The 1153433-nt window shown below is 38.7% G+C and overlaps 4 protein-coding genes across 6 annotated transcripts; 3 read left to right on the top strand and 1 right to left on the bottom strand.

Moving 5' to 3' along the window:
* Positions 1–39536: 39536 nt before the first annotated feature.
* Positions 39537–163728, top strand: ARHGEF38 (Rho guanine nucleotide exchange factor 38). Its single transcript, XM_053700799.1, is given in 15 exon segments — positions 39537–39846; positions 77213–77400; positions 88536–88659; positions 95748–95895; positions 107437–107454; positions 122434–122633; positions 126950–127053; positions 127055–127084; positions 132408–132512; positions 139635–139757; positions 143257–143577; positions 147657–147797; positions 149859–150057; positions 152428–152690; positions 161160–163728. Coding segments are annotated over 15 exon segments (2343 nt in total). The 5' UTR covers positions 39537–39653; the 3' UTR covers positions 161346–163728.
* A 27615-nt stretch (positions 163729–191343) lies between these two features.
* INTS12 (integrator complex subunit 12) lies at positions 191344–256159 on the bottom strand. Its single transcript, XM_053700800.1, has 7 exons — positions 256079–256159; positions 229759–229924; positions 228644–228781; positions 227047–227234; positions 206283–206442; positions 205460–205615; positions 191344–192400 (listed from the first exon to the last, which is right to left on the bottom strand). The coding sequence occupies exons 2-7, from the start codon at positions 229912–229914 to the stop codon at positions 191822–191824; spliced, it is 1377 nt and encodes a 458-aa protein (XP_053556775.1). The 5' UTR covers positions 229915–229924; positions 256079–256159; the 3' UTR covers positions 191344–191821.
* Positions 256160–256424: 265 nt separating this feature from the next.
* GSTCD (glutathione S-transferase C-terminal domain containing) lies at positions 256425–774072 on the top strand. Of its 2 annotated transcripts, none has more exons than XM_053703512.1 (12): positions 256425–256600; positions 292326–292766; positions 314383–314841; positions 359821–360072; positions 438135–438228; positions 624762–624877; positions 648517–648561; positions 670684–670812; positions 686241–686374; positions 686914–686944; positions 726610–726679; positions 773844–774072. In XM_053703512.1, the coding sequence occupies exons 2-12, from the start codon at positions 292347–292349 to the stop codon at positions 773978–773980; spliced, it is 1887 nt and encodes a 628-aa protein (XP_053559487.1). In that variant the 5' UTR covers positions 256425–256600; positions 292326–292346; the 3' UTR covers positions 773981–774072. The 2 variants fall into 2 exon arrangements, with proteins under 2 accessions (XP_053559487.1, XP_053559486.1); XM_053703511.1 differs by having other exon boundaries at positions 256427–256594.
* A 188727-nt stretch (positions 774073–962799) lies between these two features.
* NPNT (nephronectin) lies at positions 962800–1110881 on the top strand. 2 transcript variants are annotated; one of them, XM_053703513.1, is made up of 13 exons: positions 962800–963098; positions 983412–983512; positions 1027436–1027489; positions 1045179–1045271; positions 1072629–1072748; positions 1076119–1076238; positions 1081012–1081146; positions 1083112–1083234; positions 1086882–1087430; positions 1101486–1101578; positions 1106819–1106917; positions 1109136–1109392; positions 1110045–1110881. In XM_053703513.1, exons 1-13 carry the CDS (start codon positions 963028–963030, stop codon positions 1110138–1110140), a joined length of 1911 nt encoding a protein of 636 aa, XP_053559488.1. In that variant the 5' UTR covers positions 962800–963027; the 3' UTR covers positions 1110141–1110881. The 2 variants fall into 2 exon arrangements, with proteins under 2 accessions (XP_053559488.1, XP_053559489.1); XM_053703514.1 differs by lacking the exon at positions 1027436–1027489 and having other exon boundaries at positions 962801–963098.
* Positions 1110882–1153433: the final 42552 nt, after the last annotated feature.

Consider the following 1153433-nt stretch of genomic DNA (forward strand, 5'->3'; position numbering starts at 1 on the left):
GAGAGACAAATTTGTAACATAATCCATAAGTAGTAATGTATTTTTCATTTTTATCCCTGTATCTACTAGTGCACCAAATGTGGAGCAATAATATTGTTTGATTTAAAAAGGGTATACAATTTTAATAGAGTTTCTAATTTACTTTTATTATGTAATATTCTTCATTCTCTTGCAGCATCGAACATAAGCTTTCTGTATTTTCAGACTCCCATTAACTTCTATGGCATCCGCAACCTGAAGGGTGGCGGATTGAAAACTAGGTATGCTGCGTCGGAATACACGCAAGCGTACCTGTTAAATGTTTGATAAATTTAGAAAAGGTTCAAATAGAGTTGAATCTGAATTCGAAACATCTGTAATGACGCAAGCATCGATCTGAGTTGGATTGAGATTGCAGGATCGTATTTTACGTCACAAAGTTCAACATTTGCCAATCTTGACGCTTTGATAACTACAGCGGATCAATCTTGCGACAAATATGACACGGAATTCAAGCATATTTTCAGTTGACGCTTTGATAAATAGACCCCTGAAAGTGTCTTTGTGTATGTGAGAGAGTGAGATTGTGTCTGAGTGTGTGTGTGAATGTGTGCATGTGAGAGTAAGATTGTGTGTGTGAGAGAGAAAGTCTGCATGAGATAGAGTCTGTGTGTGAGATTGTGAGAGTGTCTGTATCTGTGTGAGAGAAAGTATGTGTGTGAGTGTGAGAGAGAGAGAGAGAGAGAGAGAGAGAGAATGTGTGAGAGAGTGTGTGAGTAAATGAGTGCATGTTTGAAATAGTGAGTGTGTTTGTGGGAGGATTTGAGTATGTGTGTTGCTAACTTTATAACATTTTTAAGTTTTACTAAACTCAAGAATAAAGTGTGCACACATTTTAGTCACTTGGCCAAAAATTGTACAGTCAAAGGATTTTGCGCACAGTGTCCAAAGAAATTAGAGGGAACACTGATGGAGGGTAACAATTCAAACCTCAGCTCTCTTAAGCCTTAGGAGCCCCCTAATATCCACGGTTTTAAAAGAAATCACCTGCTTTGTCAAACAATCTGTGATGGTTTAAAGTTAAAGCAACATTTAAAAAAAATAGAAAATTAAAAATACACTTTTTTTTAAAGATAGAGGGGCCTATCTATCAAGCTCTGTAGGATCGGGTTGATTGACACCCCCCTGCTGGCGGCCCATTGGCCGCAAGTCTGCAGGGGGCGGCGTTGCACCAGCAGCTCTTGGGAGCTGCTGGCGCAATGCTGAATACGGCGAGCGTATTGCTCGTCGTATTCAGCGAGGTCTGGCGGACCTGATCCGCACTGTCGGATCAGGTCCGCCAGACTTCTATAAATTGGGGCCAGAGCCTCTAGGCCTTTTTGGTGGCCTGTTATAATTTATTTCAATTATCAAATTTGCTTCATTATCTTGGTATCCTATGTTGAAAGAGCAACAATGCACTACTAAGAGCTAGCTGAACACATAAGTGAGTCAATGACACAAAGCATATATGTGCAGCCACCAATCAGTAACTAGCTCCCAGTAGTGCATTGCTCCTCCTAAACCTACCTAGGTATGTTTTTAACAAAGGAAACCAAGGGAAGAATGTAAATTGGATAACAGAAGTAAATTGGAAAGTTGTTTATTCGCTATCTGAATCACAAAATAAAATGTTTGTATTTACTGTTCCTTTAATTTATTTTGAACGTGTATGGTTTAAGGGACATGAAAGTCAAAATTAGAGTTTTCCAATTCTGACATCTGGAAGGCAATATGTCACACATAAGCCGAACCCTGCCACATATATGTCCCTAAAAGGCTTTCACAGATATTATCAATTAAGGAACCGCTAAACAATGGATATTTTAATGACCATAGCTAGCCTTATTCATAAGTTCCTCCAAATCGTGTTTGGCTTTTAAAAACCATTTGCAGCAAACAAGGTTTTATTGCATTCAAGGCATTTTAAATCACCCACAATGTTAATTTATCGCAAGGTCAATTTAAGGAAAGGACATTTTTATTTAGCTTTTTTTTCACCTCACCTTCCATGTCTAGATGATCTAAAATCATTTAAGGATATCAAATTAATTTTCTCGGATGGTTAGAATGCATGTATTAGCACATACTTAAGCACATATGTATACCTATGTTGCAATTGCAACTATAAATCAAGTCATTAGAAAGATATTCAGATATATGGGACAAAGTTTCCTTTATTTTGTTTGACTGACATTTATGTTTAACGATTTTCTGAGGTCAAGAGGTCCTGAAACTGTCAAACCAACTAATAAAGGACTTGGTAAAAAGGTCCACTCATTTCAAAATACACCATAGACCCTGAGGGAGATCTCTCAGAGAGCTCATGCCCTCTGGTACAGATTCACACCTGCAGCCTCTGCCTGTTGCAGAGTGGTCACTCGTTATTGTTGCCTTGACCACATGCATTTCTTCTAAAGCAGACAGGATGAGTGACACTTCGAATCCACAACAAAACACCATAGAGTATAAGGTCTATGTGCCACCAGGCCCTCAGCCAACAAACTGTTAGGCACCTACAGAGGACACTGCTTTAAATGATTACTGCATGGTATAGTTACAGTAAGTTTCAAATCATTAGTCAGCCACCAGACACTGGGACATAGAATTGAGTAAGTCTCACTAACCCATTAGGATTCTCATTGCTGCCTAAACTTAGCAATGTGGCTACATTTTGCTGGAGAAGTTAACCCTTTATAGGTTACAATCCCTTTCATTAATTCCACTTTTAAGGATTTTCATCATCAGACTCTAGAAGAGTTGTTGAATACTATCTCCCAAGTAGTTTGACACCTGAAATGGACTCAATAAAATGCACAATTTAATTAACTAAAGTCAGGCATAACAATTCTCTTAAGGTCCTTTCTTTAAGATGCAGGCATCTATTTAAACAAGAGCATAACAAATACATTAAATATATTACCTACATTAAGAAAATTATATTTATACTAAGGAATTAAAAGGTTTGAAATGTATTTAGCAGCCAACACACAGTACATTAATTCTTCATTTATTTCCCTATATTTATTAGCATCTGGCTAATAATGTATCCTGAAATATAAAGTAAGTTAAAAAAGATGACAAATATATATTTATATTTATTTGCTGGTTCATCCTGTGATGTAGCTTGAGGCAGTGAGGCCAGTTTCTCCGTTGTAGCAACCTTGGTTATGTACACCCCATTAAGACGCGCACATGGTCAATCAATAGTGTTTACTACGAGGAAATTCGATGGCCTGCTTGAAGAAAATGTCTGGCCTCTGATTGGTCTGAATTTCCATTTGTATATGCCTGTTGTATGGCAGATTTGTGACTGGCCAACCTTTCTCTGAAAGATGTAGTCTTTTTTTATGGCTACGGCGGTTACACGGCCATTTTGTATGACATCATCAGATATCGGCGCTGGATACACAGGATTTGAAGAGTTTATATATATAGACAAGAGCTTAAATGGCATAAACCGTTGGACATTCTAGACATTTATTATCTGTGTAATACATTACATTCTACAGTAACCTGATGGGGTCATGCAAACCAAGCTAATCATCTTTAACACTTGAATCCCTTTTAATAAAGAATAATCAGATTAGTTAAACCAAATTTCCCATTATTATTGCATTTGGTTCTCACTCCAGCAGTGATTGAATGCTAAATAACCGATTAAATTAGCTTAATAATTAATCCTATTATCCTACTATATTCTCACATCCTCTGCTGCAGGGTCACAAGCATTACAATATTTCATGATTTTTCTAGTGTAGCACATAATTGACCTTATCCTTCCTACCCTAAATACATTTACATTGTGCACAAAACTATGTTTTCATATAAAAGAGAGGTAAAAGATATCCTCACTTATTCAGCATTTCCTTGATTATAAAATTGTAGTGCAGTTCCAAGAAAACAAAAGGCAATGCTTGTTTATAGTCTTATTCTCAGTTTATGGATTTGTTGTAAAAGCAAACCTCTGGTTTGCTGATTGTGCAGATAAAATACTGAATAGACTGAATATAATTGTGCTATGATGCAATATTTGATTGGTTATAAGATTGCAACACTAAACCGCGTACACTAAATACAGCAGCTATTAATTATTATACTATATTTTAGGGCACCCAGTGAACATACCGAACTTCTGTGAAGAGGTTTAGCAAAGAAATTATATTTACATAAGCTATTTATTGAAAGGGACAGTCTACTTGATTTTTAAAAAGATAGATAGCGCCTTTACTACACATTTCTCAGCTTGTATAACCCCTTATTTCAGTGTTTTGTTGGGTTTTTTTTTTTGTTTTTTTTCTTTGGCTTTTTACAATCTTGCACAACAGCCATACAGTGCTAGTTTATGTTTGCCATTAAAATAACATTGTGCTCCCTCCTGTGGAATATGACAATAGGTTCACAAGAACCAGTACTAATTGGCTAAAAGACAAGACTGTAGAAGCTAAAAAAATAAAAAGCACTGAGATAAGGGGCAGTCTAGAGGAAAAAGTATATTAATATAAGAGTGATAGTGGTGCAAAACTGGGGAATGGGTAATAAAGGGATTATCTATCTTTTAAAACAATTAGACTGTCTCTTTTAATCTAGATTACAAGTGGAGCACAAAAATATAAGTGCTATTAAATCAATAGCGCTTTAATTTTGGCACTTATGTTGCAATGGCAATGTAATATGTTAGAGCTCGAGCAAAAGCATAGGGTGTGCTAACATTTGGAAGTCAGATAGCGTAGTTGAGCTAAATCCCTTAGATAATAGACTTCTATGGGGGGAAACACTGATAAACTCATTTAGACTATTGCGTGAGCGCTAAAACGAAGCTGCGCTAAGCTGAAGGTGCACTAAACAGAAGGTGCGCGAAGGCAAAGGTCGAATGTTGGACTCCTTCACTAACATTAAGGGGCATGTTTATCAAGCTTATCAATATCATTGCACAAGCAGTTCACCAATACCTTCTGCAATACCGCCCCCTGCAGGCCGCTAGCAGGGGGTGTCAATCAACCCTATCATATTTGATCGGGTTGATTTCTGTCCGCCGTCTCAGAGTAGGTGGACAAGTTATACAGCAGCGGTCTTTAGACTTCATGCTTGCCGGAAACAAGGGGCATCAAGCTCCATTCGGAGCTTGATAATTCGGCCCCTTAGACTATTCTTTTCTACTGACATATATTTAGGTTTTTATTGAAATAAATGTTTTAACAATGATTTAAAGGGATATGTTTTATAAGAAGGTGGACTGGGAAGAGCTCAAAGGTGTATATGTATGTGTGTGTGTGTGTGTGTATTTATATGTGTAGATATGTGTGTGCGTGTATGTGTGCACACATGCATACATACACATACATAAGTACACAGATATATACATACATATACATGTATACATTTTTTAATATTCACAATTATTGATTTTTAAAGAACAGTTTCCTGGTTTGGCAATATATGCATCTGAAATAAAGAAGAAAACTATGGGGTTTTTATTAGAAGGAAGTGGCTGCAACTTATCTTATCTTCTAAAACAGAATTTTAATCAGTTTACACACTGTAAACCGTGAAACCTCTCCATTGTAATAATGTAGCCACAAAAATGTCATGCAAATGGGATCCCTCCTTCATGTCCATGATTTCAAAAGAAACCGCACCTTTTTGCCCGAGATGTGAAAAGAAACCGCACCTTTCTGCCCGAGATGTGAAAAGAAACCACACCTTTCTGCCCGAGATGTGAAAAGAAACCGCACCTTTCTGCCCAAGATGTGAAAAGAAACCGCACCTTTCTGCCCGAGATGTGAAAAGAAACCGCACCTTTCTGCCCGAGATGTGAAAAGAAACCGCACCTTTCTGCCCAAGATGTGAAAAGAAACCGCACCTTTCTGCCCGAGATGTGAAAAGAAACCGCACCTTTCTGTCCGAGATGTGAAAAGAAACCGCACCTTTCTGTCCGAGATGTGAAAAGAAACCACACCTTTCTGCCCGAGATGTGAAAAGAAACCGCACCTTTCTGCCCGAGATGTGAAAAGAAACCACACCTTTCTGCCCGAGATGTGAAAAGAAACCGCACCTTTCTGCCCGAGAAGTGAAAAGAAACCGCACCTTTCTGCCCGAGATGTGAAAAGAAACCACATCTTTGTGCCCAAGTTTTCAAGTAAAACTGTACTTTTGTGAACAGGCTTTAGAACGGGATTGCGCTTTGTGACCGGGAGTTCAATAACGTAGCCGGAAAAGCAGGAAAACAAGGCACAATCCCATTTGAAAGCCTAGTTATGAAGATGTCTTTTCTGGAAGTGTCAGTCACAACAAAGTTAATGTAAATTAGGAACAAACATTTACAGATTGCTACACACCTTTTCTGATCTAACTTTTCCTGAAGATGTACAGTATACCACGTACTCAATACATATATACATATGTAAATGTGTGCCCTGGCCACAGCAGACAGACTATACAATAGTGATGAGAAGGGAAGGCCCATTTATAAAGCTCTGAATGGAGCTTGAGGGCCTGTGTTTCTGGCGAGTCTTCAGACTCGCCAGAAACTTAAGTTATAGAGCAGCGGTCTAAAGACCGCTGCTCCATAACCTGTCCGCCTTCTCTGATGAGGCGGACAGAGATCGCCACAATTCAACCCGATCAGGTTGATAGACACCCCCCTGCTGGCGGCTGATTGGCCGCGAATCTGCAGGGGGCGGCGTTGCACCAGCAGCTCACAAGAGCTGCTGGTGAAATGCTGAATACGGAGAGCGTGTTGCTCTCCGCATTCAGCGATGTCTGTCGGACCTGATCCACACTGTTGGATCATGTCCGACAGACCTTTGTTAAATAGGCGTCCATGGGGCTGATTTATTATGATGCAGGCGGACGTGATTTGCTGTAGCGGATCATGTCCGCCAGACATCGCTAAATGCTGACAGCATACACTGTCGTTATTTAACAGTGCACAAGCATTTCTAGTGAAATGCTTGTGCAATGCCGCTCCTGCAGATTAAAGACGGGTGTCAATCATCCCTATCGGATCGGGATGATGCTATTCGCCGCCTCAGAGTTGGCGGATAAATTAAGGAGTCAGCAGTCTTAAGACCGCTGCTTCTTAATTTATGTTTCCAGCAAGGCCTAACGGTTAACACGGAAACTGCTGCATTCGCAGCATGTTAAATCGGCCCCCATGTATGCAAATACAACTCTAAAATGTCACCTGTGGTCATTTCAAAGTATATTGCACCAGTGCAACATAATAGAATTATTCCAAATGGTCTCAGAGTACTTAGCAAGATGTCAAAAAGGTCAGTTCAGGATTTTATCTGCCTTTTGGCATCAAATTCGATAAGTGTAAAATTGTCTTGAATATCTGTTGAAAATATCAAGAAGCTGGATTGTGATTGCTGAAAAAATAAATTGCCTCCATGTTAAAAATATGGCTTTTTCAACAATCTAAAAATGCATTTTTGGGTCAGAGATATAGCCAAAAACCCACTATTGTGATCACGTTTAAATGGAAAGTGACCTATTTGTGCCGTAAACCCTCTAAAAATAAATCGTCTGATAAATTTTGTTTGACTCCAAATTAGAGTCACAAATAATCTTGAATAGTACTTGAAGGGCACTTCCAAAATGTCACAGAGACAATGACATCATTACACTGGTAACAGTGAATCCAAAGTGACAAAATCACTAGTTACATTTTGGGGTTATCTTTAGAATGTAGTGTTTAGGGTTAGGGCTGTAGGGTAACTCTCTGGGTGCCATGGAAGGCTGCAACTCAATGTGCTGCTACCTTCTCTAGTATCTAAGAGGTTAGCAAGCTGTCATAGCTAATGAAATGATAGGGGGTATTAGTGCTGTCTGTGGCATTACTGCTGTGAAACTACATTTCTTTCATGTAATTGGCAAGAGTCCATGAGCTAGTGACGTATGAGATATACAATCCTACCAGGGAGGGGCAAAGTTTCCCAAATCTCAAAATCCCCTATAAATACACCCCTCACCACACACCCACAATTCAGTTTTACAAACTTTGCCTCCTATGGAGGTGGTGAAGTAAGTTTGTGCTAAGATTTCTACGTTGATATGAGCTTCTCAGCATTTTGAAGCCCGATTCCTCTCAGAGTACAGCGAATATCAGAGGGACGTGGAGAGTATAACCTATTGAATGCAATGGTTTTCCTCACAGAAGATCTTTTTCATAGGTTCTCTGTTATCGGTCGTAGAGATTCATCTCCTACCTCCCTTTCAGATCGGACGATATACTCACATATACCATTACCTCTACTGATAACTGTTTCAGTACTGGTTTGGCTATCTGCTATATGTGTATTGGTGTCTTTCGGTAAGTAGGTTTTTATTACTTAAGACACCTCAGCTATGGTTTGGCACTTTATGCATTTAAATAAAGTTCTAAATATATGTATTGTACTTATATTTGCCATGAGTCAGGTTCATGTATTTCCTTTTGCAGATTGTCAGTTTCATATTTGGTGAAAGTTAATATGAAAAAATATTTTTCTACCTGGGGTTTAGTCTTTTTTTCAATTGACTACTTTGTTTCAAATTGCGGGCTGACTTAGGCTCGCGGGTGCGCCAAATGCTACACTTTATTGCGTCATTCTTGGCGTGAGAATTTTTTTGGCACAAAAGGAACGTCCGTTGACGCAAGTTCGTCATTTCCGGCATCGTAATTGACGCAGAGGTTTCACACAGGGTTGTGTCGTTAGTGACGCGAGTGTGTCATTTCCGGACATGGTTGGCGCCAAAAACATTTCAGTTACGTTGTGCGTCATACTTTGCGCCAAACTTTTTTCATTATTTATTGCCCCATTGCTTTTGCCTCTTGCCTTTTTTCAATGTCAGAGGGCTATGCTATTTGCATTTTTTCCCATTCCTGAAACTGTCATATAAGGAAATTGATAATTTTGCTTTATATGTTGTTTTTTCTTTTACATTTTGCAAGATGTCTCAATCCGATCCTGCCTCAGAAGTATCTGTTGGAACTTTGCTGCCTGACATCGGTTCTACCAAAGCCAAGTGCATTTGTTGTAAAATTGTGGAGATTATATCTCCTAATGTCATTTGTATTAGTTGTCATGATAAACTTTTACATGCAGATAGGGTGTCCATCAGTAATAGTACATTGCCGGTTGCAGTTCCTTCAACTTCTAATGTACATGATATACCTATGAATTTTAAAGAATTTGTTACTGATTCTATTTAGAAGGCTTTGTCTGCATTTCCACCTTCTAATAAGCGTAAGAGGTCTTTTAAAACTTCTCATAAAGTTGATGAAATTTCAAATGACCGACAACATAATGAATTATCCACCTCTGATGAGGATCTATCTGATTCAGAAGATCCTTCCTCAGAGATTGACACTGACAAATCTACTTATTTATTTAAAATGGAGTATATGCGTTCTTTGTTAAAAGAAGTGTTAATTACTTTGGATATTGAGGAAGCTAGTCCTCTTGATATTAAAACCAGTAAACGTTTAAATTCTGTTTTTAAACCTCCTGTGGTTACTCCAGAGGTTTTTCCTATTCCTGATGCTATTTCTGATATGATTTATAAGGAATGGAATAAGCCGGGTACTCCTTTTAAACCTTCTGCAAGGTTTAAAAAATTGTATCCTTTAGCAGCAATATCAATAGAGTTTTGGGAAAAGATCCCCAAAGTTGATGGGGCTATTTCCACTCTTGCTAAACGAACCACTATTCCTATGGAAGATAGTACTTCCTTTAAAGATCCTTTAGATAGTAAGCTTGAATCTTATCTAAGGAAAGCCTATTTATATTCAGGTCATCTTCTTAGGCCTGCAATTTCTTTGGCTGATGTTGCAGCTGCTTCAACTTTTTGGTTGGAGAATTTAGCGCAACAAGAATTGGATTCTGACTTATATAGCCTTGTTCGTTTACTGCAACATGCTAATCATTTTATTTGTGATGCTATTTTTGATATTATCAAAATGGATGTTAGATCCATGTCTTTAGCTATTTTAGCTAGAAGAGCTTTGTGGCTTAAATCTTGGAATTCTGATATGACATCTAAGTCTAGATTACTATCTCTTTCTTTCCAAGGTAATAATTTATTTGGTTCTCAGTTGGATTCTATTATTTCAACTGTTACTGGGGGGGAAGGGAGTTTTTTTGCCTCAGGATAAAAAAACTAAGGGTAAATCTAAGGCTTCTAATCGTTTCGTTCCTTTCGTCAAAATAAGGAACAAAAACCTAATCCTTCCCCCAAGGAATCTGTTTCCAATTGGAAGCCTTCCTTCAAATTGGAATAAATCCAAGCCTTTTAAGAAACCAAAGTCAGACCCTAAGTCCGCATGAAGGTGCGGCCCTCATTCCAGCTCAGCTGGTAGGGGGCAGATTAAGGTTTTTAAAGGATGTTTGGGCAAATTCTGTCCAAAATCAATGGATTCAGAGCATTGTCTCTCAGGGGTACCGAATAGGATTCAGAGTAAGACCTTCTGTGAGAAGATTTTTTTCTCTCATGCATCCCAGTGAATCCAGTAAAAGCCAGGTTTTCCTGAAGTGTGTTTTCAGACCTGGAGGTTTCAGGGGTAATCATGCCGGTTCCTTTTCAGGAACAAGGTCTGGAGTTTTATTCAAATCTATTCATTGTCCCAAAGAAAGAAAATTCATTCAGACCAGTTCTGGATCTGAAAATTTTGAATCGTTATGTAAGAGTACCAACTTTCAAGATGGTGACTATAAGGAATATTCTGCCTTTTGTTCAGCAAGGAGATTATATGTCTACAATAGACTTGCAGGATGCTTACCTTCATATTCCGATTCATCCAGAACATTATCAGTTCCTGAGATTCTCTTTTCTGGACAAGCATTACCAATTTGTTGCTCTTCCATTGGCCTAGCAACAGCTCCAAGAATCTTTTTCAAATGTTCTGGGTGCCCTACTCTCTGTAATCAGTGAACAGGGTATTATGGTGTTTCCTTATTTGGACGATATCTTGGTAGTAGCTCAGTCTTTTAGTGTTGTTTCTTCGAAAACATGGTTGGAGGATCAATTTACCAAAAAGTTTTTTGATTCCTCAGACAAGGGTCACCTTTTTAGGTTTCCAGATAGATTCAGTGTCCATGACTCTGTCTCTAACAGACAAGAGACATTTGAAATGGTTGCAGCATGTCGGCACCTTCAGTCTCAGTCATTCCCTTCAGTGGCTATGTGCATGGAAGTTTTAGGCCTCATGACTGCAGCATCAGGACGCGATTCCCTTTGCTCGTTTTCACATGAGACCTCTCCAGCTTTGCATGCTGAATCAATGGTGCCGGGATTATACAAAGTTATCACTATTAATATCCTTAAATCCCAATGTTCAACACTCTCTGACGTGGTGGTTAAATCACCAGCATTTAGTTCAAGGGGCCTCTTTTGTTCGGACAACCTGGACTGTGATCACAACAGATGCGAGTCTTTCAGGTTGGGGAGCTGACTGGGGATCTCTTAACAGCACAAGGGGTTTGGAAATCTCAAGAGGCGAGATTACCAATCAATATTTTAGAACTCCGTGCAATTCTCAGAGCTCTTCAGTTTTGGCCTCTGTTGAAGAGAGAACCGTTCATTTGTTTTCAGACAGACAATATCACAACGGTGGCATATTTCAATCATCAGGGTGGGACTCACAGTCCCCAAGCTATGAAAGAAGTATCTTGGATACTTGTTTGGGCGGAATCCAGCTACTGTCTAATTTCTGCGGTTCATATCCCAGGTGTAGACAATTGGGAGGCGGATTATCTCAGCCGTCAGACTTTACATCCAGGGGAGTGGTCTCTCCATCCGGATGTGTTTTCTCAGATTGTTCAGAAGTGGGGTCTTCCAGAAATAGATCTGATGGCTTCTAATCTAAGCAAGAAACTTCCCAGATACCTGTCCAGGTCCAGGGATACTCAGGCAGAAGCAGTAGATGCACTGACACTTCCTTGGTGTTATCAACCTGCTTATATCTTCCCGCCTCTAGTTCTTCTTCCAAGACTGATCTCCAAGATCATCATGGAACAATCATTTGTGTTGCTGGTGGCTTCAGCATGGCCCCACAGGTTTTGGTATGCGGATCTTGTTCGGATGTCCAGTTGCCAACCTGGGCCATTAAGGCCGGACCTACTGTCTCAAGGTCCGTTTTTCCTTCAGGATCTCAAATCATTAAATTTAAAGGTATGGAAATTGAACGCTTAGTACTAAGTCATAGAGGTTTCTCTGATTCTGTAATTAATACTATGTTACAAGCTCGTAAATCTGTCTCTAGGAAGATTTATTATCGAGTTTGGAAGACTTATATTTCATGGTGTTCTTCTCATAAATTCTCTTGGCATTCTTTTAGAATTCCAAAGAATTTACAGTTTCTCCAGGATGGTTTGGATAGGGTTTGTCTGCAAGTTCCTTGAAGGGACAAATCTCTGCTCTTTCTGTTTTATTTCACAGAAAGATTGCAAATCTTCCTCATATTCACTGTTTTGTACAGACTTTAGTTCGTATTAAGCCTGTCATTAAATCAATTTCTCCTCCTTGGGAGTCTTAATTTGGTTTTGAAGGCATTACAGGCTCCTCCTTTTGAGCCTATGCATTCTTTGGATATTAAACTACTTTCTTGGAAAGTGTTGTTCCTTTTGGCTATCTCTTCTGCTAGAAGAGTTTCTGAGCTATCTGCTCTTTCTTGTGAATCTCCTTTTCTGATTTTTCATCAGGATAAGGGGGTTTTGCGGACTTCGTTTGAATTTTTACCTAAGGTTGTGAATTCTAATAACATTAGTAAAGAAATTCTATGTCCCTTCCTTGTGTCCTAATCCTAAGAATCCTTTTGGAAAGATCCTTACATTCTTTGGATGTGGTGAGAGCTTTGAAATATTATGTCTGAAGCTACTAAAGATTTCAGGAAGACTTCTAGTCTATTTGTTATATTTTCTGGTCCTATGAAAGGTCAGAAGGCCTCTGCTATTTCCTTGGCTAAAGCTTTTGATTCATCAAGCTTATTTGGAGTCGGGTCAAGCCCCGCCTCAGAGAATTACAGCTCATTCTACTAGATCAGTTTGTGGGCTTTTAAGAATGAAGCTTCCGTTGATCAGATTGCAAAGCAGCGGCTTGGTCCTCTTTGCATACATTTACTAATGTATTTGCTTCTTCTGAAGCAGCCTTTGGTAGAAAAGTTCTTCAGGAAGCTGTTTTCAGTTTGATTCTTCTGCTGATGTTTTAAGTTTTTTCTTTTCTTCATGAGAATAACTTATATTTTGGGTTGCGGATTATTTTTTTCAGCATTTGGGCTGTTTTTTTTATTTTTTATCCCTCCCTCTCTAGTGACTCTTGCAGTGTAGTTCCACATCTTGGGTATTGATATCCCATACGTCACTAGCTCATGGACTCTAGCCAATTACGATGAAAGAAAAACATAATTTATGTAAGAACTTGCCTGATAAATTACATTTCTTTCCATATTGGCAAGAGGTCCATGAGGCCCACCCTTTTTTTGATGGTTACTGACTTTTTTTGTATAAAGCACAATTATCTTCCCAACTCCCTTTGTTGATGCCTTTTTTTACTCCTTTTTTTATCACCCCACTACTTGGCTATTCATAAAAACTGAATCGTGGGTGTGGTGAGGGCGGTGTATTTATCGGGATGCTTGAGGTTTTGGGAAACTTTGCCCCTCCTGGTAGGATGGTAAGTCTATCCCCTACGTCACTATGCTCATGACTCTTGCCACTATGAAGAAATTAATTTATCAGGGTAAGGTTCTTACATAAATTATGTTTTATTGTGGCTATGTTGTGGCAAAGTTTTGGTTACCACATAATTTTGCTCTGCATCATTGCAGCCACAACAAAAACAAAGATAACAACCAATTTATGGCTTGCCTCTTTCACATTCTGATGGACACTGTTAAAGGCCAAAAACGTAATTTTCCAGCCTCCAGTAAAATTTAAAATACCTTTATTTTCTATTTACAGGGTCCATCATACAAACAACGTTTCAAACCACACAACCTGGTTCTTAATCATGATTAAGGAGACATGATTAAGAACCATGATTAAGAACCATGATTAAGAACCAGGTTGTGGTTTTGAAATGTTGTTTGTATGATGGACCCCTGTAAAGAGAAAATAAAGGTCTTTTAAATTTTACTGGAGGCTGGAAAATTACTTTTTTGGACTTTGCAATGGGATTTGGCTAATCCTTTCCTGTGCCCCAGTATATCATAAGAGGTGCTGTCTTTCATTACAATATTCAAGGACACTGTTAAAGGACATTTAAACGTGACATTTTCAACAACACATAAAATGTTTCATAATTGAAAGTGAAACATTATTGCAATATACATTAATTGTTTATTTTGCATCATTCTATTCTAAAATACATCTAAAAAATGAGTTTGTTTCACTTTTTTCCAGGGAGGCTTGGGCTAATACTTTAGACAATGTATGCAAGCTTGTGTTTACTTTTCCCCCTCCCCTCCTAAGCTTCTGTGGTTTCACATGATTTTAAAAGGTAAAATTATCAGTTTTACATCAACAATCATGATATGCAGATAAATTATTTGCAATAGTGACCAGTTGAATCAGTGCTAAACCACCTTAGGGGGATTCAAGAGTGCAGGCTACCCCAGTCTGCAAATGTGCAAAGAGAGTTTGTGCTGTATCAGAATATTAGTTTGTGACGGTAAGCAGAGGTTCTTTTGTTCTGGGGGACAGGGAAATACGTGAAAAGAACAAAACATAAAAAACAATAAAACATATACTCATTTGACAAAATAAAGCTGCAAAATTATTCTTATATATGAAGGTTTATAATTTGTGTTTAGTGTCCCTTTAATAAAGATGTATTTGAAAACACTAGTTTTAAAATATTTCTGTTGTTTTGTTATACAATAACATATCAGCCTAACAAATCATCACCTTCTTTAGATATACAATGGCAAGCTGACTGGAATCCATGATAGATTACAATAAAATATAATGGACGGTATAAAGTATATTCTAACTGATTATAGATTGTTTTTCTAAATACGCTTGGGGCGTTGGATTACATAATAAAACTGGTCCAAGCATCGCAAAGGGGTTTGAAACAATATTCAAAGATGGTCGTGTACCTATCAAAATATAGACTGATAAAGGCAAAGAATTTTTAAATGGAACCGTACAGAAGTTATTGAAAAAAATTAAAATTCAACATTTTGTTGCAAACAACTGTGTTAAAGCAGCAATCGTAGAACGATTTAACCGTACTTTAAAGACTAGAATATTTTATAGTTAATTCATAGTTATAATAATACATACCACAGAACCATATGTTGTAAACCGGTAGAAGTGACGCAAGAAAATTTACTCGTCGTCTGGAAAAATATTTACAGAGCTTCTCCAAAAACGAAAAAGGTTAAACCTGTTTTAAAAATCGGTGACCATGTCAGGAATTTTAAAACATAAGGGCATGTTCACAAAAGGTTATGAGCAAAATTTCACAGATGAAATATTTATAATTGAAGGTCTGATTACAAGAGGATTTAAACCTCTTTACAAACTGAAAGATTTAGCTGATGAGTCTATCAAAGGTAGCTTTTACCCCGAAGAACTTCAAAAAATAACAAAAAGATAAAAACCGCATTTACAAAAATTGAAAAAAACTTAAAACAGAAAAGTTTTAGGAGAAAGGAGTATGTTTTATTATGTTTCTTTATGAACGTGCGATAATAGTTGGAGAACTCCAAGAATCTCTGTAGTTTCCTTTAAAGAGGTGGGTTGAGGCCATTCCAGAACTGTGGTTAGCTTTGTAGGATCCATGGCAAAAACTTTCCTTCGAGATGAACATATTCAAAGAACTGGATCTGAACTTGATCAAACTCAAATTTCTCCAGTTTTGGCTACCAGAGAATTGTTTCTGAGGCGAAGAAGTACCTGTTTTACATGCTCATTATACTCCTCAAGGTGGAGGAGAATATGAGGCTGTCATCCAAAAGACGATGACAGTGCGATTAAGGAGGGTCACGGAAGACATAACTGACAAATGCTTGGAAGACAGCAGGGGCATTACACAGCCCAAAAGGCATTACGAGTTATTCGTAATGCCCTGATCTAATGTTGAAGGCAGTCTTCCATTAATGTCCCGGGAAGATATGAATAAGATTGTACGCTCCACGTAGGTCCAACTTTGTAAAGTAGCAAGGATTTTAGAGCGAATCATATAGTTCATTGATCAAAAGGATAGGATAATGATTCTTGATACTAATGTTGTTTAGGGCTCTGTAATCGATACAGGGTCCGAGACCACCATCCTTTTTACTGATAAAAAAGAAGCCAGCCCCAGCAGGAGAGGAGAAAGGGTGAATATAAGTCTTTGTCAGGTAACAGTGTCAGGTAACAGGCAGCAAGTATGTACTTTTAAGCACACCTTATATTAGGCTACTCCTCCCCCTTCCGCCTGCCAATTTATCTGTTAGAGTATACTGAACAAGCTACCTTGAAGCAGTCTCTTTTCTAACCTCTGGCAACGCTGAATTTAACATCCATAAGGATTACAATCTCTGCACTACGTTTAGTGCTCTCAACTTTAACTCCTCCAATTGAGTTATACTTAAAATCTCTACCAGCAGCAGGTTGTGGTTGCAAGCAACCCCTCTACAAAGCGGACTTACATCTGTAACCACAATTGCTCAAGATATCTCACTGACAACCGGACACCTTGCCTCCACAAAACCGGGAACCTGAAAGCTGAACTTTTTACTCACGGCTTCTGTTACTACCGCCGCATGCTGATTTCAGCGTTTCCTGCTTACACTGCCTGCTGTGTGCGCTCTCCGTGAACTCAGCCTGTCAGCAAATCCAGCCGCCTGATTGGTCTGTTCTCACACACCCTCTACAGCTCCTGCGGCAGCATCAAACTAGGCACTTCTCCCTCTGTGCATAAGGCAGCGCTACACAGCTCAGTCGCTGCTCACACAGCGCTTCAGGAATTCTGACTCAGCTTCTGTTACCACAAGGCTACTACTTAAAAGACTTCTCTTGCCTGCACTACATTACAGGACTCAGTGTTATCAAGTCAGGCCATATCCTCTCATTCCAAACTCTTCTCCTGTAACCAAATAACAGGAGTACCTCTCTCTGATTTCCATTTCCTATAACTGTTACTGGCCTGCAGTTGTGATCCACTACTCTGAACTTTGATCCAAGTTAAACCTTACAGTCTTTAGCTAGGTTTTCTTGGATGTATTCCTCCATGGCCTTGGTTTCAGCTTTGGAGAGCAAATAAGTCCTCCCTTTAGGAAGTGGGGCTCCAGAAAAGAGGTCAATTTTGCAGTCGTAAGGATGGTGAGGTGGCAACACATCAGCTGCTTTCTTTTAAAAACATCCATAAAATCTGCATATCCTGAGGGAAGATAAGAAGGGGTCTGGAGGCTGGCTATAGGGACGTGATGCAGCGGAGTACCTTAGCCAGGCAGGAGTGAAAACAGGGATTTACCCCAGGGAGGCCAACTTTCCCTCAGGCCAGTCGAACTGAGGATTGTGAATACGTAACCAAGGGAAGAACCAAGAATAACTGGTTGTGCAGGAGAATGAATGACATCAAACTGCAATTGTTCAGTATGTAGGGACTCCCACAGTCAAGGTTAGGGGTGCTGATTTGAAATGGATTAAACCTGATCCAAGGGGAGTGCCATCCAGAGTAGTTATTTTAAGACATTCACCTAGATTACGAGTTTTGAGTGCTATAGAGAAATTAACTAACGCAACAAAAGTTACGTTATTTAATTTCCTATAGAGCTGTTATTACAGGTTTGCAAAACATACGCCTTTTGCATGTGATATGGTTGCGTTGAGCTCCATACCGCACACAATCAAAGCGCTGCTGAGACGTGCTTGTGCATCCATTTCCCCATAGACATGGGGGAGAGCCGGCCAAAAAAAAAAACTTACACCTGCGATTGCGGAAACAAAAGTTCAGTATCGCGGCCCTATTGATGTCTATGGGGAAAATAAAAATACTGTTTAAACCAAACACCTGACATAAACCCTGAGTCTAAACAACCCTAATCTGCTGCCCCCAACATCGCTGACGTCTGCCTACAGTTATTAACCCCTAATCTGCCGCTCCCGATATCGTCGCTACCTAAATAAAATGATTAACCCCTAATCTGCCATTCCCGATATTGCCGCCACTATACTACATTTATTAACCCCTAAACCGCCAGCCTCCCACTTCGCAACAAGGCTAAATTAAACTATATTAACCCCTAAATCTAACCGTAACATAACCCTAACCCTAACGTAGCCCTAACGTAACCCTAAACCTAACCCTAAACACCCCCTAACTTTAACTATAATAAAAATATAGCCTAAATTAAATTTTCAATTATTAACTAAATAAACTTATTAACCCCTAAACCACCAGCCCCCCTCACATCGCAACAAGCTAAATTAAACTATATTATTTCCTTAACCTAACCCTAAACCTAATTTTAACATAATTAAATTAGATCTAAATTAAATTTACAATTATTAACTAAATAATACCTATATATAAATACTTAACTGTGAAATAAAACCTAGCTGCTACAATATAACTAATTGTTATATTGTATCTGGTTTAAGGTTCTATTTTTATTACACAGGTAAGTTTGTATTTATTTTAAACTAGGTAGAACTAGTTAGTAAATAGTTATTAACTATTTAAGTAAACTACCTAATTTAAAATAAATACAAACTTACCTGTTAAATAAAACCTAACCTGCTTAAAAAACTAATACCTACATTACAAAAATAAAAAAACTACCATTAAACTTTTTTTATATATATATATCCAAAAAAATTAAGATCCTATTATAATACCCTTAAAAAAATAACCCCACCCAAAATAAAAACCCTACTCTAGAATAAGACTACCAAGGGCCCCTTAAAGGGGCCTTTTTTCGGGGGGCCCTTAAAAGGGCCTTTTGTTAGGGCATTGCCCTGAGATAAACAACTCTTTTACTCAAAAAAAAATACAAACACCCCCCAACAATATACAAACCCCCCACCCCCCCAAAACTATCCAGTGGCCCTTAAAAGGGCCTTTTGGGGGGTCCTTAAAAGGGCCTTTTGTAGGGCATTGCCCTGAGATAAACAGCTCTTTTACTCCAAAAAAATACAAACACCACCTAACACTATCACAAACCCCCACCCCCAAGCTACCAGGGGTCCTTAAAAGGGCCTTTTGGGGGTCCCTTAAAAGGGCTTTTTGTAGGGCATTGCCCTGAGATAAACAGCTCTTTTACTCAAAAAAAAATACAAACACCCCCTAACACTATACAAACCCCCACCCACCAAACTACCAGGGGCCCTTAAAAAGGACCTTTTGTAGGGCATTGCCCTGAGATAAACAGCTCTTTCACTAAAAAAAAATACAAACACCTCCTAACACATACTTTACACAAAATAACAAACAAATTATCAAAAATAAAAAATAATTCCTATTCTAATATCCATAAAACAAAACCCCAAAATAAAAAAAACATTATCTAGAATAGATACCAATGGCCATTAAAAGGGCATTGCCCGTAAACATATCAGCTCTTTTTTTAAAATAAAATTACAAAGAACCACTAACATTACAAACCCCAAACCCACAAAATAAAATAAAACTATCTAAAAACCTAAGCTACCCATTGCCCTGAAAAGGGCATTTGTATGGCATTGCCCTTAAAAGGGCATTTAGCTCTTTAACCTGCCCAGACCCTAACCTAAAAAAAACTCCCACCCAATAAACCCTTAAAAAAGCCTAACACTATCCACTTACAGTTTTTGAAGTCCCACTTGAAATGATCTTCATCCCCGGCGAAGGTCTTCATCCAGGTGCCTCTTCATCTTCATCCTGGCAGCGACGTCCTGATCCAAGCAGAGAGAAGGTCTTCATCCAGGTGGCCTTCTTTCAATCTTCATCCAGGCTGCATCTTCTATCTTTGATCCCTGGAGGTGCGGAGCGCGTCCATCCTGAAGACATCCGGCGCCAGAGCATCCTCTTCATACGGTTGCTGCCGTACTCTGAATCTTCAATGCAAGGGGATGTGATTCAAGATGGCGTCTCTTGCATTCCAATTGGCTGAAAATGATTGAATCAGCCAATAGGAATTAGGGCTGCTAAATTCCTATTGGCATGTTTCAAATCAGCCGATAGGATTTAAGCAGCTCTCATTCTATTGGCTAATTTGATGGATGAAGACTTCTCTCTGCTTGATCAGGACGTTGCCGCCGGGATTGAAGATTGAAGAGGTCGTCTGGATGAAGACTTCGCCGGAGATGAAGATCGTTCAGCGGGGACTTCAAAAACTGTAAGTGGATCATCAGGGGGTTAGTTTTAGGCTAGGGTTTCATTGGGTTGGGTTTTATTTTTTAAGTTAGGGTGCTGGGCAGTAAAAGAGCTAAATGCCCTCTTAAGGGGCAATGCACATACAAATGCCCCTTTTCATGGCAATGGGGTAGATTAGGTTATTTTAGATAGTGTTTTTATTTGGAGAGGGTTGGTTGGGTGGTGGAAGTGGTTTTTGATACGAAAAATGGAGGGAGGCAATTCTTTTACAAGAGACTTTTTATCTGGAACATTCCTATCTAACCAGATCCATATTCCTCTTACCAAATAGAGAAGGTATTTGTTCTGCTATTATTCAAGCACTGTAGCGCTACAGAATATCAGATATACATCTGACCCTTCACCAAACGTGACATTTGACTGATCACGTGACCGCAACACACACGCTTGTAGGAAGGAGCCCTTCTGGACGCAGGCTGAGCCGCTGAGAGGACTCACAGTGAATAAGTACCTGCAACTTCCATCTTTCTGCTAAAGGGTAACATCCACCCCAGAGTAGCGGTATAATCTGCTCTCCCAGACAGACACGTTCTGTCGCAACCAAGTGAACTGCACTTCAGTATTTAAAATACTTTAGGATCTGCGATGTATCTACTAATCCGCTTAAAGTGTTTGATAACAATTCTATCTCAGTGAATACTACCCAGTTGGAAATAATCAGAAACACTTCTGGTATTACTTGACACTTTTCCTCTCTAGTGAGAGACATTGAGGAAACCTTAATGTTGGATTGTGAGACATTTTTCTACCTGTGTTGAATTTTTTATATTGCTTTTAGGGGAGACACCCCCTGTCCTTTTATATTTAAATATTATTCATTGCTTTTATTTTGTACAATAAATACTCTGTATATTATTACTCCTCTCTCTCTCACACATGTTATTAGTCGCAAATGTAGATATTAACCTTTTATGATATCTTTGATTATACACCACTATTAAGTTATATTATATTACACATATAATTGCTTTGAGCGCTGCCTCTTATTGATAACAACAATTTGACATTTTTAGTTAGATAAGGAGGGGTTTAACTGAGTTGCAGCTGGATTATCTATTTCTTTCAACGCTCTTTTCCTTTACTATTCGGAATCTCCTTATTTGGAGGAGCCAATCTGTGTTTTAGTCAAAATACTAAAATGCTAAGCCTGGCTTAATGTTAGTATAGAGTGCATTGTTTCCCAGTTGCTATCTGATAAGCCAATTAGAGACAGATGTGTAGCAGAGTTAGGCTTGAGAAATCTTCTAAATTAGAAATTGCTCAATTTTCAGAGCTAAAAGACATGAAAGAAGGCAAAAATAAATCACATACTGCAAAGTTGTTTAATTATGTATAACTAAACATTTAATATAAAAATCTCAAAAGTGTTTACTGCCCCTTTAACCACTTTTGTTCCAGATTTTACAAATGTAATATAAACCATTGTGAAACAAAAGATCAGCATATACAATTTTTTTATTATAAACTGTACTTTTGTTATTAAAATTTGTGGGGTTTTGCTACCAGGAATACACCCCTTGAAAAGCCACGGCCAACAAAAAATGAGCGCGACCACTGATCTAAGCACATAATGCATAGCATGTTGCAGGGTTGAATAAACCATTAAATAAAAATGCGCGTACACAATGGCAAGAGAGGCGCTGGATGTTTATTCATTAAAATAATAAAAATAATTAATAAATGTCTCAGTCTAGCCCAGTGCTTGCTTCTTGCACATATTTGCAGTAACTCTAATAGCTTCAGGGCTACAGACACAACTACACTATTTTGTAGTGCTTGTTCTGCTCTCGTGGAGATAGATTACAGGAGAATGAATACATGGGAAATCCAGTGTAACTGGAAATGAAAGAGCAATAATGCTTGCATGTAAAAGGAGCAATAAACACAGGCTTAAATAATAAGTATATGTTAGTACCACAGCTTCAAGATCAACCATAATGCTATTAACTTTTCTTTCCACCTCATGGAGCAGTGCATTAAAATTGCATACATGTGGTTGAAGCTATGAATTTGCACAAGAGCAAATAAACCCCAACCGCACGAGCACTGGAAACTTGTAGTGCTTGCTGTAGTTTTCTGAATACATCTGTGTAAATAGTAATGCTAGAGTGGGCTAATTCACTGAGTTCACTTAGATCTCTCCAGTACTACCAAGTCTCACCTTGGTTACCAGCAACCTATATTATTTTTTTGCAGCCTTGCTCTAAAGAATGAAGAAAGTGAATAAGTGAATCAGCTGACTAGAATAACAGAAACTTGCAATTCTTGTAAAGCTGGAGAATATTACATAGTAAACTGGGCAATATATCCAAGGGAAACAGCTTATAAAAAGTAATTGTATTCAAGGCTGGTTTAGGAACACCTTTTCAATGAGATAGTCTTTCTCTCTCCCTTTCCAGTGGAGAAGTTGATTTAATGCTGCTTATTCTTGTTCTAGTTTACATAGCTTTTCTATAGGGATATTGCACTATTATATTTTCAGTATAGGTGGAGGTTTCAACAGGCAAACAAAACTATTTCACTATTTCAATGACAAAATGAAGGTAAATTAGCTATTTGTAAAACAATTGAATACACACCAGCAGGTTAAAATGGATCAATGAACCATTGTAAAGTACAGTGCCCATTTAAGACTTAAATTTGACTTTACAGTAACCTCTGACTGGTCACAACAGAATCCAGGAACATAAATCTCTCCAGGCATTTATAACTGTGTATCCCCCATACTGCTCTACAGTATCAAAACCCTGAATATGTAGCTAACATATTGGTACCCAGGTTTTGTACAGTAATGGACTTATACTAATTCATACAATGCAAATGAGCTTTAATGTCCCAATGTATTGTAAATATCCTCTGTTGTGATGTTGGCAAAGCTAATAAATAATGTTTCTTTAATTTTATTGATTTGTGCTTAAATATATTTTATGGTATTTAAAACAAAAATATGGGGCGTGATCCGATATACGGCGTAGTTTTCTGCGCAAGCGAAAGAACCCGCGCCACCCGTAGTTTCACCTCGCACATCGGGGTATTACATATACCCCACCGGGCAGTTGCTAAAGTGCCGTAAGTTCGGATAAAATAGTGATGTCTAGAAAATGAGTGTAACTACAATATTTCTGGAGTCACTAGTGACTTACGGCACTTTAGAAACTGCCTGTGCCTAAAAAAAAACTAACTAAAATATTAAATCTCCTGTCTAACACGCCTCCCAAAAATCAGGCCCGATACGTATACCCTATATCCGCAATCCCCCCTCTCACTCACTCCTAATAATAAATGTATTATCAGCCAATAGGATTGAGCTCGCATTCTAATTGGCTGTTCCAATCAGCCAATAGAATGCAAGCTCAATTTCTATTGGCTGATTGCAATGTTACGGCGTTAGCCCCATAAAACTCTTAACTACTGACTTTTAAATGTGGTAGGAGAGTCTGGACAGGAGAGGGTCTACCTCTCACTTTTTCCAGCAATCGTAATACCGGCATTAGGAAATCCCATTAAAAAGATAAGATACGCAATTGACGCAAGGGGATTTGCGGGATGCGAAAATCGCGGGAAAAAAGAGATGATCGGGTTGATTGACATCCCCTGCCAGCATCTACAGGGGCGGCATTGCACAAGCAGGTTCACCAGAACTGCTTGTACAATGATAAATGCCAACAGCGGTATGTTGTCGGCATTCAGCGATATCTGTCGGATATAATCCGCTGAGCGGACCATGTCGGACAGACCTTTGTTAAATCGGCCCCATTGAGTTCAAATCAGCAAATGGTTTTTTTATAAGAAATAAATCATCTCAAACTAATCTAATTAGTATCTAGGAGGAAGAAAAATAAAAATATAGCTAAAGGGGAATACTTGGATTTTGCAAAGGCCTTTGATACAGTGCAAAAAGAGAGATTAATGTACAAAAATAAGGGACTGGGAATAGCTGGAAATGTTAGTTCATGGATAAATAACTGAATAAAAGACAGGGAGCAGTAATGGATCAAACTCAGATTGGACAAAGGTAATCAGTGGAGTCCCCCAAGGATAAGTACTTGTAGCAAGGATTAAAAATAATCTCTATTTTTTGCAGATGATACAAAGTTGTGTAAGGTCATTAGGTCAGTACAGAATGAAATTGATTTGCAAGGGGATCTACAAAAATCAGAAGAATGAACCAGGTAAACGGAAAATAAGATTTAATACTGGGAAATGCATGGTTTCTACATTTTGGAAGTAAAAATAAGCAGGCAAATATTATTAAATGGGACTAGACTTGGCAAAACAGAGGAGGAAAGGGATTTGGGAGTAGTAATAGATAACAAACTAAAGATGGTTGCACAATGCAGGGCAGCGGCTTCTAGGGCTAAGGAGATACTATCATGTATTAAAAGAGGCATTGAGGAAGGAAAGCATTATTTTGTTCATGGCCAAAAATATTGGCACCCCTGCATTTCTGTCAGATAATAATGCACCACTTCGCCCAATACATTGTTGCAATACAAATGTTTAGGCATTCTCGTGTTTATTTCTTTTGTTTGTATTGGTATGACAGAAAAGTGGAGAAAAAAAAAGCCAGATCTGACACATTCCACTCAAAACTCCCAAAAATGGACTGGATAAAATTATTGGCACCTTCTCAAAATTGTAAGAAATAATTGCATTCCAAGTTTGATGACAATATAGAAATCACACACGGCAAACAGTTAAAATGGTGAAAAATTTACTCAACCTTTCTGTTGTGTGTCTCTGGTGTGCCCACACTGAGCATGGAAAAGAGAAAGAGCAGCAAAAAGAATTGTCTGAGGATTTGAGAACAAAAATTGTGGAAAAGCGCTGGACAATATCAAAGTTACACGTCCATCTCCAGAGATCTTAATGTTCCTTCCTAGCCGTCGACTGTGAGCAACATTGTTAAGAAGTTTACCAAAATAAATTAAGGGTGCCAATAATTTTATCCAGTCCTTTTTTTTAGTTTTGCCGTGAATGTTTCAGATTTGGCTTTTTTTTCTACATTTTTTGTGTCATACCAATACAAACAAAATAAATAAACAAGAGAATGGCCTAAACATCTGTAATTGCAAACAATTTTCTGGGCGAAGTGGTGCATTATCTTACAGAATGTCAGGAGTGCCAATATATTGGCCATGAGTATGAGACCTCACCTTGAGTATAGAGTGCATTTCCGGGGACCAATCTAAAAAAAATACATTGCAGACTTAGAAAAAGTTCAGAGAAGAGCCACAAAACTAATAAGGGGAATGGAGAATTTAAGCTATGAGGAGAGGTTAGACAACTCTGTATGTTTTCTCTAGAAAAAAAGGTGCTTGAGAGGTGACATGATTACTTTATATATATATATATATATATATATATATATATATATATATATATATATATATATATATATATATATATATATATTGAAGCGGCCCATATACAGAGATGGCAGAAGCTCTGTTTATTCCAAGTAAAAGAGATTTCATCTCCAGCAACGTAAATGTTTTTTTCACTGTAAGAGCAAATCAAATTGTGGAACTCATTACCTAAGGAGGTAGTAAATGCAAATACAATAAATACATAAAAAAATGGTTTAGATACAGAATTCAGGGATATGATTGCTTGTGTCAATTTGGTCACCGATTTTAATGGGATTAATTTAAGATCAACTGGAGCTTTTATTGTAAGTATATTAAGATTTGTGTAGGTTGAACTCGATGGACTTCTGTCTTTGTTCAACCTCATCTACTATGTATGTTAACTCTGCTAGAAGTAAACTTTTGCGCTTGTCAGGTTGCACTCGATATTACAAGTTGAAAGTAAACTGTTTTAGCTTGCGTGCTAACCCAACGAGCATAAAAAGCCGAATTTACAATATCAAGTGAGTATCATTCATGTATTCCCTCATAGAAGTCAATGGAGCAAAAAAAGTGGAAAAAACCTTACACCCCCACTCGTGTGCAAACCCATATTCTCATATGCACTAACCCGACATGAAAATATGCATATTTCACATTCCAATGTTCTTTACATAGAATAATATGTTCTATTTAATCATAAATACATATTTCTACATACAGTATATCCTGATGATATTTTGGTACAATATATAACCTCTATACCCATAATGTATAGATGATTATATAAAGGTTATAGATATATAAAGATATATATAGGAATACTCTCTTTATAAAAAACGCAGAACATATTCTGCTATGTGCACAACATTGGAAGTGAAAATATTTATAGTAAATACACAGTATAACACTATATTAAAAATGAATATAAATATTTTTTTTAACCATGTTTTCATCTACTTAACTGCAAAAGGCTCCAATGCACTTTATATATATAATATATACAGGGAGTGCAGAATTATTAGGCAAGTTGTATTTTTGAGATTTAATTTTATTATTGAACAACAACCATGTTCTCAATGAACCCAAAAAACACATTAATATCAAAGCTGATATTTTTGGAAGTAAGTTTTTAGTTTGTTTTTTAGTTTTAGCTATTTTAGGGGGGATATCTGTGTGTGCAGGTGACTATTACTGTGCATAATTATTAGGCAACTTAACAAAAAACAAATATATACCCATTTCAATTATTTATTTTTACCATGAAACCAATATAACATCTCAACATTCACAAATATACATTTCTAACATTCAAAAACAAAACAAAAACAAATCAGTGACCAATATAGCCACCTTTCTTTGCAAGGACACTCAAAAGCCTGCCATCCATGGATTCTGTCAGTGTTTTGATCTGTTCACCATCTACATTGCGTGCAGCAGCAACCACAGCCTCCCAGACACTGTTCAGAGAGGTGTACTGTTTTCCCTCCTTGTAAATCTCACATTTGATGATGGACCACAGGTTCTCAATGGGGTCAGATCAGGTGAACAAGGAGGCCATATCATTAGATTTTCTTCTTTTATACCCTTTATTGCCTAGCCACGCTGTGGAGTACTTGGACGCGTGTGATGGAGCATTGTCCTGCATGAAAATCATGTTTTTCTTGAAGGATGCAGACTTCTTCCTGTACCACTGCTTGAAGAAGGTGTCTTCCAGAAACTGGCAGTAGGACTGGGAGTTGAGCTTGACTCCATCCTCAACCCGAAAAGGCCCCACAAGCTCATCTTTGATGATGCCAGCCCAAACCAGTACTCCACCTCCACCTTGCTGGCGTCTGAGTCGGACTGGAGCTCTCTGCCCTTTACCAATCCAGCCACGGGCCCATCCATCTGGCCCATCAAGACTCACTCTCATTTCATCAGTCCATAAAACCTTAGAAAAATCAGTCTTGAGATATTTCTTGGCCCAGTCTTGATGTTTCAGCTTGTGTGTCTTGTTCAGTGGTGGTCGTCTTTCAGCCTTTCTTACCTTGGCCATGTCTCTGAGTATTGCACACCTTGTGCTTTTGGGCACCTCCAGTGATGTTGCAGCTCTGAAATATGGCCAAACTGGTGGCAAGTGGCATCTTGGCAGCTGCACGCTTGACTTTTCTCAGTTCATGGGCAGTTATTTTGCGCCCTTGGTTTTTTCCACACGCTTCTTGCGACCCTGTTGACTATTTTGAATGAAACGCTTGATTGTTTGATGATCACCGCTTCAGAAGCTTTGCAATTTTAAAGAGTGCTGCATCCCTCTGCAAGATATCTCACTATTTTTGACTTTTCTGAGCCTGTCAAGTCCTTCTTTTGACCCATTTTGCCAAAGGAAAGGAAGTTAGCCTAATAATTATGCACACCTGATATAGGGTGTTGATGTCATTAGACCACACCCCTTCTCATTACAGAGATGCACATCACCTAATATGCTTAATTGATAGTAGGCTTTCCGAGCCTATACAGCTTGGAGTAAGACAACATGCATAAAGAGGATGATGTGGTCAAAATACTAATTTGCCTAATAATTCTGCACTCCCTGTATATATATATATATATATATATATTTATGTGCTTATATGTGTATATAGTCTGTAGATACATAAATACGCATATAAATATTTAAATACAGCTGTGCACACACACACACACACACACACACACATATATATATATATATATATATATATATATTCACATACATATCCATCTTTAGACATGTATATGTATGTATCTCTATGTTAAAGCCTTTTATCTGCCTTTTTTGTCTAATACCTGAGACCTCATATCTTTTTTGTGCAATATTTTTTTTAAAATAATTTTTATTAGATGGTATTATCATGAGTGTAACTGTACTTTGTAATGTATTTTTGTTGTGTTTATGTGACACTTTTTTGTTTCAGAAACAGTTAACCAGAGCTCTGAGGATGCAGTAATCATTGTAGCGTAAATTGCGATTACGCTTAAGCAAATGCGTTTACTTTCACCTTGTAATACAAGCAGTAAAAACCTGACGCGTACAAACACCAATGACAAACTACTTTTCGCTTGCGTGTAGTTGTAAGCGCTCCAGTCATAATCTGGTCCAGAGTCTTTTTTTTAGTTATTTTTGTATAAATGCACAGCCCAGTCTAAAGTAACATATTAAACTAACACCAGCAAGTGCTTCTGTAATTACTCCGTGCATCAGGAATTGACTGCAGCTAAACAATAATAGCACTTGGCCCATCTAGCCTGACCTGTTCCTTCTTGATATTTCCATATTGGTATTATTTTTTGTTCACAGACATTCATTTACTGTGCTAGCCTCTAGCAATTCTGCTGACAGACTGTACCGTGAATTCACAACTTCCCTCTGCTTCAGCTACTCACACACTGCGTGGGCTAAGCTGTGGCCTTTAAACTCTCACCCTTGCAGTAAATAACTCCTGAGAGCATATGAGTGACTCAGCGGACATCAGTGCACCAAGTAATTTGTTCCCAAGCTTTAGCTTTTGTATGAATGAGACAATACAGTATAGCTGTGACATTTTATTCTGGCTGCTGCACAGCTCCACTAACTTGTCTCAGTTATAGTTACATTGCTGGGGAAAATCTACTGTTTAGATTCGGTTTTCTAAGTTAGAGAAAATATTTAGTTTTTTGAAGATGTTGCAGCTGATCATTCAACCAAACGTGTAAAAACTGCGTAAACTTTTCTGATTCTGAAATGTAGGTGTGTTTCCTTCCTAGTGGAGGATACCAAAACTATTATCAGCACTGGAAAAAAATAAGAAAGAGAAATGAACATGACAAGAATTATAAAAAGTCAGAAATTTGCTTCCAATCATTAAAGGGATACTGTACTGAAAAAAAAATGTCTTCTATATAAAAGAGCAACATTTAAATAAATAGACTACTATTATCTGACAAAATTTGAGTAAAAGTAGTTTAAATTTGAACTAATATTTAGGGCTACATTTATTAGGCTGCATTTGTAGCTTTTCTGGCAATGTGGAGCAGGTTCGCATAAACTGCTTCTTCTTTTTCCCCTCCGCCACCTCAGAGGAGACGAGATCAATCAGCCTTACACTTGCTCGTTTAGGTGATTGACATTCCCTGCTCTAGCGTAATTGGTTTCTCCAGAACAGGGCGCAGGCAATGCACAAAACTCCTCTGTGCAATTTTAAATTTCGCCATGCGATGCAAAATCGCAAGTGGCAATTGCAGGTGGATCGTTGTAGTTGTAGACTTTCTACCAACACTTATTGGTTTGTAAGCACTTCCTACTAACATATCTCCCAACATTTCCTGAAAGTTTTCCAGGGCTGGAGAGGGAACCAGTGCGAAACATTGGTGTTTTGCATGTGGGGGCATGGAGGCCCGATGCTGTAAAGCTTTCTGGGCTTGTGAGATTCTATGAGAAATCTCACCAGTACCATAAATATTATGAAGACCCTGTTCTAATTCTATAAAAGCAGTTTTTACCTTGAGAACAGTGTGTTTTACAAAGGGATGTTCCCTGCTATTATGTAAAAGTGATGCATGCATTACAATAGGCCTCACAAAAAACATATAAAACAAATAAATTAAATATTGAAATAAATATATGCAATAAAAAATGGTATTGTTTGATTGCATTAAAAATCAAAACTGTTCTGCAAAAATTGTATTTTATGAAAACAATAAACTTTAAAGTGCACAGTAGAAACTGTAATAAAACCACACTGCACGTGTAAAACACACTATCAGCTAGATTACGAGATATGCGCGCTATAGGGAAATTAACGAACGCAACAAAAGTTGCGTTATTTAACCCCCTATAGAGCAGCCATTACAAGTTTTGAAACAGCCGGCTTGTGCGTGCGATATGGGGTTTTTAAGCTCCATACCGCAAAAGAGCTGTTTTTGACGTGCTCGTGCATGCTTCCCCATAAACATGAATGGGGAAATCGGGTCAGAAAAAAAGTCTAACACCTGCGATCGCAGAAAGAAAAGCTTCATAACGCAGCCCCATTGATGTCTATGGGGAAAAAAAATATAGTTTAAACCTAACACCCTAACATAAACCCAGAGTCTAAACACCCCTAATCTGCCCCCTACCAACATCGCCGGCACCTACATAATGTTATTAAGCCCTATCTGCCGCCCCTGATATCGCCGCCACCTAAATCAATCTATTAACCCCTAATCTGCCACTCCCGATATCGCCGCCACTATACTAAAGTTATTAAAACCCTAATCCGCCGCACCCCAACATCGCCCACACTATATTAAAGTTACTAAATAAAGGCAAATGATCTATTTGTTAACAATGTATACACTCCATTGCTTGGTCTTGATGGTAGTTGAGGCCATTTGGGACATTTTAAGGGTATTCTGCGGGTATTTGGGGCACTTTTAGAAAATTAACCAGAGATCGGATCTTTGATTAATTTTCTGAACGCTATTTGCTACCACAAACAGATGCACTCATGCAAACAATTGTACTAGAATAGAGCCTGTCAAGCAACTTCGGGTAATTTTCCTTCGCCATGACTGAGCCAGAGAGGATAAGAAGCAGGAACTGCAAATGTGCAACTATGGTTGCAGGTTTGCTCATGTGAGCCTGTACAGCAAAGTTTGAGAAGCTGTGAATGCAGATTGATAAATGTTTCCAATAACTATACTTGTGAGGTGGACTCAAATTTTTAAAGATTGGGAATGCATTCTACTTATGCATATGCTAAGCATGAGAACATTTTAGTGTCCACAAATGCAAAAAAGAGAAACCCAAACAACAAGGCTGAGCCACACCAGGCTCTATGGTAATATGTAGGACCCAAGAAAGTCTCTGTAAATCACTTTTAGAAGACGTGTAAAACAAAGTCACTCACCACATACCAATAATATCAAGTGTACACTTGGCCGCGTAGCTACCTGATATGTAGCCGCCTCTGTGCCGCTCCCGAAGATCCTTGCTTCAAATCAAGTGGCTCACAGGGCCTCCGCTGTGCTCCGTACACTGAATGGCTCGTGTGGGGGTGTGGACTATAACATCACCTGTAATCCACCAATTGCAGGCGCTCTTCTCCGGGGAAACAAAAACTTGGATCCACTCCAAGATACAGCTCCAGCTGATGGGTCGGAAAGGACTGGAATAAGTCAATTCAAAGAAAGCGAGGTTCTGACATCCATCTCTTAGGTAAAATTAGGAAACTTTATTGTAGCATCATTTTATTTTACAATCTAAAGGTATTTAACATATTTTAATGATTAAAGAGAGTAAGATCTCTCCACACTATATATATCTAGTCACGGGCGCATAAGAAATTGCAGCGGACAATTAAAAAATTTGACTTTTTCCTATTTTTAACATTGAGTGGACTAGTAAATTTACACCTTTGGGCTAGTAACTTTTAACCCCTGACTAGTAAACTATAGTGATATTTTTCCACCCCATATATATTTATATATCTGTGTGTGTGTTTTTGGCTGATGATGGGGGCAAAACTCTGAAACATTGTATGGTAAAAAACTTCCAACTTCCAATGGCTGAATTTATAGTAACTTCAAAACATCATATTAAAATATTGTTCACTGATATTAAATGAAGTGAGTGCTGTTTTTTTGGAATATTTACTGCTTTTTTGAGAGTGCACATTTGTGATATATTTAGTGGAAATAAAAATTGTGCAATTAATGATTCCCTATATCCCGCCATCAATTGTGTGTATAAATGAGGTCATCGTCTGAGAGTTGTATAGAGGTCTTGAAACTTCCCTCATGCATTATTATAATAGTAATAATAATAATCATAATATGTTTCTCCAAAAATCTATTCAATAAGTAATTAATAACAATGTGGTACTTTTCCGGGAGCCATGTGGCCTTAGGACAGCTTTATATCATCTCTCTACACTAATATTTATGTTATTTCAATATAATGTTAAACACTGAATAAAACCATTCAGGTATCGAAACTCAGTTATATAAAATTGTTTATCAACCGTTTAACTGCAGATGATGACAGGTTGTCATCATTAGCTCAATGCCTTAACTGCGGATGACAACCTCATGCCTTCATCTGCCAAGGGGGTGGGGGGCTTTTGGCGCTGAACATGAGCCCCCCTGCAGTTACAGGCCTGTATGAGGTGGCCGAGGTTTCAGCATCGCCTCGGCAATCCAGTGATGCTAGTGACGTCATCACGCCCGTAATCAACCTGGAGACCAGGAAATGCTTGGGGGTATATAGTGCACATAATTTAAGAAAAGGGAAAAAAAGGGAAAATGCACACTTTTTTTTTTTAAAGGCACATATAACAGCTCATCAAAAAAAACTTAAAAAGACCCCTTATTTTAAAGACTAAAACTCCCTCTCTAAAATAAAGTCCGTATATAGGTTTTATATAAATGTGCATTTATTTGAGTAGAGGCTCATGGGAGTCTACATGCCGCCTACATGCACATCAAAGTTATAAAACTGTACCCAAAGTCCTCTATTTATAAGAGGTTAACCCATTCTTTTTTCAGGAGTTTTTAAAACATACACACTCTATTGTTTAATTGAATTTAACTAAAACTCTTTTTGCTTTAATTTTAATAAAAATATGCACTTTTTTAGCAGCTTTCAATGTACAGTCCTCACGTGATATATAAACAATATGTAATATGTGGTAATGAAAGAGAAAAATCTAAATACTTCTGCGCAGCTACAAACAATTTGTATACATGTTAAGTCCAATATAATAGAGGAATCAGTAATTGTCAGTTGAGATGAGTCTTTATGGACAAAATATATATATGAATGGTATATATTTTGAATTAATATGCAGTAAATCCCAGGCAAAAAGGAATGTATAGATGTCTTCTTACCGGAAGGTACCTCAATCATATGAGGTAATGTGTAGTCATATGATATAGGTGGGGGTCTGTGGTCCGCCGCTGTCTGTGTTTGTTCTTTCCGTGCAGCCTTGTGTATGGTAGTCCTGGTTAAGGAACTTCCTGAGTCTGGTGCTTCGATAGATCTTGGCGATATGGTAGTTGTCTTGTCCCAGGGTCTTTCCCAGTTGTTTTTTTTCTTATGAATAAAGAATATTAACCCCGTCCCGTTTTTGACATCTCAATGTCCCATTTTTGTCTCAAGGAAATATGGCCAGCTGCAAAACTTGACAAGGGTCTGGCTGCAGACTGGAGCTCCACTCTAGACAGGAAACCCATTCTTTTTTCAGGAGTTTTTAAAACATACACACTCTATTGTTTAATTGAATTTAACTAAAACTCTTTTTGCTTTAATTTTAATAAAAATATGCACTTTTTTAGCAGCTTTCAATGTACAGTCCTCACGTGATATATAAACAATATGTAATATGTGTTGGTTTCTCACTGTAAAAAAATAATAAAATATATATATATATATATATATATATATATATTAATGTAAATGATCTATTTAATGTTTTGTTTTACACATATACTAATGTAACTCTAGATATGACTGGGTTGAGCAAATCTATTTTGAAAAGAATAGGACTTTCAATCAATGGTAAAAAGCTCTAGTTGCCAGGTGATGTAACTTATAGAATTAATTATACTAATTAGTATGGCCAGAATTAATTTCCAGGAAAGGTGGAAGCAAACAAAATGACATAATGCTTTGTTGATGAGTCATTAAATTATGTTGGTAAAATGTACATTAGGTCTGTAGACAATCTTGTGAATGTCAAGAATAAATTGAGATAGTATAAAATCAGACTATGGCCAGATGCCTCAAAATTACCTATTTTGTCACATACTGTAGTTCTTTTTCTTCTTTTAATTATTATCATCCATTTATAAAGTGCCAACAGATTTCACAGTGCTATGTGCAATGACAAAAGGTACAATGATTAGATAACGTGCAAAATGCAATTATAGTCTGTAAACGGGAAGAGGTCTTTGACTATAAATTACCACTTGTACATTACTGTCATGCACAATAGAATTGCCCAGAAGAGTGGTAGATTTAAAATAATCATATATATATATATATATATATATATATATATATATATATGTACAGTTACAACTCCCAATATCTGGAATTCCAAAATCCAAACTTATTCTGAAATCCAAACATATTACCGGTATTTAATATATATATATATATTTTTTTTTTTATTATACAAAAATAAGATTTTTCGCAGCCTATAAGTCACAATCTTCTGTGTCTTTGGGTTTTTTTTTTTTTGTTCTAAAATGCAAATAATGGTCTATATCTAACTATAACTATTACCTTTCTGATTACAGTACTGTATTATCTTTCTGAGGGTACTATGGGCTCGAATTATTTTCCATGGGTGGACATATTTGCCCGGCTTCTCCTCTTGCGGGCACCAATCCGCTGCCCAAATTTACCATTGCACACTAGTGCTACTGTGGGCTTGTGTGCAGCCCCGCCCCCTGCCCGCGCACGGCTATCAATCTTCCCTGTCGGAAGAGACAGGGAGATTTTAGATTCCCCACCTAAGAGTTGGAGAACAGGGCAGGGAAGCAGCGGTCTGATTACCACTGCTTGATAAATCCTTACTGCAGGTTTATATGTGTGAACCTGCAGTCCAAGGGGAGAAAAGGGCTTGATATATTGTGCCCTATGTATACAAAAGTATTAAAAATGATAAAAACCTACCTTTAGGTTACACATATAAGCTGTATTATGACATGTAAATATTGCCTAAATATTACACTTGGTTCTATCCCTTCTCCAAACTTTCCCATTTTACAGATGCAAATATAAAAAAATCTAAACTATTCCGAAATCCAGACCATTAAAGGTATGTGAAAGTCAAAATTACATTTTCATGATTTGCATAGATTATGCAGTTTAAAAAAATAAATTACTTCTATTATCAAACTTCCTCCTCTTGTATACTTTGTTAAAGAACATACCTAGATAGGATTGGCCGCTCATAGGTGTCATGAGCACTATATGGCAGGCGCTGTAGGAGCATATAACACGGCTACTCTTCTGCCACATTGTATTTAAGACACATGCACGCTCCTCAACATCTTGGTATCCTCAGCAAAGGATACCAAGAAAAGAGAAGAAATTTGATCATAGAATTAAATTGGGAAGTTGTTTTTTCATTGTCTTCTTTAGTCACAACTTTTATGTCCCTTTAAGCAATCCATACCTAAGGATAAATTGTTCACAAACTTCCTTTTAGTTTTAAAATCCAAATAAAAAATCTTTCTTTTTTTTTTTCTTTTTTATTGACTTTTTCAAGATAGAGCTAAAAAAATAAAATAGGTGAAATACAGAGTTCACAGGATCATAACCATTGTGTAACATCACCATACCATGAAATAGTTTACATCTGTATATTGACTGAATAAGGATAAAACAAAAGAAGAGAATATGAAGTTATAATATAATGGCAAGAAACATCCCTGTATAGTGGTATTAAAAAATCACTTTTAACCTTTTTTTCATGCAAAAATATTTTCAACCAGGGGCAGTTCTAGGCCATAACATTTGAGGGAGCAGAAACCTTACCACAATACTACTGCATATCAATTGTTTCTAATTCTAGTGAAAAATATTTTTTTTTTACAATGATACATTGATATGTAAAGTATTAGTGCACCAAACGTTTTTTTTCCTATTGTCCTGTGTATATTTCTATTTATATAACAGGGTTGCAATTAGGGATGGGCAAATGTGTTTATATTCGAATTTGAATGTTAGAACAAATGTTATTGTAGAAATTCGATTTACATAATAGAATGTTGATAAGAAAGAATATTTTTAAAAATTCGATTTTCGAATGTTATTTACAGTTTTCGAATGTGACATTAGAATTTAAATGTTACATTCGAATATCACATTCTAATTCGAATATTACATTTATAAAACACAATTGTAGACTAGCAACACTATTTCGAATGTGACATTCAAATCGAATACACACCAACCAAGCCGCTACAGACGCGGAAATTCCGGCGTGAACAGGGGCGGATTGATCCAAGTAGCAAACAGGTCACAGGGGTGCTTGCTGCATAAAAACGGCCAGTGTGCCGAAACATAGTCCACAAAAAATGTATGATACAGCAGCACTTTAAGCAAAGAGAGTCTCAGGGCAAAAAATAGTAAAATTAAAATTTACCTTTATTTAAACATGGTTAAAAGTAGTACACAGCACCAAACTCCCTGACTAGTTTCGTGCTCAGTTGAGCACTTAATCATAGGGTGAGTTTATTAGGTGTCAGCTTCCCCTATTTAAAGGGACAGATGCACCTGTAGGTGATTAAGTAAAATAAAACAAAATACAAATATATATAACCTAGGTGTAGATTATTGTTGAAACAAGAACTATACTGGATTTACAAACTTAGGACCATCACCCCCCTAGGTTTGAATCGTGAATGGGACATGAGTTACTTTGTTGAGTAACTTCTACATTTGTTACTTTGTTGAGCAAATTTTATATTTGTCACGATCACATATTCATAACTAAATATCCTGGTTCTGGACAAAGTTTTGCCCTAGATATATAAGGTACTAAGTAATTATAATTATATTATTATGAGAATAATTTTACATACTGCAAAGCCAATAGACATTCATGGATCTGCATTAATACTTGGTATATATGTAGGTTTATTTAGATTGGCCACACTTAGTCCTCTATATTATTGTATGTTTCAGTGGTTTACATTTTATTCCAACAGTGTATGCCCATTTTTGCTATTATAAGTTGATGGATGTTTGATTCTTCATTCATGTTTTTCTCCTCATTAGCGTAGTGCAGGTAATTTTGAACAATTTTGTTTGTGGTGTATACATATACATTTGTATTTTTATATATATTTGTATTTTGTTTTATTTTACTTAATCACCTACAGGTGCATCTGTCCCTTTAAATAGGGGAAGCTGACACCTAACAAACTCACCCTATGATTAAGTGCTCAACTGAGCACGAAACTAGTCAGGGAGTTTGGTGCTGTGTACTACTTTTAACCATGTTTAAATAAAGGTAAATTTTAATTTTACTATTTTTGCCCTGAGACTCTCTTTGCTTAAAGTGCTGCTGTATCATACATTTTTATTCTAATCGAATGTCACATTCGAATATTACATTTATAAAACACAGTATTAGACTAGAAATACTATTTTGAATTTGAATGTCACATTCAAATCGAATATCACATTTTAAACACAGTATTAGACTAGAAATACTATTTCAAATTCGAATGTGACATTCGAATTTGAATGTCGCATTCGAATTCGAATATTACATTTATTAAACACAGTTGTAGACTGGAAATACTATTTCATATTTGAATGTCACATTCGAATTCGAGTCACATTCGAATTTGAATATTACATTTCAAAATTGAATGAATACATCGCTAAACATTCTATTATTCGAACGAATATTTTCGAATTTTATTGAAAAATTCGAAAACAAAAATTCGAAAATAGAATGTTAGAATGTTATATAAATGTTTGAAATTCGATTCGACGAATGAATGTATCAAAATTCGTTTTAAATTTTGAATTTTTTGAAACATTCGCCCATCCCTAGTTGCAATATCTCTTGTTAAAAAAAAAAAGTGGATAAATAATACAATACAGGTCAGAAACAAAAGCTGAAAAATGTTATCAAATAATTTATCTACAAAAATCCACGTAGACGTTAATGGTACTTTTCATTAGATAAGTTTTTCTCAAAAATTGTGATTGACTCTATGGTTAGATACTTCTATATTTATTATCTACATTTAATTAAACTCATGTAAAATAATGTCTTGGTTAAAACAATAATCACATCAGGAATATAACTGCAAAATTACATAAATTGCTTTGGTTCCTTCCACCACCTTTTGAATGAAAGACTAAAACACAACTAATCAGGCACAATATGTAATATGCATTAATATATTATATCCACGCTGTAATACACATCTGCATCTTTAAAAAAAAGGCAACTCTACGGTGCTTTAGTAAATTGCAACCTAAATATCCTGATATCCTATCCTAAATATCCTAATTACTATCTAAATAGCTACTTACACCCTGTTAATGCAATTGTTTTTTCTTTTTTTGTAATTACCACTACTCATCTCCGCTGCCCATCCCTAGACCCCTCTAAATAAGGACATAGAATCTTCCATTAATGGCTGAAGAAGTTTTAGATAAAAAACAAATGAATATGGTGTGTATTGTGTTGGGACAGTCTGACATGGGTAAATTTACTCTCACAGTCATAGCAGTATCCTATAAAAGACATTACCCACAAGAACAATGAGTCTGTGGGGGATGTGAGAAGGCTTGGTTTGTTAGCTTTTCTTCTTAGCAACTCTTAAAAAAAAAAAAAAAGGCTAGGAAACAGAATAAAAGATAGCAGACAGTTGATCTGTCAAAGGCAGCTATGTGCATTAACATACAAAGAAATGGCAGACAATTCACTTATTCCATTTTGGTCCTAATTTCCCACCAATCACTCAAACAGTTGTATAAGAGTTCACAGCTTTGCTAAGAATTTAGCTGCTGTATTTGAACTAAAGAATTTGCTAACAATAGGGCATGGAATACAAAAGCTCTGCATGAAGAGTTCGGCCTCCCTTGGTGCTCAAGAGGCAAACAATGTTTATGTGCTAGCTACAAGCTTAATCAGAAGTGAAGTAGTTTAGAGAAGGGAACACACACCTTTGCCTTGGGATGTTAGTAAAGCACAGGTAAGAGGCAGCCAGTGCTCCTTTGCCAACTCGTGCAGCAAGCCTCTCAAGTGACAAGCCCTCAGGTACATTGTAATATGACTTCATAGGGGTGGAGCAATGAGCTGCACAGGTGTCTGTCTCAGACAGGTTCCTAGTGTAAGGCACAGCTGATCGCTGAAGGGAGAGCTGACTCATTCCATTGCTGGATCCTGGGATTATTTTATAAAAAGTTTGGTGAACGGAAACATAGAATTTGAATGATTGGACATGGATATCAAAGAACTTGGTGGAAAAGACAGTGGAGGGATCAAGAAAAGGAACCTGACTTTCCTAAAGAGCAGACTTTATATGTTAGAAAGGAGGAAGACGGACACCATAGTGGAACATAATCCCAGTGGGGATCATGCTACCCTACGCAGAAGCCAGTCTGATAGGACAGAGTATAACCAGAAACTGAAAGGTACGTGGGAATAACCGCATTTCATACAACGCTTGATGTTATATCTATGATTGACTAGTTTACATTTAAATAAAAGCATTTATTTTTCAGATGGTGGATCTCTTTGATTTGGTAAATTATACATTAACATGCATTTAAAGGAATACTAAGAAGTGCTCCTTTGGTAAAAAATAAATATGTTAAAGCAAAGTAAACATAAAAAGGAACAGATTATGTTTTTTTAAAGCAGCAAACAACTTACTTGTTTTTTTAGGGTGGGTTAATTAGTACTTAGAACATCTCAGTGTAGCTCCTGACCCCAGTGTGATAAGAGTGGAGAATTTTGACAGCCTAAATTGTTATTCTGTCAGTTCTGGGCCTGAGCAAATCTGATTCCCTGATATCTAGTCTATTCACTTGCCTAGAAGTTGTATGACATCATGCTAAGATAAAGCTTCCTGCAAAGGCCTCCTCCTCCTTGTAGGGCTCTGACAGGAGGTAAAAGGCATTGCACAAATGTAGTGTAAAAAAATAAATAAAAAGGTAAAAGCCATTTAAATAGATTCATAATACGCATTACAATGGTTTCTAATAAGTATAAGCAACTGCTTATTGCTTTTTTAATATAACAATGAAACTGACTGTTTAACATCCAATAGGTAACTGATGCATATGGTAGTTTATTATACAGTGCAAATGGAAAGGTGACATCTGGAAACATACGCAGTGACATTTCAATAAATATGAAACTCCTCATTTTATAGTTGAATACATTTGCTAAACATTCGCTATATATCCATGTATATTTTCCTCTTTCAAAACAACAAGATGTGGATGTTCTTTTCTGGAAATCTGTATACTAATCACTGACATATTCTTATTTATATTGGTGTCTAAAACTAGCTCAAGGATCCTAGAATTTTATGTGGCCCTCAGAGACCTTTGTGTCCTATAGATATAGAGCATAGGGCGTACCTATATTTTCCCTAACACACATGTCCACCCTATTTGACATCTGAAACATATGCCCTCATTCACAATTCCTTTGACATCAATAAATTAATTTGTTAAATCCCTTAACACTACAACGTTTCTAATTTCTCACAATATACACCATAAATATATGTTGTTGTTGTTTTATTTGTGTCTGTATCATTTTAGAAGCATTTCTAAGAAATGTCAATGATTCATTTATTTCTTTATGGAGATGTGGTCTCTTGTACACAGTTCTGTAGGTGAGGTCATGCAATGAGATGTATAAAGTAACAAGGCCACTTCCCACTTTCTGCTGCTTCTCTCTATACAACCTAATATCCTGCACTAAGCTACATTGTTTGTCTAACTTTAAAGGAATATGAAAACATAAAATACAATACACTAAACTAGTATATCATGCTGTGGAGTTAAATGACATTTACTTTTTTATAAATTATAAAAATTAATAATAGTAAATACTTTTAGTAATTTTGCCCTTTTATCACTCTCTGGAGAAGCTTGCTGATTCTATAGTAACAATGCTATGCTGCAGCAGCCAGTCATATACATGCATGTGTGTTGTATATGGCTATGGCTATATGCAGGACAGTCCCTTCTAAGGGTTAAAAGAGTAAGAATACGAATACAATTCACTATTATAAGTAAAAATTAAACGATTCAGACAGAGCGTGCAATTTTAAGAGACATTTCAATTTACATCTATCATGAAATGTATTTGTGTCCTCTTGGTATCTTTAGTTGAAAACCATGCTTAGGTAGGCTCAAGAGTAGCAATACACTAGTGGGAGCTAGCTGGTGGTTGGTGGCTACATACATATGGCTCTTGTCTTTGGCTCACCATGTGTGTTCAGTAGCTCCCAGTAGTGCATTGCTGCTCTTGAGCTGACTTTAGATAAATGTTTAAGCTTTTCAGGGGTTAAACACGTAGTTGTATGCAAACAAAAGTGCAATATTAAACTTAAAGGGACACTAAAGCCAATTTTTTTCTTTCATGATTCAGATAGAGCATGCAATTTTAAGCAACTTTCTAATTTACTCCTATTATCAATTTTTCTTTGTTCTCTTGCTATCTCTATTTAAAAAGTAGGAATGTGATGCATAGGAGTCGGCCCATTTTTGGTTGAGAACCTGGGTTATGCTTGCTTATTGGTGGGTAAATGTAAGCCTCCAATAAGCAAGCACTATCCATGGTGCTGAACCTAAAATAGGCTGGCTGCTAAGATTTACATTCCTGCTTTTAAAATAGATAGCAAGAGAACAAAAAAAAATGATAATAGGATTAAATTAGAAAGTTTCTTAAAATGTAATGCTCTATCTGAATCTTGAAAGAAAAAATATGGGTTCAGTGTCCCTTTAAGGACCGAGGTTTATCCCAGTTTCCGTGCTTAAATGACACAAACAATTTTGACATTTTTGCTCACTAATGGTTTTACCTTTATTATCCCCTCTCTTGTTAAGTGTACCCATACATAATATATACCATTATTTTACAGACAAACAGCACTTGCACCTATCTGTGTATATGAAATAACAATAAATAGCAATTTAAAGGGTCAGGAAACCTCGCAATTTTCATGATTTGGATTGAACATACAATTTAAAACAACTTTCCAATTTACTTTTATTATCAAATTTGCTTCATTCTCATGTTAACTTTTGCTAAAACACCATTGCACTACTGGCAGCTAGATGAACACATCTAGTTAGCCAATCACAAGAGACAAATGTGTGCAGGCACCAATCAGCTAACTAGCTCCCACTAGTGTAGGATATGTGCGTATTCTTTTTCAATAATGTATACCAAGAGAACAAAGCACATTCAAAAATAGAAGTGAAATTAAAAGTGTCTTCAAATGACATGCTCTATCTGAATCATGCCAGTTTAATTTTTACTTTTCTATCCCTTTAATACTGAAAGATGTACTTTTTTTTATATATAACTATTTGTACAAAACTAGTGTAGCAGCTAAAGAAAATACCCCCAAATAGATACATTGTGTTGTTCTTATTTTAGAAATACCCCATATGTCTAGGTTTCCAAGTAATTTTCAGGAAATATAGGTCAAATGCTACAAAGATGGAATAATGGTTTAAAGGGACACAACCCAATTTTTTTTCTCGTGATTCAGATAGAGCATGAAATTTTATGCAACTTTCTAATTTACTCCTATTGTCAAATTTTCATCATTCTCTTGGTATCTTTATTTGCAATGCAATAATGTAAGTTTAGATGCCGGCCCATTTTTAGTGAACAACCTGGGTTGTTCTTGTTGATTGGTGGATAAATTCATCCACCAATAAAAAAAGTGCTGTCCAGAGTACTGAACCAAAAAAACAGCTTAGATGCCTTCTTTTTCAAATAAAGATACAAAGGGAACGGGAAAAAAATGGTAATAGGGCAGAAAATAAAATTGTGTGGTAAAAAACAAAACAATATAAAAACTTTATTAAAATAAAATTATATAAAAAAGGGTTATTTGGGAATCATTGAGTTGCTTCACTACTGAAGAATCCAGTGGTTGGCCACTGAGCTTGAGAGCAGCATGCACTGTGCTTGTATCCAGATTCCGATTAGCTTTCACAGTGATTGTTTACTCAGATTTGACAGTTACTTTTTCTGGATAGCCTCACATGCAGGCTTCTAGCAACAGCATGAGATACTTGTGTTTGTATCTCATGAATGGAGGCACCACACTCACAGACATGGGAACACAAGGACACCATATCACTGCGATCACTAGCCTTGGATGCCCTCAATTACACTATTTCTGCAATGCCTCACTCACGATGTATGAAGAAATTGCCTGGTTGTGCTGACAGCAGTGAGACCGGCCCGCTAACAGCCCAGGAAACTCCTGCTGTAAAGGGTATGGCTCATACCCTGTACTGCACCAATACTTCAACGCTCTAGAGCACTTTCGTTTTGCGTGTTTACGTTCCCTTAACAGTGTTTCATAATTTTAGGACACATTTTCCATAAAGGTGGATTGTGATTTCAAAGATGTCTAATGTTGACCATAAGATCACAAGATTGTGGTGTGATTTCCTAATTTCTCCAAATCAAGCAAGGATACATTTGGCCGACGGACATTTGGCCGAAAACACAAGTGGCTGTCAGATAACAGTCTGGCACGAGATAGATAGATTTGATAGATAGATACATAGATTAGATAGATCAATAGATGCAATAGATAGATTTGATAGATACAATAGATAGATTTGATAGATAAATAGATAGATTTGATAGATAGATAATTTCCCAGACAGAGAATTACAAAATGTGCGGTCTGGGACCCATGGTAAGGTTCCCAGAGGCAGTTGCGGCGCCCGAGGCTCTGATTAGAACAGAGCACTCTGGAACGTATCTGCCCTCGGCCAAAATCGGAACATTCTTTAGCTTTCTGTCTGTCAGCCAAATGTCCGTCGGCCAAATGTCCGTCTGCCAAATGTCCTTCTGCCAAATGTCTTTCTGCATTTTGTCAGAGCACCACATGCAGCACCATACACCACACATAAAGAAAGTAGACTATACCCCCTCAGCCGGTCTACCTTTATTATTAGGTTGCAGAGGCTCAGTAACACTGCAGTGCCATTTGCTACTAAGGGATAAAATACCCGCAGGTATTCGGCATTGCACACAAGCGCAATTTTGCGCTTGCGTGCAATCACGCCCCTGCCCGCGCACAGCCAATCACGCGCGGGCAGGAGCTGTCAATCTCCTCGGTCTGACTAGACCGAGGAGATTGAATTTCGCCAGATTAGAGGTGGCGAAGAGGCTCAGGAAGCAGCGGTCAGCTTGATAAATGACGGCAAGCAAGTTCTTGAGAGAACTTGCTGCCGTATGGGCTTAATAAATCTAGCCCTAAGTAAACCTTTAATTAAAGGGACAGTTCACTGTAAAATTGTTTTCCCCTGAATGTGTTCCCATGACTTCTTATACCAGCTGCAACATTTAAAATGTATGAGAAATTACTCATTTATGCTTCTTTCTGCAAAAGACCCCCCAACTTACTTCAGCCTAGTCACCCCTGTTTTATATTATTTTATTTCCTGTCTTACATGTCCTTCTCAGCTGAAATTAGTAGTACATGGTTTGCACGGTGTTCCAATTATTATATAGCATCTATTTATTCTTAGTTATAAGCAGGAATATGAATTTTATTATGTGATATCTGTCCCTATGTTAGTTATCCATTTGTTTTCAAGGATTGTTTACCCTATCAGTTTGGAAGAAATGCTCATTATTTATACTGTGCTTTCATTCTTTAATAAAATACTTGCATTTTTGCACTTCCTATTTGACTTCCTGCTTTCATATTTCATGTTCCTCCTCTTCACAAATGTGATTTATATCCCACATTACAACACTGTTAAAGCTGTCAGTTATTGTATATTTGCATAAATGTCTCATTTTTTTATTTATTTTTTATTTTGTGTTTGTTTTTACAATTCTAACTGCAATAAAAATAAGCAACTTTTAGTTGAGCCTCAGACTATATATTATGTTTACTTGTGTTTATAAGAAAGGACCAATGCATACAGAAGAATTGCATAACCGACAAATAGATAGCAAAATTGTAATCAAATAGCACTTAGCACTTAATGAGTAATAGCTGTATTTTTTTTCTGATATTTAAAAATGTCCTCCTTTTCCCCTGCCCCCGGTAACACGTGAAAGAAACTAGCCAAGCACAGACTCATATAATTATGCACTGTGAACTCTTGCACATGCTCAGTAGGTGCAGAAAGTGTGCATGTAAAGATACTATGTACAGTTTTGAAACAAATTCTGAATCATAAAAATGTAATTTCGATTTTAGTGTCCCTTTTAAAACATTGTAAAGTTAGGAATTGCATTTTTAGTGCCATGGAAACCCAGTGGTATATCTATAAGTGATCACCCTGGAGCAAACTGTTCCTGTTTTTTTTTATTGTGCAGATATTGCAGCTATGCTCTTTTGTGAGGAATACCTGAAACACAGTTCTGATTAAATGTATATGTATCCCTTCTGTAAATATATATTCTCATTTATAATCCAGCATGAAAACTAGAGTTTGTATCTAGTGCAGTATAAAGCAGCTAAGGCTCCTACACACACATTACCTCACAGTGCTCAGCACAGCTGAAGCGAAGCTCCCGCACTGGTTGGTAACATAATGTAGGCTCAGGTGAGATCCAAACACTCCTGGCAACTATCTGTGTAAATGACATCACAAAACACCATGAAGATATTACCCTGAGGAGATAAACACACAGGCAGGAAGTATGAGAACAAAATTAGTGGTACAAATCAAGGTGTGCAACCTTATATGGGAATATATATTAGTATATATATTGCTATATATAGCACCAGTGATGTGCACCTTTTAAAGAGGCATTGTTCACATTTTTTCAATTTTTTGGGGGGTGGGGGGGAGTTTAAATGTGTTACAAACAAAAGAAAGAAACATTCTTTGCATTCTTTGGCATCAATTAAACCTATTTTTGCTTGTCAGACTTGTGTAGGTTTTTAATTGTCCATCAAAAGAGAGAGTTTTCTACTACAGCCAATTAGCAGTGGATACCTAGGAATCACTTGTGCACAACCATGCCTTTGCTGAAAGTTTCAGCCTATATATGCATCTACCAATCAGCAGCTAGCTCCCAGTAGTGCATTGCTGCTCCTAAGCTTATGTATGGTTTTCAACAAAAGGATTCCAAAAGAACAATGCACATTAAATAATAAAAAATACACTGGAAAGTATTGGAAATCCCATGCTCTATCTGATTAATTTTTACTTTACTGTCCCTTTAACACAATGCCTGCAATACATTTTTAAAGAATACTGAAATACTAAAAGGTAACATTGTACTGTTCAGTTTTTCTGTATATGTCACAATTTTGTATTATTGCATGTGAACTAATACTTCCCCCTAATACAGGTGCCTTAAACAATCATCCTCAATTCACTTTGTACTTGCACAAGGGCTATTGCTGTGGTTTCATTTTGTGAGATGAAAGGTAAAATGTTTTATTATTTAATGTTTTTATTCTTTTGAATCACAAGTTCCATTTTTTTTTCTATTTGGAACTTGTGACTGAGGTTTACTTTTTGTGCTCATTTTCAATAACTTGTATGAAAAGAAAGTAGTGGCAGATCCGCAGAACTAATGAATATAGGGCTCTAGGGCAGAGCTTTCCAAACTTTTCATGTTGGCGACACACTTTTTAGACCTACATCATTTCGCGACACAGTAATTCAGTTGTACTGGCAAACAGGAGGTTAAACTAACTTGTTTTAAGAGATACGGACACAAACATAAATGATATAATAACAAAGTGTATTTACAAGTAACAGTATGTATGTGCAAGAATTAAAAAAAAGTTTAATAACACCAATAGCTACTTACTATTTTAATGGGATGTATGAGGTTGATGGGATGAACACAATTTCTGAATATTTGGTGGAATATTAGATAAAGACACTCGCATTTCATCATTAAGCATTTTTAATCTTCCCCTTTCTATCCATATATCAAGAGCAGGAGCAGCAATGCACTACTGGGGGCTAGCTGCAGAAAAAAACCCCACTGACTTCTGATCAGCTCGGCGTTTAAGCTGCCTCCCTCAGAGCTCGGTGAGTCCGATTGACTACTGCACGCGCTGCAAACACACTGCTGTCCCACTCACTGACTACACATGCAGTAACGAGTCAATTAAGGAGACTACACGTGCAGTCAGGAGCCAATGTGCCGCCAAAGCCGCCAACGGGAATAGTTTCAGTTCCCACTGAGCTGCGCCAATAGGTTAAGATGATCTGTGACCCCTTAGGTATCAATCACGTGTCAACCATGTGATATGCGTAGCAGGCAGGCGGAAAGTCAGAAACCAAAATGTTTTTTTTTTTTTAAATTAAAAAAAATTTGTGCTGAAGCAGGGACACACCAACACACTGCTGCCGACACACTAGTGTGTCCCGACACACAGTTTGGAAAGCACTGCTCTAGGGCATAAGGCATTAAGGGTCCACCCCTCACATACAATACTTAATGGCAATATTAAATACTGATTGATATATACAGACAGGTAAATAAAAAGAATAGTTCCTAAATATTTTGTAAAGAGAGCCTGTATTGTCATTTGTATGTGTTCCCAGTGACTTTTTATACCAGGTGCAGTGTGCTAAATGTATAGAAACGTTGTGCAACTGATTGCCTTATAGGGATATTCTAATGGAAAAAATAAAATGCTGCCATTTGTTAGAGCATTTAAGTTTAGTACTTGTGCCCCTTGCTCTAACCCCCTGCAAAGGGGTTACACTTATAGCTTAAAGCGGCATAAAAGTGCAACAAGACATTCAAGCATTTATTATTGCCCTATTGTTTGCATATAACTATGGGGTTGATTCCAATATTTCAGATTTTTAGTTTTAGTAGTATTTTTTTTTTCTTAATTCTTAACCCACTAAAAATGATCCGGCTCCTAAGCTTACATTTCTGCTTTTTTCAAATAAAGATACCAAGAGAATATAGAAAAAAATGATAATAGGAGTACATTAGAAAAAATAAAATGTGTGTTTCATATCCCTTTAAGGGTACATGATTTAGCAACACCTGGATGTGCAAAAGCATAAAGATACAACAGATTAATCCTGACGACAAAAGTAGCGCTGACTTTAATTTGGATTAACAGGAGCATTGTGCAATTTTGAAAAATACTGCTTTCAAATTACTGTCACTGACCCCCTTTACTTTGTGTCGCGGGCTTGGCCTGATATGACCCAGTGAGGCTTACACAAATAAATTTCAATACCACACCATGCAGACCATATCTTACCGGGTCAACATGTTCATTTGCCAGACGTCAATCAGACTTGTTCCTTTAGCATAGCACAGCAGCCTCCGCCTTTACTTTTTCTATCTATTGACGCTTACCCTCCTAACTATACTATAGCGCCATATCCATTGGGAGAGTACTCACTCAACCATGCTTTTGATAGGTCAATTGTGTTGTCGTTAAAAATCATGTACATTGATTGGTTGAAATTGATGTCCCTCAAGATCCAATCCTGTAGCACTTTTCGTGTCCGACCATCAGACTTTTTTTTTTTGGGGGGGGGTTATACATTTTTTATTGGTCATTCAAAAGAAGATTGTCATACTTCAATATAATAATCTCAGATTCATCCTAATAAACAAGACATTTTATGCGTTCATTACAAATGTACCCATAATAATGAAAAAAATGACTACCATATTTGTGAAATAGAACACAACGTATGCAATTACATGACATGAGAAGAAAAAAAAGTTAAAGGGACACTGTACCCAAAAATTTTCTTTCGTGATTCAGATTGAGCATGAAATTTTAAGCAACTTTCTAATTTACTCCTATTATCAAATTTTCTTCATTCTCTTGGTATCTTTATTTGAAGTGCAAGAATGTAAGTTTAGATGCCGGCCCATTTTTGGTGAACAACCTGGGTTGTCCTTGCTGATTGGCGGATAAATTCATCCACCAATAAAAAAAGTGCTGTCCAGAGTACTGAAACCAAAAAAAGCTTAGATACCTTCTTTTTCAAATAATGATAGCAAGAGAACGAAGAAAATTTGATAATAGGAGTAAAATAGAAAGTTGCTTAAAATTACATGCTCTTTCTGAATTACAAAAGAAAAAATTTGGGTACAGTGTCCCTTTAACACCTCTGTCTTCACTAAAACATTTGTATTCCTTTTAATCTTTCCCTTATCTTTTTGATATTGGGTTCCTAGAAGCACAAAACACACAAAAGAAAAAAGGGGGAGAAAAACATAAAAATTCTTAATATAGTATTTGTCTCCAATGCGGGGGATAAGATTCTAATTGTATCAACTGCAAGAAGAGAGGAGAGGCACGGAAGGGGTATAGGATTTGCTTTTGAGTAGGGAGAGAAAAATACATAATCACCTTGCCCCACTTATTAAAGGGACACTGAACCCAATTTTTTTCTTTTGTGATTCAGATAGAGCATGCAATTTCAAGCAACTTTCTAATTTACTCCTATTAGCAAATGTTATTCATTCTCTTGGTATCTTTATTTGAAAATCAAGAATGTAAGTTTAAATGCCGGCCCATTTTGGTGAACAACCTGGGTTGTTCTTGCTGATTGGTGGATAAATTCATCCACCAATAAACAAGTGCTGTCCAAGGTTCTGGACTTTCTTTTCTAAATAAAGATAGCAAGAGAACAAAGAAAAATTGATAATAGGAGTAAATTAGAAAGTTGCTTAAAATTGCATGCTCTATCTAAATCACAAAAGAAAAAATTTGAGTTCAGTGTCCCTTTAAGAAAGGTCCTCAATTTGCCCTCCAAATATATCAGAGGGTCATGTTGCTCTATGATAATTTGGTGTAAAATCTCTTGAATAAATGCTACTAGATCTGGCGACTTTCTATCCTTCCATTTTCTTAGATTAATTTGTCTGGCGGTGAGAATTAGAGACTGCTTAATGACCTGCACCTTCACACACTGCGGTAGATAAAGCGGTATCCCTAGCAACCCTACTCTACTTGTGCCCCAGTGTTGAGATTGCGTAAATTGACCACATAATTTTGATCACATCGGCCGCTATCTACAAGCAGTGCCTTTGGGATTGGGCGCCCCTGCTTTATGTTTAAATATTTTTTATTGAGAAATCACCAGTATATTTACAATACAAAAGGAAAAAGAAAAGAAAATAATTTTTCCAGCCAAAATTTCAATGAGACATATTTTAGGATATCAGGGGATAACAATTCTAACGTATCCAAATAACATTCCCTCCCTGATACCACCTATACAATTTAAAGTGCTGCACATGTCCCAGAGAAGCAACAGAGGACCCTGCAAAAAAAAAAAGGGTCAAGTTTCAGATTTTACAAATTGGTCATCTATTATTGGACTCTACCCCAGGAAGGTTACAACCAAAATATTATCACATGAACTCTTTGCCTGATGAGGAGCCCAGAGAGAGTAGTGTAGGCTGGAGGCTTCCTATACATAGTAGTGATCAAGTAAATTTTCTAAATAAGAGAAAAAGAAACAAATAACTTTTCCCAGATCCCCTTTCGAGTGATTAGAGTCCAGGGAGGGGAGGGAGGAAGGGAGGGAAGGGAAAAAAAAAGGGGGGGGGAGAAGAGTGTCCCCCCTCCCGGCGACCCCCCGAGCCCCACAGATACCGTCTAGATGTAGTGTTTAGGAGTCAGATCCAGCCACCTGTTTGGGTCTGGGAGATGTTGAATTGCTAATCCAATAGTACCATATCCTCTGGAAAGAGGCCCTATTGTTTAATGTATCCGCTGCAATTTCATACATAGTATAGGTGTTGCCTATTTTATTGTATACTTCCGACCATGAGGGTGATCCCACCTTCCAATATCTTGCAATGCAGATCCTTGTCACTGTGCAAAGGATTCTAATGAATGTATTAATGTATTTATGAAAGTTGTCTATAAGTTTGTGTAATAATGCCTGCTGAATGGTAAGTGTGATCTCTTCCTACAACAATCGGCTAATCAGAGTGGATAGGTTCTGCCAGAACCCCTGAATTTCTCTGCAGTCCCACCACATGTGTCTATAGGATCCTAATTCACCGCATCCTCTATAGCATAAGTTACTGCCATTCGGTTGCATATGAGCTGTCCTCATTGGGGTCAGGTACCATCTAAATATGGTCTTCATGACATTTTCTATACTAATCAGGCCTCTATCAGCTTCTTGTATCATTTCCTCCCATTCCTGTATTTCTTTACTCATATTCAGGTCTTTCTCCCATGCTTCTATAACCGTGGATTTAGCCCTGTTTTTGGGTGTTTGTAGTGTTATGTATATTCTAGAAATATTATGTTTAATCCTGGCAAGACCCGCACCGCAGGCCTCTAATACCGTAGATTGTCCACTTTTTGCTTTTAATAGGAAAGAGTGCAGGGAGGAGCGCAATTGAAGGTATAGATACCAGTGTAGTCTTATAGGTGTAAGTTTTAACTGTAGTTGAGTGAAGGGGAGTAGCTGTCCCCCCTGTACCACATCCGCCACTCTATAAAGTCCCTTATTCTCCCACTTAGCAACTACTCTGCGAGAGTCTCCTGTTAGAAGGCATCTGATTGGTGTCAGTAAGGAGGATTTAGGAAATAAGTCTGTTCTTTTAAGTGCCTGTGCCCAAGTCTGCATAGTCAAGTCTGAGGTATATGTCTTGATGTGTGTCTTAACAGAGTGTGGTGAGAGGTCCCATAGAATCGAATCTCTTTCCTCCCATCTTCCCAAATCCCTCTCCAAAAATACCCATGTACCCTCCTCCGACCTCCTCAGAAGACAGGACTCTTGGGCTAATCTTGCTGCTCTATAATATTCCAGAAGGTTCAGAGCTCCCACCCCTCCCGCCCCCCTACTCCTGCAGATTACCTGTTTCGCTATTCTAGTCGATTTTGGCCCCCTTATAAAAGTTAGAATTTCAGCTTGCATTTTAATAATGTCTGTGTTAACTAGTTTAACGGGGAGGGCTCTGAAGAGGTATAGGATGCGTGGGAGCAGGTTCATTTTAACTAATGCTACTCTTCCCATCCAGGAGAAACCGCATACCTTCCATTTCGCCAGATCTTTTCTAAACTGAGTAAGGAGTGGGGTGTAATTATATTTATATAACAATTGCATCTGTGTTGGGAGATTAATACCTAGGTATCTAATTGCTTTTGTAGCCCATCTAAAGTCAAAATTATGTTCAATTATTCTCCGTGTATGTGGGGGGATGGCCACCGGAAGGAGTTCGCTCTTCTCCATATTAATTTTGTACCCCGAGATATCTGAGAAATCGTTTAGTACCATATGTAAGTTAGGGAGTGAGATTAGTGGAGTAGTAATGGTGTGCAGAATATCGTCCGCAAATAGAGTTACTTGTATTCTGATTGGGCCACTCGGATTCCTGAGATGTCTGGGTGAGCTTGAATTTTGGCCGCTAGCGGCTCGATGCAAAGAGCAAACAGTAGGGGGGACAGGGGGCACCCCTGTCTTGTCCCGTTCAGTATGGGAAAAAGAGTGGATCTGTACCCCCCTGAAGTTACCTGGGCTCGTGGATTCGAATATATTGCCTGTAGGGCAGTCATAAATGTGTCGCCAAAGCCGAATTCCCCCATAACTGCGAACATGTATTTCCAATCTATCCTGTCAAACGCCTTCTCCGTGTCCAATGACAGGATCAGAGAAGGCGTTTGCGTACTTTCCAGGTGGTGGACCAAATTAATCACTCTTATGTTGTCTGGGGCTTCCCTATTCTGTATAAATCCCACCTGATCGGGCGCCCCTGCTTTAAAGGGATATAAAACCCAAATTTTTTTCTTTAATGATTCAAATAGAGCATGCAATTTAAGCAACGTTCGAATTTACTCCTATTATCAATTCTTCTTTGTTCTCTTGCGATCTTTATTTGAAAAGCAGGAATGTAAGCTTAAATGCCAGCTCATTTTTGGTTCAGCATCTGGGTAGCACTTGCTGATTGGTGGCTAAATGCTTCTACATTTGGGTATCATGTCCCTTTAAGGGGGGAGAGTGAAGGGTTTGAATACTTAAATACCCCCCATCCAGCTCCCTTAAGCTCTATCAAGCACTTTTTGCTTTACAGGTGGGCGTGGTGATGTCACAAGCATAGCTGAAACCTTGGCCACCTTCTATGGAGTCCAAGAGTCCCCCGGATGACAACACGTTGTTGTCATTCGCAGCTAAGGCATTGAGCAGATGATGCTCAGTGAAGGGTTAATCAAGGCGATTACATTGTTACAGAGTCAAAATACAGCTGAGATTGATACCTCCCATGAGATTCGATCTCCATTTTCTCACAACAGCAACCTTAAAGGGACATAAAACCCTACATTTTTCTTTCATGGTTCTTATAGAACATACAATTTTAAACAGCTTTCCAATTTAATTCTGTTCCCAAATTTTCTTTGTTTTTTGTTATCCTTTGTTGAAAAGCTGGGATGTAAGCTCATGAGTGTGCATGTGTCTACAGCACTATATGGCAGCAGTTTTGCAACAATGTTATACATTAGCAGGAGCACTAGATGGCAGCACTATTTCCTGTCATGTAGTGCTTCAGGCATGTGCACGCTACCTACCTAGATAGCCCTTCAACAAAGAATAACAGGAGAATGAAGCAAATTTGATAATAGAAGAAAATTGGAAACTTTTTAAAATTTGTATTCTGTATCTGAATATTGAAAGAATTTTTGGGGGTTTAATGTCCCTTTAAAGGGACAGTCTAGTCAAAATTAAACTTTCATGATTCAGATATGGCATGCAATTTTAAACAGCTCCTCAATTTACTTTTATCATCAAATTTGCTTTGTTCTCTTGGTATTCTTTGATGAAAGTTAAACCTAGGTAGGCTCAAACTGATTTCTAAGCCCTTGAAGGCCGCCTCTTATCTCAGTGCATTTTTAAAGTTTTTTAGTTAGACACTTCTAGTTCATGTGTGCCATTTAGATAACATTGTGCTCACTCCCGTGAAGTTATTTATTATTCAACACTTATTGACTAAAATGCAAGTCTGTCAAAAGAACTGAGATAAAATGGCAGTCTCCAGAGGCTTAGATACAAATTAATCACAGAGGTTAAATTGTTATTAATATAACAGTGTTGTTTATGCAAAACTGGAGAATAGACAATAAAGGGATTGTCTATCTTTTTAAACAATAACATTTTTCAAGTAGACTGTCCCTTTAACAACCAATAGTGACTTTCGATCAGAGAAAACTGGAAACTGGTGATAAAAACATTTATCTCCAATAAAGTCTATGGAGAATTTGTATGTTACCACCAGTTTCCAAACTTTACCAACTCAATGGAAACTAGGCCTATGTTTTTAAATGTTTACTATTCTGAAAGTATTTATTTTCTTTTTTTTTTTTTTTTTATAAGTGATTGAGACAATCTTGTTTTCTGATGTGGTGAGATTTTCATCTAAACTCAAGAACACTGAGGGAAATTAATTTCCATAAGAGGCCATAACTTATTTCAGCTTCTATAACAGGATTTTAACAGTTCTTACACTGTAATTCGTAAAACCGCTAATTTACCAGTTTTCAAATGTTACCAAAAGCTCCAAACCTCACTGTACAAAACGAGGTTTGTCTTTGCTGAGTTTCTATTACTTTATGAATATGGCGACACGAGGTTCTAGATACTGTAAGTTGCCATTTTTAAAAATATGAATTTTGTGATTTCTGTTCTCTGTAAAAATCTGTATAAAAGGTATTGGTTGCCAATAAACAAGTAGTGCCTTACTGCTGCTGAAGATATGTACATATGCCTTTCTATAGATACCAAGAGAATAACCTAAATTTGATAATACAAGTGTTTTATCTGAAGCATTAACATTTAACTTTGACTTTCACTTCAACATATTGTAGCTTCTGAACAAGATAAGACCAGTAAGCTATTTAGTAGTGGCATACACATGTAGTTACCAGTTACATGCACAGCCCCTGCATTGTGTTGTGGCTCTGAGAGAGGCTTTAGCTAAGTGTTTAACTCTTGTGGGGTGAGATATTTTTAGAGGGAGAAAATAGTGCTTAATTAAAATGCTCTGTCAAATTAGAGCCTATTATGTGCCATTGGAATGTCATTTTAAGCAGGATATTTTCTCTTCTAGGTGCCCATCATCATACTCTCATTAATTGTATATACAAAGGATGCACCAACTCTCCAGTAATCTGTTGAGTAAATAATAGTTTTAGTGCACGTCTGTCTTCTGGTTAATGTGCATACTATAAATCATACATTTCATTAACTGATGTTGATACCTATTACATGCACATATAAGAAAAGAGAAAATCCTATAAATGCTAGATCCCTTAATTACAAAAGTAACTTACAGACCCACTCATTCAGCCACCACCTAACACTAAATAGATAACCAGTCATTATTAATAAGTAGTAAAATAAATAAATAAGATATTTTGAGATTAGGAAGTGGGATGGAATCAAAGAACTACCTAAAAAGTGCTGCCGTCTCCAAACCTGGTGCCATAGACACAGGGCTAGTTGGCATAGTCTAAAACAGCGGTCGCCAACCAGTGGTCCGTGGATGTTGGTGGTCCTTGACACCATCAAGCAGGAATTAATCTCCTCTGAAGGTGTCACCCCAATCGTGCCGCAACTCCCTACAGTGCCTGGCTGGACATCAGTGAAAACCAACGGAGGAGTTAAATTACACTCTCCCTATGCACGTTGTACTGCGCAACTCACGTAGCTAGATTGTATTTTGAACTTCTCTCGCCCGGCACGCTGCTCTGAGAAAGATGCTTCCAATCTAAAGCCAGTGCAGAGGTTGGTATAGTCTTGGCTTGACTAATATATAAAAAAAGAAAATCTTAAGAAAAAAATTCTCTCTTATATTTCATTTATTTTCTTCCCTTTACCTGTCTCTTTGTAGTAGTTTTCCTAATTCCTTCAGATGGACTTACATCACTGTTTGTCTTCCTCTGCTCCATATTCTTTTTTATTAAATATTAATTATTTTTCATTCTAATAATTTTATTCCACCTGAATTCCAGTAATTGCCATCCAGAAGATCAGCCATATCCCACCAGTATTATAGTAATTGCCAGAAATATCAGTTGTGGTTAGCTCACATCCATATTGAGAGCTTTCTGATATAAACTTAATTTATGACTCCGATGTCTGTACATGATCATAAGTAGTTTTGAATAATTCCTAACTGGGGAGGTAACTTGGAAGCCTTGTGGTCCTTTTAAATATTATTCTTTTTTTCCCACTTTCTGCCAAAAATTGGCACTCACCCTTAATCTGTCATTTGAAAGTATTCTCTCAGTTCTGTCATTCAGTTAGTTAATTCCAAAAAAGAATTCTTAAAAATGAGTAAATATATGCATAATGTAAACTTAGCTATGGTTATACTAGTTATGTACAGTAGGTGTGTGTGTATATATATATATATATATATATATATATACACACACACACACATTATAGAGGTTTGTACCTGTTTAAAAAAATTCATGTGAGTGGTCCACGGATTCAAAATTGTGAGTTCAGTGGTCCCTGACGTCCGAAAGGTTGGCGACCCCTGGTCTAAAATACACCCATGATGTCAGTACCGATGTGTTCTCTAAGATTTATACACTTATATCTATCTACCACTATCTGTCTGTCTGTCTATCTATCTATCTATCTATCTACATACACTGATCACATGTATTTGTTTTAAAATAAATAACCCATTTACTGTACTACAAAAGCAGTGTTACATATATAAAGGAGTATTTTTTATGATGTTGTTAAGCACTTTATGTAATTATAGCATTGTAATGTAACTATGTACATAATTATATAATTCTCCATAAATCAAACATGTATAAAGGAAAGCTTGTCAACAAAGTAACATTTTACCTGCACAAATCTGCTTTTTTAAAGTCTTAATGACACTTTTTACTTTTGTATTATTTCTACTTTATCTTGCTCCACTTTGTATTGAAACAGACTTACAAAAGTGTTTTCATACTTGGTACATATTGAGAATCAAGACATCTTATATTGTCATTTGTAAAGTGAATAAGACTGGAGGGAGATTTCTTTTCATATGAATGGGAACTAGGAAAAATAATGCAGGCAGTTCCCTTTTGTTTTAGCTCAAAACAAGTGACTTATGATTGTGTATGATATGTTAGGTCAGGGATTTAAAGGGACAGTAAGCACCTTGTAAATACAGTACATTTCTGTTGTGCTGCTAAAGAATAACATATCAGCCAATTCTTAACGTTTTTAAAACAAATTATCATCTTTTTTTCTGCCATTATTAATTAATAGCTAAACTACACTTACCGTTTGGAGGAGCCAGTCTGGGCTTTAGTCAGCAGACTACCTGGCCAGCCACAGTCATGAAGTTAGTATAAAACTAGGGACAGATATCTAGCAGGATTAGCCTTGGTAAGTCAGCAGGGTGCATTCCAAGTTCAGAGTATTAGAAATTGTTCAATTTTTAGAGATAAATTACATGAAAAGGGACAAAATAAATATATATTGCAAAGGTTTCATTATAAATAACTCAAACAGTTTATATAAAATCTCAAGTTGTTTACTGTCCCTTTAAGATAAGAAACTACATGAAGGAGGAGTAATGTATACTGTACGGAGTAATGTATACTGTACGGTGTTTAAATGGCAAGCTTACGTATGTTGCGCTAACTGTTGTGCACAAGCCAACAACAAGGGGTATATCAGGCTCTTTGCACAAATCAGAAGTAGCGTGCGTATTACGAGTTTAAAGTAAATGCGTTTGCTTGAATGCAACTGAATTTAAGGTGCATTAGTATAGAGTAACTTCACTTCACCTTGTTACATTCATAATAACACAGTCTGTTAAAAATTATTTTAAAAAATATTGCATTAAAAACTTCTAAGGGCTCAAAGATATGAGGTCACAGGTGTTAGGGAAAAAAATGGACAGCAAAGGGCTTTAATATAGAGATACATACATATGTATGTATCTATGTTAAAGCCCTTTGTGGTCCATTTCTAAATATGTTTATGTATTTAATGTAAATGTTTCACATTCCAATGTTCTTCACATAAGGGAATATGTTCTAAGTATTTATAAATATATATTCCTATATATATATATATATATATAATCATATTTTTATATATATATATATATATATATATATATATATATATATATATATATATATAGGTATTCATATTTCATGTCGGGTTAGCGCACTTGGGAAAACACAATCAGGTTTGTGTGCAAGTAAAGTATTAGTTTTGTTCCACTTTTCCCACTCCATTAGAATTCTATAGGGGAATACGTTAAAGCAGTCACGATATTCAAAGTTTGACTATAGATAACATTGTGCTCTCTACCATGGAGTTGTGCACAACACAGCACCAATGGGCTCAAATGTAAGTCAATAAATAATAAATAAAAAGTCATGTGATAAGGGGTCTGTCAGAAGAGGCTTAGATACAAGGTAATCACAGAGGTAAAAAGTATATTAATATAACTGTGTTGGTTATGCAAAACTGGGAAATGGGTAGTAAAGGGGTTATCTATCTTTTTAAACAATACAAATTTTGGAGTTCACTGTCCCTTTAAGAAGGACCACTATTTAAACATGTTGGATTTAAAGAGTTAAAGCCGTTTCTGTTGATTTTGAAGCTATCAGGAAGCGTATATCTTTATCTTAAAGGGACATAAAACTAACTTTTTCTTTCACGATTCAGATAGTGAATACACTTTTAAACAATGTTCAAACTTCTATTATCTATTTTGTTTCCTATTCTTGGTTTCTTTTGTTGAAAAACAAACATAGGTAAGCTCATGAGTAGCAATGCACTACTGGGAGCTAGCTGCTTATTGGTGGCTGCTCATATATGCCACTTGTTGTTGGCTCACCAGCTACTGCCGAGAATGAAGAAAATTTGTTTACAGAAGTAAATTGGAAAGCAGAACTCCCATTGATTTATTGGTTGAGAGTGACATTACGTGCATAAAATCTATAAAAAACAAAAAAAGTCAGTTTAGTTTTTTTTCTCACTACAGGTACATATATTTTACAAAAAATGTGATACAATTAAAATGCCCTCTTTTAAAATTATTATAATATCACTTTAACCTTTTTTTAATATAAAAATAATAATAATTGTAACATTTTTAAAAAGTATGACAGATTTATTTATTTTTTACCTAAATGTTCTATTAACCCCTTAAGGACAGAAGCAACTGTCTAACTTCCAAATGTAAACATCTGGCCAAAAATTATGTCAAATGATCGTCACTGTGACCATGTGACTCTAAACAGCACTGATTGACCCATGAGGGACTGCCTGCATTATAAGCCACATCCGTCAGTCGGATCCACCAGAGCTTTCACAAGGAGGAGAGCTGGACGCTGCAAAGGTTAGGACGTACCATGCCATTCTAAAAGTGTTAAAGCCCAGTGCTTTTAGGATGTCATGGAACGTCCCAACGGTGTCTAGGAGTTAAAGGGACACTCAAGTCAACATTAAACTTTCATGATTACGAAAGAGCAGTAATTTTCCAATTTACTTCCATTAACAAAATGTGCACAGTCTTTTTATATTTACATTTTTTTAAATCACCATCTCCTACTGAGCATGTGCACTAATTTACAGAATATACGTATATGCATTTGTGATTGGCTGACAGCTGTCACATAATACAGGAGGAGAATAAATAGACATAACTGAAATTTGTCAGAAAAAAATCTACTACTCATGTAAAGTTCAGACAAAGTGCTATTGTATAGTGTATTGTCTTGTTATCCTGCATTTGTCGATAATGCAAATCTAATGTATTTACTGGTCCTTTAACCCTTTGAGTGCTAAGCACTTTCCCACCTGGGTGCTAATATTTTCTAAGGTTTTTTTAATTTATTTAATTTTTGAAAAAACATTTTGTAACTTTTTTTATTTTTTTTTACAGACTCCCACGACTTACACTGTTGGAAAGGTTAGGCGATTCCCTTTCCAACAGTGGGTCTTGGGGGTCTGTAGCTGCTTAGATGCCTGAGATACAGGCTTCTAAGCAGCATGCCCCCTCCTCCTATACTTAACATTGTTAAGTATAAATAAAGTTGCACGGTGACGTCATCACATTATTGCGCGTGACGTCACTGTGCATTACGTGAAGCCCCGGCGATGCCTGTCACTCTACATCGGGGTAGGAGCTGTTAGGAGCCCCCAGATCTCCCTCAAGGTGGGAGAGTGCTCATGACGGCTCTGAGCCGTCAGTAGCACCAGAGTGAGAAACTCTGTGACGGCTCAGAGTCTGTGACGGCTCAGAGCCGTCATTAGCACTCAAAGGGTTAATTAAAACACTGTTTAAAATGTAATTTATGAAGCAAATTCATTTTGCAGTATTAATTCTCATTGCTCGATAGGGACATTTTCCCACAGTTGTACTGGTTGATGGTCAGTAGAACTTGTGAAATGCACTGCTTTACATTCTGAATTATTTTTCTGGCATTGCCGTTTACAAATAACTTTATTGTGTGGAATAATATCTAATGCAAAGCTACACCTGCTGCTATTAGTCCTAGTACCTAGTTAAACTATAACATAGTTTACAGTGACATTATCTTACTGCAGTAAGTACAATAACTTTGATCTTGTAATAAGTTGTTAAATCTTAAAGCCAAATGTATTTTAAAACATTTAAAAAAACAATAAATACTTTGAGATTGTAATATAAAATGTTTAATTATGCATAATAAAACAACTGTTCCATACATTTGGTTTTCATTTTGTCCCCCTCTGAAAATGAATCATACAATGTTCTTAGCCAATTAGCTGTTACAATTTAATTGTATTCAAAGCTCCTGCATGAACACCATTTCAAAAGGTCTGATTTTTGCTTCAGTCTCTTGTTTACATAGCTTTTCTATAGACAATACTGTAGTACTGAAATTTCCAGTAGTGGTATAATTTCAACTGTCAAAAGTAGTTATTTTACATGACAAAATACAGGTTAAACACATTCTAGTAGGTTACATGGATAATTGGGAACACATTACAGGGGAAAATGTACAGTAAAGACCCTTTTTTAAAAAAAAAAAAAAATTCTGAGAATGGGAAGTGCACATGTCAGGCTTTGTAAAGTTCATCTGTTCACATTGCTATTACCCAACTGGTCTTAGCAGTGATTATCAGCTAAGAAACCTGAAATCAATGGATGTTTTGATAACACAATGACTCTGGCCATGGGCTTAACTAGAACTCACTGGGACCCAGGGTAAACTCTGTAAAAGGGCCCCCTCATTTGAACAGCACCCCTTCCAAATCATAGCTAATGAGCAATATATATATATATTTATAAATTATACACACACATTCAAACATATACTTACACACACATACAGTATATACACATATGCACACATATATACACACAAACACATGCACATATAGAAACACGTACATGCACACAAACACATGCACATGTACATATATATATATATTTATATATATATATATATATATATATATATATATATATATATACACACACACACACACGTATATATTTATATATGTATATACACGCACAAAGTCTCACACACAAACAAATACATATACACAAATACATAAACACACACACAAACATATATTCATAGTAAAATAGCTGCTTAAGAACATCCCATTGAAAGTGAGATTTTTTAGTAAGCAATATCTACTATTACAAATCATTTGAGGAATCTCCATGGATTACTGATTACAAAGCAACAGCTATAGATGCTAAATGCTATAGAGCAACTTGAAGAGAGAGAGAAGAAAGAGTTGAAAAAAAATTGCATGATTGCCTGTTTGACCGCACTCACCCAGCACACAGGAAAGTTGTAATAGCTAGATTGGGACCTGATCCGTGACTTTAACAAGCTGTAAAGCTTAGAGGGAGCAGTGGTTGCAGCCCCTCTAAAAGGATTGACTCAGTAGCAGTTTGGACCCTGTGACCCCTAGAGTTACGCCCCCGGGCTATCCATGCCTTCACCACTAACAAGATTGACTCCTCCAAATAAGTGGTGTTTGGTTATTTAAAAACTATTGCAGCAAACAACACACTCATCTAATGTATTAATTTATTGCAAGACAGCAGAAACATATTGTAATAATAAGGTGATTACTGTTCTTTGTCGTACTTTTCTTCTTTCAAGAACAGAAATACTGAGGCATTGAGACCATGTGGTTATCTTTGTTCATACACAGATAACCACAGAGTTGTCTCTTTATCTCACTACTTCGAAGGCACCTCTTTAGACTTTGAGCTTAGGTAAACATAATGATCATTTTTTAATAATCTATTTATGCCATGAGGTTTAATACTCTTTATGCCATGTAAAGGTTAAATATTTAGTGTGTTTAAAAAAAGTATACATTTGTACTGTTTTGCAGCTGCATATATCTACCCGCCACTAATTTTATAGTGGCTGGTAGAGGGGGGGGGAGAGCAAGAGAGGGGGGAGAGAGAGAGCAAAACTGATTTTCCTTTTAACCCCTTAACGACGCATGTCGTACAGGGTACGTCTTACACAAGTTGGTCTTTAAAGACCAGAGACGTACCCTGTACGTTGTTAAGGGTTTCAAGCGGCTGGAAGCGATCCTGATCGCTTCCAGCTGCTTTCAAGGTATTGCAGTGATGCCTCGATATTGAGGCATCACTGCAATACCTTTTTACACTGCAATACCTTTTTAGGCACACAGATGCAGAGAGAGCCACTATGTGGCCCTCTCTGCATCGGCTAGTGATGGTGCCGATCGTTGGTGGGTGGGAGCTATTGAAGGGGAGGTGGGTGGGCGTCCCATCACTTGGGAACTTCCTTCCGGCTGTCCTCTATGCCGGGTACGCGAGGGAGGTGAGGGAGGTGTGGGGCGGGTGCGCGCGCTCCCGCGATCTAAAGCAGTTGCTGAACTTGTTGCTGGGGATTTGTTTTTGCTGAGAGAGGGTGGTGGGTGCAGAGGAGGGGTGATCTGGGGTGATCTGGGAATGATCTGGGAGGGGGAGGGTGTAGGGTATGGAGGGGGGCAGCTACACTACAGAAAAAGTTAGGTTTATAAAATAAAAATAAAGTTATTTTGCAAAGTGGGTACTGGCAGACAGCTGCCAGTACCCAAAATGGTGGCTAATAGTTAGTGGGGGGGAGGGTTAGAGAGCTCCTTGGGGGGGATCAGGCAAGTTGGGCGCTAAGGGGGGATCCTACACAGCAGAATTTTTTTTTTTTTTTAATAATGAAAAAAAATAAAATAAAACTTTTATTTTAGTACTGGCAGACTTTCTGCCAGTACTTAAGATGGCGGGGACAATTGTGGGGTGGGGGAGGGAAGAGAGCTGTTTGGGAGGGATCAGGGGGTGGGATGTGTCAGGTGATTTCTACACTAAAGCTAAAATTAACCCTTCAAGCTCCCTACAAGCTACCTAATTAACCCCGTCACTGCTGGGCATAATACAAGTTTGGTGCGCAGCGGCATTTAGCGGCCTTCTAATTACCAAAAAGCAATGCCAAAGTCATATATGTCTGCTATTTATGAACAAAGGGGATCCCAGAGAAGCATTTACAAGCATTTGTGCCATAATTGCACAAGCTGTTTGTAAATAATTTCAGTGAGAAACCCAAAATTAGTGAAAAAGTGAACATTTTTTTTTATTTGATCACATTTGGCGGTGAAATGGTGGCATGAAATATATCAAAATTGGCCTAGATCAATACTTTGGGTTGTCTACTACACTACACTAAAGCTAAAATTAACCCTACAAGCTCCCTACAAGCGACCTAACTAACCCCTTCACTGCTGGGCCTAATACAAATGTGGTGCACAGCGGCATTTAGCGGCCTTCTAATTACCAAGAAGCAACGCCAAAGCCATATATGTCTGCTATTTCTGAACAAAGGGGATCCCAGAGAAGCATTTACAACCATTTGTGCCATAATTGCACAAGTTGTTTGTAAATAATTTCAGTGAGAAACCTAATATTTGTGAAAGTTTGTGAAAAAGTGAACAATTTTTTTTTTTTATTTGATCGCATTTGGCAGTGAAATGGTGGCATGAAATATACCAAAATGGGCCTAGATCAATACTTTGGGATGTCTACTAAAAAAAATATATACATGTCAAGGGATATTCAGGGATTCCAGACAGATATCAGTGTTCCAATGTAACTATCGCTAATTTTGAAAAAAATGGTTTGGAAATAGCGAAGTGCTACTTATACTTATTGCCCTATAACTTGCATAAAAAGCAAATAACATGTAAACATTGGGTATTTCTAAACTCAGGACAAAATTTAGAAACTATTTAGCATGGGTGTTGTTTGGAGGTTGTAGATGTGCAACAGATTTTGGGGTTCAAAGTTAGAAAAAGTGTGTTTTTTTCCATTTTTTCATCATATTTTATATTTTTTTATGGTAAATTATAAGATATGATGAAAATAATGGTAGCTTTAGAAAGTCCATTTAATGGCGAGAAAAACGGTATATAATATGTGTGGATACAGTAAATGAGTAAGAGGAAAATTGCAGCTAAACACAAACACTGCAGAAATGTAAAAATAGCCCTGGTCCTTAACCCTTTAGTGACAGGGTTAAAGTGCCTACATCGGAACACCTGTTCCGATGTAGACAAATTGAAACTACGCGATCGTGCATACGATCGCGAGATTTCAATTATTGGATCACATCTGGGGGGCGTCCCTACAACCCTAGGAACGCCCTCCAGACCGCGATCAAGTCCTTGAAGCACAGAAGGCTTCAGGACAGCCGTTTGTTATGACGTTCTATTCCGTCATAACGGCTTTAAAGCCCAGTGTAATTATGACGGAATAGAACGGCATAACGGCGTTAAAAGGTTAAGGGAAAGAAATTGAAAAATGGCCTTGTCTTTAAGCGGTTAAATCAGGAATCTCCCATTTTTTTCTCACCTGAGAGCACTGTTCCCTAGTACTAAATCTAGGTTCCAAATATGAAGTCACAATATCTCTGTAACGAAGCTATAATATTATTGCCATGTTTGTTTAACACTGCTTTAACACTGAAAAGGCATATTTGCATTACACCAATTAAACTGTATAGTAAACTGTGACTAAACTGTCTGCAGAGTTCTCAAAACTGAAGCAAAAATAAATTTGCAACAGCACACAAGATATAAGATTCTAAAGCTCATAAAAACAAATCTTTCTTCTAACATTAATTCATCTATTTATCATTTAATTAATTAATTAATTAATTAAAGGAACACTTAACTCAAATTTTTTCTTTTGTGATTCAGATAGAGCATGCAATTTTAAGCAATTATCTAATTTACTCCTATTATCAATTTTTCTTCGTTCTCTTGCTATGTTTATTTGAAAAAGAAGGTATCTAAGCGTTTTTTTTGTTCAGAACTCTGGAAAGCACTTTTTATTGGTGGATGGATTTATCCACCAATCAGCAAGAACAACCCAGGTTGTTCACCAAAAATGGGCCGGCATCTAAACTTACATTCTTGCATTTCAAATAAAGATACCAAGAGAATGAAGAAAATGTGATAACAGGAGTAAATTAGAAAGTTGCTTAAAATGTCATGCCCTATCTGAATCACAAAAGAAAAAAATTGGGTTCAGTGTCTTTTTAATTACTAGGGCATTCTAATTGAATCTGACATGTACATTAGAATATTTAAAGTTTAAATCAGAAGCATTTCTGCAATTTGCTGATATTAGCAAAAAATGTTTATAGTGTGTTACTGTGTTATCTTTTACTGTGCAGAAAGCCTGCAAAGCCAGATTACTCACAATATGAATCACTGAAGAAGACTTATTGAGTAGGCACAATGAAGGGAAAGCAAGTGTGTGAAACCTATGGCTATAAACAGTGCTATAACTAAAAGAGTGATAGCTTTTACTCCCCATCCTTTTGCCCAGAAAATAATGCCCCATTTTTATCCAACTGAAAACACATTTCCTCTAATAAACCTATTAAAAACAAGGGCACTTAAATTCATTAAAATTGAAATTTCACTCCTTTTCTTCTAAAATCTTTTACCTTTTAATCCCGAAAGCCGCTCCAGCAATTCCCCCGGCCGTGGGAAGCTTCTTCTTATGGCTGAAATGAGGAATCCGGCTTCCTCCAATCACGGCTTTCCATCCCGGGAGGGATCATGGCCTGATGCAAAGCCATGATTGGAGGAAGCTGGATTCGTAATTTTGGACCGCGTAGACTGCTTGCGACGGGCGGAGGAAGTGCTGCAGCGGCTGTCAGGATTAAAAGGTAAGTTTTTGAAGAAAAGGAGTGAAATGTCAAGTTTGATGAATTAAAGTGCCCTTGTTTTTAATAGGATTATTAAAAACCGAGCACTAATTCATCCAAATTGACCCTCACTTTAACCCTTTGCTGTGGGTTAAATACAAGAGTTTAAAGTGGCATGGCACTTGGCAGCACTGGTGATCATTTCTGTAATGTTTTAGCACTGTGAAACTGTTGAATGATACTGATTACCCACAGCTACTTTGGGTGGACTCTGATGCCCTGGAAGACATTGGCAGTGAGAAAAGTGAACAAGTTGCCCTGATATGGATTACCACACCACCCTTATTGATATCCCGTCCCAAGATAATATTGATATTGTTCAAATATAAGATAAGCAGGGAAAGGCAAGGTGTCCATACACGGACACTGGTGTCCATGAATGGCCCTTGCTGTGTCCGCCGCCATTTTGCGGTGGGGAGGGAGGAGTAGGACAGATTAAAGCTGTTCCAGACTCTTCTCCTTGATGCATGCAGCGCCACGTTTCATGGGGTTGGGGCTGTGCCTGCGTGATGCCGTTCAGTAGTTGGAAAGTAATTGAGAGGGAAGAAGCAAGCTGCTTGCACTGCAGCCTGTGTTAACCACCCGTGAGTCATGACCCATCCCGATTCCTAATTCTGTGCGGCAGCGTTGGTGCTGGTGCCTGTGTGTGTAAGACCGCTGTCTACTCTGACAAACCTTAACTAACCAAGTAAGTAACTAACCATGATGATCATGCGATTAACATCAAGGTGGGGGGGTTTGGTCAGGAGTAGCAGAGCCCCCAGCAGCCTCTTTAAACTGGCTGCTTTGACTCCCCTCATTATCAGACAGTATCATGTGCCCCAGCAGCAGGAGCCTCCAGGATTCTATTTAAATAGGGGTCCCAGACTCCCCCCAATTGGTATCTGTAAAGCTGCTCTCCTGACTTATAGAAACATAGAATGTGTCGGCAGATAGAGGAACTATCCGGCTATCTAGTCTGTTTTCTGAATACTTTCGTTAAATCCTGGCATCATCTTATATCTAACATAGCCTTATGCCTAGCCCTTGCATGTTTAAATTCCTTCACTGTCTCTACCACGGCTGGATGGCTATTCCATCATGCATCCATTACCCTCTCGGTAAAGAGAGTGTTTTTGATGTTTTTAAATTGAAATGTACCTTGGTGTCCTTCACTAAGGTATGTACATTGGAAAATGTCCGCCACAGCCTTGGTCCATGTCTATCCCTGAAGATAAGTGTCTGTTGATAAAGTTTGTTAATATTTAAATAAAATGAAAAATGTTAGTGTAGTTTTCTCTAGGTTTCAAGAAATCACAAATAATACAACAATCAGGTTGATTTGAGATAACTTTATTGTTTTTAAAAACATTTGGACGTTCAACCATTAAAGGGACTCTCAAGTCAAAATTAAACTTTCATGATTCATATAGAGCATATCATTTTAAATAACTTTCCAATTTAGTTCCATTAACAAAATGTGCAGTCTTTTTTATATTTAAACATTTTGAGTTACCAGCTCCTACTGAGCATGAGCAAGAATTCACAGAATATACATATATGCATTTGTGATTGGCTGGTTGCTGTCACATGATACAGGAGGATTCGAAATAGACATAACTGAAATTAGTCAGAATTTTTTTTTTTACTTTGCATTGAATTTCAGACTAAGTGCTATTACATTGTCTTTATCATGCATTTGTTGATTATGCAAATCTACTGTATTTACTGGTCCTTTAAGAGATTGTGTTGACTTCTAGTTTACGCTAATTTCTTAAATTTCATAAATAATTTCATTTCCCATTGAAAGAGGCCATTGCTACAAATAATTCATGCTTTTTGCTTTCTGAGAGTCAGAATTGCTTATGACCAGCTTTGATCTTGCTTCTGTTATATAAGGTATATATGTTTTATCTGTTCCTGCTTATATACAAAGGAATAACTTGCTCAACAGCAACTATAGGAAACATCTAAAACAAATTTGCCATATAAGAAAAGCTTCTTTTTTTATGAGAATATGAATACCTTCAGGAATTCAACAGGTGTTCTGCCTTAGCCATAAATGAGTTTATTTTCCCAACATGTTTAGGATAAAATTGTCCATAACACTTTCAGTGATAACTTCCAGTGGTAATGAGCATGATTAATTAATCTTGTAAAATGTCATGTCCTTGTCTATTCTATTTCACACTTTATAGTATGCACCTAATACTGAGGAACCCAGTTTTCCCAGAGTGGGGCTTGGATAACAGAACCTAATTGTCATTGTATTGCTTAAAAGTTTTCTCCCCTTTAGTGTGATGCCAAAGATCCATTTTCCTGTTGAAGTGCATTACATTGCTTACAAATAGCTAATTTACCATTTTGTATTGTCATTTTAAATAGCTGATTTTTCCTGAAGATAGTTCCACCACCTATAGTGAAAATTTCAACACTGCAGTGCTGACTATAAAAAAAGCTATGAAAGGAAGAAGCAGTAGCAGAAATCAACTTCTCTTGGGTAGGAGAGAGCCCAGATCATTTAAAAGGGTGTTTCTGTAGCATTTTTGAATACAATGAACTCTTACTAGCTGCTTGCCTTAATACATTGTAATTACAAGAAATTTCTGTTGTGTTGCTATAGAACTAGGATTGCCACCTCAGCCATGTTTTCCTGGACACTTATGAGTTATACATGCTGCAGGGTGTGCAGAGAGGAACATGCTTTGTGCTGTTCAGTGTCACTATTTGTGTGCGTTCCAGGGTTGAAAATCATGTTCTTACTTGCAAACCCTGCAGCATGTATAACTCATAAGTGTCCAGGAAAACATGGCTGAGGTGGTAACCCTACATACATAGCACCTTAATAGGATCTTTACCATTCACATACTTTAGAAATCAAAATGTACACTGCAGATTTCACAAGCCTAACTCTGCCACATATCTGTCCATAGTTGGCTGCAGCTGAGGTAATAAGATAATATTCTGCAAAGCAGTATAAGTTTTGCATATCAGAATGATAGCGACGCCGACAACCCATGCCCACACAGTGTCCTGACTGGCTCCTCCAAATAAGTTAAGTAGTGGTTGGAGAGGGTAGAACGGCCGTTGAATAACTGCAGCAAACAAAATGTTTATATATTTGTGAGAGTTTACAACCAACTTAGATGTTAATGACTAATATTTTCAAGGTGTTTTACATCTCTTTTATACATTTTAGTATATAGGACAATAAACTTTACTGTAATAGACTGAAATACAAAATGCTACTTATTATTATCTATCATATGCTTGATAGTCAGTAGAAATATATTCTCTTCACAGCCTGCTAAAAATGAGAAACTTCCTCAAAATATCTAATTGAAGGAAACCACAAAATTGTGTCAGATAAATTGTAATTCTTTAATAATCAAAGCATTAATATATGTCATTAGCTCTCACTAATCAAAGTACAAACTGAGATGCATTTTCAGTAATGATGTTACATATAACTACACGCTGTTTTAATGCCGTCTCTTTATCCTCCACACAGCTGCAGCCGCCCCTTTAAGCAGACCTCAGGTGTTTTTATGCAAATGAAATGAAAACACTGTGTTTATATTGCAAATCACAAGCTGCAGGGCAGGGATAGTATCTGAGGTGAGCGGCACTTCCTCAAATAAATAGTTTGAAGCCAACTGGAATTATGTCATTGTCACTGTGACATATTTGCAGAATCACGTCATTTGTCTAAATAATAGTCAGGGCCTTGGTTTGAATGAGAGAGTTCTCAGCAGGAGCATATGTTAGTTCAACCGGTTGCTTAGAGGCCATGCGTAAAAATAAAACAATGAGCTGCTTGGGGACGCCAACTGAACAGTAATATTTGTTTTTGCAGTAGAATTGTGTACGAGCAGTGTGATCCACCTCTCTGAACTTTGCAGGCTTAGAAAATAATTGAATTCATAGGGACTGTAAGCAATTTATAAACAGTAAATGATGAGAACGTTACAGGTTTATTAATAAGGATGAACATCTTATTCATTAGGAGAAGTAATTAATATTATTTTATATTAAGAAATTAATAATTAATAAAAGTCTAACACACAAATATAATAATAGGCCAAAAAATAGCTGAATGCTGCCATCTGCAAACATATTTGTTTCTCTCTTAATTTAATCAGAAAATAAAGGGGCAAAGAGAGGGGCAAAGATTTTACATGTTTAATTTCCATTAAAGGCACAGTAAACACCTTAAGATTTTTATACTAAGTCTTTAGTTATGTGCGATAAAACAACTTTGCATTATATGCTCATTATTTATTTTTCCCCCATTTCATGTCATCACAAATGCATATGCGTATATACGGTGAATTCTTGCACATGCTCTGTAGGAGCTGGTGACTCAGAAAGTTGTTTAAAATTGTATGCTCTATCTGAATCATGAAAGCTTCATTTTGACTTGAGTGTCCCTTTAACTCTGAAAATTGAGGATTTTCTCATTCTTAGAACTTGAAATGCACCCTGCTGGCTTCTCAAGGCTAACCCTACTACATATACAGTATGTCCCTAATTGGCTTTAAATGATACTGCAAAACATTGTACTTTATGCTAACATTATGACATTGGCTAGCATAGTTGTCTGCAGATCAAAGCCCATGTTCTGTCAGATGAGCGAATTCATCAGACTAGCGAACGGAAGTGACGTTCCGCCAGCTGTCTGATAACAAACCCATACCGTGCATGCGCTCCTTATTGTAGTCACATTCCAAAGCGACTACGTCACCACCTAAAAATCGTTCTTCTGATAGAACACCGCTCGCACTAACAGCTGTTGGACATATATATATATTAATTAAACATAGCTGCAGTTTGTGACCAGCTTAAATATTGTATATAAATGCGTTTGTAAACGTGTTAGTAACAAGTGTCCAACAAGTGTATAAACACTGTGTGAATTATATGCTTTACTATCACTCTATGTGTTTATACACTTGTTGGACACTTGTTACAAAGAAGAAGCGCATGTTCTATCAGAAGAATTTTAGGTTGTGACGTAGTCGCTTTGGAATGCGACTACAATGAGGAGCGCATGCGCGGTATGGGTCAGTTATCAGACAGCTGACGGAACGTCACTTCCATTCGCTAGTCTGGTGAATTCTGACAGAACACCCACACTGGCTCCTCCAAATAAGGGAAATAGGGGGTTGAGTTTGGCTATTTAAAAACAATTGTAGTAGAAAGGAGGTTAATTTGTTTTAAAAACGTTTAGACTAAGGGGATATGTTAATCTATAGCAACACAACAGAAATGTGTTGTAATAACATGGTGCTTACTGCCCCTTTAATTGCACATACATATGTGTAATTTTGGAATTCATAATTTTTCTGCCAGATTACAAGTGGAGCACTAATTAATACTCCCGCTCGATCGCTAATCGCGCTAGAAGTAAGCACTCATTTTATGAGTTGAAAGTAAACTGTTTTCGCTGTCATGCTAACCCGACATGCGCAAAAAGCAGAACTGTATTTTAATGTGTTTTGTGCAACTTTTTAGTTTTGCAAAACAGTTGACCAAAGTTCTGAATTTGCGGTAATCATACATGCGGAAATAATAATTTTGCTCAAGTGATTGCGTTTACTTTCAACTTGTAACACCTGCGATAAACCCCTTATCACTTGCGCGCGAACGTTTGAGCTCTACTGGTCCTTTATTTGTATATATATATATATATATATATATATATATATATATATATACAGGTATACCTCACTTTACATCGCTTCACTTTACAGCGCTTCGCTAATACAGCGCTTCGCTAATACAGCGCTTTGTGGAGCTGAAGTTCAACCTCCAAGGATTTTAAAACAGTGCTGTAATCTTCGTGAGATTGCAAGAAAAGTGACTGGCACCATTTTATTATGCGTAGTTCACTCTGTTTACAGCATTACAGTGCAATCTGTGTCTCAGTGCTATAGTCTGGCAAATTTTACTACAGTAATTGTCACTATTTTACAGGTACAGTATTTATTGAATACTGTGCTGTGCGAGTGTTAAACTAAACTTAGCTCTATTGTACACATAATATAAGTTAGTTAAAACATGTTTTTAAGTTTTTAAACACACTGGCAAGTGAAAAGAAAGCTAAAACTGCCTTGTTTCACTTTAAGGCGGTTTTCACTTTACAGCGGGGCTCCGGTCCCTAACCCGCTGTATGAGCGGGGTATACCTGTATATATATATATATATATAAAATCCAGGCAGAAAAAAATGAATATTCTGCTTTAAGAAGCTGCCAAGACTATTAAAGGTAAATGAAAATTAGAGCAGCGTTTTTTAAAAAGACTTGTAAGTTTAATTTTTTATCATCAAACATACTTTATTCTCTTGGTATCCTTCGTTAAAAAGCACATTTCCCTTTAATAAGTTATGATACTAGTTTGTGTTTGTGTACTTGACTTTACAGCTAGAACTTGTGTGCATTATCTTCTTTCTATATCTATAAAGTAATAAAGCACATTATGCCCTGTTTGAATGTGACAGTAGCATACAAATGAGTTACCTAAGAACTGAAATATGAGAAACCAGCCTCAGGTAATAGCCAGCTATCTAGTAGGACCAGGAAGTTGCAAACAATAAAAAACTAACAATAAAAATCTATGTTTATAATCCAATACTCTGCGTGGGAAAATGCTACATAGTACGCCCTGAGGAAACATCTTTATTTTGCTGAGTATCCTTAAATATTTTCAGTACTATTAATTAAAAAATAATACTTGAAAAAAAATTCTGTAATGCCCTTACGGTTGTTTTCATGATCCCTAACTTCCTCATTTGTAGAGACAATGTATTGTTTAAAGGGACATTAATCTAAAAAGAAAAAAAAAATATTGCGCATTTATAAAAGTTGTCCCTATCCTGCAAAAAATATAATAACATCGCCTTTTATATGCAAGAAAATGTTCTTTTAACGTTACATTCATATACCCAGTCATGCAAACCTAAATGTGCGAGTCAGTTATCCAACGAGGATAAATTACTTTATTGGTGAATGTTATTTAATAAAATGTTGATAAGCTTTTTAACTGGAATAGAATATACCATAAGACTGCTTCATACTGTAGCACTTAAAGGGACATGCCACCCATAATTGGAATCTACATGGATACATTTCGGTTTTGAATTGAAACCTTTTTCTAATATACATTTATTAGCAAAAATGCTTCTAATAAAAGCTATAGCTGTTTCAAATGTGTATTTAAGTATGCACCTTGCACCAGTATTCTAAACACAGCACTGATTAAATCAGAGAGCCTAAGGTGCGTGTACTATCTGATAATGACTTAATTTGTTAATTGCTGACATGATACAAGCCCCACTGGCTCTGTGAGCAGCTGCAGTATATAATATGCTGCTGGACTGAGAATATTAAGCTATACTTCACATGCACGTAGATAGAAAATGCCTAAAACAGTAATAACTTTTACAAGAAGCATTTTTGTCAATACATATATATTGCAAATATGTTTCTATTCAACAATGTAATTCATATATATGCATTTAATTTGTAAAGGAAGCCCTGTGAATATTGTGTATTATATTTTGATCTGCTCAGCCAGAATAAAGTTAATACACACCACAAACAGGCAGATGCATGTTGTTGCCCCTGTGTTACTTGGTACTTATAGTAGTTACCTTGAACATATGGTAAAAAAGTCCAACGGTGCAGCATCAAAGACAAATGGGAGTAGAAGACAAATTTGAATTGATTCAGTAGCAGACAGACCCCTTTGAGAGCAGATGCGCTCTACAAAACTGGTGTATGTGACTTATGTCCACCGTTGCATAGAGACTAGAAGGATATTGTAGTCTGATCTCCATTTGTTATGTGTAAAAGATGGTATTTCTAAATGTATTGTAATCATTTTGTTCTTCTTTTACTGTTTTTTTTACTTATGTCCCTAAATGTGTAGACCTAAATGTAGGCATTACTTGTATTACTTGTAGTTGTATCAGTTGGGCACAAATGCATTTTCTGCTAACAATATACCATTTTTAATGTTGATGGTTTGTTATTTTAATTGCTCTCTTGGCAGAAAATATGTGAGCATAATGTCCGTTTAACTACACTTACATAGATGGGTGCTATAGAAATATTACTGTAGTATACATGAGATGCTGTACCAATGAGACCAACATTTTACATTTATACTCTAACAGAATGATTTATTATCATTATTATTACTATTATTACTATTATTAATAATAATAAATCATTATGTTAATTATTATTATTATAATTAATACTAATAATAATACATTCATAAAGCTTTAGAATGTTGCATAGCACTTAGACAATAGGTATAATGATAAAACAATTGTATAATATTTAGAAAAACACAGTAACATTGAATGTAAAGAGGTTGAAGTACAGAATGTGTGTAATGTTCTGCAGGATATCTGTGCTTCGATTATTAAAGATTTAAAAGGACAATAAGTCAAAATGAAACTTCCATGTAAGTTAATCAACTTTCTATTTTACTTTATTTGTCCAATATAATTAGTTCTCTTGATATTTTATGTAGCCTCAGGAGCAGCAATGCACTGCTAGGAGTCAGCTGTTGATTGGTGGCTACACATATATGTCGCTCTTTAGCTAGCTTACAGTTGTGCATTAATGCTCCTTCAACAAAGGATACCTAGAGAATAGTGTAAATTTGATAACATAAGTAAATTGGAAAGATGTTTTACATTGTTTGTTCTATCTGAATCACAAAAGAAAAATATTGGGTTTCATGTCCCTATGATAAGGAAGAAACTGAGCCAACATGTTAGGGAACAGAGGGAGGTTTATACATTTCGGGGGGGGGGGGAAAGAACCTTTGAAACTAAAGGTTTGAATCATATCTCAAGTAGGGGCTGATGGTTACAAACTTACCAGCATTATTTTGTAATATAGGTGCCTCTCCTTCACATCCAGAACCCTGTAGAGTCAGATAGCTCTCAAGCCTTTCTAAAATGATTTGATGGTCCTGCAGTACTAATGAGATCATTTAGATGATCTCACCAGAGCAGAGAGCTTAAGATCATTGAGTCCAGTGTGAGGCAAAAGTATTCAGTAGTGCAATACAAATAAAGTCCCGTAGACAGGAGTGTGAGAGGGTAATAAGAATAACAGGAGCAGATTTCAGGCAGGGCAGATAGGTGAACAGGGGAGATATGCTGCAAGAAGATATATGAGAGAGTGCAGTGTTTTTAAGGGCTTTATATGCATTTATGAAACATTAAAAAGTAAGCATTTGAAAGTTTGAGGTAGGCATTTTAGTATGAGATATATTGAGATAGTAAGAGTGTATATAGAATGAAGTACTGAATAGATGGAGAAAAGAGCACACCACAGGTACCTAATGGTGATGTGTAGAGTAAAAAATGTTAGGGAACTCGAACCAGCAGAATCCAAACAGAAAGCTATTATTATTATTGTTGTTATCATTTATTTGCATAGTGCCACAAAATTATGTAGTGATGAAGAAACACATGAGGTGCCAGCAAGTAATAAACAATAATATGATAATAAGCCAACCATGTGATAACTGCATTATGGGCCTCAGAAACTGATGATCTGTAGTCCAGGTAAGAGGTCTACTGTGCTGAAGGTTGCAGCAAGTGTGAATTAGTAGTGCAGAGTGACCTTTAGGCTTGTCTGCAAGTCATTTGTTAGTAGTCTCTGTAGAGTGCTGCAGACAACAGTCAGACTGTGGTTGGTTGGCTAGAGAATTTTATGATTGCAGTTGTTAAAGGGAAATTGTACACTAGATTTCTCTTTGTATAAATGTTTTGTAGGTGATCCATTTATATAGCCCATCTGAGGGTCTTTTTGTAAAAATGTATAGTTTTGCTTATTTTTAAATAACATTGTGCTGATTTTCATACTACTAACCAAGCCCCAAAGGTTTAGATGTATACTGATGTCTACAGACGCCTGCTTGCTTCTGTTTGTGTATTGGGTATTTTCATATGCGGGGGGTTTATGTCTGCTCCTAACGCTTTCTCAGCCCATTTCAGTGGGTGTCCCAGACTAACCTCATCAACAGTACTAAACTGGGAGCTTCTAAGTACATGTTTAAAAGGTTTTATACTGGATTTTCAGATCAGTATCTGTGCATATTCTTCTTTATAGTAGTGTCTATTGCATGCAGTTATACGAAAATTGGTGTATACTGTCCCTTTAAGTGTGTGTGCCCAAACCATTTAAACGTTTTGAGGCAGAGGCAAGGGTAAGTAGAGAGAAAGGACAGTATTTGAAGTGGAAAGATGGGTCAGATAAAGATTACTTCGGTATAGGTGTACCTAGTACTTTTTAAAGGACAATTACAACTTTTAATTTACAGTTTTATGCTAAAAATTAGTTCAATGCTAACTCATATAAGATTTACCAGGCGATACAAATTGTGAAAGAATAACTGCACTAGCTTTTTGTTGTGAATTTCAATATATTTTTCCATTTCAGTAATATTAATTAAAAAATCATGGCGACAAGTCTATGAGTAAAAAGTTATGGCTACATGAAAACTAAATAATGTGTTGTTTATTTTGGCGTGTTAAATGTTTTATTAATTAGTTTCTTCTTTTACTTAAAATAGAAAAGATGACACCAAATGCCATATTGTCAGCCCCTACATCCCCAACTCAAGATACTGAGGAACTGCAGAGGAAGAAGATGGAAAAGAGGTCAAAGATACTTGCAGAGCTGATACAGACGGAGAGGGACTATCTGAATGACTTAGAACTCTGTATTAGGGAGGTGGTCCAGCCACTTCAAAAACATCATGTAAGTCTACAACAGGTGTCTTGTTTTTATAAATTCAAATAAATAGTATTTATAGTTGTACGGTGATACATCAAGGTGTTATCTTCTAAATGGTGAAGTATTTGCCTTTATTTTGATGCAGTATTTGGATTTGACCATGCTTTTCCATATCCTACTGTGTGTGAATAAGCCTCACATTGACTTTAGTGAGGGATATTAACTTAGCATGCAATATGTTCAATTGCCCTGATTCCTTCACTGCTGATTATTCCAAAATCAAACTTCAGTTAATTTCCTATGAAGTGATGTCCACATCCAGGTAGCTACTGCTATACTGTATATCTGTCATGCTATTTTCAGCCACCTAGCTCACTTGATTGAGATTGTGGTCCTGTTGTGCACTCTACAGTAGATTAAAATCAATTGGTCCATCTCTTTAGTTATCTGCTAAAAAATATTGGGGCCTAGTTATCAAGCCGTCAACCTCAAATACGCTGGAATTCCGCAGCGTATTTGTGGCGAGGCTGATTCGCCTTAGTTATCAAAGGCTAGAGACTGGCAAAAGTAGAATTTTGTGACGTAAACTTCGATCAGCCGGACTCAGTCCGACACAGATCGATTCTTACGTCACTCCAGATGTTCCGCACACAAGTGCGGCACTATCTGACCACTTTTGCTAGTTATCAAAAAACTAGCAGGTACGCTCGCCACTTTTACGGCCCAGCGTACCTGGTTTTCAAACCGCCACCCTGGAGGCGGCGGATCCCATAGGAATCAATGGGAGTCTGACCATAGCGAAAGTACAAGTTCGCTGCTGCCAGACATCCCATTGATTCCTATGGGAGCTGTCTACACCTAACACCCTAACATGTACCCCGAGTCTAAACACCCCTAATCTGTCCCCCCTACACCACCGCAACTAAATAAATTTATTACCCCCTAAACCGCCGCTCCCGGAGCCCACCGCAAGCTACTCTATACATATTAACCCCTAAACCGCCGCTCCCGGAGCCCACCGCAACTATAATAAATGTATTAACCCCTAAACCGCCGCTCCCGGAGCCCACCGCCACCTACATTATACCTATTAACCCCTATCCTGCCCCCCTATAGCGTTGCCCTCTATAATAAAGTTATTAACCCCTATCCTGCTGATCCCGCACCTCGCCGCAACTAAATAAATAGTTTAACCCCTAAACCACCGCTCCAGGACCCTGCCGCAACCTATATTAAATTTATTAACCCCTAATCTGCCCCCCCTACACCGTCGCCACCTATAATAAATTTATTAACCCCTATCCTGCCCCCCACTACACCGCCGCCACTGTAATAAATTTATTAACCCCTAAACCTAAGTCTAACACTAACCCTAACACCCCCCTAACTTAAATATTAATTAAATAAATCTAAATAATATTTCTATTATGAACTAAATTAATCCTATTTAAAACTAAATGCTTACCTTTAAAATAAACCCTAATATAGCTACAATATAAATAATAATTATATTGTAGCTATCTTAGGATTTATTTTTATTTTACAGGCAACTTTCAATTTATTTTAACTAGGTACAATAGCTATTAAATAGTTATTAACTATTTAATAGCTACCTAGCTAAAATAAAGAGAAATTTACCTGTAACCTAAGTTACAATTACACCTAACACTACACTATACTTAAATAAATTATTCCTATTTAAAACTAAATACTTACCTGTAAAATAAACCCTAATATAGCTACAATATAAATAATATTTATATTGTAGCTATCTTAGGATTTATATTTATTTTACAGGTAACTTTGTATTTATTTTAGCTAGTTAGAATAGTTATTAAATAGTTATTAACTATTTAATAACTACCTAGCTAAAAGAAATACAAAATTACCTGTAAAATAAATCCTAACCTAAGTTGCAATTAAACCTACAACTACACTATCATTAAATAAATTAACTACAAATAACTACAATTAAATACAATTACATAAACTAACTAAAGTACAAAAAATAAAAAAAGCTAAGTTACAAAAAATAAAAAAAATAAGTTACAAACATTTTAAAAATATTACAACAATTTTAAGCTACTTACACCTAATCTAAGCCCCCTAATAAAATAACAAACCCCCCCAAAATAAAAAAAATGCCCTACCCTATTCTAAATTAAAAAAGTTCAAAGCTCTTTTACCTTACCAGCCCTTAAAAGGGCCATTTGTGGGGCATGCCCCAAAGAATTCAGCTCTTTTGCCTGTAAAAGAAAAATACAACCCCCCCAACATTAAAACCCACCACCCACATACCCCTAATCTAACCCAAACCCCCCTTAAAATAACCTAACACTAATCCCCTGAAGATCATCCTACCTTGTCTTCACTCAGCCGAGCAGCGATGGAACCGAAGAGGACATCCGGAGCGGCAGAAGTGATCATCCAAGGGGAGCTGAAGAAATCTTCCATCCGATGAAGTGATCCTCCAAGCGGCGCTAAAGAAGTCTTCCATCCGGGCGATGTCATCTTCCAAGAGGCGCTGAAGAAGTCTTCTATCCGGGCGATGTCATCTTCCAAGCCGGGTCTTCAATCTTCATCCCGCCGACGCGGAACATCCTTCTTTACCGACGGACTAACGACGAATGAAGGCTCCTTTAAGGGACGTCATCCAAGATGGCGTCCCTTCAATTCCGATTGGCTGATAGGATTCTATCAGCCAATCGGAATTAAGCTAGGAAAAATCTGATTGGCTGATTGAATCAGCCAATCAGATTCAAGTTCAATCCGATTGGCTGATCCAATCAGCCAATCAGAATGAGCTCGCATTCTATTGGCTGATCGAAACAGCCAATAGAATGCGAGCTCAATCTGATTGGCTGATTGGATCAGCCAATCGGATTGAACTTGAATCTGATTGGCTGATTCAATCAGCCAATCAGATTTTTCCTACCTTAATTCCGATTGGCTGATAGGATTGAAGGGACGCCATCTTGGATGACATCCCTTAAAGGAGCCTTCATTCGTCGGTAGTCCATCGGTAAAGAAGGATGTTCCGCGTCGGCGGGATGAAGATTGAAGACCCGGCTTGGAAGATGACATTGCCCGGATAGAAGACTTCTTCAGCGCCTCTTGGAAGATGACATCGCCCGGATGGAAGACTTCTTTAGCGCTGCTTGGAGGATCACTTCATCTGCCGCTCCGGATGTCCTCTTCGGTTCCATCGCTGCTCGGCTGAGTGAAGACAAGGTAGGATGATCTTCAGGGGATTAGTGTTAGGTTATTTTAAGGGGGGTTTGGGTTAGATTAGGGGTATGTGGGTGGTGGGTTTTAATGTTGGGGGGGTTGTATTTTTCTTTTACAGGCAAAAGAGCTGAATTCTTTGGGGCATGCCCCACAAATGGCCCTTTTAAGGGCTGGTAAGGTAAAAGAGCTTTGAACTTTTTTAATTTAGAATAGGGTAGGGCATTTTTTTTATTTTGGGGGGGTTTGTTATTTTATTAGGGGGCTTAGATTAGGTGTAAGTAGCTTAAAATTGTTGTAATATTTTTAAAATGTTTGTAACTTATTTTTTTTATTTTTTGTAACTTAGCTTTTTTTATTTTTTGTACTTTACTTAGTTTATGTAATTGTATTTAATTGTAGTTATTTGTAGTTAATTTATTTAATGATAGTGTAGTGTTAGGTTTAATTGTAACTTAGGTTAGGATTTATTTTACAGGTAATTTTGTATTTCTTTTAGCTAGGTAGTTATTAAATAGTTAATAACTATTTAATAACTATTCTAACTAGCTAAAATAAATACAAAGTTACCTGTAAAATAAATATAAATCCTAAGATAGCTACAATATAAAACAGAATTTATGCTTACCTGTGGACCGGACGGTGTGTCCGGTCCACGGCGTCATCCTTACTTGTGGGATATCTCTTCTCCAACAGGAAATGGCAAAGAGTCCCAGCAAAGCTGGCCATATAGTCCCTCCTAGGCTCCGCCCACCCCAGTCATTCGACCGACGGACAGGAGGAAATATATATGGGAGAAACCATATGGTACCGTGGTGACTGTAGTTAGAAAAAATAATTCATCAGACCTGATTAAAAAACCAGGGCAGGCCGTGGACCGGACACACCGTTGGAGAAAGTAATTTATCAGGTAAGCATAAATTCTGTTTTCTCCAACATTGGTGTGTCCGGTCCACGGCGTCATCCTTACTTGTGGGAACCAATACCAAAGCTTTAGGACACGGATGAAGGGAGGGAGCAAATCAGGTTACCTAAACGGAAGGCACCACAGCTTGCAAAACCTTTCTCCCAAAAATAGCCTCAGAAGAAGCAAAAGTATCAAATTTGTAAAATTTGGCAAAAGTGTGCAGTGAAGACCAAGTCGCTGCCTTACATATCTGGTCAACAGAAGCCTCGTTCTTGAAGGCCCATGTGGAAGCCACAGCCCTAGTGGAGTGAGCTGTGATTCTTTCAGGAGGATGATGCTTTTAAGCCAAAAGGAAAGAGAGGTAGAAGTCGCTTTTTGACCTCTCCTTTTACCAGAATAAACAACAAACAAGGAAGATGTTTGTCTGAAATCTTTTGTAGCCTCTAAATAGAATTTTAGAGCACGGACTACGTCCAAATTGTGTAACAAACGTTCCTTCTTTGAAACTGGATTCGGACATAAAGAAGGTACAACTATCTCCTGGTTAATATTTTTGTTAGAAACAACCTTAGGAAAAAAACCAGGCTTAGTACGCAAAACCACCTTATCTGCATGGAACACCAGATAGGGCGGAGAACACTGCAGAGCAGATAACTCTGAAACTCTTCTAGCAGAAGAAATTGCAACCAAAAACAAAACTTTCCAAGATAGTAACTTAATATCTATGGAATGTAAATGTTCAAACGGAACCCCTTGAAGAACTGAAAGAACTAGATTTAGACTCCAGGGAGGAGTCAAAGGTCTGTAAACAGGCTTGATCCTAACCAGAGCCTGAACAAATGCTTGAACATCTGGCACAGCTGCCTGTCTTTTGTGTAGTAAGACAGATAAAGCAGAGATCTGTCCCTTTAGAGAACTTGCAGATAATCCTTTCTCCAAACCTTCTTGTAGAAAGGAGAGAATCTTAGGAATTTTTATCTTATTCCATGGGAATCCTTTGGATTCACACCAACAGATATATCTTTTCCATATTTAAACACCAAAAAACTCTTAACCATCTCCGTGGAGATGTTGCCTGTGCAACGGCAAAGAGAATGACTGGGGTGGGCGGAGCCTAGGAGGGACTATATGGCCAGCTTTGCTGGGACTCTTTGCCATTTCCTGTTGGGGAAGAGATATCCCACAAGTAAGGATGACGCCGTGGACCGGACACACCAATGTTGGAGAAATATTATTTATATTGTAGCTATATTAGGGTTTATTTTACAGGTAAGTATTATATTTTAAATAGGAATAATTTATTTAAGTATAGTGTAGTGTTAGGTGTAATTGTAACTTAGGTTAGTTTTTAGTTTACAGGTAAATTTCTCTTTATTTTAGCTAGGTAGCTATTAAATAGTTAATAACTATTTAATAGCTGTTGTACCTAGTTAAAATAAATTGAAAGTTGCCTGTAAAATAAAAATAAATCCTAAGATAGCTACAATATAATTATTATTTATATTGTAGCTATATTAGGGTTTATTTTAAAGGTAAGTATTTAGTTTTAAATAGGATTAATTTAGTTCATAATAGAAATATTATTTAGATTTATTTAATTAATATTTAAGTTAGGGGGGTGTTAGGGTTAGTGTTAGACTTAGGTTTAGGGGTTAATAAATTTATTACAGTGGCGGCGGTGTAGTGGGGGGCAGGATAGGGGTTAATAAATTTATTATAGGTGGCGACGGTGTAGGGGGGGCAGATTAGGGGTTAATAAATTTAATATAGGTTGCGGCAGGGTCCTGGAGCGGTGGTTTAGGGGTTAAACTATTTATTTAGTTGCGGCGAGGTGCGGGATCAGCAGGATAGGGGTTAATAACTTTATTATAGAGGGCGACGGTATAGGGGGGGCAGGATAGGGGTTAATAGGTATAATGTAGGTGGCAGCGGTGTCCGGGAGTGGCAGTTTAGGGGTTAATACATTTATCAGAGTTGCGACAGGGTCTAGGAGCGGCGGTTTAGGGGTTAATACATTTATTAGAGTTGCGGCAGGGTCCAGGAGCGGCGGTTTAGGTGTTAATAACTTTATTTAGTTGCGGGGGGCTCCGGGGGCGCCGGTATAGGGGGTAGAACAGTGTAGTTTAGTGTGAGTGCTTAGTGACAGGCTAGCAATAAAGCTGGGAAAAAGCTGAAGAGCAGCGAGATCGGATGAGTGATAACTCTCACAATCCGCTGCTCATCGCCCCGTACTTGGTGCGCGGCTTTTTGACAGCTTTATTTGATAACTTAGGCGAAATTTTTCAGGTCCGCGGCGGCGATGTGAGGCGAGCTTAGGCGGGCGTATTGGGCCGGCGAAGGCAGGAAAGTTGACACGTTGATAACTACCCCCCATTGTGTTCTATTTTACTACTGACAATATTCAGCCAAGTGTATACAGAGTATAAATTCGTGCTCCAGTATTTGTTGATTTCAATATTATTTTATTTGTTAGATCAGTTATGTGTTGGAAATTTCTTTTATATCGTTCGCCGTTTATTTTTTACAGTTGGTGTGAGTGTAAATAATCACTCTCCATATTCAAATGTTTAACAAATAGACGGCTAGATTACGAGTTGTGCGTTAAGGTAAAAAAGCAACGTTAAGTGGTCCTAATGCTGCTTTTTTACGCCCGCAGGTATAACTAGTCTTGAAGGTTTAGGTGTACCGCACGCTTCTTTGGCCTTGCCGCAAAACGACTTACGTAAACTTCGTAAAGTCTTTTTTCTATGGGAATTCCATAGCGCTGATATTACGAGTCTGTCCTGGGAGGCCAAAAAGTGAGCGGTACACCCTACCCTGTCAAGAGTCCTAACGCATTTAAAAGTCAGTAGTTAAGAGTTTTATGGTACAACGCCATAGCATAAAACTCATAACTAAAGTGCTAAAATGTACACTAACACCCATAAACTACCTATTAACCCCTAAACCGAGGCCCTCCCGCATCGCAAACACTATAATAAAAATTTTAACCCCTAATCTGCCGCTCCGGACACTGCCGCCACCTACATTATATTTATGAACCCCTAATCTGCTGCCCCCAACATTGCTGACACCTAAATTATATTTATTAACCCCTAATCTGCCGCCCCCAATGTCGCAGCCACCTCCCTACACTTATTAACCCCTAATCTGCCGCCCCCAACATCACCGCCACTATAATAAACATATTAACCCCTAAACCCCCACACTCCCGCCTCGCAAACATTAGTTAAATATTATTAACCCCTAATCTGCCGTCCCTAACATCGCCACCACCTACCTACATTTATTAACCCCTAATCTGCCGCCCTCAAAGTCGTTGCCACTATATTAAAGTTATTAACCCCTAAACCTAACACCCCTAACTTAAATATAATTTAAATAAATCGAAATAAATATTACTATCATTAACTAAATTATTCCTATTTAAAACTAAATACTTACCTGTAAAATAAACCCTAAGATAGCTACACTATAACTAATAGTTACATTGTAGCTAGTTTAGGATTTATTTTTATTTTACAGGCAAGTTTGTATTTATTTTAACTAGGTAGAATAGTTTTTAACTATTTAATAACTACCTAGTTAAAATAAAGACAAATTTACCTGTAAAATAAAATCTAACCTAAGTTACACTACCACCTAACACTACACTATAATTAAATAAATTAACTAAATTAAATAAAATTGCCTAAATTAAATTAGCTAAAGTACAAAAAAAAACAAAAACTAAATTACAGAAAATAATAAACAAGTTACAGAAATTTAAACTAATTACACCTAATCTAATAGCCCTATTAAAATAAAAAAGCCCCCCCAAAATAAAAAAACCTTACCCTAAACTAAACTACCAATAGCCCTTAAAAGGGCCTTTTGCGGGGCATTGCCCCAAAGTAATCAGCTCTTTTACCTGTAAAAAAAAAAATACAAACAACCCCCCCAACAGTAAAACCCACCACCCACACAACCAACCCCCCAAATAAAATACTAGCTAAAAAAAACTAAGCTCCCCATTGCCCTGAAAAGGGCATTTGGATGGGCATTGCTCTTAAAAGGGCAGTTAGCTCTTTTGCCGCCCAAACCCTAATATAAAAAATAAAACCTACCCAATACACCCTTAAAAAAACCTAACACTAACCCCCTGAAGATCGACTTACTGGGAGACGTCTTCATCCAACCCGGGCAAAGTGGTCCTCCAGACGGGCAGAAGTCTTCATCCAAGCCGGGCAAAGTGGTCCTCCAGACGGGCAGAAGTCTTCATCCAGACTGCATCTTCTATCTTCATCCATCCAGCGCGGAGCATCCTCTATCTTCAAGACATCCAACGCGGAGCATCCTCTTCATCTGTTCCAATCAGCCAATAGAATGCGAGCTCAATCCTATTGGCTGATTGGATCAGCGAATAGGATTGAACTTCAATCCTATTGGCTGATTGCATCAGCCATTAGGATTTTTCTACCTTAATTCCGATTGGCTGATAGAATTCTATCAGCCAATCAGAATCTAAGGGACGCCATCTTGGATGACGTCACTTAAAGGTACCTTCATTCTGTTTTAGTCGTCAGATGAAGAGGATGCTCCGTGTCGGATGTCTTGAAGATGGACCCGCTCCGCACCGAATGGATGAAGATAGAAGATGCCGTCCGGATGAAGACTTCTGCCCGTCTGGACGACCACTTCGCCTGGCTTGGATGAAGACTTCTGCCCGTCTGGAGGACCACTTCGCCCGGCTTGGATGAAAACGTCTCCCGGTCAGTTGATCTTCAGGGGGTTAGTGTTAGGTTTTTTTAAGGGTGTATTGGGTGGGTTTTATTTTTTAGATTAGGGTTTGGGCGGCAAAAGAGCTAACTGCCCTTTTAAGGGCAATGCCTATCCAAATGCCCTTTTCAGGGCAATTGGGAGCTTAGGTTTTTTTAGCTAGTATTTTATTTGGGGGGTTGGTTGTGTGGGTGGTGGGTTTTACTGTTGGGGGGTTGTTTGTATTTTGTTTTATAGGTACAAGAGCTGATTACTTTGGGGCAATGCCCCGCAAAAGGCCATTTTAAGGGCTATTGGTAGTTTAGTTTAGGCTAGGGTTTTTTTTATTTTGGGGGGCTTTTTTATTTTTGTAGGGCTCTTAGATTAGGTGTAATTTGTTTACATTTCTGTAATTTGTTTATTATTTTCTGTAATTTAGTGTTTGTTTGTTTTTTGTACTTTAGCTAATTTAATTTAATTTAGGTAATTGTATTTAATTTAGTTAATTTATTTAATTATAGTGTAGAGTTAGGTGTTAGTGTAACTTAGGTTTTATTTTACAGGTAAATTTGTCTTTATTTTAACTAGGTAGTTATTAAATAGTTAATAACTATTTAATAACTATTCTACCTAGTTAAAATAAATACAAACTTGCCTGTAAAATAAAAATAAATCCTAAGGTAGCTACAATGTAACTATTAGTTATATTGTAGCTATCTTAGGGTTTATTTTATAGGTAAGTATTTAATTTTAACAGTGAAAGGACAGCGCCACTTCAGCAGAGAGGGTGTGTGAAGCACAGAACCAATTCGGGCAGAGATCGTCACGAGACAAGCAAACACCGCCTTCATCAACGGCGTGTGTACAGCATATTCACGATTAGCAGGGTGCCAGCCAAAAAGAGAACCGAGCAGGCTCAAGAGGTCACAAGGTAGTAGAAGCAAAAGGCAGCACACCAAAGATCCTTAAAATGAAAATCCTTTATTCTTCTCTTTAAAAACGTGAATACACACACAGCATAGCTATGGTAGGAGGAGGCGGGTCCTGAAATGTTTCGTGCCCAACAGCACTTAATCATAGGATAACCCGACACTGAGATAGCACACCCTCTTAAAGTAAACTGTGGCCAATCAGCTCACATGAACATTTGTCTCCCAGGAAACATAAGGTATGTGCTATAAGAGTGTTAGACACATATATAAAAGAGTAATGTTAAAACAAAATTGAAAGAAACAAAATCATCATACTTCTTACACCAGTACATATATTGTATCAAATACAACATATTAGCCTCAACAAAATGGAAAAACATAAATAAATTATAATGTGACGTTATATCATATGCAAACGTTAGATACATTTTATATGCAAATGCAAATTTGAATTTAACTCGTCACATCAACTAAATGGTCACATCTACTATCATAGAAAAAATCTATTATTTTATTTATATCCTAGATTATATGGACAATAATTAAATATGGGGTTAATATGTTTATTATAGTGGTGGCGACATTGGGGGCGGCAGATTAGGGGTTCATAACTATAATGTAGGTGGCGGCAGTGTCCAGAGTGGCAGATTAGGGGTTAATAATTATAATGTAGATGTCGGCGATGTTCGGGGGCGGCAGATTAGGGGTTAATAAGTGTAAGATTAGGGGTGTTTAGACTCGGGGTTCATGTTAGGGTGTTAGGTGTAAACATAAATTTTATTTCCCCAGAGGAATAAATGGGGCTGTGTTAAGGAGTTTTACTCTGCTTTTTTGCAGGTGTTAGACTTTTTTTCAGCCGGCTCTCCCCGTTGATTCCTATGGGAAAATCGTGCATGGAGTGCGGTAATGAGCAAAATTTTGCTCAACACTCACTTCTTGTCTTTTACCAACGGGTTTGTGAAAACTCGTAATACCAGCGCTGCATGTAAGTGAGCGGTGAGGGAAAACTGCTCGTTAGCACCTCACAGCCTCTAACGCAAAACTTGTAATTTAGGTGAAAGTTTGGTTAATTTGTTTACAATGTTGTCAAAGTATTTATTCACAAAATATTTTATGATATATAAAAGGTTATATTAATTAAGATGATATATTTTCCCCAAGAGCAAGAATACTGTGTAAAATGCATAAAACTTGACCAAATATGCAGTCTTACTCTAGAAATGTAGTGAAAGCCCCTAATCTATCTAAAGAGCTTAATGCATCTAGTCCACCGATCTTCATAAACCATTAGTTTAGTACATTATCCTGCTCCATACTAGATGCGTTACTCATACACATATTTGGTTATGTTTCACCAGTCAGAGCGATTTGATGTGGATGTCTTGTTTAGCAACATCGAGTCTGTCTGCCAGATATCAGCCAAGCTTGTGTCACTGCTAGAAGAAGCCACAACAGATGTGGATCCAGAGCATCAAGTAATAGGTATATTAAATGGATATTAAAGTGATGGTAAACAATGTTCCTGCTACTAACCATTTAAACAATCTCTTTTTTTTTTTTTTTAATGTTTAATTCATTATTTTTTAGGGCACAAAAATGAAATTGAAACCTATCCTTACACACTTTTAATATGTTTATCAGTGTGTGTCCCCCCCCCCCACTAAACTGACTTTTTTTTAAATGTCTAACATTTTATATACAGTATATAGCCAATTAAAATATGTGCCCTATGGCACTACACAATAAAAAAAAACATTTGCAGAGCACGCATTCCTGTCTGTTTTTGTTTTTAATTTAAAAGAGAATTGTTTAAATGTATGTTAACTTGACACTAATATTGTAATATGGACAATTCTTGCTAATGTTCACTGGCTGTTAGGTACTTCCTGCAAATTCTTATTGGCTGATAGGCACTTCCTGATCATTCTCATTGACCAATTGGTACTTAGCAGCTAATCCTTATTTGTCTGACCACGAGCAGACTTAGCAGGAAGTATACAACTGATTTTCAATTGAAATTTAATCATTATGGTCTTTTATAGCAAAGATAGAGAACGATTGAGTGAAGTGTTACTTTAAGAACCAAATTATTTCCAGAGCAAGCCAAGCAGAGTAACTAAGTATTTTTTGTTGTGATGTCAAATAGATTTTTTATCATTTTTGAACATTTCCTCCTCTAAGGGAGCTCACATTTACTGAAAAATAAAATCTAGAGAAAAATACATTTTTGATCGCAGATAGGAAGTAATTTGTCTGTTACCAGCTTCTTGAATTCTCACAACAACCTTATATATATGTCTGTAAGCCCCATGGCGTGCTTGCTGTTAGGGCTGATTTAATATCCCAATGGAGATGAATGGTGGAGGATGAGTCATGTGCTAATGACAGGCAACCACCTGGGTGTACTTTTATGCCCAGTGTCTGAGCAAATACCTGAAGATTTTTAAATGTTTTCCACTAGTCAACAAGTATCTTCAGTCAAATAAGGAAAGAGTAAAAAACATTTTCCTAATTTTCACTTATACCAAGAAACAAGAGAAAAAGTAAAACACAAAACTATGTACTGTCATACTCATTTTTAAACTTGTCTAAGAAAATCATGACTATGAATTCTACAATTCACCATATACACCTCAAACGTAACATCCGGGCAATCCCAAAAGGAGACTGTAGTCAACTTATTTTTCTTTGTTTCATCTAAAAGAGGGTGTCATGAGATGCAGGACACAGCATAGAAGGTACAACACTATTTTATTGCAGAGCATAGAAGTATACAGAACGCACAAAACATTAGACTTAACTGCGAAATAGACTATAATGGCTATAAGCCACGCCCCCATCTGGTGACATCACACTCCCACTCTCATCACATCGTCCCCTTTTTCAAAGGATAAAGCATACTTTTTTAGAGTACAACAAATAACAAGGTATACAAGAAGCATCCAAAAATTGTTTTGTTTAGTGTACAACAAATAACAAGTTATAAGAGAATATATATGAACAACAAGAAATTCATTCCTGTCTTGCCCATTCTTCTGGTCACTGCTCTAACTACAGTGCTAATCCCGGTAGCAGGCTGGAGGTTTCAAAACTCTTCCACTTGACGTCATTTTACATGAACTGTCCTCTGATATAGAAGAAGGTGATTGAGAGTCTGCTGGAAGCAAACAAGTATCCCCGCTGTAGTCTTGTTGAGGGGAAGCTACCCCTCTTAAAACAAGGGATCCCACTGGCTGTAGCTCTGAGGCATCCAGTCCCAAACTCTCAGATACTGGCTGAAGATGTCTAGTATTTCGACGTGTGACTGTCCCTCCTTCAGTAAGGACTACATAAGACCTTGGTTCTGGAGAGTGTCCTATTATGGTAGCAGGAATCTTCCATTTCTTCTCATCATCCAGTTGAACTCTGACATTTTGGCCCACATTCAGCTCCTGCAAAGGACTCACAAAGTGTTTTCTGTCGAAGAAGAATCGGTAGCCCCTTTTCGCCTCTTCATCCCTTCTAAGGACCTCATCCCGTTGAATAGAGGGGGCTGACTGGAAGACACCCACAGAGGTTAAAGTAGTGTGGATTTGACGTCCTAGCATCAACTGTGCTGGGCTAAAACCTGCGTCTTGGATGGGAGTCTCCCTATAGGCCTAGGTACAGATCAGATTGCTTCAGATTGAACTTCGTTGTTTGAACTGCCCTTTCAGCCATTCCATTGGCCTGCGGGTAATGCCGACTTGACGTAAAATGGATGAAATCATATTCACTGCTGAAAGAAGTGAACTACATGAAAGCACACTGCATTCCGTTATAACTCACTAGCTCCATCGGTATGCCCCATCGGTCAAACAAGCTTTGAGAGGAGTGATAATGGCCAGACTGGTGGTCTCATTCAGGGGTGCAATCTCCAAATACCTGGAATAGTAGTCGATCACAACCAGGTACTTCTTCCCATGAAGTTCACACAAATCTGCGGCTATCTTCTGCCACGAGCCTGCAGGCAGCGGGGTAAAAATTAAGGGCTCTCTTCTCTGAGTAGGCCAGTGTTCCCGGCAAAAGGCACATTTTGACATGTGGCTTGCAATATCGGTACTAATCCCAGGCCACCATACCGCCATAGCTGCCCTTCCTCTGCACTTTGTAATGCCCAAGTGACCATCAGGAATCCTGCTTAACATCTCCTGCAGCATGCTAACAGGAATGACAATGAGGTCTTGGAACAGCACTAAACCATACAGCTCTGTGAGCTGTGACCTCTCTGACTGGTAAGAACTCAAAGACATCCAGGCTGCCCGGCTCTCGGGCCAACCTTTTTATATGAATTTAATAACTTCTTGAAGATCTGTATCTAAACGTGTCTCCTTTCTTATTTGCTCTAGCTTCCTTGACGAGATGGATTTCGATGCCAGAACTGAATCCACATACACTTTCACATCTGATTCCGTTGAAGATTCTTCAGCAGCAGCCAGTGGGAGCCTGGAAAGTGTATCTGCCACAACCAGTCGTTTCCCCGGCACATGCACTGCCTGAACATTGAACCTGAGCAGCCTCATCAGAATTCTCTGGCATCTTAGGGGTGTCTTGTCAATATCATAAGAATTGATTAGAGGGACTAGTGGTTTATGGTCAGTTTCAAGACTAAACTTCTCTAAACCCACTAGGTAAAGCTGGAAGCGCTCACAGGCCCAAAATGCAGCCAGACACTCTTTCTTCATTTTGGTGTATTTTGATTCGGCAGCCGTAAGTGTTTGGAAAAAGTAGGCAATGGGCTGTAGTTTGTTCTCATTCAGCTGCAAGAGGACGACCGCTAGCTCATAACTGCTCGCATCAGCACTAACCACGGTCTTTTTAGAAGGGTCGTAGAACCCCAACACTGGGGCAGACCCCAGTATGGACTTCATCTGTATAAAAGCTTCTTCCTGTCGAGGTCCCCAGACCCAGGCAACCTCTTTCTTCAACAACTCAGTGATAGGGTGGAGTACTGTGGATCAATCTGGTAGGAACCTGCCCACATAATTCACAAGACCCAATATTTGTCTAAGATTGTGTACATCAGAAGGACTTTTCATCTGTTCAAAAGGCAAGAATTTTATCAGGGTCCGACTTGATGCCATCTCCATTGATGATATGCCCAAAATAACATAACTCAGATTTTCCAAAATGGCATTTCTTGGTCTCTCTAATGCTCTGAAGCACACAGCTCAATCGCTGATAATGTTCTTCCAGTGTAGACCCATACACAAAAATGTCATCCATGACTACTGCCATGCCCTCGTGGTCCATTAAGAGGGAACTCATCTCTCTTTGAAAGATTTCAGGAGCAGAGGATATCCCGAAGGGGAGTCTGCAGAAGCAAAACCGATCTACCGGTGTAATTAAGGTAGTCAGTTTGCAGGCACTTTGGGTCTAGAGGTATCTGCCAGAAGCCACAGGAAACATCCATTGTAGAGAAGAACTTCACCCCAGCCAGTTTCGGAGCTATGTGTTCAAGTGTTGGCAGCAGGTATCTCTCTCTTTTCACCGCCTCATTCAGCCGTTTCAAGTCTACGCAGATGCGTACCTTCCTGTTCTTCTTCGCAAGGGGCACAATGGGGGCACACCAGTCAGTTGCTTCGACAATGTCTTCAATAACTCCCATATTCTTCATTCGCAGAAGTTCCTTCTCCACTTGAGGAATGAGCGGAAATTGAATTCTACGAGGAGTAGTAATGCTGTATGGAACTGCACCAACTTTAAGTAATATTTGGACTTCGGTTACAATTTAGCAGGCCCAATTCACCAAACATGTCTTAAGTAATCTAATTTACTCTGGTAACAAGACCCAAACCACAGGCAGCTTTCATGATCAATAGGTTAACACACTGATCTCTGATTACATGTACCCACATGGTGAATTTCCTCTGCTTGTACTCACAGCTGGCAAGAAATTTCCCCGCACAATCGATGCGGCCACCAGGACTATGAACTTTCGTTGTGACTTTCGCCAGCTGCGGCTGTCAAGGCAGTTTTATGAATGCTACAAGGGACATAACAGTGATGTATACTCCTGTGTCAATCTTGAAGGCAACCTTGGCTCCCATTACAGTAAGGGTAACCCGCCAATCTTCATCTGAACCAGACCATTCAACAACAGACCCTACAAAGGACACTTCTTGAGCCTCCTGGTCACTATCCACCTGCATCTCCTTAATGGACTCAGTTTTACACACCACGTAAAAATGGCTCATCTGGTTACACTTTCTACATCTTTTAACTTTAGCTGGGCATATGACATTCTGATCATGGGTACGGTTACACCACATGCAGCTAGCCTGCTGAACCCATCCGCTTCTGGGCCTATATGTTGCCCTTGGTCTACCGCTCACATTGTGCCTTTCACCTGCATCTCTCCTGAACTGCTGCACTTCATCCACAATACTTTCAGACCTCATGTCAGCACTTTGCTTTTTCACCAGTTCACTCTGGCGGGCCATCCTAATAGCCCCATCTAACGTCAATTCAGCCTCCAACTGTAGCTTCAGTGAGACCTCAGCATCTGCAATTCCTATAACTATTCTGTCTCTAATTTGCTCTTCTTTAGCAACACCAAACCCACAGAATTCAGCTAATTCATACAGGTTGTGTGCAAATGACTCCACGGATTCTCCCACACGCTGAGCGCGTTTATGGAAACAGGCCCTCTCATGAATCATATTACATTTTGGTACAAAGTGAGGACTGAGTTTGTTCATGAATATTTCAAAGTCAAACTCTTCCTCTTAATGGAATGTAAAGGCATTAAACACCGGATCCACATCTTTCCCCATAGAGTATAAAAGAGAATTAACTTTTACTTCACCACTCTCCTTGTCCATCTTGGAAGCTATCCTGAAGCGTTGAAACCGCTGACACCATGTGGGCCAAGCTGTAGGCTGAGAGAAATTAAAAGGCTCTGGTGGGGTAAACTTCGACATCGTCATTAATTATGAAACAGAAGAGCAGGCAAGTACTTCTGACACCATGTCATGAGATGCAGGACACAGCATAGAAGGTACAACGCTATTTTATTGCAGAGCATAGAAGTATACAGACTGAACAACACAGACATATACTATAATGGCTATAAGCAACGCCCCCATCTGGTGACGTCACACTTCTACTCTCATCACAGAGGGATTAATGTGTCCTTCTCTATTAATAAAGCCATAGGTGTCCTTATCAGCCAGTGAAGATTAGTAAGAAGTACAGAACCAATACTGCAGTATTAGTTTACATTTAAAGGGACAGTAAAGTGCAAAAAAGAAAACATGTTAGAGCATGGTATTATTGCACTTTTGATTGCATATAATTATGTATTTAACCCCTGCAAAGTTCCAGAGCAGCAATGCACTACTGGGACATGACTTGACCCACTGGTTGAGCCAATGACAAGAGGTATACTAGTGTAGCCCCAAATCAGCAGCTAGCTCCCAGTAGTGCATTACTGCTCCTGAGCCTATTTATGGGTCCTTTTCAACAAAGAATAGCAAGAGAACAAATTAAATTTGGTAATAGAGGTAAAATGCAGTCTCTTAAAATGACATGCTCTTTATGAACCCTTTAAAAAACTTTTACTTTTTTAGCAAAAAATAAAAGAAATAACAAACGATAATTAGACAGACAGACAGATATTTTTGACATATGTTAATAAAGTTATTTGAACTGCATGACAGAAAAACTCTTGAGTACAATGTTTCTTTAACCAGAACTTTCAGAACCAGCCAGGGCAGAGTTTACGGCTCAGTCTTTTTATCGTTGTGTGACTCAGGTGTACGTTATTATTAATTCCTGATGAAAGCTTTTCTTAATTAGTACACATCAAATAGCATAGCTGCTGGTTTGTGTGTTAAAGGACCACTCAATGCAGTATAATTACATAATTAACAAGTACATAATAAAAAGACACTTACTCTGAATTTCAAATAAGCAGATTTATTTTTTTTGACAAATTTATTTTTCTCTGATTTTCCGACCCCCTGTATCATGTGACAGACATCAGCCAATCAAAGACTAATATACCCTGTGAGCTTGTGCACATGCTCAGTAGGATCTTGTTCCTCAGAAAGTGTGAATATAAAAAGATTGAGCAAAATTTGATAATGGACATAAATTGGAAAGTGTCTTAAAACCGCATGTTCTATCTGAATCAAAAAAGTTTATTTTGACTTGAGTGTCCCTTTAATATTGCTTTGCTCGCCTTACTGACTCTAACCAGAAGTATCATCCTTGTTTATAGAACAACAATTCCCAGTATTGAGTCACTAACACAGAACAGGTGTGTGAGAGCACAGCAATCCGGGCAGATCTGCAAAGCACTACATAAATTCAGTATGGGGCAGACAATACAGGTGAATGTGCTCTTGCATTCTAAAGCAAAGTAGGAAATAAAATACAGGCAAACAAATCCTAAAAGCAGTTCCTTTTACTAATATAATAAATGGGTAGTCGTTCAATAGATACAAAGACCTGCATATTTCTGTAGGCGCTCGGAGCTGAGAGACAATAACTAAATGAACAAAAAGAACATATTGTCTACATGAATGCATTTATCTCTCTGTTTTTAGGGGACGTTTTCTTAGAGATTAAAGGCCCATTGGAAGACGTTTATAAAATCTATTGTTATCACCACGATGAAGCGCATAGTGTGTTGGAGTCTTATGAAAAGGATGAAGAACTGAAACAGTATTTAAGACATTGCATACAAGCCCTAAAGTAAGATGTTTACTAATGTTGCGCTCTTATTGTTTTTGTTTTTTTCCTCCTTGGTTATTTAATGGTTGTGATTAGCATTACCATGAAAAGCTTAATTTACAATGTGATTCTACAAGATTTCACTTACAAACATATAAGCATTCAAGTTTACAGAACTGGACTCCTTTGTGATGAGCTGAAAATAACACGGGAAGGATTTTCTTTCCATTAGGACAACTACAAATAGATTCCAAAACACTAAATATAGTAGAAAAACAAAGAAAAACTGAACAAAGAGATGCTGTAGGGCAGTGGGAAGAGAAGGCTGGTATTTTTAAGGTCCAGGTCAAAGTGATAAATAAAGATTAAATATAGAAATAAAGATACAGTATCATTTCTTCTAAGTGTATTGGAATCTAAATATAAACATGTGATCATTTAAAGGCACAGTCAACACCAGACTTGTTATTGTTTAAAAAAAAAAAATTCCTAGCAGCTTTAACTCCTGGTCTATGCTGTATAATTATTTATGCAAATGTGTGCTAATGAGTTAGACCCCCAAAAAATTCCAGAAAGGTGGCAGCCCAAAGTATTGATTAGACATCTTAGATAATCACGCCAGAGCAGGGAGATCACCAGGCCCTTAGAAAGAGCAATAGAAAATTAAAATGTTAGTACATTCCAATATTTAGTACCTCTCTTTCACTCTGTCTTGTAAACCTTCTTGTTTGCACAGCCATAAGTACTGACATATCCATGTTAGATGGGGATAAAACAGTTATTTCAGATGACAAAATAAATGTAAGGGAGCTGTTTATAAATAAGCAGATAAACATGGATAATTTTAATAAACAATAAAGGGCAGGGGGGAAAAGTATACTGTCCCTTTAATACATTTTAAAAACTGGCTATAAACTGGAATTTTAACATTTGACTCTAGGGAAGAAGGAAAGGGAATGTCATAAGAGGTGAGGATAAGGAAGTGGAAAAGTGTACCATGAGCTGTGCAAACAAAAGTAAAAGGCAGAATAAAAAAAATAAAAGCAAGACAAAGTAGTGGCAATTTGTTTGTATGTTGTCCCATAATAATGCAGAGGATGGTGTAATGGTCGCTCATAACAACAGGAACAGAGAAACTAAAAAGAGTGCAAAAAGCAGGTGTGATTTGGTTGGTGTCAAGCTAAACATGAAGGGTGCAGGAAGTGCTGGTACAGAAATCTCCCCCTGTTATTTATAAAATCCTTCTCCATGCGTAGAGCATTGAAAAAAAAAAGCAACACTTGCGAACTGTGCACAGCGGGCCCTAGAAATGTTTGTGGGTGCTACACCAATAATAATTGTGGGAGTCCTCCTCCCTAGAACTGAAAACACACACAAAAAATAAGAGTACATATGCTAAAGTGTAGGAGTACAAAAGGCTAAAGTGTAGGAGTACAAAAGGTTAAAGTGTAGGAGTACAAAAGACTCCTTTAAAACATTTGGAAGAGAGGTAAAATCTACAACTGGGTATATGGCCAAGCAAAAAACAAGGTAGATAACTACCTGCACCCCTCTCCATATACAGTGTACTCCATAAAAAAGGTTGTGATACTGCTCATGTCTGCAAGTCTGGCACCAAGAGATTACTTGCTAATAGTATCAGTGCGCCAGTCATGTGTACTACAGAAGATAAAGTAATCATGTTCCAAACCTGGCAGGAAAGCAAAGAGATGTTGTGATAAAAGACCTACAATTATTATAACGTCTCAGTGCCTTCCTGGCTAATTAAACCGCTTTAAAGGCACATGAAACGCATTGAGTTTCAATTCACTTCTTTTATCAAATTTACTTTGTTTTTATGGTACTGTTTGTTGAAGATGTATTAAGATAGGTAGCTTGCACATTTTGGAGCAGTGCGTGACACAAAATACTGCTGGTGCCTACTGTTCTTGCAAATGTGTAACATTCCATATATTGCTCAAGTCACATGCACACTCCTAAACTTTCCTAACTGCTTTTCAGCACAGGATACCAAGAGAAAAAAGTAGCTTTGATAGAAGTAAATTGGAAAGTTTTTTTTATTATTTTATTTTACACTCTATCTGAATCATGAAATACTTTTTTGAGGTTTTATGTCCCTTTAAACACAAACACATTGCAGGCAGGATAGACAGGCATACATTAAGACGCTCACAACATTCCTCCTTCTTTAATAATCCCTGTATATTACCTCCATGAAGTACATTTCCTGTATCTCTATATTGTATAAGCAGCTGTGACTGCTGCCCCCAGAGCTAAGGCTGAGTTTCAGAGGCAAGAAGCCACCCAAGCCCCCTATCAGCCCATTAGTATTCTGCCTCTGTTTAATCCACCCCTGTAGGGCAGGAGACACAGGGGCTATGCAGATCCTACTGTTGCTTGGCCACCCTGTTCCACCCATCACTCTCCATTCTCTACAGAAACCTGCACATTGTACATTGGTAAAATCTGAAAGTAACTATAATAACCTTTTAAATAAATGTTAAAGTATTTAAAAAAATACTTCAAGTGTTTGGGCATTTTATTATTGCACTATTACTTGCATATAAATGTTTAACCCATGCCAATGGGTTAAACACATAGTTAAATTCAGCTGCAAAGCAGCAATGCACTACTGGGACCTAGCTGAGCACATCTGGTGAGCCAAAGACAAGATGCGCATGTAAAGAGACAGATAGCTTCTGGTAGTGCATTGCTTCCCCTGAGCCTAGGTATTATTTTATGTTAAAAAAGAATACCAAGAGAATAAAGTCATCTAAAAAGTCTCTTAAAATTGCATGCTTTGCCTCACTGGTTTTTTAACCTGTCCTCAGGCCTCCCTAGCAGGCCACATTTTGAGGATATCTGAACTAGAGCACAGGTGAAACAATCAGATAGTTGGTAAACATGGTTATTTCACCTGCTCTCATCCAAGGTAATCCTGAAAACCTGGCCTGTTAGGGAGGCCTGGGGACAGGTTTGAAAACCAGTGCTCTATCTGAACCATAAAAAATTTAATTTGACTTTTATGTCCCTTTAAAAAATATTTCATAAAAAGAGGGGAAAAAGAGGGAAAATGTCAGCTGTACAGAAATGTATATATGGTAGGAAAAAGGACAGTAATTGCTGGCGTGATTACTGCAGCCAGTAGGTAACAAGACTAATAGTAAGAAGGTGTCGAATATTAACAAAGCAATACCATAGCATGTGGGGTATAGAACTTGTTAGTAGGAGGGTTTTCAAGAAGATGTTTCTCACTTATCCTAAACTTGATCCCAGCGCAGTCGCTACTTTATTAACTTAAAAAAAGTAGTGAGTGCTCATTGTCCATAATTCTTAGATTAGGTTAGAAGGAAGAACACCGAGGCGACAGATTCTTCTCGTCATGATGACAGTTTCTGCTCTATTTTGTTACAAGGGTTTTTTTCCAAAATGTTTTGCAACTTTTTAGCAAATTTCTTTAATGCTACAGAAAACTAGTGGCAGAATATTTATTTTAGCTTTTCCATGTTAGCAAACTGATCAAACTCTCATCACAATGATTTATTGACGGATTGCTTGCTGTACCCGCATGTAAAGGGACAGAACACACCTTGAAATTTTTATTTAAATGTTGTAATTTAACAACTTTGCAATATATATTCATTATTTCTTTTGCACATTTTCGTGTAATTTTGCTCCGACAATTGAGCAATTTCTAATCCTCACAATTTAAAATGCACCCTGCTGACTTCTCAAGGTTAAAGGGACAGTGGACTGTAAAATTAGTTTTCCCTTAGGGTGCTTCCAATGACTCATTATACCAGCTGCAGAGTTTAAAGTGAATGGGAAATTGTTCCTTTGATTTATATTTTGTATATGAAATAGCTGTTACTGCTAATTGAAACCACAACTCAATAAAATAGATTTGGTTGTAGGGAGAGCAGACCCATTGGCTTATCTGTCTAATTATTAACACAAAGTCATCCCAATCTTATTTCTCACTGTTTACTCAGCACATAACTTAGAGAGAAAAATGGAAATTAATTGATTTCATTTAAACCTTCTTTACATTTTTTTTCTATAACAACTACTTAAAGGGAGATTTTGTACACTAGATTTTTCTTTGCATAAATCTGATGATCCATTTATATAGCCCATCTGGGGGTGTTTTTGTAACAATGTATAGTTTTGCTTATTTTTAAATAACATTGTGCTGATTTTCATTCTCCTAACCAAGCCCCAAAGTTTTATATGTATACTGATGTATATAGACTTCACATTGCTTCTGTGTGTATAATGGGTCTATTCATATGCAGGGGAAGGGTCTGCTTTCAGCCCCTTTCAGTGGGTGTCCCAGACTAACCTCATCCACAGAGCTAAACTGGGAGCTTCTAATAAGTTTTTAAAAGGTTTTTTACTAGATTTTAATATCAATATATGTGCATATTATTTTTTATAGTAGTGTCTATTACGTGCAGTAAAATGAAAATTGGTGTATACTGTCCCTTTAAGCACTGAAATGTTCAGTGTATGTGGGAATACAGCAGACAAAATCAGCTATTTTAAATGGCAAAATAAAGGTAAACAAGCTATTTCTAAACCATTTATTACACTTCAGCAGGTAAAATAGATAATTGAGAACACATTAAAGGGGAGAAATAATTAGAGTTCACTATCACTTTAACTCTGCTACATATCTGTCCCTAATTTGCTTTATCATATAACAACTGCAAAACTAAAGCCCAGATTTGCTTATCCACATAAGGCAAATGGAGAGTGGAGATTAGCAATTGATAAATAATTGCAGTAAAAGTTATGTTAATAAAAAAAAAAAGTTAATACTTTGCTATGTTATTCTATAGCCCAGAAAGCACATAAACAGCAGCACTTATCAAAAAGAGGTTGTTGGGTTTAGTTTTTTTTGGGGGGGGGAAGATATATACACAATGTTTTAGGGGTCACCTTGTCATGTGTGACTCCTGAAACGTTGTTTATATATATATTTGTATGCTGTTTATGTGCTTTCTGGACTTTTTAACAGCGTGCACTATCAGTAAGGTGTGCTGTAATTTTATGTTATTCTATAGCAACAGAAATGTCCTGTAATTACAAGGTGTTTACTGTCCCTTTACTGATAAACATGACTCCTAACACAGTATCCGCTAATATCCAAACAGACAAACAGAAAGTCTCTGGGCTTTTAGAAAATATAAACATGTTTGTTTTGTTTACAAGGCAACAAAAAACAGACATGAGCATGACTTAAAGGGACAGTCTACACCAAAATTGTTATTGTTTAAAAAGAAAGATAATACTACCTATTCCCCAGCTTTGCACAAGCAACATTGTTATATTAAAGGGACATAATACTCATATGCTAAATCACTTGAAAGTGATGCAGTATAGCTGTAAAAAGCTGACAGGAAAATATCACCTGAGCATCTCTATGTAAAAAAGGAAGATATTTTATCTCACAATTTCCTCAGCTCAGCAGAGTAAGTTCTGTGTAAAAAGTTATACTCAACTGTTCCCAGCTGCAGGTAAAAAAATAAAAAAAATGAAGAAATGAACAGCAGCCAATCAGCATCAGCAGTGCTGAGGTCATGAACTTTTACTGTGATCTCATGAGATTTGACTTGACTCTCATGAGATTTCATTGTAAACTTCCTTTACCTGATTGGTGAAATAAGATGAGAGTGCACGATGCTCATCCCTTCAGATGTCCCAGGACAGACACACTAAAATGCTGCTTAGAAATCCTTTACAATGGGAGGTGGCTACTGAGGAACTTTTGAGGTAAAATATCTTTCTTTTTTACATAGAGATGTTCAGGAGATATTTTCTAGTCAGCTTTTTACAGCTATGCTGCATCACTTTCAAGTGTTTAAACATTTGGGTATTATGGCCCTTTAACATGCTTTATAACATTTAAACCTCTACATGTTTGCCTGTTTCTAAGCCTCTTATCACATGATTTTTATTAGCTTTTCACAACAAGAGACTGCTCATTCATGTGGGCCATATAGATAGCATTGTGCTCACGCCCATGGAGGTATTTATGAGTGGTTTGCTAAAATGCAAGTTAATAGATAATAACTAAAAAGTTGTGTGATCAGGGGGCTGTCAGAAGATGCTTAGATACAAGGTAATCACAGAGGTTAAACGTAAACTGAAGAATGGGTAATAAAGGGATTATCTATCTTTCTAAACAATACAATTTTTGGAGTAGTCTGTCCCTTTAAGAGCTGTCACATTACACATTTCAAGGATTCAGCATTTAGGGTCCCCCTGCCCATCAGTTCCGCTCTCCTCACAGCAAATAACCCCCAACACCAACACCTGAAATCTAGACATAAAAAAATATATATTTTTTTCTTAGTTTAAGAATTTTCACAACTTCCCCTCTTCTTCTTGATCCTCACCAACTTCAGTTTCTGGTTCCTTCTCTATTAATACATAATAACACCCCAAATAACTGATTGGTAGGGTGACCATATTAAAAAGGGCAACATATGAAAAATACATATGTCAGGGTTCTTATTCAAAACATTTATTTAAACAGCCCTGACATATGTATTTTTTCATAAGTGTCCCTTTTTAAAGCAGCAATATGGTCACCCTACTGATTAGGATTGCAGGTCTATGTGTGTGGGGAGTTCCTGACGAACAGTGTCCGTTCACGTTTAATTAACCTGATTATAACCAATCAGGATAGCAAAATATTTAACTAGATTAAATAACATCAATTATCATGATTATTTTTCCAGAATAAATTGCAGAGGTTTTTTTTTATTTATAAATATTAAAGAAGCTAACTACAATGATTTATGAGAACTTTTATCAGATCACATTTGTTTTTGTTATACAATTGTGTAAATATTATTCACAGTGTAATTCAACACAGGGAATAGGCTTCCATTGTCATTTTATTACATGTAGTTCTATGAGTAATTTTAAATAAACAAATAAATAAAATGGGAAGATGGAAATAGAAATAAAGAATTAGGCGGTTTGTATTTCAAAGGGCATAAAAAAGGAATTTAAAATGCACAATAATGAATCTTTGTATGCAATATAATGTATGTAAATAAAGTGAGTAGCAGCACTACTGTCTCTGCTGCTACTCATATATATTTGTATTAGGGCTATGGGGCAGAGCTAGGGTTGTCCCCTTAGTCATGCTTTAATGAAACATTATGAGTTATACATGCTGTAGGATGTGCAGTGAGAAACATGCATTGTGACCCTAGCTATATTCAAGTTCCTCCCTGCACACCCTGCAGCATGTATAACTCATAATGTCATAACAATCCTATACAAAGCCCTGGATATCTTTGAACCCTTTGACTGTATACATTTGTGCTGGAAATATTTTTGCTATTGCAATATAATGTACTCAGAGCAGTATGCAGGTACTTAGTAGGAGTTTGTGTACATAAGAAAAATTACTATTAAAGGAACAGGAAAAAACATTGAGGTTCTAATATAACATGTTTCATTATGCACAGTAAAACAAATGTAATTATCTATTTTGCCCCCTTTGTGGATTTTCTACTCCTGAAAACTAAAGGAGCATATGGCAGACAATCCCGGTCATATCTCTCTCCCTAATTTGCTATTTTTATCTTATGTTAATATTTTCTACTGAATGCAAACCATGAGGATTTTGTTAATATTTGTTTGTCTAATAATCTTCCAGCTCTTCTGATATCTTAAACAGATATTAAAGTCAAAATTAAACTTATATGGATTGAATAGAGCGTGATATTTTAAACAATTTTCCAATTTGCTTCTATTATCAATTTTGCTTAGTTGTCTTTGTATCCTTTGTTAAAGAGTAAACCTATGTGATCTCAGGAGCATACACATGTCTTTTGCCATCTGGCAGCAGTGTTTAACAATGTTTATAACAATTTTATACATAGTGGCAACTTGCAAGCAATGCTGCAATAGACTTACGCACATAAGCTCCCCTCAGCCTGCCTATCTTTACTTTTCAATAAAGGATACTAAGATAACAAAGCAAATGTGATAAAAGAAGTGTAATGAAAAGTTGTTTAAGTCTACATGGTCTATCCGAATCATGAATGCTCATTTTTTAATCTGTTGTAAGGCTGCATGAGACTGTTACAATTACAAAGTGTTTATTGTGCCTTTAAGGGCCATAATACCCAAATGTTTAAACACTTGAAAGTGATGCAGTATAGCTGTAAAAAGCTGACTAGAAAATATCTTCTGAACATCTCTATGTAAAAAAAAAAAGATATTTTACCTCAAAAGTTCCTCAGTAGCCACCTCCCATTGTAAAGGATTTCTAAGCAGCATTTTAGTGTGTCTGTCCTGGGACAGCTTAGGGGATGAGCCTCATGCACTCTCATATTATTTCCCTATTCAGCTTACTATGAAATCTCATGAGAGCTAAGTCAAATCTCATGAGATCACAGTAAAAGAGTTAATTACCTCAGCACTGCTGATGCTGATTGGCTGCTGTTCATTTCTTCATTTTTTTTTACCTGCAGCTGGGAAAAGCTGAGTATAACTTTTTACACAGAACTTACCTTGTTGAGCTGAGGAAATTGTGAGGTAAAATATCTTCCTTTTTTACATAGAGATGCTCAGGTGATATTTTCCTGTCTGCTTTTTACAGTTATACTGAATCAGTTTCAAGTGATTTAGCATATGAGTAGTATGTCCCTTTAAGTGATACGTTATGTTAGCTGCTGGGTAATGATAAATAACAAATTAATTAAATTAATTTATTAATACATTTTATAGAACAAGTCATCAGAAAATGAGGTATTGGATTCAAATGTGTGGGAGGGTTTTCTAGGATAAGTTGTTGTACACTGTGCTAATCTAGTTCTATGGTACCCTAAAATGATCTGTTCTTAATTTGACATACAGTATATGAGACATTTGCATACATTGCCACCTAGAGATAATGGTAAACATCTTATCAAATTGCTTATAAAAAATAGCAAGTTCAAGCCTTTCTAGTTAAAATTTGTTAACTTTTTTAGACATTTTTCTGACAAGGAGAGTCAAACCCTGAATATTAATAGACCAAGAGAGTGTAAACAGTAAACACTTGGAACTGTTGATATTTCTATGGCTTTAAAGTGCACTCCAGATAGTTGTAACTCTACTCTATTTGGTGTGTGTGTGTTTTTTTATGTCCCTTTAAGATATTCTAAGATGGTGTCCAATTATTATTTCAGTGAATGCACAAAACAATTGATAAATGTAGTTGCTTGCGGGTGGTTAAATAATGACCTTTAGATCAAAGCCGGCACTGTGTTTATGTTTCAGCAAGGAGACCACACAGACACCTTGGTCTGTTTTTATGTACAACTTCACAATATTTATCAGCAAAACAGATTGATCCGCAGCCTGTAGAGGACCTTCCCTAAGCAAATAATCTGCCAATTCCACCCACATCACAGGGATGTGTCTGGCTTTAAAATGCCTTTCTTTTTAGCAAATATAAAAGGCGCCTCTGTGTGTGACACAGCAACCCAGTTGGTATTAAAATCAAAGAATATGAAGACGTTAATGATACTGAATTGGAGGCTTTGTACAGCATATTAACTAGATGGAAATGTAACTTAGTAACTTATAATTGACTACAGGTTTTTATGCAGCTTTGAATAAGAAAAAAAGGGGGGGGGGTAAAATAATGAGAATATGTATTATGTTTCTATAGAAATTAAAGAATCTTAAACAATGACAGCCCTATATACTACAATTAAATAGTGTCTTAAAAATAATCTATTTTTGACAAAGTATGGTTTTCAGTTTGAAAGAGAAATTGGAACTTACTTGTTTATTAAAGGTAGATAGTATAAAAAAATATACTAAATATAAGTGAAATATAATTTTTTTATGCTCCTATAGAATGTTTCAGTTCACCAACAAAACTTGTCCATCAATAAAGTTGTCATTTTCAAACAGAGAGCAAAACATTACTGTTAAAATTAGTTGTGCATAGATCTTTGCTGATAGTGTCAGTATCAATTTAAAGGGACAGTCAACTCAAAATATTTTATTGTTTAAAAAGATAGATAATCCGTTTATTACACATTCCCCAGTTTTGCACAGAAAATATGGTTATATTAATACACTTTTTACCTCTGTGATTACCTTGTATCTAAGCATCTTCTGACAGCCCCCTGATCACATGACTTTGTATATATTATCTATTCACTTGCATTTAAGCCAATTAGTGCTGTGTTGTGCACAACTTACAGGCGTGAGCACAATGTTATCTATATGGCTCACATGAACTAGTAATCCCCTGTTGTGAAAAGGTAATAAAAAAGCATGTGATCAGGGGGCTTTCTTTAGTGGATTAGAAACAGACATACATTTAGAGGTTTGAATGTTATAAAGTATATTAATATAATAATGTTGGTTGTGCAAAGCTGGGGAATGGGTAGTAAAGGCATTATCTATCATTTTAAACAATAACAATTTTTGTGTTAACTGTCCCTTTAAAGGGCAGAATAATGTTATATAATTCTGCACACAGTGCAGAATTATATAACATTATTTTAGCGGTAACTTCAAAAATTAAAAGTATTTCTAGATTTTAAAGGTGTAACAATGGCCTCCGTTCCAGAATCTACTGAGCGGGCCTTGGATAGATATCCAAAGCGCTTCCCGGGCTTGCTGGCTAGTCACAGCACGCCCAATCCCGTTATTGGACTAAATGTAGCTCGCTCCCACTCTGGTCTAGAAGCGGGAGCGAGCTACATTTAGTCCAATAGCGCAAGCCAGCAAGCCCGCAAAGCGATTTGGATATCCAAGACCCGCTCAGTAGATCCTGGAGCAGAGTCCAACATTACACTTCAAAATCTAGAAATAATTTTAATTTTTTAAGTTACCGCTAAGATAATGTTATATAATTCTGCACTGTGTGCAGAATTATATAACATTCTGAATGTTTACTGTCCCTTTAAGCAGCTTTACATTAAACTTGTATTACTGCTTAAAGGGACATGACACCCACATTTTTTCTTTCATGATTTAGAAAGAGAATGCAATTTTAAACATCTTTCTAATTTACTTATATTATCTTATTTGTTTTATTCTCTTGATATTCTATTCAGAAAAGCATATCTAGATATGCTCAGCAGCTGCTGATTGGTTGCTGCACATAGAAGCCTTGTGTGATTGGCTTACCATGCGCATTGCTTTTTCTTCAACTAAGAATATCTAAAAAATGAAGCAAAATAAATAATAGAAGCAAACTTTAATGTTGTTTACATTTATATTCTCTATCTGAATCATGAAAGAAAGATTTTGGGTTTAGTGGCCCTTTAAGCACAATATAGGAAATTTGAGGTTAATGTCAGTGTTTTTTTAAGTTATTTTTGCCGTATGGAGTTTTCATTCTTTCATAGTAGTTTTAGCATTATCCTATTCATTTGGTAATCCCTATGATTGTATTACTAATGCAATCCCTAATTTTCTAGTACGGTATTAACTATATGTTGTGTTTTCTTCTTATCATTGCTATACTTTTATTAGCCATCCATATTATTTCATACATTAATTCTTTTTTTTCTTTCTTTCTTCCTACAGAAAAATATATGAAGAACAGTAAGTATCTGTACATATTTTCATTTATTTATAATAAAAATAGCTGTATCTTGTCATTAATACTATTAGGTAGGTTAATATAATGTCATTAATTTAATGGATATGTTTTCAAACATAAATATGACACAACATCTTTTGTTTTATAATATACAGTACTACAAATCATACATGCCTTTTTATTGATTGATTGTTCTAAAAATGTTATTTATGGGACATTTCTGAGACCCCAAACCTCACAAGAAGTAAAAAGTCCAGTCCCCCTCATTTAGTTTTTGCTACAGTAGAGCTTATCCTGGATAAATGAAGGATAACAGACCATTTAAAATGTTGTTGTTACACAGTAATGCAAGTAATGGTATGGTTTGTGTAAGGGTTAACCCTAATGCAGTATTTTCTGATTTGAACTGTGTCTCGCTACACTGACATTATAAATACAGCACCTGTTTGGTTGCTTTGTTATAATCAGTGCTATGTGGGCACCAACAATGACTTATTATTAAATGGACAGTCTACTCCAAAATTGTTATTGTTTAAAAAGAGATATCATTGCTTTATTACACATTCCCCAGTTTTGCACAGCCAACATGTTTATATTCATATACATTTATCCTCTGTGATTAACTTGTAGCTAAGGCTCTTTTTGACAGCCCCCTGTTCACATGGCTATTTATTATCTATTGACTTTAATTTTTAGCCAGTTAGTGCAGTGTCATGCACAACTCCACAGGAGAGAGCACAATGCTATCCATATGGCTTACCTGGATTAGCAGTCTCTTGCTGTGAAAACCTAATAAAAAAACATGTGATAAGAGGCTGTCTGTAGTGGCTTAGAAACAGGCAGAAATTTATAGGTTTAAAGGAACATTAAACACTTTGAGATGATAATAAAAAATGATAAATCATATATAGAAATAAACCTCTGTAATATACTTTCATTATTTATTTTGTCCCCTTTTCCTGTAATTCCATTCTGAAATTGTGACTGAGCTTTTCAGTTCATGTTAGAAATGAAAGTGCAGAACACTGTTAAATTCCACACAGCCATTGGCTGCACACTCTAGTGACCTATTTATAACTGTTTCTAATTGGCCACAGCAGAGAAGGTAACCTAAGTTACAACATGGCAGCTCCCATTGTTTTAGACACCAAAACTTAACACAATATTTAAACAGCTAATAAAACTTTTAAAAATACATCTACATGTTATTCTCATGCTAAACTTTTCTTTGAATGCTTCATTTTATCTAGCATTGATTTAGTGTTTAATGTCGCTTTAAGTATTTTAATATAACAATGTTGCTTGGACAAAGCTGGGGGATGGGTTATAAAGGCTTTATCTATCTTTTTAAACAATAACAATTCTGATGTAGACTGTACCTTTTAAGTTATTGTTTAAGTTATTTGGCTAGAGTTTACAAGAAAACATTAGAAAAAAATATAGTCCTGAATTTTAAACTTTAAGTAAATCTGTGCAATTTTTTTTCTAACATATCAAAAATCGAAACCTATGTTTAACTTCTTTTAAGTTGCAAAGGTGGTGCACTTCTGTGATGCTCCACATCAGGATAAGATCAGTGATTAGCATATAACTGAATGCCCCATGATTATGTGATTGATGTATTTGATGTCAACTAATTACATTTATGATGTAATCTATGATGAGAATGGGAGGTGCAATGTCATGAGTGATGTCATCTATGATGTCATAAAAAATCTTACTTGGGAAGAGGGAATACTTAAAAACTGGGAACACTGTCACAAACATATTTTGCATATGATATGCAGGTATATCTATTTATCTATTTTCATGCAAAGAAAAATATTTTTTATTCATAACATATTAACATAAAACCTGTTATGGGTACTTTTCTGTAACCCTTTGCAAAGTGAAAGACCTCTCTTTTAGCCAACCTTAAAGGGACATGAAACCCAACATTTTTTTGTTTGTGATTCAGATAGATCATGTAATTTTAAACAACTTTTTAATTTACTTCTATTATCAAATGTTCTTCATTCTCTTGATATCTTTTGTTGAAAAGCAGGAGCATGCACTTCTCTGGAGCACTATATGGCAGCAGTTTTGCAAGACTTTTTATCCATATGCAAGAGCAGCAGATGGTAGCAATATTTCTTGTCATTTTGTGCTCCAGACACCTAACTAGGTACCTCCGCAAGAAAGAAACCATGGGAACAAAACAAATTTGATAAAAGAAGTAAATTGGAAACTTTTTTAAAAATTGTATGCTCTTTGTGAATCACAAAAGAACATTTTTTTGGGGGGGTTTCATATCCCTTTAACTTTAAATATTTTCTGACAAGTTGTCTTTAATCAGATTTTGTTTTCACTTTGCTGATATCTAATGTCATTTAATTTGTGAAAGAATGAAACAGCAGTCTATGGGTAGGATTGTTTGTTCATGATTTATAATGGCAGATGCAAACTACTGGGGGGGGGAAATTGTGATTAAATTGTGTTGTGACATAAAATTCTGGAAAAACACTACAAACTTAACCTCTACAATAATACCTCTACAATAGTTTGATATAGTAATCAATCATTATTTAGTTCCACTACATTATTAACAATTCTGAGAACTTTATACTATGCCAGTGCCAATTAACTTTTATACCAGGCCGGAGCCAATTAACTTTTATACCAGGCCGGAGCCAATTAAAGTATTATGAGGAGATTTTGTCTGATGAGGAAGATGATAGAATTGTATTAGTTACCTGCACCATTTTCTTTTTTCTTTCTTATACAAACGCATCTAATTGTTTTACTTAGAATTTTCTACTAGAAGCTTTTCAGTTACTGATTTGTCACATAAAGGTATAACTTGTTTTACGAGTAATCAGAAATTATAGTCTAATATCAGCTTTTTTTCCTGTTCAATACTTCTGACAGACAGAAAAGGAAGCTAGGTCTGATCATATGAATCTTATTGTTTTTACATCAATTAGAGGCATATTTACTCTGCATATTTATCTTGTACAAGAGCAAACTGTCCAGGAAATATCCATGTTTGCTCACCGAGTGCCCGGATCCAACACAGAGCGTATGATTTCATAAGGTTGAAAACTGGAAATAACAAGAAGTGTCTGGAGACACCAAGTGGTGTTCAGTGTGTTACAGACAGGCATTTTTTTACCTTTGGAAGCAAAATGTGCAGTTTACTGCTAACACACTAGACATACAATACTTGTAATCTTGTAAACCAAAAATAAAACGTAAATTGTTATAAAAAAAAAAAAGTTGCCTAAAATGTGTATTTTATCAAGTCTAGATAAATACAGCATACATTATGAGGACTTCATTAAAATTAGAGAAGAACCATATATATTATTATTTAATTTTACCCAATCACAATTTTTAAGTAAATTAAAGAGTAATTAAACTACTAATTAAAACTTGTATCAATAACATTCTAATGCAATAATACCATTTAAAAAAATAATTAAATGAAAAATACATTCATTAGAATTGTTTTTGCTCAAAAGTCAGTGTATTGCAATTGCAGAACACAGCTGGTAAGCGAATCAGAAGAATACAGAAAAAAAACTATTATTATGGACCATTATACTTAAAATATGTTTCTAGTTCCCTGTGGAAAATTCATGAATGGTAGTACTAGTCTAATTTAATCAATAACAATAAATACAATCTTATATAAAAATCAAATAATTTGCTATATATGTGATGATAAACTGAAAAGTTAAAATATAAAGATGTAAAATAGTATTGAAACAAATTAAAAAAAAATCCTGCTGTAATCAAAAAGCCTCTATTATAACCAATGATCTTTATAGAAACATGTTTCTGTCAAAAGATCTTTATATGTAGTTACAAAGCAAATGTTTAAAAATCATGGTGAACCGTATACAGGTAGCCCTCAGTTTACGCCGGGGTTAGGTTCCAGAAGGAATGGTTGTAAATCAAAATCGTTGTCAATTGAAACCCAGTTTATAATGTAAGTCAATGGGAAGTGAGGGAGATAGGTTCCAGGCCCCTCTCAAAATTGTCATAAGTAACACCTAATACATTATTTTTAAAGCTTTGAAATGAAGGCTTTAAATGCTAAACAGCATTATAAACCTAATACAATAATCACACAACTCAGAATATATAATTAAACTAAGTTAAATGAACAAAAACATTTGCTAAACAGCATTATAAACCTAATAAAATAATCACACAACACAGACTTCACTTGCATTTTTCTGCAAACAGTTCTTTCTATGCATTCCAATCTGGACTGATTTATAGACAGGAAGATCTTGTTCCTTTGAAATCTGCTCAATAGCTCAGGTCTGGTTAAACTGAATAATTTCAGCTTGCTTGGCTTTGCTGCAACACAAGCGGACAGCTCCACCTACTGGCTATTTTAATAAATGCACTGCTTCTCAATGCTTTTCAATAGCAGTCACATGACTGGAAAAAAGGTTGTTATTCTGAAACTGTGTAAATTGAACCGTTGTAAAACGAGGGCCACCTGTAATAATATTCTACCTGGGAGTCATGAACAACCTTATTAAAAGCCTCCTCATCTGTGGTCCTTATTATTTTATTCTGGATATGATGGTGCTTCCAGAAAAAAAAGTCGCCCAGCTTCCAAAACTACACTGTCATGGTTCCAGTGCAAAATGGGACCAAGCTGCTGTTGAGCTTTTACAGTGAGGGTCCAGTTTCCAATTTGTATAATCAGATCCGGAATGGAAGCAATATTTTAGATGGCCTTTAATTCTTCCATTCTAAGGAATATACGCTATCTATAACCTACTTTTTAATATAGCAATGGAATTCTAATACTGGGCACTCTGGCCGCCCACTTCAAAATTAATTTTTAAATGAGGTTAGAAAAAAATTATTACATTTAACCGATTTTGCTGTTTCCTGATTAAAATGTAATTCAAATAAAAAATGTCTATTGTGTATATAAAAGAGCAACGGTTAAAAATATTTTTTTTTCTGCAAGAAATCCGGTACAGTTCTAGCTGTATAAAATGCTACCAACACTTAAAAGAGGTGCTTGAGTGTGTGCTAATTTCTAAGTAAAAAAATTGCTCATAGGCTGAAAGGGACAACTCCCACAGCTTTATTTGTGGACCTAGAACAAGAGCATTTGTTTAAAAAAGTAACACTTTCTAAAATATCTTCTTTTAGGTAGTACAAATACTGACTTTAACATCCCTTTAAGGGGATGTTCTGTCATGTATATTAAAGGACAAGAATTAGATATGCTAAAAATACATTTGTTTGTTTTTTTGCATGAAAACAAAAATACTATTTAACCCTTTAAGGACACAGCTTTCAGTTTGCTCAATTGTTTTATGATGGAAAAATTCCGTCATATGTCCTTAAGAGGTTAATTACTTAAATTGTTGAAACTAACAAGTTTCTTTCATGTAATTAGCAAGAGTCCATGAGCTAGTGACGTATGGGATATACATTCCTACCAGGAGGGGCAAAGTTTCCCAAACCTTAAAATGCCTATAAATACACCCCTCACCACACCCACAATTCAGTTTTACAAACTTTGCCTCCTATGGAGGTGGTGAAGTAAGTTTGTGCTAGATTCTACGTTGATATGCGCTCCGCAGCAAGTTGGAGCCCGGTTTTCCTCTCACCGTGCAGTGAATGTCAGAGGGATGTGAAGAGAGTATTGCCTATTTGAATGCAGTGATCTCCTTCTACGGGGTCTATTTCATAGGTTCTCTGTTATCGGTCGTAGAGATTCATCTCTTACCTCCCTTTTCAGATCGACGATATACTCTTATTTATATACCATTACCTCTGCTGATTTTCGTTTCAGTACTGGTTTGGCTTTCTACAAACATGTAGATGAGTGTCCTGGGGTAAGTAAATCTTATTTTCTGTGACACTCTAAGCTATGGTTGGGCACTTTATTTATAAAGTTCTAAATATATGTATTCAAACATTTATTTGCCTTGACTCAGGATGTTCAACATTCCTTATTTTCAGACAGTCAGTTTCATATTTGGGATAATGCATTTGAATCAATCATTTTTTCTTACCTTAAAAAATTTGACTCTTTTTTCCCTGTGGGCTGTTAGGCTCGCGGGGGCTGAAAATGCTTCATTTTATTGCGTCATTCTTGGCGCGGACTTTTTTGGCGCAAAAAATCTTTTCTGTTTCCGGCGTCATACGTGTCGCCGGAAGTTGCGTCATTTTTTTGACGTCCTTTTGCGCCAAAAATGTCGGCGTTCCGGATGTGGCGTCTTATTTGGCGCTAAAAAAAAAAAAAAAAAAAAAAATATGGGCGTCGCTTTTGTCTCCACATTATTTCAGTCTCATTTTTTCTTTGCTTCTGGTTACTAGAAGCTTGTTTATTGGCATTTTTTCCCATTCCTGAAACTGTCATTTAAGGAATTTGATCAATTTTGCTTTATATGTTGTTTTTTCTCTTACATATTGCAAGATGTCTCACGTTGCATCCGAGTCAGAAGATACTTCAGGAAAATCGCTGTCTAGTGCTGGAACTACCAAAGCTAAGTGTATCTGCTGTAAACTTTTGGTAGCTATTCCTCCGGCTGTTGTTTGTACTAATTGTCATGACAAACTTGTTAATGCAGATAATATTTCCTTTAGTAATGTACCATTGCCTGTTGCAGTTCCTTCAACATCTAAGGTGCAGAATGTTCCTGATAACATAAGAGATTTTGTTTCTGAATCCATCAAGAAGGCTATGTCTGTTATTTCTCCTTCTAGTAAACATAAAAAATCTTTTAAAACTTCTCTCTCTACAGATGAATTTTTAAATGAACATCATCATTCTGATTCTGATGACTCTTCTGGTTCAGAGGATTCTGTCTCAGAGATTGATGCTGATAAATCTTCATATTTATTTAAAATGGAATTTATTCGTTCTTTACTTAAAGAAGTACTAATTGCTTTAGAAATAGAGGATTCTGGTCCTCTTGATACTAATTCTAAACGTTTAGATAAGGTATTTAAATCTCCTGTGGTTATTCCAGAAGTTTTTCCTGTTCCTAATGCTATTTCTGAAGTAATTTCCAGAGAATGGGATAAATTGGGTAATTCATTTACTCCTTCTAAACGTTTTAAGCAATTATATCCTGTGCCGTCTGACAGATTAGAATTTTGGGACAAAATCCCTAAAGTTGATGGGGCTATTTCTACCCTTGCTAAACGTACTACTATTCCTACGTCAGATGGTACTTCGTTTAAGGATCCTTTAGATAGGAAAATTGAATCCTTTCTAAGAAAAGCTTATCTGTGTTCAGGTAATCTTCTTAGACCTGCTATATCATTGGCTGATGTTGCTACAGCTTCAACTTTTTGGTTGGAGACTTTAGCGCAACAAGTAACAGATCATGATTCTCATAATATTATTATTCTTCTTCAGCATGCTAATAATTTTATCTGTGATGCCATTTTTGATATTATCAGAGTTGATGTCAGGTTTATGTCTCTAGCTATTTTAGCTAGAAGAGCTTTATGGCTTAAAACTTGGAATGCTGATATGGCTTCTAAATCAACTCTACTTTCCATTTCTTTCCAGGGTAACAAATTATTTGGTTCTCAGTTGGATTCTATTATCTCAACTGTTACTGGTGGGAAAGGAACTTTTTTACCACAGGATAAAAAATCTAAGGGTAAAAACAGGGCTAATAATCGTTTTCGTTCCTTTCGTTTCAACAAAGAACAAAAGCCTGATCCTTCATCCTCAGGAGCAGTTTCAGTTTGGAAACCATCTCCAGTCTGGAATAAATCCAAGCCTTCTAGAAAGGCAAAGCCTGCTTCTAAGTCCACATGAAGGTGCGGCCCTCATTCCAGCTCAGCTGGTAGGGGGCAGGTTACGTTTTTTCAAAGAAATTTTGATCAATTCTGTTCACAATCTTTGGATTCAGAACATTGTTTCAGAAGGGTACAGAATTGGTTTCAAGATGAGACCTCCTGCAAAGACATTTTTTCTTTCCCGTGTCCCAGTAAATCCAGTGAAAGCTCAAGCATTTCTGAATTGTGTTTCAGATCTAGAGTTGGCTGGAGTAATTATGCCAGTTCCAGTTCTGGAACAGGGGATGGGGTTTTATTCAAATCTCTTCATTGTACCAAAGAAGGAGAATTCCTTCAGACCAGTTCTGGATCTAAAAATATTGAATCGTTATGTAAGGATACCAACGTTCAAAATGGTAACTGTAAGGACTATCTTGCCTTTTGTTCAGCAAGGGCATTATATGTCCACAATAGATTTACAGGATGCATATCTGCATATTCCGATTCATCCAGATCATTATCAGTTCCTGAGATTCTCTTTTCTGGACAAGCATTACCAGTTTGTGGCTCTGCCGTTTGGCCTAGCTACAGCTCCAAGAATTTTTACAAAGGTTCTCGGTGTCCTTCTGTCTGTAATCAGAGAACAGGGTATTGTGGTATTTCCTTATTTGGACGATATCTTGGTACTTGCTCAGTCTTTACATTTAGCAGAATCTCATACGAATCGACTTGTGTTGTTTCTTCAAGATCATGGTTGGAGGATCAATTCACCAAAAAGTTCATTGATTCCTAAGACAAGGGTAACCTTTCTGGGTTTCCAGATAGATTCAGTGTCCATGACTCTGTCTTTAACAGACAAGAGACGTCTAAAATTGATTTCAGCTTGTCGAAACCTTCAGTCACAATCATTCCCTTCGGTAGCCTTATGCATGGAAATTCTAGGTCTTATGACTGCTGCATCGGACGCGATCCCCTTTGCTCGTTTTCACATGCGACCTCTTCAGCTCTGTATGCTGAATCAATGGTGCAAGGATTACACAAAGATATCTCAATTAATATCTTTAAAACCGATTGTACGACACTCTCTAACGTGGTGGACAGATCACCATCGTTTAATTCAGGGGGCTTCTTTTGTGCTTCCGACCTGGACTGTAATTTCAACAGATGCAAGTCTCACAGGTTGGGGAGCTGTGTGGGGATCTCTGACGGCACAAGGAGTTTGGGAATCTCAGGAGGTGAGATTACCGATCAATATTTTGGAACTCCGTGCAATTTTCAGAGCTCTTCAGTCTTGGCCTCTTCTGAAGAGAGAATCGTTCATTTGCTTTCAGACAGACAATGTCACAACTGTGGCATACATCAATCATCAAGGAGGGACTCACAGTCCTCTGGCTATGAAAGAAGTATCTCGAATTCTGGTTTGGGCGGAATCCAGCTCCTGTCTAATCTCTGCGGTTCATATCCCAGGTATAGACAATTGGGAAGCGGATTATCTCAGTCGCCAAACGTTGCATCCGGGCGAATGGTCTCTTCACCCAGAGGTATTTCTTCAGATTGTTCAAATGTGGGAGCTTCCAGAAATAGATCTGATGGCGTCTTATCTAAACAAGAAACTTCCCAGGTATCTGTCCAGATCCCGGGATCCTCAGGCGGAAGCAGTGGATGCATTATCACTTCCTTGGAAGTATCATCCTGCTTATATCTTTCCGCCTCTAGTTCTTCTTCCAAGAGTAATCTCCAAGATTCAGAAGGAATGCTCGTTTGTTCTGCTGGTAGCTCCGGCATGGCCTCACAGGTTTTGGTATGCGGATCTTGTCCGGATGGCCTCTTGCCATCCGTGGACTCTTCCGCTATGACCAGACCTTCTGTCGCAAGGTCCTTTTTTCCATCAGGGTCTCAAATCCTTAAATTTAAAGGTATGGAGATTGAACGCTTGATTCTTGGTCAAAGAGGTTTCTCTGACTCTGTGATTAATACTATGTTACAGGCTCGTAAATCTGTATCCAGAGAGATATATTATAGAGTCTGGAGGACTTATATTTCTTGGTGTCTTTCTCATCATTTTTCTTGGCATTCTTTTAGAATCCCGAGAATTTTACAGTTTCTTCAGGATGGTTTAGATAAAGGTTTATCCGCAAGTTCTTTGAAAGGACAAATCTCTGCTCTTTCTGTTCTTTTTCACAGAAAGATTGCTAATCTTCCTGATATTCATTGTTTTGTACAAGCTTTGGTTCATATAAAACCTGTCATTAAGTCAATTTCTCCACCTTGGAGTTTGAATTTGGTTCTGGGGGCTCTTCAAGCTCCTCCGTTTGAACCTATGCATTCATTGGACATTAAATTACTTTCTTGGAAAGTTTTGTTCCTTTTGGCAATCTCTTCTGCCAGAAGAGTTTCTGAATTATCTGCTCTTTCTTGTGAGTCTCCTTTTCTGATTTTTCATCAGGATAAGGCGGTGTTGCGAACTTCTTTTGAATTTTTACCTAAAGTTGTGAATTCCAACAACATTAGTAGAGAAATCGTTGCATTCTTTGGATGTTGTTAGAGCTTTGAAATATTATGTTGAAGCTACTAAGTCTTTCCGAAAGACTTCTAGTTTATTTGTTATCTTTTCCGGTTCTAGAAAAGGCCAGAAAGCTTCTGCCATTTCTTTGGCATCTTGGTTGAAATCTTTAATTCATCTTGCCTATGTTGAGTCGGGTAAAACTCCGCCTCAAAGGATTACAGCTCATTCTACTTGGTCAGTTTCTACTTCCTGGGCGTTTAGGAATGAAGCTTCGATTGATCAGATTTGCAAAGCAGCAACTTGGTCCTCTTTGCATACTTTTACTAAATTCTACCATTTTGATGTATTTTCTTCTTCTGAAGCAGTTTTTGGTAGAAAAGTACTTCAGGCAGCGGTTTCAGTTTGAATCTTCTGCTTATGTTTTTCTTTAAACTTTATTTTGGGTGTGGATTATTTTCAGCAGGAATTGGCTGTCTTTATTTTATCCCTCCCTCTCTAGTGACTCTTGCGTGGAAAGATCCACATCTTGGGTAATCATTATCCCATACGTCACTAGCTCATGGACTCTTGCTAATTACATGAAAGAAAACATAATTTATGTAAGAACTTACCTGATAAATTCATTTCTTTCATATTAGCAAGAGTCCATGAGGCCCGCCCTTTTTTTGTGGTGGTTATGATTTTTGTATAAAGCACAATTATTCCAATTCCTTATTTTATATGCTTTCGCACTTTTTTATCACCCCACTTATTGGCTATTCGTTAAACTGAATTGTGGGTGTGGTGAGGGGTGTATTTATAGGCATTTTGAGGTTTGGGAAACTTTGCCCCTCCTGGTAGGAATGTATATCCCATACGTCACTAGCTCATGGACTCTTGCTAATATGAAAGAAATTAATTTATCAGGTAAGTTCTTACATAAATTATGTTATCATGTTGTGCATGGATTCTTAGGAACAGATTGCTTACTGGTTGGATTGGATAACAGGGACACACCTCTACCAGCATAAAAACAAAGAAAATGTTTATTTTCAGTACAGGAACTCTAACAAAATAGTACCGGTAATAATAATATAAAATAATAATAATAGTAATAATAATAAAATTGCAATTCATTTTAAGACACCTTCTTCTATATGCAACACAGAAATGAAATGTTCCTTTAAGATTTTATGTTTGGTTTTCCCCAGTCACTTCCTGCAATGATATCATACATGGTTCTGCCCATAATGAGGATTGTTTGATTGCCTTAGGGGGTAATGTAATGAAGCTTGTAGCTGTAATATAAACTTTGTATGTTATGGTTTATTTAGTTGTTTGAAAAAAAAAAAACATGAATCTTATTAGATCATGGAGCTAAGTCATGTTTTCCATTAACTGATTGAAAGTTATAGGGACACTGTGCTCACATTTATTATATTATTTACATTTTAGTTAAAGGGACACAAGTCAAAATTAAACTTTAATTATTCAGATAGAGCATGCAATTTTAAACAACTTTCCAATTTACTTCCATTAAAAAAAGTGAACAGTCTTTTTATATTTAAACTTTTTTTATTAACCAGCTCCTACTGAGCATGTGCAAGAATAAGCGTATATGCATTTGTGATTGGCTGATGGCTGTCATATGGTACATGTATGCATTTGTGATTGGCTGATGACTGTCACATGGTACGTGTATGCATTTGTGATTGGCCGATGGCTGTCACATGATACAGTGGGAGTGGAAATAGACATAACTTTTAAAATGGTCAGAAAAAAAAATCTTCTATTCATTTGAAGTTCAGATTAAAGGGACAGTTCACCCAAAAACTTTCTCCCCTTTAAATTATTCTTAATGATCCTTTTTACCTGCTAGAGTGTATTAAATTGGTTGCAAGTGGCTCCTTTACTCCTATTTCAGCATTTGAAATAGCTGATTTAGCTTTTGGTTTCCCAATCTATACTGAAAGTTTTGATACTGGCGTATACGCTATTGACAAGCCTAAGTAAACACAGCCAGCAGAAGAGATTACACCCTCAGTGGGGGGCATGATAGTTAAGTAATAAAATGATAATTTTCCATTGTTCTCTCTATGTATTGAGCTTTGGTGTTCCAGACAAATATAAGATAAGGAAGCAAGTCTGCGTACATAAAAGTGATAACATAATGAGATCTGATATTACCTGAAGCTCAACCCATTGTAATAGGCTGTGGTTTCAAAGCACACAACCAGCTACTTTAGATACACAAATAAACCCGAAAATGCAATTTCTCAAATATTTTATACTGTGCAGTTGGTATAACATTTAAAATACATTTATGGAAAAACAATTTTACAGTGTACTGTCCCTTTAAGTGCTATTGCATTGTCTTGTTATCTTGCATAGTTAATTATGCAAATCTACTGTGTTGACTGGTCCTTTAAATGAAATAGTAGCATTTAAACATGGTGATTTTTTTTAAAAATTTGTCTGAAAAAAATCTGAGGGAAAAAACTGCTTCAATTTATAAGTACCTTCTAATATACTCTCATTTCCTATAAAATATAATTTTAACAATAGCAACCTAAGTTAACCATGTGTTTAACCCCCACAAAGAGGTTAAACACATAGGTAAAGTCCTGCTTGAGCCACAAGCATTGCAGCTCTTGTGAGCCAATCAGAAGCTGCAGATGCATGACCTGCCAGTCTCTGGAGCATGCTCCTACCAAATGCGACTCCAGCTATTTATTTAAAGGGACATATGATTTATTTAACTATTTCCGATTTTTGTTTGTTTTTGACAACGTATGTTCCAGTGCTAAAAAATAAACATTTTGGGTCAGATTACGAGTGGAGCGCAAAAATTGCGCTTGCACGATATTTCGCTCCACTCCAGTGCACGCAATTGTTGCTGGTATTTGAAGTGCAGCGCAAGGTGAACACGACCTCATGTTCGCATTACTAGGAAGCTATGCGCTTAATAGAGTGCACTTCCATAGGCTCCAATGGGAGCCAGCTATGGGCAGCAAATGTAAATATATGTATATGAATATATACATATATATTTATATGTTAATAAGTGTATATATACACATAAATATATATATATATATATATATATATATATATATATATATATATATATAAGCATATACATATATATTTACTGGGAACACACAGTCCACATAGACCGCAATGTAAAGGCACTTTTCAGTGCCGTTTATTTTCCGCCCGCCACTTTTAACCCCATAAAACTGCTTCATGCAGTTTAAAAAAAATAAAAATTAAAGATGCTATTTTTTTTAAAATTAAAACACACCCTCGCACTAAAGTTTGGGGCCAATTTGGGCACTTTGTTTTAAAAAATTAACTAGGTCTGACCTCTGGTTAATTTTTCTGAGCGCTAATTGCTACCGGTACCAATAACCTGCTACTTGTAATGGCTGGTTATTTATTGCACGCCCGCAAACAGGTGAATTTGCTCATTTGCGGGTGTGTGATAAATTAGCACTCCACTTGTAATCTAGCCCTTTATGTTCTTGTATATCACCATCCACCAGTAGAGCTGTAAGAAACTTCTTTCTCAGTCAATGAGCTTCTTTTCCATGGACCAGATGCACCAAAAATTGTCAAAATATTAGTTTTAAAATACATTTGAAAGACAACGCTTTAATGTCTCTTTCACCCCTTTTGCTGGTTAAAAACACAGTCATTAATGCAAAAATGACATGCACTAGTAAGTCAGAGTTTGTCATTTTTGCTTTAGAGTCTAGACTGTCCTTTTAACTAGAAAATAACAGCTGTGTGAATTGTATTATTTCTTAAAAGGCTCATTAGCTGTACAAATACTCATGGTCAGCTAAATGAAGGAAGTACTTATCAACCAATGAGCTTTAGCTGGAATGACTTATCAGCCAATAAGCTTTATCAGGAAGTTTTTATCAGCCTATAAGAATTAGCAGGAAGTAGCTATCAGCCAGTGAGCATATGCATACGTTTCATACTAGATTTAAATAGCTTTTATGTTACATTTTTGTCACACAGAAAATCACCATATTTAAATGTTGCTTTTTCATAAGAATAACTTAGTTGCCCCCCAACTTTTTTTTCTAGAGGCTTTCCAGGATAGTGAGATAAAGAGACTTTTTTTGTACGTCTCCACGAGTGTGTCACTGATAAAGATGCGCTGTGCGCTAGGGCAGGTGTAGTCAGGCGTGTCCTGGGTGGTGTTGGGGGTAGTCTTGTTAGAACAAATTTGAGTACATTGTCCCTTTAAAGCGATTCTAACAAATAAAAATAGATATGATTATATATGTGTGTTATAGATAGATGGTAGTCCTGTACATTCAGCAGTTTAGTTCACTACAAAATCCAAAAAAAAGGCAGCTGCTCGCAACATTCGTCTCTTTTCAGAACCATATTTCTTCCTTTGAAAGTGCAACACAGTAAGATCTGAATTTGCACAGAAATTACACTTTCATAAGAATCAAAAGAAGAAATCTGGCTCCGAAAAGAGCCGAATGTAGTGAGCGTAACTGCCAGATGTACATTACAGACAGACAGAGATAGATAGACAGACGGACTGATAGACATAAAGTGCTGAAATGCTCACTAAGTTCCAGGGCTTTACTGATCCTACCAATAGTACAGTGAATGTTGTTGGTTATTGGCTTTAGAGATGTTAAAATATTTATTATTATTATTTTTATTTTGAAACAATATATAACATATTTGTATCTTTTTGACATTTTAGAGGGAAGCCCAATTTGCTGGACATAGGATCACTAATGATTAAACCAATCCAACGTGTGATGAAATACCCATTACTGCTTTGTGAGCTTGTGAACGCTACGCCAGCCTCCCACCCGGATTACAGGACACTTCAAGATGCATTTACTGCTGTCCGGGACATGAATGTTAACATTAATGAATTGAAAAGAAGAAAGGATTTAGGTAACATGACAATGCATTAAAGTATATTGGCTCAAATAAAGGTATATTCTGTCACAAGTTGTAAACTTTACAACTGGTAGAACAACAAAATAATGTACTAGATTCAAAGAACATTTTTGTTGTCACTATTAGTTGTCTGGTTTGGAAATGGAATATATTTATCCCAGATACTAATTTTTTCAATGAGGTAAATGCTACATTTAAAGGGATATGAAATTCAGATAGAACATGTGATTTTAAACAACTTTCCTATTTACTCCTATTATCTCATTTGTTTTGTTCCCTTGGTATCCTTTGTTGAAAATTATAGCTAGGTAGCCTCAGGAGCTGATGATTGGTGGCTGCACATATATGCCTTGTGTCATTGGTTCACCCAATGCATTCAGTTAGCTACCAGTAGTGCATCAAAGCTACTTCAACAAAGGATACCAAGAGAAAAAGCACATTAGAAATAGAAATAAATTGGATAGTTGTTTAAAATTGTATGCTCTATCTGAATCATGAAAGAAAATGTTGGGGTTTCATGTTCCTTAAAATATGAGTCATTAATATAAATACCTATTTTATCTTTTGATATCTACACGTAAAAACAGTATCTCCAAATGATCTATATAGGGTTGGAAATGTTCTTTAGTCTACTAAACCAGAGTGAGTAAGACAATGGGGCCTATTTATCATGATGTGAGCGGACAGGATCCGATATTGTGGATCATGTCCGCTGCACATCGATAAATGCCGACAGCATACGCTCTCTGCATTTATCATTGCACCAGGCAGTTCTGGTGGTGCAATGCCGCCCCCTGCAGATTCGCAGCCAATCGGCACCTAGTAGGGGGTGTCAATCAACCCGATTGGGTTGATATCCGGCAATGTCTGTCCGCAGACTCAGAGCAGACGGACAGGTTATCGAGCAGCGATCTTTAGACTCAAGGCTCGCGAGAAACACGGGGCATCAAGCTTCATACGGAGCTTGATAAATAGGCCCCATTGTATTGCATGAGTTAAAAAAATGGCTTTTTTCTGTTTTTAAAGGGACAGTCAACGCCAAAATTGTTATTGTTTAAAAAGATAGATAACGGCTTTACTACCCAATCCCCAGCTTTGTCCAACCAACATTGTTATATTAATATACTTTATAACATTTAATCTCTACATTTCTGTCTGTTTCTAAGCCACTACAGACAGCCTCTTACCCCATGCTTTTTATTTGCTTTTCACAGCAGAAGGCTGCTAGTTCACGTGAGCTATATAGATAACCATTGTGCTCACGGCTGTGGGTTGTGGCAGACACTGCACTAATTGGATAAAATGCAAGTCAATAGATAATAAATAAAAAGTCATGTGATCAAGGGGCTTTTAGAAATAGCTTAGATACAAAGTAATCACAGAGGTAAAATGTATATTAATATAACCATGTTTGCTATGCAAAACTGGGGAATGGGTAATAAAGGGATATCTATCATTTTAAACAATAAATTATTTTGAGTTGACTGTCCCTTTAACATTAGGTGGACAAGTAGTTTTTTCCCCTGAGCTATATATTACTCTCAGGAAAAAAAACAGTAGCTGTCAATTTAATTATCAGTGCCAAGCAAGAGCATCCAATACAAACAAACAAACATAAAAAGTACAGTATGGTAATGTGAAAATATTGTACAACATGTAACCTAGAATTATAAAAGGAGGTGAGTAACATCAATGAATCAAATGCTGTAATCAATAAGTCATTCTTCAACTCGTGTGTGAATAAAGCTCCAGTACATCAAAAAGCTAAAAAAAAAAAGTGTTGCTCAATTTAACCCCTTCGTTGCTAAAGGGCCATGAAACCCAACAAAAATTATTTCATGATTCAGATAGAGAATACAATTTGAAACAACTTTCTAATTCACTTCTATTATCTAATTTGCTTCATTCTCTTGGTATCATTTGTTGAAGGAGCAGCAATGCCCTACTGGTTTCTAACTGAACACATGGGGTGAGCCAATCACAATCGGTTATATATGCAGCCACCAATCAGCAGCTAGAACCTAGGTTATTTGCTGCTCCTGAGCTTACCTAGATAAACCTCTTAGCAAAGGATAACAAGAAAAAGAAGCAAATTAAATAATAGAAGTAAATTTGAAAGTTGTTTTCTCTATCTAAATCATGAAAGAAAAAGTTGGGGTTTCATGTCCCTTTAAGATATTTCAAACCCCATGCTCAGCTGATCTACAGCTTTTTTTTGCTGCCTAAATGTAATCATTATTTAGTCATATTTCAGTGAGTGACCCACACAAATTATTATTTTTTTCAGCAGGCCCAGCAGATTCGTTATATAATATTATACATTTATATTTAATTGCATGCCAGAAAGCTGCAACAAAAAATATTAAACAAATGTATATTTTTGTTAAGATTTTAATAAGTAACATTAAAAATAGACCAGGTGACCACTGTTAATACTGTAATCACCTTACAAAACTGTAATCATGGGTATACAAATTTGAAGGCAGGGCTGATGGGGTCTTTTGGGGTGTAATAGTGTAATTAAAAACTAGAGGGGCCCATTTGTGCCAGAGTATATCACCTGGTAATAAACACAAAATGTACTTGTCCACTATAAAAAAAGTTGTGTGTGAGCATGGGGGTGTTATATAAAAATTTCAATGTATTTATTATGTGTTCCCCAGTAAAACACATTTTGTGACTTTTTATTTTTGGGGACAGGTGTTTTTCAGGACCACTACCATTTTTTTTTTCATTTTTTTTTTGTTTGATCATCTGTAGCTGCTAAGGGAGCTGAGATCAAAGGGTTTGAATAACCTCCGCCATCCAGCTCCCTTGCAGCTACACCAACCCCGCCCCTTTGTGACATCACTAGATATTTGTGGTGACATCACTGGCTCTCTCATTGAAACCTTGGGAATGCTGCCACCAATGGTCCCAGACCTGCTGTGCAGTGAATCGCCTAAAACAGCTGCGGTTCAGTGGTTCCCCTCCATGACAAACACAAGTCGTCATACACACACAGGCTGTGATACGCATGATGACACGTTGTAGTCAAAGTGTTTGAAGAAAAGTGTGGTTGTATATAATGTCCATAAAATGTCACTATTTTTGCAAATTAATCTGGTGTTAAAAATAAACCTTTTTAAAGTGACATTCCAAAGCAAAAATGACACACTATTATTTTTAGAGTGTGTACTTTTTTATTACTGATCCTAGCTAACTCTGTTTAATCCCTGTAAAATGATTAAACACATAGGTTAAATCCATTCTGGGAGCCACAATAATTGCATTTCCCAAGCAGAACACGGTCTATAATTGGTGACTATTTGCAACTATTGCCCCCGATTGGTTGACGGTCTGGTCATCTCCTTCCTCGGAGCTATAATCCTTGCAGCTCCAGGGAGTGACTGCAGTTAAATGGATAGGAAACCCACCACATTTTCTTTTGTGATTCAGACAGAGCATACCATTTTTTAAAAAGTTTCCAATTTACTTCTATTATCAAATTTGTTTAATTCCCATGATGTTTTGTTGGAGAGATACCTAGGTAGGCATCCGGCAGGAAATAGTGCTGCCATCAAATGCTCTTGCAAACGGATAACAATCTTGCAAAACTGCTGCTATAATGTGCTCCTGAAATGGACCGACTCCTAAGCATATGTCGCTGCTTTTCAACAAAAGATACAAAGAAAACAAAGAAAAATTGATCATAGAATTAAATTAGAAAGTTGTTTAAAATTGCATGCTCTATCTGAATCATGAAAAAAAAACATTTTGGGTTTCATATCCCTTTAAAGACATTGTAAACTAGAGACATTATTGAAAAATAATGTTCTCTAACAAACTGGAGCATGCCATTTTTACATGTGTGTGTCCCTTTAAGTACATGTAGCACTAGATATAAATAAATACATATAATCCAATACTGGACCTTCACTTCTATTCTAAGGTGCAAACTTTGATAGCTAAAGAAGACATTCAAGTGGCAAATGTGCTCTTATTTACAATTAAAATAGTATTAGTTTTCATTCATTTTCCACATGTCCTCTTTTTAAACCTTTATTGGACTGCATTGCATAAAGACCACATTAAACATAGGTGTGCTTATATAAGGAATATGAATTTATCAAAAATGTCATTGTTTTTTCCGCAGCTTCAGATAAAATTATACAACCATTTTTTCCCAGAGCCCTTTGATTACTAATTGATTAATAATTCTTCTAGAAATCAAAACTATATTTTGACAGCAATGTCAATATAACATTACAAGTTTGGCTACCTCTATAACATCAATATGATCATATTTCATGCTGTTTGAAATGTTTCAGTGCTGAAATACAGGAGGGCAGATGAAGAAGAATCTCTCAAAGACAAACTATCCAAACTCAGTATTCATTCAATAACCAAAAAGTCCAAGCGAGTTACCAGCCACCTTGAAGCTACTGACTGGAAGAGAGCTGCAGGTAGATTCATTTTAACAAAGTTATCTGTAAACGTGATATTTCTAATGGATTCTAATTAAACTGCTTTCTTAGGCAGTGCTGGAAAACCATTATGCTGTATTTTAAAGGGATATTCAATTTCAATTTCCCTGTAAAATGTTTATAAATATTCATGCAAAATACATTATTTATTTCCCCTGATTTTTGCTGTAAAATACATCAAAACATTGTTTTTAATTTCACTCACTTCATAAAGGATGTAGTACCCCTGTCTTACTTAAAGAGATATAAAAGCTAACAATTTTCTTTTGTGATTCACACAGAACATACAATTTTAAATACATTTCCAATTTATTTCTATTATCAAATTTTGTTTCATTCTCATAGAATTCTTTGTTAAATAGATACCTAGGTATATGTCATATAGTGCTCTTGCATATGGATACAATTCTTGCAAAACAGCTGCCATATAGTGCTCCGAACACTTGCACGCTCTTGAGCTTACGTCCCTGCTTTTCAACAAAAGGTACCAAGAGAATGAAGAAAATGTTATAATAGAAATAATTTACAAAATTGCTTAAAATTTCATGCTCTACCTGGATCATGAAAGAAAATGTTTGAGTTTCATGTCCCTTTAAAGGAAAATTAAACACTTCTAGCATTTGTGTAAAATATTTCTTTGTCCACACTCCCTAGAGAGGCCCAAAAAGCAAAATCTGTAACCTAGGTTTCAAAATGCAGCAAATTGCCTAAACAAGCTATCTGATTTGCTGCATCTAACGGCAGGCCTGCACTTTTGGGCAGGGTGAGATGGGCACCTGCCCACGGCCTCGCACTTTCAGGGGTGAGGGTATGAGGGGTTGCAATGTACATACTTAGTTTATGAATATGAAAGCATTTATGGTATCAGGAGGTGTAATACATAGTGTTATTCTTTATATAGGTAACACTGAATGTTGGGGCATGGGTAGGCAGGGCATACTGGGAAGGGAAATAAAAGTGCTGTGGGGCCCCACAAATTTGACTTGCGTATGGCTCAGCAAATGCTACTGGTGTCCCTGTCTATCGGTTATAGAATTTACATCAGAGCATAAGTTAATATACAAATGTCTCTCACTGGCCACATCATAGACCAGGAACATAAATTGCACTAGGTTTTTCAAGGGGTGTATACCTGAACTGCTTTTAATTTTTAAATAACAAAATGACAGTGTGAAATTATTTTTAAACCGTGTCTTTTGAAATGCAGTGCTTAAAAGGACACTGTACCCAAATTTTTTCTTTGTGATTCAGATAGAGCATGCAATTTTAAGAAACTTTCTAATTTACTCCTATTATCAATTTTTCTTTGTTCTCTTGCTATATTTATTTGAAAAAGAAGGCATCTAAGCTTTTTTATTAGTTCAGTGCTCTGGACAGCACTTTTTTTATTGGTGGATGAATTTATCCACCAATCAGCAAGAACAACCCAGGTTGTTCACCAAAAATGGTCCGGCATCTAAACTTACATTCTTGCATTCCAAATAAAAGATACCAAGAGAATGAAGATTTGATAATGAAAATTGATAATAGGAGTAAATTAGAAAGTTGCTTTAAATTTCATGCTCTATCTGAATCACAAAAGAAAAAAATTGGGTTCAGTGTCCCTTTAATTGTGGATATATCATATGAGTTTAATGTCCTTTAAGTAAATGACAGTATTTTGTTTAATGCATTAAAAAGGGATACAAAAAAACAATGTGATAGTGCAACCACACTGTGCTAAATCCTATGTAGAAATGGATGAGGCTATGAAAGGATATAGCCCCACTTCAATCTGGAGATGTCAATCGCCACCCGTTGGTGACATCAAAAACTAGAAAATGTAATAGTGAAGTTCTGTTGTACAAATGTATATTCCCAGTTAGATTGGAATCTTACTCACATGGGTGAGAGCTATAACGGACACTGCTGCTCAAGGGGCGTGACATTTGTTTGCACAGTCTCTCTGGTTAGTAGTGTCAAATGGCAACTGGCATTGTTTAGCCATAGATCCCAATTTACTTTAGACTGTCCAGTTATAGCTCTGTAAAGTGTTTGTCCTTTATCTTGTTTTATAAATACATTTTTATGTGATTTAATCCAGTCGTCCTGAGTGATACCTGCAGAGGGGTTTATCCTTTGAGAGCTCAGTTAAAGCGTGAGTAAGATTCCAATTTACCTAGGAATCTACATGTGAATAATGGTCTTTCACTATTAAAATGTCTTTTTTGAGGTCTCCAGATTGAAGTGGGACTATATCCTTTCATAACCTCATCCATTTCTACATAGGATTCAGCACAGTGTGTTTGCACTATCACATTTTTTTATTGTTTACTTTTTGGTTTTGAGCTTGCACTGTTTGTGATATTTATATTTTATTAAAAAAGGATGTCAAATAAGCCATATACACAAATGTTTTGAACCACTAGTCTTAAAGGTACAAAAAAAAACCAATGTTTTTATTTTATGAGTCAGATATATATATATCATATACAGTGGGGCAAAAAAGTATTTAGTCAGCCACCAATTGTGCAAGTTCTCCCACTTAAGAAGATGAGAGAGGGCTGTAATTTTTATCATAGGTATACCTCAACTATGAAAGACAAAATGTGGAAACAAATCCAGACAATCACAGTCTGATTTGGATAGAATTTATTTGCATTATTATGGTGAAAAATAAGTATTTGGTCACCATACAAACAAGCAAGATTTCTGGCTCTCACAGACCTGTATCTTCTTCTTTAAGAGGCTCCCTCTGTCCTCCACTCATTACCTGTATAATGACACCTGTTTGAACTTGTTATCAGTATAAAAAGACACCTGTCCACAACTTCAAACAGTCACACTCCAAGCTCCACTATGGTGAAGACCAAAGAGCTGTCAAAAGGACACCAGAAACAAAATTGTAGACCTGCACCAGGCTGGGAAGAGTGAATCTGCAATAGGCAAGCAGCTTGGTGTGAAGAAATCAACTGTGGGAGCAATAATTAGAAAATGGAAGACATACAAGACCACTGACAATCTCCCTCGATCTGGGGCTCCATGCAAGATCTCACCCGTGGGGTCAAAATGATCACAAGAACAGTGAGCAAACATCCCAGAACCACACGGGGGGACCTAGTGAATGACCTGCAGAGAACTGGGACCAAGATAACAAAGGCTACCATCAGTAACACCACTACGCCGCCAGGACTCAGATCCTGCAGTGCCAGACGTGTCCCCCTGCTTAAGACAGTACATATCCGGGCCCATCTGAAGTATGCTAGAGAGCATTTGGATGATCCAGAAGCGGATTGGGAGAATGTCATATGGTCAGATGAAACCAAAGTAGAACTGTTTGGTAGAAACACAACTCATCGTGTTTGGAGGAGAGAGAATGCTGAGTTGCAACCAAAGAACACCATACCTACTGTGAAGCATGGGGTGGCAACATCTGCTTTGGGCTGTTTCTCTCTGCAAAGGGAACAGGACGACTGATCCGTGTACATGCAAGAATGAATGGGGGGGCTCTGGGGCTATGTATCGTGAGATTTTGAGTGCAAACCTCCTTCCATCAGCAATGGCAGTGAAGATGAAACGTGGCTGGGTCTTTCAGCTGACAATGATCCCAAACACAACCGCACGGGCAACAAAGGAGTGGCTTCGTAAGAAGCATTTCAAGGTCCTGGAGTGGCCTAGCCAATCTCCAGATCTCAAACCCATAGAAAACCTTTGGAGGGAGTTGAAAGTCTGTGTTGCCCAGCGACAGCCCCAAAACATCACTGCTCTAGAGGAGATCAGCATGCAGGAATGGGCCAACATACCAGCAACAGTGTGTGTGACAAACCTTGTGAAGACTTACAGAAAACGTTTGACCTCTGCCAACAAAGGATATATAACAAAGTATTGAGATTAACTTTTGATATTGACCAAATACTTTTTTCCACCATAATTTGCAAATAAATTCTTTCCAAATCAGACAATGTGATTGTCTGGATTTGTTTCCACATTTTGTCTCTCATAGTTGAGGTATTACCTATGATGAAAATTACAGGCCTCTCTCATCTTCTTAAGTGGGAGAACTTGCACAATTGGTGGCTGACTAAATACTTTTTGCCCCACTGTATACCATTTTAAAACAACTTTCCAATTTACTTCTATTAACAAATTTGCTTCATTCTCTTGGTATCTTTTGTTGATGGAGCAGCAATGTACTGCTGGGAGCTAGCTGAACACATAATGGAAGCCAATGACAAGGAGTATATAAGTGCAGCCATCAACAAGGCAACTAGCTCCTTGTAATGCATTGCTTCTCCTAAGCCTACCTTAGTATGCACTTCAACAAAGGATACTAATAGAACAAAGCTGATTAAATAATAGAAGTAACATGAAAAGCTGTTAAAATTGCATGCTCTATCTGAATCATGAAAGAACATTTTGGGGTTTATGTTCTTTTAATTAACATATGCAACTGGTTACCCCACAAGACCTTTTAAAGGGACAGTAGACACTTTGAGATTTTAATATAAAATGTTTAATTCATGTAAAACAACTGTCTTTGTATTATACTTTTAGTACATTTTACCTCCCTTTCCTGTAATTTAGATCTGGAATTTGTTGATTTTCTCACTTCCCCTGGGTGTCTATAAAGTAATGGGCCCTGACATGTTGGAAACACTGTTAGCCTGCTTTGCACACATTCTTTTATTGTCTGTTTCATGTCTGTCCCTAACAGTCCTCTACAGAAGAGAGAGATAAGAGGAAACCTAGGTTTCAACACTGCAGTGTCTATTCCTTTATAAAGTTTTCCCATTCTGACAACTGGAAGAGCACATGGAAGGCTTCACAACCTAACCCTGCCACATATCTATTCCTATACTAGTCTTGTCTATTCCAACATAGAATTGGCTCCTCCAAAAAAAAAAGCATTGGGTGGAGTTTGGCTATTGAAAAAACAGTTTTGGCAAACAAACAATAACTTCAAACCCATCCCTTATGTTAAATTATAGCAAGACTGCAGAAAAAAATGTTTACTCTGCATTTAGCTAAAATATACCAAATTCAAATGACATATTTTTATTCCAATAATCTACATCCTAAAATATATGGTAAATAAACATCTGTAAAAATAGCTCTATATTTTACTAGAATGAATCCCTTTCCTTTGTAAAAAGTGTGTGGGGAAAAGATAATCACTTACTGCTCTCCTTGCAACCTCTGCTGTCAGACAACCTGCTATATACTGTAGACTAGGCAGGTCTGCATGAATAGGGATTAAACATGCGTCAGCTGGTAGATATTTTAAGGATTTCACTTCTTGCTAACATCTTGGAGCATATTTTAGGTGAAAGACCAAATATTTAACAAGGAGGAAAAAATATTCAGAAGCTTGGAAAAGACTGTGAGGTTTTGTGTGAAGAATATTTCATACACCCTTCAGCATATGCAGGTGAGCTTATCAAGGTAGAAGGTTTTTCTTTGAGTTAAGTCTTTGGCTGGCTATGGTGGACCTATTATGTTTTTATTTTTTAAATTGAAAACCTTATTAAGTAATATAAAAATATTCATTCACATTGGCAAGATCATTGTGCAGATAACCTCATGCACAAAAATATATTTTAGTAGCCATTAGAGGCACATTATTTGATACTCTTAAAGTAAAATAACGAGTTTGTATTGGTTGACTGGGACAAGCCTACACAAGACTGATTGATCAACTATAGGACCATTTAAATAAAATAACATAATTTATGTAAGAACTTACCTGATAAATTAATTTCTTTCATATTGGCAAGAGTCCATGAGCTAGTGACGTATGGGATATACATTCCTACCAGGAGGGGCAAAGTTTCCCAAACCTGAAAATGCCTATAAATACACCCCTCACCACACCCACAATTCAGTTTAACGAATAGCCAAGAAGTGGGGTGATAAGAAAGGAGCGAAAGCATCAAACAAGGAATTGGAATAATTGTGCTTTATACAAAAAAATCATAACCACCACAAAAAGGGTGGGCCTCATGGACTCTTGCCAATATGAAAGAAATGAATTTATCAAGTTCTTACATGAATTATGTTTTCTTTCATGTAATTGGCAAGAGTCCATGAGCTAGTGACGTATGGGATATCAATACCCAAGATGTGGAACTTCCCATAAGAGTCACTAGAGAGGGAGGGATAAAAATAAAGACAGCCAATTCCGCTGAAAAAAGAATCCACAACCCAAATCAAAAAGTTTTAATCTTTAGAACGAAAAAAACTGAAATTATAAGCAGAAGAATCAAACTGAAACAGCTGAATTGTGGGTGTGGTGGGGGTGTATTTATAGGCATTTTGAGGTTTGGGAAACTTTGCCCCTCCTGGTAGGAATGTATATCCCATACGTCACTAGCTCATGGACTCTTGCCAATTACATGAAATAAATATGCTTTAATGTTTGATGGAACAAATAAAAAAAAACATAATTTATGTAAGAACTTACCTGATAAATTCATTTCTTTCATATTAGCAAGAGTCCATGAGCTAGTGACGTATGGGATATACATTCCTACCAGGAGGGGCAAAGTTTCCCAAACCTCAAAATGCCTATAAATACACCCCTCACCACACCCACAAATCAGTTTAACGAATAGCCAAGAAGTGGGGTGATAAGAAAAAAGTGCGAAAGCATAAAAAATAAGGAATTGGAATAATTGTGCTTTATACAAAAAAATCATAACCACCACAAAAAAGGGTGGGCCTCATGGACTCTTGCTAATATGAAAGAAATGAATTTATCAGGTAAGTTCTTACATAAATTATGTTTTCTTTCATGTAATTAGCAAGAGTCCATGAGCTAGTGACGTATGGGATAATGACTACCCAAGATGTGGATATTTCCACGCAAGAGTCACTAGAGAGGGAGGGATAAACTAAAGACAGCCAATTCCGCTGAAAAATAATCCACACCCAAAATAAAGTTTAAATTATAAGCAGAAGATTCAAACTGAAACAGCTGCCTGAAGTACTTTTCTACCAAAAACAGCTTCAGAAGAAGAAAACACATCAAAATGGTAGAATTTAGTAAAAGTATGCAAAGAAGACCAAGTTGCTGCTTTGCAAATCTGATCAACCGAAGCTTCATTCCTAAACGCCCAGGAAGTAGAAACTGACCTAGTAGAATGAGCTGTAATCCTTTGAGGTGGAGTTTTACCCGACTCGACATAAGCATGATGAATTAAAGATTTCAACCAAGATGCCAAAGAAATGGCAGAAGCCTTCTGACCTTTCCTAGAACCGGAAAAGATAACAAATAGACTAGAAGTCTTTCGGAAATTCTTAGTAGCTTCAACATAATATTTCAAAGCTCTAACTACATCCAAAGAATGCAATGATTTCTCCTTAGAATTCTTAGGATTAGGACATAATGAAGGAACTACAATTTCTCTACTAATGTTGTTAGAATTCACAACCTTGGGTAAAAATGTAAAAGAAGTTTGCAACACCGCCTTATCCGGATGAAAAATCAGAAAAGGAGACTCACAAGAAAGAGCAGATAACTCAGAAACTCTTCTGGCAGAAGAGATGGCCAAAAGGAACAAAACTTTCCAAGAAAGTAATTTAATGTCCAAAGAATGCATAGGTTCAAACGGAGGAGCTTGAAGAGCCCCCAGAACCAAATTCAAACTCCAAGGAGGAGAAATTTACTTAATGACAGGTTTTATACGAACCAAAGCTTGTACAAAACAATGAATATCAGGAAGATTAGCAATCTTTCTGTGAAAAAGAACAGAAAGAGCAGAGATTTGTCCTTTCAAGGAACTTGCAGACAAACCTTTATCCAAACCATCCTGAAGAAACTGTAAAATTCTCGGAATTCTAAAAGAATGCCAGGAAAAATTATGAGAAAGACACCAAGAAATATAAGTCTTCCAGACTCTATAATATATCTCCCTAGATACGGATTTACGAGCCTGTAACATAGTATTAATCACAGAGTCAGAGAAACCTCTTTGACTAAGAATCAAGCGTTCAATCTCCATACCTTTAAATTTAAGGATTTGAGATCCTGATGGAAAAAAGGACCTTGTGACAGAAGGTCTGGTCTTAACGGAAGAGTCCACGGTTGGCAAGAGGCCATCCGGACAAGATCTGCATACCAAAACCTGTGAGGCCATGCTGGAGCTACCAGCAGAACAAACGAGCATTCCTTCAGAATCTTGGAGATTACTCTTGGAAGAAGAACTAGAGGCGGAAAGATATAGGCAGGATGATACTTCCAAGGAAGTGACAACGCATCCACTGCTTCCGCTTGAGGATCCCTGGATCTGGACAGATACCTGGGAAGTTTCTTGTTTAGATGAGAAGCCATCAGATCTATTTCTGGAAGACCCCACATTTGAACAATCTGAAGAAATACCTCTGGGTGAAGAGACCATTCGCCCGGATGTAATGTTTGGCGGCTGAGATAATCCGCTTCCCAATTGTCTATACCTGGGATATGAACCGCAGAAGCTAGACAGGAGCTGGATTCCGCCCATACCAGAATTCGAGATACTTCTTTCATAGCCAGAGGACTGTGAGTCCATCCTTGATGATTGATGTATGCCACAGTTGTGACATTGTCTGTCTGAAAACAAATGAACGATTCTCTCTTTAGAAGAGGCCAAGACTGAAGAGCTCTGAAAATTGCACGGAGTTCCAAAATATTGATCGGTAATCTCACCTCCTGAGATTCCCAAACCCCTTGTGCTGTCAGAGACCCCCAAACAGCTCCCCAACCTGTCAGACTTGCATCTGTTGAAATTACAGTCCAGGTCGGAAGAACAAAAGAAGCCCCCTGAACTAAACGTTGGTGATCTGTCCACCACATCAGAGAGTGTCGTACAATCGGTGTTAAAGATATTAATTGAGATATCTTTGTGTAATCCCTGCACCACTGGTTCAGCATACAGAGCTGAAGAGGTCGCATGTGAAAACGAGCAAAGGGGATCGCGTCCGATGCTGCAGTCATAAGACCTAGAATTTCCATGCATAAAGCTACCGAAGGGAATGATTGTGATTGAAGGTTTCGACAAGCTGATATCAACTTTAGACGTCTCTTGTCTGTCAAAGACAGAGTCATGGACACTGAATCTATCTGGAAACCTAAAAAGGTTACCCTTGTCTGAGGAATCAATGAACTTTTTGGTAAATTGATCCTCCAACCATGATCTTGAAGAAACAACACAAGTCGATTCGTATGAGATTCTGCTAAATGTGAAGACTGAGCAAGTACCAAGATATCGTCCAAATAAGGAAATACCACAATACCCTGTTCTCTGATTACAGACAGAAGGGCACAGAGAACCTTTGTAAAAATTCTTGGAGCTGTAGCTAGGCCAAACGGTAGAGCCACAAACTGGTAATGCTTGTCTAGGAAAGAGAATCTCAGAAACTGATAGTGATCTGGATGAATCGGAATATGCAGATATGCATCCTGTAAATCTATAGTGGACATATAATGCTCTTGCTGAACAAAAGGCAGGATAGTCCTTACAGTTACCATTTTGAATGTTGGTATCCTTACATAACGATTCAATATTTTTAGATCCAGAACTGGTCTGAAGGAATTCTCCTTCTTTGGTACAATGAAAAGATTTGAATAAAACCCCAGCCCCTGTTCCAGAACTGGAACTGGCATAATTACTCCAGCCAACTCTAGATCTGAAACACATTTCAGAAATGCTTGAGCCTTCGCTAGGTTTACTGGGACACGGGAAAGAAAAAATCTCTTTGCAGGAGGCCTTATCTTGAAGCCAATTCTGTACCCTTCTGAAACAATGTTCTGAATCCAGAGATTGTGAACAGAATTGAACCAAATTTCTTTGAAAAAACGTAATCTGCCCCCTACCAGCTGAGCTGGAATGAGGGCCGCACCTTCAGGTGGACTTGGGAGCTGGCTTTGGTTTTCTAAAAGGCTTGGATTTATTCCAGACTGGAGATGGTTTCCAAACTGATACCGCTCCTGAGGATGAAGGATCAGGCTTTTGTTCCTTGTTGTGACGAAAGGAACGAAAACGATTATTAGACCTAAATTTACCTTTAGATTTTTTATCCTGTGGTAAAAAAGTTCCTTTCCCTCCAGTAACAGTTGAGATAATAGAATCCAACTGAGAACCACATAATTTATTACCCTGGAAAGAAAGGGAAAGCAGAGTAGACTTAGAAGACATATCAGCATTCCAAGTTTTAAGCCATAAAGCTCTTCTAGCTAAAATAGCTAGAGACATATACCTGACATCAACTCTAATGATATCAAAGATGGCATCACAAATAAAATTATTAGCATGTTGTAGAAGAATAATAATGCTATGAGAATTATGATCTGTTACTTGTTGCGCTAAAGCTTCTAACCAAAAGGTTGAAGCTGCAGCAACATCCGCTAAAGATATAGCAGGTCTAAGAAGATTACCTGAACACAAGTTAGCTTTTCTTAGAAAGGATTCAATTTTCCTATCTAAAGGATCCTTAAAGGAAGTACCATCTGCCGTAGGAATAGTAGTACGCTTAGCAAGAGTAGAGACAGCCCCATCAACCTTAGGGATTTTGTCCCAAAATTCTAATCTGTCAGATGGCACAGGATATAATTGCTTAAAACGTTTAGAAGGAGTAAAAGAATTACCCAAATTATTCCATTCCCTGGAAATTACTTCAGAAATAGCACCAGGGACAGGAAAAACTTCTGGAATAACTACAGGAGATTTAAAAACCTTATCTAAACGTTTAGATTTAGTATCAAGAGGACTAGAATCCTCAATTTCTAATGCAATTAGGACTTCTTTAAGTAAAGAACGAATAAATTCCATTTTAAATAAATATGAAGATTTATCAGCATCAACCTCTGAGACAGAATCCTTTGAATCAGAAGAAACAATATCAGTATCAGAATGATGATGTTCATTTAAAAATTCATCTGAAAAATGAGAAGTTTTAAAAGACTTTTTACGTTTACTAGAAGGAGGAATAACAGACATAGCCTTCTTAATGGATTTAGAAACAAAATCTCTTATGTTATCAGGAACACTCTGAGTATTAGATGTTGACGGAACAGCAAAAGGTAATGTAACAGTACTAAAGGAAATATTATCTGCATTAGCAAGTTTGTCATGACAAACAGTACAAACAACAGCTGGAGGAACAGATACCAAAAGTTTACAGCAGATACACTTAGCTTTGGTAGCTCCAGCACCAGGCAGGGATATTCCAGAAGTATCTTCTGACTCAGCTTCAACGTGGGACATCTTGCAATATGTAATAGAAAAAACAACATATAAAGCAAAATTGATCAAATTCCTTAAATGACAGTTTCAGGAATGGGAAAAAAATGCCATAGAACAAGCTTCTAGCAACCAGAAGCACAAAATAATGAGACTTAAATAATGTGGAGACAATAGTGACGCCCATATTTTTTAGCGCCAAAAAAGCCGCCCACATTATTTGGCGCCTAAATGCTTTTGGCGACAAAATGACGCCACATCCGGAACACTGACACTTTTGGCGCAAAAAAAACGTCAAAAATGATGCAACTTCCGGCGACACGTATGACGCCGGAAACAGAAAAAAAAATTTTGTGCCAAAAAAGTCTGCGCCAAGAATGACGCAATAAAATGAAGCATTTTCAGCCCCCGCGAGCCTAACAGCCCACAGGGAAAAGTCAAAATTTTAAGGTAAGAAAAAATGATTTATTCATATGCATTATCCCAAATATGAAACTGACTGTCTGAAATAAGGAATGTTGAACATCCTGAGTCAAGGCAAATAAATGTTTGAATACATATATTTAGAACTTTATATAAAAGTGCCCAACCATAGCTTAGAGTGTCACAGAAAATAAGACTTACTTACCCCAGGACACTCATCTACATGTAGTAGAAAGCCAAACCAGTATTGAAACGAGAATCAGTAGAGGAAATGGTATATATAAGAGTATATCGTCGATCTGAAAAGGGAGGTAAGAGATGAATCTCTACGACCGATAACAGAGAACCTATGAAATAGACCCCGTAGAAGGAGATCACTGCATTCAAATAGGCAATACTCTCCTCACATCCCTCTGACATTCACTCGCTGAAAGGAAAACCGGGCTCCAACCTGCTGCGGAGCGCATATCAACGTAGAATCTAGCACAAACTTACTTCACCACCTCCATAGGAGGCAAAGTTTGTAAAACTGATTTGTGGGTGTGGTGAGGGGTGTATTTATAGGCATTTTGAGGTTTGGGAAACTTTGCCCCTCCTGGTAGGAATGTATATCCCATACGTCACTAGCTCATGGACTCTTGCTAATTACATGAAAGAAAGATAAATTATTAAAACACCTTTTTAAAAAATAAAAAACATATGCTTTAATGTTTGACTCAAAAAAGTAAAACATTGAGTACAGTGTCCATTAAACTATAAAAACAATGAAAAATAATCATGAATGAACAACGAATGTTAATGGAAAATATGATGTTAAGTATTATGCAGTTATTGCAACTATAAAAACCTTCCTTTGCAAAACTTGCCATGTTATTGAATTATTTGCTAAATTATTTTCCCTTCCCTTTAAGGATGCCATGCCAGGGACTGAAATATGCACAAAAGAGTTACAAAACCTTCTCCATGATGAAAACCTGGGATCAAGTGAAGAATTACATAGCCACAGCAACACTGAATCACACTATGAATGTTTTGTAAGTCTGTCTTTCATTGCTGGCTACCAGTGCATCTAAAATAATTTAAAGGGTGTACTACAATTTTGAAAAAGCATATTACCCGTATTGTCCTGAGTATAGGCTGCACCCGATTATAAGCTGCACCCTTAAAATTTGGTGGCATTTTAAAGAAAATTTAATTTTTAAAGCAAATATACACATTAGTAGAACAGTAAAACAGTATTTTATATAATGAATAGGAACACATGTAACGTTTTTTTTAACACTTTTGGTATCAATTATACAGTTATTCCTGCGTTTGAAGGCAATGTTATATGCTCACAGAAATACGGTAGCTGTACTGAGTTTTTTTAAGACTCTCATTAAAACCATTTTCCCCTTTGAAAAAAAAAGACTCAAGAGCAAAAGTGATCAATTAAACTATGGTAACAATCATTTATTTAATTAACCACACACAAGTGTATACTAACAAAGATAAAAACTTACAGTGATATTCCAATTGCATCCAAAGGCGTCATAAAAACAAATAGTTGATAATATTGAATGACATCGGACACCGTAGATAACATCCCAATTTTAGGCTGTACTCGATTATAGGTCGCACCCCTAATTTAAAGATTTAAATGGGGGGGGGGGGGAGTGCGGCCGTTACTCAGGACAATACAGTATTTTACAGTATTTTACAAGAACTAAAGTTTATTATTTTGGAAGAAATAACATGTATTCCTTAGGACAGAGCACTTATATACTCATATATTTTGCATATGAAAAGCACAATTTTAATATGTTAAAATATTTGTCAGATACACAGCTAGTTTTTTTCCAAGTGTTAATCCTTCCTCAAAACTAACCTCTTCAGAAACCGAGCACCTAACCTTTTTAGTACACATTAAATACCAAATTTGGAAACTCAATATCCTCCCCACACCAGAATTTCTATCAGTTCAATCTGCAATGTTACTTTGCCCTTTGTTTCTCAATACCCTTAGAATGTAATCTATCAATATAGCAGTTCTTTCTAATCCATCTATATTAGTCTGCTTATCCCTGTCTTGTGTTTTTTTTTATTGTAGTCTCTGTATAATTTTTTTTTTAAAATATGATGGAACACTACAAATAAAGATGCTATTAGTAAACAATTATCTGGTCTGGACACCACAAAGTAAAGTGACTAAACTGCAATAAAAAAACTCTGCTCTCTTATTAATAATATATACGGTGCCTTGACACCAGAGAAACTTACTGTTTGGAGATGTGTTAGTGTAAAGCTACTTTATATTATTAAAAAAATGATAGCTGTTCTTAAAGGGACAGTCTACTTGAACATGTTTATTGTTTAAAAAGATATATAATTGCTTTATTACCCATTGCCCAGTTTTGCATAATAAACACTGTTATATTAATATAAAATTTGCCTCTGTGATTACATTGTATCTAAGTCTCTGTAGACTGTTACCTTATCTCAGTTCTTTTGACAGACTTGCATTTTGCCTGTCAGTGCTGACTCATAAATAACCCCACGGGAGTGAGCACAATGTTATCTATATGGCAAACACAAACTAGCACTGTCTAACTGCGAAAAATGGTCAAAATGCACTGAGAAAAGAGGTGGCCTTCAAGAGAGAAGAAAGCAAATTTGATGACAAAAGTAAATTGGAAAGTTGTTGACTGTCCCTTTAACTTTAAAAATGTATTTCTCACAATTTCTATCTTAAGTATAGGTTGATTAATTTTCAGGAAAGCCTTATAAATGCCCCAGGCATTATACAATTTCTCTATTGAATTTGCCACTTTCGCTTTTATTGAAAGTCAATGGATCAACCACCTTGTATTTTATTTTTACGTATGGTATGGAAGTTTATGAACAGCTTTATTGGTGAAAACCTATCCCTTGGAATATAACACTTGCTGTAAACTAAAGCGTCTACTGTTCTGATTCTGGACAAAAATATATTCCAAGTGCATTTAAAATGCTTCTGAGAAATATTTTTCAGATAGTATCCCCAAAAAGGTTTTGCGCAACATCATTTAGTTCACTGCTACAAGGAGTCCGCTCTGTATTTTTTTTTATTTGTTCACTGTTTCTGCAGCAGGGAATTTTAACGACCTTTAATTATAGAGAATTCCAATTCTCGTTATGTTCACAAATCCATAACATTTTCAGTGTAGTGAAAAAAATAGGATCCTTTAAAAAGGGTGACAATTAAATAAGGTAATTATACAAGAAGAAAAAAAATACTGAGAGACTGAAATTCCATATCAGTGTGAAGACTGCCCTATCCATGCGTATCAATTTACATGCATAATTATATTTAATTAAAAACAAGAATGCACAATTAAAAGGATATGAAACACAAATGTTTTCTTTTATAATTCAGATAGAGTATGCAATTTTAAACTTTCTATTCTACTATCTATATATACTATCTATTTTGCTTTATTCTCTTAGGATCCTTTGTTGAAAAGCTTACCTAGGTAGGCTCAGGAGCAGCACTGTACTACTTGGAGCTAGCTGTTGACTGACGGCTGTCACTGGCTCACCTGATGTGTTCAGCTAGCTCCAAGTAGTGCATTGCTGCTCCTTTATCAAATAATGCCAAGAGAATTATGCAAATTTAATAATAAAAGTAAATTGGAAATTAGTTTAAAATCGTATATACTCGATCTCAATCATAAAAGGAAAAAGGTTGGGTTTCATATTCTTTTAAAGACGGGAGGAAAACAGTATAGTTACAAAGCAGAATATTTTGATAATTAAGACTAAAATGTTTAATTAACAGAAGAAAGAGAAACAAATATAGTATCACAATACACGTATTGCACCTAAAGGACACATAGTCACAAATACTAAGATTTTATACCAGTAGTTGACTTTACTCCAATAGCCACATACACTATTTCTAGAGATGTTTGCATAAGGAACCATGATGTTTGGTGATTTATGAGTATCATATTATAGTGGATAAATAGTATTCTCCCTTCACCTCCAGAACAGTAGAAAACATTAATAAATTATCAATATTAAAAATACTTTGGGCAACCACAATGCTAAAATATGTTAAGTAATCAAATAGGGTATGAGGTTTTAAAATACATAAAAAAAAGCAGTTTAGCCAAACAAATATCATAAGTTGTCAAAATCAGTGTTTCAATAGAACTGATTCTTCCATTTCCAAGACTAAGACCATTAACATGTCAAAGTGTTTGCCAAATATTGCTGTGTGTAAGTTATTTTGCCATTACTGGAACAGATTCCACAGTTCTAGAGAAACTTTATCTAGTGTCATGCGTTATCCTCAGAAATGATAGGTTAAGAAAACACATCGTACATATATATAAGGCAAATGGGATTTTTGTTTTGTTACGTTGTGAGTCATTCCAAGCCATAAAATGCAAATGGCTTAAACCGATGCCTCTTAGTATCATAGTAAAAATATGGCCATATTACATTTGCATATGTGATTGCTATATGATATTTATTAACTAAATGTTTCATCTTTCCTTTTTGGCGCTACAGGCCAGCAAACTAACCAGCCACGTCATGACGCCATTGAGCATCCTACACGCCATGTTTCCCATGCCCCAAAAACTGATTCAGAAACGTTATGATAAACTGCTTGACTATCACAGCTGCCTTCAGAGGCCTGGAGATGCTGAAATGGATCAGGCCCGAAAGGTCTATGAAGCTCTCAATGCACAGCTTGTAGAGGAACTGCAAACCTTTAACAAGGCTGCACGAAGTGTCCTGGGCAACTGCCTTTATTTTTTCATCACAATAATGAAGGACATTTTGTCAGCTGCAAAGGAGTCCTGTGCTTCATACGCTGACATTTCCCCAGTAAGTAAGAAAAAAAACACAAAAAAATGACCTTACTCTTGCATTAAATAGGTTATTGCCTGGTTCAAGGTTTGGCAGTGATGTACTGTAAAGATGACCTGCTTAGTAATTAACCTCATGTTATACACAAATACACAATGCAAGCTGAGACAGATGAAAAGATTTAGAGTATGCATTTGATTGTAAAGGGGTTTTTTGGGGGTTATTTTATGGCGATGCTATGAACCTACATTCATTACTATGGCTCCCTCAACCCTCTACAGGGCCAGCTAAGCAGAGTTGGCAATTTAGTGCCTTTTATACAAGCCTTGCGCTCTGCCCAAAGAAAGCATACAGGTAAAACAAAAATAAGGGTAGTTATAGGTAAAAAGAAAACCAGTCCCTGACTTGTACTCTCTTGATATGTAGATTTGTGGTCAACTTCAGTTGCCCTAAATTTTCTGTTCTAGAACAGGGGTAGTGAACCATGATACATGTGGTGACACACAAAAAACTTTGGTGGTGTGTTATGCCATATAACTAATTTCTAATGTTATACTGCCCAGACAACTGCCAATCAAAGCCCAGTTTAATGTTGCTGTGATCTGTGACGTCCCACTTATGACATCCATCTAGGTAGTACATTGGGAACTATAAGTTCCAGCATGCTGAGACCTAGGTGAATCACTTTGCAACTGCCTGCATAGTGTAGCGTAGTGATGCTTTATATATGAATAGTATATATAAAATAGAGAACATACTATGTATACATTTTCATCTTTATTTATTACTGGTAGCTTATAACAACTGTGTTTTTGACAAGAGATATTTGTAATCTTTATTTCAAACACTGTGAGAAGACATATTCCTGAGCAATTCCTCCTTTAATAAACAAGCATTGTGGTAAAATTCCTGCACACTTGGTCATCAGGGGCAAATTTATATTTACAGAGTCCCTAACAAGCGGCATATGCCATCCAGGTATACCCAGCTTCTAAGTAAGTTTTTAAACGGTTTTACACTGGATTTTTAGATCAGTATCTGTGCATATTATTTTTTATAGTAGTGTCTATTACATGCAGTTATATGAAAATTGGTGTATACTGTCCCTTTAATGTTGGCATACAGTACATTGTTTTGCAATTGTTATCAGTTAAAGCCAATTAGGGGCAGATGTCTAGTAGGGTTAGCGTTGAGAAGTCTGTAGGATGCCTTTTCAGTTCTAATAATGGGAAAATTCATTTTTCAGAGTTAAATTACACAAAAGGGGTAAAATAAATAACAAATGATAGTTGTTTCATTAGAAAATATAAACCTTTTTATGTAATAAAAATCTCAAGATGTTTTACTGTCCCTTTAAATTTGACTTACACCCATCTGTGTAGAAAATGTCGGGCATCTAACAGCTCTGATGTGTGGGGTGATACTATAGAGGGATACAGGGGATGTGAAGCTACAGTGCTTTCATAATGCTGATGACAGGGCCATGCCAGTTTGTTCTTTGTGACTCTAAGGGGGCGATTTATCAAGCTGAGGCGGACAGGGGCGCACATATACGTGTCCCTGTCTGCCACAGCTCGCCTCTGGCGGGCTGAATTTCCCTAGCGGAATTCAGCATTGCACACGAGCACTATTTTGTGCTCAAGTGCAATCCCACCCCCTGTCTGCGCACAGCCAATCACGTGCGGGCAGGAGCTTTCAATGTCCCCGGTCGGACTAGACCGCAGAGATTGACTTTCGCCACTTTAGAGGTGGCGAAAGATTAGGGAAGCAGCGGTCTGATGACCGCTGCTTGTTAAATACGGCGTGCAGCTTCTCTTGTGAGAACCTGCAGCCGTAGTGGGTCAAAAGGCTTGCAAAGCCTTTGATAAATCGACCCCTAAGTTTGCACTTCCCATATGCTGGCTATCCCAGACATTTCTGCATGTTCACATGTGTCAGGTTACTTCTTAGTTTAACTCCCTGTCTACTGGAGAGCTCTGGCAGTGCATGATAATTAGCACAACAAAGCTTTCCGTGGCTTTGTATTAGCAAGGGAGATGAACAAAAGGATGCAAGGGCTATCAGCAGTCACATGGGCTTAGTATTGCGATAAGCCATAAAAAGAAGAAGCTTATCTGTGTTGCCTGAAGCTTATCAGCTTCCAGTTTATATCCTGCTCAATCCCCAAAGAAGCGAACTGAATTCCAAACAGCATAGTATCCCCAGTGCCACAGCCAGTCACCTTGCCTGAATGTCTTCTGTCTGTATATCACAAATCCCTTTACATTTGTTCATAACAGTAAGCTGGCTATACCAGTATTCTGCAGCAACCACTTGTTAGAGAGCAGCCTAATGCATTTGTGTCTCATCCTATCTATTCACAGCCATTTAGTACAAATATATTTTATGTAAATAAGGACATGAATTTACTACACTTACATAAAAAGCATATTATCTATATGATTTATATATATATATATATATATATATATATATATATATATATATATATATATATATATATATATATATATTCTACAGGGTTGTAGAAACTCATAGTGCATACAGCTGGGTAATGATGATGAATGGTCTTGTGCGACCATTACATAGGGTAAGTTTGGAAATGTGTTTGAATATTAGTTGAACGTATAGAAAGCAGCATAAGTTGTCCTATTACTAGGGTGACCATATTGCCGCTTTAAAAAGGGACACATATGAAAAATGCATATGTCAGGGTTCTTATACAACACATTTCTTTAATCAGCCCTGACATCAGCATTTTTCATATGTGTACCTTTTTAAAGCGGCAATATGGTCACCCTACCTGTTACAAAGGTTAATACACAGTAATAAAAATGACTAGGACCTTTCCTATATGCAATATGTAACCACTGTTGCCTTTTCATCAGGGTCTCTATATTGCTTAGTCCTTTGACTGTATAAAGCAGGTGTTCCCAAAAGGTAGATCAAAATTGACCAATAGATCTCAAAGACTGTGATCATAAGGACAGAGATCTTCCATTTCCCTCTCAGCCAATAGTAAGAGTATAGGCTTAAAGGGACATTGTGTTCTTACATTCTCTCCCCTTTAATGTTTATTTTTACCTGCTAGAAAAACTCCTTTACCTTTGTTATGTTATTTGAAGTAGCTGCATTTGCCTGTAGAAGCCACCACCTATACTTAAAATATGGTTAAGAAACATGGGGGCCGATTTATCAATGTCTGGTGGACATGATCCGCCTCCGTGAACTGCTTGTGCAATGCTGCTCCCTGCAGATTCATGGCCAATCAGCCGCTAGCGGGGTGTCAATCAACCCAATCGTATATGATCGGGCAGATTGATGTCCGACGCCTCAGAGGAGACGTATGAGTTAAGAGGCAGCGGTCTTAAGACCACTGCTTCTTAACTCCTGTTTCCGGACGAGCCTGAAGGCTTGTGCAGAAACAGATGCATGGGGGCCAGTTGACAGTTTGTTAAATCGGTCCCTTATTCTATGTTGAAAAGCTATGTAAAAGGAGACAACAGCACTAATTCATCTACTAGTAGGGGGTAGGAGAGAGACATAGATTTGTGTATCCTAAATAGCTGGTTGTGCTCAGCCATAGTTAGCATTTCAATACCTATGTTTAGACATAGATAACATTAGCAGGTCTGCTTTACCTGCAGTTTCAACTCGTTTTTATGGCCATGTCCTTGATAGCAATAGGTGATGATTTTAATGAGCAAAAACATAAATCTAAAATGCAAAAAGAAAGGATTAAGGATCAATTTCCCATACATTTAACACTCTGCTGTAGGTATAACAAGTAATAAATCAATAGAAAACATGTTGTCATATCATTCCCAGTAAGTCATTATATTTTATTTATTCTGTTAATGTAAAAATTATACCCTCTGTGAGTCTATCTATCTATCTATCTATCTATCTATCTATCTATCTTTCTGTCTGTCTATTTATATTTTGAATAACCATATTCTTCCTGTTCTACCTTTGTTGCTCCTTCTTCCTTTCTTTTACATGCATTTATGTGTACAAACTGTGCAATAGATAAAGATGATCTTTTTACAATTTGCAATAATGTGACATTAATCTATTGGCTGTCTTTTTGTTGACAGCAGCTCCCTGCAAATGTGAATGAGCTTCAGCAGAGTATCTATGATGGGCTTCAGAATCTGAATTTTTTTAAGGACAATAGCAGTGCCACATTTATTGAGAGGAAACTTAGTTTTGAGAAGAAAAAAACTCTCTCCCCAATGGTAAGTGAGAAACTGCTGTACGTAGAAGATTTGTTATCTTAAAGGGACATACTAGGGTGAAATAAAAATGTTTGATTTTGTTAAAACATTTTATTAAAAAAAAAAAAAAAATTACTATGTGTTTAATACCTTTAAAAGGGTTATACATGCAGTCAAAGTTACACTCCTAGAACAGTCCCATTCTGCTCCAAATAGAGGTAGGGACAGTGATTGGAGAATACTCATGTATGCTTGTTTCTAATTTGCTCACAAGCTGCATGCTTCTCTGGAGTGCCACAAGAGCACAACTTTGACTATGAAAGTAATCCCATAGGATTAAGCAAATAGTAAAATAAAGGATTTTTTTATTTTGTTTTAAATAAAATGCATTTGTGCTGCCTTATGTTTAAATAACTAACTACCCCTCATAATTTGATGCCCCCCCCCCCTTTCCCTCTTACTGCTGCATAGGCACAGGCTTATTTGGCTTAGAGCAAAATCATTTTATTGCTCGATTATTCTCCTATTGTGATCAGGGATAAATGTGACCTATGGATGTAGCTTGAATGTAATATACAGGCAGTCCTCGGGTTACAGACATCCGACTTAAGTACAACTCGTACTTACATACAGAGAAAATAGAGCTTTATCGACAATCCTTCTTTCCAGGATAATCCAAAATACTGAAAACACAATTGTCACAAGGACAGAAAGTGATGTGAAATTTTCTGAACAGAGGCACAGATAGCAAAACAAACTTTATCCTATGCTATCCAAAACAAAAAAAAAATGTTTGGCTAGAGTTTCACCTAAAAAAAAGTGCCTGTTCCAACTTACATACAAATTCAACTTAAGAACAAACCTAAAGTCCCTATCTTGTTCGTAACCCGGGGACTGCCTGTACTGAAGATATTAATTCCTTCATGCATACATTTGTGGAATTAAATCCTTTATTTTAAGTGTTTCCAGTTGTTATTTAGGATTACAGAATTGCTTGGTCTAGACAAAAAGGAAGGCTCACTATGAGATTTGTAGTTAAAAAAAAAATCTTTGTTTTATGCAATATTCACATGATGATAAATTGGTGTTTCATGGTCAAGATAAAAAATAAGAGCTAGATTACGAGTAGAACGCTATGTATTGCTCCCGCTTGTGCGCTAACTCAGCTAGAAGTAAGCTTTCTGCATGTGTCAGGTAAAACATTTTCGCTTGTGTGCTAACCCAACGCACGGAAACAGCTGAAGTTAGAATTTTGTGACCGAGTTAACATACTCCCCCATAGACTTCAATGGAGTGAGAAAAGTGTGTGTGTGTGTGGGGGGTTGAATAATCCCAATCGCATTTTCTCAAGTGAGCTAACCCGACATGAAAATATGAATATTTCACATTCCAATGTTCTTCACATAGCACAATATGTTATATTTATTCATAAATATATAGATAGATAGATAGATAGATAGATAGATAGATAGATAGATAGATAGATAATTGCAGAACCAAGCACTCTCATGTTCACGTTATTGCCCAGGTGCAGGTGGATAAAAATATACATGTATTCCAAAGTAGAGACCGCACACTCAGGACTTGAAAAAACAATTATTGTTTTAATCTTCGTAACGTTTCGGGGTCTCCCCCTTTATCAAACATAAGATTGTCTTTAATGTCAGATAAAAGATGTGTGCACTTATAGATTTCTATATGAAACACTTTGTAATTATGAGGAATTTTTGTAGTCTTGCAATACATTTTCTTGCCAGCTAAATGTGAAAATGTTGTGAATACATTAACATTGGGCGTGTTACAGTTATTTTTCAATAGCCAGACTCCCAGACTGATTGTTCCTGGAGGAGACTGGAAAAAGGGGCAAAATAAATAATGAAAGTATACTGCAGTATATTTTTTTTACTACGCATAAGTAAACAATATTATAAACGCAAAATGTTTCATGTCCCTTTAAAGTTTTTAGATTTCAAAATGTTCAGAATCGTTTTACTGTGCTGAGATCCAATGCTTTTTATGCTTACTAATTATTCAATTTATCATTAGCAAGCAATCAATCATCTCTTTTTGTTTTCCATTAAGCCTGAACTTCCTCGACAGAATCAGAGCCACAGGTGCAAGCTATTGTCTACCTATGGTGCGGATAAACTTTATCAGGCAAAACGCAAGTGCAACGCTACCCAGGAGCTTGATATAGATCTCTATGAAGGAGAGCTGGTGGCTATTGTGGAACACAAGGACCCCTTGGGAAGTACCAGCAGGTGGTTTGTGGACACAGGAAGTAAGTAATAGAACTCTCAGGCAAATATTGACTTTCCTTTGTGTGATTGTCTGACTGACCTACTATGTGAGCACAGTGGTTCACTTCTATTTAAGCAACGAAAGAATTGGCTTAAAATCGTAAAGCATTAACCACCCTCTGATCTCTCAAAGCCAAGTGTAGCTCATAACACAAGAGGCACAGTTCCCATCTTGAATCCAGCAAGAAAGCAATAGAGAACTGGTTCTATAATTGGTTAGATTGTTTGTGCTTCAGGCATTATTTGTGGGATAAAAAGTCAGGAATCAATTCTGTTATTGGAAGTTCTGATACACACAGACTTTATATGTTTGAACATTGGGAATACTGAAGCAATGCCAAGATGCAGTATTATACAGTTTATATATGTTGCATTGCTATTTTTCTGCTTTGTAGTTATTTAAAGAAAACTTGACTCGCTATACCTATTATTTTCTTCAGAAAAAAGCAGCATTAAAGTTTTTGAAATTCAGTGATGCATTTAAAAGGCGTACCCTTCAAAACTCATCATTAAAGGGACATTTTTCTTTGCATAAATGTTTTGTAGGTGATTTATTTATATAGCTCATATGGGGGTGTTTTTGGATCAATGCATATTTTTGTTTATTTTTTAATAACGTGCTGATTTTTAGACTCCTAACTAAGCCCCAAAGTATTAGATGTAGACTGAAGTCTACAGATTCCTGCTGCTCCTGTTTGTGTAATCTGTCTTTTCATATGGGGGGGAGTGGGGAGTGTCTGCACTTCCTGATTTCTCAGCCCCTTTCGGTGGGTGTCCCAGACTAATCTCATCAGCAGTGCTAAACTGGGAGCTTCTAAGTAAGTTTTTAAACGGTTTTATACTGGATTTTTAGATTGGTATCTGTGCATATTCTTCTTTATAGTAGTATCACATGTAGTTATATGAAAACTGGTGTACACTGTCTTTTAAACTGTTTTAATCTTATAAAACTAATAGATAGGTGGACTGTACTACTTGGTGTGTTTTTACAATTTAAATCTATGGTCTAGTTCAGTGTTGTGTAGCATATGGCCCAGGAACCACATTGTGGCCCTCCACTGCTTTGTTCCGGCCATCACATTTCCCTATTCCTTTCTATTTGCAACACACATAACATTCTTGCCAACTGGATCTTCCCAGGATGATCTAACATTCATTGTTGTAAGTAAATGTTACATTTGAAATGAGTCTCTTAGGCTTAACAGTCATAATCAGCAATCAAATATTACATCCTAATGTAACATTGAACTATTGATTCTCATAGTACAAATCTATGAGAAGCAACAGATCCTTTTTCTTAAATTTAAAGGGACAGTACATGATAATATTTTCTCCCCTTTAATGTATTCCCAATTATCCATTTCACTTGTTGGAGTATTTTTTTTTTTTTTACTTTTATTTTGTTATTTTAAATAGCTATTTTCCCTGTGGTTTCTCCACCTATATTAAAATTTCAGTACTTAAGTACCGGCTATATTAAAACTATGTAAACAAGACGCTGCAGAAGAATTTATACTCCAAGTGAGTGTGTGTGTAATAGAGAAAGAAATAAAATGTTAAATTTCAATTGCACTTGTTTATATAGAGAAAAAAAAAGATAAGGTAGTCTGCTCTCCCGACAAGCTTCATCTATTGTAACAGGTTGTGGTTTCAACTAGCAAAACACCTATTTGACATACAAAAATAAACATAAAAGATCAACTTTCCAAACATTTTATGCTCTGCAGTTGCTATAACAAATCATTGGAAGCACATTAAGGGCAAACCAATTTTACAGTACATTGTCCCTTTAATGTTACAATCAAAATATGCAAATGTAACATTATAAACATCAAATTATAAAAATTAGTAGTCAAAATGATTACTCAGTGTCAAAAATATTTTGAGCATTTTGCTTCTTAAAAGGGTTCAATCTCTCAAGGAAGCAAGGTCATACAGTAATTTATTAAAGGACATAATAGTTCAAATTGAAATGCGCATGCGCGGCATTTTTATGTATTGTGGCGTGCTGCGTATTATGTCAGTGATGACTCAATTTACATAATGCACAGAAGCACCGTCTCTAACTGGTGCACTGGGCACCAACAGCATATGTGCATATGCCCCTGAACCAGTGATTAGCATAACTAGAAATACCTTTGCTAACACAAGTATATTAAAAAAAACACTACTATCAAAACTTAAATATTCTCACGCACATTTTGATTTTGTACTATTTAATTTAACAAGAGTTTGAATCTTCTTAATAAAATGCATTACACAGACTTACCTGTTAGCTTAGACATTTTAATACTAAGCACAGGATGGATGTTTCTATTAATACTAATGTTTGTCACATTTTTCTCCTGCAGTCCGTAAAGGCTATGTATATTCCTCCTTCCTGAAACCCTACAATCCAGGGAAGGTGCAGAAGGACTTGTCAGATAACTCTTTCTGTGATGATGACTTTGATAACATCAGCCTTTTCGTCTCCTCTCGGCCACCCCGTGACCAAAACAGAAGAACTTCAGTGGGAAGTGCCAGCGACAGCAGCCCCTCTATAAATGGTGATGACGAAAAGCATGAAATAAATGAAGCTGATGCAGACAGTTGTCACAATGGAGATGATTATCATGTAAGCAAATCTTATGTTTACTTTTATTAATTGAATCATCATTTAAAGGGTTATTACAGTAAAATACAACATGCTCTCATTTGTTCATCATTTAATCACTATTGACCCAACAAATCTATGTGTTTAACCCCTACAAATGGGTTAAACACATAGGTAAAGTACTGTTGAGAGTCACAGAGAACTGCGGGTGGAAGCTGCCGCCTATTCAATCAGCATCTCTAGTCACATGACTTAGCTGCAATAAAACCTTCTTTGCCACAACTGTTAATTATTATTCAAATTAATTAATTTTCAAATTCTAAACACCACTTGCAAATATATTACTGAAGAACACACAGCTTGCCACTGACATTTTTTAGCATACGTTTCCTATCTTATCACCTCTGCTGAGGCCAGATAGGCACAGATATGCAGCAGTGTTAGGGAGTCAGAGAAGTGATACCCTTTCCCATTTTAAATTACAGAAAAAAGGTGGCAAAATAAATCATGAAAGTACATTGCAAAGTTGTTTTGCTATGCACAACTAAGCATTTTATAGTACAATATCAAATTATTTATGTCCCTTTCAGCTCATTTTCTGATACAAATGAATAAGCAAAAGTATAATTAATACATTTGTAGTTCTTGATTGTAATATTATCCATACAAGTGTTGCATTAAAGGGACACTTTGATATTGTAATATAAAATTTTTAAAGGGATACTGAACCCCAATTTTTTTCTTTCATGATTCACAGAATGCAATTTTAAGCAACTTTCTAATTTACTCCTATTATAAATTTTTTCTTCGTTCTCTTGGTATCTTTATTTGAAAAAACAGGAATGCAAGCTGACGAGCCGGCCCATCTTTGGTTCAGCACCTTGGTACAGCTTTCTGATTGGTGGCTAAATTTACCCACCAATTAGCAAGCGCTATCAAGGGTCTGAACCAAAAATGGGCCGGTGTAATGCTCGTGGGATATTTCCCTATCAGACCAATCTTGGCCAGTAGTCTTCTTATCCCGGCCTCAGGTGGAAAGATAAGGAAATATCCCAGAACAAAAAACCAGGAATGAGAAATGAGGTAAACAGTACTCACAGTAAACAGAGCAATCCTTCACGGTACCAAGGGGTTAAGCAGAGAATGGTCAGAGACAAGCAGGGATCAATACGAGGCAGACAATCCAATCCTTCACAGTAGCAAGGGGTCAAGCAAAGAATGGTCAGAGACAAGCAGAGTTCAGCAACAATAGGCAATCCAATAGTAACCCAGCAATTCAGGGTTTGAGCCGGAGAGTAGTCCGGGACAAGCAGAGTTCTGGCAACAAACAGGCAATCCAATAATAATACAGCAGTTCAGGGGTTAAGCAGGAGAGTATTCAGGGACAAGCAGAGCTCTGGCAACAAACAGGCAATCCAATAGTACAGCAGTTGAGGGGCTAAGCAGGTGAGTAGTCAGGTACAAGCAGAGTTCTGGCAACAGGCAATCCAATAGTACACAGCAGTTCAGGGGTAAAGGCATCCAGGGAGCACAAGATAGAACTATACTTTGGTAGTGTAGTAAGTAAAAGGGGTTATATAAATAGGCGCAGATTCGCGCCAAGGAGGATCCACAGGTTTAATCAGTGCGGCATCCAGAGAGAGACAGCTTGCGGCGATGATGTCATTGACGCACACCTACAACCACCGCCGCGTCCATGGCAACAGCCATGGTTACAGACAGAGCAGTGTGACATAGTCCCCCCCCCTAAGGGTTACCACCGGGAACCAAAGTCGGCTTAGAGAGGAGAGCAAGATGAAACCTGGAGACCAAAGAAGGAGCATGCACATCATGGGCAGGAACCCAGGAATGATCTGCTACAGAGTAACCCTTCTAGTGCACTAGGTATTGGAGTTGCCTCCGTTTGTATCTGGAGTCCAGGATCTTAGCAACTTCATACTCGGGTTCACCGTGGATCAAGAGTAGCAGAGGAGGAGGTCTGAATCGAGTATATCTATTCAAGATATAGTGCTTGAGCAGTGATATGTGGAAGACTGGATGGATGTGCAGGGCTTAGGCATAACTGAGTGTGTATATGTTGCCAATGAGTAGAGAGATCACAAAACCTACTTTCTGCAGCAGGTACAGCTACAGATTGAGGAGAAAGAGGAAAGACCCAGGGTTGATAACCAGCTGCCGCTTAAAATGGAGAACATTGTAGAGAAGAGTTCCAATGACTGTTCTTTGCTAGTTCAGCTAGGGGTAATAACCCAGACCAATTAAAGTGCTGAGAATTGACATAGGCTCTAAGATAGGTTTCAAGATCTTGATTCGTTCTCTCTGTCTGCCCATTAGTTTGGGGATGATAATCTGAAGAGAGAGAGACCGTGGTTCCAATCAATTTACAAAAACCCCTCCAAAAGGCAGAGACAAATTGAGATCCTCTGTCAGAGACAATTTTAACAGGTATACCATGAAGTCGTACTATGTGCAAAAGAAAAAGACTCCTGAGCAGTAGGCAGCTTGGGTAAGGGAATAAAATGAGAAAGTTTTGAGAATCGATCCACCTCAACCCAAATAACAGAATTCTGGTCAGAAACAGGAAGATACACAACAAAATCCATGGCAATGTGCGTCCAAGGTTGTAGGGATCGGGGTGTTTTATTAGTAGCACAGGTCTGACAAGCCTTAACATACTTCTGAGAATCAGACTTTAAGGTAGGCCACCAAACATGTTGAGAGAAATGTTTATGCTGAGCCAGGGTGACCTGAAAATTTGCTATCATGAGCCCAGGATAGCACAGGAGTGCGTAAACTTGGAGGCATGAATAGAATCTCAGGCTCTGCGGGGGTTTTGGAGGGTCTTCTTAACGGAGTGAGTTGAAGTTTCTTGAGAAGAGTGGTGTTGAGTTGTCCTATAACACAGGAACAAGGAATTATGTGCTCATTGGGAGTTTCAGAAGAATCATTTGATAGAGAACTGACTGGAAAGTGCATCAGCCTTTTTGTTCTTGGTCCCAGGAGACTACGAAATTAAAATAGGAAAAGAATAAGGTCCATCTGGCCTGTCAAGGATTTAGTCGATGAGCAGTTTCTAAATACGTTCTTGTGATCAGTAAGAATCTGAATGGGGTTGGCAGTACCCTCTAGCCAATGTCTCCATTCCATAAGGGCCATCTTAATGGCTAAGAGTTCACGGTTTCCCACATAGTAATTCCTTTCTACAGGGGAAAACCTTTTGGAGAAAAAGGCTATAGGATGTGACTTGGAGGTCGAAGGGTCCCTTTGGGTCAAGACTGCACCGGCTCCTATCTCAGAGGCATCAACCTCTAGGGTAAACTGCAGGTCTGAATCAGGATGGCGTAGTACAGGAGCAGTACAAAAGGCCTTTTTCAGGATAGAGAATATGTCTACAGGTACTGGAGGCCAATTCTTGCAGTCTCTGTTTCGTTTAGTCAGATCAATGAGTGGGGGCAACGATTCTGGAGAAGTTCTTTATAAATTTGCGATAATAAGTGGAGAAACCCAGAAACCTTTGTAATTCCTTTAATGTGGTGGGTTGAGGCCATTCCAGAACTGCGGTTAGCTCTGTAGGGTCCATGGCAAAACCCTTCTTGGATATAACGTAGCCAAGAAATTGAATCTGGACTTGATCAAATTCGCATTTCTCCAGTTTAGCTACCAGAGAATTGTTTCTGAGGCGATGAAGCACGTGTTTTACATGCTCATGGTGCTCTTCCAAGGTATTGGAAAAAATGAGGATGTCATCGAAATAGACAATGACGGTACGATTGCGGAGGTCTCAGAAGACATAATTCACAAAGGCTTGAAAGACAGCAGGGGCATTGCACAACCCAAAAGGCATTACTAAATATTCATAATGCCCTGATCTCGTGTTGAAGGCAGTTTTCCACTCATGTCCTGGAAAGATTTGAATAAGATTGTATGCCCCACGAAGATAGAATTTCATAAAGTAGCAGGCATCCTGGAGGGAATCATATAACTCAGTGATCAAAGAGATAGGATACTGGTTCTTGATTGTTATCTTGTTCAAGCTTCTGTAATCAATACAGGGTCTTAAGTTGCCATCCTTTTTTACCGACAAAAAAGAAGCCAGCTCCAGCAGAAGAGGAGGAAGGACGTATAAAGCCTTTGGCTAAGTTCTCTTGGATATACTCCTCCATTCAGCCTTGGAAAGTGGGTACATTTTCCCTTTAGGAAGGGGGGCTCCAGGAAGCAAATCTGTTTTGCAGTTGTAAGGGGGGCGGTGAGGCGGTAGCACATCAGCTGCCTTATTTTCAAAAACATCTGCAAATTCTGTATACACTGAGGGAAGAGTAGACAAGGTTTGAAGAATGGCTACAGGGGTGGGATGCAAAGGAGTAACCCAGACAGGAACGGATTTACCCCAGGAGGCTAGCTGTACCTTAGTCCAATCAAATTAAGGATTGTGTTTGCATAGCCAGGGAAGACCAAGGATAACTGCCTGTGCAGGAGAATGGATGACATTGAATTGCAACTGTTCAGAGTGACTCCCATGGTCAAGGTGAGGGGTGCTGATTCAAAGTGAATTAAACCTGAACCAAGGGGTGTGCCATCCAGATTGGTCATTTTTAGATTAGACATGAAATGGTGATCAAGGAATCCGAGAAGAGTGAGGGGAATTGGTAATGGCCATGCTTAGAGGTACCCCAATCTTATCCTTTAAGCATTGGCCTTTCCCTGCAGGAGATCACAATTCTTGAGTTGATGAGAGCTAGAACCACAATAAAAGCGTAACCTTCTTCTTCTTTGTCTTTTAGATTCAGAGGATTTAAGGGAAGAAAGATCCATAGGTTCCTCTTCAGGAACAGCAGAGGATGCTGAGGGGGTGGAGGATGGCCTAGTAGCTAGTCGAGTAGGGGTCGAGAAGGATAGGGTCTACATGTTCTCTCTCTCACTCTCTCTCAGCTATTCGCTCTTGGAATGGAAGTGAGAATCCAGACTGATACAAAGTGAGACAAATTCATCCAGAGTAGATGGAATGTCACGATAAGTGAGTTCATCCTTAATGCGATCGTGTAGGCCTCGCCTTAAAAACACTGCCATTCCAACTGGTCTCATGTGCCAAGGTGTGGAATTTGATGGCATATTGTGCCACTGACCTATTATTCTGGCGGAGATCCAAGAGGGAGAATTCTGCAGCAGAGGTGCGACCAGAGGTCCCGAATACAGAAGACAGTGCAGAAATGAAGGAATCAGCATCATTCAATAGCTGAGCACTCTGTTCCAGAAGAGGAGAGACCCAGGCTAGAGCATTGTCCTTTAATCAAGAAATAATAAAGGTGATCCTTACCTGATGAGACAGGAAGGTTTGAGGATCATTGCGGAAATGCAGTCTACACTGGTTGAGAAAGCCCCTGCAATCGGTTGTGCCATCATATTTATCAGGTAACGGTATCCAGGGTATATTGCCAGAAGCTGAGGAAGGAACTGCGGCACTAGTAGCAGGGGTAGGATGTGGGGCAACAGGAGTAGAGGTTTTGTCTGCATTAAGTGAGGAAAGCATGGCTGTAATGGTCTCCAGACTTTGCAGATGCATGGCGTAGGTTCCAAGCATTTGTCCCTGAAGAGAGACTGCTCTTGCTAGCTCATTTGGTTCCATGGCCCAAGTATAATGTAATGCCTGTGGGATATTTCCCTATCAGACCATTCCTGGCCAGTAGTCTTCTTATCACAGTGTCAGGTGGAAAGATATGGAAATATCCCAGAACAAAAAACAAGAATGAGAAATGAGGTAAACAGTACTCACAATAAACAGAGCAATCCTTCATGGTACCAAGGGGTTAAGCAGAGAATGGTCAGAGACAAGCAGGGATCAAACCCAGGCAGACAGTCCAATCCTTCACAGTAGCAAGGGGTCAAGCAAAGAATGGTCAGAGACCAGCAGAGTTCAGCAACAATAGGCAATCCAATAGTAACCCAGCAATTCAGGGTTTAAGCCGGAGAGTAGTCAGGGACAAGCAGAGTTCTGGCAACAAACAGGCAATCCAATAGTAATACAGCAGTTCAGGGGCTAAGCAGGAGAGTAGTCAGATATAAGCAGAGTTCTGACAACAAACAGGCAATCCAATAGTACACAGCAGTTCAGGGGTTAAAGCACCCAGGGAGCACAAGATAGAACTATACTTGGGCAGTGTAGTAAGTAAAAGGGGTTACTTACATAGGCACAAATTTGCGCCAAGGAGGATCCACAGGTGTAATCAGTGCAGCATCCAGAGAGATACAGCTTGCAGCGATGACGTCATCGCCACATGCCCACAACTACCGCCGCATCCATGGCAACGGCCATGGTGACAGACAGAGCGGCGTGACAGCTAGCTTGTAAGCTTACATTTCTGCTTTTTAATAAAGATAGCAAAGGAACGAAGAAAAATGTATAATAGGAGTAAATTAGAGTTGCTTAAAATTGCATGCTCTATCTGAATCATGAAAGACAAAATTTGGGTTCAGTATCCCTTTAATTATGTGTAGTAAGTATATAGTCACATATTATTATTATTAATAATGTCCCATTTTCCTGTAACTAAAAAAAAATAAGGTTCTCCTATTACAATGTGTTTTCTTTAAAGTAACAGGGCTGCAATGTTGTAACTTAGTTATCTATTTAAATCCCTTTTTTTTTAAAAAAATTAATATCCCCTGTATTCAGAGATCCTGACAACATGGTACACATACCTTAAAGATAACTAGATTAATCTAGTGATTGAAACTATCCATGTCAAGAGAGAGGTATATTGGGGGTGTTGTTCACTCCTCCAAAAGGGAATATAAAGTGAGAATACAGGGGGAGGCCTTTGGTACCTGCTATGTTCCCTATGATATGTATGATATTTAATACTTCGAGAGATAAATCACTTAGATGTGCGTTGGTTGTTCCAGTCCAGAGTTAAGTTAAGTTATTTAGAAAATTGAATTAGCTTAAAAACATAACATATTGTGTTTTGCTTAGTCTGTACCAATTTGGAGCTGCGTCTCCACACCCTGTAATTTTATCTACATAATTTTCTAAATAAAGCTGATTCAAAAAAAAAAAAAAAAAAGAATATCCCCTTCCAGTGGTGTACTGGGCCATGGGGCGTGGTGGCAATTGCCCTCTGGGTCATGTAATCAGGGCTAGTGCAGAAGGTGTAGTGCCTAGCAGTTTATTTTATTTTTTGTTCTTGTCTGCTGCACTATTCGGTATTCGTTTAAAAACAAATACTGAATATTCATAGAACATTTATTTTTGTTAATCGAATGTAAAGTTCCATATACTTACTTTTAGTGAGATGGAGAGCCACGCTAACTCTGACCTCTTCTTCACAGAGCCCCAGCGTCGCTAATAAGAAGCGTAGCGCAGTAGCTCCCATGGCCTGCACTATAGGACCTTCTCCTTTAGTGCAGTCCCTGGGAGCCTGCCGCGCTAATCCCCCTATTAGTGTGGCAGGAGCTCTGTGAAGAAGAGGAGCATGTTAGCGCTTTCCTTCAGAGGTATTTAACCACTGAAATGGATTTTAAAGAAAACTAATTAATACTGAAGAATTTTGTAAGTATTTTTTTAGTTTTCTTTAAATTTCGTTGGTGCATTCATTCGAATATTTGTTTTGTGAAACTTTGTAACAAAAGAAAAGCACCTCTCTTATTCAGATAAAGGGGCATATTTATGATTGTGCGAGTGGACATGATCCAATATTGCAGATCATGTCCGCTGAACATCGATAATTGCCGACAGCATATGCTTTCAGCATTTATCATTGCACCAGCAGTTCTTGTGAACTGCTGGTGCAATGCCGTCCCCTGCAGATTCACTAGCAGGGGGTGTCAAACAAACCGATCGTATTCAATCGGGTTGATTTCTGTCCGCCGCCACAGAGCAGGCAGACAGGTTATGGAGCAGCGTATGGAGCTTGATAAATATGCCCCAAAGCATGCAATTTAAAAAAACAAACTTTACAATATATTTCCTTTATCAAACGTACATATTGTTTATATGCACACTTTCTGAGGCTATAGCTCCTACTGAGCATGTGCAAAGGAGCACAGTATATACGTATTTGCATTTTGTGATTGGCTGATGACTGTTACATGATACAGGGGGAGGGAAAATTAATCAAAGTAAGTGCTATTGCATTGTCTTTGTATTGTGTATATGTCAGTTATTAAGTTCTAATGTATTTAGTGGTCCTTTAAGGAGTTGCTTACTTGAAATTATATGATGTGTGACTGAAATGAAATTATTAGAGCAAACAGGTTTTGTAGTTTTGTGAATCTAATATTAGCCAATAGCTATACCTATATATCATTATATTTGTAACTAAAATTCAGGTGTTTATAGATGTATCCCATCAACTAGTGAACTTACTAATAATAATGCAGTTGTATATTGGAAGCAAAGGCATTTACATTCATTTAAAATCCTTTATTACATTGTAATTAATTGACAATATTACTATAAGACATTGTTAATAAATAGATTTTCTCTTTTTTTAGATCTTTTATGCTGTCTATTCTTTTGAAGCCCGATGCCAGCAAGAGCTCAGCCTGAAGGAACATCAGCGAGTCCGGATTATCCGTTTCTGTGACTTGAGTGGCAACAAAGAGTGGTGGTTTGCTGAAGCCCATGGCCAGAAAGGTTATGTGCCAGCGAATTACCTGGGAAAGATGACTTACGCATAGAAATCTTTACTGTAATGTTAACGTGAGCAGAGAAAATTATGGCCAGTAGATACTGCTTAATTGGAAGACAGTTTGTACAAATTCCATGAAGCAATGTGTTGCTTTAGCTCCAAAAGTCACACCATGTGAAGGATCCGTTTGTGCTAAAATGCAGGGCAAAAACACCTGGAAGAAAAGTGTTACATGGACGCCAAAAGTTGATAAGCTCCCATGGTTAACATAGAAATATAATAGTTACAGGTATATTGGAAATATTTACAGATACAGAGAGACAACTGTTTTATTTGAAGGCCAAAGTATTTATTGCTCCTTTGTAACATTAGGATGCTTAAGGGAATATGGAAGTCACAATTAATCAAAGTTTCATGATTCAGATAGTGTACAAATTAAAAAAAAACAAAACAAAAAAAAACATCTCTCTCTTGGTATCCTTTGTTGAACCAACGCCCCTTTCCATGACAGAATGCAGAGGAGCGAGCACAAGTCTTGAATGCAGCATAGCAGTTGTGTTTATAATAACATCGTTATAAAGGCTTTTGACGTGCTCAAGATATGCACATTCTTGATACCTCAGTATGCACTTATGGAAAAAGATATTAAGCAAAGGGCGTCAATTTGATAACAAACGTTTTCTAAAACTGCACACTCAGTCTATCTGAATCATTAAACTAATCTGAATCCCATGTTCCTTTAAAGTTGGTAGCTTGTTAAAAAACAAACAAAAAAATCTTCAAAAATAAGATAACCAAAGGGTTTTTATTTTGAATGATTATTAAAACCAACATGTTCAATGCACTTATTTATTATACATATTATATTTATGATGACTGTGAAGAAAAATATATTTATAGATTCTCAATATATAAGCGCTAAAAGTAGAGCAATGATTTTTTTACATTTACACTATACCACAGATTTCAGTAGATCCATTTGTTGCTCTACACTTTATAAGAATTTTCAGAAAATGTTTCAGAAATGTTTTAACAAAATAGTCAAATATTTGTTTGTTCTCTTGGCTACATCTCAGCCAGATCTGAGATTTCCTTAAAAAAACACTTTCCAGTCAGGAAGCTATTGTTCCTATAAATGATCTTGTACCAAATTCTTAAAACTTAATACTACAAAGATCTTTTTTATAATGGCATTAATATTGAGAAAATATTAAGAATGTCCTGCATAGATTAATCAATAATATAAATATGTAAGCAACCTGTGCATTATTCAAAATTTCAATGTTAAAAGAATATTTAGGAACATAGTGGCGCAAAGTTCCATGCTCTAACTCATTAGATTAGCACTGCTGAACCCTGCAAGTCTATGTGTTTAACCCCCCACAAAGGGCTAAAGGCGTGGTTAGGTATTCTAACAATACAACATAGCTATCTGTATATTACCATATCTTTGTCAGATACCCACTAAAGCAAAATATTTTAGATCTAGATTTGATAGTGTAAAGTTTATGACTGACAAACAGAATGTAAAATAGGCAGCCTAGATAAGAGATACTTTAAAACCAGTTATTTGTGAGTGTTACATATTTTTATTCTGTACTGTATTTTTTAAATTGATTTAGGTACATTTTAATTTCATTGAGTCATTTTCACATACTTTGCACTTAAAGTTTATGTCCAGGATTACAAGTGACGCACACCTTATTTTTTTTATGCTTGAGCTCTAACCGCACATTAACTCACATTAAAAAATTAGAACGCCGGATTGACATGCGTATTAGAAGTTGAAAAAAAAAAGTTATTGAGTGAGCAAAGGACTCTGGCAAACTAACTTCAGGAATTAAGATATTGTGACGGCGCTAACTCCTTATCCCCATAGACTTCTATGGGAGCGAGCTAAATAAAGCCTTATCAGTTGCACTAACCCGACACTGCACAAGATCAACTGCGCTAAAGCCGAAGGTACGTTAGGAATGCTTCACATATTCCTATTTTTAGATATATATTTCTATAAATATTTGTATATTTTTTGTAAAATATATATCTATATATGAATAAAAAAAAACATTATGAACAACATAGGAATTTCAAGTATTTCTATTTAAAAAAACATTAAAATTGATTAAAAATGATATTGCATGTTTCAAGCTATTTGACTGGGAAGGGCTCAAAAGTAAACACAAATGCATATATGTATATATATATATATATATATATATATATATACATACACATATACACACATAAATAAATAGACAAGTATACATGCACACGTGACTGAGAAGGGCATTTATTTTTTTATATATATATATACACACACACCTAGCCATTAACCATACACACATACGTATATAAATATAAATGTGTATATATATATATATATATATATATATATATATATATATATATATATAAATTGGAGCCCTTCTCAGTCAAACACCTAGCCATTAACCATATCGCTTTTTAATTGTAATATCAAGTTGCATGCTATGTTAGCGTGGTCTAGCGGTACTGCTTATTGCGTCCTGTGCTATCATTAGCATGCCACTTCTAATCTAGTCCTATATTACTTTGATTTTTTTTCATTATGAGCTGTGGTATAGTGGTACAATGAATGCACTTGAAATGTCGTAGGTTGCTTTATATTATAAAGCAACTATGTGGTGGGTACAAGACACATTTTATATATTCATGTTGCATGTAGAATATAGGCTGTGGTACTATATATAAACCAGCAATGAAGTCCTGGTTCAGCAGAATATACACACACAGATATGTATATTATGAATATGACATACATTTCAGTTTTTATTTCCTCATATTTTCTGGTGTAATTAACATGGAAAGTTAAGTTTTTTATGTGTTTTTTTAAAGGCAATTCTCTGAGTGGCAATGATTTAAAACCTGAGGATAACTGGTATTTCTGATTTTAGAGCAGTGGTAGTTGTACAGGGTGCTAGGTGTATGTATTAGGGCTCGATTTATCAAGCCCCTACAGCGGCAAGTTCTCACAAGAACTTGCTCGCCATGATTCTAAGGTGGCGAAATTCAATCTCCTCGGTCGAGTCCGACCGAGGAGATTGACAGCTCCTGCCCGCGGGCAGGGGGCGGGATTGCACGCAAGCGCAAAATTGCGCTTGTGTGCAATGTTAATTACCTACGGGTAATTTCGCCCCGCCACAGGCGAGCTGAGGCGTACAGGGGCGCGTATACGTGCCCCTGTACGCCTCAGCTATGATAAATCTAGCCCTTAGTGTGTCACCTCCAAAGCTCAAGGGTTCCAAACCTTTACATTCCCATGTTAATATTATATGTAAATTAAAGGGACAGTAAAGTCAAAATTAAACTTTCATGAACTGCTATTTTAAACAACTTTCTCATTTACTTCTAGTATTAAATTTGCTTTGTTCTCTTGGTATCTTTTTTTTAAGAGAATACCTAGGTAGGCTCAGAAGTGGCAATGCACTACTGGGAGCTAGCTGCTGATTGGTGGCTGCACAATCGCCTGTTGTCATTGGCTCACCATGCTTTCAACTATCATCCAGTAGTGCACTGCTGCTCCTAAGGCTGCTCTTCAAAAAAAGATGCCAAGAGATTGAAGCAAATTTGATAAGAGAAGTAAATGGGAATGGTGTTAAGCATTGTATGCTATATCTGAATCATGGAACTTTAATTTTGATTATACTGGCCTGATAATTATTCCCGTTGACTGACACATTTTACATCAGTTATCAACTTTACCCTGGTTACAACTTCTTCAATATACAATAATCTCCCCAAAAACAAATGTATTGTAAATTCACACAGTGAAGCGGAATGTTGCCTCCAATTGGAGATTCCAGGGCAATGTAATGAAGCTTAATCAGGTTTTTATGCCATTAAGATTTGACTTGCCTATGTTTAATTAATAAGTAGATACAAAAAACAAATGCAATTGTAATTAATGGGACAGTCTACTCCAGAATTTTTACTGTTTAAAAATATATATAATCCCTTTTATTACTCACTCCCTAGTTTCATAACCAACACGGTTATATTAATACACGTTTTACCTCTGTGATTACCTTGTTTCTAAGCATCTGCAGACTGCCCTTTATCTCAGTTCTTTTGACAGACTTGCATTTTAGCCAATCAGTGCTGATTCATAAATAACTCCATGAGAGTGAGCACAATGTTATCTATATGGCACACATGAACTAGCGCTGTCAAGCTGTGGAAAAACTGTAAAATTGAACCAAGAGGCGGCCTTCAAGGGCTTAGAAATTAGCATATGAGCCTACCTAGGTTTAGCTAAATCATGAAAGTTTAAATTTGACTAGACTGTCCCTTTAATCTTCATATTTTTACCTTGATACTGCCACATTTTATGCGTTACAATTTACAGATTAGGACCAAATATTTGTTTTTTTTATGTAATAATTAATATTCAAGGATATATTGTAAATAAATGTCCTGCTGGATGGGTGTACAATAGACTTTATGAAAGCAGTAGAGATAGTCATCTATTTGATTTTGCTTTATTTTGTACAAAATGTTCTGGTGGTTATGTACAAACAGATATATATAAAAAAATGATTTATGGATAAATAGTAATATATAATACATTTTATATTTGCATTATGTTACCTGTGAGTTTTCGTTCCCCTAAATCTGTTTCAATAAATATTCATATCAACTGTTTAATTGCGAGTAATAAAAAAAGTTTTGTAATGTCTTATTTGTTGTCTTCCTATTTCTGTAATTTTCTTAACACAGAAACATAGATTTTGACAGCACATGCCCAACAGGTTAGCCCAAAATTTCCGAAAGGTGTAAACTAATTTAGTTTGTAGGACAGCCTTATGCTTAGCTCAGGCATGGGGGGGGGGGGGCATCTCAGAACCACTCTGTCCAGGTACTGCAGCAGCTCCAGCTGGCCCCAACCACTATACACCCAGACATGCCCAAGGCACGCCCTGTTCCGTCCATGTCATATCTGGCTCTGTCTGTGACACCTAGCCATACCCTACCTCCAAGGCCCTGCTCACAAATTACTGGTGGTCCTTCTGGAAGTTGAGACGAAATTGTGTCTTTACCACCTCTAATGAAAGTTTATTCCATGAATCAACCATCCTTTCTGTGAAGAAGTGTTTCCTCAAGATACAACTGAATGTACTACCCTTCAGCTTGAGATCATCACCTATACTGTTAAAGGGCCATTCAAGTCGAAAAATTACTTGATCTAACCCCAAAAAAGTGGTTAAACACATAGTAAAAGTACAGAACCACAGAGCACTAGGCGAACCTAGCACTACTCATTGCATCAGCAACAGTTTCTGCTCAGGACCAGCAGTGCTTTGCAGGCCACGAGCAGTTCTATTAATATGTGTTTAACCCCTTTGCCATGGTTAAACACCTAGAGGTATAGGGTCGCAAGTCTTAAAATTATGCTCTAATGCAGAGCTTGATTATCCCAGGCGCCTGGGCACCACTGGCGCTTTCAAAATGGTGTCTGGCGCCTCAATTTTATTCTCCTTATCAGTCCCTATTGTATTGTCCCTTTTATCACCGCCACACTGCCCTCGGTCCTCCACCAGCTGCCTGATTAATTTTACTTCCCGTTGCAGGTGGCGGTGCGCATTGCAATCTAATTGGTGCAGGGGGTGCTACTACGCGTGTGCACGTAATTTATTTAGGCGTCAAATCTAATTCAAGAAGGCGGCGCTCGAGGCAGGGTTACTGCGCATGGCGTTTATTTGGAGGCAAGAATGCAGGACCGCAAGACACGAGAAGTTGGCTGTTGCTGAACTGGAGCGCACGGAGAAGAGGAGCGAGTGTGGGACATTGAGTCAGCGGGAGAACACAATTAGCAGTAAGAGCCCCTGCTACCATCACAGACTTGTCATGACATGTCCTATTAACTGTTGCTTACAATTTACCATTCAGCTTTGCCGAAATGACAGGCAGGTCCCTCTCTAATATTAAGGACAGGTTCCTCTCTGTCCGGCCACCCATCTTGTGAGGTAGTATCTCAAAATGTGTCTTGCTCCTCCAATGTAAAGCCTCACTAAATGATGAGTTGCACTAAATACAAACAGAATGTCTAAGCAGTCCTAAAAAGGATTGTGATAGCATCTACGTGCACTGTATGCTCTCCAGATGGCAGTAACAAAAAAGATCCAAATCACATACTGCAATTTTTCCTGTGTTTTTTTCATTGCCCTAGAAATTATGGAATGCAACATTGTACACAGTGATTGCTGCATCACTGCAGGGGCTCATGCATATCTGTCAATGCGTTCCAGCATTTGTGTGGCAGTGGGGGGAAAAACTTAAAAATTGGAGGAACAATAGGGCAAATCAAATAATGAAAGTACATTGCAAAGTTTGTTTTTTAAACACACAATGATGAATGTTTATTTTTTTAAACACACTTTGCAATGTACTTTCATTATTTGATTACCCCAATTTTACTGTGTTTTTCCCCACTGCCCTAGAATGAAAAGAAAGGCTCTCAGATTAACCTTAATTTATCTACTGAGGAGCAAATGGAAGAAATTACAAATACTCAGATCAGAGATCAAATTGTGTCCAAAACTGATGAACGACAATTTGTGATGGATAATATATCTCCTCTCTAATAAGATTACAGTGGAGCAAAGAATCTCTGACTCTGAAAATACAATTTCTGATATTTTGTCTGAAAAAAAAAAATCTTGTTTTATAAGATGGAATATGTATAAATTAGAGCCAGAAGAAACAACATCAGAGTGGTGAGCTTGGCAAAATCTCTAAAATCCTCAGAACTTTTAGATTTTGCACAAATCACTTTACCAAATGTATTAGGTCTCACAGGGATATCTTTGTAGTAGATAAAGTCTATATAATTGACCCCCCCCCCCTCCACCAGAGAGGGAGGGGAGAGCAGTACAATGGTTTTTGAAAGCCCGTAATTGACACATAGATATTTACAAAGTTCAAAATAATAAAATGTATACTTACCTGATAAATTAATTTCCTTGAAGGCAGTGAGGGTCCATGAAAACATTCAGGAGGAGGCAAAGACACTCCAAACAAAACATTGAAATATCCCTCCCACTTCCCCTACCATCTCAGTAGTTCAAAGATAAGGAAAAGGATAAGGAAAAGTTGAGATAAAAGGGGTACAGAGGTGCCAAGACTGCCGCCACTACATAAAATCAAGGTGGGTTTATGGACCCTGACTGCCAAGAAGGAAATTAATTTATCAGGTAAGCATACATTTTAATTTTCCTTCTAATGGCAGTGAGGGTCCACAAAAACACTCATAACCTAAAGGAAATCAATACCCAAGCTGAGGAGTATATGAATGTTAGGGAGGGAAGGTAGAGAAGGCAGTCCTAATAACTAGGCACCACCCTTTATAGAAACCTCCCAAAAGATGTCTCCGTTGAGACAAAAACAATAAACCAGAATAGAGCTAAGACAATTAATAAATAGTCCTAAAAATCTGTACAACTGAGCCTTCATTCGTGAAGGCCCAAGAAGAGACTGCACAGGTAAACTGCACTGTAATTCAAGACAGAAGCTGCTGGCCCATTTCTGAGAAGACTTCTATCCCTTGCACCTACGCAAAAACAGTTAAAAGGTACTAAGTATACGTCTTGACAAAGCCTGTTGGCGAAACGCGTTGACGTTTGAACCACATACAACCATCTCGAAGGATTGGAGAACTGTTTTCTTGTCCCCTGCAGAATCTCAGACGAAAACGAGTACAGGGGAGAACATTAACGAACGGCCATTTGTTTTATCCAAGCCAGTACACCTGCAAACAAGCTGGGGCGTGCACCATACTCTTATGGTCTGTAAATCCACTTATTACGAATAAGTGCCGACAGTGTCTCCCAAAACACGCTGGAACATACACCATATCCATAAGAGAAAAAGAAACCACTTGTTATGAACAAGTGCTGATACTTCACTCATTTACACGCCGGAGCGTGCACCTTATCTTTAACACCTAAGTAAGTTCTTATATGTATAAGTACGAACAGCGGAACAGAGAATACAACAAAGGAGAGGCTGACAATATATCTAAAACCGGTAAGGCATAAAAAGAAAGACTCTGCATTAGACACTGAATGTGTCAGAAGACCCGGTAAGCCTATTCTATCATCCTGTTAATTACAATTCTTATCGATAACATAGTGACGCTTTGCTTCTTACAAACTGAAAGAGAAAAAAGACATTTAATTGCAAGAAACTTTGTATACCAATTGTGTATCATTATTCCCATTAGAAAGATACATTTTAACGGTTTGTCATCCATCTGAGATACTCTGATTTTTAGGCAAATTTGGATGTTTTAGTTACTAATTAATTAAGGTGGAATTAGCTACTAGTTTATTTTAGTTTTTGCATACAATATTTAATTTTTGAGTCCGACACTATTTTATCCTATCTGTTGAACATATATCTGATCTGTTATTGCAAAAGGGAGACGTCCCTGTTATTTCTGTTTTAATTGTGTACAATAAATAAGAACCTTTAACTAAGATGTATTGAGTGTTATATTGATTTCCATACAACTCCTATAGCTTTTGTTAGCGCTCCTGAACTATTCTAGTTGGTCCTACACAAAAACAGGACACCCAAGAATGACTGACAAAAAACCATTGTAGCAAAAAGGTAGAATCTTAACACTCTGAGCACATCCTAATTATGCAACAACCTCTTCTTGAAAGAAGATATTAACAGAATGCATAGGCTCAAACGGAGCCTGTAGAAAAAATACAGATAAGGCTCAATAGAGAAGCAACAGGATGAAAACAGGTCTAATCCTAGCAATAGCCTGAACAACACCAGAAAAGCTGGTAAAACAAGCCAACTAAAAAAAAAGGTGAGAACTGAGACCCTTAAAAAGCGGGAAGCCGACAGGCCCTTCTCCAGACCGTCCTGAAAGTACTGCAGGATATGTGGAATCCTCACTAATCCCACTAATAGAGTAAAAACCCTCCAGACCATATGATAAATATGTCTAGGAACAGGTTTGCATCCCCGAAGAGAGTATGGGTCACCTACTCAGAGAACCCCTCTGAGACAAGAGTAGCTGATCAACCTCCTTGCAGACATCAAAGTATATAGGCTGATAGAAGAAAAGATCGTTCTTTAGAAGGTCTGGCCTCAGAAGCAGCCGCCACAGAGAAACAGATGAAATTTTCACTAGGTCTGCATACAAAGATTAGCATGGACGCGTAGAAGCCAAAATAATCGAGAAAACCCTCTCCAGATTGCTCTTAACTACCACACATGACAGCAGCATGAAGAGAGGAAACCTTATACTAGATTGAAAAACCAGGGGGACGAAAGTGTGTCCACTAGTTCTGTCTGAGGGTCTCGCCACCGAATCTCGGAAATTGTCAATGAAATGGGAGGCCAAAATTGTCTCAGAATACTTCTTAGACTTGGGACTATACCCCTGAGTGGGGAGACAATCTGCTCAGAAAGTTCTCCACACCTGGATGTGGAAGAAAGAGAAAACCGACAATGGTATGTCTCTGACCATAGAAGATTAGGTATACCTTCTGCATCGCCAGAGAGCTTCACGTTCCACCCAGATGGTTGACATAAGACATGAAGGAGATGTTGTCAAAATGGAATCGATAGACCAGGCAAAACGAAGTAGAGGCCACGACGGAAGCATTGAAGATGGCCACCAAATACAAAAGCTAATGGGAAGAGACTCTTCCTCCAGTTGCCAGGTTTCTTTAATCCACAGAGAACCTCACACAGCGTCCCACCAAGACAAGTTTGCATTTGTGGTAAAAAAATATCCAGGGAGGATGTATAAAACACATTTCTTAAAGAACAGGATTCCGTGACTTGCAAAGAAAGTTCAGCTTTGAAATGCTAACTGTCGCCAGAAGCACACATCAGATGAGAAGGCAGGAGCTTTACCTGGTTTCAAATTCACGACCTTCTGCTACAAGAACGGTGGAGCTAACCACATCTCCCTTTTTTTAACATCTGTAGATCCAGAAAAATTACCTGAGACATTTCAGAATGGTCCATGTTCCCAGTCTGAGCATACGTCACTGTAGAGGTCTCAGATGAAAGCGAGCAATCGGAATAGGATCCGAAACTGCAACTATAACACGTACTACCTCCAGCATAGAACCACTGAAGGCTGAGGAGGATGTATAAAGAAAGAAAATAATGCCCAGAAATAACACTCTCGAAGAGCTTGAGAGACTTTAGTGTACAGAATTAGTTTCCAGAGTAACTCTCTGAGATAGAAGGCGTTAAGGATAGAGATGGTGCCTGAACCAAGATGTCCAACAAGCACAGCGCCACAGCAATCCCTGTAGACTGTCTAAGATATATGATATTGCACTGCAGTAAAGAGTTATAGCCAAAGATACATAAATTGAGCCATAGTGTACACCGGCTACCCTTGAGGTACATAAAATATTCTAATGTCCAAAGTGAACCTTGTTAAACACCCTCTACTCTCTGATCGATAACTCATGGACCTTACTCAGAGCCATTGTGTCTCTTTTGTGTGCTTATGGGATGCTACTTTCTCTCTCTTTAGGTAAATTACTGTTATTACTTGCATCCAGCACTACCTGACTGGAGGGTTTCTGTTAATCCTCCCGATCAGGGTGTATTTAGATAGTTTTGATATATATATATATACATACACACACTCTCTATATAATTTTTTGACCTTACCGCCTTATTACCCCGGCTCCCATATAAAGTACATACTTGCTCCGGGGAAAGACAAGTTAACAAAACTTCATAGTTATCCCCAACCAAAATGCACCACTCATGGTAACTTACCTTCCCGACACGAACCCTGCTGCTTAAATCGCTGCGCAGTAAGCTATGCACTCACCGTGCGTAGCCCGAAAAAAACAAGTGCGCAATGCCCTCTAAGTTAGACACCTCAGATAAGCCCCCATTATTCTCATGTAAAAGAGAAGGAGATGGGAATTAAATAAAGAAAGGTGTAACTCGAAAAGTGAAGTTTAACAACTGGCCCTTGGAAAGAGTCCGGCATTAGCCAATATACAAGGAGCATAAGGAAAAGGCGCTATTTAGCAGAGTGCCTTGCCGATACTGACAAGAACAGCTCTTATAATCCCCATAATAAAATTTGAATGGGAGATGCCACAGACACCTATACACTAGCCCCTGTCCGACACTAGTCCATAGGATGTCTACAACATGTATGTGTCCCACTGATTATGTAACTAGCCATAAGGATAGGGACTTAAATAAACTACTGCTCCTAAAGTATACTGCTGCACAATAATCTGATTAACAAGGATACTGGAATCTTAAGCACCCCCATACGTGTCAGGAGGGTGATATAAGTAAGTGTCTCCTCCATAGGCAAAAAGCCATTAGAAAGCAAGGGTCTATGGGCAGATGACTTTCCCGGCTTCTCCCAGTCCCATATGCAGCTCTAGACAATTTTCGAAGCAGTTCTAGGTCTATCCTGACAGGAACCTGCGACACAAGGAAAATCAGTGTAATAAACACAGTTTGGCAGGAGGCAAGAAAGCATAAGTATACTGGAAGGAGGCATGGGAAGCTTCCCTGCGAAATCCAGAAGCCAAAATTCACCAAAACTCTTACTAAGAAAATTACACGGCTACTAACAGAGTACCACTCTCTGCCTACCACCTAGTAGACAAAGCAAAGAATTATTGCAATGGTAGGGGAAGTGGCAGGGATATTTCAATGTTTTGTTTGGGGTGTCTTTGCCTCCTCCTGGTGACCACGTGAAGTATTTCCCATAGGTTATGAATGTTTTCGTGGACCCTCAGTGCCATTAGAAGGAAAAATGTATTTGTTAGAAGTAACAGAATTTATGCTTACCTGATAAATTACTTTCTCTTGCGGTGTATCCAGTCCACGGCTTCATCCTTTACATGTGGGATATTCTCATTCCCTACAGGAAGTGGCAAAGAGAGCACACAGCAGAGCTGTCCATATAGCTCCCCCTCTAGCTCCGCCCCCCAGTCATTCGACCGAAGGTTAGGAGAAAAAGGAAAAACCATAGGGTGCAGTGGTGACTGTAGTTTAAACAAAAAAAATATTTACCTGACTTAATTGCCAGGACGGGCCGTGGACTGGATACACCGCAAGAGAAAGTAATTTATCAGGTAAGCATAAATTCTGTTTCCTCTTGCAAGGTGTATCCAGTCCACGGCTTCATCCTTTACTTGTGGGATACCAAAGCTTTAGGACACGGATGAAGGGAGGGAACAAGACAGGTACCCTAAACGGAAGGCACCACTGCTTGCAAAACCTTTCTCCCAAAAATAGCCTCCGAAGAAGCAAAAGTATCGAATTTGTAAAATTTGGCAAAAGTATGCAGTGAAGACCAAGTCGCTGCCTTACAAATCTGTTCAACAGAAGCCTCATTCTTGAAAGCCCATGTGGAAGCCACAGCTCTGGTAGAATGAGCAGTAATTTGTTCAGGAGGCTGCTGGCCAGCAGTCTCATAAGCCAACTTGATGATGCTTTTCAGCCAGAAGGAAAGAGAGGTAGCAGTCGCTTTCTGACCTCTCTTCTTACCAGAATAAATGACAAACAAGGATAATGTTTGTCTGAAGTCTTTAGTTGCTTGTAAATAGAATTTTAAAGCACAAACCACATCAAGATTGTGTAGCAGGCGTTCCTTCTTTGAAGATGGGTTAGGACACAGAGAAGGAACTATTATTTCCTGGTTAATATTCTTGTTAGAAACAACCTTAGGAAGAAAAACAGGTTTGGTACGCAAAACAACCTTATCTGCGTGAAACACCAGATAAGGTGAATCACACTGTAAAGCAGACAATTCTGAAACTCTTCAAGCAGAAGATATAGCTACCAAAAACAAAACTTTCCAAGATAATAACTTAATATCTATGGAATGTAAAGGTTCAAACGGAACCCCTTGAAGAACTGAAAGAACTAGATTAAGACTCCATGGAGGAGCCACAGGTTTATAAACAGGCTTGATTCTGACTAGAGCCTGAGCAAACGTTTGAACGTCTGGTACCTCTGCCAGACGCTTGTGTAAGAGAATAGACAGAGCAGATATCTGTCCCTTTAAAGAACTAGCTGACAATCCTTTCTCCAATCCTTCTTGGAGAAAAGACAATATTCTGGGAATCCTAATCTTACTCCATGAGTAACCCTTGGAATCACACCAACAAAGATACTTTCGCCATATCTTATGGTAGATTTTCCTAGTGACAGGCTTTCTAGCCTGAATCAAAGTATCTATAACTGACTCAGAGAAACCACGCTTTGATAGAATTAAGCGTTCAATCTCCAAGCAGTCAGACGCAGCTAATTGTTGTAATGTAATAGGGGCCAATGCACTAGAGGTACTAGGCATAGCTTGCGCGGGCGTAACTGGTGGCGACACATGGGGAGAGGAAGGCGGACTATCCTCGTTACCTTTAGTCAAAGAATCATCTAGGGCTACATTTTTAAGTGAAACAATATGATCTTTAAAGTGTATAGACACATTAGTGCATTTGGAACACAATTTTAGAGGGGGTTCCACCATGGCTTCTAAACACATAGAGCAAGGCCTCTCTTTAGTGTCAGACATGTTTAACAGACTAGTATTATTCACAAACAGGCTTGGAAACACTTTATTCAAATAAAAACAGAATTTATGCTTACCTGATAAATTACTTTCTCCAACGGTGTGTCCGGTCCACGGCGTCATCCATTACTTGTGGGAAATATTCTCCCCCACAGGGAAAGGCAAGGAGAGCACACAGCAAGAGCTGTCCATATAGCTCCCCCTCTGGCTCCGCCCCCCAGTCATTCGACCGACGGTTAGGAGAAAAAGGAGAAACCATAGGGTGCCGTGGTGACTGTAGTGTATAAAGAAAATTTTTTCAACCTGATTAAAAAACCAGGGCGGGCCGTGGACCCGACACACCGTTGGAGAAAGTAATTTATCAGGTAAGCATAAATTCTGTTTTCTCCAACATTGGTGTGTCCGGTCCACGGCGTCATCCATTACTTGTGGGAACCAATACCAAAGCTTTAGGACACGGATGAAGGGAGGGAGCAAATCAGGTTACCTAAACGGAAGGCACCACGGCTTGCAAAACCTTTCTCCCAAAAATAGCCTCCGAAGAAGCAAAAGTATCAAATTTGTAGAATTTGGCAAAAGTGTGCAGAGAAGACCAAGTCGCTGCCTTACATATCTGGTCAACAGAAGCCTCGTTCTTGTAGGCCCATGTGGAAGCCACAGCCCTAGTAGAGTGAGCTGTGATACAGTCAGGAGGCTGCCGTCCGGCAGTCTCATAAGCCAAGCGGATAATGCTTTTCAGCCAGAAAGAGAGAGAGGTAGCAGTAGCTTTTTGACCTCTCCTCTTACCAGAGTAAACGACAAAGATGAGGTCTAAAATCTTTTGTTGCTTCTAAATAGAACTTTAAAGCACGAACAACATCTAAATTGTGTAATAAACGTTCCTTCTTTGAAACTGGATTCGGACACAAACAAGGAACAACTATTTCCTGGTTGATGTTCTTGTTGGAAACAACTTTTGGAAGAAAACCAGGCTTAGTACGCAAAACAACCTTATCTGAATGAAAAACCAGATATGGTGGATTACACTGCAAAGCAGATAATTCAGAAACTCTTCTAGCAGAAAAATAGCAACCAAAAACAGAACTTTCCAAGATAATAACTTAATATCTATGGAATGTAAAGGTTCAAACGGAACCCCTTGAAGAACTGAAAGAACTAAATTTAGACTCCAAGGAGGAGTCATGGGTCTGTAAACAGGCTTGATTCTAACCAAAGCCTGAACAAAAAGCTTGTACATCTGGCAAAGCTGCCAGTCGTTTGTGCAACAAGACGGATAATGCAGAAATCTGTCCTTTTAGAGAACTAGCTGACAACCCTTTATCCAAACCTTCTTGGAGAAAGGAGAGAATCTTTGGAATTTTAATCTTACTCCAGGAGAATCCTTTGGATTCACACCAACAGATATATCTTTTCCATATTTTATGGTAAATCTTTCTAGTCACAGGTTTTCTGGCTTGGACCAGAGTATTTATCACAGAATTTGAAAACCCACGCTTGGATAAAATCAAGCGTTCAATTTCCAAGCAGTCAGCTGCAGAGAAACTAGATTTGGATGTTCGAATGGACCTTGTACTAGAAGATCCTGTCTCAAAGGTAGCTTCCATGGTGGAGCCGATGACATATTCACCAGGTCTGCATACCAAGTCCTGCGTGGCCACGCAGGAGCTATCAGAATCACCGAGGCCTTCTCCTGTTTGATCCTGGCTATGAGCCTGGGAAGGAGAGGAAACGGTGGAAACACATATGCTAGGTTGAACGACCAAGGCGCCACTAATGCATCCACTAGAGTCGCCTTGGGATCCCTGGATCTGGACCCGTAGCAAGGTATCTTGAAGTTCTGACGGGACGCCATTAGATCCATGTCTGGAATGCCCCATAATTGGGTTAACTGAGCAAAGACCTCCGGATGGAGTTCCCACTCCCCCGGATGGAAAGTCTGACGACTCAAATAGTCCGCCTCCCAGTTGTCTACTCCTGGGATGTGAATAGCAGATAGATGGCAGGAGTGATTCTCTGCCCATTGGATTATCTTGGTTACTTCCTTCATCGCTAGGGAACTCTTTGTTCCCCCCTGATGATTGATGTACGCAACAGTCGTTATGTTGTCCGACTGAAATCTTATGAACCTGGCTTCCGCTAGCTGAGGCCAAGCCAGGAGCGCATTGAATATAGCTCTTAGTTCCAAAATGTTTATCGGGAGAAGCGACTCTTCCCGCGACCATAGGCCCTGAGCTTTCAGGGAGTCCCAGACCGCGCCCCACCCCAAGAGGCTGGCGTCGGTCGTGACGATGACCCACTCCGGTCTGCGGAAACTCATTCCCTGAGACAGGTGATCCTGGGTCAACCACCAGAGAAGTGAGTCCCTGGTTACCTGATCTACTTGAATTTGGGGAGACAAGTCTGTATAGTCCCCATTCCACTGATTGAGCATGCATAGCTGTAATGGTCTTAGATGAATTTGAGCAAAAGGAACCACATCCATTGCTGCGACCATTAGTTCTATTACTTCCATGCATTGAGCTATGGAGGGTTGAGGAATAGAATGAAGAACTCGACAAGCTTTTAGAAGCTTTGCCTTTCTGACTTCTGTGAGAAAGATCTTCATTTCCACAGAATCTATTATTGTTCCCAGAAAAGGAACCCTTGTGGACGGTGACAGTGAACTTTTTTCTATGTTCACCTTCCACCCGTGAGATCTGAGAAAGGCCAACACAATGTCTGTATGAGCCCTCGCTTTGGAAAGGGACGACGCTTGGATTAGGATGTCGTCTAGATAAGGTGCTACAGCGATGCCCCTCGGCCTTAGGACCACTAGAAGGGACCCTAGCACCTTTGTGAAAATTCTGGGAGCGGTGGCTAAACCGAATGGAAGAGCCACAAACTGGTAATGTTTGTCCAGAAAGGCGAACCTCAGGAACTGATGATGAGATTTGTGGATTGGGATATGCAGATACGCATCCTTTAGATCCACGGTAGTCAAAAATTGACCCTGCTGGATTGTCGGTAAGATTGTCCGAATGGTTTCCATCTTGAAGGATGGAACTCTGAGAAACTTGTTTAATATCTTTAAATCCAGAATTGGCCTGAAAGTTCCCTCTTTTTTGGGAACCACAAACAGGTTTGAGTAAAAACCTAGACCTTGTTCCCCGGAGGGGACTGGGTTTATCACTCCCATCTTTGATAGGTCTCTTACACAATGTAAGAATGCCTGTTTCTTTATCTGGTCTGAATATAAGCGAGACAGGTGGAACCTTCCCTTTGGAGGAAGTCCCTTGAATTCTAACAGGTATCCCTTGGAAACTATCTCTAGTTCCCAGGGATCCAGAACATCTCTTGCCCAAGCCTGAGCGAAGAGAGATAGTCTGCCCCCTACCAGATCCGGTCCCGGATCGGGGGCTACCCCTTCATGCTGTCTTGGTAGCAGCAGCAGGTTTCTTGGTTTGTTTACCCTTGTTCCAGCCTTGCATGGGCTTCCTAGCGGGTTTGGGCTGGGCCGCGTTACCTTCTTGTCTAGCGGCAGTGGAGTTATTAGCCGGTCCGTTCCTGAAATTGCGAAAGGAACGAAAATTAGACTTGTTCTTAGCCTTAAAAGGCCTATCCTGTGGGAGGGCATGGCCCTTACCCCCAGTGATGTCTGAAATAATTTCCTTCAATTCCGTCCCAAAAAGGGTCTTACCCTTGAAAGGAATATTCAGTAACTTAGTCTTGGACGACACATCTGCCGACCAGGATTTTAGCCAAAGCGCCCTCCGCGCTACTATAGCAAAACCTGAGTTTTTCGCCGCCAATTTCGTTATTTGAAAGGCGGCATCCAATATAAAGGAATTAGCTAACTTTAATGCGTGAATTCTGTCCATGACTTCTTCATAGGAAGTCTCTTTCTGGAGCGACCTTTCTAGTTCTTCGAACCAAAAGGACGCCGCTGAAGTGACAGTAATAACACACGTAGCTGGTTGAAGGATGAACCCTTGCTGAACAAAAATCTTTTTAAGCAATCCTTCCAATTTTTTATCCATAGGATCTTTGAAAGCGCAGCTGTCCTCTATAGGAATAGTTGTGCGCTTCGCTAGTGTTGAAACAGCTCCCTCAACCTTCGGGACCGTTTGCCATGCGTCCCTTCTAGGGTCTACTATGGGAAACATTTTCTTAAATATAGGAGGTGGGGCAAAGGGTACACCTGGCTTCTCCCACTCCTTTTCCACTATGTTCGCTACCCTCTTAGGTATTGGAAAAGCGTTGTCGTGCACTGGGACCTCTAAAAATTTGTCCAATTTGCACAACTTCTCTGGTACTACCATGGAATCACAGTCATCCAGAGTAGCTAATACCTCCTTAAGCAAAGCGTGGAGATGTTCTAGTTTAAACTTAAATGCCACTAGATCAGGTTCTGCCTGTTGAGAAATTTTTTCCTGAATCTGAAATTTCACCCTCAGACAGCCCTTCCCTTACAGCCAATTCCGATTGATGCGAGGGTAAAATAGATAAGGCATCGTCAGCGTCTGATTGTTCATCCTTTTTATCTGTATTTAAAACTGAACAATCACGCTTTCTCTGAAAAGCTGGCAGTTTGGATAAAAGATTTGCTATAGAATTATCCACTACTACTAATAATTGTTGCATAGAAATAAGCACTGGCGCGCTAGGTGTCGCCTGCGCGGGCAAAGCTGGTGTAGACACAGAAGGAGAGGATGTAGAGCTATCCCCACTACCTTCATTAGATAAATCATCTTGGGCAACATTATGAAAAATAACAGAGCTGTCCTGATTTTGTTTGGACGCTATGGCGCAATTATCACAAACACTCGAAGGGGGAACCACATTTGTCTCTATACACACAGAACATAGGTTATCTGATGGAACAGACATGTTAAACAGATTTAGGCAGGCAAACAATGCAATAAAAACGATTTTAAACAAAAACGTTACTGTCTCTTTAAATAATAAAATGACACATTTATTTCTGAATGTTCAAAAAACTATGAAGGCAATATCCGATTTTTCTGAAATTTGGACCCCAGTGTCTTAATGCTTAGAAAGTATTGCACAGCAAATATGGAGACTCTAGCTCTTAAAACAAGCAAACCGGAGCTAATTGTTGGATTTAACAGTTTTTATACACTACAATCCCTGCTACAGCCTTGTTGCAGCTTTTTACCTTCCTTAGGGGTCACCATTCACAGAAAAAAGCCTTTTGGAGTCACTTTCTGAGCCACAGGACCCTATCTGCATGCACTGCCTTGTAAATCAACTGTGCAGCTGAAGCACCAAAATGAGGCTTCCTCCCTCAGCACACTAGAGTGAAGGGGCCTTCCTGACTAGATTTAGTTGTCTAAAACAAGCCAGATCAATAAAAAACGTTCCCCAGTGTATGTGAGCTTATAAAATATTTCAAATGGTATCATATTGTAATAAAAACCAATCGATTTTGCCCCTAACAGTGTCTACCAGCATAAAAAACAAAAAGGGGAAGCCTGTTATCTTTTTTGCTGAGGTGAAAGAAAAATGGCTTACCTTTTCCCCTGAGGGGAAATATGACTGTCATCTAGCATTAGCCTGTGTTGTTAGAAGGAGACCAGTCATACCTGAAGCAGATGAGTCTGCAAACTGTTACCCCCAACTGAAGTTCTCTTGTTTCAACAGTCCTGCGTGATAACAGTAATGGATTTTAGTTACATGAAATGAAAGAAAGAAAAGACAGGCGCACAGGGCACAATTCAAGTGTAGAGTTTTTATTATGAACAATAGACACACAGTTAGAAACACTTACTAGATTAAAAACAAGATATGCATTGAGAGCATATGCTCCTGGGATTATCGCAGCACCTGTGGCACCGGGGGTTAGATGTTCTTCTCCTCTCCGTTCACAATGAGAGCAATTGGGCGGCGGTGTTCCGGATCCTGTCACCCAAACTCTAGTGACACTGGTAGCCAACAGTACTTTATAACTGCTTTCCCATAAAGTCTTTGTTTGGTTTAGATGCCTGACGCGTTTCCCCCGACTCCGGTCGGGCTTTTTCAAAGGATTCTGCCTTTGAAAAAGCCCGACCGAAGTCGGGGGAAACGCGTCAGGCATCTAAACCAAACAAAGACTTTATGGGAAAGCAGTTATAAAGTACTGTTGGCTACCAGTGTCACTAGAGTTTGGGTGACAGGATCCGGAACACCGCCGCCCAATTGCTCTCATTGTGAACGGAGAGGAGAAGAACATCTAACCCCCGGTGCCACAGGTGCTGCGATAATCCCAGGAGCATATGCTCTCAATGCATATCTTGTTTTTAATCTAGTAAGTGTTTCTAACTGTGTGTCTATTGTTCATAATAAAAACTCTACACTTGAATTGTGCCCTGTGCGCCTGTCTTTTCTTTCTTTCATTTCATGTAACTACATCTGAGCCGAGACCAGTGGGATTGCTGGCTGGGAACAGGCGGCACTTCAGCGGCACTGCAATCGAAATAGAATTGCTTCTGTATGGTTCATTTGAACATTATCCCTCACCAACTCAGGATCATCTGCAAAATATAAGAAAACTCTCTGCTTTAATATTCAAGGTACCGTCCCAATCCTAACAGAATTTCAAAAACTGTTCATTCTAAGTCTAAGTGAGACCGGGGACTACAAAATTATAAAATCCCATTTCATGACTGTGATTATATCTATGGACTTTTGGTAAACACAAATTTCCAGTTTTGTCTACTAGGGTATAATCTAATCATTTATTTACAACATTTTGTTATTTATTTATTGTATTATTATTACTATTATGCTTTTTATTTTGATTTCTTATTTAATATTTATCCAATTTTAGAAGTTTTTTTAGAATCCTCAGTTTTAAACTGCTTACATAGTTTTTTTTATTATATTTAAAGGTTTTTTTATTATATTTAAAGGTGTTTTTATCGTTAGACAAATTTCCATTATACCATCATAGTGGTAATAATAGATAATAATCAATAAGAAAATTGGGTTCATTCAGAACATAAGCGCATAAAATCACAACCAGTGTTATGGATTTTAGTTACTGGTGCTAAAATCATAGCCCTCTTAAACAGAAATCTTCATCACTTTTCTGTTATAGAGTAAATAGTACAAGCCAGCACTATTTTAAAATAGCAAACTCTTGATAGAAGAATAAAAAACTACAACTAACACCACAAACTCCTCGCCATCCCCGTGGTAGATGCTACTTGTTCAGAGCGGCAAGGAGAATGACTGGGGGGCGGAGCCAGAGGGGGAGCTATATGGACAGCTCTTGCTGTGTGCTCTCCTTGCCTTTCCCTGTGGGGGAGAATATTTACCACAAGTAATGGATGACGCCGTGGACCGGACACACCAATGTTGGAGAAATTTACAATTTGAAAAAAACGTTACTGTGTCTTTAAGGAATAAAAAGCGCACACAATTTTACCAAACCGTGAAAAATACTCCAATCTCTCTGAAATTTTTACTGCATGAGCCTAAGGCTTTGAAATGATTGCACAACAATTTTCAGCTCAATTAACAGCAACCTAAAGCTGACAACCGGTTAATAAACTACAGCACCCTACCACTGCTTACTGCTGTGGCCCTACCTGCCCCTGGGGATTAGTTTTATGGAACACAAGCTTCTTTGAAGTCCTCAAGCAGTCTTTGGACCCTCCACGTGAAGCTGCATGAACTGTCTGCAATATTAACTGCGCAACTGTGGCGCAAAATTTAGGCCCCCTCCCCCTCCACTCCGGAGTTGTGGGGCCTTCAAAATCCCAAATAGGTGACTAAACATATGCCATGTGGAAGATAACCCCATAATAACACACCAAAGTGCATAAAAAATGTCTATAACGAGTATTTTTTCCAATTAAATAATCGATTGCCCTGTAACAGTGTCCACCAGCCTATTGAGCCCTGTTAAGTAAGCCTTCCTTCTATACTGATTCTCAGAACATGGCTTACCTTCCCCACATGGGGATTCTTGTCAGTCTTCTAGCATTAACTGAGTCTTGTCTAGAAAAAGATGACTGAACATACCTTATTGCAGTTAAGCCTGCAAACTGTTCCCCCCAACTGAAGTTTTCTGGTACTCCTCAGTCCTGTGTGGGAACAGCAGTGGATTTTAGTTACAACATGCTAAAATCATTTTCCTCTCAGCAGAATTCTTCATCACATTTCTGCTACAGAGTAAATAGTACAAACCGGTACCATTTAAAAATAACAAACTCTTGATTGAAGATATAAAACTACAAATCTAACACCACATTCACTTTACCCTTCTGCAGAGTGGCCCTGCTGTCAGAGCCGGCAAAGAGAATGACTGGGCGGCGGAGCTAGAGGGGGAGCTATATGAACAGCTCTGCTGTGTGCTCTCTTTGCCACTTCCTGTAGGGAATGAGAATATCCCACAAGTAAAGGATGAAGCCGTGGACTGGATACACCTTGCAAGAGAAATAAAGTTAGAAAGTATATATTAAAATACTAAAAGAAATTAAATGCAGCTATTGGTTGTCTCCAAGAGACACAACTGAGTATAGCACAATAAGAGAAGTTAAAATCATTCAAAGTAGAGGAATAGCAATTTTATTTAACAAGCACTTATTATATGAGATAACTGAAACCAAAGTAGATAAAGAAGGAAGATTTCTATTGGTTAAATTTCAAATTCAAGAGAGCATACACAATTTATGTAATATTTATGGTCCTAATACAAAAGCTAACATTTTTTTGGGACAAATACAGTTGCAAGAAAAAATGTGAACCCTTTGGAATGATATGGATTTCTGCACAAATTGGTCATAAAATGTGATCTGATCATCATCTAATTCACAACAATAGACAATCACAGTCTGCTTAAACTAATAACACACAAAGAATGAAATGTTGCCATGTTTTTATTGAACACACCATGTAAACATTCACAGTGCAGTTGGAAAAAGTATGTGAACCCCTAGACTAATCTCCAAGAGCTAATTGGAGTGAGATGTCAGCCAACTGGAGTCCAATCAATGAGATGAGATTGGAGGTGTTGGTTACAGCTGCCCTGCCCTATAAAAAAACATAATTTATGCTTACCTGATAAATTCCTTTCTTCTGTTGTGTGATCAGTCCACGGGTCATCATTACTTCTGGGATATAACTCCTCCCCAACAGGAAATGCAAGAGGATTCACCCAGCAGAGCTGCATATAGCTCCTCCCCTCTACGTCAGTCCCAGTCATTCGACCAAGAATCAACGAGAAAGGAGTAACCAAGGGTGAAGTGGTGACTGGAGTATAATTTAAAAGATATTTACCTGCCTTAAAACAGGGCGGGCCGTGGACTGATCACACAACAGAAGAAAGGAATTTATCAGGTAAGCATAAATTATGTTTTCTTCTGTTATGTGTGATCAGTCCACGGGTCATCATTACTTCTGGGATACCAATACCAAAGCAAAAGTACACGGATGACGGGAGGGATAGGCAGGCTCATTATACAGAAGGAACCACTGCCTGAAGAACCTTTCTCCCAAAAATAGCCTCCGAAGAAGCAAAAGTGTCAAATTTGTAAAATTTGGAAAAAGTATGAAGCGAAGACCAAGTTGCAGCCTTGCAAATCTGTTCAACAGAGGCCTCATTCTTAAAGGCCCAAGTGGAAGCCACAGCTCTAGTGGAGTGAGCTGTAATTCTTTCAGGAGGCTGCTGTCCAGCAGTCTCATAGGCTAAACGTATTATGCTACGAAGCCAAAAAGAGAGAGAGGTAGCAGAAGCTTTTTGACCTCTCCTCTGTCCAGAATAAACGACAAACAGGGAAGAAGTTTGGCGAAAATCTTTAGTTGCCTGCAAGTAGAACTTGAGGGCACAAACTACATCCAGATTGTGTAGAAGACGTTCCTTCTTTGAAGAAGGATTTGGACACAAGGATGGAACAACAATCTCTTGATTGATATTCCTGTTAGTGACTACCTTAGGTAAGAACCCAGGTTTAGTACGCAGAACTACCTTGTCTGAGTGAAAAATCAGATAAGGAGAATCACAATGTAAGGCTGATAACTCAGAGACTCTTCGAGCCGAGGAAATAGCCATTAAAAACAGAACTTTCCAAGATAACAATTTTATATCAATGGAATGAAGGGGTTCAAACGGAACACCCTGTAAAACGTTAAGAACTAAGTTTAAACTCCATGGCGGAGCAACAGCTTTAAACACAGGCTTGATCCTAGCTAAAGCCTGACAAAAGGCCTGGACGTCTGGATTTTCTGACAGACGCCTGTGTAACAAGATGGACAGAGCTGAAATCTGTCCCTTTAATGAACTAGCTGATAGACCCTTTTCTAAACCTTCTTGTAGAAAGGACAATATCCTAGCGATCCTAACCTTACTCCAAGAGTAACCTTTGGATTCGCACCAGTATAGGTATTTACGCCATATTTTATGGTAAATCCTTCTGGTAACAGGCTTCCTAGCCTGTATCAGGGTATCAATAACCGACTCAGAAAAACCACGTTTTGATAAAATCAAGCGTTCAATTTCCAAGCAGTCAGCTTCAGAGAAGTTAGATTTTGATGTTTGAATGGACCCTGTATCAGAAGGTCCTGTCTTAGAGGTAGAGACCAAGGCGGACAGGATGACATGTCCACTAGATCTGCATACCAAGTCCTGCGTGGCCATGCAGGCGCTATTAGAATCACTGATGCTCTCTCCTGTTTGATTTTGGCAATCAATCGAGGAAGCAGCGGGAAGGGTGGGAACACATAAGCCATCCCGAAGTTCCAAGGTGCTGTCAAAGCATCTATCAGAACCGCTCCCGGATCCCTGGATCTGGACCCGTAGAGAGGAAGTTTGGCGTTCTGGCGAGACGCCATGAGATCTATCTCTGGTTTGCCCCAACGTCGAAGTATTTGGGCAAAGACCTCCGGATGAAGTTCCCACTCCCCCGGATGAAAAGTCTGGCGACTCAAGAAATCCGCCTCCCAGTTCTCCACTCCCGGGATGTGGATTGCTGATAGGTGGCAAGAGTGAGACTCTGCCCAGCGAATTATCTTTGATACTTCCATCATTGCTAGGGAGCTTCTTGTCCCTCCCTGATGGTTGATGTAAGCTACAGTCGTGATGTTGTCTGACTGAAACCTGATGAACCCCCGAGTTGTTAATTGGGGCCAAGCCAGAAGGGCATTGAGAACTGCTCTCAATTCCAGGATGTTTATTGGAAGGAGACTCTCCTCCTGATTCCATAGTCCCTGAGCCTTCAGAGAATTCCAGACAGCGCCCCAACCTAGTAGGCTGGCGTCTGTTGTTACAATTGTCCATTCTAGCCTGCTGAATGGCATCCCCCTGGACAGGTGTGGCCGATAAAGCCACCATAGAAGAGAATTTCTGGTCTCTTGATTCAGATTCAGAGTAGGGGACAAATCTGAGTAATCCCCATTCCACTGACTTAGCATGCACAATTGCAGCGGTCTGAGGTGTAGGCGTGCAAAAGGTACTATGTCCATTGCCGCTACCATTAAGCCGATCACCTCCATGCATTGAGCTACTGACGGGTGTTGAATGGAATGAAGGACACGGCATGCATTTTGAAGTTTTGTTAACCTGTCTTCTGTCAGGTAAATCTTCATTTCTACAGAATCTATAAGAGTCCCCAAGAATGGAACTCTTGTGAGAGGAAAAAGAGAACTCTTCTTTTCGTTCACTTTCCATCCATGCGACCTTAGAAATGCCAGAACTAACTCTGTATGAGACTTGGCAGTTTGAAAGCTTGAAGCTTGTATTAGAATGTCGTCTAGGTACGGAGCTACCGAAATCCCTCGCGGTCTTAGTACCGCCAAAAGGGCACCCAGAACCTTTGTGAAGATTCTTGGAGCCGTAGCCAATCCGAATGGAAGAGCTACAAACTGGTAGTGCCTGTCTAAGAAGGCAAACCTTAGATACCGGTGATGATCTTTGTGAATCGGTATGTGAAGGTAAGCATCTTTTAAATCCACTGTGGTCATGTACTGACCCTTTTGGATCATGGGTAAGATTGTCCGAATAGTTTCCATTTTGAACGATGGAACTCTTAGGAATTTGTTTAGAATCTTTAAATCTAAGATTGGCCTGAAAGTTCCCTCTTTTTTGGGAACCACAAACAGGTTTGAGTAGAACCCTTGTCCTTGTTCCGACCGCGGAACCGGATGGATCACTCCCATTAATAACAGATCTTGTACACAGCGTAGAAACGCTTCTTTCTTTATCTGGTTTGTTGACAACCTTGACAGATGAAATCTCCCTCTTGGGGGGGATAATTTGAAGTCTAGAAGGTATCCCTGAGATATGATCTCTAGCGCCCAGGGATCCTGAACATCTCTTGCCCAGGCCTGGGCGAAGAGAGAAAGTCTGCCCCCCACTAGATCCGGTCCCGGATCGGGGGCTCTCGGTTCATGCTGTCTTTGGGGCAGCAGCAGGTTTCCTGGCCTGCTTGCTCTTGTTCCAGGACTGGTTAGGCTTCCAGCCTTGCCTGTAACGAGCAACAGCTCCCTCCTGTTTTGGTGCAGTGGAGGTTGATGCTGCTCCTGTTTTGAAATTCCGAAAGGGACGAAAATTAGACTGTCTAGCCTTAGCTTTGGCTTTGTCTTGAGGTAGGGCATGGCCCTTACCTCCTGTAATGTCAGCGATAATTTCTTTCAAACCGGGCCCAAATAAAGACTGCCCCTTGAAAGGTATATTAAGTAATTTGGACTTAGAAGTAACATCAGCTGACCAGGATTTTAGCCACAGCGCCCTACGTGCCTGTATGGCGAATCCTGAGTTCTTAGCCGTAAGTTTGGTTAAATGTACTACGGCCTCCGAAATGAATGAATTAGCTAGTTTAAGGACTCTAAGCCTGTCCGTAATGTCGTCTAGCGTAGATGAACTAAGGTTCTCTTCCAGAGACTCAATCCAAAATGCTGCCGCAGCCGTAATCGGCGCGATACATGCAAGGGGTTGCAATATAAAACCTTGTTGAACAAACATTTTCTTAAGGTAACCCTCTAATTTTTTATCCATTGGATCTGAAAAAGCACAGCTATCCTCCACCGGGATAGTGGTACGCTTAGCTAAAGTAGAAACTGCTCCCTCCACCTTAGGGACCGTTTGCCATAAGTCCCGAGTGGTGGTGTCTATTGGAAACATCTTTCTAAATATTGGAGGGGGTGAGAACGGCACACCGGGTCTATCCCACTCCTTAGTAACAATTTCAGTTAGTCTCTTAGGTATAGGAAAAACGTCAGTACTCGCCGGTACCGCAAAGTATTTATCCAACCTACACAGTTTCTCTGGTATTGCAACGGTGTTACAATCATTGAGAGCTGCTAAGACCTCCCCTAGTAATACACGGAGGTTCTCCAATTTAAATTTAAAATTTGAAATATCTGAATCCAATCTGTTTGGATCAGAACCGTCACCTACAGAATGAAGCTCTCCGTCCTCATGCTCTGCAAGCTGTGACGCAGTATCAGACATGGCCCTAGTATTGTCAGCGCACTCTGTTCTCACCCCAGAGTGATCACGCTTGCCTCTTAGTTCTGGTAATTTAGACAAAACTTCAGTCATAACAGTAGCCATATCTTGTAATGTTATCTGTAATGGCCGCCCAGATGTACTAGGCGCCATAATATCACGCACCTCCCGGGCGGGAGATGCAGGTACTGCCGCGTGAGGCGAGTTAGTCGGCATAACTCTCCCCTCGCTGTTTGGTGAAATTTGTTCAAATTGTACAGATTGACTTTTATTTAAAGTAGCATCAATACAGTTAGTACATAAATTTCTATTGGGCTCCACCTTGGCATTGGAACAAATGACACAGATATCTTCCTCTGAGTCAGACATGTTTAACACACTAGCAATAAACTTGCAACTTGGTTATAATCTTTTTTAGCAAAAACGTACTGTGCCTCAAAGAGGTACTAAACGATTAAATGACAGTTGAAATAATGAACTGAAAAATAGTTATAGCATCAACTTTAAACAACACAACTTTTAGCAAAGGTTTGTTCCCATTAGAAAAATAACAATAATTAAATTTGACATAAAAATTACAGAGCAACGTTTTTATTCACAGTCAATATAAAATTCTCACAGCTCTGCTGAGAGAATCTACCTCCCTCTAAAGAAGTTTGAAGACCCCTGAGATCTGTCAGAGATGAACCGGATCATGCAGGAAATATAAGAGTAACTGACTGGAATTTTTTGATGCGTAGCAAAGAGCGCCAAAAACGGCCCCTCCCCCTCACACACAGCAGTGAAGAGAAACGAAACTGTCATAATTAACACCAAACAACTGCCAAGTGGAAAATAATGCCCAAATATTTATTCACTCAGTACCTCAGAAATGTAAACGATTCTACATTCCAGCAAAAACGTTTAACATGATAAATACTTATTAAAAAGATTAGTGACTTTTAACAGAGTAGTTCCGGTGAAATACCATCCCCAGAATACTGAAGTGTATACATACATGTCATTATAACGGTATGGCAGGATTTTCTCATCAATTCCATTCAGAAAATAAAAACTGCTACATACCTCAATGCAGATTCATCTGCCCGCTGTCCCCTGATCTGAAGCTTTTACCTCCCTCAGATGGCCGAGAACAGCAGTATGATCTTAACTACTCCGGTTAAAATCATAGTAAAAAACTCTGGTAGATTCTTCCTCAAACTCTGCCAGAGAAGTAATAACACGCTCCGGTGCTATTGTAAAATAACAAACTTTTGATTGAAGTCATAAAAACTAAGTATAATCACCATAGTCCTCTCACACATCCTATCTAGTCGTTGGGTGCAAGAGAATGACTGGGACTGACGTAGAGGGGAGGAGCTATATGCAGCTCTGCTGGGTGAATCCTCTTGCATTTCCTGTTGGGGAGGAGTTATATCCCAGAAGTAATGATGACCCGTGGACTGATCACACATAACAGAAGAAAAACACACACCAGTTCTGGGTTTGCTTTTCACAAGAAGCATTGCCTGATGTGAATGATGCCTCGCACAAAAGAGCTCTCAGAAGACCTACGATTAAGAATTGTTGACTTGCATAAAGCTGGAAAGGGTTATAAAAGTATCTCCAAAAGCCTTGCTGTTCATCAGTCCACAGTAAGACAAATTGTCTATAAATGGAGAAAGTTCAGCACTGCTGCTACTCTCCCTAGAAGTGGCCGTCCAGTAAAGATGACTGCAAGAGCACAGTGCAGACTGCTCAATGAGGTGAAGAAGAATCCTAGAGTGTCAGCTAAAGACTTACAAAAGTCACTGGCAAATGCTAACATCCCTGTTAGCGAATCTACAATACGTAAAACACTAAACAAGAATGGATTTCATGGGAGGATACCACAGAGGAAGCCACTGCTGTCCAAACAAAACATTGCTGCACGTTTAAAGTTTGCACAAGAGCACCTGGATGTTCCACAGCAGTACTGGCAAAATATTCTGTGGACAGATGAAACCAAAGTTGAGTTGTTTGGAAGAAACACACAACACTATGTGTGGCGAAAAAGAGGCACAGCACACCAACATCAAAACCTCATTCCAACTGTGAAGTATGGTGGTGGGGGCATCATGGTTTGGGGCTGCTTTGCTGCGTCAGGGCCTGGACGGGTTGCTATCATCGAAGGAAAAATGAATTCCCAAGTTTTTCAAGACATTTTGCAGGAGAACTTAAGGCCATCTGTCTACCAGCTGAAGCTCAACAGAAGATGGGTGTTGCAACAGGACAATGACCCAAAGCATAGAAGTAAAAATACGCCTTGTGAAGTGGCCCAGTCAGAGTCCTGACCTCAACCCGATTGAGATGCTGTGGCATGACCTCAAGAAAGCGATTCACACCAGATACCTCAAGAATATTGCTGAACTGAAACAGTTCTGTAAAGAGGAATGGTCAAGAATTACTCCTGACCGTTGTGCACGTCTAATCTGCAACTACAGGAAATGTTTGGTTGAAGTTATTGCTGCCAAAGGAGGTTCAACCAGTTATTAAATTCAAGGGTTCACATACTTTTTCCACCTGCACTGTGAATGTTTACATGGTGTGTTCAATAAAAACATGGCAACATTTCATTCTTTGTGTGTTATTAGTTTAAGCAGACTGTGATTGTCTATTGTTGTGACTTAGATGATGATCAGATCACATTTTATGACCAATTTGTGCAGAAATCCATATCATTCCAAAGGGTTCACATACTTTTTTTTGCAACTGTATGTAATCTAATATAATATTGGCACTATAATCTTACGCCCAATCCGGTGATTGAAAGAATTAGGGTTAAGATATCATTAAAGAAAAATCAAGGGATTTAACAAAAAAAAAAGGTTTTTTAAAAATGTTTTTAAGAATTCAAATTCAGTGTATTTAGAGCTGGTAAAGAAACACCCTTTCTCTTGCCCACCATGAGTGGTTGATTTCTGTTGCTGCCTCTTTTTTTACATACATATTCTATAGCCAATACTGCAGTATTTACAGTTTCACTATAAGTAGCATCTATTTCAAACTGACAAAATAAAGGTAAATGAGTTATTTGTAAATCATTTATTACACTCCAGCAGGTAAAATGGATCTAAGAAAAGGCAGTAAAGGGGAGAAAATTGTACAGTACAATGTTCCTTTAACATCTCCTAACCAGCATTTCTCTTTCCAAAACAGGCACACAAGTAAAAATACATAAGTGGGTTTCAGGCATAGATCTCGCTTGCTTACTTAATAGTTTTAGATTCACAAAGTGCTTCTGTGTAGGGAGCTAAAGAAAAAACTAATTTGTTTCCCCCAGAAGTGATATATTTCTTCCGCTTCTTATTTTTCCTCATTTTGAGTGGTTAAAATGATTATTTCCTCCAATTACTACAACAAACCTGACAACTTTTTACTATTAAGATATAGCTTACACAATTGTCTTTTGTTTTTCCAGTCCAGAAAATAATGGTCACTAAGTCTATATGTTAGACACATGTATATGAATTGCATTAATCAGAGTCTCAGCATGACTTATACATGGTCATTTCTTTAGCTTTTTCTGTGCAGCTTTCTTTTTTACCATTTGGAGCCTTTTCATTGCATTTAGCTGAGATTCTTGAGATGTGGGGCCTTTTGCTCCAGATTGTTCCGCAGTCACTTTGCTGCTAGAGCTTCCACTGCTGCTTGCACTGCTTCCTCCTCCGTTGTTGCTGCTCATCTGGATGCTAATATTGTTTGCACTAGCAGAAGATGTGGTGCTTGGGCTGGGTAGGCTAACTTTGTTGACACTGTCATTGCTCATAGAACGGCTCAGCCCTGTTTTTCCCAGAATGAGAGGTGGCAGGGGCTTCAGTGGGGTAGAACTGGTGTTGCTAGCACCAGATGTAGTTTTAGATATAGATCCTGCTTTGGAAACTAGGCTGGACACACCTGCAGGTTTCTGCCCTGTTGATAATGTTGGCGGTTTCCCACTGGCAGCCTGGACTGTTGTTCCTAACTTGGAACTAGTTGGCACAGCAGTGGCAGTCTTTGCTCCAAACGCAGCCCAACCAGTGAGGCCACTAACAGCTGTGGAGGATACCCCAGTAGTGGACGAATTTCCTGAAACTGCAGCTGAAACCTTCACAAGAGAAAATAAAAAAATAATTATGTTTTTTTTAAATAAATAAACCCAGAACAAAATGTATTGGTTAAGATGGGGATATTATTATCTCAGTGAACTGGAACAATATTGATAAAAAAAAGGAGATTTTCTCAACACACATCTACCTCTTATTGTTATCTCTTGTAAACAAACTATTGATTGCCAGATGGCACACTAATCCTTTTATAAATGCAGAAAATATGCTGTATGCTTGAAACAGGATTATTAATTAACAGGTATGAAATGGAAAAAAGATCAACCAGGTTTCTGCACTAACATAAAATGCACCTTTTTTAAAACGCAGTCTCTGAAAACATAATTACTACAAAGTGTTGCGATAATATAATACACAGTCGTATAACAGCAAAGCAAACACATATACAATGTGTATGTATACTCAAGATAGATATTATAAGTTTAAAAAGTTGCTAATAATAGTAATGACATTTGGAAATATAAACTCCCTCAGCTGCAGTGCAAATACTCTTGATAAAGGCAGAGATATAGATATTTTTATCTGTCTTATATACAGGGGGTGAAAATCCTAAACATATTGTATTTCTGATTTAAAATTAAAAATGTTATATCTGTGATTAAAAAAACAAACTTAAATTATGCTTACCTGATAATTTTCTTTTCTTCAGACGGAAAGAGTCCATAGCTGCATTCATTAATTACTTTTGGAAATTCAGAACCTGGCCACCTCTCCCACTTCCCCCATCCCCCAGTCATTCTGCCGAGGGACAAGGAACAGTAGAAGAAACATAGGGTGAAAAGGTGTCCGAAGAACAAAAATAACAGACGCCGCCCCCCCCAAAAAAATTACGGGCGGGGAGCTGTGGACTCTTTCTGTCTAAAGAAAAGGAAATTATCAGGTAAGCATAATTTAAGTTTTTCTTCATAAACGGAAAGAGTCCGCAGCTGCATTCATTACTTTTGAGAAAACAATACCCAAGCTATAGAGGACACTGAATGCTAAAACGGGAGGGTACAAACAACGGCCTATTCTGAGGGCACCAGGCCTAAAACAGGTACTCAACAAAACCCAGATTTGTCTGAAGCCGAGAAAAAAACTTTGAAAAAAGGAAAAGGCCCAAGGACACTGACCCGCAGATAGTCCATAAGCCTTGCTAGAGACCGCAGGAACTAGACTCGACTGAGCCAACAAGCCTCCAAGAGACACCGTCAACCGGCAGTCGGTCACCTAACAACACGCCCCTTACTAGAGAAAGGGATCAAACAACCGTAGTCTCCAGAAAGGAGAAAGGACACGGAAAGGACATCCAATAAAGGATTCCAGACAACCCCAAATAGGGCACAAACCAGAAATAGGGCCCAAACGAGCTCCAAGAACACCGGGCGAAAAACCCAGAGAAACCAGGGCCAAGCCAACAGAGACCCAACCGGTCTCGCAGAACAAGGGAGGCAACACCCAGACCCCAGTTCGCACAGAATCCACTGGCTCAAGACCCAGAAACTGAAACAGAGAATCTTCCCCTAAACACAGTGCATCTGCACTCTAGAAAGTAACTGAAGACGAAGGATCCCAAAAACCATTTAAAGACAGCTCAGAATATCTAAATATTCAGAAACTGTAAACCTCATGCAGCAAGCTCAGATAGGACAACACCCGACGGCAACACCTGAAGAGTCAAAACACTGCACGCTGCTGTCATCCGAAGATGACTCTAGAAATTTGAGTACTAGCAAGCAAGTGGAAGCAGATGAGGTAAGATTTAAACCCTAACCTAGAGCTTGCTAGGCGTCCAGCTAACCAGTGGACGCCACCAGTCCTTCCTACGATATCCTGAACGTGGAAAGAAGCTGAGCCCTCAAGGAAGGCTCACCAAACCTCAATGACCCGAGGGCGAAATTAGAAGAGCAGAACAGATTTCAAATCCTGCTCCAACACTGGCCCAAGCGACAGGCATGTCAGATAGACAGGGGAAACAAAAATGAACCCAACCCCAAACCCCCAGGGAATGGAAGAATGGGGGGGGGGAATCACCCACCCCATTACAGAGCTTGGGTGCCAACCCATACGCTCCTCCCAATATAAGGCACTTCCAAGGAGCACCCCCTAGGACTTGGTATAGAGAAAAGTGCAAAATAGATCCTTAGGAAGACCTGGCACAACTTTCTTTGACAGTCTCGACACAGAGAGCTTACTCTCCCAACAATTTGTCGAACAAGCCATAGAGTAGCACATTGCTGCCGTCACATAAATAAAAGACACTTGCTCTAAAACTAGGCATTCTGCCTGACAGGGCTGTGGGGGGATCTGAACCCATGGCTCTGTGCTTTACTGTTCAGTTTGCTTATGTGTTGAGCCACAGTCAGTTCTCGAGAACAAGTGCCTTGTGAGAAGCCTGAACACACGACCCTCAGGTTATGAGACTGCCATGCTAACTTGTGTGCTAACAAGGCCCAGCTGCTCCTGCACACAAGGCAGGACCACAAACCTCCAGGGAGAGGATAATCCCACTTCTGAAGAAGTCAAATTACCCCCCCCCAAAGGTGGAGGGCAGAGATAAGGAACAGCACACATGCCCACAAGGACGTGAGAGGCCGTAGAGTCGAAGACCGAATGAAGAATCATCCAGACACAACTGTTGAAAACAGAGAAAAACTCCCTGTAAAAAGGGAGCACACTCTGTCCGAAGGACAAATCAGCCCCCCTTGAAAAACTGGGTTGTCCCGAACCAGTCCACAGGATCATAAGTCTCCATACATCTATAAGGATCCAATACAAGAACCCTGGACGCAGGACCCATAGCCGTCTTAAAACGAACAACACCTCCAGGGAGCACAAGATACCCCAACTGAAAAAAACTAGAGCTGCAACAACTAATCGGCATAATCGATAATAATCGATTATGAAAATAGTTGTCAACGAATCTCATAATCGATTAGTTGGTTTGCAATTAGTTGGTCTGTGTACAGCACCAGCTGTTTTACTCCAATGAGCTCCTGCACATGGTATTGTGTTTTATAGTTATGTCCTTAGCCTAAAGGACGTCTACAGACATCTACTTTTCACTTTTTTAGGACATTATAAGTTTCTTTTTAAGTTTACAACTACTCCTGTCTTATGTGCAACCCAGAAATAAAATAGGTGTCATAATTTGGATTGTTTATATACAATCAGGTGATTTGGGGCTATGCTTTGCGTGATTTAGTGCAGAGCTTGTTATTTACACCTAACCCTAGATTGATGGCATTTGTTATATGAATTAATGTCACTATTACCTGTTTTTCAATTTTTAGCGGATCGCTTGCTATTGCTGATATATGTACTCTATAGATAAATGTGTAAGGCTGTGTTATTTTACTGATATATAGTCTTTAGCCCTTTTGCCTTATTTTTCTCTATTTTTAATTAATTGTAATATGTACTAAATTCAATCTCTAAGTATATATATATGTTATTTTAAGAGCGGACTAGATATTTTCCCCCCTAACCTTATAGCTGGTTATTTACCACTGCATATAGATATTCAAGATATTTTTATGTTAAAATAAGTCCAGGCTTACTTTGTCAAGAGGCCCCTTCCATTGGTGGAGAACTAACAAAGATAAATAGTACACCTTGGTGAAATTTGCATAACCCTATTTATGCATCTCAGGCACCTCAACACCATCTGAGCACCTCTTCTCTGCTGCAGGCAAAATAGCTGCAAAAAAGAAAGCCAGAAGTTTCTGAAAGAGTGAATAACAGAATTTTATAAACAGTGGTAGTCTACCTCTTACTAGTTCTACCTATTTTCAAACAGTTTGTGGTTTTGTTTTGCTTAATTATAAAAAATTGTTCTGCTGCTTAGAAATTGGACCAACAGTTGTTTTAATGTAAAGTTTTAGTCGGAAGTTTATATTTATAACACTCAGTATGTGGATTTTATTTTAAATATAGGAAAAAATTAATTCTTTTTTTATCCGATTAGTCGATTAATCAAAAAAATAATTGTCCGATTAATCGATTATGAAAATAATCGTTAGTTGCAGCCCTAAAAAAAACAGACCTCACAGGGGATGCAAACCCGGGCTAACCCGGAGAAATGGGTACAGGACTCACTCATAAATTCCCAGCCCAAAGGGAAGAGAACACTCTTAGCAGGAGGCCAACTCCCCACCAACAAGGTACTAGGCCGTAGTCACGCAACCACTCTAGAGCCCAAAGGCACCAAGGACCACATACACAAAGTCCCAGACTAAGGGAAACAATTACGAGAACAGAGTTCACCCTAAGAGAGAGTAGAAAAAAGACTAGTCTCCATATCCTCTCAGATTATCCTTCCAGAAGGACCACACCCAAGGAAGAATGCCGAGCATCCCGAACCCTGGCGGGAAAATCCCTAAGCGAAAGCTTGGAAAGGAGGAGACCACAGTTTATCGTCCCTAATATGGAAACGACGAACTCCCAGAAGCAGAAAAGAGCTGCACGGCCCTCAACTTCCTAACTTAAACGGCAAAAGAGCCGCTAAGTAAAATGGATGAAGTCCAGACAGTGTCGACCCGAAGGAAGAGACCTCAAGAAGGAACAAGTCCTGAAAGGACAATCCCAAGGAACCTCGAAAGGCAAGATCGGCCGGAACTGGCTGCATGAAGGATCTAAGTCCTCCAACTTCTAACCCACCACGGGAAGGAAACACTCTAGATCCCGCAAAATCGGAACCAACAGAGTATGTCGCAGCGGATCTCAACGGAGTCCCGGCCGACTAGATTGAAAGGCGAATGAGGACCGACACACAATCACCCATGCCCTTAGGCAAACCACGGACCATCAAGTCCTCTTTGAATGCTAGCTGAAACATGTAAAATAAAAAAAATAGTGGGAACTACTCAGCGCCCTAACCGGACCAGCCAGGCATAGCAGGCGCCACATGTCTGAGATAGGCCTTAAAGACAGAAGGATTTGTACCCAGTCAGGACCAGCCTGAAACCAATGGCCCCCAGCACTGACAAGGCCACACAAAGTCACGCCCTAAGAGGGAGAGATAAACAACAAACATAGGACTAAACACGTCCTCATGAACAAACTTCTGTAGAAGCAAACAGTGCGACCACAAAATTGCGAGTATCGATTCCAGAGAAGAAGATTCTTAAAGGAAATATTATAACAAACATGAGCTTTAAACCAAATAAAATCCATCCTACCCGGATTAAAATAAAAGATAAGGCAACCCGTAGGTTATCACCCAGGAAGAACGGACACGCCCGCAGGACCAGCCCAACGGGAATCCGAGTCTTCCAAGCTCAGAACTGGAAAGATACTCAATAAACAAGACCATAAGAAGATTACTTCATCCCCTTATGTCTAATCATGCATGCCATTCGCAGCGAAGACTGAGGATCCACCACCCGATTAAGAGTGGGATCCACCAGTATTGCCAAAACGTGCCTCAGTAGAACACAAAGGTGCGCCAGTCTACAACGAAAGGCAAAACTTACCTCCGCCGGGACAAATGATGACCCTGGCCCCGAAGGTTGACCCCCTAAAGCCTCAGGAGCAGTTGCTCCCCCAGAGGGATGAACTGGACCAGGCGATCCCACACCTGACGAGCCCTGGTTAATGGAACACGGACAATAACGTAAACACACTCTTGGGAGATGTAAATGCGCCAGCGCCAAAGATATGGCCATGCAGAACCGTGTCTTAACCTCCGGAGGAAACAAGCCACCCTCCAGAGAAGGAGAAGCCGCGTTTGGGTTACCTGCATGCTTCCCCAGAGGCGGATGGCTCAGCGGACCCCTGGTTCCCCAATCCCGAGGAACAGAGTACGCTAAAATGGCATTCGGAATATAACTGATGGGCATGTATCACCCGGGCCAATTCATATTCTACGCGAGAAGTAGAATCTGAATCAGAAAATCAGAATCCTCCATAACTGGCATATTGATAAAAAAAATTGACCAATAAGAAAAACATAATTTATGTAAGAACTTACCTGATAAATTCATTTCTTTCATATTGGCAAGAGTCCATGAGCTAGTGACGTATGGGATATACATTCCTATCAGGAGGGGCAAAGTTTCCCAAACCTCAAAATGCCTATAAATACACCCCTCACCACACCCACAATTCAGTTTAACGAATAGCCAAGTAGTGGGGTGATAAGAAAGGAGCGAAAGCATCAAACAAGGAATTGGAATAATTGTGCTTTATACAAAAAAAAAATCATAACCACCACAAAAAGGGTGGGCCTCATGGACTCTTGCCAATATGAAAGAAATGAATTTATCAGGTAAGTTCTTACATAAATGATGTTTTCTTTCATGTAGTTGGCAAGAGTCCATGAGCTAGTGACGTATGGGATAGCAGATACCCAAGATGTGGAACTTCCACGCAAGAGTCACTAGAGAGGGAGGGATAAAATAAAGACAGCCAATTCCGCTGAAAAAATAATCCACAACCCAAATCAAAAAGTTTTAATCTTATAATGAAAAAAACTGAAATTATAAGCAGAAGAATCAAACTGAAACAGCTGCCTGAAGTACTTTTCTACCAAAAACTGCTTCAAAAGAAGAAAAAACATCAAAATGGTAGAATTTAGTAAAAGTATGCAAAGAAGACCAAGTTGCTGCTTTGCAAATCTGATCAACAGAAGCTTCATTCCTAAAAGCCCAGGAAGTAGAAACTGACCTAGTAGAATGAGCCGTAATCCTTTGAGGCGGGGATTTACCCGACTCCACATAAGCATGATGAATCAAAGACTTTAACCAAGACGCCAAAGAAATTGCAGAAGCCTTCTGACCTTTCCTAGAACCAGAAAAGATAACAAATAGACTAGAAGTCTTTCTGAAATCCTTAGTAGCTTCAACATAATATTTTAAAGCTCTTACTACATCCAAAGAATGTAGAGATCTCTCCAGAGAATTCTTAGGATTAGGACACAATGAAGGGACAACAATTTCTCTACTAATGTTGTTCGAATTCACAACTTTAGGTAAAAATTTAAATGAAGTCCGCAACACCGCCTTATCCTGATGAAAAATCAGAAAAGGAGATTCACAAGAAAGAGCAGATAACTCAGAAACTCTTCTAGCAGAAGAGATGGCCAAAAGAAACAAAACTTTTCAAGAAAGTAATTTAATATCGAGAGAATGCATAGGTTCAAACGGAGGAGCCTGTAAAGCCCACAGAACCAAATTAAGACTCCAAGGAGGAGAGATTGACTTAATGACAGGCTTAATACGAACCAAAGCCTGTACAAAACAATGAATATCAGGATGATTAGCAATCTTTCTGTGAAAAAGAACAGAAAGAGCAGAGATTTGTCCTTTCAAGGAACTTGCAGACAAACCTTTTTCCAAACCATCCTGAAGAAACTGTAAAATTCTAGGAATTCTAAAAGAATGCCAAGAGAATTTATGAGAAGAACACCAAGAAATGTAAGTCCAAACTCGGTAATAAATCTTTCTAGACACAGGTTTACGAGCCTGTAACATAGTATTAATCACTGAATCAGAGAAACCTCTATGACTAAGTATTAAGCGTTCAATCTCCATACCTTCAAATTTAATGATTTGAGATCCTGAAGGAAAAATGGGCCTTGAGATAGAAGGTCTGGCCTTAACGGAAGCGTCCAAGGATGGCAACTGGCTATACGAATGAGATCCGCATACCAAAACCTGTGTGGCCATGCTGGAGCCACCAGCAGTACAAACGAACGCTCTATTAGGATTTTGGAAATCACTTTTGGAAGAAGAACTAGAGGCAGAAAGATATAAGCAGGTTGATAATTCCAAGGAAGTGACAACGCGTCCACCGCTTCCGCCTGAGGATCCCTGGATCTGGACAGATACCTGGGAAGTTTCTTGTTTAGATGAGAAGCCATCAGATCTATTTCTGGAAGTCCCCAGATTTGAACAATCTGAAGAAATACCTCTGGGTGAAGAGACCATTCGCCCGGATGTAACGTCTGGCGACTGAGATAATCCGCTTCCCAATTGTCTATACCTGGGATGTGAACCGCAGAGATTAGACAGGAGCTGGATTCCGCCCATACAAGTATCCAGCCTGAGGACTGTGAGTCCCACCTTGATGATTGATATACGCCACGGTTGTGACATTGTCTGTCTGAAAACAAATAAACGATTCTCTCTTCAGAAGAGGCCAGAACTGAAGAGCTCTGAAAATCGCACGGAGTTCCAAAATATTGATTGGTAATCTCGCCTCCTGAGATTTCCAAACCCCCTGCGCTGTCAGAGATCCCCATACAGCTCCCAAACCTGAAAGACTCGCATCTGTTTAGATCACAGTCCAGGTTGGACGAACAAAAGAGGCCCCTTGAATTAAACGATGGTGATCCAACCACCAAGTCAGAGAAGATCGAACATTGGGATTTAAGGATATTAATTGAGATATCTTTGTATAATCCCTGCACCATTGGTTCAGCATACAAAGCTGGAGAGGTCTCATGTGAAAACGAGCAAAAGGGATCGCGTTCGATGCAGCAGTCATGAGACCTAGAATTTCCATGCATAAAGCTACCGAAGGGAATGATTGAGACTGAAGGTTTCGACAAGCTGAAACCAATTTCAGACGTCTCTTTTCTGTAAGAGACAAAGTCATGGACACTGAATCTATTTGGAAACCCAAAAAGGTTACCCTTGTCTGAGGAATCAAGGAACTCTTTGGTAAATTGATCCTCCAACCATGTCTTAGAAGAAACAACACAAGTTGATTCGTATGAGATTCTGCAGAATATAAAGACTGAGCAAGTACCAAGATATCGTCCAAATAAGGAAATACCGCAATACCCTGTTCTCTGATTACAGAGAGAAGGGCACCGAGAACCTTTGAAAAGATCCTTGGAGCTGTTGCTAGGCCAAAAGGAAGAGCAACAAACTGGTAATGCTTGTCTAGAAAAGAGAATCTCAGGAACTGATAGTGAATTGGAATATGAAGATATGCATCCTGTAAGTCTATTGTAGACATATAATGCCCTTGCTGAACAAAAGGCAGAATAGTCCTTATAGTCACCATTTTGAATGTTGGTATCCTTACATAACGATTCAATATTTTTAGATCCAGAACTGGTCTGAAAGAATTCTCCTTCTTTGGTACAATGAACAGATTTGAGTAAAACCCCAGACCCCGTTCCAAATCTGGAACTGGCACAATTACCCCAGCCGACTCCAGATCTGAAACACATTTCAGAAACGCCTGAGCCTTTACTGGGTTTACTGGAATGCGTGAGAGGAAAAATCTTCTCACAGGCGGTCTTACCTTGAAACCTATTCTGTACCCTTGAGAAACAATGTTCTGAATCCAAAGACTTTGAATCGAATTGGTCCAAACATCTTTGAAAAATCGTAACCTGCCCCCTACCAGCTGTGCTGGAATGAGGGCCGCACCTTCATGCGGATTTGGGAGCTGGTTTTGACTTTCTAAAAGGCTTGGATTTATTCCAGACTGGAGACGGTTTCCAAACGGAAACTGTTCCTTTAGGGGAAGGGTCAGGCTTCTGTTCCTTATTCTGATGAAAGGAACGAAAACGATTAGCAGCCCTATATTTACCTTTAGATTTTTTTGTCCTGAGGCAAAAAGGCTCCCTTCCCCCCAGTAACAGTTGAAATTATTGAATCCAACTGAGAACCAAATAATTTATTACCTTGGAAAGAAAGAGAAAGCAACGTTGACTTAGAAGTCATATCTGCATTCCAAGATTTAAGCCATAAAGCTCTTCTAGCTAAAATAGCTAAAGACATATACCTGACATCAATCCTAATGATATCAAAAATGGCATCACAAACAAAGTTATTAGCATGTTGAAGAAGTTTAACAATGCTATAAGCATTATGGTCTGACACTTGTTGCGCTAAAGCCTCCAACCAGAAGGTGGAAGCTGCAGCAACATCAGCCAAAGAAATAGCAGGTCTAAGAAGATTACCTGAACATAAATAAGCCTTCCTTAGAAAGGATTCAAGCTTCCTATCTAAAGGATCCTTAAAAGAAGTACTATCTGCCGTAGGAATAGTAGTACGTTTAGCAAGAGTAGAGATAGCCCCATCAACTTTGGGGATTTTTTCCCAAAACTCTAATCTATCAGCTGGCAAAGGGTACAATTTCTTAAACCTTGGAGAAGAAGTAAATGAAGTACCCAGACTATTCCATTCCATAGAAATTACTTCTGAAATAGCATCAGGAACTGGAAAAACTTCTGGAATAACTACATGAGGTTTAAAAACTGAATTTAAACGCTTATTAGTTTTAATATCAAGAGGACTAGACTCCTCCATATCTAATGCAATCAACACTTCCTTAAGTAAAGAACGAATAAACTCCATCTTAAACAAATATGAAGATTTATCAGTGTCAATATCTGAGGCAGAATCTTCTGAACCAGATAGATCCTCATCAGAGATAGATAAGTCAGAATGATGGCGGTCATTTAAAAATTCATCTGAAATATGAGAAGTTTTAAAAGACCTTTTACGTTTACTAGAAGGAGGAATTACAGACAGAGCCTTCCGAATAGAATTAGAAACAAATTCTCTTACATTAACAGGAACATCCTGAACATTAGATGTTGAAGGAACAACAACAGGTAATGGAATATTACTAATGGAAATATTATCCGCATTAGATAGTTTATCATGACAACTAACACAAACTACAGCCGGAGGAACAGTTACCAAAAGTTTACAACAAATGCACTTAGCTTTGGTAGAACCGACATCAGGCAGCGTCTTTCCAGAAGTAGATTCTGATCCAGGGTCAGGTAGTGACATCTTGCAATATGTAATAGAAAAAACAACATATAAAGCAAAATTATCAAATTCCTTAAATGACAGTTTCAGGAATGGGAAAAAATGCAAAACAAAACAAGCCTCTAGCAACCAGAAGCAACTAAAAAGTGAGACTGAAATAATGTGAAAAAAACTGGCGCCAAGTATGACGCCCACATTTTTTGGCGCCAAAAAAACGTCTGCAACAAACATGCATCAAAAATGACGCAACCACGTGAAAACTTCCGGCGTCAACTATGACGCCGGAAATGACGATATTCTCGCGCCAAAAATGACGCAATAAATTGTAGCATTTTCTGCACCTGCGAGCCTAACAGCCCGCAATTTAGAAGTAAAAAGTCAATTGAAAATTTTAAGGTAAGAAAAATATTTTGTTCATATGCAATTTCCCAAAAAATGAAACTGACAGTCTGAAAGAAGGAACACTGATTATCCTGAATCATGGCAAATATAAGTTTAAAACATATATTTAGAACTTTACATATAAAGTGCCCAACCATAGCTTAGAGTGTCATGAAAAAATAAGACTTACTTACCCTAAGACACTCATCTACATATAGTAGATAGCCAAACCAGTACTGAAACGAGAATCAGTAGAAGTAATGGTATATAAGAGTATATCGTCGATCTGAAAAGGGAGGTAGGAGAAGAAATCTCTACGACCGATAACAGAGAACCTATGAATTAGATCCCCTAGAGGAAGACCATGGCATTCAAATAGGCAATACTCTCTTCACATCCCTCTGACATTCACTGCACTCTGAGAGGAAAACCGGGCTTCAGCCTGCTGCGAAGCGCATATCAACGTAGAAATCTAGCACAAACTTACTTCACCACCTCCATGGGAGGCAAAGTTTGTAAAACTGAATTGTGGGTGTGGTGAGGAGTGTATTTATAGGCATTTTGAGGTTTGGGAAACTTTGCCCTCCTGGTAGGAATGTATATCCCATACGTCACTAGCTCATGGACTCTTGCCAATTACATGAAAGAAAATCTAAACGGCACCTTACACCCCCAATGGCTGGGTCACTGACCGCCTCCTATGAACCAGACACCAGCGAACCAGAATTTTTCTGTCGCCACACGGTCAGGAATGCGGAAATGGAGAGCTAAAACACAAGGTGTACCGTGCAGTCCATGAAAAAGTGCGCCCGACCGTAAAGGCTGCGTCACGTGCAATAGGCCGTTATGTTCCGAAATAGCCATGAGCCTAAGTATCACTACACATTAGCAGACAGAATCACATAGCAAACATGATTAACCACAAACCTCCCTTAGGAGATATTAACCCTTGATTGCAAGATAGAAAAGGAGCCTCACTGAGACCCTGCGTTTAAGTTATTTCCCGCGAGGTCGTAGCCTCTTGGATAAACAGTTGTAATTACAAGACAATCATGACGAAAGTAAAATGAAACGATCTTACCGGAATGTACGCCGTGGAACAGGAACACGACCCTTCAAGTGTGACAGATAGTAGCGTCGCTTCTGCCATGGACTTGAGAGAAGAAAGCAGGTAGTGAAACTCGTCAACGCTGATTGCTTGTGGAGTTGTTCATCTGAGTCGGGGTTGTTTCGCAGAAAGACTCTCCCTGCATCTCCGGACTCTAACTTTCATCCATGCTCTCACTGAGAGGCTGACAGGACTACTTAAAACTCCAGTCCCATTCCGAAGAGTACTACCCTCCATAAGAGACTATCGAAAAAACTTCTGACACTTCTATGCCAACCTCCTGGGACGAAAGGCAAAGAATGACTGGGGGAAGTGGGAGAGGTATTTAAGCCTTTGGCTGGGGTGTCTTTGCCTCCTCCTGGTGGCCAGGTTCTGAATTCCCAAAAGTAATGAATGCAGCTGTGGACTCTTTGTGTTTATGAAGAAAAATACACCGTTTTTTTTTAATTAAAACAAAAATAATAGCAAAAGCATTAGGAAATGTGAATTTTAAAGGCACACGCATTTTTTCTTTCATGATTGAGGTAGATTTTTAAGCAAGTTTCCAATTTACTTCTTTCTCTTGGTATCCTTTGTTGAAGGAGAAGCTGAACACATGAATACGTGCAAACACCAATTATCAGCTAGCTCCCAGTAGTGCATTACTGATCCTGAGCATACCCAGGGTATGCTTTTAAACAAAGTATACCAATAGAACAAAGCAAATTTGATAATATAAGTAAACTGAAAAGTTGTTTAAAATTGCATGATCAATCTGAATCATGAAAGTATAACTTTTTTTACTTTACTGTCCATTTAAGATAAAAAAAAAAATATTACAACAACCACAATACCTTGACCTCTGCTCTTTTGAAAGCTAAAAATGTGTTGTTAGAATCTGGCTTTGGTTTCACTTCTGGCTTGTTTACAGAGGGATCCTTTACTACTGGTGTTGCTGCAGATGCAGCTGTCGGGGCAGGCTTTTGTGAAGGCTTCTGATTCTTTTGTGCCTGTGCATTCAGAATTCAAGAAAAAAAAAAGAGTTAAAATAATGTATAGCTGCAAACTAAATAGAGTTGTGGGCAACTATAAGACTAGTAGATGCGCATTCTCAAATCCAGCCTCTATTTGCAACCATAGCAGTAATAGCCTAAACTTATTACAGTATTTACACTACCTTCCCTAACAATTTTTAGCACTTTGATTTTCCTAGTATGGGATGTATATAAAAGAACAAGACACTCTATAGGTGTACCAGTAAGTTAACACATATACATAGATATGCAACCTTATGATTATATATAATTGGGACCTTGATATTTGTTTTAATCATTTTACATTGGGCATTAGCTAATTAAAAAAAAAAAAGTTAATTTTCTTATTATATAATTTCTTGCTATGAAATGTATAAAATGTGACTAATTTGAAATCATATTTTTCCCTCATATTTTGTTCTACTAACACACATTTTTTTCATATTTATTTTTAATATTTCTAGACATTTGCCTAAACCAAATATATAATTATTCACCTCTATCCTCCAGAGTCCCGACTATTCATATTTTTCTCCTGCTTTTATTGCCATAATCTCTAGACCAGTATGTCAGATCTCCCTCTATATTATATTTCTAAATCTTGTTGCCTTCCACCGATACCCTAGTGGTTGTAAATTCTTACCATCCTCTTCATTTGCCTGGTGCAACGGGCACAATACCAGACAAGACGTGGGTCATTTACATCCTTATCTGTAACCTGGGGTTTGTGGCAGTCCTGGTGGTATAGATTATGGCACTCCTGGCATTCAACTAACTGGTTACCTGAGAAGACTGTCATTTGTCTGAAAGAGATATGAAAACGATTAATACCTTATTATAGCTTGTAAGGGCAATGATACTTAAAATGTCAATACTTTCTGGTCCTTCATAAATTCCTGCTAAAATATATATTCGTTTTTGTTTGTTTTAAAATATATATAAAAATAGGACATTTTTATTATTTAAAACCACATAATCTAAAAATACAGACATACTACCACAAGGCTCCTCCTCAACAGTAGGCCAAGAAAAAAAAAAAAAGGAGAGATAAGGACCATGTAGGCACATAATCTAAAATATGGAATTTCTGTATATATGATTTAATTTTTGGTTATTTTGGCTCACCCTAGTAGCACTCACCAACAAAGACTTTCAAAGCAGTAAAAATCTAAGGAAGGGCATCAAAAACATTTACATAGAATCAAATATAGTAAGAACTTTCTTTGAAATGTGCAATGTTTCATAAATGTGTGAGGAGAATATAAATTATCCAAATATCTAGAAAAAATGTTGGTTGCTCACAAAGTACAAACAACTCTTGTAAAATGAGCTTTAAGTGGCACTGGTGACAAATTCAACAATCCATCTAAAATCTTTAGTTTTTGATAGCAAATAGCTTTACAATGTCCTTTTGAGATTAACAGCAGTCCATTAGGCTTTCTATACTTTTTTTGACTGTCCCTTTAACTAGCTAGGTTTTACTGCTTGTAGCCTACACACACACACACACATATATACACAGAATATATGAGTTATGCTTTATAATAATGTATTAATTTGTGCAAATGTTAGTTATATTGAGCATGTTCATTACTGATATGTTACAAACCAATACATTTCAGCCCCACTGAATTTCACACCAGGTCCTTTGTCTTTGCAGTGTATCTTCATTTTGCAGAACTTTAGTAGCTAGATGATGTTAAGATATAATTGAGTAAGCTACTAAATTACTAAAAAACTAAATTTATGCTTACCTGATAAATTTATTTATTTCTCGACACGGTGAGTTCACAGATCATCATTAATTACTGTTGGAAATATCACTCCTGGCCAGCAGGAGGAGGCAAAGATCACCACAGCAGAGCTGTTAAGTATCAATTCCCTTCCCACAACCCCCAGTCATTCGACCGAAGGAAAGGAGAGAAAGGAAATAACACAAGGTGCAAAGGTGCCAGAGGTTTATATAAAAAAAAAAAAAACCTGTCTAAAAAACAGGGAGGGCTGTGGACCGTGTCAAGAAATAAATTTATCAGGTAAGCATAAATTTTGTTTTCCTTCTAATGACACGATGAGTGCACAGATCATCATTTATTACTGTTGGGAATCAATACCCAAGCTAGAGGACACAGATGATACGGGAGGGACAAGACAGGTAACCTAAACAGAAGGTACCACTGCCGAAAATACCTTTTCACCCAAAAGAAACCTCAGCTGAGACAAAGAAATTAAATGTATAGACTTTAGAAAAGGTGAGCCAAGAAAAGCAAAGTTACCGACTTACAAATCCATACTACAAAGGCCTCTTCCTTGAAGGCCCAGGAAGAAAAACACCACCCTAGTGGCGTGTCCCTCAGGAGGCTGCTGTCCAGCAGTCTGAAAAACGCTACGAAAAACACTTCTCCACCAGAGAAAGAAAAGTGGCAGAAGCCTTCTGGTCTTCATGTCAGAAAGCAACAATAATACAGAAGACTGACGAAAGTCCTTTGTAGCCTGTAGATAAAATCTAAGGACCCGTACAACATATAAGATGAGCAACAAACGATCTTTATGAGAAGAAAGATTAGGACGGCGAGAAGGAACAACAAACTCCTGATTAAAATCTCTGTTCGAAACAACCTCAAGAAAAAAACCAAACCTGGTACTAAGAACTGCCTTATCTGCCTGAAATACGAGATAAGGAAAACTACACTGCAAGGCTGAGAGTTCGGAAACCCTCCGAGCAGAAGAAATTAAACTTTCCAAGATACAACATACTATCTATGGAATGCATAGACCCAAACGGAGCCTGAAGAAAAACTTTAAGAACAAGGATAAGGCTCCAAGGGAGCAACTGACTTAAACACAGTCCTGATTCGGACCAGGACCAGGCGCTTGAGCAGCAGAATGGAATTAACCAAATCTGACCCATTCGGGTACAAACAGATAACCCCCACTCAAGGATTACCTGGAGAAAAGATAAAATCCTTGAGATCCTGCCATATCCTATAGAAAATCTTCCTAAAACAAATGTTCAATCTCCAAGCACTCAGCTTCAGAGAAACGAAATTTGAATGAAGGAAAGACCCCTGAAGCAGAAGATCCTTCCTCAGTGTAAAACTTCCACAGAAGTAGAGACGACATCTCTACTAGATCCGCCTACCAGGTCCTGCGAGGCCACGTAGGAGTTAGGAGAAAACCAATGCTCTCTCCTACAAGATCCAAACAATAACTCGTGAAAGGAGACAAACAGAGAAGGAAGATATGAACCTGAAGTTCCAAGGAACTACCAGAGCATTTATCAGAAAGGCTTGAGGATCTCTTGACCTTGAACCAAAATCGGAACTTTAAAATCTGACGAGACCCCATCAGAACCAAATCTGGGAACCCCCATTTGGAAGATAACCTGGAGAACACACCTGTTTCCCAAATTTCCATTCCAGAAATGAGGATGCCAAATGGATAATAACTGAGAGCACTTTCCTATGTGACTAAGGAACTAAAGTTCCTTCCTGGAAGTTGCTATAAGACACAGAAAATATGTTGTCAGACTGGAACCTGACAAAATGGGCCAAAGACAACTGAGGTCAAACCATCAGAGCATTGTAAATCGTTACCAACTCCAACTGATGAAGAGGAGAGCAGACTACTCCCAGGACCAACTTCCCTGCGCTAGAATGTGGACAGCGATCCCGCTACCTCTCGCCTGATAAGCGAGCGCTCTTACAAAAAACACCACGGGAAAAAGACTCTTGTCGACAGCCCCATTCCAATGACTGAGCATGCAGAACGGCTGAACTCTCTAACGGAATCGGACACTGAGTCATTGAGTCATTGAGGCCGAACCGTGGACAGAAGAAGGAGGAAAGAGGAAGGATCTAGGCCTCCCTGACCTCCTATAGAACACTCCATTCAAAGGATCAAAAGAATTCCTAAACAGAAAACCCATGAAGCTGGGACAAGGGAGCTCTTTTCCAGCTCCACTTCCATTCGTGGAATGAAGAAAGACAACAAAAACCTCCAATGAGATCTTGCTTGTAGAAGGATGGCGCCTGGACCCATAGGATGTCCAGGAGAGGCACCACTGAAATCCCGGGAACGAATCATAACCCAGAAACCTTGGAAAAACTCTGGGAGCTATCGCAAAGCCATGATGGCTCACAACTGAAGTTTGCCGGAGGCAAAACTCAGAAATCTGAGATGAGCCCTTTAAAAGGGACACTGTACCCAAAAATTTTCTTTCATGATTTAGATTGAGCATGAAATTTTAAGCAACTTTCTAATTTACTCCTATTATCACATTTTCTTCATTCTCTTGGTATCTTTATTTGAAATGCAAGAATGTAAGTTTAGATGCCGGCCCATTTTTGGTGAACAACCTGGGTTGTCCTTGCTGATTGGTGGATAAATTCATCCACCAATAAAAAAGTGCTGTCCAGAGTACTTAAACCAAAAAAAGCTTAGATGCCTTCTTTTTCAAATAATGATAGCAAGAGAATAGGAGTAAATTAGAAAGTTGCTTAAAATTGCATGCTCTTTCTGAATTACAAAATAAAAAATTTGGGTTCAGTGTCCCTTTAATTGGTAAAATGAGGGAACGCATCCTTAGGTCTAAGGCCGTTAAAAATTGAACCTCCTGCACCAAGGAAGAATGGAGCAAATAGTCTCCATCTTGAAGGACGGTACTCAGAGAAACCTATTCAAGTCTAAATTAGGATGAAAATCATTTAGAACAGAATGGAAAAGGAAGTTAACCCCTGTTCCTGAACTGGAACAATTATGCCCAGGTAGGAAGATTCTGAACACATTACAAGAACGCCTCTCTTTTTATCTGGGCTACAGACAAACTAGAAAAAATGTATCTACTCCTGGGAAGGAGTTGATATCAATTCAGAACCTAGAGATACGAGTTCTACAATCCCTTAGGGATCTAGGAAAACCGTATCCAGGCAAGCGAAAAAACTGAGATAGACTGCCCCTTCCAGGATGCAAACCTGGTTCTGGGACAAACCCTCATGCTAAATGAGAGTTAGCTGCGGTCTTCTTGACTTAATAACAGGTTTTATACGAACCAAAGCTTGTACAAAACAATGAATATCAGGAAGATTAGCAATCTTTCTGTGAAAAAGAACAGAAAGAGCAGAGATTTGTCCTTTCAAGGAACTTGCAGACAAACCTTTATCCAAACCATCCTGAAGAAACTGTAAAATTCTCGGAATTCTAAAAGAATGCCAGGAAAAATGATGAGAAAGACACCAAGAAATGTAAGTCTTCCAAACTCGATAATATATCTTCCTAGATACAGATTTACGAGCCTGTAACATAGTATTAATGACAGAGTCAGAGAAACCTCTTTGACTAAGAATCAAGCGTTCAATCTCCATACCTTCAAATTTAAGGATTTGAGATCCTGATGGAAAAAAGGACCTTGTGACAGAAGGTCTGGTCTTAACGGAAGAGTCCACGGTTGGCAAGAGGCCATCCGGACAAGATCCGCATACCAAAACCTGTGAGGCCATGCTGGAGCCACCAGCAGAACAAACTAGCATTCCTTCAGAATCTTGGAGATTACTCTTGAAAGAAGAACTAGAGGCGGAAAGATATAGGCAGGATGATACTTCCAAGGAAGTGACAATGCATCCACTGCTTCCGCCTGAGGATCCCTGGATCTGGACAGATACCTGGGAAGTTTCTTGTTTAGATGAGAAGCCATCAGATCTATTTCTGGAAGTCCCCACATTTGAACAATCTGAAGAAATACCTCTGGGTGAAGAGACCATTCGCCCGGATGTAACGTTTGGCGACTGAGATAATCCGCTTCCCAATTGTCTATACCTGGGATATGAACCGCAGAAATTAGACAGGAGCTGGATTCCGCCCATACCAGTATTCGAGATACTTCTTTCATAGCCAGAGGACTGTGAGTCCCTCCTTGATGATTGATATATGCCACAGTTGTGACATTGTCTGTCTGAAAACAAATGAACGATTCTCTCTTTAGAAGAGGCCATGACTGAAGAGCTCTGAAAATTGCACGGAGTTCCAAAATATTGATTGGTAATCTCACCTCCTGAGATTCCCAAACCCCTTGTGCTGTCAGAGACCCCCAAACAGCTCCCCAACCTGTCAGACTTGCATCTGTTGAAATCACAGTCCAGGTCGGAAGAACAAAAGAAGCCCCCTGAACTAAACGATGGTGATCTGTCCACCACGTCAGAGAGTGTCGTACAATCGGTTTTAAAGATATCAATTGAGATATCTTTGTGTAATCCCTGCACCACTGGTTCAGCATACAGAGCTGAAGAGGTCGCATGTGAAAACGAGCAAAGGGGATCGCGTCCGATGCAGCAGTCATAAGACCTAGAATTTCCATGCATAAGGCTACCGAAGGGAATGATTGAGACTGAAGGTTTCGACAAGCTGAAACCAATTTTAGACGTCTCTTGTCTGTCAGAGACAGAGTCATGGACACTGAATCTATCTGGAAACCTAAAAAGGTTACCCTTGTCTGAGGAATCAATGAACTTTTCGGTAAATTAATCCTCCAACCATGATCTCGAAGAAACAATACAAGTCGATTCGTATGAGATTCTGTTAAATGTGAAGACTGAGCAAGTACCAAGATATCGTCCAAATAAGGAAATACCACAATACCCTGTTCTCTGATTACAGACAGAAGAGCACCGAGAACCTTTGTAAAAATCCTTGGAGCTGTTGCTAGGCCAAACGGCAGAGCCACAAAATGGTAATGCTTGTCTAGGAAAGAGAATCTCAGAAACTGAAAGTGATCTGGATGAATCGGAATATGCAGATATGCATCCTGTAAATCTATTGTGGACATATAATGCCCTTGCTGAACAAAAGGCAGGATAGTCCTTATAGTTACCATTTTGAATGTTGGTATCCTTACATAACGATTCAATATTTTTAAATCCAGAACTGGTCTGAAGGAATTCTCCCTCTTTGGTACAATGAAGAGGTTTGAATAAAACCCCAGTCCCTGTTCCAGAACTGGAACTGGCATAATTACTCCAGCCAACTCTAGATCTGAAACACATTTCAGAAATGCTTGAGCCTTCGCTGGATTTACTGGGACACGGGAAAGAAAAAATCTTTTTGCAGGAGGCCTTATCTTGAAGCCAATTCTGTACCCTTCTGAAACAATGTTCTGAATCCAAAGTTTGTGAATTGAATTGATCCAAATTTCTTTGAAAAATCGTAATCTGCCCCCTACCAGCTGGGCTGGAATGAGGGCCGCACCTTCATGTGGACTTTGGAGCTGGCTTTGGTTTTCTAAAAGGCTTGGATTTATTCCAGACTGGAGATGGTTTCCAAACTGATACCGCTCCTGTGGGTGAAGGATCAGGCTTTTGTTCCTTATTGTGACGAAAGGAACGAAAACGATTATTAGACCTAAATTTACCTTTAGATTTTTTATCCTGTGGTAAAAAAGTTCCTTTCCCTCCAGTAACAGTTGAGATAATAGAATCCAACTGTGAACCAAATAATTTATTACCCTGGAAAGAAAGGGAAAGCAAAGTTGACTTAGAAGACATATCAGCATTCCAAGTTTTAAGCCATAAAGCTCTTCTAGCTAAAATGGCTAGAGACATATACCTGACATCAACCCTAATGATATCAAAGATGGCATCACAAATAAAGTTATTAGCATGTTGAAGAAGATTAACAATGCTATGAGAATTATGATCTGTTACTTGTTGCGCTAAAGCTTCTAACCAAAAAGTTGAAGCTGCAGCAACATCCGCTAAAGATATAGCAGGTCTAAGAAGATTACCTGAACATAAGTAAGCTTTTCTTAGAAAGGATTCAATTTTCCTATCTAAAAGATCCTTAAAGGAAGTACTATCTGCCGTAGGAATAGTAGTACGTTTAGCAAGAGTAGAGATAGCCCCATCAACCTTAGGGATTTTGTCCCAAAACTCTAATCTGCCAGATGGCACAGGATATAATTGCTTAAAACGTTTAGAAGGAGTAAATGAATTACCCAAATTATTCCATTCCCTGGAGATTACTTCAGAAATAGCATCAGGGACAGGAAAAACTTCTGGAATAACTACAGGAGATTTAAAAACCTTATTTAAACGTTTAGATTTAGTATCAAGAGGACAAGAATCCTCTATTTCTAATGCAATTAAAACTTCTTTAAGTAAAGAACGAATAAAATCCATTTTGAATAAATATGAAGATTTATCAGCATCAAGCTCTGAAACAGAATCCTCTGAACCAGAGGAATCATTATCAGAATCAGAATGATGATGTTCATTTAAAAATTCATCTGAAAAATGAGAAGTTTTAAAAGACCTTTCTCTTGTTAAGTGTATCCAGTCCACGGATCATCCATTACTTATGGAATATATTCTCCTTCCCAACAGGAAGTTGCAAGAGTCCACCCACAGCAAAGCTGCTATATAGCTCCTCCCCTAACTGCCATACTCAGTCATTCTCTTGCAAGCCTCAACATAGATAGGAGGTCGTGAGAGTCTGTGGTTTTTTATACTTATACTTTATTCTTCAATCAAAAGTTTGTTATTTTTAAATGGCACCGGAGTGTGCTGTTTATCTCAGGCAGTATTTGGAAGAAGAATCTGCCTGCGTTTTTCTATGATCTTAGCAGACGTAACTAAGATCCATTTGCTGTTCTCACACATTCTGAGGAGTGAGGTACTTCAGAGGGGGAATGGCGTGCAGGTTTTCCTGCAGATAAGGTATGTGCAGTAAAATATTTTTCTAGGAATGGAATTGACTAAGAAAATACTGCTGATACCGAAGTAATGTAAGTAAAGCCTTAAATGCAGCGATAGCGACTGGTATCAGGCTTATTAATAGAGATACATACTCTTATAAAAATGTGTTTTAAAACGTTTGCTGGCATGTTTAATCGTTTTTTAACGTACATTGGTGATAACACTGTAATGTTGGTATAGCCTTAAATGCAGTAAAAGCGACTGGTATCAGGCTTATTAATAGAGATACATACTCTTGTAAAAATGTGTTTTAAAACGTTTGCTGGCATGTTTAATCGTTTTTTAACATATGTTTGGTGATAAAACTTATTGGGGCCTAAGTTTTTTCCACATGGCTGGCTTAAATTTTGCATAGAAACAGTTAACTGAAGCTTCCCACTGTTGTAATATGAGTGGGAAGGGCCTAATTTAGCGCTTTTTTGCGCAGTTAAAATTACAAAATGAATCATCCAGATTCCCTCAGCAGTCCCATGAATACTACAGGACATTTTTAAAGGGCTAAAAAGACTTCCAAAATCGTTTATAGGGAAGGTAATCCACAGCTCTGCTGTGGCAGTTTGTTGTGTCTGTTTTTAAAAACGTCTGTCATTTTTTTGATCTGTTTTTTGCATTAAGGGGTTAATCATCCATTTGCAAGTGGGTGCAATGCTCTGTTACCTTATTACATGTACTGTAAAAATTTCGTTTGTTTTACTGCCTTTTTTCACTGTTTTTCAAATTTTGACAAAATTTGTTTCTCTTAAAGGCACAGTAACGTTTTATATATTTGCTTGTTAACTTGATTTAAAGTGTTTTCCAAGCTTACTAGTCTCATTATTAGTCTGTTCTAACATGTCTGACATAGAGGAAGCTCTGTGTTCATTATGTTTTAAAGCCATGGTGGAACCCCATCTTAGAATGTGTACCAGATGTACTGATTTCATGTTAAACAATAAAGATCATTTGTTGTCTTTAAAAACATTATCACCAGAGGATTCTGTCGTGGGGGTAGTTATGCCGACTAACTCTCCCCACGTGTCAGACCTTTTGACTCCCGCTTTAGGGACTCACGCTCAAATGGCGCCAAGTACATCAAGGGCACCCATAGCGTTTATTTTACCAGGGGATTCTGTCGAGGGGAAAGTTATGCCGACTAACTCTCCCCACGTGTCAGACCCTTCGACTCCCGCTTCAGGGACTCACGCTCAAATGGCGCCAAGTACATCAAGGGCGTCCATAGCGTTTATTTTACAAGACATGGCAAAGGTGGTGAATAATACTCTGGCAGCAGTATTAGTCAGACTACCTGAAATTAAAGGAAAGCAGATAGCTCTGGGGGTAGATACAGAGCATACAGACGCTTTAAGAACCATGTATGATACTACCTCACAATATGCTTAGTCTGTGGGTGATTTTTTTTTTGACTCAGGGAAGATGATTTAACCTGATTCTGATATTTCTACATTTAAAATTTATGCTTGAGAACCTCCACTTGTTGCTCAGGGAGGCTTTGGCTGCCCTGAATGAATGTGTACAATCGCAGGGCCAGAGAAATTGTGTAGACTGGATAAATAATATGCAGTGCCGGTGTGTACTGATGTTTTTCCAATACCTAAAGAGGTTTATTAAATTTTTTTTAATAAGGAATGGGATAGACCAGGTGTGCCGTTCTCTTCCCCTCCTATTTTTTAGAAGAATGTTTTCTAATAGTTACGACCACACGGGACTTCTGGCAGACAGTTCCTAAGGTGGAGAGAGGAGTTTCTACTCTAGCTAGGCGTACCACTACCTCTGGCGAGGACAGTTGTGCTTTTTAGATCCAATGGATAAAAAATGTTTATTCAACAGGGTTTTATCCTGTAGCCCCTTGCATACATTGCTTCTGTCACTGCTGCTGCGGCGTTCTGGGTTGAGTCTCTTGATGAGGCTTTACAGTTAGCGACTCCATTGGATGAATATATTTGACAAGCTTATGCTAGCCAATTCCTTTGTTTTCTGATGCCTTTGTTCATTTGACTAGACTAACGGCTAAGAATTCTGTTTTTTACTATACTGGCGCGCAGAGCGCTATGGCTTATATCATGGTCAGCTGTCGTGACTTTAATAAATAAGCTACTTAACTTCCCTTCAAGGGGCAGACCCTATTCGGGCCTGGTTTGAAGGAGATTATTGCTTATATCACTGGAGGAAAAGGTCATGCTCTTCCTCAGGATAGGTCCAAATCAAGGGCCAAGAAAGGTCTAATTTTCGTGCCTTTTAAAACTTCAGGGCAGGTGTGGCATCCACTTCCTCTAAGGCAAAACAAGAGGGAATTTTTGCTCAGTCCAAGGCGGTCTGGAGACAATCGGACCTGGAACAAAGATAAGCAGGCCAAGGAGCCTGCTGCTGCCTCTAAGGCAGCATGAAGGAACGGACCCCTATCCGGTAACGGATCCTATAGGGGGCAGATTTTCATTCTTCGCCCAGGCGTGGGCAAGAGATGCCCAGGATCCCTAGGCATTGGAATTTATATCCCAGAGATATCTTCTGGATTTTCAAAGATTCCCCCCAAAAAAAGGGGAGATTTCGCCTTTCCAATTATCTGCAAACCAGATAAAGAAGGAGGCATTCTTACATTGTGTACGAGATCCATCCAGTTCCAAGAGAGGAACAGGGACAGAGTTTTTACTCAAATCTGTTTGTGGTTCCCAAGGAAAGGGAACCTTCAGACCTATTTTGGATCTAAAGATCTTAAACAAATTCCTCAGAATTCCGTCTTTTAAGATGGAAACTATTCGTACCATCTTAACTATGATCCAGGAGAGTCAATAGAGGACTACAATGGATTTGAAGGATGTTTATCCTCACATTGTGATGCATAAAGATCACCATCGTTTTTCAGGTTTGCCTTTCTAGACAGGCATTACCAGTTTGTAGCTCTTTCCGTTGGGATATCTACAGCCCCAAGAATCTTTATGGAGGTTCTGGGGTCACTTTGGCGGTCCTTAGGCCGCGGGGCATAGAAGTGGCCCCTTATTTAGACGACATCCTGATACAGGCGTCAAACATCCAAATTGCCAAGTCTCATACGGACGTAGTACTGGCATTTCTGAGATCACATGGGTGGAAAGTGAACAAGGAAAGAGTTCTCTATCCCCAATCTCAAGGGTTTCCCTCTTAGGGACTCTGATAGATTCTGTAGAAATGAAAATTTACCTGACGGAGTCCAGGTTGTCAAAGTTTCTAAATTTCTGCCGTGTTTTTCATTCCATCCGCGCCCTTCGGTGGCTCAGTACATGAATGAAATCGGCTTAATGGTAGCGGCAAGGGACATAGTACCGTTTGCACGTCTACATTTCAGACCGCTGCAACTATGCATGCTCAGTCAGAGGAACGGGGATTACACAGGTTTGTCCCCCTGTTAAACCTGGACCAAGAGACCAGAGATTCTCTGGTGACTATGTCGGGTCCATCTGTCCAAGTGTATGACCTTCCGCAGGTCAGATGGGACAATTGTTACAATAGATGCCAGCCTTTTAGGTTGGGATGCAGTCTGGAACTCCCTGAAGGCTCAGGGATAGTGGACTTAGGAGGAGACCCTCATTCTAATAAATATTCTGGAACTGGGAGTGATATTCCATGCTCTTCAGACTTGGCCTCAGTTAGCAACTCTGAGGTACATCATATTCAGTCGGACAATATACACGACTGTGGTTTACATCAGCCATCAAGGGGGAACAGAAGTTCCCTAGCGATGTTAGAAGTCTTACAATAATTCACTGGACAGAGACTCACTCTTGTCTATCAGCTATCCATATCCCAGGTGTTGAGAACTGGGAGGTGGTTTTTCTAAGTCGTCAGACTTTTCTTCCGGGGGAGTGGGATTTCCTCCGGAGGTCAAGACCAAGCAGGAGAGGGCTTTGGTGTTTTTGTCAGCGCCTGCTTAGCCACGCAGGACCTGGTATGCAGATCTGGTGGACATGTCATCCTTTCCATCACGGTCTCTGCTTCTGAGACAGGTCCCTCTACCTCAGGGTCCTTTCAACCATCTAAATAGAATCAATCTGAGATGGACTGCCTGGAGACTGAACGCTTGATGTCATCAAAGCATGGCTTCTCCGAGTCAGTCATTGATACCTTAATACAGACATGAAAGCCTGTCTCTAGGAAAATTGAACATAGATATGGTGTAAATATCTGATTGTTATGAATCCAAGGGTTACTCATGGAGTAACGTCTGGATTCCCAGGATATTATCTTTTCTCCAAGATGTTTTGGAGAAAAGGGTTGTCAGCTAATTCCTTAAAAGGGACAGATTTTTACTCTGTCTATTTTTTTGCACAAGCGTCTGGCAGGTATTCTAGACGTTCAGGCATTTGGTCAGGCTTTGGTTAGATCCAAGCCTGTGTTTAAAACTGTTGCTCCACCATGGAGCTTAAACCTGGTTCTTAAGGTTCTTCAAGAAGTTCCGTTTGAACCTTTTTTGTTCCATAGATATCAATCTTTATCTTGGAAAGTTCCTTTTGGGTAGCTATTTCCTCGACTCGTAGAGTCTCCAAGTTATCTGTGTTACAATGTGATTCTCCTTATCTGGTCCTTCGTACGGATAAGGTAGTCCTGCGTACCAACCTGGGTTTTTTCCTAAGGTGGTATCTAACAAGAACATCACTCAAGAGATAGTTGTTCCATGCTTGTATCCTAATCCTTCCTCAAAGAAGGAACGTCTATTACACAATATTGGACGTGGTTTGTGCTTTAAAGTTTTACTTACAAGCTACTACAGTTTTCATCAAACGTTCACCTTGTTTGTTGTCTATTCTGGACAGAGGAGAGGTCAAAAGACTTCGGCAGCCTCTCTGTCTTTTTGGTTAAAAAGCATAATTCATTTAGCTTATGAGACTGCTGGACAGCAGCCTCCTGAAGGAATTACAGCTCATTCTACTAGAGCTGTGGTTTTCACTTGGGCCTTTTTTAAATGTGGCTTCTGTTGAACAGATTTACAAGACGGAGTCTTGGTCTGCGCTTCATACTTTTTCAAATTTAACAAATTTGATACCTTGCTTCTTCGGAGGCTATTTTTGGGAGAAAGGGTTTCTTACAGGCAGTGGTAACTTCCGTTTAAGTACCTGCCTTGTCCCTCCCATCATCCGTGTACTTTAGCTTTGGTATTGGTATTCCATAAGTAATGGATGATCCGTGGACTGGATACACTTAACAAGAGAAAACATAATTTATGCTTACCTGATAAATGTATTTCTCTTGTAGTGTATCCAGTCCACGGCCCGCCCTGTCACTTTAAGGCAGGTAATTTTTTCATTTGAACTACAGTCACCACTGCACCCTATGGTTTTTCCTTTCTCTGCATGTTTTCGGTCGAATGACTGAATATGGCAGTTAGGGGAGGAGCTATATAGCAGCTTTGCTGTGGGTGGACTCTTGCAACTTCCTGTTGGGAAGGAGAATATATTCCATAAGTAATGGATGATCCGTGGACTGGATACACTACAAGAGAAATAAATTTATCAGGTAAGCATAAATTATGTTTTCACGTTTACTAGAAGGAGGAATAACAGACATAGCCTTCTTAATGGATTTAGAAACAAAATCTCTTATGTTAACAGGAACACTCTGAGTATTAGATGTTGATGGAACAACAACAGGTAATGTAACATTACTAAGGGAAATATTATCTGCATTAACAAGTTTGTCATGACATTCATTACAAACAACAGCTGGAGGAACAGATACCACAAGTTTACAGCAAATACACTTAACTTTGGTAGATCCAGCACTAGGCAGCGATTTTCCAGAAGTATCTTCTGACTCAGGGTCAATCTGGGACATCTTGCAATATGTAATAGAAAAAACAACATATAAAGCAAAATTGATCAAATTCCTTAAATGACAGTTTCAGGAATGGGAAAAAATGCCAGTGAACAAGCTTCTAGCAACCAGAAGCAATAAACAATGAGACTTAAATAATGTGGAGACAATAGTGACGCCCATATTTTTTAGCGCCAAAAAAGACGCCCACATTATTTGGCGCCTAAATGCTTTTGGCGCCAAAAATGACGCCACATCCGGAACGCCGACACTTTTGGCGCAAAAAAACATCAAAAATCACGCAACTTCCGGCGACACGTATGACGCCGGAAACAAAGAAAATTTTTGCGCCAAAAAAGTCAGCGCCAAGAATGACGCAATAAAATTAAGCATTTTCAGCCCCCGCGAGCCTAACAGCCCACAGGGAAAAAGTCAAATTTTAAGGTAAGAAAAAAAATTGATTTATTCATATGCATTATCCCAAATATGAAACTGACTGTCTGAAATAAGGAACGTTGAACATCCTGAATCAAGGCAAATAAATGTTTGAACACATATTTAGAACTTTATATAAAAGTGCCCAACCATAGCTTAGAGTGTCACAGAAAATAAGACTTACTTACCCCAGGACACTCATCTACATGTAGTAGAAAGCCAAACCAGTACTGAAACGAGAATCAGTAGAGGTAATGGTATATATAAGAGTATATCGTCGATCTGAAAAGGGAGGTAAGAGATGAATCTCTACGACCGAAAACAGAGAACCTATGAAATAGACCCCGTAGAAGGAGATCATTGAATTCAAATAGGCAATACTCTCTTCACATCCCTCTGACATTCACTGCACGCTGAGAGGAAAACCGGGCTCCAACCTGCTGCGGAGCGCATATCAACGTAGAATCTAGCACAAACTTACTTCACCACCTCCATAGGAGGCAAAGTTTGTAAAACTGATTTGTGGGTGTGGTGAGGGGTGTATTTATAGGCATTTTGAGGTTTGGGAAACTTTGCCCCTCCTGGTAGGAATGTATATCCCATACGTCACTAGCTCATGGACTCTTGCTAATTACATGAAAGAAATGTTTCTTTGCACTTCCCCTGAGAAAAGGAAAACAGACCAAGCCGCAGATAACGTAGAGAATATCTGGGCTAAATTCGGTATGCAAAACACTCCTCTTGGAGATCGAGAGGAACCGCAGGACACTTTATGTGACGCCATTAAGGCTTGGGACATAAAGGAGAAAAAAACTGTTGCATAGTCAAAAACAGTATCATCCTAAGAGACATGAGCTCACCTAATAGACATGCAGCACAATTATGACAAGCAAAAAAATGCTGCAGGGCATTACAGTCGTATTTATTATATTTCTATAATCGAGGAGAGAGAATGAGACATATCAGGAGAAAACTATATTAATGCATGGAAAAAATGAAAACAAACCTATAATTAAAAGAATATTACCCCTAACATAAGGAGCCAAAACTACATGAGGGAGCACTAAGCAAGGCTTAAAATATTAGAGATTGAACGACATCTGCAAAATCTATAATGCCTTTAGACTGTCACCCAATTATATTAGTATCGTGTCACTCAGCACACTGAAGCTACTTTCAGCTCCGTAGAATGACACATACACACCACTACGGCAACAGAGAAAACAAAAAGAGGACGCGTCACAAGCCCTGTTCAGAACATTGCTCTGTACTGAAGCAAATGGCGCTTATCCGCCATATTGAGGGAATATGAGGGCGGGAGCAATCATAGCCCACAGAAAGAGCTCGCAACCAAAAACAGAATTTATGCTTACCTGATAAATTACTTTCTCCAACGGTGTGTCCGGTCCACGGCGTCATCCTTACTTGTGGGATATTCTCTTCCCCAACAGGAAATGGCAAAGAGCCCAGCAAAGCTGGTCACATGATCCCTCCTAGGCTCCGCCTACCCCAGTCATTCGACCGACGTAAAGGAGGAATATGCATAGGAGAAATCATATGATACCGTGGTGACTGTAGTTAGAGAAAATAATTCATCAGACCTGATCAAAAAACCAGGGCGGGCCATGGACCGGACACACCGTTGGAGAAAGTAATTTATCAGGTAAGCATAAATTCTGTTTTCTCCAACATAGGTGTGTCCGGTCCACGGCGTCATCCTTACTTGTGGGAACCAATACCAAAGCTTTAGGACACGGATGAAGGGAGGGAGCAAATCAGGTCACCTAGATGGAAGGCACCACGGCTTGCAAAACCTTTCTCCCAAAAATAGCCTCAGAAGAAGCAAAAGTATCAAATTTGTAAAATTTGGTAAAAGTGTGCAGTGAAGACCAAGTCGCTGCCTTACATATCTGATCAACAGAAGCCTCGTTCTTGAAGGCCCATGTGGAAGCCACAGCCCTAGTGGAGTGAGCTGTGATTCTTTCAGGAGGCTGCCGTCCGGCAGTCTCATAAGCCAATCGGATGATGCTTTTAAGCCAAAAAGAGAGAGAGGTAGATGTTGGTTTTTGACCTCTCCTTTTACCAGAATAAACGACAAACAAAGAAGATGTTTGTCTGAAATCCTTTGTAGCCTCTAAATAGAATTTTAGAGCACGAACTACATCCAAATTGTGTAACAAACGTTCCTTCTTTGAAACTGGATTCGGACACAAAGAAGGCACAACTATCTCCTGGTTAATGTTTTTGTTTGAAACAACTTTCGGAAGAAAACCAGGTTTAGTACGCAAAACCACCTTATCTGCATGGAACACCAGATAAGGAGGAGAACACTGCAGAGCAGATAACTCTGAAACTCTTCTAGCAGAAGAAATTGCAACCAAAAACAAAACTTTCCAAGATAGTAACTTAATATCTACGGAATGTAAGGGTTCAAACGGAACCCCTTGAAGAACTGAAAGAACTAAATTGAGACTCCAAGGAGGAGTCAAAGGTTTGTAAACAGGCTTGATTCTAACCAGAGCCTGAACAAAAGCTTGAACATCTGGCACAGCCGCCAGCTTTTTGTGAAGTAAAACAGATAAAGCAGAAATCTGTCCCTTCAAAGAACTTGCAGATAAACCTTTCTCCAAACCCTCTTGTAGAAAGGATAGAATCTTAGGAATTTTTATCATGTTCCATGGGAATCCTTTAGATTCACACCAACAGATATATTTTTTCCATATTTTATGGTAAATTTTCCTAGTTACAGGCTTTCTAGCCTGAATAAGAGTATCAATGACAGAATCTGAAAACCCACGCTTTGATAAAATCATTCAATCTCCAAGCAGTCAGTTGGAGTGAAGCCAGATTCGGATGTTCGAATGGACCTTGAACAAGAAGGTCCTGTCTCAAAGGTAGCTTCCATGGTGGAGCCGATGACATATTCACCAGGTCTGCATACCAAGTTCTGCGTGGCCACGCAGGAGCTATCAAGATCACCGAAGCCCTCTCCTGATTGATCCTGGCTACCAGCCTGGGAATGAGAGGAAACGGTGGGAATACATAAGCTAGGTTGAAGGTCCAAGGTGCTACTAGTGCATCTACTAGAGTCGCCTTGGGATCCCTGGATCTGGACCCGTAGCAAGGAACCTTGAAGTTCTGACGAGACGCCATCAGATCCATGTCTGGAATGCCCCATAATTGAGTTATTTGGGCAAAGATTTCCGGATGGAGTTCCCACTCCCCCGGATGGAAAGTCTGACGACTCAGAAAATCTGCTTCCCAATTTTCCACTCCTGGGATGTGGATTGCAGACAAGTGGCAGGAGTGATTCTCCGCCCATTGAATTATTTTGGTCACTTCTTCCATCGCCAGGGAACTCCTTGTTCCGCACCGATGGTTGATATATGCAACAGTCGTCATGTTGTCTGATTGAAACCTTATGAATTTGGCCTTTGCTAGTTGAGGCCAAGCTTTGAGAGCATTGAATATCGCTCTCAGTTCCAGAATGTTTATCGGGAGAAGAGATTCTTCCCGAGACCATAGACCCTGAGCTTTCAGGGGTTCCCAGACCGCGCCCCAGCCCACCAGACTGGCGTCGGTCGTGACAATGACCCACTCTGGTCTGCGGAAGCTCATTCCCTGTGACAGGTTGTCCAGGGTCAGCCACCAACGGAGTGAATCTCTGGTTCTCTGATCTACTTGGATCGTCGGAGACAAGTCTGTATAATCCCCATTCCACTGTCTGAGCATGCACAGTTGTAATGGTCTTAGATGAATTCGCGCAAAAGGAACTATGTCCAGTGCCGCAACCATCAAACCTATTACTTCCATGCACTGCGCTATGGAAGGAAGAAGAACAGAATGAAGTACTTGACAAGAGCTTAGAAGTTTTGATTTTCTGGCCTCTGTCAGAAAAATCTTCATTTCTAAGGAATCTATTATTGTTCCCAAGAAGGGAACTCTTCCATTAAATATGCTTATAAAGTAATCGTTTTAGCCCAGAAAAATGTCTACCAGTCTTTAAAGCCCTTGTGAAGCCCTTTATTCTTATACTAAACTAAGAAAATGGCTTACCGGTTCCCATAGGGAAAATGACAGCCTTCCAGCATTACAAAGTCTTGTTAGAAATGTGTCATACCTCAAGCAGCAAAGTCTGCCCACTGTTTCCCCCAACTGAAGTTACTTCATCTCAACAGTCCTGTGTGGAAACAGCCATCGATTTTAGTAACGGTTGCTAAAATCATCTTCCTCTTACAAACAGAAATCTTCATCTCTTTTCTGTTTCAGAGTAAATAGTACATACCAGCACTATTTTAAAATAACAAACTCTTGATTGAAGGATAAAAACTACATTTAAACACCAAAAAACTCTTAACCATCTCCGTGGAGATGTTGCCTGTGCAACGGCAAAGAGAATGACTGGGGTAGGCGGAGCCTAGGAGGGATCATGTGACCAGCTTTGCTGGGCTCTTTGCCATTTCCTGTTGGGGAAGAGAATATCCCACAAGTAAGGATGACGCCGTGGACCGGACACACCTATGTTGGAGAAATTAACTGCGCGTCTCACACTGTCAGCAACACTCTCTAAATAATAAAAACATATGCCTATCTTATGAAAGTTGTTAATAAAAAAGCATAACGAACTGTCAGAACCTCTAGGACTCTGCTGTATAAACTAGAAGTCTGTTCAGACATTGAAAAGCATCCGTGCTGAATCAGTTATTAGAATTTTAGAGGAACAAGCATAGTCACATAAAAATAATAATGAGCTCAAATATAAAAACAATAAGTCAGGGAAACTTCCAAAAAGTATTAACCCCTCGTCTCCCAAGTCACAATAAGTGCCTGCTTCCTGCCTATGATATCCTGCCTCAGGATATATACATGTCCCCGAATAATGCAGTAGAAAACCTTTCAAAAGTGCATGTCCCCCAAACATAGAAGGCCAAGCACTTACCTGCAGCTCACCTGCAGTGAGGACAGCTCACCCAGCTTGAGAGGATGCCGCTCCTTACAGATACCTGTAAAACAAAGAAAGACAGGCTTTCTATACCAGGGCAGCAACATGTTAGGAAAAAGCAGCAAAGCCCACTTTACACTGCTTTAAAGCCACCACTGCCCTACTGAAAACACTAATGTGGAGTACAGCTATACCCAATTTGTGATGAAAGATCAGAGCAATCCTACTCTGAATTCAAAATAAAAAAAATCTTGATAGAAGAATCTTAATCAGGACACCTAATTACTTATCACCTCCTCCTTGCACTAGAGGCAAAGAGAATGACTGGGGGTTGTGGGAAGGGAAGTGATACTTAACAGCTCTGCTGTGGTGCTCTTTGCCTCCTCCTGCTGGCCAGGAGTGATATTCCCAATAGTAATTCATGATGATCTGTGGACTCACCGTGTCATTAGAAAGAAATATGTATTTAACCCCTTGCGCCCAGCATACTGTGTTGACTTAGTATCTACATCCAACAAGGAGGTGAATGCTGCAGCCCCGGCTGTCAGCTTTGACTCCAGCTGGGGGCAGAAGGCATCTGCCCTCATATGGTAAGGGAGCACTGATCGTGTCTGTGTCACTCTCTAAAACGATCATCGTTGGTGCCGAGTGGGAGCAAAGGATGGAGGTGGGTGGATCAACTAAGCTGTTGTAATTGATTGAAGGATACAAGGATAGAAGAAAGTCTAGTATATGTAAAGACACCCTCCAGGGTTTCTCTAAAGACATTCTCACTATAAGAGTGAACCGGTGACCTTTTGGCCTCCATCTCCACCTGGTGTATTTTTTTTATTATACAGCCTAAATAAAATATGAAAGCATGGACAAAAAAAACCCATAAGTGTCATGGCAAGTAAAAAAACAAACCATGTAATGTATGTTCCTGTATATCATAATTTGGGGGTTATTTCATATGTAATATACACTTTAACCTTGAAATGTTGCACACAAAGAAAGTAATCCAAAACAGATAAACACTTCTGCTCAGCACAGAAAGCCACCTGTAAATGCAGAATAGCTTCAACATGCAGGCACTTACCTACATGTGCAATGATTGACAACATCATTAGTTGCAAAATGCAAACTTGACCAAAATCAAAATGAATTAAATAATCCTGGAACTTATTTAAATCAAGCTTTGCAGATATGACTTGTAACTGTATGTATATGAGTATGTTGCTAGGGAACAGTTTAGGGCTAAAGTCCACCTAACCTGGACAACAGAATGTATAGCCAGTCTTTGTTAGTGAATGTTACTAGGGTAATCAAAGATAATTAATTATAAAATATTTCTAGAATAAAGAAATTCAAATAATTCAATGATACACAGTTTCCCATAAAGATAATTACTGCTTGGAGTCTTGAATATCATAAAACTTACTCTATAATTTAACTGAATTAACCTACTTCATGGTTAAATATACAAACTATGGTAATCATAAAACACGGGACAGATCCTTAGCACCCACCGACAAACAACACAGGCCAATCCCATTTCCATTGCAAAATCATCAGCACTGGTTTCATCAAAACTGGAGAGATCGGGTATGGATAAATCTTTACTGGTTTGTACTGTGATTGGAGAGGAGTGAGCTTCAGGCTTTTCCAGTCGAGGCTTTTTAGGAATGTCCACGGGGTCTATAATCTCTACTTTCATCTGTTATAAAAAGACAAAAAGGAAGAACATAACTTATAACCATGCTGTAATACTACAATTAATTCTGCTATAACTGTGGCTGGCTGCAACAGATATGATGTGCATGAAAATTCCTGGCCAATGGGAGACTACAGATTGAAAAACTACAAATTTATTTCAGACAATTTGCAATCATTTACCTCAAAATACATAAAATCATATGCACTACAATAGAAAAAAATATTCGGGAATCAAAATAACTTGGAAAACGGTGAATGTGAAAATAGGTGATATTTTGTGAAAAACTATTTAGTTTGTTTGGAGTTTGTTTTTTTTATACTTTTTGCTATGATAGATGAGTTTGGCCAGGGTTAGCACATTCATACATTATCAAATACTCATACTTATTTTCAGCATAAATTGCAAATTGGAAAAAAAAAGATACGCTATCTTCTAAATATACAATTATTTGCTATTGAACAATATAGGTATAAAAACCTTGCTAATTTGGGAAGGTGAACTGATGCTAAATGTGGAACAATACAATGTGAGTTTAAAATATTTAGGAAATAATGACTGGTGTGCTGCCAATAACCATGTAACTCATAGAAAATGACAACATTTATTTATCTTTTCTTGGATTTAATATGGTGGAGTTTTCCTTTATTATGGTAGTTTTGCAAAATAAAAAAAATTATTTTCTAAAAATGCTTGCTGTGCTGAAAAAAAAAGTATGATTTGTGTGTAATTTAAGTGTAAATGTAATAAGTGTCAATTAAAGTGAATGTAAACTTGGGCATACTCCCTCAAGTCATAGGATAGGATTTAAAAAAATGAATGGGACTTTCATTCATCAAATTTGTAGTCTATACTGATCTTCTTAGATTTTTACCTTTTAATGATAAAACGATAAGCACCGTTCCTCTGCCCGCCATATTGATCAATTGATTCACAGATGACAAATCTGCAATCGTCTAATCGTTGTCGTCCCCCACCGGGTCGTGACATTTGTGCAAAGGGGCTGAACGCGTGGGGGGGGGGGGGGGGGGGGGGGGGGACAGAGACGACGATTAGTGGATTGCAGATTTGTCACCTGTCAATCAATTGATCAATATGGCGGACGGGGGAACGGCGCTTATCGTTATATCATTCGAAGGTAGAAATCTAAGAAGATCAGTATAGACTAAAAATTTGATGAATGAAGGTCTCATTAATTTTTTAATTCCTATCCTATGACTTGTGCGAGTATGCTCAAGTTTACATTCACTTTAAGGGATTTATAATTGGTAGTGCTACAGCAATGGTCATAAACAGGCCAGAATTTGAAAACTTAATTTTGAAGAGAAGGCTTGTCTATAGTCCTCATGGACTTAGTTTAGAGACAACATTGATGTTAATTGACAGCTTCATCTTGCACACTGGGTACCTACCTTATCTGCAGTTCTTTTCTCTGCCTCTTTCTTTACTTTCTCTGGTGGAAGAGGTTTGCTGAGAATGCTGCTTACAGGAGTGCTGCTGCTAGACTTTACTTCGGCCTTTGGTTTTGATGCTTTAGGCAGCTCAATATCCTTAAAACCCAAATTAATTTCATTATAATAGATGAGCAAGACACAAAAGAAAGGCACATGGTTAATTTATAATAATTGCTGAGATCTAAACCTTATGCATCATAATGCTACAGCAGGAGCAAAGCCAAGTTAAAGAGTCAGTCAAGTCAATATTAAACTTTCATGATTCAGATAAAGCATGCAATTTTAAACAACTTTCAAATTTACTCTTATCATCAAATTTGCTTTGTTCTATTGGTATTCTTTTTTTATAAGCTAAAGCTAGGTAGGTTCAAACTGATTTCTAAACCGTTGAAGGCCGCCTATTATCTCAGTGCATTTTGGGAGTTTTTCTCATTTAAACACTGCTATGTTCATGTGTGCCATATAGATAACATTGTCTCCCGTGGAGTTATTTATGAGTCAGCACTGATTGGCTAAAATGCAAGTCTGTCAAGAGAACTGAGATACGGGGGCAGTCTGCAGAGGTTTAGATACAAGGTAATCACAGAGGTAAAACGTGTATTAATATAACTGTGTTGGTTGTGCAAAACTGGGGAATGGGTAATAAAGGGATTATCTATCTTTTTAAACAATACATTTTTTAAAGTGGACTATCCCTTTAAAGAGTAATCATAGGTGGGCTCAGGAGACACGTGCATGTCCCGGAGTTCCTATAAGCCTACGTAGATTTACTGTTAAAGGATCTCAAGAGAACAAAGCACATTTGATAATAGAAGTAAATTGGAAAATTGTTTAAAATCAAATGATCTATCTGATTTGTGAAAGTTTTATTTTGACCAATTAACAGAAACATCACAATTGTGACATTACATTACATTAAAATGTCCCTTAAACATCTAGAGGCCAAACTCTCTGGCAAATACTTTATCTGCAAATATTGTACCAAGATTAAAAAATGAATGAGACATTATCATTTTTCATTGCCTCTAGAAAATGTATATATTGTTATTTTTTTTTTACTAAAGTTCACACACCTTCTGAGGAGGCCGATAGCTGATGTCAAGGCCCTTGCAAAGAGATTCATCCAGTAAGGTCTTTAGTTTCTCAGCAGAGTCCTTGCTCTTTGAGTGGAGGTAGCCAAGAGCTTTTAGGAACACTGGGTCCAGCTCAGTATTTATTACAACTGCCATGATTGAACACCTGAAATGACAATAAATTAACCATTAAAGACACTCAATACATTCAATAGTTTAAACTTTCATGATTCAGACAGAGCATGCAATTATAAAAACCTTTCCAATTTATTTCTATTATTAAATTTGCTTTAGCCTCCATTTTAAGATTTTAAAAAAAGCAAGCAAAGGGACAGTAAAGCCAAAATTAAATGTTCATGATTCAGACAGAGCATGCAATTTTAAAAAACTTTTCAATTTACTTCTGTTATCTAATTTACTTTGTTCTTTTGGTATCCTTTCCTGAAACTCATACCTAGCTAGGTTCAGGATCAGTAATACATTACTGGGAGCTAGCTGCTGATTGGTGGCTACAAACCACCATTCCCTCTAAGGTGTGAGCTTGTAGTGTACACAGCTTTTAAAAGTGCAATTTTTTTTAACTACAATTTTTTGGTGGCAATTTTTAAAGCGCTATTTATTGCGGATTGTTTATTAGGCGGGAAATGTTTCTAAGCTGAGAAACTCTGATGCCGACCTTGTGCCTGCACGTCAGTCTGTAGCTAAGTAAGTGACATTCAGACAGCAGAGGATCGGAGCTTCTCAGCAACTAAGGTAAGTAATTTTTTGGCCTTGTTGATGTGCACTGTGTGTATATATATATATATATATATATATATATATATATATATATATACACACACACACATACACACACACACACACACATATATATATTCCAAATAAAGATTGCACTCACAGGCCTTTTTCAAACAATTAAATCTTAATGTAAAGTTACGTTACATTAAAAAGTGATTTTATTGTTTGAAAAAGGCCTGTGAGTGCAATCTTTCTTTGGAATATAGCACTGTATCATTGCACCCAGGCAGGATGCCTTCAGGTGGGTCGGCTGCAGAGTGGTTTTATATATATAGTATCCATCCTAAATAAGAAAAACATTTAAATTCCATGGATTCTCTGATAAAGTGAAACATTTGTAGTCCTCTCCCTGCTGTAATTTATATGGCATATAATCCTAATCTTCCCTGCATCAGAGTATATACTTATTTATAGTTTTACATTTTATTGTACCTTCTTTTTCAGGGCTACAGGATATACCAGTGAAATATATTTGTAATACATATGAGAATTTGTGCGTGCACGCTCGAGTATTCTCTTATAGAAAGGAGCTACGTTTCAGTCAAGAAGGCTGCACACTTTTCATTCTCTACAATACTGTCAAGTTGCCAGTTCGGATTAATTTTGAAATTGCCTGTATTATCCTCGTAATTTGTATTTTTGTAGTATTCTAATAATGGGAACTGTTGAGAGATGTACATATAACCGATTCACTATGATTTAAGGTACATTGATGTACTAAAAAAATATTTGTAAAATATTGTTACAGGTTGGAAATGCTCACAGTTGTCCCCATCAAAACTGGTTACCCTGTTTTCCCTCAGCCTTGGAGAAACAGACATGTGGGCATGTAGGGGGAAATCTAGTGGTTCCTTTTTGGATCTATAAACTGTATGTGTTGTAGCTCATCTTATGTAGATTAAATTGTTTTTTTTTTCCTTTTATTATTGAACTTGGGTTCATGGGTCAATGTTGCTTCAATATACATTTAGGGCCAGATGACAAGTGGAGAGGTATTTATAATGCTCCTGCTTGCAAGCTTTTTACATGCGTTGGGTAGCGCTCGTATTAAAGTTGAAAGTAAACTGTTTTCGCACAAGCGTTAATCCGATGTGCGCAAAAGTCCAATTTAGGATATTGTGATTGTGTTAACGTATTCTCCCATAGAAGTCAATGGTGCAAAAAATGTGGAAGAAAACACCCTACTCGCACGCAAACCTGATCGCATAATGTCAAGTCCTCTAACCCAACATGAAAGTGTAAATAATTTCACATTCCAATGTTATTTACATAGAAGAATAAAAAAATGTGATGACAAAAGTAAACCTGATAAAAAATAAAAAAATATTGTACATCTACGGGAAGGTAAGCTGGAAAACTCAACATCAGCATATTTTTGGCATGTAAGACCCATTCAGTTTTTAAAACTAATAAAACAGTATTGCTTTAACACATAGACCTAATATTAAACATTTTTCCCAGTGACTAATCAACATGTGTCTGTAACAAACAATGCAGTGATTAAACCATCTCTTTGTGTAAAAAAAAAAAAAAAAAAAAAAAAAAAAAAAAAAAAGACACTGATTAGCCACTTCCCGACACATTTCCACCATTAAAACGATACAATAGGCAAAATGTACCATGCCTGCAAGCGGACAGGTTTGCAAGTAGTGAACCTGGCTAACTGCAATCGCTTGCTGAAATTTAAAGTGATGGTTAATTACAGTAGATGTGCTTTAAACTCACCATTACATTGTAATAGTAAAGCAGAAGTGAATAGATGTTTTTTTTTTTTTATTAACATTAAATTTTAGGTTTTATATTGATAAAAGTTGTATTTCTCTGTAATGCTTTCCTTAACCCCCCCCCCCTTGCATTTTTCCTTTCTGTCTTTTAGTGACGTGAAGCAGTCCCACACTCTAAATATTTCTCAATGATCGCTCAGGAAAAGTAGTAGTCTTGTGTATGCGCAGATCATCTCCTGATCTTGTAGAGTGCATATATTTACCAAAGACCAGAACGCCACTTAGAAAATAGCGAGCCATGTGGCTAACGTTCTGATTGGCTGTCTGATTCACAGTCAGAAAAAAACTGTTTCACATGGGGGGCTGGCAGAAGCGAGGATTTAAGTAACAATGATTATGATTGAATGATAAATTATAAGCAACCTGGAAAAACTAAATTCTATATATGTGTGAAATCAGTATCATCCCAACATTTCAAAATTCAAAAGAGGGACAATCTCCCAAACGTGGGTTACATGGTAGGCAGGAGCAGAGATGGGGAGTGGCTTAAAAATAATGAGACCAAATATGTAATATAAATAAAATTATAAATAAATATCTTTTAATACTCTTAGGAAGCAAATCAAACACAAACCACTGGTATAGCTATGTTAGCTTTGTATTTAATTAGTCTTTGTAGAGACAGTGCTAAATATTTCAGTTGGACATTCAATAAAAGATTAAAACTGCTCTGTGCATTCCTCATTAATGTTCAAGATTAAGGCACTTAGAGTCTGTAAAACTACACAGCGACACACTACATATACACATATACATACACTCAAATACACAGCAACACACGCTACACATATACATGTACACAGCAACACACACTACACATATACATACACTCAAATACACAGCGACAAATGCTACACATATACACAGCAACACACACTACACATATACATATACTCAAATACACAGTGACACGCTACACATATACGTGTACACACACTCAAATACACAGCAATACACACTACATAGCACCATACAAATAAACTTGCACACAACTACACAGCATACATTTGTACATGCAGATATACAACATACACACACTATTATGTAGCTGTGACAGATCATCCATTTATATGTATAGGAATATTATACTCATATACAAAGTAATATAATCAGCCAAAAGAGATAAACAGAAAAATTAGTAATGAGAAAGTGGCATAGGGACATTCAATTACAAAAATAAAATGCTCTGATTAATTAGTTTATATTAATGATTGGTTTTCAGTGTGTTTAACCCCTGCAAAGAGGTTTAATAATAAAATGAGCATGATAATGAGCAGCATAAGTGTGCATCATTTTCAAATGAATTACCGCTATATATAATGAGTGAAGGTTTTGTGTTCAACATTTCTTTTTCATAAAAACTTATTAGGTGTTTCTCATTGATTTAGGGAACATAACAGCAGGGCCAAATTAAGATTCATTAAAGTTCTCCAAACTTAATAAATCCTACAAACGCCAGTATTTCACAAAGCTTGTACAAACAACTAACTTCTCAGAACGAGGCTGAAGTTGGCTTTTTATTCGGCCAGCTTCTTATTCGCTGAAGTTAGCTTCTTATTCAACAACTGGTTACATTCAGCCAAATAAAGCTGTATAAACAAATTATCTACAATTATTAATTTTAAATAAAAACAATACACTTTTCCAAAACCTAAATAAACATATTTTCTATATTGCAATAAACATGGCACAATTTTGGTTATTTTTTGAATAAGTAACTTTTATATTGAAAGGGTTAAAATCCTTTGGGCCACTGATTTCTCTCTGGATATATACAGTGTGTGAGCCCCTTCATACAATCCTTGTGTTTTCAGCCTGGCCCAACGCTTTTTATAGTAAAAACACTGGTGCCAATCTTGCCACCTCACATATTTTACCTTTTTTTTAATAAGTAACTGGTATTTTGAAAGGGTTAAAATCTTTTTGGTCACTCATTTTTGTGTGGATATATAAAGGGTGTGAGCCCCTTCATACAATCCATATGTTTTTAGACTGGTACAATGGTTTCTATGGAAAAACAACTGGTGCCAACCTTGCCACTTCATATATTTTACCTTTTCTGAATAAGTAACTGGTATTTTAAAAGTGTTATAATCCTTTGGGCCACTCATTTCTTTGTGGATATATAAAGGGTGTGAGCCCCTTCATATGATAGACATGTTCTAAGTCTGGCCCAACACTTTTTATGGCAAACAAACAGGTGCTAACCTTGCCACTATATATATTTAACTTTTCCTGAATAAGTAACTGGTATTTTTAAAGGGTTAAAATCCTTTGGGCCACTCATTTCTGTGTGGGTATATATAGGGTTGGTGTTAAACCCTTCATTGGTTAGACATATTCTCTGCCTTGCCCAAAGGTTTCTATGTCAAACAAACTGGTGCCATCCTTGCTACTTCATATATTTATAATTTTCTGAATAAGTAACTGGTATTTGGGCCACTGATTTCTGTGTGGATATATACAGGGTGTGAACCCCTTCATAAAATCCACATGTTTTCAGACTGGCCCAACGGTTTCTATGGCAAAAACTGGTGCCAACCTTGCCACTTCATATATTTGACCTTTTCTGAATAAGTAACTTGTATTTTAAAGTGGTTAAAATCTTTTGGGCCACTCATTTCTTTATGGATATATAAAGGGTGTGAGCCACTTCATAGGACAGACATGTTCACAGCCTTGCCCAACACCTTTTATGCAAACAAACAGGTGCTAGCCTTGCCACTACATATATTTTATCTTTCCTGAATAAGTAACTGGTATTTTGAAAGGGTTAAATCCTTTCTGCCATTAACTTCTGTGTGGATATATACAGTGCGTGAACCCCTTCAGAAGATAGACATGTTCTCAGCCTGGCCCAACCGTTTCTATGGCAAAAAAACTGGGGCCAATCTTGCCACTTCATATATTTTACCTTTTCTGAATAAGTAACTGGTATTTTAAAAGTGTGTTAAAATACTTTGGGCCACTCATTTCTTTGTGGGTATATAAAGGGTGTGAGCCCCTTCATAGGATAGGCATGCTCTCAGCCTGGCCCAACACTTTTTTTATGGCAAACAGGTGCCAACCTTGCCACTACATACATTTTACCATTCCTGAATAAGTAACTGGTATTTTTATAAGTTTTAAGTCCTTTGGGCCACTCATTTCTATGTGGATATATACACAATGTGAGCCCCTTCAGAGGATATACATATTCTCAGCCTGGCCCAACACTTTTTATGTCAAACAAACATGTGCCAACCTTGCCACTTTATATATTTAACCTTTCCTGAATAAGTAGCTGGTATTTTTAAAGGGTTAAAATCCTTTGGGCCACTAATTTCTGTGTGGATATATACAGGACCGTCTTTAACACAGGGCAAACGGGGCAGCTGCCCAGGGCCCAAGAGTCCTAAAAAAAAATAATATATTTTTTTTTTAGTTCATGCCAGACTGCTGATGTCATGTGACATGGAGGACACACACAGTCAGTCCTATTATTGTCACATTCAAAAATTATATTTATTTGTGAGAAACTGTGCCAGATCGTGCCAATGTCATGTGACATTCCAAGCTAGTGCCATGTGCTGTTTTAGATGTGCACTGTGCAGCACTGGATGCTAAGCCCTAACTCGGCATCCAGCCAATCCCACTGCATCAGAAAAGGTCCTGCTGGGGTTACCACTGTTACCAGGTAACTGCTCTGGTGGTGGGGATTGTTTCTGGGTAGGGCTGACTATAGGCGCATGCAGCAGAAAGATGGAGTGGCAGGCATGTGAGGATTTAAGCATCTGTGCAGCTGCACACACTGCTCTCTTTAGTCTTGAGGCTGTGTGACTCGTCTGTATCCATGCAGCCTTGGGCAGACGGAATCCAGTCTGCTGGTCCCCTTAGCCCTGCTCTTTCTGCTGTGGCTCTAAGATCAACTAACTGAAGTTTGTTAGGGGAACAGTGCTTTGTAGAAAAGTGTCAGTGGGAAGAATAAGTGAGTGTACACATGCCCCTCCCCCATGCAGCATTGTCTAGTGCAGGATGAGAGGGAACTTGTTCCTAGCAAAGTAGTGACATGTGCTGCTGTGGCTGATGTATAGTGTCATGCTGATACTTCACACATTAAAGTAAAGTTTATTTTTATAGTTTTTATTTCTCTCTGTCTCAGATTTTACAGCTTCCCATAGTAGTTCTATTGTTTCAGTTAGTAAACTTATATTTGTCTGCACCTCCATGCTTCCGCCTCAGTCTTTACCTTGCTTTGCTCCTGTTGGCTGCCCTAAATCTCTTTAACCAGCTAACCTCACACCAGAATCACATTCAAAAGCATATTAAATTAATCCAGAGTGGAGGAATTTATATATTTATTTACTTATTAGTATTTTTTTTAATGATTAGCCCAGCAGTGGATGATCCACTGCTGGGCTAATAATTTTAAAAAAATATAAAAAATAAATTGATTTAGTTGTTTTTTGGGATGTTGGGGTGGAGAGCGAAATTGCATGGGGGGGGGGGGGGGCAAGAAAATGTTTGCCCAGGGTCCAGGCCCTGGATATATACAGGGTATTAAAAGGTAAAGGTCTTATCCTAACTAGCATATCAATATGCTTCTCACTTAACCTATTCATCATTACACTGAATAATTTTACTTTTATTCCAGCAACAATACCGTATTGAATTCAGCCTCTTTTTCCGTTTTTTAAATCTCCTTCTTTGAGTGGCATCTGTTCGAGCCAATCAGAGCCTCACCATGCACCCCATGTAAATCTCTATCCCCACGCTCCCGTGCTCTGAACGCTGTCATCCTATTGAAATGCGCATGCACTACAACTTACGCTAATTGCGTATCAGAAGAAGTGAATTAGCTGCTCCGCTAACAGTAAACAGTGAATATACCGCGAAAGATAATTTAAATATCCACACAAAAATGAGAGGTCCAAAGGATTTTAACCCTTTTTTTTTAATACCAGTTACGCCCAAAAAAGAAGGTAAAATATGAGATGGCATTGGCAAGCTTGGCACCAGTTGGTTTACCATAAAAAGCGTTGGGCCAGAACATGTTTATCCTATGAAGGTGTTTGTGTCCTGTATATATCCACACAGAAATGAGTAGGCCAAAGGATTTTAACCCTTTCAAAATACCAGTTACTTATTCAGAAAGGCAAAATATATGAAGTGGCAAGGTTGGCAACCGTTATGTTTGCCAAAGAAACTGTAGGTCCAGTCTGAAAACTGGAAAAAAAAAAGTGTGTTGATTGTATGAAGGGGCTCATGCCGGCATGTATATATCCACCCAGAAATGAATGGCTTAAAGGATTTTAACCCTTTCAAAATATTAGTTACTTATTCAGAAAAGGTAAAATATATGATGACAATGTTGGCACCAGTTTCTTTGCTACAAAAGTATTGGGACAAGCTGAGAACATGTTTATTCTGTGAAGGGGCTCAGGACCTGTATATAGCCACACAGAAATGCATGGCCCAAAGGATTTTAACCCTTTCAAAATATCAGATACTTATTAAGAAAAGGTAAAATATATGAAGTGCCAAGGTTGGCACCAGTTTGTTTGCTATAGAAACCATTGGGCTAGTCAGAAAACGTGGATTGTATGAAGGGGTTCACACCCTGTATATATCCATGAAGAAATAAGTGGCCAAAAGGATTTTAACCCTTTTAAAACACTACTTATTCATAAAAGGTTAAATACATTAAGTGTCAAGGTTGGCACCAGTTTATTTTCTATAGAAACCATTAGGCCAGGCTGAGAACATGTTTGTCCTATTAAGGGACTCAAGCCCTGTATATATCCACACATAAATGAGTGGCACAAATAATTTTAACCCTTTCCAAAATACCAGTACCATTTTGTTTGCTATAGAAACCGTTGGACCAGTATGAAAACATGTGGACTGTATGAAGAGGTTAACGCCCTGTATATATCCACACATAAATGAGTGGCCCAAAGTATTTTAACCCTTTGAAAATACCAGTTAATTATTCAGAAAAGGTCAAATATATGAAGTGGCAAGGTTGGCACCAGTTTGTTTGTCATAGAAACTGTTGGGCTAGTCTAAAAACATGTGGATTACATGAAGGGGTTCACACCCTTTATATATCCACACAAAAATGAGTGGCCCAAAGGATTTTAACTCTTTCAAAATACCAGTTACTTATTCAGGAAAGATACAATATATGTAGTAGCAAGATTAGCACCTTTGTTTGTTTGCCATAAAAAGTGTTGGGCCAGGCTGAAGACATGTCTATCCTCTGAAGGGGCTCACACCCTTTATATATCCGCAAAGAAATGTGTGGCCCACAGAATTGTAACCCCTTTAACATACCAGTTACTTATTTAGAAAAGGTAAAATATATGAAGTGGCAAGGTTGGCACCAGTTTTTTTGCCCTAGAAACCATTGGGCCAGTCTGAAAACATGTGGTTTTGATGAAGGGGTTCACATCCTGTATATATCCACATAGATATGAGTGGCCCAAAGGATTTGAAGCCTTTCAAAATACCAGTTACTTATTCAGAAAATGTAAAATATATGAAGTAGCAAGGTTGGCATTAGTTTGTTTGCCAAATAAACCATTGGGCCAGTCTGAGAACATGTCTATCATATAAAGAGGTTAACACCCTGTATATATCCACACAAATGAATGGTCCAAAGGATTTTAACCCTTTAAAAATACCAGTTACTTATTCAGGAAAGGTAAAATATATGTAGTGTCAAGGTTGGCACCTGTTTGTTTGCCATAACAAGTGTTGGGCCAGACTGAGAACATGTCTATCCTATGAAGTGGCTCACACCCTTTATATATCCACAAAGAAATGAGTGGTCCAAAAGATTTTAACCCCTTTAAAATACCAGTTACTTATTCAGAAAAGATAAAATATATGAAGTGGCAAGGTTGGCAGCTTGGTACCAGTTTTTTTCTATCCAGAATGCTAGGTAATGTTTATAATAAGTATAAACTGAATTGTCTGTTAAGAATTTGCATGAAAAGCTTATGTTATAGGGACATTTTGAAGCAAAAAGAAAAAGATCTAATTCATAAGAGTAGTTTATTTTCGCACCAGTGTCCCTTGCACACTAAATGAATATTATTTTAGCACCAGTGTCCCTTACACTCTAATAAATATTATTTTATCTTTGCATTAGAATTAGCCTTTAAACCACTTCCGGTGGGCGGGCTAAGAGAGAAGGCGTGCATCTGAGCGTTCGGACCTCCGCAGCCCAAACCCTAGGCCATAAGCGAGCAGGGATAATCATCACCCCATTCTCACTCCGTGCCCCGTCGAAAAGTCAAACTGAACCTCCAGTGGAGGGTGCGATTTGATCGTGAAGACAAGGTGACGGAGAGATAGGGAGTTGATTCACTGATGCAAGAGTAACCTTTTTCTCCCCAGAAGTCTACAACAGCCATTTCTTGCCCAGTAGCGAGAGCACTGATGTTGCTTCAATAGTACACAGCTGAGGCAGCAGGACGCGACTCCTATAAGGGGATATCAGGAGGAACCTGAAGACGCAGCAAAAAGAAAAGATAAGTGGCTGATATCCTTCTACTGAAATATACTTTACTGGTAAAAATGTGATTGCTGTGCCTGAAAAGAGGCTGCTTAATTGAATATGGCTGGTAAGTCTGGGGTATTTAGTTTTAGCCGAAAATGCACTAAGATTAGCGAAAATAAACTACAATGTTTCCCCGTGAAGATGCTTATACATATTGTAAGACTATAAAAGGAGATAATGACTGTATATATAATTGGAATCAGAAGTTATCTCCGTAATATAAAGATCAGGAGCTCAGTGTGACTGAAGATTGGAGGTATCTTAAGAGAAGCGTATAATTTATATATCTGGTAAAGAGAACCAATTTGTCTATAAGACTTTTTCTCTAAAATGCATGGTCTGTAAGTCTGGGGTGCTCTGCATTATCTGACTATCTATTATCTGTAGGTGAAAATACCTATAGCACAGCCCAGTGAAGGCACCTGCAGAACAGTCAAGATATATTACTTTTTAAAAGGGTCACACAGAAATATTGGGAACTTTGTTTAAGAATGACTATGCCCCTTTAAGAAAGGCTACCTTTATCACTCTCCAGTGGAAAAACGTTTGTATATTATATAATATCAAAAGCTGAATATATCAACCATTTTTCTATATTGGAAAACAACATATATCTATCTGATAAATGGAAAAAGATTAAAGAAACTTTTTAAAATTCCAAGCGAGTGCAAGGCTGTGATGTCTGGGTAGCAAGTCAGCTCTAAATTCATCCCATTGAAGAAGTCCACACTATAGTGATTATTTCTCTTTTTCTGGACAGAATGAGTTTTTGGATGGCTACTATAAGGGTCTTTATGACAAAACAACTATGTATTGATATTTAACTTTTGTGCATTTGCTCAAATATATATAAGTAACTGCATAATCAAAAAGGTTATATATCTTTTGAAAAAAAAAACAGCAGAGAGCTAAAAGAGAACTATAAATGAACTTTCTATTTTTTGTGAAGTTTTGAAAGAAAATAACGGTTCTAATTTAGGAGATTAAAAGTTTGGAATTAAGGTTGTAATTTAACTAGTATTGAGTATAATAGCAGCAACTTAGCTATCAAGTTAAAGGATAAGCTCCGTTTTCTATTTTTCTTTATCACAAGATCATCATTCTTCCTAATCTAAGTATAAGGGTTATACTAAACCTTGGTAAGGTTTAAAAGTTAAGCAACAGCTTTCTTCTAACTAATTACAACCAACTTTAGGATTTACAGAAGCTACTTCATGAGATAGGTGTGCACATCCCCACAGACTACACAAGTCTTATCACAGTACTCTATATTGTCATACTTCACAAGTTCTATTGTCACCTTCAGAAAAGGTTTCTTAGCCCTTAAAGGGACAATCAAGTCCAAAAAAACCTTTCATGATTCAAATAGGGCATGTCATTTTTAACAACTTTCCAATTTACTTTTATCACCAATTTTGCTTTGTTATCTTGGTATTCTTAGTTGAAAGCTAAGCCTAGGAGGTTCATATGCTAATTTCTTAGACCTTGAAGGCTGCCTCTAATCTAAATGCATTTTGACAGTTTTTCACCACTAGAAGGTGTTAGTTCATGTGTTTCATATAGATAACATTGAGCTCATGCACGTGAATTTACCGAGGAGTAAGCACCGATTGGCTAAAATGTAAGTCTGTCAAAAGAACTGAAATAAGGGGGCAGTTTGCAGAGGCATAGATACAAGGTAATTACAGAGGTAAAACATGTATTATTATAACTGTGTTGGTTATGCAAAACTGGGGAATGGGCAATTAAGGGATTATCTATCGTTTAAAACAACAATTCTGGTGTTGACTGTCCCTTTAACATTTCACTCTCTATCATTTTTTTTTTACCCACACAAACTCACACAATACCACAGGACTTTCTATTTTCCCACTCCCACACTCACTTAACCTTTCAAGTGTGTTCTTCTTTGTTTGTTTTTTTCTTCACCTCTATATTTTTTTTCTTTTCTTGAAACTACACTTTTTTTCTACACTATATATTTTGTTTCTCGCACATGGAGAAATATGTACATAATTTAAAAGATAAATCTCCAATGATGGCTTCCAAAAATAGAGAGAGAAATAAGAACAAAAATAATGCTGAAAGTTCCTCTGTAGATGTAGGAGAATCAATAGCCACTAACCAAGATTCAAAGACATTAATTAACCAAATGTCCAATTTATTTCTTCCACAATTTGATAATATAAGGAAAGACATATCTGAGCTAGCTAATGAGTTAAAACAATATAACTCCAGACTAACAGAAGAAGACAGGATCTCTTACCTTGAAGATCAGGTAGTGCCAAAAGAATCTGTTGTTATCAATACAATGGGCCAACAGGTATCTAAATTACAAGACAGACTAGACTCCCTGGAAGATAGATCTAGACGCAGCAATATTAGGATACTTGGTATCTCTGAAAAATGTAAGAACGAAGAGCTAGAAAAATTAAGATCTCAAGAGCTACCAAAATGGTTACAAATGCCAATAAAAGATAGGAAAATAATAGTGGAAAGGGCACACAGAATTGGTACCAGAGTGCAAAAAACTCAAGACAGACAAATAAGTAATCCTTATCCATGCCCAGTAATTGTAAAATTACTAAATTATCAAGACAAGGTAGAGATTCTGAAATACTATAAAAAGTTGAAAGATCCCCTGATAATAGATGGTTTTAAAATACTGTTGTTTCAAGACATCTCTAGAAACAGCTGCAAAAAGAAAAGCCACAACTCAAATATGTAACCAAGTCAATCAAAATGGGTTAAAAAACATACATAGTCTATCCAGCTATTTTAAAGATTAAATGCAAAGAAGGTGTTATATTTTATGATAATCTACAAAAGGCAAAAAAATTTCTGTTACGATAATTTTAAGAATGACTAACCCTCTAAAGATAAAGCAGCCCAGAAAAACGATTTTGTCAAGAGTAATTGTATTACCTGCTGATTTTTACTTGATGGTCTATAATTTGATTATTATAAGTAAGATAAGAAGAATCTTACTCATGAGGAGTTTTATTTTGTTAAAAGTGTTTGTATTATTATAGTTTTTAGAAACGAGTTATGCTCTTTGAGAAAGTGATTATGAAGCAAATGAAATGTTATATAAAAGTTTTTTTTTGTTTTTTTTTCTCCTCTCTCCGCTGGGGCCATCCCTCGCTCTCCCCCCCCCAGGTCACTAGAGATTATAAAAAATTAATAAAATAACCCTTAGTAATAAACCATTAACTATTACGTCATGGAATGTGGCTGGCATTACTTCACCGATTAAAAGAAAGGCAATTCTTAAAAATCTAAATTCAGATATTGCATTACTACAAGAGATAAGATTAAAGGAACCTGAAATAGCTAAATTAAAATCCAACTGGGTTGGAGAGGTGTACGCTACGCCCTGCTTAAGCAGGAAGAGAGGAGTAGCTATATTAATTGGTAAAAACTTGGAATATAAAGTACTAAACTGTGTTCTACATCTGGAATCCCGTTTCATAATCCAAAATTCTGGTATAATCTTCAAGCTAAATTAATGGAATATATAGACTGTAATTTAATAGTAGCTGGTGATTTTAATCAGCAAACAAAAGACATGATTATAGACTTAAAAAAAGAAGCAAAAGTTTTTAAATCCTTTGGAAAGGTAGGTACTCAAACTTCAAGATATATGGAGTTTGCAAAACCCTGATGAGAAAGCCTATACATGTATGTCTAAAAGCTTCCTATCCCTATCTAGAATTGATGTATTTATGATAGCTGAGTCTCTTATGAGGAAAGATATCCTAGCTGAAATGAAAGATTTTACAATCTAAGATCATGCACCAATTTTATTAAAAGTTTCTCTCGCAGGGATGATGACTGAAACTAAAAGAAACAATTTCTTCTTTCCCAATTATATGAAAGATAATATAACATTTATAAATCGGCTTAAAAATAGTTGGAATGAATTTCTACTTAATAATAAAGAGTATACAGAGAGAAAAGAGATTCTCTGGGAGACAGCAAAGGCGGTGCTAAGAGGAGAAATAATAAGTTATATGATACAGTTTAAAAAGAAGTTTAAAGGGATAGTATAGTCAAAATTAAACTTTCATGATTCAGATAGAGCATGCAGTTTTAAGCAACTTTCCAATTTATTCCTATTATCAAATTTTCTTCGTTCTCTTGGTATCTTCATTTGAATGTAAGTTTAGAAGCCGGCCCATTTTTGGTTCAGAACCTGGGTAGCGCTTGCTGATTAGTGTCTAAATGTAGCCATCCAATCAGCAAGCACTACCCAGGTGCTGAATAAAAAATGAGACAGCTCCTGTGCTTACTTTACATCTTTTTAAAATAAAGATAGCAAGAGAATGAAGAAAAATTGATAATAGGAGTAAATCAGAAAGTTGCTTAAAATTGCATGCTCTATCTGAATCATGAAAGTTTATTTTTGACTAGACTATCCCTTTAATGCCAGAGAGTTACAACTTACTAACCAGCTGTCAAATAAATGTAATAAATATCTAATGGATTCCTCCAAGGTCAATTGGTTAGACTATATGAGAGCAAAACAAGAGAGATGCATTTTGGATACAAAAAGCATATATAGAGAGGATCTAAAAAGCAAAGTGAAATTTACGAAATTTGATAATAAAACAGGGAGTTACTTAGCAAAAGTTTCTAAGCTAATTAAAAAATCAAATATAATAGGTGCTATTAAAAGAGAGGGAAAAATAGTAACAAATACTAAAGATTTATGTCAAATCTTTTTTGAGGTCTTTCAAAAATTTTATAATTCCGACAAGATGCATCAGGATAATAAAAAAGAATTCTGGGAAAATATAATCCTACCAAAATTAGATAATGAAAGCTTAGAGAAACTGAATGCTCCGATATCGAAGGAGGAAATAGAAGTAGGAATTAACAATACTGCCTATAATAAAGCCCCTGGGCTTGATCAATTACCACCAGAATATTACAAAAATATTATCAAAAGAAATTACCCTCTCTATTAACAGATTTGTTTAATTCCTACTATATCAATAATAGTCCAATGTCATATTTTTTTACGAAAGCAGCTACTTCCTTGATCCTTAAAAAAGGGAAGAATCCTGTATTCCTATAGGCCAATCTCGCTACTAAACACTGATCATAAAATACTAGCCACAAAAGTGGCCAACATACTTAAAAATGTTATGAATAATCTCATATCAGTAAATCAAACAGGCTTTATGAAGAATAGATCCTCTACTCTAAATATTAGGAAAACATGTGCTATATTGGACTATTACTGGAATAATACAGATCAAAGAAATAATGATAAAGTAGATGATCTGGCGTTGATAACAAATGATGCTGAGAAAGCATTTGATGCAGTTCAGTTCACCATTTATTCTCTACATTGAATAATTTTGGCTTTATAGTACATTTTACTAATTATATCAAACCATTTATGACAGTCCTCTATCTACAATTCTAGTAAATGGGATGCATACACCTGAAATTAAACTGGGGAGAGGTATGCGACAGGGTTGTCTCCTGTTCCCGCTATTATTTAATTTAGTAATTGAACCACTTGCAATAAAACCAAATCAAACTATACAGGGAATTATATGTAATTCAGTGGAAATGAAAATTCTATTATATGCAGACGATGCAATAATTTTTATAAGAAATACAAAAGATAATATCCCTATCCTTATGGATTGTCTTAGTAAATATGGTTCTTTCACAGGATATAAAGTTAATTTGATTAAGTCAGAATTGATGCGGCTTAGAAAAACAAGAAATTCAGCTCAAAATATCCTGTTTAAAGAAGTCAATTAAGATTGTATATTTAGGTATCTGGCCGAATAGGAACCCAACAGAATGGTATGAGTAGAAGTATAATTCTCCTTTTCTCAAATTAAATAGTACATTAGCTTTGTCTTTAATCTGGAAAAATTAACCTGATAAAAATGGTGTGGTTCCCAAAAATTCTCTACAAACTACAAAATTTACCGTTACAATTAAAAAGAAAGATATTAATTTTTTTTAATAAAGGCTTAATTAATTTTCTTTGGGGAAAAAGGAAAATTAGGTATTCTATTAGTAAACTATGTCAAAAATGTTGGGGGTTTCTCCCTCCCCTCTTTACAAGACTATAATATTGTCTGTTTAGTCAAAATAGCAGCTGAGTGGCTTTTGGAGAAAGAATATTTCACTTCCAAAGAACTGGAAAGGCTACAGTGAGTCTATTCTCTTTAAAAGCATTACTAAATTTAGACATAAAAGTAATACCTAAGAAATGTAAGAACTTAAAAGTGAGTATGGCAGATCTTATGTAAAAAAATTGGTTTGGATTTTAGAAAGTCTAATTATCTTGAAATTATAGGAAACCCGCTCTTCCCAGAAGGATTAAGATTGAAGTTTCTTTTAGGTGGAGAAGAGCAGGATTGTTTTATGTCTGACAAACAATTGTTAAAATAAATGGAATTGGAGGCGGAGCCAGCCAGGAAAGAGAATGGACGCAACTCTGCAGAGCTCCCAAATTTAACATAACTCAGGAGCTAAATACCAGCCATTAAGGAAGCAAGCAGATTATACAAATGTAATTGGACTATTGGCAGTTTAAAGATCAGCTAGATCTCTCTTTACTATGATTTTCCTACCACCTTTCTAACGCTAGATTGATCCCTGAAGGGTTTGCAGTCCTAAGACGCCGAACAGCAAATGTTACAGCTCTAACCTGACCCCCATCTTCCCCAAGGATCGCACAGGTCTATGAATAAATGCTCACAGAAGGAGCAGCATAAGGGGGTGGAGCCGTGATAGCAGACAAGCCATAACTTACTCGGAAGGTGTAGGCACAAACAGCGCGAAAACCTCCATTGCTGTCAGCCACGTCATAAGCCCTGAGGCAGAGGCTTACTCCGGAGTACTGGACAGCATTGAAAGCCGCTACACAAATGGAACTCATCTCCTTACTGTTAGAAGCCCTGTCTGCCCGTCTGGACCAGCACTATGCGGCCTGCATAGATGCGCTACACGACAGAGCCAACCCACCATTAGATACTATCCCTCCAGTGGCTTTACACGATCTTAACATAAATGCCTTTGCAGCCTAGAGCGGTGCAGTGGGGCCCCGGTGTCATCACTCGGCGGCAGGCATCTTACACTCTCAGAGAGCACAACGGAGGGAAACCGCATCCAGCGAATCTCACAAAGAGAGGATGGAGGTAGCCACTGATATCATTCACCCTGTCAGCTTGATAGAGACGTTAAGGAACACTGAGGCAGCTCAAGTGCTTGGGGACACACATTTACCAGAGCAGCTACACAGCTCACTCAGTATGGCTATACTGTCCTATGGTGATTATCTCTCTATAACGCAGATCAAAGTGAATCTCCGCCCCAGATACCTCCGGTCCTCTTCAGACATACCTTTCTTTGCATGGGATATGAAGGAGGCTTGCCTCCGGCTCTCTTTGTGGTCATCTATATACATAGCTAGATCTGGTGTGGGGTAGTATGGCTCATGAATGTGGAGCTACTCAGAAGTGCAAATTTTTTTTTTTTTTAATTCCTACTAGTGAATTGCCTTCACTGCTCGACTTCGCTAGAGCTCCATTTTATGACAAATAGCTCTCCAAATGACGAGTCACTATTTTGAGAAATGGAGGACTATACTCTGTTTCATGAGCCTAACTAATACTCTTATGTTTTGCTTATTACACCTAAATATTAGTCTAATGTTACCTGTTATTTTACAATGTTTAAATATGTTTTGCGGCTCTCTCTAAGTACAAAGGTTCAGTTAAATGTGTTTATATCCATTTTTATAGATAGCTATTTTGTCCTAACTAAACTAACCCCCTAGTGACATACTGCTAGCCGATTATCACTTGAATAATTTGTAGCACTAGGGGAGACTCCTCAATGTCGCTAGATCTAGCATTTTTGACGCACATATAACATTAGTAATTAACAGAATTAGTAATTGAGAGACACCTGCTCCAACTGACAGGGCTGATGCTTTTCCCAGAGACGCACTATATTAGATGATGTTTGCTTTTTGGTTAATATGTAGGCATATGCTAGTGAGCTGTGCCTTGCTCCACTATAAGGTATCCAGAGAGAATGGTAAATAGGTTTAAACTATATCTAAGTATTAATAGTTATACTTCTCTAAATGTGTAGATGCTTCAACTGTATTACTTGTATGCTGAGTATTTATATGTACAATTTTACAATGTCTGTGACAGCTCTGTGCTCCTATATAAATCAGTGCAATGTTAGACAATGATATAGAGGCATCCTAGCGGCTTATCAGAGAGGGGTGAGCTAATGGATCTCTGTCATACTTAGGGGTTGCTAATAACTATGATGGTCAAGGATTATTAGAGGTTTTGGTTAGAGGAATTGCTATGTAGCCCTCTCCCAAGTCCCCATAAAAGAAAATAGAGTATATAGTGCAGTAACTAGTTCCTTATGCTTGAACTGACTATTTTCATGCTTCACAGGACTGAGCCATACGAGTATCGACCCTACATGGGGAGAACTTTAGTTTTATTTCCAAGACCAATGGGGGTTCCCTCTCTCCCTGTGCCGGCAGGGGAGATGGAGGATACTTAACCCTAAATCCCTGTTCCCATATATATTCAATAATTTGTATTGTATTTGTGTGTCAAGAAATGGGTTGGCTGTTAAGTCTTGGATACCCCTCATTCCTACTTTACCTAAGGAGCTACCCTTATGGAGCCAACTCTTGGACTTCAGGTTCCTCTCTTGATTTAGATTTATAGCCATAGATGCATTGTATATCCTGACAATACTGCTACTACAACGGAGCTGCTTCACATAACACTTGGAAGCTCACAAGTTTATTTTTAGGGAACACCCTGTACTGCTTACAAATAGCGGTTTAACCGAAGACATGCTTATCTGAATCAAGCTAGCCCCATTATTTTAGTCTTATCACAATTTAGTTCCACTAAGGTTGCTCTTCCCATTTCCGATAAACTTTTATACCTCAGATGATAACCTCCCCCCCCCCACATCCTATCTTAGATTATATAATTTCACCCTGTACTATCATATATTGGATGTCGTCCATCCATGGTCCATATGTTACCATTTCATTTCATGCGGTACTTAACAGTTGAAAAACTACCCTGAAAGTGTCATTCAGACCAATAGGATTTCCGACATGACTACCGTACCCTAGCGTTTATTTTACCTATATTAAAGGGTCCATGAGTGCCCAGATAACTAGTCACCTATAGAAACTACTGTATATATAAAATGGAGGTTTCAGTTAATGTTGTGATACTTCTTATGTCTGTCAATCTTTTCTTTTAAAAATTGCATTGTATTGTGCCCATTCATTGTACGTTTTATTTTTTCTTGCAAAACCTCAATAAAAGATTATTATATAAAAAAATGGAATTGAGACAATAAAGTTATTTGAAGAATTAAGAAAGGAATTTAAATGACCTCAGAAAGATTTATTTGCATATCTCCAGTTTAGACACTGGCTGACCGAACTGAAAAAGGAGTATAAAGAATATGGAAACTGGGAACAAATAGAATCATGCCTTAAAATATGCAAAATAGGGAACTATTCTATTAACAAATGGTATAAAATGTCTAATGGAGCAAGAGGATAAGTTAGGTATTAAAACCCTGATTCTGAAATGGCATCTTAAAAGGACTACAAACAGTAGCTGAAGAGGTGATTAAGAACAGCATAACTAGTACCTGGAAGGCTACATACCTGGAAGGCTACACAAGCAAGCAATTTTAGAGAAGCACATCTAAATATGATGCATCAGATTTATCTTACGCCCTCCATTCTTCATAGATGGATACCAGCTATTAGTGATAAATGCATTAAAATGTAAAAATAGTTCGGATGAATTGCTACATTATATATGGGACTGTCCCAAGATAAACCAATTTTTTAAGGTTAATCACTGGCTAGTGAATATTTTTCAAGAGAATTATACCCTACAGCTCTAATCAGTGATTTTCCTTTTACCAAAGCAAAATAGATATAGAAATAAAATTTCTCAATCTTAATAGGAAGGAATTTAATTCTGAAAAAATAGATATCAAGAAAAAAAGTCCTACTATTGCTAAATTTGTGAAACAAATGTATAATCTATTAATTTTGGAACAGTGTGCTTCAGAACCTGAAAAAGAAAATAGAATAAAGTACTTCTTTAAGAAATAGGGGTACATGATTAAATAATATTCAATAGATATTCAGAAATTAATAATCCGTCCTTTCTATCATTCACTATATGTACAAGAAGAAATGTTAAAGTGAAAGTAAGTTTTCAGACCAAACTTTAATTACATCTATTCACCTCCTAAACCTCTATGTAATCGCTATTTTTTTTTTAAGAAATACCTTCTTATTTATTTTTTATTCAGTATTGTATGAACATACCGATATTTATCTTGCTCCACCCACCCGCTCATTTCCGGATATTCCATTTCAATAGTAAGAGCGGTCCCACCTGCAATGCGCATGCGTGTCTCATGAACGCGCTTGTTTGTTGTCATTCAATTCAATGAGACACGCATGCGCACTTTAATTTAGGGGCGTAAAGTTAGAATTCAGACGCCACTGGGGGACCTATCGGAAAGTAGAAGATGATCTTCGTCATTTAAAAAATTTTTTTTTTTTAGAGCCAGGCGGAGTGACGGTGGTTTAGATTAGCGGATCTAAACGTAAAATTATAGTTTTATTATAGCAAAAGAAAGAAATTCATTAATTAAACTCCCCCTTAATTTATTTGTAATTTCAGTTGCCACTTAGAGGTTCAGTATAGTTTACTTTCACTTTAAGAGGTGATCTCCCTCAATTCTGAGTATATCAAATAATTGAAAGTGATGGCCTGGGGATGGGGGACAGAGGAATCACGAGCCAGAGATCTGGTGTGTTGTTTTTTTGTTGTATTTTGTTTGTTCTGCTTCTAATGAAAAAACAAATATAATTTAGAAAAGAAAAAAAAAGAGAAAAACAAAAATGGTGTGTATTGTGTGCTAAAGTTCTTTTGTACATAAAACATTATATTCTGAAGTACTTCTATATCTCTCTGTTTTGCTAGGTCTTTAGAATACTGTTCTTTATATCATTTATACCTTCTGGCATGAAATCTTGTCTCGTGGCAAGTATGTAAAAACTTATGTACTGGCTATTGATGCCTGTTCGTATACTTTTAATGTTTGTTTGATTGAACCAACTAACAAACTAATTGCTTCAATATGCACAGCTGTATGTACTACTATTGCGAGATTCTGGAAAACATCAATCCCCAATTTTAAAGTCATATTGCACAAGATTAGGTTCTATCGGTCAATGTCAGAATTATCTTGTATGTTTCTAGATAATAGAGAACAAGAACTAGCTATTTGGGAAAGATGGATTGAATGGGAGGAAAGAACAAGAAAGCAAAATAGAATAGCTGTGTAAACAAATTATAGTGTTCAGGATACGATGATTGGCTATAAAAAGACAAAATGTCCTCCAATGGTGTCACATTTAGTGAGGAATGATGCTAAGATGAGTGGTAATTGATATTTAGAAGGGGGGGGGGTGCTGGACGGTATAGAGGAGGAGAACACCCCTTTTTCTAGGCCAACTGACAAACAAAAAGGCAGAATCCAGGTTAAGAGTTATTATTAATTTAGTAATATCTATAGGTGAACATGGCTCTTTTCAATAGATATTCTTCACATAGCTAACGTAGCAGACTGTTGTTATGAGTAGGATTTTTTTTTATTTTTTCCTTTTTGTTGTTTACCGTTTGTATTAAATAAAATCAATAAAAATATAATAAAAAAAACCCAACACCCATAAAATACTTGCACTAAAAAATGGCAGCTATGTTGCATAAAAGAAAGAGAATTTTTAACACCTTGTTTGTGCTAGAGGGACAAGTAACCCCTTACTTTGCAGGTGATCATGGTAATGGGACTCACTTGCTCCAATTAAAGCACTGTATGATTGTAGAAAGGCACATTTATAGCCCCTATAACACTCCAAATAACCCAGGAAGGCATGAGACCCATTTTGGAAAGCAAAGGTCCAATTGAGCTACAGCAGGGCATGTTAATCACCCCAAAAAAGCAAGAGTCGATGAGAGGAAAGGAGAGGAAGAAGAAGTTTCTGTTTCTTAAATATGTGGCAGCAGGCTTGCTTATGTGAACCTTTGCCATAGAGCCCAAAAAGATGCAAATGCAGATTAATAAATCTAGCAAACTGTCCATATAAACTTTTTCCTCAAAATAGAAATATTTGTTTCCTTTTACATAATTTTCTTCACTAACAAACGATTCCTCACACCTGTGCAAGACTAAAAATTGTAAATTGTAGTGCTTATTTGAAATAGAAGCATTGCACCAGGAAGCACCTATCCCATACTATCATAATACAATAAACAAAATATGTCTTCATTTAAAAGAGGAGATTGCCTTCTTTCAAATGAGGGGCCATATGCCCTCTAGATATCAAGTGATTAGCATTAAAATACAAGTCACCTGTCTTCTAGGTGACTTAGGGTCATTTTAGAGCCCAGAGCTCCCTCAGAGCTTTTAGAGCCCAGAGCACCTCAAATAATAATGTGTTAAATAGGTCATGACTCCTCCTTTGAAAGAGGAGATGCTCCTCTTTAAAAATAGGGGTAACTTACCAAGGTGATCTTCATGGCAACAGTAATCAACTGAGAGAATAATATGGAACAAAAACATGGGGTGGGTTATCCCGTCACAAAACACAAAGAAGGGCGAGAAACCCATTACTTAAAGGCAGAAATCGATTGGTCCTATTTTAAGGTTTCTTTCTAAAGATGCTTTTAACACCCATCACAAAAAAAATATAAACACATTTGAAAGAGTGGGTACCCACTATTATGGGCGTTCTCAGAAATTTTTCAAGGGTGAAGGGCAATAAAGTGAAATATGTCCAGAAAATAAACACACACACACATACATACAAATATATATATGCTAAACTTTAACAAACGTTTGCACTTTTTTGGATGTAATAAAGTAAATGTCTTTATTCAGACTACTACCTTATAAATAAAAATATAAGGAACATGTAGTTTAATTTATTATTTAGTGCTTTGTTTATTTGGTTTGTTGCATTATACAGTTATAAAGAAGAAAAACAATTAAAAGTAAACACAAACGAACCAAAATAAGTTAACCTTAACATATAAAGCCAAAAACTGCTAACAACACATTAACCAAAATATGCAAAATTGTACATTCCTCTATTTGTGCTATTGGCAAAACTTTTAACAAACTATTCCAGTATATAAGTAACAGGACTACTCACATACTGGAATAGTATGTTAACTCAGAGGCGAGCCCATTGCAGGACCTGTAAATACAGTAGATTAGCATAATAAACAAATACATAATAAAAAGACAATGCAATAGCACTTAGTATAATCTTCAAATGAGTAGTAGATTTTTTTCTGACAAATTTAAAAGTTATATCTATTTCCACTCGCACTGTATCGGGCGACAGCCATCAGCCAATCACAAATCCATATAAGTATATTCTGTGAATTCTTGCACATGCTCAGTAGGAGCTGGTAATTCAAAAAGTGTAAATATAAAAAGACTGCACATTTTGTTAATAGAAGTAAATTGGAATGTTGTTTAAAATTGCATTCTCTATCTCAATCATGAAAATTTAATTTGACTTGAGTGTCCCTTTTTTTTATTATATCCTTTTTATTCATCAATATACGGTTCTTACAATAACAAAAACAAATATAAAGTTAAGTCAGGGGTACAGAAAAACAAAACAAGAACCCAATATAAGGTACAAGTAAGACTTCTTAAAATGTATTCATATCTATAATTCACTTTCAACCCAAAAAACAGCTCATTTTCGCATGATGCTTTCTCTCAGTACCTATCTATATTTCTAAAAATTATAATCTCAGTATTCATTAATACCCTCCAAACGCTGTATTTAAATTCTAATATTGAGTTTTTCCACTTGAGTGTCCCTTTAATGAGATACCTTTTTCTTTGCTGCTGTTAAAAAAAAGTGGTGGGAGTGGACTTTATGCCTTCCAGGAAGCACACTCTACACCACTGTACAATGCATGCTGGGAGTCCAGAACTGCAGTGGCGCAACACTGAGAGGGAAATGGTGGACTATAAATTCCAGAATACTGTGCTTATTGCTCTAAAATTGAACTACATTCAGGGAATAACAAGGGACATGAAACCTAACATTTTTGTTTCGTGATTCAGATAAAGCATACATTTTAAAATAACTTTCCAATTTACTTATATTGTCAATTTGTTGAAGGAGCAGAAATGTACTACCGGAAGCTAGCGGAACACATTAGTAAACCAATAACAAGAGTCAGATATGTGCAACCACCAATCAGCAGTTTGTTTCCACTTCCTGAGCCTACCTAGGTAACTAAGCAAATTAGATAGAAGTAAATTGTAGAAAAGTTTTAAAATTGCATGCTCTATATCAGTGCTTGACGAATGTTAAAAAATTAGGAGCCAGGCATCTTTTTAAGGAGCCAGACAGTTGGATTTGTATATAGATATATGGAGAATAACCCAGAAAGTTAGGAGCCAGGGGTAAAATTCTAGGAGCCAGTGTCTCCCAGGTTCCTGGGTTTGTCGAGCCCTGCTCTATATGAATCATGAAGGAAAAATGTTGGGAATCATGTCCCTTTTAAAGAATAAAAGAGACATTCAATTGTCTTTTTTCTGCAGTTTGTACTACAGGTGGGGAGGAAAATCCCTGTGGAAGTCCATGCCCACTATTCAAAAAAAGGGGTATGAAGTCCTTATAGCTGTCAAGTGATCGTAGTGTGAACAATCACCTGGCAGCAACAAACAAAGTCATTTCCCGTGTGATTACAACATTCTTGTTTTTCTGAGCTGATAACAATAACAGTATATAATCATAAATGCTAAATATGGAACCATAAAATGTGTGTTTTAAATATACAGTATATAAGAAATAATGCAGAGAAAATGTTCACTTTGAAGGTAAAGTAGAAGAGAAACAATCCACAATGGTGGCACATTGCTAGTTAGAAAGTGAACAGTAACATACTTGTATTCAAGAGTGAATACCAAGTAACATTCTCAAGGACAAAAAAATCTTTGAGAAAGCGCCAATACGGTGTGAAACGCGTCAGTTGACGTAACTCACTGTTTGATCCCACGCTCTTTGGTTTGTGTCTTTTCCTTGAGAATGTTACTTTGTATTCACGCTTGATTAAAGGTATGTTACTGTTCACTTTCTAACTAGCAGTGTGCCTCCATTGTAGATTGTGTCTCTTCTACTGTACTTTTAAAGTGAACATTTTCTCTGCATTTATCAATCCTTCTGGGAAACGGGAGCCTCTCTGCAGGCGTCCCAGCTCTACAGCGGACAGAGTTCCAGGTAAGACAAGGGAACATTCACACGGATAAAAGGTACTTTTGTTTCAAGCACGCTCCTTTACTTGCTTCTAATTATAAGAGATAATGACCATATTGTTGCTTTTCATGTTTGTTATAGAAAATGGCACAAAAATGTAATTTTCTTTTTTTATTATATTTCATTTAGTGTGTTTTCCCTCTAACTAGTTATTTCTGCAAGCAAACGTTATTTTATAAAACAGTTCATAGACATAGAGCAGCTGTAGCTCATGGGTGTAAAATGGTTTAGCAGAGAAAGAGATAAAAAGAAACAGAGAAAGTATATGGCCATAAACTTACATCAAATGTGCTTTGTAGTGAAGAAAAACATACTGCTCTATTTTGTTGGTTCAATTAATTTGAAAACAATTTCTCTTCTGACAGGTGTCGGTGTTTTACTTTCAAAGCTACAGTTCTGAACATTTCGTCAGACAAGAATCGTACAAAGTATGCCACCCTTGATTTGGATTACTGGCCATATCAATGTATAGAGCGATACAAGAATTGGGTAGGTGAAGAACTATATGTGCTTATCAACGTAGCAGAGATTAAACATACTATGACTGATGGGAACTTGTTTAAAAATTAAATGTAACAAAAGTTTATTTTTTTAGGTGGTATACCAAAAAAAAAGATGACTTCCTCGTTTCATCATTCATTGTGGACGTTAAATCTAAGACATTGACTAAACTACTATACAGCCCTTACACCCTGCTATTATTACGCCCTTATAATAAATTACCGACCATATATAAAAAGCACAAACCAAATCAATACATTAAATATTTAGTACCTGAAAATCTGACTATCAGCAGAACTCAGGGAATATCACTTTTTCCGGATATGGATGCGCAGAGCGGTACGTTCCTTCCATGTCCCCGCAACCCCGAGCTCAACGTTCCGCTTCTAACAACAAAGCAGTAGCTACTAACTGAAGCGCCTGTCAGATTCAGACCCTCTCGGTTTACTGTACGTGTTAGCGAGTGAAGAGGCGCTGTGCTATAAAGGCACCGATCGCATCATGTTTATATTTTCATTGCATATACAATATGTAATGGCGCATTTAGTGCTGTTGTTTGTAATATCGCCAATTAATAATTTCCGCATGTATTAGTAAACTATTTAAAAATACAACATTGTGTTTTTCGTGACTGCAAATGCAAATTGTGCGGGATTGTTTTGGAAGTAACACTGGCAGGAAGTGTTCCTAACACATGGTGTGTCTGCTTTCAGATGTACTAGTTACTTGAGCCTGACTCCTTACGCTGATGTCAGTAGGACTCAGGAGAGCAACACCACTTGAGCTCAGGTACAGGTGGGGACTTGCTGAATGAAATCTGTTCTATGTATTATTTTCTGTAGTAGTTAGGAGACGGTGCTTCTTATAATACATTCCATTGTAATTTGTGACATTGTAAATATCTGGTTCTGTTATAATGTACAAATAGAATAATCTGAAGAGTTGCAGTGAATGGATGGCAATACACAGGAGCATAATTAGAATATTCAGGGACTAAATATGAACACGCTCAGAGTAGCTTTTTTATCATTACATGTGAAAGAATATATATAGGGTCCAGAAGATGTGCCCCTCTTGGATTGGACCAGGTAGAGACTGCACCACTGTTAGGAATACCTGTCTTAGTAAACCTTTAAATAAAAATAATGTACCATTAGAGTCTTATTGAGAAAACATACATAGATATCAGAATAATACATACTTATTTTAAGTTCATACCTTGTAAAGTGAAAACAAATCATGCTAGTTGTATCTGAGAGCAAAAAAGTAAATATTTTCAAGTATGGCAATGTGGGGGAAGCTTTGACATTTATAGAATAGTATCGACTGGAGTGATATCAAGCAAATTTGGAAATAAGCCTTTAACAATTAGAGAACTTCTTTTTTAAAGCGACAGTAAACCTCTTGAGATATTAATGTAACATTTTTAGCTATACATGATAATCTACTGTACAATATACTTTTATTATTTATTTTGCCCCTTTTGGTGTAATTTAGCCCTGAAAATTGTGGATTTTCTTATTCTCTGAACTGGAAATCAGAAGCTCATGAGCCTACCTAGGTATCCTTTTCAACAAGGAATATCAAGAGAACAAAACAAATTAGATAACAGAAGTAAATCGGAAAGTTGTTGAAAATCCAATGCTCTATCTGAATCATGAAAGGAAAAAATATGGTCTCATGTCCCTTTAAGCCTGTATTGGCTCATCCAAATAAGAAATTTGTTGGGTGGAGTTTGGCTATTTAAAAACAATTATAGAAAACAATATGTTAATTTGTTTTAAAAATGTTTAGACTTTGCTGATATGTTATTTTTTAGCAAGACATCAGAAATATATAGCAATTCCAAGATGTTTCATTTCCCTTTAAAGTGAAGGTAAACTTGAGTGTACTTGCTCAAGTCATAGGATATAATTTAAAAAATGAGATAGACTTTAATTCATGAAATCTGTAATGTTTACAGATCTTCTTAGATATTTACATTTTAATGCAGGAACGATAACTGTTGTTCCTCTGCCCGCCATAGTCTTCAGTTGATTGACAGATGACGCACCTGTAATCAACTAATCGTTGTTTCCCCCCCGGGGCGTTCAGCCCCTTTGTACAAATATCACGACCCCGGGGGAAACAACGATTGTTGACGGGGGAAACAACAATCGTTCCTGTCTTAAAATGTAAATATCTAAGAAGATCTGTATAAATTACAGATTTCATGAATTAAAGTCTAGCTCATTTTTTAAATTAGATCCTATGACTTGAGCGAGTACGCTCAAGTTTACCTTCTCTTTAAGTGAAACCTTTCTGTTTTGGAGTTTAAAGTGAGATGAAGCCCAACATATTTCTTTTAACAATTTACAGACTGTTTAACATTCCTTTAAGAGTTGGCAGTGATGAAGATTACCTTATCACCTGCAGCCAGAAAGCTGATAGCATAGGCACCCATTTGCAGCCTAGTGAAACAGGCCAAAAATGATACCCAATGTATCGGTTTCAAGCAATATATGTTACATAATGTAGAGCTCCAATGGGCGCAACAGCAAGCAGTGTGGTATAACAGGCCAGGACTAGTCCAGTCCAGAGCAAATATATAGTTCCATTAGGATCAACAACAAGCAGCGTCTTGTAACAAGCTAGGGTCATTCCAGATAAAAAAATGCACAACCAGCCACCCATTAAGTGGATCTTTTATAGAGTCATCACTGAGCTCAGCATGAAGATAACGCCTCTTGATCTGTTGCCAAAACCGTTCACAATGCTGTGAAGCAAGGAGGAAGAAATGGGGGGGGGGGGGGGGGGGTATAAGCACTGGTAATCAGAACAACCAATTCCCTGTCAAATAATAATGAGGGAACTGTCTATATTCCCACATTAATAGCACCAACAAATGATAAATCTGTACACGGCAAAGTAAAATTCAAATGTTTCTTTCTTATCTTACATATAAAAACATCCCTTTTCAAATAAAAACAATTTAGCATCATATGCGTTTCAGGTATACAAATACATATTTATTTATTTTTTAAATTAGGTACCAGTTTATTAAAGAAATTGCAAGTATACCATGATAACAAATATAGACATAGTAGAATCTCAATAAGTAACTTGTTACAAAGATAATAATGATAAAATGATAAAATAACAATCCAAATTCTACCAAAGAAAAAGAAACACTTAATTGATAAACTCCTTCTAATACAGTACAAAAAAGAATTTTAATCTCCCGCCATCAGATAAAATTTTTAAATTTATATTCATTCTACATTATACATAGTAATGTTCTAGAATCATAAACAGCAAATAAAGCAATATAAGCAGTATCAAGACTTAAATATCCAACGGAAAGGTTAAGTCCCTTAAATCCAGTCGTATCTTGAATTTGTATTACATAGGAATCCCAGGCAGCTCTAATTAAATCATAGAGAAGAAAAAACAGGGGTACTAATGGCACTACTAAGATGGAATGGCAAGGATGCTAATATAAATTATCAGTTATTGATTTAAAAAATTAATAGATACAATATTGTAGTAATAAGCTAGGGTGCTATGTACTGTGTATGTAGAACAGAGATAAATCAGTCATTGACTGGCGCTAGTGTACATATATGAAGCACTCACATTCCTTTCAGGCCTAGTTGGATAGATAGGTAGGAGGAGAATAAGGGAGGGGGAGTGTATATGTTAAAATATAATCTTTAATAGAAATTAGTTAAAAAAGGGGGAATGTTTGACATACATACACTGAAAAAACAACTTAAAAACACAGGGAAATTGTGGTTAAATCTATTATAGAAGTTTATTAGTTAATCCACTATCAGTGAGAATAGAAATCAAGAGCTCTGACCTAGGATGTCGTTGTTAACCCATAGTCAGCATATATAAATAATACCTCACTGGTGAGTTAACTGCTGAGAGTTTTAAAAGGAGGTCCCCAGTATAGAATCAAATCTAAAGAAAAATAGTCTTCAGATATAGAGCTGTAATTAAACTATAGTAAGGAGATATTTATCCAGCAATGATTGCATTAAACTATCTGTAAAAGAGACACAGTTACGGAGAGGAAAGTACTGCAGCTAAAAGAACTTAGTGAATTATAACTTGGGAAGCTATCATACAGACCATGTATTGTAATTAATACAAACTTAAGGATAAACTATATCAGTAATATACGTTACAAATTATATGGCATTAATTACTTTTCTTAAAAGCGGCATTACATTTGTTACTAATATCAGCCTAGACTGAATGGTATCACACAAGCACTTCCTATACAAATTTACAAGCACGCTTTGAATACTTATATCCTGAGTCAATATATATAAGTTATTTAGTATTTAGTACAATCCTCTCAACTATATCAGCTGTATAAACATCCACTCATACATTGTAACTAATATAACTTAAGGATACAATTGTACCAGTAATATATGTTATGAATTATATGACACCTATTACCTTTCTTATAAAGCGGCAGTAAATTTGTCATTTATATCAGCCAAGGCTGAATGTTAGTACACAAGTACTTCTCACACAAATTTATAAGCACGCTCTTAATACTTATATCCTAAGTCAATATACATATGTTATTAAATATTTAGTATGATTTTCTCAACCATATCAGCTGGATAAATATCTCCTTACTATAGTTTAATTACAGCTCTATATCTGAAGACTATTTTTCTTTAGATTTTATTCTATACTGGGGACCTCCTTTTAAAACTCTCAGCAGTTAACTCACCAGTGAGGTATTATTTATATATGCTGACTATGGATTAACAACAACATCCTAGGTCAGAGCTCTTGATTTCTATTCTCACTGATGGTGGATTAACTAATAAACTTCTATAATAGATTTAACCACAATTTCCCTGTGTTTTTAAGTGTTTTTTTCTGTTTGTATGTCAACCCATTCCCCATTTTTTAACTAATTTCTATTAAAGATTATATTTTAACATATTTACTCCCCCTCCCTTATTCTCCTCCTTCCTATCTATCCAACTAGGCCTGAAAGGAATATGAATGCTTCATATATGTACACTAGCGTCAGTCAATGACTGATTTATCTCTGTTCTACATACACAGTACATAGCACCCTAGCTTATTATTACGTTATTGTACCTATTAATTTTTTTGATCAATAACTGATAATTTATATTAGCATCCTTGCCATTCCATCTTAGTAGTGCCATTAGAACCCCTGTTTTTTCTTCTCTGTAATTAAACACCTAGTCTCTAGGTTTTACTAATAGAGCACACTTATTGTTTAAGAAATTTAATATGGCCAATAAGTTGGAGCAAGATAGAATAGTTAGGAATCAAAAACGTCTGACAGATTTTCAAGACATTTTTAATGACTCACCTTCCACAAGTAATGAACCTACTCCAGACAGACTGGATAAATTATTACGTGAACTCCACAAAAATCTTTTCAAACTTCGGATACAACTCTTCCCTGCTTTTGATTTTAAAGATATAAAACTAACCAATGAATGGGAAGAAGCCCTATCTGAGTGTTCCAATAAGCTCATGAAAATTTTGATTAAACACGACATCACAGAATATAATAGATTGGAAGTTGGAAGACTTAATAACTGTTCAAAATGAAGAACTTAAACATTTTGAGACATTAAAAGAATTTGAATCTGCCTATAAAAAATATCAAAAAGAACTTGATAAATACGAAGAGAACATTAAACAAACAAAAATGGGCAAACTTAACAGAGACGTAGAGGATTTAAAAAATAATAGGGTATATAAATGGAAAAGAAAATTTAATAACAATAATTTACCATGAATCGCCAAAAAGTTACCATCATCTACAGCGATACTGAAACTAAAGGAGAAGAATCTGATAACCCTAATGATGAACCAACACCACAAACCTCTACTAATTCTACTATTATGAATTCTGATAATAGAAAAAGGAAGGCTTTTTTAGAAGAGGGCATAGATTCAAATTCAGAGCCACCAGAAGAAGTAGGGGGGGGGGGGGCAACAAAAAAGCACCCAGAACAAGAACTATCAGAGAAACAAGACAAGGGAACAAGCCTTACAAACGGAACCCAAGCCCCTTCTCCAAGATCAAAATGAAACAATGAAAATATTAAATCTATCCAACAAAATGTTATCAGAAAATCATACTTCATTACTAGCTAAAGGGTTATCCTTCTGCCCTAGTGTCTCTCTAGATAAATTTGATACTATTAAAGACATCCAATTATATTTGAGAAAAATACTCTTGAGAAGACAATTTGCAGTTATGCAGAATAATAAAGAAGTAGAGAATGCAAATAACTGGACTGCAGAGGAATTATTATTACTTCAAGATATGGAACATTTATTAAAAGAAAATGAACCAGACCATAGCCAAAATTGGCGACAGAATTTAATAAATAAATCAAAATATCTACCTAAGTCCTCAAAAAGCCCTAGTGTACAAATCTTCAACAATGTAGTATGTAAGGAAATCTCTGAAATAAAGATTAAAGCACCACCTAATAATTTGACCTCAGCAGAGAAGAAAGCGTTAACTGAAATTCAAAGCTGGGATGATGTCATCATCCGCAGAGCTGACAAAGGTGGCAATATTGTAATCTGGCCTACTGTAATTTACAGTACTTGAAAGAAGTAGATTCACAATTACATAACAAAATGTGTTATAAAAAATTGTGGAATAATCCAATGGAAGAATTTCATACTCAATACAAAGATTTAATTGCATATGCTAAAATTAACAACATTACAGAAAAAGAGAAAAAAATCCTAACTGTAGCCAATCCTAAGGTAGCAACCTTCTATTTACTACCGAAGGTCCACAAGGATAGAAAACATCCCCCTGGGATCAGGGAATGATAATTGAACAGAGAACGCTAGCAAGTATGTGGATATAAGGCTAAGAGAATTTTTAACACAAATGCCTTCATACATAAAAGATACGATGGAAACGCTCCAACAACTTCAAGATATTCAATTAGGACCTAATATGTGGTTAGTCACTGCGGACGTTGAGGCCCTATATACCAGCATCAAGCATGAACTAGGATTAAAAGCAGTACATTATTATCTGAACATGTCTACAGAAGAAGATGAAAACCATAATGAATTCATTTTGAAATTATTGGAATTCGTGCTTAAAAAGAACTTCTTCACATTTAATAATCAATTCTTTCTGCAAACAAGAGGAACTGCTATGGGCACCGCATGTGCACCCACATATGCAAATTTATTTCTCGGATGGTGGGAGCATAATACCGTCTTTTCAGAAGAACATGAAGAATACATCAAACATATCCCTCTTTGGCTGAGGTATATAGATGATATTCTGTTAATATGGGAGGGACCGAAGGACAAACTTGATGCTTTCCTATTAAAGCTAAATAATAATGACCTGAATATCAAATTAACATACCATTCCAGCCAAACTGAGATAGCATTCTTAGATTTGAGAATCTTTAAGAAAGATGATGGTATGATTGGGACAGATCTATTTTGAAAGGAGACTGCAACTAATACAATTTTGCATAGCAAAAGTGCACATGCCCCGAGTACAATTAAGTCCTTACCCATAGGTGAATTTCTGAGGATTAAGAGAAACTGCTCTGAAGATGAATTATTCCACACTAGAGCTAAAGAAGCAACAGACAGACTCAGCCAAAGAGGGTATAGTAAGTCATCTATCAAAAAGGCAAGGCAAAGAGCCAAGAATACCAAAAGACAAGACCTGTTAAAAACAAAATCACGCCAAAATGATGGAAAAACCAGACTGGTACTAACCTATAATGCTCAAAGTCAGGAAGTGATAAAATTGTACAGAAACATTGGCCCATTCTTCAGTCAGATCCCATACTTGCTAAGCTAATTGGACCCAAAATAGAGGTTAGCTACCGGAAAACTAGAAATCTTAAAGACCTGATAAGTCCTAGCCACTTTGTTCGCAAAAATTAAACCATGACTAACAGAAGTATACCAAATGGATCATACCCCTGTGTTACCTGTATTAGCTGTAAATTCTTAAGAAAGACAGTAACTGTCAAAGACAGATTCAATAAAATACATACCATCAAATCTTTTATTAACTGTAATACAGAAGGGGTGATCTATGTCTTACACTGTAAGTGTTTTAAGGTATATGTAGGTATGACCACGCGAAAACTACGAACAAGACTACAGGAACATGTACGTAACATCAGAAATGCTGCCAAAGATTTACAGAATAAGAAATCTGTTAAATCTGTTACATGCTTTGTTCTCTTGGTATTCTTAGTTGAAAGCTAAATCTAGGTAGGCTCATATGCTAATTTCTTGGACCTTGAAGGCCGCCTCTTAGCTGAATGCATCTTGACAGTTTTTCCACCACTAGAGGATGTTAGTTCATGTGTGTCATATAAATAACATTGTGCTCATGCACATGGAGTTACTTAGGAGTCAGCACTGATTGTCTAAAATGCAAGTCTGTCAAAAGAACTGAAATAAGGGGGGAGTTTTTAGAGGTTTAGATACAAAGTAATCACAGAGGTAAAATGTGTATTATTATAACTGTGTTTGGTTATGCAAAACTGGGGAATGGGTAATAAAGGGATTATATATCTTTTAAAATAACAATATTGCTGATGTTGACTGTCCCTTTAAGAATTTATTTTTCTTATCATTGATTAGAAAATGTGAAACTAATTTAAAATCTTTCAATTCTTTCAACACTATAGAGATAAAGATTAGTATGTCATCTGCGTAAAGCATAGCTATTTGTATCCCGGTAACCTCATTTTGTGATCACATCTTTATGGTTAATGTCTCTACTAAACACTCAAACAATAGGGGGGATAGAGGGCAACACTGTCTGGTCTAATTGGATATTTGTAAGGGCTTTGATAGTGTCCCATTTACCCTCATCCTAGCTGTCGGAGTAACATACATAGCAAAAATTTTAACTATAAAGTCTGAATTCCACCTGAAATGAGAAAGCATTGCCTGTAAAAATTTCCAGCAGACGCGGTCGCGCAATTTCTTTGCATCTGTATAGATTACCACTAGGGTAATTAAGACATTCTAGCTGTTTACAGACATTTTTGAGATGAGATATTATAAGTTAATAAGTTAACTTGAATTGTGCTTTAGCAATTGCATTTACTTTCAACTTGAAATACTAGCGATAAACCTGATGTGCGCTAACACATGCGATAAACCCCTTATTGCTTGCGCGCAAACCTTTGTGCTCCACTTGTAATCTTCCCCACAGAGGCAATTTTACCATAGATCTTTTTTAATTTTCTCAATGGCAAAACAGAATGTTCAATTCTTTATTCAGACTATTGATGGTGTGTACCCAGTTGGAAATTGGTAGTACAGTAGTAGTGAAGTCTTGTCTAATACAGAGTAAATAAATGCTTTAACTTAACAAGCAATTATAATACAATTTGAGGTAAACCGGTTACAGCAACCATTAGAAACATTAAGGGAAGTACCATGATCTCAACAGTTATGCATAACATAGTATGCTATTCACCACAGAGGCTCACAGTACTGAGTAACTTTAAAGGGACATAAAGCCTCAAATTTTTATTTCATGATTCAGACAGAGCATACATTTATAAAAAAAAGTTTCCAATTTGCTTCTTATTTGCTTTATTCTCATGCTATTTGTGGTTGAAGAGCTATCTAGGTAGGCAATGTGCTCATGAGTGGAGCACTACATGGCAGGAACAAGTGCTGCCAGCTAGTGACCTTGCAACTGTATAACATTCTTGCAAAACCTCTGCTGTATAGTGCTATAGACACGTGCACACCCCTGAGCTTACCTCCCTTATTTTCAACAAAGGATACCAAGATAATGAAGACAATTTGAAAATAGAAGTAAATTAGAAAGTTGTTTAAAATTGCATGCTTTATCGGAATCATGAAAGAAAAACTTTGTTTCATGTCCCTTTAAAGGGACACTAAACACTTTGAGATGGTAAAATAAAATGATAAACTGTATATATAGAAAACAAAACTCTGCAATATACGTTCATTATTTATTTTGTCCCCTTTTCCTGTAATTCCATCTTCAAATTGTGAGGTTTTCAGTTTCTGTTAGATGCAGAACACTGTTCTATTCCACACAGCAAATGGCTGCACACTTTATGACCTATTTATAACTGTACCTAATTGGCCACAGCAGAGAAAGAAACCTAAGTTACAATATGGCAGCACCCATTGATTTATAGACTCTAAAAGTTTACACTTATTTTTTCAATATGTAACCTCTACCCGAAGTTAGGACGTTCCGTGCCGTCCTAACTGTGCTGGGCTTTAGTGCCTTTAGAACGGCATGGAACATCCTAGCCATTTGGCTGTACTGAAGCCAAAGGCGCTTTGAGAATGGGATAGGGCTCACAATCTAATGTTGTTCCGATGAAACTTTAAAAAATACATCTATATGTTATTCTCAGGCTAATCTTTTCTTTGAATGCATCATTCTAGCTAGCATCATTTAGTGTTTAACCCCTTCGTGACCATTTGTTGACCGTCTGGGACCAAGGCTATTTTTGCATTTCTGCAGTGTTTGTGTTTAGCTGTAATTTTCCTCTTACTCATTTACTGTACCCACACATATTATATACCGTTTTTCTCACCATTAAATGGACTTTCTAATTATACCATTATTTTCATCATATCTTATAATTTACTATATTTTTTTTTTTATAAAATATGATGAATAAATGAAAAAACACACACTTTTTCTTACTTTGACCCCCAAAATCTGTTACACATCTACAACCACCAAAAAACACCCATGCTAAATAGTTTGTAAATTTTGTCCTGAGTTTAGAAATACCCAATGTTTACATCTTCTTTACTTTTTTTGCAAGTTTTAGGGCAATAAATACAAATAGCACTTTGCTATTTCCAAACCACTTTTTTTCAGAATTAGCGCTAGTTACATTGGAACACTGATATCTGCCTGGAATCCCTGAATATCCCTTGACATGTATATATTTTTTTTAGAAGACAACCCAAAGTATTGATCTAGGCCCATTTTGGTATATTTCATGCCACCATTTCAACGCCAAATGCAATAAAAAAAAAAAATTGTTCACTTTTTCACAATTTTTTTCACAAACTTTAGGTTTCTCACTAAAATTATTTACAAACTGCTTGTGCAATTATAGCACAAATGGTTGGAAATGCTTCTCTGGGATACCCTTTGTTCAGAAATAGCAGACATATATGGCTTTGGGGTTGCTTTTTGGTAATTAGAAGCCCGCTAAATGCCACTGTGCACCACACGTGTATTATGCCCAGCTGTGAAGGGGTTAATTAGGGAGCTTGTAGGGTTAATTTTAGCTTTAGTGTAGTGTAGTAGACAACCCAAATTATTGATCTAGGCCCATTTTGCTATATTTCATGCCACCATTTCACCGCCAAATGCGATCAAATAAAAAAAAAGTTGAATTTTTCACAATTTTAGGTTTCTCACTAAAATTATTTACAAACTGCTTGTGCAATTATAGCACAAATGGTTGTAAATGCTTCTCTGGGATCCTCTTTGTTAAAAAATAGCAGACATATATGGCTTTAGCATTGCTTTTTGGTAATTAGAAGGCCCCTAAATGCCACTGCGCACCACACGTGTATTATGCTCAGCAGTGGATGGGTTAATTAGGGAGCTTGTAGGGTTAATTTTAGCTTTAGTGTAGTAGACAACCCAAATTATTGATCTAGGCTCATTTTGGTATATTTCATGCCACCATTTCACAGCCAAATGCGATCAAATAAAAAAAAAAAACGTTAAATTTTTCACAGTTTTAGGTTTCTCACTGAAATTATTTACAAACGGCTTGTGCAATTATGGCACAAATGGTTGTAAATGCTTCTCTGGGATCCCCTTTGTTCAGAAATAGCAGACATATATGGCTTTGGCGTTGCTTTTTGGTAATTAGAAGGCCGCTAAATGCTGCTGCGCACCACACGTGAATTATGCCCAGCAGTGAAGGGGTTAATTAGGGAGCTTGTAGGGAGCTTGCAGGGTTAATTTTAGCTTTAGTGTAGAGATCAGCCTCCCACCTGACACATCCCACCCTCTGATCCCTCCCAAACAGCTCTCTTCCCTCCCCCACCCCACAATTGTCCCCGCCATCTTAAGTACTGGCAAAAAGTCTGCCAGTACTAAAATAAAAGTTTTTTTTTATATTATAAACTTATTCTGCTGTGTAGGATCCCCCCTTAGCCCCCAACCTCCCGGATCCCCCCATACAGCTCTCTAACCCTCCCCCCTCTACCTATTTGTAGCCATCTTTGGTACTGGCAGCTTTCTGCCAGTACCCAATTTGCCCCAAAAATTATTATTATTTTTTATTTTTAAAAGTAAATAATTATATTTTCTGTAGTGTAGCTGCCCCCCCTCAATACCCTACCCACCCTCCCAGATCCCTTCTCCTTTCAATAGAATTAAACTGATTGCCGGTTAAATGTGGCGCGCACACACCGCCCCGCCCCCCCCGCCGCAACCACGTCACATGCGGATCCGGTCACCAACATCAAACACGGATGTGACCATCGAAGGGCCGCCCACCTGCCTCCCAACTGCAGCTCCCACCCACCAACGATCGTCCCCATCGATGGCTGATGCAGGGAGGGCCACAGAGTAGTTCTCTCTGCTTCAGTGGGGTAAAATGGATATTGTAGTGATGCCTGAATATCGAGGCATCACTGCAATACCCAGGAAGCAGCTGGAAGCGATCAGGATCGCTTCCAGAGCTTCATACCCCAGAGGACGTGTCAGGAACGTCCTTGGTCGTTAAGGGTGTTTTTTTGTAGGACATTCCTGGCACGTCCTTGGTCGTTAAGGGGTTAATGTCCCTTTAAGTTTTTATTTCCGCTGGTGTTACTTTAGCTTTTTTTCTTAGGAAACTTTTGCAAAGACAGCTGTGATCACAAAAGTCATCAAGTAAAATACATATTTCCATCTAAAGGGGAGGAGAGTCCACGGATTAATTCATTACTGTTGGAAATTAAAAACCTGGCCACCAGGAGGAGGCAAAGACACCCCAGCCAAAGGCTTGAACACTTAAAGGGGCATTCAAGCCACATGTCTTTCATGATTCAGATAGAATATGTGATTTTAAACAACTTTCCTGTTTACTTTTATTATCTAATTTCACAATTTAGCCACCAATCAGCAAGTGCTATCTAGGTTCTGAACCAAAAATGGGCCAGCTCCTAAGCCTTACATTCCTGCTTTTCAAATAAAGATAGCAAGATACTAGGAGTAAATTAGAAAGTTGTTTAATATTGCATGTTCTATCTGAATCATTAAAGATAAAAATGTGGGTTTAGTATCCCTTTAATTGCTGATGCACGTACAAATTCCTAAAACAGGAATTCCAAAATCCAGACTTTTTTATTAATATTTTTTGAAAAATAAATATTATTACAAAATTACAATTGTCCCCACCAATGAGTCACAATCTTCTCTGCTTCTTTTTTGTGTGGTCTAAAATGCAAATAATAATGCAAATATATTTAAAACAACAACTACTGTATTACTATTCTGATTACAGTACTGTACTTTCTAATAGTACTATGTATAGAAAAATGATATAAAACTTCCTTTAGGTTACATGTATAAACGGTATTATGACATATAAATATTGCCTACATGACATAAGATATTGTTTGTTTACATATGTCCCATTTTACAGATTCTAATCTGTACAAATACTCCGAAAACCAAACCTTTTCTGGTCCCAAGCAGCTTGGGTGAAGGTTTTTGTACCTGTATATTCTATGCAGTTACAAAAATACTTTAATGTCCCTTAAAGGGACCATCCCCATCAACTGTACTTCTGTTTAAGCGTTGTCTTTATATAGCTGCATATGACCTTATAAACATTTTTCTTGCATAATAAACACAGCAATTTACCAAGCTGCATAGAAGATAAAAAACCTCTTTATAAAACCTTATTTAGTGAATTTCCTATTAAATGTCAAGGTACCAGTTTTTAAAAATGGATATAATCTGAGGACAAAAAGGCAGGCAGGAAATGTGTGATTTTGTGCTGTCTTTGGTACCTATTTATAAGTCTATCGACTTTATTTATGAAGTTTGGTAGCTGATGTACAAGAATTTATGTAAATGCAAAACAGGCAATTCCACAATTAGGGCTCCATTTATCATTCAGTGGCAGACAGAGGTGTACATATTCGCCACTGTCTGCCCAGCTTCTCCTCTGGCGGGCAGCACATGAGCGCTCCAGTGCACTCGTGTGCAACCCTGCCCGCACACATCCAATCACGCACAGGAAGAGCTGTCAATCTCCCCAGTCTCGGACAAGACCGGGAAGATTGAAATTCTCCACCTAAGAGGTGAAGGACAGAGCAGGTTAAGTGCTAGACAAATCCTGACTGCAGGTTTGCTTATGCGAACCTGCAGTCAAAGGAAGGCGAAGGGCTTGATAAATCAAGCCCTGAATATTTTTAAAAGTTGTCAAGCTGCTTGCTGTCACATTCTCAAGTAGAGAACCAGTCTGCCTGCACTTACTTGCAGCATTGCTAATGGCAACATTTAAAGGGACACTCAAGTCAAAATTAAACTTTCATTATTAAGATAGAGCTTGCAATTTTAAACAACTTTCCAATTTACCTCCATTAAAAAAAGTGCACAGTCTTTTTATATTTAAAGTTTTTGAGTCACCAGCTCCTACTGAGCATGTGCAAGAATTCACAGAATAAGCATATATGCATTTGTGATTGGCTGATGGCTGTCACATGGTACAGGGGGAGTGGAAATAGACATAACTTTTAAAATTGTCAGAAAAAAAATCTACTATTCATTTGAAGTTCAGACTAAGTGCTATTGCATTGTCTTGTTATCCTGCATTTGTTAATTATGCAAATCTACTGTGTTGACTGGTCCTTTAAGATTGTGCTATCCTGACCCCCTTCTTTCACTCAACTAATTGCACAAGAACAGGACCTGTCAGTCACCCTGGACAAGCAAGTTTGGGGGGATTTATTAGTGAACCTTTACTATAAGGTCTCAGAGCAGCTTGGTAAATTTTACCCTTAGTAATTGAATGTTCAAAGACTGTGCAATGCTATTACAGTAAATATGTGTTTGCAAAACATGTGAAACTTCTTATGTGTCAGTCTCTGCAGAACGTACAGTATTTACTTCCTGTTGGATGAAATAATTTCTCCTAGAACTACACCACCTGCTTTTAAAATAAAGATAGCTAGAGAACGAAGAAAAATTGATAATAGGAGTAAATTAGAAAGTTGCTTAAAATTGCATGCTCTATCTGAATCATGAAAGAAAACATTTGGGTTCAGTGTCCCTTTAAGCTACAACTGAATAGATGCTTCCGGTGTAAGATGTGCCTCAGCCAATAAGCATTTGAATCCCGGGATCCAGCTTTACAGTCATGCATCTCTTGTTAGTTTCACATTAAACAATGTTTACTGAACCTTTTTTAATGCCAAATAAACAATCAAACATGTTTAACTACTGCTCTATCAAATGCTTGACAGAAACATTTTGAGTACCATGCACCTTTTCAAATGCTGTTTTAAATGAAATGTGTATATATATATATATAATTATTATTTATGTTCAGCCCAACAAATCTTGCTAGTGTATGTGCAAAACATCAAATTATTTATTTATATTTAAAGACAATGCTGGTAAAGAATACCCTTCCTATAATGCTGCAGAAAAATCACTGGTATATTTCTTTTTTTTTTTTTTTTTTTTTTTATAATTATATACTTCTCCATTCGTGGTCCTTAAAATTAATTTTAATGTATCTGTGCATTGCTTTGTCTTCTGTGTTTCAAAACACTTTTGTAAAGACAAAACATCAGTCAATAAGTACCTTGCAGCACAACTTTATCTCTTTGAAATGCTGTTACACAGTGCCATCTAGTGTTAGATTTAAGGATATTTTTTCAGTAGTAGTCTGATATTCACTAATACTCTCACAGTGACATTTTATTATATAACACAAGAGGGCATTATTGTGCAAGTGCTAATACATAATATACAAAATATTGTAAATGTTCTCGGCAGATAAAGTTGTTTTTTTTTGAGAATTTTATAATTTACTAGTAATTTAAGGGACTGGGTTACAAGTGACACCCTATGTAGTGCTCCCACTTGAGTGAAAACATCGCTCGGATATTGCAACCACTTTTCTCTGCATCGACTTTAATGCAAAGCGCAGAAGAAGAAAAACACTAACTCTTATCGCTCAAACGCTAACCCGACAGGAGTTATTAATATTCAACAAATATTCCAATATTCTTTACATACAGGATTTTTTTTTAATACCTATATATATATATATATATATATATATATATATATATATATATATATATATATATATTATTATTATTATCGGTTATTTGTAGAGCGCCAACTATATATCTATTCCTATGGAAATATAGGTATATAATTTACATTATTTTCATGTGTGCTAACCTGACACTGCGTTAGACCTACATTGTGTAACCAGAAGCGCTTTATGCATATTTTACATTCCTATGTAGATAGTTTAAAACTAGAATAGGTGAAATGTAGTCAGGTAGAAAACAGCACTCTCTGGACTTAAGTTTTAAACAAATAGTTTAATTAGTAACGTTTCGGGGAATGCTCCCCTTCACCAGACCAACAACATACAAGTGAATCAAACATTTATGTACACATAGACCCCTCCCCCTAGTGCAAAAACCGCCAAAAACTGGTTGTCATGGCAACCAAACCCACAGTGCAAAGTAAATACAAATAATACAGCATATAATCCAGCAAGCAATAAATAAAGCAGTCAATAACGCAATAATCACAACTGTGAACCCACAGATGCATGATCCTGGTAAATGGGCAGATATACACTGGGATATAAAATGTGAACTAGAGGATACAGACATATGTCAAATGATGCAGTACAGAGTATGAGGAGGAATCCTAGATAACAAACCAGCATCGAGCTGTATAAATTCTTCCTATTCAATACAATTTATAGAACAGTAACACCTTCATTTAGAGCATAATAGCATATCTGTATTAGCCATCTGTAACTAGATCCGTTCTACATTACACATAATACATTCGCAGTGACACTTAATGACTACCACTGATAAGGCATAAGTAACCCTACTTTAGGGATCAGACATTAACCTCAGTCCTAATGCATTATAAACATTCAATGTGTTAATAGTAAAGAGAAAGCATTGACCGTAGTATCAGAGCGTAACCCAGAGGGATCATTCCGTGTAGCCGTGTCAGATGCAGGCCCATGTTAGTGCTTACAGTCTGCACCGCGCATCGCACAGCTAAGTAGTGCGCATGCGTATCGCCCAGAGGCGATCCGCCCCCAATGCTCCCCAGAAGCGTTACCATAGGCTCGATGTGACAAGCCCCTACTTAAGTGCATGTAAGCAAATAACACATTTATACTCGCTGTCCAGCTATTGGGCAGAGTAAAATACTAAACTAAAATAAGTCATTATGACTCAGCGTCCGTGTATAAAAATATTCAAATAGGGTATAGGCAAGGGTATACTACGTGTGAGATGTCAGTGACAGGCAACCCAGCCCGCAGTCCACTAGACATAAGACATCTAATCAAAACGGCAGATTTCAACCCACAGAATACTTAGTGACTCGGCCCGTATAGTACAGGAGCCCCCATATAGGATGGGTGTAGCTTGATTATAGTAACTATGGTCATAACTCTCAGTACTTGGATCTACATATTAATTGGCCATAATGGGACAAAGCCCACCATGACGTCATAATATGTCTGGGAGTCACAAGCTAGCGCACACCTTTACACAGAAACTGGGTAGCAAATCCCGCCTAGAGCATACGGGAGGGAAACTTAGGTTATCTATTATGTGAGGCAATATTATAATGCACAAATACAATACCCAACCTAATCAGGGTATTAACATACTTCCAGGACAAATCAGCATAATAAAACGTATCACATAAAAAGCATAGTGTGTTAACCCACCGGGAACAGTGGTTAGAAAACCAGAGAAGGATGCATATAAGCGGCCTGACCAATCTAAGTCAATATTAAGTGACAAATCCCTGATGGCAGCATGGAGTGTGCTCAGACAAACACTCACAAAAAATTTTTTGGTAACCAGGGGAACGACACATACCTATGAAGAAGAAAGGTGTGCTACGTGCAGCCACATCTACTTTACAAGGTGGAAAACACAAAGCATCAATACACATGTAGCAGACAGAAATTAACCAAACAAAAAATTTTTTTGGTAACCAGGGGAACGACACATACCTATGAAGAAGAAAGGTGTGCTACGTGCAGCCACATCTACTTTACAAGGTGGAAAACACAAAGCATCAATACACATGTAGCAGACAAAAATTAACCAAACACACAGTAATAAAGAATACAAATAAGAATGAACAATCAAAAATCATAGAAAACAGTGCCAGTCTCTTCCCATATTCAAACCTCTGGGATGTATGGTGTCCAGTTTAAAGATCTACTCCGCTTCTTTTTGTAGGAGACGTGTGTCCCTATCCCCGCCCCTCGGGAGTGGGGGTACGTGGTCAATAAGCTTAAATCTAAGGTCTGCAACAGAGTGACCCTTTTCCATGAAATGTCTGGCCACTGGCTGGTCACTCTTGCCTTTTTCAATTGCTGTCCGAATAGCGCTCCTGTGATTGGCCATCCTTTTCTTGATGTCGTCTGAGGTTTTACCAATGTAAAAAAGGCCACAGCTGCAATTCAACATATATACCACAAACTTCATGGTGCACGTAAGATAGTGCTTGATCCTATAGCTTGTATTGTTGTGTGGATGTCTGAACTGTTTACATTGCAACATGGAGTTGCACGTCACGCAACTAGGGCATTTGTCTACCTCTCAGAATATCACAGAAAAAGACTGATACCTAGGGGTTTTAGAATCAACAATGTGCCCACCATAGGCAGACAAAATTCTGACTTTTGCAGGAAATGGGTGGCAATATTGAACAAATGCTCCTTGGACCTTATCCTGCTAGTGGTCGAGGAAGTCAGAACTCAGATGCAGAAAGCAAAAGAGGATATCAGCAATCTGGAGGAAGTGAAAGGGCATATCCTAACACAGGACAAGTCAGATAATTGGATGGAGAAAATTAATACCCAATTACGTGAATACAACAATGCCTTAATTGCCTTTAAAAATAAGAAGCTTGGATATGTTATGGAGGATTATAAAGACAAAAAAGTGTACCGGTGGACACTTGGGCCTACTGAAAGAGCCCAATATCAACCAAGAAGACCAAGGAGGTTCAGAACGTATGCACACCGGCAACTGAATACTGTGGACTCCAGCTCTGGATCAGACACTGATTATTCGAATGACCGGCTACAGGAGACAGAGAATCAGCACAATACACAGCCTTTTTTAGGCATTACCACCCGCTCCAGGGGAAGGGGCGAAGACCGCACACACGCAGGGGCGGATTTTGGAAGAAGACCTCCGCTACCTCGCAGAAGGAGGAGGATGTGACGTCAACCTTAGCCAACATGTTCTGACTGAGAATGAAAGGCGAGTACTCATGAAGGGCCTCTCCTTTGTACCGACAACCAAACCTGACGATTTTGCCACATATATCGACTCTATGCGTTTCCAGAGACAACTAAAATTGGGAGATTTTTTCCAGGGAAAGGTGATGGAAGACAACAGACACCCTTTCAAAAAACCCAGCACATTTGAACCCCCCACAACTAACCCAAGTATTAAAACTTTTACTCGCATGGTACAACAAAGAATAAGACAGGGGGAACATGGCCTGACTAGAAACAACATGACAACAAGTGATTGGGAAGCTGTACAATCCCTTAGGAATGACTCTACAATAGTCATACGCCCAGCGGATAAGGGTGGTGCGGTTGTCCTGCAGGACTACCAGGATTACAAAGCTGAAATAGACAGACAATTGGCGGATAATTCTACCTATAGGGCTCTACCCTGTGATCCGACCATTTCTTATAAAACACAGATTGATTCTGTTATTGAGCATGCAGATCGAATGAATTGGATAGACTCAACTACTAAAGACTGGCTGACAACTGTCAATCCGGTGAGACCAATACTGTATACATTACCAAAGATACACAAGCAGTTGGTAAACCCACCTGGATGCCCCATAGTTTCAGCACGGGGGTCATTATTACAGCCCTTGGCTAAATTTGTTGATTCTTTGCTACAACCTCTAGTTGTTAATATGCGATCCTATCTACGGGACTCCTCGGCTCTTATCACGTATCTTACCAAACTGACTGATATACAACCAGGTGATGTGCTTGCTAGTCTTGACGTCACAAGCTTGTACATCATTATACCGCATGAAATGGGGATGGAGATAATCACCAACTGCCTTGAGAGGTGCCCCTATGTGGGACCACCAACAGGTTTTATTGTTGAACTCTTATCCTTATGCCTCAAATTGAACTACTTTAAGTTCGAGAGAAGATTCTATTTGCAGCTCATGGGAACAGCCATGGGCTCGAATATGGCACCTGCATTTGCAAATCTCTTTATGGAGTATGTTGAAGAGAATATATTCAAGGTGTATGACAACCAACAGGTATATTTTTACAAGCGGTACATTGATGATATCGTGATCATCTGGCGAGGAACAATCGAGTCCTTTGGTGAATGGGTCATATCCCTGAATGAAAGAGGGGGACAGGTTCAACTTAAAGAGGTTTCCAGCTACAACGAAGTTGATTTCCTGGATCTGAGAATCTATAAGGTTGACAACAAACTTGGAACTACCCTATTTAAAAAGTCTACTGACAGAAATACATTACTACACGCTTCCAGCTACCATCCCAGATCACTCATAAAGGCGATCCCCAGGGCACAAATGCTGAGAGTTTGTCGCAATAATACATCTGATGAGAAAAAGGAGTTACAATTAAATGAAATGGAAGCAAGATTCTACAACAGAGGATACAAATGCAACATTGTAAAAGAAGCAAGGTCCCAGGTGGATTTGGAGATTACTAAGAGTGATCACCAGAAGAGAATGAATTTCGTCACAGCCTACACCCCCAACACAAGGACACTGGGGGTTATGCTAAAAGAGAAGTGGGACATCATCCAGACAGACCCATCACTACCTTACCAGCACTATGGACCACCCAGGATTGGGTACAAAAGGGGAAGGAACCTAAAAGATATTCTGATGAATACAGACCCTACTGACAGCTACAATAAAGTGACACCAATCACCAAAAAAGGTTCCTACAAATACCCTAGTTGCGTGACGTGCAACTCCATGTTGCAATGTAAACAGTTCAGACATCCACACAACAATACAAGCTATAGGATCAAGCACTATCTTACGTGCACCACGAAGTTTGTGGTATATATGTTGAATTGCAGCTGTGGCCTTTTTTACATTGGTAAAACCTCAGACGACATCAAGAAAAGGATGGCCAATCACAGGAGCGCTATTCGGACAGCAATTGAAAAAGGCAAGAGTGACCAGCCAGTGGCCAGACATTTCATGGAAAAGGGTCACTCTGTTGCAGACCTTAGATTTAAGCTTATTGACCACGTACCCCCACTCCGGAGGGGCGGGGATAGGGACACACGTCTCCTACAAAAAGAAGCGGAGTGGATCTTTAAACTGGACACCATACATCCCAGAGGTTTGAATATGGGAATAGACTGGCACTGTTTTCTATGATTTTTGATTGTTCATTCTTATTTGTATTCTTTATTACTGTGTGTTTGGTTAATTTTTGTCTGCTACATGTGTATTGATGCTTTGTGTTTTCCACCTTGTAAAGTAGATGTGGCTGCACGTAGCACACCTTTCTTCTTCATAGGTATGTGTCGTTCCCCTGGTTACCAAAAAAAATTTTTGTTTGGTTAATTTCTGTCTGCTACATGTGTATTGATGCTTTGTGTTTTCCACCTTGTAAAGTAGATGTGGCTGCACGTAGCACACCTTTCTTCTTCATAGGTATGTGTCGTTCCCCTGGTTACCAAAAAATTTTTTGTGAGTGTTTGTCTGAGCACACTCCATGCTGCCATCAGGGATTTGTCACTTAATATTGACTTAGATTGGTCAGGCCGCTTATATGCATCCTTCTCTGGTTTTCTAACCACTGTTCCCGGTGGGTTAACACACTATGCTTTTTATGTGATACGTTTTATTATGCTGATTTGTCCTGGAAGTATGTTAATACCCTGATAAGGTTGGGTATTGTATTTGTGCATTATAATATTGCCTCACATAATAGATAACCTAAGTTTCCCTCCCGTATGCTCTAGGCGGGATTTGCCCTAACCTATTGGTATCTGCTACCCAGTTTCTGTGTAAAGGTGTGCGCTAGCTTGTGACTCCCAGACATATTATGACGTCATGGTGGGCTTTGTCCCATTATGGCCAATTAATATGTAGATCCAAGTACTGAGAGTTATGACCATAGTTACTATAATCAAGCTACACCCATCCTATATGGGGGCTCCTGTACTATACGGGCCGAGTCACTAAGTATTCTGTGGGTTGAAATCTGCCGTTTTGATTAGATGTCTTATGTCTAGTGGACTGCGGGCTGGGTTGCCTGTCACTGACATCTCACACGTAGTATACCCTTGCCTATACCCCATTTGAATATTTTTTTTTACACGGACGCTGAGTCATAATGACTTATTTTAGTTTAGTATTTTACTCTGCCCAATAGCTGGACAGCGAGTATAAATGTGTTATTTGTTTACATGCACTTAAGTAGGGGCTTGTCACATCGAGCCTATGGTAACGCTTCTGGGGAGCATTGGGGGCGGATCGCCTCTGGGCGATACGCATGCGCACTACTTAGCTGTGCGATGCGCGGTGCAGACTGTAAGCACTAACATGGGCCTGCATCTGACACGGCTACACGGAATGATCCCTCTGGGTTACGCTCTGATACTTACGGTCAATGCTTTCTCTTTACTATTAACACATTGAATGTTTATAATGCATTAGGACTGAGGTTAATGTCTGATCCCTAAAGTAGGGTTACTTATGCCTTATCAGTGGTAGTCATTAAGTGTCACTGCGAATGTATTATGTGTAATGTAGAACGGATCTAGTTACAGATGGCTAATACAGATATGCTATTATGCTCTAAATGAAGGTGTTACTGTTCTATAAATTGTATTGAATAGGAAGAATTTATACAGCTCGATGCTGGTTTGTTATCTAGGATTCCTCCTCATACTCTGTACTGCATCATTTGACATATGTCTGTATCCTCTAGTTCACATTTTATATCCCAGTGTATATCTGCCCATTTACCAGGATCATGCATCTGTGGGTTCACAGTTGTGATTATTGCGTTATTGACTGCTTTATTTATTGCTTGCTGGATTATATGCTGTATTATTTGTATTTACTTTGCACTGTGGGTTTGGTTGCCATGACAACCAGTTTTTGGCGGTTTTTGCACTAGGGGGAGGGGTCTATGTGTACATAAATGTTTGATTCACTTGTATGTTGTTGGTCTGATGAAGGGGAGCATTCCCCGAAACGTTACTAATTAAACTATTTGTTTAAAACTTAAGTCCAGAGAGTGCTGTTTTCTACCTGACTATATATATATATATATATATATATATATATATATATATATATATATATATATATATATATATATATATATATATATATAATGCTAATGTTTAATATATATCTATATATATATCTATATATCTATATCTATAGGAATAGATATATAGGTATATATATATGTATTTAAATTAAAAATAACATTGTCTTGTATGTGAAGAACATTGGAATGTTAAATATTTACTGTAAATACACAGTAAAACACATTAAAGGGACACTGAACCCAATTTTTTTCTTTTGTGATTCAGATCATAGAGCATGCAATTTTAATCAACTTTCTAATGTACTCCTATTATCATTTTTTCTTTGTTCTCTTGCTATATTTATTTGAAAAAGAAGGCATCATAAGTTTTTTTTTGTTTCAAAACTCTGGACAGCACTTTTCTATTGGTGGATGAATTTATCCACCAATCAGCAAGGACAACCCAGGTTGTTCACCAAAAATGGGCCGGCATCTAAACTTACATTCTTGCAGTTCAAATAAAGATACCAAGAGAATGAAGAAAATTTGATAATAGGAGTAAATTAGAAAGTTGCTTAAAATTTCATGCTCTATCTGAATCGCAAAAGAAAAAAAATTGGGTTCACTGTCCCTTTTAAATATTAGTATTAACACACACACACACACACACACACACACACACACACACACACACACACACACATATATATATATATATATATATATATATATATATATTATAGCCATTTGCAGTCAAATACATGGCCATATACCATACACCTTTGAACCCTTATAAATATTTTTATTTATATATTTTATATTTATGACTAATTTATATCATATAGTTTATAATTGATTGTAACTTTTTATTTTAATGTATTTATGTTGTGTTTGGTGAAACTTTTATTTTAACCTTAACTGTTTATGCGATGTCTTCAGCTGCTCTTATCCGACGTGTGTTAAATTTTATAGTGCTTGAGCAAACGCGTTTTACTTATTTACTAATAAGAAAGCAAATTAACGTGTCTACAATAATCTTATATTGCGTGTGCGCTAATGTTATCACATCACTTGTAATCTAGCCCATAGCGGGCAAAAAAATAATAAAAAAATATATATTTGTACATACTGTATATCTATGAATATGTAATTAGCAAGCATTATTGAAAGTCAGCATGCAAGAGCACAGTAGGACCCAAGACTGGAGGGGCATTGATGATATGTGCCATCTCTTGGCCGGTAGTGGTAAATAATTCTCCACTTGTTTTTCATATTTGAAGCTTTTTGTGAGTGATTGGCAGCTAATTACTGTTACAGTTTGTGGTTAAACCCTTCTAGATTTTGCACCTAGTTTCCTCTAGGCTCAGCTTCCTGTATCAGTGAATGTGCACCCAGTTTACTCTGTGAGCACCTCCCTTGCTATTAGCTAGAGGCAGAACCTTTGTTCACTTTCTGCAATGAGTTTTTTTTTTTTTTAAGTTAAAATTTTTGCAGGTTATTTTAAAATTAAATGAAATTTTAAATTTGTCAGGTACTCTAATGCACCAGCTCAATTGCAATTTGTTAATTAACTGGAGAATAAAGCAGTTTTTAAAATGTTATAGTGTTTGTAGTAGATGAACATTGCATTGCAAAAGGACATTTCTTTAAAGGGACACTGAACCCCAATTTTTTCTTTCGTGATTCAGAGATAGAGCATAAAATTTTAAGCAACTTTCTAATTTACTCCTATTATCAATGTTTCTTCGTTCTCTTGCTATCTTTATATAAAAAAGAAGGCATCTAAGCTTTTTTCTTGATTCAGCACTCTGGACAGCAGTTTTTGATTGGTGGATGAATTTATCCACCAATCAGCAAGGACAACCTAGGTTGTTCACCAAAAATGGTCCGGCATCTAAACATACATTCTTGCATTTCAAATAAAGATACTAAGAGAATAAGGAAAATTTGATAACAGGAGTAAATTACAAAGTTGCTTAAAATTTCATACTCTATCTGAATCACAAAAGAAAATTTGGGTTCAGTGTCCCTTTAAGTTTTTAAAATGTCTCTTCATTAAAAATACTGGGAAAGGCTAAGGAATGGGGCCATCAATAAATAACCTGCCGCTCCATATTTGATCTCTTCAAACAACGCCTCTCTCTGGCCGCGCTGAATTAACTCCTTACTGACCAGACCATTTTTCAATTTTCTTACCGTTAAGGACCAGGGCTATTTTTACATTTTTGCGGTGTTTGTGTTTAGCTGTGATTTTCCTCTTACTCATTTACTGTACCCACACATATTATATAACATTTTTCTCGCCATTAAATGGACTTACTAAAGATACCATTATTTTCATCATATCATATATAATTTACTATACATTTTTTTTAATAAAATATGATGAAAAAATGGAAAAAACACACACTTTCTAACTTTGACCCCCAAAATCTGTTACACATCTACAATCACCAAAAAAGACCCATTCTAAATAGTTTCTAAATTTTGTCCTGAGTTTAGAAATACCCAATGTTTACATTTTCTTTGCTTTTTTTGCAAGTTATAGGGCAATAAGTACAAAAGTAGCACTTTGCTATTTCCAAACCATTTTTTTTTTCAAAATTAGCGATAGTTACATTGTAACACTAATATCTGTCAGGAATCTCTGAATAACCCTTCACATGTATATATTGTTTTAGTAGACAACCCAAAGTATTGATCTAGGCCCTTATTGGTATATTTCATGCCACCATTTCACCGCCAAATGCGATCAAATAAACAAAAAGTTAACTTTTTCCCAAACTTTAGGTTTCTCACTGAAATTATTTACAAAAAGCTTGTGCAATTATGGCACAAATTGTTGTTAATACGTCTTCTTTGTTCAGAAATAGCAGACATACAGGATTTCACAAAAGTGAGTTCACCCCTCAAATTTTTGTAAATATTTTATTATATCTTTTCATGTGACAACACTGAAAACATGACAATTTGCTACAATGTGAAGTAGGGAGTGTACAGCCTGTATAACAGTGTAAATTTGCTGTCCCCTCAAAATAACCCAACACACATCCAAATAATGTCTAAACCGTTGGCAACAAAAGTTAGTACACCCCTAAGTGGAAATGTCCAAATTAGGCCCAAAGTGTCAATCTTTTGTGTGGCCACCATTATTTTCCAGCACTGCCTTAGCCCTCTTGTGCATGGAGTTCACCAGAGCTTCACAGGTTGCCACTGGAATCCTCTTCCACTCCTCCATGACGACATCATGGAGCTGGTGGATGTTAGAGACCTTGCGTTCCCCCACCTTCCGCTTGAGGATGCCCCACAGATGCTCAATAGGGTTTAGGTCTGGAGACATGCTTGGCCATTCCATCACCTTTACCCTCAGCTTCTTTAGCAAGGCAGTGGGGGTGTGTTTGGGGTTGTTATCATGTTGGAATACTGCCCTGCAGCCCAGTCTCTGAAGGGAGGGGATCATGCTCTGCTTCAGTATGTCACAGTACATGTTGGCATTCATGGTTCCCTCAATGAACTGTAGCTCCCCAGTGCCGGCTGCACTCATGCAGGCCCAGACCATGACACTCTGGGCCTGCATGACACCCTAAGTGGAAATGTCCAAATTAGGCCCAAAGTGTCAATCTTTTGTGTGGCCACCATTATTTTCCAGCACTGCCTTAGCCCTCTTGTGCATGGAGTTCACCAGAGCTTCACAGGTTGCCACTGGAATCCTCTTCCACTCCTCCATGACGACATCATGGAGCTGGTGGATGTTAGAGACCTTGCGTTCCCCCACCTTCCGCTTGAGGATGCCCCACAGATGCTCAATAGGGTTTAGGTCTGGAGACATGCTTGGCCATTCCATCACCTTTACCCTCAGCCTCTTTAGCAAGGCAGTGGGGGTGTGTTTGGGGTTGTTATCATGTTGGAATACTGCCCTGCAGCCCAGTCTCTGAAGGGAGGGGATCATGCTCTGCTTCAGTATGTCACAGTACATGTTGGCATTCATGGTTCCCTCAATGAACTGTAGCTCCCCAGTGCCGGCTGCACTCATGCAGGCCCAGACCATGACACTCCCACCACCATGCTTGACTGTAGGCAAGACACACTTGTCTTTATACTCCCCACTTGGTTGCCGCCACACACGCTTCACACCATCTGAACCAAATTTTTTTTTATCTTGTTCCAGTAATCCATGTCCTTAGTCTGCTTGTCTTCAGCAAACTGTCTGCGGGCTTTCTTGTGCGTCATCTTTAGAAGAGGCTTCCTTCTGGGATGACAGCCATGCAGACCAATTTGATGCAGTGTGTGGCGTATGGTCTTAGCTCTGACCCCCCACCCCTTCAACCTTTGCATCAATTCTGGCAGCACTCATACATCTATTTCCCAAAGACAACCTCTGGATATGTCGCTGAGCACGTGCACTCAACTTCTTTGGTCAACTATGGTGAGGCCTGTTCTGAGTGCAACCTGTCCTATGAAACCGCTGTGTGGTCTTGCCCACCGTGCTGCAGCTCAGTTTTAGGGTCTTGGCAATCTTCGTATAGCCTAGGCCATCTTTATGTAGAGCAACAATTCTTTTTTTCAGATCCTCAGAGAGTTCTTTGCCATGAGGTGCCATGTTGAACTTCCAGTGACCAGTATGAGAGAGTGTGAGAGTGATAACACCAAATTTAACACACCTGCTCCCCCTTCACACCTGAGACCTTGTAATACTAACGAGTCACATGACACCGGGGAGGGAAAATGGCTAATTGGGCCCAATTTTGACATTTCAACTTATGGGTGTAGTCACTTTTGTTGCCAACGGTTGCTGTGTGTTGAGTTATTTTGAGGGGACAACAAATTTACACTGTTATACAGGCTGTCCACTCCCTACTTTACATTGTAGAAAAGTGTCATTTCTCCAGTGTTGTCATATAAAAAGATATAATAAAATATTTACAAAAATGTGAGGGGTGTACTCACTTATGTGAGATAATGTATATGGCTTTGGCATTGCTTTTTGGTTATTAGAAGGCTGCTAAATGCCGCTGCGCACTACACTTGTATTATGCCCAGCAGTGAAGGGGTTAATTGGGTAGCTTGTAGGGTTCATTTTAGCTTTAGTGTAGAGATCAGCCTAACACCTGACACATCTCACCCCCTGATCCCTCCCTGACCCCCCTCAAACTGCTCTTTTCCCTCCCCCACCCCAAAGGTCAACCCCATCTTAAGTACTGGCAGAAAGTCTGCCAGTATAAATATATATATATATATATATATATATATATATATTTATTTATTTTAAATATATTCTGCAATGTAGGATATGCCCTTACCCCCCAACCTACCTGACCCTCCCCAAACATCTCTCTAACCCTCCCCCCTCTACCTTTTAGCCACCATGTTAGGTACTGGCAGTTATCTGCCAGTACCCAGTTTCCTATGTTTTTTGCTCTTTTTTAAAAAAAAAAAGAAAAATAATATTTTCCGTAGTGTAGCTGCCCCCCTCCCAGATCCCTTTCCCGAGTTATATATACATCCTCTCCCTCCTTCCCACTCACTAAATGCTTGTAGCGTTGCTGTAGCGGTCCCACCTGCTCCCGCCCCTCTTACACCTCCTCCCGCCCCCTTCAGCGATGGGCCGCCCATCCGCTTCCCTCCCTCCCACGCCACCAACGATCGGCACCATCGCTGGCCGATGCAGAGAGGGCCACAGAGGGGCTCTCTTTGCACCGGTTGCTTAAAAAATGGTATTGCAAGATGCCTCAATATCGAGGCATTGCTGCAATACCCTGAAAGCGGCTGGAAGCAATCACGATCGCTTCCAGCACTTGAAACCCCAGCATGTCCTTGATCATTAAGGGGTTAAAGGATGTGCCAGTGCTTGAAACGCCTGGCACGTCCTTGGTCATTAAGGGGTTAAAGGTATGTGAAACCCCCAAAAAATCTTTCATGATTCAAATAAAAAATACAATTTTAATAAACTTTCCAATTTACTTCTATTATCATATTTGCTTTGTTTTCTTGGTGTCCTTTAATGAAGATGCAGTAATACTGTACTGGGAGCTAGCTACAAACATTGGTAGGCTAATGACATATATGTTCAGCCACCAATCAGCAACTATCTCCCAGCTCCTGAGCCTACCTAGGCATGCTTTTCAAAAACAGATACCAAGAGAATTAAGTAAACTAGATGATAGAAGTAAATTGAAAAATTATTTAAAATTATATGCTCTATCTCGCTGGTTGTCAAACTTCTCCTCAGGCCTCCTTACAGGCCATGTTTTGAGGATATCTAAACTGGAGCACAGGTGAAATAATCAGCTAATTAGTAAACATGGTTATTACACCTGCTCTCATCAAAGGTAATCCTGAAAACCTGGCCTGTTGGGGAGGCCTGAGGACAGGTGTGAAAACCAGTGGTCTATCTGAAACATGAAAAAAAAGGGTTTTATATCCCTTAAAGGAAACTCAACACAGTACTTCCTGATGCAGAGCAGCGCTTCAAAGCAAAAGCGTTAACAGTTCCTGCATGGGCTCTGCATTTTTCTGCTCTATCATCTCAGATCACAGCATTTTCTGCCTTTTGGAGTAGGAGTATTTAGTTTGCTCTGAGTATGCTGTCAGGGTCATGTGATGTGTAACCAGTCTATTCTGAGATTACAGTCCATTACCATTTTTTTTTATGTATTTTCTAGGGAGACCAAATCTAGCTACAGTACCAACTTGGTGCATCCTATTCTTTTTTTTAAATTTACTTATTCTCATTACCTGCTGGACTCAAATAGTATTTGTAAGTTGATTTTAGTTCCCACTGAACTGTTAAAGGGACAGTCAACACCAAAATTGTTATTGTTTAAAAAGATAGATAATGCCTTTACTACCCATTCCCCAGCTTTGCTCAACCAACATTTATACATTAATATACTTTATACACTTTATACTTTATAACATTTAAACCTCTACATTTCTGTATGTTTCTAAGCCACTATAGACAGCCTCTTATCACATGCTTTTTTATTTGCTTTTCACAACAGGAGACTGCTAGTTCATGTGAGCCATATAGATAACATTGTGCTCACTCATGTGGAGTTGTGGGTGACACTGCACTAATTGGCTAAACTGCAAGTCAATAGATAGTAAATAAATGAATAAATACATAGCCATGTGGTCAGGGTGCGGTCAAAAGAAACTGAGATACAAGGTAATCACAGAGGTTAAAAGTATATTAATATAACTATGTTGGCTGTTCAAAACAGGGGCATGGGCAATAATTGTATATCTATCTTTTTAAACAATAAACATTTTGGAGTTGACTGTCACTGCTATATGATTACTGGTCTGCACTATATTCCATGTTATGTTGTTTATTTGTTGGTATACTACTCCATAGGCCTGCTGTCTTCTACTGTGTATATTCTGCTACTGTGTGTGTGTGTGTGTGTATATGTGTGTGTGTGTGTGTGTGTGTATATATATATATATATATATATATATATATAAATAAACTTATATACACACACACACTTAAGCCTGTTATAAGTTAAAATGGCATTTACCTTGGTTATAAGCTAGAGCCAGTTTGCAGGAGAAATTGACAGTTTTCAGGAACAAGCCGAGAATGTCACCATTTAGACAGAACCAGGTGTCCACAGCTAGGGAATATCCATATGAGTCATCAGAGGTCAGGCTAGGGTCCAATACTAGAATGACAGACAAAAGCCAGATAGCACAGCAAAAAATGAATCCGGCAGAAGAATAGTCAAAAGGTCTGTTTCAGAAGTGATCATCCAGTTTATCAGTCTACAATTTAAGGTACAGGCAAGGATGAGGCAAGAGACGTAAACAGGGTCAAAACCAGGAGCGCATGCCAGAGAGAATAACCAAACACATTTTGGCATTAGCAGGACCCTTTTAACAACTCTCCCATGAGTTTTGATGACAAATCAGCCGCAGGGTCACTTCTGACACAGAAGTCACAAATAGCTCTATCTTGGTCGCACAGTTGACAGCATTTATTAGAAGTCTGCAGATCCTGTGTCCTAAACTTAGTGCCCCCCTCCGAATCCATCTCTGACACTGGGATGCACATAGCGCATCTTACGCTGCCAGTAGACAAAAGTGCAAGATAAACTGTTTTAATTGAAATCTTTGTTTTATAGAATGTATAAAATCTCCCTGAGCCCTGATAAGACTATTATCATGACACATACCAACCACAGACGTAAGATGTGAAAAGGTTCTACTTAGTACAACAAAGCAAGATTAATTACAATGGCAACATCTGTTCTCTTGATCTTGTTGTTAGGATGTGTGAGTGCTCTCTGGGTGAATTTTCTGACCGCCTAAATGAAAGCTGGAGATATGTAGGAAGCTAGGAGCATCCTCTCTTTATGTTGCTCCAGCCAAAATCTGGAGAAGTTTGCACATTTCATTGCATAGACTCTATAGAATAATTGTGTAAATAAAAGAAAGCACTGGTGTTATTTTTATACCTCTGTTTATACCTTATCTGCCTTTATACAGGGAGTGCAGAATTATTAGGCAAATTAGTATTTTGACCACATCATCCTCTTTATGCATGTTGTCTTACTCCAAGCTGTATAGGCTCGAAAGCCTACTACCAATTAAGCATATTAGGTGATGTGCATATCTGTAATGAGAAGGGGTGTGGTCTAATGACATCAACACCCTATATCAGGTGTGCATAATTATTAGGCAACTTCTTTTCCTTTGGCAAAATGGGTCAAAAGAAGGACTTGACAGGCTCAGAAAAGTAAAAAATAGTGAGATATCTTGCAGAGGGATGCAGCACTCTTAAAATTGCAAAGCTTCTGAAGCGTGATCATCGAACAATCAAGCGTTTCATTCAAAATAGTCAACAGGGTCGCAAGAAGCGTGTGGAAAAACCAAGGCACAAAATAACTGCCCATGAACTGAGAAAAGTCAAGCGTGCAGCTGCCAAGATGCCACTTGCCACCAGTTTGGCCATATTTCAGAGCTGCAACATCACTGGAGTGCCCAAAAGCACAAGGTGTGCAATACTCAGAGACATGGCCAAGGTAAGAAAGGCTGAAAGACGACCACCACTGAACAAGACACACAAGCTGAAACGTCAAGACTGGGCCAAGAAATATCTCAAGACTGATTTTTCTAAGGTTTTATGGACTGATGAAATGAGAGTGAGTCTTGATGGGCCAGATGGATGGGCCCGTGGCTGGATTGGTAAAGGGCAGAGAGCTCCAGTCCGACTCAGACGCAAGCAAGGTGGAGGTGGAGTACTGGTTTGGGCTGGTATCATCAAAGATGAGCTTGTGGGGCCTTTTCGGGTTGAGGATGGAGTCAAGCTCAATTCCCAGTCCTACTGCCAGTTTCTGGAAGACACCTTCTTCAAGCAGTGGTACAGGAAGAAGTCTTCATCCTTCAAGAAAAACATGATTTTCATGCAGGACAATACTCCATCACACGTGTCCAAGTACTCCACAGCGTGGCTGGCAAGAAAGGGTATAAAAGAAGAAAATCTAATGACATGGCCTCCTTGTTCACCTGATCTGTGGTCCATCATCAAATGTGAGATTTACAAGGAGGGAAAACAGTACACCTCTCTGAACAGTGTCTGGGAGGCTGTGGTTGCTGCTGCTGCACGCAATGTTGATGGTGAACAGATCAAAACACTGACAGAATCCATGGATGGCAGGCTTTTGAGTGTCCTTGCAAAGAAAGGTGGCTATATTGGTCACTGATTTGTTTTTGTTTTGTTTTTGAATGTCAGAAATGTATATTTGTGAATGTTGAGATGTTATATTGGTTTCACTGGTAAAAATAAATAATTGAAATGGGTATATATTTGTTTTTTGTTAAGTTGCCTAATAATTATGCACAGTAATAGTCACCTGCACACACAGATATCCCCCTAAAATAGCTATAACTAAAAACAAACTAAAAACTACTTCCAAAAATATTCAGCTTTGATATTAATGAGTTTTTTGGGTTCAACATGGTTGTTGTTCAATAATAAAATTAATCCTCAAAAATACAACTTGCCTAATAATTCTGCACTCCCTGTAGATCGTTGTTGCATTTCTTTGGTTTCACTATCTATTTGGTTGGTAAGAGACTGGCAATAAAAAGCTAAATAAACTAGCAAAATAAGATCATACTATATTGCATATGTTACATTTGGGTGTAAGGTGGACTTCTTCAGCTTGTAAGGGTTAAATAAGGGAGTTCAATATGTCCTAATCCTATCATAGAACGAAAACACAAACCTATGAAATATTTGTTTATTTTTCTACCTAATCCCCCCTTCAGATCAATGCACTTCTGCAAATGATATTGTAGCCTTTTTATGCTTTCCAAAAAATGTTCCTTCTTGACCATCCAGCTTCTCATACACAGCAGCAACTTTATCATTGCCTGCAAAGCTTATTCCTTTCAAGTTATCCTTCAAATTTGGAACAGGTAATAGTCGCTGGTAAATATGGGGTGATTCAGCAATTCGAATCCAGCTTCAGCAATGGGCAACCAAAGGACAGCAGCATTGTCTTGACGGAACAGCCCTTTCTGATGTACTTTGTCACACCTCTTGAATTTCTTTGTGCAACGTTTCCAGTCAAGGTGGCATAGTAGTTGCTTGTTAAGGTCTTCACACTGCAGGACATCAGTTTTACAAATTTCCTAAAATAAAGATAGCGTTTTATCACGTATTTAATGACTGCACATTATTCAGCTTACTACATTTTCTATAAATGTTGCAGCAGCTCACACAAAATGTCTTGTACATAAGAAAGTGGTATCATTATACACTTAAAGGGACACTGAACCCAATTTGTTTCCTTTTGTGATTCAGATAGAGCATGCAATTTTTAGCAACTTTCTAGTTTACTCCTATGATCATTTTTTCTTTGTTCTCTTGCTATCTTTATTTGAAAAAGAAGGCATCTAAGCTTTTTTTTATTAGTTTAGAACTCTTGACAGCACTTTTTTATTGGTGGATGAATTTATCCACCAATCAGCAAGAACAACCCAGGTTGTTCACTAAAAATGGGCCGGCATCTAAACTTACATTATTGCATTTCAAATAAAGATACCAAGAGAATGAAGAAAATTTGATAATAGGAGCAAATTAGGAAGTTACTTAGAATTTCATGCTCTATCTGAATCACGAAAGAAAAAAAATTGGGTTCAGTGTCCCTTTAACATGGGGCATTTGCTTACTCACAACAATATAGAACAATATATTGTTACAACAGTAATGTAAACATGGAGCTTCCCTGTCAGGAGTAGGACTTATTGGTCTATCCTCGTAAGATAAAGGGACCATAAAGAGTCAGTATAGTTAGATTTGTTTATAAAATGTTTAGTTATGTGTAATGAAACAACTTTTCAATAAATTCTCATTGGTGGATAAATTCATCCACCAATAAAAAAGTGCTGTCCAGAGTTCTAAACTAATAAAAAAAGCTTAGATGCCTTCTTTTTCAAATAAAGATAGCAAGAGAACGAAGGAAAATTGCCACCTTTTTCATATACTTTAAGCTCTGAAAATTGATGCTTTTCTAATTCTCATAACGTTAAACACACCCGGCTGACGTGTCAAGGCTAACCCTGCTACATAGTTTATCTAATTGCAAAACAATTCACATAATACAGTACTAACATTATGACCATGTCATGTTTTTATGTAGATTAAAGCCCAGGTTGGCTCCTCCAAATAACATAAATGGTGGGTGCAGTTGTTAATTTGTTTTAACAATATCTTGGCTTGGCTGCTATGTTATTCTATGGCAGACAACATAAACGTCTTGTGTTTTCTCTCCCTTCCTTTAAACTAAATGAAAAGTAAAAGTGATTTGCATTCAAAAGTAGTAATTGCTCCACAAGACTCTCCCCATAGTTTTCAAAGTTTCTAGTACTCCTTAAAGACTGTACTGTTCAGGGATGTATTCAATACAAGCTAACCTTTCTTATCTCAGTTCCTCTCCTCCTTTTGTCGTCCCCCTGAACTCTCATGTAAGGCTATGAGCCTAGCTATTCTGTAGATAACTGTCTTGAGAGCTGATTTACATTAGCACAATTCTTCGGCAGGGCCCTCTTCCCTCTTTTCCCCCTATTAATGCTACCTTGTATGTTATACCTGTGTTTATAGCACTGTAAAATCTGTTGGTGCTGTACAAATAACTGATAACGAAGATAATAATGATTGAACACGTTATAAATATTTTACACTGTTTAATTTTTTGCAGTAAATACTGAAACCAATAGCAAATATGTGGGTTTGAACAATTAATAGACTATGATTAGTTACAGCCTTTCTGATGAGAACAACTCCCACCACTGACCGCTCCATTTCACAGCATGATAATAATTATCTATTGTATTAACCTAGAACAGTGTTTTTCAACTCCAGCCTCCAAAGCACTTTAACAGGCCAGATTTTCATGATATCTGATATGGAGCACAGGTGAAATAATCATCCGTTGGATAAGAGCAGGTTAGAAACTATGGTTGCTGTTCAGCTGATTATTTCACCTGTGCCCTGGCTCAGATATCATGAAAATCTGGCCTTTTGGTGTGTTTTAAGGACTGAAGTTGAAAAACACTGACCTGAGAAGAGGGTACAAAAAATGTGACACTGTACCATAGCTTTTGTCTAGATATACTAAGCTGGCTGACTTGATTGAAAATCATGTCAACTGCCCATTATTGTATTTGTTGCTTTTAGAGCTTAAAATGAAATTCTAGTGTTGATTTCCCCAACATACCATTTGGAACAACTTCCTAATATTACTGTAGTAACTTCTCTTACCATTTTTTGTTAAGCTCCAGGATCAGCGTGCCCACAGTACCAATCTTGCCACATACACAGCCAAACTTGCAAATGGTACATATGTGCATACATAGGTATGACAGGCAAGTGGGCACAATGGTTATACTTAAATGTTAATCAGTGTTTTTTTATCTTTCAGGTTACCTTGTTAATCTAAAAGATGAGAGACGAATTCCTCAAAAAAATGAGGGAACATCTTTACTTGGATATTGATTTTCACCACAAGTCCTCTATATTACCGCTACACACATCTATTGCACTTTTTTTGATATCGTACTGTGAGAGTCGCACATTTGATATTTTCATTGTACATCATGAAGGTGATGCACACAACATACCCAACGAGGACTTGTTGCCTAAAAATTTGGATTTAAAAGTCATCTCAAGGGATGATCTCCCCCCAGTTGTTCAGAGCTGTCGGTTGCCTGCAATTATGGAGGCTTCTGGGACTTTCTGCAGGGCAGGCCTGGCAGTAGTGCTCCGACACATTATACAGAAAGCCTACCAAGCTGAACCTTCCAGGAAGGATATCACTGAGCTCTTGGGTTTTAAGAAAACTTGTCTAAAGGCTTGTGCAGAAGTAAGTTACCTTTTATCATTTCATCTCATGTGCACTTCATCTTATAAGCCAGTTTTGGAGTAACAAATTATTTTTGCAGGAACATTCTTTAAGATAATGTTATGCCACTTGTTGTAAAGCCATTTTATAGACATCTGTTCAACAAAAATGTTGTTGTAATCTAAATATAGAAGCTATTATGAGATTAAATGATTTTTCCCCATCTTCCTTGGTTAAAAGTACTGAAGACACAAGTGCCTCTGCACTTTCCATTACATTCCTAATGTGCTCCCATGAATTACAAGGCCAGGACAGTTATAGGAGCAATTGATGGTAGCGCTCTTAAAGCAAAGCAAGTAATATGTTGATGAACAACTTAAGTATGAGGTTCCCAGGTTTTTAAAGGAATGATGACCGAGCTGTTCAGATAACTACCTGTTTACATTGCCAAATTAATGATGTTTATATAAATTCTTCCAGCACTTAAATTTTAATATTTGGGATTGAAGAATAAAGGAGGACACACACACACACACACACACACATATATATATATATATATATATATATATATATATATATATATATATATATATATACATATCTGTGTGTGTGTGTGTGTATATATATATATATATATATATATATATATACCTGTGTGTGTGTGTGTATATATATATATATATATATATATATATATATGGCATTCCAGTCTGTTATTGGCTGTGCAGTGGTCCTTAAAGGGGCATTCCAGCCATAATTAAAATGCTGATCAATACATTCCACTTTTCAATAGAACCATCTTTGCAATGTACTTGTGTTAGCAAAAATGCTTCTAGTAAAAGCTATTACTGTTTTTATTTAGATGTTTTACTGCACATATGCATTTGAATCATATTTAAATATGCTTAATGAACCAGCATTTTTATTTTTTTTTGGAATTTTTAATTTTCTTTATTGAATGTAAAGTCGTAACATACATATTTTAGATGATATTACAATATTCAAAATGTTACAAGGTAAACAGTAACATTCACATTACTATGCTAAATGTTTGACTGCAAATGTGTACATGAGTTATGTTTGTACAGGGGTTTCCAATGTCCAAGTCCAGTATCCCCCACGTCATTTTCCTCCTAAAAAGATGTACGTTAAGAGGACTTAGTTGTACAATAGTATTAAAGCTTGATTAATATTGCGACTGTATGTCCTTAGGATTAAACAATTGTCCTAGCCTCTCCTCCTTCAGAGGCTGTATGTTGACAAGTTCAGTTTCCCACCCCCGGCCCCTTGACATTGTAAAATTATTAATGATCATTTATATTGCTTCTAGGGGGAAAGAGGTGTCTGCCCTCCAGTAATTGAAAGATGTGTGTGTGACTCTCTGATCTGCTCAGCTATTCCCTGTGTCTCCCTGGTGTGGGTCGGTAATGTGTTGTTGCCATAGTGCTAGAATCTATTCATGTGTTCCTATAGTTCCCAATTGCCAATGGTGATATCTCTCTAGCTGGAGGAAGTTTGTGACTTGTGTTTTCTAATCGTCCACTGTTGGGACCACCTCAGACTTCCAGTGTCTTGGGATTAATGTTTTGGCACTATTTAACATAAGTGTCAATAACGCTTTGTATGTGGGGTTATCGAGCTTTGGTAGTGTTAAGAATAGAAGAATTTGTGGGTTGTTCGGCACTGTTTGCTCTATTACCTCCGAAATGTGGGTGAAAACGCCTGCCCAGAACGTGTCCAGCTTGGTGCAACTCCACCAGATATGTGTTGGTGTTCCTATGTCACCACAGTCTCTCCAACATTTGTTACTGGATGTTTTATATATTGTTTGGTGAGTGCTTGGGCTGAGGTACAACCTTGTGAGGAATTTATAATTGGTTTCTAGTACCTTTGTGGAGATTGATGACCTTTTGTTGTTTAGGAATGCTGCGTTCCACTCTTTGCATGTAAAGTTAGTCCCCAATTCCTTTTCCCATGACTTGGTGTAAGTGGGCAGTGTTTGGGTGTCTATCAGTAGCTGTTTATACAGAGTGGAGTTTGCATGCTTGGGCGGTGTGTCGAGTAGACATAGTGTCTCAAATGGGATAGGCTTTCTGAAATAATTTTGTTTGTTGGGATGTGTGTTTACATAATGACAGATCTGTTTGTGAGAGAACCAGGTCAGAGGTAGGCCTGTGTGTATATCCAGTAGTTCTGCAAGTGATTTGGCCTTTCCGTCTCTATACAATAAAGAAATTGTACGGTCTTTTATGTGGGTAGGGTTAGACACCTGTGTCTCTTTGAGGTTCCATGGTAGTGATGGGTTGTTGCCAATGGGTGACATGGGAGATATTATCCCAGATATGTTGGTGGATGTATGTAGGAGTTTATCCCAGGTTGTAAATAAATCAGTGAGTAAGGTGTATTTACGGATTATTGGCGGTCTGTGCCCTGCGGGGAGCCAAGCGGCAATCCCAGCATTGGTAAGTCCCAACACTTGCCTGTCCAATTGGACCCATTGTTTATGTGTGCTATCGGCATACCAATCCAACAATCTGTGTAATGTTATTACGGTTTTATATGTAGGTATGTGAGGAACTCCCAGGGTCTAATTCCTTGCCAGATAAATTGTTCTAGAAGCAATTGAATTTTGTGTAGGTGCTGAGCTGGTAGAGGTATTGGGGTGGTCTGTAGTAGGTATAGGAGTCTCGGAAGTATGTTCATTTTTATCACATTTATCCTGCCAATCCAATAAATAGTTTTATTTTTCCAACTTAAGAGGTCTGCTGAGATTGCTTCTTCTAACAATTTGTAATTAGTCTGAAACACTACCTTTGGGTCTAGGGCGACATACTGTATATAAGTATTTTAATTTAATTATTTGGTTTAAGTGGGCAATTAGGTATTAAACAATTTAGTAACTTCTCCTTGTATGTGAGATTCATAATCTCTGATTTGGTAACATTTAAAAGAAAATTAGATACCCATATATCCTGTATTCTTTGAATGTGTCTAGTGTATTCGGTACCAAGGTTTCTATCTTGGTGAGTGTAAGTAAGAAATCGTTGGCATATAATGCCAATTTGTATTCTGTGCCCTTGATGTGCACTCCTGTGATTTGGGAATGTTGCCTTATTTTTTGTGCTAGGTTCTCTATAGACAGAGCAAATAGAATAGGGGAGAGGGGGCAGCCCTGTCTCGTTCCGTTATAAATATGGAAGCTATCTGACATGATACCGTTAACTTTAACTTTGGCTGTAGGGGAGGCATACAAGGAGAATGCCTGTGATATAAATTTATCGCTGAATTTCATTTTTTGCATCACTGCTTTTAGAAATTGCCAATTCACCCTGTCGAAAGCTTTTTCCGCGTCTGTGGAAATCAATACTGCAGGGATATTGTGGTTTTTGACGTGTGATATAATCTCCAAAGCTTTCAGGATGTTATCCCTAGATTCTCTATTTGGGACAAAACCCCACTTGATCTGGATGTATCAATTTGGGCAGGTATCGGTTAATTCTGTTGGCTATTATTTTGGCCAGAATTTTTATATCGGAATTTAGCAAGTATATTGCGCAAAGGTTTTCAGGTCTATTTGGTTGTTTCCCTGGCTTCAGAAGGACTGTGATGTGTGCCTTCAACATGTTAGTGGTAAGTCTGCCTGTGTCTAGTAGGGTATTGAATACATTAGCAAGGGGGGGGGGGGTGCCAGGTGTTTTATATATTTTTTATAGTATTTGATACTCAGGCCATCTGGTTCTGGGCTTTTGCCATTGGGCATGCTCTTGATCACCTTCTGTATGTCTTCTATTGATATTGGGAATTCTGCTTCCTTTTCATCTAACGTTGGGAGGTCTAAACCTGTGAGGAATTGTTCTATGTCTAGAGGTGTGGCAGTATTTTTGATATTGTCTAAAAGTCTCCGCTATATGTTTGCTGTCCTTATAGGATTCTCCGTGGGCGTTTGTGATCGAATGTATATGGGTGGCGAATTGTCGTCTTAAGTTCTCTAGCCAGAGATGATCCTGTTTATCTTGGATATCAAAGTATTTCTGTCTTAGGAGTGCAGTTTTCCTTTGGTATTCTTTAGTTAAATAGTCTTTCAGGTGTTGTCTGGATTGGGTCAGTGCAAGGAGTATAGGGGCAGAGTGGGGTTCTATTTTATGTTTTGTTTTTTTTCCCCAATGACCTATCTGAGCCAGTGTAGAATTTAGGTATTGTCTATTATTTTTCTTTCTTCTGTTAAGTGTGATCAGTCCACGGGTCATCATTACTTCTGGGATATTACTCCTCCCCAACAGGAAGTGCAAGAGGATTCACCCAGCAGAGTTGCATATAGCCCCTCCCCTCTACGTCACCCCCAGTCATTCTCTTGCACCCAACGACTAGATAGGATGTGTGAGAGGACTATGGGGATTTTATTTAGTTTATTTCTTCAATCAAAAGTTTGTTATTTTTTAATAGCACCGGAGTGTGTTATTCTTTCTCTGGTAGAGTTTGAAGAAGAATCTACCAGAGTTTTTACTATGATTTTAGCCGGAGTTGTTAAGATCATATTGCTGTTTCTCGGCCATCTGAGGAGAGGTAAACTTCAGATCAGGGGACAGCGGGCAGTTTATTCTGCAAAAAGGTATGTAGCAGTTTTTATTTTCTAACAATGGAATTGCTGAGAAAATCCTGCCATACCGACATTATATCATGTATGTATAATTTACATTTTAGTATTCTGGGGAATGGTACTTCACTGGAATTACACTGTGTATATAAGATTTTAGCCTAATAGAAATACAACAGGCTTTTAATAATTCTTAATTATGTTAAACGTTTTTGCTGGAATGTAAAATCGTTTTCATTTTCTGAGGTACTGGGTGAATAAAATGTTTGGGCACTATTTTTCCACTTGGCAGTTGCTGGATCTAATTATGACAGTTTTTAATCTCTCTCACTGTTGTGTGTGAGGGGGTGGGACCTTTTTTTTGGCGCTTTTGCTACGCATCAAAAATTTCAGTCAAAAGCTCATTGTTTTTTCCTGCATGTTCCGGTTTATCTCTACAGAACCCAGGGATCTTCAAAGCTAATTTGAGGAAAGTAATCTAACAGAGCTGTAAGATTGTAGTTGACTGTGATAAAAAACGTTTATTCTTTAACTTTTTTATGCCTCAGGGTTAGTTATTTCTTGCTACTGGGTACAAGCCTTTGCTAAGTTGCATTTTGTTTTACAAAGCTGATTGATTTCATCTGTTATATATATTCAGTGCTTTTCAAGCACAGTTCGTTTTTTTCATTGTATTTTACTTGTATAGTATTTCCAAATTGCAAGTTTATTTGCTAGTTTGTTAAACATGTCTGATTCAGAAGATGAGACCTGTACTATTTGTACTAAAGCCAAGGTGGAGCCCAATAGAAATTTATGTACTAACTGTATTGATGCTACATTAAATAAAAGTCAATCTGTACAAATTGAACAAATTTCACCAAACAACGAGGGGAGAGTTATGCCGACTAACTCGCCTCACGTGACAGTACCTGCATCTCCCGCTCGGGACGTGCGCGATATGGCGACGCCAAGTACATCTGGGCGGCCATTACAAATAACATTACAAGATATGGCTACTGTTATGACTGAGGTTTTGGCTAAATTACCAGAACTAAGGGGCAAGCGTGATCACTCTGGAGTGAGAACAGAGTGCGCTGATAATGTTAGGGCCATGTCAGATACTGCGTCACAACTTGCAGAACATGAGGACGGAGAGCTTCATTCTGCGGCTGACGGTTCTGATCCAAACAGATTGGATTCAGATATTTCAAATTTTAAATTTAAGCTGGAAAACCTCCGTGTTTTACTAGGGGAGGTGTTAGCGGCCCTGAATGATTGTAACACAGTTGCAATACCCGAGAAAATGTGTAGGTTGGATAAATATTTTGCTGTACCAACAAGTACTGACGTTTTTCCTATACCTAAAAGACTAACTGAAATTATTACTAAGGAGTGGGATAGACCCGGTGTGCCGTTCTCACCCCCTCCAATATTTAGAAAGATGTTTCCAATAGACACCACCACACGGGATTTATGGCAAACGGTCCCTAAGGTGGAGGGAGCAGTTTCTACTTTAGCTAAACGTACCACTATCCCGGTAGAGGATAGCTGTGCCTTTTCAGATCCAATGGATAAAAAATTAGAGGGTTACCTTAAGAAAATGTTTGTTCAACAAGGTTTTATATTGCAACCCCTTGCATGCATTGCGCCGATCACGGCTGCAGCGGCATTCTGGATTGAGTCTCTAGAAGAGAATCTTGGTTCAGCTACGCTGGACGACATTTCAGACAGGCTTAGAGTACTTAAGCTATCTAATTCATTCATTTCGGAATCCGTAGTACATTTAATTAAACTTACGGCTAAGAATTCCGGATTCGCCATTCAAGCGCGCAGAGCACTGTGGCTAAAATCCTGGTCAGCTGATGTAACTTCTAAGTCCAAATTACTTAATATACCTTTCAAGGGACAGACCTTATTTGGGCCTGGTTTGAAAGAAATTATCGCTGACATTACAGGAGGTAAGGGCCACGCCCTACCTCAAGACAAAGCCAAACCTAAGGCTAGACAGTCTAATTTTCGTTCCTTTCGGAATTTCAAAGCAGGAGCAGCATCATCTTCCACTACTCCAAAACAAGAAGGATCTGGTGCTCGCTACAGACAAGGCTGGAGACCTAACCAGTCCTGGAACAAGGGCAAGCAGGCCAGGAAGCCTGCAGCTGCCACTAAATCAGCATGAATTGAGGGCCCCCGATCCGGGATCGGATCTAGTGGGGGGCAGACTTTCTCTCTTCGCCCAGGCTTGGGCAAGAGATGTCCAGGATCCCTGGACGCTAGAGATAATATCTCAGGGATACCTTCTGGACTTCAAACACTCTCCTCCAAGAGAGAGATTTCATCTGTCAAGGTTGTCGACAAACCAAACAAAGAAAGAAGCGTTTCTACGCTGCATACAAGATCTATTGTTAATGGGAGTAATCCATCCAGTTCCACGGTCGGAACAGGGACAAGGGTTTTACTCAAATCTGTTTGTGGTTCCCAAAAAAGAGGGAACTTTCAGACCAATCCTGGATTTAAAGATCCTAAACAAATTCCTAAGAGTTCCATCATTCAAAATGGAGACTATCCGGACAATTTTACCCATGATCCAAGAAGGTCAGTACATGACCACAGTGGACTTAAAGGACGCTTACCTTCAAATACCGATTCACAAAGATCATTACCGGTATCTAAGGTTTGCCTTTCTAGACAGGCATTACCAGTTTGTGGCTCTTCCATTCGGATTGGCTACAGCTCCAAGAATCTTCACAAAGGTTCTAGGTGCTCTTCTGGCGGTACTAAGACCGCGGGGGAATTTCGGTAGCTCCTTACCTAGACGACATTCTGATACAAGCTTCAAGCTTTCAAACTGCCAAGTCTCATACAGAGTTAGTACTGGCATTTCTAAGGTCACATGGATGGAAGGTGAACGAAAAGAAAAGTTCACTCGTTCCACTTACAAGAGTTCCCTTCCTGGGGACTCTTATAGATTCTGTAGAAATGAAGATTTACCTGACAGAAGACAGGTTAACAAGACTTCAAAGTGCTTGCCGCACCCTTCATTCCATTCGACACCCATCGGTGGCTCAATGCATGGAGGTAATCGGCCTAATGGTTGCAGCAATGGACATAGTGCCATTTGCTCGCTTACACCTCAGACCACTGCAATTGTGCATGCTAAGTCAGTGGAATGGGGATTACTCAGACTTGTCCCCTTCTCTGAATCTGGATCAAGAGACCAGAAATTCTCTTCTATGGTGGCTTTCTCGGCCACATCTGTCCAGGGGGATGCCATTCAGCAGACCAGACTGGACAATTGTAACAACAGACGCCAGCCTTCTAGGTTGGGGTGCCGTCTGGAATTCTCTGAAGGCTCGGGGACAATGGAGTCAGGAGGAGAGTCTCCTGCCAATAAACATTCTGGAATTGAGAGCAGTTCTCAATGCCCTCCTGGCTTGGCCCCAGTTGACAACTCGGGGGTTCATCAGGTTTCAGTCGGACAACATCACGACTGTAGCTTACATCAACCATCAGGGAGGGACAAGGAGCTCCCTAGCAATGATGGAAGTATCAAAGATAATTCGCTGGGCAGAGTCTCACTCTTGCCACCTGTCAGCAATCCACATCCCGGGAGTGGAGAATTGGGAGGCGGATTTCTTAAGTCGTCAGACTTTTCATCCGGGGGAATGGGAACTTCATCCGGAGGTCTTTGCCCAAATACTTCGACGTTGGGGCAAGCCAGAGATAGATCTCATGGCGTCTCGACAGAACGCCAAGCTTCCTCGGTACGGGTCCAGATCCAGGGATCCAGGAGCAGTCCTAATAGATGCCCTGACGGCACCTTGGGACTTCAGGATGGCTTATGTGTTTCCACCCTTCCCGATGCTTCCTCGATTGATTGCCAGAATCAAACAGGAGAGAGCATCAGTGATTCTGATAGCACCTGCATGGCCACGCAGGACTTGGTATGCAGACCTGGTGGACATGTCATCCTGTCCACCTTGGTCTCTACCTCTGAAACAGGACCTCCTGATACAGGGTCCTTTCAAACATCAAAATCTAACTTCTCTGAAGCTGACTGCTTGGAAATTGAACGTTTGATTTTATCAAGACGTGGGTTTTCTGAGTCAGTTATTGACACCTTAATACAGGCCAGGAAGCCTGTTACCAAAAAGATTTACCATAAAATATGGCGTAAATACCTATATTGGTGTGAATCCAAAGGTTACTCTTGGAGTAAGGTTAGGATTCCTAGGATATTGTCTTTTCTACAAGAAGGTTTAGAAAAGGGTTTATCTGCTAGTTCATTAAAGTGACAGATCTCAGCTCTGTCTATTCTGTTACACAAACGTCTGTCAGAAGTGCCAGACGTTCAGGCTTTTTGTCAGGCTTTAGCGAGGATTAAGCCTGTGTTTAAGACTGTTGCTCCACCATGGAGTTTAAATCTTGTTCTTAACGTTTTACAGGGCGTTCCGTTTGAACCCCTCCATTCCATTGATATAAAGTTGTTATCTTGGAAAGTTCTATTTTTAATGGCTATTTCATCGGCTCGAAGAGTCTCTGAATTATCAGCCTTACATTGTGATTCTCCTTATTTGATTTTTCATTCGGATAAGGTAGTTCTGCGTACTAAACCTGGGTTCTTACCCAAGGTAGTCACTAACAGGAATATCAATCAAGAGATTGTTGTTCCATCTTTGTGTCCAAATCCTTCTTCAAAGAAGGAACGTCTTCTGCACAATCTGGATGTAGTTCGTGCCCTAAAATTTTACTTACAGGCAACTAAAGAATTTCGACAGACGTCTTCCCTGTTTGTCGTTTACTCTGGTCAGAGGAGAGGTCAAAAAGCTTCTGCTACCTCTCTCTCTTTTTGGCTTCGTAGCATAATACGTTTAGCCTATGAGACTGCTGGACAGCAACCTCCTGAAAGAATTACAGCTCATTCCACTAGAGCTGTGGCTTCCACTTGGGCCTTTAAGAATGAGGCCTCTGTTGAACAGATTTGCAAGGCTGCAACTTGGTCTTCGCTTCATACTTTTTCCAAATTTTCCAAATTTGACATATTTGCTTCCTCGGAGGCTATTTTTGGGAGAAAGGTTCTTCAGGCAGTGGTTCCTTCTGTATAAAAGAGCCTGCCTATCCCTCCCGTCATCCGTGTACTTTTGCTTTGGTATTGGTATCCCAGAAGTAATGATGACCCGTGGACTGATCACACTTAACAGAAGAAAACATAATTTATGCTTACCTGATAAATTCCTTTCTTCTGTAGTGTGATCAGTCCACGGCCCGCCCTGTTTTTTAAGGCAGGTAATTATTTTTAAATTATACTCCAGTCACCACTACACCCTTGGTTCCTCCTTTCTCGTTGGTCCTTGGTCGAATGACTGGGGGTGACGTAGAGGGGAGGGGCTATATGCAACTCTGCTGGGTGAATCCTCTTGCACTTCCTGTTGGGGAGGAGTAATATCCCAGAAGTAATGATGACCCGTGGACTGATCACACTACAGAAGAAAGGAATTTATCAGGTAAGCATAAATTATGTTTTTCCCTTGCTTTGAGCGCAAAAAATTCACCTCTCACCACACATTTATGTGCTTCCCATATGGTTGTGTGTGCCATATTTTCCGTATAGTTTTCTCTGAAGTAATTTCCTAGTGCTATTTCTATGTCCTGGTTGACTAATGTGTTTTCTATCATATATTTGCCTAGACTCCATATAAAGGGTCGATGTGGGATGTCAGGCCAGTCTATAGTGCACTGTACCGTGGCATGGTCAGACCATGTTATGGGTAGAATGTTTGAATCTGTTATCATGGAAAGTCCTACCTGATCTGTAAATATGTTATCAATTCTTGTATTTGTTTTGTGTGGGAATAAAAGGTGTAATCCCTGATAGATGGATTAAGTGTTCTCCATACGTCGTGTTGTGACTGACTTTATTGTCCGTTTGGGTGTATGGGTAACTCCTGCTGATGTGTCTACCGTTGCGTCCAATAATAGGTTAAAATCCCCGCTAAGGAACACTGTGCCTTTGGCATGTTTCATCAGTTTTTAGGAGATTGTTTTGAAGAGAATATATTGATCTGTGTTTGGTAAGTAAACGTTTGCTAAGGTGATAGGTCTGTTGTACAAGAGACCCACTAGTATAATGTATCTGCCATTTTTATCCTATTTTTATATTTTTCCGTGTTTGTTGCCTGAAAGTGTACAGAGTTTTTAAGGAGGATTCCCACCCCCCCTGTTTTGGAGTTCCCTGATGCTAAGTAGGTATTTCGGTATTTGTGGCTCAATAGTTTTAGTTCACTGCCTCTTTTAAAATGGGTTTCCTGAATGAATAAGACGTCACTAGAGGCTCTGTATAAATCTCTAAATACCATTGACCTTTTTTCCGGGCTATTTAATCCCTTTACGTTCATGGTAGCAAATGTAAGCATGTGCGTATTCTGCGACATTTTAATTTATTAGGGTTAGAGGTCTATTGAAGGCCCTGGGGATGCGCTAGGGGTGGAGGTATGAGCTATATGTAGTGATGAGTAAAAGTATTGGACAGCTTCCGCTGATGTGGTTGTTAATACTAGAACCCTGTTTCTGTGCAGTCAATGAGTCAAGTGAATCCTTATGTTATAAGCTTCAGTGTAAATCCACTTAGATACTGCGAGTATCTTGAGGCTTAAATAGTTAGCCTAGTGTAGTGAAAAAACATAATTTATGTAAGAACTTACCTGATAAATTCATTTCTTTCATATTGGCAAGAGTCCATGAGCTAGTGACGTATGGGATATACAATACTACCAGGAGGGGCAGAGTTTCCCAAACCTCAAAATGCCTATAAATACACCCCTCACCACACCCACAATTCAGTTTAATGAATAGCCAAGTCAAATAGCCAAGCCGGAAATGACACACTTGCGTCACTAACAACGCAACCCAGTGTGAACCTCTGCGTCAATTACGACGCCGGAAATGACGAACTTGCGTCAACGGACGTGCCTTTTTGCGCCAAGAATGACGCAATAAAGTGTAGCATTTGGCGCGCCCGCGAGCCTAAGTCAGCCCGCAATTTGAAACAAAGTAGTCAATTGAAAAAAAGACTTAACCCCAGATAAGAAAAATATTTCTTAATATTAACTTTCCCCAAATATGAAACTGACAGTCTGCAAAAAGGAAATACATGACTCATGGCAAATATAAGTACAATACATATATTTAGAACTTTATATAAATGCATAAAGTGCCAAACCATAGCTGAGCTGTCTTAAAGGGACAGTCTACCATAGAATTGTTATTGTTTTAAAAGATAGCTAATCCCTTTATTACCCATTCCCCAGTTTTGCATAACCAACACGGTTATATTAATACACTTTTTATCTCTGTGATTACCTTGTATCTAGGAACCTTCTTCCAGCCCCCTGATCACATGACTGAGACTGTTTATTATCTATTGTCTTAAATTTAGCATTGTTTTGTGCTAAATCTTAAATAACCCCCTGTGCCTGAACACAGTGTTATCTTTATGGCCCACGTGTACTTTCTGGCTCTTTGTGTTGAAAGAGATTTAAAAAGCATGTAATAATAGGCAGCCCTCAAAGGCTTAGAAATTAGCATATTAGTCTGCCTAGGTTTAGTTTAAACTAAGAATACCAAGAGAAAAAAGCCATGATGATAAAAGTAAATTGGAAAGTTGATTAAAATTAAAATTCCTAGCTGAATAATGAAAGTTTAATTCATACTAGACTGTCCCTTTAAGTAATAAACACATACTTACCAATAGACACCCATCCACATATAGCAGATAGCCAAACTAGTACTGAAACAGTTATCAGTAGAGGTAATGGTATATGAGAGTATATTGTCGATCTGAAAAGAGAGGTAGGAGATGAATCTATACGACCGATAACAGAGAACCTATGAAAAAGACCCCCGTTAGGAAAATCATTGCATTCAACATGTGATACTCTCCACGTCCCTCTGACATTCGCTGTACTCTGAGAGGAATCGGGCTTCAAAATGCTGAGAAGCGCATGTCAACATAAAAATCTTAGCACAAACTTACTTCACCACCTCCATAGGAGGCAAAGTTTGTAAAAACTGAATTGTGGGTGTGGTGAGGAATGTATTTATAGGCATTTTGAGGTTTGGGAAACTTTGGCCCTCCTGGTAGGATTATATATCCCATACGTCATTAGCTCATGGACTCTTGCCAATTACATGAAAGAAATAGTTTTAGCAATTTTTATAGCTAATATACTCAGATATGTGATACTTGAGAGTTCTCTGTCCTGTTTATGCTGTCTATCTACGGGATAATACAGTGTAAACTATTTAAGCTATACATAACTTTTTTAGAAATTTCCTGAAACAGAAAAATTTACAACAATAAGGGTAGTATCCCTACTCCCAAAACCCAATCTTATGTAAAAAGTAAAAACTTTGATATATGACCTGTAACTACAGTGGCTTACGGAATATTCTTACAGCTGCTTGAATGCTCTGAAAAGTCAAGTTAAGGCATTATCCAGTGCTCGGGCTTTAAATGAGGAAGTAGAACCTCGGTCATCCGGCTGAGTGTTGTTGTCTGTAGGTTTGTCCACAACCCTTCGCTCCTTTGTGTATCTCTGCCCTTCTTCTGGGTGCTGGCTGATTTTTAGGGCCTTGCAAAAGCTTGAGAGGTCATCCATGTTTCTGAAGGTGGCTGTAGAGTCTCCTCTTGTGGCTTTAAATCTGACTGGAAATCCCCAGCCATAAGGGATTTTCTGATCCCTCAATGTTGTGGTGATGAATTGGAGTTCTCTTTGTAGCGTTGTTGGGCTGAGATCCGCAAAGATCTGTATATTGTTACCTGCGTGTGTTCTCTTTTGTTTTTGTCTAGCATGCCTGAGTATCTCCTCTCTGTCTTTGTGGTTCAGCAGTTTTACTATGACATCTCTCGGCGGAGACTTTGGTGGTGGCTTTGCTCTTAAGGCTCTATGAGCTCTTTCGATGGTTATCTCTGGTGAGCTGCTCTTTCCCTTAATAGTTCTGAATAAATCCTGGAGACAATCCTCTAGTGCTGCTGTCTGTATCGTTTCAGGTATGCCGCGTATGTGTAGGTAATTGTGTCGCCCCCTGTTGTACAAATCTTCCACTTTTTCTAAAAGATGGTGTAGTGTCTCTTCTTGATCGCAGGCTAGCTTTGATATATGTTGTATATCATTGTAGGTAGTATTATGGTTTTCTTCAAGTGTTGAGATTCTAGTGGTGACCTTAGATAGGTCTCTTTTGAGTTCTCTGTACCAATTTTTGACCTCTCCCATAATCTCTTTAATGCCTTCCTTGGTACATAAGGATTGTAGGTCTTTTTTGGTGATTGTGGAGTTGCTGTAGGTGGAAGGGGGTATTTCTTGAAAAACTGCTGGGGTGACAGCAGTTGTGAATTTCATGTCGGACGGTGTGGTAGCTGGTTCTTGGTGTTTAAGATATTGCTGCATCAGTTTGACGTTGCTGTTATGTTCTAACTTGTTAGTTCTGCGGTCCGGCATATCCAGGTATATGATGCTACAGTATGGTAGATGCTTTGGCTTGTAATGTAGATATCTGGGTGTGCTCAGGACAAAAGTTGGAGATTATTGACAGATACCCTTTGTGTTAAGCATATCAGAGATAATGTGCAAGTTCCATTTATTGATTGACTTTTTGCAGATGTTTCACTCAAGCGGGTTGTATTATATTATGAGTTTGCGTGTTCTACTATTAGTCATCAACCTAGATTGTGCTGGGGCCTAATTGTGGCTCTGATAGTGTGCCTGGGAGGCAATTGTCCGAGCTGGCCCAGTATGGCAGGCTTACCTGCATATCTTTTAAAGCTGTAGGTGCCTGATGTGGAGTTCCCTCTGCAGCCGGTAATCAGGTGTTATCTGATGTTGCCGCTCTACGATATTACTTGGCCCCACGTGGATCTAAATATGGCCGTTCCCTGTTATGTTGCGGCCTAGTTGTAAATCTGCTAGTGTGCCTGGTGGTGTATTTTTTGAGTTGGCCCGGTGTGGCAGGGGTTCCTGTATATTTTTTGCAAGTCTTTGAAGCTATAGGAGCCTGATGAGAAGTACCTTTTACTGCCGGTAAACAGGTATCACTGGCTGGTATTGCTGCACTGCAGTATTACCTGGTCCCATATGGCTCCAAGTGTGTCCGGGTCCTGTTCTGGCTCCTCTGACCTTCTATCAGCCGCCTGATGTCTGCCGTACAAGGTTTCCTGCTATGGTTCACTGTGCCACAGACCCAGCGTTTAGCCCTGCTTGCTGCTAATGTCGGGTGCCAGTTGTTGTTTGTGTCTCATCGGGCCTCTGCCAAACGGAGTGTACGTCCGTTTCTGCTGCCGCTCGGGAGCCCCGCTCCTTGCTCTTCTGCGGTCCTGCGTGCTATGGGGTATGTGATGCCCTGTTTGTGTTTAAATAAGGTTAGCCCTGTAGCTAGTTTTGTGGGGTTTTAGTAAGTAGGGCCTAGGAGCTAAAGATCTACGTGGCCATCTTCCAGCATGGCCAAGCTCGGCCCCCAATGAACCAGCATTTTAACCCCTTCTCTACAGGGAATTTCAGAGAAAAACTTGCACAAAATACCAGAGATTTTTTAGCATTTTTGCTATCACTCAGAAATAGTTTTTTTTTTTAATTTACCCATGAAAACTAAAGTAGACAAACCCAAGGTATTGATCTATGCCCATTTTAGTATATTTGATGTCACTATTTATAGGTATAGATATATATATATATATATTGTACTAAAATAGGATCATATATATGTAGAAATATTTATTTATGAATAAATAGAACATATTCTGCTATGTGAAGACCATGGAATGTGAAATATTAATATTTTCATGTCGGGTTAGCACACGTGAGAATATGCTTGGAGAATATGGTTTGTTGCCGAGTAGGGTGTTAGGGTTTTTCCACTTTTTTTTTTCTCCACTGACTTCTTCTGCAGAATATGTGAACGCGCACGTGATATTCTAACTTTGGCTTTCTGCGTTAGTAAGGTTAGCGCACAAGCGAAAATAGTTTACTTTTAACTCATAATACAAGCACAACGCCACGTGCACAAAAAGCTTACTTCTAGCGCAGTTAATGCTTGAGCGGGAGCATTAACTAGTAATCCACTGGTAATCTGTCCCTGTTTGTTTTCAAATGGGGGAATCAAGGAGAAAGGACACCTGTTTGTGGGGCACAAAGTAAGATTTGCCAAATCTTTTCAATCCAAGTGATCATACATCCAAGCACTTCAGCCACCAGAAGAAATCTTTGTTTAAAAGACCTTTATTCTCATTTAGTTGGGTCCAAAAGTTTACAGGAACAACGTTTTGAACCTACAATAGGCTTTTAGTCATGTACACTGATTGCATACAGGTTTGTGCCTTTTATACCCTCACCTGGATAATACAAAGTTCTAGGTAACATTATAGTGTCATCTACTGGTAATATATTGGTATTACATCTTTCAACTCCAATATTAACCCTTAATGTACCAAACTCCAAAAGTTAAAAACATAGGTAAAGTAAAACCATTATATACATTTAAAAAAAAAAACAAAAAAAAAACAGAATATAAACACAACAAATATGTCATTTTACAAAAATAGATTCCAATCAAAGTCTTTATTAAAGTGAAGGTAAAGTTTCCGGGAAATGAAAGCAGTAGTGTGTTAATTCTTCAAAATATAGCAAGATCGCTAAGTTTTTATGTCATATTTCTATATATATCAATATAAAATAAATACTTTATCTGTACGTGTCCGGCCGATTAAATCTCCGCCTTCAAGTTATTTCCTGCTTTCTTGGTGTATTACGTATAGAGCGTTGCCACCCGCTCTATACGTATGGTAAATGCGCGTTCGCGATTTTATTCAATCTTGCGCATACGCACACTACGCCTCAACCTCAATTTGCGCCTGCGCGACTAAAAACTATTGCCATCTGAAGCGCATGCGTTAATCCCCGTTGCAACATAGTATTGAATGAATATCTATTCATTCATTACTATCTTGCAAGCGAACTGTAAAGGCTGCTTGTTGTTTTCTCCGCTTTTCGATTTGCATAAAAGAAATTGAACAGATTTATACATCTATTGCATATTGATTCTTATAGGTAAGTGTTCATTCTATATTAACAACTATTCATATCACTCAATTCTAATTTAATTTAATTTTGAATAAATATTTGATTTTGAAATTCTATTTTGAATCAACAGTAAATCTTTGTTCAAACAAGAAATATAGTCTAAACGATATAATATGAAGATGGTACATTGTCAATTTGATGTTAATACCTTTAGGTATCATAGTGTCCAATTTATTTATCCAATACATCTCCCTTATTTTTAGAAGGTGTTCCCTGTCACCTCCTCTCCTGGGGACAGCCAATTGTTCAATAACCTGAAACCGAAGTTGGCTGATGATATGTCCCCTGGAGAGGAAGTGAGAGGAAACAGGCGCTTCTTTATTTTTGCGTCTAATGTTTGACTTATGTTCTGTAAGTCTATCTCTGGCCTCTCTACAGGTCTTCCCAATATAAATAAAACCACATGGACATTTGATTAGATAGATAACAAATGTTGATCTGCAAGTGAGATACTCTCTAATCTTGAATTTGTTACCATTGGATGGTAAAAGAATTCTCCTCTGATCATTGATTCACAGTGGCTACAATTCAGGCATGGGTAACAACCAGTTTTGGTACTCCCTATTATTTTTTGTATAATTTTCTTATTACTTCCAATATCTAAATAGACCAATTGGTCTTTGAGACTTTTATTTCTCTTAAATGCTGTCATAGGCATATTTTTAAAGGCTTATTTGTGGATTACAGTCCCTAATTGTATGCCAATATTTTCTCACAATCTGATTAATTTTGGGACTAAGTCTATTATACTGAGTAATAAAAAATTAGCCTCTCTTGTTCATCAACTTTATTTCTTTTGTTATTTTTTTATCATGTGTTATAATTTCAGTTTGAATTGCATTTTGTTATAGTTCCTCTATTAATTTGGATGGATATCCTCTTTCTTTAAATTTATCAGACATTTCTTTTAATCTCAATTTGCATTTAGTCTCGTCAGTCACTGTGCGCTTAACCCTCAGAAATTGGCTTTTAGGTATAGTTTTTAAGGTGTTAATGGGATGAAACCTGTATGCAATCAGTGTACATGACTAAGAGCCTATTGTAGGTTCGGAACGTTGTTCCTGTAAACTTTTGGACCCAACTAAATGAAAATAAAGTCTTTTAAACAAAGATTTCTTCTGGTGGCTGAAGTGCTTGGATGTATGTTTTCAAATGAGCACATTAATGCAAAAATAAAATGATTTTAGAGGTAAGAATATTATCACTTGCAGTAGGTTCTCTCAGTGAGCTGACCAAAGGAAACTTGTCAGAACTGTTCATTGTCTGTATAGAGTGTTTTAAAGGGATATGTAACCCACATTTTTTCTTTCCTGATTCAGATAGAGCATGCAATTTTATGCAACTTTCTAATTTAATTTACTCCTATTATCATTTTTTTGCTCTCTTTGTTCTCTTTGGTATCTTTATTTAAAAAAGCAGAAAAAGCAGGAATGTAAGCACCTAAGAGACTGAAGAGACCAAGAGACTGAAGAAAAATTGATAATATGAGTAAATTAGAAAGTTGCTTAAAATTGCATGCTCTATCTGAATCACGAAATTTTTTTTTTCTTCATATCCCTTTAATGCAAAAGAGAAACTTTTTAGTGCTAATTATATTGCTAATAAAATTAACTCTCAGCTGCCAATTAATAATCTGGACATATAGCAGAATGATTTGATTTTCAGATTGTGACAATACCTGTGTGATTTCACTGTTGCTCTAGCCATTCCCTATTATAGCAAAAGGGGGGTTTGAAATAGAACATGCATATATTTCAATAGTAAATCCCAGCAATTTCGATTGCTTTTACATTTGCAGAATTCATGCACGTTTGCACTAAGAATAGATTAGAATAAGAATTCTGAAACTAATCCCCTGGGACACAAGAAAAGCAAAGAGAACACAATCACGTTACTTTTACATTTCTTTAAAAAAGGATAATTAAAAAAAAAGCAAGCTAATGTGAAGATTGAGGTTTTATAACTTGTATCTAAAAAAAAATAACTTTTGCTGTGTGTCATTTTATTGATTATTTAATCTAGCTCTGAGACAAACTGCACTTAGATGCATACAAATTTATTTGCTCTTGAAGAGAAGACATATTGTCTGCTAATGGAAAGGTATAAGGAGAAGAATCCAAAATATAGGGCTAGTTGCATTGGATAGCGCGCATATTACAAGTTGAAAGTAAAATGTTTTCACACGAGGGCTAACCCAACATACGCAAAAAGCCGCACTTCGAATAGCGCGACTGCATTAACGCATTTCCCTATATTTAGTGTGCAAAAAGTGCACTAACCCGACATGAAATATTAATATTTCACATTCCAACTTTCTTCACGTAGCACAATATGTTATATTTATTCCTAAATACATTAAAACCTTTTTTTGGTAAAATATACATCTATAGATACATACATGCATACATATAGGAGCATACCACAACACTTTATTAAAAATAAATATTGCATAATTATAATTTTACATGGTTTCAGCTACTTGACTCCAATGCACATATACATATATGAATTTCTGTTTATATGTGTATATATGTATGTAAATCCATATATACACTTTTGAATACATAAGTACACACATATATACATCTATACAATTTATGCGAGACGGTATGAAAACTAGCTGCAGGGAAGGGGGTAAATCGCGCAGTGATGGGCAGCAATTGTAAATATATGTGTATATGATTTATATACATATATATTTATGTGTTAATATGTGTATATTGGTATAGAGGTTTTTTAAATGCCACTAAATTTAACCTCCAATAAGCAAGTGCAACCCAGGTTATGAACCAAAATGGGTCTGCTCCTAAGCTTTCCACTCTTGCTTTTTAAATAAAGATAGCAAGAGAACAAAGAAAATTTGATAATAGGAGTAAATTAGAAAGTTGCTTAAAATTGCATGCTCTGTCTGAATCATTCAAGAAAAAAAAAATTGGGTTTAGTATCCCTTTAAGTGATCGCATTTACTTTCAACTCTTAATATGGGCAATAAACCCGATGTGCGCAAACACCTGCAATAAACCCCTTATTGCTTGCACAGAAAGGTTAGTGCTCCACTCGTAATCTGGCACACAATGGGCATCCAAGAAGTGTATGGCACAGGTAAGTCAAAGCTATTGCCACCAGAGGTACCATGCACTGCATTGCATGAGAGCTACAGGATAACTTTCTGTGGATTAATAAAAATTGTATCTGCATATACTTTTCCTCTTAAATTAGATAACAGAAGAAAATTAGGAAGTTGATTAAATTGCATCATGAAAAAACAAATCTTGGGTTGAATATCCCTTTAAGATTTTTACTGTCCTTTAAAGGGACAGTAAACACTCATTTTCATATAACTGCATGTAATAGACACTACTATAAAGAATAAGATGCACAGATACTGATATAAAAATCCAGTAGAAAACTGTTTAAAAACTTACTTAGTTTAGCTCTGTTGAAAAGGTGGCTGGAAAGCCCACTGCAAGTGGGAAATAAGACACTCCCCCCTCCCCCTTCTTTTGCATATGAAAAGACCTTTTACACAAACAGGAGCAAGCTGGAGAAGGTAGCTGACGGTATTCACATAACACTTTGGGGCTTGGTTAGGAGTCATGTTTATGTGCTTACTGCATTACAGGCTATTGTTTTACAGCCCTCTTCAATAAACAAGCGGTAATATGCATCTTTAACATATAAATTGCTCCCAACAAGTTACAACGTAATATATGGTGTGTAACTGTATTAAATGTATTTATTTCTGCCAGCTATTTTGCTACTTTACATTGCAAGTCAATAGACAGTTAAAATGATAGGCAAACGTGTTGCAACAGTTGGAATTTATACTGTAAACTCTTTACCTTAATTAACCTCTAATTATTTCTAGTGTAACCACAATTATGTAGGCTGTCATGTTTTAATCCAACTGAAGTGTTAAATTCTGTTTTGGAACATTTTCACAGATCTTGATACATGCTGTATAAAAAGTCATGCTTTTCCCATGATGATTACTTTCTTGGTATTTTCTCTTTCTAAAAGGAAATATTTTATTGGTAATATAGCACAGTGATGTTCAACTTCCTAACATATGGGGGCTGCAAATAAATTATTTAAAAGCCTTAAATAGTGATTGTCAATCCTAGTGTTTGTGAAACGCTAGGATTGACCATTGGAACAAATAAAGGGGACTTTCATTCATGAAGTATAAAATACTTCATCCTGAAAGCTTGTTTATTTGTTTCAAGCGTGCACCGCACTGAGCTGCTCAGGCAGCCCACGACAGAACACTATTTTGCTAAGAGGTGACTGATGGAGTTTGCCACAAAACGCTGTTTTGCTTGAGAGGTAACGTTTTCACCTCTTAGCCAATAGCTGTGAACTCCGGCTTGGCACCATGTGGCGCCGCATTTCCCGCACGGCTATTTGCTACTTCTTAGCAAATAGCCGTGCGGGAAATGCGGCGCCACATGGTGCCAAGCCGGAGTTCACAGCTATTGGCTAAGAGGTGAAAACGTTACCTCTCAAGCAAAACAGCGTTTTGTGGCAAACTCTGCAAACAAATAAAGGCGTTTTCAGCATGAAGTATTTTGTTTCCTTTATTTGTTCTAATGGTCAATCCTAGTGCTTCACAAACACTAGGATTTACAATCACTTTAAGGGCTACATATTAATGTATGGCGATTAAACACACAAGTAAATATATATTTCCTACAAATGTCCAGTGGCACAGGGGCCACATTTATGTAAGGCTCCTAGGGTATTTTCTATCTGCTTTTCTTCCCTCCACAGTGTTCTTTTGCGTTGTGGCCACCTTGTTTGTCCATCCATGAGAAAGCCACTTTTTTTTCTGTGTCCACAAAACTTATGATGCACATTCTGTCTGTCTGTCCAAACCTCCATTACATTGTATTAAACACAAACTTTACATGATTTTTTTTTGGTTTGGCAGGTGAGCCAGTGGACCAGGCTCTGTGAAATCAGCATCCCTTTGGCAGTTGAACTGTTCTTAAAGGAACCTTCTGAACATATCCCGTCAGAAGTGCTACAACTTGAAAAAAAACTTGGTGAACCAGTCAAGGTCCACAATGATGATAAAATTCGGCGGCAGAAGTTGCAACAACAAATGAAAGCTGGTGAAAATAATGCCCATAAAGAATCAAATAAAAAGCTAGAAGAAACATGTGCAGCACCATCGGTACCCATCCTTGTGGAACATCCAAGCTTAGACTTGCAAGCTGCTCTTTCCAAACTGGCTGTGCAAAAAGGTGCAAACAGGACCACAAGAGAACCCTCTCAGATCAGGAAGGCTAAGGCTGCAGATCTTCCTTCTCTTGAACATGTGTTTGCTGAAGGCCTCTTCTTCACTCTTACAGATGTTGTTCTTCTGCCATGCATCCATCAGTTTTTGGTAAGGCAATATGGACAGGAGCAACATTGCTACTTATAAATATTATGTTTTGATTCTTTCTCTGCTTCATCTCTGTTACAATTTATTTTCATTATAATAATAGGCCCTGTAGTCCTACAGTGCTCTGCATCTGTCTTCCATTTGTATATATTACAGGTACAGATCCCCAAATACAGAATTCCATAATATAGAATTATCTCAAAAGCCATACTTAATATTTTTAAAAAAATCTCTCTCTCTCTTGCTCGCTCTCTCTCTCTCTTGCGCTCTCTCTCTCTCTCTCTCTTTTGCTCGCTCTTTCTCTCTCTCTCTCTCTCTCTCTTTCTCTCCCTCTCTCTTTCTCTCCCTCTTTCTCTCCCTCTCTCTTTCTCTCCCTCTTTCTCTCTCTGTCTCTTTCTCTCTCTCCCTCTCTCTCTCTCTCCCTCTTTCTCTCTCTCTCTTTCTCTCTCTCTCTCTCTCTCTCTCTCTCTCTCTCTCTCTTTCTTTCTCTCTCTCTCTCTCTCTCTCTCTCTCTCTTTCTCTTTCTCTCTCGCTTTCTTTCTCTCTCTCTCTCTCTCTCTCTTTTTCTCTTTCTTTCTCTCTTGCTTTCTTTCTCTCTCTCTCTCTCTCTCTCTCTCTCTCTCTCTCTCTCTCTCTCTTTCTTTCTTTCTTTCTTTCTTTCTTTCTTTCTTTCTCTCTTTCTCGCTTTCTCTCTCTCTCTCTTTCTCTCTCTTTCTCCCCCCCCCCCTCTCTCTCTTTCTCTCTCTCTCTTTCTCTCATTAGAATCTTCCCTGCCAGTAAGTCACACAGTCTTCTCTTTCATCTTTGGTTTGTGTTATAAAATGCAAACCTTAGTCTATATTTATTTGAAACAACAAGTATTAGCTTGCTCATTACAGTACTGTACTATCTTTCCTCTCTCCAAGCTGTCCCATTTTACAGATCCAAATATTCCAAAATCCAAACTATATATATATATATATATATATATATATATATATATATATATATATGTTTTATCCATATCTCACAAAAGCTCTCAAGCTAAAATTTGCATTTCTAAAATTCTTTGAGTGTGCTTCAGTACTGACAAATTTCCTTAGACCATCTCCAGACCACAGAGCCTTAGAGAATCGTGACCAAAATCTGGGTGTTTGCCAAACCATAATGGTCTTCTTAATACAAATCAGAATGTAATTCTGGCATTGCAACCCACAAGGGGAACATGGCTGGTGATTAGCTGGGTCATTCCACTGTCACTGCTGATTAACTCACTGGTTGTATCCTGCTCTGGGCCAGCAGTCCATTTTACCTGTTCAAGGTTAAGTCGTACAATAATTACATGTCGCTCTAACAAAGTCTAAGATCTAGGGATCCACAGCTTCTAAAATCTGACTTAAAAAGGAAAACTCAAGTCAGATAGAGCTTGCAGTTTAGAGTCAGATAGAGCTTGCAGTTTTAAGACACTTTCCAATTTGCTTACATTATCAAATTTTGCAGTCTTTTTATATTCACACTTTTGGGGAACAAGATCCTACTGAGCATGTGCAGAAGCTCACAGCGTATACGTATACTAGTTTGTGATTGGCTAAAGTCTGTCACATGATACAGGGGGCCGGAAAATGGGAGAAAAAATAAATTTGTCAGAAAAAAATCTACTGCTTATTTGAAATTCAGAGTGTTACTGCATTATCTTTTTTTATGTACTTGTTAATTATGTAATTCTACTGCATTGAGTGGTCCTTTAAGTTTTCTAACCTTTTAGGTGATTCTTCATATATCTGTATACAAAAACCTTCCTAAAAAAAAAAAGTGTGTGTATGGCTCCAAAATATATTTGCTGGCCTTTAAGTCTTAAATAAATATCTGCTGGTGCAGATAACAGAATATATTGAAATTGCTGAAATATTTCTAACTCCCATAGAGCCAATTATGCTAATTGCATTTGCCACTATTTCTTCTATAAGATACGACGAGTCCACGGATTCATCCTTTACTTGTGGGATATTATCCTCCTGCTAACAGGAAGTGGCAAAAAGCACCACAGCAGAGCTATCTATATAGCTCCTCCCTTGACTCCACCCCCCAGTCATTCTCTTTGCCTACTTTAAGTACTAGGAAGGGTAAAGTGAAAGAGGTGATAAAATGTTAGTTTTTATTTTCTATTTTACCAATGATCCAGGAGGGTCAATATATGACCACCGTGGATTTAAAGGATGCGTATCTTCACATCCCTATCCACAAAGATCATCACCAGCAGGGGTTTTACTCCAATCTGTTTGTGGTTCCCAAAAAAGAGGGAACCTTCAGACCAATTTTAGATCTCAAGATCTTAAACAAATTCCTCAGAGTCCAATCCTTCAAGATGGAGACCATTCGGATTAAGCGTACAACTATAGCTATTGAGGACAGTTGTGCTTTCAAAGATCCTATGGATAAAAAATTAGAGGGTCTTCTAAAGAAAATATTTATTCATCAGGGTTTTCTTCTGCAACCTATAGCGTGCATTGTTCCTGTAACTACTGCAGCTGCTTTTTGGTTTGAGGCTCTAGAGGATGCTCTTAAGGTTGAGACCCCATTAGATGATATTCTGGATAGAAATAGGGCTCTCAAGCTAGCTAATTCTTTCATTACAGATGCCGCTTTTCAACTGGCTAAATTAGCAGCAAAGAATTCAGGTTTTGCCATTTTAGCGCGTAGAGCGTTATGACTTAAGTCCTGGTCTGCTGACGTGTCATCAAACTCTAAGCTTTTAGCCATTCCTTTCAAGGGTAAGACCCTATTCGGGCCTAAACTGAAGGAGATCATTTCAGACATCACTGGAGGAAAAGGCCATGCCCTTCCTCAGGATAAAACAAATAAGATGAGGACCAAACAAAATAATTTTCGTTCCTTTCGAAACTTCAAAGGTGGTCCCTCTACCTCCTCCCCTGCTGCAAAGCAGGAGGGGAATTTTGCTCAATCCAAGTCAGTCTGGAGACCTAACCAGGCCTGGAATAAGGGTAAACAGGCCAAGAAGCCTGCTGCTGCCACCAAGACAGCATGAAGGGGCGGCCCCCGATCCGGGACCGGATCTAGTAAGGGGCAGACTTTCTCTCTTTGCTCAGGCTTGGGCAAGAGACGTTCTGGACTCCTGGGCTTTAGAAATCGTTGCCCAGGGGTATCTTCTAGACTTCAAAGATTCTCCTCCAAGGGGGAGATTCCATCTTTCTCGATTGTCTGTAAACCAGACAAAAAGAGAGGCGTTCTTACGCTGTGTAGAAGACCTATATATAGAAGAATATATAAACTGGCACTACACAGGTGTATAGTAAGATAACGAATCCGTAGATTCCGGTGCTACCCCTTTAACACAATTGAAATTCAAAGAAAAAGAAGGGAAAGATAGGGGCTGTTATAGCACTCATACTTACTAATGTGGATATGGAGTTAGTTAAAAAACTATACTTTAATTAATTATATTAAAAAACATGGGGTAAATACCCCTACCGTTACCCTCAACCCACCACCAAACTAACGATTAAACTAAAAACAAGCCAACAGTCACTTCTCTGTTTCCTGGCCGATAGCAGGAAACGTCGGCATCAGGTGGCTGAAGTGACTGAACGGCAAGGATGCAAGTATTTTGAGCAAACGCTTTTCGGCTACGACCTAGCCTTTCTCAATGCTATATTTTACACTGACATTTAGTAAAACCCGAGGCTACCGGATGCGCGGACTTAAATAATCATTTGCAGGCCACAGTTAACCAATCACATGGATTCCCGGGAAGACACCCTATTAGCATCCAATAGTTGCGCTTAGGTGGACAACGCCTACTATTCCGACTGTGCTGTGTGGCTAAAAAATGCAAATGATATGCCTTGCATGCTCAATGATTCACTGCTAGCGTATAGAGGGTTTTCCGTGTAGTGACACTACTAGGTTAGAAATTAATATTTACACATTAAACGGACGATGTCTTATCCAATAGAAGGATTTTCCATCTATTAAAATTGGATACCATAAACTTTAACGTTTTCTATTAAATAGGTTCCAATGGATCAATTCCCTATATAGCGATACTTATTAGAATAGAATAATAAAAAAGTCTGAAGACTTTGACAGCACTATTATTTTAATATATTACCCTGTATTGCGCTTAAACACTGTACAAGTAATGCTGTGCTGATGTGATTTGGGATTATGATATGAATATCAAATAGTTAGTAAAATAAGTTTTCAACTTATATTTCACTATTATTATGTATACCTATAAAAAATCACACATAATACGCTTCAAACATGTACAGGTAACGCAGTGTAAATGCGGTTAAGGGTTATAATATTATAGTTTAAAATTCTTTTCTTTAGAGCATCATTATTATTATTACTGAATCGATCACTATGAAACCATGAAAAATACCTTATAGATGGTGGTTAGATATTAGTATTATGGATCAAAATAAGTTAATGCATAAATATATCATTTCTCCAACATAGGTGTGTCCGGTCCACGGCGTCATCCTTACTTGTGGGATATTCTCTTCCCCAACAGGAAATGGCAAAGAGCCCAGCAAAGCTGGTCACATGATCCCTCCTAGGCTCCGCCTACCCCAGTCATTCTCTTTGCCGTTGTACAGGCAACATCTCCACGGAGATGGCTTAGAGTTTTTTAGTGTTTAACTGTAGTTTTTCATTATTCAATCAAGAGTTTGTTATTTTCAAATAGTGCTGGTACGTACTATTTACTCAGAAACAGAAAAGAGATGAAGAATTCTGTTTGTATGAGGAAAATGATTTTAGCAACCGTAACTAAAATCCATGGCTGTTCCACACAGGACTGTTGAGAGCATTAACTTCAGTTGGGGGAACAGTTTGCAGTCCTTTGCTGCTTGAGGTATGACACATTCTAACAAGACGATGTAATGCTGGAAGCTGTCATTTTCCCTATGGGATCCGGTAAGCCATGTTTATTACGATTGTAAATAAGGGCTTCACAAGGGCTTATTTAGACTGTAGACATTTTTTGGGCTAAATCGATTGAATTAACACTTATTTAGCCTTGAGGAATCATTTATTCTGGGTATTTTGATATAATTATATCGGCAGGCACTGTTTTAGACACCTTATTCTTTAGGGGCTTTCCCAAAGCATAGGCAGAGTCTCATTTTCGCGCCGGTGTTGCGCACTTGTTTTTGAGAGGCATGGCATGCAGTCGCATGTGAGAGGAGCTCTGATACTGATAAAAGACTTCTGAAGGCATCATTTGGTATCGTATTCCCCTTGGGTTTGGTTGGGTCTCAGCAAAGCAGATACCAGGGACTGTAAAGGGGTTAAAGCTTAAAACGGCTCCGGTTCCGTTATTTTAAGGGTTAAAGCTTCCAAAATTGGTGTGCAATATTTTCAAGGCTTTAAGACACTGTGGTGAAAGTTTGGTGAATTTTGAACAATTCCTTCATGTTTTTTCGCAATTGCAGTAATAAAGTGTGTTCAGTTTAAAATTTAAAGTGACAGTAACGGTTTTATTTCAAAACGTTTTTTGTACTTTCTTATCAAGTTTATGCCTGTTTAACATGTCTGAACTACCAGATAGACTGTGTTCTGAATGTGGGGAAGCCAGAATTCCTATTCATTTAAATAAATGTGATTTATGTGATAATGACAATGATGCCCAAGATGATTCCTCAAGTGAGGGGAGTAAGCATGGTACTGCATCATTCCCTCCTTCGTCTACACGAGTCTTGCCCACTCAGGAGGCCCCTAGTACATCTAGCGCGCCAATACTCCTTACTATGCAACAATTAACGGCTGTAATGGATAATTCTGTCAAAAACATTTTAGCCAAAATGAACCCTTGTCAGCGTAAGCGTGGATGCTCTGTTTTAGTTACTGAAGAGCATGACGACGCTGATATTAATATCTCTGAAGGGCCCCTAACCCAATCTGAGGGAGCCAGGGAGGTTTTGTCTGAGGGAGAAATTACTGATTTAGGGAACATTTCTCAGCAGGCTGAATCTGATGTGATTACTTTTAAATTTAAATTGGAACATCTCCGCATTTTGCTTAAGGAGGTATTATCCACTCTGGATGATTGTGAAAATTTGGTCATCCCAGAGAAACTATGTAAAATGGACAAGTTCCTAGAGGTGCCGGGGCTCCCAGAAGCTTTTCCTATACCCAAGCGGGTGGCGGACATTGTTAATAAAGAATGGGAAAGGCCCGGTATTCCTTTCGTCCCTCCCCCCATATTTAAAAAAAAAAAAAAAAAAAAAAAAAAAAAAAAAAAAAAAAAAAAATATATCTGTTGGTGTGAATCTAAAGGATTCCCTTGGGACAAGGTTAAGATTCCTAGGATTCTATCCTTCCTTCAAGAAGGATTGGAAAAAGGATTATCGGCAAGTTCCCTGAAGGGACAGATTTCTGCCTTGTCGGTGTTACTTCACAAAAAACTGGCAGCTGTGCCAGATGTTCAAGCCTTTGTTCAGGCTCTGGTTAGAATCAAGCCTGTTTACAAACCTTTGACTCCTCCTTGGAGTCTCAATCTAGTTCTTTCAGTTCTTCAGGGGGTTCCGTTTGAACCCTTACATTCCGTTGATATTAAGTTATTATCTTGGAAAGTTTTGTTTTTAGTTGCAATTTCTTCTGCTAGAAGAGTTTCAGAATTATCTGCTCTGCAGTGTTCTCCTCCTTATCTGGTGTTCCATGCAGATAAGGTGGTTTTACGTACTAAACCTGGTTTTCTTCCAAAAGTTGTTTCTAACAAAAACATTAACCAGGAGATTATCGTACCTTCTCTGTGTCCGAAACCAGTTTCAAAGAAGGAACGCTTGTTGCACAATTTGGATGTTGTTCGCGCTCTAAAATTCTATTTAGATGCTACAAAGGATTTTAGACAAACATCTTCCCTGTTTGTTGTTTATTCAGGTAAAAGGAGAGGTCAAAAAGCAACTTCTACCTCTCTCTCTTTTTGGATTAAAAGCATCATCAGATTGGCTTACGAGACTGCCGGACGGCAGCCTCCCGAAAGAATCACGGCTCATTCCACTAGGGCTGTGGCTTCCACATGGGCCTTCAAGAACGAGGCTTCTGTTGATCAGATATGTAGGGCAGCGACTTGGTCTTCACTGCACACTTTTACCAAATTTTACAAGTTTGATACTTTTGCTTCTTCTGAGGCTATTTTTGGGAGAAAGGTTTTGCAAGCCGTGGTGCCTTCCATTTAGGTGACCTGATTTGTTCCCTCCCTTCATCCGTGTCCTAAAGCTTTGGTATTGGTTCCCACAAGTAAGGATGACGCCGTGGACCGGACACACCTATGTTGGAGAAAACAGAATTTATGTTTACCTGATAAATTTCTTTCTCCAACGGTGTGTCCGGTCCACGGCCCGCCCTGGTTTTTTAATCAGGTCTGATAATTTATTTTCTTTAACTACAGTCACCACGGTACCATATGGTTTCTCCTATGCTATTATTCCTCCTTAACGTCGGTCGAATGACTGGGGTAGGCGGAGCCTAGGAGGGATCATGTGACCAGCTTTGCTGGGCTCTTTGCCATTTCCTGTTGGGGAAGAGAATATCCCACAAGTAAGGATGACGCCGTGGACCGGACACACCGTTGGAGAAAGAAATTTATCAGGTAAACATAAATTCTGTTTTTTCTGGGTCCCAATCTATAAACATATAACATTGACTCAGGATCCTAAACATATTGGATCCTAATTGTATACATATTAAATGATGATTGGGACAGAAAAAGCAGTGTGATAGTCCAGGACTGTATATACTCATATAGATGAAAGAGTAACTATAATATATGTAGAGTGATACAAGATCACCAAATTATAGGATTAAATACAGTGGGCTATTATTTACACATACATGGATTAGTCTCATGCTAGTCTTGGCAAATCAGATATACACCCAGTAATTGTTATATTCGTTCATACCATGAGGTATGACAGTATTCAGATTGAAAACCCATTTGGTTTCCATCTGTAACAATTTATCCTCAGTGTTACCCCCTCTTATTCCGGGCTTCAATTTTTCAAGACCCCAACATTTTAAAGCACTGGTTTTCCCATTATGACATCGTAGAAAATGCCTGGCAACACTAGTAATTTGTTTAGATTTATCTACGTCTCTTTGGGCTGTTCTAATATTACTAAGGTGTTCAGTTATACGTGTGCCCATGCTCCTTGTAGTCATTCCAATGTAATATAAATTACAGCTACAGGATATACAGTAGATAACGTTAGTACTTTGACAGTTTATGTGTTGTTTGATGTTCCAGGTTTTTCCAAATCTGTCAACTATTGTTTGTTTTTTAACCATGTGTTGACATACTGAGCAGTGTCCACATGCAATAGAGCCTTCATATATTGGCGATTTCTTAGCATTTCTATCATAATGGCTAGAAACCAGTGTGTCCTTAATATTCCTAGCTCGCCTGTATGTCACTAGAGGTTTCTCTGTTATTAATGGTTTCAGTAGATCATCTCTAGTCAAGACATGCCAATGTTTGGTCAGAATTTTAGTGATTTGATCGCTATGTGCGGAATAAGTAGTAATACATCTTAGGGGGGTATTATTCTCCTTAATCTTAGGGGTAAGTAATTCTCCCCTATCTTTCAGTAATGCTCTGTTATATGCTCTAGCAAGCAATTTTTTAGAATAGCCTCTTTCAAGTAGCCTTTGTCTAAGTACTCTAGCAGCTATTTTAAAATTGTCAATGGTGCTACAATTTCTTCTTAAACGTATATATTCTCCCATAGGTAGTCCTCTAATGGTGGCAGGATGGTGATAACTGCTGGCATGCAAAATATTATTAGTGGACGTGGGCTTCCTATACGCTTCTGTAACAATTGAGCTGTCAGTATTTCGAATTGTAAGATCCAAAAACTCCACTTTGGATTTTTGTATGTTAGATGTGAGATATAATCCAAATGGATTATCATTAAAAGTTTTAATGAGGTCATGCAGGAGATTCTCAGGACCATTCCATATAAATAGAATGTCATCTATATATCTGGACCAGTGGGAGATATGTTTAGTAAGGTGTTTTAGATTATCATTAAACACCACAGTTTCCTCCCACCAGCCCAGATATATATTAGCATAGGTTGGGGCACACGCAGTGCCCATCGCTGTCCCACAGGTCTGTAAATAAAATTTATCATCGAATACGAAAAAATTATGAGTTAAAATAAACTCTATCATATTCAATAAAAATTGTTTGACCTCTTCACTCATACTGGTATTTTGATTGAGATAGTATGACACCGCTCTACACCCCCACTGTTTTTTTATGCTAGTGTAAAGCGATTCTACATTGCAAGTTACTAGTACTGAGTTGCTGTCAATATTGATCTCATTAATTTTGTTCAGTAAATGCATCGTGTCCCTAGTGTACGATGGAAGTGACTCAACAATATATCTCAATCTTGCATCTATGTATTTGCTAGCCTTTTCAGTAAGGGAGCCTATTCCAGACACGATTGGTCTGCCTGGCGGCTTGCATGTATCCTTATGTATTTTGGGCAGCAAATACAAAGTGGCTGTTTTTGGTTCTTTAACTTCCAGGAATTTCAATTCCTTCTGATCTATAACACCATCGTCAAATGCTGAACAAATGAGTGTATTATAGCTGTTGAGAAACATCTCTGTGGGGTTACATAAAAGTGATTTATAGTTAGAAGAATTATTGAGCTGCCGTAATGCTTCCTCCCTGTACATAACATCTGGCCAAATAACAATGTTACCGCCTTTATCACTGCTTTTTATTTGTATACCTTTCATATTTTTCAAATGTTTCAGGGCTATAGCTTCTTCACTGGATAAATTATAATTAGTAGTGCCACTGTTATCCTGTATGTCTAAAATATCTTACAGACATACTAAATTAAGAAAGGTCAGTGTGTTATGCGACGTGTGATTTGGAGGTACAAATTTGGACTTGGCTTTTAAGATTGTTCGCCAACCAGTATCATCATTGTCTGAATTACAGCTAATAGCTTCATCTAACAATGCAATTAAATCATTAATGGCTGCTTGATCATTGGCATTAAGAGTGTTAGGTTCAGAGTTACTGAAATATTTTTTAAGGAGAACTTTTCGGGTAAAAAGGTGAATATCCTTTATGGCCACAAATTTATTTAGTTTAGGTGTGCGTATAAATGACAGGCCTCTTTTTAGGACAGATATTTGTGCATTAGATAAAGTAACATCAGAAAGATTAATTATATTCAGTTCTGGATAAGGATACATGCAAGCCGCCAGGCAGACCAATCGTGTCTGGAATAGGCTCCCTTACTCCCAAACATTGGCATGTCTTGACTAGAGATGATCTACTGAAACCATTAATAACAGAGAAACCTCTAGTGACATACAGGCGAGCCAGGAATATTAAGGACACACTGGTTTCTAGCCATTATGATAGAAATGCTAAGAAATCGCCAATATATGAAGGCTCTATTGCATGTGGACACTGCTCAGTATGTCAACACATGGTTAAAAAACAAACAATAGTTGACAGATTTGGAAAAACCTGGAACATCAAACAACATATAAACTGTCAAAGTATTAATGTTATCTACTGTATATCCTGTAGCTGTAATTGATATTACATTGGAATGACTACAAGGAGCATGGGCACACGTATAACTGAACACCTTAGTAATATTAGAACAGCCCAAAGAGACGTAGATAAATCTAAACAAATTACTAGTGTTGCCAGGCATTTTCTACGATGTCATAATGGGAAAACCAGTGCTTTAAAATGTTGGGGTCTTGAAAAATTGAAGCCCGGAATAAGGGGGGGTAACACTGAGGATAAATTGTTACAGATGGAAACCAAATGGGTTTTCAATCTGAATACTGTCATACCTCATGGTATGAACGAATATAACAATTACTGGGTGTATATCTGATTTTCCAAGACTAGCATGAGACTAATCCATGTATGTGTAAATAATAGCCCACTGTATTTAATCCTATAATTTGGTGATCTTGTATCACTCTACATATATTATAGTTATTCTTTCATCTATACGAGTATATACAGTCCTGGACTATCACACTGCTTTTTCTGTCCCAATCATCATTTAATATGTATACAATTAGGATCCAATATGTTTAGGATCCTGAGTCAATGTTATATGTTTATAGATTGGGACCCAGAAAAATTATATATTTATGCATTAACTTATTTTGATCCATAATACTAATATCTAACCACCATCTATAAGGTATTTTTCGTGGTTTCATAGTGATCAATTCAGTAATAATAATAATGATGCTCTAAAGAAAAGAATTTTAAACTATAATTTTAACTGATCATATTATAACCCTTAACCGCATTTACACTGCGTTACCTGTACATGTTTGAAGCGTATTATGTGTGATTTTTTATAGGTATACATAATAATAGTGAAATATAAGTTGAAAACTTATTTTACTAACTATTTGATATTCATATCATAATCCCAAATCACATCAGCACAGCGTTACTTGTACAGTGTTTAAGCGCAATACAGGGTAATATATTAAAATAATAGTGCTGTCAAAGTCTTCAGACTTTTTTATTATTCTATTCTAATAGGTATCACTATATAGGGAATTGATCCATTGGAACCTATTTAATAGAAAACGTTAAAGTTTATGGTATCCAATTTTAATAGAAGGAAAATCCTTCTATTGGATAAGACATCGTCCGTTTAATGTGTAAATATTCATTTCTAACCTAGTAGTGTCACTACACGGAAAACCCTCTATACGCTAACAGTGAATCATTGAGCATGCGCGGCATATCATTTGCATTTTTTAGCCACATAGCACAGTCGGAATAGTAGGCGTTGTCCACCTAAGCGCAACTATTGGATGCTAATAGGGCGTCTTCCCTGGAATCCATGTGATTGGTTAACTGTGGCCTGCAAATGATTATTTAAGTCCGCGCATCCGGTAGCCTCGGGTTTTACTAAATGTCAGTGTAAAATATAGCATTGAGAAAGGCTAGATCGTAGCCGAAACGCGTTTGCTCAAAATACTTGCATCCTTGCCGTTCAGTCACTTCAGCCACCTGATGCTGACGTTTCCTGCTATCGGCCAGGAACAGAGAAGTGACTGTTGGCTTGTTTTTAGTTTCATCGTTAGTTTGGTGGTGGTTTGAGGGTAACGGTAGGGGTATTTACCCCATGTTTTTTAATATAATTAATTAAAGTATAGTTTTTTAACTAACTCCATATCCACATTAGTAAGTATGAGTGCTATAACAGCCCCTATCTTTCCCTTCTTTTTCTTTGAATTTTAGAAGACCTATATACCATGGGAGTAATCTGCCCAGTTCCAAAAGCAATCAAGGGGTTCCGTTTGAACCTATGCATTCCATAGATATTAAGCTTCTATCTTGGAAAGTTCTGTTTTTAGTTGCTATCTCTTCGGCTCAAAGAGTTTCTGAACTATCTGCATTGCAATGCGACTCGCCTTATCTTGTTTTCCATTCCGATAAGGTGGGTTTGCGTACTAAACCTGGATTCCTTCCTAAGGTTGTTACTAATAAGAATATTAATCAGGAAATTGTTGTTTCTTCTCTGTGTCCTAACCCTTCTTCTAAGAAGGAGCGTCTGTTACACAACTTGGACGTGGTTCGTGCTTTGAAGTTTTACTTGCAAGCGACCAAAAAATTACAGCAAAAGATGTGCAGCTGGCAAATCAATTAAAAAATAAGTATAGAGCTTACATTAATAGGCCCAATGAGTCCAACTGGGCTGAATACATAAAGGCTAGGGGAGAAAGAGAGGACTTTCTGAAAATAAAAATGGCCAAACAAGAAAAAAAAAACAAATACTTTTTTTGCCAGCCATCATGGGAGGTCAGCTAAAGTTCTGTCTAAAATTATTAAGAACACTAAGGTTGAGAAAAGATATTTAACATCAATTAAAATAGGAGATATAAGGTATACTACCGCGAGTGAAATAAGACAGGCAATGTATGAATATTATAAAGAAATTAATACAGTAGGAGCTTGCGACAATAAGATAAAAGAACAGTTTTGGGGAAAAGTTACCCTCCCAAAAATTGACTCAGAGGAATTGATGGAATTAAATCGACCAATAGTAGAAGAGGAAATTATTAAAGAGATAGGTAAGGCCAAATTGAATAAATCTCCAGGCCCAGACCAAATCCCGGTTGAATTTTACAGAATACTTAAAAATGAACTGACCGGCACCCTAAGTGACCTTTTTAATCAGTACTATAGGGAGAATTCTGCAGAGTCAAATTTGTTTTTTGCCTCCACAGTTACATTAATACATAAGAAAGATAAAGACCCAGAAAATCCAAATGCATACAGACCGATATCATTATTGAATAATGACTACAAGCTACTTACAGCAATAATTGCAGATAGATTAAAAAAGTATATTAACAATTTGATTCATAAGGATCAATCAGGATTTATGCCAGGGAGAAACTCCTCAAAAAATATAAGAAAAGTTCTACTGACTTTAAATCATTATTGGAACGAAACTAAGGTAAGGGATAAAAATTGTGAAAATGATGTAGCTTTAGTAACATTAGACGCCGAAAAGGCATTTGACCTAATTACCTGGGATCATCTTTTTACCACATTAACACAATTCGGCTTAGCGGGTAATTTCTTTAATTTTGTGAAATTGATCTATAACAAGCCATACTCCCGCCTTTTAATAAATGGTGAACTGTCGCCAAGAATAAGGTTAACGAAAGGGACAAGACAGGGGTGTCCGTTGTCACCCTTGCTATTTAACTTGTCACTAGAACCATTTGCTACAAGACTCAGACAAATTTTACCGGGGGTAAAGGTAGGAGAAGGTAAGGTATCTCTGGCTCTTTATGCAGATGATATAATACTTTTTCTGCCCAGAACATCACAAAATATACCGGTATTATTAGAATTGATAGATGAATTCAGTGCTTTTTCGGGCTATAAGGTCAATCAGGGAAAATCAGAAATATTGTGGATTAGAAAACCCCTTGGACAGTCTAGTAAACATCCCTTTCATGAGGTAGATCAAATTAAATATCTGGGTATATATTTAGGTAATAATCCAGGAATGTGGTATAGTTTAAACTTCGTTAAATTCTTCCAAGAAAGTAAAAGGTTACTAGACTGTTGGAGACCATTACCCATAGCACTATCAGCTAAAATCACGATTTTGAAGACTTTTCTATTTCCCCGTCTATTATACTTATTACAAAACTTACCGATGTTTGTTAAAAATGTTGACCTGAAGAAATACGAACAAGAATGTAATACCTTTTTATGGGGGAAGAAAAGAGTCAGATTAGCCAAAAGACTGTTGTATCTAGATAAAGAGGTCGGGGGATATGGGTTGCCCAATATTAAATTATATAATCAGGTTACTATGGTAAAATTAGCAGTTGATTGAATCACAGAAACAAGTCAATTCTCTTTGTTAGAGATAGAAGGAAGTTTAATAAAACCACTCTCTTTAAAAAATATACTGCACATCCCAATTTCCAAACTACCTTTGAAAATCCGAAATATGAGGGTGATAAGTAACATAGTAAAGGCATGGCAAAAATTTTGCACCACTCTCAATATTAATTATAAGGTATCTAAATATCTTACGTTTTTGGGACATATAGATTTCAAACCTGGTTTGAACTATGGAATATTTCATGTCTGGAGAAGGGTAGGTCTGGAATACATAGTACAAATGTTAGACAAGAGGACTGGGATGATAAAATCATTCACACAAATCCAAGAAGAATTTGGTTTACCGAGACACCATTTCTATGGCTATCTTCAGGCAAGACAATTTTATAATCATTTAACGTATAATCGAGATAGTAATTGGGAGTTAGGAACAATTGGAGTGGGTATCCAAATCTATAGGGCTGGTTTCTTTTCAATTGCAACATGGTATAAAATGATTATGAAAAACTTAGGTAAGTCACATTTAGAAAATTTAGAGAACAAATGGCAAAAGATCCTGCCAGAGATTTCAGAAATAGATATTAAACAGAGTATAGAATTAGTTGGATATAGAAACACGCGGTGGAAGGAAATACACAGTTACATTATAAATAATGCATATATTATGCCTAAATTATTGGCTAAATGGGACAAAACTCTCAAAGGAGATTGTTTTCATTGCCATGCCCCACAAGCAGATATTACACATTGTTTCTGGTACTGCCCAAGGATACTACAGTACTGGAGAAAGGTGGCATATTGGTTAAATAGATTTCTAACACAGATTTTTACCCCCACTCTTGCGTCTATATTTTTGTTTGTTCTCCCAATACAATTCAAGAAAGAAGAATATTGGTTGATAACAACTATAATACAAGTAGCCCGGAATTTAATATTGCAACACTGGAAAGCACAAAAATACCCAAGTATAGCAGAATTTAGACAGAAGGTGATCTCTCAACTGATACAAGAACAACTGAATATAGAACCTGATAATGAGAGGCAGTTTAAAGTTTTTTTTGCTAAATGGAGGAAGATTATTAGTACAGACAGCTGAGTTTACAGAGGAAATAATGAAACCTTTCTATAAAGCAGGCTATATAACTAGGGAGGAGCTGTAAAGATGGTGGCATAAAGTTTCTGTACAGGGGCTGATAGAAAGAATTTTGGCAGGGCGATATTTATAAATAAGATATACGAGCTAGGTTGGTTCTGTTTTGTTTTGTGTTGTCTTATTCTGTGGTTATTTTTATGTGTGTTTTAAAATGATGTTTGAAAAGCCCCAATTCAAGTGACAAGAGCAAAATATAGTAGATAGAAGAGGGTTTGTTTTCTCTTCTCCTCTTGGAAGGGTGAAGATACGGTTCTATGTGCAATCTTATAGTTAGATTATCTCAATAATATATTATTAGTTGACACATACAACAAGTGATTTTGCTATGCTTTTATTTTATGCTCCATCCTGTTATTGTTTTGTGATATGTTGTTTGATTTGGTACATAAATAAAGAAAGAAATTTGGAAAAAAAAAAAAAAAAAAAAAAAAAAAGAATATTAATCAGGAAATTGTTGTTCCTTCCCTGTGTCCTAATCCTTCCTCTAAGAAGGAGTGTCTGTTGCACAACTTGGACGTGGTTCGTGCTTTGAAGTTTTATTTGCAAGCGACCAAAGATTTCCGTCAAACATCTTCTCTGTTTGTTGTCTATTCTGGAAAACGTAGAGGTCAAAAAGCTACGACTACCTCTCTTTCTTTTTGGCTGAAGAGCATCATCCGTTTGGCATACGAGACTGCTGGACAGCAGCCTCCTGAAAGAATTACAGCTCACTCTACTAGAGCGGTGGCTTCCACATGGGTTTTTAAAAATTGTGCTTCTGTTGAACAGATTTGTAAGGCTGCGACTTGGTCTTCACTTCATACCTTTTCCACATTTTACAAATTTGATACTTTTGCTTCTTCGGAGGCTATTTTTGGGAGAAAAGTTTTTCAAGCAGTGGTGCCTTCTGTTTAGCCATCTGTCTTGTCCCTCCCGTTCATCCGTGTCCTGTAGCTTTGGTATTGTATCCCACAAGTAAAGGATGAATCCGTGGACTCGTCGTATCTTATAGAAGAAAAGTAAATTTATGCTTACCTGATAAATTGATTTCTTCTATGATACGACAAGTCCACGGCCCGCCCTGTCAATTTAAGACAGATTATATTTTTTGATTTAAAACTTCAGTCACCTCTGCACCTTTTAGTTTCTCCTTTTTCTTCCTGTACCTTCGGTCAAATGACTGGGGGGTGGAGTCATGGGAGGAGCTATATAGACAGCTCTGCTGTGGTGCTCTTTGCCACTTCCTGTTAGCAGGAGGATAATATCCCACAAGTAAAGGATGAATCCGTGGACTCGTCGTATCATAGAAGAAATCAATTAATCAGGTAAGCATAAATTTACTTTTTATTTTGATAAAGGTAGAAACCTTTACTATATAGTCTAAGGTATTTAACTAATTTATGTGATTTCGTTATACTGGTATGATTTTTAGTAAATAAGCACAAGGTTCTGCTTTCTGAGAACTTTTTTTTTTTTTTGCACAACTACATTTTGCTGTGTTTTTTTCCATTATATGTGAAAAACTTTTTTGTTTGTTTTGTCAAAGGGGACTGGGTTTAGATTACATAAGAGGTGTTGGATATAGTTCAATTTGTGACTATTTTCCTGATAATATTTCATACAACCAAGAGCTACAGGTATAAATATGTTTATGTTAAAGGTAACATACTGGTGTGATCACCTTGTGATTACGTCTTCTCTAAACATATCCACTTACAGGGGACATGACAAATCTGTTCTTCACTGGTGGGTTGTTTTATGAGGACATGGGCAGACATGCCCGGAAATAAATCTTCTAAAAAACAAGAAGATCAGGGCAGACACCGAGACTCCATAATTATAGACGATACATTTACTTTTTATTTCTAATCTGACGTTAAGCACTTGGGATGTAATCTAGACCAGAGCTTCTTAAATGTAAAAGGGGTCCCAGGCGAAAAAGTTTGACATTTTTTTGTTACCCCCATAATTATAAAATAGACCAAAACAAGCCTCTTATCAGACAGTACAATTTTTTTGCTTTTTTATACATCAATTTACCACACAAGGGATTATTATTAAAAATAAGTAACTTCAATTTTCGTGACTATTGTTAATCACTAATGGTTAGACTCAAAGGGCGAGCAGGCAGCAGTACGCTGCACACATTTAACATTATCGTGTGCAAGAGGGTGCTGTCTGATCGGGATGATTTCAATCTTCTGCTACTTAAAGGGACATTCCAGCCAAAATTGGAATCTACATGGAAGCATTTCAGTTTTGAATAGAATTAGCAAAAATACTTCTAATAAAAGCTAAAGCGTTTTCAAAAGTGTATTTAAGTATGCACCGTGCACCAGCATTTTAAACACAGCACTTGCTCAGAAAGCCTAAGGTACTTTTATTATTTGGTAATGATTCAACTTGTTAATTGCTGACATGATACAAGCCCTACTTTGTGCTTGAAAAAAAAACTTGGACCAAAATATCATTAAAGGGACACTGAACCCAATTTTCTTTTGTGATTCAGATAGAGCATGCAATTTTAAGCAAATTTATTATCAAATGTTCTTCATTCTCTTGCTATTTTTATTTGAAAAGCAAGAATGTAAGTTTAGATGACGGCCCATTTTGGATGAACAACTTGGGTTGTTCTTGCTGATTTGTGGATAAATTCATCCACCAATAAACAAGTGCTGTCCAGTTTTCTGGACTTTCTTTTTCAAATAAAGATAGCAAGAGAGAGAAGAAAAATTGATAATAACTAAATTAGAAAGTTGCTTAAAGGGACAGTGAACCCAATTTTTTTTCCTCTGTGATTCAGATAGAGCATGAAATTTTAAGCAACTTTCTTATTTACTCCTATTATCAATTTTTCTTCATTTATTGGTATCTTTATTTGAAATGCAAGAATGTAAGTTTAGATGCCGGCCCATTTTTGGAGAACAACCTGGGTTGTCCTTGCTGATTGGTGGATAAATTCATCCACCAAAAAAAAAGTGCTGTCCAGAGTCTGAACAAAAAAAAAGCTTCAATGCCTTCTTTTTCAAATAAAGATATCAAGAGAACAAAGAAAAATTTATAATAGGAGTAAATTAGAAAGTTGCTTAAAATTGCATGCTCTATCTGAATCACACAAGAAAAAAATTGGGTTCATTGTCCCTTTAGAATTGCATTCTCTATCTGAATCATGAAAGAAAAAAATTGTGTTTAGTATCCCTTTAAACATTAATATGCTACACAATAATTTGACCAAAAAAAACAGGCAAAAAACGATAATGCCATTTTCGACCAAAATGTTTCTGCGACCAAAATTTCTGTGCATCCCTACTTAAAACAATATTAAATATCAATATACTGTTATTCTTTATTACGTTTTGTGTAACTGAATCAGATTTAACATTTTTTTTTTTTTTTACCAATTATCTAAATAAAGTTTAGTCCCAGAAAACTATTATTATATGCAAAACAGTAAGTCAAAAATTTAACTCAAACAGCAGCTCTAGGCTAGCATCAAATTTGAAATATGCTACACAATAATTTTATCGAAAATAACAGGCAAAAAACCCCAAATAACCAAAAATGCAATTTTCGGCCGAAATGTTTCTGCAGCCGAAATTTCAGTGCATCGCTATATTTAACTAATACTTTATAATGGCGAAGAATCCATCCTCCTATTTTGCAGAATCTATTATTACCTTGATTAAGAAAAAAGGAAAAGATCCAAAATCATTTAGATTCTTATAGACCAATATCACTCCAAAATACGAATTATAAACTTTTGACAAGTATTTTAGCAAAAAGGGATACTTAATCCTCTATTCCACTCGGATCAAGTAGGTTTTATGACTCATAGGAATCCATCCGCCAATATTTGCAAAGTATTACTCCTATTGGATTATTTTAGAATTCCAATAGTAAGAAAAAATAATAAAGCAGATCAAGATTTAGCTATCCTTTCAATTGACGCCCAGAAAGTGTTTGATTCAATTACTTGTGATCACTTATTTACTAACCTTGCTTGATTTGGCTTTAAGAATTAACTTCTGAACTTTATCAAATCAATTTACGGAAAAGCATCTTCCTCTATATTAGTTAATGGTCTCATGTCTAATAGATTCCATATAGCCAAAGGTACGCCACAAAGATGCCCAATCTCTTGTTTAGAAAGAGATTACAAGGAATTCCTTTAGGAGGCAGGAAAATTAAACTGCTATTATATGCCAATGACTTACTACTTTTTGTCAAATACTCTAAAAAAGAAATTCCAGTTATACTTGCTATGGTTTGGGAATCTGGTTCCTTTTCAGAATAGCAAGTTAATGCAGCTAAATCAGAGATTTTATGGATCATCAAATCTTTAAATGATAAGACAATGACCCCTTTTAAAGAAGTTCAGGAATATATTACATATTTGGGTATAAATATCAGTGCTAATCCTAAACAATGGTATAGAATTAATTGTATTCCAATGATTGCAAAAATCAAACGGGAATCGAATAATTGGTCTTGGTTACCACTTTCACTGACGGACAAGACTAACCTAATTTAAAATGATTTTGCTACCAAAACTTTTATACTTTTATGCAAAATATCCCTATATTTATGACGAAGAAAGATATTAAACAATTATTTTAGATTTTTTTCTTTGGGGGTCAGGTAGAAGATGTCTTGCTTTGGACAAATTAACAGAATTAAAACACTGTGGTGACTTATCTTTTCCATTGCTCCATATATACAATAGCGTATGTCTAGGAAAGGTCTAAATATATTGGTTGACATATGGAAACTACATTGCCTTTTTGGAGGCCAAAAAGAAGATGGTTTATCCGTTCTCCCTCTGGGCCTTAATTAATTTCCCAAACAAACACATTCCCTCTGAAATCAAGAATTTGACTTCTTTCTATTTTATCATTAAAGCATGGCAACATACTATATGTAGCTTACTGGAAACAAATCCATTTATCTCTGATCTCTTACCGATAGTACTGTAGGTAATCCCCGATTTACAGAGAGCCTTAAAAGGGACAGTTTACTCAAAAATATTTGCCCTTTTAATTTGTTCCCAATGATCCACTATACCTGCTGGAATATATAAAGTTGTTTACAAATATTTCCATTACCCTTATATTGGCATTTGAAATAGATTATTTAGCCTGTGGTGCCCCCACCCATCCTGAAAGTTTTTGGCCTCAAGGCCAAGCTGTGTAAACACATCCAGTATAAGAAATTACACTCCCAGTGGGTTATAAGAGATAAGGTAATACAATGTTAATGTTCCGTTGTTCTCTCCAAGTACTGGTGATTGGTTTATGGACATATATAAGATAAAGAAGCAGATATATGTATACAATGTGATACAGTAATGAGATCTGATTATACCTACAAGCTCAACCCATTTTTATTAGGTTGTGGCTTCAAAACACAAAACCAGCTAATTCTTATGCAAAATAAGCCTTATAAAAAGCAAATCTCATACATTTTATATTCTGCAGCTGGTAAAAAAGTAATTTGAAACAAATTAAGGGAAAACAATTTTATATTATACTGTCCCTTTAATAATAAGCTATTTAAAAGATGGACTATTAAAGGGCTTAAATATGTAAAACAAACAAAGTAAACCCGTCAAGAGTGGTAGCATTTGAATCTTTAAAAACAGAATATGATCTTCCATGCATAGCTACAAGTGTGACACTGGTTCTTTGAGATCACAAGAGGGTTTGATTTTTCTTGGAAACACTCAGGTGGGGTTTCATTTTTATAAAGCTTGAAAACATTCTATTAATTATTGGTATAAATTAATATTTAACTATTTAGGAGATCAGAATATACAAAGTTTAGTTATAAAATGGTGTCAAGACTCAGAGGATGTAAATAAGGTAATACTGATACAAAGTATTCATAGAGGATGTAGATAAGGTAATACTGATACAAAGTATTCATAGAGTAGAGAATGGCCTCAGCATGAATTCATCTGAAATTAATTAATCGTATTTATGTCACGCCAGGGAAGATTAATAAATGGTATCCTAATATTCAAAGTAGATGCCCCAGATGCAGGATATTAGAAGCTGACTTGATACATATGTTCTGGAGCTGTAAAAAATACAAAAATGTTCTGGATAAGTAAGGTTCTTTACATCAAAGATAAGGGGATAGTCCAGTCAAAATTAAACTTTCATGATTCGGATAGAGCATGCAATGTTGAGCAACTTTCTATATTACTCCTGTTATAAAATTTTCTCTTGGGGTCAATTTAGCAAATGTCAGGCGAACATGATTCGCTGTCTGCATTTAACATTGCACAAGCATTTCTTGTGAAATGCTTGTGCAATGCCGCCCCTTGGACATTCGCGGGCAACCTAAAAGGTAGCGGACAAATTAAGGAGCAGCGGTCTTACGACCGCTGCTTCTTAACTACAGTTTCAGGTGGACCTGAAACTTTGCGGGTAGATAACAGCATCCGCTGCTTAATAAATCTACCCCTATGTATCTTTATTTAAAAAAGCAAGAATGTAAACTTAGGAGCTGGCACATTTTTGATTCAGCACCTGGATAGCGCTTGTTGATTGGTGGCTACATCTAGCCACCAATCAGCAAGCGCTACCCAGGTGTTGAGTCAAAAATAGGACGGCTCCTCAGCTTACATTCAAGCTTTTCAAATAAAGATAAGAAAAGAATGAAGAAAAAATGATAATAGGAGTAAATTAGAACGTTGCTTAAAATTGAATGCTCTATCTGAGCCATGAAAAGCTACATTTAGCTAATATTATTATTTTTCAATATTTGCTGCACAGATTAGTATTATGAAATTGATTTGTACTTTGGAAAGCTTAAGCAAAATTAATAAATAACAGAAAATTTTATAATAGTGCAAATTATTACACTGTCCCCTCCCAGCTACTTCATAGTGCCAAATTTTCTGGGGAGAAGACAGCATTTTTAATTATTTGCAGCAGATATAGCAAGTAATTGGGAATTTTTAGCATTTTTTCTATCGCTCCGTTTAACAGAAATAGAGCTGTTGTTTTTCTTTATTTACCTATGAAAAATATGTATATTTTTAAAGCAGATTTTAAAGTAGACAGCCCAAGGTATTGATCTAAGCCCATTTTGGTATATTTGATGCCAATCTTTGGCACCCAAATATGATCGTATAAAAAAAATTGTTTTGGCAAACATTTGGTTTCTCACTGAAATTATTTACACACAACTACTGCAGTCATAAGACAAATGGTCAAATGGTTGTAAAAGCTTCTCTTGGATCCCCTTTGTTCAGAAATAGCTGACAAGCATGGTTTGCTATTGTTGTTTTGGCAAATAGAAGGTCACTGATTGCAGCAGTGCATCACACTTCTGATATTTACAGTAGCAAAGGGATTAATTAGTAAGCTTGTAAGGCCAATATTTGCTCTAGTGTAAGGATTACCCCCCCACCTGACACCTGATCCCTCACAGTCTGCCATTATGAAGTTTAGGACATTTTTAAAATGTATTTATTTATTTTCTGTACCCTGCTATGTTTATTACTGGAAACCAGTCTGCCAGTTACAGATCTAGTTTTAGATTTTAATTTTTATCATTTATTAAATAAATAAATATATATATATATATATATATATATATATATATATCCTATATTATAAAAGGCCAAGTGTGTTTGTCCGAAGCTGTCATGCACAGTAGAGACTGTGGAGAGCTCAAACAGCTCAAAAGAGTGGAGAGGGGGGAGAGAGAGATAAAGAGGGGAGAAAGAGACAGGGGAGAAAGAGAGAGAGAGGGGAGATGGAGAGAGGGGAGAGAAAAAGAGGGGAGATGTGGAGAGAGAGAGAGAGAGAGAGGGGGAGAGACAGAGGGAAGAGAGAGAGGGGAGAGAGAGAAAGAGAGAGGGGGGAGATAGAGAGGGGAGAGAGATAGGGGGGAGATAGAGAGAGGGGAGAGAGAGAGGGGAGGGGGGAGATAGAGAGAGGGGAGAGAGAGAGGGGAGGGGGGGGAGAGAGAGAGGGGAGAGAGAGAGGGGAGAGAGAGAGGGGAGGGGGGGAGAGAGAGAGGGGAGAGAGAGAGGGGAGGGGGGGAGAGAGAGAGGGGAGAGAGAGAGGGGGGGAGATAGAGAGAGGGGAGAGAGAGAGAGAGAGAGAGAGAAAGGGGAGAGAGAGAGAGGGGAGAGAGAGAGAGGAGAGAGGGGAGAGGGAAGAGAGAGGGGAGATAGAAAGAGAGGGAGAGAGAGCGCAAAAGAGGGGGGGAGAGAGAGAGTGCAAAAGAGAGGGGGGGAAGAGAGAGCGCAAAAGAGAGGGAGGAGAGAGAGGGCTAAAAAGAGAGGGGGAGAGAGAGAAAGCAAAAGAGAGTGGGAGGGAGAGAACATAAGGGGTGGGACCACTGTACTGCAAAAAATGGCCCGTGTGAACGGGCTTTAGGACTAGTATATATATATATATTTTCTGTAGTGTAAAATCAATTTCAGATTTCTGAATTTTTCAGTTTTGTTTCATGAAAAAAAATTGTTAATTTCTCTTGTTAAGTGTAGTCAGTCCACGGGTCATCCATTACTTATGGGATTATATCTCTTCCCCAACAGGAAGTTGCAAGAGGATCACCCAAGCAGAGCTGCTATATAGCTCCTCCCCTCACATGTCATACCCAGTCATTCTCTTGCAACCTAACTAAAGATAGGTCTTTGTGAGAGGTCTGTGGTGTTTTTAAACTTAGTTTATTTCTTCAATCAAAAGTTTGTTATTTTAAATGGCACCGGAGTGTGCTGTTTGTTTCTCAGGCAGCATTAGAAGAAGAATCTGCCTGCGTTTTCTATGATCTTAGCAGACGTAACTAAGATCCACTGGCTGTTCTCGCACATTCTGAGGAGTGAGGTAACTTCAGAAAAGGGGAATAGCATGCAGGGCCCCCCTGCAAACGAGGTATGTGCAGTAAATTATTTTTCTAAGCAATGGAATTGACTGAGAAATTACTGCTGATACCAATGTAATGTAAGTTCAGCCTTAAATGCAGTGGTAGCGACTGGTATTAGGCTGAGGAGTGTGTGTACACTGAAGTATTTTTCTAGGGAATGGAATTTGACTCAGAAAATAATGTGTGAGCCTTAACTGCAGTAAAAGCGACTGGTAGCAGGCTTATTAATAACACTTCATAACTTTTAAAATGTATGTTCAAAACGTTTACTGGCATGTTAATCGTTTTTTGTGAGGTACTTGGTGATAAAACTTATTGGGGCATGATTTTACCACATGGCTAACTTTTGTTTCTGCATAGAAACAGTTAACTGAGCTTCCCCACTGTTGTAATATGAGTGGGAGGGGCCTATTTTAGCGCTTTTTTGCGCAGTAAAAATTCAGTCACAATCTTCCTACTTCATCCTCCATGATCCAGGACGTCTCTAGAGAGCTCAGGGGTCTTCAAAATTCATTTTGAGGGAGGTAATCAGTCACAGCAGACCTGTGACAGTGTGTTTGACTGTGATAAAAACGTTAATTATTAAATTGTTATCCGTTTTTGGGTATTAAGGGGTTAATCATCCATTTGCTGGTGGGTGCAATCCTTTGCTAACTTAATACATTTACTGTGAAAATTTGGTTGCTATAACTAATTTGGTTCATTGTTATTTCAACTGTGACAGCTTTTTGTGCTTCTTAAAGGCACAGTAGCGTTTTTTATATTGCTTGTAAATTTATTTGAAAAGTATTTTCCAAGCTTGCTAGTCTCATTGCTAGTCTGTTTAAACATGTCTGACACAGATGAATCTGTTTGTTCACTATGTATGAAGGCCAATGTGGAGCCCCATAGAAGGTTGTGTACTAAATGCATTGATGCAACTTTAAATAAAAGTCAGTCTTTACATGCAAAGAAATTATCACCAGACAATGAGGGGGAAGTTATGCCGGCTAACTCTCCTCACGTGTCAGTACCTTCGCCTCCCGCTCAGGAGGTGCGTGATTTTGTGGCGCCAAGTACATCAGGGAGGCCCTTACAAATCACTTTGCAAGACATGGCTACTGTTATGACAGAAGTATTATCTAAATTGCCAGAATTAAGAGGCAAGCGTGATAGCTCTGGGTTAAGGACAGAGCGCGCTGATGATGTGAGAGCCATGTCCGATACTGCGTCACAATTTGCAGAACATGAAGACAGAGAGCTTAATTCTGTGGGTGACGGATCTGATCCAGGGAGACTGGATTCAGAGATTTCTAATTTTAAATTTAAGCTTGAGAACCTCCACATATTGCTAGGGGAGGTATTAGCTGCTCTGAATGATTGTAACACGGTTGCAATTCCAGAAAAATTATGTAGGTTGGATAGATACTATGCGGTACCGGTGTGTACTGACGTGTTTCCTATACCTAAAAGGCTTACAGAGATTATTAGCAAGGAGTGGGATAGACCCGGTGTGCCTTTTTCCCCTCCTCCCATATTTAGGAAAATGTTTCCTATAGACCCCACCACACGAGACTTATGGCAGACGGTCCCTAAGGTGGAGGGAGCAGTTTCTACTTTAGCTAAGCGTACCACTATCCCGGTGGAGGATAGTTGTGCCTTTTCAGATCCAATGGATAAAAAATTAGAAGGTTACCTTAAGAAAATGTTTGTTCAACAAGGTTTTATCTTACAGCCCCTTGCATGCATTGCGCCTGTCACTGTTGCGGCGGCATTCTGGTTTGAGTCTCTGGAAGAGGCCATTCGCACAGCTCCATTGGATGAAATTATGAACAAGCTTAAAGCACTTAAGCTAGCTAACGCATTTGTTTCTGATGCCGTTGTACATTTAACCAAACTTACGGCTAAGAACTCCGGATTCGCCATCCAAGCGCGCAGAGCGCTATGGCTTAAATCCTGGTCAGCTGACGTGACTTCTAAATCTAAATTGCTTAATATTCCTTTCAAGGGGCAGACCTTATTCGGGCCCAGCTTGAAAGAAATTATCGCTGACATTACGGGAGGTAAGGGCCATGCTCTACCTCAGGACAGGGCCAAATCAAAGGCAAAACAGTCTAATTTTCGTGCCTTTCGTAACCTCAAGGCAGGAGCAGCATCAACTTCCTCCGCTCCAAAACAGGAAGGAGCTGTTGCTCGTTACAGACAGGGCTGGAAAACTAACCAGTCCTGGAACAAGGGCAAGCAGGCCAGAAAACCTGCTGCTGCCCCTAAGACAGCATGAAGAGAGGGCCCCCTATCCGGAAACGGATCTAGTGGGGGGCAGACTTTCTCTCTTCGCCCAGGCTTGGGCAAGAGATGTCCAGGATCCCTGGGCGTTGGAGATCATATCTCAGGGATATCTTCTGGACTTCAAAGCTTCTCCTCCACAAGGGAGATTTCATCTTTCAAGGTTATCAGCAAACCAAATAAAGAAAGAGGCGTTTCTACGCTGTGTACAAGACCTCTTACTAATGGGGGTGATCCACCCAGTTCCGCGGACGGAACACGGGCAGGGATTCTATTCAAATCTGTTTGTGGTTCCCAAGAAAGAGGGAACCTTCAGACCAATCTTGGACTTAAAGATCCTAAACAAATTCCTAAGAGTTCCATCATTCAAAATGGAAACTATTCAAACCATCCTACCCATGATCCAAGAGGGTCAGTACATGACCACTGTGGACTTAAAGGATGCCTACCTTCACATACCGATTCACAAGGATCATTATCGGTACCTAAGATTTGCCTTCCTAGACAGGCATTACCAGTTTGTAGCTCTTCCCTTCGGGTTAGCTACGGCTCCAAGAATCTTTACAAAAGTTCTGGGCTCACTTCTGGCGGTACTAAGACCGCGAGGCATAGCGGTGGCTCCGTACCTAGACGACATTCTGATACAAGCGTCAAGTTTTCAAACTTCCAAGTCTCATACAGAGATAGTTCTGGCATTTCTGAGGTCGCATGGGTGGAAGGTGAACGTGGAAAAGAGTTCTCTATTACCACTCACAAGGGTTTCCTTCCTAGGGACTCTTATAGATTCTGTAGAGATGAAGATTTACCTGACGGAGGCCAGGTTATCAAAACTTCTAAAAGCTTGCTGTGCCCTTCATTCCATTCCACACCCGTCAGTAGCTCAGTGCATGGAAGTAATCGGCTTAATGGTAGCGGCAATGGACATAGTACCATTTGCGCGACTCCATCTCAGACCGCTGCAATTGTGCATGCTAAGTCAGTGGAATGGGGATTATTCAGATTTGTCCCCTCTACTAAATCTGGACCAAGAGACCAGAGATTCTCTTCTATGCTGGCTTTCTCGGCCCCACCTGTCCAAGGGGATGACCTTTCGCAGGCCAGATTGGACGATTGTAACAACAGACGCCAGCCTTCTAGGTTGGGGCGCAGTCTGGAATTCCCTGAAGGCTCAGGGATCATGGACTCAGGAGGAGAAACTCCTCCCAATAAATATTCTGGAGTTAAGAGCAATATTCAATGCTCTTCTAGCTTGGCCTCAGTTAGCAACTCTGAGGTTCATCAGATTTCAGTCGGACAACATCACGACTGTGGCTTACATCAATCATCAAAGGGGAACCAGGAGTTCCCTAGCGATGTTGGAAGTCTCAAAGATAATTCGCTGGGCAGAGTCTCACTCTTGCCACCTGTCAGCAATCTACATCCCAGGCGTGGAGAACTGGGAGGCGGATTTTCTAAGTCGCCAGACTTTTCATCCGGGGGAGTGGGAACTTCATCCGGAGGTCTTCGCTCAACTGATTCATTGTTGGGGCAAACCAGATCTGGATCTCATGGCGTCTCGCCAGAACGCCAAGCTTCCTTGCTACGGATCCAGGTCCAGGGACCCGGGAGCGGTGCTGATAGATGCTCTGACAGCCCCTTGGGTCTTCAACATGGCTTATGTGTTTCCACCATTTCCGATCCTTCCTCGACTGATTGCCAAGATCAAACAGGAGAGAGCATCAGTGATTCTGATAGCGCCTGCGTGGCCACGCAGGACCTGGTATGCAGACCTAGTGGACATGTCGTCCTGTCCACCATGGTCTCTGCCTCTGAGGCAGGACCTTCTAATTCAGGGTCCTTTCAACCATCCAAATCTAATTTCTCTGAGGCTGACTGCATGGAGATTGAACGCTTGATTCTATCAAAGCGTGGCTTCTCTGAGTCGGTTATTGATACCTTAATACAGGCTAGGAAACCTGTTACCAGAAGAATTTACCATAAGATATGGCGTAAATATTTGTATTGGTGCGAATCCAAGAGTTACTCATGGAGTAAGGTTAGGATTCCTAGGATATTGTCTTTTCTACAAGAGGGTTTAGAAAAGGGCTTATCCGCTAGTTCGTTAAAAGGACAGATTTCTGCTCTGTCTATTCTTCTACACAAGCGTCTGGCAGAAATTCCAGACGTTCAGGCTTTTTGTCAGGCTTTGGCTAGGATTAAGCCTGTGTTAAAGACTGTTGCTCCGCCGTGGAGCTTAAACTTAGTTCTTAACGTCCTGCAAGGCGTTCCATTTGAACCCCTTCATTCCATTGATATTAAGCTGTTATCTTGGAAAGTTCTGTTTTTGATGGCTATTTCCTCGGCTCGAAGAGTCTCTGAGTTATCTGCCTTACATTGTGATTCTCCTTATCTGATTTTTCATTCAGACAAGGTAGTTCTGCGTACTAAACCTGGGTTCTTACCTAAGGTAGTTTCTAACAGGAATATCAATCAAGAGATTGTTGTTCCATCATTGTGTCCTAACCCTTCTTCAAAGAAGGAACGACTTTTGCATAATCTGGACTTAGTCTGTGCCCTGATGTTCTATTTGTAGGCAACTAAAGATTTTCGTCAAACTTCTTCCCTGTTTGTCGTTTACTCTGGACAGAGGAGAGGTCAAAAGGCTTCGGCTACCTCTCTCTCTTTTTGGCTTCGTAGCATAATACGTTTAGCCTATGAGACTGCTGGACAGCAGCCTCCTGAAAGAATTACAGCTCATTCTACTAGAGCTGTGGCTTCCACCTGGGCCTTTAAAAATGAGGCTTCTGTTGAACAGATTTGCAAGGCCGCGACTTGGTCTTCACTTCACACTTTTTCAAAGTTTTACAAATTTGACACTTTTGCTTCTTCGGAGGCTATTTTTGGGAGAAAGGTACTTCAGGCAGTGGTTCCCTCCGTTTAAAGTTCCTGCCTTGTCCCTCCCTTCATCCGTGTACTTTAGCTTTGGTATTAGTATCCCATAAGTAATGGATGACCCGTGGACTAACTACACTTAACAAGAGAAAACATAATTTATGCTTACCTGATAAATTTATTTCTCTTGTAGTGTAGTCAGTCCACGGCCCGCCCTGTCTTTTAAGGCAGATCTAAATTTTTAATTAAACTCCAGTCACCACTGCACCCTATGGTTTCTCCTTTCTCTTCTTGTTTCGGTCGAATGACTGGATATGACATGTGAGGGGAGGAGCTATATAGCAGCTCTGCTTGGGTGATCCTCTTGCAACTTCCAGTTGGGGAAGAGATATAATCCCATAAGTAATGGATGACCCGTGGACTGACTACACTACAAGAGAAATAAATTTATCAGGTAAGCATAAATTATGTTTTTCCTGATATTCAGTGTTTTGTTCAAGCATTAGTCAGGATTAATTACATGGACAATTCAAGCAGAAAGCTGGACAGGATACACTTTCAAACTCTCACACCCTTCACGTATGGAGATGTATGTGCGTGAATACAAATAAAAACAATTATCTTTATTAAAGGAACATGAAACCCCCAAAAAAGTCTTTCATGATTCAGATAGAGAATACAATTTTAAACAACTTTTTAATTTATTTCTATTATCTAATTTGTATCATTCTCTTGGTATCATTTGTTAAAGGAGCAACAAAGCACTACTGGTTTCTAAATGAACACATAGGTGAGCCAATGACAATCGGTATATATATGCACCCACCAATCAGCAGATAGAACCTAGGAGGTTTATTGCTGCTTCTGAGCTTGCCTAGATTAACATTTCAGCAAAGGATAATAAAAGAAGGAAGCAAATTAAATAATAGAAGTAAATTGGAAAGTTGTTTAAAATTAAATTCTCTATCTGAATCATACAAGAAAAAATGTGGGTTTCATGTCCCTTTAAGAATTAAATTAAAATGGGTGAAAACACATAGTTAAAATAGATTACGTCAATGAGACTCATTTATATAATCTACATGGATGTCTGCTAGATAGAATTTCTAACAGCACATATAACAGACACTTAAAGGGACACTGAACCCAATTTTTTTCTTTTGTGATTCAGATAGAGCATGCAATTTTAAGCAACTTTCTAATTTACTCCTATTATCAAATTCTCTTCATTCTCTTGGTATCTTTATTTGAAATGCAAGAATGTAAGTTTAGATGCCGGACCATTTTTGGTGAACACGCTGTGTTGTTCTTGCTGATTGGTGGATAAATTCACCCACCAATAAACAAGTGCTTTCCATGGTTCTGAACCAAAAAAATAGCTTAGATGCCTTCTTTTTCAAAAAAAGAAAGCAAGAGAACGAAGAAAAATTGATAATAGGAGTAAATTATATATCTTGCTTGTCCCATCCTCATTACTCGTGGACTTCACTGCTTGGTTATTTATTTCCCACGAGTAATGGATCGTGGACTCTCACCACCTGTATGAAGAAAACATAATTTATTCTTACCTGATAAATTAATTTAATTAAGGATGGTGAGTGTCCATGAGACCCCACACTGTCTTTTCTTCCGGTGGTAGCTCTATTTTTTCTTTTTTACACCTTTTTTTTTTCCCCTTCTCATTTTTTACTTTTATAACTTTTTATACCTTTCTTGCTTGGCTATATGTCAGACTAGTTTCTAGTAAGGTGGAAAGGACTTCATAGAGCTCTTTGGGTTTGGGAATTTTTGCCTACTTCTAGTGACCAGGATGAGTAATTCCCAGGAGTAATGGATCGTGGTTTCTCATCACCATGAATGAAATGAATTTATCAGGTAAGCATAAATTATGTTTTATTTTATTTTTTAATTGTACACTCTATCTGAATCATAAATACATGGTTTTCATGTCTCTTTAAAGGACCACTAAATAATTAATAAATACACAATAAAAAGACAATGCAATAGCACTTACTTTTGAATTTGAAATGATCAGTAGAACCTTTTCCAGCAAATTTCAAAGTTAATCCAAATTTCCCTCCCCCTGTATCATGTGACAGAAATCAGCCTATCACAGAAAGGATATTACTGTGGACTTTTGCACTTGCCCAGTAGGAGCTGGATCTTCAAAAAGTGTACATATAAAAATAATGTGCATGTTTTAATAATGGAAGTATATTATAAAGATTTTTATATTGCAACGTTGAACTGAATCATGGAACTTTAATTTTGACTTTACTAGCCCTTTAAGTCTAACAAGTAAAACAAGTCTGTCAGGGCTCATATAAAACTACTTTCTTTGGGCCTGAAATTCAAAACCTCGCCGGCATTGATAAAAATCACACAAAGTCTTTTGGATTTTTTTTTTAGACTTTGTATTGTAATGTAGGACTCTCTCTTTCACATAAAGAACACTACATAGAAACATAAAGATTTCTCAAGATAAAATTTGTGTTTCTAAATTTTTAAAGGGCCCACCGTACCGAGGAGACTAATTAGAATATGTCGCCTGAGAGGTGAGGTTTTGAATATCAGGCCCTTAGCCTGCTTTACCACTAAGTGAAATAGTCACAAGGACTCTTCCTGTAGGACCTAATATTTTGGTGACAACATATTTAGCATTATAATTTTCTGGGTTACTTTTTAACATTATGGAAGATATGTTAATATTTTCATACTTGATAAAGTCATGGTGTCTTTCACTTATCATTATTTAAACACACCCTGCCAAGCACAAGGTGTGTTTTGTAGCTAGAGTGCCGATTAGAGAATAGTTCAAACAACTTTTGTATCGGGGTACATGAATTTCAGCGCTACATTAAAAAGTTAAAACATATCTTCATTATATCTGATTAAACTCCATCTAAAATATTGCTAACATTCCTGATCTGTTTATACAAAGTGGGAAGTTTACCATCAATTAATTAATCAATTGCTGACTAATTGGATAATTATGTTGAAGTAAATGCATGTAAATGGGTTCCTGCAGTAAATGCATGTAAATGGGATTTGAAATTAGAACCTCTCAGAACAGACATTGGGGCATATTTATCAAGCTCTGTATGGAGCTTGAAGCCCCGTAAAGGCTAAAGACTGCTGCTCCATAACCTGTCTGCCTGCTCTGAGGCGGCGGACAGAAATCAATCCGATCAAATACGATCGTGTTGATTGACACCTCCTGCTAGCGGCCGATTGCCCGCGAATCTGCAGGGGGCGGCATTTATCGATGTGCAGCGGACATTATGCGCAATATCGGATCATGTCCGCTCGCACTATGATAATTAGGCCCCATTATGTTCATTCAGAAATTCTATATATCGGATAAGAATCTTAGAGATAATTGGTATTTTTACTGGGAGAACAGAATTGTAATGAATAACTGTATTGATTATGCTGAGATATATAGAATGACAAATATTTAGCGGCATATGTTCTGGGGTTTATTTGTGTTGATATGCTGGGCCTAAGTGGAAGAGGGAGCAATTTATTGTCATATTTGTTATGTTTCATGCTTCAGTTATCTTATTCCATGTTCTATATATAATGAATGAAGGTGGTCAAAGAATGAAGATGTGCATTTGATTCTTTATAGAGAGGGGTTCTGAGTCTATATTGAGGCCTGGTTACCCCCCAGAGTACAGTGCTTGTCAGAGGGATGTATATGGGGTATGGCTTGTGACTCTGTTGCCCTCATGGGAGATCTACAGACCCTCAGGGACTTGTCTTTTGCCTCCTTCTATGGATCTAAAATAAGTGGATCCACTCGGCTCCACAGCAAATACCTCCCAACTTGTCAATTCTCTCCAGTAGGGTCACTCTGCCATTATTCAAATAAGTGACCTCTTATCTACGCGTTTCGATTTGGGTGGCCTTTATCAAGATCAACCCCACTGGAAAGCATTGACAAGTTGGGAGGTATTTGCTGTGGAGTCGAGTGGATCCACTTATTTGAAGTTTAAAACACACGAATCACTACCATAGTTAATCTGTCAAAGACATAACAGGCAGGATTGACTGTGGAAAACAAAGTATAGCGGAGTCCTATATCATTGGGAGATACAAATAACCACGGAGGCGAAATCGGCAACATCCAGCCAATAGAGTACTTGAGATAAGTCACGTGACCCGGAGGCACGCCCGGGTCAACAGAAGACGCCAAACTCATGGCTGGTTTGTTCGCACACTGCAAGTGGGTAAGAATATTGACTGTAAGGAAAACAAATGTATTCATCCAAAGAATTTACCGAAGTTTTATCCACTGTAGTGTGGTTTTTAGACTATTCTTGTACTGGTACAATTTTTTTATTGAAGTACTTATTTTTGTGAATTGCCATTATTCAATCCAGCCGATTTTCACTTATTCTGTGATTTTATTGATCTTATTGTCAATTTATGTTTTTTTTTTTTTTTAAAGTTATTCAGTAAATGTACTATTTTTATATGATTACATTGTTGCGTTTTATTTGATAGTACTGTTGCTTTCTATTGTATTGCATTGTTGCTTTTTTCTCATTCTTCTCTCAAAATGGAAACTATTCGGACTATTCCTCCTTTTGTTTAGCAAGGTCAGTTTATGTCCACAATAGATTTAAAGGATGTTTATCTTCATGTTCCAAATCACAGGGAACATTACCAGTTTCTGAGGTTTGCCTTCCTAGACAAGCATTTTCAGTTTGTTGCTCTTCCATTTGGTCTGGCTACAGCTCTCAAGAATTTCCACAAAGGTTTTGGGTGCCCTATTGTATGTGACCAGATCTCAGGGTATTGCAGTGTTTCCCTACCTGGACATTATTTTGATTCAAGCTTCATATTTTCCTTTAGCAGAATTTCACACCAACCGACTCTTGTTTCTTCAACAACATGGAGAATCAATTTACCAGAAAGTTATTTGGTTCCCCAGTCAAAGGCATTTTTTGGGGGGTTTCAAATAGATTCAGTCTCCCTGAGTTTTTCTCTAACAGAGCAGAGAAGGTTACATTTTTTATCAGCTTGTCTGAACCTTCTGGCCCTCTCCTTTCCCTCTGTTGCTCTTTGTATGGAAGTTTAGCCATAGATCTTTTGTCTTCTCGTTTGAACAACAAACTTCCCAGGTACTTTGCGAGGTCCAGGTATCCTCAGACAGAGTTTGTGGATTTTATTAAGTTCAAAACCCACCACTAGAGCAGGGTGAGACAAAAAGGAATGCCTCTGAGCACAATATGCACGAGAAGAAAAAAGCTTAATAAAAATTTTAAAATGTTATCTTTATTGTAGCTACTTAAAATGACAGCAAAAAAAAAAAAAGAAAAATAGATACACTGCCCAACAAGATTAAAAACACTGTGGTACTGGTACTATTGGTTAGTAGAATAGTAGTTTATATTGGTGAATAACGTTCTGTAAAGGGGAATATAACTTTGCTATAGATATTACCAAAATAATAGTCTTATATGTTGGAGTACTCCTCTGAATACACAGTGAATGTTATGAGCAGCTTACTATAAAGAACAGAAGATACACCTAAATTGCTGTGCTGACAATTGTCAGTTGCCATAGGTAATTCGACATTTTTAAACCTTCTAGCAGGACATAGCCTGCAAACAAATACTAGAAATGGTAACGCAGGAAATAAATAATATTCATTAAGGTGTAGGGTTAATATACTGCAAATCTTGGTACTGACCGCAAGTATATATTTGTTTAAACAAAGTTGTGCCGCTATATATAACGGCCGATATATACTTATTTAGGACAGAGTTTTGCTGCTGTTTTTTAGAAGACTTAATTCAGTATATTTACCGTTAATTAGCGTAGCCATATATCCCACAAGGAATTGTTAGCGTTACGCACTACCCTGGCTATCTGCCAGGAATGTAGCGATTAAACTAAAGTAAATATATTTTAAGTCTATATTTTATAATGACCAGTAGCGAGCAAGGCTTACAAATAGCAATCCTCATACATTCCTTGAACTTCAGCTACTCTTATTGTTGAATAAGAGTTTGTGGATTCTCTAGTAGCTCCTTGGTCATTTCATCTTGCTTATTTGTTTCCTCCTCCTGGTTCTTCTTCCAAGGGTGATCTCCAAGATAAGCCTAGAGAAATCAAAAGTAATCCTGGTTGCCCCAGTTTGGCCTCACAAGATTTAGTATGCAGATCTGGTTCAGATGTCCAGTTGCTCTTCTTTGCCTCTTCCTTTACGGTCAGACCTTCTGTCTCAAGGTCCATTTTTCAATCTCAAGTCTCTGAAGTTGATAGCATGGAAATTGAAAATAGTTAGTTCTTAGGCATAGAGGTTTCTCTGATTCTGTGATGGAAATCTTAATTCAGGCTTTTAAGCCTGTAACTAGGAAGATTTGTCATAAGCTTTGTAAGGCCTTTATTTCTTGGTGTATAGATCATGTTTTCTCCTGGCATTCTTTTAGAATTCCTAGGATTTTGCAGGATGGTTTGGATAAGGGCTTATCTCCTGGTTCTCTGAAGGGGCAGATTTCTGCTTTTTCAGTTTTGTTTCATAGGAAGATTGCTAATCTTCCTGATATTGATGGTTTTGTTCACACTTTGGTAGGTATTAAATCTGTTATAAAGCCAATTTTCCCTTTGTGTTGAAAGTTTTGCAGGCTCCTCCTTTTGAACCTATGCATAAGGAGGTTAAACTGCTTTCTTGGTAAATTTTAATCCTTTTGGTTATTTCTTCTGCTAGAAGAGTTTCAGAATTGTCTACTCTTTCCTGTGATCCTCCTTATCTTATTTTTGGTCAGGATAAGGCAGTTTTAAGGGCTAAATTTGACTTTTTTGCCCAAAGTAGTTTCTCTAGAGAATATTAGCAGAGAGATTGTTCCTTCTTTGTGTCCTAATCCCAAAAATGTTTCAGAGAGATCTTTACCTAATTTGGATGTATTTAGAATATTGAAACAATATATTGATTTTACTATGGATTTCAGGCAGACTTCTAGTTTGTTTGTTCATTTTTCTTGTATTAGAAAAGGTCAGAAAGCTTCTGCTGTTACTATGGCTTCTTGGTTGAAACTTTTGATTCACAAGGTTTACTTGGAGGCAAGTCTACCTCAACTGCAACGGATTACTGCTCATTCTACAAGGTCATTTGCCACTTCTTGGGCTTTCAAGAATGAGGCTTCAGTTGATCACATTTGCAAGGTAGCTACTTGGTCTTCTTTGCATACGTTTACTAAATTCTACTATTTTGATGTTTTTGCTTCTTCTGAGGCAGCCTTTGGTAGGAAGGTCCTTCAGGCAGTTGTCTCAGCTTGATTTATTTTTGCCTGATTGAATTAAAACAAAAATAATCATTTAGATTTCTGCCCTGTTTTGCGTTTCTGTTGGCTTGTGGATTTAGTTTTCTTAGTGAAAAAAATGTTTTAAATCCCACCCTTTATGTTATTATTTGTGGACTCCAAAGCTTGAGTATTAGTTCCCAGGAGTAATGGATTGTGGACTCTCACCACCTGTATGAAATAAAACATAATGTATCCTTACTTAATACATTAATTTCTTTCATGGTGGTGAGAGTCCACAAGACCCCACCCTGTGTTTTGTTGGTGGTGTTTTTCCCCTTCTCCTTTTATGGTTCTTATTTCTTTTTCCTACCTCATTTTGCTTGGCTATACTTTAGACTGAGGTGCCTGTGAGGTAGGAGAGGTTTTTTAGAGCTCTTGGGGTTTGGGGATCTTTACCTCCTCCTGGTGGTAAGGATGAGTGATTCCCAGGAGTAAAAGATTGTGGACTCTCACCCCCATGATAGAAAGAAATTTATCAGGTAAGCATAAATTATGTTTTTATTTTATATTGTTATAACTAACTCAACTAATAGTATAGTACATAAAGTTTGTTTATCATCAGTTGACTAGGGGAGGAGGAATGAATGTGCAATAATATTATATATATGTCCTAGATCAATAAACTATTGGGCTGTTGCTTACATAGGATTCTGTTTACCCCCACAAACACACCAAAAGCGTTAAACATATGGTTAAAGCATACTTCCCAACATTTCTCACAAATTTCTGATCCATGATTTGAGTGATGGACCTGCAGGGGTGCCATGGACTGAAATAGACCAACAGTGGGTGAAGTCAGGACAGCTGGGCAGATATACTTGTGGCAATACTGCAATATGTGGGATGGTCTGGAGCTTTGTTAAAGTCAGTTCTGGAACTGCAATGCCCTGCTAATCCACAGTTGATTATGGCATGTTATTGAAGGCTACACAGAAATGCTGTCCCTGTTTAGCTTAGAGGTCATGTTCAGCTCCGGAACAGTACATTTGTAACCCTTTTGCAATAGTTAAACACACAGTTTTCTGCTAACAGTAATACAAGTATAAATGCTTTTAGACAGAGTATTTTATATTTTATTGTTGCCCTTTTATATCCCTTTTATTGTTAATACAATACTAGTCCACAAAACATTCAATATTTGTATTCTTCTAGAATTAATCCTAGTTATTATCTTTGTTTAACTGATATGCTTGATATGTTTAGACATATTATTTCTTTCATGTAATTAGCAAGAGTCCATGAGCTAGTGACGTATGGGATATACATTCCTACCAGGAGGGGCAAAGTTTCCCAAACCTTAAAATGCCTATAAATACACCCCTCACCACACCCACAATTCAGTTTTACAAACTTTGCCTCCTATGGAGGTGGTGAAGTAAGTTTGTGCTAGATTCTACGTTGATATGCGCTCCGCAGCAGGTTGGAGCCCGGTTTTCCTCTCAGCGTGCAGTGAATGTCAGAGGGATGTGAGGAGAGTATTGCCTATTTGAATGCAATGATCTCCTTCTACGGGGTCTATTTCATAGGTTCTCTGTTATCGGTCGTAGAGATTCATCTCTTACCTCCCTTTTCAGATCGACGATATACTCTTATATATATATACCATTACCTCTGCTGATTTTCGTTTCAGTACTGGTTTGGCTTTCTACAACATGTAGATGAGTGTCCTGGGGTAAGTAAGTAAGCTTATTTTCTGTGACACTCTAAGCTATGGTTAGGCACTTTTTTATAAAGTTCTAAATATATGTATTCAAACATTTATTTGCCTTGACTCAGGATGTTCAACATTCCTTATTTTCAGACAGTCAGTTTCATACTTGGGATAAATGCATTTGTTTCAATCATTTTTTCTTACCTTAAAAAATTTGACTTTTTTCCTGTGGGCTGTTAGGCTCGCGGGGGCAGAAAATGCTTCATTTTATTGCGTCATTCTTGGCGCAGACTTTTTTGGCGCCAAATTTTTTTTTTCTGTTTCCGGCGTCATACGTGTCGCTGGAAGTTGCGTCATTTTTTTGACGTTTTTTTGCGTCAAAAGTGTCGGCGTTCCGGATGTGGCGTCATTTTTGGCGCCAAAAGCATTTAGGCGCCAAATAATGTGGGCGTCTTTTTTGGCGCTCAAAAATATGGGCGTCATTTTTTTCTCCATATTATTTAAGTCTCATTATTTATTGCTTCTGGTTGCTAGAAGCTTGTTCACTGGCATTTTTTTCCCATTCCTGAAACTGTCATTTAAGGAATTTGATCAATTTTGCTTTATATGTTGTTTTTTCTTTTACATATTGCAAGATGTTCCACGTTGCAACTGAGTCAGAAGATACTTCAGGAAAATCGCTGCCCAGTGCTGGAGCTACCAAGCTAAGTGTATCTGCTATAAACTTTTGGTATCTGTTTTTCCAGCTGTTGTTTGTATTGCATGTCATGACAAACTTATTAATGCAGATAAAATTTCCTTTAGTACTGTTACATTACCTGTTGCTGTTCCGTCAACATCTAATTTTCAGAGTGTTCCTGATAACATAAGAGATTTTATTTTTTAAATCCATTAAGAAGGCTATGTCTGTTATTTCTCCTTCTAGTATACATAAAAGTCTTTTAAAACTTCTCTTTTTTCAGATGAATTTTTAAATGAACATCATCATTCTGATACTGATAATGGTTCTTCTGGTTCAGAGGTTTCTGTCTCAGAGGTTGATGTTGATAAATCTTTGTATTTGTTCAAGATGGAATTTATTCATTCTTTACTTAAAGAAGTATTAATTGCATTAGAAATAGAGGATTCTGGTCCTCTTGATACTAAATCTAAACGTTTAAATAAGGTTTTTAAATCTCCTGTAGTTATTCCAGAAGTGTTTTCTCTCCCTGATGCTATTTCTGAAGTAATTTCCAGGGAATGGAATAATTTGGGTAATTCATTTACTCCTTCTAAACGTTTAAGCAATTATATCCTGTGCCATCTGACAGATTAGAGTTTTGGGACAAAATCTCTAAGGTTAATGGGGCTGTCTCTACTCCTGCTAAACGTACTACTATTCCTATGGCAGATAGTACTTCATTTAAGGATCCTTTAGATAGGAAGATTGAATCCTTTCTAAGAAAAGCTTACTTATGTTCAGGTAATCTTCTTAGACCTGCTATATTTTTAGTGGATGTTGCTGCAGCTTCAACTTTTTGGTTAGAAGCTTTAGCGCAACAAGTAACAGATCATAATTTTATAGCATTATTATTATTCTATAACATGCTAATAATTTTATTTGTGATACCATCTTTTGATATCATTAGAGTTGATGTCGGGTATATGTCTCTAGCTATTTTAGCTAGAAAAGCTTTATGGCTTAAAACTTGGAATGCTGATATGTCTTCTAAGTCAACTTTGCTTTCCCTTTCTTTCCAGGGTAATAAATTATTCGATTTTCAGTTGGATTCTATTATCTCAACTGTTACTGGAGGGAAGGGAACTTTTTTTACCAAAGGATAAAAAAAATCTAAGGTAAATTTAGGTCTAATAATCATTTTCGTTCCTTTCCTCACAACAAGGAACAAAAGCCTGATCCTTCATCCTCAGGAGCGGTATCAGTTTGGAAACCATTTTCAGTTTTGAATATATCCAAGCCTTATAGAAACCTATAGCCAGCTCCTAAATACCCATGAAGGTGCGGCCCTCATTCCAGCTCAGCTGGTATGGGGCAGTTTACGTTTTCTTTAAAGGTACAGAATTGGCTTCAAGTTAAGGCCTCCTGCAAAGAGATTTTTTTCTTTCCCGTGTCCCAGTAAACACAGCAAAGGCTCAGCATTTCTGAAATGTGTTTCAGATCTAGAGTTGGCTGGAGTAATTATGCCAGTTCCAGTTCTGGAACAGGGGCTGGGGTTTTATTCTATCTCTTCATTGTACCAAAGAAGGTCAATTCCTTCAGACCAGTTCCGGATCTATCTATATTGAATCGTTATGTAAGGATACCAACATTCAAGATGGTAACTGTAGGACTATCCTGCCTTTTGTTTAGCAAGGGCATTATATGTCTACAATAGATTTACAGGATGCATATCTGCATATTCCGATTCATCCAGATCACTTTTAGTTTCTGAGATTCTCTTTTAGACAAGCATTACCAGTTTTGTGGCTCTACCGTTTGGCCTAGCGTCAGCTCCAAGAATTTTTTTCAAAGGTTCTCGGTGCCCTTCTGTCTGTAATCAGAGAACAGGGTTTTGGTATTTCCTTTTTTGGACGATATCTTGGTACTTGCTCAGTCTTCACATTTTCGCAGAATCTCATACGAATCGACTTGTGTTGTTTCTTCAAGATCATGGTTGGAGGATCAATTTACCAATCAGTTCATTGTTTCCTCAGACAAGGGTAACCTTTTTAGGTTTCCAGATAGATTCAGTGTCTATGACTCTGTCCTTGTCAGATAAGAGAAGTTTAACATTGATATCAGCTTGTCAAAACCTTCAGTCACAATCATTCCCTTTGGTAGCCTTATGCATGGAAATTTTAGGTCTTAGGACTGCCGCATCGGATGCGATCTCCTTTGCTCGTTTTCACATGCGACCTCTTCAGCTCTGTATGCTGAACCAGTGGTGCAGGGATTACACAAAGATATCTCAATTAATATCTTTAAACCGATTATACGACACTCTCTGACATGGTGGACAGTTCACCATCGTTTAGTTCAGGGGGCTTTTTTGTTCTTCCGACCTGGACTATAATCTCAACAGATGCAAGTCTTACAGGTTGGGGAGCTGTGTGGGGGTCTCTGACGGCACAAGGGGTTTGGGAATCTCAGGAGGTGAGATTACTGATCAATATTTTTGAACTCCGTGCAATTTTCAGAGCTCTTCAGTCTTGGCCTCTTCTGAAGAGAGAGTTGTTCATTTGTTTTCAGATAGACAATGTCACAGCTGTGGCATACATCAATCATCAAGGAGGGACTCACAGTCCTCTGGCTATGAAAGAAGTATCTCGAATTTTGGTTTGGGCGGAATCCAGCTCCTGTCTAATCTCTGTGGTTCATATCCCAGGTATAGACAATTGGGAAGCGGATTATCTCAGTCGCCAAACGTTGCATCCGGGCGAATGGTCTCTTCACCCAGAGGTATTTCTTCAGATTGTTCAAATGTGGGAACTCCCAGAAATAGATCTGATGGCTTCTCATCTAAACAAGAAACTTCCCTGGTATCTGTCCAGATCCCGGGATCCTCGGGCGGAAGCAGTGGATACATTATCACTTCCTTGGAAGTATCATCCTGCCTATATCTTTCCGCCTCTAGTTCTTCTTCCAAGAGTATTCTCCAAGATTCTAAAGGAATGCTCGTTTGTCCTGCTGGTAGCTCCAGCATGGCCTCACAGGTTTTGGTATGCGGATCTTGTCCGGATGGCCTCTTGCCAGCTGTGGACTCTTCCGTTAAGACCAGACTTTCTGTCGCAAGGTCCTTTTTTCCATCAGGATCTCAAATCCTTAAATTTTAAGGTATGGAGTTTGAACGCTTGATTCTTGGTCAAAGAAGGTTTCTCTGACTCTGTGATTAATACTATGTGACAGGCTCGTAAATCTGTATCTAGTGAGATATATTATAGAGTCTGGAAGACTTATATTTCTTAGTGTCTTTCTCATCTTTTTTTCTTGGCATTCTTTTTGAATACCGAGAATTTTTCAGTTTCTTCAGGATGGTTTAGATAAAGGTTTGTCCACAAGTTCCTTGAAAGGACAAATCTCTGCTCTTTCTGTTCTTTTTTCACAGAAGGATTGCTAATCTTCCTGATATTTCATTGTTTTGTACAAGCTTTGGTTCGTATAAAACCTGTCATTAAGTCAATTTCTCCTCCTTGGAGTTTGAATTTGGTTCTGGGGGCTTTTCAAGCTCCTCCTTTTGAACCCATGCATTCTTTGGTCGTTATATTACTTTCTTGGAAAGTTTTGTTTCTTTTGGCCATCTCTTCTGCCAGAAGAGTCTCTGAATTATCTGCTCTTTCTTGTGAGTCTCCTTTTCTGATTTTTCATCAGGATGAGGCGGTGCTGCGAACTTCTTTTGAATTTTTTACCTAAGGTTGTGAATTCTAACAACCTTAGTAGAGAAATTGTGGTTCCTTCATTATGTCCTAATCCTATGAATTCTAAGGAGAAATCATTGCATTCTTTGGATGCTGTTAGAGCTTTGTATTATTTGTCATCTTTTTCGGTTCTAGAAAAGGCCAGAAAGCTTCTGCCATTTCTTTGGCATCTTGGTTGAAATCTTTATTTCATCATGCTTATGTCGAGTCGGGTAAAACTCCGCCTCTAAGGATTACAGTTCATTCTACTAGGTCAGTTTCTACTTCCTGGGCGTTTAGGAATGAAGCTTCGATTGATCAGATTTGCAAAGCAGCAACTTGGTCCTCTTTGCATATTTTTTCTAAAATTCTACCATTTTGATGTGTTTTCTTCTTCTGAAGCAGTTTTTGGTAGAAAAGTTCTTCAGGCAGTGGTTTCAGTTTGAATCTTCTGCTTATGTTTTTCATTAAACTTTATTTTGGGTGTGGATTATTTTCAGCAGGAATTGGCTGTCTTTATTTTATCCCTCCCTCTCTAGTGACTCTTGTGTGGAAAGATCCACATCTTGGGTAGTCATTATCCCATACGTCACTAGCTCATGGACTCTTGCTAATTACATGAAAGAAAACATAATTTATGTAAGAACTTACCTGATAAATTCATTTCTTTCATATTAGCAAGAGTCCATGAGGCCCGCCCTTTTTTGTGGTGGTTATGATTTTTTTGTATAAAGCACAATTATTCCAATTCCTTATTTTATATGCTTTTGCACTTTATCACCCCACTTCTTGGCTATTCGTTAAACTGAATTGTGGGTGTGGTGAGGGGTGTATTTATAGGCATTTTAAGGTTTGGGAAACTTTGCCCCTCCTGGTAGGAATGTATATCCCATACGTCACTAGCTCATGGACTCTTGCTAATATGAAAGAAATGAATTTATCAGGTAAGTTCTTACATAAATTATGTTTTTATTTAATCATAATAAATAAAGAACAAAATAAGGTAATGCCTTATATTGCATTTGTGATTACTCAGTTTGCATGATACAAGTCACTGGCAGGTAACAGCCACACTGTTCAAAATTCAGGTGCATGAATCTTTATTTAGATGTTTTACGTGCACAGTAAAACCTCTCATTGAAAATAGTGATAGCTTTTACCATAACCATTTTTTCTAATACATGTGTACTGCAAAAATGCTTCTATTTAAAACTTAAAGTGAAGGTCAAGTCTGGCTTATTCGTTAACATTTTTCTCCAGCTCATGTAAGTTAAGTATGATGTTCAGTCATCAAAATCGTTATAAATTATAGTAAAGTTCGATTTTTTACCTTTAAAATAGCCTCCTTGTCAGTTCTATTATCCGCCCGCCATGTTGCCGAAATTGATTGACAGATTCTGAATCTGTTATATCCATTATCTTTTTTACCCCGGTGGCGTCCAGCCCCTTTTCTATTTCGTCATTGCTAAGGTCTGCGCATGCATAAAAACAATGAGAGCGTCATCACCATCATGCTCGTGCATGAGACGCGCATGCGTAGTCTGCTCTCTCATTATTTTCAATACATTGATTCAATCATTAAAATTAAACGCATGCGCTATTGAGTGTAACATACGCATGCACATTTTAAAAAGACTGTTGTGCACGAGCTTTAGAACAGACGTAGTGAGCTTGTAGGAACGCTCGCTACGTCACTAGCGAAAAATAAGGAAGTGTGGTAGGGGAGGAGTAAAAAACGAAAACGGAGGTATTATATATATATATATATGTTTTATTTGCAAATGAAATTTTTTTTAGAAATATAAACTTAGCGACTTTAATACTTGGATGTTCAGGTATCAATGGGTGTATTGCATTTAGTTAAAATTAACCTTCACTTTAAAAGCATTGATATGCACCTTTTGGTGTATTTTTGTTTTTTTGTCATTGCCTAATGCTAAGTGGTTTTTGGAACCACGTACAAATCATTTAAAGGGTGATCATTTTGCTCCACTATGTTTAATATAATAGTATCAGATTTATTGTTACCTTTTTAAAACTCTGTGGTATAAAACATAGTTAAAATTATTCCTGTTCTTTGTATCTTTCATAGGTTGCATTGGAAAAGGTAGTGCAAGACAAAATCACAGAAATGCCTCTTATTGCGGGATGGTACAAACGGGTCCAGCAGGTACCTAATGTGAAGAAGGCAGCTACCATGTGTAATATTACATTTGTATCTATTACCGATGCAAGCAGTAGCCAAGAAAAGCAGCTCCAAGCTTCCACAATAGAAACAGAAGGCAAAGAGCTGTCTGATGCTCCATTTCTAGGAGGACCAAGACCAACCCTGACCAAGTTGAAGGTAAGAAGCTGATTTGGTCACTTGTGTTTTTTTAGAGGAAATATAAATGGCTTCTCCACTGATCAAGCAATCACTGTATACAAAGTTGTAAGCTCAACATTTATTTTATTTGCAGATCATTTGAAAGGCAGTGCCTAATTTCTGGTATATTCTATGCACATACATACCTGTGGGTGTGTGTGTGTGTATGTGTAATTATAGTAGTTTAAGTTTGAACACATTTTCTGTTTAGATTTCTATTTTCAAAGCTGCATAACTTTTGAAACCAAAAATGTAATTCTGCTATGAGGTAGCTACTACTTACTACAAAACACACACACAAAACCTGCATCAAGTATAAATTAAAAACACATAGCTATTGCCTTACTAATAATTATCTTGTGTAGATATGTAACTTATGTTAGAAAGTATTATATCGAAATTTACAATTAAAATATCAATAACAGTGTGGTGTAGTTATCCATCAAACACTGTCTAACTGTCAAAATGCACTGAGATAAGAGGCGGTTTTCAAAAGTTTAGAAATCAGCTTGAGCCTACCTAGGTTTAGCTTTCAAAAAAGAATACCATGAGAACAAACCAAATTTCCTAAACGTTAATTGTAAAGTTGTTTAAAATTGCATGGCCTATCTGAATCATGAAAGTTTAATTTTGACTAGAATGCCCCTTTATTATGTCACTAAATTTGTATGGAGTTACCATTCCATCTAATCGGTACTTTCTTTCTCGCTGCTGCCATGAGTCTTTCCTTGTTTTCAAATTTATGACATTTAAGATTATAGGAAGCTGACGGCAGTTTAGATCTTATCGCACTATCTAGTATAATGGAGGATGTATTTCCATTTTCTAGTAGAAAGCTGTAAATATTCCTGTATCTGAGATGGTAACACACTTTCGGGGATTCCTCTTATTCTCAGGTTTTGGCGTCCACCCCTGTTGTTCATGTACTCAACTTGTGAGTGAAGCTGTAATATTGTTGTGTTTGTAGAGCCATTGAGTCTGATAAGGGTAAAGTTTTAATGTTCATAAAGCAGTGGGTGCCGCCATATTGTAAGTTAGCTCTCATTTTCTGCTTGGGCCAATTAGGGATGGTTATAAATATCTTACTAGAGTATGCAACCAATGATTGTGTGCAATATAGCTGTGTCTGCACTTCCACTTTTAACAGGAATTTAAAAATCCCTCAACAATCAGAATTAAATTACAGGGAAAGGGAAGAAAATACATAATAAAAATACATTGCAAAGTTGTTTTACTGCATATAATTAAACATTCTGTATTAATATGTCAAAGCGTTAAATGTCCCTTTAAATTAAATTGGTCAAGGTATTTTTTTTAGTTATTTCATGAAGAACAAATTTGGGATTTTTAGAAAGTACTATAGCTGACATCTATTTTCATGAAACATAGAGTGCTAGGAGCTTTTGGCTTGATCTTGCCTGTTGGTAGTTTGAAGTTCATAAGGTTTATTATTTTTTTTAGTTATTTAAATCAAATTAGCTTTTGTTTTACAGCAGTCCACAGTGCATGTTGTACAGTTATGTCAACACCTGAAATGCTTAGTGCTTCTTCTCCAGAACATCAATATAGCTGTTGTGCAGGCTGTCTGCTGAGGGAGCCTATTGCTGTGTTCACTTATCCAGACTACTAAGGGCCCGATTCTCAACAACTTTACTGCCTGGGGAGAAATTATAGTGCAGACTTCACAAGGGCAGAACTCATTTGAAGGGACATAATACTTATATACTATTAATTCTCTAAAAAATGGAAAACTCTGGGAGTTCCAGAGAGATAAGAGCTTCGTCCCTTTAAAAGTAATGAGGCTCTCTGGGTTACAGAATATCACAGGGGAGGGTCAGGTTAACAGAGGAGCACTTGACATTGATATCAGTGCTCTCAGTTTGCCAGAAATACAAATTATAACTGACATAGTTTTACTGTAGTTTAACTTTTATTTATCTCCAGTTTAGTAAAATTACTTTTCTGTCAGTTAAACAAATGTATTATGAACATTGAACACACTTCACCTGCAATACAGCAAGCAAGATAAATCAGTGAGAACATGCTTCAAACTTAGAGAATATAATGAGAGTTGTTAGAGAGCTTCAGACACACCCAAGCAACTTGCCTGTGCATCCCACTTTCTATAAGTGTCAGACTTAACTCATGTAGAAAAAATACAAAGTGACATGCAACGTGTAAAAGATACATATAAATTGTTATACAGAGTGTAATCTCAATTTGTTAAATTTACACAAACATTCAAAGTACAAGAAAAAATTGCAAAATCACAATCTTAAATACAGCGCTGTGTACAAAACTTAAATGTGTTAACATAGAATTTGCAAATTTTAAATGTAATACACATTTAAAGACTAGAAAGAAGTCTAAAGTAAATTCAAATATAATGAAACACTATAGGTCTGATCTAAAGCTCATTTTAGGGAACTTTATGGGTGAGATGTCAACACAGAGTGACAGAAGACAATATAGAGAGCTGTGGTCAATAAGAGTTGAATCTCTAGGATATCTTAATACTTGTTTTGATCACTTTTATTTTACTTAAAGGGACACTAAACCCAAAAATGTTCTTTCATGATTCAGGTAGAGAATATAATTTGAAAAAATATTCTAATTTACTTCTATTATCTAATTTGCTTTGTTTTTTGGATATCCTTTTTTGAAGAAATAGCAATGCACATGGGTGAGCCAATGACACAAGGCATCTATGTGCTGCCACCAATCAGCATTTACTGAGCCTATCTAGATATGCTTTTCAGCAAATAATTTCAAGAGAATGAAGCAAATTAGATAATTGAAGTAAATTATAAAGTTGTTTTAAAAAATAAATTGGGTTTCATGTCCCTTTAAAGACCAAATATGACAGACAAGATACGTGTACTATATATACATAACTAAAATTATTACGTATCCTATAACTTCAGCCAGGGTGTGCAATATTGTTTATGGCTACCTTCCTTTTCACTCTGGAATGGAGCCTAGTCAGAAACCTGACCTCAGGAAAATGTATTTAATTTTTATTTCAGGAAAATAATATTGTTATTCTACATGGGAGGCTGCAGACAACGGCGTATCCATCTTTCCCTGACAAACTCCCTCGGGCCAGAAATCTAAGCTAGTACAGTATTAGGTTCTGTTATTTTACTCCTTTTTATTTTAAACTGTTGTTTTGTGTGTATTTATGTTTTGTTCATTCCTTTTTTATATAAATGCACCACAACTCTTTTTGCTTATAATTAATATTTCTTTCTTCTGTTATGTGTGATCAGTCCACGGGTCATCATTACTTCTGGGATATAACTCCTCCCCAACAGGAAATGCAAGAGGATTCACCCAGCAGAGCTGCATATAGCTCCTCCCCTCTACGTCAGTCCCAGTCATTCTCTTGCACCCAACGACTAGATAGGATGTGTGAGAGGACTATGGTGATTATACTTAGTTTTTATGACTTCAATCAAAAGTTTGTTATTTTAAAATAGCACCGGAGCGTGTTATTACTTCTCTGGCAGAGTTTGAGGAAGAATCTGACAGAGATTTTTTACTATGATTTTAACCGGAGTCGTTAAGATCATATTGCTGTTCTCGACCATCTGAGGGAGGTAAAGGCTTCAGATCAGGGGACAGCGGGCAGATGAATCTGCATTGAGGTATGTGGCAGTTTTTATTTTCTGAATGGAATTGATGAGAAAAGCCTGCCATACCGTTAAAATGACATGTATGTATACACTTCAGTATTCTGGGGATGGTATTTCACCGGAACTACTGTGTTAAAGGTCACTAATCCTTTTAATAACTATTCTCATGTTAAACGTTTTTGCTGGAATGTAGAATCGTTTACATTGCTGAGGTACTGTGTGAATAAATATTTGGGCATTATTTTCCACTTGGCAGTTTTCTGCTTTAATTGTGACAGTTTCGTTTCTCTTCACTGCTGTGTGGGAGAGGGAGGGGCCGTTTTTGGCGCTCTTTGCTACGCATCAAAAAATTCCAGTCAGCTACTTTTATATTTCCTGCATGATCCGGTTCATCTCTGACAGATCTCAGGGGTCTTCAAACTTCTTTGAAGGGAGGTAAATTCTCTCAGCAGAGCTGTGAGAATTCTTATAGTGACTGTGTATAAAAAACGTTGTTTTGTTTTCTTATGTACAAATTTAATTAGTGTTGTTTTTTTTTTTTTTTTTTTACTAATGGGAACAAACCTTTGCTAAAAGTTGTGTTGTTTTAAAGTTTGATGCAATAACTGTTTTTCAGTTCATTATTTCAACTGTCATTTAATCGTTAGTACCTCTTTGAGGCACAGTGCGTTTTTTTGCTAAAAAAGATTATAACCAAGTTGTAAGTTTTTTTTTTGCTAGTGTGTTAAACATGTCTGACTCAGAGGAAGATATCTGTGTCATTTGTTCCAATGCCAAGGTGGAGCCCAATAGAAATTTATGTACTAACTGTATTGATGCTACTTTAAATAAAAGTCAATCTGTACAATGTGAACAAATTTCACCAAACAGCGAGGGGAGAGTTATGCCGACTAACTCGCCTCACGCGACAGTACCTGCATCTCCCGCCCGGGAGGTGCGTGATATTTTGGCGCCTAGTACATCTGGGCGGCCATTACAGATAACATTACAAGATATGGCTACTGTTATGACTGAAGTTTTGTCTAAATTACCTGAACTAAGAGGCAAGCGTGATCACTCTGGGGTGAGAACAGAGTGCGCTGACAATGCTAGGGCCATGTCTGATACTGCGTCACAGCTCGCAGAGCATGAGGACGGAGAGCTTCATTCTGTGGGTGACGGTTCTGATCCAAACAGATTGGACTCAGATATTTCAAATTTTAAATTTAAATTGGAGAACCTCCGTGTACTACTAGGGGAGGTCTTAGCAGCTCTCAACGATTGTAACACTGTTGCAATACCAGAGAAACTGTGTAGGTTGGATAAATACTTTGCGGTACCGGCGAGTACTGACGTTTTTCCTATACCTAAGAGACTAACTGAAATTGTTACTAAGGAGTGGGATAGACCCGGTGTGCCGTTCTCACCCCCTCCAATATTTAGAAAGATGTTTCCAATAGACGCCACAACTCGGGACTTATGGCAAACGGTCCCCAAGGTGGAGGGAGCAGTTTCTACTTTAGCTAAGCGTACCACTATCCCGGTGGAGGATAGCTGTGCTTTCTCAGATCCAATGGATAAAAAATTAGAGGGTTACCTTAAGAAAATGTTTGTTCAACAAGGTTTTATATTACAACCCCTTGCATGTATCGCGCCGATTACGGCTGCGGCAGCATTTTGGATTGAGTCGCTTGAAGAGAACCTTAGTTCCTCTACGCTAGACGACATTACGGACAGGCTTAGAGTCCTTAAACTAGCTAATTCTTTCATTTCGGAGGCCGTAGTACATTTAACCAAACTTACGGCTAAGAACTCAGGATTCGCCATACAGGCACGCAGGGCACTGTGGCTAAAATCCTGGTCAGCTGATGTTACTTCTAAGTCCAAATTACTTAATATACCTTTCAAGGGGCAGTCCTTATTCGGGCCCGGTTTGAAAGAAATTATCGCTGACATTACGGGAGGTAAGGGCCACGCCCTACCTCAAGACAAGGCCAAAGCTAAGGCTAGACAGTCTAATTTTCGTCCCTTTCGGAATTTCAAAACAGGAGCAGCATCAACCTCCACTGCACCAAAACAGGAAGGAGCTGTTGCTCGTTACAGGCAAGGCTGGAAGCCTAACCAGTCCTGGAACAAAAGCAAGCAGGCCAGGAAACCTGCTGCTGCCCCAAAGACAGCATGAACCGAGAGCCCCCGATCCGGGACCGGATCTAGTAGGGGGCAGACTCTCTCTCTTCGCCCAGGCCTGGGCAAGAGATGTTCAGGATCCCTGGGCACTAGAGATCATATCTCAGGGATACCTTCTAGACTTCAAATTATCTCCCCCAAGAGGGAGATTTCATCTGTCAAGGTTGTCAACAAACCAGATAAAGAAAGAAGCGTTTCTACGCTGCGTACAAGATCTGTTAACAATGGGAGTGATCCATCCGGTTCCGTGGTCGGAACAAGGACAAGGGTTATACTCAAACCTGTTTGTGGTTCCCAAAAAAGAGGGAACTTTCAGGCCAATCTTAGATTTAAAGACTCTAAACAAATTCCTAAGAGTTCCATCGTTCAAAATGGAAACTATTCGGACAATCTTACCCATGATCCAAGAGGGTCAGTACATGACCACAGTGGATTTAAAGGATGCTTACCTTCACATACCGATCCACAAAGATCATCACCGGTATCTAAGGTTTGCCTTCTTAGACAGGCACTACCAGTTTGTAGCTCTTCCATTCGGATTGGCTACGGCTCCAAGAATCTTCACAAAGGTTCTGGGTGCCCTTCTAGCGGTACTAAGACCGCGAGGGATTTCGGTAGCTCCGTACCTAGACGACATTCTAATACAAGCTTCAAGCTTTCAAACTGCCAAGTCTCATACAGAGTTAGTTCTGGCATTTCTAAGGTCGCATGGATGGAAAGTGAACGAAAAGAAGAGTTCTCTCTTTCCTCTCACAAGAGTTCCATTCTTGGGGACTCTTATAGATTCTGTAGAAATGAAGATTTACCTGACAGAAGACAGGTTAACAAAACTTCAAAATGCATGCCGCGTCCTTCATTCCATTCAACACCCGTCAGTAGCTCAATGCATGGAGGTGATCGGCTTAATGGTAGCGGCAATGGACATAGTACCTTTTGCACGCCTACACCTCAGACCGCTGCAATTATGCATGCTAAGTCAGTGGAATGGGGATTACTCAGATTTGTCCCCTACTCTGAATCTGAATCAAGAGACCAGAAATTCTCTTCTATGGTGGCTTCATCGGCCACACCTGTCCAGGGGGATGCCATTCAGCAGGCCAGACTGGACAATTGTAACAACAGACGCCAGCCTACTAGGTTGGGGCGCTGTCTGGAATTCTCTGAAGGCTCAGGGACTATGGAATCAGGAGGAGAGTCTCCTTCCAATAAACATTCTGGAATTGAGAGCAGTTCTCAATGCCCTTCTGGCTTGGCCCCAGTTAATAACTCGGGGGTTCATCAGGTTTCAGTCGGACAACATCACGACTGTAGCTTACATCAACCATCAGGGAGGGACAAGAAGCTCCCTAGCAATGATGGAAGTATCAAAGATAATTCGCTGGGCAGAGTCTCACTCTTGCCACCTGTCAGCAATCCACATCCCGGGAGTGGAGAACTGGGAGGCGGATTTCTTGAGTCGCCAGACTCTTCATCCGGGGGAGTGGGAACTTCATCCGGAGGTCTTTGCCCAAATACTTCGACGTTGGGGCAAACCAGAGATAGATCTCATGGCGTCTCGCCAGAACGCCAAACTTCCTCGCTACGGGTCCAGATCCAGGGATCCGGGAGCAGTTCTGATAGATGCTTTGACAGCACCTTGGAACTTCAGGATGGCTTATGTGTTTCCACCCTTCCCGCTGCTTCCTCGATTGATTGCCAAAATCAAACAGGAGAGAGCATCAGTAATTCTAATAGCACCTGCTTGGCCACGCAGGACTTGGTATGCAGATCTAGTGGACATGTCATCCTGTCCGCCTTGGTCTCTACCTCTAAGACAGGACCTTCTGATACAGGGTCCATTCAAACATCAAAATCTAACTTCTCTGAAGCTGACTGCTTGGAAATTGAACGCTTGATTTTATCAAAACGTGGTTTTTCTGAGTCGGTTATTGATACCCTGATTCAGGCTAGGAAGCCTGTTACCAGAAGGATTTACCATAAAATATGGCGGAAATACCTATACTGGTGCGAATCCAAAGGTTACTCCTGGAGTAAGGTTAGGATCGCTAGGATATTGTCTTTTCTACAAGAAGGTTTAGAAAAGGGTTTATCAGCTAGTTCATTAAAGGGACAGATTTCAGCTCTGTCCATCTTGTTACACAGACGTCTGTCAGAAAATCCAGACGTCCAGTCCTTTTGTCAGGCTTTAGCTAGGATCAAGCCTGTGTTTAAAGCTGTTGCTCCACCATGGAGTTTAAACTTAGTTCTTAACGTTTTACAGGGTGTTCCGTTTGAACCCCTTCATTCCATTGATATAAAAATGTTATCTTGGAAAGTTCTGTTTTTAATGGCTATTTCCTCGGCTCGAAGAGTCTCTGAGTTATCAGCCTTACATTGTGATTCCCCTTATCTGATTTTTCACTCAGACAAGGTAGTTCTGCGTACTAAACCTGGGTTCTTACCTAAGGTAGTCACTAACAGGAACATCAATCAAGAGATTGTTGTCCCATCCTTGTGTCCAAATCCTTCTTCAAAGAAGGAACGTCTTTTACACAATCTGGATGTAGTTCGTGCCCTCAAGTTCTACTTGCAGGCAACTAAAGATTTTCGCCAAACTTCTTCCTTGTTTGTCGTTTACTCTGGACAGAGGAGAGGTCAAAAAGCTTCTGCTACCTCTCTCTCTTTTTGGCTTCGTAGCATAATACGTTTAGCCTATGAGACTGCTGGACAGCAGCCTCCTGAAAGAATTACAGCTCACTCCACTAGAGCTGTGGCTTCCACTTGGGCCTTTAAGAATGAGGCCTCTGTTGAACAGATTTGCAAGGCTGCAACTTGGTCTTCGCTTCATACTTTTTCCAAATTTTACAAATTTGACACTTTTGCTTCTTCGGAGGCTATTTTTGGGAGAAAGGTTCTTCAGGCAGTGGTTCCTTCTGTATAATGAGCCTGCCTATCCCTCCCGTCATCCGTGTACTTTTGCTTTGGTATTGGTATCCCAGAAGTAATGATGACCCGTGGACTGATCACACATAACAGAAGAAAACATAATTTATGCTTACCTGATAAATTCCTTTCTTCTGTTGTGTGATCAGTCCACGGCCCGCCCTGTTTTAAGGCAGGTAAATATCTTTTAAATTATACTCCAGTCACCACTTCACCCTTGGTTACTCCTTTCTCGTTGATTCTTGGTCGAATGACTGGGACTGACGTAGAGGGGAGGAGCTATATGCAGCTCTGCTGGGTGAATCCTCTTGCATTTCCTGTTGGGGAGGAGTTATATCCCAGAAGTAATGATGACCCGTGGACTGATCACACAACAGAAGAAAGGAATTTATCAGGTAAGCATAAATTATGTTTTTTTAAAGGATTACTGTGTTTTTTTGTGTACAACAATTATATAAACAGTCTTATTAAAAATTAAACTCCTAAAATTCACTTACTTTCACTGTTGAACGATGCAAGTAACATATTAAAAATTAACTTTATATTTTTCATCTGACATCATTCAAGCCAACCCACTAATATGGGCTGTACTATCGTCGTCTTCATCATCCAATCTGTGGGCCTTTGGATGAATATAATTAACAGACTGTCTGCCCATATCGCTGTTGGTTAGGTGAAGCCGATGCTGCCATAATCTAAACACTGTAATCAATAAATTCAATAGAAATGTCCAGTGAGTGACGTATTCATTGACGTCCGTGAAGCTTGCGCAGGTGCATCGTGTCTAAATGCCGCCATATTCCTACCTGGGTTTTCAGCCGTGATAGGACTCCTTGAAACAGTACCCACAGAGTGGGTTTGTAAACTGAGAAGAGTTATAAAAATGATTCCGACAAAATGGTTACTTTCTTTCTAATGACATGATGAGTCCCCGGATCATCTAATTACTATTGGGAACATCACTCCTGCCCAGCAGGAGGCGGCAAAGAGCACCACAGCAAAGCTGTTAAATATCACCTCCCTTCCCTCCCACCCCAGTCATTCTCTTTGCCTATGTTAGAGTAAGGAAGTGGTAAAGTTAGGTGTTAGAAAAGATTCTTCATGCAAGATTCTATTATTTTTTAAGTAGTACAAGATTGTGCTGCTTTGTCCTAGGGTGTAGCCGTAGTCCACATCAGTTTCTTCAGTAGGGCAGTGGTGGCTTTAGAGCACTGGGAACTTGTGGGACATAATTCTCACTGCACCTCCCATGTAATTTATGCTGCCCTAATCATGATAGCCTTAGTAAGATTACTGAGTCGTTATCTTTTTCTCCACAGGTCTATGTGAGGGAGAGGACCTTTCAAATCTGGGGAGCTGCTTTGCTGTTGGGCAGATTTGTGATGTAAATGCTGACTTTATTATTTCTGGGAAAGTAAAGACACTCAGAAAAAGTGGGCACTTTATTTTAGAACATTGAGTATTATGAAGGCACTTAATTATAAAAGGGACACTTAAACTCTCCTATAATGGAGAGGACTTATAAGACAGCCATTTTATGAAGGCACTGGGGCAGAGAAAGATCTTTAGGCTCAGGTGGTTCCCTACTCCCGGCGGTTAAACTTTAATACAAAATCCCGACCTAGAGATTATTGTTTAGAGGACGCCCACGATGGGCGGAGCTATGGGAGGCGGAAAATTGTATTGCGCACCACTTTTTTTTACTTCCGTGTGCGGAGGAAGATCATTTTCTGGGTCTGTCTAGCAACGCATGAGTATCTGTAAGCATGCGTTTCTAGGACAAGAGAACGGCTCACTTCGTCTCCTGCTGAGTTCCGGATCGTCTTGTATAGAGGAATTGCAAAGCTCCGGTGTAGCAGGTTCTGTTATCTTTATTTAGCAATTTGTTTCATTTTGCAGACTATAGTAAAAAAGTTATGGTTCAAAATTTAAAGGGACAGTAACATTTTTTCTATTTAATTTTTTTGTAAAAAAATAAGGTTATAATTTGATAATTTGATCCATTGTGAGTCAGAATGGACCAAGAGGCAAAATGTCACTTGTTCTTTGTGTTTTGATGCCAATGTGGAACCACCAATCCCTTTCTGTTCCTCATGTATTGAGAGAACTTTAAATTATAGGGATAGACTTTTATCTGAGCCAACATTTTCCAAGGTGGATGCTGTTCAGGAGTCTGACAATGTTCAATATATGCCGCAGCTTTCTCCTCAAACGTCCCAACTTGTATCGCCCAAACATGCAGTGCCCTGCGCTTCCTCTCTACCTCCTGGAGTTATGTTGCAAGACATAGCTTCTCTCATGTCCTCTGTGGTTTCTGATGCGTTGTCTGCTTTTCCCATGCTGCAGGGAAAGCGCAAGAGGAAAGGTAAACATTCAGTATGTGAGGTTTCTGACGCAGTTGTTGCTATTTCGGATGCCCCCTCCCAGAAGCCTGAGGAGGAGAACCTTTCGGTAACGTCTGAGGGGGAAATCTCAGATGCTGACAGTGTAATTCCTCCTGCTGATACTGAGGTTGTACCCTTCAGGTTTAAGTTAGAACACCTCCGTCTGTTACTTAAGGAGGTTTTAGCTACATTGGATGACAGCAACACTATGGTCATAGTTAATCCTTAGAAATTCAGTAAGCTAAACAAATATTTTGATGTACCTTCCTCGGTGGAGGTTTTTCCAGTACCAGACCGAGCTTCTGAGATCATTGCTAAGGAATGGGAGACCGGGTATCCCTTTTTCTCCATCTCCTATATTTAAAAAGATGTTTCCCATAGCAGACTCTATCAAGGAGGTTTGGCAAACAGTACCCAAGGTGGAAGGAGCTATTTCCACTCTGGCCAAGAGAACTACTATCCCCATAGAGGATGGTTGTGCCTTTAAAGATCCTATGGACAAAAAATTAGAGGGGTTACTCAAGAAGATTTATGTACTCCAAGGTTTACAATGGCAACCTGCTGTGTGCATTGCTACTGTCACTACTGCGGCGGCATATTGGTTTAATGCGTTGTCTGATGCTATTAGGACAGACACTCCCCTTGATGAGATCCAGGATAGGATAAAAGCCCTTAAGTTGGCTAATTCCTTTATTACTGATGCTTCCCTACAGGTTATCAAACTGGGAGCAAAGATTTCAGGTTTTGCTGTACTAGCCTGCAGAGCTTTATGGTTAAAACCTTGGTCGGTGGATGTGTTGTCTAAGTCTAAACGTTTAGCGATTCCTTACAAGAGAAAGACCTTGTTTGGACCAGGTTTGATGGAAATAATCTCTGATATTATGGGAGGAAAGGGTCATCTACTCCCTCAGGATAAGAGAAACAAACAAAAGGGACGTCGGAGTAATTTTTGTTCCTTTTGAAATTTCAAGGGAAATTCTTCCGCTTCCTCTTCCAAGCAAGAACAGTCCAAACCTTCCTGGAAACGCAATCAGTCTTGGAACAAAGGAAAACAATCCAAAAAGCCTACTATGGAATCAAAATCAGCATGAAGGGACTGCCCCCGATCCGGGACCGGATCTTGTGGGGGGCAGGCTTTCCTTTTTCACTCAGACTTGGGTTTGAGATGTTCAGGATCCTTGGGCAGTAGACATAGTGTCCCAGGGATACAAACTAGAATTCAAGAATTTTCCTCCCAGAGGCAGGTTTCTGCTTTCAAGATTATCTGTAGACCAGACAAAAAGAGAGGCGTTCTTACATTGTGTACGGGACCTCTCCGACCTGGCAATGATAGTTCCTGTTCCGATGCAGGAACGGGGTCTGGGGTTTTATTCCAATCTGTTTGTGGTTCCCAAAAAGGAGGGAACCTTCAGACCAATTTTAGATCTCAAGAGTCTAAACAAATTCCTCAGAGTACCGTCCTTCAAGATGGAAACTATTCGTTCCATTCTTCCTTTGGTCCAAGAGGGTCAATTTATGTCAACGTGGATTTAAAGGACGTGCACCTGCATTTTCCCATTCACAGGGATCATCACAAGTTTCTAAGGTTTGCATTTCTAGACAAACACTTCCAATTCATGGCTCTTCCTTTCGGCCTTGCCACAGCTCCCAAAATTTTCTCAAAGGTTCTGGGATCCCTGTTGGCGGTGCTCTGATTACAGGGCATTGCAGTGGCGCCCTATATGGACGACATCTTGGTCCAGGCACCATTCTTTCAAAAAGCAAGGTCCCACATGGAAATGTTATCTTTCCTGCGATTTTACGGATGGAAGGTAAATTTGGAAAAGAGCTCCTTAGTTCAAAATACAAAGGTAACTTTCTTGGGAACCATAATAGATTCCCTATCAATGAAAAATTTTCTGACAGAAGTCAGGAAATCAAAGATTTTCCATTCTTGCCTAGTGCTTCAGTCCGCTCCTCGGCCATCAGAGGCTCAGTGCATAGAGGTAATCGGGCTAATGGTGGCGGTTCGCACGTTTCCACCTCAGACCTCTGCAGTTAAACATGCTCAGTCAATAGATCGGAGATTATGCGGATTTGTTTCTACAAATACAGCTGGAGCAGGAGACAAGGGATTCTCTTCTTTGGTGGTTGTCTCAGGATAATCTCTTTCTGGGAACCTGCTTTCGCAGACCCTCTTGGGTGATTGTGACAACAGACGCCAGCCTTCTAAGATGGGGAGCAGTCTGGTGCTCTCTAAAGGCTCAGTGAACTTGGACTCAGTCAGTCTGTTCTGCCCATAAACATTCTTGAGCTGAGAGCTATATTCAATGCTCTTCTGGCCTGGCCCCAGTTAGCCTTGACCCGGTTCATCAGGTTTCAGTCGGACAACATAACTTCAGTGGCTTACATCAACCATCAGGGAGGAACGCGGAGTTCCTTAGCCATGACAGAAGTAGCCAAGATAATTTGGTGGGCGGAGACCCATAATTGCTGTTTCTCTGCGATCCACATCCCAGGGGTGAACAACTGGGAGGTGGACTTCCTGAGCAGGCAGACCTTTCACCCGGGGGAGTGGGAACTCCATCCGGAAGTGTTTTCCAGCCTGATTCTCAAATGGCATCTCGGCAGAATGCCTAGCTTCCAAGGTACGGTTCAAGGTCAATGGACCCTCAGTCTGTACTGATAGACGGCCTGGCGGTACCTTGGACCTTCAGTCTTGCATACCTATTTCCTCCGTTCGCTCTTCTACCTCAGGTCATTGCTCGAATCAAGCAGGAGAGGGCGTCGGTGATCCTCATTGCACCGGCGTGGCCTCGCAGGATTTGGTATGCAGACCTGATGGACATGTCGTCTCTTTCACCTTGGAGTCTTCCGTTGAGGAAGGACCTTCTACTTCAAGGGCCCTTCCTTCATCAAATCTAGTTTCTCTGAAGCGGACTGCCTGGACATTGAACGCTTAATTTTATCCAAGCGAGGATTTTCAGAATCGGTCATAGATACCATGATTCAGGCTCGTAAACCTGTGACTAGAAAGATTTACCACAAGATATGGCGTAAATATCTCTTTTGGTGTAAATCCAAGGGCTACTCTTGGAGTAGAGGTAGGATTCCTAAAATTCTGTCATTTCTCCAAGAAGGTTTGGAGAAGGGATTATCGGCGAGTTCCCTAAAGGGTCAAATATCTGCCTTGTCTATTTTGTTACATAAACATCTGGCGGACATACCAGCCATGCAATCGTGCAATCGTCAGGATCAGGCCTGTGATCAAACCAGTTACTCCTCCCTGGAGTCTTAATTTAGTTCTTAAGGTGCTTCAAGGGGCTCCGTTTGAGCCTATGCATTCCTTAGATATTAAGTTGTTATCTTGGAAAGTTTTGTTTCTTGTTGCTATTTCATCTGCTCGTAGAGTGTCAGAGCTCTCAGCATTACAGTATGAGTCACCTTACCTTATTTTTCATTCAGATAAGGTCGTTTTATGTACTAAGTTAGGGTTTCTCCCTTAAGGAGTTTCTAACCGGAACATTAATCAGGAGATTGTTGTTCCTTCATTGTGTCCTAATCCTTCTTCTCAGAATGAACGACTTCTGCACAATTTAGAGGTGGTACGTGCTCTAAAATTTTCATTCAGGCGACTTTCGTCAGTCTTCTGCTTTGTTTGGGGTTTTCTCGGGAAAACGTAAGGGACAGAAAGCTACAGCTACTGCTCTTTCTTTTTGGCTGAAGAGTATCATATGTTTTGCCTATGAAACTGTTGGGCAGCTTCCTCCAGAGAGAGTTACGGCTCATTCCACGAGGGCTGTTCCTCATGGGCATTCAAAAATGAAGCTTCTGTGGAACAGATTTGCAAGGCTGCAACTTGGTCCTCTCTTCACACTTTTTCTAAATTCTATAAACTTGACAATTTTGCCTCAGCTGAGGCTGCTTTTGGGAGAAAGGTTCTTCAAGCATTGGTGCCTTCCGTTTAGGTTCCCTGTCTTGTCCCTCACTTATCATCTGTGTACTCTATCTTGGGTATTGATTCCCAATAGTAATTATATGATCCGTGGACTCATCATGTCATTAGAAAGAAAAAAAAAATTATGCTTACCTGATAAATGTATTTATTTCTTGACACGATGAGTCCACGGCCCGCCCGATTCTTAAGACAGGTTGTTGGTTTGTTATAAACTTCAGACACCTCTGCACCTTGTTGCTTCCTTTCTCTCCTTTACTTTGGCCGAATGACTGGGTAGGGAGGGAAGGGAGGTGTTATTTAACTGCTTTGCTGTGGTGCTCTTTGCCGCCTCCTGCTGGGCAGGAGTGATATTCCCAATAGTAATTATTTATCATAAAGCATAAATTTTATTTATTGTAAGCATAAATTTTGTTATTTAAAACGAAGAACACATTGACAAGTGTATTGTTTAACATCGTTTGATTAATGCCAACTTTTTTTTTAGTTCAGTGTCCCTTTAAGTTTTATTTTGCTGAATAGTTGTCTAAGGTTAAAAGGGTTGATTAACCCATTATGTGGCCACTGGTGACTGTGGCAGGGTTGGATAAACTATATAAGTTATATAATGGTGTTTGTTCGTTTAAAATTGATCATCAACTTTTTACATTACATAACCTATTAGTGAATAAAATATACAGTGTAAAACCTCATCTGGTTTGTTCTCCAGTTAGTTAAATTAAGATTTTATACAAATACAAAGGATTTTTTGAGTGCTCCTAACCTAAAGTCATGCTTGTATTAAATATGTTATGGTACAAATGTGATGTCTGCGAGCGTGTTTTGCAGAGAATGTTTTCATCTAACTAGCATCTAATGAAAGCATTGTGTTCTTTGCATTCCTTAATACGTACTGAGATGCCATTAGGCTAGCGCAGGGAACAAATCTTAAATTAGAACACAAATGTTATTAGAAATTTTGGGGCTATTTTTACTTGAGAAATGTTACTGTTACCCAACTACAATAACATTGTTAGAATCTGCTTTGAGCTATTTATTTTCTCAGTATTTTGGCAGATATTTGCAGCATGCTTATTACATAACTCTGCATAACTTTCCTTGTGAGGAGGGAGGTGAAAGTGAGGTGCAGATCTACTCACTGTTTGAAAGGGATCTTGTAACCAATATGAGGCCTGAATACTCCTCACAGTAACTAATTTAGAGGGGCACATAAGTAGTTTTTCAACCAGGCAGTGGAAGTTCTTTTCTCAGTGAGGAATGTTGCAGGCCTCCTAGGTGAAATGTGGAGTTCTCCACCAATCCCCTGTAATGCTGCTGCACTAAGGGTTATCAGTTTTAGCACGCTTTTTAGAGCTCCTTTTTTCTGTGTTATAATCCTTTCCGGTTCCTGTGCTGCTGTAACATTCTCAGCATGTAGGAAGGTTCTCAGGACCAGTGGAGGTATTAAGGCACTCTGCTTACCAGAACTGTGCTTTAAATTTGGGGTACAAATTTTATTTAAACAATAGTACAAAGAGAGAGTTTAACACGTACATAAATAAGGCAGGGAATACAGCACACTTTTTAAACGTATAGTTTATATAAGTATCAGATTAACTGCATGTAACACTTCATTAGTGATAGAGTGTTGCAGCACTCAAGAATAGCATCAGACTCACTGAATACCCATAAACAATTCAATGCAAAATATATACATCAAAGAATTAGGAATAAACACCACACATATGGAAGTCTACTCCAATAAAGTGACCGGTCACAGAGATTGTAAACACCAAGTGATGAGAATGAAAAAACACTGTTTTAAACAGCTAACATAGTATTTGCCTAAGTGAACAGCTTTGCCCCATCTGTACGCCTAGACCCCCCCCAGAGAATGCCAAAGGGGTATCACTAGAACAGATATGTGCGGGGATTATAAACTAAAAATTACAATTCAGTCGTAGAAATAAAGGATACACTGGCATCATATGACAGACAACAAAATGAAACAATCAGAGGTAATTGGGAAATAGAACTGAGAGCACTACACCCCTACTTGCCCTAGAACCCCCTCGTAACACCTAAGGGAGCTATACCTGGGAAGGGTAGTACCTGGGGATCTAAGTGTCTCAGTATTTCTTCCCTACATAGACATACGGTAAAGGAATATACAATCCCAATAATAAAACACAACAGAACATACTGCTATAAGTACAGATGTAGTACCCAAAATATATTAATAGGGCTTAGTCCAATCAGGACTCCTCACTTGGAGAACACAGTCACAGTGTTAGCCGTTCGTCAGAAACTGAGTTTATCTTCCTCCTCTCTGTGTGAATAAAGCAGCAGTGCCGTTGTTTTCAATCAAGTTACTGTATTCCGTCATAAGGGCAAGACATCTGTACCACTAGATCAATGGTTACATCGCACCTCTCCGGTGCCACAAACGATCTGTCTAGAGTTGTGTCCGGTATCAGCAAGATGCCATAGACTAGATCCTTATGTGTTTGCTCTTTTCAAACTTAGCGTCTCAGAGCTCCATCACTCTCTCACTCGGAGAGAACAATCACGTGACACGGTCAGCCAATGCCAACACACGCTTCATCCCCTCATCATATTGGGATTTTATATTCCTTTACCGTATGTCTATGCAGGGAAGAAAAACTTACACTAAGATCCCCAGGTACTACACTTCCCAGGTATATTTACTATTGGAGTTACAAGGAGGTCCTAAGGCAATTAGGGGTGTAGTGTTCACAGTTCTATTTCCCAATTACCTCTGATTGTTCCATTTTGTTGTCCGTCATTTGATACCAGTGTATCCTGTATTTCTTCGCCTGAATTGTGATTTTCAGTTTATAATCCCTGCACATATCTGTCCTAGTGATACCCCTTTGGCGTTCTCTGGGGGGTCTAGGCGTACAGATAGGGCAAAGCTGTTCACTTAGGCAGATACTATCTGCTAGATTACGAGTCTTGTGTTAGCCTTAAAAAGCAGTGTTGAGCGGTCCCAACGCTGCTTTTTAACGCCCGCTGGTATTACGAGTCTTCAAATGACAGGTGTACCGCTCACTTTTTTGGTCAGACTCGAAATTACTGCAAATCCGCTTACGTGAATTGCGTAGTCTATATTTTCAATGGGACTTGCATAACGCTGGTATTACAAGTCTTCCAAAAAGTGAGCGGTACAGCCTCTCCTGTCAAGACTGATACCGCATTTAAAAGTCAGTAGTTAAGAGTTTTATGGGCTAACGCCGTAGTATAAAACTCTTAACTAAAGTGCTAAAAAGTACACTGACACCCATAAACTACCTATTTACCCCTAAACCGAGGCCCCCCACATCGCAAACACTAAAAATAAATGTTTTAACCCCTAATCTGCCAAACTGGACATCGCCGCCACTATAAAAAAATATATTAACCCCTAAACCGCCACCCTCCCACGTCGCAAACACTAGTTAAATTTTATTAACCCCTAATCTGCCGTCCCTAACATCGCCGACACCTACCTACATTTATTAACCCCTAATCTGCCGCCCCCAACGTCGCTGCAACTATATTAAATGTATTAACCCCTAAATTTAAGCCTAACCCTAACACCCCCTATCTTAAATATAATTTAAATAAATATAAATAAATATTTCTAGCATTAAATAAATAAATTCCTATTTAAAACTAAATACTTACCTATAAAATAAACCCTAAGATAGCTACAATATAACTAATAATTACAATGTAGCTATCTAAGGGTTTATTTTTATTTCACAGGCAACTTTGTATTTATTTTAACTAGGTACAATAGTTATTAAATAGTTATTAACTATTATAATAACTACCTAGTTAAAATAAAGACACATTTACCTGTAAAATAAATCCTAACCTAAGTTACAATTACAACAAACACTACACTATAATTAAATTAATTACCTAAACTAAATACAATTAAATACAATTTTAAAAAATTATCTAAAGTACGAAAAAAAACACTAAATTACAGAAAATAATAAAATAATTACAAGTTTTTTAAACTAATTACACCTAATCTAATCCCCCTAATAAAATAAAAAAGCCCCCCAAAATAATAAAAAGCCCTACCCTATACTAAATTACAAATAGCCCTTAAAAGGGCCTTTTGCGGGGCATTGTCCCAAAGTAATCAGCTCTTTTACCTTGAAAAAAAGTACAATACCCCCCAACATTAAAACCCACCACCCACACAACCAATCCTACTCTAAAACCCACCCAATACCCCCTTAATAAAACCTAACACTAACCCCTTTAAAATCACCCTACCTTGAGAAGTCTTCACCCAACCGGGCAGAAGTCCTCAACGAATCCAGCAGAAATGGTCCTCCAGACGGGCAGAAGTCTTCATCGAAGCCGGGAAGAAGAGGTCCTCCAGACGGGCAGAAGTCTTCACCCAGACGGCATCTTCTATCTTCATCCATCCGGCGCAGAGCGGCTCCATCTTCAAGACATCCGACGTGGAGCATCCTCTTCAAACGAAGTCCAACTGAAGAATGAAGGTTCCTTTAAATGACGTCAGCCAAGACGGCATCCCTTGAATTCCGATTGGCTGATAGAATTCTATCAGCCAATCGGAATTAAGATAGGGAAAATCCTATTGGCTGATAGGATTGAAGTTCAATCCTATTGGCTGATCCAATCAGCCAATAGGATTGAGCTGGCATTCTATTTGCTGATTGGATCAGCCAATAGAATGCGAGCTCAATCCTATTGTCTAATTCTAAAATTAGAAGTTGTTTAAAATTGCATGCAGTATCTGAATCATGAATATTTCATTTTGACTTGAGTGTCTCTATAAAGGGACAGTCTACACTGTAGACATCAATAATGTTTACCTTAGTATCATAGCCGTTCAGCTTCCTGCACCCATAGTCACATTCAGCAAGAAGTATACATTTTATTTAAAGTATTGGATGTTTAACCACTTTGAAATGGCCGCAAAACTCCTCCCCCTCCTCCTTCCTGCTCCCTATACTACTTTTCTCTATGCCTCTAACACTTGTGCACATAGCAACGAGTGACATGTTTTTCTTCCAATAACATAGGCGCAGCTTGTCAGGGTGGACTCTTTATAAAGAAGTACTTGTTGCACTGTGTGTAAGGGACTTTCTTGTAACAATGTTCTAGGGGATCTGTGCTCATAAATTTGAAACCTACAGATTATAACACAAAAAGGCATACAAAAAAGTAAATGATAGTATAGTAAGTGGCTTATTTCTCCTGTTAAGTGTAGTCAGTCCACGGGTCATCCATTACTTATGGGATATTAACTCCTCCCTAACAGGAAGTGCAAGAGGATCACCCAAGCAGAGCTGCTATATAGCTCCTCCCCTCTACGTCATACCCAGTCATTCTCTTGCACCTAACTAATAGATAGGACGTGTGAGAGGACTGTGGTTATTAAAATTAGTTTTTATTTCTTCAATCAAAAGTTTGTTATTTTAAACAGCACCGGAGTGTGTTGTTTTTTCTCAGGCAGCATTAGAAGAAGAATCTACCTGAGTTGTGTATGATCTTAGCGGACGTAACTAAGATCCATTTGCTGTTCTCGGCCATTCTGAGGAGCGAGGTAACTTCAGAACAGGGGACAGCGGGCAGGGTTCACCTGCAAGGAGGTATGTTGCAGTATATTATTTTCTAAGGAATGGAATTGACTGAGAAAATACTGCTAATACCGATGTAATGTAAGTACAGCCTTAAATGCAGTAGTGGTAACTGGTATCAGGCTGATATGTGTGTATGTTTGGACTGAAGTATTTCTGGGGAATGGCACTTCACTAAGAAAATACTGTATATATATAACTTATAGCCTCTCTGCAGTGAAAGCGACTAGCAACAGGCTTTTTATTAACATCTCATATATTTATATTTAAAACGTTTACTGGCATGTTAATCGTTTTTTCTCTGAGGTACTTGGTGAAAATTTTTCATGGGCATTATATTTCCACATGGCTGTCGTTTATTTTGAATAAAATCAGTTTACTGAGCTTCCCCACTGTTGTAGTATGAGTGGGAGGGGCCTATTTTGGCGCTTTTACTGCGCAGTAAAAATTCAGTCACAAGTCTTCCTGTTCTCCCTGCATGATCCAGGACGTCTCTACAGAGCTCAGGGGTCTCCAAAACTAGTTTTGAGGGAGGTAATCGCTCACAGCAGACCTGTGAGACTGTGCTTTGACTGTGATAAAAACGTATATATTTTTATTGTTATCCGTTTTTTGGTATTAAGGGGTTAATCATCCATTTGCTAGTGGGTGCAATCTTTTGCTAAATTAATAAATTTAATGTGAAAATTTGGTTTCTATAACTAATCCGGTTCATGTTATTTCAACTGTGACAGTTTTTTTGTGTGCTTCTTAAAGGCACAGTAACGTTTTTTTATATTGCTTGTAATTTTTTTTTGAAAAGTATTTTCCAAGCTTGCTAGTTTAATTGCTAGTTTGTTTAAACATGTCTGACATAGAGGAATCTCTTTGTGCAATATGTTCAAAGGCCAATGTGGAGCCCAATAGAAATTTGTGTACTAATTGCATTGATGCTACTTTAAGTAAAAGCCAATCTGTACATGTAAAGAAAATTTCACCAGACAACGAGGGGGAAGTTATGCCGACTAACTCTCCTCACGTGTCAGTACCTGCATCTCCCGCTCAGGAGTACATGCCAAGTACATCAGGGCGGCCATTACAAATCACTTTGCAAGACATGGCTAATGTTATGACTGAAGTTTTATCTAAATTGCCAGAACTTAGGGGTAAACTCGACCACTCTGGACTGAGAACAGAGTGCGCTGAAAATACTAGGGCCATGTCTGATACTGCGTCACAATTTGCAGAACATGAAGACGGAGAGCTTCATTCTGTGGGTGACGGATCTGATCCAAATAAACTGGATTCAGACATTTCAAATTTTAAATTTAAGCTTGAGAACCTCCGTGTGTTACTAGGGGAGGTATTAGCGGCTCTGAATGATTGTAACACGGTTGCAATCCCAGAGAAAATATGTAGGCTGGATAAATATTTTGCGGTACCGACGTGTACTGACGTTTTTCCTATACCTAAAAGGCTTACAGAAATTGTTAACAAGGAGTGGGATAGACCCGGTGTGCCTTTCTCACCCCCTCCTATATTTAGAAAAATGTTCCCAATAGACGCCACCACACGGGACTTATGGCAGACGGTCCCTAAGGTGGAGGGAGCAGTTTCTACTTTAGCTAAGTGTACCACTATCCCGGTGGAGGATAGCTGTGCCTTTTCAGATCCAATGGATAAAAAGTTAGAGGGTTACCTTAAGAAAATGTTTGTTCAACAAGGTTTTATATTGCAACCCCTTGCATGCATTGCGCCTGTCACGGCTGCGGCGGCATTCTGGTTTGAGTCTCTGGAAGAGACCATTAGCTCAGCTACATTGGATGAGATTGCAGACAAGCTTAGAGTCCTTAAGCTAGCTAATTCATTTATTTCTGATGCCGTAGTACATTTAACTAAACTTACGGCTAAGAACTCCGGATTCGCCATTCAGGCGCGCAGAGCGCTGTGGCTTAAATCCTGGTCAGCTGATGTGACTTCTAAATCTAAATTGCTTAACATACCTTTCAAGGGGCAGACCTTATTCGGGCCCGGTTTGAAAGAAATTATCGCTGACATTACTGGAGGTAAGGGACATGCCCTGCCTCAAGACAGAGCCAAACCAAGGGCTAGACAGTCTAATTTTCGTGCCTTTCGCAACTTCAAGGCAGGAGCAGCATCAACTTCTTCCGCTCCAAAACAGGAAGGAACTGTTGCTCGCTACAGACAGGGCTGGAAACCTAACCAGACCTGGAACAAGGGCAAGCAGGCCAGAAAACCTGCTGCTGCCCCAAAGACAGCATGAAGTGAGGGCCCCCGATCCGGAAACGGATTTAGTGGGGGGCAGACTTTCTCTCTTCGCCCAGGCTTGGGCAAGAGATTTCCAGGATCCCTGGGCGTTAGAGATCATATCTCAGGGATATCTTCTGGACTTCAAAGCTTCTCCTCCAAAAGGGAGATTTCATCTTTCAAGGTTGTCAACAAACCAGATAAAGAAAGAGGCGTTTCTACGCTGTGTACAAGATCTTTTACTAATGGGAGTGATCCACCCGGTTCCGCGGTCGGAACACGGACAAGGGTTTTACTCAAATCTGTTCGTGGTTCCCAAGAAAGAAGGAACCTTCAGACCAATCTTGGATTTAAAGATCCTAAACAAATTCCTAAGAGTTCCATCGTTCAAAATGGAAACTATTCGGACAATCTTACCCATGATCCAAAAGGGTCAGTACATGACCACAGTGGACTTAAAGGATGCCTACCTTCACATACCGATTCACAAGGATCATTACCGGTACCTAAGGTTTGCCTTCCTAGACGGGCATTACCAGTTTGTAGCTCTTCCCTTCGGGTTAGCTACTGCTCCAAGAATCTTCACAAAGGTTCTGGGTTCTCTTCTGGCGGTACTAAGACCGCGAGGAATATCGGTAGCTCCGTACCTAGACGACATTCTGATACAAGCGTCAAGTTTCCAAGCTGCCAAGTCTCATACAGAGTTAGTACTGGCATTTCTAAGGTCTCATGGGTGGAAGGTGAACGAAGAAAAGAGTTCTCTATTGCCACTCACAAGAGTTCCCTTCTTAGGGACTCTTATAGATTCGGTAGAAATGAAAATTTACCTGACAGAAGACAGGTTAACAAAACTCATAAATGCTTGCCGTGTCCTTCATTCCATTCCACACCCGTCAGTGGCTCAATGCATGGAGGTAATCGGTTTAATGGTAGCGGCAATGGACATAGTTCCCTTTGCACGCCTGCATCTCAGACCACTGCAGTTGTGCATGCTAAATCAGTGGAATGGGGATTACTCAGATTTGTCCCCTATGCTGAATCTGGATCAAGAGACCAGAAATTCTCTTCTATGGTGGCTCTCTCGGCCACATCTGTCCAAGGGGATGCCCTTCAGCAGACCAGATTGGACGATTGTAACAACAGACGCCAGCCTGCTAGGTTGGGGCGCTGTCTGGAATTCCCTGAAGTCTCAGGGATCATGGACTCAGGAGGAGAGTCTCCTTCCCATAAACATTCTGGAATTAAGAGCAGTTTTCAATGCCCTTCTAGCTTGGCCTCAGCTAGCATCTCTGAGGTTCATCAGGTTTCAGTCGGACAACATCACGACTGTGGCTTACATCAACCATCAAGGAGGGACAAGGAGTTCCCTAGCGATGATGGAAGTCTCAAAGATAATTCTCTGGGCAGAGTCTCACTCTTGCCACCTATCAGCGATCCACATCCCAGGTGTGGAGAACTGGGAGGCGGATTTCCTAAGTCGCCAGACTTTTCATCCGGGGGAGTGGGAACTTCATCCGGAGGTCTTTGCCCAAATACTTCGGCGTTGGGGCAAACCAGATATGGATCTCATGGCGTCTCGTCAGAACGCCAAGCTTCCTTGTTACGGGTCCAGGTCCAGGGACCCGGGAGCGGTTCTGATAGATGCTCTGACAGCACCTTGGAACTTCAAAATGGCTTATGTGTTTCCACCCTTCCCGATGTTTCCTCGATTGATTGCCAGGATCAAACAGGAGAGAGCATCAGTGATTCTAATAGCGCCTGCGTGGCCACGCAGGACCTGGTATGCAGATCTAGTGGACATGTCATCCTGTCCACCTTGGTTTCTGCCTCTGAGACAGGACCTTCTAATTCAGGGTCCTTTCAAACATCAAAATCTAATTTCTCTGAAGCTGACTGCATGGAGATTGAACGCTTGATTTTATCAAAGCGTGGATTTTCGGAGTCAGTAATTGATACCTTAATGCAGGCTAGGAAACCTGTTACCAGGAAAATTTACCATAAAATATGGCGTAAATACTTACATTGGTGCGAATCCAAGAGTTACTCATGGAGTAAGGTTAGGATTCCTAGGATATTGTCTTTTCTACAAGAAGGTTTAGAAAAGGGTTTATCTGCTAGTTCTTTAAAGGGACAGATCTCAGCTCTGTCAATCCTTTTACACAAGCGTCTGTCAGAAGTTCCAGACGTTCAGGCTTTTTGTCAGGCTTTGGCCAGGATTAAGCCTGTGTTTAAAACTGTTGCTCCACCATGGAGCTTAAACTTAGTTCTTAACGTTTTACAGGGTGTTCCGTTTGAACCCCTTCATTCCATTGATATCAAGCTGCTATCTTGGAAAGTTCTGTTTTTAATGGCTATTTCCTCGGCTCGAAGAGTCTTTGAGTTATTGGCCTTACATTGTGATTCTCCTTATCTGATTTTTCATTCAGACAAGGTAGTTCTGCGTACTAAACCTGGGTTCTTACCTAAGGTAGTCACTAACAGGAATATCAATCAAGAGATTGTTGTTCCTTCATTGTGTCCTAACCCTTCTTCAAAGAAGGAACGACTTCTACACAATCTAGACGTAGTCCGTGCCCTGAAATTTTATTTAGAGGCAACTAAAGATTTTTGCCAAACTTCTTCCCTGTTTGTCGTTTATTCTGGACAGAGGAGAGGTCAGAAAGCTTCTGCTACCTCTCTCTCTTTCTGGCTTCGTAGCATAATACGTTTAGCCTATGAGACTGCTGGACAGCAGCCTCCTGAAAGAATTACAGCTCATTCTACGAGAGCTGTGGCTTCCACGTGGGCCTTTAAGAATGAGGCCTCTGTTGAACAGATTTGCAAGGCTGCAACTTAGTCTTCTCTTCATACTTTTTCCAAATTTTACAAATTTGACACTTTTGCTTCTTCTGAGGCTGTTTTTGGGAGAAAGGTTCTTCAGGCAGTGGTTCCTTCCGTGTAAAGATCCTGCCTGTCCCTCCCGTCATCCGTGTACTTTTAGCTTTGGTATTGGTATCCCATAAGTAATGGATGACCCGTGGACTGACTACACTTAACAGGAGAAAACATAATTTATGCTTACCTGATAAATTCCTTTCTCCAGTAGTGTAGTCAGTCCACGGCCCGCCCTGTTTTTTATGGCAGGTCTAAATTTTAAATTATACTCCAGTCACCACTGCACCCTATAGTTTCTCCTTTCTCGTTTGGTTTTCGGTCGAATGACTGGGTATGACGTAGAGGGGAGGAGCTATATAGCAGCTCTGCTTGGGTGATCCTCTTGCACTTCCTGTTAGGGAGGAGTTAATATCCCATAAGTAATGGATGACCCGTGGACTGACTACACTACAGGAGAAAGGAATTTATCAGGTAAGCATAAATTATGTTTTTTGCATCTGAATCCGCAATAGATGTGCTATTTAAGATGGATTATAGGGTAGATAAGTGTATATGTGCCACCACTTGGAAATTTTGGTAAAAGGAAGACCCCAATGGCAATGTTCCAGTATGTATCAACGTGCTTAGAAAGAATTCCCAGACCAGCTCAATTCCTTTATTGTAAAACGTCCATTTTATTGTATGAACACTTAAAAGTAAACAGCACAGTAAATCCACATAGCATAAAATCATCACTCAATTACAAGCAGCCCTCACCAGAGCCTCTTTTGTAATTAAGTGCTGATTTTATGCTCTAAAACATCCTGGAAGTCTAACTCTTCTTGGTCGAATAACAAATAGTCCCAAGACTGAATGAAGGTGCAGATTGAGTCTCCTTCGGAAAGGCTTGATAAAGATCTGTTTAGGATCCTTGGGTATTACAAATCATTTAAAAAAACAAACTCTTCCTAAACACTGACAAAACTGTCACAATGATCTTTGGAACGGTACCTAAATTACACAAACTGCAAAATTCCTATCTACACATTAAAACAAAATCAAATTGCACACTGACTGCAGTCCACACTTTCAAATATGTTGTTAGACCCCCAATCTATCTTTTGGCCTCCACATAGAAAAACTTGCATCTAAACTCTATCCAAAACTAGGTGCCCTGTACAGAAACAAATCCTGCATCAGCCCTACAGTAAAGGAAAAGATTGTACAGCAAATGCTGATGCCTATCATGGATTATGGAGATGTAGTATATGCACCTGCACCACAAACTTACTTTAATACACTGTATAACTCGTTCTGCCGCTTTGTGCTACAATGTAACTACAGGACCCACCATTGTGAAATGCTAAAATAACTAAACTGGCTGTAGCTGGAATCCAGACGCACCCTCCATCTTTCCAGCCTTGTGTTTTTTTTCTGGGAAGCTCCCACCCTACTTGAGCATAATGCTCTCCCCGGCTGTTCCCACCTCCCATAACCTCCGATCCAGTACCAGCACTTTATTTAGTTTGCCTCCATACAATAAGAAAGCAGCTCAATCCTCCTTTTCCTACAGAGCACCACAATTATGGAACAACCTCCTGCACACTTTAAAACCTTCCCCAAGCCTAAAATCCTTTAAGAGATCCCTCTCTGCTTATCTCAAAGCAGAATGCACCTGACATGGTTGATTATATTACTCCTACCTGTTCTATGTTAAATTTTGCATATATTATGTATTAATATTGTTTTTGTATTTTATTGTACCCTATTGTATCAATGCAATGTTTTGTGGACCCAGGACATACTTGAAAATGAGAGAAATCTCAATGTATCCTTCCTGGTAAAATATTTTATAAATAAATTTCCCAGGGGTACTGAATAAGTTTTGGCTCAAGGCTTTCTCTGGGAAGGTTCTTCCTATCTCAAGTGCCTCGAGATCGTTTAAAGGACCAAGCTTTTTTGGCTTGTGTAAGAGATTATTAATTAATGGGGGGGATTGCTCCATTTCCAACTTCAGAATTCAACCAGGGGTTTTATTCAAATCTCTACAAAGTACAAAAGAAGGAGGGTACTTTTTGGATCTCAAAATATTGAACAAATTCCTGAAATGTATTACTTTCAAGATGGAGACAATTTACACTTTGCTTCCTTTGGTGCAGGAGGGTTAGTTTATGTCTATCATAGACTTAAAAGATGCTTATTTGCATATCCCTATTCACAGGGATGATGTTAAGTTCCTGATATTTGCTTTCCTAGACAAGCATTATAAGTTATTGGCCCTCCCTTTTGGCCTGGCTACAGCTCCTAGAGATTTTACATAAGTACTGGGAGCCCCGTTGTCTGTAGTTAGTGTTAAAAGGAAATTCTGTTGTTCCTTACTTGGATCACATTCTGGTTCAGGCTCCTTGTTTACATCTGGTTTTGTCTTACACTCAGATGGTTCTTCAGTTGCTTCAGAGTCACAGTTGGAAAATAAATCTTCCAAAGAATTAGTTAACCCTTTAGACTTGTGTGTCTTTTCTGGGGTTCATAATCAATTCCGTGGCAATGACCTTGTCTCTGACAGATCAGCGCAGACTAAAGTTGCAACAGGTCTGTGCTTTTCTGCAGCTGAATCCTCTACCTTACGAAGCTCAGTGCATTGAAGTTGTGGGTTTCATGGTGGCTGCATCAGATGCAGTTTAATTTGCCAGGTTTCTTTTTTTTTTTTTTTTCTTCATCATCAAACTAAGTTTAATGAACAAAAAAAATTTTACTTCCATTTTTCTGCAATCAGTTCTCTGCATTGTTAGCATGTTAGATAATATTGGGTCTGCACCTATTCTATGCATTTCTCTTTATTTATTTATTTTTATATAATTTTTTTATTGTGGATTTTTAGCATAAAAATAAAAATAACAAATACAATAAACTCTTACCAAAATTAGGCAAAAGCAAAAAGAACAATGCATAGGCCTTGGCCTTAAGACATTAGGCCAAGCGATCATGGTTACAATTACCTTAATTTTTACCTGTTAACATAGGCAGAAAAAGTAGAAAAACAACAAACAAAACAACCCATGATCTCTCTTAGCCTACGTAAATATAAACATACCCGACCCCCGTAGAGGCCCTGCAAATACCTACTAACAAACCCAGATATGAGTGATAATAAAATAATAATAAGATAAGACAAGACAAAACAAAAGAAAGCTAGACAGAGCAAAAGAAACCCGGGCCCGAAGAAAAAAAAAAAAAAAAAAAACTGCATTTGTCCCCTCGCCTGTCGCCTCCCCCACCACCACCTTCTCTGGAGAACAGCTTTCTCAAAAGCAAATTTCCCTTACATTAGACACCCATAACGGGGGAAACAGCCCATGTACCACTAGATCAGCAAAGGACTGTGAGCTTAAAAACGGAGACAAAATATTTTTCTGCACTGGCAACGGGTAGGAGATAATAATTGGCAGCCATCTATGGATAAAATTCCTAATGTATTTGTCAGTGGAGAACTGGGTGTGAAAAGCTTCAAACAGTATCTGGGACTGAATCTCTTTAAGAACCAGAGAGAAAGGGGGGACCTTATGCAGACGCCAATTTTTAAATAAGAGGAACCTAGCTGTAAGAATAATAACTCTAAAGGCGTCTAAAACAACCTTATTTGCTTGGTCCTCTATTTTAAGAAAAAATACCAGCTCAGGATTAAAATGAGTGACTACATTAAAGGACCGATTAACCCAATACTGTATTTTTAACCAGAATTGTTTCGTCTTAGTACATGACCATAGCATATGCATTAAGTTAGCCTTGGTCTGGGAACACCTAGGGCACAAAAAAGATTGAGAAGGGTAATACTGTGCCATTCTAGATGGAGATAAATAATATTTATTGACTAGTTTCAGTTGAGACTCTTTTACAGAGATGGGAAGAATACATTTGTATACTGCTGCAAAACTTTGTAAAACCAATTCCGAATTTAAACTAGGAAAAGTATTCTCCCAATTCTTGCATATTTTCTCTACTCCTAGTGCACCCTGTTTAGCTAACATTATATCATATATAAGTGAAATTGAGGTTTTGCCACTTAAAAATGTATCAATACATATATCAATCTAAGCCCATTCAGACAACCACTCCTCCCTAAACTGTGAATTCTGCACAAAATTTCTAATTTGAAAGTACTGCAACAATGTATCGTGAAGCACCGCACTCACTGCACAGCCAGGAACAGGTTCACCAAACCCAGCATTGATACAAAGAAATCAAATTGTTCCAGCTGGTGCAAAAATGACTTTTATTTGTGCAAAACAGGGATCGATAAGCAACGTTTCAGGCCCAAACTTGGCCCTTTCTCAAGCTTGACAATAGATTAGTGAACAAACATTTAAATAGCCATACTGGCGCCAAATATTGTGATTAAAAGTGATACAATGTTGCCCTCTAATGGCGAGCAATAATATAACATATAAAAAGATGTGTTTTAAAGTGCATTTTGATGGCCTGTGATACTGCCACCTAGTGAATCATCATGTTATCTAGAAAACATATAGATTTCATATCATAAGTGAAAATTCATATATCTAAGAATAATAAATGTTTGAAACATTTCATCAAGCTACAAATGACATACATTTCTATATAAATACAAGTTTAAAAATGCATCATAAATTTATCATAATTAAATTAATCATTGTTTCCAATAATCAAAATATTTCAAATGTAAAAACATATATATGTGTCTGGTGTGTCTAGCTCTAGATGGATAAATTATTTTTATCAGTTAACTCAATTTTGTAATATTTTAACTCACAATCCATCAAGAGACAGACACACCAACATATCTAGTCAATATTAGATATTCAACTGGGACATTCATTTGAAGATTTCCAGAGACATCAAATCTCATATTAATATCTACATATATTTGCACATTTATCTATCCATGATTTAAACAGTACAACATTATAAAAAGATTTTCCATTCTATTTCATTAAGTTACCAAAAGGCAGTCCAGTTGCATTCCCTATTTAAGCCTTTCGGCCACAGGGTACATAATTCATTAATCCAGTATGTTTCCCTCCTGGTTAGAATATTTTCTTTATCGCCCCCTCTCCTAGGTGTATGGACCCTTTCAATAATTTGGAAGCGTAATTGACTTATTCTGTGGCCTGCCTCTAAAAAATGTCCAGCCACTGGAGCATCCTTTTTTCCACAACGGATATTCGACTTGTGCTCAGAGATTCTCTCTCGTGCCTCCCTGGTCGATTGACCAATGTACATCAAGGAGCACGGACATTTAATTGCATAAATAATATACTCTGACCTACAAGTCAAATATTCATTTATGGAATATTTCTTACCCGTGTAGGGGTGACAAAAAGTCTCCCCTTTAATCATGGAATTGCAATTAATGCAAGATAGACATGGGTAACATCCCTTTCATTTTTGTCCAGTTATTGTACTTTGTATTTGTTTCTTCTCAGCCCCCATATCGGCTCTCACCAATTTATCTTTAATGTTAGGGCCACGTTTATAGGCTAACATAGGTGGTCTTGAGAATGCCCCTATATCTGGTTGACACTTGGACAAAATATGCCAATATTTTCGAATGATTTTGTTAATTTGATTGCTTCTTGTATTGTACTGTGATATAAACTTAATCCTTTCTGAATTTTTAGAATTATTTCTATTCTCATCTCTCCTTACTATTTCGGATCTACTCTCATTTTTACTCACATCTTGTTTTATATCTTCGATTAATGATTTGGGGTAACCCCTTGAGACAAATTTCTCTGACATTTCCTCTAGGCGAGACTTCTTAATGACAGGATCTGACACGATCCTATTAACCCTAAGAAGTTGGCTCTTTGGAACAGCCTTAAAGGTGGTGGGTGGATGGAAACTCTCAAACCACAAAGTGTTATTTTTATCTGTAGGCTTGGAATAAATGTCAATTTTCAATCCATCCACCTCCTTATAGACTCTAGTATCCAGAAACTGGATTGAGCATTCATCATGTGTTAAAGTGAATTTAATGCCATTAACTGAACAGTTAAGGTCACCCACAAATGCCATTAGGGATCCAATGTCGCCATACCAGATGCCAAACACATCATCGATGAAACGCCACCAAGTGGCTCCATATTGTTTAAATAAATGATGTTCATAAACAAATAACTCTTCAAAATGAATCATAAATATGTTGGCATATGTAGGGGCGACATTGGATCCCATGGCTGTTCCCTTTCTTTGAAAATAAAAAGTGTCCTTAAATAGAAAGTAATTATCATACAAGATAACCTCCAATAAATCAACAAAAAATTGTATCTGAGCTAAACTGTACTTCTTATTATTAGATAACATTTTCATTACAGCAGCTATTCCACTTGTATGTTTAATTGATGTGTACAAGCTGGATACATCTAGGGTAAATAAAATCACTTTTTGATGTAATAAATCAAGATTTTCTAATTTCCTCAGAAAATCATAAGTATCCTTGATATATGAAGATGACTTAACAAGATAAGACTGAAGGATCTTATCTAAAAAGATAGCAATATTAGAAAATATGGATCCTGTACCAGCCACAATGGGTCTACCTGGTGGTAGGTTTTTATCTTTATGGATCTTAGGTAAGCAATATATTACAGGTCTTATTGGATGTTTAATTTTTAGATATTCACTTAAATCCTTAGAAATTAAACCACTTCTTACCGCTTTAGATAGAATATTAAGAATTTCACCTTGTATCTTGTATGTCGGATCAAAACCAACTTCAACATATACTGAACCATCATTTAACTGTTGCATAATCTCATCTACATAATTCTCCTGTTTCATCAAGACTAGGGCACCGCCCTTATCTGCACCCTTGATTGTTAACCCTTTCCTTTCACGAATTGTTTTTAGTGAAGCGGAATCAGCATCAAATTTTGCTTTATTTTTATTAAAGATGTAATCTGGTTTCAAAAATAATTTTTCCACTTCACCAAGAACCAATTCAAAAAAGGTGTTGGCACTGTTGTCTGTAACACTGGGGTTAAAACTGCTGGTCTTTTTCAAACCAACCGACTTACAGGTTAATATACCTTTATCTTCAGTATAAACAGCAGTGTCACCAATATCAGCATTTTTATCAAAGAAAACTTTTAGTTTAATAGATCTAAAAAATCTATGTAACTCCTGCTTAATTTGAAACAAATTGCCTTTATTTACTGGGCAGTATGATAAACCTTTATTCAAAAAAGTAATTCTCTGCCAGAGAAATCTATCCCTGAGATGTTATGTACAATACCATCATTTATAATAACTTTTTCTTTAAGTGACACATCAGAGATTTTCTCAATAGATCGTCCATCATGAACATGCATGTCCATAATTTTCAATTTATCAACCGTATCATAATGAGTGTTCATGTGTATTTCCTGAGTGTCCCCATTACAAATCATTTTTTTCGTTTTCACTTGCTGCATTCTGGAGTCATACGACTCACTCACCACAACTTGAGCAGTTCTTATTGCCTCTGTCGACCTCTTCCACGGCTGTTCCAGCGAGTCTGTTTGGCCTTTTTCACGCTCTGTATTGGGGGCAGATTGCTTGCGATGCTTCCTACCGCCCCTCCGGCGTCGCCATCTGACTCTTCCGTTAAAAAACATGCCGATGTTTCTGACTCACTCTGGGTGTCATCCGGTGTGCGCCGCTTGTCGCGCCTTTGTCGTGGGAATCGGATCCTTGGGACTCCACCCATTTCCATCCGCTGTGCCCACCTGTAGACATTGCCTTGTAAGTAATCCTGCTCATCGCGCAAGAATTTTCTGCGTTTCTTCTCCTCTAATGATCTTTTGTAATCACTCACGGACTTAGAAATTTTCTCCACCAGGGTTTTATATTCCTCCAATGGTAAACTCTGTTGAAGTGCCACTTTCGATTTTTCCACTTCATCTTTAAAGGCAGCAATTTCCCTTTGAGCAAATTCCACCGTCCAGGTGATTAAATCAAAGGAACATTTATTTAAACTGCTTTCAAACCGAGCACAATATTCCGGTTTATCCGAAAACAGAGTGGGTCTAGTAGATATCCGTAGGCCCCTTGGGATGCGTTGCAGCTTGAAATATTCTGTCAGAGTTACAGCGTGTAGCTGCAATACCATCTGTTTAACACTATCTTTTTCCAGCTTTTTACTTGATCTCTCTTTAGGGGGTACATTTAGGAAATCACTTGATCCAAATACCGAAGAGAATATCATCTGTGCATCCTCAGTTGAATACCCAAAGGTATTAGATCCCATCGTAGTATTTGCCATCTCAGTAGTCATAGCGGTGCGAGTGTTTCAAAGTGGTTAAAGTTAATACTGCAACAATGTATCGTGAAGCACCGCACTCACTGCACAGCCAGGAACAGGTTCACCAAACCCAGCATTGATACAAAGAAATCATATTGTTCCAGCTGGTGCAAAAATGACTTTTATTTGTGCAAAACAGGGATCGATAAGCAACGTTTCAGGCCCAAACTTGGCCCTTTCTCAAGCTTGACAATAGATTAGTGAACAAACATTTAAATAGCCATACTGGCGCCAAATATTGTGATTAAAAGTGATACAATGTTGCCCTCTAATGGCGAGCAATAATATAACATATAAAAAGATGTGTTTTAAAGTGCATTTTGATGGCCTGTGATACTGCCACCTAGTGAATCATCATGTTATCTAGAAAACATATAGATTTCATATCATAAGTGAAAATTCATATATCTAAGAATAATAAATGTTTGAAACATTTCATCAATATACAAATGACATAAATTTCTATATAAATACAAGTTTAAAAATGCATCATAAATTTATCATAATTAAATTAATCATTAATTAAAACATATATATGTGTCTGGTGTGTCTAGCTCTAGATGGATAAATTATTTTTATCAGTTAACTCAAAAGGCCAAACAGACTCGCTAGAACAGCCGTGGAAGAGGTCGACAGAGGCAATAAGAACTGCTCAAGTTGTGGTGAGTGAGTCGTATGACTCCAGAATGCAGCAAGTGAAAACGAAAAAAATGATTTGTAATGGGGACACTCAGGAAATACACATGAACACTCATTATGATACGGTTGATAAATTGAAAATTATGGACATGCATGTTCATGATGGACGATCTATTGAGAAAATCTCTGATGTGTCACTTAAAGAAAAAGTTATTATAAATGATGGTATTGTACATAACATCTCAGGGATAGATTTCTCTGGCAGAGAATTACTTTTTTTGAATAAAGGTTTATCATACTGCCCAGTAAATAAAGGCAATTTGTTTCAAATTAAGCAGGAGTTACATAGATTTTTTAGATCTATTAAACTAAAAGTTTTCTTTGATAAAAATGCTGATATTGGTGACACTGCTGTTTATACTGAAGATAAAGGTATATTAACCTGTAAGTCGGTTGGTTTGAAAAAGACCAGCAGTTTTAACCCCAGTGTTACAGACAACAGTGCCAACACCTTTTTTGAATTGGTTCTTGGTGAAGTGGAAAAATTATTTTTGAAACCAGATTACATCTTTAATAAAAATAAAGCAAAATTTGATGCTGATTCCGCTTCACTAAAAACAATTCGTGAAAGGAAAGGGTTAACAATCAAGGGTGCAGATAAGGGCGGTGCCCTAGTCTTGATGAAACAGGAGAATTATGTAGATGAGATTATGCAACAGTTAAATGATGGTTCAGTATATGTTGAAGTTGGTTTTGATCCGACATACAAGATACAAGGTGAAATTCTTAATATTCTATCTAAAGCGGTAAGAAGTGGTTTAATTTCTAAGGATTTAAGTGAATATCTAAAAATTAAACATCCAATAAGACCTGTAATATATTGCTTACCTAAGATCCATAAAGATAAAAACCTACCACCAGGTAGACCCATTGTGGCTGGTACAGGATCCATATTTTCTAATATTGCTATCTTTTTAGATAAGATCCTTCAGTCTTATCTTGTTAAGTCATCTTCATATATCAAGGATACTTATGATTTTCTGAGGAAATTAGAAAATCTTGATTTATTACATCAAAAAGTGATTTTATTTACCCTAGATGTATCCAGCTTGTACACATCAATTAAACATACAAGTGGAATAGCTGCTGTAATGAAAATGTTATCTAATGATAAGAAGTACAGTTTAGCTCAGATACAATTTTTTGTTGATTTATTGGAGGTTATCTTGTATGATAATTACTTTCTATTTAAGGACACTTTTTATTTTCAAAGAAAGGGAACAGCCATGGGATCCAATGTCGCCCCTACATATGCCAACATATTTATGATTCATTTTGAAGAGTTATTTGTTTATGAACATCATTTATTTAAACAATATGGAGCAACTTGGTGGCGTTTCATCGATGATGTGTTTGGCATCTGGTATGGCGACATTGGATCCCTAATGGCATTTGTGGGTGACCTTAACTGTTCAGTTAATGGCATTAAATTCACTTTAACACATGATGAATGCTCAATCCAGTTTCTGGATACTAGAGTCTATAAGGAGGTGGATGGATTGAAAATTGACATTTATTCCAAGCCTACAGATAAAAATAACACTTTGTGGTTTGAGAGTTTCCATCCACCCACCACCTTTAAGGCTGTTCCAAAGAGCCAACTTCTTAGGGTTAATAGGATCGTGTCAGATCCTGTCATTAAGAAGTCTCGCCTAGAGGAAATGTCAGAGAAATTTGTCTCAAGGGGTTACTCCAAATCATTAATTGAAGATATAAAACAAGATGTGAGTAAAAATGAGAGTAGATCCGAAATAGTAAGGAGAGATGAGAATAGAAATAATTCTAAAAATTCAGAAAGGATTAAGTTTATATCACAGTACAATACAAGAAGCAATCAAATTAACAAAATCATTCGAAAATATTGGCATATTTTGTCCAAGTGTCACCCAGATATAGGGGCATTCTCAAGACCACCTATGTTAGCCTATAAACGTGGCCCTAACATTAAAGATAAATTGGTGAGAGCCGATATGGGGGCTGAGAAGAAACAAATACAAAGTACAATAACTGGCCAAAAATTAAAGGGATGTTACCCATGTCTATCTTGCATTAATTGCAATTCCATGATTAAAGGGGAGACTTTTTGTCACCCCTACACGGGTAAGAAATATTCCATAAATGAATATTTGACTTGTAGGTCAGAGTATATTATTTATGCAATTAAATGTCCGTGCTCCTTGATGTACATTGGTCAATCGACCAGGGAGGCACGAGAGAGAATCTCTGAGCACAAGTCGAATATCCGTTGTGGAAAAAAGGATGCTCCAGTGGCTGGACATTTTTAGAGGCAGGCCACAGAATAAGTCAATTACGCTTCCAAATTATTGAAAGGGTCCATACACCTAGGAGAGGGGGCGATAAAGAAAATATTCTAACCAGGAGGGAAACATACTGGATTAATGAATTATGTACCCTGTGGCCGAAAGGCTTAAATAGGGAATGCAACTGGACTGCCTTTTGGTAACTTAATGAAATAGAATGGAAAATCTTTTTATAATGTTGTACTGTTTAAATCATGGATTGATAAATGTGCAAATATATGTAGATATTAATATGAGATTTGATGTCTCTGGAAATCTGCAAATGAATGTCCCAGTTGAATATCTAATATTGACTAGATATGTTGGTGTGTCTGTCTCTTGATGGATTGTGAGTTAAAATATTACAAAATTGAGTTAACTGATAAAAATAATTTATCCATCTAGAGCTAGACACACCAGACACATATATATGTTTTTAAATTTGAAATATTTTGATTATTGGAAACAATGATTAATTTAATTATGATAAATTTATGATGCATTTTTAAACTTGTATTTATATAGAAATTTATGTCATTTGTAGCTTGAGAAAGGGCCAAGTTTGGGCCTGAAACGTTGCTTATCGATCCCTGTTTTGCACAAATAAAAGTCATTTTTGCACCAGCTGGAACAATTTGTTTTCTTTTTAATTTGAAAGTACGCAAATAGATTGTGCCTAGATAGATTAAATTGTTGAAAAAGAATATCTGCTGAATACAATTGACTCGAGTCCGCTAAAACCTGAGAAACCCTTGACAACCCGTTCTCTTCCCACTTTTTAAACACCCCATGTTGGATGCCAGGCACAAACTCAGGGTTACCTCTTATGGGGAGATATTTAGAAAAGTGCGGATCTATTCCCAATTCTTTGCAAAATTTATGCCAGGTTATGATTATATTTTTAATAGACAAAAATTTCACAGTCCTAGGAGATAGCTGTTTGATTCTATTATGTAAGATAGCTTTTAAAGAGAAGGGAAATATACATTGGGTTTCTAATTCAACAGTAGAAAAATTATTGGAGTCCGAGATCCAATCAAAGGCAAATTTAACTAACGTAGCAATATTATATGTGTTTAAACTAGGAAGAGCTAAACCCGCAAAAGTTTTTTTATGTGTCAACTTCATGAAAGATATGCGTGCACTTTTGTTGCCCCAGATAAATTTAGATACATATTGCTCGAATTTTCTAAGATCCATTTTTAAGAGGAACAGTGGGAGATTTTGTAGAGGGTACAAAATTTGGGGAAACACAATAGTTTTTATAATATTAACACGTGCTGTTATAGAAAGGGGAAAAGAGGCCCATACCTCCAGGTTATTTTTTATCTTGTTAAATAGAGATACAAAATTCAGGTCGTACCATCTTTTAGGGTTTCTGTGTAGAACTATACCCAAATATTTAAAGTGGTCAACAATTTTAAAGGGATGATTTGAACAACTTGTTTTTGATTTATGAATCCACAGTAACTCGCTTTTATCAAAATTGATTTTATAGCCCGAGAATGAGCTGAATTCAGCGTAGATTTGCATAACTAGCGGTATATGATACGCTGTAGTATCTAAAAAAAGTAACATGTCATCAGCATACAACAGTGTTTCCAAAACTAGGTGCCCTGTACAGAAACAAATCCTGCATCAGCCCTACAGTAAAGGAAAAGATTTTACAAATGCTGATGCCAATCATGGAGTATAGAGATGTAGTATATGCACCTGCATCACAAACTTACCTTAATACATTGTATAACTCGTTCTGCCGCTTTGTGCTACAATGTAACTACAGGACCCACCATTGTGAAATGCTAAAAGAACTAAACTGGCTGTAGCTGGAATCCAGACGCACCCTCCATCTTTCCAGCCTTTTGTTTTTTTTCTGGGAAGCTCCCACCTTACTTGAGTAGAATGCTCTCCCCGGCTGTTCCCACCTCCCATAACCTCCGATCCAGTACCAGCACATTATTTAGTTTGCCTCCATACAATAAGAAAGCAGCTCAATCCTCCTTTTCCTACAGAGCACCACAATTATGGAACAACCTCCTGCACACTTTAAAACCTTCCCCAAGCCTAATATCCTTTAAGAGATCCCTCTCTGCTTATCTCAAAGCAGAATGCACCTGACATGGTTGATTATATTATTCCTACCTGTTCTATGTTAAATTTTGCATATATTATGTATTAATATTGTTTTTGTATTTTATTGTACCCTATTGTATCAATGCAATGTTTTATGGACCCAGGACATACTTGAAAATGAGAGAAATCTCAATGTATCCTTCCTGGTAAAATATTTTATAAATAAATTTCCCAGGGGTACTGAATAAGTTTTGGCTCAAGGCTTTCTCGGGGAAGGATCTTCCTGTCTCAAGTGCCTCGAGATCGTTTAAAGGACCAAGCTTTTTTGGCTTGTGTAAGAGATTATTAATTAATAGGGGGGATTGCTCCAGTTCCAACTTCAGAATTCAACCAGGGATTTTATTCAAATCTCTTTATAGTACAAAAGAAGGAGGGTACTTTTTGGATCTCAAATATTGAACAAATTCCTGAAATGTATTACTTTCAAGATGGAGACAATTTACACTTTGCTTCCTTTGATGCAGGAGGGTTAGTTTATGTCTATCATAGACTTAAAAGATGCTTATTTGCATATCCCTATTCACAGGGATGATGTTAAGTTCCTGATATTTGCTTTCCTAGACCAGCATTATAAGTTATTGGCCCTCCCTTTTGGCCTGGCTACAGCTCCTAGAGATTTTACATAAGTACTGGGAGCCCCGTTGTCTGTAGTTAGTGTTAAAAGGAAATTCTGTTGTTCCTTACTTGGATCACATTCTGGTTCAGGCTCCTTGTTTACATCTGGTTTTGTCTTACACTCAGATGGTTCTTCAGTTGCTTCAGAGTCACAGTTGGAAAATAAATCTTCCAAAGAGTTAGTTAACCCTTTAGACTTGTGTGTCTTTTCTGGGGTTCATAATCAATTCCGTGGCAATGACCTTGTCTCTGACAGATCAGCGCAGACTAAAGTTGCAACAGGTCTGTGCTTTTCTGCAGCTGAATCCTCTACCTTACGAAGCTCAGTGCATTGAAGTTGTGGGTTTAATGGTGGCTGCATCAGATGCAGTTTAATTTGCCAGGTTTCTTTTTTTTTTTTTTTTTTCATCATCAAACTAAGTTTAATGAACAAAAAAAATTTTACTTGCATTTTTCTGCAATCAGATCTTCTGCATTGTTAGCATGTTAATAAGTTTAATTTAGTTAGCAGTTTAATTTGCCAGGTTCATCTTCGAACCTTGGAATTGCAGATGCTGCATCAATATAATGGAGATGACGACAATCTGTTTCAGAGGATTATGTTAGATCACAGGACAATGCAGTTCTTAAATGTGGTGCAGACTCACCAGTCCCTGGTTCAGGGAACCTCTTTTCTTCGCCCAGTTTATGGTGTAATTTCCACAGATGCCAGCCTGCTTAGGTTGGGTGCCGTCTGGGGTTTCGGAGAGCACAGCGAGTTTGGTCTCATCGGGAGGTAAAGTTACCAATAAATGTTTTGGAACTCCGTGCCATCTTCAGGGCTCTTCAGAGTTGGCCCGGCCTCAGACACAAATCTTTTCTGATATTCCAGTCAGATAATGTCACGGCAGTGGCTTATGTCAATAATAAGGGAGTAACTCACAGTTCCTTAGCAATGAGGGAAGTTTCCTGCATCATCAGTTGGGCAAAATGCCCGCCTTGGAGGCTTCCCCTAACAAAGAATCTTCTATATCAAGGCCCTTTATTTTATTAAGATTTAAAATCTCTGAATTTGACAGCATGGCGATTGAGCACTTAATTCTGTTTCAGAGAGGCTTTCTGACCAGACATATTTATCATAAGGTCTGGAAAACCTTTTTTGTGTGGTGTTCTCGCAAAGGTTACTGTTAGGATTCTTTTAGAATTCCTAGAGTTCTTTAGTTCCCGCAGGAAGGCTTAGATAAAGGTTTATCAGCCAGTTCTTTGAAGTGTCATGACTTTTCTTCCCCCCCTATTCACGGTTGTCTTGTTGACTACTCAGCTTGGGTATTGATTCCCACAGATGATGGCTAGTAGACTCTCGCCATCTGATGAAGGAAAACTTATCTATTAAATTAATTTCATGATGATAAAAGTCCACGAGCACCTCCCTCTCTTCAGACGGCGGTAGAACTTGTTTTGCATTTCTTTGCTCTGCTTTATCTTTTTTGATTTTCTTTTTTCCTTATCTACTTTAAGCTCTGGTATGTTGGGGGTGTGTCTTGCCTCCTCCTAGTGGTCAGTAGGGGTTTATTCCCTCACATGTTGGTGCGTGGATTCTCACTTTTTTGTATTTCTACAATAGATCTACCTGGCCTTTACATTATTTCATATGCTTTAATTCTGTGTTGTTGGACTCAGCACATATTGTCTCCACCAACCTAAAAGGATACTAAACCCATATTTTTTCTTTTGTGATTCAGATAGAGCATGCAATTTAAGCAACTTTCTAATTTACTTGTATTATCAATTTGTCTTTGTTTTCTTATGATCTTATTTGAAAAAGCAGGAATCTAAGCTAAGGAGCTGGCCAATTTTGGTTTATCACCCTGGATAGTGCTTGCTGATTTGTGGGTACATTTAGCTGTAAGCACCTTTAGCACAGGAGCTGTAAACACCTTGAGATTTGTATATAAAATGTTTAGTTATGTGTAATTAAACAACTTTGCAATATATTTTCATTATTTATTTTGCCCATGTATTTTAGCTCTGAAAATTGAGCAATTTCTAATTGCCAGAACTTGAAATGCACTCTTGTCTAACCTTACAACATATCTCTCCCTAATTTGCTTTAACTGATAAAAACTGCAAAACAGAGTACATTTCACTAACTTTGTGACAGAGTCTAGCCTTGTTGTTTTCAGACTAAAGCCCACATTGGCTCCTCCAAATATGGGAAATGGTGGGTGGAGTTTGGCTATTGAAAAATAATTGGAGTAAAAATTATGGTAATTTGTTTTAAAAATGTTAAGGCTTGGCTGATAGGTTATTTTATAGCAACACAACAGAATTGCCTTGTAATTAAAAGATGTTTACTGTTCCTTGCCTTGAGAAGTACCAGAGGAGTCTGAGAGCTCAAAACATTAAGGCGGACCTGCCTATGTGCTCAGCTAATCAGCAGAAGTTCTGGCCACAAGGCCTAGAAGGACTATATTGTGAGTCTGCTTGCCTGTAATGTTTGGGCTACCTCACATATCCCCTCCCCCCCCCCAGATTCTGAGTTATTAAGACAGATTTGCAACACAGGCTATATTTCTGTGCATTTACTCTAACTATATTTATTTAGTGTTACAATGGAGGAGAGATACCAAATATTCATCAACAAATTCTGATGGACTGGCTTGTGTAGAAATTAAAGGGGATGAGCATGTGAAGATCTTTATGGGCCTCAGAGATTATAGTGATGGGAAGAACTGGAACAGAGGCCGGAGGAGCTCCGATATCCTCTCCCACAACAACTTATACAGCCATTATTACAAGCTGAGAGCACACATAAATTTGTGTTAAAGAATGTCTCTCTGCTCGATTTCCAGGAAGCCACATTCTGTATGACTGGTAGCGATGACAGCGATTAGAAGATATGGGGTCATTGAGATTGACATTGTGAAATGTGTTGTCGTGAGACCTTTTGATGCAAAGGAAGTTTGGTGAACTCTTTATTATTGATCCTTAGCCCATACATCTGTTAGGTGCCTAAGTAAGGACTCATTATAATACTGTATTTAGTGTTTGTGACAACCTGTTGGTCTGATTTATAGCATAACCCCTTAGTCAGGTTTGCTTTTGAGTATTATGATTTCCATATACAGGGAGTGCAGAATTATTAGGCAAATGAGTATTTTGACCACATCATCCTCTTTATACATGTTGTCTTACTCCAAGCTGTATAGGCTCGAAAGCCTACTACCAATTAAGCATATTAGGTGATGTGCATCTCTGTAATGAGAAGGGGTGTGGTCTAATGACATCAACACCCTATATCAGGTGTGCATAATTATTAGGCAACTTCCTTTCCTTTGGCAAAATGGGTCAAAAGAAGGACTTGACAGGCTCAGAAAAGTAAAAAATAGTGAGATATATTGCAGAGGGATGCAGCACTCTTAAAATTGCAAAGCTTCTGAAGCGTGATCATCGAACAATCAAGCGTTTCATTCAAAATAGTCAACAGGGTCGCAAGAAGCGTGTGGAAAAACCAAGGCGCAAAATAACTGCCCATGAACTGAGAAAAGTCAAGCATGCAGCTGCCAAGATGCCACTTGCCACCAGTTTGGCCATATTTCAGAGCTGCAACATCACTGGAGTGCCCAAAAGCACAAGGTGTGCAATACTCAGAGACATGGCCAAGGTAAGAAAGGCTGAAAGACGACCACCACTGACACACACAGCTGAAACGTCAAGACTGGGCCAAGAAATATCTCAAGACTGATTTTTCTAAGGTTTATGGACTGATGAAATGAGAGTGAGTCTTGATGGGCCAGATGGATGGACCCGTGGCTGGATTGTAAAGGGCAGAGAGCTCCAGTCCGACTCAGACGCCAGCAAGGTGGAGGTGGAGTACTGGTTTGGGCTGGTATCATCAAAGATGAGCTTGTGGGGCCTTTTCGGTTGAGGATGGAGTCAAGCTCAACTCCAGTCCTACTGCCAGTTTCTGGAAGACACCTTCTTCAAGCAGTGGTACAGGAAGAAGTCTGCATCCTTCAAGAAAAACATGATTTTCATGCAGGACAATGCTCCATCACACGTGTCCAAGTACTCCACAGCGTGGCTGGCAAGAAAGGGTATAAAAGAAGAAAATCTAATAACATGGCCTCCTTGTTCACCTGATCTGAACCCCATTCAGAACCTGTGGTCCATCATCAAATGTGAGATTTACAAGGAGGGAAAACAGTACACCTCTCTGAATAGTGTCTGGGAGGCTGTGGTTGCTGCTGCACGCAATGTTGATGGTGAACAGATCAAACACTGACAAAATCCATGGATGGCAGGCTTTTGAGTGTCCTTGCAAAGAAAGGTGGCTATATTGGTCACTGATTTGTTTTTGTTTTGTTTTGAATGTCTAGAAATTGTATATTTGGTGAATGTTGAGATGTTATAATGGTTTCACTGGTAAAAATAAATAATTGAAATGGGTATATATTTGTTTTTTTGTTAAGTTGCCTAATAATTATGCACAGTAATAGTCAACTGCACACACAGATATCCCCCTAAAATAGCTATAACTAAAAACAAACTAAAAACTACTTCCAAACTATTCAGCTTTGATATTAATGAGTTTTTTGGGTTCATTGAGAAACATGGTTGTTGTTCAATAATAAAATTAATCCTCAAAAATACAACTTGCCTAATAATTCTGCACTCCCTGTATAGATATCAAAATAACAATATTGCATTGAGCGATGATACTTTTTTATCGGACTAACTATACATTTATAAGTTGACAAGCTTTCGGAAGAGTTCCTTCCTTTATCAAGTCTGAAGCAATACTGACAAATTCAATGGAATTTACAGATATTATCTTAAAACAGCTAAGAGACAGAAAGTGCAGGGAGAGGAGGAGGTGTCATAAAATCATGAGGGGGCTTAGGTAACAGGCAGACAGTGTCCAGTGTAGGAGAACAGACAGGGGAAATATATTAGCTTTACATAGAGCATATCTGACATATAAGTTTATATCAACATTGAATCAATATCTATACAGATGTGAAATTCTATATACAGGTGGAATACAAAAGTTAAAAAAGACAAAAGTGTGAACATAGGCTTACCTGTGTACCTATGTATACACCAGAATGTGGAATATACAATGTAATTGACTAAATGAAAGTACATTACAAAAAATGTTGATATGTGTTAAGAATCCAGAGTCCACATTTAGCCCAGAATTAAACAGGTTGAAGTGCATTATCATTTTCATTTCAAGTTTTTCTTTCCATGGTGTTTTTGAAGTTGCCTCTGAGAATTTTGATTTTGAGGTTTTGGATGGAGTGGGTCAGGTTGGGTGACCAACCTGACCACTCCATCCAAAACCTCAAATCAAAGTATATCGAAAAGAGAAAGCAGTAATATTAATCTGAGATCAGACTATTGTTACCTGAAACATCTTAAAAAAGCTATACGAAAGGACAGTTCATAAGGATACGTAGAAACTGCACTAATAAGAACTTTATATGAAACATGCCAAAGAACTAAAATATAGACTTTTGTTGGGGCTATTGTAAAATGTCCCCTGGAAATACTGTGCAGGAAGTATAAAATATGGATAGGACTGAACTGTTGAGATGATACAAAGGGTACAGTTACAATAGAAAATAAAAAAGAAACATACTTTAACTTTCTCCACTCAGTATAGTCGACAATATAATAAAGTATGTGAATATAGTGAGAAAATATTTTCCCCTCCTTGAGAAAGACCCCAAACTGACGAATACCATTAAACAAGGTCTGAGGTTTGTCTCTAGGAGAGCAAGAAATCTAGGTAACAGTCTAAAAAAAGACTGAAGATAGGGGAAAAAATCCTTAAATCTATTGGCTACACATAAACAAGGATGTTTTAGGTGTGGAGGGCACCCTTGCAAAAAGTTGTAGCCATGTTAAGGTTGGTGATACATTTAGTTCTACAGCAACATTTATTATATATGACATAAATAATTTTGTCAATTACAATACGAGTTATGTTGTTTATCTACTTACTTGTAATAAATGCCTATGCCAATATACAGGTAGGACAACTCATCCTGTAAAAGATCGCATACGGGAGCATTTGTTATCTATGGAACTTGAACATCCTAAAACCCCAGTAGCGAAACCATTTTGATACTCATGAATATGGGATACGTGGAACAAAGAAAATATATTTATACAAAATCTATTGGAAGTTCCAAGTTATAGACAATGTTCCCAAAAGAATTACAGGGGTTGATAGACAATTGATGCTAAATAAAAAATAAGTGTTTTGGATTTACCACTTTAAAACTTGAAAACCTAATGGGATTAATGAAATATCAGATATTAAATTATTCACCAAATAACACTATAATATGATGGTTAGGATATATGTATTCCACAAATTCTTTGAGGTCTGGTTTTGATGTGACACGATTAAGTTTACATTAATTGATATAGATATACAATAATAAGAGAGACAGAAAAGAATATCTAAATATATCACTGGAAGTGTATCTCAGGTATCTTGCTTTTTAATTATATATATATATTTGCTATACTGATATTATATTACATTTCATATGTTACTATTAAGAAGCAGGATGCTACAACTTAACACTAAATTGAATAAATAATATCCTTTAGTTCTCAGTAACCGTTTTCAAAATAATAAAATAAAAAGTGCAACCAGTAAGATACCCTAATACTTTAACTGTAAGGTATACGTGACCCCACTGAGTATAAAACAATAATTATAAATAATGATGCTAATAAAAACTATACAGGGTTCCAATTCCCATGTTTATACCTGTATTTATGATAATATACATGCATACTTTTTTTTTATATATAGATATATATATATATATATTATAAGGCTAAAAGGAAAAATAGTAACGTCTTTATCCAGCACAATGGATTAGATATAAATAAATTTACCAGGGTTAGTAACTTCCCTAGAGAGCACAGACAGATAACAGATCGTGTTGTTTGAACAATTTATCTTGCAATCAAATTATAGCAAAAAACAATGTACAATATATATTCTATGTGGCAACAATTATTGGCTTAACATCTGAAAGTCCCATATTTCAAGGTGAGTCATATAAATAAACCCTATATAGAGGCCTCTATTCTAGGGTATAAATTGAAAGCTTATTCCTGGTTTACATATCGAAACAACCAAGTTCCATTAATAGGTCCCCAAGCATAGTATGCATCCTGCAATTTGCAAAAGTCTTTTACTGACTCTTAGGAAAGACAGGTAAACTGAGCAGTTCCGCTGTTTGTCACAATTTTTTCAAAACATCAAGTATAGCGGTATTGAAGGTTTCCCTAAGATCGACTTAGGACCAAATATACCAATGTCAGTATTGAAAAGACAGGTAAACTAAGCAATTCCGCTGTTTTATCACAATTTACACAGCAGCAAGTGTAGCGGTCTTGAAGGTTCCCCTAAGATCGACTTAGGACCCAATTTTACCAGTGTCAATATTTATCCGCTTCTTTTTATAAACAATAATTTTACCTGTTCTTCTTATCCCTTCCAACTCCCAGGATTTCTAAAGTATGAAAGGCACTTAGTGGTAAGTTCCACGCCTTACTTGGTTTGCAGGATGCTGTACTTTTTTGCTCCTTATGACTTCATAACCTGATCAGGGCTTCAGCGTAAGCTCGGTAGAGATCAGCTGTTGCTCCGCCGGCATCCAAAAACAGCTACGCGCGTTTCACCCACAAAGCATTGGGCTTCTTCCGGCTGAGTTTGTAATTACTTGCAGACCTGTGTTGCCTTAAGTCTGCCTGGAAACTCCTCCTTTTTCTTACTTTAATTGCCAGGTGTGAAAAATGTGTGAACGTTCAAATACTATGTTGCCACAAACGTTACCAAACTGCTATATTTTCTAAAATAAATACAATATTTCCAAAACATACTATGCTTGTGGACCTATTAATGGAACTTGGTTGTTTCAATATGTAAACCAGGAATAAGCTTTCAATTTATACCCTGGAATAGAGGCCTCTATATAGGGTTTATTTATACGACTCACCTTGAAATATGGGACTTTCAGATGTTAAGCTAATAATTGTTGCCACATAGAATATATAATTGTAAATTTTTTGCTATAATTTGATTGCAGATAAATTGTTCAAACAACACGATCTGTTATCTGTCTGTGCCTCTCTAGGGAAGTACTAACCCTGGTAAATTTATTTTTATCTATCCCATTGTGCTGGACAAAGAGTTACTATTTTTCCTTTTAGCCTTATAATGTAATCTTTAACTCTCTGTGCATAGGTAAAGGGTGAGAGATTGGGCATGCCCCATTAATCCTTTTATTTTTGGGTGATAACATATATAAATGTAGTGCTAATATATTAATATTTTATATATATATATATATATATATATATATATATATATATATATATATATATATATTCCCCTTTGAATGAAGTGTGATTTTTTTTTCTTTGTGGTTTTCTTTTTTGACTCGTTTAACATGTTCTATTAACTATTGTCTGTTGATTATGAGTCATTATGTAAAAACTTTTGCACAAATTACAGGGAATTTGAATAGCATAGTATAAGATGTTATGTGATTAATTAAAATCATGTCACTTTAAATTCTCACCAAGCCAATAGAATATGTGCTATATAACTACTAGTCAGAGGTTAGGCGTAAGGGATCTCTTATTGGTTATTTGAGGTCAAAGATCTGAGGGTTAATTATATATTTCTTGCATTGTATAAAGCATCAGGGTTTAAGTGTGGTTATTACTTTTATTGGGGGCAGCTGCTTGCTATAATTAAAAACAGGTGTATATTAATAAGGTTATGGTGGCCCTGAGACATACTATGTCTTCCCCATGAACGTCTACAAATATACATAAGCTCAAGAGTGGCCTTCTGATCATTTGGGGGATATTATTTAAAATGGTTTTTTTTTGAGAAATCTTTGTACCTAATTTCAGTGTGACGTGGCAGATGTTGTATGTACCGAATATCTAAAAACCTCAATAAAAAAAGGAAGTAAAAAATAATAATAATTTAACTTTCTTGTTAAAGATAAAGCATGAAATTATAAAAAAAAACTATGTTTTTATTATTTGCTTCATTCTCTTGGTATCCTTTGCTGAAGAGCATAGTTATGTCGGCTCAAGAGCTTACACATGTATGGGGCAGTATTGACATCAGATTTTTCAACAATGTTTGTAATTATGTTGGATATTGTGCAGTCACTGCTGCCATAGTGTGCTCCAGACAAGTGGCGACTCCTGAACCTACGTAGTGTATGCTCTTCAACAAAGCTTACCAAGAGATTGATTTTAAAGTTACGTTTCATGTCTCTTTTAAACTCTGGCTGTGTATGCCTCTTTAAATGCAAGACACGCTCTTATGCTTTCATGAAAATTAATGCTGTAATTCGAAATAAATATATTTGCAGAGGCATTTCTGTAGTAAAACATTCTTTCTTGAACTGGCTATGTCTTGGTGGTTTGGGGGTAAATATATTTGTGGGACAGCCATAAATCATTAGTATTTGCTTGTTCAATAACACATGGGGAGCACACTACCGTTTAGCACCTGTGAACTTCCCAGAGAACTGGATGGAAGGGTAAATATTTAAACCCCCTTGATCTCAACCCCTTAAATGGACATGAAACCCACATTTCTTTCCTAAGATATGGTGAGTCCACAACGTCATCAATTACTAGTGGGAATATCTCTCCTGGCCAGCAGGAGGTGGCAAAGTGCACCACAGCAAAGCTGTTAAGTTTTACTCCCCTGCCCATAATCCCGTCATTCTCTTTGCCTCTGTCAATGGAGGGGTGAAGTTTGAGTGTCTGAAGAAATGAAATCCTTTATGGGAGAGTTTTCCCTGCAAGCAAGGATTTGGGTATAACTGTAGTCCACGTCAATCTCTGCTGTATAGTAATGGTGGCTTTTTAAGCAGTTAGGAAGTTGGTAAGGTGGGCTCACGTTTGTTTCCTAACATATTGCTGCCCTAAGTATAGAAAGCCAGAGTTGGTTACTGCTGTTCTTCCTTTTTTTCCCACAAGTCTCTGTAAGGAGTTGTGTCCTTTCATGCCTTGTGAGCTGTCTTCCTGCCGGACAGCTAGACTGCAGGTAAGTGCTTTTTTTGTCTTCTAGGTATAGGAGACTTTGCACTTTAAAATATTAATTATTTATATTCCGCAGTTTTTCTTTGTTATTTAGTAATCCTTTAAATAGCATTCGATAGGCAGTATGCAGGCACTATGTGATTTGGGGATTGCACGTTAGGACAGGGTTCTACTAGATTTATATTTTTGGCAAATGTTTATTTTGTTTATGTAGTAACGGTTGTTGCTATGTCTTTTTCAAATTGCAGGCCTTATTTTTTTTATGTCTGCGCTTTTCCGGATGTGCTGGTCATGTGATCCTTGTGTTTCAGTTATACGGAACGGATCGGCGTCTCTGTGTTGTTGCAATCTGTCTCAGTGTATGTGCAGTTGCGTGTCAGTCTCTGTGTCCTCTTCAAGTTTCTTGGAGTTGTGGTAGGCACCTCAGTGCTGCTGAGGTGTAGAGGTTGTCAAACTTTAGATTTTTTTTTTTAACGTTTTTTTGTTTTTAGGTTTCTCTTAAAGTGACAGTTGTCCTTTATTTAAATTTATTCCTGGGGCTGATTTTTCTTAGCCATGGACATGGATAATGATGATATTGTTTTTTAATAAATGTTTATTATGTTTAGAGGCTCAAATTATTTCTCCTTTGCAATTTTGTACTACTTGTTTAGCCAGAACGCTACAATATAAAGAAAAATGATTGCCTTATGAGCCTAATGTCTCTCAGGATGATGCTGTACAGGTAATGCCGTAGCCTTCTCCACAAACGTCCCAAGCCTCTATGGCATCACATGCAGTGCCCTGCGGTTTCTCTCAACCTCCTGGTGGGGTATATTTGCCTGCAGATTTCTCACCGCACAGATATCTTCTGCGTATCTGCAGCTTTATCTGCTTTCCTGTTTTAGGAAAACGCAAGAGGAAAACTAAACACTTAATAGATTGTAAAGTGCCTGTTTCAGCAGCTACTATACAGGTTGATCTTCCTCATAACTCTAGGGAGGATGTTACCTCAGTTCCTTCTGAAGGTGAAATCTCTGATTCTGACAGTGTTAATCTGTTGCCTGAGGTGGAAGACGTAAGCTTTAGGTTTAAGCTTGAACACCTTTATGTTTTATTAAAGGAGGTTTTGGCTACTTTGGATGATTCTGACTCTCCTGTTGTAGATAACCTAAGAAATCTAGTACGCTTAATAGATTCTATGATGTTTTCTTCCTCTATGAAGTGTTTCCTGTTCCAGATCGTGTGACAGAGATTATTGCGCAGGAATAGGAAAAAACAGGGATTCCTTTCTCCCCGTCTTCAGTTTTTAAGAAGATGTTTCCAATTGCTGAATCCATTAAGAATTATTGGCACACAGTGCCTAAAGTAGAAGGGGCTATTTCTTCTCTGGCTAAGAGAACTACGATCCCTATAGAGTATAGTTGCTCTTTTAAGGATCCAATGGATAAGAAGCTGGAGGTATATTTGAAGAAGATGTATGTGCATCAGGGTCTTCAATGGCAACCTGCAGTTTGTATTGCCACAGTGACTAGTGCAGGCATCTTATTTGATGCAATGCTTTATCTGAATCTATTTTAGAGGAAACTTCGTTGGAGGAAATTCAGGATAGGATTAAGGCTCTTATGGTACCCAATTCTTTCATTTTTGATTCTAACATGCAATTTATTAAATTGGGGGGGGGCCAATCTGTCCTGGTTTCTCTGTCTTGGCTCGCAGGGGGCTTTGTGGCTTAAGTCTTGGTCAGCGATGTTTCCTCCAAGTCTAAGCTTTTGGCGCTTTCCTTACAAAGGTAAGACTTTGTTTGGGCCTGGACTGACAGAAATAATATCTGATATTACGGGTGGAAAAGGATCTTTTCTACCGCAAGACAAGAAGATTAGATTTAAGCGACGTAAAAGTATTTTTGTTCCTTTCGTCGAATCAAGTGGGGGTCAGACTTTCCCTGCTTTATCGGGAGTGGTTACGAGATGTCCCAGATCCTTGGACTGTGGGCATTGTTTCTCAGGGTTACAAGATAGAATTCAATTTTCTCCTTCCCAAGGGCCGGTTTCACCTCTCAAGGTTGTCTGCAAATTTAGGTAAAAAGAGAGGCATTCCTCAACTACGTTCAGGATCTTTTCTCTCTGGGAGTGATAGTTCCAATAAAGGAACAGGGTCTAGGATTCTTTTCTAATCTGTTTGTAGTTCCCAAGAAAGAGGGAACTTTTCGTCCCATTTTAGACCTAAAGTGTCTCAACAAGTTTGTCAGGGTGCCGTCCTTCAAAATGGAGACCATTCAGTCCCATTCTTCCTTTGGTCCATGAAGGTCAGTTTCATGACGACCTTAGACCTTAAGGACGCATATCTTCATGGTCCTATTGACAGGGATCATTACAAATTTCTGAGATTCGCTTTTCTAGACAAACACTTTCAGTTTGTGGCTCTTCTGTTTGGCCTTGCTACAGCTCCCAGAATTTTCTCAAAGGTTCTAGCGTCTCTCTTGGCATTGATCAGGTCTTAGGGAATTGCAGTGGCGCCTTACTTAGACGACATTCTGGTTCAGGCGCCATCTTTTCAAAAAGCAAGGTCCCATTGTTGTCTTTGCTACGTTCATCCTACGGATGGAAAGTGAATCTGGGAAAGAGTTCTCTTGTTCCAGCTACAAGGGTGGTGTTCTTAGGGGCTATAATAGATTCCCTATCTATAAAGATTTTTCTGACATAGGTCAGGAAATCCAAAATTCTCTCTGCTTGCCTCTCTCTTCAGTCTACTGTTTGGCCATCTGTAACCCAATGTATGGAAGTAATTGGGTTGATGGTCGCTTCCATGGACATCATTCCCTTTGCTCGATTCTATTTGAGAGCTCTGCAATTATGCATGCTCAAGCAATGGAACGGAAACCATTTGGATCTGTCCCAGAGGATAGATCTAGACGTGTTAACGAGAGACTCTCTTCCGTGGTAGTTTTCTCTGGAACATCTGTCTCGGGGCACATGCTTCGGGAGACCTTCTGGGTGATCGTGACCACGGATGCCAGCCTGCTAGGCTGGGGAGCATTCTGGGGACTTGGGACTTGTTAAAGGTGCAGGGATTATGGACTCAGGAGGAGCCTGCTCTCCCCATAAACATCTTGGAGTTAAGAGCGATTTACAATTCTCTGTTAACTTGGCCTCAGTTGGCTTTAGCCCGCTTTATCAGATTTCATTCAGACAATATCACCTCAGTGGCTTACATCAACCATCAGGGAGGAACTCTGACTTCCTTAGCCATGAGGGAGGTGGCTCAGATTATTCAGTGGGTAGAAGCTCACAATTGTTGTCTATCTGCCATACACATTCCAGGAGTGGACAATTAGGAAGCAGATTTTCTGAGCAGACAGGCTTTTCATCCTGGGGAGTGGGCTCTCCATCCGGAGGTGTTCTCCAGGTTTAACCCTCAAATGGGGGGTGCCGAGTTGGATTTGATGCCATCTCGGCAGAACGCCAAGCTTCCAAGGTGCGGTTCAAGGTCAAGAGATCCTCAGGCAGCTCTGATAAATGCTCTGGTGGTGCCTTGGGGGTTCGGTCTAGTTTATCTGTTTCCTCCGTTTGCTCTCCTTCCATGAGTCATTGCTCGTATCAAACAGGAGAGAGTGTTGGTAATTCAAATAGCTCCTGCATTGCCATGCAGGATCTGGTATGTAGATCTAGTGAACATGTCATCTCTGCCGCCTTGGAGGTTGCCTCTGAGGAAGGATATTCTAACTCAGGGTCCTTTCTTCCATCCAATTCTCGTTTCTCTAAAACTGACTGCTTGGAGATTGAACGCTTAGTTTTGTCTAAGCATGGTCATTGAGACCATGATTCAAGCTCGCAAGCCTGTTTACCATAAGGTATGGCGTAAATACCTTTATTGATGTGAATCTAAGGGCTACTCTTGGAGTAGGGTTAGGATTCCTAGAATTCTGTCTTTTCTCCAGGAAGGTCTGGAGAAGGGGTTGTCAGTCAGTACTTTGAAGGGTCAGATTTCGGCTTTATCTATTCTGTTGCATAAGCATTTGGTGGTTGTGCCAGATGTTCAATCTTTTTTTCAGGCCTTGGTCAGAATCAGGCCTTTGTTTAAGTCAGTTACACCTCCTTGGAGTCTTAACCTTGTTCTTAAGGTTTTGCAGCAGGCTCTGTTTGAGCCAATGCATTCCATAGATATTAAATTATTATATTGGAAGGTTTTGTTTCTTGTTGCTATTTCTTCTGCGAGGAGAGTTTCGGAACTCTCGGCTTTGCATTATGATTCTCCTTACCTTATCTTTCATGCGGATAAGGTTGTCCTTCGTACTAGGTTGGGTTTTCTTCCTAAGGTGGTTTCTGTTAGGAATAATAATCAGAAAATTGTTGTTCCTTCTCTCTGTCCCAATCCTTCTCATAAGGAGCATCTGTTGCACAACTTAGATGTAGTGCATGCTTTAAAATTCCATTTACAGGCGACTAAGGGACTTTGCCAGTCCTCTGCCCTTTTTGTTTGTTTCTCGGGAAAGCCTAAGGGTAAGAAGGCTACTGCTACTTCTCTTTCCTTTTGGTTCAAAAGTATGATTCGTTTTGCTTACAAGACTGCTGGACAGCAGCCTCCTGAGAGAGTTACAGCTCATTCCACTAGGGCTGTCTCGTCTTCTTGGGCTTTCAAAAATGAAGCTTCTGTGGAACAGATTTGCAATGCTGCAACTTGGTCCTCTCTGCACACTTTTTCTACATTTTTTAAATTTGATACTTTTGCCTCGGCTGAGGCCTCTTATGGGAGGAAGGTTCTTCAAGCGGTTGTACCTTCTGTATAGGTCCACCTGTCTTTTCCCTCCCTAGTCATCTGTGTCCTCTAGCTGGGGTATTGGTTCCTACTAGTAATTGATGATGTTGTGGACTCACCATAACTTAGGAAAGAAAACAAAATTTATGCTTACCCGATAAATGTATTTATTTCCGGATTTGGTGAGTCCATGACCCCACACTTATATTTAAGATGGTTATTTTTGACTAAACCTCAGGCACCTCTACACCTTTGTGTTATTTCTTTTTTCATTTCCCTTTGGTCAAATGACTGGGGATTATGGGTAGGGGAGTGATACTTAACAGCTTTGCTGTGGTGCCCTTTACCCCCTCCTGCTGGCCAGGAGAGATATTCCCACTAGTAATTGATGACGTTGTGTACTCACCATATCCGGAAAGAAATTTATCAGGTAAGCATAATTTTTTTCATGATTCGGATAGAGCATGTAATCTTAAACAATTTTCCGATTTACTTTTATTATCTAATTTGCTTTGTTCCCTTGGTATCCTTTGTTGAAAAGCATACCTAGGTAGGCTCAGGAGCTAGCTGCTGATTGGTGGCTGCACATATATGATTCTTGTCATTGGCTTACCGAGTTCAGCTAGCTTCCAGTAATACATTGCTGCTCCTTCAACAAAGGATATCAAGAATGAAGCAAAATTGATAATATAAGTAAATTTAAAGTTATTTAAAAATATATGCTCTATCTTTACCGTAAAAGAAAAAGTTTGGGTTTATTGTCCCTTTAAGCCCTAGAAACACCAAGATCCACTGTTTGGAAGGTAATTACCTGCACTTTCAAAAGGTGTTTGTCTTGGGCATTTCAAATTAAAACACACTTAAAAAAAATACACATTTCAACATATTTCCACTTATAATAGGCCATCAAAAAGGCCTAGAGGCCCCCAAGACACATTGTTTTAGAAGCCCCTCTTTAAAATAAAGCCCCAATATTGGTTTTTTTTTTTTTTTATATATTTTTTATTCAGTTTTAAATTTACAACATAAACAGTAATCAGCAATACTCAGCAGAAATGCATATACAAAAAAAAAGGAAAAGAGGAGGTCACATGTTAGCACATAGATAATTAAAGGCATAAACTTTTTAAACCAGGTTTCAGTTTAACCATTGTCTATTCGACATCTGCGGGACGAGGGGGATGGGGGGGGGGGCAACACAGAGGAAGAGGGCGAGAAGGAAGAGAGAAAGAAAAGAGAAAAGAAAAAGGGAAAAAAAAAAAAGGGAAAAGGAGAAGACCTTTCTTACCAACGTCCTAATAAGACTGTCTCTGTGTTTCTAAGGGGGTATATTAAATTATCTATTTCTTTCTGGGGGAAGATTTTGATGAATCTAGACCACTTCTGAAAGAAGAGAGTTATTTCTCTTTCGGAAGTCAGAGTTATGTCCAGCTGTTCGATGAGACATTGCTTTTTCATGTAATTTTTAACTTCTGATATACTCGGGGTTGAAGTGTCTCGCCATTTATTAAGAATTAGATTCCTTGCAGCCAGAATTGTCATGTTTATTATTTTTTTAGAGTTATGAGTGGACGGGGATTCAGCAAAGAAGATTACTTCTGCCAAGGAGAGAGAAAAAGAAGGGATTTTCAACGCCCTAGTGAGCCAAAATTCTAATTTCCGCCAAAACTGTATTAATCGGGGACAGGTCCATATCATATGGACTAAGTCCGCCGCTGGAAGGGAGCATTTTGGACACACATTAAAGTTGGAGTTATGCCATTTGAATCCTTTGAGCGGGGTATAATAAGTTCTATACAATAGCTTGACGTGTGATTCCCTCCAGCTAGCAGACAAAGTAGTTTGTGTTATTGTAGCTATAGACTTTTCAACCTGGTTTGGCTCTATATCTAGATCTTGCAATAGTAAATTCCAATTTTGCGTTATATACTCAAGATTAGATTCACCTTTCTGGCTGACCAGCAAGTTATGCCAGGTTGAGATAGAGAATAGGTTATTTTTAACCAGAATAGGCCAGCTATCTAGTTTCCCCCAGGACCAGGACCAGCCGTATTTGCTGATAAGCGAGGAAAGATAATGCCTAGCCTGTAGGTACGCGAAGAAATCTTTATTGCTTAGTTCAAACTCCTGTTTTAAGGTCTCAAAAGTTTTAATAAGACAGGCCTCCTGATTTATAAATTGTGTGAGGTAAGTCAATCCGAGGCTATTCCATTTCTGGAAGACCTGCGATTGGGTACCTCTTTGAAATTCTGGATTGCCACATAATCCTTGAAATTTCGGAATGGATAAGTCTATACCTAATTTATTTCCTAATCTTCTCCAAGCTTGTAATATTGTGTATATAGAGCTAAGGCATTTCACTTCCTTAGGAATCAGGTGCAGTGGGCAATGAATTAACGCTGTAGGCTTATATGGATATAATATGTTTATTTCAAGAATGTTATTCGTGAAGTAATTCTTATTTAATAGCCAATCTATTACAGTTCGGGCTAAAAAGACCAAGCTGTAGCTACTGAGATCTGGTAAAGCCATGCCACCATATCTCCTAGGCAGATGCAATCTAGAGATCGAAATTCTGGGCCTTTTGCACCTCCAAAGGAAATACCGAAGAGCCTTACATAGACTCTTCCAGTCTTTAGTTTTCAAGATAGCTGGTACATTTTGCAAGGGAAAGAGGATCTTAGGAAGAAGAACCATCTTAAAAAGAGCAATTCGACCCGTGAATGAGAGGGGGAAATTTTGCCAGTTCTTCATATACTCCTTTACCTTAAATAGAACTGGAGGGATATTAAGATCATACCACTCTCCTGGGTTAGGGGAAACATTAATGCCTAAATATCTGAAGTGAGATCTAACCTCATTAAAAGGTAAGTCAGTAATAGATGTCTCATTTTTCCTAATCCACATTTATTCAGATTTAGTCAGATCAATTTTATATCCCGTAAAGGCTCCAAAAGAATTTGTAATCGAGAGTAGTTTGGGGATATTGGATCTGGTATTTGAGACGTAGACCAGTACATCATCGGCATACAAAGCAATTTTTTGTTCCACTGACCCTATCTGAATACCTTGGAGATCTTTTCTTATTTTAAGGGCAAGGGGCTCAATGGCTAGGTCAAAGAGCAAAGGAGATAAGGGGCAGCCTTGTCTGGTGCCCCTTTGAAGTTTAATTGGACCAGATTCTAGCTGATTAATGGAAAGTTTGGTTGATGAGTTTTCACAAAGATTTTTAATAAAATGTACAAAGTTATCCCTAAAACCAAAGGATAGCAAGGAAGACAGAATATGCCGATGATGTACTGAATCAAACGCCTTCTCTGCGTCTAAGGCTATTACCGCCAGATCAGTTTGATCTTGAGATGGCGTTTTCTCAGAGTTATTAAAATAATCAAGGATCAGAAAGAGTTCTCTGATTTTAGCTGTTAAGTTGCGTTTATTTAGAAACCCCGCTTGATCCTCATTAGTGAGAGGCCCAATCTCCCTCTGTAATCTTTTGGCTAAGATTGAGGTCAATAGTTTGTAATCGGAATTGAGTAATGCTATGGGCCGATAGGCCTCCTTTTTTAGATGGTTTTTACCTTGCTTTAAAATCAGTGACGTTGTAGAGGAGGAGAAGGATATTGGAATAGGATTCCTTTCTATGTAAAAGTAATTAAAGAGTGTCTTTAAATGTGGAGTGACAATCGATGCCAGCGCTTATAAAACTCATTAGGCAATGAGTCCGGCCCAGGAGCTTTGTCTGACCGGAGTTCCTTAATGGTTTGAAGGATCTCTTGATCCGATATAGGTGCATTAATTTTATTTACTGCCTCTTCCGTAAGTACTGGGTGGTCCAGGCCTTCCCAAAAATCTCTTGAAGCTGCCAAATCAGACTCCTTAAAGGAATAAATTCCTTTATAGTAGTCTGAAAAAGTTTCTAATATTTCTTTCGGATCATTAATCAGAGAGTAAGATTCTAGCAGTGAGTGAATTGAGGAATTCCCTTGTAAATTCTTGTATAGACTGGCCAGAAATTTACCGGCTTTGTCCCCGTGGCGATAGAACTTTGCTTTAGATTTTAAGTCGGCTTGAACCGTGTTGTGGATCAGTAAGGTATCTCTCTCTCTCTTGGCATTAGAATATCGTCTCCAATTTAAAGGGGTGGGATGGAATAAGTATCTGTTATAAGTGTTGGTCAAGGCTTTAAATGCTTGATTCTGTCTAAGACTAGTTTTCTTTTTTAGTTTGACCATATATGCAATAATCTCCCCCCTCAATACGGCTTTACCCGCTTCCCATAAAGAATTTGGATTATTGACTGAGCCCAGATTTAAAGAAAAAAATTCATTCGTTTTATTCATTAGCCAGTTTTTAAACTTTAAGTTGCATGATAAAAATTTTGGGGAAAAAAACCGCCGTGAGGAGTGTATTTTACCACAAATTGGGATCTCTAGTAAGATTGGGGCATGATCTGAAATGCTTATTTGTGCAATCTTGGTAGTAGAGCCTATCTTTATAACTTTATCGCTAACTAGAAATAAATCTATTCTTGAAAGAGAGTTGGCGTTTCTAGCCTTGCACGTATACTCTCTTTGGTCTGGGTGTTGTAGTCTCCATAAGTCTTTAAGAGCCAAGTTACTCTCTAAAGTTCTAAACATTCTGGCCTCTAGCTTATCTCTCTTAGATTGCAAGCAGGTATTTTTTTTCCCCCTATGTCTGTCAATAGGTATTCGAGGTACCATATTGAAATCCCCTGCTAATATGACATTCCCTTCCCCCATTTGTAGAATATTAGTTTGTACCGAATCCCAAAATTTAGAGTCAAAGTTATTGGGGGCATAAATGTTGCAGAGTATATAGACAGAATTTGCCAGTTTGATCTTCAAAATTAACATTCTACTATTTGAGTCAGAGTATTTCGCTAATATTTCGTAGGTTAGCCTCTTCCCCAGTAAAATAGCCACTCCCCGCTTCCTGCCAATGCTAGGTACAAAGAATACTTCTTTCACCCAAGAGGTTTTTAATTTAGCCGATTCATCTGCATTAAGATGAGTTTTTTGTATAAAAGATATATCGGTGTTATATTTCCTTAGCTGCAAAACTTATAGCCTTGCGCTTTATTGGAGAGGAGATACCCCCAACGTTCCAGGACGTTAAAATCAATTTACCTATTTTAGACATCGTTTAAAAAGAAAGTTGAGGATAGAATATAAATAAATAACTTATAAGCAAATTATAACATGATAGATTTGAAAAAGAGAGAAAGAAAAAGAAAAGAAAAAAAGGGGGAAAAAGAAAAAAAAAAAATTCTTTTCCATCTCTCTCTCCCCCTCTTAAAAGGGAAAATAAATGTATTGCCCACCCATCCCCATCCCCATAAGAGTAATTCTCCTTAAAACTTAGTGCAGAAAAAGAAAAAAAGAAAACAGAACCAATCATTTTTGTTTATCAAAAATGTGAGTAAGTACATTTAGACTATTAATAAACCTGTTATCCTATTTAGCGACTTTTTCCATAAAAAACTTTTCTGCCTCCGCAGCGTTCTCGTAAAAATATATGTGGCCCTGAAATTCTATTTTGAGTTTGGCCGGATATAGTACAGTAGCAAAAATGCCTTCTTTAATTAATCTACCGCATATTGGGGTGAGTTCTCTTCTTTTCAGAGAGGTAGCATATGCAAAGTCTTGAAAGATTGATATTTTAGTCCCATCCAAAAGCACAGGCAAATTCTTACGAGATAACTGCATGATTCTGAGCTTATCTTGATAGCTCAAATATCGTACAATTATGGGTCTGGGCCTAGCTTTATTTCCTTCTACGTCCCTAATTCTCCCCAATCTATGGGCTCTCTCTATTACCAAGGGTAGCAATTCTTGTGGAAAGTTTAGTAGTTTGGGGAGAGATTCAGCTGCAAATTTCTGAAGATCTAAATAATCTGAAGTTTCAGGGACCCCAATTATCCTGACATTATTCCTTCTTGATCGATTTTCTAGATCTTCGATCTTGTTCTGTAATTCCCTAATAGAACTAGTATTTGCCTGTATTTTAGTGCTTTGAACTGATGTGAGATCTTCGAGGTCGGAGATTCTTTGCTCCGCTTCTTCGATTCTCATCGTAAATTGTTTAACCTCATTAGAGAGCGAATTAAGATCTTGTTTTATTTCTATCCGAAGTAATTCAAATTTCGGATTTAAAGCTTCCAAGATACTATTCACTAGCCCTTGCGAGTCTGTACCCGCGCTAAACCTTCTAGTAAGACTAGGTTCAGGGTGTAGTTCAACCGAGGATTCTAATGGGGCTTTGTTCTTCCTTTCCCTGGCTCTGGAAGCCATGGCCGGCGGAGTGCTTTTGTGAGTGATTGGTGGATTTAAAAATCTATCCATAAATAAGTGCGAGTAAGGACTGAAGTGAGGAATAAGTGGAAGGAGGAGAAAAAAAAGGAGGAGGGGAGGGCAGAGTAGGGGAGAGAGAGGGAGAACCAATTAGTCAATCCCCCCTCTTCTCCCTCTCCCTCACTCCCTCCTGTGGGGGAAAAAAAATTGTGCTGTGACTTAAGGTGGTAACAACGCAGTGAGCTCAAGTGGATAAGTGCCTAAGTGGAGGAGGAGAGGGAGAAAAAAAAAAAAGGGGGGCAAGAGGGGGGTGAAGAAAAAAGTGAAGGATCCAAGAAAAATATAAAAAAGTGTTCTATTAGTGACTGTGAAGAGAGGAAGTGATCTAGGCCGACCAGGGTTATTTTCTCCCAGAGAATAAACTATAAAGTTGCTACGCTTTAACATTGAACAAAGCCCTCTAATAATTTAATGCACCTTTTAGACTATCAGGATTTCCCCCAATAAGGGCCTTTCTTAACTTAGATATCTCGGATAGAGTACAATATGCACAGGGTAATATTAGTTTTGCCTATATCAATTTTTACCCTAAGGGTGGGACTGGCCCTTTAAGACATATGAGGCTATTTGCAATTAAGAAAAAAGTAAATTAATAATCACCCTCAGTTTGAGACATATTGATCAACCTCACAATATATGTATGAGAGAAAAAAAAAAAAAAAAAAAAGAAGAGTTATATACTTATATATTCCCAGTATAATTTTAACTGCTCGTATTTCAGGACTATTAACTGATTTAATATTTCAAAACAGAACGCCTGTACTCCAATGCTAATTACTTCAAGCAACAAAAGAAAAACAAGTAGCTTAAAAACATGCTTATCTTAGCAAAGCTATATCATGTTATCCTTGTATCTTAGAGAGTAAAAATTTAAGAGGAGTAGTTCCCCCTAGGCCATGTCCAAAAACTTGTCCAATTATTTTTACACAATAATGTTCCTCATATAAGTTGCAGATAGTGCTACAAAGGTCCAAATCATCCTTTTTAGAGCAATAACTTTTTACTTTGGGACAGATAGGGCTTTTCCAAGAGATTCCAAACCTTAGGGCACTGAAACCCAGCAAATACAAGGCTTGACTCAAACAAAGTTATTTTGAAGGGGAAATTTTACACAAACACCCCCTAGAGCTCTCCTACAAGTTGGAGAAATTTAAACAGGAAACTAGGGCCCCCAATTTATGCTTGTTTGTAGTTCCAGTCAGTTTTTGACTTTTTAGCTTAGTGGTAGCTGCTAACAGGGAGACAGAAAGAGATCAACAGCCCTTAGGTGCCTTTGCAGCCAGTCTCGCTCACAGGGTACATGTGTGTAGAGTAAGATAAGAGAGCAGGCTTATAACTGTTCTGCACTCACCCCTCTTCAAGGATACCACCTTCTATATTAGTCGTTGACTCTTGTATACTTGTAAACGCTGATCCCAGGTGGCCGGCCTCTTCATACAGGGGGGCAAGATACAGTGGCAAGTCTGCTTCCTTTCCTCCAAAGCTCCAGACTCTGAGAGGTATGTGATGATGATAGAGGGGGGATCCTGGGCAACAAGCCAGTAAGGAGACAGATGCCTATGGACCCGCCGGTCCCGCCGGACCCAGCCACAAGGCGAACGGACACACTCCTGGGCTGCAGACAGACCGTGCTGTGTTTGTTTCGAATTTCCTTTCCCCCCGCGCAGCACCGGTGGGGGGGGGGAGAGCTGTAGAGAAATGCTTGATCTCCTCTAAGCAGACAGGTATCTTCGGGCTATCTACCCCCTCTCACGCAGCTTCGGTGGGAGAGGGGGGACTGCCGCTGAAGGGGGTGAGGCTCAGAGTAGCTCCTACACGCGGTGTCCTGCGTGGGGCTTCTGAGTTAAGCTGTGTTAAGACAGCGCAGATGACAGGCGCTGCGGGAATCCCTCAGGGCTCGGTACACAGTTCGAGCCAGATGCAGGTATCTTTCCCTCGGTTGCAGAGGGCCGTGGCGCGCGAGGAATCACCGCCAGTGGGTTACCTGCAGGATACAGGTGCACAACCTGAACGCAGGCTCCTCTTCCGGAACTCCCTCCCCAATATAGGTTTTAATAGGCAGGTGATCACTGTGGTAATAGAAATCACCTGGCTTTAATAAATGTTAATTTATTTGAGTAGTGGCCCATGGGAGCCCCTATGTGCACAACTGCACATAGTTGTAAAACTATACACAAAGGCCCTAGTTTTTTTTAAATTAAAGGGACAGTCTACACAAGAATTTTTATTGTTTTAAAAGATAATCCCTTTATTACCCATTCCCCAGTTTTGCATAACCAACACAGTTATAATAATATATTTTTAACCTCTTTGATTATCTTGTATCTAAGCCTCTGCAAACTGCCCCTTTATTTCAGTTCTTTTGACAGACTTGCAGTTTAGCCAATCAGCGCCTACTCCCAGATAACTTCACATGCACAAGCACAGTGTTATCTATATGAAATACGTGAACTTACACCCTCTAGTGGTGAAAAACTGTTCAAATGCATTCTGAGGTGGCCTTCAAGGTCTAAGAAATTAGCATATGAACCTCCTAGCTTAAGCTTTCAACTAAGAATACCAAGAGAACAAAGCAAAATTGGTGATAAAAGTAAATTGGAAAATTGTGTTAAATTACATGCTCTATCTGAATCATGAAAGTTTATTTTGGCCTAGACTGTCCCTTTAACATTTTAATGAAAATATTATTTTTTTTCCAAACATTTTGCTGTAGAGATGGCATGATATATACATAAAATAATGGTATATAATATAAATATGCTTGGTCTGCTGAAACACAATAATATATAATATGTGTGGGTTTCCCACTGAAAAATGTTCTAAAGTAATGCTTAAATATGAGCAGCATCTTAAAAACTCTAAAACAGCTCAGCATAGGGGTGGAAATTGTTCAGCGTTTTAAAGGGATAGTATAGTCAAAATTAAACTTTCATGATTCAGATAAAGCATGCAATTTTAACCCCTTAACGACCAAGGACGTGCCAGGCATGTCCTCCAAAAACCCGTTGTTAAAGACCAAGGACGTGCCTGGTCGTGATCGCTTCCAGACGCTTTCTGGGTATTGCAGTGATGTCTCAATTTTGAGGCATCCTGCAATGCCCTTTTTTAGCAACCGATGCAGAGAGAGCAACTCTGTGGCCCTCCCTGCATCGGTCAGCGATGGTGCCGATCGTTGGTGGCATGGTAGGGATAGGAGGGAGGCGGGTGGGCGGCACATCCCTAGTAGAGTTCGGAATTCGGGTTGATGATGGGTCTTGGTGCGCGCGTGAGAGGCGGGAGCGCCCGTGTGCACGGGGGGCAGGACTCTACATTCAGTGAGTCGGTGCAATAATACGTGTAAGAAAAGGAGGGAGAGGGCAAAATAAGTGTTGGGAAAGGGATCTGGGAGGGGGTAGGGTATTGAGGAGGGGAAGCTACACTACAGAAAATTTTTTTATATAAAAAAAGCCACATTTCTCCAACATAGGTGTGTCCGGTCCACGGCGTCATCCTTACTTGTGGGATATTCTCTTCCCCAACAGGAAATGGCAAAGAGCCCAGCAAAGCTGGTCACAGGATCCCTCCTAGGCTCCGCCTTCCCCAGTCATTCTCTTTGCCGTTGCACAGGCAACATCTCCACGGAGATGGCTAAGAGTTTTTTGGTGTTTAAATGTAGTTTTTATTCTTCAATCAAAACAAAGTAGGGACAATGATGCCACTGATAATAATGTTGCCCAAACTGATTCCTTAAGTGAGGAGAGTAAGCATGGTACTGCATCATCTCCTTCCATGTCTACACCAGTCTTGCCCACTCAGGAGGTCCCTAGTGCATCTAGTGCTCCAATCCTCCTTACTATGCAACAATTAACGGCTGTAATGGATAATTCTATTAAAAACATTTTAGCCAAAATGCCCACTTATCAGCGAAAGCGTGACTGCTCTGTTTTAGATACTGAAGAGCATGAGGACGCTGATGATAATGGTTCTGACATGCCCTTACACCAGTCTGAAGGGGCCAGGGAGGTTTTGTCTGAGGGAGAAATTTCAGATTCAGGAAAAATTTCTCAACAAGCTGAACCTGACGTTATTACATTCAAATTTAAATTGGAACATCTCCGCGCTCTGCTTAAGGAGGTGTTATCTACTCTGGATGATTGTGACAATTTGGTCATTCCAGAGAAATTATGTAAGATGGACAAGTTCCTAGAGGTCCCGGTGCCCCCCGAAGCTTTTCCTATACCCAAGCGGGTGGCGGACATTGTAAATAAAGAATGGGAAAGGCCCGGCATACCTTTTGTCCCTCCCCCTATATTTAAGAAATTATTTCCTATGGTCGACCCCAGGAAGGACTTATGGCAGACAGTCCCCAAGGTCGAGGGGGCGGTTTCTACTCTAAACAAACGCACCACTATCCCTATAGAAAATAGTTGTGCTTTCAAAGATCCTATGGATAAAAAATTAGAGGGTTTGCTTAAAAAGATGTTTGTTCAGCAAGGTTACCTTCTACAACCAATTTCATGCATTGTTCCTGTCACTACAGCAGCGTGTTTCTGGTTCGAAGAACTAGAAAAGTCGCTCAATAAAGCATCTTCTTATGAGGAGGTTATGGACAGAGTTCAAGCACTTAAATTGGCTAACTCTTTTACCTTAGACGCCACTTTGCAATTAGCTAGATTAGCGGCGAAAAATTCAGGTTTTGCTATTGTGGCGCGCAGAGCGCTTTGGCTAAAGTCTTGGTCAGCGGATGTGTCCTCCAAGAACAAATTGCTTAACATCCCTTTCAAGGGGAAAAACGCTGTTTGGCCCTGACTTGAAAGAGATTATTTCAGACATCACTGGGGGTAAGGGCCACGCCCTTCCTCAGGATAGGTCTTTTAAGGCTAAAAATAAAACAAATTTTCGTCCCTTTCGCAGAAACGGACCAGCCTCAAACTCTACATCCTCTAAGCAAGAGGGTAATTCTTCTCAAACCAAGCCAGCCTGGAGACCGATGCAAGGCTGGAACAAAGGTAAGCAGGCCAAGAAGCCTGCTACCGCTACCAAGACAGCATGAGATGCTGGCCCCCGATCCGGGACCGGATCTGGTGGGGGGCAGACTCTCTCTCTTCGCTCAGGCTTGGGCAAGAGATGTTCAGGATCCTTGGGCGCTAGAAATAGTTTCTCAAGGTTATCTCCTGGAATTCAAGGAACTACCCACAAGGGGAAGGTTCCACAGGTCTCAATTGTCTTCAGACCAAATAAAAAGACAGGCATTCTTACATTGTGTAGAAGACCTGTTAAAAATGGGAGTGATTCATCCTGTTCCATTAGGAGAACAAGGGATGGGGTTTTACTCCAATCTGTTCATAGTTCCCAAAAAAGAGGGAACATTCAGGCCAATTTTGGATCTCAAGATCCTAAACAAATTTCTCAGGGTTCCATCGTTCAAAATGGAAACCATTCGGACAATTCTTCCTACCATCCAGGAAGGTCAATTCATGACCACGGTGGATTTAAAGGATGCGTATCTACATATTCCTATCCACAAGGAACATCATCGGTTCCTAAGATTCGCCTTTCTGGACAGGCATTACCAGTTTGTGGCACTTCCATTCGGATTAGCCACTGCTCCAAGAATTTTCACAAAGGTGCTAGGGTCCCTTCTAGCGGTGCTAAGGCCAAGGGGCATTGCAGTAGTACCTTACTTGGACGACATTCTAATTCAAGCGTCGTCTCTGCCACAAGCAAAGGCTCAAACGGACATTGTCCTAGCCTTTCTCAGATCTCACGGGTGGAAAGTGAACGTAGAAAAAAGTTTTCTATTCCCGTCAACAAGAGTTCCCTTGGGAACAATAATAGACTCCTTAGAAATGAAGATTTTTCTGACAGAGGCCAGAAAATCAAAACTTCTAAGCTCTTGTCAAGTACTTCATTCTGTTCTTCTTCCTTCCATAGCGCAGTGCATGGAAGTAATAGGTTTGATGGTTGCGGCAATGGACATAGTTCCTTTTGCGCGGATTCATCTAAGACCATTACAACTGTGCATGCTCAGACAGTGGAATGGGGATTATACAGACTTCTCCCCGACGATCCAAGTAGATCAGAGGACCAGAGATTTACTCCGTTGGTGGCTGACCCTGGACAACCTGTCTCAAGGGATGAGCTTCCGCAGACCAGAGTTGGGTCATTGTCACGACCGACGCCAGTCTGGTGGGCTGGGGCACGGTCTGGAACTCCCTGAAAGCTCAGGGTCTATGGTCTCGGGAAGAATCTCTTCTCCCGATAAACATTCTGGAACTGAGAGCGATATTCAATGCTCTCAAGGCTTGGCCTCAACTAGCAAAGGCCAAATTCATAAGGTTTCAATCAGACAACATGACGACTGTTGCATATATCAACCATCAGGGGGGAACAAGGAGTTCCCTGGCGATGGAAGAAGTGACCAAAGTAATTCAATGGGCGGAGATTCACTCCTGCCACTTGTCTGCAATCCACATCCCAGGAGTGGAAAATTGGGAAGCGGATTTTCTGAGTCGTCAGACATTTCATCCGGGGGAGTGGGAACTCCATCCGGAAATCTTTGCCCACATAACTCAATTATGGGGCATTCCAGACATGGATCTGATGGCGTCTCGTCAGAACTTCAAGGTTCCTTGCTACGGGTCCAGATCCAGGGATCCCAAGGCGACTCTAGTAGATGCACTAGTAGCACCTTGGACCTTCAACCTAGCCTATGTATTCCCACCGTTTCCTCTCATTCCCAGGCTGGTAGCCAGGATCAATCAGGAGAGGGCTTCGGTGATCTTGATAGCTCCTGCGTGGCCACGCAGAACTTGGTATGCAGACCTGGTGAATATGTCATCGGCTCCACCATGGAAGCTACCTTTGAGACGGGACCTTCTTGTTCAAGGTCCGTTCGAACATCCGAATCTGGCCTCACTCCAACTGACTGCTTGGAGATTGAACGCTTGATTTTATCAAAGCGTGGGTTCTCAGATTCTGTCATTGATACTCTTATTCAGGCTAGAAAGCCTGTAACTAGAAAAATTTACCATAAAGTATGGAAGAAATATATCTGTTGGTGCGAATCGAAAGGATTCCCATGGAACAGGGTAAAAATTCCTAAAATTCTATCCTTTCTACAAGAGGGTTTGGAGAAAGGATTATCTGCAAGTTCTTTGAAGGGACAGATTTCTGCTTTATCTGTTTTACTTCACAAAAAGCTGGCGGCTGTGCCAGATGTTCAAGCTTTTGTTCAGGCTCTGGTTAGAATCAAGCCTGTTTACAAACCTTTGACTCCTCCTTGGAGTCTCAATTTAGTTCTTTCAGTTCTTCAAGGGGTTCCGTTTGAACCCTTACATTCCGTAGATATTAAGTTATTATCTTGGAAAGTTTTGTTTTTGGTTGCAATTTCTTCTGCTAGAAGAGTTTCAGAGTTATCTGCTCTGCAGTGTTCTCCTCCTTATCTGGTGTTCCATGCAGATAAGGTGGTTTTGCGTACTAAACCTGGTTTTCTTCCGAAAGTTGTTTCTAACAAAAATATTAACCAGGAGATAGTTGTGCCTTCTTTGTGTCCGAATCCAGTTTCAAAGAAGGAACGTTTGTTGCACAATTTGGATGTAGTTCGTGCTCTAAAATTCTATTTAGAGGCTACAAAGGATTTCAGACAAACATCCTCCTTGTTTGTTGTTTATTCTGGTAAAAGGAGAGGTCAAAAAGCAACTTCTACCTCTCTCTCTTGTTGGCTTAAAAGCATCATCCGATTGGCTTATGAGACTGCCGGACGGCAGCCTCCTGAAAGAATCACAGCTCACTCCACTAGGGCTGTGGCTTCCACATGGGCCTTCAAGAACGAGGCTTCTGTTGATCAGATATGTAAGGCAGCGACTTGGTCTTCACTGCACACTTTTACAAAATTTTACAAATTTGATACTTTTACTTCTTCTGAGGCTATTTTTGGGAGAAAGGTTTTGCAAGCCGTGGGTGCCTTCCATCTAGGTGACCTGATTTGCTCCCTCCCATCATCCGTGTCCTAAAGCTTTGGTATTGGTTCCCACAAGTAAGGATGACGCCGTGGACCGGACACACCTATGTTGGAGAAAACAGAATTTATGCTTACCTGATAAATTACTTTCTCCAACGGTGTGTCCGGTCCACGGCCCGCCCTGGTTTTTTAATCAGGTCTGATGAATTATTTTCTCTAACTACAGTCACCACGTATCATATGATTTCTCCTATGCATATTCCTCCTTTACGTCGGTCGAATGACTGGGGAAGGCGGAGCCTAGGAGGGATCATGTGACCAGCTTTGCTGGGCTCTTTGCCATTTCCTGTTGGGGAAGAGAATATCCCACAAGTAAGGATGACGCCGTGGACCGGACACACCGTTGGAGAAAGTAATTTATCAGGTAAGCATAAATTCTGTTTTTTACCAAACTGTGTACTGGCAGACAGCTGCCAATACCCAATATGGCGACAAATATATAGAGGGGGAGGGTTAGAGAGCTGTTTGGTGGGGATCAGGAAAGTTCGGGGCTAAGGTCAGGGAGGGATCAAGGGGTGGGATGTGTCAGGTGTGAGGCTGTTTTCTATACTAAAGCTAAAATTAACCCTACAAGCTACCTAATTAACCCCTTCACTGCTGGGCATTATACAAGTGTGGTGTGCAGCGGCATTTAGCGGCCTTCTAATTACAACAAGGAGGTGGCCTTTGCTAAGGGTGTTTCCGGTTTTCATGTGCTAGTGGGATAGCAAATTTTGGAGGGGTAAGACCTCAGCAGAGCTGAGGGTTTAGGTGCTTATTTATTAAGTATGTTTTTTACTGCTTCACATAAATATTCCTAATTTGACTTTTTTTGGCATTCAAATTCTTGTTCATTGCTGGGAACTGATACCCAATTATGGACACTAATGCTGAAATTGATTCTTTTGAAAAATGTTTATTGTGTTTGGAGGCTAAGATAATTCCTCCTGTACAGTTTTGCTTTTCATTTCTAAATAAGACTTAAAAGGGACAGTTTACTAAAAAAATTTCTCCCCTTTAATTTGTTCCCAATTATCCACTTTACCTGCTGGAGTGCATTAAATTGTTTACAAGTAGCTCCTTTACCCTTATATTGGCATTTGAAATGGATGATTTAGCATGTGGTATCCACACCTATTCTGAACGTTTGTGGCCGCAGGTCCCAGCTATAGATAAGCTTAACACAGCCAGCAGAATAAATTATACTCCCAGTTGGATATAGCAGAGATAAGGTAATAAAATGTTGATTTTCCATTGTTCTCTCAAGGTACTGGTGATTGTTTTAAGGACAGATATAAGATAAGAAGCAGGTATATGTGCACAATGTGATACAGTAATTAGATCTGATTATACCTACAAGCTCAACCCATTGTATTAGGTTGTGGCTTCAAAACACAAAATCAGAGCTTTAATATACACAAATAAGCCTTAAAAAGCTAATTTTCATAAATTTTTTACTCTGCAGTTGGTAAAAAAAACAATTGTAAACACATTAAGGGAAAAACTATTTTACAGTATACTGTCCCTTTAATGTTTAAAGATAAGATGCCTCTCCCTGAGCCCCCTGTCTCTCAGGATAGTGTTATCTAGCAATGCCTCAGCTTTGCTTCCCAAGCTTCACATGCAGTGCCCTGCGGTTCCTCTCAACAACCTCATGGGGGTGTTTTTTTTTACCTGGGAATTTCGTTGCGCAGATTAACTTCTGCTGTTTCCGCAGCTTTATCAGCTTTTACAAAGGTTACTGGTAAGCGTAAGAGGAAATCTAAACATATTGATGTTAGTAAGGTTGATTCCGCTAAGGCTGCGCTAGTCAATTTGTCTCAGTTATCTGATGAGGATGATTCTTCAGTGGCTTCTGAGGGAGAATTGTCAGATTCTGATACTTTAGTGACCAGTTCTGCAGATTCAGAGGAGATTAATTTCAGATTTAAGTTAGAACACCTTTGAGCACTTTTGAAGGAGATTCTTGCTACTTTGGAAGAATCTGACTAGTCTGTAGCGGAGAATCCAAAGAGGTCTGGTAAACTTAATAGGGTATATGATGTACCCTCATCTGTGGAAGTGTTTCCAGTTCCAGACCGTATGGCAGATATCATAACACGGGAAAGGGATAAACCAGGGATTTCTTTTTCCCCGTCCTCTGTTTTTAAAAAGATGTTTCCTGTTGCTGATGCTATTCGTGACTCGTGGCGCACAGTGCCCAAGGTAGAGGGAGCTATCTCTACTCTGGCCAAGAGAACTACTATTCCTATTGAAGATAGTTGTTCTTTCAAGGATCCCATGTATAAGAAGCTTGAGGCTTTTTTGAAGAAAATGTACATTCATCAGGGATTACAGTGGCAACCTGTTGCTAGTATTGCTACAGTTGTGGGGGCAGCATCTTAATGGTGCGAGGACTTATCTTATCCTAGAAGAGACTACTATAGAGGAGATCCAAGACAGGATCAAGGCTCTCAAGCTAGCCAGTACCTTTATTTGTGATGCCAACATGCAAGTTCTTAGGCTGGTTGCTAAGATTTCTAGTTTCACTGTTTTAGCTCCCAGAGCTCTGTGGTTAATATCTTGGTCTGCAGATGTTACATCCAAGTCCAAGCTTTTATCTTTTCCTTATAAGGGTTATACCTTGTTAGGTCCAGGTCTGGCAGAAATAATTTCTGACATTACAGGTGGAAAGGGTTTTTTCCTACCTCAGAATAAAAAGAATTGACCTAAGGGTCGCCAGAATTCTAATTTCTATTCCTTTTGTAACTTTAAGGGACAGAAGTCTTCCTCTTCTAAGTTGGATCAATCCAAGTCCTCTTGGAGGTCTAGTCAGCCTTGGAATAAGGGAAAGCAAACCAAGAAGCCTTCCGCTGATTCTAAATCAACATGAAGGGACCACCCCCGATCCTAAAGTGGATCAAGTAGGGGGCAGGCTTTCTATTTTTCAGCAGGCTTGGATCTGCAATGTTCCAGATCCTTGGGCCATAGACATAATGTCTCACAGTTACAGAATTAGATTCAAATCTTGTCCTCCCAGGGGCAAATTCCACCTGTCAAGGTTATCTGAGAACCAGATAATGAGAGAGTCCTTCTTAAACTGTGTAAAGGACCTTTCATCCGTGGGAGTGATTGTTCCAGTTCCTCTAGAGGAACCGGGTTCTAGGATTCTATTGACACCTTTTTGTAGTTCCCAAAAAGGAGGGCACTTTTCATCCTATTCTGGACCTAAAGTGTCTCAACCAATTCCTCAGGGTTCCATCCTTCAAAATGGAGACCATCCGTTCTATTCTTCCTTTTGATCAAGGGGGTCAGTTCATGACGACCATAGATCTGAAGGACGCGTATCTTCATGTTCCCGTTCACAGGGATCATTACTAGTATCTGAGATTTGCCTTACAGGACAAATATTTCCAGTTTGTTGCCCTTCCTTTTGGCCTTGCTACAGCTACCAGAATTTTCACAAAGGTTCTAGGGGCTCTTCAGTCAGTGGTGAGGTCCCAGGATATTGCTGTGGCGCCTTATATAGACGACATCCTAGTTCAAGCGCCATCTTTTCATCTAGCAAAATTTCATACCGAGATAAAAGGGTCTGTTTCTTGGGAGCAATCATAGATTCCCTGTCCATGAAGATTTTTCTGACAGACGTCAGAAAATCCAAACTTCATGTTTCTTGCCTCTCTCTCTAGTCTGCTATTTGTCCAACTGTGGCTCAATGTATAGAGGTGATTGGTCTAATGGTTGCCTCCATGGACATCATTCCTTTTTCTCGGTTCCATCTGAGACCTCTGCAACTATGCATGCTCAGTCAATGGAATGGAGACCACTCAGATCTCTCACAGAAGATACATTTGGATTCCCCAACTAGAGTCTCTCTTTCATGGTGGATTTCACAGGACCATCTGTCTCTGAGCTCATGCTTCCTGAGGCCTTCCTGGGTGATTGTGACCACGGACGACAGCCTGTTCGGGTGGGGAGCAGTTTGGGGTTTCTTAAAAGCACAGGGTCTGTGGAATCCGGAGGAGTCGTCTCTTTCGATAAACATCTTGGACTTGAGAGCAATTTTCTATACTTTGCATCAAGCAGAGAGAGCTTCTGTGATTCTAATAGCTCCTGCATGGCCTCGCAGAATCTCGTTCGCGGATCAATGTAATCTCTTCCGCCATAGAGGTTACCTTTAACGAAGGACCTTCTACTTCCGGGTCCCTTTCTTCATCCAAATCTGGTTTCTCTAAAGCTGACTGCTTGGAGATTGAATGTCTAGGTTTGGCTAGACGTGGCTTCTCTGAGAAAGTCATAGATACTATGCTTCAGGCTCGTAAACTGGTTACTCGCAGAATTTACCATAGGGTATGGTGTAATTGGTCAGATTCAAAGGGTTTTTTGTGGAACAAAGTTAGGTCCCTCAAATTTTGGCTTTTCTTTAGGAGGGCCTGGAGAAGGGTTTGTCATTCAGTACTCTGAAGGGTCAGATTTCTGCACTGTCTATTCTTCTGCATAAATGTCTGGCAGTTTTGCCAGATGTTCAGTCTTTTTTGTTCAGGCCTTGGTCAGAATCAGGCCTGTGTTTAAACCTATTTCTCCTCCTTGGAGCCTTAACCTTGTTCTTAGAGTTTTGCAGCAGGCTCCATTTGAGCTGATACATTCTGTTGATATTAAATTACTATCTTGGAAGGTTTTGTTTCTTCTTGCTATTTCTTCTGCTCGCAGAGTTTCCGAACTTTCGGATCTGCAGTGTGATTCCCCTTACCTTATTTTTAATGCTGATAAGGCGGTCCTCCGTAGTAAGCTGGGTTTTCTCCCTATGGTAGTGTCGGATCGCAATATTAATCAGGAAATTGTTGTTCCCTCTTTTTGTCCTAATCCTTCTTCCCAGAAGGAACAACTTTTGCATAACTTGACTTGGATGTTGTGCGTGCTCTTAAATTTTATCTTGAAGCAACAAATAATTTTCGTCAGTCTTCTGCCATGTTTGTCGTTTTCTCTAGTAAACATAGGGGTCAGAAAGCCACTTCTACCACTCTTTCTCTCTGGTTGAGAAGTGTTATCCGTTTAGCTTATGAGACAGCTGGACAACAGCCTCCTGAGAGAATTTCGGCTTATTCCACTAGAGCTGTTTAATCTTCATGGACTTTCAAAAATGAAGCTTCTATGGAGCAAATTTCCAAGGCGGCCACATGGTCCTCCTTACATACTTTTTCCAAACTCTACAAATTTGATACTTTTTGCCTCAGCTGAGGCTTCTTTTGGGATAAAAGTTCTTCAAGTGGTGGTGCCTTCAGTTTAGCTCCGCCTGTCTTGTTCTCCTTCCGTATTCATTCGGTGTCCTCTAGCTTGGGTATTGGTCCCCACTAGTAATTAGAATGATTTGTGGACTCTCAATGCCATATGAAAGAAAACAAAATTTATGCTTACCTAATAAACTTCTTTCTTTCCGGGCATGGTGAGTCCACAACCCGCCCTTATTTTTTTGTATAGTCTGCAGGCACCTCTATACCCTGATACTTAACAGCTCTGCTAGGGTGCTCTTTGCCTCCTTCTGCTAGCCAGGAGTGAATATCCTACTAGTAATTAGAATGATTTGTGGACTCTCCATGCCCGGAAATAAATAAATTTATCAGGTAAGCATTTTCATTTAGCATAAAATGCTTCAGTGCTCCACCTGTTTTAAACACAGCAAAACAGCACTTTTAGAAAGTATATTTGTCATGCTTCTAAATAAATACTGTTTGGAAGCCTGCAGAATCATATGTAGTTGTTATCTACATAAATGCATTATTTATAACCATATTAAGATTAATTAAAGAGCAAGCTATGATCAGTAATCTTTGGTTGTGGGTGTAAGCACCAGATTTAAAACACAAATCTTCATGTCGGCCATACTTAACAGTAGGTGCCTTGGTGCTATAGTTTAAAATAATATTATATAAATAACAAAAACAAAATATATTCTGGACTTCTAAATTACAAAGCAAACTTACTGTGTATCTAACTGACAAAATTCTCCAGCCCATGAGCAGCCGTGAGTGCATATGAGCATGTGTATTATATCAAAAACATCCTTATGTTACTGTGTGAAACCCAAGAGATTGTAAACAAAGTGAGGGTCGAAGCAGACTATTCATACAAAAGAAAAAAGTATATAAATTATTAGCACTCAATAGCTGCCGTATATTATGATGCTTGATAAAATCTCTATGAATACAGTAATGAAAACATATCAGAACAAATAGTACATACATAGATGGATATAATTTACCAAAGCAAAAGAAAGTTAGGAACCCTGACACAGGGTCAGTAAGGCTATTTGAGACTTTATACGAGTTATGCCTTCTAGAACAGTACAGATGGCCCTCAGTTTACGACGGTTCAGAATAACAACCTTTTTTTCCCAGTCATGTGACTGCTATTGAAATGCATTGAAAAACATTGCACTAATTAAAATAGCCAGTAGGTGGAGCTGTCCGCTTGTGTTTCAGCAAAGTTAAGCAAGCTTTACAGCCTAAAATTGATCTATGTACACAGATCAGACCAGACTTATCGAGCAACAAGTTTTAGCAGCCACTTCCCTATTATCTTCCTGTCCATCAGCTTGAGATGAGGTTGCCTAACTGCTTATTAATCACTGCAGATTGAAATGCATAGAATAGGTGCACACCCAATATTATCTAACATGCTAACAATGCAGAGAACTGATTGCAGGAAAATGAAAGGAAAAAAATGTTTTTGTTCATTAAACTTAATTTGATGATAATGCAGTCTGTTGTGTGATTATTTAATTAGGTGCTGTTAGCAAATGTTTTTGTTAATTAAACTTAGTTTGATTATATTTTCTGTGTTGTGTGATTATTTTATTAGGTTATAATACTGTTTTAGCAAATGTTTTTGTTCATTTAACTTAGTTTAATTATATATTCTGTGTTGTGTGATTATTTGATACTGTTTATAATGCTGTTTATCATTTAAAGTCTTCATTTCAAAGCTTTAAAAAGAATGTATTAGGTGTTACTTATGTCAATGTTGAGAGGGACCTGGAACCCAACTCCCTCACTTCCCATTGACTTACATTATAAACTGGGTTTCAATTTACAACGGTTTCGATTTACAACCATTCCTTTTTTAACCTAACACCGGCGTAAACTGAGGGCTACCTGTATATACATTTCAGAACATGGTATAATAATAATACTGTGATAGAAGCCTCAGCAGACTGTCCCCTTATTTGATGATGAACACCATGTTATATATATGACACACATGAACTAGTGCTGGCTAGCTGTGAAAAACTGTCAAAATGCACTGAGATAAGAGGCGGCATTCAAGGGCTTAAAAAATATCATACAAGCCTACCTAGGTTAGCTTTCAACAAAGAATACCAAAGAACAAAGGAACTAAGAAAATTTGATGATAAAGGAAAAGTTTCTTAGCATTGCATGCCCTATCGGAATCATAAAAGTTTAATTTTGACTAGACTGTCCCTTTATTGATTTTTATCATATCTTTTTTTTATAAGGTCATCATTAAAGGGACATTCAAGTCAAAATTAAACTTTCATTATTCATAAAGAGCACACAACTTTAAACAACTTTCCAATTCACTTTCATTATCTAAATGTGTCCAGTCTTTTATTATGCACACTTTCTGAGGCACCAGCACCTACTGAGCATGTGCAAGATTCACAGTATAATTGTATATGCATTTTGTGATTAGCTGATAGCTGTCACATGATGCAATTGGAGGGAAAATAGAACTAACATAAAATTTACAAGAAAGAAATCTACTACTCATCTGAAATTCAAAGTAAGTGCTTTTGCATTCTCTTTTTATTATGTGTTTACTGATTATGATATTCTACTTTGTTTAGTGGTCCTTTAACCTTTCATTATTTAGCTAGAGCATAAAAATGTGAACAATTCTCCAATTTCCTTCTATTATCTAATTTGCTTTGTTATCTTGGTATCCTTTGTTGAAATGCATGCCTACGTAGCAATGCTATACAGGGAACTAGCTGCTGATGGTGGCTACACATATATGCCTCTTGTGATTGGCTTAGTGGTGCATTGCTCCTCCTTCAACCATATCAAGAGATGTGTTAATGTATGTAAAACAGTGTCATGTGCTAATTAAAAAAGGTACATGTTCCACAATAAAGCTAAATTATCTCCTTTAGTCACACTCCAATATCCTGTTTTGGGAATATTCCCTCTTCAACGTTAAAATGGACATTGAACCCAAATTTTTTATTTCGTGATTCAGATAGAGCATGCAATTTTAAGCAACTTTCTAATTTACTCCTATTATCAAATTTTCTTCATTCTCTTGGTATCTTAATTTGAAATGCAAGAATGTAAGTTTAGATGCTGGCCCATTTTTGGTGAATAACCTGGGTTATTCTTGCTGATTGGTGGATACATTCATCCACCAATAAAAAACTGCTGTCCAAAGTCTGAACCAAAAAAGAAGCTTAGATGCCTTCTTTTTCAAATATAGATAGCAAGTGAACTAAGAAAAATTGATAATAGGAGTAAATTAGAAAGTTGCTTAAAATTGCATGCTCTATCTGAATCATGAAAGAAAAAAAATTGGGTTCAGTGTCCCTTTAAGGAGGAATGCTTTAAAGTACTGTCAAAGGAATGAGATTAATTGGTCTCCAGAATGTTTACTCAAATTTACTAGCACTGCCACAAGGGCTATATGAATATGTTAAGTTTATTTCCAGGCTCATACAACAACCTCCACGGTCACAGCACTCCTTCACAACCCTCTTTTATTATTTTATTTTTAAAAGGAATATGAACTAAAAACAACTGTAGTATTCATTACTTTGTGTTGGGTTGTAACAGTATCACTCTTAAACACTTTCCTATTTGTATAAGGACGAGCACTTTTCTTAGGTCAGTAAGTGAATTTTCCTTTGTTCTCCAAATGTCCAAGCAAATAGGTGCTACTAGACTCCGCCCCCCTTAATGGCACTTTGCTATCTAATCCTCCTTTCTGAATTATTATTTAGAACGCAAGTTAAACATATACAAATATAGATGCTTGATTGTTATCTGGTTGTTTTTTGCAGGAACATGGGATTAATGCTGTATTTTCTTCTCATCCCTGTCCTTCATGGAGCATTGACTGGAAAAGTGTGCCTTCCGCTGCAAGCCCTGCAGAAGGTTAGTTTGTCTGATGTTTATACACAAAGCCCATATTTATGTTCTTACTGTCACATTCATCAGGTCGTAATTTATATTTGATTAGAAAAATAGTCAATTTTCATTAAAAAGAGTAAAAATCATGGAGATTTATTATTGACACTACTTTGTCTTGGAATCTATACTTACTGAAGGAACACCACAGGCAAAATACACTAAGAAGGGTCTCTAGCCTCTCCTGCTTCACCACTTGCATTGTTTCTCTGTGACGCGGATTCACCAAAGCTCATTCAGGTCTCCATTCCTTAGTGAATCAGCAATATAGAATAATTTAGAAACTGCCTAAGTTGGAAAAGCGGTAGTGGCTGGTAAAGCTGGAGAGAACTTTTAAAGGGACAGTCTACTCCCGAATTTTTATCGTTTAAAAAGATAGATAATCCCTTTATTACACATTCCCCAGTTTTGCATACCCAACACGGTTATATATAGAAGAAAATAATTGTTTCATGTCCATTTATGGATTTTGTGTAAGAACACACTTAGAGCACTTGCCAATCATGAAATTGAAATTAGAAAATAAAAACATAAATGGATTAAAATGTTTAAACCCAGTGTTTACAATGAAATGCTTCTAGTAGTGTGGAGTCCACAAATCTCTCTTATATGTCTGTTATGACAATTGTTTATTTTGCTGCTTCATTTTCTGGATTCTTTAAAGTTTAAAGGGACACTGAACCTAATTAATTTTTTTCTTTCATGATTCAGATAGAGCATGTAATTTTAAGCAACTTTCTAATTTACTCCTATTATCAATTTTTCTTTGTTCTCTTGCTATCTTTATTAGCAAAAGATGGCATCTAAGCTATTTTTTGGTTCAGTACCATGGACAACACTTTTTTATTGGTCGGTGAATTTATCCACCAATCAGCAAGGACAACCCAGGTTGTTTACCAAAACTGGGACGGCATCTAAACATACATTCTTGCATTTCAAATAAAGATACCAAGAGAATGAAGAAAATTTGATAATAGGAGTAAATTAGAAAGTTGCTTAAAATTGCATGCTGTATCTGAATCACAAAAGAAAAAAATTGGGTTCATTGTCCCTTTAACCCCTTAATGACCACAGCACTTTTCCATTTTCTGTCCGTTTGGGACCAAGGCTATTTTTACATTTCTGCAGTGTTTGCGTTTAGCTGTAATTTTCCTCTTACTCATTTACTGTACCCACACATATTATATACCGTTTTTCTCATCATTAAATGGAATTTTTAAAGATACCATTATTTTCATCATATCTTATAATTTACTATAAAAAAAATTATAAAATATGAGGAAATTTTTTTTCACAAACTTTTGGTTTCTCACTGAAATTATTTACAAACAGCTTGTGCAATTATGGCTTAAATGGTTGTAAATTCTTCTCTGGGATCCCCTTTGTTCAGAAATAGCAGACATATATGGCTTTGGCGTTGCTTTTTAGTAATTAGAAGGCTGCTAAATGCCACTGCGCACTACACGTGTATTATGCCAAGCAGTGAAGGGGTTAATTATGGAACATGTAGGGAGCTTTTAGGGATACTTTTAGCTTTAGTGTAGTGTAGTAGACAACCCCAAGTATTGATCTAGGCCAATTTTGGTATATTTCATGCCCCCATTTCACCGCCAAATGCGATCAAATTAAAAAAAAACGTTAAATTTTTCACAATTTTAGGTTTCTCACTGAAATCATTTACAAACAGCTTGTGCAATTATGGCACAAATGGTTGTAAATGCTTGTCTGGGATCCCCTTTGTTCAGAAATAGCAGACATATATGGCTTTGGCGTTGCTTTTTGGTAATTAGAAGGCCGCCAAATGCCGCTGCATTTCACACGTGTATTATGGCTAGCAGTGAAGGGGTTAATTATGTAGCTTGCAGGGTTAATTTTAGCTTTAGTGTAGAGCTCAGCCTCCCACCTGAAACATGAGACCCCCTGATCCCTCCCAAACAGCTCTCTTCCCTCCCCCACCCCACAATTGTCCCCGCCATCTTAAGTACTGGCAGAAACTCTGCCAGTACTAAAATAAAAGCTATATTTGGGCTTTTTTTTGGGTTTTTTTTGGCATATTTACATATGCTGCTGTGTAGGATCCCCCCTTAGTCCCCAACCTTACTGATCCCCCACCAAACAGCTCTCTAACCCTCCCCCTCTGCCTTAATGGGCGCCATCTTGGGTACTGGCAGCTGTCTGCCAGTACCCAGTTTAGCAACAAATGTGCCTTTTTTTTTTAAAAAAAATGCCCTTTTCTGTAGTGTAGCTTCCCCCCCCCCAAGACCAACCCCCCACCCCTTCCTGATCCCTTAGATGTTTATTTCTAAATTTGAAAACATTTTTTTTTTTAACTTTTAAACATTTTATTTTTCTGTAGTATAGCGGTTCGCTCCCGCCCCGTGCACGCGCCCGCCCGCCGCCCCCCGTGCACGCGCGTGCTCCCGTGCGCGCTCCCGTCCCCCCCGCCCCCGATCCCGCCCCCCTTCCCTCCACTCGGCACATCGATGGCCGCCCACCCGCCTCCCAGATTGCTCCCACCCATCAACGATACCGGCCACCGATGTCCGGTGCAGAGAGGGCCACAGAGTGGCTCTCTCTGCATCGGATGGCCAAGGGGGGTTATTGCAGGATGCCTCCATATCGAGGCATCACTGCAATAACCGGAAAGCAGCTGGAAGCGAGCAGGATCGCTTCCAGCTGCTTTCCAGACCAAGGACGTACGCCACACGTCCTCGGTCATTAACTGTCTTTTTTTTGAGGACGTGTGGCGTACGTCCTTGGTCATTAAGGGGTTAAGGACCATTAAATACAGTATAGTTGCAAATTCAACAAATGCGTAATAAAGAAACAATGTAATAGCACATACTTTGGTTTTTTGATGACAATTAGATTTTTTTTCTGGAGATTTTCAAAATTTCCTTTAATTTTCCTGCCCAAAATGTAATATGCTATCAACCAATTACAGATTTAGATACCAATTTCAGCTGTGAGGTCTTTGCTTTTTAGCAAATGATACCAAGAGAACAAAGTTAATTTGATTATGGAAGTAAATTGCAACATTTGTTTTATTATTATTAAATTGCATGCTCTGTCCGAATCACTTTCAGTGCATTTAGATTAGTCTCAGGCCGGGGTGTATTTTGGCCTAGGTAGAAAAGGCACTTGCCTAGGGTGGCAGATTTGGAGGGGGCAGCATTTTTTGAATCTCACTACAAGCACACTGCACAACACATGCACACTGCACTACATACACACCACACCACCCCACACACACACTACACACACTACACACACACCATAAACACACATACACCCACACTACACACACATATACACCCACCAAATATACACATACACACATGTGTACTTCAACATTAACACTTAGTTTGGAAATGCCATGAGAAAAATGTCTTAAGTATCTTGACACAATCTGTTAATATATAGTATTGTACATGGATTTTCTGTGAATTATATTTGTGTCTATATTTCCCTGATATAAAGGCGTTGTGAGTCCATATTATTTTAAGAGGGCATTTCAGTTTTGATTAGAAGCATTTTTGTATTGGCAAAATTGCTTTTAGTAGAAGTTTTTTTATTTAAAGCTTTTATTGTGCGTATGGCATACTGAGTCATCTGTGCATATGCTGCTTGTGTTCACAGTGACCACTGGCGCATGCTCAGAGAGATGGTGGTGCCCTTTTTGCTTTCTGAACACACCCAACTTATTGAAGTATCTCATACAAATGTATTAAAGAAATGCTTCAAATCAGAATTAAGTGCACTTTTTTTTTAAATGTTGACTGTAATGGAACTCTGAAGACGCACTAAACTTACCTTTTTTTATTTAATAATAGAAAAAAATGCATTTAGCACTGCAAATTAATGTTAACAGCAGTTAAAGAGCAATATGTATTTTAGATCCCTGTTGGTCCTTTATCTTTACAAGCCTTACATACTGCCCCTGCCATAGACGGAAACAAGAGTGTATTTCAATTTCGAATAAAAGCTATAACTATTTTAACAGCATACACACATATACTGTGCATGCCACGTACACAAGCATTCAAGCATAACACCTGCTCAGAGAGATGCAGGTGCTTATATGATGAATATTAAGTCATTGAGGACATGATGCACACCACCACTTGCTCTCTGGGTACAGTGCATGCACAACATACATGCATATGCTACCAAATTTTTGACTATTATGCTCCTTTAGATTAACTGACATAACTTTTTATGCAAAAGTTATTTAATGTCTTTAATTTATGCTCTTTCATATGCATACAAATGTTTTAATTTAATATTTTGTTAAATTCAGATTGTCAGAGTGAGTCGAATTTGTTGACGTCCATTTTTTGCACCAGTCATTCAACATCTTCTTCTTCTGATGTAGCCAACAAAGAAAGAGAACATTTAATGGACCAGTAAATACAGTAGATTTGCATAATCAACAAATGCATGATAAGAAGACAATGCAATAGTCTGAACTTCAAATGAGTAGTAGATTATTTTTATTATGTCTATTTCCTCTCCCCCTGTATCGGGTAATAGCCATCAGCCAATCACAAATACATATACGTATATTCTGTGAATTCTTGCACATGCTCAGTAGGAGCTGGTGACTCAAAAAGTGTAAATATAAAAAGACTCTGCTCATTTTGTTAATGGAAGTAAATTGGAAAGTTGTTTAAAACTGTGTGCTCAATCTGCATCATGAAAGTTTACTTTTGACTTGTGTGTCCCTTTAAGAAAAGTTCCATGAAATTCCTTGTTCTAGATGGATTTGATAAAGTACAAGCTTTGCTCTAGGATGGAGTGTACAAACTAGCCAATCACAGTGATTTTAGAGCCCACTCTGGTGCTTAGCTGATAAATGTACATTAAAAGCTAAAGAAATACTTCATATCGGTCCTCTAATATCTTCCAAACTACGGAGTCAAAACCACCTCATGCAGATTTACAAATGTGAGCAGTGGTATCTGAATGTTCTATGAAACGGAGCATACAGTTTAAAATAAAGGTTCCAATGTACTTCTATTATCAAAATCGCTTCATTTGGAAGGTATTCTGTGCTGAAGAGATACTTAGGTAGGTGTCTGTAGCACTCCATGGCAGGAAATAGTGCTGCCATCTAGTGTTCTTGCAAATGGATAACATTGTTGCAAAACTGCTGCCATATAGTGCTCCAGAATCTTGAATAGTACCAAGCTTACGTCCCTGCTTTTCAAAATTTAGATGTAAATAAGAAGTTTGTTCAACATTGCATGTTCTATCTGGATCATGAAAGAAAAGTTCAGATTTTGGTGTCCCTTTAAACATATTGTTAAACCAAATTCTGTAGATAGGAGTTTAGCATATAGGCAATGTCAATAATTAAATAGAAAGCATTACTAGTATCCAGCTTAAAGGGATAGGAAAGCCAAAATGAAACCTGCATGGTTCAGATAGAGCAGGTCATTTTAAGACCCTTTTAAGTTTACTTCTATTTTCTAATGTGCTTCGTTCTCATGGTACCTTTGTTGAAAAAGACTACGCACATATCATACACTAGTGGGTGCTAGATGCTGATAGCAAGGGAATGAAGCAAATTTGATAATAGAAGTAAATTGAAAAGTTGTTTAAAATTGTATGTTCTATCCAAATCATGAAAGGTTTCCTGTCCCTTTAAGAACTGGAGAAGGCCTCTGTTTAGTTTCTTCTTACTGTCTTCCATAGCACAAATCTGTTTTAAGCGTTTTCTCTTTTTTACTAGCAAAAACTTTGAGAAATGTCGCCAGTCCATTTAAATTCCTTGCATATTTTCTTTTAAATAACATTGCTAACCTTATCAGTCCTGATCTGTTCATATGTTTTATATACAACATTGAACTGCAGATTCAGGATAAAGATAAAGATGACTCCAGCCTTTATCTTCTTTTACAGATTCCTTTATTCTTATGTCTGTTGAATAACAAATCTTAGAGATTATGACACAAATTACTGGTTTATAACCCACCGTAAACATTTTTTTATCTGCTTATTGGGACAGGTGTGGGCTATTTCTCATGGGTAAACTAATGATCTAAAATGTTTCAATACATAATGTACTTGAAGAATAATACATCAAACAAAATATATACAAGATCTACAAATGGTATATGCATTTGAAGTGTTTACTCTCAGTACAGAAACAGGGGCCTCATACCCATCTGTTTTTTTATGGGTGAGAAATAGGGGCTATACAAGTGCCCCCTCATCAACCACTGCACAGCTCTATACTTGATGAAGGCGATCAACATCTGTACAGTGATCACCTGAAGAGCAGAGGGGGTGTGACCTCACATTTAAACAAGGAATTCACTTTTAACATGCGTGATAACATGAAAAGGGCAACAAATGACATGAGGCATATGTGTATAGTCACAATTCACTTGATAGATCCCAGTATTGCTAGGTATACTCATGAGCCTACCTAGGTAAGTTTTTCATCAAAGGATACCAAGAGAAATAAGTAAATCTGCATCTGCATCCCAGTGCCGCAGCCAAAGTGCTCTGCTGTCCCAGATTTAGCATTTAATTGCATCTCAGTGGTAGCAGACATCCGAGTATCAGGCAGGTCAAAAGCAGCATGAAACAAACTCTGTAGCATTGAAAACATAGCCAGTGGGTAAAACATTGCACCCTTCTGTAAAAATAAACGTTGTAGATTTCTTCTATTTATTTCTCTCCATAGCATATTTAAAGGTACAGCCTACTTGATTTCTCTTGTTAAGTGTATTCAGTCCACGGGTCATCCATTACTTATGGGATATGTTCCCTTCCCAACAGGAAGTTGCAAGAGGATCACCCAAAGCAGAGCTGCTATATAGCTCCTCCCCTCACATGTCATATCCAGTCATTCTCTTGCAACCCTCAACATAGAAGGAGGTCGTGAGAGGAGTGTGGTGTTTTTATACTTAATTATTTATTCAATCAAAAGTTTGTTATTTTTAAATGGCACCGGAGTGTGCTGTTTTTTTCTCAGGCAGTATTTGGAAGAAGAATCTGCCTGCGTTTTCTATGATCTTAGCAGAAGTAACTAAGATCCACTGGCTGTTCTCGCACATTCTGAGGAGTGGGGTAACTTCAGAAGGGAATAGCGTGCGGGGTCTCCTGCAAATGAGGTATGTGGAGTAAAATATTTTTCTAAGGAATGGAATTGACTAAGAAAATACTGCTGATACCGAAGTAATGTAAGTACAGCCTTAAATGCAGTGGTAGCGACTGGTATCAGGCTGATTATGTATATACAGTAAAGTAATTTTCTAGGGAATGGAATTTGTCTAAGAAAATGCTGTTAATACTGAAGTAATGTAATGAGCCTTTAATGCAGTAGTAGTGACCGGTATCAGGCTTATCAATAGAAATACATATTTTAAAGAAAAATGAAGTGTTTAAAAAACGTTTGCTGGCATGTTTAATCGTTTTTTGGGAGGTACTTTGGTGATAAAACTTATTGGGGCATGAATTTTCCACATGGCTGACTTATATTTCTGCATAGAAACAGTTAACTGAGGTTTCCCACTGTGTAATAATGAGTGGGAGGGGCCTATTTTAGCGCTTTTTTGCGCAGTAAAAATTCAGTCACAGTCTTCCTGCTTCTTCCTGCATGACCCAGGACGTCTCTAGAGAGCTCAGGAGATTTCAAAAGTCATTTTGAGGGAGGTAATCAGTCACAGCAGACCTGTGACAGTGTGTTTGACTGTGTTAAAAAAACGTTTTTTTGCTTATTAATTATTCGTTTTGGCTATTAAGGGGTTAATCATCCATTTGCAAGTGGGTGCAATGCTCTGCTAACTTAATACATTTGCTGTAAAAATTTGGTTGCTATAACTGATTTGGTTCATTGTTATTTCAACTGTGACAGTTTTTTGTGCTTCTTAAAGGCGCAGTAGCGTTTTCTATATTGCTTGAAAATTTATTTTAAAGTGTTTTCCAAGCTTGCTAGTCTCATTGCTAGTCTGTTTAAACATGTCTGACACAGATGAATCTGTTTGTTCACTATGTTTGAAAGCCAGTGTGGAGCCCCATAGAAATATGTGTACTAAATGTATTGATTTCACTTTAAATAATAAAGGTTAGTCTTTATCTGTAAAAGAATTATCACCAGACAATGAGGGGGAAGTTATGCTGACTAACTCTCCTCACGTGTCAGTACCTTCGCCTCCCGCTCAGGAGGCGCGTGATATTGTGGCGCCAAGTACATCAGGGGCGCCTATACAAATCACTTTACAAGACATGGCTACTATTATGAATAATACTCTGACAGAAGTATTATCTAAATTGCCAGAATTAAGAGGCAAGCGCGATAGCTCTGGGATAAGGACAGAGCGCGCTGGTGTTGTGAGAGCCATGTCTGATACTGCGTCACAGTTTGCAGAACATGAGGACGGAAAGCTTCATTCTGTGGGTGACGGATCTGATCCAGGGAAACCGGATTCAGAGATCTCTAATTTTAAATTCAAGCTTGAGAACCTCTGTGTATTGCTAGAGGAGGTTTTAGCGGCTCTGAATGACTGTAGCACAGTTGCAATTCCAGAGAAATTATGTAGGCAGGATAGATACTATGCGGTGCCGGTGTGTACTGACGTTTTTCCTATACCTAAAAGGCTTACAGAAATTATTAGCAAGGAGTGGGATAGACCCGGTGTGCCCTTTTCCCCACCTCCTATATTTAGGAAAATGTTTCCAATAGACGCCACTACACGGGACTTATGGCAGACGGTCCCTTAGGTGGAGGGAGCAGTTTCTACTTTAGCTAAGCGTACCACTATCCCGGTGGAGGATAGCTGTGCTTTTTCGGATCCAATGGATAAAAAATTAGAAGGTTACCTTAAGAAAATGTTTGTTCAACAAGGTTTTATCTTACAGCCCCTTGCATGCATTGCGCCTGTCACTGCTGCTGCGGCATTCTGGTTTGAGTCTCTAGAAGAGGCCATTCACACAGCTCCATTGGATGAAATTATGGACAAGCTTAAAGCACTTAAGCTAGTTAATGCATTTGTTTCTGATGCCATTGTACATTTAACTAAACTAACGGCTAAGAACTCCGGATTCGCCATCCAGGCGCGCAGAGCGCTATGGCTTAAATCCTGGTCAGCTGACGTGACTTCTAAATCTAAATTACTTAATATTCCTTTCAAAGGGCAGACCTTATTCGGGCCCGGTTTGAAAGAAATTATCGCTGACATTACTGGAGGTAAGGGTCATACTCTTCCTCAGGACAGGGCCAAATCAAAGGCCAAACAGTCTAATTTTCGTGCCTTTCGAAATTTCAAGGCAGGAGCAGCATCAACTTCCTCAGCTCCAAAACAGGAAGGAACTGTTGCTCGTTACAGACAGGCCTGGAAAACTAACCAGTCCTGGAACAAGGGCAAGCAGGCCAGAAAGCCTACTACTGCCCCTAAGACAGCATGAAGGGTTGGCCCCCTATCCGGAAACGGATCTGGTGGGGGGCAGACTTTCTCTCTTCGCCCAGGCGTGGGCAAGAGATGTCCAGGATCCCTGGGCGTTGGAGATCATATCTCAGGGATATCTTCTGGACTTCAAAGCTTCTCCTCCACAAGGGAGATTTCATCTTTCAAGGTTATCAGCAAACCAAATAAAGAAGGAGGCATTTCTACGCTGTGTACAAGACCTCCTAGTAATGGGGGTGATCCACCCAGTTCCGCTGACGGAACAAGGGCAAGGTTTTTACTCAAATCTGTTTGTGGTTCCCAAGAAAGAGGGAACCTTCAGACCAATCTTGGACTTAAAGATCTTAAATAAATTCCTAAAAGTTCCATCATTCAAAATGGAAACTATTCGAACCATCCTTCCCATGATCCAAGAGGGTCAGTACATGACCACAGTAGACTTAAAGGATGCCTACCATCACATACCGATTCACAAAGATCATTATCGGTACCTAAGATTTGCCTTTCTAGACAGGCATTACCAGTTTGTAGCTCTTCCCTTCGTGTTAGCTACGGCCCCGAGAATTTTTACAAAGGTTCTGGGCTCACTTCTGGCAGTTCTAAGACCGCGAGGCATAGCGGTGGCTCCGTATCTAGACGACATTCTGATACAAGCATCAAGTTTTCAAATTGCCAAGTCTCATACAGAGATAGTTCTGGCATTTCTGAGGTTGCATGGGTGGAAAGTGAACGTGGAAAAGAGTTCTCTATTACCACTCACAAGAGTCTCCTTCCTAGGGACTCTTATAGATTCTGTAGAGATGAAAATTTACCTGACGGAGTCCAGGTTATCAAAACTTCTAAAGGCTTGCCGTGTCCTTCATTCCATTCCATGCCCGTCAGTGGCTCAGTGCATGGAAGTAATCGGCTTAATGGTAGCGGCAATGGACATAGTGCCATTTGCGCGCCTGCATCTCAGACCGCTGCAATTATGCATGCTAAGTCAGTGGAATGGAGATTACTCAGATTTGTCCCCTCTACTAAATCTGGATCAAGAGACCAGAGATTCTCTTCTCTGGTGGCTTTCGCAGGCCCATCTGTCCAAGGGTATGACCTTTCGCAGACCATATTGGACGATTGTAACAACAGATGCCAGCCTTCTAGGTTGGGGCGCAGTCTGGAACTCCCTGAAGGCTCAGGGATTGTGGACTCTGGAGGAAAAACTCCTCCCAATAAATATTCTGGAGTTAAGAGCAATATTCAATGCTCTTCTAGCTTGGCCTCAGTTAGCGACACTGGGGTTCATCAGATTTCAGTCGGACAACATCACGACTGTGGCTTACATCAACCATCAGGGGGGAACCAGGAGTTCCCTAGCGATGTTGGAAGTCTCAAAGATAATTCGCTGGGCAGAGTCTCACTCTTGCCACCTGTCAGCGATTTACATTCCAGGCGTGGAGAACTGGGAGGCGGATTTTCTAAGTCGCCAGACTTTTCATCCGGGGGAATGGGAACTTCATCCGGAGGTGTTCGTTCAGCTGGTTCATCGTTGGGGCAAACCAGAACTGGATCTCATGGCGTCTCGCCAGAACGCAAAGCTTCCTCGTTACGGATCCAGGTCCAGGGACCCGGGAGCGGCACTGATAGATGCTCTAGCAGCCCCTTGGGTTTTCAAAATGGCTTATGTGTTCCCACCGTTTCCACTGCTGCCTCGACTGATTGCCAAGATCAAACAGGAGAGAGCATTGGTGATTCTGATAGCGCCTGCGTGGCCACGCAGGACCTGGTATGCAGACCTAGTGGACATGTCGTCCTGTCCACCATGGTCTCTGCCTCTGAGGCAGGACCTTCTAATACAAGGTCCTTTCAACCATCCAAATCTAATTTCTCTGAGGCTGACTGCATGGAGATTGAACGCTTGATCCTATCAAAGCGTGGCTTCTCGGAGTCAGTTATTGATACCTTAATACAGGCACGGAAGCCTGTTACCAGAAGAATTTACCATAAGATATGGCGTAAATATTTATATTGGTGCGAATCCAAGAGTTACTCATGGAGTAAGGTTAGGATTCCTAGGATATTGTCTTTTCTACAAGAGGGTTTAGAAAAGGGCCTATCTGCTAGTTCGTTAAAGGGACAGATTTCTGCTCTGTCTATTCTTTTTCACAAACGTCTGGCAGAAAATCCAGATGTCCAGGCTTTTTGTCAGGCTTTGGCTAGGATTAAACCTGTGTTTAAGACTGTTGCTCCTCCGTGGAGCTTAAACTTGGTTCTTAAAGTTCTTCATGGTGTTCCGTTTGAACCCCTTCATTCCATTGATATTAAGCTTTTATCTTGGAAAGTTATATTTTTGATGGCTATCTTCTCGGCTCGAAGAGTCTCGGAGTTGTCTGCCTTACATTGTGATTCTCCTTATCTGATTTTCCATTCAGACAAGGTAGTTCTGCGTACTAAACCTGGGTTTTTACCTAAGGTAGTTTCTAACAGGAATATCAATCAGGAGATTGTTGTTCCATCTTTATGTCCTAATCCTTCTTCAAAGAAGGAACGACTTTTGCATAATTTGGACGTAGTCCGTGCCCTGAAGTTCTATTTACAGGCAACTAAAGAATTTCGTCAAACTTCTTCCCTGTTTGTCGTTTACTCTGGACAGAGGAGAGGTCAAAAAGCTTCGGCAACCTCTCTCTCTTTTTGGCTTCGTAGTATAATACGTTTAGCCTATGAGACTGCTGGACAGTAGCCCCCTGAAAGAATTACAGCTCATTCCACTAGAGCTGTGGCTTCCACCTGGGCCTTTAAGAATGAGGCCTCTGTTGAACAGATTTGCAAGGCTGCGACTTGGTCTTCGCTTCACACCTTTTCAAAATTTTAAAATTTGACACTTTTGCTTCTTCGGAGGCTGTTTTTGGGAGAAAGGTTCTACAGGCAGTGGTTCCTTCCGTTTAAGTGCCTGCCTTATCCCTCCCATCATCCGTGTACTTTAGCTTTGGTATTGGTATCCCATAAGTAATGGATGACCCGTGGACTGAATACACTTAACAAGAGAAAACATAATTTATGCTTACCTGATAAATTTATTTCTCTTGTAGTGTATTCAGTCCACGGCCCGTCCTGTCTTTTTTTTTAAGGCAGATCTAAATTTTAATTAAAACTTCAGTCACCACTGCACCCTATGGTTTCACCTTTCTTGTCTTGTTTCGGTCGAATGACTGGATATGACATGTGAGGGGAGGATCTATATAGCAGCTCTGCTTTGGGTGATCCTCTTGCAACTTCCTGTTGGGAAGGGAATATATCCCATAAGTAATGGATGACCCGTGGACTGAATACACTACAAGAGAAATAAATTTATCAGGTAAGCATAAATTATGGTTTTTTTTATTATTATTCAAAAAGATAGATAACGCTTTACTACACATTTCCCAGCTTAGCAAAACCAACACTGTTTTATTAATATATTTTAGAACCTCTAAACCTCTGCCTGTTAATAAGCCCTTGCAGGCCGCCTTTTGTCTCAGTGCATTTTATTAGCTTTTCACAGCCATACAGTGCTAGTTCATGTGTGCCATATAGATAACATTGAGCTCACTCCTGGGGAGCAATGCATGAAACAGCACTAATTGGCTAAAATGCAAGTTTGTAAAACGCACTGAGACAAGGGTGTAGTCTGCTGAGGCTTAAGTACAAATTAATCACAGAGTTAAAAAGTAAATTAATATAACAGTGTTGGTTATGCAAGACTGGAGAATGTGTAATAAAGGGATTATCTATTTGTTTAAACAATAACATTTTTTAAGTAGGTTGTCCCTTTAAATGCCCGGATTTGTCAGTAGGGAAAACCATTTTCTTCTATAAGATACGACGAGTCCACGGATTCATCCTTTACTTGTGGGATATTATCCTCCTGCTAACAGGAAGTGGCAAAGAGCACCACAGCAGAGCTGTCTATATAGCTCCTCCCTTGACTCCACCCCCCAGCCATTCTCTTTGCCTACTCTAAGTACTAGGAAGGGTAAAGTGAAAGAGGTGATAAAATGTTAGTTTTTATTTTCTTCAAGCAAGAGGTTTTTTTATTTTAAATGGTACCAGTGTGTACTATTTTCCCTCAGGCAGCAGATGGATGAAGACTTCTGCCTGGAGGCTGATGATCTTAGCAGTAGTTACTAAGATCCAGTGCAGTTCCCACAGAATTGCTGAGGAGTACTTAAGAAACTTCAGTGTGAGTAACATTTTTCATGCTATAAGCAGTGAGGTATGTTCAGTCATTTTTTTCTGGAGAGACTGTGTATTTCAGAATTGGCTGATAGTATCCCCATGAGGGAGAGGGTAAGCAGTAATCCTAAAGTATAAAGATGGGTATTACTGAGCTTGCATATATGAGCTATATAAAAATGGTTGACACTGATGTTTGAATGTTTGTGGGCAAATGTTTACATGTCTGGGAGTGCAGATAACGTTTTTATGCTTTATTTAAGAAGGGTACACATGGCTTAATTTCTGGGTTTATGAACCCACATGGCTAGGTTTTAGACCGCTCTAGTGCGGTTAATTTAGGCTGTGAGACATCGAGTCAGATGGGCGGGGCCTATTTTTGCGCCTCAGTTGCGCAGTTGTTTTTCTCAAGCAAGCAGCAAGCTCCAAATCCGGTGGGCCTTTGTGAGCTGTATTGGGCCTAATCGAAGGTTTAACCCGTTTTACAGACCCCTGAGGGCAGGTAGGCACCACAGCAGGGCTGTGGTGAGGTGCAGGGGGTGCTTTTTATTGAAATAAACATTTTATAATTTCCCATTTTTTTCTGGTAAGGGTTAAGTATTCCTCTCCTTGTGGGGCAAACTTAGCTGCAGAATTGGGATTCTTCTATCATAAAATTGGGACAATTTTATTGTTTTCCAGCAGTTTTGGAAAAATTGTATGCTTTTTTTCTCTTAAAGGCGCAGTACCGTTTTTTAAGATTGTTATTTTTTCACTAAATAGTATTTTCAAGCCTGTTTGTGGTCATTACTAGCCTGTCTAACATGTCTAACATTGAGGAAAGCCAATGTTCCATGTTTTTAGAATCCATTGTGGAACCCCCACTTAAAATGTGTCCCTCATGTACTGAAAGGGCCTTACATTGCAAAGAACATATTTTAGCTGATAAAAGTATGTCTCAGGATGATTCTCAGTCAGAAGAGAATCAGGTTTTGTCATCTACTTCTCAAGTGTCACAACCTTTAACGCCCGCACAAGCGACGCCAAGTACTTCTAATGCATCTAATTATTTCACCCTGCAAGATATGGCCGCAGTTATGTCTACTACCCTCACAGAGGTATTATCTAAACTGCCTGGTTTGCAGGGGAAGCGCAGTAGGTCCGGTATGAGAATAAATGCTGAGCCCTCTGACGCTTTATTAGCCATCTACGATGTACCCTCACAATGTTCTGAATTGGGGGTAGGGGAATTGCTGTCTGAGGGAGAGCTTTCTGATTCAGGAAAGATGTTCCCTCAAACAGACTCAGATATGACGGCTTTTAAGTTTAAGCTTGAACACCTCCGCTTGTTACTCAGGGAGGTTTTAGCGACTCTGGATGACTGTGACCCTATTGTAATTCCTCCAGAGAAATTGTGAAAAATGGATAGATATCTAGAGGTTCCTGCTTACACTAATGTTTTTCCGGTCCCTAAGAGAATTTCGGACATTGTTACTAAGGAATGGGATAGACCAGTCATTCCGTTCTCTCCCCCTCCTACTTTTAAGAAAATGTTTCCCATATCTGACACCATTCGGGATTAGTGGCAGACGGTCCCTAAGGTGGAGGGAGCTATTTCTACCCTAGCTAAGCGTACAACTATACCTATTGAGGACAGTTATGCTTTCGAAGATCCTATGGATAAAAAATTAGAGGGTCTTCTAAAGAAAATATTTATTCATCAGCGTTTTCCTCTGCAACCTATAGCGTGCATTGTTCCTGTAACTACTGCAGCTGCTTTTTGGTTCGAGGCTCTTGAGAAGGCTCTTAAGGTTGAGACCCCATTGAATGAGATTTTAGATAGAATTAAGGCTCTCAAGCTAGCTAATTGTTTTATTACAGATGCTGCTTTTCAACTGGCTAAATTAGCGGCAAAGAATTCAGGTTTTGCCATTTTAGCGCATAGAGCGTTATGGCTTAAGTCCTGGTCTGCTGATGTGTCATCAAAATCTAAGCTATTAACTATTCCTTTCAAGGGTAAGACCCTATTCGGGCCTGAACTGAAGGAGATCATTTCTGACATCACTGGAGGAAAAGGCCATGCCCTTCCTCAGGATAAGACAAATAGAATGAGGGCCAAACAGAATAATTTTCGTTCCTTTCGAAACTTCATTAGAAATTGTGACCCAGGGGTATCTTCTAGAATTCAAAGATTCTCCTTCAAGGGGGAGATTTAATCTTTCACGGTTGTCTGTAAACCAGACAAAAAGAGAGGCGTTCTTACGCTGTGTAGAAGACCTATATACTATGGGTGTAATCTGCCCAGTTCCAAAAGCAGAACAGGGGCAGGGTTTTACTCCAATCTGTGGGTCCCAAAAAAGAGGGAACCTTCAGACCGATTAGATCTCAAGATCTTAAACACATTTCTCAGAGTCCCATCCTTCAAGATGGAGACCATTCGGACAATTTTACCAATGATCCAGGAGGGTCAATATATGACCACCGTGGATTTGAAGGATGCGTATCTTCACATTCCTATCCACAAAGATCATCACCAGTTCCTCAGGTTCGCTTTCCTGGACAAGCATTACCAGTTTTTGGCACTTCCTTTCGGGTTGGCCACAGCTCCCAGAATTTTCACAAAAGGTGCTAGGGTCCCTTCTGGCGGTTCTAAGGCCGCGGGGCATAGCAGTGGCACCCTATCTGGACGATATCTTGATTCACGCGTCAACTTACCAACTAGCCATATCTCACACGGACATCGTGTTGGCTTTTCTAAGATCTCACGGGTGGAAGGTGAACATAAAGAAGAGTTCACTTGTCCCTCTCACAAGAGTTCCATTCCTGGGAACTCTGATAAACTCGGTAGACATGAAAATTTTTCTGACAGACGTCAGAAAATCAAAGATCTTAACCACCTGCCGAGCACTTCATTCCATTCCTTGGCCGTCAGTGGCTCAATGTATGGAGGTAATTGGACTAATGTTAGCGGCAATGGACATAGTCCCATTTGCTCGCTTGCATCTCAGACCACTGCAACTATGCATGCTCAGACAGTGGAATGGGGACTATGCAAATTTATCTCCTCAGATAAATCTGGATCAAGAGACCAGAGACTCTCTTCTTTGATGGTTGTCACAGGATCATCTGTCCCAGGGAATGTGGTTTCAGACCAGCATGGTCATAGTGACGACGGACGCCAGCCTATTGGGCTGGGGTGCAGTCTGGAATTCCCTAAAGGCACAGGGTGTGTGGACTCAGGAGGAGGCTCTCCTTCCAATAAATATTCTAGAACTGAGAGCGATATTCAACGCTCTTCAGGCGTGGCCTCAGCTGGCTTCGGCCAAATTCATAAGATTCCAGTCGGACAATATCACGACTGTAGCATATATCAATCATCAAGGGGGAACAAAGAGTTTTTTAGCGATGAAAGAGGTTTCCAAAATAATTCGATGGGCAGAGACTCACTCTTGCCATCTATCAGCAATCTATATCCCAGGAGTGGAGAACTGGGAAGCGGATTTTCTAAGTCGACAGTCTTTTCATCTGGGGGAGTGGGAACTCCATCCGTAGGTGTTTGCACAATTGATTCGTCAATGGGGCACACCAGAATTGGATCTGATGGCATCTCGTCGGATTATGCCAAACTTCCTTGTTACGGGTCCAGATCAAGGGATCCCCAAACAGTACTGATAGATGCTCTAGCAGTACCTTGGTCGTTCAACCTGGCTTATGTGTTTCCTCCTTTTCCTCTCCTTCCTCGTCTGATTGCCAGAATCAAACAGGACAGGGCTTCTGTAATTTTTATAGCACCTGCGTGGCCACACAGGACTTGATATGCAGACCTGGTGGAAATGTCATCTCTGCCACCGTGGAAACTGCCACTGAGACAGGACCTTCTCATTCAAGGTCCGTTCCAGCATCCAAATCTAGTTTCTCTGTGGCTGACTGCCTGGGGATTGAACGCATGATTTTATCTAAGCGGGGATTCTCTGAGTCGGTTATAGATACCTTGGTTCAGGCTCAAAAGCCTGTCACTAGGAAAATTTACCATAAGATATGGCGTAAATATCTTTATTGGTGCGAATCCAAAGGCTACTCATGGAGTAAGATCAGGATTCCTAGGATTTTGTCCTTTCTCCAAGAAGGATTGGAGAAGGGGTTATCAGCTAGTTCCCTAAAGGGACAGATATCTGCTCTATCAATTTTACTGCACAAGCGTCTGGCAGATGTTCCAGACGTTCAGTCATTTTGTCAGGCTTTAGTTAGAATCAAGCCTGTGTTTAAACCTATTGCTCCACCATGGAGTTTGAATTTAGTTCTTAAAGTTCTTAAAGGGGTTCCGTTTGAACCTATGCATTCCATATATATTAAGCTTCTATCTTGGAAAGTTCTGTTTTTAGTTGCTATCTCTTCGGTTCGAAGAGTTTCTGAACTATCTGCATTGCAATGCGACTCGCCTTATCTTGTTTTCCATTCTGATAAGGTGGTTTTGCGTACCAAATCTGGATTCCTTCCTAAGGTTGTTACTAATAAGAATATTAATCAGGAAATTGTTGTTTCTTCTCTGTGTCCTAATCCTTCTTCTAAGAAGGAGCGTCTGTTACACAACTTGGACGTGGTTCGTGCTTTGAAGTTTTACTTGCAAGCGACCAAAGATTTCCGTCAAACATCTTCTCTGTTTGTTGTCTATTCTGGAAGACGTAGAGGTCAAAAAGCTACGGCTACCTCTCTTTATTTTTGGCTGAAAAGTATCATCCGGTTGGCATACGAGACTGCTGGACAGCAGCCTCCTTGAAGGATTACAGCTCACTCTGCTAGAGCTTCCACATGGGCTTTTAAAAACGATACTTCTGTTGAACAGATTTGTAAGGCTGCGACTTGGTCTTCCCTTCATACCTTTTCCAAATTTTACAAATTTGATACTTTTCCTTCTTCGGAGGCTATTTTTGGGAGAAAAGTTCTTCAAGCAGTGGTGCCTTCTGTTTAGCCATCTGTCTTGTCCCTCCCGTTCATCCGTGTCCTGTAGCTTTGGTATTGTATCCCACAAGTAAAGGATGAATCCGTGGACTCGTCGTATCTTATAGAAGAAAAGTAAATTTATGCTTACCTGATAAATTGATTTCTTCTATGATACGACAAGTCCACGGCCCGCCCTGTCAATTTAAGACAGATTATATTTTTTGATTTAAAACTTCAGTCACCTCTGCACCTTTTTAGTTTCTAGAGTCAAGGGAGGAGCTATATAGACAACTCTGCTGTGGTGCTCTTTGCCACTTCCTGTTAGCAGAAGGATAATATCCCACAAGTAAAGGATGAATCCGTGGACTCGTCGTATCATAGAAGAAATCAATTTATCAGGTAAGCATAAATTTACTTTTCTTTCTTAATTTAGGTTTTAGTGTTGGTTCATAGCATTGGGGAATAGTGGTCCATTGTTCCAACTTGGGAGCTCGCTTTAGTGCTTGAAGTTATGTTAGTTGCCCATTTAATCCTTTACAGTTTTTTTTTGCTCTTATTCCTCATGCTTAAAATTTTATTTTTGGTGACAAAAATTTCAGCTTGATGTAGTCCTTTGCGTTCATGCCTATGCGAGTTGGACCAAGGATATTAGAAAAACAGATATGTTTATCATATCTTAAGGCCTTTGTTGGGGTCATGGGAAGAGAATGTTTTCCAAGTGGATCAGTCATGCTCCTGGGAAGAGAATGCTTTCCAAGTGGATCATACAGGTCATTATAGCAGATCATATCAACAACGGGATGATCCAGTTCCAGAAGGTCTGCACATATTCTTCGTGGTTTGTGGCAACTTCATGATCAAGAAAGGCAGATACTACTCCTGACAAGCTGTGTCAGGTGTGTAAGTCACTGCATACATTCATCTCTCATTATCTTTCGGATGCTCGCTAATCGACTTCCTTGAGACAGGAAGTTCTGTTTTCTGTTTTATCATAAATAAAATGTACCTTTTTGCAGCATGTTTTGGTCTGTAATTATTTTTATACCCATTTCTTTATACTGCTTTGTACTCATCTTGCTGATGAGTATTAGCCAGGGAGAGCCAAGATAACTAGAAATTTACATCAAAATTACAAGCAGTTTCTATATCTTGACTCAAATGTCTGGATAATACTCACCAGGAACCCCCCCCCCCTTACTGTTATCTACTTTTTTTACATAACTGAGAGCTGGAAGTTGAGATTGATATGAGGGTTCTGTCCATTTCACTTTGGGGAGGGGTTTAGCTGGTGAGTATTAGCACGGACATATGAGCGATGATAAAGAAATTTGTCACTTTGTTTTTTTTTAATATATACAGAATGTATGCTTTGTGCCATGGCAGTAACACTTTTTCTGTTAACCCAAGAAATAGCAGCACCTTATTTCATAACAATTATTTTATTGTAGAGACAAGAGACAAAATCGCAATGTTTCGGGGGGGTCAGCCCCTTAATCATGCATATGTACATCACCTCCTGTATGCCTTAAATAGCCAACAAATCAGCCCTAAAGGCACACCCATTTACCTGTGCACACCTAAGTATGCTATCACCTAGTGGCTATTTCTCTTCATTACATATCAATAAAAAACAAACAAAATTAAATACAAAGATAAAGTGACATATTGGAGCAGCTTTACAATTCTTATACATTAATCAAATAAATATATTATTTACACAACCCAACAGAAGGTGCAATCATGTCACACTATCTAGCTTGTTATACATCATCAGAGCAGAATATAATGGATTTCCTTTAATAAAATACTGACCAGTCGATCTCCTTATTCATACCATTAGGTGACAGTGTATCTAATTTAAAGATCCAAAAAGCTTCTTTTTGTTTAAGTCTTAATTCCCTATCTCCACCCTCCGAGGTCTCTTAATATGGTCAATAATTTGAAAACACAGCTGGCTGGTTGTATGTCCTGCTTCTAAAAAGTGGCTGACAGCAGGAGATGTTACTACCTTACGTCTGATGTTACTTTTGTGTTCCCCGTAAGGGGATGAGAAAATTGAGATCCCTTAATCATAGAATTACAATTTGAGCACTGTAAACCGGGAAAACATCCTCTTTGTGCCTCTGAAATATGTTTGTTTCCAAAGTATTGAGGAACCAATATCTGCTCTGATAAGCTTGTCACATAAATTGCTATTCCACTTGTATGCAGGCATGGGCATGTTAGCAAACTCCGAAATGCCGGGATAACATGTCTTTAAAACTGGCCAATGTCTACGTACAATTTTTTGTATTTCCAAACTCTGTTTAGACTCTAAAAAAGAAAAATGATAGAATTATCTTTATATCACAATACTCTAAACTTTAGAGTATTGTGATATAAAGATAATTCTATCATTTTTCTTTTTTGGCTTATCATGCTGTTTAAAGAGATAATTCCTTGGGGTCAACAATACTTTCTCCATCTCAGCTGATATAAAGACCCTCGGGTAACCCCTATCAATAAATTTCTGACTCATCTCAAATAATCTAGATTTAGCTCTATTTTCATCAGTGACTATGCGTCTAACACGCACAAATTGACTCCTTGGAAGGGATTTAATGAATGTGGGGTTATGGGCACTAGTATAGTGTAACAGATTGTTCCTATCTGTATCTTTGCGATATAAATCAGTGGTGAGTACATTCCCATTTTTAAGAACCGTAGTATCTAAGAAGTTAATCTTACATATGCATGATTAAGGGGCTGACTCCCCGAAACGTTGCGATTTTGTCTCTTGTCTCTACAATAAAATAATTGTTATGAAATAAGGTGCTGCTATTTCTTGGATTAACATTGTTACTCAGGAGCTGGCCAGTGGCTCCTATTAGCTTGCACCTTTTTAATCACTATTGCTAATTCGCTACTGATAAAATTATCACTATATTGGACCTTTAATTCTGTTCTTATAAATGAGACAACAAAATAGTGCAAACGAGGAACAAAAAGGTTTCAGGGCAACAGTGGGCAATGAGAAATAGAAGCGTGTCAGATCAGACAGTATAAAATGAGCTTTTATCTTATTGAGACAGTTTATGTGGACACCGTTCAATTTCTGTGTGTAATAGACTTTCAGTTGTTATAGTTTACAGCACATATCCATCATCGTTTCTATAGTTATTTTTTCTGGTTTTATGCAGTGCTAGAAGCAATAATGGAAGGAAAGGCACAGTAGTGAATCACACACAGTGTAAGTTATGGATTTTCATTGAAACTTGTTTTATTCTCAATCTATAAGGACTTTAGCACATTCAGTGTTACTAGTGACAGTTTAATAGCCACAGGCATCACAGGTATTATATTTAGCAACTGGTGTGTGGTACTTATCAGTAGGTCACTGAAGTTGTTTGTCCTGATTCATACAAGTAATATTCTGATACTGTGTGCAACCAGTTTAAAGGAGAGATTGAATACAACCTGATTTCCTTCTTAATACAGGGAGAGTCCACAGCTGCATTCCTTACTTGTGGGAAATACTGAACCTGGCCACCAGGAGGAGGCAAAGACACCCCAACCAAAGGCTTAAATACCTCCCCCACTTCCCTCATCCCCCAGTCATTCTTTGTCTTTCGTCACAGGAGGATGGCAGATAAGCGGTGCCTTGGAGGTTCAATCTAATTTCTCTTTTCTTGCCATTACCACTCCTTCCTTGAGCTCGAATCATACAGGAGCGGGTGCGGATCTAGTGGGGATGTCATCATCTCCTCCTTGGAGGTTACCTTGTTGCAAGGATCTACTGGAACAAGGCCACCTTTATTCATCAAAATCTAGAGGGTTTTTTGATAGTATTACTTAGTCTCTCATTCAAGCTCATAAGCCGGTTACTCGTTGCATCTTTCATAAGGTGTGGAGGACCTACTTATTCTGGTGTCAAGAGCGTGGTTTGTTCTGGCACAAAGTAAAGGTTGCCAGGATTCTTTTTTTTTTTCCATGATGGACTGAAGAAGGGCATCTCAGCTAGTTCCTTGAAGGGACAGATTTCGGTCCTGTCTGTTTTTACTGCACAGGAGGCTCGCTGAGCTTCCGGATGTACAGTCTTTTTTTAAGGTTCTGACTAGGATCAGGCTGGTGTTAAGATCTAATGCTCCTCCTTGGAGTTTAAATCTTGTTCTTAAAGTTTTGCAACTGGCTCCTTTTGAGCCTATGCATAAGGTTGCCATTCAGTTGTTTGTCTTAGAAGGCTCTTTTTCTACTAGCTACTGCTTCTGCGTGCAGAGTCTCTGGGATTGCTGCCTTGCAATGCGACCCTCCTTGTCTGGTGTTCCATGCTGATAAGGCTGTTCTACGAACCAAGTTAGGATTTCTTCCTAAGGTTGTATCAAATCACAACATCAATCAAGAAATTGTGGTTCCTTTCTTATGTCTTAATACTTCTTCATCGAAGGAACATTTTCTGCATAATTTGGATGTGGTTCGTGCTTTGAAGTTCGATCTTCAGGTTACGAAGGAATTAGACAAACTTCTCTGTTTGTTATCTATTCTGGGAAGCGTAGGGGTCAGAGGGCCTCTTCAACTTCCTTATCTTTTTGTTTGAGGAGTATCATCCGCTTAGCATATGAGTCAGCGGGTCTTAAACCTCCTCAGAGGATTATGGCTCATTCTACGAGAGCAGTGGCTTCCTATTGGGCCTTCAAAAATGAGGCCTCTACGGATCAGATTACATACTTTTTCCAAATTTTACAAGTTTTGATGTTTTTGCTTCTGCTGAAGCAGCCTTCAGGAGAAAGGTTTTGCAGGCTGTTGTGCCCTCAGATTAGGGGTCGCCTCTCTTTTTTAACTCCCGTTAGCATTCAGTGTCCTCTGGAGCTTGGGTATAATTTCCCACAAGTAAGGAATGCAGCTGTGGACTCTCCCTGTATTAAGAAGGAAAACATAAATTATGCTTACCAGATAATTTCCTTTCCTTCTGTACACGGAGAGTCCCCAGCTCCCGCCCGTGTTCTCCTATGGGCGGCCCTAAATTTTAAATTCTTCTGGCACCTTTTTCACCCTGATATTTATCCTACTGTTCCTTGTTCCTTCGGCAGAATGACTGGGGGTTGAGGGAAGTGGGGAAGGTATTTAAGCCTTTGGCTGGGGTATCTTTGCCTCCTCCTGGTGGCCAGGTTCAGTATTTCCCACAAGTATGGAATGCAGCTGTGGACTCTCCCTATACAGAAGGAAAGGAAATTATCTGGTAAGCATAATTTATGTTTTAATCTACAGTATTACTCATATTATTGTCCTGAAGCCCTGATGTTCCATGTTGAGTTTAGGAACCTAAAGGGCTGGCTTTTTCTATTCTATTTTTGAACACTGCACCCAGGTTATTGTTTTTGAAAATGTGTTTTTTCTTCTTAAATGGAAAGAGTCCATAGCTGCATTCATTACTTTTGGGAAATAAGAACCTGGCCACCAGGAGGAGGCAAAGACAACCCAGCCAAAGGCTTAAATACTCCTCCCACTCCCCTCATCCCCCAGTCATTCTTTGCCTTTCGTCCCAGGAGGATGGCAGAGAAGTGTCAGAATTTTTAATTTTTGTTTTTGTCTCTTATGGAGGGTAGTACTCTTCGGCATAGGACAGGAGTTTAAAGTAGTCCTGTCAGTCTTGGAGGGCTTGGATGAAAGTTAAGGTCCTAAATTGCAGGGAGTTTTTTTCTACGAAACCATCCAAACTTATATTAACAGCTCCTCAAGCAATCGGCGTTGTCAAACTTCACTTCGCTGCCTGCTTTCTTCTCTTAAGTCCATGGTGGAGGCGATACTTCTATCCATCACACTTGAAGGGCCATGTTCCTGTTGCACAGCGTAGATTCCGTTAAGATAGTTTCATTTTACTTTATTCGCAATGTACTGTAATGTAAATGTTTCCCGAGAGGCTACCACCTTGCGGGTCTAACTTATAACATAACCGTCTCAGTGAGTCTCTTTCAGTATCTTGGAATTGAGGGTTAATATCTCCTGAGGGGGTTATTGAATGGGGGTGGGGTTTATAATCATGCTTGTTATGTGATTCAACCTGCTTATGTGCAATGTTTACTGGGCTCGTGGTTGTAACATTAAGGCCTTTGGAAGTGACGCAGCCTTTTGGCTAGGTGTGCTTGTTTGGACTGTACGGTTCAGCTTGTGTTCGGGCGTGGCTACGTTCCGTTGTTCCATATCCGCATTCCCGACCGTGTGGCGAAGGACATTTTCTAGTCCGCAGGGGTCTGGTCATAGGAGGTGGTGAGTGCCCCAGCCATTGTGGGTGTCAGGTGCCATTTTTGTTTTACTACTTTAGTCCATATTTAAATATCCTCTATCCAGCTATGGAGGATTCTGATGCTGAGACTATTTTGATTTTAGATTCTGTGTCCGGTGATGAATCCGGAGTGGCCTCGTTGACGCCTGTCAACCAGTTTTGTTCTGTATGTCATTTTAGAGCGCCTGGTTCCACGGGCTCGGGGGAATCCAGGGACTGCTGAGCCATCCGCCACTGGGGGTCCTGTCCTCCGAGAGGCGAGTTCCCTACCAAATCATACTTCTGCACATGCAGGTAACCCAGTTTATTGTTCCTCCATGAGGGGTGGCGTGTTTCCCCCGGAGGTTGCAGCACGTTTTCGCTTCCATATAATGTTGGTGATTGTTCGTCTGCAGAGTCCAGACGTTTATTTGAGAATGTGCTTGTGCCCTATTGTCCCAGGCCTTCCGCCTTAGGGAGGGCCTCTACAGTTCCCCGCCAGGGTATCGGTCCCTGAGTGTTGTGCCTTCCATTACAGGATTGCACACCTTCGCATGTTGCTCAGACATGTTTTTCAGTTATTGATTGACCCTATCGATACGGGGATTTTCAATGTGATACTTCGAATGGTGAACCTCATTAGACATGTAGGGATAAAGTAATCTCCTGATTGTCATTTGTTAGAGATCTTTCCCAGTTTTGTGTGATAGGGCTCCGTTTGGCTGGTCCTGCGGGTAGGCCTGTGTCTTTGTGGGCGTTAACCTCCGGTTTGCCTTTATATTTTATTTATATCCGATGGGATGTCTTTTATTTGTTTTTGTTTTCCTTCGGGAACCTTCTGGGATTGATACTCTTTATTACTTCTTCGGAAGTTGTTAGACAGTTAGTCCTTCTTTTGTAAAAGATCTCTGTTTTCTGTTTTTTCCCCTACGAGGGGAAAATTTATAACAGCTTGACGGTTGGGACCCTAGTGCAAGGCTGTGGGTCCTGACGGATTTGTTCGTTTAGCGCTGTTCAGACACGTGGCGGCTGTTCTGCTCGCGTGGTTCAGTAGAAGCGCAGAGAGTGCTCAGGTTATCATTGTTTTTCAATGATCAACTAAGCATTCGAGGACCTTAATTTTTTAGGCCTCTGGATATGTCCTCTTTTGGGCTTGATCCAACAGCTTGTAAGGATAGCTGTCTAGCATGCGAAAGGTTTGCAGTTTGACACCTGTTGCAGCTTTCGACACCTCGATTGAGATTTCTCCAACATAGGTGTGTCCGGTCCACGGCGTCATCCTTACTTGTGGGATATTCTCTTCCCCAACAGGAAATGGCAAAGAGCCCAGCAAAGCTGGTCACATGATCCCTCCTAGGCTCCGCCTACCCCAGTCATTCTCTTTGCCGGTTGTACAGGCAACATCTCCACGGAGATGGCTTAGAGTTTTTTAGTGTTTAACTGTAGTTTTTATTATTCAATCAAGAGTTTGTTATTTTAAAATAGTGCTGGTATGTACTATTTACTCAGAAACAGAAAAGAGATGAAGATTTCTGTTTGTATGAGGAAAATGATTTTAGCAACCGTTACTAAAATCCATGGCTGTTCCACACAGGACTGTTGAGAGGAATTAACTTCAGTTGGGGGAACAGTGAGCAGTCTCTTGCTGCTTGAGGAATGACACATTCTAACAAGACGATGTAATGCTGGAAGCTGTCATTTTCCCTATGGGATCCGGTAAGCCATGTTTATTAAGATAGTAAATAAGGGCTTCACAAGGGCTTATTAAGACTGTAGACTTTTTTCTGGGCTAAATCGATTCATTATTAACACATATTAGCCTTGAGGAATCATTTAATCTGGGTATTTTGATAAGATTATATCGGCAGGCACTGTTTTAGACACCTTATTCTTAGGGGGCTTTCCCAAATCATAGCAGAGCCTCATTTCTCCGCGCCGGTGTTGCGCACTTGTTTTTGAGAGGCATGACATGCAGTCGCATGTGTGAGGAGCTCTGATACATAGAAAAGACTTTCTGAAGGGCGTCATTTGGTATCGTATTCCCCTTTGGGCTTGGATGGTCTCAGCAAAGCAGATACCAGGGACTGTAAAGGGGTTAAAGTTAAAAACGGCTCCGGTTCCGTTATTTTAAGGGTTAAAGCTTCCAAATTTGGTGTGCAATACTTTTAAGGCTTTAAGACACTGTGGTGAAATTTTAGTGAATTTTGAACAATTCCTTCATATTTTTTCGCAATTGCAGTAATAAAGTGTGTTCAGTTTAAAATTTAAAGTGACAGTAACGGTTTTTATTTATTAAAACCGTTTTTTGTACTTTGTTATCAAGTTTATGCCTGTTTAACATGTCTGAACTACCAGATAGACTGTGTTCTGAATGTGGGGAAGCCAGAGTTCCTTCTCATTTAAATAAATGTGATTTATGTGACAATGACAATGATGCCCAAGATGATCCTCAAGTGAGGGGAGTAAGCATGGTACTGCATCATTCCCTCCTTCGTCTACACGAGTCTTGCCCACTCAGGAGGCCCCTAGTACATCTAGCGCGCCAATACTCCTTACTATGCAACAATTAACGGCTGTAATGGATAATTCTGTCAAAAACATTTTAGCCAAAATGCACACTTATCAGCGTAAGCGCGACTGCTCTGTTTTAGATACTGAAGAGCATGACGACGCTGATAATAATGGTTCTGAAGGGCCCCTAAACCAGTCTGATGGGGCCAGGGAGGTTTTGTCTGAGGGAGAAATTACTGATTCAGGGAACATTTCTCAACAAGCTGAACCTGATGTGATTACGTTTAAATTTAAGTTGGAACATCTCCGCATTCTGCTTAAGGAGGGTATTATCCACTCTGGATGATTGTGACAAGTTGGTCATCCCAGAGAAACTATGTAAAATGGACAAGTTCCTAGAGGTCCCGGGGCTCCCAGAAGCTTTTCCTATACCCAAGCGGGGTGGCGGACATTGTAAATAAAGAATGGGAAAGGCCCGGTATTCCTTTCGTCCCTCCCCCCCATATTTAAAAAATTGTTTCCTATGGTCGACCCCTAGAAAGGACTTATGGCAGACAGTCCCCAAGGGTCGAGGGAGCGGTTTCCCACTTTAAACAAACGCACCACTATACCCATAGAAGATAGTTGTGCTTTCAAAGATCCTATGGATAAAAAATTAGAAGGTTTACTTAAAAAGATGTTTGTTCAGCAGGGTTACCTTCTACAACCAATTTCATGCATTGTCCCTGTCGCTACAGCCGCGTGTTTCTGGTTCGATGAGCTGGTAAAGGCGGTCGATAGTGATTCTCCTCCTTATGAGGAGATTATGGACAGAATCAATGCTCTCAAATTGGCTAATTCTTTCACCCTAGACGCCACTTTGCAATTGGCTAGGTTAGCGGCTAAGAATTCTGGGTTTGCTATTGTGGCGCGCAGAGCGCTTTGGTTGAAATCTTGGTCAGCTGATGCGTCTTCCAAGAACAAGCTACTTAACATTCCTTTCAAGGGGAAAACGCTGTTTGGCCCTGACTTGAAAGAGATTATCTCTGATATCACTGGGGGTAAGGGCATGCCCTTCCTCAGGATCGGCCTTTCAAGGCCAAAAATAAACCTAATTTTCGTCCCTTTCGTAGAAACGGACCAGCCCAAAGTGCTACGTCCTCTAAGCAAGAGGGTAATACTTCTCAAGCCAAGCCAGCTTGGAGACCAATGCAAGGCTGGGAACAAGGGAAAGCAGGCCAAGAAACCTGCCACTGCTACCAAGACAGCATGAAATGTTGGCCCCCGATCCGGGACCGGATCTGGTGGGGGGCAGACTCTCTCTCTTCGCTCAGGCTTGGGCAAGAGATGTTCTGGATCCTTGGGCGCTAGAAATAGTCTCCCAAGGTTATCTTCTGGAATTCAAGGGGCTTCCCCCAAGGGGGAGGTTCCACAGGTCTCAATTGTCTTCAGACCATATAAAGAGACAGGCATTCTTACATTGTGTAGAAGACCTGTTAAAAATGGGAGTGATTCATCCTGTTCCATTAGGAGAACAAGGGATGGGGTTTTCTACTCCAATCTGTTCATAGTTCCCAAAAAAGAGGGAACGTTCAGACCAATCTTAGATCTCAAGATCTTAAACAAGTTTCTCAAGGTTCCATCGTTCAAAATGGAAACCATTCGAACAATTCTTGCTTCCATCCAGGAAGGTCAATTCATGACCACGGTGGATTTAAAGGATGCGTATCTACATATTCCTATCCACAAGGAACATCATCGGTTCCTAAGGTTCGCATTCCTGGACAAGCATTACCAGTTCGTGGCGCTTCCTTTCGGATTAGCCACTGCTCCAAGGATTTTCACAAAGGTACTAGGGTCCCTTCTAGCTGTGCTAAGACCAAGGGGCATTGCTGTAGTACCTTACTTGGACGACATTCTGATTCAAAGCGTCGTCCCTTCCTCAAGCAAAGGCTCACACGGACATCGTCCTGGCCTTTCTCAGATCTCATGGATGGAAAGTGAACGTGGAAAAGAGTTCTCTATCTCCGTCAACAAGGGTTCCCTTCTTGGAACAATAATAGACTCCTTAGAAATGAGGATTTTTCTGACAGAGGCCAGAAAAAACAAAACTTCTAGACTCTTGTCGGATACTTCATTCCGTTCCTCTTCCTTCCATAGCGCAGTGCATGGAAGTGATAGGTTTGATGGTAGCGGCGATGGACATAGTTCCTTTTGCGCGCATTCATCTAAGACCATTACAACTGTGCATGCTCAGTCAGTGGAATGGGGACTATACAAACTTGTCTCCGAGGATACAAGTAAATCAGAGGACCAGAGACTCACTCCGATGGTGGCTGTCCCTGGACAACCTGTCACAAGGGATGACCTTCCGCAGACCAGAGTGGGTCATTGTCACGACCGACGCCAGTCTGATGGGCTGGGGCGCGGTCTGGGGATCCCTGAAAGCTCAGGGTCTTTGGTCTCGGGAAGAATCTCTTCTACCGATAAATATTCTGGAACTGAGATCGATATTCAATGCTCTCAAGGCTTGGCCTCAGCTAGCGAGGGCCAAGTTCATACGGTTTCAATCAGACAACATGACAACTGTTGCGTACATCAACCATCAGGGGGGGAACAAGGAGTTCCCTGGCGATGGAAGAAGTGACCAAAATCATTCTATGGGCGGAGTCTCACTCCTGCCACCTGTCTGCTATCCACATCCCAGGAGTGGAAAATTGGGAAGCGGATTTTCTGAGTCGTCAGACATTGCATCCGGGGGGGAGTGGGAACTCCATCCGGAAATCTTTGCCCAAGTCACTCAACTGTGGGGCATTCCAGACATGGATCTGATGGCCTCTCGTCAGAACTTCAAAGTTCCTTGCTACGGGTCCAGATCCAGGGATCCCAAGGCGGCTCTAGTGGATGCACTAGTAGCACCTTGGACCTTCAAACTAGCTTATGTATTCCCGCCGTTTCCTCTCATCCCCAGGCTGGTAGCCAGGATCAATCAGGAAAGGGCGTCGGTGATCTTGATAGCTCCTGCGTGGCCACGCAGGACTTGGTATGCAGATCTGGTGAATATGTCATCGGCTCCACCATGGAAGCTACCTTTGAGACGAGACCTTCTTGTTCAAGGTCCGTTCGAACATCCGAATCTGGTCTCACTCCAGCTGACTGCTTGGAGATTGAACGCTTGATCTTATCGAAGCGAGGGTTCTCAGATTCTGTTATCGATACTCTTGTTCAGGCCAGAAAGCCTGTAACTAGAAAGATTTACCACAAAATTTGGAAAAAATATATCTGTTGGTGTGAATCTAAAGGATTCCCTTGGGACAAGGTTAAGATTCCTAAGATTCTATCCTTCCTTCAAGAAGGATTGGAAAAAGGATTATCTGCAAGTTCCCTGAAGGGACAGATTTCTGCCTTGTCTGTGTTACTTCACAAAAAGCTGGCAGCTGTGCCAGATGTTCAAGCCTTTGTTCAGGCTCTGGTTAGAATCAAGCCTGTTTACAAACCTTTGACTCCTCCTTGGAGTCTCAACTTAGTTCTTTCAGTTCTTCAGGGGGTTCCGTTTGAACCCTTACATTCCGTTGATATTAAGTTATTATCTTGGAAAGTTTTGTTTTTGGTAGCAATTTCTTCTGCTAGAAGAGTTTCAGAATTATCTGCTCTGCAGTGTTCTCCTCCTTATCTGGTGTTCCATGCAGATAAGGTGGTTTTACGTACTAAACCTGGTTTTCTTCCAAAAGTTGTTTCTAACAAAAACATTAACCAGGAGATTATCGTACCTTCTCTGTGTCCGAAACCAGTTTCGAAGAAGGAACGTTTGTTGCACAATTTGGATGTTGTTCGCGCTCTAAAATTCTATTTAGATGCTACAAAGGATTTTAGACAAACATCTTCCTTGTTTGTTGTTTATTCCGGTAAAAGGAGGGTCAAAAAGCAACTTCTACCTCTCTCTCTTTTTGGATTAAAAGCATCATCAGATTGGCTTACGAGACTGCCGGACGGCAGCCTCCCGAAAGAATCACAGCTCATTCCACTAGGGCTGTGGCTTCCACATGGGCCTTCAAGAACGAGGCTTCTGTTGATCAGATATGTAGGGCAGCGACTTGGTCTTCACTGCACACTTTTACCAAATTTTACAAGTTTGATACTTTTGCTTCTTCTGAGGCTATTTTTGGGAGAAAGGTTTTGCAAGCCGTGGTGCCTTCCATCTAGGTGACCTGATTTGCTCCCTCCCATCATCCGTGTCCTAAAGCTTTGGTATTGGTTCCCACAAGTAAGGATGACGCCGTGGACCGGACACACCTATGTTGGAGAAAACAGAATTTATGTTTACCTGATAAATTACTTTCTCCAACGGTGTGTCCGGTCCACGGCCCGCCCTGGTTTTTTTAATCAGGTCTGATAATTTATTTCTTTAACTACAGTCACCACGGTATCATATGGTTTCTCCTATGCAAATATTCCTCCTTAACGTCGGTCGAATGACTGGGGTAGGCGGAGCCTAGGAGGGATCATGTGACCAGCTTTGCTGGGCTCTTTGCCATTTCCTGTTGGGGAAGAGAATATCCCACAAGTAAGGATGACGCCGTGGACCGGACACACCGTTGGAGAAAGTAATTTATCAGGTAAACATAAATTCTGTTTTTTGTGTTCCCCTTTTCAGGGACCTGTGTGTAGGTCCAGCGACTTAGGTTGCCTGGAATATGCTCTCTGTATGGGGGTTGCTTTTGCGGTCTGTTTCTTTCTTGACTGCTTCTTCTTCCTCGCAAGTACCCTCTTTGTCGTCCGGTTGTGGACTCAAACTTGGAGTTTTTCACCTGGGTGTATTACACACTTTTTCAGGGTCGAATACCTTGGTATTCTATGGCCAGACACTGGGAGGACTTTGCCTCTTCCATTGCATTCCGTGCTTGCAGGATATTGGGGAGACGTCTGTTCTGTCTCTGTGCCTGGTCTTATCCCGGGTTTCGCTCAATATAGGCGTGGCCTCCTTTCCCTGTTTGGGCCCCTTTGGGTCTCTGTGAGCTGGGCTCACTAGTGGAGGTGTTACTTTTTGTATTAGGGGACCTTTCGGGTTGCCTTGGTTCTCCTTTGCCTTGTTCCCTTAGGGGTTTCAGCCGGTGTCTCCTTCATTTGTGGAGTTGAGTGGTGGGGGACCGTTTGTTGGGCTACAGTGTCTCCTGGAGGACTGTTGGCTCAGTCGCGTCCGTTTGCAGTCTCTAGTTTGGCTTCTGGACTAACTGCGAGTCAGTGTCACTGGGGCTTTTCCTCTTAAATTTTCTCAGCTTCGGACAAAGCGGGGTTTTTGATTGGGTAGAGGTTCAGGCCTGGTGCCCTCGGTATGGGCCGCCTATTGTACCCTCCTGTCTTGGCATTCAGTGTCCTCTATAGCTTAGGTATTGTTTTCCCAAAAGTAATGAATGCAGCTGTGGACTTTTTTCATTTAAGAAGAAAAACATAAATTATGTTTACCTGATAATTTCCTTTTCTACTTATGGAAAGAGTCCACAGCTCCCCATCCGTAATTTTATGTGGGGCGTCCTATTCTTCTGGCACCTTTCACCCTGATATTTCTTCTACTGTTCCTTGTTCCTCGGCATTCCTCGGCAGAATGACTGGGGATGAGGGGAGTGGGAGGAGTATTTAAACCTTTGGCTGGGTTGTATTTCTGGTGGCCAGGTTTTTATTTCCCAAAAGTAATGAATGCAGCTGTGGACTCTTTCCATCAGAAGAAAAGGAAATTATCAGGTAAGCATAATTTATGTTTTCTTTGGACTTAAAGAGACAGTAAACTTGGAGATTTGGGGAATTTGAATATAAAATTGGTAGTTGTGTGTAGTAACAACTTTGCAGTGTAGTTTATTTATTTTGCCCTCTTATCCTGTAATTTAAAAGAAAGTCTATTTGCATAACCAACACTATTATATTAACTCTTTCAGTGCTAACAAGGGCTCTGAGCCATCGCAGAGTTTCCCACTCAGGTGCTAACGATGGCTCAGAGCCGTGGCTAGCACTCTCCCACCTTGAGGGAGATCTGGGGGCTCCCATCCGCTCCTACCCCAATGATCGGGCCTGTATAGTGACAGGCATCGCCGGGGCTTTGTTGACGTAATGCGCAATGACGTGATGACGTCACTGCGCAACTTTATTTAAACATAACAATGTTAAGTATAGGAAAAGGGGGCATGCTGTGTTGAAGCCTGTATCTCAGGCATCTAAGCAGCTACAGTAATCGCCTAACCTTTCCAACAGTGTAAGTCTTGGGGATCCGAAAAAAAACGCTCTTTAAACAGCTAAACACCCAGGTGGGAAAGTGCTTAGCACTCAAAGTGTTAATAATCTTTTTACCTCTGTGATTACCTTGTATCTTAGCCCCTCCAGACTGACCCCTTATCTCAGTACTTGTGTCAAAGTTGCATTTTAGTTAATCAGTGATGACTCTTAACTCCAGGAAAGTGAGCACAATGTTATCTATATGACATGCATGAACTATCCATTTGTAACTGTTAAAATGCACTTATGTTATGAGGCGGTTCAACAGCTTAAAAATCAGTTTATGAGCCTACCTAGGTTTAGCTTTCAACAAAAAACAAAGCAAATTTGATGATAAACATTAATTGGAAATTTGTTTAAAATTCTGTCTTGTGTTTTGCATTTTTGTTTTAACTACATAATAAACACTAACGGCTAGATTTAGAGTTTGGCGGCCAAAGGGGTGCGTTAGCTACGCGTGCTTTTTCCCCCCCGCACCTTTTAAATACCGCTGGTATTTAGAGTTCACAGAATGGCTGGGTTTTCAGTGCTTTAGGTCTCCAAAAAGGGAGCGTAGAGCATAATTTAACGCCACTGCAACTCTCGATACCAGCGGTGCTTACGGACGTGGCCAGCTTCAAAAACGTGCTTGTGCACGATTCCCCCATAGAAAACAATGGGGCTGTTTGAGCTGAAAAAAAACCTAACACCTGCAAAAAAGCAGCATTCAGCTCCTAACGCAGCCCCATTGTTTCCTATGGGGAAACACTTCCTATGTCTGCACCGAACACCCTAACATGTACCCCGAGTCTAAACACCCCTAACCTTACACTTATTAACCCCTAATCTGCCGACCCGCTATCGCTGACCCCTGCATATTTTTTTAACCCCTAATCTGCCGCTCCGTACACCCCCGCCACCTACATTATCCCTATGTACCCCTAATCTGCTGCCCTAACATCGCCGACCCCTATATTATATTTATTAACCCCTAATCTGCCGCCCCCAACGTCGCCTCCACCTAACTACACTTATTAACCCCTAATCTGCGGACCTGAGCGCTACTATAATAAATGTATTAACCCCTAATCCGCCTCACTCCCGCCTCAATAACCCTATAATAAATAGTATTAACCCCTAATCTGCCCTCCATAACATTGCCGACACCTAACTTCAAGTATTAACCCCTAATCTGCCGACAGGAGCTCACCGCTACTCTAATAAATTTATTAACCCCTAAAGCTAAGTCTAACTTTAACCCTAACACCCCCCTAAATTAAATATAATTTAAATCTAACGAAATAAATTAACTCTTATTAAATAAATTATTCCTATTTAAAGCTAAATACTTACCTGTAAAATAAACCCTAATATAGCTACAATAAAAATTATAATTATATTGTAGCTATTTTAGGATTAATATTTATTTTACAGGAAACTTTGTAATTATTTTAACCAGGTACAATAGCTATTAAATAGTTAATAACTATTTAATAGTTACCTAGTTAAAATAATTACAAAATTACCTGTAAAATAAATCCTAACCTAAGTTACAATTAAACCTAACACTACACTATCAATAAATAAATTACATAAAATACCTACAATTATCTACAATTAAACCTAACACTACACTATCAATAAATAAATTAAATACAATTCCTACAAATAAATACAATGAAATAAACTAACTAAAGTACAAAAAAATAAAAAAGAACTAAGTTACAAAAAATAAAAAAATATTTACAGAACATTAGAAAAAAATTACAACAATTTTAAACTATTACACCTACTCTAAGCCCCAAAATAAAAAAATGCCCTACCCTATTCTAAATTACAAAAGTTCAAAGCTCTTTTACCTTACCAGCCCTTAAAAGGGCCCTTTGCGGGGCATGCCCCAAAGAATTCAGCTCTTTTGCCTGTAAAAAAACAAACATACAATACTCCCCCCCCCAACATTACAACCCACCACCCACATACCCCTAATCTAACCCAAACCCCCCTTAAATAAACCTAACACTAAGCCCCTGAAGATCTTCCTACCTTGTCTTCACCATGCCAGGTATCACCGATTGTTCCAGGCTCCGAAATCTTCATCCAAGCCCAAGCGGGGGGCTAGACATCCATCATCCGGCTGAAGTCTTCTATCAAGCGACGGCTGAAGAGGTCCAGAAGAGGCTCCAAAGTCTTCATCCTATCCGGGCAGAAGAGTAGATCCGGACCGGCAACCATCTTCTTCCAAGCGGCATCTTCTATCTTCATCCGATGACGACCGGTTCCATCTTGAAGACCTCCACCACGGATCCATCCTCATCTTCCGACGACTTCCCGACGAATGTCGATTCCTTTAAGGGACGTCATCCAAGATGGCGTCCCTCAAAATTCCGATTGGCTGATAGGATTCTATCAGCCAATCGGAATTAAGGTAGGAAAATTCTGATTGGCTGATGGATTGGAGAATGAAATTCTCAGTGATTACAGTTACACCTATACCATTGAGCATCAAGCATTATATGTGGGAGTTTTGAATCTCTGCAGAAGCTCTGGAAATAGATGCCTATATTTTTATGTTGGATTAGTTCATAATTTTGTATGCCCATCTTGATTTTGCTACTGAGCTGGTTTGGCTTATTTGTTAGTTTTACTGGTTTGTGTTCCTTTGTTTAGTCATTTAAAAAGGATGCATGAGCCAGAGATTATAAAAATATAAAACTGAACTTTTATTGCAAAACAGTAAAAAACATAGGGCTAGATTACAAGTGGAGCACAAAATATCGCTTTTGCGAAAGTGATATTTGCGCTCCACTTATTATTACCAGCACACGCAAATGTGTGCTGGTATTACAATTTAGCCACAATGCGAACGCTACCTTGTATTCGCATTGCATGGAATCATTGTGCTTACGAGAGCGCGCTTCCATAGGCTCCAGTTGGAGCCTTGTTCTCATGCCGTTAGACACAGCTCAGAACCTAGCGCAGCAATGGGGGTAAGTCACGCAGTAATGGGCATCAAATGTTAAATATATATGAATTAGATTATGTACATATACATTTATGTGTTAATATCTGTATATACACATATTAACACACATAAATATATAGTATATAAGCATATACATATATATTTGCAGGGAACATACATTTCCCTATAGACCCGCAATATAAAGGCACTTTTCAGGTGCACATTTGTTTTGTACGAATATATATCCACTTAACTATTTCATATTCCACAAACTTTAGCCACAAAAAGGAGACATTATTCATCATTATTCCCAATAGTTTAATAAGATCATATCCTTTAATGAATGATTAGTGCCAGACTTCAGTGAGCATGGATTGGAGCATAGTCTGAAGAACCCTGTGGTTGGTGGTGAAGATTCACCTGGTTTATTGGTCCTCTGTATCCATGTGATGAGCTCACACGGTTTCTCTTGGCAGTTGTTGATTTAGGAATAGAGCAGGTATTTGTCTAATTAAATTCAGTAAGGTGTTACCGGGGCTTAGTACGGAAGGCACATACAGACTCTAACCATTGAATATTGGGATTGATCTTCACCAGCACACTTAAAGGGACACTAAATAAATATTAGATACAATGATGCATTCAAAGGAAATATTAGTCTCAAAATAATATGTAGGTGTATTTTTTAAAGTTTTATTAGCTGATAAATATTGACAAAATAAGTGTAAAGTTTTAGTGTCTATAAAACAATGGCAGCTGCCATGTTGTAACTTATGTTACCTTCTCTGCTGTGGCCAATAAGAGACAGTTATAAATAGGTCACTAGAGTGTGCAGCCAATGACTGTGTAGAATATAACAGTGTCCCTCACTTCCATTTCTAACAGGAACGGAAAATCATACAATTTCAGAATGGAATTACAGAAAAAGGGGACAAAATAAATAATGAAAGTATATTACAAAGTTTTTTATGTATATGATTTATCATTTTATATTACCATCTTAAAGTGTTCAATGTCCCTTTAAGACTCCTGTCTTCCCATAGTGTCAGTGAGTAGAACTCTGAATCTGTTTGCCTCAGTGGATTTCTTTAACAGTTATATGCAATGTGACCTAATCACAACAGAGGGGGCGCTATAAATAGGACAATGGGAAAATAAACATCTATAAAAAATAATATTAATAGTAAAAACAAAAAAAATATGTATAATAACAACAAAATATGTGGCAAGCAATTATCTTGCAACAAATGAAACCCTTTGGGGAGTGAAAAAGGGTATTAGTGTCCTTTTAGATAATGGACGAATTTCTGTGTTGGCTGCCTCCTCCTCGCCGGTTGGTCCTGGTGTAACTATGAAAAATGAAGAAAAAGAGGGAGCGCCTCATGTGTGGTATCGTCAGTGGGAAACAGAAAATCATAGATAATATAGCCAAATGAGTACTCACATACTCCAGTAGCACACTTATGTGCTGGTAGGGACAGGCTGCAGAATTAAAAAGATGTGACAGCTCACCCGTTCAACAGCGCTCTTAGTGTTGTAGTGCTGGTACTACAGTGAAGATATAAAACAAGAGCACTACATTTGCAGACTATTTAAGATGCAACCAATAGTATTTTCTTAATACAAGTGGGTACTCACATACTCCAGGAGCACACCAATGTGCTTGTGGAAGCCGGCTGCAGATTTAGGCAGGTGTGGCAGCTCACCCAAACAGATGGTCTCTTGATGGTTTTGGTGTTTGTAAAGCAGAAGGTACAATAATCCAGGTATGCTGAATCCAGTGTCAAATTAATCTCTTTGTGTACCAGAAAAAGGCAGAATGTAGGTAGAGAGATCCACTCAAAAAATAAAAGTCCAAAATATTTATTAAAAACAAAGGGTTAAAAATAAACAACACAGTAGTTGTTAATAATAATATCAAGTGGATAACAGGGTGACCAGTGTTACCCCAATGATTGCAACGCGTTTCTCGGTTCGCAGACCGTTTCATCAGGCAAAAAAATGATAATAACTCTCCTTCCTACCTCTGCCTTATGTACCTAACTGACAAACATTTACCTTCCTGCAGTGGGTTATCTTTCCTAATTAATCAATGACTAACACCTGTCTAGTGTAATCAGAGTTTCTGAATTAGGGGAGGGGAATGCCTCTCATGAACATATAGAGTATGCTATGCTAGAGTAATAAAGCATGATGTACATTATATGAACCCTTAAATCCAAATTGGCTTCCATCTATGTCTGCAAATAATCACTATACATTTATCCTTAAAGAAAGAAAAAAAGAGGCAATGCCCTATAATATTATTGCTAGATGGTTTGGCGTACTTCCTTATCATTGTCTGCTATGAGCCCAAATGTAAAATTAGCAATAAAGATTTTTAACATAAATGAATAAATATAGACATCGGATCACATTGTCCCCTTGTTGTTGCCAACTTGTGGCAACATAAAGGTCCAATTTACTATTTACTTATTTGCAAGTATATCTGAATCGTGAACTGTGTGAAAGCTGTTTATTTTTGTACTATCGTTGGTGTGGGATCTCATATTCCACTACATCATTGGTTACTTTGATGTGATGTCGATGTGAATCTCCGCCCCCTAGTTGCTCGTCATTGTACCGAGTATTGTATGTTTACAATGCGATGTGTGTAAAAGAAACCACGCCCTTGTACTACCAAAGGTGTAGTTTCTCATATTCCATTGTATCATTGGTGGCTTTGATGTAATAGTGATGTAAGTAATCCGCCCCCTGTGATCGTCATTGTAACAAGTGTTGTATGTTTACAATGCGATATATATAAGTATGTGCCTCCTAAGTGATTGAAATTCCACAGTGAAATAACTATTACCATATATTTGAACTCTGAAGAGATGGACAAATAGCAAGAAAAATATGATGAACCGCACTGATTAAGTTAGCAACAAATCTTTTCATAGAGCCGTATTTTGTGTATCTGGGTACCGCCCACACATAAACCAAATTTAACCGTGATTATTCACATCGGGTGCGTGTCTATAATAAGAGGGCAATTCGCTAGCCTATTTTACTTGTATAATGTAACTACTATGATTTAAAACTTAGTAAACAATGTAGTAATGCAGCGAGTAAGGCTAGCAGAATGCTTGGATGTATTGGTAGAGGTATTTGCAGCAGAAATAGTAAGGTTCTTATGCCACTTTATAGATCATTAGTTAGGCCTCATCTTGAGTATTGTGTGCAGTTCTGGAGACCATATCTTCAGAAGGATATTAACAAACTTGAATCTGTGCAAAGGAGGGCTACCAAAATGGTACATGGTCTAAAAAATAAAACTTACCAGGATAGGCTCAATGACCTAAATATGTATAGCTTAGAGGAGAGAAGGGAAAGAGGTGATATGATAGCAACTTTCAAGTACATTAAAGGGTTTAGTAAAACTGAGGCTGTGGGTATTTTACATAAAATGGAAAATTCAAGAACAAGGGGTCATGAGCTCAAGCTAAAGGGTAGTAGATTCAGAAGTAATTTGAGGAAGCACTTCTTTACAGAAAGAGTGATTGATTTATGGAATAAACTTCCTCAAGAGGTAGTAGCAACAAACACTGTGGGGGACTTTAAAAATGCATGGGACAAGCATAGGGCTATCCTACGAACTAGATAAGTTTATACTGTTAGGTAAGGTCGGGCAGACTTGCTGGGCCTATGGCTCTTATCTGCCGTCAATATCTATGTTTCTATGTTTCTATGTTACTATATGTGTTCCCATTAAATTATAGTGAATATGTGAGTTCCCTAATAGAATAATAGCGTCTTGACATTAATCATCTTCGACAGGGGGTGTGTTGTGATAAGCCAATCGCTGTCTCTCCATAAGGGTTTGTTGACAGACTCAAACTTACTATCGATTGGTTTATGTGCCGGTATTTTATTAGCCAATGGTGGCAGTGACGATGTATATTAATGGCAATATTATTAACATGTTTATGAATTCAAAATTTCAAGAATGTTTCTATATTAATGTTAATCATTAAAAATATGAATACAAAGATAATAAATAAATAAATAAATAAAATAGGGCATGACCAGTCCTAACTGTAGTCTATATAAAAATACAGCTCGTAAAGTTGGAAGCGTTTTAAATCGCATAAAGGATTGGATGTGTGAATCTTATAGTTAAATTTGTAAAGAAGTGGAACTAACTATAGTGTAAAGCTAAGTGACTGGAGCTAGTGTGGGGGGAAAAATGACCATTGACTAGTGATGATAGTGTTCTGAAAACTTGAGATGACTTGACTCAATAGAATGTGTTAAAGTGAATGTGGGAGTAATAACTGAATGTGGGGTAAAATCTAAAAAAATACAGAAAGTTGTGTATAATATATGAGGTTGAATTAACTAAAAAATAAATATTTGTTGTGTTCTTATGCAAATTAATAGTATATGTGCATGTGCTAAATAATAATAATAATGTATATTATATTCATGAACTTCTTACAATAATATGCAATAAGGAAATCTTGTCATGCCAAGACTCAATAAATCTAAATGGGATAGTGACTTCTTGTTAGAGTGACGGTTGAAGCTGGGCGGGGCTTGGATGTAATATTGATGTAATTAATGAGTGGGGGATGATGGGGACAAAAATGTGTGCCCAAAAGGGGGCAATCTAAAATGCCGCCAAGTCGATTACTTCGTTTAGACCAGAGGGGAACAGGGACTGGAATTTATAAATCCAGTATGTTTCCCTCTGGCGCAAACAGGTGTATCTATTTGATCCTATTTTGTAAGGAATATGTTCAAGTAGAGTTATACAAAAGGTGTGGTGGTGTCCAAAGTGTTGGACAGTGCTGTGCCGTGATATACTGTGTTTAAGGGATTGTTTTTTGATATTTCTTAGGTGCTCACTCCACCTGGTGCGTATTTTCCTGCAGGTGCGGCCCAAGTAATGAAGGCCACATCTGCAGGTCAGGACATAAATGATGTACTCAGTACTGCAATCTATTCTATTTTTAATGGGGAATATTTCCCCTGTAGTATGGCATTTCACAGATGTATGCCCATGTGTAATAAAACTGCACATGTGGCATCTCGATTTGTTGCATCTGTAAGCTCCCAATTTCATCCTTCTGTTCACATGAAGTGTAGAATGGTGTATGTGATTTTTCTTTGATATAACTATTTTACTAGGGGCCAGCTTTTGTTTAAGAGTTGTTGCTCTTCGGAATACTACTCGCGGAGTGTTACTAATATTGTTCTTTAGAATAGGGTCTTTGAGTATTATTGGCCAGTGTTTCTTCAAAGTTTTCTTAATGAAAGAATGCCCACAATTATATTGGGTTATAAATAGTGGGTCCCTTAGGCTATCATTAACTACTTTAGTAGAATCTTCATGTTTAGGGGCCAAGATGGTGTTTCTATTTTCATTTCTTGCTTTTAAAAAACTATCTTCTATTAGTTTATCAGGGTAGCCTTTTTCTCTGAATCTTGTGCAGAGTACCTCTGATTGTTGGTCATAAAGAGTCAAAGTGCTGCAGTTCCTTCTTATGCGCCTAAACTGACTGTAGGGGATGTTGGTCTTCCAGCTATTAAGATGGTTACTGGAGAAGTGTAAAAAGTTGTTACTATCAACTTCTTTAAAATAGGTGGAAGACTCAACATCCCCTACGTCACTCCATCCAAGACACACATCCAAGAATTCTATTTTTTCATTCTGTAGGTTATATGTGAAGGATAGACCCATATTATTGGAGTTGAAGTGATTGACGAATGTGATTGCTTCATCTGTTGTGCCATCCCAAATGAAAATAAGATCATCAATGTAGCGGCCATAGAATACCAGGTTTGCCTCCAAGTTGGTGTTATAAATGAATTTGTCTTCAAAGACACCCATGAAGAGATTGGCAAAACTGGGAGCAAACCTGGTACCCATGGCCGTACCCTTGATTTGTAGGTAATAGTCGTCCAAAAATTGGAAATAATTGTGTGACAGTATATGTTCTATACAAGTTGTAATGAATTCATGTTGTATTAAGGGAAGATAGATGTCGTTTTCAAGATGGCGTCTAATGGCATTTATCCCTAGTGTATGGTCAATATTAGAATACAGGTGAGCCAGAGAGTACGTTCCTTTCTCCTAACACTCTGTAGTTTGTTCAATAAATCTGTGGTGTCTCTAATGTAAGATGATAGCTTAATGACATATTTTTGTAGTAGTAAATCAATATATTCAGACAGTCGATCAGTAAGACTATTGATCCCTGAAATTATGGGTCTACCTGGAGGTTTTGTACGGTTTTTATGGATTTTTGGTAAATGGTAGTAAAATGGAGTGCTTGGATAGTCTGGTAGGAGGTATTGTTTTTCTTTTTTCTTAAGGATCCCTTTATGAAAGCCGTCTAGTATTACATTTTTCAGAGTTCTACTGTATTTTATTGTGGGGTCACTGTCTAGTTTTTTATAGTATTCAGTATCGAGTACTATACGTTTGGCTTCTGCAATATAATCTGGATAGTCCTGTAGGACTATACCTCCACCCTTGTCTGCTTGACATATTATCAGATTTTTATTGGCCATTAGGTTGTTCAGGGCTTTTCGTTCATTGGGCCAAATTTTACCAAATTTAGAGTTTTTATTTATTTTTCCCTTATACTGTTTGTGAGATAGTTTATTCAGATCATCCAGTACTAGCTGTTGAAAAAGGTCGATATAAGATCCCTCCTCTCTAGGGGGGTTAAATGTGGATTGTGGTGCTAAGTTTGTATGTACAATCTGTTCAAATAAATCATTTACTAGATATGGAGGATCCATATATGCAATCTGTGTGAGGATCCTAGGGTCCATTTCGTCTGTTAATATTGGTGTGCCATCTAATTTATGTTTTCTTAGTTGTTTGGCCACAAAATATCTCTGTAATGAGAGTTTCCTGGTGAAAGAATTGATCTCTACAAACAGATTAAATAAATTTGGTTGATTGGGGGGGCAGTATGACAAACCTCTACCTAAAATTCTTGTCTCATCATCTGACAGTATGTGGGATGAGAGGTTAAAAATGCCTTCCTTTAATCTCTGAAGCTTTGTTTTTTTAACGGTGTTCCCTCTCCCTCTCCTCTCTCGTTTGGGAATGACCTTTTTTTGTGGTTCATTGCTACCTTCGTTTTGTCCCACAAGGAGGCCAGTGGTCTTTCCCCTAAAAAATTATTCCCAACAGAGGTGTAGGATCCTTCTTGTTGCATATTTTGTTGTTCCATCAATCTATTGGTAGGATTGTTAGTATTTGATAGAACATTAAATCTGTTCTGTGTGGGAGTTTCATAGTAATCAGAGGGAGCGTTGGTACGTATATTGTTGCGCTCCCACTGGTTTCTATAATCTTGGTTTCTACTATCTTGCCCACAGTTGGTCCTGTCAAATTGACTATTGTGTTGTCCTGAATGGTGATGTTCATTTTGTCTTTGTTGCGGTGTATAATATTCCCCATTGGTATAGTTGGGGTTAGATTGTTTTACATGGTGATGTTCATTTTGTCTATGTTGTGATGTCACCCTGTTATCCACTTGTTGTTATTATTTTAACCCTTTGTTTTTAATAAATATTTTGGACTTTTATTTTTTGAGTGGATCTCTCTACCTACATTCTGCCTTTTTCTGGTACACAAAGAGATTAATTTGACACTGGATTCAGCATACCTGGATTATTGAACCTTCTGCTTTACAAACACCAAAACCATCAAGAGACCATCTGTTTGGGTGAGCTGCCACACCTGCCTAAATCTGCAGCCGGCTTCCACAAGCACATTGGTGTGCTCCTGGAGTATGTGAGTACCCACTTGTATTAAGAAAATACTATTGGTTGCATCTTAAATAGTCTGCAAATGTAGTGCTCTTGTTTTATATCTTCACTGTAGTACCAGCACTACAACACTAAGAGCACTGTTGGACGGGTGAGCTGTCACACCTTTTTAATTCTGCAGCCTGTCCCTACCAGCACATAAGTGTGCTACTGGAGTATGTGAGTACTCATTTGGCTATATTATCTATGATTTTCTGTTTCCCACTGACGATACCACACATGAGGCGCCCCTCTGTTTTTCTTCATTTTGCTTTAACAGTTGCTATATATTACAAAACTGGCTGATTTCATGTTTATGACGTCCATAACACAATATACTGGTTGATTGTTACAACCACGGGCTACTGCTGCTGTGGGCTTTAAATTGCTATTTATTGGAAACTTTGACTTTACATTTTTTACTTTTTTATGTTCCAATGTGCCATAGAATGTTTTTTGTTTTTTTTTGAGAGATGGGGACAATTAAATGGATATGAATCAGTGCTTCTTTAGTAAAAAACAAACAAACAAACAAACATGTTATATCAAAGAAAACATAAATTAAAAAAAAATTGTGTTAAGTAAAAAGCAAACAAATGTTTTTTTCATATAAAATGAGCACTTAAAAATTCTGTGTAGACACTGCCTATTGTGACATAAGGAAGCTGATCTGCTGAGAAGTTAAAGTTAAGTTGCATTCTGCCTCTTCTGAGCATGGGCACAAAACTGATTTCCTGTTTCTCTAGCATTCACTGAGTAGTAAACCAGCTCAAGTTGCTATGGAAGATTTATGACATCAAACCCTATATGCCATCCTGTAAAGACTCTAGCCTCATTGTGGGGCTGTGATATGAAGTAATGGACACTGCACAAATAAAGTAAAAAAAATAAAAATAAAATGTAATATCCTTTTTAAAATGATAAATATTACATAATACAATGATATATACTAGGTATGACCAACTGCTTAGTGCTTTTTATTACAAAATTGAAACAGGCAGTTTTCTATCCCTTTAATGACCATGGAGTCTGATACAAAATGCAGAACTATTCTTCTGAAGTCTATAGCTTTAAATGTATGCTATGAATTATGGGTACAGTTCCAAAACCAGAAACATAAAAGATAAATATATGAATAAAAGAAATCCCCCAACTCTATCTTGCAAGCATTATTTGTATTATTACCCAGAATGCTTAGATGTACTGTATATAGTTGTGTGTGACTGTTGATTGACTTGGAACATGCTGCATTGTTTTTATTTACTACTTGTATGCTCATAAATGGTTTATTAGTTTGGTTTCCAGATTGCAGATGTGTAACCAATTGTTTTTCAGTGTGCAGCGGCAGGTAGCCAGTCTCACATTATTAACCCCTTAATGACCGAGGACGTGCAGGGTACGTCCTCAAAAAAAAGGCAGTTAACGCCTGAGGACGTACCCTGCACGTCCTCGGTGTGGTCGGAAAGCAGCTGGAAGCAATCCTGCTCGCTTCCAGCTGCTTTCCGGTTATTGCAGTGATGCCTCGATATGGAGGCATCCTGCAATAACCTTACATGGCCATCCGATGCACAGAGAGCCACTCTGTGGCCCTCTCTGCACCGGACATCGATGGCCAGTATCGTTGGTGGGTGGGAGCCGACTTTGGAGGCGGGTGGGCGGCCATCGGTGTGTCCTGTAACATCAAGGGGGGCGGGATCGGAGGCGGGACCGTTAGGGGGTGCGCGCGGGCGCACGCAGGTTGTCGGGCGGGCACGTGTGGGAACCGCTACACTACGGAAAATATTGTTAGGAAAAAATGCCCAAATCTTGTTTGTGCAAAAGCACAAAAAGAGATCGTGGAGGGGTGGGGGGTTGGTTTTGTGTGGGGGGAAGCTACACTACAGAAAATTTTAATAAAAATTAAAAAAAAAAACATGTTTTCTTCTAAACTGGGTACTGGAAGACAGCTGCCAGTACCCAAGATGGCGTAGATTAAGTTAGAGTGGGAGGGTTATAGAGCTGTTTGGGGGGGGGATCAGTGAGGTTGGGGGCTAAGGGAGGGATAGTACACAGCAGCATATGTAAATATGCTTTTTAAAAAACACAAAAAAACAAACAAATATAGCTTTTATTTTAGTACTGGCAGACTTTCTGCCAGTACTTAAGATGGCGGGGACAATTGTGGGGTGGGGGAGGGAAGAGAGCTGTTTGGGAGGGATCAGGGGGTCTGATGTTTCAGGTGGGAGGCTGAGCTCTACACTAAATGTGATATTAACCCTGCAAGCTCCCTACAAGCTACCTAATTAACCCCTTCACTGCTAGCCATAATACACGTGTGATGCGCAGCGGCATTTAGCGGCCTTCTAAATACCAAAAAGCAACTCCAAAGCCATATATGTCTGCTATTTCTGAACAAAGGGGATCCCAGAGAAGCATTTACAACCATTTGTGCCATAACTGTACAAGCTGTTTGTAAATGATTTCAGTGAGAAACCTAAAATTGTGAAAAATTTAAAGTTTTTTTTAATTTGATCGCATTTGGCGGTGAAATGGTGGCATGGAATATACCAAAATGGGCCTAGATCAATACTTAGGGTTGTCTACTACACTACACTAAAACTAAAATTATCCCAAAAAGCTCCCTACATGCTCCCTAATCAACCCCTTCACTGCTGGGCATAATACACGTGTGGTGCGCAGTGGCATTTAGTGGCATTCTAATTACCAAAAAGCAACACCAAAGCCATATAAGTCTGCTATTTCTGAACAAAGGGGATCCCAGAGAAGAATTTACAACCATTTGTGCCATAATTGCACAAGCTGTTTGTAAATAATTTCAGTGAGAAACCTAAAGTTTGTGAAAAAATTTGTGAAAAAGTGAACAATTTTTTTTATTTGATCGCATTTGGCGGTGAAATGGTGGCATGAAATATACCAAAATGGGCCTAGATCAATACTTTGGGATGTCTTCTAAAAAAAATATATACATGTCAAGGGATATTCAGGGATTCCTGAAAGATATTAGTGTTCTAATGTAACTAGCGCTAATTTTGAAAAAAAAAATGGTTTGGAAATAGCAAAGTGCTATTTGTATTTATGGCCCTATAAGTTACAAAAAAAGCAAAGAAGATGTAAACATTGGGTATTTCTAAACTCAGGACAAAATTTAGAAACTATTTAGCATAGGTGTTTTTTGGTGGTTGTAGATATGTAACAGATTTTGGGGGTCAAAGTTAGAAAAAGTTTATTTTTTTTCAATTTTTCCTCATATTTTATAATTTTTTTTATAGTAAATTATAAGATATGATGAAAATAATGGTATCTTTAGAAAGTCCATTTCATGGCGAGAAAAACGGTACATAATATGTGTGGGTACAGTAAATGAGTAAGAGGAAAATTACAGCTAAACACAAACACCGCAAAAATGTAAAATAGCCTTGGTCCCAAACGGACAGAAAATGGAAAAGTGCTGTGGTCATTAAGGGGTTAAAGGGACACTGAACCCAAATTTTTTTCTTTTGTAATTCAGATAGAGCATGCAATTTTAAGCAACTTTCTAATTTACTCCTATTATCAATTTTTCTTCGTTCTCTTGCTATCATTATTTGAAAAAGAAGGCATCTAAGCTTTTTTTGGTTTCAGTACTCTGGACAGCACTTTTTTATTGGTGGATGAATTTATCCATCAATCAGCACGGACAACCCAGGTTGTTCACCAAAAATGGGCCGGCATCTAAACTTACATTCTTGCATTTCTAATAAAGATACCAAGAGAATGAAGAAAATTTGATAATAGGAGTAAATTAGAAAGTTGCTTAAAATTTCATGCTCAATCTGAATCACGAAAGAAAATTTTTGGGTACAGTGTCCCTTTAAGGCCCAGAAAGTCTGTTTGTGCATAATTTGGTTGTTTGTTTATTAGTTTTTTGTTACTTCTCAACCATGCTGTGTTTGTTAAACTATCTAAAATTGTGCACAATTTAATATTTAAAGTTAATTGAAGCCTACATGGTGTTTTTTTAACAAACATCTTTAGCCTGTGTTTAGCAAGAACACTTGGCTGTTATGGAAACACAATATACAGATACTGAATTAATCTTTGGTATATTTGGTCTGTTAACGTTCAGGTATAGTCAAAATTACCTTTTTTTTATTGAGGCCCCAGCATCTAAAGGGAATGAGGGCTACTTAATGAAAAACAAATACTATTACTGTGATATTAATCTCCTTTAAAAGCATCTGTTTTTATTGCTGGACAAAGACGACTGATTGAGTTAAAAGCTTCCATTTAAATGTGACATACAGGGCATGCTTATGTCTCTGGCATAAGTAAATCACTTGTGTGCGTTAATCCCTTGTAAAGCTGTGAACTCACAGGTTATTGACTGGTATGCTGAGTGATTATTGGGGTAGGGTGACTCATATTAAACTCATCTTGGCAGAAGTATTTCCTTTCTGTTGGCATACGAGTTTCCTTCTAAAGATGAGACATTTCATCACGATTTTAAAAGGAATTTTTTTTGTTAAGAAAATTAAGATCAGTGAAAACACTAATTAGAAAGCCATTCTCAAAGACAGCAGATGACTTGTTCAAGTACGGAAATCTAAAGCAGAAGATTTTAGCTAACACTACACTAAGTAATGAAAATGTAGGTTTACAAACAACAAAATACCATTTTCCTCAACAAATCCCTTAATACTATAACATTTACTTACATTGCAAACTTAAAGTATCTATAAAATAGAGTATTTAAATAAGTCAGTTAAGCTGCAATAAAAATGCTTTGGGATATTAAGAATGAATGGATTTAGGCTATATTGCCACCATAATGCAGTTCTTTCAACAGCCATATTGTTTTATATTACAGGGCCCTACGGTTTAGTACGGAGACTGGTTTTATTAATAAGTATTAAAAAAAACCACATAATAAGTTTACAACACTGAGAAAATATCCCTAGAATTCTATATTTGTATTGGGCTGATTTATCAAAAAGTCCAGGACATTTTAACATTTCGGTTGGTGAATCTTTGTTATGGTGTAACATTGATATAAAAATATGCCAAGCCTGATTGAATGTAGTAACTGTGCATACATTAAATTGTTTTTCAATTTCAGTTGTTCTATGCATTTTAAGCAACATCACTTTTAGGCCCTTATTAACCTCTCGTACTACTGAACATATTTGATTTGATCACAATTACCTGCAACATCGGGTACTTGGTTGGGAACGCTAAAAAGGAACCTTCTAATAGTTTTAAATCCTTTCATCAGAATAAGGAACAAAATGTTGATCCCTCTGCTCAGAAGCAAGGCACCTCTGGCTCAGTGTGGAAACCTCACCTACTGCTAACTGGAACAAGTCAAAGCAAGTTAAAGCGAGTAAAAAATCTATCCCTATTACCAAATCTGCATAAGGGTGTGGCCCCCGTTCCAAAAGTTGTGGTAGGATGCTTGTTAAACCTCTTTCAGGAGGCTTGGTTTAAATCTTTTCCAGATCCCTGGGTTCTTAATATAGCTTCTCAGGGGTATCGAATAGGATTCAGAACAAGGCCTCCCAGAGGAAGGTTTTTTCTGTCCAATGTTCTAAGGAATCCTGTAAAGACTTAAGCTTTTTTTCCAGTCTGTTTCAGATCTGGAAGCTATGGGAGTGATTGTTCAATTTTATTGCAGGAACAGGGTTTGGGATTTTATTCAAATTTCTTCATTGTTCAAAGAAGTAAGGTACTTTCAGAAAAGTTCTGGATCTGAAAGCTCTGAACAAGTTTGTAAGGATTCCATCTTTCAAAATGGAAACAATTTCCACTATTCTGCTTTTCATTCAGCAAGGTCAGTTTATGTCCACAATAGATTAAAAGGATGTTTACCTTCATAGTCTAATTCACAGAAAACATTTCCAGTTTCTGAGCTTTGCCTTTCAGAACAAGCATTTCTTTCATGTAATTGGCAAGAGTCCATGAGCTAGTGACGTATGGGATATACAATCCTACCAGGAGGGGCAAAGTTTCCCAAACCTCAAAATGCCTATAAATACACCCCTCACCACACCCACAATTCAGTTTTACAAACTTTGCCTCCTATGGAGGTGGTGAAGTAAGTTTGTGCTAAGATTTCAGAAAGACTTCTAGTCTATTTGTTATATTATCTGGTTCTAGGAAAGGCCAGAAGGCTTCTGCTTTTTCCTTGGCTTCTTGGTTAAAGCTTTTGATTCTTCAAGCTTATTTAGAGTCGGGTCAAGCCCCGCCTCAGAGAAGTACAGCTCATTCTACTAGATCAGTCTCCACTTCGTGGGCTTTTAAGAATGAAGCTTCAGTTGATCAGATTTGCAAAACAGCAACTTAGTCCTCTTTGCATACATTTACTAAATATTACCGTTTTGATCTATTTGCTTCTTCAGAAGCAGTTTTTGCTAGAAAAATTCTTCAGGCAGCTGTTTCAGTTTGATTCTTCTGCTGATGTTTTAAGTTTTTCTTTTCTTCATGAGAATAACTTATATTTTGGGTTGTGGATTAATTTTTCAGCATATGGCTGTTGTTTATTTTTATCCCTCCCTCTCTAGTGACTCTTGCGTGGAGTTCCACATCTTGGGTATTTGATATCCCATACGTCACTAGCTCATGGACTCTTGCCAATTACATGAAAGAAAACATAATTTATGTAAGAACTTACCTGATAAATTCATTTCTTTCATATTGGCAAGAGTTCATGAGGCCCACCCTTTTTTATGGTGGTTATGATTTTTTTGTATAAAGCACAATTATTTCCAGATTCCTTTGTTGATGCTTTTTACTCCTTCTTTATCACCCCACTACTTGGCTATTCATTAAATTGAATTGTGGGTGTGGTGAGGTGTGTATTTATAGGCATTTTGAGGTTTGGGAAACTTTGCCCCTCCTGGTAGGATTGTATATCCCATTCGTCACTAGCTCATGGACTCTTGCCAATATGAAAGAAATTAATTTATCAGGTAAGTTCTTACATAAATTATGTTTTTAATTTTTTTGCTCTTCCATTTGGTCTGGCTACATCTCCAAGAAATATATTTCTTTCATGTAATTAGCAAGAGTCCATGAGCTAGTGACGTATGGGATATACATTCCTACCAGGAGGGGCAAAGTTTCCCAAACCTCAAAATGCCTACAAATACACCCCTCACCACACCCACAATTCAGTTTTACAAACTTTGCCTCCTATGGAGGTGGTGAAGTAAGTTTGTGCTAGATTCTACGTTGATATGCGCTCCGCAGCAAGTTGGAGCCCGGTTTTCCTCTCAGCGTGCAGTGAATGTCAGAGGGATGTGAGGAGAGTATTGCCTATTTGAATGCAGTGATCTCCTTCTACGGGGTCTATTTCATAGGTTCTCTGTTATCGGTCGTAGAGATTCATCTCTTACCTCCCTTTTCAGATCGACGATATACTCTTATTTATATACCATTACCTCTGCTGATTCTCGTTTCAGTACTGGTTTGGCTTTCTACAATCATGTAGATGAGTGTCCTGGGGTAAGTAAATCTTATTTTCTGTGACACTCTAAGCTATGTTTGGGCACTTTGTTTATAAAGTTCTAAATATATGTATTCAAACATTTATTTGCCTTGACTCAGAATGTTCAACATTCCTTATTTTCAGACAGTCAGTTTCATATTTGGGATAATGCATTTGAATTAATCATTTTTTCTTACCTTCAAAAATTTGACTCTTTTTTCCCTGTGGGCTGTTAGGCTCGCGGGGGGCTGAAAATGCTTCATTTTATTGCGTCATTCTTGGCGCGGACTTTTTTGGCGCAAAAAATCTTTTCCGTTTCCGGCGTCATACGTGTCGCCGGAAGTTGCGTCATTTTTTTGACGTTATTTTGCGCCAAAAATGACGGCGTTCCGGAAGTGGCGTCATTTTTGGCGCCAAAAGCATTTAGGCGCCAAATAATGTGGGCGTCTTATTTGGCGCTAAAAAAATATGGGCGTCGCTTTTGTCTCCACATTATTTCAGTCTCATTTTTCATTGCTTCTGGTTGCTAGAAGCTTGTTCTTTGGCATTTTTTCCCATTCCTGAAACTGTCATTTAAGGAATTTGATCAATTTTGCTTTATATGTTGTTTTTTCTCTTACATATTGCAAGATGTCTCACGTTGCATCTGAGTCAGAAGATACTTCAGGAAAATCGCTGTCTAGTGCTGGACCTACCAAAGCTAAGTGTATCTGCTGTAAACTTTTGGTAGCTATTCCTCCGGCTGTTGTTTGTATTAATTGTCATGACAAACTTGTTAATGCAGATAATATTTCCTTTAGTAAAGTACCATTGCCTGTTGCAGTTCCTTCAACATCTAAGGTACAGAATGTTCCTGATAACATAAGAGATTTTGTTTCTGAATCCATCAAGAAGGCTATGTCTGTTATTTTTCCTTCTAGTAAACATAAAAAATCTTTTAAAACTTCTCTCCCTACAGATGAATTTTTAAATGAACATCATCATTCTGATTCTGATGATTCTTCTGGTTCAGAGGATTCTGTCTCAGAGATTGATGCTGATAAATCTTCATATTTATTTAAAATGGAATTTATTCGTTCTTTACTTAAAGAAGTGCTAATTGCTTTAGAAATAGAGGATTCTGGTCCTCTTGATACTAATTCTAAACGTTTAGATAAGGTATTTAAATCTCCTGTGGTTATTCCAGAAGTTTTTTCCTGTTCCTAATGCTATTTCTGAAGTAATTTCCAAAGAATGGGATAAATTGGGTAATTAATTTACTCCTTCTAAACGTTTTAAGCAATTATATCCTGTGCCGTCTGACAGATTAGAATTTTGGGACAAAATCCCTAGAGTTGATGGGGCTATTTCTACCCTTGCTAAACGTACTACTATTCCTACGTCAGATGGTACTTCGTTTAAGGATCCTTTAGATAGGAAAATTGAATCCTTTCTAAGAAAAGCTTATCTGTGTTCAGGTAATCTTCTTAGACCTGCTATATCATTGGCTGATGTTGCTGCAGCTTCAACTTTTTGGTTGGAAACTTTAGCGCAACAAGTAACAGATCATGATTCTCATAATATTATTATTCTTCTTCAGCATGCTAATAATTTTATCTGTGATGCCATTTTTTATTATTAGAGTTGATGTCAGGTTTATGTCTCTAGCTATTTTAGCTAGAAGAGCTTTATGGCTTAAGACTTGGAATGCTGATATGGCTTCTAAATCAACTCTACTTTCCATTTCTTTCCAGGGTAACAAATTATTTGGTTCTCAGTTGGATTCTATTATCTCAACTGTTACTGGTGGGAAAGGAACTTTTTTACCAAAGGATAAAAAATCTAAGGGTAAAAACAGGGCTAATAATCGTTTTCGTTCCTTTCGTTTCAACAAAGAACAAAAGCCTGATCCTTCATCCTCAGGAGCAGTTTCAGTTTGGAAACCATCTCCAGTCTGGAATAAATCCAAGCCTGCTAGAAAGGCAAAGCCTGCTTCTAAGTCCACATGAAGGTGCGGCCCTCATTCCAGCTCAGCTGGTAGGGGGCAGGTTACGTTTTTTCAAAGAAATTTGGTTCAATTCTGTTCACAATCTTTGGATTCAGAACATTGTTTCAGAAGGGTACAGAATTGGTTTCAAGATGAGACCTCCTGCAAAGAGATTTTTTCTTTCCCGTGTCCCAGTAAATCCAGTGAAAGCTCAAGCATTTCTGAATTGTGTTTCAGATCTAGAGTTGGCTGGAGTAATTATGCCAGTTCCAGTTCCGGAACAGGGGATGGGGTTTTATTCAAATCTCTTCATTGTACCAAAAAAGGAGAATTCCTTCAGACCAGTTCTGGATCTAAAAATATTGAATCGTTATGTAAGGATACCAACATTCAAAATGGTAACTGTAAGGACTATCTTGCCTTTTGTTCAGCAAGGGCATTGTATGTCCACAATAGATTTACAGGATGCATATCTGCATATTCCGATTCATCCAGATCATTATCAGTTCCTGAGATTCTCTTTTCTGGACAAGCATTACCAGTTTGTGGCTCTGCCGTTTGGCCTAGCTACAGCTCCAAGAATTTTTACAAAGGTTCTCGGTGCCCTTCTGTCTGTAATCAGAGAACAGGGTATTGTGGTATTTCCTTATTTGGACTATATCTTGGTACTTGCTCAGTCTTTACATTTAGCAGAATCTCATACAAATCGACTTGTGTTGTTTCTTCAAGATCATGGTTGGAGGATCAATTTACCAAAAAGTTCATTGATTCCTCAGACAAGGGTGACCTTTCTGGGTTTCCAGATAGATTCAGTGTCCATGACTCTGTCTTTAACAGACAAGAGACGTCTAAAATTGATTTCAGCTTGTCGAAACCTTCAGTCACAATCATTCCCTTCGGTAGCCTTATGCATGGAAATTCTAGGTCTTATGACTGCTGCATCGGACGCGATCCCCTTTGCTCGTTTTCACATGCGACCTCTTCAGCTCTGTATGCTGAATCAATGGTGCAAGGATTACACAAAGATATCTCAAATAATATCTTTAAAACCGATTGTACGACACTCTCTAACGTGGTGGACAGATCACCATCGTTTAATTCAGGGGGCTTCTTTTGTGCTTCCGACCTGGACTGTAATTTCAACAGATGCAAGTCTCACGGGTTGGGGAGCTGTGTGGGGATCTCTGACGGCACAAGGAGTTTGGGAATCTCAGGAGGTGAGATTACCGATCAATATTTTGGAACTCCGTGCAATTTTCAGAGCTCTTCAGTTTTGGCCTCTTCTGAAGAGAGAATCGTTCATTTGTTTTCAGACAGACAATGTCACAACTGTGGCATACATCAATCATCAAGGAGGGACTCACAGTCCTCTGGCTATGAAAGAAGTATCTCGAATTCTGGTTTGGGCGGAATCCAGCTCCTGTCTAATCTCTGCGGTTCATATCCCAGGTATAGACAATTGGGAAGCGGATTATCTCAGTCGCCAAACGTTGCATCCGGGCGAATGGTCTCTTCACCCAGAGGTATTTGTTCAGATTGTTCAAATGTGGGAACTTCCAGAAATAGATCTGATGGCGTCTCATCTAAACAAGAAACTTCCCAGGTATCTGTCCAGATCCCGGGATCCTCAGGCGGAGGCAGTGGATGCATTATCACTTCCTTGGAAGTATCATCCTGCCTATATCTTTCCGCCTCTAGTTCTTCTTCCAAGAGTAATCTCCAAGATTCTGAAGGAATGCTCGTTTGTTCTGCTGGTAGCTCCGGCATGGCCTCACAGGTTTTGGTATGCGGATCTGGTCTGGATGGCCTCTTGCCAACCGTGGACTCTTCCGTTAAGACCAGACCTTCTGTCGCAAGGTCCTTTTTTCCATCAGGATCTGAAATCCTTAAATTTAAAGGTATGGAGATTGAACGCTTGATTCTTGGTCAAAGAGGTTTCTCTGACTCTGTGATTAATACTATGTTACAGGCGCGTAAATCTGTATCTAGAGAGATATATTATAGAGTCTGGAAGACTTATATTTCTTGGTGTCTTTCTCATCATTTTTCTTGGCATTCTTTTAGAATACCGAGAATTTTACAATTTCTTCAGGATGGTTTAGATAAGGGTTTGTCCGCAAGTTCCTTGAAAGGTCAAATCTCTGCTATTTCTGTTCTTTTTCACAGAAAGATTGCTATTCTTCCTGATATTCATTGTTTTGTACAAGCTTTGGTTCGTATAAAACCTGTCATTAAGTCAATTTCTCCTCCTTGGAGTTTGAATTTGGTTCTGGGGGCTCTTCAAGCTCCTCCGTTTGAACCTATGCATTCATTGGACATTAAATTACTTTCTTGGAAAGTTTTGTTCCTTTTGGCAATCTCTTCTGCCAGAAGAGTTTCTGAATTATCTGCTCTTTCTTGTGAGTCTCCTTTTCTGATTTTTCATCAGGATAAGGCGGTGTTGCGAACTTCTTTTGATTTTTTACCTAAAGTTGTGAATTCCAACAACATTAGTAGAGAAATTGTGGTTCCTTCATTATGTCCTAATCCTAAGAATTCTAAGGAGAAATCGTTGCATTCTTTGGATGTTGTTAGAGCTTTGAAATATTATGTTGAAGCTAATAAGTCTTTCCGTAAGACTTCTAGTCTATTTGTTATCTTTTCCGGTTCTAGAAAAGGCCAGAAAGCTTCTGCCATTTCTTTGGCATCTTGGTTGAAATCTTTAATTCATCTTGCCTATGTTGAGTCGGGTAAAACTCCGCCTCAGAGGATTACAGCTCATTCTACTAGGTCAGTTTCTACTTCCTGGGCGTTTAGGAATGAAGCTTCGATTGATCAGATTTGCAAAGCAGCAACTTGGTCCTCTTTGCATACTTTTAATAAATTCTACCATTTTGATGTATTTTCTTCTTCTGAAGCAGTTTTTGGTAGAAAAGTACTTCAGGCAGCGGTTTCAGTTTGAATCTTCTGCTTATGTTTTTCATTAAACTTTATTTCTCCAACATAGGTGTGTCCGGTCCACGGCGTCATCCTTACTTGTGGGATATTCTCCTCCCCAACAGGAAATGGCAAAGAGCCCAGCAAAGCTGGTCACATGATCCCTCCTAGGCTCCGCCTACCCCAGTCATTCTCTTTGCCGTTGTACAGGCAACATCTCCACGGAGATGGCTTAGAGTTTTTTTAGTGTTTAACTGTAGTTTTTATTATTCAATCAAGAGTTTGTTATTTTAAAATAGTGCTGGTATGTACTATTTACTCTGAAACAGAAAAGAGATGAAGATTTCTGTTTGTAAGAGGAAAATGATTTTAGCAACCGTTACTAAAATCGATGGCTGTTCCACACAGGACTGTTGAGAGGAATTAACTTCAGTTGAGGGAACAGTGAGCAGAATTTGGCTGCTTGAGGTATGACACATTCTAACAAGACGATGTAATGCTGGAAGCTGTCATTTTCCCTATGGGATCCGGTAAGCCATTTTTATTACAGACAGTAAATAAGGGCTTCACAAGGGCTTTTTAAGACTGTAGACATTTTCTGGGCTAAATCGATTCATATATAAACATATTTAGCCTTGAGGAATCATTTTAATCTGGGTATTTTGTAAAATAATATCGGCAGGCACTGTTTTGGACACCTTATTCTCTAGGGGCTTTCCCTAATCATAGGCAGAGTCTCATTTTCGCGCCGGTATTGCGCACTTGTTTTTGAGAAGCATGACATGCAGTCGCATGTGTGAGGAGCTCTGATACATAGAAAAGACTTTCTGAAGGCGTCATTTGGTATCGTATTCCCCTTTGGGCTTGGTTGGGTCTCAGCAAAGCAGATACCAGGGACTGTAAAGGGGTTAAAGATAAAAACGGCTCCGGTTCCGTTATTTTAAGGGTTAAAGCTTCCAAATTTGGTGTGCAATACTTTTAAGGCTTTAAGACACTGTGGTGAAATTTTGGTGAATTTTGAACAATTCCTTCATACTTTTTCGCAATTGCAGTAATAAAGTGTGTTCAGTTTAAAATTTAAAGTGACAGTAACGGTTTTATTCTAAAACGTTTTTTGTACTTTGTTATCAAGTTTATGCCTGTTTAACATGTCTGAACTACCAGATAGACTGTGTTCTGAATGTGGGGAAGCCAAGGTTCCTTCTCATTTAAATAGATGTGATTTATGTGACACAAAATTTAGAGAAAATGATGCCCAAGATGATTCCTCAAGTGAGGGGAGTAAGCATGGTACTGCATCATCCCCTCCTTCGTCTACACCAGTCTTGCCCACTCAGGAGGCCCCTAGTACATCTAGCGCGCCAATACTCCTTACTATGCAACAATTAACGGCTGTAATGGATAATTCTATCAAAAACATTTTAGCCAAAATGCCCACTTATCAGCGTAAGCGCGACTGCTCTGTTTTAGATAATACTGAAGAGCATGAGGACGCTGATGATATTGTTTCTGAAGGGCCCCTACACCAGTCTGAGGGGGCCAGGGAGGTTTTGTCTGAGGGAGAAATTTCAGATTCAGGGAAAATTTCTCAACAAGCTGAACCTGATGTGATTACATTTAAATTTAAGTTGGAACATCTCCGCGCTCTGCTTAAGGAGGTGTTATCCACTCTGGATGATTGTGAGAATTTGATCATCCCAGAGAAACTATGTAAAATGGACAAGTTCCTAGAGGTCCCGGGGCCCCCAGAAGCTTTTCCTATACCCAAGCGGGTGGCGGACATTGTAAATAAAGAATGGGAAAGGCCCGGTATACCTTTCGTCCCTCCCCCCATATTTAAAAAATTGTTTCCTATGGTCGACCCCAGAAAGGACTTATGGCAGACAGTCCCCAAGGTCGATGGGGCGGTCTTCTACTCTAAACAAACGCACCACTATACCCATAGAAGATAGTTGTGCTTTCAAAGATCCTATGGATAAAAAATTAGAAGGTTTGCTTAAAAAGATGTTTGTTCAGCAAGGTTACCTTCTACAACCAATTTCATGCATTGTCCCTGTCACTACAGCCGCGTGTTTCTGGTTCGATGAGCTAGAAAAGGCGATCACTAGTGATTCTCCTCCTTATGAGGAGATTATGGACAGAATCCGTGCTCTCAAATTGGCTAATTCTTTCACCCTAGACGCCACTTTGCAATTGGCTAGGTTAGCGGCGAAAAATTCTGGGTTTGCTATTGTGGCGCGCAGAGCGCTTTGGTTGAAATCTTGGTCAGCGGATGCGTCTTCCAAGAACAAATTGCTTAACATTCCTTTCAAGGGGAAAACGCTGTTTGGCCCTGACTTGAAAGAGATTATCTCTGATATCACTGGGGGTAAGGGCCACGCCCTTCCTCAGGATAGGTCTTTCAAGGCCAAAAATAAACCTAATTTTCGTCCCTTTCGTAGAAACGGACCAGCCCCAAGTGCTACGTCCTCTAAGCAAGAGGGTAATACTTCTCAAGCCAAGCCAGCCTGGAGACCAATGCAAGGCTGGAACAAGGGAAAGCAGGCCAAGAAACCTGCCACTGCTACCAAGACAGCATGAAATGTTGGCCCCCGATCCGGGACCGGATCTGGTGGGGGGCAGACTCTCTCTCTTCGCTCAGGCTTGGGCAAGAGATGTTCTGGATCCTTGGGCACTAGAAATAGTCTCCCAAGGTTATCTTCTGGAATTCAAGGGGCTTCCCCCAAGGGGGAGGTTCCACAGGTCTCAATTGTCTTCAGACCACATAAAAAAACAGGCATTCTTACATTGTGTAGAAGACCTGTTAAAAATGGGAGTGATTCATCCTGTTCCATTAGGAGAACAAGGGATGGGGTTCTACTCCAATCTGTTCGTAGTTCCCAAAAAAGAGGGAACGTTCAGACCAATCTTAGATCTCAAGATCCTAAACAAGTTTCTCAAGGTTCCATCGTTCAAAATGGAAACCATTCGAACAATTCTTCCTTCCATCCAGGAAGGTCAATTCATGACCACGGTGGATTTAAAGGATGCGTATCTACATATTCCTATCCACAAGGAACATCATCGGTTCCTAAGGTTCGCATTCCTGGACAAGCATTACCAGTTCGTGGCACTTCCTTTCGGATTAGCCACTGCTCCAAGGATTTTCACAAAGGTACTAGGGTCCCTTCTAGCGGTGCTAAGACCAAGGGGCATTGCAGTAGTACCTTACTTGGACGACATTCTGATTCAAGCGTCGTCCCTTCCTCAAGCAAAGGCTCACACGGACATAGTCCTGGCCTTTCTCAGATCTCACGGATGGAAAGTGAACGTAGAAAAGAGTTCTCTATCTCCGTCAACAAGGGTTCCCTTCTTGGGAACAATAATAGACTCCTTAGAAATGAGGATTTTTCTGACAGAGGCCAGAAAAACAAAACTTCTAAACTCTTGTCAAATACTTCATTCCGTTCCTCTTCCTTCCATAGCGCAGTGCATGGAAGTAATAGGTTTGATGGTAGCGGCAATGGACATAGTTCCTTTTGCGCGCATTCATCTAAGACCATTACAACTGTGCATGCTCAGTCAGTGGAATGGGGACTATACAGACTTGTCTCCGACGATACAAGTAAATCAGAGGACCAGAGATTCACTCCGTTGGTGGCTGTCCCTGGACAACCTGTCACAAGGGATGAGCTTCCGCAGGCCAGAGTGGGTCATTGTCACGACCGACGCCAGTCTGATGGGCTGGGGCGCGGTCTGGGGACCCCTGAAAGCTCAGGGTCTTTGGTCTCGGGAAGAATCTCTTCTACCGATAAATATTCTGGAACTGAGAGCGATACTCAATGCTCTCAAGGCTTGGCCTCAGCTAGCAAAGGCCAAGTTCATACGGTTTCAATCAGACAACATGACGACTGTTGCGTACATCAACCATCAGGGGGGAACAAGGAGTTCCCTGGCGATGGAAGAAGTGACCAAAATCATTCAATGGGCGGAGACTCACTCCTGCCACCTGTCTGCAATCCACATCCCAGGAGTGGAAAATTGGGAAGCGGATTTTCTGAGTCGTCAGACATTACATCCGGGGGAGTGGGAACTCCATCCGGAAATCTTTGCCCAAATTACTCAACTGTGGGGCATTCCAGACATGGATCTGATGGCCTCTCGTCAGAACTTCAAGGTTCCTTGCTACGGGTCCAGATCCAGGGATCCCAAGGCGACTCTAGTAGATGCACTAGTAGCACCTTGGACCTTCAAACTAGCTTATGTATTCCCGCCGTTTCCTCTCATCCCCAGGCTGGTAGCCAGGATCAATCAGGAGAGGGCATCAGTGATCTTGATAGCTCCTGCGTGGCCACGCAGGACTTGGTATGCAGATCTGGTGAATATGTCATCGGCTCCACCATGGAAGCTACCTTTGAGACGAGACCTTCTTGTTCAAGGTCCGTTCGAACATCCGAATCTGGTCTCACTCCAACTGACTGCTTGGAGATTGAACGCTTGATCTTATCAAAACGAGGGTTCTCAGATTCTGTTATTGATACTCTTGTTCAGGCCAGAAAGCCTGTAACTAGAAAAATTTACCACAAAATATGGAAAAAATATATCTGTTGGTGTGAATCTAAAGGATTCCCTTGGGACAAGGTAAAAATTCCTAAGATTCTATCCTTTCTTCAAAAAGGATTGGAGAAAGGATTATCTGCAAGTTCCTTGAAGGGACAGATTTCTGCCTTGTCTGTGTTACTTCACAAAAAGCTGGCAGCTGTGCCAGATGTTCAAGCCTTTGTTCAGGCTCTGGTTAGAATCAAGCCTGTTTACAAACCTTTGACTCCTCCTTGGAGTCTCAACTTAGTTCTTTCAGTTCTTCAGGGGGTTCCGTTTGAACCCTTACATTCCGTTGATATTAAGTTATTATCTTGGAAAGTTTTGTTTTTGGTTGCAATTTCTTCTGCTAGAAGAGTTTCAGAATTATCTGCTCTGCAGTGTTCTCCTCCTTATCTGGTGTTCCATGCAGATAAGGTGGTTTTACGTACTAAACCTGGTTTCTTCCGAAAGTTGTTTCTAACAAAAACATTAACCAGGAGATAGTCGTGCCTTCTTTGTGTCCGAATCCAGTTTCAAAGAAGGAACGTTTGTTGCACAATTTGGATGTTGTTCGCGCTCTAAAATTCTATTTAGATGCTACAAAGGATTTTAGACAAACATCTTCCTTGTTTGTTGTTTATTCTGGTAAAAGGAGAGGTCAAAAAGCAACTTCTACCTCTCTCTCTTTTTGGATTAAAAGCATCATCAGATTGGCTTATGAGACTGCCGGACGGCAGCCTCCTGAAAGAATCACAGCTCATTCCACTAGGGCTGTGGCTTCCACATGGGCCTTCAAGAACGAGGCTTCTGTTGATCAGATATGTAGGGCAGCGACTTGGTCTTCACTGCACACTTTTACCAAATTTTACAAGTTTGATACTTTTGCTTCTTCTGAGGCTATTTTTGGGAGAAAGGTTTTGCAAGCCGTGGTGCCTTCCATTTAGGTGACCTGATTTGCTCCCTCCCTTCATCCGTGTCCTAAAGCTTTGGTATTGGTTCCCACAAGTAAGGATGACGCCGTGGACCGGACACACCTATGTTGGAGAAAACAGAATTTATGTTTACCTGATAAATTACTTTCTCCAACGGTGTGTCCGGTCCACGGCCCGCCCTGGTTTTTTAATCAGGTCTGATAATTTATTTTCTTTAACTACAGTCACCACGGTATCATATGGTTTCTCCTATGCAAATATTCCTCCTTTACGTCGGTCGAATGACTGGGGTAGGCGGAGCCTAGGAGGGATCATGTGACCAGCTTTGCTGGGCTCTTTGCCATTTCCTGTTGGGGAGGAGAATATCCCACAAGTAAGGATGACGCCGTGGACCGGACACACCGTTGGAGAAAGTAATTTATCAGGTAAACATAAATTCTGTTTTTGGGTGTGGATTATTTTCAGCAGGAATTGGCTGTCTTTATTTTATCCCTCCCTCTCTAGTGACTCTTGTGTGGAAAGATCCACATCTTGGGTAATCATTATCCCATACGTCACTAGCTCATGGACTCTTGCTAATTACATGAAAGAAAACATAATTTATGTAAGAACTTACCTGATAAATTCATTTCTTTCATATTAGCAAGAGTCCATGAGGCCTGCCCTTTTTTTGTGGTGGTTATGATTTTTGTATAAAGCACAATTATTCCAATTCCTTATTTTATATGCTTTTGCACTTTTTTATCACCCCACTTCTTGGCTATTCGTTAAACTGAATTGTGGGTGTGGTGAGGGGTGTATTTGTAGGCATTTTGAGGTTTGGGAAACTTTGCCCCTCCTGGTAGGAATGTATATCCCATATGTCACTAGCTCATGGACTCTTGCTAATATGAAAGAAATGAATTTATCAGGTGAGTTCTTACATAAATTATGTTTTTTGGATCCCAATACAAGTCGGAGCACAGGGAGTTTGGGATCCTTGGGAGGCAAGGTTACCTATAAATGTTCTAGAACTCTGTACATTTTTCAGGGCTCTTCAAGCTTGGCCTCTGTTGAAAAGAGAATCTCATCTTTGTTTTCAGACAGACAATGTTACAGCAGTGGCTTACGTCAACCATCAGGGGAGAACTCATAGTTCCCTAGCCATGAGGGAGGTGTCTCGAATTCTCTCATGGGCAGAAATCAATTATTGTCTAGTTTCTGCGATTCATATTCCAGGAGTGTGTGTCTGTGTGTATATATATATATATACTGTATATATATATATATATATATATATATATATATATATATATATATACGTATATATATATGTATATATATATATATATATATATATATATTACACAAACACAGAAGTAAAGAACAATCAAAATATGCTTTTGTTGCAGCATCAACTTGACAAACATGTCTAGTGACACTTTAATTACTCTGCTAATAATATGTTTTTCTTTTATTCTACTACTTATAAGTTTTTCTTTTGTGAGCTACATTTTTTACCACACTATTATGTGTTGTGGCTTCCCAGGAAGGTGAATAATTGAGGTGCTCCAGATTCTTTGTTGAGAGTGGTTCGATTTGTGACCCATTTACCTCTCAGAGAGCTGCTATTTGGTACAAAGGGGGGATTGGAGTATTAAGCATTGACCTAATTACTCCCAGTGAGGAGTTAATCTGCCACAGGTGTCACAAGACTGATCCCTTTTCCTCCGTCTTTTGGGCCGTTACGTGTACATCTCTGGATGGGCTATCTACTGGAAGCAGTTTTTCTGTAGCTGTTAAGCACAGTAGAGTGGGCGCATATCAGGTAAGTGGACACATATGTTGCACTCATATAGCCCACAGACTATTAGCCGGTAAATATAGTATTAGTACATCATAGCCAGGGGACATCTTGTTACACAGACATATACATTGGGCACACTCTTTTGGGCATGCAGGGTCCTTCTGAGTATTTTAAATACACTTTTTTATTTTGTATATGTACATTTGTAGGGGGGTTTTTACTTTTTAACTTACGTTAATTTCAACCAACTGTAACAGTGTATTTTAGCTTGTTGGCCCTATGGAGTTATGTTGGGTGCTCCGGTGTGTTTAGTTTGCATTGACCCTTTTGAGTTATTTTTAAAGCACTCATGTGGGTTCTTTGCTGCGTGCTGGCTCTGCTAAGTAATTTTTTCCACTCTGTGCTGCTGAGCCACATTCCCATCTCCAGTTAAAGCACGTCTTTCTACATTTAGCACACAGGTTATATTCTTTTCCCACAATGCTAAAATGGATGCATCTTCTTCTGCTCCTCAGTGATAGATCTCCAGTCCATTTATCTGAGGGCACCTTTTGTTGGTCTAACCTGGACTTTTTTTTATGACAGAAGTGTCCCCGATCTGGGTGCAGTATTGGGGTTTAGGAGAGCACAGATAGTTTTTCTCCAACATAGGTGTGTCCGGTCCACGGCGTCATCCTTACTTGTGGGATATTCTCTTCCCCAACAGGAAATGGCAAAGAGCCCAGCAAAGCTGGTCACATGATCCCTCCTAGGCTCCGCCTACCCCAGTCATTCTCTTTGCCGTTGTACAGGCAACATCTCCACGGAGATGGCTTAGAGTTTTTTAGTGTTTAACTGTAGTTTTTATTATTCAATCAAGAGTTTGTTATTTTGAAATAGTGCTGGTATGTACTATTTACTCAGAAACAGAAAAGAGATGAAGATTTCTGTTTGTATGAGGAAAATGATTTTAGCAACCGTAACTAAAATCCATGGCTGTTCCACACAGGACTGTTGAGAGCAATTAACTTCAGTTGGGGGAACAGTGTGCAGTCTCTTGCTGCTTGAGGTATGACACATTCTAACAAGACGATGTAATGCTGGAAGCTGTCATTTTCCCTATGGGATCCGGTAAGCCATGTTTATTACGATTGTAAATAAGGGCTTCACAAGGGCTTATTAAGACTGTAGACTTTTCTGGGCTAAATCGATTCGTTATTAACACATATTTAGCCTTGAGGAATCATTTTATCTGGGTATTTTGATATAATAATATCGGCAGGCACTGTATTAGACACCTTATTTCTTAGGGGCTTTCCCAAAGCATAAACAGAGCCTCATTTTCGCGCCGGTGTGGCGCACTTGTTTTTGAGAGGCATGGCATGCAGTCGCATGTGAGAGGAGCTCTGATACTTAGAAAAGACTTTCTGAAGGCGTCATTTGGTATCGTATTCCCCTTTGGGTTTGGTTGGGTCTCAGCAAAGCAGATACCAGGGACTGTAAAGGGGTTAAAGTTTTAAAACGGCTCCGGTTCCGTTATTTTAAGGGTTAAAGCTTCCAAATTTGGTGTGCAATACTTTTAAGGCTTTAAGACACTGTGGTGAAAATTTGGTTAATTTTGAACAATTCCTTCATGTTTTTTCGCAATTGCAGTAATAAAGTGTGTTCAGTTTAAAATTTAAAGTGACAGTAACGGTTTTATTTTAAAACGTTTTTTGTACTTTATTATCAAGTTTATGCCTGTTTAACATGTCTGAACTACCAGATAGACTGTGTTCTGAATGTGGGGAAGCCAGAATTCCTATTCATTTAAATAAATGTGATTTATGTGATGATGACAATGATGCCCAAGATGATTCCTCAAGTGAGGGGAGTAAGCATGGTACTGCATCATTCCCTCCTTCGTCTACACGAGTCTTGCCCACTCAGGAGGCCCCTAGTACATCTAGCGCGCCAATTCTCCTTACTATGCAACAATTAACGGCTGTAATGGATAATTCTGTCAAAAACATTTTAGCCAAAATGAACCCTTGTCAGCGTAAGCGTGGCTGCTCTGTTTTAGTTACTGAAGAGCATGACGACGCTGATATTAATATCTCTGAAGGGCCCCTAACCCAATCTGAGGGGGCCAGGGAGGTTTTGTCTGAGGGAGAAATTACTGATTCAGGGAACATTTCTCAACAGGCTGAACCTGATGTGATTGCATTTAAATTTAAGTTGGAACATCTCCGCATTTTGCTTAAGGAGGTATTATCCACTCTGGATGATTGTGAAAAGTTGGTCATCCCAGAGAAACTATGTAAAATGGACAAGTTCCTAGAGGTGCCGGGGCTCCCAGAAGCTTTTCCTATACCCAAGCGGGTGGCGGACATTGTTAATAAAGAATGGGAAAGGCCCGGTATTCCTTTCGTCCCTCCCCCCATATTTAAAAAATTGTTTCCTATGGTCGACCCCAGAAAGGACTTATGGCAGACAGTCCCCAAGGTCGAGGGAGCGGTTTCTACTTTAAACAAACGCACCACTATACCCATAGAGGATAGTTGTGCTTTCAAAGATCCTATGGATAAAAAATTAGAAGGTTTGCTTAAAAAGATGTTTGTTCAGCAGGGTTACCTTCTACAACCAATTTCATGCATTGTCCCTGTCACTACAGCCGCATGTTTCTGGTTTGATGAACTGATAAAGGCGCTCGATAGTGATTCTCCTCCTTATGAGGAGATTATGGACAGAATCAATGCTCTCAAATTGGCTAATTCTTTCACCCTAGACGCCACTTTGCAATTGGCTAGGTTAGCGGCTAAGAATTCTGGGTTTGCTATTGTGGCGCGCAGAGCGCTTTGGTTGAAATCTTGGTCGGCTGATGCGTCTTCCAAGAACAAGCTACTAAACATTCCTTTCAAGGGGAAAACGCTGTTTGGCCCTGACTTGAAAGAGATTATCTCTGATATCACTGGGGGTAAGGGCCACGCCCTTCCTCAGGATCGGCCTTTCAAGGCAAAAAATAGACCGAATTTTCGTCCCTTTCGTAAAAACGGACCAGCCCAAAGTGCTACGTCCTCTAAGCAAGAGGGTAATACTTCTCAAGCCAAGCCAGCTTGGAGACCAATGCAAGGCTGGAACAAGGGAAAGCAGGCCAAGAAACCTGCCACTGCTACCAAGACAGCATGAAATATTGGCCCCCGATCCGGGACCGGATCTGGTGGGGGGCAGGCTCTCTCTCTTCGCTCAGGCTTGGGCAAGAGATGTTCTGGATCCTTGGGCGCTAGAAATAGTCTCCCAGGGTTATCTTCTGGAATTCAAGGGACTTCCCCCAAGGGGGAGGTTCCACAGGTCTCAGTTGTCTTCAGACCACATAAAGAGACAGGCGTTCTTACATTGTGTAGAAGACCTGTTAAAAATGGGAGTGATTCATCCTGTTCCATTAAGGGAACAAGGGATGGGGTTCTACTCCAATCTGTTCATAGTTCCCAAAAAAGAGGGAACGTTCAGACCAATCTTAGATCTCAAGATCTTAAACAAGTTTCTCAAGGTTCCATCGTTCAAGATGGAAACCATTCGAACTATTCTTCCTTCCATCCAGGAAGGTCAATTCATGACCACGGTGGATTTAAAGGATGCGTATCTACATATTCCTATCCACAAGGAACATCGTCGGTTCCTAAGGTTCGCATTCCTGGACAAACATTACCAGTTCGTGGCGCTTCCTTTCGGATTAGCCACTGCTCCAAGGATTTTCACAAAGGTACTAGGGTCCCTTCTAGCGGTGCTAAGACCAAGGGGCATTGCAGTAGTACCTTACCTGGACGACATTCTGATTCAAGCGTCGTCACTTCCTCAAGCAAAGGCTCACACGGACATCGTCCTGGCCTTTCTCAGATCTCACGGCTGGAAAGTGAACGTGGAAAAGAGTTCTCTATCCCCGTCAACAAGGGTTCCCTTCTTGGGAACAATTATAGACTCCTTAGAAATGAGGATTTTTCTAACAGAGGCCAGAAAAACAAAACTTCTAGACTCTTGTCGGATACTTCATTCCGTTCCTCTTCCTTCCATAGCTCAGTGCATGGAAGTGATCGGGTTGATGGTAGCGGCAATGGACATAGTTCCTTTTGCGCGCATTCATCTAAGACCATTACAACTGTGCATGCTCAGTCAGTGGAATGGGGACTATACAGACTTGTCTCCGAAGATACAAGTAAATCAGAGGACCAGAGACTCACTCCATTGGTGGCTGTCCCTGGACAACCTGTCACAAGGGATGACATTCCGCAGACCGGAGTGGGTCATTGTCACGACCGACGCCAGTCTGATGGGCTGGGGCGCGGTCTGGGGATCCCTGAAAGCTCAGGGTCTTTGGTCTCGGGAAGAATCTCTTCTACCGATAAATATTCTGGAACTGAGAGCGATATTCAATGCTCTCAAGGCTTGGCCTCAGCTAGCGAGGACCAAGTTCATACGGTTTCAATCAGACAACATGACGACTGTTGCGTACATCAACCATCAGGGGGGAACAAGGAGTTCCCTAGCGATGGAAGAAGTGACCAAAATCATTCTATGGGCGGAGTCTCACTCCTGCCACCTGTCTGCTATCCACATCCCAGGGGTGGAAAATTGGGAAGCGGATTTTCTGAGTCGTCAGACATTGCATCCGGGGGAGTGGGAACTCCATCCGGAAATCTTTGCCCAAGTCACTCAGCTGTGGGGCATTCCAGACATGGATCTAATGGCCTCTCGTCAGAACTTCAAAGTTCCTTGCTACGGGTCCAGATCCAGGGATCCCAAGGCGGCTCTAGTGGATGCACTAGTAGCACCTTGGACCTTCAAACTAGCTTATGTGTTCCCGCCGTTTCCTCTCATCCCCAGGCTGGTAGCCAGGATCAATCAGGAGAGGGCGTCGGTGATCTTGATAGCTCCTGCGTGGCCACGCAGGACTTGGTATGCAGATCTGGTGAATATGTCATCGGCTCCACCTTGGAAGCTACCTTTGAGACGAGACCTTCTTGTTCAGGGTCCGTTCGAACATCCGAATCTGGTTTCACTCCAGCTGACTGCTTGGAGATTGAACGCTTGATTTTATCGAAGCGAGGATTCTCAGATTCTGTTATCGATACTCTTGTTCAGGCCAGAAAGCCTGTAACTAGAAAGATTTACCACAAGATTTGGAAAAAATATATCTGTTGGTGTGAATCTAAAGGATTCCCTTGGGACAAGGTTAAGATTCCTAGGATTCTATCCTTCCTTCAAGAAGGATTGGAAAAAGGATTATCTGCAAGTTCCCTGAAGGGACAGATTTCCGCCTTGTCGGTGTTACTTCACAAAAAGCTGGCAGCTGTGCCAGATGTTCAAGCCTTTGTTCAGGCTCTGGTTAGAATCAAGCCTGTTTACAAACCTTTGACTCCTCCTTGGAGTCTCAATTTAGTTCTTTCAGTTCTTCAGGGGGTTCCGTTTGAACCCTTGCATTCCGTTGATATTAAATTATTATCTTGGAAAGTTTTGTTTTTGGTGGCAATTTCTTCTGCTAGAAGAGTTTCAGAATTATCTGCTCTGCAGTGTTCTCCTCCTTATCTGGTGTTCCATGCAGATAAGGTGGTTTTGCGTACTAAACCTGGTTTTCTTCCGAAAGTTGTTTCTAACAAACACATTAACCAGGAGATTATCGTACCTTCTCTGTGTCCGAAACCAGCTTCAAAGAAGGAACGTTTGTTGCACAATTTGGATGTTGTTCGCGCTCTAAAATTCTATTTAGATGCTACAAAGGATTTTAGACAAACATCTTCCTTGTTTGTTGTTTATTCCGGCAAAAGGAGAGGTCAAAAAGCAACTTCTACCTCTCTCTCTTTTTGGATTAAAAGCATCATCAGATTGGCTTACGAGACTGCCGGACGGCAGCCTCCCGAAAGAATCACAGCTCATTCCACTAGGGCTGTGGCTTCCACATGGGCCTTCAAGAACGAGGCTTCTGTTGATCAGATATGTAGGGCAGCGACTTGGTCTTCACTGCACACTTTTACCAAATTTTACAAGTTTGATACTTTTGCTTCTTCTGAGGCTATTTTTGGGAGAAAGGTTTTGCAAGCCGTGGTGCCTTCCATTTAGGTGACCTGATTTGCTCCCTCCCTTCATCCGTGTCCTAAAGCTTTGGTATTGGTTCCCACAAGTAAGGATGACGCCGTGGACCGGACACACCTATGTTGGAGAAAACAGAATTTATGTTTACCTGATAAATTACTTTCTCCAACGGTGTGTCCGGTCCACGGCCCGCCCTGGTTTTTTTAATCAGGTCTGATATTTTATTTTCTTTAACTACAGTCACCACGGTACCATATGGTTTCTCCTATGCAAATATTCCTCCTTAACGTCGGTCGAATGACTGGGGTAGGCGGAGCCTAGGAGGGATCATGTGACCAGCTTTGCTGGGCTCTTTGCCATTTCCTGTTGGGGAAGAGAATATCCCACAAGTAAGGATGACGCCGTGGACCGGACACACCGTTGGAGAAAGTAATTTATCAGGTAAACATAAATTCTGTTTTTTCACCTCAGGAGGCGAGGTTACTAATAAATATACTGGAACTCCATGCAAGCTTCAGGGCCCTTCAGAGCTGGCCTCTCCTGAAAAAAACAGTCTTATCTGCTTTTTTAATCAGACAGTGTCAGAGAAGTGGCTTATATCAATCATCTAAGGGAAACTCAGTCTCTTAGCAATGAAGGAGGTCTCTCAATTTCTAAATCATGCAGAGAACAATCTCTGTGCAATTTCTGCAGTTCATATCCCAAGAGTGAACATCTGGGAAGCAGATTATCTCAGTCATCCAGGAGAATGGTCTCTACATCTAGAGGTTTTCAATCAAATTGTAAAATGGTGGGGTCTTCCAGAAATATACCAGATGGCTTATTTTTTAAACATCTCAGATACTCTGCAAGATCCAGGGATCCTGAGGCAGAGTTTGTTGATGCTCTAGTAGCTCCTTGGTAGTTTCATCTTTCTTACATTTTTCCACCAGTTCTGCTGCCCAAGAGTTATAGTAGTTCTGATTGTCCTAGCTTGGGCTTGCAGAACTTTGTAAGATCTGGTACAGATGTTCACTCCACAGCTTGGGTTTTTGTTCCCAGGAGTAATGATTTATGGACTCTCACCACCTTTAAAAAAAGAAAACATAATTTATGCCTACCTAATAAATTAATTTATTTAATGGTGGTGAGAGTCCACTAGACCCACCTATTTTTTTTTTGTTTATCCTTCCCCTACTGTTATTACTCTTCATTACCCCATCCATCTCTTTTCCTCCTGAGACCATCACTACCTATTTACCCTTTCTAAGTTTTAACAAATCCCGAAGGTCAAGGTGCCACAGCTGCTAGAATTTTACTTCTGATCACAAACATATTTGTCTAGTAACTAATTAATGTATGTAGCTGGCTCTTCTGTATTCGTGCTGGCTTCTAAATTTGAAAGAGAGAACATTTTCAGCCCCTATCTTACACACTTTTCACCTCCTGTTTAGAATTGATTGTTGGTTTGTGGGCATTGTTGATTTTTTACTTAACCTTGATAAACCCCTTTTCGCTCGTGCATAACTGTTAGCATGCTACTTGTTATCTGGCCCTATATGTCTTAACAGAAAAATGATTCTCAATGAAGCGCTCAAGCATTTTAGTTTGCTTTTCGCTACAGTTATTGACAAAAAAGTGTCTCACTATATTAAGATAAGTAATTGTTCTTCAGAGTTTATAAATTTTATAATGACAAGTTTTTGTTTGAGAAGTGATGACGTTCTAGAGGTGAACATTCCTTTGGTAATTTTACATTCCAGTGATTTTTTCTAAAAATAAATATTATACAATGTACATGTAAATGTTTGACATTCATTAAAATTATTTTACAACCCTAGAAGTGGTATTTTCTGTGTTTAAAAATATACACTAATTCTTTTAAAAAATCATTAATATATATATATATTATTTTAGACACTTTACATTCTAAATATTTGACATTTGTTTTATTTTCTCTCAATAAACATATATATATAAATATATGTGTGTGTATATGTGTATATATATATATATATATATATATATATATATATATATATATATATATATATATATAATGTTTCTTAATCAGTAGACTGAATAGTTTCTTAGGCCAGTCTCCTAATTTTCCTAGTCTCCACTACAATGTGCATGTTACAATTTTTCATGAAACATAACAGAAGAAGAAAAAAACACTTTAACCTTAGAAGTTTGTAGTACTGGAAGATATTGTTAATGAGAATTGTAAAGCGTCCGCTTACTTTAAGAAAACCGTGCTTGACAATGTATTTTTTTTTTTTTTTTTTGTAAAGAAGTTTTTTTATTGAGGGAATAACAGTTACAAGGACAGCAAATGGTTTGCTCAATCAAACTTATGTCAAACAGAAAATGCAGAGTAAATATCACGTACATAAGAAATACATAAGCAAATATTTAGGGGTAGTTCTCTGATCAAAACAGTTACATAGTGTTCCCAAATTGAAACATAACTCAAATGGTTAAGTATTGGGGAGCAAACCTAAAAGCACCCTCTTTTTCCTCAAAGACACCTGAGGCCACTTTTGGACCCCAATGGAATCAATTTGCTAATCAGAGGATTTTTGGGAAGTGCAGGCCCAAACTAGGCCTACACTGTACAGATTCCTTCATATGTCTACTAGGACCCTGGATAGGTCCAGAAAACTAGTATTAAGGTTGAAGGAAATGATAAACTTAAACATAGCATTAAATATTCTCATGCTAAACATTATATCATGATAATAGAGCTGCAAAAACTGCTTCGCCAGAAAGCCTGGATGCTAATAGGTAAAGGTATATAACTAATCGCAGTCAAAAAAATCAATCTTATACATTGAATATATACTTGAGCTAGTATCTATGCCAAAATTGTAGAGATAGCCAGTTTGCAGACTTTGATATACAGAGTAATACATATAATACATCTTTTAGTAATAGGATCCGGAGAGCCATTCTTACACACATGCAGATAGAAATCATACCAGAGGCTCCACGAACAGGACAGAGACTACATAACTCTGTCAAATAGGGAGTGTGGAGGATAAACTATTTATCCCTTACCTCACAGTGGGGGGGGGGGGGCGGCTTCAGGGTTAGTAATAGAGTCCCCTTCCTTGGATAAGCTATGAAGCTTAAGTTATATTTGGCGTAAATGTTCTATTCCTCACATCGTGTATTATCAGTAGGGAACTACCATACTTTTGACTCAATACATATGTATAAGAAAAAGAGTCCCACAAAACATATAATAAGGGCTCTAGGAATGTTATATTTAGTGAATATCTATTTACAGGAGATAGTTAACCAGGTTGAGGCATTAACGGATACATAATGAGTCTAAATATCAAGGGCCTTACTTAAAATACTTATTTATCAGCTTAAATGAACACTGGAGTGGTATTGCATAAGTAGCACTCACATAACATTCAGTTCCGCATATACTCTTTGTCAAGCTCTAAACATTTACGGCTATAACCCTCAAGTCTCCATTAGCTCTTCACAAGTTATATACAACAGGAGGAGTCAGTTACACAATCATCTCAGATTCAGGCATTATTCGTCATAAGTGTAGAGACCTTGATTTCAACCATAATGAGTCATTTAAAGAGTCTATGCACCGAACTTAATTGGAAACATATAGGATATGTGAGATGGTGCTGCAGATCAAAACATATAATATCCACTACCACTATAAGGTTGTCACCCAATTACGACTTTTGATCTGCAGGGCCATAGGCAGTGCAAAGTATATATCAGTTGTATTAACGATAATAAAAAGATAAAGGTAAGCAGTTACAACTATTGTCATAAAATCTCTATGTGTTCTACGAAGGATATTAACAGCAGGAGGGATAGGTTACTCAGTCTGCACAGTTTCCGAAATCATTCTTCATGAGTGCAGAATCATTATTCTCAGCTGCTATATAGAAAGTTAATGTGTCCAAGCACTAAGCTTTATTGCGGCTATAGAAGGTATGCAAGATGGAACTGCCGCCAAAAGCTTTTGTCATCTGTTGTCTCTATAAAATGTATCACCCAACTCCAACCTTCCTGACGATACAGCCAAAGTCACTAAGACTGTGAGAAAAAGGCACAAACTTGTATGTGGCAGAGCGACTATCCTGCAGGTCCAGACAGCGGGAGGAAAAAGCCCACCCAGCAAGGTAATCTACCTCTAGGGTTGCGTTCTCCTGACCGGACATAACTGTCACCTCTTCTTCACTTATCTCAGCGGGCCCGTCTCCAGCTCTCCCCACAGCTGATCCCTCCTGCAGGTGCGTATGCGTTTTGTATGCGCTGTAAGCATCGACCACACCGTCCAGGACAGAGGGATATGGTGAGTGATCACCGCTTCCACGAGTTGGGGCGGCCTCCAGAGAGTAGGTTATCTCCGAAAGTAAATGTCGGGTAGCAGTCCCCTGGGAGGCAGTCATGGGTGCGGCCATTTCTACACGAGTTTCAGTGCCACCTTCAGTCTCTTCCTGACACGCAGCAGCCGAGATAAGCCGGTCCAGTCTGTTTTTGAGGTTCCGGTCATATTCTTCAAAAAGGGCTAGGAGAGCCATGCGGGAATCCTTCATCTCTGCACCTCTTAGCAGCTAGGCCTCAACAGGCCACTCCGGCAATGGGTTACGGAAAATCTCCCGGATCTTCTCCAAATCTATGTGTCAGTCTCTTAGGCAGGGGTTCAGAGTGCGTCCATCACTAGTTATAGGCTTTTCTGATCAGAAAAAAACCCCTTTATTCTCTATTAAAGCCAGGAGCTGTTAGAGTGTGCTTCTAGTTGCTTTGGCGGCTAGCTCCGCCCCCTCCTTGACAATGTATTTTAATACATAGAACCCTAAAAAGTTACATAACCACTCAGTACTTTTTGTACAACTTAACTGAAGATTTTCTGAATGTTACTGTACAGATTTCAACACATTTATATGATGAAGGTTCATTTTTGTTTACTAAAAGAAAAAAAAGTAGATGGTATAACCTTAGCGCAAGCCTAATGTTTGACAGCTGTTCTGAAAAAGATGCAGCCTACCCCTATTGCTGAAAGCACAGACAAAAGGAAAAAGGGAAATTCAGAACAGCGCTAAAAGCTGTAAACAAAACTAGTATGAGTAAAATAATATATGAAAGAAGCAACTTCAAGCTTAAAGGGACATAAAACAGGTTGAGATCTGTGCATATCCTAAAAGGGCTAATTAATTAAAAATAGTTTGCATAAACAATTGTTTAAAATTGCTGGCAAGTATTTAAAAATAATTTTCAAAAATAAGCAAAATGAATTACATAGCTAAGCTGCCTGAAGATGCCAACTCCTGCCCCCTTATCAGTGTTTAGACACAGACATTCTATTCACAGCTTCTAGGCATGCTCCAGCAGATAATCCCTATGCTTTTTTGCATTCTACCAAAATGACAGTAGATAAAGATACAGCCATAGAAGGAAATGTGTGGGGGGAGTTAGAGCTTTACAATTCAGAAACTAAAAAGAAAGGGTTAATGGTGAGGCACTGCAGTATAAATTTGCAGGTAAAGTAATTAAAGTACATATTATTATATTTTGTCTCTATTTCAACTTGTTTTATGTCCCTTTAAATATTAAGATATAAACACCCAAAATGTATTGCTCAATAAAATATACGAGCAAATGTGAGTCTTAAAAATGTGACCGGTGACATGAGATATCTATTTTAAATCTCAAAATATCATATTGGGACAGAGTGAAATAAAACATATTCTAAAAATACCACCTGTGTATATAAAATATGAATGTGCAAAGTTCACAGTCCACTGAAAAGTTATAAATGTAGCAGTCAGCACTATTGCTGTTAATCCAAGTGCTTATACATCGGCTTATTCCTCACAATGTGGGGCTTCAATATTACCTTGGTGAAGCAGAGTATACTCCCCAGTACCGGATTACTTATGCTCCACGGTCTTTGGGACTTCCACAACTGCGGACAGGAGATGATCAGCTTACTCTGAAGTACACTTGACAGTGTTATCAAACTTGCAATGCTGAGGGCTGCAGCTGATGCCGGCATTTCCGTTGACGCTACGGCAGTCACGTGTATCACTTAAACAATCAAAACCCGTGAATGCCGGCTCAGATTTCAAGCCCTCAGGAGGTTATAGCAAATTGTTTCTCTGCGCAAAGAAACTGACAAGGATTATTTGCCTTGTCTTCAAAATGCTCCTATATCCATCAACAAGTTTCACCTCCTCACAAGGCTTTCTCAAGATCTTGACAAAGCCTTGTGAGGAGGCAAAACACCTTTATATTTAAGATTGAAGTTGGCCCTTTCATATATTATTTTACTCATACTAGTTTTGTTTGTAGTTTTTAGTGCTGTTCTGAATTTCCTTTTTTTCTTTTGTTTACTAAAAGAGGCAACCAAATTACAATTATCCTCCTAGTAGTCTTGAGGGTTCATAAGCTTGGAAGAAAATAATTTGTCTTCAGTTGAGTTGTGTGCATTGTGACAACAAAAATTGCTGCAAGTCTTGACTGTTGTGTCTTCAAGTTGTAGTGCAAAATATCCTCTACTTTTTACACTATCAATTACATAATTCTCAATCTCCTCACTCATTTCATTATTCATCTAAAAACATTATTACATTTATTTCATAAAGGTGATGATGGTCGAGTCCACTATCTATTGCTACATGAATTTACTCTTTCCTACCTCTAGGAGGAGGCAGAGATTCACAAACCCCAAGAGCTCTATAAAACGCCTCCCACCTCACAGGAACCTCAGTCTAGTCTTTGCTTCTGCTGAAAGAGGCTGAAGAATAAATATGTGCATTTGACTCTTCAGTGAGAGGGGTTCTGTTGAGACCCACTTCCCCTCAGAATACAGTGAATGGTGGAGGGATGTATTTTGAGTATGGGTTGTGTCATTTTTAAACTTTTGGGGATTTATTCACAAGCCTTTTCATGTCCTTGTCCTCCTCCCTGTTGGTTCATCAATATCTCCTATTCCAGTTCCTCTGCTGTTACGTTTCAGCACTGTTTTTAGATTCCTGCTGGTTTCCTCCAGTAGTGGGGTGCTTATTGGTAAGTAATATATTTTTTATTTTGGCCTTTTCTTTGGTTATTGTTATATATGAGTATATATTTATATGACCTTGAGACAGTTATATATTTAGTTGTATCCCCTCTAAATAAGTTCTATTTTTTATTTTTAAAGCTTCATGGCGTTTTGGTGTATAAATATTTAAATGCCTGCCGTGTTTTTTTATGCCATGCGTAGACCTTTTTTTTTACACGTAGTGGTGCGTTGACGGGTTCCGGGCTTGTGTGCATGAACGTGACTGTGTATGTTTTGTTTTTCCCTTTTTGTGATGCAGGATTGACACTTGCTTTCTGTTTAAGTAAGCTTCATGAATGCCAGATGTGTTGTTTCTTATCGCATCTTCACTTTATTTAACTTTTATTTAGAGTTTCTTTCAGAGGGGGTAAGTGTTTTTCCTTTTCTCAAGAGCTTCTTTTTTGGGGATATTACCATTTAGTTTTGTATGCTTGTTGTTTTTTTTTTTTTTTGCATATTACTTGTTTATTAGTTCTGTGCATTTATAGAAGCTTCTGATCGTGTCCCTAAATCTGCCTTAGAAGCTGAGTTACCTGAACACATTTCTACCAGTGGTAAGTTTTTGTATTGTAAAAAGACTGAGGTTATTGTTCCGGCTATTTTATGTAATAAATGTAGTAATACTTTAATGCATTCTGACCAACCTGGTGCTTCTAATGCTTCTGAAGGTTTTACTGCTCCTTCTGTTTGTTCCTTACAGGAAAATCCAACAACCTTTGGCCCTGGGATCAAGGATTTTATCCGGTTCACTGTATCTGAAACATTGGCGGGCATGCCTCCAAGTTAGCGTAAAAGGTCAGTTCAGATTTTACCTTTTACTAGTTCTCAGTCTGTTGAGGCTCATGTTGCTAGTCTTGATCTGCTGTTTCATTAGAGGGGGGAAGTTTTTCAGACAATCATGAGGTCTCTACTGATCATGACACAGAATCATCTCCTTTTTCATTTAAGATTAAGCATATTCATTCTCTTTTAAAGGATGTTTTGCTTACTCTAGAGCAGTGTTCCCCAACAGGCCTGGTTTTCAATATAGCTGAACCAGTGCACAGGTGAAGTAATCAACTGATCAGTAACCAACCTGCTCTCATCCATCAGATGAATATTTCACCTGTGATCTAGTTCAGCTGTAATGAAAACCAGGAGTGTTGGGGGTACTGGAGGAACGCAGTTGGGAAACACTGCCCTAGAGGATAAAGATCCTAATATTGTTGAGGATAAGCCTATTAGACGTTTAGATTTTGTTTATAAACCTGTATCTAAATCTCCTGATGTGTTTCCTATTCCTGATACAGTCTCTTAGACTGTTTCCAATGGATGGTCTAAACCAGGTACTTAATTTAATCCTTCCACTATACCTTTGGAAGATAGTTATTCCTTTAAAGATGGTTTAGATAGAAAGTTAGAGTCCTTTCATAGAAGAGCTTTTCAGCAAGCAGGTTAACTTATCAGACCTGCATTTTCCATTGCTTATGTGGCTGCTGCTTCTTCCTTTAGGTTAAATAGTTTTTCTGAGCTGTGTTCTGATAATTCTGCTGATGAAGATTTTTCAAACCTTTTGGTATTGCTCAAATGTGCTAATGCTTTCATTTGTGATGCCATTTTGATATCATTAAGATTAATGCTAATAGTATGTCTTGGCAATTCTTTCTAGAAGGGCTTTATGATTAAAATCTTGGTCTGCTGATATGGTTTCTAAAACCAGGCTTCTGTCTCTTTCTTTTCAGGGAAAGATATTATTTGGCTCATGTTTGGATTCTATTATTTCTACTGTGACTGGAGGTAAGGGATATATTCTTCTTCCTAGAGTAATTACCAAGATCAGAAAGGAAGTTGCATCAGCAATCTTGATTGCTCCAGTTTGGTCCTGTAGAATTTGACATGCAGATCTAGTTCAGATGCCCAGTTTTCCTCCTTGGCCACTTACTCTGCGTCCAGATCTTCTGTCTTAAGGTCTGTTTTTCCCATCAGGATCTCAAATCTCTTCACTTCATGGCATGGAGTTTGAACGGATAGTCCTTCAACAGAGAGGTTTCTCTGATTCTTTTGTTGAAACTTTAATTTAGGCTTGTAAGCCTGTGACCAGAAAAAGGTTTGGAAAACTTTTATTGCTTGGTGTGAGGGTCATGGTATTTCATGGCATTCATTTAGAATTCCTAAGATTTTTAAATTTTGACAAGATGGTTTGGATAAAGATTTATCTGCCAATTCTTTAAAGGGTCAGATTTTTTCCATAAGAAGATTGCCAATCTTCCAGACATTCATAGTTTTGGTGAAGCATTGTCTAGCATTAAGCCTGTTATTAAAACCTATTTCTCCTCCCTGGAGTCTTAACTCGGTTTTGAAGGTATTGCAGGCTCCTCCTTTTAAACCTATGCATTAAGTGGATATTACATTTCTTTTCTGCTCTTTCTTACATGTAAAAGATTCTATGGTGGGGGCAGGTTAAGTCTCTTGTAGGAGGCATGGTTTCGGAATGTGTCAGATTCTTGAAAAAGTGTGATAGTTTCTGTTCCGCTACAGGAACAGGGTAAGGACTTATATTCAAATCTCTTTTTCCCAAGAAAGAGGGAACTTACAGACCATTTTTGGCTCTAACAGTTCTGAACAAGTTTGTCAGAGTTCCTACCTTCAAAATGGAGATTATTCGGTTCATTCTGCCTTTCATTCGGCAAGGGCAGTTTATATCCATAGTAGATTTAAAGAATGCCTACCTTCATGTTCCAGTTCTCAAAGATCATTTCCAGTTTCTGAGGTTTGCATTTCTAGACAAGAATTTTTCAGTATATTGCTGGCTACAGCTCCATGGATCTTTACAATGGTTATGGGGGCTCTTTTGTCTGTCTTCAGGGGTCAGGGAATAGCTGTATTTCCTTACCTGGACAATGTCTTAGTACTAGCTCCATCTTTTCATTTAGCATTATCTCACTTCAACAGACTATTGTTGTTTCTTCATCAACATGAATGGAAGATTGGAAGATTTGCTGAAGAGTTTGTTGGTTCCTCAGACAAAGGTTACTTTTCTGTGGTTCCAAATAGATTCAGTCTCCATGAGATTGTCTCTATAAGATCAAAGAAGACTGAAGTTGTTTTCAGCCTGTCTAAGTCAATTTCTCCAGTTTCCCACTGTTTCTCTTTGTATGGAAGTTCTAGGTCTTATAATTGCATCATTGGTGCTATTCCATTTGCTTGTTTTCATATGAGACCTCTTCAGCTTGTATTCTTTGACAGTGGTGCAGGGATCTTACTCTGTTGTCTCAGACGTTTTTTCTACATTTCTAAACAAGACATCCTTTGTCTTGGTGGCTGGTTCTCCAGCCTATTTTGTGGAGTGGCTTCTTTTGCTCATCCTATTTAGTCTGTTATCTCCACAGACGAAAGTCTTTTAAAATGTAGAGCTGTTTGAGGCTCTCTGACAGCACTGGGAGTGTGGTTTCCGCAAGGTTGCCCATAAACATTTTACAACTTCATGCAATTTTCTGAGCTCTTCAAGCTTAGCCCTTTCTGAATGGAGAATTTTTTTCTCCAGTTCCAGTCAGACAATGTCACAACCGTGACTTATGTCATGCATCAAAGGGGGACTCACAGTCCTTTAGCCATGAGGAAGGTTTTTTTTATTCTCTTAAGGCCAAGGGCTGTCTAATTTCAGCAGTTCATATCTAAGGGGTGTTCACTTGGGAAGCGGATTTTCTCAGGCGACAGTTTTTTCATCCAGAGGAATGGTCTCTTCATTTGGAGGTGTTTAATCAGATTGTAGATCTTTTGGGTCTTCCAAAAATAGTCCTGATAGCCTCTCGGTTGACTAACAAACTGCCCATATACTCTGCAAGGTCAAGGTATCCTCAGGCAGAGTTTGTGGATGCTCTAATAGCTCCATGGTCTTTTCAGCTGGGCTATGTGTTTCTGCCTCTTTTGCTTCCTCCCAGAGTAGTTTCCAAGATCAGGCAGGAGAATTTATCAGTGATTCTAGTTGCTTCAGCTTGGACCTGCAGAGTTTGGTTTGCGGATCTGGTTCAGACCTCAAGTTGCCCTTGTCGGCCTCTTTCACTTAGGGTGTATCTTCTTTGCCAAGGTCTATTATTTCCATCAGGATTTTTAAACTTGGCTTGGAGATTGAATGGTTCTTAGGCATAGGGGTTTCTCTGAGTCCGTGATTGAAACCTTGATTTAGTGTTGGAAGCCAGTTACCAGGAAAATGTATTTTAATGTTTGGAGAACTTTTATTTCCTGGTGTCTTGATCATGTTTTTTTCCTGGTGTTCTTTTAGGATTCCTAGAGTTTTGCAGTTTTTGCAAGATGGTTTGGATAGGGGTTTATCTGCCATTTCTTTGAAAGGTCAGTTTTCTGCTCTTTTTTTCACACAAGGAAATTGCTTATTTTCCTGATATTCATGGCTTTGTTCACGCTTTGGTTTTTATTAGGCCTGTTATAATCCAATTTCTCCACCTTCAAACCTAAATCTGGTTTCTAAAGGTTTTGTTGGCTCCTCCATTTGAGCCTATGTATAAGGTGGACATATTAAGTTTCTTTCCCGGAGTCTTGTTTCTTCTGGTTATCTCCTCTGCTAGAAGAGTTTCAGAACTTTCTGCTTTGTCTTGGGATTCTTCTTATTTGTTTTTTTCATCCGAACAAGGCAATTTTAAGTACCAAATTTGATTTTCTACCTAAGATTGTGTCCTTGAATAATTTAATTAGGGAAACTGTGAACCCTTATTTGTGTCTTATTCATAAGATTTCTTCAGAAAACCTTCTTCTCAATCTGGATGTGTTTACAGCCTTGAAGTATTATATATCAATTTTACCAAGGATTCCAGCCAATCTTCGAGATTGTTCACTTGTCTGGTTCTTAATGAGTTCAGAAAGCTTCTGCTGTTTTTTGGCATCTTGGTTAAAGCTTGTGATTCATGAAGCTTACTTTTAGGTGCGTCAGTCTCTTGGGTTTTCAAGAATACGTTTCTGTTGATCAGATTTGCAAAGCAGCTGCTTAGTCTTCTTTGCATACTTTTACTAAATTCTACTATTTTGATGTTTTTGCTTCTTCTGAGGCAGCTTTTAATAGAAATGTCCTTAAGGTTGTTGTTTCTGTGTAATTTTGCCTGTTGGTTGTTTTTCAGTACATGGAAAAATGAAAATAGATATGTACTTTCTTTTTAGGGTTGTTGATTTTGTTTCTTATTCCACCCTATCCTTTTATTACTCATGGATTTTCCCCAGCTATGGTATTGATTCCCAGGAGTAATGGATTGTGGACTCTTACCACCGTTATGGAAGAAAACATAATTGATGCTTGCCTGATAAATTAATTTCTTTCATGGTGGTAAGAGTCCATGCGACCCCACCCTGTTTATTTGGTGATAGTTCTTTATGTTATGGCACATCTTTTTCCCAGCTCCTATATTTTTTGCTCTTTATTTCTTTCCTACTTTTTTTGCTTGGCTATACATCAGACTAACTATCACAGAGGTGGGATTTTGGGTTATATAGACCTATTGGGGTGTGGGTATCTTTGCCTCCTCCTAATGAAAGGTAATTCCCAGGAGTTTAAAGAAATTATGTTTTATGCTTACCTGTAAATTAATTTATTTCATGTTTGTGATAGTCCATGAGACCCCGGCCTGAGTTTTTTTACTGCTGTTGGTTTATTTTTTGCCCACTAAATAACAATAGGTTAGAAATGACACAACCCATACTCCAAATACATCCCTCCATCATTCATTGTACTCTGAGGGGAAGTGGGCCTCAGATTGGTCAGAGAACCCCTGTCACTGAAGAATCAAATGCACATATTCATTCTTCAGCCTCTTCCAGCGGAGTGAAAGACAAGACAGAGGTTCCTGTGACATAGGAGGGTGTTTGTAGAGCTCTTGGGGTTTGCAAATCTTTGCCTCCTCCTAGAAGTAGGGAAGAGTAATTCCGAGGGGTAATGAAGCGTGAACTCTCACCACCATGAAATAAATTAATTTATCAGGTAAGCATACATTGTTTTTTCCCCACTAATTATGATTTCAAAAGCATCTCTTATTAAACTTGTCAGTAGTATGCACCTCTTCATCCCTAGTTACACGAGATGAGTTTATAGACAGTTTTTAATTGACATTAATACAAGCTTGATTTTATATGATTTGCTAAACCTATATTAAAGAAAGTCTTTACTATAGTGTGTTTGCCTGTGTATTAGCAGCTTAGTTTGCGCTAATGAGCTAATATTAGTTTTGCTTACACATTTGTATTTGGAACACAAGGATCACCCAAAGAAGGGAAAATGGAGGACAAATGTCCTTAATTGTATTACATGATATAAATGGTTTTTTTTGTATTTGTGTCTGGAATCTCCTCAGTTTATTCACTGAGGCTGAGCATATCCCTTATTGTTTGTTCTTTGAACTACAATTTTTTAACTACATACACATGACAAAACATTTACAAAAACAAGCGATTCAAAAATTAAATAATATGTCACTAATTAATAACCTTATCATATTGTGTGATACATTGACTCTTCACTCTATGGTGGAGCATTCCATCCAAAATTGAAAGCCACATGGTAGCATTTCAGTTTTGAATAGAAGCATTTTTGCAGTATTCGTGTATTAGAAAAAATGCTTCTAATAAAAGCTATAGCTGTTTCAAATGTGTATTTAAGTATGCACCAACATTTTAAACACATAACTTGCTCAAAGCGCCTAAGGTGCTTGTACCATCTGGTAATGACTCAATATGTTAATTGCTGACATGATACAAGTCCCACTGGTGCTCTGAGCAGCTGCAGTATTTAAAATACTGGTTCACTGAGAATATCGAACTATACGTCATGTGCACATGCAGAATAGCAAATAATGCAGAGACAACTTATACTAGAAGAACTGTTGCCAATACATATGTATTTCAAATAAGTTTCTATTAAAAAATGTACTTAATCTATCTGCATTTAAGTTTTGACCTGAATGTCCCTTTAACATAATGAATGGATGCTGCATACACGCTGGAAAGGGTTGTTTGCACTATGGAAGCTGCCTAGTAGAGTGTTGCTGTAGAGGGCAGTAGAATTCAGCGTGGTCTAGGACCTAGAAGGTAAATGTCAATATGTGTGTCTCATAATCATTGCTTTGAAATCACTGTTTATTATGTTAGTGGTGTGAATGTGGGTTTATTTACTGTTCTATTTCTTACAGTTATCAAAGGAGTAAAAATGACTGTTCTGTGTTTTATGGCTATCAAGGGTGTTAAAAGATCTTATGTATATTGCTGGCATCAAATGATATATGTTTCTGGCATCAAGGGGATTGATATTATTGTCATATGTTACTGGTTAATCATAACTGTAAGAAATATATATATATAGCTGAGGTGGGCTGTATTTGGGAGAGAAAGTATCGCAGTGTCCCTGTTTTATAGAATAATCATGATTTAGCTTTTTTAAGTTTTGAGACCTAGGCACGTTGTGATTGGTGTGTGGGCGCTGTGAATATGTTTAAACATCAGCCAATAGCATCTGCAGATTGTACTCACCAGTCAGCTGCTTGTATACAGTATGATAAATTGCTCAAGACGTTTGCACTCCTGAGCCTTCTACAATATGCAGTCATGCACATTAGCTACGTTTTAACAAAAGATGCAAGTTGAAAGAGGTAAATTTGATAATACAAGTAAATTGGAAAGTTTTTTATTTGTAGACTTTGAATCATGAAATTGTAATTCTACTAAGTTCTATGTCCCTGTAAGTTGGAAATTTCTAGAGTTAGAGGGGGAAAATTAGAGTGAACCCATAATAAGAATTTTGATATGAAATTGTAAAGGAAATGTTAAAGGGACAGTCTACACCAGAATTTTTATTGTTTTAAAAGATAAATAATCCCTTTATTACCCATTTCCCAGTTTTGCATAAGCAACACAGTTATAATAATATACTTTTAACCTCTGTGATTATCTTGTATCTAAGCCTCTGCAAACTGCCACTTTTTTCAGTTCTTTTGACAGACTTGCAGTCTAGCCAATCAGTGCCTGCTCCCAGATAACTTCACGTGCACGAGCACAGTGTTATCTATATGAAATATGTGAACTAACACCCTCTAGTGGTGAAAAACTGTTAAAATGCAATCTGAAAGAGGTGGGCTTCAAGGTCTAAGAAATTAGCATATGAACCTCCTAGGTTAAGCTTTCAACTAAGAATACCAAGAGAACAAAGCAAAGTTGGTGATAAAAGTAAATTGGAAAATTGTTTAAAATTGCATGCTCTATCTGAATCATGAAAGTTTTTATTTTGGCCTAGACTGTCCCTTTAAAGTAATAGACTTTGGCATCTTCATCATATTGTCAACATTTTAGTGCAGGAAGTGAAGCCGTAATTCTTACCTGACAACTTATCTCATGCCTAAAATCAGTTCATGCCGAAGGATGATGTTTGGAACAAACTGTAGAATTAAGTATTCCCATCCTTGATTGATTTGCTCAGCACCAGGTGACAAGTGAAGGATAATTGATGCATCCTTCTCCCCCGTCCATCATAGTAACTTATTATCCTCAGGCTTCTGCGTGTCATAAACATTTCTTTCTTCTGTTATGTGTGATCAGTCCACGGGTCATCATTACTTCTGGGATATAACTCCTCCCCAACAGGAAATGCAAGAGGATTCACCCAGCAGAGCTGCATATAGCTCCTCCCCCCTACGTCAGTCCCAGTCATTCTCTTGCACCCAACGACTAGATAGGATGTGTGAGAGGACTATGGTGATTATACTTAGTTTTTATGACTTCAATCAAAAGTTTGTTATTTTAAAATAGCACCGGAGCGTGTTATTACTTCTCTGGCAGAGTTTGAGGAAGAATCTGTCAGAGTTTTTTACTATGATTTTAACCGGAGTAGTTAAGATCATATTGCTGTTCTCGGCCATCTGAGGGAGGTAAAGGCTTCAGATCAGGGGACAGCGGGCAGATGAATCTGCATTGAGGTATGTAGCAGTTTTTATTTTCTGAATGGAATTGATGAGAAAATCCTGCCATACCGTTAAAATGACATGTATGTATACACTTCAGTATTCTGGGGATGGTATTTCACCGGAACTACTCTGTTAAAGGTCACTAATCCTTTTTAATAACTATTTATCATGTTAAACGTTTTTGCTGGAATGTAGAATCGTTTACATTGCTGAGGTACTGTGTGAATAAATATTTGGGCATTATTTTCCACTTGGCAGTTTTTTTGCCTTAATTGTGACAGTTTCGTTTCTCTTCACTGCTGTGTGGGAGAGGGAGGGGCCGTTTTTGGCGCTCTTTGCTACGCATCAAAAAATACCAGTCAGTTACTTTTATATTTCCTGCATGATCCGGTTCATCTCTGATAGATCTCAGGGGTCTTCAAACTTCTTTGAAGGGAGGTAAATTCTCTCAGCAGAGCTGTGAGAATTCTTATAGTGACTGTGAATAAAAACGTTGCTTTGTATTTTTTATGTCAAATTTAATTATTGTTATTTTACTAATGGGAACAAACCTTTGCTAAAAGTTTTGTTGTTTTAAAGTTTGATGCTATAACTGTTTTTCAGTTCATTATTTCAACTGTCATTTAATCGTTAGTACCTCTTTGAGGCACAGTACTTTTTTTGCTAAAAAAGATTATAACCAAGTTGTAAGTTTTTTTGCTAGTGTGTTAAACATGTCTGACTCAGAGGAAGATATCTGTGTCATTTGTTCCAATGCCAAGGTGGAGCCCAATAGAAATTTATGTACTAACTGTATTGATGCTACTTTAAATAAAAGTCAATCTGTACAATGTGAACAAATTTCACCAAACAGCGAGGGGAGAGTTATGCCGACTAACTCGCCTCACGCGGCAGTACCTGCATCTCCCGCCCGGGAGGTGCGTGATATTTTGGCGCCTAGTACATCTGGGCGGCCATTACAGATAACATTACAAGATATGGCTACTGTTATGACTGAAGTTTTGTCTAAATTACCAGAACTAAGAGGCAAGCGTGATCACTCTGGGGTGAGAACAGAGTGCGCTGACAATGCTAGGGCCATGTCTGATACTGCGTCACAGCTCGCAGAGCATGAGGACGGAGAGCTTCATTCTGTGGGTGACGGTTCTGATCCAAACAGATTGGACTCAGATATTTCAAATTTTAAATTTAAATTGGAGAACCTCCGTGTATTACTAGGGGAGGTCTTAGCAGCTCTCAACGATTGTAACACCGTTGCAATACCAGAGAAACTGTGTAGGTTGGATAAATACTTTGCGGTACCGGCGAGTACTGACGTTTTTCCTATACCTAAGAGACTAACTGAAATTGTTACTAAGGAGTGGGATAGACCCGGTGTGCCGTTCTCACCCCCTCCAATATTTAGAAAGATGTTTCCAATAGACGCCACCACTCGGGACTTATGGCAAACGGTCCCCAAGGTGGAGGGAGCAGTTTCTACTTTAGCTAAGCGTACCACTATCCCGGTGGAGGATAGCTGTGCTTTCTCAGATCCAATGGATAAAAAATTAGAGGGTTACCTTAAGAAAATGTTTGTTCAACAAGGTTTTATATTACAACCCCTTGCATGTATCGCGCCGATTACGGCTGCGGCAGCATTTTGGATTGAGTCGCTTGAAGAGAACCTTAGTTCATCTACGCTAGACGACATTACGGACAGGCTTAGAGTCCTTAAACTAGCTAATTCCTTCATTTCGGAGGCCGTAGTACATTTAACCAAACTTACGGCTAAGAACTCAGGATTCGCCATACAGGCACGTAGGGCGCTGTGGCTAAAATCCTGGTCAGCTGATGTTACTTCTAAGTCCAAATTACTTAATATACCTTTCAAGGGGCAGTCTTTATTTGGGCCCGGTTTGAAAGAGATTATCGCTGACATTACAGGAGGTAAGGGCCACGCCCTACCTCAAGACAAAGCCAAAGCTAAGGCTAGACAGTCTAATTTTCGTCCCTTTCGGAACTTCAAAACAGGAGCAGCATCAACCTCCACTGCACCAAAACAGGAAGGAGCTGTTGCTCGTTACAGGCAAGGCTGGAAGCCTAACCAGTCCTGGAACAAGAGCAAGCAGGCCAGGAAACCTGCTGCTGCCCCAAAGACAGCATGAACCGAGAGCCCCCGATCCGGGACCGGATCTAGTGGGGGGCAGACTCTCTCTCTTCGCCCAGGCCTGGGCAAGAGATGTTCAGGATCCCTGGGCACTAGAGATCATATCTCAGGGATACCTTCTAGACTTCAAATTATCTCCCCCAAGAGGGAGATTTCATCTGTCAAGGTTGTCAACAAACCAGATAAAGAAAGAAGCGTTTCTACGCTGCGTACAAGATCTGTTAATAATGGGAGTGATCCATCCGGTTCCGCGGTCGGAACAAGGACAAGGGTTCTACTCAAACCTGTTTGTGGTTCCCAAAAAAGAGGGAACTTTCAGGCCAATCTTAGATTTAAAGATTCTAAACAAATTCCTAAGAGTTCCATCGTTCAAAATGGAAACTATTCGGACAATCTTACCCATGATCCAAGAGGGTCAGTACATGACCACAGTGGATTTAAAGGATGCTTACCTTCACATACCGATCCACAAAGATCATCACCGGTATCTAAGGTTTGCCTTCTTAGACAGGCACTACCAGTTTGTAGCTCTTCCATTCGGATTGGCTACGGCTCCAAGAATCTTCACAAAGGTTCTGGGTGCCCTTCTGGCGGTACTAAGACCGCGAGGGATTTCGGTAGCTCCATACCTAGACGACATTCTAATACAAGCTTCAAGCTTTCAAACTGCCAAGTCTCATACAGAGTTAGTTCTGGCATTTCTAAGGTCGCATGGATGGAAAGTGAACGAAAAGAAGAGTTCTCTTTTTCCTCTCACAAGAGTTCCATTCTTGGGGACTCTTATAGATTCTGTAGAAATGAAGATTTACCTGACAGAGGACAGGTTAACAAAGCTTCAAAATGCATGCCGTGTCCTTCATTCCATTCAACACCCGTCAGTAGCTCAATGCATGGAGGTGATCGGCTTAATGGTAGCGGCAATGGACATAGTACCTTTTGCACGCCTACACCTCAGACCTCTGCAATTATGCATGCTAAGTCAGTGGAATGGGGATTACTCAGATTTGTCCCCTACTCTGAATCTGAATCAAGAGACCAGAAATTCTCTTCTATGGTGGCTTCATCGGCCACACCTGTCCAGGGGGATGCCATTCAGCAGGCCAGACTGGACAATTGTAACAACAGACGCCAGCCTACTAGGTTGGGGCGCTGTCTGGAATTCTCTGAAGGCTCAGGGACTATGGAATCAGGAGGAGAGTCTCCTTCCAATAAACATTCTGGAATTGAGGGCAGTTCTCAATGCCCTTCTAGCTTGGCCCCAATTAACAACTCGGGGGTTCATCAGGTTTCAGTCGGACAACATCACGACTGTAGCTTACATCAACCATCAGGGAGGGACAAGAAGCTCCCTAGCAATGGTGGAAGTATCAAAGATAATTCGCTGGGCAGAGTCTCACTCTTGCCACCTGTCAGCAATCCACATCCCGGGAGTGGAGAACTGGGAGGCGGATTTCTTGAGTCGCCAGACTTTTCATCCGGGGGAGTGGGAACTTCATCCGGAGGTCTTTGCCCAAATACTTCGACGTTGGGGCAAACCAGAGATAGATCTCATGGCGTCTCGCCAGAACGCCAAACTTCCTCGCTACGGGTCCAGATCCAGGGATCCGGGAGCGGTTCTGATAGATGCTTTGACAGCACCTTGGAACTTCGGGATGGCTTATGTGTTTCCACCCTTTCCGCTGCTTCCTCGATTGATTGCCAAAATCAAGCAGGAGAGAGCATCAGTGATTCTAATAGCGCCTGCATGGCCACGCAGGACTTGGTATGCAGATCTAGTGGACATGTCATCCTGTCCGCCTTGGTCTCTACCTCTAAGACAGGACCTTCTGATACAGGGTCCATTCAAACATCAAAATCTAACTTCTCTGAAGCTGACTGCTTGGAAATTGAACGTTTGATTTTATCAAAACGTGGTTTTTTCTGAGTCGGTTATTGATACCCTGATACAGGCTAGGAAGCCTGTTACCAGAAAGATTTACCATAAAATATGGCTTAAATACCTATACTGGTGCGAATCCAAACATTACTCCTGGAGTAAGGTTAGGATCTCTAGGATATTGTCTTTTCTACAAGAAGGGTTAGAAAAGGGTTTATCAGCTAGTTCATTAAAGGGACAGATTTCAGCTCTGTCCATCTTGTTACACAGGCGTCTGTCAGAAAATCCAGACGTCCAGGCTTTTTGTCAGGCTTTAGCTAGGATCAAGCCTGTGTTTAAAGCTGTTGCTCCGCCATGGAGTTTAAACTTAGTTCTTAACGTTTTACAGGGTGTTCCATTTGAACCCCTTCATTCCATTGATATAAAATTGTTATCTTGGAAAGTTCTGTTTTTAATGGCTATTTCCTCGGCTCGAAGAGTCTCTGAGTTATCAGCCTTACATTGTGATTCTCCTTATCTGATTTTTCACTCAGACAAGGTAGTTCTGCGTACTAAACCTGGGTTCTTACCTAAGGTGGTCACTAACAGGAATATCAATCAAGAGATTGTTGTTCCATCCTTGTGTCCAAATCCTTCTTCAAAGAAGGAACGTCTTCTACACAATCTGGATGTAGTTCGTGCCCTCAAGTTCTACTTGCAGGCAACTAAAGATTTTCGCCAAACTTCTTCCCTGTTTGTCGTTTATTCTGGACAGAGGAGAGGTCAAAAAGCTTCTGCTACCTCTCTCTCTTTTTGGCTTCGTAGCATAATACGTTTAGCCTATGAGACTGCTGGTCAGCAGCCTCCTGAAAGAATTACAGCTCACTCCACTAGAGCTGTGGCTTCCACTTGGGCCTTTAAGAATGAGGCCTCTGTTGAACAGATTTGCAAGGCTGCAACTTGGTCTTCGCTTCATACTTTTTCCAAATTTTACAAATTTGACACTTTTGCTTCTTCGGAGGCTATTTTTGGGAGAAAGGTTCTTCAGGCAGTGGTTCCTTCTATATAATGAGCCTGCCTATCCCTCCCGTCATCCGTGTACTTTTGCTTTGGTATTGGTATCCCAGAAGTAATGATGACCCGTGGACTGATCACACATAACAGAAGAAAACATAATTTATGCTTACCTGATAAATTCCTTTCTTCTGTTGTGTGATCAGTCCACGGCCCGCCCTGTTTTAAGGCAGGTAAATATCTTTTAAATTATACTCCAGTCACCACTTCACCCTTGGTTACTCCTTTCTCGTTGATTCTTGGTCGAATGACTGGGACTGACGTAGGGGGGAGGAGCTATATGCAGCTCTGCTGGGTGAATCCTCTTGCATTTCCTGTTGGGGAGGAGTTATATCCCAGAAGTAATGATGACCCGTGGACTGATCACACAACAGAAGAAAGGAATTTATCAGGTAAGCATAAATTATGTTTTTCACAGTTATTACTAAATGTTCCTGGCAAACAACTGCATGATATCCATAAGGTACTCTGATTGCATCGATTTCTACGCTTTATGCTAATATATGTTCTCATATACCCTGAAAACATATCAGAATAAGCTATAACACTGTTGTTGTAATCTCCCATAAAGGGCAGTAACCTGTTCAGATAATTATATGATGGTTTATACCATACATTCTATTTTTAAAACCTTTCTAAATATAACACTTTTTTTTTTCTATTAAGAAAATGTGGTGTAAACTTGAAAGGGACATGCTACTTAAAACAAATATTTTTTTTTAATCAAAAGATAGTATTTCAAAATAAATTACAGTGCTTTTTATACGTTCTTGTGTTGACTAAGCCACATTTCTCTTGTAAGGTGTATCCAGTCCACGGATTCATCCATTACTTGTGGGATATTCTTCTTCCCAACAGGAAGCTGCAAGAGGATCACCCACAGCAGAGCTGCTATATAGCTCCTCCCCTAACTGCCACCCCCAGTCATTCTCTTGCAGCTCTCGACAAGGGAAGTAGCTAGAGATATGTGGTGAATTAATGTAGTTTATCTTCAATCAAAAGTTTATTATTTTCAAATGGTACCGGAGTTGTACTATTTTGGCCTCAGGCAGAAAGTTGAAGAAGAGTCTGCCTGAGGTTTTTGATGATCTTAGCGGTTGTAACTAAGGTCCACTGCTGTTCTCACACATAACTGAAGAGATGGGTAACTTCAGCTGGGGGAATAGCGTGCAGGATTACCTGCTCTGAGGTATGTGCAGTTTAAATTTTCTAGAGAGATGATAAGCTAGAAAATGCTGACAGTGCCTGATTTATTTAAGGTAAGCCTGATTACAGTGATTTAATAACGACTGGTATCATGCTTGCTGTAAAGGGTAATATTTTTGTTATTTACTCTCATTACTTAATAGATATAACGTTTGCTTGATGTATATAAACGTTTATTACTACTGGTGATAAAACTTTATTCTGGGGCCCAGTTTTTCCACATGGCTGACTAGATTTTGCCTAGGGATAGTTTTTTAAGGCCCTCTCACTGTGAGTACATGTTGGGAGGGGCCTATTTTCGCGCCCTAATTGCGCAGTAGTTTTTGCAGCTTGAGACATCCAGCTTCCCTGAAGGAGTCCCCTGACATATAGGACCCCTCTAAAGGGTTTTTGTGCCTTCCAAAGTCGTTGTATGGGCAGGTAGGAGCCACAGTAGAGCTGTGGCAGTTGGTTGTGACTGTTTAAAAACGGTTATATCGTTTTTTTGATCCGGTTTTGAAACTAAGGGGTTAATCATCCATTTGCAAGTGGGTGCAATGCTATTTCAGTCTATTATACACACTGTAAAAATTTCGTAGAATTTACTGCTTTTTTCACTGTTTTGCAGTTTATGTGATTGTTTTTTTCTCTTAAAGGCACAGTACCATTTTTATTTTTTGCTTGTTCACAGTTATTAAAGTGTTTTCCAAGCTTGCTGGTCTCATTACTAGTCTGTTTAAACATGTCTGACATAGAGCAAACTCATTGTTCATTATGTTTAGAAGCCATTGTGGAACCCCCTCTTAGAATGTGTACCAAATGCACTGATTTTACTATAAATTACAAAGACCATATTCTGGCTTTAAAAAATTTATCACCAGAAGAAATTGACAAGGAGGAAGTTATGCCGTCTAACTCTCCCCACGTGTCAGAACCTATTACTCCCGCTCAGGGGACGCCAAGTACATCTAGCGCGCCCATTGCATATACCTTACAAGACATGGCGGCAGTTATGAGTCATACCCTTACAGAGGTATTATCTAAACTGCCAGGATTACAAGGAAAGCGAGACAGCTCTGGGACTAGAATTAATACAGAGCTCTCTGACACTTTAGTGGCTATGTCTGATACACCCTCATAATGTACCGAAGCCGAAGCAGGGGAGCTTCAATCTGTGGGTGATGTTTCTGATTCAGGGAAGATACTTCAACCTGATTCTGATATATCTACATTTAAATTTAAGCTTGAACACTTCTGCATATTGCTCAGGGAGGTCTTAGCAACTCTGGACGACTGTGACGCTATTGTAGTCCCAGAGAAGTTATGTAGATTGGATAAATACTATGCAGTACCTACTTACAGTGATGTTTTTCCAATCCCTAAGAGGTTTTCTGAAATTATTACTAAGGAGTGGGATAGACCAGGTGTACCGTTCTCTCCCCCTCCTGTTTTTAAAAAGATGTTTCCTATAGACGCCGCTACACGGGACTTGTGGGAGACGGTCCCTAAGGTGGAGGGAGCAGTTTCTTCTCTAGCCAAGCGTACCACTATCCCTGTCGAGGACAGTTGTGCTTTTCTAGATCCAATGGATAAAAAATTAGAGGGTTAACTTAAGAAAATTTTTATTCAACAAGGTTTTATTCTCCAGCCTCTTGCATGCATTGCCCCAGTCACTGCTGCTGCGGCTTTCTGGTTTGAGTCTCTAGAGGAGGCTCTACAGGTTGAAACCCTGTTGGAAGATATTATTGACAAGCTTAAGGCCCTTAAGCTAGCCAATTCATTTGTTTCTGATGCCGTTGTTCATTTAACCAAGCTAACGGCTAAAAATTCAGGTTTTGCTATTCAGGCGCGTAGGGCGCTATGGCTTAAATCCTGGTCAGCTGACGTGACTTCAAAGTCTAAACTTCTCAACATTCCCTTCAAAGGACAGACCCTATTCGGGCCTGGACTGAAAGAGATAATTTCTGACATCACTGGAGGAAAAGGTCACGCCCTTCCTCAAGACAGGTCCAACAAATTAAGGACCAAACAGTCTAGTTTTCGGCCCTTTCGAAACTTCAAGAGTGACGCAGCTTCAATTTCCTCTAACACAAAACAAGAGGGAACTTTTGCCCATTCTAAGCCGGTCTGGAGACCTAACCAGGCTTGGAACAAGGGGAATCAGGCCAAAAAGCCTGCTGCTGCCTCTAAGACAGCATGAAGGAGCAGCCCCCGATCCGGAAACGGATCTAGTAGGGGGCAGACTCTCTCTCTTCGCCCAGGCTTGGGCAAGAGATGTCCAGTATCCCTGGGCATTGGAAATTGTGTCCAAGGGTTATCTTCTGGAATTCAAAACCTCTCCCCCACAAGGGAGATTTCATCTCTCACTTTTATCTGCGAACCAGATAAAGAGAGAGGCATTCTTACATTGTGTTCAAGACCTCCTAGTTATGGGAGTGATCCACCCAGTTCCGCAGGAGGAACAGGGGGCAGGGCTTCTATTCAAATCTGTTTGTAGTTCCCAAAAAAGAGGGAACATTCAGACCAATCTTAGATCTCAAGATCTTAAACAAATTTCTCAGAGTCCCATCCTTCAAGATGGAGACTATTCGATCCATCCTTCCTATGATCCAGGAGGGTCAATATATGACTACCGTAGACTTAAAGGATGCTTATCTTCACATCCCGATACACAAAGATCATCATTGTTTTCTCAGGTTTGCCTTTCTAGACAGGCACTACCAGTTTGTGGCTCTTCCCTTCGGGTTGGCCACGGCACCAAGAATCTTTACAAAGGTTCTAGGATCCTTCCTAGCTGTCCTAAGGCCGCGGGGTATAGCAGTAGCCCCTTACTTAGACGACATTCTGATACAGGCGTCGACTTTTCAAATCGCCAGGTTCCATACGGACATTGTTCTGGCATTTCTGAGGTCCCATGGGTGGAAGGTGAACGAAGAAAAGAGTTCTCTATCACCTCTAACAAATGTTTCGTTCCTAGGGACTCTGATAGATTCGGTAGAAATGAAGATTTACCTAACGAAGGCCAGATTGTCAAAACTTCTAGACTCTTGCCGTGTTCTTTATTCCACTTCTCGTCCTTCAGTGGCTCAGTGTATGGAAGTAATCGGTTTAATGGTAGCGGCAATGGACATAGTACCGTTTGCCCGCCTACATCTCAGACCGCTGCAACTTTGCATGCTCAGTCAGTGGAATGGGGATTACACAGATTTGTCCCCTCTACTAAATCTGGATCAAGAAACCAGGGATTCTCTTCTCTGGTGGCTATGTCAGGTCCATCTGTCCAAGGGGATGAGCTTCCGCAGGCCAGATTGGACTATAGTAACGACAGATGCCAGCCTTCTGGACTGGGGTGCAGTCTGGAACTCCCTGAAGGCTCAAGGCTTGTGGACTCAGGAGGAGGCACTCCTTCCAATAAACATTCTGGAACTAAGAGCGATTTTCAATGCTCTTCAGGCGTGGCCTCAGCTAGCCGTGGTCAGGTTCATCAGATTTCAGTCGGACAATATCACGTCTGTAGCCTACATCAACCATCAGGGGGGAACAAGGAGTTCCCTAGCAATGTTAGAGGTTTCAAAGATAATTCTATGGGCAGAGGTTCACTCTTGCCATCTATCTGCTATCCATATCCCAGAAGTCGAGAACTGGGAGGCGGACTTTCTAAGTCAGCAGACTTTTCATCCGGGAGAGTGGGAACTCCATCAGGAGGTATTTGCTCAGTTGATTCAACTTTGGGGCAAACCAGATCTGGATCTCATGGCGTCTCGCCAGAACGCCAAGCTTCCTTGTTACGGGACCAGGTCCAGGGACCCCAAGGCAACGCTGATGGATGCTCTAGCAGCGCCTTGGTCCTTCAACCTGGCTTATGTGTTTCCACCATTTCCTCTGCTCCCTCGTCTGATTGCCAAGATCAGGCAGGAGAGAGCTTCGGGACTTGGTATGCAGACCTGGTGGACATGTCATCCTGTCCACCATGGACTCTGCCGCTGAGGCAGGACCTTCTACTTCAGGGTCCTTTCAACCATCCAAACCTAATTTCTCTGCGTCTGACTGCTTGGAGATTGAACGCTTGATTTTATCAAAGCGTGGTTTCTCTGAATCGGTCATTGATACCTTAATTCGGGCTCGAAAGCCGGTTACCAGGAAAATCTATCATAAGATATGGTGTAAATATCTTCATTGGTGTGAATCCAAGGGTTACTCATGGAGTAAGGTCAGGATTCCTAGAATTTTATCTTTTCTCCAAGAAGGATTGCAGAAGGGATTGTCGGCTAGTTCCTTAAAGGGACACATTTCTGCTCTGTCTATTCTTTTGCACAAGCGTCTGGCTAATTCTCCAGACGTTCAGGCATTTTGTCAGGCTTTAGTTAGAATCAAGCCTGTGTTTAAACTTGTTGCTCCGCCATGGAGTCTAAATTTAGTTCTTAAAGTTCTTCAAGGGGTTCAGTTTGAACCTTTGCATTCCATAGATATCAAACTGTTGTCTTGGAAAGTTCTGTTTTTGGTAGCTATCTCCTCGGCTGGACGAGTTTCGGAGTTATCGGCTTTATATTGTGATTCTCCTTATCTCATTTTCCATGCTGATAAGGTAGTGTTGCGTACCAAACCTGGGTTTCTTCCTAAGGTGGTATCTAATAAGAATATTAATCAGGAGATTGTTGTTCCTTCACTATGTTCTAATCCTTCTTCAAAGAAGGAACGTCTATTACACAATCTTGATGTGGTCCATGCTTTAAAATTCTATTTACAAGCCACTAAAGATTTTCGTCAAAAATCTGCTTTGTTTGTGGTTTACTCTGGACAGAGGAGAGGCCAAAAGGCTTCGGCAACTTCTCTTTCTTTTTGGTTAAGAAGCATAATCCGCTTTGCTTACGAGACTGCTGGCCAGCAGCCTCCCGAGAGAATTACATCTCATTCCACTAGAGCAGTAGCTTCCACATGGGCTTTTAAAAATGAGGCTTCTATTGAACAGATTTGTAAGGCGGCGACTTGGTCTTCGCTTTATACCTTTTCTAAATTCTACAAATTTGATACTTTTGCTTCTTCGGAGGCTGGTTTTGGGAGAAAGGTCTTAAAGGCAGTGGTGCCCTCCGTTTAAGCGCCTGCCTTGTCCCTCCCTTCATCCGTGTCCTATAGCTTTGGTATTGGTATCCCACAAGTAATGGATGAACCCGTGGACTGGATACACCTTACAAGAGAAAACAAAATTTATGCTTACCTGATAAATTTATTTCTCTTGTGGTGTATCCAGTCCACGGCCCGCCCTGTCATTTTAAGGCAGGTGTTATTTATTTTTTAAACTACAGTCACCACTGCACCCTATAGTTTCTCCTTTCTCTTGCTTGTCTTCGGTCGAATGACTGGGGGTGGCAGTTAGGGGAGGAGCTATATAAACAGCTCTGCTGTGGGTGATCCTCTTGCAGCTTCCTGTTGGGAAGGAGAATATCCCACAAGTAATGGATGAATCCGTGGACTGGATACACCACAAGAGAAATACATTTATCAGGTAAGCTTAAATTTTGTTTTTTATGTGGGAGTTGTTACGGTCACCTAGTGATCAATAAAGTCCCAGAGCTCAGTTGTACACAACTTTGTGCTTCCTGTTAGCTTCAATTTAAATTTAACAGCTTTTTTTTTAACCTGTTTAATTGTTGCTTTGTAATAAATAGAAACATTTTTATACATATTTTACAACACAGCAACAGTTTAATTTTCCATGCATTAAAGGGGCATAATACCCATATGCTAAATCACTTGAAAGTGATGCAACGTAACTTTAAAAAGCTGACAGGAAAATATCATCTGAACATTTATATGTTAAATAAAGGAAGATATTTTATATCAAAATTTCCTCAGTTTACCAGAGTAAGTGCTGTGTAAAAAGTTATCTTTCAGTTACTTCTCAGCTGAAGGTTAAAAAAAAATAAACAGCAGCCAATCAGCATCAGCAGTGTTGAGGTCATGAACTGTTTTACTGTGATCTCATGAGATTTCAAGGTAAACTTCCTTAAACTGAATAGGAAAATAACACGAGTGCGCATGAGGCACGCTCCCTTGCAAGTCCTGGGACAGGCATACTGATTGGCTGCTTAAAGTCCTTTACAATGGGGTGTGAATACTTAGCACATTTTGAGGTAAATTATCTTCTTTTTTTTTTTTACATAGGCAGCTTTTTACAGCTATGCTGCATCACTTTCAAGTCTTTCAACATTTGGGTAAAATGTCCCTTTAATTAGTTTCAGCTTCTTAGTTAGATTTTCAACAAAATGGAGTCCTAACGAAACATCCCATGTGTCAGACTGCAGGTGCAATAATGTTACAACATGAAAAGTGAGATTACATGGTTTTAAACCACTAGCTTTTTATGCTAAATTAACAGTGTGTTGAAAAAAAAAAGGCTCTGTTAAATCTTTAATGAAAGTCAAGGAGTTTACTGCCCCTATAATACATTACAAAGGATATAGCATAAATATACAGTTAGATTTTATTTTTACAGCCAATCATCAGATACAGAATGTTTATTTTGTTGTGATGGTATGCACGTATGGTTTATTTATTATACAGAAATGGGTTTATATGGTCATGGGCCAGTGCTGGGAAAAGTCTAAAGAAATCATTTAGATCAAAGTTTTCTAGCTCCGGTTCTCTGAGGTCATTAAAAGGACATTAAACACCTCTGGCTTTTGTGCTTAAAAAAGGAAAAAAAAAAAAAAGTGCTTTGTCCCACTCTCCGTAAAGAGGCCAGAAAGCAAATTCTGTAACATAGGTTTTAAAAATGCTGGTATAAGCAATTTACAGCATTTTCAAAAACCTAGGTTACAGAAGAGGTATTTAATATCCCTTTAATTGGATGTTATAGTGGTACTTGAAATGACAAGTAGTACATTTTAAATACCATTAAAGCAACATTAAACTCAACATTTAAATGTATCCGTATAATGTTTAACCCTTTTACTACAGAACTTTCAGAGAAGAACTTGCCCATAATCCCAGAGAATTTTTAGCATTTTGGCTATCTCTCAATTTAAACAGAAATAGAGATACCTCGCTACAACCACTGGGAGGCGCTCAAAAACTCAGTACATAAGTGAAGCTGCTGTGTATGTGTATAGAATGACTGAAGGGGTGTACCCTATCTGTCACAAATAAGAATAAATACAGTATAGAATAAGAATTACACACTTCACAGCGCTACACCCTATTCCACTACAGAATAATACATTCAATATTTTTTACATTGATCTTTATCTTGATAAGGGTGGGTTACATGAGAAATGCAAGTGGCTAATAAGATGAGGAGACAAAGAAAATACTGAGGCAAGAAACTATACATAAATTACAACTTACAAATGATGCATAGTAATTTACTTTTAGTATGCAATAACAAAAATAATATTTTTGGGGAATTTGTATATCACTTTTACTATGTATATTTACACATCTATCTATTTATTCATATTTATCTGTTTGTATGTCTATTTTTCTATCTGTCTATTTGACAATTTTCTAACTTACAAAAAAAAAAATAAACACGAAATTACAAAAAATAAAAAACAAAATTATCAAAAATAAAAATTAATTACTCCTAATGTAATAGCCCATATCAAAAAAATGAATTACTCCTAATGTAATAGCCCATATCAAAATAAAAAAGCCCCCCCAAAATAAAAAAAACCCTAGCCTACACCAAACTGCCAATGGCCCTTAAAAGGGCCTTTTGCGGGGCATTGCCCCAAATAAATCATCTTTTTTACCTGTAAAAAAAATATACAAACACCCCCCAACAGTAAAACCCACCACCCACCCAACCAAACCCTCCACATAAAAACCTATCTAAATAAACCTAAGCTAAACATTCCCCTGAAAAGGGCATTTGGATGGGCATTGCCCTTAAAAGGGCATTTAGCTCTTTTACATTGCCCAAAACCCTAACCCAAAAAACCTAACATTAACCCCCGACAATCCACTTACATTTATCGAGTCCGGACATCCATCCTCATCCTGCCGACGAAGTCCTCATCCAAGCGGCAAGAAGTCTTCATCCAGGAGGCCTCTTTGATCTTCATCCATCCGGCGTGGAGCGGGTCCATCTTCAAGACATCTGGTGCGGAGCATCCTCTTCTTACGGTCATCGCTGGAAAATGAAGGTTCCCTTTAAGTGACGTCATCCAAGATGGCATCCCTTACATTTCTATTGGCTGAAAGATTTCTATCAGCCAATAGGAATTAAAGGGGAAAAAATCATATTGGCTGTTGCAATCAGCCAATAGGATTGAGCTCTCATTCTATTGGCTGTTCCAACCCCTAATCCAACCCCGCTCCGGACATTGCCGCCACTAAAAAAAAAAATATTAACCCCTATTGCGCCGCTCCCCAACATCGTCCCCACTATAATAAACCTATTAACCCCTAAACTGCCTTTGAAAAAGCCGGAGTAACCGGTGAAACATGTCAGGGGAAAGGGCAGTTGGGACCCTTCGCTTTTAATGTTCTAGTCTAATATTAGGGTTGTATAACTTTACTTGATATCTGAGCTGACACTGCTTGTATTAATGAGGTCAGGGATTTGGGAGCTTGACTCCGTAAGCTACAGACATTGACCGATGGTCACACATGTTCTGGCTATTAGATCTGCAATTTCGGGGTTGGGTGCCTTTGTGACTACAAACTTGATATGTACTATAGTTTTATACGATATCACTTACCTATAATCTTCAAGGTTTACTTATATGTTATTTACCACTTATAAAAATAAGTGGTAGCAAGTTAAAGACCACTGATTGACAAGTACAATGTATCTACGCCGTGAAATTCAGAGATTCAATCTGCCGCAGGTGTTAACCAAACACTAGCAACCGCTACAACTTGCATGTATATTTATATAGTTATGTGATCATATAAACTCGTAACTTTTATTTAGTTTACAAATTTATGAGGCGATATTACTGTAATATTTTTGATAGACAAACAGTTTTATTTATCGTATCATAGAGTTACAATACACGCTTTGTTAGCAATTATACATTGATACTTGCCTGTGTGGAATATACATATCCACCCGGTGCTGAAATTACTTTAAAACTACAACGGCAGTCTTTTCATTTATTGCTTTATGTGCTTTAATACATGCCGCAGCTGATACTTAGAAACACACAGCGCTACTAAAGGCAAAAATAGTAATACAATTTACGCCTTGCCAATGGAATAAACGATAAGACATGTAGTAATACGATATAAGTTTACCCTAGAATCGCTGCTGATAATAAAATCCAGTCCACTGATATGAACCATAGCCTCTGGGGATTATATATATATATATATATATAAAAATTTACTCAGTATCTGTTAGTGCCCAATTCTGCAGCGGCAGCCCCCTATATAATTTCTAAAGTATTCATAACAAAAACTAGAACAAGCCTTAATAGATGGTACAGCTGATGAATATGCTGTGAACCTGAATATTTCGCATTTATCCAATAAAAAATATATAAGCTATCAATAACTTTGAATACATGATGTGGGGGCAGCATCTCTGAACAACCAACAAGAGAATTTTACTTTCTGATATCAGATATAGAGAATCTTACGGATAATACATATAATTCTTAGAGCAATCTCTATCGTGTCACTCCACAGGAGTCTTGGGGACACGTTACCCATGAGTATATGAGATAGAGATTAAACTAGTATATTGCTCCAGTACAACACCTCCTAACTTACAAATTCAGGTGTTATCTAAAGTGTATAACGTCTGCACCAAACACTGCCACTATTTGGGCCAGATATTGACATATTTCACAAGCTACAATTTCAAAGAGACCAAAGTAATAATAGGTCTCTGGAGAGTCATCCCCTAATTATAACTGACCAATATTTTTTTATACTATATCTAATCCTGTTGTAAACCGTTCCCATGGAATTTCTCATTGATCAATCCTATATTTCTAGTTGTTGTTAGAGTACCCATTTTTAATCATACTTAAAGTTTAATTTTTTAAAATAATTTTTTTATTTATACCACCCCATACCTATTATAATTTATTAGGGACTAGAGTGCTATATGTGTATTCTTCTTTTTTGCAACCACCTTTGATTGTATAAGTTCAAAAAGGATTAGGGGGTAATATATTTATTAGGTAGTTTGCGATGTTGGGGTTGGTGGATTTAGGGTTTAATACTTTTATTAGGTAGATCGCGATGTGGGTAAATGGCGGATTAGGGGTTAATAGTTTAATTAGGCATATTGTGTTGTGGGGGAGTTGTTGGTTTAGGGGTTAATACTTTTAGTATTAGTTCCGATGTGGGTTTGATGGCGGATATAGGGGTTTTACGTGTGGGGTTTATTTTTTGTAGGCGTGTTAGACTTTTACGGGAGATTTGAATATTTTTTTTTTATTTTCTTAGGTGCCGGCAGTATCTAAAGTGCCGTAAGTCACTGGCGACTCCAGAAATTTGTATTTACGCTCATTTCTGGACATCGCTAGTTTATCCTACTTACGGCACTTTATGAACTGCCGGCGCCGTTTATGTGATACCCAGATGTGAGAGGTGAAATCACGGGCTGAAGCCTGCACCGCATATGTAATCTCGCCCATGGTATTTAAACCATTTCTCTAACACCACACGTGAAATAGATTAGGTCTTTTATTATTTAAAATACTCTGTGAAACCTAAAATAACTACAAATGATAACCTATTTTTTCCCACTTCAATGACAATGGCAAGAATTTCAGCTACTGACTCGTATTAAAGTACTATAACATTTTAAATGCTGCAACTGTCCTTGATAGATCCAATATTGAAACCTACTATTAAAATATGCTTTTTTTACAATGGGGAGAATATAAGAGGAGGCAAAACACCCCTAATAATCACAGATCTTTTCTCTTCCTCACCCAAGGAGAAAATTAAACTTTAGAAGTTCTGCAATGTTTTACAAAGAAAGAAGATTGATAGAGGTTCCCTTACCGATCTGATGTGGATTTACCCCCACTTTTCTAGTCTACATGTGCTGCTCTTGTATATCTTTGTAATGTGCCTGCACTTTCTCAGATGAACCAGTTTAATCTGATTTGGCTAATACCGGAACATGTTTATAGTTAGTGTTTTATGTTCCTTCCTGGGGTCTGAGGTCCTTTGCCTGTTTAACTTAAAAGTCATATGGCCAGAGGGTATGCTATTACTATCAGGCACTGCTTAAATTAAGCACCTTGACGTCTTAGGGTGTGCTGTTACTTTAAATACCCAAGATGGTAGCAGTTTAATGCCAGCCCGCTGCTGAAGCATGTTTTAGTTTGTAAGCCCCTTTGAGCTGATTCTGGCACTTTTGCAGTTTTTTTTAAGACTCATGGACATTATAGGGCACTACAGAAAAGGGGACTATAGAAATTGCACAGGCACATCCTACAAAAAGTGTCAGTTAATGATCAAAGACAAGTCTAGCACGTCCCCTGGGGTTTCAAGAGATGGAAGCGATCATGATCGCTTCCAGATGCTTTCAGGGTATTGCAGTGATGCCTCGATATTGAGGCATCCTGCAATACCCATATTTTAGCCTCTAATGCAGAGAGAGCCACTCTGTGGCCCTCTCTGCATCAGCAAATGATGGTGCAGATCGTTGGTGGGTGGGAGCCGTAGCAGGAAGGCGGGTGGGGGGCCCATCGTTGCAGGTACTTCCGAATCCTGTCCCTACAGTGCACGCGGGGTGCGTGCGCACTCTACATTACATTCACAGAGGGAGAGGGAGGGAAATAAATGTTGGAAGAGGGAAATACATTTTCGTAAAGGGATCTGGGAGGGTATTGAGGGGGGCAGCTACACTACAGAAAAATGTTTTTTATTTATTTTTTATTAAAAATCATTGTTTTTGAGAAAACTGGGTACTGGCAGACAGTTGCCAGTACCCAAGATGGCGGCAAATAGGTAGATGGGGGAGGGTTGTATGGGGGGGATCAGGGAGGTTGGGGGCTAAAGATGGATCCATCACTGCAGAATAAATAAATAAATATATATATATATATATATATATATATATATCTTTTATTTTAGTACTGGCAGACTTTCTGCCAGTACTTAAGATGGCAGTGACAATTATGAGGTGTGGGAAGGAAGAGAGCTGTTTGAGGGTGGGTCAGGGAGAGATCAGGGGGTGGTATGTGTCAGGTGGGAGGCTGCTCTCTACACTAAAGCTAAAATTAACCTTGCAAGCTACCTAATTAACCCCTTAACTGCTGGGCATAATACAAGTGTGATGGGCAGCAGCATTTAGCGGCCTTCTAATTACCAAAAAGTGATGCCAAAGCCATATATGTCTGCTATTTCAATTTTGGGATTTTATATGTCTAACTTCTCTTCTGCTGTACCTGTATTACAGCTCTAAAACATCTCATATAAATAAATAAAAATAAAGAGAAGCGCTCAAAAGGCTAAAGACATCAAAAATGTATTCATAACATATAATACTATAAGATATAAAATGTTAAGAGTGCGCACTCTGTACTATATAACACGTTATACCACACTTGATAAAAACTTCAAATTTAAATTCAATAAAATTGGTTACTTTTCACATTAGATATTATCTAATGTGAAAAGTAACCAATTTTATTGAATTTAAATTTGAAGATATGTTTTAAATAGTTAAAGTGGGATAAAGTTTTTATCAAGTGTGGTATAACGTGTTATATAGTACAGAGTGTGCACTCTTAACATTTTATATCTTATAGTATTATATGTTATGAATGCATTTTTGATGTCTTTAGCCTTTTGAGCGCTTTTCTTTATTTTTATTTATTTATAATTGCACAAGCTGTTTGTAAATAATTTCAATGGGAAACCAAAAATTTGTGAAAAAGTTAACTATTTTTTTTATTTGATCGCATTTGGCGGGGAAATGGTGGCATGAAATATACCAAAATGGGCCTAGATCAATACTTTGGGTTGTCTACTAAAACAATATATACATGTGAAGGTTTATTCAGGGATTCCTGACAGATATCAGTGTTACAATGTAACTATCGCTAATTTAAAAAAACAAAAAAATGGTTTGGAAATAGCAAAGTGCTACTTGTACTTATTGCCCTATAACTTGCAAAAAAAGCAAAGAAAATGTAAACATTGGGTTCCTAACTCAGGACACAATTTAGAAACTATTTAGGGTGGGTGTTGTTTGGTGGTTGTAGATGTGTAACAGATTTTGGGGGTCAAAGTTAGAAAAAGTGTGTTTTTTTCCATTTTTTCATCATATTTTATAAAAAAAATATAGTAAATTATAAGATATGCTGAAAATAATGGTACCCTTAGAAAGTCCATTTAATGGTGAGAAAAACGGTATATAATGTGTGTGGATACATTAAATGAGTAACAGGAATATTACAGCTAAACACTGCAGAAATGTAAAAATAGCCCTTGTCCGGTAAGTAAATTGAAAATCGGTCTGGTCGCTAAGGGGTTGGTTAAAACAACATTTTCAGGGCTTTGCAGGCTAGGTAGTATTTGTTACCTGAATTGGTTTTATCTTATCAACCCCTATGGAACAATTACTTTTTAAATCAGGATGTTGGGTCGTTATCTAGAGGTGGTGAGGACAATGTAGGCTTTGATTGGCTGCTACTGCTGCAGAATTTTTAGCATTTATGCTTTTTAATGCAATAGTGTCCTATTGACTGCATGTCCCAGTTATGCACAAGTTGTGCAGAGCAGCTGATTTAAATTGCCAGGGATCGAAACCCTTTTTGCTGGGTTTTAGGGGGCAAGGGGTGGCAGCTTTTTTGGGGGGGGTTAATATCTCTCAGGAGCTTTCTTATATTCAGTCTGCTAGGTAGAATTTATGGGTGCTATGCTACTGTAGGTTAAGGGCAGATGGCTGCCTAATTCTCTCTTTCAACTTAGGTTTCATGTCCCCAGGGTTGTCTATGGCAGGTGACTTTTTAGTCTCCCCCTCTGATGGTAAAGAGTATGTCTTCTGCTGACCAGTCTTCTGATTAGGGGTCAAAGTCTGGGTCCTATGCTGTCCCTGTTGTCACTCTAGACCATATGCATGTTCTGCTCGGGGAAGTGCTGTGCAGTAGGAGATAGGTGAGGTTTCAACCCCATAGTGATCCAGTGCTAATGTGCTTGATAAGTTTTTCAAATCCCCACCAAAGCTGCCAATTTCTTTTCCACTTCCAGAATCCATTTGTGAAATGGTGATCAAGGAATTGTACAAACCTGGACATTTTTCCATATACCAGCCTCTGGTATAGATATATGGGAAATAATTCTCAAAGTACATTTTACTAAGAGAACTACTATTCCTCTTTAATATAGTACCTCATTTATAGATTCCACAAATATAAAGCTGGAAGAATTTTATAGACCCTCCCTCTAAATTGCAGGTTTTATGTTTAGACCTGCTTTAGAGGGATACTAAGCCCAAATTTGTAGCAAACAATCAGCAAGCACTACCCAGGTGCTGAAACAAAAATGGGTCGGCTCCTAAGCTTTACATTCCAGCTTTTCAAATAACGATAGCAAGAGAATGAAGAAAAATTCATAATAGGAGTAAATAAGAAAGTTGCTTAAAATTGCATGCTCTATCTGAATCATTAAAGAAAAAAATGTGTTTAGTATCCCTTTAAGTTTGGTTTGCGTTGCAGTGGCCATGTCCGAATGGTGTAACAACCTGATAGAGGTTTCTGCATTATGTGACTGCTGAAGAGATTCAGGGTTGAGCAAAGCTTATTAATATTTCTAATAGCTTTTTTTGTGATGCAGCTGTTTAGATGATTTGTCTCAATGTCAAAAAAGGAAAGCTGGGCTGTGGCAAACCTCACCATACAGTAACAATGTGCATGAAGGTTTTGTGGTTAATATTTTGCCCAGTTTCATATGAGACCTCTGAAGTTATCGCTCCTTCGACAGTGGAACAAGGAAAAAAAGGATTTATCCCAATAAATTACCTGTTCTAGCGGATATCTTACCTGTCAATATTCCTAGGGGCTTCCTTTTGGAGACCAGTTTGAGAGGTCATTTGCCCAGATGCTAGTCTGGTGGGCTGAAGAGTAGTGTGGGCTTCACAGAGCATAAAGATTTTGGTCTACTCAGGAGACAAGGCTATGAATTAAAATCCTAGAACTCCAAGCAATATTCTGATTAGTTTGCTCATGTGTCTCACATTGGACAGCTGCCGTATATAATAATCATCAGGAAGGAACATGGAGTTGGTCTGCGATTAAGGCAGTAAGCTTCATGAGATGGGCAGAGCTCCATCAAGTGGTTCTTACAGTCATTCTTATTCCTGGATGGAGGATTGGGAGGTAGACTTTCTCAGCCAACAACGTCAAAATTCAGGAGGGTGGGCTCCCCATTTAGAAGTCTTCAAATAGATTTGTAGATGCTGGGGCCAGCCAGATATAGATCCCATGGCCTCTTATTTGAACAACAAGCTTTCCCATCATTGCGCCAGGACCAGAGATCTTTAGGCTGCTCTGCTGGAATCCTTGTGAGTTCCTTGGCCATTTAATGTACATCTTTCCCCAGTTTGTGGCCAGAATATGACACAAAAGGGTGATTCTAATTACACCTATGTGGGCATAAAAGACATGGTAAGCAGACTTGATATAGATGTCAACCCAGAAGAAATCTTTTCTTACAGAGTTCCTTTCATCACCCCGGCTTGTAGTCTCTTCCTTTAAAGGAATGGCATTTGGACATCTCATTTTATCTGACAAGGGTCTTTTGGACAATGTAAGCGATACTTTTATTCATGCTCAGTAGCCATTACCACATAAATACAAGGTTTTTTCTGCCATTTTCTTGAAGCATCATATTTTTGAATTATCTGTCCTGTTTTACAGGAAACTTACCAAATTTCCAGATATTTAAACCTTTATTTAGGTTCATATCAAGATTAGGCCAGTGGTCTGCCCTGTGACTACCCTTGAAGTCTTAATTTGGTGATGAGAATTCTTCAATCTCCTTCCTTTGAGCCTATGCATTCTTTGGATTTACAGTTGTCTGCCTAAGATGATCTCTTCAGATACAATTAATCAGGAGATTGTGGTTTACTTACGAGTGGCACTCTGTTGCCGCAAGGGATATCGGGTTTTTGTGCCCTTTGTGCATGCAAGTTAAATATTGCTCATATTACGAGTTTAAAGTAAATGCAAACTCGTGAGCGCAAGCGTGATTTACGCTAAAATTATTATTGTGACTTGAAAGCTCTGCTTAGCTGTTAAGCTAGACAAAAAAGTTGTACAAAACACATCATAAATACATTTAACATTATAGTTACATTCATATTAACACTGACTGATAAAAATTATTGCAAAACAAAATTGCATTAAAAAGTTATAAGGGCTCAAATACATAAGGTCTCAGGTGTTCGGAAAAAAAAAGACTGCAAAGGGCTGTAATATTGATATACTGTACGTACATACACACACATATCTATATATGTATGAATATATGTGTGTACATATGTATTTATATGTGTATTTACAGGCATGGAGAGAAATCATGCATAATCTTTGGCATTTTTTCTATACCTTAAATGTATCTCCTTCACATCAAGAACCCTGCATAGTGAGACAAAATATCTTTCAAATTAAAATTTGTGTTTCTAAAGAATTTTTAAGGGACCTCTACATACTGAGGAGATGTCTGAGATCATCTCACTTGAGCGGAGAGCTTTTGAATATCAGGCCCTATGTCTTTTTGCCTTTCATCTACACTTTTCTGGACCTAGAAGCCACCCAGAAATCCACTTTGATGCCTTGGGTCAAAGCCTTCATCAGTATGGCTTTTCTGGGGCATTTAAGGCAGCACATGAAAGGACTATGGCCCATTCTTCCAAATCAGTAGCTACTTGTGGTCTTTCATAATGAGGTTTTCATGGAACATATCTGACAGCTACTTGGTCTTCTGTTTATACTTTTTCCAAGTTTGCCACATTTCATCACAGGGGAAGCCCTCATGGATTTATCTAAAAAAAAAAGAAAAGAAAAGAAGTGTCTCCCTGTGAGTGGCTAGATGACTCACTTAGGGCTCCATGTACTAACAGGCGGGCAGACAGCTTCTCAACTTGCGAAGCTGTTCGTCCTCCTTCGCTACATACGGGCAGTGGATCTATTGATCCGCTGGCCTGTATGTATCATTACACACTCATCGCAGTGTGTAATGCCCGCCCCTTCTAATGACCGTTGCTTCTTACATTGCGGGAAGCAGGCTTGCATATGCGAACCTGCCCCGCAAGGGCTCCAGAGCTGCTCTCGCTGCTTCGTACATGGAGTCCATAGAATATAATAGAGCTCTTGGAAAGGGAATCTTAACTAGGGAGAGCGAAGTTATCAGGTAGTAGTTTAAAATAAAATCATGCAGCCACAGAACAGCTTTGTTACGATTTTTAATGTGATTAAACAATACAATTGTTTTACTGTGTAGTTTTGGTTTAATATTTAATTTACAGGCACACATCTCCAAATTTAGAATTCCAAAATCCAGACTGATTCTGAAATCCAAACTTTTTAATTAAAATTTATAATAAAAAAAAAATAAATTATAAAATTATCAAAAAATATTTTTTACCCCATCTGTAGGTCACAAGCTTCTCTTCCTGTGTGGCTTGATTTTTGTGTTCTTTAATGCAAATAATAGTCTTAAATAAATATTTATTTAAAACAACAAATATTACCTTTCTGATTACAGTACTGTACTATCTTTCTGATGGCACTATTTATACAAAAGTATTAAAAAATATATAAAACTAGCTTTAGGGTACATGTATAATGACATGTAAATATTTCCTAAATGACATATATTGTTTTTCCATCCCCTCTCATTTTACAATCCCCTCTCATTTTAAAACAAATACAGATAGAAAACCCATTATCCCAAGCAGTTTGGATAAAGGGTTTTCTACCTGTATTTGTTTTATATGATTTGTGTGATCACTATTATAATGTATGCATCGCCTTCACATACACACTTAAAAGCAAGTAACACCCTTTCGCAAGACACACTGTTCTCAAGGTAAAAACTCCCTTTAGATTATTAAGTCATGGGCTGGCAAGATGTCTTAGAAAATCTCACAAGCCCAGAGAGCTTTCAATCATCTGGCCCTGAGTGAGAGCATATGCTTGGTGGGGAGGAGCCAATCTCTAGAATTGTTAGAGAGACATGAAACTTACATTTTTTTCTTTCATGATTCAGGCAGAACATGCGATTTTAAACAATTTTCTATTGACTATTATCTTATTTGCTTCATTCTCTTGTTATCCTTAGTTTAAAAGCATACTTAGGTGAGCTCAGAAGCAGCAATGCATTACTGGTAGCTGGCGGCTGATTGGTGACTGCAAATATATGCTTCTCTTCATTGGTGCACCAGGTGTGTTCAGATATCTCCCAGCAGTGCGTTGATGCTCCTCCAGCAAAGGATAACAATAGAATGAAGTAAATGTGATAATTGAAGTAAAGGGGAAAGTTCTTTAAAATCACATGCTGTGTCCGAATCACCAAAGAAAAAGTTTGGCTTTCATGTCCCTTTCAGGGGTTTTTGCCTCCACCTGCTGGGCAGGCAATTGATCAAGAAAGAAAGAAAGTTACCAGGTGAGCACAAATTGTGTTTTGATTTTTATTTAATTATAAATTGCATAATTCTTAGTTTATTTAAGTTCAAAGTATTGTAGGTATTTAATGAGGATCAATGACTTTTATGTTGAAGAACATAGCCCAAGCCTTTTATGTGTTCATTATCCACTTTGTGGGGTAATATGTAACAATCTCAATAAATATTCAATATTAGTATGTGTGTTCTGCCAAGGATTAGTAAGTACATCTGCAATTGGATAAACAGTTATATCATATTGTTAAATTACATACAGGCTGCTACTTGTAACCCCAGTTAATAGTACATTCAAATGAAGTATATCTACATGACAGCTACAACAATCTCTTAAATGTATCTACCTGTAAGCCAAATTAATAGGATTACCACCTTTTGTGGGAGAAATTACTGGCAGGGTAATTAGTATAAATTGACAGTGGAAAGTGACATAACCTAGAAAATATTGCTGTTACTAGTGACCTGTTATATTCATGACTTTCCAAAGGAAATTGTTGGGAAGGCAACTGTAACATGTAACCATTTGTCAAAGCTTGCATGCCTTCTTTGACAGCTAAGGGGTTAATCACCTGCCAAATATTCACGAATATAAGTAAAACTGAGTTTGTGCCCTTCACTCACCTACCTTTGGGACATGGAATTCAAAATTAACCTTTAAAGGGACAATAAACACATTTAGCTTGTTATAAAAAGGTCAGTCTAGTCAAAATTAAACTTTCATGACTCAGATAGGGTAAATAATTTTCCATTTCACCATTATCATCAAATATGCTTTATTCTCTTGATATTCTTTGTTGAAAGGTAAGCCTAGGTAGACTCATATGCTAATGTATAAGTTCTTGAAGGCCACCTCTTATCTATCTCAGTGCATTTTGACAGTTTTTCACAGCTAGGAAGCGCTAGTTCATGTGTGCCATATATATAACATTGTGCTTCCTCCCATGGAGTTATTTATAAGTCAGCACTGATTAGCTTTAATATCAAGTCTGTCAAAAGAACTGAAATAAGAGGGCAGTCTGCAGAGGTTTAGCTACAAGGTAATCAAAGAAGTAAAAAGTATAATAATATAACCGTGTTGGTTATGCAAAACTGGGGAATGGGTAATAAAGGAATTATCTATCTTTTGAAACAATAAAAATTCTGGAGTAGACTGTCCCTTTTGTTGTCTGTGGACTAAAGCCCTGATTGGCTTCTCCAAGTAACACAAATGGTAGGTGGAGTTTGGCTATTGAAAAACAATTATAGCAAACAAGATGTTAATTTGGTTTAAAAATGTTGAGGCTAATTGCATAGAAACACAATAGAAATGTCTTGTAATCACAAGGTGTTTACTGTCTCTTTAATTATTCAAAGCGTACAATTTAGAAATTTTTAATTTACTGCTGTTATCAAATTTACCTCTCTCTTTTGGTATCCTTTGTTAAAACTTAGATCCTTTCCATGGTTGTATATCTACATATGCTCAGGAGTGTGCATGTGGTAGATTTCACAATAGAAGTAAACTGAAAAGCTTTTCTCTTGTAAGGTGTATCCAGTCCACGGATTCATCCATTACTTGTGGGATATTCTCCTTCCCAACAGGAAGCTGCAAGAGGATCACCCACAGCAGAGCTGTCTATATATCTCCTCCCCTAACTGCCACCTCCCAGTCATTCTCTTGCAGCTCTCGACAAGGGAAGCAGCTAGAGAGATGTGGTGCATTAATGTAGTTTATCTTCAATCAAAAGTTTGTTATTTTCAAATGGTACCGGAGTTGTACTATTTTAGCCTCAGGCAGAAAGGTGAAGAAGAGTCTGCCTGTGGTCTTTGATGATCTTAGCAGGTTGTAACTAAGATCCATTGCTGTTCTCACACATAACTGAAGAGATGGGTAACTTCAGCTGGGGGAATAGCGTGCAGGGTCTCCTGCTCTGAGGTATGTGCAGTTTTAAATTTTTCTAGAGAAATGATAAGCTAGAAAATGCTCACAATACCGGATTTATTTAAGGTAAGCCTGATTACAGTGATTTAATAACGACTGGTATCATGCTTGCTGTAAAGGGTAATACATTTATTATTTACTCACATTACTGAATAGATATAACGTTTGCTTGAGGTGTATAAACGTTTATTTCATATTGGTGATAAAACTTTTTTCTGGGGCCCAGTTTTTCCACATGGCTGACTAGATTTTGCCTAGGGATAGTTTTTTAAGGCCCTCTCACTGTGAGTACAGGTTGGGAGGAGCCTATTTTCCATTAGTTTTTGCACAAGCGTCTGGCGGATGTTCCAGACGTTCAGGCATTTTGTCAGGCTTTAGTTAGAATCAAGCCTGTGTTTAAACTTGTTGCTCCGCCATGGAGTTTAAATTTAGTTCTTAAAGTTCTTCAAGGGGTTCCGTTTGAACCTCTGCATTCCATAGATATCAAGCTTTTATCTTGGAAAGTTCTGTTCTTGGTAGCTATCGCTTTGGCTCGAAAAGTTTCAGAGTTATCTGCTTTGCAGTGTGATTCCCCTTATCTGATCTTCCATGCAGATAAGGTAGTTTTGCGTACCAAACCTGGGTTTCTTCCTAAGGTGGTATCCAATAAGAATATCAATCAAGAGATTGTTGTTCCGTCACTGTGTCCTAATCCTTCTTCAAAGAAGGAACGTCTATTACACAATCTTGACGTGGTTCCTGCTTTAAAGTTTTATTTACAAGCTACTAAAGATTTTCGTCAAACATCTGCATTGTTTGTTGTCTACTCTGGACAGAGGAAAGGCCAAAAGGCTTCAGCAACTTCTCTTTCTTTTTGGTTAAGAAGTATAATTCGCTTAGCTTATGAGACTGCTGGCCAGCAGCCTCCTGTAAGAATTACAGCTCATTCCACTAGAGCGGTGGCTTCCACATGGGCCTTTAAAAACTAGGCTTCTGTTGAACAGATTTGTAAGGCGGCGACTTGGTCTTCGCTTCATACTTTTTCTAAATTCTACAAATTTGATACTTTTGCTTCTTCGGAGGCTATTTTTGGGAGAAAGGTCTTACAGGCAGTGATGCCTTCCGTTTAAGCGCCTGCCTTGTCCCTCCCTTCATCCGTGTCCTGTAGCTTTGGTATTGGTATCCCACAAGTAATGGATGAATCTGTGGACTGGATACACCTTACAAGAGAAAACAAAATTTATGCTTACCTGATAAATTTATTTCTCTTGTGGTGTATCCAGTCCACGGCCCGCCCTGTCATTTTAAGGCAGGTGTTTTTTAATTTTTAACTACAGTCACCACTGCACCCTATAGTTTCTCCTTTCTCTTGCTTGTCTTCGGTCGAATGACTGGGAGGTGGCAGTTAGGGGAGGAGCTATATAGACAGCTCTGCTGTGGGTGATCCTCTTGCAGCTTCCTGTTGGGAAGGAGAATATCGCACAAGTAATGGATGAATCCGTGGACTGGATACACCACAAGAGAAATACATTTATCAGCTAAGCATAAATTTTGTTTTTTAATCGTTTGTGTTGTCTCATGGTCAATCTTTTTTGTAGCAAGTAGCCATAGAGGCATACTGTAATGCTCGTGGGATATTTCTCTATCAGACCAAACTTGGCCAGTAGTGAGTTTATGAAATGAGGTAAGCAGTACTCACGGTAGACAGGGTAGTCCTTCATGGCAATAAGAAGAAGGCAGAGAATGGTCAAGACAGGCAGAGTCCGGCATCAGGAAGGCAATCCAGCAGTATAACAGTTCAGGGTTTAACCAATAGAATGGTCAGGAACAGGCAGAGGTTAAGCAAGTAGAGTGGTCAGACAGGCAGATTTCAGTAACGATATGGCAATCCAGCAATATTAGTTATACCGCACTCAGGAGCACACACAGTAACACCTATACTTGGGCAGTGTAGTAAGGGAAATAGAGTACTTACATAGGCGCAGATTGGCACCAAGGAGGACACACAGGTGCAATCAGGAGCGGCATCTAGGAGAGAGAGACAGCATGTGGTGATGACGTCATCGCCGCACTCTCTGAACCACCGCCGCGTCTATGGGAACAGCCATAGCGAGCAGCGGCTGGTGTCGGCGTGACACATACATTTTAGTGTGCATACCCTAGAACAGTGATGGCTAACCGTGGCACCCCAGATGTTTTGAAACTACATTTCCCATAATGCTTAGGCACTCTGCCCTAGAATGTGACAAACTTGTTACAGATATACTTTTCTTTTTTCAGGAAATTATTTTAAAAACAAGTTTCACTGAATGCAAATGAAGCACATCTTTGGAAATATCAAAGCAACACACAATAAAGAATTCAACTTATAGAGAAAAACGCGCAGCACATATACAGTTCTTAAATATTATGCAATTTACATTAGAAAATAATATATAATGAGGGGAATAATATTCATGTTACCACATTCCTGCATCTAGCACACAGCTTTTCCGTCTCATTTCATTGAGGCATACCTGTGTTTAGAACACATTATTATTATCAGTTATTTGTAGAGCGCCTGCAGATTTCACAGCTAACCTTTTGTGACACATCTATTTATATAACATGTTCCTTGTGATATTTTACTGTGGCCCTGTAGCTGTGACACACAGTGCTCTACAATATATTATACTCTTTACCTGGCACTTTCCATGTGACACGTTTTATGTCAAGATTTCTGTGCTGCAATTCTCACATGTCACTAAGTGGCCATATTCTGAGGATTTCCCTACATGAGCACAGGATGAGTCAGTCTCAGTGAGTGAGCAGCTGACCAGCCAGGCAGACAGGGCCCGGATTGGGCCGCCGGGATACCGGGAAAAATCCTGGTGGGCTGGCAGGGGCAGCTGCGGTGTGTAGACTCGGAGAGCAGCAATAGGACAGTTGTGTGAGGGACGTACGCACTCACAAACTCTGCATGCGCTGCTCCTAACTATGTAGTCTGGCAGTTGCGTCACTGGGGGGCGTGGACCGTATGAGGCTGGGCCGGAGGCAGGAGGATAGCGCAGACGTGCGCAATAACACTGTAGCGTATCGGTAGAGGGGTGCCCACCACCAGTCAGGTATACAGGCCGATCCAGCCACAACAGAAGTCGGAATAGAAAGAAGGCAGCACTTAATAAATCCAGGAGTAAAAATCCTTCATTTCAATAACGTAAGTTAGCCTCCCCCTCCGTTCATGTCTTTACCATGTATGCACTTTGAGTGTTGTAACTTTTACCTTACGCTATTAACCCTTTAAGGACACAGCTTTCAGTTTGCTCAATTGTTTTATGACGGAAAAAATCTGTCATATGTCCTTAAGAGGTTAAAGGATTTTTACTCCCGGATTCATGGAATGCTGCCTTCTTTCTATTCCGAATAATACCAAGCTGCAGATGCAGAGACAATGCTTAAAAGCCTTTGCACCCTACTTTTAAAGAAGAAGGCACTTAGACCTGCCACTGCTGTCAAATTTAAAGCCTGGTACAGGGCGAGGGCGGTTCACACAGATGCAGGTAAGCTGTGTGCTTCTTGTTACATATTTACGTTACGTGCACGTTTACTCTCTGGATGACAAACCGTAAAATGTCAAACCATGCTTCAGTGTTTATGTATTGGGCTCTGTTTTTATATCCAAATACGTGATCTTGTGTCTTTTGTTATGTTAATGGTTTTGTGACTTGCACCACGCAGATAAAAAAGTAAACCCTTAATGAGTGGAGAACCCTACCATTAAGCACACTAATCAACAAATACACAAAAGGGCCTGCAGGTCAAAATTACGATTTAAAAAAAAGAAGTGGTATAGGAAGTGAGAGAGTACAGGAAGTCTGATTATGGTCAGTGTAAACTTAGATTCATGTAATCTCAAAATGGTAGACTATGTGTAGCAAAAGTAAGGAAAGGAAGATAGCACAAAATAAAGATGACAATCAAAATATGGGTAGCTTATTGGAATACAGATGATGTGAGAGAAAATGGAACTGTTTCATATCAACTGTGACCGTTTGTACGTGATAGCAATTAAAGAGGTGGTTATAATAGTTTTTAGGGTGGTGGATGTGTGTGTAATTCTGATGAAGATTTGTTTGCAGACATCAGTCTGATGTACTGGAAGAGTTTTATATTCTGAATTAATTGGGCAGATATACAAAGGTAAAATGATCCTCCAGCACTGTGAGATTCCTAACAAGATTATAGAAACGCTAGGCCGGATTGGGCCATGAGCCAGAGGGGGGCTGAGCCGGAGGGGGGGCTTAGCCAAAGGGGGTGGGGCTGGGCCGGTCCATACAAATTTCCAGGGCCGGTCTGATTTTCCAGTCCAGCCCTGCAGGCAGAGGAATCCAATCTGCCCTGTTAGGGACGATGAGGGTAGAACTGGTGGGAGACACTGATTTCTATGATACATTAAACATTAGCTGCATCAGAGCACAAGTGTTGGAGTACCCCTTACTAATGCATCAGGTACCCCCAGTGGTTCATGTGTCACAGCTTGAGAAACAAGGCTCTATCTGAATCATGAACATTTAATTTTGACTTCCATGTCCCTATTTTTTGACACGCCTTATAACAGGCTATAAACCTGTGCATTTTTATGCAGATGTATACCGTATGCATATGTATATAGTACGCACGCAAGCCTTCAGTGGATGTTTGCTTTGTTATTTCCTCTCACATATTAAGCCTTTCTGTTGGTTTGGTGTACTGGCTGGAAGGTTATTAGCAGAAATGACTTTATGTGTATGAGCTGGATGGCTGCCAATGTTTATCTAAGACGGGGTACACCTTCAGCTAAATGTATGCAGAGGTGCGGGGAGGAGGGCTAGCATGGCAGCAGCAGCTGACATTATTATGATAAGAAGCAGATCTTCACGGCACATTATTTGACAGATAAAAACAAAAGCTTTACTGTAAATCTGTCATACAAATACCTTAGGAATGCTGAAGCCAGGGAGGGGCTGCGTGATACAATTAATTCCTCTCACTGCATAGTGGCTCCTTACATTTTTTTTACCTAGTATCTTTTATCAATCAGCGAGGGTTTTGTTTGAGAGTTTTGTTGGTTTTGCAATTAGTGCACTTTTCTAGGTTTATTGCTTATTTAAGTGCCTTCAGTCTTAGAGGGGGACGAGAGTCATTACTGGGTAAAGCATTACATGCACTTTGGAAGGGGAGCTTAAAGGGACACTGAACCCAAATTTTTTCTTTTGTGATTCAGATAGAGCATGAAATTTTAAGCAACTTTCTAATTTACTCCTATTATAAAAATGTTCTTTATTATCTTGGTATCTTTATTTGAAATGCAAGAATGTAAGTTTGCCGGCCCATTTTGGTGAACAACCTAGGTTGTCCTTGCTGATTGGTGGATAAATTCATCCACCAATCAAAAACTGCTGTCCAGAGTGCTGAACCAAGAAAAAAGCTTAGATACCTTCTTTTTCATATAAAGGTAGCAAGAGAACGAAGAAAAATTGATAATAGGAGTAAATTATAAAGTTGCTTAAAATTGCATGCTCTATCTGAATCACAAAAGAAAAGTTTTGGGTTCAGTGTCCCTTTCAGCTTACAAATAACATGCTAGTGCAATAGTAAAATAATTTAGTTTGTTTAAATGTTCCTTTGTGAATATTCTCCAGGGCAGGGCATGGCCAGTGAGCCAATCAAAAGCAGCATGCACAGGACATGGCCAGTGAGCTAATCAAAAACGGCTTGCAAAGGACTTGGCCAGTGAGCCGATCAAAAGCGGCATGAACAGGACATGGCCAGTGAGCCAATCAAAAGCTGCATGCACAGATAATAGCCAGTGAGCCAATCAAAACCGGCTTGCAAAGGATATGATCAGTGAGCCAATCAGGATTTGCATGTGCAGTTAGCTACTAATCGTTTGAAATATCCTGCTTATGAAAAGCCTGCAATTTAGCATGTGAGTGGCTCTTTATAGGGACTTTCTAGTGTAAAATGTATATGATCTTTTTTGTTAGAGTGCTTTCATTGGCAAATAAATTCCATTGTTTGACTAGGGGTTAACTCCTTTGAAAGGTTGACCATGTAACCGAATATTAACTCCTGGAACAGCCCCATTCTGCTTCAGAGGAGAATATGGCCAGTGAGTGGAGCATACACATTCTTATTGGCTTAGCAGCTTTATCCTCATTAGGAATGTCTCAGGTGCACTACTTTACCAGGAGTTAAAATAACTTGTTTACAAATAACATATTCTAACAAAATAGAGCCATTTATGGTTATTTAACTGTATGCTGATTATTGCACTATTGCTTGTACATGACCTTGGGGATTGACCACAATCCTTTAGAAAAACTTATCAAATATGTTTAACCCAATGTTAACTCCAGAGCAACAGTGCACTACTATTAGTTAGTTGTAGGACAAGAGAGAGATATGTGCAGCCACCAGCTAACACCCAGTAGTATATTGTTGATCCTGAGCCTCACTAGCAAAGGATACCAAGAGAACAAAGTACATTTGATAGAAGTACATTGAAAAGGCTCTTAAAATTGCGTGAGCTTTCTGAACAATTAACGTTTACTTTCATGAGCATTAAAAAATAAGCTTTCATACTTTAGATAGAGCATGCACATTGCTTCTGTTATCAAGTTTGCTTTGTTCTCAACTCTTTGTTAAAAAGTAAATCGAAGTAGGCTCAGGAGCGTGCACGTGCCTTTAGCACTCTATGATAACATTGTGCAACAATATTTGTAGAAATGTTATGCCTTGGTGCAAACACTGCATACATAGGTTTAATCATTATCAAAAGAGACGAAGAGAATAAAGCAATTTTGTTAATAGAAATAAATTGGATATTTTAAAAAATGTTCTATATAAATTATGAAAGTTTAATTTTGACTTTAATATCTTGTGAACTCTTTGATTTCCCAATGTTTATTCCCCTTCTGTATTATGCCTTATTCCGTGTTCTACAAATGTTCCACTACAATTCATTACTTTGTATCATCAATCTCCTCATCTAATAACCCAAACCATTCTCAGCTCTCACACACTTCCCAGTTTTCATATGTATCCATTTACTGTAATCCTTCTTTTTAATATCTTTGTTTTTTTTTATTTATTATTTTATGTATTTGCTTCTTTACAAATACACAGTTATAATAATAAAAGATTGTTCTTAATTCTCTTTTTACGGCAACATTCTGCTTACTACCTGGAACAGCCTACTAGTAGAATTGTCATATTAGAAAACCGCTTGCAATTCTGTATCTTTTTTCATCTATTGGATTATCTTCCTTTCTATGATATAATCATTGGCAATAAAGTGATACATGGCAAAGACACATATATTAATAATAATTAAAAGCACTAGCAAAAAGATGTTTTGAGAGTGATTTATTTAATGATTATATCCAAATGTGTAACAACATGCCCATTAATGAAAACTACCCACAAACAACTGCGCGCATTTATTCTGTAAACCCATTAATCATACACTGCTCACAAATTTAGTTTTGAAAGAAAAATCACTAGATACCTCTAGGGAAGGTGGGGTAATGAAAACTATATCCTCAAAACCCCCTAAATAGTCCTAAGTATAATATGGTGGGTAGTGCCTAATGCCATAAAGTGTACTTATGAAAGAGACAAGAGAAAAAGGAAAAGCATTTCATGGTGCTCTTAGAGAGGATAGTTTATATTGCAATATGTGCTGAATGGAGTGTGGGGTTATTAAAACATAACGTTTATTTCATATAGGTAAGATAAAATATATGTGGACCATGCCACCTATAATAAAACATACTTAAAATTGTACAGGTTTATCCTGTATACGTTTTTGGAGGAGGCAGTGTATGTTCTATACCTTTTTTGTGTTTTTAAGTATGTTTTATAATAGGTGGCATGGTCCACATATATTTTATCTTACCTATATGAAATAAATGTTATGTTTTAATAACCCCACACTCCATTCAGCACATATTGTACTATAAACTAATTTCTCTAAGGGCTCGATGATTAAAAGCTCTCTGGGTTTGCGAGATTACTAAAGAATGCTTGTCAGTCCTTCTATTTCCCTGGTGGAATGATCTAAAGCAACTTTTTACTCTGAAAACAGGGTGTCTCGTTAAGGGGCGTATACTGCATTTTCATGTGAAATGTGCACAACAAAATTCGTATTTTAAACATCATACAAAACAAATATTTGAACCATTCACACAAAAATAAGCAGGAAAAAATGTATTGTTAAGGTGCATCAAAAACCGTAACAAAATTCTTCACCAAAAATCGTATGTTAAAAAAAAAAGTTAAAATTGTATGTAATTTACACAGGAATAAATCAAATTAAATATGCATAGCGTAAATCGTAATTGTAGTACACTGGAAGTGCGAAAATCACACAGAAATTTGAACTTATAAATACAAAATGCAAAGCGTAATTGTTGTTTTTTCGTAAAATGGGCTGAACATGGGCGTAACATGGGCGTTCCATGGGCGTATATGAAAATGTCTCTCTGACCCCAGCATAATTCTATAAAGATTTTCGCACTGCAGATATCACAGTTTTTTCTTGCTAACTAAAAGGTGGCAAGCTTTTCTCAAAACACTCAAAATAATTATATCCCTAATAGATAAACACATATATGTGAAAATATAGGTGAATATAAGATGCTCAATGCAGAAAGCAGCATAATGTGAGTTATATTGACTGCAGGATTTTAATTTTAATATGCGCTCCCTGCTAACTTCGCTCTAAGGAGCGGTGTCCCTATCCAGCGAGCTCCAATACTTTTAATAGGAGCCATCTCACCACTCACAGGGACTGCCCCTTTTTTACTATCATTCCACTGGGGCAGCCTTGCGAGAGTCGGCGAGAAAAAAAAAACTTCCCTTTTCGGTATGTTGCACGCTCTCTAGGGAGCGCAGGGGTTGGGGTTGCTCCCTGTTGTTTTTCCCCGGCATCTCCTGGTCTGCCAGGAGTTGTGAGGCTCCCACCGTTTTTCCTGTGAGTTACAGGATTTTCCGGGAGGCTGATCCTTTAGGGGTCTTGGTGATATTATAACTTCTCATCCTAAGGGCTTGTAGGCCGGTGAGGTAGCTCAGTTGGTAAAAGACCCTGACTACAATAAAGCCTGTTTTCAAGATCAGAGATCCTAACCCCGGCAGGGCTGACTCAGCCCATCATCCTTCAAATGGAGCCTGTTCCGTGTAATCCCGGGACCTTTGGAGGGGGGTGTTCCCCATCGACTCTCTAACAGATCTAACCTTTGGGTTTACAGAGGGTCCTGGTTTTGACGCACCCCCAGGTGCTGGTTGCCCTTTTTCTTAGGCCTGTTAAGATGTCTTTCTAGGCTCTTTGGTCTGAATCTATTTAAAGCGTCCAATATCCAGGGACATTGGGATGTGGATGCACTGCCCAGGGTCCACTTTTCCGTATGAGGTAACTCGACAGTTCCTCGGGGGCTTTGAACTTCGACCAGTCTCGGGTTCGGAGTCCAGATCTGGATCGGTCCTGTGCGGGTTGGCTTCAAACCTTTAGGTTTGAAACATCCGCTTGTCCCTTCTGGTATCTGCCTGAAGGTTAGCTTTGCTGTCTCTCCGGTGGGATCTGACAGGATTGTCAGGGGCAGTTATTGCACCTTGATGTGGGCTCGTGGTTGTCTGTTCAACTGAGCTGTCGGTATGGCCGAATGGTTTCTTATCACTTGGTTTCACCATTCTCTTATCCATGCCTATGGCTGGGGAAAAGGTTCCTTTGCATTTGTCCTCCTTCGGGGAGGTTTCTGAATACAGTTTCCATTGAGGCCCTAAAGTCCTTCTTGTGTGCAAGAGATCACGGAGCTGAATTCTGGTACAGAGAAGCTGTAGTTTTGTGTCTATCTCCCTGGTTTGGGAGTGGTCCCTCTTAGGAGGGAGCTGTGTAGGGGTCCTGGAACCTGAGCACGTAGTGTTCTGTCAAGATTTAAATAATGGTCAGAGTTGTTCCCTCATGGGATCGTTCCTTTTTAGGTCTCTCCTTTTTCTTCTGAGGTTTGGTTCGAAGAATTTTCTATTCTTTGTTTTCAGATGTTGCCAATCCTTTTGGACGGGGTCCGTTTCCTTTGAGTGGTGGTTGGGGATCTGACTGCTCTGCAGAGTCTTGACCGTGTCCTTCCAGTTGATGTAGGTCTAGGTAGCCTAAGGGATCTCTACCCTGCCTAGTAGCTGAAGGCTTGGGGTTTGCGTCCTGCTGTGGCAGCTTTCTAATCTGGTCTCCTGCTTTGGTGGGGTGTTCACAGTGTTTCATCCCTCCACTGATTTCATATGCTTCTGGTGTTGGATGTTCTTCTAAGGTCTGGATTTTTTCCTGGACGAGAGTTGCCGTCGATATTTTTCAACATTCTCTGTGGGATGTTCTCCCAAGATGGATTAGGGTCAGCTTTGCTGCCTTGAGACTGGAGCTCAGAGGTGGCTGTGTGTTTTCACAAGATAGCCTTTTTTCTCTGATAGGATAATTAGTTTGTTTCTATCCTTGTCTACAGGCTCCGAATTTCTTCGGCTTGATAGGGGTTTCTTCCTATGTTGTCTACATTTAGCGGTTGCGTCTGCTAAACTATGGTTCAGTGAGGAGCCTGTGGCTTCCTTGAAACACCATAAGTCGTATGGTGTTGTGTCAGGGATCTGAGGGTAGACCTTCCTGTTATTGCCTTTTCATACGTGTGGAGTTGATTCCTGGTCCTTGTCCTTCTAGGGAGTCATTTCCTTGTGTGGTTGTCTTTTGCAACCTTGGGCTTGCTTTAGTCGTTTTGTGATTTTTTACCATAGTTGGTGGTCTTTTGTGATCTTTTGGATACCTTATGGGTCCTCCGTTTTCCCCTTCTGGGGTAGGCGTAGGTTCTCTTCCTTCGGGTCGGGGGTTAGTTCTGTGCGATCAGAAAGCTCGCGGGACTTTGGTTTTTTTTTGTGCACAATGAATTCTAGAGATTCTGAGTAGTCTCTAGGACGGCCTTGCAGGTGTCTAACTGATGGTCCGTTACTTGGTCCTTTCAGGTTTTAACCCCTTGATTCTAAGGGTTTTTTATTGGGTGTTGGGTAATTTCAGGCTTTGGTGCCCTTTGAAGGGGCCGCCTTCTGTACCCACCATTTGTTTGCATTCAGTGTCCTCTATAGCTTGGGTATTGTTTTCCCAAAAGTAATGAATACAGCCGTGGACTCTTCCCGTTTAAGAAGAAAAACTTAAATTATGCTTACCTGATCATTTTCTTTTCTTCTGACAGGAAGATTCCACAGCTTCCCACCTGCGTTTTATTTATGGGACGGCCGTATTTTAGTTTTTTATTTATTTCACCCTGATATTTCTCCTACTGTTCCTTGTTCCCATGGCAGAATGACTGGGGGATGAGGGAAGTGTGGGAGGTATTTAAGCCTTTGGCTGGGGTGTCTTTGCCTCCTCCTGGTGGCCAGGTTCTGAATTCCCAAAAGTAATGAATGCAGCTGTGGACTCTTCCCGTCAGAAGAAAATTATCAGGTAAGCATAATTTAAGTTTTCCGTTCCTTTCGTTTGGATAAATCCCAACGTCAGCAGCCCTCCGCAAAGCCCGAGCAATCCAAGGGGACTTAGAAACCGGCTCAGTCCTGCAATAAGTCCAAGCAAAAAAAGAAACACGCAGAGACAGTCAGCATGAAGGGGCGACCCCCGATCCGGCTATGGATCTAGTAGGGGGCAGACTATCGCTCTTTTCGGACACTTGATTTGGGGACATGCAAGACCCGTGGGTCCTGGAGTTCATCGCTCAGGGATACAGGATAGGTTTCATGTCTCATCCACCCAGGGGCAGATTCCTCTTGTCAAACCTGTCTTCAAAGCCAGAAAAACGAGAAGCCTTTCTGGGGTGCGTGAGGGATCTTTCCTCCCTGGGAGTCATTGTACCGGTTCCTCTTGCGGAAAGAGGTCTGGGATACTATTCAAACCTGTTTGTGGTCCCAAAGAAGGAGGGGGAAACTTCCGCCCGAATCTGGCCCTAAACTGTTTAAACAAATTTCTATCTGTCCCCTCGTTCAAGATGGAGACAATAAGGTCCATCCTTCCCTTAGTTCAGAAAGGACATTTCATGACCACGATAGATCTGAAGGATGCTTACCTTCACGTTCCTATACACAAAGGACACTTCAAGTTCCTAAGGTTTGCCTTCCTGGACCAACACTTCCAGTTTATTGCACTGCCGTTTGGTCTAGCTGCTCCAAGAGTTTTTACGAAGGTTCTGGGGGCTCTGCTAGCAGTGGCCAGAACCAGAGGTATAGCAGTAGCACCATACTTGGATGACATTATGGTTCAAGCACCATCCTGTCGTCTGTCAGAGGACCATTCGAAAGATCTTCTACTTCTTTTTCGATCTCATGGATGGAAGATAAACATAGAAAAGAGTTATCTTACTCCCAGTACCAGGGTAGAATTCCTGGGTACTATAATAGATTCTCTTTGGGCACCATTTATACCCTGATATTTCTCCTACTGTTCCTTGTTCCCTTGGCAGAATGACTGGGATATGAGAGAAGTAGGGGGAGTATTTGAGCCTTTGGCTGGGGTGTCTTTGCCTCCTCCTGGTGGCCAGGTTCAGTATTTCCCAACAGTAAGGAATGATGCCGTGGACTCTCCTCATACAGAAGGAAATTCAATTATCCGGCAAGCATAATTTATGTTTTTGCAGGGGATACTGCTGATCTGTATATTTACCCATGTTGTGGGTTGCCTTATCCATCATGTATGTGGAAACCCTAATATATTAGTATATGGCCATCTAGGAAATTATGCGAACAATGAAAAGCTGCTGAAGAATGTTTACACTCACTAAAAATCAAAACATCCTTCATGTTAATTTCCTATTCATATGGGTGTTTTTGAGCATTGTTCATATATCCACAAAGGAGAGCCCGCAGTGGGTGGTAGGGTAGGTTTCCTATAAATGGAATGGAATCTGCTTTGAAAGGGGTTGCACTGTGCTACTATAAACAAGACAGGAATGTATATTTATCATTCCACCTGAAAATGTCTTAGCCATGGAAGCATTAAAGTTGTAATGTTAAACCACTTCAGTGTTATTGTCATACTTTTTGCTAATGTGAAATTCTCTATGACCAAGTGGGTCAGTGCCTTTATTTTTTATGGATTATATCTTTGCACTTTAATGCTTTGTGTCAGATAAACATATCTGATTTGTCACCTGCTTCCTCATTGTTCATATGGTTAAATCTGGACATGATTTAGGTGTCAGGTTTTTGTTTGTAATTGACGAGTTTAAGAAAATAAGCTATTAATAACATATGGCTTTAAATCAGCCTAAACAAATGAAAGACAAATGGCTAATGTAAAATGAAAATAGAATAAATCTTATTAGGGGAAAAAAGTGTTGGAAAAAAAAGCCAAAGTTATATTTTTTTTATATTTTTTTTTATCCGCCGATTAAGGAAAGTTTCTTATTTTGCTAGTGCAAAAATCACAGTTGACTTTACCAGCATTTTATCATTATTTTCCCCTACAATTGGAAACACAAATTGTTACACAATATTTTTCTACATGAATAGTTGCAAATTTATTAACGTTCAAAAGCTGTAAAAGAAAATTACACGAGGAAAGAAATAAAATATTGTTATTTAAAAGAATATTATACTTATAAAATGCCTGAATAGAAATGTTACCCCTTATGGACATTCTTAAATGAAATAGGCAAATTTGGAATATGTGTCTCAATATTGGTTTCACTACAATTATCTGCTTTCTTGATAATTACACCTACAGGGTTTTCTTGTGATAACCTAAATCGTTACATAAAATAGCAATAAATAGTCATTTAATACTGAAAAATGAAAAAAAAGTATTTGTTGCAGTTGTCTTTGTAACCATTTCTCCAAAACAAATACATAAAAGTATAGATTTTAGAATTTAGACACCCCAGGGTATTTACCTAGAGGTAGGGTGACCATATTGCTGCTTTAAAAAGGGACACATATGAAAAATACATATGTCAGGATTCTTATACAAACCATTTCATTAAACAGCCCTGAAAACAGCCCAGACATATGTATTTTTCATATGTGAAACTTTTTAAAGTGGCAATATGATCACCCTACCTAGAGGGATTTTTACACTTTAACCCTTTTATCCCCAAGGACAGAAAATAAAACTTATGGATAAAAAACAAAAACACTTTAATAAAATAACAAATATTAAAGTCTATATAAATACTTTTTGTTAAAATAAATTTCACACTTTTAATAACATGCATGCTCATAGGTGGAGAATGGGAGTGGTCAGTACAAACTGTGGCTTGTCATTTTTAACATTTGATACCTTTGACTGGCTGTTACAGTGATCACATGGCCATGGGGCACTTTATTGGGCATCACTGGACTCTCTCACTCCTGATGCATCTAGTGATAGCCTAGTAAGAATGATACCAGCATGCATTGCAACATGCAAGTATCTAGACTCCATTTACCAGTATACACTTGTGATGTAACATGACTGTCTCTAATTGGCCTCAAGAGAGAAGGAAAACTAGGTTAAAATATAGCAAAACCTTTTACTTTAAAACTACAACTTTACAAATATATTTTCAATATTTAAGGAACTAAAATAATTTAAAAAAATTGATCTGCATATTATCTTTAAAGGAACTTTAATCCAATATCCAGAGAATATAATTTTAAACAACTTTCCAGTTCACTTCTATTATTAAATGTGCTTCAGTCTCTTGGTATCCTTTCTTGAAGGGGCAGCACTGACAAGACATAGATGTGCACCCAGCAGTCAGCAGCTATCTCCCAGTAGTGCATTGCTGCTTCTGAGCCTACCCAGGTATGATTTTCAACAAAGGATACCAAGAGAATGAAACAAATTAGATAATAGAAGTAATGTGAAAAGTTGTTCAAATTGCATGTTACATGTAAAATTGGGTTGTACAAGCTAATCTTTGCTTTGAATTAATCATTATATCTATAATTTACTGTTTAATGTTCCTTTAAAGGGACATTATACTCAAAAATAATCTTTCATGATTCAGATAGGGCATGCAATTTTAAGCAACTTTCTAATTTACTCCTATTATCAGTTTTTCTTCGGTATCTTGGTATCTTTATTTTAAAACTCTGGAAAGTAAGCTTATGAACTGGCCCATTTCAGGGTCAGCACCTGGGTAGCGCTTGCTGATTGGATGGCTACATTTAGACACCAATAAGCAAGCACTTACCTTGGTGCTGAACCAAAAATGGGCCGGCCTCTAAGCTTTACATTCCAGCTTTTTAAAATAAAGATACTGAGAGAACAAAGAAAAATTAATATGAGTAAATTAGAAAGTTGTTTAAAATTGCCTGCTCTACCTGAATCAAGAAAGTTTAATTTTGACTATGCTATCCCTTTAAGAAAATAATAATATATACATCTAAATAATGGTCCTTATTCCAGTCTATATGAATCTTCCATGGAAACTGTATGGGCTTCAGGTCCATTAGAAGTACAATAACTTGAATTACCATTTTCAGTGTAAATGATAATTTAAAGCAAACGTTTTTAAAATTATAAGTATTATGATTTTGAGTGGCACCTCCTACTAGAGGAACAAGTTATGAATAAATAAATGAATAAAAAAATGGTGCAGGGATATGTAATCCTCCTCCAAAACCGGATAAGCAAAGCAATATATACATTTGACATGCACTTCCTGCACACACAACTATAAGAATTTAAAAATATCGAGAAAGCTAAAACATTTGAAACAAATCATTATTAGGGATTTAGCAGAAGCATCCAAGTTCCCCCACCTATAAATAAAATACCAAATACCAGATTGGGCATCACCAATCAAAATAAAACCCCAATTCCTTGATAAACTGAGACAGTTCAAGTTATCTACTATATAGCACTTTTCAAAAACATTGAATGTAAACCATCACATAAGGGTTGACACCCCCCGGTCTTTTGAGCAGTGCAGTGGAGTGAGATTAAGGGCAAGATTTATGAATTGGCGAACAGACAGGATTCACAAGTTGTGAACCTGTCCACACTTGATTGCAAATTGTGGGGTGGATATGTTCCCCATATTTATCATTGCACGAGGGAACACTCGTGCAATGCCACCTCCCACCCTCATGCAACCAATTGCGTGAGAGTTGGACTTGTCAATCACCCGGTCGAATGAATGTTTCTGAAGCAGCGGTTTAAACTCACCACTCCACTGCTAACAGTTTTCCGCTTTGTATAAGGCAACGCCAAGTTGAAGTTAATATATTAGCAGCTTATATGGATGTTTCACTGTTAATTAATGTTTTTATTTTGATTAGTCATGCCCAATTATGAATTTGATATTTTATGTATAGGTCGGGGGAAACTTGCATTCTTCTACTAAATGTCTAATAAAGACATATTTCTATTTGTTAATTTTTTTATCCCCCCCCCCCCCATTGTTTAGCTGTTTGTGCTATTTTTGGTTTAGCCACCAATCAGGAAACGCTACCCAGGTTCTGAACCAAAAAAAATGGGCCGGCTCCTAAGCTTACATTCCTGCTTTTCAATTGATAATATTAGTAAATCAGAACATTGCTTAAAATTGCATGCTCTATCTGAATTCTAAAAGAAAAAAAATGTGTTTCACGTCCCTTTCTTTGATGGCTGTAACTCATAATTATATTCATAGTGAAAATCACTGCCCTAAAATAACATGATTTTTTCCCAGTACAATATCATTAATTCTCCATATAAATGTAATCACTGCTTACAATACCACATCAAATGTGAGCTTATGTAATAGTTTCATTTAACTTATTGTAGCTCTCTTCATGTCAACACATAAGTAGGCACTGGGCATTCATTATTGTGATTTTTTTTTACTAGCAGTCCCATTAACGTCAAAAGCTTATTATGGGGTATATTGGTGCAAATTAAAGATATCCATAGACTTGTTGTCTGCAGGTACAGCAGATAGACCTAATTTACTTATCTTGTTAAATCATGGTAGTGAAAGAAGGGTATAAAATGCCTGTAGACCTAGGGCTAATAAGCTTTCCACACCTAGTGAACATGCATTGACGTTCCTCAACAGCATTTTTTTCTCTCTCTGTAAATCTTGGGTTTATCTAAGGAGAAGAGGTGAAAGAGAGGTAGGGAGATTGTGTCAGGTTACAACTACATGTCAATTCCTGCCTAGCACTATTTGTATTTACTTTGGGGTCATATCTATCAATCTTATGAATGTGAACTGTTCACTTTTCCGCATACTGACAGCAAGAACTATTATTTCCAAAGTGCTGAAGAGAACCTTGAAAGAATGTTGGACAGTGGAATAAATGTTCTAAAAAATGAATAAAACCGACATAGTTTATTGTTCAGTAAATGGAATTTATTTTAAATAGTAGTGTACAGAGAAATATCTATTTATAACTTAAAATATAGTCAGGTGACTAGATCTTTTGTGGCAATGACAGAGATGATGTAGTAATGTTAGTCAAAAATTACACAAAAGTTTTATTTTTCTTGCATTTTAAAATGTATTCCAAAGTTTTGTTTTTTGTAAAACAGATGTTCTAGTACTCCAAAAGAAAAAAGATTTGTGTTACAGTCAGGACACCAATAAAGCAATGGGAGATCTGCTTGTCAGCCAATGAGTTGTCAATTCCAATTACACTTCCTGTTAGCTTCAAAATCAAAATAAACTGTTTTAATGTCAAACAACATTAAAGTGAAAGTAAATCCTAGCCTTTTACAAACTCTATGATTGACTTTTGAAACAAATAAAGGGGACTTTCATTCATGAAGTATAAGATACTTCATGTAGAAAGCTTCTTTATTTGTTTTAACTGATTGCCGTTCTTAGCTGCTACAGCAGCACATGGGTAAAAAAAAAAAAAATTTGCTAAAAGGTGAAGTTTTCACCTCTTAGCCAATAGCCGTGCAGTAAATCCGGCTCTCTTGGGCGCCAAGCCGGATTTACCGCATGGCTGTTGGCTAAGAGGTGAAAACGTCACCTCTTAGCAAAATTTTTTTTTTGCCGTGGGCTGCTGTAGCAGCTAAAAACGGCGATTGGTTAAAACAAATGAAGGAGCTTTCTACATGAAGTATCTTATACTTCATGAATGAAAGTCCCCTTTATTTGTTTCAAAAGTCAATCCTAGCGTTTGTAAAACGCTAGGATTTACTTTCACTTTAAGGGGACAGTCTACACCAGAATTGTTATTGTTTAGATAGATAATCCCTTTATTACCCATTCCCCAGTTTTGCACAACCAACACAGTTATAATAATACCATTTTTACCCGTGTGATTGATTACCTTGTATCTAAGCCTCTGCAAACTACCCCCTTATATTATACAATATTCGAAATAGAAATATTCTAATTGGTATATTTGTATCTATTATGTATCAAGTTCCCTACCACATGAACTATTGAACTGAATAGTATTTGATAAATCAAAATTTCTCCAACATAGGTGTGTCCGGTCCACGGCGTCATCCTTACTTGTGGGATATTCTCCTCCCCAACAGGAAATGGCAAAGAGCCCAGCAAAGCTGGCCATATAGTCCCTCCTAGGCTCCGCCTACCCCAGTCATTCTCTTTGCCGTTGCACAGGCAACATCTCCACGGAGATGGCTTAGAGTTTTTTGGTGTTTAAATGTAGTTTTTGTTCTTCAATCAAGAGTTTGTTATTTTAAAATAGTGCTGGTATGTACTATTTACTCTGGAACAGAAAAGAGATGAAGATTTCTGTTTGTAAGAGGAAAATGATTTTAGCAACCGTTACTAAAATCGATGGCTGTTTCCACACAGGACTGTTGAGATGAAGTAACTTCAGTTGGGGGAAACAGTGGGCAGACTTTGCTGCTTGAGGTATGACACATTTCTAACAAGACTTGGTAATGCTGGAAGCTGTCATTTTCCCTATGGGAACCGGTAAGCCATTTTCTTAGTTTAAGTAAAAGAATAAAGGGCTTCATTAGGGCTTAAAAAACTGGTAGACATTTTTCTGGGCTAAAACGATTACTTTACTAAGTATATTTGGCAGATTATTACTTTTAATAGTTGTTAAATCTTGGGGATTGTTTTAATAAAAACGGCAGGCACTGTATTGGACACCTTTTTCACTGGGGGCCTTTTCTAGTCATAGACAGAGCCTCATTTTCGCGCCTCTAATGCGCAGTTGTTTTTGGAAAGCATGGCATGCAGATGCATGTGTGAGGAGCTAAGAACCACTGAAAAAGCTTATAGAAGGCATCATTTGGTATCGTATTCCCCTCTGGGCTTGGTTGGGTCTCAGCAAAGCAGATACCTGGGACTGTATAGGGGTTAAATGTAAAAACGGCTCCGGTTCCGTTATTTTAAGGGTTAAAGCTTTCAAATTTGGTGTGCAATACTTTTAAGGCTTTAAGTTACTGTGGTGAAATTTTGGTGAATTTTGAACAATTCCTTCATACTTTTTCACATATTCAGTAATAAAGTGTGTTCAGTTTAAAATTTAAAGGGACAGTAACGGTTTTATTGTAAAACGTTTTTTGTGCTTTGTTGACAAGTTTAAGCCTGTTTAACATGTCTGAACCATCAGATAACGATGTTCTATATGTATGAAAGCCAATGTGTCTCCCCTTTTAAATATATGTGATATATTTGTGTCATAATGTCCAAACAAAGTAGGGATTATAATGCCATAGATATGATATTGCCCAAGATGATTCCTCTAATGAGGGGAGTAAGCATGGTACTGCATCATCCCCTTCTGTGTCTACACCAGTTTTGCCCACACAAGAGGCCCCTAGTACATCTAGTGCGCCAATACTTATTACCATACAACACTTAATGGCTGTAATGGATAATTCTATTGCATGCATTTTTTCCAAAATGCCTACTTATCAGAGAAAGCGTGATTGCTCTGTTTTAAACACTGAAGAGCAAGAGGACGCTGATGATATCTGTTCTGACATACCCTCACACCTATCTGAAGGGGCCAGGAGGGAGGTTTTGTCTGAGGGAGAAATTTCAGATTCAGGGAAAATTTCTCAACAAGCAGAACCTGATATTGTAACTTTTAAATTTTAATTAGAACATCTCCACGCACTACTTAAGGAGGTATTATCTACTCTGGATGATTGTGACAATTTGGTCATTCCAGAGAAATTAGGTAAGATGGACAAGTTCCTAGAGGTTCCGGTGCCCCCCGATGTTTTTCCTATACCCAAGCGGGTGGCGGACATAGTAAATAAGGAGTGGGAAAGGCCCGGCATACCTTTTGTCCTCCCCCTATATTTAAGAAATTATTTCCTATAGTCGACCCCAGAAAGGACTTATGGCATACAGTCCCCAGGTCGAGGGGGCGGTTTCTACTCTAAACAAACGCACTTCTATTCCTATAGAAGATAGTTGTGCTTTCAAGATCCTATGGATTTAAGGTTAGAGGGTTTGCTTAAAAAGATGTTTGTTCAGCAAGGTTACCTTCTACTACCAATTTCATGCATTGTTCCTGTCACTATAGCTGCGTGTTTCTGGTTCGAAGAACTAGAAAAGTCGCTCAATAAAGAATCTTCGTACGAGGAGGTTTTGGACAGAGTTCAAGCTTTTAAATTGGCTAACTCTTTTATTCTAGATGCCGCTTTGCAATTAGCTAGATTAGCGGTGAATAATTCAGGGTTTGCTATCGTGGCGCGCAGAGCGCTTTTGCTTAACATCCCTTTCAAGGGTAAAACACTGTTTGGCCCTGACTTGAAAGAGATTATTTCAGACATCACTGGGGGAAAGGGCCACGCCCTTCCTCTGGATAGGTCTTTTAAGGCTAAAAATAAACCAAATTTTCGTCCCTTTCGCAGAAACGGACCAGCCTCAAATTCTACACCCTCTAAGCAAGAGGGTAATACTTCTCAAACCAAGCCAGCCTGGAGGCCGATGCAAGGCTGGAACAAGGGTAAGCAGGCCAAGTCACCTGCCACTGCTACCAAAACAGCATGAAGTGTTGGCCCCCGATCTGGGACCGGATCTGGTGGGGGGCAGACTTTCTCTCTTTGCTCAGGCTTGGGCAAGAGATGTTCAGGATCCTTGGGCGCTAGAAATAGTTTCTCAAGGTTATCTCCTGGAATTCAGGGAACTACCCCCAAGGGGAAGGTTCCACAGGTCTCAATTATCTTCGAACAGGCATTCTTACACTGTGTAGAAGACCTGTTAAGCATGGGAGTGATTCATCCTGTTCCATTAGGAGAACAAGGGATGGTTTTTTAATCCAACCTGTTCATAATTCCCAAAAAAGAGGGAACATTCAGACCAATTTTAGATCTCAAGATTCTAAACAAGTTTCTAAGGGTTTCATCGTTCAAAATGGAAACCATTCGAACGATCCTTCCTACCATCCAGGAAGGTCAATTCATGACCACGGTGGACTTAAAGGATGCGTACCTACGTATTCCTATCCACAAGGAACATTTTCGGTTCCTAAGGTTCGCCTTTCTGGACAAACATTACCAGTTTGTGGCACTTCCATTCGGATTAGCCACTGCTCCAAGGATTTTCACAAAGGTACTAGGGTCCCTTCTAGCGGTGCTAAGACCAAGGGGCATTGCAGTAGTACCTTACTTGGACGACATCCTGATTCAAGTGTCGTCTCTGTCAAAAGCAAGGGCTCATACAGACATTGTCCTAGCCTTTCTCAGATCTCATAGGTGGAAAGTGAACATAGAAAAAAGTTCTCTGTCCCCGTCAACAAGAGTTCCCTTCTTGGGAACAATAATAGTTTCCTTAGAAATGAAGGTTTTTCTGACAGAGGCCAGAAAATCAAAACTTCTAAGCTCTTGTCAGGTACTTCATTCTGTTCTTCTTCCTTCCATAGCGCAGTGCATGGAAGTAATAGGTTTGATGGTTGCGGCAAGGGACATAGTTCCTTTTGCACGAATTCATCTAAGACCATTACACCTGTGCATGCTCAGACAGTGGAATGGGGATTATACAGACTTGTCTCCAACGATACAAGTAGATCAAATAACCAGAGATTCACTCTGTTGGTGGCTGACCCTGGACAACCTGTCACAGGGAATGAGCTTCCGCAGACCAGAGTAGGTCATTGTCACGACCGACGCCAGTCTGGTGGGCTGGGGCGCGGTCTGGGAACCCCTGAAAGCTCAGGGTCTATGGTCTCGGGAAGAATCTCTTCTCCCGATAAACATTCTGGAACTGAGAGCGATATTCAATGCTCTCAAGGCTTGGCCTTGACTAGCAAAGGCCAAATTCATAAGGTTTCAATCAGACATCATGACGACTGTTACATATATCAACCATCAGGGGGAAACAAGGAGTTCCCTGGCGATGGAGGAGCATCCGGGGGAGTGGGAACTCCATCTGGAAATCTTTGCCCAAATAACTCAATTATGGGGCATTCCAGACATGGTTCTGATGGCCTCTCGTCAGAACTTCAAGGTCCCTTGTTACGGGTCCAAATCCAGGGATCCCAAGGCGACTCTATTGGATACAATAGTAGCACCTTGGATCTTCAACCTAGCTTATGTATTCCCACCGTTTCCTCTCATTCCCAGGCTGGTAGCCAGGATCAATCTGGAGAGGGCTTCGGTGATCTTGATAGTTCCTGTGTGGCCACGCAGGACTTGGTATGCAGACCTGGTGAATGTGTCATCGGCTCCACCATGGAAGCTACCTTTGAGACAGGACCTTCTTATTCAGGGTCCATTCGAACATCCGAATCTGGTTTTTTCTCCAACTGACTGCTTGGAGTTTGAACGCTTGATTTTATCAAAGCGTGGGTTTTCAGATTCTGTAATAGATACTCTTATTCAGGCTAGAAAGCCTGTAACTAGAAAAATTTACCATAATATATGGAAAAAATATATCTGTTGGTGTGAATCTAAAGGATTCCCATGGAACAAGATAAAAATTCCTAAGATTCTTTCCTTTCTACAAGAAGGTTTGGAGAAAGGATTTTCTGCAAGTTCTCTGAAGGGACAGATCTCTGCTTTATCTGTTTTACTCACAAAAGGCTGGCAGCTGTGCCAGACGTTTAAGCGTTTGTTCAGGCTCTGGTTAGAATCAAGCCTGTTTACAGACCTTTGACTCTTCCCTGGAGTCTTAATCTAGTTCTTTCAGTTCTTCAAGGGGTTCCGTTTGAACCCTTACATTCCGTAGATATTAAGTTATTATCTTGGAAAGTTTTGTTTTAGGTTGCAATTTCTTCCGCTAGAAGAGTTTCTGAGTTATCTGCTCTGCAGTGTTCTCCGCCCTATCTGGTCCATGCAGATAAGGTGGTTTTACGTACTGAGCCTGGTTTTCTTCCGAAGGTTGTTTTCAACAAAAATATTAACCAGGAGATAGTTGTACCTTCTTTGTGTCCGAATCCAGTTTCATAGAAGGAACGTTTGTTACACAATTTGGACGTTGTCCGTGCTCTAAAATTCTATTTAGAGGCTACTGAAGATTTTAGACAAACATCTTCTTTGTTTGTTGTTTATTCTGGTTAAAGGAGAGGTAAAAAAGCAACTTCTACCTCTCTTTCCTTTTGGTTTAAAAGCATCATCAGATTGGCTTTTGAGACTGCCGGACGGCAGCCTCCTGAAAGTATCACAGCTCACTCCACTAGGGCTGTGGCTTCCACATGGGCCTTCAAGAATGAGGTTCCTGTTGACCAAATTTTTTTTTTTTTTTTTTTAAATTATATACTTTTGCTTCTTCGGAGGCTATTTTTGGGAGAAAGGTTTTGCAAGCCGTGGTGCCTTCTGTTTGGGTGACCTGATTTGCTCCCTCCCTTCATCCGTGTCCTAAAGCTTTGGTATTGGTTCCCACAAGTAAGGATGACGCCGTGGACCGGACACACCTATGTTGGAGAAAACAGAATTTATGCTTACCTGATAAATTACTTTCTCCAACGGTGTGTCCGGTCCACGGCCCGCCCTGGTTTTTTAATCAGGTCTGATGAATTATTTTCTCTAACTACAGTCACCACGTTACCATATGGTTTCTCCTATATATATTTCCTCCTGTCCGTCGGTCGAATGACTGGGGTAGGCGGAGCCTAGGAGGGACTATATGGCCAGCTTTGCTGGGCTCTTTGCCATTTCCTGTTGGGGAGGAGAATATCCCACAAGTAAGGATGACGCCGTGGACCGGACACACCGTTGGAGAAAGTAATTTATCAGGTAAGCATAAATTCTGTTTTTTGAATGCGGATATTCAATCTAAGTATGAACATTCGAAAACAAAAGTAACATTCGAAAATTAAAAATAACACTTGATTACTAATTTTTAAGGGATTTTCATTCTTAACATTCGATTTTCAAAAACAAATGTCCACAGAACTATTCGTTCTACTACAGAAATTACACTTTCAAAGCATTCACCCATCATTTAATTACGAGTGACACACTGTTTTGCACAAATGATATCGGGTTTATCACGGCTGTTTGCGCAAGTCAGAAAGAGCTCTCATACAGTATTACATATTGAAAGTAAATGCAAGCGCATGAGGGCAATCATGATTTATGCTAGAATGATTACTGCAATATGAGATCTCTGGTTAACTGTTACACAAGAAACAAAAGTTTCAGAAAACACATCCAAAATACATAATAACACTGTCTGATAAAAATTATTTTTTTAAAAAAATTGCACAAAAAAGTTATAAAGGCTCAAAGATATGAGGTCTCAGGTGTTACAAAAAAGAAAAAAGGCTGGCAAAGGGCTTTAACATAGAGATACATACAGATACATGTCCAAATGTGTGTATGTGTATATATATATATATATATATATATATATATATATATATATATATATATGTATGTATATAAATGTTAAGAACTGCACTCTCACTAACCAAAAATGACAACAACCAGGGTGCTGGCAGAGGCGATAAATGGAAAGCATACAGACCGCAATCGCTGGGTTTCAGACTAACTTCAGTTTTTCTTTACATACCTGTCTGAGGAAGGGGAGTTTATCCTCGAAGCTTCACCAGAACAAAGAAATACTGAAGTGTGTCTGAAACCCAGTTAGTGCAGTCTGTATAATATATATATATATATATATATATATATATATATATATATATATATACAGTGGGGAAAAAAAGTATTTAGTCAGCCACCAATTGTGCAAGTTCTCCCACTTAAGAAGATGAGAGAGGCCTGTAATTTTCATCATAGGTATACCTCAACTATAAGAGACAAAATGTGGAAACAAATCCAGACAATCACATTGTCTGATTTGGAAATAATTTATTTGCAAATTATGGTGGAAAATAAGTATTTGGTCACCTACAAACAAGCAAGATTTCTGGCTCTCACAGACCTGCATCTTCTTCTCTAAGAGGCTCTTCTGTCCTCCACTCATTACCTGTATTAATGGCACCTGTTTGAACTTGTTATCAGTATAAAAGACACCTGTCCACAACCTCAAACAGTCACACTCCAACTCCACTATGGTGAAGACCAAAGAGCTGTCAAAGGACACCAGAAACAAAATTGTAGACCTGCACCAGGCTGGGAAGACTAAATCTGCAATAGGCAAGAAGCTTGGTGTGAAGAAATCAACTGTGGGAGCAATAATTAGAAAATGGAAGACATACAAGATCACTGATAATCTCCCTCAATCTGGAGCTCCACGCAAGATCTCACCCGTGGGGTCAAAATGATCACAAGAACGGTGAGCAAACATCCCAGAACCACATGGGGGGACCTAGTGAATGACCTGCAGAGAGCTGGGACCAACGTAACAAAGGCTACAATCAGTAACACACTACGCCGCCAGGGAATCAGATCCTGCAGTGCCAGACGTGTCCCCCTGCTTAAGCCAGTACATGTCCGGGCCCGTCTGAAGTATGCTAGAGAGCATTTGGATGATCCAGAAGCAGATTGGGAGAATGTCATATGGTCAGATGAAACCAAAGTAGAACTGTTTGGTAGAAACACAACTTGTCGTGTTTGGAGGAGAGAGAACACCATACCTACTGTGAAGCATGGGGGTGGCAACATCATGCTTTGGGGCTGTTTCTCTGCAAAGGGAACAGGACAACTGATCCGTGTACATGAAAGAATGAATGGGGCCATGTATCGTGAGATTTGAAGTGCAAACCTCCTTCCATCAGCAAGGTCATTGAAGATGAAACGTGGCTGGGTCTTTCAGCATGACAATGATCCCAAACACACCACCCGGGCAATGAAGGAGTGGCTTTGTAAGAAGCATTTCAAGGTCCTGGAGTGGCCTAGCCAGTCTCCAGATCTCAACCCCATAGAAAACCTTTGGAGGGAGTTGAAAGTCTGTGTTGCCCAGCGACAGCCCCAAAACATCAATGCTCTAGAGGAGATCTGCATGCAGGAATGGGCCAACATACCAGCAACAGTGTGTGACAACCTTGTGAAGACTTACAGAAAACGTTTGACCTCTGTCATTGCCAACAAAGGATATATAACAAAGTATTGAGATGAACTTTTGATATTGACCAAATACTTATTTTCCACCATAATTTGCAAATAAATTCTTTCCAAATCAGACAATGTGATTGTCTGGATTTGTTTCCACATTTTGTCTCTCATAGTTGAGGTATACCTATGATGAACATTACAGGCCTCTCTCATCTTCTTAAGTGGGAGAACTTGCACAATTGGTGGCTGACTAAATACTTTTTCCCCCCACTGTATATATATATATATATATATATATATATATATATATATATATGTGTGTGTGTGTGTGCTTATATGTGTGTAGATATGTACTGACATATATACACAAGATTGGGACAGTCCCAGAATGGGATTTAAGAGAAATTGGAACCTGAAGGATCAACAGGTCTTAACAGATCCTACACATTGTTATACCAAAACAACATGGTTGAAGGGCACTAAAAGAGGGTGTTTTTGCTGTATAGGCTGTACAACATGCAGTGCCATGATCCCGGGCTCCACGTCCGGATACTAACCAGAAATTCCAAATTCAACCCTATCTGACGTGTGCTACCCCGTTTGTAGTCTATATGATCAGCTGTCCTTGTGGCCTCTTCTATATTGGAAAGACGGGAGATGACTCACGTATGGGTATGGTCAACCACAGATCCTCCATTAGAGCTGCAATCAAAAAGAAGCAAAGTGACCAACCTGTGGCTCATCATTTTGCCATAAAGGGACATATACAGTACAAGATCTACGGTTTAAACTAATAGACCATGTACCAATACTACCAAGGGGAGGCGACAGACATTTGAAACTACTTCAAATCAAGTCTAAGTGGATCTTTACACTAAATACAGTATGCCCAAAGGGATTGAATATCAACCTGGACTGGCACTGCTTCCTATAAGAAGTTCTCTGCGGAGAAGAAATTGCCTTTGAAGGAAGATCACTCTGAAGCACCAGGGGCACAATCTTTTGTCCGTTTAAGAGGATGGTGCCAATAGATGAGCATCACAATCCTTGACTTATGAGAACCACTTTTCATGCATAGCAGTAGTAATAATTTTCCTTGACTCTCTGGTGGAGTTTTGTCCTTTTAAGAGAGGCCTGTTACATGCATAATATTTTCCATACATGCACATTTTTCCACACAACCATTTACATACAGTTTATTTCTCCAACATTGGTGTGTCCGGTCCACGGCGTCATCCTTACTTGTGGGAATATCTCTTCCCCAACAGGAAATGGCAAAGAGTCCCAGCAAAGCTGGCCATATAGTCCCTCCTAGGCTCCGCCCACCCCAGTCATTCTCTTTGCCGTTGCACAGGCAACATCTCCACGGAGATGGTTAAGAGTATGTGGTGTTTAGTTGTAGTTTTTTTATTCTACTATCAAGAGTTTGTTATTTTAAAATAGTGCTGGTATGTACTATTTACTCTGAAACAGAAAAGGATGAAGATTTCTGTTTGTGAGAGGAAGATGATTTTAGCAGACAGTAACTAAAATCGATTGCTGTTTCGACATAGGACTGTTGAGATGAAGTAACTTCAGTTGGGGGAAACAGTTAGCAGACTTTTCTGCTTAAGGTATGACTAGCCATATTTCTAACAAGACTGTGTAATGCTGGAAGGCTGTCATTTCCCCTCATGGGGACCGGTAAGCCATTTTCTTAGTTTCAAACAGAATAAAGGGCTTAATATGGGCTATAAAACTGGTAGACACTTTTATGGGCTAAATCGATTGCTTTATTTGGACATTTTATACATGTTTATGCTGATAATTCACACTTATAAACTTGGGGAACGTTTTTTAACGTCAGGCACTATGTTAGACACCTTTTCCAGTCAGGGAGGGCCTTCCCAGTTGTAGGCTGAGCCTCATTTTCGCACCATTACTGCGCAGTTGTTTTTGAGAGCAAGACATGCAGATGCATGTGTGAGGACCTGAAAGTAGTTGGAAAAGTTTCTAGAAGGCGGCATTTGGTATCGTATTCCCCTCTGGGCTTGGTAAAGTCACAGCAAAGGCTGTAGCTTGGACTGTATAGGGGTTAAATTTGTAACCGGCTCCGGTTCCGTTATTTTAAGGGTTAAAGCTCTGAAAATTGGTATACAATACTTTTAAGGCTTTAAGACACTGTGGTGAAAGTTTGGTAAATTTTGAACAATTCCTTCATACTTTTTCACATATTCAGTAATAAAGTGTGCTCTGTTTAAAATTTAAAGAGACAGTAACGGTTTTGTTTTAAAACGTTTTTTGTGCTTTATTGACAAGTTTAAGCCTGTTTAACATGTCTGTGCCTTCGGATAAGCTATGTTCTATATGTATGAAAGCCAATGTGTCTCCCCATCAAAATTGTGTGATAATTGTGCCATAGCGTCCAAACAAAGTAAGGACAGTACTGCCACAGATAATGAAATTGCCCAAGATGATTCCTCAGATGAGGGGAGTAGACATGATACTACATCATCTCCTACTGTGTCTACACCAGTTTTGCCCACGCAGGAGGCCCCTAGTACATCTAGCGCGCCAATGCTTATTACCATGCAACAATTGACGGCTGTAATGGATAACTCCATAGCAAATATTTTATCCAAAATGCCTGCATATCAGAGAAAGCGCGATTGCTCTGTTTTAAACACTGAAGAGCAGGAGGGCGCTGATGATAATTGTTCTGTCATACCCTCACACCAATCTGAAGTGGCCATGAGGGAGGTTTTGTCAGATGGGGAAATTTCAGATTCAGGAAAAATTTCTCAACAAGCTGAACCTGATGTTGTGACATTTAAATTTAAATTAGAACATCTCCGCGCACTGCTTAAGGAGGTGTTATCTACTCTGGATGATTGTGACAACTTGGTCATTCCAGAGAAATTATGCAAGATGGACAAGTTTCTAGAGGTTCCGGTGCACCCCAACGCTTTTCCTATACCCAAGAGGGTGGCGGACATAGTGAATAAGGAGTGGGAGAAGCCCGGCATACCTTTTGTTCCCCCCCCTATATTTAAGAAATTATTTCCCATGGTAGACCCCAGAAAGGACTTATGGCAGACAGTCCCTAAGGTCGAGGGGGCAGTTTCTACTCTAAACAAGCGAACTACTATCCCTATCGAGGATAGTTGTGCTTTCAAAGATCCTATGGATAACAAATTGGAAGGTTTGCTTAAAAAGATTTTTGTACAGCAGGGTTACCTTCTACAACCCATTTCGTGCATTGTTCCTGTCACTACAGCAGCGTGGTTCTGGTTCGAGGAACTAGAAAAGTCGCTCAGTAGAGAGACTCCGTATGAGGAGGTTATGGACAGAGTTCACGCACTTAAGTTGGCTAACTCTTTTATTTTAGATGCCGCTTTGCAATTAGCTAGATAAGCGGCGAAAAATTCAGGGTTTGCAATTGTGGCGCGCAGAGCGCTTTGGCTAAAGTCTTGGTCAGCGGATGTATCATCCAAGACAAAATTGCTTAACATCCCTTTCAAAGGTAAAACTCTCTTAGGCCAGAATTGAAAGAGATTATCTCAGACATCACTGGGGGAAAGGGCCACGCCCTTCCACAAGATACGCCTTTCAAGGCCAAGAATAAGTCTAATTTTCGTTCCTTTCGCAATTTCAGGAACGGACCGGCCTCTAATTCTGCATCCTCTAAGCAAGAGGGTAATGCCTCACAGCCCAAACCAGCCTGGAAACCTATGCAAGGCTGGAACAAGGGTAAGCAGGCCAAGAAGCCTGCTGCTGCTAACAAAACAGCATGAAGGAGTAGCCCCCGATCCGGGACCGGATCTAGTAGGGGACAGACTCTCTCTCTTTGCTCAGGCTTGGGCAAGAGATGTTCAGGATCCCTGGGCACTAGAAATAGTTTCTCAGGGTTATCTTCTGGAATTCAAGGAACTACCCCCAAGGGGAAGGTTCCACATGTCTCACTTATCCTTAAACCAAATAAAGAGACAGGCGTTCTTACATTGTGTAGAAGACCTGTTAAAGATGGGAGTGATACACCCTGTTCCAATGACGGAACAAGGAATGGGATTTTACTCAAATCTGTTCGTAGTTCCCAAAAAAGAGGGAACCTTCAGACCAATTCTGGATTTAAAGATCCTAAACAAATTTCTCAGGGTACCATCGTTCAAAATGGAAACCATTCGAACGATTCTACCCACTATCCAGGAAGGTCAATTTATGACTACCGTGGATCTAAAGGATGCGTACCTACATATTCCTATCCACAAAGAATATCATCAGTTCCTAAGGTTCGCCTTTCTGGACAAACATTACCAGTTTGTGGCCCTCCCATTCGGGTTAGCCACTGCTCCAAGGATTTTCACAAAGGTACTCGGGTCCCTTCTAGCGGTTCTAAGACCGAGGGGCATTGCAGTAGTACCGTACTTGGACGACATTCTAATACAAGCGTCGTCGCTTTCAAAAGCAAAGGCTCATACAGACATCGTTCTGGCCTTTCTCAGATCTCACGGATGGAAGGTGAACATAGAAAAGAGTTCTCTGTCTCCGTCAACAAGAGTTCCCTTCTTGGGAACAATAATAGACTCCTTAGAAATGAGGATTTTTCTGACAGATGTCAGAAAGTCAAAACTTCTAAGCCTTTGTCAAGTTCTTCACTCTGTTCCACGTCCTTCCATAGCTCAGTGCATGGAAGTAGTAGGGTTGATGGTTGCAGCAATGGACATAGTTCCTTTTGCACGAATTCATCTAAGACCATTACAACTGTGCATGCTCAAACAGTGGAATGGGGACTATACAGACTTGTCTCCAGTGATTCAAGTAGATCAGAAGACCAGAGAGTCACTCCGTTGGTGGCTGACCCTGGACCATCTATCCCAGGGAATGAGCTTCCGCAGACCAGAGTGGGTCATTGTCACGACCGACGCCAGTCTAGTGGGCTGGGGCGCGGTCTGGGAATCCCTGAAAGCTCAGGGACTATGGTCTCGGGAAGAGTCTCTTCTCCCGATAAACATTCTGGAACTAAGAGCGATATTCAATGCTCTCAGGGCTTGGCCTCAGCTTGCAAAGGCCAGATTCATAAGATTCCAATCAGACAACATGACGACTGTTGCGTATATCAATCATCAGGGGAGAACAAGGAGTTCCCTATCGATGAAAGAAGTGACCAAAATAATACAATGGGCGGAGGATCACTCCTGCCATCTATCTGCGATCCACATCCCAGGTGTGGAAAACTGGGAAGCGGATTATCTGAGTCGTCAGACTTTCCATCCGGGGGAGTGGGAACTCCACCCGGAGATCTTTGCCCAGTTGACTCAATTATGGGGCATTCCAGACATGGATCTGATGGCGTCTCGTCAGAACTTCAAGGTTCCTTGCTACGGGTCCAGATCCAGGGATCCCAAGGCGACTCTAGTGGATGCACTAGTAGCACCTTGGACCTTCAACCTAGCTTATGTGTTTCCACCGTTTCCTCTCATTCCCAGGCTGGTAGCCAGGATCAAACAGGAGAGGGCCTCGGTGATCTTGATAGCTCCTGCGTGGCCACGCAGGACTTGGTATGCAGACCTGGTGAATATGTCATTGGTTCCACCATGGAAGCTACCTTTGAGACAGGACCTTCTCGTTCAGGGTCCATTCGAACATCCAAATCTGGTCTCCCTCCAGCTGACGGCTTGGAGATTGAACGCTTGATTCTATCAAAGCGTGGGTTTTCAGATTCTGTGATAGATACTCTGGTTCAGGCCAGAAAACCGGTAACTAGAAAGATTTACCATAAAATATGGAAAAGATATATCTGTTGGTGTGAATCCAAGGGATTCCCATGGAATAAGATAAAAATTCCTAAGATTCTTTCCTTTCTGCAAGAAGGTTTGGATAAAGGATTATCTGCGAGTTCTCTAAAGGGACAGATTTCTGCTTTATCTGTCTTACTACACAAACGACTGGCAGCTGTGCCAGATGCTCAAGCATTTGTTCAGGCTCTGGTTAGGATCAAGCCTGTTTACAGACCTTTGACTCCTCCCTGGAGTCTAAATCTAGTTCTTCAAGGGGTTCCGTTTGAACCTCTACATTCCATAGATATTAAGTTATTATCTTGGAAAGTTTTGTTTTTGGTTGCTATTTCTTCTGCTAAAAGAGTTTCAGAGTTATCTGCTCTGCAGTGTACTCCGCCCTATCTGGTGTTCCATTCAGATAAGGTTGTTTTGCGTACTAAGCCTGGTTTTCTTCCAAAGGTTGTTTCCAACAAGAATATTAACCAGGAGATAGTTGTACCTTCTTTGTGTCCGAAACCAGTTTCAAAGAAGGAACGTTTGCTACACAATTTAGATGTAGTCCGTGCTCTAAAATTCTACTTAGAAGCTACAAAAGAATTCAGACAAACATCTTCTTTGTTTGTCGTCTATTCTGGTAAAAGGAGAGGTCAAAAAGCAACTTCTACCTCTCTTTCCTTTTGGCTTAAAAGCATCATCCGATTGGCTTATGAGACTGCCGGACGGCAGCCTCCTGAAAGAATCACAGCTCACTCCACTAGGGCTGTGGCTTCCACATGGGCCTTCAAGAACGAGGCTTCTGTTGATCAGATATGTAAGGCAGCGACTTGGTCTTCACTGCACACTTTTGCCAAATTTTACAAATTTGATACTTTTGCTTCTTCGGAGGCTATTTTTGGGAGAAAGGTTTTGCAAGCCGTGGTGCCTTCCGTTTAGGTAACCTGATTTGCTCCCTCCCTTCATCCGTGTCCTAAAACTTTGGTATTGGTTCCCACAAGTAAGGATGACGCCGTGGACCGGACACACCAATGTTGGAGAAAACAGAATTTATGCTTACCTGATAAATTACTTTCTCCAACGGTGTGTCCGGTCCACGGCCCGCCCTGGTTTTTTAATCAGGTCTGATGAATTATTTTCTCTAACTACAGTCACCACGGTACCATATGGTTTCTCCTATATTTTTCCTCCTGTCCATCGGTCGAATGACTGGGGTGGGCGGAGCCTAGGAGGGACTATATGGCCAGCTTTGCTGGGACTCTTTGCCATTTCCTGTTGGGGAAGAGATATTCCCACAAGTAAGGATGCCGCCGTGGACCGGACACACCGTTGGAGAAAGTAATTTATCAGGTAAGCATAAATTCTGTTTTTCTTATATTTCTTATATTATATATCCTTACAGTTTTATGTATTTCCTATGTAGTGTTTGGAGTATATGATTCATCCCCGCTATACATTGGGCCCTTAGTGCAGATTTAAGTTTCATTTTTCATTCATTTTAGTCCAGTTGATAGACACCATTCGGATTGGCAGTTTTATGGTTCTATGTATTATTATTGTTATCTTAGGGCTTTAGCTCATATACACATTTAATTATTATGTGTCTCATAGTCACTTAGGGATTTATGTCCCTTTAAGAGAAGTATTTGACCTTTGAGTGTACCTCACCCTACATTATAATTTTCTCTATTAGCCTAGTGGCAGCGCAGAAAGGACAGCCATAGTAACCGTACATAGAAGAGACCCGGTTCTTCATCCTCATAATTTTTTCTCTTTCTCATGTTTTGCTCTCTCTCTTTTTTTTCTCTTTCTCCCCTATTATGTTCTCTCTCTTTCTCCCCTATTATGTTCTCTCTCTTTATTATGTCTCTTTTTTTCTTTCTTCCTTTTTTTCCTCTTTCTTTCTCCAACATAGGTGTGTCCGGTCCACGGCGTCATCCTTACTTGTGGGATATTCTCCTCCCCAACAGGAAATGGCAAAGAGCCCAGCAAAGCTGGTCACATGATCCCTCCTAGGCTCCGCCTTCCCCAGTCATTCTCTTTGCCGTTGCACAGGCAACATCTCCACGGAGATGGCTAAGAGTTTTTTGGACCGATGCAAGGCTGGAACAAAGGTAAGCAGGCCAAGAAGCCTGCTACCGCTACTAAGACAGCATGAGATGCTGGCCCCCGATCCGGGACCGGATCTGGTGGGGGGCAGACTCTCTCTCTTCGCTCAGGCTTGGGCAAGAGATGTTCAGGATCCTTGGGCACTAGAAATAGTTTCTCAAGGTTATCTCCTGGAATTCAAGGAACTACCCCCAAGGGGAAGGTTCCACAGGTCTCAATTGTCTTCAGACCAAATAAAAAGACAGGCATTCTTACATTGTGTAGAAGACCTGTTAAAAATGGGAGTGATTCATCCTGTTCCATTAGGAGAACAAGGGATGGGGTTTTACTCCAATCTGTTCATAGTTCCCAAAAAAGAGGGAACATTCAGGCCAATTTTGGATCTCAAGATCCTAAACAAATTTCTCAGGGTTCCATCGTTCAAAATGGAAACCATTCGGACAATTCTTCCTACCATCCAGGAAGGTCAATTCATGACCACGGTGGATTTAAAGGATGCGTATCTACATATTCCTATCCACAAGGAACATCATCGGTTCCTAAGGTTCGCCTTTCTGGACAAGCATTACCAGTTTGTGGCACTTCCATTCGGATTAGCCACTGCTCCAAGAATTTTCACAAAGGTACTAGGGTCCCTTCTAGCGGTGCTAAGGCCAAGGGGCATTGCAGTAGTACCTTACTTGGACGACATACTGATTCAAGCGTCGTCTCTGCCACAAGCAAAGGCTCATACGGACATTGTCCTAGCCTTTCTCAGATCTCACGGGTGGAAAGTAAACGTAGAAAAAAGTTCTCTATTCCCGTCAACAAGAGTTCCCTTCTTGGGAACAATAATAGACTCCTTAGAAATGAAGATTTTTCTGACAGAGGCCAGAAAATCAAAACTTCTAAGCTCTTGTCAAGTACTTCATTCTGTTCTTCTTCCTTCCATAGCGCAGTGCATGGAAGTAATAGGTTTGATGGTTGCGGCAATGGACATAGTTCCTTTTGCGCGAATTCATCTAAGACCATTACAACTGTGCATGCTCAGACAGTGGAATGGGGATTATACAGACTTGTCCCCGACGATCCAGAGATTCACCAGAGATTCACTCCGTTGGTGGCTGACCCTGGACAACCTGTCTCAAGGGATGAGCTTCCGCAGACCAGAGTGGGTCATTGTCACGACCGACGCCAGTCTGGTGGGCTGGGGCGCGGTCTGGAAACCCCTGAAAGCTCAGGGTCTATGGTCTCGGGAAGAATCTCTTCTCCCGATAAACATTCTGGAACTGAGAGCGATATTCAATGCTCTCAAGGCTTGGCTTCAACTAGCAAAGGCCAAATTCATAAGGTTTCAATCAGACAACATGACGACTGTTGCATATATCAACCATCAGGGGGGAACAAGGAGTTCCCTGGCGATGGAAGAAGTGACCAAAGTAATTCAATGGGCGGAGATTCACTCCTGCCACTTGTCTGCAATCCACATCCCAGGAGTAGAAAATTGGGAAGCGGATTTTCTGAGTCGTCAGACATTTCATCCGGGGGAGTGGGAACTCCATCCGGAAATCTTTGCCCACATAACTCAATTATGGGGCATTCCAGACATGGATCTGATGGCGTCTCGTCAGAACTTCAAGGTTCCTTGCTACGGGTCCAGATCCAGGGATCCCAAGGCGACTCTAGTAGATGCACTAGTAGCGCCCTGGACCTTCAACCTAGTTTATGTATTCCCACCGTTTCCTCTCATTCCCAGGCTGGTAGCCAGGATCAATCAGGAGAGGGCTTCGGTGATCTTGATAGCTCCTGCGTGGCCACGCAGAACTTGGTATGCAGACCTGGTGAATATGTCATCGGCTCCACCATAGAAGCTACCTTTGAGACGGGACCTTCTTGTTCAAGGTCCGTTCGAACATCCGAATCTGGCCTCACTCCAACTGACTGCTTGGAGATTGAACGCTTGATTTTATCAAAGCGTGGGTTCTCAGATTCTGTCATTGATACTCTTATTCAGGCTAGAAAGCCTGTAACTAGAAAAATTTACCATAAAGTATGGAAAAAATATATCTGTTGGTGCGAATCGAAAGGATTCCCATGGAACAAGATAAAAATTCCTAAGTTTCTATCCTTTCTACAGGAGGGTTTGGAGAAAGGATTATCTGCAAGTTCTTTGAAGGGACAGATTTCTGCTTTATCTGTTTTACTTCACAAAAAGCTGGCGGCTGTGCCAGATGTTCAAGCTTTTGTTCAGGCTCTGGTTAGAATCAAGCCTGTTTACAAACCTTTGACTCCTCCTTGGAGTCTCAATTTAGTTCTTTCAGTTCTTCAAGGGGTTCCGTTTGAACCCTTACATTCCGTAGATATTAAGTTATTATCTTGGAAAGTTTTGTTTTTGGTTGCAATTTCTTCTGCTAGAAGAGTTTCAGAGTTATCTGCTCTGCAGTGTTTTCCTCCTTCTCTGGTGTTCCATGCAGATAAGGTGGTTTTGCGTACTAAACCTGGTTTTCTTCCGAAACTTGTTTCTAACAAAAATATTAACCAGGAGATAGTTGTGCCTTCTTTGTGTCCGAATCCAGTTTCAAAGAAGGAACGTTTGTTGCACAATTTGGATGTAGTTCGTGCTCTAAAATTCTATTTAGAGGCTACAAAGGATTTCAGACAAACATCTTCCTTGTTTGTTGTTTATTCTGGTAAAAGGAGAGGTCAAAAAGCAACTTCTTCCTCTCTCTCCTTTTGGCTTAAAAGCATCATCCGATTGGCTTATGAGACTGCCGGACGGCAGCCTCCTGAAAGAATCACAGCTCATTCCACTAGGGCTGTGGCTTCCACATGGGCCTTCAAGAACGAGGCTTCTGTTGATCAGATATGTAAGGCAGCGACTTGGTCTTCACTGCACACTTTTACCAAATTTTACAAATTTGATACTTTTGCTTCTTCTGAGGCTATTTTTGGGAGAAAGGTTTTGCAAGCCGTGGTGCCTTCCATCTAGGTGACCTGATTTGCTCCCTCCCATCATCCGTGTCCTAAAGCTTTGGTATTGGTTCCCACAAGTAAGGATGACGCCGTGGACCGGACACACCTATGTTGGAGAAAACAGAATTTATGCTTACCTGATAAATTACTTTCTCCAACGGTGTGTCCGGTCCACGGCCCGCCCTGGTTTTTTAATCAGGTCTGATGAATTATTTTCTCTAACTACAGTCACCACGGTATCATATGATTTCTCCTATGCATATTCCTCCTTTACGTCGGTCGAATGACTGGGGAAGGCGGAGCCTAGGAGGGATCATGTGACCAGCTTTGCTGGGCTCTTTGCCATTTCCTGTTGGGGAGGAGAATATCCCACAAGTAAGGATGACGCCGTGGACCGGACACACCGTTGGAGAAAGTAATTTATCAGGTAAGCATAAATTCTGTTTTTTCTTTTTTCTTTTATATTTATTTCATTTTTTCTTTTATTGTCTTTCTCTTTTATATTTTTTATATTTATTTTTATTATTTATATTTATTTCTATTATTTCTGTCATGCATATGTCTTCCTCCTACACTGCATTTGTAGGACAATCAATGATGTGAGTCTTATATTCTTTATCATGACCCCCTACACGGTGGCCTTTTGCTGTTGCAGTAGTACCCACACTGTGTCTTGCATATAGCATTATACACTGTTACTCATGTATATAGGATATGATTGCTAAGGAACACAACCGCTATAATAATTCTCTCCACTAGGGGGCATAGGGTCTCCATGGAAACGACGTGTGGCCTCACTGACATGTCTCTAGACAGTCCCCATTGGTGTTGTGTTAATGGCAGAGGGATGTGGCAATACCGCATGCCGGGTACATGGAGACACTTAGCTCTAGGAGCAGATCGAGCCATAGGCTTAAGAGATTAGCCTGACACTTGGTTTTGTTCCGGTTTGTGAAACTTATTTTTCTCCAACATTGGTGTGTCCGGTCCACGGCGTCATCCTTACTTGTGGGAATATCTCTTCCCTAACAGGAAATGGCAAAGAGTCCCAGCAAAGCTGGCCATATAGTCCCTCCTAGGCTCCGCCCACCCCAGTCATTCTCTTTGCCGTTGCACAGGCAACATCTCCACGGAGATGGTTAAGAGTATGTGGTGTTTAAATGTAGTTTTTTTATTCTACTATCAAGAGTTTGTTATTTTAAAATAGTGCTGGTATGTACTATTTACTCTGAAACAGAAAAGGATGAAGATTTCTGTTTGTGAGAGGAAGATGATTTTAGCAGACAGTAACTAAAATCGATTGCTGTTTCCACATAGGACTGTTGAGATGAAGTAACTTCAGTTGGGGGAAACAGTTAGCAGACTTTTCTGCTTAAGGTATGACTAGCCATATTTCTAACAAGACTGTGTAATGCTGGAAGGCTGTCATTTCCCCTCATGGGGACTGGTAAACCATTTTCTTAGTTTCAAACAGAATAAAGGGCTTAATATGGGCTATAAAACTGGTAGACACTTTTATGGGCTAAATCGATTGCTTTATTTGGACATTTTATACATGTTAATGCTGATAATTCACACTTATAAACTTGGGAAACGTTTTTTAACGTCAGGCACTATGTTAGACACCTTTTCCAGTCAGGAAGGGCCTTCCCAGTTGTAGGCTGAGCCTCATTTTCGCGCCATTACTGCGCAGTTATTTTTGAGAGCAAGACATGCAGATGCATGTGTGAGGACCTGAAAATAGTTGGAAAAGTTTCTAGAAGGCGTCATTTGGTATCGTATTCCCCTCTGGGATTGGTTAGGTCACAGCAAAGACTGTAGCTGGGACTGTATAGGGGTTTATTTTGTAAACGGCTCCGGTTCTGTTATTTTAAGGGTTAAAGCTCTGAAAATTGGTATGCAATACTTTTAATGCTTTAAGACACTGTGGTGAAATTTTGGTAAATTTTGAACAATTCCTTCATACTTTTTCACATATTCAGTAATAAAGTGTACTCTGTTTAAAATTTAAAGTGACAGTAACGGTTTTGTTTTAAAACGGTTTTTGTGCTTTATTGACAAGTTTAAGCCTGTTTAACATGTCTGTGCCTTCGGATAAGCTATGTTCTATATGTATGAAAGCCAATGTGTCTTCCCATTCAAAATTGTGCGATAATTGTGCCATAGCGTCCAAACAAAGTAAGGACAGTACTGCCACAGATAATTAAATTGCCCAAGATGATTCCTTAGATGAGGGGAGTAGACATGATACTACATCATCTCCTACTGTGTCTACACCAGTTTTGCCCACGCAGGAGGCCCCTAGTACATCTAGCGCGCCAATGCTTATTACCATGCAACAATTGACGGCTGTAATGGATAACTCCATAGCAAATATTTTATCCAAAATGCCTGCATATCAGAGAAAGCGCGATTGCTCTGTTTTAAACACTGAAGAGCAGGAGGGCTCTGATGATAATTGTTCTGTCATACCCTCACACCAATCTGAAGTGGCCATGAGGGAGGTTTTGTCAGATGGAGAAATTTCAGATTGAGGAAAAATTTCTCAACAAGCTGAACCTGATGTTGTGACATTTAAATTTAAATTAGAACATCTCCGCGCACTGCTTAAGGAGGTGTTATCTACTCTGGATGATTGTGACAACTTGGTCATTCCAGAGAAATTATGCAAGATGGACAAGTTTCTAGAGGTTCCGGTGCACCCCAACGCTTTTCCTATACCCAAGCGGGTGGCGGACATAGTGAATAAGGAGTGGGAGAAGCCCGGCATACCTTTTGTTCCCCCCCCTATATTTAAGAAATTATTTCCTATGGTCGACCCCAGAAAGGACTTATGGCAGACAGTCCCTAAGGTCAAGGGGGCAGTTTCTACTCTAAACAAGCGAACTACTATTCCCATCGAGGATAGTTGTGCTTTCAAAGATCCTATGGATAAAAAATTGGAAGGCTTGCTTAAAAAGATTTTTGTACAGCAAGGTTACCTTCTACAACCCATTTCGTGCATTTTTCCTGTCACTACAGCAGCGTGGTTCTGGTTCGAGGAACTAGAAAAGTCGCTCAGTAGAGAGACTCCATATGAGGAGGTTATGGACAGAGTTCACGCACTTAAGTTGGCTAACTCCTTTATTTTGGATGCCGCTTTGAAATTAGCTAGATTAGCGGCAAAAAATTCAGGGTTTGCAATTGTGGCGCGCAGAGCGCTTTGGCTAAAGTCTTGGTCAGCGGATGTATCATCCAAGACAAAATTGCTTAACAACCCTTTCAAAGGTAAAACTCTCTTTGGGCCAGAATTGAAAGAGATTATCTCAGACATCACTGGGGGAAAGGGCCACGCCCTTCCACAAGATAGGCCTTTCAAGGCCAAGAATAAGTCTAATTTTCGTTCCTTTCGCAATTTCAGGAACGGACCGGCCTCTAATTCTGCATCCTCTAAGCAAGAGGGTAATGCCTCACAGCCCAAACCAGCCTGGAAACCTATGCAAGGCTGGAACAAAGGTAAGCAGGCCAAAAAGCCTGCTGCTGCTAACAAAACAGCATGAAGGAGTAGCCCCCGATCCAGGACCGGATCTAGTAGGGGGCAGACTCTCTCTCTTTGCTCAGGCTTGGGCAAGAGATGTTCAGGATCCCTGGGCACTAGAAATAGTTTCTCAGGGTTATCTTCTGGAATTCAGGGAACTACCCCCAAGGGGAAGGTTCCACATGTCTCACTTATCCTTAAACCAAATAAAGAGACAGGCGTTCTTACATTGTGTAGAAGACCTGTTAAAGATGGGAGTAATACACCCTGTTCCAAGGACGGAACAAGGAATGGGATTTTACTCAAATCTGTTCGTAGTTACCAAAAAAGGGCGAACCTTCAGACCAATTCTGGATTTAAAGATCCTAAACAAATTTCTCAGGGTACCATCGTTCAAAATGGAAACCATTCGAACGATTCTACCCACTATCCAGGAAGGTCAATTTATAACTACCGTGGATCTAAAGGATGCGTACCTACATATTCCTATCCACAAAGAACATCATCAGTTCCTAAGGTTCGCCTTTCTGGACAAACATTACCAGTTTGTGGCCCTCCCATTCGGATTAGCCACTGCTCCAAGGATTTTCACAAAGGTACTCGGGTCCCTTCTAGCGGTTCTAAGACCGAGGGGCATTGCAGTAGTACCATACTTGGACAACATTCTAATACAAGCGTCATCCCTTTCAAAAGCAAAGGCTCATACAGACATCATTCTGGCCTTTCTCAGATCTCACGGATGGAAGGTGAACATAGAAAAAAGTTCTCTGTCTCCGTCAACGAGAGTTCCCTTCTTGGGAACAATAATAGATTCCTTAGAAATGAGGATTTTTCTGACAGATGTCAGAAAGTCAAAACTTCTAAGCGCTTGTCAAGTTCTTCACTCTGTTCCACGTCCTTCCATAGCTCAGTGCATGGAAGTAGTAGGGTTGATGGTTGCAGCAATGGACATAGTTCCTTTTGCGCAAATTCATCTAAGACCATTACAACTGTGCATGCTCAAACAGTGGAATGGGGACTATACAGACTTGTCTCCAGTGATTCAAGTAGATCAAAAGACCAGAGATTCACTCCGTTGGTGGCTGACCCTGGACCATCTATCCCAGAGAATGAGCTTCCGCAGACCAGAGTGGGTCATTGTCACGACCGACGCCAGCCTAGTGGGCTGGGGCGCAGTCTGGGAACCCCTGAAAGCTCAGGGACTATGGTCTCGGGAAGAGTCTCTTCTCCCGATAAACATTCTGGAACTAAGAGCGATATTCAATGGTCTCAGGGCTTGGCCTCAGCTTGCAAAGGCCAGATTCATAAGATTCCAATCAGACAACATGACGACTGTTGCGTATATCTATCATCAGGGGGGAACAAGGAGTTCCCTAGCGATGAAAGAAGTGACCAAAATAATACAATGGGCGGAGGATCACTCCTGCCATCTATCTGCGATCCACATCCCAGGTGTGGAAAACTGGGAAGCGGATTATCTGAGTCGTCAGACATTCCATCCGGGGGAGTGGGAACTCCACCCGGAGATCTTTGCCCAGTTGACTCAATTATGGGGCATTCCAGACATGGATCTGATGGCGTCTCGTCAGAACTTCAAGGTTCCTTGCTACGGGTCCAGATCCAGGGATCCCAAGGCGACTCTAGTGGATGCACTAGTAGCACCTTGGACCTTCAACCTAGCTTATGTGTTTCCACCGTTTCCTCTCATTCCCAGGCTGGTAGCCAGGATCAAACAGGAGAGGGCCTCTGTGATCTTGATAGCTCCTGCGTGGCCACGCAGGACTTGGTATGCAGACCTGGTGAATATGTCATTGGTTCCACCATGGAAGCTACCTTTGAGACAGGACCTTCTTGTTCAGGGTCCATTCGAACATCCAAATCTGGTCTCCCTCCAGCTTACGGCTTGGAGATTGAACGCTTGATTCTATCAAAGCGTGGGTTTTCAGATTCTGTGATAGATACTCTGGTTCAGGCCAGAAAACCAGTGACTAGAAAAATCTACCATAAAATATGGAAAAGATATATCTGTTGGTGTGAATCCAAGGGATTCCCATGGAATAAGATAAAAATTCCTAAGATTCTTTCCTTTCTGCAGGAAGGTTTGGATAAAGGTTTATCTGCAAGTTCTCTAAAAGGACAGATTTCTGCTTTATCTGTCTTACTACACAAACGACTGGCAGCTGTGCCAGATGTTCAAGCATTTGTTCAGGCTCTGGTTAGAATCAAGCCTGTTTACAGACCTTTGACTCCTCCCTGGAGTCTAAATCTAGTTCTTTCAGTTCTTCAAGGGGTTCCGTTTGAACCTCTACATTCCATAGATATTAAGTTATTATCTTGGAAAGTCTTGTTTTTGGTTGCTATTTCTTCTGCTAGAAGAGTTTCAGAGTTATCTGCTCTGCAGTGTACTCCGCCCTATCTGGTGTTCCATTCAGATAAGGTTGTTGTGCGTACTAAGCCTGGTTTTCTTCCAAAGGTTGTTTCCAACAAGAATATTAACCAGGAGATAGTTGTACCTTCTTTGTGTCCGAATCCAGTTTCAAAGAAGGAACGTTTGCTACACAATTTAGATGTAGTCCGTGCTCTAAAATTCTACTTAGCAGCTACAAAAGAGTTCAGACAAACATCTTCTCTGTTTGTCGTCTATTCTGGTAAAAGGAGAGGTCAAAAAGCAACTTCTACCTCTCTTTCCTTTTGGCTTAAAAGCATCATCCGATTGGCTTACGAGACTGCCGGACGGCAGCCTCCTGAAAGAATCACAGCTCACTCCACTAGGGCTGTGGCTTCCACATGGGCCTTCAAGAACGAGGCTTCTGTTGATCAGATATGTAAGGCAGCGACTTGGTCTTCACTGCACACTTTTGCCAAATTTTACAAATTTGATACTTTTGCTTCTTCGGAGGCTATTTTTGGGAGAAAGGTTTTTCAAGCCGTGGTGCCTTCCGTTTAGGTAACCTGATTTGCTCCCTCCCTTCATCCGTGTCCTAAAGCTTTGGTATTGGTTCCCACAAGTAAGGATGACGCCGTGGACCGGACACACCAATGTTGGAGAAAACAGAATTTATGCTTACCTGATAAATTACTTTCTCCAACGGTGTGTCCGGTCCACGGCCCGCCCCGGTTTTTTGATCAGGTCTGATGAATTATTTTCTCTAACTACAGTCACCACGGTACCATATGGTTTCTCCTATATTTTTCCTCCTGTCCGTCGGTCGAATGACTGGGGTGGGCGGAGCCTATGAGGGACTATATGGCCAGCTTTGCTGGGACTCTTTGCCATTTCCTGTTGGGGAAGAGATATTCCCACAAGTAAGGATGACGCCGTGGACCGGACACACCGTTGGAGAAAGTAATTTATCAGGTAAGCATAAATTCTGTTATTGTTGATTGACTATTCATACATCTGCCTGTTCATATGTTTGGTTTTCCATATACCTACTTCTTATAACAGTCTTTTAAACAGCAGTTGTTTACTATTTGTTTAAATGAAAAATCCATATCCTCGCACTCAGTAGTAATAGGTCTGGGTTAAAGACAGGACGCTGGTGATTGCCGTTAAAAAGCTTTTATTCTTGAACACCTTAAAAAGGTCTATCTCTATAAAGGTAAGGAAGGACAAACGCATTTCGTATGCGCTTTACTTTTTCAATGACCCATAATTTGCAAAGGAACACACCCCTTTTTAAAGGGTGTAGACACACCTCTGTCTACTACGTGTAACATGCAAATGTACATATTTGAACACTTAGTTTTCCTAAACAGTGTTATTTACCATATCTACACATTGCATAACATTAGTTAATACATTCATATAAATATATACTGGTGTGCATAACATTATGATATTCAGCTCTAAATTCAAAACTTCATAATATATCCTATTCCTAATCATGTTACCATATTTATTCTTGGCTACATTTGAAAAAAACATGCGTTCCTCATTCAATTATAACTGACTTTTAAATTAACCTGTAGTAACAGACATAAACTTACAATTTTAGTTGAATGATCCTGAACCATATATATATATATATATATATATATATATATATATATATATATATATATACACATACAGAAGCCAATATGAATGTTTATGTTAGGAAGATATATAAAAGGAAAATATAAATATTGGATTATGTTTCAATACGAAAACCAAAAATTAATATATGAATATAAAAATAAATGTAAAAAATAAGCAAATATATTCGAAAGAAGAATGGAAAGAATAGAGATGAAAATAAATATGGACATAGAGATGTGAACAGACAATACTTTGTTATTGCTATACAAATCCTGTTCTTTACTCAACATATAATTTTACATCCCAATCCGAATTTAGACCTCTAGGGACCCTTGTATTTAATTGGAATATCCAATATACCTCTTTTTGATCTAGAAGCTTAATTCTATTACCACCCCTAATATGCCTTTTCACATGGTGTATACCCTGGAATAACAGTGATCTGCTGTCTCCATTGTGTTGGTTGTGAAAATGTAAAGCAACAGGGGTATCCGATTTTTCATCCCCTATCGATCTTAAATGTTCTAGGTACCTCTTTTTAGGGGCCTTGTCGTTTGGCCGACATACTTTACATTATAGAGTTTACATGTCAGTAAATATACGACATATGTGGTATTACAGTTAATGTAATTCCTTATTTTAAAACATCTCTTCTTTCATGTAATTAGCAAGAGTCCATGAGCTAGTGATGTATGGGATATACATTCCTACCAGGAGGGGCAAAGTTTCCCAAACCTTAAAATGCCTATAAATACACCCCTCACCACACCCACAATTCAGTTTTACAAACTTTGCCTCCCGTGGAGGTGGTGAAGTAAGTTTGTGCTAGATTCTTCGTTGATATGCGCTTCGCAGCAGGCTGGAGCCCGGTTTTCCTTTCAGAGTGCAGTGAATGTCAGAGGGATGTGAAGAGAGTATTGCCTATTTGAATACCATGGTCTCCTTCTACGGGATCTATTTCATAGGTTCTCTGTTATCGGTCGTAGAGATTCATCTCTTACCTCCCTTTTCAGATCGACGATATACTCTTATGTACCATTACCTCTACTGATTCTCGTTTCAGTACTGGTTTGGCTATCTACTATATGTAGATGAGTGTCCTGGGGTAAGTAAAATCTTATTTCTTTCATGTAATTAGCAAGAGTCCATGAGCTAGTGACGTATGGGATATACATTCCTACCAGGAGGGGCAAAGTTTCCCAAACCTCAAAATGCCTATAAATACACCCCTCACCACACCCACAAATCAGTTTTTACAAATTTTGCCTCCTATGGAGGTGGTGAAGTAATTTTGTGCTAGATTCTACGTTGATATGCGCTCCGCAGCAGGTTGGAGCCCGGTTTTCCTCTCAGCGTGCAGTGAATGTCAGAGGGATGTGAGGAGAGTATTGCCTATTTGAATGCAGTGATCTCCTTCTACGGGGTCTATTTCATAGGTTCTCTGTTATCGGTCGTAGAGATTCATCTCTTACCTCCCTTTTCAGATAGACAATATACTCTTATTTATATACCATTACCTCTGCTGATTTTCGTTTCAGTACTGGTTTGGCTTTCTACTACATGTAGATGAGTGTCCTGGGGTAAGTAAGTCTTATTTTCTGTGACACTCTAAGCTATGGTTGGGCACTTTTATATAAAGTTCTAAATATATGTATTCAAACATTTATTTGCCTTGACTCAGGATGTTCAACGTTCCTTATTTCAGACAGTCAGTTTCATATTTGGGATAATGCATTTGAATAAATAATTTTTTCTTACCTTATCAATTTGACTTTTCCCTGTGGGCTGTTAGGCTCGCGGGGGCTGAAAATGCTTCATTTTATTGCGTCATTCTTGGCGTGGACTTTTTTGGCGCAAAATTTTTTTTCTGTTTCCGGCGTCATACGTGTCGCCGGAAGTTGCGTCATTTTTTGACTTTTTTTGCGCCAAAGGTGTCGGCGTTCCGGATGTGGCATCATTTTGGCGCCAAAAGCATTTAGGCGCCAAATAATGTGGGCGTCTTTTTTGGCGCTAAAAAAATATGGGCGTCACTATTGTCTCCACATTATTTAAGTCTCATTATTTTATGCTTCTGGTTGCTAGAAGCTTGTTCTATGGCATTTTTTTCCCATTCCTGAAACTGTCATTTAAGGAATTTGATCAATTTTGCTTTATATGTTGTTTTTTTCTATTACATATTGCAAGATGTCCCACGTTGAAGCTGAGTCAGAAGATACTTCTGGAAAATCCCTGCCTGGTGCTGGAGCTACCAAAGCTAAGTGTATCTGCTGTAAACTTTTGGTATCTGTTCCTCCAGCTGTTGTTTGTACTGTTTGTCATGACAAACTTGCTAATGCAGATAATATTTCCTTTAGTACTGTTACATTACCTGTTGCCGTTCCGTCAACATCTAATACTCAGAGTGTTCCTGATAACATAAGAGATTTTGTTTCTAAATCCATTAAGAAGGCTATGTCTTTTATTCCTCCTTCTAGTAAACGTAAAAAGTCTTTTAAAACTTCTCATTTTTCAGATGAATTTTTAAATGAACATCATCATTCTGATACTGATATTGGTTCTTCTGATTCAGAGGATTCTGTCTCAGAGGTTGATGCTGATAAATCTTCATATTTATTTAAAATGGAATTATCAATTTGAGGATTCTAGTCCTCTTGATACTAAATCTAAACGTTTAGATAAGGTTTTTAAATCTCCTGTAGTTATTCCAGAAGTTTTTCCTGTCCCTGGTGCTATTTCTGAAGTAATTTCCAGGGAATGGAATAATTTGGGTAATTCTTTTACTCCTTCTAAACGTTTTAAGCAATTATATCCTGTGCCATCTGACAGATTAGAATTTTGGGACAAAATCCCTAAGGTTGATGGGGCTGTCTCTACTCTTGCTAAGCGTACTACTATTCCTACGGCAGATGGTACTTCCTTTAAGGATCCTTTAGATAGGAAAATTGAATCCTTTCTAAGAAAAGCTTACTTGTGTTCAGGTAATCTTCTTAGACCTGCTATATCTTTAGCGGATGTTGCTGCAGCTTCAACCTTTTGGTTAGAAGCTTTAGCGCAACAAGTGACAGATCATAATTCTCATAGCATTATTATTCTTCTACAACATGCTAATAATTTTATTTGTGATGCCATCTTTGATATCATTAGAGTTGATGTCAGGTATATGTCTCTAGCTATTTTAGCTAGAAGAGCTTTATGGCTTAAAACTTGGAATGCTGATATGTCTTCTAAGTCTACTCTGCTTTCCCTTTTCTTTCCAGGGTAATAAATTATTTGGTTCTCAGTTGGATTCTATTATCTCAACTGTTACTGGAGGGAAAGGAACTTTTTTACCACAGGATAAAAAATCTAAAGGTAAATTTAGGTCTAATAATCGTTTTCGTTCCTTTTGTCACAACAAGGAACAAAAGCCTGATCCTTCATCCTCAGGAGCGGTATCAGTTTGGAAACCATCTCCAGTCTGGAATAAATCCAAGCCTTTTAGAAAACCAAAGCCAGCTCCCAAGTCCACATGAAGGTGCGGCCCTCATTCCAGCTCAGCTGGTAGGGGGCAGATTACGTTTTTTCAAAGAAATTTGGTTCAATTCCGTTCACAATCTCTGGATTCAGAACATTGTTTCAAAAGGGTACAGAATTGGCTTCAAGATAAGGCCTCCTGCAAAGAGATTTTTTCTTTCCCGTGTCCCAGTAAACCTAGCGAAGGCTCAAGCATTTCTGAAATGTGTTTCAGATCTAGAGTTGGCTGGAGTAATTATACCAGTTCCAGTTCTGGAACAGGGGCTGGGGTTTTATTCAAATCTCTTCATTGTACCAAAGAAGGAGAATTCCTTCAGACCAGTTCTGGATCTAAAAATATTGAATCGTTATGTAAGGATACCAACATTCAAAATGGTAACTGTAAGGACTATCCTGCCTTTTGTTCAGCAAGAGCATTATATGTCCACAATAGATTTACAGGATGCATATCTGCATATTCCGATTCATCCAGATCACTATCAGTTTCTGAGATTCTCTTTCCTAGACAAGCATTACCAGTTTGTGGCTCTGCCGTTTTGCCTAGTAACAGCTCCAAGAATTTTTACAAAGGTTCTCGGTGCCCTTCTGTCTGTAATCAGAGAACAGGGTATTGTGGTATTTCCTTATTTGGACGATATCTTGGTACTTGCTCAGTCTTCACATTTAGCAGAATCTCATACGAATCGACTTGTGTTGTTTCTTCAAGATCATGGTTGGAGGATCAATTTACCAAAAAGTTCATTGATTCCTCAGACAAGGGTAACCTTTTTAGGTTTTCAGATAGATTCAGTGTCCATGACTCTGTCTTTGACAAACAAGAGACGTCTAAAGTTGATATCAGCTTGTCGAAACCTTCAGTCACAATCATTCCCTTCGGTAGCTTTATGCATGGAAATTCTAGGTCTTATGACTGCAGCATCGGACGCGATCCCCTTTGCTCGTTTTCACATGCGACCTCTTCAGCTCTGTATGCTGAACCAGTGGTGCAGGGATTACACAAAGATATCTCAATTAATATCTTTAACACCGATTGTACGACACTCTCTGATGTGGTGGACAGATCACCATCGTTTAGTTCAGGGGGCTTCTTTTGTTCTTCCGACCTGGACTGTAATTTCAACAGATGCAAGTCTGACAGGTTGGGGAGCTGTTTGGGGGTCTCTGACAGCACAAGGGGTTTGGGAATCTCAGGAGGTGAGATTACCGATCAATATTTTGGAACTCCGTGCAATTTTCAGAGCTCTTCAGTCATGGCCTCTTCTAAAGAGAGAATCGTTCATTTGTTTTCAGACAGACAATGTCACAACTGTGGCATACATCAATCATCAAGGAGGGACTCACAGTCCTCTGGCTATGAAGGAAGTATCTCGAATTCTGGTATGGGCGGAATCCAGCTCCTGTCTAGTTTCTGCGGTTCATATCCCAGGTATAGACAATTGGGAAGCGGATTATCTCAGCCGCCAAACGTTACATCCGGGCGAATGGTCTCTTCACCCAGAGGTATTTCTTCAGATTGTTCAAATGTGGGGACTTCCAGAAATAGATCTGATGGCCTCTTATCTAAACAAGAAACTTCCCAGGTATGTGTCCAGATCCAGGGATCCTCAAGCGGAAGTATTGGATGCATTGTCACTTCCTTGGAAGTATCATCCTGCCTATATCTTTCTGCCTCTAGTTCTTCTTCCAAGAGTAATCTCCAAGATTCTGAAGGAATGCTCGTTTGTTCTGCTGGTAGCTCCAGCATGGCCTCACAGGGCCTCTTGCCAACCGTGGACTCTTCCGTTAAGACCAGACCTTTTGTCGCAAGGTCCTTTTTTCCATCAGGATCTCAAATCCTTAAATTTAAAGGTATGGAGATTGAACGCTTGATTCTTAGTCAAAGAGGTTTCTCTGACTCTGTGATTAATACTATGTTACAGGCTCGTAAATCTGTATCTAGGGAGATATATTATAGAGTCTGGAAGACTTATATTTCTTGGTGTCTTTCTCATCATTTTTCCTGGCATTCTTTTAGAATTCCGAGAATTTTACAATTTCTTCAGGATGGTTTGGATAAAGGTTTGTCTGCAAGTTCCTTGAAAGGACAAATCTCTGCTCTTTCTGTTCTTTTTCACAGAAAGATTGCTAATCTTCCTGATATTCATTGTTTTGTACAAGCTTTGGTTCGTATAAAACCTGTCATTAAGTCAATTTCTCCTCCTTGGAGTTTGAATTTGGTTCTGGGGGCTCTTCAAGCTCCTCCGTTTGAACCTATGCATTCGTTGGACATCAAATTACTTTCTTGGAAAGTTTTGTTCCTTTTGGCTATCTCTTCTGCCAGACGAGTTTCTGAATTATCTGCTCTTTCTTGTGAGTCTCCTTTTCTGATTTTTCATCAGGATAAGGCGGTGTTGCGAACTTCTTTTAAATTTTTACCTAAGGTTGTGAATTCTAGCAACATTAGTAGAGAAATTGTGGTTCCTTCATTGTGTCCTAATCCGAAGAATTCTAAGGAGAGATCATTGCATTCTTTGGATGTTGTTAGAGCTTTGAAATATTATGTTGAAGCTACTAAGAATTTCCGAAAGACTTCTAGTCTATTTGTTATCTTTTCCGGTTCTAGGAAAGGTCAGAAGGCCTCTGCCATTTCTTTGGCATCTTGGTTGAAATCTTTAATTCACCATGCTTATGTCGAGTCGGGTAAAACTCCGCCTCAAAGGATTACAGCTCATTCTACTAGGTCAGTTTCTACTTCCTGGGCGTTTAGGAATGAAGCTTCGGTTGATCAGATTTGCAAAGCAGCAACTTGGTCTTCTTTGCATACTTTTACTAAATTCTACCATTTTGATGTGTTTTCTTCTGAAGCTGTTTTTGGTAGAAAAGTACTTCAGGCAGCTGTTTCAGTTTGAATCTTCTGCTTATATTTTAAACTTTATTTTGGGTGTGGATTATTTTTCAGCGGAATTGGCTGTCTTTATTTTATCCCTCCCTCTCTAGTGACTCTTGCGTGGAAAGATCCACATCTTGGGTAGTCATTATCCCATACGTCACTAGCTCATGGACTCTTGCTAATTACATGAAAGAAAACATAATTTATGTAAGAACTTACCTGATAAATTCATTTCTTTCATATTAGCAAGAGTCCATGAGGCCCACCCTTTTTTGTTGTGGTTATGATTTTTTTGTATAAAGCACAATTATTCCAATTCCTTATTTTTTATGCTTTCGCACTTTTTTCTTATCACCCCACTTCTTGGCTATTCGTTAAACTGATTTGTGGGTGTGGTGAGGGGTGTATTTATAGGCATTTTGAGGTTTGGGAAACTTTGCCCCTCCTGGTAGGAATGTATATCCCATACGTCACTAGCTCATGGACTCTTGCTAATATGAAAGAAATGAATTTATCAGGTAAGTTCTTACATAAATTATGTTTTTTTGTGACACTCTAAGCTATGGTTGGGCACTTTATATATAAAGTTCTAAATATATGTATTTAAACTTATATTTGCCATGATTCAGGATAATCAGTATTCCTTTATAATTCAGACTGTCAGTTTCATTATTTGGGATAATGCATTTTAATTCAATTTATTTTTCATTACCTTGAAAATTCTCAATTGGCCATTTTCCCTGCGTGCTGTTAGTCTCGCGGGGCAGAAAATGTTGCTTTTTATTGCGTAATTTTTGGCGCAAACATTTTTGTCATTTCCGGCGCCGTAGTTGACGCCGGAAGTTGTATTCTGTAAACGTCATTTTTTGACGCATGTGTATTCAGACATTTTTTTCCCGCCAAAAAATGTGGGCGTCGGTTTCGGCATCAGAGGATGTGGCGTCATACTTGGCGCCAAAGAATATGGGCGTTGTATTTAGCGCCAATAATGTGTGCGTCATTTTTGGCGCCAAAAAATGTGGTTATTTAAATCTCACTTTTTTATTGCTTCAGGTTTTTAGAAGCTTATTATTTTGCATTTCTTTTCCCATTCCTGAAACTGTCATTTAAGGAATTTGATAATTTTGCTTTAAAGATTGTTTTTTTCTATTACATATTGCAAGATTTTTCTGTTCCTGTTTCAAAATCGTTCTAAGGGATTCCCTTTGACTGAGCTTCAGTCCTACCAAAGCTAAGTTAATTTATTTTAAAAATGTTATGAATGTTTTTCTTTAGCTATGGTTTGTAATAAGTTATCATGATAAACTTTTACATGCAGAATCCGTTATGCTTTATATATTTGCTATTCTTTTTACATCTTATGTTCAAGAATTACGTAGAAGATTTATAAGAATATTTTTCTGATTCTAGTTTAAAGGCTTTGTCTGACATCGTGCCTTCTAATAAAAATTTTTAGGTCTTTTTCAAACTTCTTTTTTAATTATTGCAGTTTCAAATGACCAACTACATAATGATTTATCCCTCTCTGATGATGTTTTTCTGATTTCAGAATTTTCTTCATCAGATATTGACACTATCAAATCCACTTTTTTATTTTTAAAGTACATTTGTTCTTTGTTGAAAAGGTGTTGATTATTTTGGATATTAAGGTAATTAGTTCTTTCCAGACTAACTAACATTTTATTTCTGCTTATTTATTCTTCTGTATTGCAGAGGTTTTTTTCCAGTTCATCATACTAGGGAATGGAATAGGCTGGGAATTTTCTTTTATTCCTTCTTTGAAGGATTTAAATTATATTCTTTGCCGGCAATTCATTTCAATTTTGATGGTTCTCCAATTTAATGCTAATTATGCTATTGTTTCTATAGCAAAATAGTATTTATGTTTCCTTTAGATGGTTGTATCCTATTTAAGGAAAATTATTTTTCACCTGTGATTTATTTGAATGATGTTGCAATTGCTTCATTTATTCTGTTTACTTTAAATTCAAGTATCAGATTATGTTTTATTTAGCATTGTTAAGGGACAAAGTCTTCTGCTCATTTGAGGTTCAGACTGGGTGCTGTTGCATTTGTCTTGTTGTCTTGCATTTGTTTATGCAAGTCTAGTGTTGACTGGTCCTTTAACTGGATTAACATGCTAATGATTTCATTTGTATCTTCATTTTATTGAATATTTTCACAAATGAGGTTTAATCTTTGTCTTTAGCTGTTTTTAGCTAGAAGAATTTTGTGATTTCTAAAAATCCTTATTTCTTTTTTCCAAGATAATCAATTATTTGATTCATTTCTTAACTGTTACTCTGGGCTTCAAGATTGAGTTCTAAGAATAAAACTTTGAGCTTATTTTAGTTCGGTTGTTCTTACTCAGGAACAAAATTCTAAATTCTTATCCAAGTAACATGTTTTTAATTGGAAGTTTTTTGGTTCTATTCGGTCCAAATTTCTTAGATTTTGGTGTAGAATAAAATTTAGAGTTAAACCGTCTATGAGAAGTCTTTTTCTCTCTTTTATATTCCAGCTATTCCAGTAAGGCTAACATTTCTCCAACATTGGTGTGTCCTGTCCACGGCGTCATCCATAACTTGTGGGAATATTCTCTTCCCCAACAGGAAATGGCAAAGAGCACAGCAAAAGCTGTCCATATAGTCCCTCCTAGGCTCCGCCCACCCCAGTCATTCTCTTTGCCGCTGAACAAGCAGCATCTCCACGGAGATGGTGAAGAGTATGTGGTGATTAGTTGTAGTTTTTTATTCTACTATCAAGAGTTTGTTATTTTAAAATAGTGCTGGTATGTACTATTTACTCTGAAACAGAAAAAGATGAAGAGTTCTGTTTGTGAGAGGAATATGATTTTAGCAGCATTAACTAAAATCGTTTGCTGTTTCCACATAGGACTGTTGAGATGAGATAACTTCAGTTGGGGGAAACAGTTGGCAGACTTTTCTGCTTAAGGTATGACTAGCCATATTTCTAACAAGACTGTGTAATGCTGGAAGGCTGTCATTTCCCCTCATGGGGACCGGTAAGCCATTTTCTTATTCTCAAACAGAATAAAGGGCTTAATATGGGCTATAAAACTGGTAGACACTTTTATGGGCTAGATCGATTGCTTTATTTGGGCATTTTATACAGCTTTATGTTGAAATTCATACTTTATAAACTTTGGGGAACGTTTTTTTACGTCAGGCACTGGTTTAGACACCTTCCCAGTCAGGAAGGGCCTTCTCTGTAGTAGGCAGAACCGCATTTTCGCGCCATTACTGCGCAGTTACTTTTGAGAGCAGGACATGCAGCTGCATGTGTGTGGGTCTGAAAGTAGTTGAAAAGGTTCCTAGAAGGCTTCATTTGGTATCGTATACCCCCCTGGGTTTGGTAAAGTCGCAGCAAAACTGTAACCGGCTCCGGTTTCCTCATTTTAAGGGTTAAAGGTCTGAAATTTGGGGTGCAATGCTTTGAATGCTTTAAGACACTGTGGTGAAAATTTGGTTAAATTTGAACAATTCCTTCATAGTTTTTCACATATTCAGTAATAAAGTGTGCCCTGTTTAAAATTTAAAGAGACAGTAACGGTTTTGTTTTAAAACGGTTTTTGTACTTTATTGACAAGTTTAAGCCTGTTTAACATGTCTGTGCCTTCAGATAAACTATGTTCTGTATGTATGGAAGCCAATGTGTCTCCCCCTTCAAAATTGTGTGATAATTGTGCCATAGCGTCCAAACAAAGTAAGGACAGTACTGCCACAGATAATAAAGTTGCCCAAGATGATTCATCAGATGAAGGGAGTAGACATAGTTCTACATCATCTCCTTCTGTGTCTACACCAGTTTTGCCCACGCAGGAGACCCCTAGTACTTCTAGCGCGCCAATGCTTGTTACTATGCAACAATTGACGGCAGTAATTGATAACTCCATAGCAAATATTTTATCCAAAATGCCTGCATTTCAGAGAAAGCGCGATTGCTCTGTTTTAAACACTGTAGAGCAGGAGGGCGCTGATGATAATTGCTCTGTCATACCCTCACACCAATCTGAAGTGGCCATGAGGGAGGTTTTGTCAGATGGGGAAATTTCTGATTCAGGTAGAATTTCTCAACAGGCAGAACCTGATGTTGTGACATTTAAATTTAAATTAGAGCATCTCCGCGCACTGCTTAAGGAGGTGCTATCTACTCTGGATGATTGTGACAACCTGGTCATTCCAGAAAAATTGTGCAAGATGGACAAGTTCCTAGAGGTTCCGGTGCACCCCGACGCTTTTCCTATACCCAAGCGGGTGGCGGACATAGTCAATAAGGAGTGGGAGAAGCCCGGCATACTTTTTTTCCCCCCTCCTATATTTAAGAAATTATTTCCTATGGTTGACCCTAGAAAGGACTTATGGCAGACAGTCCCTAAGGTCGAGGGGGCAGTTTTTACACTAGCCAAGCGCACTACTATTCCTATCGAGGATAATTGCGCTTTTAAAGATAAAAAATTGGAGGGTTTGCTTAAAAAGATTTTTGTACAGCAAGGTTACCTCCTGCAACCTATTTCATGCATTATTCCTGTCACTACAGCAGCGTGGTTCTGGTTCGAGGAACTAGAAAAGTCGCTCAGTAGAGAGACTCCGTATGAGGAGGTTATGGACAGAATTCACGCACTTAAGTTAGCTAATTCCTTTATTTTAGATGCCGCTTTGCAGTTAGCAAGATTAGCGGCGAAAAATTCAGGGTTTGCAATTGTGGCGCGCAGAGCGCTCTGGCTAAAGTCTTGGTCAGCGGATGTATCTTCCAAGACAAAATTGCTTAATATCCCTTTCAAGGGTAAAACCCTTTTTGGGCCAGAATTGAAAGAGATTATCTCAGACATCACTGGGGGTAAGGGCCACACCTTTCCACAAGATAGGCCTTTCAAGGCCAAGAATAAGTCTAATTTTCGTTCCTTTCGCAATTTCAGGAACGGACCGGCCTCCAACTCTGCAGCCTCTAGACAAGAGGGTAATGCTTCACAAACCAAACCAGCTTGGAAACCGATGCAAGGCTGGAACAAGGGTAAGCAGGCCAAGAAGCCTGCTGCTGCTACCAAAACAGCATGAAGGAGTAGCCCCCGATCCGGGACCGGATCTAGTAGGGTGCAGACTCTCTCTCTTTGCTCAGGCTTGGGCAAGAGATGTTCAGGACCCCTGGGCACTAGAAATAGTTTCTCAGGGTTATCTTCTGGAATTCAAGGAACTACCCCCAAGGGGAAGGTTCCACATGTCTCACTTATCTTCAAACCAAATAAAGAGACAGGCATTCTTACATTGTGTAGAAGACCTGTTAAAAATGGGAGTGATACACCCAGTTCCAACCGTGGAACAAGGAATGGGTTTTTACTCAAATCTGTTTGTAGTTCCCAAAAAAGAGGGAACTTTCAGACCAATTCTGGATTTAAAGATCCTAAACAAATTTCTCAGAGTGCCATCGTTCAAAATGGAAACTATTCGAACGATTTTACCTACAATCCAGGAGGGTCAATTTATGACTACCGTGGATCTAAAGGATGCGTATCTACATATTCCTATCCACAAAGATCATCATCAGTTCCTAAGGTTCGCCTTTCTGGACAAACATTACCAGTTTGTGGCTCTCCCATTCGGGCTAGCCACTGCTCCAAGGATTTTCACAAAGGTACTCGGGTCCCTTCTAGCGGTTCTAAGACCAAGGGGCATTGCAGTGGCACCTTACTTGGACGACATTCTGATACAAGCGTCGTCTCTTTCAAAGGCAAAGGCTCACACAGACATCGTTCTGGCCTTTCTCAGATCTCACGGATGGAAAGTTCCCTGTCTCCGTCGACAAGAGTTCCTTTCTTGGGGACAATAATAGATTCTTTAGAAATGAAGATTTTCCTGACAGATGTCAGAAAGTCAAAACTTCTAAACGCTTGTCAAGTTCTTCACTCTGTTCCACGACCTTCCATAGCTCAGTGCATGGAAGAAGTAGGGTTGATGGTTGCAGCAATGGACATAGTTCCTTTTGCGCGAATTCATCTAAGACCATTACAACTGTGCATGCTGAAACAGTGGAATGGGGACTATACAGACTATACTTGTCTCCAGTGATTCAAGTAGATCAGAAGACCAGAGACTCACTCCGTTGGTGGTTAACCCAGGATCACCTGTCCCAGGGAATGAGCTTCCGCAGATCAGAGTGGGTCATCGTCACGACCGACGCCAGTCTAGTGGGCTGGGGCGCAGTCTGGGACTCCCTGAAAGCTCAGGGGCTATGGTCTCGGGAAGAGTCTCTTCTCCCGATAAACGTTCTGGAACTGAGAGCGATATTCAATACTCTCAGGGCTTGGCCTCAACTAACAAAGTGAGTGCAAAAATATAGCGCTAATAGCTAAAGTAGATCTAGGCCACTCTAAGACAATCCCCCCAGGATTGTCACAAGTAAAACAAGATAGAAAGAATAAGAGGGCGCTAAAGCTAAGATCCCACCACACTTAGTCAAAAATAATATAAACAACAGAAGGCAAATTAATAACTTTACTTCCCAAAATTTTTAAAATACAATTTATATAACAATTGGAAATATAGACGAGAATTAATATGTAAAAAGGGACGTCTCCCTTAATAAAAATAAAAATGAATTGGAATACCACCTTTAAAAAGATAAAAAATATATACTGGAGCTTAATAAATTATGTTCATATATTCGATGAGCGTTAGTTATCCAGCGTGATTGGCTACACTTTAGTGAGTAGCTACTCTTTTGAAACAATGTTCCTTATATGAGCTGATCAAGGAAAAACGTGTTACTGTCCATCAAATGGTTATAACATAGAGAAATTATATTGTTATTCCTTGTGTGACTCCCTATGATGTGGTCCAAATAGTCATAATACACACCTTAGGGTAAAGATAATTGATACGATCTTAATAGACTCACACTGTCCGATATATGTCCAGGTAAGCGGTATCCTCCAATGCAATACTGCTCTGTTTACTTGCGTGGGCTGAACCCGGTCAGCGTGTATGGAAACTGCTTGTCACTCCGATTTCTTGTGTGCTTGGTTTTCGATTCCAAAGGCAAGAGGTGAAATCCGCAGGCCCGCACTTAGCGTGGAACACGCGCGGGTTGGATATTCTTGAACTAGGTACCTAGATAAGAGATAAAATAGAGTCCTTTGCAGGGAACAACTGGAAATCAATCTACGCGTTTCGCCCGTTAACAGGGCTTTTTCAAGATGCCGGTGTGTTCCCGGGACAGGGTTTAAATATTCATCGGAGTGTGCTGATTGGTGTGATGCTTCCCAATAAAAGGTGGAATTTGATCCAAATTCCTAATAGTTTTTCTTAAGGTGGTATGTTTAGCTTAGACCAGGAGATCATGTTTGCTTTCCAAAAGATAGTGTTGAGTCTTATATTGGTGTGTTTTTGTTAGATAAAGAGTTTGTTGCGCTCAACATGAACATATAAAAAATATTAAAGATAAAGGTGATAAAACCAGAGGTGGTCTTACATATTGGACATAAAGATTTTTAATTTAAATTATGTGGTATATCAGATTAAACAAGCAATTGATACGTTGATAAAATTAGATAGAGATAATATAATTCATTAATTCTAAAAGATCATTGACTCATATATCATAAATATAAAGGATAGAAAATATAAAGGATAAAAATTAAAAAATAATAATAATAATGGAAAAATCAATTTTGTTTCAGTTTTGTTCAGCACAAATTAATTTCAATTTTGTTTCAGTTTAGTTCAGCACTAATTGGAAAAGGATTTCTTAAATAAATCGGTCCAATCTCATAGGCGAGTTACGATAATAGACTTTTCTAGTGTGTCCCTAAAATATTTCTAAGGATATTGTCGTGAATACATAAAAAAAATTTTTATATCTATTATGTTCAATTTAATTAGTTTAATATTTTTTAATATATCGACTTATAATCATTATTCAATGTGTCAGAAAATTAGGGAAATTTTTTTTAGAAGAGTTTAAATTAGTTCATCTTATATTTTTCTATTTAAAAGACATTAAGAGTTAATTAAATTTTGACTCCTAGAAAGGGGGACAGGTCTATTTCGGAGTTAAGGCCTCGGGGGAAGAGGGTATCGAATTTATAGATTAGTTCAGCTTCTTTTTTTAGTAGCTTACCTTCAAAATTACCCCCTCTCCAGTCACCTCTGACCTTACATATTCCCCAAAATTTTAAATGCTGTAATTTATTTTTATGTATCTCTCTGAAGTGTTTGTATAGGTGAGTGTCTAGATTCCCCTTTTCAATATTACAGAGATGTTCTCTGATCCTGTCACGTAAAAGTCTAGTTGTTTCTCCGATGTAAAATAGATCACATGAACATTTTAAAAGATATATAATGCCCTTATTTGAACATCTTATTGTGTCTTTAATTTTAAAATTTTCATTTGTGCCTGTTATCTGGATGAAACTGATTTTGCTACTATATTTACAAGCCCTACAGGAAATACAGGGGAAAAAACCTTTCAAATTATTCCCTCTAAGATCTTGATCTACCATATTGGAGTTATCTTTTTGTAAAACACTAGGAGCAAGGATTTGTTTTAGGTTTCTGGCTTTTCTAAAGATGATTTTCGGTTTATATGCTAAGAGGTCTCCTATCAAAGGATCTTTTTTGACTATATGCCAGTGTTTTGTGATTATTTTCCGTAATGCTTGATGGTCATCGTTATAGTTTGTTATTAATGCTACATCATATTCATTTTTATTATCTCTTATGTCCAATGTACTTTTCTCTTTATATTGTAAGAGAGAACTTCGTTCAGTAGTCTTAGCTCTCGTCATAGCTTCTTCTAGTTCTTGTTCACTGTAACCTCTTTCATAGAATCTTTGTTGGAGAACATTTACTTGGGTTTCAAAGTCTATAAGCCTTGAACAATTTTTCTTAATTCTAAGGTACTGACCTATGGGTATATTGCCTTTCCATCTCTCATGGTGGCAACTCTTTTTGTGTACGTACCCATTACAGTCTACTTGTTTAAAAAACGTTCTGGTAGCTAGACTACTCTCATCTGCAAATATTTCTAAATCCAGAAAGGAGATGGAAGTGTTGCTGTAATGATAGGTGAATTGGAGACCTTTATCATTATTATTCATTGCTTGGAAGAACAATTTTAGATTTTCCTCAGAACCTTTCCATATAATTAGTATATCGTCTATATACCTCTTAAAGAGCACGAGGTCCGCGCCAAATTCATGTGACCTAAGGAAATTATCCTCCCAGTCTCCCATGAATATATTAGCATAACTTGGCGCGAACCTCGTGCCCATCGCGGTGCCCTCTAATTGAAGATAATATTTTCCATTGAACTCAAAATAATTGTTTTCTAGTATAAATTTTATTCCCTTTAAAATAAACTGTCTAAGATGTATATCTATGTCTTTGTCTAATTCAAGGGTATTTTCGATGGCCTTAAGGCCCTGTTCATGGTCAATAATTGTGTAAAGGGATGTAACATCACTCGTGGCAAGTAGGTAATTATCTTCCCATTTAATTTTTTCTACTAATTGTAATACTTGAGTGGAATCTTTTAGATAGGTTTTTAAGTTTTTGACATACTTCTGAAGAAAAATGTCCACATATCTGGAAAGGTTAGCTGTTATAGAACCTATTCCAGATATGATGGGTCTCCCCGGGGGGTTAATAAGATCTTTATGAATTTTTGGGAGGAAGTAAAAGATGGGGGTTCTGGGAAATTCAGGGTATAGAACGTTTTTTAAACAAGTAGACTGTAATGGGTACGTACACAAAAAGAGTTGCCACCATGAGAGATGGAAAGGCAATATACCCATAGGTCAGTACCTTAGAATTAAGAAAAATTGTTCAAGGCTTATAGACTTTGAAACTCAAGTAAATGTTCTCCAACAAAGATTCTATGAAAGAGGTTACAGTGAACAAGAACTAGAAGGAGCTATGACGAGAGCTAAGACTACTGAACGAAGTTCTCTCTTACAATATAAAGAGAAAAGTACATTGGACATAAGAGATAATAAAAATGAATATGATGTAGCATTAATAACAAACTATAACGATGACCATCAAGCATTACTGAAAATAATCACAAAACACTGGCATATAGTCAAAAAAGATCCTTTGATAGGAGACCTCTTAGCATATAAACGGAAAATCATCTTTAGAAAAGCCAGAAACCTAAAACAAATCCTTGCTCCTAGTGTTTTACAAAAAGATAACTCCAATATGGTAGATCAAGATCTTAGAGGGAATAATTTGAAAGGTTTTTTCCCCTGTATTTCCTGTAGGGCTTGTAAATATAGTAGCAAAATCAGTTTCATCAAGATAACAGGCACAAAGGAAATTTTTAAATTTAAAGACACAATAAGATGTTCAAATAAGGGCATTATATATCTTTTAAAATGTTCATGTGATCTATTTTACATCGGAGAAACAACTAGACTTTTACGTGACAGGATCAGAGAACATCTCTGTAATATTGAAAAGGGGAATCTAGACACTCACCTATACAAACACTTCAGAGAGATACATAAAAATAAATTACAGCATTTAAAATTTTGGGGAATATGTAAGGTCAGAGGTGACTGGAGAGGGGGTAATTTTGAAGGTAAGCTACTAAAAAAAGAAGCTGAACTAATCTATAAATTCGATACCCTCTTCCCCCGAGGCCTTAACTCCGAAATAGACCTGTCCCCCTTTCTAGGAGTCAAAATTTAATTAACTCTTAATGTCTTTTAAATAGAAAAATATAAGATGAACTAATTTAAACTCTTCTAAAAAAATGTTCCCTAATTTTCTGACACATTGAATAATGATTATAAGTCGATATATTAAAAAATATTAAACTAATTAAATTGAACATAATAGATATAAAAAATTTTTTTATGTATTCACGACAATATCCTTAGAAATATTTTAGGGACACACTAGAAAAGTCTATTATCGTAACTTGCCTGTGAGATTGGACCGATTTATTTAAGAAATCCTTTTCCAATTAGTGCTGAACTAAACTGAAACAAAATTGAAATTAATTTGTGCTGAACAAAACTGAAACAAAATTGATTTTTCCATTATTATTATTATTATTATTTTTTAATTTTTATCCTTTATATTTTCTATCCTTTATATTTATGATATATGAGTCAATGATCTTTTAGAATTAATGAATTATATTATCTCTATCTAATTTTATCAACGTATCAATTGCTTGTTTAATCTGATATACCACATAATTTAAATTAAAAATCTTTATGTCCAATATGTAAGACCACCTCTGGTTTTATCACCTTTATCTTTAATATTTTTTATATGTTCATGTTGAGCGCAACAAACTCTTTATCTAACAAAAACACACCAATATAAGACTCAACACTATCTTTTGGAAAGCAAACATGATCTCCTGGTCTAAGCTAAACATACCACCTTAAGAAAAACTATTAGGAATTTGGATCAAATTCCACCTTTTATTGGGAAGCATCACACCAATCAGCACACTCCGATGAATATTTAAACCCTGTCCCGGGAACACACCGGCATCTTGAAAAAGCCCTGTTAACGGGCGAAACGCGTAGATTGATTTCCAGTTGTTCCCTGCAAAGGACTCTATTTTATGTCTTATCTAGGTACCTAGTTCAAGAATATCCAACCCGCGCATGTTCCACGCTAAGTGCGGGCCTGCGGATTTCACCTCTTGCCTTTGGAATCGAAAACCAAGCACACAAGAAATCGGAGTGACAAGCAGTTTCCATACACGCTGACCGGGTTCAGCCCACGCAAGTAAACAGAGCAGTATTGCATTGGAGGATACCGCTTACCTGGACATATATCGGACAGTGTGAGTCTAATAAGATCGTATCAATTATCTTTACCCTAAGGTGTGTATTATGACTATTTGGACCACATCATAGGGAGTCACACAAGGAATAACAATATAATTTCTCTATGTTATAACCATTTGATGGACAGTAACACATTTTTCCTTGATCAGCTCATATAAGGAACATTGTTTCAAAAGAGTAGCTACTCACTAAAGTGTAGCCAATCACGCTGGATAACTAACGCTCATCGAATATATGAACATAATTTATTAAGCTCCAGTATATATTTTTTATCTTTTTAAAGGTGGTATTCCAATTCATTTTTATTTTTATTAAGGGAGACGTCCCTTTTTACATATTAATTCTCGTCTATATTTCCAATTGTTATATAAATTGTATTTTAAAAATTTTGTGAAGTAAAGTTATTAATTTGCCTTCTGTTGTTTATATTATTTTTGACTAAGTGTGGTGGGATCTTAGCTTTAGCGCCCTCTTATTGTTTCTATCTTGCTCAACTAACAAAGGCCAGATTCATAAGATTCCAATCAGACAACATGATGACTGTTGCTTACATCAACCATCAGGGGGGAACAAGGAGTTCCCTGGCGATGAGAGAAGTGACCAAAATCATAAAATGGGCGGAGGATCACTCCTGCCACCTTTCTGCAATCCACATCCCAGGAGTGGAAAACTGGGAGGCGGATTATCTGAGTCGTCAGACATTCCATCCGGGGGAGTGGGAACTCCAGCCGGAGATATTTGCCCAGTTGACTTAATTATGGGGCATTCCAGACATGGATCTGATGGCGTCTCGTCAGAACTTCAAGGTTCCTTGCTACGGGTCCAGATCCAGGGATCCCAAGGCGACTCTAGTGGATGCATTAGTAGCGCCTTGGACCTTCAACCTAGCTTATGTGTTTCCACCGTTTTCTCTCATTCCCAGGCTGATAGCCAGGATCAAGCAGGAGAGGGCCTCGGTGATCTTGATAGCTCCTGCTTGGCCACGCAGGACTTGGTATGCAGACCTGGTGAATATGTCATCGGCTCCACCATGGAAGCTACCTTTGAGACAGGATCTTCTAGTACAAGGTCCATTCGAACATCCAAATCTAGTTTCCCTCCAGCTAACGGCTTGGAAATTGAACGCTTGATTTTATGTAAGCGTGGGTTTTCGGATTCTGTAATAGATACTCTGGTACAAGCCAGAAAACCTGTAACTTGAAAAATTTACCATAAAATATGGAAAAGATATATCTGTTGGTGTGAATCCAAGGGATTCTCATGGAGTAAGATCAAAATTCCTAGGATCCTTTCCTTTCTACAAGAAGGTTTGGATAAGGGATTATCAGCGAGTTCTCTAAAGGGACAGATTTCTGCTTTATCTGTCTTGATACACAAACGACTGGCAGCTGTGCCTGATGTTCAAGCTTTTGTTCAGGCTTTGGTCAGGATCAAGCCTGTTTACAGACCTTTGACTCCTCCCTGGAGTCTGAATTTAGTTCTTTCAGTTCTTCAAGGGGTTCCGTTTGAACCTCTACATTCCATAGATATCAAGATGTTATCTTGGAAAGTTCTGTTTTTGGTTGCTATTTCTTCTGCTAGAAGAGTTTCTGAGTTATCTGCTTTGCAGTGTAATCCGCCCTATCTGGTGTTCCATTCAGATAAGGTTGTTTTGCGTACTAAACCTGGTTTCCTTCCAAAGGTTGTTTCCAACAAGAATATTAACCAGGAAATAGTTGTGCCTTCTTTGTGTCCGAATCCAGTTTCAAAGAAGGAACGTTTGTTACACAATTTAGATGTAGTTCGTGCTTTAAAGTTCTATTTAGAAGCAACAAAGGATTTCAGACAAACGTCTTCTCTGTTTGTCGTTTATTCTGGCAAGAGGAGAGGTCAAAAAGCTACTGCTACCTCTCTTTCCTTTTGGCTGAAAAGCATCATCCGATTGGCTTACGAGACTGCCAGACGGCAGCCTCCTGAACGCATCACAGCTCACTCTACTAGGGCTGTGGCTTCCACATGGGCCTTCAAGAACGAGGCTTCTGTTGATCAGATATGTAAGGCAACGACTTGGTCTTCCCTGCACACTTTTGCCAAATTCTACAAATTTGATACTTTTGCTTCTTCGGAGGCTATTTTTGGGAGAAAGGTTTTGCAAGCCGTGGTGCCTTCTGTTTAGGTAACGTGATTGGCTCCCTCCCTTCATCCGTGTCCTAAAGCTTTGGTATTGGTTCCCACAAGTTATGGATGACGCCGTGGACCGGACACACCAATATTGGAGAAAACAGAATTTATGCTTACCTGATAAATTACTTTCTCCAACGGTGTGTCCGGTCCACGGCCCGCCCTGGTTTTTTAATCAGGTTTGATGAATTTCTTTCTTTAACTACAGTCACCACGGCACCTTATGGTTTCTCCTGTTTTTTCTCCTGTCCGTCGGTCGAATGACTGGGGTGGGCGGAGCCTAGGAGGGACTATATGGACAGCTTTTGCTGTGCTCTTTGCCATTTCCTGTTGGGGAAGAGAATATTCCCACAAGTTATGGATGACGCCGTGGACCGGACACACCGTTGGAGAAAGTAATTTATCAGGTAAGCATAAATTCTGTTTTTCCTATATATTTTGGGTAATGTTGAAGTGCGGCTGATCACCTGTTGGGGCTCAAGCGCTGCTCAGATCTGGAATCTTCTGGGGTATTTATTCCTGTTCCATTTTTAGGAACTGGGTTTTGAGGTTTTTATTTAAAACTATTCATTGTTCCAAAGATAGAAAATCTTTTGGTATTTATATGGTCTATTCTGCCTTTTTTTGGTCAGTGATAGCATTATTTGTTTTTGTTAGATACAATAGATGCATATATTCATTTTCTGTTTTCATTCAGATTATTTTTAATTTCTGAGACTACGGAATCTCATATGATTCAACTTTGTTTTTTCAAGACATGGTTAGAGGAGCTTTTTATCAAAAGCTCTTGATTCCTCACACAAGGGTCACCTTTTTTAGGTTTCCAGATAGATTGTGTCACTGTCTTTGTCTCTAACAGACAAGTGACTTTTTTATTGGGTTCTGTCTGTCGGTACCTTCAGTCTCTATTATTTCCATTTTTTATGCTGAATAATGGTGCAGGGATTCTAGGATTTCACTTTTTAAATCTTCGAATTCTATGTTTATCTATCTTTGATTAGGTGGTTAAGATCACCATCATTTAGTTCTACAGGTCTCTCAACCTGGACCATGATCTATATAGATGCGAGTCTTTTAGGTTGGAAGGCTGTCTGAGGTTCTCTGTCAGCACAAGGGGTTTGGAAATCTCAGGAGGCGAGATTACCATTTGATATTTTGGAACTCCGTGCATTCCCAGAGTTCTTCAGTTGGTTTCTTTTGAAGAAGAGACGTTTATTGTTTTTTTCAAACATTATCACATCTGTGGTGTATGTCATTCATCAGGGTGTGACTATCAGTCTTTAGACTGTGACAAAAGTATCTCGGATATTTGCTTGGGCTAAATCCAGCTCCTACCTAAATTCTGGGGTCCTTTTCCCAGGTATAGACTTTTGGGAAGTGGATTATCTCTGTTTATCAAGCTTTACATCCGGGAGAATGGTCTTTACCCAGATATGTTTTTCAATTTTTCGGATGTGATGGCTTCCAGAAATAGATCTGTTGGCCTCTCGTCTTAACAAGGAACTTCCCAGGGGCCTATTTCAGGTCCGGGGATCCTCAGGCGGAAGTAGCGTATGCATTGACACTTCCTTGGAATTATCATTCTGTCTATATCCTCCGCCTCTAGTTCTTCCAAAATTCTAATGGAGCGTTCGTTTGTTCTGCTGGTGGTTCCAGCATGGCCTCACAGGTTTTGGTATGCGGATCTCATTCGGATGGCCAGTTGCCAACCTTGGACATTTCCGTTAAGACCAGACTTTTTATCTCAAAGCCCATTTTTCCATCAGGATCTCAAATAATTTAATTTGAAGTTATGGAGATTGAACGTGTGATTCTTAGTCATAGAGGTTTCTCTGACTCAGTGATTAATACTATGTTACAGGTTTGTTAATCTGTCTCTAGAAAGATTTATTATCGAGTTTGGAAGATTTTCATTTCTTGGTGTTCTTCTCATAAATTCTTTTGGCATTCTTTTAGAATTCCTAGAATTTTACAATTTTTCAGGTTGGTTTAGATAAGGTTTTGTCTGCAAGTTCTTTGAAAGGACAAATCTCTACTCTTTCTGTTCTTTTTCACTGAAAGATTGCTATTCATTCTGATATTCATTGTTTTGTACATGCTTTGGCTTGTATCAAACCTGTCATTAAGTCAATATCTCCTCCTTGGAGTCTCAATTTGGTACTGAGGGCTTTACAGGCTCCTCCGTTTGAACCTTTGCGTTCTCTGGACATTAAAATTACTTTCTTGGAAAGTATTGTTCCTTTTGGTTATCTCTTCTGCTAGAAGAGTTTCTGAGTTTTCTGCTCTTTCTTGTGGATCTCCTTTTCTGATTTTTCATCAGGGTAAGGCAGTGTTCCTTCCTGTTCATTATTTTGTTCAGGCTTTGGTTCTTATCAAACCTGTCATTAAGCCAATTTCTCCTCCTTGGAGTTTTAATTTGGTTCTAAAGGCTTTACAGGCTCTTCTATTTGAGCATATGTTTTCTCTAGACATTATTAGACATCTCTTCAGCGAGAACAATTTTTAATTATCTGTTCTTTCTTGTGAGTCTCCTTTTCTGATTTTTTCATCAGGATAAGGTGGTTTTTGCTATCCTCATTTCAATTCTTACCTAAAGTTGTGATTTCTATCAACATTAGGGAGGAATTATTGTCTTTTCCTAAGACTTCTTTGGTAAGATTCTTACTTTCTTTGGATATGGTAAGAGTTTTGAAATCTTATGTTGAAGCTATTCAGATTTCAGATAGTCTTCTAGTCTATTTGTTATCTTTTCTGGTGTTAGGAAGGTCAAAAGGCTTCTGCCATTTATTTGGCATCTTGCTTAAACTTTTGATTCATCATGCTTATTTGGAGTCGGGTGGATTCCTGCCTCGGAGGATTATGGCTCATTCTGCTAGGTAAGTTTCTACTTCCTGGGTTTTTTAAGAATGAAGCTTCTGTGGATCAGGTTTGCAAAGCAATGACTTGGTTTTCTTTGCATACTTTTACTATATTCTACCATTTTGATGTTTTCTCTTCTTTAGAAGCAGTTTTGGTAGAATGGTACTTCAGGCAGCTGTTTCAGTTTGATTCTTCTGCTTATATTTTCAGTTTTTTTTCATTATAAAAATTGAAACTTTTTTGATTTGGGTAGTGGATTAATTTTTCAGCGGAATTGGCTGTCTTTATTTTATCCCTCCCTCTCTAGTGACTCTTGCGTGGAAGTTCCACATCTTGGGTATTTATTATCCCATACGTCACTAGCTCATGGACTCTTGCTAATTACATGAAAGAAAACATAATTTATGTAAGAACTTACCTGATAAATTCATTTCTTTCATATTAGCAAGAGTCCATGAGGCCCACCCTTTTTTTGTGGTGGTTATGATTTTCTGTATAAAGCACAATTATTCCAATTCCTTATTTTTTTGATGCTTTCGCTCCTTTTTTATCACCCCACTTCTTGGCTATTCGTTAAACTGAATTGTGGGTGTGGTGAGGGGTGTATTTATAGGCATTTTAAGGTTTGGGAAACTTTGCCCCTCCTGGTAGGAATGTATATCCCATACGTCACTAGCTCATGGACTCTTGCTAATATGAAAGAAATGAATTTATCAGGTAAGTTCTTACATATATTATGTTTTATAATCTGTGGATGTAAATGTGTCGGTTAAAATTGCATGATGACAAGATATACACCTTCGACTACTACATTTGAAAAACCTTGTTTTGGAGTCAACCAATTACTTGTATCTTCTGTGGGTAACATTGATAGAGAAAGAATGTTTGACATGAGTCCTTGACTTTCTAGTCACAAATTTACACCCTTTCTCCACAATCATATCCAGAGTTTCATCCACTCTCAAAATTGGCAGTGTTTTTCTAATAATATCACAGATAATACTATAATCCCTACTGTAAGCTGTAATGAAAACAGGCTTCTTATGGAAGTCATTTTATACTTCTATTTTCTGTTGTATCATGTCTTCCCTTTTCATTATGTCTACCTATTCTTTAGCTTCAGTCAAATGTTGCAAGGTATATCCTCTCTCCAAAAACCGCTCTGTGTTTTTTTTTAGAATGTAATTCGTTTGCCTTTTGTGTGCTATAATTGCGCTTGGTCCTCATATACTGTCCTTTTGGGATGGCCCTGATTACATGTTTGGGGTGACTTGAATTAACCTTGAGAAGAATATTACCAGCAGTCGGCTTCCTGTATAACTCTACCTCCATTTTATTCCCTGATGTGTTAGGTCTCAACAACACATCAAGAAAAGACATCTGCTCCTTACTCATCTCCATAGTGAATTTTAAATTCAACTGATTCTGGGATAGGTAAACAAAAAAGTTTTGTACCCGTGCCTCTTCCCCCTTAAACACAAACACCAAATCATCAATGTATCGACCATAGTGTATAATGTTTTCCCTGAAGGGATTACCATCGCCAAAGACCCTGGACATCTCCCACTAGCCAAGATATAAATTGGCATACGTGGGGGCAAATTTTGCCCCCATGGCTGTCCCCTGTCTTTGGCGATAGTAATCCCCCTTTAACAAGAAAAAATTGTGAGTTAACAGATATTGAATTGACTTCAAAATAAACTCTTTACAATTTGCATCGTAGTTCGTGTATACATCCAAACAGGATTCTATTGCTAACATGCCTTTATCGTGAGAGATTGATGTATATAGGGACAATACATCTATAGTGACAATATAGTAGTAATCCGACCACTCTACCTGTTCTATTTGTCTAATTAGATCAGTAGTGTCCCTTATATAACTTTTTAGGCCCAAAACTATAGGTTGTAAAAAGGCATCAATCATTGCACAAAGGGGCTCATTCAAGGATCCAATTCCCACCACTATTGGGCGACCAGGGGGAGATGTAATACTCTTGTGTATTTTGGGTAGGTAGTGAAAAATTGGTACAATCGGGTGTGCTACCAATAAGTAATCAAAATTCTCCTTAGTTAATACACCAATCATGACACTCCAGTCTAAAAGATCATGCAGGATCTTTCTATATTTAAAGGATGGATTGGTGTGCAACTTCTCATACACATCTATATTAAGTAGCTGTCTGTGTGCCTCTGTCATGTAGTCGCCTTTATCAAGGACAACTACATTGCTACCCTTGTCCGAGTTACGTATGACCAATGTCTGATTTGTAATTGTTTCAAAGCGATTCTTTCCTGTTTACTCAGATTATCATGTTTAAAAGCATCTTGCTTACTCATCACTCTCTCATGCAATTAAAATAATTCCTTCTCAATCGTCTTTTGGAACACCTCAACACTATTATTCCATGCCTGTGTGGGATAAAATGAAGATTTCATCTTAAACCTTTTTAGATACACATCAGTATTCTCTACATTACTGGTAATATCCCCTCCTTCTTTTTGGAGATGAACCAAATCTATCTCCGCACATTTATCCACAAAAGAAAAGATATCAGTCACCATTTCATTATCAATTGCACTCAATGCTTCACTACTCCCTGAACTCAATGTTATTTCTAACTGATTCAGATGAATAAAAAAAAAATGTCAGCAACATCGATCTCACAAATTTATTGATATCTATGATCGTCTCAAGTAAATCAAAATGTGACGAGGGAGCAAAGTTAAGACCCAATGACAGAATCTTAATCTGTGTGGCAGTTAGATTTACCTAAGATAAATTAATTACGTTTTTGGACTCTAGACATACTTTCGACTTTGATTCCTCCTCTGCCTCCGGGGATAGCAATGCTGTTTCCCCTGTTAATCTACACTGTCCCCTCTGCTTGTTCCTGTGTTTGCCACCCCTGCGTACCGTTTGTCTTTTTCTTTCACATTTGCCTGCATTATACCCTTCGAGTTTTTTTTAAACCCGGGAAGTTGTTGCGGCTGTTCCATTCACTAATGTCTGGAGTTTGTAATACAAAGGTGCTATTCAACTCCTCAGTGCTAACATCAAAATCTGAAGAATCATAGTCGTACTCTGTGTTAAACCTTACTTTCTTGTCCTGACTACCTGGGGCACCCTTATCCCTTTTTCTCCCTCCTGTATGTGTCCATCTGTAAACATTACCTCATAGTCCTCCTTATCCCTAGATATCTTTATATTTTTAAAATAACATCAATTCTCTTTGAACTCAACCATTACTTTTCTAATTTTATCATCATACCCCTTAAATTCTGGCTTAACAGATAAAGGACGTATGTAATCCTGTATTTTCTTAATCTCTTTAAATCAAGACGGCCCTCTGTTGTTTTTTATACTCATTTAAAAGATTTCATAAGGGCAAGGGAACATTTTGTTAACAACTCGTTCCACTTATTAAAAAACTCTGTATCAATGACCTCAAATGAGGGGAATTTTTTGACTCATAACCCCCTTTGTATACGTAGAAACTTTTTATATATATTAAAGGTCTTAACATCAATTTCAAGTCTGCTGTCTTGTGTGAGAAATTTGTCCATCTTAAAAAATAAAAAGTCCAAATTCCCATGTTTTTCTTGTTCTAATTTGTCATTGTCAAAATCTTCATATGTTTCCTCAAAGTACTGAAACACATAGCTGTCCAAAGCTATTTTTTTTCCCCTTAGTATACCCGAAGCAGGTTACTTATTCAGTCATACATACATATATGGGGCTGTGATAAGCTGTATATAAACAAACTTCAGCTTATATGATCACACAACAAGGACCAGATTTGTGTGATTAGATCTGTGCGTAAGAGTATGGATAATAGGACCATCATTCCTGCTTTTACTCTTTATAATAGAATGAGACTCCCTGGCTTAATATTCACAACTCTTTTACACTGTCATGAGCACACCTGAGCTTGGGTGGGGTTCTTTGAAGAGTAAAAGCAGGGATGATTCAGCCCTCTGAGGCAAAGGACTGTAGTGTTAGGACCAGTCTATTTTGGGGCACCTTGTAAGTTAGTGACTGGCTAAGCAGAATATGGCCATATTGTGTGACTAAGATCCCAATTTTATTTAAAAAGAATAGTTGTCTCTTGATGTTTTTTGCAGGCAATTTTTTGCAGCAGTTCAAAAAATATGTTGTGCTTTTGAAAATGGATGTGCGCTAATACCTTTTTTGTTTGTATATATGTGTATATATATATAGATATAGATATATACAGTATATATATATATATATATATATATATATATAGATCCCTATTTTACCACAAAATAATCATATATATAGAAATATGTATTTAAGAATAAATAGAACATATTCTGCTATGTGAAGAACATTGGAATGTGAAATATTCATATTTTATGTCGGGTTAGTGCACTTTGGTTAAACACGATCGGGGGGGGGGGGATTGTGCTGACATTGAAAAGTGCTTATTGGGAGCCGTTAACCTGAAGATAATTATCAAATGGTAGATTGTGATCAACTCCTGTGTTTGCAAACCAAAGCAAGATCAAGGGCAAGGGTGTGAGAATGTGTTAGTGCTTATTTGTTAGATGATGTCACTTATAACAACCAAAAGATGATATTTAAATTAACAGTACTAACCCATTTTTGTTTATTTAAAGGGTTGCTAAACAGTAAATGCATGCTAGACATCATGATGTATTCAAAATGAAGATTAGCCTTTGAACAATATGTAGATGCATTTTCTATAATTGTATACATTTTGAAAATCAGTGAAGGTTTTGTTTCTATAAAGTACTTTAGTTTCTATAAAGTAATAGGTGTCATCATGTTTGAACTAGTCTTTTTAGATAATGCTATATTCCAAACAGCCTTGTTTGGACAGTCTCTTTTATTTCCTGTTTTTTTTTGTTTTTTTTTTACCTGTACCTAATTGTTATCAGCAATTGTCACATGGCGGCACCCATTACTTTATAGAGACTTAGTGGAATTAAATAACAGGAAAAGGGGACAAAATAAAAAATGAAAGTATATTGCAAAGTTTTTTAACTACACATAATTAAAAGCACAAGCATCAAAGGCCTATGTTGTGTTTCCTGCTACTGCACAGTAACTCTGTGGAGTTAAAGTTAGCAATATGTGTTATTGTACAGCACTGGTAAAACAAACCTTTTGTACACATGACTGCAATATTTCCCAGTCAGATAGAGTAAGTGGCTTATAAACCTAAACTATCATAAAATGAAAATCCTTAAAGCAAATACAAAGTAAGAACGTTGTTTTGCTTAGGGCTCCTGGGATAGTGTAGCAAAATATGATACTAGCACAAGAAGGAGCCCACTAGCATCATCTTGCACCCTATATTAATCTCAGTGCACCCCTTCCACCTATTTTGCCTATTATCACCCCCATGGTAACCCCCCACACCCCCCACCCCGGGACAGCAAGACCCACTACCACTGATTTGTGACCATTATCTCTTACAGAGACTTTTCCACCATTTGTTTTCTTGTTGGATAAGAGGCCCTTACATTTATCATTTAATTTTTTCTAACCTTCTTGTTTTGGAAAAATCATAAATATTAACAAATGAGGAAACTAGATATATCACAAGACCTCACGGTACTGGAAACCTCGTACCCATAAGAATAAATCTATTATGCACAATTGAAAGAGGCGCCCCTACATTACTGCATGTTTTACAAGATACAATGTGTCAATAAAGGATAAAGCCTCAAGCACATCTAGGTCTTATTCTGTAGAACAAGCTGTGTTGTCATTTAGAGAACACTTGGTATAGCACTTTTATGTTCATGTTTTCCCTGAATGTTCCTGCAGCAGACGTATAAATCATGTATAAAAAGCTGTGTTATGTTTTCTGATCCTTAGGGAAGATGTCCAGTGACCGTGCACTGAGGAAACAACAGCAACTAAACAATCTGGTAGCACTTGTGACGAGCATGGCTAAACCTGGAAACATTATTGTGGATTTTTGCAGTGGAGGGGTAAGGCTTATCAACATGTACTGTTTGTCTTTCTTAATTAAGCTAGACCTTTTACCCATCAGCTCCAAAATCAAACCAATCACTTGTATGTAAAGCAGTGTTCTCTCCAGGACCTATTTAATGGGCCCACCTGGCTGATTTTACTGACCAGCCGGCTAAAACTGTAGCCAATATTAGCTAATATTATTTTTTTTTACATTTTGTTTCACAAATTATCATTAAATAACTTTATGTTAAATTATGCAGTTAATTTGTGCTTTGGACACCTTAAGGGCAAAATCTAACATGATTGCAGGCGGACAGATTCACTAATAGAGAACCTGTTTGCCCTCAGCCACCGCCACTTGTGATGCTGCATCGCTTGGCAACATTTAAGATTCCATTAGAGTTTTCTTGTGCAATGCCGCCACCTACCGGGCATGTCAAACAGCCCTAATGAAACAATATCAGGGGGATGGATCTTTCTACTGCTGAGTTGGCGGAGAAGCAAATGAAGCAGTTTCTGCTTCTTAAATTTGTTGCTTCATGTGAGCACGCTCCACATAGTCCCAAAAGCTGTGTATGCAGCTTAATAAATGCTCCCCCTTAGTAATAATTTTAAATAACATAAAATGTTATAATAGTGCAGAGTATTACACTGCCCCCAACCAGGTATTTAAGAGCACCGCCCAATCCTCTATGGAGAACACTATAAAGCATAGTGCAGACTGGTTTCGCTAAAAGGGACATGAAACCCAAAACTTTTCTTCCATGATTCTGATAGAGAATACAATTTTAAACAACTTTCTAATTTACTTCTATTAAACAATTTGTTTCATTCTCTTGTTATCATTTGTTGAATGAGGATCAATGCCTACTGGTTGCTGACTGAACAAATGGGTGAGCCAATGACAATCGGTATATGTATGCAGCCACCAATCAGCAGCGAGAACCTAGGTTCTTTGCTGCTCCTGAGCTTATCTAGATAAACCTTTCAGCAAAGGATAACAAGAGAAAGAAGTACATGAAATAATAGAAGTAAATTGGAATGTTGTTTAAAAGTGTATACTCTAGACTTCCGGTGGGCGGCTCACCAAGATGGCCACTGAATCTTACTGCTCTGTATAAGATTGCTAACTGCAAGATAAATTGTGGCCGAATCTTAAGCCATCCATTCTTCCCTTGGCAGGAGACGTGCCCGGGAAACCTCCAGGATCAAGAATTTCCAACTCTTGGCCACTGAGAAGTCGTTTTAGCTCCAATCAAGCAATTAGGCTTTCCAGCAGAATTGCGTACTCCATTAAACAAGATGGAGTACATTGTTTCTTCCCTTGATGCAGTCTTCACGCCACTGTTCAATTCCCTAACTGCAGTGATGGGGGAACTTCTCCTAGAAACACAAGCGCTGCGTACAACAAATCACTTTGGAATCCTCCCTATTAACCTGGCAGTACCTCCAGAGAACTCACTGTCACGGCAGGACATGGATAAGGCTTCACTAATATCGGACTGTTTGGATCCTGGCGTGGAGCCTCCAAAGAAGGTAACATATCTAACGCTGGCTGCTAAGTTACCAGCACCACTAATCATGGCTTGGGATATAAAGATGCAACCCCCTTGCAAGGTGGAATATTCTTACATCAGCCCTATGGAGGATGACTATACCTCAAGATTTGCAAGATACCGGAAAGACACAGGGCGCAATGGAGTAAAGAAGGAGCAGGACACAGACCTGCAGAGATCACCGAACTGCTGTTCCCATAAGATGTACTACCGCTGGAGGCAACGTAGGATCCGCCTGGCTAAGGGTATTGGCTGACCTACGAACCTTTCACAAAAGTTAGAGCTCATGGACACTGATAAGGCGGCTTGTGCATATTGCTGAAGGACCCTAACGATACTTATTTTCTCAGGTTTAACGTTCTTGCCGCATAGGCTGCATGCAATGCTCATCTGTCAGTATGCCTGAATATGGAGAAACAACTGCAGCTCATAAACTGCCACACATGACTCTACACTGTATTTGAGACTCTCATGCGAGTTCACCTAGGGACTCTGGTAACTGATCTTGTCTGCTCAATTAGCGCATAAATCTCTGATAACCTTGGCTTTAGTATACTCTATCAGCCTTGCTAGCTATTTGCTTTTGAGCTCACTGTGTAATTTTCATAAAGCCTAATACTGCCGCTGTTAGTATTTCAGAACACCTCACACAGATGGAAGTTAGATGTATCATGCTTTAACCCTTACAGAAAGAGCTGTCTGTCTCTGTGTAAAATTGCCTTATGTTTTGTTATTCTCTTTGTTGGGCCTTGTTTAATTAAGCTTAAACTAGAGGGTGTAGGGGGCAAACAGTGAAAAAATCCTTGACAATATCACTAGTATTTGGCCAACACTGCTCATATGTTTGAAATCACTGTCTTGCACTCCCATTTAACACCTACTACATGACGCACCACAATTTTTGTTGTCATTCAGATCCGGTACAACTTCGCACTGTCCAATTCTGTAATTGTTCAATTTTGACCTTGGTAACAGCCCCTTGATTCCTAACAGTAGAAAAGGCATTTTACAATTTCACTACACCACTTTGTACAAATACATAGGTTCAAGTCCCCTAAAAATCCTCAGTATTAGTGCAAAGAGTGAAGGGACCAGTTTGTCTTATTTTTATTTTAGGTTAATTTGTTGTCATACCTTCATGCCTTACCTCAGCCTGGTTAACTTTTTAGTACCTGGTCTATATCACGCAAAACCTCCTAAACTCCCTTTCCCTAATCTTATAATCTTGGTTTACCAGTAAACTGCCGCACATGAATCTGCACTGTATTTGAGACTCTCATGCGAGTTTACCTAGGGACTCTGGTAAATGATCCTGTCTGCTCAATTAGCGCGTAAATCTCTGATAACCTTGGCTTTATTATACTCTATCAGCCTTGCTGGCTATTTGCTTTTGAGCTCACTGTGTAATTTTCATAAAGCCTAATATTGTCGCTGTTAGTATTTCAGAACACCTCACACAGACGGCAGTTAGATGTCTCATGCCCTAACCCTTGCAGAAAGAGCTGTCTGTCTCTGTGTAAAATTGCTTTATGTTTTGTTATTTTCTTTGTTGGGCCTTGTTTAATTAAGCTAAAAATTAGAAGGTTTGGGGGGCAAGCAGTGATAAAATCCTTGACAACATCACTAGCAATTGGCCAACACTGCTCATATGTTTGAAATCACTGTCTTGCACTCTTATTTAACACCTACCACATGACACACCACATTTTTGTTGTCATTCAGATCTGGTACAACTTTGAATTGTCCAATACATTTTGTTCTTATTTGGTTTTGCTTTATATATCTGCCGAAATTGCTTACTTTGCAAGTTCCGCCCTATAAATGCCTCCATATGCTACATACTCACTAAGATGCCAGAATTAACTTATAAATACCTGCAAGGTCTACATTAACTGAATCAATGTAATGTCACTGTTACCCCCCAGAGTAGATTTGCGCACGATTTTAGACCCCTTACAAATTTTGAATTCCTTTTCTGTAATTGTTCATTTTTGACCTCAGTAACAGCCCCTTGATTCCTAACAGTAGAAAAGACAATTTACAATTTCACTACACCACTCTGTACAAACACATATGTTCAGGCCTCCTAAAAATCCTCAGTATTAGTGCAAAGAGTGAAGGGACCAGTTTGTTTTATTTTAGGTTAATGTGTTGTCGTCAAACAAGGAGGGCTGAAGTATCGACTGGAGGGGTTGTGGGAATAGGGATGTTTTGTTTTATTTGTTAGTGTAGGTTTTGGTTGTGTTTTATGTAGTGTTCCGGGGATTGGGGGGAGGGTTCGGGGATTAGTTGGGGATGAAAATATAAAATGAGAGAGTTAAACATATGATCCGGATTATCCTTTTGTCATGTATTGATCTACTGCACTTCTGTTATGTTCTGTACCGTATCTTCTTTATCTACTGAATCTCTGTCACGTTCTGAACAATATCATCTTGAAGTGGATGGTAGGCCTACTGTATCTATGGATGTAACCTTAATGATAATGTCTGGAACTGTTGGTTATTGTACTCATGTGTTGGCTCTCAATAAAAAGAATTTAAAAAAAAAAAAAAAGTGTATACTCTATCTGAATCATCAAAGCAAAATATTGGGTTTCATGTCCCTTTAATAATAGTCAGCCTAGAAACCTTGATTTGACCGCAGATAAGAACATTAATACCAAACTAGGCGATTATTTTCCTTTCTAAGGTGGAGGTTTAAAGAGACATTGAACTCAAATGAAACTTATATTGAAATGTAAGCAGTAAGTACTTAGTCCATACAATTTTTATGATGTATAGCTCCAGCTTTTTTCTATGCACTTACCATTATAACACTACAGCTGTGTACTCAATAATAATATCAAATAATAGCCCCCCATGCACTGGCGCTCACAGTTCTTGTAAACTATTGAAATATATTCTTTTATTTTCATAAATAATTGAAACAAGGTCAATATTTTGGACCCAATTGAAACTTGAAATCAACAAATTCTTCGCAAAACAATCTAGAGGTTAAATAACAGCCCCTCTATTTATAACTTAAATGGCCATAATAGTAGAAAAATCCATTAGAGCAGGGGTCGCCAACCTTTCGGACCTCAGGGACCACTAAACTCACAATTTTGAATCCCGTGGACCACTAACATTATTTCTTTCATGTAATAAGCAAGAGTCCATGAGCTAGTGACGTATGGGATATACATTCCTACCAGGAGGGGCAAAGTTTCCCAAACCTTAAAATGCCCATAAATACACCCCTCACCACACCCACAATTCAGTTTTACAAACTTTGCCTCCCGTGGAGGTGGTGAAGTAAGTTTGTGCTTAGATTCTACGTTGATATGCGCGCTTCGCAACAGGTTGAAGCCCAGTTTTCCTCTCAGAGTGCAGCGAATGTCAGAGGGATGTGAAGAGAGTATTGCCTATTCAGATCGACGATATACTCTTATATACCATTACCTCTACTGATTCTCGTTTCAGTACTGGTTTGGCTATCCGCTTTATGTGGAGGAGTGTCCGGGGGTAAGTATGTCTTATTCTTTGTGACACTCTGCGCTATGGTTGGGCACTTTATATGTAAAGTTCTAAATATATGTCTATAAACTTATATTTGCCTTGATTCAGGATAATCGGTATTCCTTATTTTCAGACTGTCAGTTTCATTATTGGGATAATGCATTCAATTATTTTTTTCTTACCTTGAAATTTTTTTTTTCATTTGGCCATTTTTTCCTGCGTGCTGTTAAGCTCGCGGGGGCGGAAAATGTTCCTTTTTATTTTTAAATTTTGGCGCACTTCTTTTTTTGGCTCTAAAAATTTTCGTCACTTCCGGCGTAGTAATTTTTACCGGAAGTTGTATTCTATTACGCATGCGTATTTAGTCATTTTTTTGCGCCTCTTTTTATTTAAACATTTCTCTTCATTGCTTCTGGTTGCTAGAAGCTTATTTTTTGCATTCTTTCCCATTCCTGAAACTGTCATTTAAGGAATTTGATAATTTTGCTTTATATGTTGTTTTTTCTATTACATATTGCAAGATGTCTCATCCCGACCCTGGATCGAAATCTACTAATGAACAGACGTTGCCTGATGCTGGTTCTACCAAAGTTAAGTGCATATGTTGTAAACTTGTGGTATCTATTCCTCCAGCTGTAGTTTGTGAAAGTTGTCATGATAAACTTTCCAATGCTGATTGTGTCTCCATTAGTAATAATCCTTTACCTGTTGTTGTTCCTTCAACATCTAATGTTCAGGATGTTCCTGTTAATGTAAAAGAATTTGTTTCTAAATCTATTAGGAAGGCTCTGTCTGTTATTCCTCCTTCCAATAAACGTAAAAGGTCTTTCAAGACTTCTTACATCTCAGACGAGTTTGTAGGTGACCGTCATCATTCTGACTTATCTGATTCTGATGAGATTTTTTCTGGATCAGAAGATTCTACTACAGATATTGATTCTGATAAATCCTCATATTTATTTAAAATGGAGTTTATTCGTTCATTACTAAAATAAGTTTTGATTGCATTAGATATGGAGGAATCCAGTCCTCCTGATACTAAAACTGCTAAACGTTTAAATTTGGTTTTCTCTTGTTAAGTGTATCCAGTCCACGGATCATCCATTACTTGTGGGATATTCTCCTTCCCTGTGAAAGCACAATTGGGCAGAAAGAAGCTACTACCAGGTGGTAACCGGGCCATAGAACAAGCTATTGATGCTGCTGTTCGTTCCTGGCAGACTGCTTCTCATTCTGTTTTGCATATGTAAATATGACCCTGGGGATAGTCTCCCTAAGGGTGATGGGGGAAACCAGACGTGGACTCCTTGCCCAATGTGCTTAGAGGGATATGGCTGCACCTCACTGACGAGGCCCAAAGGAGGCCGAAACGATCGTCTGGGGTTGTCATGTTCCTTGTTCAGAGGAGAATTGCCTGGTATTTCGGGGCTGGACTGACCATGTCGGCGGGATCAGACTGATATACTACAGGAAAGTTTTCCTCTGTGAAAGCACAATTGGGCAGAAAGAAGCTACTACCAGGTGGTAACTGGGCCATAGAACAAGCCATTGATGCTGCTGTTCGTTCCTGGCAGACTGCTTCTCATTCTGTTTTGCATATGTAAATATGACCCTGGGGATAGTCTCCCTAAGGGTGATGGGGGAAACCAGACGTGGACTCCTTGCCCAATGTGCTTAGAGGGATATTGCTGCACCTCACTGACGAGGCCCAAAGGAGGCCGAAACGATCGTCTGGGGTTGTCATGTTCCTTGTTCAGAGGAGAATTGCCTGGTATTTCGGGGCTGGACTGACCATGTCGGCGGGATCAGACTGATATACTACAGGAAAGTTTTCCTCTGTGAAAGCACAATTGGGCAGAAAGAAGCTACTACCAGGTGGTAACCGGGCCATAGAACAAGCTATTGATGCTGCTGTTCGTTCCTGGCAGACTACTTCTCATTCTGTTTTGCATATGTAAATATGACCCTGGGGATAGTCTCCCTAAGGGTGATGGGGGAAACCAGACGTGGACTCCTTGCCCAATGTGCTTAGAGGGATATGACTGCACCTCACTGACGAGGCCCAAAGGAGGCCGAAACGATCATCTGGGGTTGTCATGTTCCTTGTTCAGAGGAGAATTGCCTGGTATTTCGGGGCTGGACTGACCATGTCGGTGGGATCAGACTGATATACTACAGGAAAGTTTTCCTCTGTGAAAGCACAATTGGGCAGAAAGAAGCTACTACCAGGTGGTAACCGGGCCATAGAACAAGCTATTGATGCTGCTGTTCGTTCCTGGCAGACTGCTTCTCATTCTGTTTTGCATATTCTCCTTCCCAACAGGAAGTTGCAAGAGGATCACCCACAGCAGAGCTGCTATAGAGCTCCTCCCCTCACTGCCATATCCAGTCATTCTCTTGCAACTCTAAACAAAGATGGACGTAGTAAGAGGAGAGTGGTGTATTATAGTTAGTTTTTTTAACTTCAATCAAAAGTTTGTTATTTTTAAATGGTACCGGAGTGTACTGTTTCATCTCAGGCAGCATTAGAAGAAGAATCTGCCTGTGATTTCTATGATCTTAGCAGAAGTAACTAAGATCCATTGCTGTTCTCACATATTCTGAGGAGTGAGGTAACTTCAGAGGGGGAATAGCGTGCAGGTTTTCCTGTAATAAGGTATGTGCAGTTAACATTTTTCTAGGGATGGAATTTGCTAGAAAAATGCTGCTGATACCGGATTAATGTAAGTTAAGCCTTAAATGCAGTGATAGCGACTGGTATCAGGCTTATTAACAGAGATACATACTCTTATAAAAGTGTAATATAAAACGTTTCCTGGCATATTAATCGTTTTTATATATGTTTGGTGACAAAACATATTGGGGCCTAGTTTTTTTCCACATGGCTGGCTTGATTTTTGCCTAGTAACAGGCTTTCCACTGTTGCAATATGAGTGGGAAGGGCCTATTTTAGTGCTTTTCTGTGCAGCTAAAAATTCTGACAGAGACATTCAGCTTCCCTCTGCATGATTCAGGACATCTCTGAAGGGCTCAAAAGACTTCAAAGTCGTGTGTGAGGAGGGTAACAATCACAGTAGACTGTGGCATTTGTTGTGACTGTGTTTAAAAAACTTTTTTGTCATTTATTATTCTGTTTTTGTTATTAAGGGGTTAATCATCCATTTGCAAGTGGGTGCAATGCTCTGCTGACTTGTTACATACACTGTAAAAATGTTGTTAGTGTAACTGCCTTTTTTCACTGTTATTTCAAATTTTGTCAAAATTTGTTTCTCTTAAAGGCACAGTAACGTTTTTTTATATTGCTTGTTAACTTGCTTTAAAGTGTTTTCCAAGCTTGCTAGTCTCATTGCTAGTCTGTACAAACATGTCTGAAACAGAGGATACTTGTTCATTATGTTTAAAAGCCATGGTGGAGCCCCATAGGAGAATGTGTCCTAAATGTATTGATTTCACCTTAAACAGTAAAGATCAGTCTTTATCTATAAAAGAATTGTCACCAGAGGGGTCTGTCGAGGGGGAAGTTATGCCGACTAACTCTCCCCACGTGTCGGACCCTTCGCCTCCCGCTCAAGGGACGCACGCTAATATGGCGCCAAGTACATCAGGGACGCCCATAGCGATTACTTTGCAGGACATGGCTGCAATCATGAATAATACCCTGTCAGAGGTATTATCCAGATTGCCTGAATTGAGAGGCAAGCGCGATAGCTCTGGGGTTAGACGAGATACAGAGCGCGTAGATGCTGTAAGAGCCATGTCTGATACTGCGTCACAATATGCAGAACCTGAGGACGGAGAGCCTCAGTCTGTGGGTGACGTCTCTGAATCGGGGAGACCTGATTCAGAGATTTCTCATTTTAAATTTAAGCTTGAGAACCTCCGTGTATTGCTTGGGGAGGTATTAGCTGCTCTGAATGACTGTGACACAATTGCAGTGCCAGAGAAATTGTGTAGGCTGGATAAATACTATGCAGTGCCGGTGAGTACTGATGTTTTTCCAATACCTAAAAGGCTTACAGAAATTATTAGTAAGGAGTGGGATAGGCCCGGTGTGCCCTTTTCCCCACCTCCTATATTTAGAAAAATGTTTCCAATAGATGCCACTACACAGGACTTATGGCAGACTGTCCCTAAGGTGGAGGGAGCAGTTTCTACTTTAGCAAAGCGTACCACTATCCCGGTTGAGGACAGTTGTGCTTTTTCAGATCCAATGGATAAAAAATTAGAGGGTTACCTTAAGAAAATGTTTATTCAACAAGGTTTTATTTTACAGCCCCTTGCATGCATTGCGCCTGTCACTGCTGCGGCGGCATTCTGGTTTGAGGCCCTGGAAGAGGCCATCCATACAGCTCCATTGACTGAAATTGTTGACAAGCTTAGAACTCTTAAGCTAGCTAACTCATTTGTTTCTGATGCCATTGTTCATTTGACTAAACTAACGGCTAATAATTCTGGATTCGCCATCCAGGCGTGTAGGGCGCTATGGCTCAAATCCTGGTCAGTTGATGTGACTTCAAAGTCTAAATTACTCAACATTCCTTTCAAGGGGCAGACCTTATTCGGGCCTGGTTTGAAAGAAATTATTGCTGACATTACTGGAGGTAAGGGTCATACCCTTCCTCAGGACAGGGCCAAATCAAAGGCCAAACAGTCTAATTTTTGTGCCTTTCGAAATTTCAAGGCAGGTGCAGCATCAACTTCCTCTGCTTCAAAACAAGAGAGAACTTTTGCTCAATCCAAGCAGGCCTGGAAACCTAACCAGTCCTGGAACAAGGGCAAGCAGGCCAGAAAGCCTGCTGCTGCCTCTAAGACAGCATGAAGGAGCGGCCCCCTATCGCCCAGGCGTGGGCAAGAGATGTTCAGGATCCCTGGGCGTTGGAGATCATATCTCAGGGATATCTTCTGGACTTCAAAGCTTCTCCTCCACAAGGGAGATTTCACCTTTCAAGATTATCTACAGACCAGATAAAGAAAGAGGCATTCCTAAGCTGCGTACAAGAGCTCCTTGTAATGGGAGTGATCCATCCAGTTCCGCGGACGGAACAAGGACAGGGGTTTTATTCAAATCTGTTTGTGGTTCCCAAAAAAGAGGGAACCTTCAGACCAATTTTGGATTTAAAGATCCTAAACAAATTCCTCAGAGTTCCGTCATTCAAGATGGAAACTATTCGAACCATTTTACCCATGATCCAAGAGGGTCAGTACATGACCACAGTGGACTTAAAGGATGCCTACCTTCACATTCCGATTCACAAGAATCATCAGTTCCTGAGGTTTCCCTTTCTAGACAGGCATTACCAATTTGTAGCTCTTCCATTCGGGTTGGCTACAGCCCCAAGAATTTTTACAAAGGTTCTGGGCTCACTTCTGGCGGTCCTAAGACCGCGAGGCATAGCGGTGGCTCCTTACCTGGACGATATCCTGATACAGGCGTCAAGCTTTAAAATTGGCAAATCTCATACAGAGATAGTTCTGGCATTCCTGAGGTCGCATGGGTGGAAAGTGAACGAAGAAAAGAGTTCTCTATCTCCTCTCATGAGGGTTTCCTTCCTAGGGACTCTAATAGATTCTGTAGAAATGAAAATTTACCTGACGGAGTCCAGGTTATCAAAACTTCTAAATGCTTGCCGTGTTCTTCACTCCATTCCGCGCCCCACGGTGGCTCAGTGCATGGAAGTAATCGGCTTAATGGTAGCGGCGATGGACATAGTGCCATTCGCGCGCTGCATCTCAGACCGCTGCAATTATGCATGCTCAGTCAGTGGAATGGGGATTACACAGATTTGTCCCCTCTACTAAATCTGGATCAGGAAACCAGAGATTCTCTTCTCTGGTGGTTATCTCGGGCCCATCTGTCCAAGGGTATGACCTTTCGCAGACCAGATTGGACAATTGTAACAACAGATGCCAGCCTTCTAGGTTGGGGTGCAGTCTGGAACTCCCTGAAGGCTCAGGGTTCATAGACTCAGGAGGAGAAACTCCTCCCAATAAATATTCTGGAGTTAAGAGCAATATTCAATGCTCTTCTGGCTTGGCCTCAGCTAGCAACACTGAGGTTCATCAGATTTCAGTCGGACAACATCACGACTGTGGCTTACATCAACCATCAAGGGGGAACCAGGAGTTCCCTAGCGATGTCAGAAGTCTCCAAGATAATTCGCTGGGCAGAGACTCACTCTTGCCACCTGTCAGCGATCCATATCCCAGGTGTAGAGAACTGGGAGGCGGATTTTCTAAGTCATCAGACTTTTCATCCGGGGGAATGGGAACTCCATCCGGAGGTGTTTGCTCAATTGGTTCTACGTTGGGGCAAACCAGAATTGGATCTCATGGCGTCTCGCCAGAACGCCAAGCTTCCTTGTTACGGATCCAGGTCCAGGGACCCAGAAGCGGCACTGATAGATGCTCTAGCAGCGCCTTGGTTCTTCAACCTGGCTTATGTGTTTCCACCGTTTCCTCTGCTCCCTCGTCTGATTGCCAAAATCAAACAGGAAAGAGCATCTGTGATATTGATAGCGCCTGCGTGGCCACGCAGGACCTGGTATGCAGACCTAGTGGACATGTCATCCTTTCCACCATGGACTCTGCCTCTGAGACAAGACCTTCTAATACAAGGTCCTTTCAATCATCCAAATCTACTTTCTCTGAGACTGACTGCATGGAGATTGAACGCTTGATCCTATCAAAGCGTGGCTTCTCCGAGTCAGTAATTGATACCTTAATACAGGCACGAAAGCCTGTCACCAGGAAAATTTACCACAAGATATGGCGTAAATATCTTCATTGGTGTGAATCCAAGAATTACTCATGGAGTAGGGTTAGGATTCCTAGGATATTGTCCTTTCTCCAAGAGGGTTTGGACAAAGGATTATCAGCTAGTTCTTTAAAGGGACAGATTTCTGCTCTGTCTATTCTTTTACACAAGCGTCTGGCAGAAGTTCCAGATGTTCAGGCATTTTGTCAGGCTTTAGTTAGAATTAAGCCTGTGTTTAAACCTGTTGCTCCTCCATGGAGCTTAAACTTGGTTCTTAAAGTTCTTCAAGGGGTTTCGTTTGAACCCCTTCATTCTATTGATCTCAAACTTCTTTCATGGAAAGTTCTTTTTCTGATGGCTATTTCCTCGGCTCGAAGAGTTTCGGAGTTATCTGCCTTACATTGTGATTCTCCTTATCTGATCTTTCATTCAGATAAAGTTGTTCTGCGTACAAAACCTGGGTTTTTACCTAAGGTGGTTTCTAACAAGAATATCAATCAAGAGATTGTTGTTCCATCATTATGTCCTAATCCTTCTTCAAAGAAGGAACGTCTTTTGCATAATCCAGACGTAGTCCGTGCCTTGAAGTTTTACTTACAGGCTACTAAAGATTTTTGCCAAACATCTAACCTATTTGTTGTTTACTCTGGACAGAGGAGAGGTCAGAAGGCCTCTGCAACCTCTCTTTCTTTTTGGCTTCGGAGTATAATCCGTTTAGCCTATGAGACTGCTGGACAGCAGCCTCCTGAAAGGATTACAGCTCATTCTACTAGAGCTGTGGCTTCCACCTGGGCCTTTAAAAATGAGGCCTCTGTTGAACAGATTTGCAATGCTGCAACTTGGTCTTTCCTTCATACTTTTTCCAAATTTTACAAATTTGATACTTTTGCTTCTTCGGAGGCTGTTTTTGGGAGAAAGGTTCTTCAGGCAGTGGTTCCTTCCGTTTAAGTTCCTGCCTTGTCCCTCCCATCATCCGTGTACTTTAGCTTTGGTATTGGTATCCCACAAGTAATGGATGATCCGTGGACTGGATACACTTAACAAGAGAAAACATAATTTATGCTTACCTGATAAATTTATTTCTCTTGTAGTGTATCAAGTCCACGGCCCGCCCTGTCCTTTTCAGGCAGGTCTAAATTTTAATTAAACTACAGTCACCACTGCACCCTATGGTTTCTCCTTTCTCGGCTTGTTTCGGTCGAATGACTGGATATGGCAGTGAGGGGAGGAGCTATATAGCAGCTCTGCTGTGGGTGATCCTCTTGCAACTTCCTGTTGGGAAGGAGAATATCCCACAAGTAATGGATGATCCGTGGACTGGATACACTACAAGAGAAATACATTTATCAGGTAAGCATAAATTATGTTTTTAAGGTGACTTCCGGTGGACGGCTCACCAAGATGGCAGCAAGGTATTGAAGCTCAGATTCAAGCTGTGGAATAACCTCCTTGCAGCCTAGATCTAACGCCATCCACACCTCTCTTGACAAATTTCTGTGTCCGAGAACTATTGTGGATAGAGAGACAGACATCTTCTCTTCCCCGGAAGGCACTTTAAAAAGATAATCGAGAGACACAGTTACGGTGTCTTCTACCCCTCAAGATGGACTCTATCACTAAGGAACTGATAGCTGCATTCCTACCCCACATAGAAAATCTCATGAAGTCTTGCTGGACACTTCATGAAGAGATCCGATCTTTTCAGGGACAACACCTACCACTAAGTACTGCCACGGTACATGTTAAAGAGGATCCTCAATACCCGTATCCACCCCGGCAGCACCCTTCCTGGAAGGCAGCATGGCTAGACGGCTCTGGGTCTGACGCGGGAGATGGAGCAAAGACGCTTTCTAACCCAGGCGTACCCTTCTTACTAGAGGATAGTTCTTACGGCAGAATAGGATCGGCACTGAAAAAGAACACCAGTTTAGCGCACAAAAGTATCACCCGTCAGTGTCCCCCTATACAAGCGGCAGACTGGACCTCTGTTCAACCTGTGTCATGGATTGACTCACACTGTACGTATCGGGTATTGGACTCAGATCGGCAATTGTCCTTGGTACCTATAGGGCATCGCATGATAGCACGCGTGTGTAAAACAGAGGTAATGGCGGCATTGAACCCTGCTGAGCACCACACAGACGCTCTGAAACTGCAAGCTGGCCCTAGTTTATCGTCACCCAGGAAATTCTCGACACAGGTTCCCAATGCTCAATATGAGAATCGGTGGAAATACCTTTTCATACTTACCTCCAGATACATGAAATATTTGCTTTTCCAGTCTGGGCGACATCAAGTAGGAGTGGGGTGAGCTTTGTCTACCTCTCTTATAACCTGCAGCATTTCGCTAATGAGAAGGTTTATAGCCCCCTGATAGCTGCATCAATTTATTTTCTTCTACGTTTCTAAATTCAATTTATCATTTCACTCCCTTGGCTCCCTACATAAAGGACGTTTTTGGAAAACTTTGATTTTCGGTTTACTATGTTTATATTTACAATATGCTTACACTGTTCAGCCTGCTTGACTTTTTTTCTACCATTGTTGTACCAAAACAAAAAGATAATAATTATACCTGCCGCACTAGATGACAATAAGTTACAACACAGGGCAGACCAGTTTTATGCCTGTACATACCAAATATCTAAATTAATGTCCACCACCTCTGCATTACCTTGGGTAATTGTTAGATGAACTCCACATATAGTGTTAACTCTTTATTTTTGGGACTCAATATACCTACATTATATCTCAATCCCCTCCCTTTGCAGTAAATAAATGCCTATGTTGTGGCTAGCTGTTTTATTTTTGTGTAGCATAAAGGTCGATGGGCCATTTAGTAATGATTCTAACTTCCTGTGACAACTACTTTTCTGCTAGACTGTCTATCTACATTGAGAGTAACAGGATCAACTACATCACATAAGAATACTATCACAACTCAAGGTCACTTGTCCATGCTGATTTGGATGATCAGTTTGTTATATTGTTTAACCAAATTTTTTTTTTTTGTGTGTTACTGTGTTTTTAACATTTATCACATATCTAATTAATGCTTAATTTGACTGCACTGCACACATCAGGCTTAGCACCTTTATTACTATGCCAACGCAACTACCTGTTTCATGTTACATGCTAATGTGCAAGCTTAGCAGAGAGGATTTTGGCTGCTATAGTAGATTGGGTAATGTCTTTCCATTCATTTGAACATTTTAGCCCACTTTGCCAACAGCCTTGGAACCATTTAGGAGTAGCTATTGAAGTAGATTACCATTATGTACATCGGTCCTCTCACTTTAAGATAGCTCTTTAATGTCTTTCTTTTATTTGTATGTTATGTTCTGTTTTGTTATAGAATAAAATATGGGAGCAATGCCTATACAATATTCCCTTTAACCGCCCCTCTTGCTTTAAAGATAGGCATCCCTACCTAGAATCATACCTTTGCAGGTGTAGTCTTTTACAGTGAGCTTCTGTACTGGGAATATCAGCTTCACTGAGTCCCCACTTTGTAAGGCCCTTTAATATTGATACTAATTATTACTCCCAAGGTACTGACACATTATTGCAAACCGGTCTATCTTATTTAACGAGGGCATCCATTTTTCTTTTGCAGGGGGGGAACGTATTCTACTGGGAAAGGGTACTAGTTTGTAGTTTTATTTGGTTTTAGTTTGGAGGATTGGGGGGAGGGTTCGGGGACTAGTTGGGGATGAAAATGTAAAATGAGAGAGCTAAGCATGTGTACATACCAAGAATGTTAATTGTTGTTAGTATCCGGATTATTTTATTTGTCATGTATTGACCTACTGAATCTCTGTTATGTTCTGAACAATATCATCATTAAGTAGATGGTATACCTACTGTATCTATAGATGTAACCTTCCTGATAATGTCTGGAACTGTTGATTGTTGTATACATGTGTTGGCTCTCAATAAAAAGAATTTAAAAAAAAAAAAAAATTATGTTTTTAAGCCTCATGTGTTAATTCCGGAAGTTTTTCCAGTTCCTGATGCTATCTCAGAGGTTATTGCTAGGGAATGGGATAGTTTGGGTACTTCATTTACTCCTTCTCCAAGGTTTAAGAAATTGTACCCTGTGCCATCCGATAGATTGGAGTTTTGGGATAAAATCCCTAAAGTCGATGGAGCTATCTCTATCCTTGCTAAACGTACTGTTTTACATACGGCAGATAGCACTTCGTTTAAAGATCCTTTAGATCGAAAGATTGAATCTTTTTTAAGAAAAGCTTATTTATGTTCAGGCAATTTACTCAGACCTGCTATATCTTTGGCTGATGTTGCTGCAGCTTCAACTTTTTGGTTGGAAACTTTAGCGCAACAAGTAACAGATCATAATGCATATAGCATTGTTAAACTTCTTCTTTATGGCTTTATGGCTTAAATCTTGGAATGTAGATATGACTTCTAAGTCAATTTTGCTTTCTCTCTCCTTCCAAGGTAATGTTATTTGGTTCTCAGTTGGATTCGATAATTTCAACTGTTACTGGAGGGAAGGGTGCCTTTTTGCCCCAGGGCAAAAAATCCAAAAGTAATTTTAGGGCTGCTAATCGTTTTCGTTCCTTTCGTCAAAACAGAGAGCAAAAGCCTGACCCTTCTCCTAAAGGAACGGTTTCTGGTTGGAAACCTAATCCAGTCTGGAATAAATCCAAGCCTTTCAGAAAGTCAAAACCTGGTAGGGGGCAGGTTACGTTTTTTCAAAGATGTTTGGAGCAATTCGATTCACAATCTTTGGATTCAGAACATTGTTTCTCTAGGGTACAGAATAGGTTTCAAGGTAAGACCACCTGTGAGAAGATTTTTTCTCTCACGCATTCCGGTAAACCCAGTGAAAGCTCAGGCATTTCTGAAATGTATTTCAGACCTAGAGTTAGCTGGGGTAATTGTGCCAGTTCCAGTTCTGGAACAGGGTCTGGGGTTTTATTCAAATCTATTCATTGTGCCAAAGAAAGAGAATTCTTTCAGACCAGTTCTGGATCTAAAAATATTGAATCGATATATAAGGATTCCAACATTCAAAATGGTGACTATAAGAACTATTCTGCCTTTTGTTCAGCAAGGGCATTATATGTCAACAATAGACTTACAGGATGCATATCTGCATATTCCTATTCAATCAGATCACCACCAGTTTCTGAGATTCTCTTTTCTAGACAAGCATTACCAGTTTGTTGCCCTTCCATTCGGTCTAGCAACTGCGCCAAGGATCTTTTCGAAGGTTCTAGGTGCCCTTCTCTCTGTAATCAGAGAACAGGGTATTGCGGTATTTCCTTATTTGGACGATATCTTGGTACTTGCTCAGTCTTTACATTCTGCAGTATCTCACACGAATCAACTTGTGTTGTTTCTTCAAAGACATGGTTGGAGGATCAATTTACCAAAAAGTTCTTTGATTCCTCAGACAAGAGTAACCTTTTTAGGTTTCCAAATAGATTCAGTGTCCATGACTTTGTCTCTGACAGAAAAGAGACGTTTGAAATTGGTTTCAGCCTGTCGAAACCTTCAGTCTCAATTGTTCCCTTCGGTAGCATTATGCATGGAGATTTTAGGTCTCATGACTGCTGCTTCGGACGCGATCCCTTTTGCTCGTTTTTATACAAGACCACTTCAGCTTTGTATGCTGAACCAGTGGTGCAGGGATTATACAAGGATATCACAAAAAAATATCCTTTAATCCCAATGTTCGATCATCTCTAAATTGGTGGATGGATTACCATCGTCTAATTCAAGGGGCCTCTTTTGTACGTCCAACCTGGACTGTGATCTCAACAGATGCGAGTCTTTCAGGTTGGGGAGCTGTATGGGGATCTCTGACGGCGCAGGGGGTTTGGCAATCTCAGGAGGCGAGATTACCAATCAACATTTTGGAACTCCGTGCGATTTTCAGAGCTCATCAGTTCTGGCCTCTTCTAAAGAGAGAATCGTTTATTTGTTTTCAAACAGACAATGTCACGACCGTGGCATATGTCAATCAAGGGGGGACTCACAGTCCTCAAGCTATGAGAGAAGTATCTCGGATACTGGTATGGGCGGAATCCAGCTCCTGTCTAATTTCTGCGGTTCACATCCCAGGTGTAGACAATTGGGAAGCGGATTATCTCAGTCGCCAGACGTTACATCCGGGCGAATGGTCTCTTCATCCAGAGGTTTTTCAACAGATCGTGCATATCTTGGGTCTCCCAGAAATAGATCTGATTGCCTCTCATCTAAACAGGAAACTTCCCAGGTATCTATCCAGATCTCGGGATCCTCAGGCGGAAGCAGTGTATGCGTTATCTATTCCTTGGAATTATCATCCTGCTTATATCTTTCCGCCTCTAGTTCTTCTTCCAAAAGTAATGGAGCGCTAATGGAGCGCTCATGTGTACTGCTGGTGGCTCCAGCATGGCCACACAGGTTTTGGTTTGCGGATCTCGTTCGGATGGCCAGTTGCCAACCTTGGACACTTCCGTTAAGACCAGACCTTCTATCTCAAGGTCCTTTTTTCCATCAGGATCTCAAATCATTAAATTTGAAGGTATGGAAATTGAACGCTTAATTCTTAGTCATAGAGGTTTCTCTGACTCAGTGATTAATACTATGTTACAGGCTCGAAAATCTGTCTCTAGGAAGATTTATTATCGGGTTTGGAAGACTTACATCTCTTGGTGTTCTTCTCATAAATTCTCCTGGCATTCTTTCAGAATTCCTAGAATTTTACAATTTCTTCAGGATGGTTTGGATAAAGGTTTGTCTGCAAGTTCCTTGAAAGGACAAATATCTGCTCTTTCTGTTCTTTTTCACAGAAAGATTGCTCATCTTCCTGATATTCGTTGTTTTGTACAGGCTTTGGTACGTATGAAACCTGTCATTAAGCCAATCTCACCCCCGTGGAGTCTTAATTTGGTTTTGTCAGCTTTACAGGCTCCTCCGTTTGAGCCTATGCATTCTCTGGACATTAAATTACTTTCCTGGAAAGTATTGTTCCTTTTAGCTATCTCTTCTGCTAGAAGAGTCTCTGAGTTATCTGCTCTTTCTTGTGAATCTCCTTTTCTGATTTTTCATCAGGATAAGGCGGTGTTGCGGACTTCATTTCAATTTTTGCCTAAGGTTGTGAATTCTAACAACATTAGTAGAGAAATTGTTGTCCCTTCATTATGTCCTAATCCTAAGAATTCTAAGGAAAGGTCATTACATTTGTTGGATGTAGTTAGAGCTTTAAAATATTATGTTGAAGCTACTAAAGATTTTAGAAAGACTTCTAGTCTATTTGTTATCTTTTCTGGTTCCAGGAAAGGTCAGAAGGCTTCTGCCATTTCTTTGGCGTCTTGGTTAAAGTCTTTGATTCATCATGCTTATGTGGAGTCGGGTAAGTCCCCGCCTCAAAGAATTACGGCTCATTCTACTAGGTCAGTCTCTACTTCCTGGGCTTTTAGGAATGAAGCTTCTGTTGATCAGATTTGCAAAGCAGCAACTTGGTCTTCTTTGCATACTTTTACTAAATTCTACCATTTTGATGTCTCTTCTTCTTCTGAAGCAGTTTTTGGTAGAAAAGTACTTCAGGCAGCTGTTTCTGTTTGATTCGTCTGCTTATAATTTCATTTTTTTTTCATTATACAGGGAGTGCAGAATTATTAGGCAAGTTGTATTTTTGAGGATTAATTTTATTATTGAACAACAACCATGTTCTCAATTAACCCAAAAAACTCATTAATATCAAAGCTGAATATTTTTGGAAGTAGTTTTTAGTTTGTTTTTAGTTTTAGCTATTTTAGGGGGATATCTGTGTGTGCAGGTGACTATTACTGTGCATAATTATTAGGCAACTTAACAAAAAACAAATATATACCCTTTTCAATTATTTATTTTTACCAGTGAAACCAATATAACATCTCAACATTCACAAATATACATTTCTGACATTCAAAAACAAAACAAAAACAAATCAGTGACCAATATAGCCACCTTTCTTTGCAAGGACACTCAAAAGCCTGCCATCCATGGATTCTGTCAGTGTTTTGGTCTGTTCACCATCAACATTGCGTGCAGCAGCAACCACAGCGTGTGATGGACCATTGTCCTGCATGAAAATCATGTTTTTCATGAAGGATGCAGACTTCTTCCTGTACCACTGCTTGAAGAAGGTGTCTTCCAGAAACTGGCAGTAGGACTGGGAGTTGAGCTTGACTCCATCCTCAACCCGAAAAGGCCCCACAAGCTCATCTTTGATGATACCAGCCCAAACCAGTACTCCACCTCCACCTTGCTGGCGTCTGAGTCGGACTGGAGCTCTCTGCCCTTTACCAATCCAGCCACAGGCCCATCCATCTGGCCCATCAAGACTCACTCTCATTTCATCAGTCCATAAAACCTTAGAAAAATCAGTCTTGAGATATTTCTTGGCCCAGTCTTGACGTTTCAGCTTGTGTGTCTTGTTCAGTGGTGGTCGTCTTTCAGCCTTTCTTACCTTGGCCATGTCTCTGAGTATTGCACACCTTGTGCTTTTGGTCACTCCATTGATGTTGCAGCTCTGAAATATGGCCAAACTGGTGGCAAGTGGCATCTTGGCAGCTGCACGCTTGACTTTTCTCAGTTCATGGGCAGTTATTTTGCGCCTTGGTTTTTCCACACGCTTCTTGCGACCCTGTTGACTATTTTGAATGAAACGCTTGATTGTTCGATGATCACGCTTCAGAAGCTTTGCAATTTTAAGAGTTCTGCATCCCTCTGCAAGATATCTCACTATTTTTGACTTTTCTGAGCCTGTCAAGTCCTTCTTTTGACCCATTTTGCCAAAGGAAAGGAAGTTGCCTAATAATTATGCACACCTGATATAGGGTGTTGATGTCATTAGACCACACCCCTTCTCATTACAGAGATGCACATCACCTAATATGCTTAATTGGTAGTAGGCTTTCGAGCCTATACAGCTTGGAGTAAGACAACATGCATAAAGAGGATGATGTGGTCAAAATACTGCCTAATAATTCTGCACTCCCTGTAAGATTAAAACTTTTTTGATTTGGGTTGAGGATTATTTTTTTCAGCGGAATTGGCTGTCTTTATTTTATCCCTCCCTCTCTAGTGACTCTTGCGTGGAAGTTCCACATCTTGGGTATCTACTATCCCATACGTCACTAGCTCATGGACTCTTGCTAATTACATGAAAGAAAACATAATTTATGTAAGAACTTACCTGATAAATTCCTTTCTTTCATATTAGCAAGAGTCCATGAGACCCACCCTTTTTTTGTGGTGGTTATTATTTTTTTGTATAAAGCACAATTATTCCAATTCCTTAATTTTTTTTGATGCTTTCGCTCCTTTTTTTATCACCCCACTTCTTGGCTATTTGTTAAACTGAATTGTGGGTGTGGTGAGGCGTGTATTTATGGTTATTTTAAGGTTTGGGAAACTTTGCCCCTCCTGGTAGGAATGTATATCCCATACGTCACTAGCTTATGGACTCTTGCTAATATGAAAGAAATGAATTTATCAGGTAAGTTCTTACATAAATTATGGGGTTTTTTTTTAAAAAAGGTACAAAACTCTATTGTGTGTGTATGTGTGTATATATATATATATATATATATATATATATACACATACATACACACATACTGTACATAACTAGTATAACCATAGCTAAGTTTACATTATGGGGCCCATTTATCAAGCTCCGGATGGAGCTTAAGGGCCCGTGTTTCTTGCGAGCCTACAGGCTCGCCAGAAACAGCAGTTATGAAGCAGCGGTCTAAAGACCATTGCTCCATAACCCTGTCCGCCTGCTCTGAGCAGGCGGACAGACATCGCTGAAAATCAACCCGATTGGGTTGATTGACACCTCCCTGCTCGGGAATCTACAGGGTGCGGTGTTGCACCAGCAGCTCACAAGAGCTGCTGGTGCAATGCTGAATACGGAGAGCGTATTGCTCTCCGCATTCAGCGAGGTCTGGCGGACCTGATCAGCACTGTCGGATCAGGTCTACCAGACCTTTGATAAATATCCCCCTATATATATATATATATATATATATATAATTACACATTTTTAAGAATTATTTTTTTGGGCATTAACTAATTAAATGACAGAACTGAGAGAATACTTCCAAATGACAGATGAAGGGTGACTGCCAGCTTTTGAGCTGGAAACAGAGATGCAGAAAGTGGGGGGGGGGGAATAATTATGTTTAAGAAGACCACAAGACTTCCAAGTTACCTCCCCAGTTAGGAATTATTCAAAACTACTTATGATCATGGACAGACATTGGAGTAATTAAGTTTCTATCAGAAAGCTCTCAATATGTATGTGAGCTAATCACGACTGTTGTTACTGGCAATTACTATAATACTGGTGGGATATGGCTGATCTGCTGGATGGCAATTACTATAATACTGGTGGGATATGGCTGATCTGCTGGATGGCAATTAGTGAAATTCAGGTGGAATGGCTTTGTGGGGGGGGGGGGGGGGGGGAATTATTAGAATGAAAAATAATTAATATTTAATAATTAAAAAAAAGAAGTTGGAGGGGAGGAAGACAAACAGTTATGTAAGTCCATCTGAAGGAATTAGGGAAACTACTACAAAGACACAGGTAAAGGGAAGAAAATAAATTAAATATAAGAGAATGTATTTGTTTTTTTTTAAGATTTTTCTTTTTTTATATATACTTTAATTCCACTATTTCAAGCCAAGACTATACCAACCTCTGCTGGCTTTAGATTGGAAGCATATTTCTCTGAGCAGTGCGCAGGGTGGGAGGAGTTAAAAATGCAATCTAGCTATGCAAGTTGCGCAGTACTAGGCAACGTGCGTAGGGAGATTATAATTTAACACCTCCTCCATCGGTTTTCACTGATGTCCAGCCAGGCACTGTAGGGAGTTGCAGTGCAACGGGGGTGACACCATCAGAGGAGAATAATATCTGCTTGATGGTGTCAAGGACCACCAACATCTTCTCGTGGACCACCAGTGGTTAATATTATTTGTATGCAGACAAATTCCTGCGAGCATATTAGAGAGCCTTTTTAGGACCTTCTCTGCACAGAGAATTTGACCGTTCCTACACTTATTTAAAAAACATAAAGGATGGCACTTTCAAACACACATATTTAGACATGTATATGTATGTATCGCTAGATTAAAGCTCTTTGCCTTCCTTTTGTTTTCTAACACCTGAGACCTCATATCTTTGAGTCCTTATAACTGTTATGTACAATATTTTTTTTAATAATTTTTATTAGACAGTGTTATTATGAGTGCAACTGTACTTTGTTATGTATTTTTGATGTGTGTTGTGAAACTTTTTTGTTTTGCAAAACAGTTAACCAGAGCTCCGAGGTTGCGCTAACCTGACACACATTACTTTCAATTGCGTTCAAGCGATCGTGTTTATTTTCAACTTGTAATACGAGCAAAAGAAACCCGACGGGCGCAGACAGCCTCGATAAACCCCTTATCACTTGTGTGTTACTGTTAGCCATTCACTCGTAATCTAGCCCATAATTAGATATTTTGTAGGTAAAAAAAAAAACACATTATGATTTTTTTCTTAACCTCCATTTTGTTTTAGGTCTTAACCTCCAATTTAGGTCTTTTCAGGGCACATCAAATTCAAATATGTATTTCCTTGTGCATTGAAACATAAAAAAAATTCCACAAGTAAATCAATAGGAACAAAATATGGTAAAAGCTATACATCCAGACCTTACCCAAAAGTATTTTGCATATATATCATAAGATGCATTCTAAAACCTAAAGACCTGCTTAAGAACCCATAAGAAGCACTTCAAATGTTATTCTTTTAGAGGATTAAGCTAACTATTTTTTTTCTTTCCCAGGGCCACGTTGGGATTGTGTTGGCTCACATGCTGCCATTATGCCAGGTAAAGTATCAAAATATAAAAGTAAACACCTTTGACCTTCTTTTCCTACGTAAATACTTAAAAAGTATATAATTGACCAGAGTAGGATTAAAGAAAACAAAAGGAAACCCCTTAAAGATTAGCATCTATTTAGTTATTTGTTTAAATAAGCTTTTCCCTCCGTAGAACATTTTAGTAATCCCCATCAGTATTTTCTTTTGTATTACCCCAAATACAAAAATTTAACATTTTCAGATCTCTTTCTTAACTAGTTGTTAGTATCTGTAAAGAGATTTTGAGAACACAAGGCAAGCTGTGAATTGGAAATGTGAACAGAATCTTTTAGAACATGTTAAACACATGTCAATAAACATTGGCTTCCTACATTTTTACACAATTTTTCACTTTTAGGGCTGGAGAATACATATAAATATTATTAAGGCAAAAATATGTATGTAAAAAACAAAAAAAAAGACAACATTTTAAATGAGCAACCATTTTAGTGTCGGAATCTGTCCATTGATTAATGATAAATATACAGAATCTTCTCCAAATTTCTATCACTTACATGTCTTTCCACCCTAACATTCTATGTTGTTTTAAATGTATATTCCAATGCAGAAATGACGTGCTTTATTTTGTTAGAATAAACCTTTTCAAATGCATGCAGTATGGAGCACTGATAGCTCCTTTGTACAATCCATACTGCTCTGCATTCAAATTGCAAGTAGTGTGTTTTTTTTGTTTTTTTTGTACTTTGCAATAATTTAATGAGCAGTATTAATTGCAGAGATATAAAAAATGAATCCAGATAGGTACGGAGCCAGCCAGGTATGATACAGTAGCCCCAGTTATACCTACAATAAAAGACACATTTCAATTTTTATTGGCATTTATAGCGGCATCCAGTAGCCCCCTGACAGTCTGGGCACATGTTGGTAGCCAACTATCGATCCTAGGGGACCTATTTCCATAGTGGCAAATATAATTTGGAGGCAGCTGTTTACAGCACAGGAAAATGGGAGGCAACCATCTATCTTGATTCAGTCTGCACCAACACCTGCATTGTTGCAGTTTGGAAATCTGCTACCGTTTTTGCGCTATATTTTCAAGAGTTTAAGAATTTTTTGAGCTATCCCATAGCAAGTGGAACTTTTCCAGAACTGAGGTAAATGCAATGCAGAACTGGGGCTTATACCAGATAGGCCTTTCTCAACAGCTTACTGTGCTGCATAGTTGCTGGTCAAGTTTAGCGGAGTTATACCTATTGTCTGGGAAACAAAGATGGTTACAGAAAGTGTGCACTGATTTTTTTTTGGCCCTCCCTGACATACTGAAAGTGCATAAGCACAGATTTATAACAGAGTTTGAAGAGACATTTAAAACACTCTCACCCATCCAAAGTGAACAAATAATGCAGGGTGCAGAAGGCAAACATTTTTGGCATCTGACTGTAAACTTCTGGGATCTCACAGCCAGCTTCTAAAATTGTGGACTGGCAAGATTTATCAGTATTGTTACTCCAGACTAGCCTCTTCCTTAGTCACAAGCCCAGACTCTTGTTTTGACACTGCACTGTCTGTCCTACCAATGCAGGGTACCAAAAATGGGGAATTATAACTAGAAATCCTTTACCCTTGACAGGACTGCTTGGGTTTCACCAGATTTAAAAGCAAGGATAAACAGCAAAATCAGTTTGCTATTACTGTTTTAGCTGAAAGGAAGGATATTGGCTATTATGCCCTGTGGCTGTTATTCCTTTTTGGTTGCTGAACATATATTGACCAAGGACTTTTTGTTACCGAGATCTTAACCAGAGTAAACACCGACATGCATTTACAGAGTGGACCTTAAAACCCCCAAATAGTATATTTTACATTTAAATGTGTTCATATTCTCATGAAAGTTTTATTTCTTTCATAAAATGATGATGTCCACAGTCCTCCATAACATATGGGATATATTTCCCGCCACCAGGAGATGGTCAAGAACTCATATCAGAGCTTAAAATCCTTCCCACCTCCCATCTCTCTCTTAGTTTTGTTCTTGGACTCATAGGAGTTCCAGCTACTTGCTTAGGGGTTTACATTTGGGAGCTCAGACCAAAGTGAGATGCAGAGTACCTGGGAATTATCATTTACTAAAAAGACAGTAGAGAAACTTTACAGCAGCTGAATAATACAGGGACATGGGACTTCAGCCATAACTACCCTTAGGTGTCGCAGGGTCCTTAGCCTCCCTCTGAGGGACACAGATATTTCCTACTGCAGTTCTCTATGGTACCCAATACATGCACTGGATGGGCTCTCTACTAGATACTACTGCAGCTGCATTGACAAGGATTTGACATGCCTGGTAAGCCAGTGGAGGGGTGCTGCATAAGTTAAATTACTTTACACAGCACACACAGCCAGGGGCTATTTGTAAGTACTCTGACACAGGTACAGTATAGCCAGGGGACTTAGCTTCCTCTCCTCATGACACACTTTTTTATTTTTTTCAGGTCCCTACCTACCCTTTTCTTATAAGGGATATAGCCAGGTAACACCTTTGCCCTTCACAGCCCTCTGGCAACTCTTGGGAAATATTTATGGCACTTTTTATAAAATAGATACCTGGCCTTTTTAAGAAGACTGCTCAATGCAGTTAGCTGATCAATAGAGGAAACTTTAGGCAGGGGAGCATGTTTTTATGAGGGAAAAATGATTATTATGCTTGGTGCACATTATATAATTTATTACACTTAAAATGTCTTTTAAGCTTTCTCTGAGGTACTTGCATCTCTCCTAGTGGTAGCATCTCTCCCAGTGGTAGCCCTGCCCCTCAGGCTCCATAGGTTTCCGATTCATTCAGGAGCTGTTACCAGGCAGAAAGCAGCTCAGAAAAATATAGGGCAGTGTCATGATACACTCATGTAGGAGTAGTCGATATCTGGTTTGGCTACTCAGCAGAGGTGGTTTTGTGGTCTCAGCATTGCCAGGTTAAATGTTCTTTTGTGTAAATCTGTGTGTTCAGGGATGCTGTGGTCTCAAGACCCCCCTCCCTCCCCCATTCTCTTGGTACTGTGAGTTAAGGACTGGTATGTAAATGTTGTAAATTGTAACAAGGGCGGGGGTCTTCACAAGACAAAGAGAATCTGAGTTAATAACTGAATTTTTTTGAGAAGGCTGTCAGAACTACCCTGGGACACAAGCAGCTAACATCATGAAAGGAGGTTCTCCACATATCTAAAGGAGCTTGGTAATAAGTTTAGATAGTGTGTATTATTATGTTATGTCCTATTTTATTTTAAAGAACTAAATATTTGCACCTGTATTTTTGAATGACTTTATAATTTGGCACTGTGTAACCTGTATTGATAGTTTTGTTATTTAACACATAGAAAATCTAATTATGTCTTTGGGCTCTAATATCTGAAATCACACTCTGAAGAGACACAGTTAAAGGCATGTTACCTAATTGTGTGAGTTATTGGGGTTTCCAAAACACCCCTTTATTCAAAGTTTTGGTGGTGGCAGTGACTTGATATACTGGGGTGGTGTGGACAGGATTTGGGAGTTAATGTTGTGTCCTTTTAAGGTCCTTTGCCGAGTTAAAGGTTTTAGGGACCAGTGGCTTATTGCTATTAACCACTTCATGCCCACACCCCTCCCCATTGTGATGTTGAGTGGAAAAGGCTTAATCGTCACAAACTGCAGTAATTTCTAAATCGCAGAATAAGTCATTCACTTTTCTAAGCACTTCCCCTTGCAGGAGCTGTCTGGAGCCTGGGAGCATTTAATGCAGTTTTCAATAAAAATGTCAAAGTAGGTATTAAACTTAGTGTGTACTATAATAATCTCTACCATTATTATTTTAGGATCATCAGGAAAAAATTGTTCAGATATCTGGACTAATTCCTTTTGTCCCTCAAGAGATTGGGAGTTTTGTTCTCCATGAATCTGACTCCTCCTCATTGTCCAGAGGTCCGGTTCAGAGGCGGCAACCCTTATATAAGGATTTGGATAAAAAGGGAAAATCTAATCCCGGTACCAGTGTTGCCTCAGGGTCAAGGGGTTTACTCCGATCTGTTCATTGTCCAAAGGGACTTACAGTCCTGTCCTACATTTAACAGCCCTAAATATGGTTATCTCCCACTTTTATGATGGGAAGAATCTGCACAATTTTACCCTTAATCCAAATGGGTCAGTTTATGGCTACTAAAGACCTCAAGGTTGCATATATGTACATAGCTATCCACAAGGATCACTTTCCGTTCCTGAGGTTTGCATAACTGGACAAGCACTGTCACTTTCTCTCTCCTGTTTAGTCTGGCTAAAACTCCACACATCTTCAAAAGTGATGGGTACAATGTTGGCGGTGATCAGAATTCATGGCATTTCAGTTTTGAATGACATACTAGTGCAAGCCCCTTCTTTATGACTAGCTATTGCTCATACTCTTAATTAACATAATCTTCAGTCTTTCTTCAAGACCATGGTTGAAGAATTAATGTACACAAAAGCTCATTATATCCTGCTACAAAGGTAGCCTTTAGAAGAGTCATAATAGACTCAGTTCTTATGCATCTGTTCCTGACAGAACCTTGCAAAAATAAAAATTGAAAGGACATGTCTCTCCCTGCATAGGGCTCCATTTACATCAGTAGCTCAGTGCATGGAAGCGGTGGGTCTTTTGGCCGCTGCCTCACACGCAGTTCCTATTACTGTTTTTGCTTGAGACCCCTTCAATTGTCTATACTACCTCAGAGGTCAAATAATTATTTACACTTGGAATAACAGATTGCTTTGGATTTCTCCATCAGACATTCTCTCTCTTGGTGGACAAAAAAGCTTTTTTTTAACCCTTGGGGCATCCTTCCTGTGTCAGTTATGGGCTATTGTGGAGACGGATGCCACTCTCTCAGACTGGGGTCTGCGATTCTTGAAGAGGGCACAGAGTCTGGTCTTCTCTAGAGGTGAGGTTACCAATCAACATCTGGAACTTTGAGCGAGTCCTGACCCCTTTTTTGAAGACTGAAAAGCTTATATGTTTCCAGTCGGACAAGGTCACCATGGTAGCCTACATAAATCATCAAGGAGGGGGTACCCACGGTCCATTTCCCATGCAGGAAATGTCTTGAATTCTGTTTTGCGCAGAAAAGAGTCATTGCTTCCTATCAAGAAATCCTGTGACATAATTCAGGGAGCAGGATTACCTCAGCTGTCAATCGGTCCATTCACAAGTGTTGTCTCTCTATCAGGACATTTTAGATCGCTTAGTGCTTAAATGGGGTTTCACGGACATAGATCTGATGACCTCTCACTTAATTCACAAACTTCCAAAGTATTGTACGAGATCAAGAGATCCAAAGGCTCACATGATAGACACCTTGGTATGTCCATGGTAATTTAATCTAGCATACCTGTTTCCTCTGTTTGCTCTTTTTCCAAGAGTCAAGATTGGATCAAACAGGAGTCAACTTCAGTAATACTGTTTTCTCCAGCCTTGCCCAGCAGAACGTGGTATGCAAATCTAGTGCATATGTCCTTATCTCCTCCATTGCTCCTTCCTCAAGTCAAAACCAGTTGTCTCAATGGCCTCTTTTCCATAAGGATCTCACATTTTTAAGTTTAACGGCATGGAAATTGAACTCCTAGTTTTGAGACATAGAGGTTTCTCAGACTAGAAAGCCTGTGAAACAGAGGATTTATCACAAAAATTGCAAGGATCTTTTGAGTAGTGCTCTTCCAGAGGGGTTTCATGGTTTTTATTTATGATTCACAGAATCTTTCAGTTTTTAAAGACTGTCCTTGACATGGGTTTGTCTACTAGTTCCCTAAAAGTTCAAGTTTCTGCTTTATTTGTATTTTTTTATAGTTAATCTTCCTGATGTTCAGAAATATGTTCAGGCTTTGGTTAAGAGGCCAGTTGGGAGTCCAATTTCTCCACCCTGGAATTTAAATCTAGTGCTTTTTGTATTACAAGGTCCTCCTTTTGAACCAATGCATTCCATTGATGTAAAACTTTTATCTTGGAAAGGTAATTTTCCTATTAGCAGTCTCCTCAGTTAGGAGAGTTTCTGAGTTGTCAACCTTGTCCTGTGATTCTCCATATCATTTTCCTTCTAAGATTGTTTCGCAGGTAAACATCAATCAGGAAATTGTTTTTATTTCATTGTGTCTAGATCCTGCTAGCCCTAAGAAGTGGCTATTACATAATATTGATGTTGTCATGTCTTTGAAATTCTATCATCAAGCTACTAGAAAATTCAGACAATCTTCTAGTTTGGTTGTTCCCTACAAAAGCAATTGCAACTTTGCTGGCTTTTAAAAATGATGTAGGGAGCTTAGTTGCAATGGTGTAATATGGTCTTCTCTGCATACTTTTTCCAAATATTATCACTTTGATGTTTTTGCTTCTTTGCAAGCAGCTTTTGGCAGGAAAGTCATTCAGGCCGCACTGTTGGCTAAATAGAAAATGCCAGAAAAATTGTCCCACCCTTTCCATAACATAGACCATCTGCTTGGGTATTAATGCCATATGTTATGGAGGACTGGACTATCATCATTTTACGAAAAAAAAACAAAATCTTTGCTTACCTGATAATTTATTTTCTTTGGGAATGATGATGGTCCACAGGCCCTGTCTGTTTCAATTTTCAGGAGACAGTTCTAATGACACCTCTACCTATATGTTTCCTATTCTCTACTTGGCTATATGTTAAGCTGAGAGAGAGGTGGGAGGGATTTTAAGCTCTGATATGGGGTCTTGACCTCCTCCTAGTGGCAGGAAATATATCCCATATGTTATGGACGACTGTGGACCATCATCATTCCGAAAGAAAATAATTTATCAGGTAAGTATGTATTTTGTTTGTACTGCAGCGTTTGCATATATATATATTATCTGAGTTGGTCTCTCACAGAGGTACACTGTGATAATACGTGTTGGGTGCCTTATGCATGATAATAGAAGGTTTGATATTTTTAAGGCATGCACACTGTTCTTTCTAGTTTTAGTTGACTTACTAGAGTTACACTAGTAATTTGGTGATTTTACAGACAAATTTTGCTTTTACAGCAAGTACTTGCTAACTCCTACAACTGTATGTTTCAATGTTTTGCTCCTTCTTGGGGTTAGGTATGCAAAAGTGAAGCAAAATAATACAATATTGAGATATGTCTAAATCTACCTATAGTTAATGTAAAATAAACGTTTAAGCTACCTAGCTATAATATTTTACAACAGCTTTAAGGAGTTATTTCTGTTAATACGGATTATAATAAATGGCCTTTTTGGTGCATTTATTGTGTGCGATTGCACGGTCAGCGGCCGAGAATGCGCACCATACATATATCGCTCAGTTGCATCCATATTTTATAGTACTTATGTAGCCTTATAAAGCAAGGATGGTATAATATTTATTTATATTTGCATACTATAAGTTGTATTACATTATCATTATGATCTTCAGATTCACTCTAATATATCTATGTCCCATTGTCCCAACTATAAAGTAGTCTCATAGCCTATATGTTGCAAACAAACTAGTACTCTAGTGACAACTAATATCACTAAGGTACTTGAAAGAGGCGCCTAGGAGTAGCAAACAGAAACAGGTAAAGTAAATAAATGCAAAAATCTTTAAAATGACTATAAGCAAGATAGGACAATAATATCTATAATGTACAAACTGTCATCCAAAATGGGATGGTATGTGACGGCAAAGTCCTTAATATCCGTAATGTAAAGTTCCAAAGAAAAATGTTCCAGACGGGAGGGCCGCTCCTCTAGAGTGTCATGCCACGACACAAGGATAAGGAATCTAGAAAAATCAAAATAGAGGGCGCCACATGGTGCAGATCAGATGGTAAATGATATTACAGGCTAAGGAGGACAAAAGAATCCTACTCACGAAATGTAGAGCACAGATGTGCAATACCAGCAGTCCAGAACCACTTGTCGTCCGGTAGACCAAATGGATATGATCACAGGGGCGAAACCTCGTCTCACCAGGGAGAGTCCAGGGACGCCTTGGGGCAGGAGTCAGTCAGCAAAAAGGAATCCAACAGTGGCCAGTCCCACACCTCAAGTGACTAAAGGGGAGACTAGACCAGCTCCAAGAGGGTCAGCGATTCAGAAGATAATCAAGGTAGGCAGCAAGTGAGGAGATAAATATATCTTTAAAAATTTATTTAAAATAGTAAAAACATATGCAACGCGTTTCTCAGTGTAACACACTGTTTCATCAGGCTGTATAACAAACAAACTCACAGCTGCCATATTTAAACCCTAAACAACCAATCAGATTGAGGAAAAAATTCCAGCCCCTTACCAGGTAATACCATGTTCACATGGGGAGGAGGGGGGGGGGAATATATGAATCAAAATGAGTATAAAACATTTAAAATTATACACATAACATATAATATGTACACACATACAATTAATAAACGGTTTACTTTCTCCAGAGGACAACTAGTCACCATTAAAGTATATAAAATGACAGAATTATTATTAGAAAAAATGACACCAGACAAAACAAACTGCTAATGGTACATTCCAATAGTCAGTAAGTGAAAATAATAAAATAATAAAAACGTGTATATCCTATTAAAATAGGATTCATTAAAAATCCATTTAATATTGCTACTGTGAGCTGTAAAAAATAGTTATATAACTGAATAACCATGTGTAATCGATAAAAATTGTGTTTTATGTGCACAACTTGATGTGCTGTCAGGTAAAAAAGAGGGAGGGGGGGGCGTATTAAGGACGTGCAGAGTGTAAAGGGGATAAAGAAAATTCTATAGTAAAGGTACCAAACAAGACCTACTGGACTTCTTTGCTATAAGGCATAAAATTGATATTAAACAAATGTTATTAACTTGTGAATAATAACTCTGTTTAGCTGAATCTGTAAGGTGTTCGTGAACTACATTGCCATGACAACAGAGGAGGTTAGTACACATCATTGGTGTCAGTATAATGGGGCGTGATTCAGTGAACAGTAACGTCCATGGGCAAATCAAGTAAAAGTATATATGCATCCAAACCAGATTAAATCAGTGGTAAGTCAAAAAGATATTGCGATGGTCAGTGTTAAGACCATAAGACTGCTGTGATGACAACTTTTGCCTACGGCTCACGGAGATATTTGCCGTGTAAAAAGGAAACAGTGACTGATGGGGGTGTGTGGAGGACCGCCAATCAGCCGCCAGTAGGAAGTAAATAATAAGGAATGACAGCCAATGGCTGTTTAGTGAAACATGGCCAATAAGAAACATCCAAAAACGAGTAAGCAATAAATAACAGGGGAACAGGTAACAGTGTGAACAAAACAAAAAATGTCATATGTACCAGGGAAATAACTGGAAAATGAACAATAATACTATAAAAAAAGAAAAATAACTAAGATAAAAAAATGCAAATAACAATATTCGCATTTTGATACTGGAAACCTATGTGAATGTGATAGGTGCCTAAGGGCAGTGTATGTTACTGTATGTCTCTACAATAGCCCAATGGGCTAGAGGAAGGGAAGACAGACCAGACATAATATGAAGGGATCAAATCAATAGTATAAGGGATAAAATAAGTCATAAGATTATAATTATTCAAAATGGATATATAAATATAAAAAGGGAAGATGCAAAATGGATAAACCAACAATGTATGGGGAATAGGGGATGTAAGTGATAATTGATGATAAAATGGGGGAATAGGGGAATAAGGGATGTAAGTGAAATGTGTATATGTTACACTACTTTATTTTTACTCTTGGTGTTCACTAGAAACAATTTAGCATGTTCTCTAGTATGTTGATTGCATAAATACTTGTTTTTGTATAACTGATTTTTTCTTCTAGTTTGGATCAAACTAGTATGTAAATTGAACTATAGAGCCTAGTGCCCACTATTTTGTTACAAGATTTTACCTAATCTGCTTATGCCCGGCTGGTTCATAAATGAAACTCCCCATTGATTTATAGTTCTCTGGTATTTTTATGGTTGTATCCAAAGACTTAAAGAGACACTGAACCCATTTTTTTTTTCTTTTGTGTTTCAGATAGAGCATGACATTTTAAGCAACTTTCTAATTTACTCCTATGCAAGAATGTAAGTTTAGATGCTGGCCCATTTTGGTGAACAACCTGGGTTGCCCTTGCTGATTGGTGGATAAATTATTCCACCAATAAAAAAGTGTTATCCAGAGTTCTGAACCCCCAAAAAAAGCTTAGATGCCTTCTTTTTCAAATAAAGATAGCAAGAGAACGAAGAAAGATTGATAATAGGAGTAAATTAGAAAGTTGCTTAAAATTGCATGCTCTATCTGAATCCCGAAAGAAAAAAATTAGGTTCAGTGTCCCTTTAATATGCACTTTATCTTGCAAATACTGCTAACAATATAACTATAACAGCCACTAAATTCTATGTGGAGATCCATGCCAATCATGTGTATATGTTGTATGTGCTTAGTTATACAAACCTTATATCTTTGATATATATATATATATATATATATATATATATATATATACAGGGCTCAAAATTTCAGGTTATAAACTACTAGTCAGGTCAAAATGTTACTCACCACTTCTGATTCGATCCTACCCACACCACACCCACTACTGCACCCCCTCTTTGCATATATTTAGCCATTGTGGAACACATTATTGTACAGTCATTTTTAATATTTTTAATGTTATACCTGAACAAATTAAATAATGCTAAATACAGTAATAGATTAACAAAAAAAAAATTGCATAACAGCAACATCATCTTGGTGGTTCTGGGTAAGACAACAGCTGGATAGAAATAGAAAGTTGTTGAGAGAATGGAGAAAGAGAGTGCTGACATTCATGGAAGGTCTTTGTAAACCTGGAGATTTTCTTTTAATAATTATCATCTCTCTCTTCTCTCTCTCTTTACAATCATTCTCCCATCCCTCCTCTCTTCAATCTCTCTTTTTACCCTCTCCCTTATCTCTCAACATTCACTCCCTACATTTCACTCGCCACCATTAAATTTCCACTCGCCAATGGATAGTAAAGAGTGGAAATTTTGAGCCCTGTATATATATATATTATATATGCTAAATAGAGATCTTGGCTCTATATACTATAAGATATTTCTCGTGAGTTTTTCATGAGTATTAAAGGAACATGAAACCCAAAACATGTCTTTCATGATTTAGGTAGAACATACAATTTTAAACAACTTTCCAGTTTACTTCTATTAGAAAATGTATTTAATTCTCCTTGGTATCATTTGTTAAAGGAGCAGCAAAGCACTACTGGTTCTAACTGAACACATGGATGAGCCAATGACAATCGGTATATATATGCAGCCACCAATCAGCAGCTAGAACCTAGAGTCCTTGCTGCTCCTGAGATTACCTAGGAAACAAATAAAATAATAGAAGTAAAAAAAAAGTTGTTTAAAATTGAATGTTCTACCTAAATCATGAAAGAAATTCTTTGGGTTTCATGTCCCTTTAATATACATTTTTATTTCATTAGGATGACATATTTGTATGTCACATGCAGGGTATGTTTTTTATTTTCCCACTTATAATTTAAAGTCTCAGCTAGTAATAGAGGCTACAATATGTTTTGGTTTTATTTGTATTGCCTAATGAAGCTGCATTGCTTTTTGGAACATTTGTCTCCTGCAAGACTGGAATGTAGTAGTTGCAATGAGGATAGGCAAGTTCTACCTTCATTTTATTGCTATGAACAAAATAGCACTTAGCATCTGAGCTGCTGTATAATCCTATATAATAAAAGGCCAAGTGTGTTTGTCCGAAGCTGTCATGCGCAGTAGAGACTGTGTGCGAGGACAAACACACCTGGCCTTCCAACTGACCTGGCATCTGGCGTGTGGTGGAGTGGGCGGGTGTGATGTGGGCGGGGCAGGGCATGACGTGGCGTGGGTGGTGCCGGGTGTGGTGTGGTGTGGGCAGGGCCGGGCGTGGCGCGGCGGGGCTAGATGACGGGGCTGACAGAGAGCTCTAAAGAGGGGGGATAAAGAGAGGGAGAGAGACAGCAAAAGAGAGGGGGGAGAGAGACAGCAAAAGAGAGGCGGGAGAGTGCGCACAAAAGAGAGGGGGGAGAGTGCGCACAAAAGAGAGTGGGAGAGTGCTCACAAAAGAGAGGGAGGAGAGAGCACAAAAGAGAGGGGGAGAGCACAAAAGAGAGGGGGAGAGAGCACAAAAGAGAGGGGGAGAGAGCACAAAAGAGAGGGGGGAGAGAAAGCAAAAAAGAGGAGAGAGAGAGAAAGCAAACGAGAGGGGGGAAGAGAGAGAGCAAAAGAGAGGGGGAGAGAGACAGCAAAAGAGAGGGAGAGAGCAAAAGAGAGGGGGGAGAGGTCAAAAGAGAGGGGGGGAGAGAGAGAGAGCAAAAGAGGGGGGAGAGAGAGAGCAAAAGAGAGGGGGAAGAGAGAGAGCAAAAGACAGGGGGGGAGAGAGCAAAAGAGAGGGGGGAGAGAGAGTAAAAGAGAGGGGAGAGAGAGCAAAAGAGAGGGGAGAAAGAGAGAGCAAAAGAGAGGGGGGATAGAGAGAGAGAGAGCAAGGGGTGAGACCGTTGTACTGCAAAAAATGGCCCATGTACACGGGCTTTAGGACTAGTATAGAATAATCAGAGAGATTACAATCAAGTATAATTCTGTTAACTGTGGCACCTAGGATTTGTCAGACCATAATATACTGTAGTTTGTCAAGTCCAGCAGTGCAGGAAGCAATAAAATGTGTATTATTCTTTTTCTATGTGTGTGTTGTTTTTGTTTTTTGTTTTACAATTATATTTGTCAGTGTTTTCATCGGTCAGTTTGTTTTTCATGGTCCTATTTATATTAGTTTCATATCAAATAACAAATTCATATAACATATCTGGGGGAAAATAGACTTCAAATACCTGGTTATGTGAGAATCCAGCATAGTGATTTGTGTTACTTAGTGTACGGTTGGCTAAAGTTACATTTCCCTTTTTTATTTGTTTATATTTGTGATACAGCTTATTAATACAGTCCATTCCAGTAAAGAGTTTATCAACACTAAAGGCTATTGGGCCTTGTTTCAACTGAGGGTAAGATTTGAATCCAGCTGCAAAAATAAATCTGATACTAAAAAATTATATTTTTTTAATGATAGTTATATTTTTGAAGCTTTATGAGAATTCTTTTACTATTTTATTTTTGCCACAAAAAATAGCTTCTTACAGCTGATTGTAATGTTCATCTGTATTATGTTATGTTACCAGATTTATTCCTATATGTTGGAAGATTCCATTATACCCCAGACCACCTGCTCTCTCAAGTAACCCTAATTGTGGTTCTTTCCCTGTGTTAAACTCTAACGTTGCTAGACCAACCACCATACCTTATTTTTAAATACACCAGACCACACAGATACTGCTACTAAACCTAATCACAATAAATGCCCCTCTACTGTTAACCCTATCTGTGCACGAATCCCCACATGTAGTAGCACTGTACTGCCTTAGCTTCGCAAGCACATTAACTCTATACAACAAAACACCAGTCGATTAACCTTATGCTGCACCCCATCCAGTACATTAACCCATACCATGTCATATCAGCACAAGAACCTATACAAAAGCTAGCATTAAAGGGACACACAAGTCAAAACTAAACTTTCAATATTCAGATAGAGCATGCAACTTTCCAATTTACTTCCATTAACAACATGTGTACAGTCTTTTTATCTTTACACTTTTTGAGTCACCAACTCCTACTGAGCATGTGCAAGAATACACAGAATATACGTACAGTATATGCATTGGTGATTGGCTGATGCCTGTGACAAGCTGCAGTGGGAGTGGATATAGACATAACTTTGAAATTTGTCAGAAACAAATCTACTACTCATTTGAAGTTCATTTTTGCATTGTCTTGTTATCATATATTTGTTGATTATGCAAATATACTGTATTTACTGGTCCTTTAATAGCAGTAGGGGTGTTTATATGCATAGGAGGGACACGTGTCCCCATTTACAGTGTTACAGTAAGTTCTGGTAGTGTTCCAATTCTTGAATTATTTACAGTGCTTAAATGTCAGAGGAAATCAAAATGGCTGCCAAATCTTACAGATCCCATGGGCAGGTCTCACCTTTGGCTTCCCATAGTATGGCCAATAAAATGTATTTCTATAACACTGTACCACTTTTTGTTATAAAAATGGAACTGATGCTTCCCTTCCTCTTTAGTGATAACTGATGACCTTTTGATGATTTCCTGCACTGTGCTGAATAAAAAGGAAATCAATTGTGAAGATGTACTTGGAAATGTTATACTCATTAAGCATTTCACTTCCTCCCTGAATCAAAAATCTGTTCTACATGGTAAAGCAAAATACCGGAACAGCTATGGTGTGGAATAAAATTATCAGGAAACTAGTTAGATACTGTATGGAAAACCCGGATTAAGTCACATACAGGTGTCAGGTTGTTGGTGCCAAAAGTAGTGTCCAATGCCGTACTGTAGTTAAACTCAAACATAATTTTGGCTATAGTTAAAGGGACAGGAAACCCCAAAATTTTATTTTGTGATTTGCATAGAACATACAATTTTAAATAACTTTCCAATTTATTTCTATTATCAAATTTGCTTCATTCTCTTATTATCTTTTCTTTCATGTAATTGGCAAGAGTCCATGAGCTAGTGACTTATGGGATATACAATCCTACCAGGAGGGGCAAAGTTTCCCAAACCTCAAAATGCCTATAAATACACCCCTCACCACACCCACAATTCAGTTTTACAAACTTTGCCTCCTATGGAGGTGGTGAAGTAAATTTGTGCTTGATTTTTTTACGTTGATATGCACTTCTATGCATTTTGAAGCCCAATTTCTCTCAGATTACAGTGAATGTCAGAGGGATGTGAAGGGAGTATCACCTATTGAATTCTATGGTTTCCCACGCAGGAAATCTTTTTCATAGGTTCTCTGTTATCGGTCGTAGAGATTCATCTCCTACCTCCCTTTTCAGATCGACAATATACTCTCATATTGCATTACCTCTACTGATAACCGTTTCAGTACTGGTTTGGCTATCTGCTATATGTGGATGGGTGTCTTTCGGTAAATATGTTTTCATTACTTAAGACACTCTCAGCTATGGTTTGGCACTTTATGTATTGTACTTATATTTGCCATGAGTCAGGTTTATTTATATTTCCTTTTGCAGACTATCAGTTTCATATTTGGGAAAAAACATATTTAGGAAAATATTTTTCTTACCTGGGGTATAGTCTTTTTTTCAAATTGACTGCTTTTTCATTAAATCTTCACGGGCAAAATTAGGCTTGCGAGGTCGCAAAATGCCGATGTTTATTGCATCATTTTTGGCGTGAAGGTACATCCGGTTACGCAAATTAGTCATTTCCAGCGTCTTAGTTGACGCCAGATTTCCTTGCACAAGGTTGCATCTGCAATGACGCGAGTGTGTCATTTCCGGATGTTGTTAGCGCCAAAAAATTTCATTTTGTGTTGTGCGTTATACTTGGCGCCAAATAATTTCATTATTTAAAACCCCATTCCTATATGCCTCTTGCCTTTTTCTATGTCAGAGGGCTATGCTGTTTGCATTTTTTCCCATTCCTGAAACTGCCATATAAGGAAATTGATAATTTTGCTTTATATGTTATTTTTTCTCTTACATTTGCAAGATGCCTCAATCTGATTCTGTCTCAGAAACCACTGTTGGAACCCTTCTGCCTGATAACAGCTCTACCAAAGCTAAGTGTATCTGTTATAAATTTGTGGAGATTATATCTCCAGCTGTGGTATGTAATAGTTGTCATGATAAGCTTTTACATGCAGAGAATGTATCCATCAGTAATAGTACAATGCCTGTTGTTCCTTCAACATCTAATGTACATGATATCCCTGTGAATAAAAAATTTTTATAGCTGATGCGATTCAGAAGACTATAAACTTATTTATTTAAAATGGAGTATATTCGTTCCTTGTTAAAAGAGGTGTTGATTATATTGGATATTGAGGAAACTAGTCCTCTTGATACTAAAACTAGTAAACGTTTAAATTCTGTTTATAAACCTCCTGTGGTTACTCCAGAGGTTTTTCCAGTTCCTGATGCTGACATGGTATCTAAGTCTAGATTACTTTCTCTTTCTTTCCAAGGTAATAATTTATTTGGTTCTCAGTTGGATCCGATTATTTCAACTGTCACTAGAGGGAAGGGAGTTTTTTTTTTGCCTCAGAATAAAAGACCTAAGGGTAAATCTAAAGCTTCTAACCATTTTCGTTCCTTTCGACAAAATAAGGAACAGAAACCTAATCCTTCCCCCAAAGAATCGGGTTACAATTGGAAACCTTCTTCAAGTTGGAGTATAGCATTCTGCAGAATCTCACACAAATCAACTAGTGTTGTTTCTTCAAAGACATGGTTGGAGGATCAATTTACCAAAAAATTCCTTGATTCCTCAGACAAGAATCACCTTTTTAGGTTTCCAGATAGATTCAGTGTCCATGATTCTGTCTCTAACAGACAAGAGATGATTAAAATTGGTTTCAGCTTGTCGGAACCTTCAGTCTCTATCATTCCCTTCAGTAGCTATATGCATGGAAGTTTTTGGTCTCATGACTGCAGCATCGGATGCAATCCCCTTTGCTCATTTTCATACAAGACCTCTCCAAATTTGTATGCTGAATCAATGGTTCAGGGATTATACAAAGATATCACAATTAATATCCTTAAAACCCAATGTTCGACTCTCTCTAACTTGGTGGTTAGATCACCATGGTATAGTTCAAGGGCCTTCTTTTGTTCGTCCAACCTGGACTGTGATCACAACAGATGCAAGGCTTTCAGGTTGGGGAGCTGTCTGGGGATCTCTGACAGCACAAGGGGTTTTGAAATCTCAAGAGGTGAGGTTACCAATCAATATTTTAGATCTCCGTGCTATTTTCAGGGCTCTTCAGGTTTGGCCTCTTTTGAAGAGCGAACCATTCATTTGTTTTCAGACAGACAATATAACAACTGTGGCATATGTCAATCATCAAGGTGGGACTCACAGTCCCCAAGCTTTGAAAGAAGTATCTAGGATACTTGCTTGGGTGGAATCCAGCTCCTGTCTAATTTCTGCGGTTCATATCCCAGGTGTAGACAATTGGGAAGCGGATTATCTCAGCCGTCAGACTTTACATCCGGGGGAGTAGTTGCTCCATCCAGATGTGTTTTTTCAGATTATTCAGATGTGTGATCTTCCAGAAATAGATTTGATGGCTTCCCATCTAAACAGGAAACTTCCCATGTACCTGTCCAGGTCCAGGGATCCTCAGGCGGAGGCGGTGGATGCGTTAGCAGTTCCTTGGTGTTACCAACCTGCTTATATTTTCCCGCCTCTAGTTCTTCTTCCAAGAGTGATCTCCAAGATCATCATGGAACAATTGTTTGTGTTGCTGGTAGCTCCAGCATGGCCTCACAGGTTTTGGTATGCGGATCTTGTTCGGATGTCCAGTTGCCAACCTTGGCCACTTCTTTTAAGACCAGGCCTTCTGTCTCAAGGTCCGTTTTCCATCAGGATCTCAAATCATTAAATTTGAAGGTATGGAAATTGAGCGCCCAGTGCTTAGTCATAGAGGTTTCTCTGACTCAGTGATTAATACTGTGTTACAGGCTCGTAAATCTGTTTCTAGGAAGATTTATTATCGAGTTTGGAAGACTTATATTTCATGGTGTTCTTCTCATAAATTCTCCTGGCATTCTTTTAGAATTCCTAGAATTTTACAGTTTCTTCAGGATGGTTTGAATAAAGGTTTGCCTGCAAGTTCTTTGAAGGGACAAATCTCTGCTCTTTCTGTTTTATTTCACAGAAAGATTGCTAAGCTTCCTGATATTCACTGTTTTGTACAGGCTTTGGTCCGTATCAAGCTTGTCATTAAATCAATCTCTCCTCCTTGGAGTCTTAATTTGGTTTTGAAGGCTTTGCAGGCTCCTCCATTTGAGCCTATGCATTATTTGGACATTAAACTACTTTCTTGGAAAGTGTTGTTCCTTTTGGCCATCTCTTCTGCTAGAAGAGTTTCCGAATTATATGCTCTTTCTTGTGAATCTCCTTTTTTGATTTTCCATCTGGATAAGGCAGTTTTGCTGACTTTATTTAAATTTCTACCTAAGGTTGTGAATTTTAACAACATTAGTAGAGAAATAATTGTTCCTTCTTTGTGTCCTAATCCTAAGAATTCTTTGGAGAGATCCTTACATTCTTTGGATGTTGTAAGAGCGTTTAAATATTATATTGAAGCTATTAAAGATTTCAGGAAGACTTCTAGTCTATTTGTTATCTTTTCTGGCTCTAAGAAAGGTCAGAAGGCTTCTGACATTTTCTTGGCATCTTGGTTAAAGCTTTTGATTCATTAGGCTTATTTGGAGTCGGGTCAGGCCCACCTCAGAGAATTATAGCTCATTCTACTAGATCAGTCTCCACTTCGTGGGCTTTTAAGAATGAAGCTTCAGTTGATCAGATTTGCAAAGCAGCAACTTGGTCTTCTTTGCATACATTTACTAAATTCTACCATTTTGATGTATTTGCTTCTTCGGAAGCAGTTTTTGGTAGAAAAGTTTTTCAGGCAGCTGTTTCAGTTTGATTCCTCTGCTTATGTTTAAGTTTTTTCTTTTCATTTATGAGAAGAAACTTATATTTTGGGTTGTGGATTAATTCTTTCAACGGAAAATGGCGTTATTATTTTTATCCTTTTCTCTCTAGTGACTCTTCTGTGGAGTTCCACATCTTGGGTATTACTATCCCATACGTCACTAGCTCATGGGCTCTTGCCAATTGCATGAAAGAAAACATAATTTATGTAAGAACTTACCTGATAAATTAATTTCTTTCATATTGGCAAGAGTCCATGAGGCCCACCCTTTTTATGGTGGTTATGATTTTTTGTATAAAGCACAATTATTTCCAAATTCATTTTTTGATGCTTTTTACTCCTTTCTTTATCACCCCACTACTTGGCTATTCGTTAAACTGAATTGTGGTTGTGGTGAGGGGTGTATTTATAGGCATTTTGAGGTTTGGGAAACTTTGCCCCTCCTGGTAGGATTGTATATCCCATACGTCACTAGCTCATGGACTCTTGCCAATATGAAAGAAATTAATTTATCAGGTAAGTTCTTACATAAATTATGTTTTTCTGAAGGAACAGCATTGCAATACTGGCAGCTTGATGCACACATCTAGTTAGCCACTCACAAGAGATAAATGTGTGCAGGCACCAATAAGCAGCTAGCTCCCACTAGTGTAGGATATGTGCATATTGTTTTTCAACAACGGATACCAAGAGAATGAAGCACATTTGAAAATAGAACTGCATTTGAAAGCGTCCTAAAATTACATGAGCTATCGGAATCATGCAAGTTTAATTTTGACTTTCCTATCCCTTTAAGGGGGCATAAAGTTACCTTTGTTTGCATCTAAAAGATGGTATTTGCAAATGTTACAGTTCTTGCTTCTTTCAATATATATCTAAAACAATTTTTATTATTATTATTTTATTTATTTTTTTACATATATCTTTTTTACATTTTTCTGATGTTCTTTGATATGAATGATCAAAATCTTTGTTTTAATGTAATTTTAAATGTATCATTCTAGTATATCCATTTATGCTACCTGAAGACATTTTAGTTGTTTGGCATATATGTGTCCATATATTTATCAGCTGCAAAAGAAAAATAGCTTGTAAGGAAATGGTAAATAAGCTGGATTCCATTTAGAATTTTAGCCAGAATTAGTTATTTCAGTTCATATCAATATCACCCCAAGGGTTGCCTACATTCCCTATGGGGAAATCCTTAATATCATAAGCTGTTTAACTTATTGACTGAGATCACCCTTATGCTTTTTCCAGCCATTCACATATTCAGGCTACACCATCAAGAAACAGAATATTTGACAATTGAAAAAAAATATCCAAGGAGGGTGCTCTTTCCTCATGTATGTTTTCCTGTCAATTTTAGGGAAAATCTGAATTAAAAGTTATGGCAGCAAAATAAAATTGTAAGGCAATAAAGAACTGTATCAGAATCAGTTTGATGCAACACGCTAGCGATTTTACATGCAACAGGAAAAACATCTAGTAAAGAAAAGATATCCAACATCTACTTGTAATCAGACTATGTGTGGTTTTGTTCAACTTGTAACTGGACAAATATAGAAAAACAAATCTGAATATTTACAGATTATTCCTGCAGAGGGGCTGCTGTCGTATTAGCTACATCATAAACTGCTAATGTAGCTTCACCTATTTGTCGTTCCTGCTGTCCAGACACGTTTTTGCCACAGCGCATATATTGCCTTTCAGCAATGTCTTGTTACAGTTATAAAGTTGAAAAAACAGGAGAAGCGCTAGTAAAAGCTAAAGGTGCTAAAATGAAAACAGAGTAAAATAATTTGCTATGCAAACGAAATGAGATAAAATAAATTTACTTGCTTTGCAAATATAATTTAATCAAACAATCATAGAAATACATATCCTGCAAAAATAAAATAAAAAAACATATAGGTATCTAAAAATCGGACGTCTCCGATATGTAAAACATAAAATTAAAATAAATGACTACTGTTGCCAATATAAACCATGTCTCGATATTATGTGGAGGAAGTCGGCATAAAAACTAAAGTCCTCAGATGAGATCAAAAGAGAATCAGAGCCGGATAAATGCAAACCCGTTTTTACCTTCAGGTGTACCGTCCGTGTATTAAGAATCACCTCCGTGAGGCGTATGCGTATCCCGTGACGTCACTGATCGGGAGGCGTCGTCTCTGTAGGGAAATCCTATTGGTCAGGATAACTTGACAGATGAACTATAGCGGCCGCTATATTGTAGATGTTGAACCCCGCTCTTAGTGCAGGATCGCACGCAGGGTCACAGTATATCCAGATTTCTCTAGTAGACCTTGTAGTAAACGGACTTTGATGTGTGACTTGAAACCGGCTTTAACTTAAGCGCATGGCCCTTCACAATGCAGTCCTCGTGTTCTCCGTGGGTAGCTGAAAAAACTTGTCACTCTAACAAAGTATTAAAGTCCTTATAGACAATATATGAAGTGTAAGGCAGCTGTAACTTTCATCAACGTGTTTCTCCCTCTTACAGGGCTTTCTCAAGATGAATTAGCTCCAGTTACGGCCTCCTTTTAAACAGTGTAGACTCATACCTATTGGTCAGGTGAGATTACTTTATCTGACAGGTGTGCTCATTACAATTGATCTATTGGCAACAGTACTGGCAACTTAGAAAAAAAGGAAGATAGACAAAACACTTTTATAAAATTAGATTTGAGAATATATCTAGAAATGCCTAAATTTTCATACATTTGCATATTAGCAGCAATTGCAATCAATAAAAATAAAAATATATATTTATATTTTTATATTTTTATTTTTAACTTGTTCATCTGTCAAGTTATCCTGACCAATAGGATTTCCCTACAGAGACGACGCCTCCCGATCAGTGACGTCACGGGATACGCATACGCCTCACGGAGGTGATTCTTAATACACGGACGGTACACCTGAAGGTAAAAACGGGTTTGCATTTATCCGGCTCTGATTCTCTTTTGATCTCATCTGAGGACTTTAGTTTTTATGCCGACTTCCTCCACATAATATCGAGACATGGTTTATATTGGCAACAGTAGTCATTTATTTTAATTTTATGTTTTACATATCGGAGACGTCCGATTTTTAGATACCTATATGTTTTTTCATTTTATTTTTGCAGGATATGTATTTCTATGATTGTTTGATTAAATTATATTTGCAAAGCAAGTAAATTTATTTTATCTCATTTCGTTTGCATAGCAAATTATTTTACTCTGTTTTCATTTTAGCACCTTTAGCTTTTACCAGCGCTTCTCCTGTTTTTTCATTCTTTCACATATCTTTTTTCCCTAATTTGAGGGACTTTAGGGTTGGAGCAGCTTGGTGCCTCTTGCGCACACTTTAACACACTACAGTTATAAAGTTATTTGAATCCCATGGTTTCCATAGAGAATACAAATACACCTTTTTGCATTATGATAGCAGCTGTGGCTATTTAGTATTGTCGGTATTGACTTGTTACTCATTAAAAATGACCCAACTAATTAATTTTTTCTTCTGAGAACAGGTAGTGCTGATCGAAAATAAAGAAGAATCTCTTTTACGAGCTAAGGACAGATGCAATGAGCTTGGATTAAACAATGTATGGTTCATTCAAGCCAATTTAGACTACTTCACTGGAGCATTTAATACTGGGGTGAGTAAAATTCAATGAACATGTATTTTTTACAATAAGTGCTTGATCTGCACCATCAAGGTATGTTAGTTAAAAGTATGTATAAAGCATGACTTATCGCCCGTAAGGGTCTCATGGCGCTGTGTTTTATCGACTTCGGAGGGATGAAAAGCTGAGTGGATCCCGCCGGGTATCGAACCTGTAACCCTTGGGTTGCTACAGAGCTCAGCCATAGTGCCTTAGCATGCTGAGCTATCTGTAGAATATATATGTATGATGTATTATGTGTCCTAAAGACATTCCCACTGCAAAGCGAATCCTGGTGATGTATTAGAGAATTGTTTCTCTGTTTAATCATGTGTGTCTTTATATCTTTGTTCATCACCTGTAAATGCAATCAAAGTAGAGGCTTCTCCCCTGCTCCTCATCCAGCAATTCTATTAACTTGTTATATACATACATGGACACACACATCATCTATTTAACTCTCATTCTCGGTCGGTGTTTAAGAATATTTATAGGCATCCGAATTGGCCTGTGGCAAGGGCCCTGTTGCTACCACACCCTCTACACTCCTGGAATTTGTGCCTGGGTCTGCAAAAATACAAGAAAGCACAGTAATATTTATATCCTTGTCATGGTTTATATTGACTGCCAATGACAGGACTCAGGAGAATTAAAAATGAACTGACTTCAATCTGGGTTCTTTTTCATTGTGTATATATCCTATGCCTGCCAGCACAGTGACAAGATTAGCTTCCCTTATAGTTTAGGGTCATCTACACATTTTTTTCCCAACAGCCTTCTTCTAAACTGTCTGTTTAAATAAGCTGGTGATAGGACATAAAAGAATGGGACATTATTTTTACCATTTACTGAAGAATAGTTTATGTGGCATCAGTAAATATATAGCAGCACCGTGGAGCTGAGACCCAAAACTTGAGCAAATGCATTGCAGTGAAATTACCAAGTAAAAAAGGGACTTCCTATTCTGATAAATATAATAGATATAGAGTAGGATGAGGAATATTGGTTGTTTAATATATATAGATAGTTATTTGGGAATTAGTATTCACTTAATCAGTGGTTCCCATGACTGGACTTAGAGAATACAAACATGTCTGTATTTCAGGCTATGCTTATTGTACCTGGGTAAATCAATACAAATAACTAACTGTTGTTAACTGCCTGTGGTGAAACAGAGATATACTTAACTCATTTTATGTTGGACTTTTCCATGTGTTGGAATCAGTAGATAATTTGAAACCTACGCCTGCCTTGTTCTACAGTACGGTTTGCACATATCCCTTGTCATCTCAGCTGTCTGTTTCCACCTAATTCCATCACAACCTTTTACAATCTTTCCATCTCATTGCTGACAATGGTATTTATATATCAAATTAAAATGTGAATCATATAAAGTTGTCTCTGTGGCACCAACGTAAAGTTTGCTGTGTTTGATTTCAGTGTATTGTACATGTTCTGTGTTTATATTTTGATTTTTCATAACGGCATTGCTGCAACATTGCAGGTTCTAATTTTATATGAATGTTATCATATGGGGTAATTGTTTTTAACTTACTTATATTTTAGCTCTGTTTTGCTAAACCTTTTTTGTAACCAAGTATATACTAATGATATTTATATTGTATGGCTCTGTATTAGTCCATATGTTCAGTTACCACTTTTATTATTCCGAAAATTCTTAAGGGCTGTTGTTGAAGTATGCACCATTACACACATAGATATAGTATGATTGTTAAGTATTTACCTACCCCATTATCCTCCTATTGATGTGCTACACTTTTTACACCATTAATAGCAAGGTATAGTTTGTAAAAATGGAAAATTGGCAAGAGGACCATTAAAAAGCTAAGAAAGCTAAATGAAGTGGATATATAGGTATTAAAAAAAATATATTTATTTACAGTATCATAAAAACCAGGTTAAAAATATGTATTCAGACTAAAAACTACACATGTTTATATAAAACCTAAAATAAATGTACAAAATAGTAGTGTTGGTGGAGTACAGTAAACGTGACAAAGATGTGTAGTGATAAAAATAACAGTGGTGTAAATAATTGTACAAACAGTATGTCTGCATTCTATACAGAGATGCGCAAACAGTGTCTGCATTCTTTACATAACAGATATATATAACCATAAAAATAAAATATAATCATAAGTGTCCACAAAGTTCCAATAATCCAAAAATAATGTCCAGGGAGATAATGTCTCCAAAAAATGTACCAAGATTGAATGATGAAACAAAGTCCCCTATTGTGGCAAGAATATGTGTCCAAAAAATGTGTCCAAAAAATATATAGATTATGTGTCCAAAATTCTGTGCTAAAAACGGTGTACACCAAAAATTAAAAATCCAAATTGAAATTAAAATTGAAAATTGAAGATGCATTCAAAATATCCAAAGTGTGTGTAGCAGAAGATAATGATTCTCTGTGCAATTAACCTTCTGGCAGTGACAATCTTCAAAATAATTTACAAGGATCTTCTAAATAGTGAAAGTAGATCTCCAAAATTAGACCCTGAGCCGTTAAACCAGAGATGTCTACGCGTTTCGGCCTGAAACAAGACCTTTCTCAAGACTGGTAATGGCTAAAATGAAAGGCTTCCTTAAAAAGAGGATACAAACCAATCAATGGGCTAAAATTAAGCACCAAATGACTAGCGCTAGCCGTTACCAGTCTTGAGAAAGGTCTTTTTTTTTTAAGGCCAAAACGCGTAGACATCTCTGGTTTAACGGCTGAGGTTCAAATTTTGGAGATCTACTTTCACTGTTTAGAAGATCCTTGTACATTATTTTGAAGATTGTCACTGCCAGAAGGTTAATTGCACAGAGAATCGTTATCTTCTGCTACACACACTTTGGATTTTTTTTATGTATCTTCAATTTTTTATTTAAATTTCAATTTGGATTTTTGGTGTACACCCATTTTTTAGCACGGAATTTTTGACACATAATCTATATATTTTTTGGACAGATTTTCTTGGCACAATAGGGGACTTTGTTTCATCATTCAATCTTGGTATATTTTTTGGAGATATTATCTCCCTGGGCATTATTTTTGGATTATTGGAACTCTGTGGACACTTATGATTATATTTTCGTTTTTGGTTTTATGGTTATATTTATCAGTTATGTAAAGAACGCAGACACTGTTTGCGCATATCTGTATAGAACGCAGACATACTGTTTGCACAATTGTTTACACCACTGTTATTTTCATCACTACACATCTTTGTCACGTTTACTGTACTCCACCAACACTACTATTTTGCACATTTCAGGGTTAATATAAACATGTGTAATTTTTAGTCTGAGTACATATTTTTAACCTGGTTTTTATGATACTATGAATAAATAAATATATATATATATTTTAATACCTATATATCCACTACCTTTTTAAGCTATTTTAGCGCTCCTCTTCATGCCCATTTTCCGTTTTATTTGAGGTCTGGTTGAGAGATTTTGCCCAGAGGAGGAGCTTGTGTAGTTTTACTTTGGCGCTGTGGATTCACATTGTTTATAGTTTGTAAAAACATCTGCTCTCTTCCCTGTGAGGTAAATGAGCCCATTAAGGACCAAATTACAAGTCGGAACATTATTTAACGCTCCCGCTCGAGCGTTAATTGCGTTAGAAGATACCCTATACCTACAGAAGTAAATGGAGGGGAGAAACTATTACACATTTCACATTCCAATGTTCTTCACATAGAAACGCGAAGAAACACCCGCAATATACCCCTTATCCATTGTGCATAACGATTAGGCCTCAACTCATAATCTGGCCCTAAATGGGGTGTGCTACCAGTGCTTGAATAAGATATAGGCTTTAACCATGATCCCCCTCAGCCAACATTCCCTCAGTTTATCAGGAACAAGTTGTCACTCACAGATTTTCATAATTGAAAAAAACACCCTGACTGTCTCTGTATCCCATCCCAGCAGCTGGAGAGCTGTAGCATGCCTTGGCCAGAAATAGTAAGGGACGAAGTTGGTCGGATTCCTGGAAGCCCAGAGAAAAGCTCTAGCTACAGTATATTAAATGGCAAATACTTATATTAATGCCAGTGATTAAAGGGACACAGTATAATAATTTGTTGTATTCCCAGGGACTTTTCATATTGTCTGCATAGTATTAAATGCATTGGAAATTAATTCTTTAGATTTATTCTTGCAATTGAAATAGCTGTACACAAGCCTCACATGCTCAATGCCAAGTGTTGGCTGGAGTGGTGTAAAGCATGCTGCCACTGGACTCTAGAGCAGTAAAAATATATTCTCTGGAGTGATGAATCACTACTGGGTATTGTGATGGAAGAATCTGGCTGTGGCTGATGCCAGGAGAACGCTCCCTATTAGAATGCATATTGCCTATTGTAAAGTTTAGTGGAGGAGAGATAATGGTTTGGGATAAGCCAATCCTTAGTTCAAGTGAACTTCCAGAGGGTCAGCTTTGACAATTGATGCTTCCCACTTTGTGGCAACAGTTTAGGGAAGGCCCTCTTTTGCACAAAGCGAGGTCCATGAAGACATGGTTTGATGAGTTTGGTGTGGAGGAACTCCAGTGGCCCTGACCTCAAGCCCAGTGAACACCTTTGGGATGAATTATAATGCTGATTGCAAGCCAGACCTTCTTATTCAACATCAGTGCATGACCTCACAAATGCTCTTTTGGCTGAATGGACAGCAATTTCCACAGACACACAAAACCTTGTGGAAAGCCTTTGGAAAGCCTTCCCAGAAGAGTGGCAGCTGTTATAGCAGCAAAGAGGGGGGGGGGACTCCTTATTAATGCTCATGGTTTTGGAATGGGGTGTCCAATAAGCTCATATAGGTGTGGTGGTCAGGTGTCCACATACTTTTGCACATATAGAGCTAGAATACAGGTGGTGCTCTAACTGTTGCACACAATCTAGCCCAAAGTGTTTAACCGTGTATGTGCTGTAAATATTTCAATGTTCTTCACATAGGGGAATATGTTCTAAGGGCTCGATGATATATTGTTCGCCAGCTCAAACCTTCTTTTTCTCGCTGACACTCGCAGGGCTGCCCCGGTGCAATGATTGTAAAAAAGGGGCAGTCCCTGCGAGTTGCGAGATGGCTCCAATTAAAAGTAATGAAGCTCGCTGGATAGGGAAACTTCGCTCCTTAGTGTGAAGTTAGCAGAGAGCAGGGGGAGCACTTTAAAATTAAAATCCTGCAGCCAATATAACTCACATTACGCTGCTTTCTGCTTATAGCATCTTACATTCGCCTATATGTTCGTATGCATTTGTTTTTCTATTGGGGTTATAAGTGTTCGTATTGTTTTGACAAAAGCTCGCCACCTTTTAGTTGGCGAGAAAAAACTGTGATATCTGCAGTGCGAAAATCTTTATAGAATTACGCTGGGATTAGTGAGACATTGTCATATACGCCCATGGAACGCCCATGTTCAGCCCATTTTATGAAAAAACAACAATTACGCTTTGCATTTTGTATTTATAAATTCAAATTTCTGTGTGATTTTTGCACATTCAGTGTACTACAATTACAATTTACGCTGTGAATATTTAATTTGATTTATTCCTGTGTAAATTAGATACTAATTTTACGTTTTTGTTAACATACGATTTTTGGTGAAGAATTTTGTTACGATTTTTGATGCACCTTAACAATACAATTTTTCCCTGCTTATTTTTGTGTGAATGATTCAAATATTTGTTTTGTATAATGTTTAAAAATACGAATTTTGTTGTGCACATTTCATATGAAAATGCAGTATACGCCCCTTAGCGAGACACCCTGTTTTCAGGGTAAAAAATGGCTTTAGATCATTCCACAAGGGAAATAGAAGGACTGGCGAGCATTCTTTAATAATCTCGCTAGCCCAGAGAGCTTTCAATCATCGAGCCCTAAGTATTTTAAGTTGATATATACAGTATATTTAAATATACTGTAGGTTTAGATATATATTTTACAAAAAGAAACATTATATACTGTATATATATATATGTGTGTGTGTATTTAATAATAAATAGAAAACATTCTGTTATGTGAAGAACATTAGAATGTGAACTATTCATGTTTCGGGTTAGCACACTTTGCGCTCTATTGAAGTCTATGAGGGAATACATTAATGTACTATGATTAATGATATTTTAAGTTCGGCTTTTTGCTCGCATTGGGTTAGCTTTTGTGTGCAAATTTTTTTTTTTTTTTAATTTCTTTTTTATTGAGAGACATGAAATAAGTGCAATATACAGTTATTCAATTAATACCCCCATAAAGATTTATAAAACCTTAATGTGATTCGCAGATCACAGGGGCAACGTAAGAGAAAGTACATGACATATAGATACACAAATTACATCTGTGAGAGCACACCAATACCAGATGTCCTCTGCAAGGGTCCTCCGAGATGAAGCCTGAATCCATAAAGATAAATTCTGTCTACGCTTACACCATTAGGAATAGGTATAGTAAGTCGATTCTAGGCCATGGTTAAAGAACCATTATGTCTCAATTTTATAACATAGATCAACAAACAAACAAACAAACAAACAAAATAAAACAAAACAAACAGAACAGCAAAAACCTTCTCAAAGTGCAACTCTCATATATGCTAATGGCAGTTTTGCAGAAATGGGCTGTGTTAAAATATGCTGCTGTCAAAGGATAAGATGTTATCCCACGTATGAAGTATATAGACAGTGAGGAGAAGCAGGATCACTGAGCATAACCAGCTTATATGTGTGAGATGAACACGTGAGGGTATCAGCAGAATGAGAAGACTCAAATGGAAATTCAGATCTGCAATAGTGTAAACCCACCAAGATAACAGGATATGGGATATTCCGATATGATCCATACACGTCACCCAATATTAAGTAAGTCTAGCTGAATGACCCAAAACTAAGTAACAATAAGGATAAACAGAGGCAAAGCAAATAATAATTATTTCCCTGTATCCCAGATATTACCACCATGCACAGAATCTGTCGGTGTATGCTGAGTTTTCTAGATGTGTCTAAGAAAGGCAATATTGGCGATATTCACACTGGCAGCTTAAATATATGTATGTTATAAAATATGTGTGAAGCCAAAAGACCATAGAAGTAAATTGCCACTGTCGTGTGTAGAGTGCGCTGCAAGTGGTTAACAATGCGTGCGGAAGACCACAATACTGGGGATAACCAAACGGTACATGAGACAGCCATAATTAAAATTTAACAGGGTAACAGAATTTATGAGGACTAAGTCACTGTTTTCTGTTGCATGACATATAGATATTGAATGTTTAATCTGCGGGGATACTTGTGGACTGGCTAATTCTGCCCATAGTGAGTATTGCGTCATAGTTCGTTAATTAGGGAACAAAATGAAATAATACAACTATAATAAACCACATGTACAACAGCAACACACATCATAAGTACAGGGGGTAATTGCAAGGTTTCAGTCTGACATGTATACAGCATTAAAGGACATTTCACAGCATATGACAAGGCTCTGCATGTGAGGGAGCAGCAAGCAGAGAGTTACTGAAAATGTGTAGCTGCAGAGCTGTAGCTATAAGGAGCACCAATCTATTTATATTATATAGCATATAAATGTGAAAAAGCAACACATATGAATACAATGACGGTAAGTTATTATTATCAGCAATATAAACACTATCTAACCCATCATGCATGAAAGTACAGGTAAGTTAGAAAAGAACTACACATACCACTCAGCCAACCCCTATGCGGGTTCTACACAAGCAGAGTTCAAGAAGGCTTGGCATTTTTTGTAACAGAAATGTGTGATGCGCAAGCCTAACTGGGTACATCAATTTGTGCAGGGGTAAATACGTCGAGTGCAGTCTCAGAAGCAGTGAAACAAAATCCAAAGCTGATGGTACACCCAGGTTTCGCCAATAGCTGATCAGTGAAAATAAGCAAGAATCCGTGAACTGGAAGAGTTCTAAGCACCAAGCTGTATTCTGGTTGACTTCCATAGACTTAGTGACGCTGTTAAGAAGTATGGCTCTGTGAGTAGTAGACAGATTGTTGCTGATAGTGCAGTCCCCAGTGTACTCTTGAAGAGCTGAACACTGCCTTGGCCCCATATTTCTCGATTCCGGCTTAATCAGTATAGGAGACGGATCTCCCTTCCTTACCACGAAGCAATCCAGAATCTTTACTCCGTTACCCACGGGGACACCCTCAAAAGTTTCTCCCATTGGCGGGGGGTAATACTGTGCAGTATCGATTCTCCTGCCTATAATCCTGGGGGGCATTCTTTGATTTAGCTGTGGTCAGGTTGTCAGACTGGGGAGTTTCAGAAGAAGCTATCTCAGAGATGCTAATGCATAGGAGATCTTGATGTTTACCGCTGATATTTGTCAAAGAATCGGCTTCGTTTAGCACGGGTGTCTTGTGTGTCAGCTTCACAACTGCTGAGCTAGATACTGGTCCCTTATCGGTCTGAATGTCTTGCAATATGCTTTCCAGTGATGATATTAAATTATCAAACAAGGGTAAGAAAAGCATAGAAATGTCGTTGGTAAGATGTGCCATCTTGCCTTTCTGATGCGTTGTAGAGTAGCTGCGGCTTTAAAATTCTTATCTGACTCCTCGGTGGCCAGAAGATGATATGTCCTGATCCACAAAAGTTCCTGCCAAAGGAGAAATGGATGGCAAAAGATATAGCCACGGTTATGCTAAAAATTAGAGATTTAACTTGGAGCTCTAAAAAGCAGTGGCCATCTTAGCATGCCGCCAACCGGAAGTCCTGTGTGCACATTTTTTACTTTCAACTTGTAATAGGCGCTCTATCCTTTGCATGCAAAAAGCCTATTTCTAGCTAATGTAATGCTGGAGCTGGAGGCCTTATTTGTACTCCACTCATAAACTATCCCTTGGCTTTGAAAAGAAATTCAAAGGACTGTTTTGAATAAGTGTTTATACACACACGCAAAAAACAAAGATATATTTTAAATTATGTATGACACTGTAAAGGCTAACCTTAACTACTATTTTTTCCTATGCCTTTTCTTCTGATGTGTAGTGTAACCTCATGTCACTAAGGAATTTTCATTTTATGAGGCACAACTTGGGTAAACATGGTACCAGTTCAGCTGGTCTCATAAACAACTGGGAGGAATGCTGACCTCTGTGTTTTAATAAGTGATGAAAAATAGCTGTCATTGTTTTGTTCTCCCACAAATTGTAATATATAAAATTACTAAAGGGCAGATCATCCTCTTCTTTTTTATCGACCCCATGCATTGCCTTACAAGAGACTCAAAGGTAAATACAGTTAGTTTCTGATTCTGCATTTCATGTTTAAACATTGCAACGTGTTTCTGTTACAAAATGTATCCATGTAAGTAGATATTTCTTTTATAAAGGTGGAGAGCCCACAAGCCATTAATCCTGGGAATTCTACACTTGGCCACTAGGAGGCAAAGATTCCCAAAACTACAAGAGTCCTTAAAACCATCCCACCTGATTAGGAAACCTTATCTTTGCCTATTCAGTAGGAGGGTGAAGATTGGAGGTGTTCCAGTTATTCTTCTGCTGTTTTTTATTTTTCAGAAGTACCTTTTGGTATGAAAGTCTTTCAAGCATATATATATATATTTGGTGGCAGTTTAAGTGTGCACCTCTTTTTCTCCCTGCTCTTGTCCTTTCCTACATTTTCTTCTTTTCCTTGCTTGGCTATTCGTCAGACTGATTTACCAGTGAGGTGGGGAGGGTTTTTAAGGGCTCTTGGAGTTTTGGCAATCTTTGCCTGCTCCCAGTGGCAAGGTGTGGAATTCACAGGAGCAATGGCTTGCACCATGAAAGAAAGAAATGTATCAGGTAAGAATAAATTCAATTTTTATGTTTAATTTTATCTCCCGATTCACATCTCTGGTCCCCAAGTGTGCTCACTAACATTCTGTATGGGAGTAATCATAATGGATGTGCATTGCCTCGTAAGCACAAGCAAGTGTGCCATGACATCATAAGTAAACGCTCAGGTGCTCTCTGCTCTTGCATTGGGGCAGCAAACACCTTGTAATTACAATATTGTTTGGGAATTTTGCAATAAACTAACATCCCATTGAGTTTAAAAATGATTTCTAACAATTTTCAATTGTTAGAAACATTTTTCATTATCCAAACTCCACCCACTTTCCTTATTTGGGTGAGCCAATCTGCTCTAGTTACTTAAGTAGATGTAGTTAGCCACTATCATTATGTTAGCAAACTCTTCATTGTTCTTATATAATTATCTATGTTAAAGAAAGATAGTCACAGGTATGTTTGCAGAGATAGAATTGTGTAGCCTGTTGTGTGCTCTATAAGTTCCATATCTGATCATCTCTACTGAAGCCAATTAGATACAGATACATGGTAGGGTTAGGCTTGTGAAGCCTGCAATGTGACCTTAACGTTATCAGAACTGGAAAACTCTTAATTTTCAGACTTAAGTTACAGGAAAAAGCTAATTAAATAACAATTTAATTTTTCTACTGCACGTAATCAATCATTTATATTACAGTCTCAAACTGTTTAAGATCCATTTAATCCTACTCACGTACAGGGATATGGATAGTGAACATGCACCGTAAATAAGGATGTGGAATTGAGACCCAGGGTTGGACTGAGCAGTCGGGCAATAGGACTTGGACAGAGAGCCCAACTCATAAGGGGTCCCATTGTGAGGCTCCTGGTATGCTGCTTCTGCTCACAGTTATACGGGTAGATTACGAGTTTTTGTCGGTAAGGCTTGCGTTGCTAACGCACAGTTTTTTCTCACCACTCACTTAAAACAACGCTGGTATTACAGGTTTTTTTTAACCCGGCGTTAGCCACAAAAAAGTGAGCGGAGAGCAAAATTTAGCTCCACATCTCACTGTAATACCAGCGCTGCTTACGGTAGCGGTGAGCTGGCTAAACATGCTCATGCACGATTTCCCCATAGGGATCAATGGGGCTGAGCCGGCTGAGAAAAAACCTAACACCTGCAAAAAAGCAGCGTTCAGCTTCTAACGCAGCCCCATTGATTCCTATGGGGAAAGAACATTTATGTCTACACCTAACACCCTAACATGAACCCGAGTCTAAACACCCCTAATCTTACACTTATTAACCCCTAATCTGCCACACCCGACATCGCCGACACCTGCTTTATATTATTAACCCCTAATCTGCCGCCCCCATTGTCGCCGCTACTATATTACATTTATTAACCCCTAAACCTAAGTCTAAAACCTAAGTCTAACGAAATAAAATTACTACAATTAAATTAATTAATCCTATTTAAAACTAAATACTTACCTGTAAAATTAACCCTAAGATAGCTACAATATAACTAATAGTTACATTTGTATCTATCTTAGGGTTTATTTTTATTTTACAGACAACTTTGTATTTATTTTAACTAGGTACAATAGTTATTAAATAGTTATTAACTATTTAATAGCTACCTAGTTAAAATAAAGGCAAATTTACCTGTAAAATAAATCCTAATCTAAGTTACAATTACATCTAACACTACACTATCATTAAATTAATTACCTAAACTAACTACAATTAAATACAATTAAATAAACGAAAGCACAAAAAAACCCACTAAATTACAGAAAATAAAAAAATAATTACACCTAATCAAATCCCCCCAAAATAATAAAAATCCCTACCCTATACTAAATTACAAATAGCCCTTAACAGGGCTTTTTGCGGGGCATTGCCCCAAAGTAATCAGCTCTTTTACCTGTAAAAAAAAATACAATACCCCCCCAACATTAAAACCCACCACCCACACACCCAACCCTACTCTAAAACCCACCCAATACCCCCTTAATAAAACCTAACACTAACCCCTTGAAGATCACCCTACCTTGAGACGTCTTCACCCAGCCGGGCACAAGTGGTCCTCCAGAGGGGCAGAAGTCTTCATCCGATCCGCCAGAAGAGGACCTCCAGAGGAGCAGAAGTCTTCATCCAAGCGGCATCTTCTATCTTCATCCATCCGGAGCGGAGCGGGTCCATCTTGAAGCCAGCCGACGCGGGCATCCTCTTCTTCCGGCGACTCCCAACGAATGAAGGTTCCTTTAAATTACGTCATCCAAGATGGCATCCCTTGAATTCCGATTGGCTGATAGGATTCTATCAGGATTCTATCAGCCAATCGGAATTAAGGTAGGAAAAATCCTATTGGCTGATCCAATCAGCCAATAGCATTGAGCTCGCATTCTATTGGCTGATTGGAACAGCCAATAGAATGCAAGCTCAATCCTATTGGCTGATTGGATCAGCCAATAGGATTGAACTTCAATCCTATTGGCTGATTGCATCAGCCAATAGGATTTTTCCTACCTTAATTCCGATTAGCTGATAGAATCTTATCAGCCAATCGGAATTCAAGGGACGCCATCTTGGATGACGTCATTTAAAGGAACCTTCAATCGTCAGGAGTCGTCGGAAGAATAGGATGCTCCGCGTCGGCTGGCTTCAAGATGGACCCGCTCCGGATGGATGAAGATAGAAGATGCCGCCTGGATGAAAACTTCTGCCCCTCTGGAGGTCCTCTTCTGGCTGGATCGGATGAAGACTTCTGCCCCTCTGGAGGACCACTTGTGCCCGGCTGGGTGAAGACGGCTCAAGGTAGGGTGATCTTCAAGGGGTTAGTGTTAGGTTTTATTAAGGGGGTATTGGGTGGGTTTTAGAGTAGGGTTGGGTGTGTGGGTGGTGGGTTTTAATGTTGGGGGGGTATTGTATTTTTTTTTACAGGTAAAATAGCCGATTACTTTGGGGCAATGCCCCGCAAAAAGCCCTTTTAAGGGCTATTTGTAATTTAGTATAGGGTAGGGATTTTTATTATTTTGGGGGGATTTTTTATTTTATTAGGGGGATTAGATTAGGTGTAATTAGTTTAAAATTCTTGTAATTATTTTTTTATTTTCTGTAATTTAGTGGGGGGTTTTGTACTTTCGTTTATTTAATTGTAGTTAGTTTAGGTAATTAATTTAATGATAGTGTAGTGTTAGATGTAATTGTAACTTAGGTTAGGATTTATTTTACAGGTATATTTGTATTTATTTTAACTAGGAAGTTAATAACTATTTAATAACTATTCTACCTAGTTAAAATAAATACAAAGTTGCCTGTAAAATAAAAATAAACCCTAAGCTAGCTACAATGTAACTATTAGTTATATTGTAGCTATCTAAGGGTTTATTTTACAGGTAAGTATTTAGTTTTAAATAGGATTAATTTATTTAATTGTAGTAATTTTGTTTCGTTTTAGTTAAATTATATTTAAGTTAGGGGGTGTTAGACTTAGGTTTAGGGGTTAATAAATTTAATATAGTAGCGGCGACCTTGGGGTCGGCAGATTAGGGGTTAATAAATGTAGGTAGGTGTCGGCGATGTTAGGGATGGCAGATTAGGGGTTACTAAAATTTAACTAATGTTTGCAAGGCGGGAGTGCGGCGGTTTAGGGGTTAATATATTTATTAAAGTGGCGCCGATGTCCGGTCGGCAGATTAGGAGTTAAAAAAATTATTTTAGTGTTTGCCATGGGGGGGGCCTCGGTTTAGGGGTTAATAGGTAGTTTATGGTGTTAGTGTACTTGTTAGCACTTTAGTTAAAGGGACATAATACTCATATGATAAATCACTTGAAACTGATGCAGTATAACTGTAAAAAGCTGACAGGAAAATATCACCTGAGCATCTCTATGTAAAAAAGGAAGATATTTTACCTCACAATCTCCTTAGCTCAGCAGAGTAAGTTCTGTGTAAAAAGTTATACTTCACCTGCTCCCAGCTGCAGGTAAAAATAAAAAAAAAATGAAGAAATGAACAGCAGCCAATCAGCATCAGCAGTGCTGAGGTCATGAACTCTTACTGTGATCTCATGAGATTTGACTTAACTCTCATGAGATTTCATAGTAAGCTTCCTTTACCTGATTGGTGAAATAAGATGAGAGTGCACGAAGCTCATCCTTTCAGTTGTCCCGGGACAAACATACTAATATGCTGCTTAGAAATCCTTTACAATGGGAGGTGGCTACTGAGGAACTTTTGAGGTAAAATATCTTTCTTTTTTACATAGAGATGTTCAGGAGATATTTTCTAGTCAGCTTTTTACAGCTATGCTTCATCACTTTCAAGTGTTTAAGCATTTGGGTATTATGGCCCTTTAAGAGTTTTATGTTACGGCATTAGCCCATAAAACTCTTAACTACTGACTTTTAAATGCGGTAGGAGTCTTGACAGGAGAGGCTGTACCGCTCACTTTTTCCAAGACTCGTAATACCGGCGTTAGGCAAATCCCATTAAAAAGATAGGATACGCAATTGACATAAGGGGATTTGCGGTATGCTCGAGTCACGGAAAAAAAGTGAGCGGTACACCTGTACCTGCCAGACTCGTAATACCAGCGGGCATTAAAAAGCAGTGTTGGGACCTCTCAACGCTGCTTTTTAAGGCTAACGCAAGACTTGTAATCTAGGCGATAGTTTGTTAACTGAGCTAGCACAACATTGACAGCTGAGCTACTCTAGCAGTTATGACTGTGAGGGAACAGATGACAGCAGGCAGACACATTTTAGTATGGGACAGTGGTGGTTGTGATCTGGGGCGGGCAGCAGATGATCAGGAGTTGGCACAATGCTGACAGCTGTGCTAGCAGTAACTAAGTAGTTAAGGGTGGTCAGAGTGGGGGCCCTGTACCTAGATAGGAGGTCTGTTGGTCTCTGGGCCTTGTATTGTGGGATCTGGCACTGGAGGGAACGGTCTGAGGCTGTGGTGGCCCTGAGCATGTGGTCCCTGGCCTTTGATGTTGGTGGCCCTGGTGGGTTAGAGGAAGGAAGGCAGTGGGGCATCCTTGCCTAATATTTGCCTAGTTGGTCTCAACGTTTTACTTGGGCATTTTCAATACATTACAACTTTTTAAAAATTTTTAAATATTGCCTTAACCAGTTTTTGAACTCCAGTGCTCAGTTTTAAACTCCAGTGCTAACAGGCCAAATTTTCTAGATATCTTCACTAGAACACAGGGGAAATAATCAGTTGATCAGTAATCATGGTTCCTAACCTGCCCATTAGGCATGTGCATTCGGACTATTCGTTAGGAAACAAATGCTGAATATGGCCACTGCCAGCAGCATTCAACTATTTTTGGAGCTGGATTTCTTCATTTGAAAGTGTGACACAATTAGATCTGGATTTGAAGTTAGCTGGTTAGTGATCTGTTATGACGGCATGTCAGTTTTAGCCTGTTTCGTTTGTTGGATTGTTTATTATATGATGGGAATCCTCTTACCAAAAATAAGTAATAATGTCACATTTGTAACATGGGGGGGGGGGGGGTGTAGGTTATATACCTTAGAATAAATGCTGCCTTGCATGTTGTTAATTATTGTGTTATTATATCTACCTTTACATTTGTCTGTAGGTGGCCCTACATGCATGTGGCGTTGCAACGGACATGGTGATTGAGCACTGCATCAAAAGAAGAGCGTCATTTGTTGTCTGTCCTTGTTGCTATGGTTTCATACAAAACACAGTCAAGACCACATTTCCTCGAAGGTAACTCACACCTCAAGCCAAGTCTGTAAAACAGCTTATCTTTATTATCTAAATTAAGCACATTCTAAAACATATTGTAATCCAAAAAGAAAAAAATACTTTTGAATGCAGATAGCCAAATTTTACTTGTTTTTTTTAATCATTGAAACCTTAACCCCTTGTTTTAAGAGCATTGCTGTTTAAATGACCTGAGACTGCAGGAAAGGTCTTTCTCTCAAGGGTTAAACAATAGTGCAATAATAAAATAATTTTATACATTAGAGTATTTTCTTATTGCCGCCTTACATCCCTTTACTAATTTATAATCGCACTATAGCAAAGTGTTACTGAGAACTCAGATTCATCTGTAATCTCAGTGCATAATATTTTGTCAGCTGAAGTTTTGAACCAGTTTGAATTTATGATTAATTTATTGTTGTGTAATATCATACCAATACAACTTTAACAACAATTCTTCAGATTTGTAATAATGATCAATACTGTATGAAATAGTAGAATTTTAGTTACATTGGTTGACTTTATGTAATTTCTGATTTCAGTTGCCGTTTTCAGGAAACATTGTCCTACAAGGTACAGTATTTTTTTCCTCACTTTGATAGTTTCATTTTGCCACTGTGAAAATGAATGTGATACACTATAAGGCATAGTTTTTACACATTAATAACAGCCATTCTATGGTCTTTTAATGCGTGAAATAGTCATAAAAAAAAATAATAAAGGCTTGAATATATGTAATAGTCAATACTTTATTAAATTCAACAGTATAAAAGTATCACAGTTTAAAATGGGGTCCAGCAATGCCCCAGATGCATTTTGTTGGGGACTTTGCCAGTATGGAACTTCTTCATATAGTCTGATGCTAAAGAGTGTTTAATCCCTTCATGACCCTGACCGGTCCAAAGACCAGGCAGCTTTTAACATTTTTGCTATCACTCAGTTTTAACAGAAGAATAGGCTTTCTTTCATAAGATGGTAAGAGTCCACAAGTAATCACATGTGGGATTAAAGTCCAGTCCTATAGGTGGAGGCAAAACACCTCCCACAACAGATCCCTCCTACTTTCCCATGATACTATAGTCATTTTTATTTTGCCTATAGCAAAGATGATGGTGAAACTTGAAGTACTGATCTACACATCAATTGAATTAAATTCTTAAACTCATCTGATATCCGATAGCCCCCCTCAGAGAGCCCAGGGAAAGGTATTTCCACTCACGTAGCCTGCAGGCTATTAGCATGAACATGTATACATGATTTGCATTGCCTGGGGACCTAGTTACATACACCAAATAACACATACATACAGTTTTAAGCACCTTTACACATTTACAGTACAATTGAGGCACTGTCTCTTTAACCCCTTGAGTGCTAACGACGGCTCTGAGCCGTCACAGAGTTTCCCACTCTGGTGCTAACGACGGCTCAGAGCCGTCGCTAGCACTCTCCCACATTGAGGGAGATCTGGGGGCTCCAACCCGCTCCTACCCCGGCGATCGTGCCTATGAAGTGATGACGTCACCGCACAACTTTATTAACAAGTAACAATACAAAGTATAGGGAAAGGGGGCATGCTGCTTAGACACCTGTATTTCAGGCATCTAAGCAGCTACAGACCCCCAAGACCCACCATTGGAAAGGTAATCGCCTAACCTTTCCAATAGTGTAAGTCTTGGGGATCTGAAAAAATATATATAAAAGTTTTAAAAAACAATTAAAAAAACAAAATTAAAAAAAAAACCTTCAATCACCTTAGCACTCAAAGGGTTAAATTTATTTCTATCATTTAGTACATACCGGAACTCTTGTCCTCATTCTCAGCAGGCTCCTAGATGATCATTTCTGATTCCCTCACAGGGACTTCAGTTTTACATTGTGCCGATATATGTGTGTTCCCCTGAGGGTGTTAACCCTTCCTGTGCCTGTTATACTGTATTTCTGAGCTGCTATCTAAATTTAGATACTTGCCTGTCCTTACTATTCTAAATCATTATGAAGTAAACTGGTGCAGCTTAAGTCTAAGACATAATACCGATCCCTTAGGACAATCTACTTACTATTTAACCCCTTCTCATATGTGTTTGCTATGTATGTGTCCCCCTGCTCAGCTTTGTAAACTATGTGCTGACTCTGTGTAACTGCACAGTTTTACGGAGATGTACCTCCACTCTTCAGTTTCACATCTTATGGCTTTCATGCCTCCACCAGTTAAACACAAAGATCCCTTTGCAGGCCGTGGGCTCATCTGGGACATACCTAAGTAGCAACCATCTAGGTATCTTGCACCTTCCAGGAGTATAATTTATAATCAGAATCCTCCTCCTCAAATTAGGACATTTATTCAGAAACCTAAAAACCCTCATTCTGAAAAGTAGCAGAGGATGTGTCCTTTAATTTTAAATTAAGGCACAAACAGGCTCCTTCACAGGAAGTTTTTACTTCCCTTGCAAATTGGAGACCCTCCACCTGCAGACAAACATTCTGTGAAAAAGATTGATACATTCTTAAAGGCAGCCCCAAAAAAGTTTATCTGTTTCCTGATGCAGTTTTTCAGCTAATTAGCAAGAAATGGAGAAAACTAGACATTTCCTTTGTTCCATTTACCCTCTGAAAAATTGGAGGTATGAGAGACAGTGCTTTTTCCACTTTGACTAGGCGGACTACCAGTACCTCTTTTAAGGATTTGAAGGACAAAAAACTCTAAACAAATTTCTGAAAGTTCTTATCTTTAAAATAGAGACGTTTCACACTATTACCCTTGCATATCCTATCGCTGAGGAATTTGTTGGCGCTCTACAAATACCTGATGATAATAATAATATCCCTGGTCCAGAGTTGGCCCCTGTTAAGACTGAAGGTTCAGTTAAACAATGTCACAGTAGTGGCTTATATCAATCACTAAGATGATACTCAAAGTGCCTTAGCAATTAAAGAGGTATCCCACATTCTGACTTAGGAATCATGATTGCATGATTTCAGCTTTTCACATTCCGGGTGGGAACAATTAGGAATCAAACTTCCTCAGTCGTCAGTACCTTCACCCCAGGTAATGGTCTTTGAATCAGGAGTTATATTGTGAATTGTTGGAGAAGGACAAACATAGACCTTATTGCTTTTTGCTTGAATTACAAGCTACCCCAGTATTGTGCAACATCTTGAGATCCACAAGCGAGATGCACTAGTGATTTCCTGCTCATTTAATCTGATTGACATATTTCGTCCTTTTGTTTTACTATTGAGGATAGTAGCTCTTGCGTGGTCTTGCAGGACATGGTAAGCAAAAAGGCATGGCGATTAAACATATGATTTTGTCTCAGATAAGTTTGATTCAGGCCAGTAAGCTTGTTAAATGACAAATTTATCACAAAGTCTGGAAAGTTTTCCTTTCCTGGTGTTTCCTTTTCCTAGAATTCTTAAAAACGTTTCAGGATGGTCTGGATAAGGGTTTATCAGCCAGTTTGCTTAAAGGCTAAATTTCTGCCCTTTCAGACTTGCATAACAAGAAGATTTCAAGACGTCCTGACAATCAAGCCTTTGTTCAAGATTTGGTCAGTCTTGCTTCCCTTCTGTGGAACCCTAACTTAAATTTGAGAGTTTCTTCAGGCTCAGCGGTTTGAACCTATGCATAGTCTGGACATTCAGCTGTTGTCTTAAAAGGTTCTTTTTTCTTAGCCATTTCCTCATGCAACAGAGCATCTGAGCTACTCTTTCGTTCCTGAAGTTGTTTCTTCTGAAAACATCAGTTAGGAAATTTGAATCCTATATCTCTGTCCAGCGCCAAAAAAAAAAGATAAAGTGAGATCACTTGGATGTAGAATAGACCTTGACATTTTATCTTCAAGCTACTAAAGAATTGGGAATTTCTTCTTACTTGTTTATCCATTTCTCAGCCCCCCACAAGGAAGAGAAAGCTACTGCAATCACATTTGCAGCATGACTTAAAGCTTTGATTCATGTCTCCCCCTGAATGAATTACTGCTAATTTTATCACAGTAGTCACCACTTCTTGGACTTTTAGAACTGAAGCTGCCATTGAACAGATTTGTAAGGCAGCTACTTTGTCATCTTTTTATACCTTTTATCAAATTTTACCTTTTTGACATGTTTGCCTCTTCTGAGGCTGCTTTTGGTAGAAAAGTTCTGCAAATCACAATGCAAGTTTAGTACCTCTATCTGCATTAACTGTTTTTCCCTCTTTATTTCATGGTGGTCTTGTGGACTTCACAGCTTGGGCATAGGATCCCACATGTGATGGCTCATGGACTCTCACCATTTTATGAAAGAAAACAATATGTATGCTTACCTTATAAATTAATATATTTCATGATGGTGAGAGTCCACGAGACCTGCCCTTTTTCCCCCCTATAACAGTTAACTGCAGTACTAGCTTGCCTGTCTTTTAGCCTTCTTTTCCTTTCCTACTTTATTTTCTCTTTTTTCTTTGAGATATGTATGACTAAGGAATCATGGGAAAGTATGAAGAATTAAAGTTCTGTTGTGCAGGGTATTTTGCCTTCTCCTGTAGGACTGAACTTTATAACCACATGTGATGGCTCGTGGATTCTCAACATCATGAAAGAAATTAATTTATCAGGTAAGCATAAATTTTGTTTTTTATTTATCTATGAAAACTACAAACACACACACATAATTATTTTTGGGAGGCATAAAAAGATCTTTAAGTGGATGACAGTTTCAAATAGTTATTTAGTTACAGAATTAAGAAATTATTGTAAAATTACAAACAAAAAAACTAAAAAAAAAGATAATTTTTTAAATATATCAAATTGCATCAAAACCTGTAGCTAAACAACTGTAGGAAAATAATGCAATATGTGTTCATTGGCATCCTGTCAGTCAGTTAATATCAAATATGTACAGACTTGTTATTAGTTTTGATAAAAATAACTATAAGGTCAGGCGGGGCTTGGCCGGGCAGGCAAATGGCTGCGTAGTCACACAGCTCCGGTACAGCAGAGAGACAAACTTTGGTTTAAACCGGTGCTACACATCCTTCACCGCGAAAAACAGACGGCTCAGCACTCAGAGACCATACAGACCTTAATGTGGCAACTTGGAACGTTCGGGCTAACCTGAACAACCGCATTGAAATACCCGCTGTATGTTGTACCGCCGCCATCTTGGAACTCCCGCGGCAACGAACGAAAGTTACAACAACATGTGAGTTAACAGCCAAATTCACTGTGAATATGAAGGAGATCATTAAGAAAACACGCTAGGTGTAAAAAGTGCCTAATCATAAAAGGACATAGTCGCACTAAAGCGGACTAGAATGTATATAGTGGATAAACACCTACACCTACAACACTTTTGAGACTATGGGAACAGCAGGGAACTATTGAATACATGATGCGAATTTACTCAGGAATGCATGTGAACTAACAAAGTGCTCCGCATTTAACCTACACTTTCACAGTATCACATTTGCTACGCCTGTCTTCTAAGACAAACGCAGGAAGTACTGACAGCAACTACATAGGAGGCTTGGAGCTCCGGGGCCCATATTACGCTTTTCTTTTTCACTACGCATTGCACTATCTTAAGAGCACAGATAAAAATGACGTCAAAGCACAAAAACAAAGGGGACAAAAATCTTAAAAGCCAGACCCAAGCTAATGCTCTGGTCAGCTCCTTCTTTCACGCTAACACACCAGAAGCACAGGACACAGACTCCTCAGACAACAATGCTCCTGCTGACCCTACACCTGCAGCAGACACAGCTAAAACAGGACATTGCCAAACTCCCCTCAAAAGAAGATTTTGACTCACTTAAAACTCTCATAACAAAAGAGCTGACATCTTTGCGAAAAGGCATGACAGAGATGAGTGAGAGAATAGTAGACATTGAAGAAACACAGGACACAACATCTGAAGTAATTAGTTTATTACACAATCAAGTAAATGCGCAAGAGGATCACATTGAGACCATGCAAGAGAAAATAGAGGACCTAGAGAACAGGGGGCGGAGAAGCAACCTCCGTATTAGGGGGATCCCAGAAGCAATAAAAACTGCTGATCTGATATCTACAAAAACTCTTTCGTCAGATTGTAGGCGATCAACAAGCTCCACCATGGGAAATTTAAAGAGCCCACAGATCCCTCCGACCCCCACCCCCCCCAAATGCACCCCCCAGAGACGTCATTCTCAAATTTCTCAGATTCAACGACAGAGAAACCATCTGGCAAAAAGCAAGGTCCTCTCATACGATTTCTTACTTGGATCATGATTTACAAATATATCCAGACCTATGCCCAAGTACCATTCAAAAACGAAAGGAAGCTCGCTTCATCACCTCTGTGCTACAGGATAGAAACATCAAATATCGTTGGGGGTTTCCATTCAGCTTAATAGTCCCACATGAAGGGACGACATTCATCTACAAAGGTATTCAGGACCTGGATAAACTTTCTAAAGGATTGGGAATCCCTCTGAAACCCCCAGGACCTCCATCTTACTATGACGAGTCTCAACCCTCCACTTTACACTCCCATCTTTCCACCCTGCAGAAGACATCCTGGAGTAAAGTCCAATCTCTTAAAAAGAAACGAAAAGAACATTTCAACACCTCTCCAGCCACTACTAGAGACTAATTGAAATGGCGCCTTATCTTGATATCTACAGTGGGTGAGATTCCATTTTCGCTCTAGACGAACTGTTGCTGTCATGTTTTGTTTTGTTTTGTTTTGCTAAAGTTAATTATGCATTCCTGGTTATTTATATCTATATTTATATTGTTCTTATATAGTTCAATTCACAATATTTAGTTTCAACTGTGATGACGAATTAACCACCTGTATCCTGACCTGTAAAGGCTATTTAACATCTAATTTTTCTTTTTGAAGGTTTAAGTATACAACCCTTAATTTATATGTTTGCACTGTAATTTTGTTTTACTAAAACAACTAAGTCCTCTCTGTTGTAAAACCTCTGACTGAAATGAAAGCAATTTCAGTCACCATTATGGTTCTTTACCATCCCTCCCCCCTATTCATTCACCTCATCCCCAAAGGTTACTACAAGTACTTATCTGTTCATTTTAGTACATATATACAAGGAATTCGTACAGATTCATACAATACTCAACCTCACTTCTCTTCTCACCAGAACATACACGCGAACCAGATACACCTAAGGCAAGGCCCAATTTATGTCTTCACCTATGCTATCATAATAACACATAATGACTCACACTGCAAAAGTTAATAGACCGCTAACTTTTCTGTCCATAAATGCAAAGGGCCTAAACAACCCACACAAAAGGAATATAGTTATTCGAGACCTTAAAAGCAAAAGAGGCGACATAATATTTCTACAAGAGTCCCATTTTTTAAAGGGCCACGAACCCAAAACCTTTCTTTATAAGTTTGGCCCCTCATATTATTCTTCTAATACCTCTAAAACTAACGGCGTGGGAATTTTAATAAAGAAAGGGATACCTTTTCAGCTGCAGGACTCCTATAAAGATACTGAAGGCAGATACATAATTCTAGTGGGTAAACTTTATAACACAACCACAACCTTGGTTAGCGCATACACCCCCAATTCCGCCCAAGACAAATTTATATCTTCCTTGACAAATAAAATTTTAGAAGTCACCAAAGGTATGTTAATCTTAGGAGGCGATCTTAACATCACTTTAGATCCCTTTAAGGATAACTCCAATCACACCTCATCTACTTCACATAGAACCATAGCCTCTGTAAGACAAAAACTGAGAGATCTAGCCGTCCATGATGTGTGGAGGATACACCACCCAGAAACTGAAGATTTTACCTTTTTCTCACACCCACACTCACGTTATACCCGCATAGATTACATCCTAACTGACGTCACCTCCCTATCAAATGCCACACAATCTTCGATTCTATCGTCGTCCTGGTCGGACCATTCCATAGTATCATGCATAATTCACTGGCCCTCAGCTTCCCCCTCCACCTATACTTGGAAACTCAATGAAGAACTTTTAGACCTCCCACAATATACTGATAAGTTACAGAAAGCTATACAAGAATTCTTTGATATTAATCTTGGCTCAGTACCAAAATTCCATAACATATGGGAAGCACACAAGGGGACTATACGAGGGGAATTAATGAGTATGCAATCTCACTATAGAAAACAACAGAGACTCCTGTTACAGGATTCCTTGTACAAGATGAATGAGCTGGAGATGCAGCTCAAAAAAAAGCCTACCGACACACAAATAGCTAAAGCCTTACAGGAAAGTAAACAAACTACAACAAACCTTCTAGACAAAGAATGCAAAAGACTAGCCTTTAAACTAAAACAATCATTCTATGAAGGGGACAATAAGTGTAGCAGACTTTTTGCCCGCAAACTGAAACCCACATCCAATCGCTCATATATTCTTAAGATTAAAACCGCCGATAAAACACATCATGACACTTCCAACATAGCAGAATCATTCCGTTCTTATTATGACCACCTATACAACCTAATTGCAACACCCCCAAACAAACACACTCACACCCCGACGGACATTGCATCACGTATTGAACACTTCTTAACAGATATAAACTTCCCAGAGGTAGCGAAGGAGCAACTAACTCCTCTCCAACAGCCCTTTACCTTACTGGAAATCCGAAAGACTATAACAGACCTTCCCACTGATAAAGCCCCAGGCCCTGACGGTTACACAAACTATTATTACAAGAAATATACAGACATCTTATCACCACACCTACTGACCCTCTTTAACTCAATTACATCAGACAACCCCTTTCCCACACAGAACTTGGAGGCTATTATCTCCATAATACCGAAACCTGGGAAAGACCCCGAGCGTGTAGAAAATTACAGACCAATTTCCCTACTAAACACAGATTTAAAAATTTATGCCAAGATTCTCGCCACCCGACTAAACACCGTCCTTCCACAGTTAATTGGTAAAGATCAAGTCGGATTTGTCCCAGCAAGAGAAGCAAAGGATAATACGATTAGGGCAACCCAATTGATAGAATACGTCAAACTTAGGAATATTCCGCTCCTGGTCCTGTCGACCGACGCGGAGAAAGCCTTTGACCGCGTCGGCTGGCAGTTTCTGAGAGCGGTACTATTAAAAATGGGCCTGGGGAAGGAATTCACAGACAGGGTTTTCGCCATGTACACCACCCCTACAGCCAGGGTTCGGGTAAACGGGTCCCTCTCAGCCCCCTTTCACATCACCAATGGAACCAGACAGGGCTGCCCCCTCTCCCCACTCCTGTTTGCCTGTGTGATTGAAGCATTAGCTCACAAAGTCCGTAATCAGCCCTTAATCACAGGCATACAAACTCAAAACTCACATCACAAAATAATGCTCTACGCAGATGATGTCCTGTTCTGTATCACAAACCCACTTACCACTATACCTCATATTCTCCAATTACTAGACGAATTCGGAGTTGTATCTAACTTTTTGATTAATAAGAACAAGTCGGAAATCATGAACATAAATTTCCCCCAGGAAGATATAGACCTAATCAAACCAACATGCCCATTCCGATGGCAGACCACCTCACTCCGATATTTGGGTATTCACTTGACCCCAACCCCGGACCAATTATTTGCCATGAATCACAAACCTCTCCTTTCCAAAATAATAACGGACCTTTCCTCTTGGAAAAAAACACATAACTCCTGGCTGGGGAGAATTAATGTTGTTAAAATGATCATCCTCCCTAGAATTCTCTACCTTTTTCAGACCCTGCCCATCCCACTTCCATCGAGTTTCGTGAACACACTGCAGTCAAATGTATTGGATTTTATTTGGTTTAATAATAGAGCAAGAATCAGCAAAAAAATTATGCTTTTGCCCATAGCTATGGGAGGCCTCGGGGTCCCAGACTTCCACAGGTACAGACAAGCTATCTTCTTGCAGCGCATTATAGATTGGCATAGTAATTTAGACAATAAACTATGGGTCCAATTAGAGCATGACTTATCCCTAACCCAACACTTAGGCCAATTATGCTGGACACCAAAAGACCAAGATAGATTCTTAAAATTTCCCTCGCAAATTACACTAGAAACGTATAAAACGTGGGACAAAATGCTAACTGAATACCCCAATATTTCAACTAAGTTCTCCCCACTAACACCCTTGACACACAATACCGAGTTTCGCCCGGGACTCCCGCTTTCAACTAGGATTACCAATACCCCCCTCCGGTCCTTGCAGATCTACCATATGGGAAACGAACAGCACTCTCCCACAAGACAAGAACTAGTCTCCACAGGGTTTCTAGTCTTCAAAGACTGGCTCTTCTACAGACAATGCCACTCATACATTACAACTCACCCACAAGCTAATAATATGACCAGATCACTAACACCTTTAGAAACCCTCTGCCATAAAAATACCCCGACCAGACACGCTCTGTCTATCACACATACAATCTTGTCACAACAACCACATGGTTCGCTCCCATATTATATAGACAGATGGAACTCCGAATTAGGGATAGAGATCACATATGCAGAAGCCCTGCAAATTTTCAACAACATTAAAAAGACCTCAATTTCCTGTAAATTCATCGAACTCAATATCAAAATCTTGCAGCGATGGTATCTGACCCCAGAGAGGTGTAAAAAGATTTACAAACTCAAATCAGCACAGTGCTGGAGATGTGGTTCGGCTGAGTGCCACGTGTCACACATTTGGTGGCAATGTGACAAAATATCCCCCATGTGGGCTTTGATTGCAAGGAATCCAGCTCAATTCTAGGTGTACCCACCCCCCCCCCCGATCCCTGTGTGTGGCTTTTTAATAAGACCCCAAACAAGCTTCCCACCCCCTCCAAAAAACTATTCCATATTTTAAGCAATAGCTTTAAAATTATACTAGCCAGAAACTGGAAATCAGATAGAGTCCCTTCCCTGGCGCAATGGCAATTAGAATGTCATCGCACCCTTTCCCTAGAGGGATACTATTACATGAAAAACAAAACTATAGACACATATGCTCAAATGACCTTTATGTGGGAAACTTACATACAGACTAAAACACTAGCCACTCAGGGGGCCCAAAATTAATGGGTTCTAGTAAAACTATGTTGATGTAACACAGAACTGTTTGATGATCCAGATAATATGCCTATCCTTGTAACCATTGTAACCTTAATTGTTTACCCTCCTATTTCCCCCCCCCTTCCCTTATACCCCCTTAATATTTCAGTTGTGAAACGATTCAATATGGTAACTCCTTTTTATTTCTTGCATATTGAATGTATGTACTTGTTTTACTTTCAATAAACTTTTTGAAAACTCAAAAAAAAAAAAAAAAAAAAAAAAAAATAACTATAAGGTCTACTGTATATATATATATGTTCTAAAATGGTGCAATGGGGTAACTCTCATTTTGTATGGCAATTTCTTAAAACTGACCAACAAAACTATATATATATATATATATATATATATATATATAAATTACTCAAGAGAAAATTAATCCAACTGGGAGAGGCAACAAACAGCATGTACCCTCCACTGGTGATTTAAAAGTATACCCTTTCCTGGCACAAAACTAATAAAGTCATATAAGAAAAATCAGTAGAGTACCACCCACGATTGCTTTAAACACATCATTTAATATAGTCGCATATACATAAATGCAATTCGTTATACCTAATATAAACAACAAGATTATTCTGAATATAAGCCACCTCAGCGGTATAGAAATTCACAGTCACAGCAGAGAAATATTGTATTCTCTGTTGTTATTCTTCTGTGGTCTTCTGTGGCATTTTTATTTTTCTGTGGTTTTACTAAAAACGATACCGGTGAAGAGGTGATATTCAACATTAGGGAGCTCCCTATAATTACCAAGAATTTAAGGGTACCCTTCTACATTATTTCTCTGCTGTGACTGTGAATTTCTATACCGCTGAGGTGGCTTATATTCAGAATAATCTTGTTGTTTATATCAGGTTGATATTGAATTGCATTTATGTATATGCGACTATATTAAATGATGTGTTTAAAGCAATCGTGGGTGGTACTCTACTGATTTTTCTTATATGACTTTATTAGTTTTGTGCCAGGAAAGGGTATACTTTTAAATCACCAGTGGACGGTACATGCGGTTTGTTGCCTCTCCCTGTTGGTTTAATTTTCTCTTGAGTAATTAATATTTTAGTTATTCCTCTGTTGCACTGCACACTTGTACTTGTCCTTATTTCAGCAAGTGTGCATTAACTAAGTCTAACTATTTCTGGTGCCAATCATCCATGTTAATTAAATATATACATACATTTAAAGTAGACAACCCAAGGTATTTATCTAGGTCCACTTTTTGCCATTTGGTGCCACCAGTTGCCCATAATAAGTATAAGAAATGACATCATATTAAAAAAATCATTACCTTTTTCACAAACTTTGGGTTTCTTGCTGAAATTATTTATGCACAACATGTACAGTCATAGGACAAATGGTACTAAAAGCTTCTTTATGATCTCCTTTGTTCAGAGATAACAGAAATATATGGGTTTGTCGCGTTTTTTTGTAATTAGGAGGCTGATAAAAGCAGCTGTGCATCACAGTTTTGGAAGAGGATTTGTTTACACTTTCAAGCAATGGGTCCATGGCTCTCTTGACAGCCTAAATTCTCAAAACTGACCAATAAAACTATATATATTTTTTAAAAGTAGACAACCCAAGATGTTCATCAAACCAGTAGGTGTTGGTGTATAACATGATAACAATTTAAAAAATAAAATGCAAATAGATTTTTCTTATATTATCCAATATCAATAGTTGTCTATATGCTCTTATACAATAAAATGTCAAAATAGTTTTTACAAAAGCCGTTATATAATATTACCTCATTGCTGTAGTAGAGATCACACAGTATTCAGCTTTTAAAAAAAGCTTTTATGACATGATCTGCTTGTGGTCAGTGAAGCTCCTACTTGATAATATAAGCCAAGATATATATAGCTTTAAAAAAAAGCTTTTATGGTCCCTGTGATCAGTAAACTAGAGATCTCTGCACAGTGTATATACACTATATATATATATATATATATATATATATATATATATATATATATATATATATATATATTTATATATCACTGAACAATATCCATAAAACATTGTACACAAGCTTGTATTAATTTTTCTTAATTTTTGGGTTTTTTGTACCTCTGTGTTTAATAATGGTAGATAGGGAATTTAAAAACAGCCCACCCTACCTGTATCCTTCAGTATACCTGTTATCTAATAGAAGTAAACACCATAACCACAGACGCCTAATTTCAGAGAGGAAATTCCTTTTAAAATGTAAGATTGTTTCCTCTGACTAAAGCAGATGATGAGGTATAGGCTCTGCAATAGCCACCTCCCTCTTATAAGAAAATATTCAAGGTGTACAGGGGTAAGGTTGAACAACATTTTGTATGGTGATCCCCTACTCTTTAGGGGCAAATGAATGCTTATTTGAAAGAGGGACTTCTCGCAAGGTCAAATGGTGGGGAGATAGGGGCTCTATTAAAGCCCTCCTCCACTTCAGCCAAAAACGCTCTGGAGTCTAGATTTACAGGTAATTGCTAGTTTACATAATGCATACTGAAGGACATATCACCATCTCAAAAATAGGCCCTAATTATTTTTTCCCCCAAGATGTGTTTATCAAAGAAAAGATTTGGTACTTTCCATCCTTTTAAAACTGATTTCTATTTAATCCTTTTAAGCTATGTGGGAGGTTTCATTTTCTCTGCAGGGTTAAAGACCTTTCGTCTAATTAATTTTAATGCAAAGAAATATTTAGTCAGCTTAAGGTTTTCATTTGTTGTCTAAAAGTCACCAGGTCATATTCTCACAATTAATGCACTGGAATGACAGTCACTTTCACTCCAGCTAGAGTCTTGCTTTAGCATAAAACTCTGACAATAGACGTATTTGTTAACCTTTTTACTATGCAGTCAGGTTTTATTGTAATAATGTTATATATTTATGGAATCTATTCAATACAAATAGTAAAGTTAGAATTTAACATATTCAGATCAGCGCTGCGGAATCTGTTGGCGCTCTACAAATAACTGATATAAATAATTATAATAATAATAAAATGAATAACATTTTTATTAATTAATTATGATGACAGGCTGTACTTAAATAATGAGTAACTTTAGAGCCCACTTTAAAGAACATTTTCCAATATTTGCCTTTTTTTTAATGTGAAGAAAATAAACAATGAAATTGGAACCTTCTGCAAAGTGTTAATTTTGATTACTGTTGAACAATTTAAACAAAAGTTTAAACAGCTGGGGCCCCATCCGATATGCAGCGTCGCCCGCAAAAGCCGGCGACGCCGTTTTTTGCGCGTTTTTGGTATCCTCTATACAGCGTCGCATATAAATGCGGCATGTATATTTCACCCGTCGGACGTAGTTTTTTTACCCATAGACTAACATATAAAAGACGCGCAATTTGGTATCCAATATCCAGCGCAAAGACTTACGTGGCGAAAATGGAGAAATCTTACTCCATTGTCACCTCGCCATAAAATGCAGCCGTAGCAGGCCTTGCTCTGAGTATTGGAGCCCCGTAACTCCCAAAAATGCCTTCCAAAAAAAACCTAACACCTAACGCATGCGCAATGTCTACCTGTCAACCGCAATCCCCACCGCAATAACTAATAAAGTGTATTAACCCCTAAACCGCCGCTCCCGGACCCCACCGCACCTAAATAAAGTGTTTAACCCCTAAACCGCCTCTCCTGGATCCCGCCGCCACCTACAATAAATTTATTAACCCCTAATCTGACCCCCCTACACCGCCGCCACCACCACCTACATTAAATTTATTAACCCCTTATCTCCCGCCCCAACGTCGCCGCCACTATATTAAATTTATTAACCCCTAAACCTAAGTCTAACCCTAACACCCCCCTAACTTAATTATTTAAATAAATCTAAATAATATAACCATTATGAACTAAATTATTCATATTTAAAACTAAATACTTACCTATAAAATAAACCCTAAGATAGCTACAATATAATTAATAATTACATTGTAGCTATTTTAGGATTTATTTTTATTTTACAGGCAACTTTGTATTTATCTTAACTAGGTACAATAGCTATTAAATAGTTAATAACTATTTAATAGCTACCTAGTTAAAATAATTACAAAATTACCTGTAAAATAAATCCTAACCTAAGTTACAAATACACCTAACACTACACTATCATTAAATTAATTAAATAAATTAACTACAATTATCTAAAATTAAATACAATTAAATAAACTAAACTATAGTACAAAAAATCCAAACACTAAATTACAAAAAAAATTACAAGAAGTTTAAACTAATTACACCTAATCTAAGCCCCCCAATAAAATAAAAAAGCCCCCCAAAATAATAAAATGCCCTACCCTATACTAAATTACAAATAGCCCTTAAAAAAGGGCATTTTGCGGGGCATTGCCCCAAAGTAATCAGCTCTTTTACCTGTAAAAAAAAAATACAACCCCCCCCAACATTACAACTCACCACCCACACACCCCTACTCTAAAACCCACCCGATTTCCCCTTAAAAAAACCTAACACTACCCCATTGAAGATCACCCTACCTTGAGCCGTCTTCACCCAGCTGGGCCGAAGTCTTCATCCGATCGGGCACAAGTGGTCCTCCAGCCGGGTAGAAGTCTTCATCCGATCGGGGCAGAAGAGGTCCTCCATCCGGCAGAAATCTTCATCCAAGCGGCATCTTTTATCTTCATCCTTCCGGCGAGGAGCGGCTCCATCTTGAAGACATCCGACGCGGAGCATCCTTCCTGCACGACGACTACCCGACGAATGGCTGGTCCTTTAAATGACGTCATCCAAGATGGCGTCCCTCGAATTCCGATTGGCTGATAGGATTCTATCAGCCAATCGGAATTAAGGTAGGAAAAATCCGATTGGTTGATTTAATCCTCGCATTCTATTGGCTGATCCAATCAGCCAATCGGATTGAAGTTCAATCCGATTGGCTGATTAAATCAACCAATCAGATTTTTCCTACCTTAATTCCGATTGGCTGATAGAATCCTATCAGCCAATCGGAATTCGAGGGACCCCATCTTGGATGATGTCATTTAAAGGACCAGCCATTCGTCGGGTAGTTGTCGTGCAGGAAGGATGCTCCGCGTCGGATGTCTTCAAGATGGAGCTGCTCCTCGCCGGAAGGATGAAGATAGAAGATGCCGCTTGGATGAAGATTTCTGCCGGGTGGAGGACCTCTTCTGACCCGATCGGATGAAGACTTCTGCCCGGCTGGAGGACCACTTGTGCCCGGATCGGATGAAGACTTCGGCCCGGCTGGGTGAAGACGGCTCAAGGTAGGGTGATCTTCAATGGGGTAGTGTTAGGTTTTTTTAAGGAGGGATCGGGTGGGTTTTAGAGTAGGGGTGTGTGGGTGGTGGGTTGTAATGTTGGGGGGGGATTTTTCTTTTTTTTTACAGGTAAAAGAGCTGATTACTGTGGGGCAATGCCCCGCAAAAGGCCCTTTTAAGGGCTATTTGTAATTTAGTATAGGGTAGGGCATTTTATTATTTTTTTTATTTTATTTTATTAGGGGGCTTAGATTAGGTGTAATTAGTTTAAACTTCATGTAATTTTTTTTATTTTTGTAATTTAGTGTTTGTTTTTGTACTATAGTTTAGTTTATTTAATTGTATTTAATTTTAGATAATTGTAGTTAATTTATTTAATTAATTTAATGATAGTGTAGTGTTAGGTAAAATGGTAACTTAGGTTAGGATTTATTTTACAGGTAATTTTGTAATTATTTTAACTAGGTAGCTATTAAATAGTTATTAACTATTTAATAGCTATTGTACCTAGTTAAAATAAATGCAAAGTTGCCTGTAAAATAAAAATAAACCCTAAAATAGCTACAATGTAATTATTAATTATATTGAAGCTATCTTAGGGTTTATTTTATAGGTAAGTTTTTAGTTTTAAATAGGAATACTTTAGTTAATAATAGTAATATTATTTAGATTTATTTAAATAATAATTAAGTTAGGGGGTGTTAGGGTTAGGTTTAGACTTAGGTTTAGGGGTTAATAACTTTATTATAGTGGCGGCGACGTTGGCGGCGGCATATTAGGGGTTAATAGATTTAATAGGCTATGTGGGCTATGGCGGTTTAGGGGTTAATACTTTAATAGGTGTATTTCGTTGTGGGCTATGGCGGTTAAGGGGTTAATACATTTATTATTAGGAGTGAGAGGGGGGATTGCGGATATAGGGGTATACGTGTGGGGATTATTTTTGGGAGGTGTGTTAGACAGTTACTGGACATTTAAAAGTTTAGTTAGTTTTCTTAGGCGCCGTCAGTTTCTAAAGTGCCGTAAGTCACTGGCAACTCCAGAAATTTGTACTTACGCTTATTTCTGGACATCGCTAGTTTATCCGACTTACGGCACTTAGGAAATGCCGGTGCCCTATATGTAATACCCCGATGTGCGAGGTGAAATTACGGGCGACGCAGGTTTCTACGCTTGTGCCGAAACCTGTGCCGTATATCGGATCGCGCCCCTGATGTTATGCTCTATTTGTGTTATGCTCTGTCCCCAGTAGCCATTGTAAACATGACTAGGATATGAGTTAGTATAAGCTAGGAAGAAAGAATGATTAAAGGGACTGTTTCTGGCTAAGGCATTTTTTTACTTTGCCAGGATAATAGGTGAAAGGCCCAATTTACTGTGTAGTAGCCAGACATTATCTCTATGTCAATGTAACTTTTTTTCCATCTTTAACCTTTAACAGGTACAGATTCTGAAATCCAAACTTGTTAATATTTTTAAAAAAAATGATGAAAAAATATCGTCTAAATGACATAATATATTGGTTCCATCCCCTCTCCAACCTGTCCCATTTTACAGAAAAAATATTCCAAAATCCTAACTATTCCGAAATCCAAACTTTTTCCAGTCTCAAGCAGTTTGGATAAAGGGTTTTCTACCTGTATAACTAATTATATGGCAGCTGTGTTTGCCATAATGTTTGTAACAATGTTATACATAAAGTGCTCAAGACACATAAACGCTCCTGAGCCTATCTAGATATGCACTCATGAAAAGGAGTGACGTTTCAGCAAAGGATACCAAAAAGAAAGAGGTAAATTTGAGAATAAAATTGAATTTGATTTTTTTTTAATATCTAAGGCTCTAGCTAAATCATAAAAATGTAATTTTGACTTCAGTGTCCCTTTAATGTGTTTCTATTAATTGGATTACGTTTTCTTAATTTGCAGCATGCATGAGGATGTTTGGTTGGATAAAAAGGTGCAAAAAGAAAATGCACTGCTAGAGCATTTTATTATTACACTATTCCTTGTATATAACTGTGTGTATAACTTGTGCAGAGAGATAAAACACATAGGCCTAGATTTGGAGTTCGGCGGTAGCCGTCAAAACCAGCGTTAGAGGCTCCTAACGCTGGTTTTGGCCGCCCGCTGGTATTTGGAGTCAGTGATTAAAGGGTCTAACGCTCACTTTTCAGCCGCGACTTTTCCATACAGCAGATCCCCCTACGCCATTTGCGTATCCTATCTTTTCAATGGGATCTTTCTAACGCCGGTATTTAGAGTCGTTTCTGAAGTGAGCGTTAGAGCTCTAGCGACAAAACTCCAGCCGCCTGAAAATAGCAGGAGTTAAGAGCTTTCTGGCTAACGCCGGTTCATAAAGCTCTTAACTACTGTACCCTAAAGTACACTAACACCCATCAACTACCTATGTACCCCTAAACCGAGCTCCCCCCACATCGCCGCCACTCGATTAAAATTTTTAACCCCTAATCTGCCGACCGCCACCTACGTTATACTTATGTACCCCTAATCTGCTGCCCCTAACCCCGCCGACCCCTGTATTACATTTATTAACCCCTAACCTGCCCCCCACAACGTCGCCGCCAGCTACTTAAAATAATTAACCCCTAATCTTCCGACCGCAAAGCGCCGCCACCTACGTTATCCCTATGTACCCCTAATCTGCTGCCCCTAACACCGCCGACCCCTATATTATATTTATTAACCCCTAATCTGCCCCCCTCAACGTCGCCGACACCTGCCTACACTTATTAACCCCTAATCTGCCGAGCGGACCTGAGCGCTACTATAATAAAGTTATTAACCCCTAACCCGCCTCACTAACCCTATAATAAATAGTATTAACCCCTAATCTGCCCTCCCTAACATCGCAGACACCTAACTTCAATTATTAACCCCTAATCTGACGACCGCAGCTCACCGCTATTCTAATAAATGTATTAACCCCTAAAGCTAAGTCTAACCCTAACACTAACACCCCCCTAACTTAAATATAATTTACATCTAACGAAATAAATTAACTCTTATTAAATAACTTATTCCTATTTAAAGCTAAATACTTACCTGTAAAATAAATCCTAATATAGCTACAATATAAATTATAATTATATTATAGCTATTTTAGGATTAATATTTATTTTACAGGCAACTTTGTAATTATTTTAACCAGGTACAATAGCTATTAAATAGTTAAGAACTATTTAATAGTTACCTAGTTAAAATAATAACTAATTTACCTGTAAAATAAATCCTAACCTAAGATATAATTAAACCTAACACTAGACTATCAATAAAATAATTAAATAAACTACCTACAATTACCTACAATTAACCTAACACTACACTATCAATAAATTAATTAAACACAATTCCTACAAATAAATACAATTAAATAAACTAGCTAAAGTACAAAAAATAAAAAAGAACTAAGTTACAAAAAATAAAAAAATATTTACAAACATAAGAAAAATATTACAACAATTTTAAACTAATTACACCTACTCTAAGCCCCCTAATAAAATAACAAAGACCCCCAAAATAAAAAATTCCCTACCCTATTCTAAATTTAAAAAGTTACAAGCTCTTTTACCTTACCAGCCCTGAACAGGGCCCTTTGCGGGGCATGCCCCAAGAATTTCAGCTCTTTTGCCTGTAAAAGAATAAATACAATACCCCCCCCCAACATTACAACCCACCACCCACATACCCCTAATCTAACCCAAACCCCCCTTAAATAAACCTAACACTAAGCCCCTGAAGATCTTCCTACCTTGTCTTCACCATCCAGGTTCACCGATCCGTCCTGAAGAGCTCCTCCGATGTCCTGATCCAAGCCCAAGCGGGGGGCTGAAGAGGTCCATGATCCGGTCAAAGTCTTCATCCAAGCGGGGCAGAAGAGGATCTTCCATTCGATTGAAGTCATCATCCAGGCGGCATCTTCTATGGTCTTCCATCCGGAGCGAAGCGGCAGGATCCTGAAGACCTCCAGCGCGGAACTTCCATCCGGACCGACGACTGAACGACAAATGACTGTTCCTTTAAGGGACGTCATCCAAGATGGTGTCCCTCGAATTCCAATTGGCTGATAGGATTCTATCAGCCAATCGGAATTAAGGTAGGAATTTTCTGATTGGCTGATGGAATCAGCCAATCAGAATCAAGTTCAATCCGATTGGCTGATCCAATCAGCCAATCAGATTGAGCTCACATTCTATTGGCTGTTCCGATCAGCCAATAGAATGCGAGCTCAATCTGATTGGCTGATTGGATCAGCCAATCGGATTGAACTAGATTCTGATTGGCTGATTCCATCAGCCAATCAGAAAATTCCTACCTTAATTCCGATTGGCTGATAGAATCCTATCAGCCAATCGGAATTCGAGGGACGCCATCTTGGATGACGTCCCTTAAAGGAACAGTCATTCGTCGTTCAGTCGTCGGTCCGGATGGATGTTCCGCGCTGGAGGTCTTCAGGATCCTGCCGCTTCGCTCCGGATGGAAGACCATAGAAGATGCCGCCTGGATGATGACTTCAATCGGATGGAAGATCCTCTTCTGCCCCGCTTGGATGAAGACTTTGACCGGATCATGGACCTCTTCAGCCCCCCGCTTGGGCTTGGATCAGGACATCGGAGGAGCTCTTCAGGACGGATCGGTGAACCTGGATGGTGAAGACAAGGTAGGAAGATCTTCAGGGGCTTAGTGTTAGGTTTATTTAAGGGGGGTTTGGGTTAGATTAGGGGTATGTGGGTGGTGGGTTGTAATGTTGGGGGGGGGGGTATTGTATTTATTCTTTTACAGGCAAAAGAGCTGAAATTCTTGGGGCATGCCCCGCAAAGGGCCCTGTTCAGGGCTGGTAAGGTAAAAGAGCTTGTAACTTTTTAAATTTAGAATAGGGTAGGGAATTTTTTATTTTGGGGGTCTTTGTTATTTTATTAGGGGGCTTAGAGTAGGTGTAATTAGTTTAAAATTGTTGTAATATTTTTCTTATGTTTGTAAATATTTTTTTATTTTTTGTAACTTAGTTCTTTTTTATTTTTTGTACTTTAGCTAGTTTATTTAATTGTATTTATTTGTAGGAATTGTGTTTAATTAATTTATTGATAGTGTAGTGTTAGGTTAATTGTAGGTAATTGTAGGTAGTTTATTTAATTATTTTATTGATAGGGTAGTGTTAGGTTTAATTATATCTTAGGTTAGGATTTATTTTACAGGTAAATTAGTTATTATTTTAACTAGGTAACTATTAAATAGTTCTTAACTATTTAATAGCTATTGTACCTGGTTAAAATAATTACAAAGTTGCCTGTAAAATAAATATTAATCCTAAAATAGCTATAATATAATTATAATTTATATTGTAGCTATATTAGGATTTATTTTACAGGTAAGTATTTAGCTTTAAATAGGAATAAGTTATTTAATAAGAGTTAATTTATTTCGTTAGATGTAAATTATATTTAAGTTAGGGGGGTGTTAGTGTTAGGGTTAGACTTAGCTTTAGGGGTTAATACATTTATTAGAATAGCGGTGAGGTCCGCTCGGCAGATTAGGGGTTAATAATTGAAGGTAGGTGTCGGCGATGTTAGGGAGGGCAGATTAGGGGTTAATACTATTTATGATAGGGTTAGTGAGGCGGATTAGGGGTTAATAACTTTATTATAGTAGCGCTCAGGTCCGCTCGGCAGATTAGGGGTTAATAAGTGTAGGCAGGTGTCGGCGACGTTGAGGGGGGCAGATTAGGGGTTAATAAATATAATATAGGGCTCGGCGATGTTAGGGCAGCAGATTAGGGGTACATAGGGATAACGTAGGTTGCGGCGGTTTACGGAGCGGCAGATTAGGGGTTAAAAAAAATATGCAGGGGTCAGCGATAGCGGGGGCGGCAGAATAGGGGTTAATAAGTGTAAGGTTAGGGGTGTTTAGACTCGGGGTACATGTTAGAGTGTTAGGTGCAGAGTTAGGAAGTGTTTCCCCATAGGAAACAATGGGGCTGCGTTAGGAGCTGAACGCTGCTTTTTTGCAGGTGTTAGGTTTTTTTTCAGCTCAAACAGCCCCATTGTTTCCTATGGGAGAATCGTGCACGAGCACGTTTTTGAGGCTGGCCGCGTCCGTAAGCAACTCTGGTATCGAGAGTTGCATTTGCGGAAAAAATGCTCTATGCTCCTTTTTTGGAGCCTAACGCAGCATTTGTTTGAACTCTCGATACCAGAGTTAAATTTATGGTGCGGCCAGAAAAAAGCCCGCGGAGCGTTAACAGCCCTTTTACCGCCGAACTCCAAATCTAGGCCATAGTTAAAGTCAGCTCCAGAGTCTTTCCATCGGATTGGTCTGGACAGGTCAGTATCTAAAACTACACATCTCAAAAGTACTGCAGTCAAAGAATTTCCATAATCACAACTCACATCATAACTAAAGAAATTGATATGAAAGTTATTTTGATAAAGCCAAATGGATTTTTTTTAACTGTGCATGAGCAAGCACAATAGATTTATTGCCACTTTTAGGCTTTTATATGTCTGTATCTAGGGTTGGTCTTTTCATATATCAAGCCTGTGTGATCTAGCTCTATGCTTTGAAGATATGTGCAGTAGTTTTGACTTTAGCTTTGTCTAAACATTCTATAGTGACAACCAATCGGAGGTAAATGAATAATGACTTCTCAATAATAGAGCTTTAATATGTATTGTCTTTGAAGAGGCTGCTTGATATTGAATTATGTTTCTTATAAATCCTTTTCAAACCAATATTCCCTGAGATTTGTCCCATTTCCCTAAAAAATAGCAACCTTTTGACCTTCTTTTTTTCTTCTAAACCTCATTCATCAGCTAGTTCTTCATCTTTATACAAGTTATTATTTTCACAATAAGTCGTCTTTTTTCAGATGTACATAATTCAGTATTCTCAGCAAAGATAGAAATCACCACTAATGCTATGGATTTGGTTTCATTGCTGCATGCCAGAAATTGTACAAAATGCAGCAAAGAAAGAAAAGCATCTCTATTTGCACATACATTAACAGAATCCAGGGATCTGATTTGGATTTGGTTGTGTCCTGCACTATGCATTAGGCATACAATCTACTTTAGAAACTCTGTTAAAGGGACAGTCTACACCAAAATTGTTATTGTTTAAAAAGATATATAATGCCTTTACTACCCATTCCCCAGCTTTGCACAACCAACATTGTTATATTAATATACTTTATAACATTTAAACCTCTAAATTTCTGCCTGTTTCTAAGCCACTACAGACAGCCTCTTATCACATGCTTTTGTATTTGCTTTTCACAACAGTAGACTGCTAATCCACGTGTGCCTTATAGATAACATTGTGCTCACTCCCGTGGATTGTGCAGGACACAGCACTAATTGGCTACAATGCAAGTCAATTGATAATAAATACATAGTCATGTGATAAGGGGGCTGTCAGAAGAGGCTTAGATACAAGGTAATCACTGAGGTAAAAAGTATATTAATATAGGGGGCGGAGTCAACCGCCCAAGCAACCAGACGTGTTCTGCAGTAGCTCCTGATTTTTATACCTAATAATTGGGGTTATTTTGTAAATATGTGCCTTAACTTTTTATTAAAAGATCCATCTCATCTTCAAGACTACTGAAGGAAACGGACAGACCGAATCGGGGTTGTGCTACTATCTTATGACCTTTAATAGCGCCACATATAATGGCGTCTGTGAACAGTCTGAGCTACCTGTGTGCCATGCAGACCAACGAGTGGATTGACAATTAGGAACACAAATCCATACAGCTGATAGCAGACCACATTGGTGACCTCAGACAGCAGATGAGAGAAGTTCTCCCAAAACTACCTACACAAGCCATGGGCTGCTTTATAAGCCGCCCCGCACCTAGCGCAACTACACACTGTCCAAGTGGGCTTGATGAGAACATGTCAGAAGTGAAGATACACCTGTGGTGCCTAAGCCGGTGGATCTGGCAATTGGTGCCCTAGAATCAAAAGCCCTCACATCCGGAAATAGCAGCCAGCTTGCGCCTCACATGTAAGCCGGAATCCAACATAGTGGCCCAGGAGATATTGCAGCGCATGCCGTGATACCGGACTTTGCCTTGAACAGCGGGAGACCTATACAGTCTGGGGACCTTCTGGCTGATCTCTGTACAGAGACAGAGGAGATGACGCTTGACCCTATTGACAGTATAGTTAAGCTTACCTGGATCGGCCCTAGACGATGAAGACTTGCATATGATCTGGACCATTGGCTGAGGAAACCAACCGACAACTTTGGGCACATCTCTTAAAACCGGAAAAGGTTAAACATGGACTGAAAAGAACTGCTATACGGGTACCCACTAAGTCCCCGCAAGTAGGCAAGAAATTTATTTGTGAGACTTATCTTCTCACATCTAGAATGATGCTCTTTAGAGATTGAGTTTTGTTCTGAACTTTATACGGGGACCGTAGACCTCCCTCTGTGTTGTTATTATACATTTTCCCCCAGTTATTGCTTGAGGCTTTAATAGTATTTGTGGACTCTAATACCTCTTCCCCTGTATCCCTCTTAAAGCTAAGGTTGTACTGTTATGTTCATTACGTTATTGCTCCTGTGCTTAATATGTGGGAATATAATACTTCTATATGTCTAGTCTGTGCTGTAGCTAATAAGATGTTACCCAGCTAGAGCATGGTCCACCAATAGTGAACATATATTTTTAAACGCTATAGACCATTGTTAAGTGTTAATGTCTCACTACACTCCATCTCTTTTGTTTCACATTCCCACATATTATCTATTTGCGAATACATTGGAAGAACCCTAGTACTAATTATGCTATCCTCTCTGAGTCTGAAAGACTGATTCTTTGTTTTTTTGTTCAGGGACTTACTTCTTCAGTTTGTCCAATAGAAGTAGTTTGATAGTTGTTACTGTGGACAATATACATATTAATATTTATACTAGATTTTATAAAGGTCCTCAACCTGAGCTAGAAACATAAACCTCTGCCGGTTTCATAATCCAGCTTTATATTATATAAAAGATAGTAAAGCTATGTTATTGAATTTCCTCTTACAAGTTTCTTCAGCTCATTCAGCTATGTATCCCACATATATATGTATGTATGTATGTGTATATATATATATATATAAATATTATATAAAAATATTAAAAATATAAAAATATAAAATAAATACATATACACGGTACGATTTAGAACACAAACCATTTAAAGCCAAAGGCAATCTTTCTATTGGATGATGAACTACACTATAATATTTCTAGATGACCTCAACGCGTAGTTACACAGATTGAGTTGCTATAGATTTTAAAGTCATAGCCCTATGCCTTTCCTACACATACAATAATTGCCCTATAAGATGATGTTATATGTTCTGCTGTCAGCGGCCGAGACAGTGGGACTAAGCACTGTGAAGAAAGTGGCTGTTATTGCTTAATTGCAGGGATAGACAGAAAAATATGTATTTATGTGTACCGATATGTCTCATGCATGAGGTCTCCTAGAATTGATCATGTTTCTCCAACATAGGTGTGTCCGGTCCACGGCGTCATCCTTACTTGTGGGATATTCTCTTCCCCAACAGGAAATGGCAAAGAGCCCAGCAAAGCTGGTCACATGATCCCTCCTAGGCTCCGCCTACCCCAGTCATTCTCTTTGCCGTTGTACAGGCAACATCTCCACGGAGATGGCTTAGAGTTTTTTAGTGTTTAACTGTAGTTTTTATTATTCAATCAAGAGTTTGTTATTTTGAAATAGTGCTGGTATGTACTATTTACTCAGAAACAGAAAAGAGATGAAGATTTCTGTTTGTATGAGGAAAATGATTTTAGCAACCGTAACTAAAATCCATGGCTGTTCCACACAGGACTGTTGAGAGCAATTAACTTCAGTTGGGGGAACAGTGTGCAGTCTCTTGCTGCTTGAGGTATGACACATTCTAACAAGACGATGTAATGCTGGAAGCTGTCATTTTCCCTATGGGATCCGGTAAGCCATGTTTATTACGATCGTAAATAAGGGCTTCACAAGGGCTTATTAAGACTGTAGACTTTTCTGGGCTAAATCGATTCATTATTAACACATATTTAGCCTTGAGGAATCATTTTATCTGGGTATTTTGATATAATAATATCGGCAGGCACTGTATTAGACACCTTATTTCTTAGGGGCTTTCCCAAAGCATAAGCAGAGCCTCATTTTCGCGCCGGTGTGGCGCACTTGTTTTTGAGAGGCATGGCATGCAGTCGCATGTGAGGGAGCTCTGATACTTAGAAAAGACTTTCTGAAGGCGTCATTTGGTATCGTATTCCCCTTTGGGTTTGGTTGGGTCTCAGCAAAGCAGATACCAGGGACTGTAAAGGGGTTAAAGTTTTAAAACGGCTCCGGTTCCGTTATTTTAAGGGTTAAAGCTTCCAAATTTGGTGTGCAATACTTTTAAGGCTTTAAGACACTGTGGTGAAAATTTGGTGAATTTTGAACAATTCCTTCATGTTTTTTCGCAATTGCAGTAATAAAGTGTGTTCAGTTTAAAATTTAAAGTGACAGTAACGGTTTTATTTTAAAACGTTTTTTGTACTTTCTTATCAAGTTTATGCCTGTTTAACATGTCTGAACTACCAGATAGACTGTGTTCTGAATGTGGGGAAGCCAGAATTCCTATTCATTTAAATAAATGTGATTTATGTGATAATGACAATGATGCCCAAGATGATTCCTCAAGTGAGGGGAGTAAGCATGGTACTGCATCATTCCCTCCTTCGTCTACACGAGTCTTGCCCACTCAGGAGGCCCCTAGTACATCTAGCGCGCCAATACTCCTTACTATGCAACAATTAACGGCTGTAATGGATAATTCTGTCAAAAACATTTTAGCCAAAATGAACCCTTGTCAGCGTAAGCGTGGCTGCTCTGTTTTAGTTACTGAAGAGCATGACGACGCTGATATTAATATCTCTGAAGGGCCCCTAACCCAATCTGAGGGGGCCAGGGAGGTTTTGTCTGAGGGAGAAATTACTGATTCAGGGAACATTTCTCAACAGGCTGAACCTGATGTGATTGCATTTAAATTTAAGTTGGAACATCTCCGCATTTTGCTTAAGGAGGTATTATCCACTCTGGATGATTGTGAAAAGTTGGTCATCCCAGAGAAACTATGTAAAATGGACAAGTTCCTAGAGGTGCCGGGGCTCCCAGAAGCTTTTCCTATACCCAAGCGGGTGGCGGACATTGTTAATAAAGAATGGGAAAGGCCCGGTATTCCTTTCGTCCCTCCCCCCATATTTAAAAAATTGTTTCCTATGGTCGACCCCAGAAAGGACTTATGGCAGACAGTCCCCAAGGTCGAGGGAGCGGTTTCTACTTTAAACAAACGCACCACTATACCCATAGAGGATAGTTGTGCTTTCAAAGATCCTATGGATAAAAAATTAGAAGGTTTGCTTAAAAAGATGTTTGTTCAGCAGGGTTACCTTCTACAACCAATTTCATGCATTGTCCCTGTCACTACAGCCGCATGTTTCTGGTTTGATGAACTGATAAAGGCGCTCGATAGTGATTCTCCTCCTTATGAGGAGATTATGGACAGAATCAATGCTCTCAAATTGGCTAATTCTTTCACCCTAGACGCCACTTTGCAATTGGCTAGGTTAGCGGCTAAGAATTCTGGGTTTGCTATTGTGGCGCGCAGAGCGCTTTGGTTGAAATCTTGGTCGGCTGATGCGTCTTCCAAGAACAAGCTACTAAACATTCCTTTCAAGGGGAAAACGCTGTTTGGCCCTGACTTGAAAGAGATTATCTCTGATATCACTGGGGGTAAGGGCCACGCCCTTCCTCAGGATCGGCCTTTCAAGGCAAAAAATAGACCAAATTTTCGTCCCTTTCGTAAAAACGGACCAGCCCAAAGTGCTACGTCCTCTAAGCAAGAGGGTAATACTTCTCAAGCCAAGCCAGCTTGGAGACCAATGCAAGGCTGGAACAAGGGAAAGCAGGCCAAGAAACCTGCCACTGCTACCAAGACAGCATGAAATATTGGCCCCCGATCCGGGACCGGATCTGGTGGGGGGCAGACTCTCTCTCTTCGCTCAGGCTTGGGCAAGAGATGTTCTGGATCCTTGGGCGCTAGAAATAGTCTCCCAGGGTTATCTTCTGGAATTCAAGGGACTTCCCCCAAGGGGGAGGTTCCACAGGTCTCAGTTGTCTTCAGACCACATAAAAAGACAGGCGTTCTTACATTGTGTAGAAGACCTGTTAAAAATGGGAGTGATTCATCCTGTTCCATTAAGAGAACAAGGGATGGGGTTCTACTCCAATCTGTTCATAGTTCCCAAAAAAGAGGGAACGTTCAGACCAATCTTAGATCTCAAGATCTTAAACAAGTTTCTCAAGGTTCCATCGTTCAAGATGGAAACCATTCGAACTATTCTTCCTTCCATCCAGGAAGGTCAATTCATGACCACGGTGGATTTAAAGGATGCGTATCTACATATTCCTATCCACAAGGAACATCATCGGTTCCTAAGGTTTGCATTCCTGGACAAACATTACCAGTTCGTGGCGCTTCCTTTCGGATTAGCCACTGCTCCCAGGATTTTCACAAAGGTACTAGGGTCCCTTCTAGCGGTGCTAAGACCAAGGGGCATTGCAGTAGTACCTTACCTGGACGACATTCTGATTCAAGCGTCGTCCCTTCCTCAAGCAAAGGCTCACACGGACATCGTCCTGGCCTTTCTCAGATCTCACGGCTGGAAAGTGAACGTGGAAAAGAGTTCTCTATCCCCGTCAACAAGGGTTCCCTTCTTGGGAACAATTATAGACTCCTTAGAAATGAGGATTTTTCTAACAGAGGCCAGAAAAACAAAACTTCTAGACTCTTGTCGGATACTTCATTCCGTTCCTCTTCCTTCCATAGCTCAGTGCATGGAAGTGATCGGGTTGATGGTAGCGGCAATGGACATAGTTCCTTTTGCGCGCATTCATCTAAGACCATTACAACTGTGCATGCTCAGTCAGTGGAATGGGGACTATACAGACTTGTCTCCAAAGATACAAGTAAATCAGAGGACTAGAGACTCACTCCGTTGGTGGCTGTCCCTGGACAACCTGTCACAAGGGATGACATTCCGCAGACCAGAGTGGGTCATTGTCACGACCGACGCCAGTCTGATGGGCTGGGGCGCGGTCTGGGGATCCCTGAAAGCTCAGGGTCTTTGGTCTCGGGAAGAATCTCTTCTACCGATAAATATTCTGGAACTGAGAGCGATATTCAATGCTCTCAAGGCTTGGCCTCAGCTAGCGAGGACCAAGTTCATACGGTTTCAATCAGACAACATGACGACTGTTGCGTACATCAACCATCAGGGGGGAACAAGGAGTTCCCTAGCGATGGAAGAAGTGACCAAAATCATTCTATGGGCGGAGTCTCACTCCTGCCACCTGTCTGCTATCCACATCCCAGGAGTGGAAAATTGGGAAGCGGATTTTCTGAGTCGTCAGACATTGCATCCGGGGGAGTGGGAACTCCATCCGGAAATCTTTGCCCAAGTCACTCAGCTGTGGGGCATTCCAGACATGGATCTAATGGCCTCTCGTCAGAACTTCAAAGTTCCTTGCTACGGGTCCAGATCCAGGGATCCCAAGGCGGCTCTAGTGGATGCACTAGTAGCACCTTGGACCTTCAAACTAGCTTATGTGTTCCCGCCGTTTCCTCTCATCCCCAGGCTGGTAGCCAGGATCAATCAGGAGAGGGCGTCGGTGATCTTGATAGCTCCTGCGTGGCCACGCAGGACTTGGTATGCAGATCTGGTGAATATGTCATCGGCTCCACCTTGGAAGCTACCTTTGAGACGAGACCTTCTTGTTCAGGGTCCGTTCGAACATCCGAATCTGGTTTCACTCCAGCTGACTGCTTGGAGATTGAACGCTTGATTTTATCGAAGCGAGGATTCTCAGATTCTGTTATCGATACTCTTGTTCAGGCCAGAAAGCCTGTAACTCGAAAGATTTACCACAAGATTTGGAAAAAATATATCTGTTGGTGTGAATCTAAAGGATTCCCTTGGGACAAGGTTAAGATTCCTAGGATTCTATCCTTCCTTCAAGAAGGATTGGAAAAAGGATTATCTGCAAGTTCCCTGAAGGGACAGATTTCCGCCTTGTCGGTGTTACTTCACAAAAAGCTGGCAGCTGTGCCAGATGTTCAAGCCTTTGTTCAGGCTCTGGTTAGAATCAAGCCTGTTTACAAACCTTTGACTCCTCCTTGGAGTCTCAATTTAGTTCTTTCAGTTCTTCAGGGGGTTCCGTTTGAACCCTTGCATTCCGTTGATATTAAATTATTATCTTGGAAAGTTTTGTTTTTGGTTGCAATTTCTTCTGCTAGAAGAGTTTCAGAATTATCTGCTCTGCAGTGTTCTCCTCCTTATCTGGTGTTCCATGCAGATAAGGTGGTTTTGCGTACTAAACCTGGTTTTCTTCCGAAAGTTGTTTCTAACAAAAACATTAACCAGGAGATTATCGTACCTTCTCTGTGTCCGAAACCAGTTTCAAAGAAGGAACGTTTGTTGCACAATTTGGATGTTGTTCGCGCTCTAAAATTCTATTTAGAAGCTACAAAGGATTTTAGACAAACATCTTCCTTGTTTGTTGTTTATTCCGGTAAAAGGAGAGGTCAAAAAGCAACTTCTACCTCTCTCTCTTTTTGGATTAAAAGCATCATCAGATTGGCTTACGAGACTGCCGGACGGCAGCCTCCCGAAAGAATCACAGCTCATTCCACTAGGGCTGTGGCTTCCACATGGGCCTTCAAGAACGAGGCTTCTGTTGATCAGATATGTAGGGCAGCGACTTGGTCTTCACTGCACACTTTTACCAAATTTTACAAGTTTGATACTTTTGCTTCTTCTGAGGCTATTTTTGGGAGAAAGGTTTTGCAAGCCGTGGTGCCTTCCATTTAGGTGACCTGATTTGCTCCCTCCCTTCATCCGTGTCCTAAAGCTTTGGTATTGGTTCCCACAAGTAAGGATGACGCCGTGGACCGGACACACCTATGTTGGAGAAAACAGAATTTATGTTTACCTGATAAATTACTTTCTCCAACGGTGTGTCCGGTCCACGGCCCGCCCTGGTTTTTTTTTAATCAGGTCTGATATTTTATTTTCTTTAACTACAGTCACCACGGTACCATATGGTTTCTCCTATGCAAATATTCCTCCTTAACGTCGGTCGAATGACTGGGGTAGGCGGAGCCTAGGAGGGATCATGTGACCAGCTTTGCTGGGCTCTTTGCCATTTCCTGTTGGGGAAGAGAATATCCCACAAGTAAGGATGACGCCGTGGACCGGACACACCGTTGGAGAAAGTAATTTATCAGGTAAACATAAATTCTGTTTTTTTATTTACCAGCCTCTCCTCAGTAGCCACACTTAGCATTAGATCTCCCCCCACCACCACTAAAGTTTACTGAAGTAAACAAAGGAAAATGCACCCTACAGACCTATTTTCCCAAATTACTACATTAGATATCTTATGAAACTTTCCCAACAATATTCTCTTTCCCTCTATATGTTGTACATAGGGCATCTACTCAGGACAATTTACAAAATATTGTTTTGGCTTTTTAAGTAGCCAATATATTCTTTCCCCCTCATATCCCCATATATACTTTACCTAGTATGGTTTTAGCGGTCCAAGAGTGGCTGTAATATCTTATTTGGGGACAAAAACGTGTTATAGTTTCTGCAATTACAAGGGGAACTTTTCTATAAAAAAAAAGAGGTTATGTTACTTTGTATTTGCTTTATGCATTATAGTTATATATCGTGACTTTGCCATATAGCAATGTTATGTCTGTGATGTACTTACATATGTATACATGGAGGTGACTCTGTGTTTTTGACTTATGGAAGCAAATGCTACTTACACCTGTATCTTATAAGCCTCAATAAAAAGATTTAAAATATTAATAAAAAAAATATATATATATTATTATAACCATGTTGGCTGTGGTAAACTGGGGAATGGGTAATAAAGGGATTATCTATCCTTTTAAACAATAAAAAATTTGGAGTAGAAGATCACAGGTAAGGAGCACAGGCGTTAACATTAATATTTGTAATCTAAGGTCGGGTTACGATAGCACCAAACTTGTTATAGCCCGATTTTTGAGAAGCCCAACGTTGGTTGGAAGCGTTAACACAACATTAACTTACACATACACAAAAAGACCAACTGCACGCATTACGCAAAATATTTCCTTGGAAAACTGGTACTAAAATTGAGCCATAAACTAATTTTAGCTGTTGGCAACTTTGGTAGCTTATGGCCTCATTTTTACTGACAAAACGAGCCCTTGGTGTTTCATGGCCTAGCAGTAACAACTGCTTTCCCAGCAAAACACCACTAAAGTATATAGGGCTGAATTATCAAGCTCCGAATGAAGCTTGATGCAAACATTAGTTATGAAGCAGCGGTCTAAATATTGCTGCTCCATAACTTGTCCGCTGCCTCTGAGGCTGCGATCTTCAATCCGCCCAATCCTGTATGATCGGGCTGATTGACACCCCCTGCTATCGGCCGATTGGACGTGAATATGCAGGGGGCGGCATTGCACAAGCAGTTCACAAGAACTGCTTGTGTAATGATAAATGCAGACAGCGTATGCTGTCGGCATTTATCGATGTGCGATGGACATGATACGCTACATCGTATCATGTCCGCTCGCACATTAATAAATAGGCCCCCAAGTGTTAAAGGGACATAAACGTGCAAAAAAAAGAACATGCTATAATTTGTTAAATCATTTTAACATTGCACTTTTAATGCAGATAATTGTTTGTCTACCCCTACAAATGTTTTATAATTAAAGTTAGCTCCAGAGCAACAGTAAATTAGGTAATTAGGTAGTAATATTAAGGTGTAAATTAATGATGACATAAATGACATTAGTTCTTATAAACACAGTGCATAATAAATGATAAAATTGTATGTCCACTGTGATGGATTTAAAGGGATATGAAATCCAATTTTTTTTCTTTCATGATTCAGATAGAGCATGCAATTTTAAACAACTTTCTAATTTACTCCTATTATCAATTTTTGTATCATTCTCTTGGTATGTCTATTTGAAAAGACAAGAATGTAAGCTTAGGAGCCGTCCCATTTTTGGTTCAGCACCCTGGGTAACTTAGGCCTAGATTTGGAGTTTGGCGGTAGCCGTGAAAACCAGCGTTAGAGGCTCCTAACGCTGGTTTTAGGCTACCGCCGGTATTTGGAGTCAGTCAAAAAAGGGTCTAACGCTCACTTTTCAGCCGCAACTTTTCCATACCATAGATCCCCTTACGTCAATTGCGTATCCTATCTTTTCAATGGGATCTTTCTAACTCCGGTATTTAGAGTCGTGGGTGAAGTGAGCGTTAGAAATCTAACGACAAAACTCCAGCCGCAGAAAAAAGTCAGTAGTTAAGAGCTTTCTGGGCTAACGCCGGTTCATAAAGCTCTTAACTACTGTGCTCTAAAGTACACTAACACCCATAAACTACCTATGTACCCCTAAACTGAGGTCCTCCCACATCGCCGCCACTCGATTAAATTTTTTTAACCCCTAATCTGCCGACCGCCACCTATGTTATACTTATGTACCCCTAATCTGCTGCCCCTAACACCGCCGACCCCTATATTATATTTATTAACCCCTAATCTGCCCCCCACAACGTCGCCGCCAACTACCTACAATAATTAACCCCTAATCTGCCGACCGCAAAGCGCCGCTACTTAAGTTATCCTTATGTACCCCTAATCTGCTGCCCCTAACACCGCCGACCCCTATATTATATTTATTAACCCCTAATCTGCCCCCCACAACGTCGCCTCCACCTGCCTACACTTATTAACCCCTAATCTGCCAAGCGGACCGCACCGCTACTCTATTAAATTTATTAACCCCTAAAGCTAATTCTAACCCTAACACCCCCCTAATTTAAATATAATTTTATTCTAACGAAATAAATTAACTCTTATTAAATAACTTATTCCTATTTAAAGCTAAATACTTACCTGTAAAATAAACCCTAATATAGCTACAATATAACGAATAATTACATTGTAGCTATTTTAGGATTAATATTTATTTTACAGGCAACTTTGTAATTATTTTAACCGGGTACAATAGCTATTAAATAGTTAAGAACTATTTAATAGTTACCTAGTTAAAATAATAACAAAATTACCTGCAAAATAAATCCTAACCTAAGTTACAATTAAACCTAACACTATACTATCATTAAATTAATTAAATAAAATACCTACAATTACCTACAATTAAACCTAACACTACACTATCAATAAATTAATTAAATACAATATCTACAAATAACTACAATGAAATAAACTAACTAAAGTACAAAAAATAAAAAAGAACTAAGTTACAAAAAATACAAAAATATTTACAAACATAAGAAAAATATTACAACAATTTTAAACTAATTACACCTACTCTAAGCCCCCTAATAAAATAACAAAGCCCCCCAAAATAAAAAAATGCCCTACCCTATTCTAAATTACTAAAGTTCAAAGCTCTTTTACCTTACCAGCCCTGAACAGGGCCCTTTGCGGGGCATGCCCCAAGAAATTCAGCTCTTTTGCCTGTAAAAAAACACATACAATACCCCCCCCAACATTACAACCCACCACCCACATACCCCTAATCTAACCCAAACCCCCCTTAAATAAACCTAACACTAAGCCCCTGAAGATCTTCCTACCTTATCTTCACCTCACCAGGTATCACCGATCCGTCCTGGCTCCAAAATCTTCCTCCAAGCCCAAGCGGGGGCTAGACATCCACCATCCGACGGCTGAAGAAGTCCAGAAGAGGGTCCAAAGTCTTCATCCTATCCGGGAAGAAGAGTAGATCCGGACCGGCAACCATCATCTTCCAAGCGGCATCTTCTATCTTCATCCGATGAGGACCGGCTCCATCTTGAAGACCTCCATCGCGGATCCATCCTTCTTCTCCGACGACTAGACGACGAATGGCGGTTCCTTTAAATGACGTCATCCAAGATGGCGTCCCTCGAATTCCGATTGGCTGATATGATTCTATCAGCCAATCAGAATTAAGGTAGGAATATTCTGATTGGCTGATGGAATCAGCCAATCAGAATCAAGTTCAATCCGATTGGCTGATCCAATCAGCCAATCAGATTGAGCTCGCATTCTATTGGCTGTTCCGATCAGCCAATAGAATGCGAGCTCTATCTGATTGGCTGATCGGATCAGCCAATCGGATTGAACTTGATTCTGATTGGCTGATTCCATCAGCCAATCAGAATATTCCTACCTTAATTCCGATTGGCTGATAGAATCCTATCAGCCAATCGGAATTCGAGGGACGCCATCTTGGATGACGTCCCTTAAAGGAACCGTCATTCGTCGTCTAGTCGTCGGTTGAAGAGGATGTTCCGCGTCGGCTTGGAAGAAGATGGCTCCGCTCCAGAAGAAAGAAGATTGAAGATGCGGCTTGATAGAAGACTTCATCCCGATGATGGACTTCCGACTTCAGCCCGATGATGGATTTCTTCAGCCGCCGCTTGGATCCAGACTTCAGCCCGAGGATTGACATCACTCTTCAGCCCCCCGCTTGGGCCTTGGATCAAGACTCTGAACCCGGCGAGGTGAACACAAGGTAGGAAGATCTTCAGGGGCTTAGTGTTAGGTTTATTTAAGGGGGGTTTGGGTTAGATTAGGGGTATGTGGGTGTTGGGTTGTAATGTGGGGGGGGGGTATTGTATGTGTTTTTTTTACAGGCAAAAGAGCTGAATTTCTTGGGGCATGCCCCGCAAAGGGCCCTGTTCAGGGCTGGTAAGGTAAAAGAGCTTTGAACTTTAGTAATTTAGAATAGGGTAGGGCAGTTTTTTATTTTGGGGGTCTTTGTTATTTTATTAGGGGGCTTAGAGTAGGTGTAATTAGTTTAAAATTGTTGTAATTTTTTCTAATGTTTGTAAATATTTTTTTATTTTTTGTAACTTAGTTCTTTTTTATTTTTTGTACTTTAGTTAGTTTATTTAATTGTATTTATTTGTAGATATTGTATTTAATTAATGTATTGATAGTGTAGTGTTAGGTTTAATTGTAGATAATTGTAGGTATTTTATTTAATTAATTTATTGATAGTGTAGTGTTAGGTTTAATTGTAACTTAGGTTAGGATTTATTTTACAGGTAATTTTGTAATTATTTTAACTAGGTAACTATTAAATAGTTCTTAACTAGCTATTGTACCTGGTTAAAATAATTACAAAGTTGCCTGTAAAATAAATATTAATCCTAAAATAGCTACAATGTAATTATTCGTTATATTGTAGCTATATTAGGGTTTATTTTACAGGTAAGTATTTAGCTTTAAATAGGAATAAGTTATTTAACCCCTTAAGGACCAGCGACGTACCCTGTATGTCACTGACCTATTTTTGGGACTTGATTGTTTTATAGTGCGGTCTTGCCACCAGCGTTGAGACTGCTCTATTCCACAAAGCCTGCTGGATGGAGGGCATTAATATAGTGTTCTTGCTAGATTTGTGCTATTATGTCCTGAAAAAACCCTTAACGACCAGTGACATACAGTGTACATTGTGGTCATTAAGGGGTTAATAAGAGTTAATTTATTTCGTTAGAATAAAATTATATTTAACTTAGGGGGGTGTTAGGGTTAGAATTAGCTTTAGGGGTTAAAAAATTTATTAGATTAGCGGTGAGCTCCGATCGGCAGATTAGGGGTTAATACTTGAAGTTAGGTGTCGGCGATGTTAGGGAGGGCAGATTAGGGGTTAATACTATTTATTATAGGGTTAGTGAGGCGGATTAGGGGTTAATAACTTTATTATAATAGCGGTGCGGTCCGCTCGGCAGATTAGGGCTTAATAAGTGTAGGTAGGTAGCGGCGACGTTGTGGGGGGCAGATTAGGGGTTAATAAATTTAATATAGGGGTCGGCGGTGTTAGGGACAGCAGATTAGGGGTTCATAGCTATAATGTAGGTTGCGGTGGTGTACGGAGCGGCAGATTAGGGGTTAAAAATAATATGCAGGGGTCAGCGATAGCGGGGGCGGCAGATTAGGGGTTAATAAGTGTAAGGTTAGGGGTGTTTAGACTCGGGGTACATGTTAGGGTGTTAGGTGCAGACGTAGGAAGTGTTTCCCCATAGAAAACAATGGGGCTGCGTTAGGAGCTGAACACGGCTTTTTTGCAGGTGTTAGGTTTTTTTTCAGCTCAAACAGCCCCATTGTTTTCTATGGGGGAATCGTGCACGAGCACGTTTTTGAGGCTGGCCGCGTCCGTAAGCAACTCTGGTATCGAGAGTTGAAATTGCGTTAAATATGCTCTACGCTCCTTTTTTGGAGCCTAACGCAGCCATTCTGTGGACTCTCAATACCAGAGTTATTTTAAAGGTGCGGCCAGAAAAAAGCCAGCGTTAGCTACGCGGGTCGTTACTGACAAAACTCTAAATCTAGCCGTTAGAAAGTTGCTTAAAATTGCATGCTCTATCTGAATTATCTTGGTATTCTTTTTTGAAGGCTAAACATAGGTAGGCTCAAATGCTAATTTCTAAGCCCTTGAAGGCTGCCTCGTATCTCAGTGTGTTTTGGCAGGTTTTCACAGCTAGACAGTGCTAGTGCATGTGTGCCATAATAGATAACATTCTCACTCCTGTGGATTTACCTATGAGTCAGCACTGATTGGCTAAGATGCAAGTCTGTCAAAAGAACTGAGATAAGGGGGCAGTCTGCAGAGGCTTAGATACAAGGTAATCACAGAGGTAAAAAGTGTATTAATATAACTGTGTTAGTTATGCAAAACTGTGGAATGGGTATTAAAGGGATTATCTATCTTTTTAAAAAATTAAAACATACAGCTTTTTTTTTTATCAAGTTACAGATGCATCTTTGGAGCTTTAGCGGTGCAGCCAATAGTTAAGAAGCAGTGGTCTTAACCTCTCCACCAGTACTGAACTATTATCACCCCCAACTAATCTAACCAGTGTGATTGGCAGTCCCTGGGGGTAAAACAAAACCTTGTCCGTTTGTCATTTGATAATGGTAAAGTTATCAATAGATATTGCAATTTTTATTTTGTTCCATATGCACTGTGAGAAAATTTGTATACAAGATTAACTGTACATTCCAAATCCATATGCCACAGAAAATCCTGGAACAAAAAAATGTTGAGATATTATTTTATTTACTTAGGCCATTTTGTTATGTGCACAGTTATTTGGCTATAGCACTGATTTTCAAACCTGTCCTCAGGCCTCTCTAACAAGCCACGTTTTGAGGATATCTGAACTTGGAGCACAGGTGTAAACATGGTTGTTTTACCTGCTCTGATCGAAGGTTATCCTGAAAACCTGGACTGTTGGGGAGGACAGGTTTGAAAACCAGTGGGCTATAGTAATAGGTCTCATTTGGCTGCCTAGATGTCTTATTGTTCATTTACATAAATAGTTGTTATGAACTGCTGTGAAAAACAATAATTTCAATAAAAACTGCAACACTTAAGAAATAAGTTTGTAAATCATGTTCTCAGTTTTGTTATGGTGAACTAATCTTTCTGGATAGAGCAAACTTTGTCTTAGCAATCTAACAGACACGAAAAAGTGGTATCTATAAGGTAATAAATGAGATACACCTTGTTTGTATGCTGGAACCAAAGTAGCAGGAAATGATCTGAAGGTGATTATCCGGAACAGGCTGAATTTAGAACCAACAGAGAAGTTCAAAAACTGTGTTAAACTCAGGGAACTCTCAGAAGAAGTAACAGGAGACAGTCCAGATTCAGGAACCAGGTGACCCAGTAGTAACCATGCGTCAAATCACAGGGAGTAGACAGCAATCCAAGTCACAATGACCAAAAGTCTGTAGGCAGGGCATAATCCAATGAACAAAAAAAGTCATAACAGGAAGGTCAGGACTGAAATATTAATGCCAGGGTGTTCTCACAAAATAACAAAGTACAGAATGCAGCTATCAAGAACCTTTTAACACTTTCTGTGAAGGCTTTGCTGCCAATACTGCCGCAAGGTCACTTTCAATTTTTAAAGCATAAAATGTGGTATCCTGATTGGAGGGCAAAAAAAGTCTGAGCAAACATTAGCACAAACATGGATCACTGCTGCACTAATCTTAGCTCACCTACACCTTCAGTTCTGCACTATTCACAGGACTTTCTTCTTTCAATACTGTGCAACACCTCCTCACAAGATCCGTCCATAAGCCAGAGATAGCAGACCTCTAGCCGTGCTAGCATTAATTTTAGTATGGCCTTACATTTACTGTGGTGTTTTGGGGCGTTCTCGAGGCATGGTCTGCATTTTTCACCTAAACCTCGCCTCAGCATACAGAATTTAAAAACCTGATTGCTCTTTGGAAGTGTTTCCTCTTAATCGTGTTTCACTATTTCAAAGCTGATGAGGTTATTTCATTCTTGTATTTGAACTTTTTCAGAGTTTTCTTTTGTGCATATGTTAGAGTGGATTGTTTTATATAAGGTGTATTTTTGTTAGTTTTGTAATGTTTTGAAAGTGTTTTTGTGAAGCTTGACAGCGAAACTTGTTTTATGCAGCAAGAAGTTAATGGTTGCAAGATGGAAGTGTCTCCATTGATTTCCCTGGAGCTGAATTTGTTGCTCTGATGAGGAACAATTCCAAATCTTTATGAATTCCAATTTTTTTGAGCAGCAAAGCTTTAACAAAATAGTTGTTTTACAAATGAGTTTAATTGAATCAAGGCTATTGACTCAATGGACATTACTTGGGATACTGTCATACTATTTGTGCACAATTGTTAGCCTTTCTTATCTTTTCCCCATAATTATTACTTTGTATCTATATTATTTTTATTTTTTTACCAGGAGCACATGGTTCTCTGCAGATTTGCCGACCAGACAGAAGTCCAGCTTCCATTGGAACGGAGGCAGATAGGTATGTGTTTCTGCAAAGCATCTGACGATTAACACATAATACACATTTTTATAAATAGCCAGACTATCAAACATTTTAGTGCATTATATAGATGCTTAGGAATTTATTTTGTTCTGCAAATGAGACATAGATATTTTAATGCATTTAAATTGTTGGACCAATAGAAATTGTTTCTTTGCTTTGAAAAATAAACCTACACAGATACAGCTTTGTAATATTTGAAATATATACACAGATGAATTGAAACATCTGGGTAACTAATCTTCAAAGGCTCTGCATTATCTGCTTCTATAATAAATTAATTGGACTCCAGTATGAGAGACTTACTGAAAATCAGAGAAAACATGACATTTGCATAACATAACTCGAGTCCTGGGAATGTTCTAACAGGACAGATTAAAGGATTTTCTTTTTGAACACAAATGAATAAGTGCAGTGGCTGCTAATTAACTCACCTTTGTACAAATAGGGTAAACTTGAACCCTGGTGAGATTATCAATAGGTTTTGCAATCTCAAAGGCAATGTTAATAATGAACTTTCCCTGATACTTAATTTCTCAATAATGCATACCTGCGTACTATGCTAACAAACCCAAATGGCTCTGGATAATATAATTATTTAGTTAATGTCACAGAAAATTGTTTCTGCGTTTAACTTTTTAATCAAACCAAATTAGCAGGCTCTTTAGTTTTTATATAGCGTGTTTTTCATAGGCATTATTATAAACAGAATGTGTGAATTCTTTCAAAAGGTCTGTAAGATTATAATCCATTGGAATTTGAGTGTACTTAAACACTGAATCATTCTATAACATACAGGTGAAACTCGACAAATTAGAATTTCTTTCAAGTAATTAACAAGAGTCCATGAGCTAGTGACGTATGGGATATACATTCCTACCAGGAGGGGCAAAGTTTCCCAAACCTTAAAATGCCTATATACACCCCTCACCACACCCACAAATCAGTTTTACAAACTTTGCCTCCAAGGGAGGTGGTGAAGTAAGTTTGTGCTAGATTCTACGTTGATATGCGCTCCGCAGCAAGTTGGAGCCCGGTTTTCCTCTCAGCGTGCAGTGAATGTCAGAGGGATGTGAAGAGAGTATTGCCTATTGAATGCAGTGATCTCCTTCTACGGGGTCTATTTCATAAGGTTCTCTGTTATCGGTCGTAGAGATTCATCTCTTACCTCCCTTTTCAGATCGACGATATACTCTTATATTTACCATTACCTCTACTGATTCTCGTTTCAGTACTGGTTTGGCTTTCTACAAACATGTAGATGAGTGTCCTGGGGTAAGTAAGTCTTATTTTCTGTGACACTCTAAGCTATGGTTGGGCACTTTATTTATAAAGTTCTAAATATATGTATTCAAACATTTATTTGCCTTGACTCAGAATGTTCAACTTTCCTTATTTTCAGACAGTCAGTTTCATATTTGGGATTATGCATTGAATTATCATATTTTTCTTACCTCAAAAATTTGACTTTTTTCCCTGTGGGCTGTTAGGCTCGCGGGGGCTGAAAATGCTTCATTTTATTGCGTCATTCTTGGCGCGGACTTTTTTGGCGCAAAAATTCTTTTCCGTTTCCGGCGTCATACGTGTCGCCGGAAGTTACGTCATTTTTTGACGTTATTTTGCGCCAAAAATGTCGGCGTTCCGGATGTGGCGTCATTTTTGGCGCCAAAAGCATTTAGGCGCCAAATAATGTGGGCGTCTTATTTGGCGCTAAAAAAATATGGGCGTCGCTTTTGTCTCCACATTATTTCAGTCTCATTTTTCATTTGCTTCTGGTTGCTAGAAGCTTGATATTTGGCATTCTTTCCCATTCCTGAAACTGTCTTATAAGGAATTTGATCTATTTTGCTTTATATGTTGTTTTTTCTCTTACATATTGCAAGATGTCTCACGTTGCATCTGAGCCAGAAGATACTACAGGAAAATCACTGCCTGCTGGATCTACCAAAGCTAAGTGTATCTGCTGTAAATTTTTGGTAGCTATTCCTCCAGCTGTTGTTTGTAATAATTGTCATGACAAACTTGTTAAAGCAGATAATATTTCCTTTAGTAATGTACCATTGCCTGTTGCAGTTCCCTCAACATCTAAGGTGCAGAATGTTCCTGATAACATAAGAGATTTTGTTTCTGAATCCATAAAGAAGGCTTTGTCTGTTATTTCTCCTTCTAGTAAACGTAAAAAGTATTTTAAATCTTCTCTCTCTACAGATGAATTTTTAAATGAACACCATCATTCTGATTCTTTGGACTCTTCTGGTTCAGAGGATTCTATCTCAGAGATTGATGCTGATAAATCTTCATATTTATTTAAGATGGAATTTATTCGCTCTTTACTTAAAGAAGTACTAATTGCTTTAGAAATAGAGGATTCTAGTCCTCTTGATACTAATTCTATACGTTTGGATAAGGTTTTTAAAGCTCCTGCGGTTATTCCAGAAGTTTTTCCTGTTCCTAATGCTATTTCTGCAGTGATTTCCAAAGAATGGGATAAATTGGGTAATTCATTTACTCCTTCTAAACGTTTTAAGCAATTATATCCTGTTCCGCCTGACAGGTTAGAATTTTGGGACAAAATCCCTAAAGTTGATGGGGCTATTTCTACCCTTGCTAAACGTACTACCATTCCTACGTCAGATGGTACCTCGTTTAAGGATCCTTTAGATAGAAAAATTGAATCCTTTCTAAGAAAAGCTTATCTGTGTTCAGGTAATCTTCTTAGACCTGCTATATCATTGGCTGATGTTGCTGCAGCTTCAACTTTTTGGTTGGAAACCCTAGCGCAACAAGTAGCAAATCGTGATTCTCATGATATTATTATTCTTCTTCAGCATGCTAATAATTTTATCTGTGATGCCATTTTTGATATTATTAGAGTTGATGTTAGGTTTATGTCTCTAGCTATCTTAGCCAGAAGAGCTTTATGGCTTAAGACTTGGAATGCTGATATGGCTTCTAAATCAACTCTACTTTCCATTTCTTTCCAGGGAAACAAATTATTTGGTTCTCAGTTGGATTCTATTATTTCAACTGTTACTGGTGGGAAAGGAACTTTTTTACCACAGGATAAAAAATCTAAAGGTAAAAACAGGGCTAACAATCGTTTTCGTTCCTTTTGTTTCAACAAAGAACAAAAGCCTGATCCTTCGTCCTCAGGAGCAGTTTCAGTTTGGAAACCATCTCCAGTCTGGAATAAATCCAAGCCTGCTAGAAAGGCAAAGCCTGCTTCTAAGTTCACATGAAGGTACGGCCCTCATTCCAGTTCAGCTGGTAGGGGGCAGGTTACGTTTTTTCAAAGAAATTTGGATCAATTCTGTTCACAATCTTTGGATTCAGAGCATTGTTTCAGAAGGGTACAGAATTGGTTTCAAGATCAGACCTCCTGCAAAGAGATTTTTTCTTTCCCGTGTCCCAGTAAATCCAGTGAAAGCTCAAGCATTTCTGAATTGTGTTTCAGATCTAGAGTTGGCTGGAGTAATTATGCCAGTTCCAGTTCCGGAACAGGGGATGGGGTTTTATTCAAATCTCTTCATTGTACCAAAGAAGGAGAATTCCTTCAGACCAGTTCTGGATCTAAAATTATTGAATCGTTATGTAAGGATACCAACGTTCAAGATGGTAACTGTAAGGACTATATTGCCTTTTGTTCAGCAAGGGAATTATATGTCCACAATAGATTTACAGGATGCATATCTGCATATTCCGATTCATCCAGATCATTTTCAGTTCCTGAGATTCTCTTTTCTAGACAAGCATTACCAATTTGTGGCTCTACCGTTTGGCCTTGCTACAGCTCCAAGAATTTTCACAAAGATTCTCGGTGCCCTTCTGTCTGTAATCAGAGAACAGGGTATTGTGGTATTTCCTTATTTGGACGATATCTTGGTACTTGCTCAGTCTTTACATTTAGCAGAGTCTCATACGAATCGACTTGTGTTGTTTCTTCAAGATCATGGTTGGAGGATCAATTTACCAAAAAGTTCTTTGATTCCTCAAACAAGGGTAACCTTTCTGGGTTTCCAGATAGATTCAGTGTCCATGACTCTGTCTTTAACAGACAAGAGACGTCTAAAATTGATTACAGCTTGTCGAAACCTTCAGTCACAATCATTCCCTTCGGTAGCCTTATGCATGGAAATTCTAGGTCTTATGACTGCTGCATCGGACGCGATCCCCTTTGCTCGTTTTCACATGCGACCTCTTCAGCTCTGTATGCTGAACCAATGGTGCAGGGATTACACGAAGATATCTCAATTAATATCTTTAAAACCGATTGTTCGACACTCTCTAACGTGGTGGACAGATCACCATCGTTTAATTCAGGGGGCTTCTTTTGTTCTTCCGACCTGGACTGTAATTTCAACAGATGCAAGTCTCACAGGTTGGGGAGCTGTGTGGGGATCTCTGACGGCACAGGGAGTTTGGGAATCTCAGGAGGTGAGATTACCGATCAATATTTTGGAACTCCGTGCAATTTTCAGAGCTCTTCAGTTTTGGCCTCTTCTGAAGAGAGAATCGTTCATTTGTTTTCAGACAGACAATGTCACAACTGTGGCATACATCAATCATCAAGGAGGGACTCACAGTCCTCTGGCTATGAAAGAAGTATCTCGAATTTTGGTTTGGGCGGAATCCAGCTCCTGTCTAATCTCTGCGGTTCATATCCCAGGTGTAGACAATTGGGAAGCGGATTATCTCAGTCGCCAAACGTTGCATCCGGGCGAATGGTCTCTTCACCCAGAGGTATTTCTTCAGATTGTTCAAATGTGGGGGCTTCCAGAGATAGATCTGATGGCCTCTCATCTAAACAAGAAACTTCCCAGGTATCTGTCCAGATCCCGGGATCCTCAGGCGGAGGCAGTGGATGCATTATCACTTCCTTGGAAGTATCATCCTGCCTATATCTTTCCGCCTCTAGTTCTTCTTCCAAGAGTAATCTCCAAGATTCTGAGGGAATGCTCGTTTGTTCTGCTAATAGCTCCGGCATGGCCTCACAGGTTTTGGTATGCGGATCTTGTCCGGATGGCATCTTGCCAACCATGGACTCTTCCGTTAAGACCAGACCTTCTGTCGCAAGGTCCTTTTTTCCATCCGGATCTGAAATCCTTAAATTTAAAGGTATGGAGATTGAACGCTTGATTCTTAGTCAAAGAGGTTTCTCTGACTCTGTGATTGATACTATGTTACAGGCTCGTAAATCTGTATCTAGAGAGATATATTATAGAGTCTGGAAGACTTATATTTCTTGGTGTCTTACTCATCATTTTTCTTGGTATTCTTTTAGAATTCCGAGAATATTACAATTTCTTCAGGATGGTTTAGATAAGGGTTTGTCCGCAAGTTCCTTGAAAGGACAAATCTCTGCTCTTTCTGTTCTTTTTCACAGAAAGATTGCTATTCTTCCTGATATTCATTGTTTTGTACAAGCTTTGGTTCGTATAAAGCCTGTCATTAAGTCAATTTCTCCTCCATGGAGTTTGAATTTGGTTCTGGGAGCTCTTCAAGCTCCTCCGTTTGAACCTATGCATTCATTGGACATTAAATTGCTTTCTTGGAAAGTTTTGTTCCTTTTGGCCATCTCTTCTGCCAGAAGAGTTTCTGAATTATCTGCTCTTTCTTGTGAGTCTCCTTTTCTGATTTTTCATCAGGATAAGGCGGTGTTGCGAACTTCTTTTGAATTTTTACCTAAGGTTGTGAATTCCAACAACATTAGTAGAGAAATCGTGGTTCCTTCATTATGTCCTAATCCTAAGAATTCTAAGGAGAAATCATTACATTCTTTGGATGTTGTTAGAGCTTTGAAATATTATGTTGAAGCTACTAAATCTTTCCGAAAGACTTCTAGTCTATTTGTCATCTTTTCTGGTTCTAGAAAAGGCCAGAAAGCTTCTGCCATTTCTTTGGCATCCTGGTTGAAATCTTTAATTCATCTTGCCTATGTTAAATCGGGTAAGACTCCGCCTCAGAGGATTACAGCTCATTCTACTAGGTCAGTTTCTACTTCCTGGGCGTTTAGGAATGAAGCTTCAGTTGATCAGATTTGCAAAGCAGCGATTTGGTCCTCTTTGCATACTTTTACTAAATTCTACCATTTTGATGTATTCTCTTCTTCTGAAGCAGTTTTTGGTAGAAAGGTACTTCAGGCAGTGGTTTCGGTTTGAATCTTCTGCTTATGTTTTTCATTAAACTTTATTTTGGGTGTGGATTATTTTCAGCAGGAATTGGCTGTCTTTATTTTATCCCTCCCTCTCTAGTGACTCTTGTGTGGAAAGATCCACATCTTGGGTATTCATTATCCCATACGTCACTAGCTCATGGACTCTTGTTAATTACATGAAAGAAAACATAATTTATGTAAGAACTTACCTGATAAATTCATTTCTTTCATATTAACAAGAGTCCATGAGGCCCACCCTTTTTTGTGGTGGTTATGATTTTTTTGTATAAAGCACAATTATTCCAATTCCTTATTTTATATGCTTCGCACTTTTTTCTTATCACCCCACTTCTTGGCTATTCGTTAAACTGATTTGTGGGTGTGGTGAGGGGTGTATTTATAGGCATTTTAAGGTTTGGGAAACTTTGCCCCTCCTGGTAGGAATGTATATCCCATACGTCACTAGCTCATGGACTCTTGTTAATATGAAAGAAATGAATTTATCAGGTAAGTTCTTACATAAATTATGTTATCGTGCAAAAGTTAATTTATTTCACTAATACAACTTAAAAGGTGAAACTAATACATAAGATAGACTCATTACACACAAAGCAAGATAGTTCAAGCTGTGATTTGTCATAATTGTGATGATTATGGCTTAGAGCTCATGAAAACCCCAAATCCACAATCTCAGAAAATTAGAATATTGTGAAAAGGTGCAATAGTCTAGGCTCAAAGTGTCCCACTCTAATCAGCTAATTAAGCCATAACACCTGCAAAGGGTTCCTGAGCCTTTAAATGGTCTCTCAGTCTGGTTCAGTAGGAATCACAATCATAAGAAAGACTGCCGACCTGACAGTTGTACAGAAAACCATCATTCACACCCTCCATAAGGAGGGAAAGCCTCAAAAGATAATTGCAAAAGAAGTTGTTCCCAAAGTGCTGTATCAAAGCACATTAATAGAAAGTTATGTGGAAGGGAAAAGTGTGGAAGAAAAAGGTGCACAAACAACAGGGATGACCGCAGCCTGGAGAGGATTGTCAGGAAAAGGCCATTCAAAAGTGTTTGGGACTGAGGCTGGAGTCAGTGCATCAAGAGCCACCACACACAGACGGATCCTGGACATGGGCTTCAAATGTCGTATTCCTCTTGTCAAGCCACTCCTGAACAACAAACAACGTCAAAAGCGTCTTACCTGGGCTAAAGAAAAACAGACCTGGTCTGTTGCTCAGTGGTCCAAAGTCCTCTTTTCTGATGAGAGCAAATTTTGCATCTCATTTGGAAACCAAGGACCCAGAGTATGGAGGAAGAATGGAGAGGCACACATTGCAAGATGCTTGAAGTCCAGTGTGAAGTTTCCACAGTTTGTGTTGATTTGGGGAGCCATGTCATCTGCTGGTGTTGGTACACTGTGCTTCATTAAGTCCAGGGTCAACGCAGCCGTCTACCAGGAGATTTTGGAGCACTTCATGCTTCCTTCCGCAGACGAGTTCTATGGGGATTCTGACTTCATTTTCCAGCAGGACTTGGCACCTGCCCACGCTGCCAAAAGCTGGTTCAATGACTGTGGGATTACTGTGCTTGATTGGCCAGCAAACTCGCCTGACCTAAACCCCATAGAGAATCTATGGGGCATTGCCAAGAGAAAGATGAGGGACATGAGACCGAACAATGCAGAAGAGCTGAAGGCCGCTATTGAAGCATCCTGGTCTTCCATAACACCTCAGCAGTACCACAGGCTGATAGCTTCCATGCTACGCCGCATTGAGGCAGTAATTGCTGTAAAAGGGGCCAAAACCAAGTACTGAGTACATACAGTATGCATGCTTATACTTTTTAGAGGTCCGATATTTTTCAATGTACTATCCTTGTTTTATTGATTGCATGTAATATTCTAATTTTCTGAGATTGTGGATTTGGGGTTTTCATGAGCTGTAAGCCATAATCATCACAATTATGACAAATCACGGCTTGAACTATCTTGCTTTGCATGTAATGAGTATATCTCATATATTAGTTTCACCTTTTAAGTTGCATTAGTGAAATAAATGAACTTTTGCACGATATTCTAATTTTTCGAGTTTCACCTGTAAATGTCATTTAATCATTTTATGTAAATGATTGTATAACTGTGTAATTAACACATGAGAAGCTCCTATCTCTCTTCAATTTGCCATAGACCTCATGGGGTACAGCTTGAGGGTATTTATGTGCTTAAAATTAGCAATAGTTTGGAAGATATAAGGTTTGAAACCTGAATTATTTACATGGTGCGTGTACATGGCCTTTAGAAAAAAAAAAAGTGTATATTGAATTTTGTAATGCATAGATACCGGATCAAGTTTATACTGAATTGCAAGTTTTGACTATTTGGAATTTATATTGATTTTCTAACTTAGGCTAATTATAATATCCATATGTAATACAGTTTTTGTATATTTCACCTGTATAGCTTTTTACTCACTCCAATGTCAAAAATCTGGGAAATTCCTGATTTCAGTTACCTCTTAATGGAAATACAAAGTGAAATTTTGCATCCCCCAATTTTGTGGCCATTTTTTTTGTCGGGTTTTTTGACCACCAATAAACATTTTTTGAGTTCCAGCAAATCATAATTAGATTTCTTTCTTTCGTAAAATGATGCTGGTCCACAGTCCTCCATAACTTATAGGATATATTTCCTGCCACTAAGAGGAGGTGAAGAACCCATATCAGAGTGAATCCATATCAGAGTTTAAAATTCCTCCCACTTCCCATCTTTCTCTTAGTTTTGTTCTTGGCCTCGTAGGAGTTGGTTCAGAATAGAGGTTGGTCCAGCTACCTATGTGAGACCCAGAGTCCCTAGGGAGTATCAATTGCAAAGAAGACAGAAAAGACTCTTCACTGCAGCTGAATAATACAGGGGCATAGGAATACCCTGTTATGTGCACAGTATTTCCCTAATGGGATTTCAGCCATAACTACCCTCAGGTGTCATGGGGACTCGTCCCTAGCCTCCCCCTGAGGGACACAGGTATTTCCTACTGCAATCCTCTGCGGTACTCAATACCTGCACAGGATGGGCTCTCTATTGATAGTGCTGCAGCTGCATTAACATGGATTGACATGCCTGGTAAGCCAGTGGAGGGGTGCTGCTTAAGGTAAGTGATTTTAAACAGTACACACAGCCCAGACACAGTTTTTTCTCCTTTTCAGGTCCCTCCCTGTCGATGCTCAGGGACATAGTCAGGGAATCCTGTCACCCTTTTTCAGCTCCCTGGCAACTCTGGAGTGCTTTTGAGGGCACTTTTTATGTATAGGTGTATGGCCCTTTAAGAAAACCACCAATAGATTTTTTTTTTCTATTATGTTACCAGGGTCCCCTGTAATACAGTGGATATGTGTCTCTTGTCACTGATTTAACATATTGTTATGTATTGTGGCCAAAATTATTTGTCTTCAATTATGTGTTGCATGCTTAGCCTGGATCCAAGTTTGAAGATATCTCTCAGCCCTATGTCTCTCTGGATTAAGCGGTTCTGGCAATGCCACAGCTTTTTCCTTGACTGTCCTAAGCCTTAATGGTGTCACATGCAGTGCCCTGCAGTTCCTCTCAGTCTCCTGGCGGAGCTTATTTGCCTGCGGATATTGCTGCCCAGGTATTTTGGTATCTGTGGCATTATCTGTTTTTCCTGTTCTAAAGGTAAATCACAAGAGGAAAATCAGAGGTTCAGTTAGTAAGGTTTCTGTATCTCCTGCTGCTACACTTGTTGCCCTTCCTCATAGATCTCATGAGGAGAATACGTTGGTAGCCTCTAAGGGTAAAATCTCAGATTTGGACAGTGTAATTCTTTCATTTGATACTGAAGTAGTATTCTTCAGATTTAAGCTTGAAACCTTTGTGTATGGTATATAGGAGGTTTTGGCTACCTTGGAGCGACTCCGATACGTCTGTCGTTGTCAATCCTAAAGAATCTAGTACTAGGATTCCTCTGTGGAAGTTCTTCCTGTTCCAGACCATGCTAGGAGTTTTTTTCACAGGAATGGGAGAAGTCAGGGTTTCCTTTTTCCCCGTCTACTGTGTTTAAAAGGACGTTTCCTGTTGCTGTCTCCATTAGTTATCAGTTTGTTTGGTGCCTAAAGTAGTAGGACATTTCTACTCTGGCTAAGAGAACTATGATTCCTAGAGAGGATAGCTGTCCTTTCAGGATCAATGGACTAAGCTGGTGACTTACATGGAATTTTGTATTGCCACTGTGTCAAGTGCGGCATCTTATTGGGGCAATGCCTTTTTTTATTCCAATTTGGTAGAGACTCGTTTGGAGCAGATCCAGTACAGAATTAAGGCTCTTAAACTAGCCAATTCTTTATTTCTGATGCTACCAAGCAAATTCAGCCGGGAGCCAAGATATCTGGCTTCATTGTACTAGCCCACGGGGCGTTATGGACAGTGGATTTTTCCAGTCCAAGTTTCTGGTGCATCCGTACAAGGGTAAGACCTTGTTTGCTCCTGAGCTGACAGGAATAGTTCTGATAAAAAAGGAGTTTGCCCCCAATCCGGAATTGGTCCAAGTGGAGGTTGATTCTCTCTGTCTTCAAACATGAATATAATATGTCCCAGATAGTCTGTGGACATAGTACTTCAGGGTTACTACGTAGTAGTCATTCCTTCCCTGCCTGCGGCAGGTTTCCTCTCTCAATTTTATCTCCAGGCCAGATAGCTGTGAGGCATTTTTGTAGTGCGTTTAGGGCTTCTCTTCCCTGTGAGTGATAGTTCCAGTTCCTGTAAGAGAACAGGGCCTAGGATGTTATCATTCCAGTTTGTAGTTACCGAATAGAAGGGAATTTTTTGCCCTATAGTAGACCTAAAATGTCTCAACAGGTTGTCTCTAGGTACCGTTTTTCAAATGGAAACCAGTGGCTCGATTCTTCCTTTTGAACTAGGATCGGTTCATAGTGACCATAGTCCTGGAGGATGTGTATTTTTAAGCTTATGAGTTTTGCCTTTCTGTCAATCACTTTCATTGTGACTGTATTGGCAGTGATCAGGTTTTAGAGAATTGCTGTGGTGCTATTTTTGGATGTCATAATGGTTCAGGCACCATCTTTCAACAAGCAATCTCTCATACCGAGATCTTTTTGTCTATCTTCACTCCTCGAATGGAAGTGAATCTGAAAATGAGTTCCCTTGTTCCAGCTACAGAGGTAGTTTTATTAGGGAACAGACTAGTTTCCCTATCTCTGGAAATATTTTTGACAGAGGTCAGGAAATAGAGGATTCTTTCTTTTTGCCTCTTTTGGCACTTTTCTGTTTGGCCCTTCAGTAGATCAATTTTGGAGGTAATGGTCTGATGGTTGCTTCATTGGACATCATCCCTTTGCTCAATCCATCTGAGAGTCTGAAATTATGCATGTTCAACTAGTGGACCAAGGATCTTGTGGCTTTGTTTTGGAGGCTAGATCTAGATCTGTCGACATGAGTTTCTTCCCTGTGAATAAGAGAGGGGAATTAGTGGTAGAGCGTTCGCTTTGCTTGCGAGAGATAGCGGGATTGGTACTCGCATTCTCCAGTATGTTTTGGTTTTCTCAGGAGCATCTGTCTTCGGGCACACGCTTCCGGAGACCTTCCTGAGTAATAGTGACCACAGGTCACTAACCTGTTGGGTTGTTGACTAGGGACTTGGGAGGAGTCTGCTCTCCCCATAATCATCTTGGAGTGGAAAGCGATCTTCAATGTTCTGATGGCTTGGCCTCAGTTGTTGTACCCAGTTTTGTAGGTTCTAGTTGAACAATTTAATCTCGGTGGTTTACATTAACCACCTGGGAGGAACCTAGAGTTCCTTTGCCATGATTGGCGTGGAGTTAGGTGAGCGGACGATCACATTCGTTATTTATCCTCTATTCACATTTCTAGAGTGAATACCAGGAGTCAACTTTTTGAGCAGTCAGTTTTTTCATCCCGGGGGGTGGGAACTTCTCCTGGAGGTGTTCTTCAAGTTATCCCTCAAATAGGGGGTGTTGGAATTGGAAATTACAGTTTGCCTAGCTTCCAAGTTATGTTTAGTGTCAAGAGAGCTGCAGGCTGCTCTGCTTAATTCCCTGGCGGTTCCTTGGGATTTCAGTCTGATTGTTCTCTTTTCTCGAGTTATTGCTTGTATCAAATGGGAGTGAGCATCTGTATTTTACTTGTTCCTGCATAGTCACAGGATCTGGTATTCTAGCTTAGCGGAGATGTATTTCTTCCACCTTTGGTGGTTGTTCCTTAGGAAGGACCTTCTGATTCAGGGTCCATTCTTTCATCCAACTTTGGTTTTCTCTGAAGCTTTCAGCTTGGAAATTGAATGCTTAGTTCTGTCTAAGCAAGGCTTTTCTGAATCGGTCATTGAGATCATGGTTCAGGCTCGCAAGCCTGTTACTGGTAAATTTTACCATAAAGTATGGCGTAAATTCCCTGATTAGTGTGGATCTATGGACTACTCTTGATAGTAGGTTTGGGATTCCTAGGGGGTTTGCGCTTCTCTGGGACGTTCTGGAGGACGTTTTGTCAGTCAAGTTCTCTGAAGGGTCAGATTTCTGCATTATCCTTTTTTATACAGGTGTCTGGCAGATGTGCCAGATGTGTAACCTTTTTGTCAGACCCTGGTTTAGTATCAGGCCTGTGTTTAAGTTTGTTGCTCCTCCTGGGGTTTTTAACCTTGTTTTTAAGGATTTTCAGCAGGCTCAGTTTGATCCGTAGCATTCCATAGATTTTAAAATGTTATCTTGGAATGTTTTCTTTTTTGTTATATCTTCTGTTTGGAGAGTTTAGGTACTCTCAGCTTTGCAGTGTGATTCGCTTTATCTTATTTTGGATGACGTTTTTTTATCCTAAGTGGAAATATTGTTTGGGAATCATTGTTCCCTCTCTGTGACCTCATTCTTATCTTTTGAGGTACGTGTGTGCACAATTTGGACGTTGTGCGGGTTTCTGTTTTTGTTTGTTTTCTCTGTATTAGAAAACTACTGCTACTTCTCTTTTTTCTGGTTGAGGTTACTTCGTTTGATTTTCAGACTGCAGGGCTGCAGTTTCCTGAGAGAGTTATAGCTCATTATTCGAGGGCTGTCTCTTCTTTTTGGGCTTTCAAAATGAAGCTTCTGTTGAACAGGTTTGCAAGTCTGCAACTTAGTTTTTTTTGCATATTTTTTATTTATATTTCTTCTATAAGATACGACGAGTCCACGGATTCATCCTTTACTTGTGGGATATTATCCTCCTGCTAACAGGAAGTGGCAAAGAGCACCACAGCAGAGCTGTCTATATAGCTCCTCCCTTGACTCCACCCCCCAGTCATTCTCTTTGCCTACTCTAAGTAATAGGAAGGGTAAAGTAAAAGAGGTGATAAAATGTTAGTTTTTATTTTCTTCAAGCAAGACTTTTTTATTTTAAATGGTACCGGTGAGTGCTATTTTTTCCCAGGCAGCAGATGGATGAAGACTTCTGCCTGGAGACTGATGATCTTAGCAGTTGTTACTAAGATCCAGAGGAGTTCCCACAGAATGGCTGAGGAGTTCTTAAGAAACTTCAGTGTGAGGAATGTTTTTCATGCTACAAGCATTGAGGTATGTTCAGTCATTTTTTTCTGGAGAGACTGTGTTATTTCAGAATTGGCTGACAGTATCCCCATGAGGGACAGGGTAAGCAGTAATCCTAATCTATATAGAGGGGTATTACTGGACCTGTATATTGGGCTATTAAAAATGGTTGACACTGATGATATGTTATTTGTGGGCAAACGTTTCTATGTTGGGAGTTAAAGATAACACGCCTCAGTTGCGCAGTTGTTTTTCCCAGACAAGCAGCAAGCTCCAACTCTGTTGGGCCTTTCAGGGACAGTTTGGGGGTGTTTTTGTATGAATTTAACGTTTTTTAGCACAACGTTTTTTTGGTCTTAAGGGTTAAGTGTTCCTTTCCTTGTGGGGCAAACTTAGCTGACAAGTTGGTATGCATTTAGCATAAATTTGTGATAATTTTATCGTTTTAAAGCAGTTTTGAAAAAATTGTATGCTTTTTTCTCTTAAAGGCACAGTACCGTTTTTTCAGATTTGTTATTTTTTTCACAAAATAAATTCAAGTCTGTTTGTGGTCATTACTATCCTGTTTCAACATGTCTGACAATGAGGAAAGCCAATGTTCCATGTGTTTAGAAGCCATTGTGGAACCCCCACTTAAAATGTGTCCCTCATGTACTGAAAGGGCCTTACATTGCAAAGAACATATTTTAGCAGATAAAAGTATGTCTCAGGATGATTCTCAGTCAGAAGAGAATCAGGTTATGCCATCTACTTCTCCCCAAGTGTCACAACCTTTAACGCCCACCCAATGACGCCAAGTACTTCTAGTGCGTCTAATTCTTTCACCCTGCAAGATATGGCTGCAGTTATGTCTACTACCCTTACAGAGGTATTATCTAAACTGCCTGGTTTACAGGGTAAGCGCAGTAGGTCCGGTATTAGAGTAAATACTGAGCCCTCTGATGCTTTATTGGCCATCTCTGATGTACCCTCACAGTGTTCTGATTTGTGGGTGAGGGATTTGCTGTCTGAGGGAGAGCTTTCTAATTCAGGAAAGATGTCCTCTCAAACAGACTCAGATATGACGGCCTTTAAGTTTAAGCTTGAACACCTCAGGGAGGTCTTAGCGACTCTGGATGATTGCGACCCTATTGTAATACCACCAGAGAAATTGTGTAAAATGGATAAGTATCTAGAGGTCCCTACTTACACTATTGTTTTTCCAGTCCCTAAGAGGATTTCGGACATTGTTACTAAGGAATGGGATAGACCAGGCATTCCGTTCTCTCCCCCTCCTACTTTTAAGAAACTGTTTCTCATATCTGACACCATTCGGGATTCGTGGCAGACGGTCCCTAAGGTGGAGGAAGCTATTTCTACCCTGGCTAAGCATAGAACTATACCTATTGAGGACAGTTGTGCTTTCAAAGATCCTATGGATAAAAAATTAGAGGGTCTTCTAAAGAAATTGTTTATTCATCAGGGTTTTCTTCTACAACCTATAGCGTGCATTGTTCCTGTAACTACTGCAGCAGCTTTTTGGTTTGAGGCTCTAGAGGAGTCTCTTAAGGTTGAGACCCCATTAGATGATATTTTGGATAGAATTAAGGCTCTCAAGCTAGCTAATTCTTTTATTACAGATGCCGCTTTTCAAATGGTTAAATTAGCGGCAAAGAATGCAGGCTTTGCCATTTTAGCGCGTAGAGCGTTATGGCTTAAGTCCTGGTCTGCTGATGTGTCATCAAAATCTAAGCTGTTAGCTATTCCTTTCAAAGGTAAGACCCTATTCGGGCCTGAACTGAAGGAGATCATTTCCGACATTACTGGAGGTAAAGGCCATGCCCTACCTCAGGACAAGAGGAACAAAATGAGGACCAAACAAAATAATTTTCGTTCCTTTCGAAACTTTAAAGGTGGACCCTCTACTTCCTCCTCTGCTACAAAGCAGGAGGGGAATTTTTCTCAATCCAAGTCAGTCTGGAGACCTAACCAGACCTGGAATAAAGGTAAACAGGCCAAGAAGCCCGCTGCTGCTACCAAGACAGCATGAAGGGGCAGCCCCCGATCCGGGACCGGATCTAGTAGGGGGCAGACTTTTTCTCTTCGCTCAGGCTTGGGCAAGAGATGTTCAGGATTCCTGGGCATTAGAAATCGTGACCCAGGGGTATCATCTAGAATTCAAAGATTCTCTCCCAAGGTGGAGATTTCATCTTTCACGTTTGTCTGTAAACCAGAAAAAAAGAGAGGCGTTCTTACGCTGTGTAGAAAACCTATATACCATGGGTGTAATCTGCCCAGTTCCAAAAGTAGAACAGAGGCAGTGGTTTTACTCCAATCTGTTCGTGGTTGCCAAAAAAGAGGGAACCTTCAGACCGATTTTAGATCTCAAAACTTTAAACAAATTTATCAGAGTCCCATCCTTCAAGATGGAGACCATTCGGACAATTTTACCAATGATCCAGGAGGGTCAAGATATGACCACCGTGGATTTGAAGGATGCGTATCTTCACATTCCTATCCACAAAGATCATCACCAGTTCCTCAGGTTCGCCTTCCTGGACAAACATTACCAGTTTGTGGCCCTTCCTTTCGGGTTGGCCACAGCTCCCAGAATTTTCACAAAGGTGCTAGGGTCCCTTCTGGCGGTTCTAAGGCCGCGGGGCATAGCAGTGGCGCCCTATCTGGACGATATTTTGATTCAGGCATCAACTTACCATCTAGCCAAATCTCACACGGACATCGTGTTGGCTTTTCTAAGATCAGGTGAACATAAAAAAGAGTTCACTTGTTCCTCTGACAAGAGTTCCATTCCTAGGAACTTTGATAGACTCGGTAGACATGAAAATTTTTCTGACGGAGGTCAGAAAATCAAATATCTTAACCACTTGCCGAGCACTTCATTCCATTCCTCGGCCGTCAGTGGCTCAGTGTATATGGAGGTAATTGTATTAATGGTAGCAGCAATGGATATAGTTCCGTTTGCTCGCTTGCATCTCAGACCACTGCAACTGTGCATGCTCAGACAGTGGAATGGGGATTATGCAGATTTATTTCCGCGGATAAATCTGTTTCTTGAAACCAGAGACTCTCTTCTTTGGTGGTTGTCACAGGATCATTTGTCCCAGGGAATGTGCTTCCGCAGGCCAGCATGGGTCATAGTGACGACGAACGCCAGCCTCTTGGGCTGGGGCGCAGTCTGGAATTCCCTGAAGGCTCAGGGTGTGTGGACTCAGGAGGAGACCCTACTTCCAATAAATATTCTAGAAACTGAGAGCGATATTCAACGCGCTTCATGCGTGGCCTCAGCTGACTTCAGCCAAATTCACAAGATTCCAGTCGGACAATATCACGACTGTAGCATATATCATCAAGGGGGAACAAAGAGTTCTCTAGCGATGATAGAGGTTTCCAAAATAATTTGATAGACAGAGACTCACTCTTGCCATCTATCCGCAATCTATATCCCAGGAGTGGAGAACTGAGAAGCGGATTTTCTAAGTCGTCAGACTTTTCATTCCGGGGGAGTGGGAGCTCCATCCGGAGGTGTTTGCACAATTGATTCATCAATGGGGCACACCAGAATTGGATCTGATGGCATCTCGTCAGAATGCCAAACTTCCTTGTTACGGGTCCAGATCAAGGGATCCTCAAGCAGTACTGATAGATGCTCTAGCAGTACCATGGTTGTTCAACCTGGTTTATGTGTTTCCTCCTTTTCCCCTCCTACCTTGTCTGATTGCCAGAATCAAACAGGAGAGGGCTTGGGTAATCTTGATAGCGCCTGCGTGGCCACGCAGGACTTGGTATGCAGACCTGGTGGAAATGTCATCTCTGCCACCGTGGAAACTTCCACTGAGACAGGACCTTCTCATTCAGGGTCCGTTCCAACATCCATATCTGTTTTCTCTGCGGCTGACTGCCTGGAGATTGAACGCTTGATTTTATCTAAGCAGTCATTGATACCTTGATTCAGGCTCGAAAGCCTGTCACTAGGAAAATTTATCATAAGATATGGCGTAAATATCTTTATTGGTGCAAATCCAAAGGCTACTCATGGAGTAAGATAAGGATTCCTAGGATTTTGTCCTTTCTCCAAGAAGGATTGGAGAAGGGTTATCAGTTAGTTCCTTGAAGGGACAGATTTCTGCTTTGTCAATCTTACTACACAAGCGTCTGGCAGATGTCCCAGACGTTCAGTCGTTTTGTCAGGCTTTGGTTAGAATTAAGCCTGTGTTTAAACCTGTTGCTCTGCCATGGAGTTTTAATTTAGTTTTAAATGTTCTTCAAGGGGTTCCGTTTGAACCCATGCATTCCATAGATATTAAAGGGACAGTCTAGGCCAAAATAAACTTTCATGATTCAGATAGAGCATGTCATTTTAAACAATTTTCCAATTTACTTTTATCACCAATTTTGCTTTGTTCTCTTGGTATTCTTAGTTGAAAGCTTAACCTAGGAGCTTCATATGCTAATTTCTTAGACCTTGAAGCCCACCTCTTTCAGATTGCATTTTAACAGTTTTTCACCACTAGAGGGTGTTAGTTCACGTATTTCATATAGATAACACTGTGCTCGTGCACGAGAAGTTATCTGGGAGCAGGCACTGATTGGCTAGACTGCAAGTCTGTCAAAAGAATTGAAAAAAGGGGCAGTTTGCAGAGGCTTAGATACAAGATAATCACAGAGGTTAAAAGTATATTATTATAACTGTGTTGGTTATGCAAAACTGGGGAATGGGTAATAAAGGGATTATCTATCTTTTAAAACAATAAAAATTCTGGTGTAGACTGTCCCTTTAAACTTCTATCTTGGAAAGTTCTGTTTTTAGTAGCTATCTCTTCTGTTCGAAGAGTTTCTGCGCTATCTGCGTTACAATGTGACTCGCCTTGTCTTATATTCCATTCTGATAAGGTGGTTTTGCGTACTAAACCTGGATTCCTTCCTAAGGTTGTTTCAAATAAGAATATTAATCAGGAAATTGTTGTTCCTTCTCTGTGTCCTAACCCTTCTTCTAAGAAGGAGCGTCTGTTACATAATTTGGATGTGGTTCGTGCCTTGAAGTTTTACTTGCAAGCGACCAAAGATTTCTGTCAAACATCTTCTCTGTTTGTTGTCTATTCTGGAAAACGTAGAGGTCAAAAAGCTATGGCTACCTCTCTTTCTTTTTGGCTAAAAAGCATCATCCGTTTGGCATACGAGACTGCTGGACAGCAGCCTCCTGAAAGAATTACAGCTCATTCCACTAGAGCGGTGGCTTCCACATGGGCTTTTAAAAACGATGCTTCTGTTGAACAGATTTGTAAGGCTGCGACTTGGTCTTCCCTTCATACCTTTTTCAAATTTTACAAATTTGATACTTTTGCTTCTTCGGAGGCTATTTTTGGGAGAAAAGTTCTTCAAGCACTGGTGCCTTCTGTTTAGGTATCTGTCTTGTCCCTCCCGTTCATCCGTGTCCTGTAGCTTTGGTATTGTATCCCACAAGTAAAGGATGAATCCGTGGACTCGTCGTATCTTATAGAAGAAAAGGAAATTTATGCTTAACTGATAAATTGATTTCTTCTATAATACGATGAGTCCACGGCCGGCCCTGTCAATTTAAGACAGATTATATTTTTTTATTTAAAACTTCAGTCACCTCTGCACCTTTTAGTTTCTCCTTTCTATACCTTTGGTCGAATGACTGGGGGGTGGAGTCAAGGGAGGAGCTATATAGACAGCTCTGCTGTGGTGCTCTTTGCCACTTCCTGTTAGCAGGAGGATAATATCCCACAAGTAAAGGATGAATCCGTGGACTCGTCGTATCATAGAAGAAATCAATTTATCAGGTAAGCATAAATTTCCTTTTTTCCAAATTTTCCTAATTTGATTCTTTGTCTCAGTTGAGGCTTCTTTTGGGATAAAGGTTCTTCAAGCAGTGGTGCCTTCTATTTAGGTTACCTGTATTGTCCCTCCCTAATCATCTGTGTCCTCTAGCTTGGGTATTGGTTCCCACTAGTAATTGATGATTCCGTGGACTCACCATATCTTAGGAAAGAAAACATAATTTATGCTTACCTGATAAATGTATTTATTTCCGGATATGGCCCACCCTTTATTTTAAGACTGTTATTTTTAATTAAAACCTTAGACACCTCTACACCTTTTTGTTATCTTCTTTTTCTTTTTCCCTTCGGCTGATTGACTGGGGGTTATGGGTAATGGAAGTGACATATATAGCAGCTTTGCTGTGGTGCTCTTTGCCTCCTCCTGCTGGCCAGGAGTCATATTCCCACTAGTAATTGATGATTCCATGGACTCACCATATCCAGAAAGAAAGAAATTTATCAGGTAAGCATAAATTATGTTTTTTATTTACTGCAGGACCGGCATTTCTCCCAGCAGTAGCAACGTCCCCTCACTGTTCCTGGGCTTTTTCTCTACAGCTAGAAATTGTGTTTTTGCAGTTTGGGCCAGATTGCGTAATTAATTTCAGTGCCTGCCAGTCCTAGGGCTGTAGTGGTTACTACACTGTAAGACCATTGAGGTGTCTGAGGGAGTGTACACATAGTGTAGAGGGCTCTCTATCAGTTATTGTCGGTACAAATCCTTATATACAGTGACATTGCATACTTTATTATAAGTAAAAACTAAAACTGTGTCTGTCCCCACTGATATCTCTATATAGGAGTTTCTTATATCTCTCTGTCTACATAGATATGTTTATCTTGCAAATATGTTTCAGTATGCCAGGTCACTCAAATCTGAGAAATGTATACCTCAGATTTTGTATACATACCAGCCGCAACTGTCCACTTTCCAGAGGCAGTTTGCTTTGTACTTGTCACTCAGGGGGAAATTACTAATTTTACTACTAAAGCCAAAAATAACATGTTCAAAATAGTGACAGTTTGTTTAGTGGCTGTCCCCAAATTAAGTAACCATAAATGTAAATCTGAGGATTTAGCTCAGTGTCTTGAGGTAAATGTGCAAAATACTTCTTGTGCTGATAACCTAAAGGTTCAGATTTGATAATATCCTCTCTGCAGGTGTTTTTTACATGGACCTTTAGGCAGCTGTATGCCACGGCACATTCTTATGTGATCTACAGTCTACCCAATTTATTATAATATGTGCAATTATATATTGTACTAAACACAATAAAGACATGTGGTTCCATTACCATTTCTTATAAATATCTGCACTATAATTACTTATTTTTAAGTCAATAAAGCATTGTACTCCCATCATTACTGGGGGATGTAAACAGATAGCTTTTTTATGTCAGTCTGCATTTTATATACTGTTGTACATTTTATGCACTTTGGAATATTATTTGCAGTAAGGTAACTCATGCAGGTTCTGTACACTATTATATATACAAATTGCTAAGAGCTGTTTATGTTCATTGCATGTTCAGCAGCACACAATCATTTTTACATAGGCATAACTTTCTTCTCTGTAGATATACAAAACATTATATGTCCTATGCTATTAGTGTAAACAATTCTATAGTATTTGCCCCTCTAGGTATATACCTTCCATGCATTCTATTCTGCATGTTTAATTCCAAATGCTTCCCTGCACGATTTATCTGTACTTTAATACAACAGTGGCGATCCTTTAGAGGTAAGATCTATTGCTATCTCTTTTATACCTGTTATGTGTAATGTATGTCTATGCACAAAGGTTCTTTCATGAAGATACTAAACATTGATCATTAATATTTTCACTATCAGTAGAGATCCTTTAGAGATAAGATCAATTGGTATTTCTTTTATACCATTGTATGAGTGCTTTAAATGTATGCACATACGTTTATCATGCAGACACTGAGCATTAATCATTAATATTTTCATTAACTATGCACATTGTGTATTTAATAAAAGAGAGAACAGAGGGGCGCCTCATGTGTAGAATAACCGGATGGAAGTGGATATATTAAATGATAAAGCAGATTGACTACTCACATTTCGTAAGAGCACCCTTGTGTGCTGGTAGAAACAGACTGATATCAAAGGGCGTATCAGCTCACCCACTCCAGCTGCTCTCAGCCCGATGTGACTCTGAATGAGGGGATAAGAGCAAAAGAACGTCACATGTGCAGATCTACTAAACCAATGTGATGCAAGTAATATTATGTGCCAAATGGATACTCACATTTCAAATAAGCACACTTATGTGCTGGTAGAGGCAGACTGATGGATTTGTGTATCAGCTCACCCACTCTAGGTAATCCCAGCGAATGGTGGTATAAACAGGATATAAAAAAAAATTGTATCCACTAGTGGATAGTAGAATGTAAGATGATACCACTAAACTTGAGTAGAATTTAAAAACAGATTTATTAAAAACTTACGATAAAAACAAAAACAAGTAGTGGACTGGGGGATATCCAAGTAGTCCCCTAGTTTGCAGCGCATCTCTCGGCACTAGATGGGCCGTTTCCTCAGGCATAAACCCACCTTACATCCCATCTGCTATTTAAACCATTAAGCCACCAATTGTCAAACAATTAACATCACACGCCCTTTATGGGTGTGTCTAACAAATGTTAACCCTAACATAGTCATCATTGATATTTAAATGGTCTCACATTATAATGCATATTAACAACATATATAAATACATCCTTAAAAGTATATATACACCCACATATAACTCCCATCTCATATAGGAGGCCATTTGTATGACTTGTCTATCAATTTGTCTCTATGCGTTTTTCCAATTCCTCCTTGTATGCACCTGCACTTTGTACATAGTAAAGTGTCTATTTTTACATTTTTACCTTCATTTCCTTTACGATGTTGAACATTTAATCCTTTTGGGGTATGGTATTTTCTTTTCGTTTGTATATTAAACTAAGATTGCGAGACTGATATAATTATCACAGCCACAAACATTGTTTATGTGCATGATCGCAATGGCCAATTGAGTTGTACGTGATTACACGGACCGTTTGTGCTATTTCACAAAAGAACTCATTGGTGAACACCACTCCATTTACATGCCGCACGCCTGCTGCCTATTAGGCTTCCGCATACGTCACCAGGAAGTGTGGCTGCAATCGGCCAATGGTCTTATTGTATTCATTGTTAAACAATACAATATTGACAACGATCGCTCAGTTTGCGAGCCCCACGCCCACTGTCTGTACAATGTCACATACGTCATTGAGACATGTGGTTGCTATCTGCCAATGGTCTTGTGAAATTTGTAGTTATACATTTTCAGCTGTGAAATGTTAACATCGGGATAATAAGTGTGTCGTTGTTATCTAGATATCCTAGTCATCACAAGTGTATTTCCTTCACTCTTGAGTATTAGTGTAATAATAAACTTGTGTAATAATAGTGTAATAATAATAATATTACTATATATATATATATATATATATATACAGTATATATATAATATATGTCGACTGATGTCTAATGTCTTATGTGTCCAAGTATAAATATAAGAGCTACAAGGATATAATCTGAAAGTGATAAAGTGTCCTAATTTAAATATAAAAGCTATAAGATAAAAATCTTATACTAAAAATGTGTCAACTATTGTCTAATGTCTTAAGTGTCCTAATAATATATGAGAACTATAAGTATAAGGACAAAATCTTTAGGTGATAAAGTGTCCTAATAAAAAAGTATGAACTATAAGAATATAATCTTAATGGTGATAAAGTGAGTGCTAAAAACTCTTTTCTGTGTTAGTGATATATAGTATAATCTTAATGGTAATAAGATGAATGCTAAAACTCTTTCTATGTATTTGATATATAGTATAATCAATTTTAATAAAATTATGTGCCCCAACCTAGGTGTTTCCTAATCTTAGTGATGTGTTCTATATAAAGTGAAATTCTCTCATATCAATATAATGTGTCTACCAAATGGATCTGGTTTATAAACTAAGTGTCATATTGCGTGTGAATTACCAAATGGTAACTGTTCCCTAAATATAGAAATAAGTTATATACTACCCAAATGGTCCATCTATTCAAAGGTGTCTTTGTAATATGTAATACACTATATTTATTTGAGCCCTATGAATCCTATCCTCAACACATTCTATATAACAAACCGCAAATTGTTAAGTGCTGTTCTAAAAACTCTAATCTAACCTTTAAAATAATATGTATAATAGTGTGTGTCATAGTAAATATCAATGTGGTAAATATATAAGTTGGGTTATAATGTGATATAAAATATTACCTTATGAGTCAAAAGGATTGCTTATGACCCAATAGCCAACTAATATATCCAAGGAGGAATTGCCAAAATGCACCTAAACAATATAAGATGTTAAGTAATGCAGCTAATTTTCCTATCTCTTATAATGTTAACCCATTTTTTTATCCTGTTTATACCACCATTCGCTGGGATTACCTAGAGTGGGTGAGTTGATACACCCTTACACAAATCTATCAGTCTGCCTCTACCAGCACATAAGTGTGCTTATCTGAAATGTGAGTATCCATTTGGCACATAATATTACTTGCATCACATTGGTTTAGTAGATCTGCACATGTGACGTTCTTTTGCTCTTATCCCCTCATTCAGAGTCACATCAGGCTGAGAGCAGCTGGAGTGGGTGAGCTGATACGCCCTTTGATATCAGTCTGTTTCTACCAGCACACAAGGGTGCTCTTACGAAATGTGAGTAACCAATCTGCTTTATCATTTAATATATCCACTTCCATCTGGTTGTTCTACACATGAAGCACCCCTCTGTTCTCTCTTTTATTATATAGTTCTTCCAGATTCGTCTGTGTGGAGGAGTGCAGCCATCATCACATCGACTATCTGTGGATTTCCATAAACAAATTTTGTGGACAATATCCGGCATTGGGCCTGTTTTATGGACTATAACTTATTAAGTTGTATGTATATTACATATTGATATTGTTTATGTTGTATATCCTAACCAACTCTGTGTTTGATAAAGACCACTATCAAATACTTTGTATAGGCGCCCCCTCGGTTCTTTGACTATACTATTCTATACATTGTGTATTTACTTTGTAAGTATACGCTGTCTCTTGCTTATTCTGGACATGGATTTACAAGTATCTAATGTGTACCTGTTGGGCTATATGTGCTGCTCCTCTAGTCAGTAAGGCCACATGACAGTCTAAATATGTGCAAATGCTTAAGTAGTTACATGTATACTACATCTGATGCTTTTGTCATGTACAGATTTATTAAACTTTGTATTAACTTATGTATAAGTTTTAACATTTTAGGATCCATCCCGAAAAATTGTTCAGATATCCGGACTGATTCTCTTTGTTCTTTAAGAGAGAGAGTGTTTTTGTTCTCTTTGAAGCAGAGTCCTCCATATTCGCCAGCGGTCCTATCTATATGTTGCCAATGATCCTTCAAAGGCGGTAACCTTTATAAAAGGATTTAGAGGATATTGTGTTTAATTTCAGGGTCAAGAGTTTTTACCCCAATCTGCTCATTGTCCAAAGGGATTTAACATCCCTAAACATATTGGTCAAGATTCCCACTTGTATAATAGGAACATTCCTCACTGATTTTTCTTTTCATCCAATGGTTAGTTTATGGTTATTATAGACCTCAAGGATTCTTATCTGAATGTCCCTATACACAGGGATTACTTTTAGTTCCTGAGGTTTGTATATCTGCAAAACTCTGCCAGTTTGCCACTCTGTGTTGGAATAGTGCAAGCTTATTTCCTGTCAATAGCTATTGCTCTCTCTCTCACAAGCTTCTGTCTTCTTTTGAGACAATGGATGGAGTATCAATGTACCTAAAGTTCCTTATATCCTGCTATAAGTGTAGCACTTACAGGGGTCATAAAAGAATCAATCTTTATGTATCTAGTTTCCTGATGAAAATTCGCATTATAAAGATTCAGAGGCTGTGTCTCTTCCTACAATGAGATACATTCCATTGGTAGCTCAGTGCTGGAGGCAGTGGGTCTTATGGTAGCTACTTCAGACATAGTTTCTTTTGCCTCATTTTCACTTGAGACCCCTTTAATGGCTATGCTACCTCAGTGTTCAAATAATTATCTACATTTTGCTTTGGATTTCTCCATCAGTCAATCTTTTACTTGAAGACACAAAGTCTGTCTTTGTCCCTTGGGACATCCTTCCTTGGTCAGTCTTGATATATTGTATCAACAGTTTATCAGACTGTGGGAGTGGTCTGGTTTTCTCAAAGAGTTTGGTATCTGGAGGTAAGGTTTCCAACCAACATTCTTGAATTTCGAGTGATCTTTGGGCTCTTCCACCCTGGCCCCTATTGAAGGAGGAATAGTTTATCCATTTCCAGTCAGTCAACATCTCAGCAGTGGCCTACATAAATCATCAAGGGGGGTAACCACAGTCAACTGGCCACAAAGGAAGTGTTGAATACTCTATCTAAGGCAGGGAAGAAAAATTGCTCCCTATTGCAAATTCACATACCAGGTGTGAACAACTGGGAGGTCGATCATCTCAGCAGTCAATCGGTCTATTCAAGAGAGTGGTCTCTTCATTAGGACATTTTCGATCGCTCATTGATCAAAATGGGCTTACAGGACATAGTTCTGATTGCCTCTCACTTAAATCTCACGCTTCCAAGCTATTGTGCAAGATCAAAAGATCCAAAGGCTCACATAATATTTGCCTCGGTATGTCGATGGGTCTTTCATCTAACATACCTGTTTTCTTTGGGGGTTTTTCTTCCAAGTGTCATTACTTGGATCAAACAGGAGTCAATGTCAGTAATATGAATGGCTCCAGCTTAGCCCTGCAGGACTTGGTATGCGGATATAGTGTAGATGTTCTCTTGCTTTTCATTGCTTCTTCCTCTGAGACAAGATCTGTTGTCTCAAGGTTCTTTTTTCTATTAAGATCTCAAATCTCTAAATTTAAAGGGACAGTCTACCCTAAAATTGTTATTGTTAAAAAAGATAGATAACGCCTTTACTACCCGTTCCCCACCTTTGCAAAACCAACATTGATATATTGATATACTTTATAACATGTAAACCTCTACATTTCTGTCTGTTTCTAACCCCCTACAGACAGCCTCTTATCACATGCTTTTTTATATGCTTTTCACAACCGGAGACTGCTAGTTCATGTGGGCCATATTGATAATATTGTGTTAACGCCCGAGGAGTTATTTAAAAGTTAACACAACACAGTACTAAATGCAAGTCAATAGATAATAAATAAAAAGCCATGTGATCAGGGGGCTTTCAGAAGAGGCTTAGATACAAGGTAATCACAGAGGTAAAAAGTATATTAATATAACTGTGTTGGTTATGCAAAACTGGGGAATGGGTAATAAAGGGATTATCTATCTTAAAACAATAAGATTTTTATTGTAGACTGTCCCTTTAATGGCGTGGAGTTTGAACGCCTAGCATTGGAATATAGAGATTAGATTTGGTAATTGAAACTTTGATGCAGGCCAGAAAGCATTTAACACAAGAGATTTATCAAGATTTGGAAGACATATTTTGAGTGGTGTTCTTCCAGAGGGTTTTGTTGGTATTCTTTTAGGATTCTTAGAATCCTTCAGTTTTCTCATGATGGCATTGACAAGGTTTTATCATCTAATTTCTAAAATGTTGAATTTCTGCTTTATGTCTCTTTTTCATAGGAAGTTGGCTAAACTTCCTGAGGTTTAGACTTTTGTCCAGGCTTAGTTAGCGTTAGAATAATTGTGGAACCTTTTTTCTCCACCATGAATCTGAATTTACAATTTTCTGTATTACAAGGTTCTTCTTTTGAACCTTTGCATTCCATCCATTGATCAACTATTATCTTGGAAAGTACTTTTAGCAATCTATTCAACAAGGAGAGTTTCTGAGTTTTCAAACTTGTATTGTGATTCTCCATTTCTAATTATTCACAAGGTGAAGGCTTTACTTTGTACTACGGGAACCTGTGGATGACAGATAGAAGAGGCGCCTCATGGGACAAGTATCGTTTTAGGCAACAGAGGGATACACATTAACAGCGGACCCCCCACACAGAGTGTTACTCACAAGAGCGGCGGTACAAACGTGTACCCAGACAAGCAGGACGGAACCAAAAGTCGCCCGTCAGACAGACGTAAGCTCGGTACGCTAGGCAAACGTCACTCAGCAAGCAGCGTCAGAGTCGACCCAGCAGGGGAACCAATGGAGTCGAAGGAAACTCGACACAGCGGACCTCCAAAGGGGATCGGGAACGTAACCAAATTGCTCCAGCGGCAATGATAATAGAAAACAGGCAGGTGTGATGTACTCAAGGATACATTTATTGAGTACAAACAGATAAAAACAAGCGTACAGCAACGCGTTTCTCAACAAATAGTCGTTTCATCAGGCTGATACTAATACATGGAAATACCTGCTCTATTTATAACACACCTGTGTCAATCACAGAGCTCCTACTGCCGACACACCTCCAAGTGGGGATAACTGGTGATAGGATGTGAATCAAGTAGGAGGTGTCTCAGGAGCCGGAGCTAAGGATGGACTACAAACAACAAATAACATACACAAATATTTCAAACATTCTGAATTATATGTTCGTAATTGATCTGTCCTTACAGAAAATATACACATTCAAATCATACATGTAATAAATCTTACTGTAACAGCATACAACATGTGGAGAATTAAAACGCTCACAAATTAAGATCATAGTTTAATAAAATATAATAATAATAATGTATCATAATAACCCAGTATCATTAAAAGACTCAGAACAGATAAAAAAATAATAATAATGGTCCAGTTTAATAAAAAGGGGCTGAATAATGATTTAAAAAATTATTAAATAGAGAATGAGAGAATTGTTTATAAAGGGGGGGCAATCCTTGGAAAATAAGGGGATAAGACTAAAAGGACCAGCGAAAAAGACAATCTCAAAGTCCTATAAATATAAGGGGGTCCTATAAAGTCCTACTACTAATCACTAAAAGCTCCAGATAAATAATAAATTAGACAATATTAATCTTAGTCACTGACTATACTAGGTGCTCAGATGTAATTATAAAATTAAAAAATAAAAGATATGGGTTGAGTGACTGGAAACAACTCTAATGGATGGCCCTAATTGATGGAAGTTCTACTAATAATGACTAAAAGCACCAGAAAATAATAAATCAAAAAGTATTAATCTTAGTCATTGACTATACTAAATGCTCAGATGTAAATATAAAAATAAAAAATAAAGAATAAAAGATATGGATTGAGTGACTGGATACAGCTCTAGTGCATGGCCCTAATTAGTGGAAGGCTGCTAGGTCAATACACAAATTTAACCCATCAGGATGCATACATTTCAAAACGTGGATCCAATACGTTTCTCTTTGTCTTAATCTAAAATACCTATTATAGATATAAGATTTAGGTATATGTTCTAAAGGGGTCACGGAGAAGCAATTAGTATCACCATTGTGCATGATGTTGCAGTGTCTAGAGACACTATGGTACTTGTAATTCTTCCTCATATTACGTTTATGTTCAGACCACCTTATGCTGAACCGCCTACAGGTTCTGCCCACATATTGGATGCCACACAAACAGGTGAGTAGATATACAACATAGGTTGATGCACAAGAGATATGTCCAATGATCGAATAAGATCTATTAGTGATAGTAGATCGAAAGGTTTTTTGTTTGGTGTCAATCGACTGACACATCTTGCATCTGCTCGCTCTACATCTGAAAGCACCAAACTTTGGTGCAATAGACTTCGGTGTTATGAGGGCTGGTTGTCTCTTATGTTTGACTATCTTGCTGGGAGCAAGCAGGGTCTTTAGAGTAGGAGCTCTCCTGTAAACCACTTTTGGTTTGATACCTATCGACTTACCCAAAATGGGATCCTTAGTTAGAATGTCCCAATGTTTGGCCAGCACCTTTCTAATCAGTGCATGATTAGAATTAAATTGCGTGATGAAAAGAGGATTTTCATTATAGTTATTAGTTACTTGTCCCAAATGTTTATTTGAGTTGATAAAATAACCGTTCCTATCATCTAATCTAGCCCTTCTGTAACCTTTGTCTATAATACTAAGTGGATAGTTCTTTTCCAGAAAACGTTCCCTCAAGACCTGACTTTGGGAATCATAGTCAGATAACGTGCTGCAATTACGGCGAATACGTTTGAACTGACCATATGGTACGTTTTGTTTCCAGGCATGAAAATGACAACTTTTGAAATCCAGATAGCTATTACAGTCAACCGTCTTGAAATAGGTTGTACTGGTCACCTTTCCTTCATTAAAGCTCAAGTGCAGGTCCAAGTATACAATTGATTTATTGTTAATTGAACTCGTGAAGGTCAAGCCCCTGTCGTTTGAATTCAAATAATCCACAAAAGAAGTGGCTGAGTCCTCATTGCCCCTCCATATAAATATCAGTTCGTCAATGTATCTGCCATAGAATACCAGGCTCGCCCCATAGTGTGAGTCATATATATAACGCTTTTCAAAATGACCCATGAACAAATTCGCGTAACTAGGGGCGAACCTGGTACCCATGGCAGTACCTTTGGTTTGAAGAAAAAATTCATCCTGGAACACAAAATAGTTGTGCTCCAGGATGAAAGAAATGAGTTGTAAAATGAACTCTTTCTGGTTGGTAGAAAGATAAAAATCTTGGTCCAGAAATTCAGACACTGCCTCCATACCCAAATTGTGTGCAATATTTGAGTACAAAGCCTGAACATCACAGGTGATCCACACCAGGTCGGGTGTGATATTCAATCCCTCTAATTTCTTGAGGAGGTCTGTGGAGTCTTGAATATAGGATTCAAGACCCCGGACATATTTCTGTAGAAAATGATCAACATATGAAGACACGTTGTCAGTTAAGCTGCCTATCCCCGCTATGATGGGTCGACCTGGTGGGCATGAGGGGTTTTTGTGTATCTTAGGCAAATGGTAATAAAATGCCAAATTGGGCTCATCAGTTACCAAAAAATCCCTCTCTTTTTTATGGAGTATACCTTCTTTGAAGGCAGAATCAACAATATCCTTAAGAGATGATTTAAACCTCGTAGTGGGGTCAGAGTTCAATTTCGTGTAGTAGTTAACATCAAATAAAATTTTCCGGGCCTCTGTTAGATAGTCAGCAAGGTCTTGAAGCACAACCCCTCCGCCTTTGTCGGCTTGTCTTATGACAATAGATTTGTTGTTTTTAAGACTTTCCAAAGCTTTTTTCTCATTAGGAAAAAGATTATTTTGTCCATGTATCTTTTTAGTTATTTTATCAAAATCGTCACTAACAAGTTGTCTGAAGATTTCGATATGGGCATTGTTTTTCAATTGGGGCACAAAATTCGATTTATTTTTGAAGTTGGTATGTATATACCCCTCACACAGTTGGTCAATAAAAGTGTCAGGTTCAATAACCGGAACCATTTCTTGATTGAGTCTGGCTCCCATGGAGTCTGTCAGAATAGGCAACAGTGTACTATTCTTGAGTGTCTTTTCAGCAAAGTATTTTTGCAATGACAGTTTTTGGGTGAACCGGTTCAAATCCACAAAAAGTGAAAAAACATTGTGCTTGTTGGTAGGACTAAAAGAAAGACCTTTGCCCAATACCCGAATTTCGTCATTTGACAAGACATGTGACGATAGATTAAAGATCCCCTTACTTAGGGTCTGTAATCTTGCCTTTTTGCGGGCTGTGCTCCGTCCTCTACACCCTCGTTTCCGTGAGGTCTTTTCCCTTTCGGGGGTGCAGTAAGAGAGATCACCGGCTCTAGGTAACTGGCAGTCGTCTTCTGTTTCCATGACGATTGTCTGTGACCTGTCCCTAAAAAATGATTAGGAGAATCAGTATCAGAAATGATAGCTTGGCTATCATTTGGAAAATGTGGGCTCAAGGTCGCATCGGGGGCAAACATGTGGTTAGGATATGCATTTGCACCAACATTATTTGGCATTCTAGATGGTGTAATCTCATGGCTGCTCGTAATAGCCCTCCTAGTATGTGAGGGACCCTGATCACTAAGAGAATTATCTCTCATATGTCCATGGCCATAATTGAATGATATGTGTTGGTTAGCTGGATCACCTTGGGTCTGATGGTAATTTCCTACAGCACGGTGAGATGGTATAACTATATCATTTCTGGAGTTATGGTACCCATTGGAATGCTGTACATGGTTAACATTCCTATTTTCTTTAGGGTTTCTGTGATCAGGTCTATATCCATAATTAGGGTTGTTATAATTGGATTGATGTCCTCTATTATATTCACCCTGATGTCTATAACCACTATGATCTGGACCATATGGTGGATAATCTCTATCTTTATGCCAGTGGTTATTACCATTATAAGAATAATGGTTTCGTCTGTTGGCGTTCGTCCACTGTTCATTAGTATTATTATTGGACTGATGATTATTCCAAGTGGTATTATTCGATTTGTTTTTATTCTTATGTTTATTTTTATTTTTCGGGTAATATACCGTGGTCCACTCATTTTCAAGGCCATTAGGTGGTTCTCTTGAGGGTGGTTGCTGGATAACCCTATCCTGTGAGGTGGCATTCACTTCTGAAACTAAGATGCTCTTAGGATCAGGGCTAGATGTTTCGTGAATTCTCTTATTCTTATGATAGGTATGTATCTGACCTTTCTGGTAATCCTCTTCATCCCTAATAAGTTTACGATTTTTGACCAACATCAAATCTTTTTGATAAGCATCTGTTTTCTGTAAAACCATAGTATTCAGTTCATCATAAAGATGCGATGTTTTGAATTTTTCTAAACTTTTTTGAATGGAATCTATTTCTTTAGAGGATTGTTCAACTAAAATTTTCCTGTGGGCAATCAAGATTTTCAAAAGTGTGATGGAACATAAAGTTAATGCTTTCTCCCATTGGGAATTGACAGTGGGGTCATCTTTAAATGAACAACTTTTAAAAATCCTAAGTCCACGAGGTATTTGTTCTTTGTCAATATATTTTTGCAACATTTCTGCATCCAATCAGTGTCTGCACTCGACATTGATTGCATCTTCTAATCTCGCAAAAAGTGCATGAATGGACAGATTCTCAACAGAACTGTCAGATGTAGCTGTGCTAGTAGTGGATTCTGTGTGTGACACGAGCAACAATCTCTTGTTGTTCCTTTCACTCACAGATAACATTATATTCTGTAATACGAATACGTGAATACAAATCAAATGCACAGGTCACGTGATTAGCAGTGACCCGTGTATTAGATTCTGAGACTAAATAGTCTTAATCAGATGCAAACCAGTGATAGATATAGTGAACCAATGTAATATGGCAGTATTACAACTGTGAATAGTAATGTGACAGTGTTAGAACTGGGAATAAGTGATATATGTGCTAACAATAATATAACTAGCAATGGTGTGAATCAAAAAGACTTGGAATCTATAATTGAAGTGCAGAAATAAAACAAATCCTAAATGCCAAAAATGCTATAAAAATTTAAATTTAAATATACAATATGTGTCTATAAAAAAATAACCAAATAGTTTCGAAAACTAGTGTATTGATCAGATAGACCCTATACTAATACACTAGTCTAATATTGTACCTCCGAGTAGTGGTGATAAGTAAAAATAAGATACAAACTTGCTATCAGACCAAACTCCTACCGTGATAATAGATATAACAGAACAAGTGACGATTATCAAATAAAGGAGGTATTGAGGACAACATGCAACCCTATAATATAGATAGGTCTGAAATCGAAATACAATGTGAACAAAAATATGTTAAATAATAAATGATTAAACAATAAACCGATGTGGATCGTATTGGACAAGAAGTAGTAATCACTAAAACAGCAACAACCAAGGCAGTATATAAAAAAATATATCGGTTTAGCAACAAACCCTAAAAAAGACATATAATAAGCAGTAGTGTTAAGTCGTAATTCATTGGGAACAGCAATTGCTAATAAGAACTAAATCAAATGCAGCAAACTTCGGTGGGCCTTGGCCCAAATACTTGCTAGATTAAAGAGAACCAAGATAACACACAGAGTCTCTATAGAAGTGCGCAAATGATCACAGCATGTGGCAGATGGCGGATTCGGCAACCAGCAATCCAGGCAGCTCTCTTAGAAATGGTAAGTGGACAACGGGAACCTGTGGATGACAGATAGAAGAGGCGCCTCATGGGACAAGTATCGTTTTAGGCAACAGAGGGATACACATTAACAGCGGACCCCCCAGACACCGAAGTCTATTGCACCAAAGTTTGGTGCTTTCAGATGTAGAGCGAGCAGATGCAAGATGTGTCAGTCGATTGACACCAAACAAAAAACCTTTCGATCTACTATCACTAATAGATCTTATTCGATCATTGGACATATCTCTTGTGCATCAACCTATGTTGTATATCTACTCACCTGTTTGTGTGGCATCCAATATGTGGGCAGAACCTGTAGGCGGTTCAGCATAAGGTGGTCTGAACATAAACGTAATATGAGGAAGAATTACAAGTACCATAGTGTCTCTAGACACTGCAACATCATGCACAATGGTGATACTAATTGCTTCTCCGTGACCCCTTTAGAACATATACCTAAATCTTATATCTATAATAGGTATTTTAGATTAAGACAAAGAGAAACGTATTGGATCCACGTTTTGAAATGTATGCATCCTGATGGGTTAAATTTGTGTATTGACCTAGCAGCCTTCCACTAATTAGGGCCATGCACTAGAGCTGTATCCAGTCACTCAATCCATATCTTTTATTCTTTATTTTTTATTTTTATATTTACATCTGAGCATTTAGTATAGTCAATGACTAAGATTAATACTTTTTGATTTATTATTTTCTGGTGCTTTTAGTCATTATTAGTAGAACTTCCATCAATTAGGGCCATCCATTAGAGTTGTTTCCAGTCACTCAACCCATATCTTTTATTTTTTAATTTTATAATTACATCTGAGCACCTAGTATAGTCAGTGACTAAGATTAATATTGTCTAATTTATTATTTATCTGGAGCTTTTAGTGATTAGTAGTAGGACTTTATAGGACCCCCTTATATTTATAGGACTTTGAGATTGTCTTTTTCGCTGGTCCTTTTAGTCTTATCCCCTTATTTTCCAAGGATTGCCCCCCCTTTATAAACAATTCTCTCATTCTCTATTTAATAATTTTTTAAATCATTATTCAGCCCCTTTTTATTAAACTGGACCATTATTATTATTTTTTTATCTGTTCTGAGTCTTTTAATGATACTGGGTTATTATGATACATTATTATTATTATATTTTATTAAACTATGATCTTAATTTGTGAGCGTTTTAATTCTCCACATGTTGTATGCTGTTACAGTAAGATTTATTACATGTATGATTTGAATGTGTATATTTTCTGTAAGGACAGATCAATTACGAACATATAATTCAGAATGTTTGAAATATTTGTGTATGTTATTTGTTGTTTGTAGTCCATCCTTAGCTCCGGCTCCTGAGACACCTCCTACTTGATTCACATCCTATCACCAGTTATCCCCACTTGGAGGTGTGTCGGCAGTAGGAGCTCTGTGATTGACACAGGTGTGTTATAAATAGAGCAGGTATTTCCATGTATTAGTATCAGCCTGATGAAACGACTATTTGTTGAGAAACGCATTGCTGTACGCTTGTTTTTATCTGTTTGTACTCAATAAATGTATCCTTGAGTACATCACACCTGCCTGTTTTCTATTATCATTGCCGCTGGAGCAATTTGGTTACGTTCCCGATCCCCTTTGGAGGTCCGCTGTGTCGAGTTTCCTTCGACTCCATTGGTTCCCCTGCTGGGTCGACTCTGACGCTGCTTGCTGAGTGACGTTTGCCTAGCGTACCGAGCTTACGTCTGTCTGACGGGCGACTTTTGGTTCCGTCCTGCTTGTCTGGGTACACGTTTGTACCGCCGCTCTTGTGAGTAACACTCTGTGTGGGGGGTCCGCTGTTAATGTGTATCCCTCTGTTGCCTAAAACGATACTTGTCCCATGAGGCGCCTCTTCTATCTGTCATCCACAGGTTCCCGTTGTCCACTTACCATTTCTAAGAGAGCTGCCTGGATTGCTGGTTGCCGAATCCGCCATCTGCCACATGCTGTGATCATTTGCGCACTTCTATAGAGACTCTGTGTGTTATCTTGGTTCTCTTTAATCTTACTTTGTACTAAGATTATTTTCTTCCTAAGGAAAATACCAATCAAAAGATAGTTGTTCCTTCATTGTGCTAGGTAGCAGATATTACATAATCTTGATGTAGTCAACGCTTTGAAGTTCTATCTCTAGCTAATCAAAAATCTCAGACAAACTTCTAGTTTGTTTTTTCACTAGTGAGACTAGTAAAGGGCATAAAGCTACTAAAGTAATATTAACTTCTTGACTAAAAAAAAGGTGATTCAAGGCTTTCTTAAAAGAGGGAGCGCCGCCTCCTAAACGTATTACAGCTCTTTTTTACAAGGGCAGTTGCAACTTTGTGTTTTTTAAATAAAAATAAAAAAAGTTGCATCGTTGGAGCAGGTTTGCAAAGCAGCAACATGTCTTCTCTTTGTACTTTTTAAAAAAATGTTATCGCTTTGAGGTTTTGCTTTTTTGCAAACAGATTTTGGCAGGAAGTGCTTCAGCTCACAGTGTTGGCTCAATAAGAACTGCCAGAAAAATGTCCCACCCTTTCCATAACATGGACCATCTGCTTGGGTATTAATCCCATGTGTTATGGAGGACTGTGGACCATCATCATTTTATGAAAGAAAACAAAATGCATGCTTGCCTGATGATAAATTATTTTCTTTCAGAATGATAATGGTCCACAGGCCCCACCCGTTTAAATTTTTGGGCAACAGTTCTAATGACACCTCTACTGACCCTGCTTTTTCTTTCCTACCTATATGTTTCCTATTCTCTACTCGGCTATACATTAAACTAAGAGAGAGATGGGCGGTGGGAGGGATTTTAAGCTCTGATATGGGTTCTTGACCTCCTCCTGGTGGTGGGAAATATATCCCTTATGTTATGGAGGACTGTGGACCATAATCATTCCAAAAGAAAATAATTTATCAGGTAAGCAAAAATTTTGTTTTTATTGTTTCTGGGACACAAAAATTGTCAGCATGTCGAAAAAAAGGACTTCTTTTTAACATGAAATAGTAATTTTCTCTGCGATCACAATCCATTTTCAGCACCATTTTGCACTTAACAAATTTGACACCTAAAGGTACTTGATAATATGCAATACTAGCCTTTCAAACATATTTCTGAGTATTCGAAGACTATTTGTAATAATCGTATTATGTTGCAAATGTGCAATACACACTGACATAGTCAAAAACACCATTTTGTATATATATATATATATATATATATATATATATATATAGATATAGATGGTCTAGATTAATTAAATATTCATTGCTGTTGTATAGTCTGCTAGTGGTGGGCTGTCTGGATATTTACATGTGAATATGTATTTAATGGACATATAAATTATATTTCACACCACAAACAAGATCTACTGGAAACATGAGAAAATGGAAACCAAAACCACAAGACCTAGGAATGGCAATTAGCAATCTTGTTCTTAAAATGTTTATTTTTATTTTATACTCACAAGATTGTAATTCACAGTACTTTTATCTTTTTAAACGGGCCTTCTATCAGCAATCCTGTTATAAATGGTGAGATGAGTTGAGGTCACTTAATTCTTATAGCAGCCTGCATTGTTCTTCTTGATTGCAGATGAAAATCAGACAAAACTTAAAAAAAACTCTACGGCTTGAAAAAACTAAAATAATAAAAGTTACAATGTAATTGAGCTAGCATGTCCAGTATACCCATCATGTCCAAATACAATTGGACAGGAAAATGTCATATCTTGAGTTGAAAAACAGCTTTTTTATTTGACATTTTCATTCGGATTGCAAATATCGATTCCCATAGCATGTTCTTAACAACTGCAAACATGTTTTTGGGAGCTTTTCCATTGAAAACATGTCTGAGGCCTTTTTTTATACAAGGAACCGTGGAATACATAGTGGACTTTTCAGGAATCCCCTACGAATCAGCGCCTCCTTCTACAACCTATATCGATTTAATAGCCTTTGGGAGAGATTGTTGGAAGGCAGCGGTTCTAATCAAGAGGGGAGTGCTTATCCATATAGAATACTTTTTCTTTTTATCTACTACTTTTTTTTTAGAAAAAATTGATATTTTGATTACTCAAGATAAAAAAAAAACGCTGACAAAATTGGCTAAAATTGGAAACTCATTATCGGGAGCTAATATTGTGAAAAATTGTGATCAACCCCATCATCTCAGAACATGTCAAAATAATATTTATTTTAGCAGCATAAAACCAGCATATGAATGCTTTGAACGAGGGGCTAAAATATAACTAATTTGTCTTATACTTGCATTATATGATAAAATGAAAGACAAAAAAAACTGTTTAGCAAGCACATACATTTTTGGCACAGCTTCATGAGACTAGCTATAAAAATGGCAGCTTGTAAAAATACTTCAACTACTATTACTGCAACTATAGAAACTATGCAGCACTAAATATAATCCTCATGAATTATTTCTAAATGTGTTTGTTAAAGGGACACTGTAAAATTTTCTCACCTTTAATGTGCTCCCAATGATTTATTTTACCTGCTGAAGTATAATAAATTGTTTACAAATAGCTCCTTTACCTTTATTTTGTAATTTGAAATAGTTGTGTTTGCATGTTGAAACCACATCAATACTAAAAATCTGGATACTGCAGTATTAGCTATAGAAAAGCTATGTTAGCAAGAGGTAGTAAATTATCAGATAAATCTGCCCAATTCCAGGTTATCGTCATTTATGAGTCCAATTTTTAGCTACACCCCACATCTGGTCGTCTAATGGGTAGATGAGACCCAGAGAAGCCTACAAGCCACAGTGTCTTGCACCCCCTGTGAAATTTGGTGGAAGATCGTGATGATCTGGGGGTGCTTCAGCAAGGCTGGAATCAAGCACCCCCAGCCACATACAGGGAGGCGGAGCGAACGGCCGACCAAGATGGCCGCTACCTAATAAAGCTCTTGAAGCAAGCCGGGTGCAAAGAGCAATAATCATATCCTGACTAAATCGCCAAGAACTATTGTTCACATGAATGTGCTCATGAATATCTACGGAGCACGAATATACCCTTCTTTGTGTCTGGCAACCTTCCCACTGCCCGAACGACGAGCAAACAACTAACGGTGTGCCGGGCCTACTGAGATGCATCGCAGCGCCTAAACTAACAGCGCTGCCTAAGCTACACAGAGGACTTTGTCTGCCGCAGCGAGAACTGACCCCGCAAAAAACTCAATCCGCCAGTGTGCAGGCTAACCCCGCATATTCGGACATCTACTGATTTACACAACGGAGCCCCGCATCGGTGAGTGTGACCCCTCCTATACATACTATAGACAGCCACGTGGGCGATAAAAACCCCATTAAGCATGAGGGAATCCAGATTTTTAGCGAAAACAGCGCTCTTTGGGAAAAGATAAAAACCCAACTGCCTCATCACTTACGCACCGGAGGGCCGGGGCCCCGCTCCGATGCGCTTCAGACTCGGACCGTTGGTCATATATTGTGAATATAAGGATAACTAAATTCCATCTAAAGCGCAACAAACCATTAAAACAATATCTGACACACTGCTTCAGACATACGAACATAAGCACTGGGAGCCCACTGTGCATAATATTAACAAAAGGAAAAAAAACGAGCATGTGGTGTTTCTGTTTATTCACATCAGAAGTTCTAATTATGTGACTGTAATTCTATACACCTCATTAAAAGGTCTCACTTCTAAACGGAAGGGACATATAACTCCCATTTGGTATCTGCCTCTTGAGGAGACACATTACTACTTCACTCTCTACCCATTTCCCGCTGCTTGTAATAACAGCGGGTCATATCCTCTTCCCCTTTCCCGACATCTCTCAGTGTGAGCAACTTCCCTGGAGAGTGGGGTACTTTAGAGCAAACCAAGTTCACCCAAGGATCCAACCAAAATGTCACAAAGAAAAGGGCCCAAACATGATAAACACCAAAAAACGTCTCAAAAACCTCAGGATGGGGTGAATCATTTTTTCAGACAAGCGGGAAAACTTAAACATAAAGAAGATCCCCCCCCCTGTATTGCTGCATAGCGTAGAAGACTTGGAAGAGGACTCAGATGCATCCAGCAGTCACTCTTCTGCAATCCCTGCTGCCAGAAAAGACTCTCCCATCACTTTTAAAGCTATGGAAGACCTGATTGACCAAGTCAAATCATGTATAAAATCTGAATGTGCAGACCTCAAGAAAGAAATATGTGACCTGGGCTGCAGAGTAGACTCTCTAGAGGAGCATGAGTACGTTCTATCTCAGAAAATGGCAGACCTATCTTCCAAAGTTAAAAAACAACAGCAACATTCGATAGATCTGGAAGATAAAATAGATGACCTCGAAAACCGCACCAGACTTAACAACCTGCGGTTTAGGGGCATCCCAGAATCCGTACAATCTAACGAAATTTCAGCTTTCCTACAAGGTCTTTTTGCTCAGATGGCAAACTCCTCTGAAGGAGACCAACCAAACTTCATTCTAGACAGAGCGCATAGGGCGCTCCGACCAAAACCGGCGGCTGATGCCCCGCCTAGAGACATTATTGTCCGTTTTCAACACTATCAACAACGAGAGGAGATTTATAAATTGGCTCGAAACCAACAAGCCGTGATCTTTCAAAATATTCGCATACAGATATTCCAAGACCTATCAGTAAGGACCCTACAACAAAGAAGAGACTTTTCGAATCTGACCTCCCATTTGAGGCAACTCCAAATCCCCTATAGATGGGGATTCCCTACCTCAATAATAGCCACAAAGAGTGGGAATAGATATGACTGTAAATCAACGGCTGACATAGAAAGGTTTTGCTCAGCAATGGGCATCTCAACCCCACCTACAGGAAGCGAACAACATACAAAGAAGCCCCCTCCAGAGCAACTAACACCAAAGTCCCAGAGACGACCACTACCGGACACGCAAACTAGTCAACCCAAAAGGAGACAGATAATCCCAGCAGAAGAGGACTTACAACAACCTGGGTGAATTCTGCTCATCTCTTTAGCTGTATACTTACCAATGCCCATTGATTGGTAAAACTCACTTGAAAGGGAGGTTTTGCTCCATGCTGGAAACCCCCTACCTAACTGTGAGACATTTCTGAAGACTCAGGACATAGCGGCAAGTTATTGGTTATTGTACTAGACTAGTATACTGATTGCTACAATGATTATTGCCAATGTTGTAACCCTTTTTTTTTGGTTAGCCTAGCTTAGAATCAGTTTAAACACCCCCATGGGATGCTAGGTTCCCCTTAACTTTATTATTAAGCTAGAATTTGAATTGCATAATTATATTTACTGGTTACCAAGTTCAATTTTTGTTCTGAGACAAGAGAGACCTTAATCTTCATGCATGTATTTGTCACAGGGAATTGAGATAATAGGCCTCCAAACACAACGTCCTAACACCTCCAGTTAGACTCAGTATTAGATATAATGTAATGCCATGTTCATAGTTTCCGTTATGTTACCACCTTTTTTTTAGTTCATAACTAAAGATGAAAAATGTTCATTCATCTATTTATTGTTATATTAACCTACCTAACATGTTCTTTACTACGTTAAGGTTTTAGCTGTTAGATCCACATTTGATAAGGTATGTTACTTCTTGCAATTTATGTTTCATTGTTCTTGCAACCAAAGCTGTAAAACAAAACACATTCCTTGACAAGCACCCGGCTTGTTACAATGCCCCAACTGTACCTATCCCTGTTAATTACTAATTATATCCATTATAATCTGTTTTTCTTTGCAAACGTTATTTAATCCTTGAACGTTCCTTCCTATGTGTCTGCCGGCACCAGTGTAATTTGGTCCGTCACACACTTTCCACTTTCTACTTCTTTCTCCTTACTCCTTCTACCCTTACCCCTCTTGCCTCACCTAATCCCTCTATCCACGCCTCCCACTCCCCCCAAGAACGCTGTATTAAATAGCATTGCCCGAACATCTCTGACACAAAAACAATAACTCTGCAGAGCCCCCTATCCAGACGTTAACTTTAATCATGAACACACTGACTATTGCTAGCCAAAATGTGAAAGGGTTCCTATCTGCAAAAAAAAGATCTATAGCATTCTATGACTTCCATAAGAAGAATATAGACATTATTATGACTCAAGAAACCCACTTTAAAAAACGTAATGAACCTAGACTTGCTACACGATACTACGACAGACATTTCCTCAGCTCAGGCCCTAGCAGGAAAAATGGGGTTGGCATCTCTATCAGGAAAGGGGTTCCATTTGAACTCTTACAGAAATACTCGGATTCAGATGGCAGACTATTGATCCTGATCGGCCTTTCTACGGCCGACCCATGACAGTGGCCAACATATATGCTCCAATTAGACCCACACCTTCCTTTTTCAGATTTGTCATCAATAAAATTCTCGACGTTTCCAAGGGCCCAGTTTTACTAGGTGGTGACTTCAATTTTACAATGACACCAACTATAGATAACTCACAAGGTACCTCATATTTCAGCAATAAAATGAGGAAAACAATCTGCACCACACTACACTCTATTTCACTTTTTGACACATGGAGGATAGTCCACCCCACACAAAGGGACTTCACGTTTTTTTCACATCCTAAACACACGTATTCACGCCTAGACTATTTAATGTGTGACCAGTCACTCCTTACAGACCTAACACACTCCAACATCTCACATACGCCCTGGTCAGACCATAGTATGGTTTTATCTACATTTAGGTGGCCCTCCAAACCCGCAAAATCCTTTCACTGGAGACTTCATGACTCTGTTCTCGCGAACCCAGAAACAATAGAGGACTTAACTAGGGCGACTAAAGAATACTTTCAGATAAATAAACCAGAGGACACATCCACTATCAATAACTGGGAAGCATATAAATGCTACATTAGAGGATACTTAATCAAACACACCGCCAACATTCGGAAATTAAACTCCGCCCAACTCACTCTCCTGACAGAGGACCTAACCAAAGCAGATGCGGCCCATAAGGCTGATCCCTCCTCCGTTCACAAACTCTCAGATCTATCCTCAGCAAGGGAAGACCTTAACAAATACCTGACTGCAAAAGCACACTTGCGGGCGCTCACCTCTAAAGCCAAGTTCTATTCTGAAAATAACAAAGCAGGTCGTCTTTTAGCAAGGTCACTCAAAAAACAGAGGGCCCATGCTTTTATTAGATCTATCAAACACACATCAGGAATTTCAGTAAGCAAAAACGAGGAGATAGCCAATACCTTTGTCTCCTATTACTCCAAACTATACAACCTACAACAGCGAACATAAGTTAAATATTCTTAGACCAATGACAATATTCGAGCGACTTTGTACAAGTCCTGACATCCAGAAAAGATTCCTTTCCATATCTTACAAATTGCTTAGAGGATCCTTTCCTACCCAAAAACCGTCATACATCCAGAAATGGAACACTGAAATTCCAGGGGTTGTTCTAGACGAGGAGTGGAGGGCTGGTTTTAAAGCCACCCACTCGTCTTCTACCTCCTTACTTATAGCAGAAACGAACTACAAAATAATGTCCCGCTGGTACTTGACACCACAGAGACTCCGGAATATATTTCCAACAGCCTCTGCTGCGTGCTGGAGACGATGTGGAGACATAGGCACCATGATTCATATCTGGTGGGAGTGCCCGCTCCTATCCGAATTCTGGAAAAACCTGGAAAATAGTATCAACGTAATTTTAAGCTCAGATCTTTCTCTTAGTCCGAAAATTGTCCTTCTCAATATCCTCCCACAACTCCACTGTCGGTATCGCATAAAACTACTTCAGATAATGCTATCTAGTGCCAAAAGATTGATACCTAGACTATGGAAATCTCAAACAACACCTACACACACAATGTGGCTAACTGAAATGAACCACGTCCTAACGTTAGAAAAGCAATGTTATTGCCTATCAGGTAAACAGGATTTCTACTTAGATATGTACTTTATCTGGGAACAGGGAATTTCTAATTTAGCAAAATCTTTCGTAGGGATATAATTACCTTAACCCCTATCCCTGGTTAAACAGATATAAGTGGAAGGTGCCATACCACACACTCCACAGCATGAAGATAATAACCTCAAAACTCCCCCACCATCCCTTTACCCCCCCCCCCTCTCTCCCTTCTTTCTCTGTTCCTATCTCTCTTTCTTATGCTCTAGCTATGAAATACTCATAGCACTTCCTCAACTCTCTTAATGGGTACTCTCAATAAAACATAAAACTCCTTGGGTAGAATGATACCTTTCATAATGTAAAAAATCCATCTGTCAGATATTCACCAATTGTTTAATCATATGTTATTGTATGGATGTCATTATATGAAAATATGTATACCCAATAAAAATCTTTTGAACATTAAAAAAAAAAAAAAAGCCACATACAAGGTTATCCTGGAAGAAACTTGCTTTCTTCTGCTCTGACAATGTTCTCCAACTCTGAGGATTGTTTTTTTCCAGCAGGACAATGCTCCGTGCCAGCGGTCACCAACCAGTGGTCCATGGACCACTGGTGGTCCACGAAAAGATGTTGGTGGTCCTTGACACCATCAAGCAGGAATTAATCTTCGCTGATGGTGTCACCCCCGTCGTGCCGCAACTCCCTACAGTGCCTGGCTGGACATCAGTGAAAACCGACGAAGGAGGAGTTAAATTACAATCTCCCTATGCACGTAGCGTAGTACTACGCAACTTCAGTAGCTAAATTGTATTTTTAACTCCTCATGCCTGGCGTGCTGCTCAGAGGAAAATGCTTCCATTCTAAAGCCAGCAGAGGTTGGTATAGTCTTGGCTTGAAATATTGGAATTAAAGTATATAAAAAAAGAAAAAAAAAATCTCATATTTTATTTATTTTCTTCCCTTTACCTGTCTCTTTGAAGTAGTTTTCCTAATTCCTACAGTTGGACTTACATCAATGTTTGTCTTACTTCCCTCCATCTTCTTTTTTTAAATTAAATATTAATTATTTTTTATTCTAATAATTTTCCTGCGCACAAAGCCATTCCAACTAAATTCCAGTAATTGCCATCCAGCAGATCAGCCATATCCCACCAGTATTATAGTAATTGCCAGTAACATCAGTCGTTGTTAACTCACATCCATATTGAGAGCTTTCTGATATAAACTTAATTTATGACTCCAATGTCTGTCCATGATCATAAGTAGTTTTGAATAATTCCTAAATGGGGAGGTAACTTGGAAGTCTTGTGGTCCTTTTAAACATAATTCTTTTTTTCCCACTTTCTTCCTCTCTGTTTCCTGCTCAAAAGTTGGCAGTCACCCTTCATCTGTCATGTGGAAGTATTCTCTCAGTTCTGTCATTCAGTTAGTTAATTCCAAAAAATAATTCTTAAAAATGTGTAAATATATACATAATGTAAACCTATCTATGGTTACACTAGTTATGTACAGTGTGTGTGTGTATATATATATATATATATACATACATACATACATTATAGAGATTTGTACCTTTTTTAAAAAAAAAATCATGTTAGTGGTCCACGGGATTCAAAATTGTGAGTTTAGTGGTCCCTGAGGTCCGAAAAGGTTGGCGACCCCTGCTCCATGCCAAACAACCAGGTCAATCAAGTTGTGGATGGAAGACCACCAGATCAAGATCCTGTCATGGCCAGCCCAATCTCCAGACTTAAAACCTCTGGAATGTGATCAAGAGGAAGATGGATGGTCACAAGCCATTAAACAAAGATAAGCTGTTTGAATTTGTGCACCAGGAGTGGCATGAAGTCACCCAACAGCAATGTGTAAGACTGGCGGAGATCATGTCAAGACGTGTGAAAGCTGTGATTTAAAATCAGGGTTATGCCACCAAATATTGATTTCTGAACCCTTGCTAAGTTAAAACATATTAGTACTGCACTGTTTAAAATAATAATATCAACTTGTTTTCTTTGCATTATTCGAGGTCTGAAAACACTCCATCTTTTTTGTTATTTTAACCTGTGTTAACCTCATTTTCTGCAAATAAGTGCCCTAAACAATTTTTTATTTGGAATTTGGGAGAAATATTGTCAGTATATATATATATATATATATATATATGGGATGTGTATTCAGCAGTTTTATTAGCTTCCAAATGTGGAAGAAGATGGACACTTGTGGCACTTGGCTCTTATCTTAGTTGGATTTCTTCTTGTGAAAGTGCAGTATACTAAGATCTGGATTTGCACAGATCTTAGTGTGTTGCACTTTCATAAGTAGAAACCCGGCTCCAAAAAGAACTGAAAGCCGCAAGCGGCCATCTTCTTTTTACAAAACTGCCAAATGCACACGCCTAATATATATACTTTTTTCTTTCTTACAGGTAGTTAGAGTCCACGATCCATTACTCCTGGGAATTACCTTTCCTGACCACAAGGAAGAGGCAAAGATTCCCAAACCCCAAGAGTTCTATAAAACCCCTCCCACCTTACAAGAAACTAGCATTGTCTTTGCCTGCACTGGGGGAAGGTAAAGAATGAAGGTGTGCATGTGATTCTTCAGTGGGATGGGCTTTCAGTCTCTATTGAGGACCATTTCCACCTCAGAGTACAGTGTTTGTCAGATGGATGTATATTGGGTATGGTTAATGGGTCTTTTTTTCACCTCATGGGAAATTTTCTGTCACAGTACCCCTATATTATGAAGGCTGGGTATCCCCGTGCTTAATCTACATTTGCAACTACTTGTCTTAGAATTACTGTAATTGCTTTTTCGGTTCAGTGATTCACAAGGATACTCAAATATTATTTTTAAGTGTTTGAGATAAGGATTGACAAGTATCAGTTGGGATTTTGTGTTATCCGTATTTCTAAATAAAAGCTTTCAGTTGTAGCTGGCAAGTGCAACTATGTGACTCAGTGAGTGTGGTGATGAGGTATCTGCACTTCCTGTACGTCAGACTGGTACACATTTATGTCTATGAGATAGCCCTAGATAAAATGAGGTAAAGCAAGGCGACAGCGCAGTCCCTGTTCCAAAAGCTTATAAAGCAGAAATATAAATAAATGTATACTAACTAGGGAGAGCTACTGAGCGTGCACTTAAAATCATTACCCGCTCAAATTGGCTTCCGAGCATGCGCTATATGTCGTCCTGTTATTTTACATATTTAATCGAAATGGCGGGTGGGTTCTATGAAGTTCTTTATCGTGTCCTTTCCTAAGAGTGTTCCTGTATCGGTGATTTGACATGAGGGGGAAAGTTTGAGGTAAAATATGCAAAACTTTGTAAATGTGTTTGCAAATTGGAATGTAAACTTCTCACATTATGTGCTTTGAATACATTGTTACCTTCTTGTGAGTACACTGTCCCTTTAAAAAATATTTTGAAAAAAGTTTGTATATTTGTGATAGCTTATACAAACATATTAAACCAATCGTATTTTTCTGCAGGAAAACAATGCATGGGTTTGGTTGACCTAGATCGAGTGTGGGCTGCTGAACAATGTGGCTACAAGGCACAGGTTATCTCTATGGAACCAGAAAGTTGTTCACCAAAAAACAACCTGATTGTGGGCTCTCCCAATTAAACAAGGATTGGAAAAAATATTGCAGTTTAGGCAATTTTATCTCTTAATTTGTTTGTATTTTAAAGCGCAAATAATAAAATACATTTTAGTAATTGTTTGATTTGTTATTTTATTGTTAGTTCTAAATAAAAAGTCTCATTTATCAATTTGAAATATAGCAAATTTCCTCCTTTAACGTTTTTATTTATTTTTAATGTTTTTTTTTTTCCAAAACCTGCAACAGTTGATTTATTAAAATTGTAAAAAGTTCTAATTAAAGGGATATAAACCCAAAACATTTTTTCTTTTTAAATGGATAGAGTCCACAGCTGCATTCATTACTTTTGGTAATTAAGAACCTGGCCACCAGGAGGAGGCAAAGACACCCCCGCCAAAGGCTTAATAATCCTCCCACTCCCCTCATCCCCCAGTCATTCTTTGCCTTTCATCCCAGGAGGTTGGCAGAGAAGTGTCAGAATTTTTAATTTTAGTTTTTTGTCTCTTATGGAGGGTAGTACTCTTCGGCATGGGAAAGGAGTTTTAAGTAGTCCTGTTTTTCTCTCAGTGAGTGCTTGGATGAAAGTTAGAGTCCGGAGATGCAGGGAGAGTTGTCTTTCTGCGAAACCATCCCGACTCATGTTAACCGCTCCTCAAGCAATCTGTGTTGTCGAACTTCGCTCTGCTGCCTGCTTTCTTTTCTCAAGTCCATGGCGGAGGCGATGCTACTATCCGTCACATTTGAAAGGCCGTGTTCCTGTTCCACGGTGTAGATTCCTGTAAGATCGTTTCATTTTACTTTATTTCTGAATGTACTGTAATGTGAATGTTTTCTCGAGAGGCTACCACCTTGCGGGTCTAACTTAACATAAGATTCTCAGTGAGTCTCTTTTAGTATCTTGGAATCGAGGGTTAATATCTCCTGAGGGGGTTATTGAACAGGGGGGTTTATAATCATGTTTGTTATGTGATTCAACCTGCTTATGTGTGATGTTTATGGGCTCGTGGTTTGGAACATTGAGGCCTTTGAAAGTGATGCAGCCTTTTGTTTGGGCACGCTTTTTTGGACTGTACGGTTCACCTTGTGATCGGGCGTGGTTCTGTTCCATGTTCCATTTCCGCATTCCCGGCCGTGTGGCGAAGGAAATATTCTAGTCCGCAGGGGTCTGGTCATAGGAGGTGGTGAGTGCCCTAGCCATTGTGGGTGTCAGTTGCCATTTTTGTTTTACTACTTTAGTCTATATTTATATATCCTCTATCCAGTTATGGAGGATTCTAATGCTGAGACTGTGCTAATTTCAGATTCAGTTACAGAGTATTCTGATACTGAGACTATTTTGATTTCAGATTCTGTGTCCGGTGATGAATCCGGATTGGCCTCATTGACACATGTCAACCAGTTTTGTTCCATATGCCATATGAGACGCCTTGTTCCTCTAGCTCGGGGAATCAAGGGACAGCTGAGCCATCCGCCTCTTGGGGTCCTGTCCTCCGAGAGGCAAGTTCCCTACCAATGCATACTTCTACACATGCGGGTAACCCAGTTTATGATTCCTCCATGCAGGGTGGTGTGTTCCCCCAGAGGTTGGATGTTTTCGCTTCCACATAATGTTTGCGATTGTTCGTCTGCAGAGTTCAGACGTTTATTTGAGAATGTGCTCGTGCCCTATTGTCCCGGGCCTCCCGCCTTGGGGAGGGCCTCTACAGTTCCCCGCAGGTGTAACTGTCCCTGAGTGTTGTGCCTTTCGTTACAGGATTGCGCGCTTTCGCATATCGCTCAGACATGTTTTCAGTTATTGAATGACCCTGTCGTTACAAGGTACGGGGATTTTCAGTCTGCTAATTCGAATGGTGCACCTCATTAGACATGTGGGGATGAGGTAATCTTCTGATTGTCTTTGATTGAGATCTTTCCCAGCTTTTTGGAATATAGGGCTCTGTTTGGCTGGTCCTGCGGGTAGGTGTGTCTTTTTGGGTGCTAACCTCCGGGTTGCCTTATATTTTATTTGTATCCGATGGGATGTCTTTTATTTGGTTTTGTTTCCTTCGGGAACCTTCTGGGATCTATACTCTTTGTTCTTCTTCGGAAGTTGTTTTGGACATGTTAGTCCTATGTTAAAATGTCTGTTTTCTTTTTCCCCTATGAGGGAGAATTTATGCAGCTTGCCGGTTAGTGACCCTAAATGCAGGCTGGTCCTGTTCGGTTTGTTCGGTCTTGTGGCTATTCAGACACGTGGCGCTGTTCTGCTCGGCTGGTACGGTAGAAGCGCCGAGTGCTCAGGTTATCATTGGTTTTCATGTTCAATTAAGCATTCGAGAGGACCTGTGGGTAAGAAAGGCGGGAAGGATTCTTTTAGTCCTTGTAGCCATCAGTCATAGATGACCGGGTCACGGGAGTTTTTCTGCTGCGTCACTCTATCTGACACCTGATATCATCAGAACCTACAACTAGATTTAGAGTTCTGTGTTAGCCATCAAAAGCAGCGTTAAGGGGTCCTAACGCTTCTTTTGGCCACCCGCTGATATTTTGAGTTAGGCAGGAAAGGGTCTAACGCTCACTTTCAAGCCGCGCCTTTTCCATACCGCAGATCCCCTTACGCCAATTGCGTATCCTATCTTTTCAATGGGATCTTCCTAACGCTGGTATTTGGAGTCTTGGCTGAAGTGAGCGGTAGACCCTCTACCGACAAGACTCCTAACGCCAAAAAAAGTCAGTAGTTAAGAGCTTTATGGGCTAACGCCGGTTTATAAAGCTCTTAACTATTGTGCTCTAAAGTACACTAACACCCATAAACTACCTATGTACCCCTAAACCGAGGTCCCCCCACATCGCCGCCACTATAATAAATATTTTTAACCCCTAATCTGCCGACCGCACATGGCCGCAACCTACATTATCCCTATGAACCCCTAATCTGCTGCCCCTTACACCGCCGACCCCTATATTATATTTATTAACCCCTAATCTGCCCCCCCAAAGTCGCCGCTACCTTACCTACACTTATTAACCCCTAATCTGCCGACCAGACCTCGCCGCCACTATAATAAATGTATTAACCCCTAAACCGCCACACTCCCGCCTCGCAAACACTATAATAAATAGTATTAACCCCTAATCTGCCCTCCCTAACATCACCGCCACCTAACTTAAAGTATTAACCCCTAATCTGCAGACCGGACCTCGCCGCTACTATAATAAATGTATTAACTCCTAAAGCTAAGTCTAACCCTAACCCTAACACCCCCCTAAGTTAAATATAATTTTAATCTAACAAAATAAATTAAATCTTATTAACTAAAGTATTCCTATTTAAAACTAAATACTTACCTGTAAAATAAACCCTAATATAGCTACAATATAACGAATAATTATATTGTAGCTATTTTAGGATTTATATTTATTTTACAGTCAACTTTGTATTTATTTTAACTAGGTACAATAGCTATTAAATAGTTATTTACTATTTAATAGCTACCTAGTTAAAATAATTACAAACTTACCTGTAAAATAAATCCTAACATAAGTTACAATTAAACCTAACACTACACTATCAATAAATTAATTAAATAAATTACCTACAATTACCTACAATTAACTAAACTAAATTACAAAAAAAGACAAAACACTAAATTACAAAAAATAAAAAAAGATTACAAGAATATTAGGCTAATTACACCTACTCTAAGCCCCCTAATAAAATAAAAAAGCCCCCCAAAATAATAAAGGTCCCTACCCTATTCTAAATTAAAAAGTAACCAGCTCTTTTACCAGCCCTTAAAAGGGCTTTTTGAGGGGCATGCCCCAAAGTAATCAGCTCTTTTGCCTGTAATAAAAAATACAACCCCCCCAACATTAAAACCCACCACCCACATACCCCTACTCTAACCCAAACCCCCCTTAAATAAACCTAACACTACCCCCCTGAAGATCTCCCTACCTTGAGTCGTCTTCGCCCAGCCGGGCCGAAGTCTTCATCCGATGGGGCAGAAGAGGACATCCAGACCAGCAGAAGTCTTCATCCTATCCGGGCAGAAGAGAAAATCCGGACCGGCAGACATCTTCATCCAAGCGGCATCTTCTATCTTCATCCATCCGATGAGGAGCGGCTCCATCTTCAAGACCTCCGGCGCGGAACATCCTTCTTGACCGACGACTACCCTGACGAATGAAGGTTCCTTTAAGTGACGTCATCCAAGATGGCGTCCCTCGAATTCCGATTGGCTGATAGGATTTTATCAGCCTATCGGAATTAAGGTAGAAAAAATCTGATTGGCTGATTGAATCAGCCAATCAGATTGAGCTTGCATTCTATTGGCTGATCGGAACAGCCAATAGAATGCAAGCTCAATCTGATTGGCTGATTGGATCAGCCAATCGGATTGAACTTGAATCTGATTGGCTGATTAGGATTTATTTTACAGGTAATTTTGTAATTATTTTAACTAGGTAGCTATTAAATAGTAAATAACTATTTAATAGCTATTGTACCTAGTTAAAATAAATACAAAGTTGCCTGTAAAATAAATATAAATCCTAAAATAGCTACAATATAATTATTTGTTATATTGTAGCTAGTTTAGGGTTTATTTTACAGGTAAGTATTTAGTTTTAAATAAGAATACTTTAGTTAATAAGATTTAATTTATTTTGTTAGATTAAAATTATATTTAATTTAGGGGGGTGTTAGGGTTAGACTTAGCTTTAGGGGTTAATACATTTATTATAGGTGGCGTCGATGTTAGGGAGGGCAGATTAGGGGTTAATACTATTTATTATAGTGTTTGTGAGACGGGAGTGCTGCGGTTTAGGGGTTAATACATTTATTATAGTGGCGGTGAGGTCCGGTCGGCAGATTAGGGGTTAATAAGTGTAGTTGGGTAGCGGCGACGTTGGGGGGCAGATTAGGGGGTAATAAATATTATGTAGGTGTTAGGGGCAGCAGATTAGGGGTTCATATTTTTAATGTAGGTTGCGGCGGTGTCCGGAGCGGCAGATTAGGGGTTAATAATATAATGTAGGTGTCAGCGATAGGTTAATAAGTGTAAGATTAGGGGTGTTTAGACTCGGGGTTCATGTTAGGGTGTTAGGTGCAGACCTAGAAAGTGTTTCCCCATAGGAAACAATGGGGCTGCGTTGGGAGCTTAACGCTGCTTTTTTGCAGGCGTTAGGTTTTTTTTTCATCCCAAACTGCCCCATTGTTTCCTATGGGGGATCGTGCACGAGCACGTTTTGCCAGCTTACCGCTACCATAAGCAACGCTGGCATTGAGGGTTGAAGTGGCGGTAAATTCGGCTCAACGCACCCTTTTTGGAGCCTAACGCAGCCCTTCAGACAACTCTCAATACCAGCGTTGTCTTAAGGGTGCATTGGGAAAAAAAGCTGCGTTAGCTACGCGGGTCTTTACCGACAAAACTCTAAATCTAGGCGCTAGTGTTTTCCTCCCCCATGCGGTGGAGGGTTGGAGGGCTTAGCGCCCCATTGCTGCAATTTGAGCAGTTTGGCCTTCGGTTTTAGGGCTCTGGATTGCCCTTGTGGGCTTGATCCAACAGCTTGTATTAGAATAGGCTGTCTAGCATGCAGAGAGTTTTCAGTTTGAAACCAGTTGCAGCTCTTGGCACCTTGCAGGTGTGCGCATACGCTATTAGTGTATCTAGATACAGCTCTAACTCTTGAAATGTACTGTCTGTTTGAGTGATGAGACCTTTGGGTCTCCTTCCATTGTCTCCGGGTGAGTTCGATCTCCTTTTAGGGATCTGTATTTCCGGGTGATGGTTGATCCCTGTGGGGACTTTGTTTAGCTTAGGTTTTCCCGAAGCCGGGAAGGCTTAGCACCTTTCTCTTCCCTGTGTCCTCTGCTGGTGTGGAGGTGATGGGGAGACTATGACTACGGCATGTAGACGAAACGCGTAGACTTGTAACACTGAAGGGCTGTTTTTTCCTTTTTGTGACCTGTTTTAATCTGAATAAATTCTGAAAGATTGAATTGACTTTACCTGCGACTCCTGAATTTCTTTCCTGCATTTGATGGGGAGACTAGCCCTGCTAGAAGGGTTTTTTGACCTCGTGGTATCCCTTATGTTGTCCTGAGGCCTTGAGAACTCTCTTCATAAGACTTCTAGCTTTGCTCCTTGGAGTGTTGGACTTTAGCTAGGGGTGGTTCCTTCCCTTGGTCGGGGCTTTCGAGTTCTTTTCTCATTCATATCCCTTGTGTCTGGCTTTTTGGCCAGTTGGGGTGTTTAGTTCTAGGGTAAGGTTGCCTGAACTATTAGGTGCCCGGACCTGTTTTTCTTCCTGAGACTTCCGGTTTTTGAGGCTTCGCTTGGCCTTTTTCCTGACCCAGCCTTGGGTTGTTTTGGAATCTTGGATCTTAGGGCTGGTCAGGGTGTTACACGGTAGTGGGAACTTGTGCTATGTCCTTGCTCCATCTATCTGACCTGGTCATGGTGGCAGGTTTTCAGAGTATTTATTAAACTTTGCAACAGAGCAGCCCAGGTGCTCTAGGGTTAGCTTTGTGCCTTGCGCCTCAAGGGTTGTTGGTTCATACCCAGCTGCTGGGGGTGGATGTCCTACTTCTGGTGCGCCTTACGGTTGCATTCCCTTGGTCAGCTTTCCAGTGTATACTGTGGATTCCCTGCTCTGCAGGCGAATGGGTTTGCTGTGTCTCTGCTTGGCAAGCTACTTGGGGGGGTCCTTTTCTAGGACATTTGTGTTGGGAATTTATCTTCCCATTAGCCGGTGGCTTCGGGCCTTGAGGACATTTGTTGGCCTTTTGGCCTCATCCCTTTTCTTTAGGGATATTCTCCTCCCTATGGAGATGGAGTCCTTTCTTGGGGCTTCTCCTGGTTGGGAGGTGGAAAGGTGGGATGGGTTCCCCCTGGGGTCTTGCTGGCTCCAAGTCAGACCTGTTTGGCCTTTTTTTGTTAGATCCTTAGGTCTATGGCCCTGTCGTCTGTTTTCGGAAGTTGGTTTGTACCTGTATTCTGTGGGGATGGCTTTGCTATCCTTACGCTTTTTCCTGTACCAGTTTCAGGATTCTTCTGTTCCCCCGGTCAGGGATCCCTGAGGCTGGGTTGGTCCAGCTGAGTAGGAGTCTGCAGGTCAGGATGGCTGAGCACTCTAAGGCGCTGCATTCAGGTCGCAGTCTCTCCTGGATGTTTTGGCTTTGTTGAGTCTATCCTGTTAGCTCAGTCTGCTAGGATATGGGTTTTCCTTTCAACTTGCTCCATTGCTTTTAGAAGCAGGTTTCCTCTTCCTACGGGCTCTGAAGGTTTACTCTCTTTCTTGGGGAGCCTCGATTGAGGCTTTGTGTTCCCCATTTTAGAGTCCTGTGTGTGGGTCCGACGGCTTAGAGTCTTTTCTGTCTCTGTGCCCGTTTTTTCCCAGGTTTTGCTGGTATAGGCGTGGCCTCCTTTCCCTATTTGGGCCCCTTTGGGTCTTTGTGAGTTGGGCTCACTATTGGAGGTGTTCCTTTTTGGAGGGGACCTTTCAGTTTCCTCGGTTCTCCTTTGCCTTGTCCCCTTAGGGGTTTCGGCTGAGGTTCCCTTCATTAGTGAGTTGGGTGGTTGGGGACCGTCCATTGGGCAACGGTGTCTCCTGGAGGACTGTTGGCTCTGTCAAGTCCATTTTGGTGTCTCTAGCTTGGCTTCTGGACTAGCTGTGAGTCAGTGTTCTTGGGGCTTTTCCTTTAAAAAAAAAATTCTCGGCTTTGGATGAAGCGGGGTTTTTTATTGGGTAAAAGGTTCAGGCTTGGTGCCCTCAGTATGGGCCGCCTTTTGAACCCTCCCATCTTTGCATTCTGTGTCCTCTATAGCTTGGCTATTGTTTTCTTAAATTAATGAGTGCAGCTGTGGACTCTTTCTATTTAAGAAGAAAAAATAAATTATGCTTACCTCATAATTTTCTTTTCTTCTGATGGAAAGGTTCCACAGCTCCCCGCCCTTAATTTTATGTGGGGCGTCCTTTTATTCTTCTGGCACCTTTCACCCTGATATTTCTTCTACTGTTCCTTGTTCCCCGGCAGAATGACTGAGGGATAGGGGAAGTGGGAGGAGTATTTAAGCCTTTGGCTGGGGTGTCTTTGCCACCTCCTGGTGGCCAGGTTCTTAATTCCCAAAAGTAATGAATGCAGCTGTGGACTCTTTCCATCAGAAGAAAAGGAAATTATCAGGTAAGCATAATTTGTTTTTTCATTTTTTTAAAACATCATATAAAGTTAGAAATTAATGTCAATAACACCTATTATCAACTTTTTTACATTTATAAAATAAAAATGCTTCCAAACCCTTATTTTCCATTGTAATTCTTCAGAATTGCCAAGTTCTACCTAGGTAGAATTAAGATGGTGTCACACATGAGCATATCGTTTAATTTTGCAATGCATCCGCATATGTCCCTAGTCTTCTGCAGCTTCAGCGACATGCATCATACTGCAACTCAATGATGACGATCATAATATATGCGCACGCAATATTTTAGCTTAACAAAAATGCAAGAGTGTGATTCACGATGCATTGCGCATGCGAGTGCCCCTAAGTCAGAATGTGAATGCCGAGATTGAGGACCGGCACTTATTTTAATATTCAAATTAACCGATCAGTGCTGTAGTGCCATTGAATGAAGGGCTGGCATAGAAGAACTGCAACTCCAGCCTTCATTTATGGGCAGTCATTACGGCCATTTACAAGGGAAAACAAAATAATGATTTTATACACTGTAAAGCTGTTTTTAACCCTTTATGAAATTATCTTTTGAACTATGTTTTGTTCAAATATAAAATGTTTTCCTCTCTTTAACATATTCTTCTCAGGTTGAATGAAAAAGATGTAGAATTTATAAAAATAAAAATTAAACTGGGAGCACTAACTTAAACAATAAAACTTAAATGCTATATTCATATCCTTTTTGAGCCAAGAGTGAGGTAGACCTACTTTTCCAAGCTTACCTTAGTTCAACTACACATATTAAATTGCTATTACATTATATCATACTGGTATATATTAAGGAGAATGCTAACCTAGTATTAATAGCCTCTGACTTAAGACTGTACTATGAGGTAAATGCTTTAGGATGTGTTACTCACCCTCTGCTTTGGGCAGCAAGCACACCCATCTCTGAACCTCATGTTAGACCTAGAGGCTAAAGATTATGAGCACTTAAGTTTTGTCAGCATTTCAGATCTGTTGCACATAAATCATGAGACATAAATATATGCACAAGGAGCACACTGAAGAATGAATTTGCTCTGGGCACCGAATTCTTAATATTAATATAGGTTAGGAATATTAGTATAGGTTATTATGGATAGTGCTATTAAGTAGGCGTATGGGTACATTAAGTACTTATTGTAAATGAGCTATTTATATATTGCAATCTTCTAAATGGAAATTAAAGGTCATGATAAATGTTTACTCTTTATCAGTTTATCCTGATAACACATCAGATAGTAGGGAGCACCTTCTTGTACCCTATGGCTCGGAAACAAATAAACTAAGGATTTGCATACAATGGGACTCAGCGTTTTCTTCTTCCTCGCTTTATGTAGTATCCTGAGAATATCTTCATGGCACCATGACATATAGCTCTAATTGTAGTGACAACGTTTTTATGTGCTGTTATTTTTAGAAAAGATATGACCGCAAAGCTGCCACCCCGGGCCTCAGATTCCGAGACTTTAGTTAATCAGTAACAAAGTATAAAATGTATGTGAATATTGCACATTTAGGTATGTTTTTCTCCCACTGGTAGTATAATTTATTTTACTAGCGATGTAACTATTTGAAATTCCAAAACAAAGGTAATGGAGTTGTGTAAACAATGTAGTACACTCCAGCAGGTAAAATGGATAATTGAGAACAAATTAAAGAGGATATCATTTTACAGTAACTGTTCCTTTAAGCGTATAGAGTTTTTGTTGGAAAGTCAATACAAGAGTAGATAATGAAAAATTGTCTCAGACAGAAACAAGTTCAAAACATTGGTAACTCAAAATCAATAAATGTCCCAAAGAAGGCAAGACAATAATTTAGAAATGATCTTTAATAGCACCTTGAGAACTAAGGACTAGATTTAGCTGGCTCAAATGGCCAGATGATCTAATGGTCTCTTGGCTGGCAAGATTATTAAAGAATGGTCACCAGCCCTTCTATTTCCCTGGTGGAACTATCCACTTTTTACCCTGAAAACAGGGTCTCGCTAAGGGGCGTATACTGCATTTTCGTAAGGGGAGGAGATGCTACATTATACATGTGCACAATAAGATTTGTATTATAAAAATCTTACAAAACTAATAATTGAACCATTCATACAAAAATATGCAGAAAAAAATTGCATTGTTAAGGTGCATCTTACCTTATAATTTTCTTTTCTTCTGATGGAAAGAGTCAACAGCTGCATTCATTACTTTTGGGAAATAAGAACCTGGCCACCAGGAGGAGGCAAAGACACCCCAGCCAAAGGCTTAAATACTCCTCCCACTCCCCTCATCCCCCAGTCATTCTGCCGAGGAACAAGGAACAGTAGAAGAAATATCAGGGTGAAAGGTGCCAGAAGAATAAAATAAGGATACCCTACATAAAAAATTACGGGTTGGGAGCTGTGGACTCTTTCTATCAGAAGAAAAGAAAATTATCAGGTAAGCATAATTTATGTTTTTTTTTCTTAAATGGAAAGAGTCCACAGCTGCATTCATTACTTTTGGGAAAACAATACCCAAGCTATAGAGGACACTGAGTGCCAAGACGGGAGGGTACATTAGGCGGCCCATTCTGAGGGCCCCAAGCCTGAAACCACTGCCCACAAAAAAAACAGCTTCGTCCGAAGCAGAGAAAACTTTAAAAGGAAAAAGCCCAGAGGAGACTGACCCGCAGGTAGTCCAGAGCCTAGCTAGAGACCACAAAATCAGACTCAACTAAGCCAACAGGCCTCCAGGAGACACCGTTGCCCAACAGTCGGTCCCTCACTAAAGAAGGAAACACCAGCCGAAACACCCAAAGGGATAGGATCAGAAGACCCGAAGGAAAAAAAAACGAAAGGTCACAATTCATAAAGGAAAACCCCCCAAAGCAAGCCCAGCTCACAAGGGTCCAAATGGGTCCTGACAGACAAGGGTAGACTACGCCTAGACCAGGAAGAAACGGAGGTATAGGACCGGGCATAGGAACAGAGAAAACTTTCTCTCAAACATTGTGCAAAAGCACCAAAAGACAACAGAAAATGGAGTCCTCGCATAGTCCGAACTTGGAACACTGAAGTATTCCCCTTACAAAATAAACCTGTAACAGACTCAGGCAAAAAACCCTGAGTCAAGAACATGCCACCATCCTCAGGATGACACAGAGAATACTTGCTGAGAGCAAAAGCAGCCAGCAAAAAAAGCAGATTGCAAAAGACAACTCCCAGACAGTGGGCACACTCTAGGCAATCCAAGCCGCCAGACCTACCCACAGGTCTTCCAAAAAAGGGGGAATTATAACCTCCACGAGGTCCCCCAAGACAGAGCAGTGACACCCAGAACCCGAGGTGGAGCAATCCATGAACCTCTGCTTGTAACCGTAGGGAGCTAGCTAGCTACTATGCCCACCTAGATCCTGGAGATGACAATGACTCTCAGAACCCATTCCCATCCAGGCCAGCCCCAGCAATGGCAGGTCTGAGAGAGGGGAACAAAACCAGCTCAAAAATGAGCAGAAGAATGGCCACAGCCAATCCAACAGAGTACGGGTGCAACCCGACTCCTTAGAACAGACAACAGGACCATAGACCCAAAGGATCTAGCAAAAATGTCCAACTTAGTCTTTACAAAGAGCCAGCAAGACTTAAAATGGCACGTAACAACCCAGAGAGAATATCCCTCTCAGCTAGGGAAGCTCACAGGTCCCATCTCTTGAACCAGGATAAGCCTTTAGAAAAGGACTGCATCTCCATAAAAAGGAGACTAAGCTCTCACCCAAGAAGGGGAAAAGGCTAAAAGGCAGCACCTTCCACAAGCCACGAAGTCACAGGTTAAAGGAGATATCAATCCCCAACTCAGAAGCCCTGTTGAAAGGGATTCCCTAAAAACTAGCGTGCTAACACACAACCAATGTGCAATAGTAGCAGCAGTGATGCTACAAGTCGATTAACCTGCAGAGCAGTGAATTCAATGGATACTACAGCAAGCTGTCCAAGGGAAACCGCCTAAAGGTGCAACACAAGCCCAACAAGCCACGACACTCTGAAAACCTGGCCAACCAAGACCAGGTCAAGTAATCCGATTAAAAGGACATAGCCCTAGTTTCCAGGAACTGGGGAACCCCGAATCAACCCTGGAGCCTAGAGGTCTGGTAACAACCCCCAACAGGATCCACAAGGGAAAAAAAAGTATGTAACTCAGCAACCGGAAGCCCCAGGGAGAACAGATCCGAACCCTAAATTGTTTAGACAAACAATACCTGCAAACTTAACACCCCATCTGAATAACAACCAAGACCACAGGGGATACTAATGCAATATCCAGATCAACCCAGATAACGGGAAAAACTCGAAAGTCCAGACCTAAGGAAGAGACCACCCCTTGCCGAAGTTCCACTCTCCAAAGGAGCCAAGGTGGAAAAATTCGTACAACGACGCTAGAGCATCTAGACTCACCAACAGCCTCAGGACAATAAGGCAAGGGGATACCTCTAGGTCATAAACACTTGAGCAAAGGCTGGTCTCCACATCACCTCTGTACAAGCGGATGATCACAAGGAGAAAGGGGCGCAAACCAAACCCAGTTCCGGGAGGAACCCCAAGCAAACTCAAGGAGACCACGCCCAGTGTCCCTAACAGGGAAAAAATGTCTCCCAGGCCCCTAAAAGGAGACCTAACATGGAGATCCCAAAGGAAGACCAAAAAGTCTCAGAAAAACAGCTAGACAGTACACAGTCGATGTGCAATAGCTGTAGCTGGTTACAATCTGCAACCCCACCGCTGTTAGGCAGCTGAACCACCCTTCAAACTACTAGCTGCTGAGGACCAAGTCCAAAGGACAATCCCCGAGCCTCAAAAGAAAAGGCCAAACCGCTCACTCGGCGGTAAGGAGGCGCTAAGCCCTCCAACTCTCCACCACGTGGGGGAAGAACCCTAGGGTCTGACAATACCAGACGCCAGAGAGAATGACGCAGCAGAAACTCCACTGACCCAGTCAATTAAAGGCTATAAGGACTGAGACAATCCTTCCTGCCTTGTAGACCCACAGGTCCTCTAGAATGCTTAGTTGAATGTAAAACAAATGATAACATGAGCACTAACTGTCAAGCTGCATAAATCCTCCCTCAGAGGGAAAGAAGGGAAAACAGACAAACATAGGACTAATATATCCCCAAAAACACTTCCGCAGAAGTAACAGAGAGTATCGATCCCAGTTTAAGATTCCCTAAGGAAAATAATAAACAAATTAAGACATTCTAATTGGATAAAAAGAAAATATAAGGCAACCCATAGGTTAACGCCCAATAAGAAAACAGGCCTACCACAGGACCAGCCAAACGGAGCCCTAATCTTCCAAAAAACTGGGAAGGATCTCAAAAAGATCAGGAGATTACGTCATCCCCACATGGCTAATGAGGTGCATCATTCGAAGCAGACTGAAAATTCCCGTATCCGAGAAGGATAGGATCATTTAATAACTGTAAAACATGTCTGAGTAGGACGCAAAGGCGCGCCACTCTGTAACGAAAGGCACAACACTCAGGAACAGTTACACCCGCAGGGAATTGTACAGGCCCTCCCCAAGGCGGTAGACCCGGGACAATAGGGCAAGAGCACAATTGCTCATAATCGCCAAGAATATGTGGAAGCGAAAACGTACTGCAACCTCTTGGGGGAACAAGCCGCCCTACGTGGAGGAATAATCATAATCAAGGTTACCTGCATGTGTAGAAGTATGGAGTGGTAGGGAACTCGCCTCTTGGAGGACAGGACCCCCAGAGGCAGATGGCTCAGCTGACCCTTGATTTCCAGAGCCCGGGGAACCAGGCGCTCTAATACGGCACACCGAACATAACTGATTGACATGTGTCAACGAGGCCAATCCGGATTCTTCCCCGGATGAAGAATCTGAATCTGAAATTAGAACTGTCTCAGTATCAGAATCCTCCGTAACAATGTCTGAAATTAGAAAAGTCTCAGCAACAGAATCATCCATAACTGGATAGAGAATATGCCAATATGGACTATTTTAAGACAAAACAAAACAGCACTTGACACCCACAATGGCTGGGGCACTCACCACCGCCTATGAACCAGACCCCTGCAAACTAGAATTTCTCCATCGCCACACGGTCATGAATGTGGAAATGGAGGACGGAACATAATCATGCCCGGCCAGAACGTAAACCGTATAGTCCAAAAAAGCGTGCCCAACCATAAGGTTGCGTCACTTCCAAAGGCCTTTATGTTCCAGCCATGAGCCTGTTTAACACTACACATAAGCAGATTGAATCACATAATAAACATGATTAAAGGAGACTCACTGAGACCCTTATGTTAAGTTAGTCCCGCAAGGTGGTAGCCTCTTAGGAAAACATTAGTACAGTACATTCACGAAGAAAGAAAATGAAACAATCTTACCGGAATCTACGCCATGGAACAGGAACACGGCCCTTCAAGTGTGACGGATAGTAGCATCGCGTTCGCCATGGACTTGAGAGAAGAAGCAGGCAGCGGAGCAAAGTTTGACAACGCTTATTGCTTGAGGAGCTGTTAAAATGAGTCTGGATGGTTTCGCATCTCCAGACTCTAATTTTCACCCAAGCCCTCACTGAGAGAAATACAGGATTACTTAAAACTCCTGTCCCATGTCAAAGAGTACTACCCTCTATAAGAGACAAAATAAATTCTGACACTTCTCTGCCAACCTCCTGGGACAAAAGGCAAAGAATTAATGGGGGATGAGGGGAGTGAGAGGAGTATTTAAGCCTTTGGCTGGGGTGTCTTTGCCTCCTCCTGGTGGCCAGGTTCTTATTTCCCAAAAGTAATGAATGCAGCTGTGGACTCTTTCCATTTAAGAAGAAGAATTTAACATTTGTATGTAAATTACACAGGAATAAATTGTATTAAATATCCACAGCATAAATCGTTGTATACTAGATGCGCAAAAAAAGAAATTCCTACTTAAAAGTACAAAATGTAATTGTTGTTTTCTTCTATAAGATACGACGAGTCCACGGATTCATCCTTTACTTGTAAGATATTATCCTCCTTCTAACAGGAAGTGGCAAAGAGCACCACAGCAGAGCTGTCTATATAGCTCCTCCCTTAACTCCACCCCCAGTCATTCTCTTTGCCTACTCAAAGTACTAGGAAGGGTAAAGTGAAAGAGGTGATAAAATGTTGGTTTTTATTTTTTTCAAGCAAGAGTTTTTTATTTTAAATGGTACCGGTGTGTACTATTTTCTCTCAGGCAGCAGATGGATGAAGACTGATGATATTAGCATTTGTCACTGATGATATTAGCATTTGTCACTAAGATCCAAAGCAGTTCCCACAGAATGACTGAGGAGTACTTAAGAAACTTCAGTGTGAGGAACGTTTTTCATGCTATAAGCAGTGAGGTATGTTCAGTCATTTTTTTCTGGAGAGACTGTGGTATTTCAGAATTGGCTGACAGTATCCCCATGAGGGTAAGGGTAAGCAGTAATCCTAAGAGAAGAGGGGTATTACTAAGCTTGCATAAGGGGCTAAGAAAAAATGGTTGACACTGAGTTTGAATGTTTGTGGGCAAACGTTTATTAACTGGGAGTGCTGATAACGTTTTTTGGCAAGAAAATATTTATTCATCAGGAACGTTTTTGATGATTTAATGAGAGGGTACACTTGGCTTCTTTTTTGGGTTTAAGAACCCACATGGCTAGTTTGAGACCGCTCTGGTGTGGTTCATTTGGGCTGAGAGACATCGAGTGAGATGGGCGGGGCCTATTTTTGCGCCGCAGTTGCATTTGCAAGGCAAGCAGCAAGCTCCAACTCCGGTGGGCCCTTGTGGAAGTATTGGGCCAAATCGAAGCTTTAACCCTGTTTTCCAGATCCCTAAGCAGGTAGGCGCCACAGCAGGGCTATGGCGAGGTGCAGGGGGTATTTTTTCCGGATTTAAAAGCTTATTAACTATCCGGTTGTTACAGTAAGGGTTAAGTGTTCCTTTCCTTGTGGGGCAAACTTAGCTGCATAATTTGAATACTTTGAAGCAGTTTTGCAAAATGTGTATGCTTTTTTTCTCTTAAAGGCGTAGTACCGTTTTTTAAGAAGATTGTTATTTTTTCACTAAATAAAGTGTTTTCAAGCCTGTTTGTGGTCATTACTAGCCTGTTAACATGTCTGACATTGAGGAAAGCCAATATTCAATGTGTTTGGAAGCCATTGTGGAACCCCCACTTAAAATGTGTCCCTCATGCACTGAAAGGGCAATAAATTGCAAAGAACATATTTTCGCTAATAAAAGTATGTCGCAGGATGATTCTCAGTCAGAAAGGGAATCAGGTTATGCCATCTAATTCTCCCCAAGTGTCACAACCATTAACGCTCGCACAAGCGACGCCAAGTACTTCTAGTGCGTCTAATTCTTTCACCCTGCAAGATATGGCCACAGTTATGAATACTACCCTCACAGAGGTTTTATCTAAGCTGCCTGGGTTGCAGGGGAAGTGCAGTAGGTCCGGTGTGAGATTAAATGCTGAGCCCTCTGACGCTTTATTAGCCATCTCCGATGTACCCTCACAATGTTGTGAGTTGGGGGTGAGGGAATTGATGTCTGAGGGAGAGATTTCTGATTCAGGAAAGATGTTCCCTCAGACAGACTCAGATATGACGGCTTTTAAATTTAAGCTAGAACACCTCCGCTTGTTACTCAGGGAGGTTTTAGTGACTCTGGATGATTGTGAACCTATTGTAATTCCACCAGAGAAATTGTGTAAAATGGATAGATATCTAGAGGTTCCTACTTACACTAATGTTTTTCCAGTCCCTAAGAGGATTTCGGACATTGTCACAAAGGAGTGGGATAGACCAGGTATTCCCTTTTCTCCCCCTCCTACTTTTAAGAAAATGTTTCCCATATCAGACACCATTCGTGGCAGACGGTCCCTAAGGTTGAGGGAGCTATTTCTACCCTAGCTAAGCGTACAACTATACCTATTGAGGACAGTTGTGCTTTCAAAGATCCTATGGATAAAAAATTAGAGGGTCTTCTAAAGAAAATATTTATTCATCAGGGTTTTCTTCTGCAACTTATAGCGTGCATTGTTCCTGTAACTACTGCAGCTGCGTTTTGGTTCGAGGCTCTAGAGGAGGCTCTTCAGGTTGAGACCCCATTAGATGATATTCTGGATAGAATTAGGGCTCTCAAGCTAGCTAATTCTTTCATTACAGATGCCGCTTTTCAACTGGCTAAATTAGCGGCAAAGAATTCAGGTTTTGCCATTTTAGCGCGTAGAGCGTTATGGCTTAAGTCCTGGTCTGCTGACGTGTCATTGAAATCTAAGCTTTTAGCTATCCCTTTCAAGGGTAAGACCCTATTTGGACCTGAACTGAAAGAGATCATTTCAGACATCATTGGAGGAAAAGGCCATGCCCTTCCTCAGGATAAGACAAATAAGATGAGGACCAAACAAAATAATTTTCGTTCCTTTCGAAACTTCAAAGGTGGTCTCTCTATCTCCTCCCCTGCTGCAAAGCAGGAGGGGAATTTTGCTCAATCCAAGTAAGTCTGGAGACTTAACCAGACTTGGAACAAAGGTAAACAGGCCAAGAAGCCCGCTGCTGCCTCCAAGACAGCATGAAGGGGCAGCCCCCGATCCGGGACCGGATCTAGTAGGGGGCAGACTTTCTCTCTTTGCTCAGTCTTGGGAAAGAGACGTTCAGGACTCCTGAGCTTTAGAAATCGTGACCCAGGGGTATCTTCTAGACTTCAAAGATTCTCCTCCAAGGGGGAGATTACATCTTTCTTGATTGTCTGTAAACCAGACAAAAAGAGAGGCATTCTTACGCTGTGTAGAAGACCTTTATACCATGGGAGTAATCTGCCCAGTTCCAAAAACAGAACAGGGGCAGGGGTTTTACTCCAATCTGTGGTTCCCAAAAAAGAGGGAACCTTCAGACCAATTTTAGATCTCAAGATCCTAAACAAATTCCCATCCCATCCTTCAAGATAGAGACCATTCAGACTATTTTACCAATGATCCAGGAGGGTCAATATATGACCACTGTGGATTTAAAGGATGCGTATCTGCACATCCCTATCCACAAAGATCATCACCAGTTCCTCAGGTTCGCCTTTCTGGACAAGCATTACCAGTTTGTGGCTCTTCCCTTCGGGTTGGCCACAGCTCCCAGAATTTTCACAAAGGTGCTAGGGTCCCTTCTGGCGGTTCTAAGGCCGCGGGGCATAGCAGTGGCGCCTTATCTGGACGATATCTTAATTCAGGCATCAACTTACCAACTAGCCAAATCTCACACGGACATCGTGTTGGCTTTTCTAAAATCTCACGGGTGGAAAGTGAACGTAAAAAAAAAGTTCACTTATCACCCTCACAAGAGTTCTATTCCTGGGAACTCTGATAGATTCGGTAGACATGAAAATTTTTCTGACGGAGGTCAGGAAATCAAAGATTTTAACTACCTGCCGAGCTCTTCATTCCATTCCTCAGCCGTCCGTGGCTCAGTGTATGTGGTAATCGGACTAATGGTAGCGGCAATGGACATAGTTCCGTTTGCTCGCTTGCATCTCAGACCACTGCAACTATGCATGCTCAATCAGTGGAATGGGGATTATGCAAATTTATCTCCTCAGATAACTCTGGATCAAGAGACCAGAGACTCTCTTCTTTGGTGGTTGTCACAGGATCATCTGTCCCAGGGAATGTGTTTCCGCAGGCCAGCATGGGTCATAGTGACGAAGGACGCCAGCCTATTGGGCTGGGGTGCAGTCTGGAGTTCCCTGAAAGCTCAGGGTGTGTGGACTCAGGAGGAGGCTCTCCTCCCGATAAATATTCTAGAACTGAGAGCGATATTCAATGCTCTTCAGGCGTGGCCTCAGCTGGCTTTGGCCAGATTCATAAGATTCCAGTCGGACAATATCACGACTGTAGCATATATCAATCATCAGGGGGGAACAAAGAGTTCTCTAGCGATGATAGAGGTTTCCAAAATAATTCGATGGGCAGAGACTCACTCTTGCCATCTATCAGCAATCTATATCCCAGGAGTGGAGAACTGGGAAGTGGATTTTCTAAGTCGTCAGACTTTTCATCCGGGGGAGTGGGAACTCCATCCGGAGGTGTTTGCACAATTGATTCATCAATGGGGCACACCAGAATTAGATCTGATGGCATCTCGTCAGAATGCCAAACTTCCTTTTTACAGGTCCAGATCAAGGAATCCTCAAGCAGTACTGATAGATGCTCTAGCAGTACCTTGGTCGTTCAACCTGGCTTATGTGTTTCCACCTTTTCCTCTCCTTCCTCATCTGATTGCCAGAATCAAACAGGAGAGAGCTTCAGTGATTTTGATAGCACCTGTGTGGCCACGCAGGACTTGGTATGCAGACCTGGTGGACATGTCATCTCTACCACCATGGACTATGTTACTGAGACAGGACCTTCTCATTCAAGGTCCGTTCCAGCATCCAAATCTAGTTTCTCTGCGGCTGACTGCCTGGGGATTGAACACTTGATTTTATCCAAGCGGGGATTCTCTGAGTCGGTCATAGATACCTTGATTCAGGCTCGAAAGCCTGTCACTAGGAACATTTATCATAAGATATTGCGTATATATCTTTAATGGTGCGAATCCAAAGGCTACTCATGGAGTAAGATCAGGATTCCTAGGATTTTGTCCTTTCTCCAAGAAGGATTGGAGAAGGGGCTATCAGCTAGTTCCCTAAAGCAGTGATTTGCAACCTTTTTTTTGCCGTGGCACACTTTTTTACATTAAAAAATCCTGTGGCACACCACCATCCCAAAATTTTACAAAATCACACATTGTAGCCTAATACAGGATATATGTATACAGTATATATATATATATATATATATATATATATACACTGTACTGTGCTGTCATGCCATGCCTCCTACAAACTATACATAACATATTGACATTCATTCACAAACACCCCCGCACTGTTGTCAGTCTGCCGTGGCACACCTGAGGATCTCTCACGGCACACTGGTTGAAAAACACTGCCCTAAAGGGACAGATATCTGCTTTATCAATTTTACTGCACAAGCGTCTGGCAGATGTTCCAGACGTTCAGTCGTTCTGTCAGGTTTTAGTTAGAATCAAGCCTGTGTTTAAACCTGTTGCTCCGCCATGGAGTTTGAATTTAGTTCTTAAAGTTCTTCAAGGGGTTCCGTTTGAACCTATGCATTCCATAGATATTAAGCTTCTATCTTGGAAAGTTCTGTTTTTAGTTGCTATCTCTTCGGCTCGAAGAGTTTCTGAATTATCTGCATTGCAATGCGACTCGCCTTATCTTGTTTTCCATGCTGATAAGGTGGTTTTGCGTACCAAACCTGGCTTCCTTCCTAAGGTTGTTACTAATAAGAATATTAATCAGGAAATTGTTGTTCCTTCTCTGTGTCCTAATCCTTCCTCTAAGAAGGAGCGTCTGTTGCACAACTTGGACGTGGTTCGTGCTTTGAAGTTTTACTTGCAAACGACCAAAGATTTCCGTCAAACATCTTCTCTGTTTGTTGTCTAGTCTGGAAAACCTAGAGGTTAAAAAGCTACTGCTACCTCTCTTTCTTTTTGGCTAAAAAGCATCATCCGTTTGGCATACGAGACTGCTGGACAGCAGCCTCCTGAAAGAATTACAGCTCATTCTACTAGAGCGGTGGCTTCCACATGGGCTTTTAAAAATGATGCTTCTGTTGAACAGATTTGTAAGGCTGCGACTTGGTCTTCGCTTCATACCTTTTCCAAATTTTACAAATTTGATACTTTTGCTTCTTCTGAGGCTATTTTTGGGAGAAAAGTTCTTCAAGCAGTGGTGCCTTCTGTTTAGCCATCTGTCTTGTCCCTCCTGTTCATCCGTGTCCTGTAGCTTAGGTATTGTATCCCACAAGTAAAGGATGAATCCGTGGACTCGTCGTATCTTATAGAAGAAAAGTAAATTTATGCTTACCTGATAAATTAATTTCTTCTATGATACGACGAGTCCATGGCCCGCCCTGTCAATTTAAGACAGATTATATTTTTTTATATGAAACTTCAGTCACCTCTGCACCTTTTAGTTTCTCCTTTTTCTTCCTGTACCTTCGGTCGAATGGGGGGTGGAGTTAAGGGAGGAGCTATATAGACAGCTCTGCTGTGGTGCTCTCTGCCACTTCCTGTTAGCAGGAGGATAATATCCCACAAGTAAAGGATGAATCCGTGGACTCGTCGTATCATAGAAGAAATTAATTTATTAGGTAAGCATAAATTTACTTTTTTTTGTAAAATGGGCTGAACATGGGCATTCCAGGAATGTATATGAAATTGTCTCTCTATACCCAGCTTAATTCTGTATAGATTTTCGCAGTTGAAGATTTCACAGTATTTTCTCCCCAATTAAAAGGTGACAAGCTTTTCTCAAAACGCTAAAAATACTTATAATCCTTATAGAAAAACACATGTATACAAAAATATAGACAATTGTAAAATGCTATACCCAGAAAGCAACATAATGGGATTTCTATTGGCTGCAGGATTTAATGTTTAAAGCGGGCTCACTGCTAACTTTGCTACATGGTACAAATTGTCCCTTTCCAGCGAGCTCCTTTACTTTCAATAGAAGGCATCTCACCTCTTGCAGGGTCTGCCCCTTCTTTTGTGATAATTCCACCAGGGCAGCCCCTGCGAGGGTCAGCGAGAAAAACCATGTCTGAAAAAGCAAGGTTTAGATCATCGGAAACGGAATGGGTCAGGACAGAACCTGGCAAACTTGTAGTGAGGAACAGTCTAGGGGCTGATTTATCAAGGGCCAAACGGCCCTTGATGCCGGAAACAGCAGTTATGAAGCAGCAGTCTTAAAGGGACAGTCTAGTCCAAAACAAACTTTCATTATTCAGATAGGGCATGCCATTTTAAACAATTTTCCAATGTACTTCCATCACCAATTTTGCTTTGTTCTCTTTGTATTCTTAGTTGTTAGCTAAACCTAAAGAATCATATGCTAATTTCTAAGCCCTTGAAGGCTGCCTCTCATTTCAGGGCATTTTGACAGTTTTTCACCACTAGAGGGTGTTAGTTCATGTGTTTCATTTAGATACCAAAGTGCTCACGCACATGGAGTTCCTGTGAGCCAGCACTGATTGGCTAAAATGCAATTTTTTTTAAAAGGACTGAAATAAGGGGCATTTTACAGAGGCTTAGATACCAGGTAATTACAGAGGTAAAAAGTGTATAAATATAACTGTGTTGTTTATGCATAACTAGGGAACGGGTAATACAGGTATTATCTATCTTTTAAAACAATAAATATTCTGGTGTAGACTGTCCCTTTAAGACCGCTGCTCCTTAACTGGTCCGCCGCCTCTGAGGCTGAGGACATCAATATGCACGATCCTATACGATCACGCTGATTGACACTCCATGCTAGTGGCCGATTGGTTGCAAATCTGTAGGGGGCGACATTGCACAAGCAGTTCACCAGAACTGCTTGTGCAATGTTAAATGCCGACATCGTATGTCGGTATTCAGCGATGTCGGCCCCTAGGTCTGTAACTTAGGAATTCCAGGTTAGACACAGCAGCAGGATCTTGCAGAGAATGTGCAGAGAGCAAAGGTAACTTCTAATAGAATGTCACTGTGTTATGTAACTTATGTCACTTCTCCAAGTAGTGCAAAGCCAGTTCATACTGAGGTCATCTCAGAATTCTGGTGAGACAGACTGCTGTGCACACCAAAAGGCTGAGACTACAAGAATAGTTCTGCGCTGATAATTAAGTAGAGATAACTAGATGGCACAGCATTGCATTCATTAAAGGGACACTGTACCCAATTTTTTTTCTTTCATGATTCAGATAGAGCATGCAATTTTAAGCATCTCTCTAATTTACTCCTATTGTCAAATTTTCTTTATTCTCTTGGTATCTTTATTTTAAAAGCAGGAATTTAAGTTTAGATGCCGGCCCTTTTTTGGTGAACAACCTGGGTTGTCCTTACTGATTGGACAGCACCAATAAACAAGTGCTGTCCATGGTTCTGAACCACAAATTGGCTGGCTCCTTAGCTTAGATATCTTCTTTTTCAAATAAAGAAAGCAAGAGAAAGAAGAAAAATTGAGAATAGGAGTAAATTAGAAAGTTGCTTAACATTGCTTGCTCTATATGAATCACAAAAGAAAAAAATTGGGTTCAGTGTCCCTTTAATGTAATTTCTGAAAGACCCATTTTGCTGTATCAGTACCGGAGTGTTCACATGCAGCACATAATAATTTTTCTAGGAGGTTATGAACTGCAACCCCTCACTGCTTACAAGACAAAAGCATCAGGAGCAGCAGGAGCACACACCTTTATTTCCAATAGGAGTGAGCGGCTCAGCATCTGATTGGCTGGACCTCTTTCTTTTTTCAAACAAAAGCGTACTTACCAGCAGGGGGATTCAACACCAGAATTTTTGTTGTTTAAAAAGATAGATAATCCCTTTATTACCCATTCCCCAGTTTTGCATAACCAACACAGTTATAATAATAATTACCTTGTATCTCCTGATTTCAGTTCTTTTGACAGCCAATCAGTGCTCAATCCTCGGTAAATTCACGTGCGTGAGCTCAATGTTATTATATGAAACACATATGAACCTCCTAGGTTTAGCTGTCAACTAAGAATACCAAGAGAACAAAGTAAAATTGGTGATAAAATAAATTGGAAAGTTGTTTAAAAATACATTCCCTATTTGAATCATTAAAGTTTTTTTTTGGACTTGACTGTCTCTTTAAGTAGGGATAACTTGGGTTTATTATCAAGAAATGACAATTGCTTAACATTATGGGAATAAGATTAAAGCAATAAAAAAACATTTATCATCATTTTAATTAGTTGTGTATTTATTTATTTATTATCAGTTATTTGTAGAGCGCCAACAGGTTCCGCAGTGCTATGGACATAGGTGGTATAATAAAAACGATTACAGGGATCAAATGGGGAGAGAGGGTCCTGCAGAGAGTAGCACTGTTGTAGTCGGCTCTTATGAAGGTGAACTACAAACAGCTGGGCTCATAGGCTTACATGCTATGGGGTTTTAGGGGATAGCAGTGGAGATAGAAAGGTTAGTGTAGGTTGTAAGCATCCCTGAATAGTAGAGTCTTCAGGGAGCACTTGAAGCTTTAAAACTAGGGAAATTCTTGTGGAGCGAGGCAGAGAGTTCCATAATATGGGAGCCAGTCTGGAGAAATCTTGTAGACGGAAATGTGAGGAGGTAACAAGAGAGGAGGAGAGTAGGAGATCATGAGCGGAGCGAAGGGGACGGGAGGGAGAGTATCTGGAGACAAGGTCTGAGATGTAGGGCGGAGCAATACAATTGAGGGCTTTGTGTGTCAGAGTGAGAATTTTGTGTTAAATCCTGGAGGCAAGAGGAAGCCAGGGAAGGGATTGGCAGAGAGGTGCGGCAGATGAAGAGCAACGTGCAAGGAAGATGAGCCTGGCAAGGCATTCATTATGGATTGTAAAGGTGCAAAGCAGCAGCTATGGAGACCAGAGAGGATAGAGTTTCTGGAAAGGATGAGAGAGTGGATTAAAATCTTTGTTGTGTCTTGTGTAAGGAAATGTCTAATGTTAGTGATGTTTTTAAGGTGGAAGCGGCAGGGTTTACCCAAGGACTGAATGTGAGGAGTGAAAGAAAGATCTGAGTCAAGTGTGACCCCAAGACATCGGGCATGTGAGGTTGGGGTAATGATGGAGTTATCAACAGTTATAGAGACATGGGGGGGTGGAGATTTTGGAAGAAGGGGGAAAATAAGGAGCTCAGTTTTGGAGAGATTTAGCTTGAAGTAGTGAGAGGACATCCAAGATGAGATATGAGAGAGACAGTTAGTGACACGGGTTAGCAAGGAAGGAGATTGTTCTGGTGCAGAGAGGTAGATTTGGGTATCGTCGGCATACAAATAATAATGAAACCGGTGGGACTTTATTAAGGAACCCTAATGAGGACGTGTAGATTGAGAAGAGAAGGGGACCGAGGACAGAGCCTTGCGGTATCCCAGCAGAAAGAGGTAACGGACAGAGGATGCCCCAGAGAAGGCTACACTAAAGGTAGGGTTAGACAGACAGGAAGAGAACCAAGAGAGAGCTGTGTCACAGATGCCGAAGGATTGGAGGGTATGGAGCAAAAGAGGGTGGTCGACAGTATCAAAGGCTGCAGACAGATCAAGGAGGATAAGTAGAGAGAAGTGGACTCTATTTTATCTTCTTTTTTTCATTTTCTTTATTATAGAGATGTTAAACTGAAAGCAAAATATCAGACATTCTAATGAGCAAGTTACATTCATTTGTTAAATCATGTCATTTTTACATTACTGACCCAAGATAACTGTGTTTAACCACAGCAAAGAGCTTAAACACATACTGTAAGTAAAACTATGTAATGCAAAAATTACATGTTGTAGCAAAAATACTAGTAAATTATTATTAACCTTTTTACTGGTCCCACCTCAAAAGTAGTGAACGGGACATCAGTGTACTTCAGTTTTACATAGAAGGCTTTTGCATTCACAAAAATGCTTCTAATAAAAGCTATCACTGTTTCAGTGAGAGCTTTTACTTTGCATGGACATGTTGGGTATATCTAGATATGCTCAGTGCAAAATGTTTTTCATCTCAGACTTTCTTTTACATTGGAAATTTTTTCTCGACACCCATTGTATACAAAAAATGTTGTTTATATTACATCAACATACCATACAAATGAGCGAATTATTACTGAAAATAAGTAGCCATTGTTAATCACTAATGGTTAGACTCTGTTTAACTCCATGTACCTTCCATGTAGACTTCTCCTCCATGTGTGGCGATGAGTAATGCCCACTCGTGTGTACTTTGCACACAATGTCCTCCTTGGAATTACTGTTCCCTACGACTAGGAGGAGGCAAACTTTCCCAAACGCCAAGATTTTTATAGAACCCCTCCCACCTCACAGGTACCTTAGTCTTGTCTTTGCTTCCGAGGTGGTAGAAGAATGAAGATGTGCATTTGATTCTACAGAGAGAGGGATTTTCAGTCTATGTTGCGGTCCATTTTCCCCTCAGAGTGCAGTGTTTGTCAGAGGGATGTTTATGGGGTATGGTTGGTGGCTTTTTTTTTTTCACCTCATGGGAAAATTTGTTGCAGACCTTTCATAATTGGTTACAGGGACTTGTCTTTGGCCTCCTTCTATGGATCTGCAATATACTCTTATTCCATAACTTCTGCTGATATGTTTCAGTACTGGTTTACTGGTAGATAAGTGGTTGTGGGTAAGTATCATGTATTAAATATTTTAGATACTCTATATCTATGTTATGGGCACTTTTTTCATTTGTATGTATATATATTTGCTAATATATATGGCCTGGGACCGAATCCTTTACACTACTCCCTTGCTGTTTTGCACGCTTCAGCTTTTTTGATTAGCTTAGTTTGAATTTTGTGCATCGACTTGTTGGTTTACATGCATCTATATAACACTTTGTAACCTTATGTGGGTTTCTATAGTTATATATTGATTTATATATACATTCCTTGGGACAGAATCTATATATTATTCCCCTTTTGTTAGATATTTTTTTTTGCATGTATCGGATTTTTTGAGCATGCTTAGTTTGAATTTTTTACAGCACATTGCCCTCGGAATTGCGCATGTAAGGGTTTTTATCTTGTGCACTCTTGAGTGTTATTTATTTTCCACTCTTCAGCATTCGGGTTAATGCACATCACATTAGCACACATATGCCCTCTGGTACATAGTTGATGCGCTAATCTCTCTTTAAACAGTTGAGTTTTCGTGTGCGTCTTCGCATTCAGATGAGTGTTATTCAAACTTTGGATGTGGAGTTTCTTGTCCCCATTATTTTTCAGTTTCGCTTAGTATGCTTTGAATTTGTGAGTTTTTTATATAGCTTCTTTAAGAGCGGTTAAGTTTTCAATTCATCAAAAAGCTTTTCTAAGGAGTTATATTTTATTTTATTCTATTGTAGTTAAATGCTACAATGGAGCTTTCTGATTTTGTCCCTAAATCTTCCTTAGAAGCTGAGTCCCTTGGACACATTCCTACCTATATTAAGTGTGCTTATTGTAAAAAAGCTGATGTATCTTCTCCTGTATCTTTTATATTTATGTATGTGGCTATATTAATGCATTTAGATCAACCTAATGCTGCTTCTATGGATATTACTGCTCCTTCTGTTTGTTCTTTACAGGGGAGCTCTACAGATTTGGCTCCAGGTGGGAAAAATCTCATCAAATCTGCAGTTTCTGAAGTGTTGGCAGCTCTCCCGCCTTCAAGTAAGCATAAAAGATCAGTTCAGAATATATCTTTATTGGGTTTACTCAAGAGTGCTAATTCCTTTATTTGTGATTCTTTATTTGATATTATTAAAATTAATGTCAAAAGCATGTCCTTGGCAGTCCTTTCTAGAGGAGCTTTATGGCTTAAGTCCTGGAGGCCTATTTATCAAGCCGTCAACCGCAAGTACGCTGGAATTCCGCAGCGTAATTGTGGAGAGCTTGATTCGCCTCATTTATCAAAGCCCACAGACTGGCAAAAGTAGAAATTTGTGACAACATACAATCCACCGGTCTCAGTCCGACACAAATCAATGTTTACGTCACTACAGATGTTCCGAATGTGAATTTGGCACTATCTGACTACTTTTGCTATTTAACAAATTCCTACCAGGTACGCTCGCCACTATTCCGGCCCAGCCTAACTGCTTTTCAATCCGCCGCGCTGGAGGCGGCAGATGCCATAGGACTCAATGGGAGTCTGAAAGCAGCGAAAGCTTATGTTTGCTGCTGCCCGATATCCCATTGATTCCTATGGGAGAATAAAAGTTATGTTTACACCTAACACCCTAACATGTACCCCGAGTCTAAACACCCCCACACCGCTGCCACCTACATTATACTTATTAACCCCTAATCTGCCGTCCCGACAATGCCGCCATCTACATTATACTTATTAACCCCTAATCTGCCGCTCCGACACCGCCAACACCCATATTATACTTATTAACCCCTAATCTGCCGCCCGACACTTCCACCACCTACATAAAGTTATTAACCCCTATCCCGCTGCTCCCGGACCCCACCGCAACTAAATAAATGTATTAACCCCTAAACCCCTGGCCTCCCACATCACTAGCACTTACTAAACCTTTTAACCCCTAAACCGCCAGCCCCCCACATCGCCATAAACTAAATTAAACTATTAACCCCTAAACCCGCTAACTTTATATTAAATATTAACTCATCCCTATCTTATAATAAATTTAAACTTACCTTTAGATTTAAATTAAACTATATTAAACTAATAATTAATCTACCCTAACTATTATAGTAAATTACATTAAACTATATTAAACTAATAATTAATCGACCCTAACTATTAGACTATATTACATTAAACTATATTAAACTAATAATTAACCTAACCTAACTATTAGACTAAAATTACATTAAACTACAAATTAAATTAACTATATTATATATTTAAAAACCTAACCCTACTCAAATAATTCTCTACTCTAATAACTCTACACTAAAAAATGACTAAGTTACAAAAAACTAACAACTAAGTTACAAAAATAACAAACACTAAGTAACAAAAAAATAAACACTAAGTTACACAAAATAAAAAAGAAATTATCAAAGATTTAAACTAATTACACCTAATCTAATAGCCCTATGAAAATAAAAAGACCCTCCAAAATAAAAAAAAACCTAGCCTACAATAAACTACAAAAAGCCCTTAAAAGTGCCTTTTGCGGGGCATTGCCCCTAAGAAATCAGCTCTTTTACCTGTAAATAAAAAAATACAAATACCCCCCCAAAGTAAAACCCACCACCCACTCAACCAACCCCCCAAAAATAAAAACCTAACTAAAAAAACCTAAGCTCCCCATTGCCCTGAAAAGGGCATTTGGATGGGCATTGCCCTTAAAAGGGCATTTCGCTCTATTGCAGCCCAAACCCTAATCTAAAACTAAAACCCACCCAATACACCCTTAAAAAATCCTAACACTAACCCCTGAAGATTCACTTACAGTTTTGAAGATCCGACATCCATCCTCCAAGAAGCCGGCAGAAGTCTTCATCCAAGCTGCCAAAGTCCTCATCCAAGCCTGCAGAAGTCTTCACCCAGACGGCATCTTCTATCTTCATCCATCCGGCGCGGAACGGCTCCATCTTCAAGACATCCAACGCGGACTATCCTCTTCTTACGACGTCTTCTTCTCGAATGAAGGTTCCTTTAAATGACGTCATCCAAAATAGCATCCGTTAGAATTCTATCAGCCAATCGGAATTAAGGTTGAAAAAATCCTATTGGCTGATCCAATTATCCAATAGAATGCAAGCTCAATCCTATTGGCTGATTGGATCAGCCAATAGGATGAAAGCTCAATCCTATTGGCTGATTGCAACAACCAATAGGATTTTTTCAACCTTAATTCCGATTGGCTGATAGAATTCTATCAGCCAATCAGAATCTAAGGGATGCCATCTTGGATGACGTCATTTATAGGAACCTTCATTCGGGAAGAAGACGTTGTTAAAAGAGGATGCTCCGCGTCGGATGTCTTTAAGATGGAGCCGCTCCGCGCCGGATGGATGAAGATAGAAGATGCCGTCTGGGTGAAGACTCCTGCGGGCTTGGATGAAGACTTCGGCCGCTTGGATGAAGACTTCTCCGGCTTCTTGGAGGATGGATGTCGGATCTTCAAAACTGTAAGTGAATCTTCAGGGGTTAGTGTTAGGATTTTTTAAGGGTTTATTGGGTGGGTTTTAGATTAGGGTTTGGGCTGCAATAGAGCTAAATGCCCTTTTAAGGGCAATGCCCATCCAAATGCTCTTTTCAGGGCAATGGGGAGCTTAGGTTTTTTTAGTTAGGTTTTTATTTGGGGGGGTTGGTTGTTTGGGTGGTGGGTTTTACTGTTGGGGGGGGTATTTGTATTTTTTATTTATAGGTGAAAGAGCTGATTTATTTGGGGCAATGCCGCAAAAGGCCCTTTTAAGGGCTATTTGTAGTTTATTGTAGGCTAGGGTTTTTTTTATTTTGGGGGGGCTTTTTTATTTTCATAGGGCTCTTAGATTAGGTGTAATTAGTTTAAATCTTTGAGAATTTATTTTTATTTTGAGTAACTTAGTGTTTATTTTTTTTGTAACTTAGTGTTTGTTATTTTTTGTAACTAAGTTGTTAGTTTTTTGTAACTTAGTAAATTTTTAGTGTAGATTTAATTTATTTGAGTAGGGTTAGGTTTTTAAATATATAATATAGTTAATTTAATTTGTAGTTTAATGTAATTTTAGTATAACAGTTAGGGTAGGTTAATAATTAGTTTAATATAGTTTAATGTAATTTTAGTATAACAGTTAGGGTAGATTAATTATTAGTTTAATATAGTTTAATGTAATTTCAGTATAATAGTTAGGGTAGATTAATTATTAGTTTAATATAGTTTAATGTAATTTTAGTATAACAGTTAGGGTAGGTTAATTATTAGTTTATTATAGTTGAATTTAAATCTAAAGGTAAGTTTACATTTATTATAAGATAGGGATCAGTTAATATTTAATGTACAGATAGCGGGTTGTTAGGTTTAGAAGTTAATAGGTTAATTTAGTTTATGGCGATGTGGGGGGCTGACGGTTTAGGGGTTAATAACATAATGTAGGTGGCGGCAGTGTAGGGGGCGGCAGATTAGGGGTTAAGAACATAATGTAGGTGGTAGCGGGGTCCAGGAGCGGCAGGATAGGGGTTAATACGTTTATTAGAGTTGCGGTGGGCTCCAGGAGAGGCGGTTTTGGGGTTAATAACTTTATTTAGTTGCGGCAGTGTCGGGGAGCAGCAGGATACTAAACAGTTTAGTATAGTGGCAGTGTTTAGTGACAGGGTATAAATAAAGCTGTGAAAAAGCCGAAGAGCAGCGACATCACAACAGTCAGCTGCTCATCGCCCCGTACTTGGTGTGCGGCTTTTTGATAGCTTTTTTGTTAAATATGGAGAGCGTATTCAGGTCCGCGGCCGCGATGTTAGGCGATGTCAGGCGAGCGTATTGGTGCCGTCGAATGCAAGTAAGTTGACGGCTTGATAAATAGGCCTCTTGGTGTGCTGATATGGTGTCTAAATACAGACTTTTGTCTCTATCTTTTCATGGAAAGAAATTGTTTGGTTCTGATTTGGATTATATAATTGCTACTGTTACTGGATGTAAAGGGGCTTTTCTTTCTCAAGACAAGGAGTTCAATCTAAAGCTTCCAATCGTTTTCGTTCCTTTTGTTAGAACAAGGAACACAAAGTTGATTCCTTTAAAAAGCAAAGCACCTCTGGCCCAGTCTGGAGGCTAATTGGAACAAGCCCTAGCAATCCAAAAAACTCACTTCTACTTCTAAGTCTGCATGAAAGTGCGGCCCACGATCCAGCATCTCTGGTAAGGGGCAGGTTATACCTTTTTCAGGAGGCTTGCTTTCAGTCTGTACCAGATCCCTGGGTTTTGAGTATTTATCTCCCATGGTTATCGAATAAGATTCAGAACAAGGCCTCCCAGAGGAATTTGTTTTCTGTCCAATGTACCAAAGAATTCCTTAAAGGCCCAAGCCGTTTTCAATCTGTTTCAGATCTAACTATAGGAGTGATTGTTCCAATTCCTTTGTAGGAACAAGGGATGGAATTTTATTCAAATATTTTCATTGTTCCACACAGGAAAAGTACTCTCAGTCCAGTTCGGGATCTAAAAGCTCTGAACAAGTTTGTCAGAATTCCTACTTTCAAAATGAAAACTATTCGGACTATTCTGCCTTTTTTTCAGCAAGGTCGAGTTATGTTGTCAATAGATTTAAAGGATGCTTATCTTCATGTTCAAATCCACAGGGAACATTGCTAGTTTCTGAAGATTGCCTTTCTAGACAAGCATTTTCAGTTTTTTGCTCTATCATTTGGTCTGGCTACAGCTCCAAAAAATTTCACATTCTGGTTGCCCTATTGTTTGTGATCAGATCTTGGGTTATTGCAGTGTTTCCTTACCTTGACGTTATCTTTGTTCAAGCTCCATCCTTTCATTTAGCAGAATCTCACAGATAAGGGTTACTTTTCTGGAGTTTCAAATAAATTCAGTCTCAATGAGTCTTCCTCTAAAAGATCAAATAAGGCAAAAACTGGTGTCAGCCTGTCTGAACCTTCAGTCCCTCTTTTTTACCTCTTTTACCTCTGTTGCTCTTTGTATGTAAGTAAGTACTGGGTCTTGTAGTTGTAGCTTTAAATGCAATTCCAATTGCTCATTTTCACAGTAGACCTCTTTAGCTTTCTACAAAGACAAGAAGAGACAGAAGCGCCACATGGCTCAATATTGTTAGGTCCAAAATCAACTTGATATATGAGGGATTGAACTCACATTTGTGGAAGCACCTCAATCAGTGCTAAGGAAGCAGTCTGGGATCTATAACAGTCACCCAGAAGACCAACAGCCGGTAATGATATGATGTAATAGTTGTAGCATCTCCCTTGATGCTATAGAGGCAGGATGGGATCAATATAGTCACCCACCAGACTTAATCGCAGGCCAGCTGGACACAGATGGAACTCCAGGGAGACTAGTGGTCAGGACAGAACCAGGATACAACAGTGGTCAGGATTATCCCAAAATAATTCCCTCTCAGCCAGAGGGATAAGAAGATAGCAATTAAAATGGTAGCAAGTGTTCAAATAAAAATTGTTTTATTAAAATAATAAAAACAGAGCGACGCGTTTCTCAGCAACAAGCTGTTTCATGAAGCCTGATGAAACAGCTTGTTGCTGAGAAACGCGTTGCGCTGTTCCTTTTTTCACAGTTGGACTAGTTCCCAGGAGAAATGGATTGTGGACTCTCACCACCTGTGTGAAAGAAAACATAATTTATGCTTACCTGATAAATTCATTTCTTTCCTGGTGGTGAGAGTCCACGAGACCCCCACCCTATGTTTTTGGTGGTGTGTTTTCCTTAAGCACACTTTTTTCCCTTGCTCCTTTTATTGCTCTTATTGCTTTTTCTTACCTCATGTTGCTTGGCTATACGTTAGACTGAGGTACCTGTGAAGTGGGAGGGGTTTTATAGAGCTCTTGGGGTTTGGGGAATCTTTGCCTCCTCCTAGTGCTAGGGAATGGAAATTCCCAAGAGTAATGGATCGTCGACCACCACCATGAAGGAAATTAATTTATCAGGTAAGCATAAATCATGTTATGTAAAACAAAAACAGGAAGACAGACGCAGTCTCCTCTCAGTGCAGTGGTTAAAAACAACACTAGATTTATTAATAATAAATTGCACACTCGCACTTTCCTATCTCAAACGAATATGAGGTATGATAAAAGCAACAAAGCATAAATTGTCCCACAATGGAGTCCAAAAGGAAATCCCAATGTTACCTCACGCAATCACTCAGATCGTCCCAGGTAATGTGTGGATGTACAGCTTAAAACTCTGTTCCTCTGTCTCCAGTCAGATGGGCAAATAAAATCAAACAATCCACCACAAACTGAACCAGCCAATCAAATGTTAGCCGGCTTAAGGTACAGCTGCTCAGTGTGGCGTAAAGATGGTGGGCATGGCCTTAAGCATTTAGTGTTACCAGATAGACCTCAGGTGATCCTTAAGCTGACCGTCATGAGATTCAGCTAGGAATTGTCTGATACGGTCAGAGGGAATCGCAAAAGATATGCCTGCAGTCACCTTTAAATTGTTTATGCCTATAACCTCTCCATCCAACTTTGAGCCTGGATTTGATCTGGTAGCCTTTTTATTCTTGGTTATCTGTGTTGTAAGATCCCACAAAGGGAGTATTGTTTATTGGATGTTTTCAAATTATGTTATATACATAATACTCATGACTCAGATAGAGTATGGAATTTTAAGCAACTTTCTAATTTACTCTTATTATCAATTTATTTATTCATTCTCTTGCTATCTTTATTTGAAAAGCAAGAATGTAAGCTAAGGAGCCGACCCATTTTTGGTTCAGAACCTTGGTTGCGCTTGGTGATTGGTGGCTAAACGTAGCCACCAATCAGCAAGAGCTATCCAGGGTGCTTAACCAAAAATGTTAGATGTATATGGATATCTACAGACTCCAGCTTGTGTAATGGGTCTTTTCAAATGTAGGGAGGGGGGAGTGTCTGCTCTTCCTGCTTTCCTAGCCCCTTTCAGTGGGTGACCCAGCCTAACTTCATCAACAGTGCTACATTGAGAGCTTCTAAGTAAGTTTTTAAAAGGTTTTACACTGCATTTTTACATCAGTATCTGTGCATATCCTTCTTTATAGTATTGTCTATTACATGCAGTTATATGAAAATTGGTTTATGCAGTCTCTTTGAGATGCATTCACAGCTTTTTGAGCTATACGAAGCAGGTTCAAATAATCAAGCCTGTAGCCACATATTTATTAAGCAGAAACTACTTCTTTCTCCTCTCCGCCACCTCAGAGGTGGCAAGATCAATTATCCGGACACTCGATTGCACACCCTAGTTATTGCCGATTATAAATAGGTATTTGTTCAGCCCTTTTATTAAGTAAAAAAAAATATTTAATCTACTGCAAATGATAAAAACAACAAAAATATTTTACTCTGCTTTTTATGTTAAACTAAAAAGTCTTATTAATTCTGCAAAAAATGTATCAGTGTGAAACAAAGGTGTTTGCAAGCAGAAGTGGTGCCTATATGTCTAGCATATTCCATGAAGCATAACTAACACATTTGTAATCCTGCTTTACATTACTACCTTATAATCTCACATTCACATATCATTCTTTCGTATCTTTGAAAATAAATGCATTTTATGAGCCAAACACCCCTTTAAACAGATGAGTACATATCTTGTAAAAACAAACTTCTTTAGTAAAGTATGAAAAAAGCCTGTAAGAAAACTGTGTGTCACAGAAAAAATATGTTTTGTTAAGGGAAACACCAAATGGTTGGGCGAAGATGATACTTTTTATAGCTTAACTGTGTTTTTAGTTGAAAGCCGTCCAGACAATTCATTTTTTTCCTCAGGCTTTCCCATACCTCACATTCCTTTTATAGGAACGACTTCCATATTTCTTTATGATGTATTTATTGCGCACTTAAAAAGAATACTTTTTTCTTTGAATATTAGTTTACAGCTTCTTAAATTTATATTTTTCACCTGTCTTCCTGAACTTTACCAGTTTTGCTTTAATATTCCAACGCAACAACTGCAAATAAAACTATAAAGTAGCAGACTGTAGAGCTTTCTGTCATATATAAAGACCGTACAAACCTTCCTTTATGTTTGCAATTATTAAAAATGGGCTTTTTTAATTTAAGTATTAGTAGTAACTAATTCCAGATTAAAATATCTAACAAATTATTTCAGTTTACCTATTAAGTCAAAAATGTATTTTGTTATGAACTATTAATTATTCACTTAGTACTGTACGACAGTTTTCATATTTAAACGTCTCTAACTTGGGTGTAAACCAGTTTAAGCTCTAGGATAGGAATATTTATATAAAATGTCTTTATAATATTTGTTGTTTGAATTTTCAAAGGTTTGGTTTTTTTTGGTAATAAATATTCTGTCTCACCTTCAAACTATGGGCTTGTTTCCATTGAGGTGATAGAAACCTTTATCTCCATTAAAGTCTATAGAGATTTTTTTATTCTACCACCAGTTTCCAACTTTTACCACCTCAATGGAAACAAGCCCTATGTTGGCATATTGCTTCATTGGTATTAAAGGTACAGTCAACACCAAAAATTTTGTTTTTTAAAAAAGACAGATAATCCCTTTATTACCCATTCCCCAGTTTTGCATAACCATCACAGTTATAATAATATACTTTTTACCTCTGTAATAAACTTGTATCTAAGCCTCTGCAAACTGCCCACTTATTTCAATTCTTTTGACAGACTTGCATTTTTAGCCAATCAGTTCTGACTCCTAGGAGCTTCACATGCCTGAGCTCAATGTTATCTATATGAAACACATGAACTAACACCCTCTAGTGGTGAAAAACTGTCAAAATGCTTTCAGATTTAAGGTGGCCTACAAGGTCTAAGAAATGAGCATATAAACCTCCTAGGTTTAGTTTTCAACTAAGAATATCAAGAGAACAAAGCAAAATTGGTAATAAAAGTAAATTGGAAAGTTGTTTAAAATTACATGCACTATCTGAATCATGAAAGTTTTTGTTTGACTTTACTGTCCCTTTAAGTATGAGCTGTGTTGCTTCCCTCCCATAATCATAAGTGTATAAAACCATATAAATTACCCTGGTGTGACCAGGGCCGTCTTTAATATTGACTGGACCCTGGGCAAAGATTTTCTTGCCCCCCCCCCCCCCCCATGCAATTTCGCTCTCTACCCCAAAAAACAACTAAATCATTTTATTTTATAATGTTTTTTTTTTTTTTAAATTATTAGCCCAGCAGTGGATCATCCACTGCTGGACTAATCATTTAAAAAAATGAAATAAATTGCATTATGTAAAACTGGACCTAAGCAGTACTAATAAGTAAATAAATATATAAATTCCTCCACTGTGGATTAATTTAATATGCTTTTGAATGTGATTCTGGTGTGAGGTTAGCTGGTTAAAGAGATTTAGGGCAGCCAACAGGAGCAAAGCAAGGTAAAGACTGAGGCGGAAGCATGGAGGTGAAGAAAAAAAAGTTTACTGACTGGAACAGCAGAACTACTTTGGGAAGCTGTAAAATCTGAGACAGAGAGAACAAAAAACTATAAAAATAAACCTTACCTTAATGTGTGACGTATCAGCATGACATTATACATTAGCCACAGCAGCACATGTCACTTATTTGCTAGGAACAAGTTACCTCTCACCCTGCACTAGAAAATGCTGCACGGGGGAGGGGTGTGTGTGAACTCACTTATTCTTCCCACTGACACCTTTCTACAAAGCACTGTTCCCCTAACAAACTTCAGTTTGTTGATCTGAGGACCACAGCAGAAAGAGCTGGGCTAAGTTGACCAACAGACTGGATGCTGTCTGCCCAAGGCTGCATGGATACAGTGTGAGATGAGTCATACAGCCTCAAGACTGAAGAGAACAGTGTGTGCAGCTGCACAGGTGCTCAAATCCTCACGTGCCTGCCGCTCCAGCTTTCTGCTGCATGCGCCTACAGTCAGCCCTACCCAGAAACAATCCCCACCACCAGAGCAGTTACCTGGTAACAGTGGTAACCCCAGCAGGACCTTTTCTGATGCAGTGGGATTGGCTGTATGCTGAGTTAGGGCTTAGCATTCAGTGCTGCACAGTGCACATCTAAAACAGCACATGACACTAGCTTGGCATGTTACATGACACCGGCACGGTCTGGCACAGTTTCTCACGAATAAATATAAGCAGATAACTTTTGACTGTGACAGTATTAGGACTGACTGTGTGTGTACCCCATGTCACATGACATCAGCAGTCTGGCATGAACCAAAAAAAAAATGTTTTTTTTTTTTTTTAAGGACTCGGGCCCCTCAACAAAGACTGGGCCCTGGGCAGCTGCCCCTTTTGCCCTGTGTTAAAGACGGCCCTGGGTGTAACATTAATTGGTTTCAGGATTGTAATAGAAGGGTTCATTGTCAGAACAGAACTCATGGATTTCTGATTGGTTGATTGCTTTTCTTAATTTATTTTATTTTATATTTTATTTTAATTACTTTAATTAACTACACACCCATGCTAAACCATTTACATAACAATTATCACAAGTTTAAAAGTATTATTTCACATTTTCTGAAAGCAATTTGAACATACTTTCTATTGTATTGTTCTTGTGGCATCAATACCATCTTCATCTAAGTTGTATTTCTTGTAATTTGTTGTATTTTATTAAAACAGAGCATATTCAGAACATATTTTAGGTATTCCCACTAGGCAAGTCATATTGCATATAAATGTCAGTAACTTTTCAAATGTATAGGTAACAATAAAAATGAATCCTGATCGTTCTCAATAAACTCCTAAGGGGTCTGCTTTTTTCCTGACCAAATAAGATTTTACATGTTCAGAGAAGTGTTACAACTATGCAAGATAATGGTTATGTACAGGGCTGGCTCTATTATGGGATCAGGTGGAACCCTGGACCTAGGCAGCATTTGATGGGGGCAGCACATTGAAAGAGCATATTTTAAATAATAGCATTTCTAAAACAAATGAATCTCTATCATCTGGGTATCAGCATGTTCTCATGTGACCTTTCAATCTGCAGAACTTTAATCCTTAAAGGGACATTAAACACTAAATGCATGCTAGATAGAATGATGCATTCAAAGAAAAGATTAGTCCATGACTAACATGTAGATGTATTTTTTAAAGTTTCATTAGTTGTTTAAAAAGTGACAAAATAAGTGTAAAGTTTTAGTGTCTATAAAACACTGGGAGCTGCCATGTTGTAACTGTGTTACCTTCTCTGCTGTGGCCAATTAGGGACAGTTATAAATAGGTCACTAGAGTGTGCAGCCAATGGTTGCGCTGGATTTAACAGTGTTCTGCACTTCCATTTCTAACAGGAACTGAAAAGCTCACAATTTCAGAATGGAATTACAGGCAAAGAGGACAAAATAAATAATGAAAGTATATTGCAGAGTTGTTTTATTATATACAATTTATCATTTTATATTACCATCTCAAAGTGTTTAATGTCTATAGTTGCATTTAAATTGTAGTTGGGGGGGTATGATTGACGTTACCATTGTATTTTAGTTTAAAGTGATGGTAAACTTTCCATGTTTTAAAATCAGGTTAGAATCTAAGCAATATTTTATATCGACTTTAGTTGATCACTTCTAATGAAGATGCTCTGTAGCTTACTTTTTAGTCAGCCGTGCCATTCTAATTCCCCTCGCTGCCCACTTAAATACTATTTATTTTTTAGTTAAAGGGATATGAAAGCCAAAAATTATTTCATGATTCAGAAAGAGAAAACAATTTTAAACAACTTTCCAATTTACTTATATTATTTAATTTGCTTCCCTTTCTTGTTATCCTTTGCTGAAAGGTTAATCTAGGTAAGCTAAGGAGCAGCAAAATACCTAGCTGCTGATTGATTGGTTGCTGCATATATATACCGATTGTGATTGGCTCACCCATGTGTTCAGTTAGAAACCAGTAGAGTATTGCTGCTCCTTCAACAAATGTTAAGATAATGAAGCAAATTAGATAATAGAAGTAAATTAGAAAGTTGTTTAAAATTGTATTTTCTATCTGAATCATGAAAGAACATTTTTGTGTATGAAGCCTCTTTAACCTTTTTTTGTCTGTTCTCCAATTGGCACTCTAGCATTACTGTAGCTAGATCACCGATTGGAGAACAATCAAAAAAGTTTGGCTCAAAAAATAAAAATAGTTTTGTAGTGGGCGGCTGGAGTGAGGGGCATTAGAATAGCACAGTTGATTAAAAAGTAAATTACAGAGCATCTTCATTAGAAGTGATCAACTAATGTCCATATAAAATATTGCTTAGATTCCGGACCTGATTTTAAAAATTGTAAAGTTTACCATCACTTTAATGAAGGAATCACACCACAAGTGCCTTGGGCAAAAGTTAGATAGCCAAAATGTCTATGTCAGTAATGGGCTAGATTACAAGTTAGCACTCTTGCTCAAGTATAAACTCTGCTAGACTAAAGCTTTTTGCGCACGTTGTGTAGCATGCGTATTACAAGTTAAAAGTAAAACGTTTGTGCGTGAATGAAAACTGACGCTCGATAACCAAATATCGTGACCATAGTTGATATGAAACCCTAATTTTTTCTTTTATGATTTAGCTACAGCATGCAATTTTAAACAACTTTCTAATTTACTTCTGTTATCTAATTTGCTTCATTCTCTTGATATACTTTGCTGAAAAGCATATCTAGATAGGCTCAGTAGCTGCTGAAAAGTCACCAAAATGTAACCATCAGAAAGATAGTAACAAAAAACAAAGGCGCCCTCCACAGGCTGTCGTAGAGGATAAATGATTACCAAGGTCAGCTCTTTTTAAGAATGGATGGAAAATCTGAGAAAAAAAATGAAAGAAGAAGGCGCTCCAATGGTGCAGAATGTTAAAACACAGCTAGATCTTCCCCAGAAATGATCCCCTTACAAGTAAATGGGTACTCACAAACGGAGCGCACTATAATGCAGTGCTATTCTTGCAGGCTGGAGTATTCAGAGCCCACCAGCTAGCTCCCACCAGATTCGATGTAATCTTGAGTCTGGGATGAAAGAACAAAAAAGGGGAGGGGAACTGGGAGACTCCAATGGTGCAGATGATCACTAATGCTTTCAAAGCCCCAAATATGTGCCCCTTCTGTGATGGAATACTCACATATGCTGCGCACTATAATGCAGTACAAGTAGTGCAAGCTGGTATATCAGAGTCTACCAGCTGACTCACTCCAAAGAACAGGATCCACAGTCCAGCAAAGGATATGAGACCCCGAAATAAAGCTAACAAACCAAAAAAAAAATTTTTAAGTATCCCAAGGCAAGGGATATATTTTATTAAAAGTAGTATAAAAACAATACAAGAAATTCTGCTACGCGTTTCAAGATGCTGCTGGCACCTTTTCATCAGACAGTGCCTCCTTGCAAAACATCTCCAGTTCAGTTAGGTATGCTTGTTGCCGAGCATGGACAGCACGCTTTAAATCACCCCACAGATTTTCAATGATATTCAGGTCTGGGGACTGGGATGGCCATTCCAGAACATTGTACTTGTTCCTCTGCATAAATGCCAGAGTAGATTTAAATCAGTGCTTTGGGCCGTTGCCTTGTTGAAATATCCAGCTCCGGTGTAACTTCAACTTTGTGACTGATTCCTCAAGATTATTCTCAAGTATCTGCTGATATTGAGTGGAATCCATGCGACCCTCAAATTTAACAAAATTCCCAGTACCGGCACTGGCCATACAACTCCACAGCATGATGGAACATCCACCAAATTTTACTGTGGGTAGCAAGTGTTTGTCTTGGAATGCTGTGTTCTTTTGCCGCCATGCATAACGCCCCTTGTTATGACCAAATAACTCAATCTTTGTTTCATCAGTCCACAGCACCATCTTTTAAAATGAAGTTGGCTTGTCCAAATGTGCGTTTGCATACCTCATGCGACTCTGTTTGTGGCGTGTGTGCAGAAAAGGCTTCTTCCACATCACTCTCCCATACAGCTTTTCCTTGTGCAAAGTGCGCTGAATTGTTAAACGATGCACAGTGACACCATCTGCAGCAAGATGATGTTGTAGGTCTTTGGAGGTGGTCTTTGGGCTGTTTTTGACCATTCTAACCACCCTTTGCCTTTACCTCTACGATATTTTACTTGGCCTGCCACTTCTGGCTATAACAAGAACTGTGCCTGTGGTCTTCCATTTCCTCACTATGCTCCTCACAGTGGACACTGACAGCTTAAATCACTGCAATAGCTTTTTGTAGCCTTCCCCAAAATAATAATGTTGAAAATCTTTGTTTTCAGGTCATTTGAGAGTTGTTTTGAGGCCCCCATGTTGCCACTCTTCAGAGGAGAGTCAAAAAGAACAACAGCTTGCAATTGGCCACCTTAAATACCTTTTCTCATGATTGGATGCACCTGTCTATTAAGTTCAAGGCTTAATTGGCTCACCAAACCAATTGTGTGTTCCAATTAATCATTGCTAGGTAGTTACAGGTATTCAAATCAACAAAATGACAAGGTTGCCCAAATGTATGCACCTGTCTAATTTCATATGGATGCCTATTGCACATTTTCTGTTAATCCAATAAACCTCATTTCACTACTGAAATATTACTGTGTCCTTCAGTTATTTGATAGATCAAAATGAAATTGCTGATCCAAATACCCAATTATTTATAAATGAAAATCATGGAAATTGTCAGTGGTGCCTAAACTTTTGCATATGACTGTATATATATATATAGAAGCATAGAATAAGCTGCAGCACTCCAAATTTATTTTTGTTATTTTATAGCAAGCAGTAAGACATAGTCTGCTTGCAATAAAATAACAAAAAGAAATTTGGAGTGCTGCAGCTTATTCTATGCTTCTATATTTATCTGTCTGGGTGGGACAGAGGCAGCTTGCACCCAGCAACTAAGGGAGAAACTGGTGCTGGACTTTACCTTTTTTTTATGTATTTATATATATATATATATATATATATATATATATACCTATACCTGCATAACTATTCCTAAAGATTTATAGGAACAGATATCTATGTTCATTAACATTATCATGTATATATAGAAATATATATTTAGTAATGAAAAAAATCTATGTGAAAAACATAGGAATGTTAAATATGTGTAACGCGTATCAGGGTTTGCGATTTAGGTCTAACACGGTGTCGGGTTAGAATTGCTAACTTCAATGTACATTATTGAAATATTAAATATAAAATATTAAAACAATAATATTTTTTTTTTAATTATTATAGTCAATAAAAAATTTCTAAATAATCTATAGAATTTATTTCTTACAGTATGTATAATAATTACAGTATATTTCTTACAGTATGTATAATAATAAAAATAATTTTTTAATATCTTATATTTGATATTTCAATAACACGCGGGTAAATTATATCTGGGTTCTTATAACTTTTTCAAATAATTGTATGTTTAGGCGTAAATTGCTATTGTGCTCGGACGAATGCTTCACTTTCAACTTGTAATATGCGCGCTATTTCCCATGTTTGCAATAAGCCGAAAAAAGCCAATATTGTTTGAGTGCAAATGATAGCGCTCCACTCGTAATCTAGCCCAATATGTGCAATCTTTAATGCTGTCCCCCGCAAACATATATCTGTTAAAAAAAGTAGACTGTACATTCAACAGAACACTGATTAGCTAAACAACTTGCAGTGACTAAAATGTATGATCTGTACATACGTATATTACACTTTTGGGGTTTGCTTTCATAGAAATATTGTTTGCCTTTGAATAACTGTTAATATATCTTCTGGATGTTCTCTGAATAAAGTATTCATATTATATAATGTATAAATGTATATAATGTATTTGCAGGCAGACAATTGTTTAGGTATATTACCCACCTCTGGGTGCTGCCATTATTGAACCTAGGTTCCACTGCAGGTATCAGAAGGAGAGTTACTGCACATGTGCAAACCGGTCAGCACCGGAATGTAGTGATAGATGGCGGCAACCATGACAAGAGGTAAGCGGGGAATAACCTCAATACTATGCTTATAAAACATATATAGGAGCATATTTATCAAGCTCCGTATAGAGCTTGAGGCCCCTGCTGCTCCATAACTTGTCTGCCTGCTTAACGATCGGGTTGATTGACACCCCCTGCTAGCGGCCGCAAATCTGCAGGGGGCGGCATTGCACCAGCAGTTCACAAGAACTGCTGGTGCAATGATAAATGCCGATAGCTTATGCTGTCGGCATTTATCGATAGCAAGCTATGTGCAGCGGACATGATACGCTACTTTGTATCATGTCCGCTCGCACATTGTTAAATATGCCCCTTAGTGTTTAATGTCCCTTTAAAGTCATGGTTTTTTTTGTATTCCTAGTTTATATTATTCATAGCTTATATCAGAAATGAAGTGCTTCAGAAGACAACCAAAATAAATGCATATATTTTTTTACTGTAGTGATATGCAAAACTGCTTAAAAACCCTGGTGTGTCTTATTATCTTATCTACCTAAATTGTAGGCCAATTAGGACTTGGTGTAAATGACTGTAAGCAATAAAATAGCTGGTTTAGGCATTTTGAAAGAAACCTTGATTACAGAATGTGCTTTTCAGTTTCAATAGGGATCATGGTACATATACAATTTGTACACAAAGCCAATATATTGTATAGCAAAAGCAAGTATAATAAACACCATATCACACTTTTTTTTTTTTTTTTTAAATCTTTTTTATTAATTTTTCACAATTTACAAATAATAAGAGTACAATATCAGGAGAATATCATGACATTGATAACAAAAGTAACAATAATAACAATAAAGAGACTCCATGGATGGCGCAACCCTTTCTATCGGGGTGCTAAATTGTCGTTCAAAAGTCTTATGATTTGAGCGGAGTCCATAAATACAGAAACAGTGAGAGGTTACCCATCTGATATAAACATTTCTATTTAAAATCGCATGTTCCTGTATGAGTACTTTCTTAGGAGGTGGGTGAAGGGACCGGGGGTTCCTTCAAATCTGCCTGCTCCCATATAAATATTATATCAGAGATATCATCAGCTTTACCTTGAAAGCTGTAATGTATTTTCTCGAGTGAGAGGATATGGTTAACTTCACGTATCCACATTTGTGGAGTGGGGACCTGTGTCTTCTTCCAGAACCTAGGGATCAATCGTTTGGCGCAATTAAGCATGCATTGTAATAGTTTCTTTCGGTATTGACAGTTAAGATCTGGTAGGTCATTGAGCAGAACCAAGGTAGGGTTTAAGGTAAGATTTGAGCCAAGGGTGTGATTGATATGTGTATTTATTGTGTGCCAATAGTGTGTAAGTAGGGGACAGTGCCAGAAAACATGGGTTAGGGATCCACTCCCTCCGCAGTGTCGCCAGCAAAGGGACGAAGCCCCTGGAAAAATGTTATGAAGCCTGGCGGGGGATAGGTACCAGCGCATTAGAATTTTATAATTGAGTTCAGTTAATACTGGTGATATAGATGATTTTTTTGTCGATGTGAATATGTTCAGGAGTTGTTTTTTGAGTAAAAGTCACCGAAAGTTCTCTCCCCCACTTTGTCATGTACGAGGGCAGGGGTATAGGGGAGGTGTTCTGTAAAATCTTGTGGATCAGAGATATATGAGATTTCTGGAGGGAGGGGGTTGTACATAATACCTCGAATGATGTTAGGGGGCTTGTTAGAATTGACTTATGGGGGGAGGTTAGTATGGCGTGTCTGATCTGAAAATAAGAGAACCATTTGTGAAAAGGAGGGCCGAATTCAAGGTTCAAGTCTGTCTGTGAGCGAAAGTGTCCGTCATGGAAAAGTCGATATACCGGGGTGTGAGCATGTTGAGTCAGGAGATGCGAACCATCTATGAGGTCTGGAGTAATGAACGTGGTATTATTAAGTAGGGGGGTCAGGGGGGAGACAGCACAGAAGTTGTTTGGGGTAGATTTTATGGTCTTATCCCAGACCCTAAGGGTCGATGTAATGTAATAGTTGGGCTGAGGTTGTATCGTTCTGTGTTTCTCTGGGATCCAGCATATTTTGGCTAAATTATGTTCTGGTAAAAGTGAAGCTTCTATCTGGACCCATGGTTTGGCAGGGGAAGAGTGGTTCCAGGCTACTACTCGGGCCATATGAGCCGCTTTGTAATAGGCTGTAAGATTGGGGATCCCCAGGCCTCCTCGTTCTTTACTAAGATATAGGTTCTGTTTCACTACTCTCGGGCGTTGATGCGACCATACAAAAGATTCAATTAGTTTCTGCTGTAAAGCTAGATATTTAGGCGATAAGTCTAAAGGGAGGACCTGGAATAAGTATAGATATTTAGGAAGTATAGTCATAGATATTGCATTCACCCGGCCAAGCCAAGATAGGTGGTTCTGTCTGTGCCAGTTGTTGAGTAATGTATGAATTTCTTTTGAAAGGACCTCATAATTGAGTTCAAAGAGAGCTGGGATGGAGGAGGAGATTATAATACCGAGATATTTTAAGGAGTTGGCTATCATGAAATTAGTGTGGTGAGAGAGGAAAGTAAGCTCTTTTGCAGAGAGATTTATTGGCAAGAGAACCGATTTATCCATGTTGATTGAAAAATTAGACACTGCCTTAAAATTCTCAAATTCCATCAGGAGGTGAGTTACTGAAATGGTTGGGGTACATAGAGTGAAAATAATATCGTCCGCATAAAGCAGACACTTTTGGTGAATAGTCGAAATCTAATCCCATAATATTAATGTTATTCCTAATATGGGCAGCTAGGGGCTCAACTGTGAGGGCAAATAGAAGAGGGGGTAAGACAGACAAGGCCGCTGCAGAGCGTGACGTAGAGGGGAGAATCCTATTGCTGCCAAGCCGATAGGGTATGTTGCTCACAGCCCCGTGAGGTGCAAATCAAACGCGGCTAAGCGCAAGCCGCAAAAAATATGTAGAGAGCAATGAGGAAATGCAGCACTCGTGGGACACCGACGTGTAGTTAAAAGACAAAACTTTATTCCATAGTTATAAAATCACAGGTAGGATCAGGGAATTAACCCCTTAGGCGTTTCGTGCTCCGCCTGAGCACTTAGTCATAGGGATAAGGGGCATCCCTGACGTGTGCCATTGTGTATTTGGAAGCTATGAGATGTGGTGTCATTCGCTCTTACTGCCGTAGGATTGGTGTATAAGGCTTTGATTCTTTTTATAAAAACCTCGGAAAAGCCGAACTTCGACAGGGCTGACCAAAGGAAGTCCCAGTCGACCCTGTCGAAAGCCTTCTCAGCGTCTGTAGAAAGCACAATCATTGAGGTATTATTGGTGTGGGCTGTATGTAGTGATTGGAGAACACGGATAGAATTGTCCTTAGCTTCCCTCCCTGGTATAAAGCCGACCTGGTCTGTGTGGATCAAGTTTGGGAGATATTTATTGAGGCGCATAGCCAGGACCTTGGCATATAACTTAATGTCCAAGTTTATGAGAGATATGGGTCTGTAGTGTTTCACTTGGTCTGGGGATTTACCGGGTTTGGGGATGACTGTGATCGCTGCCTCCAACAGATTTTTGGTGAATGTGCCTTGGTCGTCTATGGACTGGAAGAGCCCGAGGAGGTGGGGGCTGAGTAGGGGGCCGAATAAGTGGTAGAATTTTGGTGTAAATCCGTCAGGACCTGGGGCTTTCCCCGTTGGTAGGGATTTAATGGCTGCTAATATTTCAGAGATATGGAACGGTCGGTCTAGAGAGGAGGTGTCTTCTGCTGAAAGTGTTGGAAGTTCGATTGTCTCCAGATACTTATTGATTAGACTGATTTTAGTCTCACAGTCAAGTGGAGCCTAAATTATAGAGAGAGGTGTAGTAGGAAGCGAAACTATTCACTATTGAGGAGCTGTCAAAGGAGATTTGTCCTGAGTGGTTTTTTATCTGTTTAATAAAAGTTTTATATCTCTTTTTTTAGAGATCTGGCCAGCATTCTACCCGATTTATTTTTTTCAACAAAAAATTTGGATTTCTGGTTTAAGGACCGTAAGTGAGCGCACTTTGTAAGGTAGTTATTTAAGTCTTCCCTAGCTTGTTGTAAAGTATCGTAGTTTTGTGAAGATTGAGGATTAGTTTTATGAGCCCTTTTTGCTTGTGTGAGTCTGGCTGTCAAAGAATTATAAACAGCTGTTCTCTGCGAGCGCTGTCTTTTAGTGTATTTAATAAGTTCTCCCCTGATGAAGCATTTATATGCTTCCCAGTTATTAGTGTGAGATGTATCGTTGGGTTTGTTTATCGAAAAAAATTCTGTAGTTTTTTTTGTAATTTCTATTGACAGTTGGGGATCTGAAAAAATGAGATCGTTGAGTTTCCATGTCGGGCGTTTAAGGGGTTTAGTTGACCAAGTGAAGGAGTCAATCTATGTTATGGTCGGACCATGTCGTGTGGTTGATTTTGGAGTATACTAAAGAGGTTAGCAACATTTGGTCACAGAATAGGTAGTCCAGTCTTGTGTAAGTTTTTTGTGAGTGTGAGAAAAAGGTGAAGTCTTTGTTTCGCGCGTGTGTAATTCGCCAGGTGTCGTATAAAGGGAGAGATTGGATTGCGGTCCAATTAGCTTTGATATTTTTGTGATTAAGGTACGATTTTCCTGTGGAGGTATCCAATATTGGATTAATGGGAAAGTTTAAGTCTCCCCCTAATATGATTGGACCTTTGGCAATATCCATTAGCTGATTAATGGTTTTACGGAAGAAGGAGGGGGCGGGGCGGATAGGGGCATAGATATTGGCTACTATAAGGGGTCTGCCATATAGTAAGCCTACAATTATCAATACCCTGCCCTCAGAGTCTGTGTATTTCTGGAGAAGCTCAAAGGGGGTCCCTCTACGGAACGAGATACAAACCCCGTTTTTCCTGCCAGGGCCAGAGCTCATAAAGTGCTGGTCGTAGAGGAAGGTTGATAGTTTGGGCTCCTTAAGTGTGGTAAAGTGGGTCTCCTGCAATAGCAGAATGTCAATCTGTTTGTCATGGAAAGTCATGGAAAGCTATAGACCGTTTCTCTGCTGAGAGAAAGCCCTTGACGTTCTGTGTAGCTATGGTAAAAGAGTTAGTGGAGGTTTTTACTGGCATGTTAGTAGTATGGGGAAGAATCAAATTTTAATTAGTGGAGTCTTTGCACTCTTCGTCTGGGGGGAGAGGGTGTAATGGTTGGAAGGTCAGTGAATATGGGTAGGGGTAAGGATAGGGTGTACGCAGCTGTTCACTTAACACTACTATTAGGTGTCAACAGTACTTGTTAGGAATAAGGTGTCCGGGGTGAAACTAAGGGAGGGGGAGGGAGAGGTAACAATGGGAAGTAAGAGAAAGGGAAGGGAAGGTGGAAATAAGAGAGGAAGGATAAAGTGAGATTGTGAAGAATCAGGTTGTTATAGCAGCGTGAAAAAAAGGGAAAGAGCAAGAGGATAAAAGAACAGAGATGGTAGGGGCTTAGCACGGAATGAGAAAGCCCGCCAACATGTCTTGAAGTTAATATGATGGAACAAATATGAGGAGGTGAGAAGGAGAGGAAAAAGGATCGTCTTATCTGCAAAACATTTCAAAGCAAACAGTGGATAAAAATGAAACATTTAACAGTTAACCTGAGCGGATACATTTCGTGAACAGATATTATACTAAGAACTCAATACATACTGGCATACATGCTAGAGCTTAATTAATATCTTATAATCTAGGTGACCATACAGGGAGTGCAGAATTATTAGGCAAGTTGTATTTTTGAGGATTAATTTTATTATTGAACAACAACCATGTTCTCAATGAACCCAAAAAACTCATTAATATCAAAGCTGAATATTTTTGGAAGTAGTTTTTAGTTTGTTTTTAGTTTTAGCTATTTTAGGGGGATATCTGTGTGTGCAGGTGACTATTACTGTGCATAATTATTAGGCAACTTAACAAAAAACAAATATATACCCATTTCAATTATTTATTTTTACCAGTGAAACCAATATAACATCTCAACATTCACAAATATACATTTCTGACATTCAAAAACAAAACAAAAACAAATCAGTGACCAATATAGCCACCTTTCTTTGCGAGGACACTCAAAAGCCTGCCATCCATGGATTCTGTCAGTGTTTTGATCTGTTCACCATCAACATTGCGTGCAGCAGCAACCACAGCCTCCCAGACACTGTTCAGAGAGGTGTACTGTTTTCCCTCCTTGTAAATCTCACATTTGATGATGGACCACAGGTTCTCAATGGGGTTCAGATCAGGTGAACAAGGAGGCCATGTCATTAGATTTTCTTCTTTTATACCCTTTCTTGCCAGCCACGCTGTGGAGTACTTGGACGCGTGTGATGGAGCATTGTCCTGCATGAAAATCATGTTTTACTTCTTCCTGTACCACTGCTTGAAGAAGGTGTCTTCCAGAAACTGGCAGTAGGACTGGGAGTTGAGCTTGACTCCATCCTCAACCCGAAAAGGCCCAACAAGCTCATCTTTGATGATACCAGCCCAAACCAGTACTCCACCTCCACCTTGCTGGCGTCTGAGTCGGACTGGAGCTCTCTGCCCTTTACCAATCCAGCCACGGGCCCATCCATCTGGCCCATCAAGAATCACTCTCATTTCATCAGTCCATAAAACCTTAGAAAAATCAGTCTTGAGATATTTCTTGGCCCAGTCTTGACGTTTCAGCTTGTGTGTCTTGTTCAGTGGTGGTCGTCTTTCAGCCTTTCTTACCTTGGCCATGTCTCTGAGTATTGCACACCTTGTGCTTTTGGGCACTCCAGTGATGTTGCAGCTCTAAAATATGGCCAAACTGGTGGCAAGTGGCATCTTGGCAGCTGCACGCTTGACTTTTCTCAGTTCATGGGCAGTTATTTTGCGCCTTGGTTTTTCCACACGCTTCTTGCGACCCTGTTGACTATTTTGAATGAAACGCTTGATTGTTCGATGATCACGCTTCAGAAGCTTTGCAATTTTAAGAGTGCTGCATCCCTCTGCAAGATATCTCACTATTTTTGACTTTTCTGAGCCTGTCAAGTCCTTCTTTTGACCTATTTTGCCAAAGGAAAGGAAGTTGCCTAATAATTATGCACACCTGATATAGGATGTTGATGTCATTAGACCACACCCCTTCTCATTACAGAGATGCACATCACCCAATATGCTTAATTGGTAGTAGGCTTTCGAGCCTATACAGCTTGGAGTAAGACAACATGCATAAAGAGGATGATGTGGTCAAAATACTCATTTGCCTAATAATTCTGCACTCCCTGTATTATATGCAAACAGTATGGTATCGATTAGATAGCATTCCCAATGGAGTTCATATACACATTCTGTTTACTATCCGCTATACCTGTCTAGAAGAAAAATGAAGAAATAAAAAATAAACAATTAGCATATTAAGAACATAATGTATGATAACTTACAAACTAGAGGCTAATAAAATCTTACAGACTAGTTGTATATGATGCGTGTATACATTCTTGAAGTTATTGGCCCTTTCTAGAGAGTTCAAAACAATAGGGCCCGAGTGGTTTGAGAAACTCACGTGAATTATGTGATATGTCAGTTCAAGTGTCAGAAGAAGAGCTTTTATGTGCATATTTCTTCTTGGGTTGGCTATTCACCACTTCAGACCATGTGTTTTTTTGAATTTGAGAGGTGCTCAATGTGGTCTGTTTCTGTTGTGAAGGTGAATTTTTAGAAATCTCCGGAGCAGGGATGGCAAGGAGGATTTAAAATGAGGCAGCTTCATTTGGATCTTTACATTCTAGTCTCTTACCATCCTTGAGGACTTGCAGTGATACAGGGAACCCCCATCTATAGGGGATCTTCTGTGCTCTGAGGTGCTTTGTAACAGTATTAAATTCTCTACGTAGCTGTAGGGTTCTGGTTGATAGATCTTGAAATATCTGTATCTTTGATCCCATATGTGAGAAATTTTGTTGTTGCCTGGCGTAGTTGAGAATTTTTTCTTTATCTCTGAAACTCTGAAAGCAAACCACTATATCTCTTGGTGGTTGATTTTCGCCGGGTTTAGGGCGGAGAGTACAGTGCGCTCTTTCTATGGGGATTTCTTGGATGACAAAGGAATTCGCAATTGCTAGTGCTTGGAAGATTTCCTGAAGGAAATGATATATGGCATCTCTCACTATTGTCTCAGGGACTCCTCTTATGCGAAGGTTGTTACGCCTCGTGCGGTTCCCTATGTCGTCCATTTTAGTTTCCAGCATGGTGATTGTACTTTGCTGAGTCTGGATCTGTTGAGACATGTCGTTTATTTCTTTGACGAGTTCTTCTCTGTCGTCCAGTTCATTAATTTCGCGCTTTAAGTCAGCGCATTCCTCACGAATGCACGTTTTTACTTGTGTTATCAGACTTTCCATAGCTTTTAATGTGACTGGGCCATCTTCAGGTTGAGATTCAGTTGCGTCGATTAGAGATTCTTCATCACCTTCCACTAGTGAGGGATCTGTGACTTTTTTCTTTTCAAATTGTTTAAAAAACTCACCAGCAGAGCTTTGTACTGTTGCAGCAGATTTCAGCACCTTGTCTGTCTTTGACATTCTACGATGCGCCATTTTTCTTTTATTATTTATTTATTTTCAATAATCAGTTGAATAGGTTGGAAACACTGCTCCACAAATGCTAGATAGATTAACAGTCCAAAAGTGAATTAAACATATTGCGGTTCAGAGATAAAGGGTATTACATAAAAAACAGAATTCTCATTTTACCCAGGGAACAAAATTAGATGCGTAGGGTTGAGCTGGTATGCAGGGACGGTCTCATTCTTAATATGGAGTAACCCTCAGTTAGTATACACCAGTTAGGCCCCAATGTCATATGTGAGTCACTGAATTATAACTGCAGCTCCATACCAACATTCATCAAAGATATTTCACTTTGCATTGTGCTACTTTATGCCCCCTTTATTCATGTATAATAAGGCACACTGCAGCGTGGTTGCATGTTAAGAGTGGTCTCAGCGCTTATTGTGCAGTCACAGAAAGGCCAGTCATGTGGTAATGCTGCGTGTGAAAGTTTTTGAAAGTTTCTTATAGTTATTTGAGCCCTAAGAGCGGTAGTATAAGTGTGCCCTTACCCGGGGGAGTCCGGCACTTTGGGAGGTTCAGGAGCGGTATTGGTCTCCGCTCTGTTTGCTCACTTCAGGTCTGTAGGTTACGGCCTTTCACATCGCCGTTACTGAGGTTGGCTCCGTTTGCCGCGATGAGAGTGTCCAGCTGTTTATAGCGCAGCATATAGACTCTGTAGGTGTTCCAATACCTCCTCCGGTTTTTTATGTGACCGGAGGGGTTTATAGCTTGGGCTGTGGCGGGTTTCTTCTAGCCCGTGGAGAGAGCCTCAGGGAAACGCAGCCATCACGGACGACTGCAGGCTCCGCCCCCCCATATCACACTTTTTATGCATTATTAAAGAACCCCAAAAAAACACATTTTTGTTTCATGATTTAAACAGAACATTCAGGGTTTTTTTTAAAAAAAAAAAAGTTTCCAATTGTGTTATTAAACTTGCTTTGTTTAAATGGTATTCTTTGTTAAAGAGAATACCTAGGTAGGTAATTTCCACATGTCTGGAGCACTACATGGCAGGAAAGACTGCTGCCACCTAGTGCTCTTGCAATTATATAATGCTGTTAAAAGTATTCTTGCAAAACTGCAGCCATATATGTCTCCAGACATACGCATGGCCCTGAGCCTGCCCACCTGGTTTTTAACCCCTTAACAACCAGTGCCTTACCCTGTATAGTGTTGGTTGTTTAGCCCTTAAGGACCGCTGCGCTGCTGTCCTGGGCCTCTTTCTGCCATGATCTCGCTTTCAATGGCGAGATTGCTCTATTTCTGCTTGGCCCATGCACCATGCAGAGAGAGACACTCTGTGTCCCTCTCTGCATCAGGTAGCGGTGGTGCCAATCGTTGATGTGGGAGGGTCAGGAGGGAGACGGGTGGGTGGGGGTTGTCTACTAAAAATATATATATAGTTTTGATAGGTAAATTTTAACAAAACAAGGCTCTATTTCTGTTTAAATGGAGTGATGGCAAAAATGCTAAAAATGCTCTGGTCTTTTGGGCAAGTTTTTGTCTGAAATCCTTAAGGGGTTAACAAAAGATATTAAGTAAACAAAGTAAATTTGATAAAAGAAGTACATTGGAAACTTTAAATTTGTACAGTCTATATTGATTATGAATGAAAAATGTTTGGCTTCATGTCCCTTTAACTATTTCAAAGGGTTGAATGTTCCTTTTAGGCTATTGACTCTCTGGTTAACATTCAGGAACAGATCACTGAAATAATTTGATATACAAATGTATGGCATGAGGCCATATTCAGAGGAAGAAGATAAAACGTTTTAGCAAGGTCTGAAATCTCTGTCTCCCTTATATATATAGCAAGTGTGCCTAGGAGGAATGATGACTCATAATAGCTTTTTGATTCTGTAGTTAAGAAACACTTTTAGATAAATCTGACAAATAGAACAATTTAAAGTATCATTTAGAAACATAGAATTTGACAGTTTATAATAAAAGGTTTAACCATTTCTTCCACTCATCTGTCAAACCAACCAAATCTTATGTTGTGTTTAATAATTCTGCTGCCCAGGTTTATACTATAAATATCCTATGCCTGGGAGAATTCCCTGTCGTCTACCACACATACTTGTTATAGTCTACAGCACTTCATAAAAATACATCCTTTAATGTATTAGAATAATTCTGTGTTGTGATTTCTACCCTATGATAAAATAAAAATAAGTCTCTTAAAGGGATAGGAAAGTTAAAGGGACATGAAACCCAATTTGTTTCTTTTATAATTTTGAAAGAGCATGCAATTTTAAACAACTTTCCAATGTATTTCTGTTATCTAATTCAGTGGCGTCACCAGGGTTAGTGTCACCCGGTGCGGTAAGTTATGGTGTCACCCCCCTCCCCCCAGAAAGCAGACACACACAAACACAAAAACACAGGCACACACACATACAAACACTCAGACACAATCAAAAACACACTCAGATGCACACACAAGCACTCGAAAACACACTCAGACACACACACAAAAACACACACACAAAAACACTCTGACACACACAAAAAAACACTCTGACACACACACAAAAACACAGGCACACACACATACAGACACTCAGACACAATTAAAAACACACTCAGATGCACACACAAGCACTCAAAAACACACTCAGACACCCACACAAAAACACACACACAAAAACACTCTGACACACACACACAAAAACACTCAGACACACACACACACAAACACTCAGAAACACACACACATACAAAATATGTAAACTGCACTGCATTAATTATAAAGCTCATGCCTAGAGCTGCTCCCTGGCTCAGCAGCACATCAAATGAAAGATAAACAGAGCACTCTAAAAATCACTAAAGAAAAGGTTTAGGTGCGCAAACTATGAAAATTCTGCTCTCTGACTCTGTTCCAAGTCTGTCAGTGCACAGCCCCGGGCCACATTCCTACCGCTTCTTATGGCCAATCACCTCTGCACTCTGCCTACCCCCAGACCAACGCCCGCCCTCCCCTCCTTCCTCTTCAGTGTGCACTTAGTGTACCGTAACCGTACCGGTCTGGTGGGCATCATATGTGGCTCCTTCACTTTAGAGACAGTATCAGACATTCATGCGGTTAGGTGCCAGGCATCCCCCTCACGATTTCCCGGTTCCCGTTTAGAGAGACAGCACAGCCATGAGTGACTGCACTGCTCCACACGTCACTGAGCAGTGAGCACAGATAGGCAGGCAGGTTTAGGCTAGCAGAGCAACTTTTGCAAGCCCCACGGCCCGTCCACAACATTCATAGTGAAATTGGGCAGGGGAGGAGCAAAGTACAAACAAGCAAAAGCAGCCGGGAAAAATATTTGTGGAAATTGCAGCGCTGGCTCAAGGGGCAAAATAATTAAGTGTCCATAACTTCCCCAGTCCCACTAATGTTCACAAATGCTGGCCCCTCTAATAAAAAAATATATGTATCTCTACATTGTATTTCTTTGAATTTCAATAAAATAAAAAAAAAAAAGGTGGTGTCACCCCCTGGAGGGTGTCCCCGGGTGCGCCCCGCACCCCCTAGTGACGCCACTGCTAATTTGCTTCATTCTCTTGATATATTATGTTGAAACGCATATCTAAATAGGCTCAGTAGCTGCTGATTGGAGGTTGCACATAGATGCCTCGTGTGATTGGCTCACCCATGTGCATTGCTATTTCTTCAGCAAAGGATATCTAAAGAATGAAGCAAATTTGATGATAGAAGTAAATTGGAATGTTGTTAAAAGTGTATTCTATATCTGAATCATGAAATAAATATTTTCGGTTTTATGTCCCTTTAAACTTACATGATTCAGGATCGGACATAAGACTGGAGAGCTCCCGGCTTAAAGTTGTTGTGTTTGGGGATGATTGCTGAATGCAAGCTCAAAATTTGTATTAAAATACTTAAGAACCCCAATGCATCTTTATAAATACTACAGGGTTCAAAGAAAGTGCCCTGAGATTACAAGATCAGGCTGAGGCTCTCCAAGAATGCTACGCAGACCGGAAAAATAGCAGACTACCATGCAGCAATAAAGACCCTACTGCAGGACTTTGAGGAGGCTATGCAAGTTCAGCTTCTAAGGCTGTCACATTATGCACAACCCACGGACATACAGGTAGAGCGGAAGGGCAGAGAGGTGAAGCACCGATAACGCAGCACAAACCTCAGCCAGATGGCACTACACTACTGACTGATACCAGCCTCCACATGGTTATCTAACACCATGCGGTCTGGGCATTCCTTCTCCCCTGATAGCTGTTATTTCTTTGAGAGTTGTAGTCGGCCACACGGAAAGGGGCATAGATCGCCAGATGAAGAGCCCTTCAGTACAAGAATGGGGCTATCCCATTTTGCCTGAATGACCTGATACACAAGTTGAAGTGGAGTGGCATACAAGGCTATTAATAGTTGCGCAGATCGACCAGGTTAGGCCAGGGAGCAGAGCTCCTCTACTTTTCAGGCAGCAACTGAGAGAGGGGGAAGATTTCTGGCTCTGACAGCGATCCACAATGTTAAGGATAAGAGACTCCCCTAAAACTAGCCCTTCAAACTTACGGACTACAGAAGACTAATGCAATAGCTAAACTTGACCGGCTAGTTATGTATAAGAAAAACACACTGAGATTCCCTAATTGAGACCCACAAGTGGTCTCCTACGGTACATAACTACCTTCCATTGCATTTATTTACTTATAGTGCTAGGAGGTCCAAGAGTGACCTCAGATGATATATGGAGGGTATATAGTTTTGATGGCAGGAGTCATGTAATGTAATAATATTGACACTTATCATATGAATATGTAATGTTTCTTTAATTTGTTTTGTTCCTTTACACTGATTATATTCTGAGACAAATGTATTTTGTATGTTTTCTGACATATGCAATTTGTATGCCTGGAATTGAACCTCAATAAAAACATTAAAAAAAAAAAAAAAAGTATATGTATCAAGACGTATATGTATCAAGACGTATATGTATCAAGACGTATATGTATCAAGATGTATATGTATCAAGACGTATATGTATCAAGAAGTATATGTATCAAGACGTATATGTATCAAGACGTATATGTATCAAGACGTATATGTATCAAGACGTATATGTATCAAGAAGTATATGTATCAAGAAGTATATGTATCAAGGCGTATATGTATCAAGACGTATATGTATCAAGACGTATATGTATCAATAAATATATGTATCAAGAAGTAAAAAAAAAACTTACACTGATCAGATAGAGCTAGTAACATTTCAAATTACCTCTGTTACTGAATATACTTTGCTCTCTTTGTATCCTTTATTATAAGGAATACATAGGTAGAAAAACACTACTAAAAGCTAGCTGGTGATTAGTGGCTATACAGAGATGCTTCTTTCATTGGCTCTCCAGATGAGTTCAGCTAGCTCCCAGTAGCCCTTTGCAGGAGTTAAACATAAAGTTATGCATAAGCAGTAATGCAATAAAAAAATATTGTAACAAAAAAAAAAACTTACATGATTCAGATAGAGCATGTAATTTTAAGACACTTTTAAATTCACTTCTGTTTTCCAATTTGCTTTGTTCTCTTGGTATCCATTGTTGAAAAAGAATTTGTACATATCCTACACTAGTGGGAGCTAGCTGGTGATTGGTGTCTGCACATATTTGACTCCTGGGATTGGCTGACTAGATGTGTTCAGCTAGCTCTCAGTAGTGCAATGTTGTCCCTTCAGCAAAAGGTATACAGAAAATAAAGCAAATTTGATAATAGAAGTAAATTGCAAAATTGTATCTTCTATCTGAATTTTCAAAAGAAAAAAAATCTGGTTTCATGTTCCTTTAATATTTCCTTTCCTTTTCATTTGCACAGGATAATTCTAAAGGTACTTAATTTTTTCTATGGCTCTCTTCCAGGAGTTCTCTGTTTTCTCCCCCATGTCTCTACCCACTTCTCAACCCTTAAATGTGTTGAATTTGTATCTTAAACAAGGTGCCATGCTGGAATTTTTCTCCCTGTAGTTGGTTGGTGAGCAAATTGCATAAATACTAGTTTAAAAGGCACATTAAACTCATTCTGTTTTTTGTGTACAAACTGTGATTGTCCCACACTCCCCAGAGAGACCAAAAAGTAAATTCTGTTCTGTAAATCAGTAACTGACGGTTTAGCCGTTTTGGCCTCAATAGAAAGTTTGGGACAATTGTCACATCTCGTTATAAGACGCTGTCCCACATTATTTTAGGTCTGTCCACAAGATTACACTACTGATTAGTAAAGTCACTCTTTTACTAAAAAATAAATAAAAAAAAACTCTGTGAGATCACTTATATCCTGAAATGTATAACAAGTTTAAATATGTCACCTGAAAATTAGAGGGGGCACCCCTCATTTAAAAAAAATTGAATTTCCTTTTTCAAATGTGGGGTCTCATAATAAATGTAGAAGGGGAGATAGGGGCTCTGTAGTGTCCCCTCCATCTCCACTAGAAATCACTTTAACAGTGATTTCCTGCATCCTAGGGGGTTTGCCATTTAAATGGTAGCCCAGATATGTTTAAACATTTTTTTTTAAATGCTTCTGCAGGTAATAAACATTTTTATGGCAATCACCTGCATTTTACAGGGACACATAACCCCTCAAAATATGTAGTAAAGTTATTTTGCAAAGTTGTTTTACTGCACATAATTAAACATTTTATAACAACATTTCAGTGTTTACTATCCCTTTAAGTTTAAAGCATCCATAGGCAGCTGCATGCAATGCAGGGAGCACCTATCTGGTGCTGTTGGAGCAGGCTGGGTCCTCTCAGTTGCCCAGAAAACTGACCACCAGCTCTCTCATGTGCTGGATACTCCTTTAAAACTGGGAAATGCAGCAAGCTAACTTCCTAACATGGTCAAAATAAACACAAGCAACACATTTCATATCGCTAACATGGCTATTTCATCAGGCACATGACTGACATCAGGTATTTGATTGTTACAGCTGTGGGCAAATGGGTTACTGGTATGAAATGGTCTTGTCACAATGAACTGAGATTTAACCCAAAATGTGTATTTAATGCATTGCTTGGTGTATATAATTTTGTTAATCTATATAATAAAAGGCCAGGTATGTTTGTCAGATGCAGTCATGCGCAGTAGAGACTGCGCAAGGACAAACATACCTGGCCTTGAGCAGCAGAGAAGGTGTGTGGAAGCTCCGATGGTGGGAGCGTGGCCGGGCGGGAGGGCCATGATAGGAGTGTGGCTGGGCATGTTGTGGGGGGGGGGGCGTTTCTGGACAAGAGCGCTGTGATGGGGGCGTGGCCGACAGGCACGACGAGGGGCGTGGCCGGATGGGAGAGCGCAAGATGGGTATGTGGCCAACAGGAACGGCCGTGGTGGGGGCATGGTCAAGTGAGAGAGCGCAAAACAGAGGGGAGAGAGCAAAACAGATGGGAGGGAGAGAGAACGCAAAAGAAAGCAGGGGGAGAGAGCAAAAGAAAGCAGGGGGAGAGAGAGCAAAAGAGAGGAGGGAGAGAGAGCAAAAGAGAGGGTGGAGAGACCAAAAGAGAGGGGGGGAAAGAGAGAACAAAAGAGAAGGGGAAGAGAGAGAGTGAAAGAGAGGGGGGAGAGAGAGAAAAAGAGAGGGGGAAAGAGCAAAATGGAGGGAGAGAGAGCGCAAAAGAGAGGGGGAAGAGAGAGAGCAAAAGAGAGGGGGAGAGAGAGCAAAAGGGGGGGGGGGGAGAGCAAAAGAGAGAGAGAAAGAGATAGCGAAAGAGAGGAGGGTGAGAGAGAGCAAAAGAGAGGAGGGCGAGAGAGCAAAAGAGAGGAGGGCGAGAGAGAGCAAAAGAGAGGAGGGAGAGAGAGCAAAAGAGGGGGGAGATAGAGAGCAAAAGAGAGGGGTAAAGAGAGGGGAGAGAGAGGGTAAAAGAGAGGGGGAAAGAGAGAGAGTGAGCAAAATAGAGGGGGGAGAGAGAGAGCAAAAGAGGGGGAGAGAGAGAGCGAGAGAGAGTAAAAGAGGGGGAGAGAGAGAGTAAAAGAGGGGGGAGAGAGCAAAAGAGGGGGGAGAGAGAGCAAAAGAGGGAGGAGAGAGAGGGCAAACAAGGTGGGGAGAGAGAGGGAAAAAAAGGGGGGGGAGCAAGGGGTGGGACCGCGGTACTTAAAAAAATTGGCCCATGTACACAGGCTTTAGGACTAGTTTAGTAATAATTCACTAATGATCCAGTAATGTACTGTGGGAAAATTAAAGTAAGAATCAAACCGTAAAGGGACACTGAACCCACATTTTTTATATAATGATTCAGATAGAGCATGCAATTTTAAGTAACTTTCTAATTTACTCCTATTATCAATTTTCTTCATTTTCTTGCTATCTTTATTTGAAAAACAAGAATGTAAGCTTAATTTTGGCTTTATTGTTGCTTATTTTTCTACACATTTTGGCAGTGCAGTGCTTTTTTTTTTTTAAGATGTATAATTCTTGTGTAATAAAGGGGCAGTTTATTTTTTTACATTTTATAACTCTATACCAGAGCTTTCCAAACTTTTTATGTTGGTGACACACTTTTTAGACCTACATCATTTCGCGACACAGTAATTCAGTTGTACTAGCAAACAGGAGGTTAAACTAACTTGTTTTAAGAGATACGGACACATACATGAATTATATAATAATGAAATGTATTTACAAGTAACAGTATGTATGTGCAAGAATTAAAAAAAAGTTTAACAACACCAATAGCTACTTGATATTTTAATGGGATGTATGAGGTTGATGGGATGAACACAATTTCTGAATATTTGGTGGAATATTAGATAAAGACACTCGCATTTCATCATCAAGCATTTCTTAAGCTTCCACTTCCTATCCATATATCAAGAGCAGGAGCAGCAATACACTACTGGGAGCTAGTTGCAAAAAAAAACCCCACTGATTTCAGCTCAGCATTTAAGCTGCCGCCCTCAGAGCTCGGTGAGTCCGATTGACTACTGCCCGCTCTGCAAACACACTGCTCTCCCACTCCCTGACTACACATGCAGTCACGAGCCAATTAAGGAGACTACACGTGCAGTCAGGAGCCAATGTGCCGCCAATGGGAATAGTTTCAGTTCCCACTGAGCTGCGCCAATAGGTTAAGATGATCGGCGTCCCCCTAGGTATCAATCACGTATCAACCATGTGATATGCCTAGCAGGCAGTCGGAAAGTCTGAAACCCAAAAAAAAAATTAAAAAAAAATTGTGCTGAAGCAGGGACACACCTACACACTGCTGCCGACACACTAGTGTGTCCCGACACACAGTTTGGAAAGCACTGCTCTATACTGAAGTGGTATATCGTGATTTAACTTTAAACTCTTTGCTATATTTTGAAGATGCAACAGTGAAACCTATTCAAAGCCCAGCGTACTTAAAGGGATAGAAAGAAATGTGTATGGGTGCATTTTATTTTAAATAGACTTTTGTAATATACTTCTGTTAGCAAAAATGCTTCTAGTAAAAATGATTACTGTTTCAGGCCCATGCACACATATTTTGTGAGGGCTCGTGCACCAGCATACAATCTCAGAGAGATGCCGGTGGTGTGTACTGTGCTCATGAAGACTTATTTTGTGTCATACAAGCCACTTCTTGTAGCCCTCACAGCATATGAACTTTCTATCCCTTAAAACACCAATTTCTAACTTATTTCTCTTATCAAATTTATATTTTTCTCTTGGTATTCTTTTTTAAGACATCTCTACATTCCTTGAGAAAATAGCAAGGTAGGCTCAATAGTGTGCACTCATATTAAGAACTATGTATAACATTGTTGCCATCACCCGTGAGCCTACTTCAATATGCTGTTTCAACAACTGATACCAAGAGGAACAATTGATAATAAAAGCAATTTTTTAATAATTGTATATTTTATTTGAATTGTGAAAGTTTATTTTTGGCTGCCATATAATTAAGATCAGCATCTCATGCACACAGTGAAGACAGGCTCAAATTGGTGGGAACACACTGTGCCTGTCAATCCAGCTTGTACAAGAAAGCACTTACCAGGCAGCAATTCTTTTTCCTGGCACATTGGGCATTTTAGTGCCCATCTCCAAGTTAAACAAAAGAGGCTATATCCGTCTCTTTTAACAACATTTATATTACATATTCCGTTACGACAGTATGCCAGGGTTGTACAATTCCATCATACTATGGACAACATAATTGCATAATCTACAAATGCATTATAAAAAAAGACAATGCAATAACACTTAGGATTTGATGATCAAAAACTTGGTGGCATGGAGGGAAATCACACAAAGGGGCCTATCTATCAAGCTCTGTATGGAGCTTGATGCCCCGTGTTTCTGACGAGCCTGCAGAGCAGGCGGACAGGAATCGCCGGAAATCAACCCGATAGAGTACGATCGGGTTGATTGACACCCCCCTGCTGGCGGCCTATTGGCCGCGAGTCTGCAGGGGGCGGCATTGTATCAGCAGCTCTTGTGAGCTGCTGGTGCAATGCTGAATACGGCGAGCGTATTGCTCGCCGTATTCAGCGAGATCTGGCGGACCTGATCCGCACTGTCGGATCAGGTCCGCCAGACTTTCTTAAATAGGGGACAAAGTCTTTGGGATTCGTTTTAGACCTTATATTGGAATGTAGCAGTCTCTCCTTCATATAAAGAACACAACATACGGTTTTCGCCATACAAATGAGACTTCTTAGATCACCTCATCTGAGCGAAGAGCTTCAGATCATCAGACCCTCAGTCTGAATTTTAAAGAGCAGTAGATTTTTTGGGGACAAATTTCAGTTCCTTCCAATTTACTGCCTCCTGTATCATGTGATAGCCATCAGCCAATCACAAAATACATATAAGTATGCCCTGTGAACTCTTGCACATGTTCAGTAGAAGGTGGTGTCTCAGAAAGTCTGCATATAAAAAGACTGAGTATATTTTCATAAATTAGAAAGCTTTTTTTGTTGTTTTACAAATACGTGCTCTATCTGGATCAATAAAGTTTATTTTTTTGCTTTAGTGTTAACATTCGTTAAGATTTTATTTAGCTGGCGTTATTGCACAGTATATTTCATCACACACAGGGAAAATGTAATTGAGCTATCAAACACATTAATCAGCAAATTACACTGTTTGTTGCTTTGTCTTGGGCCGTCAGCACTGATGAGTTTGGCATTCATAAAACATTGTGTATACTATTGAGAGGAATCCCACATTCTTGCTAGGTTTCAGGAAATGCTTTTCATTTTACTGACCTTTAGAAAAGGATTATAATGTTGAATACCAAAGCAAAACGTCTATATTTTAGATTTACCCACAGAAATGAGAGTATGATTTAAAGTAATAAAGGGACAGTCTAGTCCAAAACAAACTTTCATTATTCAGACAGGGCATGCAATTTTAAACAATTTTCAAATTTACATCTGTAACCAATTTTGCTTTGTTCTCTTGATATTCTTAGTTGAAAGCTAAACCTAGGAGTTTCATATGCTAATTTCTAAGCCCTTGAAGGCCGCCTCTCATCTCAGGGCATTTTGACAATTTTTCACCACTAGAGGGTGTTAGTTCATGTGTTTCATATAGATAACAGTGTGCTCATGCACGTGGAGATCCTAGGAGCCAGCACTGATTGGCTAAAATGCAAGTCTGTCATAAGAACTGAAATAAGGGGCAGTTTTCAGAGGCTTAGATACAAGATAATCACAGAGGTAAAAAGTGTATTAATACAAATGTGTTGGTTATGTGTAATATAGGGAATGTGTAATAAAGGGATTATCTATCTTTTAAAACAATAAAGGCTAGATTTATTATAGCTGAGGCGTACAGGGGCACGTATATGCGCCCCTGTACGCCTCAGCTCGCCTGTGGCGGGGCGAAATTACCCGTAGGTAATTAACATTGCACACGAGCGCAATTTTGCGCTCGCGTGCAATCCCGCCCCCTGCCCGCGCACAACCAATCACGCGCGGGCAGGAGCTGTCAATCTCCTCGGTCGGACTCGACCGAGGAGGTTGAATTTCGCCAGTTTAGAGGTGGTGAAGAGTTTAGGGAAGCAGCGGTCTGGTGACCGCTGCTTTTTAAATCGCGGCGAGCAAGTTCTTGTGAGAACTTGCTGCCATAAGGGCTTAATAAATCTAGCCCTAAATATTCTGGTGCAGACTGCCCCTTTAAGGGTAACTGATAATCTTGTGGATTTTGGTATATATATATATATATATATATATATAGAAATATATTATTAAGCAATAGTACAATTGTTCTGCCACCTTCATCCAACATCTGTCCCACCCCAGAGGTTCCTCAGTCAACAGTGCCCTTAATGAGGAAGATACGTATGTTATAAGTCATTTTAGTCTGCTTTAAAACGGTTAGGCCCCCAAACAGAGTAAGCCAAGGTTGACATTGAGCCTGGATTTATTCTTTTCCCAATCCATCCTGATTCATTCTATTTAATGGGTTGCAGGTTCTAAAAATAACTTTTTAGCGCCTTTTTACATTGGGTGGTCGAGTGTGAGGCTGGCCTGGAACAGGTAGCTCCTTATTTAGATGATTTTTTATTGGTAGGTTTGGCTAGGTCAGATCAGTGCGCTCACTTGTTGACCACAATAAATCATCTTTTGGCTAGGTTTGGGGTTCCACTAGCTAGCGACAAAACTGAGAGTGCTTCCACTTGCTTACTTTCTTTGAATCGAAATTGACACAGTGGCTAGGGAATGTAGGTTGCCAGACTTAAAGATCAAGTAAGCCATCTCGTCAATTTCAGCTATCTTGGAGGGGTTGAGGTCACATTGCACAGAATGCAATCGCTGCTAGGTTTACTCAACTTCCCTATGCAGGTAATACCTATGGGACGGGTATGTATTTGCTGGATGGAGTCGGTTACTAAGGGGTTGAGACATCCAAGGGCACTGGTTATGCTTTCTGCAGGCGTTAGGGCAGACTTGAGAATTTGGTTGTTATTTCTCAGGGACTTATTCGATTGTGGCTGCCCCCTCCAGTATCCAATTGCATTAGATTTATTCACTAATGCCGCAGGCACTCATGGTTTTAAAGCATATTTTAGTCACAAGTGGTGTGCTGCCACCTTGTCCATAGAATGGCGCACATTAGGCCTTCTGCAGACGCTATTTAGTGGAACTCTGGTGGGATAGCTTGCAGAATAGGTCAGTAGTTTTTTGGTCTGATAACCTCAATGTTGTTCACTCCATTAATTGCTTGTCTGCTTCGTGACTGCCCGAAGTCAATGTGCTTAGACATCTGGTGCTGAAATGTTTAAGACATAATATTGTCATTAGAGCTAGTTATGTCCCGGGGGTACATAATGTTATAGCGGACTCCCTTTTACAGTTTCATTGGTCTAGGTTTAGGGAATTGGCTCCACTCCCTGCAGCCAGAGGTAATGCTTGTCCAAAATATCTCTAGCAGGTGATTCGTTCTGGGGAACTGCATTAAGGCTTCTGAAAGGCTTGCTGGTGCCTAGAACATGGGAGGCGTATGGGACGCTGTTGCCTGAGTGGCGTGAGTTGCTGATTTCCAAAGTGGTTTAGTGTTGAGATCCATCAGTGCCCTTGTTTGTTGAATGGTTGGCTTTGCTGTATGATAAGCAATTATCACCTGTGGCCATAGGTGGGTGTTTAGCAGCAGTTTCCTTTTTCTTCTTAAATGCGAAGACTCCACAGCTGCATTCATTACTTTTGGGAAATAAGAACTTGGCCACCAGGAGGAGGCAAAGACACCCCAGTCAAAGGCTTAAATACTCCTCCCACTCCCCTCATCCCCCAGTCATTCTTTGCCTTTCGTCCCAGGAGGTTGGCAGACGTGTCAGAAGGAAAGGTGGGATTGGTTCCCCCTGGGGTCTTGCTGGCTCCAAGTCAGACTTGTTGGGCCTTTATTTTGATAGATCCTTAGGTCTATGGCCTTGTTTCAGAGTCGGGTTGTACTTGTACTCTGTGGGGATGGCGGTGCTATCTTTACGCTCGTTCCTGTACCTGTTTCGGGATTCTTTGTTCCCCTGTCTTGGATCCCTGAGACTGGGTTGGTCCAGCTGGATGTGGGTCTGCAGGTCAGGATGGCCGAGCGGTCTACGGCGCTGTGTTCGGGTCACAGTCTCCTCTGGATGTGTGAATTTGTTGAGTCTATCCTGTTAGCTCAATCTGCTAAGGTATAGATTTTCTTTTCAACTTGCTCCATTGATTTTATAAGAGGGTTTACTCTTCCTTCAGGTTCTGAGGGTATACTCTCCTTCTCGGGGGGCCTCGATTGAGGTTTTGTGTTCCCTTTTTAGGCACCTGTGTGTAGGTCCGGCAAATTAGGTTGTCCTCTATAGCTTGGGTATTGTTTTCCCAAAAGTAATGAATGCAGCTGTGGACTCTTTCCATTTAAGAAGAAAAACATACATTATGCTTACCTGATAATTTCCTTTTCTTCTGATGGAAAGAGTCCACAGCTCCCCACCCATAATTTTATGTGGGGCGTCCTGGTGGCCAGGTTCTTATTCCCCAAAAGTAATGAATGCAGCTGTGGACTCTTTCCATCAGAAGAAAGGGAAATTATCAGGTAAGCATAATTTATGTTTTTCTCCAAATTATACAGGGTGGAGGATGTCTCAAAAGATTTTCTGTGTAGGCGTGCATTAAAGGGTGTCCAGCGGTTGGGAAAAAAGAGGATGGATCAAAGGGAACTGGTTACTATGTCCAGGTTGGGTCAGTTGATGGGAATTCTGCACAAACAGCTATTGTTTTCTGTAGCATTTGCTTTTGCCTATTATGGTGCCATGTACGTTAATGAACTTATAGCCAAGTCTATGTCACTCTGTGTGTCTTGTTTGCTGAGAGAGAATGTCCATATAGAGGATATGTTCATCCTTATTTACGTAGCCCGATCTAAGACTGATCAGCTAGCAAAGAGAAAATTGCTCAATTTGCATGTGCAGGTAGGGGCTGATTTATCAATATCTGTCCTACATGATATGCTGTAGTGTATCATGTCTGACAGACATCACTGAATGCCGACAGTAAATGCTGTTGGCATTTAAAATTGCACAAGCAGTTCTGGTGAACTGCTTGTGCAATGTTGCCCTCTGCAGATTCGCTAGCCGGGGGTGTCAATCAATCCAATCATATAGGATCGGGTGGATTGATGTCCGCAGCCTCAGAGGCTGTGGACATCAATAACTGCTGTTTCCGGCGAGCCTGAAGGCTCACGCAGAAACAGGGGCATCAGGGGCCATTCGGCCCTTGATAAATCGGCCCTGTAGAGTCTTTCATTTTACCTGTACAGTTAGGGAAAAAACACATTGTAGTCAGACCAAGATCAGCCCTGTAGTCAGATAAATTGGCCCTGAAGAGTCTTTCATTTTACCAGTACAGTTAGGGAAACAACACATTTTAGTCAGACCCAGATTTGAATTGGTCCCTTTTTGTTGCATAAGGACAGTTCCTTCCTATCTAATTATCAGTTCAGGACTGTCTTGGCGCAGGGGGTGAGTAGATTAGGCTGGGATCCTAGGTTGGTGGCACCCCACTGTTTTAGGATTGGGGCTGCGACTGATGCAGCGTTGACAGGTTGTAATAGTGAGCAGATAAAAATGTTTGGGTAGGTGGACATCTGCTAGGTACAAACAATATGTCAGGCCTTTGAATAGTACTTAATCCTGTTGAAATGTTGATTAAGGTGTGGTTGTCAAATGATTGACAGTGATGTAGGACAATAGTTTGAGTTAGATAAAGTTCCAGGGTTGGTGAAGGTGGTTGAGTTTATTTCTAATAGGTTGATGGTTTGTTATGAGGGTTGTTATGTTGCAGAAACCAAGACCTTTTTTTGGTTATTGTCTTACAGGTATGTCTGGGGGATCCAAGAGAGCTTGGATAGTAGGTCACTCCTATATTCATTGGGCAGCTTTACAGGCTGGGGTGGGCTGGGGGCAACTAGGTGGTTTGCAGCTGGGGATTTAATGGTCTAAGTTGAGCATCAGATGCTTGGAAGGCGTGTCAAATATCAGAGGGACGAAGAAGATGAGATAGGCCTGATGTTATTGTGCTTCATTTAGGTGGGAATAATGTGGGAACCATAACCATGGGTGACCTGTCACAAATAATGGTTTCAGACGTAAGATCTAATATTAAAGTGGTCGTGGTTTCTTTAGTTGGTAATGGCAAAAAGAGTATACTGTCCTCTTTTGGGTGACAGTAAGGGGAGGGACAAGTGGTGCAATTGGAGGTCATTCGCTGAGGCGCTGACTTAGGTGGCCCACTGGAGGATCTCCTATTGTGGGTTGTAGACCAGGCTTTGTCTTACTGGTCAGTATTTGTTAAATGGTTAATTTATTGAGGTTTTAATAAAATGTAAACCTCCCTCCATGTTAGGGGGAGGGTATTTTCTCCCACAAAGATGTGTGGGTTTTTTTACAATTAAATATTTATGGGTTTTGATATTTGGCTTACCCTTAATAATAATTAAGCTTTTTTATTTTCTTGGTAACCATATTTGCTTGAAAACCAAGTTTGTATTTTATCATGTTTTTTAAAAAAAAAGTGAAATTGCTTCTCTTTATGCTTCATTAATATGTAATTGTTGATGCAGGGCAGCCAGATGACAAATTTGCGCCATAAACAATTTATTTGTTGTTTTGAATAGTAGTTTCACAACTCTGCATTAATACACTTCTCTGGTGAAGAGTGGCCTGTGTGAAAATATACGCCTGTTATTTTTTATGTTTAACATGGTTTTGAATAGTGGGTTAGCATATTTCAAGAGAATTTCAAGTTCATTTTATGAGTATTTGACATTACCATTGATTTATAGTAGTGTATGCGTCGCCTCCCCTTTAAGAGCTTAAATGAGGGTTGGAAGAGGAAGGTACATTGCTGACCTCCCATCTTGTCTGAAATCAAATAGATGACCTGAGAAAGATATTTCTTTTTTTTTTTTAAAAGTTCTTATTCATTTAAATTTTAATTCAAAATTGTTATCATTATTGGAGAAAATGTTCGTGCAATCAAGCAAAGGAAATAATAACTAAAAATATAATTTACTATCTCACCTCTAAGGTGCCAGATTACAAATTGAGCCCCATGTAGTGCTTTCGATAGAGCGCTAATTGCGCTAGAAGTAAACTTTTTGCGCACATCAGGTTGCGCTCATATTTTGAGTTTAAAGAAAAAAGTTATTGCTCTCGCACTAACTCGACGTGTGCAAAAAGCTGAATTTTTATTTGTACAATATATATATCTATACCTATAGATATACAGATATATATATAGAAATATCTATTTAGAAATACATAAAACGTATTCTGCTATGTGCAGAACATTGGAATGTGAAATATTTACATTAAATACACAGTATAACACTTTATAAATATGTAGATGCACTCTCACAAACCAAAAAAATCCTTCAGCCAGGGTGCTAAATAGCCAGCAAATATGTTCCACTAATCAGCACTCTCTGGACTTACAGAAAAGTGAATATTTATTCCAAATTAAGTGACGTTTCGGAACGTCACTCAATTTGGAATAAATATTCACTTTTCTGTAAGTCCAGAGAGTGCTGTAATTTGGACACACAAATATATATATATATATATATATATATATATATATATATATATATATATATATATATATATACTGTATGTGTGTATATATACTGTATATATATGTATACATATGTTTTTAAGTGTATATGTCTGTAAATAGACATATATATATATATATATATATACACATACACATACATCTTTAGACATGTATATATATGTATCTCTATGTTAAATCCCTTTGCATGCCTTTTTTGTTCCTTTGAGCCCTTATAACTTTTTTTGTGCAATATTTTCTCAATAATTTTATTAGATAGTGTTATTATGAGTGTAACTGTAGGGTGTAATGCATTTTTGATGTTTTTTGTGTCACTTTTTTGTTTGCAAAACAGTTAACCACAGCTCTGAGGAAACGCTAACCCGACGAGTGTTAACTTCAATTGCGCTCAAGCGATCGCATTTAATTTCAACTTGTAATATGAGCGCAATTTAACTTGCGTGCCAATGAACGCAAAAACCTAATATTGCTTGCGCGCAATCAATAGCGCTCGACTCGTACTCTGGCCCTAAGTGTTGTTCTTAAGTGGGTTTTAAAATAAAGTGTAAAACATACTGACCATTCATAGGGATTTATATTTATTGGTTACAAAACTGAGATCCCTCAGTGTAGATATTTTATGCAATCACATTCCAGGTCTTTATTGCCTTTCACCAAAATATGGCCTTTCTCACATCTAATTGACTTAAGGCTTTTATGCCAGATTGGAATGCAAGTCCTCTTTAGAGAAGGATGTGTGGGAGAACTGATTTGTACTCCATCCAAATAATTTTAATCGTGTCCAAACTGCAGCTAATTATTTGCAATCACTTTGAAGACTCTATTTGACTATGTGCCAAGAATATGGGCATTTAACATCTATTCCTTAATTCACTGCATGGTATTATTGTTACAGTCTTAAAGGGACAGTAAACCTTAAAAATAATGTTATATAATTCTGCACATAGTGCAGAATTATATAACATTATATTAGCCAAACATTATAAAACATAATTGTACCCTATTAATTTTTTTTAAAAAACGCTGTTTTACAGAGCATGAGCGAGCTGCACTTAGTGCTATGGCGCGGTCGGGCCGGGCTGTGACTATACAGCTGGCCCGATGCGCTGAGTAAATATAACAGACCTGCTCAGCAGAGTACAGAGAGCGGGTCTGTAAAACAGCGTTTTTTTAAAAAAATTAATAGGGTAAAATTATGTTTTATAATGTTTGGCTAATATAATGTTATATAATTCTGCACTATGTGCAGAATTATATAACATTATTTTTAAAGTTTACTGACACTTTAATGTTGCCCAAATATTAAACACTAGTTTAGGACCATAGATTATGTTTTATTATATTTTAGATTATGTAAATTATAACAAAACTATACCCTTGAGATATTTTAAAGGGACATGAAACTCAATTTTGTTTCTTTCATAATTCAGATAGAACATTCATTTTAAAACAACTTTCTAATATCAGTTTTGCTTCATTCCCTTTGTATATTTTGTAGAAGGAGCAGCAAAGCACTACTAGGAACTATCTTAACACATTGATAAGCCAATTACAAAAGGCATATATGTGCAGCCGCCAATCAACATCTAGCCCCATCTTACAAGCTTTTTCAACAAAGGATACCAAGAGAACTAAGCAAATTAGATATTAGAAGTAAATTAGAAAATTGTTTAAAATTAATGTCTCTGAATCATGAAGGAAAAACTTTGGATTTTATGTCCCTTTAAAGTAAGGCCACCATCACTATTATATCCCATCGGTAGTTTTTAACATACATATATCTTGAAATTAGTATTTGGTTCATTGTTTAAATTCAATAGCAAAAATTATGTTAATGCTATAGTTAAGTTGCCACAGGAAAATTCCTGTTTTCAACCAGAAACATATCGTTTGTTAAATAAAGATCTCCGGTTTGTGCGCAGGGGGTCTCAAATTTCCAAACATTCAATGGTACAATTGGGCGACATTAGCTAAAATAGTTCTGGGATGGTTAACTGGATCTGAATACTTCAGCCCTGCGAAAGAATCTGACACTGTAATGCCATTGCACCTAGCTTATCTTCCACACGCCAACCTGCTTGCTCTCCCCCATCACATCTCTCGAAACATACTGTTTTGAGACCCATTACGAACATGGCATATGCTGTGTAGATTCTGGGGAGTTGACTGTAAAGTGACCAGATACCTACCCATATAGGGAAACCCAAAGTTCATCCCTGGTTATACCACACGAGCCTTTCAAAACTGGAAGACCCGCGGGTTGGGCAAATAATTAACCCCACCACGCTTCAAATTCTCCCCTTCCATAGCCTGCGGGAAACTTATGGCATTCCTTCCGACAATATGTTTGCATATTTTCAATGCAGGCATTATGCCCAGGCTCTTATCTCAGCTAACCTGCTCACAACCACAAACTCTAGCATAGACAGATTGTTCTGCACTACAAAACAAGGGTCACACTCCATTACTCACATTTACAATGGGATCACAGCTCACCTAGAGCAATCTGTTCTGCAAACAATACACACCAAGTGGCAAGGGACGAGAGATATCTCAATCACTCAACAGGAGATCACAGCAAGCTTTTCAAGGGTCCACAAAGCCACTCTCTCAGCCTACTCAAGAGAGGCGCATACTAAACTAATTCACCAAGCATATATCCTCCCAAAATTAAGAGCCAGATGGGTCCCACAGGCAGTGGACATATGTAATAAATGCTATTTTATATCCCCCGACCTTACATTATATTACTCCTTACATTTCTATTAATGTTGACAACATTATCATAGATTCAGAACTCCCATTTACCATGATAATAAATCATTATATAAATTCAAGCATTTCCACTTCAAACTATCTCTAAAATATAGAATTTCCCCACACAAAACATAATAAACATTTATATTGCACTTAACTACTTCTTCCCAGTCATCATCTACCCCCACTACAACCCAGCATGAATGTATCTGTAATCTTTCTTACTCATCAATCTACACCACTTCTCATCTGCTACAGATCTTTCAGTCTATACATTGGCTCCAATTTATCAAAGGGCTTGCGGACCTGATCCGACACTGCGGATCAGGTCCGCAAGACCTTGCTAAATGCGGAGAGCAATACGCCCTCCGCATTTAACATTGCACCAGCGACTGCACTTATGCACAAAATGGTGACTTTAACAGATACATCCCTGTGTAACACCACACAACACCAAATGTCTGAACATTTTCTGTAAATATGATCCCCGAGCTCTCACTACTTCCTCATACTTCTACCTGAAAGACTGTAAATAATCTATGGAATACCTTACCATGCTCTATAAGACTTAAACCATTTGAAGGGGGGTAGTTATCAACGCGTCTACTTTTCCTGCCTTCGCCGGCCCAATACGCCCGCCTAAGCTCGCCTCACATCGCCGCCGCGGACCTGCAAAAATTCGCCTAAGTTATCAAAAAAGCTGTCAAAAAGCCACGCACCAAGTACGGGGCGATGAGCAGCGGACTGTGAGAGTTATCAGTCATCCGATCTCGCTGCTCTTTGGCTTTTTTACAGCTTTCTTGCTAGCCTGTCACTAAGCACCCACACTAAACTACACTGTTCTACCCCCTATACCGGCGCCCCCGGAGCCCCCCGCAACTAAATAAAGTTAGTAACCCCTAAACCGCCGCTCCTAGACCCCGCCGCAACTCTTATAAATGTATTAACCCCTAAACCGCCGCTCCCGGACCCCGCCGCAACCTACATTATACCTAGTAACCCCTATCCTGCCCCCCCTATACCGTCGCCCTCTGTAATAAAGTTTTTAACCCCTATCCTGCTGATCCCGCACCTCGCCGCAACTAAATAAATAGTTTAACCCCTAAACCGCCGCTCCCTGACCCCGCCGCAACTATAATATATGTATTAACCCCTAAACCGCCGCTCCCGGACCCTGCCGCAACCTATATTAAATTTATTAACCCCTATCCTGCCCCCCCTACACCGTCGCCACCTATAATACATTTATTAACCCCTATCCTGCCCCCCACTACACCGCCGCCACTGTAATAAAATTATTAACCCCTAAACCTAAGTCTAACACTAACCCTAACACCCCCTAACTTAAATATTAATTAAATAAATCTAAATAATATTTCTATTATGAACTAAATTAATCCTATTTAAAACTAAATACTTACCTTTAAAATAAACCCTAATATAGCTACAATATAAATAATAATTATATTGTAGCTATCTTAGGATTTATTTTTATTTTACAGGTAACTTTCAATTTATTTTAACTAGGTACAATAGCTATTAAATAGTTATTAACTATTTAATAGCTTACCTAGCTAAAATAAAGAGAAATTAACCTGTAAAATAAAAACTAACCTAAGTTACAATTACACCTAACACTACACTATACTTAAATAAATTATTCCTATTTAAAACTAAATACTTACCTGTAAAATAAACCCTAAGATAGCTACAATGTAATTAATAATTACATTGTAGCTATTTTAGGAATTATATTTATTTTACAGGTAACTTTGTATTAATTTTAGCTAGTTAGAATAGTTATTAAATAATTATTAACTATTTAATAACTACCTAGCTAAAAGAAATACAAAATTACCTGTAAAATAAATCCTAACCTAAGTTACAATTAAACATAACACTACACTATCAATAAATTAATTAAATAAATTAACTACAAATAACTACAATTAAATACAATTACATAAACTAACTAAAGTACAAAAAATAAAAAAGCTAAGTTACAAAAAACAAAAAAATAAGTTACAAACATTTTAAAAATATTACAACAATTTTAAGCTACTTACACCTAATCTAAGCCCCCTAATAAAATAACGAAGCCCCCCAAAATAAAAAAATGCCCTACCCTATTCTAAAATAAAAAAGTTCAAAAGCTCTTTTACCTTACCAGCCCTTAAAAGGGCCTTTTGTGGGGCATGCCCCAAAGAATTCAGCTCTTTTGCCTGTAAAAGAAAAATACAACCCCCCCCAACATTAAAACCCACCACCCACATACCCCTAATCTAATCCAAACCCCCCTTAAAATAACCTAACACTAATCCCCTGAAGATCATCCTACCTTAAGTCGTCTTCACTCAGCCGAGCAGCGATGGAACCGAAGAGGAGATCCGGAGCGGCAGAAGTTATCCTCCAAGGGGCGCTGAAGAAATCTTCCATCCGATGAAGTGATCCTCCAGTCGGCGCTGAAGAAGTCTTCCATCCGGGCGATGTCATCTTCCAAGCGGCGCTGAAGAAGTCTTCTATCCAGGCGATGTCATCTTCCAAGCGGGGTCTTCAATCTTCATCCCGCCGACGCGGAACATCCTTCCTTCCCGACGGACTACCGATGAATGAAGGCTCCTTTAAGGGACGTCATCCAAGATGGCGTCCCTTCAATTCCGATTGGCTGATAGGATTCTATCAGCCAATCGGAATTAAGGTAGGAAAAATCTGATCGAATCAGCCAATCAGATTGAAGTTCAATCCGATTGGCTGATCCAATCAGCCAATCAGATTGAGCTCGCATTCTATTGGCTGATCGGAACAGCCAATAGAATCGCCCGGATGGAAGACTTCTTCAGCGCCGACTGTACCTGCTAGTTTTTTGATAACTAGCAAAAGTAGTCAGATTGTGCCGCACTTGTGTGCGGAACATCTGGAGTGACGTAAGAATCGATCTGTGTCGGACTGAGTCCGGCGGATCGAAGCTTACGTCACAAAATTCTACTACGGTCTCTAGCCTTTGATGACTAAGGCGAATCAGCCTCGCCACAAATACACTGCGGAATTCCAGCGTATTTGAGGTTGACGGCTTGATAACTAGGCCCCGAAGTGTCCAGTGTTCCATAAAACGTATTTATTTTGAGATGCATTCAACCAACATTAAAGGGACCGTAAACACCCTGATATTTTTATATAAAATGTTTAGTTATGCGAGTAAACAACTTTGTCATATATTTTAATTATTTGTTTTGCCACCTTTTCACTCAATTTAGCTCTGGAAATTGAGCAATTTCTAATTTGAAATGCATAATTCTGAGTTCTCAATGCTAACCCTACTACATATATGTCCCTAATTAGATTTATCAGATAACTATAGCAAAACTATACAGTTTATATTAACATTATGACCATTGATAGTCTGTGGACTAAAGCCCAGATTAGCTCCTCCAAATAAGCTAAATGGTGGGTGGACTTTGGCTATAGAAAAACAATTGTAGTAAAAAAGATGTTAATTGGATTTAAAACATGTTTAGACTTCGCTGATATGTTAATCCATAGTAACATAACAATGTGTTACTGTCCCTCTAACATATTAATGTGTGTGTGTTTTTTCTTTGCCTTGGCTCGGGCATCTTAGTTTCAGATTTCCTTCATTAAGTTCTTTAGCATGTGAATTCCCAAACCTTCATGTCCTGTAGGACATAAAATATTATACATAACTAAAGGTAGCTCATGGGAAGGAACCTCTCTTAAAAGGACACTCAAGTCAAAATAAACTTTTATGATTCAGATAGATGATCTTTTTTTCAGACACTTTCCAATTTACTTCCATTATCAAATTTTGCACAGTCTTTGTATATTCACACTTTCTGGGGAAAAAGATCCTTCGGAGCATGTGCACAAGCTCACAGTGTCTACGTATACTAGTCTGTGATTGGCTGATGTCTGTCACATGATTGGTTGCTTACTCTCCTCCACTCTGTGATTGTCCCTCTATGGTTGTTTCCAGACCTATTTGTTTTTAACTTGGATGTCGTTTGAATAAAAAGTGAAGTTTTACTGTATCCTTGGCGGACCATTTGTTTCTTTGGATTCCTTTACCCGTATCACGCTGAGGACGTCCATGATTGTGGAAGGGGTTTCTTGGACACCCCCCCCCCACTATGATGTACCACCCCCAGCTGCGTATGGTAGCAAGGCATCAATGGAAGCTGTTTGTACTCGAGACGCTCACTGAAGTGCATCTGACCCGCTACTGTTTGTCGGCGGAGGTTGAAGTTTCAAGTCCGGACCAGGGTAAGAGGTGTTTCTGTAATTCCTCCTCCGTCTGGAGCGGCACTGTGAGCTATTTGTCGAGTTGACTTTGTCAGTACTTTTGGACTTTATACATTTTGCCTGTCGAGTTGTGGTTTAATAGTTCTATGCGTCACAGTGGATTGTAGCTGTTTGCTGCTGTATCACAAATATTTATATATTTTTTCCATCTTAAGGGGAGGAGAGTCCACGGCTTCATTAATTGCTTGTGGGAATTAAGAACCTGGTCACCAGCAGGAGGCAAATACACCCCAGCCAAAGGCTTAAATACCTCCCCCAGTCATTATTTGCCTTTCGTCACAGGAGGTTGGCAGAGAAGTGTTGGAAGATTCAGAGTAGTCTCTTATGGAGGGTAGTACGTCCAGAATGGGACTGGAGTTTTAAGTAGTCCTGTCAGGCTCTCAGTGAGAGCATGGGTGAAAGTTAGAGTCCGGAGATGCAGGGAGAGTCTTTCTGCGAAACCATCCCGACTCAGATTGACAGCTACTTAAGCAATCAGCGTTGACGAGTTTCGCTGCCTGCTTTCTGCACTCAAGTCCATGTCAGGAGCGATGCTACTACCCTGTCACATTTGAAAGGCCGTGTTCCTGTTCCACAGCATAGTTTCTGGTAAGATTGTTTCATTTATACACATATGATAAAGCAAGAAGACAGGGTGACAGTGTGTCTCCTTTTATCTCTATAGAATCGAGGGTTAATATCCCCGGAAAGGGGGTTATATGAACAGGGGGGGATTTATGCATAATATTCTTTATTGTGTTTGATGCTGCGACATGTGTGAGATGAGGTTCTAGCAATGTGCGAACAGTCAGGTTTTCTTGAGAGATATCGGCGCGGCCTCTTTTTGGCACATTTTTCTCTATAGTGCAGGGGCGGTCCTGCATGGCACTACATGTGACCGGGTGTGGCCTCTTTAACTTCCTCTTTCTTGATCGGCGGTTGCAGGAGACGAAATGGTTTCTCTGTGGTCCGGGTCATAGGAGGTGGTGAGTGCCCCGGCCATTGGGATATAAAGGTGCCATTTAATTTTATCTAGTCTGTAATAAAGGTGCAAGCTATGGAGGACTCTGATATGTTAGAGGGTACTCCCTCTTTAACCAAATCTAAAACCTGTGTTTATTGTGAGTAGGTTCTGGTAGATCCGGCTGCTCAACTATGTTCCGCATGCTTTGATAAAATTGCAATATCTAAAAAGAATAAGATATTTAGTACAACTAAGCCGTCCAACTCTGAAGGTTCTCTGTCCCGTGAGGTGCTTTCCCTACATTCATCTCTGATTACACATGCAGCTCCCCAGGGCACTACTAATCCTCCCACGGGAGGGGCCCTTTGGCCACCAGATTTCATTGATCAGTCGCAAACGGCAGTCTCTGCGGCCTTCAATGCCTTACCACACCCTGCTAAACGCAAGCAAAAGGTGAAACATAGCTATCCGTCCCAGGGGTCATCTACTTTGCTGGATGTCTCTGACAGATTATCCGCTGACGAAGACGACTCCGACTCCTCGGAGGACGCTCTTTCTGGGTCGGAATCAGTGACATCTAGACCTCTGGAGCATTTGCGCTTCTTGCTGAAAGAGGTGCTTGCTACGTTGGAGGTTCTGGAACCAAAACTTCCGGAGGAACCTTCGATCCCTAAGATAGGGTCTACGAGGACAGGGTGGTGCCTCAGACCTTCCCGGTTCCTGTTAAGATGGCTAATATTATTAAGAACGAATGGGAGAAACTTGATTCGTCCTTTTATCCCTCTACTTCTTTTAAAAAACTGTTCCCCGTTACGGACTCTTAGCTTGAGCTGTGTGGGGCCATCCCTAAGGTGGATGGAGCTATCTCCACGCTCGCTAAGTGGATAAAAAATTAGAATCCATGTTGAGAAAAATGTTTCAACTCAAAGGGTTTGTATTTCAACTGGCAGCGGCAGTCGATGCGGTGGCTGGAGCTGCTACCTACTGGTGTGACGCTCTGTCAGCTATAGTCGAGGTGGAGACTCCCCTCGAGGAGATACAGGAAATAATTAAGGCCTTAAGGGTGGCTAATTCATTTATTTGTGATACAAATATGCATATTATTCGCCTGAATGCCAAGACATCAGGGTTCTCTGTTCTAGCCCATAGGGCTTTGTGGTTAAAGTCGTGGTCTGCTGACATGACTTCCAAGTCTAGATTACTATCCCTCCTGTTTCAGGGGAAAGTTCTTTTTGGTCCGGGCCTGGACGCTATTATATCCACGGTCACGGGAGGCAAGGGTGCTTTCCTACCGCAGGATAAGAAGAATAAGCCTACAGGGTCTACTTTTTGTCCCTTTCGTTCAGACAAGTACCAACACCAGCAACCTGCCGCAAAACCCGATCAGTCCAAGGTATCTTGGGAACCTGCTCAATCTTGGAACAAAGCCAAGCAGAGCAAGAAGCCAGCAGAGACAAAATTGGCATGAAGGGGCGGCCCCAGATCCGTCTCTGGATCACGTAGGGGGGCAGACTATCGCTTTTCACGGAAGCTTGGATGAGAGACGTTCAGGATCTTTTTGGCAGATTCCTTCTGTCAAACCTATCTTCAAGTCCAGAGAAGAGAGACACCTTTCTAGAGTGGGTGAGGAATCTATCCTCTCTCGAAGTAATCATACCAGTACCTCTAGCGGAAAGAGGTCTGGGGTATTATTCAAACCTTTTTTGGTCCCAAAGACCTAAAGTGCCTAAACAAATTTCTTTCAGTCCCATCTTTCAAGATGGAGATGATCAGGTCCATTCTGCCCCTAGTTAAAGAGGGACAGTTCATGACTACAATAGATTTGAAAGATGCTTACCTTCACGTGCCAATCCACAAGGATCACTTCAGATTCCTAAGATTTGCGTTTCTGGACCAACACTTCCCTAGTTAAAGAGGGACAGTTCATGACTACAATAGATTTGAAAGATGCTTACCTTCACGTGCCAATCCACAAGGATCACTTCAGATTCCTAAGATTTGCGTTTCTGGACCAACACTTCCAGTTTGTGGCCCAACCTTTCGGTCTGGCGACTGCCCCAAGAGTCTTTACAGGAGTGCTGCTTGCGGTAGCGAGAGCCAGAGGTATTGCAGTAGCACATTATGTGGACGACATCATGGTCCAGGCTTTGTCATGCAGTCTAGCAGAGGACTCTTCTTCTCCTTATTCGATCCCATGGATGGAAGATAAATGAGGGAAATAGTTCCCTGGTTCCCAGCAACAAAGTGGAATTTCTGGGCACGATCATATATTCCATATTCATGAAGATATTCCTTACAAGTCAGATACGTTGCAAGATTGCATCCAGATGTCTTGCCCTTCAGACCTCCTTAAGGCCATCTGTGGCCTGATGTACGGAGGTGATTGGGCTCATGGTATCCAGCATAGATGTCATTCCATATGCCAGGTTCCATTTCAGACCTCTTCAGTTGTGCATGTTGAGACAATAGAATGGCGATCACTCCGATCTATCCCAACAGATCTCCCTGGACAACCGAACAAGGGAATCCCTCTCTTGGTGGATCTGCCCGGGCCAACTATCCCAGGGGATATCCTTCTTGAGACCTCCTGGGAGATTGTGACCACGGACGCAAGTCTGTCAGGATGGGGAGCTATTTGGGGTGCCAGGAAGGCACAGGGCAGGCGGACCTAAAAATGTTTTTGTTCTTCTGGCACCATTTATACCCTGATATTTCTCCTACTGTTCCTTGTTTCCTTGGCAGAATGACTGGGGGATGAGGGGAGTGGGGGAAGTATTTAAGCCTTTGGCTGGGGTGTCTTTGCCTCATCCTGGTGGCCAGGTTCTTAATTCCCACAAGTAATGAATGAAAGTGTGGACTCTCCTCCCACAGATGGAAATGAAATTATCAGGTAAGCATAATTTATGTTTTGTTTGTGATCCCAAATCCCGGATTCAAGTCTAGGACCCTTTTAACTTTTTTGACTTCTTACATGATAAAGGGGGCCAGAAAATTAATTTGTCAGAAAAAAATTCAGAGTAACTGCTATTGCATTGTCTTTTTATTATGTACTTGTTAATTATGTAATTCTACTGCATTGAGTGGTCCTTTAAGAGTTAAATGTGTTTTACTGATTATGAATAAAACATGTTAATGCATTATCAATACAATAACAGGTGATGGACAGGTTTAGCAGAAAAACCTGCTGCCTTATAGCTAAAAAAGCAGAAGCCCATGTTTTTGTAGTGTGTATATTTAAGAGGGTGTAAAAATAGTCAAAAGAGTAATAATAAAAAAGCTCTATTTTATTAGAGAATTTATTTTAAATGAAATCCATTTTTTCTTTATAAACACAACCAGTCAATGGTTGGATATACAAATATGCTGTTACTTATTGGCTCGTCAAATTTTTCTTACTCAGCAGTGTCAATACATCGCAGCTGGGTATACACTTTTAATCCTGTTTTTAATCCTTTTACAGAGATCTTAATTTAAATGAAATGCTTTGAAGGAAAGAGGTAACTTTGTGTGAGTACATGCTCTAAGGCAATTCGTTCATTTATCCATCCATCCATTCATTCATTCATTCATTCATACATGCATTCATTTATTATATTAATTCATTCATTCATTATAGACTTGATCATCTATTCATTTTCTGTGACCTGCTTACACACTATGGGGTCGATCCGATAAAAATCGTCGCCCGCAAAAGCCGGCGACGCCAATATTTACGCTGGTTTGGTATCACATATACGGCGTAACCTAGAAGTTACGCGCGTATATTTCTGCCGCCGCCCGTAGTTTTTTGGGCCATAGGCAGGTATACCAAACCAGCGCAGTTTGGTATACAATATGCAGCGTAAGGACTTACGTGGCGAAAATGGAGAAATCTTACTCCATTTTCACCTCACCACAAAAAGCAGCCGTAAGAAGCCTTACGCTGACTATTGGAGCCCCGTAACTCCCTAAACTAACTAGAAAAGAAACCTAACACCTAACGCAACTAGAAAAGAAACCTAACACCCCCCCCCCCCGAAATCCCTAATAAAGTTATTAACCCCTAAACCGCCGCTCCCGGACCCCGCCGCCATCTACATAAACTAACCCCCTACTGTGAGCCCCTAAAACCGCCGCAATCTACCTTATCTATCGCCTAATGTGAACCCCTAAAACCGCCGCCATCTACCTTATCTATCCCCTAATCTGACCCCTTACACCGCCGCCACCTATATAAAAATTATTAACCACTAATCTAATCCCCCTATACCGTCGCCAGCTATATTAATATTATTAACCCCTAATGTAAGCCCCTTACACCGCCGCCATCTATATTAAAATTATTAACCCCTAATTTAATCTACCTACCCTGCCGCCAGCTATATTATCTATATTAACCCTAAGTATATTATAGTTAATATAGGTATTACATTATATATATTAACTATATTAACCCTAATTATATTAGGGTTAATATAGTTAATATAGTTACTATAGTATTTATATTAACTATATTAACTCTATCTAACCCTAACACCCCTAACTAAATTTATATTAAATTAATCTAATTCATATTATAAACTAAAATATTCCTATTTAAATCTAAATACTTACCTATAAAATAAACCCTAAGATAGCTACAATATAATTAATAATTACATTGTAGCTATGTTAGGGTTAATATTTATTTTACAGGTAAATTTTTAATTATTTTAACTAGGTCTAATAGCTATTAAATAGTTATTACCTATTTAATATCTACCTAGTTAAAATAATTACCCAATTACCTGTAAAATAAATCCTAACCTAAGTTACAAATACACCTACACTATCAATAAATTAAATAAACTACAAATATCTATCTAAAAATACAATTAAATAAACTAAACTAAATTACAAAAAAAACCAAACACTAAATTACAAAAAATAAAAAAAAGATTACAAGATGTTTAAGCTAATTACACCTATTCTAAGCCCCCTAATAAAATAATAAAGCCCCCCAAAATAAAAAAAATTCCCTGCCCTATTCTAAATTAAAAAAAGTTCAAAGCTCTTTACCTTACCAGCCCTTAAAAGGGCCTTTTGTGGGGCATGCCCCAAAGAATTCAGCTCTTTTGCATTTAAAAACATATACAGTACCCCCCCCATTACAACCCACCACCCACATACCCCTATTCTAAACCCACCCAAACCCCCCTTAAAAAAGCCTAACACTACCCCCCTGAAGATCTCCCTACCTTGTCTTCACCACACCGGGCCGAACTCCTCATCCGATTCGGGCAATGTCTTGCTCCAAGCGGCAAAGAAGAATTCTTCCTCCGGCGACGTCTTCCTCCAAGCGGCAAAGAAGAATTCTTCCTCCGGCGACGTCTTCCTCCAAGCGGCAGCAAAGTCTTCTTCCTTCCGGCAGCATCTTCCATGAAGCGGCATCTTCAATCTTCTTTCTTCGCTCCGCCACCGCGGAGCATCCATCCCGGCCGACGACTGAACGACGAATGAGGTACCTTTAAATGACGTCATCCAAGATGGCGTCCGCCGAATTCCGATTGGCTGATAGGATTCTATCAGCCAATCGGAATTAAGTTAGAAAAATCTGATTGGCTGATTGAATCAGCCAATCAGATTCAAGTTCAATCCGATTGGCTAATTGGTTCAATCTTTTTTTTATTTTTTGTAATTTAGTGTTTGTTTTTTTTTGTAATTTAGTTTAGTTTATTTAATTGTATTTTTAGATAGATATTTGTAGTTTATTTAATTTATTGATAGTGTAGGTGTATTTGTAACTTAGGTTAGGATTTATTTTACAGGTAATTGGGTAATTATTTTAACTAGGTAGCTATTAAATAGGTAATAACTATTTAATAGCTATTAGACCTAGTTAAAATAATTAACAATTTACCTGTAAAATAAATATAAACCCTAACATAGCTATAATGTAATTATTAATTATATTGTAGCTATCTTAGGGTTTATTTTATAGGTAAGTATTTAGATTTAAATAGGAATATTTTAATTAATAATATTAATATTAGATTTATTTTAATAAGAGTTTAGTTAGGATGTTAGAGTTAGATAGGGTTATTATACTTAATATATATATAATATAATAACGATATTAACTATATGAACCCTAATATAATTAGGGTTAATATAGTTAATATATATAATATAATAACTATATTAACCCTAATATAATTAGGGTTAATATAGTTAATATAGCTGGCGGCGGTGTAGGGGGATTAGATTAGGGGTTAATACATTTATTATAGGTGGCCGCGGTGTAGGGGGATGTAGATTGTAGGCAAAAGTTTACTTTGTGACAAAGCCCCGCCAAAAGCCCTTTTAAGGGCTGGCAAAAGAGCTGTTACTTTGGGGCATGCCCCGCAAAAAGCCCTTTTAAGGGCTGGCAAAAGAGCTGTTACTTTGGGGCAATGCCACGCAAAAAGCCCTTTTCAGGGCTATTTGTAGGGTTAGACTTAGGTTTAGTGGTAGGGATAGTTTAGTATTTTAGGGGTTGAATAATTTAATATAGATGGCGGCGGGGTAGGGGGATTAGATTAGGGGTTAATAATTTTAAAATAGATAGCGGCGGGGTAGGGGCTCACTTTAGGGGGTAGGTAAGGTAGATGGCGGCGGTGTTAGGGGCTCACTTTAGGGGGTTATAGATTTAATATAGCTGGCGCCGGTTTAGGGGTTAATAACTTTATTAGGTAGCGGCGGTTAAGGGGTTAATACATATTTTATTGTTAGGCTAGTGAGGGGGGATAGCGGATAGAGGGTTAGACGTGTCGGGCTATGTTAGGGAGGCGTGTTAGACAGTGCGGGTGATTTAGACTTTAGTCAGGTTTTGTAGGCGCCGGCAGTTTCTAACGTGCCGCAAGTCACTGGCGACGCCAGAAATTTGTACTTGCGCAGATTTCTGGACATCGCTGGTTTGTCAGACTTACGGCACGTTAGCATCTGACGGCGCCATATATGGGATAGCTCGAGTTGCGAGCTGAAACGGCGGGCGACGCCGGTTCCCTCGCTTGCGCCGCAAACTGCGATCTATATCGGATCGCGCCCTATAAGTGGAGCAGTTGTGTACACATGATTAAGGGCTAGCCTATTATGCTGTCCCAGCAAGATGAATTAGTCACACACTCCCTGAAGTTTTTCTTTTTCAAACCATTTGTTCCTAGTTATATTGCTGACAGAGTGCCAGTCCACAAATACACATATCTATTAAAGAAGACACCATGCTTTCCACAGTACAGTATGTCTGGCTGTCAGAATGTAAGATGACAAGATTGTATCACTTGACAATATAGAAAGGCATTACCCCTTGGAGAGAAGGATCCACTAGGCCATTGTCTAATTAGTTGCAGTATAACTTGGGTTGTGTGCTTTGGTTATATAAGGAGTACGTAGAACATACGATGCATATAGTAAAACAATATAGCATATGTCTCTTAGGAATAGATATCTTACCTAAGACTTTTATTCAACTCTAAGAATGACAGGTATTTTTTATAACTGAGTCTTTATGGTCTTTTTTTTACACCCTCTGCCCTTTTACCTCTTAAACAATATGTGTAATTGCCTTGATTCCACAATATCTATCACTTGTTTAAGTGATTACCTTTGTAGTTTGATAATCTATGTATTCCATGGCAGTTTAGCTTGTCAGGTCAGTTGCAGTATTAGTTTAGTTGTTCTAAGTGAACTTTTCTAGGGGCTTGAGTAAGATAAAGATTTGATATCAGCTGATACTGTTCAATTTCCTGCACATCACAAGATCTAATTATCCCTCAAATATCTTCACACAATCAAAAATGCTTCACAAATTCCTTTTGTCCTTACCATTTCTTTCTTTCTTAAAGTCACAATTCCACCCTTTTCTAACAATAATCCAATTCTATCCCCATCACACCTTCTCTATTCTCCACCCTCTTCACCCACCTCTCTTTTCTCTAATTTATCATGAATGCATTCATTCACCTACCCCTGCTCTGCCATTCCCTACAATAGCTCTCCATATGTTTTAGAATCCAATTTAAAATGTTTTCCCTAATCTATAAAGCTCCCAGTGACCTCACACCTTGTCACTTCCTGACTTATCTCCAAATGGTTACCTACCAACCCTCTTTACTCAACCTTTGACTTACGTTTATCTGCCTGAGCCTCCATCATAACTACGTTGCTCTCCTGCCTCAGTGACTTCTCCCTTGGTGTTACTATTCACTAGAACTCTCTACCTCACTCCATCACATTTTCTCCCACCTTGCATACCACCTCTGAACTTTTCTTTATTCTCACATACAGAAAAACAAATCTTGAACTGGCTTGTCTTGCAGCTGCTACTATAATCCACCTGACAAGCTACCCCACACTTTCTGTCTCGTTACCATTTAACCTGTGGATTGTAAGCTCTTCAGAACAGGGACTTCTACTTCTGTATATTTTTGTATGTATTTGTATATATATATATTATTTTTTTTTTAACGAATCAGTGTCATTCTATACCCCTACTCATGTACCGGTGTTACAAAATAAATGATAATGATAATAATAATAAAACTAATAATACAATTGAGATATATGGTCCTGTATTTGGCCAGATGATATTCTCTATTGCTTTACACATTGTTTATAACTAAGCTCTAATTACAAAAGCTTTGGGTGATGATTCACATAACATCTGTTAAGCATGCTTCATGGAAGGTTGGTTATCTTTCAGATGTTATGTTTAGGTCTATTTATGAGAAGCTGATGGAAATATTATCATTCCTACAAAATAACTGCCAGCCTCCTCCTATACCCGAGCAATCTGGTTTTACTAACTTAATCTCTGTCTTTTATCACATTCTGTTTCTATTTGCATCTATAAATTGTTTTGTCAGAACTTTAAAATATCTTATTTAAATAATTTTCTTATTTAAATCAAACTATATTATAAGCATATGTTCAAATTAGTGGCAAGCATGTTAGATAATGATAATTATCATTATATTTTGGATTAAATTTTTAATAATCATAAATTAAATGTTCCTTAACTAAACTTATCTATAAACATGTGGTAACCAGTTAAATTTCAGATATTTGCATAATTTAGATAAGCCATAGAAATGTATTACATTTACATTTTTGATTGTGATACTTCTCTTCTACTTATATAGTTTAGGGTGACCTGATAATACATTTTCTTATATGTGTATATTCAAGGGTTTAGGGGTCTTTGGGGGGGGGGGGGGGCTATGGTGGAGGTTCCTTTAAGTAGGCAGTTCCTTGTGGTAGGAGAGTGCTTTCAAAGTTGGGTAACTTAGTGTAAGAGGACCCTTGCAGTTGGTGTGGCTCCTTGCAAAGGGTGGTCTTAACAGTTAGGGTCTTAATTGTAATGGGGGTTATGGAGATTAATGGGTTGATTGTGGTAGGGGTCTTAGTGGCCTGTTGGTTTATTGAGATGATAGTTATGACAGTTATAGGGGTAATAGTGTTGGGGGTTTTAGTCACTAGGAAGGTAATTACAGTGATACTCTTAGTGCTTAGAGTGTTTATTGAGATGGGGATTATGACGGTTGTAGGGTTAATAGTGTTGGGGGTTCTAGTCACTACTAAGGTAATTACAGCATGGCTCTTAGTGTTTAGAGTGTTTATTGAGATGGGGGTTATAACTGTAAGGGTTTGGTAGTTAATTAATTGTGGTGGGTATCTAAGAAGTTCGGGGGTTTATTGTGATGGGTTTTAGTGGTTACAGGATTAATTCTAGAGGAGGGTCTTAGTATTTAGAGGCTTTATTGTAATAGAGGTTATGGCAGTTAGGCTGTTTATAGTTGTGGGGGTTATTGCAATTAGGCTGTTTATAGTTGTGGGGGTTATTGTCAGGCTGTTTATAGTTCTGGGGTTTATTGCAGTTAGGCTCTTTATAGTTGTGGGGGTTATTGTAGTTAGGATGTTTATAGTTCTGGGGGTTATTGTAGTAAGGTGGTTTATAGTTGTAGAGCTTATTTTAGTTAGGCTGTGTAAAGTTGTGGAGGTTATTGCAGTTAAGCTGTTTATAGTTGTGGAGTTTATTGCAGGTAGGCTGTTTATAGTTGTAGGGGTTATTTTAGTTAGGCTGTTAATAGTTGTAAGGTTATTGTAGTTAGTCTGTTTATAGTTGTGGAGATTATTACAGGTAGGCTGTTTATAGTTAGGCTGTTTATATTTGTGGGATTATTGCAGTTAGGCTGTTTATAGTTGTGGGGGTTATTGCAGTTAGGCTGTTTATAGTTGTGAGGGTTATGGCAGTTAGGCTGTTTATAGTTGTGGGGGTTATTGTAGTAAGGCGGTTTATAGCTGTGGAGGTTATTGCAGGTAGGCTGTTGATAGTTGTGGGGGTTATTGTAGTTAGGCTGTTTATAGTTGTGGAGGTTATTGCAGGTAGGCTGTTTATAGTTGTGGAGGTTATTGTAGTTAGGATGTTTATATTTGTGGGGTTATTGCAGTTAGGCTGCTTATAGTTGTGGGGGTTATTACAGTTAGGCTGTGTATAGTTGTGGAGATTATTGCAGTTAAGCTCTTTATAGTTGTGGAGGTTATTGCAGGTAGGCTGTTGATAGTTGTGGTGTTTATTGTAGTAAGGCTGTTAATAGTTGTGGGGTTGTTGTAGTTAGGTTGTTAATAGTTGTGGGGGTTATTGCGGTTAGGCTGTTTGTAGTTGTGGGGTTATTACAGTTAGGCTGTTTATAGTTGTGGGGGTTATTGTAGTTAGGCTGTTTATAGTTGTGGGGTTATTACAGTTAGGCTGTTTGTAGTTTGGGGTTATTACAGTTAGGCTGTTTATAGTTGTGGGGGTTATTGTAGTTAGGCTGTTTATAGTTGTGGACGTTATTACATTTTGGCTGTTTATAGTTGTGGGGGTTATGGCAGTTAAGCTGTTTATAGTTGTGGAGTTATTGCAGTTAGGCTGTTTATAGTTGTGGGGTTATAACAGTTAGGCTGTTTATAGTTGTGGGTTATTGCAGTTAGGTTGTATATAGTTGTGGGATTCTTGCAGTTAGGCTGTTTATATTTGTGGAGGTTATTGTAGTTAGTCTGTTTATAGTTTTGGAGGTTATTGCAGTTAGTTCGGCTGTTTATAGTTGTGGGGTTATTGCAGTTAGGCTGTTTAAAGTTGTGGGGGTTATGGCAGCTAGGCTGTTTATAGTTGTGGGGGTTATTGCAGTTCGGCTGTTTATAGTTGTGGAGGTTATTGCAGGCAGGCTGTTTATAGTTGTGGGGGTTATTGTAGTTAGGCTGTTAATTGTTGTGGGGTTATTGTAGCTAGGCTATTAATAGTTGTGGGGTTATTGTAGTTAGGCTGTTAATAGTTGTGGGGTTATTGTAGTTAGGATGTTAATAGTTGTGGGGGTTATTGCATTTAGGCTGTTTTTAGTTGTGGAGGTTATTGTAGTTAGGATATTTATAGTTGTGGGGTTATTGTAGTTAGGATGTTAATAGTTGTGGGGGTTATTGCATTTAGGCTGTTTATAGTTGTGGAGGTTATTGCAGGTAGGCTGTTTATAGTTGTGGGGTTATTGTAGTAAGGCTGTTAATAGTCGTTGGATTATTGTATTTAGGCTGTTTATAGTTGTGGGGGTTATTGTAGTTAGGCTGTTAATAGTTGTTGGATTATTGTAGTTAGGCTGTTTATAGTTGTGGGCTTATTGCAGTTAGGCTGTTTATAGTTGTGGGGTTATTGCAGTTAGGCTGTTAATGGTTGTGGGGTTATTGCAGTTAGGCTGTTTATAGTTGTGGAGGGTTATTGTAGTTAGGCTGTTAATAGTGGTGGGGTTATTGCAGTTAGGCTGTTTATAGTTGTGGAGGTTATTGCAGTTAGACTGTTTATAGTTGTGGGGGTTATTGTAGTTAGGCTGTTAATAGTTGTGGGGTTATTGCAGTTAGGCTGTTTATAGTTGTGGGGGTTATTGTAGTTAGGCTGTTAATAGTTGTGGGGTTATTGTAGTAAGGCTGTTAATAGTCGTTGGATTATTGTATTTAGGCTGTTTATAGTTGTGGGGGTTATTGTAGTTAGGCTGTTAATAGTTGTTGGATTATTGTAGTTAGGCTGTTTATAGTTGTGGGCTTATTGCAGTTAGGCTGTTTATAGTTGTGGGGTTATTGCAGTTAGGCTGTTAATGGTTGTGGGGTTATTGCAGTTAGGCTGTTTATAGTTGTGGAGGGTTATTGTAGTTAGGCTGTTAATAGTGGGGGGGTTATTGTAGTTAGGCGGTTTATAGTTGTGGGGGTTATTGTAGTTAGGCTGTTAATAGTTTTTTAATTTACCATGGAGACAGCTCTGATTGACTAAAATGCAAGTCTGTCAAAAGAACTGAAATAAGGGGGCAGTCTGCTGAGGCTTAGATACAAGGTAATTACAGATGTAAAACGTGTATAATTATAACTGTGTTGGTTATGCAAAACTGGGGAATTGGTAATTAAGGGATTATCTATCTTTTAAAACAACAAAAATCCTGGTGTTGAGTGTCCCTTTAAATGTATTTTATACAGAAGTGCTTAGTGATAGTGATAAGAGGACTATCCCCATGAGAAAGAGGTTTTCCTTCTCTGCCACACAGAGCATGTTAAATGTGAGGTTGCAGATTCCCTCATGCAAATCTGCCCTACGAGGTCTCACAAACTGAGAATGGACTGGATACATTTCCCCTATTGTATCACATGTTCTTATTACACATATCTACAGGTTTATAGACACTGGGTGCTACTGACATAGGCCTCGCTTCCATTGAGTTGTAATTCAGTTTGCGTGCACTTGCAAACCGTTAAATATGCTGTCGAAAGCAATATCGTTTAACGACTGTTTCCAATGGCGCGTTATACCTCAATATCGGCAGCCGGACTTCGGCTGCCGAAAAGATCTTCGCGTCCCATAGAAAGTAATAGAAGCCGTTAATCAATAAATTATACCAGGTTTCCAATGAAAGCGCTAACCGTTAATACACTGTCGGAGGCTGTCGATACATTGAGACATATTACCCCCAGCTCAACTAGGTGTAAAGGAGGAAAAATAGCTTTTTTGAGGCCTGTTTCTCATTGAAATTGCAAATCACAAAAAAATTATGAGTGTTTCAATGTACAAATAACATTATATATGCTAAATTTATTGGTCCTATGTATAGGAATATTTGCACCCATGTTGTCATAGAAATATCAATATGTATGTACATATAAAAATATATGCAAGCACCACAATTATGGAGCGACCTCCCGCACACTTTCAAACCTTCCCCATGCCTAATATAATTTAAGAGAGCCCTCTCTACATATCTCAAAACAGAATGCACCTGTCATTGTTGATTATATATTTCCTACCTGTTCTATGTTAAATTTTTGGGCATATGTATTATTATTGTTTTTTATTTTATTGTACCCATTGTATCAATGCAATGTTTTGTGGACCCAGGACATACTTGAAAACTATAGAAATCTCAATGTATCTTTCCTGGTAAAATATTATAAAAATAAATAAAATATCTACCTATTCAAAATGAAACCTTTGCCCAGGGATGCTATATATAATCTCAATACATATAGAAAAATAATTCAAAGGAAATAAGTTGTTTATCATGAAGATGAGTTTTATTATTACAGATTTACCCTCATTCAAATGTAATTTTCAATGTGAAAATCATATTTATTCAATACAAAACGATGACACATTAAAGTTATGTGTCATAGTACTAATATTTATAAAATATATGTAAAGTCATGTCTGCTAAAGCAGATAATACATTTGCAATATTTAGACTATTAACCAAAATACATAAGTACTTAATATTACATACTTCAAGAGATATGAAGTATTGTCTTTAACATGGAGTTATTGAAACATTTTAAAAGTGCATTGTGCATTGGTCCCAGGGAGAGTCTGTGTCTGTTCATATGATGTCAATTAAATTGTATTAATCACCTCTATATCATGGCAATCACATATATGTTGTGTATACATCAGTGCTTAAATATCATAAAGATACATTTATCTAATTATTCTAAATATTGAATAATAATCTTGACAAAAAGGAGTGCATTAGTCATGATAGGTATTAGTCATGATAGGTATATATTTCAGATATTACATTCCACATAGGACTATAATGAATGCAAGGTGTTTGGCCATATCAACAGGAAGGAATATTTACTTTTCAACTCTTCTATAACTGTATAACCCTTATTAGCTTCATCTGAAGGAGCAAACAACATATGCTTGTGGAATATAAATCATAACATTTACACATGTCACGTTGACTAATGTTAGATAGCATATACTGTATAAATTTCAGACACGTATCCCCAAGTATTCTTAAACGGCATAATATCCTCAATAAAAGGACACATAAATTTATCAACAATGTACACCTGCATATTAATTGACATCATGTGAAATAAAAATGAATAAAGCTGTTCATTTTTAGCAGATAAACAGCTATTAGAATAATATTAAGATATATGTTCAAATTTGGATTATGAAAATCGCACTTAAAAAACTGCTTTAGTGCAAAAATTAGATATGATATATCTTGGGTGGAAAAAAAAGAATATTAATTAATTCTTGCGGCGGGATTTTGACTTTGGAGGAGAGGTACTTAGGGGGGCAGTGTGGCGTCTTGTGCGACGCCCACCAGCTGAATGTGAGGCTAATAACCGGGATTCAGGGTCCTGCAGGGAGATGACAGAGGATGCAAGGGAGGATGGAGTTTGGGGCCTATCCACGAGCCTCTCCACTGCCTCTGCCAGGCGGACGAGTGAGGCATTATGGATGTCCATTTGGCTCTGTATCCTTCTCAAATCCTGCTGCTGCTGGAGCCTGGACAGCCTAAGCTCCAGCAGCAGCCTGTATGAGCCTCAGTAGATCATCCTGCTGGGACTGTGCCGGACCCTGTTGTACAGTTGGTGTCTCAGGAACTAATAATTGGCTGGTTCCAGAGCTGTCTCTCCGTGTTGGTGACTGTGAGGTTGTCTGTGATGGCACTGTTGGCAATACATTGGTGGGTGCAGTGGGTGGTGGTGTGGATTCCTGTTGTGCCATAGGAGTGGGAGGCATATAGTACAGATGATGCAGATCTGTATGCTGCTGTGGTGGGTGCATCATCTGCTGCTGAGGATAATGATGTCGTGGTGGGTGCATCATCTGCTGCTGAGGAGGATGTTGTGGGGGGTGCATCATCTGCTGCTGAGGAGGATGTTGTGGGGGGTGCATCATCTGCTGCTGAGGAGGATGTTGTGGGGGGTGCATCATCTGCTGCTGAGGAGGATGTTGTGGGGGGTGCATCATCTGCTGCTGAGGAGGATGTTGTGGGGGGTGCATCATCTGCTGCGGTGGGTGCAGCTGTCGGGGCTGTGCCATTTGTTGCTGCGAAGTATGCATGAACTGCCATTGTTGAGGAGGATGAGTCTGCTGGGGTTCAGAACCCAAAACATGAAATGTTGTCTCCGAGTTAGATGGAGAAGGGCATGATACATCCTCCACCTCATATGCCCTAGGCTGCTGCATATCATCTTCTAAGAGGCTGATATAGGAGGTAGTGTCACCATAGATATCCTCCTCCTCCTCAGTGAATGTAGGAACATCCTGCTGTGGTGTTGGTGCAGCTTCATACTCCTCCTGTTCAGAACCTACAAATAAATATACGGTATGTTTACATTATCTATCTAATAGAATATATTACTTTGTAGCATAACAATACAGACTATTATATTCCATATTTATGTGTATATATGTACACACACACATACACACACACACACATACACACACACACACCCATACACATACACATACACACATACACACACACACCCATACACATACACACATACACACACACACACACATACACACACACACATATACACACACATATACACACACACACCCACCCATACACATACACATACACACACACACACATACACACACACACACACATATAGTGTGTTTGGGATAAAATCCAAGCATATATGACCATAACTGATGAATCTTTATAGACTGTGTCTTAAAGGAACATTGTTAAAGGGACACTGTACCCAAATATTTTCTTTTGTGCTTCAGATAGAGCATGGAATTTTAATCAACTTTCGGATTTACTCCTATTTTCAAATGTTCTTTATTCTCTTGGTATCTTTATTTGAAATGCAAGAATGTAAGTTTAGATGGCGGCCCATTTTTGGTGAACAACCTAGGTTGTCCTTGCTGATTGGTGGATAAATGCATCCACCAATCAAAAACTGCTGTCCAGAGTTCTGAACTTAGAAAAAAGCTTAGATGCCTTCTTTTTCATATAAAGATAGCAAGAGAACGAAGATAAATTGATAATAGTAGTAAATTAGAAAGTTGCTTAAAATTGCATGCTGTATCTGATTCACAAAATAATAAATTTGGGTACAGTGTCCCTTTAAGGACAATGAAACATGATTTATATGAAATGCTTAATATTCTTGGATATTATATAATCAATATTCTTGCTTGTCGGAGCAGATATACAATACAGAGTGCTTGCTGAACATATTAAATGCAACTATGTAAATTTAGATTCATAGCTAAACACAGATGGGTATTTATGATATACAACATATATACATCACATATATGGTTATATTTAATATTGAATATTCACCTTCATACACCTCTTTAGGTGGCACAGAGGTGTCCATTGTCCCCTTACATCCGTGAACAGATTCATCCGAGATGACATTGGACAGCATCTCCTCCCATGACCTTAGGTGTATTCTCTTGCTAGGACCACCACCTGTCCCACGTGCATATTTGGCCTGCTGTGCCAGCTTAGCTTTGGTTTCCCTCCTGCAGTCATGATAGCGGTGTTTAATGCTGGCAGTAGAACGATTACGTCCTAAGCAGCTGACTGCCACTCAAATCTCCTCCCACAGCTTATTCCGGACACCCGGCCTCAGGTTAGGGTTCTCCAGCTGAGCTGCCCTCTCCAAGTAGGCCTCAACAAGAGCCTCCTTCTCCTCCTCAGTGTACCTCTCCTCTCTTAGCCTGCCCTTCACACCTGAAGGGCCAGCAGACACAGACTCTCCCTCCTGTGACTGGGGACCAGCCCTCTCTACCTCCTCTGTCCCTGCAGGCTGTGACAGGCTACCACCAGCCCCACCCCCACTTGCCACAGTCTGCCCCACTCTCCCTCTTCTTTTTGTGCCTAGCTGAGGCTGACTCCTCCTCACTCCTCCCACCTCCACTCCTCTTCCACCCTCTCTCCTTCCCTCCTCTGCCAGGGTTTGAGGAAGGACAAATCCTCCACCCAAACCTCGGCCCCTAATCCTGCCCATACTACTCCCTACTTCCCCCCTCCCCCTCCCTCTATCCACCCTCTCCACTGCCCTCCCCCTAGCCACCCCCTTCCCAACTCCACTAGGCCTATCCATCCCTTTCTCCTTCCTCCCTAACTCTAACCTAACACTAAAGTCCCTAGCTTACCTAACTACACTAATTCACCTAACTAAACCTTAAATTAAATATCCCCAAAACTAACTACCTAACCTATCTAGACCCTAACTATCTCTATTCTATATCCCTCAAAATAAAAATAAAATGTGGGGGTGAAAATAAACAAAGGGATGTAAATGAAAAAGGAAAAACTAAAGAGGATTATAACAAAATTATAGAAAAATAATAAGGGATGCAAATGAAGAAAGGGGTGGGCTATATAGTCAAATGAAACAAAAAATATGGGATGTAAAAAAAATAAAAATAGGATGGGCAAAATGTATATAAAAAAAAAAAGTTATATAGTGAGGAAGGAAAGGGTAGTCAAAGGGGGGATGGGAAGTGGAATAAGGGGATTAATGAAAGGAGTAATAAAGGAAGATGGGGATATGGGGGTTAATGAAATAAAAAAAATGTGAATGTGTTTGTATCAAATAAAAGTGTGTGTGTGTGTGTGTGTTTGTGTGTATAAACTAATGTGTGTTAATTAACTAATGTATGAATGTGTGTGTGTGTTCCTAATATTATATGAGGCCTACAATAAGAATATATGAAAATAAAATATCAAACTCTCCACTAACTCTCAAACAACTCTCAAAAACCCCAAACTCCTACCAATGCAACTAGCTCCCGTGTCTTTCTCTCTAGAGGCGATCACAGGCAAAGAGCGCAGGCGCAAACCGTTATTCTTATAGACAGAGGTCGGGTTACCATGGCAATGCACTTGTTATGGCGCGCTTTTCGACAAATCCGACATCGGTTGGCAACGCAAACTTACGTACGGCCGAAAAGAGCGACTGCGCGCAACACGCTAATCTTTTCAATGGAAACCTGGTACTAAAATGGAGCCGTAAATTACTTTTAGCTGTCGTCCGCTTCGGTAGCTTACGGCTCCATTTTTAACGACTCAATGGAAGCGAGGCCATAATGGGTTGCCAACTGTCCCCCACAAAAATACTTGACAATCTGTAGGTGGACAATTTGGGCACAATAATCAGTGGTGTCACACAATGCCCTCCCCCACCACCACTAAAGCTCTACCTTAGAACCCAATCTTAATGCTATCATGTTTTGTTTTTTTGTTTTTTTACAACTAAGCAGTGATTTTACCATTTGGCTGCCATTAGCATACAAATCAATACTTGTTCCTCTTTGGTTGCCAGTAACACATGTAAACAGTAGTGATCTGGCCTCTTAGACTGCTCTTCACTTATTGCTGCACCATATTTGTAATGTATTGAGACATATGAGGTATTTTACATTTAGCTCAGGGACAATATTTTTGTGAAGCTTTTACTGGATGGCCTGCTAAAATACAAGACTGTCTGATTTATACCCAGCACCTGGCAACCCTATCTGACATACACAAAGTTTATTCCTACTATCAAATGCTCTGGGAGTTCCTCTCTTTACCCCTGTATGAGATCCCTAAAACTGAACTTGTAATAGTCACTAAGGCCAGATAAACTTTTTATTAAAGGGTAATGCTTTAAAGCTTATTACTCACAAAAACAAATACATTAACCTGTTTATCATGTTGGACAACAGAACATAAAAAGACTACAATGTTTGCAGAATGTTAACTGGCTTGGTAACTACCAGACAAATACAATTCAAATATCCCATGCCTGCTGCTCTGGTGTGGGGGTTTCAGCTCCAACAAAGCTTTTTTTTTTTTTTTTTTACTTTAGGTATTGATACCTGGCATTAAAAAACTCACAATTCCACAACTTCTCTTGGTTTTGTCTGAAAATTGTGCTTTGTCCCACACTCCCTAGAGATAACAAAAAGCAAATTATGTAACCTAGGTTTTCAAAATACTGCCTAAAACCAGATATTTGATGCTTTATGGCTTCTTTAGGAAGTGTGGGACAAGCACAATTTTATATAAAAGCAAGAGGTGTTTAATGTCCAACATATAAATGTCCATACATATACTTAAAGGAACACTAGACTTTAAATAAACGCTAGATAGACTCAAGTATTTTAAAAAAATTTGCCTGAGGATAATATACAAAAAGTTTAGAATTTTAGTGTAGCATTGGTGCTACTATGTTGTAACCTGGGTTTCCTATATCTATTCTTCTCTGCTGAGGCAAATTAGGCACATCTGTAAATTAGTTACTATAGTGTGCAAACAAGGACTGTGTGAAATATGGTTTTGTTAAGTCTGCACTCCAGGCTTTACAATCTTTGATGGAAGTAAATTGTAGCATTCTTTTACTACACATAATGAAACTTTTATATTACAGTTACAAAGGGTTTGATTTCCCTTTAAAGTGAAGGTAAACTTTGATTCATCAAAGTTTACATTTCACTGTTTTTGTAAAAATACTTACCTTTTATTCTGGAAGCCGCTCCAGCGGTTCCTCCAGGCTGTCGCAAGTCTCTTCTTACGTCACCAATGACGAATTTGTCTTCCTACAATCACGGCGTGGCCTCAGGCAATGTTTGCTCTGGGGGGAAGCCGTTATTGGAGGAAGCTGGATTCGTCATTAGCGATGTATGAAGAGACTTGCGAAGGGCGGGGGAAGTGCTGGAGCGGCTTCCATAGTAAAAGGTAAGTATTTTTGGGGGCGTAGCTAACCGTTGCACAGACCAGACGTGCAGATACAGAGCTCCTGAGCTAAACAAGCTAAAAATACCTAAAAAGTGCCTTTACCTAGGTATATTCTAACCAGATTGCTAGACAACATAGTTGTGACGGTATCCTGAAAGACCTACATTTTCAAACTGTCCCTACAAACAGGAATTTGAGCCATTTTGAACAGCTGTATGATCACCCGCACCACTGGTTACTACCTTGCTGCTTGTTGAGTAGAGCTATTGTCTAACACGCTCCGGAGGGTCGGAGATCCACTCCGGAGCGGCTTAGTGTCGTGGAGATTCAAGCACAAAAGGGGACCTGATCCACACGTGAAAGGAAGTGGCGGTGGAACATAGTGGAGGTGCAGCAGAAGTAGTGTCTCTGAGTTAATTAAGTACCTGACCCTTATCGAGCCCAGCGAGACACACCGGACAGGTGTCCAGTACGAGGGCAAGTGCAGCAGGATCGGAGGAGACCTGGGGGCCGGGAAACGGTGGGAGGCCGCCGGAGTTCCCCTGAGACTATTTTGGTGCGAACAGCAGCCATCCTGCGGCCCTGTCAGGGTCCTACTGTTATAGGGGCCTGCGGGCTTGTATTGAGACACAGCTGCAACTGAGGGTGGCAGTCCGCCATCACCTGAGCCTCTTATGGGAAGTCTAGGAGGCTGCAACAGTCCCTAAGCAGCCGGATAGAGAGAGACTTTGGCGCAGAGTTATTATATCTGGGGAAGCCCCATATTATTGGACCGTGCACCGGAGGAGAGTGAGAGAAGCAGGGGGCCGGATAGAAGAATCCAGAGATTACGGGTAGCAGGCGGAGATCCCTGACATCCACCAGCAGCCTATTGGACGCGAACCACGGCCATTTTGCGGCCTCAGAACAAAGAAGTAACCACTACGGCATTACTATTAATAGGTACCTCTTGTTATCTGTACAGCCACTGGTCGGCTGGCTGGCTCTATGGTATCTGGGAGGTCTTCAGAGAGGACGTAATGGAGCGCAGAAGAACCGGAGTACAGCTTGCCACCTCAGCAGCCCTGCTTGATCTGTTTTCCACGAAGGCTGATCTGGAGATACTGCTGTTCGAGAGGACTTGGGTGAGATCAGTGCCTTTATCTGTTTATAACACTGATGTATGCTTTGCCCACAGGGTTAACTCTCACTATAGGGGTGTAGTCTGCGTTACAAGGCAGTCATTATCAGAGCCACACTGCACGACCACTCATTGGCACTTAACTTGATCAGGCCTCATCCTCACTCCCCCTGATACACCCAAGCTTAGCAGCCCAAACTCCATAACTCACAGCACAGCCTCCCTGAGCAATCTGCTCTCTAAGTTCCAGGACACCTACTGTAAAGCTTATTAACCCAGTCATTACAATCCTGGCACACCAGTAAGAATATAGCTTAATATCTCTAATAAAGCTACCATATGGTCAGGGGATCTCTGTTCACTCCCATCGCCACTCTAGTCTTCCTTTGCCTAAATTGGAGCCCCCTTAAAGACTCTCACATGCGGTACTCCTTTCCCTGGAAGTCTTAAAGGGGATTAGAGAGGAGATCATCTGCAGCTGGGGGAGGACAGCACCTTCACCTCAAGGTGCTTTCAGTAGTAACTCTTATTTGGGTGGCTTGGGTCTAAATACAGTCCCCCACACTATTTTCATATTATAAAAGCTGCTGTGCCAGCTTAAATGTCCTTGAGTCATTACCTCAAGGTGTAGTGTATTTTTGCTCTCATCCTAACGTTTTCTTTCCGCAGGGTTCCTGTCTTCCTGTGTTATCATTTATTTTCTGCATAATTGTGTGAGTCCTGCTTTTACTGTGATATAATTTGAAGTTTATAATTGCATGTTGTAGCCCACGGGACCCCCTCGAGACTCCTCCTTTCTGACCCAGCTAGTCTGGGTTGGTCACTACCTCATACCTTTTCCCCTTCCTTCTGGTCGTACCCCCTATTCCCTGAGTTAAGAGGGGGTCTCCAAGCCTTCCCTGAGTGATGGTTTTTGCCCGCAGATAAGAATCTGGTGCACCAAATTATTGGTTATATAGTTTGATCAGATCTGGATCAGCTCACTTACTGAACTGCCCAGGTATATATAGCCTACTCATTGTCAACAGACATAGTGTTATTGTATGCGCTGGTCATACTGAATAGTTTTGATCCTTGGGATTAGCAAAGTTTCCCCTCACCTCCCCGCTCCCACCCAGCCTGTCTGGGTGGGTCATTTCCCACTCCCTTTTCCCCTTCCTTCGGGTCGTATCCTTTACCTCCCCGGGGTGAGGGGCAGATGCGCAGACAACCACATCCTCTCTGCATTCCCTGTGTTTAGCCAGGTCTACTGACTAGCCCTTTCCATCCATACAGGCTCTATAGGAGTCTACTGTTTCAAAAGAAGGTCAGAAATGGGTGCTTGCACCTAGCATGTGATAGATATAATTAAGCTGACACTCAGCCCCGCTCTACAGATTTCAGAGTAATACTTGTCATGTATATGTGATTTACTGACTTTTTTTTTCAGCAGAGCCATACATATACTAAATTGCAAATAGACCTTGGGTCCCTTTTTCTGCAGGTCTCCACTAATAGCCCTTACAATATGCCGCATTCAGGAAGGAGGCTTCCTAAGTCAACATTGAAATCCAAGAAGACGGTCTATGATCATTTTACACAACAGCCCAAAGGTCCAAACATGGAACCCCAAAGAGATCTGAGTGACCCCGACTCACAGGATGAGGAGTCTCAATCTAGTATTCAATCTGCGTCTGCCTCGCAGCACTTTATCACTGAAACAACGTTAAAGAAAATGTTAGCTTCACAGACCAAATTCATTACACAGGAAATACAACGTAGTTCTGCTGAACTCAAAAAAGAGATCTCTGAAATAGGAGAAAGAGTAGATTCTCTGGAATGCAAACAGAATGATATCGTGGTGGACCAGTCTAATCACCTTTCCTATTCAGAAAACCTAGCTGATCAAATTTCCCAACTAGAACTCAAGTTAGCAGATGTAGAGGACAGATCCAGGCGCAATAATATCAGATTCCGTGGGATACCGGAGTCGGTGGCGCCAGCTGAGCTTCAGGAGTATTTGAGGGATTTGTTTCATGACCTAATAGGCACCCCTGAAGGCCTAACCAATACCATGGAACGTGCACATAGGGCATTACGCTCTAGAAATGTGGCTCCCGATAAACCGCGGGACGTAATAGTTTGCTTCCACAGTTTCCTATATAAGGATAGACTGATCCAAGCAGCTTTCAAAAAGCCACCTCTCAGTGAGAGATTTAAAGATATACAACTCCTCCTTGATCTCTCGGCTCACACCCTTCAGCAAAGGAGACACTACCAGCCTGTCACTATTACTCTGCATAAAAACAACATCAAGTACAGATGGGGGTATCCTACTCGGCTCATTATCACTAAGGACAATCAAACCTTTGTGGCTGCAACTTTGGCCCAGTGCCTAGCTCTCCTGACAAACTGGGGGCTTAGACCTGAGCCTCCCCCACAACGAGACTCTCCTTATCCTAAGTTACGCACCTCTGCGCCTGAGTGGACTGCCAAAGATCAAATAGTTAAAAAGGCAAAGATACCCCAACCCACAGACACTCACTAATTGAATGGGACTGCACTTTTTCTTGCATCTCGCAGGCCTGGTTTATCCCTCGCGCCTATAAGGTCCATATTTGCACTATATATCCTGTTTGTATTTGTTCTGAATGTTCTGCTGAATACTGTTTTGTTGACATAGGTAAGATTAATGGTTATTTAATTATATTTGAGTATATATATGTTATAGAGCGGGGCTGATGATGTTCTCAGTCTCACACACTTTGGTTCACTGCTTAAAGGTCTCCGCCCCCACTTAGAAGTCCACGCCAGGACTCTTTGAGGTGGATTATTTCCACCACATTGCCTGTGTACTCTCCTTGTGCCCACCCTATTTCCCTATCCTAAAACCCTTTCCTGTACCCCCCTGTTCCACTACATAGTCTAGGGCCAATATTGTAGTCTCTCCCCTCATCTCCCCCCACCTGTTATGCCCACTATCAGGTTATTAACCCACAATGTTAGAGGCCTCAACTCCCCCCATAAACACAGTCTTCTACTCAGATCCCTAAAACACCACAATGTGGTATTTCTTCAGAAAACCCATTGGCTAGACAGTGAGCCCCTCAAGCTTACCTCCAATACCTATAAATATGTTGAAACGGCTTCTTTTGCTAAAAAAGCCAGAGGGTTGGCGATAATATTGCATAAGCGTCTTGCCTTCAAACTAATACAAGTCATTAGGGACCCCCAGGCGAGATATGTCATACTTATTTGTAAATTAAACCATGTAACTTATATCTGGCCTCTATATATCTCCCAAATACCAATTAGCCAAGATACCTTAAACACATTCTTCATGTCCTTTCGCAGGTCCAGCAGGGTAGGGTCCTCATAGCTGGGGACTTTAATATGGTATGGGACCACACAATTGATAGAAAAACAACTTCTAAGTCTATAGCGCCCTCCCCAGCCAAACAATTATCCAGTAGATTCCGACAAATAATGTCAGGCTCAGGCCTTTACGATATTTGGAGAGCCTTCCACCCGCAGGACCATGACTACACACATTTTTCTCATTCGCACAAACAATACTCTAGATTAGACTACATATTCTCCACAGCCGACTCCCTTGACTTAGTCACGCAGGCCAGAATATCCCTTTGCGCCTGGTTAGACCATGACCTAGTCCAGACTGACATAACCTCCACCAACACCACTCGTGCGAGACCCAAATAGCGCCTGACCCACCACATCCTAGATGATGTACCCTTCAGAGAGAAACTCCGTAGAGACATCACTCATTACATTCAAGCCAATGACAATTCATCAGTTAGAGATGACACCTTATGGGGAGCAGCCAAAGCCACGATTAGAGGCCTCCTTATCACTAAACAGGCACACCTTAGAAAACAGGCTGGCCTCACCCTCTCACAAGCCCACATCAAATTATGACAGCTAGAAGAACACAATAGAAGCGCTATTAGTGCAGACATTACTTCTCAAATCATTGCGGTTAAGGACCACATCTCTCAGATCAAGCTCCGCAGAACTCAGATTAACCTTTCCAAACTAAAGCATATGTTTTATTATAAGAGCAATAAGGCCGACACCTTGTTAGCTAACAAAATTAGAAATAGGGTGGGGGCATCACGAATCCACTGTATAAGGACCCCAGATTCCCTTCTTCAGATCCCGTCTCAGATCGGTGAGGCGTTTGCTGACTATTATACTAAGCTATATAATATAGCCACATCCGAGTCACCTAGGTCCACACCTCTATATGTTCTGCGGGCCTATCTGGAGACCTTGTCGCTTCCCACACTCACCTAAGAACAGCGTGACCTCTTAAGCTACCCTTTCTCGCTTTCAGAAATTCTGATGGTAATCAAAAACACGAAATCTTTTAAGTCCCCTGGTCCAGATGGCTATCCGGTCCATTTCTACAAGATCTTCGCACGAGAGCTTGCCCCCTTATTACTCAAATTCTATAATTTAGCCAGAAAAGAAGGCCACTTTCAGAAGGAATTTTTAGAAGCCAATATAGTTACCATTCTAAAGCCAGATAAGGATCCAACCCTCTGTGCCAGTTATAGGCCCATCTCTTTTATAAATACTGATATAAAGTTCTATTTGAAGATTTTGGCTAACCGGCTTGCCAACCTGCTGTCTTCCCTAATCGACCCGGATCAGGTGGGCTTTGTACCCCAACGAGAAGGCCCACACAATAAGAGAAGGCTTCTTAACATTCTCACTCTTTTTTCGCGGCTCCGGAAGCCGCTCTCGTCATCTCTCTTGATGCCGAGAAGGCTTTCGACCGAGTCAGATGGCAATATCTCTGGGCGGTCCTTGAGCGCTTTCGTCTCCCTACTGACTTTATAGTGGCCATAAAGGCCCTTTATTCAACTCCCACTGCTTTTGTGAGCAGCTTAGGCTTTCACTCCCCTTCCTTCATTATCACAAATGGCACCAGACAGGGGTGTCCCCTCTCGCCACTCCTGTTCCCGCTCTCAATTGAACCTCTAGCAGAACAAATAAGAGCTGACCCCCAAATCCAGGGTGTCACTTCGCACAAAGTCAAGCTTTTTGCTGACGATATCACCCTCTTTTCGTCGCACCCCGTGCAAAATATCCCCAGACTTCTAGATACGCTTACTTCCTTTGGTGCCCACTCTTACTATAAATTGAATCTATCAAAAACGCAAGTGTACACACAAGGCTTCACAAGTGCGCAGTTGGCCCCCCTTACAAAAAGTTTCAATTTTGCTTGGACAGACCATTCTGTCTTACACTTAGGCGTTTGACTCTCTAGTAGCCTCCCTCAAATAATTAAAGATAATTATCTTCCCCTCCTAACCTGACTTCGCTCTCTAAGGAGTGATTGGAATCTACAACATGTATCCTGTCTCGGCAGGATCTCGGCACTGAAAATATCTTTCCTCCCAAGACTCACCTATTTATTTTGCTGCCTACCCATTAAAATTCCTAAATACTTACTACTCCAATTCCAGAGCAGGTTTACGAAATTCATCTGGCAGGACAAGCCCCCTAGAATTGCGCATAAATTGCTTCAACTTCCTAAAACCTCGGGTGGCATAGCCTCTCCATCGGTTTCCCGGTGCTATGAAGGTGCAATGCTCACCCATGTGTGCCAATGGGGAGTTAAAATTTCCAACTCTAAATGGAAATCAATTGGGCTCATTACCCCATCAAATTAGCTTGCAAGATCTAATCTGGACCCCACCACACTGCCGTAGAGAATTGGAGCTGATCAACCCAGTTGTATGTGAGTGCCTTGACTTTTGGGACAGAATTCGACACCACCCGCATATTGCCCCGCATCCTTCCCCTATCACTTCCATAGTAGGTCTCCTCTCGGGACTGCAAGACTCCCATCCTAATAAATGGGCGCAATTGGGGATTAACCTTGTATCGGACCTTTGGTCCTCAATCTCCCAGGACTCTTTCAAACAGCTCTCCCAAATCCGTGGTAATACCCAGATACCTCCCTATTTGACTTTCGAGTTTCACAGGATTAAGAGCTTCTTAAATAGCTGGGGCTTTAAGCCAAATCTTGCCCGACCGCTAACCCTCTGGGAGTCCATTTGGGATAAGGGGGACAGGTTGCATAGGCCCCTCTCCCTCCACTATGTGTTTCTTGGCGGCACACAATGCCCTGAAACGCTTGCCCATCTGTCCCGATGGAAGACATTGGTAGTAAAGTGGTTTCTTCCTGATGTGTGGGAGCGAGCTTTCTCCTTGACCCAGAAGGCCATCCACTGTACAACGCTGTACGAGACTTACTTTAAACTTCTATCCCACTGGTACTATGTACCCACTAGACTAGCAAAAAGTAAGTATTTTTTACAAAAACAGTGAAATGTAAACTTTGATGAATGAAAGTGCCCCTGTTTTTAATAATAATTTAAAAAACAGGGCACTGATTCATCAAAGTTTACCTTCACTTTAAAGTAACATGAACTTCACAATTACATTTTCATGATTTTCATATTTTCTTATATTTAAAAAAAATATTTAATTCTCTTGCTATCCCTTGTTGAAGAGCACACAGGCTTGGGAGGGTGTGATTGTGTATTCAGCACAATATGGCTGTAGTTTTGAAACAAAGTTTTAACAATGTTATACATTGTTGCAAAACTGTTGCCCCCTAGTGTTCATAAATATATAACATTGTTAAAAACATTGCTGAAACACTAATCTCATACAGTGCTCCATCCACGTGCATGCTCCTGAGCCAGCCTAGGTATACTATTCAACAAAGAATACCCAGAGCATTTCTAACAGATTGTAATAGCGCAGATAAAGTAGGTGTATTGCTCCTACTAGTGAATGAATAATAATACTACAGTATGCATTGTACACTAACATGTATGTGTATGTGTGTATATATATAATTTTCTATTCATTTTTTGCTAAATTTAATACAATAAATAATACTTTTATACTTATATTGTCTCCATGTTCTTGGGAAGTATTGATGTTTTTTTTATTTATTATTTTTTATTTTGATTTTCAACAATATAATAATAGAATACATAAAGAGCCCTTTTGGTACATGGAGATTTTAAAAACTACTTCTAGTAACATTTCAACATGTCAAAAAAGTCAATTTAAATCTGTTTAAATCCACTGTAAGCCTGGTTGAGAGTATAATTCTTATTCGCAATGCTTGATCAATGGACAAAATCCACTTACCAGGCTTGTTAGATATTTTTTGAGGTTGAAAATGGGCATCATTACCAAATATATAAAATGAGGTATTCAACAATAACCATATAAATATATAATGAAGAATTAAAAAAAAAGGAATTTTTTTTAAAAATTTCAAGAACAACGATAAATCATGAGCTTTTTATCTAAAGTAATTAAAATGTCAGGTTACCACAGAAAAAAACAAAAGAATGCTTTAGGGCTTAAGAAGCATTGTTAAGAGATGTGGAGTATCCTAAGTGTTGGAGGCATGTGTGGTTTTAGTTAATGGTTTAAGTATTGAAAGGGATTAGGCAGTTTGGGCGTGATTCCCAGATGAACATCATATAGTGGTATGTGTCTAAAGTGTTGATGATAATGGTATCTCTCAAGCTTAAGATTTTGCAGAAACTCCTGTAGCCACATTTGTAGAGATGGTATTTCAGGTTTCTTTCCACAAGCATAGAATTATTTGGTTGGCACTGTACACCATTAATTGAAAAAGTTTCAAATGTAATGATGATTTAAATTTGGGGGCTAAATGAAATAAAAATATTAAAGGGTCCAGTGGGATATTACATTCTAAGGTCGCGTTTATATAGGCTTTAGGTTATCCAAAAAGGTTTTCATTTTAGAGCATGACCACCAGAGATCATATAGAGATCCCTCTTGTGTGCATAGTCTTCGGCAACGGTTGGAGGCTCCTGGGAACAAATATTTGTGTTTATATTCTGTTAGGTACTACCTAGATAAGAGATTGAGATTTGTTTCCATTAAATTAGCTGCATAGGCTAATGTTTGAGTTTTATTAAATATAGAGATCCATTCTTTGATGGATACAATGAAAGGTAGATATTTTCCCCAGGATTCAATATAAGAAGGTAGGTTCTCTGATTGGGGTGTAACCAAAAGTAATTAGTAAGATAATGTGCTTTAAAGGTGACAAGGAGCTACACAAAGTCTCAAAAGATCTTGTGAACAGAGTTGTTAAGTTGATGATAGCGGAACCAAATTATATAAAATCGATTACCAAGATATTCAATTTATTTTTTTTTTTTAGGAGTTTACCATCCTCTGACAGACCATAAATAGGTAACAGAAAGTTTATATATTTCATTCCAGAGGGTTAAGATTGGAGACCTAGAGTAAAGTCTGTATTTAAAAGGGTGGAGGTTAGAGGTGAAGTGATAGATGACATGTCTAGATGTAATTTAAGCACTGTCCTTGATACCTTATATGTTTCTGAAATAATGGGGCCTGGTGAGTGAAGCAGTGATGTGTGCTGAGGTCAGAGGCTGTTAAAGGGCACTGGCTATGATACTCCCATGAAACAAATATACACCCACATATATATACAGTTGTTCTCATAAGTTTACATACCCTGGCAGAATTTATGATTTCTTGGCCATTTTTCAAAGAATATGAATGATAACACAAAAACGTTTCTTTTACTCATGGTTAGTGTTTGGCTGAAGCCATTTATTATCAATCAACTGTATTTACTCTTTTTAAATCATAATGACAACAGAAACTACCCAAATGACCCTGATCAAAAGTTTACATACCCTGGTGATTTTGGCCTGATAATATGCACACAAGTTGAGAAAAAGGGGTTTGAATGGCTATTAAAGGTAACCATCCTCACCTGTGATCTGATTGCTTGTAATTAGTGTGTGTGTATAAAAGGTCAATGAGTTTCTGGACTCCTGACAGACCCTTGCATCTTTCATCCAGTGCTGCACTGACGTTTCTGAATTCTGAGTCATGGGGAAAGCAAAGGAATTGTCAAAGGATCTGCGGGAAAAGGTAGTTGAACTGTATAAAACAGGAAAGGGATATAAAAAGATATCCAAGGAATTGAGAATGCCAATCAGCAAGGTTCAAACTCTAATCAAGAAGTGGAAAATGAGGGGTTCTGTTGAAACCAAACCACGGTCAGGTAGACCAACTAAAATTTCAGCCACAACTGCCAGGAAAATTATTCGGGATGCAAAGAAAAACCCACAAATAACTTCAGGTGAAATACAGGAATCTCTGAAAACATGTGGTGTGGCTGTTTCAAGAAGCACAATAAGGAGGCACTTGAAGAAAGATGGGCTGCATGGTCGAGTCACCAGAAGAAAGCCATTACTATGCAAATGCCACAAAGTATCCCACTTACAATACGCCAAACAGCACAGAAACAAGCCTCAAACCTTCTGGCTCAAAGTCATTTGGAGTGATGAGACAAAAATTGAGCTCTTTGGCCACAACCATAAACGCTACATTTGGAGAGGAGTCAACAAGGCCTATGATGAAAGGTACACTATTCCTATTGTGAAACACGGAGGTGGATAGCTGATGTTTGGGGATGTGTGAGCTACAAAGGCACAGGAAATTTGGTCAGAATTGATGGCAAGATGAATGCAGTATGTTATAAAAAAATACTGGAGGAACATTTGCATTCATCAGCCTGGATGCTGAGCATGGGACGTACTTGGACATTCCAACATGACAATGATCCTAAACACAAGGCCAAGTTGACCTGTCATTGGCTACAGCAGAATAAAGTGAAGGTTCTGGAGTGGCCATCTCAGTCTCCTGACCTCAATATCATTGAGCCACTCCGGGGAGATCTCAAACGTGCAGTTCATGCAAGACAGCCCAAGATGGAACTGGAGGCCTTTTGCCAGGAAGAATGGGCAGCTTTACCATCTGTCAGGATATCTGTGAGTGTTATTAAATAATATATATAGATATATATATTATTTATACATAATAAGACCACAGGGTTCATTATATATGAAACTGGTTGCATCAGTTTTATTAACTATAAATTACAGTTCTCTCTGCAAAATGGTTTTGGCTGGGTAAAACAACCCCCTTTCTCCTGATTAACAGAACATCTGAGAACAAAGAAATTGCTTTCAAAGATTTCCTGCCTGAAGTGTGATGTTAAAGTTCCTATCAGATTGCCAGTTACCCCCTCACTGCTCAAGACATCTATGCGAGAGCAAAAGGGAAATATATTTGGCTGAATTGGTGAGGACAGGGAAGAGGCCTAAATGTCTGTGGGGACCTTTATGAACCTCACTAAGGCCCAGGAATATAGTAATTAGCACAGGCCTGTTAATTGCCCCTAAACCTTAGATAAACATTTGTGCTGGCTAACAGAGACACATGGTTTGCATATTAACTGAAATTCATTTTTAAAAGTACAACTTGTATCATTTTCAATCTTGAATAAAAATGTATTTGTCCATGGATCTGAGAAATGCATTTCAGGTTTGTAATAAATTTAATGGATAACATATTCTTATATTTTTCAGGCATCTAATAAGTACATATATAATTGGTGCTTTAAATAATATCATATGTTTTATACACTCAGAAAGAGATATACAGATATGAAATATTTATATGGGATAGTAATAAATAAGAAACCACATCTGATTGCTGATCTCAAGGTATGTATATGATATTAAGATGATAACTGAGAAAGTAATTGAGTCCATGACGAAGGTATTATAATCATTTTAAATCTTTTCATAGAAAATATGTTTTTTAAACACATTTTTAAGTTATTATAAGTGAAATATATTCATGCCTAGTCTTTAAATACTCAGAATAAAATTGTATTAAATGGCACTTTATGGTCCCATGTATATTGAACATAAGTTTATTGATACAAGAGATTGTAGTATATTAAATAAAAATATATAGGAACTGTATTTACTGTTAGCAATGTTAAAAATTAAACAGTTTTGTCTTTGTCTGCTGCCCCAGATGGCCTAAATCCAGTATTACAGCCAAAAGGCATTTGGCTGTTGAAAATGAAATTTCCCAGTAGCCAATCAGGGAGGCTTCTCCCAAATAACCAATCATGGACAAGCATCCGAAGGGCCTATCATCCCAATTTCACCAATGATTAGAATAAAAATGTGTGGGGTATATCACGTGATATAACCTCATGCAAAGGAATAGAAGAGGTCTGTTTGCTAAATTTTTGACTGATAATTTTGATGCCATTTTGGGACACAGTCGCTATAAGCAAAATTGAGCTACCTTTTATTATGCATATTGCAATACCTTTATTCATATGAGGTGAAAAAAGAAATTCTGGAAACTGAAACATTGATTTGGTTATTTGGGCTAAAGTATACGCGATTGATAAATATATACAGGGAGTGCAGAATTATTAGGCAAATGAGTATTTTGACCACATCATCCTCTTTATGCATGTTGTCTTACTCCAAGCTGTATAGGCTCGAAAGCCTACTACCAATTAAGCATATTAGGTGATGTGCATCTCTGTAATGAGAAGGGGTGTGGTCTAATGACATCAACACCCTATATCAGGTGTGCATAATTATTAGGCAACTTCCTTTCCTTTGGCAAAATGGGTCAAAAGAAGGACTTGACAGGCTCAGAAAAGTAAAAAATAGTGAGATATCTTGCAGAGGGATGCAGCACTCTTAAAATTGCAAAGCTTCTGAAGCGTGATCATTGAACAATCAAGCGTTTCATTCAAAATAGTCAACAGGGTCGCAAGAAGCGTGTGGAAAAACCAAGGCGCAAAATAACTGCCCATGAACTGAGAAAGGTCAAGTGTGCAGCTGCCAAGATGCCACTTGCCACCAGTTTGGCCATATTTCAGAGCTGCAACATCACTGGAGTGCCCAAAAGCACAAGGTGTGCAATACTCAGAGACATGGCCAAGGTAAGAAAGGCTGAAAGACGACCACCACTGAACAAGACACACAAGCTGAAACGTCAAGACTGGGCCAAGAAATATCTCAAGACTGATTTTTCTAAGGTTTTATGGACTGATGAAATGAGAGTGAGTCTTGATGGGCCAGATGGATGGGCCTGTGGCTGGATTGGTAAAGGGCAGAGAGCTCCAGTCCGACTCAGACGCCAGCAAGGTGGAGGTGGAGTACTGGTTTGGGCTAGTATCATCAAAGATGAGCTTGTTGGGCCTTTTCGGGTTGAGGATGGAGTCAAGCTCAACTCCCAGTCCTACTGCCAGTTTCTGGAAGACACCTTCTTCAAGCAGTGGTACAGGAAGAAGTAAAACATGATTTTCATGCAGGACAATGCTCCATCACACGCGTCCAAGTACTCCACAGCGTGGCTGGCAAGAAAGGGTATAAAAGAAGAAAATCTAATGACATGGCCTCCTTGTTCACCTGATCTGAACCCCATTGAGAACCTGTGGTCCATCATCAAATGTGAGATTTACAAGGAGGGAAAACAGTACACCTCTCTGAACAGTGTCTGGGAGGCTGTGGTTGCTGCTGCACACAATGTTGATGGTGAACAGATCAAAACACTGACAGAATCCATGGATGGCAGGCTTTTGAGTGTCCTTGCAAAGAAAGGTGGCTATATTGGTCACTGATTTGTTTTTGCTTTGTTTTTGAATGTCAGAAATGTATATTTGTGAATGTTGAGATGTTATATTGGTTTCACTGGTAAAAATAAATAATTGAAATGGGTATATATGTTTTTTGTTAAGTTGCCTAATAATTATGCACAGTAATAGCCACCTGCACACACAGATATCCCCCTAAAATAGCTAAAACTAAAAACAAACTAAAAACTACTTCCAAAACTATTCAGCTTTGATATTAATGAGTTTTTTGGGTTCATTGAGAACATGGTTGTTGTTCAATAATAAAATTAATCCTCAAAAATACAACTTGCCTAATAATTCTGCACTCCCTGTATATATAATATTTAAATTAAAGGTATTTGGTAACTATAATTAGATTGCAGTTAGTAATTTTAAAAGGGCACAATTTGTATTTTAAGTTATATCCATAGTCCTGTGTAGTCTTAACTAGTCATTATTGCTAAATAATTGATTTACTAGACAGGGTTTTACACTCCAGATTTATAAGTCAGTCATTATAGTGAACTTTTTCAGAACTGTACATAAACTGGTTATTGTGATTAAATACCTGGTAGTTATTAATTAAGCATAGTAAGTTGGTAATCCATATTGGGCACTGAACTAGAGTTATTGTTTAACAGAAGATTCTAGTATTTTATTGTGGTATTTTAATGCGATTATTGTGAATAAGGTAAATTGTAAAGGTATATTTATATGATCTTTGTATAGAATATTATAACAGCATAAGGGTGTATCATTTGATTCATAATCTGGTTTCTATAAATATAATTCAATGTGTTTATAACTTTAACTTATCGTAAAGAATTTAGGAATAAATATTGATTTTAATTTTTCGTATATGCATTTTAATTGGGGGTTATTTTAATTGGGGGAATTTAGGAATAAATATTGATTTTAATTGTTTGTATATGCATTTTAATTGGGGGTTATTTAAAGAATAATTATTAAATAAATTGTATTATAACCCGGCCATATACTGACACATCTGAGAAAATAAAGAGCCTCATTCACAAATACCACAAAAGACTTCAAACTGTCATTGATGTTAAAAGGGGCAATGCACGGTATTAAAAACTGGGGTATGTAAACTTTTGATCAGGGTCATTTGGGTACTTTCTGTTGTCATTATGATTTAAAAATAGTAAACACAGTTGATTGATAATAAATGGCTAGAACCAAACACTAACCATGAGTAAAAGAAAAGTTTTTGCATTATCATTCATATTCTCTATAAAATGGCCCCAAGAAATCATAAATTCTGTCAGAGTATGTAAACTTATGAGCACAGCTATATATATATATATATATATATATACTGTATATATATATATATATATATATATGTGTGTGTGTGTGTGTGTGTATATATATATATATATATATATATATATCTCGTCTGAAGAAGGGGTTAGGGTTACTGGCCCCGAAACGCCACTTTATAAATCCTTTTTTCACAAGCCCAGTGATTGTGGATACTTTATTTGCTGGATTAATTCTCTTTTCCTGACACCCTGGCAGTTGATATCTGAGGTGTGAGTGCAAATCCACCTGAGACTTACATATATATATGTATGTATTTATCTGAATATATATATATATATATATATATATATATATATATATATATATATATATATAACACATAGAAACACCCAGCACTCACCAGCTAGCTCATAGCTAAGAAAATCACAACTGGAAAGGTTAGTCACTGCATCTGGCCAAATGGGAAAGCTCAGGCACCACGTCAAGGTCCTTTCCTTAGCCTGAGTCCCTAACACAGACACACCATCATGCGAGCTCACAAAGCTAAACAAACTGAGAACAAAGAAGGGGTGCACAGGTGGCTGTAATCACCCATAGAAAATACAAAACATGGAAGGGAACTGCACTCCAAGACCGGATCAGGTACACATCCTGTGACTCAGTACCATCCAGCCCTGGGTGCTAAATAGCACTCCAAAAAAGCTGTGATGTCACCAGAGCCACAGGCAGTTAACCCCAGTCCGGAATGGGTGCAAGAACCAAGGGAGATTACAAATAAAAAGTAATACAACACATAGAAACACCCAGCACTCACCAGCTAGCTCACAGCTAAGATAAAATCACTAGATGACCTAGGTCACCAGAGGGCGCTCTTTGTGCACAACGTATAAAATAATAATAAATAAATAAGCGGAAGGTAACCTCAATAAATAACAAAAATGTCAAAAACACTATTCAATAACCAAATGCAATGTATAATTACAATTATTTATAATGAAAAGTGGAACCTCATTAAATGGCGTTGGGTTAAATGTCCGTAATAGGTGGATGTTAAATGTAGGCTCCTTGGAATCCTGGAAGTCCAAATTGGTCTCAAGATTAGGAACACTTTCTCACGGCTGCACTCTCCACAACGATCCCGGATTGGAAAACGTGTTTGCTGAAAGGTAGTGAGACAAAAGAAGAGAGGCGCACAAATGTGTGTATCAATCGTTACAATTCGGCATGAGCTCCAAGTATTGTATGCACAGGGTACTCACACTTTGGCACAGCACACCAGTGTGCTTGTGGAAGCGGGCTGGCACTTAGAGCTGACCAGCTGGCTCTCTCCGGCTCCTTGCTGGATACGGCGGCTTTCCTGTATGTTGGGCTGTCTGGTAGTGGTGTGCTTGTATTGAAACTCCAGGTTCAAATGTTTTAAAACCTTTTATTGCACAAAGTTCACAAGCACAAATTTAAAAGAATACAGATTAAAATATTGCTACGCGTTTCTCGGCCCTCCTGGCCGTTTCATCAGGCATATAAACTACATTAAAAACTCGGCTTTTTATTGCCGCCACTACCAAACAGTTTCTGAGGCCCTCCCCTTTCTCATTAAGTGTATACAAACGAGCCTATCATTGTGATACCTTTAGAAGCAAGTGCTGACTAGATGGAGTATAAAAATGTTGGAATACATATTGCTTTCTAACAAACACAGTGATCTTTAGTAGTGAATTGCAACAGTGGGCATTCTATAATAGTAGTAACTTGATGTTGATACATTCCTTTGTATTGGAAATCGACAATTTAGAGACAAAAACTCGTCCCTTTGATAGGTGGAACAAGGGACCAATCACAAAAGTTCTATTCTCGGTGAAAATTAACACACCCCTATCTGTTGTTTTTGCATCGGAGCAATGCAATCGCCATTCAGTCTATCAAGTTAATCATCATGATGTAAGTTTTGCATCTTAACATGGTTTAAAGAAATAGGTGTTACATTAACCCTCTATGCTATCGGCTGATTTTTGTAGTGAGACGCGGGTCCCAAACTAAAAAATTGGATCGCCAGATCATTAGATTTCATAGTGAATCAATACCAGAGCAAATAATAATAGAAAATCGGTAAAGAGATTTGTTTAGTATCTATAAGACTATAGGTGGACTATTATAAGATATTGGAATATCATTTTGTCACAACATGATATTCCAATATCTTATAATAGTCCACCTATAGTCTTATAGATACTAAACAAATCTCTTTACCGATTTTCTATTATTATTTGCTCTGGTATTGATTCACTATCAAATCTAATGATCTGGCGATCCAATTTTTTAGTTTGGGACCCGCGTCTCACTACAAAAATCAGCCGATAGCATAGAGGGTTAATGTAACACCTATTTCTTTAAACCATGTTAAGATGCAAAACTTACATCATGATGATTAACTTGATAGACTGAATGGCGATTGCATTGCTCCGATGCAAAAACAACAGATAGGGGTGTGTTAATTTTCACCGAGAATAGAACTTTGTGATTGGTCCCTTGTTCCACCTATCAAAGGGACGAGTTTTTGTCTCTAAATTGTTGATTTCCGATACAAAGGAATGTATCAACATCAAGTTACTACTATTATAGAATGCCCACTGTTGCAATTCGCTACTAAAGATCACTGTGTTTGTTAGAAAGCAATATGTATTCCAACATTTTTATACTCCATCTAGTCAGCACTTGCTTCTAAAGGTATCACAATGATAGGCTCGTTTGTATACACTTAATGAGAAAGGGGAGGGCCTCAGAAACTGTTTGGTAGTGGCGGCAATAAAAAGCCGAGTTTTTAATGTAGTTTATATGCCTGATGAAACGGCCAGGAGGGCCGAGAAACGCGTAGCAATATTTTAATCTGTATTCTTTTAAATTTGTGCTTGTGAACTTTGTGCAATAAAAGGTTTTAAAACATTTGAACCTGGAGTTTCAATACAAGCACACCACTACCAGACAGCCCAACATACAGGAAAGCCGCCGTATCCAGCAAGGAGCCGGAGAGAGCCAGCTAGTCAGCTCTAAGTGCCAGCCCGCTTCCACAAGCACACTGGTGTGCTGTGCCAAAGTGTGAGTACCCTGTGCATACAATACTTGGAGCTCATGCCGAATTGTAACTATTGATACACACATTTGTGCGCCTCTCTTCTTTTGTCTCACTAAGATAAAATCACAACTGGAAAGGTTAGTCACCGCATCTGGCCAAATGGGAAAGCTCAGGCACCACGTCAAGGTCCTTTCCTTAGCCTGAGTCCCTAACACAGACACACCATCATGCGAGCTCACAAAGCTAAACAAACTGAGAGCAAAGAAGGGGTGCACAGGTGGCTGTAATCACCCATAGAAAATACAAAACATGGAAGGGAACTGCACTCCAAGACCGGATCAGGAACACATCCTGTGACTCAGTACCATCCAACCCTGGGTGCTAAATAGCACTCCAAAAAAGCTGTGATGTCACCAGAGCCACAGGCAGTTAACCCCAGTCCGGAATGGGTGCAAGAACCAAGGGAGATTACAAATAAAAAGTAATACAACACATAGAAACACCCAGCACTCACCAGCTAGCTCACAGCTAAGATAAAATCACAACTGGAAAGGTTAGTCACCGCATCTGGCCAAATGGGAAAGCTCGGGCACCACGTCAAGGTCCTTTCCTTAGCCTGAGTCCCTAACACAGACACACCATCATGCGAGCTCACAAAGCTAAACAAACTGAGAACAAAGAAGGGGTGCACAGGTGGCTGTAATCACCCATAGAAAATACAAAACATGGAAGGGAACTGCACTCCAAGACCGGATCAGGTACACATCCTGTGACTCAGTACCATCCAGCCCTGGGTGCTAAATAGCACTCCAAAAAAGCTGTGATGTCATATATTTATATATTACTGAACTTCTGGTACCAACATCTATTTAGCAACTGAAAAAAGTTAGTTATGTGTTGTAGCTGTATAATTAAAGATCAATAACTGCAGCTTAGCTTTAGTAATTGATTTACAAATGAGCAGACACATATCCTTGCACAAGCAAATATACATACAGTAATTTATCAATGTTTTAGTTCTCCATGACACTGTGTGAAGATCCTTATTGATGGGAATTATTTCATTATCAGGGCAGTTTCTAGACAATTCTGAAATGCACTTCCCCCCAATTCTAAAGCGCAAACTTAAACGCCTCACTGTGATTTTGTTTTAAATAAAGCACCCATAGAGGTACATACAAACACAACACATACGTATACACAAACAAAGACACACACAGGTACCCATGAACATCCACATGCACACAAACATACAGACATATATAATTATACATATAATATACATATAATATACTCAATGTATGGTTTTCATCCTCCATCCAGCAAGAAGCACATAGCTGAGAGGATACTGATATGTCATGATCTAGTTGTACCCATTGTTTATGATGATGTTCTTCGAACGAACACCAGTCTGCTATTCTAGAGAGGAAAACAGCATTGCGGTATTTGTGAAAGTTAGGGGCTCCCATACTTCCATGTGCAGGATTAAGGTATAGAGAATGTTTGGTTATACGAGGGGGGTTTGATTTACAAATATTAATTAGTGATTGTAGTCTAGATAGGAATGAGCCCAGTAATGGAATAGGGACTGATTGTAGTATGTATAAATGTTTTTGGTAATCAAGACATTTTTACTACTCCAATTCTCCTAAAACAAGAAATAGTTTTAGTAAACCACTGTGAGGTGTAGTGAAATCAGTCAATAGGGAGTCATAATTTAGCTTAGTCAGCATTGAGAGGTCAGGTGAAAGGTATATTCCTAAATATTTGAAAGATTGAGTTTTAAATTTAAAAGAAGTAGTACTTTGCATTATTGCCAAACTGGTCCTGAGATGTGGACATGGAAACGCCACACCTACATTAAAGTAACCCCACCTCCAAAATAACAAAATCCAACTGTAAAAAACCTAGCCTAGAAATTAAAATAACAAACCCTATTCCAAATGTGGGCCCTCTTCATCCAAAGTCCAGGTGCCGGGGCTCATCTTCACAGTGATGGATGCGGACTTCCGCTGATTCTATTTCGTAAACTTCATCAACAATGGGGCCCTCTTAATCCAAGGTCCAGGCGCTGGGAGCCCATCTTTGCAGAGGTGGACATCGGCAGCGTCTTTCGCCGCCTCCACTTACAATCTACGTTTCCTCGGCACTCTTCGGGAGCCCTCCTTTTTATGCAGTTGCTGCCGCACAATGAAATCCTGGAAGCGCGAAACACCAATATATAGGGTACCACTTCATTCCGATTGGCTGATTTCAATCAGTCAATCTCTTTTGGATATTTTGAATCAGCCAATAGCAAGAATTTTTAAAGATTTGAATTCTAATTATCCTTTTCTATTGGTTGATTAGAATTTAAATTTAAAAAAGTTCTTGCTATTGGCTGATTCAAATCAGCAAATAGAGATTGACAGATTTGAAATCAGCCAATCTGAATTAAGTGAGACCCCTATATATTGGGGTTTCCCCGCTTCCAGGATTTCAGTGTGCAGTTGCTATTGCATGAAGACCAGGGCTCCCCAAAGAGAGACAAAGAAACAAAGATTGTGGCGCGAAGACGGCAGAAGAGAATGCTGAAATCTGCCCCCCTGGCACCTGGAGCCTGGATGAAGAGGGCCCCCGGCATTGAAGAAGATTGCAGAGATGACGGCTGCAAAGATGGGCCCATGGCACCTGGACTTTGTATGAAGAGGGCCCCGTCATTGATGAAGATTGCAGAGCGGAAGTGCCAGAAGAGGCTTCAGAAGTTCACCTCCACCGCTGTGCCCAACATTGGATCAAGAGAAGCTGGAGTCCCCATCAAATGTGAGCAACACTTTTGAGGCTAAATAGGGTTTTTTGGGGTGGGTTTTTTATTTTTAAGAATAGGGTATGATATTTTAAATTTTATTTTCTAGGCAAGGTTTTATACAACTAGATTTTGGGGGTTGGGGGTTTATTCTAATATAGGTGGGGGTTTTTGTATTTTTTTTGCAAAAGAACTAAGATCACTTTAGGTCAATGCCCTACAAAAGGCCCTTTTAAGGGCTATTATTATTTATTTTAGTGTTAGGGTTTAGGTTTTTTAATTTTGGGGGAAAGTTATTTTATAGTACATGTAGTTTAGTGTTATGTATAATGCTTTTTTATTTTGGATAATGGAGCTTATTTTATTTTTTTGTTACTTATTTTTTTTTTTTAAATAAATTGTAACTTAGTGGGTTTAGTATAGAGGTGGGGTTTAGTTTAGAGGAGGGTTAGGTGTTAGGTAGTGTAGGGTTAGATTTTGTTTGGGGTTTGCAGGTTTAGGGTTTTGCTTTTTTATTAGATTTTTTTAATTATTTCTAACTTAGGGGGTTTAGTTTATAGGTAGGGTTAGGTGTTAGGTACATTAGGGTTAGATATCATTTGGGGTTTGGTGGTTTTGTTTTTTTCTTTTTTTACTTAGCTTTTTTCAAAATATTTCTAACTCAGGAGTTTATTTTAGAGGGGGGTTAGGTGTCAGGTTAGTTTGCATTTGGGGATGTATGGCAGCATAGAGGTTAAAAGTTAGTTGATTGCAGTGGGCATATGGCAGCATAAAGGTTTATAGGGGTTAATAGTTGATTGTGGTGGGTATGTGGCGGCATAGGGGTTAATAGTTAGCGACATAGGGGTAAATAGTTGATTGCAGTGGGTATGTGGCGGCATAGGGGTTAATAGATACTCGCAGTGGGTATGTGGCAGTTTAGATGCTAATAGCGGCTTGCAGTGAATATGCGGTTTAGATGTTTAATAGTTCAGTGTTAGTTTGCGATCGTAGGGTGCTTCGGTTTAGGGCAGTTAGACAGATGGCAGTTATAGTCTAGGGATTCTTTTACTATACATTGCCAATATGGTCGGCAATGCTGGGTGTTGCCTAAGCGTCGTTGTTTTTATGTCTCAGATGCAATAAAAATATAAAGAATACTTTAAGTTGGTGCTGCTTCAACTTCTTCACTATACCTTTGATTGGGGTGAGTGCAAGGACCCCACTAGCGTGCACCTTGGGTCTGGTTGATGAGTGATGGGTTGTTCTGTTCTTTCTGCCTAAGCCAGCATCGCCAACCAATGGTGTGTATGGTAAGATTGATCCCTCCTGTCCACAGGGGGATGGTGATGGCCAGAAACAAGATCGCATATCACACGGTAGATCGGCTGAATAACTAGGACCGAAGCATGCTGCAGGCTTCTCGCAGTTAATATTGTGCCACAGGAAGGGTGACTCTGCCGATCTGGTCCTCCATTTTGATGGCTGTAAGTTGCAAGTCTAGGCAGGGACTGAGCACATTCACCCTGCTGTAGATAGGGCTGAAGTGCAAAAAGTGCCAACGGCTCCGCCCCCCATATGATGTTTTTATACGATATTATTAATACATATACATTTGATAATAGAAGTAAATTGTAACATTTTTATAAAATCGCATGCTCTGTCTTCACCGCAAAAGAAAAATGTGGATTTTATTTCCCTTTAATCTCAATGTTTTACTCATCAAAGTGGTCACATTGTGCAGATCTAACAACTGAACACACTTGGGGCATTCTTTCTACAATGCAAATGAAATATTATTTGGAAGAGTTCCCACAGATGTATTGTACTTGTAGGTTGCTTTGCTTTCACCCGTTGGTCCAGTTTATCCCAAACCAGCTTGAAGGGGTTTAAGTCTATAGACCATGCTGGCAATTCCATGATTTAAAGCCTACCATATTGTTCTTTTCATCTAAGTCTGGAAGTATGTTATTATCTAACTATAGGGTGATCCTCTGACCAGCTAGGCATATACCAGCAGATAATTGCATGGCACAGCAAAATGCTGTGGTAGTCTTTTCGTTTCAGGGTGCCACTCACTCACTGTGCAAGAGCCCCAGACCATCACACTTCCTCCTCTATGTTTGACAGTTACAGGCCCATTTATCAAGCTCCGTACGGAGCTTGAAGGGCCGTGTTTCTGGCGAGTCTTCAGACTCGCCAGAAACACAAGTTATGAAGCAGCGGTCTAAAGACCGCTGCTTCATAACCCTGTCCGCCTGCTCTGAGCAGGCGGACAGGAATCGCCAGAAATCAACCCGATCGAGTACGATCGGGTTGATTGACACCCCCCTGCTGGCGGCCGATTGGCCGCGAGTCAGCAGGGGGCGGCGTTGCACCAGCAGCTCTTGTGAGCTGCTGGTGCAATGTTAAATGTGGAGAGCGTATTGCTCTCCGCATTTAGCGAGGTCTTGCAGACCTGATCCGCAGTGTCGGATCAGGTCCGCAAGCCCTTTGATAAATGGGCCCCTTGGTGTTAAATATTGAGGAACCTTCCTTTCACCTACTCAATGCTGTACAAAAACCATGTGTGATGAACCAAAGTTTTCAAAGTATGTACCTTATAAACCTTTCTTCTGTCAATACTACCAGTTTTGCTTTTAAATTATGACAACTCATAGCCCATATAACTCTGTTCTGTAATTTTATGGAAGAACAAGTTTTTTATGTTAAATTGTAATTATAAAATATTTGTTATAAAAATATGTATTATTTTCATGGTTTAAAGCTCCAAATGAATGAATATATGCAACACTTGTGCATACACATCCTAGCTTACCACTACTAGCTAATTACAGAGGGTTTTTTAGATTCCTCTCAAGTTATTTTTATACTAGTATATTTTGAGTTCACTCTACAACAACATGCCAAAGGTATATATATGTCTATCCATATATCTATTCCTATCTATTTAAAATGTGTGTCTGATGAAGAAGTTATTGCTTAGCAGATACATTTGACTAACATGAAAGAAATAGAAAGCATTATTCATTTAAAAAATTACATAAAATTTTTTTTTCTTAAATTATGTATTATCACTGATAATAAAAAAGACTGTTTTGATGTTTGGAATGTTATATTTATTTTTGTCTCTCACTAAAATTATACTAAATTGTCTTTGCTCAGCATGCCCCTGATGCATGAATATCACTTAAAGGGACATAATAATCATATGCTAAATCACTTGAAATTGATGCAGTATAACTGTAAAAAGCTGACAGGAAAATATCACCTGAGCATCTCTATATAAAAAAGGAAAATATTTTACCTCACAATTTCTTTAGCTCACCAGAGTAAGTTCTGTGTAAAAAAGTTATACTCAGCTGCTGCCCAGCTGCAGGTAAAAATAAATAAATGAAGAAATGAGCAGCAGCCAATCAGCATCAACAGTGCTGAGGTCATAAACTCTTTTACTGTGATCTCATGAGATTTCACTTAACTCTCATGAGATTTCATAGTAAACTTCCTTTACCTGATTGGTGAAATAAGATGAGTGTGCACAAAAGCTCGCTCCTTCCGCTTTCCCTGGACAGACATACAGATTTGCTGCTTAGAAGTCCTTTACAATGGGATGTGGCTACTGAGGAAGTTTTGAGGTAAAATATCTTTCTTTTTTACATAGAGATGTTCAGATAATATTTTCTAATCAGCTTTTTACAGCTATGCTGCAGCACTTTCAAGTGTTTCAATATTTGGGTATCATGGCCCTTTAAAGACTCTTTGAGATTGTAATATAAAATGCTTAATTACAGACGTGGCCAGAAATATTGGTGCCCTTCCACTTTTTTAGGAAAACTGGCAATTTTCTCTGAATTAATTAAAAATTGACAAAAGTATTTGGTATCCACCATTCTTTATTTCAAATGTAATAGACTAGATACTTCACACTTGATTTATGATTTCACATATTACTTTAAACAGACAAAAATATTGGTACTCAACCTAATATTTTGTAGCACAGCCTGTGAAAACAATAACTGCAATCGGGTGCTTTTTGTAGTGCTGAATAAGATTTTTACACTTTTGGACTGGGATTTTGGCTCACTCTTCTTGAGCAAGCGGCTCCAGGTCTCTCAGGTGCCTTTTCCCAACTGCGAGTTTCAGCTCTCTTAACAGATGTTCGATGGGATTCAGATCTGGGCTCATAGAGGCCACTTCAGAATAGACCAATATTTTCTTCTCATCCATTCTTGGGTTCTTTTTGAGTAGGTTTTGTGCCAATATCCTGCTGGAGGACCCATTATCTATGACTGAGACAAAGTTCTTTGACACTGGACAGTACATTTTGCTCCAGGATACCTTAATAATCTTCTCATTTTATTGTGTCCTGCACAGATTTTAGGCACCCAGTGCCAGAGGCAGCAAAGCAACCCCAAAACATCACTGAGCCTCCTCCAGGTTTCACGGTAGTGGTCTTCTTTTCTTTGAAAGGTTCATTTTTGCTTCTGTAAACATTGAGTTGTGATTTTCCAAAAAGCTCTCTTTTTGTTTCGTCTGTCCAAAGGACATTCTACCAGAAGGACTGTGGTTTGTCAACATGCATTTTGGCAAACTCCAGTCGTTTTTTGTGTTTTTCTCTTATCAAAGCAAGGGGATCCATACTTTAAAATGCAAGGGCACTAATGCTTTTGGCCATGTCTGTATGCATGGTAAAACAACTTTGCAATATAAATTATGGGCTAGATTACAAGTGGAATGCTAATTTATTGCACGCCTGCAAACAGCAAATTTGCCCTTTTGCGGACTCTCAATGAATAACCAGCCATTACAAGTGGCTGGGTATCGCAGTAGCAATTAGCACTTATAATATTAACCAGAGATCAGATCTCTGGTTCATTTTATAAATGTCCACCAAATGCCCCCCAAATCAAGTGTAATAAACTTTAATAAAATATAAAGATAGTAGCATCTTTACTTTTTAATAAAATAACTGCAATAAGCAGTTATGAGGGTTTAAAGTTGGTGGGTGTGGGGTGTTAGAAAAAAAATAGCACTGAAAAATGACTTTACATAGCGGTCTATGGGAACTGTGTGTTCCCAGTAAATATATACGTATATGCTTATATACATTTATGTGTTAATATGTGAATATAACCAATAGTTAGAGAGAACAACGGTAAATTAGCATTTCTTTCATACAGGTGGTGAGAGTCCAGGATCCATTACTCCTGGGAATTACTCTTCCTTATCTCTAGGAGGAGGCAAAGATTCCCAAAACTCAAGAGCTCTATAAAACCCCTCCCAGCTCACATGTAACTAACTCTAACATATAGCCGAGCAATACTAAGTTTTTTTTATCACTTTGTCCCTCCATCCACTGGTCGTGTAATTTTGTTCTAACCTCCTTGTTTACATAGCTTTTCTCTATCTAGTACAGCAGGTTAAAACAGCTATTTCAAATGACAACTTAAGGTAAACAAACTATTGGCTAGATTATGAGTTTTGCGTCCTTTTTCAATGGGACTTTCATAGTGCCGGTATTATGAGTTTTGCGTCCTTTTTCAATGGGACTTTCATAGTGCCGGTATTATGAGTTTTGCCTGGGAGGCCAAAAAGTGAGTGGTACACCCTATACCTTCAAGATTTGTACCGCCATCTAAAATCAGTAGTTATGAGTTTTACATTATAAATCTGTAGCATAAAACTCATAACTAAAGTGTTACAAAGTGCACTTACACCCATAAACTACCTATTAACCCCTAAACCGAGGCCCTCCCGCATCACAAACACTATAATAAAATTATTGACCCCTAATCTGCAGCTCCGGACATCGCCGCCACTATAATAAACATATTAACCCCTAAACCGCCGCACTCCCACATAGTAAAAACTAGTTAAATATTATTAACCCCTAATCTGCTGCCCCCAACGTCACCGCTGCCACTATACTAAAGTTATTAACCCCTAAACCTAACCCTAAGTCTAACCCTAACACCCCTAACTTTAATATAATTAAAATAAATCTAAATAAAAATTACTATCATTAACTAAATAATACCTATTTAAAACTAAATACTTACCTATAAAATAAACCCTAAGCTAGCTACAATATAACTAATAGTTACATTGTAGCTAGCTTAGGTTTTATTTTTATTTCACAGGCAAGTTTGTATTTATTTTAACTAGGTAGACTAGTTAGTAAATAGTTATTAACTATTTACTAGCTACCTAGTTAAGATAAATACAAATTTACCCGTAAAATAAAACCTAACCTGTCTTACACTAACACCTAACATTACACTACAATTAAATCAATTACATTAATTAAATACAATTAACTAAATTACAACAAAATTAAACACTAAATTACACAAAATAAAAAAGAAATGATCAAATATTTAAACTAATTACACCTAATCTAATAGCCCTATCAAAATAAAAAAGCCCCCTCAAAATAAAAAAAAACCCTAGCCTAAACTGCCAATAGGCCTTAAAAGGGCCTTTTGCGGGGCATTGTCCCAAAGAAATCAGCTCTTTTACCTGTAAATAAAAATACAAACAACCCCCCAACAATAAACCAAACCCCCCAAATAAAAACCTATCTAAATAAACCTAAGCTAACCATTGCCCTGAAAAAGGCATTTGGATGGGCATTGCCCTTAAAAGCGCATTTAGCTATTTTACATTGCCCAAAACCCTACTAACCCCCGAAGATCCACTTACAGTTTTTGAAGACCGGACATCCATCCTCATCAAGCCAGGAGAAGTCTTCATCCAAGCGGGCAGAAGTCCTCAACGAATCCGGGAGAAGTCTTCATCCAAGCGGCAAGAAGTGGTCCTCCAGGCGGGCAGAAGTTTTCATCCAGACGGCATCTTCTATCTTCATCCTTCCGACGCGGAGCGGCTCCATCTTCAAGACATCCGGTGCGGAGCATCCCCTTCTGTTGACGGCTACTGAAGAATGAAGGTTCCTTTAAGGGACGTCATCCAAGATGGCATCCCTTGAATTCCGATTGGCTGATAGAATCCTATCAGCCAATCGGAATTAAAGTTGAAAAAAAACTATTGGCTGATGTAATCAGCCAATAGGATTGAGCTCACATTCTATTGTCTGTTCCAATCAGACAATAGGATGCAAGCTCAATCCTATTGGCTGATTGGATGAAGACTTCTCCTGGATTTGTTGAGGACTTCTGTCCGCTTGGATGAAGACTTCTCCCCGCTTGGATATCCGGTCTTCAAAAACTGTAACGTAAGTGGATCTTCGGGGGTTAGTGTTAGGTTTTTTTAAGGGTTTTTTGGGTGGGTTTAATTTTAAGCTTAGGGTTTGGGCAATGGAAAAGAGCTAAATGCCCTTTTAAGGGCAATGCCCATCCAAATGCCCTTTTCAGGGCAATGGGGAGCTTAGATTTTTTTAGATAGGATTTTATTTGGGGGGTTTATTGGGTGGGTTTTAGTTTTAGAGTAGGGTTTTGGGCAATGTAAAAGAGCTAAATGCGCTTTTAAGGGCAATGCCCATCCAAATGCCCTTTTCAGGGCAATGGTTAGTTTAGGTTTATTTAGATAGGTTTTTATTTGGGGGGTTTGGTTGTGTGGGTGGTGGGTTTTACTTTTGGGGGATTGTTTGTAAAAAAAATTTACAGGTAAAAAAGCTGATTTCTTTGGGACAATGAGGTTTAGGCTAGGTTTTTTTTTTAATTTTTTTTTATTTTTATTTTGATAGGGCTATTAGATTAGGTATGCAAAATAGGAAGAGAAGCAGTTTGCCAGGAACGAACAGCAGCATCAATAGCTTGTTATATGGCCCAGTTGCCACCTGGAAGTAGCTTCTTTCTGCCCAATTGTGCTTTTCACAGAGGAAAACTTTCCTGTAGTATATCAGTCTGATCCCGCCAACATGGTCAGTCCAGCCCCGAAATACCAGGCAATTCTCCTCTGAACAAGGAACATGACAACCCCAGAGGATCGTTTTGGCCTCCTTTGGGCCTCGTCAGTGAGGTGCAGCCATATCCCTCTAAGCACATTGGGCAAGGGGTCCACGTCTGGTTTCCCCCATCACCCTTAGGGAAACTATCCCCAGGGTCATATTTACATATGCAAAACAGAAAGAGAAGCAGTCTGCCAGAAACGAACAGCAGCATCAATAGCTTGTTCTATGGCCCGGTTGCAACTGCACCTCACTGACGAGGCCCAAGAGAGCGTCTCAGTGAGTGTGTCTCTCTATTTTCTTGATTTTATGTAAATTGCTCTTAGGTCCCCCTATGAGTAAAAGGGGGAAACCAGATGTGGACTCCTTGCACACATGCCCTAGAGATATGCAACTGCACCTCACTGACAAGGCCCAAGAGAGGCCCGAAACATAGGTCTGGGGTTTGTTGTTTGTCTTGTTCAGAGAAGAATTGCCTGGTATTTTGGTGCTGGACTGTCATTGAGCAGGATCAGACTGATATGCTACAGGATATTTTTTCTCTGTGAAAAGGCATAGTGTGCAAAAAGAGACTGCACCCTGAGTGGCACTGGCCTTGTGGACAAGTACGGAAGTTTTTCTAGCTATTGTTCTGTCTCAGTGAGTGCATCTCTCTAGTTTCTTGATTTTATGTAAATTGCTCTTAGGTCTCCCTATTAGTAAAAGGGGGAAACCAGACGTGGACTCCTTGCACACATGTACTAGAGATATGCAACTGCACCTCACTGACGAGGCCCAAGAGAGGCCGAAACGTACATCTGGGGTTTGTTGTTTGTCTTGTTCAAAGAAGAATTGCCTGGTATTTCAGTGCTGGACTGTCATTGGGCAGGATCAGACTGATATGCTACAGGATATTTTTTCTCTGTGAAAAGGCAAACGGCTAGATTACGAGTTTTGCGTTAGAGGCTATGCAGTGCTAAGGAGCAGTTTATGCTCACCACTCACTTACAGACAGCGCTGGTATTATGGGTTTTTACAAACCCGGCGTTAACCGCAAAAAAATGAGCGTAGAGCAAAATTTTGCTCCACATCTCACCTCAATACCAGCGCTGCTTACGTTAGCGGTGAGCTGACTAAACGTGCTCGTGCACGATTTCCCCATAGGAATCAATGGGGGAGAGCCGGCTGAAAAAAAACCTGCAAAAAAGCAGTGTTTAGCTCCTAACGCAGCCCCATTGATTCCTATGGGGAAAATACATTTATATCTACACCTAACACCCTAACATGAACCCCAAGTCTAAATACCCCTAATCTTACACTTATTAACCCCTAATCTGCCGCCCCCGACATCGCCGACACCTGCATTATATTATTAACCCCTAATCTGCCGCTCCGGACACCGCGCCACCTACATTATATGTATTAACCCCTATTCTACTGCCCCCAACATCGCCGACACCTACATTATATTTATTAACCCCTAATCTGCCTCTCTCCAATGTCACCGCAACCTAAATACACTTATTAACCCCTAATCTGCCGCCCCCAACGTCACCGCCACTATATTAAAGTTATTAACCCCTAAAGTCTAACCCTAATCCACACCCCGTAACTTAAATATAGTTTAATTAAATATAAATAAATATTACTATCATTAACTAAATTATTCCTATTTAAAACTAAATTCTTACCTGTAAAATAAACCCTAAGATAGCTACAATATAACTAATAGTTACATTGTAGCTAGCTCAGGGTTTATTTTTATTTTACAGGCAAGTTTGTATTTATTTTAACTAGGTAGAATAGTTAATAAATAGTTATTAACTATTTAATAGCTACCTAGTTAAAATAAATACAAAAATACCTTTAAAATAAAACCTAACCTAAGTTACAATTACACCTAACACTACACTATAATAAGTATTTCCCTAAATTAAATACAATTAAATTAAATTATCTAAAGTACAAAAAAACATACACTAAATTACAAAAAATAATAAACAAATTACAAGATTTTTAAACTAATTACACCTAATCTAATCCCCCTAACAAAATAAAAAAAGCCTCCCCAAAATAGAAAAAGCCCTACCCTACACTAAATTACAAATAGCCCTTAAAAGGGTCTTTTGCGGGGCATTGCCCCAAAGTAATCAGCTCTTTTACCTGTAAAAAAAAAATACAAATCACCCCCCCAACATTAAAACCCACCACCCACACAACCAACCCTACTCTAAAACCCACCCAATCCCCCCTTAAAAAATCCTTACACTAACCCCTTGAAGATCACCTTACCGGGAGACGTCTTCACCCAACCGGGCCGAAGTCCTCAACGAAGCCGGGAGAAGTCTTCATCCAAGCCGGGCGAAGTGGTCCTCCAGACGGGGAGAAGTCTTCGTCCAGACGGCATCTTCTATCTTCATCCATCCGGCGCGGAGTGGGTCCATCTTCAAGACATCCGACGAGGAGCATTCTCTTCAGCCAATCGGAATTAAGGTAGAAAAAATCCTATTGGCTGATGCAATCAGCCAATAGGATTGAGCTGGCATTCTATTGGCTGATTGGAACAGCCAATAGAATGCAAGCTCAATCCTATTGGCTGATTGGAATTTATTCCATCAGGTTTTTAAGAGGTATATCCCTGAACTAAAATTTTTTTGTAAAACCTTATAAATTGTGCTAACAAAATGACAACCTTAAACGATGTTTAAAATTTTTGTTTTGCTATGTAGTTTTTTTCTGAGTTATGTTGTGTTCCTTTAAATAAAAGACAGGTACTTAATAACAGTGACTATAATAAGCAAAGGGTTAGCTTTATTGAACTTCATTTGCAGCTTTTTGGCTCTGAGGTATAACTGAGTCTGCTGCCAAATATTTAAGAAGCAGAAACTGCTTCTCTTTCCTCTTCACTACCTCAGAAGTGATATCTATAAGGACATATTCAAAGCTAACATTAGCCTGAGCATAATATACAGATTTTTTTTAATGATGTTAGTTGTTTAAAGGGACAGTAAAGTCAAAACTAAACTTTTGTGATTCAGATTGAACATGCAATTTTAAACAATTTTGAAATGTGTTTCTTTTATGCAATTGAATTTGCTATCTTAGTAATATTTGTTGAAAAGCATACCTAGGTAGGTTTCAGAGCAGCAATGCATTACTGGGAACAAGCTCCTGATTGGTGGCAACACATAATAGCCTCTTGTCATTGGCTAACCAGATGTGTTCAGCTAGCTCCCAGTAGTGCACTGCTGCTACTTCAGGAAAGGATACCAAGAGAATAAAGCAAATCGGATAATAAAAGTAAATTGGAAAGTTATTTTAAAATTTTAGGTTCTATTTGAATCATGAAAGAAAATGTTTGGGTCTCATGTCCCTTTAAATATTTAAGTGTAAAGTGTTTGTTTCTATAAAGTATTTGGCACCTAGGCTGAGGGACAACCCTGGTAGATAGTTTATTTATCATTGTCATATTCCATGCAGTCATTGTTTGCACAGTTCAGTGCTTGGGAACTGTATTGTCTGTTTATATCTGTCCCTAATTGTCCTCAGCAAAAGAGAGAGAAAGGTGGAAACCTAAGTTTTCATCAGGGTGTCACCCATTACTTTATAAATAAAAGTGGAACTGTAAAGCCTACAATTTTCAGAGTTAAATTACAGGAAAAGGGGAAAAAATACATAATAAAAGTATAATGCAAACATTCCCATAATTGAACATTTATATATAGCACAATCTCATACTGTTTAACGTCCCTTTAAATCAAGCTTTTTGTCAGCAAACCCAGGTAGCATCCCCTTTCTATTTCTTGTGTCATTAGGGACTATTTCCTCTGTTTTCTACATATACATCCTCTGAACAAAAGTAAATAATAAAGGAAACTTGCCAGGGCTTACCCTGATACAGTCCCAGCCTCCTCGCTATTCCTTCTTGAGCAATTTTGTTTATAGCCGTTCTAGTTATTGTTTTACACAGTTGCATGACTTTATGAGATTTTATAGCTTTCTGTACTGAGAATCACCCTCTAGCTTGTGGAACAAAATATAGTTATTAGCATTTTAACATTTTTGGAATATGCAGCTATAAAACACTTCTATGAATAAAAGGTGATTTTATTGTTTAAGAGCACGAGACTGTGACTAATTACTTCCAAGGCATCTAGAAAAGAATTATTAGTTTGCATACAACATTTTTTTACATCCAATCACTTATCACTGGTTTTAGTTTTGTTTGCTAAATGCTTTCTGCAAAATACACACTTGCAGTTGGTTGGCATACTTCCACATTCTTTGCATTGCTGGATTAAACTCACTCTCTCTCTCTCTCTCTCTCTCTCTCTCTCTCTCTCTCTCTCTCTCTCTATATATATATATATATATATATATATATATATATATATATATATAGTCATCCCTATTATTTTTTTTAACTATTTCTGTCACAAAATGTAAAAAAAAAAAAAACTTTATATAGTTAATTATTGTGAAAGGAAGTTATTATTTTTGAGAATTTATGTTCTTCATCTATCAACCTGATAAATAGATTTTAATCCCAATATTTATTGTGTAAATCAATATTTGAGGTAAACCCTCAGAGAGCGAGGAGGGTGCTCAGTGCCAATATAATATTATAAATAAAGAGAGACAGAAGCACCATGAAGCACTCACTTCAAAAGGGACGTATACTATGTACGTCCTTATTCAAGCCTATCTGATACCACTCCTTGTTTATTAGACGTGATTGATCATGTGACCGTATCACGTGACACAGCGTTTCATTCATGTATTCAGTAAAATACATGAATGAAACCTATTGGTTCTTAGGCGTTTTACATCATAATCGTATTTGTATAGTCCGGTATTACCCCCTTGTATATATAGTAAAGAAGGCAAAGATTCACATTAGTGATATATCACGAACATTGTCCAGCATAATAATAAGGCCTTAATAGGTCTCTAGAAATGGATATCGGTGCTTGTTGCCCTAGTGTATTTATATTTATCAGTAATTTATAAAAGATATTCCTGAGTAATACTGAGAGCTTTTTGATGGGTACAACGCATTATGATACTATGGTGTTAGACAGATAATCCCTACAAACTCCGGGTAGCTACATACACAGAACTATTCTGTGATATCAGTGAGCATGATATGAAACAGTGAATAATATCAATACAAATAAGGGATCTTGAATATTGGAATGAGTATGTAATAATTGCACAAATCAAATATTAGTTTACATGCCAGTATGAATATACTTCTGTAACCGCACAAATGACAGGCTATTTGTCTATAGAACATCAGGATCAGTGTGCCGTTTTTATTGTGATGAATGAATATCTAAAATATCAGTATGCCGGACAATGTTCGTGATATATCACTAATGTGAATCTTTGCCTTCTTTACTATATATACAAGAGGGTAATACCAGACTATACAAATACGATTATGATGTAAAACACCTAAGAACCAATAGGGAGAGGCGTATTTTACTGAATACATGAATGAAACGTCGTGTCACGTGATACGGTCACATGACCAATCGCGTCTAATGAACAAGGAGTGGTATCGGATAGGCTCGAATTAGGGCCTACATAGTATACGTCCCTATACTGTAATGATGTAAAACACCTAAGAACCAATAGGGAGAGGCGTATTTTACTGAATACATGAATGAAACGTTGTGTCACGTGATACGGTCACATGACCAATCGCGTCTAATGAACAAGGAGTGGTATCGGATAGGCTCGAATTAGGGCCTACATAGTATACATCCCTATGATTGGTTCAGATGGTCTTTTTAAGGGTAAGGAGGATCACACTCAGGTTTGCCTTTGACAAAGCTGAGGCGAAATGCACAACAGGCGGACATAACCTGGTGTTTGCTGCTTTGAGTATGTGTTGAAAACTGTTCCACATACATCTATTTGTTACAAACCGTTAATTATACTTAGTATGTGTTGAAAACTGTTCCACATACATCTATTTGTTACAAACCGTTAATTATACTTAGTATGTGTTGAAAACTGTTCCACATATATCTATTTGTTACAAACCGTTAATTATACTTAGTATGTGTTGAAAACTGTTCCACATACATCTATTTGTTACAAACCATTAATTATACTTAGTATGTGTTGAAAACTGTTCCACATACATCTATTTGTTACAAACCGTTAATTATACTTAGTATGTGTTGAAAAAGTTCCACATACATCTATTTGTTACAAACCGTTAATTATACTTAGTATGTGTTGAAAAAGTTCCACATACATCTATTTGTTACAAACCGTTAATTATACTTAGTATGTGTTGAAAACTGTTCCACATACATCTATTTGTTACAAACCGTTAATTATACTTAGTATGTGTTGAAAACTGTTCCACATACATCTATTTGTTACAAACCGTTAATTATACTTAGTATGTGTTGAAAACTGTTCCACATATATCTATTTGTTACAAACCGTTAATTATACTTAGTATGTGTTGAAAACTGTTCTACATACATCTATTTGTTACAAACCATTAATTATACTTAGTATGTGTTGAAAACTGTTCCACATACATCTATTTGTTACAAACCGTTAATTATACTTAGTATGTGTTGAAAAAGTTCCACATACATCTATTTGTTGGCAAGTTGGTAATACTTAGAGTACTAATATTGGAGGGGAGTGTGAGGGGTTTCCTAATTAATACGGTTTTGGGACTGTGTCTCCTATTCTCTATAGAAAGCAAATTTAATCAGTCTCCTCATTAGCAGGAACTAACATATGTTCCCTGTATTTTGCCATCTTACTCGTTACATTTTATAACGTAATACTGGTATATTTCAGCACACACAGGGTTTTTTTCTTTTAAATTTATATGTTTGTCTTATGTATATAAGGTTCGTGTATTACGGACTATTTTATATGATTATTTAATAAAAGTTCAATTTTATGGAGTTCTAAGTTGTGACTTTCTCTACCTATATACCCTTTTGAAGTGAGTGTTTTTCATGGTACTTCTGTCTCTCTTTATTTATAAATAGATGTAATACCTACCACATGCAGAAACAAGGTAGGAAATGATGGATTTACATAATAAGGCTTAGACCAGGTGACTAAGTTAGTTTAGTTTAATAGATGTGACAAGAGATAAAATGGTTATCTCATAATCCAGGTAACAACAAGAACCCGTATACAGGTGGTTCTGAAAGGCTAAAAGTGATTTGGGTAAAATGATTGTCATATATATATATATATCAAAACAGTATTAAAAAAAGAAAATAATAAAATAAACATATGATGAGTCACTGAAAAATGTACGTGTCTTATTAATGTTTTCCCACTGACTTGTTATACCAGTTGCAGAATAACATAATTTATGTAAGAACTTACCTGATAAATTCATTTCTTTCATATTGGCAAGAGTCCATGAGCTAGTGACGTATGGGATATACATTCCTACCAGGAGGGGCAAAGTTTCCCAAACCTCAAAATGCCTATAAATACACCCCCCACCACACCCACAATTCAGTTTAACGAATAGCCAAGAAGTGGGGTGATAAGAAAGGAGCGAAGCATCAACAAGGAATTGGAATAATTGTGCTTTATACAAAAAAATCATAACCACCATAAAAAGGGTGGGCCTCATGGACTCTTGCCAATATGAAAGAAATGAATTTATCAGGTAAGTTCTTACATATATTATGTTTTCTTTCATGTAATTGGCAAAAGTCCATGAGCTAATGATGTATGGGATAGCAAATACCCAAATGTGGAACTCCATGCAAGAGTCACTAGAGAGGGAGGGATAAAAATAAAGACAGCCAATTCCGCTGAAAAATTAATCCACAACCCAAATCAAAAGTTTTAATCTTATAATGAAAAAAAATGAAATTATAAGCACAAGAATCAAACTGAAACAGCTGCCTGAAGAACTTTTCTACCAAAAACTGCTTCTGAAGAAGAAAAAACATCAAAATGGTAGAATTTAGTAAAAGTATGCAAAGAAGACCAAGTGGCTGCTTTGCAAATCTAATCAACAGAAGCTTCATTCTTAAAAGCCCAGGAAGTAGAAACTGACCTAGTAGAATGAGCCGTAATCCTCTGAGGCGGGGATTTACCCGACTCCACATAAGCATGATGAATCAAAAGCTTTAACCAGGAAGCCAAAGAAATAGCAGAAGCTTTCTTACCTTTCCTAGGACCAGAAAAGATAACAAATAGACTAGAAGTCTTTCTGAAATCTTTAGTAGCTTCAACATAATATTTCAAAGCTCTAATCACATCCAAAGAATGCAAAGATTTTTCCAAAGAATTCTTAGGATTAGGACACAATGAAGGGACAACAATTTCTCTACTAATGTTGTTGGAATTCACAACCTTAGGTAAAAATTTAAATGAAGTCCACAAAACCGCCTTATCCTGATGGAAAAATCAGAAAAGGAGACTCACAAGAAAGAGCAGATAATTCAGAAACTCTTCTAGCAGAAGAGATAGCCAAAAGAAACAATACTTTCCAAGAAAGTAACTTAATATCCAAAGAATATATAGGCTCAAACGGAGGAGCTTGTAAAGCTCTCAAAACCAAATTAAGACTCCAAGGAGGAGAGATTGATTTAATGACAGGCTTGATACGAACCAAAGCCTGCACAAAACACAGAATGTCAGGAAGATTAGCAATTTTCCTGTGAAACAGAACAGAAAGAGCAGAGATTTGTCCTTTCAAGGAACTTGCAGACAAACCCTTATCCAAACCATCCTGAAGAAACTGCAAAATTCTAGGAATTCTAAAAGAATGCCAAGAGAATTTATGAGAGGAACACCATGAAATGTAAGTCTTCTAGACACAGATCTACGAGCCTGCAACATAGTATTGATCACTGAGTCAGAGAAACCTCTATGACTAAGCACTAAGCGTTCAATCTCCATACCTTCAAATTTAAGGATTTGAAATCCTGATGGAAAAACGGACCTTGAGATAGAAGGTCTGGCCTTAACGGAAGTGGCCAAGGTTGGCAACTGGACATCCGAACAAGATCCGCATACCAAAACCTGTGTGGCCATGCTGGAGCCACCAGCAGTACAAACGAACGTTCCATTATGATTTTGGAAATCACTCTTGGAAGAAGAACTAGAGGCGGAAAGATATAAGCAGGTTGATAATTCCAAGGAAGTGACAATGCATCTACTGCTTCCGCCTGAGGATCCCTGGATCTGGACAGATACCTGGGAAGTTTCCTGTTTAGATGAGAAGCCATCAGATCTATTTCTGGAAGCCCCCATATCTGAACAATCTGAAGAAACACATCTGGGTGACGAGACCATTCTCCCGGATGTAAAGTCTGGCGACTGAGATAATCCGCTTCCCAATTGTCTATACCTGGGGTATGGACCACAGAGATTAGACAGGAGCTGGATTCCACCTATGCAAGTATTCGAGATACTTCCTCCATAGCTTGAGGACTGTGAGTCCCACCTTGATGATTGACATACGCCACGGTTGTGACATTGTCTGTCTGAAAACAAATAAATGATTCCCTTTTCAGAAGAGGCCAGAACTGAAGAGCTCTGAAAATCGCACGGAGTTCCAAAATATTGATTGGTAATCTCGCCTCTTGAGATTTCCAAACCCCCTGCACTGTCAGAGACCCCCAGACAGCTCCCCAACCTGAAAGACTCGCATCTGTTGAAATCACAGTCCAGGTTGGACGAAGAAAAGAGGCCCCTTGAACTAAACGGTGGTGATTTAAACACCAAGTCAGAAATAGTTGAGTATTGGGATTTAAAGATATCAATTGTGATATCTTTGTATAATCCCTGCACCATTGATTCAGCATACAAAGCTAAAGAGGTCTCATGTGAAAACGAGCAAAGGGGATCGCGTCCGATGCTGCAGCCATGAGACCTAAAACCTCCATGCACATAGCTACTGAAGGGAATGATTGAGACTGAAGGTTCCGACAAGCTGAAACCAATTTCAGACATCTTTTGTCTGTTAGAGACTAAGTCATGGATACTGAATCTATTTGGAATCCTGAAAAGGTTACCCTTGTCTGAGGAATCAAAGAGCTTTTTGGTAAATTGATCCTCCAACCATGTTCTTGAAGAAACAACACAAGTTGATTCGTGTGAGATTCTGCAGAATGTAAAGACTGAGCAAGTACCAAGATATCGTCCAAATAAGGAAACACCGCAATACCCCGCTCTCTGATTACAGAGAGAAAGGCACCGAGAACCTTTGAGAAGATCCTTGGAGCTGTTGCTAGGCCAAAAGGAAGAGCAACAAATTGGTTATGCTTGTCTAGAAAAGAGAATCTCAGGAACTGATGGTGATCTGGATGAATTGGAATATGAAGATAAGCATCCTGTAAGTCTATTGTGGACATATAATGCCCTTGCAGAACAGAAGGCAGAATAGTCCTTATAGTCACCATCTTGAATGTTGGTATTCTTACATAACGATTCAAAATTTTTAGATCCAGAACTGGTCTGAAAGAATTCTCTTTCTTTGGTACAATGAACAGATTTGAATAAAACCCCAGACCCAGTTCCCGATATGGAACTGGCACAATTACCCCAAATGACTCCAGATCTGAAACACATTTCAGGAAAGCCTGAGCCTTTACTGGGTTCACTGGAATGCGTGAGAGAAAGAACCTTCTTACAGGTGGTCTTATCTTGAAACCTATTCTGTACCCTTGAGAAACAATGTTCTGAATCCAATGATTTTGGACTGAATTGATCCAAACATCTTTGAAAAATCATAGCCTGCCCCCTACCAGCTGTGCTGGAATGAGGGCCGCACCTTCATGCGGACTTGGGGGCTGGTTTTGATTTTCTAAAAGGTTTGGATTTATTCCAGACTGGAGAAGGCTTCCAATTGGAAACCGTTCCTTTAGGGGAAGGGTCAGGCTTCTGTTCCTTATTCTGGCGAAAGGAACAAAAACGGTTAGCAGCCCTAAATTTACCTTTAGATTTTTTATCCTGAGGCAAAAAAGCTCCCTTCCCCCCAGTGATAGTTGAAATTATAGAATCCAACTGAGAACCAAATAATTTATTACCTTGGAAAGAAAGAGATAGCAACGTTGACTTAGAAGTCATATCTGCATTCCAAGATTTAAGCCATAAAGCTCTTCTAGCTAAAATAGCTAAAGACATATACCTGACATCAATTCTAATGATATCAAAAATGGCATCACAAATGAAATTATTAGCATGTTGAAGAAGCTTAACAATGCTATACACATTATGATCTGGCACTTGTTGTGCTAAAGCTTCCAACCAAAAAGTTGAAGCCGTAGCAACATCAGCCAAAGAAATAGCAGGCCTGAGAAGATGACCTGAACAGAAATAAGCCTTCCTTAGAAAAGATTCAAGTTTCCTATCTAAAGGATCTTTAAAAGAAGTACTATCTGCCGTAGGAATAGTAGTACGTTTAGCAAGAGTAGAGATAGCCCCATCAACTTTGGGGATTTTTTCCCAAAGCTCCAATCTATCAGTCGGCAAAGGGTACAGTCTCTTAAACCTTAAAGAAGGGGTAAATGAAGTACCCAAACTATTCCATTCCCTAGAAATTACATCCAAAATAGCATCAGGAACTGGAAAAACCTCTGAAATAACTACATGAGGTTTAAAAACCGAATTTAAACGTTTACTGGTTTTAATATCAAGAGGACTAGACTCCTCCATATCTAATGCAATCAACACCTCTTTAAGTAAATACGAATAAACTCCATTTTAAATAAATATGAAGATTTGTCAGTGTCAATATCTGAGGCAGAATCTTCTGAACCAGAAAAATCCTCATCAGAGATAGATAAATCAGAATGCTGGCGGTCATTTAAAAATTCATCTAATTTATGAGAAGTTTTAAAAGACCTTTTATGTTTATTAGAAGGTGGTATAACAGACAGGGCCTTCTGAATAGAATTAGAAACAAATTCTCTTACATTAACAGGAATATCCTGAACATTAGATGTTGAAGGAACAACAGGTAATGGATTATTACTAATGGAAATATTGCACTTAGCTTTGGTAGAACCGACATCAGGCAGCAGCATTCCAGAAGTAGATTCTGATACAGGGTCAGCTTGAGACATCTTGCAATATGTAATAGAAAAAGCAACATATAAAGCAAAATTATCAAATTCCTTAAATGACAGTTTCAGGAATGGGAAAAAATGCAAACAGAATAAGCCTCTGGGAACCAGAAGCAAAAAGAAACAAAGACTTAAATAATGTCAAAAAAACTGGTGCCAAGTATGACGCCCACATTGAAAAAAAATTTTGGCACCAAAAACGTCTGCAACAAACACGAGCGTCATAGATGATGCAAGTACGTGAAAACTCTCGACGCCGGAATTGACGAAATACTAGCGCAAAAAAGTCTTGCGCCAGAAATGACGCAATAAATTCTAGCATTTTTTGCACCCGCAAGCCTAACAGCCCGCAATTTAGAAAAAAAAGTGAATTGAAAAATTTTCAGGTAAGAAAAAAATGTATTCATATGCATTTCCCAAAAATGAAACTGACAGTCTGTTAAGAAGGAAATATACTGATTAACCTGAATCATGGCAAATATAAGTATAAAACTTATATTTAGAACTTTACATATAAAGTGCCAAACCATAGCTGAGAGTATCATAAATAAAATAAGACATACTTACCAAAAGACACTCATCTACATATAGTAGATAGCCAAACCAGTACTGAAACGAGAATCAGTAGAGGTAATGGTATATAAGAGTATATCGTCGATCTGAAAAGGGAGGTAGGAGAAGAATCTCTACGACCGATAACAGAAAACCTATGAAATAGATCCCCGATAGGATGACCATAGCATTCAATAGGCAATACTCCCTTCACATCCCTCTGTCATTCACTGCACTCTGAGAGCAAAACCGGGCTTCAGCATGCTGTGAAGCGCATATCAAAGTAGAAATCTAGCACAAACTTACTTCACCACCTCCATAGGAGGCAAAGTTTGTAAAAACTGAATTGTGGGTGTGGTGGGGGTGTATTTATAGGCATTTTGAGGTTTGGGAAACTTTGCCCCTCCTGGTAGGAATGTATATCCCATACGTCACTAGCTCATGGACTCTTGCCAATTACTTGAAAGAAATTATATTTATTGCAAATTCTATTTTATTGGTTTAGTCTAGCAATTGAAAACATACATTTCAGTATGTAAGTATTGGTCTTTGTGTACAGAAAGATAAGCAAGTCTGCTCTTCCAATAGGCTCAGCCCATTTAAACTATCATATTAATGAGAACAGTAGGTTATTTCAAATACAATAATAAATCTAAAGGAGCTATTTCCCAATGTATCTAATACTCTGCAGCTGGTATAAAAAGCCAGTGGAAACAAATTAAAGGGACAGTCTACTCCAGAATTTGTATTGTTTAAAAAGATAGATAATCCCTTTATTACCCATTCCCCAGTTAATATACATTTTACCTCTATAATTACCTTGTATCTAAGCCTTTGCAGACTGTTCCCTTATTTCAGTTCTTTTGACAGACTTTCATTCTAGCCAATCAGTCCTGACTCATAAATAACTCCACGGGATTGAGCACGTTATCTATATGACACACATGAACTAGCGCTGTCTAGCTATGAAAAACTGTCAAAATGCACTGAGATAAGAGGCGTCCTTCAAGGACTTAGAAATTAGCACATGAGCCTACCTAGGTTTAGCTTCCTACAAAGAATACTAACAGAACAAAGCAAATTTGATGATAAAAGTAAATTGGAAAGTTGTTTAAAATTGCATTGGGTTTGAATAGGGAATGTGATATCAACTATTTTATTGATAATTAATCTCAAAGTACATTGGTTGATTTTTCTGCCTTGGTTCACATGCAATCCCATGGTCCCATACCACACCATGTTTCTTCTTCCCCTTCTGGTCGGTTAAAATAGCTCTTTTATTTTATTTTATTTTATTTCAAGGTCACTCTTTAATTATACCTTTGTAGTAATTTGGTGTTCATCAAATAAATATTCATGACTTATTTAAGTCAGTTTATCTTGTTTAGGGTATGTTTTTGTTTCTCTCATAATGAAGCTTGTATTTTTGTAACAACATTAAGTTTTCTATATTTATTTTTTTATTAAAAAATGTATATATATGTTCTTTCAATTGTACTGGTACAATAATTTTTTTAAGCAAAGAAAAAAGACAAATAGGGTTGTGACGACCAGGGTTATCCAACCCTGTGCCAGTCACTTTGGCACAGAAAGGGTTATCGGACCCCTTCTACTCTCACTAATATGTCACAATCTAGCCACACCAGACAAGCTTGTGATTTAGTTCAGTGGGTGAAAGGGTTAACAACACTCTCCAGTCTGTACTAGATGTAAAAGAAATGCCCAAAACTCCCCTTTAATGCCACCCACACTAAACTAACTATAATATCTAGCTGCCACCACTTAAGATTATATGATATGGGAAATCTTAAGGAAACCCCAGATTTACACATTAACTCTTAGAATATAATTTAGGAGAAAATAACCTACAATATACAGTTCTAATATTCCAGTCTCTTTCAGTAACGTGGTTCAATTATTAGACAAAGGCCAAAGCTTAATAAATGAATTATTTATTATGCCAAAAATATTATGCACAATGCATTATTAATAAAAAAGTTGTTGCAAGTAAAATTACACACAGCAAACAGGTTAAAATAAAATGAAGAAAATAACAGACCTAATACTTTCCTAGCTTATAAGTCTGCCCCAGGGAGATGGGCAAGAGAAGATGGTCACTCCCGCTGTAAGCAGCCTCCCATGTAGAATGAACAATTTCAGTGTTAAAACACAAGACCCTTATACCTTTTTTTTCCATAGATCAGGTTGCCTGACCTCACTCAGCAGGGGCTGGCCCGGGAAACCCCCTATATTTTACAACAGTCAATAAACTATAAGTACTAAACTAGCTTCACTAAACTAGTATCACTGAGCAAAAGCATCACTAAACTTATATCACTGAGCAAAAGCATCACTAAACTTATATCACTGAGCAAAAGCATCACTAATCTTATATCACTGAGCAAAAGCATCACTAAACTTATATCACTGAGCAAAAGCATAACTAAACTTGTATCATTGAGCAAAAGCATCACTAAACTTGTATCACTGAGCAAAAGCATCACTAAACTTGTATCACTTAGCAAAAGCATCAATAAACTTGTATCACTCAGCAAAAGCATCAATAAACTTGTATCAATTAGCAAAAGCTTCACTACACTAGTATCACTTAGCAAAAGCATCACTAAACTTGTATCACTGAGCAAAAGCATCACTAAACTTGTATCACTTAGCAAAAGCATCAATAAACTTGTATCAATTAGCAAAAGCTTCACTACACTAGTATCACTTAGCAAAAGCATCACTAAACTTGTATCACTTAGCAAAAGCATCACTAAACTTGTATCACTGAGCAAAAGCATCACTAAACTTGTATCACTGAGCAAAAGCATCACTAAACTTGTATAACTTAGCAAAAGCTTCACTACACTTGTATCACTTAGCAAAAGCATCACTAAACTTGTATCACTTAGCAAAAGCATCACTAAACTTGTATCACTGAGCAAAAGCATCACTAAACTTGTATCACTTAGCAAAAGCATCACTAAACTTGTATCACTTAGCAAAAGCATCACTAAACTTGTATCACTGAGCAAAAGCATCACTAAACTTTTATCACTTAGCAAAAGCATCACTAAACTTGTATCACTGAGCAAAAACATCACTAAACTTGTATCACTGAGCAAAAGCATCACTAAACTTGTATCACTGAGCAAAAGCATCACTAAACTTGTATCACTTAGCAAAAGCATCAGTAAACTTGTATCACTGAGCAAAAGCATCACTAAACTTGTATCACTTAGCAAAAGCATCAGTAAACTTGTATCACTTAGCAAAAGCATCACTAAACTTGTATCACTGAGCAAAAGCATCACTAAACTTGTATCACTGAGCAAAAGCTTCACTAAACTTGTATCACTGAGCAAAAGCATCACTAAACTTGTATCACTGAGCAAAAGCATCACTAAACTTGTATCACTGAGCAAAAGCATCACTAAACTTGTATCACTGAGCAAAAGCATCAGTAAACTTGTATCGCTGAGCAAAAGCATCACTAAACTAGTATCACTGAGCAAAAGCATCACTAAACTTGTATCACTGAGCAAAAGCATCACTAAACTAGTATCACTGAGAAAAAGCATCACTAAACTAGTATCACTTAGCAAAAGCATCAGTAAACTTGTATCACTGAGCAAAAGCATCACTAAACTAGTATCACTGAGCAAAAGCATCACTAAACTTGTATCCCTGAGCAAAAGCATCACTAAACTTGTATCCCTGAGCAAAAGCATCAGTAAACTTGTATCACTGAGCAAAAGCATCACTAAACTAGTATCACTGAGCAATAGCATCACTAAACTTGTATCACTGAGCAAAAGCATCACTAAACTTGTATCCCTGAGCAAAAGCATCACTAAACTTGTATCACTGAGCAAAAGCATCACTAAACTTGTATCACTGAGCAAAAGCATCACTAAACTTGTATCACTGAGCAAAAGCATCACTAAACTAGTATCACTTAGCAATAGCATCACTAAACTTGTATCACTTAGCAAAAGCATCAGTAAACTTATATCACTGAGCAAAAGCATCACTAAACTTGTATCACTGAGCAAAAGCATCACTAAACTTATATCACTTAGCAAAAGCATCACTAAACTTGTATCACTTAGCAAAAGCATCACTAAACTTGTATCACTGAGCAAAAGCATCACTAAACTTGTATCACTGAGCAAAAGCATCACTAAACTTGTATCACTTAGCAAAAGCATCACTAAACTTGTATCACTGAGCAAAAGCATCACTAAACTTGTATCACTGAGCAAAAGCATCACTAAACTTGTATCACTGAGCAAAAGCATCACTAAACTAGTATCACTGAGAAAAAGCATCACTAAACTAGTATCACTTAGCAAAAGCATCAGTAAACTTGTATCACTGAGCAAAAGCATCACTAAACTAGTATCAATGAGCAAAAGCATCACTAAACTTGTATCACTGAGCAAAAGCATCACTAAACTTGTATCACTGAGCAAAAGCATAACTAAACTAGTATCACTGAGCAAAAGCATCACTAAACTTGTATCACTTAGCAAAAGCATCACTAAACTTGTATCACTGAGCAAAAGCTTCACTAAACTTGTATCACTTAGCAAAAGCATCACTAAACTTGTATCACTGAGCAAAAGCTTCACTAAACTTGTATCACTGAGCAAAAGCATCACTAAACTTGTATCACTGAGCAAAAGCATCACTAAACTTGTATCACTGAGCAAAAGCATCACTAAACTAGTATCACTGAGAAAAAGCATCAGTAAACTAGTATCACTTAGCAAAAGCATCAGTAAACTTGTATCACTGAGCAAAAGCATCACTAAACTAGTATCACTTAGCAAAAGCATCACTAAACTAGTATCACTGAGCAAAAGCATCACTAAACTAGTATCACTTAGCAAAAGCATCACTAAACTAGTATCACTGAGCAAAAGCATCACTAAACTAGTATCACTGAGCAAAAGCATCACTAAACTTGTATCACTGAGCAAAAGCATCACTAAACTTGTATCACTGAGCAAAAGCATCACTAAACTTGTATCACTGAGCAAAAGCATCACTAAACTAGTATCACTTAGCAATAGCATCACTAAACTTGTATCCCTGAGCAAAAGCATCACTAAACTTGTATCACTGAGCAAAAGCATCACTAAACTTGTATCACTGAGCAAAAGCATCACTAAACTTGTATCACTGAGCAAAAGCATCACTAAACTAGTATCACTTAGCAATAGCATCACTAAACTTGTATCCCTGAGCAAAAGCATCACTAAACTTGTATCACTTAGCAAAAGCATCACTAAACTTGTATCACTTAGCAAAAGCATCAGTAAACTTGTATCACTTAGCAAAAGCATCACTAAACTAGTATCACTTAGCAAAAGCATCAGTAAACTTGTATCACTTAGCAAAAGCATCACTAAACTTGTATCACTGAGCAAAAGCATCACTAAACTTGTATCACTGAGCAAAATCATCACTAAACTTATATCACTTAGCAAAAGCATCACTAAACTTGTATCACTGAGCAAAAGCTTCACTAAACTTGTATCACTGAGCAAAAGCATCACTAAACTTGTATCACTGAGCAAAAGCATCACTAAACTTGTATCACTGAGCAAAAGCATCACTAAACTTGTATCACTGAGCAAAAGCATCACTAAACTTGTATCACTTAGCAAAAGCATCACTAAACTTGTATCACTGAGCAAAAGCATCACTAAACTTGTATCACTGAGCAAAAGCATCACTAAACTTGTATCACTGAGCAAAAGCATCACTAAACTTGTATCACTTAGCAAAAGCATCACTAAACTTGTATCACTTAGCAAAAGCATCACTAAACTTGTATCACTGAGCAAAAGCATCACTAAACTTGTATCACTTAGCAAAAGCATCACTAAACTTGTATCACTGAGCAAAAGCATCACTAAACTTATATCACTGAGCAAAAGCATCACTAAACTTGTATCATTGAGCAAAAGCATCACTAAACTTTTATCACTGAGCAAAAGTATCACTAAACTTGTGTCACTGAGCAAAAGCATCACTAAACTTGTATCACTGAGCAAACGTATCACTAAACTTGTATCACTGAGCAAAAGCATCACTAAACTTGTATCACTGAGCAAAAGCATCACTAAACTTGTATCACTTAGCAAAAGCATCAGTAAACTTGTATCACTGAGCAAAAGCATCACTAAACTTGTATCACTTAGCAAAAGTATCACTAAACTTGTATCACTGAGCAAAAGCATCACTAAACTTGTATCACTGAGCAAACGTATCACTAAACTTGTATCACTGAGCAAAAGCATCACTAAACTTGTATCACTGAGCAAAAGCATCACTAAACTTGTATCACTTAGCAAAATCATCAGTAAACTTGTATCACTGAGCAAAAGTATCACTAAACTTGTATCACTGAGCATAAGCATCACTAAACTAGTATCACTGAGCAAAAGCATCACTAAACTTGTATCACTTAACAACAAAAGCATCAGTAAACTTGTATCACTGAGCAAAAGCATCAGTAAACTTATATCACTGAGCAAAAGCATCACTAAACTTGTATCACTGAGCAAAAGCATCACTAAACTTGTATCACTGAGCAAAAGCATCAGTAAACTTATATCACTGAGCAAAAGCATCACTAAACTTGTATCACTTAGCAAAAGCATCACTAAACTTGTATCACTTAGCAAAAGCATCACTAAACTAGTATCACTGAGCAAAAGCATCACTAAACTTGTATCACTGAGCAAAAGCATAACTAAACTTGTATCACTGAGCAAAAGCATCACTAAACTTGTATCACTTAGCAAAAGCATCACTAAACTTATATGACTGAGCAAAAGCATCACTAAACTTGTATCACTGAGCAAAAGCATCACTAAACTTGTATCACTTAGCAAAAGCATCACTAAACTTGTATCACTGAGCAAAAGCATCACTAAACTTGTATCACTTAGCAAAAGCATCACTAAACTAGTATCGCTGAGCAAAAGCATCACTAAACTAGCAAAAGCATCACTAAACTTGTATCACTGAGCAATAGCATCACTAAACGTGTATCACTGAGCAACAGCATCACTAAACTAAACTACAGACATTCCCTGAATCTAGCTAAGCAATCATTTTGTGACTAACGTCCACTTCACTCCAATCTTATCCATACTTAATAGGTTGTCTATCAAATCACTCTCAGTCATTGTTCTGTCTCTCCATATCAGTATGCACCATGGATAATAATCTCAAAAGCATCCCATGCCACAAAAAAACCTTTATCTACACATTTCAAGTACTCAGAGTTGCATCATAGATTATTCTTTTTTGAAGGGCCTAATGCTAAAATTACACACTCCTAGTCATTAGAGCATGGCATTTTTACATAGTGACCCTACATAACTATGGCATTGATTATAGCTGTTAACGGAAGATGCATTATTTTACCGTTAGCCTTAAACACACAATAACACATAATGATTAAAATGCATATTAACCAAAGTGAAATGTTTAACACCTTAACGACCTCATACATGCGCCGGAAATAGCGGAAGTCTTGTTGATGTCGGCAAGACCGCGCCATATCTGCATTCGTCTAGAGTGAGGTATACAGCTCTAGAACATGGGAAGTGGTAGTAGCATGCTCATTGCTCTTGTATTACACGTCATTGGTTAAATGTTGCTCTAGCCATCAATCTGAAATTTCGCTTTAGTAGAACAGGCTTTAGTAGTGAACCCATAAAACTCTGTGGGGAAAGGGACTTGGCTTGGCCTTGCTATCCGACTTCCAGACGATAGCGCGCCTGAGGCTTTTACTTGAGCAAAAAAGTTTTACTTTTAACTTGTAATATAGAATAGTAGCACTGTTGCTTTAACTTGAACGGTGTTAGCACTCAATAGCGCTATAAAATATTTTTGCACTCCACTTGTAATCTAGGCCAAAGTGTTTTGTTATGTCAAGGTATTTGAAATATTATTAGATGATATACACAGGTATAATTATTATTTAATGGTGATGTGGCTGTGTACATAAAATAATTCAGTTTGGCCTAGATTTAGAGTTTTGCGGCCAAAGGGGTGCGTTAGCTACGCGTGCTTTTTTCTGGCCGCACCTTTTAAATACCGCTGGTATTTAGAGTTCACAGAATGGCTGCGTTAGGCTCCAAAAAGGGAGCGTAGAGCATAATTTAACGCCACTGAAACTCTCGATACCAGCGGTGCTTACGGACGCGGCCAGCCTCAAAAACGTGCTCGTGCACGATTCCCCTATAGGAAACAATGGGGCTGTTTGAGCTGAAAAAAAACCTAACACCTGCAAAAAAGCCGCGTTCAGCTCCTAACGCAGCCCCATTGTTTCCTATGGGGAAACACTTCCTACGTCTGCACCTAACACTCTAACATGTACCCCGATTCTAAACACCCCTAACCTTACACTTATTAACCCCTAATCTGCCGACCCCGCTATTGCTGACCCCTGCATATTATTTTTAACCCCTAATCTGCCGCTCCGTACACCGCCGCTACCTACATTATACCTATGTACCCCTAATCTGCTGCCCTAACATCGCCGACCCCTATATTATATTTATTAACCCCTAATCTGCCGCCCCCAACGTCGCCTCCACCTAACTACACTTATTAACCCCTAATCTGCCGACCGGACCGCGCCGCTATTATAATAAAGTTATTAACCCCTAATCCGCCTCACTACCGCCTCAATAACCCTATAATAAATAGTATTAACCCCTAATCTGCCCTCCCTAACATCGCCGACACCTAACTTCAAGTATTAACCCCTAATCTGCTGATCGGAGCTCACCGCTACTCTAATAAATGTTTTAACCCCTAAAGCTAATTCTAACCCTAACCCTAACACCCCCCTAAGTTAAATATAATTTTATTCTAACGAAATAAATTAACTCTTATTAAATAACTTATTCCTATTTAAAGCTAAATACTTACCTGTAAAATAAACCCTAATATAGCTACAATATAAATTATAATTATATTGTAGCTATTTTAGGATTAATATTTATTTTACAGGCAACTTTGTAATTATTTTAACCAGGTACAATAGCTATTAAATAGTTAATAACTATTTAATAGTTACCTAGTTAAAATAATTACAAAATTACCTGTAAAATAAATCCTAACCTAAGTTACAATTAAACCTAACACTACAACACTATCAATAAATTAATTAAATAAAATACCTACAATTATCTACAATTAAACCTAACACTACACTATCAATAAATTAATTAAATACAATTCCTACAAATAAATACAATTAAATAAACTAACTAAAGTACAAAAAATAAAAAAGAACTAAGTTACAAAAAATAAAAAAATATTTACAAACATTAGAAATAAATTACAACAATTTTAAACTAATTACACCTACTCTAAGCCCCCTAATAAAATAACAAAGACCCCCAAAATAAAAAAATGCCCTACCCTATTCTAAATTACAAAAGTTCAAAGCTCTTTTACCTTACCAGCCCTTAAAAGGGCCCTTTGCGGGGCATGCCCCAAAGAATTCAGCTCTTTTGCCTGTAAAAAAAAACATACAATACCCCCCCCCCAACATTACAACCCACCACCCACATACCCCTAATCTAACCCAAACCCCCCTTAAATAAACCTAACACTAAGCCCCTGAAGATCTTCCTACCTTGTGTTCACCTCGCCGGGTTCACTGATCGGTCCAGAAGAGGGTCCGAAGTCTTGATCCAAGCCCAAGCGGGGTGCTGAAGAGTGACGTCCATCCTCGGGCTGAAGTCTGGATCCAAGCGGCGGCTGAAAAAATCCATCATCGGGATGAAGTCGGAAGTCCATCATCGGGATGAAGTCTTCTATCAAGCCGCATCTTCAATCTTCTTTCTTCCGGAGCGGAGCCATCTTCTTCCCAGCGGATGCGGATCCAACCTCTTCAAGCGACGCCTACTAGCCGAATGACGGTTCCTTTAAGGGACGTCATCCAAGATGGCGTCCCTCGAATTCCGATTGGCTGATAGGATTCTATCAGCCAATTAGAATTAAGGTAGGAAAATTCTGATTGGCTGATGGAATCAGCCATTCAGAATCAAGTTCAATCCGATTGGCTGATCCAATCAGCCAATCAGATTGAGCTCGCATTCTATTGGCTGATTGGAACAGAATCAGAATTTTCCTACCTTAATTCCGATTGGCTGAAAGAATCCTATCAGCCAATCGGAATTCGAGGGACGCCATCTTGGATGACGTCCCTTAAAGGAACCGTCATTCGTCGGGAAGTCGTCGGAAGAAGAAGATGGGTCCGCTGTGGAGGTCTTCAAGATGGAGCCGGTCCTCATCGGATGAAGATAGAAGATGCCGCTTGGATCAAGATGGTTGCCGGTCTGGATCGCCTCTTCTTCCCGGATAGGATGAAGACTTTGGAGCCTCTTCTGGACCTCTTCAGCCACCGGATGATGGATGTCTAGCCCCCGCTTGGGCTTGGATGAAGATTTTGGAGCCAGGACGGATCGGTGTGATACCCGGCGAGGTGAAGACAAGGTAGGAAGATCTTCAGGGGCTTAGTGTTAGGTTTATTTAAGGGGGGTTTGGGTTAGATTAGGGGTATGTGGGTGGTGGGTTGTAATGTTGGGGGGGTATTGTATGTTTTTTTTTACAGGCAAAAGAGCTGAATTCTTTGGGGCATGCCCCGCAAAGGGCCCTGTTCAGGGCTGGTAAGGTAAAAGAGCTTTGAACTTTTGTAATTTAGAATAGGGTAGGGCATTTTTTTATTTTGGGGAGCTTTGTTATTTTATTAGGGGGCTTAGAGTAGGTGTAATTAGTTAAAATTGTTGTAATTTTTTTCTAATGTTTGTAAATATTTTTTTATTTTTTGTAACTTAGTTCTTTTTTATTTTTTGTACTTTAGTTAGTTTATTTAATTGTATTTATTTGTAGGAATTGTATTTAATTTATTTATTGCTAGTGTAGTGTTAGGTTTAATTGTAGATAATTGTAGGTAGTTTATTTAATTTATTTATTGATAGTGTAGTGTTAGGTTTAATTGTAACTTAGGTTAGGATTTATTTTACAGGTAATTTTGTAATTATTTTAACTATTTTAGCTATTAAATAGTTCTTAACTTTTTTTAGCTATTGTACCTGGTTAAAATAAATACAAAGTTACCTGTAAAATAAATATAAATCCTAAAATAGCTATAATATAATTATAATTTATATTGTAGCTATATTAGGGTTTATTTTACAGGTAAGTATTTAGCTTTAAATAGGAATAATTTATTTAATAAGAGTTAATTTATTTCGTTAGATTTAAATTATATTTAACTTAGGGGGTGTTAGTGTTAGGGTTAGACTTAGCTTTAGGGGTTAATCCATTTATTACAGTAGCGCCGAGATTCGGTCGGCAGATTAGGGGTTAATAATTGAAGTTAGGTGTTGGCGATGTTAGGGAGGGCAGATTAGGGGTTAATACTATTTATTATAGGGTTATTGAGGCGGGAGTGAGGCGGATTAGGGGTTAATAACTTTATTATAGTAGCGGTGCGGTCCGCTCGGCAGATTAGGGGTTAATAAGTGTAGGCAGGTGGAGGCGACGTTGAGGGGGGGCAGATTAGGGGTTAATAAATATAATATAGGGGTCGGCGGTGTTAGGGGCAGCAGATTAGGGGTACATAAGGATAACGTAGGTGGCGGCGCTTTGCGGTCGGCAGATTAGGGGTTAATTATTGTAGGTAGCTGGCGGCGATGTTGTGGGGGGCAGGTTAGGGGTTAATAAATATAATATAGGGGTCGGCGGTGTTATGGGCAGCAGATTAGGGGTACATAAGTATAACGTAGGTGGCGGTCGGCAGATTAGGGGTTAAAAAAATTTAATCGAGTGGCGGCGATGTGGGGGGACCTCGGTTTAGGGGGGCATAGGTAGTTTATGGGTGTTAGTGTACTTTAGAGCACAGTAGTTAAGAGCTTTATAAACCGGCGTTAGCCCAGAAAGCTCTTAACTACTGACTTTTTTCTGCGGCTGGAGTTTTGTCGTTAGATTTCTAATGCTCACTTCAGCCACGACTCTAAATACCGGCGTTAGAAAGATCCCATTGAAAAGATAGGATACGCAATTGACGTAAGGGGATCTGCGGTATGGAAAAGTTGCGGCTGGAAAGTGAGCGTTAGACCCTTTCCTGACTGACTCCAAATACCGGCGGTAGCCCAAAACCAGCGTTAGGAGCCTCTAACGCTGGTTTTCACGGCTACCGCCCAACTCTAAATCTAGGCCTTTATTTGTAAAACTCCAAAAGGTCACTGTATTTAAATCAAACCCCCTCTCTCACTCATCAGAAGACAATTGGCCTAGTTAATCTCAGACTGTCATTTTAAAGAAAGACAAATTGTTTCAAAAGAAATGGCCATGTTTATTTTGTATATCATAAATCTGGGATCAAACATGAAGTTTCCCTTTCTTGATTAACAGAACATCGCTAGTCACTTCAAAACATCCCTTACCCCATACAGTGAATAGAGACGTAAATGTGTAAAACTTTTAATTTAAGGCCTAATGAGATGCTCACAATTTCAAGGAAGTGGAAATTAGCATGATGGAGCCTCAAAAATACATGCCCATATATTGGTTTCCTGCCAAGGTGAGGAGCCGATCCGTCTGGGAGAAGGTTTGAAAACACAAACATTTTCAGGAACTGTAATTTTTAACAACCACAAGTTAAATGATCCCCTATGGAGTTTCCCATGTGGAGACCCCAGACAAATTGGCATTTAAAGTCCCTGTATGGCATAAATAAAAAAAAAACTTGCAAAATAAATATTTGCTGTGTTGAAAAATAAATACATTGATATATACAAATACTGAACCATTGAATTAAAGATAAACATTATTTTTCTGTGTTCCAGGAAGCTAATGGAAAATGACAGGAAGAACATTAATGGATATGAAATTGTCTGTTCGTATAATATTAAATATGAATGTCTGTTAAATGAAAAATATAAATAACACTATTATTTTATTTTAGGTCTGCAGCTGGTATGGCCATGCATTTAAGTATACATTGGAGATATGGAGTGCATTGTGTTCCTGTTGAGATGCAATGCAATGCCAGGATACTGAAGGCTATTTTAAATGGATTTTAAGCTAATCAGTTAGCAATATAAATTACTTTGATATAATATGATATTAGAAATAATACTGACGTTTCATATTAAAATAATCAGAATAAATAATGTGACATAAAACAGTACATTTGAACATGTAATTCAGTAGTATAAAGAAATTATAGCATTTTTAAATTACACTTTTTTAAAGAAATGCTTATAAATGTTAGAAATTATTAAATGTATTGCTGTTTGTTTGTCATGTTGCCCTCCGATGGCGAAAATCCGGTTTTACAGCCAAAAGTTTTGACTGTTAAAAAAATACATTTCCAAAATGAACCAATGAGAAGGGACAAGCTACCATGGGCGTAACCGAAAAAGATCTCCAATGATTATATACAGGGAAGTTAAATGCAAGAGGAGACAGCTTTTTTGTACTTGCTTAGACTGGTGATTGATAACTGGCGGCCATACTTGGGAACACAATCACTTAAGCAAGGAGCTAAAACTAACCTTGATCTATGCAAAATAACTTTTCTTCAAATGAGGAGATCTGAAAATATTTGGTAAAGTATAACAAGTTTGCTAATTACAGGTAATTGGTAAGACCATAGTCAAATTGTAGTTACCCAGTTTGTATTTTAGCTTACATTCATAGTCTGTGTATTTTAAAACATAAATCCTACATGCTAAGTTGTTTATCTGGCAAATATATATATATATATATATATATATATATATATATATATATATATATATATATATATGTCTTAGAATTTGTCTTAACTGTAGATAACTAAGAATTTAATTCAATTTAGATAAATAGAGTTTGGTTATTGGCGCAAATAATATATTGGAATTATATAGGATAAATTGTGGCTAAATAGCTAATTGTATTGCTTGAATGTTAGCAGCTAAATATCTTGGAATCTCATTGTGTTAATTGAATGAAATTCTATTGTGAATAAGGCTAGTTAAAAAGTTACAATTTGGTTTGCCTTGTAAAGAGTATTGCAACAGTTTAAACACTATATAGTTTGGCTCATATTCTGGTTCTTACAAATATATTTCAATGTGTCTATAAATATCAACTAATAAAAGGAATTCAGAAATTTATATTAATTTTATGGTTTTTGGTATATGCATATATTATTGGGCTTCAGTTTAAAGGATAATTATTAAATATATTGTGTTATAACCCGGCCATATACTGACATATTATTTGGAGGCATTGCGTGAGATATTATTAATATTTATCACATTGATATAATATATTTGTAATAAATAGAAATTATTATTAAAAAAATAAAAATAAAATTAATCTAAAAAAAATTATTATTATTATTATTTATTTTTTGTTGTGATTAAATATTTTAGAGTTAATATTGATATCTTGAAATATTATTAAAAATTAATTTGGAAAAAATTGATGAAATATTAATTTTTCATATTTCAAAATTAATATTAATAATTTTTTTTTTTTTTTAAATATAATTTTTTTCCCTCTCTCTTATTGGTCAAAATTGTATTTATCTTATTAAGTACAACACTAAAATAGCGATGTCTTCAGCAAAAAGTAATGCTAGCATTTCTGTACATGATGAAATTGTGCCCTCCCCAAGATCCTCTGTCCATGAAATGGTTCAGACAAATACTCTCAAATTAGAAGCCATGAACCACCTCATGACTAGACTTGATATTGAGGATGATGTCTCCATGTATATTAAGGGGTGTAAAGCTAAGGCCAAAGATTTAGTTAGAGATATGTGGTTTGAAGATGGTGAATTATACCAAATTTTACTGCAACTTAATAAATGCACAGAATTTAGAGGGCGTGATGAATTAATTTTCAAAACTTGGCCGATCCTAATGTATTTGAGCTGCGAGATGTCTAGCCAAATGGCAGGAGAAGACAGACAATTAGGACGGCTAAGGGATGAAAATGATTAATTACAAGAATTTGAAGAAGCCTTTATTCACGGAAAGGTAGAGGTTCTAGAAGCTAATAAAAAGGTTTCTGACTTAAATAAATATAAACAGAAATTAGTGGCTGATTTTAAAGCTTTAGAAGAAGAATATGAAAAATGCCAAAATGAAAATAGAACTTTAAAAGCTAGATATCGTGAGGCTGAAAAGGATATGAACAAGAAATAAATAAATTAAAGAGACAAATCAGCAGTAATAAGGAACCTTTAAGTAATAACACTAATGCTGAAATGTTTAACTCAGTTAAGGACTGGGTCAGAAATGAGTTTCAAGATACCAGACGGGAGGATAGACAAAAGTACCCAAATTATAGCCCTAATTCAGGCCCAGAGATAACTTTTTCCCCTAGGCAATTACCTAACTCTGGAGGACAAGATGATTATTACACCTCAGAGGAAGAGGTCAGTTACTATAGCGGGTCAGAAAGGGGGCTAGCTTCTCAGACAGCCCATATAAAAATACACAGGTAAAATTTCAGCAAAGTAAAGATAGGTCAGATGAAAGGCACCCTAACTCAAACAATAAGTTCCCAATGAAATCCAGTAATGTACTAAATAAAGTGTATGACACCCCTACAATAATTAAATTCCTAAAGAATGCAGTGTGCCCATTTTCCAAAGGGGGGGGGGCACTTCCATAATTGACCACTTAGAGGCCTTTGAAAATCTATAATGAATGTTACAAGTGAGCAGTTAAAAATTGAATTTCTACCCTGGGTATTTGAAGGTAAATATCACAAATTCTTTGCTTCACTAAAGGATATGAATATTCATTCCTGGGATGAGACAAAGCAACAGTGCAGAAGGAATTTGGGCAACATCGCACTAAAACTGCAGCGAAAATAGCTGTATATGGTTTAAAATGTAGTGCAAATCAAAGCCCCATAGAGTTCCTTTCTATACTGAAAAGTGCGTACAGTATGGCTGAAGATAATCCCATATTTGAATGCTCAGAATTTGTGAATTTATTTTTTGAAGCACTGCCCGCACCCATCAAAATTAATTTAGCTAGAGATTTTGATGAGAACTGCTCATTGGAATGGTTGATCAAAGAGAGTACAAAGTTATACTCTATTCAGCAGTCCGATGAACAGGGGGATAAAAGGGAGAGAAAGCCCAATCCTAAAGTAGTGGCTGAAACTAGGGTGTCACCTAGCCCCCTCAATTTGGAGTCTAAAAAGAAAACCTATGTGGAGGTGGCCAGAGGAAACAGGCCATCTCCACAGAGGTTCAACTCTACCCCTCCCCCAACACGGGCTGAGGTGCAGAGAGACTATATACAAAGTGGGGGACATACTCAGGTAAATAATTACTCCCAAAGAGAATACCCACAAAATAATTGATATCCCTGCAAGGGTAGATACAATAAGTGGTGAAAATACTCTCAGGGTAACCAGACACCCCAAGTAAATAGTGCTCCCCAAAATACTAACGCTGAACAAGTTGAACCCCAGGGGCAACCACGCCAGGATAGAAACAGCGGCCCTGATTCTGAGGGGACCCAAGGCCCCAGGAATCACTACCATGGGGCATCAAGGGATTGGCCCAGGGGTAGTGGTAACTTGTACGATCAAGTAGATCAGCTTAGTACCCAGCTAATTCGGTTGAGCGAACAAGTCGCTAATATGAGTCAAGCATTTATGGCTCAGCAACCTAACAATCCTTTTTTAGGGGTACAGCCAGTGGCCAGTAGTGGGCCAAAGGCACAGTCATAAATATTGCTGTATCCCCTGAAAGGGAGGGGAGAGATATACAAAATAAAATGATAAATGTCAATAATGGTACTAATCATATTCTCTCTCCACAGACCGGAAACGGACGATTTAGCTGTGATGACGGGCAACCTCAGCCAGAAAGCATTAACAAATCCCTTCCTTTGCAGCGTTCTCTTAACCTTGTTTCCACAGATGCAGTACACAAGAACCCAGTCGACCCTGTTATAGAGGGAACCGGTAAGAGTGAAGTCTCTTCTGCATCAGGTAACACGGCGGATTCAGGTAACACGTGGCGAAGCCCACAAGTGTGCAATCATGCCAATTTTATGTGTGAAATGGTAGAAACTGCAGAGAGATATTATGTATTAGCTGAGCTGCAAGATTCAGTCTCCAACCCTATCATGGGATTAATTGATACTGGGTCTCAGGCAACTATTCTATCCCACGGGTACTGCACACAGCTAAATGAGCTAACACCCCACAAACCTAAAATAAAAGAATTTGATGGTTCACTAATAGGTGTTGGGGGTGACTCTCTAAAAGTCCACGGTAAGGCATGGTTAATATTTAAAATGGGGAACAGGGTCATAAGACACCCTGTTATTATAGTGGATCTGCCAACTGATCGTTTAATTATTGGTAGTGATCTCCTGAAGCGATTAAGCACCATAATTGATTGCATAAATAATGTAATTTGGTCACAAGTAAAACGGCCAATAAATTATGAGCAATCCGGTATATCTCGCAACCGACATAACTGTCACGTGGTGGAAGAGAAACCAGATGCTGTGGAGATTCATTTCAGGAATAACTCTGTACCTGAAATCACTATACTACAGATAGATGATCAGACTCCTTTAAGTGGCTCTGATGGTAATACTTTTAAAATTTCGCCTGGAAAGATAGCAAATATTTCCTTAGACGGCGATGTATTAATCATATCTCTCCACAATGGGGATGCTAAAACCCCTAAAGGGGGAAGCCACGCTCAATACCTCGCAGGGATTGAGAGAGTTAAACAGGATCTATGTATCCCTATACAAGTGCATGACCTTGGTACAGCAAAGTATGCCAAATTGAACTTAAAACAGGAAGCTAGCTATATAAGCCAGTGTTTTTCAACCAGTGTGCCATGGCACACTAGTGTGCTGTGAGAGATCCTCAGGTGTGCCGCGGCAGACTGACAACAGTTGACATATTTTTTAAATTTTGTTTGTTTTTTATTCTGGACTGTTTTTTTATTTTGAGTAAGATGATGACTGAGGGTAACTGCGCAGTGGCAGCTCGCCTCCCCGACCCGTGTTTACACTTGGAAGGAACCCCCACCCACCACAACACGTGTCTAGTGCCGGCTCTACACGCAGCACAACGCGACACTTCAATCCCCCATGCATGCTGGCGCATCTTTGCTCCTCCTCCAGAACAGTTCCAGCCAGGTCACATCACTCACGTTCCTTCTCAGCACAAGGAACATGACCGGAGGACTGGAGTGCGGGGGTGACCCTCTTTCAAATTTTGAAATATTGGGAGGTATGTGACAGGCTCATCAGGCATCATTTACAACCAAGATATATTGACATTCATTCACAGACAATCATTATGATTGTTTGTGAATGAATGTCAATATGTCATGTATAGTTTGTAGGAGTCATGGCATGACAGCACAGTACAGTGTGTATGTGTATATGTGTATATGTGTTTGTGTATATATATATGTATGTATGTATGTATGTGTGTATGTATGTATGTGTATGTATGTATGTACGTACATGTATATATATATATATATATATATATATATATATATATATATATGCTGTATTAGGCTACAATGTGTGATTTTGTAAAATTTTGGGATGGTGGTGTGCCGCAGGATTTTTTAATGGAAAAAAGTGTGCCACGGAAAAAAAAAAAGTTGAAAATCACTGATATAAGCAAAGGCTTATTAGCACAGATAGCTGAAAGTGATTAAATATCTTTCTCCCCAAGACCACTGTGTCCACAGCCTGGATGACAGGTTTGAAAGCTATAACATCACAGCTAAGTGCTTATTATCTGTCTCTATAGGTAATAAGTCAGTGAAACACCTGTTTTTAGTTCTAAATACTCCCCATAATCAAATATACGTTGGCAATGATATCTTACATAGATATGCCATACAAATAGATTTGATTAACTCTTGCCTCTGGAGCAGGTTAAAGGGGGACCCTGAAGTATTTACATGATGAGGACCAGTATAAGCTGGCATTCTCATTCCAAAAGGTACAGTATGCATTTCAGAGACTTCCTTTTGGATACATAAATTCTGGACATGAATTTGATGTATTCATGCATAAGGCTATGCCTGATGCACTGGAAAGGGGGACCTTATCTTATGTTGATGATGTTTTAATCAAAAGCACAGACTTTGAAAAAACATCGCAGAGCTTAAACACGTCCTCAGCCAACTTAAAAGGGCAGGTGTCAAGTTATCCCTACAAAAAGCTCAATGGTGCCGCACTCGTGTAAACTTCTTGGGACATGAAGTTACTTCTGAAGGGTTAAATCCTCAGAAGAAAAAGGTGGAAGCTATAGTAAATTCTAAAAACCCAACTAACTTAAAGGAATTGAGATTATTCTCGCAAATTCGTTGATAATTATGCAGAATTAGCTAAACCACTATTACTTCTTCTAAAGAAGGATGTGAAATGGCACTGGAGTGAGTCTCAAGAGACAGCCATCAAGGAGCTGAAGAGAAAACTCACTCAAGCACCTTGCTTAGCGTACCCTGAAGGTGGTAAACCTTTCTACTTAGAAACAGGTTACACAGATATAAGCATGAGTGCTGTTTTATACCAAAAGCAGGATAATTTAGGCAAAGTCATTGCTTATGCGAGCAAAACTCTGTCCCCAGTAGAAATAAAATTTAGCGATTGCGAAAAAGCCCTCTTATCTACCGTATGGGCTCTACAAAATTTCTGCAGCTATATACAGGGTGAGAAAATTATTGTAGAAACGGCCCACCAGCCTTTGCTATATTTGCAAAGTGAGAGAATAAGAGATGGGAATTTGTCTAATAGCCGCATAACAGCGTGGACTCTTTCCTTACAAGGCTGGCCTTTGGAAATTTGCTACAAGCAGAATAAAAAGAATCCAGTCACACAGGGGCTTGCTGAGCTCCACGACTGTACTGCTAAGGATCCTGAGGAAGAATTATCAGAAGATGATTTCCTGGAGGAACAATTGCTTTCCCCATATAAAATGTACAATGAGGACCATTGTCAAACATTACCTTGGGTATATGTTGATGGTTGTTCTTACCATGCCACTATTGATAATGAGCGCAGGTTAGTCGCTGGCATTGGTATAACTTGGGCAAATGGATTCCCAAATATATCTATAGGTTTCAACATTGGACCAAAATCCAGTCAAGTTGCAGAACTCACTGCTGTTCTAAAAACCATTGAAATGGCTATTGAACATGATATTCATGAATTTGTGATCATTACTGACTCAAATTATGTGCATGACAGTTTTGTTGAATACCTGCCAACTTGGAAAAGAAATGGCATGCAGAAAAGCAACAACAAACCAGTCAAGCATGGCAAGTTGTTCTGCGAAATTGATAATCTGGTGGTATCAAATGATTTAACCATGTACTGGAAAAAGACCAAGGGTCATTCCAGAATTCAAGGTCCTGATAAGGAAGGCAATGATCTTGCGGATTGATTAGCCAAACAAGGAGCCATAACTGGAGAACTCCTTAATATTGACCACTTAATGGGTGCAATTCAGGTAGAAGCCATTACCAGAAACCAGGCAAAACAATAAAGTGAGCCTAACCTGGTACAATGGAGTTAGGATTCTCCTAGTGAGGACCTGATCACTAGTCAAAAAGAAGACCCCATTGTGGGCATCTTCTATAAACATATAGAAGATCCTGAAAGCAACCCCATCTCAAAAGATGATTGTATTGGCAAAGAAGATCTTAGAATCTTAATAAAATCTAGATCAAAATTTAAGTTACAGGATGGTTTGTTAATTAGAACCTCCAAAACTGGCATCCAGCAATGGGTAGTACCCACCAAGTTCAGAGGTCTCATGTTTCAACATGCCCATGATGCTCCCACATCTGGTCATTGTGGTGCCAAACTCACGTATGAAATATTGTGTGACTATGCCTTTTGGCCACACATGTTGAAAGATGTTCAAACCTACTGTCAAGGTTGTTTAATCTGCCCACAGTTCCAACCCACTGCGCCAACGCATAGAGCGCCATTGCAGAAAAGGGGGATGGTAATGCCATGGTCAGATATACAAATTGATTTTATTGGTCCAGTAACAAGGTCATCAAGAGGTAACAAATACATGTTAACAGTGACATGCCTGTTCACTAAATGGGTAGAGTGCATCAGTGCACCTAAGAATAGTGCTGAAACATGCGCAGCATTTCTCATCAACCACGTGTTTTCCAGATTTGGTTTGCCCCAAAGAATCGAATCAGATCGGGGAACCCACTTCACTAGCGAAGTGATGACCAAAGTGTGGAAAATACTAGGGGTAAAAAGAAAGCTCCATATTGCTTATAGAGCTGCCTCAAGTGGTGGAGTAGAGCGTTAAAACCAGTCCATTGTTAAAATCCTCAAAAAGTTTGTGAGTGAAATGGGTAAAGACTGGGATGCAAAACTACCTCTAGTCCTGATGGCATTAAGAGCAACTCAAAGTAGTGCTACCAAGATGTCACCTTTTGAACTGATGATTGGTAGAAGAATGGTTCTACCTCAATATCTACTGTACCGTATATCAGACCAAAACTTGATTAACGCTGCCAATACACATCAATATGTGGAGAACCTATCGGCTAGATTTAGAGTTTTGTCGGTAAAGACCCGCGTAGCTAACGCTGCTTTTTTTCCCAACGCACCTTTCCAACAACGCTGGTATTTAGAGTTGTCTGAGGGGCTGCGTTGGGCTCAAAAAAGGGTGTGTTGAGCCTAACTTAGCTCCACTTCAACTCTCAATACCAGAGTTGCCTATGGTAGCAGTAAGCTGGGAAAACGTGCTCGTCCACGATTTCCCCATAGGAAACAATGGGGTTGAGCTGGCTGAAAAAAAACCTAACACCTGCAAAAAAGCAGCGTTCAGCTCCTAACGCAGCCCCATTGTTTCCTATGGGGAAACACTTTCTAAGTCTGCACCTAACACCCTAACATGAACCCCGAGTCTAAACACCCCTAACCTTACAATTATTAACCCCTAATCTGCCGCCCCCGCTATCGCTGACCCCTGCATATTATTATTAACCCCTAATCTGCCGCTCCGGACACTGCCGCAACCTACATTATCCCTATGAACCCCTAATCTGCTGCCCCTAACACCGCCGACCCCTATATTATATTTATTAACCCCTAATCTGCCCCCCCAATGTCGCTGCTACCTTACCTACACTTATTAACCCCTAATCTGCCGACCGGACCTTGCTACCACTATAATAAATGTATTAGCCCCTAAACCGCTGCACTCCCGCCTCGCAAACAGTATAATAAATTGTATTAACCCCTAATCTGCCCTCCCTAACATCGCCACCACCTACCTACAATTATTACCCCCTAATCTCCCGCCCGCACCGTCGCCGCTACTATAATAAAGTTATTAACCCCTAAACATAATTCTAACCCTAACACCCCCCTAACATAAATATAATTTATATTAAACGAAATAATATTCCTAAAATTATTTTACAGGCAACTTTGTATTTATTTTAACTAGGTACAAAAGCTAATAAATAGTTAATAACTATTTAATAGCTACCTAGTTAAAATAAATACAAATTACATGTAAAATAAATCCTAACCTAAGTTACAATTGAACCTAACACTACACTATCATTAAATTAAATAAATAAATGACCTACAATTACCTACAATTAAATACAATTAAATAAACTATTCTATAATACAAAAAACAAACACTAAATTACAAAAAATAAAAAGAATTACAAGCAGTTTAAACTAATTACACCTAATCTAAGCCCCCTAATAAAATAAAAAATCCCCCCAAAATAAAAAATTCCCTACCCTATTCTAAAATACAAAAGTAATCAGCTCTTTTACCAGCCCTTAAAAGGGCTTTTTGCGGGGCATGCCCCAAAGTAATCAGCTCTTTTGCCTGTAAAAAAAAATACAACCTAACACTACCCCCCTGAAGATCTCCCTACCTTGAGTCGTCTTCACCCAGCCGGGCCGAAGTCTTCATCCGATGGGGCAGAAGAGGACATCCAGACCGGCAGAAGTCTTCATCCTATCCGGGCAGAAGAGGACATCCGGACCGGCAGACATCTTCATCCAATCGACATATTCTATCTTCATCCATCCGACGAGGAGCGGCTCCATCTTCAAGACCTCTGGCGCGGAACATCCTTCTTCACCGACGACTACCCGACGAATGAAGGTTCCTTTAAGTGACGTCATCCAAGATGGTGTCCCTCGAATTCCGATTGGCTGATAGGATTCTATCAGCCAATCGGAATTAAGGTAGGAAAAATCTGATTGGCTGGTGCAATCAGCCAATCAGATTGAAGTTCAATCCGATTGGCTGATCCAATCAGCCAATCGTAATGAACTCGCATTCTATTGGCTGATCGGTTGAAGAGGATGGCTCTGCGTCGGCTCAGTTGAAGATGGCTCCGCTCCGGATGGATGAAGATTGAAGACGCCGCCTGGATGAACACTTCTACCGGATGGAGGACCTCTTCTTAGCCGCTTGGATGAAGACTTCTACCGGATCAAGGACCTCCTCTGCGCACCTTGGATGAAGAATTCGGCTCGGCTGGGTGGAGACAACTCAAGGTAGGATGATCTTCAGGGGGTTAGTGATAGGTTTATTTAAGGGGGGTTTGGGTGGGTTAGAGTAGGGGTGTGTGGGTGGTGGGTTGTAATGTTGGGCGGGGTATTGTATTTTTATTTTCAGGTAAAAGAGCTGATTACTTTGGGGCAATGCCCCGCAAAAAAGCCCTTTTAAGGGCTGGTAAAAGAGCTGATTACTTTTGTATTTTAGAATAGGATAGGGAATTTTTATTTTATTAGGGGGCTTAGATTAGGTGTAATTAGTTTAAACTGCTTGTAATTCTTTTTTATTTTTTGTAATTTAGTGGGGGGGGTTTTGTATTATAGTATAGTTTATTTTATTGTATTTTATTTTAGCTAATTGTATGTAATTTATTTAATTAATTTAATGATAGTGTAGTGTTAGGTTTAATTGTAACTTAGGTTAGGATTTATTTTACATGTAATTTTGTATTTATTTTAACTAGGTAGCTATTAAATATTTAATAACTATTTAATAGCTATTGTACCTAGTTAAAATAAATACAAAGTTGCCTGTAAAATAAATATAAATCCTAAAATAGCTACAATATAATTATTCGTTATATTGTAGCTATGTTAGGGTTTATTTTACAGGTAAGTATTTAGTTTTAAATAGGAAGACTTTAGTTAATAAGAGTTAATTTATTTCGTTAGATTAAAATTATATTTATTTTAGGGTGGTGTTAGCGTTAGACTTAGCTTTAGGGGTTAATACATTTATTATAGTAGCGGCGAGGTCCGGTCGGCAGATTAGGGGTTAATACTTGAAGTTAGGTGGCGGCGATGTTGGGGGGGGCAGATTAGGGGTTAATAAATATTATGTAGGGGTCGGCGATGTTAGGGGCAGCAGATTAGGGGTTCATAGGGATAATGTAGGTGGCGGCGATGTGCGGTCGGCAGATTAGGGGTTAAAAATATTTATTATAGTGGCGGCGATGTGGGGGGGCCTCGGTTTAGGGATATATAGGTAGTATGGGTGTTAGTGTACTTTAGAGCACTGTAGTTAAGAGCTTTATATACCAACGTTAGCCCATAAAGCTCTTAACTACAGCCTTTCCATGGGCGTTAGGAGTCTTGTCGGTAGAGGGTCTACCGCTCACTTCAGCCAAGACTCTTAATACCAGCGTTAGGAAGATCCCATTGAAAAGATAGGATACGCAATTGGCGTAAGGAGATCTGAGGTATGGAAAAGTCGCGGCTTGAAAGTGAGCGGTAGACCCTTTCCTGGCTGACTCTAAATACCAGCGGGCGGCCAAAAGCAGCGTTAGGACCCCTTAACGCTGCTTTTGACGGCTAATGCAGAACTCTAAATCTAGGCGTAAGAAAGCACCTGCAATATGCCTTTGCATTTGCTCAGAGAAACTTAGAGAAAGCTGCAACTGCCACTAAAACCTATTATGATCTCAAAACGTCCAAAAAGGAATATGAAATAAATGATAAAGTTTATCTTTATAACTTTGGAAGAGATCAGGTTAAGGAGAAGAAATTTCTCCCATCATGGAAAGGTCCTTTTGTCATTACTGACAAAATATCTCCAGTGGCCTATAAAATAAGGATCCCCAAAAATTATAGTTTCATAGATAAATGGGTCCATATCACACAGTTGCGAGCGTGCCATCCTAGGTCCCAACTACAAGTCATAGAGGGAGAATGAAGTGTCATATCCCCAAATACACTAAAGACATACTGTAGTGTTAAGATGCCTAGCTGATGAAGATAAGGGCTCAAGAACAACGGACTCTCTTCATAGAAGACTATGTCTATGATGCATACCATCAACACACTCACCAAATACCACTGACCTTAAGCCAATTTAAATACATGTGTCCTACATCCATTTTAAATTGGAAGGAGGATTTATGTCAAGGTATTTTAAATATTATTAGATGATATACACAGGTATACTTATTATTATTTAATGGTGATGTGGCTGTGTACATAAAATTATTCAGTTTCGGCGAGATTACGAGTTTTGCGGTAACAGGGGTGCGGTGCTAATAAGCCTTTTTTTTCCACCGCTCCCTTAAGACAACGCTGGTATTACAGGATTTTTTAAACCTGGCTTTAGCCGCAAAAAGGTGAGCGTAGAGCAAAATTTAGCTCCACATCTCACCTCAATACCAGCGTTGCTTAAGTCAGCGGTGAGCTGGCTGAACGTGCTCGTGCACGATTTCCCCATAGGAAACAATGGGGCTGAGCTGGCTGAAAAAAAAACCTAACACCTTCAAAAAAGCAGCGTTCAGCTCCTAACGCAGCCCCATTGTTTCTTATGGGGAAATACATTTTATGTCTGCACCTAACACCCTAACATGAACCCCGAGTCTAAAACCCCCTAATATTACACTTATTAACCCCTAATCTGCCGCCCCCGCTATCGCTGACACCTACATTATATTATTAACCCCTAATCTGCCGCTCCGGACACCGCCGCCACCTACATTATACTTATGAACCCCTAATCTACTGCCCCCAACACTGCCGACACCTATATTATATTTTTTAACCCCTAATCTGCCCCCCCAACGTCGCCGCAACTATATTAAATTTATTAACCCCTAATCTGCCATCGCCAATGTCGCCGCCACTATTATAAATTTATTAAACCCTAAACCTAAGTCTAACCCTAACCCTAACACCCCCCTAACTTAAATATAATTTAAAAACATCTAAATAAATTTATTATAATTAAATAAATTATTCCTATTTAAAACTAAATACCTGTAAAATAAACCCTAAGCTAGCTACAATATAACTAATAGTTACATTGTAGCTAGCTTAGGCCTAGATTTAGAGTTCGGCGGTAGCCGTCAAAACCAGCGTTAGAGGCTCCTAACGCTGGTTTTGGGCGCCCGCTGGTATTTGGAGTCAGTGATTAAAGGGTCTAACGCTCACTTTTCAGCCGCGACTTTTCCATACCGCAGATCCCCCTACGCCATTAGCGTAGCCTATCTTTTCAATGGGATCTTTCTAACGCCGGTATTGAGAGTCGTTTCTGCAGTGAGCGTTAGAGCTCTAACGACAAGATTCCAGCCGCCTGAAAAAAGCAGGAGTTAAGAGCTTTCTGGCTAACGCCGGTTTATAAAGCTCTTAACTACTGTACCCTAAAGTACACTAACACCCATAAACTACCTATGTACCCCTAAACCGAGGTCCCCCCACATCGCCGCCACTCGATTAAAATTTTTAACCCCTAATCTGCCGACCGCCACCTACGTTATACTTATGTACCCCTAATCTGCTGCCCCTAACCCCGCCGACCCCTATATTATATTTATTAACCCCTAACTTGGCCCCCACAACGTCGCCGCAAGCTACTTAAAATAATTAACCCCTAATCTTCCGACCGCAAATCGCCGCCACCTACGTTATCCCTATGTACCCCTAATCTGCTGCCCCTAACATCGCCGACCCCTATGTTATATTTATTAACCCCTAATCTGCCCCCCACAACGTCGCCGACACCTACCTACACTTATTAACCCCTAATCTGCCGAGCGGACCTGAGTGCTACTATAATAAATGTATTAACCCCTAATCCGCCTCACTAACCCTATCATAAATAGTATTAACCCCTAATCTGCCCTCCCTAACATCGCCGACACCCTACCTTCAATTATTAACCCCTAATCTGACGACCGGAACTCACCGCTATTCTAATAAATGTATTAACCCCTAAAGCTAAGTCTAACCCTAACACTAACACCCCCCTAAGTTAAATATAATTTACATCTAACGAAATAAATTAACTCTTATTAAATAACTTATTCCTATTTAAAGCTAAATACTTACCTGTAAAATAAATCCTAATATAGCTACAATATAAATTACATTTATATTATAGCTATTTTAGGATTAATATTTATTTTACAGGCAACTTTGTAATTATTTTAACCAGGTACAATAGCTATTAAATAGTTAAGAACTATTTAATAGTTACCTAGTTAAAATAATTACAAATTTACCTGTAAAATAAATCCTAACCTAAGATATAATTAAACCTAACACTACCCTATCAATAAAATAATTAAATAAACTACCTACAATTACCTACAATTAACCTAACACTACACTATCAATAAATTAATTAAACACAATTGCTACAAATAAATAAAATTAAATAAACTATCTAAAGTACAAAAAATAAAAAAGAACTAAGTTACAGAAAATAAAAAAATATTTACAAACATAAGAATAATATTACAACAATTTTAAACTAATTACACCTACTCTAAGCCCCCTAATAAAATAACAAAGACCCCCAAAATAAAAAATTCCCTACCCTATTCTAAAATACAAAAATTACAAGCTCTTTTACCTTACCAGCCCTGAACAGGGCCCTTTGCGGGGCATGCCCCAAGAATTTCAGCTCTTTTGCCTGTAAAAAAAAAACATACAATACCCCCCCCCAACATTACAACCCACCACCCACATACCCCTAATCTAACCCAAACCCCCTTAAATAAACCTAACACTAATCCCCTGAAGATCTTCCTACCTTGTCTTCACCATCCAGGTATCACCGATCCGTCCTGGCTCCAAGATCTTCATCCAACCCAAGCGGGGGTTGGCGATCCATAATCCGGTGCTCCAAAGTCTTCCTCCTATCCGGCAAGAAGAGGACATCCGGACCGGCAAACATCTTCTCCAAGCGGCATCTTCTATGTTCTTCCATCCGATGACGACCGGCTCCATCTTGAAGACCTCCAGCGCGGATCCATCCTCTTCTTCCGGCGACTAGACGACGAATGACGGTTCCTTTAAGGGACGTCATCCAAGATGGCGTCCCTCGAATTCCGATTGGCTGATAGGATTCTATCAGCCAATCGGAATTAAGGTAGGAATTTTCTGATTGGCTGATGGAATCAGCCAATCAGAATCAAGTTCAATCCGATTGGCTGATCCAATCAGCCAATCAGATTGAGCTCGCATTCTATTGGCTGTTCCGATGAGCCAATAGAATGCGAGCTCAATCAGATTAGGGGTTAATAAGTGTAAGGTTAGGGGTGTTTAGACTCGGGGTACATGTTAGAGTGTTAGGTGCAGACGTAGGAAGTGTTTCCCCATAGGAAACAATGGGGCTGCGTTAGGAGCTGAACGCTGCTTTTTTGCAGGTGTTAGGTTTTTTTTCAGCTCAAACAGCCCCATTGTTTCCTATGGGAGAATCGTGCACGAGCACGTTTTTGAGGCCGGCCGCGTCCGTAAGCAACTCTGGTATCGAGAGTTGCATTTGCGGTAAATATGCTCTACGCTCCTTTTTTGGAGCCTAACGCAGCATTTGTTTGAACTCTCGATACCAGAGTTAAATTTATGGTGCGGCCAGAAAAAAACCCGCGGAGCGTTAACAGCCCTTTTACCGCCGAACTCTAAATCTAGGCCTTAGGGTTTATATTTATTTTACAGGCAACTTTGTATTTATTTTAACTCGGTACAATAGTTATTAAATAGTTATTAACTATTTAATAACTTCCTAGTTAAAATAAGTACAAAAGTACCTGTAAAATAAATCCTAACCTAAATTACAATTACACCTAACACTACACTATAATTAAACTAATTACCTAAACTACCTACAATTAATTACTATTAAATTAAATAAACTAAATTATGAAAAAAAAAAACCACTAAATTACAGAGAAAAAAAAAAGAATTACAAGAATTTTAAACTAATTACACCTAATCTAATCCCCCTAATAAAATAAAAAATCCCCCCAAAATAATAAAATTACCTACCCTATACTAAATTACAAATAGACCTTAAAAGGGCCTTTTGCGGGGCATTGCCCCAAAGTAATCAGCTCTTTCACCTGTAAAAAAAATACAATATCCCCCCCCAACATTAAAACCCACCACCCACACACCCAACCATACTCTAAAACCCACCCAATCCCCCCTTAAAAAAACCTAAAACTACCCCCTTGAAGATCACCCTACCTTGAGCCATCTTCACCCAGGTGGGCACAAGTGGTCCTCCAGAGCAGTGGTTGCCAACCGCGGTCCTCAAGGACCCCCAACAGTCCTGGTTTTCATTATAGCTGAACCAGTGCACAGGTGAAATAATCTAGCTATAATGAAAACCAGGACTGTTGGGGGTCCTTGAGGACCGCGGTTGGCAACCACTGCTCCAGAGGGTCTGAAGTCTTCATCCTATCTGGCCAGAAGAGGACATCCAGACCGGCAGAAGGCTTCATCCATGCAGCATCTTCTATCTTTATCCTTCCGGAGCGGAGCAGGTCCATCTTCAAGACATCCAACGCGGAGCATCCTCTTCATCCGACGGCCGATGACTGAATGACTGGTCCTTTAAGTGACGTTATCCAAGATGGCGTCTCTTGAATTCCTATTGGCTGATAGAATCCTATCAGCCAATCGGAATTAAGGTAGGAAAAATCCTATTGGCTGATGCAATCAGCCAATAGGATTGACCTCACATTCTATTGGCTGATTGGAACAGCCAATAGAATGCAAGCTCAATCCTATTGGCTGATTGGATCAGCCAGTCGGATTGAACTTCAATCCTATTGGCTGATTGCATCAACCAATAGGATTTTTCCTACCTTAATTCCGATTGGCTGATAGGATTCTATCAGCCAATCGGAATTCAAGGGACGCCACCTTGGATGACGTCACTTAAAGGACCAGTCATTCAGTCGTCGGCCGTCGGATGAAGAGGATGCTCCGCGTCGGATGTCTTGAAGATGGACCCGCTCCGCTCCGGAAGGATGAAGATAGAAGATGCCGCCTGAATGAAGCCTTCTGCCGGTCTGGATGTCCTCTTTTGGCCGGATAGGATGAAGACTTCGGACCCTCTGGAGGATCACTTGTGCCCGGCTGGGTGAAGACGGCTCAAGGTAGGGTGATCTTCAAGGGGGTAGTGTTAGGTTTTTTTAAGGGGGTATTGGGTGGGTTTTAGAGTAGGGTTGGGTGTGTGGGTGGTGGGTTTTAATCTTGGTGGGGGGGTATTGTATTTTTTTTACAGGTGAAAGAGCTGATTACTTTGGGGCAATGCCCCGCAAAAGGCCCTTTTAAGGGCTATTTGTAATTTAGTATAGGGTAGGGAATTTTATTATTTTGGGGGGCTTTTTTATTTTATTAGGGGGATTAGATTAGGTGTAATTAGTTTAAAATTCTTGTAATTCTTTTTTTTTCTGTAATTTAGTGTTTTTTTTTTTCGTAATTTAGTTTATTTAATTTAATAGTAATTAATTGTAGGTAGTTTAGGTAATTAGTTTAATTATAGTGTAGTGTTAGGTGTTCGTGTAACTTAGGTCAGGATTTATTTTACAGGTACTTTTGTACTTATTTTAGCTAGGTAGTTATTAAATAGTTAATAACTATTTAATAACTATTGTACCTAGTTAAAATAAATACAAACTTGCCTGTAAAATAAATATAAATCCTAAGGTAGCTACAATGTAACTATTAGTTATATTGTAGCTAGCTTAGGGTTTATTTTATCGGTAAATATTTAGTTTTAAATAGGATTAATTTATTTAATTATGGTAAATTTATTTAGTTTAATTTAAATTATATTTAAGTTGGGGGGGTTAGACTTAGTTTTAGACTTAGGTTTAGGGGTTAATAAATTTAATATAGTAGCGGTGACATTGGGGTCGGAAGATTAGTGGTTAATAAATGTAGGTAGGTGTCGGCGATGTTAGGGACGGCAGATTAGGGGTTAATACAATTTAACTAGTGTTTGCGAGGCGGGAGTTCGGCGGTTTAGGGGTTAATACATTTATTAAAGTGGTGGCGATGTCCGGTTGGCAGATTAGGGGGGGGGGGCTCGGTTTAGGGGTTAATAGGCAGTTTATGGGTGTTAGTGTACTTTTAGCACTTTAGTTAAGAGTTTTATGTTCCAGCGTTAGCCCATAAAACTCTTAACTACTGACTTTTATATGCATGAAGAGTCTTGCCAGGAGAGGGTCTACCTCTCACTTTTTTAGGCGATCGTAATACCGGCGTTAGGGAAATCCCATTAAAAAGATAGGATACGCAATTGACGTAAGGGGATTTGCGATAAGCTAAAATCGCGGAAAAAAAGTGAGCGGTAGACCCTTTCCTGCCTGACTCGTAATACCAGCGGGCGTTAAAAAGCAGCGTTGGGACCCCTCAATGCTGCTTTTTAAGGCTAACGCAAGACTCATAATCTAGCCGTTTATTTGTAAAACTCCAAAAGGTCACTGTATTTAAATCAAACCCCCTCTCTCACTCATCAGAAGACAGTTGGCCTAGTTAATCTCAGACTGTCATTTCAAAGAAAGACAAATTGTTTCAAAAGAAATGGCCATGTTTATTTTGTATATCATAAATCTGGGATCAAACATGAAGTTTCCCTTTCTTGATTAACAGAACATCTGAGAGCAAGATAGTCACTTCAAAACATCCCTTACCCCATACAGTGAATAGAAACGTAAATGTCTAAAACTTTTAATTTAAGGCCTAATGAGATGCTCACAATTTCAAGGAAGTGGAAATTAGCATGATGGAGCCTCAAAAATACATGCCCATATATGGGTTTCCTGCCAAGGTGAGGAGCCGATCCGTCTGGGAGAAGGTTTGAAAACACAAACATTTTCAGGAACTGTAATTTTTAACAACCACAAGTTAAATGATCCCCTATGGAGTTTCCCATGTGGAGACCCCAGACAAATTGGCATTTAAAGTCCCTGTATGGCATAAATAAAAAAAAAATCTTGCAAAAGGAATGATGCCAGTTTTTAATTTGTGTTTGAAATAATTCAAATAACACATATATGTATATATGTATTGAGCTGGGACATAATATATTAAATAAATATTCGCTGTGTTGAAAAATAAATACATTGATATATACAAATACTGAACCATTGAATTAAAGATAAACTTTATTTCTCTGTTCGTATAATATTAAATATGAATGTCTGTTAAATGAAAAATATAAATAACACTATTATTTTATTTTAGGTCTGCAGCTGGTATGGCCATGCATTTAAGTATGCATTGGAGATATGGAGTGCATTGTGTTCCTGTTGAGATGCAATGCAATGCCAGGATACTGAAGGCTATTTTAAATGGATTTTATGCTAATCAGTCAGCAATATAAATTACTTTGATGTAATATGATATTAGAAATAATACTGATGTTTCATATTAAAATAATCAGAATAAATAATGTGTCATAATACAGTACATTTGAACAAGTAATTCAGTAATATAAAGAAATTATAGCATTTTTAAATTACACATTTGAAAGAAATGCTTATAAATGTTAGAAATGATTAAATGTATTGCTGTTTGTCATGTTGCCCCCCGATGGCCAAAATCCGGTATTACAGCCAAAAGTTTTGACTGTTAAAAAAATAAATTTCCAAAATGAACCAATGAGAAGGGACAAGCTACCGTGGGCGTAACCGAAAAAGATCTCCAATGATTATATACAGGGAAGTTAAATGCAAGAGGAGACAGTTTTTTTGTACTTGCTTAGACTGGTGATTGATAATTGGCGGCCATACTTGGGAACACAATCACTTAAAGGGACACTGAACCCAAATTCTTTCTTTCATGATTCAGATAGAGCATGCAATTTTAAGCCACTTTCTAATTTATTCCTATTATCAATTTTTCTTCGTTCTCTTGCTATCTTTATTTTAAAAAGAAGACATCTAAGCTTTGGTTTTTTTATTCAGAACTCTGGACAGCACTTTTTTATTGGTGGATGAGTTTATCCACCAATCAGCAAGAACAACCCAGGTTGATCACCAAAAATGGGCCGGCATCTAAACTTACTTTCTTGCATTTCAAATAAAGATACCAAGAGAATGAAGAAAATTTGATAATAGGAGTAAATTAGAAAGTTGCTTAAAATGTCATGCTCTATCTGAATCACGAAAGAAAAAATTTGGGTACAGTGTCCCTTTAAGCAAGGAGCTAAAACTAACCTTGATCTATGCAAAATAACTTTTCTTTAAATGCGAAGATCTGAAAATATTTGGTAAAGTATAAAAAGGTTGCTAATTACAGGTAATTGGTAACACCATAGTCAAATTGTAGTTAATAGATTTAAAGAGAGCAGTTTGTATTTTAGCTTACATTCATAGTCTGTGTATTTTATAACATAAATCCTACATGCTAAGTTGTTTATCTGGCAAATATATATATATATATATATATATATATATATATATATATATATATATATATATATATGTGTGTCTTAGAATTTGTCTTAACTGTAGATAACTAAGAATTTAATTCAGTTTAGAAAAATTGGCATAGAGTTTGGTTATTGGCACAAATAATATATACAATTTCTGATGTTTAAAATTGGAATTATATAGGATAAATTGTGGCTAAATAGCTAATTGTATTGCTTGAATGTTAGCAGGCTGTGATGTCGCGAATAGTTCCCGGCGAACATAGCATGTTCGCGTTCGCCGGGAAGGGCGAACATATGACATGTTCGGTCCGCCCCCTATTCGTCATCATTGAGTAAACTTTGACCCTGTACCTCACAGTTAGCAGACACATTCCAGCCAATCAGCAGCAGACCCTCCCTCCCTCCCAGACCCTCCCACCTCCTGGACAGCATCCATTTTAGATTCATTTGGAAGCTGCATTCTTAGTGAGAGGAGGGACAGTGTAGCTGCTGCTGATTTAATAGGGAAATCGATAGCTAGGCTAGTGTATTCAGTGTCCACTACAGTTCTGAAGGACTCATCTGATCTCTGCTGTAAGGACAGCACCTCAAAAAGCCCTTTTTAGGGCTAGAACATCAGTCTGCTTTTTTTTTTTTCCTGTGTAATCTAATTGCAGTTGCCTGCCTGCCAGCGTGTGTGTCAGGCTCACAGCGTATACTGTGCCCACTTGCCCAGTGCCACCACTCATATCTGGTGTAACAGTAGTGTACATTTAAAAAAAAAAACTTTTTTGACTGTGAAATAATAGCAGTCAGTTTCCTTCACACGTGTGCGTTTCAGGGCCTGCCAGGGCACAGTGTCACACCAGTGCAACTCATATCTGGTGTAACAGTAGTGTACATTTAAAAAAACAACACTTTTTTGACTGTGAAATAATAGCAGTCAGTTTCCTTCACACGTGTGCGTTTCAGGGCCTGCCAGGGCACAGTGTGACACCAGTGAAACTCATATCTGGTGTAACAGTAGTGTACATTAACCCCTTAATGACCACAGCACTTTTCCATTTTCTGTCCGTTTGGGACCAGGGCTATTTTTACATTTCTGCTGTGTTTGTGTTTAGCTGTAATTTTCCTCTTACTCGTTTACTGTACCCACACATATTATATACCGTTTTTCTCGCCATTAAATGGACTTTCTAAAGATATCATTATTTTCATCATATCCTATAATTTACTATAGAAAAATTATAAAATATGAGGAAAAATGGAAAAAAACACACTTTTTCTAACTTTGACCCCCAAAATCTGTTACTCATCTATAACCACCAAAAAACACCCATGCTAAATAGTTTCTAAATTTTGTCCTGAGTTTAGAAATACCCAATGTTTACATGTTCTTTGCTTTTTTTGCAAGTTATAGGGCCATAAATACAAGTAGCACTTTGCTATTTCCAAACCATTTTTTTTTTTCAAAATTAGCGCTAGTTACATTGAAACACTGATATCTGTCAGAAATCCCTGAATAGCCATTGACATGTATATATTTTTTTTTAGAAGACATCCCAAAGTATTGATCTAGGCCCATTTTGGTATATTTCATGCCACCATTTCACCACCAAATGCGATCAAATAAAAAAAATTGTTCACTTTTTCACAAATTTTTTCACAAACTTTAGGTTTCTCACTGAAATTATTTACAAATAGCTTGTGCAATTATGGCATAAATGGTTGTACATTTTTCTCTGGGATCCCCTTTGTTCAGAAATAGCAGACATATATGGCTTTGACGTTGCTTTTTGATAATTAGAAGGCCGCTAAATGCCACTGCGCACCACACGTGTATTATGTCCAGCAGTGAGGGGGTTAATTAGGGAGCATGTAGGGAGCTTTTTGGGGTAATTTTATCTTTAGTGTAGTGTAGTAGACAACCCAAAGTATTGATCTAGGCCCATCTTGGTATATTTCATGCCACCATTTCACCGCCAAATGCGATCAAATAAAAAAAAACTTTACATTTTTCCAAATTTTAGGTTTCTCACTGAAATCATTTACAAACATTTTGTGCAATTATGGCACAAATGATTGTAAATGCTTCTCTGGGATCCCCTTTTTCAGAAATAGCAGACATATATGGCTTTGGCATTGCTTTTTGGTAATTAGAAGGCCGCTAAATGCCGCTGCGCACCACACGTGTATTATGCTCAGCAGTGCAGGGGTTAATTAGGGAGCTTGTAGGGAGCTTGTAGGGTTAATTTTAGCTTTAGTGTAGTGTAGTAGACAACCCCAAGTATTGATCTAGGCCAATTTTGGTATATTTCATGCCACCATTTCACCGCCAAATGCGATCAAATTTAAAAAAAATAGTCAACTTTTTCACAAACTTTAGGTTTCTCACTGAAATTATTTACAAACAGCTTGTGCAATTATGGCACAAATGGTTGTAAATGCTTCTCTGGGATCCCCTTTGTTCAAAAATAGCAGACATATATGGCTTTGGCGTTGCTTTTTGGTAGTTAGAAGGCCACTAAATGCAACTACGCACAACACATGAATTATGCCCAGCAGTGAAGGGGTTAATTAGGTAGCTTGTAGGGAGCTTGCAGGGTTAATTTTAGCTTTAGTGTAGAGATCAGCTTCCCACCTGACACATCAGACCCCCTGATCCCCCCAAAGAGCTCTCTTCCCTCCCCCACCCCACAATTGTCCCTGCCATCTTAAGTACTGGCAGAAAGTCTGCCAGTACTAAAATAAAAGGTATCTTTTTTTTATATATATATATATATATATTTTTTTTCAGCATATTTACATATGCTGTTGTGAAGGATCCCCCCCTTAGCCCCCAACCTCCCTGATCCCCCCCAAAACAGCTTCCTAACCGTCCCCCTCTGCCTTATTGGGGGCCATATTGGGTACTGGCAGCTGTCTGCCAGTACCTAGTTTGCAAATAAAATGGGTTTTTTTTTATTTTTATTTCATTTTTCTGAATGAATCCCCACCCTCTCCCAGATCACTTAGATTTCCAAGTACTAAATATTTTGCACCCCTTTCTCCCACTTATAAAAACATTTTTTTCTGTAGTGTAGCGGTTCCCACCCGCTCCCTCCCCGTGCACGCGCCCGCCCGCCTCCTCTCGTATCGAGGCATCCTGCAATAACCGGAAAGCAGCTGGAAGCGATCAGGATTGCTTCCAGCTGGCTTCGCGCGCCGAAAATACAGGGCTTGCTACATCGCCCTAACGCAATTCCTCCTTGCACCGCAGTTTCTTTTTGCAGGCCGGAGACTTGGCCTAAGGCCACCAGCGTGACCGAAGTCACAAGACAGAAACGGCTTCGTTGTGGAAGCACTGCCGCCCTGGCGCGGCGTCTACCTTCTTTCTCATATAGAGCAACATGTGAGGGGACCCCAGTGAGCGGACCTGCCTGTTAAAACGTCCGGGACGCGCAGCAGAGAACGGTGTACATCACTCTCAGGGCTGTTATCCAGAAACAGGCAATTATCAAGATGATCTAAAGGATCGCCACGCTGGGATCCCTGTTTGTGAAGACTGGTCGTGAGTACTAAAGATATACAGTGTGTGGACACTTTGGTTTTTTTATGCTCATCATTTAAGTTATATTTCTTCTGGCTATATCCCACTAAGACTATTACCTAACATCGCAAAAAAGAATAGCGGTGGATGCAGATTCTATAAAGTTGTGACAGTGTGGTGTGGGTAGTGGCCTGCATCAGAGAGACTTAAATTTGGGAGAAGTGCTCTTACTATCTGCCCCCAAAATATCGCCATTACTCAAATCGCACAATAAGTCAGTAGTGGGCCGGCAGTAGTGCTACTCTCTAAGGATTTTATCTTACATTAAATGCTGTGAAGAAAAGCGGTGCTAGGAATTGAACAGCAGTTCCCAGGACCCTGATACAGGGTAGGAACACTGGCCCTGACATTTCCACCTTTAAAGGGACCTGCTCTCACACTGGGGCTGGAAGTTTTGTAACAAGATTGGTTGCTTTTGACAACGAATATAGGTCCCCAATTAAAAATACTCTAAGGGAAAAAGATCTGATAATCTGAGAGCCTAGCAGCAGTTCCCAGGACCCAGCCACAGGGTAGGAACATAACTTTGGCACCACTTTCTACTTGATGGTTATTGCTACACACTCTGGCCTAAGCTCCACTCCAACTCTTAATGGTACTCCCCAGTCTAAACTCCATTCTAAATAGAATCTAAAGAGGAAAAGTCTAGCACGAGTTTTTCAGAACACTGATACAGACCAGGATTATAACATTGATACTAGTATTGCCCCTTATTGCTGGTATATACACTGACATAAAGTGCTGCATTAGCCCTAACAGGGACAAAGTGAAGTGAAGGAAGTATATTACGGGAAGGCTTTATGCCCACAGAACTATCTATCCCTGTATGACTCTGTGTTTGACCATCAATTGGATTACAACTGAAATTGTCTTTCTAACTACTCAGGGCAATATATATATTTACATGAGTATTGAATAATGTGCCCTGTAGTTCTCAAAAATCTACATTACTTTGATTTCCTGGATGAAATGGACTATCTCTAGGAGACTATAAGAGTGCTCTGGAAACAGGACGAGAAAGATCACTTGATATTTAAGAGAGTCCTCAGATCCATTTCATATAGTCTTCTTTTTGCTGATAGTAATTTGTGTTAAGATAGTCAATTTTGAGATAAAGTGGGTTCAGGCGAGCTGATTAGTAGTAGTAAGTGCTGATAACCTTGCTGCAGGAACTATAAATATAAGACCTCTCAAATAGTATGCTTCTGGGTTAGAGACCACGGAGGCGATTCTGTAAAGAAAGACCCTCCCTCCCTTTTCTTTTTTTTTTTTTTTTTTTTTTCCCCTTTTTTTTTTTTCACACTCACATTCACTGCGAATTAGCACCTTTTGTGTTTTTTTTTTTTTTTTTTTTATTCACTTCTTCCTGGCCCCCCAGGTCTATTAGACTGCACTAAGGTTTTGGTTTATGGGATTTTCCCTTTTTTCTTTTTTTTTTTCTCTCCCCCACGCATCACACTCTCACTTTAATTGCTGCACTTCAACACAAGTCCTCACTCACGGCACTGTAATCTGCCACGTTTAGGGAAAGTAAGTGATAGTCGGAGTTACTTCTCACATTTCCACTTTTTTACTGTAGATTAATCCACCCCACCCCCCCCTTTTTTTTTTTTTTTTCTCTCTCACGCATCACACTCTCACTTTAATTGCTGCACTTCAACACAAGTCCTCACTCACGGCACTGTAATCTGCCACGTTTAGGGAAAGTAAGTGACAGTCGGAGATACTTCTCACATTTCCACTTTTTTACTGTAGATTAATCCACCCCCCCCCTTTTTTTTTTTTTTTTTTTTTTTTTTTTCCTTCTCCCCCTCTTTTTATTTTTATATCTCTACCCTGCTTAGCTTGAGCAATAAATTCAATATACATGGATAGATTTGTCACACAACATAAACAAACATCACCAGCCATGCCACCCAAACAGAAAGATAAGAAATCTGCTAAGTTATCCGAGAGCTCCCTAGTAGTTGCGCAAGAACAATATAATGGTATTGGTCCAAATTTTGATTTTTCTGAATTAGTTGAGCAGATTTCCAAGATGATTTCTCTGCAATTGGATGTTGTTAAACAAGAAATTAAACAAGATATAAATAATATTGTCCTGGAAGTGAGGCAATTTACAGCCAGATTGGAGGAAATTGAGACCCGAATCTCGGACTCTGAAGATAGATTACATAAATGTGAGCAGTCTAACAAAGAGTCCGGGTCTCAAATAGCTCTGCTACAAGCTAAATTAGAGGATCTAGAGGATCGCTCGCGTCGAAATAATTTAAGAATTATCGGCCTCCCCGAATCTACAGAATACCAAGATTTAGTTGCCTTTGCTTCAGTTAAACTTCCCCAATTATTAAAAATGCCAGCCTCCCCGATGCCTATGATCATTGAAAGAGCCCACAGAGTGGGTCCAATACGCCAAAATTCTGAGGGTATTAGTAGACCTAGACCCATACTGATTAAAATGCTAAACTTCCAGGACAAGATTAATATTCTTAAACACTACAGAAAAGCTAACCCATTAATATTAGATCAACAAAAAGTATTAATCTTTCAAGATTTTTCCTCCGAGACTACGAATAGGAGGAAAGAAATGTCTCCCTTCTGCTCTCGACTTATGAAAGCAAACTACAATGTTAGGCTTGTCTATCCTGCAAGATTAATCATGATTATAGAGGGACAAACAAGTACATTAAACAATATTGCAGAGGCCCAGAAGTTTTGTTTAGATAATGGTATCCCTTAAATGTCAGGGATTGGCTTGATTGCTTGAAGTTATTTTATGTTTTGATTATGAGTGTTTTTTTTACTGTAAAATTACTGTTGAAAAGAAGGTTTTTTCAAGATTATGTGTGTAAAGATGTATTTTTATTACCGGTATGTAAACGGGGGGGGGGGGGGGTTTCTTCTCTTCTTTTTTTTTTTTTTTTTTTCTCTTCCTCCTCTTTCTCTTCCTCTCTTTTCTCTCCCCTTCTTTTTCTTTTTTTTTTTTTTTTTTTTTTTTATGAGGTTTCTGCATCCTCTTCTCCCCTCTGCTCTCTCGTTCTAATATATTTAAAAGTATTACAGTTTTGCGGGCTCTTTGTACTTTATAAAATCACGGTACGTTTTAAAATGTTTTTTAGCACTTTAGTAAATTTGGACCGGGCATAGGGTCGATTAAAATTATATCCTGGAACGTAGGTGGAATTACTTCCCCTATTAAACGGAAAGCCGTACTAAAATTACTGGGATCCCATAAGCCCGATATTGTTATGCTTCAAGAAATTCATCTAAAAGGGCATGAAATTGATAAACTCAAATCTAGATGGGTTGGGGAGGTGGTAGCTGCCCCGTCACAGGTCAGGAAGAAAGGAGTGGCAATATTGATCAATAAAAACTTAAAATATAAAATAAATAAGAGCCAAATTGACCCAGAGGCCCGTTATCAAATCCTTGATATTGAAGTAGAGAAGATCTCTTTTATTCTCTGCAATATTTATGGCCCTAACCAACCTGACTCTAGGTTTTGGGAGGAACTAGCATTAGAATTAGTATTATATAGAGGCCGTAATATTGTGATTGGAGGGGACCTTAACCTAACAGCATACCCTAACTTAGACAGATTAAGTAGAACTAAAAGTATTAAGCGAGTCAAGAAAACACGAACATTACAAAAATTCTGTCATAAAGTGGGTGTATATGACATCTGGAGAAGTTTGAACCCAGATGTCAAAGCATTTACATGTCTATCCAAAGGACATCAAGCTTTGTCGCGCATAGACATGTTTCTAATCTCTGAAAACTTAAGTGGTAAGGAGGTAAAGGCCGACATTAAAGATATAGTACTTTCTGATCACGCGATTATAGCTATAGAATTTAACTCTAAATCCCTTATTCCTAGACCGAATAATAATTTCTTTTTCCCCAATTATCTCCATAGTAACCTACATTTTCAAAACTGGCTAGCTAACAAATGGAGAGAATTTGAGAGTTACAATCATGCTTATAAAGATAAGACAGAAATACTCTGGGAGACCGGAAAGGCTGTTCTACGTGGGGATATTAAGGCTTATATGTGTGCCCTCAAAAAAAAAATCCTTACAGAAAGAAATTCAACTCTCTAATAGTGTGAGGAACGCATATAATGCGTTCATAGCTGTACCTTCCAAAAATCTTGGAGAAAGATACACAAATTTAAAAACACAAAGGGATATCTTCCTTAAACAACAAATGATATCTGAAGATATAAGGAAGAAATCACTTTATGGTGGCTACTCAGGGAAAGCGGCAAAATATCTTGTTAAAATTACTAAAAAAAGATCTTCCAATTACATCGCCGCAATTAGATCTGGGAAAAATAGATTTACCTCTAACCACGACATTCAACATACGTTCACGGATTTCTTTAAAAATCTCTACAAAGCTGAACTTCCCAATCTAGAATTAAAAGAGAGGTTTTGGGATAATGTAAAGATCCCCAAAATGCCACAAGAGATAATTAACCAACTTAATGCACCGATCTCTACACAAGAAATTCTAACTGGTATTAAAGCTGCTAAATTTAATAAAGCCCCTGGCCCCGACTCGCTACCAGCTGAATTTTACAAGATCCTCGCAGATCAAATAGTTCCTAATCTACATAAGTTATTTAATTCTTATTATTCCGCAGATATGCCATGCTCCCCGTATTTTGCGGCGTCAAACATAGCTTTAGTTCTTAAAAAAGAAAAAGATCCTGAAATCCCCTCTTCATATCGACCTATCTCCCTGTTAAATTTTGATTATAAATTACTTATGTCTATAATTGCAAAAAGATTGGCCCCTCACTTAAACAATATCATACATGACAATCAGGCTGGCTTTATGATGGGGAGAAGCCCGACAAAAAATATCCGCAAAGTTATGCTCGTACTGGATTATCTGCGGAATAACAAGAAAGTGTTAAAAAAAGATGCTGCCATCTTAACAGTCGACGCCGAAAAGGCTTTTGACTTTATCTGTTGGGACCATCTCTTTTCGGCCTTGGAAAAGTTTGGCTTTTCGGGGTACTTTACAAAATTGATTAAAGCTATCTATAACAATCCCTCTTCAGCAATTTTTATCAATGGTTCAACTACGGAGCGTTTTACTTTACAGAGAGGCACTAGGCAGGGATGCCCCCTATCGCCTATCCTCTTTAACATATCATTAGAACCACTGGCGATTCTCCTTAGGCAGCAGTTAGAAGGTATCCAGATTGGTAAACAAAAATATGCTCTAGATTTGTATGCTGACGATTTACTTCTTTTCTTATCTGGTCTAAAAGAAAGCTTACCTAAACTATTAGAGTCAGTGCAGATATTCTCGTCATTTTCTGGTTACAAAATCAATGTTCAAAAATCTGAATTATTGTGGATACACAGAACTGCGTACCATGTATCAGAACACCCATTCAGAGAGGTCACTCAAATAAAGTATTTAGGAGTAACGATGTCAAAATCTCCACAAGAATGGTATGAGTTGAATTATGTTAAATTCTTCAATTACTGTAAGCAGAAATTGAAAGACTGGGCCTCTCTCCCTATCTCTCTTTCAGCACGCATTATGCTTATTAAAATTATACTTTTACCAAAGTTAATATATCTCCTCCAAAACATACCCTTTCTTTTACATAAGGCAGATATAAGACTATTTAACCAAATATCTAGTGAATTTCTCTGGAAAGGAAAGAGACCCCGAATTGCATTAAATACACTAACACTCTCTAAAGAGTCGGCGGGCCTCGCTTTCCCGAATATTACCTATTACAATATTGCTTCGATAGCAAAACTGGCGGCTGACTGGATCTCAGAGAAAGAACTTTTCACTGTCTTTGCCGGGGAAACAAATCTTGTTCACCCATTCAATTTAAAAGCACTTCTACATTGCCCAATTGCACAACTGCCACCGGTAATTGCTAAAATGCCGACTTTTAAAAATTTGATTCTTGCATGGCAGAAATTCTGTGTAGAAATAGGAACATCTCCATTCGTCTCGGAATATCTCCCAATTCAGGGATGCCCAGGATTTGCTCCAGGTTTTACTTATAAGGTCTTTGAGAGATGGAAATTGAAAGGGCTGACCTCTATAAAACAATTAGTTACTTCTAATACAATAATTAGATCATTCCTTGACATCAGAGTAGAATTTGAGCTTCCCCAATCTGATCACTATGCGTATTTGCAAATAAAGCACTACATCACAGATCTCAAACTTAAATTTGGCTCTAATTGGACATATGCTCCATTAAGGAGCCTAATAAATCAATATAAGAGTGGGTCTACGTCAATCTCTCCACTCTATCGTTTGATGACGATTTCCAAACACGAGGCCCAATTGGAGAAAATAGTAGCTATTTGGAGTAATAGCTTTCCAGAGCTCAGGCCTCAACAAATTCAAGTGAGCCTGAACCTGTTGAATAAAACAGGAAATGCCCTAGCATGGCGAGAACGGCATTTAAAAATGATTTATGCGACATATATCACCCCTAACAAATTATCAAAATGGTATAGAAAAATTATCGGATGCTGGAAATGTCAGGCCCAACAAGCAAACTTTTTACATTGCATCTGGTTGTGCCCCAAAGTCCAACAGTTCTGGCTGAAAATTAAGTTTTGGTTGAATAAAATCCTAGACACAGAAATAAGACTAGAGGCCCAAATGGTCATTTTCTTAGTTAAATTTTCACAACAACAAAAAAATTATAAGTTAATCAATACCGTAATTTTATTAGCTAGGAATGTGATCTTGAAATACTGGAAACTCCCCCACCTACCCACGTTTATAAAATTTAAAAAAGAAGTATTGAAACAATGTATGGTGGAACAATATGCAATATCTAAGTACAATGAGGCTCACATAAAAAGATTCCTAGACAAATGGGGTGTAGTAATATTGTCACTTACTCCCCTGGCACAGCAGCAATTAATTAAGACCCTCAGCCAATCGGCCTATATTCTTGAACTGATTAACGCGGGCAGATACCCAGCATTTTGGGCCGATTAGAGAGAGAGCGGAGAGGGATGGGGGGCACTGCAGGTTCTTCTCTTTGGTTTCCTTCCTTTTTTTTTTTTTTTCTCTATCTCTCTCCCTCCCTCTACCCTTCTTCTTTCCCGTACCCCCCTCGTATTGACACCATTAAAAAGTATATTTAACCTGTTTTAGGACAGGTATATATGTATTAAGTCCCTCATGGAGATTAGTCTCATACATCCTACAGGAAAATTCAAAAATTACGTGATACATAGTCTATACTTCTCCGGCACATATTATTAATACAGAGACCCTATGGTCATCATTGCATCTGCTATATTTAAGTTTTGTTTTTTCCGTTTAAAAAAATGATTGTTGTAAGTATAAATGCTTTAGGATTTGATAAAGCTTGTCTCATCTCTGTAAAGAACACTGATTGTACTCCTGCCACATAGTTTGTAATATGATGATTGTGTGTCAATAATAAATAAACGTTTAAAAAAAAAAAAGGATTGCTTCCAGCTGCTTTCCAAACCGAGGACATACGCCATACGTCCTCAGGCGTTAACTGTATTTTTTCTGAGGACGTATAGCGTATGTCCTCGGTCATTAAGGGGTTAAAAAAGAACTAGAAATTTGACTGTGAAATAATAGCAGTCAGTTTCCTTCACACGTGTGCGTTTCAGGGCCTACCAGGGCACAGTGTCACACCAGTGCAACTCATATCTGGTGTAACAGTAGTGTACATTAAAAAAAAAAAATAGAAATTTGACTGTGAAATAATAGCAGTCAGTTTCCTTCACACGTGTGCGTTTCAGGGCCTGCCAGGGCACAGTGTCACACCAGTGCAACTCATATCTGGTGTAACAGTAGTGTACATTTTAAAAAAAAATACAATTTTGACTGTAATGGATTGAATAGCAGTTAGTTGTCTGCAAGCGTATGTGTCAGGCCTACAGCGTCTACTCTGCCAACTTCTGCCAGTGCACAGTGCCACTCATATCTGTTGTCACAGTAGCTTGCACGCATAGTACCACTAATCGGAAAAAAAATGACAGGTAGAGGCAGGCCACCCCGCAGGGGCCGTCGTGGTCGTGGTGCTGTGATTCCCTTTGGCCCTAGAATAATGCCCAGTGTTCAGAGGCCACGTACCCTGAACTCGAAAAGTTCTGAGGACATAGTTGACTGGCGAACACAGGACACCCAATCTTCTACAGCTTCCGCTCGGAACCTTGACGCACCATCCTCCTCCAGCTTAGCTTCGGGCACCTCTCAAGTTACCACTCGCCCGCCTGCCGCCACCACCAACACTAGCACCACAGCCGCTTCACTTGATCTGTCAGAGGAGTTATTTACACATCAGTTGGAAGAAATGAGTGATGCGCAACCATTATTGCCAGAGGATGTAGATAACAGGGATATGTCTCAGTCAGGCAGCATTACACACATGGACGTACAGTGTGATGATGATGATGTTGTACCCGCTGCTGCTTCCTTTGCTGAGTTGTCAGATACAAGTGAAGTGGTTGATGATGACGATGCGTCCGTGGATGTCATGTGGGTGCCCGCTAGAAGAGAAGAAGAACAGGGGAAAGTTCAGATGGGGAGACAGAGAGGAGGAGGAGACGAGTTGGAGGCAGGGGTAGGTCGTCGCAAGGAGCTAGTGGCTCAGTCAGACAGCATGCATTGGCACCCGGGGTCAGCCAGACAGCACGCCAATCAACGCATGCTGTTGCCACCACCAGAATGCCGTCATTGCAGAGCTCAGGTCCAACCTTGTGCAAATGGGGAGTTTGCGGTTGTGCAAATGGACTGTTTGCGGTGCGTTAAACGGGGAGTTTGGTCTGTCACTGTGAAGCGGGCGTAACCCTTACACTACCTGATCGATACAACATCATACCTGATGTTTTAAAGCACGTTATTCCAAACAATTTAGGAATGTTAGGTGATTTATGCCCATTATGGATTAAAACCAGACTCTGCATCAACTATGTAATTTTCCATGGGAGTTTTGCCATGGATCACCCTCCGGCATGCCACAGTCCAGGTGTTAGTCCCCTTGAAACAACTTTTCCATCACTATTGTGGCCAGAAAGAGTCCCTGTGGGTTTTAAAATTCGCCTGCCTACTGAAGTCTATGGCGGTTGCCCGGTTCGCTGGTTCGCGAACATTTGCGGATGTTCGCGTTCGCCATTCGCGAACTGAAAATTTTAGGTTTGCGACATCACTATTAGCAGCTAAATATCTTGGAATCTCAATGTGTTAATTGAATGAAATTCTATTGTGAATAAGGCTAGTTAAAAAGTTACAATTTGGTTTGCCTTGTAAAGAGTATTGCAACAGTTTAAACACTATATAGTTTGACTCATATTCTGGTTCTTACAAATATATTTCAATGTATCTATAAATATCAATTAATAAAAAGAATTCAGAAATTTATATTAATTTTATGGTTTTTGGTATATGCATATGTTATTGGGGTTCGGTTTAAAGGATAATTATTAAATATATTGTGTTATAACCTGGCCATATACTGACAGTTAGATTGAGAGCTGAGTTGTCTATGCATTTCTGGTGTGGACATATAAAGTAGAAGGAGCTCTCTAATGCAGGTCATTGCCACATTGGAGGGATGCTTTTGAGCTATGTAGCGTATCTCTCAACAGAATACCATGTGACCATGAACCATCATTTGTGTTGATTGACTAACAAAGGCTTAGATATGTTTTTCTCACTGGTATAAACTGGATATAAGTGACATTGTTCCGTCTGCAGTCATCTGAACATATAGCTTACATAATATGTTGAGGGACACATTAGCCTGGTGTGTGGTTTGTATGCCCACATAATATGCAAAAAAGAACCTACAGGGTCATGGGCAAAAGGACCCAAAGGAATAAATCCCCACTTGTTTCTTAGATAGGGGATTATGGGTTCCTACACCCACGTACATAATTATTTTTCTTGGTTTATAACAGAAGGAAATCAAAACTTTTTGCTCTATACTATGTTAGTTCATTTACCTAATCATGTTTAGTGTAGGTTTGTGTTTCATTCCTGTATTTAGTAAAGGATTAATTGCATATGTTTCTTATTCTATATGCATAAGTTTGTGACAAAGTTTGTGTCTTCTTAAAATATCTCATTTAATGTGTCATTCTAATGCAATGATAAAATGATGTATTTAGTCATATCATTATTTTGTTCCATTAGTATACAGTTTATACACTGGTATTTATCTGTTCCCTGCAAAGAGGGTAAACACATAGCTGAGCTGAGACACCAAATGTTCTGCTGCCAAGCAGGATGCAGCCGGCAGTTTGTAGCTATATGCATATGCCGCTTGTGATTGGCTCACTAGTGTGTACTACTCAGTAGCCGAAATGGATTGTGGCTCCTGAACTAAACTTTAAGTATTCTAATGAATGCAAAAATAGCTACTGTTTTTCATATTAATTTGTCTGAAGACGATAAACAAATTGGCCTCTAATAAAAAATTAACTATTGCAACAAAAATTTTTTAGTTGATTCATTAAACAAAATTAATTTTTTTACCTGACAAATGGTTTACTCAAAATTATTTGTATTTTTTTATCTGTGCACGTCTAATATGTATTTATGTTAAACACATTCCAAAGTGCTTGTACATGAAAATATTGTATAGAAGCTTGACCTTAAAATAAAACCTAGCACAACTTTGTGTTATTAATTAAAGTAATGTTGATCTGTAGCATAATATAGTACTTAATAATATAGGAATTGGAGAACCTACTTGTGTATAAGACTGAGGAATCTATTTTTGTGTTATGGAACGGTTCACTTACAAGTCAGACAACCTAAACAATGCACATAACTGCTTCTAAAAAGGGCTTTACTCAGGCAGGCATAAGTTGTAAGCAGGTTGACTGATTGGAATGCACTAAAAAAATTGTTATTTCACCAAGGATAATAGTTTAGGTGTGTGCTGAATGTGAGAAACATCTATCATATTTCATATCAGCCTTAAATGCTATTTTATCAATGACAACTTAAATGTTGCAAAGTTCCTTTAAGGGGAAGGTTTGGAAATAAACTGTATTAAGAATTAAATATAGGATAAACTAGAAATGCTATGCAAAGATAAATCATTGTCAGAACTTAAAGGGATATGAAACCCAAACTTTTTCTCTCATGATTCAGATAGAGCATGTAATTTTCAACTTTCTAATTTACTTCTATTATCAATATTTCTTCATTCTCTTGGTATCTTGTGTTGAAAAGCAGGGACATAAGCTTATGAGCCAGACCATTTATGGAGCACTATATTGCAGCAGTTTTGCAAGAATGTTATCCATTAGCAAAAGCACTAGATGTCAGTATTATTTCCTGCTATGTAGTGCTCCAGATGCCTACCTAGGTATCTCTTCAACCCAGAATATCATGGGAATGAAGCGCATTTGATAACAGAAGTAAATTGGAAACCTTTTTAAAATTGTATGCTCTGTCTGAATCACAAAAGAACATTTTTTGGTTTCATATCCCTTGAAATTATAGGTCAACTTAGACTATGATAAATACAATATTAATACTAGATACTATTTATCACTGTACTACCTTTATGATTCAACTACTTTATTCTCAGAGCAGGTGCACAATAAGCTGCACTTTATTACTAACTTGATTATAAAGATCATATTTTAAAGGGACATAGCACATGCAGTTTTAAGAGACTTTTCAATTTAATTCTGCTATCAAATTTTCCTAGTTATGGGAAATGTTTATTACAAAGCATACCTAGATTGGCTCAGGAGCAGCAATGCACTACTTCCAGCTAGCTGATGATTGGTGGCTATACACATATGCCTCTTGTCATTGACTCACCAGATGTGCTCAGTTAAAGGGGCACTGAACCCATTTTTTTTTTCTTTCTTGGTTCAGATAGAGCATGCAATTTTAATCAATTTCTAATTTACTCCTATTATCAAATTTTCCTTATTCTCTTGGTATATTTATTTGAAAATCAAGAATGTAAGTTTAGATGCTGGCCCATTTTTGGTGAACAACCTGGGTTGTTCTTGCTGATTGGTGGATTAATTTAACCGACCAATAAACAAGTGCTGTCCAGAGACTGAACCAAAAAAATAGCGTAGATGCCCTCTTTTTCAAATAAAGATAGCAAGAGAACGAAGACAAAATTGATAAGAGTAAATTAGAAAGTTGCTTAAATTTGCATGCTCTATCTGAATCACGAAAGAAAAAAATTGGGTTCAGTGTCCCTTTAAGTCCCAGTAGGGCACTACTGCTGTGGAGGTGATTTTTTTTTGTGGGGTTTATCCCATAATTGTAAGCAAGCATTATTGCAATAATAAAATGACCTAACACACTTGAGTATTCTGCAACTTGATGTCCCTTTAAGATCATTTTTTGTTTGCATAGAAATCTTACTTTTCCTGCTGCTGCACAAACCTTTATATGAGCACTAGCCCACTCCTCTCAGCCCAGCAGATGTTTGAAATGCCCTAGGTTTACTTTCTCGAGTATAATTGTTCTGCTGCTAATACGTACAGTTTAACAAAGAAACTATGGATGATATCTCAAAAAAAATGTTTTAAAGTCGATTATAAGCAATGAATGGGATTCAGTCTCTTCTGTAATAGTTTAAGAAAGTGAAGGCACAAGTGAGATGGAGGTGGGAAGAGCAGAAAGGTGACGCGGGGAGGGTGTGTGCAGCAGCTCCTCCTCCTCCTCTCACAGCCCAGAGGGAGCCAGAAGCAGGCAGGGAGCTGAGCCAGGCATGTGTCAGTGCACCCTGCAGGGAGAGGGGCAGTGCCGCACAGACCTGCTCTAGCCCACAGAGGAAGCTGAATCACCTGCAACTCTCACCTCCTGCTGGTGCATCACAGACCTCAGCTGATTGCTCCGGACTGGAGAATACACTTGAACTTTTTTTTTATATTTGTTGAAGCTTCTTTATTTTTGAATCTGAGTGACATAACCATGGAGTTAGTTTTGAGCGTGTTGTTTGTTTGTTCCTTATTCATGACGGCTGCTGGGGATTATGATGGAAGGTAAGGACTATATATGCTCATCTCTCCTCTCACCTGCACAACATTCCTATCTCAAGTTTGGCTCTAATTCTTTAACTTCTGCTGAGAATCATCCTGGGTGTCCTATACAAATCCAAGCTCCCTCTTTTGCCAAGAACTGTTGAGCAATACTTGTCAATTAGCATTAAACAAGCAGCAGGATACAGAAGCGAAATAAAGCTTTAGTGTAGAACACCCTAACCTTAGTGGTGAGAAAAAAGGGGTTAAGTAACACTCCATAAGTTTTGGCTGTTGGTTAAACCTTTATTAGCCCTTTCCCATTATGATTATTAAATGTATACTGTATTATCAGTAGTATTAGTATTATTTAATAGAACCCTCTGTTTAATGGAGTTATAAAGTCTCTTAGCTGCCATAGAGGGCTGCTACTAAACCCCTGTTAACTATATATCTACCCCTTGGCAGTGATGTAGTATCTTGGCTGCCATACAGTGCTGGGAACAGATGTGTATTTAGTTTTTGCCCCGCTCTCGGCTTTGGGAATTCTGCTGCTGCCCACAATAGTTTTCCTGTTTTTTGATCTATATATTTCTTACAAGTGTAGGTCTGAAGTTATGCAGCAAACAAACGGATAAATAGTGATGTCTCAGTTAGTTTCAGTGCCAGGGCAGCTGAAGAGGTTAAGAGTTTCCAGTATCCCAAGTGAGAGTGTTTAGTGCAGCAGAAGCAGCAGGTAAGGCTGAGTGATAAGCGCTATGTGAGGCAGATGTGCACGTGGTGCCGTACAGCTGTGCTAGCAGATAAGGACACCTGCAGGTCCTAGGGGTTAACGCTAGAAGGGATCAGCACTTATCTGGGACAAACTCACTGTAGCTATTTTCATGTTTATGTGTATGTACTGCTGTCAGATCACATTTCCAGCTGAGTAGAGATGATACATTTAACTGTACATAAAAAGTACTTATGTGTAGCTATATTTAAATTAGTTTTTCATTTTTCTGAAACAAAACAACAACAAAAAACACTATTAACGAAACATTTTGCTTTAAAAAAAAAAAAAAAGACTGATTTCTTCCATCACTAGCTGCTTGCCAGTCGGAACCTGCTATTAAAAAAAAAACAACAACTTCTGGGCTCTCTGCCAAATTATTGAAGAGAAACACAGTTACAGGTGGAGATAGCCAGGTCAAGGGAAGAAAGACAAACTGAGAAGATTAGATACATTCCAGTGCCATCTACTAATAACATAACTCTAGTAGAAAAATATCACTGAGTACAAATACAGAGGGGAGAAAAAGTTACTAATCCACCGCAATTTCTTATAGAAACTTATTTACTGACTGTATTGTAGTGGAGTTAGTTTTATTACATATATGGCATATGTTTCTTAATCATATCAATGGTTTCTATTTTTTCCTATATATTAATTTATTATGTGTTTTGATTTGTTTCTTACTAATTTGACTGACTTCTAAATGTGAATTTAAAGGGACATTATACACTCATTTTTTCTTTGCATAAATGTTTTGTAGATGATCTATTTATATAGCCCATGAAGTTTTTAAAAAAAAAAAAATGTTTAGTTTTGCTTATTTTTAAATAACATTGCTCAGATTTTCAGACTCCTACCCAAGCCCCAAAGTTTTATGTGAGTACTGATGTATACCTTCTCCAGCTTGCTCCTGTTTGTGTAAGGGGTCTTTTCATATGCAAAAGAGGGGGGAGGGGGGAGGGTCTTATTTCCCACTTGCAGTGGGCTTTCCAGCTGCCTTTTCAACAAAGCTAAACTGAAAGCTTCTAAGTAAGTTTTTAAACCATTTTATACTGGATTTTTATATCAGTATCTGTGCATCTTATTCTTTATAGTAGGGTCTATTACATGCAGTTATATGAAAATGAGTGTATACTGTCCCTTTAACCACTTGACAGCCCTCTCTGGTACTCATTAGGATCGTTTTGCTTCTGATTATGATTTGCCATCACACTGTCTTTCTATCCATGACCATAGATTAAAGGTACAAGTAATCATTCAATAAGTTTAATACATCACTTTCAGTTCTCTGTGAATACTGCATTATAGGGAGTCATATAAAGTATTCATGGTCTGTTTTGGAATAGTATAAATTATCGTACCCCAAGACAAAGGCTGTGGTGGGGCCCCCATTTCAACAGTGCAATTTCTGGCCATTTGCACAAGTTGAGCCAGCGGCCACATAAGAGAGAGAGGAGTTAGTTTTCTGTGATTATGAGTCATCCTTCCCACTTGGTTAGTCTATGCCAGAGGATATGCACCTGCACAGCCTTCCTGAACAAGTATGGTGGCAGGTTTTCCTGTGCTGTAACACTGTGAGGACCATCTGCCACCATATAAATGGCTTTCTTTTTTTACAGAGGGGCTAGATGGAATGCAGGTGGAACCCAGTCCCTCCCCCTTTTTTAAGGACCACTAAATACAGTGCATTTGCATAATTGATACATCCATGATAAAAATACAAAGCAATAGCACTTAGTCTGATCTTCAAATTATTAGTAGATTAGAGCTTTGTCTATTTCCACTTTCCCTAAAGCATGTGACAGCCATCAGCCAATCACAAATGTATATACATATATTCTGTGAATTCTTGCACATGCTCAGTAGGAGCTGGTGACTCAAAAAGTGTAAATATAAAAAGACTGTGCACATTTTGGTAATGGAAGTAAATTGGAAAGTTGTTTAAAATTGCATGCTCTATCTGAATCATGAAAGTTTCATTTTGACTTGTGTCCCTTTAAACAACTGTACTGATTGCAGAGCCAAATGGCTCCCTAATGGTTTGGGCCAAGTCTCAATTGAGACATCTGAGACCCCTATAGTTACAACCCTTCCGCATCCTATTTTTTTGCAAACAAAAAACAAGGCTTCATGAATATAGTCAATAAGAGGCCATGTGGCCCAAGCTATTATGTTCAATAAGAGCCCTCTCCCGGGTGCTGGTTGACTAAGATGGATGTGCTATAGTCTTTGTTTGTTCCCAGAGACACGACTGAGGTGGCTGTATGAAAGTTCTTCAGCCATTTATCAGCAAGATCTGGAGCACTATATACAGAGATAGATTTAATTTACTTTGGCAATGAGCAGTCTTGCTATTTATGGATTGCATTGTGCGTAAGGGCTCAGGCGATATAGCTTCTGATTGGCTGCATAAAATTGTGAAACTACCTTTTTCATAAAGTGTGAAGTTTAACTCAAACAATTTCCTGCTATTGGATGTCTGAGTGAGAACTTGCAACATTGTTGCTATATAAGGATTTGCTTTTGCTATAATATATATATTTATAGAAAACTTAAGTGCAATATTCACTCATGGTGTTAAGCACCAGAAACATTTTTACAAGTGTTAGCAATTTGGGTGTTTTATTTGAAAGATTCACTCTCTCTCCCTTGAGCACATTTTTCTGAAGTTGGCAACTAGTTATCTGTTAGAATAAGATGAAATCAATTTACTAGACTGACATCTTGATAATACTTTTCTTGCCTGAAGACTCAACATGCTGATTATAATTTTTATGTGTTGAGCCAGAACAGTGTTTTTTTTGTTTTTTTTTTACAGAATAATTATAATCTTCGTTCTCAGCCTTCAAGCCTGCTTACAGTATGTAATTTCTGTCTTTTCACAATTCCCCAAAGCTATTCCATTGTAGAACAGATTATTTGCTGGAGGTGGCTTTGGGTCATCATTGATGGGCATTTGACCAAGCCACACACATTTTGTTGTGAGCTCCTTGTGATCACAGTCGGATAAAGAGTACCACTTGCTTTTTTTATGCAGCTACAGATAACTGTTATTAATCTTTAGGATCTTCACAGTTGTGATTGCTCACACAAACCTTCCATTTCATAAATAAATATAAATAATTCTCAATTTGAAATTCATGCACATTACTGTAGTTTGTACTGTAGCTTATACTTTTTGAAGGGCAGAATCCATCAATCAATTTAACTTTCTTTAAAGAGACTAAAATAAAAAGTAAAGTTTCATGATTCAGATAGAGAGCATGCAATTCTATAATATGTTCCAATTTTGTTTGATCAAATTTGCTTTGTTCTCTTGCTATTCTTTGTTGAAGAGAAAAATGTAGGAGCTAAGGAGCGTTTGTGTGTCTTTAGCACTCTATGACAGCAGTGTTAGCAACAATGTTTGTTTCAATATACAAATACTGCTGCTATAGAATGTTAAAAACTCATGTTCAGTCATAAGCTGCTATGTGCTTACCTAAAAAAAATATATCAAGAGGATAAAGCAGATTTGATAATAGAAGTAAATAAACAAGTGATTTCCATGGTTCTGAACCAAAAAAATAGCTTAGATGCCTTCTTTTTCAAATAAAGAAAGCTAGAGAACGAAGAAAAATTGATAATAGGAGTAAATTAGAAAGTTGCTTAAAATTGCATGCTCTATATGAATCACAAAAGAAAAAAAAATGGGTTCAGTGTCCCTTTAATGCTTAGAATAATTATATAACTGTACTTCATAATGTGATTAATTTATTAGGAACCAACTGTAGACAAGAAAAAGCAGGAATGTAAGCTTACGAGCCGACCTATCTTTGATTCAGCACCTGGGTAGCACTTGCTGATTGGTGGTTAAATGCAGCCACCAATCAGCAAGAGCTATCCAGGGTTCTGAACCAAAAGTGGGTCGTCTCTTAAGCGTACATTGCTGCTTTTTCAACTAAAGATACCAATAGAACAAAGAAAAATAGGAGTAAATTAGAAAGTTGCTTAAAAGAGCATGCTCTATCTCAGACATCTTCAAACTTGGCCCTCCAGAGGTTTTGGAACTACATTTCCCATAGGTTCATTATCCCTTTAAGGTAATTTCAAATCACTTAGGATTAAAGTTGCAATCTTTCTTGGAAAAAATATTGGCCATATAATAGCATGAATGCCCAAAGCGTATTATGTATCAAATTCAGAAACTACATCTGCTTTGACTGCTGTTAAAGGGACAGTCTAGTCCAAAATAAACTTTCATGATTCACATAGGGCATGTAATTTTAAACAACTTTCCAATTTATTTTTATCACCAATTTTGCTTTGTTCTCTTGGTATTCTTAGTTGAAAGCTAAATCTAGGAGGTTCATATGCTAATTTCTAAGCCCTTGAAGGCTGCCTCTTCTCTCAGGGCATTTTGACAGTTTTTCACCACTAGAGGGTGGTAGTTCATGTGTTCATATAGATAACACGGTGCTCATGCACGTGGAGTTCCTCAGAGCAAGCTCTGATTGGCTAAGATGGATGTCTGTAAAAAGAACTGAAATAAGGGGGCAGTCTGCAGAGGATTAGATACAAGGTAATCACAGAGGTAAAAAGTATATTAATATAACTGTGTTGGTTATGCAAAACTAGGGAATGGGTAATAAAGGGATTATCTATCTTTTAAAACAATAACAATTCTGTTGTAGACTGTCCCTTTAAATGACCATTAGTTTGAATAGGATTCTCATGCACCATAACAAGGCCTTGTTAATTTATTATGTATAACTTATTTATATGCCAGTAACCCACTGATGAGGTAGCACCCTTACTTAGGATAGGTATAAAAAAAAACCATTTGTGGCTTAAGGGTGCATGAAAGTAAAATGTAAGCTTTCATGGTTAAGATAGAGCACATCATTTTAAGAGACTTTTCACTTTACTTCTATTATCGCATTTACTTTGTTCTCTTGATATAATTTCTTGAAAAGCATACTTTTTGGGATTTAAGAGCAGCTATGCACTGGTGGGAGCTAGCTAGTGAATGGGGGCTACGCACATATGCCTCTTGTCATTGGCTCAACAGAAGTGTTTAGCTAGAAGTAGTGCATTGTGGGCTGGAGCTGACTTCAGGGGTTCAACACATAGTTATATTGAAGCAATGGTGCAATAATGCATTTTGTTCATGTTTATGTCCCTTTTAATTGGAGTAAAGCCACCCATCAAAAAAAATCCTTTGTTCACAATATCTAAGGGGTTTGTGTTGTATATAAATGTGTTACTCTGTATGACTGAGACTTCATTTTATTAGATTGTAGGCTTTTATTTTACTCCCTTGTGCGAGATGACTTTTTTTCTTTGCTGTCGCTGCAAGTTCAGACAGGTGACAGGTGAGCTGTGAACAGAAACTCTTAACAACACCTAACTACAGACAGCTCTGCACCCAGCTTCCTTTGTGCACCCGGCCATACTCAAATGTATCCCTATGTCATGAATTCATCTTGCATTGGGTATGCAACAGGGTCTATTTCAAATACACACACACATATATATATATAATAATAATAATACAAAACCAGCAAGACTCCCACACCTGTACTGACCCTGATCACGGCAACTACGACCTGCATTGTATCTGGTTACCGGTTAGCCTGTGGAAAGGAAACAGCGAGATGGGATATCTACAACAGTGAGTACATTTCCACACCGAAGGTTACGCTGGAGATAAAGTCTCACGGTATTGGCAAATCTGATGTAACAGGTAATATTGCGGCTTATGACTGACCCTGCAGCCTTGCTATATTTCGAATTACCTGCACAGAGACACTGATGCTGCTATTTATTGATCTGTCCTGGTACAGGTTAGGAGCATTCAGGTATATCGCACAACACTACAGCTTTACCGTGAGTGAACATCAAAGGGTGTGATGTTGTACTTGCTATATGAATGTACCTCGCTAACAGTTTGGCAACCGATAACATACACCGGTGGTGATACAATTGCTATTCAAGCCGTAGATTACAAGGGCGGCATTCTGAATATCTAAAGCACTTTTTTTCACAAACCTTCAATAAGGACATCCCAGTATACATTAATTGAACTGTGTGATCATATAACGCCTTAAATACAAGAAAGGACATTTGAGTTTGCATCTTTATAACATCTTTTATTACAAGAAAGGACATTTAAGTTTGCATGTTCATTTTTGGAAAGGACATTTATTTTGTATCATTTTTTCTTTGCAATTGATACAAGAAAGCCTCTTTGTTTTCAGTTTGGATACAAATATTTCAACATGGACTGTTTATTTTTTGATCATTATTGATGTTATATGAGGAAATAGTGATGTTGTGAAATTTTGTGCAATAAGTTGTGTTCTATTCTATCTTGAGCTATATCAATATATTTAGTATTTTTCAGTGATAGGTGGAGTGGGTCTTCACTCACTGGGGACGCCCAGTGGGTGTTATTTTGCTTAGATTGATTACTCTAGTATTTAGTAGTATTCTTTAGTTTACGTTTAGGATTGCTTGGAGGGAGTATGGATATGTTTGGTGGATGGGGGTATGTGTGGATATGAGTAAGCTCTCTTGTACTCTTCCTTTTGTATGATTTTGTAGCTGTAAAAATTAAAATCTAAATTCATTTCTAATACTCCTTGGCTGGGATCTGTTTGTATTATATATATATACACACACACACACATACACACACATATATATATATATATATATATATATACACACACACACACACACACACACACACACACATATATATATGTATATATATATATATATATACACACACACACACACACACACACATATATATATATATATATATATATATATATATATATATATATATATATATATATATATATATAGTGAAGATTGGAGTAGCCGTGTTCGTCCAGTACATAGATGCTCAAAAAACAAAGTATTGCATAAATACTTCATGCTGAAAGTTCCTTTATTTGTTTGAAGCGTTCACTGCACTGAGCTCCTCAAGCAACCCACGGAAGAACGCTATTTTGCTGTGAGGTGACGTTTCCACCTCTTAGCCAATGGCCGTGCAGCCCAGCTGGTGCCAAGATGGATAGCCCACATGGCTATTGGCTAAGAGGTTGAAATGTCACCTGTCAGCAAAATAGCATTCTTTCGTGGGCTGCCTGAGGCGCTCAGCGCGGTGAACACTTTAAAAAATAAAAAAAGGAACTTTCAGTATGAAGTATTTTATATTTCATGACTGAAAGTCCCCATTATTTGTTCCAAATGCTAGGATTTACAATCACTTTAAATCATAGCTAAATAGATATGGAAATATCAAGCTTTTATCAAGAATTTTAAAACAGCTGGGTTTGAAAATATAATTTTTATTTTGTATTGTCTGAAGATAAAACTATAGTGACTTTCTTTATTACCATCAATGTTCATGTGCTAATTGTTTTAGGGAAATTAAAGGGTTTTTTTGTTTGCTCTTTTGCAGAGCAGCAATATACTACTGGGAGCTAGCTGAACACATTTGGTGAATTAATGACAAGAGACAAATGTCTGAAGCCACCAATCATCAGCTAGCTCATTATAGTGCATTGCCACTCCCTATATTACATTGCCACACTGCTGAGGATATGTATGTATGCTTTTCAACAAAGGATAACAAGGGACCAAAATAAATTTGCTAAGCAGAAATTAATTTTAAAAGTATCCTAAAATGAAATGCTCTGTCTGAATTTAGAAAGTTTAATTTGGACTTTCCTGACCCTTTAAACCATAGCCTTTGGCAACCACACTGTATCTTTGTGATCTAAAGTGGATAATCTGACAGTTTGCATAATTCTGCACATCATTTAGCCTTTCATATCACAAGCCCTTTGCTAGCCATAGGATTCTGGTGATAACTCAGAAAGTTATCCAGTTCTCTATACAAAACACATGGTTTGCGCCACACGCTGGTTGTAGTATCTTTGGGGTTTTTTTTTGCTACTCCTAAGTGCACTCAGAATATATCCATGCTTTATATAGCATAGTCCTTTATATAGCATGGTCCTTTATATAGCATGATTCTTTATATAGCATGGTCCTTCATATAGCATGGTCCTTTATATAACATGATCCTTTATATAGCATGGTCCTTTATATAGCATGGTCCTTCATATAGCATGGTCCTTTATATAACATGATCCTTTATATAGCATGGTCCTTTATATAGCATGGTCCTTTATATAGCATGGTCCTTTATATAGCATGGTCCTTTATATAGCATGGTCCTTTATATAACATGGTCCTTTATATAGCATGATGCTTTATATAGCATGGTCCTTTATATAGCATGGTCCTTTATATAGCATGATCCTTTATATAGCATGGCCCTTTATATATCATGGTCAGCTTGTGCCTTTGGTTTCCAACTTTATTATGTGCGCTTTAGTTTATGCGCTACTTCCGCCACTCGGCTGCTTACCTCTATGTCAATGAATACATCATCTGCAAAAGGACTCTAGCCAGCATTACTTGTAGATAATTAATATAACACAATTTTAAAAACTCAATGCCAACCTATAGGTTTTGTGGAAGAGATGTATTGAGGCATAAATCTGTGTGCACTCTGCATCTTATACTTATTTTTTGTCAATCATCGAATAAAATGGACAGTTAAAATAAAAATCTGTGTACTCTTACTGTAAATAACTGAAAATACCTATTTTCTGATCAATAACTTATCATTGGTTGCATACGCCAAATTGGTCAGTTAGCATATTATTAGCTGTAATATCTATCTATATCTATCTATCTATCTATCTATCTATCTATATATATATATATATATATATATATACAGAGAGAAGTGCACTCACAGGAACGAACAACTGGCTCAATACCATTGTTAGCCTGTTCTATGGCGATTTACCACCTGGGTGCAGCTTTTTAGCCCAGTAATGCTTTTCACAGAGAAGAAATTTCCTGTAGTATATCAGTCTGATCCCGCCTATTACAGTCAGTCCAGCGCCGAAATACCAGGCAATTCTTCTCTGAACAAGGAACACAGCAACCCCAGACGATCGTTTCGGCCTTCATTGGGCCTCGTCAGTGAGGTGTAGCTATATTCCTCTAAGCACACTGAGCAAGGAGTCCACGTCTGGTTGCCCCTTTTTCCCATAGGGAGACTAAATACATACAGAGAGAAGTGCACTCACAGGAACGAACAACTGGCTCAATACCATTGTTAGCCTGTTCTATGGCGATTTACCACCTGGGTGCAGCTTTTTAGCCCAGTAATGCTTTTCACAGAGAAGAAATTTCCTGTAGTATATCAGTCTGATCCCGCCTATTACAGTCAGTCCAGCGCCGAAATACCAGGCAATTCTTCTCTGAACAAGGAACACAGCAACCCCAGACGATCGTTTCGGCCTTCATTGGGCCTCGTCAGTGAGGTGTAGCTATATTCCTCTAAGCACACTGAGCAAGGAGTCCACGTCTGGTTGCCCCTTTTTCCCATAGGGAGACTAAATACATACAGAGAGAAGTGCACTCACAGGAACGAACAACTGGCTCAATACCATTGTTAGCCTGTTCTATGGCGATTTACCACCTGGGTGCAGCTTTTTAGCCCAGTAATGCTTTTCACAGAGAAGAAATTTCCTGTAGTATATCAGTCTGATCCCGCCTATTACAGTCAGTCCAGCGCCGAAATACCAGGCAATTCTTCTCTGAACAAGGAACACAGCAACCCCAGACGATCGTTTCGGCCTTCATTGGGCCTCGTCAGTGAGGTGTAGCTATATTCCTCTAAGCACACTGAGCAAGGAGTCCACGTCTGGTTGCCCCTTTTTCCCATAGGGAGACTAAATACATACAGAGAGAAGTGCACTCACAGGAACGAACAACTGGCTCAATACCATTGTTAGCCTGTTCTATGGCGATTTACCACCTGGGTGCAGCTTTTTAGCCCAGTAATGCTTTTCACAGAGAAGAAATTTCCTGTAGTATATCAGTCTGATCCCGCCTATTACAGTCAGTCCAGCGCCGAAATACCAGGCAATTCTTCTCTGAACAAGGAACACAGCAACCCCAGACGATCGTTTCGGCCTTCATTGGGCCTCGTCAGTGAGGTGTAGCTATATTCCTCTAAGCACACTGAGCAAGGAGTCCACGTCTGGTTGCCCCTTTTTCCCATAGGGAGACTAAATACATACAGAGAGAAGTGCACTCACAGGAACGAACAACTGGCTCAATACCATTGTTAGCCTGTTCTATGGCGATTTACCACCTGGGTGCAGCTTTTTAGCCCAGTAATGCTTTTCACAGAGAAGAAATTTCCTGTAGTATATCAGTCTGATCCCGCCTATTACAGTCAGTCCAGCGCCGAAATACCAGGCAATTCTTCTCTGAACAAGGAACACAGCAACCCCAGACGATCGTTTCGGCCTTCATTGGGCCTCGTCAGTGAGGTGTAGCTATATTCCTCTAAGCACACTGAGCAAGGAGTCCACGTCTGGTTGCCCCTTTTTCCCATAGGGAGACTAAATACATACAGAGAGAAGTGCACTCACTAAGTGTGATGCGGGAATCCAGACGTGGACCCGTTGCTCAGTGTGCCTAGAGGGATATGGCTGCACCTCACTGACGAGGCCCACAATAGGCCGAAACGTACGTCTGGGGTTTTGCTGTTTCTCTTGTTCAGAGAGGGATTGCCTGGTATTTCGGGGCTGGACTGTACTGTGAAGTCAGGATCAGACTGATATGCTACAGGAAAGTTCTTCTCTGTGAAAGGCACATATTGAGCAAAAAGAGGCTGCTTCTAGGGTGGTAACTAGCCATAGAACAAGCTATTATGCTATTGTTCGTTCCCAGGTTGAGCGCTTCTCTCTTTTTATTTATGCAAATTATGACACTTGGGGAAGTCTCCCTAAGTGTGATGCGGGAATCCAGACGTGGACCCGTTGCTCAGTGTGCCTAGAGGGATATGGCTGCACCTCACTGACGAGGCCCACAATAGGCCGAAACGTACGTCTGGGGTTTTGCTGTTTCTCTTGTTCAGAGAGGGATTGCCTGGTATTTCGGGGCTGGACTGTACTGTGAAGTCAGGATCAGACTGATATGCTACAGGAAAGTTCTTCTCTGTGAAAGGCACATATTGAGCAAAAAGAGGCTGCTTCTAGGGTGGTAACTAGCCATAGAACAAGCTATTATGCTATTGTTCGTTCCCAGGTTGAGCGCTTCTCTCTTTTTATTTATGCAAATTATGACACTTGGGGAAGTCTCCCTAAGTGTGATGCGGGAATCCAGACGTGGACCCGTTGCTCAGTGTGCCTAGAGGGATATGGCTGCACCTCACTGACGAGGCCCACAATAGGCCGAAACGTACGTCTGGGGTTTTGCTGTTTCTCTTGTTCAGAGAGGGATTGCCTGGTATTTCGGGGCTGGACTGTACTGTGAAGTCAGGATCAGACTGATATGCTACAGGAAAGTTCTTCTCTGTGAAAGGCACATATTGAGCAAAAAGAGGCTGCTTCTAGGGTGGTAACTAGCCATAGAACAAGCTATTATGCTATTGTTCGTTCCCAGGTTGAGCGCTTCTCTCTTTTTATTTATGCAAATTATGACACTTGGGGAAGTCTCCCTAAGTGTGATGCGGGAATCCAGACGTGGACCCGTTGCTCAGTGTGCCTAGAGGGATATGGCTGCACCTCACTGACAAAGCCCACAATAGGCCGAAACGTACGTCTGGGGTTTTGCTGTTTCTCTTGTTCAGAGAGGGATTGCCTGGTATTTCGGGGCTGGACTGTACTGTGAAGTCAGGATCAGACTGATATGCTACAGGAAAGTTCTTCTCTGTGAAAGGCACATATTGAGCAAAAAGAGGCTGCTTCTAGGGTGGTAACTAGCCATAGAACAAGCTATTATGCTATTGTTCGTTCCCAGGTTGAGCGCTTCTCTCTTTTTATTTATGCAAATTATGACACTTGGGGAAGTCTCCCTAAGTGTGATGCGGGAATCCAGACGTGGACCCGTTGCTCAGTGTGCCTAGAGGGATATGGCTGCACCTCACTGACGAGGCCCACAATAGGCCGAAACGTACGTCTGGGGTTTTGCTGTTTCTCTTGTTCAGAGAGGGATTGCCTGGTATTTCGGGGCTGGACTGTACTGTGAAGTCAGGATCAGACTGATATGCTACAGGAAAGTTCTTCTCTGTGAAAGGCACATATTGAGCAAAAAGAGGCTGCTTCTAGGGTGGTAACTAGCCATAGAACAAGCTATTATGCTATTGTTCGTTCCCAGGTTGAGCGCTTCTCTCTTTTTATATTTATATATATATATATATATATATATATATATATATATATATATATATACTCTGTATGTATTATTTCACTGTGGTAACTTTTATTTATACGTTTGATGGGCAACTCAGCTGTTATAAACTATTACATAGTTGGTTTTATATTGCTTTAAAATTCTGCTCTGCTAGTTGGACACATGGGGGCCTATTTTTTATTGTGCGAGCGGACATGATCCGATATTGCGGATTATGTCCGCTGCACATCGATCGATAAATGCCGACAGCATACGCTCTAGGCATTTATCATTGCACCAGCAGTTCTGGTGAACTGCTGGTGCAATACCGCCCTCTGCAGATTTGCTGCCAATCGTCCGCTAGCAGGGGGTGTCAATCAACCCGATCGTATTTGATCAGGTTTATTTCTGGCGATGTCTGTCCGCCGCCTCAGACCAGGTGGACAGGTTATGGAGCAGCGGTCTTTAGACCGCTGCTTCCTAACGTTTGTTTCCGGCGAGCCTTCAGGAGCTGTACGGAGCTTGATAAATATGCCCCATGGTAAGGATTATAGATCTGTGGGTGTATCAAATACAAGAATTTGACCTTGAAGGTGTAGCAATGTCAAATTAAACACAACAGTGAACACCTTCAGCACAGAATGAGCTTGAGGGAGAGACACTTTCCTGGCACCTTCTACAAAAAGAGATTAGTATGATTAAGTTAATATAACAGTTCACATCAGTGTGAACTTTGAAATTGACTTTAAGATTTACCATCAATATTGTAAGAAATGCCAAAATAAATAATCTTTTTTTTATTATGTGTTATGCATTTGATAAGAAGATTATTTACACTATAAACATCCTTCATGGCTATAAACCTAGTGTATTTTATTAACAATGAAGAACAACGCATTCTGTTTGGGGACTAGAATTTTTTTTTTACATCCCTAAAAAATAGATGATAAAATAATAAATACAGGTTTTTAGAAAGAATAGATTTTTTCCTCATTCACTATATGGTGGCATAAACATTCAGATACCGGTGAGCTTTACTAATATCCAAATAACCCTGCGATTTGAGGGCAGTCCTGCTGTACAATCATTTGTAGTAATATTTTGATAATAAGACCTAGTTTGATCCTAATAAAGGGGCACTATATAAATGCTAGCTATAATGATGTATTTAAATGAAACATTGTCCTGGTGGTAAAATGCACATGTATCTAACATTATATTCTCTGTTTAAATAAATAGTAAGAAATAAGTATATAGCTTTAGGGGTCGATTTATCAAAGGCTTCGCAAGCCTTTTGACCCACTACGGCTGCAGGTTCTCACAAGAGAACCTGCACACCATATTTAATAAGCAGCGGTCATTAGACCGCTGCTTTCTTAATCTTTCGCCATCTCTAAAGTGGTGAAATTCAATCTTCACGGTCTAGTCCGACCGGGGAGATTGACAGCTCCTGCCCGCACGTGATTGGCTGTGCGCGGGCAGGGGGGGGATTGCACACGAGCGCAAAATAGCGCTCGTGGGCAATGCTGAATTCCGCCAGGGGAATTCAGCCCGCCAGAGGCAAACTGTGGCGGACAGGGGCACGTATTCCTCCCAAGTGTTGAAACATATAGTGAAGACATATTCCTTTTTCTTCATAAGCACTGGCACAGCTACATATCAGCACCACCTACTCACCAATCAGGAGATACCAATGGCTATTAAAACATGGCAAAATGTGCTATCCCATATTCTATTTGAACATTCCATTCAAGTGTTAGTGATTTTTTTTTTAACAATCTTAAAGGGACAGTCTACACCAGAATTATTATTGTTTTAAAAGATAGATAATCCCTTTATTACCAATTTCCCAGTTTTGCATAACCAACACAGTTATAATAATATACTTTTAACCTCTGTGATTATCTTGTATCTAAGCCTCTGCTTTTTCAGTTCTTTTGACAGACTTGCAGTCTAGCCAATCAGTGCCAGCTCCCAGATTACTTCACGTGCACGAGCACAGTGTTATCTATATGAAATATGTGAACTAACACCCTCTAGTGGTGAAAAACTGTTAAAATGCAATCTGAAAGAGGTGGGCTTCAAGGTCTAAGAAATTAGCATATGAACCTCCTAGGTTAAGCTTTCAACTAAGAATACCAAGAGAACAAAGCAAAATTGGTGATAAAAGTAAAATGGAAAATTGTTTAAAATTACATGCTCTATCTGAATCATGCAAGTTTATTTTGGCCTAGACTGTCCCTTTAAATATCCCTGTGAAATATGTGGGAATTTACTAGTCTCCATTTTATCACCTTTATTAAAAATCATACATGCTTAGATAAAATAATAACAAGAATAAGAATAATAAGAATAGTAATATGAATATTTTATTCTAGCCTTTTGGCATTTAAAAAAAAATGGTTTATAATAAATTTGGTTTAAAAAAACAAAAACATGCTACCTCAAATTTTACAAACATTCCTAATTCCCCTCACAAAATCATATACAGCTATACAGCTAGTTTTCAAGAGCTAATAAATTATTTAATTTGGGGCAAAATTAAACAGAGTTAGATGTCACATAGTATACAGAACTGGAGACTACCTAATAGTTTACAGAGTAGCAAACAAAACATAGAAACCCTTTTGAGAAAGCCGAGTGTCTCGGCGAAACATGTCAGGGGAGGTTGGGAGTTATTTTAATTCAGCAGGAACTTAACTTATAAAATATCAGTTTACTCGACCTAGACCGCATACAGCCTGTAGCGTTACTACTTAGACTAATTATTCAGGCTCAAGCAGCTGGTTGTTACAGTTATGTTTGGTAATACAGGAAAAGGCAGCCATTAGAACTTATTTTGAAAGTACTTTTTTATTAATCAGACGAGTCCGGGATCAATATGGTCTGATAATGGTCAGACAGTGGTTAGATAATCCAATATTTGTGTGTAAATATAATCGATCAGCAGATTTTTAAGATCAAGTCCATACAGGATGTTCATATATGGTAAAATACTTCATGGATATATATATATATATATATATACACACACCATAGAAGGACTCTTGGATAAACAAATGTTATCATATATGGTGATTAGTACCACACTAAGAAATTAGATCAGAAATACTTTAGTTTGGACACTACCCTATATATATGACAACTGTAAGTTAATTTACCTTTACTATATCCTACCTAATCCGATTATCTGGTGCTAATTCACTTTACTCCATACTCATGATAGCATCATAGTATTAACATAGGTTACTGTTTATTAGCAGGATATAGCACTAATATTGTAATACTACTTCACATCTGAAATTAAGGTATATCTCTCATGCTAAATCTTAACATATCCATACAGGATGTTCATATATGGTACATAAGTTAATAGATATATACAAATACCATAGAAGGACTCTTTGACAAACTAATGTTATCATATATGGTGACTAGTACCACACTAAAAATGAGATCAGAAATACTTTAGTTTGGATACCATCCTTTATATAGGACAACTTTTGGTTAATTCACCCTTACTATATCCTACCTAATTTGATTATCTGGTGCTTATTCATTTCACTCTATGGGCATTACAGTATCATAGTACTAACTAAGGTTACTGTTTATTAGCCGGATATAGCACTAATAGTGTAATATAACTTCATGAAGGTATATCTGATATTAATAATTTATCAATATCTGATTACATACATATAGGAGGAATCGAAAGTGTATATCATTCTCAGTTAAAATAATACAGGATAAGTGGAATTGTTTTATTCATGGTCAATACACTATAAATGGACTTTTGAAAAATATCTAAGGCAACTTTGAATTATCCTACTTATGCAGAATACACAATCCTGGTCATACGTATATGGTATATCACAATATGCCATAATCACTAATCCTTTGTATGTTAATATGAAACTTTCTAACTGAATCTGACCCGTATCTACCATTAGGATTCTCCTTGATTCATGATTGAGATTCAATAATTATTAGTGTGTCTCAGGACTATGGATTAATATGACATCCTAGGTCTGTACTATTAAGACTAGCTAATAATAAATAGTGCTTTTTCTTATTAAAGCCAATATCAACATTTGGTCATTTCCAGTTCTGTCGTTATAATCCTGATCTAAGCTATTATCTGTTCCTGTAATTTTAAATGTGTTGTCTTTCCATTATTTTAAAGCCCCAATAAAAGTTATATATATAATATATTTTTTCTAGTATATCCGCCACTTGTTGCTTAGTCTAATATAACTCACTCAAGGGATTTTTGAGTGCTGCTCATGTGTACATTTATTTGGAGGTTTCCCACCTCCTGTTGTTAAATTAAAACATAAAAACAAGTTATGGCTATTTAGCAAAATCTACCAGGTCAAAAAATGTAGGCAGCCAGTGTTGGCTCCTTCTAAAATATACAGTTGATCCTCAGATATTGTTTTATACCAACTGCTTTCTTAAACATTATATGTACGGAAAACTCCTCCATATATAATCTCGCTCTAAACCCTTTTCCTCTATAACACCAATACAAAAAAGAAAAGAAAAAGAAAACTGATTCCCTAAGTAGCACAAAAGTGCCCATTAAAGTTGGGGCCAACACTTTAACTCATATACCCATTATGGGTCAGATTACAAGTGGCATGCTAACAGTTACGTGCGAGTGATATCGGTTTATCGAGCCTGTTGGAAGTAGCGCTCATATTACAAATGGAAAGTAAATGTGAGTGCAATTGCAATTTATGCTCGAATGATTACCGCAACCTCAGAGCTCTGGTTAATGGTTTTGTTAAACTAAAATGTGTCACAAAAGACAACAAAATACATTACAAAGTACAGTTACACTCATAACACTATCTAATAAAAATTAATTTAAAAAAAATTGCACAAAAAAGTTACAAGGGCATATAGATATGAGATCTCAGAGATACATACATATACATGTCTAAATATATTGGCATCAGCCAATAGGATTTTTTAACTTTAATTCCGATTGGCTGATAGAATTCTATCAGCCAATCGGAATTCAAGGGACGCCATCTTGGATGACGTCATTTAAAGGATTTTTAAGGGCTATTGGCAGTTTAGTTTAGGCTAGGGTTTTTTTTATTTTGGGGGGACTTTATTATTTTGCTATTAGATTAGGTGTAATTAGTTTAAATATTTGATAATTTATTTTTTATTTTGTGTAATTTAGTGGGGTTTTTTTGTAATTTAGTTAATTGTATTTAATTAATGTAATTTATTTAATTGTAGTGTAATGTTAGGTGTTATTGTAAGACAGGTTAGGTTTTATTTTACAGGTAAATTTGTATTTATTTTAACTAGGTAGTTAGTAAATAGTTAACAACTATTTACTAACTAGTCTAAATAAAATACAAATTTAGCTGTGAAATAAAAATAAAACCTAAGATAGTTACAATGTAACTATTAGTTATATTGGAGCTAGCTTAGGGTTTATTTTATAGGTACGTATTTAGTTTTAAATAGGAATTAGTTAGGTAATGATAGTAAGTTTTATTTAGATTTATTTTAATTATATTAAAGTTAGGGTTAGGTTTAGGGGTTAATAACTTTAGTATAGTGGCGGCGGTGACGTTGGGGGCGGCAGATTAGGGGTTAATAAATTTATGTAGGTTGCGGTGACATTGGGGGCGGTAGATTAGGGGTTAATAAGTGTAGGTAGGTGGCGGCGATGTCGGGGGCGGCAGATTAGGGGTTAATATGTGTAATGTAGGTGTTGCGATGTCGGGGCGGCAGATTAGGGGTGTTTAGACTCGGGGTTTATGTTAGGGTGTTAGGTGTACACATAACTTTTCTTTCCCCATAGGAATCACTGGGGCTGCGCTCCTTTATTGCAGGTGTTAGGCTTTTTTTTAGCCGGCTCTCCCCATTGATGTCTATGGGGAAATCATGCACGAGCACATAAAACCAGCTCAACGCGGCGCTGGTATTGGAGTGCGGTATGGAGCTCAACCCAACCATATTGCCCACAAAGGTCGGTTTTTGGAAAACCTGTAATGGCAGCACTATTAAAGTTGAGCGGTGAAAATAACTTGCAAGTTATTACCGAGCCAGCCATAACACAAAACTCGTAATCTGGCCGATAGCAAGTATACTGTTAATTAAACAACTGACTTGACAAATCCAACCATTAATTCATTCCATTAGTAACATTAATGGGACAATGTACTCAGACAAGCAACCAATAAGAGTTTATTGTATTCCAAGCAACAATAGTCTGTTAATTTCTGTTTTTGCCACTTGGTTACACAGCATTTTAAAAGCCAATACTGCAGCATTGACATTTTTAGTATACTGTAGATGGTGACCAAATCAATTCATTAGCAAGAAATGGATAATTAGAAACACAGAGAGAAAAAAAACTACAGTACACTGTGTTTTTAAGTCTCATACACTTCTGAATATACTTAAAGGGATTTTCTATAATAAAAATATGCTCTAAATCATGTTATTTTTTTATACTATTTCCTTTATTTTGCTGTCTTTAATCAACTGCAAAGTGGATAAATACACCATCAAAGGGCTAGATTACAAGTTAGGCGCAAACGGTTTTCTGCAAGCGATATCCTGTTTTTACAAGCTTTTTTTATTCCGCTGATATAACAAGTTGAGCGAAATGCCCTAGCACAGTTGCCATTTACGCTTCAATCCTTACCGCAATCTCAGAGCCGTGGTTAACTGTTTTCAGAAACAAAAAAGCTGCACAAAACACTTAAAAATATACATTACAAAGTACACTCATATTAACACTTATAACTTTTTTATGCAATATGTTTTTGTAATTTTTTTTAAGGACTTAAAGATATGAGATATTGGGTGTTAGGAAAACAAAAACCGCCAAAGGACTTTAGAAGAAAAAATTTAAAAAATCAAAAAAGTTTTTTCACACTATTTGGGTAACTGCTAATGCAAAATAAGCTTTTTTGGAACTTGTTATACGAACGCAACCTAATTAATGCAAGCAGCTTAACTGTAGTGGAGTTTTGGCAAACGCAAAAAAATAAATACCAATTGTTATCTAGCCCAACGTGTTATTCCTGTACCACTCCAGATATGGATTCAGCTGATGAGAAAAGGGCATTTCTGCATTTGCATCAATCACTGTATCCAAGAGTGCAATTGAAGGAGATAAACACAAAGTAAAATTTATTTAAAAACACTATCTTTTAACTAATTAAAGTATTTTATGTTTACAAACACTGTAAGAAATTTAACCAGTTGTATGAGTTATGAGTTACATTTCCTTTATGATTTTTTTGTTGTTTTTTTTTGTACAGGTGGCCAAGGCAGATTGCGTCTGCTACAGGACTGTGCAGATACGGTAATAGAATAGATTGCTGCTGGGGATGGGCACGCCAGTCTTGGGGCCAATGCCAACGTAAGTATTATCATTGCTGGAGCTTTTTTTCCATCACATAGGGGCTTATCCATATCTATTAATCACTTCCATACATTACAGTAGGGCTTCTTTAATACTAGGGGCTTTTTGCACGTGCAGGTCTCATATGGTGACATCTCCTTTGACACGGTTGGATTTGAAACATTATTGCAAAAAAAAAAAAGAAATAATGCTTTATGTAACTATATTGCTAAGCTGTGCTATTCAGTAAGAGCTGTCAACTTTGAAAGACCTTTTTATTTTTTGCTATTGAATTGTACACTTATTTCCTATATACTAAGTAAAAGCTGCTGAATTAGCACAAACAAATACATTTTAAAAATGGTTAATGTTCTTAATAAAATAATAAATATTAATAGCAAATGACAGGTTGAAAACATTTTTGCTTACAAGGACGCTGCAGAGTTTAGAAGGAATCTTTAAAACACTGTCAGGCACCCAAATGAAACTGTGAGCGCTGATTGGACAGCCCAGCCCTCCACATATGTATGCAATTTGATCACCACTGACAGCTAGAGCAGTAAACTGCTGATTATTTGCTTGGACCTGACTTACACTTTTATAACCAATTATAGGTTTTGTGCTTAAAGAGACAGTAAAGTCCAGCAAAGTGCATTTATTTAATTATTTTCAGCATTAAAGGGAAAATCAAAAATTCAAAGAATGTGATTTAAACCCCCCCCCATTTATTTCTATATCAAATTTACTTTATTCTTTTGTTATCCTTTTGTTGAAGAGTACATCAAGTTTTAGGAGTGTGCACATGTCTTTAGCACTTTATGATTGCAGTGTTTGCAACAATGTATAACATTGTTCCAAACCCTGCTGCCATAGAGGTTTAAGGACACATTCACACTTCTGAGCTACTATGTGCCTGACTAGGTTTACTCTCCAGGGACCGAAAGCAAATTTGATTATATAAGTAACCTGGAAAGTTGTTTAAAATTGTATGCTCTATCCGAATCATGAATGTTTTACTTTACTGTCCCATTAACCTATTCAGCATATAACCTGTTTTAGATTAATAATTTGATAAAAGAAGTAAACAGATTTTTTTTTTTAAAGGGATAGGAATGTCAAAATTCAACTTGCATGATTCAGATAGAGCATGTAATTTTAAGACACTTTGTGCTTTTTTCTCTTGGTATCCCTTGTTGAAAAAGAATATGCGAATATCATTCACTAGTGGTAGCTAGCTGCTGATTGGTGCCTGCACACATTTGTCTCTTGTGATTGGCTAACTGGATGTGGTCAGCTAGCTGCCAGTAGTGCAATGCTGTTCCTTCAGCAAAGGATAACAAGAGAATTAAGCAAATTTGATAATGGAAGTAAATTGGAAAGTTGTTTAAAATTGCATGTTCTATCCAAATCACAAAATAAAAGTTAGGGGTTTCCTGTCCCTTTAATTGACCGATTTTTGTAAACCCAAAAAGTTTAATTTTGACTTTTGTGTCTCTTTAATGGGAAGCCATTTATAGCTGTCACTTTCCTTTAAGAGATATGTTTTCAAGATATATCATAGGTGTTTAACTTTCAGTGTTGGGTTTCTTCTGATATAGCACAGCTTAGTAAATATGGGCTGGGATTTCTAAAGTTCTTGTGACAAGGCCCATGTTAACACTTCTGTTGCTGAGGGGTATGCAACGTGTTCTAGTAATTTTCTGAACTATAAGCTTTTTCAATCCATACTGTTACTGCTTTTAAAAATACTTGAAAAATTAGTAATGTTTTGTATTACATAAAGTGTTTGATGGATGCAGTGTGCACTGTATGGGCCAGATTACAAGTAGCGGGCTAATGATAGTGCGGGACAAGATACGTTTGACTGTGCCAACATTGGCATTAGACTTAATATTACAAGTCCATGTTATATCATGTTTACCAGAGTAGAGTTAATGCACCCAACATCACTATAGTGCAATCTATACTTTCAATGGAGATCGTGAATGCGCTAACTTGCACTTATATTATAAATAAAAAGTTATAATTTTCGCTCGGGTGAAAGCTGAAACTGCGCTAGATTATTTAGTGTGACTTGAGACCTGAAGCAAAATTTTAGGGTTAAAACACATCAAAAAAATATTAAAGTATTTAATAAAAAATATAATTTCAATATTGATAAAATGGTTTTAAAAGGGATATGGTATATGGCTAGGTCATTGACTCTAAAGGGCCTCGATGTGTGTGTATATGTATGTATGTGTGTGTGTGTATGTATGTATGTGTGCATATGTGTGTGTGTGTATATATATATATATATATATATATATATATATATATATATATATATATATATATATATATATATATATATATATATATATATATATACATACATACACACTCACTGGCCACTTTATTAGGTACACCTTGCTAGTACCGGGTTGGACCCCCTTTTGCCTTCAGAACTGCCTTAACTCTTCGTGGCATAGATTAAACAAGGTGTTGGAAACATTCCACAGACATTTTGGTCCATATTGACATGATAGCATAACGCAGTTGCTGCAGGATTTTCGGCTGCACATCCATGATGCAAATATACAGTTCTAACATATCCCAAAAGTTCTCTATTGGATTGATATCTTGTGACTGTGGAGGCCATTGGAGTACAGTGAACTTGTTATGTTCAAGAAACAGTTTGAGATGATTTGAGCTTTGTGACCTGCTGGAAGTAGCCATCAGAAGATGGACACACTGTAGTCATAAAGGGATGGACATGGTCAGCAACAATGCTCAGGTAGGCCGGGGCATTTAAACAATGCTCAATTGGTACTAAGGGGCCCAAAGTGTGCCAAGAAAATATCACCCACACCATTACACCACCACCACCAGCCTGAACTGTTGATACAAGGCAGGATGGATCCATGCTTTCATGTTGTTAACGCCAAATTCTGACCCTACCATCTGAATGTCGCAGCTGAAATTGAGACTCATCAGACCAGGCAATGTTTTTCCAATCTTCTATTGTCCAATTTTGTTGAGCCTGTGCAAATTGTAGCCTCAGTTTCCTGTTCTTAGCTGACAGGAGTGGCACCCGTTGTGGTCTTCTGCTGCTGTAGCCCATCTGCTTCAAGGTTTGACGTGTTGTGCATTCAGAGATGGTATTCTGTATACTTTGGTTGTAACGGGTGCTTATTTGAGTTACTGTTGCTTTTCTATTATCTCATACCAATCTGTCCATTCTCCTCTGACCTCTGACATCAACAAGGCATTTCTGTCCACACAACTGCCGCTCACTGGATATTTTCTCTTTTTCGGACCAGTCTCTGTAAACCCTAGAGATGGTTGTACGTGAAAATCCCAGTAGATCAGCAGTTTTTTTTAAATACTCAGACCAGCCCGTCTGGCACCAACAACCATGCCACGTTCAAAGTCACTTAAATCCCCTTTCTTCCCCATACTGATGCTCGGTTTGAACTTCAACAAGTCGTCTACACCACGTCTAGATGCCTAAATGCATTGAGTTGCTGCCATGTGATTGGCTGATTAGCAATTTGTGTTAACAAGCAATTGAACAGGTGTACCTAATAAAGTAGCAGGCGAGTGTATATGTATGCATACAAAGAGAGAGCGCTCTACCAGGAATGAACAACAGCTCAGTGGCTTGTTCTATGGCGATTTACCACCCGGAGGCAGCCTCTTTTAGACCAGTGTGCTTTTCACAGAAGAAAACTTTCCTGAAGTATATCAGTCTGATCCCGCCAAGTAAGGTCAGTCCAGCCCCGAAATACCAGGCAATTCTCCTCTGAACAAGGAACATGACAACCCCAGACGATCGTTTCGGCCTCCTATGGGCCTCGTCAGTGAGGTGCAGCCACATTCCTCTAAGCACACTGGGCAAGGAGTCCACGTCTGGTTTCCCCCATCACCCATAGGGAGACTTCCCCAGGGTTATAATAATTTGCATACAAAGAGAGAAGCACTCTACCAGGAACGAACAACAGCTCAGTGGCTTGGTCTATGGCGATTTACCACCCGGAGGCAGCCTCTTTTAGACCAGTGTGCTTTTCACAGAAGAAAAGTTTCCTGAAGTATATCAGTCTGATCCCGCCAAGTAAGGTCAGTCCAGCCCCGAAATACCAGGCAATTCTCCTCTGAACAAGGAACATGACAACCCCAGACAATCGTTTCGGCCTCCTATGGGCCTCGTCAGTGAGGTGCAGCCACATTCCTCTAAGCACACTGGGCAAGGAGTCCACGTCTGGTTTCCCCCATCACCCATAGGGAGACTTCCCCAGGGTTATAATAATTTGCATACAAAGAGAGAAGCGCTCTACCAGGAATGAACAACAGCTCAGTGGCTTGTTCTATGGCGATTTACCACCCGGAGACAGCCTCTTTTAGACCAGTGTGCTTTTCACAGAAGAAAACTTTCCTGAAGTATATCAGTCTGATCCCACCAAGTAAGGTCAGTCCAGCCCCGAAATACCAGAGTGTATATGTATGTGTATATATATATATATATATATATATATATATATATATGTGTGTATGTATATATGTGTATACATGTGTATCTATGTGTTTATATGTTTATATATGTATATGCACACTCTAGCACAGTTTCAGGTTAGCATGCGAGTGATAACTAATTTCTTCAGCGCACTCCATAGAAGTCTATGGGGAGAAGGGGATATCACAGCTGCAATATATGAATAACTGAAGTTAGCGCGCCTCAGTCTTTTGCTAGCCTGCTAACTTTACTTTTAATATATTTGCTAATGTGGCCACGCTCATTTTTTACTTTGGGCGCTATTAGCGCTTGAGCAGAAATAAAAATAGCACTCTACTTATTATCTGGTCCTATATGTTCTTACACAGCATTATATGAGTAGCTTAAATAACTTATATGATGTGTAGCCTGCCCCAAATAGGAAATAGTACATGCAGAGTAAAACACATTTGTAATATATGAAGAAATATATCCTATCTGTACCAAAATAATGCCAGTAATTTGTAATACTATCAATAGTATTAAAAACATTTCATATTATATTCTTAGATATTGTCCACATTATTCCAAAACATATTTACTTAAATATAAAATTGCTTTATTTTTACAATATAAACTATATTAAAATACAAATCGGAGCCAGATTAAAATGTGCTGTTACATATGTACAAATTGCAACCCACTGAAATGTTTACAATTATTTGGGTACTTAATGTTAACATTTATAGTTAAAGGGGCATAAAATGTTGGAAGTATTTTGGAGCTATGTAGCAGCATTAAAAAAATAAAGATGTGTCTATGTCATGCTCTAAAGAAAAGCTAAAATACACTTTTTAAAAAAACAAAAGACTTTTCAATGCCATATGAACACACCCAGTGTATTATTGACCAGCATGCGTCTGTAAGGAAAACAGTTACTAGTTGTGAGAAACTGCCGTTACTTCTTCATTGCAATTATTTTCTAGTTTGGGACTAGTCAGCTAGCAGAAATTGTTAGCGTTAAAGGGACAGTGTAGTCAAAATTAAGCTTTCATGATTCCGATAGGGCATGTAATTTTACAACTATCCAATTTACTTTTATCATCAAATGTACTTTGTTCTCTTGTTATTCTTAGTTGAAAGCTAAACATAGGTAGGATCATATGCTAATTTCTAAGCCCTTGATGGCCGCCTCTTATCTGAATGCATTTGACAGTTTTTCACAGCTTGAGGGTATTAGTTAATGTGTGACATATAGATCACATTGTGCTCACGCTCGTGAAGTTACTTATGATAGGGCACTGATTGGCTAAAATGCAAGTCTGTAAAAAGAACTGAAATAAGGAGCAGTCTGCAGAGGCTTAGATACAAGGTAATAACAGAGGTAAAAAGTATATTAATATAACTGTGTTACTTATGCAAAACTGGGGAATGGGTAATAAATGGATTATATATTGTTTACCAAGAGAACAAAGCAAATTAGATAATAGAGGTCAAATAGAAAGTGGTTTAACATTGCATGCTCTGTCTGAATCATGAATGTATAATATTGTCCTTTTAAGTAAATGCCACTTTATACAGCTCTCATGGTATATTATCCTGTATATTATTGTTTTTCTTCTTAAATGGAAAGAGTCAACAGCTGCATTCATTACTTTTGGGAAATAAAAACCTGGCCACCAGGGGGAGGCAAAGACACCCTAGCCAAAAGCTTAAATACTGCTCCCACTCCCCTCATCCCCAGTCATTCTTTGCCTTTCATCCCAGGAGGTTGGCAGAGAAGTGTCAGAATTTATTTAGTCTCTTATGGAGGGTAGTACTCTTAGGCATGGGACAGGAGATTTAAGTAATCCTGTCAGTCTCTCAGTGAGGGCTTGGATGAAAGTTAGAGTCCAGAGATGCAGGGAGAGTCTTTCTGCAAACCCATCCCGACTCATGTTAACAGCTCCTCAAGCAATCTGTGTTTCCGAACTTCTCTCCAGTGCCTGATTTCTTCTCTCAAGTCCATGGTGGAGGCGATGTTACTATCCGTCACACTTGAAGGGCCGTTTTCCTGTTCCATGGAGTAGATTCCGGTAAGATTGTTTCATTTTACTTTCTTCATTAATGTACTGTAATACAAATGTTTTCCCGAGAGGCTACCACCTTGCGGGTCTAATTATAACATAAGGGTCTCAGTGAGTCTCCTTTAGTATTTTGGAATCACGGGTTAATATCTCCTGAGGGGGGTTACTGAACAGGGGGGTTTATAATCATGTTTGTTATGTGATTCAACCTGCTTATGTGTGATGTTTATTGGGCTCGTGATTTGGAACATTGAGGCCTTTGGAAGTAACGCAGCCTTATGGTTGGGCTTGCTTTTTTGGACTGTTCGGTTCACCTTGTGGTCGGGCGTGGTTCCTTTCCGTCTTCCATTTCCGCATTCTCGACCGTGTGGTAAAGGAGAAATTCTAGACCGCAGGGGTCTGGTCATAGGAGGTGGTGAGTGCCCCAACCATTGTGGGTGTCAGGTGCCATTTTTGTTTTACTTCTTTAGTCCATATTTGCATATCCTCTATCCAATTATGGAGGATTCTGATGCTGAGACTGTTCAAATTTCTGATTCAGTTATGGAGGATTCTGATACTGAGACTATTTTAATTTCAGATTTAGATTTTGCATCCGGTGAAGAATCCGAATTGGCCTCGTTGACACATTTCAACCAGTTCTGTTCTGTATGCTATATGAGAGCGCCTTGTTCCTCTGACTCAGGGAATCAAGGGACAGCTGAGCCATCCGCCTCTGGGGGTCCCGTCCTCCGAGAGGCGAGTTCCCTACCGCTCCATACTTCTACACATGCGGGTAACCCAGTTTATGATTATTCCTCCATGCAGGGTGGCATGTTCGCCCCGGAGGTTGCAGCACGTTTTGCTTCCACGTATTTTTGGCGATTATTTGTCTGCAGAGTCCAGATGTTTATTTGCGATTGTGCTTGTGCCCTATTGTCTTGGGTCTCCCGTCTTGGGGAGGGCCTCTACAGTTCCCTGCGGGTGTAACTATCCCTGAGTGTTGCGCCTTTCGTTACCAAATTGCGCGGCTTCGCATATTGCTCAGACATGTTTTTCAGTTATTAAAAGACCCGATCCTTATTGGATACAGGAATTTTCAGTCTGCACCTCATTAGACATGTGGGGATGATGTAATCTCCTTATTGTTGATTTATCGAGATCATTCCCAGTTTATGGAAGATCTGGGCTCCGTTTGGCTGGTCCTGCGGGTAGGCCTGTTTCTTCTTGGGCGTTAACCTCCAGGTTACCTTATATTTTATTTTATCCGATAAGATGTTTTTTGTTTTGCTTATTGTTTCCTTCAGGAACTCTCTGGGATCGATACTCTTTGTTACTTTTTCGGAAGTTGTTTTGGACATGTTAGTCCTATGTTAAAATGTCTTGTTTTACCTTTTTCCCCTCTGAGGGAGGATTTATGCAGCCTGCCAGTTAGGACCCTGGGTGCAAGCTGGTCCTGTTGGGTTCAGTTCTGTCTTGTGGCAGTTCAGACTCGTGGCGCTGTTCGAGGCGCCGAGTGCCCACGTTATCAGTGGTTTTACATGTTTCAACTACGCATCAAGATGCCTGTGGGTTCGTGAGGCGGGAAGGATTGTTTCAGTTCTTATAGCCTTCATCTGGATGCCTGGGTTAGCGGAGTTTCCGCTGCGTCACTCTCTCTTACGTCTGGTATTATCAGACAATAGAGTTTCCTCCCCCATGTAGTGGAGGGTTGGAGGGCTTAGCGCCCTCTTACTGCCATTTGAGTTGTTTGCCCTTCTTTTGAGGCTCTGGATTTGTCCTATTTGGACTTGGTCCATCAACAGCTAGTAGTTTGAATAGCTGCCTGGAATGCGGAAGGTTTGCAGTTTGAATCAGCTGCAGCTCCTTGCACCTTGAAGGTGTGTTCACTGGCTGTTTAATGTAACCAGCTGCAGCTATTGTTCATTAACCATGTTCTGTCTAGCTGATTATTAGACCTTCTTGGTCTTCCCCCGTTGTCTCCGGGTGGGTTAGGTCTCCTTTTAGGAACCTGAGTTCCCTCCGGGAGATGGTTGATCCCTGTGGGTACATTGGGCTTTGCTCGGGGTTCCCCAGAGCTGGGGCTTTGTGCCTTTTCTCCTTGTATCCCTCTGTTGATAGGGAGGTGATGTGGAGACTAGCCCTGCTCAAGGTGTTTGACCTTGAGGTTTCCTTGCTTGTTGTCCTGAGGCTGTGTTATAAGTCTAGGGGCTCTAGGGTCATTATTCGACTTTTGTCACCTTGCTCCTTGGAGCGTAGGACTTTAGCAAGGGGTGGTTCCTTCCTTTGGTCCAGACTTACGAGTTCTTCTCGTTATCCGGATTGCTCTGGATATTGCATTAATATCCCTTGTGTCTGTTTTGTTATCAGATAGGGTGTTAAGTTCTCGGGTATGTTTGATCAAACAATTGGGTGCCCGGACCTGTTTTCTCCCTTAGGCTTCCGGTTGCTGAGGCTTCACTCAGCGTTTTCCCTTGTGGACCCAGTTGTGGGTTGTTAACGGACTCTTAGGCCTAGGGGCTGGTTTAGGGTTCCCCAGTTACTGGGAACTTGAGCTATGTCTCTTTCTCAGTCTACTTGACCTGGTTATGGTTGGCCAGGTTTTCTGAGTGTCTGTTGCTCATTAGGCTTGGTGCATCTTGGAGTTGGCTTCCCTAGGTCAGCTTGCTAGGGTAACCCTTGGATTCACTGCTCTGCAGGCGAATGGGTTTGCAGTGTCTCTGCTGCATCTATCACACAGGGGATGTGTGTTGGCGAGCTGCTTTTTATGGGAATCCTTCCAAGGGCATCTGTGTTGGGGGTTGATTTCTCCTTAGCCTGTAACTTTGTGCCTCGAGGACAGGTGTTGCCTTCTGGCTCCATCCTTTTCTTAAGGGGTTTATTCTCACTCTTATGGAGATGTAGTCCCTTTCTTGGGGCTTCTCCTGGATCAGGAGGTTGGAACTGTGGGTTGACTTATCAGAGAGGGGTGTCTCTCTGGGTTGTTATGTTCCATCTGGAGTCTTGCTGGCTCCGTGTCAACACTTTGTTGGGCCTTTTTGCTAGATACTTTGGTTCTACGGCCTTGTCGTCTGTTCTAGGAATTGGGTTGTACCCGTACTCTGTGAGGATGGCTGTGGCCATTCTTCCGCTAGTTCGTGAGCGGGTTTGGTTTTTTTTCTATTATCCCTGTTTCAGATCCACTGATGCTGGGCTGGTGGGTTCGGATAGACGTTGTCATTTTCAGGATCCAGGTGGGCGTAGTTGCTAGCTCCCTAGGCTTACAGGCAGAGGGTGCAGGTTTACACCTCCTTCGGGCTCTGGGTGTATCCTCTCCTTTCGGGGGATCTCGGTTGAGGTTATGTGTTGCCCTTTTGGAGACCTATGGGTAGGTCTGGCAGCTTATATTGCCTAGAGCGTGCCCTCTGTCTGGGGGTTGCTTTTCGCAGTCTGTTCTCCTGTTGGCCGCTTCTACTTATTAGCAAGTTTCCTCTGTGTTGCCCTGTTGTGGGCTCTGTGTTCTTGTCTCAGGGTTTTCGCCTGGGTCTGTTACACATTTTTTTTTGTGGTTGAATACTTTGTATTCTATGTTCGGACGCTGTGAGGACTCTGTCTTCTGTTGTCTTCCGATGCTTTTGCACGATGTTGAGAGAAAAGTTTCTCTGTTTTGATGTCCGGTCCTAAGCCTTCGGTTTCTGCTTGGTCTGGGTGTATCCTCCCCTTGTTTGTGAGGACCCATTTGGGTCTTGTGAGCTGGGCTCATTATTGGGGATTTTTTCTTATGGATTTTGTGGTGACCTTTCAGTTTCCCTTCAGTTCTTCCTTGCCCTATCTCTTTGGTAGTTTAGGCTGGTGTTCCCTTCATTAGACTATTGGGCGACAGTGTCTCCTGGAGGATTGTTGGCTCAGTTAAGTCCGATTTTGCGGTCTCTAGCTAGGCTTCTGGACTATCTGCGGATCAGTGTCCTTGGGTCCTTTCCTTTTCAAAGTTTTCTCTGCTTCGGACGAAGCAGGGTTTTTGTTGGGTAGGGGTTTCAGGCCTGGTGCCCTCAGAATGGGCCACCTATTGTACCCTCCCATCTTGGCATTCAGTGTCCTCTATAGCTTGGGTATTGTTTTCCCAAAAGTAACAAATGCAGCTGTGGACTCTTTCCATTTAAGAAGAAAAACATAAGTTATGCTTACCTGATAATTTTTTCTTCTGCTGGAAAGAGTCCACAGCTCTGTAATTTATTTGTGGGGCGTCCTTTTGTTATCTTCTGGCACCTTTCACCCTGATATTTCTTCTACTGGTCCTTGTTCTTCGGCTGAATGACTGGGGGATGAGGGGAGTGGGAGGAGTATTTAAGCCTTTGGCTGGGGTGTCTTTGCCTCCTCCTGGTGACCAGGTTCTTATTTCCCAAAAGTAATGAATGCAGCTGTGGACTCTTTTCATCAGAAGAAAAGAAAATTTAGGTAAGCATAATTTATGGGGGTTTTTTTCCACTTCTTTATTTTGGGGACAGGGATGTTTGATCCAAACTTTAGTATAAAATAAACTGTGCCTATTCCCTCACAAGCAACAAGGAAGGAAGGTGTGACAAATATAAAGATTTTGGATTTCATGATAGGCCTTTTACAGATGTAGCCACTGTGCTTTGTACTGCTCTATAATACTTTATTTTGTGATTAGACTTTATTTCATGCAAAGTAGCAGATTCAAAATCTTGTTTTTAATTGTTTCCCATTCTCATAAAGATCACAGTAAACAAAAAGGCAGTTAGTTTTGAAATCTAAGCATTAGAACAAAGAATATCATGTAGCCAACTGTTTGATTTTGCCATTTATTACCATAAAACATTCCATGAGTAAATATTAGAACATCTGCAATTGGCAATTCTGATATAATGTTGGTTACAGTAGCTACATTTTACAAGAATAGTATATTCCTCTTATAGCATTTTACAATTTGAACCTTGGATGTTTCAGAATTCTTTTTGAAATATAAAAGAGACAGTATAGTCAAAATTAAACTTAAACTGGGTTTAAAAAAATATGAAATTTTAAACAAAATTCCAAATTAACATATATAATGTATTTTGCTTAGTTCTCTGGGTATCCATTTTTAAAGACTCATCCTATGTGAGTTCAGGAGCGTGCATGTGTCTTTAGCCATTTAGCAGCTGTGTTTGCAACAGTATGTGTAGCAGTGTTCTACATTGTTACAAACAGTGCTGGAATAGAATACTAAAGACACGTTCACACTCCTAAGCTTCTATCAGCCTACCTAAATGTGATCTATGAATTAAACTGGAAACTTACTTTTAACTTTAAAAATGTATGCTCTATTGGAATCATGAACATTTAATTTTTACTTTCCTGTCACTTTTTTCCCCACATATAGCATATTGTAGTTGCCAGATTTTGATACTACAGTGTACAAGACAAGGCAATGATTTTTTTTTTTTGTCATTCTCTTTGGAGAGCATTCTGTACATAGGACAATATTTAACCTCACTACATTTGTTTGCATGTTCACTATACTAACATTAATGATAAAATATTTGGTAGGTCCACATCCACATCACCAGATAACAATTATATATTTTCTTGTGAGATTTTCACTAAATGCAGTAAAGTTTGTTCACAATGATCACTTCAGATATGTTTTATGATGCTTCCTATTTAAATATTGGGTTTAAATATTTAACAAAATATGCTTACTTAGATAGGGGATGATAAAAAAAACCCAATAGATTGCCAATAATATTACCAACAAACATATAAGAAATATGTTTTTGAGATATGTTTTAAAGAAGACCACATATTAAAGGGACAGGCATACAGAAGGGCACACATCTCTTGATGTTTATGTGGCAGGACAGTTATCCTCAATCATTGTAACAATGTGTGCACATATATATATATATATATATATATATATATATATATGCACTGTATGTATGTGTGTATGTGTATATACATATATATATATGCACTGTATGTATGTGTGTATGTGTATATATATATGTATATTTATATATATATATGCACTGTATGTATGTGTGTATGTGTATATATATATGTATATATGTACTGTATGTATGTGTGTGTATGTATATATATATATATATATGCACTGTATGTATGTGTGTATGTGTATATATATATATGTATATATGTACTGTATGTATGTATGTGTGTGTATGTGTATATATATATATGTATATATGTACTGTATGTATGTGTGTGTATGTATATATATATATATATATATATATGCACTGTATGTATGTGTGTATGTGTATATATATATATATATATATATATATATATATGTATATATGTACTGTATGTATGTGTGTGTATGTATATATATATATATATATATATATATATATATATATATATATATATGCACTGTATGTATGTGTGTATGTGTATATATATATGTATATATGTACTGTATGTATGTGTATGTATATATATATATATATATATATATATATGCACTGTATGTATGTGTGTATGTGTATATATATATATGTATATATGTACTGTATGTATGTGTGTATGTATATATATATATATATATATATATATATATATATATATATATGCACTGTATGTATGTGTGTATGTGTATAGATATATATATGTATATATGTACTGTATGTATGTGTATATATATATGTATATATGTACTGTATGTATGTGTGTGTATGTATATATATATATATATATATATATATATATGCACTGTATGTATGTGTGTATGTGTATATATATATATATATATATATGTATATATGTACTGTATGTATGTATGTGTATGTATATATATATATATATATATATATATATGCACTGTATGTATGTGTGTATGTGTATATATATATATATGTATATATGTACTGTATGTATGTATGTGTATGTATATATATATATGCACTGTATGTATGTGTGTATGTCTATATATATATATATATATATATATATATATATGTATATATGTACTGTATGTATGTGTATATATATATATGTATATATGTACTGTATGTATGTGTGTGTATGTATATATATATATATATATATATATATATATATGCACTGTATGTATGTGTGTATGTGTATATATATATATATATGTATATATGTACTGTATGTATGTGTATGTGTATATATATATATATATATATATATGCACTGTATGTATGTGTGTATGTGTATATATATATGTATATATGTACTGTATGTATGTGTGTGTATGTATATATATATATATATATATGCACTGTATGTATGTGTGTATGTGTATATATATATATATGTATATATGTACTGTATGTATGTATGTGTATGTATATATATATATATATATATATGCACTGTATGTATGTGTGTATGTGTATATATATATATATGTATATATGTACTGTATGTATGTGTGTGTATGTATATATATATATATATATATATATATGCACTGTATGTATGTGTGTATGTGTATATATATATATGTATATATGTACTGTATGTATGTGTGTGTATGTATATATATATTTGTGCATAGTGGAGAATTTAATCTCATTTTTTGCCTCCCCATAATTTTTAAAGTTGAGTGTGTATGTATAATTTGTTTCTTTTTTTGGAATATATGTCATAAAATATTTTGACAACCATAATAGGACAGAATAATTATGACCAACCCACCCTTAAGGATGTAGTCCTTTGTAGAAGCAAAGTTAAATAATTCTAGTGTCCTTGCCCATCGCATATATGATTCATGTTAGTACGTGTCCATTTAAAATACTCTGACAAAAGCTTTAGATAAAATCATCTTATAACGAGATTGGACTTTAGTTCCTCTATTCAAAGTCCAGACAGACAGTTTTAAACATGTAAGACCTCAAGAGTGCTAGATTATAAATGCAATTACATGTGAATACTAGTTAATACATTAACAGCATTCAAAGGGAAAAAGAAAGTGAAATAAAGTGTGTGCGCGTGTGTGTGGGGGGTTAGTTATAACAATGGAGACCATTATATGGGTAGCGGGTCTTATAATGCCTATCCAATTTATCTATAAAGAGATCGTGTTGCATATTGCCCTAGAGCAGAGCAGGGAACTTTAGATTAGAGAAGTGTGTTATTACTATGTGGAAATATCCTTCCGTTGCTTCCATGTTTGTAAGATTAATTCATGTTCTACAGTACTATTCTTAAGATGGTGGTATCTCTTTAATTGTAGAAAAAAAAACTGTTTTTTTCCACTCTGATTGTTAGAATATATATATATATATATATATATATATATATATATATATATATATATATATATATATATATATTGTGTGCTCGCTAATTTAAAAAGCATCAGCACTTTGTAAAATATTGTAAACTGCAGTGGTGTATGTTCTTCTAATGCATGTAAAAGAAAATACATTTGGGAATTATATAATTTTTTACATTTTTTATTGATACCTCACATACTACACTATGGGCCAGATTACTAGTGGAGCACAAATTAACGCTTCCGCTTGAGCTATAATTGTGCTAGAAATAAGCTTTTTGCACCCGTATTACGAGTAAACTGTTTTTGCTCTCATGCTAACCCAACAAGCGCAAAAATCCAATGTTAGAATATTGCTTGCGCATTCATTTATTCTCCCATAGAAGTCAATGGAGAAATAAAAGTGGAAAGAAAACTAACACCCCATTCTGGCGCAAACCCGATTGCATTTTCTCATTTCCGCTAACCTGACATGAAAATATGAATATTTCACATTCCAGTGGTGTGCACATAGCAGGATATGTTCTATTATGTGTGTACATATGTATTTATGTGTTTATATGTGTATATACAGTACTGTGCAAAAGTCTTAGGCCACCATTAGATTTGTTGTTTTAGCAAAGTTTGACCATCCATATTTATTTTTCAGTTTCTTTATTAAGATACAAACAGAAAATAAAGGACATTCATACACAAAATATAAAAAACACAATTTTCAGAACAAAAGGGCTTTTTCAGGCAAGAGCCAGTATTTAGTGTGACCTCCCTTGGTACTAAGCACATCTTGAACTTTTTTGGGGAGACTGTCCTGAAGTTTTCTGAAGTAATCTTCTGGTATATTATACCGGGCTTCTTTCAGCACTTCCCAAAGTTCTACTTTAGATTTAGGTTGTCTTTTATTTCTTTCTCTGTCCACGTGATTCCATACTACCTCTATAATATTCAGGTCTGGACTCTGGGGAGGCCAGTCCCTGACTGTCAGTGTTTTATCAGCTGTTTTTCTCTCCAAATATGATTTCACTGCATTAGCAGTGTGCTTGGGATCGTTATCATGCTGAAAAATAAAACCATTCCCAATAAGGCGCTTTCCAGAAGGAATGGCATGATGAATTAAAATCTGTCTGTACTTTTCAGTATTCATGATCCCATCAATTCGGACATTATTGCCAACACCTCTGGCAGAAATGCAGCCCCAAACCAGGACAGATCCTTCGCAATGTTTCACTGAAGGCTGCAAGCACTTATCCCTCCATCTCTCTCCAACTCTTCTTCTCACATATTGTCGACGATTGGACCCAAAAATGTCAAACTTGGATTTGTCACTATATAATACTGTTTTCTACTGATCTTCATTCCAATCTTTGTGAGCTTTTGCATATTTTAGCCTTTTCACACTGTTTCCCTTCTGAAAAAGTTTTTTCTTGGCTGCTATCCTTCCATAAAAACCATTCCTGATCAAGCGTCTTCGGACTGTAAAAGGGTCAACTTGGCATCCCGATGAAGCTGCCAGATGCTGAGCCAGATTCTTGCTGGACTTCTTCCGTTCTATAAGAAGAAACTCTGAGAAATTTCTCATCAGATTTTGAAAGTTTTCTTGGCCTTTTAGTCCTTTTTTTGTCCTTGGCCTCTACTGATTCTTCAAATTTCTTTATAACAGCTTGAATACCACATTTTGAGTATCCAGTTTGTTTGCTGATTTCCCTTTGAGGATGGCCTTGCTGATGCAAAAGTATGATTTTATGTTTGTAAAATTTTATGATCTTTGGCATTTTGAATGGAATGATGTGATTGAAAGTTTGTAATTCTCAAGCATGTCTTGCACAAACCTGGTGTAATAGACTTTTTTTCACAGCAGTCATTTTGACATGAAATAGTAGGACAAATACAGGTGTTAGCAATGACATTAATTAGGGTTCCATTCCATTTAGGTTTACGAGAGCCAGGTTGCTGCTATTGCTCAAGTGTAAAGGGAGATCACACTAAATACTTGCCACTTTAGCCTATTGAAGCTGTTTTTTTAGATTTGTTTCTGTTTTTAATACTGCACATAAATTTCCTGTATTTTCTAGTTGTATTCTAATAAAGAGACTGAGAAATAATTATATATGGTCATTATACCATTGATAAAACAACAACGCGAATGGTGGCCTAATAATTTTGCACAGTACTGTATGTCTGTAAATACATATATACACATATAAATACATACATATGTACACATGTATAGACATATATATATATATATATATATATATATATATATATATATATATATATATATACATACCCATCTTTAGAGATGTATACGTATGTATGTCTATGTTAAAGCCCTTTACCTGCCTTTTTTTCCCCTCTAATACATGAGAGCTCATATGTTTGAGCCTTTATAACTTTTGTGTGCAATATTTTTTTTGTACATTTTTTATTAGATAGTTTTAATATGAGTGTAACTGTACTTTTTAATGTATTTTTTATGTGTTTTATGCAAATTTTATCTTTCACAAAACAGTTAACCAGAGCTCTGAAGTCACGCTATTCATTCAAGCATAAATCGCAATTGCACTCAAGCAATCGTATTTAATTTCAACTAGTAATATGAGCGGTAAGCCCGAGCGCAAACCCTTGCGATAAACCCCTTATTGCTCAGGTGCAAACGTTTGCGCTCCACTCATAATCTAGCACTATATTTTTTTATTTTGTATTGGTGCTCTGTAGAAATGTTTTATTGAAATGACGGTTGCAGTATTTAGCTTACTTGATAAATGTATATATTTTTATATAGGACACGTGGTATGTAAGCTTCCTCTTTTACTGAAGTTAAAGTATGTACGGTATGTCTTCACTTGAGAATTAGTGAAAGTTTTATGGCTTAATCATTTACCATTAGCTTGTTCAGAGAATAATCACAACCTTCCTTTTAGCTTAAGGCTGTTGAGACCCCGTCCATCACCTGAAGACCTTTGGGCAAAAGCTTTCTGTATTAAAAAGCTGAAATGTGAAATTTAACCGATTCAGCATACATTAATGTGACCAGTGAATTTAATTTGAGGTCCTGTCAGTTGTCCATAACCTTGATATGACATTAATCCTTTATGGGTAGTAAAGTGTACAGAATTCTATTTAAATATTCCAGAGCTTTTATTCAACTGAATATTTAAATGTGCATTAAATAACATTTAAAAAAAATGTTTTTTTTTTACGACAAAAATGTTTAATTAAAGTTTTTTAACTTTATTATTTTTATTCAAGTTTTGATAACATACAACTATCAGAAAAACTGATAGGGGGGACTTATTATTTTTTTTAACGTAAAAGAGCTGTTTAACTTAGGGCAATGTCTTACAAAAGGCACTTTTAAGGGCTATTGGTAGTTTAGTTTAGATTAGGGGGTGTTTTTATTTTGGGGGGGCTTTTTTATTTTCATAGGGATTAGGTTAATTTTTTTCTTTTTGATAATTTTGTTTATTTTTTCTGTAATTTCAGAGTTTTTTATTTTTTGTAATTTTAGATTATTTTTTTTGTAATTTTAATGTTGGATTTTATTTAAGTGTAACTTAGTATTGGGGTTAATTTAGGGGGTGTTAGGTTAGGGGGCTTAGTAATTAAATTATCTATTTGCATTGTGGGGGGTTGGCGGTTTAGGAGTTAATAGGTTAATAATGTTTATTGCGATGTGAGGTTTTGGCGGTTTAGGGGTTAATAGGTTAGTTAGGTTTATTGCGATGTGGGGGTTTGTCGGTTAGGGGTTAATTAGGGTTTATTGCGATGTGGGGTTTTGGTGGTTTAGGGGTTAATAGGTTAATTGCGATGTGTGGGTTTGGCGGTTTAGGGGTTGATAGGTTAATTATGTTTATTGTGATGTGGGGGTTTGTCGGTTTAGGGGTTAATAGGTTAATTAGGTTTATTGTAATGTGGGGGTTTGGCGATTCAGGGTTTAATAGGTTAATTATGTTTATTGCGATGTGGGGGGTTGGCGGTTTAGGGGTTAATATTTTAATTATGTTATTTGCGGATTAGGGGTTAAATACTTTGTGCGAGAGGTTAGTTTTTTTGTTATACTTTATGCGAGCAGTTACGTGCTTTTAATTTTTTTCTTGTGGGCGGTTACGTGTTTTTTCTTTATTTCGTGCGGACGGTTGCGTGTTTTTTTTTTTTTTTAAGGCTTCGGGTTTGCCTACGCTGCATTCAGGTGGATTCCAAAAATGGCAGGGTGGTGAAAGAATCCATCTGCAGTGGATTCTTTCATCACCCTGCCGTTTTCAGAATCCAGCGGGATGTTGCCAACATGAATAAACTATTTCCTAATTTACCTATTTTGTGTTTTTACAGAGTCATATGTTTGTGTCCATGGCAACTAATGTCAAGACATCACTGCACTATGTTGGACACTTTTGTATGCCAAGGTAGCTTCTGATAAAAAAATTAAAGCTTTTAAAAAGGGTTAATATTTTAACATCAGATGGACTTTGATATTGCAAAAAGAATGCATGAAACCGACAATGGACATCTGGATTATAATCCATTATCTTATGCAGGGAATGCAATTAGTTTAATATCTCTTTAACCTCAATTTCTCTCCCCATCTCCATAATCTAAGTAAGTCCTAAGCTAGCACAATAGCTCGATTTATCAAGCCGTTCGCCCCCCTACGACTGCTGGTTCTCACAAGAGATCCTGCAGTCAGTATTTATCAAGCTTCTTCTCCACCTCTTAGGTTGAGAATTTCAGTCTCCCCAGTCTCGTTAGACCAGGCAGATTGACAGCTCCTGCCCGCTCATGATCGGCTGTGTGCGGGCAGGTGGCGGTTTTGCACGCAAGCAAAATAGCACTTGTGTGCAATGCTGAATTCCGCCAGCAGATTGCTACCCACCATAGACGAGCTGAGGCGGACAGGAGCGCATATGTAAGCCCCTGTCGGCCATGGCTTAATAAATCGAGCCCTAAGTGCATGCTTCCACACACTCCACCTGCTGAGAAAGATCTTCAAATGGATCCCAACCGAGACCAGGAAGACTGTCACCCACGCCCTCGTCAGCAGCAGACTGGACTACGGCAACGCATTCTATGCCGGCTCCACCATCAAGCTCCAAAAGAGACTCTAGCGCATCCAGAACGTCTTGGCCAGACTCATCCTTGACATCCCTCGCCAATGACACATCACCAAACACCTGCGGGACCTGTACTGGCTCCCCATCAACAAAAGAATAACCTTCAAGCTTCTCACCCACATATTCAAGGCCCTCCACAACATTGGTCCCGAATACTTGAACCACCGCGTTACCTTCTACACCCTCACAGACAACTTCGATCGGCCGACCAAGCCCTTGCAGTCATCCCCCGCATCAGGAAAACTTCAGCGGGTGGCAGATCCTTCTCTCACCTGGCAGCCAAGACTTGGCTGCACCTCAGACAAACTACCGCCCTAACTAAGTTCAGAAAGGACCTCAAGACCTGGCTCTTTGACTGAACTGCAACCCTCAGCGCCTTGAGATCCTTACGGGTGAATAGCCGTGCTTTACAAGAACCCAATAAATAGATAGATGGAAACAGATTTTTTTTTTTTAAAGGGACAGTCTACATCAAAATTGTTATTGTTTTAAAAGATAGATAACAACTTTACTACCCATTCCCCAGCTTTGCACAACCAACATTGTTATATTAAATTGGTCTGCATGGCTGTCATCCCAGAAGGAAGCCTCTTCTAAAGATGATGCACAAGAAAGCCCTCAAACAGTTTGCTGAAGACAAGCAGACTAAGGACATGGATTACTGGAACCATGTCCTGTGGTCCGATGAGACCAAGATAAACTTATTGGGTTTAGATGGTGTCAAGCATGTGTGGCGGCTACCAGGTGAGGAGTACAAAGACAAGTGTGTCTTGCCTACAGTCAAGCATGGTGGTGGGAGTATCATGGACTGGGTCTGCATGAGTGCTACAGACACTGGGGAGCTACAGTTTGTTGAGGGAAACATGAATGCCAACATGTACTGTGACATACTGAAGCAGAGCATGATCCCCTCCCTTCGGAGACTGGACCACAGGGAAGTATTCCAACATGATAATGACCGCAAACACACCTCTAAGGCGACCACTGCCTTGCTAAAGAAGCTGAGGGTAAAGGTTATGGACTGGCCAAGCATGTCTCCAGATGTAAACCCTATTGAGCATCTGTGGGGCATCCTCAAACGAAAGGTGGGGGAGCGCAAGGTCTCTAACATCCACCAGCTCTGTGATGTCATCATGGAGGAGTGGAAGAGGACTCCAGTGGCAACCTGTGAAGCTCTGGTTACCTCCATGCCCAAGAGGGTTAAAGCAGTGCTGGAAAATAATGGTTGCCACACACAATATTGACACTTTGGGCCCAATTTGGACATTTCCACTTAGGGGTGTACTCACTTTTGTTGCCAACGGTTTAGAAATTAATGGCTGTCTGTTGAGTTATTTTGAGGGCGCAGCACATTTACACTGTTATACAGGCTGTACACTCACTACTTTACAAAGTGTCATTTCTTCAGTGTTGTAACATGAAAATATATAATAAAATATTTACAGAAATGTGAGGGGTGTACTCACTTTTTTTTAGATACTGTGTGTGTGTATGTATATATATATATATATATATATATATATATATATATATATATATATATATATAGTTAAATCGGAGTAAAAATAAACAGATTGTGTTAAAAACAGTGAATAACTTACTTGTTTTCTTGCAAAATGAGCACTTAGAAATATAGCCACTGGCTTTAGTAAGATAAGGGAGTTACCATTTTGAAACTTAAATTCTACTGTCACATGATTTTTGCTGCAAACGTCCTCTACATGGGCAAGAAACTCTCATAGCAACCACTTCAAAGGTAATGTTCCTCCTTTCCTTCCTACAGAGACCACAGCACTTTTGTGGGTCTGTTACAGGATGTAATGGACCCCTGCATACATTAAGTTAAAAAATAAAATAAAAAGTAAAATCCTTTAAAATAATGAATAATACATATTGCAATAATTTATATTAAGTATAACTCACTGCTTAGTACTTTTATACAGAATGTTTTAAATTTCTTTAGGCAGCTATCTATTGTCTTAGTGCTGTAGCCCTTATTGATCATCCATCAGTAGATGATCTTCCCATTATTTCAAACAATGGCAACTCATAAGTAGCCGTATACAGTGATTGAGAATCTTTGGAATGTGCTAACAGAAAATTATCACTCAGTAGATTTTATTTAGCTATTCTCGTATACTAATTGATGGAATGTTCTTCTTTGGCATGGCTCCTTATTGTAAAATTAGAAGAATGTCCAGGTAAAACAGCTGTGCATGATTAGGCAGATCTACACTTCTACACACAATCTTCATCTGCAAGCATGATATAATCATACACATTTGACAGACGTGAACCTGTTATAGGAAGAAACACATGATGTTCTCTGTGCTCACATTCCTTGTCACACATAAAGACATGGGTTATATATATTGTTTCCCTTTGGATAAGATTGTGACGAGCACAAAATGCATCAGGAGTGATATTTTTAAATGTTAAATAAGAACAGCTGTGAACATTAATAGATGTTGGATTGTAGCAGCTCCTCTTTGAGATGACTGTAACTATCCTCAAAAAGGAATGTTATCCATATTTTTAACTGAACCATTTTTATGTCCCTTCCCCACCCTGATAGAAAAAGTGACAATTTAAGAACTGACAAAGCAGTTAGACTATATTGCTTCATTGTTATCAAATTGCCACCAACCTAAATTACAACAAAACACAATATACTGATATATAATTTTTTTTTTTCTAGCAAAGACTGTGTATTGTTTATTTGGTCTTTTAAAAAAAGACGAGATCAATTAATTATTCATATAAATCAGGCCACAAAATGTTTTGCTCCTTTCAATTCCATGTCATCATTAAACATATAAATAAATACTAGACTAATTTTAAAGGCACACATTGATGTTTTGGCTTTCCAATAAATTATATATTATTGATTACCTTTAGACATGCTGTGTTTTCATTCAGGTAGTATAATAACAATGTTGTTCTCCAAGCACTGATTTACTTTGAAGAAGTTAGAAGGTGTTGAGAGGTGAAATATCCTGCATGCTACTGTGATTGGCCGGATAGTCATTCTTTACTTAAAATGTAGTCTAATACACGAATAATGTCACCATTATTTGTAGGAATAGGTCTTTTTAAAAGCCTGAGTGCTCCAGTAAGATACATCTTGATGAACTTTTCATTTACTTCATAAATTCAATTTGATATTAGCCTTTCTTCAGTAGGGGTGTCTGGGCTACTATGTAATACAAGAAAACATAGTATCATTGAACCTATTTAGGATCTATTTTTTCATCAGCCAATGGCACTTGATAAATGCTCACAACCCACAGATCGACTGATAACAAATTTGGGCCAAAGATCAGGAAAACAACATAGAGCAGCCAAAGCCAACAACAGTGATGTCCCTTTTTGATGACAATAGTTTCAGCCAAATAATAAATTATACTGAATAAATTATCATCATCAATATTTAAATGTAAAAACATAAATAAAACATAGCTACAATAAATCACCAATTATAAAATCAATATAGATATCAATACTAATGTATAAGTATCATAGCGCTGCGGAATCTGTTGGCTCTCTACAAATAACCCATAATAATAAGTATCAGTGAATGTCATTAAAATTGATTTTAATAAAAAATAATAGACAGACGTACTCAAACTTACACCATTAACCCCCTATAAAAGGAATCACTCACTGATGTTGCATCTTGGTCATGTATCAATGTTTCTGAGATTGTGAAGGCAATAGGGATATAATTTAAGGTAGAACGAGAATCTGTTATGTTTCAGTTGTGCGGTTGTTTTGTTCGGTGTATTGCTTTTGTTGTTTGATTAACAAGCATAATTAATATCTCAGGGTGCTGTTGTGGGACAATGCAGATCAAAGAGTCTTGTCTTAGATATCCAGCTTGGCCGTTTAAAAAAAAAAAAAAAAAAACAATACTGGTGCTGTTTTTCCAGTATCAAAAATGATAGATTGCTATCAACCCCATTGTTTGTAGAATTGTTAAACATTGTTGTAAGCATTGCTGTTATAGAGTGTTAAAGACATGTCCCTGATATCCAAGGTTTTCTCTTCAACAAAGGATACCAAGAGAACAAAGCAAAACCGATAACAGAAGTATATTGGAATATTGTTTAAAATATCATACTCTATCTGAATCATGAATGTTACTGTCCCTTTAATTTAAAGTATGGAAATTGTGCCCAAAAAAAATAAATCAGTGATGTTTATTAAAAATTGCTAAAAGAATTGTCTGCAGTGCTGAGCTATAAGAGGACGGAGAGATAAAAGTAGACATTTCATAAGTAGTAATAAAAAAAGCCCTCTTGAATGTTTTTGTTAATCAAAAAACAAAACATATCCCAATAATAAGACATTTTATTACAATTAAGAGAGCCCATAGATTACAGAGCTTCCTTCTCCATCTGCTAATTCCCCCTCATACACCGTCACTTAATTAGGAAATGAGTAAAATAAACTAGTAACTTGGTGCTCAGGCTAGTGATTTACTAATACTTCCCTCACTCAGGAGAACCTACAATATGAAATTGCATCATTTCCTGATGGTCAGAAAAAAAACAACAAACCAAACAGCCTCAAGCAAAGTCAGCTATCAGTAACCTATATTTCATGCATGTTATGGCATCTTACCTTGTTTGTTTACTACAAAGACACAAGATAGAGAAGATATTTTACCCAAGGGCCTCAGGTATAACTGTTGCCTAAGGGTCTTAATTACGCTACAAACTGAAAGATTATTTGCATGACAATTACAGGCTAGACATGTGCTGTCAGTATTTTGTGTCTTGGGCCCACTTAAGAAAAGTCTTGACACTTAAGTGCCTTAATTGTGCATAGTTATCCAATTATATATAAGCTCTATTCTAAAAATACTGCTCATGCTACTTTACTAATTATTCCACCTAGGAAGCTTACTTTACCCAAACTTTTAACAGCATTTATTTTTTATGAGAGAGAGAATTTAATTGCACTTATGTTAAACACTCTGAAATGGCCATTGGAGACATTCTAGAGGTTTATTATCATTCATGATATTGATTCATTAATGCTCCATTCATCGCTGTTGGAGAGGCTGTATACAGGGAACAGAGCACTCATAAATATATGTATAGGATTTAGATACATTACTGAAGTTGTAATCTGGAATGTGACTGAGAGTTCAGTAATGTAGGTACAAGCAGTTTGAAATGCAATCTTGTGGACTGAGCGTGCATTGATGTGCATCCTCTAAAAAACCCATTCACAAAGGCACAATCTTTTTTTAAGGGTCTATTATGAAGTTCAAATGTAGCAAGGCAGCGGGCCATGAAGAATGTTAAAATCCAGTAATAAAGATATCTTTTGCATGGACTCTCATAGTCAGGATGTAGTTTTCAATTTTAGTAGAAATGGTGCTTTAACAACAATACAAATACATCTTGTTTAAACCCCTAAGCCAAATAGACATAGATACTACGTCACACAGTTCTTTTCCCAGCATACTATGTTGAGGTAGTACCTATGTCCAACACTTTTGCTCATGCTGCGGTTCCTGCTGTCAGCTTTGACAGCGGACACTGCAGCTGAGGGCATAGGGCATCTTCCTTTATGCATTAAGGGAGTACTGACAGTGTCTGTATCGGATACGGTAGTGCCTGTGGGAGGTTTGGGAGAGAAGGAGGGAGGCAGGTGGGCAGTCCATTGCAGGAAAGGGGAGGGTTTCCTATACTACAGAAAGATTTTTGGTAGTGGAGAGGGAGAGATGGGTCCCTACACTACCGAAAAAGGGAACATGAAAGGCAGTGGTAGGTCCCTACACCGATGGCATTTGGCAGGCAAATGAAATATACCAAAATTGTCCTAGATCAATACTTTGGGTTGTCTAGTTTAAAAATACATATAGTTTTGGGTTCAGTTTTGAGAATTTGGGCAGTTCTACTAGAACGTTCAGTTAGAAAACTACAGGTTTTTGTTGAATGTGATAATTAACCTTACTTGCGAAAGTTGCCAAGCGACCATATAGCGAAAGGAAAACAGTTCATAGCCTGCCCATCCTGACAACCTAAAAGATGCATTTAGATGGGTTAGCAGTGATGTGGATGAAAACGGTTTGCAATAGTTAACTATGAAAGTAGCAACTATGTGATCTCTATGAAAAACATGCTTTTAATAACACCAGTACTGCTAGTGACAATCACGACAGTGCGAGTGAGACTTACAATCAGATATTAAAAATGAAATATAAAATAATACCATTTGTCCTTATGCTAAGATATGTATGACATTCATATGGATACTAAGGATTAAATTACAAGTGGCACGCGTCGGAAGTAGCGCACATATTACGAGTTGAAAGTTAACACGTTCGCTTGAGAGCTATTGAATTTAATGTGCATCTGGTTACCTCAGTGCTCTGGTTACTTGTTACGCGGGACAAAAAAGTTGCTTAAAACTCATAAAAAATGCATTTAAAATTACAGTTACATTCATAATAACACTCTTTAATAAAAAAATTTAAATTGCATAATAAAGTTATAAGGGCTAAAAGATCTGAGGTCTCAAGTGTTAGAAAAAAAGGCATGGAAAGGGCTTTAGCATAGAGATACATAAATATACATGTCTAAATATGTATGTGTGTGTGTGTGTATATACAGTATATATATATATATATATATATATATATATATATATATGTTTATATGTGTGTACATATGTATTTATATGTGTTTATATGTACTTACAGACATATATAGAAATATAAAAATATATATATACATATGTATATACACACACACACACACACACATATATATATATATATATATATATATGTGTGCGTGTGTATTTGTATATATATATATATATATATATATATATATATATATATATATATATATATGTGTGTGTGCATTGGAGCCTGTTTTATTCAAGTAGCTAAAAGCATGAAAAATAATATTTATGCAATATTCATATTTAATAAAATCTTTTACTTTTTGTGTACTGTAAATATTTCACATTCCAGTGTTCTCCACATAGGGGAATATGTTCCAAGTATTTTTAAATATATATTCATATATATATATCTGTATATATCTATACCTATATATAAATATGTATTTAAGAATAAATAGAACACATTCTGCTATGTGAAGAACATTGGAATGTGAAATATTCAGATTTAATGTTGGGTTAGTGCCCTTGCGTAAATGCGATCGGGTTTGAGCTCAGGTAAGGGTGGTTTTATTTTTTTCTACTCTAGCGCTCCATTGAAGTCTATTGGGGAATACGTTAACGTGGTCATAATATTCTAAGAAGCTAACTAATGCATAGTGGGGGAATACATTAATGTGGTCACAATATTCTAAGTTCAACTTTTTGCATGTGTCGGGTTATTGCTCATGCAAAAACGTTTTACTTTCAACTTGTAGCAGAGTTAGCGTGCAAACGATAAAAAGTGCTCCGCTCGTAATCTATCCCTTAGAAAGAACAATTGAAAATTAAAATTTTACAACTTTATCTCTCCCACTCCCCACTGGGAGTGTAATTTCTTCTGCTGGCTGTGTTTACATAGCTTGTGCATAGCCTATACATAAAGTGATGCTAAATTTCAGACTTATTTTTATTTTTATTTTTAAAAAGTGTATATATATTTTATAATAAAAGATTTATAATACTACTTGGTATCTTCATTTGCTCTTTTGTGACATAGAGAGCAGTCCCTCCCACTCTCTACATAGGCTTCCTAAGTGCTTTCAAAGGGCTGTGACAAGCACACTGATTGGATGTTTATTGGAATTGGCATAAAGCAAAAAAAAAAAAAAAAGAGTTCATCCCATTTCACTTTTCACACTCCTTTGAAGTCTATGGGGGAATACGTTAACGCATTCATGGTATGCGAATTTAGGATTTTTGCACGTCTGGTTAGCGCTCGTGCGCAAACGTTTTATTTTCAACTTGTAATACAGATGCTACCCGATGGGTGCAAAAAGCTTACTTCTAGCAAAGTTAACATGCGAGCAGGAGTGCAAACTACCGCTCCACTCGTAATCTAGCCCCAAGTGTTGTGGATGTATTCTGATGGCAATAGGTTAATGTCACACATGTAAATGAGTATTTTGCTTGCAGAGTGAACAAAGGAGTTACATGAATAGAGCATCCCTGTAACCTTAAGAGGTGTGAATAGGCTATCGCAATGTTCCCTCTAAGACCACATTTTGTGAGTGGCCCAGCAGTGAAACAGTTAATAAGGGAACTATACCTTGCTGTCTGCATTGTGTAGTGTTTGATACTGCAGGGTGTGGTTCCCTTATTAACTGTTTCACTGCTGGGCCGCTCACAAAATGTGTCCTTAGAGGGAACACTGATTTGTATGTTTTAGTTTTGGGGAGATCTCCCAATTTCGCTTTCAAAAAGGGATACTTTACACACAGAAAAATTCCTTTTCATGAGCCTTTCTGATAAAAACCGCATAAGTAGCGTTAAAGGTCATGTTAGCGTAAGCGTTATGATTTATTTGTTTAGTGATCTTTTTTTTCTTTGTTTTTATCTAAAGACATGTCAAATTGTATTTCAGTTTTGTTCTATTACAAAAACTCATGCTCCTGAATAAATCATTGTTTTCGTGTCACACTTGCAAAGGCATGTCCCTCTCCACCAGGAAAGCAGTGGCAGATATCACTATCAGCCAGGAAGGATTAGCAGGAAGTACAAAACGAATACCGCAGTATTCATTTAAATTAAAATGTAAACACAATTTAGCCAAAAATATTTTTTAATTTGTGTAACTACTGCTCTATCATATTCATGATCAAAATTGGAGTTTTCTACATTTGTCTCTATATAAACCCTTTATACTACTTCTTGGTCTCACTATAATGTCCCAATGTAAATAGTATGGCCAAAAAGCATCAAATGCAAAAAAAACCCAAAAACATAAAATTTAGATTTAGATCCATCTGTTTACCAAAAGACAATAAGCCCAAAAGCTCCTTCATGGGGCTATTCCTTAGCAGGAGTGATCAACCTTCGCCCTCCAGAGGTTTTAGAACTATATTCCCATGACAGCTTAAGCTGAATGAACATCATGGAAAAAACATCCAAAACCTCTAGAGGGCCAAGGTTGATCACCCCTGCTAGTGGGTCTTGTACCCAGTCTGCTCTGAGTCAGATGCCTGTGCCACGGGGTGTGCTTTTATGAGTTTGCTTGAGGTGCTATCCAGATGTGGGATTTGCACACATGTGTAAAATAATAGAAACTGGTACTCTTAGGATTTGTCACAGCCTGCTTCAAACTGGAGTGGGTTGGAAATCTGCAGTGAAATGTTGGGGTTGGGATTTTTCCCATGTCAGTGTGCTCTGAGTTTAGTTTATAAAGACTGTGTAATGCCTTTAAGAAGAGGGACTGAGTATGCTTGTTCTATATACATTTTGGCTAAAAATAATTATTGTTTTAGTGCAGCTGGTGATGAGCTATATTGATAGTAAAATTTACTATTAATAATTTGAATACATTCTTGGCCCAAAATATCTTGTCAAACTTGTAGCCAGCTGCCACTGTGCAAGCCGTAGCACAGGCAAAACTAATGTGAGCTGCAGTTTGTTAAATTAAGCTGGCAATGTGCATCTTCTAGTAAATGTGCCAGGATTGCTAATCCGTAGTGAAAGGTAATAGAAAACAATTCACATTGCAAAGTATGTTTTTTATATATGCTTTGCCTTTTGTTGCAGAAAAACATATGTAATAACAATTAATGAACCTATCAAATGACACTGTACCGCCAAACTATCAAACAATTACTTTGTAATAACCTCCTAATACCCAATTGTTTTTCTTTACTTTCCATAACATATTCATTTATTTATGTATTTATTTATTTTCAATAAAACGCCTATCACAGACGACCAGCATCAGTTCTTTAAGGGATACGAAACCCAAAAACATTTCTCTTGTGATTCAGGCAGAGGGGCCGATTTAATGCGAATTTAAGGCGAATGCAGCTGTTCCTGCGCGAGCCTTCAGGCTCACTGGAAACAAAAGTTAAGAAGCAGCGGTCTAAGATCGCTGCTCCTTATCTTGTCCGCCACCTCTGAGGTTGCGGACAGCAATCATCCCGATCGTATACGATTGGGATGATTGATATCCCTGTTAGCGGCCGATTGGCCGCAAATGTGCAGGGGGCGGCATTGCACAAGTCTTTCACTAGAAATGCTTTTGCAATGCAATGTAGCAATGTTGGGCGGACATGATCCGCTACAGCAAAACATATCCGTCCGACATTTGTTAAATCGGCCCCAGAATGTTCAGTTTTAAAAAAAGTTTCCAATTTAATTCTTTTATCAAATTTGCTTTGTTCCCAAGGTATTCTTTGTTGAAGAGATACCTAGTTAGGTGTCTGGAGCACTATGTAGCAGGAAATAGTGCTGACATCTAGTGCAAGTGTATAACATTCTTGCAAAACTGCTGCCATATAGTGCATATTCCTGAGCAAAGTGCATATTTCTGATCTTAGATCCCTGCTTTTCAGCAAAAGATACCAAGAGAAGAATATGTGGTGATAGAAGCAAGTTGTATAAATGTGCAAGCTTTATCTGAATAACGAAAGAAACATTTTGGGTTTCATGTCCTTTTAAATTGAGTGCTCTGTAATTTTATCAGTCAGAGCTAAAGTACTTAAAATTCTGTGTTTTTTTTATTGTGTGAGTGGGTTGTGAATGCTTAGGTGGGTGTTGGTGTGTTTAAGAGAGTTGGTGTGTTTCAGGGTGTTGGTGTGTTTAAGGGAGTTGGTGTGTTTAAGGGTGTTGGTGTGTTTAAGGGTGTTGGTGTGTTTAAGGGTGTTGGTGTGTTTAAGGGAGTTGGTGTGTTTAAGGGTGTTGGTGTGTTTAAGGGTGTTGGTGTGTTTAAGGGAGTTGGTGTGTTTAAGGGAGTTGGTATGTTTAAGGGTGTTGGTGTGTTTAAGGGTGTTGGTGTGTTTAAGGGTGTTGGTGTGTTTAAGGGAGTTGGTGTGTTTAAGGGTGTTGGTGTGTTTAAGGGAGTTGGTGTGTTTAAGGGTGTTGGTGTGTTTAAGGGAGTTGGTGTGTTTAAGGGTGTTGGTGTGTTTAAGGGTGTTGGTGTGTTTAAGGGTGTTGGTGTGTTTAAGGGTATTGGTGTGTTTAAGGGTGTTGGTGTGTTTAAGGGAGTTGGTGTGTTTAAGGGTGTTGGTGTGTTTAAGGCAGTTGGTGTGTTTAAGGGTGTTGGTGTGTTGAAGGGAGTTGGTGTGTTGAAGGGAGTTGGTGTGTTTAAGGGAGCTGGTGTGTTTAAGGGAGTTGGTGTGTTTAAGGGTGTTGGTGTGTTTAAGGGTGTTGGTGTGTTTAAGGGAGTTGGTGTGTTTAAGGGTGTTGGTGTGTTTAAGGGAGTTGGTGTGTTTAAGGGTGTTGGTGTGTTTAAGGGAGTTGGTGTGTTTAAGGGTGTTGGTGTGTTTAAGGGAGTTGGTGTGTTTAAGGGTGTTGGTGTGTTTAAGGGAGTTGGTGTGTTTAAGGGAGTTGGTGTGTTTAAGGGAGTTGGTGTGTTTAAGGGAGTTGGTGTGTTTAAGGGAGTTGGTGTGTTTAAGGGTGTTGGTGTGTTTAAGGGAGTTGGTGTGTTTAAGGGTGTTGGTGTGTTTAAGGGAGTTGGTGTGTTTGTGGAAATTAAGGATCTGGAGTAGAATTGTAGGTATTTTATTAGAGCAAAATAAACGTAATATTATTCTCTGTTGCAGAGAAAGAAAATTAACTCCTAAACAGAAGTTCCTAAGGACCAGCTTTTTGGGCTGTCTGTTGCCTACCACTTATATAAGCAGCCATTTGTCAATAATTGTAAAAAATCTCACTAAAAGTGTTTTTTGATTACATGTTTTTATTGCCTTTTTTATTTTGACCTTTTAGTTAATATTTGAAGTTTAAAGCTGCTGATGATTTAATAGATTCTGAAAGCCAACTTTTAATAAACATAAATACACAAACTAAGGGTCAGTCCATATAGCTTGACTAAAAATAGGTTACATTGTCCTATAAATAACTAGAAACACAAGTACATATTGGTTTGTACTGATCATTTTTGTTATTATATTGTCATTTTTTGTCATTATGTTCTAAAAGTGTAAAAAAAGTTTCCACCCACACCTGATCTGCATCTAGAGGTATTCTTATCTGTGTAATTTACATTAACATGATGTTAAAAAAAAAATCACAATTGTCACATTTTCAAATTGAAATTCTTATACATGATATTCATCAATAATGCATATTAGTGACATTCTACACATTTTTATCAACATAGAAGACATTTTAAGTATTTTTTTTCAATGCAGTTAATCAATTGGATTTTGTTGGCAGAGTTAATCAGTAGAGTGCTAACCTTAAAGGGACTTGAAACCCATTTTTTTTTCTTTGAGGATTCATATAGTGCATAACATTTTAAACAACTTCCCAATTTACTTCTATTTTCAAATTTGCTTCATTCCCTTGATAACTTTGATAAGGAACAGCACTGCATTACTAGTCAGCCAATCACAATAGACAAATATGTGCAGGCACCAATCATCACCTAGCTCCCACTAGTGTAGGATATGTGCATATTCGTTTTCAACTATGGATACCAAGAGAACAAAGTACATTTGAAAATAGAAGTGAATTTAAAAGTGTCTTAAAATGACATGCTCTATCTGAATCATGCAAGTTTAATTTTGACTTTCCTATCCATTGGCGCAGTGTTTCCCAACCGCGATCTTCAAGTACCCCCAACAGGCCTGGTTTTCATTATAGTTAAACTAGTGCACAGGTGAAGTAATCAGCAGATCAGTAACCAACCTGCTCTCATCCATCAGCTGATTATTTCCCCTGTGCTCTAGTTCAGCTATAATGAAAACCAGGACTGTTGGGGGCACTTGAGGACTGCGGTTGGGAAACACTGCCTTAGGGGACAGTAAAACCTTGAGATTTTTCTATAAAATGTTTACTCATGCATAATAAAACAATGTTAAAGAACTTGAAATTCATCCTGCTGACTTTTCAAGGCTAACTCTGCTACATACATGTCCCTAATTTGCATTACTAGATAAAACAATGCATTGTATGCTAGCTTTATGAAAGTGGATAGCTTTGTTGTCTGTGGATTAAAGCCCAGAGTGTCTCTTCCAAATAAGGCAAATGGTGGGTGGAGTTAGGCTATTGAAAAATAATTGCAGTAAAATGTTAATTTGTTTTAAAAATGTTAAGACTTGGCTAATACGTTATTCTATAGCAACACAGCAGAATTGTCTTGTAATCATAAGGTGTTTACTGTCCCTTTAAAACAAATGAGTAGAATATCAGCATATAAAAACGAACTTACCCAGTAGTAACTATAAACCACTGGATCTGTGGGCAAAATGGAAGCAAGGACCTCATCTCTACTCTGTCATTTATAAATCCAATGCATTTCATAATCAAATATAACATGGGATGAAGAATCATATGAATGACTGTTGTGGTCATTATCAGGATAAGATGTTATTATATCCAGACTCCATGGGGCCCCTAGATCTTTGTGGCCAGTAGTGACCTCATACCATGCACTCAGGGTTTTTATGCTTATGCTCTCATTCTTAATTGTATACTTACAAAGCTGCATTCAGTTAGGTTAATTGATTAATATTGATCAACAATGCAACACATTAGTGAAAACAAGTACTTAGATAATAATTTATTTAAGAATGTGAAAAAACGTAGCTGCTCTTCCCTGAATGTAACGCGTTTCACACATGATCATATATCCTTCCTCCAAGATTACTGATATGTAACAAAACTGGACTTTTGACATTCTTTATATTATAAAAATGTATTTAAAAGGATAACTCAATTAGTATCAGTTAGAGAAAATGAATAGGACACCAGCAGTGATGTGCTTATTGGTGAACCGGTAACTGAGATGAGGTATTGACAATAGAACTGTACATAGCAACATCAATATAAAGTGACTGGAGGAAAATGTTCATCGATCATTTTAAAAACAGCTTCCATCTAGTCACAACCAAATGATACTTCCCTTCTCTGCAGTCTTTTTACTGTATTTATACAATGATTATTTCAGTATGAAAGAGGTTTGCTGACTTGTTTTAGCAAACAAGAGATAATGCCTTTAGTTTTGGATGAAGCTGCAAGACCTTGGTCTAGATTCACTATTTACAGTGATAAGTCTTTTTGATTCCTCTTTTTAGTCAATATGCATAGCAGGTTCATCCAAAACTGCTAGTATCTGAGGCATTATCTAACTATTAACCTTACAACAAGCAATGGCTCAGGCTTTTAGATTGGTCACATTTAATGAGCATCATAACCCATAAGCACAGAATGTGTGTGGGCATTTCTAATCGGGCTAGGAACTTGCATGCGGCTGCTGGCTTCTCACAATTGCTTTCTGGACAAATTATTTTCGTACTTACTATGCTTATGCAAAGTAATAACAGTGTTTGCACGTCACTGTTCCACAATCACTTGTTTTGTTCTAAATGTTATGGCATAACACTGCTGTCACACAATCATGCTGTTTTATTTGCAAAATGCTTAATGTATAACAATACTGTGTGTAAACAATATGATGCTGATGTGCGATACTGAAATGAAGATGCAGTGTCTTTAAAATGTTTGTAATGATTTGCATTGTGTGAGGGTTTAACAAAAAATAACAATTTTATTTTACGGTGAATGCATTAAAACGGGATGGTGCCAGCTTCTAAGAAATTATTATTCATTGAAATGTGTTACGGTGCCAACAGGTGATACCGCTATAACATACTGTGCAAGTGAGTAATTACCTGGAGCGGATTTGATTGTTTAACTTATTTAAAAGTGACAAATTAATCCTAATACACTTTTTTTTTAAAGGGACAGTGTATTCATTTTTATCCTTTAATAACATATAATATGTAAACAGTTTTTTGCCTAAAAGAATGTGAAATTTAAGAAAAATTATGAGCGCTTTAGTCTGCTTAGAGCACTGAAATCAAGTTCTTAACAAAACAAATATCACATATATATATATATATATATATAATAGTAAAATGATTACATATAACTATAAATATGGCTATCTTACAAAAAAGGAAAGTTTGTGAATTAAAGAGACGGTACATGAATAGTTAAAGGACAGAAAACCCGCCTTGTTTCTTTCAGGATTCAGAAAGAGAATGCAATATTAAACAACTTTCTAATTTACTTACAGTATCTAATTTGTTTAGCTTTCTTGGTATCCTTTGTTGAAAAGGACACATAGGTAGTCTCAGGAGCTGCTGATTGGTGGCTGCACATATACGCCCAATATTATTGGCTTATGCATGTGTACCGCTTGCTGATTGATGGCTAAATGTAGCCACCATTCAGCAAGTGCTATCCAGGGTTCTGAACAAAAAATGGGCCGGCTCCTAAGCTTTCATTCCTACTTTTTCAAATATAGTTACCAATAGAACAAAGAAAATTGATAATAGGAGTAAATTAGAAAGTTGCCTAAAATTGCTGCTCTATATGAAACATAAAATAAAAAAAATGGGTTTAGTATCTCTTTAATTCACAACTAGCGACTATAATGTGTGTCGGTTTCAAAAATCTTTGACTTCTGCAATTTTTGAGTTGCATCAAATTCCCCCCCAAGATATTTATAGTTTTTATTGAATCTTGAGCATTAGTAGGGAGTACAAAACTGATACTGCCAAATTCATTTTAGCGCAAATTTAAGCATATGTTTTGTATTTTTCAGGCAAAAAAAAATCAGAAGTAAAAAACAAACAAACAAAAGTAAAAAACAAACAAACAAAAGTAAAAAACAGAAGTAAAAAAAAAGTCCCCTAAACTACAACTTTCTAACATAAGAATGTCACTGTAAAATATGTATATATTTTATAATTACTGTTTCTCATACATGGGAAGGATGAGTATGTGACTACCTACCATGCTAATGTTTTTTCCCCTGTATCTGTAGCTTTTTTCCTATTTTAACCCCTTGCTGGTGAAGGCCCACATTTTCATACTGGGTGTCGCCATCTTTGGAGATTTGCAGGCCCATTTATCAAAGGGCTTGCGGACCTGATCCGACACTGCGGATCAGGTCCGCAAGACCTCTCTAAATGCGGAGAGCAATACGCTCTCCGCATTTAACATTGCACCAGCAGCTCACAAGAGCTGCTGGTGCAACGCCGCCCCCTGCTGACTCGCGGCCAATCGGCCGCCAGCAGGGAGCTGTCAATCAACCCGATCGTATTCGATCGGGTTGATGTCCGGCGATTCCTGTCCGCCTGTTCAGAGCAGGCGGACAGGGTTATGGAGCAGCGGTCTTTAGACCGCTGCTTCATAAGTTGTGTTTCTGGCGAGTCTGAAGACTCGCCAGAAACACGGCCCTTCAAGCTCCGTACGGAGCTTGATAAATGGGCCTGGTGGTATTCTCACACTCTGTGACAGGAGTGGTGCACACTCAGAGATCAGTGTCAGCTTTTTGACAGCTGTATCATGCTCTTCAGGTTAGCGTGAATGATAAAAAGCTGGTCCATTAGGTTTTTACAGTGACTACATTGCTCTGTATTTTTCCTGAGTACTTTTTTTATATATATTTTATGCAACTGTTACTTTTAAACTGTTTAAAAACTGAAAAAAAGGTAAACTCTTTATTGTGCATTCTAATCAGAAGCTGCCAAAAAGTCAGCAACGTCACTGATCCGTGAAAGTGCACCACTTCTGTCACAGCGTGCAATAATACCTTAGCTCCAGCATGATAATGTGGCGCTTGACCAATTGGCACCTTTAAGAAATTAAAATGAGAGATAGACTTTGGAGAGAGCTGCAGACACAAGAGGAAAAATTATACCAAAAAGACAAGTGACCATTCCATTATAGTTTAATGTTTGTTTAAATTCTGGCCTGAGGACTCTTAATAAAGTATCTTTTGTTATAGATGCTACAGGTAAACCTGTGTTTGCTGTATGAGATTGTTTATTGTAAATACTCAAGGTAAACCAATTTGCTTTGTGAATAAAGATTTATCTGCACGAATAGATTTTGTTACTAGTAATGCTTGATCAAAACTGTTTAAAATTGTAAATATATTATTAAGTTTAAAGAAAAATTGCCATTGATATTGTAAGAAAGTAGACAATTAACTTTTTAATAATAAAAAACCTCAGCTTTTATTCTGATTTTTTTTTTTATATTACAACTGAACTTAACTTATCTGATGCGGGTAGTGACTGGGATTTCCTGTGAACAATTTGTACGCGGTTATCCTTATATATTCGTTAATAGCAATCTGTTATCGTCTATGACGAACAGTAGTAAATCATTCATTACACCATAGGAACTGCTAAAAACGCAAAGGAAATCACAGCCAGTACCATATTTATTTATTTAAAGGTGCATTTACTTTTAACCACAAAATAAAGTTCAATATATTTATTGTACATTTATTTATGTATTCAACATGATCTTACAATGACAAATATAATTTTTCTTACGCCTAGATTTAGAGTTTTGCGGCCAAAGGGGTGAGTTAGCTACGCGTGTTTTTCCCCCCTGCACCTTTTAAATAACGCTGGTATTTAGAGTTCTCTGAAGGGCTGCGTTAGGCTCCAAAAAGGGAGCGTCAAGCATAATTTACCGCCACTTCAACTCTAAATACCAGCGTTGCTTACGGTAGCGGCCAGCTTGAAAAACGTGCTCGTGCACAATTTCCCCATAGGAAATAATGGGGCAGTTTGAGCTGAAAAAAAACGTTACACCTGCAAAAAAGCAGCATTCAGCTCCTAAAGCAGCCCCATTGTTTCCTATGGGGAAACAGTTTCTAAGTCCGCACCTAACACCCTAACATGTACCCCGAGTCTAAGCACCCTTAACCTTACACTTATTAACCCCTAATCAGCTGCCCCCGCTATCGCTGACCCCTGCATATTATTATTATTAACCCCTAATCTGCCGCTCCGTACACCGCCGCAACCTATGTTATCCCTATGAACCCCTAACACCGCCGACCCCTATATTATATTTATTAACCCCTAATCTGCCCCCCCCACGTCGCCGACACCTACCTACACTTATTAACCCCTAATCTGCCGACCGGACCTCGCCGCCACTATAATAAATGTATTAACCCCTAAACCGCCTCACTCCCGCCTCGCAAACCCTATAATAAATAGTATTAATTCCTAATCTGCCCTCCCTAACATCGCCGCCACCTAACTTCAAGTATTAACCCCTAATCTGCCGACCGGACCTTGCCGCTACTCGAATAAATGTATTAACCCCTAAAGCTAAGTCTAACCCTAACACCCTCCTAAGTTAAATATAATTTAAATCTAACGAAATAAATTATTTCTTATTAAATAAATTAATTCTATTTAAAGCTTAATACTTACCTGTAAAATAAACCCTAATATAGCTACAATATAACAAATAATTATATTGTAGCTATTTTAGGATTTATATTTATTTTACAGGAAACTTTGTATTTATTTTAACTAGGTACAATAGCTATTAAATAGTTATTTACTATTTAATAGCTACCTAGTTAAAATAATTACAAAATTACCTGTAAAATAAATCCTAACCTAAGTTACAATTAAACCTAACACTACACTATCAATAAATTAATTAACTAAACTACCTACAATTACCTACAATTAAATTAACTAAACTAAATTACAAAAAAACCCCCACTAAATTACAAAAAATAAAAAAAAGATTACAAGAATTTTAAACTAATTACACCTACTCTAAGCCCCCCCCAAAAATAAAGCCCCCCAAAATAAAAAAAATGCCCTACCCTATTCTAAAATAAAAAGTTAACAGCTCTATTACCTTACCAGCCCTTAAAAGGGCTTTTTGCGGGGCATGCCCCAAAGAAATCAGCTCTTTTGCCTGTAAAAAAAACCATACAATACCCCCCCAACATTACAACCCACCACCCACATACGCCTAATCTACTAAGCCCCTGAAGATCTCCCTACCTTGTATTCACCCAGCCGGGTATCACCGATCCGTCCAGAAGAGGGTCCAAAGTCTTCATCCTATCCGGCAAGAAGAGGTCCTCCAGAGGGTCCGAAGTCTTCATCCTATCCAGGCAGAAGAGGTCCTCCAGAGGGTCCAAAGTCTTCCTCAAGGCAGCATCTTCTATCTTCTTCCATCCGGAGCGGAGCGGGTCCATCTTGAAGCAGCCGACGCGGAGCCATCCTCCCTCACCGACGGACTAACGACGAATGAAGGTTCCTTTAAATGACATCATCCAAGATGGTGTCCCTCGAATTCCAATTGGCTGATAGGATTCTATCAGCCAATCGGAATTAAGGTAGGAAAAATCTGATTGGCTGATTGAATCAGCCAATAGAATGCAAGCTCAATCTGATTGGCTGATCCAATCAGCCAATCTGATTGAACTTGAATCTAATTGGCTGATTCAATCAGCCAATCAGATTTTTCCTACCTTAATTCCGATTGGCTGAAGAAACCTATCAGCCAATCGGAATTCGAGGGACGCCTTCTTGGATGACGTCATTTAAAGGAACCTTCATTCGTCGTTAGTCCATCGGTGAGGAAGGATTGCTCCGCGTCGGCTGCTTCAAGATGGACCCGCTCCGCTCCAGATGGAAGAAGATAGAAGATGCCATCTGGATGAAGACTTTGGACCCTCTGGAGGACCTCTTCTGCCGGATAGGATGAAGACTTTGGACCCTCTGGAGGACCTCTTCTTGCCGGATAGGATGAAGACTTCGGACCCTCTTCTGGACGGATCGGTGATACCCGGCTGGGTGAATACAAGGTAGGGAGATCTTCAGGGGCTTAGTGTTAGGTTTTTTTAAGGGGGGTTTGGGTGGGTTAGATTAGGGGTATGTGGGTGGTGGGTTGTAATGTTGGGGGGGTATTTTTTGGGTTTTTCTACAGGCAAAAGAGCTGATTTCTTTGGGGCATGCCCCGCAAAAAGCCCTTTTAAGGGCTGGTAAGGTAATAGAGCTGTTAACTTTTTATTTTAGAATAGGGTAGGGCATTTTTTTATTTTGGGGAGCTTTATTTTTTTAGGGGGCTTAGAGTAGGTGTAATTAGTTTAAAATTCTTGTAATCTTTTTTTATTTTTTGGAATTTAGTGTTTGTTTTTTTTGTAATTTAGTTTAGTTGATTTAATTGTAGGTAATTGTAGGTAGTTTAGTTAATTTATTAATAGTGTAGTGTTAGGTTTAATTGTAACTTAGGTTAGGATTTATTTTACAGGTAATTTTGTAATTATTTTAACTAGGTAGCTATTAAATAGTAAATAACTATTTAATAGCTATTGTACCTAGTTAAAATAAATACAAAGTTGCCTGTAAAATAAATATAAATCCTAAAATAGCTACAATATAATTATTCGTTATATTGTAGCTATATTAGGGTTTATTTTACAGGTGAGTATTTAGCTTTAAATAGGATTAATTTATTAAATAAGAAATAATTTATTTCGTTAGATTTAAATTATATTTAACTTAGGGAGGTGTTAGGGTTAGACTTAGCTTTAGGGGTTAATACATTTATTAGAGTAGCGGCGAGGTCCGGTCGGCAGATTAGGGCTTAATACTTGAAGTTAGGTGGCGGCGATGTTAGGGAGGGCAGATTAGTGGTTAATACTATTTATTATAGGGTTTGCAAGGCGGGAGTGCAGCGGTTTAGGGGTTAATACATTTATTGTAGTGGAGGCGAGGTCTGGTCGGCAGATTAGGGGTTAATAAGTGTAGGTAAGGTAGCGGCGATGTTGGGGGGGCATATTAGGGGTTAATAAATATTATGTAGGTGTCGGCGATGTTAGGGGCAGCAGATTAGGGGTACATAGGGATAATGTAGGTGGTGGCGGTGTCCGGTCGGCAGATTAGGGGTTAAAAATATTTATTAGAGTGGCGGCGATGTGGGGGGACCTCAGTTTAGGGGTACATAGGAAGTTTATGGGTGTTAATGTACTTTAGAGCACAGTAGTTAAGAGCTTTATAAACCGGCGTTAGCCCATAAAGCTCTTAACTCCTGACTTTTTTCTGCGGCTGGTGTCTTGTCGGTAGAGGGTCTACCGCTCACTTCAGCCAAGACTCTAAATACCGGCGTTAGGAAGATCCCATTGAAAAGATAGGATACGCAATTCGCGTAAGGGGATCTGCGGTATGGAAAAGTTGCGGCTGGAAAGTGAGCGTTAGACCCTTTCCTGACTGACTCTAAATACCAGCGGGCGGTAAAAAGCAGCGTTAGGAGCCCTTAACGCTAGTTTTGACGGCTAACGCAGAACTCTAAATCTAGGCGTTAAAGTTTTGTTATTCTGAGAGAAAATATTTGTTAAGGTACATGAATTCACTAATGTAAGACTAGTCTCCCTAATTCTTATATTATGATGAGGACCTCTTAATGTTTGAAATTTTTTGCCTGTCCATAGTTCTGAAGAATAAAACAGGAAAAGGAGAGGTTTCTCTATTCAGATTTGTCTCACATTAGTGCATTTAGCCCAGAGAGATGTGTAAAGCATTTAATTTATAAACTGTGTTAGCATCAGCATTTCAGATAAATTATTAAATACAATTTTGACAAAATATCTTTCTTAGAGGCGACTTCTTTGAACTTTGCCAGAAAGCTCATTAACTCGGATGCATATTCTCGGAAGCTTATGGCATTTTATTCTTTAAAAAAAACTGATGGAAAAGTCTTGTCATAAAATACATAGTGTGGGAAAAATTAAAAAATATGTCATATTGGTGCATTTATTACAGCCTCCAGTTAATATAAAATGTTAGTGTGCCAAATTGTATTAAATAGGGATTTCAGTATTTTTCATTTATGAGTTAGTAATTAATTTTAATAAATTTATTTGCAAAAAGTTTATTCTATAAAGAAGGTATATGGCATAAAGTTAAACATAAATACTCGGTTCAATTCAATAAATGTTTTCCCCTGTATATTCTCTGTGTCACTTCAAGTATCAAAATATATAACATATGTAAAATGACCCTGCAGCCATCCTCTGTTAGCCATATGCCCACATCAGCTTAGACCCTTGACCCTGCAGCCCCTCTAGATACCACATACCCACATCAGATCAGACCATTGACCCTATAGCCACTGTAGAAACCATATACCCACATCACATCAGACCCTTGACCCTATAGCCACTGTAGAAACCATATACCCATATCAGATCAGACCCTTGACTCTATAGACACTGTAGAAACCGTATACCCACATCACATCAGACCCTTGACCCTATAGCCACTGTAGAAACCATATACCCATATCAGATCAGACCCTTGACTCTATAGCCACTGTAGAAACCATATACCCACATCACATCAGACCCTTGACCCTATAGCCACTGTAGAAGCCATATATCCACATTAGGCTGGACTCTTGACTCTGTAGTCATCGTATAAACCATATACCCACATCACATAAGACCCTTGACCCTATAGCCACTGTAGAAACCATATACCCACATCACATCAGACCCTTGACCCGATAGCCACTGTAGAAACCATATATCCATATTAGGCCAGACCCTTGACTCTGTAGTCATTGTATAAACCATATACCCACATTAGATCAGACCCTTGACTATGTATTCACTTTAGAAACCATATACCCATATTAGATCAGACCCTTAACTCTGTAGTCACTGTAGAAACCATATACTCTCATAAGATCAGATATCTGGCCCTGTAGTAACTCTAGAAATCAAATACCAGATCAGTCCTGTGTTCCTATAGTCACTGTAGAATCCATATACCCTTAACAGATCCGACCTCTGACCCTTTAGTCACTGTAGAAACCATATACCCTCAACAAATCAGACCTCACCTTTTGTGACTGTAGAAACCATATACCCATGTCAGATCAAACCCTTGGCCCTGTAGTCACTATAGAAACCATATACCCACGTCAGATCAAACCTTTGGCCCTGTAGTCACTATAAAAACCATATATCCATGTCAGATCAGACCTTTTGCTCTATATCCACTGTAAAAACAACAATCCCACATCAGTCCCTTGTCCCTGCAGCCCCTCTAGATATCACAAAGCAACATCAGTTTGTAAACCCTTTAAATTAATATGGCATCTATGACCCCTGGTAATACTTAGTGTTATGACTAAAAACTGAGTAATCCCAGGGCAAAATTGATTATATGCTCCCTGCCCCCCACATGTTTCACTCTATATGTACATATGTATGTATACATATTTGTATTCACACACACACACACACACACACACACACACACACACATATATATATATATATATATATATATATATAAATATAAATATATTTCTGAGGTCAAATAATAAACAAATATGTAAGCAAATTTTGTTTATAGGGCCACATTTGTTCTGCACATATTCATATAGCCAGGGTTGGAAATTTCCACTAGTCCATTAGTCTTGGCCAAGTAAAAAATTGCAGTGGATGATATGAAATTAAACATTTTTCTATTGTTTTATAGTGAGTGGACTAGTAGCGTTTTCATACGTAACTATTAGCAATTTATTGCTGAATGATATCAATTTGGAAAGTGAATGTTTTTGTAGCCCTATATATATATATATATATATAGCTACACTAACATAACTGTGAAAAAGACAATTCACTTTAGTGAGGAAATAGACTAAATATAAGTGATAAAAAAATTGTGATATACTTGCAGACAAATTCACAGAAGGGAAAATGCATTTTTTGTTTGTTTGTTTCTTCTTCAAATTCAGATTTCACTGAGAAGTGGCTTTAATGAACAGCACCTTATACTGGGAAGATGCCAGGCCCTTGGAACGTCTCTCTGAATAGCAGTGTTATGCCATATTACTAACCTGTTTTACGTTACAGCATGCATTGTTTTTTAATATAATAACAAATGTGATTGGAATGTGTCATTACTATTTATATTTTTAACCATTTTTTTTCTTAAACGTGTCCCAGATCTTTTTTTTCTTGTTGCAGAAATGTTCTGAAAGTTGAATGTGTTTAAAGCTCCAGGAATGTAGCATGTTGATTGTAAACCAAGTCCTGCCTCCTCAAAGAAAACTAAAAAAAATAAAGATCTACAATTCCTTTTTTGGACATTTGTTTTGCAGCTTTCTACTACGTCTTAAGGCAGAGAGTAGCCAACGTAAGGTGTCGTACACAAGGTTAGCTAAACATATTTCTTCAAATCATTTTGGCAGTGCACAGTATGTTTGGAAGCAATAGACACACAATGTATTTATAGGCATCATTTTCAGTTTATGTCATTCAAAACAGTGAAACTTTATTAATGAGTGCTTTCCACCTTTTACAATTACAATAAAATAAATCTGTTTTTCCTTGCATGCACATACAGGTGTCTCTTGAAATGTCCCTTGCCTCAGAGCAGGTATATTTTACAATGTCCTGCAGACATGGTATCAGTTATCTGAATAGTTGGAATTCCATACAAAGTCAATTGTTTTTCTCTGTACGTCATATATGTTTTGCCCTGGATTCTAAAGGGCATATCTAAATAAAGTGACTGGTTGAACTTTGCTTTGTTAGAACTAGAACTTAGTTTGAGTCTAGTTTAACCCATGGTATGCTTTTTGAATTTATTTTAACCCATAGCATGCTGTTGGTCTTATTAAAGGAATATTCAACACAAAACTTTTTAATTGTATATAATATTTTTTTGCTTGAAAAATGATTACGATAAAACTGTTTAAATTAAATGTTTAAAACTAAGTGATCTCTAGGTATATATTACTCACTAGCTAAGAAGGATAATATCCGAAGATCTATTGGTGGTCAGGAACATGCCTCCATAAAAATGAAAACAAAATGTTTAATTCTTTAGGGAACATCTGTTTAAAAATAGCCACATCTGTAATCCATTTAAAAATATATTTTAGTTATGGTAAATAAAAAATAGCTTTTATATTGCCTTTATACTAATGCAATGTCCCCTTAAAAGGGAAGGCAAATTAACTAGTGCTAATTTTCTCCTAGAAAAATATATCTTGATCTGTAATCCAAAGAATTATGACTGGATCACTGTGGATTTAAAAGGTTTTACATTTAAAGTAAAACAACTGATTCCCACTGGATAATGGGGCACCTCCCAATTTTAAGGTTCGTTTATTTAACACAGGAACAGCAATTTATCAAAAAACTAATTACTGTAAAAAATATTGAAATAGTCTATTATACACGAGACAAACCACTTGTTTTAGTACAATGTCCCTTTAAGTAAGAGATGTCGCTACACAACAATTGTGTTCAGTTATTTGCTATGATAATATCACAATGTTTACATACATTTAATAATATCTCTTAATTCGTCATTTATCATTAAGGATGTGTTTTTTGATAGTCAAATAGTAGTAATGTTTTATCCTTTTATTTAGATGATGATAAAGAACTATATAAAATGTAACATTTGATTTAACAAGCTATAGTGAAATCAATCTTAGTGTTGATTCTATAATAGACTTACATTTAACACTATGCAAAGATTTTGATTTAAAACAAAACAAAAAGCTGAAAATGGTTTAGTTCTTCCTTTAAATGTTACATAACTTTTTTAGTGTTATTATTATTATTATTTTTTTTAAATATGGAATTTTTCTCAAATTTGTGTGTCATCCTTGCTTTGTTTAACAAAATTTAAACATAAATTTGACAAGATTTAGCCATAAATCATTTTAATATTATTTGCATCACAATAGGGTACTTAGACATGTAAATGATAATGATCATAATCCTTTCTCTTTTTATAATAATTAGTATGTGACCTCTTTAGTGGAGCTGAACATTTATCATTGAAATCATACGAGAGGAGCCTGGGCTTGTATGTTATAGTAGAGGAGCTGTAGGATACCCCTCCCCAGAAGAACTGACCACTCCCCAGAATAGCTCATCTGCATAAAGCTGGAGCTTTCTCACAGAATTATAATCATTGATGATTTTCATAATTTACACTTAGTGACTGCCACCAAACTGAGATATTTTTCAATGAGTTATGCCAGGTGAATGTTTGTAAACATCTCATAAATTGATGCAGGACTGCACTGTTTCATTGACTGATCATGGTGATTGCAAATTGGTTGGTGAATTTTTTGCAAATCTAAATATACTGTGTGTGTATATGTGTGTATATATATATAGAGAGAGAGATAGATAGATAGATAGATAGATAGATAGATAGATAGATAGATATGTTAGATCATAAATGAATAATCAAGTAAAAGAGTATTTTACCATAAGTTTAAATTCTGATAAAGGATACAAAATTAGAGATTAAAAAAAGATAATGGATCACAAACCTGTATGTAATAGCTTTATTATTAGTATTGATTTTGATTGATTATTATTAATTATTAAGCTCCATCTATCTCTCAGGTTCTCATATATGGGAATAAAAAACACTTTTATAAAAAATGTATTTTAAAAGAGATGGATACCCTGCCTCTGCGCTGCAATCAGTAGAACATGTAATTTGTGTAATGTAAAATACATGTACAAAGGCTCCCAAGCGTATACATTTTAACTGAGTTTATTATTTTCTGGCAATTTATTGATTTATTTTGTAGGGTCTAGTATTGATTCCCAAGCATAACCTTTTGAAAGACTCATATTAACATATGTTGTAGCACAAGAGAAGCACAACATACTTATTTTTATATTAGATATCAGTTATTATTAACTGCTCCATAATACTATATAATTCTATGTGATTGGAATGCCACTGTTAAATTGGAAGTTCTTTTGTAGTAGAAAGGATGCACAGTTGGAAATTTCTTTCCTTATTGTAACAAAATCCGATTAGACACTTAAAACACATATAGGCCTAATTTCTTGTCCACTTGAATGCACTTCTGATGATTACTGGTGGTTATTCAGAGATTTTGAATCTGAGCCATTTCTAATCTATTAGTCACCACAATAAGCCATTTTTATGATGGTTTTCAAAAGCACTTGCACAGAAACAGTTTAGCTCCACTATTCCAGTGACTCAATAAACTCATTAATGGGTGATTCTAATGATTTTAAAAATTTTTTAGTTTTTTTCTATTTTGTCAACTTGGTCCAGTTAAAAACAAATTTTTGGCATGTTTGAAATGTTACTTGGTTATTTTTCTAATTGATTAGGCGGTTTCACTGAATGAATAACCTTGAAACAGAAAAAAAAGCCTAATATTTACCGGTAGGGTTGCCAGTCCCCCGCTATTCAACCAGACAGTTCAACATTTTAGCAAGCTGTGTAAACTTTATGCAAAAATACTGGACACTTAAGTATACACATTTTTGAAAGCCCCCTGAGTGAAAGCTAAAGTTCAAAGGTCTCTTATATCCCTCTGAATTACAAACATGGCCCAGAAAGAAATGATACTGCACATGCATAACTCTCTGTTACTGGTAGCCAAAGGGTAAATAAAAATCAATGACGTGTGTTACTGGCAGTGAAGGACGTCTTAAATCACCTCTCTGTGCCTGTGTTACTTGTAGCCAATGTAGTAGTATTTCTGCTCTGTGTGTGTTCCTGGTAGTAAAGAGAGGGTCAATCACTACTATGTATGTTACTGGCAAGAAGGCAGAATTATTTATTACTGGCAGCCAAGGGGATATAATCGCTGCTCATTTGTGAAAAGCATATATAGTGGGGCTTAAGGTAGTGGTTTGAGGAGGGGCCATTGTGAAACCTTACCTATCACTTGTGCAAAGTCACCTATAGGTGGTCCAGGTTTTTTATATAGGACAACTTTATTTTTGGGCATTGATTGGAACACAGTTAATATGCTATAATGAAGTTTATTATGTTACATTTTATTGCTTAAAACTAATTATTTGTAATTTCATATTTTTTAAATACAGCAAAATATTGGATTGTATCATTTCGCAAGTTATTAACAAAGAATTAGAATATAAAGATGTTATAAATATGTTTTGATAAATTGACAGTAGATCAGGTTAAAAAAGTAATATATACAGAACCCATTGCTTCAGGCTATTAACATGTTGATGAATAATGTCAAACAAAAGGTAAGTACAACAAGTGACTTTTACATTTGTTTTCCTTTCGTCTCTTTCTAACTTGTTGCTGAAAGATTTAGCCACAGCTGATTAAAAACTTGTGTCATAGAAAGAATACAGAACAGTTTGTAATCCTTTTGCATCGATCTGTTTTATGATATTCATAATCTGCCTCTCGGCTTTATAGAGTTTCCATTTACATCAAAGAAAAAGCATCTGTTTAAACACATAAATAGTGTTTTAGATTCCTCTTTATCACAATTCTTTGTAATGCCCATGACAGCTGCCTGCGACTTGTGCTCTGCACCAGCACAAATACAGTGACATTGTGTTATCCTTTCCTGCAGCTCTGGAATGTTAGCATCTCTGCCTGCAGTTCAGAACTTAGACATGTTATAATTTCTCCCTATTAAAGGCTAGTTTATGAGTGGAGTGGTAATTACCGTTACCGCTCGCAAGCTAACACTGCTTGACTTCTGTTCTTTGCGCGAGTCTGGTAGCGCTCGTATTACAAGTTGAAAGTAAATATATTTTGCTTTAGCGCTTACTCGACTCGCGCAAAGAGCAAAAGTTAGTATATCGCGATTGCATTAACGTACTCTCCCATTGACTTTAGCGGAGAGAGAAAAGTGGAAAAAACCCAAAACCCATACTTGCGTGCTAACCCAAATAGTCATAAGCCTCCTACTCTAGTAACCCCTAAACCACCACCACATAGCCCATAGCAAAGTCCCCTTTACACTATTAACCCCTAAACCAGCATACCCCCACATCGCAAACTACCCTTCTACACTATTAACCCCTAAACTGACACACCCACATCATAAAGTAACCTTCTACACTATTAACCCCTAAACTGCCACATGCCCATATCGCAAACTACCCTTCTACACTATTAACCTCCTAAACTGTCAAAACCCCACATTGAAAACTACCCTTCTACACTATTAACTCCTAAACTGCCACATCCACACATCACAAACTACCGATAAACACTATTAACCCCTAAACCCCCCCCCACTGCAACGAAATCCACTAACATCTAAACCCCCTACAAAAACAACAACCTAGCATTACTTAAAAAAATAAAAACAACCTAACATTACAACAACAACAAAAACTACCATTACAAAAAATAACAAACAAATTAACAAAAAAAGACCCTGCTAACCCCCCCCTCAAAAAATAACCTATTCTAACACTAAACTACAAATATAGCCCTTAAAGGGGCTTTTTGTAGGGCATTGCCCTAAAGTTTCTTAGCTCTTTTTCTTTAAAAAACAACAACACTAAAAACATCTACTCACCAGGGTGGCAGCGCTCCATTTTCATCCCACGGAATGTGGGGGATGGGTGGGGGATGGGTGTGGCGGTTTAGGGGTTAATAGTGTAGAGAGGTAGCTTGCAATGTGGGTGTGTGGTGGTTTAGGGGTTAATAGTGTAGTTTAGTGCAACTGTTTCCACCGGACAAACTCTTTACGCAAGCTTTAAGGTAGTTTAAAAAGTTTGAGCGGTAAATGCAATTTTCTTTCAACTGATCGCATTTACTTTGAACTTGTAATAAGAGCGCTCATTACCACTCAACGCTGCCCATAGAAAATATGGAGATCATAAATTACTAATCACAGTAATTTTAATAGCAAATATGGATTTGAGTGTAACAATAGCGCTCCACTCATAATCTAGCCCTAATTGTATGATGTATATGTGGACAAGCTTATCCAGCCTATTGCTAAAGGATTCTGACAGCACATTTTATTTACCCATAAACTTCTCTAAAATTATTATTATTACTGTATACTGTATGTATCTAAATCAGAGAAGATTTACTTTGAAGTTATAATACCAGTATGTTTATTTTCCCAAACTACATTACCAATTCATTTTATTATATTATTGCACTTATGCTCGCCGGTAATGTCAGCTACTTGACTGCTCTTAAAATATGAAATGATTTAAAAATCTTTGTGTGCCCCACCAGTAGGCCCAGGGATCTGATATGATCTAGCTGGTATGTAGCTAAAAGAGAGCTGCAGGGCTAGGAGTCTGATTTGTGATATGATGCGAGTATGTAGCTAACAGAGAGATGGAGGAACAGGGGTATGATATGAGATACTATGTAGGTTTGTAGCTGACAGAGAGCTGCAGGGGTCTAATATGATGATATGCTATTAGATATGATGTGGGTTTGTAGCTGAGAGAGAGCTACAGGGCCAGGGGTCTAATATGTGATATGATGTGGGTATATAGTTGACAGAATGCTGCAGAGCCAGGGGTCTAAAATGAGATTTGATGTGGGTATTCAGCTGACAGAGAGCTGCAGTGCCAGGGATCTGATATGAGATATTATGTGGGTATGTAGCAGAGAGAGAGCTGCAGGGCCAGGGTTTCAATATGAGATATGATGTGGGTATGTAGCTGACAGAGAGCTGCAGGGTCAAGGGTCTGATATGATATATGATGTGATATATGATGTGGGTATGATATCTGATATGATATATGATGTGGGTATGTATATATGATGATGATATGATATCTGATATGATATATGATGTGGGTATGCAGGGTCAAGGGTCTGATATGATATATGATGTGATATATGATGTGGGTATGATATCTGATATGACATATGATGTGGGTATGTATATATGATGATGATATGATATCTGATATGATATATGATGTGGGTATGTAGCTGACCGAGAGCTGCAGGGTCAAGGGTCTGATATGATGTGGGTATGTAGCAGACAGAGAGCTGCAGGACCAGGGGTCTGGTATGAGATATATGATGTGGCTATCATTTATGTAGCTGACAGAGAGCTGCAGTGTCAGTATTCTGATATGTGACATAATGTAGGTTTGTATATGACAGAGAGCTGCAGGGGGTCTGATATGAGATATAATGTGACTATGTAGCTGGCAGAGTTGGAGGGACAGGGATCTGATATGAGATATGATGATAGAGAACTGCAGGGCCAGGGGGCTGATATAATATATTATGTGGGTATGTAGGTAACAGAGAGCTGCAGGGTCTGATGTCTGATATGTGATATGATGTGGGTATGTAGCTGAAAGAGCCCTGCAGGGCCAGGGGTTCACTATGCAATATGATGTGGATATGTTGCTGACAGAGAGCTGCAGGGCTAGGGGTCTGATATGAGATTTGATGTGGATATGTAGCTGACAAAGAGCTGCATGGCCAGAGGTCTGATACAAAATCTGATGTGGGTATGTAGCTGACAGAGAGCTGCAGGGCCAGGGGTTTGATATGTGATGACATTTGGAAATGTAGCTAACAGAGAACTGCAGGGTCTGACATAAGATATGATGTTAGTATGTAGCTGACTGAGAGCTGGAGAGATAGGGATCTGGTTTGAAATATGATGTGTGTTTGTAGCTGACAGAGAGCTGCCGGGCCATGGGTCTGAAATGAGATTTGATGTGGGTACTTGACTGCCAGAGAGGCTGCAGGGTCAGGGATCTGATCTGAGGTCTGATGAGAGCATGCGGTTTAGTGTCTGTAGGGTCATATTACGCTGGGCTAAAATCTTATAAATATACATTTTTGTGGGATAAGAGATGTTTGTCCTGATAACGCCATCATATCACTTTTATTTCCCCAATCAAAGTTCCCTGTTACAGATAAGACACATGCCATTTTAGCATTATGTCATTTTAGAGTGAGTTTGTATTTATTATTTTGGTCATTATTGAATTTGCAATGCAATCTTTTTGTATGCAACCTCCTAGAGAGAATTATAATTCAGTAAAGACTATAGAATTACTCACCTTCCCACAGCTAATCGTAATGCAATTGCTTCAGCTCGTGGTTTAACACAAGTCCTTGCTTGGCTTCATTTGATGTGTAAATGAGCATCGTATAGGAAAATGCTACTTATGATTTACTTTAATTAACTAAACTGCTTTGTTAATTGTGTACACTGGATTTTGTCCATGTTTGGGAAATTACTAAATGATAGTGCTATTAATTTGGCATTTGAAAGGCGCCTGTTCTGCTAGGCTCATTAAATAAAAATTTGTGTTACAAACATATAAGGCAGGTAGCTCTAATAAGAATTCCTTAAAATAAGCCCAGTTTTATAAAGGTTTTGGCTACTAGATTTTTAATAGTGTGTTGTGTGTGTTTGTTATACAGGGCCTAATTTATGAAACAGCATTTACAGCTTCGGAGCTGTTCACATATACCACAATTTAAAGGGACATAAAACCCAAAATGTTTCTTTCAAGACTCAGATAGAACATACAATTTTAAACAACTTTCCAATTTACATCTATTGTCAAATCTTTGTTTTCTTGTTATCCTTTGTTGAGAAGCAGGGATATAAGCTCAGGAGACGGCAGCACTATTTCCTGTCATGTTGTGCCCCATACATGTGCACGCTACCTACCTGGGTATCTCTATAACAATGAAGAACTAAGAAAATTTGATAATAGAAGTAAATTGGAAAATTGTATGCTCTGTCTGAATAATGAAATAAAAATGTTGGGTTTCATACCCTTTTAAGAACAAGGGAATTGCATAATAGAGCTCTTATGCAGTCTTTAGTTTTACCAGTCTATGCTGCATTGTCAGTGACAATTGCGACCTGGCAGGTTCCCTGTCTGGGAACTTGTCCACTCACACCTTCCTAAATGTACCTACACAGCCTCCAGTGATTTCTTCTGCCTTTTATATGTATGTTCTAATTAATTCTGCACATACTGCTTTTGGAATGGGTGCAAAGATGTTACCAGCCAATCCAGAACAAGCATGCATGCATTTGGGGTGCTATTTGGGGTTTTAGAATCTAAGAGGCAATTTTGAGATCGATAGGCATGTTAAAGGGACAGTAAACACCTTGTAGTTACAAATCACTTGACTTGCTGTAGAATAACATATAAGCCAAGGCTTAACATTTTTAAAACAAATTTATTGTTTGCAACAACCAGTGCCACTATTTGGAATATTAGTTAATCATTCCAATGGAACCAATCACTGAGCTAGACGTGCACAGTCAACATATATACTGTATGTATAAAATGTAACCATTTAACAAATCTCTGGCAGATATACCCATAGTGGCACTTTTGGTATTTACAAAATAAACATATTTTCCATTCAGTAACTCTGAAGCTGTACCGTACCCTTTGTGTGCACCATGCAGGGAGAATGCTGTAGTACCATCATTTACTATCGCAGTTCAAGCTACAACAGTGCTGCAAACACCTTTACCCAGTTTTACATGACACGCTACCTCACAGGTGGTTCATCAACAAAGAAAAACGGAGCACCAGCTTCAATTAAAAACTTGATTACTTTATTCCAAGTGACACACAGTGGATATAAAACCTGGGAGTCAGCAAAGACCGCTACCCCACAGGCCACTGCGATCCGTAGCTCCTTGGTATCCAGATCGGAGCTGTGCAGCCAGCTGGGACTGTCCCCGCCTATTGTCAGATCCTGGGGCTAATGCATCCCCCTCACTTGCACCATCTACCTGATGTGTTCCGGCCATCGCTTGTAAGCCTCACCATAGTGAGTGAGCAGGGAGGCCTAGGCAAGTGAATAAACCGCCTGGGGCATGGATTTATGACAGGCCGGTGATAGCAGGCCCATATACTACAGAGGTTAGAAAATGTTACGGATCCCAAAATCTTGGCGCCGTGCTCCTGGGAAAATTGAGCACTGAATTACAGAATGGTCGGCAATGCATCATTTAGGTTTCTTAGGCAGCTAGGGGATAAATGCGTTCAGAACTACTCTTTCCATGAATGTTTGATACAGAATTGGTGATCCCCACAAATCTACTGCCCTAGGCACAAGCCTTGTTGGCCTAGACCATAATACCCCCTGGCAACAACTGTTTTTCAATAGCCAAACTTCACCAACAACTTGCCACATTTAGTGGAACCAATTTGGTCTTGAGTCTGCAGCTAACAAGTCTAACCACAGCTATTTTGTTAGTATACAATTAGGCCTGGACCAGCCATAGGGCATACAGGGCATTTGTACAATGGGCTAGGGGTAATTTGCAGGCTCCTGCCAGTTGCCTATGCCCCGCATGGTCACCAGCATTATTGTTTATTCATAATGCAGGGTCAGCCCTTGAACAGGGATGTAACTACAGTTGTCTCAGAGGTCATAGGTAAGAATGGGTTCACACATCTAGGGGCCCCTCCAGTCAAGCTCCACCTGCATCATGTCTGGCTTATCTATGTCCCACCCTCCCTGGCAAAATAGGGATCACAGGATATGGAAACTCTATGAATTTGCCTTTATGGTGGCAAGGTTTTCAAGATGGCTGCCGCAGTGTTGATATATTGAGAAAACCTTTCACCATATTGGTACAGGAAGGCTGCACAAATGCATATTTTCTGGTGTGGGCTAACCAAGGAGGAAGTAGTAGTACCTCCTCTTGATGGTGCCTGTTGGTGCCTCTGTGTATTATATTCCTCTGATAGTGCAGCTTCCATGAAATGACAAGTGCTATAATAATTTATTCAATTGTGGACTTCAATGACTCCTTTTTTATTACATTTCTATTTTTTTACTATTAATAACAACCAATTTAAAAAATACAGGGACAGAAGGGTGTTTAAAACTTGAAATGTTTTTGCAAATCAAATTAGTACATTATACTTGTCAGTATTGAGGCCTTAAAATGCCCAGGCCTATTTTTGACCCGAGTTAGGCCTTTATAAAATGCATTGTTTTCAGTACTTATCTGTTAAAGCCAATTTAGAAAACATATGTAGCATGGTTAGCATTTAAAAGTCTGCACTATGCTTTTTCATTTCAGAAAATTAAAAAGCCCCAATTTTAAGTGCTAAATTATATGAAAAGAGAGCAAAGCAAACAATTAAATTATAATGCAAAGTTGTTTTACTATTTAAAACTAAACTGTGTATATTAAAATTTCAAAGTGTTTACTGTTCCTTTAAATTCACTGTATAATTGTCATTTTTCAAAATGGTCCATAGAAAAACTGAGATTCGAATGTCCCTTTAAATATTATTGGTAATAATGTGTCAGCAGAAAGTCTATTAGCTTTAAACATACAAGTCTGCTGGTCATAGTGTCTCCTATCACACATGCACAATCTCACATATATTACTTCAGTTAGCATCAGAAATTAAATTCCCAATTAAATATATAATAAAAAAACACATGGAAGTTAAAAAATGACCCTTTAGCCACCCTATATAATGTAACAATACCCTATGGGGATGATCATAATACTGTAGAAAAGTTTATCTAATATTTTATTAATAAAACTCACCATGAAGGTCTATGGAGATTTTGCTTAGTTAAATCATTGTGACTGACCCTATATTCTCTAACAGGGGAATCAAATAATGGTTTATAAGGGCTGAACTGCTTTCACAATCCGCTACAAACATGTTTGGCTGTACAAAAAAAAAAAAAATATTTATTACATTTTAAGCAATTTGTCACACACAGAGAATCAAGCTGTTAGTAAGCTGGATAGAAGATATTTTTAAGCAATCTTATAAGATTTAGCAAAGGCATTTTAAAATATATGTTAATTATTCCTAGGTTATTTGATCCTTTTCCCACTTGTTACAGTCTAATTGTTTATCCTTTTATGTAAGGGCTCTATATCAGTTTTGTGTATGATGATCTGTAACCTCCTCACAGATTAACCAGCAAGTTCATAACAATGCTCTTTCTTTTGTGGCGTATCTACAAATATAAACCAGAATAGCAAAATCTCATTTAACCTTAAATGCCCTTGTGAAGCTGATGTTGCATAGTGCTCCATTTTATTCCCCCATTGTTTTAGAGTGTTCAGATTATCTCATGTTTCTAGATGAATGGAATTGTACAATTAGCACACAAGATGTCCGTCATCCTTGATGAGAACCAGCATAAGGGTAAAACAAATGTTGGCAAATGTGACTGGCAGACCTTATGTCTACAGGCTGATTGCTGATACCCTATCAGGATGCCTTTTGGCAGTGGTTCACACGTTAACCAGTGTAACACCTTATCTGAGAATCTGATATTTACATAGTGGAGCGTGTACTCTGATGCAGGAATTTAGAGCATTAACACTGTATTGAATAGAATACTATTTTTTTGTAATATAAAACAGAAGGAATTAATGGCGTATTAATATTCTATTATGTGTATAAAAGATCACTATTCACGCATGCCAAAATATTTTGTGCACTAGGGCTTTCTTGCCATCTTTTGTAATGCTTAATCCTGGACTTAACATCATGGTGATTAAGGGCAGGGATAGGCAGTGAAGGGTTGGGAGTCATATGGTGCAGGGGTTAGATGACTTTTAACCAGGTCTATGTTTTTCAAGATTTTGGTAGACTGACTTTTAGGGTCACAGTTGAGGGTGAAGTCAGGCTAATAGAGTGGTGTGATAGAGTCTGAAGACAGTCTGGGTAGAACTGGATTTTCTGGGAGATATTTGGCTAATCTCAGGATTCACCTGGTGAAACCAGACCTTAAAGGGACAGTAAATGAACATTAAACTTTCATTATTCATATTGATCATGCAGTTACAAGCAACTTTTCATTTTGCTTCTGTTATCTAATTTGTTTTGTTTTCTTGATATCCTTTGTTGAAAGGCATGTCTGGGTAGACTCACAGTTAACAATGCACTACTTGGAGCTAGCCACTGGTTGGTTACTGCACATGTATATGCCTTTTGTTATTGGTTCACCCAATGAGGCCGAATTATCAACCTGATTCGACAGTGCGGATCAGGTCCGACGGACATTGCTGAATGCAGAGAGCAATACGCTCTCCGTATTCAGCATTGCACCAGCAGCTCTTGTGAGCTGCTGGTGCAACGCCGCCCCCTGCAGATTCGCGGCCAATTGGCTGCCAGCAGGGGGGTGTCAATCAACCCGATCTTACTCAATCAGGTTGAATTCCGGCGATGCCTGTCCGCCTCATCAGAGCAGGCGGACAGGGTTATGAAGCAGTGGTCTTTAGACCACTGCTTCATAACTGCTGTTTCTGGTGAGTCTGAAGACTCGCCAGAAACACGGGCCCTCAAGCTTCATTCAGAGCTTGATAAATGGGCCTCATAGTGTTCAGCTAGATCCCAGTAATGCATAGCAGCTCCTTCAACAAAGTATACCAAGAGAATAAAATAAATATGATTATAGAAGTAAATTGGAAAGTTGTTTAGAATTATATACTCTATCTGAATCATGTCCCTTTTAACTTGTGGTGCAGGGGAAGAAATGCACAGCAGGAAAGATTTCCCAAATCAGGACCTTTTACCATAGTACAAGATAACTGGGAACTGGGAAGATAGATTACTTACTTGCTGCGAAGAACACTCTAACTCTATTGGTGGAAATGGATATGGTCTAGAGACATAAACAAAGTTTATAACCTTTTTTTTCCTCTTAATACAGGAACAATAAAAAAAAACTAATACATTTTGAAACGGCATTGTCTATGCAAGAAATTTAAATAATGGTTTTAATGTCCATTGCGCTTATTAAAAAGAGGTCACTATTAAGAAGTAATGATAAGGCAAATATTGTTCCATTCCATGTCGCTGATTCTCTTTTTATGGGAAATTATATAAGAAAGGTGCCAGCAAGGTGAGCGGGGTAAAAAAAATACCTTTGTGCATAAATGGGAAAGTTTAGATGCACTACATATTGTACAATATTTACTCCAAACATTCAAAAGTGATTTTTTTTTTCATTTTACCTCAACAGTAATAAATGGATTTTAAATCTTAATTTGAAGCGTCATTTTAGATAAATATGAATACGTATTTTATGCTCTGTCACTGTCCCCCCCCCCCCCTTAAAATAAATAAATAAATAATAATCTTTATTTGAATGGGTGTTTGACACACAAGAGGCTAGGGGCAGTTTGAAACCAACACTTTATATGATGGAATATGATAATTGCTTCAATTGTTTTACAGTCAAATTCTCATAGGTTTTGACTTGGAACATAATGAATGAACAGGTGCAGCTGCCGTATGTACCAGTTGGTGTGTACGACATCATTAAAATAAAACATATTGTGAAAAAGAAATTCTGTTTTATGTAAAATAAAAACAGCTAAAAATGACTTTTTTTATATCATATATCTTGGTACATCTTACTGTGGAGATCCTGTGGTTATAAACATTTTTTTTTTTTTTTTACTTTTCTCTTAAAGGGGATATATTTGCTGACAGTTATTATACCAGACTGGGAGAGATGGCTGTTTTCACTGAACACAAATGACTGATAATGTAACTGGTCTGAAACATCTAGTAATTATAAACCATAAGACATGGTTAGAAAATAAAATTTTACTAAGAAGCGGCATATATAAATAGTAGCAACGTTTTTTTAAGCTAATTTTTTACACACACAGGTTTTTTGAAAATACATTTATTGGTAAATTAATTTAGTGTGTGTGTATGTGTGTATATATATATATATATATATATATATATATATATATATATATAATATATATATATAGCTTCACTGTTTAACGTGAGCATACTTGCTAACCATACCGATTTTTTTGGGACAGTCCCAGTTTTGTCCTTTTGTTCCATGATACAGTTGTCCTAGCAATGTGTTGCACATTTTGAAAATCAGCCCTAAGTTATGGGTTTGGCATGGATGCTTGATTGTGGGAATCAGATATATTTGTCTAGATCCTGTTAGAAATTAATCATGGCTCACCTATTTGTTCCAGCCAGTGGCCTTCCTGCTATTGACAGTATAATTGTGTGAAGTGCACAGCAAAAGACAACTGTTTGCAAAGTGGAAAAACAGTGAATACACCTCCAACACTTAATTTACTTCTATTATCAAATTTGATTCATTCTCTTGTTATCAATTGCTGAAGGAATGCAGCTTGATGTACACCTCTAGTAAGCCAATCACAAGAGACAACAGTGTGTAGGCACCAATCAGCAGCTAGCTCCCACTAGTGTAGGACATGTGCATATTATTTTTCAGCAAGGGATACAAAGAGAACAAAGCACATTTAAAAGTAAAAGTGAATTTAAAAGTGTCTTAAAATGGCATGCTATATCTGAATGATGCAAGTTTAATTTTGACTTTTCTATCCCTTTAAATGTTGATTTCTACTTAAGAGTCTTGACATTTAGATCATCTTCCTTAGCAAGAACTGGTGTTGAAAAATTTGTTTTACATTTGGCAAAACCAATGTTAAATTTTAATTTACCTTTCAGATGTTTAAAACCAACTTTTTAACAATATTAAAAATTGCCTTTAAACAACTAAAAGGTAAATTAAAGAGAGATGTCTGCATGAGATACCCTTGAGACTCAAAGCAGTATCCCCTGCAGCGTGAAAAACAGCGAGTGCAGAAAGCAGAGGAGGGATGAGGATCACTTTCAGACAAGACACCAAAACCCAGGCTGTCAGTTGTAAAAACTAGCAGGTACCTACCTGTCAATCATAATTAATGGTCAGGGCTAGAGAACTCAACCACCATCCACTCCTGTCACGTCCTGGCCCAGGTCTACTGTAAGCACAATCCAGCTCTGTCAGCTCTTTGGAGACTGGAGTGGCTAGGTGCATAGGTGGTCCAATAGAAGTGTGATGAGAGGGTCTGTATTTCGAAGACGCACAGTATTTAGATTTTCCACCCACCTCATCCATCCATTTAAGAATTGGTTTGTCGCTCAATTGTTTTCAGCCTCCCATTTGAAAAGGGGGGTCGGAAACAAATTGTGTACAGTTTAGTTTTCACTGTGCACTCTCTAGAGAAAAGGTGTGCATGCATATCTTACAGGGAACAATGCTCCTGCCTCATTTATCTGGAGGTGGGATTTATGCAATATCTGCCCCCCCCCACACATGAGTTCCAGGGGGGGGGGATGTGTCCCCTGTCCCCCAGTTCCTGCGCCCATGGCTGGTACAAATTTTTATGAATTCACCATATTTGAGCTGCAAAGTTTTTTCAGCAATATAATAGTTTTACAAATAAGTTATATTGAATCCAGGTCAATGTCTTGGATGGTCTTATGTATTTATTAGCATTTTGTGGCATGTGAGTCTCTTGTACTTTACATTATAATAATATAATATTTTTGTCTCATTTAGTAAAATGGCATCTCTGGGTCTCCTGCAGTTTACAGTTTAGGTATAATATTATATGTTAATATGTTGTGCCTATTATGTGCAGTTTACACTGGGGATATGAGGATTAAACTACTGGTATATATAGTCTGTTTACATGATAGCTATACTGCAAATTGTGTCTGGATTTTCTCTCTCTAAGTTTTGGCAACTATACATGAGGATACCTAACCATATCAATCAAAACTCATGTTTTCAGTACTAGGTCTCAGACTCCTCAAACTTCAGCAAATCTAGGAAAACGTGTAGCAGTTGGTTTGTTTACCTTTTGTTCAGTGTTTATGCGCTAGTGTGTGCATGCCGGCCTGACAGACTATATGCACCGCATGTCAGTGTATACCTGGTACTGCTTGCCCAGGTTGTCACTTCCAGGCCTGACCTTTAACTCTACCAGTTAAAGCAGCAGTAGTTTATGAAAACCTTTGCATGTACTATAGTAATACTGCTATTTTCATTCAATTATTTTGTACCTTTAATAAACTGTTTAGGCTTTCAGTATCTGGTGTGACAACCAGCCATATTTATTGCCTAATTGGTACCAATTAGGTTTAGAATATTGCAGTTCAAAATGTTGCGACTCTGCATGTGTCACAGTTGAGACATGTCTAAAATGTTGTGGGGTTAGAAAGTTTCAATTTGAAACATTGCAGAGGTAGGTTTTATCCCTAGAAATAGGGCAATCTTGCTAACTATTTGTCTACCAGAGAGCGTCACAATGGTTTACTCCAAAAATGTTGAAGGCTTCTTTGGGTTGATAAAATATTAATTGCAGTTATATTTGCCACCCAGCTGTGTCTTACCAGCATACCTAGTATTTTCAGGGTTCAATCAATGTAGGTAATTAAGCATATAGATTTAAAGACCCTGTTAGCAAGATTTCAGTATACAATATTCTAATCCTGCAATGATCTGAGACGCAGCATTTTTGTTCTGTGATATTTCAGCAGGATACCCATAACCAGCAGTGTCTATTGTAATGTTTATCCAATTACACTGGAGTGCAATGTAAACCTTAGTTAATTACCTTATACTGTACAAGCTTCAAGAGACAAATTAATTCAAAATGAAACTATTATGATTCTGATAGAACATGCAATTTGAAACAATTTTTCAATTTACTCCTATTATCTAATTTGCTTAGTTTTCCTGGCATCCTTTGTTGATAAGGATACATAGATAGGCTTGGGAGCAGAAATGCATTACTGAAATCTATCTGCTTATTGGTGGCTGCATACAAATAGCTCTTGTCATTGGCTCACCAGATATGTTAAGCTACCTCCCAGTAGTGCATTGATGCTCCTTCAACAAAGATAATAAGAATGAAGCAAATTTAATAATAGAAGCAAAATTGGTACATTGTTTACAATTACAAAAATGTCCCTTTTAGAAATGTACATATTACTGTTGGCATGGGTATCTGTGTAAATGACTGCAAAAGCCTGCAAAATGTTATGCATGTAGCTTTGTGTGAGCATCTATAAATATGTTTTTACGACAAATTGATCATTGTTATAAAGTATTTGCAAGCTAGGCCCATGTCAAAAGAAGCTAAACCATTTGTTGTTGTAGCTTCAGCCAATGAGAGCCACTAAACTGTGCTAAAATGCAGGATCTTGTAAAGTTTTTCAAATCACATATATATTGCTAAATAATCAAAGTATTTGTTTTTGTCCAATGACTTATATAGTAATCAGACTTTTTTTTCCCCTTAGCCATCTGTCAGCCAGCGTGTAAACATGGAGATTGTATTGGCCCTAACAAGTGCAAATGTCACCCCGGATACACTGGGAAAACCTGCAATCAAGGTATGGAATTCATCTATACATTATCTGTGTGAGATAGCATGACTATGCAATCATAATTTACTATTGAAATGATGTTAATCAAAATAGCACATTTAAATTTAGAATGTTGGCAGCAAGTCAGGGCATTGGACAAATTCTTGTTAGACAATTGGTGGTTAGAAAGGTGTGTTTCATAATGCAATGCGGCGCTCTACTCTAGCCCCTAATATATATGCTACTTACTACCAAATTTCCAAAATTGTGCTCCTTTAATTCCACTGTTTTGGTCAGCAAAGTTTTGTTGCCAACTTTAACATTTTGCCGCCGTTATGCCGTTGTATTTCGTCCAAACGGCGATGGGCTTTAGCGCCGTTATGACGGAATACAACGTCATAGCTAATGGCTGTCCTGAAGCCTTCTGAGCTTTCTGGATTTGATCGCGGTCTGGAGGGTGTTGCTAGCGTTATAGGGATGCCCCCCAGACTCGATCCAATAATTGAAATCTTGCAATCATGTGCACAATCGCGTGATTTCAATTGTTGAAAAAGCACTGTAAATTAGCACACACACACTAATTGTCTGATAAAAGGTTCCTGTCTGAAGCAAAGAATGTGTATGGAAGGCAATGTATTCTGTAAGACAAAACAGTTGTATTTTTATTAATAATAATTGTAATAATAATAATAATAATAAGCAACGTTTGGGATATATTTAAATGTTTTGTTTTGTGATGCATATATTTGTGTATGTTTGTTTCTGAGAGTTAATGAGATACAATGCTGGATTGGTCTACTAGGACACTTCCCAGTGGGCTGCAGCAGCTGGGGCTGGGCTGCTTTAATTTAAGGGGGTTATAGTGCTGGTTAAGCGATGCGGCTTTATCCCCTCTTTACTAGGGATGGGCGAATGTGTAAATTTTTGAATTTCGAATGTTAGAACGACTGTTATTACCGAAATTTGAATTATAAATCCGAATGTTGATAAGAACGAATATTCTTAAAAATTCTATAATCAAATGTTATTTACAGTTTTCGAATGTCACTTTCGAATTCGAATGTTTATAATTATATCGAATGTCCACATTTGAAATTTCGAATTTAACATTCTATTTAACAAATACTATTCAGAAGTTCAATAGTTCATGTGGTAGGGAGGGAATCTAGTAAATTGATACATAATAGATACAAATATATCATTTCAAATGTTTCTATATAGAATATTACATAATTTGAATATTACATTTAAAGAAAGCATTAGAAATACTATTACAAATATAAATTCAAATTTTTCGAAAATAATATTTTCTAATGTAATCATAAAATTCGAAACCGAACATTCGAAAATCGAATGTTATAATATTATGTATACATTCGAAATTCGATTTGAACGAACAAATGTGTTAAAATTTGTTTCGTTTTTTTAAATGTTGCAAAACATTCGCCCATCGCTACTCTTTACTTATGTCCTATGAACTATACATATTAAAGTAACAAAGTATTTCCTAGTAACTTTTATTCCTAAATCATGTACCATTTTAGAAGCCCTCCTTTGAATGGTTTCTAATGTCAAAACAGTTACACACAGGTTTGAATTTCAAGATCACACTATGGATAATAATTCTTACACTGTGAAAGGGAATTATGAATGAAGTTTAGTTGTATGGTGCCTATATAGCAGTGATGGCAAACCTTGGCACCCTATATGTTTCAGAACTACATTGCCCATGATGCTTAGGTGGCGGCCTTCTGCAGTCCAGTCGAGCATCATGGGAAATGTAGTTCTGAAGCATCTTGAGTGCCAAGGTTTGCCATCACTGCTATATATCAATAATCTGGCCTTTTTTTTTTAATTGCAAACCAATTAAATTCTGAAAAATATAATATTGGGGAAAGGAGTACCCCAGCAATTCCCTTGAGAACAATTAAGAAGAATGCATGTGCATTCTACAGACAGATAGGGCTTGTTTTCACATTTGAAATTCGTTTTCCCGTATATTAATCTGCTGCACTATTCGGTATTCTTTTTGTTTTAAACTAAATTAATACTTAAAGGGATACTAAACCCAATGTTTTTCTTTCATGATTCAGATAGAGCATGCAATTTTAAGCAACATTCTAATTTACTCCTATCTTCTTCATTCTCTTGCTATCTTTATTTAAAAAGCAGGAATGTTAAGCTTAGGAGCTGGCCCCATTTTAGGTTCAGCACCATGGATCGCACTTGCTTATTGGTGGCTGCATTTAGCAAACCAATAAACAAGCATACCCCAGGTTCTTAATCAAAATGGGCCAGCTATTAAGCTTTACATTCCTGCTTTTTAAATAAAGATAGCAAGAGAACAAAGAACATTTGATAATAGGAGTAAATTAGAAAGTTGCTTAAAATTACATGCTCTATCTGAATCATTAAAGAAAAAAATGAGGTTTAGTGTCCCTTTAGTATATTTGGAACATTTAAATTCATTTTCATTAAACAAATGTAAATGTTCCTTTGCTACTACTGAAACATTTCACCTGTTGCACTAATACTTACGTCTAGCACACTGGAGAGCCGGGCTAATCCTGACCTTCTTCTTTAATGCAGTCCATGGGATCCACCGCTCTAATACTCCTATTACGGCGGCCCAAGCCTCTTAGAAGAAGGTTCAGGATTAGCACGGCTCTCCAGCACACTAGAGGTAAGAATTTTAACCCCCTTCAGGTAATTAAAAAACAGAATACTGCCGAACTTTCTCAGTATTTCTTCATTTTCTTTCAATGTGGTTGGTGCATTCATTCGGATATTTATTTTGTGAAAATGAAACTAATATTTATTTTTCATTACAAATGCACGTGCCTAATAAATATATACATATATACAATCTTTCATTATCAATGAATGCTTTTCATTGAGTTAAATATCTTATTGTCAATTAAAGGGACCGCAGAATCATAATTTAAACTTCATGGTTCAGATACAGGATGGAATTTTTCCAAATTCACTACTGGTAACCAGTTGCTGATTTGTGGCTGCACATATGTCTCTTGTCAATGGCTCACCAGATGTGTTCAGTTAGATCCCAGTAGTGCATTGCTGATCTTGAGCCTGTCTACATTTATTCTTCAACAACAAAGAGAATAAAGACAATTTGATAATAGAAGTAAATTGGGAAGTTGTATAGAATTGCATGCTCTATCTGAATCATGAAAGTTTAATGACTTTTACTTTCCCATTTGACTACATAATTTTTATCTAAAATAAGATTGCTAACAGCCATAATGTTTCACAGTAAAGGTGGTGTTTTGTTAGATCAGTAAGGCTTCTTACTGTAGGACAGATCTAGTATTTTGTGTTAAAGAGATCAAGTATATGACCTGTGAGTTGCTTGTCAATGCTATGACCTTGCTTGCCCACAAGGCTGATGAAACAGCACCATTTTTCACTACAAGAGTAATTGTCAGTGTGTGCTGGGACACAATTATTTATCACAACCCTTCGCTAACAGGCTCAAGGTTACCAGCAGCTTGGAAAAGTGTAGGATTTGGAAACAAATGTTAATGGTAATAAACTAGAAATATAACTACTAGATTAGCATTTAGTTCAATTTTACATTTGTAGCTATATAATATAACATTATATATTATATTATTATAAAATAATATATTATCATATAATACATCATTAATATAATGTTTAAAGGGACACTGAACCCAAATATTTTCTTTCATGATTCAGATAGAGCATGAAATTTTAAGCAACTTTCTACTTTAGTTCTATTATCAATTTGTCTTTGTTCTCTTGCCATCTTTATTTTAAAAGCAGGAATGTAAAGCTTAGGAACCTGTCCTGGGTTACCGTTGCTAATTAGTGGTTAAATGTCAGCCACCAATAAGCAAGTGCTATCCAGGGTACTGAACCTAAAATGGGCCTGCTCATAAGCTTTATATTCCTGCTTTTTAAGTAAAGATAGCAAGAGAACAAATACAAATTGATAATAAGAGTAAGTTGCTTAAAATTGCATGCTCTATCTGAATCATGAAAGAAAAAATGGGTTTAGTGTACCTTTAACAATTTATGAATAGTGGAAAATGAATGTGTTATACACCTTTAAAATGAGTTCAGTGGGTATGAATGTCACCACAGGGGACTATTCCACACTCGGACACACACTTTGAACAGTTATTCTAGACCATTGATTTTAAAACCTGTCCTCAGGCAAAATTTTAAAGATATCTGAACTGGAGCACTGGTGAAATAATCAGTTGATTAGTAAACATGGTTATATTACCTGTTGTCATCCAAGATAATCCAGAAAATCGGGCCTGTTGTGGAAGCCTGAGGACAAGTTTGAAAACCAGTGGTCTAGTACTATAAGCTACTTTCTAAATCAAAGTACATGCTCAGTTTACATTTGATAAATAGCTGTTTCTTGGATTTATAAAAATGATAAAATAGTTCTTGACCTTTTTAAACCATAAAACCTTCTCCCAAATAAAGCATGACTGCCACAATGTTTGTTCATGATTGCAATTAAATGTTTGGATGATGTAAAAAATTTAAATGAAAATTAAAACAGAGGCCCCGATCCGATATAAATCGTCGCCCGCAAAAGCCGGCGACGCCAAAATTTGTGCTGGTTTGGTATCACATATACGGCGTAACATAGAAGTTACGCTCGTATATTTCTGCCTTCGACCGTAGTTTTTTGGCCCATAGACAGGTATACCAACCAGCGCAGTTTGGTATCCAATATACAGCGTAAGGACTTACGTGGCGAAAATGGAGAAATCTTACTCCATTTTCACCTCGCCACAAATTGCAGGCGTAATAAGCCTTACGCTGTGTATCGGAGCCCCGTAGCTCCCTAAACTAGCTGCGAAATAAAACCTAACACCTAACGCATACGCAATGTCTATCTACCTGTCAACCGCGATCCCCCGCCGCAATCCCTAATAAAGTGTTTAACCCCTAAACCGCCGCTCCCGGACCCCGCCGCCACCTACATTAAATGTCTAACCCCCTAATGTGAGCCCCCTACACCGTCGCCACCTACATTAAAATTATTAACCCCTAATGTAATCCCCCTACACCACCGCCACCTATTTTAAATGTATTAACCCCTAATCTAATCCCCCTACACTGCCACCACCTATTTTAAATGTATTAACCCCTAATCTAATCCCCCTACACCGCCGCCACCTATATTAAATGTATTAACCCCTAATATACTAAACTGTCCATACCCTAAACTAAATTAAAAATAGCCCTGAAAAGGGCTTTTTGTGTGGCATTGCCCCAAAGTAACCAGCTCTATTACCAGCCCTTAAAAGGGCCTTTTGCGGGGCATTGCCCCAAAGTAACCAGCTCTTTTACCAGCCCTTAAAAGGGCTTTTTGCGGGGAATTGTCACAAAGTAATCAGCTCTTTTTCCTCTAATGTAATCTAATCCCCCTACACCGCCGCCACCTATAATAAATGTATTACCCCCTAATCTAATCCCCCTACACCGCCGCCACCTATATTAAATATATTAACCCCTAATCTGAGCCCCCTACACCGCCGCCACCTATATTAACTATATTAACCCTATTTATATTAGGGTTAATATAGTTATTATATTATTTATATTAACCCTATCTAACTCTAACACCCCTAACTTAATTATTATTAAAATAAATCTAAATAATATACCTAATTAAATTAATTAACCCCTAATCTAATCCCCCTATACCGCCGCCACCTATATTAATTTAATTAACCCCTAAAATACTAAAATTTCCCTACCACTAAACCTAAGTCTAACCCTACAAATAGCCCTGAAAAGGGCTTTTTGCGTGGCATTGCCCCAAAGTAACCAGCTCTATTGCCAGCCCTTAAAAGGGCTTTTTGCGGGTCATTGCCCCAAAGTAATCAGCTCTTTTACCAGCCCTTAATAGGGCTTTTTGCGGGGCATTGTCACAGTAATCAGCTCTTTTGCCTCTAATCTAAATCCCCCTATACCGCCGCCACCTATAATAAATGTATTACCCCCTAATCTAATCCCCCTACACCGCCGCCACCTATATTAAATATATTAACCCCTAATCTGAGCCCCCTACACCGCCGCCACCTATATTAACTATATTAACCCTATTTATATTAGGGTTAATATAGTTAATATAGTTATTATATTATTTATATTAACCCTATCTAACTCTAACACCCCTAACTTAATTATTATTAAAATAAATCTAAATAATATTAATAATATTAACTAAATTATTCCTATTTAAAACTAAATACTTACCTATAAAATAAACCCAAAGATAGCTACAATATAATTAATAATTACATTGTAGCTATTTTAGGGTTTATATTTATTTTACAGGTAACTTGGTATTTATTTTAACTAGGTACAATAGCTACCTAGTTAAAATAATTACCAATTTACCTGTAAAATTATTCCTAACCTAAGTTACAAATACACCTACACTATCAAATTAAATAAACTACAAATATCTAAACTAAAATACAATTAAATACACTAAACTAAATTACAAAAGCAAACAAACACTAAATTACAAAAAATAAAAAAAGATTACAAGAATTTTAAGCTAATTACACCTATTCTAAGCCCCCTAATAAAATAACAAACCCCCCAAAATAAAAAAAAATTCCCTACCCTAATCTAAATTACAAAAGTAAACAGCTCTATTACCAGCCCTTAAAAGGGCCTTTTGTGGGGCATTGCCCCAAAGAAATCCGCTCTTTTGCCTGTAAAAAAAACAACAACCCCCCCATTACAACCCACCACCCACATACCCCTACTCTAACCCACCGAATCCCCCCTTAAAAAACCTAAGTCTAACCCCCAACTGCTACTTACCTGTCCTGAAGACTGGCGGAGAAGGTCCTGTTCCAGGGGGAGAAGTCTTCTTCCAGGCGGCGACCTCTTCTTCTTCCAGGATCCAGCCGGCGGTGGAGCGGAGGAGTTGAAGACCGATGACTGCGGAGCTGAAGACCGTCCATCTGGAACTGAAGATCGGCGACGCTGGAACTGAAGACCTCTGGAACTGAAGACCGGAGCCGGAGCGTGGAGGATCCTCTTCATAAGATCGCCGCCATACACTGAATAGGAATTCAAGGTACGCGATTAAAAATGGCGTCCCTTGAATTCCTATTGGCTGATTTGAGCCTTCAAATTCAAATCAGCCAATCGGATAAAAGCTACTTTAATTCTATTGGCTGATTTGAATAGCCAATAGAATAAGAGCTACTGTAATTCCATTGGCTGATTAGAATAGGATCCTCCACGCTCCGGCTCCGGTCTTCAGTTCCAGAGGTCTTCAGTTCCAGCGTCGCCGATCTTCAGTTCCAGCATCGCCGGTCTTCAGTTACAGATGGACGGTCTTCAGCTCCGCGGTCATCGGTCTTCAACTTCTCCGCTCCGCGCCGGCTGGTTCCTGGAAGAAGACTTCTCCGCCTGGAACAGGACCATCTCCGCCGGTCTTCAGGACAGGTAAGGAGCACTTGGGGGTTAGACTTAGGTTTTTTTAAGGGGGGATTGGGTGGGTTAGAGTAGGGGTATGTGGGTAGTGGGTTGTAATGGGGGGTTGTTGTTTTTTTTACAGGCAAAAGAGCTGATTACTTTGGGGCAATGCCCTACAAAAGGCCCTTTTAAGGGCTGGTAATAGAGCTGTTTACTTTTGTAATTTAGATTAGGGTAGGGAATTTTTTTTATTTTGGGGGGCTTTGTTATTTTATTAGGGGGCTTAGAATAGGTGTAATTAGCTTAAAATTCTTGTAATCTTTTTTTATTTTTTGTAATTTAGTGTTTGCTTTTTTTTGTAATTTAGTTTAGTGTATTTAATTGTATTTTAGTTTAGATATTTGTAGTTTATTTAATTTATTGATAGTGTAGGTGTATTTGTAACTTAGGTAAGGATTTATTTTACAGGTAAATTGGTAATCATTTTAACTAGGTAGCTATTAAATAGTTATTAACTATTTAATAGCTATTGTACCTAGTTAAAATAAATGCAAAGTTACCTGTAAAATAAATATAAACCCTAAAATAGCTACAATGTAATTATTAATTATATTGTAGCTATGTTAGGTTATATTTTATAGGTAAGTATTTAGTTTTAAATAGGAATAATTTAGTTAATATTATTAATATTATTTAGATTTATTTTAATAATAATTAAGTTAGGGGTGTTAGCGTTAGATAGGGTTAATATAGTTAATATATATAATATAATAACTATATTAACCCTAATATAATTAGGGTTAATATATTTAATATAGGTGGCGGCAGTGTAGGGGGATTAGATTAGGGGTTAATATATTTAATATAGGTGGCGGCGGTGTAGGGGGATTAAATCATGGGGTTAATATATTTAATATAGGTGGTGGCGGTGTAGGAGGATTAGATTAGGGGGTAATACATTTATTATAGGTGGCGGCGGTGTAGGGGGATTTAGATTACAGGCAAAAGAGCTGATTACTTTGTGACAATGCCCCGCAAAAAAAGCCCTTTTAAGGGCTGGTAAAAGAGCTGGTTACTTTGGGGCAATGCCCCGCAAAAAGCCCTTTTAAGGGCTGGCAATAGAGCTGGTTACTTTGGGGCAATGCCACGCAAAAAGCCCTTTTCAGGGCTATTTGTAGGGTTAGACTTAGGTTTAGTGGTAGGAAAATTTTAGTATTTTAGGGGTTAATTAATTTAATATAGGTGGCGGCGGTATAGGGGGATTAGATTAGGGGTTAGTTAATTTAATATAGGTGGCAGCGGTATAGGGGGATTAGATTAGGGGTTAATTAATTTAATATAGGTGGCGGCGGTGTAAAGGGGATTAGATTAGGGGTTAATAATTTTAATATAGGTGGCGGCGGTGTAGGGGGATCATATTAGGGGTTAATATAGTTTAAATAGGTGGCGGCGGTGTAGGGGGATCATATTAGGGGGTAACATAGTTAATGTAGGTGGCTGCGGGGTAAGGGGATCACATTAGGGGGTAACTTAGTTAATGTAGGGGGCTCACATTAGGGGGTAATATAGTTAAAATAGGTAGCAGCGGTTTAGGGGGCTCACATTAGGGGTTAATATAGTTTAAATAGGTGGCAGCGGTGTAGGGGGATCATATTAGGGGTTAATATAGTTTAAATAGGTGGCGGCGGTGTAGGGGGATCATATTAGGGGGTAATATATTTAAAATAGGTAGCGGCGGTGTAGGGGGATCATATTAGTGGGTAACTTAGTTAATGTAGGTGGCGGCGGTGTAGGGGGATCAGATTAGGGGGTAATATAGTCAAAATAGTTAGCGGCGGTGTAGGGGGCTCACATTAGGGGGTAATATAGATAATGTAGCTGGCGGGGGGGTCCGGGAGCGGCGGTTTAGGGGTTAATATATTTATTGTTAGGAGTGAGAGGGGGGTTGCGGATAGAAGGGTATACATGTCGGGCTATGTTTGGGAGGCGTGTTAGATAGTACGGGAGATTTAATAACTTAGTCAGGTTTTTTATGCGGCGGCAGTTTCTAAAGTGCCGTAAATCACTGGCGTCTCCAGAAATTTGTACCTACGCAGATTTCTGGACATCGCTGGTTTGTCAGAATTATGGCACTTTAGCATCTGACGGCGCCGTATATGTGATAGCTCGAGTTGCGAGCTGAAACTACGGGCGACGCACGTTTCCTATTTATTACATTTACAAAAAAATGAAACAGAGTAACAGGAATAGGTAAAGTGTACATTACATAATTGAGCTTGTTAGGAATATCAAATAAATTGCTATAAAACACACAAGGCAATAGTCAATAGCAATGAATCAATGTTTGCATGACAATCTCTTTTTTCACCTTGGCTGCGTATTTTTTAGGTCCTTGATAGTCTGATAAAAGCTTGTTTCTTGTAGGATTTCATGTGTTTACTTTACACACATTCACACACATATACACACACATGCACACACATATACACATAGAAACATAGATATTGATGGCAGATAAGAGCCATAGGCCCAGCAAGTCTTCCCGATATTTCCTAAAAGTATAAACTTATCTAGTTCATAGGATAGTCTTATGCTTGTTCCAGGCTTTCTTAAAGTCCCCCAGTGTTTGTCATTACTACCTCTTGTGGAAGTTTATTCCATGAATCAATCACCCTTTCTGTAAAGAAGTGCTTCCTCAAATGACTCCTGAATATACTACCATTCAGCTTGAGATCATGACCCCTTGTTCTTGAATTTTCCCTTTTATGTAAAATACTCACTGGCTCAGTTTTACTAAGCCCTTTAATATACTTGAAAGTTGCTATCATATAACCTCTTTCCCTTCTTTCCTCTAAGCTATACATATTTAGGTCATTGAGCCTCTCCTGGTAAGTTCTATTTTTTAGACCATGTACCATTTTGGTAGCCCTCCTTTGCACAGATTCCCACACATACACATATACACACATACACATATACACACACACACATACACACACACACACACACACACATACACACACACACACATACATACACACACACACATACATACTCACATACATACATATACACACACATGCATACATATACACACACATACACATACATACTCACATACATACATATACACACACATGCATACATATACACACACATACACATACATACACAGATATACAGACACATACACACACAGACACATACACATAAATACACAGATACATACAGACACATACACACACACACACATATATATACACACACACATACGCACACACACATACGCACATTCATTTTTACACAGCGAATTCTAAAACATCAAAATACAGCCATTAGTTGTAAAAAATATACCTTCAAATTAATTATCATAATTCTGTAACTTGTGATTTAAAATCACCATATTTTTCTAAAAAGCCGTCAGATATAGTGGAAACCATCAGCTAACTATACTATTTAAAAGAGAATAAGAGTGTGAGAGAGAAAGACAAAATATTTGAAGTATTTCCTGGTATTAGAGTTATTATGAATATATTTTTATATAAACAATAGTCCAACATCACTGTATATATATTGTTACTGTATATATGCATTTCAAATTTAGACCTTAAATTAACTGACCTTTATAACAAGCTTTAAGCAAGTTTGAAGATCATTTTACAAATGTTTCTCTTTTTCATGATGAACTTTATCTGAAATCAACACTTTTGACTTATGCAGATATTTGATATTAAAGCAAATGTCATCCTACATATAAAATACTAATAGTGTGCTAGCTTAAACTTATTAAAAGTTAAAGGAACACTGTCCATATGAAAAACAGCATCAAAATGTAATTTCTTTCTTTCTTCCCTCCTTTTTTTTTTTAAAGTGAAAATTGTAACTAATGCAGCTGTATCAGTTTTTTTGTTGGCGCATTGGCTTGTCGGTATTTCCTACTAAAGCTCATTGGTTACTAGGAACTTCCTGCTAATTTGTTTAATGAGAATTAATAGGACGGACCTTTAAGTCAATGAGCATTATTACAAAGTGCATAGATACTGATACTGGTATATTAGTTTACATTTACAGGTAAACGGCTTCTACTTCATACTACTTTAGACAATAAAAAATATCAACATGTTAAATAGCTGTTCATTCATTTGGATGATAGAACTTTTTTGAGTAGTGTCCCTTTAACTAGAGCTGATGATCTGTTGAGCAATATAAAACTATGCTCTCTTCATCATAGAAGTGTTTGGGCATCAGACTTCCAAACCACTTGTTAGGAACTTAAATTAAAATGTTGATTATCCGCCAAAAACGATTATCTCAGTTTCTTTTACTGTACTGAATTATTTTCTTTAACAGATTAAGCCAATCCTATGTAATTTATTAAAGAAATATCTAAAACCACAGATTACAGAATCTTACTTTTGAGGATCCTGTATTAAGAAATTCATCTGTCTGTTTTTTATCAATTGAAAGGCAGATATATTTATTAGACATGCAAAAACATTTTTTGTCTATGTTTGCAAACTGATGAAATTCAAACTAATTTTCTCTGAAATTCATTTATTAACTATACAAATTGAATTAACTTAGGCCTAGATTACGAGTTTTGCGGTAGGTGAAAAAGCAGCGTTGGCCAGTCCTAACGCTGCTTTTTAACGCCCGCTGGTATTACGAGTCTTCCAGGTACAGGCTCACCGCTCACTTTTTTGGCCAGACTTTGAAATACCGCAAATCCACTTACGTAAATTGCGTATCCTCTTTTTTCAATGGGACTTTCATAGCACCAGTATTACGAGTCTGCCAAAAAGTGAGCGGTACACCCTCTCCTGTCAAGACTGGTACCGCATTTTAAAGTCAGTAGTTAACAGTTTTATGGTACAACGCTGTAGCATAAAACTCTTAACTAAAGTGCTAAAAAGTACAATACACACCCATAAACTACCTATTAACCCATAAAACGAGGCCCTCCCGCATCGCAAACACTAAAATAAAATTTTTAACCCCTAATCTGCCGAACCGGACATCGCCACCACTATAATAAATATATTAACCCCTAAACCACCGCACTCCCGCCTCGCAAACACTAGTTAAATTTTATTAACCTCTAATCTGTCGTCCCTAACATCGCCGCCACTATATTAAAGTTATTAACCCCTAAATCTAAGTCTAACCATAACACCCCCTAACTTAAATATAATTAAAAGAAATCTAAATAGATATTCCTATCATTAACTAAATAATTCCTATTTAAAACTAAATACTTACCTATAAAATAAACCCTAAGCTAGCTACAATATAACTAATAGTTACATTGTATCTAGCTTAGGTTTTATTTTTATTTTACAGGCAAGTTTGTATTTATTTTAACTAGATAGAATAGTTACTAAATAGTTTTTAACTATTTAATAAACTACCTAGCTAAAGTAAAGACAAATTTACCTGTAAAATAAAACCTAACCTAAGTTACACTAACACCTAACACTACACTATAATTAAATTAATTCCCTAAATTAAATACAATTAAATAAAATTAGCTAAAGTACAAAACAACAAACACTAAATTACAGAAAATAATAAACAAATTACAAGATTTTTTAACTAATTAAACCTAATCTAATCCCCCTAACAAAATAAAAAAGCCCCCCCCCCAAAAAAAATAAAAAAAGCCCTACCCTACACTAAATTACAAATAGCCTTTAAAAGGGCCTTTTGCGGGGCATTGCCCCAAAGTAATCAGCTCTTTTACCTGTAAAAAAAATTACAAATCCCCCCCAACATTAAAACCCACCACCCACACAACCAACCCTACTCTAAAATCCACCCAATACCCCCTTAAAAAAACCTAACACTAACCCCTTGAAGATCACCTTACCGGGAGAAGTCTTCATCCAAGCGGGCCGAAGTCCTCAACGAAGCCGGGAGAAGTCTTCATCTAAGCCGGGCGAAGTGGTCCTCCAGACGGGCAGAAGTCTTCATCCAGATGGCATCTTCTATCTTTATCCATCTGACGCGGAGTGGGTTCATCTTCAAGACATCCGAGGCGGAGCATCCTCTTCTTTCCACGGCAACTGAAGAATGAAGGTTCCTTTAAGTGATGTCATCCAAGATGGCGTCCCTTAGATTCCGATTGGCTGTTCCAATCAGCCAATAGAATGCCAGCTCAATTCTATTGGCTGATTGGATCAGCCAATAGGATTGAACTTCAATCCTATTGGCTGATTGCATCAGCCAATATGATTTTTTCTACCTTAATTCCCATTGGCTGATAGAATTCTATCATCCATTAGGAATTGAATGGATGCCATCTTGGATGACGTCACTTAAAGTTACCTTCATTCTTTAGTCGCCGTGGAAAGAAGAGGATGCTCCGCATCGGATGTCTTGAAGATGGACCCGCTCTGCGCCAGATCGATGAAGATAGAAGATGCCGTCTGGATGAAGACTTCTGCCTGTCTGGAGGACCACTTCGAGGGGTTAGTGTTAGGTTTTTTTAAGGGCGTATTGGGTGGGTTTTAGAGTAGGGTTGGTTTTGTGGGTGGTGGGTTTTAATGTTGGGGGGGATTTGTAATTTTTTTACAGGTAAAAGAGCTGATTACTTTGGGGCAATGCCCCGGAATCGGCCCTTTTAAGGGCTATTTGTAATTTAGTGTAGGGTAGGGCTTTTTTTATTTTGGGGGGGCTTTTTTATTTTGTTAGGGGGATTAGATTAGGTGTAATTTGTTTAAAAATCTTGTAATTTGTTTATTATTTTCTGTAATTTAGTGTGGGGGGGTTTGTACTTTAGCTAATTGTATTTAATTGTATTTAATTGTATTTAATTGTATTTAATTTAGGGAATTCATTTAATTATAGTGTAGTGTTAGGTGTTAGTGTAACTTAGGTTAGGTTTTATGTTACAGGTAAATTTGTCTTTATTTTAGCTAGGTAGTTTATTAAATAGTTAATAACTATTTAGTAACTATTCTACCTAGTTAAAATAAATACAAACTTGCCTGTAAAATGAAAATAAAACCTAAGCTAGATACAATGTAACATTTAGTTGTATTGTAGCTAGCTTAGGGTTTATTTTATAGGTAAGAATTTAGTTTTAAATAGGAATTATTTAGTTAATGATAGGAATTTTATTTAGATTTATTTAAATTATATTTAAGTTAGTGGGTGTTAGGGTTAGACTTAGGTTTAGGGGTTAATAAATTTAGAATAGTGGCGGCGAAGTTGGGGGCGGCAGATTAGGGGTTAATAAATTTAGGTAGGTTGCAGTGACATTGAGGAAGGCAGATTAGGGGTTAATATAATGTAGGTGGCGGCGATGTTGGGGGCAGCAGATTAGGGGTTAATAAGTATAATGTAGGTGGCGGCGGTTTCCGGAGCGGCAGATTAGGGGTTAAAAATATAATGCAGTGGCAGCGATGTCGGGGGCGGCAGATTAGGGGTTAATAAGTGTAAGATTAGGGGTGTTTAGACTCGGGGTTCATGTTAGGGTGTTAGGTGTAGACATAAATTTTATTGCCCCATAGGAATCAATGTGGCTGCGTTAGGAGCTAAACGCTGCTTTTTTGCAGGTGTTAGACGTTTTTTCAGTCAGCTCTCCCCGTTGATTCCTATGGGGAAATCGTGCACAAGCACGTTACACCAGCTCACCGCTGACTTAAGCAGTGCTGGTATTGGAGTGAGATTTTGAGCAAAATTTTCTCAACGCTCACTTCTTGTCTTTTAACGACAGGTTTCTGAGCAGTGAGAGAAAACTGCTCGTTAGCACCGCATAGCTTCTAACGCAAAACTCGTAATCTAGCCGTTAGTTTCCCAAATCTATTAAACAGAGAAACTAAATGAACATATTTTGTATGTCAGTTTGTTTTGGTTATTTGCAAATAAATAACCAAAAACTATTTGTAATATTTATATACATTGTGGATTCATGTAATGTCACATTTCCAATCAAAAGCTGGGCCCTTGGAATGTATAACTTCAAAATCTATATGTTAAACTATTAGTTAATGGTGAAGTAGAGTAATACTACTCACATAAATAGTTAAAGGGATACTGAACACACATTTGTTTTTTTTACGATTCAGATAGAGCAGGCAATTTTAAACAACTTTTTAATTTTCTCCTATTATCAGTTTTTCTTCGTTCTCTTGGTATCTTTATTTGAAAAAGCAGGAATGTAAGCTTACGAGCCGGCCCATCTTTGGTTCAACACCTGGGTAGCGCTTGCTGATTGGTGGCTAAATGTAAAACATATTTTGATATGCAAATAAATGCCATGATATTAATTTGTTTTTCTTTAACAGGATATTTATCCAATTCATTTTCTCACTAGTAATTTTGTGCAGAGTAAATATAATAAAACAATTTAGCATGCTGCTTAAATCACATGTGCCATTTGACTCACTGATATTTGTGATCTCTTATTAATTTAATATGGGGGTACATAAATAACTAAAACAGGGTTGTTACAGTTCAATACTGTTTCCGTTTGATTATGTCATGCTACTCTAAAGGTGGAATTTTATTTTTTAATTGTTTTTACTCAAGCATCTTTCACCATCTAACTCCTGTAATGCATTGTGTTATTTGAGAATGACATAGCTCATGAGGCAACCAGAAGCAGGATAAGTATGTATCAACCACTCACTAGCTGCTTACTGCTTAGGAAAATTACAGGAATATTCTAGGTGCATGATTAAGCATTTAAAGGGACAGTAAAGTCTAATTTAACTTTTGTGTTATAGACATGGCATGCAGGTTAAAACATATTTCTTTTTTTTGTTTTATTCTCTTGGTAAGAGTAAACGCTTATGGGCTCAGGAGCGTACTCATGTCTTTAGCACTCCATAGCAGCAGTGTTTGCTACAATCTTTGTAACAATGTAATACATTGCTGCAAATACTTCTGCAATAGTCACAGTGAAGGCTTAATTGATCATTTTTAATATGCGTGATATATCTATGACCAACTAAGTAAGCCCAGCATTACAAACAAAATAATGTTTTAAATTACACCACAATATCACTTGTTAGCAAAAATTACACGTTTTGGAAAACTAGAAACACACGGCTAGATTACGAGTTTTGCGGTAAGCTGAAAAAGCAGCGTTAACAGGTCCTAACGCTGCTTTTTTATTACCGCTGGTATTACGAGTCTTGCGGGTTTAGGGGCCCGCACACTTTTTTGGCCTTACCGCAAACCGACTTACGTAAAGTTTGTAAAGTCTTTTTTCTATGGGACTTCCATAGCGCTGGTGGTATTACGAGTTTGTCCTGGGAGGCCAAAAAGTGAGCAGTACACCCTCTACCTCCAAGATTCCTTACGCATTCTAAAGTCAGTAGTTATGAGTTTTACACTACAACGCCGTTGCATAAAACTCATAACTAAAGTGCTAAAAAGTACACTAACACCCATAAACGACCTATTAACCCCTAAACTGAGGCCCTCCCACATCGTAAACACTATAATACAATTTTTAACCCCTAATCTGCCGCTCCAAACATCGCCGCCACTATAATAAACATATTAACCCCTAAACCGCTGCACTCCCGCCTCGCAAACACTAGTTAAATAATATTAACCCCTAATCTGCTGCCCCTAACATTGCCGCAGCCTACATTATATTTATTAACCCCTAATCTGATGCCCCCAACATTGCCGCCACCTACCTACATTTATTAACCCCTAATCTGCTGTCCCCAACGTCACCGCCACTATTCTAAATTTATTAACCCTTTAAACATAAGTCTAACCCTAACCCTATCACCCCCTAACTTAAATATAATTTAAATAAATCTAAATAAAATTACTATCATTAACTAAATTATTCCTATTTAAAACTAAATGCTTACCTATAAAATAAACCCTAATCTAGCTACAATATAACTAATAGTTACATTGTAGTTATCTTAGGGTTTATTTTTATTTTACAGGCAAGTTTGTATTTATTTTAACTAGGTAGATAAGTTATTAAATAGTTATTAACTATTTAATAACTACATAGCTAAAATAAGTACAAATTTACCTGTAAAATAAAACCTAACCTAAGTTACACTAACACCTAACACTACACTACAATTAAATCAATTCCCTAAATTAAATACAATTAAATAAATTAAATTAAATTAGCTAAATCACAACCCCCCCCCCACTAAATTACAGAAAATAAAAAACAAATTACAAGATATTTAAACTAATTACACATAATCTAATAGCCCTATCAAAATAAAAAAAGCCCCCCCAAAATAAAAAAAACCCTAACCTAAACTAAACTATCAATAGCCCTTAAAAGAGCCTTTTGCAGGGCATTGCCCCAAAGAAATCAGCTCTTTTACCTGTAAAAATAAATACAAACAACCCCCCCAACAGTAAAACCCACCACCCACACAACCAACCCCCGAAATAAAAGCCTAACTAAAAAAACCTAAGCTCCCCATAGCCCTGAAAAGGGCATTTGGATGGGTATTGCCCTTAAAAGGGCATTTAGCTCTATTACAGGCCCAAAGCCTTAACCTAAAAAATAAACCCACCCAATACACCCTTAAAAAATCCTAACACTAACCCCCGAAGATTCACTTACCGGGAGAAGTCTTCATCCAAGTGGCAAGATGTCCTCAACTAAGCCGGCAGAAGTGGTCCTCCAGATGGGCAGAAGTCTTCATCCAGATGGCATCTTCTATCTTCATCCTTCCGCGGGTCCATCTTCAAGACATCCGACGCGGAGCATCCTCTTCTTCTGACGGACTAACGACAAATGAAGGTACCTTTAAATGACGTCATCCAAGATGGCGTCCCTTAGATTCTGATTGGCTGATAGAATTCTATCAGCCAATCAGAATTAAGGTAGAAAAAATCCTATTGGCTGATTGGATCAGCCAATAGTATTGAGCTCGCATTCCATTGGCTGATTGGAACAGCCAATAGGAATGAAGTTCAATCCTATTGGCTGATCCAATCAGCCAATAGGATTTTTTCTACCTTAATTCCGATTGGCTGATAGAATTCTATCAGCCAATCAGAATCTAAGGGACACCATCTTGGATGACGTCATTTAAAGGTACCTTCATTCATCGTTAGTCCATCGGAAGAAGAGGATGCTCCGCGTCGGATGCCTTGAAGATGTACCCGCTCCGCGCCGGAAGGATGAAGATAGAAGATGCCGTCTGGATGAAGGCTTCTGCCCATCTGGAGGACCACTTCTGCCATCTGGAGGACTACTTCTGCTAGCTTTGTTGAGGACATCTTGCCGCTTGGATGAAGACTTCTCCCGTAAGTGAATCTTCGGGGGTTAGTGTTAGGATTTTTTTAAGGATGCATTGGGTGGGTTTATTTTTTAGGTTAGGGCTTTGGGCCTGCAATAGAGCTAAATGCCCTTTTAAGGGCAATGCCCATCCAAATGCCCTTTTCAGGGCAATGGGGAGCTTAGGTTTTTTTAGTTAGGCTTTTATTTGGGGGGTTGGTTGTGTGGGTGGTGGGTTTTACTGTTGGGGGGTTGTTTGTATTTATTTTTTAAAAGAGCTGATTTCTTTGGGGCAATGCCCCGCAAAAGGCCCTTTTAAGGGCTATTGATAGTTTAGTTTAGGCTAGGTTTTTTTTTTTTTGTTTTGTTGTTTTTTTTTATAGGGCTATTAGATTAGGTGTAATTAGTTTAAATATCTTGTAATTTGTTTTTTATTTTCTGTAATTTAGTGGGGGGGGGGGTTTGTGATTTAGCTAATTTAATTTATTTAATTATATTTAATTTAGGGAATTGATTTAATTGTAGTGTAGTGTTAGGTGTTAGTGTAACTTAGGTTAGGTTTTATTTTACAGGTAAATTTGTATTTATTTTAGATAGGTAGTTATTAAATAGTTAATAACTATTTAATAACTATTCTACCTAGTTAAAATAAATACAAACTTGCCTGTAAAATAAAAATAATCCCTAAAATAGCTACAATGTAATTATTAGTTATATTGTAGCTAGCTTAGGGTTTATTTTATAGGTAAGTATTTAGTTTTAAATAGGAATAATTTAGTTAATGATAGTAATTTTATTTAAATTTCTTTTGATTATATTTAAGTTAGGGTTAAACTTAGGTTTAGGGGTTAATAAATTTAGAATAGTGGCTGCGACATTGGGGGCGGCAGATTAGGGGTTAATAAGTGTAGGTAGGTTGCAGCGACATTGGGGGTGGCAGATTAGGGGTTAATAAATATAATGTAGGTGTTGGGGCAGTAGATTAGGGGTTAATAAATATAATGTAGGTTGCGGCGATGTCCGGAGCGGAAGATTAGGGGTTAATAAGTATAATGTAGGTGTTGGTGATGTCGGGGGCGGCAGATTAGGGGTTAATAAGTGTAAGATTAGGGGTGTTTAGACTCTGGGTTCATGTTAGGGTGTTAGGTGTAAACATAACTTTAGTTTCGCCATAGGAATCAATGGGGCTGCGTTAATGAGATTTACGCTGCTTTTTAGCAGGTGTTAGACTTTTTCTCAGCCGGCTCTCCCCATTGATGTCTATGGGGAAATCGTGCACAAGCACGTACGACCAGCTCACCACTAACTTAAGCAGCGCTGGTATTGGAGTGCAGTGTGGAGCTCAATTTTGTTCTATGCTCACTTCTTGCCTTTTAACGCCGGGTTTTTAAAAATCCGTAATACCAGCGCTGCAGGTAAGTGAGCGGTGACAATAAACTGCACGTTAGCACTGCACAGCTCATAATTTACGCTGCTTTTTAGCAGGTGTTAGACTTTTTCTCAGCCGGCTCTCCCCATTGATGTCTATGGGGAAATCGTGCACAAGCACGTACGACCAGCTCACCACTAACTTAAGCAGCGCTGGTATTGGAGTGCAGTGTGGAGCTCAATTTTGTTCTATGCTCACTTCTTGCCTTTTAACGCCGGGTTTTTAAAAATCCGTAATACCAGCGCTGCAGGTAAGTGAGCGGTGACAATAAACTGCACGTTAGCACTGCACAGCTCATAATGCAAAACTCTTAATCTGGCCGACAGTTTTCCTAGCTATATTAACCCCTTAACGACCGAGGACGTGCAGGGTACGTCCTCAAAAAAAAGACAGTTAACGCCTGAGGACGTATCCTGCATGTCCTCGGTGTGGAAAGCAGCTGGAAGCAATCCTGCTTGCTTCCAGCTGCTTTCCGGTTATTGCAGTGATGCCTCGATATGGAGGCATCCTGCAATAACCTTGCATGGCCATCCAATGCAGAGAGAGCCACTCTGTGGCCCTCTCTGCACCGGACATCGATGGCCGGTATCGTTGATGGATGAGAGCCGACTTGGGAAGCAGGTGGCGGCCATCGATGACCCTGCTGATGTGGAGGGGGGCGGGATCGTGGGCGGGGATGGCCGGGGTGCGCACGGACGCGCGCACGTGCACGGGAGGGCGGGCGCGTGCACGGGGAGGGAGCGGGTGGGAACCGCTACACTACAGAAAAATGTGTAATAAAATTGGGTAAAAAGGGGGATAAAAAGTTAAAAAAAAAAATACATCAGTCAGGTGGTGGGGGTTGGTCTGTGGGGGGGGGGAAGCTACACTACAGAAAAAAAAAAGATAGACTGCTGCCAGTACTCAAGATGGCCCCCAATAAGGCAGATAGGGAGGGTCAGAGAGCTTTTTGGGGGGGATCAGGGAGGTTGGGGGCTAAGGGGGATCCTACACAGCAGCATATGTAAATATACTAAAAAAATATTTTATTTTTTTTAAAAAACCTTTTATTTTAGTACTGGCAGACTTTCTGCCAGTACTTAAGATGGGTAGGACAATTGTGGGGTGGGGGAGGGAAGGGAGCTGTTTGGGAGGGATCAGGGGGTGGGATGTGTCAGGTGGGAGGCTGATCTCTACACTAAAGCTAAAATTAACCCTGCAAACTCCCTACAAACTACCTAATTAACCCCTTCACTGCTAGCCATAATACACGTGTGATGCGCAGCAGCATTTAGCGGCCTTCTAATTACCAAAAAGCAACGCCAAAGTCATATATGTCTGCTTTTTCTGAACAAAGGGGATCCCAGAGAAGCATTTATAACCATTTGTGCCATAATTGCACAAGCTGTTTGTAAATAATTTCAGTGAGAAACCTAAAATTGTGAAAAATTTAACGTTTTTTTTTTATTTGATCGCATTTGGCGGTGAAATGGTGGCATGAAATATACCAAAATGGGCCTAGATCAATACTTGGGCTTGTCTACTACACTACACTAAAGCAAAAATTAACCCTAGAAGCTCCCTACATGCTCCCTAATTAACCCCTTCACTGCTGGGCATAATACATGTGTGGTGCGCAGTGGCATTTAGCAGCCTTCTAATTACCAAAAAGCAAAGCCAAAGCCATATATGTCTGCTATTTATGAACAAAGGGGATCCCAGAGAAGCATTTACAACCATTTATGCTATAATTGCATAAGTTGTTTGTAAGTAATTTCAGTGAGAAACCTAAAGTTTGTGAAAAAAATTGTGAAAAAGTGAACAATTTTTTTTATTTGATCTCATTTGGCGGTGAAATGTTGGCATGAAATATACCAAAATGGGCCTAGATCAATACTTTGGGATGTCTTCTAAAAAAAAAATATATACATGTCAATGGATATTCAGGGATTCCTGAAATATATTAGTTTTCCAATGTAACTAGCGCTAATTTTGAAAAAAAGTGGTTTGGAAATAGCAAGGCGCTAATTGTATTTATGGCCCTATAACTTACAAAAAAAGCAAAGAACATGTAAACATTGGGTATTTCTAAACTCAGGACAAAATTTAGAAACTATTTAGCATGGGTTTTTTGGTGGTTGTAGATGTGTAACAGATTTTGGGGGTCAAAGTTAGAAAAAGTGTGGGTTTTTTTTTCAATTTTTTCCTCATATTTTATAATTTTTTATAGTAAATTATAAGATATGATGAAAATAATGATATCTTTTGAAAGTCCATTTAATGGCGAGAAAAACGGTATTTGATATGTGTGGGTACAGTAAATGAGTAAGAGGAAAATGACAGCTAAACACAAACACTGCAAAAATGTAAAAATAGCCTTGGTCCCAAACGGACAGAAAATGGAAAAGTGCTGTGGTCATTAAGAGGTTAAGGTAAGGTAAAGGATTCAAAATAAATAGTGAACACATATATGGAAAAATATTTAACTATGTACAATTAGACACTGTACAGGGAATTCAGTTATGAGGTTTCTGTTTTTTTTAAATTATATTTGCTAGCTAAAATAAATCTAATTTGCCAAATAAATTAGAATTTGAGACAGATCTGATCTCTATGTAGTAAGTAAATTGGCTTATAAGTGTGTGACAAACAAAATGATTGATGAACTTACAATAGTGAGGATGTTATTGGTGCGAATATGTACCATATGTAATATTCTGATGTACCTTACACTGTTTATCTTTATTATGATCCTCTATATTGTTGGTTATCTAACAGAACTATCTTTCCATCATAATATTGACCATCCCTTCTCCTTTCATATAAAGAGGATTACCTGCTGACTTCCCAGCCTGGCTGGTACCATGATGTGCCTATTTTCTACCCAGTGGATCTCCCAGTGACAGAGCCACCTGTAGGGGGTGAGAATATTGATGCCAGATCTCCATGCCAGTGCATGGCTAATGAGGAATGAACCCACACCTTGGCAATGTGCTGCATTAGAATGAATTGATGGGCTGCTATAGACTCAGGCATGTGTGCACTTGCAGATTTACGTCTGCTTCTTTCCTGAGGATGCTCTACGTTCTGTTGCCTTGCACTCTTCCTGTCTTTTAGACCACTTGTCTCTTGCTTTTTTTTTTTTTACCAAGAAGCGTACAATACATTTTATGATGCATTAGGCAATAAATTAAATTTGCTTAAAGAAATAAATGTAAAGAGTATTAAAGGGCCAGTATACTGGAAACATTCACATACTTTAATTCATTAGAGCATGTTATTTCAACACTAGTAACCCTGTATGAGCTTCAGAAGCTGTGAATGCTTAGGAGTGCCTTCGGCATTACTCAATCCCCCTGGACTTCTCCGACAAGGATGACTGACAGCCTCTGCTGGTGTTCAGCCAATCGCACAAGCAGGGGTGGCATTGCACAAGCATTGGATTGTGCAATGATAAATGGGGGCAGCGTATTGCTGCCCGCAAGCTGTAATGCTGAGCGGAAAAGGGCAACATTTTTTAGGATATAATGTCCCTATAAAGCAAGTGGCTTTTCCAACAATTATATAGGGCTAGATTACAAGTGGAGCGCTAATTTATCCCATGCCCACAAATGGGCAAATTCCCCCTTTTTACGTGTGCGCAATAAATAACCAGCCATTACAAGTGGCTGGTTATTGCTACCGCGTGCTTGCTGTAGCAATTAGCGCTCAAAAAATTATCCAGAGGTCAGACTTCTGGTTAATTTTTTAAGTGTCCCCTAATTGCCCTCAAAAAATGTGTGATGTCCTTTTAAAACATAAATAAAAAATTAGCATTTAAAAAAAGCACTAAGCAGTTTTTGGGGGCTAAAGTGTGTGGTTGTGGGGTGTTAGAAGAAAAAAAACGGCACTAAAAAGTGCCTTTACATTGCGGTCTATGGGGACTATGTTTTCCCAGTAAATATATATGTATATGCTTATATACATATATATTTATGTGTTAATATGTGTATATACAGATATTAACATATACACTTATATATATATATTTATATTTGCGGCCCATCGCTGTGTGACTTACCCCCTTTGCTGTGCTACTTCTCATTTCGTGTCTCACTGCATGAGAATGAGGATCCAATTGGAGTCTATGGAAGTGCACTCTCGTAAGTCCAATGCTTCCTTGCAATGCAAATGCGAGGTTGTGTTCGCATTTGCACCTCACTTGTAATACCAGCGCAATATTTTGCGCTCAACTTGTGATCTGGCCCATAATGTGTTATAAAATATATGTTTCTTAAAATTTATGGGGTTGTTTTTATTATAAATATATTTTTGGATATATCCAGGAGCTTTATGTTTCTTAATCTCTGTGATTTCTAAGTGCCTCCTTTCTGCTCCTACATCTTAAACTTGTATTATGCCGAGCAGTATGTATTTGCCTGTGCTCTATCACCTGCAGAACCACATTCCAACTACTGGGCTCAATAGCAGTCTCTCTTGTCTTGTTTTTTTTTCTTCTTTCCTGGTTGCTATGCTTTAGCAGCATGCTGACAAACATATATAATATTATATATATATATATATATATATATATATGTCTTTATATTATAATTTCTGAATTAGTTTATACCTCCTAGCGATTGTTGGTATCAAATTTTATAACATCAAATTTTCAGATTTTTTTTTTTTTTTTTTTGTCAATCAAACAATTATTGGAAGAAAACAAAGAAACTGCCCAAAAAGAAACTGATCTGCTGCCTATATTCCTGAACGATACCTCCAAGGACCAATGAGATTGAGTGCATCCTCCAGAGCCACCTAATACTAATATTAATAACTGCATTTCTTCTGTTTGATTCTCATTTGCCTTGAGGAACCTCTAACATCAAGAAGAGAGCCTGTACAGCACTGCACCAAATAAAATAACCACTTTTTTATAATTCAGTTAGAGCAAGCAATTTTAAAACAAAAAAGAAAAAAGTTTACATTATCAAATTGTGAACAGTCTTTTTATATACATACTTTGTGAGGCACCAGCTCATAGTATTGTTAACATATATGAGACTGTGATTGGTTGATGGGTGTCATATGATACAGGGGGCAGTGCAGTAGCGGACCTACTCCACAAAGGGCCCTGATGCAAGATTTTTTAGGGGCCCCCAATGGTAACTCAGTAGAAAGCAAAAGTATTAATATACATTCTCCTCTATATAATGATTTTGAGGATAGATGGACAGATAGATAGATAGATAGATAGATGCTAGCTAATAGGATAGACCTACAACCTGCACTAATAAAAGGCTTCTTTGCATTAGAATTGTAAACATTCTGCACACACATATGTATAGACTGACTGTTATGGGCCCCCTCCAGATCTTGGGCCCTGGTGCGACTGCACCTGCTGCACCAATGGTAGTTCCACCCCTTGGACAGGGTAATGAAAGGAAATGTTGAAATTGTTATATTAAAAAAAAAATAACTAGTGCATTGTCCTTTATAATGTATTTGCTGTATTTAATTGCCCATTAATTTAGGTCTCACTGACACAAAAGGGGTAGAAATATTAAATTGCTTTGTGAAGTAGTGAATCACTCAGAGATCTTGGTTACATGATTAGGATTTTGAGTTATTACCTACCCTTGTTTGCTTAATAATTCAAGATAATGAATTAAAAATGTTTTATTCATCAAGCCTGCTTACCACAAGTTGCTAACCATACAACCTCTAAGGCTGCAGAGATAAAACACCACAAACTTGATTTTTCAAGCTGATTGACAGGCCCTGCTCTTGTGCTATTGGTAAGACTAGAGCTGGGGGTGGTGCTCCACAAGCAAATATTTGTCCAATATTAAGTGTTACAGTGTCTGCTGCCAATTTTTTGCAAAGACTGGAAGATTGGTCTTTGACTGCCTGCTCATTAGTACATGGAGCCCATACCCATGGTCAAAACTTGATAGGCAAGATGTCAAAGGTGGGATGTAATCTATGTAAAACTGTACTTACCTGATATATATTGTATAGGTAAAATTCACCTGTAGTCACATAGCATTTAATTATTTCATTAAAGCATAATATTAGCAGAATAATAAACTTGGTACAAAGTAATGGCTCAGTTATAATATAATAAATCTGAAACTCCATCATTTCTGTGGCAGAAAACACAGCTACATTTGTTATGTGACAGCAACAGGATTTTGTTTGCCTTTGTGTAACTGTAACCTTTTTACTCTCTTTTTAACCTTGGTATAAGATACTGAATTTGGTTGTTTTTCTTTTAGTCTCGATATTTTGTTTATCAGTGTAGTAATAGTTTTAGCTTTTTCTTTAAACCTGTTTAATCACATTAAAAGGGGATCTGACAAATTCATTGAACATAACACAATATGCTGGAACATATAGATGATGTGTGACAAGTATGATGGGTGACATGATTTTTTATACCAATATCAATTCAATATGCATTATTACATTTCTGCCTAACTTCCAGCCAGTGTGGCATATAGGTCACCATCTGACTCCCTTAGCACAGAAGGACCTTGATTGCATTGCTTGAGAGCCAGCATACCGTGATCTGGGGAACCAGTAGCCACACACAGCAGATATTTATTTGGATATGGGGCTAACAGAGGGTTGCTGGGCAAGGTCCTCTGAGGTTATAACATTTACTTAAAAAGTGTAGCGTTTTTTAACACATTTGTTTAAAATCTGCATACAATTTTAACAACATACAAAGAAATTGCTTTAAGAGGACATGAAACCTAAAGTTTTTCACTCATGGGTCAGATAGAACACACAATTTTAAACAAATTTCCAAATTAATTCTATTATCAAATTGGCTTCATTCTCTTGGTATCCTTTGTTGTATGAGCAAAAATGTACAACATACATTTAAATTCTTCAATTCTTGTATAGATGTATAAATTAACTGCAGTAAGTAAAACCTGCCCCTGCCTCATATAAATAGAGAAAAGAGAGCACTCAGAGTATCATAAAAAGGGGGGGGGGGAATCTCACGTTTTACCTCAATTCTATTGCAATACATTTATAACAGTAATTGTGAGTTTGGGTCGGGACTGTTCATGGTACCTCTGAAATCATTGTTATACATTTATAAAAAAATAAAAACTGGACTTAAAAATCTGGATAATAAACTAGGTTTAATATACTGGATTTGAACGCAACAATTATAGATTGAAGTGGTCCGTAAGTAATTGTTATCATTGTTTATAAATGTATTTTGTGTTTCATGTGGGCATGTTTGTTACATTTGCAAATCATGTTTTAATTTTCTTCTTTTTAATTATTTTGCAATATGTTTTAGATCTGAATGAATGTGGTCTAAAACCTCGGCCTTGCAAATACCGTTGTATGAACACATATGGAAGCTACAAATGTTACTGCCTGAATGGTTACATGCTCATGCCCGATGGATCGTGTTCAAGTAAGTTCATGAAACGCAGCTTTTCAATCTAGTTTCGCTTTGTTATTCTGTTATTATTTACTGGCAGTGACTCTTCCTCTCTGTAGGAAATATCTGAAGCTGGCATAGACTTTGGTTCTCTTTGCTCTATAATTTTTCAAATAGTCTGTGTCTGTTTGTTTTGTTTATCGATCAAGGAATGAACTTTTGTTGGTTGGGATGTTGTTGATATTTGTTTATTTAGGCAAGTGTCTAATTATAACATTATGTAGGCAATTTGCAGAAAAACACTTGAATGACCATGCAGTGTTAACCTTTTGGCTGCCATGTTGATGCAACATGGTTGCCAGGGATTTAATGGGAAACACCACATTTAATTACAAGACTAGCTATGAATATAAATATTAATTACAAGGACATGAAACCCAAACTTTTTTTTCCTCATGATTCAGATAGAGCATGCAATTTGAAATAATGTTTTAACTTACTTCTATTAACCAATTTTCTTTGTTCTCTTGGTATCTTTTTTTTTTTTTTAAAACAGGGGCGTAAGCTTAGGAGTGTGCTCGTGTCTAGAGCACTATTTGGCAGAAGTTTTGCAAGAATGTTATCCGTTTGAAAGAGTACTTGATCGCAGCACTATTTCTTGTCATATAGTACTTAAAGGGACATGAAAGCCAATCTTTTTCTTTTGTGATTTAGAAAGAGCATGTCATTTTAAGCAACTTTCTAATTTACTTCTATTATCTAATTTGCTTCATTCTCTTGATATAACTTGCTGAAAAGCATATTTAGATATGCTCAGTAGCTGCTGATTGGTTGCTGCACCTAGAGGCCTTGTGTGATTGGCTCACACATGTGCATTGCTATTTCTTCAACAAAGGATATCTAAAGAATTGAGCAAATTAGATAATAGAAGTAAATTGGAAAGTTTAAAATTGCATGCCCTATCTGAATCATGAAAGTGTAATTTTGACTAGACTGTCCCTTTAAGACACCTACATAGGCCTAGTTTCTAATTATGTGATACATTTTAAAACAATATCTCTATTAACATCTTTGGAGACTTTTTGTTACCATCTGTTTCCAAACTTTACCACCTCAATGAAAACCATAGGCCATAGTAGGTAATAACATGGGAACAAAGTACATTTGAAAATAGACGTATATTGGAAACCTTTTTTTTTAATTGTCTGAATAACAAAATAAGTTTTTAGGGTTTCATATCCCTTTAACCTTTTATTCATTGTAAATGTATTTCTGTGTAATATAAAGCTTGTGTAACTAGCCAGAAGAAGTTTGCTATTAAAAGAAATGTTGCCTATGTGAATAATACAGTTCAGAGCAGAACGTTAATCTGACAAATTGCCGCCATTGATAAAATCTTGATTTCCATATGAAATCTCATGCTTGAATTGAATACAAATACACAGTACAAACTATACATGCACAGTAAACGTTGAAATGAAGATTTTCGCATGCTGTGTAAGTCCTTTTGGCACGCTCATTGGTAGTTTTTATTTTATTTGAGAAAGCAGGTTGTAAAGCCAATCAGATACGGTACCTGCTAACCTGAGGATACTAAGCAGAATGCCTGAATTCAAAACTTCTATAACAGCCTGTTATGTATGTGATGTACACGTAAACTTGCATTAAAATTCATTTGAGCATTTACTGTCCTTTAAAGGGAGATGAAACCCAACATTTTTCTTTCATTATTCAGACAAAGAATACCATTTTTTTTTTAAATTTCCTATTTACTTCTATTTTTAGATTTGTTTCATTCTTGTGTTATTCTTAGATGAAGAGATATCTAGATAGGTAGTGTGCACATGTCTGGAGAATTACATGACAGGAAATAGTTCTGTCATCTAGTGCTGTTGCTAATGTATTGCCATATCGTGCTGCACACTCCTGAGCGTTTACCTACCTGCTTTTTAAATAAGAATAACAAGAAAACAAAGTAAATTTGGTAATAGAAGTACATTTGAAAGTTGTTTTAAATTGTATGTTCTATCTGAATCATGAAAGAAAAAATTGGGGTTGCATGTCCCTTTAAGTTGATGCTTTGTAATACTATTATATCATATGGTAGAAAAAAAAGAATCATATTAAGTGGTTAAAGATACAGTAAACACCTTGTAGAAGAGACTGGGCTATGTAAAAAACAGATTAACACCTTGTTTTCTGCAGTTGTTTTTCAATAGTTAGACTCTACCAAACACTTTCGTTATTTAGAGGAACCAATCTGGAGTCTGAATATGACAGGGCCTTGCCACTATCATTGTGTTAACAAAATCTCCACTGTTTGACTTCAGCAGTCATAACAAGGGATATGTGACAGGGTTTAGGTTTGTGAAGCCCGTCAGGTGCTTTTTTCAGTTTTCACGATTGAAAAAATACACTTAAAGGGGTATGAAACCAAGTTTTTTTCTCTCCATGTTTCAGATAGAGCATGTGGTTTTAAACAACATACTCATTTATTTCTATTATTAATTTTAATTAATCTCTTGGTATCTTTTGTGGAAAAGCAGGGATGTATGCTTAGGAGCCGACCCATTTCTGGAGCACTATATGGCAGCAGTTTTGTGAGAATGTTAACTATATACAACAGCGCTAGTTGGCAGCACTATTTCCTGACATGTAGTGCGCCAGATGCCTACCTAGGTATTTCTTTAGCACAAAATATGATAATAGACGTTAATTGGAAACTCTTTTGTTAAATGGTCTGCTCTGTCTGAATCACGAAAGAACATTTTTTGGGTTTCATATCCCTTTATACTACACATAAATGGTGCAAAATAAATAAAGTATATTGCAAAGCTGTTTTATGATGCATAATTAAACATTTAAAACTTCATTATATACACATTACACAGAAAGTCACTATGTACTTATCTAAAACGCTTGGCTGCACATACAATGTTATATTTTCTGTTTAAAAAAGTTAGAAGAAATCAGATAAAATGTGATGATTACTTTAAAGGGATATGAAACCCATTTTTTTTCTTTCATGATTTAGAAAGAGCATGCAGTTTTAAACAACTTTCTAATTTACTTCTATTATCTAATTTGCTTCATTCTCTTGATATACTTTGCCAAAAAGCATATCTAGATAGGCTCAAGTAGCTGCTGACTGGTTGCTGCACACAGATGCTTCGTGTGATTGGCTTACCCATGTGCATTGCTATTTCTCCAAAAAAGGATAGCTAAAGAATGAAGCATATTAGATAATAGAAGTAAATTGGAAAGTTGTTTAAAATTGTATTCTCTATCTGAATCATGAAATAATTATTTTGGGTTTAGTGTTCCTTTAAGGAATATTTTGAATCAATGCAGAAATAGATTGCTTCAATAAATGATACACATCTGTGCTAACACTTTCCTCTAGATGCACACACTTGTTCCATGGCAAACTGTCAATACGGCTGTGATATAGTGAAGGGAGAAGTGCGCTGCCGATGCCCCTCCCCAGGTCTGCAGCTTGCGTCAGATGGAAGAACGTGTGTAGGTAAGTGCTGCAACGACTATATTGTCTGACATCTGCTTACGGATTCCAGTTTTACTTCTGAAAGTGCAAGTTAGTGGTTTCATTTGTGTCCAGACCTTATGTTTGTGTGACCTTTGTTTAAGGCCTCAGTGTCTAACGTTACATTGTCCTTAGCACTTCCTGTAATAGCAGTTCTATATAAAATGAAAAGTGTTACTTTCCTAAATTAAACAGAGCTGACATCTGTTTGTATCCTTTGACATTTTGGCTATAAATATTATTCAAACTGATTACGTTTTCCTAGGTCACAGGACAGGATTTTACTTTTTAAAGCCTAGTGGATTGCATAATTATTCACTCCAAGGACTTTTGGGTGTTTTGTTATGTTACAGTCTCGAATAGTAAATTATTTAAAGTTAATGTCAAGTTAGCTATATAAGCAAAAGTGAAACGATAGTATTGAAAAAATGAATGAGAGTTTTATTCATGAAATCATTAGTAGATACTTATCTTCAGAGATATTTCCCTATAAACGCTACACGGCTAATATCTGAAGCTCCGGTTGCCATTTTGAGAATTTGATTGACAGATGAATCATCCGCAATCAACTAATCGTTGTGCCCCCCCCCCCCCCCCCCCGGGAAACAACGATTAGTTGATTGCAGATGATTAATCTGTCAATCAAATTCTGAAAATGGCGACCGGAGCTTCAGATATTAGCCGTGTAGCGTTTATAGGGAAATATCTCTGAAGATAAGTATCTACTAACGATTTCATGAATAAAACTCTCATTCATTTTTTCAATACTATCGTTTCACTTTTACTTATATAGCTAACTTGACATTCACTTTAAGGGGACATTCTAGTGTGATAATGTAATGTTTTATTTAGTTAGAGCATTTTATATTTAAATTAATGTTTTTATTTCACTAGTATTTAACCCCTGAAAGGGAAAACCCCATACTAACATTAAGACTACTTTTCTATAACAAAGCAGACATTTACCTAAAGGGACATGAAACCCGAAAAATCTTTCATGATTTAGATAGAGCACATACGTTTAAACAACATTCCAATTTACTTCTATTATCAAATTTCCTTTATTCTCTTGGTATCCTTTATTGAAGGTGCAGTAATTCACTACTTGGAGCCAGCTGAACACATTGGGTGAGCCAACAAAAAGCCACCAATCACCAGCTAGCTCCCAGTATTGCTGCTTCTGAGCCTACATAGGTTAGTTTTTCAATTTTACCAAGAGAACAAAGTAAATTTGATAATATAAGTAAATTGAAATTTTTAAAAAGATTGCATGCTCTATCTTAGTCATGAAAGTTTAATATTGACTTTATTGTTCCTTTAACCCCACTATAGATATTAATGGCAGGAATACCCATTAACAATACACTTGGAAAGATAAGCAAAGCAAGGTTCCATTCTGTTGAAGCATGATTTTGTCTTTACAAAATGGGCCCTAGTCATCCTCACCAGGATGTGTAAATCTAGACCATTAACTGGCACATTTCATCATAACACACATGTGTAACATTTCACTGCGATCCTTTATAGAGCGCTAACATTTTAGCTGGTACATTTCACTTAGGTAGTTAATTAAGAACATCATTGTGGCCCACCTCACTCACTTCACTATCTGCTGTACAGAGCTTTACAGCATTTTCTTACGCACTATCTATTATGCATTAGAAAATTGTCTATTGCTGGTCTATATGTGGTTGAAGGGACATAATACTCATAAGCTAAATCAAGTTGAAACTGATGCAGTATACCTATTTCTAATTGACAGAAATGTAAGCAGTGGTACAGAGGTCTGTGCTAATGATGCATAGGTACAGAACAATATAAAAATCATAAGAACAGAACATAATGTCATCACTTGTTATTTCATCTTGTTGGGTGTTAGACCTATACAATATACTATGTAGTTTTATTCTGTGATAATGTTATCTTATAAATAGTTTTAAAATCATTTAATACTGTTTTGTTAATACTATTTAAAAGGCTCTACATGGCAAATCAAGAGTAGTTCATGGATGTATCTCTTAATAAAAACAACCGGTAGAATTGATGTATGCTGTGGCCAATTAGAGATAGATTTAAATTGGTTTCTACTCTGAGCTAATCAGATATTATAGAATGTTCTATGCTCAGGTGCATTTCACCATGCTTAAAGGGACACCATAGCTACTCAATCACTGTAGTCACAGAACAAAGCACAATAGTTAATAAAAAATAATCACTTAAATAGCATTTGTCAAATATATATTGAGAGCAAACTTGCCATGACTTTGCTGTCCTGTCCTGATCTGTGTAGTACGACCATAATGTTCCCTCTCCACTTAGAACACTATTTCCCTATGCTCCAAAGTCAGCTGTAGAACATGGGTACAGCCACCTGATATCACTGGCTATAATAGTATTGAAACACCTGGTATGGGTACTAAATGGTCTCTTGATGGCAAAAGGCAGGGGTGAGTGCTCAATACTAATCCTCTTTGATCTCACTGCTGCATTTGACACAGTGGACCATAAAATGTTATTAAACGCCCTGCAGGATATCTGAGGGCTGGGTAGTACAGTTAAAGGGACACTGAACCCAATTTTTTTTCTTTCGTGATTCAGATAGAGCATGCAATTTTAAGCAACTTTCTATATTACTCCTTTTATCAATTTTTCTTCGTTCTCTTGCTTTCTTTATTTGAAAAAGAAGGCATCTAAGCTTTTTTTGGTTCAGAACCATGGAAAGCACTTGTTTATTGGTGGGTGAATTTATCCACTAATCAGCAAGAACAACCCAGGTTGTTCACCAAAAATGGGCCGGCATCTAAACTTACATTCTTGCTTTTTAAATAAAGATACCAAGAGAATGAAGAAATTTTGATAATAGGAGTAAATTAGAAAGTTGCTTAAAATTCCATGCTCTATCTTAATCACAAAAGAAAAAATTGGGTTCAGTGTCCCTTTAAGTTGGTTCAATTTCTTTCTTTCTGACAGAACCCAGAGAGTGTCATACAGAGTACGCATCTCTGCACCTGTCCCCTTGGAGTGTGGCGTCCCATAGGGCTCTATCTTATCTCTCATGCTTTTAGTATTGTATATACTGTCAATGCCACTGGGAGATAACATAAGGCAACGTGGCCTAAACTATCATTGTTATGCAGACAATATGCAAATATACATCTCTTTCAAGCCAAATGCAAATGTTCCAAAAGAAATAGTAAATACTTGTCTTCCCGGTATGGATGAATGCCTATTGATTGAAAATAAACCCTGACAAAACAGAAGGACTTGCAATGAGCAGAGGTTGCATGATGAAAACTAAGCTGCAACAAGGCCTACTAATTAGTCTAGAATGTAGAGTATCAAAATCCTTAGAACTAGTAAGAAATCTTGGTGTTGTGATTAACAGTGACATTTACCTGAAACAATATATATTAGCGACATCCCAAGCCTCATTATTAGCTAGTATCAAGCACTTGATTTCTGCAGAATATCTTCCATCAATCATCCACGCTTTGGTGACATTGCAATGCACTTTATTATGATCTCCCCCAAAAAACCTGTGCTATTATAAACAAGAAAACCCTTAAAGACCAGCAACATACATGGTGCAGTGCAATCGTTAAGGGATTAAATATCTAACTTATGTAAATGTACCATGTGAGTCCAATCAGGAAAAATACACTATATAAGCTATTATTATTATCATCATTATTATTAGTAGTTCTAGCTGTGCACAGTTTAATGTGTACAACATAGAAGAAAGTGTAGGGACATTAAAATATGAAACTTCCCGTCCCAGATAGCCCTAGTTGATCACTATTCCTGCATAGGGAACCCATGTTTAGCTACCCATGTAGCTAGCTTTAAACTGGGTATAATATCAAATGAAGTATATCCCTCACATTATATGTTGCAGCCGATCAGGACATCGTATTTCTTAAAAACATTCCTTCCATTCACTTTCTATTTTGATCATGCTTGATGTTATACAAGATAGAACATGTGTAGTTATTACAATGATACCCTAATACAAGCATCAACCCAGTGTTGGGAGAAACATCTACTGAATATAACAACAGTGGTTAAGCAGTGATTTCTGGCTATTGAGTGAAGTGACCCATAAGCGGATGATGACCTGTAAAGAGAAATGATGTGTAGGAGGATAAAACATTGACCTTATGCTTGGAAGTTCTAATATGCAACATGAATTTAGTGTTCAGTGAAGAATATCACATTCATATATACAGTTGTAATGTCTTTGCATAGAAGTACTTTTGCATTTTAAATATTTTTAAAAAAGTGATATAAAACTGCACAATACACTTACGCTTAAGATCAACATTAGGCTGCATAAAGTTAATACAGAGATACATCAAACAATGTCTGGTTCTGCTTTGTTAAATACCATGCTTTTGTCATGCTGAGTAACTTTATTTATGTCTTTAAAAATCTCTGTAACAGTATATGTTCCCTATTTAATTTATGCAATGTTCACACAGCATAACACCAAGCTAAGTGCTGGATACTGAATGGAAGTCAGAATTCAAGTTGATTCAAGATGATCCTTATAAAGAGTGCAAATTAAAAAAAAAAATCCAATTTACTTCATGTGACAAATTTATAAAGAATATCAAGACAAACAATTGAAGTAAATTGGAAAGTTTTTATTTTTAAAAAACAGTATGCTTTATCTAAGTAATCAATTTTGAATCATATGTCCCTTTAGCTGCGAAAATTGTAAAAACAATAAACAATATATTCAAATATTTTCTTCAGATGTTGATGAATGTGCGACTGGAAAAGCTGTTTGTCCGAGATTCAGAAAATGTGTCAACACGTTTGGGAGCTACATTTGCAAGTGCCACGCTGGGTATGACCTCATACATGCTGCTGGGAAATATCAGTGTTTTGGTGAGTACAAAAGTGTTGCAGTCTTTTTAATACTGAGATCTTCTGAGTGTTTTTAGATTACTATATCGACATTGCAAATGCTTGCTCAAAACCATATTTTCATTTTTTTTTTACCTGGTTAAAAACCGAGATATAAATATTTATAACTAGAGCAAGCTCTATTCAGATTGTATATTTTGCAGCTAGTCTGCTTATTAACATTACATTTCCCATAATGCGCTTCAGTATCTTTTCTTTGTCATAGCCCTTAAACTTGTTTAAAATGGTGGTGATTTACTTCCCCAGGAATTAGCTTCAAAATTCCAGTACAGATCTTGAAATGAATTAGGCTCAAGAAAGTGAAATATCTTCCAGTAAAGTTTATTGCTAAATGGAAGATGCTCAGAATAGAGATACAATTCCATAGTATTTTAATAAATCTTCACATGCAAAATACAACAACAATACAGCAACCGTCTCCACAGAAACTGCCTAAAGACAAATATTTCAATTTATTTGAAAAATAACAAAACAAAATATTTGCCTTCACAGAGGTTAACAGACTAACATCATATTAAAGTAAAATGAGCAAAAATGAAAATGATATCCAACATCCAATAAGTTATAAGCAACAATATAAGTTGTCCAATTGAGTATTGACTAACAAGTCCCCAAGTTCTCAATCAGGTACGAGGAGAAATGCGGTGGAGAAAGGAGGTGTACAATTTAAAGACGTCACTTAATTTTAATCCAATCATCGTAGTCTATTTCTGTAGTGTCTAAAAATGATCCAGTCCACATCATGTATTTTGTTCTCTACAGTTATGAAGCACATTATAATACACATGTTAGCATATGGAGCTGCACATAAAGAATGCTCTATATAGTTAGTACTATAATACCCAGTACTTCATAGAAACATGTTACCTCCAGTTACAAATATATGTTTCAATATCTATTTTTATTTTGAAAATGTTCTCTCATAGTCACTCCCAGTCTGTCCCCCAGCAGACGGTTAGAGGCTGCATCTGAGTACCATGCCGCTTGTTTTACTTATATTGCAGCTCCATCAGCCTTTTGTTAATTAAAATAAAATGGTGGGAAGAACAGCCACAGGAAGGCTGGCCTGGGGGCGGCTATGTGCTTATACTTTAATTAAAAATAAATAAAAATGAGTAATGGGTAATTAGTGTATAACATGTTTTTAAGAATGACTGGAAGTGCTGAATTACTGTTAATACATCACTCACTGCCATACTTCCTTAAAGGAAATTTGTGCAACTATATTCAGACTTGAAAGTTAAAAAAGAGGGGGGGGGGGGGGAGACTGAAGGTTATTTATTTGTTTTATTGTAAATATGCAAGAATAGTCTTAAAATCATTCTGCTTGTCTCCCTACAAAGGCCAAAAAGCAAACACTGCAACCTGCAAATGCTACAATTCCAATAGCTAGTTTAGGCAAAATACAGCATCTTGAAAACCTAGATTGCAGATTTTGTTTTTGGCCTCTTTAGGGAGTGTGAGACAAAGCACACTTTTTACTCATAAAGGTGTTTAATGTCTCTTTAAGAATTAAGTGTTCATTAAACACCTTTGTGTAAAAATTGGGCTTATCCCACACTCCCTAGAGAAGCCAAAATGCAAATGGTGTAACCTGGGTTTTGTTCAAAATGGTGCAAATTGCCTAAACCAGCTCTGTGATTTGTAACCGAAGTTACAGAATGTGCCTATAGAAAATGAAGTGTTAGTGCAGGTGACTACACATTTCATAACATTTAGCTTCTCCTATCATTATTATAAAAATAAACACATTGATATCAGTAAGTAACGATGCTGTCTTTTGTAATAATAGCCAACAAGTGTAGCTTTTACCTGTTGCCATGTACTGTACATTTTAAATTTAAAGGGATAATGTAAATATTTTTGGCACCAGCTATTTTGTCTTTGTGAATTTCATTTTGTGCTATAACATTTATATGTTTACAGATATTGATGAATGTTTCACCGGTCAATATCAGTGCAGTAATTATGCACGCTGCTATAATACACCAGGATCTTACAGGTGTAAATGCAACGAAGGGTACAGAGGAAGTGGAATTGAATGCACACGTAAGTCATTTCCTTTTTCTTTATTTAAAGAAGAGACGTCAACATTAAACTTTAATGATTCTGATAGAGCGTACAATATAAAAAAACGTTTCCATTTACTTCTATTATTACCTATTGCTCTTGGTCTCCTTTATTGAAACAGCCCTTTTCCATAAGGACATACAGAGATAGGCTCAGGAGTGTGCACATGTCCAGAGCACGCTATGTATAACATTCTTAAAACCATTGTTGCAAACTGCCATTAGATATGCTTCATACTCTAACTTCTGGACCTTCAGAGAAAACATACAATAAAGTTCCCTATCTCTTATAATGCGGTGACATTCTGAAAGTTCGTCATTTACAAGTCACTGTTTAAATACCTTGGGCATTGTAGTTAGATGACTTTACCATGCAAAGCATTTCAAAATAGGTGATATATGGAGCCTCAGAGTGGCCACACAATATATTTTTTATACATTGTGTACACAATTTACTAAAGTGTGAGCACTATTTACTAAAACTTGTATTTTATACACATCTTATTTATATGTTTTATTTAAAAAAATTATCTTAAAAATATGAACACTGAACTAAAGTATGTATAATATATACAAATATATGTAATTCACTTAGATACAGTAATTGCATTTGTGTTCTCTACAATCGAAAAAGTGTTATTTATTGTTCATTGTAAATACCTCAGCTCTTTGCATTTATCCAAACCATCTTAAAGGGAAATGAAACCCAAACTTTTTCTTTTATGATTCAGAAAGCACATACGCCTAGATTTAGAGTTCTGCGGCCAAAGGGGTGCGTTAGCTACGCATGCTTTTTTTCCCACGCACCTTTTAAATACCGCTGGTATTTAGAGTTCACAGAATGGCTGGGTTTTCAGTGCGTTAGGCTCCAAAAAGGGAGCGTAGAGCTTTAAACTTTTTTAATTTAGAATAGGGTAGGGCATTTTTTTATTTTGGGGGGCTTTGTTATTTTATTAGGGGGCTTACAGTAGGTGTAATTAGTTTAAAATTGTTGTAATATTTTTCTAATGTTTGTAAATATTTTTTTTATTTTTGTAACTTAGTTCTTTTTTATTTTTTGTACTTTAGTTAGTTTATTTCATTGTATTTATTTGTAGATATTGTATTTAATTAATTTATTGATAGTGTAGTGTTAGGTTTAATTGTAGGTAATTGTAGGTATTTTATTTAATTAATTTATTGATCGTGTAGGGTTTAATTGTAACTTAGGTTAGGATTTATTTTACAGGTAATTTTGTAATTATTTTAACTAGGTAACTATTAAATAGTTCTTAACTATTTAATAGCTATTGTACCTGGTTAAAATAAATACAAAGTTACCTGTAAAATAAATATAAATCCTAAAATAGCTATAATATAATTATAATTTATATTGTAGCTATATTAGGGTTTATTTTACAGGTAAGTATTTAGCTTTAAATAGGAATAATTTATTTAATAAGAGTTAATTTATTTTGTTAGATTTAAATTATATTTAATTTAGGGGGGTGTTAGTGTTAGGGTTAGACTTAGCTTTAGGGGTTAATCCATTTATTACAGTAGCGGCGAGATTCGGTCGGCAGATTAGGGGTTAATAATTGAAGTTAGGTGTCGGCGATGTTAGGGAGGGCAGATTAGGGGTTAATACTATTTATTATAGGGTTATTGAGGCGGGAGTGAGGCGGATTAGGGGTTAATAACTTTATTATAGTAGCGGTGCGGTCCGCTCGGCAGATTAGGGGTTAATAAGTGTAGGCAGATGGAGGCAACGTTGAGGGGGGCAGATTAGGGGTTAATAAATATAATATAGGGGTCGGCGGTGTTAGGGGCAGCAGATTAGGGGTACATAAGGATAACGTAGGTAGCAGCGCTTTGCGGTCCGCAGATTAGGGGTTAATTATTGTAGGTAGCTGGCGGCAACGTTGTGGGGGCAGGTTAGGGGTTAATAAATATAATATAGGGGTCGACGGTGTTAGGGGCAGCAGATTAGGGGTACATAAGTATAACGTAGGTGGCGGTCGGCAGATTAGGGGTTAAAAAATTTTTATCGAGTGGCGGCGATGTGGGGGGACCTCGGTTTAGGGGTACATAGGTAGTTTATGGGTGTTAGTGTACTTTAGAGCACAGTAGTTAAGAGCCTTATAAACCGGCGTTAGCCCAGAAAGCTCTTAACTACTGACTTTTTTCTGCGGCTGGAGTTTTGTCGTTAGAATTCTAACGCTCACTTCAGCCACGACTCTAAATACCGGCGTTAGAAAGATCTCATTGAAAAGATAGGATACGCAAATGACGTTAGGGGATCTGCGGTATGGAAAAGTCGCGGCTGGAAAGTGAGCGTTAGACCCTTTCCTGACTGACTCCAAATACCGGCGGTAGCCCAAAACCAGCGTTAGGAGCCTCTAACGCTGGTTTTCACGGCTACCGCCCAACTCTAAATCTAGGCCATAGAGTTTTGAACAACTCTCCAATTTACTTCTATTGTCAAATTTGCTATCCTTGTTACAAAGAATACCTAGGTTGGCTCAAGAGCAGCAAAGCACTACTGGGAGATAGCTGGTAATTGTTTGCTGCACATTTATGCCTATCTTCATTGGCTCACCCAATGTATTCAGCTAGCTTGCAGTAGCACTGCTTTTTTAACAAAGGATACCAAGAGAATTAAGCAAATTTGATCATAGAAATAAATCGGAAAGTTCTTTAAAATTGCATGCTCTATCTGAATCAGGAAAGAAAAAAAATTAGTTTTATGTCCCTTTATATAACAAAGGGAAAGGGACTGTGACAGACGCTGGAAGGTGTTTAACTGTTACTGAAACAAACACAAGACTTCTGTCAGAGGAGAACTATAGAGGCCCATAGATGGTCTCAATGCAAGCAGTGATAGAGGACAATTACTCAGCCTGGCTGTCACAGGTGCATGAAACAAGTCGTGCGCACAATTTTAAAATCAAAACAAAAAATAAAATTGTGTTGCCACTCCGGAGCTCCAGTAGTGATATGGGGTTGGTAGCATTTTAATGTCTTAAATATATTTCAAGCATCATTTTCAGTGTGAGTTTATACTACAGTATTTTAAATACTATAAAATGTCATCAGGAAATGAAAGCTACATAGATCCAGATAAGCTGGAAATCTCCAGCATGATAAACTCTGAGATTATGTGGTTATGGTGATGTGGTTCCTAAACAATCTCCTCCTGCATTCAATAAAATGTTCCACAAGTTTCCTCAAAGATAGACTTGGAACGGACACCAGCAGTTTACATTGATAGTGTGACAAGGCATGGTGCAACACAGACAATAACATAAGCCCAAACAGGAAGTAACCATCATGTAAGCCATCAAGAATAATATAAACACACTATTTATACTTTGGGTCAACTGCTTTATGCATTTTATGACCTTAAGGATCCACTAGTCTGATAGTAAAAGAATTCTGAAAATGCTTAATAAGGGTCTCCAGATGTTTTGTTTCCATTGTCAAAATAACATGAAAGCCTCTTTAAGATTCTGAGTTGGATTGGGTTTCTTGTTTGGAACCAGGATAGGGGCTTTTTAGAAAACACTTTGTATGTTTGTTAAAATACTTCCTCTTAAATTAATGGGATACATTCTTTTGCTTTCTAATTTTTTTCTTTCTGTTTTTCAGCAATCCCAAGAGTTATGATTGAACCATCAGGTCCATATAACTTTATACCAGGTAAAGATAATAATAGGAATCCAATAAGAGGAAGTGGCAACAATTTCAGTGGCAGTGAAGGAAGCAGCAACAGGATTCCAGACTTTGGTGGCAAAGGACATCAGAATCCCCCTTCACAACCCTTTTTTACAGCAAAGCCTAGTCCAAAGGCCACATCAAGGCCAACTACAAGACCATTACCCAAGCCTGTGACAACACCTACTCCAAAGCCAACAACAAGACCTCCTCCTAGGCCTTTTACTAGGCCTCCACCCAAACCTGTGCCCAGGACCACACCTCAACCTGTGACAAGGCCAGTGACCAAACCAGTGACGAGGCCACCACCCCCGCCAGTGACCACTCCAGCTCCGAAACCGCAAACCACCACTACCGCACTTATAACAACAAGGCAAGCAGTTGTTAACACAGAACTTGATAGATATATCACATTAGTCACTAGAGCTCCAGATGATAACAGGATTCAATCAGAGCCTGATAAACCAAGAGGAGATGTATTCAGTGAGTATTTCATTATTATATTTGCTTGTTTACATTTTTGCTTTTGAAATTAAATTGAAACTCATATAGAAGATGTCCGTAAGAAAGCAGGTATCCTAATTTTAATATTAATAGCTGAGTGATGTAACTTGGTCATCTGATAATTACAGATCAGGCCTCCTGCTGTGTAAAGTGATACTAGAGTTATTAGGAGCATGGGGAAGAGCTGTTTTAAGGAGAATGTTAATAGATATTGTTCTGGTTGAGTGCCAGCTTCCTTCAGTACATACCAACCATGTAATTTGTTTTATCCCTGATTAAGATCCCCATAGAGACCACTCAGCACTCATTTAATAATGTCAAACATGCCACAAAGAGAAGACGCTTGTTACAGTTGTAACATTGCAAATACAAAAGCATTTAAAACTTTAAAACATACCGCTTGGCAAACCTGTTCAATTGTCGTTATTTTATCCTTCTGTAGTGGCCAATCAGGAGCACACATACATGAGCACCTGCACTTGTCAACCAATCGCTATGTGTGCTATTGCATGGTGAGGGTTGATAATCCTGCAGGACATTCTCCAGCCTCTTTGCAGCATTGTAAACAAATCACAATTATCAGAGTTACTTTACAGCAAAAGCAGGCTATATATTTAGGCCTAGATTACAAGTGGAGTGCATTGATAGCTTAGGGTGCTATCGTCTTTGTAAACTTTAATTAATTAAAGTGCCCCTGTTTTTAAGATTATTTTTTGATACTGGGCTTTAATTCATTAAAGTTTACAATCACTTTAAGGAATCTGCAGGCCTTTATATATGAATGTACCACTGTCATCTGATAATATTCATTAGAACATTCACACTATTAGATATGTGGGAATACGAACAGTTCTGTGGTTTATTTCCTCCAAAAATGGTTTTGATTTTGTTCTAGCATTTAACACTGTGATTTTTTATTTAGGAAACTGATCCAACTCTAAAATTAGACTTTACAGAGAATAGAAATGAAATCATTTTCTGGAAACACAGACGTTCGGCTCTTGCCCACGCATAGTTAGCAGTCTGCTGTCCAAAGCTTTAGTTTCATACGGTTTTAAAACAATCACATTGTGACTTTTGTTTCTTTACATTACTCACTAGGTATTTTTGAGATCTTTTCATAAACTGTAGTATCAGTTTAAAATTCAGCCACAACTTTTCTTATAAATGATGCTGTGACGTTTAAGAATATAATCCCTTTCCCCAGTCATACAAGCATCTGAGAAAGGGTTTTTGGTCTCATAATGTCCCAACATTATGGTATAATTTTCTTGGTTATGCTATAGGCTCTTTGGGAATATCCAACTGTAGCAGATACTTCTGTATCTTTGTCTTCTAGAGTTAAATGTAATATACATGACTGAGCTTAGAAACATACTTTTATAATATGCTCTGACTCACAACTAAACCACCTTGGAAACAGAGCATTAGATTGTGAGAACAAAAAGAATCCATCATTCTTCTGACATGAAAAATTGCCCACTGTGACATAAAAATCAATTTTCCTAGCCTGGTGCACTGATACCAAACGCATTGATTTAAATCAGCCTTGAACCCACAAGAGGATGGCATGAAGTTTTTTTGAAATGTGCCTAGTTTGTAACATCAAATATAAATATTGGCTTTATTTTATCTTTGCTAGAAAACATTACAGAAGAGAAGAAATAATTTGTTTTATTTGTTATAGATCAACTGAGAAATGGTAAAAACAAATATTATTTAAGAGCAACTTACCACTTGACCCTTATGCTAGCAGCAAAACCCCATTTTTTTCCTTCTAATTTTTTTTAAAAACAATGCTACTTAGATAGATAGATAGATAGATAGATAGATAGATAGACAGACATACATATAGATAGATTTGACTAATAAAGTTTAAGATTAAAGTTGCTGTTTTTGTTTTTTAACATTTAATGCGTTGTACTTAAAACTATAAATTAAAATAGTGATTGACTGAAAAATCATGATTAGCAAGAAAATGTAAACATATTTACCTAATCAGTAATAACAATTGTCTAATTCATTTTCAAAGACATCTACCCAATATTAGGATAGTTGTGCCATATAATCCCAATACCAGGTGACAACATTTTGTACAAATGAACATATACATTTTACTGTAGAATATCGATGCATATATGCAAAAAAAAAAAAAAATTGCAAAACTTGTTTATGATTTATTATGCTAACTTTTCCCACTGTCCCTAAAGAAGCTGGACTGCACACTATAAACCTTTGAAATCTGTCCCTGAAATATTCTAGTCACTAATTACTTTATAGGTTCCGATGCTCATTTCTATCTTTTCCAAATTAGCCACAGTAAAGGAGATAATATAAACATACTCAAAGGTCTTTTAAGGGGTATATCCTTGAATTGTGAAACATATTAAATATGCAAATTACTCTTTTAAAGTTATTTTCTATGCAGATAATTTGCAATACACAGTATTACTGGTGTTGTATACTCTACATGCATAAAATTACTTTTATGTCCTTTCACAATTGCATGTTTAAGGATTTTGAAAATCAAAGTTAGTATTTAGCAGAACTGCATTAAAGGGATGTGAAACACAACATTTTTCTTTCATGATTCAGAGAGAGCATGTCATTTTAAACAACTTTCTAATTTAATTAGATCATACATTTTTCTTTGTTCTCCTTGTATCTTTTGTTGAAAAGCACGGACGTATGCTTAGGTGCCTGCCCATTTCTGGAGCACTATACGGCAGCAGTTTTACAAGAATGTTATACATTTGTCAGAGCACTAGATGGCAGCACTATTTCCTACCATGTAGTGCTCCAGATGCCTACCTAGGTATCTCATCAACACAGAATATCATGAGAACAAAGCAAATTTGATAATAGAAGTAAATTGGAAACTTCTTTTAAAAATGGTATGCTCTGTCTTAATCACAAAATACATTTTTTGAGTTTCATATCCCTTTAAATAACCAACCAAGCATAGCCATATTGTTTTATATTAAACTCCAGTTTGGCGCTGCTTACGACATTTTTTTGAGGCACTCCAAGCCACAGTATATTTAATTTTGTTTTCTAGCGTGGGAATTCTCATTTAATTGTATAGCAAAAGCCTGTCACCTTTACATGCATACAAAGTATCACTGTGCCCTTCTCATATTCATTTTGTAACACAGCACATTCCTTTAGGCAGCCTAATTGCATTTTTTGATAAGACTGTGCTAAAGGTGACTGTGAAAAGTTTAGTGTGGGAATTCCGCCTGTTTCAGATTTGGAAACCTGTCACGTTGTGCACCTGCATAAAAACCATATGGAGCTGTTACAAAGACCTCCCAGATTAAGGGTTTCATGTCTAGAATATCTAATTCAAAATAGTTATTTAAGTAAATGGAATGAAGAGTTCTAAAGTAGTTTTATAAAGCAGGATTAGTGCAGTTTCTATTGTGAAATAGCAGTAGGAGGGCCTGGCATTAAGTAACCTGGAATTTATTGTTACAGAATGTGGTAGACATTGTTAGGATTCCTTACCTTCTTATAAACGTTTTGTAACACCCCAAAAAGACTCAAGTTCCATGTTGTTAGCAAAATGAACAATGCCCTCAATGGAGGCTTTTTCAGTGCACTTTTCCTGGTATCTGTCTATTAGCTTATTGGTATGTGTTGGATTGCACCATTTGTAGTTCTTTAGCTATCTGTATTATTGAGCTGCAAGTTAGTTTCGCTGACTGAGAAACTGCCTTTCTGCAACCCAATCCACCTATCAGTGTAGAGGTGTCATTATTTATTATACCAGGATAAAAAAATCCAGCCAGCCAATTCTCCTTAAAGGTGTAATAAATAGTAAATAAAAGCTAGATATAATGTAGGGATGGGCGAATGTTTCGCAACATTCGAAAAATGAAACGAATTTTAACACGTTCGTTCGAATCGAATTTCGAATGTTTACATAACATTCTAACATTTGATTTTTGAATGTTCTGTTTTGAATTTTAAGATTACATTCGAAAATATTATATTCGACAAATTTGAATTTATATTTGTAATAGTATTTCTAATGCTTTCTTTAAATGTAATATTCAAATTATGCAATATTCTATATAGAAACATTCAAAATGATATATTTGTATCTATTATGTATCAATTTGCTAGATTCCCTCCCTACCACATGAACTATTGAACTTCTGAATAGTATTTGTTAAATAGAATGTTAAATTCGAAATTTTGAATGTGGACATTCAATATAATTATAAACATTCAAATTCGAAAGTGACATTCGAAAACTGTAAATAGCATTCGATTATAGAATTTTTAAGAATATTCGTTCTTACCAACATTCTGATTTATAATTTGAATTTCGCTAATAACATTCGTTCTAACATTCAACATTCGGAAATTTACACATTCGCCCATCCCTAATATAATGATGTATTAAAAGCTAGGATCATATAGCAATGTTTAATGTAATGTACCATCAGCCAAATGCTTCTCCGATATAATAGCACTTAAAGGGACACTGAACCCAAAAAAATGTCTTTCATGATTTAGATAGAGTATGCAATTTTAAGCAACTTTCTAATTTACTCCTATTATCAATTTTTCTTCATTCTCTGGCTATCTTTATTTGAAAAAGAAGGCATCTAAGCTTTTTTTTGTTCAGAACTCTGGACAGCACTTTTTTATTGGTGGATGAATGTATCCACCAATCAGCAAGGATAACAAAGGTTGTTCACCAAAAATGGGCCAGCATCTTAACTTACATTCTTGCATTTCAAATAAAGATACCAAGAGAATAAAGAAAAATTGATAATAGGCGTAAATTAGAAAGTTGTTTAAAATGTCATGCTCTATCTGAATCCCAAAAGAAAAAATTTGGGTTCAGTGTCCCTTTAAATTATCGTAGCTAGAATTATTATGATGATCAACCAACTAAGCTGCTCAGCAATAGATTTCTTTAACACTAAACTATTTATCTTTTAAGTTTTTCAATCAAAGCCCCCTCAGCATTTATTATGGATGTGAGTTTAGGCGTCTATTGCGCTGCATTATTAGGTATAACTTTTCTGTTAGACGTTATTATGCAATGATGTGATTGTTGATATAGTTCATGCTTTCACTTATGTTTGGTTTCCATGTTATTAAAAAAAAATTAAAGGGATACTAAACCCAATTATTTCTTTAACGATTCAGATATAGCATGCGATTTTAAGCAACTTTCTAATTTACTCCTATTATCAATTGTTCTTTGTTCTCTTGCCCATTTTAGGTTCAGCACCTTAGATAGTATTTGCTTATTGGTGGCTACATTTAATAAGGGAGACTAAGAACTCGACAAATTGCACATAGGAAATTTACAAATTATGCAGCAATTGCTGAAAATTATATATATTTTAAAATTTGATACAGTTTGATATACAATTCTTCATACAAATCATCTTTACTCCCACAGTCTAGCTTAATACATTCAAGAACTTTCTGTAAATCTGAAAATTCTGTTTCTCATTTAAGCACAGTGGGAGTAAAGACATTAAACTGTCAGAAACATCAACATTATTGACAAAATAAAGGTTTAGGAGTACAGTATTAAATATATGAAATGAAGATTTTACATGTAAAAGTAAGGGAGAAAAATGTTCTATGAGTAGATAAATAAGGGAGACTGGGACACTATAAAGAAGTTTGGCAACACTAGCTGAAACAAAAATGTTGGACAAAATATATATTTGTGTTAACATTCTATTTTTTTTTTATTTTTTTTTTGAAAAATATTTTTATTGAGACAAACAAGAGAAAAGTAATACAACTCCACGTGGGTATGTGCATAAAAATTACAAACAGAAAAAGGTAAACAATAAGTCTTAGACAGTAATGTATATTATCATCTTATAGTTAACACATACTTAGTTCTTCGTTTGCTGGTGAGAATAGAGGTGGAATTTCTCAGGAGTAAATATAGGGTCTCTTTTTAGTGTTAAGGGGTATTATGAATATAAGTTGACCAAGTTATATCCCTGTGTCATAAAGGGTTAGGCCAAGAAGACCACTCCCTGTAAACTGGAGTGAATACAGAGTGATAATATAGTGAAAAATCAGCAAGTCCACTTGTGATGAGGGAAATATTTATCAGATAGTTGACTGGGACTTTTGAGTTATTCAAGAGATCTGTATCGATGAAGGGATATAACTAACAAGGATATTGTGAAAGAAGGAAAAGATTACAGCGGACAAGAGCCGCTTGGATTAAAGAAAAATGGGTATAGGACCCAGTATAAGAACAGAACTGGCAGACAGTCTATCTTGTTGTAAATTTATAAAAAGCAGTAAGCCCCTCTCTCAGTAATAGGACTCACAAAAATGATCAAACTTACCAACCTAAGGTTCCCAGAGCACTGAGTAAAATTAAATAGGGCAATATTTAGAGGAGTCAAAACAGTATATGACATATGAGAATAAAGTAATGGAGTAATGTAATATCTCAAACTAAAGTTCAACTGATAACAATCCTGACATAAATACAAAGTCACCATGCACCCATTAACAAAGCAGATTTTTAGTTGAGTAGAATGACTGTAGGCACTTGGTCTACTATACTGCTCCGGCCGGTATGTGCTAAGGGACATGGTACTGGAGGGTGTGCGTTCTAACGCGGCTAGAATAGATAAGGAAACAATGCCAAGTCCAGGAGTGAAGTGGGAGGAGGAAGTAGGAGGGAATATAAATATATATTGATATTGGGATTTGTGTCTAGGGTTCGTTTGGAACGTATGGTACAACAGTGATGGGCTACACCCTCAGTAGTGTGTTGTTTCAATTTACTCTGAACTAAACTAGTCAATACTGACCCATAAATAGAGAGGAGTAATATACATAAGGCATACCATGCGCACCCCTAAGGTTAATTATATGTATCATAGTTTCATAAGCATTAATAGTAAAAATTTGCAACATAGGACCTGTCTCCACAATTATAAGCACATGCCTATGTATCTCGTACATTACTTTGTGACTTGAGATTGTGAATATACACTTAAGAGAACAATGGTGCATTTGTACATTTTAACGGGGGAGCTGCTGGGTGGAAAACATAAATTTATCTTCTAAGAGTGTAGTATCATATCAATGACAGAGGTCAAATCTTGAGGGTTAACAAGAAAAAACAGCCAGCAGCAGAGTAAAAGAGCAAAACTTTCCACTGAACCTGATTCAAACAGTGAGCAATAACTTTTAGTCATTAGTCTGATTAGCTAGGTGCTGATCCAATTCTGAAAAGCAGCCAGCTTCTTCAGTTGCCAGTAGAGGGAGGTATTTAGTAACAGGAGTATGGGCTAAAAAAATAATAATAGCAATAGAGTAAACTATAACATGTGCGAGGGAACAATCTACTATATTAAGCCTTCAAACTGTGTGCTATCTAACTGCTGTTTTAAACATTTGGGGTTTGCAACATAACAGATCTCCTTCTAGGGTTTGGCTAATGACAGTGCTGTCCGGCAATTTCAATGTCCACCTCTACATATGAAACACTATCACGCCATTTTGTAAGTCCAGGGGTTTACATGAGTTCAGCCTACCCCTGTGTTAGGAACTGCAATAGTCACTATACAGCCTATTCGTAACATGTTGCTGCATAGGCAAGAAGTGTGGGAGCGTAGCATAGATATCCAGTAAAGCCTCATGCTCCGGGTGTTCTTCAGAGCGTGTTTACCTTTGGAAGTGGTATAAGAAGGGTACCTCTGTGAAGTATCCGCATGCACCATGAAGTACAACCCTTCCTCCACTGAGCCTGGAGCGATGATTATGTGATCTGGGTAAACAGCTGATTTTTTGCCAGCAGAGAGCAACTCACCCTGACTTCGTATCCCGGTCGCCAAAGTCTGAGAAAGTTCCTCAGCCAAAAGAGTGGTGGTCTCAGGAATTGCTGCAATCTTACAGGTTCCCTGAGGGATGTTGTCTCTTGAGCCACGCTGTACATCCCCTGCTACAGTAGTGTGAGTACGAGAGTTCCCACAGTTGTTAGATAGCGCAGGGGAATCCTCCTCCTCCGGTTCATTCAGTCCCATTTGTATAGTAGCCATTAGCACATGGAAATGCCGCCTAAGGTCTTGATAGTGCCGATCTAGCGAGAGCAGCACGCTCCGTTCCCATAGTGTTACGATGTCCACCATAGCAGGGCTGGGTCCAATAGAGCTCTCTGATTCGGAAGTTGGCTTCTCCCGCTTCAGGGAGCTGTGTGAGGATAATATTGTCTGGTGTACCTTCTCAACAAACAGTGGGACACTAGTGCTCTTCAAATAACACTCTCTACGCATGCCACGTGTTCTGCAATATGGCCGCTCCACATATGAATAATGTGTGAGCTGTAAGTGATAGAAAAAAACGTTCTGGTTTGTCAGTTCAGGTCCTCTCTTTCTCATGGATCTCACCCATACAGATCTATAGATCCTCAGCTATATTTTTGCCAAATCTTGAGCAATTCTGAGCAGTCTAATTATAAATTAAAGAAAATATTTGAGCAGAGCTCTCTTAGTGTGCTACCGCACAGGAGCTCGGCTTGCTCCACCTCCGTTAACATTCTTTTTTAATGAGCAGGTGACTACCTTACTAAATTGTTATCAAGCATAATGAAATTTGAAATAGGGGCCCATGTAGGCTTTTGGGGGTTGTAATTAAAATTATAGGGTCCCATTTGTGCCAGAATAGAAATAAAAGCACATTTTTAGCCAAGAGATCACTGCCGCCTCAGTTATCGACTGGCTATACAGACGAAATGTACTTTATTTATTTATTGAAAAAGGGATTTGTCCACTATTAAAATAAAAAACAAGACTTCCGGTGGGCGGCCTTAGAAGATGGCTGTGAGCTCCGCTAGCTCTGAAGAAAATCTCTGCTAACTACAGTAATTTTGCCAACCTTCTATGCCATCTGCATCTCCCTTGACAGAAAAGGTGTCTGGGAAACCCTGGCAGATAGAAGCATTACACTGACTTCTTCCCCGGAAGGCATTATACTAAGTTATAGTTCTTGAAGGATCACTGAGCTATGGAACCAGAAAGGGACGTTGTTGCGCAGATAACCACAGTATTTCTGCCTATTTTTGAGGAGTTACTCCTAAGCTGCAAGAATCTACACGAACTGGTACAGGCGACTAAAAGATTTTGCCCCACGGATGTGGATAAGGCACCAATATTAGTGACTACCTCTTCACTGGATAATAAACCCACGCGGTGTCAACAGCAGTCAAAACATGATCCCTCACGCAGTATCGTGTGGTTGGACGATCTGCAGCCTGATTTATGTAATGGTGAGGCACCTACTTGCAACCCTTGGATTTTCCCCCCGCTGAACGAGACTGATGCCTGTGACCCCAAACCCGCTCGAAGAAGTATTACGGAAGCTCCAAAACCTAATGCTCCGTCACACTTACCCATGCAAGCAGCGGACTGGCTCTCCATGTCCCCGGAGCTCTGGTTTCACGCACATTGTACAGTCACAGGGGACAGCTTTGACCGGCATTTGCCAACACCTGCAACGGAACTCTCTATAGTGGCGCACATCTCCACAAGGGGACAACTGATAGACCTACACTTTAATTGGCGCACCTCGGATCATTTGCAGAAACAAGATGGCCACCGGGGTTTAAAATCGGAGAGCAGGATTGTCCTGCCGAGGAACGGTGTGGGATGACATCATACACCAGGTCAGCGTGAGCCGGCTCTGAGGCGGTTGTCCCTTTCTGTAGGATATAAATTTCCAAGCTGTGTATTCTAGACATTGAGAAGCTACTAACAAGGCTGGCCACTGAGTGTTTTGCCGAATGGGTTACTTCAGTTTGTATTATCTATCTAGTTTTTTTTTTTTTTTTTTTACTGTTTCACATGTTTTGGCACTGCATTATCTAATTGACTCCAACAAATGCAGATATTGAACTACCACTTACTTCTGTGTATGCACTATTTTTGCCTCAAAACCTTCCTTCAAAATGCTGTCCAATTGATTGTGGCTTAGGGGGTGCTCAAAATGTTAAGTTGACTATACTCATTGGGAGGTATATCCCACTATATGGCATGATGAGGGAGGCATTTGGGAATAACTGTCTGACTTACCTGTCGTTGTACACTCCAACATTTCCTAGCAGTGGACACCCACTTTTTTAACCTCAAATAATGGTTTGTCTCCGCAATTTGTTGCTCCAACAATTATTCTCATATTATTCATTACGCTAAACGCTCTGTGCACATGTCTCTATTATTTGTATTCAAGAGGTATCTACATACATCTCCTATTAGGGTGGGCTTGTTTGTCTTGGAGTGTTAAATAACTTTTAAATAACTTTTACACCAATATGCCATACATCTAATTATCTCTTGAATTGGGTATTCTATAGCAGGTGGACTCTGCTTAGTTAAGGTCATACTCCACTACGGCGCTAACACACACACTCCTAGATCTATTTGGGTATTGTGGTGCTCAGTTTCATTTAATTTTGCTCTTAGCTGTCTTATCTATTCTCATTGTGGTAGGGAAGCTTTTGAAGAATCACCCTTCACAACCCCTATACTTTTACTTTTATGAAAATTTAATTACAGATTGCAGGCAAGGTAAATGCGCCCCCTATCATAGTTTAAATAAGAGCTAAATATCTATGTTCACCCCAATGGGCTCCGCATTCCACAACATGTCAGTGAGTTCAGAGGGGCTATCATACTGGATGGGTGAAGGGGGCATTTAAATTTAAATTAAATTAATTTCTAGTTTAGTTTGGGTTTGAGTTTCGTTAAGTTAGTTTAGTTTAGTAATTTAAAAACAAAAAACCCCAACATTGTGGTACAGGTATATAGACCATTTCCATTCTGCTGAAAACATTAATGTTCTTAACTATAATTGCACCTGGATTCCTTATACATATGCAAATTTATATTGTCTCTTATCATGGTTATGTACTTTCTTATGTGACGCACCCTGCGAGGTGTGATGCTGATATGTTATGTATGTACCCTTTGTTGGATATAAATAAAAATTTAAAAAAAAAATAAAAAACAAACAAACAAACAAAACCTTTATTGGTGGCCTGTGCACATTTCAGAATTGCTTTGTGTGTCACTTAAGACCCACTCCCCAATAAAACCCCATGTTTTAATTTTCTTTATTTCTTTGTTTATTTTACTTTTGGTGATTCTCAAATTGGGGATCTTGGTCATCAGTAGCTGTTAAGGAAACTGAGATCGAGGGGTTTGAATGACCTCCCCCCATCTAGCTCAAATGCAGCTACACTAACCCTGCCCCTTTGTGACATCACCCCAAGTTTGTGGCGACGCCACTGGTACTCCCATTGAAGGCTTGGGAGTTCTGCCCACTAAGTTATCAATGATCCTCAGCCTGTAGTGCTTCTGATTGGCAATACTCCTGCATTACAAATGGATTCTCATGCTGACACAGTTCACAATGCACATGATGAGAACTGTGCATCTAACCAGTTAAATACAGTCAAGTGCAAAATCAACAAATGCATAATAAAAATACAATTTCATACTTACTCTGAATTTAAAATGAGCAGTAGATTTTTTTTCCTTTATTTCCCTGCCCCAGGCATCAGCCAATGACAGACTCATATGTATACACTGTGAACTCGTACTCACGCTCATGGGAACCATTTGATATTACAATTTCAGAGTGTTTAATGTCCCTGTTCTCTTGACTGCTAAATATTTGTATGTTTCTATGTAATTTTATTTTGTGGGTGTGTTGGAGTGCATGCATGTGATAGACTGCATAGTGTTAAAACATTTATCTTTTCTGCTAGTTGCTGTTTATATTTTTTTTAATATTACTGAACTTTTGATGTTTAGTACAAGCTTTTATGTTAGATAATTCTGTTCTTAGCGATATGAACAATATGAACAATTGTTATACACATAGGTCTGGATTTTTTAAGGGGTTGGAGTCAGACCACTGTTTTTTAAACACTTTCCCACCTGTTACGTGGTGTATGCCAATCCCCCCAGACATTTTAGACCAGGGAGATTGACAGCCCCTGCACATGCGTGAATGTTTACGACTAGTGTGCAATGATAAATGCGGGCAGCGTATTTCTGCACACTAGATGCAAAGCCGGGTGGACAAGGGCAAAGATGTATGCCCCTGTCTTCCTTACTTTATTAAATCTGGCTCATAAAGCACAACCAGTACTGTACATGTTAATAGTGCCTGTGTCATTCTATAGTCATTCAATAACATATAGTTTTGGTCAGCAAAGCTAGTGTATATCAGCAGTGCTGCAGCAAACAACAGTAATACAATAACCCCACAGAAGCAAATAAACAAAAAAAATCGTAAAAATTGAATTTGCCATTAAAATGGATATGCTACTTAATAATTAGCAGAACAATTGTTTAATAAATTCAGTAACACTGGAAACATAAAAATAAAAATATAAATTCAACAACCTGTAGTAACAATTTAAATGTCACCATATTATTTTTTTTAAAAAAATGGAATTATAAATAAAGCAACAAATGTGTTTTCTGTTATCTATTTTTCCAATTAATGGTGTTAAAAAGTATTTTTTCTTTGTTAAAAAAAAGTAGGTTTTAATATTCCGTGGGGTTGGGGTACTTATATTAACCCCGGTTTCAGGGGATATTGTCATACACAAAAACAACCAATAGCTTTCATAATGTTTTAAATATATTGCAAATAAATTATATAATACACCAGATAGCCCATGTATAAAAATATTTTATTATTTAATCAGGGCTTTGATTCTTACATATTTTGAGTTTCAGTTTTAGTCAAAGTAATTTATCTAAAATGTAGCTTGGGATTAATTTTCAGATGGTTTAGCAATTCTATTTATCCCAGAGGATCCCTTGCAAAACAGACAGTTTTTTTAAGCAATGTTAGATGTGAATTTCTCTGTGGACTTGTATACATTTTCTTAATTGAATAACAGTGTTTAATTGTAATTAAACATCCAAGATAGATAAGCCAATTATATTTTGACAGTCACACTTTATCAGACAAATGTTTGTTTTATAAATGTCTCTTTTTTTTTGTTTACCAGGGTGATTTAAAGTGTGCAAGTTCTTCCAATAAACATTACAGTTCTATGTTATTATGCAGTTATACACACACACACCTATATACAGTATATATATATATATATATATATACATATATTTATATATATATATATATATATATATATATATACACACACACACATTTATTCTCTTTGTTCTAACTCCATATAATCTGTAATGTTAGCTATACTTTATTTTGATTAGCTAATAATTGATAGGATTAAATAATTTCTGTCAATTAAAATGAAATATAAAAAAACAGTGTCACTTTTGAATGCTTCTGTGAAAAACGTGTGCTTGGCCAATGCTCTCCTATCCTTCAAAGACTTCTATTTGCATCATTTTGAAATCCTATTTAACAGATTTTGTTTTTTTAGCCTCTATAGGGAGAGTGGTAAACAGCACAATTTTACAAAAAAGCAAGACATGTTTAATGTCCCTTTAAGTTTTAGTCGGTTTTATTAAATCAAGTTTTCTAATATAGTAAGGCATCAATTCAAGGTAATGTATCAAGGGCACGTAGCATAATTCATATTTATTTTACAGGAACAAAAAACCCCAACAAAAAGAAGTACTATGTGGGCTAATTAGCCTAAAAATCATAATAAATAAAAAGCCTATGGAGTACAAACCTTTTTGATTTTATAAAATGCCCCATTTAGAAAATATGTGTGGGTTTTATAAAGAAGGCTGTACCCTTAATATCTGGTGAGCAAGGCCTCATTTAGCTGATTCGTATTAGACTTGAAGGAAAAAATCTCTCTTGCAGCATATCATTCTGACCCCAAAAGAACAGCCCAGCCAAAAAAAATACCAGGTCATCATCCTCAGAACAGGAGAAACATACAACCCAGTTACAGTTTTCCGTGTTGTTGCATACTTGCTCTGTTGGATGCTGCATATAATAAATTTCCGGTGCAATTGGAACCCTTTATTTTCAGACTAAGATGTAATATGAATGCTTGGTTTTGCCTTACAGTTCCACGTCATGGAGTGCAAAATAACATCTTTGATACGTTTGAAATTGAGAGAGGACTCAGCGCAGATGAGTATGAAGCCAATGATGATCCAGGTATAATACTATTTAGCAAATAACAGATCAATTGTTTTCAGACTTACATCTGTTTTATATGTCTGTTTATATGTATAGTTCATTGGACTGTTTAGTGATAAAACCCTGTTTTTCTGGTGATTGAATTTTCGATTGAATGAACACATTTCTTTTGAAAATTGATGTTAAATTGATTTTAAAAGGGTTGAATATTTTTGGAGTTACTAACTCTTGAAAAAAAATTAAACCAACCAGCTGGTGTTTTTTTTTTTTGGTTCCCGGTCCATATTATTCAAGCTCAGAGTGATTACAATCCATGTGATAACACCATTTCCAAAACAGGAAACGTTCTGATTGAATCTGAGTAGATAGTGGTAAAATCACCCTTATGATGAACAACAATGACTTAAGTGATCACAAATTTTCTCAACCACAAGTTATGCACTTTATTTTGGTAACAAAATTAACACATCAAATTTTACCCACAAAGGTTGTTGATAAAGTTCACGTGGCCTTTTCAACTTGTTTGTCAGTATTCAAAGACAAATTGGAATAATTCTACTATGTTGCACATGTGCAATACACTCTGAAATGATCGATGGTCTAGATTCATTAAGCCTTTCTTCAGCACTATTGGATAGTCCCTCGGTTGTGAGCAGGACAGACATTTACATTTGTCAGAGTATATGTATTTAATAGACACAATCTCAGTTTCTCAATACCAGACTACGTTCACAACTGTTATACAAAGACATCATTGATGCCACTTCACATTTCTCTTTAGTTTTCTTTCTGTCCTCCACTCAAACCCTCAATAAACGCTCATCTTCCTTTTCACGTTGTGTTATCACATATTCCATAGAAGGTCTCTCCTGCCACTGTGTTACTATCTAATCACCAAGTTACTCATCGCCTCCCTTCTACCTCCACATTCTTGAGCAGTTAGCTCATAACCTCTTATTAACTTTGTTTCATCTGACTCCCTCCTTTCTCTCTGAAGCCTGTTTTCCACAGAGACCAAACTAACCCAGCATGCACAGTTAAAGGGTCACACCTGTATATATTCTCCTTGGGATGTTGCTTTTGATAATCACCATTTTAGTGTTTGCACAAACTTTTCTTACAGCAAAATACTTTGGCCTAGTTTCCATTGCTTTTTTATACTGTATAAACTGGTGGTAACATATGACGTCTCCATGAACTTTTATAGAGAAAGTTCATGTTACGACCAGTTTACACAGTTTGCAAAAAAAAAAAAAAAAGCAATTTAAAGGGACACTGAACCCATTTTTTTTCTTTTGTGATTCAGTTAGAGCATGCAATTTTACTCAACTTTCTAATTTGCTCCTATTATCAATGTTTCTTCGTCCTCATGCTATCTTTATTTGAAAAAGAAGGCGTCTAAGCTTTTTTCTTGTTTCAAAACTCTGGACAGCAGTTTTTGATTGGTGGATGAATTAATCCACCAATCAGCAAGGACAACCTAGGTTGTTCACCAAAAATGGGCCGGCATCTAAACTTACATTCTTGCATTTCAAATAAAGATACCAAGAAAATAAATAAAATTTGATAATTGGAGTAAATTAGAAAGTTGCTTAAAATTTCATGCTCTATCTGAATCACGAAAGAAAATTTTTGGGTTCAGTGTCCCTTTAAACTAGGCCTTTGTCTGTTATCACCTATCTCCTGTGATCATGTTGCTCCCCAATGCACTTGTTTAACCCCTTAACTTATGTCTGCTTAAACTAACCAAACATTATTTTCACTATCAGTAGGATTTTGATGTTACACTCAGATGCTTTTTATTAGCAATTGCCCTATATCTTATTACATCATAAATATTTGTATATAATATCCTGTGTGCCCTGTTGTGTTATATGGATATCTCAATTCTAAATCACAGCCTTATTGATATAATCTAAATAATCACTGAAGGTGGCAGATATATTTTCTAAATGCTTGTTGGTTAACTGCTTGATAATCAAGCAGGATATTTTGGAAAGTGCAAAGAGTCAGGAAGATATATGAGCAGGAAAAGATGTTTTTGTGGCAGATGTTTATGGTCTTAGGTGCAGACATCTATAAATAATTAAGCATCCAAGAAAAGAAAAGTCTTTATAGGAAGACATGGTCTGAAGAGATATTGAAAGCAATGTATTGTCTGCAGAGCAAAGATATGCTTTTGATATAGGGATACAATGTTGTTGGGGTTTTGTTGATTAATCTGCAGGTTATAGAAACTCAGTAAAGCATGGCTTGACAAATCCATTCACAAACTTGGAGCCAGTGCATAAATTTAGGAGCCAGAATCTTTTGGCCATCCCTATGATAGATATAGATATAAATTTCACAGCTGCAAGGCCTAGGAAGGATCCAGCTGCACTAACTTAAATTTTAGGTATGACTAATGGTGGCCAACAGGGTGAAGTGGGAGACACCCATAGGTGCCTTGGGGACCAGGGAGCCATGGCCTAATTTTAAAGGGATATTCCAGCCAAAATTGGAAACCACATGGGTGTATTTCGGTATTGAACAGAAGCAATTTTGTATTAAACATGCATTAGCAAAAATGCTTCTAATAAAAGCTATAGCTATTTCAAAAGTGAATTTAAGTATGCACCGTGCACCAGCATTTTAAACACAACCCTTGTTTGGAGAGCCTAAGGCGCTTGTATCATCTGGTAATGACTCAATTTGTTAATTGCTGACATCATACAAGTCCCACTGATGATCTGAGCAGCTGCATCTTTTAAAATGTGGGTGCAGTGAAAATATCTAGCACATGCAGAGAAAAATGTTAACACTAAAACAGTTATAACTCTTAATAGAAACATTTTTGCCAATACATGTATATTGCAAATATGTTTCTGTTCAAAGATGCAATAAATCTATGTGCATTTATATTTTGACTGGAATGTCCCTTTAAGACACAGGTACTTCACTGGTGGCTGAGTTTGTCAAACCCTGCAGTAAAGGAATTTGCAGATTGGAGAAACTGATGCGAATAACATTAAATTCCTCTGCATTTAATCATAGCTACATCACCCATATATTATATAGTTGCTCTGTACCATCAACACTGGTAGAAATTTTGTGTTTGTTACCAATGAACTTTTCTTGTTTTCCGATTTCTGCTAACTTGGGCTCCATTTAGTCAGTAAAAATGTAGCCTGTAAGCTACCGAAGTTGCCGACAGCTAAAAGTATTTTATGGCTTCATTTTAGTACCATGTGTCCATTAAAATATTTTGTGCAATGCGTGCGAAAATCACGTCCTATGGTAACCTGACCATAGATTATAAAATTAATTAAAAAGGAGTGTACTTAGCAATTATAAAATTAATGTTAGCTCTTGTGCTCCTTACCTATGACCGGCTAGAGAGGGAAAGACACAGTAGTTAGTTGAAGTGTTAGGAGTCTGGTGTTTAGGGAGAGTAATTTGGTCATCTAATAAATAATCAAAGAATTTATTTTAAATTATGGTCAGACAATTTTTTTGTTGTATGTATTTCTATACGTAATATTTAGTTGGAGTTATGTGCTTGATTATAGTTTTATATGTAAGTACATATTAAAATATAATTAAAAACATAACTCCAACTAGGCCTATGCCTGGGGCAGCATAACAAATTAAAAAAAAACTTGATTTGTTTTAAAACTGTATAATACTCAATGGAAACTAGACCTCAAAATGCTTATTTTTCTTCTTTCACACCTTATTGAGCATGTCAAAAAATTTGAGACTTTAACAACAGCACTCGAAAGTGGCCTAGTTTCCATTGATGTGGTAAATTGTTGAAACTGGTTATAAAAACATTTATCTCCATTAAAGTCTATGGAGAATTTTTATGTTACCACCAGTTTCCAAACTTTACCACCTCAATGGAAACTAGGCCAGACTTGTTGGCACCTTAAATGGAAATGGGGTGTAAATTTTTGGCTTCTATTATTTTCTGTGGGACATGTAATTGTATTCGGCAGCCAAACCCCTGCTGCCGGTAATGATGGAAAAGCGCCTTTGGAAACTGTCAGCGAGCATTTTACCTTTCAACTGCACGCATTGCGCAAATTTTTTAAAGTGGAAAACTGGTACTAAAATGGAGCTATAATCTACTTTTAGCTGTCGGTTGCTTACTTCTCCATTTTTACTGACTCCATGGAACAAGCCCATAGTTGTTGCAGTGTTTCTTATCACTTAGGCCTAGTTTCCATTGAGGTGGTAACGTTTGGAAACAGGTGGTAAAATAAAAAATCTCCATAGACTTGAATGGAGATAAATGTTTTTATCACAAGTTTCCACAATTTACCACATCAATGGAAACTAGCCCTTAGTCTGCAATGGTCAAAAAGTTGCTAGTGTTAAGAAAAATATTCCAAAATACAGAATCTAAGGCTTAGTTTCCATTGTGGTGGTAAAGTTTGGAAACTGATGGTAACACAATAATTCTACACAGACTTCGGGGTAGTTTCCATTGAGGTGATAACGTTTAGAAACTGGTGGTAACATAATAATTCTCTATAGACTTTAATGGAAATAAATGTTTTTAAAAACCGTTTCTAAGCTTTACCAACTCAATGAAAACTAGGCCAAAGGGAGATAAACAGCTTACAAGCTTAAGTTTGAGTTTCTTAAATTATTAAAGGGAATTTGCAGTACTGATGAGACTTCTTAGACAATCTCGCTAGAGCAGAAATCATTGGTCCTATTGTATGGCGTGAAATACACTAACTTTTGTAAATAAAACGAGAAGACAAGAGCCATAGTATCACTGATAAAATAGGACATTATTTCTGTGTATCCCTATGTTTTATCAGTGACTATATTTACTTGTGTGTATTTTTAGTTTCTTTAAAAAATATTTTTAATAAAAAAACTTGTAGGCTACAAACAGAAATTCCTATAGAATACAGATATTATATCTTTATTAAAGTATAGTAGTTCTTCAAAAGTCTCCCCTTTAGAAAAACAGATCCAGAATGTTAGTGTCATTTTAGATGGAGACAAATTCATCCGTTGCAATGAAGATGCGCTATAACTTACATTTTAATATAGATATGAAATTCAAATTCCCCACTCTCCACCGCTAACTTTAAAAGTCAATTTTTCTGTGAGCTAACAGTTTGAATTGTTGTCCAATCGGCGCTCTAGCGCCCAAAGGGGAGATCTTTACCATCACTTCAATGTCATAATTACAAAATAACCGTTGCATTTTGAAGGCTGCATATATATTATATGTTTAAATAAATGTATTTTTATTGTAGGTGCTTTGCTTCACAGCTGTAATTTCGATAATGGTCTTTGCGGTTGGATAAGGGATCGAGATAATGATTTACATTGGGAGCTTGTTAGAGATAACTCAGGTAAAGCATTAGTTCTTTATCTTTTTGCATGTATTGACATTTTAGTAAACATGTTTCTATATTTTAACTAAAAGAGGGCATTTTGAAATATATTTCAGGTATTTTGTTTGTTGAAAAACAAATTTTCCTATTCTGAACAAATCACTATTTTATTATAATACTTGTACAGGCATGTCCCTTTCCACCAATAAAGCAGAGGCATTTATCCTTAGCACCAATTGATGATTAGTATGAATAATACTGCAATATTTGGGGTCCATGTATCAAACATGCCTGCAGTTACGATTACTTGTGCAATTGCTTGTGCAGCCACTCCTCCTGCTCCTGTACTACCGATTGCGCAAGACCGGGGTTTATCAATCAATATGGTCAGACCTGACTAGGATTATTTATCTCCACCGCCCATGAAGTGGTAGAGAGGTTAAGTGTTTAATTACTATTTTTTTAACTATAACTTTTTGCAGGTTGGCACCACTCAGCCTAACCATGTTAAATATATAACCTTTTTTAACTAAAAAATGCAAGGGGGTTGAAAGTTTAATCTAAACTGTTTACATTAATGTACTATTGAGTACAAGAAACATGTTGCTGTCAATATTCCTTTAGGCTGTCTCAATATAAACAAGCAATGGCTTTTTCAAACTTGTAGTGTGTTTTAGCTTAACCAAAATATAATGAGGATTAAAGGGAGACTCAAGTCAAAATAAACTGTTATGATTCAGAAAGAACATGCAGTTTTAGGATACTTTCCAATTTACTTCTATTATCAAATTTTGCGCAGTCTTTTTATAAGATCCTACTGAGCATGTGCAGAAGCTCACAGGGTATACGTATACTAGTCTGTGATTGACTGATATCTGTCACATGATACAGGGGGCCGGAAGATGGGTAAAAAAATAAAATAAATTTGTCAGAAACAAATCTACTGCTTATTTGAAATTTAGAGTAGGTCTTTTTATTATGCACTTGTTAATTGTGCAATTCTACTGCAGTAAGTGGTCCTTTAAATGTGTGTAAATAGCCTCCTAGTTAAAGGGACAGTCTACTCCAGAATTTTGTATTGTTTAAAAAGATAGATAATGCCTTTTTTGCACATTCCCCAGTTTTGCACAACCAACAAGGTTATGCATCTTTTACCTCTGTAAATACCTTGTATCTAATCCTCTGCAGACTGCACCCTTATTTCAGTTCTTTTGACAGATTTGCATTTAAGCCAATCAGTGCCCTCTCATAAGTAACTCCACTGGGGCGTGAGCACAATGTTATCTAAATGGCACACATGAACTAACACCCTCTAGCTGTGAAAAACTGTTAAATGCAATGATATTTAAAGTTTAATTTTGACTAGACTGTTCTTTTAAGTAAGTAGCTACTGTTAAAAAAGCAAATGTATTATTAATATCATTCATCCTTAAAGGGCCATAATACCCAAATGTTTAAACACTTGAAAGTGATGCAGCATAGCTGTAAAAAGCTGATTAGAAAATATCACCTGAACATCTCTATGTAAAAAAGAAAGATATTTTACCTCAAAAGTTCCTCAGTAGCCACCTCCCATTGTAAAGGATTTCTAAGCAGCATTTTAGTGTGTTTGTCCTGGGACATCTGAAGGGACTAGCATCGTGCACTCTCATATTATTTCACCAATCAGGTAAAGGAAGCTTACTATGAAATCTCATGAGAGTTAAGTCAAATCTCATGAGATCACAGTAAGAGTTCATGACCTCAGCACTGCTGATGCTGATTGGCTGCTGTTCATTTCTTCATTTTTTTTAATTTTTTTACCTGCAGCTGGGAGCAGCTGAGTATAACTTTTTACACAGAACTTACTCTGCTGAGCTGAGGAAATTGTGAGGTAAAATATCTTCCTTTTTTACATAGAGATGCTCAGGTGATATTTTCCTGTCAGCTTTTTACAGTTATACTGCATCAGTTTCAAGTGATTTAGCATATGAGTATTATGTCCCTTTAATGGCCCTCTTTAGTAGCTTAGGGTTAAAACATTTCATACTATTTGGTCCTTGAATTCTTCCAAACAAAAACCACATACTAATGAAAAGGGAGTGTACCATCAAGCTAGTTGTGCATATCCTTTATAAATCTTTATTATTATTTAATTTATCATAATAGATGATATAGTATATACTATAAATAGTCATGGTAATAATTTATTTCCCAGAAAAACATTTGATTTACATAAATGCTGGTTTACTTCTAGGTGGGCAATACATGGCGGTCATGGAGCCAAAAGATCAGGCTGGAAAAGTGGCACGTTTGGTTCTTCCTTTAGGACAGTTGGTATCTTCTGGGGATCTGTGCCTGTCATTCAGACATATGGTATCTGGGCACCAAGCTGGGAAACTCCAAGTCTTTGTACGAAAAAACAAGTCTCATGGATCTACAGTATGGGCAAGGAATGGGGGTCACGGATGGAGAGAAACACACATAAGCATCAGAGGGCAAGATATCAAAAGTGTAAGTACAAGTAAAGGCATCTGCTGCTGTGACCATGTTAGCACTGGAGAACACAATTCATTTCATAGGGAGTAAAATCTGCTAAGGACAAGTTATTAAATATCGATAGCATGTTATGATTCATAGCAAGGAAGTGAAATCTGATATAAAGGTGGTGAAATACAGTTTCAGGCATGATTGGATTGTTACAGTGCTGGCTAGAGTAGGTTCATTCAGGTATGAAAGAAATAGCACAAAGGAAAATATTATTAATGCTAGAATTATTATTAAAGGATATTCTACCTTAATACAGCAGTATCAGTTGTATATGCCCTAGAATAGCTCAGTGCCTGATAGGTGCAAATGCTCATTGTATCTATCCATCAAAGAGCATTAGTGCAAAGTATTTATTAGCTAATAAGGAAGTACACAAGTAAAAGTGCAGCATTAGAGTTAGTCACTATCACTATTGAATCAATAAGCCAGCATGTTTTACTAATACTGTATTGGTATTGGACGTGCATCATCTAGAAGCTTTTATGCTGTATATGCAGTTAGAAATGTGTATTTACAATAAGGTTATTAAAAAAAAATCTGTCTTTCTTGCTTTATATTTTATTTAATTAAGTAGTTCTCACCATCTCTTCTAATTCTGGTTTGCATTATTTTACAGATTGTTTTCAAAGGAGAAAGAGGGAAAGCTAGAACAGGACAAATTGGACTTGATAATGTCATTCTGAAGAGAGGGCATTGCCCTGAAGTACAGTAAAATAAAGCTCAGCTACACCACAGTGTTGAGCTACCCACTGAAAACTAGTGAGGGAATCCACGCGTTTCACCCCCACTGTAGTAAATTGTGAGGAATGCTGAACATTCAAAGAAAAGTGATTTCCCCAGTCTTCCCTCACGTGTAAAATAAAATGACAACGGGCACAAGGACTTTATAAGAAAACATTGTGTTTCCAGATTATACTTTTCTGATGCTTTATATTTTATACACTGCCCAAGAGCATTTTGCGGAGGGCACTAAAGAAGCACAGACCAGAAGAACCGCCCTCACTCAGATGTTACATTTATCTCTTCAAAAGTATTGCGGGATATTTTGTGCTCAAGCTTAAAAGAGAACAGGAACAATGATATTCAATGGTTATTAATAGGTTAAATGTCACCATAAGTAACAGAATTAAATGCTATGTACATGCTTATTGTATACTTAAATATTTATATTTTGCAAAGAGCATTGGGCTCTGCAGAAAACCTAAGCATTTTAATTGTGGAATATTTTGTGAATAAATTATATTATTTGATATCCAAGGTCAAACCTTAAATGGTTAGTCTGCAAATGGGCACGAACGTTGCTGGAATCTTGGTTTGGTGCTTTTAAAAAGTGTATGTGATTTTAGAAATTTGCCTTTTTTTAAAAAAAATATTTTCACATCTTTGTATCCTGGCTTTGTACATATATTTCAGTCCCATTTGGATTTAATTATATTGATTTTAGTTTATTTGACAGATGTCTCATTTTTTGATGTATGTACTTGTCTCTCATCAAACGGAAGAATGAAATTGTCTGTTTTTGATAAGGTTGCTGTTTGAGTTAGTACTGGCATTGCTGCTGCGAAATGACAAGGAAAGTGCCAGCTTATCAGCACCATTTTAAAGGTTTATAACACACACACAAATGGATAGAACAGGGGGCAGATATATAGAAAAAAGGAAACAGTTTGGAAGAAGGGGAATTGAGACAAAATTAAAATAAAATGAAAATAGGTTATAAGCAAAAAGAAAGAAAGACGTTTATAAATGTGAATGGATATGCATATTATCTTTTCAGTGGATATACTACATTATATAACTATACAAAGATTTCCCATATATTTCATAATATACACAATTTGCTGGCATGACAGGAAGCTAAGTCACATGAAGGGTGAAAGTAACTCAGAAATATTATGCTCTTAAGAAGAACAATTACTTTTTAGTCAAATGAATATTAAGAACATTATATATTTCACCATTCAGAGCTGCTTTAGTTTCTGTAATCAGTTGTGAGAAAAAAAAGCAATACATGATATAAAAAAGTTTTTTTACCTGGAAGTATAAAAGCTCTATCTAGGATCTAAAATATGTAGTGCTGCCCAAAATGAAATACCACAGCTAATTAGCAACCCCTTTTATTTAATTTGTGAAACACAATGTTCACAATTTTAATATATTTCACCCTTGTTTTTGCTCTATTTAGAAGAGACGATTGAGTGACTTTCTGTGATACGTATTTTTAATTAATCTGCCTATTAATGGGGCTGTAAAGCACCATAAGCTATGTCCCCATGCTAATGTAAGGTTGCATATATATTGCAAATATGAATTTCTGGTTTGTGAATGCTGTTGTAAAACCTCAACATCCGTTTGCGGGGCTTCCCTTTTGTCCGATGATCTCTCTGGAACTTTCCATATTTTACTGTTCATTTTTTAGCAGAATTGAGGAAAAGGAATATAGAGAGCTTTCTTTATAAGAAGAATAAACTAATCCTATCTCAGTAAAGTTCTCTGCAAATACTCTGTTGTGGGTCACAACAACTTCAATGTCCTGGGTAGATCAGAACATATACTGTAAAAGAGTCAAGCCGCCTAAGTTTGTTTTTTGAGAGGTGGAATAGATTCCTACCTGTCAATTTATTTTCTTCTTCCATAATGGAGAAAATGATCAGAATGTCAAAGAAAATGGAAAAAGAAAGGGGATGCTGAGGATTAAGACCTGTTCAACAGAGGTATCAGTTAACATAAGTAATGATAGTAGACTGTGGAAGATTCTATTTCCAAGTCTTTTTAAGAACTAATTACAATGATGGATGGATACTAATCATTTCAAAGAGTCTGAACAACAAATAAAAGTATTAGAAAGTTTGCAGAACTATGGGCCCGATGACCTAAAGCTCTCCACTCTGCTGAGATTATTTTAGACGTCTCTTTAGTACTGCAAAGTTCCCCAAATAATTTTACAAAGGCAAATTTTACATTGAGAGTTGTTTCTCTTGCTATACAGGCATCTGCATGTGAAGGAGAGACACCTACATAGCAAAATAATGTTTTAAAAAAAAAAGCCCACAAAGATTATGCAAGTATTATCTCTGTGATGCCGAGTTTTTGATTATCAGTCCCAAATAACCGTCCAGGGGGATTGAATAAAGAAGTATAATAGACCCTGTTGTCTTTTTCAGGAAAGACCAGTTATACTTTTGATGACTACAAAAGAGATTAACTGGACAAAATAGCAGTAGGATGATATTTACTGGCATTTTCCTCTGGTGAATCTATCCACTATAATACTTCTCTCTCAATGTATGAAGCAAAATAAATGACTGGACAAAAAGACTCAGACGTTCCTAATAGAAGGATGCCCCTTTATCAAAAGGGCAAGATTTCCTTTCCTATGCATCTGCCATATAAAGTGAAAGAGCACTAATTAAACATTAGAACGTATTGTACAAACATAACAATTAATAGCATAAGGAAGCATTTGCCTAGATTACGAGTCTTGCGTTAGCCTTAAAAAGCAGCATTGAGAGGTCCCAACGCTGCTTTTTAATGCCCGCTGGTATTACGAGTCTGGCAAGTAAGGGTGTACCGCTCACTTTTCTTCCGCGACTCGAGCTTACTGCAAATTACCTTGCGTAAATTGCGTATCCTATCTTTTTAATGGGACTTGCCTAACGCCGGTATTATGAGTCTTGGAAGAAGTGAGCGGTAGACCCTCTCCTGTCAAGACTCCTACCGCATTTAAAAGTCAGTAGTTAAGTGTTTTATGGGCTAACGCCGTAACATAAAACTCTTAACTAAAGTGCTAAAAAGTACACTAACACCCATAAACTACCTATTAACCCCTAAACCGAGCCCCACTTATCTGCCGACCGGACATCGCCGCCACTTTAATAAATATATTAACCCCTAAACCGCCGCACTCCTGCCTCGCAAACACTAGTTAAATTTTATTAACCCCTAATCTGCCATCCCTAACATCGCCGACACCTACCTACATTTATTAACACCTAATCTTCCGACCCCAATGTCGCCGCCACTATATTAAATTTATTAACCCCTAAACCTAAGTCTAACACCCCCCTAACTTAAATATAATTTAAATAAAATGAAATTTAATTACTACAATTAAATAAATTATTCCTATTTAAAATAAACCATAAGATAGCTACAATATAACTAATAGTTACATTTGTATCTATCTTAGAGTTTATATTTATTTTACAGGCAACTTTGTATTTATTTTAACTAGGTACAATAGTTATTAAATAGTTATTAACTATTTAATAACTTCCTAGTTAAAATAAATACAAATATACCTGTAAAATAAATACTAACCTAAATTACAATTACACCTAACACTACACTATCATTAAATTAATTACCTAAACTAACTACAATTAAATACAATTAAATTAAACTAAAGTACAAAAAAAAACACTAAATTACAGAAAATAAAAAAATAATTACAAGAATTTTAAACTAATTACACCTGATCTAATCCCCCTAATAAAATAAAAAAGCCCCCCCAAAATAATAAAATTCCCTACCCTATACTAAACTACAAATAGCCTTTAAAAGGGCCTTTTGCGGGGCATTGCCCAAAAGTAATCAGCTCAATTACCTTTTTTAAAAAATACAATACCCCCCAACATTACAACCCACCACCCACACACCCAACCCTACTCTAAAACCCACCAAATCCCCCCTTAATAAAACCTAACACTAACCCCTTGAAGATCACCCTACCTTGAGCCGTCTTCACCCAGCCGGGCACAAGTGGTCCTCCAGAGGGGCAGAAGTCTTCATCCAATCCGGGCAGAAGAGGACCACCAGACGGGCAGAAGTCTTCATTCAGGCGGCATCGTCTATCTTCATCCATCTGGAGTGGAGCGGGTCCATCTTGAAGCCAGTCGACACAGATTGGCTGATAGGATTCTATCAGCCAATCGGAATTAAGGTAGAAAAAATCCTATTGGCTGATCCAATCAGCCAATAGGATTGAAGTTCAATCCTATTGGCTGATCCAATCAGCCAATAGGATTGAGCTCGCATTCTATTAGCTGTTCCAATCAGCCAATAGAATGCAAGCTCAATTCTATTGACTGATTGGATCAGCCAATAGGATTTTTTTTACCTTAATTCCGATTGGCTGATAGAATCCTATCAGCCAATCGGAATTCAAGGGACGCCATCTTGGATGACGTCATTTAAAGGAACCTTCATTCGTCGGGAGTCGTCGGAAGAAGAGGATGCTCCACGTCGGCTGGCTTCAAGATGGACCCACTCCGCTCCGGATGGATGAAGATAGAAGATGCCGACTGGATGAAGACTTCTGCCCGTCTGGAGGTCCTCTTCTGCCTGGATCGGATGAAGACTTCTGCCCCTCTGGAGAACCAATTGTGCCCGGCTGGGTGAAGACGGCTCAAGGTAGGGTGATCTTGAAGGGGGTAGTGTTAGGTTTTATTAAGGGGGAATTAGGTGGGTTTTAGAGTAGGGTTGGGTGTGTGGGTGGTGGGTTGTAATGTTGGGGGGGGTATTGTATTTTTTTTACAGGTAATATAGCTGATTACTTTGGGGCAATGCCCCGTAAAAGGCCCTTTTAAAGGCTATTTGTAATTTAGTATAGGGTAGGGAATTTTATTATTTTGGGGGGCTTTTTTATTTTATTAGGGGGATTAGATAAGGTGTAATTAGTTTAAAATTCTTGAAATTATTTTATTATTTTCTGTAATCTAGTGTTTCTTTGTTTTTGTACTTTATTTTATTTAATTTAATTGTATTTAGTTTAGGTAATTAATTTAATGATAGTGTAGTGTTAGGTGTAATTGTAATTTAGGTTACAATTTATTTTACAGGTATATTTGTATTTATTTTAACTAGGAAGTTATTAAATAGTTAATAACTATTTAATAACTATTGTACCTAGTTAAAATAAATACAAAGTTGCCTGTAAAATAAATATAAACCCTAAGATAGATACAAATGTAACTATTAGTTAGATTGTAGCTATCTTATGGTTTATTTTACAGGTAAGTATTTAGTTTTAAATATGATTAATTTATTTAATTGTAGTTATTTTCTTTAGATTTATTTAAATTATATTTAAATTAGGGGATGTTAGGGTTAGACTTAGGTTTAGGGGTTAATACATTTAATATAGTAGCTGCGACATTGGGGGCGGCAGATTAGGGGTTAATAAATATAATTTAGGGTTCGGCAATGTTGGGGGCATCAGATTAGGGGTTCATAAGTATAATGTAGGTGGCGGTGGTGTCCGTAGCGGCAGATTAGGGGTTAATAATATAATGCAGGTGGCGACGATGTGAGGGATGGCAGATTAGGGGTTAATAAGTGTAAGATTAGGGGTGTTTAGACTCGGGGTTCATGTTAGGATGTTAGGTGTAGACATAAATTTACTTTCCCCATAGGAATCAATGGGGCTGCGTTAAGAGCTGAATGCTGCTTTTTTGCAGGTGTTAGGTTTTTTTTTTCAGCCCGATCTGCCCAATTGATTCCTATGGGGAAATCGTGCACGAGTACGTTTAGCCAGCTTACCTCTACCGTAAGCAACGCTGGAATTGAGGTGAGATGTGGAGCTAAATTTTGCTCTATGCTCACCTTTTAAAACAACCCATAATACCAGCATTGTCTTAAGGGAGCGTTGGAAAAAAAAATGCTCGTTATCAACGCACCCCTGTTACCGCAAAACCCATAATCTCGGTGATTGTTTTTATAAATAAGATAAATAATTTTTTGAGATAATATGGCCAGTTCTTTCAGCTGTTACTAAAAAGTACTTAGAAAGTTCAGATAAAAGCTTGATTAGCAATTGGTACAAGAGTTGATCCTGTAGTTCTTTAGAACAATGGTTATAATTATTATGGGGGTCTGTCTGTGATTCAGTAGGCATAAATCCTACCTTTTTATGAAATATCTAGTTGAGTTTCTAGAAACTAAAACTGAGGTATTTGTCTTCAGTCACTTCAGCTGGAGAAGTAGATAATACAATATCCATATATTACATAGTATGTTTTCCCCCCAAGTCTTACCATGGATTCAGGAAATTGATTACACATGTAAAAAGATGTAAAATATGTTTATGTATGTATGTATGTATGTATATATATATATATATATATATATATATATATATATATATATATATATATATATACACACACACACTGTGTATTAGGGTTGCCACCTTTAGTTCAGGCCTATCCCCAACACTCTTGCACAGCAAAATGTTTTTGCAGAGTACACACTATGTATAACAGCACTTAAACACAAACTTGCACATAGATATTCACACTCTCTCTCACACACACACACTCTCTCTCTCTCTCTCTCTCTCTCAAACATGCTTACACTCTCACACACGCACATACTCACTCTCACACACACATACACTCACACACACTAACACACAAACTCTCACACACAAATACACTCACTCTTTCACAAACACACACACATTCTCTCTCACACATACAAATGCACTCACTCTTTCACACACACACACACACTTACACATACAAATGCACTCACTCTTTCACACAGACTCAAACACACAGAAACACACTGACAAACACAGACAAACACACTGACACACTCAAACACACACACACAAAGACACACATACACACAAGATAAATAACTGTAGGTAAGTGTAGTATGTTGCAAATCCACAATGTCACCTATTTGGCTGTGGCTGTTTACCACAAAACCCGAACACACAAATGGAAACCCGAACTGTCCGGGTCATTCCCGGACAGGTGGCAACCCTAATAAATACACATATCTTGCACTAAGATGTAAAGAAAAACAAAGAAACTGTTTATCATTGTGAAGGATGTAGACAATTTTAAGATTAAGAGACATGGACATGGAATTTGCTGTCAAAAGTCTATCAGGAACAGAGTAAAGAAGTTTGCAGCAACTGATTAGTCATTCAACTAAAGTGGTCTCTACTATATGACAGCTATTTGTATCCCTCTATTTTAAACTTATGTAACAAAGCAGTGTGCAGAATAACAAACTAAGGGCTAGATTACAAGTGGCACGCTATTGTTAGCGTGGCTCGTGATAAGAAATATTGTGCCCACACCAACTTGTGCGCATATTGCAAGTTGAACCTAAACGTGTTCACTTGAGCACAAACAAAATTAGCACGTTGGGTTTGTGCGAATGCAAACCTAGCATAAAGTGTAAGCGTTAAAAAATCTTTTTAAAAAATGTAAAGACATTTATATACATATAAACACATATATATATACATACACACACACACACATATATATATATATATATATATATATATATATATATATATATATATATATATATATATATATATATATATATATATATATATATATATATATATATATACACACACACACACACTTTGGAGCCCTTTTCACTCAAATACATTAAAACATGAAAAATTCTTTTTATTCAATTTTAATATTTTATTATGTGTTTAACTGTGTATTTACTGCAAATATTTTGCCTTCAAATATTCTTCACATAGTAGAAAATGATAATTGTATTTTCCTATATATATCTATACCTGTATATATACATATAAATATAGCTAAATATAGCTGTATATTTTTTTTAAAAAGAACATTTTCTTCTGGGTGAAGAAAATTAAATTGTAAAATGTTCATACTGTAACTATGGATGGGTGAATGTGTAATTTGTTTGGTATAACGAATAGTTCTGTGGACATTTGTTTTGGACAATAGAATGATGATAAGATTGAAAATCCATTAAAATTTGGTAATTATTTAATGTCACTTTAGTTTTCGAATGGTCATTATTATATCGAATATCCACATTTGAAATTTTGAATGTAACATTTGATTTAACAAATACTATTCAGAAGTTCAATAGTTCATATTGTAGGGAATTTAGTAAATTGATACATAATAGATGCAAATATATCAATTTGAATAATTCTATTTCAAATATTGTATAATTTGAATCTTACTTTTAAAGAGAGCAATAGAAATACTATTACTAATACAGTATATTGATTCAAATTGTTCAAATTCAAATATTGCCTTCAAATTGAATTATTAGAAAAATTCAAATAGAATATTACATTTAAAGGGACAGTCAAGTCCAAAAAAACTTTCATGATTTAAATAGGGCATGTAATTTTAAACAACTTCCCAATTTACTTTCATCATCAATTTTGCTTTTGTTCTTTTGGTATTCTTAGTTGAAAGCTAAACCTAGCAGGTTCATATGCTAATTTCTTAGACCTTGAAGACTGCCTGAATGCATTTTGACCACTAGAGGGCATTAGTTCATATGTTTCATATAGAGAACATTGAGCTTATGCGTGTGAAGTGACCTAGGAGTGAGCACTGATTGGCTAAAATGCAAGTCTGTCAAAAGAACTAAAATAAGGGGTAGTCAGCAGAAGCTTATATACAAGGTAATTACAGAGGTAAAAAGTGTATTATTATAACTGTTGGTTATGCAAAACTGAGGAATGGGTAATAAAGGGATTATTTTTCTTTTAAAACAACAAAAATTCTGGTGTTGACTGTCCCTTTAAAGAAAGCTTTAGAAATACTATTACATTAAAGGAAGGTTAGAATGTTATACAATCATTTGAAGTTAAAAAAAAACGATCGAATGTGTTAAATGTTGCTAAAACATTCGCCCATCCCTAACTGTAACTACCTTTGGTTTTAACGCTGTAGGTCTAATGCTGTGTTGGGGTGTTTGCACACTAATGAAAGTGCTTAATTGTGTGCCACTTGTAATCTAGCCGTAAAGTAATGAGAGATGTCCTTTTAAATCATTTGAGTGGATTGTTGGTTCTGTATATTCTATAGAGAAAAATAAAAAAAATTCTTACATTACAGTAATTTTTGTGAGGTTGGTAATTAATTTAACCAGTGAATGAAAAAGTAATTTTTCCTTTTTTTAGTGGGAATATTCTCCCACTAAATATATTTTTGCTTAGATTGCACTTTTTCAGTTTATTTGCAACATTTCCAGTTTCAGTAACATATTAGACAAACACAGTCAGTGGTAAGCACATATATACCGAATTACTAAATTATTTTTATTGAAAAATATTAACTGCTGATATATTGACAGCCTTGATTGTGCTTTTGAGGGCTAGATTATGAGTTGAGTGCTATCCGCTTGCGTGTTTTTGAACGCGGCCGTGTTAACATATTCTCCCATAGACTTCAATAGAGTGTGCAAACTGCAGAAAATGTAACACCCATACTGTCGAGCTAAACCGATCAAGTTTATTCAAGTGCACTAAACCTGACATCAAATATGAATATTTCGCATTTCAATGTTCTTTACATATTATATATATAATGGTTTTTGGTAAAATATTTATATATATATATATATATATATATATATAATTATATATAGGTATGCATATATACAAATATACATAGAAATATCTATTTAAAAATACTTAGAACATATTCCCCTATGTGAAGAACATTGGAATGTGAAATATTTACAGTACATACAAGTTAAACACTTTATTAAATATGAACATTGCATAAATATGATTTTTTTATGTTTTAGCTACTTGACTGCAAGTGGCTCCAATGAAGTTATATATATATATATATGTGTGTACATATATATTTATGTGTTTATATGTGTATATATCTCTGTAAATGTATATATACACATGTAAATACATATGTAAATATACTATATATATATATATATATATATATATATATATATATATATATATAATACATACACACACATAGACATATTTAGACGTGTATGTATGTATCACTATGTTAAAGCCCTTTGCAGCCCTTTCTTTTAACATGAGAGAACTCATATCTTTAAGCCCTTCTAACTTTTTAATGCAATATTTTTATCAGATATTTTAAATGTATTTTTTTATGTGTTTTGTGCAACTTTTTTGTCTCACGTAACAGTTAACAAGAGCTCTGATGTCACGCTAACCCAGAGCTGCAAAATACCTCATATCGCTCGTGCTCTAGTTAGCGCGCCACTCGTAATCTAACCCTAAATTAGCAAATAGTTGTTATTTAAACATAATGATGTACATTGTCCCATCCGTTTCTATAGTGTAAAATGCTGCTTTGTCAAAAATAGCACTTCTGTTGAAAAAAATAAATAATCTGTAAATTTATTTTTAAGAATAATTTGTAATTGAGTGAAAATTTTCTAGACTTTTTATTGCATTTAAAGAACAATGTTATGTCAGTTTTCTAAAGTTGCTTCTTTTAAACTTAAAATTGTACATTATTACACAGTGAAATTACTTATCTGTATTTTGTAATTAAAATACATTTACTAACTTTTCCTTAATCTGTACCCATGCATTGTTTGATGTGTATTAAAAATATTTATTACGCTTAGACTTTTTTTAACACTTAATATGAAGTTTTGTGTAGAAAACATTTATTGAGCCTGTAAAACTAAAACTAAAGTACAAGTAATCAAACAAATGTGTTGTTTGTTACTTTAAGAAAAAAATATGCTTTTCAAATGACATTTTGGTGCCTATACACATCTACTAAACCTTTGTACTATAAAGCAATAGTGTTGCCATGGACCAGAAGTCAAAATTAAAATTTTACAACTCAGAAAGAGTTAATGATTTATAAAAAAAAAAAAAAAAATCCAATTCAGTGTCATTATCAAATTTACCTTGTTCTCTATATGAGTTTTGTTGAAACCTGCAGCTTTTTCCAGACTCAGGCACATGAGTGCTATATGCATAACATTGTTACATGCATTTGTAAACACTGCTGTCACGTTTGAGCTTATCTAGATATGCTCTAATGGAAAGAAGCTACGTTTTAAAATGACACCAACAGAAAGAAATAAACTTGGTTACAGAGATCAGTAGAGGAACTATCCAACAGAATGCAATAGAGCAAATCTTTTTTGGGCCCCCCATCTATCTGGATCATTCATTTCAATTTGTATTTCTATGTCCATTTAAATAAGAGTGTTGTATAATCTAATCTTTTAGCATTTACCATATGACATTTTTTTTAATAGGCTAATTGTTAGTATTCAGATCTCTGAGTAAATAGCTAAAGTTCAGTGATAATTCAGAATTATATGGACATCTTACATGACCCCATATAGGGCATACATTATGCATCTTAAAGAATACGACACACAAGAGAAGTGGGTGTAAAGGCTGCAGCTCATAGTTATTAAATTATTTAATAAATATAAAACATATAAATTCAATAGAATTACAATAACTTCTAAACCTTTTAACCATATGAAAAACCCACCAGAGGTGCTTGCCCCCAGGGATGTACCTTCCACTGGCTTCTCATCAGGTACATCCCCCAAAACAACTCACCTGCATCTTTAGGGAGGTGCCAATCTACCTAAACTCCATCCTAGAAAACAAGCACCCCACCAACTGCTGAGACACCATCCTAAACCAAAAGGGGAGGGAGGGAACTTTGTCTTGTGATTGCAGGGACACAAGAGGAAGGATAACTTCCACTGCTGCATTAAATACCTGGGATCCCCTGGCTCCGCCGACCCCCAGCCTGCTCCATTTGCCCAGAATAAGGGTCACCTACCCCCCTGTCAATCCTCTCTTCCGGGGCTCCTTGACCCCATATAGGGCATACATTACGCACCTTAAAAAATACGACACACAAGAGAAGTGGGTGTAAAGGCCGCAGTCCGTATTTATTAAATTATTTAATAAATATAAAACATATAAATTCAATAGAATACAATAACTTATAAACCTTTTAACCAGATGAAAAGCCCCCCAGAGGTGCTTGCCTCCAGGGATGTACCTTCCCCCGGCTTCTCACCAGGTACATCCCCCAAAACAACTCTCCCGCCTCTTTAGGGAGGTACCAATCTACCTAAACTCCATCCTAGAAAACAAGCACCCCCGCCACAGGGAGTCACAGACGAGCAGACCCCACATGGGCTAAGGCCTTCAACACCCCCTCTCTGATGTTGAAATTAAAAAGATGTAAACCCACTTCGTTCAAATGAACCCCATCCCTTAAGAAAAAACATTGCCTGTCTCCCCCTCAAACTCTACATGATAAATACAAAACCCCCCAATTCTGGAAACAAAACTACTAACTGTCCTATTGATCTTCTTTCTAGAGGCCTCCAGCTTCTTGTGGTCGCAAGCAGCCCTCAATACTGAGCGAGGTTCAATGTCTGACCAAATTATTATCAGATTAGGGAACAATTCCCTCAACCTACCCAAATCCTTCCTAATCCTGTCCACCAAATCCTTCTGTGACTGGAATCCCAAGTTGTTCCCACCCGCATGGATCACCAAAATAGCTGGAGGCCAAAACAACCTTGCATAGTCCACCACCTTTCTAACCATATGATCCCACCTCAAGCCCCTAACCCCGAACCATCTCAGCAACATTGTCTCCTCAGGAAAGTTCATCTGCACTCCCCGGTCCTTCACTGCCTTACGGGCCCAATATATATAGGAATGCCCTACAATCCAACAATGAACTGGACCTGCCAAAACAAAGAACAACTTAAACCTTCAACTCCGGCCTAACATGCAAATGATAACATCCAGACTTTCAACCTCCAATTCTCTTAATCACATTCTCTCCTAACCCCATACTGGCCGCCTCTGTGGCAGCTCCGATTCGGAAGGAATACATACCAAACTCAGCCGCTGGATAACCCAACTTAGCCAATGCCCACTGAAAAACTGCCAAAAACAGGAAACGTGATAACACTGACCCGTCCCTGTGAACGAAGAAGGGGCTGGAACCAACCGGCCTAACATCCATAAACACCAACACAATAGCCAACATGCCCCCCGCATCTCCCCAATCCTGATCCACCGCTCCACCCCCTCCTGATCTTTCTTAGATTTCCTGAGCCATATCCAACAACGTCCCATCCCTGATGGATACATCGCTGGCCTGCAGGCCCCCCCGATCCCTTCTATTAGCCCACACCAATTCATATATAAGGAAAGCTCCAAAAAAGGCCAGAGCAAATGCTGCACTAAACAACACCGTCTTAAATTTCGATGAACACCCCCCCAGGCCTCCAATAATCTCACCAAGATACCAAAAACCACCGGCCACCTCACATCTTTTCAAACTTTACCCTTACAAATCCCCTTTACCGCAAACCGGACCACAGACATCTTAGTTATGTTCTCCCAACCCAACAACTTGAATAGAAACCCCAATGCAGCCATATTTCTCCTCACCACTGATTTCGACAAGCCCTTTTTCCCCAATCCCCAATCCACTCTACCAATCCATGAGTCCACCCTTCTCTAGAAAATTCAACACTTTTTTCTTGCAGAATTTTAAGCCACTGCTCCCATGACCATACATATGCCACCCAAGTACCCCGAGCTAAAGCTCCCCTCGCCACCTCAATCAGTTCCACAACTGCAACTAAAGCTGACCCCTTCCTGCTCCGCATTCGGCACCACTTCTCGAAATCAGGCCCACTGGAAGCGAGAAAGAGTATAAGCATTTACATTTAGACAAACTGGTACATGGACAGTACGGAAATAAACATTTAACTGCATGCAGTACAAAACAAACAGCCTGAGCAAACACACCACTGGTAACGAGCTGGACATCAACCTGTTAATTGCAAACACCACTCCCAGATTATCTGTGTGGAAAACCACCTTCTTTCCTGCAAACTCCCCCTCCAAACCTTCAACGCTACCAGTAGAGGGAAAAGCTCTAATAACATCAAATTCTTAGTGAGCCAATGCCACACCCTGCCCCAAGCCAGTGCCCCCTGTCCCCATACTTGCTCCCGCCGCCAAAACCCCTGCACCCATCCTGACTCCCTATGCCAATGCTATGCTCCCTTGCTGTCCTGCCACCTGCCTCTCAAAGCTCGTCAATAAATCCCTCAGGCCACTCACCAACGAATTCTGAGCCACACCTAGAACATGCTCACCTCCAACCACACCTACTGCGCTGTTAGCACCCTCACCTGCCATCGGTGGTGCTGCTGCTGCTCCCACCACTCCCGGGGCAACCACATTCTGCACCCCCCTGACCTCCATCTGTCCTCTTGACTCCTTCTCCCTTGGTCTGTTAACACTCCTCCTAGGAGCTGGTGATCTGGACCTCCTCCATCTGCTACTCCTATCTGCCTCTCTCTCCAGCCACCACCACGTAGGGGATCGCCTCCCAGCCCGATGCCTCTTTCTCTCCCTGGGCGAACGAGACTTCTCCCGCCTTTTTGCTCCAGACCTTCGAGGGCTGTGGCGGACCAAGGAGCTCCTTCCTTGTGGCCGTATCTGTGGAGAGGAGACAGTGAGAGCCCCATCCTGACCTGCTCCCCCTCCCCCTCCTAATGCTACCCTCCCTAGACTTAGCCCCTAACCTAGCACCTTCCTCCATACTCCTCCCTCCCCTCCCTGCTCTGGTACCAACGAGCAAAGCAAGTGCACCAGCCCAGCCATGTCCCCTACCTGCTGTGATCCCACTGGTCCAGATGATGGCCCTTCCCCAGGATCCTCCTCCTCCAAGTCACTGTAGGCATAGTCTATCCACAGTGCATCCCCTTCCAGGTCCCCCATAGTAGTCTCAACAGAAAAATATGCCCCACCGCATCACCTGATCCTCTGACTCACTGTGGAAGACAAACATGCTACATTAGTCCCGCCCTTCTCAGCTCCTCCCACCCACTGCTCCTGGCCTCCTCCTACTATATTCCCTCTCCTAGCACTCCTATTCCTCCCTCTAACCCCTGCCCTGTCCTATTCCTTCTCCCTTGGCCCCTCTGCCCTGTCCCCCCATTACTTAGGCTCTCCCCACTTTGTCCCAACCTACCTGCTTGCGTGTCTCCCATCCTACCTACTTGGGTATACCCACCTGCATAACCTGTCTCCCTCCCCACCCCTGCATTCACCCTTTGTGGTGCCCTCTTCCTCTTGCCCCTTCCTACCACTTGCCCCTTGCCTCTCACAGCACCCGCCTCAAATAACCGGTCCATGTGTGCCCGGGGTGAGTGATCCCCTGCCGTGTCCCCCTCCTTAAGTGCCTGTGTCTCTTGCGCTAGTTCAGCGCCCTCTCGCCCAGCATCCTGTGTGACCAGATAAAGGCCCAGCCCTCCACCAACTCCTCTCTTACCTGCCGCTAATTTGCTCCGGCCGGACGTCCTGCTCACGACACTGGCTGTCTCTGCATGCACCACCGTCTGCTTCTGGGCCTTCCCTGCTGTGCAGCCATCCTCCGCCCGGTGCATGGGCCTTCCACCTGGGTGTGCCTGCCCATCGCCATCACCGCCACTCCCGCCTCTTCTCCCATCTGGGGATAGCCGATCTGGAGGCCTCGACCGCCTCTGCGGCCTCTGCGGCCTGCCGTTCTTGATCCGGCCTACCTCTGACTCCACCACGGCTTGCGATTGCAGGGACACAAGAGGAAGGATAACTTCCGCTGCCGCATTAAATACCTGGGATCCCCTGGCTCCGCCTACCCCCCAGCCTGCTCCATTTGCCTAGAATAGGGGTCACCTACCCCTCTGTCAATTCTCTCCTCTGGGGCTCCTTTATGATAAATGAGTAAATAGTTATACATAACAGGTATTTGTTCATGCTTTCCATTGCTTTACACAGAAGATTTTTTTTATATATAATAATATAACGGGAAACAAGAAATTAATCAGTAATAACTACATGACTGCTGATGGCAGCCTTGGGTGTTTCTCAAGGGTTGTTATGTTCTTCTAATATGCTTACTTCATGTCACAAGGGCAGTTAAAGGGGCATGAACCCTAAGATTTTTCTTTCATGATTCAGATAGAGCATACAATTTTAAACAGTTTTACAATTTACTTCTGTTATCACTTTTGCTTCATTCTTATGATATCCTTTATGGAAGGGGCAGCAATGCACTACTGGGAGCTAGCTGAACACATTGGCAAGCCAATGACAAGAGACATATATATATATATATATATATATATATATATATATATATATATATATATATATATATATATGCAGCCACCAATCAGCAGCTAGCTCCCAGTTCCTGAGCCTACCTAGGTGTGCTTTTCAATTATGGATATCAAGAGAAAAAGCTAATTAGATAATAGAAGTAAATTGGAAAATGTTTAAAATTGTATGCTCTATCTGAATCATAAAAAAATTAAAAAAATTTGTTTCAAGTTTATTTAAAGGGACACTGAACCCAAATTTTTTCCTCCGTGATTCAGATAGAGCATGCAATTATAATCATCTTTCTAATTTACTCCTATTATTAATTTTTCTTCATTCTCTTGCTATCTTTACTTGAAAAAGAAGGCATCTAAGCTTTTTTCTTGGTTCAGAACTCTGGACAGCACTTTTTTATTGGTGGATGAATTTATTTACCAATCAGCAAGGACAACCCAGGTTGTTCACCAAAAATGGGCCGGCATCTAAACTTACATTCTTGCATTTCAAATAAAGATACCAAGAGAATAAAGAAAATTTGATAATAGGAGTAAATTAGAAAGTTGCTTAAAATTGAATGCTCTATCTAAATCACAATTTGGGTTCAGTGTCCCTTTAAGCCTTTGCTTATAAAGGTTTGTTAATATGCTTACTTACATCTTTATAATAACTAAACACAATTACAATAATAAAGAATCATTTAGATGTTAATATTTTTTGAGCAAGTTTAATACTTTGCGTGATTTGTTCATTATTTCGTACTTTAAAGTTTAAAGGGACAAGAAACTTTAATGATTCAGAGAGAGCACACAATTTTAAGTGACTTTTCAATGTCCTTCTATTATCAGATGTGCTGTTTTCTTGGTATCTTTTCTGGAAAAACATATCTAAGGGGACAGTCTACACCAGAATTGTTGTTGTTTAAAAAGATAGATAATCCCTTTATTACCCATTCCCTAGTTTTGCATAACCAACACAGTTATATTAATACTTTTTACCTCTGTGATTACCTTGTATCTAAGCCTCTGCAAACTGACCCCTTATTTCAGTTCTTTTGACAGAGTTGCATTTTAGCCAATCAGTGCTGGCTCCTAGGTAACTCCACATGCGTGAGTACAATGTTATCTATATGACACAAATAAACTAATGCCCTCTAGTGGTGAAAAACTTTTAAAAGTCGGCCTTAAAAGTCTAAGAAATTAGCATATGAGCCTACCTAGGTTTAGCTTTCAACTTAGCATAGCAAGAGAAGAAAGCAAAATTGGTGATAAAAGTAAATTGAAAAGTTGTTTAAAATGACACGTTCTATCTGAATCATGAATCAAGTTTATTTTGGACTAGACTGTCCCTTTAAGTAGACTTAAGCGCAGTCATGCACTACTGGTATTTAGCTAGAGATGGGGGCTACAAACAAATATCTCTAGTCTTTGGCTCACCAGATGTGTTCAGCTAGGTATCAGTAGTGCATTAGTGCACTGGAGCTGACTTTAACTATGTGTTTAAGGGTCAACACATGGTTCTATGCAAGCAACAGATAAGGGTATATTGTTTTTGCACCTTTATGTCCTTTTAATGAAAATATGAAATGATCATGTTTGTTGAAATTTAAAGTGAATGTTTGCAGAATGAGTGCCGGTTTTTAAAAATCCTATTAGAACAGGAGCAATTTCATTCATCAAACTTTACATTTCACTTGTTTTATTAAAATACCTTTTCTTCTTGAAAGCCGCTCCAGCGCTTCTCCAGCCCGTCGCAAGCCTCTTCATACGTCAGCAATGACGATTCCGGCATCCTCCAATCACGGCTTTCCCCCCCCCCGGGGGAATCATTGCCTAAAGTCACGCTGTGATTGGAGGAAGGCCCGGGACCATCATTTCTGACATAGGAAGAGGTTTGCGATGAGCGGGGGAAGCAGCGCTGGAGCGGCTTTCACAAAGAAAAGGTAAGTGAAAGTGAAGTATGCAAGTGAAATGTAAAGTTTGATGAATGAAAGTGCCCCTGTTTTAGTAGGATTATTAAACATTGGGCACTGGTTCATCAAAATTTACATTAACTTTAAACAGTGAAGCACAATAGAAAAAAGTGGTCCAAAAAGCCTTGATGTGCCATGATACAATGTTGAAAAACTGTTGTCAGGAGGACAGAGTTTATGGGAAAATATTTTTAAAACTTGTGGGGAAAAAGTGTTGTCTGGCGGACGCTCAAGGGGAAGAGTAAACCATTACATTATTTATTAGGTTGTGTGTTGACTAAGCAACATCTGGAACCTTAAATGAAAATTAAATTGTGTATATCAGCGATTACTCACTATGTTGCATAGGAATATTTTGTATATTTTATGTTAGTATAATATTTTGCATATTCCTCTTTTATTGTGACACATGAAAATAAGCTTGTGATCAGAGCTAACCAATCACTGTGTAGAATGTTGTATACCTGTTCAGCACTCACATACCTTCGATCCCCCTGTGTCAACTGACGTGTTTCGCTGAAGCTTTATCAAAGATTTTTGAATACTCTCTTTGCATCAACAAAGCTTAACTTTTTACAGCACTGACTGCTTTTTTGGTTCATTTTTAATTGTTCATTTAAAGTATTGGGCTCTGGTATCTGGACAGAGATAAGATAAGGAATCATGTATGTGTATAGAATGACAAGATAAGGAGGTCTGATATCCTTGCAAGCCCAGTCCATTTTAACTGGTTGTGCCTTAAAATAGAAAAAACTGCTATTTAGTATACATAAATAAACCTAAAGGAACAATTTCTTACACATTTTATACTCTTCAATTGGTATAATAAGTCACTGGAAACCCACATTTGTCACAGAAAGGGTTAACCGACTCTTTCCACCTCAAACAATTTGTCACAGTCTAATTACTCCAGGCAAGCCTGTGATGTAGTTTAGTGGGTACAGGGGTTAACAAACACTCTCTAGTCTGTACTAGATATTAGAAAAATGCTGAAACTACCCTTTAATGCCACCCACACTAAACTATCTCTGCTGCCACCACTTTAAGATTATTATATGGGAAATCGTAAGGAAAAACCCAGACTACAGATTAAAAATCCCAAAAGACAATTAAGCAAAAATCAATCTAAAAAAACAACACAGTACTGTTTTTACCAGTCTCTTCAGTAACGTGGTTCAAATATCAGACAAAGGCAAAAACTTAATAAAGGAACATTTATCATGAACAAAAAGGGGCCACAGTGAATTTATATAAAAAAATAATAAAACAATTATGCAAAACAACAGAGGAGTAAAAGCAGAGGCTAATACTAGCATAGATATCTGTGCCAAGGGAGCTGGCAAGGAAACATTGTTTTCATGTAGCTTCCCTTGTAAAATTACATAATTATGTTGCTGAAATCATAGTTACACACATTTTTTCTTGAGGTCAGGTTTCCGACTAGGCCCCTTCCAGAGTGGTCAAGAAAAATTACCCCACCCCCCACGCTTTTTTTATGGCAGGCCATAAAAAGCTCTGCAACCCTGGCTGAAATTATAGAACAACTGCATACCTATATACCCATATAAGCAACCCCCCTGTGAAATTGTGAGGATTATTTTGATACTAAACATGACATGTCATATTTTACCATCCTGTACCATAAAAGTGATAAAAGCAAGTGGCGTAAGTAGGACAAACTGGCGTTCTTCCGAAAAGTGCACAAATGCACATTTTACTCGTCGCAAGTAACTTACGCCTGTATTTTGTCCACGTAAAGTCTTAATAAAGAGTAGTTTTATGCAAATTAGGCTAACACTCGTAAAAATCACCTGCGACTCCATCTAAAAATTCGCCACGTAATTACGCTATTCAAAAGTCATATATAAACCCATGCACAGCCGCCATTTTCTTCAGTGTGTTTTGGTGGTTCGTTGAGCTACAGCACACTACAGTGGAGTGGAGGATTAGTCAGAGTAGAGAGAGAGGCGCAAATAGAGGAGTTAGTTAGGTCGCATTGTTGGTTGGTAAAGCTTGTACACTTACACATATTTTTACATATTGCACACATTTTGCATACATACATATACAAAATACACAACACTTTTTTTTTCTAACACCTCACACATTTTATTTCAATTTTACAGTGTGATAGGCTGAGTGTTTGGTTGTGATTGTGTGTGATTGAACTGGGAGTGAGTGTGTGAGTGTGTGTGGTGTGAGGATGGCAGGGAGAGGTAGGGCGGAGGGGAAGAGGGTAGAGGAGTGGCAGGGAGAGGAGTATTGTAGAGGACAGGAGGAGCAGCGGGGTCCCCGTCAGGGAGTAAGTGGAGTGGAGAGAGGGAGAGCTAGAAGGGATGATGGGAGGGGAGATGCCCAAGAGCCCCAGAGACCAGGCACATCAAGGAGAGGGACAGAGGGTGCACATGGGGACAGAAGGGAGAGGATAGGGAGGAACCCACACCAGGGACATTGCAGGAAGCAAGCCAGGTATCCACAGAGGATGAGAGGATGAGATGTCCTAACTTCTCATTCGATGAGAATGTTGCCCTAGTCCAGGCCATCATGGACAACCACAGTGCCCTCTTTGGCCAGGAGAAGGGCAAAGGCATTGCCAGAAGGCGTAAAACAGCATGGTTGGTGGTAGAGGATGCCGTCAAAAGTGTGGCCCCGCAAAGGAGGACTGTTGAGGGCCTTAAAAAAAGGTGGAATGACTGTAAGAGGCGGGTGAAAGAGAAGATGGGGCAGGAAGCCATGCACCAGAAGGGAACAGGCGGTGGTCCACCCCTGGACACAGAATACAACACCTGGCAGGAGATGATACGCAGGTCCCTGAGTATCACAGCAGTCCGTGGACTTCCAGGGGCTCGTGACTCAGGGGTTGCAACCACAGCACACCATGCTGGTGAGTAACATCCCACACACCAGTATGATATGTATTTGAGATATAACATCCTTTAATGTCACACATTCATGTACACAATGAGGAGCATGGTATTTGGCCTACTAACAAAAACATCTACAATTATATTTCACATTAATGTTACTTAACACAATGCAATTCATGATATGAGGTGGAATAGTGCAATACTAACATGTCTCAGAGTAACACAGGCCACAAGCCACATGTAGAGTTTTCACTAAATGGACACTGTAGCCATTACAATACTTTTAGCTCAGAAAGCAGGTTCTGTGCCTACATCAGGCTAAAATAAATTGTGTGACCATAGTGTCACTTAAAGAACACATTTTTTTCCATCATTGACATGTACACATAACTATTGTATGAAACACATACCTGTATACTGTGCAGATTAAAATCCCTCATATCACAAATCACATTGTGCACATGCATGTTATAGAATTTGACATGAGAATGAGTATAGGCCCTAGCATGTATCAATGTACATTGTATGCCCACATGGACATATATATGACTGTACTAATTCCTCTCATCATTTGACTCCTCCACAGAACCTCCTGTCACCAGGATGCAAACAGGTATGCCGCCACCACCACCACCAGTCACAGGCATGCAGCCACCTCCACCATCACCACCAGTCACAGGCAAGCAGCCACCACCACCAGTCTTCAGGCACCAACGTGAACATTATGCTCCCAGGCATGAGCAGGGTTGGATGGCTTCAGTAGAGGACCCGGCCACCATTGACATATGACCCCTGGCCAGAGGAATATTCTTCTTTTGGCTTTGAGGGGGAGACAAGTCAGCCACAAAGGGTCCATGTCTGTACCCCCCCAACACAATATCAGGGCAGTCATGGATTTTACACACAAGGTATGTCATAAGAACTGCAAACTGGACAGGCTGAGTGGTCACACACTGGTCATCAATGGGACTACCAATCCACCCTGAGAGCTCCACCATCCTCTTCCCTTGGGAGAGCTCCACCATCCTCTTCCCTTGGGAGAGCTCCACCATCTGCAGATGAGCATATAGCTGGAATTACTCAAGCACCAGCAGATGCAGCTGAAGATGTCCCACCAGCATCAGCAGATGCAGCTGAGGATGTCCCACCAGCACCAGCAGAATCAGCTGGACCTGCACCTCAAGCACCTAGAAGCCCTGCTGCTGAAGAGCCTGTGGATGCACTGTATTCTCCCCTGGGTGAGGAATACATTTCACTCCAGAGGAGGCTCATAACAAGCTGTGAGAGCAGACCACGAGGCCAACAGAGGTTTCACAGGAGTCAAGAGAGGTTATGCAAGCGTAGCATAGAGCTGCAGAGGGACATGGCAGCATCATTAAATGGAATTGTTCAAAACCAGTCACAGATGATGAGAATTCTGTCTGATATGCAGATGCAGATGGACAATAGATGGCAGGAACAAAATCAACTCTTGGGTGTGTTGGTTGAGCACTTTACACTGCAGCAGGACATTGCCTCCAGCCTATCATCTGTGGCCAGCACACCAGCAGAAACCGAAAAATCTTCTCAAACCAGGAGAACAAGGAAATCCACTACAGCCACCTCAGCTCCCTCATACAAGAAGCCAAAAAAGAAATAAATATTCTTATAGTTCACCATAAATCTTGTCCTCTGTTATTTACCATATAATTGTCATCCACATCCATGTGAGGTCCATGTGAGGTGTGTTTTAGTACACTATCGGCTAGATTTAGAGTTCGGCGGTAGCCGTCAAAACCAGCGTTAGAGGCTCCTAACGCTGGTTTTGGGCGCCCGCTGGTATTTGGAGTCAGTGATTAAAGGGTCTAACGCTCACTTTACAGCCGCGACTTTTCCATACCGCAGATCCCCCTACGCCATTTGCGTAGCCTATCTTTTCAATGGGATCTTCCTAACGCCGGTATTTAGAGTCGTTTCTGCAGTGAGCGTTAGAGCTCTAACGACAAGATTCCAGCCGCCTGAAAATAGCAGGAGTTAAGAGCTTTCTGGCTAACGCCGGTTTATAAAGCTCTTAACTACTGTACCCTAAAGTACACTAACACCCATAAACTACCTATGTACCCCTAAACCGAGGTCCCCCCACATCGCCGCCACTCGATTAAAAATTTTAACCCCTAATCTGCCGACCGCCACCTACGTTATACTTATGTACCCCTAATCTGCTGCCCCTAACACCGCCGACCCCTGTATTATATCTATTAACCCCTAACTTGCCCCCCACAACGTCGCCGCAAGCTACTTAAAATAATTAACCCCTAATCTTCCGACCGCAAATCGCCGCCACCTACGTTATCCCTATGTACCCCTAATCTGCTACCCCTAACATCGCCGACCCCTATGTTATATTTATTAACCCCTAATCTGCCCCCCACAACGTCGCCGACACCTACCTACACTTATTAACCCCTAATCTGCCGAGCGGACCTGAGCGCTACTATAATAAAGTTATTAACCCCTAATCCGCCTCACTAACCCTATCATAAATAGTATTAACCCCTAATCTGCCCTCCCTAACATCGCCGACACCTACCTTCAATTATTAACCCCTAATCTTCCGATCGGAGCTCACCGCTATTCTAATAAATGTATTAACCCCTAAAGCTAAGTCTAACCCTAACACTAACACCCCCCTAAGTTAAATATAATTTTTATCTAACGAAATAAATTAACTCTTATTAAATAAATAATTCCTATTTAAAGCTAAATACTTACCTGTAAAATAAATCCTAATATAGCTACAATATAATTTATAATTATATTATAGCTATTTTAGGATTAATATTTATTTTACAGGCAACTTTGTAATTATTTTAACCAGGTACAATAGCTATTAAATAGTTAAGAACTATTTAATAGTTACCTAGTTAAAATAATAACAAATTTACCTGTAAAATAAATCCTAACCTAAGATATAATTAAACCTAACACTACCCTATCAATAAAATAATTAAATAAACTACCTACAATTACCTACAATTAACCTAACACTACACTATCAATAAATTAATTAAACACAATTGCTACAAATAAATAAAATTAAATAAACTATCTAAAGTACAAAAAATAAAAAAGAACTAAGTTACAGAAAATAATAAAATATTTACAAAGATAAGAAAAATATTACAACAATTTTAAACTAATTACACCTACTCTAAGCCCCCTAATAAAATAACAAAGACCCCCAAAATAAAAAATTCCCTACCCTATTCTAAAATACAAATATTACAAGCTCTTTTACCTTACCAGCCCTGAACAGGGCCCTTTGCGGGGCATGCCCCAAGAATTTCAGCTCTTTTGCCTGTAAAAAAAAACATACAATACCCCCCCCCAACATTACAACCCACCACCCACATACCCCTAATCTAACCCAAACCCCCCTTAAATAAACCTAACACTACCCCCCTGATGATCTTCCTACCTTGTCTTCACCATGCCAGGTTCACCGATCCGTCCTGGCTCCAAGATCTTCATCCAACCCAAGCGGGGGCTAGACATCCACTGAAGAAGTCCAGAAGAGGGTCCAAAGTCTTCCTCCTATCCGGCAAGAAGAGGACATCCGGACCGGCAAACATCTTCTCCAAGCGGCATCTTCTATCTTCTTCCATCCGATGACGACCGGCTCCATCTTGAAGACCTCCAGCGCGGATCCATCCTCTTCTTCCGACGACTAGACGACGAATGACGGTTCCTTTAAGGGACGTCATCCAAGATGGCGTCCCTCGAATTCCGATTGGCTGATAGGATTCTATCAGCCAATCGGAATTAAGGTAGGAATTTTCTGATTGGCTGATGGAATCAGCCAATCAGAATATAGTTCAATCCGATTGGCTGATCCAATCAGCCAATCAGATTGAGCTCGCATTCTATTGGCTGTTCCGATCAGCCAATAGAATGCGAGCTCAATCTGATTGGCTGATTGGATCAGCCAATCGGATTGAACTTGATTCTGATTGGCTGATTCCATCAGCCAATCAGAAAATTCCTACCTTAATTCCGATTGGCTGATAGAATCCTATCAGCCAATCGGAATTCGAGGGACGCCATCTTGGATGACGTCCCTTAAAGGAACCGTCATTCGTCGTCTAGTCGTCGGAAGAAGAGGATGGATCCGCGCTGGAGGTCTTCAAGATGGAGCCGGTCGTCATCGGATGGAAGAAGATAGAAGATGCCGCTTGGAGAAGATGTTTGCCGGTCCGGATGTCCTCTTCTTGCCGGATAGGAGGAAGACTTTGGACCCTCTTCTGGACTTCTTCAGTGGATGTCTAGCCCCCGCTTGGGTTGGATGAAGATCTTGGAGCCAGGACGGATCGGTGAACCTGGCATGGTGAAGACAAGGTAGGAAGATCATCAGGGGGGTAGTGTTAGGTTTATTTAAGGGGGGTTTGGGTTAGATTAGGGGTATGTGGGTGGTGGGTTGTAATGTTGGGGGGGGGGGTATTGTATGTTTTTTTTTACAGGCAAAAGAGCTGAAATTCTTGGGGCATGCCCCGCAAAGGGCCCTGTTCAGGGCTGGTAAGGTAAAAGAGCTTGTAATATTTGTATTTTAGAATAGGGTAGTGAATTTTTTATTTTGGGGGGCTTTGTTATTTTATTAGGGGGCTTAGAGTAGGTGTAATTAGTTTAAAATTGTTGTAATATTTTTCTTATGTTTGTAAATATTTTATTATTTTCTGTAACTTAGTTCTTTTTTATTTTTTGTACTTTAGATAGTTTATTTAATTTTATTTATTTGTAGCAATTGTGTTTAATTAATTTATTGATAGTGTAGTGTTAGGTTAATTGTAGGTAATTGTAGGTAGTTTATTTAATTATTTTATTGATAGGGTAGTGTTAGGTTTAATTATATCTTAGGTTAGGATTTATTTTACAGGTAAATTTGTTATTATTTTAACTAGGTAACTATTAAATAGTTCTTAACTATTTAATAGCTATTGTACCTGGTTAAAATAATTACAAAGTTGCCTGTAAAATAAATATTAATCCTAAAATAGCTATAATATAATTATAATTTATATTGTAGCTATATTAGGATTTATTTTACAGGTAAGTATTTAGCTTTAAATAGGAATCATTTATTTAATAAGAGTTAATTTATTTCGTTAGATAAAAATTATATTTAACTTAGGGGGGTGTTAGTGTTAGGGTTAGACTTAGCTTTAGGGGTTAATACATTTATTAGAATAGCGGTGAGCTCCGGTCGGCAGATTAGGGGTTAATAATTGAAGGTAGGTGTCGGCGATGTTAGGGAGGGCAGATTAGGGGTTAATACTATTTATGATAGGGTTAGTGAGGCGGATTAGGGGTTAATAACTTTATTATAGTAGCGCTCAGGTCCGCTCGGCAGATTAGGGGTTAATAAGTGTAGGCAGGTGTCGGCGACGTTGTGGGGGGCAGATTAGGGGTTAATAAATATAACATAGGGGTCGGCGATGTTAGGGCAGCAGATTAGGGGTACATAGGGATAACGTAGGTGGCGGCGGTTTACGGAGCGGCAGATTAGGGGTTAAAAGTGTAATGCAGGGGTCAGCGATAGCGGGGGCGGCAGATTAGGAGTTAATAAGTGTAAGGTTAGGGGTGTTTAGACTCGGGGTACATGTTAGGGTGTTAGGTGCAGACGTAGGAAGTGTTTCCCCATAGGAAACAATGGGGCTGCGTTAGGAGCTGAACGCTGCTTTTTTGCAGGTGTTAGGTTTTTTTTCAGCTCAAACAGCCCCATTGTTTCCTATGGGAGAATCGTGCACGAGCACGTTTTTGAGGCCGGCCGCGTCCGTAAGCAACTCTGGTATCGAGAGTTGCATTTGCGGTAAAAATGCTCTACGCTCCTTTTTTGGAGCCTAACGCAGCATTTGTTTGAACTCTCGATACCAGAGTTAAATTTATGGTGCGGCCAGAAAAAAACCCGCGGAGCGTTAACAGCCCTTTTACCGCCGAACTCTAAATCTAGGCCTATTATTGTTAAAACATATAATAAGGCCTGTGTGGAAAATGGCCCCAAAAAGTTAATATTATCCTGTTTATGACATATTCTTGTGCTATAACTCACATCCACAATAGTTGTTTCTGAATGGTACATATAGTAATATTCACTTCTAAGATGTAAATCAATGTATCTCACATCCAATAAAAAAGACACATTGGTATATATAGTAGTGATGTTACTGATAGGGTGGGCATTATCAGGTGTTTTAAGTCTGCAGGTGAGAGGTTGTGGTGTCTGTGATTGGTTTGACATAATTGCAAAGAGGCACCCTTCAAGAAGGTGTTAGAAATGATAATATGAGCCATCCTAGGTTTTGCTTTCAACTAAGAATACCAAGAGAACAAAGCAAGTGTTATAATTAAATCTGAAAGTAGTTTGAAATAACATGCCATATTTAAAAGAAGGTTTTCTTTGGACTTGACTGTCCCATTATATATTTTGGCATCAGTGCCAAACTGTGTTAGCATTAGAATAAATTACACTCCAGTGGGTTCTAAAGAGATGAAGGTAGTACAAATTAAAGTAAATAAGCAAGTATATGTCCACAATGTGATAAAGTACCTACAAGCTCAATCCATTTGATTATGTTGTGGCTTGAAACTATTTCAAATACACAAATAAACCTTAAAAAAGCAATATCATTGTATACTGTCCCTTTAACCTTGAGATACTGCTTAAATGTATGTGTTTGTTAAGGCTTCCAGGGAGTTACGTTGGTTTTTTAGTCAGTGCAAGGGCTCCTGCGCCTGCAATTTGTGGCGAGATGAGAATGGAGTCGATTTTCTGAAATCTGCGAGCGTAAGTCCTTACGCTGTATATTGGATACCAAATTGCGCGTAGTTCTATGTTAGTCTATGGGTAAAAAAAATATACGCGCGTAAATTGTATGCTACGCCATATATGTGATACAAAAATTGCGCAAAATCTGGCGTCGCCGGCTTTTGCGTGCAACGCTGCATATCGGATCGGGCCCCAGACCTCTGTTTGTGTGAAATACAATTTGCTCAAGTGAAACTTAAAAACTATTTATGACAGGTTTGTCTGTTTTTTAAGGATAATAAATACTTTATCTGAAAAAACAAAATACAAAGCGAAAAAATTAACCCCTCATAACCTAAAATCATGAGATCTTCATGACAAGTACACTATCCCTTTCAGCACAAAATAACCTAATACCTGGTTAACCAAACTACTCCACAAACCTAATTTGAAGTAGTAGGTCTTTATCCATAGAAAAGACATTAACAATTGGTGCTTTCTTGACATATTATTAAGAACATAGTAGCAAGTAGAAAGGAAAATAATGACAAATTAGAATCCTGAGCACACATAGATGCTGACTATTGCTTCATTTATTAAAGTATGCATTTATTTATATTAAGACTGCACTACAATGTATATGTGTGTACCTTTCACTTTGTCAGGATAAATCATTATCCTCTCACTTGGAATAGGAATTCATTGGAAATAAATCACCAGAAACTTCTCAATAGTAGCAGATGTGCCTAGGGGTTTGTAAGAGTAGGAGAGCACCTGGGCACTGTAAGGCATGTAATGGCAGTAGAGTGCCTGTGGTTGTGTGTAAGGATAGTGATTGGTGGGTGAGTGTAAGAGTGCAAGATGTGTGCATAAGGGTAGGAGATTGCTTGGTAGGTGGGTTTAAGAGTGCAGGGTGTCTACATAATAGTATGATATTGCCTGGTGGGTGGGTGTAAGAGTGCAGGGTGTGTGCATAAGAGTATGAGATTGCCTAATGGGTGGATGTAACAGTGCAGGGTGTGTACATAAGGGTAGGAGATTGCCTGGTGGGTGGGTGTAAGAGTGCAGGAGATTGCCTGGTGGGTTGGTGTAAGAGTGCAGGGTGTGTGCATAAGGGTAGGAGATTGCCTGGTGGGTGGGTGTAAGCTACAGGGTGTGTGTATAAGAGTATGAGATTTCCTGGTTGGTGGGTGGGTGTAAGAGTGCAGGGTGCGTGCATAAGGGTAGGAGATTGCCTGGTGGGTTGGTTGGTTGATTGAGTGTAAGAGTGCAGGAGATTGCCTGGTGGGTTGGTGTAAGAGTGCAGGGTGTGTGCATAAGGGTACGAGATTGCCTGGTAGGTGGGTGTAAGGTGCAAGGTGTGTGCATAAGGGTATGAGATTGCATGGTGGGTGGGTGTAAGAATGCATGAGAATCCCTGGTGGGTGGGTATAAGAGTGCAGAGTGTGTGCAAGATTGCCTGGTGGGTGGGTGTAAGAGTGCAGGGTGTGAGCATAAGGGTAGGAGATTGACTGGTGGGTGGGTGTAAGAGTGCAGGGTGTGTGCATAAGAGCATGAGAATCACTGGTGGGTGGGTGTAAGAGTGCAGGGTGTGTGCATAAGAGTATGAGATTGCCTGGTGCGTGGGTGTAAGAGTGCAGAATGTGTGCACAAGGGTAGGAGATTGCCTGGTGGGTGGGTGTAAGGTGCAGGGTGTGTGCATAAGAGTATGAGATTAGTGCAAAGCGCCTAAAAAATATTAGGCTTAAAATCTAAATTTGTCAAGCAATCAAAAAAGGTTATAAAATATAAATTAAATAAACATTTGAATAATACTTATATAGAACTATGCCTCAAATAAATATAAGTGATATAACGATAAATATAAACAATTTATGCATAGGAACTATAGTAGATATGTACTCCACGCAGTATATATATATATATATATATATATATATATATATATATATATATATATATATATATATGGGAGAGATACAATTTTATGCATAGGAACTATAGTAGATATGTACTCCACGCAGTATATATATATATATATATATATATATATATATATATATATATATATATATATATATATATATATATATATATATATATATATATATATATATATGGGAGAGATACAATTTTATTTGTTTAAAGATGTGGATATAAAACACATAAAAATATAACTAAATCATGCATGATTTTGTAAAAAATTATATATATGTATAAAAAGATGCTTCTTTGCAAAATTATTTAAAAAATTGTTTTTTAAAGTGAAATTAAAATTGTCTGCTTTAAATTAAATTAATTTTTTTAATTTTTATACATTTAATATATACATATATATTTTATTTATATACTTTTACTACTGCCCCTCTTTTTTCCTCCGTAGGGTCTAAGGGAAATTGTATAGATTTTTTTATATGTATTTTTAGTATAGTTTATTTTGCATATTTATATATATATATATATATATATATATATATATATATATATATATATATATATATATATATATATATATATATATATATATTTGTATTCTTGTATTTTTGTATATTTGTATATATTTTAGGGAACTATCCTCTGATTGGATATAATGGATCAACCTCTATAAACAATATGTATATTTAAATGTAAGAGTTCATTTTAATAACTGAGTTGAGATAATGTTTTAAATATTTATAACATGGTGAATACTTTTTTTTTTAAAAACTGACCATAGTTGAAGTGTAAAAAGAATTTAAAACTTTGCAATCACATAGAAAGGTATATGAAGATGAGGAAAAGGAGACGCTGAGTCTTAAAGGTCGATGCAAGAAGGTTTATTAGGAGCAGGCTTCCATATAAAACAACAGGTAAGCTCCTATCTTACGCGTTTCGTGCATGAGCACATGCGCTTCATCAGATAGGTAACTGTGAGTACGGGGAAACCCGAAACGCGTCCTAGCCTGGATGTGTGCTGCTCTCTTTTTTGTGGTATGATGTGATTTTATTCCTGCAACTGTAATTGTTGTAAAGCCCACGCTGGTATACCTTTTAACAATAAAGTGTGTTTTTTTGAGTGAGCCGCTCTGGATCCTTTTCTTTTGCTCTTTTACCTATGGACTGTTCCACTGGGCTCTCATACACACAAGTCGATATCCTCACCCCCGACATGGATCAGCTCTGACGCCAGGAATTGTACACAGGTGAATGCTGCATGAAGGACAGATCATACAAGCGGGGAAGCACATTGGTGCAGGTTACCAGAAAACAAAGGTAATTGTCCCCAGTTTTTTATCAAGATTTATTGGCTATATATTGAGACCAAGTTCTATGCCCTTTTTCGTATGCCTGACAGTGAAATTTGTATGCCAAGAGCATGTGTTACTCCTACTGCTAGTGCCGTAGCTCTTTACTGTGTGTCCTAATAACTTATGCCACCTATGCGGGATGACGTCACCTTCTAGTTGATGATCCGTTTACGGCAATGCGTTTCAGCTCGTCAGAGCCTTTCTAAAGCTTATACGGATCAGTTATTAGGAGTCCTTTTAAAGCCCTAAAAAGGGGGGCGGTTTCTTATCCTATACCTTTCAATGTAATTGCAAAGTTTTTAATTCTTTTTACACTTCAACTATGGTCAGTTTTTTTTCAAAAACAAATTATTCAACATGTTATAAATATTTAAAACATTATCTCAACTCAGTTATTAAAACGAACTCAGAAAGTATCTCTTACATTTAATATACATATTGTATATAGAGGTTGATCCATTATATCCAATCAGAGGATAGTTCCCTAAAATATTTACAAATATACAAAAATACAAGAATACAAATATATATATATATACTGTATATATAAATATGCAAAATGAACTATACTAAAAAATACATATAAAAAATCTATACAATTTCCCTCAGACCCTAAGGAGGAAAAAAGAGGGGCAGTAGTAAAAGTATATAAATAAAATATATATGTATATATTAAATTGTATACAAATTTAAAATTTAAAAAATGAATTTAATTTAAAACAGACAATTTCAATTTCATTTTAAAAAACAATTTTTTAATAATTTTCCAAAGAAGCATCTTTTTATACATATACAGGTAGCCCTCAGTTTACGCCGGGGTTAGGTTCCAGAAGGAATGGTTGTAAATCGAAACCATTGTAAATTGAAACCCAGTTTATAATGTAAGTCAATGGGAAGTGAGGGAGATAGGTTCCAGGCCCCTCTCAAAATTGTCATAAGTAACACCTAATACATTATTTTTAAAGCTTTGAAATGAAGACTTTAAATGCTAAACAGCATTATAAACCTAAGAAAATGATTACACAACACAGAATATATAATTAAACTAAGTTAAATGAACAAAAACATTTGCTAAACAGCATTATAAACCTAATAAAATAATCACACAACACAGACTTCACTTGCATTTTTCAGCAAACAGTTCTTTCTATGCATTCCAATCTGGACTGATTTATAGACAGGAAGATTTTGTTCCTTTGAAATCTGCTCGATAGCACAGGTCTGGTTAAACTGATTCATTTCAGCTTGCTTGGCTTTGCTGCAACACAAGTGGACAGCTCCATCTACTGGCTATTTTAATAAATGCACTGCTTCTCAATGCTTTTCAATAGCAGTCACATGACTGGAAAAAAAGGTTGTTATTCTGAAACGGTGTAAATTGAACCGTTGTAAAACGAGGGCCACCTGTATATAATTTTTTACAAAATCATGCATGATTTAGTTATATTTTTATGTGTTTTATATCCACATGTTTAAACAAATAAAATTGTATCTCTTAACATATATACATATCTATTATAGTTCCCATGTATAAATTGTTTATGTTTAAATTTATCAATATATCACTTATGTTCATTTGAGGCATAGTTCCATATAAGTATTATTCAAATATTTATATAATTTATATTTTATAACCTTTTTGATTGCTTGACAAATTTATGCCTAGATTACGAGTCTTGCGTTAGCCTTAAAAAGCAGCGTTGAGCGGTTCAAACGCTGCTTTTTAACGCCCAGCTGGTATTATGAGTCTGGCAGGTACAGGTGTACCGCTCATTTTTTTTCCGCAACTCGAGCATACCGCAAATCCATTTACGTCAATTGCGTATCCTATCTTTTCAATGGGACTTGCATAACGCCGGTATTACGAGTCTTGGAAAAAGTGAGCGGTACAGCCTCTGCTGTCAAGACTCCTACTACATTTAAAAGTCAGTAGTTAAGAGTTTTATGGGCTAACGCCGTAACATAAAACTCTTAACTAAAGTGCTAAAAAGTACACTAACACCCATAAACTACCTATTAACCCCTAAACCGAGGCCCCCCCCACATCGCAAACACTATATTAAAATTTTTTAACCCCTAATCTGCCTAACCGGACATCACCGCCACTTCAATAAATGTATTAACCCCTAAACCGCCGCACTCCCGCCTCGCGAACACTAGTTAAATATTATTAACCCCTAATTTGACGTCCCTAACATCACTGACACCTACCTACATTTATTAACCCCTAATGTTCCAATCAGCCAATAGAATGCAAGCTCAATCCTATTGGCTGATTGGATCAGCCAATAGGATTGAACTTCAATCCTATTGGCTGATTGCATCAGCCAATAGGATTTTTTCTACCTTAATTCTGATTGGCTGATAGAATTCTATCAGCCAATCGGAATTGAAGGGACGCCATCTTGGATGACGTCACTTAACCCCTTAATGACCGAGGACGTGCAGGGTACGTCCTCAAAAAAAAGGCAGTTAACGCCTGAGGACGTACCCTGCACGTCCTCGGTGTGGAAAGCAGCTGGAAGCGATCCTGCTTGCTTCCAGCTGCTTTCCGGTTATTGCAGTGATGCCTCGATATGGAGGCATCCTGCAATAACCTTACATGGCCTTCCGGTGCAGAGAGAGCCACTCTGTGGCCCTCTCTGCACCGGACATCGATGGCCGGTATCGTTGGTGGGTGGGAGCCAGCTTGGGAGGCGGGTGGGCGGCCATCGGTGTGCGCTGATATGTCAAGGGGGGGCGGGATCGGGGGCGGGAATGTTAGGGGGTGCGCGCGGGCGCGCGCGCGTGCACGGAGGGTGGCGGGCGGGCGCGTGCACGGGCGGGAGCGGGTGGGAACCGCTACACTATGGAAAATATCTTTAGTTAGAAATGGCCAAATCTTGTTTGTGCAAAAGCACAAAAAGAGATCGTGGAGGGGTGGGGGGTTGGTTTGGTGTGGGGGGAAGCTACACTACAGAAAAAATTAGTAAAAATGAAAAAAAGCATGTTTTCTTCTAAACTGGGTACTGGCAGACAGCTGCCAGTACCCAAGATGGCGCAGATTAAGTTAGAGTGGGAGGGTTATAGAGCTGTTTGGGGGGGATCAGTGAGGTTGGGGGCTAAGGGGGGATAGTACACAGCAGCATATGTAAATATGCTTTTTTTAAAAACACACAAAAAAAACAAATATAGCTTTTATTTTAGTACTGGCAGACTTTCTGCCAGTACTTAAGATGGCGGGGACAATTGTGGGGTGGGGGAGGGAAGAGAGCTGTTTGGGAGGGATCAGGGGGTCTGATGTTTCAGGTGGGAGGCTGAGCTCTACACTAAATGTGATATTAACCCTGCAAGCTCCCTACAAGCTACCTAATTAACCCCTTCACTGCTAGCCATAATACACGTGTGATGCGCAGCGGCATTTAGCGGCCTTCTAAATACCAAAAAGCAACGCCAAAGCCATATATGTCTGCTATTTCTGAACAAAGGGGATCCCAGAGAAGCATTTACAACCATTTGTGCCATAACTGCACAAGCTGTTTGTAAATGATTTCAGTGAGAAACCTAAAATTGTGAAAAATGTTACGTTTTTTTTAATTTGATCGCATTTGGCGGTGAAATGGTGGCATGAAATATACCAAAATGGGCCTAGATCAATACTTGGGGTTGTCTACTACACTACACTAAAGCTAAAATTACCCCAAAAAGCTCCCTACATGCTCCCTAATTAACCCCTTCACTGCTGGGCATAATACACGTGTGGTGCGCAGTGGCATTTAGTGGCATTCTAATTACCAAAAAGCAACACCAAAGCCATATAAGTCTGCTATTTCTGAACAAAGGGGATCCCAGAGAACAATTTACAACCATTTATGCCATAATTGCACAAGCTGTTTGTAAATAATTTCAGTGAGAAACCTAAAGTTTGTGAAAAAATTTGTGAAAAGTGAACAATTTTTTTTATTTGATCGCATTTGGCGGTGAAATGGTGGCATGAAATATACCAAAATGGGCCTAGATCAATACTTTGGGATGTCTACTAAAAAAAAATATATACATGTCAATGGATATTCAGGGATTCCTGAAAGATATCAGTGTTCTAATGTAACTAGCGCTAATTTTGAAAAAAAAAATGGTTTGGAAATAGCAAAGTGCTACTTGTATTTATTGCCCTATAACTTACAATAAAAGCAAAGAACATGTAAACATTGGGTATTTCTAAACTCAGGACAAAATTTAGAAACTATTTAGCATGGGTGTTTTTTGGTGGTTGTAGATGTGTAACAGATTTTGGGGGTCAAAGTTAGAAAAAGTGTATTTTTTTTCAATTTTTCCTCATATTTTATATTTTTTTTTATAGTAAATTATAAGATATGATGAAAATAATGGTATCGTTAGAAAGTCCATTTAATGGCGAGAAAAACGGTATATAATATGTGTGGGTACAGTAAATGAGTAAGAGGAAAATTACAGCTAAACACAAACACCGCAAAAATGTAAAAATAGCCTTGGTCCCAAACGGACACAAAAATGGAAAAGTGCTGTGGTCATTAAGGGGTTAAAGGTTCTGTCATTTAGTGTTAGTCGTCGGATGGAAGAGGATGCTCCGCGTCGGATGGCTTGAAGATGGACCCGCTCCGCTCTGGATCAATGAAGATAGAAGATGCCGCCTGGATGAAGACTTCTGCCCATCTGGAGGTCCTCTTCTGCCCGGATCGGATGAAGACTTCTGGCCGTCTGGAGGACCACTTCTGCCCGGTTGGGTGAAAACGTCTCAAGCTAGGGTGATCTTCAAGGGGTTAGTGTTAGGTTTTATTAACCCCTTAATTACCACAATGTACCCTGTATGTCACTGGTCGTTAAGGGTTTTTTCAGGACATAATAGCACAAGTCTAGCAAAAACACGCTAATTATGCCCTCCCTCCAGCAGGCTTTGTGGAATAGAGCAGTCTCAACGCTGGTGGCAAGACCGTGCTATAAAACAATCAAGTCCCAAAAAAAGGCCAGTGACATACATGGTACGTCGCTGGTCCTTAACCCCTTAATGACCACATCACTTTTCCATTTTCTGTCCGTTTGGGACCAAGGCTATTTTTACATTTTTGAGGTGTTTGTGTTTAGCTGTAATTTTCCTCTTACTCATTTACTGTACCCACACATATTATATACCGTTTTTCTCGCCATTAAATGGACTTTCTAAAGATACCATTATTTTCATCATATCTTATAATTTACTATAAAAAAAATTATAAAATATGAGGAAAAAATGGAAAAAAACACACTTTTTCTAACTTTGACCCCCAAAATCTGTTACACATCTACAACCACCAAAAAACACCCATGCTAAATAGTTTCTAAATTTTGTCCTGAGTTTAGAAATACCCAATGTTTACATGTTCTTTGCTTTTCTTGTAAACTATAGGGCCATAAATACAAGTAGCACTTTGCTATTTCCAAACCATTTCTTTTCAAAATTAGCGATAGTTACATTAGAGCACTGATATCTTTCAGGAATCTCTGAATATCCATTGACATGTATATATTTTTTTTTAGTAGACAACCCAAAGTATTGATCTAGGCCCATTTTGGTATATTTCATGCCACCATTTCACCGCCAAATGCAATCAAATAGAAAAAATTGTTCACTTTTCACAAATTTTTTCACAAACTTTTGGTTTCTAACTTAAATTATTTACAAACAGCTTGTGCAATTATGGCATAAATGGTTGTAAATTCTTCTCTGGGATCCCCTTTGTTCAGAAATAGCAGACATATATGACTTTGGTGTTGCTTTTTGGTAATTAGAAGGCCGCTAAATGCCACTGCGCACCACACGTGTATTATGCCCAGCAGTGAAGGGGTTAATTAGGGAGCATGTAGGGAGCTTTTTGGGGTAGTTTTAGCTTTAGTGTAGTGTAGTAGACAACCCCAAGTATTGATCTAGGCCAATTTTGGTATATTTCATGCCACCATTTCACCGCTAAATGCGATCAAATTAAAAGAAACGTTAATTTTTTCTCAATTTTAGGTTTCTCACTGAAATTATTTACAAACACCTTCTGCAATTATGGCACAAATGGTTGTAAATGCTTCTCTGGGATCCCCTTTGTTCAGAAATAGCAGACATATATGTCTTTGGCATTGCTTTTTGGTAATTAGAAGGCCTCTAAATGCCGCTGCGCATCACACGTGTATTATGGCTAGCAGTGAAGGGGTTAATTATGTAGCTTGTAGGGAGCTTGCAGGGTTAATTTTAGCTTTAGTGTAGAGCTCAGCCTCCCACCTGAAACATCAGACCCCCTGATCCCTCCCAAACAGCTCTCTTCCCTCCCCCACCCCACAATTGTCCCCGCCATCTTAAGTACTGGCAGAAACTATGCCAGTACTAAAATAAAATGTATTTGGCCCTTTTTTTAAAAAAAAAAAAAAGCATATTTACATATGCTGATGTGTAGGATCCCCCCTTAGACCCCAACCTCACTGATCCCCCACCATACTGCTCTCTAACCCTTCCCCTCTGCAATAATGGGCGCCATCTTGGGTACTGGCAGCTGTCTGCCAGTACCCAGTTTTGTAACAAAATGAGCCTTTTTTTTTTTTAAATTCCCTTTTCTGTAGTGTAGCTTTCCCCCCCCACCGAGACCAACCCCCAACCCCTTCCAAAACCCTTAGATTGCATTTAAGTTTTTTTTTTTTTTACTTTTTAACTTTTTTTTTTCTGTAGTGTAGCGGTTCCCACCCGCTCCCGCCCCGTGCACGCGCCCGCCCACCACCCCCGTGCACGCGCGCGCTCCCGTGCGCGCCCCCGTAGCTCCCGCCCCCCGATCCCGCCCCCCTCCACTCCACATAGCGCACCGATGGCCGCCACCCGCCTCCCACGTAAGCTCCCACCCACCAACGATACCGGCCATCGATGTCCGGTGCAGAGAGGGCCACAGAGTGGCTCTCTCTGCATCGGATGGCCAAGGGGGGTTATTGCAGGATGCCTCCATATCGAGGCATCACTGCAATAACCGGAAAGCAGCTGGAAGCGAGCAGGATCGCTTCCAGCTGCTTTCCACACCGAGGACGTGCAGGGTACGTTCTCAGGCATTAACTGCCTTTTTTTTGAGGACGTACCCTGCACGTCCTCGGTCGTTAAGGGGTTAAGGGGTTAAGGGGGGATTGGGTGGGTTTTAGAGTAGGGTTGGGTGTGTGGGTGATGGGTTGTAATGTTGGGTGGGGTATTGTCTTTTTTTTTCAGGTAAAAGAGCTGATTACTTTGGGGCAATGCCCCGCAAAAAGCCCTTTTAAGGGCTATTTGTAATTTAGTATAGGGTAGGGATTTTTATTATTTTGGGGGGCTTTTTTATTTTATTAGGGGGATTAGATTAGGTGTAATTAGTTTAAAATTCTTGTAATTATTTTATTATTTTCTGTAATTTAGTGTGTTTTTTTCTTCGTACTCTATTTAATTTAATTGTAATTAATTGTAGTTAGTTTAGGTAGTTTATTTAATTATAGTGTAGTGTTAGTTGTAATTGTAACTTAGGTTAGGTTAGGATTTATTTTACAGGTATATTTGTATTTATTTTAACTAGGAAGTTATTAAATAGTTAATAACTATTTAATAACTATTGTACCTAGTTAAAATAAATACAAACTTGCCTGTAAAATAAAAAATAAACCCTAAGATAGCTACAATGTAGCTACAAACTCGTAATCTAGCCGTTAGATTTTAAGCCAAATATTTTTTTAGGTGCTTTGCACTAATCCCCCCTTTTTTACAATACTCTCCAATTGTTAAAGGTTTTTAGGATTACCTGTTTTTTGTGTAAAGCCTAATTTAATCACATTTCAGCGCAAGTAAATTCAATATACAAATGAATCTACATAAGAGTATGAGATTGCCTGGTGAGTGGGTGTAAGAGTGCAGGGTGTTTGCATAAGAGTATGGGATTGCCTGGTCGGTAGTTATAAAAGGAAAAAATAGCAATGGTTTGTGTAAGGATGGAAGAGCATCTGGAGATGAGCGCATGGTGGAGCAAACGTGTGTTAAAATTGCAAGAATAGCAAGAAGTCCAGAGTACATCAAAAGTTAATAAAAAGCAAAACGTTATTCCATGATGATTTAAAAACAGGATACAGAAAACAGGAAGACTGGTCTTATGCGTTTCGGTATAGAGCCGTAATCATAGACCTGTGTGTTAAAATTCCCTTTGTGTATTTAAGGGTTGGAGACTACATGGGGTTTCGTATAAGAGTGGGAGAGGGTTGAGCCTAGTGAAACAACGTTGAGTATATATGTATAGCAATAGAACAGCACCTACTGGCGGGTAGAGCTTGTGTCAGGGGATGTGTGTGTGGGTAATGCTGGGAAGAGTGACTGTATATAGGTGTGTGAATGACTCAGGGTGTGTATAAGGGGGAACCACGCAGTATTGAGAATGTAAGTGTGGGAGAATGCATCCAGGGTATGTGTGTAAGATTGGGAAAGTTAACGGGAATATGTGTAATGTTTGAAGGAAATAAGTAAATATATGCCTGTGCAATGTGGGAGAACACCTGGGGTGTGCATAAGGGTAGGAAAGTTACGGTGGGAGAGTACATGGGAGGGTGTGAGAGTAAATAAGAGGGTATGAGAGTATAAAAGCGGTGGGGGGGTTAACTGGGAGGCTGTGTGAGGGTGGGAGAGTAACTGGAGGGTGTAAGGGTGGGAACTCAAGCTGGTCACCTGTTCATACAACTTGGAAGAGGCAATAAGCTTGTGTTGGTGGGGGAGTGGAGGGGATCACCAAGGGCTCCCAGCCAATCACCAGTGCAGAGTGGGAATAAACATTAGGGGACACTTTCTGTGCTGTATAACTCTGTGGTGGTTAACCTTTTCTGAGTGCTACCTACATGCTGGTGTCCTGTAAACCACTATGGCTATCCCCAGGGTGATTTTATATAAAAAAGATTAATATTCCTTATGGGAGACATCATTGCCTACCTTACCAAAAGGAAAAGACTACAGTAAAGTAAGGTAAAACACTATAACAATGCAATAACGAATGCCTATCTGACATACTGTCAAGTCCCAAATACAATTAATAGACTGAAGTACTTTCAAAAGAAAAAAGAAAGAGACACATTTCTTCTTCAAAACACCATACACCAGGAGAGTAGGAAACAGGGCAGATTCTAAAGACACGGAAACAGATGAGGCAAATTCCTAGCCTCACTAATCAAGAATAAACAAGCTAATAGAGGTATACCAGTGATAAAAAGAGGAGACTCTGACTCATAATACAGCTGACATAGTGACTGAATACACAGCACAACCTAAAAATATAGACGCACAAAGTAACTTTTGGAGCAAAATCATCCTACCCAAACTATCTTCTGACCAAAATGATAAATGTAATGCCCCAATAACAATGAAGGAGCTGCAATTTACAATAAAATACCTAGCCTTAGGGAAAACACCAGGTCCTGATGGACTCCCTACAGAATTCTACCGTATGCTCCCTGACCAAATTACTCCCACGCTAACTTGTTTATTTAATCATTACTTTATTAACTCACAGCAACATTCTGTGAATTTTTCAGCAGCTAACATCTCAGTTATTCATAAACCGGGATGTGACCCCACGTTGACAGAATCCTACAGGCCCATATCCCTCCTTAACATGGACTATAAATTACTAATGAAACTCTTAGCTAATCATCTTAAATTCTTATTACCAACGGTCCTACATACTGATCAGACTGGCTTTACAGCCCGTCGTACCTCAGTAGCCAATATTCACTGTGTTCTTCATGCTGTTGCCCACTATTAGTTGGTGAACACAGGAGGATTTTACGGAGGCCTTCTGCTGTCCTTGGATGCAGAGGCCTTCGATAGAGTAGAATGTGACCACTTGTTCTCAGCCATGGGGAGCTTTGGAATAGGTGGCTGTTTTCTTGACCTTATTCAAAACATATACAATAACCCCATTGCATACCTGTTGATTAATAATCTTTACTCCCCCCCGTGTCACTACACAGGGGCACCCAGCAGGGGTGTCCCCTATCCCCACTTCTATTCAATCTGGCTCTAGAACCCCTAGCAGTTTACTTGAGAGATGTATTTCCTGGTATTGATATACAGTCCCATAAATTACAGATTGCCCTCTATGCTGATGACATGCTTCTATTTGTCTCAGACCCTGAAATCTATATACCCCAAATCTTAGAGGCCATTCAGATGTTTGGAGAGTTCTCTGGATTTAAAGTGAATGTTAGTAAATTGGAGATACTGTGGCTTCGACGTAAGAATGATGGAAAATCATTTTCTTCTCCCTCTCATACAGTAGACAACTACCTAACCTATCTAGGGATCCATATCTCAGCTAATCCTACCAAGTGGTATGAGCATAACTTCATCTCGATAATACGAAAAATCAAAACTGACTTGAAAAGTGCATATAATTAAAATAAATGTGCTGCCAAACTCCTTTATCCCATGCATATGCTCCCCATCCTATTGAAACAAGGAGATGTATCAACTCTACAGCGTATATTCTGTAGTTTTATGTGGAAAGGGGGAAAACCGAGAATCAGTCTAGCTAAGTTATATTTGCCTTATATGAAAGGTGGTTTATGCCTCCCTAACATCACATACTACAATTGGGCAGCTCTGACTAAATTCACCTTAGACTGCAAACTAGGCATACAACATTTTTCCTCTGCACAGTTGGAGGAATCCTCTCTCAGTATGGTATGAGGCTTTTTCCTATATCTTCGCTATCCCTTCAACAGCGCTGATACCCTCTAAGGGTTAAAGAAGGAGCAGCATGTGTGACATGTTAAATTAGTTTCCCATTGGGTATAAAATGTTTAGCTTCAAACACTTCCCCTCTTTTCAGTTTGGAAGGTTAATGAATTAGTATTTGTGTATTTTTCCCATCTTAGAATTGCTCTTATTAATCCCACTGAAAACTCAGCAGAACATGCTTGTTAGCAACAGTCTGGCCAATCAATACGGACATGTACAAATCATCTTACTGTCAGTTAGCAGGATGGGGCTTCAACTTCTAAAATCTTATAACAAGCACTTCTAGTATTTTTTTTCTTCCCTTCTTTTAATTAAAAAACAAACTGACATTTATACCGCTTCTTTGTGCTACCTGAATGTTGTAATGAGACCTTAAGCTGTGACGCGGGGTTTACTGCACAGACTTGCACAGGCAACCGTCACAGCTAAATAGCTCAATTAAATGCAGAGCCACAGCTCTTGTTTAAATGCTAATTTCTCTACTCCCAGACATCGTTATGGCCTAATTAAAAGCCTCATTAAACAGCCAGAGATTCATTCACACGCGTTCATCAGCAGTGAATTATAGGAAATTGGATGTGGCTTAGCACCAAAACAGATGACCATTTGCAAAATTAAAAATGTAATGTCCTAATCACACATGGTGTGCATGAGAAATGCTGCAGTGTACAGATAGAATCAAGAGATTAATCATTATTAAAATGGATTTAAGTATTGCTGTAATGAGAATCGAATAATCTGATTGGGTGAATTGCATGTCATTATTCTTTCCCAAATATGCCTCATTATTCACACACAATACATTACAGCACACAGAAGAACAAAGCTAAAATGCAAATGTGAGAAAATACTTTTTCCCCCCTAGTTTTAAACTAGAATTGATAATTAATTATTTGTTGCTTTATTTCCTAGTATAGTTTCTAGGTTGTGATCAGTATTTCTATATAGGACCTCCACTTAAAGAGCCATCCAATTAAAAACATTACATGAATTTGTCACAGCAAGTCATTTTAATACTAGGGACACTGTAAATCTACGCTGTTAATCCCTGCACGACCACCTAACAAATTAGAATTTGTCATTTTTTTCACTAGAAATGCCCTTTAAGTGTAATTTGTCAGCAAAATTGACACTGATTTGCAGGTTATAGTCGTGCCTTTATTAAAGCCTCTTATCTCCTCTGCTGAGGCAAATTAAGTACAGTGAATGAGCTAATAAAGTGATCCAACAATCACTGTGCAAAATGTAGCAGGATTAGGCTTGTGGAGTATGGAGTTTGCATTTCCAATTTTTACAGGAATTGGAAAATCCACAATTACATGGGAAGTGAGCAAATAAATGAAATACACTGCAATTTGTTTACCTGTGCATAACTAAACATTTAGGTGTAGGTTACAAGTGGATTACTATTTTGCACGGGATCC

The sequence above is a fragment of the Bombina bombina genome, chromosome 2 (genome assembly GCF_027579735.1).
Source record: "Bombina bombina isolate aBomBom1 chromosome 2, aBomBom1.pri, whole genome shotgun sequence".
Taxonomy (NCBI): domain Eukaryota; kingdom Metazoa; phylum Chordata; class Amphibia; order Anura; family Bombinatoridae; genus Bombina; species Bombina bombina.

Coding starts and splice junctions, on each gene's coding strand:
- GSTCD (XM_053703512.1), top strand. CDS start 292,347: ATGAGAGACGAATTCCTCAAAAAAATGAGGGAACATCTTTACTTGGAT. Junction 360,073..438,134: donor CAACCCTGACCAAGTTGAAG/GTAAGAAGCTGA, acceptor TGTTTTTTGCAG/GAACATGGGATTAATGCTGT. Junction 624,878..648,516: donor TGGATTTTTGCAGTGGAGGG/GTAAGGCTTATC, acceptor TTTCTTTCCCAG/GGCCACGTTGGGATTGTGTT.
- INTS12 (XM_053700800.1), bottom strand. CDS start 229,914: ATGGCAGTTGTAATAAATACTGAGCTGGACCCAGTGTTCCTAAAAGCT. Junction 228,782..229,758: donor GCTATCGGCCTCCTCAGAAG/GTGTGTGAACTT, acceptor TTGGGTTTTAAG/GATATTGAGCTGCCTAAAGC. Junction 205,616..206,282: donor CCAGGCAAATGAAGAGGATG/GTAAGAATTTAC, acceptor CTGAATGCACAG/GCACAAAAGAATCAGAAGCC.
- NPNT (XM_053703513.1), top strand. CDS start 963,028: ATGGAGTTAGTTTTGAGCGTGTTGTTTGTTTGTTCCTTATTCATGACG. Junction 1,083,235..1,086,881: donor AAGTGGAATTGAATGCACAC/GTAAGTCATTTC, acceptor TCTGTTTTTCAG/CAATCCCAAGAGTTATGATT. Junction 1,087,431..1,101,485: donor ACCAAGAGGAGATGTATTCA/GTGAGTATTTCA, acceptor TTTGCCTTACAG/TTCCACGTCATGGAGTGCAA.